Consider the following 1153433-nt stretch of genomic DNA (forward strand, 5'->3'; position numbering starts at 1 on the left):
TCACAGGCCACTTTTTTTTTTTTTTTTTTTTTTTTTTGCAATTGGCTTTACGTCGCACAGACACAGATATGTCTTATGGCGACGATGGGACACGAAAGGGCTAGGAGTGGGAAGGAAGCGACCGTGGCCTTAATTAAGGTACAGCCCCAGCATTTGCCTGTTGTGAAAATGGGAAACCACGGAAAACCATATTCAGGGCTGCCAACAGTGGGGTTCTAACCCACTATCTCCCGAATACTGGATACTAGCCGCACTTAAGCGACTGCAGCTATCGAGCTCGGTCAGGCCACTTTTCACGGGTCAATAATTCTATAACATCCGTAGAACTACAAAGAAGACTAAAATCTACTACATAAAGGTAGAAGAGTTTCTGCATCCGTAGTAAGTGTGCAATTATTAGTAGGGTTATATATGTATGTACGTATGTATATATGTTGAGTGCTCAGCCCGGAGGCTGGTTTGGATCTCAATAGCTCTGCCATCAGCCGCCATAGGGGGCCCTGGAGTCAATGAAGAGGCGTACTAGGAAACTGAGTGTCAGGTGGTTTCCCGTTGCTTTCCCCACTCAATCAGACGTTGCTATTACATCTCATTCCGTCAAGTCCACGCAAATGCCCGCGCCAACCGACCCTATGAGCAGCATTTTCACGCCATTCATAACAGGGACTGGCTGCATAAGGAATGGCATTACTAGCATCACTCTTACCTCGGTCACCTTCATATTGTCAAAGCGAAGGATGAGACTAAGACAGGTCAATGAAAGTAACAAATTTGTTCTAGCCCACACCAGAATACATAGTGTATTGTAAACACTACTGTAGGTCTTGTAAGCAAAGGCATAAGGGCTATAATACTGAACACAAAACATGGAAGATTACTGATTAAATTACAGTAAACAATAACTGAGACTTACAACTTTAGGTCCTCCGAACGTCTCTATTAGGATTTTACATGCTTAGGGCATATGTGACAATGGAAGTATATCAAAATCATTAATATTTCTATTTTTCTCATTTCATTGAGAGTTTATTAACGTATTTAACAAAGTCTCTTTGGAGTATTAAACTAAACATCAGAATATCGGTCTACACATAGAAAATATGTCACTTACAGGATCGGTTGGTACGTGCATTTCAGTGGGCTTGATCTGTAGTATCAACTTCTGGCTCAGTGAGGAAAGTAACTAGAAACTATTTCACTCCTCATTTCCCACAAACACATACATATATGGTCCTCTTCTTTCCAATCACAGTAAACTTCACGCATCCCCAAAATTTCTAGCGTGAATGATGTTCTGTTATCTCCACACACAAAAAAAATCTTGAAAATTCATTCAACAGAAGATACCATCGAAGCCATTTCTACAGATTCCAGTGTTAATTTTCCTTTAAACTTGTCTCCCACTAGTGATGAATAAAGTTCTCCATGTTCTCAAATCTAGGATTGCGTTCAATAATTCTCTGCAGTTTCTAAGCAGGTGCAGCTCCCTCAGGGGTCTGTTACTACTTACCTGGAAACGCTACTTACGTCTCCTTGAATTGGTTTCAGCTTTCAATTGAAAACAATGTTTATTATTTTCGAAAGTCCAAAGTGGAACTTGAGGATACTTTAAGATGCAATACAATTTCGGGATTCTTGGGAGATGCAATACAATTTCGGGATTCTTGGGTTCAATTTTTTCTTCAGGAAGATTGTAACATTAGGTAATTTGTAACAAGTAAAAACAGTTTAAACAACAAACTTCCAGGCCCTAACAACATTAAAAAATAGAGATATCCGCAAGTGAAATACATATATATAAATAACCATTTCAAAAGTTCAAGAAAACACTGGAGAGCACCTTGGCATCTTTTTTATTGCTACCCTGTCAGTAAAGCAACGTCTGCCTCCGTAGCGTAACGGTTAGTACTATTAGCTGTCGTCCTCGGTGGCATGGGTTCTATTCCCGGTACTGCCAGAGGTTCAAGAATTGTAGGAGCGCTAGTATGTGGTGAAATTGACACATGCTCCTCATCTCCATTGGGGATGGGGGGAAGGGAGGGGGGGGGCATAAAGGAGCTGCACCATACCGAGACTTGTACACGAGTTCACTTAGTAAAGCAACGATCGCAATGATCTCCGGAAACTCCACAACTGACAGGAAACATTCCTACGGATAGCTGTTCTTGACGACACTGTTCCTTTAACTGCCGTTCGCAATTTCTTTCTTTAAATTTGAACTTAACTTAAAGACCATTAAAATACCACACATCTTGCCTTTTGTTAGAAATCCTTCTGGCAGTAATAGTCATCCACAAGTAGTCTCGATCACAATGGCGACATGTCTGGGATTCCTGGGATCAAGCACTCAGCCGACCACTAGCAATATTTCCAAGAAATGCAGAGCAAGATTGCACTTCCTCATTGCTCTCTCTGGACGTCGAAAAGTCATAAAAAGTAGGTAGAGATTTTCAAATATAACCCAAAGTACTTCCAATGTACCAAATAATAAAAATAATAATAATAATAATAATAATAATAATAATAATAATAATAATAATAATAAATTCAACTCACGAAAACCCAACAGCCCAAAAGCAGATCGAACTCCTAAACGAAACAGAGGAGGAAGTCGTTCTCCAGGTACCATACGAAGAAACAGAATACATTACCTGCAACACACAAACACCAAAATGCATTGAAACAAAATACGGCAAAATCAAACGAGTCCCACAATTTAAATGGTTTTATTGAATTTGTTCTAGGACGCCCTAAGTAGCACACACACACAATTATACTTTAAAAACGAATGACAACACTTCACTAATTCAAGGTAACTATAATATAAGGTAGGCTACTCCGGCGGTTGAAGCTTCGATTGGCTGGAGCGCTCTGACGTCACGCGGTATGAACGATAGCGAGTAAGGAACACCGTCGCAGTACAGCAAGCCTGTGAATTCTCGTGCCTGTGAAACATCTTCTCTACCTTTCATCAAATAATAGTCTGGTTTAGTCCGATTCGATAAGTAACGGCACTTCCAATAGATTTAAAAACATGAAAATGCGTTAAATTTCGTCACATGCTGAGTAGGTAGAACATCAACTATCAAATACATGACATATAATACGATAAGAAATAAAATATTGCCATGCAACTCAAAATAATTAATTTATTTCCTGATGAAGTAAATATTTAGATTAAATGGCATAGAAAAATATGCATCACATCGACATCATTAAGGAATTATATTAAATTATTAAAACGTACGTGTCAGAAGACTTAATTACTTGATGAACCAGCCCATAGCTTAGCCTTCTTATTGGCATATTTTCTCAGTGCTAGCTCCTTACTCTTTGCATTAAAATGCCATATCCTAATAAATGTCCTGGTCCTTACGTAGAGACAAATTATTTTGTCATGGAATATTGGAAATTTTGACTTAATAATAGAAGTAAGAGTTTTCACTTTTTTGCATCTGGATACAGTCTTACCGTGAAACACACCAAATGAAATTTCGAACTGGGCTATATTTTTTAACCACTCATGACTGGGATGTGTGAGGCCCCCTTTTGAAATAACCGAGATCCAGTAACAGGTCTCTTCTCGCACGTCATTTTTGTCTCTTTCTTCGTATTTACTGTATATCGGATCACGGATACTGTATTATTTCACGAGCTTCGAAATATATTCAGAAATATAAGTTATTAGCACATAATGATGTTAATGTTATTGGATTTTACGTCCCACTAACTATGTTTTTGAGCACCTTCACCACCGGCCTGAGACAGGATCGAACCTGCCAAGTTGGGCTAAGAAGGCCAGCGATCCACCATTTGAGTTGTTACTCAGCCCGGCTATTAGCACATAACAATAATTATAGAAAATATGATTTTCATTCAGTCATTTATATCTGACACCTTTTTACCGTACGAGCTGTAATAATGGAGATATTCAAGAGTTTATTACGAAGTGTTTCAATAACTAAGCATTGCTGACGAGGAAGTATTGTTATGCCATCACAGTAGCAAACTAACTGGCTATGATGGTTGTTGTTGTAATTGTCTTTATAATATGCGAAATAATAATAATGTTATTTGTGTTACGTCTCACTAACATTTACGGTTTTCTGAGACTCGAGGTGCCGTAATTTTGTCCCACGGGAGTTCTTTTACGTGCCGACAATTTATAGCGCCACACACGTTTCCATAATATGTTGACTGCATTTTAATCAGTACAGTGGTTCTACTTCAGATACTGACAACACGAACACTGTTCACGTAGTGAACCACTATAAAATTACTATATATCGGTGATCCGATGTACAGTAAATACGTAGAAAGAGATAAAAATGTCGGTCGGTCGGTCGGTCGGTCACTTGCTTTCCTGGCTTACGCTGCGTGAACCATCAACGATAGACCCCAAGTGTAAGCGTAGGAAATGTAGAGCATAGAATCCTCTACAAAAAAGTCCGCGATGGCACATACCTATTTCCAACCGGCTGCCCTCTAGAAGCGATTTTATGCTATAGTCCGCGGTAAAAAATGTAACTCGTTAAAATTAAATAAATATTTCGATATTATCCTCGAATTCCTCATCAAAATAAATTGTTTGACCTCCTCCAGTATTTTATAAGGATTACAATAACCTTGTCAGGACATTATTTGCATGAATGGTTCAGAAGTTATGACCATTTTAGACTGTAGTGGTAATACGTGTCAGCAGGGCGGGCGACCGCTGTTTCATACCACATGACGTCACGCAGAAGGCGGAGAGGGAGAGAAACAAGTGAGCGCGATGCGGGAAGAAGAGACCCCTGTGTCACTAATTACTGTCTATTTCCAAACGTATCTTGACTGACAGTTCTCGCCTTTCATTTCGCTCCGCATGCACCCATCACTCCACCGAGTAGTTCTCTGTAGCTGGGTTCTGAAACACGTCTGTTGACTATCACAAAGCAGGACTACTGTACACTTGGCTCGACTCCAGGCAAGGCAGATAATTTGCACAATCAACTCACGTGACTGCTCCACACTGTGAACTACTCACCACAAATCACTCTTCAACAAAACAAAGCTCAACATAAACCACTAAACAACGACAACAACTCTCAACTACAACTCTACTGTAACAGTCCACCACATTCTCAGCATTCACTCCTATTCGCAGCGAGTCAGCTGATGGAGTTCTAGTATCTTCGGGGTGTGTCCGGAATTTGAACGTTCTAGTTTCGCCTTCTATAAAATCCACCGAGACACCAGACGAAAAGCACAACACATGGAGAGGCCGACGCATGCCCTTAGGCTGGCCTGGAGGTCCCCTGCCTAACTCATTCATCCCTTCTAGAAAATACCGAAGGGGGCTTCCAGAAGGCTGGCAGCCGCATTAGCACGTAAGAATGCAGTGAAAATAATTGTTTAAATCTGCATTTTCATATCTGAAACTAACCAAGGCAAAACATCGCTCCAGGTTAACGTATATGCATTTTGAATGCTCCATGGCCCTGTCACAGTATACGACTGATTATGGAAGCCACACGAAACGACGATCTTCCCTTTAAGATAGTACCTGACTTTAATTGTAATTAGTAGCTTAACTTGAAACACTTTTATTTGTATATTTTAGTCAGTATTTTGTATAAAATGCATGAGTCTACCGATATAGGTCCCTCATATTTACGAAAAACAAGAAACAACAATTTGTTTTACGTCGCACCGACATAGATATATCTTACAGCGACGATGGGATAGGAAAGGCGTAGGAGTGGGAAGGAAATGGCCGTGGCCTTAATTAAGGTATAGCCCCAGCATTTTCCTGGTGTGAAACCATCTTCAGGGCTACCGACAGGTTCGAACCCACTATATCCCGGATGCAAGCTCACAGCTGTGCACCCCTAACCGCACGGTCATCATACTTAAGGCTTTTGTATTTATCGTATTGAAAAGAGGGTGGTAGTAGCACGCGACTGGTCCTAATAGGAAAAGGCAGATCACACCATGAAGAAATTTGGCCAAGTTTGCCATAGATCATCACTCTGCCACAAAAACTAGAAGTGTACTTTGAATTTCCTTACATACCGAAGAATTTTATTCCAGATTCTATAAGCGAAAATGCAGCAACTTAGAGAACACACTGTGAAGAACCCCCCTCTCATTTAGCATTCCATACTGATAGTGGGCAGCAAGGTGGGGGAGGACATCTTTTGTCGACCGCCAGGTAGACCAGACATGTCAAGAGTAGTGTTTGGGCTCTATTCTTCCCGTGTGTACCAGCTGAATTAACGAACAATACATCCGCAGTGCACCACACTTGTTGAGGGACTCACTTCTTCCCCCAAAGCTACCGGCTGTGTCGTGTCAAAGCGTATACCTACGTCACAGAAAACATAAAAAGAGTAATTGACCAAGCCCATTTACTGTGTTCATTTAATGTTTGAATTTCACAAAATATGTCTATCCTAGGAGGTAACTAAAACGTGAACACGAGTACGTTTATGTGCAAGCCGCAGTAACCGTATTCCATTAACACAAAACAAAATCCTTTTTAAATCTTCCATCGTTGGCTATAATTTCTTGCGGCATATCGAATTAATTTTCTTGTTCATAAAAAATGAACCTGTGAAGATTTCATGACATGTTCGAAATAACTACATTGTAAATTCAGTATGTTATACAGGGTGTATAATTTAAGATTTCCCACTTATGCTCACATGCTGCGGGAATCCCCAAAACAGCGCCATTTGGCTTTTGCCAAGCTTGGCCTGATAAGAAATCTTGGCAGCTGACACAGCAATTGCTAGTTGTTTTACGTAGCACCGACACAGATAGGTCTTACAGCGACGATGGGACAGGAAAGGGCTAGGACTGGAAAGGAAGCGGCCGTGGCCTTAATTAAGGTACATGCCCAGCATTTGCCTGGTGTGAAAATGGGAAACCACGGAAAACCATTTTCAGGGCTGCCGACAGTGGGGTTCGAACCTACTATCTCCCGAATACTGGATACTGGCCGCACTTAAGCGACTGCAACTATCGAGCTCGGTATATATTCGACTTTTAAGGTGTGTTGTGAGGTTATTATCGCAACGGTTAAGCACTCTACAGCACAGAGAATATTTTTGTCGAGTGTTATTTGCACTAAAAGAAGAGACTAGTTAAAGGCGCCTTCGAAAATTTCCATTTTCACACCAGCTAAATGTTGAGGCTGTACCTTAATTAAGGCCACGGCCGCTTCCTTCCCACTCCTAGCCTTCCCCGTCCCATCGTCGCCATAAAACCTATCTGTGTCTGTGCGACGTAAAGCAACTTGTAACAAAATAATTTACTAGTTTATTTTTATTTATTTATTTATTTATTTATTTATTTATTTATTTATTTATTTATTTATTTATTATTCTGGGAATGTATATAGCTGATGAGTTCAGTTTCGTTTAGTTTCTATAGGCGTATTCATGGCGCTTCTTTGGGACGGTTACATTCGCTCGCCATTGCGGGCACTTCGATCGCTGTCGCCGATTCTCTGCGCTCTTATGCCTCGGTGCTCTGCTACGAAATCTTAAATTATACTCCCTGTACATTATAAAGCATACTACCATCTCTTAATGGATGCAGTACTTTTGCATCTATCTCTTGGCACAGGTCAGAGCAAAGTAGAGCTTCCACCGATGTCCCAGTGTAATTCATGGCAGTGACAATATGGAAGCTGCTGTGGTATAGATAGTGCTGAGTAATGACAATCGGAACATGACCAGTGTGACCGTCTGTTATGAAAGGTGTTGCTCTCAAAGAATCAGTCATGCTACAAAAGCACTTTCTGGTCCAATGAGGTAAGCAATGGCACATTAGCTCATTTCTCGTCTTGCCTAGTACGTCTCATTTTGGCGCTGCCATCGGTTCTTGCGGTTACTTTATAGCCACGTACCCTTTGGGGGTGCTATTTGAGGATCCAACCAACTTCTGGGCGGATGCCCTGACAAACAAGACACTGGTAAAGTGGGTGTTGCGAAGAGCTATTGTCTCTCGCATATTGATATTTACAGAGTGATATACTCTTTCTGGTATAACCGAGCATTATAATTAGTACCAAAATGTCTTCAGTCTAAATTATTCACTCTTAGACTTCAAAAATATATTCCTTAACTATGGCTTTTCCAGCCCACCTGATAGCCATGATCGTTAAGGCGTCAAGTCTAAATGGTCCCACACCGTAGTTTGCCAGTTGGAGTCCCGTTGGTGGAACGTTTTTCATCATCAGAATGTTGGCCAGCAAGGTAGGGCTGGTGGTGGTATACAATCTATAATCCCTAGATTGTGGGTCAAAAGTCAGATTCAATTCCATACCTATTTTATTTGTATGTATCGTATGGCAAGTATACAAAAGAAAAAGAAAATTTGCAAAACATACAAGGACAAGAATGTTGGTAGCGTTCACATTTACAAATCAATGTCCAGTTGCTGTAGCCATTCTAAGAAGGGAGCTATAGCACTGATGACATCTCGGGCTGGTCCACCATACGTCCTCAGAGGGCACTCCTCAATAATGTGCTGCACTGACTGGAAAGGGGCTCCGCAGCCATAGGTAGGGGATTCTCGAAGTCCCCACTTTTGTAGCATGGCATTACATCTAGCGTGGCCTATTTTTAAACGGTTAAGTTTTGACCATTTGTGTCTCTTCAGGTGAAATCCTAGGAGTCGAGTTGTGGGGTCATGGATGCCTTGGTGTTTCACACGTGCAGAGCTCCAGCTTTGACACCATTTTTCATGGATATTCAAGCCATGTCATTCATGGCATATTGGGTTCCTTGATAAGACGATAAGGGGATAGGTCGGTATGGACCTCATGGATTGGGAGATTCTGTGGATGATCAGGATGGTGTAACTTTTTCTACTCGCGTATAGTTGCTTCCTGTCGTCTCAGTTCCGGAGGTGGTATGTTACTGACAGTATGTAGCCACGGGATTGGGGTGGATTTTAGCGTGCTCGTTATGGTTCTCATACATTCGTTCAAATGACGTCAATATTTATAGTATGAGCGCTACGTTACCACACCGGGGCACAATATTCAGCAACTAGATAAACCATGGTGAGGTCAGTAGTGCGTAGTGAGGTTGCTACAGCTCCCCATGGCGTACCAGCTAGTTTCTTCATAGTGTTGTTTCGTGACTTAAGTTTCTGACTTGTATTTTCCAGGTGTTTTTATTATGTTAAATAACGGTCTAAGGTGATGCCAAGGTACTTGGGGTTGAAATTGTGTTTAACTGTTTGTTAGCAGAACACAACATTGAGGTTTTGGTGACCTATTTGGTTACACAGATGGAATGAGCATACTTCTGTCAGCCGGATTTGGGAAAAGTTTCCTCTTCGTGTAGTATGCATTGACGGTTTCCAGGTCATTGGAGAGAATTCTTTCCCCCTCTTCTAATGTGACAGTTTGAACAGCAATGGCTAAGTCGTCAGCATAGCAGAATTTCTTGCTGATGGTGTCAGGCATGTCACTTGTGTACAAGTTGAAAAGTAGTGGGGCTAACACAGAACCTTGAGGTAGTCCATATGACACTGTTGTGGTGATTCGTCTGTCGGATGGAGACGTTAAGCCTTCAGCAGATACCTTAGTGATATTCGACAGGATCAGGCTATGTGCCGACACTCGGTTTCACACTCTTCCTATCTCACCATCATCATCCCACATTCAAACGCGAAAGCCACCCATGGGAGTTAAATAGAAAGACCTGCACCAGGTGAGCCGAACATGTCCTCGGACACTCCCGGCACTAAAAGCCATGCGTTAAAGAAAGATATCACTTTTGTTGACAGCAATACGATTTAGAGAGAAATAATGTTTTAGATGTATACTCCTATATACGTCCGGAAAAATTTTCTTTTTTGAGTCACTCTGGATATAAGCTCTTCAGTTTGAAAGCTTTCAGGAGCAAATTCAGTTAGCGAAAGTGTTTTTCAGGACTAGTAAGAAAAATGATATGACCACGGCAACGGAATATAAATCAATCACAGCCACACGAAACAAGTCAAATATCCGGTAATTGAGTAATGGTGCGTTGATTGTTTGATCGTACATCCTGTAAAGGTTTTGAAATTTGTTCGTGCACTGATGGTCTTGTTACACCAAACTCTTACATGTAATACCAGTCATCAAATGAGAGGCTAACGTATATCCTGTTAATGCGAATATAATAAAAGGAAACTATAACATGTGCACGTTTTGGAAAAACTGAAATATTCATATGGGAGATAGTGGGTTCGACCCTACCATTTCCCGAATACAAGCCTTCAGATATACGAACAGTACCACGTAGCCACATTACCAAAAAACAGAATATCTTTACAAACCTACCTACAAACCTATACTTAAGACTGTACTTTGTCAGTTAATATGTCATAGACCACACCTGATTCCTTCCACCTCCTTACTGCTTCTCATTTCATATTCATTAGCACTTACGTTGGCGTCACGAAGGGCATCAGGCCGTAAAACATATAATTTCACCTCACCTCATCTCCGACCCCGTATCAGAAATACGGTACTAAGGGGTATACATACAATCAATAATATAAGCCATCGGTAAAAGTGTAATAAGTAGTTCAATCATAACACAACGTCATTACTACTTGTGGTTGGAAGCTTCTCAGGCTTGCTGCAACGAACAGCAAAACGCTTCAACGGAAAATAATCTATTTTTATCTATAGAAAGAAACAGCCTTTCAACACTCTATCTGGATTCATATCTAGGAATCTGCTTGTCAAGTTAATACTGGAGGACGAAGCGGAAGTGGTTGGATTCCAGCTCACATCAATTCACATGCAGTGATGCTCTTTAATCACTTATATCTGGGAAGTTGCGGAGGACTCCGACGACTGACATTTTATTATACTGTGATGTTAGCATGACATCGTTTCCTTATTTCTGCACATGGCTAAAATCAAGGGAACGTAGAAAGAAAAAGCAATCCTGAAAAATGTAAGTCTCGTTTCTAAATTTCTCGTCCTGGCAACAGGGAATCGCACTCGAGTCCCTCCAGGTGAACGTACCTTGGGTGCATTTTCTCGACTATAAGGAATTTGTTATCCCAAAGTTGTAGTTAAACTGACATACTTTCTGGATTTCCACTCTTTGTATAGTAACTGAACTATTTGGATAGATTTCGGTCTCGGTCGCTAATTTGTCCAAGTATATTCTACTTATTCTTTCCAAAAATTTCCCCGAAGTTTTCTCGATGTCCGCCTCTGTGGTGTAGTGATTAGTGTGATTAGCTGCCACCCCCGAAGGCCCGGGATCGATTTCAGGCTCTGCCACAAAATTTGAAAAGTTGCACGAGGGCTGGAACTGGATCCACTCAGCCTCTGAAGGTCAACTGAGTAGAGGTGGGTTTCATTCCCACCTCAGACATCCTGGAAGTGGTTTTCCGTGGTTCCCCACTTCTTCTACAGGCAAATGCCGGGATGGTACCTAACTTAGGGCCACGGCCGCTACCTTCCCTCTTCCTTGTCTATCCCTTCCATTCCCCCCCCCCCCGAAAGGCCACTGTTCAGCATAGCAGCTGAGGAAGCCTGGCGAGGTACTGGTCATCCTCCCCAGTTGTATCCCCCGATCCAGAGTCTGAAGCTCCAGAGCACTGCCCTTGAGGCGGTAGAGGTGGGATCCCTCGCTGAGTCCGAGGGAACAACCGACCCTGGAGGGTAAACAGATTAAGAATAAGAAGAAGGTTTCTCGATGTCGAATTCCGGAAACGCCAGCAGGGGACACGAAGGATTTGTCTATAGCGTTTTATATCACCCAGTATTCCTAACACTATCAGAAAATCTTTCTAAATCATCCGGTACCACTTAAATATTCAAACAATCAACCAATTAAAAAGAGACTAAGAATAAACATCTTCAAGAATATAGCGCTATACGATGGGAAGAAACCGAAGAAGATTTTACGACAGACAGGAAATACTTCAGGCATGTATTGTCCCAGGATGATAGGCTACATTAGTATAGTAAGTGAAACCGAATAAAGATGTAACAAAGTTAATAGAGTGAGCTTTCAACAGCAGTCAACTGCATTCTGCGAGAAAGAAGTGATATCTCTAACACTACTCTATTTTCAGACCACTTTTGCTGTGCGGGGGTGAGAGTTGAGTGGACACAAGGTAAATTGGAAGTAACAGACATGAAGCTGATGACAATGATTGTTGGAATAACGAGGTGGGAACAATGGCAGGACGGCACTTGCAATCAAGAGATAAAGGCTAAGTTCTTGAACGAACAATATTACTGAACATAATAAAATCATGCTTAATAGAATGAAATAAAGTATTAGTAGTCATACAGTCCGGCTCCATGGCTAAATGGTTAGCGTGCTGGCCTTTGGTCACAGGGGTCCCAGGTTCGATTCCCGGCAAGGACGGGAATTTTAACCATCGTTGGTTAATTTCTCTGACACGGGGTCTGGGTGTATGTGTCATCTTCATCATCATTTCATCCTCATCATGACACGCAGGTCGCCTAAGGGTGTCAAATTGAAAGACCTGCACCTGGCGAGCCGAACATGTCCTCAGACACTTCCGGCACTGAAAGCCATACGCCATTTCATTTCAGTAGCATACAGATGATGATGGTAATAATAATAATTAGGGCCCGGATTTTTAGGTTCTTAAAAACCACGTTTTAGTTTTTTTAATAGCTCAAAATAGTTTTTTTAGGTTTTTATCTTCCTGAAATAGTTTTTAATGATCATTTCTATCATTACTGAAGTTATACTATTCATTCAAATTTTTTGTACTTTATTGTAACCTTCACGCCTCTCTAGTACAAAACTATACCACTCATTTCAAAATATGGGACAGAATGGCTTAATGAAAGCATTTCAAACACATCATACCAACAGAAATTAAAAATAACATAAAATATTTATGCACAAATACAATGAATGGTTCAATGTAGGTTAAATTGTTGTCACTTCCAATGCATCAAGAAACATTTTCAGAAGCACAGAACACAGTTTTCACTTGCTGTTACATTGTACAACTAAATACATTTCCAGATTTTTCAGAGTAAAACTTTTTCTGTTATCTCTCAAAATATTCTTATAGCAGGAAAATGTATGCTCCACACAACAAGAAGTCCTTGGAGCAAGTTTCATTGAAGCAATAGCTCTCGGTCCCCATGGTACCTCGTCAGCAATTTCTTCTCCCTGAAGTATTGCAGACACACTGTTCATTGCTGAAAATCCAGGGTTCCACTGTAGAATTTTGGTGAGCTTGAGTGAATAGGCTTCACCCACTGGTCCTGGTATTTTCTTCTTCGAAATGGAGTCCACAACTTCTATTGAATCTTTTAATGGCAACGATGCCGACTCAACACGCTCAATAGCTGCAGGAAGATCAGCAAAGTGTGCCCTAATGAAGGCAAGTGAAACAGCGTTCTTTGTTCGTGAGAGCTGTTTTAGCCTTCGCTATGCGGAGTGCATCATCGACATCAAAATAATTTATAACATTTTTAATGTCTTCAAAGTGATTGGCATAGTATAGGGCTGCATTGAGCCATGTCCCCCAACGAGTGATTATGGGTTTGGGAGGAAGAGGAGTTTGAGGCAACATTTCCTTGAATGTGAGAATGCAGCTAGGGGCTTTAAGGAACACCTTTCTCAGACAATAAACAATACTGTTTACTCATGGAAAATTATTTCTAACCTCTTCAGCCAATCTGTGTAAGCCTATGCAAGTTACACGCAGTATGTTAGGGCAGAAACTCTTCAATACTTCACCAGCTTTGGTCATATATGCCGCACTATCACTCAAAAGAAGTAAAAACTTGCCATCCTGTTTTTCTCTTGGCCAAAGAATGCGAAGAGCATCTCGGACGGTGCAAGCTATGGTCAGCGTATTCCACTGCACGTTTGCCGAAACCAGCGCTTCACATAAACGGATATTACCGAGCTCGATAGCTGCAGTCACTTAAGTGCGGCCAGTATCCAGTAATCGGGGGATAGTGGGTTCGAACCCCACTGTCGGCAGCCCTGAAGATGTTTTCCGTGGTTTCCCATTTTCACACCAGGCAAATGCCAGGGCTGTACCTTAATTAAGGCCACGGCCGCTTCCTTCCAGTTCCTAGGCCTTTCCTATCCCATCGTCGCAGTAAGACATATCTGTGTCGGTGCGACGTAAAACAAATAGCTAAAAAACTTACTTTTCATTAAAGTAATGGGGATTTTTTTTTATTGGAGGTATACTAAATAATTCCTTACCTGCTTTTAACAGACTTGACAAAATATAATTTTGCCATCTGTAGTAAAGTACGGATCGTTACCAAATAGCTTAATATCATAATTTACCGGGCGAGTTGGCCGTGCGCGTTGAGGCGCGCGGCTGTGAGCTTGCATCCGGGAGATAGGGGGTTCGAATCCCACTGTCGGCAAAAAAATCATTCAATTTCATTAATATTTGGTACTTCTATTTCAAAATAACGTAATACTGTCTTGAATAGCCCATTTAGTTTTTTTTAGGTTTTAACGTCTTATTTGGTTATTTTTAGGTTTTATAAGATTCGAGTAATTTAATCCATTGGTAATGAAATGGATAAGTAAGTTAAAATACTGCAGTTAACTAGCAAGGAATAAAATAGTTTAAAACCTAAAAATCCGGGCCCTAATAATAATAATAATAATAATAATAATAATAATAATAATAATAATAATAATAATGCTAGAGATTTTAAGATACACCGGACAGTCTGAATTATGTGTTGTAGGAAGTCTTCACGTCGACAAACTTGACCATATCGGTCCTTAATTGGTCCGTATTGCCTCGTAATAACAATCACCCGTTGTACAATTTTGATAAGTCTTCACGTGTTAGAAGACTATCAGTTATCGCATTTGGACACCCGCAAATACCGATCAATACAGCCAGGATCGAACCCACTTTCTCGAGAGTAGAAGAACTACTGCTTCACTGAGGTCGACAACGGACATTATATTCCCTTCTCTTAAAAAATTCCGTGAGTCACATATGATAACCTTGAAACACCAGCGTAATTAGAGTTATTAGAATTCTTCCTCTATTGTTTTTAAGATCCACCATTGTCATTATAGAAAAATTACGTCATCAAGGATACGGGGAATAAACGTATACTCTTTTATTGTGTCTCCCATAAAAACATTCCTCCATAACTTTAATAAAACAGTTTCGTGCCTCTATTCAACATTCATTCTCTCGTGCTTCGGGCTACAATCTCTCTTCCTCCAGTGAGGTTGACTGTTCTCTGTTCTCTGTTCTTCCTACTAACACGAGTAGGTTTTTGGCTACGATGGGATTAGAAGAGGCTTCTACTACCTTGATTATGTTACAGGTCCAGAGGCTGGTTGTATCCTCAAACAGTACCACCAAACTCAATACCGCAAAACCGATAGCGATGCTATAACGAAGTATACAAGACAAGATAAAGAGTGAGGCAATTGCTTTCTTCACAGGGCCAGAAAGTGCTGGTGCAACACGACTGACGCTATGAGTAGCACATTTCATAGCATTCAGACGCATAATTTGTGGTCTGATGTTAATAGTCAGCACCATTCTACCTCGGCAGCTTCCATACCACCACGGCCACAAATGAGAGACTTCAGGGGAAGTTGCATTTTGCTCTGGCATGTACTAAGAAATGGATGCAAAAATACAAAATCCATCAGGAATGGCCTGCAATGGTGTAAATAATTTATTGGTTTTACGTTCTACCAGCCAAATTTACAGTTGCTGGTGGTGCCGAGGTGAGGGAATTTGGTCCCGCAGGAGTTCTCTTTTGTGCCAGGGTCATATACAGTATTTTACAAATTTATAGGTTAGAGCAAAAATATACCTTATTCTTAGAATTTACCTGTTTTTAGAAATGTAATTTCCAGTGGTTTTTAAAATAAAATCATGAAACATTCAGTCGAATGGATTTATATGTGATTAAATCTAATACCTAAATGAAATGAAATGAATGGTTCCGTTACGATTTTAAAGGAAACTAACCCATCGCACACTAGAAAGTAAAAACATATTAAACAAAATCTGAACTGACACGCTATTCGGTCAAAGTTTGCCATCCCCGGTGTAAGGGGTCGGTCTCACTGAATATTTTGGGGGCCACTTGTCTTGTCACACATGCATGTATTTGCTGCGACTTTGAAAATATACTATAATTAATTTCATCTCATTATCAAACCATTTTATTATTTATCTTTATCTAATAAAGTGAACAAATACTTTTATTCTCTTACAAATCCAGCATCATATTGGCATGAAATTCCTCACAGCTTTATATATATCAAAACTGTCTCTATGGTTTCATTATAACTAGACCCCAGATTTGTTGAAGTTATAAGTTTTGAAATGCTATTTGTTCGGGGCGTCGACCCTTGTGGATCTTTTGCCCCTACTGGCACCATATGATATGAACCTGCGTGTAAAGTGGAATGGCGGAAGTGTAGAGTGTTGTGTGTGAGGAAAGGTAGGCCTAAATTAAGGATGGCACAAACACCCAGTCCCCAGGCCAGGGACATTAATCATTACAATCAAAAAGCCCCTGGCCCCGCCGGGTATCGAACCCGGGGCCGCCAGGTGACAGGCGGACGCGTTGCCCCTTACACCGCGGGGTCGGACTAGTTATAAGTCAGAATGCAAATTACATAATTGGCTTATTAGGAAATGTCGACTAGCCCTCTCTTCCGTAATGTAGTGAGAGTAACATACATTTCAGGGGTTCTAATGGGCCGTACCCCTAATGTTTACGCAAAGCTCATACCATAACCGATGTGCAGGATAGACTATACATGTTATCAGCTTCAGCAAGTTCGCAATCTAACTCATCACTGCCTACGCATCTGGGCTCAATTCTAACTGATATTATTCAACGCATTGCTCTCTATTTGCTTTTGAAGAAGTGTCAATCGCAGATTGTTCTTAACTCAGCAATGAATGTTCCCTCGCCACTTGCATTAGATAAAGGTAATGTAAGAAACATTTTGAGAATGATTTCCATATTAGGGAATTAAGAAATCACTTTCCACAAGTATTACTTAGCAGCGTTCCGGGCGAGCTGAGGATTGATCTTGTTCCTTCCATGAGATTCATTCTTGTTTAACTTCCCTTTTCACAGTGGTTGGGGGTCCCCTTCAATTAAAAATTGCGCAACCCCATAAATCCGCCCCTACCCACAGCAAGTATACGTACACTCCATGGTACAAAACTATGCCTCTCGTAATAAAACATTTCTCGTGGTACTCTTTAATACAAATTCGTCCAATATAGGCCAACATTTTTCAAATGAACTTGTGTAGTTCCGTTATATTAGAAAATTGTCAGCAACTTTAGGGGCGATTTATGGTGAATGTAATCATTTAAACTCCTTATAAAAGAATAGAAGTGAACTCTTTGATGACAAAGAGTAGTCTTCGGGTATTAACTAGAAATCTCTATGATAATCTGCCCCTTACTTTCGGTCGTGCTGTATTCAGCAACTTGCGAAATTTTCAGCGATCATATTTTGTTTCATGACTACTGACCACCGTATCCCGAAAAAAAATTATGAATTCATTAGTAAACAGCGGCGCCCGGTCCAAATGGGAGTGGCAGGGCTGCATGCAGATATTTACGATGCCCACACTACTGAGAAGATATACAGGATGAAACACAACTCCACCGACAAACTTTAGGAGGTTGTTCAGTAATAACTTCTGAGTATATTGGTATAAAGAACACGTAGACGCCGGTGGCTCGTTAAAGAATAATAATGTAATTATTATTTAGTCTGCTTGTTACCCCAATCATGCAGGTTTCTGTGAAAATACCTTCACAACAGTAAAAAAAAGTCCGTAATATGTAATAATCCAAACGTGCAATAGAAACCACAGTGTAATGCAACAACTCTCAGACGAAACACGTGTACTTTTATCATAGTATGTTCAATAACATTATTATTATTATTATTATTATTATTATTATTATTATTATTATTATTATTAGGCATCCCTTATAGATATATCACCTTTACTTGCGGTAATGATTTTTAACGTTTAAAATTTAAAATGTAGCATTTTTGATGTGTACATTTAGCATTTGTAGCATGGATACGTTTTTAATTAAGCGTTTTGGATAAAAACATAGAATTTGAATTCCGAAAAAGGTGATTAACTCTTTCGATAACATTAGCTTGAAATTAAACTCTCATTTGCAAAGAGGTAATAGTAAAATTAAAACATGAATTTTACTGACATTAATTTTAAAATAATATGGACTAAAGCATACAAATGTTTTAAAACAGTACATTGATGCAAAATGAGAATAATAAAGAGACTGTACAAAATTAACTGGTCATATTCACGAGTCAGTATATTGTTGAAAGGTATCCAGGAAAATATCTGAACATGTTTTTCTGTTATTCGGTTGTTTTTTTACAATCTGATTTTCATCGCACCATGGCGTCAATGGGATGGGAAAGGTAGTGGCATACGGCCTTAATTAAGGTATAGCCTGGTGTGAAAATGGGTAACCACAGAAAACCACCTTCAAGGCTGCCGATGGTGGGATTCGAACCCAGTATCTACCGAATGAAAACGCATAGCTGTGCGACTCTAACCACGCGACCAACTCGCTCGGTACATTAAAAAGTGGTTTACAGGTCCTGAAAAGTGAAAATACAGAAGTACAAGCCTTCATAAGCATTTCGCCTACTATCGCCACTACCCCTAAACAATACGAAAACTCGACTGATGTACTGTATGTAGCTCCAACGCTGTTCTCTGCTAGCCAGATTTACAGTCCTATGATATCAGTCTGATGGTGAGCAGCCACCGCTGTATTTTAGCAGAATGCTACGCAGTGTAACTAAGAAACGATAAACAGAAGTACTGTGAAGCTATTGGTCCGTATCAGAGGAAGGGTGCTGTTTACATGGAAGCGAAGTACTGAGGTCACTCTACACGGCGAGATCAGCGATTGCACAGAAAGAACCTTGAATGCGCCACAGTGTTTGGAAACACAGGAGCAGCAAGCTTCGCCGTGTTCATTCACTTGTGGCCACTTCCCCCCTCTCCTTGCCATCCAGCTTTCTCGCTTTCGAAATTCTTCAGCCAGATGAAGAAAAAAACCACTCAGCGAGAATGCAGTAGAATGAGTGACTGCTTGTGACAGCATAGCGATTGGTTGGGGGTCTCTTTTACAATAGATTCCTCCCGATAGCGAATGAGGTAGAACACGCCACTAGCAAGTACAAAATATCTGTAGATGCACTGTAATAGGGGCCATTTGTGTCCTGTTGTATGCCAGTTACATTAAAATTAAATGATTAAGAACTGGCGTCCTGGTAGCACAAGAAGTAGACTATCTCTGTAACATGACCATTTGGCAATACTTTTATGAAACTGGAAAATTTCCATTCGTTTGTAGGCTTATACAATGAACAATTCAAAATATTGCACAGGAACTGGAGGATCCTACAGAGGGGTCGAAGTACAACTTTCGAATAAAAACATAGAACAGAATTCTACTGACCACAACCAATTTGTTCGCATTGGTTAATTTTTGGATTATCAGACATTTGTTCCAATATCTAGCGTTTCATCTCAATTACGAAGTTTGGCGTGGAATATCTAAACAGCAGTAACATACTTTTCAAAGGGAAATAAATTGACTGATATTTGTGGAGCGATGTGTTCTATTAATTTCCGCATAACCAAGAACACAGTGAAACCCAATTAACTTTGTTACGTTGCACAGCATGCCATTACAATATATTTTGCTTCGATTTATGCCTCAAAACACTTTCACAATACAGAGTGCAATAATGTTTATATTCATGTCATGCACGAATAATAGAAATATAAATAATTTTCGTTCTCAAATGCATTAATTTTTTCATTTCAGCACAACGATGGTACTTATTGGATATTTTACTTGTAATAGCCAACGGCCGTAGCCGTGTTGAAACACCGGATCCCGTGAGATCTCCGAAGATAAGCAACATTGGGCGTTGTCAGGAGTTGGATGGATTGCCACGCGCTGTTGGTTGGGGGTAAGGGAATGGAGGAGCGGAAAGGAACTGGCCACACTACCGCACGTAAACTCCGGCTAAGGAAGACCTCTGCGGAGGTTCGGACCTGCATTCGGGCAGAATAACCCTTACCTATTTGTAATAAATGTTATTCGCAGTAATTCTTTTGAACTTAAACTAGTCCGAATATTTTTGCTGAATGATCGAAGTTTTTGGTACAGAGGATTCCAGGTTCGATTCCCCCCTAGTCGGGGATTTTAACCGTGTCTGGTTAATTTCACTGACTCGGCTGCTGGGTGTTAGTACCATTACACTCCTCTTCGTACACACACTACAATACCAACAACTATGAACACATCACTCCGTATAGAATAGGCGTTAGGAAGGGAATCCGGACGTAAAACTAGAGCTAAATCCAAATGTGTGGCACAGTTCGTACCCGCGACCCTACCAGACTTTGTAAAAATGGCGAAAGAAGAAGAAGAGTTTGAAGTTAGTTTTAACCGTAAAGTGTGTCATAAAATTCATAGTAATAACCATCTGCAGTGTAGTTGTGCTGAATGCTGTTTTAAGAGGAAGTAAAACTGGGCAATCACCCTCTACTAACAGAGAGAGAAAGGAAGGGAGACTCTTAAAATGAAGGTACAGGCGAAAGAAACACAAGGGCCATGAAGGGCGTGAAAATGAAAGACTCCCTAGGCCTCGAATACTCTAATACTACCGGGCTCGGAAAAGAACAAGAGTGGACCAAGGGAAATCAGATAGGATAGATTACAATGAGAAGCCCGGCACAAGTAAATGGAAGCAATGCCAGTCTCAGCTAGAAGAACAGTGGTCACCAACACACGCTTGCAAGTTGGGATCCCTTGGTCAGTGGGGACCACCTCTTAAAACAGGTAGGTGATACCGTGGATGATATTCTATCGCCTCCCATTTATTTCACTATAATAATCAGTTATTTCTTCTTATAATACACACGTAACTTTATTGTAAATATCTATAGCATATCTCTCCATGATGTTCAGGCCATCTATGGCAACTGACAGCACAGCTATTGAGGTTCCGATCAGTCTTCGGGCTGAGGACTCAACTTACATCTAGTATTAGTTAAAGTACACAATTAAAGTACAGTACTACATTATCTTTCCATTTTCCTGTACTGGTCGATCTGTATTTATGTTATATTTTCTAGTTTAAGTGTTGTTATGTTATATTAGCCATACAATAAATAAATACAATTATACAATTTTATTCAATCATCCCATTTCCTTTCTCACGACATGTGACAGTTAGGGCTAAATGAATATAGAACAATATGGCATTAAAAGGGATGGGGGTGGGGGTGGGGGGATAAGTATTCTTAAATGACGCAGATTCCAGCAGAGATAGTCCACATTCTCCTTTATCAGTTTCTGAATTCCATCTCCACTAGTATTTGTGTGTAGTAAGGATGTGTAGTAAGAAGTAGTTGTTCTCTATCAGCATCACAATCATCTTTAATTGATATGTTAAATAAGAGAGGAAATAGCTGACAAGAATAAACAAAACGTCAAGGAGATGATAAGCAGGGTTTTGAGGAACAAGATATCTTACCTGAGCTCAGACCGCCCCTGAATACCAAAGAGGATGAAGTATATAATTTTGATTGGAATGTGAGCCCCGCCTGATCAGACCAGACTGACGCTGGAAGAACACACGACAGACAGTTTCTCTCAGACATTGCCAGAGTTAGCTTAGACGTTTACCAACTTTGGCATTTGTCTAGAATTATCCTGGGAAAAGGTCCACTCAGAACAGACGTTGGCATTAATGCGATTTCAACCTTGGATTGTTGAACGGTGGGCGTGACTGAGTTCTGTCACGGACAGTGTGCCTCACTGAAGTCTACATTTGATTTGTTTATTTATCATTAACAAATTATATTCTTTTCCAAATTATACAATAATAATCTGCCTCTGTGGTGTAAGGGTTAGTGTAATTAGCTGCCACCCCGCGGGTTCGATTCCCTGCTTTGCCACAAAATTTGAAAAGTCGTACGAGGAATGTAACGGGGTCCACTCAGCCTCGGGAGGTCAGCTGAGTAGAAGGATGTTCGATTCCCTCCTCAGCCATCCTCGAAGAGGTTTTACGTGGTTTCCCAATGTTCCTACAGGCAAATGCCGGGATGGTACCTAACTTAAGGCCACGGCCGCTTCCTTCCCTCTTCCCATGCCCCCCCACAAGGCACCTGTTTAGCATAACAGGTGAAGCCGACTGGGCGAGGTATTGGTCCTCTTCCTCAGTTATATCCCCGACCCAAGTCTCGCACTCCAGGACACTGCCCTTGAGGCGGCAGAGGTGGGAGTTTTCGCTGAGTCCGAGGGAACACGGATCCTGAAGGGTAAACGGATTAAGAAAGAAATAAATAAATAAATAAATAAATAAATAAATAAATAAATAAATAAATAAATAAATAATAATAATAATAATAATAATAATAATAATAATAATAATAATAATAATAATAATAATAATAATAATAATAATAATAATAATAATAATAATTTGCAGATGGCCTGCAATTCTTTCCAACAAGAGCCGAGAAATATTCGGAAATCGATCATTAATCGCTAAATTCGGAAAAAGTTTCGAAGTAGATAAATCCAACTATCTAGGTGAAATTATTCAACCAGCAGGTACGAAATCAGGAAGCAAAGAGAGAAAGAAATAAGGAACAAATTCCTAAGCTGCAAAGAACCTACAAAATAACCTGGAACAGTTGCGACAAAAAATCTTATAAAAATGCAAAATTACGACATGTTAACATAGTCATTAAACCAGAAGCACATTATGTATCCAAAATACTGATAAATGGCGACAGATTACACATTAAAAATATCAAAATATTAGATAGGAAAATTTTCAAAAAAATCCCAGGATCAAAATACGGAAATGATATTTGGATGTAAAAGGAGCGAAAATATCACAGATTCTATTAGAAACAAAATTCTACAGACAATTACACAATGGATAATAAACAGGCTGACAAAAATCTTTTAATACGCAGCATCCCTGAAAAACCGCAACGATTGGTTGGTGGAAATAAATAGCCATAGTTCTATTGGTCCTGCCACCACTCATAACAGCGAAGTACCGCCTCTTGAACGTCAGTCATTCGTATGTGAAGCTCTCTTGGGTGGTGATACAGACTGGATATGGAGTGCATGTAAACACTTCACGGCATAATATTAGCATACTAACAACGACAATGTTACCAACAGAAGTATCCAGTCTTTGCATTGGAAAACTCAATCAACACTCAACTATAAGATCGTATTGTAAAGGTTTAACACAAAGAGAAATGTATCGTCAATGCCTGTTAATTTCGACAAAATCTATATCAGGACAAACTTCAACAAACATGAAGATCCTTATGTACAAAATAATGATCGGGAGTCGCACCAAAACACAGATCTCTGAAGTTTAACTCCTGGATGAGTAAAATGCGTTCTGTTGGTTGGAGGAAAAACAGGAATGCTATTTTTGCTATTTTGTTTTACGTCGCACCGACACAGATATGTCTTATGGCGACGATGGGAGAGGAAAGGCCTAGGAAGTGGAAGGAAGCGGCCGTGGCCTTAATTAAGGTACAGCCCAGGCATTTGCCTGGTGTGAAAATGGAAAACCACGGAAAACCATCTTCAGGACTGCCGACAGTGGGGCTCGAACCCACTATCTCCCGATTACTGGATACTGGCCGCATTTAAGCGACTGCAGCTATCGAGCTCGGTAAAAAACAGGAATGAACTCGTCGCCTTACTTCAGATAAACTCCAGCTTTGCATACCTCTTTAGTAGTGTCCTGGCTTAGCTAGGGGTGTGACTAGTTCGCCAACGTTCAGGTTTGGATAAAACACAGCTCTATTATTCGGAACGCCCACCTACGTCCAAACCATGACTCGCTGATGGTTAAGAATGGAAAACTCAGAGAGAGAGAAGTTCAGCATACACAAAAGGATTCTTAAAAATCATAAATGAGCCATACCAACGGCCGTCTTAAAACACAAGATACTGTGAGATCTCCGAAATTAAGCAACATTACGCATGGTAATCGCTACTGTTGGCTACAGAAAAAGCCACATGAAACTTGCTACGTTGCAAGTAAAACTCTGGCTGAGTGTGTGCGATCAGTGATCTACGGGCAAGCCGGAGCATCTGATCAAACTAACATCCATGTTTGGATAAAGGGAATAGCTCCTCAAAGCTTTCAGTTTGATAAAAATAAAATTATACCACAATAAATTCATAACTAATTCGTAACGTTTACATGGTAATTGGGTCTACATTGATACAATGTTTGCTAACATGCAAAATATTGGTGATGACAGAATTTAAGACAATAATTAAACCTCACCTGAAGCGGAATATTATATTTCAATAGAGATAAGAACATACTTTAAAAATTCCATTCATTTCAGAGGCTTCATATATCAGTCATTAAACACACAAGAGAACACAAGTGCGAACTTGAGAAACATGAGGTTTGGAGTTGACGGTGACTCATAAAAGTGATTAGGATGCTCAAAACAGTCGAGCTGCTACATGAACGACAAACTGCACGATTTTATGTATACATGACCACTCGTGAAGCTCTTCAGATCGTTCAACCAGGCAAGCCCAGTCGTGACAAGGGCGCGGGTATCACGAGCAGCACGCGTGCTGGTCAACTACAGCTCGTGCACGATCATCACACCTGCTTTCACCAGAATGGACAGCTTGATTGCCCAGAATGGCAGATTATTTTTATCCTCGATTATAACAACTTTGACGTTCCCACCAGGAATAAGCATATAACCAGTTCTTAGGTCGTACATAAAATTTAATTTTGTTTGGGACATCAGCCCATAGACTAGCTTGATGCAGCTCTCCATGCCACCCTATCCCGTGCTACCCTTTTCATTTCTACGTAACTACTACATCCTACATCTACTCTAATCTCTCTGTCATATTCAAGGCCCCACACCGCCGGCTGCGCAGTGGGGAAGATATGTCCATGCGCGTACCGCCATGTTGAGGGCAAACTAAAAATACTGTATTGCTAATTTTAAATCAAATGCCAGGCGGAAATTGTATGCAGGAGAAAGTAATCCGAGGTCTGAAGTGGTAAAAGTGTAAAGTGTTAAAATCTGTGAGTTCCTTCACATTGATTCTCGGTAAATGTCCGAAAATGTCTCCTTAAGAACTCAGGGAAATTTCGCCATTCCCAAGTAATTGATGATAAAAGACACAGCCTACAGTAACTACCGTGCGCACAAAAAGACTGAACACATTTTTTATTGTCATTGAACAATCTACACTAATATGTTTTAAATTAAGAGAACAGTCCCCGAAAACAGAAATATATCATATACCGGTACATGAAATTGATAACCTTAAGAAAGACCACGTAGCTCACAGGCTTGTATCTAGCAGTTCATAGACTTGGGACTAGTAATTCTTTTTCAAAATAGAATATTTAACCACACTTTTAGGACTTACGGTACTTATAAAGAATTTTTCAGATCTGTTTTAATACTTTCAAGCAACACAGAGCCCTAAAACTAGACACGTTTTATCAGGCTTTATCGAACACATTTTACGGATTCTAGGCCCATTTTTTCCGAATTATATTATTACCGGTACACAGACTGTAAGAAAAATATGCCTGCTTTTTTCAGAATAGCTGTTAACTTCTTAAGAATTAGTCCTCATTAAACTGGAAAATGGCCAATAACAAGAAGCCTTACATTAAAAATTCCATGTCCACACGTTCTCTGAATCCACCGTCCTATAGCCTGCTTAATTCACGATTATGGTAATTGAAATTAATTTCATAACAGTTCAATTTCCACTCACTTATCAGGAGACATACCAGATCACTTCTGACAGCGATCTGTGCAATTAAAAGCCGCGCAAGGTTTCACCATCCTTTAATAATTTTCCATTCTACACGTAGCCTAACTTAAATCTCCATCAATTTAACTACTGCAAAAGCTCTCACTTGTTCACTGAAAACATTTGGCAATATATTATCACTCCATCCAATAAAATACTACAACAGATCCACTAACCGACACGATTATATATGAAAGCACGCAAGGAACTGTACATATTATCAAGTGCTAACCATTCATTCAAAGCTGAAGCGCCCACAACATGGCGATGCGCGAATGTGTTTAATATTCCTCATAGCATCGGCGCGCTCTGTGAGTCTAGCTAAGTAATATTAAAGTCTTTGGTCATTTTCATACCTACCGGTCTTACCACCTACAATTCCTCTAAAAACTAACTGAACAAGTCCTGGGTGTCTTATGATGTGTCCTATCATTCGACCTATTCTTCTCGTCAAATTTCGCCAAATCGTTCTCGTCAGATCAGTATCACAATTCGTGATTCGGTCTACCCACCCCACCTTCAGCACCCTTCTGTAACACCACATTTCAAAAGCTTCTATTCTCTTTCTGAGCTAGTAATTGTCCATGTTTCATTTCCATATAATACCACGCTCCTGACGAAAGTCTTCAATAAAAAACATCTTTCTAATTCCCCTATTGATGTTCGAAGTGAGCACATTTATTTTCTTTAAAGGCCTTCCTTGCCTGTACTAGTCTGCATTTTATGTCCTCTCTACTACTATCCAAGTAAAACTATTATTTTTCTTCCTACAGAACATTTTCTGATCTAATATATCCAACTCGGGAAACAAGCCGGAGCAAAGTTAATTTCGTACATGAGCTCACGCGTTTCTTACAGAATCCCGTTAATTACACTTTGCAACCTACCTGCTTTACCTTTGATATACCTTGATTCAATTTCGTTTTACATACACTACCATCCTGGGATAACACACATCCCAGGTATTTGAAATGATCCACCTAGTTCAGATTTATATTAACGATCTGACGTTCAGTCCTCTCACGTTTCTTCCCGACTGACGTCACTTTACTCTCCGCAAGTTCCAAGATATTTAAGTACACGATAATGAACTATTTTCATATTCTCACAAATAATGATGGTATAATAAAGGATTTCGATAACAAAATATTGACAAGTAACAAACCAACACATTAGTAAAGCAAAGCAAAGCCAAAGCAAAGTCACCTCCGTACAGGCCATGAAAGCCCTTGGAGGAGTGGAAGGTAAAGGCTTCCACCATTGTTAACCCCGGCACGTGATGGGGTAGAGTGGTTAGCTCTACGCCCGGCCGCCTTTGCCCCCAGGAATTAACCTCGTACTCATTTTTGGTGTAGGCTGAGTGAACCTCAGGGCCATATGCACCTCCGGAAGTGAAACCAATACATTAAGGAAGTTAATATGGAGACACTATAACTTAGCAATGTTGCATAAGAAAATTATTTGATACAGTAATACAGCACTCAGTTTGAGTGATTTCCCCAGTCAGCTCCGCCACGTCAGCCATTGCGGTAGTAAGAGCCACCATACGGAACGGCACCTTGACTCCTAAGGTAAACGAAGAAATACCAATCAGGGTTTTATGTACACTTGATAAAGGTCCTCTAACGCTTTAAGGAAAACCAACAGACAGATAATAATAATAATAATAATAATAATAATAATAATAATAATAATAATAATAATAATAATAATAAGGCTATGTGCTTTACGTCCCACTATCTTTTTACGGTTTTCGGAGACACCGAGGTACCGGAATTTAGTCCCGCATGAGTTTTTTACGTGCCAGTAAATTTAGCGACACGAAGCTGACGTATTTGAGCACCTTCAAAAACCACCAGACAGCCAGAATCGAACCTGCCAAGTTGAGATCAGAAAGCAAGAGCCACTCAGCCCGGCTATGAGACAGATTCAGAACACGAAATTGGTAAACACTTATCCTCATAAACAATAAAGTGAAAATTGTTTCTGGATGCGTAAAGTTGAGGCGAATGAATGGTTGGGAGTGGTAATGTATCACGGCGACCTTGCAGGTAGCTACGTGGGAACTGTAAGTTGGCATCCCACGAATGCTGTACATTAGAAAACGCGCCAGAAATCTGCAGTTCACTTTAGCAGTTGATGAAGATAAAAATATGCATATAGTAAATGCGTAGGGAACATTCGTTTGACTAGAGTTAGGTGAGGAATGAACCAGAATCGTACGGATGAAAACATCTGAATGGCTAGAAATATACAGTACATCATAGCTCACGATACTTTCTTCCAGTGTCTGGCAGCTTAGCGTATTGGCTTAGGTCTTATTTTCTATGCTGAAGGTTGGGGATCGAATCCTGATACAGTCCACTGGCATTTAAGATTTCATTAATTCCGAGCCTGTAAATGTACTTGTCAGGGCAAAATACCGACACTCTGACGTGTCTTAGGAAATAGGAAAAGCTAATACAACTGAAAATACGTTAAACACATGTGACTACCAATCATAATCATTGTTATTATTCACAAATAATACAGCGTATTTATTTAATTCTTGGTTTATTTATTAATTCATCTTTCTTTCTTAATCTGTTTAACCTCCAGGGTTGGTTTTCCCCTCGTACTCAGCGGGGGATCCCACCTCTATCGCCTCAAGGGTTGTGTCCTAGGGAATCAAACTTTGGGTCGGGGATACATCTGGAGAGAAGGACCAGTACCTCTCTCACGCTCCATCACCTGCTATCCTGAACAGGGGCCTTGTGGGAGATGTGGGGATGGGAAGATCGGGAGGAAGAGAGAAGGAAGCGGCCGTTGCCTTAAGTTAGGTACCATCCGGCATTTGCCTGGAAGAGAAGTGGGAAACTATGGAAAACTACTTCGAGGATGGCTGGAGAGGGAATCGAATCCCCCTCCCGAGGCCGAGTGGACCTCGTTCCAGTCCTCGTATCACTTTTCAAATTTCGTGGCAGAGCCGGGAATCGAAACCGGGCCTCCGGGGGTGGGAGTAATCGCGATAACCACTACACCACAGGAGAGGATTTATTTATTCATTCGTGATATATTGTCATTTATTATGTCCAACACCATTCCTCAATGGCCAGCGTTGGAATGTTTGGGGTTGAGGGAGTTAGGAGTTCGATTCCCGGCCGGGTCACAGATTTTAGCCGCATCAAGTTAATTCCTCTGGCTTGGGGACTGGCCGTTTGTGTTTATCTTGATACAGATCTGTTTACGTACAACAACTCATCAAACTACCAATCATCACAGAAACATGTAAATAGTAGACTACATTCCTGCACATAGCGTTTTCGCCAGGAAGGGCATTCAGACGTAAAACTAAGCCAGACCCATATGTGAGAAACAGCAGGAGGAGAAATTATAATAATTTATTAGAAATAACGGATTTTTCCACAGAAAAACACCGTTTTCATCTATGATAGAATAATCAGCTCACTCAATTATATATTTTCTTTATTTAAAAAAGTAATTATAATGATAATAATAATGTTACATCTTGTAAATTTTAAGACATGAAGTGTAGAATTATTTACAAATAATCGAATGTTTAGAAGAGGGTTAACTAATTTGCAATTTCTCAAACAAAATTAACGTATGAATGAAAAAAGGAAATCAACCAGCATCCTCTTTCTGGATGGATTAGATTTCGCCTACAAGATTAATTGCAAGAGGATATCCTGGAGGTCAACTTCCTCCGAACAGACGTCTTGTCAAATTAGTGAACTGTAGCAAACAACCACTCTGTGCCTTATACCACATAACAGGAAACGTTTAATGGTATCTTCTCCAAATGTTAATATTCATGAAGTCAGAAAAAGGAAATCTTATTTTACATTCTTTGATACGTTAACTTGCTACAAGGACAAATGTCAACTTATATTCTACAGCATATAGTAGGTCTGCTGCCACTTAAATCGTCAGAATATGTGAAGTAGATTCGTTGTTCCTTACAGAGAAATGTTACGGTACGTCTTTCCTAAGGTGGTACTGAAAATTAAGCCCTCCGTAGTGGCGTACGACTATGCATAGCAAGTACTCTAATCTTTATGAAACGCCAAGGTGTCAATATATTATCTTTAGCGTACCGGAGAGTAATGAAACAGAGTTATTACACATAAACACCTTCAATGGTACCGATTTCAGTTGGTATCGAACCCGCTATCTTCATCAAGTCTAGTTGAGAAAGTTTGTTTAAGAACCTATCAAGCACTATAGGAGACGTTTAAAAGGTGCAAGTTTTGGATTATCAGTTAACTAGATGAAAACAGATTGTCGCTTTAGAAATGCTCATAAAAGCGAGACTACTGATTCAAGAACATGTGAGAATGATGCTGTGTATGCATGTAAATTAGCATCAGTCTTTGTTGGTACTTCATAGCCTTGACATAGTCCTTGTGTGAAAAAAGCTACTCTCCTGTTATGGGTAAGACATGTGGGTGTAATTCACGAGTGATATAATATACAGAGTTGGCCTTCAAGTCTAAACACATCACTAGATTTAGCTACAAAACAAACCAAACATTAGGAATTTTTCTTCTTTTTTCCTCTTCGTCACTTAATAGGATACGAAATAGAAATCAATTAATATAGCTGCTTTGACGCGGGACTCTGTGTTCGAACACCACAATCCCTCCTCTCAAATAGGGCCACGCAAAGCCGTAGGGAATTATGCTATGCGCGTTATGTCACTTATAAGAGACAATGTGAGAGGCCCAGTTTCGTCAAATAACGTTTTTATAGATAATTTTCTTTGCATAATTGAAAATGAAAAAGCTTCGAATTCAATGGATCAGCATAACGCCCTTCGACTAAGAGGGCCTCTGGTTCAATTCCGGACAGGCTCTGGATTTTAACCTTGTATGGTTAAGTTTTCTCTGGGTATGTGATTGTGATTTAAATTCGTTACATCGTGTCATAAACAAGGTTCAAATCTGCATGATATGTTTTACTGTAAGCGTTATTACGCTAGGGATTTCTTTTTCATAATATTAATCTTGGTGTTTTTCTACATCTAGGCCTACTTAAAAAATTGCAAAATTGTAAAATGGTCCAAGTTCATTGTTTGCATATTTTTACGAAATGGCGTAGAATATCCCAGAAGTTACGAGGCCATAACAAGAATTAACAACTGTGTAATGGATTTTGAAGGACATTTTAAATGACGGCGAATCAGTTGGTTTACCTTCTGCCACCAACCAAGGACAACATCGGTAAGGAAGAAACTACTATGAAAGCCTTCTTCATTGAACCGTTATAAACATTTTAAAAAGCCGTCTATTCGGAATAACACATGTTGTACAGCTGATTATAAGTCTTGTTGACTGAAGACACAATGCTGAAATCTCTACGAAAGTCTGCTAAGCATGTTCACATGCTACGAAAGTTAGAAAGCTAGTTGACAAACCAAACACCGGAATCCTACGGTAAACCAATAGGTCATCAAGACTAAGCAGAAATTTGGAGTATAATAATAATAATAATAATAATAATAATAATAATAATAATAATAATAAATTCACTTAAGTGTTTCAATCCCCCGTGAATTTCACCTTTCCCTAATATTTGTTTTCTTTGAATATAAAGGATACATTTTCCTCGAATAAACTTCTCTTACCCACCAAGTGGCTGCGTAGTTAGGTCACGTAGCTGTCAGCTTTCATTCGGGAGATAGCGGATTCTAGCCCCACTGTCGACAGCTCTGAAGACGGGTTTCCGTGGTTTTCCATTTTTACAAAAAGCAAATGCCGAGGCTGTACCTTAATTAAGGTCCTATCCCTTTCCTATCATCGCATAAGACCTATCTGTGCCGTCGTAACGTAACGCAAATTGGAGAAAAAACCTTTCCTTTATTCAGTACAGGAAAATAAATTCAAACACTAAATCAGTATTGTCTACATTTCATTCGCTTATTCTTTTTACAAACTTTATAGGCCTAACACTGCCCATACGGTCTTTTAAACTGCTCAATATTTTTTTTTGTTGCTATTTGCTTTACGTTGCGCCGACAAGGATTGGTCTTATGGCGACGATGGGATAGGAAAGGCCTAGGAATGGGAAGGAAGAGGACGTGGCCTTAATTAAGGGACAGCCCCAGCATTTGCCTGGTATGAAAATGGGAAACCACGGAAAACCATCTTCAGGGCTGCCGACAGTGGGATTCGAACCCACTATCTCCCGATTACTGGATACTGGCCGCACTTAAGCGACACTCAATATTCTTGTTCATTCCTTGTGCACTACCCTCTCACAAAATTACTTCCACTTAAATTTCTCCTCTCGAATTTGAAGCAACTAAATTGCTAACATAAGAGGCAGGAAAGGGGAAGATACACGAAGAAATGATAATAATGTTAAAAATAATGTTATTACTATTACGTCCCAATAACTACTTTTACGGTTTTAGAGGGAGGTAAGGTATCGGACGTTCGTCCTGCAATTCTTTTACGCTCAGCAAATCTAACGACACTAAGCTTGTGTATTTGGTCACTTTTAAGTACCACTGGACTGAGGCGGGATCAAATCAGCCAACTGTGCTCAGAAGGCGAGCACTTCTGCCGTCTGTCCCAGTCAGCCGACTGGAAAGTCAATAAAGGCAGCTAAGTTTTGCATATGAAACTCTAAAGGCCACGGCTTTATTTTCACCTAGTTCCCGTTTCGCCCAAATTAACCTTGATGGTGGGCGAACTAGACACTGGGTGATTTGGCGGGCTCGGGACCTGCCAACAATCCTTTCTTCCTACGACTTGTCTATCCAATTCAAGGAGAGCGTGTGATTAGGTAGTCGATTCACAGCCGCATGTCTGTGGGCAGACGCGGGAAAACTCTTGTCTGACTGCTTCTACTGTGAGGCAATCACGGACTCGTTCACTTATTCTGTATTTCCTGTATGAAGTCTGTTGATCGGTGTTACCGTGGCATTTCTTTCCTATCTGTTGAAGATGGCGGTAACTCAGGTAGGTTTTCAGCTACGCTAGGCTAGAATAGGCCAGGGATGGTGAAAGAGGTCTTAAGGCACAGCCTCGGCGTCAGCCTGATGGGAAAATGGGAAATCAGAAAAGTTATCTTCAGGGTTCCCGTCAGTGGAGTTCGGACCCATTATTCCCTTACAATGATATCTGCACGACCCTTACCGTAACAAACTCGCTCGGTATATTAGGAAATAGAAAGTGAAAAAGGAGCGGGTGATGTCCTATATATTAGCTATTATTTCGGCATACGGCAAAAACCGAAGAAGAAAACCACATAAACTAGTTTCTGAAAGAATAAGGTGTCATTTTGCACCTCAGATTTGTCGCAGCAAGCGTACCGAGTTCCAGTAGATAATACTAGAAAATATGAGATAAGAGGCTGCCTTGTCAAGGCATGCTCTGTTCACCTGTAAGAATACGGGTTCGAATCTCTGCCAGGATAATAATAATAATAATAATAATAATAATAATAATAATAATAATAATAGAGGTTACAGTTTTGTCCTGAGCCTTCAGATGTCATCGACTTCAGCCAGGATTGAAGTCACTATCCTGAGAATAGAAGAACGACGACCAACAACCAATGACTGCAGAACCTCCACTTCTGAAACTCACTCAACCTATAGCAGAAATAAGTAGCAGGTTCATGCCTGGAGACAAAGGCGGCCAGTCGCGCCTCATACTCGTGTGGGCAGGTCTATAGAATACATCCCGCCTGTCATAAGGGCCGAAGAAATAGGCGATTCTTCGGGGGCTCTAAACTTGGGAGCAAAGGTTGTCATTGCTTCCATTTATCCGTGACAGGCTATTCAATTTCATCTGTTGGCCAATTCTTCTTCTCTTCCGACAGTATCATGTTCACGAGGCAACTTCAATTTTTTGTTGTACCCTTCATTCTTCGAAGGATCAGATCTCTCGCTTTTCTTCTGGTTACCTAACTGCTCATCTCCCCTAAAACTATAATAACAGTCATCAACAACATCATCATCATCATCATTACTTGCAGCCAACGTTACAGATAATAGAAACATTTAACTCATACTACTCCAGTAGCCTTCATAGCCTTTTCAGAGAAAGAGTTTTGACGTAGAATACCTACAGTGGATCCCTCAGTAAAAATCCGTGTGACAACAAAAAAAGTGTATACCAGACTTCTTTCATTAATTTCAGTAAAATAAATTATAACAAAAATATATAAACTTATTTGAAAAGAAGAAGGTACAAAGATTCTACCCAAATAGCTTTCAAGTCGGATGGAGCAATAGTCAGCGTCGCGCCCATACACCATGTTGTCGTGAAATCGGAGCGTGCGATAGAATTTGTGAAACTCGGGCCTGCGACCTGAAATCACGTACAGCAAGGTGTCGTTCGTTTCGTCTACGCAGGATCTATCAATAGCTGCAATAACATTTATGAGAAAACTTGACTAGGTATGTGGAAAATAGTGAAACATTTGTGATCTCTGAAAATATATCATCTCATAGTTTAAAGGAGTTTCTAATCTGCTGCAAACACAAATAAAAAGAAAAGAATATGTGAAAAAATCGAACAAGTCCGAAATGTCTGAGGCAGAGCATGATCGAGTCTGAAGACGACATAAAATAACAGAGGCGGCCGAGCACCGCGAGTCACTACTGCATCTATCGAGCCTATAGGGATAGATATGTCCTAAAACACTCAAGAAGATGTAATCGAAAATTTTTCTCTCAAACTGGATTACTCTCTGATTTATGTAAAGAGACTGAGGACATCTAACCTCTCCATACTTAAGCTCCGGGCGCGTTCGCCCATTTCTAACACTCACCCACACCCAACAGCCACGTGACGTATTCGATGCCTAAAAGATCTGCGGTCGTAGCTCCGTCACAGCCTCTTCTTATATTTGAATACATCGTACATTTTAGCCTCACCTCTTTTTTTAATACATCGCATCAAATGAACGTACTGTGAAAAATACTGCAAACATGTAAGGCTTTATGAATCGTAGTCTAAGCATAAATGCCCCAGTAATGTATTTTCCCTTTGCATTATTATACACCAAATTGTCGAGGTTGAGTCTATGATCGAAGGTACAATGTAAATGCAGTTAATATTAATTTCCTCCCACGTCGTTACAAAGATCATTCATCATTATTGGTGAACTGCTGACCCTAAACCGTGTAGGGTGGAGGTAATATGTGTAACCGGTCCTAGCTGAGCTCCGCCCGTTTTCAATGAGAACTTCTAGTGCTTGCCAATGGATAAGGGTTATCTTGATGTTCGCAAAAAAATAAAGGGAATATTTATATAGATCAAGAAATCAAATCAATACCGTATCAGAACCAATGTAGAAAACTGAAAATATGTCCCAAATTCTATGAATAAATGCTTCGTGGCACATGCAGTTCTGGGCGTTTGTCATTCCATTAGTTCGCTAAGTCAATGTAAAACCAAACATTTATTTTTTGTTATTTTTTATGTCTTACTAACTACGTTCAAGGTTTTTGAAGACACCGAATTACAGGAATTTTGTCCCATAGAAGTACTTTTACGTACCAGTAAATCTACCGATATGAAACAGGTGTATTTGAGCACCTTCAAATGCCATCGGGCTCAGCCGACTTAGGCTGAGGGCCAGTGTTCTATCGTCTGAGCCACTCAGCCCGGCATGATGCACAGCTGTCAAGAGAAAACACAAGCAGTGCATGGCTTTCCAACTGCCCCTGTGTGTCAATGGTAGAGTGCTAGGCATCCCAGGTTGTTTCACGGTAGCAGCAAATAATCACTTCAGCAGCATTCTCGGTTTCTACAGTAAATCTTGACAGCACCGACGTGGTAACGGTAATGGATATGTGCTGTAATTTGCACACTTATCGCTCGTGCCAGACCATTGTCCTTTTAACAGACATGGATAGTGTCTTATAGATAACAGAAACACGAAGCGAGGGTGGACAGGTGGACAGTTAACACAACAGCTACTTTAAAAATACGTAATAACTCCCGTTCTCAAAAGAATTATTATTATCAATACTAGCAAATGTACCCATGCTTGGCTACGGTATTCTACACTGTATTCCAATATTGAAGTAAATACTATACATGCAGTAAATAAGATTGTTTTAAAATTGCATGTCTCTTAGCGTTATCCGAGAAACAGGATGGGGAGGTCCCCATACGCTGTTTCCAATGTAAAGTGTTTGTTACGGATTTGTGATGGTAACGGCAGGCTCACTTGCCTACTGCCATTCACAGTCGAGTTGGGAAGTTTGCATTATAATTGCAGGCCCCATTGCCTACTGCGCGGTCACAATCGATCTGGGGAGTTTTCGTTACAATGGCAGGGCCCCTTTCCTACTTCCAGACAGATTACAGTTGAGGAGTTTTTTTATAATGGCAGTCGAAATTGAGTTGTGCAGTTATCATTATAATGTCAGGCCCCTTTTCCTACTGCCAGCCAGCTTACTGCCAGTCACGCAAAGTTGGTGAGTTTCCATGAAAATAGCAGGCTACTATGCCTAATGCCAGTCACATTTTAGATGAGGAAATTTGTTTATAATGGCGGGCACCCTTGCCTACTGCCAAACACAATCGGGTAGGGGACTTTTAAACAAAACTGCATGCTGCCTTGCCTTCTGCAAGTCAAATCGAGAAGTGAACTAGTCATTACAATGGTAGGCCTTCCTTACTAATGCCAGTTACACAGGTGTTGGAGGAGGACCCCATTTCTACTGCCAGTCAAAGTCGGTGTGGGGAGTACTGATTACAATAGCAGACACACTCTTTGTCGATCGCTACAAATCGACATCAGTGAATATATATAGATCGATATACGAACGTATATGCGTGTTTACAATATTGCAGACCTTCATTTACAGATTAACTGCTGCTAAACGTACGTCATATCGACAAAGGATTATACCATAAGACGCCTGATTTAGTGGCCTAAATGGCTGGTCCTATGATATCTCATCTATTCTTGGGTCAGATTGAGTTAGAAACGTTGAACAGGGAAAAGATTTGTGAGATTATCTCACATTGCATTAGTTTTCGGATAATTATGTGACAGCTACATACATACCATTTGGCTCACATATGACTACTGGGTGGGCCAATTTTCGTGAAGATTTTGATGATTCTATATTTCCTATAAGTGATTGAAAGTATGAATTATGCATATGAAAAGTCGAAATTTACTTAACATCGATTAATAAAGAAAAATCAAACGTAAAAGGGATACAGATACGACAAAAAGTCCTAAGACCAAGGTTGTAGATCATTCCAAATTGAACGGAGATTGTGCAATCCGTTATGTGATAGGACTTCCCGAAGGTCTGCACCATCATTAAAATTGCCTTCATATTTCGATATTCCTCGGAGATAAAAAGTGAAAAATTAAAAGACCTTGGAAGTTTTTCGTCCGTTACTGGCTAAAACGTATAATTTTGTCAAATTTCATTTTTTTTTCGTCTGGCAGATTATGCCGCAATCTAGATTTCGGGCGAGGAGGGTAAATATTATGACTTTCAGGAAACTAAACCAAAATATTTGCAAATGGACATTGTTACTACTTAAACGGAAAGCTGTACGAAAATTCCGCCAAAGTAGTCAATGTAAAGGCACACAGTCGTTACGATTTTATTTATATAGATAAGGAATCTGCTCCACGTACAACACCTTTAGGGCTATGTTCGCAGGACTTAACATGCAAAACTGACCATTCATGATATCTCCCTTATTAAGCCTCCTGACGAAGAAATGCACATGAAAAAAAGTTTTAGGGATGCAATTCCATCACGTTTTGTCGATTTCCAGTCCGGTTGGTCTTGTACGGTATATATTGTGGAAGAGTAAAATCACCATTTCGGTTCCCTATAAACCACCAGTCCATTCCGGGAACATGAAATGTTATTGACCTTTAAAAACTACCTTTGGACAGGTGGATGCTAAATATAAATTTTGGTTCGAATATCTTCGGTAGTTTTCAAGTTGTAAGAAATACGCTTTACATGCACCTGCTCTTGGGTTAAGTCCGATGGGACTAGTATCGAAAAACGGTCCATTAATGATATCTTCCTTGTTAATCCTCGTATCGAAATGATGCACATGAGAAAAAAGGTTTAGAAATTAATTTCCATTAAGGCAGGTAGATTTCCATTAAGTTTGGTTGTGTATATTTTGTGGGAGTGCAAAATCACTGTTCCGGTTTCGTATAAACCCCCAGTCAGTTCAGGGATTTAGAAACATTATTTGCCCTAAAACCTACCCAAGGACAGGTAGATTCTAAATATGAAGTTTGGTGGAAATATATCCAGTAGATTCTAGCACTCGCGTACATACGGAGTAATTAAAGAAGAAAATAATACAGTTAAGAAAGTTGAAATTCATAGAAAATGGTTTATAACTGAGGACAGCCGGATAACGACAAATATGTAAATGCCAAGTGAATGTATTGGAAAATCAAATGCCCCGCAATAAATTATGCTGGTATGAGTTATGGATATAAGAAAGCGGTTACAGAGGAGAAATTTAGGCGCAGTGATTCTTAGGTAAACAGATAAGAAGATGACTAATGGTGTTATTACTTAATCTATTCGAGGGCGGTTATAACCTCCAACGATATTCCGTCAATATCTCGCAGATAGGCCGATTGACGCCTCTCTTGCCTTCTAAGTAAGGAACAACGACGAATTTAAAAGCATGATGAGGAAAATGGCAATACGTTACTTCCCTGCTGGCAAGCAGAGACGTTGCCATGGTAACCTGTAGGTTCGCTGTCGGTCTGTCGGTCACTCAATGCAGAGCATGATACCCGCATAAAATAGTAATTTTCTCCGTCATGTGAAGAGTAATGTAAATTATGATCATAACTAAAGTTGTTTATAATGAAGAGACGTTTCACATACGGTCCACGGAGTTTACAGAAAATCAATAGTATAAGAGAAAATGGAGGAAAACCGTTCTGGTTTTCCTATAAACTGCCCGTCTATTCAAAGATTTTAAAATGATATGCATATCGAAACCATCCCCGGGATGAGTATACTCTAAATATGAAGTTTGGTTAAGATCTATCCAGCCGTTTCGACGTGATGGTTGAGCAGACAAACAGATAAACAGACACGAAAAGTAAAAACCACCGATTCGGTCTTGAGTTGACCTAAAACTGATAAATATCTGAAAAATTGGCAAAATAAAAGAAATTACAGACAGCGGACTCCCTACAACTTTATTTATATAGATTATTACGGTTTGTGAAGATCCAGAGATGCCAGGATTTCTTCCCGCAAGCGTCCTTATTTTTTTCATGTCAGTAAATCTTCTGACATACGGTGTGCCGCTCTTGAGCACCATCATATAACACAGAGCCAGAAACGAATTTAGGCATAGAAAGCCGGCGTTCTACCATCTGATCCTTTATTGTTATTATTGTTATTATTATTATTATTATTATTATTATTATTATTATTATTATTATTATTATTATTATTATTGTTACCGTGTTTTTGTGGTAGTTATGCGTGAAAGAAGGTGCGGGGTGGTGAATAGGTCTCAGGCTACGAAATTAAAGTGAATTTAAAATTTAACAAGGTTATATTTTCTTTTCAAAATCAAGAAATAACAAACATGGCAGGTACAGAGTAGCAAGGCAACAAAAGTACAATTACAGTATTTACAGGATATGGGCTTCGAGCCCCGCGATCACAATCCTTGAGCAATTAGCTCAGTTTTACCCCAAACACAAGTGTCAACAGAGGGTCAGAGAACCCCATTCATGCCTAGGAGCACTTGCTCCAAAAAACACAGTAAGGCCTCCTTGAGGCGCGCAGAAAACAAAATTTTCGGAAAAAGAGCAACTTGCTCTCAAAATTCAGGCCTGTCAAAGGCCCCACCTAATTCCACTTTCAAGCTGTCCTTTCAGGACATATACACAGGGGTAAAATACCCAACCTACTGAGGTCTGTTAAATGACAAGAAGGTTAATTACATGACCTCTAAAATAACAATTTGAGAGGTGGCGATCTGCACTCCTAATACACTTGTTTTTAAAACATAATCTGGCTTTAGGCCACTAATGCAAGGGCTAATCCCATACTACGGAGGTGACTTTAGAAAAGAACAATTTGCTTTACGTTAACCAAGAATAGGTTGAGAAAAATAAGTTCACTTCAAAACAATATGAATGGGAGCTCGAGAGGGTTAAGCACTCTCTATCCCGATATGCAGTTTAAAAGATGGAATAGATACAAGTTTCTTTACATTTTAAGGAAGGTTACATAATGGAAAAACTTCGGACCCGCCCCGAGAGTTAAACTGCTGAGCAAGCAAGAAAAGAAGTAATTAATCGGCCATTACCTGGTTGATGACTGCCGCCGAAGAAAGAGGCGCTTCCCGCCCCCTGCTATGTACTTTACACACGAAAAGATGGAACAGAAGTGGCCCGGAGAACCTAAAATCAGCAGTTTATATACTCTCGCGGAAAGTTCGAGGCGTTAGGGGAATGAGAACACCCTCCCACAAACTCTTTATTGGGTAGGATACAGCAACATATTCAAGTTGGGGGAAGATACATCCGATTGGTCAGAAATTAATAAAAGAAATTCGGGATTGGCTAAATTTAAAACAAGGGGAAAGAAAGGGTTAATATTGCCAACTTAAACAATGACAGAAGGAAATTTAACAAAGAACAAACTTTTGAAATTAACTTTTCTCCAAAAGAACAGTTCTTTTTCTTCGCACTAGGGTGCACTATTGTAGTTCTTCAGTAGTGTCCTCTAGAAGAGAAAGTTCACACTTCTTACTACCGGTAAAACAAAAATACATCAAAAGTGGCACAGTTCAAAAACTCCAAACTTTCCAAGTAGTGACATCTTCCGAGAAACTTGAAAATTAATACCGTCGATAAAGTTCAGACTTCCTCCAGCAGAGGAGTTTCAATTGGCGCACATTTTAAATTAGCGGCGTGGAGGTGTACCGCCCGGTACAATTATTATTACAAAATAATCGGGAAATCCTAGTGATGTTCGCTAACAATACAATAGCAACTATCTTCCATTTGAAAAACTATGAATCACACTCACTACTGAAGACACCGCAATAATATATGCATGTTGCGCCTGCAAAAACCGCTACGTGACAACATTGTCGAAGAAATACTGACCCGCAGCACATACATCAAAAGCGAGAATTTTTTGGTTACTCGGCTGAAACAGAACCTTACTGGTCAAAATTATTTGTTGAAATATTTCAGATAGCAGATTTCGTAGGCGCAACGATGATATCGGAGAGTTTAAAGAAATGCACGGTGCTAGTAGCCAATGACGTTTAAACTTTCTAAGATGAAAAATAGATAAATTAAAAGAGGATTATGGGGCAGCTGGAGTATACAGCATAGGGTTTTGATGCTAGGTACCAGGGAACCTCGGCGACTAATATGGGATGAAACAAGACTGGATGCTAAAGAGACACCAGATTGGAGCAGGTGATTCCAGCCGAAGTTATGGCATTTAGCGGTGTCGAAACGCGTTAAGTCAGTCTTAGGCTTGCAGCTGGTTAAAATATTCCTGGGGGACAAAATTCCGGTAGCTCGTAAATCCTATGACAATTGAATGGATTTTAAACTATTATTATTATTATTATTATTATTATTATTATTATTATTATTATTGTAAAACAGTTCAAGTACTTGAATCCTTTAGCGGAGTGCCAGCCAAGGACAGCAATAGTAGTGACGGGTGCTAATGCAACAAATTCTCAATTACTTTTAAGTTTAATATTACGGACCTGGACCGAGCTCGATAGATGCAGTCGCTTAAGTGAGGCCAGTATCCTGTATTCGGGAGATAGCGGGTTCAAACTCCACTGTCGGCAGCCCTGATATGGTTATCCGTGGTTTCCCATTTTCACACCAGGCAAATGATGGGGCTGTACCTTAATGAAGGCCACAGCCGCTTCCTTCCCATTCCTAGCCCTTTCCTGTCCCATCGTCGCCATAAGACCTATCTGAGTCGGTGCGATGTAAAGCAACTAGCAAAAAAAATGTACGGACCTGGGATATCGTAGATGGAGTGTAGAGATAATCCCCAGAAAATAAGTTGTTTAACGTGCGAATTCTACTCCTAAAGGTCGCATGTAACTATTATTAAATTTCTACGAACTGTGTCGGGGGTCCAGTACTTCAACCTCGAGCACATAACTGAGTGAGCATAGAAAGTGAGCTTCTAAGTTGATTAGAAACAACATGAGTAGCAGAACTCCTTTTGACGTAGGCCTACGACTTGCAATGATTGACAACACAGATCAGCGAATTGGCTACACGGTGCGGATCATGTAGCATTAAGCCTGTATTCGAAAGATACTGTGCTCGAATTCCACCGGCGACAGTTTTGAACCTTTACAGCTGTACGTTAAGCCCTCTGCCACTACCTTTCTTATCATAACCCTCTCCCATCAGTCATTGATAGCTCCCCCCCAAATCCATGGCGCAAGAGCCCCGAAGGGCCACGCCCTACCAAGCGACCGCTGCTCGGCACGAGGGCCTGCAGATTTCGAGGTGTCGTGTGATCAGCATGACGGATCCTCTCGGCCGTTATTCTTGGCTTTCTAGGCCGGAGCCGCCTTATCACCGTCAGATAGCTCCTCAACTGTAATCACGCAGGCTGAGTGGACCACGAACCAGCCCTCAGATGCAGGTAAAAATCACTGACCTGGCCGGCAATCGAACTCGAGGCCTCCAGGTAAGAGGCAGGCGCGCTAAACCTACACCGCGGGGCCGGCCATCATTGGTAGAGCAACGCTAAACCACTAGCGCAAAGAAACAACGGTTCGGCTCCCGGCCGGGTCGGAGATTTTAACCTTAAATGGTTAATTCCCTTGGCTCGGGGACTGGGTGTTTGTGCTGTCCCCAACATACCTGCAACTCACACACCACACACAACACTATCCTCCACCACAATAACACGCAGATACCTACACATTGCAGGTACCGTGGTTCAAATCCCGGTCACTCCATGTGAGATTTGTGCTGGACAAAGCGGAGGCGGGGCAGGTTTTTCTCCGGGTACTCCGGTGTTCCCTGTCATCTTTCATTCCAGCAAAACCCCCCAATATAATTTCATTTAATCTGTCAGTCATTAATCATTGCTCCAGAGGAGTGCGACAGGATTCGGCAGCTGGCACAATTCCTATCCTCGCCGCAAGTTGGGGGATTCATTCATCCCATCCCTGACCCAGACAATGACTGGAAAACAGGTTGTAGGTTTTCATTTTTTCATTCCTTCAATGTTGTTTTGCCAAATATCGGGGACCGTCGGCAAGGCGTTGTCTGTTGATGACAGCGACGGAGCGCTCTAATCGGCGGCCTCGGAGGGGTAATCCCGGACAGTCCATCGATAGTGTATGGAAGCGAGACCACTCACGATGTCAATCTGATCTAGAGGAATGGACGGTCGACCTGTGAGGTGTAAATCAGCAGTCTCATTCCGGCCCGCATGAAACGCCTTGATCCATCGTGCAACCGTCCTATACAGTAATGCATTCTTGCTACGGGCTTCACGTAATCCTCGATAACATTCTGACGCATTTACCACGGGCAACCTCAATTTTAATCCACAAACGCTGATCACTTTTTGAAAACATGCTTTACAGTGATGAAATCGACACTCTTCACTTCAACGCCACACATTAGTGATGGGACTGTGGAATGAAAACTACCGAATTATTCGATAGTCGTCAACTACCGTTACTACCGACTGTTTCCGTTTGCATTCGTTTTTTCATTCTGATTGCAAATTCCAATTGTTTCCACCAGTCAGCGCTGAAATCGGCCTCCTCTTTCGTTACAATGTGAAGTCAGTGATTTATTATAAATTAATAGATATCTGACTCAAAGTTATAATGATAAACGCAATTTTATTATTGTGCACTTCGTCAAAGTTTTTATAAATATTTTTCATATACTAACCATGAACCTCTAATGATTGAGCATTAACCTAAAAAGAATGGAATTACTTTAGAGTGAATATATGCACTATTACTTGGTACTAGGAAACTATGTTGTCTTTTCATTTAATTTAGTTTGCTGTATTCACATTACATTAATATGTGGTGTCATTACAGTATCGGTTAGTATAATACAACAATCCTCATTTCGGTAGTTACTAGCAAATGACCTATTACTAGTTACTAGTACTACTACAGTACAATACGTATATTAGTACTTTATAACTGATTTCAAAACGAATGAAGACATTCGATAGTCAGGCTTCACAATCGGTAGTCTACTGATAGTCTAAAACATTCGATATTCCCATCACTACCACACATCAACAACACTCCCAACTGGATGCACACTACACATCGACAACAGCCAGTGTTGCCAAGACTTACGTCCAAATTCCCCCCAGATTACTTCTAAAATCCCTCTAAATGAGACAATAATAATAATAATAATAATAATAATAATAATAATAATAATAATAATAATAATAATAATAATAATAATAATAATAGCGCTGCCGTTATTCACAAAAAGGAATAAATCACTCCACAGAATTATTAACACACCACAAATATTGCCTTATTTTGTTAAAACAATACGAAATTGGCCTTACAACTGGATGAAATGTAGTCACAGTGAAAACTGCTTTGAGTTACGTTATGAGACTGCTACATTCACGTATTACGGGAATTTTCCTCCTACATGACACTGACAACTAGTGACATTTACTCTACCAACGGACCAATGAACTATATGCCAGAACCGAAGTCAGTGATTCCCCTCAACATCTATCAAAATAAATAAATGCTGCTGCGTTTACTGAGGAGAAGAGGGGACAAAGTAGGTGAGAGATATGCATGTCTCTAATGTTTTGACGTATCGGTAGTTTGTAATTCTTATTAATTAAAAAAATCAGAATATTTTATATAAATACACCTATTTGCAGGTGGTCAATACAAAAATAAAGAAAGAAAAGAATAAGGCGGCTGCTGCATTCGTAAAAGAGACGAGAAGAGGGAATCGCAAGACACGTGAAGGGTTCGTACGTTGAGAGCTACTAGAAGAGAACATCATGACGTTGCATGATTAACTACAGTGTCTGAGACGGGCTGGCCAACAACGAAAAAAACTAAACCTCAAGATAAAAAAAATCGACACACTAGCGGACCCAAGCATGCTATAGCAATGAAATAAATAATTATGTCATCCCCATAGCCCTTCAAAATTCCTCAAAAAGTAATCCCCCCCCCCCCAACATTCCCCCTGACTCTTGTATCCCCCAACTTTCCCTCTGGGACGATTTATTCCCCCTAAATTTAGGGGTAAAACCCCTGAGTTGGCAACATTGAAATAGCGCCACCTGATCGCTCCAATATCCTGTTTGCGCACGCCCGATCTCCTGCGAGTGTCTTGACTAAGTTACTACTACTTTACGTACAGCCCTCGTATGAAAGCAGCGCATTCTGCACGTCGGTCAGTAATCAAATATATTTGTTCACACTCATCTATAAACCTACAGCAGTAGAATTTGCTTACCTCTATGTATGAGAACCACTGTCACATGGTGTGTTAGGAACAGCATTATCAGAATTCTCAGAATTACGTGACAGTAACATTACAAAACAGAAGCTCCCCATTAAACTACAGTATCTTTTAATACCAGATGTTGCTAAGCGGCACACCTGTTCTTCCTCAACCAGTTTGTGGAAAGAGAAAGAAAAAAGCATGCATTTCATTGATAAGTTGGCTCCATTGCCAGAAGTGGGCGCCGCGATCTTGGCCAAGGTACAACTCTCCTTTCATTCAGCTACCGGCTTCATTCATACCAACGTTTATTACTGTACGCTTGTTTGAAACTTTATTGCCACTTAAAACTTCGTGACCATAACCGCAAAGAGCATGACGAAGGGGTTTCTAAGTCATACCTTGAATGAAATGATCATGGGAATTATGAATTTTCTTTTATCGTGTTTCAGCCGCCCTATTTTACGAGAATGGCAACTGGATCCATAATTTAACATTACAACAGAGTGCGAAGATTAATGATTTTGAGAGGAACAGCATTCCATTCGATACTTTATTACAGCCATCTAAATGAAATATGGGTGTCTAGTAAGTGAGATATGGCTTGAATTACTGTTCATTAAATGTTACAAAGAGAGCTATCAGTAAATAAATAAATAAATAAATAAATAAATTGAAAAAGTTTCCAGTGCTCGGATTGCAAGCCTTAGCAGACGGCAATTTTGCCTGTTTTACTTGAGCCTGATGGGATTGTAAATAAAGGTTAGAGATCTCTTCGCATCGTTTTGAGGGTATTTACGGGTTACAGTAAGGATGTAAAGGAAAGGGCATACAAGTATCTGGTAAGTCCGCCATTACAGTATGGATCCAGTGTATGGAACTCTCACGAGGAATATTTTTATTCGAGAATTGGAAAAAAAATCCAAAGAAAAGCAGCTCGATTTGTTCTGGGTGATTTCTGACAAAAGAGTAGCGTTACGAAAATGTTACAAACTCTGGCCTGGGAAGACTTGGGAGTAAGGGGACTAGCCACTCGACTAAGCGGTATGTTCCGAGCTATCAGTGAAGAGATGGCGTGAAATGACATTCGTAGACGAATACGTCTGAGTGGTGATTTTAAACGTGAAATGACATTCGTAGACGAATAAGTTTGAGTGGAGTTCTTAAAAGTAGGAAACATCAAAATATGAAGATCATGTTGGAATTCAAGAGGACAAATTGGAGCAAACATTAATTTATAGGAGTCTCCGTGGCTTAGGCGGCAACGCGCCGGCCGGTCGGCACTGGGTTCCGTGGTTCAAACCCCGGTCACTCCATGTGAGATTTGTGCTGGATAAAGCGGAGGCGGGACAGGTTTTTCTGCGGGTACTCCGGTTTTCCCTGTCATACTTCATTCCAGCAACACTCTCCAATATCATTTAATTTCATTGATCATTGCCCCAGATGAGTGCGACAGGTTTCGGCAGCCGGCACAATTCCTATCCTCGCCGCTGGATGGGGACTTCATTCATTCCATTCCTGACCCGGTCGAATGACTGGAAACAGGCTGTGGATTTTCATTTTCATTCATTTATAGGAAGAGGAGTTAGGGACTGGAATAGTGCCAGCCCTGAAACTACTCTGCAATTCGTGACATGTCCAAGAATCGACCCCGAACCAGATGTGTAGAAAGCTACTACGCTAATCGTTAGATCATGGCAGTGGTCTTCTTCTGTAAGATCAAATGCTCGTTTCCTCCTCATATTGAGGTGCAATTGGCTTGAGATGCAGACCAAGTTATGGCTGATGCATGCTTCTCGGAAGACGTAAACAAAGGCAAACAGGAGTTAATCAACCTAGTGTTAACCTCCTGGCATATGAAGTATGGTTATTCCCAGAAATGACACTCGGGATTGCCGCCCAGTATGATGGACGAGGAACTCATCTCTGAAGAGCAAAGTAGTTGTTCCCACCCACTTCTCCATTACCAGAGACTGCCCGGACTTGAAGTAGAAATTTTATAATATTCCGAGATTTTCTCAACGATTCTTAATGGTGGTGATACATTTTGAATAACGGAGCGGAACATAAAGATTTTCTCACTGCCCTTCTTTATCACTCACTTAGTATGGGTCGTAAGTGTTGATTAGGCTCAGTTTTACGACCAAATCGCTTTCCAGGTGCCAACCCCATCAGGAGGGATGTACTCACTATTGCGTGTTTCTGTGATGGTAAACAGTGCGATGTGTTCTTTGTAAACGAAGATGTCTATTAAGGCAGATATAAACGCATGGACCCCAAACTAAAGAAATAAAAAAGCGGCCCGGTCGGATTCGAACTCGGGGCCTCCTCAACACCATGCTGAACATTCGGCCAAGAAGCCGGACGAAGCTGAACGTAAGCTGAACATTCGGCCAAGGAGCCGGACGAAGCTGAACGTAAGCTGAACATTCGGCCAAGAAGCCGGACGAAGCTGAACGTAAGCTGAACATTCGGCCAAGGATCCGGACGAAGCTGAACGTAAGTTGAACATTCGGCCAAGAAGCCGGACGAAGCTGAACGTAAGGTGAACATTCGGCTAAGAAGCCGGACGAAGCTGAACGTAAGCTGAGCATTCGGCCAAGAAGCTCGACGAAGCTGAACGTGAAAATAAGTATGATATTAGACGTCTCTACTGAACGTTTCGTTCCTAATAACACACCGGTGTTACGAGTTTTAAGTGTTATAAAAGACCACTTCAAAACGTAACACTCTGTGATATAAACACGATAATTAATTTAATGTTATTGGATTTATGTGCCACAAACTACTTTTACGGATTTCGGAGACGCCGAGGTGCCAGAATTTAGTCCCGCAGGAGTTCTTTTGCGTGCCGAAAAAATATCTACACAAGGCTGACGTATTTGAGCACCGTTATTATTATTATTGTTATTATTATTATTATTATTGTACCAAACCGGGACCTCCATACGTGGCGTCTCAAGGTGCCGAGTGTATTATATCGTATCTACATAAAGTTTTAACTCTTTTTTTGCTAGTTGCTATACGTCGCACCGACACAGATAGGTCTTATGGCGACTACAGGATAGGAAAGGCCTAGGAGTTGGAAGGAAGCGGCCGTGGTCTTAATTCGGGTACAGCCACAGCATTTGCCTGTGTGAAAATGGGAAACCACGGAAAAACATCTTCAGGGCTGCCGACAGTTGGATTCGAACCCACTATCTCCCGCATGCAAGTTTTAACAATTGCAATCGATGAAATTAAATTATGGTTTCCTTCTAGGAACCTATATATATATAGGCCAAAGGCAGGCATTTATACAAGTGGAGCTACATACTTTTCCTAATGCACCGTCACTGCAATGCCCTACATAAGAGGTTTGCAGTGGTGTCTCAAAGGCGCACTAGCGCCAACGTCTTGGTAAGGTGTAGCATTCCAACTGATAAGCCCACTGCTACAATGGGGCGAAACGCTGGTAATTTCACGATTGAAAAAGCCTACTAAGCCTACAGTTTTATGGAGTTACGAGCAATCAACGGGAAGAATGGCTGGAACTTGCGATAAGGCGGAGTAATAATATTTGCTCGCAATACGTCAAAGATTGTTCCAGGAAATAAGAGCGAGAAGTTCTGATGATACTTTGCACGTTTCATACGAGGCAGCAGGTTGTATGTTTTACACTTGTCGTCAAACAAGATCACTGTACAGTGGTGCACCTGCTAGACAAGCTTTGTTCACTTGCAGGCTCCCACAAGCCTTATTAGGAAGTTACCAACCTTCCGCACTGCAGGTTTTTTAATCATTCAGTCACTTGAAACTCCGATGGAGTTGACATTACTTTCATTGCAGGAAGGTGGTCTACACCAGTGATTACTCAACCTTCCTGGTCCTTAGGAACGACTAGCTTATCAATATCATTACATGTCTTGCAGAATACCTCCACATAATCCACTCCACTAATCCAATGTCCAATTTAGCAAACATTTCAATGATACGTCGGCCCTCAAGTGGCCACGACTGATCCGTGGTTCGGCATCTCTGCATTCTGACCTGCCAACCGAGCAGAGGAGGGGTGGCCACGGCTCTACAGCGCATCTATGCCTCTGCATTCGGGAGACGGGACAGGGCTGAACCTCATGGCTGGCCCCAACCGTCGGCTGTCCTGAGAATGGTTTTCTGTGGTTTTCCATACTCCTGCACTAAGGTGAATGCCGGAACAGTTCCTAGTATAGTCCACGGCCGGCAACCCCCTCACCTTCTCTGTGCATCTTCTTCACAGTAACATTATCTGCCGGCCTGAGAGACCGTCTAAGAGGCCCGCCTCCCGCTTCAGGGAGGAATCAAAATGTTTTAGTAGTAGTAGTAGTAGTAGTAGTAGTAGTAGTAGTAGTAGTAATTTCAATTACATTCTCTCTCTCTATCTATCTACCTATATATATCTCTCTCACACACACATACGACGGAAGTTGGAAGAAAAAAGATAAAACAAATTATGTTAATGTAGTAGACCCTAAAGTGACTTAAGAACCAGTGTAATCTGAGAGTTAAAATTTTCCGTCCAACTGGATTGGGTTCGATTTCCCTACTCTTCCACGGACTGGAACGGGATGTGGTCAACCTTAGGAAACAAACTTGGAAAAAGAAATAAGTTAAAATTCTACAGAATACCATTTCATGGTAATTTAGGGTGTCCAGACGTCCTCTTTTATCCGGACATGTCCTTCTTTTTAGACCATTGTCCGTGATCCAAGTGGATTACTTAAACCCGAAATGTGCTCCTTCTTTAGTGAATCAGCTTATTTTGGGATAATCTATTTTACTATTTCGTTTTTACAAATATTCTTCATTACGCGACGGCATCATCAATATCGTATCGATATATAGAAATGTAATTATGGATATTCAGTACATACGATTATTCTATGCATGCACTGTACTGTGATAATAGACGCTATTTACCACTCTGTATTCTATCTCACCAATACCCCGTCAGAACACTGCTATGTTAATGTGTGGACAGGTAACAACGTGATAAGTGACAGGAGATCGTTTGGATTTTAATAAAGCCTGTTCTAAACGGATGGCGCTGAAAGTAATATTGATTACTGTGATGCTGAAAATATATTATAATTTCAAACAATTCCTGAATGAGTGTAGTAATGACCCTGAATACTACAAGCTACCTTGTAGTCAGAAATGGGCAGAGTTGATTGTAGTTCAGAGTTATTAAAACATGCAGAATATTTCTTTTCTATACCAGGGCGCAATGCAAATGTAGAAAGAGTATTTTCATTGATCTCGGCACAATGGAATGACAATAGGAAGCGTTTCAAAGTAGAATCTGTGAAAATCGTCTTAAAGGTTCGACACAATCTACAGGAATTTTCATGTGTATCTTTTTATATGTTAGACACGCCAAAACTCCTAAAACAACTGAATCTTCACGGTCCTTTGACCCGGAGGCCAGTACGCTAACTATTCAGCCAAGGGTCCGGACATCTAATGAGCATGATTTTAAAAGCAATATACCCAGTACTGTTATGTCAGCAGGGGAGAAATCAATGGCAGTTGAATGAAATTGTATGCTGCGTAGGAAATCCTTCGATGTGTTAATGCGACGTTAAATCGTAAGAGAAGTCACCACGTTCATTTACAGGCGAAAGTTGAGATGGCCTCAGCGATGTTTTTCTTCATATGACGACACATTGTTGAACGAGATATTCTTAGTTCGGATACCGTTTACGTGTCGATTTACCCGGTGACCGAACTAGGGTTACCCAAAGTAAGACATGTTCGGAATTTCGGATTTCCTACGCAGCATATAATATCATTCAACTATCATTGATTTCTCCCCTGCTGACATAACAGTACTGGGGATATTACTTTTAAAATCATACTCATTAAATGTCCAGCCCCATGGCTGAATAGTTAGCGTACTGGCCTCCAGGTCAAAGGACCGTGGGTTCGATTCCCAGTAGGCCAAGGATTTGATCTGCGTATAGATAATTGCTCTGCGTCGGGGACTAGGCGTTTGTGTTCGTCTTTAACACACGTCTTTACATCTTACTACATCATGTAAACATTTGATTGTGAATAGGATTGGCGTCAGGAAGGGCTTTTGGCCGTAAAACTGGGCCAAACGCACACCAAGTGCCGATCTCAATAAATTGAGAATATAATAATAATAATAATAATAATAATAATAATAATAATAATAATAATTTCGTGTGGCTATTTCTAGCCGAGTGCAGCCCTTGTAATGCAGACCCTCCGACGAGGGTGGGCGGCATCTGCCATGTGTAGGTAACTGCGTGCTACTGTGGTGGAGGATAGTGTTATGTGTCGTGTGTGAGTTGCAAGGATGTTGGGGACAGCACAAACACCCAGCCCCCGGGCCATTGGAATTAACCAATGAAGGTTAAAATCCCCGACCCGGCCGGGAATCGAACCCGGGACCCTCTGAACCGAAGGCCAGTACGCTGACCATTCAGCCAACGAGTCGGACATAAATTGAGAAAAAGAGCAGGAATAAAAAGAAGAGACACATTAGATATGAATTAGGTGAATATTTAACGGAAGAAGGTGAACAGTTTCAATGCTGTCCTGACATACACACACATACCATCTCAATGAATTCTAACGGGAAAGGTAACATGATACATATGATGCGTAGGTCTAAATGTATTCCACGAATCATCCTACAGCTTAATAACGCAGTCGCAAAACCAGTGCAAGCTAGTAATATTATAGAGTCAACGTATTCACTGCTATAGTTCTGTGTAGTTCAATTTGGTATGTTGCCGGATAAGGCAACGAATAGAAACAATCCACCAGTAAGAATTCAGACGGGTTTGGATTGAAGGTGAAATTATAGTTTTGTAAACGTGTGTATAATAACAGTTAAAGCACATCTTTTAGTTATTTCCGCCCTTTTCTCAATAATCTGGGGTTGACACTTTGTACGGATTTAGTCCAGTTTCACGACCGGATGCCATTTCCGACACCAACCCTATGTGGGGGGATGTATTCACTATTGTGTGTTTCTGTGGTGATTTTTAGCGTGATGTGTTGTGTGTAAATGGAGATGAGTATTAAGACGAGTACGAACACACAGCCCCCGATGTGGAGAAATTAACTACACGCAGCTGAAATTCCTAGCCCAACCGCGAATCAAACCCAAGTCCCTCTGAAACGCGCATGCACAAAATATCTGATGTACAGATACAAATACCAAGACAGCATCACTCTCGTACTTGCTTCGTCGTCTTTTCTTTTAAATCCCCTTCCCTTCCCCCGACTACTTTATCCTTTCCTTCTACCTTTCTCAATTTGGGTGGAAACTCACAGCACAATAACTTTTATTTAACAGATAATTATATATTTTGTTTAGTAATTATCTTTTTATTTTTTATTGTTTATGTATACTTTCAAACTGTACTCATTGTGTTCCTTTCCTTTGACTTCTATAAATTTGGAAAGTACACGTACACTGTTAGCTGTAGTTCAGTGGTTCTACATAGTTTAAGCTTATGATGTTACTCGTTAACGATTTGTAATTAATTATTTATCAATCGAATTTTATTACTGGTTAAATTAAAGAGAGGGACAGATGTCCCTAATTTTATTATTTATTTAATAAAAATTCTATTTGTTCGGGGCGTCGACCTATGAAGATCCTTTGCCCCTACTTGCACCATATGCGAGGAACCTGCGTGTATTATGTAAATGGCGGAAGTGTAAAGTATTGAATGTGAGGAAAGGAACGTTAAGGACGACACAAACTCCCAGTCCCCAGCAGGCAAGGATATTAATAATTTAAATTAAAAAACCCTGAACCGGCCGGCGAACCCAAGGCCGCCGGGTGATAGGCGGACACGTTGCTCCCTACACCGCTGGGCCGGACATGTCCCTAACTTAGGATAAATAAACTATCTATCTAACCATTCAGACAAGAAGCCAGATAACTAAAATACATGAATCTTCTCAATAAAATGTGTTTTTAGTCAATTAAATCATCTTTAGCGTAATCTGTGAAGCCATTACGATATTCATTGATGTACGTATCTTCTTTCTTTTCTTACTTCCGATAAAAAACTATATTGTGATTGCGCGAGCTATGGTGCATCACATATTACTCACCAGCTGTCGAGATAAGGGAGGAAACTGCTGTAATAATAAAGTGTCTCACTACGTTTGTCTTATGATAATCATCAAGCTCGGGCTGTACGTTAATTAAGGCCACGGCCGCTTCCTTCCAATCCTAGCCCTTCCCCATCCTTGCGTCGCCGACAACCTTCGATGTGTTAATGCGACGTTAAATCGTAAGAGTAGTCACCACGTTCATTTACAGGCGAAAGTTGAGATGGCCTCAGCGATAAGTTGTCTTCATATGACGACACTCTTAGTTCGGATGCCCGCTTAAGTGTCGATTTACCCGGTGACCGAACTAGGGTTACGGTAGGACATGTTCGTTTTTAGTTTCGAAAAATCAAAATCACTTTACAGCATTTGCAAATGAGGAATCTAGCTCGGTGGCAAATGATGCACAAAAATACATAATTATCAAGCACTAAATTTTAGATTTAAAAAAAGAACATTTCCTAAAATACAGTACTATACAAGTTACACTAACCATTTTTCTATTAAACACACAGCCCATCCTTAATAAATGTATATTATTTACAAAATTCTACTCATAATATCTTCTGTACCACACATAATCATCTCGTATACAGTTTATAGAATCACTTCAAGTAATACTATACAACTGCTATAATATTTACATTACCTTCTTTTAACCCATTTTGGTGTCTAACCTGAAAAACGACTTGCTGCGTCTTTGCCAAATTCCCTTTTCCCACCGCTTTTCAGAGTTCCTGAAGGGCCTTCACAGCTATCGTAGCGGTTTCAGGGCCCTCTGTACTTCACCCCTACACCCCTACTTCGGCTGTTCAAGCTCCATAGACAAAGGGATGATCTGTCGTCTTGAATGCATTTTCGATCATTTTGAAGCCATTTGTTGTCTGTATATCACGACATTTTGCGAAACAAAGACTTTTTCGCACTTCTTCGTACCATACATTTTTTAATGTATTTCATTTGTTGCCGTATATTTGTAGAACTCACTGAGATATCAAACGACACCTCACACCACGTGTTTTCACGACGTAGTTCAGAGCTAAGTCCGCCTCTGTGGTGTAGTGGTTAGCGTGATTAGCTGCCACCCCCGGAGGCCCGGGTTCGATTCCCGGCTCTGCCACGAAATTTGAAAAGTGGTACGAGGGCTGGAACGGGGTCCACTCAGCCTCGGGAGGTCAACTGAGTAGAGGTGGGTTCGATTCCCACCTCAGCCATCCTGGAAGTGGTTTTCCGTGGTTTCCCACTTCTCCTCCAGGCGAATGCCGGGATGGTACCTAACTTAAGGCCACGGCCGCTTCCTTCCCTTTTCCTTGCCTATCCCTTCCAATCTTCCCATCCCTCCACAAGGCCCCTGTTCAGCATAGCAGGTGAGGCCGCCTGGGCGAGGTACTGGTCATACTCCCCAGTTGTATCCCCCGACCAAGAGTCTGAAGCTCCAGGACACTGCCCTTGAGGCGGTAGAGGTGGGATCCCTCGCTCAGTCCGAGGGAAAAACCGAACCTGGAGGGTAAACAGATGATGATGATGAGTTCAGAGCTACATTATATATTAGTCGCGCGGGACAGCAATTTCAGTACCTCAAGATGGCAGCACTATTTTATCTCCCGATGACGTCATACCAAGAATAGAAATAACATAATAATGCCAATGGGTTTACGTCCCACTAACTACTTTTACGGTTTACGTAGACGAGGAGGTGTCGGCATTTAGTCCCGCAGAAGATCTATTACGTGCCAGTAAATCTACCGAAACGAGGCTGACGTATTTGAGCACCTTGAAATACCGTCGGAGTGAGGCAGAATAGAACCTGCCAAATTGGGGTCAGAAGGCCAGCGCATTAACTGTCTGAGCCACTCAGCCCGGTACAGAGATCAGACCCTTCTTCGCATCCGGGAGATGATGGGTTCGAACCCCACTGTCGGCAACCCTGAAGATGGTTTTCCGTGGTTTCCCACTTTCTAACCAGGTAAATGTTGGGTCTGCACCTTAATTAAGCCCAAGGCCGCTTCCTGCCTACTCCTAGGCATTTCCTATCCCATCGTCACCATAAAACATATCTGTGGCGGTGCGACGTAAAGCAAATTGTAAAAGAAAAAAACCCTTTTGTGGGTATGCACTTTGATCCTCCTTCTTAATGAGCTGTCGATGGCAAGTGCTATCTAGAAATTGCTTCCATTTTTAAAAAGTTTATGTTTTTAATAATAATGTTGTTATGTCCACGTTCCACCAACTAATTTTACGGTTTCCGGAGACGCCGAGATGCCGGACGTTTGTGCTGCAGGAGCTCTTTTACATGTCAATAAATCTACAGACACGAGACAGTATACTCTGTGCAGTGTGAATAAAGTTCCATCCCGAAAATTTCATGGAGTTTGGTATACAAGCGATAACAAAACCAAAAAAGTCGTTTCTTTTTTTTTTTTTTTTGCTAGTTGCTTTACGTCGCACCGACACAGATAGGTCTTATGGCGACGATGGGACAGGAAAGGGCTAGGCGTGGGAAGGAAGCGGCCGTGGCCTTAATTAAGGTACAGCCTTGTGTGAAAATGGTAAACCACGGAAAACCCTTTTCAGAGTTGATGACAGTGGGGTTCGAACCTACTATCTCCCGAATACTGGATACTGGCCGCACTTAAGCGACTGCAATTATCGAGCTCGGTACAAAAGGTCATTTCAGGCGTGTTTATTTAAACAATGATATCAAATGTAAAGCTTATTTTTGAGATGACACTGATACGTCAGATATCATCAGAGCCTCGAAACTGCGCCAAAGAACCCTACAATCTTTGAAGCATGGCACCGTACCGTTATACATGTAAACGAGACTGCTCTCAGCCTCCTCCCTATCACTAGTCGGTACGCCACATAGCAGTCAAAGCCTACACTGCAGTCTACTCTCAACCGTGAGAGCCGGCCTGTCTGCTCGGCCGCGGCTACTACGTGCCCTGCATGGCTCATGACAGGGAAGTCTGATCGGCCTTGGGTTAAGCACTGGCCAGCAACAGGGCGAGCAGGGCTGGAAATCATAAGCCGACAAGGAAAAGGCGCTATGTGTTACAGAAAATGTCTGCACAATTGGAGGTCATCCAAGAAATTATCAGCTACTATCTTATTACGGGACATAAACGTGTCGAGCTAAGTTATTTAGTTTTTATCCTGTAAATTAATGGCAATTATTTTCTGAGGTAAAATATCGCCCTATAGCACTGACGTTCAATAAAATGTCTTAAGTTACAAACTACACCAGAGATGGTTCTAGGAAAAATATTTTGCATGAGCACACTCATTAGGAACCAAGCTGGTACCAGCACCTTACAAATTCAAAGCAGCATAACATACAGTCGTTTAAGTGCGGCCAGTATCCAGTATTCGGGAGATAGTAGGTTAGAACCCCACTGTCAACAGCCCTGAAAATGGTTTTCCGTGGTTTCCCATTTTCACACCAGGCAAATGCTGGGGCTGTACCTTAATTAAGGCCACGGCCGCTTCCTTCCCACTCCTAGCCCTTTCCTCTCCCATCGTCGCCATAAGACCTACCTGTGTCGGTGCGACGTAAAGCAACTAGCAAAAAAAAAACCATCTAAGGCCCCGTTATAAAAATGTCTCCATATTATCACAGTATGTAACATATTGTAATTGTTCCCAAACAATGGCTAATTTTGTTCAAATATTGAAATTAATTTGAACATCAATCACGAATTTTGAAGATAATTATGAAATAGCATTGGTTATAGAATTTTTCTATAACATTAACTGAAGTCGTTGCACTTTCTGTTAGGCAAATTCATCGATGATGGCCCCCGTTTCACGCATATACTGGAAGCTCTTGCCTTTTTCGACTGAAATAGCTGCTAGATTACAGTTTAAGTTTAGATAAGTTCTACTGTCGAAAAATCGTCACTCTGTCATGGTAGTAGTTACGGAAAGAACTAATACAATCTTTAGATCCTTCGCCTCTTTGAATCACAATCCGTATACAAAGTTATGACAAGAGAACAGAGGCTATTTAACTTAAACATGATTTGCCCATCACCCATCAGCGAAGGGTAAGAGAATGTTGGAATTCTTCCATAAATCTGAGGAGGGGTAAGAAGCACGTATGACGTGAAGAATACCTGAAGTATTGGAAAATCTCTTAATCAGGATATTGCGTATTATCTCGAAAACTGTGACCCGACTTTCAGTTTTCTCCATCTCTGGACACCATCTACCGAGAAACAGAATAATATTCCAATTTGGTTTGCATGGTATATTTAGCTTCTCGAGAATGGGAGTTGTTCTGTTCGTATCCACAATATATTATTCGCGTTTCCTTTGCTATTTCCAATGCTTCGGTGTTTATTCAACAATATAACTTCATTCCTTTACCCTGTTATTGAAGTTGTTATTGTAAATCACCAGGTTTAAGCCGACATATTTGTAACGAAGGAATGTGCACCACTGAGTGTTCCGGACATTATAATCAATCAATCAATCAATCAATCAATCAATCAATCAATCAATCAATCAATCAATCAATCAATCAATCAAAGAATCAATCAATAAATCAATCTTCTGCATTTAGGGCTGTCACGCAGGTGGTCGATTCTCTATCAGTTGTTTACCCAGCTTTCTCCTAAAAGTTTTCAAAGAACCTGGAAATTTATCGAACATTTCTCTTGATAATTTATTCCAATCACTTCCTCCTTGTCCTATAAATGAATATTTGCCTTCATTTGTCCTCTTGAATTTCAACCTTATCTTCATATTACGATCTTTCCTACTTTTAAAAGCTCCGCTCAAGCGTATTCGTCAACCAATGCCATTTCACGCCATTTCTCCACCGACAGCTCGAAAAATACCACGTAGTCGAGCATCTCGTCTCCTTACTCCCAAGTCTTCCCAGCACAAAGTTTACAACATTTTAGTAACACTACACCTTTGTCGGAAATCACCCAGAACAAATCATGCTGCTTTCCCTTGGATCTTATCTTGTTCTCGCATCAAGTAGTCCTGTTGTGTGTCCCATACGCTGGAACCATACTCTAATTGGGGTCATACCAGAGACTTATACGCCCTCTCCTTTACATCCTTACTACAACCCCTAAATACTCTCATAACCATGTGAAGTGATCTGTCACGTTTCTTAACAACCTCGTTAATGTGATTACCCCCATTGAAGATCATTCCTTATATTTACACTTAGGTACTTACACTGTTACCCACCAGGTACTGTCACGCTATCAGTACAGTAATTACAAACGAGAGAATTTTCCTCTTGGTATAACTTACAACTTGACTTTTCATCCCGTTCACCATCACACCATTGCCCGCTGTCAATCTCACAATATTGCCTAGATCCCCCTGCAGTCGTTCACAACCCTGCAACTCATTTACTACTCTATACAATAGAACATCATCCTAAAATAGCCTTATCTGTGATTCCAGTCCTTCACTCATGTCATTTATATATATAAGAAAACAAAAAGGTCTAATAATAATGTATTGCAGGACCCCCTCTTAATCACTGCAGAACCTGCAGATACTTCACCTACTCTAATTCTATGAGTTCTATTTTCTAGATTTGTTGTCACCATTCAACCACTCTTTTTTATTCCAATAGCCCTCATTTTTATCAGTAGTCTCCCATGTTCTACCCTATCAAAAGCCTTGTAATAATAATAATAATAATAATAATAATAATAATAATAATAATAATAATAATAATCGTATGGCCTCAGCTACCGTGTGCAGACATTTCAATTTGACGCCATCTGGCTGTCTGCTCGTCAATTTCGACGTTCCGTTTTACTCTAGGCCCCCACTAGATGGCAGACCGAGTAAACCGAAACTCTCTTGGGCGTCTATGGCTGAGATTTAATTAATTTTGTCGGGTAAACACCAAATGTGTCACCAGAGATCTTTTACATGCCGACATCGTACGACATGGAGTGTCGAATGGACTTTTTTCCGCCCTTCAAAAATCCGACTACCTCTGCCGGGTTTGAACCCGCTATCTTGGGATCCGGAGGCCGACACTCTACCGCTGATCCACAGAGGCAGCTAAAAGCCTTGTGAATCTAAAAATCTAAAATATCTGCTCCTTGCTGGAATCCTAAAAGTTGAGCTTCACTGGAATAATCTTTCCTAACCCGAACTGCATTCTATCAAGCCAGTTAGTAATTTCGCAAACGTGCCTAATATAATCAGAAAGAATGCTTTACCAGAGCTAGAAACAATATTTCAGATTTTTAAAATTAAGTTTATTCAATGCAAACCTGCTTACATTTTCATACTTCATAAAAATATTGTTGAGATTGACAGAAAATGTACTTAAAATCTTGCCAATATACAAAATATACGTTATTATTCTTGTTTACTATTTATTTATTTTTGTATTTATACCTGCAACAGAACTTAAGCTCCAATTATAGAAAGCGTATATTGCATTGTATTAAATTATTACACATTTAAGTCCACAATTCAAAATATACATTAAAAATGAAAGAATGTACACATATCTCGGAAATCTCTCCCCCTAGAATAAAAACTGACGAAACTCGGGAATATATTTCTCCACATAATACTGAATAACATACAAGCTATCTCCTGTTGTTACTTGCCAACATATCCACCAACCAACCGACCAAAATATCTATGTCGTCACAGTAATGTTCGTGAGTTAAGTATGTCACCCACAACGCACTATTAAAAAACAAACACACACAGCACTGACATTATGAATCACAATGATAGTGCATGTTTTTACCTTAGTACAAAAAAGAGGGACAATCGCAATAGGGTGTACATACTCCATATTTCAAACACTTATAAACATCTTGATGCACTACACATACCAGTCGATATCATTTTTATTTTTTTTTGCCCTTGACTTTACAGTCATCATTTTCAGCAACTGGAAATTATCTTAGAAATCTAATCAATCCCACGTGCCATTCTAGCTTTCAAATTTGGAATCGTTCTGTAAACGTCTTTATTATCATAGGTAAATTTCAGTAATTCGCCAGTCTTAGCCACCTCCTCTATCTGGACATTATACTTATATCCGACTACCTTTACATACTGCTGACTGAGTACTTCTGCCTTCTGTAAGTCAATACAAATACACTCCCCTTGTTCATTAAATTTCCCTAGAATGTCCTTCCTGAAACCTGTTTCTAACTTAAAGTATTTATACATATCCTTTCATTACTCCCTAAAATTCATATGGCTGCCAATTATGTTTGCCATCATGTTATCCTAAGCTGTTCCGTCGCAGAACTGGGAAACTATTTCTAGTGTCCAACCCAAATGAACCTGAGAATTTATCTTCGGGGCTAAAGCACAGGTATTCAAATTCTCGTAATTTATAGAACCTTATAATATTTACTTTAATTCTTCCATACAAACATAGTGAACATATAAACTCAATCATTCTTGTGCCCTTCATTTTCAGCTTCACCAATAATAACTTTAATAATATTGTACAGAAAACTTGGTTTGTGATAATTGATTTTCTTAACGACGCGACTCAGTCGGATGTAAATACCGAGTCCAGTTATGTTGGCCCAACTACCGCCGATGTAAGAACAGCTTAACTGTTACACTTCTCATGCCCGCCTGTCTTGTATGAGTCGTACGTTCCGCGCTTTGATCCCTCTAGTAAAATGATCATCGCGCCCATTTATGAACAACGAAGTATAGAGTTCGACTCAGTCAATATCAATCATTGTCAACTCTGTTATATTTTGAACTGAGTTTGTTATTTCACTAAGAAACCTCCAGTGGAAAAACAGGTTTTCCCTCTGAGTAATAGTTTCCTGTATTGTGCATAATTTTCTTATAAATGTTATGACGGCACTTTAAAATCACAGACTTAATGGGGACGAGAGATTCGTTTGAGGCGGTAATTTCTGTAATTTTGTTCTTGTTGTCTCGTTAATCGTGTAGCGAGCGAAACGAGGCGAGTCGTGGCATAGGTGGGTGGAGGTCTGACTAGTCAAGTACGGTTGTATTCAAGTGTTTCAACGTTTCTGACACACTTGCCGTTGTAGGAGTTAATACTAAACTAACAAGGATCATTGTAAATAAAGATTCTAAGTACAGTATCACATACCACGATAAAGGGAACGGAAGATCGGGTACTCAAGCATACGGAAAGAGTAGTAGGAGATAAATAAGAATTTTCTGATACAAAAACAGAGTGAACTCTTGTACGGAAGACTTAACGTCAAACATTGCAAACTTCATCGCGAGCTAAGATCTGTTGTAGTAATTTTTCCATTTTCCTACCCTGAAACATACATTTGCCCAATGCACACTTCTTCGTCTTCTTCACAGAAGGTCGGTGCATCATGGAGTAACTATTTCTATTTTGCGCTTTCCGTGAATATTGAACCACTGACTGAGGTCTCCGCGTCCAGGATAATCCTCTGTCCCTCGCTTCCACCACGTCTGCATTTCCCTTCTAATTTCCTCCTAAATATCTTCGTGGTTGTAATAATAATAATAATAATAATAATAATAATAATAATAAATTCAACGTGCTTCCCGTTGTTAACGATTTTAAGAGAAGTCAGGGTGTCGAAATCTGGTCCCAAAGGTGTTCTATTGCGTGCTCCAAGTCAATGACACGGTGTGTTCGCATTTGAACGTCCTTAAAAACCACCGACCTGAGCAGGGGTGGAACCCGCTATCGTAGCAATAGGACAACGAGCAACCGACTCTTCCTGGTTCTAATTCGGACACTGTTTCAGTGTATTTATTTGGCATTCTCTTCATGCATGTTTTATGTACAGTGTGGTACTCGGTGCGAGATGCCAGCCCCAACAACAAGTACTTACCTCTTTTCCTCTGCCCACACATTTTTGTCTGTATTAACCTTCACGGCAAGAACATCCAACATAAATCAGACACACTCAGTTGTCAATTGCTTCCTCCATGAACCGTAGGTGGATGGAATTTATATAAACTATGCAAGATCTACCACTGAGGATTGTGTGTTCTAAAGGTGTTGTTTCCACTTCAAGAAAAAAAATCAGTATTTCATCCATATGCTTTACAGTAGTTGACTATCGAATGCCATGAGCAAAACCAGACCAGAATGATATAATTCCTTAAAAGATGTACAATATCCGATCGTGAGTATGTTCCATGTGCCTTTTATTATACCTTTCTTGACTTGTACTTTCTGATAGCGAAAAATAGCGCGTGTTGAGGAGGCACTCATCAACCGTGCAGTTCGTAGATTAGACTTTGTACACCTAAGAAACATTTCAAAGGAAAAAAAACCTCATCGTTTTCGCGGTCTTATGACTTAACTTTTACATTTAAGTACAGTTATATATATATATATATATATATATATATATTGCTAGTTGTTTTACGTCGCACCGACACAGATAGGTCTAACGGCAACGATGGGATAGGAAAGGGCTAGGAATGGGAAGGAAGCGGCCGTGGCCTTAATTAAGGTACAGCCCCACCATTTGCCTGGTGTGAAAATGGGAAACCACGGAAAATTTTCAGAGCTGCCGACAGTGGGGTTCGAACCTACTATCTCCCGAATACTGGATACTGGCCGCACTTAAGCGACTGCAGCTATCGAGCTCGGTAGTACAGTTATAAAACGGGGGTCTACTCAGTCGTCGAAGCCGTGAAAAGGTGTGTGCGATTCCTCGTTGCTGGAGTGGTACCTGGCCTAGGGTTCGCTATCCTACAACAGAAATGAGTACCAGCTTAACACCCAGGAGCAAAGAGGGTTGGGCATTATACAAACTACCTTACCTCACTTAATGTCGAAACGAGTCATGGAAGCCTGAACCTTCTACTTCTCCAGTTGTCTTCTCCACCTGTATAGACTAGAACTATTTTTCCCATCGAGCCACTTCGAGAAAATTATAACGATAAGTGGGACACAAGTACTGATTACAAATACATAGCTTCATATTTACATATGGAATCGTATTTTGTTTACTGTAGATGGCAGTAATATATCAATGCGAGTAACATGCATCTTTATTATACGCTATTTGAAGAAATTATGTAAACTGCAAAATTACAAAATATGCATATACATTACATCTTCAGACTAAGGTGAGAAATGGCAATATTTGTCTTACTAACTTGGCAAAATGAGGTTTATACGATGTCAGAGCAGTCTAAAGAAGAATTATGTGGGAAGAAGCAGATTCACAAAATACTTAGACTCCAACATAGTCATTTGAACAACGAAAGATCCTTTACATTTACAAATAATTTTGAAACACTACAAATACACCAATGAAACATTCTTACTTTCTGAAAGCGGTCACTCAAGGCACTGACAATTTCAGATCAATTACTTCCAACTGCAGAAGACCTTCACTGATACGAGGGAGAAGCTATTTACATGTTTAGGGGGGGGGGAACTGTCCCTCAAATTTGAATGTATTATTTTAAAAACTTAATCACTTCTTGACTCAAACTTTACTCCTTAGGAGAGGGTACTTCTGGTTATCTTTAATAATTAGACATGTTATCATAGAGTGTCGGTAGATGAGAAGAGTATAATAAAATTAATGAACTTATGAATACAAATTGAAGCATTTTGTACAGGGACCAGTCTTAAAACTGTCACCTACCGGGCGAGTTGGCCGTGCGCGTAGAGGCGCGCGGCTGTGAGCTTGCATCCGGGAGATAGTAGGTTCGAATCCCACTATCGGCAGCCCTGAAGATGGTTTTCCGTGGTTTTCCATTTTGACACCAGGCAAATGCTGGGGCTGTACCTTAATTAAGGCCACGGCCGCTTCCTTCCAACTCCCAGGCCTTTCCTATCCCATCGTCGCCATAAGACCTATCTGTGTCGGTGCGACGTAAAGCCCCTAGCAAAAAAAAAAAAAAAAAAAAAAAAACTGTCACGAACCTCATGTGGATCGCCGGCCGCTAACTGAACAGGCCTGGTATCGTTGTGAAAACATTGCCAGGTCCGTAGTGCAGGGGTAGCGTGTCTGTCTCTTACATGAATGACCCGAGTTCGGTTCCAAGGATTTAAATCCTGGACTGAAAGTAGAAACGGGGTTCTCTCAGCCACGAGAGTTCAACTGAGGTGCTGCCTGATATAAGAGGTAGGCCGCACGGTCAAACAATCCAAGCGCTGCAATTGAGGACGTCATTAGGCTGCGCGCGTAACCCTATATCTGCGAGGAAGTTCGTCCTGCTGCGAAGTAGCCATCTTAGCATTCTAAGGCTCTTAAGGGACTGCATATGACACGCGTTTGTCTCTTTTTAAATAAGGGCAGCTTATGATTCTCTAACAACTGAATAATAATGATAATGTTATTTATTTCACGTCTCGTCATCTACTTCAGCGACTTTCGTAGACTCCGAGTTGCTGGAATTTTGTCCCACAGGATTTTTTTTACATCCCAGTAAATCTGGCAATACAAGGCCAGCAAACTCGACCACCGGACTGAGCCGGAATCAAACCCGCCTACTTGAACTCAAAAGGCCAGTGATCTACCGTGCGAGCTACTTTCTAATAAATGAACATATCCCTCTCGAAGTGGAAATAAAGCAAATAAAATTTTAGTTTTACGTGACTGTTGACATCACGATCAAAGCCACAAGACCTCCAGTTTAAAATATAATTAATTTCAAAAGACCAGGGTCTCTCCTAAAAGCTAAGACCGAGCGCACGGTGTTTGTACTCCGCGCTACGGCAGCTGCCTCAGACGAAGTTACGCCGCCCTGCTTTAAGCGCGTATACAATCTTATACGAAATCTTTAAAAGATGCTGGAAGTGTCGTCGTCCCTCCTGGGTTATACAGGCATTGTATCTGGTAACCAGACGTGATTGAGTTCTGCCACTCTAATTTCATTCGTAATGTTTTCTTTCAGTTCCTCCAAAGTGCGAAGATTTGTTCGATACACTTTTTCCTTCAGTTTACCCCACAAATAAAAATCACACACGGTTAGATCTGCAGAACGAGGGAGAAACAGACCAGCAACAATCACTCTGTCTGCAAACACTTCCGAGATTGTAGGAAGGGAATCTTCTACAGTATGAGCATGAGTTGAATCCAGTTGAAACCACACACGTGATTTTTCTTCTTCCGTTAACTGATGGAAGAAAGGCGTCAAAATGTCATCTTGATACCTCTCTGCATTTACTGTCGTCTCGAAAAAATAGGCCCAACTATTCGTCTTGCACTAACAGCACACCAAACGTCAATCTTCCTATCGTAACGAGGGACTTCGTAAACACCATTGGGATTTTCTGCACACCAACAGCGAGGGTTATGACTGTTCACACGGCCATTAAGATGAAACCAGAACTTTTACGTACGAAAACGCGGTGTTGCAATGATAACTGCCTCACCATGTTGACAGTTGAGTTTCAGACTGGCAACTCATGCTTGCCAGGTCGAAAACGTGCAGGCTGCTTGCAAGGTCAAGAACTATGCGCGCGCCTCCCATACTGCAGCTTACGAATAGGAGAGTAAAAACGCCGCTTCTTAGTTTATATGAGAAACCCTGTACAACATACAGAGTTTACAAAGCTCTGTCTTCTAGGATGGGCAAGAAGAGCACTATTACTTTCTTTCACCTGTCTCAGACGTCCGCCTCTGTAGCGTAACGGTTACTGTTACTAGCCTCCGTCCTCGGAGGCCCGCGTTCGATTCCCGGTACTGCCAGAAATTTAAGAATGGCAGGAAGGTTGGTACTGAGGTATGAACAATGCTGGAAACACTAGTCCCTGTGATGAATTCATTAGGAGTTTGAAAATAAGGCTTGTAGGATCAGTTGATGTATACATTCCGGTGAAACTTGGCAGACTGATATGTAATAATGCTTTGTGGTTCAGTAAGGAAAGCAACAGGAACCTAGAATGGTGAGCGATAACAGCCAGATTCCGGGCTGGTAGCACAATAATTAGAGAAGGATAACAAGCAATGAACGAGATTAGAAATAATCACTTTAGGGGAAAAAATCATATCGTCGTGAACAGAGAAATAATGGGAGAAGAGAGAGATACCAAGGACAGAATGCTGTACTTCCTGCTTCTCTGCTGGTTGGACTCTGTGACATCATTCGTTTCGTATTAGCATATGTCACTAATTAACCTTTGGCTCAACAACTAATATTATACATAATGCATGCATTTCCATGAAAGATCTGACTGAATACGATAGTTCAAAGCCATCGTAATACTGGTTTGAGAAATAATTCCAAGAAGTGGTTATTTTTCTTAAAGAACAATAAATGCAGATAAGTTACGCGTTGAGCCTGGTTGAGTGGATTCTCAAGAAGAAGAGCAACTCCAAAAGAAAACAGTGCAGTGTAAGGAGGCAAACTGAACCATGAGGCAAATCAGGTAGGAGGTCCTTTCTTTTTTTCCGATCTATTGTATGTATACATTAAACAGTGGAATTAACTAACATGATGTCTAACGGTTCTACCAATTTTTCTCGTTTAGAAGAGAAATATCATCTATGACCTCTTCGAAGTATCGACTAGCAGTGAAATTGTAATAAATATATCCATTGTGATTAATGTCGATATTTATTACAGTTTTTATGTTTTAAGTTAATTTTTATGAGCAAGCTGTGATCTACTAGTTGTTTATTATGACACTCTTACTACACAGATTAACTGCCACTTTGGCAAAGAGAACCTGTGGAAAGTCGACGGCTTCTTACGAGTCGGCTATATACACTGACTGACAGAGCAAATGCAACACCAAGGAGGAGTGGTTCGAAAGGGATGAAAGTTGGGGAAAAAACAGAGTCGGCACGGAAGATTAATTGATGTTTATTTCAAACCGATATGCAGGTTACACAATGCGCACGGCATCGACTCAGTAGGATGTAGGACCACCGCGAGCGGCGATGCACGCAGAAACACGTCGAGGTACAGAGTCAATAAGAGTGCGGATAGTGTCCTGAGGGATGGTTCTCCATTCTCTGTCAAACATTTGCCACAGTTGGTCGTCCGTACGAGGCTGGGGCAGAGTTTGCAAACGGCGTCCAATGAGATCCCACACGTGTTCGATTGGTGAGAGATCCGGAGAGTACGCTGGCCACGGAAGCATCTGTACACCTCGTAGAGCCTGTTGGGAGATGCGAGCAGTGTGTGGGCGGGCATTATCCTGCTGAAACAGAGCATTGGGCAGCCCCTGAAGGTACGGGAGTGCCACCGGCCGCAGCACATGCTGCACGTAGCGGTGGGCATTTAACGTGCCTTGAATACGCTCTAGAGGTGACGTGGAATCATACGCAATAGCGCCCCAAACCATGATGCCGCGTTGTCTAGCGGTAGGGCGCTCGCCGACCCACACTCGTCTGCGGTGATTATCACTGACAGAACAGAAGCGTGACTCATCGGAGAACACGACGTTCCGCCATTCCCTCATCCAAGTCGCTCTAGCCCGGCACCCGGCACCATGCTAGGCGTGCACGTCTATGCTGTGGAGTCAATGGTAGTCTTCTGAGCGGACGCCGGGAGTGCAGGCCTCCTTCAACCAATCGACGGGAAATTGTTCTGGTCGATATTGGAACAGCCAGGGTGTCTTGCACATGCTGAAGAATGGCGGTTGACGTGGCGTGCGGGGCTGCCACCGCTTGGCGGCGGATGCGCCGATCCTCGCGTGCTGACGTCACTCGGGCTGCGCCTGGACCCCTCGCACGTGCCACATGTCCCTGCGCCAACCATCTTCGCCACAGGCGCTGCACCGTGGACACATCCCTATGGGTATCGGCTGCGATTTGACGAAGCGACCAACCTGCCCTTCTCAGCCCGATCACCATACCCCTCGTAAAGTCGTCTGTCTGCTGGAAATGCCTCCGTTGACGGCGGCCTGGCATTCTTAGCTATACACGTGTCCTGTGGCACACGACAACACGTTCTACAATGACTGTCGGCTGAGAAATCACGGTACGAAGTGGGCCATTCGCCAACGCCGTGTCCCATTTATCGTTCGCTACGTGCGCAGCACAGCGGCGCATTTCACATCATGAGCATACCTCAGTGACGTCAGTCTACCCTGCAATTGGCATACAGTTCTGACCACTCCTTCTTGGTGTTGCATTTGCTCTGTCAGTCAGTGTATTTACGGGGACACAAAATTATACCAAATTCTGTATTTCCTTTAATAAGTTACGTATTGAGTCTAGTTGGTTATTTTCTTTAATAGAATATAATATTTTTTTCTGAATATATCAAGTTCTCTCAACAGTCAGTTAATGACCGAGCAAGTTGGCCGTGCGGTTAGGGTTGCGCATCCGTGATGACCTTGCATTCCGGAGATAGATGGTTTACCGTGGTTTCCCACTTTCACACCAGGCAAATGCTGGGACTGTACCATAATTAAGGCCTTAACCGCACAGCTAACTCGCTCGGTGGGAGCTTAATGAAGTAGTGTACTGAGTTTGATGGTTCCTGAGAAAAGTATATCAAAAGATTTTACAAATTGTCTTCCGAAAATGTAATAACGAGGGTTTGGAAGTTTATGACCTAACGAAGTACAAAATATGCAAGCAAATATGCTCTAAAAACCAGCTATATATTACCTAAAAATGGTGTCCGACTCATTGGCTTAATGGTCAGCACACTGGCCTTCGGTTCAGACGGTCCCGGGTTCGATTCCCGGCCAGGTCAGGAATTTTAACCTTCATTGGTTAATTCCAGTGGCTCGGAGCTGGGTGTTTGAGCTTTCCCCAACATCCTTGCATCTCACACACCACACATACCACTATCCTCCACCACAATAACACGCAATTACCTACAAATGGCAGATGCCGCCCACCCTCATCGGAGTGTCTGCCTTACAAGGGCTGCACCTGGCTAGAAATAGCCACAAGAAATTATACCTAAAAATGACAAAATATGTCTTAAGCATTTCAGGGATATGCAGCAAGTATCAGAGTATTACTAACATTAAACATTTCAAGAAGTGATAAGCGATAATACACCAGACACAAACTGACAGAGCTAGAGAAGGTAAATTAAAACTTTACGCGTCCATTTAGTATCGTAGATCTGAGGTGCAGTTCACATCCTGTTTTCCTAAAAAAGGGAGGTACTACTACTACTACTACTACTACTACTACTAATAATAATAATAATAATAATAATAATAATAATTCTGTTTTCTGAGACGCCCATATGCCGGAATTTAGTCCCGAATGAGTTCTTTTTCGTGCCAGTAAATCTACCGACACGAGGTTGACGCATTTTAGCACCTTCAAATACCACCGGACTGCTTCAGGATTGAACCTGCCATGTTGGGTTCAGAAGGCCAGCGTCTCAACCGTCTGAGCCACTCTGCATATTCTGATATGTAAAACCATGTAACCAGGAATATGGAATTGTTTAACGTTTTTGTTTATAAAAAGGAAGGAACCAAGAAAACTAAGTATTAGCATGGTTTTTGGTATCTCTTGGTGTACGTCCCTACAGCATCACGTCTTCTAAACCTGCTACCTATATATTTCGGGAAAAGTTAGTAAAATACAACTACTACAGTACTTTGAAATCCTGTGTTTGAAACTCGACGCAGATAACATATACCTTGTTAAAAAGTACGCCTCAATTTATACAAAATAGCTCAAAATATAACCAAATATGAACTTATACCACTAAAATGAGCAAAATAGGGACTAAAACAATAAAAATGACCGTAATATGCATTTATATGCAACATAACATCGCTGTAAACGGCATTAGGGATCCATGATTCACAGGGGTTTTTTTTTCAGATTTCGGGTAGAAATATGACTTTTCCTAACAACCGAACCTTATTAATAAGTTACTGTATTAGCCGACAGCTGAGGGGGAGTGCCATTTAAAACATGCTTTTGTTGCAGGAACTCAAAAATACACTAATATTTTTGATTAAGGGAAGCTTACTCCATTCAAAGAAGGGGAAAACTAAAATGATTGTTTAATTAATTTTCAAGTCCAGATGCCCTTAATGGGTTACGTGCTTCAGGCAATTCTGAGAAAAAAATGGAGTTTCAATTACGTATTTCTGCTTTTCATCAAGCTAAAACATACTGATGTAAGACGAATAGCAGCAGCTCTTCTATTTACCTTACGTAACGTTCTGTGGCGTAACATCTTGTCCCAGGGCGGAAGTCATCCTCTGGCCCAAACCACCTATAAATTACACCATCTGACGTGACCTTACGGTCTCCTTCAGTAACTTTCGTGATTGTCCAGAGCGTGCTACTGCACTGCTGATCAAACAATATTCTAATCTTTAAGAGTTTAAAATAAATTTCACAGATTACAGCGGTTGTGGAACCACAGTAGAGGACCAGTTCCGTAGGGTCAGAGCACATCATTATCAACATTTTCCATGGTTTTCCATGGTTTGCGAATTTTTACACCAGGCAAGTACTGTAGCTGTACTTCAGTTACTTCTTATCGTAGCGTTGACAAAAACCTGTATGTGTTAGTGTGCATAAAACAGGAAAATAATAATAATAATAATAATAATAATAATAATAACAGGGGCGGCGCGTGGTATTGTTGCAGTGTTACACAACTCCCATAATTTTATAGTTTATTTGTCGTATTTTATTCTATTTTTTAGTTTAATAAACCTAACATATATTAAAAAGTCGGTTAATATCAACCACCGTTAGTCGTTCGATGTTCTAATGCTTCGTAATGGACCAATAAACGCACCCGGCTTCAAATCAAACTCAGGGGGGTTTTCATTCCTACGGCAACTCCCAAGCGGACAGGGCGGCGCAATGTAGTTTCAGCAGGGACGAGCCTAATCCTGTACGTAGCTTCAGGTACCACGTTTGCCAGTATCGGTCCTTGGGTGTCGCACGAGAACAGCAACCCCCGATAGAGAAACAATTCAAAATGTCCTCATTAGATTGCACCACTCCGCGGAGATAGTTTCATTCCAGCTTCCTATCCTCTCGCAACAATAATTTCTTTTCCAAGCCACTAGGGTGCGCCATACCGGACCACCCACAATATTAACATTTTTCATCAATGAAAAACAGGAGACCAAATTTTCAATTCAAGTGAGGTAAGAATAACTTTAGTTATACTGTAGCCTATAATTAGCCTCTTATATCCTGTGTTAAGTGCTGGATATAATGTATTTGTTTTAAAAGGAATGGAGTTCATTATTTAACGATGATGAGGTTTCTTGTTATTTCTGTAAGCTTCTCATTCGAAAATGTTTCATTCTAAATGTTGGTGCAACACCCAGCTTCATATACCACCAGCTGACACTGGATAACAATAACAGTAATAATAATGACAAAGACAGGAAAACTAACCAATACTATAAGTAGGCCTACAACAAGCGTTGCTAAATCTTCTGAAATATCGGAAATTCTTCCGATTTTTAAAAAGATTCCAGAAAATACGAAATTGGGCGGAAATATTCCAAATTATCCTCCGTCCTCACTTCATAGATAACAGTAACCAGGTGGAAATATCCATTGAGCTTGAAAGCAATTAATTTTCCATCGGTTTTAAAAACGGGTCATTAACGTGCCAGTAGGACGAGTCTCACGCAAGTATGCAATCTTAATTGTCAGCTGCCCGCACGAAGATATCAATACAGGACGGATCATCTAATAGGGTCCTTGAAGCTCTAGGTTTTCAAACTTGGAGCAGAGTTTATGGGCCTGATAAAGAATGAATGGGACGGGGAGGACGAAGAAAAATCATAGATTTATGCGTGAAAACTATGAAAGTCCATCTCTTAGTGTTCGCTGAATGATCATTTTGTCTTATTTTTGTATCTTAATGTTCCACGGAATGAAGAACTAAAAGGTTATAAATTAACTAAGTCTACACTGAGAAGCATGGACTCTATCGTTACAAGTTTAATTTTAGTAATATTACGATATATTTACAAATATCTTTCGAAATGTTCAAATTTTACCTACAGAATTAATGTTTTTTACAACACTGTCTGCAACTTTCAACGATGGTTAACGTGACACGTGAGCCAGAAAAAGAGTTATTTCGACTGTAAGAACGAAATCTTACGAAGCAGGAAACACCTTGGCTGTATTTCAAAAAAAAAAAAAAAAAAAAAAAAAGGTAAATTGAAGCAGGCTCTAATATTTCACTTAAATGAAAGAATTAAATACATTTTTTTATTTTATTTTCATTTTGTTAATCTCTGTTATCAGTATAGATTGAATGATATTTCACAAGTCTATCTCCACCCGTAGATCAGTGGTAGAGTGTTAGCATCCAAATCCCAAGATTGCTGATTCAAACCCGGCAGAGATAATCATAAAGGGCGGAAAAGGTTCCAATCGACACTCCATATAGTATGATGCCGCATGTAAAAGATCTCTGGTGACATTTTTAGTATTTGCCCGACAAAATTAATACAATTTAGTCATATATCGCCCAACAGAGATCCAGTTTACTCCGTCATCTGGTAAAATAAAACGGAACGTTTACATTGACACATAAGCAGCCTAAATTGTGCCAAACAAAAATGGCTGCACACAGTAGTTGAGGCCATACGATCATCATCATCATCATCATCATCATCATCATTATTTTGTTAGAATTCCTCCATGGTTTCGGCACATGCATATAATATGCGTTTTCAGATCTGGTTACTCATTTTCTGTAGCTTATCTGGTGTCTCAGTCTTGAAGGCACTGATCAAAGAATCCTTCAACTATTCGTCTGGAAGGTAGCACAATTTGCTTGACATCTTTCTGTATGATTTCCCAGAAAGTACTGTCTGGTGTGGCGAATTCTGGGCTTCATGGTTGCCATGTTAAAGGTGAGGGAACATACATCCTCAGTCAATCCACCTGTTTGGCAAGGGTTGATAAAGGTGCAGTCGCACACTTCTGGTGAAATAAGCTGATTGTTGAAACCGCAGTGTGTCAACAATGCCTGCACACAGTAGTTGAGTCCATATGATCATCATCATCATCATCATCATCACTTTTATTAGGAATCCAAAAGGTTGGTAGGAACGCCTCCATGGTTTCGGCACATACATATAATATGCGTAAATAGATCTGGTTACTCATTTTCTGTAGCTTATCTGGTATCTCAGTCTTGAGGGCACTGATCAAAGCATCCTTCAACTCTTCGTTTGGAACGTAGCACAATTTGCTGACATTTTGCTGTATGATTTCCCAGAAAGTACCGTCCGGTGTGGCGAATTCTGGTCCAAGAAGCAACCATTCGCTGATCACTCGCAAGTAGGTATAGATTTTTATCCAGATATCGAAGAAATACGGTCCAAACAAGTAATTTTGTGTTCCCCTGCTCAGATCAGAACGTGAGGTGGGATTCGTAAAGTTTCTTGAAAGAATTGTAGATTCCCTTCAGTTGAAAATGAAACGTTCCGATGCTCAAAATTTCGGTAGATAACACACTGGCTTGTTGGATGCATCTTCACGCTATGTTAAAACCGCAATTGATAGTTCATTCACCGACAAAAGGCGATTGAGTATAAATTCAATATCTTTTCAGATGTGGTCTCTCAATATCCAATTGCGTAGCATGCTTAGGAGTCGACTTAACTAGAAATTGTATTACTGATTCTTCAACAGCAGCACAAGTTTACGCCGTGTACACGGTCTCCCAAGACCAAGTACATTATTCGCGGATGGTGCCAAAAATTCTTCCGTTGCCACGCCAATATGTTCTCTTGAATGGTGAAGCTTTCCCAAAGTGGAGCTGAAAATTGGTCATAATTGTAAATGTTTGTCCAATATGTGGCTGTTCCTGAATACACACTGCAGTTGAGGAATAGTTTAGATCCGACATGTTTTCATCCAATGTTCATTTTAATTAATTATTTCTTCCACTGTTGGATTGATCGAGTGTTGCCTCAGTTCTATATAATAAGGTCTCTTCGTAGATAATAATTAGATCTACTCCCATAATTACATTATTGTACTACGGAAATGTACAGTACATAGGTAGAAGACAGTAGACCTCTGCCAGGAATATAACTTTCTGTCAATCCTGCACGTAATGAATAATGACCACGCCATTGGAGATTGCGGTTAAACCGAATTGGCAGTGCATTTAGGGCCGCAAAACTGTGAGCTTACACCCGGGAGAGTGTGGGTTCGAACCCCACTGTCGGCAGCCCTGAAGATGGTTTTCCGTAGTTTCCCATTCTCACACCTGGCAATGCTGGGGCTGTACGCTAATTAAGGCCACAGGTGCTTCCTTCCCACTACTAGCCCGTTCTCATCCCATCGTCGCCATAAGACCTATCTGTGTCGGTGCGATGCAAAAGCAAAGTCTAATAATGATTACGGTTTACGTTCATTCTATGTGAGGACAAATCTTGAATTAAAAACTGGGTGTCGGAGGCCCTCTTCACACTGAGACAGCAGGTAGAATTAATACTACAACCGTTCTATCAAGTTTTTCAGGTTATGCCAGTGACAACTAAGCTTAAAAATGAAAGAAAAGAGCGTGAACGGCTGAAGAAGTAAGACTATAAGTAAACGGTAGGATTGTAAGGTACTGAGGTAGGATACAGAACATACCTCACTACTTGAGAAGGGCCTCCATCTCGATGGTAAGGTCGAGCAAGTCTGCATATACAACTCCGCCCACAGAGCTTCCTGCCAATTGTTCAAGGACCAGACACACTCTGAGGACAACCGGTCCTAGTGAATTAAACACGTGTAGAAAGTGAGAATAGATGTAGGTTCGCAAATTCAAAACAGTACAGTATGCTTCACTCCATTAGATTTCTTAAAGTCTTCTCATTGATCGGATTTCAGCCAACACAAATTCATTACATATTACTGGGAGTGAATGACGAAAAATAGCACTACAGGAATTCTATTTTTGCCTTGGAGATCGAGTCACGAACCTCGGACGTTATATTCTGCAGCTTCAGTAACTGCTCTGTGCTCGAGCGAAGATATTTATGTGACTAGGGTAGGTTTCAACAGTCCACCTCCTGGTCTTCGGTTCAGTGGGCCCAGGGTTTGATTCCCGACAGAACTGAGGATTTTAAGTCTGTATAGTTAATTCGTCTGACTCGGGACCTGGAAGTTCCTTTTTGTCTACACTTCTCTTCATCTGCGTAGATCACATCTCACCACCACCGAAACACGCAATAGTGACTACATCCTTCCGCATAGGGTTGGCGACGGGAAGGGCACCTGGCCATAAAACTGGGACAACTTCCCACCAATTGCAGACCCCAATACATTAGGAACTAGTCCAGCAAGAATAATAATAATAAGAAGAAGATAATTACTATGATGCTGATGATGATGATGCTTGTTGTTCAAAGGGTCCTAACATCTAGGTCATCGGCCCCAGGGGCAAGAAGAAGAAGAAGAAGAAGAAGAAGAATGTGATGATGAAGGTAGATAGGTTTGAGCAAGGAGGGAAGAATAATCTTCCATGACAGTGTGATCAAAAATATCATGGTTCGGTGGCTACTTCTAACAGCTGTCCCCCCGTAAATTTATTTATACTTTTTAATCAGTATTTTTCAACAACAATATCGCACATTCAAATCGAACAATTTCAACTTGAAATCTTGAAATTTGAAAGCTACACTGGGAAAATAATGTAATTTAATCACTGCATTGAAAACCATATTGAACACAAAGTTCAGTTATTACTTACTATTTACACATCAACTCTTTTGTATTTTTGTTCCTTCCTTGTCTCCTCCAGGAGTCTTTTTGATATCCATGCCCCAGTCGAAAAAGGGTCGAAGAAAATACCACCGCTCATACGGTTAAATGTTATTTCGAAATACAAGTAGCCCTCTTCCCTCCTACTCAAAACCTAGCATGCTTGGCCCTAATTTGGTAGGCGATTGTTTCGCAGAATGTTTTACAGCTAACATGCCAGCTTCTGATAAAGTGATAACATTTTGTTATAACTTACTTGAAAATTATATAGCCGAAAAGAGTGTGCTTTTACGGGGAAAAAAAATAGAAATGCATATGAAATGTTTACCTGAAGTTTGTAAGCAGCCTATCCAGACTTTTATACTTTCATGGAAGCTTTAAAAAAAGATACAGATGACACAAAGATAAAAATAAATTCCGGTACGAAGCCGCTCACAAAGGCGAGTACTGTATTAAACAGATCAACAAACTTCAATATCTCAGCAAGTTTTGAAAGCTGAACCACCGAACAGATCGTTATGATGCAACTCTGGATTCGGGACGGGAGGAGAGTCGGTTCAAACCCTACCGTCGGCTGTTACGAAAATGGTTTTCCGCGTCTTCCTATTCTCAATTCTAGGCAAATAACGAAACATTCCTATTTACAGGCCAAGGCCGATCCCTTCCTCATTCGTCTTTCGTCCTTCATTGCACCGCAAATCGTCACACATCTGGCCTGAGAGAGGACGTCACCCTCAAGGAGGCCCGTCATACCCCATCAGGCTACGTAATGAAAACTTTAAAAAAAAAAAGTTGATCTGTCTATTCTGGGGAATGTGATTGCAGTCGACTATTGCAACAGGTCAAATGTATTTATCTGAAGTTATATAGATGTCCGAAGATAAGCTAATTTTGCAAACAACAGGGAGTGTCATTAACCACACCGTAAGTGTAAGTCAACATGTGTCATTAATTAGAACTTACGACGATCCGCAGTCCTCAGATGGAAAGTTGTATGCCATTGTATTTTATTAGTTAGTCCATACCTTCCTCACAACTGTTTTCAGATGGGAGGGAATGAGGTTATTTTTTGGAGGAATCGGACAACTTCGGGAGGAATATACTGTAGATCCAGAAACCAGATATCTATCACCCTAATCGAGTGGTTATCAAGTACTGGTCGTATACCGAGAGATACTGCCCGGCTCCATGGCGAAATGGTTAGCGTTATGGCCTTTGGTCCAGGGAGTCCCGGCTTCGATTCCCGGACGGGTCGGGGATTTTAACCTTAACTGGTTAATTCCGATGGCTCGGGAGCTGAGCGTGTGTGCCGTCTTCATAATTAGAATTCTGGATAGGTAGGACCCCATCCTCATACACGCGCCGGCCGTTTATACGGCGTCAATTCAAAATATCTGTAGCAGGCCTTTTCGGAGGCCACACGCCTGTATTACTTCCCAGCACATTCTGGAGAGGCATCGTAATGAAATGCTAAGAAAGTAAAGTAATTCCGACATAATGCAATAAGGATAAGGGCCACGAAAGGCGACAACTTTATTGATTACATTCAGTTCAATGCCAGCCCATATCTATAGGAGTAGTGTGTCTGCCTCTTACCCAGACGCCCTGGATTCGATTAATGGCTCATCCGAGTATTTTAGTCCTGGAATGAGGGCTGCAATGGGATTCACTCAACCTCATGAGACTAATTGAGGATTTGGTGATAAGAGAGATAGTGAAACCGGCCAAAAACCGCGTGATGTGACACTACGATAGCTGCAGGCCAAACGCCTGAGTGGTAGGCATATTGGCAGGCCACGGACTGAACTTGACTTGAGGTTGTTTATATTCGTTTAGATCGGTGCTAGGAAAGATACACGTATATACAAATGCTGATTGACTTACGACTAAAATAAGATAAACACTCAGCATGAATCGTTCAATAGCAACAGTTTTCATCACTGGTTATGTAATAATTCAATACCAACAGTTTTCATCACTGGTTATGTAATAATTCAATACCAACAGTTTTCATCATTGGTTATGAGATAATTTTGTAATCTCCCAAGTAACTCCCTAAATATATATTTAAATATAAATATTCTGACCTCGCCCAACCGGCTTCTTGGCTGAATTATCAGCATACTGGCCTTCGGCTCGGAGGGTTCCGGATTCAATTCCCGGCGTGGATGAGGATTTTAACTGCATATAGGCAATTCCTATAGCTAGGGGACTAGATGTTTGTGCCCGTTTTAATTAGCCTCTCTTCAATTACATATGAGAATATGATCCACCACATTACTGACGATCAATGAAACACAAAATAGTGAATACATCTCTCCTCATTGGGTTACCGTCAGGAAGGGCATCCGGCTGTAAAACTGAGCCAAATCTGCATCAAATTACGACCCCAATAAATTGGGACATTGCCATGAAGATGATAATGACGTAGCCCAGTATATAATGTAGTTGGTCGCCTTTCATACTGAAGTTTAGGACTTGACACATGACTCAATCAGTTGGCATTTGTGTTTAAATGCGAGATATCCCTATTTTATATATACAGTAACATATGCGTGCATGCGTGCCTAAAGATGTACCGGTACTCGAATCTCTCAGATTGAAATTTCGGCACTCCGGCGTCTTTTAAGGTAATAGTTAAACGGAATGTTGTGAGAGCATTAAAAAAAAAAACGCTGGGCACCTAGAAGATAAACTTACAAATACATTTAAAAATAAAGTGCAATACCGGTACGTTAAATTTAATTGCATATGTCTCTAAAATGCAATACGTCGCAATTGAAGTTCATTGATTACAACAAAGCCGGCCCCGTGGTGTAGGGGTAACATGCCTGCTTCTTACCCGGAGGCCCCGGGTTCGATTCCCGGCCAGGTCAGGGATTTTTACCTGGACCTGAGGGCTAGTTCGAGGTTCACTCAGCCTACGTGATTAGAATTGAGGAGCTATCTGGTGAGATAGCGGCCCCGGTCTAGAAAGCCAAGAATAACGGCCGAGATGATTCGTCGTGCTGACCACACGACACCTCGTAATCTGCAGGCCTTCGGGCTGAGCAGCGGTCGCTTGGTAGGCCAAGGCCCTTCAAGGGCTGTAGTGCCATGGGGTTTGGTTTGTTTGGTTTGATTACAAAAAAAGTATACAATACGTTACAATTGAAGTTCACTTATGTCAGTCATGTCCGATTATTTCGAAATCCAATTCCGATTGTAGGTCATACCTCTAAGGTCGGTGTGACTATAGGCGAGCGTACTAACGACACTCGTTATGAAGCTTAAAGAGACGCTACCCTCTCCAATATAATCTTCAAATTTAGCACTGATTCATATCTCTTTAGAGGGGACGCTCACAGTTCCTTGAAATCTGCATACACCGTACTCCATTTCCTCAGATGTTAGCACTTTCCAACTACCCCTCAATGATTGATTCCAACACTAACAAGCTATTAACAAACTGGGATATCCTTGCTCAACACGTTCTGTCCTTGACCTTCGCAAATACATTATATTATGGAATATCGTGTCATTACAGTCTCACACACAAAGTGTTATTACTTATTATTAATTACAGTCTTATTATTTCCAACACACCTTTCATATAGAAACTCTTACTCTGATTGTCACAACCATCTCTTTATGATTGAAGATACCGGGCGAGTTGGCCGTGCGGGTAGAGGCGCGCGGCTGTGAAGCTTGCATCCGGGAGATAGTAGGTTCGAATCCCACTATCGGCAGCCCTGAAAATGGTTTTCCGTGGTTTCCCCATTTTCACACCAGGCAAATGCTGGGGCTGTACCTTAATTAAGGCCACGGCCGCTTCCTTCCAACTCCTAGGCCTTTCCTATCCCATCGTCGCCATAAGACCTATCTGTGTCGGTGCGACGTAAAGCCCATGGCAAAAAAAAAAAATGATTGAAGATAGATCTATTGACAACCCCTACAGAACAAATTCCCCGTTAGAAATATGAACAAAATGTTAATGGTTTCAAGATGAGGTACAGTTAAACAACACACTGCAAACCACGACAGAAACATGCACTAGTGAACACATCCTTCCACATAGGGTTGGCGTCGGGAAAGGCATCCGGTCGTTGAACTGGTCTAACTCCATAGAAAGTGACGAACCGAAGTAGTTGGGAAAGGGCAATAACAATAAGAAGTGGTATAGTTTTAACACAAGAGCTTTTGCTTGGAGCTAAATTTCTTTCCGCAGTAATCGAAGAGGAAACCTTGTCGTTTTACAGCTTGTCTCGGTTCTTGCGACAGTCCTCGATGACAAGCGCGACAGTAATTTTTCAAAGTTGGCACGGAATAAAAGAACATATCCGGAGAGAAAGTTATGCAGCCATTGGACTGGCTTGCCTGTCGTTGAGAAAGCAAGTAAAACACAGGTTGCTGGCCTCTGGCATACACATAAGACAGGAAATATACCATAAATGCCTTGCAATGAACACAATATCAAGCATCCTTACTAAAATGTAATTCTAAATGTTGGCTGTTGGTCTTTCTGTCCTTCACGTAAAAGCTACTTAATCGATTGAGCTCATTAAAAAAAAAAAAAAAAAAAAAAAAAAAAAAACTATTATTGCTTTACGTCGGACCGACACACACAGGTCTTATGGCGACGATGGGATAGGAAAGGGCTAGGAGTGGGAAGGAAGCGGTCGTGACCTTAACTAAGGTACAGCCCCAGATGAGCTCAAATTTGGCAAACTTATAGCTGATACGTTCGGTTAATATTCGGCTACTTTTAAGGGGGCCTTGCAGTGAAAGATAATATGAAGCAAGCCAGAGGAAAATGAGTCCCTTACAAGTGAATACGCTGACCAAGGTTAATTCTGTTCAAAACTGGAGCATACCAAGCGTAATTGGATTTCAATTTGATAGAAAGACGATTATATGCATTTTCCTGGAAAAATGCTTCCGTGTGTTCTGGCTTTCCTTTTTACCGACAAGAACGAAAATGAAGGGTAAACTGTTAGTCTTACGAGCAAAAGGAGCATGCATACAGGATTTAGAAATAAATCTCCCGTTCAAATTATTATGTGTGTTTCCACTAAAGTCGAACAATTTGCCAGAAAATTGCGAGGTTTCTTTGGAACATGCGGACGGGGGCGTTCACACGTCCAGCGCGAAGAACATTGTTCACATAGAGCACTGAAGCAAGCGCGACCTACTACTGGTTGAAATTCGTATCAGTTGGAAAAAATTCCATGCGAACGAAACCGCGAATCAACACTAGTATTTTAATAAATCAAATGCTTGGCTGAGAGACCGGGTTCATCAACTAGCAGGACAAAGTCCGAGATTTGATCACTGGTGATGACAGTGTCCTCTACCATCCACGTTACGCGTTCCCAAACTTTCGAACCCTGTACCTCCTTTTGGCCTTTTGGAGACTTCCTATTGAGTAAAAAATAAAAAATAAGATATTAAATTATTATTTTGGAGCAAACAAATACGAAAAACATGGCATATGTCATTATTATGGTGACGATGGGATAGGACAGGGCTAGAGTAGGAAGAAAGTGCCCGTAGCCTTGTTTTTTTTGCTAGGGGCTTTACGTCGCACCGACACAGATAGGTCTAATGGCGACGATGGGGTAGGAAAGGCCTAGGAGTTGGAAGGAAGCGGCCGTGGCCTTAATTAAGGTACCGCCCCAGCATTTGCCTGGTGTGAACATGGGAAACCACGGAAAACCATTTTCAGGGCTGCTGATAGTGGGATTCGAACCTACTATCTCCCGGATGCAAGCTCACAGCCGCCGGCGTCTACGCGCACGGCCAACTCGCCCGGTGTAGTAGCCTTGTTTAAAGTACAGCCGAAGCATATATCTGCTCTAAAATGGGAAAACATGGAAAACCAATTTCAGAGCTGGCAACAGTAGGGTTCGAACCCAGTATCTACCGAATGAAGCTGGTTGATCCAGATCCAGAGCGTGCAACCACTCGCTCGGTGCTCGTCACATCGTAAACTGTCAGACTTCAAGTATCATATGGAATGTGGGCCACAAAAGACGTGATTTACCATATCAAAACTTCCACATATAGTATATTATCCAGGATTTGAACCGGGGCTACCTGTGAGAGAAGCCATAGGAAAATCACTCAGTCATAACAAAGTTATACGGGTACTCCTTTAACAAAACAATGCTAACGAGGATAGAAATAGTTACTTAACCTCAATGGAGTCATAAGCCATTCCACGAAATGCTGACACAACACAGAGCAAATGAGACAAGATGGTAATACGGACGCTAGAATGGAATGTTGCTGAATAAACTGAGTAAATTAAAGCTACTTTCACGCCGGAAATAAGATGCCAAGACTATCATTACCTGTCAAAAGGTGTACGTTATTAGAGAGAACGATTGAACTGACGGGTGGTAGACTGCAGCCGCAACTTGAGCCGAGTAGACAAACGGATCTCGCTCTCACGGTACCCTGGACTGCCGTAAAGCTACAAACTGATCCAACGCAACCTCATTTTTTTTTCATAAACCACCTAACTACGTAAAACAAATCATGGGAAAAGGAGTTACGGATTTTATTTTGTTACACCATATAAAGCCTGAGCTACTGCCCAAGCCAGGGTACGAATCCTGCACCCACTGTAGCTGACAGGCCAACAGAATACAAACTCTTTTAGGATGGGTTCAGTGTTGCCAATTGGCAATATTCAAAATCGTCAAATTCACAATTCTAAGACGCGGGAAATTCGACAGATGAAAGTAATCGAGACCTTGTGAGGAAAAAAGAAACCCATCTCCCGAATGCAAATTCATAGCTGCGAGACCCCAACCGCGCTGCCAACTCACTCGGTTACTTGTACGGTTTCATCCAATCGTTCCGATAATGCATTTGACATTGTTGCCATTTCAAAATGTTTGTAAACTAGCCTCTATAAATTACTGAAGTCTAAGAGTAAATAATAAGTATAAAAACTTTCTCCTTTCGGTTTTGAAGTCAGCAGCTGAGCCAATTAGGTAATCACCCTCCCCCCCCCCAATGTAAATGTAAATATATAAGGTCATTTTAATTGGTTAATAGCAATTTTTCATTAATTAAACAAAAGTCGTTTCTATTTTGTTTATGTGTTGCCAAAGAACAGTGCATGGATGAATAAATAAATAAATAAATTAATTAACTAATTAAATCGATGGTGGTGGTGACAGTAGTAGTATTGAGAAGGACAGCATACATAGGTAATGAACTCGCCCATGGAGGCTAAAAAAAATAAGTAGAGGGAGACCAAGAGGAAGATGGTTAGACTCAGTTTTTAATGATTTGATGACAAGGGGGTGTGGAACTAAACAAAGACGCTGAGATGACTGCAAATGGAGGATTTTGGAGGCGTTCACTACCGGTACATCCACAGAAACTTGCAGACTGAACTCTGTAAGGATGCATAGAGTATTATTGTTATTATTAATATTATTAATAATAATGAGAAATAATTAAATGAATAAATCTTCAGCCATCTAAGAACCATAACCTGTTTTTACAATTTGTTTTACGTCGAACCGACACAGATAGGCCTTATGGTGACGATGGGACGTGAAAGGCCTCAAAGTGGGGAGTAAGCGGCCGTGGCCTTAATTAAGGTAAGTCCCAGAATTTGCCCGGTGTGAAAATGGGTAACCACGGAAACCCATCTTCAGGACTGCCCACAATGGGGTTCGAACCCACTATCTCCCGAATGCAAGCTCACGAACCCATAACCGACAACACTGATTTTTTTCAGAATACAATCGTTATACCCACCGAGTAAATGCCTATATTAATGACGATGATGATTATGATGATGATAATTATGACTGTGTAGGAGAATACAATACTTGCGTCGAAATAGACAGCGAAGCGTTAGATTCTGCATTTATTGAAATTGAACAAATGCATTATCAAACCTGAAGTATGTGAACGAGAACTTTAAATTTCTGGTTTCCTTTGGAAACAATCGATTGGAGATTTCAGCTTGCGTGCACAGGTTAATGAAATGGAGGTCCCGTGGGGAGATAGGTCCCGGTGGACCGGTCGACATTTACCTAACATCCTTTGTGCAACGCATTTCTCATGATGAACTGGGATCTTTTAAGACATCCTCGACCCCCATCTCTCTAATTATATAGGGGGGCTCGAGTTTGCAGAACAGTAGAGAAGAGGGACACTACTTTATTGTTCAGAAGTTTTATTCTTCAATCCAAGGGGATGGTTTTAAGTACTGGTTTAGCGGTCACCTTATCGTTGTACATCCATTTAGGTATTCCAATCGAGAGAAATGTACGTGAGCTGTTTTATGTTGCAGACACTGTACACTGGTTCAGGTTTCACCGTCCGTAACCATGTAAAACATACTTGTCCGCAGGATAAACGTAATGCTTCTTAACAAAAAAGAACAAAAACGATACAGGTTTTTCTTTCCCTCTATTTATGTAACATCGATTATCAGACTGGCCTGTAACTTACAGAAGTAGCCTATATCAAATTAATAGGTCTACACTCATGGAAGACTTGTGATAGTTTCTTAAAAACGTTTAAAACAGTAAACATACCCAAAGGCACAGAGAGAATTGAATTGAATTTGAATTTATTGATAATGATGATGATATACATGCCACTGAGGCTGAAAAGCCCCTTTATGTAGCGTCTACTTATAACACAATACAAGTTTATGAATATACTAACTACATTTTAGAATATTAAAATATCAAATTAAACATTAAACTTACAATTAAACTTAAAATTAAAATACAGATACCAATTCCAATAAAGTTAAAACATAAATCATATAAGAAGTAGAAAAGCATATCATTCGATTTTTTAATATTTTAGGCTACAAGAATCTCAGGAATATAAAAAACAGAAACAATTTTCTTAGAAATATACATATTTCTTATTATTGGACACAAGAATACCTGATCTCAGCCCCTTGCGTACTCCTCCAGGAAGATAGATGTTAAGGACTGCTTTAGTTGGGTGCAGTTCCTGTCATTTGCGAAACGGTGAAGGTTAAAGACATTGAAGATACGGGATGCAGTGCAAACAAAAGATTTGTTAAATTTAGTGGTACGATGAAGGGGAATTTGAAGGGTAGTTTTTGTAAACCTATTATCTCTGTTATGTACTGACTCCATAGATTTAAGAGTGTGTGTCCAATTGAAAACTAATAAGATGGACATTTTTGTAAAACAGATATGACTACCTCACATGAAAACGAAAATCCACAGCCTGTTTCCAGTCATTCGACCGGGTGAGGAATGGAATGAATGAAGCCCCCGTCTAGCGGCGAGGATAGGAATTGTGCCGGCTGCCGAAGCCTGTCGCACTCCTCTGGAATATCTCACATACATGTTGGAAATTGGCACCATAAAATGGAAGACAATAGATATGCTGCGGCAACACAACTATTTGAAACAGAATATACTGGTGAACTTGGAGTCTTTAGTTTTCGAGAAAACATAAATCGCATTTGCGATAGACAAACAACTTTATTCTTCGAGCGTAGAAACTGTCACCTCAGCCCCAATCAATGCTTCTCATTATTCTCAAATGTTGCTCTAATAATAATAATAATAATAATAATAATAATAATAATAATAATTGTTACCGTGTTTTTGTGGTAGTTAAGCATGAAAGAAGGTGCTGGGTGGTGAATAGGTCTCAAGCTACTAAAGAGAAATTAAATTTAAAATTTTAACAAGGTTATATTTTCTTTTCAAAATTAGGTAACAACAAATAGAACAGGTACTTAGTAGCCGAAATACAACTTGAAATGTACAATTACAGGGATTAAAGAATTTGGGCTTCGAGCCCTGAAAACACAATTCTTGAGCAACTAGCTCAACTTTACGATATACCAATTTCAACAAAAGGGGCAGAAGACCCCAATCAAAGCCTGGAGCCCTTGCTCCAAATTACACAGCAAAGCCTCCTCGAGGCATACAACTCTCAGTTTTAGAAAAGAGCCACTCGCTCTTAAAGTTAAGCCTCTCCCAGGCCACACCAAACTCAACTTTCAAGTTGTCCTCAAAGGACATATACACAGGGGTAAAATACCCAACCTACTGAGGTCTATTAGGAGAGAAAAGATTAATACATGACCTCTAAAATACAACTTGAGAGGAGGCGAACTTGCACTCCTAATACACTTTGCTTAAGACCTACTTGGCACTAGGCCGTTACTACAAGGGCTAATCCCATACTACGGAGGTGACTTAATGGCAATTTACATTACATTACGGGAGAATTGGTTGAGAAAAATAAGTTCACCTCAAGACGATGTGAGTGGGAACTCGAGAGGGTTAGCACTCTCTATCCCATAATGTAGCTTTACAAGAGAATAGAAGAAAAGAGTAGTTACATTTTAGGAAAAGGTTACATGAAGGAAAACGCTTCGAACCCGCCGCGAGAGTTAAACTGCCGACCTAGCAAGAAAAGAAGATATTAATAGGCCATTACCTGGTAGTAGAACGCTGCCGAGGAAAGAGGCGCTTCCCGCCTCCTGCTATGTACTTAATACACAGAAAGATGGAACAGAAGTGGCCCGGAGACCCTAAAATCAGCAGTTTAAATACTCTCGCAGAGAATTCTAGGCGTTAGGGGAAAGAAAACACCCTCCCACAAAGATTTTATTGGGTAGGACCCCGCAACAGATACAAGTTGGGGGAAGATACCCCTGATTGGCCAGAAATTCATTGAAGAAATTCGTGATTGGATACATTCAAAGCAAGGGGAAGAAAGGGGTAAATATTGCCAACTTAAACAATGATAGAAATAAATTTAACAAAGAACAAACTCCTGAAATTAAATTTTCTCCAACAAAATAGTTCTTTGATTTCGCACTAGGTTGCACTATTGTAATTCTTCAGTAGTGTCCTCTAGAAGAGAAAGTTCACACTTCTTACTTCAAGCGAAACAAAAACACATCAAAAGTGACACAGTTCAAAAACTCAAAATTTTCCACGTGGTGACATCTTCTGAGAAAGTAGAGAATTAATAGAATAGATAAAGTTCAACCTTCCTCCAGAAGAGGAGTTTCAACTGGCGCAACTTTTAAATAAACAGAGTAGAGGTGTACCGCCCGGTACAGACCTCCCCCCCCAAAAGTTCCTCCAAGGGGTAACACAGAAGAACATAAGCTTTGTTTCCAAAATAAGGTCCAAGTTTTGATGTTGATATTAAGATTAATTGCGGAAGCATTTATAAGATTTTAGTAATTTGGTTGGTTGCAATTTCAAAATTTTGTTGTTGCCGGTGCAGTAAAGTTTTTATGTTTGTAGAATTTGTATTTCTGAAGATAAACTTTTACTACTTAAAGGTGAAGAAAAATTTTGCAATGTCCGCCAAATATTGTTGTTAAATTCCCAAATGTAATTATTGCTTATGGTGACTGTCCATGTAGTTGATGTAGATTGAGTCGGATGGCCGGACCGGCCGTTGCAGCTTGCGTCCAACGGAGGCCGCTCGGACCCCTCAAGTACCCTGAGATACCGCTCGCCCGCACTATGAGGGGAGCAGAGGTGTTGAAGTACGCCGCGCCCGCGGTGAACAGATACAGGCTGCGGGCATGTAGCAGGTCGTGCGCCGCACATCAGCCTTGGCCGGGAGGTGAGCTCCGGCTCGCCGTGCACATGTCGTCCTCGCTGGAGAGGAGGGGGCCCATCCCCCTCCCCAGTCGCTGCACGGCGCTGCGCGGCTGCGGGGGCGCTGAAACATTAAAGCTAGGCGGCAGAATTGTGTTGGACAATTATTTTCTTTGAGGGTACAGGCTTGTAGAGAGAGTGAGGGGCCAGCGGCGTGCAGATATTCATGGTATTCATTAAGCCACTGTGTAGAGAGGAGCAGGAGACGGGAGCGTGGTAATGGCCGTGGCAAGAACAGGATGGCAGTTTAACGGGTCGGGGCAGGTTTTACATAAGGCTTACATCTAAAACCAAAATATTACAGAAGGGGCAGAATGCCTTAAAAGTGAAACTCAAAAAAAAAATATAACCTTCATATCCTTTCAAAATAATATGGAGCAAGTTAACACAGAAATTACACCGGTTTCACCTGGGACAGGTGAACTCTAAATATCCTCTCGGTGGCTGGATTACTTAGCAATAAGGTAACCGGCGTAAGAAAATCGAGAATGATACAAGGCCCATGAAATCTGGGGGCAAGCTTGCCCGCGGGAACAAAATTTTTGACCATAACCTGGTCACCTACCTTCAAAGTGGTGGGTCTCCGTCCACGATCATACCTTTCCCTAACCTTTTCATGAGACACTTTAAGATTAGCTTTAGCCTTCTTCCAAAGATCTTTAATGTTGTCCGGATCTATTGTCTCGGGCAGAATGTCATTCAGAGACCAGAGGTTAGAGAGCGGCGTGTTGGGAACGAACTTAAACATCAAAGAAGCTGGAGTAAATTTGTGAGATTCATGAACCGCCGAATTCAAAGCAAAAGCTAACCAATGCAGGGACGTGTCCCACCTAGAATGATCTTCATGATGATAGGCAATAAGTGCGGACCTGAGATTGCGGTTAACCCGTTCAGCCAGAGATGGTTGAGGGTAATAAGCAGATGTAGTTACATGAGAGATGGACAAGTCAAAACAGAATTTACGAAACAGATTTGATGTAAAAGCTTTAGCATTATCAGATACAATGTATTGGCACGGACCAAAAGAAGCAAAAATAGAATTTAGGCAAGTAATGGTGGACTGAGCGGTAGCCAGCTTAGTCGGAAATAACCAGGAAAATCTTGTAAAACCATCTACACACACAAAGATGAACTTGTTGGCATTACCCTTTGACTGGGGGAAGGGTCCCACATAATCGATATACAGGCGTTCCATGGGGCGCGACGCTTGATGAGAAGACAAAAGGCCTACTTTAGTGGACATGGTGGGTTTACTGATCAAACAAGATTTACAAGCTTTTACAAGTTCTCGAATTTCACCGTCCATACCTTTCCATATGAACATTTCACGAATCTTTTCACGAGTTTTAAAGATTCCAAGATGCCCCCCCAATGGGGTCTCATGATAGTATTTGAAGATCATAGGCACGAGAACAGCTGGAACGACAACTTTCATCATCTTGTCATGCCTCGAAGGGCAACATAAAACACCATTCCTCAGAACATAAGGGACGACATGTTCCCCAGAAGAAAGGGTTTCCATTATCGGAGCCAGCGTCGGATCTTCACGTTGGTATTTCTCGATATCCCTAAAGAGCATGGGGGCATCAGTTAAAATGGCACTAACCTCAACTAGTGTGGACTCGGGAGGTGATGAACGGTCGACCGGTTCGTGGGTCTCGACGTCGTTATGAAACATACGGCTGAGTCCATCAGCAACAACATTTTCGGTACCTCTGATATGTCGTACATCAAATTGGAAGGCAGAAATACGGATGGCCCAACGGGCTATACGACCAGTACGACGCGGCCTACCTAAGACCCAGCTTAAGGCTTGATTATCTGTCTCCAGGTCGAATTTGACATGTTCCAGATAGAGACGGAACTTTTCTAAGGCGAATAAGACTGCCAACCCTTCGAGCTCATAGATGGAATACTTGGCTTCTTGAACCGATAGAGTCCTAGATGCATAGGCGATGGGACGCCTCCCTAGTTCAGTCTCTTGAAGAAGGACTGCAGCTACAGCTGACGACGACGCGTCCGTTTGGACGATGAATTTCTTCGAGAAATCAGGCATAGCAAGTACAGGGGCATTACAGAGAGCTAATTTAAGATCTTCGAAAGCGGCTTGTTGAGAAGGTCCCCACTCGAATTTGATGCCTTTCCTACGAAGAAGGTTTAAGGGCGCCGCTCTATTAGCGAAGTTAGGAATAAACTTCCTGAAGAAATTCACCATACCAATGAATCTAGCGATACCTTTGATGTCCTTAGGAGGTTTAAAATCACGGATGGCCTGTGTTCTAGAATGATCGACTGCTACACCATCAGGTGACACAATATGCCCTAGGAATGACATAGAGGGCTTAGCAAAGGCAACCTTGGACAACTTAACAGTTAACCCAGCCTTACGAAGGCGATTGAGAACTTCTCGCAAATGATCTAGATGTTCTTCAAAGGTTTCGGAAAATACGACGACATCATCCAAGTAGTGATATAAGTACTCAAATTTGATGTCGGAAAAGACCCTATCTAGTAGCCTAGTGAGCACAGCTGCCCCCGTGGGGAGCCCGAAAGGCACGCGGTTGTATTCATATAAATTCCAGTCCGTGGCAAACGCTGTAAGATGTTTAGACTCTTCGGCAAGGGGAATTTGATTATAGGCCTGATTCAAGTCCAAGATGGTGAAGAACTTGGCCTTACGAAACCATGAAAAGCAAGAATGAAGGTCGGGAAGGGGCACAGATTGCAACACCACCTTCCGATTGAGAGCCCTGTAATCAATGACAGGCCTGAAGCCTCCTTGGGGTTTCGGGACTAGAAAAATAGGCGAAGAATACGCTGACTTAGAGGGCCTAATAATACCATCCTTCAACATCTGATCGATGATTTCTTTCAGAGCCTTCATTTTAGGTGGAGATAGCCTATACGGTGGAAAACGGACAGGAATCGAATCCGTAACCTCAATTTTGTATTCAATAAGGTCAGTAACACCAAGAGAATCAGAGAACACCTCGGGAAACGACTGACACAGTTTGCGAATACTATCAGCCTGCTCCTCAGGTAGATGTCTAAGGTCTAACAACATCTCATCCTGGGTAGGCGAAATAGAAGAACATGACACAGAATTACACTTTAATAGTGGTATTTTACAACTAGAAGCAAATTTGAATGTGCACGACCTAGACTGGAGATCGAGCACAAGACCAGTGTGAGAAATAAAGTCCGCTCCCAGTATGATGGGGCAAGACAAGTGCTTAGCCACAAACAGTTTAATTTTCCAGGTAAATTTAAAAATACGAATTTTGACCAGTACGGAACCTAGAATTTCTAATGGAGATGAATTAGCCGAAACATATTGAATACGAGGAGAGTCATAGACAGGTAGTTTACAAACAGATTTCAATTTCGAGTACCATACAGCCGAAATAATGGAACAAACACTGCCTGAATCTAATAGAGCTGTTATAGGCTCATTATTTAACTCAACCTTAAGAAAAGGAACAGGTGCGGGTGTATCCGCCGCAATCCTAAGACACTCTTTGGGGCATTCAAAAGATGTATTCGAAGACTTATCGTTCCCTGAATTCTCGACCTTTTTGCCAGGGGCTGAGCCTTGGGAAGCAGAATTAGTTGACTCAGCCGAAGCCACTAGTCACTTTTGATTGTTGTTGGAAGTTACACCAGAAGTTGAGCAGGAGGGGGTGCTATTCGAATTGGGACAATTCTTAGCGATATGTGAGAAGGCCCCACATTTAAAACAGCTTTGTGATGAACCAGCTCCATTATTTGCCCTACTAGACTTGATCAGAGGACACTTATTCCGCAGATGGTCAGGCGACCCGCAAGCATAACATTTACGGGGATTGACTGGTCGGCGAGGTGGAGGCCGAGTGTTACAAAAGGAAGGCGGGGGTTCTTTCGCGACACGCAAAGAATCGGCGTATCTAACTCCTTCCGCTGAAACGGCCAATGCTTCAAGTTCAGAGAAAGTTTGCGGGCACGCCGCGAAACACAAATATGACCTATAGGGAGGTGAAATTCCCTCTACAATAGCCTGTACAATCTGATCTTCAGGAAAATGAAGGGCAAACACCCTAGTATAAAACTTAATGTCCTGTATGAAATCAGCCAAGTTTTCATCCAACCTCTGTACTCGATAATAGTATTTCTGAATCAGAGATGACCTCGCGCGGGCAGGAATGAAATTTGCAAGCAAGTGTGCGTGAAAATCTTCAATAGATGACTGTTCAGCAATGGCTCTTACTATTTTATCTGAGAGAACACCAATAGCATACGGATAGATAATTTGCAAAATCTGACAAGGGGAAAGAGAAAACACAAGGGCGTGATCCTGAAATTCCACTAGAAATCTTAAAAACGAAATTACTTCACTGGTGGTGTTGACAGAAAACTTAGAGATACCTCTTAGCAACATTGCCAATGGATGAGGCAAGCTACTAAACCCGGGTGACATAGTAGGTAAAGGTTTCAATGGCAAAGAAGTTAATTCAGAACGGATGTTACCCAACGATGCACGGCGTTCAGACTCGTTGTCCAATGGGGCAGAGATAGTTTGAGCAGCAACGGTTATCCTATTAACTTCTCCCTTGGGAGGCGCTTCCTCACTGCCTGCATTCACTATGGAGGGTTGATCAGATTTGGGAGGAGCCTCCCCCGTTAACAATAGAGTGACTTTACTAGACAATTCAGAAATAGTTTCAAGGAGCGTATTAGCTTCCTTCCTCTGAACGTCATTCACTTTTAGAGACAACAGATCATTAACTCTATTTGAAAAGTGATATAGTCTGCCTTGCACACGCTTAATTTGATTAGGAGATGGATCATTTTCATCAAAAAAACTAACTACAGAAGCTAGCCCAGTAATATTCTCCGTGATCGTGGAAAGAGAGTCGTCAATTTCTTTCTCTCCCAAATTGGGGACGGAAATGGGCAAATCAAGGGACTCTCTAAGCTTGTTAGTGTCTATTGCAACCGTGCCTCCAGATTGCACATTTCTAATAGTCAATTCATATATCAACTCCTCCTTGCGCAAGTAATTAAGGAGGAGAACATCGCGAGGGCCGGGCATGATGACAGAACAATTTTGAAAAACTCAAAAAATTCCAGCAACTGAGAAAATTGTTAGAGTTCGAATTAAAGCAATGTTTAGCCGTCAAAAGGGGCTAAATTGAGACCCATTCAACCACGCTCTGCTACCACTTGTTACCGTGTTTTTGTGGTAGTTAAGCATGAAAGAAGGTGCTGGGTGGTGAATAGGTCTCAAGCTACTAAAGAGAAATTAAATTTAAAATTTTAACAAGGTTATATTTTCTTTTCAAAATTAGGTAACAACAAATAGAACAGGTACTTAGTAGCCGAAATACAACTTGAAATGTACAATTACAGGGATTAAAGAATTTGGGCTTCGAGCCCTGAAAACACAATTCTTGAGCAACTAGCTCAACTTTACGATATACCAATTTCAACAAAAGGGGCAGAAGACCCCAATCAAAGCCTGGAGCCCTTGCTCCAAATTACACAGCAAAGCCTCCTCGAGGCATACAACTCTCAGTTTTAGAAAAGAGCCACTCGCTCTTAAAGTTAAGCCTCTCCCAGGCCACACCAAACTCAACTTTCAAGTTGTCCTCAAAGGACATATACACAGGGGTAAAATACCCAACCTACTGAGGTCTATTAGGAGAGAAAAGATTAATACATGACCTCTAAAATACAACTTGAGAGGAGGCGAACTTGCACTCCTAATACACTTTGCTTAAGACCTACTTGGCACTAGGCCGTTACTACAAGGGCTAATCCCATACTACGGAGGTGACTTAATGGCAATTTACATTACATTACGGGAGAATTGGTTGAGAAAAATAAGTTCACCTCAAGACGATGTGAGTGGGAACTCGAGAGGGTTAGCACTCTCTATCCCATAATGTAGCTTTACAAGAGAATAGAAGAAAAGAGTAGTTACATTTTAGGAAAAGGTTACATGAAGGAAAACGCTTCGAACCCGCCGCGAGAGTTAAACTGCCGACCTAGCAAGAAAAGAAGATATTAATAGGCCATTACCTGGTAGTAGAACGCTGCCGAGGAAAGAGGCGCTTCCCGCCTCCTGCTATGTACTTAATACACAGAAAGATGGAACAGAAGTGGCCCGGAGACCCTAAAATCAGCAGTTTAAATACTCTCGCAGAGAATTCTAGGCGTTAGGGGAAAGAAAACACCCTCCCACAAAGATTTTATTGGGTAGGACCCCGCAACAGATACAAGTTGGGGGAAGATACCCCTGATTGGCCAGAAATTCATTGAAGAAATTCGTGATTGGATACATTCAAAGCAAGGGGAAGAAAGGGGTAAATATTGCCAACTTAAACAATGATAGAAATAAATTTAACAAAGAACAAACTCCTGAAATTAAATTTTCTCCAACAAAATAGTTCTTTGATTTCGCACTAGGTTGCACTATTGTAATTCTTCAGTAGTGTCCTCTAGAAGAGAAAGTTCACACTTCTTACTTCAAGCGAAACAAAAACACATCAAAAGTGACACAGTTCAAAAACTCAAAATTTTCCACGTGGTGACATCTTCTGAGAAAGTAGAGAATTAATAGAATAGATAAAGTTCAACCTTCCTCCAGAAGAGGAGTTTCAACTGGCGCAACTTTTAAATAAACAGAGTAGAGGTGTACCGCCCGGTACAATAATAATAATAATAATAATAATAATAATAATAATAATAATAATAATGTTTCTTAAAGGGACATTAGGTCTGTTAAAAACTACAGTTGATGATGATTTCAAATGATGTTAGATAGAAAATAATGGTTGCAACAGCTCTAGAAAATAACCATTGTACACAAAACTTAGAGTGTGTTCGTAACAAAGACTCCACAAACTCAATTTTATTGTGAATAAAAATAGATAGGAAGGAATGGCGGTGAAGAATCAAAAAAGGAAATGCCGAACCCATGTAGCAATGGGAAAGGGCGAAGAGAAAGACGACTATTATTATTATTATTATTATTATTATTATTATTATTATTATTATTATTATTATTATTATTATTATTATTATTATTATTATTATTATTATCAGAAAGTATTCATCTAATGTATTACAAACACTTACAAGTTTCTGATAATACTCAGTTTTCAGATTGGATTTTATTTTCGTAGATTAAACTTTCGTAACACTAAAGGTTGTGATACAATTATGACACAATGCTTTACATGCAATACTACCTTAATTCTTTGCCGCTCTCTTAAAGAGAAGTAGTTTTGAAGGATTTCTTCAGGAAGTTAGCAACTTTGCTTTTTATGGTGTTACCTAATTGTACTTCCCCAACATAGAATAATCACCACCACCACCACCACCATTGGTAGTACATGGCTTAAAATCATGATACAGATTTCTGATATTCACATTATAATGCACTGAACATGGCCTCCATAGCTACAGTGAAACTGACCATACCTGGCAAGGCCACCTGGGAAGAAAGATTTTACTGACCATTTTTCCAAAACAATACGTCGTATAACGCTACGGGTGATACTGATTGCATTTTGTTTCTTCAATCATGCAAACGTTAAGTCGTTTCTCGGCGGATACGATTACGTTCAACAGCCCATTCTTTAGCTCAGTTACTAGGACTTCATTCCTTTTTATTACAGAATATGAAAACGACTTAAAGAAATCCTTTGAAGACTTCCTTCTCTTTAAGAGAGCAACAAAGAATTAAGGAAGTACACCACATAAAATATTAACGACATCATAACCTTTACTGTTATGAAAGTTTATTCTACGGAAATAAAATAAGATACAACCTGAGAATTGATTCTTTGGCCTGGATAGTAAATGCTGTAAAGATATCAGACATTCCTCCAGCTGTGTGGTCCGTTTTTACTGTCAGGCGCAAGTCTTCTCAGAGGGTGAAGAGGTAGAGAGATAATTAAGAGGGAAATATGCGGGCCTCTCGATATTTTAATTGCCTTTAGTTTTATTAAGAGTCCAACCCCTTGCCTCTCTCTCATTTAACCCCACCAAATTGTTCAGCATGAGTACAGAGGACCCGAGCACGTTTTCAAGGTTCTGCATGGGAGAACACGCGTCCTTTCTCCATATATGTTAACTTACCAGCGATATATTCTACGACTAGACATTTGTACAAGCTATATGCATCAGTGATGGCCAACAGGGGGCCCGTGTACTGCATCCGGTCCAACAGACCATTTCATACACCCCGCTCAAGAGTGCTGCCAACCGTATAAACAACAAAGTTTGATAAACTTATACTATGGCAGGGGTCATGAAACTAGTTAGGATATAAGAGATAGATCCTTAGACGTCGCGGCGTGGTGTTCTGAGAGGTTACTATGAGTGGATTATACATCGCAGAGTTTGAAAATATTAAATACTGTGTGTAACATGATGACGGGGGGGGGGTGTCCTAATTAAATTTCTAGATGAGGGCGCAACTTCAAAGTTAAAACAAAGCTCTATTATTATTATTATTATTATTATTATTATTATTATTATTATTATTATTATTATTATTATTATTATTATTATTATTATTATTATTACTGCACTCTTCCCATGCGTTGAATGGGTTGCGGATGCGAATTATATTCTGTTTGAAGTTCGGATGCCCTTCCCGATTCATTTCATTCATACCCTAAAGGCAAGGCCTTGTCGCTGCAACCACATTTGTCTCTCCTCTGCTGAGCGTTTCAGGTCAACATATCTTTTCAAATTCAGCCTGTCCATCACTGAATCCAGATACGTCTTCCTCGACCTTCCTCTTCCCTTCTTACCCAGAACTTTTCCTTCCAGCATAGTCGTAAGGAATGTGTTATGTCGAAGTATGTGGCCAAGGAATTTGGTTTTCCGATGCCATTCCCATAAGGAGGGATGTATTCGCTCTTGTGTGTTTCTGTAGAAGTCTGCAGTGTGGTGTGTATAAAAAGGAGACAACCAGTCCTCGAGTCATAGGAATCAAGCACACGCGGCTACAGTATCAGACTGCCAGAAATCGGACCTGAGACCCTCGGAACAGAAGGCTGCGACGCTCAACATTCACCTAAAGGGCCAGAATCTTGCTATTCATATCCTTAAAATTTATATTCAATGGGCTTTAACTGGACCATAAAATGAACTGCGTAAAATCGTAGCATATTTCAAAACGACTCACTTAGTTAAGAAATACCTTCCTTCCGGGAGATGTTTAGAACAGGCGACAGTAGATTCATCATACGTACGGACTATATTGATTTATCTATTTTTTATACATATATCATGCATCAGCCTATGAATCCTGCTGTTAGACCAAAACATCTCATTATATACTACACTACACTACACAAACTACAGTCTTAAGGTTCCTAATTGTACGTAATTAATTAATTATGAAATTAAACTTAATAGTTATAAACTAGAGCCTCCGTGGCTCCGACGGCAGCGCGTCGGCCTCTCACCGCTGGATACCGTGGTTCAAATTCCGGTCACTCCATGTGAGATTTGTGCTGGACAAAGCGGAGGTGGAACAGGTTTTTCTCCGGGTACTCCGGTTTTCCCTGTCATCTTTCATTCCAGCAACACTCTCCATTATCATTTCATAGCATATATCATTCATTAATAATCACTTTGGCAGTGGACCCCATCGTACTAATAGCCTATATCTGCTTCATTCATTACATCCCTGACCCGGTCAATGACTGGAAAACAGGTTGCAGGTTTTCATTTTCATTTTCAGTTATAAACTAGAGATAAATTTCTAATACTTACTATAAGGAAACATTACATTATATTCTAATTTCTTCAGTCTATGTAGGCCTACCATTTACAACATATCTTGTTATTGTATTTCTCCTATGTATGCATCTAATTACGGCCGGAAGAGAATTCCAGGAGCGTACAATCGAAAGTATGAATGAATTACCATAACTTGTCAGACGGTAAATTAGGAAATTCAGAAGGGTAATAATAATAATGTTATTTGCTTTACGTCCCACTAACTACTTTTTAAGGTCTTCGGAGACGCCGAGGTGCCGGAATTTAATCCCGCAGGAGTTCTTTTACGAGCCAGTAAATCTACCGACACGGGGCTGTCGTATTTGAGCACCTTCAAATACTACCGGACTGAGCCAGGATCGAACCTGCCAAGTTGGGGTTAGAAGGCCAGCGCCTTAACCGTCTGAGCCACTCAGCCCGGCAATTTCAGAAGGGAAGAGGTTTCTGACTTTGTAGGGATGAAATGAAATGGCGTATGTATTTTAGTACCGGGAATGTCCGAGGACAATTTCAGCTCACCTGATGCAGGTCTTTTTGATTTGACTCCCGTAGGCGACCCGCGCGTTGTGATGAGGATGCAATGGTGATGAAGGCGACACATACACCCAGCCCCCGTGCAAAAGATTAAGAGGAGCTGCCTTATTCAATTGTAAGAGCAGAAATATTTGTTTCTACGACAGGAGACTTTTAAACAAAAGAAGAACATTTCTTAAAGGGAGTTTTGACAAATAACGCTCTTAGTATCAAGTAGGCCTAACTAAGTATACCTTTCAAGATGAGGTTTAGCAGGCCTACGGTAGTTAATTTAAAATGCAGATGCAATATATGTGCAAGAATCTACAGCATTGTCCGTATTATTTCAAATAAACTACAAATTATTCACAAATTCAAAATCAATTCAGCTGAAGGAACTGGATATTTAACAAAATTCTTGATATGACCATTTGTAAGTAGTAGTTCAAATAACAACCACCGGTATTATTTGTATAACAAACTGTTTCCTCTTTTAAGCTGTTTTTCTTTGTATATTCCTTTAATTTAAAATAGATCATTTCTTTACAAGTTTCTTTACGTAATACCGACACAGATAGGTCTTATAGCGACGATGGGATAGGAAAGGGCTAGGAGTGGGAAGGAAGAGGCCCTGGTCTTAATTAAGGTACAGCCCCAATATTCTCCTGGTGTGAAAATGGGAAACCACGGAAAACCAACAGTGGGGGCTCGAACCCACTATCACCGGATGAAAGTTCACAATTGCGCGCCCTTAACCGTACGGCCAACTCGCCCGGTATAATAGATTTTGAGAGCTATCGAGGTGTCAGAAACTCGTCCTGAAACGTTCTTAGATGAGCCGTAAGTCAACATGAATTTATCTCATTTAATCTAAACAAACCACAAATAATAGAGAATTTACTTTTAGAAATTATTTAGACTTAGGGCCTAATTTAAATGTGATAAAAAATAAAACTTGCGAACAAAACGGAACTTTTTTTCCCCAAGGTTCTGATTCCAGTACTGGTAGTGGAATTCTGCTACAGTTGATGGCACTGGGATTTTGACACTTCATTTTAAGTATCTCACAGTTGATGGCACTGGGATTTTGACACTTCATTTTAAGTATCTCACAGTTGATGGCACTGGGATTTTGACACTTCATTTTAAGTATCTCACAGTTGATGGCACTGGGATTTTGACACTTCATTTTAAGTATCTCACAGTTGATGGCACTGGGATTTTGACACTTCATTTTAAGTATCTCACAGTTGATGGCACTGGGATTTTGACACTTCATTTTAAGTATCTCACAGTTGATGGCACTGGGATTTTGACACTTCATTTTAAGTATCTCAGCGTACACGGCTAACATAGTTGGTATTCAGTGAGTACGGAACCCAACTTTTATTTCTGAACTAATTTCCTCCAACAACGCAATGCTGAGCATCATCCGTCCCGTAATCAACACAACAGATCAAATACTTCATTAATTGCTGTATGCACTGAGTCATGTCAGCACAAAGAGCTGACAGCTCTACGTCCATTTAGATTAAAACAAATTATCTTATTAGAACACAATTACTTCACATTAAAATATACAATGCTAGTGAAGAACTTTGTGTTTTTACGCTGCTTTACATCTAAATTAAAATGTCATTATCCACAAGAATGAATTTAATAATATGACAATGAATGTGCAAATTATAACGTAACGTGAACGTGATTAATATTCATGAGATGTCTGGCTGACTGTTTCGTTAATTAACTCCGGAGAACCAGTTATGAGTTATCTTCCAAACGCTCGTCCATATTCATTGGCAGCAAGAACTAACACCTTGGGTGGGTTGACGGGCTAGGACTATCTCAAGAGAATACTTCAGTACGAAAATGATCACCTGAGCATTGCATGGAAAGTTACCATTCAAAAGAAAACCTCGGGGCAATCAGACAAAGAGCTCGTGATCTCTGCTTAATTTCCCCTACCCTTCCGTAATTCTTATATTACCAAATATCACTAGGCTCGTAATGAAGGAGTCAAGGTGGAAAGAAACGTCCAAAATTTATTGAAGACGGAGCACATGCCAATTTCAATGTCGGTCTTTAAGAAACGTAAAATTGCGGCCAGTATCCAGTATTCGGGAGGTAGTAAATTCGAATCCCACTGTCGGCAGCCCTGAAGATGGTTTTCCGTGGTTTCCCGTTTTCACACCAGGCAAATGCTGGGGCTGTACCTTAATTAAGGCCATGGCCGCTTCCTTCCGACTCCTAGCCCTTTCCTGTCCCATCGTCACCATAAGACCTATCTGTGTCGGTGCGACGTAAAGCCAATAGAAAAAAACGTAAAGGTTTCCTGCCGCTTGTCCCTTTTTACATAGTATAAATTAAAAAATAATTATTCGGTTCCATTCTCTGAAACACATCTATTTTCTGTTCAGTGCATTTCGGGACTATTTTCAACCACTCGAAGACAATGTTACATTCATATCAGTGATGTGCTCCAGCCACAACAGATTTTCGATTGCCTGATGTAATTCGATACATTGTCGTTGCTCCTGCGAAAACCGCGCTGTGATTATGCTGTCGGATAAATACAGACCCGCACTGCATGTATCAAGAAAGAGAATATCTTTGTTGTAAAATAGCACAATATTCCACCGTAGATAGCAAAACCTTTCCGGTCAAAGTTCTAAGCTGAAATATTTCACATGTCGGTTTTCACAGGAGGAATTACGATCTACAGAGTTTCTTCATAATCAAAACCCGAAAGGTTTTCTCCCTTCTACCACGATTATGACACATTCCTGATCAAAATGACACTGGGTGGTTGGAGATAGTACACCGTACAGCTCTCATGACCTTATTGTTCGGTGTGAGAATTGAAGGGCAGAGATCCTCGAGGAAGAAAAGGCTGGCTCGTATTAGACACGCAGAGAATTGAACCCGAGGCCGACAGCTTGTGCGATAGAAAAGGAGCTGATAATTTTACGCTCAGGGCCAACTAATAAGACAGCGTCTCACAGACCAAATGAAAGACAGCTGAAGAGTAATCTTACAGCATGCGGTCTGGGCTCGGCTTTTTTCTTTGTGGAAGGAACGCCACTTTTTATAGCGATCCACTTGATGACTGCCAGAACATAAACGGCAGTGAACTGAGTACTCACTAGCATGATCAACTGTAAAGAGCAGTAATGAAGCCATAACCTCATACGTCACGTCTCATTCGGTTGGTGGTCTTTGCTCTTCTACAAATTTCATGTGTCTTAGTTTTATCGAAAGTCAACGATAAAATATGGATTCATAAGGTGAGTTCCCAACATGAAAAGCTAAATACAGAAATGGCACATATCTGCCTTTCGACGAAAAATCCCAATTTCCTTACTATCCATACTAGGTCATCTGTGATGCGCGGCCCCGCGATGTAGTAGGCAATGCGTCCGCCTGTCACCCGGCGGCCCCGGATTCGATTCCCGGCCGGGTCAGATTTTTTAAATTGTAAATGATTAATATCCCTGGCCTGGGGACTGGTTGTTTGAGTCGTCCTTAATGTTCCTTTCCTCACATTCAAAACTTTACACTTCCGCCATTTCCAAATACACGCAGATTCACAACATATGGTGCAAAGTAGGGGCAAAAGATCTTTTAGGTCGACGCCCCGAATAAATAGCATTTTTTTAAAAAAAAAGGTCATCTGTGATAGCTGATGCTGAAGCAGATGAGGATTATACCAGCCTTCGGGCTGAATATTCAACAACAACAACAACAACAACAACAAATGAAATAAAAATGAAGAGAATGAATGTGTTGCAAAAGTGCCTAACATTATTATTATTATTATTATTATTATTATTATTATTATTATTATTATTATTCATAATCTGCTCTGAAGATGGTTTTCCGTGGTTTCCCATTTTCGCACCAGGCAAATGCTGGGGCTGTACCTTAATTAAGGCCACGGCCGCTTCCTTCCAACTCCTAGGCCTTTCCAATCCCATCGTCGCCATAAGACCAATCTGTGTCGGTGCGACGTAAAGCCCCTAGCATAATCTGCTAACCCTCCAGAATTGGCTTTTCCCTCAGACTCAGCGAGCGATCCCACCTCTACCGCCTCAAGGGCAGTGTCCTGGAGTTTCAGACTCTGGGTCGGGGGATACAACTGGGGAGGATGACCAGTACCTCCCCCAGGCGGCCTCACCTGCTATGCTGAACAGGGGCCTTGCAGGGGGGGGGGATTGGGAGGGAAAGACAAGGAAGAGGGAAGGAAGAGGCCGTGGCCTTAGGTACCATCCCGCCATTTGCCTGGAGGAGAAGTGGCAAACCACGGAAAACCACTTCCAGGATGGCTGAGGTGGGAATCGAACCTACCTCTACTCAGTTGACCTCCCGAGGCTGAGCGGACCCTGATCCAGCCCTCGTACCACTTTTCAAATGTCGTGGCAGAGCCGGGATCGAACCCGGACCTCCGGGGGTGGCAGCTAATCACACCAACCACTACACCACAGAGGCGGATATTATTATTATTATTATTATTATTATTATTATTATTATTATTATACCGAGCAAGTGGCTGCGGGGTTTGAGTCACGTAGTTGTCAGCTTGCATTCGGGAGATCTTGGATTCCTGAAGATGGTTTTCCGTGGATTCCCACTTTCACACCACCTTAATTAAGGCCACGCCGCTTCCTTCCCACTCCTAACCCTTTCTTATTCCATCGTGGCCAGAAGACCTATTTCTATCGGTACGACGTGAAGCAAAGGCAAACTGTAAATACATAAGAGATTATTACTCGAGGCGTCATTACCTCAGTGTCTTAGCTGCTGGCCTCCCACACGAAAGGCTCAGGTTCGAACCCTGGTAAAGCTCGGCTTGATATTTTCATCTCAAAAGTCACGCAGGGTCAGGAAAGGCATCCGGCCTTAAACCGCTGGCCAAAAGCAAAATTGAGCCTGGGTGGCTCCAACGACTCCAGAAATAGCTGGAATAAACGGAATTATTACGATTTTACATTATTCTACATTTGATTGTCGAAAGTAATATTTGAATTCTTCTTTAAGAAAATCATCTAACTCAGAGGGGATGTGGTGTCGATTATTATTTTATGCGGAAGTACAGTTATATGACCAACTTTGAACACTAATCAGAAGTAAAAAAGGAAGAGGTCTGCCTCTTCGAAGTAAGAAGTTATTTGCAAGGGAAAGGGAATGATCACGAAGTGTGTGAAAATAAAAGACGCCCCCTATGGGTCAAAGGAATACAAAGTATTGCCTAACGGAGGTCGGACAGGAAAGATAAAACCTACAAGTATTTTGTCGGTGATGATGCTTGTTGTTTTAAGTGGCCTAACATCCAGGTCATCGGCCCCAAGTATCTTGTTGTAAACTCGCGCGAACCCATACATTTCACTTGCGCAACATATTCTTACTTTACTACGGCGTATTATATATTTATAAAGTAAACATCGTCTTACTGTCTGTCCTTTTTCAATATTCGCTTTATACTTGGTTTTTACATCGGTTACAACAAATAACGGTCTGGCCGGGTCCAGTTTACCTTTTGTCTGCTACATCATATCGGGAAAATTAATAGGTGGACGTTCATGAAACTTTGTATTTGAGTTTAGGATGAATAGGATCTTAGCTATAAGATGTTAAAAAAATGAACTTTAGCAGGAGGGAGTTTTGGTCAGCAGAACGGGCCCTAGTGGTTAGTGTGATTAGCTGCCACCCCCCGGAGGTCCGGGTTCGATTCCCGGCTCTGCCACGAAATTTGAAAAGTGGTACGAGGGATGGAGCGGGGTCCACTCAGCCTCGGGAGTTCAAATGAGTAGAGGTGGGTTCGATTACCACCTCAGCCATCCTGGACGTGGTTTTCCGTGGTTTCCCACTTCTCCTCCAGGCAAATGCCCGGATGGTACCTAACTTAAGGCCAAGGCGGCTTCCTTCCCTCTTCCTTGTCTATCCCTTCCAATCTTCCCATCCCCACCCAGGGCGCTGTTCAGCATAGCAGGTGAGGACGCCTGGGTGAGGTACTGGTCATCTTCCCCAGTTGTATCCCCCCGACCCAGAGTCTGAAGGTCCAGGACACTGCCCTTGAGGCGGTAGAGGTGTGATCCCTCGCTGAGTCCGAGGGAAAAGCCAACCCTGGGGGGTAATCAGATTAAGAAAGAAAGAAAGAACGGGCCCAAAAATTAAAAAAAAGAAGGGAAGTAAAATCTCAAAGTATATCTTTTACGGTTGGTCTTACACGGAAATATCTCTAAACAAAATGTATTTAGAATACAATTAACAAACATTTTGCTCTATACCTTCTTCCGATAGAGTTTAAAATAAGGGAAATATCAGTGGCGGTCGTGTGAAAGTTATGGTCTAAGAGCCGTTAACTAACTCTGTGGAGAGTTGCTCTGAACACCGCCACGGAAACATTTTAAATGCTTTGTACATCCGTCTGATTTTTTAAAATATGCATCTTAATATTATACTTTGTTTTTATACGACCGGGCGAGTTGGCCGTGCGCGTAGAGGCGCGCGGCTGTGAGCTTGCATCCGGGAGATCGTGGGTTCGAGCCCCACTATCGGCAGCCCTGAAAATGGTCTTCCGTGGTTTCCCATTTTCACACCAGGCAAATGCTGGGGCTGTACCTTAATTAAGGCCACGGCCTACGGGAAGGAAGCGATCAAATTAAGAGCAATACTTCAAAAAAAGAGGAAAAGGGCCACAGAGAGCCAGGAAATGAGACAGTACGCTACGACAAGCCGCTGAAAGGCAGTGGTATGCCCCAACTTCGTGCCTCAGTCACAGAAACAACTTGGGGCCAGAATCTCAGTAATAACTTGAGGGATCAACAAAAATGTGATCGTACACATACCAAATGACTAAGCAGGTAGTATGGTATGGTACAACATCAGTTTCGCGGGCTGAGTGGCTCAGACGGTTAAGGCGCTGGCCTTCTAAACCCAACTTGGCAGGTTCGATCCTGGGTCAGTCCGGTGGTATTTGAAGGTGCTCAAATACGACAGTCCCGTGTCGGTAGATTTACTGGCACGTAAAAGAACTCCTGCGGGACTAAATTCCGCTACCTCGGTGTCTCCGAAGACCTTAAAAAGTAGTTAGTGGGACGTAAAACAAATAACATTATTATTATTATTATTATTATTATTATTATTATTATTATTACAAAATAAGTTTCAGGTAGTATTATTCAAAACAACTTTATTTACTTTGAGCACACTTCAATAGCACGTTTCATAGTTCAACATTTCGTCCGGGACCTTGGATAAACGGTCAGCTTAGTGGCCTTCGGTTTGATCCCAAAATGTTAGCCTAGTCTGATTAATTCATCTTGTTCGGGTACTGAGTGATTCAGTTCATTCAATACACACCTCTCCATTTACATAAAACACACTATACTGCGAACAACCAAAGGAACACAAAGTAGATGAATACATTTCTTCAGAATGAACATCATCCGTAAAACTGGGTCCTGTCCGCATGTGCGACATAAATCACACCCGCGTGCCCACCGGGGTGTAGGAAAAGCTACTGAGAAAGAAGATGTAACGTAGTTCAATATTTCGCTGTAACAGTAATGCAATACCTGGAGACCATAGGAAAAGCGATTCAGAAAGAAGATGTAACGTAGTTCAATATTTCGCTGTAACAGTAATGCAATACCTGGAGACCATAGGAAAAGCGATTCAGAAAGAAGATGTAACGTAGTTCAATATTTCGCTGTAACAGTAATGCAATACCTGCAGACCATTCTCGTCTTCTAAGAAGTTTTCTCGCTTTAAACGTATTTCTGGTCTGGTCCCTTTTTAAAGAATTTTTAGTGTACATATATTCTTCTTATTCTCAGGATAATGTACACTTCTAGGCCTATAAAACACTCAAGTATAGCAAAACACTTCATTACAGAGGGAATGATACATTGTTCAGAATGATATTTAACCAACTGTGAAAGATCATGACCCCGGCGCTTGTGTAACTTGTGACTTAAGGGTTATCAATAAGGCAATGACTTTCTTAATCGTACGATAAAAGCGTCTGTGAGAGATGTCATTAATAATTAATGAATGGCCACAACGAGATGATTTATTGTGGTGAACATTAATTTAGTAAATAAAACCCACACTCACAGATAACATATTGCTCAGTACTTCCTTATAATGTCATGCAATTTAGTGTTAATACTGTACTTTGCGCTTATTTTTACAGCTATTTTTCTTTAGGGGTCAGTGGTGAACCAATGCTGTGGGTTAAGTAAGTACTGAACACTGTTTTGCTGCCTCGGACGATACTTCTATGAATGATAAAGATGAGGGGGGGGGGGAAGAGATTTCAATAAGAGAAAAAACAGGGAGTATCCACAGAAATCGCTATTAGTTTCAACCCTACTATACCTCTAATAACTAAAGTTGATATCTGACAGCTAGGGTTGGAGGGAGGAGCATTGCACGTGCCATTTCACGATGTTGCCACATTCCAGCATTCCTTTCTCTTACCCCTTGCTTCCGGCTAACTTGTTCTCTCGTTCATTCTGACCGCTGTGATCTGTTGTAGCCTACCTGGCCAGGCGGTGTCATCCCATTTGCGACCACTCTTATCAGTGACATACAGTCAGGTTGCTGTGAGGGAATTCCTTATAAAGGACTGCTACAGGAAGACGTCCCTCAAGTAACTGGCGAAACTCGGATTCTTACAAATCGTATGTTGAAATTCATTAAATTACTTATATTTACCGTTCGAGACTGATGCGTTTATATCGGGACTGACAGAGATAAACAGGACTCAAACCTTTTATTTAGAATTGGGTGTAAAGGCAGTTAAATGAGTTTTAAGAAGCAGGACAAAAGATGGGCGTATTAAAACCGTTGAATTTTACACTTTCCGATGTCAAAACAAAGGATTTTGCTGTAACACTTAACTTCCTCGACAGTGCTACCTTTTTTGAACCAATTGTAGCTCATCTCATACTTAACAGTTAACTTACACTTTCTTATACAATAGGGGACGAAATTAATATTAAATTGATGCTTACATAATGCTCAAACTGTTCAAATATTCATACTGAGACGTTAAGTAAGCAGCTGCTCAAAATATAATTAGCCTACATTCCTCTGTCTGTATGTATGTCTACCCCTCAGTCTCGTTTCTTGATACCGGGTCGGGATGAGATGAGATTAATTTATACAGCATGTTTCTACGGCCGGATGCCCTTCCTGGCACCAACCTCAGTTAAGGAGCTAATGAAGACGAAATGTGTTACGGTGAATGAAATTGGGTAAAGGGTACGAAGACTCAGCTCTGGTCTATGGATAGGAACTGTACCGGCATTTGCCTGGATGTGAAAATATTAAACCACAGAAATCTATTCCGAGAACAGCCGACGGTGGGATTCGAACCCACGCGTTTCCCGAATACAGAGCTTGGCTCCATAGCGCGGTCACTCAGCCTACTTTCACCTATATAAATAAAATTATAATTTTTGTCTGTCCGCTCGGATTAGATGTACAAGATTCCAGAACTTAATGTTAAAAAAATGTTTAGATTAAAATAAGTTGAAAAAATGATAAGTCTATAATGATAGCGTGAAAAGATGATATTGCACTCGGAAAATAGTGGGTTCGACTCCCATTGTCGGTAGCTCTGAAGATGGTTTTCCGTGGTTTCCTTTTTTTCACAACAAGCAAATGCTGGGGCTGTACCTTAATTAAGGCCATGGCCGTTTCCTTCCCACTCCAAGCTCTTTCCTATACCATTGTCGCCATAAGACCTATCTGTGTCGCTGCAACGTAAATCCAGCGGTAAAACAAACCCATGTTACCACATATCCCTGACTTTTCCGTAAATTTCTGTAAGAGTATCCATTATATAAAGCATAAAGGCTTGCCCTTCTTCGTCTCATTGACCTGCATGTCGTAAGTAAGTTAGATACTAACGGCCACAAAACAGAAACAGAAATAGAATGCCACTCACACTGAACTGCTTGCAAGATCTAACTCAGAAGTGAAGTGAGAGGTTTGGCAACTCCCAGCAAGACGAGCTGGCCAGAAGATCTATCTCCATGGCAACCGCAGTCGCCCCACCCTCGTTTCCATGGCAACCATACCCACTCCTTTTTATCCCGCCATGGCAGGCAGTACAGGGACCTCCCTCTAAAAATGTCAGACATCAACTTTAGTTATTAGAGATATATACGCCAAAGGCAGTGTTGCCAACTTATATTTTCAAGATCCGCTAAATACTACGAGAAATCCGCTAAAATTCCGCCAAGAAATCCGATATCAAATAATGAGCAAAAAAAATGAATAATAATAATAATAATAATAATAATAATAATAATAATAATAATAATAATAATATCTGCACTCACCTCATCTGTGAGTTTCACTGGAATTAACCCCCTGCCTGTGAGGTGGCGAGCTAAAACTTGTAGGCGCTTTAGTGCCGGGTGCAAACTAGGTGAATCCCCTACCTCAAGGGCCACACACAAAACAGGCCAGTTCGTTAAACGGTCTTCCTTCATAGCATAAATATAAATGCTACTCTCTCACATTCATTATCTGTCGTCATTCGTCAACTAAAAGATAAGTACCCTTTTCCCCACGCATTAGAAATGTATGATACCATGATCTCATAACATGAAATCCAAATAACATGTTCTCCTCATGTGACAGCTAGCTCCTGACAAGAAATACGGAATAGCTCGGTGACAGAATGGAGTGCAAAATAAAAAATAACGTAAACTGGATAAAACACTAAATTCCGCTATAATAAATCTAGAATTAGGCTAAAAATTCCGCTGTCCGCTAAATGATATATTTCTCTGCCGACAGTCTTCTAATTCCGCCAAATTTAGCGGGAAATCCGCTAAGTTGGCAACACTGCAAAGCATTAGCTGTTCTGAAAGAGAAGATCCCAAGTGACCTTAGATGTTAAATTCATTTTTGATGTAGCAGCTTGTTTTTACCTGCAAAATTAAAACCCTTGGACTGGCCGAAAATCGAACCTGACGTTTCCATATTCACTAAACAATAAGAGCACAGCACGGCTCTTCAGAAAGGGGACAATACAAATATTTTGCACCACTTTAAAAAAAAATGACACACGTTGTAATACAGACAGGAATTGGACTGAGGACTGCAACAGAATTCACTTAGCCTTCTGAGACCAGCCCCATAACAATGTATGCTATGAGAAGCAGTTGACCCGGTCAAGGATGTCAAGCATTACGGCTGAGGATGTAATGGCGACCGCGTGGTGACACTCCAGTGACAGCAGCCCATCCGGCTCGGTCACATCAGGCCAAAACCCCAATGGGCTGTTACGCTACGGGGTTGATTGGTTTATTTTATTCCAAATTCAGCAGTCCGTTGCTACTTCTTCACCATGACACTGGCCACTGCACCACCGATGCAATAATAGTGGAGAAAAAGGAAAGAGAGCATGTTGGTAGATGATACAAACTCCGAAGAATGTCCTTCTGAATGACGTTAAATCTCCTGCTTTACACCGCCATTCTAACCATTTCTTTTTCTTTTTAATGCTTAACAGCCCCTGGGTTTGAGAGACATTAGAATACTAGAATTTAGGCCTGGAAATATTATAATAATGGTTGACCTCCAGTGCATACCATTACTAGATATGAATAACCATACATGGGTTGCAGAAAGATTTGATTTTTTTCTCGTAATTTCCACTAGTTAAATAAAGCCTTTGTGCCACCGAAAATCTTCGATAAGTAAGTGCAACAATAACACTCGGCTGTGTACATGGGGTCTTGAACATTTCATGGAAGTGGTGTGGGGCCCGTAAACTGTTATGTTCTTTGTCCGGGTCACACTGTGTTGGTATTTTACGTGCCTTTAACGCAAGTTCCCGACGTTTGGAATACATTAGTACACAGAAGTGGACCGAGCGAACTGGCCGTGAATTCTAACCCCACTGTCGGCGCCCCTGAAGGTGGTTTTCCGTGCTCTCCCATTTTCTTACCAGGCGAACGTACCACTCCATATGGGCACTGCGGAGAGGTTTGGAATTTAATCCAGGCTTATGGCACGCAATCTAGTGATTGGAATTTGTATACCACCACCTCTCTACCCTGCCGACCAGCATTCTGATGATGAAATGCTTTTCGACTCGAACCAGCTAACCACGGCGTCAGACCATATAGACTTCAGTCACGCCTTAATGATCAACTGAATGTTTAATCAAGATTATCCTATTATTGTTGTAAATGTATAAGACAGAATAATTTCGAGAGAAAGAAAACAACATATACTGACGGAACAGCTGTTTAAATGGAGGTGAATGTGGGAAGGGGGGGGGGGGTGATACACAGCTCGTCAGTCGAAGCTTCTGAAAGTGAAAAAGAGACCACGAGCTTTGTGAAGAACAAAGACACACTCACCCCAAAATCAAGTTTTTAGCTGACTATATATTAACCTATGATTGCTACTATATGCCCACAACTTGACAGTCCGGCTCCATGGCTAAAACGTTAGCGTGCTGGCCTTTGGTCACAGGGGTCCCGGGTTCGATTCCCGGCAGGGTCGGAAATGTTAACCATCATTAGTTAATTTCGCTGGCACGGGGGCTGGGTGTATGTGTCGTCTTCATCATCATTTCATCGTCATCAGGTCGCCCATGGGAGTCAAATCAAGCCGAACTTGTCCTCGGACACTCCCGGCACTAAAAGCCATACGCTATTTAATTTTAACAACTTGACAATTTGACAAGGACACGAAATCAGTAGTAGACCCTCCCTTTTGGGCTCTACTGATCAATAATAATAATAATAATAATAATAATAATAATAATAATAATAATAATAATAATAATAATAATAATAATAATAATGTGTGCCCTACGAAGAGGCTTGGTGCAGTTCTTTCGAGCTGACGCCGTATAGGTGACCTGCGCGTCTATGAGGACGGGACCGTAACTATGATTAATTATAATGATGAGGACAACACACACACCAGCCCCCGAGCTATCGGAATTAACCAATGAAGGTTAAAATCCTCGGCCCGGCCGGGAATCGAACCCAGCAACCCCTGTACCAAAGGCCAGCACGCTAACCATTTAGCCTTGGAGCTGAACGCCTCTACTGCTGATCAACTAGAAAACGAAGCAGTTGGCAATCGCAATTAGGGGCCCATTTGGACCTTCTGCACCGGGGCCTCCGAGGGCCTAGCTACGTCATTGCTTACAAGTCTACTCCAAATAGTAACCTTGTAAGCACAAGGAGCCTGCTGGCCCAACTTCAGATGTTAAAATCTCGTTAAACATGGCTGCTCCGTATCGTGATATAAACAGAGCTTTTTTGGCGGCTGAGTTATGTGGGAAGATGCTGTAGGTGGCCGCGCGAAGCCCAGATGTTCTCCCCCAACAAACGCAGAGTGTGGTGTGTAGCAGCAGGGTTGGCCAGCCGCAAAGTCGTCCTGCTCCGAGATAGGCCCTGGAGGCAACGGAAGCTGCTCAGCAGCTGTCGAGGTAATCAACCTGCGAGATGAGTTGGTCCACTACGATGATTTAGCGCTCGTCAACAAACCAGTTCAGTCCGAGTACCTTTTTCAAATACAGCAGCGAGAGCTAATACCGAACGAGTTGGCTACGAGGTTCGAATCGGAGGGTTGTGAACTTTTATTTGGAAAATGGTGGGTTCAAATCCCACAATAGGCAGTCCTGAAGATGTTTTTCCATTTCTTCCCATTTTCACGCCAGGCTGTACCTTAATTAAGCCTGCCCCGCGGTAGGGGTAGCGTGCCTCCCTCTTACCCGGATGTCTCGGGTTCGATTCCGTGCCAGTCCAAGTATTTTTCTAATATATGGCTGAATCTTCAGGATATAGCATGCAAAAAATACACAACACATGCAATATGCAGCCAAACAGGACACACCGAGTTACATAACGCTAAAATAGTGCGCTACCGAAACAAAGAAAGCCTATCGAACGATTGCTCCTTCGACTTATCAGTAATTGGAAGAAAGGAAAGAATGCGATTACCGAATGTGTTTAAATACGCCGACCCCCTTCGAGATACAATCACCATCTATCAAACATCTGCATAAGTCCCATTTTACCGCGATTTCAAAATGCTAGTTTCGATTAAAATCGTAAAATATTATGGTTCGTCCGTAAAGGCATAAAATACAAAACTTTCCGTAAACTTTACGGATAAATCGTACAAATTGGCAGGTATGGTTCTAAAAATGTCATCTATAGTTCCTTCCATTCAGAAAAGGTAGCAGAAGTCGAAGAACAGAAGCCACTATTATTACACGACTACAACTAGCACAAAAGAGGCCTTGATATCATGAATAAGATGGCAGACACTTACAGAGTAAAACACAACAAAACCGAGCTCGATAGCTGCAGTCGCTTAAGTGCGGCTAGTATCCAGTACTCGGGAGATAGTAGGTTCGAACCCCACTGTCGGCAGCTCTGAAAATGGTTTTCCGTGGTTTCCCATTTTTAATTAAGGCCACGGCCGCTTCCTTCCCACTCCTAGCCCTTTCCTGTCTCATCGTCGCCGTAAGACCTATCTGTGTCGATGCGACGTAAAACAACTAGCAAAAAAACACAACAAAATTTAATTAATTTCAATGTTTAATTTTGGCAATGCTCTAAAATGAATGTTCACTGTGTACTTTATTAATTCAAATTTAAAATGTTAAAACTTCTCGTATCCATTTTACGTACCCAGCGGAGTGTTGAACCACCTGAAAATAAAGAAAAAGTGCCGTTTTTTTATTTTTTTATGGGAAACCAGGGCTGCCGACAGTGCGATTCGAACCCAACATTTCCCGAATTCAAACTCACAGCTATGCGACGCGCACCACGCAGCCAACTTACTCGGTTGTGAGTCTAAATTCTGTCCAGGAAATTAAACATACAGTGATGTTTTTCACCACCCATGGAATTCTCATAAGAATCGTCGACTTGTTGATTGTTATCGGCGACATTGATTTGAGATTTTTTTGAATATAACAGAAGACCTTCATTTTCCTCCGAATTACCATTAAAATGTTTCCTGAATAAGTTGGCCACATCTTTTACTTTCCTCTCCTCTACTGCTACACCTATATACACATTACTTACAGTTGACACTTCTCCGTCCTTATCCCATTTCATAATGGTCTTCTCCACCCACAAATCTGACAGATAATTTGCTTCATTTTGTACGAGAACATCTCAATCTGAATGTCCTAAAACAATGAGTTGAGATACCTGTAATTTACAGTGCCAGGAATATGGAAAGTTTCAATTTTTCTTTCGCAGTACATAACTTCCATCACGCTCTGTATAATATGAGACTGACAAATAACACCTCCTTTTGCTTCTTACGCAGATTTACACTTCAGAATATGAGCAAATACCATGCGTATACTTGCCACAAGACATCAGGAGCTGTTAAACTCGTTAGGTACGGTTGCCAATACTCACCTGAAATCAGAAAATAAAACAATTAATTATAGCTACGAAACTATAAATATATATATAAGAAACGAGAATCACTGCGTTGTAAAACAAACCTACTGACACACAACTGTGTATTTAAACTTCACTGACAAGCGATGGTTAAAAATGTCCACTTAAATTCCACATCTTGATTATTGAATGCTGTTAAATAAAGCATTAAGTTGGCATCAACAACCAGGCCGGGTCATTGGCAAGGGCTTAAATGGCACCTTCAATATATACAGTAAATAATATTAACAGTCCATAATCGGAATGCATACTTTCACACAATTTATGAAAGGATGATGAACAATGGAATTTACACAAAGTACAATCAATCGCTGCGTTCAGTATAAGGGAAATCACGACGAAATGTTGTTATCGATGTTATAACTACCTGCTGAAAATCTACCTTTGTATTTCCTGTACCGATGGGTACAAGTGTCACAACTGGCAGTCATTTAACGCCCTGAAGAAGCGTTTAATGGTAGTGCCACGGACATCCCGAGTTCGAACCATGGATATATCAGAAATTTAAGACTGGTTTGAAGGGCTCTGACTGACTTAATTTGGCCTCGAAAACACGATAAAGGCGATGTCTAATGGTAAAGATGGCAGCGATCAGCAACAGTAATGAGATCTGGCGGGCTGATCACATGATAGGCATTCTATCCAGCTATAGAAGATCTCACGAGCCCTGTAGCACCATGAAGCTCGATTTTTATGGATTTTGTTTCGTATATTTTTAACTTCTTCACATCCCAGACCGAAAGAAGTAAAACAAAAATGATTTTCCTTTCTGCAACAGTGTAAATAACTCAAATTCAGCATTGAAGAGGGTATTCAATCCGTGGGATCGTTGTAAAGAATGTTGGACGTATGCGTACCCCAAAATTTACTTACGTTTAATTACAATAGTGTCCAGATCCATGGGTAAATGGTTAGCGTTCTGGCCTTCGGTCACAGGGGTCCCAGGTTCGATTCCAGACAGGGTCGCGAATTTTAACCATTATTGGTTAATTTCACTGACAGAGGCTGGGTGCATATGTCTTCTTCTTCATCATCATTTCATCCTCATCACGACGCACAGGTCCCTACGGGCGTCAATTCAAAAGACCTGCACCTGGCGAGCCGAACATGTCCTCGGACACTCCCGGCATTAAAAGCCATACGCCATTTCAATTAGAATAGTTGGGAATATATTACCAAAACAAGAAGGTATGAAGAGAAAATAATAATTAAAGTTAAAAACAACCCAAACGATTTAAAATAGAAATTCACTCGAAGGGGTGAATCTCTCTATTGATATAATAGATCGTCGTTGCCGGGACAAAACCTCCTATGTGAAAATATTTTTGGAGATATACTGACCCGCAGCACATACATTATGAAGAGCGAGAATGCCTTGACAACTGTCACACAATATTGCACCTTAGATGATAGAACCTTACCGGCCAAAGCTCTAAGCTAAAATATTTCACATAGGACGTTTTGTCCCGGCAGCGACGAAATATTTCCTCCGTTATGGTTTTGCTCTGGTGAGAACGTCAACAGGCGGAGGTTTCCTGAACTCAGGGTTTCTCGAACATGTTCTTATAGTCACACAGGCAGCACTGACCAAATAAGAAGTGGAGGTGCACACATGTGTACCTATGGTTTGAAGAGGTTATTTTAGAAAAGGATAGGCTATATAAGTCATTAGACCCATTTTCTTATTACATTTTCGGATTTTGTCTGATAACCTTTGTCCTTTGTGTATGTCCTCGTGCATATTGGGAACTACGACTGAGAAGATGTATTCTTTAAGAGCTAACAAGTTGAAATAGGAAACTAGAAGAATGACGGGTGATGATATTTGAACCCACGTATACTCCTGCCAACATTCGAGTCATATTCTGGTCGGTAGGAACATTAGTACAACAAATAATAAAGAGAATGTATGCTTTACTTTAACGAAGTAGAAAGAATATCACGTCACACACCATCATTCTTTCGAAATAAGCAAACCGTGACGTGTTTACCCATAAATTGTAATACGTTCCTTTCTCTCTTCGTAAGAGGCATTTGCATACCAGTACGACAATCCAAATTAGATACATAGTGTATTTATTAGTGCTGATACGATAACAAAAGATGGGCTAAGTTAGGTTATTGATAATTTCAAGATGATGAGCTAAAGAGAGGTACTTACTTCCTCTTCATTCATGGACAGGAGCTTAGAACATTTTGGTAAAATACTCCGTGTATTTGGTGTGCATGAAGTATGTGTGATAAGCTATGTTACTGTAGTGTCATACCTGGAGCAGTCCTAAAATATGTTTGTAAAAACAAATCGTACCTAGTACGACTAAAAAAAACAATATACAGTATTTTAAAGTATGATATTTGAATCTGCTTAGAGTAAAAGTCAAATATGACAGGAAATCATTTCTAGACCTCATAAGAAGTGAGGTTTTATCCCATTCCCCATCTCATCTAAGGCTGAGCAACGCCTGCTCAACCCATAAATCGGTGTTAAATTGGTAGCAGAGTAGGCCAACTGTAGAAGGAGGAACAAGGTATCAGTAACCAACAAAAGAGATAATAATAATAATAATAATAATAATAATAATAATAATAATAATAATAATAATAATAATAATGGCGTGTTGACCCCGAAGAGGCTTGGTACAGGTCTTTCGAGTTGGCACCGTACAGACGACCTGCGCGTCTATGAGGATGCAGCCTTACCTATGATGAAGACGGCGCATACACCCAGTCCCCGAGCCATCGGAATTAATCAATGAAGGTTAATATCACCGACCAGAGTGGGAATCGAATCCGGTATCCCCTGGACTCTTAACCATTTAGCCATGGAACTGGAAAATAAAGGAGCTGATCATACGGGAAAAATGATACAATCGTAATAAGAATGGTTCAAATATCGTCATAATAATATTTCATAGATAGTGGGATTTCTTCTGGGCAGGCGGTGGGAGATGGGGGGGGGGGGTGGAGAAGGAGGAGGAGGAGGCAAACTTCGCTCCAGTGATCTAACTACTCATCTCGCAGACATCTCCCAGATACAGCCGTAGCCACAACATAAACCCATACAATTTTCCAAACATACAAAAGCAATAATATAACAAATTTCAGATAACTTACTTATAATTAGGATTTAGCTTCAATTCTATACTTATGACGATTTAATGAAATAACATCTGTAAACGTTTGTAAAATGGTAATTAGTGCTTTTATTACCCTGCAAACTATTTCACAGTCTTATTATTCGCATTTCCAGAGCCTCCGTGGCTCAGGTGGCAGCCACTCCGGCCTCTCACCGCTGGGTTCCGTGGTTCAAATCCTGGTCACTCCATGTGAGATTTGTGCTGGCTAAAACGGAGGCGGGACAGGTTTTTCTCCGGGTAGTCCGGTTTTCCCTGTCATCTTTCATTCCAGCAACACTCTCCAATATCATTTCATTTCATCTGTCATTCATAGTCATTGCCCCAGAGGAGTGTGACAGACTTCGGCAGTCGGCACAATTCCTATCCTCGCTGCTAGATGGGGCTTCACTCATTCCATTCCTGACCCGGTCGAATGACTGGAAACAGGGTGTGGATTATTCCCAGTTCCACTAGACCTATTCGAAATATTTTTCTAAAAAATGCGTGTGTCTAAGATCAAGATAGAGAAATGCAAAAATAAATGCTATGAGTATGTTGAAATTGCTTACAAAACAGCAACACCCATCAATTGTGCCACAGTAATGAGCATCTCCCATCTCTCAAGCTGTACGAACGAGAATGGACAGGTAAGCTGTAAGAGGAGAATTAAGTGGTAGTAATTGTATAAATCGAGGACAAAATAGAAACCTTCTGATTAAGCATTTTTTTTTTTAAATTTTACAACCCTATAACTATCGCTTCAACTAAATTACTACGCTGACTGTAACCCGTCAAGGATGCATTGTGAGACAGCACCACTCCAACGATTGCAGCATACACATTTTGGTCATCCCTGGCCAGTGACGGCTGTTTCTCAAACCTTCCCACAGATTTACAAACCCTAGAGAAGATGGTCGGTATCAGGGATGCTCTGCGCATCAGCCCTTTATCCACTCAGATGAAAGCCTTCATCTTAAAAATCTTCACTCACCCTTTTAAGAGGTTTCCTTCCACTCAAAGGGGATGCTTTCTCTCTCAGTTCATCAATTAAACAAACTCCGTCATAGACGGGTCCGTATCACAACTAACCGTTTGATCATTCCGAAATATGTGACCTACAATTTATAATAAGAAATAATCAACCCGAGAATCCACTTCTGAAATATTCAAGCTACCCCTAAATAAGAAGGAATTTTGTACAAGAAATAAAATTGTCCTTTAATTTCAAAAAACAAATGAAATTTTACATTTTGTATTAAAAAGAATGCTAAAAAACGTTCTGTTCCAAAGAGGCTAGCCAGATAGGTAAGGCGGGATTAGTGTCTGTTTCTAATCTCGAGACCTTGGGTTCGAATATCAGCACTCAAAGAATTTTAATCCTCTTCTGAATATTGAAATGGGTCCACTCAGCCACAATCAACTCAGGCTCATCTAAGCACTGCGCTAAACCTCTCACAAGGAACATTATCAATATATATTCGATTTATGAATTCACAGACAGGTGTACAAAGAATTCACGTTTATTGAGGCTCCTATCAAGGAAGACGGAAGGAATATCCGTCTCAAATTGACAGACAAATCGGCAATTGCTAGTCACGTCCTATCTTCAGGTCATTACATCATGCTCCCAGTTTCTAACCCCATAAAACATTGATCCAGTATCATATCGAAGTGGAGAGAATCCGCAGAAAATCTCATTAATTTTATCGGGAGCACTGGATATCAACTGGATATCGACCGCTTTTCAAGTTCACCTCTTTATACAGACTGAACGCTGAAAGGGATGCCAATCTATAATTAAGTGTTAAAATATATACAGTATGTCTGGATAAGTCCGCCTCTGGTAGTGTGATTACCTGCCACCCCAGGAGATCCGAGTTCGATTCCCGGCTCTGTCACGAAATTCGAAAATTGGTGCGAGGACTGGAACAGGATCCTCTCGGCTTCGGGAGGTCAACTGAATAGAGGGGTGTTACTGTTCCTCATCCCAGTTGTATCCCTGACCCAAAGTATCACGCTCGAGAGCACTGTCCTAATGCGGTAACGGTCCCTCGCTGAGTCTAGGGGAGAAACCAACCCTGGAAGTTAAATGTTTGAATAAATAATAATAATATAGGATAACAAAGATGCTATGCGTTTCGGGTCCCTTCAGCTTTAGTAAAGTTTAAGATATATTGGAGTGCTCCAATTATCTAATTACAAGATTTACTTCATGAAAATCTGATATGGGTTTCTCGATTTAAGGAATTATTAAATGCCAATTGGGAGTCAATGCCTTTGCTGGCAGGACCTAGTGTTCACAGTGCACTATGTCTTCTGGTAAAGGCTAGAGCAATTTTGTTACTTTCATAGATCTGTCTCTGTCTTATCCTTGGCTTTGACAATATGAAAGTGACTGAGGTATGAGCGATGCTAGTAATGCCAATCCTTATGCAGCCAGTACCTGCTATGAATGGTATGAAAATGTTGCTCATAGGGTCGGTTGATGCATGCATTTCAGTGGGCTTGGCAGACTGATATGTAATAGCAACTCTGGCTCGGTGAGGAAAGCAACGGGAAACTCACTCACTCACTCACTCCTCATTTCCCTAGTACGCCTCTTCAGTGATGCCTAGGCCATCTATGACAGCTGATGGCAGAGCTGTTGAGGATCCCACCACCGGCATCGCTGACGGACTGAAAATACATACAATCGAGAGTTGATGGCACAAACTTGAGCATAGAAGGCGAGCACCTAGCTAAATTCCCATTCCGAAGACTGAGGTTCGAATCCTCGTCGATTCTGGGTTGAAATGTTCATCTCACGTATTACGTGGCGTCAGGAAGGGCATCCGGCCAATTAACACCGGCCAAAACTAAAATTAGCCGGGTGCCTTCAGCGACCCCAGGAATAACCGGAATAAGTTGAAGAAAGTAAAGTATTTATGAAAACATTAACACTGGCCAAGAACAGACAGTTCAAATGACAGGCACCATACCACCATATCATATCAAAATGATTGTTACCGTCCCGAGATCAGTTGCTAAGAATGGCCATTTAAAAAACAGATAAAACCAGTACACGAGGTAATTAACTTACCATTAAAGAGAACAGTCAAGTCGATAATACTCTATAACAAGACAATTCTTCATATCTTCGTATAAAACATATAGGCTACGTTTATGTCGCAGTAATTGGTCCCACTGCGCTGAGTTCTGTGTAATCATCACGACGTTTAGAATAACACCACCATTCTTCACTAAACATTATGGAAGTAAGGCGGCACTGGAACAAATAAATACCCATAAAATCCTTAAAACGGTGTAATGTGCATGAGGGGCATAATTTGAGTATACAAGAAAAGAAGCCGACACTTGTAATAAAACAGTAGGGCGCTGTCAAGGCTTTAGAGAACAATACACGTGAAGTAACTTCACTAAATGTAACATATTCGACATGGTTACTGTTTAAACTCGTAAACAGAGCGCTCGCAGTAGCCGCCCAATAATTGACTCGTTCTGGAAAATATGGAGAAGTTCAAAATACGTGCGCGACCCTCGTCATGCTGAATGCAAAGTTTAGCTCCAGCGGAGTCCACAAGAAAAGGAAATTATCAGCATAACATTCCAAGACCAGAGAGGGCGGACACAGCCCAGAATTGCTGGAAGAGAAAATGGATCTGTTTAGCTTACGATAGGCCTACTGGATATTAAACAGAACGCGACCATTCAGACATTATAAATGTGGCTGAATATTGCCGAAGACTTCTAAGGTGCGCCGTTTACTAGGCACTCACCTCCACTGCCGAAGATCACGGGATCGCAACTTGGTACAATCGTATAGACTAGCTTTAACTGTGTTTAAATGCTACTGAATCGTGTCAGTAGACTGACACCTTAAGAAGACCAAGGTCTCTCAGGATTGATAGTAATTGAAAAAATGGAAGATTATTATTAGTTAGAAGAATTAATCAGTCTCCGTTTAGAGATCTGTAATAATAATAATAATAATAATAATAATAATAATAATAATAATAATAATAATAATAATAATGTTATTGATATTTACGTCCCACTAACTTCTTTTACGGTTTTTGGAAACGCCGAGGTGCCGAAATTTTGTCCCGCAGGAATTCTTTTACTTGCCAGTAAATCTATCGACACGAGGCTGACGTAGTTGAGCACCTTCAAATACCACAGGACTGAGCCAGGATCGACCTGCCAAGTTGGGGTCAGAAGGCCAGCACCTCAATCATCTGAGCCACTCAGCCCGGCCTAAGAGAACTGCTAAATGTCAACCGGAAATCGATTCCGTAACTTGGAGCGTAGAAGGCGAACACTAAGCTATAATGATTGACTATCGCACCTAGTTAGCGCACTTATTAAACATAGAAACCCGTTATCAAGAGATATATGTTCAATGACCGTCTAGCACTCCAATGTTTCTTTAAATCTATAATAGTTGAAAGGACACGAAACACTTTATTATTATTATTATTATTATTATTATTATTATTATTATTATTATTATTATTATTATTATTATTCACACATACCTGCATCTTCAATATAGATAGTTATTCGTGTTAACATATTCAATCTGAAGGACGAACTGACTGACTCCACAATACTCTATTTGCATCTAGCACTTTGGTCTTGTCTAGTTCTACATCTCTTACCTTGAAATCATCACCACACCTAGGTCTTCCTCTGTTTCTCTTACCCTACATTACTCTCCTGCGCATCCGATCCTCCCCATTCACTAAACGCTAAAATCGGTTCATATGCACTGTTTCATCCATTAAGCTCATTTCTAATTTGTTTTTATCTCCTCATTGCCAATGTTATACATGTTCGTACCAGTAATCATCTCGTTACTTCCATGTCTGTCACTTTCGACTTATGAAAGAAATAGCCTGAATCCATCAAGGTTTAACTCTCGTGCAGCGCAGTCTGCCACAAAACAGATCGATGCAAGGAGAATTTCTTTCTAAGAAAGTACTGTTTATCACAACTGTGAGCTGTGACCTTTGCTAGACCTTGCTTCAATTTCATTTATTATAGGCCTACTACCATCCTGGGAGAATATGCATCTGTATTCAAAAGTATCTACCTGTTATAGTTTCCTGTTCCCTACCTTACATTCAAGATTTTTAGCTTTCTTCCCAGCCGACATCACGTTAGTCTTGGAATGCGAATTTTCATATCATATTCACATTTTCACGCTCCAAGATATTAGATTGCAAATCTTTCAACACAGTCTGCCATTAACAAGAATTCGTCGGCTTACGCCAAACTGCTTACTACTTTTCCACCCAAACGATTCCCTCCCTCCCTGTCATTTCATACATTCCGGTAACTGATCCGCGCAAACCATGAACAATTATTATTATTATTATTATTATTATTATTAATAGAGATTCATCTCAAAATTTAGACACTTCAACGAGATACAATGGAGGTTTGACGTTCTTGCAGCCACGAACGCCTTGAACAGAGATCTCATGACACCAACGACAGCTGTTTGTGATACAAATAGGAAGATATCATTGACTATATATTGGCTCAATTGAGTCAGAGATTCCTCACATTTCTAAGCGATAATTCATCCCTTCTAGAGGCTAGCGCTCTACTAATACAACTTCATGATGGTACAAATTGGCTTATAAATCCAAAGACGAAACCGCTAAGCATTCGTCACTGCAATGGAAGAGGCACGGACAACGATGTAGCCTAGTTTATCTAACCAATGGGTATATGAGCAGAGACAGGGATGTGTCATCAATCAATCAACCAATCAATCATTGATCTGCATTTAGGGATGTCGTCCAGGTGGCAGATTCTCTATCAGCTGTTTAGCTATCGTACTCATCTAGGCACATTTGACAATATCAAGAGTCTTTTCTGTGTTTAAGGTTGTGGGATCAATCGATCAGAATAAGTCGACATTTAAGTATTTCGATAGGGAAACTCTTAGTAGCACATGTAAAAAACTCTTCCTAGAACAAAATTCTACGACAGCGTACACGCTGCGTTTCAATTAAAAGCACTGTCACGAAAATAACCCACGTTATTCAGTTGGAAACGAAACTGCATGTGCATGTAGGCGAAGTTTGTGAGAAAAATGGGCTGAAGAAGAATGATTCCGTCAACTGACCTATAAGTTGATTAACTGATTGATTGATTGATTGACTGATCGATTTCATAGGTCTACGAGACCTAGATATTTTTTTCACACCCTTCGTCATTTATTTATGGGGTCAGAAGGGCATCGCCTGGAGCGTCTGAGCCACTCAGCCCGTCACATCACAAACATTTAGGACAATTATCATGGATGATGTTCTCTTCATTACGTCCATAAAGTGCCTTGCCCTGACAAGACAAGAGGTGCCCAAGCCAGGTGGCTTGGATCCTTTCATAGGTAGGGGCGTAAAACAGATCAACGGCACCCTTTTCCCGTGGAAAGGGAAGCGTGAGTTGGAGACTACGAAGCCCCTAGCTGAGTCTGGCATTGCTTTCACTTGTGTCAGGCTCCTCAATTTCGTCTCTCACAGCCACCCACCCTTGGTCAACTGTTGCTTCGATCTGATCCCATCGGTATTCCGTCTACGAGACCTAGATATTTTTTTCACACCCTTCGTCATTCATTTTCTTTTTCCGATACCATTATACTCTGAATGGTCAGAACTCGACCACAGTTCTCCTCTGATTAGTGTTAAGAGAGGATGATTTCTCAGTTGTACTTCTTAATAATATAAATACCGCCGTCACCAGCAGAAGTCCTAGTGTGTCACGAGAATCAACATGACTACTTTCTCAGCCGTATTAGTAGGCTTTTATGACAGGGTCCACTGCCTCTCATATCAGATAGCTCCTCGATTGATCTCATGAGACTAAGTGAGCCCCGTTCCAGCCTCAATCGACAATGAAATTTCTTGGAATAATAGGAAACCAAATCCAGGGTCTGCGTATAAAAGAGAAGCCGACGTGCTACCCCTTAATCGCAGGAAAAATAAATAAATAAATAAATAAATAAATAAATAAATAAATAAATAAATAAATAAATAAATAAATAAATACACATATTAGAAATGTTTTAATTCAGTTAGATTTCCCAGTAACTTATTCTGAATATAAAAATAACGAATGTTGCAACAATGGTGAAACAACCAGTATAACGGTTCATTAACACATTGCCGCACCAAGCATAATAATGTTATTGTTTCTACGTCCCACTAACTACTTTTACGGTTTTCAGAGACGCCAACGTGCCGGAATTTGGTCCCGCAGGTGATTTTTCACGTGCCAGTAAATCTACCGACACGAGGCTGGCGTATTTAATTACCTTCAAATACCACCGGACTGAGCCAGGATCCAACCTGCCGAGTTGGGGTCAGAAGGCCAGCGCCTGGACCGCCTGAGCCACTCAGCCCGTCACATCACAAACATTTAGGACAATTATCATGGATGATGTTCTCTTCATTACGTCCAAAAAATAAACGAATATGGTGCGTGTGTGAATGAGTAATTAAAGTCAGAAATATTTATACTATCCAATTGTCGATGTTATGAGATTCTCCGTCTCTCTGAACGGAAAGTTCATTTCGATATGGAAGCTCGATTTAAGTATGGACACAGCAGGAATACTAACAAGTGCTGGAACTTCTGTCCACTGATAAGATGCTACATAACACGTTACATGATACAACTGTTCCAGCAAACCGCTCAGTGATTTGCATGCATTCTTCCTCTGCAAAACAATGGAGGTATGGCTGCTGTGCTCTTGGAGGTCTTCAAAGGGCAAGCAGTAGAACGAGCCGAGGCGGATGCATGTTCAGGTCCGACCTGTCTGTCGGTAGATAATTGCTCAAGACGCAAAGAACTGCAGCCTCAGGCGTGCCAACTTCTCCAACTCACCACACTTCGCAGGTGTGGGGAGAGAAATATATTTATTACACACCGGTTTTCATCAGTCTTCAAAACTGCTCACTGGTTTGCATAAATACGAACAGTTAATTGGAGAAAGCTAAATGTAAATACTGACTTACAGCGAATGCCTGCCCGAGGCGGTAAGACGTATTCGGTTCAATTCGTAAAGATATAGTTTCGATTCTTCGCCAAGAAGTAGAAACATAAATAAACGATACTTCTTCGAGAGAGGCCGACATGCTTCCCCTGTTTGACGGTAGGTTTACTCAGCCTACGCCAGAAAAGACGGCCAAGTGGCGATCCACAGAGTTAACCACACTCACCTACTTAGTGCCAACGGCCGAAGCCGTGTTGAAACAGCGGATCCCGTGAGATCTCCGAAGTTAAGCAACATTGGGCGTGGTCAGGAGTTGGATGGGTTTCCACGCGCTAGGAATGGAGGAGCGGAAAGGAACTGGCCACCCTACCGCACGTAAATTCCGGCTCAGGAAGACCTCTGCGGAGGTTCGGACCTGCCTTCGGGCAGAATAACCCTTACCTACCTACTTAGTACCGAGGTTAGGATAGACTTCTGCTCTTCCAAGAGCCTTCACAGCCTATATGGAGATGGCTTTGATTTAAGATTTTAAACCTTTTAGTTCTCTAGAGTTTTCTAACTTATTCCCGAGTGGTTTATGTTCTTTGATGTTCTCTTATGAATTCTGGGCCCTTGCTTTTAGTTATTCTAATCCGAGTATTGGCCTTTTTCAGTTTTCCAAGATAGTTGAAACCTCCTGTTCTTGAGAGTCTACGAAGATTCATTCCTTGAAGATGTCCACAGAAAACAACCCATTTTCTGTGACGGTAATTTTTTTCAATATGTACATAAAGTTCATTTTAATAGCTTCTTCTCATTGTTCTCCATCCAAATATTTTTAGTATTGTTCTTTCAGTGATTTCCAGCTCTTCCTTCATCATTTTATAACACGGTGTAGTGATTAGCTTCCACTCCTGGAGGCCCGGGTTCGAATCCCGGCTCTGCCACGAAATTTGAAAAGTGATACGAGGACTGAAACGGGGGCCACTCAGCCTCGGAAGGTCAACTGAGTAGAGGGGGGTTCGATTCCCTCCTCAGCCATCCTATAAATGGTTTTACGTGGTTTCCCACTTCTCCACCAGGACTGTACCTAACTTCATGCCACGGCCGATTCCTTCCCTCTTCCATGTCTATCCCTTCCAAACTTCCCATCCCCGCACCAGGTCCCGGTTCAGCTTAACAGGTGAGGCTGCCTGGGCGAGGTACTGGTCCTCCATCCCAGTTGTATCGCCCTTGGGGCGGTAGAGGCGGGATCCCCGGCTGAGTCCGAGAGAAAACTAACCTTGGAGAGTAAACAGATTAAGAAAGAAAGAAAGAAAGGAAGAAGGAAAGAATATATTTGTTTTATTTATTTATTTACTTATTTATCTATTTCTGCTCTGTATGTGGCGAAGTTAGGGTGTACTTTCTTTATGCCTCCGTGTGTAATTTGAAGTTCTTACACATCTTTCCAGTTTTTAATGCACTGTCATAATTGGACGTGACCGATTTTTACTTTTATTAGTGTTCACGGTAATAATAATAATAATAATAATAATAATAATAATAATAATAATAATAATAAATAGCAGCGAGAACTTATAGCTCAAGTTTCAACTACGCTGATTAATTCTCAAATAACTTTCTCTCAATTATCGATTTCCGCTGGTTTTCAAACGCAGTTGGAGTAGAACAAGTCATACTCTAATTGACTCACTAACAACCCAGTATCTTTACAGGAAGTTTCTTAATACCATTCTAAATTGAACTGTCTATATGCAGACTATCGAATATTTTTGCAGAAGATAAGAGTTAATTTATCATCACGTATCACATACGGAGAAATATTATAAAATAATTATCTGAGGAGATTTTTTTAACTAAAATATATGTGTACTGAACAAGTGGCTCCCTGTGTGAATAGTCAGCGTAGTGGCTTTCGGTTCAGAGGGCCCCGAGTTCTATTTCCCGCCGGGCTGAGGATTTAAACTACGTATGGTTTACCTTTGGCTCTGGAACTGGCCATTTGTGTTCGTCTTAATACGCAACTCTTTATCTACATACAACATATCACACTATCAACCACCGCAGAAACGGATACTATATATACATTCCTCCTCATAGGGCTGGCGTCAGGAAGGGTATCCAGTCGTAAAACTGGGCCAACTCCACATCACGCACCTACCACAATTATTTGCGGAAAGGTCAGGGAAAAGAGAAAAAGATGGCACGATTATCGAACAAATTCCTGGCTTTAACTTAGATGCCTGTTAATAAATTATTGCATGAGAAAAGTGTATATAAATCAAAAAATTAAGTGAAATAAATCATGTATTTTAAAACTGAACATCTGTAGAAATGCTTGCGGTTAAACATGTATAATAACCTTGCATTCAGTAGCAGAAGGATTCGAGCTCTGCAGTCGGTAACCCTGAAGATAGTTTCTTGCGATTTCACCATTTCACTCTAGGCAAATTTCGGGGCTGTACTTGAATGAAGAACACGGCCGCTTCCTTCCCAATCCTGGCCGTTTTTCCCCACCCTAAAACCTCTTAATGGGCCCAACTGATGGCAGCACCTTCCAAAGTGCAAATAAGTCACCTAATCCCAAATAATTGCCACCACCACATTTCAATACCTCCATCTTAGCCACTCCACTACTTCCCTGAAATATTGGAAATTAACTACCAAAGAAACCTACCAGTCAATGCTCTTAGAGCGGCAGCAGTCGCTACGCGAGGCTCAGGCTCTACAGTCGTCGAAAACTTATTTGAGTTAGAACGACGATAATAATAATACCGAGCTCGATAGCTGCAGTCGCTTAAGTGCGGCCAGTATCCAGTAATCGGGAGACAGTGGGTTCGAGCCCCACTGTCGGCAGCCCCGAAGATGGTTTTCCGTGCTTTCCCATTTTCACTCCAGGCAAATGCCGGGGCTGTACCTTAATTAAGGCCACGGCAGCTTCCTTCCAATTCCTAGGCCTTTCCTATCCCATCGTCGCCATAAGACCTATCTGTGTCAGTGCGACGTAAAGCAAGTAGCAATAATAATAATAATAATAATAATAATAATAATAATAATAATAATAAAGCCTCATCTACCGCGTGCAGGCACTTTAATTTGACGGCACTCAGGCAGCCTGCATGAACTCAGTATTGCACATTATTAGATGGCAGAAAAGCTGGATTTCTGTTGGGGATTTATGGCTGAATTTTAATTAATTTCGTAGGGTAAACACCGAAAATCTCACCAGATAACGTTTGTATGTCAACATCGCACGATCTGGAGTGCAGAATATCGGGCGAGTTGATCGTGCGGTTAGGGGCGCGCAGCTGTGAGCTTGCATTCGGGAGATAGTGGGTTCGAGCACCACTGTCGGCAGCCCTGAAGATGGTTTTCCATGGTTTCCCATTTTCACACCAGGCAAATGCTGGGGCTGTACCTTCATTAAAGTCACGGCTGCTTCCTTCCCACTCCTAGGCCTTTCCTATCCCATCGTAGCCGTAAGACCTATCTGTGTCGGTGGGCGTAAACAAAATTGTAAAATTGGAATGCAGAATGGTTTTTTCCGGCCCTCCAAACATCCTCCTATCCCTATTTTGTGACCTGGAGTCCGACAATGTACCACTGATCCACAGGGGAAGCTTGGAGAGATGTTAGAACAAGTTTAAAAAATATAAACAACGCAAAAAGTATTTCTGCGTCCGAGTCAGATAGATGAAGAGAAAACTTGGCAAGTGGCGTCAGACTTCTTTGTTAGTGCTCAGACAAGCTAATTTCGCATTGTAGACGAAGAGAATCGTAAACAAATACGAACACTGGTTGAATATTGAATTACATGTTTGTGCGGATCAGACGATTTGTCAATGGATAAATGTAAATGAGGTCTTATGTGCAAGCATTGAAGGTAATCTCGTGTTTGCATGTAAATTGAGTAAGTAACTTTACGGTTTACTGCTGAGTGAGGGAACATTTCTTCCCATTCACTGGCATTTGAATGGCTGGCATACCCACACACACTCCCAAATATCTAAACATGCTCTTCAAGGTTAATTCATGCAACGGTTCTCTAACTGTTTCGCTGTTCGGAACTCTGAGGACTAGAAGCTTGCTTCGAATCCCTGCGAGAGTCATTCTTATAATTATTTTCCGTATACGCTAAAATACAATCGTTATCTACGTAATTCCGCCTCTGCGGTGTAGTGGTTAGCGTGATTAGCTGCCACCCCCGGAGGTCCGGGTTCGATTCCCGGCTCTGCCACAAAATTTGAAAAGTGGTACGAGGGCTGGAACGGGGTCCACTCAGCCTCGGGAGGTCAACTGAGTAGAGGTGGGTTCGATTCCCACCTCAGCCATCCTGGAAGTGGTTCCGTGGTTTCCCACTTCTCCTCCAGGCGAATGCCGGGATGGTACCTCACTTAAGGCCACGGCCGCTTCCTTCCCTCTTCCTTGCCTGTCCCATCCAATCTCCCCATCCCTCTACAAGGCCCGTGTTCGGCATAGCAGGTGAGGCCGCCTGGGCGAGGTACTCGTCATTCTCCCAGTTGTATCCCCCGACCCAAAAGTATGAAGCTCCAGGACACTGCCCTTGAGGCGGTAGAGGTGGGATCCCTCGCTGAGTCCGAGGGAAAAGCCAACCCTGGAGGGTAAACAGATTAAGATAAGAAGAAGAAGAGATCTACGTAATTATTTTTCTTCTCATTTCTAGTCCCAATTAACTATGAATAAAAGCACTAGAGGCTAACAAAATTGGTTAGGCTGGGCTGATTATCTCAGACAGTAGACCGCTGCCCTTCTGAGCCCAAGTTGGCGGGTTCCAGGCTTAGCCCAGTGGAATTTGAAGGTGCTGAAATACGCCGAACATCATTGTGCCTACATTTATTGACATGGACGAGACAAATTCCGACATCTCGGCGTCTCTGAAAACCGTGGAAGTAGTTACTCGAACGAAAAAACAATTTCATTCATATTACTAGCTTTTACCCGCAACTTCGGAAACGTGGAATTTGTTTTTATACACATTCATAGAACTGGTGAACGCTGAACATTACATGAAAAAGTGCTAAGTAGTTTTTAAGAAACGATGGACCTTGTGGATACACACACACTTAGGTTAAATGAAGCCACAGTTCTTCTATATTATAAAGCCGTGTGCGGATATACAAAATAATATCCGCATTCGCTCCGCATCCGCACTTCCTTCATCCGCACCCGCATCCGCGAATGGTTATCCGCATCCGCAAAATGGCTATCCGTGAATAATTTAAATATTTAATTACAGTATACCACACTCAAGGTATTGAAACGTATTATCTGTTAACATAATACAACAGGCCTGATACCTGGCACCGGAACCCCTAGTCACAGTTTTATGAGGGATTTTCTCTTGCAACAACTACCGACGTATTGACCTTCCTTCCTTCCTTCTTTCCACTAATTGCGGGCAGGAGCCAGTTAGGTTTAGGTCAGATTTACGGCTATATGGTCTCAAAGCTCTTCATATATCAGTATTCTCCCTAGGTGAAAATAAGTAAGTCATTATTTAGGAATTATCAGCGAAATTATCCACACTGTCATACAGTTTGTACCCGCCAAGACACTAACATCGCGGATATCCGTACCCGTGCAGGGCTCTATACTGTATACATTACACTTTTTGGTTACATTACCTGCACGTAATAAAATATATTGATTATCTAATAATATAATATAATGTTATTGATTTGACGTTCCATATTGATTATCTGAACTACTGGAACTGTATACGCCTACATATAATTTTGGCCATGATAGAACCATTCTTAAACCCATATATTTCACAGTTTGTCCCTGGGCTTTATTAACTGTTCTGGCAAAGTAAAAGGTTAATTTGTCCGCCTCTGTGGTGTAGTGGTTAGCGTGATTAGCTGCCACCCCCGGAGGTCCGGGTTCGATTCCCGGCTCTGCCACGAAATTTGAAAAGTGGTACGAGGGCTGGAACGGGGTCCACTCAGCCTCGGGAGGTCAACTGAGTAGAGGTAGGTTCGATTCCCACCTCAGCCATCCTGGAAGTGGTTTTCCGTGGTTTCCCACTTCTCCTCCAGGCAAATGCCGGGATTGTACCTAACTTAAGACCACGGCCGTTTCCTTCCCTCATCCTTGCCTATCCCTTCCAATCTTCCCATCCCCCTACAAGGCCCCTGTTCACCATAGCAGGTGAGGCCGCCTGGACGAGGTACTGGTCATACTCCCCAGTTGTATCCCCCGACCAAGAGTCTGAAGCTCCAGGACACTGCCCTTGAGGCGGTAGAGGTGGGATCCCTCGCTCCGTCCGAGGGAAAAGCCGAACCTGGAGGGTAAACAGATGATGATGATGATGATGATGATGATGATGTTGATGATGATGATGAAAAGGTTAATTTGTCGGTATAAGGTGATCCGAAAAAGTGTGTCAGCTGCAGGCCCAATTAATATCCAGGGTGTATCTAAACTTCTATAACAAACGTCGGGAGGAGATGGGTGGGAAAGTGTTCCTGGGATCATAAGAACTGTCTCTACGACCATAATGTCGTACAATGCGTTGGTATTGAGGTACAAGCATTGCAGACTGCCACTACCATATTGATATTCTTGTGGTTCATCGTCCGGCTTGCTCACCTACGAGGCCACATTTGAAAGAAATGGCATCATAAACTTGCATAAAAAAACACACGCGCGCACGCGCCGGCAGTTGAAAATTCCCGTGGTACGATTATCGCTAATCATCAACAGCGCTTTGGGTGCAATGTGTGATGTGGTATTATCCATGACCAGCTGATCATGCTATCCCACCGAGGGAATGGGCCATCGTGTATGACCCTCTTCATGGACACGCTACCTGTATATGCCGCTAGGAGTTCACCGTACTATGTAGTTCATGCATGATTGGTCCAGCGCACGTCAGTCTGCATGCACACCAGTGTTGGACAGCACCTTCCCACTACGAAAGATCGGAAGTTGAGGTCCAGTGCATTGGCTTGCCCAGTCTCCTAACCTTAATCTACTGGACTTTACTCTGTGGGGACACATGAAAAGTGTGGTGTACAGTACTCTGGTTAACGACACCAACGACCTGGAACAGTAACACCTGAGTAGCTGTCCAACAGTAATCAAGTAATATCGGGTGGCTCACCAGTCCATGTTGAGGCTGCCCAAGGCAGACACTTTGAGCATCTCTTGTGATGAGGTCAATGTGCGTCCTGTAACTCCATCGCATGTACCTCAGTAACAGGCACCAGGAGTGCCACGAGGTTCCACACGTGCGCCTCTACTTTTTTAACTTTACAGTTTTGAAACAATGGAATCATTAAAGTTAAATCTCGAATCAGCAAACAACTGGGCAGTATAGCATGGACACCCTGCCAAATCCTAAACAACCCTTATAGCCAATCTACGTCTAGACCTATTATCCGAAGAAGGTCGAACAAATCTTCCAGTGATACGGATTTAATGTACAAGTTATTGCCGTTAGCTGTGTAGTGCAGTAGTTCTACGTAGTCTAAGTTTATGAGTGGTTAGTTTCATAAGATTTGTAGTTACTTGTCCGGCTCCATGGCTAAATGGTTAGCGTGCTGGCCTTTGGTCACAGGGATCCCGGGTTCGATTCCCGGCAGGGTCGGGAATTTTAACCATCATTGGTTAATTTCGCTGGCACGGGGGCTGGGTGTATGTGTTGTCTTCATCATCATTTTCAGCCTCAATACGACGCGCAGGTCGCCTACGGGAGTCAAATCAAAAACCCTGCACCTTGCGAGCCGAACATGTCCTCGGTCACTCCCGGCACTAAAAGCCATACGCCATTTCAATTGTAGTTATTTATCAACCTACTTCTTTTACTTGTTAAGTGTAAGTCAGGACCAGCTGTCCCTAACTGCTAGAATAAATAAAATATCTATCTATCTATCCCCTCTGACATTTGTTACAAATGTTTAGATACACCCTGTAGTCGCTGCAATGATATTGTTACGGAGTTCTGTAATCTTGTGCCATTGCACAGGTTTGTGATTCAGGTTGCGCTTCAGTGTAATTGTACTACCAGCTTTAAGTGTGGCATAGTGCGGTGGAACAGGCGTATTTACAGAATCTTGCAGGAAATGTATTGTATCTTTCAAATGAATAACTATATCAATAGAAATATATGTAGACTCGGAATGGTGGGACCAGAAAGAGCTGTCTAGGAGGATATGCATTTCAAACAATAGTAGTCCGGTTTGGCTTCCTGACCCAGATAGTTGCGGCAAGCATCGCCGCTCCTTGCGAAGATCAGGTACAGCTTGTCTGTATGAGCGTAGGATGCTGAGTGCGTGTGGGATTTTTACTTTCGTTTTACAATTGTTTTACGTCGCACCGACACAGAAAGGCCTTATGGCGACAATGGGATAGGAAAGGGCTGCGAATAGGAACGAATCCTTAGTTAAGGTACAGCCCCAGCATTTGCCTGCCGTGAAAATGGGAAACCAAGGAAAACCATCTTCAGGGCTGCCAACAGTGGGGCTCAAACTCACTATCTTCCGAATGCAAACTGATAGCTACGTGACCCCAACCATGAGGCCACTTGCTCGTTGGATATTTACTTTAAAACATTTCTTAATGGATACTACTGATGAAAAAATACATTTTGCAGCACTTATTATCTGAGACTGCACTTGATCTGGAGAAATTTTCTGAATGATATGGACAAAGTCTTGGGGAAGGAGTACGAGATGAAAATAAAAAAGTCCAAAACAAAAGTAATGGAGTGCAGTCGAACGAAGTCACGAAGTCAGGCGATGCAGGAAATATTTGATTAGAAAATTACGTTTTAAATGAAGTGGATGCATACTGTTTCTCGGGCAGTTAAATAACTAACGACGGCATAAGTAAGGGGGACTCAAAATGCCAACTAGCACACGCAAAGAAGGCCCTTCTTAAAGAAAAAAAAAATTGCTGACTTCGAACCTTAATACAAGAATTAGAAAGATGCTTTTGAAGACGTTCGCATGGAGCGTAGAATTGTATGGAAGTGGTATATGAAGGATGACTAGCTCAGAAAGAAAGAGAATAGAAGCTTTTGAAATGTGGTGTTACAAAAGAATGCTGAAGATGAGATTGGTAGATCGAATGATGAATGAAGAGACATTGAATCGAACTGGTGAGAGGAGATCGAGCTGGCTAAATTTGACGAGAAGAAGAGGAAAATGAAATGGCGTAATGAAATGGCGTATGGCTTTTAGTGCCGGGTGATCCCAGGACGGGTTCGGCTCGCCAGGTGCAGGTCTTCTGATTTGACTCCCGTAGGCGACCTGCGCGTCGTGATGAGGATTAAATGATGATGAAGACGACACATACACCCAGTCCCCGTGCCAGGGAAATTAACCTATGATGGTTAAAATTCCCGACCCTGCCGGGAATCAAACGCGGGACCCCTGTGGCCAAAGGCCAGCACGCTGACAATTTAGCCATGGAGCCGGACAGAAGAAGAGGTAGAATGATAGGACACATCTTAAGTCACCCAAGACTTGTTCAGTTGATTTTTTAGTAGGTGTAGACGGTAAGAACGGTCGGGGTATAAATATAGCAAGCAGATTAGAGCATATGTAGGGTGTAATAGTTACGTAGACATGAGAAGATTAGCATAGGATAGGGTGGCATGGATGGCTGCATCAAACCAGTCTATGGACTGATGACTCAAACAACAATAACAACAACAACAACATTAAGTACAAGTGTACGAGCATATTCTGCAGTGTGTGCGTGAAAGAAACTGCGAGAAACTTGCATTGAAGTTAATTGTTGTCAGTGCGCGAATACTTTTTTTTTGCTACTGTAGTGGCTTTACGTTGCACCGACACAGATAGATCTATGGCGATGATGGGATAGGAAAGGCCTAGGAGTTGGAAGGAAGCGGCCGTGGCGTTAATTAAGGTACAGCCCCAGTAATTGCCTGGTGTGAAAATGGGTAACCACGGAAAACCATCCGACAGTGGGATTCGAACCCAGTATCTCCCGGATGAAAGCTCACAGCCGCGCGCCCCTAAGTGCATGACCAACTCGCCCGGTGCGTAGATACTAACCTCGGAACTCTGCATCTTATCTGTATTACCGAAGTGTGTCTTAATCTGCTACACTACGAAGGTCAGTTCATGATGGAAAACACTATCTACAATTCTTAAGGCAAGAACCCAGCCTAAGTTTAAATTACAGGACGGCTTTTAATTGAAAATTCTGCGCCCGCTATCACGCTCTCATGCGGCTGTAGAATTGCAGCAGTTACTGAGAAAAAAATAACAAGGACTGACCGCTAATACAATTCTTATTTACTGACCACTAACAAAAAGTCTTATTTACTCCGTAAAGGTAAACTTGTATCCTCATCCTGAGGTTTTTTTTTTTGCTCCCATGGCTAAATGGTTAGCGTGCTGGCCTTTGGTGACTGGGGTCCCGGGTTCGATTCCCGGCAGGATCGGGAATTTTAACCAAAATGGGTTTATTTCGCGGACACAGGGACTGGGTGTATGTGTCGTCTTCATCACCATTTCATCCTCATCACGACACGCAGGTCGTCTACGGGCATCAAATCCAAAGACCTGCATCTGGCGAGCGGAACTTGTCCTCGGACACTCCCGGAACTTAAAGCCATACACCATTTAATTTCATTTACCCCCCCCCCCACATTTATCAGCCCTCCTGCCAATCTTAAATTTCTGACAGTACCGGAAATCAAACCGAGGCCCCCTAGGACGGAAGCTAATTTCGCTTACCGTTACGCTACAGAGGCGGACAATGAATTGTTAAAAATGGAAAATTATGTAGTGGAACATAAAAACGCGAAAGGCCCACTTCGATGTTACAGATTCTCCAGCATTGGTAGTCCGGCTCCATGGCTAAATGGTTAGCGTGCTGGCCTTTGATCACAGGGGGTCCCAGGTTCGATTCCGCTGACAAGGCGGCTGGGTGTATGTGTCGTCTTCATCATTATTTCATCTTCAACACGATGCGTAGGTCGCCTACGGGAGTCAAATCAAAAGATCTGCATCTGGCGAGCCGAACTTGTCCTCGGACACTCCCGGCACCAAAAGCCATACGCCATTTCATTTATTTTTTTTCAGCACTGGTAGTAATCTAATATCGTTGGAATTGGGATGGTAATCACGGATGTCTATCCCACTGGTAGGCGTAGCCGGGATAGTATGCAGGAAGACTAGGTTATGAAATGAAGATGACATGGGAGGAGCGCGAAGAGGAAGGCATCTGGCAGGGTGGGTCCATGCGGGCGATAGCATGGGGGTGGAACAAAGACACAGCACTGTCCAGACTCTCAAGAGAAGAGTGGTGGAGAGGGCTAAGATCAAATTAATAGCGGTGCTTAAACAATGGCGACGAGATGCAGTGTCGAGAGATCTTCTAGACTACGTTAAGTGAGAGAGTGGTCCACTCAACTCAAGCGGTACGCTGCAGTAATGAAGAGTGCGGCTGGCTGTTTATGACAGAGTGCACGCTGGCAGCAAAGCTCATTCCAGAAAGTAAACTAAACCGTCTAAACACGAAGGAAGGGGGCAGCTACAAACAACTGTACAAGAATTGACTTACCTAGATTTTGGACAACCTATTTTCAATTCATACTGCCTTTAGCATTGCATCAAGCTTAACCCTTGTGTGGTCGCGCGAAAAAGAAAAAAACGTACTTGGTCGCACACGGTCAAAAAGACCGGGTATTATTAAAAGCGGGCTAGAGTTACTGATTCCTCATTTTTATCCATAGTTCATTACGTAATAACAAATGAGAATATAACGCTTAGTTTGAAGGGCATATGTGTAAAAGAAACCACTTATATTGTTTTAAATAGAAAATGTAATGAAATAATGTATTTTAGCTTTTGGACTGTCAATTTAGAAGAAAGAAGTTATGCAGATTTCATGTTCTCCAGTACTACTAAATAATAATAATAATAATAATAATAATAATAATAATAATAATAATAATAATAATAATAATAAATATTGTTTAACGTTTTCTATCAGTATAGACTTTAAAATATATCCGTGTGTTGGAAATTTGTCTCGTAGACGTTATTTGCCATAAGCCAATGACACGGAGTTGTCTGTTAACACCCTCAAACGCCAGAGAGAGACTACACTATCAAGATCGGCAACAATGAAAGACAAGAAAAAATACATTATTGATAACACTTTTCCTGCTTTCAATGTACAGTTTCAACGTGTGAAAAAATCATCTTCTACGGCGTTTCCCAATCCTCAGGTGTGGATTTGGCCCTCTTTTACGGCCGGATGCCCATCATGGCGTCAACCTGCATGTGGAGGTGTTTGGTAGTTGGTAGTATGAAGTGCTGTGTGTGTATGAAGGAAAGTGTGTTAAGAAACACAAACACTCAGTCCCACAAACACAATACGCGATTGAAATCCTCGACTCGGCTGGAAATCGAATCCTGGACCCTTTGAACCGAACGTAATAACGCTGACCATTCAGCCAAGGAGCCGGGTGCCGTGTGAAAAAGGAACAATGAAAATAACTCCCAAGAAGTAAGTACTTATAATTCAAGTGCGATTTTATTTTGATCTGATATGTTTTGAGAAATCTGAAGATGCCCATTTGATTGAACGAAACATGTCTTATGTCTTCCGGTTTGTTTATTTTATAAACTATGTTCAAGCAACTGGATTTTGTTTTACAAATTCCCTTCCTCTCTTTCTTAATTTACAATAAATATTTTCCTTAATTTAGAAGTTCTGAGGAAAGGGTCTAAATGGTTGTCATTACATTTCAGACCGACTGACTATACCATTCGTACGTTTAATTGAATACGCAATTTTTTTGTTTTATCATTGTTGAAAGAACAATGTGGTATGTTATTGATTAAACATGCTCCGCATGCAAATTGTAAATAAACGGGATATTCTTTGAATAATTGCAACGAAATTAACCTACCTCCAATTTGTACAGGGATGATATACCCTCACAGCTGAGATTCAACTAATATCTCCTTGCCTTCAAAAGAGAGCTCTTTTTCTTTTTGGTTTCCCCTGACTTAGAACCTCGGGACAGCTGTGATGGGTCTTTATGTCGGGAATACACCTGGTCCACCTACACTGTGCACTACCATCGCAGGTATGGCTACAGGATGCAAGCTGCTTCTATTCCCCTCGCTTCGAGCTTTGTAGGTGTCCCCTTCATGTTATCTATTTTAGAACATCGTTTTCTTGTCTGTACTTTTTTAAATATTAACCTGATATTTGGTTTTTTTATACCGGACAGGGCAAATAATAGCCTATGTAAGGTACAATTTAATTATGGTTTGTTACAGCATCACGAGAAAATAAACAGAGGAATGATCATCAAACTTGATATTTACGTTTGGGAAGGTTTTTGCTTCAAATGATCATTCCTGTCATATCCCTGAAAACTGGACATTCCTCCTGGGACACTGTTTAAGTGGGAGTCGTCTGAAGTTCAAGTCCAAGAACCGATATCTAACTCTGTGGAGAGTTGCTAAGGAGATCATAGAGGCAGCATTTTAAATGCTTTGGAACCTCTCTCGCTGTACTTCTTGAACGTGATACGTCGTTTTTATACACTAGAAGGAAGCGATCAAATGCAAAAAAAAAAAAAAAGAGAAACTGCACAGGGCTAGAGAGAGCCAGGAAACGAGTATTATACTGTACGTCACGACAAGACGCTGACAGGGAGTGGCTGTCTACGCACATGCCTCAGAATGTTAGAAACTATATGAGGGGTCGATAGAAATTTAACCATCCACATGCTAAGTGATAGTTCCGCCAGTGATAGGTACAATAGCAAGTTGATCATGAAGGTAATGAACATGACTGTGGAAATGAGAAGGAAAACGCGAAGGAATGATTGCTCGAAAAATAAGGGAAAGAGGAATCTAGAGGGCTTTCTTGTCAAAAGGAGTGGTATCTTAAGAGCGAGTCTTCAATCTATGGCTGTGAATTGATCAATAACCCGTTACCTACGGGTTGTACAGCTAGGATTTTTAATAATTTTGACGTGACAATGTCTCACTTCGCAGGTCAGCTTGAACGGAATGTTGGCGTTAGGAAAATCTCCTTTCTTAGTCTATATATACAACTTTTTGAACACCCGGTAGCTTGTGCTGTCTCTAACAGCCTGGGTAACGCTCAATTTCTTTAAGACATAAACATATTTAGTACTATAATTCATTCTTTATTGAGCAGTTTGCCAATACTACGCTTTCTAGTTTCCGTATTCATAATTTTATAGTACGTATATAAAATTCAAACAATGTATAAAGAACACAAGAACCACTTCACTTCACAGTCGAATTTAATGCCACCAGTAATATTATAAATAAAGTAGAAATCTGATGAAGTACTTCATCTTTCCCTTCCACAGTCGGAAGACAAGATAAAGGAACACCCGAGTAGGCAAAACTTTCAATCAAGTCATGACTACGAATTGCAGTGCTGGGCAGAAGTGCGGTCACTTATAATTGCTTTCTGATGCTCTGCTTAATTTTAAAAACTATTCAGACATTTATACATATTTCTTCTCACACTTAGTCACCAACGCACAGTCAATAACAGAATAGGTTAATCGCTACCTAACTTTTCTGAGACACCATACGCGAATTTCCAAGTCGTATTTCATTTTAAAACATTATAGCTTTCTTCTTATATAAAACTTATAGTCCAGGGAAAGAGTGTATTTTCTATCAACATCAGGTAATCCAAGAAAAAATCTGTATCTATTTTGATCATTGTTTTCCATCTATCATCTATCTATTTATCTGCAGAAATGTAGATTCGTGCAAAAATAACGTAATTGTGAAAAATAGGCCCTTTATTAATTATTTATGACTTTACAATTGACATCATCAGAAAGAGCGGAAAATACTCTATAAAACCACGGAATAATTTTACTACCATTATTATTATTATTATTATTATTATTATTATTATTATTATTATTATTATTATTTAATTCACAGTCTGAATGGTGGTTGGATTTCCAAATAAATAATAATAATAATAATAATAATAATAATAATAATAATAATAATAATAATAATAATAATAAATCGTATGGCTTCAGTTAACGAGTTCGTTGAAAGTCTATGCGGTTCGAGTCCCAAAAAAAATGTCTGCATCAGAATGTTGCCAGCAGGGTAGGAGAGGTGGTGATGTACAATTTCTAATCACTAGATTCCGTGCCAAACGCCTGGATTAGATTCCAAACTTCTCCGCAGTGTTCATATGGATTGAGGGGAAATGACGCTGTTGATGGTGATTCGTCCGTCGGGTGGAGACGTAAAGCTTCGAGCAGACTCTTTGGTGTTATTCGACGGGATTAGGCTACTTGCCGACACCGGGTTTAACCCTATTATCATCATTCCACATCCAGACGCGCAGGTCACCTATGGATGTCAAATAGAAAGACCTGTACCAGGTGAGCCAAACATGTCCTCGGACACTCTCGGCACTAAAAGTCATGCGATAGATAGATAGCTACCAAGTAACAGACCATCTGTGGTGGTGTGCCATCTAGCTGGCCTGCCTACCAATTTCTATTTTCTGATTGAGCAACGCAAATGGAATTCTACAAGGCGGGTACTATTGTTAAGTTAAATAAGTTCGTCAGGTGCACCACCAGAGACCTAACATGCCAACAACAACAATAACAACATGGAATGCCAAGATTTTTGATCACCCTTCAAAACTTCACTATCCCAGCTGGTATCGAACCTCCGAACTTGAGATCATGGGAAGAATTATCATCTAATGTAGGATTTCCTACAGTCTAGAAAAGCCATAGAGGTGGAGTAGAAGCAGTTTATTCCATTGCCACCGTCACAACCATATTTCGAAAAGTTGTCCGGCTCCGTGGCTAAATGGTTAGCGTGCTGGCCTTTGGTCGGGAATTTTAACCATCACTGGTTAATTCTGCTGGAACGGGAGCTGCGTGTATGTGTCGTCTTCATCATCAATTCATCCTCATCAGGACGCGAAGGTCGCCTACGAGCGTCAAATCAAAACCCTGCACCTGGCGAGCCGAACATGTCCTCGGACACTCCCGGCACTAAAATGCATACGCCATTTCATTTTATTTCTAAGATTTCAACAAGATCCGATAGCCCATGAGATAGACTTTAAAATCATATGGGACCAGGTAAAGAAACTTTTAGGTCCTTTGGAAGGATGGCGTGATTTAAACACCATCTGGTGCTATGCAACCACGATAAGGCAGTTCCATAGAACACAATGGATATACGCAGGTAGTATGGGTGTGTAGTACCCAGTAGGCCTATTCCAGTTCCCAGCTGCTAACTCATTTCATCTCCAGACAGAGGGTTTACATGCCAGTACAACCTGCTATTTAATTTCGGATCCTCCCCCACATAGAGAACAGGTAGAATTTGACGATACCACAGAGAAAAAAATGTTAATATTTCTTCGTGTTTAAACGCTATGGGTAGGCGCTAGAATAGCCAGATGCTTCTCTTTCAGAATAAAACCAATCGAGAAAGCTAAATAATACGACTGAGAATATCGACAGGACATGGAACACTCGTCTGCACGTTATCAAGGTGATCATCAGGCATCCTGGGAGTCCAAGGTTTTTAATAAGCTGTTATAAGTCACAGGTTGTGTTCGGTTTAGTTCCGTGTTGTCCTAGCAAGTATGGATGCTTAGATATAGTATTTTGTTTATAATAATAATAATAATAATAATAATAATAATAATAATAATAATAATAATAATAATAATAATAATAATAATGTTATTTGTTTTACGTCCCACTAACTACTCTTTTACGGTTTTCGGAGACGCCGAGGTGCCGGAATTTAGTCCCGCAGGAGTTCTTTTACGTGCCAGTAAATCTACCGACACGAGGCTGACGTATTTGAGCACCTTCAAATACCACCGGACTGAGCCAGGATCAAACCTGCCAAGTTGGGGTCAGAAGGCCAGCGCCTTAACCGTTAACCGTCTGAGCCACTCAGCCCGGCTATTTGATTTTTAACTCGGTGTTTTGATTCTGATTTCTTACATTTGATAAATTTTGTTTAGCTAATGATTTAACGTCGCACTAATACATAGAAGGTTTTCGACGACGGAAGGACGGGAAAAGCATAAGATTGGGAAGGAAGCGCTTAATTAAGGCCACAGCCGCAGCATTTGCCTCGTATGGAAATGTGAAACCACGGAAAACCATCATTAGGTCCACCGAAGTTGGGATTCGAACCCACCATCTCCCGAATGTAAATTCACAGCTATGCCATAACCGCTCGGCCAACTCGCTCAGTACATTTGGTAACAGAATCATCATCGTCATGACCAACGAAATATCAGCACTGGAACAGCTTTTGCCCATCAGGAAAATTTAAGTTAAAGTTCGAATATCTAGGGCAGTGTATCAGCTAGGATCTCAAAAATGACAACTCATTAGTGGAAAAGGTCAGGAAAATGGATACAGTATACAACCTATACAGGAAGGTTTACCAAAAGAAATCCGTATCATCAATTCAAAACAGACTCAATACCACAGTAATTAAACCCGAAACTTTTACGTGGCAAAAACTCGAAGGAGCAAAACTGTTACAGGAACTAGAGGTCAAGGAAAGAACTACACAGAGAAAGATACTAGGCTCGAGAATTATAAACAGAGAAGAATACCACAGACCCGAGGAAGAACTATACTTTAAACAAGAACATTCAATGGACACCATTATCAAAAGACACCTCTTCATCAGCATCTAGAAATGATGAAAGAATACTCCACAGAGGCAATTCACGCAAGAAAACAACATCGCTTTGGCACAGACAGGTCAAAGAAGATTTTGAATTTTTCAACATCTGTGGAACACTAATACGTGACAGAAAAGTTTTCGGAAAAGTGATACTAGAAAACCAACAATCGAGTTTAAGAAAGGAGACGAAGGAGATCAGAAGAAGCTAAACAACAACAACAACAACAAAATAAAAGAAGATATATGTCCGTGGGTAAGGAAGAAGGCTCTCAATAATAGTAATAACAATAATAATAATAATAATAATAATAATAATAATAATAATAATAATAATACCTTGTTTGTTTAAAGCCGTAACAGATGCCTGAGTGTCAGAAGTTTGACCTATAGATAGGGAGTTAACGTGCTAGAAGCCAACGACACATTAAAACACCCTTAAATGCCACCGGCCTCAGCAGGGATCGAACTCCTTATCTTGTAACCGGAGAGGCAAGCGATTAACTGACTGCCACACAAAGGCTAGAACACTAAATAAATAAATAAATAAATAAACAACATGGAAAAGTAATCTTTACTAGATTGAAATAACAGATCTAACAGGATTAAAATGTAAATTAATTCTGTCTTAAATACCGGAAGAAGGAAAATAATACGTAGAAAATAAGAAGTCGCATATGCGGTCAGCTGACAGATGGTAAAAATAACCACAGAATAACAACCCATTCTAATTATGGAACTGCCAACCGACCTAATCAGCTGGTGCTCTCCGTGACAGTTTAATACAGGAAAGGCAACTAGCAATGAATGAGTAAATGAAATTCATACATAATTAGCTGTTGAATAGACAGGACCATTGCGATGCTACATATAACATTGTACGTCCTTCCTCCGCGTCAACAGCACTATGTAATGCGGTGATGCTCTGTGCATATTAAGTGGATTATATTTCCCGCCATCGGGAGAACAACACGTCACCAACGATGGCGAAACAAGAAAACAATTAGCCGAATAAAAGCACATTCTGTAACACTGATTCTTTCCGCACCATTGCAAACGCATGCGCAGAAGGAAAGCCAAGATGGAGTGCGACTCAGGTCAGGGTTAGGGTCAGTACATGACGTCACCAGGTTAAACGGCTCCTTGTCAAGAAATGTCAAGTGTTGCAGAGCAGCAATGCGAAAGGGGCGCTATTTCAGGTGGCCGAAGTCATACTCTGCTTCCACAAACAGTAACGTTATCCGGGAAGCGGCTGAGCACTAATACAGTGTCCATGACTTGGCTGTTCCTAAAAACACTAAATAATACCGGGAGAAGCGAACCTGCAGGAACTTTGCTGAGTTAATAGAAAAATTAACCAAGTTTCTCCACTACACGGAGAACATAGAAGCAAGGACACGGTTTACATTCCTATCCTAGTAATGTTCATAGACGACAATAGAGAATGGTTGACTAGCTTCATTTCCTCTTAAACAATAACCACCACCACCAAATAGATGACGAACATTGGTTGCCATGGTTACCGTGGTGCTGGAAAATTGTCGATTCAAAACTGTCCACGCTTATTTTAGATAGCCCCCCCGCCCTCAGCCCAAAAACATATTCATATTTAAATAACACCGGGAGAAGCGGTTGAGCACTACAAGAAGTGGCTATGGTCATAGATGCCGAGTTTTAATATTGAAAATATTTCTTAGCAGACACAGTAAGGGTCCCCGTACTACGAAAAACTTAAAATTAAGCATTTCCTCAAATGTGCCGAAAATTGAAGGACTAAAGAGCCCGGGAAGGTTTTAAATTGTGAGTATTGGATAGCTCTATCAAACTAAAGAAAACTAATTTCGAAAATCACACCCGGCCTAAATGTAGTTCCGGATAAACAGCCTAAAATTACTTGTTTCTTTACTCGTTTTCCTTTTTTATTCCATTCCTACCTAAATTAACTTATTTACATAATTAATTCTGTAATGTGTTCCTTGGTTCAATAACCTCAGGAATTCTTTGATTTTTTTGTAGTTATAAGGCTTAAGAGAAACTCTGCAATGGCTCACATTAGCGCTCGTAGTGTCCGGCCCCGCGGTGGAGGGGCAACGTGTTCGCCCGTCGGCCCCGGGCTCGATTCCCGGCTGGGCCAGGGGTTTTTAATTGTAAATTATGAATATACCTGGCCTGGGGACTGGGTGTTGGTGTCGTCCTTACCGTCCCTACACTTCCACCGTTCCAGTTACACGCAGGTTCATATCACATGGTGCAAGTAGGGGCAAAAGATTTCTACAGGTCGACGCCCCGAACAATTGGCATTTTTTAAATTAAAAAATAATAAAACACGCTCGTAGTGTTAGAAAAAGGCAAACTGATAATCTAATCATTTAAGAAGATTGTAATTTTTAGGAATAAATAAAGAATATATTGTCATACTTTATTATATTTTATTGATACGAGGATCAGTCAATGGATGACCCCAAAAGAGGAACTCCCTCCTGGCCATGTCACAGATTGGGTGAATTGGAGAGCACTGAACAGACTGCGCTCTGGTGTTACGCGGTGCAGGGTAAACCAGAAGAAATGGGGTTTCGAAGTGGACAGTACCTTGTGTGTATGTGGAGAAGAGCAGGCCACAGCCCATTTGCTGCAATGCAGTTCATGCCCATTCAGCTGCACAACAGAAGACCTGGTTAAAGCAAAGCCAAATGCACTTGGTGTTGTAAGGTTTTGGGCTCACGTAGTTTATTGTGGCTCTTCGCCATTGGAGTATTTATATTATGCTTTATGTTTTTCCTTATCTTTAATTTTAAACTTATGTATGCTTCTGATACGATATAAATAAATTATATTTTATTCACCTAAAATATTGTATTTATGTTCGCGTGGGGGCTCTACCCTCATAACAAAGATTATTGAATGTACATGGGACAAACATTTCTTATATATACAGTATCTTACACTAGTACTGTAATTCATAAATATATATTACGTTCTGCAAGCTTGCCCTAATGTTCTATTTAGGTCTATGAATTGGATAGAGAATTAATTCCTCTTCGATTGCTGGGAGTTTTAGTTACAGACACCAACATGGACATGAAATTACAATTAATTTCACATGTTAAGAAACATTCGGAGTAGCCTGTCACAACCATCATGGTCGATAAGTTAACATCGCTGCTTACCCTCCGCGTGAGTACACTATTTCTTTTTCTTACAATAAAACTGTTACAATTGGAGCCTTCATCGTGAGGACAACTGAAATGCTGCCCGAAAAGGGTAGTCCCCTGATTATCCTTGACGGTGATAGTAATGGTTCACAGCAGACAGTATACGCCTTCTACCATAAAAGCGCATTCAAAAATAGCCCAAGTTATGGCATAATATGATTGACGTTTAGGACATCACCTCTGCGTCTGGCATTAACAGTGAAAGCCGAACACATTTCACGGAGCTATTCTCTCAGAGTTTATTAAAACTACTTGTCTGGCCCATACAACGATGTCCTCTCGACGAATTCCTTCGTTCCTCTACAAGTCCTTCACAAGGCCCGTCCACTGTTACCTGTCATTCTCCCAGGGATATCCAAAAACGTTGACAGATTACTACTTCTTAGAAGGGCATGTGAAGAACCTGACGTCGTCTTGAATTACATTACATGGTATGAAACTTAGACGTCTGCATGCAGCCAAAAAATGCCATAAATATTCAATAAATATCTTTTGATACATACATTGGTTTACGAAATTCCCTCTAAAGGTGTGCACATTAGTTTATAATACATCGTAGATCAATGTCTGTAAAACTCTCTCTAAAATCTGGCGCACCGTCTGATGATCGTAATGTTCCTATTAACTAAAGGGAAGCAGCGACAATAGGATTCGACTGATTTTATTGAAATGGGTTTAATCCATATGTAATGCCAACCCCAAGGACTTGGAAAAGTGCCATGAAGATATTCTTTATAAAAGACAAGAAACCTTGAAGCCTTTTTACTATATTTCTAACCGCTTCCATTTCAAGTACTCAGCAAGCTAATTATATCGTAAACAGTCTTAAGTAGGTCATTGTCTATTGATAAGACAACAGAAATAATCGTACCGAGCGAGTTGGCCGTGCGGTTAGGAGCGCGCAACTGTGAGCTCACATCCGGGAGATAGTGGGTTCGAACCCTACTGTCAGCAGCCCTGAAGGTGGTTTTCTGTGGTTTTACATCTTCACACCAGGCAAATGTTGTGGCTATACCTTAATTAAGGCCACGGCCGCTTCCTTCCCATTCCTAGGCCTTTTCTGTCCAATCGGCGCCATAAGAAGTATCTGTGTCGGTGCGACGTAAAGCAATTACCAAAAAAAAAAATTCTCGTAGAGTAAAACCAAACAAAATGCCCGCATTGCCACACTGAAAGAAAATCAATCGCTATGGTACTATACCAAACAGGAAGTGAAGAGTATACTCTCACTTAAAAACTGAATTTAATGTGTAAATTAATTCGAAGTGTTCCACAAATTGCCAGACTAACCAGCTGGAGCTCTCCAGCAACCTAAAAATCCAGGCTTAAGATTTTTCCACCAGACATCGTGTGGTGTTAAAACAGCAAAATGCAGAATGGGCGTATATCTGCGATGTCCAGTCTCAGCTGATCAGCCACAGCAGGACGCGGACAGACTTACCTTTCACTGAAGAAGTTAAAATGGCTAAGTCATAGCCATTAGAACACCGATTTGCAAGTAGCCATTCTTAGTTATAACCTCTGAACCTCTGATCCCAAAACAAATCAATTTGGGAAACAATTTTCAGGGAGAATTCATGACAAGTTTACGTAATTAAAATGGTGTTGTGGGCCGATGACCTTAGATGTTAGGCCCCTTTAAACAACAAGCATCATCTTCATAAAAATGGTGTTGAACAAACGTGAAACAATCAAATAAGTCAGAAGAGGCAGTTCAATAGGACAGATGAAAAAATAACTCTAAAAATATCAACCCTACATGATCCCACTTCTCTAGCTATCACAGGTAATGTGGTTAAAGGATAAGCGAAGCTTCTTTAGAATTGAACCGTCAACAATTCCAGTATTTGAGGCTAGTAATAACACATACCAATATCAACATATAAAGGTAAAGTTTATTAATGATATATTTATTATTATTATTATTATTATTATTATTATTATTATTATTATTATTATTATTATTATTATTATTATTATTATTACTTAAAATATTATGGCCTGCAGATGCTCCAATGCAATACAGTAGTTCTATTTAAAGGGCTTGAAACATCTTGGACAGTAGATCCGAGTACTTACAGCGTGTGAAATATGACTGATAACCTGCGTGTTTGTAATATCTGCACTTATTATATACATATGAAATTAATTGGAAGATAGAAATGCGAGGGAAGAGGGCGTATTCTTTACAATGTGTACTATTCCACGCATTCACGTAGAGCTGAAGTAGGGTATACTATGTAAAATCCTCTAAAATGCACAGGAGTGGGAACTGTCAATTATTTAGGGAATATGACGAATTATAGACATACATTCAAAATTAATACGTTATGTTTAGGAGATAATTTTGTCAATGTTAATCACAATTTGGAAATACTATAACAGGCATGAAGTCGATGAGAATGATTGCTGGTACAAATAGATGGGAACAATGACAGGAGGGTAATCGGAGTGAGAAAATAAAGGCCAAGTTAGAAATGAACCCTATGGATAAAAGTGCGAATAACCGGCTCCGGTGGTAGAGACGGAGGATAGAGTACTTAGGAGAATAATGGATTCGGCAATTGCGGGTAAGAGAAGTAGTGGGAGGCCATGGCAACCAATTTAAGAGGAAATGTCAAACTAAACGAGGTTCCAGAGTTTAAAAACAAATAAAGAATTGTGGAGATGTATTGTTAATTCACAAAGGTTTGCAAACTAAACGCTGAAAGGCTTAATAATCTGTAATGAACATGGATAAAAATCGTGTTCTTGGTTTCACGTCCCACTAATTACTTCTACAGTTTTCGGAGACGACGAGGTGCCGGAATTTTTATTCCGAGTTCTTTGAAATACCTGTAAATCTAACGACAAGAGGCTGATGTATTTGAGCACATTCAAATACCACCGGAATGAGAAGGGATCGAACCCGCTAACATGAGCATAGAAGGCCAGCGTTCTACCAGCTATGATGGATGCAGGTATGATATGTGTATAGTCCCGGAATTTTTCTAGTGTGAGGAACGGCAAAACTACGGAAATCCATGATCAGGCCTGTCGACAATTTTTAACTGTAACCCACTATCTTCCGATTGTAAGCTTACGGTTACACCTCCGTATTGCGTAGCCAACTCTTCTGAATAATAATAATAATAATAATAATAATAATAATAATAATAATAATAATAATAATAATAATAATAATAATAATTTCCTGTGGCTATTTCTAGTCGAGTGCAGCCCTTGTAAGGCAGACCCTCCTATGAGGGTGGGCGGCATCTGCCATGTGTAGGTAACTGCGTGTTATTGTGGTGGAGGATAGTGTTATGTGTGGTGTGTGAGTTGCAAGAATGTTGGGGACAGCACAAACACCCAGCCCCTGGGCCATTGCAATTAACAAATTAAGGTTAAAATCCCCGACCCGGCCGGGAATCGAACCCGGGACCCTCTGAACCGAAGGCCAGTACGCTGACCATTCACCCCCAACGAGTCGGACAATAATAATAATAATAATAATAATAATAATAATAATAATAATAATAATAATAATAATAATAATAATAATAATAATAATAATAATAATAATAACGTATTATCATACAGGTGGTAATTTTTGTGGAAGTTTGCTGTCGGAATTAACAAGTCACATGTTTTACACCAGAAAGCACGGTTGAGTGGCTTAACAGACGGAAAAGAGCTCGCCTTCTCAGAGCAAGTTGGTGGATTCAATTTCGGCTGTCTGGTGATATTTGAGGGTGCCCAAATATGCCAGTCTCACGCCGGCAGATTTAGTGCCATGTTAAAGCTCTCCCGAGGCAAAGTTCTGGCATCTCGGCTTCTTCGAAAATCGTAAAATTAGTTAGTGAGACATTTAACTAATCACTGTGGAACATTTTACACTTTAAGCTTTTTGAAGAAAGTTGTTTTTAGAGAGTTCTTTCGTTTTATTGTGGTTGTCGTTTATTTGCCACATTAATATACATACGCGGCACAGAATTCACAACAAAACTTTTAAGAATTACGGCATTAATATATAATGTGTTACGCCAGCGCCAGATGTGGCTCGGGCAATATGAGGCCTCGGATAATTGAAGCTTGGATTCCAGTGTAGTATTATTGGCAGTGTTAATGACAATGAATTCACGGACTACTGCAGAATTGATTATACCATTCTAGGAAATTATCCTGACTACTGCCGATTTAGCTGAAGTATTACAATTAATCAAATCAATTGAGAAAGTGAATTATAATATTATTTTGAAGTACTAAATAAATATCGAGTAAGTAACTGTTGTCCCAGTGCATGAATATTATTTTGACTTAAGGGACCCGTGCGAGAAACCTCGCATGTTCATAAAGTATGTGGTGGAGTAGCCCCCTGGTGAACTACTGGTGAACTAGCAAATGCACAAATCAGTACAATATTAGACAGTCTTACTTACCACTTATTGTAATCTTTGATTTTTTAACATTTATGGTATCTACTTGAACGGAAGCAAATGCAAGTGCTTTATTATACTGACGAATGTTCCAGAAGTAATTTTTGGTTTTACTATCATTCTTTTCTTAACTGATAATTACAGCATATTATAATGACATAAAACAGGTGCCCCATCGGCCAAAATGTGAGGTGGACAGCATTGATGGCGCGTATTTTCCTACAGCAACAGTATTTGCAAATAGCACACTTCATACAATTTTTTAAACTCATTTTTCAGAGAAATTATCGATATTTATGAAATTAGAGTGCAATTCGTCACTGCTAATATCTATTTTCTTTCTTTTGAATGCTCATTTAACACGATCGGTTACTTGTGAGCGCCCCAAAAGGGATCTATACTACCGAAATAATAGGCTATACATATGATAACTAGGGCCCGGATTTTTAGGTTCTTAAAAACAACGTTTTAGTTTTTTAATAGCTCAAAATAGTTTTTTTAAGTTTTTTATCCTCCTGAAATAGTTTTTAATGATCATTTTAATCATTACTAAAGTTATACTATTCATTCAAACTTTTCTTGCAGTCGCTTAAGTGCGGCTAGTATCCAGTAATCGGGAGATGGTGGGTTCGAATCCCACTGTCGGCAGCCCTGAAGATAGTTTTCCGTGGTTTCCCATTTTAACACTAGGCAAATGCTGGGACTGTACCTTAATTAAGGCCACGGCCGCTTCCTTCCCATTCCTAGGCCTTTCCTATCCCATCGTCGCCATAAGATATATCTGCGTTGGTGCGACGTAAAGCAAATGATGACTTGCCTTTAGGCATCGCTACTTCTGAGATGCGCAAGCTTCTTAAACTGCCTTCAATAATAACTTGATTTATAGGGAAAATTAATTTTAGTCTTTCGCATAATAGTGTGTATAGAGCTAAACAGCCGTAGCTGGCGGTAGTCGACCGTACACAATGAAATGAAATGTCGTATGGCTTTTAGTGCCGGGATATCCCAGGACGGGTTCGGCTCGCCAGTTGCAGGTCTTTCTATTTGACGCCAGTAGGCGACCTGCGCGTCATGATGAGGATGAAATGATAATGAAGACAACACATACATCCAGCCCCCGTGCCGTAGGAATTAACCAATTAAGGTTAAAATCCCCGACTCGGCCGGGAATCGAACCCGGGACCCTCTGAACTGAAGGCCAGTACGCTGACCGTTCAGCCAACGAGTCGAGCCGTACACAATGAGAGATGCACTGAAGCTGGCAAGTTAGGCGGGCTTGTACCTGCTAGATACAGGTCAGTGAACGGCAGGGGGTTGTCTCTTCATTTGTGCTGTACCCTAGTGGAATAGTATCGTATCACGTTGTTTCGCTCTCATTAGTTATACTTGCAAACCACTTCCAGTTCCAAACCATGAAGTCATTTCAAAAAGTCGTGCATAATGTTTATTTTTAAAAAAATCATTCAATTTCATTAATATTTGGTACTTCTATTTCAAAATAACGTAATACTGTCTTGAATAGCCCATTTAGTTTTTTTTAGGTTTTAACGTCTTATTTAGTTATTTTTAGGTTTTATAAGATTCGAGTAATTTACTCCAATGATAATCAAATGGATAAGTAAGTTAAAATACTGCAGTTAGCTAGCAAGGAATAAAATAGTTTAAAACCTAAAAATCCGGGCCCTAATGATAACCATTCTCAAAATGTGTCATATTTCGAAATTTGTCTTACCATCGCGGATTTAGCTGTGCCTCCTTTACACAAATATACTTAATACAAATGCAATGGCGCTTTAGAAACCAGATGAAAGATAGGCCTTCTTAATTTTGGCTCGGACCGAATCAAGGTCAAGCTTGTTTAATAGACTAGATGAGATCTTCTTTCGACGTGGGAACTCAAAGCAAAGTGCAGATTATTCATAGTGCATAAATGGCATAGTTTCGAATATTACAGTAATTGGACAAGTAACCAGGAAAATTTCCATTTAATGACGGTAGCGTGCACGGCAGTATATTCATTAAAACCAAGCGCACAAGCTACTTTAGAAGTAATCCATTTGTACAGCCTCACTCATCTCTGTGATTGAAAACCGGTTCCTAGTATGTTACTTCCTCTGGGTTTGGACAACCTGAGATGTTCTGTGACTAGAACACAAACAGAGGGCCTCATTCAGTGTTGAAGTGGTTCCTCAGGGCCCCCCCATTGAGTGGTCCGAAGGGTGACAATACCCACAATGGCTTGTAATCCATACCTACCCTTTGTCGTTCCGGCCATCAATCAGTGAGAAAGAGAGGCACGTTGTAAATCGTTCTATGCACTTCTTCCTCATCCAATGCTATACTAACTCCTGGTGAACAATACATCCAGAGAGCTGTACTAAAAATCTTGGAATGATTGCCTCTTCGAATCTAATGTCAGTGAAGATTTTCCACACAATAAAATGAATAACACTTCCTCTTCTACCGCTTTTGCCACACTTGTGGAGTCGCAGATGCGAACTATGTAGCACATGTAGGGCCTGCATTTTGCCCTGTTTTATGGCCGGATGCCCTTCCTGACGCCAACCCTATATGGAGGGATGTAAGCACTATTGCGAGTTTATGTGATGGTTGGTACTGTAGTGTGTTGTCTAAATATGGAGAGGAAAGTGTTGGAACAAACACAAATATACAGTCTCCGAGTCAGAAGAATTAATCAAACGCGATTAAAATCCCCGACCCGGCGGGGAATCGAACCGGGACCCACTGAACCGAAGGCCTCGGACAATAAAATCAATACACTGACTTCTACAATAATTGATTAATGCCATCTTATTCCAATATCCAATGGTCAAGTGGAAAGTTCCACCTATTCAACACTTTTTATATGATACATTGAATTATGTATTATTTTTCTGGAATACATGTTTCGTCTTCCTTTATTAATCCGCATGCCCTCCAGGCTTGGTTTTCCCTCGGAGTGGGTAAGCCTGAGGGCATGTGAAGGCCGCTCCTTGTATTTTGCTTTTCGTTTGGTGTCTCCGTAGATTTTCTGGAAGGTGAAACTAGAGCGCCCTATTATGGACGGATCCCGAAGATAACTAGAACATCACTAGATATACATAAAAACAACCTCGCCGCGAACAAGGTGAGTTGTTGGAGTGTCGATCTGTTAGTGTTGAGTAGTGTTTGAGTTGGTGGTGTGTTAATACCTTGTTGAGTGACATGTGTTGGGTAGTTCAGTGTGTGGAACAGTCAAGTGAGTTGATTGTGCGAGTTATTGGCGTTGTCTGGAGTTGAGTCAACTGTACAGCAATCGTGCATGCATTCTGATAGTTAACAGACGTGTGTTCGTACCTGTCTGCATGGAGCTGCTGAGCTAAGTGACTGGTGCGTGCGAAGCCAAGTGAAAGGTGAGACCTGGCAATCAAGATTACGGAAGGATCGCCCCTTCCAGGAAAATACCAGCCGGCCGGAGAACAGTTGTGAGGACAAGTGACTTTTTTTTAAATGGCTGCTAATTAGTGAAGTACTCTCTCTCTCTCTCTCTCTCTCTCTCTCTCTCTCTCTCTCTCTCTCTCTCTCTCTCTCTGTGTGTGTGTGTGTGTGTGTGTGTGTGTGTGTGTGTGTGTGTGTGTGTGTGTGTGTGTGTGTGTGTGTGTGTGTGTGTGTGTGTGTGCTGATTGGGTCTAGATTAAATTAGTCCAACAAAACAGCCAGGGTTTTATTCGCAACAACATGAAAGGTACGAGCAATGCTAGTAATGTCATTCCTTGTGCAGAAAGTCCCAGTTATGAATGAGTGAACGTGTTGCTCATATGGTCGACTTATGTGGACATTGCAGTGGACTAGGAAGACTGAATGTAGTAACACATTCCGACTCAGGGAGGAAAGCAATGGGAAACTACCTCACTCCTCATTTCCCTAGGTTGCCTCTTTCGTGCCACTTAGGCTATCCATGATAGCTGATGGTGAATTTATTGAGGATGTCACTAGCCTAAAGATACAAATATATTCTTACGTCTTCAGGATTTCATGTAACACAAAAAACAAGGGCTCTGTTTGCGAGAAGTTAGTATGTACCGTATGATGTTACCTCTTCAATAACTCAAAAATGATACTATGGTCACTCTCCTGTAGCTCGGACTCCACGATCTGTAGTCATGTGAAACTATGAGCTTCCTGGCTTCCTTTTTGGGTGACTTTCATATAAGGCAGCTCCTCGGTTGACTTCGCATGGAAAAGGCAATTCCATATGAACACTCAGACCAGGATTAAATCGTTAAAAAACCTGGAGCTGGAACCGAACCCTTAACATAAGAAGCAGAGATTCTGCACCTACATCACGGTACTGGGCTGTTGCTGCGGATAATAAAAATTAATAATATATTTATGAATTTCTGTCGTGAACATATGGCATGAACAACAACGGCAGTGTGCCGGCGGCTGTTCCCAGGACCAGGTTAAGAGCGTGGCTGTGGGGGTAATGTGAGCCTTTCTCCAAGGCTATACAGAGTAGGGAAGACTAGCAGGCGCCTTGGTCCTCTTCTAAAACACGATCGTTGACGTAAGATCGCAAACTCCCTCTTAAAGATAAATTCCAACGTAAACATATTCATTGTCAAAGTAGATATTTGTCTGGAAGTCACTTAATGAGTGTAAAATAGAAAAGATTAAACATCTTGAAAGAGGGTTAAAACATAAAATATATAAGGGTCATTCAAAAAAGGATTATAAAGATGACAATAATGATAAATATAAAATCAAATAAAACAAATAATAAACAGCATGTAGTTACAGCTCTGATGGACTTGGCCTACCAAGCGACCACGACTGAAGATTATAAGGTGTCGTGTCGTCAGCACGACAAATCCTCTCGGCCGTTATCCTTGGCTTTCTAGACCGGGGCCGCCAACTCACCGTCAGATAGCTTCTCATTGTAATCACGTAGGCTGTGTGAACCTCGAACCAGCCCTCAGATCTAGGTAAAAATCCCTTACTTGGACGAGAATCGAACCCGAGGCCACATCGCGTGGCCGGCCCCACCAGACTACAGGGTCAGTATAATAAAGTACGAACCCTCTAAAAAGTTATGAGGAGTGATACAAGGGAGTGGATTTTCACTTAAACTTTTCAACTAATATAATCATAAGAGAATAGAAAGAGAACAGCATAAAATGAAAAAGAATATCGACAGAAACAGCATTATGTGAATTACTTCGTATTATTTTCAACTCCAGAAGACAAATATGCAAAGAGTTGTTTGCAAGCTCCTGAAAATATTAGAGAAATCCCAAATGAAAATATACAAAATCCATGGCTTCTTGTGGGAAAAATTAATTGGATGTATAATAATAAATTCAATTAAACAAACAGCGAAATGTAATAGCAAGGGGCGTTGGTAGGTTCTAAAACAATTAAAACATGAAATAATCTTACCACTCTGTAGCTCGTAGTTTCCAATAAAAAAGTTCTTGGTCCTGTTCTTTTACGGGGGGCACGGTTGCCAATAAGTCTACTTATTCCACATAATCCTGTCTTGGACTACACCAGTGTTCAAGTCTCTCAACCTCAGTTCTTCTCCCACCAGTTCTACACATCTCTCTTTTGGCCGCCCATGCTTCCTCCTACCCTGCACATCCATCTTCCAACGCAGTAGTCATTACTCCGTACTACATAAACAAACATTCTCAACCTTGTCTAGAGCCCGGATTATATATAATTACATATTCTGTTCCCATGTATGTAGTTACAAGAAAAACTAAAATGTCGGCAAATCACACTAAAAGGACCATTATTCCAGGAGTTTAATGTTACACATTTCTATGCATAGTAAATATCTTGATAAATTTTACATATTTAAAATATTTTGAAGGATATAGCACATCTGAAAGAAAACACAATTTTTTTCACTAATTTTACATCGATTTAAGTTATTTAATTAAACACTTGAAAATAGTTTTAGCCTAAAAGCCTGTGCGTCTCTAACATCTAAATATAATTCAATAATTTAAAGTAAGGTACTGTGTCAAAGAATCGCATCCCTTAGCAATGTTGACGGTGCAAATCTTGGATGTCTCGAGCCGTGTCTATCCATCTTCCCTTGCACAAATTTTGTCACGTTGTTCTCCTCTCAGATTTAGTGACTATTCTTTTGTGATCCCTTCGCTAAATGTCAAGTCAAAAGCACCTTTTCTCTTTCTTTCTTTCTTTCTTTCTTTCTTTCTTTATTTATTTATTTCTTCTTCGGTTGTTGCCCAATCCTCACTTCCATAAAAGACTAGTCCACACAAAAGTCATCAGAAACAATTTGCTAATAAGCATATTTGTGTTTGATGAGATCAAATTTATTCTCTCTTAATAAGAGACTTCCTTGCTTTAATAAGTCTACAATTAAATATTTCTTTGCCGGGCAATTTGAAATACGCGCCAGTGACTTTATATGAAGTTGAAAGGTCTTTTTCTATATACAGGAACAACCTAACAAACAGAAGGCATTCGATGACCGCAGAACATTCGGAGAACTATTTAGTTATTAATTGTGCCTCGAAATGAAATTTAGAGGTTGAATAACATCTGGAATTTTAACTTATTTCGGTTTTGTTTCCTTTTCTGGGTACAATACATCAAATAAAGCTTAGATATTAATTTACATATTTTTTATTTATTACATATATAAGTACATATTTTATCAGTTTTAGCTACATATTTACGTGCATATTTCTCATTTTTGTATTACATATAATCCGGGCTCTACTCACGACCCTTGGCTCTGTGGCTGGTGACTTACACTGTTCGCCCTACTGGTCACCCCTCACATCCACTTGAGCACGCAAAACGAAGCAAAGACATCTCCGCATAGGTTATGGAGACCTTTAGAAGAGAGGAGTGGAAAAGCTTCCACTAACCGCGGCATTGGGTGAACCCCAGGGCCATGTGCCGCTCCAGAATTAGAAGTCCCATTTCTGACGGGAAATCGAACCCATGTTCTTCCAGGTGAACCGACCATACCTTTTATGGTCTCGGCCAGGCAGCCGCCACCTGCACATCCTCAGGTGGATAGATTCTACATCATATGTTATAGCTATTCGGTCTCACACCAGTTCTAATATTTCCGTTTTAGTCTGAGTGGCTCCCTCCAGTTATACAACCCAAATATCGGTCAACAAAATGGATCATCCGCTCCGTATCCTCAGCATCTCAATCTTCCTGGACTGTTGAGTCCAAGTATCTGAAGATGGTAGCAGTTTTGATGACGTTTCTCCGTTTCTATCTTCACTAGGTCTTCACTGTTCACTCGCCCGCCTCCGTACATGAACTCAACCTCATAGCCCTCTCTTCCAGCACCGTATTCCATATTTCCAATTTATCAGACGATTTTCATCTTACTGTTGTTGGTTGTCGGTTTGTACGCATGAGATTTTAGGCGTTTCAGAGACCCTGGGCTAGTGTATATGTAACTACTTTTATGGTTTTCGGAGACGCCGAGGTGCCGGAATTTTGTCCAGTAGAAATTATTTTTATGTGCCGGTAGACCTACCAACACGAGGCTGGCGTAGTTGAGCACCTTCACATACCACCGGTTCGAACCCGCCAACTTGGAGTCAGAAGGCCAGCGCCAGCGGTCTACCAACTGAGCTACTCAAGCCCGATGATTTTTATCTTGATTCAGCTCATACTACTGCGCACAGTATTACACACGGTATTATATCCGACCCTTTTTCTTATCCTTTTAATACTGAGCCCTGATGCAAATCGACGTTCACTTCAGAGCTCTGTCAAACTCAAGCAGCATTCAACCGTTTCTGAGAATCAACAAAACGTTGAGCGTTCCTGATTCATTAGTTGAGCCTTTCTTTCGTCAGATGAAGATGTTCCGTATACCTTGCAGCTGGGAGCACGTAGAACTAAAGTGCAATACCAAACTGTCAGATAGGTTCATCAACTCCCCTATTTTACAGGAGTATTATGGTGAATTCCCTCAGCAAGTGAATCCTAAACCCCGTAAGGAAGAGGCGGAAATTCCTTCCAGGTTCTGTTCCACTTGCATCTGCGAAAGTCCGCTTTTCTTTTTTAATTTTCTTTTTTTTGCAATAAAACTCATCAAGAGACCATCTTTCACAGACGGCAACCTCCACCACAGTGTGCGATTGGCGGTTTCATGGACGCTTGCTCCCGATATAGAAATAATGGTAACAGAAAACATCGGTAGTAAATTACAGTATGCAACACGCTAGACGGGGCCTCTCAGGGTGCATGAACCGGTGCAATGCGCAGCGCAAGGTGCAAAAGACGACTTCGCCAACGATTTTAAGCAATAGCGCTGTCTCTCTCTTTCCCTACGCCTGCCTCGCTCTCTCCACCTATCTCCTCCCTTCCTCACTTGCTCCGCAGCGCTCTACCATTCAAGCAGAGTTGAGCCGAGCTTAGCCGAGTCGCCCCGAGACAAAATGTTGGTCCAAACCGAGCCGAGTCGGACCGATGCACGGTGCACAGCACCTCTGCTCCTCGGTTTGTACGCATGAGATTTTAGGCGTTTCAGAGGCCCTGGGCTAGTGTATATGTAAATAAACACAACATGCAGCACCAATTGAAATACTATCATTGCAAAATTCAACAGCTTCCCGTACATAATATGTGCACATATATGGGTAATTTAAAGCTCCGGTATTTAGTGCAAAACTCAAAAAAGCGAAGAAAAATTTATAATTATCAGGCTTTCGCAGTATGCGTTCCAATGCCATTCCGTGAAGTTCTCACTCTACCTCTGTTGCCAGGTGAGCGTAAGCAAGAACAACTATCTAAATTTCGGATCATTTTTGAACGTGTGACTTTTTATTCCAGCCACACATGTACCCTGGACCTACCGAGTGCGGTAAAAACGAGAAAAACTATGAAGAAATTAGCTCATCCCGAATCTTACCACTTCATTTTTTCAAAATTTGCTTTACTCGCACCGACACAGATAGGCCTTACAGCAACGATGGTATAGGGAAGGGCTAAGAGAGGGAAGGAAGCGGAAGGTACAACCCCAGCATTTTCCTGGTGTGGAAATGGAAAATCAAGGAAAACCATCTTCAGGGCAGCCGACAGTGGGGTTAGAATCTAACCATTTCATCCCGGTCTCCACGTGATACCACAGTGCCCGGCAACGAAGGTAAATTTACAGTTTGCCAAAATAAGGTGATACTGACAGCCCGACAAATAACAACTGTCGATCGAACAGCTGGAAATGTTGCATAAAATGTTCCATGAAAAGTTCCGAGCAGGTGTTCGAAAGGTGAGTCAACCTTGACATTCTACGGAGGCTTCACACTTCTTAGTCCGGTTCTGTGCCTGTATCTTACTGCCATCAGCCCAGAGGCTGGTTAGATCCTCAAATAACTTCACTAGGAAACAGCAGAAATCTACAACGGTACCACAATGAGGCGTGCTAAGCAAGATGAGGAGTGAGGAGCTTCATCGAACCAGAATGTGCTATTACAACAAGAGCGACACTGTGAACAACACTTTTTATACATCATCCAGACGCACTAGTCATGCCATAAATTTCATTAATCAGCACGATCGAGACCTTAGCAGGATCCATACTGCCACTGAGATCGAGACTTCAGCAGAAGCTATATTTTGCTCAAGTCTGTGCCAGAAGATATGTTTAAACATCAAACCATAATGAAATAGCAACAGACGTAGGACTATAGCTATGAATTATTAAGTAAGGATCATCGGCTTGTTCCAGTGATGCCGAAGGTCACTGGAGTCAAGTTGGCTCATTTTGCGTTCTTACCGGAGGTTTTTTTTTTTTTGCGTCGCACCGACACAGATAGGACTTATGGCGACGATGGGACAGGAATGGGCTAGGAATGGAAAGGAAGCGGCCGTGGCCTTAATTAAGGTACAGCCCCAGCATTTGTCTGGTGTGAAAATGGGAAACCACGGAAAACCATTTTCAGGGCTGCCGACAGTGGGGTTCGAACCTACTATCTCCCGAATATTGGATACTGGCCGCACTTAAGCGACTGCAGCTATCGAGCTCGGTACCGGAGGTTTAAGACTGGGTGTTCTTCTTAATGCCACGTCATTTTTCGGGGGCAGAAGGAATTTTCTACCCGGAATCTACTGGGATTAGAACCTTAGTCATCTGTGTAGAGATCTTCAGCTCCATTCCATCCCTCGAACCTTAAACTGTTATCGTTCCATAGCTTGATTCTGTTATTCTGTCCGGCTCCATGGCTAAATGGTTAGCGTGCTGGCCTTTGGTCAACGGGTCCTGGGTTCGATTCCCGGCAGGGTCGGGAATTTTAACCATAATTGGTTAATTCCGCTGACACTGGGGCTGGGTGTATGTGTCGTCCTCATCATCATTTCATCCTCATCACGACGCGCAGGCCACCCACGGGTGTCAAATAAAAAGACCTGCACCTGGCGAGCCGAACTTGTCCTCGGACACTCCCGGCACCAAAGGCCATACGCCATTTCATTACATTCTGTTATTCTGTAACAATTTTTAACACCACTAATTCCTTTCTCTGTCGCTTTTCCCACACCCAACCGGGAACCACAGGTGTAATCTGTATCGCACATATGGACTTGGCCCAGTTCTAAGTCCAAATGCCCTTCATAACGCCAATCTTATGTGAAAGGAAGTATTCAACTATTACGTGTTTCTGTAGTTCATGGTAGTGGAGTGTGTAAATGAAGAGCTGTGTGTTGGCACAGGCAGAAACACGTCGTTCCAGAATCAGGGAAATAATTAGACGTGGATGAAAGTCCCTAGTCCAGACGAGAAACGAGCCCAGAAATGTCAAAAGTGAAGGGTATTGCGTTGGCAGTTTAGCCAAGAAACTGTATTTTCACACTATTACTAACCTTGACTATAAAAATGAATTCCCGTTCAGTGTTTCACCCGATAATACAATACAGTACATTGGGGATAGCGAGGGACTGAGAAGTTGTTATTGGGGGAGGGAAATTTCTCATTACAGAAAGCTAAAAAGGAAAGAGAGCATTTATAGATCAAAAATGAATTACTTAATGAAATGAAATTTGCAAGTTCAAACAACAAATATCGTAATGAATTTCACCTTAAACTATTAACAGAAATAATTTGAACCAACAAAAAATGTGTAACGAGTGGTATCCGCGGCGCTGCCGAAGGTGCTTACCACGTGAATAGTCTTCTTGTGAGTGGGGGATGTGTATGATTTGAAATGAATACATGAAATGAAACAAATAAACGAGATGATTATATTATTTTAAAATTCTCTTCTGGAAACTTTGATCACAGAAGTGGCATCATACACTTGTCTCGCATCTTCAAATCACCTTCAAACCACAACCGATCGCAAACGACACATCACTGTCGTCGCAATCCGTTGCAATTGAACCGCAGTTAGACCTGCCACCACCATCGCCGTCAACTTTCATTGCTTGGATGCTTGAGTCGGGCTGAGTGGCTCAAACGGTTAAGGCGTTGTCTCCCTCAGCCCAAGTTGGTTGGTTAGATTCTGGCTCAGTCCGGTGGTATCTGAAGGTGTTCAAATAAGTCAGCATCATGTCGCAGATTTACCGGCAAGTAAAAGAACTCCCGCGGGAAAGCAATCCGGCACCTCTGCGTCTCCCAAAACAGCAAAAGTAGTGAGACATAAAACCTGTAACAGTATTATTATTACTGTTAGTAGTAGTAGTAAGCACTGACTCGGCTTTCGCTTTGAGTTTCTGCCGCTCCCGAAATTTTCTGTTACGTTCCTTGACTGGCATTTCTTTTAGATTCAGAACTCGATGCTCTTTTACCCACCAACCTTTTCCTGCAATGCATTCACTCACTTAGCAGACTGGCCTATTTACGCATTTTCACTAAAAAACAATATTGTTTTAATACATCACAACTTTAAACCTCTCAAAAAAATGTACAAACTTTCTGATCACATTTTTCGTGGTTTTACCTCTTTAGAGATCTAAATTCTCTAAAATTAAACCACAAACAGCTCGGACGATTTTACATCGAGCTACATTAATTTTACCCTAGTGACGACGCGGGACTTTTTATCCATATTTGGCAGCCATCTTCTTTTGTATGACCATGTCATTATTCCAAACTAGCCATTTATTTTACTCTTTCAAATGGCACATGACTCGTTCACAATATCTCTTATACTTTCAGAGTTATAAATAAACAATTACGCAGCACCCCTCTCCCCCCCCCCCCCCCCACATACAACCGTACCGATTCATAAGACGTTCCACGTCAAAACCCTCTAAAGACAAGTAGTTTTCGAATGGAGAATGGGTGTCACTTCATTAATTTAATATCATCAACAAGTAACACTACATATAATGCCATAAAAGGTAGGCCTATTTGGAGAAAACTGATCACTGCGTGCCGCAAGTGTGCTGTACTTTCATTTTCTGAAGGAAAGATTAAAAACAGGTCGTGAGAATTTTTCAGAACTTGTCTATCTTCAGGACTGAAAATTGGAGAGAACAAAAAACCGTCAGCATTCTTTACAAGGTTTCGACACGAGAATGTAATTATGCTGGTAACAAGTAGCGAGCCGGGGAATGTGTAGGCCGCACGCAATGGTAGGTACAGAATGATGATCACAACAGCAAAGGTCCGGCTCCATGGCTAAATGGTTAGAATACTGGCCTTTGGTCCAAGTGATCCGGGGTTAGATTCTCGATCGAGTCGAGGATGTTAACTTTCACTATTTAATTCCTCTGGCTCGGGGGCTGATGTTTGTGCCGGCTTCAGCATTAGAATTCATCTTAGTTCAACTATACGGCGTCTACTCGAAAGACCTGCACAAGGCGTCTCCGGAGGCCATACTCAAATAATAATAATAATAATAATAATAATAATAATAATAATAATAATAATAATAATAATAATAATAATAATAATAATAATAATCACCATCATCAACAACAACATCATAACTGACCCAATAGTCACTTGACGCGAATGAACCTTTTCAGACGGACCCATTGGTACCGTACTGGTAGTAAATACCATTTTCTAGACCTTGAAACTAGTCTTAAAATTCTTTATACAGCCGGGAATGGAACCCGCGAGGCCCCACACAGTAGCTTGTTAACCTACTCACTAGATCAGAGAAGCAGTCTTATTTCTTGTTACACCACTCTAAAATATGATCTACTTCAATGAAGTGTCAAGCCGCTGAAGGCAGTAAATATATCAGTTAGAATGATTAGATCACTCACATACATCCTCTCTACCAATGCAATAGCATCACCCTATTGTGTGCAATTACCAGTCAGAAGAAAAAACCCGTTGCAGGAGACGCTAGTGGACCAATCAGCCCTAATAACAGAACGTGGACACTAGCGATCTCCTTGTGCAAGTCCGTTTCGATCATTGACGTTATATCGTCATCTACAAATATAACTTACATTGCCTCGGCTGGCTATTTTAAATTGGAGCATGAAGACAAGTCTGGAAGAAAACTGGAGACTTACTGGAGGTGGCATCGCTGCCAGCTTGCCAGTTTCGGAGAGTATTACTGATCTGATTTTGTTTTGTCAGAGTTCACAATTTTTAGTAAAAAACTTTTGGGTTCATGTCGTGGGAAACGAAACAAAGTGCATACATTATTCCGATTTTGACTGATGTTGTATGACCTCCGGGGAGATATTTCTAGTTGACGCCCATGGCAACTTGCGCATCTGGATGTGTATGATGATAATGGGGTAGGGAGAGGGTGAAACTCTGTATCGGCAGTTACAGTAGTCTACTCCTGTCTGCGCAATGTTGAACGTCTCCATCCGACAAGCGAATCACTACCAACAAGCGACATTTGCCCTCACACTGCGGAAATGTTTGAAAATGAACTCAGGCTTTTCGCACATAATCTAGTGATACAAGATTGTACACCACCACCCTTCCTGCCCTGCCGAGCAACATTCTGATGGTGAAAATGTCTACCATCAACGGGGCTCAAACCGGGTAACCACGGTGTCAGACAAAGACTTGACGCTTTAACATTCATGGCCAACAGGCGGGCTATTATTCCGGTGAAACCATAAAAGAAAAGATGCATTTAGTTTATTTATTTATTTTTGTTACTGGATGTATCCCTGATCTTACAAATCCCCACCAGCACCTCTTCTCACATATAAAAGGCAATGTCGCAAATGAGGTCTGTATGTACATTTCACTCCATTGCTGTAGGAAAAGTTGTCAGTGTCATAGTGCAGCCAGTAGGATACTGCGTGATTAGATAAGAGCGAAATATTAAAATACATCCATCATAAACAACTGTCATGCAGTGACATAAACACACGTGTGACTCTCATTCCGTTTTATATATAGATGAACCGGGCGAGTTGGCCGTGCGGTTAGGGGCGCGCAGCTGTGAGCTTGCATCCGGGAGATAGTGGGTTCGAGCCCCACTGCCGGCAGCCCTGAAGATGGTTTTCCGTGGTTTCCCATTTTCACACCAGGCAAATATTGGGGCTTTACCTTAATTAAGTCCACGGCCGATTCCTTCCCACTCCTAAACCTTTCCTATCCCATCGTCGCCATAGGACCTATCTGTGTAGGTGGGACGTAAAAAAAGTTGTAAATATATACTGTATATGGTCTGGGGATATATACTATATAGCTCGGTATTATAAAAAATGTTGAACTTACCGAACTGTAGAAGTAATGGGTCCTTTTGTCTGCAGTGAGTTTTAAAGCTAAAATCTCGAGTGTGTGTAACAGAAGAAAAATGCCTGTAGAGCATACTTATTTTACTTTCTGCTACGTAATGAGACATTCACTGAAGTGTAGCCTTTCAGTCTCATCTTGCAAGTAACAAACTCGTGGCACCAACAAGCGACATCTGCCCTCACTCTAAATGAACACTTCGGAAATGTTTGAAAATTCAAGACTGTGTACCACCACCCCTCATACCCTGCCGACCTAGGAGCCGATGACCGTAGATCTTAGGCCCTGTAAACAACAAGCATCATCATCATCATCATCATCATCATCATCATCAACCCTGCCGGCCAAAATTCTGATGATGAAAATGTCTTCCATCAACGGGACTCGAACATAAAACAAAAGATATATTTATTTTATTTCCAGGGCTTCGGTATACCAAGACGACCGCTGTACTGTTCGATGGCCTGGGGTTATCGGAGTGCAAGTGGTCAGCGTAACTACATTCTTAATCGTAATGATTAGCTTTCGAGACCGGGTTCCTTGCCTCTCACATCAGACAACTTCTCATCTGGTCCCACGAGGCTGAGTGAACCCCATTACAGACCTCGGTTCAGAATTAAAATCCCTGGAGTAGGCGGGAACCGAACCTTCGGGTAAAATGGCAGTCCGCTATCCTTACATCACAAGGCTGGCCACATCTTGCATGTTGAACGACTTTGGAGGAATGTAAGGTAAAGACTGCCACTACAGTAACGGTAACTTCGCACCGAATGGAATACAGTGGTTGGCTCTATGCCTAGCCGCCTTTACCCGCGGTGCTCATTTTTGTTGTAAGCTGAGTGATCCTCAGTGCCACCCACATCTCCAACTGATGTTGGAATCTCGATTCTAAAACTTTCGACTTCGACGGAAAATCGAATCTACGCCCTTCCGTTTGAATCGAGCACGCTTTTATGGTCTGAGCTAGGCAGCCCCTTCATTTTTCATGTCACGTTATCGGCCCGGAGAGTCCGACTCGTTGGCTGAATGGTCAGCGTACTGGCCTTCTGTTCACAGGGTCCCGGGTTCGATTCCCGGACGGGTCGGGGATTTTAATCACTTCTGATTAATTCTTCTGGCTCGGGGACGGGGTATATGTGTCCGTCCCAAAACTCTCCTCGTCATATTGAGACAACATACCACACCACCAACCATCACAGAAACACGCAATAGTGATTTCATCCCTCCATATTAGGTTATCGTCAGGAAGGGCATCCGGCCGTAAAATAGGGCCAAATACACATGTTCGCTGCAATTCGCACCCGCGATCCCACAGGTGTGGGATAAAAGCTGTAGGAAAAGAGTTATCGGCTCGGAGGCTAGCAGGATTCTGAAATAGCATCCATGAAACTTTTGCAGTTAAGGAAAATTAAAAAACCTATAGGAACGACATAATGAGACGTACAAGATGAGGAGTGAGAGAGTTTGCCGTTGCTTCCCTCGCCTCTCTAATTAGGTGATGTAAAAACATATGTCAGTCCGCCTCTGTGGTGTAGTGGTTAGCGTGATTAGCTGCCACCCCCGGAGGTCCGGGTTCGATTCCCGGCTCTGCCACGAAATTTGAAAAGTGGTACGAGGGCTGGAACGGGGTCCACTCAGCCTCGGGAGGTCAACTGAGTAGAGGTGGGTTCGATTCCCACCTCAGCCATCCTGGAAGTGGTTTTCCGTGGTTTCCCACTTCTCCTCCAGGCGAATGCCGGGATGATACCTAACTTAAGGCCACGGCCGCTTCCTTCCCTCTTCCTTGCCTATCCCTTCCAATCTTCCCATCCCTCCACAAAGCCCCTGTTCAGCATAGCAGGTGAGGCCGCCTGGGCGAGGTACTGGTCATACTCCCCAGTTGTATCCCCCGACCAAGAGTCTGAAGCTCCAGGACACTGCCCTTGAGGCGGTAGAGGTGGGATCCCTCGCTCAGTCCGAGGGAAAAACCGAACCTGGAGGGTAAACAGATGATGATGATGATGAAAAACATATGTCGATGAAGATCATAAATGATGGTTCCAGAAGTCAGAAAATTAATTTAACGATTTGTTTTCGGAGGTGAACCTTTTCTCTCGGCAGTGCTAATGATAGACATGGAATTCACCTATGCAGAAAAATATAAGATAGCTATCATTACCGACTGTTATTGACTGAGTTCCAGGAATATTCAAATCCTCTACAAAATATAAAAAGTGTTTACACCTAGATGAATGAGAATAGCACTGACAAAAGAGAAAGAAGGAAAATTGAAAGTATGTCCGAGTTTATACCACCGCAGTTAGAAAAGAACTAAAGCTGTTCAAAGAAGATAGCGTAGGAAAGATTAAGTAGATAAGTCAGGCACAAGAAAACAGAACCAATTCCAAACTTGGCTGGCACAGTGGATTTATCACATCTCTGACGTCGTGAGACCGTGGAATAGTGGTCAAAAGACTCACTTCGGGTTAGGGTAATCATGAAAACAAATGCATATAAATATACATATAGTGAGGGCACGCCTACTAAAAGACTCAGAAGAAACAAGAAAAATCAGATATAATATAATTATAATACAGTATATATAAGAAAGATATACTGTATGTGGAATTTAAAGATAACTTAAAATTTACAGTCTTGTTAAGTTACTAAACCAAACATGAAAGAAACCATCGAGTGGCTTAGCCATGCGTTTGGGGTCACGTTGTTGTGAGCTTGCATTTGGGAGAGGTAGGTTCGAGTCCCACCATCGACAGCTCTGACGAGAGTTTTCCGTGGTTTTCATTTTCACACCAGACAAATGCTAGGGCTATCTTAATAAAGGCCACGCCAGCCTTCTTTCCAGTCGTAACCCGAGTGTTAGTGCGAAAAAGAATTGAAAGAGACCAGGAATACAGAAAAATAAATATGCATTGTTATAAGAAGAATCTGAGAAGGGAAATCTAAGAAATATGAAAACAGAGAAAACAGCAAAAGTAGTTAGTGGAACGTAAAGCCAATAACAGTATTGTTATTCTTGTTCTTATATTAACTGTAACGCAAATGTTTGCAAATAATTTCGCTAATATATTTTCAGGTCAAAAATTCCCTTCACCTTAGTTCAATGATCAGCGTACTGGTCTTCGGTTCAGAGGGCTGCAGGTTCGATTCCCAGCGGGCCGAAGATTCTAACTGCGTATGGTTAATTCCTCTGGTTCGGGATCTGGGGTCTTTGTTTTCGTCTTTTCTCTTCTCTTCATCCACACACAATACATTACACTAGTAACCGTCACAGAAACAAGCAATAGTGAATACATCCCTTCACATAGCGTTGGCGTTAGGAAGGATATCCAGCCATAAAACTGTGCCAAATAGATACCACGAGCCAGGAAAATATTATATTTTCAGGTCAATATTTTGAAATAAAACAACCATGTGACAGTTCAGTATGAAAATATTTGTGCAACATTTCATGAAATTCCGCCCAGCGGACAGACGTCATTTCATTTTTACGAATACAGATTATAATTTTATTATATTTATTTTGCATTCCAAGTAAATAACTTCATATATTATTTTCGATTATAATAAATGAATATTTTCTCCCAATTTCTGGTTTTTCCGTGTTTGGGAGAAACGAGTACTCTACTAATCTATTCATTCATTCATTCATTCATTCATATAACGAGGCAAGGTATTTCAATGTTAACAGTTAATATGAAATATTAACGTTTCTGCAACTGCAATAGATTTAAAGAGGCATTGGAGTGCCATAATTTCGTCTCTCAGCATATCGGGAGCTAACGACACGGAGTTGCTCTCATCTGAACTCCCTCAAATGCAACTCGGAATCAAGTTCGTTATCTTCGGAACAGAAGAGTTCTCAGATGATTGGAAGTTGAGTGGCGACTCCCAACTACGATTATGATGGTGATTAACATGATTGCCATATATTACCTTTTCCTTAACAAGAGATCAATTAAGTTACTGGACACTTAACATGTAAGCTGTATAATAACTAAGGGGAATCGTCTTCTCTCATGAAGGAGTGGTCACAAAGGACGAAGAAGTCCAGTATTCCATATTTGGAACATTTCCAGCCAAAGCTAGGGGACCTGTATCCCTCGTTCACGCTGTATAGCATTCAACAATAACCTGCACATTCCTGAGAGGAGAATAACACGAAGTTTCTCTGGAAGGTGAACGGTAAGACATAACACATCTCAGACAACTTCCAAAGCACACACGAAACGGACAAGAATGCAAAATTGGATTATTTTCAACTTCTCCTTTTTATTACGAAATAAATAACGAACTTTAGACGGGGGAAATTAAATATAAAGTTATTATATATGAGCAAGGAAATAATAATAAAAATAAAAATAATAATAATAACACTAATACTAATTGCCGGGCTGAGTGGCTCAGGCGGTTAAGGCGCTGGCCTTCTGACCCCAACTTGGCAGGTTCGATCCTGGCTCAGTCTGGTGGTATTTGAAGGTGCTCAAATACGTCAGCCTCGTGTCGCCAGATTTACTGGCACGTAAAAGAACTCCTGCGGGACTAAATTCCGGCACCTCGGCGTCTCCGAAAACCGTAAAAAAGAGTAGTTAGTGGGACGTAAAACAAATAGCATTATTACTAATATAATTAATAATAATACCAAAATTCATCATTACAACACAAGTCATCAAGCCGTTATTCTCTATGCGTCAGAATGTAATGGTGGTGGTGGTGGTGGTGGTGATTATTGTTTTAAGAGAAAGTACAACTACTGTCGGATTTGTTATTATTTTATTTTTATTTTAGTAGGCAACATTCCTCTACATAGCACTAATCAGAGGGAAACATCGAAGCGATCCGACACTTCGAAAAATGAACGTATCGGCCAAAGAAAGGCAAGGGCTACGAAGGGCGTGAAAATGAAAGACTCCCTAGGCCTTGAGTGCCGGACCCGTGGTGCAGAGTAGCGTGCCTGCCTCTTACCTGGATGCCCCGGGTTGGATTCCCGGCCAGGTCGTAATCTGCAGGCCTTCGGGATGAGCAGCGGTAGCTTGGTAGGCCAATGCCCTTTAAGGGCTGTAGTGCCGTGGGGGTTAGGTCTTGAGTGCTCTAATACCGTCGGGATCGGAAAAGAACAAGAGCTGGCCAAGGGAGGACGGATAGGATAGATGAAAGTGAAAAGCCTGACACAAGTGGAAGCAATGCCAGGACTCAGCTAAGGAACCTGTGGTCACCAACCCACGCTCCAAAACTTCAGAGCTCCTGGGGCCGCTTTTAGTTGCCTCTTACGACAGGCAGGGCATACCGTGGGTGTTATTCTACCGTCCCCATCCACAAGGAGGTGCGTCAGAATGCCTCATCCTCTCTCAGAAATGTGGGCTTGCTCAGTTAGAGCAAAAGATTCTCCACAAAAGAGTTGGCCCAAACTGCAAAAACGGGATCTACATAAGAAAATCCTGACAAGAAATCTACTCTAAGATAGTGAAGATTATGGACACAATGCGCAAACGCAGGGCTCACTTGTACGGTCACTTACGACGAATGAACGACTCTCGGTGGACAAAACGCATTTTTAACAATTTTGACTCAAAACAAAAAAAAACAAAAAAACAATTACCTCGCCCGTTAATATCGAGAAAGACCTCGAAGAAATGGGTCAACGACGAGATGACGCGCACATACGAGACCTTTTCAAAACAAGCACCGTGACTTTGGAACTTTCCGGGATGGGAAACAGACAACTGGTGCAAAGTGATCTGATGAACGCCGACACAGCAAGCTAATCAAAACTAACTCGATCAAACGCAAATTGAAAAATAAAACCGGCAGAATGTATAATGAAATTTTGTCGTGGCCCCTAGTAGGCCGATTCGCGAATAAATAAATAAATAAATAAATAAATAAATAAATAAATAAATAAATAAATAAATACATTTCTGACCCATTGACTACTTTTACGGTTTTCGGAGATGCCAAGGTGACGGAAAATGTATTCCGTACGAGTTATTTAACGTGTCAAATCTACCAGCCAGCCCTACAGTGTAGGGATAGCATGCCTGCCTCTTACTCAGAACGACCCGGGCTCGATTCCCGGCCAGTCACACTGAGTACTGGAATGTAGTTCACTCAGTCTTGTGAGAGCAAATGGAGAGATGTATTCCAAGAATGCTAGGTAATACGACTGAGGATGTCATCGCGATGACGTAGCGACACTCTAATATATGAAACCCATCTGGCTGTGCAGCAGCCGTACTGGCAGGCCATAAACACCTTTAAATCCCACTGAAATGAGCGGAGATCGAACCCATCCCCAAAGCTCGAGTTCCACCATCTGACCTATTCAGCCCGCCTCAGTAAAGGATTATTGTTATTGCTCTTTTTTTTTTTTTTGTTAGTGGCTTTACGTCTCATCGACACAGTTGTGTCTTATGACGACGATGGGATAGGAAAGGGCTAGGAGATGGAAGGAAGCGGCCGTAGCCTTAATTATTATTGCCTTTAAGAGACCAACCATGAAGATCTACGTACAGTTCATTTTCATCAAGCTGCCTCCACTGCATAAGTTTCCTATCTAGAGGGAAGGACACGCACAACGCTACATCGTATTCTTCACACGTGCGTTTTTATTAACGCCGACGTACACAAAGACATTTCGGGTAAGAGGACAATGCCATGAACCTGGACACGGACTTGGTCAGCTTGGTATTGTTTCTGCCATGTGAAGTTTTACAAGACTTTCGACAAACTATGCATATGAAACCGGCTGATGTCAAGAAACCTTGAGATCATGCTAATGTTACACTGTAACGGCGAACATAATGAACCATTATTTCTCCCGCAATTAGGTTGCACAAAGCACAGTGATCTGAATTTATTCAGATTGTATTCAATTACTGCTCTCAGACTATATCGGTTACACCATCTGCTCACAAGAACATATCCAAAGGTGTACAGACGGTATTGCATTAAAGGTGCACTAGGCTACATTAGACTGAAAAACACTTTGTACTGACTGTCAAAATAAGAGTTTAGCAGGAAAATAGGAATTACGCAAATCCAGTTCCCAATATACATATGCAAAAGATCCAGACAAATTGAAGACCTCCCCGAAATAAGGATGTAAGCAACACTTTTTTTTGAAAAGTGAGATTTCAGTGGTCCGCCTCTGTTGAGTATGGTTAGTGATTAGGTCCGGGTTCGATTCCCGGCTCTGCCACGGAATTTGAAAAGTGGTACGAGGGCTGGAACGGAGTCCACTCAGCCTCGGAAAGTCAACTGAGTAGAAGGGGTTTCAATTCCCACCTCAGCCATCCTGGAACTGTTTTTCCGTGGTTTCCCACTTCTCCAGGCAAATGCCGGGATGGTACCTAACTTAAGGCCACAGCCGCTTCCTTCCTTCTTCCTTGCCTATCCTTTCCAATCTTCCCATCCCCCACCAAGCCCCCTGTTCAGCATAGCAGGTGAGGCCGCCTGGGCGAGGTACTGGTCATTCTCCCCTGTTGTATCCCCCGACACAATGTCTCACGCTCCAGGACACTGCCCTTGAAGCGGTAGAGGTGGGATCCCTCGCTGAGTCCGAGGGGAAAAAACCAACCCTGGAGGGTAAACAGATTAAGAAAGAAAGACATTTCAGTGGAAATAGAGTGTATCATCACGCCTCTATGTATGATGTCTTATATTTGAACTTTGAACTGGTTTACGGCCATGGTGTAAGGATGGAACATCAGCCAATGAGGTGGACATCATTTAAATAAAGGCCATAGACAAAATAACATCTATACTTTGAAATATTTTCTTGACATCTGTATTGTTATTTTGCTATTGCACTAATATTATTTGCTATCATTTGTATTCCAAGTGCATGTACAGGATTTCTCTCCTGTTATATACAAATGTAAGACACACTGTACTTGCAGATTATTTTGCACTGTATCATTTCCAATTAATACATTACTGTTAAAACCTAATATTATAAACAACAAAATAGATGAACTTGCAAATGCAATTGGTTCAAGTAGTGTATACTAATTAAGCCCCAGAAGTAACTTCCCTCTCTCCTGAAAAATGACTGATATCTTGGTTACTTCCTTATTTCGGCGAGGTCTTCAATTACCGAGTGATATCGAATGTCTTGGAGAAGGAGAACAAGATGAAAATAAACTCAAAGCAAGGTTGAGTAGCTCGGCGTTAGCCTTCTGAGCTGAAGTTGTGAATTCACTTCTGGCTCAGTCCGAAGGTGCTCGAATTCGTCAGGCTCGAGTTGGCAGATTAACTGGCATTTAAAAGAGTTCCTGCGGGACAAAATTCCGGTACCGAACGTCTCCTAAAACTGCAAAAAGTAGTTCATGGGACGTAAAACCAAACAACAGAAGTATTACACACATCCAAACGGAAGTACAGGAATACAGCTGAATGAAGTCAGATGATGTAGGAAACATTAGATTAAGACATTGAGTCTTAAAGGAAGTAGATGAATGTTGTGGTTATAAAACTTTGAACAATTTATAGCTTTAAACAATCTGGAATTGATAAAATTTAAGACTTTCCATAGTTCTAGAAAGTAAGACATGCAGTATTTCTTGTATATAAATATGCTGTAATTAGGGCTAGTCCGTGTTGTATACCTCTTTATATTAATAAATAAGATGATTCAGCATATTCATCGTGGATAAATCTAACTGGGGCTGATCTATCAGTGGTAGAGTGTAGGCCTCTGGGTCCCAAGGTCGCGGGTTTAAACCCAGCAGAGGTAATCGGATTTTTGATGGTCTGAAAAAAGTTAATTCACCACTCCATTGCGTACGTTACTGACATCCAAAACGGAATGCGGCTGAATGAAGTCAGATGATGTAGGAAATATTAGATTAGGAAATTCAGTCTTAAAGGAAGTAGATGAATGTTGTGGTTATAAAACTCTGAACAATGTGTAGCTTTAAACAATTTAGAATATAGTTTCAGCTCAGAAGGCTAGCGCTGAGCTACTCAGCCTTGCTTTGAGTTTATTTTCATCCTGTTGTCTGTTGACACATTAGGTGTTTAGAAAACTGTGTAAAAGTAAGTACTGCAATTGAATGTTAAGAAATTTCAAGAAACGCCTTATATATGTAATAAATCATAATTTGTTTTGCAAAATATGTAAAGACGCCTTCAGCGAAAAGCAAGGTCGATCTGGAAGAACTCTGATCAATATTCAAGGAAGATCTAAGAATAATTAGCCGGGCTGAGTCGCTCAGACTGTTGAGAGCTGGCCTTTTGACCCCAACTTGGCAGCTGGATCCTGGCTCAGTCCGGTGGTATTTGAAGGTGCTCAAATACGTCAACCTCGAGTCGGTAAATTTACTGGCACGTAAAAAAAACTCCTGCGGGACTAAATTGCGGCACCTCGGTGCCTCCGAAAACCGTAAAATGTAGTTAGTGGGACGTAAAGTCAATAACATTATTATTTATTATCAGAACAATTAACGTTTCTTGGTATGGTGGCGAAGCTGTTGAAAACGATCGGCAACACTGGACACCACTTGTTAAAACGATCGGCAACACTGGACACCACTTGTTAAAATATTTTAAGGAGCTATTTTTACATTGCAAATCATTATTTGTATTCCATAGTTCAGTTATGAAAATATATGTTCAGAATTTTTTAGAAACTCTCTTACACATTGGAATTATTTGTATTTCATTGTTACTTTAGGCAAAATAAAATACCCATTTGGGGGATAACAACCATTGCAAACAACCACAATATGGCTCATGTACCATGAAAATGATTTGTGGTGATGCAGTTTCCAGAAGCCAACGGCCGTAGCCGTGTTGAAACACCGGATCTCGTGATATCTCTGAAGTTAAGCAACATTGGGCGTGGTCAGGAATTGGATGGGTTGCCACGCGCTTTTGGTGAGGGGTAAGGGAATGGAGGAGCGGAAAGGAACTAGCCACCCTACCACACGTAAACTCCGGCTCAGGAACACCTCTGCGGAGGTTGGGACCTCCCTTCGGGCAGAAAAACCCTTACCTTACCTTACCTTACCTAATTTCCAGAATACAGAAAGAACAACTAGCTCTTTGTAAGTTTCTCTCCCGAACTTTACAATTCCACATAACTTTATGTTGACATATTCAGTAGGCCTATAGTATCAGGTGCTGATGACCTCAATGTTTACTTCAATGACTGACTTCATAAACTGCAATCAGCAGTACTCTGTGCTCATTTACTGTGTCAAGTCCGGTTTTATCCATTTATTATTATTATTATTATTATTATTATTATTATTATTATTATTATTATTATAGTCCGCCTCTGTGGTGTAGTGGTGAGCGTGATTAGCTGCCACCCCCGGAGGCCCGGGTTCGATTCCCGGCTCTGCCACGAAATTTGAAAAGTGGTACGAGGGCTGGAACGGGGTCCACTTAGCCTCGGGAGGTCAACTGCGTAGAGGTGGGTTCGATTCCCACCTCAGCCATCCTGGAAGTGGTTTTCCGTGGTTTCCCACTTCTCCTCCAGGCGAATGCCGGGATGGTACCTAACTTAAGGCCACGGCCGCTTCCTTCCCTCTTCCTTGCCTATCCCTTCCCATTTTCCCATCCCTCCACAAGGCCCCGGTTCAGCATAGCAGGTGAGGCCGCCTGGGCGAGGTAATGGTCATACTCCCCAGTTGTATCCCCCGACCAAGAGTCTGAAGCTCCAGGACACTGCCCTTGAGGCGGTAGAGGTGGGATCCCTCGCTAAGTCCGAGGGAAAAACCGAACCTGGAGGGTAAACAGATGATGATGATGATGATGATGATTATTATTATTATTATTATTATTATTATTATTATTATTATTATTATTATTATTATTATTATTATTATTGCTTCTTTATCCTTCCATAATTAAATGGCAAAAATAATAACCTGTACTTTTTTCTAGTGCTAGCATTTTGTAACTACTTGCACAATATCTGGCTAATTTCCAACTTTGTGCGGAGCGAGCTTAGCATTCATCCATTCAATCAACTATATAGCCTCAGGTAACGTTCATTCATATCCTTGTTTGTAGAGAACGAGAGGACGTTAACCTAGAAGGCTCAAATGATTTAGCAAGATGGAGTTCTCTCAAACACGCGAAGACCACAAAGCGTTACAGACATCTGTATGTTCCCGCATAAGGCAACTTGTCATTCAACTTTTGACACTGAGGATTAGACGTGGGACGAACTGTTTGAACATTCTGCACACATGCATAACACAGGTAAAAGATGAAGACCCACCTTCTTCCGCTGAAAAAGTAAGAGACGCTGCTTTGCTCTCAACAGGGACGTGTGGACACAAGCCAACACTAAATCTACGAAGAAAGAGTGAACCAAACTACCAATGAAGAGATGTTTATCTCCCTTCTGACTCACTGAAGAAGATCCAAGATTGAAATGTGAGATGTATTTTGATAGTTTGCAATTCAGATTCAGGTAAGTTCTCGGCACAATAATGGCTTATGTCCTTCGGAGAGGTCTGGTGCAAGTCTATCGATCTGACTCCCATAGGCGACCTGCACCTCTCAGGATGAAGCACCACTTAAGGATGAAACTGATGTTGAAGGCAATATAAACACCCAGCTCCAAACCAAAGGAAATAATCAATCGTAGAAATCTCCGACCTGGCCGGGAATCGAATTCGGGACCTCTTGGAACATAGGCCAACATGCTAACCAGTTAGCCACGGAGCCGGATTAACTGGGCATACAACGACCAAAAGAAAAACATATGTAATAATAATTTTATGTCCCTACTACTAGGGCTCCCATGACGGTGGATGGCGTCTGGCGTGTGTGTGTGTGTGTGTGTGTGTGTGTGTGTGTGTGTGTGTGTGTGTGGGTGGGTGGGTGGGGGGGTGGGTGGGACAGTACAACATCTAGTCCTTGAGCTGATGGATTTAATCGTTATTCAGGATCAAAATTCCATGACCTGGCCGGGGATTGAATTCCGGAGCCCAAGATCCGAAGATCAAAACACTGGTAAGTGAACCACGAAGCTGGGAATTTCCATAGACTATGAAATGCAAAGCAATACTATGTCTTTACAAAGATCAAGAAGGACCTTAAAAGAGTGGAAGGTCAAGGCTTCTACCATTCGTAACCTCTTTGCCTTCAGGAATTAACCTGGTACTCAATTTTTCCTGTAGGTGAAGTAAACCGCAGGGTCATATGCCCCTCCGGCAGAGAATAACTCTTTTCTACATGTTTCGACATTCTAATAGGTAATCGAACTCTCGTCCTTCCTAGTGAACAAAGAAAGTCTCTACCACCTCTCGGCCAGGTCGTCTCTCCTGCTCATTTTATATATTACCAGTCCATGGAACATACAGCTTACTAAGGGCCCCGGCCTAACAAGACGACTATACTAGTTGTATTTTCCGTGATTTCCTAGATAGAGATCGTCAAATTGTTTTTAGAAGCCATCGCTGAAGTGTAGAGGAATTCACGGGCTGCATATGAATTTGGAATTATTATAACTTTTCTACCTATAAGTTCATGAGCGGTCAGAGTAACGTACTGGACACCTTGGGTTCGATTCTCGACCAGTCAAAGAATTTTAATTTCGGTTTGAGAGCTGGAACGGGGTACACTCTGCCTCGTGAGACTGAAGAACTTTCTGATATAAGACAGTGGTGCCGGTCACAAAAGCCAATTAATACTGCTGAGTACGTCGTCACTCTTGCTACGTAGAACTCCAATATCTGCTGGCTATCTGACTACAACTATTATAGGATATTAGCCGTAAAGTTAGGAGCGCGCAGCTGTGAACTCGCATCCGGGAGATAGTGGGTTGGAACCCCACTGTCGGCAGCCCTGAAGATGGTTTTCCGTGGTTTCCCATTTTCACATCAGGCAAATGCTGGGGCTGTACCTTAATTAAGGCCACGGCCGCTTCCTTCCCATTCCTAGGCCGTCCCTGTCCCATCGTTGCCATAAGACCTATCTGTGTCGGTGCGACGTAAAGCAAATAGAAAAAAAAAACTAGGATAGTCGAAAAGTGAGATGTGAACCTAGTTACACCCACGGAGCGAATATTCCCACCTCACACTTCCTTATTACACACATTTAAATAAAGGCCATAGACGAAATAACATCTATACTTTGGAATATTTTCTTGACATTTCTATTGTTATTTTTACTATTGCACTAATATTATTTGCTATCATTTGTATTCCAAGTGCATGTACATCATGGCAGAGCGAGGAAATAAATTCATGCTGGCCAAACGGGAAGAGATTCTTATACCACGCCAACAACTAGCACAAGATGACGGGAATGGAGGAATAGAGAAGAAAAACAAGATTTTCGAACTAAGCAGACTTGCAGAGAATCCATATCACTATTTTCAATCGTCCAACAATATGACAGACCTATCTGATGAGCCAGATCAAACGACATGCGCCAGCTGCTCATAGATGTTCTCGGTGAACTGGGATAATATCGGCCACTGCCTTATCAGGAACGATAGAGAGAAATGCTTGCTTGTGTTTTAAAGAGGTCTAACATCTAGGTCATCGGCCCAGAAAGAAATAAAGCGAATTATAGTCGCTATGTTGACGTCTCGTGAGTGATAATGACTATCACCTTCTTTTGAAACTGAAGTCTTCAACCAAGGAGGGACACAGACCTTCCTTAGTAGGGAGCGACATGGGAAGAACTTTGTGCTGTTTTTGTTGTTAGCATCTGATACCATATTTGTGGGAGGCCTGCCACATCACATACTGTACCTAGAGAGCTGAGCTGAGCTGATGATGTGCGGTAAAAGAATGAATCCAATTGATCTGCAGTTCGGTCCTCTAAACATGAGCACAGGGCACAGGACGCGGGATCCTAACCATCTACACTAAGCAAGTGGTCTTCTTGAAAAGAACAAGTTACATCATCTACAGTTTTTTTGCAAGCTGCTTTACGTCGCATCGACACAGATAGGACTTATGGCGACGATGGGACAGGAAAGGGCTAGGAGTGGGAAGGAAGCGTCCGTGGCCTTAATTAAGGTACAGCCCCAGCATTTGCCTGGTGTGAAAATGGGAAACCGCGGAAAACCATCTTCAGGGCTGCCGACAGTGGGGTTCGAACCCACTATCTCCCGAATACTGGATACTGGCCGCACTTACGCGACTACAGCTATCGAGCTCGGTTCATCTTTCAGTCTTGACTATTATTGTCTCATTCATAGTTTTGTTAAAGAGCTTTAAAAATTGAAATCTTGTTCAAGAATGCTCCTCTTTTATTTTTTACTTATATATACTGTACACAAGATGTTTCGTGGTGATGCTACATGAGTGCTTAACAGAAATGTAATCACGCACATGCTAAATGATACATCCAGTGGAGGCGACGTGGGGCAGTCACCCCACCCCCACCCCACCCCACTCTGTGGAGAAATAGTTGCTTTTTATTCCATTTTAGTCACTTAAAACCAGAAATTATTAAAACGAAATTTACACAAACACTGTTATATATTCTCTTTAATTATTAAGAAGAATACTTAGCGCAAATACGCACAAAATGTCATTCGTCGCAGCTAACCGATTTTTCAGTGCCACAGCAAGGAGTAGAGACTCGCGCGGCAGCGTGTAGAAGCACAATTAGTACCTGAAGGCACAAAACCTTAGTGCTGAAAGGTTTATTTTGTAACAATGAATCGAAATCTCAAAAAAGTACTATTACCGCAGTTTAAGTTGGTAAACTTTCAACCTTTACTTCTGTGTCGAAATTCGCTCAGAGAGCATCAAAAGCTATTTTGTTTCAATTTTGTTGTTTACCCGCACTATATTCCCCAGGCCTCCGGTACCTTTTGTTTTCTATAAAGTGTTGTGACCACCCCCCAACTCTTTTAATTCCCAATATCCTCTACTGCACACAAAAAAAGTTAAGCACATTAGCAGTTTACCCACCAATGTCTAATATTTATGTTTCATTTATATAAAAAGTAAGTACGTGGTTTAAATCATGGCAACTCTGCCTTCCTCACAGCCAGGGGCATTCGACTCACGACTGGTAAATAAATCCATTGCACCAGAGCTGAGGTGAGCTTGTCAATGTGCCTCGCTCCTATGCATCGTGCACTAAAATGCCTCGTCATACTGTCTATGGCAGACCGCATCAAAATCATCACTTTGATGCAACAGAACATGAGACAAATTGACGTTGCCAACACTGTTCACGTGAATCAAAGTGTTTCCTTATGGTTGTGGAAAAATTTCTAAGACACCCATTCGGCAGGAGATCAGCATCGCGCGGGCCGTCCACGCAAAACAACAGCAGCTCAAGACCTATCTATACGCAGATCTTCACACAGACACCCTATACGCACAGCTACTACTCTGCACCACAAACTTCGAGATGTCCCGGGATTTACCGCTAAGTAAATCTGCGCGCAATAGACTCCATGATGAGGGACCGCATTCACCCCCCCCCCCCCCCAGGACTTTACATCACAGGATGGATCGCATTCGATGAGTTCGAGCACATCAGACTCGGACACGAGATCAATGGTCCAGAACGTTGTTCTCTGACGAAGTGCTAATTGGTTTACACCCTGATGACAACTTTCTAGCCCTGCGGTTATTGGCGCGCAGCTGTGAGCTTGCATTCGGAAGATAGAGATAGTGGGTTCGTACCCCACCGACGTTTCCGTGGTTTCCCACTTTTACACCAAGCAAATTCTAGGGCTGTACCTTAATTAAGGCCACGGCCGCTTACTTTCTACTCCTAGCTCTTTCCTATCCCATTGTCGCCACAAGACCTATGTATCGTGTCAGTGCGACGTAAAATTTTGTATAATTATATAATATTTTTAAAAATTCTTAATACTTTACGTACATACTGTATTGCCCACCTGCTCAATACAATAAAATGTTACTACTTAAATTAAATGGCCTGTCTAAACATTGTATCTAAGAACATGTTTCGCCTTGTGTTAAGGTAAACTTGAGCTTGATGTACAAGAAATAAGACATACATACAGTATACTGCAAAACTGTACTACATGAGAATAAAGCCAAAAAAGAAATTTATCACATGTAATAATACTCGTACCGAGCTCGATAGCTGCAGTCGCTTAAGTGCGGTCAGTATCCAGTATTCGGGAGATAGTAGGTTCGAACCCCACTGTCGGCAGCCCTGAAGATGGTTTTCCGTGGTTTCCCATTTTCACACCAGCCAAATGCTGGGGCTGTACCTAAATTAAGGCCACGGCCGCTTCCTTCCCACTCCTAGCCCTTCCCTGCCCCATCGTCGCCATAAGACCTATCTGTGTCGGTGCGACGTAAAGCAACTAGCAAATAATAATAATAATAATAATAATAATAATAATAATAATATAACAACCACTTTATGCGCATATAGAGGGGAAGAGGGGAATTTACAATGAATATTCTCAGTAGAATGTCACCAACAGTTGGAGATTCAGCATTATTCTGGGCAGATGTCATGTTCGGCCGCCGTTACACCACTTGTTCCATTCAAGGAAACACGACGGCCATAGTGTAAGAACACAACCTTCACCGACCCATAGCAAGTGGCTTTGTGGAGACTGTAGGAGATGGGTTTAGGTACTCTACAGGATGATAACGCTCGTCCACATCGCGCAGCAGCTGTGAATGTATATCTGGGGTGACGTGGGTTCCGCAGAACGGACTGGCCAGCGTCTTCCCCGCACATGAACTGCATAGAGCATGCGTGGACCTCTCTTAAAAGAGCAATTTCCAACCGTCAATATCCACCACTAACGATTCAGGACTTATCAGGTGCCGCCATCGAGGAGTGGGACCATTTACCTCATGGTTCGTGGAGGACCAAACCGTTATAGATTAATATGACTGCATTGAAAACTGTCTTTAATTTGTGATGTTCTCAGGAGTTTTTCCTCAATTATTTTAGATTAGTTACATAGTGAGTGTTTTTTCTTTTCCTACAGAGTCCAAAGTTACCGAGAAGAGTATGTTTTCGTTGCATTTACTATTCTGAGTTTCACATTAAATAATATCATACCGGTTCCAACTTAACACAAGAGAATTTGGTATATACTAAACTTTTTTTTTTATTGTGTTCCTTCAAAGATGGGTGCAACTGCTAGTTTCTTGAGAACAGCATATATCTTCTGAATCCATGGACGCTCGCCATATATCAGAGTAAAGATGCCGCTGGTGGTTCTCATGGGAAGGTACGTATGACTTGTCACTCAGGAATTCATGAGATAACAGACAAATACCAACAGCTGAAATAATGTTCGTGTGAACCTACTCGTAAACCGCATTCTAAATCACCATCAACTCTGTACATTGTGAATCAGAAAAATAATGTATTTGCAGAATGCATTACCTAGGAGATGACCACATGATGTACTGTATATTAGTCCATTCGGTTCTTTTTTTTTTTTTTAGGAAGTCCAACTATGTACTGCTTCTTTGCTTCTTGTTCTCCTTTTTATGAAGAAACTTCATCAATTTACAGTATTCTACGCTACGTGGCTTCTCCGCTTGTAGTTTTCTGCATAAATATGAATGCTACAAAGTTTCATCTGTACGACTGCGAACTGTTTGGTTCATAATAATGTTGTATTATTGTCACGAAATCTTCCACCTGCAGTCGTCGGGAAACGGAGATTATGAACTGGATATATTGTAGTATTCTGACAAAAGCATTGATTCGTTCTTGTTTCTTGTAATGTTGTTGTTGTTGTTATTTAAGTCAACAGTCCATTGACTGGTTTGATACCACTCTCCATGCCACCCTATCCTTGCTAATCTTTTCATTTTACCAAGCTCGATAGCTGCAGTCGCTTAAGTGCGGCCAGTATCCAGTATTCGGGAGATAGTTGGTTCGAACCCCAATGGCGGCAACCCTGAAGGTGGTTTTCCGTGGTTTCCCATGTTCACGCCTTAATTAAGGCCACGGCCGCCTCCCTCCCATTCCTGTCCCATCGTCGCCATAAGACCTATCTGTGTCGGTGCGACGTAAAGCAATTTGAAAAAAAAAACATCTTTCCATTTCTATGTGACTACAGCATCCTACTGTACATCTGTTTGTCATATTCATATCTTGGTCTACTTACCGCCTACACTTACCTCAAAAACCAACCGGACAAGTCCTGGGTGTGTTAAGATATGTTCTATCATTTTATCTCTTCTTCAGGTCAAATTTAAAAAAATCGATTTCCTCGCACCAATTCGATTCAGTATCCCTTCATTCGCGATTCGATCTATCCATTTATTATATAAGCGTTAATTCGTCAATAAAACTAGAAAGAGTTCCTTCTTCAATATCCACTATCTTATTTGAAATGGTACCCTATTCCCGAAACTTTTCCCTTTACAATGCAAACGAAGAACAGTATTATGTACCATAGTAAAAAATGAAATGGCGTATGGTTTTTAGTGCCGGGAGTGTCCGAAGACATGTTCGGCTCGCCAGGTGCAGGTCTTTCGAGTTGACTCCCGTAGGCGACCTGCGCGTCGTGATGAGGATGAAATGATGATGAAGACAACACATACACCCAGCCCCCGTGTTACTGGAATTAACCAATTAAGGTTAAAATCCCCCACCCGGCCGGGAATCGAACCCGGGACCCTCTGAACCGAAGGCCAGTACGCTGACCGTTCAGCCAACGAGTCGGACATGTACCATAGTAACCGCACATGGCACCGATTCATTATTCTTCTCTTCACTAAAATGAATAATAAATGCGTAATATGTGATTAACGATTATATTTGAACCGATATTTAACAGACTGTGTGTAACATTGTCCCTTTTAGGAACAAATTTCAATAATTTCATTCCATATCCCACTTCTACGTAGCGTTTTGTGGTCAAGCGTCTCTTTTCCACTGACCCCCTCAGGTTCAGCTAGTGCGAACATCGTTATTCGTATCCAGTAGTGGTCCAAATCCCAACAATCGCCATCCTTTTCCACTCTGCGAGAAAGTTTAAAGCTGAAGGCAGGGGAAATGAAAGAAAATGTAGAGCAAGCCAAAGGAAATGTACAGTCACTTAAAAAAGAATGAGCGCATGGTAGACTATTGTATTACCCGCATGTATACTTTTTTCAGAAATAGTTGAACCTATAGATATGTTTGTTGTGGATATCTACCTACAGGTTTGTATCTACATGGGAGGTGATTTGATAATAATAAAAATAATTGTCTGATAAAATAAATGCAAGGATCACACAATACCATGAAATCATTTCATTTTTTTAAAGCTGCTATACGACTGGGATCCTTAAATGAGAATACATTACTTAATCACTTACAAGTAGAGGTTGTGGAAAAAGTAATGTTTCCTGGCTACGACCGCCGACAAGGTTTTTTTTTTAATGTTTTGTTTTATTTTAGCGTATGGCTTTTAGCGCAGGGAGTGTCCGAGGATATGTTCCGCTCGCCAATTCCGTAGCGGCTTTTCCCCATAGGAGTGAGCTACGTGTACTGCTGTGTGATACTGTTGTCTGTTGTGTAGGTGTAAAAACTGTACGGGCTAGAAAAAATGGCGTGCGCCCGCCGGAGAGGCCTGGTGCAGGTCTCCTGACGTGACGTCTGATGGGCGACCTGCGCGTCTGTGAGAACGTGGCCCTACCTAAGATGCATTATAACGCTGAAGACGGCACACACATCCAGCCCCCAAACCATCAGAATTAACCAATGAAAGTTGAAATCCCCGATCCGGCCGAGTATAGAACCCACGGCTCCTGGGACCAAAACCCAGCAAGATAACCATTTAGCCATGGAACCGGGCACGGAGTAGGAATGGGAAGGGAGCAGCCGCGGTCTTGAGAAAGGTACTTTATTTTCTAGTGGTTTAACGTCGCTGTAACACATTGAAGATTTGCGGCGATGCAAGGAGGGGAAAGGTAGCTACCGTGGCCTTAAGTAAGGCATAGCACCAGCACTTACCTGGTGTAAAAACTGGAAACCACAGAAAACCATCTTCACGGCTGCTGACGGTGGGATTCGAACCCAATATCTAACAGCAGGGCCAGCTCGCTCGGTGAAAAAGGTACCATCCCGGCATTTGCCTGGAGATTAAATGGAGATAATACGGAAAACCATTTCGAGGATTGCCGTTCGACACGCCCATTTACTGATAAAAAGGTCGAGAGGAGACATGAAATAGGTTGATCACGCGTATAGTTATTGTTGGACATTTTCTCAATTCACTTGTTTGCCGAGTAGTATTTCCAAATCTCCTTTTAGCGGCACGCGTTTCAAAAATTCTGAAAGTTCATTCAGTTACGAAACTGTATTCTCGCTATACTGCCATAAGCGTAATAGTAGTAGGCCTACCCAATTTACAAACTTTATTCCAGCCAAGAACATCTTTAAAACACTAATCACACGTTGTCTGCTTGTTCAGTCACAGCATCCCTTTCACTGTGGCGGTTAATTTACAACTGTTGTTTGCCGGTAGTCCACAGACAAGAGAGAAGAAAGGACGAAATCTACTGTACAACAGTAAAGAGAAACTACAGCACTCTTCAAATGGTCAACTGTGAAGAAGGTCGACTTTTTTACTATGTGACTGTCTGAGGGACGAACAGCGTATTCGTAGTGGTTATGACGAGCCGTTTAAATCAGACGAAAGAACTACGCAAAATAGCACGTCGATACATATCTTACACCGGGCCTCTATCAAGTAGGTGCTGTCTATAAGCTGTCACCAAGTCGTTGACTTGAAGAGGCAACCACTGCAGGCCATTCAGTTGCTAATACAAGTTCTGTTCTCAGCTGAGAAACGCTGCAACTTCGCGTATACGAGTGCGTGGGGGAACAGGCAAGCGACCTCTGGTTCCCAAAGACACCTTTCACGCTTCACGAGACACCGGTGAGAGGAAGCTTGGAGCGACGGAAACACGCGAGTAACGGGGCCGACTAGCCCAGATAACTGGAAAAGCCATATCAAAAACGTGATAGGGTAATAAAGAGAGCGAGGGATATACTGTAGAACGCCAAACCAAACCTCATGGCCCAACAGCCCCGATGGCCTACCAAACGACCGCTGCTCAGCCCGAAGGCCTGTAGTGTCGTGTGGTCGGCACGACGAATCCTCTCGGCCGTTATTCTTAGATTCCTAGACCGGGTCCGCCATCTCACAGTCAGATGGCTCCTCAATTGTAATCACTTAGGCTGAATGGACCTCGAATCAGCCCTCAGATCCAGGTAAAAATCCCTGACTTGACCGGAAATTGAACCCGAGCCTCCGGGTAAGAGGTAGGCATGCTACACCTACATCGCGGGGCAGGCACTGTAGAACAGCACTGTACTAAAAACAGCTCTTCTTCTGTTGGGACATGACAGACGAATGACAGCCACTGGCTTCTCACCAAGACGGTCACATTTCACAGCCCGGCCAAATGCTGGGGCTGTACGTCAATTAAAGTGGCTCATAAAGGGTCAAAGTACAAGTTTCGTATAGTCCACGATATCATTTCTGAACCTTATTTTCATGCGACCTCCGTATGTACTGTATTATGAAATGAAAATCCACAGCCTGTTTCCAGTCATACGACCGGGTCAGGAATGGAATGAATGAATCCCCTATCTAGCGGCGAGGATAGGAATTGTGCCGGCTGCCGAAGCCTGTCGCACTCCTCTGAGGCAATGATTAATGACTGACAGATGAAATGAAGTGTCGCTGGAATGAAAGATGATAGGGAAAATCGGAGTACTCAGAGAAAAACCTGTCTCACCTCCGCTTTGTCCAGCACAAATCTAACATGGAGTGACCGGGATCTGAACCACGGAACCCAGCGGTGAGAGGCCGGTGCGCTGCCGCCTGAGTCACGGAGGCTCCCTTATGTATTAGACAAGCTTTATAAAAACTGAAACAAAATTACTGCTACAAATTTAATCATAATGATTGCAAAATAACTAAAAAATATCTTTAAATTATTTTACAGTTGATAATAATCTTGCTCATGCAGCGCTAGAAAACAAAATATATTTTGAATGATTACATGTTTAACAAGAAATCTTGCTGTGTTATTAAGCTAAATCGTGTTCAATTCATAGCATGTTCAAAGTTCATACTACGTGAAATAAAGACGAATGAAGCATTCTATAAACCACACATACTGATGAGGTTACGCCAAATCTAATTAATATTATTGAAATCAATAAGAATTTAACAAGTATTGCAAACATTTCGCAAACATATTCAACTCTTGGCAATGTCGCAGTTTATCCTCGAATGATCGGTGAAAAATTTACACTTCATGCGATACTTGTTTCTGTAATCCGTGCACAAGAACATCAGTTCGTGGCTTCAGTGTTTTATTCAGATTTACACTCAAACAGTTTTCCAGGTTTTGTTACCTGAGAAGATTCCTTTCCTCAGAACATATTGAAGCCATTGTCGAAGAGACTGAGAATGGAAGACTATTTTTCAATGACAAACTGCTGAGCGAAGGATGCTGTTTAGGCACATTTCTCAAAAAATTCTGACAATGATATTCCAGAAAAATTATGTTTCAGAGTCTATCAGATACTAATTCTCAGTCCTGTTCAGATGGAGATCAATGGGAATCAAATCCACTCATTGTTTTCTCTGGAAGGAGGAAAATAATATTCACATTTTCTTATTTTTCCAAATGCATTATGATACTTCTATTAACGTTTCCTTAAATAGCACTTATGTACACTCAGAAAGCATTCTTGTTATATTCTTCATTCTTTGTTTCAAGGTATCGAGTTTGCTTCCGAATGTACTGTTTTAATGCGGTCCATGGTATGTTTCTTGGAGGTCCCTGAAGAGGATACTCAAATGTTCAACTAATGCTTCTTGCTAATGTGTACTCTTAATGAAACAAAATATGTCACTCAGGCACACCAGTTTTCATTATCCAGTCCTCATCACCCACTACACTAACCAATTGGGACTTTTTATCATTCAAAATTTTTAATTTCATTTCTAACTCCTGCAACCTTCAGAATGTAGTAGCAAAGAGGAAAATTGAGCTTCAGCTTCAGAAGTTAATAATTTGGATGTTTTCGAGAACGATTTTACCACATTTACTATTTTAGCTGCATCTGATAAGACGTCATGTAGTTTAGATGGCATGTCTTTACTAGCAAGATTTTCTCTTACCACTTACATTTACTACCATCTATAGGTGAGCCGGCATATGGTTGCACTTGACAGTTGTAAGTCATGTTGGCACCACTACAAAAATGAAAAGAAGAACGTCACCCGTCAATCAGAATCACCAATCTACTACTTTTTATGTCAGATACAGTTACGTATTTTATTCATGTTAATTCGTATTTAATTCCATATAGTGCTTATAATATTTTATTTGCTTACACAAATATGAACATTTAAAAACATGTTATAAGGTTTAAGCGAGCCACAAAATAAATACGAACTATGTTCAGTTGATTGTTGTTGGCAATATGGGTAGTATAGTGGTGCCATCTGTAACTAGCTTGACTATCGTATTGAAGTGTTGCCGTTGTGTCTGTCGCCGCTAGCACGTGGTCAGGTGTGAGTCGCGCGTTTATGAAAGTTTTGTTTTCGTTGTGAGATAATTGTGAAATTTTGTGTTGTGGAACGCATATGTCAAACATTAGGGCGTTCAAAGCGTACCGTACTGTTATTCAGAGAGGTGTTCGCCTCCAAGAACAGAAGTAAAAAGGGATTGGGATACATAGCAGCAGCGGAAACGGGGCTGATAGTAGGGACTTGTTCCATAGCACTCCGGGAAAGAAACGTATTAAGCTATCTCCTGTAACAGGAATCAATTATTTCCAGGCTGATGCAGTACGAAGACACGAGTACGATTATTACAGCTCAAAGTCCCTTCTGTCATTGTTATGGACAATGCACTTTACCACTCCGTAATAATAGACAAGACCCCTACTTCGAGCGCCCGTAAAGAACTGCTAATGGGATGGCTGCAGTAAAGAAATATCCCAGCGCATATGTATATGACTAAATTAGTCGAGGTAGCGAAGGAACAAGGGGACGAGGTTATTAGGTTGCTGCCCTACCACTGTCACTTCAACCTCATTGAGTTGCTACGGTATGGGGTGAAATAAAACATTTCGTACGCACTAATAACAAGTCCTTCACAATTACTGAAGTGGAAGGACTGTTCCGGGAGGGTATTGCTCGAATGGATGCGGTTGTGTGAACGAAGAAAGTTAGGCATGTAGCAACATTCATTAACTCGACAATGGCAATACATGGCACCATCAGTGACTGTCAGGAGTTGATGATCTGCCCACACGACGATGGCAATGGCAACGAAGGCGATGGTAGTGATGGCAGTGATCTAGAGGGTCTATAACTTTGAGTCTGAACAGATGACTGGGGTAAGATGCATGTCCAAGTCGCATTCTGATAATTGATGTGATATAGCGGCGAGTTAGAGATAGTAGACTGAACCATGGTTTCTGTGGGATGTGTCTCTGGATAGCGGCGTAATGCTTGCCCTTGATGAGTTGAGTTGTTGCCCAGTGTGTTACTTCGTTGTCAGCTGTCTCTACTTTTAGTCCATCGAGGCAACTAGATTAAAACTGGTGGAGTTGGAACAAAATCGGATAAATAATTGGAAGAAAGGCCGGCCTCGTAGTCTAGGGATAGAGTGTCTGCCTCTTTACCAGGAGACCCCGCGTTCGATTCTCGGCCAGGTCAGGGACTTTTACGTGGTCCTGAGGACTGATTCGAGGTCCACTCAGCATGAACTGGCACGTGAGAAGAACTGAGGAGCTATTTGACGACGAGATGGCAAACCCAGACTAAAATCCAAGAATAACAGCCGAGAGGCTAGTTACGCTGACCAAGCGTAATCTCGAAATCTGCAGACTTCTACGTGCTGAGCATCGGTCGCTTGTTAGGCCAAGGCCCATCAGGGCTGTGGCGCAATGGTTTTATTTTGCTCAAAAAAAGGCACGAAATATGACAAAAGGAAATGTTACAAGTACATACAAGAACTCGTTATCATCATCATCATCATCTTCTGCTTGCCCTTTTTCCCCAGATAGTTGGGGTCAGCACTACATGTGGATAAATCCCAGTTTTACGGCGTATGCCCTTCCTGACGTCAACCCTACGATGAGAGATGTATTAACTATTGTGGTGTCTGTAGCATGGTGTGCTGTATGTAAATGAAGACTTGTATTAAGTAGAACACAAACACCCACTCTCCGAGCCAAATAAATTAATTACACGCAGTTAAAATCCTCGTCCCGGCCAGGAATCGAACTCGGGGCCCCTAACTGCCACACACCTTTTCCTAAACTTATTTACTGATATCTTTCGAGAGCTATGTAACGATCTACAAATTACGGAAAACATTGCAATTTAGTTTATGCTCCAGCCTTGTCCCAGTAAGCAAAATTACGCTGCAACATTTACCATTCTGTTTTCATGGCACCTACAGCATATAAGCCAACGGCCGTAGCCGTGTTGAAACACCGGATCTCGTGAGATCTCCGAAGTTAAGCAACATTGGGCATGATCAGGAGTTGGATGGGTTGCCACGCGCTATTGGTGGGGGTAAGGGAATGGAGGAGCGAAAAGGAACTGGCCACCCTACCGCACGTAAACTCCGGCTCAGGAACACCTCTGCGGAGGTTCGGACCTGCCTTCAGGCAGAATAACCCTTACCTTACCTACAGCATATAAACCCATTGGCAGTTTCAAGACAACACGTTCAGGACATCCATAATAAACAGTACTATAACAAACAGACAGATAATAAATTGGAAGACTCGATAAGTCTTGATTCCAGACTAATGACTCGGAAGCTGTCCTGAATAATTCATCATTCAAATGTGTGGAAAATGAATATATTACTGTATTAATATATTATTCAATGAAAGGCTGAAGTACTGAATTCCTACTCTGTTAAATTAAAGATTCCTGCAAGATATCGAAGAAACAAACCATATGGCTACTCACTGATCCCTCATCCATCTTCATCGAACAGAGAAACAAAGAGGTCTCGTAACTCAAGAAAGCGGAGGGCATCAACCTCCGGTTAGGTTGATGAACATCTCCAAACTAGGCATGGGACAAAACCGGATAGAATTCCATGAAAACAGGAGGTAAATAGTTATATTTTACTTGCAGCAGAACCAGCCAACTTGCCATATACTACTGCAGATATGCAGCAAGTCTTAGTCCATATAAGACATAGCAATGATTCACCGGCATTGATCGATGCTTCTCCACGGACAGGATTCGAAGGCAAGACCGCCAGCCCCTGTCAACGTCTTGATTAATGGTATCGTCTCATACTGTGGCGTTCTTCCTGAATACATGAATCAACAAAATCAAGCTACAGATGAATGGTTTCAAACACCCTCTGTCCTATTTGCCAGTAGCAAAACGAAGCATCGATACTCGATACGTAATTTACAGACTACCCCCCTCCTCACTACCTCTTCCTCCTGCTTCCATCTACTTTCTCAATTTTATTTTCTTTATTTGAGAAATGGTGCAAACAACGTTTCGTTTCTCCCAAAACAACGCTCACCTCCACTCTACCTTGCTAGGGACTGTTTGGCCCCAAGCAAAGCTTTTTTATTACAGTCAATCAATCTGTCATCGCAGAAAGATACTGTGTTACACGAAAAAAAGCAAGCAGACTTGTAGTTTTACGTAACAGTAGACATCGTGATCAAAGCCATGTGACCTCCAATTTTAGACTGCGAATCACATCGATGCGTCTTTTCATTTCAAAAATATCAATGACAATATCAATATAAGAGAAAAATTGCTACCATCTCACAGAACGCGTTGAGCTACTCTATTTTTAGTACTGAGATAACCTCATCCTCTTTCCTCTTCTTCTTTTCTCTGTCTATCTCAGACAATTCTGAAGAAGCAAGAGCTATCCTGGGTCATTTTGGATTTTTCTTACAGTGGTTGAGCAACAAACTGACAGATTTTCCACGAATATGGGATAAGTTATTGGATTTTCGCCGGCGTTCAAAGCCGAATACCACGCCCGACGACACATGAGATTTCAGGTGAGAGTTCCATCTCAGTATCTACCGGGATTCAAACCTCGACCAACGAGAAGAATTCAGAGATTGTATTCGTTGTCTTCCCTGGACAATTCAGACAGCTCGAATTGGCTACGCGGTACTCTCCAGATCTCCTTTGAAAGAGCGTCACGTCAAGCCGGCACGCAGACAGCTAGCGGTGGAGCATGGGGAGAATAAAGCAGAGAAAGAAGTTCAAATACATAGGCGAGTGGATAGAGCCTAACATATCTGAAGGAAAAAATAATTCGTATCCAGGGTCTTTAAGACGGAAGTGGCATGACAACTAATCAAATAAACTAACAGTGTCCAACGCCAAGCTAAGACACTTCTGTATACAGTCATTCGACCAGAGGCTCTGTACACAGCAGAACGTAGGGCGATGAATAAGAGATGTTTGGTAGAAAAGGTAGAAGACAAGAAAGGAAGATCCTGGGCCGAGTCAAAGAAAATGGTGAGTCAAAGAAAATGGTGAGTGCAGAGAAAGGCACAACAATGAGCTATGTAAAACATGTGGAATATATAACGGACACTATTCGAAAAGAAAGGAGGATCGCTTTCTTTGCTCACCAGACTGTCCTACCAGATCTTCGCCTACTTAGGGATAAGAAGAGCAACGAAGCCTGGTTCACACAGGTGGAAAAGGACTTCCAAGAAGTGGGCATCACACGTGATGACATCCTTAAACATGATCCTCTTCGAAAGAAACTTGGGAGGATACCATACCATGGTTTCCAGAAATAGCCCAATCTCAAAACAGGTAAGAAGTGTACTGAAGAAAGAAAGAAAACAAGTTCACCGCAGACAAATGTGGGAATACTGGGCGAAGTTTAAAAACATGGAAGAAAATGGTTGAAATGACGTGGTCCACAGCTGGCTGAATCGTAGTAATAATAATAATAATAATAATAATAATAATAATAATAATAATAATAATAATCACATTAACTAATTTTACGGTTTTCGGAGACGCTAAGGTGCCGAAATTTTTTCCCCCACGAGTTCTTTTACATGCCTTAAAATCTGACACGAGGTTGGTGTATTTGAGTACCTTCAAATACCATCGAACTGTGCCAGGATCAAACTCGCTAATCTGGGCTCAGAAAGACAGCGCTCTACCGTCTGAGGCATGAGCCCGGCTTTGGGGTTTTGGTTGGGGATTCAAACTCAGCCGTAAGGTTGAAAATCCAGCTGCTCAGTGAATGTCCTAACCACGCTTCCAAATGCGAGAAATAATACTCCAAATGTACATAGGCCTAACTTAAATTAAATGGTATATATATATATATCAATGATTTTTTTTTTTGCTTTACGTCGCACCGACACAGACAGGTCTTTGGCGACGATGGGATAGGAAAGGCCTAGGAATGGGACGGAAGGGGCCGTGGCCTTTATTAAGATACAACCCCAGCATTTGCCTGGTGTGAAAATGGGAAACCACGGAAAACCATCCTCAGGGCTGCCGATAGTGGGGTTCAAACCCGCTATCTCCCGATGACTGGATACTGGCCGCACTTAAGCGACTGCAGCTATCGAGCTCGGTTATCAATGAAATTAATGACACAGTTATAACGTATTTATAACTCAACAAACCAGGCAACAGCTGGGCAGCTAGTCGAAGTATAAAAAAAGGTGGTGGTGGTGTTCAACTAATACGTATGCAGACTTTGAGAATAAACAGGGAAGTACCGTACTGCTTCAATGTTATCTCATTTGACCATCGCGATAAGTCGATCACGAAATTGTGAAACAAAGGCAGCGTGAGGTTAAAGAGATAAATCATTTGAGATAAAATGAAGATCACAATATTGAAAGTGTGAACCTTACTTCTTCCAGCAATCGTGCCAGGCTGTCGATCTAAACTGCAATCTCTTTGCTATGGCGGGTCTTGTAATCATGTTCCGCAGCGTGGAAAAGATGACGCATGGTGGAGCCGTTTTACTACCTCAGCTCCCTTCGCGGTGAGGCATCCATCGCACAACCTATCATGCTGACTCATCTCACTGATTCAAGTCTCGCAGAAAATCCATCAAGGCTAGAATGAAATGGTTTATTTAAAGTAACCATCCACCTCCACTCCTTCCTGGCCTTTTCCCAACTACCTGAAATCGGCACTATATGTGGATTAGGCCCAGTTTGACGCCAACCCGGCGTGGAGGGGCGTATTCAGTTTTATGTACGTTGTGAGGATTTTAAACTGAGATGTGTTGTATGCATATGAAGATACGAACATAAACACTCGGCCCCCGTGCCAGAGAAATTTACCAAAAGCGATTAACATCCCTCGCTCAGTCTGGAATCGAACCTGGGGCATTTTGAACCGAAGGGCACTACGCTGACTGTTCAGTCAAAGAGCCAAAGTCAAGTCAAAGACTCAAAATCACCTCCACTAAACAAATAATAATAATAATAATAATAATAATAATAATAATAATAATAATAATAATAATAATAATAATCGCACGGTCTTAACTATTGGATGCAACGATCATTATTTAATGCCTCTTGGACTACCTGTATGTATTTTTCTAGGTCCAGTTCTACTCTGTCAGATGGCAAAGAAACCGCAAATCCATTGGGCATTCTACTGTTGGGGTTTAAAAGTTATTTCACCGGACGAGTTGGCCGTGCGCGTAGAGGCGCGCGGCTGTGAGCTTGCATCCGGGAGATAGTAGGTTCGAATCCCATATCGGCAGCCCTGAAAATGGTTTTCCGTCGTTTCCCATTTTCACACCAGGCAAATGCTGGGGCTGCTGCTGCCTTAATTAAGGCCACGGCCGCTTCCTTCCAACTCCTAGGCCTTTCCTATCCCATCGTCGCCATAAGACCTATATGTGTCGGTGCGACGTAAAGCCCATAGCAAAAAAAGTTATTTCGTTGGCTATACACCAATGAGCCACCTTCTTCTTCTTGAGGCGACTTCTCCTAGCGGAGGTTGGCGGTGGACGTGATGTTGCAGCATGGAAAGCATCTTCTGAAGTGCAGTTGTGCCATCTTGGGATGTCCTTCAGCCATGAATTTCTCCTCCTGCCAACAGACCTTTTCTCCTGTATGTCACCTTCAATGATGAGTTGTAATAGCTGGTACTTCTCGCCTCTCATAATGTGCCCTAGATATTGGGTTTTTCTTTTTTTAACAGTAAGTAATAGTTCTTTTTGTTTCTTCATGCGATGAAGGACTTCGTCATTTGAAATTTTCAGCACCCAAGGTATTAATATGTTTATTTATCCCACTAACTACTTTTTCCGGTTTTCGGAGACACCGAGGTGCCCGAAATTTTGTCCCGCAGAAGTTCCTACACGAGACTGACCTATTTGAAGCACTTACAAATACTACTATAATGAGATGAGAACGAACCCGTATACACGGGCTTACACTCAGAATGCCAACTCTCTTCCGTGTAAAGGTGAGTCCAAACCAAGGTGTTTTCGTCAACTTTGTTAATAAACATGGTTAACCAACAATGCTGATGAACATGTTTTACAGTTAAACAAAATAGCATGTTCGTAAACCTTTCGGCCATGTTTATAAACAAAATAATATTTAACAACCTTTTCATTAACTTTTCGTGTCTTCACTAATATTTGCGTCGCACATGCGTGAAGACGCAATTAGAGCATGTAAATTCGTAGCATAGAATACGATGCTTTCTTATTTCTTCTAAAAATTGACTATCAAATCGCAAGGTAAAGTTCTAACATGCAATATTTTAAATTCTGTATTATATTCTTTTAGCTATGTTCTAATGTAGTTTAATTTCCAGTTTAGCTTCTCGCTGAATTACATAACCTTCCATAATCACTGAGCTCGATAGCTGCAGTCGCTTAAGTGCGGCCAGTATCCAGTATTCGGGAAATAGTGGGTTCGAAGCCAATATCGGCAGTCCTGAAGATGGTTTTCCGTGGTTTCCTATTTTCACACCAGGCAAATTCTGGGGCTGTACCTTAATTAAGGCCACGTCCACTTCCTTCCCACTCATAGCCCTTTCCTGTCCCATCGTCGCCATAAGACCTATCTGTGTCGATTCGACGTAACAAAACTTGTAAAAAAAGAAAAAATCTTGAGATTGTTTTCAAAAACTTCAAGCACAACAACTGAAACTGCTTCTTTTGATACTCTAGACAAATTGAGAAGTGAAGTGTAGGAGTCACCAGTTGCTCGGAATCTTAAAGTTATACCTAGCCTGTCATTAATAGAGGCGGCTATCCAATAATCTGTATCATTTCTTGCTATTTCAGACCCAATTACTGTCAACAAGAAATGAAAGTAATGTGAGGGCATTTTCAACAGGTTTTTTTTCTAGTTGCTTTACGTCGCACCGACACAGATAGGTCTTATGGCGACGATGGGACAGGGAAGGACTAGGAGTGGGAAGGAAGCGGCCGTGGCCTTAATTAAGATACAGCCCCAGCATTTGCCTGGTGTGAAAATGGGAAACCACGGAAAACCATTTTCAGGGCTGCCGACAGTGGGGTTCGAACCTACTATCTCCCGAATACTGGATACTGGCCGCACTTAAGCGACTACAGCTATCGAGCTCGGTCAACAGTTTGAAAGCCTGCTGCATCATGAATTAAAAGTTCTGACATACTGTACTGTAAGTGTTCTCTTAATTCTAAACGCCTTTCCAATATTCTTCCTTGCGACACTTTGCGTCTATGCCTTTGTCTATTTGTACTCACTAAAATAATGAAAGCCGCAACTGTAAGGACTTTCTTCTTCTGACTCTATCCATTGTAACTTCACAAACACCTTTTTTTTTTTTTTTTGGTGTGGATAGAATGTTAAAGAAGTTCGTTAACATAAGTTTATTAACTATGTTGAGTAATGTTTCCATTAACATTGTTTATTAACTTTGGTGTGGACTAGGCTTAAGCCATTCAGCCTAGCTGTCACTTTTGGATGCCGACTTGGTATGCCATATGAGTGTAGAATGAACACGTTTCCACTCTTTAAAATTTGAACTATTTCTCTCTAGGATCCAGAGGTCAAGGTTCTACTACTGATCCACAAGGGGAAGTCAGGCCCTTTTTTAGAAACCTCGCTGTGTATACAAATAAAATACAGAGAGATACATGAAACTTGCACCATGTCAATCCGAGCTGGCAGAGAGCCCTTGTACTGCACTGTAAAATCCACAACGCATCTTCCATACTCTCCTGGAAATTATTTGCTGAAGCCTGGACATGTGAGTAAATTCGGGCATATTCTTTTAATTCGAATAATACCGTTTGCAAAAGCGCTCCAACCTTTTCCACTTACCTTGCTTCGGGCTCGTTGAGATTGATCTTCCTCGTCAGCACAACGCCACAGAAGAAGTCGGTCACAGTTCGTACATTATGATACGTTGCTAATCAGGACAGGATAGATAAAGATGCCATTCTTAAAATCTACTGGACATCTTATAGGCCTACATGTCTTGTCATGAGTTCAGCGCCTTAAACATGACATATTCAACAGCCGATTACTGTAATCCATAGAGACAGACGGACGTGAGTTATCCTAGTCGAAATATTTCAACATTTTGCAGACTTTCCCAAAGTTTGAAATTAAGACAAAAACGATTCGTGGATCACAGGCAACTACTGTGCTGCATGGGTATTTGGTATCGGTGTTTGGGGTTATAAGTGACATACGGAATCACTGGAAATAAAATAAACTCTATCCAACATTTGCTTGAGGCGAAAATTTTCACGGTGAAACAAGAGTTACGCACACTTTTAGTTTTATGTCACTATAAATAACATGATCATAGCCATTGGACCTCCAGATTTAAGTTGTAGGAATCAAGCTTTCCTTGAAAATTGTACTGGCATGAAATCGAAGACCTGAAATTTGGCATCATAGTACTTTTGTGCAGACCACCTTCGAGTACCAACAAGCAATTTCTGTACCAAACTAGTTCATTTCATTTTCCCCTCAAAACGAAGTCAGATGTGCTGAGAACATACCGAAGGTAATTAGTATCAGTCTGCTGTATTATTTTAAGATGACGGAGCTATGAAGAAGCAAGCGTCATGTCAGCACAAAGAGCACGTATTGCAAGCTGCAACACAACACTGCCCTTGCAGGTACAAACGAATGGATTAAATTACGCCTTTTTATAATGACGAATTACACTAGATGGCACGCATGAGTTGAGTAGTAATTTGAGAAATAAGAGAAGATACAATATCCCTGATAAAGAAAGAAAACTAAGATTATTATCATTATGATTATTAACAAAGGCATTGGAATTGGGAGATACCCTGGTGACAATGCTTATTTATGGTAGTATGACAACGAAGTAAAATTAAAACAAATTAAACAACAACAAAAGTACAAGAAACAAATCCATGAAAAACAAAATATATTACAAGAAATGACATCGAAACAAAGTATTTAACGTTAACAAAAGGAGAGTAAAAAGGAAGTACGTTAAAAAGACTTTCCAATTAAAAATTACATGCTACGCGTAGTATAATATAATAATCGCAAATAAATTTGCGGAAAGTAACTTAAAATATTTCCACACATACTGCATAGCGTAACATAATTACAACGCAGACACTTACCTAGACATTCACCAAAAATTTGAAAAAATATTTCATTATAAGAAGTGTACCACAGTAATAGTTACAACGCAGTCACACAAATCTACACACAACTGAAATATTTCCAAAGCCTTAACACCATGACTTAAATTGAGGGGTAAAATTTGGCATCATGGTACTTTTGTGCAGACCCCCTTCGAGTACCAACAAGCAATTTCTGTACCAAACTAGTTCATTTCACTTTCCCCAGAAACCAGACAAAACGAAGTCAGATGTGCTGAGAACATACCGAAGTATGGTAGTATGACAACGAAGTAAAATTAAAACAAATTAAACAACAACAAAAGTACAACAAACAAATCCATGAAAAACAAATATTACAAGAAATGACATCGAAACAAAATATTTAACGATAAAAGGAGAATAAAATGGAAGTACGTTAAAAAAGACTTTACAATAAAAAATTACATTCTACGCGTACATAACTTAAATATTTTCAACGCATTAACACTACGATTTTCTGTAGATTGAGCTTAACATTTAAATAGGTCACTATCACATAATTTACACAAAACTGAAGGATATTTGAACCTATTCTTGAAGCATTTTTGTTTTGGGAGGGAGTGGGGGGGTGAAGGCTCGAAGACAGCTGCAGGTAATTAAATCCAATCATCAATTTCCGGATGTACAAATGAACATTTACCATAGCAAGTTTTTCTGCGATCTATCTCTTATTTAACGCGGATGATCGGTCCTGCTTATGTAAGAGGGCTTTTCCAGTCGACTGTTCAACTCGGCAATGTTTCACGTCGTACCGACACATATAAGGTCTTATGGCGATGATGGATAGGAAACGGCTGGGAGTGTGAAGGAAGTGGCCGTGGCCTTAAATTTGGTACAGCCCCAACATGTACCTGATGTGAAAATGTGAAACCACGGAACTTATGCAGTGAAGTTTTTGACGAAGAACCCATCCAATTTCGAGGTCAGGAAAGGAAAATGTTGCAAAATATTATCCGTGTGAGCTCTTGTTAAGTTATTTTTTGATGCTACCCTGTATATTACTCGGTTCGTTCCATCGGTATTATGTATTTATCGCCAAACTTCTTTTTCTTAAAACTCGTGATCTGAATGTGTATGGGTATCCCTTATAAAACAATAAATCACACTAGATGAGTGAAATTCATACTCGATGTAATCTTTTTATTATATGGTCCAATGGTCGGTATGACTCATCCTACTTGTGTAATACAGAATGCGTGCTGTGTGACACAAACAGATTCGTTAAGCAATGGAATTGTGTGGGTAATCAGGCAGCACTATTTATATCAGACAAGGAAACCAAGTACACTATAGCAAGGGTCCCCGCTATCATGAGAAGCTGCTTTAAGAACGAACTCCTTTCTTGCGTAAAGATTCTATTTGTAAACAGAGGTCTCAAGGAGCATTTTATGAAACTTAGAGCCATTTAACGTAAATCCACTGTAATTTTTTTTTTGCGGTGTACGCTGTGTATATCCGTAAAACAATAAATATGTATTTCCGACCACTGATTCCCTGTCTCATTACAATCGGTTGCGGACCCACTGTCACCTGTTTCAATTTACCCAAAAGATTTGAAACGCCGTGTATACATGTAGCTATTGGGGTTTTAAATATTATTATTATTATTATTATTATTATTATTATTATTATTATTATTATTATTATTATTATTATTATTGTTATTATTATTATTATTATTATTATTATTATTATTATTATTATTATTATTATTGCACCATCAATAAGGCATCTCCCTAGTGGTAGGCAACACTTTAAACACCTGAGCGCAGTGGAGTCTCACGGAGACAGTCGGAACTGAATGAAAACAACATAATTTTCTAGTTTATTACCAGATGTCACTACCTTTGATTTGTGTGTGCCATCTAGAGACTTGGATTATGCATGGTTTAGTTTTTTTTTTTTTTTTTTTTGCTACTGGCTTTACGTCGCACCGACAGATAGGTCTTAAGGCGACGATGGGATAGAAAAGGCCTAGGAGTTGGAAGGAAGCGGCCGTGGTCTTAATTAATTTGCCTGGAGTGAAAATGGGGAAACCACGGAAAACCATCTTCAGGGCTGCCGACAGTGGGATTCGAATCCACTATCTCCCGAATGCAAGCTCACAGCCGCGCGCCCCTAACAGCGCGGCCAACTCGCTCGGTGTATGGTTTAGTAGAGTATTTTAAAAGTTGGTGGTTGGCACTCGACAGCTTAGTTCATCTGTTTTTACGTTGCCACTACTGCGATTTCAAATTACGCTAACCAATCATCAGCGCGCTCGAACTTATAGATTTGAATTTATGTATCTACCTGGATCTGATTGTGAGAATCCCCTCATAAGAGGCTACAGGTGATCTAGGGCAGTTCTAAGGTAGGCGGGTACATTTTATTATATCATGTGAACTGAGCTGCGCGTAGCGACGGGAAGATACCAGTGTTCCCTTCTAGCATGTAACAGTTAGTGTTGAGTCGCGTTTACCTTTACTTTAATATAGACTATATTTATTTTAATTTTCTGACGTGTACGTATCTAGGGTGACTTCAGACGGGGGGGGGGGGGGGTAACCACCCAACTGTGTGCCGTATGTCTTAAGGATGCACGAGTGTGGACCCTCTTTTCCCATGTTCACTTTACCGTTTAGTGACTAAGCTTTTATAATTTTCTAAAGTTTTCTTCTTGAATTTCGGTTAGTAATTTTCTTTCCCGTCTTACGTTAGTCACCAATGTAGTACGGCTTATCCTCTGTGTCGCCGAGCCTTCTGTCTCATTAGGATTAATGGAAAGTCATGGCACGGGACTGCTTGAGTGGGTTCAGTATCCAATTCTATTTTGTTTTCGGCCTTTTCTATCAACAGTTATTTTCTCATTCTTAGCTGTGTAGTATGAGCGTCTGCTCCTGCTTCTTCAGGATCCTTCTGATCCATATGTTGTGCTGTTGCTTTTCTCTGAATTAAGGGCAGCGAGTGGCAAGTGGTGTAAAAGCTGATAAGCTTTTTAGGTATGCTAAGAAGTACCCTGATGTGGATTCCAGGCCCGTTCGGCGGTTTAATGTTATAGCTCAGAGTTCAATACCCTCTGAAGGATAATATTTATTCTTGGAAGGTCAAGCTTCTTAATTGTACGAAATACCCAAGATGTATAAAGTCTAGCAAGTCTTGTGAAATGGAAGCTCCTTCTAGCCAGTCATTTATGAAGGTCTAAAGCTCATATTGTTAAAATTGTTGTTATATCCTCTTCTAAATCTCATTATTGTTCATTAATTGTATTGTCGTTGTTCTTTGAAACGAGAATAGAAACAGAAAAGAAAGAAAATATCATTTAGGATATATATTCAAAATTTAAAGTTTTTGAGTGGTCATTTATTCACAGTAGCCTAGGCCCTAAATGACTATTTAAATATATAATGAAATGAAATATATGAAATGTGAAATTGACAAATTTATATAATTCAAAAATACAGAAGGTAACTTAAAACTGCATTAAAGAATGTTCAGAGCCTTGCTTGTTAAAAAAAAAAAATGCCAGGGTGGTTATGAAAAGTTGACATAATGGGAAATCTGAGCCTGTTCTCGTGACAGAATCTGATCCATTCATATTATAACTGCAGAAATAGCTACAAATAGATCATTTTCTGGTCTTAAATGGTTTCGGACCTTACTTTTCATTTCAGTTAGATATGAAAATTGGACTCCCAAATATGTAGAGGCAAGGGGACTCATTTTTCAGACCTCCAGTCTACAAGTACAGCAATATCGTAGGCAAAAATTGTACCCCTTCAGTCCTCTCCAAGTACGCCCAGAGTACGTGTAACGCTGTTGACTAACACCAGTCCAGAGCAGGGATGCGTAGAAAAGTAGATTTCACTGCACTCTCGGAGCCACCACTAACAGGACGGAACTATCTTATCTGCTTAATCTTGTTTAGAACGCTGTAATAAAATGGGCCTTAGAGGTAGCCGGTGCTTGAAACGGACACAGGCGGTGTTCTTATAAAAACTATACAAATGCCATTACATGTGTATGTTCATATTTATTTGCATGTCATTACGTACTCTAATGTAGATAAATTTCAATATCCAAGTTAAAAGTCAATTGGTCACTGGCCACTTACAAAGGTAGCCATGGTTTGATTCCCGCACAATGCAAGTGGGATTTTTGAAAAGAAAAATTAACCCTGGGTTCCAATTCCACGTAAAATTTAAGGTTCTGTGGCCATGATCACGACCACAACAGTCAAGTGAACTTACTAGCTTGCTTGTTCATTTTCCTTTTCGCTAATGTTTTAACAAGTAATATGCACGAATTTAGATGCATTAAACTAATAGAAGCCTTAAAGTTTGTATCAGGATTTATTCTCACCCAAGTCTTCGTAAGTTTTCATCATGGAGAACATACTTTCACATGCGAGGGTTACAGCATCAAATAGGCAGCAGAGCAACGAGTGAGAGAGCGAAGGGGCAGTTGACATCCACCAGGGAGACGAGTGATGTGAGCCTGAGCTCGGAGTGGCAGGCAAGAACTACAAGTGCTCCTGCTCTCAAAACCACTTTTTGTGCATCTCTGGTCTAGAATATAAATGACACATCTACTCGGTGAAGTTCATTAAGAATGACGCGATGTACTCTCCACGATGTACAATCAACAAAGAGAGCCACCAGGACAAACCGCATTCAAAATTTTTGACACATTCTGAGGGTTGTCATCTGTCAACATAACCATGTGGTCGATAGGAAACCAAGACAGACATTTGGAAACATTTCAAAGAAAGTATTCAAATGATTTGCCAGTGATAACTGTTATTTCATCTTGAGTTTGAGGCTGTTGAATTTTATGGACAGAGGAAAATTAAAGTTAATTAAAAAGTATCAGAATATAGTCGAAACAAGGACGACATGAAATTTAGATTGGCCTCAATATGGAATGCCTTTCTGAAGAAGAGGAAATTTCTTACCTCAAAGAAATCATATGCACGACTTTAGAAGACATGTGTGTAGGTCGTGGTATTGAAACATGAACAATAACTGAAGAGGGAAAGAAACAACTGGTAGGAATGATAGGCCACAACTTGATATATCTAGGAATTGTGAAGAGTTATGGGGTAAGAACGAAAGGGAGAGACTAAGACATAAATATTAAAATATTAGAGTAAACGTGGGCTGTAGAGTCACTCACACATTGGTTTCTCAAATACATGAAATTTTAGTGGCCATATTTGGTGCAGTCATTCATAAATTCCTTTGGGAATGGCGACCCCATTCTACGAATAGCCTCTATATGGTTCATTTATTACATCTCTGACCCCATCAAAGACTGGAGAACAGGTTGTAGGTTTTCATTTTCATTCATTTGGTGCAGGATTCCGAGTTGTCTACACAGCTGCCCTTCTCAGTGAAGTTCCTAGAGGATTATTTCCGTCTTTATACAGTATATATTTTGCTACCATGTCACCTTCTATTCTGTATATACAGCCCTCCCAATGGTCTCAAAAAACTGACTAAATTATTAGTAATGCTGCTTGCTTAGCAAGAGCGTGATTTTCACTTGTGAAGCTTGTTTCTAAACTTCAACATTGTAAGTGCCTAAACAAATCTCCCATGTCAAAATCGTCAACTTCATAGGAGATAGGGATATTATTGGTAGTGTAATGTACAAAAGATTGTTTTGCTACAGGTTCAGCGGAAAAACTGTAATAGTACCTATATTCATCCAAAAATGTCAAAAATTGTCATCCTTCACCATCAATTTATTAGCAACTCAGACAACATATGGAATATTTTTCTTTTCTTAAATTAAAAATATTGTATGAGCATAAATTTAAAAACCGCTTGAATATTCACCATTCACTGAAGTTATACCTCATGCCTTTGTTTTTCCATCTTCTCACACTGACGCATTAAAATATTTTGTAGGGTTTTATTCCTCACTTTGTTTCATATATGCAGCCTACCTTGTTCGGTCAGAAGACTAATGAAAGCAGCTCTGGTAGCATTTTTTGCCTGGCAAGTTGTTAAAAATTTACCATGCTCCTGATGACGACACATCCGGTAGTTAGCCAAAGTAATTTCATGAGGCGCAAATGATCTTCGCTCCTTGGTCTATCACGCATTGAAGTCTCTGAAATTGAAGTGATCGAAAATCACATACCTAGGATCTTTACGCGTTAAACGATAGTTGAACGCCAGCGAAAGTTCGATAATAGCGACCAATTTGTGACTAATCGAATTTCGTGCACCACTTGGTCGCCATCTTACATGCGATGACGGGCTTTGACCTGACTGAGATGTAATTTAAAAGATTCCTCGAGGCAATCGTGCAAGAAAAACCGGTAGCTGGCTTTAATACCGCGCAAGGTAACTTTCAAGCAGCCATGTGAGAGAGTTGAGTTGTGCTGACCAGTCTGATGCTACCACAATAACAGAGCGCGATTGAGTTGCAAAGAGCCTTGCTTCGTGCAGAAGTTCCGGGGACAGCTACTTTATCCAGACGACAGGTGCAATAATATTCTTCAAATATATTTTCCATTATTTTATCAAGAATGTAATGACTACTGGAGATGCACTACAATAATATAAGTAAAGAAAAAATATAGAAGAAAGAAAGTAAAGATCATCATACTGCAATATCACACAGAAATAGACCCCTATTATTTCATTATAAAGTCATTGCACATGCTAAAAAAAAAAAAAGCCTCTCGTTTCTTTGTTTGATTCAGAAGCAGACTATGTGTATTTTTAATAGCTAATAGATTTAGTTATTATTTACATCGAAGGGCTAGAACGAATATGATTATAAAATCGCAGAATATGAATGTAAAGAAAAGTTTTAAAATACAATAATATATAGCCTATAAAAGAACAAACATATCCCAACCAAATGGATATTATTATTATTATTATTATTATTATTATTATTATTATTATTATTATTATTATTATTATTATTATTATTATTATTATTATTATTATTATTGGTAATTCAGGCAATGATAAAGCAGCCAACAAAATGCGCGCAGAAAAACTACGTAAAGCATACCTTATCACCTGGAACTTCTACAATAAGAAATCAATATCCACAAAAGACAAACTCCGACACTACCACACTGTTGTCCTCCCAGAGGCACTCTACGCAACTGAGACATCATCACTCACCATTAACATCAAGGACATTGAGAAAATTGAACGACAGGTACTGAGGAAGATATTCGGGCCCAAGTTTCAAGAGGGTAAATGGATGCGAAAAAGCTCGGAAGAACTCTATGCATTAACTGAGCTATTCACTTCAGTCACACGCAAACGGCGTATGAAATTTTATGGACATTTAGCACGAATGGATGACTCACAACTGACTAAGAAAATATTTCTTATTATCAATGGAAACCGACAAACCATAGTTCGCTGGCTAGTGGATACACAAAAAGACTTCGCAGAAGTCGACGTTGATCCAATGGCAACCACAAGGAATACATACAGACAAAAGATCAACACCCATACATTTGCATCCAAGAATCCATCTGAGAAAAGCTTGAAACTCAAAAACTCATGGACACAAGAAACACGGCAGAAAGGATGAGGAAGTTTTGGGAAGATAAGAAGAACAAGAAGATGAAGAATACCAGTGCTATTTAATAGTTCCACGTGCTCCTTAGGGGTCTAAAAGAATGTATAATTAGAGAACCCACTAATCCGAACATCGAGCACATCCCTACTCCAACATACTACGAAGTAAAAGAAATCATAACACTCCTCAAGAACAACAAAGCCTCTGGGGAAGACGGGATTTTAGCAGAAATGTTTAAACAATCCAGAGAACTCACCTTCAGACATATACAGGAAGTGATCCTTGATATATGGACTAGTGAGAGCCTTCCAATTGAGTGGACCTCAGCCGTTATCCACCCGATCCAAACGGGAACAAAACAGACGCCGGCAACAACACAGCTAAAGCACAAGTACTGTGGTCCTTAGGTGGCCCAAACGAAGTTCAAAAAAATGTACGAACTGAACGAGTGTCCGCCTCTGTGGTGTAGTGGTTACTGTGATTAGCTGCCACCCCCCAGGGGCCGGGTTTCTATCCCTGGCTCTGCCACGAAATTTGAAAAGTGGTACGAGGCCTGGAATGGGGTCCAATCAGCCTCGGGAGATCAAGTGAGCAGAGGTGGGTTCGATTCCCACCTCAGCAATCCTCGAAGTGGTTTCCCGTGGTTTCCCACTTATCCTGCAGGCAAATGCCGGGATGGTACCTAACTTAAGGCCACGGCTGCTTCCTTCCCTTTTCCTTGTCTATCCCTTCCAACCTTCCAATCCCCCCCCCCCCACAAGGGCCCTGTTCAGCATAGCAGGTGAGGCCGCCTGGGCGACGTACTGGTCCTTTTCCACAGTTGTATCTCCGAGCCAAAGTCTCACGCTCCAAGACACTGCCCTTGATGTGGTAGAGGTGGGATCTCTCGCCGAGTCTGAAGGAAAATCCAAACCTGGAGGATAAACAGATTAAGAAAGGAAGAAAGAAAGAAAGATGAACTGAACGAGTTGGCTACGCGGTTCGGGTCACGTATACGTGTCTTCCATTCGAGAGACGATAGGCTCTATCTCCATCGTCGGCAACCCTGAAAATGGTTATCCGTGGCTCCCATTCTCACATCAAGCAAATGCTGGGGCTGTACACGACTGCTCCCTTCCAAATCCTACATTAAATAGAAGCCATCTGATTAATGGTTGGAGCACGTGGTACGATTCCCTCTTTCTATGAAAGAGATTGCAGAAGACTCGGAATAAATTACATTGTCGTCAGCAAGATTACTTATACAACATTCAAGTGGTCAGTACGCATAACACGGAATCATTTACAGTACTGTGTATGCTTTGTTTTCATGAACACGTTTTGTTTGATATTTTATATAGTTTCATATGACTTGAGTTAACTTGTGGATTTGAAGTTTCGTTAATCTATACAGTAATCATAAAACATTAGTGTTTGTAGGTAGCCTCCGTGGCGCAGGTGGCAGCGCGTCGGTCTCTCACCGCTGGGTTTAAATCCCGGTCACTCCATGTGAGACTAGTGCTGAACAAAGCGGAGGCGGGACAGGTTTTTCTCCGGGTACTCCGGTTTTCCCTGTCATCTTTCATTCCAGCAACACACTCCACTATCATTTCATTTCTTCTGTCGGTCATTAATCTATGCCCCAGAAGAGTGCGACAGGCCTCGGCAGCCGGCACAATTCCTGTCCTCACCGCAAGATGGGGGCTTCATTCATTCCATCCCTGACCCTGAAGGGTCACCACGGGCCCAAGTTTACAAGCAAAGCAAAGTCTTCTCGGTACAGGCCATGAAGGCCCTTGGAGGGGTGGAAGGTAGAGGCTTCCACTATCCGTAACCTCGGCACTTGATGGGGTAGAGTGGTTAGCTCTACGTCCGGCCACCTTTGCCCCCAGGAATTAACCTGGTACTCATTTTTTGGTGTATGCTGTGTGAACCTCAGGGCCATGTGCACCTCCGGAAATGGAAATCTCATTTCTTAAATTTTACGACTTCCTGACGGGGATTCGAACCCACGTCCTTCCGGGCGAACCGAGCACGTCTTTACCGCCTCGGCCAGGCAGCCCCTCCAAATTTACAGTATCTTAATACTTTTTGAACCATCATAAAATCTAAGATACGGGCCATTAAAAACAATGGCCAAGATAACCAGTGGATACAGCGGTGCCGTATTTCCAAAGGACACGCAATAACAGATGGTGCCTCGCATGAGATTCACGTTCTTTGATACACGGCAATGTCTTCGTGACAGACCCATTACCAGGTTGTACAGCTTATAACCAAACTACATTCATATCTCCGAGAGCGCTAGCTTTTAATGTTCTTTCCGAGGACCTTTTTATTTCGCGATGATAGTAATGAATGGTGCGGCAGAAAGTAGCACCCGTCTAGGTAATGGTACAGGTTTCTCAATGAATTATCTCTTCCTTGACTAGTGGGTATCGTCAAGGACAGTAAAACTAGCTCTTGTGTCGAGGCTACAAGCCAGCGAATTAAGGTTGCACAAAGCCAACACACACACACACACACACACACGCACTTTCTTCTTCTTCTTCTTCTTCTTCTCGCTTAACTACTGCTGTCACAGCGAATAATACAGTATTTCGGGAAACAGAATTATACAATTCTGGAGTTTTAGTCAACATTTCGAAAGTTCAAAAAAATGTCATAATTTTTAAAATGTCTATTTACTTCCTTTTACTCTTCATTTCCATTCCTTTCCTCCTGTCAAGTATTTCATCGCTACACTCATATTTCTTCAGAATAAATAGGCCAATTAATAGCTTCACAAATTACTATTCACTATTCGACCGGGTTAGAAATGTAATGAATTAAGCCCCATCTAGCGGCGAGGATAGGAATTGTGCCGGCCGCCGAAGCCTGTCGCACTCCCCTGGGATAAATATTAATGACTGACAAAAAGCAAAGCAAAGTCATCCCCGTACAGGCCATGAAGGCCCTTGGAGGGGTGGAAGGTAAAGGCTTCCATTATGCGTAACCTCGGCACTTGATGGGGTAGAGTGGTTAGCTTTACGCCCGGCCGCCTTTGCCCCCAGGAATCAACCTGGTACTCATTTTCTGGTGTAAGCTGAGTGAATCTCAGGGCCATATGCACCTCCGGAAGTGGAAATCTCGTTTCTTAAATTTTACGGCTTCCTGTCGGGGATTCGAACCCACGTCCTTCCGGGAGAACCGAAAACGCTTTCACCGCCTTGGCCAGGCAGCCCCTATTAATAACTGACAGGTGAGATGAAATCATAGTGGAAAGTGTTGCTGGAATGAAAGATGACAAGGAAAACCGGAGTACCCGGAGGAAAACCTGTCCCATTTCCGCTTTGTTCAGCACAAATCTCACATGGAGTGACCAGGATTTGAACCACGTAACACAGCGGTGAGAGTCCGGCGTGTAGTCGCCTGAGCCACGGAGGCTCAGTTTCATAAGTAAATAAGATAACTATGTTTTAATTTTTAAAAAAACACCGGGCGAGTTGGCCGTGCGTGTAGAGGCGCGCGGCTGTGAGCTTGCATCCGGGAGATAGTAGGTTCGAATCCCACTATCGGCAGCCCTGAAAATGGTTTTCCGTGGTTTCCCATTTTCACACCAGGCAAATGCTGGGGCTGTACCTTAATTAAGGCCACGGCCGCTTCCTTCCAACTCCTAGGCCTTTCCTATCCCATCGTTGCCATTAGACCTTTCTGTGTCGGTGCGACGTAAAGCCCCTAGCAAAAAAAAAAAAAAAAAAATCTACGTCCATAAAATTCTAGAAGATATTCTTAACTTCTGAGGTGAGATTTCAGGAATTGTGAATCAAGGTTTCGGCGAAGATAACCCTAGAGCCCCATTTCTAGTGCCAAAGTGAAGTACTTACACATACATGAGCAAAATGAGTTAGTGTCTGAGCAAAACATCGTAACAAACGAACAACAAAAAGAATTGCATAGACGTAAAACAACGGTGTATTTTAGATGCTAAGAAAGTTATAATTTACAAGTCTGCAATGACGTAGTACAAGAAAACCTCATTTTAGCTTGTATTACAGACATGAAGCATGTAATGTTACGCTTACCATCCTACAGGAACTAGATACCAACTTCCTGAACCCCCGTGGTAAACACGGTTTAGCCATCATTACCAGTCCATAGTCAATTTGACTCACCTGGAAGAGAGAGGAGATAAAGAACATTAAAACGGAGAAAGCATTTGAATAACTTTTATCTGCTTGACATTTCCTTCAACAAGATAACACATACTGTAGTTCCTTCAGGTAAGTGAAGTCAGATAGCGAATTTCCCCGAGAAGTTTGCCAAATAGTATCCACGATAGAAATATATGAAAAAGGGCAGTGCGGTCTTGAAAAATTGTAAGGAGAAATAGTAACTAAAAGGGCAAGTGAATGAGAAAAACTGTAGTTCACTTAGGCTGGGTGCTTGCCTCCAAGTTTTGGGAAAATGGTCTTTATTTCACGTTGGGAAAAAGGTAACAAGTAAGGTGTAATAGTCAACATCAAAATGAGCATAATTAGCACAATACCCTTTCTCATCATTTTTCACTTTGGTGAAATGGGGCATTGGCCCGTTGTCGATCCAAAAATGCCGTACTGTCAAACAGCATGCAGTATGGAGAATACAAGAGATTGAATGGAGGGCGGGGGCTGAGCTATGTTGAAACCCAATGTGCTACAGATGGTATAAACCGTCAAATCTTGGACTGCCCCATTTGACCACAGCGAAATAAATATATATATACTGTATATAAGTTCGTATAATCATTACACTCTTTTAAAGCAAGCTTTTACATCCTGGTGACATGGCGGGATTTTTTTTGCCCGATTCCGACCACTCTATACACATATAACACACCGGTGCTAAATAATCTGACTGATTAAGAGGATGATCCGTTATTTCTGTGCGGTTGTCTCTACTTTAAATTTCAAAAGTATCGATGGAATTCGTGGAAATTCCTATGAGCAGGACAATATTAGAAAACCTTTCATTAAATTACGACCGTCCGAATGCATAGCACTTAGTTAAAATAGATCCAATCCAACGTCTATCTTTATGAGATGATCAACTTGATTAACATACGGTTAACATCAACTTCGCATTCAAAGATTGAAGGTTGGTCTATTCATCAGGCCCTCATATCTGAAATAGGGTAATGAAAGTAAGACATAACTCAGTGCCACGTTCCGTCTCGGAGGTATTTGTATGACTCATACTCCTGATATAACAGTCTTCTATATAGAATCACCTATTGTTATCAGTCGCTGTGTGTTCATTGCTCATTTATGTCCCTTTTATCAAGAGCAATGAAGCGTCAAGAGGCGCCACCGTGCACTATAAGCCGTTTTTAAGCGACCATAAGACATGTTTCGGGGTATATTTAAGTTATTGGTTTTCATTGTTTCAACTGAAGCAGTAATATCATTACTTATAACATCCAGATTCGAAAGAAAATTCATTTCACTTCTCTGTCATACAAATTGTATTTTAGAACTACACCGTGTAAGCTTCTAATTGTCAAATTCTGTGTGTGATTGTAATTGGTCTCTTTAGTATATTGTCCTGAAAACATCAAAAAAGGGTACGATTGGTAGGTTATACAAGGTTCATTCACAATATGAGGTGCATTGTCATGAGTTTATAAGAGAAATTTGTTACTAAGCGGTCTAGAAAGCCAAGAATAACGGCCAAGAGGATTCGTCGTGCTGACCACACGACACCTCGTAATCTGCAGGCCTTCGGGCTGAGCAGCGGTCGCTTGGTAGGCCAAGGCCCTTCAAGGGCTGTGGTGCGATGGGGTTTGGTTTGGTTACTAAGCTGTTTCCAGCAGGTAAAGGCTGTCGGACAGAGTAGGCAGTACAGTAAATACCCCATCTCCCTTACAAGATACCTTTCTCAATCGACCCCCTTACAAACCCGCGATTCACCGGAAACTTTTCGGACATATTTTGTTGTGCAGGTATTTTTTCCTGAATTAAAAGATTTGTATCACATGAAGCTCAACAATGTTCTATCAACCGAATACGGTAAAAGCTGAAGGTAACAGCAGAACAACACAGGCATAACCATTTCATAAGCAAGTTGTTAGGGCCTGCCACCTCCTCTTGGCTATCAACTACTGTCAGCTGAGAAACTGCGAGAATTCGTAGATCGTATTTCTTTGATCTGCACTAAATATATATAAAGCTGTATCCATAATTTCACTCAAGGGCCACCAAATCATTGACTGATGTTATCTTTCAAATGTTCCTAAAGGTTATATTAAGAATGCCCAGTAAATTACAGGTTAAGATTACTTTTACCCAAGTTGTTCAACGTCAGGCTGACAAAGGTACGTTTTCCACTGGGATAACGAATAATTAAGTTACAGTACAGAACCGGCTATTTACTGGTGTGGTAACTAGAAACCATGAAAAACTAACCTCAGGCCTACCGACGGTGGTGCTTATACTCATTATTTACCGCATGCTAGTTTATAGGTACAAAAACCGTATCACGCGGGCAACTCGCTCGGTGGTTTGGAGGAGAAAGTACGCATCTTAGAAAGACATTGGAGATAAATTTCCAAGCAACGGCATCTTAAGATTAATGTTTCAGTACCTGGTACCTGCATGGTCATAACAGTCAAAAGAGAAAAAATTTAAATTGTAATAAGACTATCAGAAAATGACAAATTGGAAGGCTAGTCTTTAAATACCGGGCGAGTTGGCCGTGCGCGTAGAGGCGCGCGGCTGTGAGCTTGCATCCGGGAGATAGTAGGTTCGAATCCCACTATCGGCAGCCCTGAAGATGGTTTTCCGTGGTTTCCCATTTTCACACCAGGCAAATGCTGGGGCTGTACCTTAATTAAGGCCACGGCCGCTTCCTTCCAACTCCTAGGCCTTTCCTATCCCATCGTCGCCATAAGACCTATCTGTGTCGGTGCGACGTAAAGCCCCTAGCAAAAAAAAAAAAAAAAAAAAAAGTCTTTAAATAAACTTAGAAGAAGCATTGTAAGACGAATTCAAAATGACCTGTGCCACCTCAGGCAAAGACTCGGCATGTAAGAACTCCATCAAGGAGAGCATGGAATGATCCTACAACCAGAACTAAAAAATCTGGTCTGATAATTATGTTCTCGCATTCGTGTAAGACGAAGACGTACTGCAGCACTTGGTGCTTTCCATACAATTTATACAAACGCCTAGCTTCATATCAAATTACGCCAGGGGAGAACAGCATGAATATTTCTAAGTTCCTGAGGAAACTACATTCACAGGAACCTTGAATCTACTGAAGTAATACATTTCTTTAACAACGTTGATCTGAAGGTCCTAGTCTTCGTGGGATCAAGCTTATCTCATTATATAAGTTTCTTCAGTTCGAAGAGCTTTCCTTCAACTACAGAAATACTGATAGTACTTTTTCAGGACTCTAGTTGTCTCTGATCTGGTGATTAAGCAAACAAGCAAACAAACAAACAAACAAACAAACAAACAAACAAAAACAGGATTTGAATATAATAATTATGACGACTTCTCACAGAAGGTTGGCGACCATCACAGAGTACCAGCAGTATTTAGTGCTTCCCGTATCAGGATAGCGGTATCGTTGATGCTAAACCAATGTGAAAGATTGCACGTTCACTACGATCTTCTTCGCTAAAGTATTTTCTTTCCCTAACAATAATAATAGAAGCAAATTTCCTTTTTATGGGATTGATTATAGCCGTGGGAAATCAAGTTCTGCGTGAACTTGAACCGCAACAGTCTTAGTAAGAAGACAGTGACGATGCTACTCCACCTGCATGGCCTAATAATAATAATAATAATAATAATAATAATAATAATAATAATAATAATAATAATAATAATAAATGTTCAATGCCCCTATGAAGTAGCCTGCCTGCGTTCTAAAGACACATGAGAATGCTGAAAGTTTGTCACGTAAACGGTTTCTGTAATATACCAGAAAATCTACTGACATGTATCATGTGATTCAGTAATCTTAAATGCCAAATGCCAGAGAAGATATATATATATATATATATATATATTGCTATTTGCTTTACGTCGCACCGACACAGATATGTCTTATGGCGACGATGGGATAGGAAATGCCTAGGAAGTGGAAGGAAGCGGCCGTGGCCTTAATTAAGGTACAGCCCCGGCATTTGCCTGGTGTGAAAATGGGAAACCACGGAAAACCATCTTCAGGGCTGCCGACAGTGGGGCTCGAACCCACTATCTCCCGATTACTGGATACTGGGCGCACTTAGCGACTGCAGCTATCGAGCTCGGTGAGAAGATATTCAATACCGTAATAATGAGAACTGAATCATGAGCAGATAACCATCTTCTCTACACTATCCATCTGGTCGATTGGAATAAGTGCGGCAGTAAAATAAGTTTGTTGGTGTGAGAGGGAAATTCTGAAGTAAGCAACATTTTCAAGACAAACGAAAAATCGTAGGTGTAGCATAGATACAGTTAATTTCTCCCTCCCAGACGTATGATGAAGCACATGTTACCTCGCTCGACTGTGAATAATGATAAGTTCGGAAAATGGAACAGCTCTACTCTGCAATATTTCTCATGCAAAACAGGGAGTCGTTACAAAATACACCTAAAGGGGCCCATACTCTCTGGTAGAAAACAACACACTGCTCGCAATTACTCAAGAGAACATCGTAATTACAACAAGATAGCTGACGTACTTGGCATGTCAATGTACAATTCGAAGAAACAAATAATGATACATGAATTTAAATTCCACACCCAGTATTCCGGCGAAGCTTTGAGCTAGGCTCTCTTACATCCAAGAATCGAGTAGTGCCTTTGCATTTATAACATCAGTTCTAAACCAAGATAGTGTAGCAAGTCAAGGTGGCTCTTTATCGAAAATATAACTATCATAATTACAATTAAACTCTTCGCTGGTACAGAGTTTCAGTTTCTCCTCAGTTGACTTCTAAACTTTCAATGCTGTATAAGTGTGGCTTTCACTGAAAATAACCCTGAAAATTACTGAGCATAGCCGTACTCACATTCCCTATAGCAGATTGTTCGGAATATAATGGAAGATTTGGACGTTAAACATGAGAGATAAATACAATATAGTGTAGAGCACGACAAGTTTGGTGTAATATAGATCCCTTTCACCAGCGACTTATATATTAAGATAAAGGAGAGAGTCTTCTACGGACAGCTTTAAATAATCAGTTCGAGGTTTTAATTTTGCACGACATTCTTGTATATGTTGTTAAAAGATAAAACATCAATGGTGCCAAACTAAAACAGTGGTAATGATGACAATGTTTGATCTTTTAAAACTGCAATCATTTAAACTTTACGGTACGTGGCAAGAATCTCAAAAATATATAACCATTATGAACTACAGTACTTTTTCCCTTTCCTCGTAGAGCAAAGCATCCAACTTTAAGTGCATCAATCCACACCATCAGAAGATGAATACCGGATGGATTGCCAATAAATTATGGTTAATTTTAAAATTTTCGAATGTATCTGCCACATCACACTTTACTGAAAAGAATGGTCGCAAAAGACAAGAAAATAAAAGACCCGCTAGCCATTGAACAACTACTGCGTGACGCCAGTTGGCTAAATACAAGATAATGAAAGGCAACAGGCTCTGGACTGAACTTACGACTAGTGGTCGATTCACAGAGTTGGACAATTTAAAGCCTAGAGCGAGGATCCACCGGAAGTTGAAGACGCTCTGAAATCAAACTACAAAGTTTAGAAATCTTATTCTTTCAACATGCTTGTGATAAAACGCACTGTTATTTAGGTAAATGGAAAATAAGTATTGAACTATTGAGAGACTCCTTACACTCAGTGTGAAAATTATCAAGCACAATTTCAAGTTCTGCTTCTTTACGCGATTGGTTGGAAAATTACTATGCTAATGTGTGACAAGCACGGGTAACAAGTGATATCTGGAATGTACCAGTACAAAGAGCACCTTCTATGCTGACAAGTATATTAGTGATCATTACAGTACTGAAGTATGATATCCCGTCTCTTCTTTGCTGTATACAACCTCATACAGACTGCTTGATTGATGAATGGCAGTGTGTCTCATTTATTGTAGACGACCGCAGGCTGAGCAAATGAGCTCATTTACTACAAATATTGTCCGACTCCATGGCTATAGGGTGGCCTTTGGTCACAGGGGTCCCGGGATCGATTCCCGGCAGGGCGGGAAATTGAACCATCATTAGTTAATTTCGCTGGCACTGGGGTTGGGTGTATGTGTCGTCTTCACTGCCCTTGAGGCGGTAGAGGTGTGACCCCTCGCTCAGTCCGAGGGAAAAATCAACCCTGGAGGGTAAACGGATTAAGAAAGAAAAAATAAATAAATAATAATAATAATACAAAGATGAGAATCTGAGACATACATTTTTAAAAAAAATTCGAATGAGAAGTTCAGTTACATCTTAATGCAAGAGTACTTCCCCTTGCAGTAGCGTGTATTGGCAAAGAGAGATAACAAACGAATGAGAAAACACATCATTGCAGGTGCAGTGAAGCCTGACGAACCGCTGAATTGGTATCCTAGCTACTGGACTTGGCAAGGACAGCCGAGATCACTCGCAGCCTCCAGCTGCCCCTTGCGGTTTCTCACCAGAAGAGTTCATTCCGTACAAACATGTGAAGCTTTGTTCCACTCAGTGAGCATTAAACTAGTCAACAATCACAATAATACTAGCCAATTATCTATTTCTCTGACTTTGTTTGCTCAAATGTTTTACTCAGACATGTATCTGATTAATATCCAGTCAGTTTCAATTGTATATTTAAGCTAATTAAAAAAGTATTTGAAGGAAATTTAATATTTACACGACTGGCTGGATTTGAATATGCAAATCTGAGTGAAACCAACATAATTAGTCAGTTCCTTTACTCTTTGTGCACAGGGAATAATACAGCATTAATTTTAAGATCTGCTCTAACGATAAAGTAAACAATCACAAAAGAAATCAGTCATCTTCGTACAGAGCACTGAGGCCTCTGAAGGAATGAAATATAGAGGCTTCCACTAACGGAGATATTAAGGAAATTAATTGCTAAATCCATCAACGGCGAGCACCGCTGACACAGAAATATCCATAACCCGCCAGCGACGGGCAATGAAGCTAATCATTAAAGGTGCGTACACACTTGCTCGCAAGTCTGTACGGGGTACTGAGCGTACAGCGAGCATGTTGTGAGCCGCTCACTGCGAGCCGACTGGAGTCGGTTTTCTAGGCGAGCACAAAGGGATGCTCGCGCTCAGTGTGAACGGCCAAGGAACGTGCTCGCAATTGTGTACGGCAAAGTGAGCATCCCGCGAGCATGGCGGCCTGGTCGGATGAAGATGTGATTATCGGACACATTCTGTTTTATGGGACCCGAAAAATGACGATCACTTGAAAAAGAATTTGAAAGAGGATGCATGGCGGGATATTGGTACAACAATTAGACGACCTGCGGATGAATGTAAGAAGAAAATTATTTCTTTGTTGGGATCACACCGGAGGAAAAGGAGCAAAGAGAAAAGCAATCGCACTACTGGAAAAGGTACGTTCTCGTGTTTAAACAAAAGGAAGCTTGAACTTCCTTTTTGTACTTGAAGTATTCATTTATTATCTTTTTAAAGCAACAATTGTAGTAAACAAATAATGATAAACGGCAATAACCAATAAATATCAAAAGTGAACACAGGTTGCAATTCAATAGGTAGTACCTATACAATACCGTATTCAATCATACATATTTTGTACAATTACTATTATTATTATTATTATTATTATTATTATTATTATTATTATTATTATTATTATTATTATTATTACTTTAAAGGAGCTACGGAAATTTACAAAAGCCGATTGTTTGCGTATGAAGCTTTGGGGTTCCTCGATGAATGATATAAACCAAGACAGACGCTAAACACAGAGAGTATTTTTCCTTTTCTTTACATTTTTCATGCTTACGTATTTTGTCATGGCAGAGCTCCTTCTTTCGTGCAATAGTCAGCTATTTCATCTCTAATTTTGTTTACGGAAGCAGAAGATCTCCTAGGAACGTTTCGTAGCTGTTTCATGGAAGTCATCTCTTCATTGTGTCTCCATGTTCCTTCAATAATCTCTCCGTTTGCTTCATGGTCTAGTGAACCGGGTGGTGTGAATAAGTTAGAGGAATGAATTCTCACGTAATTATGCAAAACTACTACAGACATAATGATGATTTCGGCTTCGGGGGGGCTCCAAAACCATTGGTTTTCTTAAAACTCGAAACACTGAACTTTATATACCAAACGTATTTTCCACTACTCGTCGAGCTTTGCTCAATCGATAATTGAAGATTATCTTGTAAGTTCCAGAGGCATGATTTCCCGGGCATGGTTTCATAACATTTTCGCGGAGTGCATATGCACTATCACCTACGAAAAAATACGGCAACTTCATTTCACGACTCGGAAGTTCTTCTGGTAATGGCAGACATCTTTGCATGGTATTCACAGACTGATCCTGCGAGCAAATGGCTCAAGCAGTGCTCGCGAGCCGCTCGGCCTTTTTAATGTTTTCCATGAGCGGCTCATGAGCCGCTCGGCTCGCAAGATGCTCGCAAGTGTGTACGCACCTTAAAACAAACGTGAGAGAAAAAATTTATTATACTTTTCAACAGTCTTCTGCTCTTAAAATTGTTGACAACAGTTCTCCACCCATATAACTACAATTCCGTAATCCGGGCAAACTTGTTGATCATCGCTTTTACAGTCCGTGTGTTAGGTCATCAGCCCGGAGACTGGCTGGATCATCAAAATAGCACTAACAAAAGTTATGTGGCTATAGGGAAACTGCAAAATCGGAACGTGGCGTTCAAATGAGGTGTACTAGGCAAGACGAGGAGTGGGGTAGTTTGCCACTGCTTTCCTCAGACCCAGAAAATGCTATTGCAGCACTAGTCCTATGAGCAGCACCTTTCGTAAAACTCGGACACACTCGTGCTTCAAATTTCATTACTCGGCACCACCCAAATCTCAGCAGCTTCCATACTGTCACAGCCATAAATAAGAGACTTCGGTGGAAGCTACATTTTGCTCTGATTTGTGCTAAGAAACCGACGCTATAATACTGCGTCCATCACGAAACTGTAACAGGCGCAGATTTTACAGTATCAACGATATAATTTTCACCCACCTCACTTCACTTTAACAACATAAAATCGATGTAGCAAAACGTTTCAGAAACTATTAACATTTGACAAAGAAGAACATTTCCACGCTCCATCGCACTCTCACTTAATTTCAGTCAAAGGAAAGCTAAAAAGCCATTGATGTCCAGTGTTCGTCTACGTGACACTCTTCCTGTCCACGAGATGAACAAAAAAGAGTGACGGAGCGTCTTCTGTATGAATGAGTGACCAAAAGGCTATGTAAGAGATGAATTGAAGAAAGACTTGATACATGATGTGTCATGATGACGCACTATAATACGATGAATAGGTAGGTACAAATATCTCACGAGATGAAATAATCTTACCTAAGCAAAAGTATAGTCGAGATTAACTCAAAACTAGTCACTAAAAGTCAGAAATAATAATAATAATAATAATAATAATAATAATAATAATATGTTTTTAAATCTGCTTCACGTCGCACTTACACACACAGGTCTTACGGCAACGATGGGACATGAAAGGACTAGGAATGGGAAGGAAGCGGCCGAGGTCTTAATTAAGGCACAGCACAAACATTTGCCTGGTATGGAAATGGGAAACCACGGAAAACCATCTTCAGGTCTGCCGACAGTGAGGTTCGAACCCACTATCTCCAGAATGCAAGCTCACAGCTGCGCGCCCCTAACTGCACGGCCAACTCACTTGGTAGTAGTAATAATAATAATAATAATAATAATCTTGCCAAAGTCATTCATCAACGGGTATGTTTGGTGTTATCATCATTCATACACCCTACTATACCTATAGATAGCACCTGCAACCCGCTTACGATAATCAGAAGTGGAAAATGCATATGAACAGGAAAGTACGGACTGACAGAAAAACGAGTCAAAACCAATCTGATATCGTACTGATAGACAAGGCGTCTAAGGACAAATATCTGATCGACACTGCAATCCCAGTTCCTGAAAGCATCCAAAAGAAGATCACGGAAAAAACCTACAAGTACCTGCTACTGGCAAATTGAAATAAGAGATTTAGTATCAGGATATAGAGTTGCCATTGTTCCAACAGTGGTGGGAGGGCTAGGACAAACTGCCCACAACCAGGAAATGCAATTCACCAGCTAAAGCTTAACAAGAATATATACATTGAGCGGCAGAACATAGTGGTTTTAGACACTTGCAAATGAGGAGGGATTTGAAGGATATATAAATGAAGACATTTAGAAGATCAATAGTGTTTCACTAGACTTGATTAGAAATCTCATCCTAATGCAAATAAACACAAGAGAAACCCAAGAAAATTTGCGCTACTGTGAGCAGACATTTTGATCTGACGCCATTTCCGTTACTTGCGTGTCAATTTCGACTTTCTCCTTTACCAGACGACAGAGAAACGGATCTTTGCTGGGAGATCTATGACAGAGTTTTAATTAATTTTGTTGGGTAAACACCAAATGTGTCACTAGAGGTCTCGCCGAATGGACATTTTTTCCTCGCCCTTCAAATATGACTATTGTCGCGGCCACCAAATTAGGCGGGTCAGAGAAATTACGCTGTTGCCAAGGTTATATAGCAAGTACTGATTCAGTGGTACAACTATTTTTCATATAAACCACTTTAAATAATTATTAAAAATAAAATCCTGAACGAGTAAATTTAAATCCGTAGAATCATGTATTGAAAATTTCAGTAAGCGGCCAAGTTTTATTTCTTCAGCCAATAAAATTTTGTCTGCGGGAAAGATATAAAAATTTGCCTGTCATATTTTTTATCTGAAACATATTTCCGTGAGTACTTTTCCTAGAAAATGGCTCGGAAACCGATCATGTAAACGTCGCTTAGCTGAGGCAGTTCGGGGCGCGCGCGCCAGCACAGACTGCAGGACACCGTAAATACGTTCGGATTACATATTAATCTGTATCAGTTTTATTACATTATAACTTTAAATATTTGAATACTGTATATTGGAATGAGTAATATAGAAAAATAACTGCCTTAAAGAATAGGTTTACATAAATGTACAATGAATTAATAATCGGTTTCTAGCTACAAGGCAGTCTAAGATTTGTTAGTCATTGTCATCATTCATCTCACTATCTGTCGAGTCGTCATTTACATTGATGACGAATGGCTCCAGTCTTTCGTCCCTTACCATTTCCTTGGCCCAATCGTCAGCTTGAAGATTTTCCGGGCGATTGAAGCACTTTTCCCAGTCTGCAGCAGTCACACGGTCGATGGCTTCTGACGTGGGTTTTTCTACGTCCTTTATTTTGAATGTCTTGTTCTTCTCTGCCACTTCTCTCTTGACTTGAGCCCAAATCAATTCAATTGGGTTGTATTGGCAGTGGTAGGGTGGCAACCTTACTACCTCATGGCCCAAAGAGTGAGTTAATTCATCAAGTTTTTCCTTGGATATGAAAGTATTTTTGGTTGGGTGAATATTTCGCTTCATTAACACATCTCTGGACTGAACAAAGGCTAACATTACACACTGTAGCAGTCAATTCTTGGCTTTTTTTGAAGTTCACAGTCTGCAAAATATTTTACTCGGGCAACTTCTGCACGTATTGCAATACATTCACTATTACGGATTTTGTCTGGCAGGCTAAATCCTTCTTCTTAAGCCCTTTCAACCGATAACGCTTCAAAGGAGTTTCGTGTTCGTTTCTCGCACTTAGATCCTCTTCAGATGATAGACCCGAAGAAACACCAGGCTGAACACATTCACTATCCATCTCAGCAGCTGCATGACAGGGAATGACTCGGGTTAGGGTACGTTTAGGGTACGTTTATGCTGCAGCCTGGCTGTTGGCACATCGCTAAGCCTCGCTGCTCGATATTAGGCGATGATGAAACAAACCAATGAATCTCAATCAGTGCTTTTACCCTGGAGCCCGGCTTATAGCTGTACTGCTGGCTGCTATCCTTGCCACATCCATGGTCTCAAACACGTTTGATTTTCGAGCCTGGCCCATCGCTGGCAATCCTGTAACTTGGACTGTGATTGGTTCTTTCAAGGTCACCCGCTCTCCCACTCTTTCTCTCTTCGCACTCTGTACACACGTTCAGTGATCATTTGTTCACTTGCTATCTGAACCTGTCTTCGAACGCAATCCGATTTGCAGCTCGCGGCATGCCGATCATCACACGAGTTTCATCTATATAAATAAAATTGTAAGGGGTCCGTTGTCTGTAATTTCGTTTGTTTTGCCAATTTTTCAGATATTTATCCGTTTTATGTCAACTCAAGACCGAATCGGTGGTTTTTACTTTTCGTGTCTGTTTGTCTGTTCCACCATCACGTCGAAACGGCTGGATAGATCTCAACCAAACTTCATATTAAGAGTATACTCATCCCGGGGAAGGTTTCGATGTACATGTCATTTTGAAATCTTTGAATAGACGGGGGTTTATAGGAACCATTTTCTCTTATAGTATTGATTTTCTGTAAACCGTACGTGAAACGTCTCTTCATTATAAACAACTTTCGTTTTGTTCATAATTTACCTTACTCTTCACATGACGGAGAAATTTACAAATTTCTGCTGGTACCATGCTCTCTGCATTGAGTGACCGACAGACCGACAACGAACCTACAGGTTACCATGGCAACGTCTCTGGCATGCCAGCAGGGAAGTAACGTATTGCCATTTTCCTCATCATGCTTTCAAATTCGTGGTTGCTCCTTGGGTAGAAGGCAATAGAGGCGTCAATCGGCCTATCTGCGGGATATTGGCGGAATACCGTTGGAGGTTATAACCGCCCTCGAATAGATTAAGTAATAACACCATTAGTCATCTTATTATTATTATTTGTTTACCTAAGAATCACTGGACCTAAATTTCTCCTCTGTTACCGCTTTATTATATTCCTAACTCACACTAGCATAGTTTATTGAGGGGCATTTGATTTTCCAATACATTCACTTGGCATTTACATATTTGTCGTTATCCGGCTGTCCTCAGTTATAATCCATTTTCTATTACTTTCGACTTTCTTAACTGTATTATTTTCTTCCTTAATTACGCCGTATGTACGCGAGTGCTAGAAACTACTGGATGTATTTCCACCAAACTTAATGGAAATCTACCTACCTTGGTAGAAATTAATTTCTAAACCTTTTTTCTCATGTGCATCATTTCGATACGAGGATTAATAAGGGAGACTTAACTCACGAGCGGGTGCGTGTAAAGCGCATTCCTTACAACTTGAAAACTACTGAAGACATTCGAACCAAAATTTATATTTAGCATCCACCTGTCCAAAGGTAGGTCTTAAACGTAAATAACATTTCATGTTCCGGAATGGACTGGCGGTTTATAGGGAACCGAAATGGTGATTTTACTCTTCCACAATATATACAGAACAAGACCAACCTGACTGGAAATCGACCAAACGTGATGGAATTCCACCTCTAAACCTTTTTTTTCCTCAGGAGGTTTAATAAGGGAGATATCATGAATGGTCAGTTTTGCAGGTTAAGTCCAGCGAACATAGCCCAAAAGGTGTTTTACATGGAGCAGATTCCTTATCTATATAAATCAAATCGTAACGACTGTGTGCCTCTACACTGACTATTTTGACGAAATTTTCGTACAGCTTTCCGTTTAAGGGGTAATAATGACCATCTCCATAATTTTTGGTTTAGTTTCCTGAAAGTCCTAATTTTTACCCGCCTCGCCCAAAATCCAGATTGCGGCATAATCTGCCAAAAGAAAAAGAAGATAATTGAAATTTGACAAAATTATACGTTTTAGCCAGTAGCGAACAGAAAACATCCAAGATCATTAAAATTTTCACTTTTTATCCGCGAAGAATATCGAAATATGCAGGCAATTTTAATGATGGTGCAGACCTTCGGAAATTCCTATCACATAACGGATTGCACAATCTCGGTTCAATTTGGAATGATCTACAACCTTGGTCTTATGACTTTTGCAGTATCTGTATCCCTTTTAGTTTGATTTTTCTCTATTAATCGATGTTAAGTCAATTTGGAATTTTCACATGCATAATTCATACTTTCAATTACTTATATCAAATACAGAATCATCAAACTCTTCACGAAAATTGGTCCACCCAGTAGCCATATGTGAGCCAAATGCTATGTATGTAGCTGTCACATAATTATCCGAAAAGTAATGTAATGTGAGATAATCTTACAAATCCTTTACCCTGTTCCACGTTTCTAACTCAATCTGACCCAAGAATAGATGACATATCATAGGACCAGCCATTTAGGCTACTAAATCCGGCGTGTCTTATGGTATAATCCTTTGTCGATATGACATACGTTTAGTAGCAGTTAATCTGTAAATGAAGGTCTTCAATATTGTAAACACGCATATACTTCCGTATGTCGATCTATATATATTCACTGATGTCGATTTGTAGCGATCGAGAAAGGGTGGGTCTGCTATTGTAATCAGTACTCCCCACACCGACTATGACTGGCAGTAGGAAAGGGTTCCTTCTCCAACTCCTGTGTAACTGTCATTAGTAAGGAAGGCCTACAATTGTAATGAATAGTTCACTTCTCCATTTGACTTGCAGAAGGCAAGAGAGCATGCAGTTTTGTTTGAATCTCCCCTACCCGATTGTGTTTGGCAGTAGGCAAGGGTGCCCGCCATTACAAAGAAATGTCCTCATCTGAAATGTGACTGGCATTAGGCATAGTGGCCAGCTATTTTGATGGAAACTCACCACTTTGGTGTGACTGGCAGTAAGCTGGCTGGCAGTAGGAAAATGGGCCTGGCATTATAATGATAACTGCACAACTCAATTTCGAGTGATAGTAGGGTAATTGCCTGCCATTATAATAGAAACTCCTCAACTGTAATCTGTCTGGAAGTAGGAAAGGGGAGCTGCCATTTTAACGAAAACTCCCCAAATCGATTCTGTCCGCGTAGTAGGCAATGGGGCCTGCAATTATAATGTAAACTTCCAAACTCGATTGTGAATGGCAGTAGGCAAGTGAGCCTGCCGTTATATCACAAATCCGTAACAAACACTTTACACTGGAAGCAACGTACGGGGACCTCCCCATGCTCTTTCTCGGATAACGCTAAGAGACATGCAATTTTAAAACAATCTTATTTACTGCATGTACAATATTTACTTCGATATTCGAATACAATGTAGAATACCGTAGCGAAGCACGGGTACATTCGCTAGTATGAGATAAAAGGAGTGACGAAATGACGAGCGGCCAGTAGATCTTTTCCTACGTTTTATGAAAGAGAGTGGCTTGTTTTATAGTGTTTAAAAGTAAAGTAACTATTTGTGTTTTAATTGCTTTATTGTTAACTACTATTTTACCCTACCGGGCGAGTTGGCCGTGCGATTAGGGGCGTGCAGCTGTGAGCTTGCATCCTGGAGACAGTGGGTTCGAACCCCACTGTCGGCGGCCCTGAAGATGGTTTTCCGTGGTTTCCCATTTTCACACCAAGAAAATGCTGGGGTTGTACCTTAATTAAGACCACGACTGCTTCCTTCCTATTCAGAGGCCTTTTCTATCCCATCGTCGCCATAAGACCTATCTGTGTCGGCGCGACGTAAAGCAAAAAAAAAAAAAAGAACTATGTGTTTACCTTTGTGTATTTTTAATTGGAATTAAATATATTATTTTACTTCAATGTCAGTGCATTGCGAATTAGATCCACTGCTTATTTTAAATTCATAATAATTTTCCTCATCATTATCATTTTTCTAATCTACCGAGTTCGATAGCTGCAGTCGCTTAAGTGCGGCCAGTATCCAGTAATCGAGAGATAGTGGGTTCGAGCCCCACTGTCGGCAGCCCTGAAGATGGTTTTTCGTGGTTTTCCATTTTCACACCAAGGCAAATGCCGGGGCTGTACCTTAATTAAGGCCACGGCCGCTTCCTTCTAATTCCTAGGCCTTTCCTCTCCCATTGTCGCCGTAAGACATATCTGTGTCGGTGCGACGTAAAGCAAATAGCAATTTTCCTAATCCTAGTCAGTGGGTTAATTATAACTTTTAATCCATTTCGTCTCATCTCGTACCATCAGGGGCCGATGACCTACATGTTAGCCCACTTTAAACAAAAATCATCATCGTCAAACTATGGAATGACGTGGCAAAATAATGCGGAACGATTACATCAACTTTGTTCTTTTAATCTTGCCATTTTGGGGACCTCTATTTTTACAAGGAGGTGATTTATATGAAGTACCTCGTCTTTCATGGAAAGTTCGACAGTTATTTTTTCAAACTGTAAACACGTTTTGTTAAGGAGACCTAACTAAAGTCAAAATGACACACTCCATAACCCCCTATTTTACATTATTTAAAAGTACACTATTAAATTACGAAATGAAGCATTTGTAGCTGCATTCTTCAATCAACTCCCGCAGTAGAAATGCACTGAAAAATCCAGGCGAAGCATTTTGCACTTTTTATTTCACATTCAGTACACCAAATTATTGTCAGATACATTCGCCAACAGAACTGCGACACACTCGTTAAAAAAAAATCTCTGAATTTATTCCGCACTTCAGAAGCTTCAGCTGGAGCTGTGTTGTTTCTCCTCGACGGGGTAGCTCTTGGAAGTACGTCTTCGTAGTCTAAGAGGTGTTTCTTTTTTTGCTTTACGTCGCACCGACATAGCTATGGCTTACGGCGACGGTGGGATAGGAAAGGCCTAGGAATTAGAAGGAAGCGGCCGTGGCCTTAATTAAGGTACAGCTCCGGCATTTGCCTGGTGTGAAAATGGGAATCCACGGAAAACCATCTTCAGGACTGCCGACAGTGGGGCTCGAACCCACTATCTCCCGATTACTGGATACTGGCCGCACTTAAGTGACTGTAGCTATCGAGCTCGGTAGTCTAAGTGTTCATGCCATCTATATCTATAATCAAATTATGCAAAATACAAACCGCCTTAACTATCAGTTCCTCTGTTTCGAATTTTCGACTACAGCTGAGAGCTGCCAGCAGCGTGCGCGCGGGGCTGCTGCAGGGTAAAAGCTCCATGGCGAGCAGCCAGGCTATAGCCAGCAGCGAAGTGCTAGGGCGAGCATCCCTGAGCCAGCAGCGAAGCTGCAGCATAAACGTACCCTTATGCTGCAGCCTGGCTGCTGGCACATCGCTAAGCCTAGCTGCTCGATGTTAGGCGATGATGAAACAAACCAATGAATCTCAATCAGTGCATTTACCCTGGAGCCCGGCTCATAGCTGCGCTGCTGGCTGCTATCCTTGCCACATCCATGGTCTCAAACACGTTTGATTTTCGAGCCTGGCCCATCGCTGGCAATCCTGTAACTTGGACTGTGATTGGTTCTTTCAAGGTCACCCGCTCACCCACTCTTCCTCTTTTCGCACTCTATACACACGTTCAGTGATCACTTGCTCACTTGCTATATGAACCTGTCTTCGAACGCAATGCGATGTGGAGCCAGCGGCATGCGGATCATCACACGAGTTTCATATGAGATAAAAGGAGTGACGAGATGACGAGCGGCCAGTAGACCTTTTCCTACGTTTTATGAGAGAGAGTGGCTTGTTTTATCCTGTTTAAAAGTAAAGTAACTATTTGTGTTTTAATTGGTTTATTGTTAACTACTATTTTACCCTACCGGGCGAGTTGGCCGTGCGATTAGGGGCGTGCAGCTGTGAGCTTGCATCCTGGAGACAGTGGGTTCGAACCCCACTGTCGGTGGCCCTGAAGATGGTTTTCCGTGGTTTCCCATTTTCACACCAGGAAAATGCTGGGGTTGTACCTTAATTAAGACCACGACTGCTTCCTTCCTATTCAGAGGCCTCTTCTATCCCATCGTCGCCATAAGACCTATCTGTGTCGGTGCGACGTAAAGCAAATAGCATTTTCCTAATCCTAGTCAATGGGTTAATTATAACTTTTAATCCATTTCGTCTCATCTTGTACCATCAGGGGCCGATGACCTACACGTTAGCCCACTTTAAACAACAAGCATCATCATCAAACTATCGAATGACGTGGCAAAAGGATGCGGAACGATTACATCAACTTTGTTCTTTTAATCTTGCCTTTTTGGGGACCTCTATTTTTACAAGCAGGTGATTTATGTGAAGTATCTCGTTTTTCATGGAAAGTTCGACAGTTATTTTTTCAAACTGTAAAAAAAATTTGTTAAGGAGACCTAACTAAAGTCAAAATGACATACTCCATAACCCCCTATTTTACATTACTTAAAAGTACACTATTAAATTACGAAATGAAGCATTTGTAGCTTCATTCTTCAATCAACTCCCGCAGTAGAAATGCACTGCAAAATCCAGGCGAAGCATTTTACACTTTTTATTTCACATTCAGTACACCAAATTATTGTAAGATACACTCGCCAACAGAACTGCGACTCACTCGTTAAAAAAATCTCTGAATTTATTCCGCACTTCAGAAGCTTCAGCTGGAGCTGTGTTGTTTCTCTCGACGGGGTAGCTCTTGGAAGTACGTCTTCGTAGTCTAAGAGGTGTTTTTTTTTGCTTTACGTCGCACCGACACAGATATGGCTTACGGCGACGATGGGATAGGAAAGGCCTAGGAATTGGAAGGAAGCGGCCGCGGCCTTAATTAAGGTACAGCCCCGGCATTTGCCTGGTGTGAAAAGGGGGAACCACGAAAAACCATCTTCAGGGTTGCCGACAGTGGGGCTCGAACCCACTATCTCCCGATTACTGGATACTGGCCGCACTTAAGCGACTGCAGCTATCGAGCTCGGTAGTTCATGCCCTCTATATCTATAATCAAATTATGCAAAATAAAAACCGCCTTAACTATCAGTTCCTCTGTTTTGAATTTTCGACTACAGCTGAGAGCAGCCAGCAGCGTGCGCGCGGGGCTGCTGCAGGGTAAAAGCTCCATGGCGAGCAGCCAGGCTATAGCCAGCAGCGAAGTGCTACGGCGAGTATCCATGAGCCGGCAGCGAAGCTGCAGCATAAACGTACCCTTAAGGTGGTCTGGAGCGGATGGCTTGAACTAGACAGCACTGCACGATCAGCGTTGCCAATCCGTGCTCAAGATAAGCGACTCTCGACCATCTGTCGCTTCGCCGTTCCCATATCTGACGACAGGGCAGTTTTCCTCACCCGCCTAATTTGGTGGCCGCGACAATAGTTCTGTCGGGTTTGAACGTGCGATCTCGGGATACGAAAGTCAACACCCAACCACTATCCACAGAGGGAGATGATGATGATGATGATGATAAAAATAATAATAATAATAATAATAATAATAATAATAATAATAATAATAATAATAATAATAATAATAATAATAATAATAATTTTCTTCTGCTTATCCCAGTTATTTCTGGGGTCGCTGAAGCCAGCTAGCCTCATTTTTGTTTTTAGACCAGGGGTATAAGGCTGGATGCCCTTCCCGACACCAGGTGATTTTTGAGATGAAAATATTATCCCAGGGTCAACCGGGATTGGAACCTCAGCCAGCAGCTAAGCCACTGAGCTAATTTCGCCACCACCCAATAATAATTATAAACCATACCAAACCCCATGGCACTACTGCCCTTGAAGGGCCTTGGCTACCATGCGACCGCTGCTCAACCCGAAGGCCTGCAGATTACAAGGTGTAGTGTGATCAGCACGACGAATCCTCTCGGCCGTTATTCTTGGCTTTCTAGACCCGGGCCGCTATCTCACCGTCAGATAGCCCCTCAATTCTAATCACGTAGGCTGAGTGGACCTCGAACCAGCCCTCAGGTCCAGATAAAAATTCCTGACCTGGCCGGGAATCGAACCCGGGGCCTCCGGGTAAGAGGCAGGCACGCTACCGCTAAACCACGGGGCCGGCAATAATAATAATAATAATAATAATAATAATAATAATAATAATAATAATAATAATAATACAGGCATTTTCATTTGACGTCATTTTGGATATAACTTGCGAGTTTTTAATTCGACGTCCCTTCTTATTCTACCAGGTGGAAAATAAGATGGAACTCAATTAGGTCTCCTGATACTGAGTGTTAATAAATTTTGTCGGATAAACATTGAAAATATCGTCCGGCTCCTTTGCCGAATGGTCATCGGTTCAGAAGAACCTGAGTTCGATTTCCGGCCGGGTCGAGGATTTTAACAAAGTATGGTTAATTTCTCTGGAACTGGGTATTAGAGTTCGTCTTAACATACATCACTTCATGTACACACAACACACCGCATTATCAACCGCCACAGTAACAAGCAATAGGGTTGGCTTCAGGAAGGGCATCCGGTTGTAATACTGGGCCAAATTCACACGATGTGCCGACCCCAAGAAATTGGATAAAAAGGCCAGGAAGAAGAAAAAAGAAAAATAAGAAATTCTGAAAATGCCGCAGATCTTTTCCATACTGTCATCATGGAGTACCGAAAAAATTTCCTTCTCACCCTTTAAAAATCCGACTATCTCTGCACGATTTGATACGTATCACTAGTCCACAGAAGTGAAAACAGTTTGGTATTAGCTCAAGAAATACTAATATAGAAAGGATACCGTTTTTGCTCTATGAATATGAGACTATCCAGTAGGCCTATAGTTTGTTGCAGAACGGATCACTTCTCTAGGATATTTGCTTTCTCAAGAGGGCTTGTCCACATCTCCGATGGCGCTCCTGCTCATAGTTTTATTCTTGCTTTTCAAGACTATAAATGTCATAGTCAATCAGTACTAGTGCCTTGTATCAGTAATTCTTGAAAAGACTCTCAAGTGCTGTGTTGAAACTTTCTCCTGAGTTTAGTTATGTATCAGTTTGCCTATTGATAATTTTGGTGCAGGGGCGAGTAGCTCAGATGGTAGAGCGCTGGCCTTCAGATTTCAAGTTGGCGAGTTCGATCCAGGTTCAGTCCAGTGGTAACTGAAAGTACTCAAATATATCAGTCTCATGTTTGTAGACTTGCCGGCATGTAAAATAACCCATGCAAGAAAAAAATTAAGTCACCTTAGCGTCTCCGAAAACCGCAAAACCAATAAGATGAGGAATACGTTTGGTAGTTTTGGGCATATAAATCTTATTTTTGGGCGCTAATAGACTTCATCCTCTTTGTTTTGTACGAAATTTCATGATTCTTTTTAGCAACCAGGCAAGCTGGCAAACTGGTAGTTTGAAGGTGACTGCTGATATGGTGACCATAGGAACGAGACATCCAACTTAATGTGAAACATTAACCTCAAGGACTGTACACTTCAAATATTCTCCACCTTTTGAAAGGGACTTAAACTGCGGTCGTCTTTGGTGAAGAACTAGGGACAATGTTATTCGGCTGTCATGTCTCCCAGTCCTTAGCCCACACCACCACCGTGTAAGAACTTTCGCATAAACTGCAGGAGTGAGTAAGATATATATCCATGCTATTTATGCAAACTTCCATACAGAAACACAGTATGGGTGAAAATAGACTCAACAACTCGGTTCAGGGAGATACGAAAGTCTTCTTACTGTTAAAATACTGGTACACGGATCGAACTAATCTTGAAGGCGGCCACGACACATCTAAAACGGATCGACTACAAAGCGAAGATTCACTCCTTCAGCCCGCAATGGACGGACATCAGTAGTAGCTGTTCACAAAGGTTAACAACCGGGAAGGAAGTGAACGTGGGCTTAATTAAAGTACAATCCGACCATCCTTATGGTGTAAAAATGGTACGTCTTTCGAGTGTGAAAGCAAACCATTTGTGGGAATGGAAAGAACTTCTTTTGTTTGAAGAAAAGCCTTTGTTTGTATCCCCAAGGAAATTTTGATCACGAAGTATGCTTGCACACATATAGCTTACGGATTACTTGCAGTTTCCAAGGCCTGTAAATAAGAATTTTTAGTCATTATTAAGACTTCTACTTATTCCACCTGTTACATAATTCTCATTCCAAACAGCCCAATGAATACAAAATATGAACATTTTGCAATAACTGAAAATACTCCGTTTGGAATCCTTGAGTTTAGAGCCCCACTCCCTCTCCTTTGGGACCCCCGTAGGAATTTTCCGTTACCTAGTATTTTTGCATTCTTGGGGGTAGAGGCAATCAGCATACAAAATTGCTGTTTTCGCCTGTGCACAGGAACTGGCTATCAGTTTATACATATTAGTTAACTTTGTCACATCGATATCTACCTATATCCGTCATGCTGTTCCCTCTGCGATACTCTACAGTCGCAATGTGGGGCATGTGTAACAGAGCTGCAAGTAAGGCGCAGCAGAGAACATGCCCGGGTACTCCCTGAAGATGCTGACGACTGCACAACCATCACGATCGCCCGGCGGGATACAGTGTGCATCCTCGACAGATCACAGAGCCAAGAGTGAGTCAGCATGGCAGAGTGACGTGCGACCATGATTGGAACTGATTCGGGATTGCCTCATAGCATCTTCAACATGGAGCTCTCAACAGCAAAAGGCTTCATAGTTCAGAATCATATTTAATTACAGTTAATAATTTGAGGTGCTGTAAGTTACATAGGTGGTTCAATAAATTAATGGGGACTCTCATTGTGTGAATTGCTCTCTCTTTCATTGCTATATCATATGAAAATGAAGCACAAATACCACCGCGTAATCTCATGATTACAATATCAGGTATGGGCAGGTTCTACCACCTGTTGGTAAAGTAATAGGTAACTAACTTCTCCGCATAAAAGGTTATTACCATCCTCCTGCTCCCAGGTAGTGAGTGCTACAGTACCGGCAGCATAAAACTAAGCCGACGGATAAGTTATCGGCCACTTCGAGAATCAGATAAGACTTTACATGCAAGGCAAGTCTTGAAAACTGAACATCATTAGCTGCATTAGTGGCATAAAACTTATAGTAAGTTATCTCAGTATGTTTACAAAAACATGGTAGAGTGATCGGTATTGTGTTGCAACTGTTTAATCATGAATGCCTCCCTTGTCATTGTATTATTATTATTATTATTATTATTATTATTATTATTATTATTATTATTATTATGTTTCAGAAATATTTGCTATTAGCTTTTCTTAGATATCTCAAATTACTCCAATGTGTCTATACCTTACAAGTTACCTTACGAAAAAAGAAAGGCTATTATTTCTTCAGTATGGTAAACTACAGCCGCTTCCTTCTCTCTTCCTTGTCTATTCCTTCCAGTCTTCCCATCCCCCACCAAGGCCCCTATTCAGCATAGCAGGTGAGGCCGCCTGGGCGATGTACTGGTCATTCTCCCCAGTTGTATTCCCGATCCAATGTCTCACGCTCCAGGTCACTGCCTTTGAGGCGGTAGAGGTGGGATCCCTCGCTGAGTCCGAGGGAGAAACCAACCCTGGAGGGTAAGCATTCATAACTGAACTTCTCCAGTCACCAAATTACAGATTCCGCTCCTTAAACTTCGATTATACCCTTGTGATTTAACTTAACGCTTATCAATAAATATATTTCCCGAGTTACATCACTCCACGTACACGGTACCCCGGACACCGATTATTCCGCGCTTCCGCGAGGAAAATGACATGGGAAATTTTCGAGATTTTAGTTTTGAAGTGTTCATACATCAGTTATAAGCCATGTTATGCAAGCATTTAGGGAAGTGTTCTGGTAGCTTAGTCGTCAAGGCGCTGGTTTCTTAAGATGAGGTACACAGGTTCGAGTTCCCAATTTTTTAATTTTACAATTAGCTGGAGGCCCGGGTACGATTCCCGGCTCTGCCACGAAATTGGAAAAGTGGTACGAGGGCTGGAACGGGGTCCACTCAGCCTCGGGAGGTCAACTGAATAGAGGGGGGTTCGATTCCCACCTCAGCCATGCTCGAAGTGTTTTTCCGTGGTTTCTCACTTCTTATTCAGGCAAATGCCGGGATGGTACCTAACTGAAGGCCGAAAGCAAGCTGATAGCTACGTGATACAAACAGCGCAGCCACGCGCTCGGCGCTTAGAATATTCTCCGAGGCTTGGACACTGAATGGCGGAAGTCATGACAGTTTGCAATAAATATATATTTATATACGGTGCATTCATGCACATTCAGATGTATATATACGTTAAATGTACAGAGCTCGATAGCTGCAGTCGCTTAAGTTCGGCCAGTATCCAGTATTCTGAAGATAGTGGGTTCGAACCCCAGTGTCGGCAGCTCTGAAGATGGTTTTCCGTGATTTCCCATTTTCACTCCAGGCAAATGCTGGGGCTGTACCTTAATTAAGCCCATGACCGCTTCCTTCCCACTCCTAGCCCTTTCCTGTCCCATTGTCCCCATAAGATCTATCTGTGTCGGTGTGACGTAAAACAACTTTTGCAACAACAACAAAAAAACATAAATGAACGTGAAAGTATCATGAAAGTTTTGAATTCCGAACAGCTCAACAACACTGACAAACAAGAACATATATAGCTTCAACACACAAAATATGAAAACACTGACCTTTGTAACTAATTAACGAATTTCACATTAATGGCAAATGCGAAATGCGCTACTTCCTCAGTTCCACAACTGTACAGGTATTTCGCAAGTGCAACTTAGTCTTCCCCAAACCTGCCATTACAAGTTTATTCATGAAAACCTACAGCGAAAATCGCACACTTGCATTTTGTAATCGTATGTTTCCTCCATTTTCTCCGAATAAGTCCTTTATTTCGTGAACTCCGGTATCTTACGAGGGGCTGAAGGCGAGATAAAGTGTTTTTTTAGAAACCAGTTTGTTCACTGCCTATTACTTAAAAATAACAATGAATTATATGTTCCTTTTCAGACATCGGTGAAATGAGTCACACTGACAGAAGGACCCAAAGCATAATGGCAAATGGAATGGAACTGGAGGCGAGATGTTCCCTCAAGACGGCGCCACGAGGACGATGTTCGGGGCTAGGCTCATCTGCACACGATCAGCGTGCAGCAAGCCTCGGGCTGGAACTCTTCCAGCATTCTTTCTGCACCTATCTCACCTTGTCCCATTCGAGCAACACACGGAAGGACGCGAGTGCTCATTGAGACTGTTAGTGTGTAAGGATGAACTTGCCATCCTCTGCTAAACATTGTTACCAACTGAGGCATATCAGAATGCTCCTGAATATCACGCAAACATATTTTCGCGCTGACACATGACTCCCAAACCGAGTATCCTAGGACTGATTCGTGGAGATACAGCTGTAATAGACAACGAAGGCCAGAGGTGACGTCGCCGTCGCTCTTCTAAAATACTTGCTTAAAAAAAATCACGAGACTCAATGCAACCTGCACAGCGCCGAACTGACACTTGAGGTTAGTCATCTTTTCAGTATTGAGTTCTCCTATGAAGAAAGCAATGTTGTTGAATACCTAAGGTAAAATTGTTTGCCCGTTTGTGTTGTGGCTAATCTGTGACACATATCCCTGTTCTTTTGTCTATTGCTTGTTCTTCTAACGTGGAAACGTATTGACAACAAATCTTCAAAATGCTTTGGAAGAATCTGGTTTTAAAAGTCAAGGAGGTAATAAAGCACGTCCTGATAGACGAAAAATGACGTCTGTAAAAAACAGTTGTACATAATAATATCAGTGTCAGTGAAAATAGTGTAAATAGTAGTGTAAATGAAGGTAGTGTTAGATTCACCTGTTGAATCTTAGGCCTAGGCCTACTCCCAAGTCTAATATTAATGTTATTGGCTTTACGTCTCACTAACTGCTTTTACGGATTTCGGAGACGCCAAGGTGCCGAAATTTAGTCCCGCAGGAGTTCTTTTACGTGTCAGTAAATCTGCCAACACGAGGCTAACTTATTTGAGAAAGGATCTAACCTACCAAGTTAGGGTCAGAAGACCAGCGCCTTCTAACTTCAAATACCAGCTTTCTCAACCACCTTGCCAGACCAAACCAACCCTCAACCAAATCGTCAAACTCACCCAAAGAGAAACCACCAATACCTTTACAAAAGCACTGGAAACGGACAGAACGCCGAGACGGAATGCCTACACATGCTGCAAAATACATGCTGTACGTTTTTTTTTTCAAATTTATAGTGCCAATAACAGCCGGCACACGAGAAATAATAAGGTTCTCGTGTAATAACAGCGACAGCGCCCACTGATGCTGACACCGCTACTCCTGCAGTTAAGCAACACTGGGCATGGTCAGTACTCGGATGGGTGACCATTCAGGTCAACCATCTGCCGCTGAAACAAAGCTTATTAAAAAATGGACACACAGCGAGTTCAATCATGCCAAATTAACATTTATAAAAAGACTACTCATACGAATGCCACTTTTCAATGAATGTTTGTTGTTATTATTATTATTATCATGATTATCACTACCATCTATATTTTATTTCCCAGATAGCCCAGATGAGGATCGCTAAAGCGAAACAGGTACTGGAATCTAATCCAGACTACTGTTCAATTTGGTCGCGCCTCAACCGTCTGAGCCACTCAGCCCGCCAACTCCCAAGTCTTACCAGCCCAAAGTTTGCAACATTTTATTAACACTACTCCTTTGTCGGAAATCATTCAGCCAAGGAGCCGGACTAGGTGATGGTGATAGCAATGAACCAAGGTTATAGAAACAATTGAAATTAAGAAGGTTGAGTATTGAGTATGTACAGAAAGAATGGGATTTGGTTTACGTAGGTTGCGTAATGAGTATAAAAGGAAGAAACTAAGACAATAGGCCTTTATCAGGAACTAGAAGACTTACAGAAAAAGCAACTGACACTATTCAAACGAATTGTGTGATGGTTGCAAGGAGGAGAACCTCCAGTTTAGAGGATATGAGGAAAGCCGTGTGGACAATATTTCTACATAAGGTATCAACCTCAGTGTTAAGAGAGGATGGTTGCCCAGTTGTACTTCCTCTTAAAATAAGCATTGCCACCATTACCAAGGCATCCACGATGAAAACCCACAGCATGTGTTCTGTACTAAGAGAGAGTTCTCGTGGTGTAAATATAATAGGCCTAGGTCTTTACTTACATATGAATTTTACAGTCACAAACATTCACTACCTCCGCCAATAATGAATTGCCGATGTAAAGCCTGTGTTCAGGAGATTTGCTGATCCAGAACTGCACTGTCAAACTCTGAACCCTAACAGTATCGTATGGAGTAAGGTTCCATAAACTGTGTTTATGGTATATCAGCTGTTATCTTGCATTGGTATTTATGATGCTGTAATTACTTTCAATGAGAGGTGTGCTGGTAGGATGAAAGTAAATCAGCAATTAGGAATCCAGCCAGGAATGAATACTCGCCGTATATTTGAATAAATTGATGATTTGAGGAAAAACAAATCTGACTTGGATGCTTCTGTTATCACCAAACTATCAAGAACTGTGCAGAGAAACCAGAAAGGATCTAGAGAAGATGCTGATGACCCTGAAGAGCCACAATATGGTACTGATATCATGCATTAAGGTAATCTTGATTTGTTTGTTTTTTTAAGAAAAATGTACCAGTATTTCATGAACTACGTGCAAGCCCCGCGGTATAGGCGTAGCGTTCCTACCTCTAACCCGAAGGACCCGGGTCCGATTCCTGGCCAGTTCAGGGATTTTTACCTGGATCTGATGGTTGGTTCGAGGTCCCCTCAGCCTATGTGATTACAATTGAGGAGCTATCTGATGATGATATGGCGGCCTCGGTCTAGAAATCCAAGAATAACGGCCGAGAGGATTCGTCGTACTGACCACACGACACCTCGAAATCTACAGGCTTTCGGGCTGAGCAGCGGTCGCTTGGTAGGCCATGGCACATCGGGGCTGTTACGCCATGTGGTTTGGTTTGTTTGGTTTTATTTCAGAAACTACTGTAGTAGGCATATGTGCATGAAATTTTAAGTTTTAAACATTCCGTGTTTTTTAACTCATTACCCGAAAGCTGAGGATTTTATTTGTCTACGAAGTTCTATAGATCAATAAAAATGTGTGTCTGTAAAATAATATTATATAAATAATTTCAATCTGGTTATTATTCAAAAGTGTATTAACTAGTTTTGACACAAAAGTCCTTAAGCTGTGTATGTACCAAATTTCATGATTTTATTGACAGCCTTCTCAAAATGTGTATCCAAAATAAGTAAAATGGGGGGTACAACTTTCTCTTAAGTCGAGAAAACCGAGCTCGATAGCTGCTGTCATTTAAGTGAACCCAGTATCCAGTATTCGGGAGATAGAGGGTTCGAACCCCCACTGTCGGCAATCCTGAAAATGGTTATCGGTGGTTTCCCATTTTCACACCAGGCACATGCTGGGGCTGTACACTAATTGCGGCCACGACCGATTCCTTCCCACTCCTAGCCCTTTCCCGCCCCATCGTCGACATAAGACCTATCTGTGTCGGTGCGACGTAAAGCAACTTGTAAAGAAAAAAGAAAAACGTTGAGAAACGTCCGAAACGAACCAGTGCCTTCATTCCGGAGCTTAAAACTCCTGCCGCACACTTAACCCCTTAAAAATCATTGAATCCCGTAATTATCAGTTTATATGACATCTAGTCGCCTTTTGAAAGTAATTGTTCCCAAGTTCACGTGTAGAATCACTCACTCTACACAATAATATTGTGTTGATGATAATGATTACATGTGGAATAAAATGTATTTCTAATTGTTACAGATCTTAAAGAAGCGGATTTCCGGAGTTTATCCCTAAAAAGGAGTTCTTTAACGTGTCAAACACAGCTCCCACCCATCTCAACACTCTTATAAGACAAATTACTGCGCTGGGATTCGGATCCGAAACCTTGAGCTTAGAACGTGAGTGCCTCAACCAACTATGGTATGCAGCTGGTCAGTTTAGGGATTTCACAATTTTTAATAACTATTCTGAGGAAAGAAATGGCAAACTACCTCAGTCTCAGTATCATGCCTTGCCCCTCCCCCCTCATTATGGCATCGCCATCTGTTTTCGAGGTTTCCCTTGACCACATAATTAAAACAATAATCACCACCACCAACACCTTGACCACATAACTTTATAGGGTGCTGTTTGAGGGTCCAACCTGCCTAAATAAAGCATGAAGTCTAAAACAGATGAATAGAATATCAGATACTATCGACGTAAGTATATTTGATTAAAAATTTACCAGGTAATAAGTTAGTCAAATATTCAAAATCACAACATTCTAAAAGACAATTGAAAGAGTAGGCCAGAGGATTCCATGACACTGGGTGATATTGTGACTGGCTTCTCACCAAGTCGGTTGTGATTCAAATCCAAGCCAATACATGTGAGATATTTAAAAGGCGATATCAAATCCTGTAAAATTTCAAACTTGACTGAGTTATTTTTAAGGTATATATACACAGACATTATTAAATGATCACGTCCACCTTACTCGTATTTCCACTTGCTATCCAACGTTTTCAATTACTTCTTTTTTCAGAGATACGAAACACTATTCTCGCTGTTTTGGTTTCCCAAATAATGGTGATTAATGTTTAAGTGGAAGTACAACGAGATAACCATACTTAATACTTAGACTTGGAAAACCAAATAAAGAGATAGTTAAAATAGGCCGCAAAAATTCTGTAGCCTATCACAAGCACATTCCATATATCACGGTTACATTTGCATTGTTGTCTTTTAATTTAGTGTCTTAAGTTGTAACAAATATTATTTGATTTTAGAAAACTTTTTTTTTTCACTTCCAGGAAAATCAGAAGAATCCTGTTATTACTTTGCAATTGTAACAGAGAAGTGTGGCTTCCACTGACGGCTGTCCTATTGCTGACAAGACAGCACACTATGTCCACACCAGTCCTCAAACACTATTGACGTAAGGAATGCAATTTCAATGTAAAATTTCGCAATCATTTCCTCTTCAAAAGCGTAATCCATCATCTTAAGAAGTTTCAACTTTCTCGTCAAGATTCAAGCAGTCAAGCAGAGGCCCGACCGCCGGAAGTCTCTTTTGGTGAGATGGCAGTCAGTCAGGTATCCTGTTCGGCCCATGCAACAAAATAAATCCTCGATCCCACGGGGCTGACACAGCTAACATCTTAAGTTAAGAAACGTCTGAAACGCATCCGTGCCTTCACGACGGAGCTTAAAACTCCTACCCCTTTCAACGCCTTTCTATAGACACTAGAATAATCTTAACACACGTTTATTTTAAATCTCGATGGAACATTCCTTTTAATTCAACTTCTGTTTTTATACACATACACACGTAGAGGTACATACAACCAACCCTTTCCACTCGCGTGCATGCGTAAGACGTCCTTTACAATGCACACAACTCTTCTTTCATATGCTTCTTTCTTTTTCTTTAATCCACCAATCCGATCCAGGCGGGCCTCTCAGAAGTCAGACTCGTTAATAAATCTCAATTAAGTAAGAACTAGGTGACGGGGCAGCCTCCAATTGACGCCATTGAGCGAGAACTTCAGAAGCCAAGAGCAGCCTCTGCTGTCAACACACAGGCATGGAGCTCTATGTTACATGAACCGCTACACGCATACTAAGTATTTTTTAACTAAACGGTACGCGATCAATTATACACAGCACATCCATCTGTTCTTCAAAGTTTGGTCCTATTACATCCTACAACAATCTGCTGTCTCGGAGCAAAAAAAGAAAGATGGACGGTTCACAGCAAAACAAAAAGTGATCCGCGTCCTCTTGAGCTGTCACCTGTGAAATTTACTTCTAACTTAGGAGCAGGAAAAATAAGGAGTCAGTGCAAAATTGCTGTAACCTGTTGTTGGTTTTGTTTTTTGTTTGTTTTTTGTAACCTGCTTTACGTCGCACTGACACAGTCAGGTCTTATGGCGACGATGGGATAGGAAAGGACTAGGAGTGGGAAGGAAGCGTCTGTGGCCTTAATTAAGGTACAGCCCCAGCATTTGCCTGGTGTGAAAATGGGAAACCACGGAAAACCATCTCTCGAATATGTTGTTTTATTAAGGTAGAAAATGGGCAGGGTAAAAGTTATACATACTTCTTGGAATTCGAAGTTAAGAGGTTTAATAAACTTAATTGCAATGTTCTACACATTTTGTGTTAAGAAGATTTTGATATATTATATTATATTATATTATATTATATTATATTATATTATATTATATTATATTATATTATATTATATTATATTATATTATATTATATTATACATTTTGATATATTATAAATCGTATAAATATGTTCTTGGTTAGATATTTATTGCATTGAAATTACTTAGTGCATGCAAAAAAGAAAAATATATATACATGTACCGTACTGTAATTTTAAATTTTACAGCATTTTACAATTTATAGAATGGCATTATACCGATGAAATGAAATGGCGTATGGCTTTTAGTGCCGCGAGTATCCAAGGACAAGTTCGGCTCGCCAGGTGCAGGTCTTTTGATTTGACTCCCGTAGGCGACCTGCGCGTCGTGATGAGGATGAAATGATGATGAAGACGACACATACACCCAGCCGCCGTGCCAGGGAAATTAACCAATTAAGGTTAAAATTCCCAACACTGTCGGAAATCGAAACCGGGACCCCTGTGACCAAAGGCCAGCACGCTAACCATTTAGCCATGGAGCCGGACATCATACCGATGATCAAATACTAGACACAATTAGGGGAGTCTCAAAACAATATGCTCCGCTACATTTTCTATCTAACCCTCTCAGACCCTTTTATTGATAAGTCAAACGGCTATAAAATGAGAGACGAATGTGTGGTACACATTTCCAAAACTTCTTAAAACATTTCACAGATCAAGTGTATGGTTATCACTTCTCTCATAACCTTTTATACCAAGCAAGCAAGAAAGCTTTTAGTTTCATGCAAGACCTCCAGTTTTACGTGGAGTTCGACTCACAGCGACGTGACTTTTCATGTCAGAAATCTCACAGAGTATTCGAGATTCAAAGAGCGGCCACCGTGGAGAGAAGCCAGTGTTGATGCCAAACGACTATCACTCCCCCTAAACTCAACATTTACGTATTTACTTTGTTTCAGTCTGAACAATCTCGGCGGTTGCAGAAGGCTTCGCTGTTACAAAAATCAAGCTCTTGTATTTCACTGACAAGTCCTTCCCTTTCCCTTTTCTAAATAAGACTCCTCACATCTGAAAGAGAAGCCAAAATTACGCCCACATACAAAAAGTAAATGAGACTGCTGATCATGATGATCAACCCAACTCGATGAAGACAAATCGCACCTACTTTCTAAGAGAGATTGCAGACATTAGCAATGCTGATAGCCCCTGATTTTTTTTGTTTTTACAATTTGCTTTGCAGTACCGGTCAAAAGTTTAGGACCACATTAAAAAATCATTAAGTTCCATCTACATGCTAAAATTTTGCTACTAGACCTCTGTATTTTTTTTTCCTGAGCTCTCGCATCTAATATGATATACATCGCCTGATTTCAGTGATTTACGCCAAGTAGTGTATAAGTTATACATTTTTAACTGTTGGAAGGTCACGTCAGAAAATCAACATTTTTGGAAATATTATGTACTATATACTCTAATCAACTTCAAGTATCACCAACAAGATTATTTTATGGACTTAGCAGTCATTTTAGTATAAATAGAAAAATTCTGAAAAAATGCGGCACCGACTTTTGTGCTTTTATTTTTTGTTTCAAATCAGCTCTAAAATGGTCAGTTTTTCCTTGTTCTTGTCATAGGTCTCAGTGTGAGCTATCGTCATCAGAAATGTGTTCTTCGTCGCCATCCACAAAGTGCAAATGGAACTATCAGGGCAGATAAGTATCATGCCGATAGCTCGTCCTGAGACCTTGGGCCATACATGACAAAGGCAAAGAAAAATCAACCATTTTGGTCCTGGTTGAAAAAAAAACACGCAAAAAAAGGTGCCGCATATTTTCGGAAGTTTTACATTTATACTAAAATGGCCCCCACCTAACAAAAAAATCTCGGCGGTGATACTTGCAACCAATTAGAGTGTACAGTACATTTCTGATCTTTTGTTGTGACCGTCCAAGAGTTAAAAATTTATAACTTCCACATTATTTGGACTAACTCAATGGAATCAGGCGACATATATCCTATTAGATGTGAGAGCTCAGAAAGAAAATTACAGATATCTCGTGGCACAATTTTAGGTTCTAGATGACATTTCGTGATTTCTTTACGTGGTCCTAAACTTCTCATCGGTACTGTACGTCGTACCTACACAGATAGGTCTTATGGCGACTATGGGACGGAAAAGGCGTAGGGATGGGAAGGAAGCGGCCGTGGCCTTAATTAAGGTACAGCCCCAGCAATTGCCTGGTGTAAAAATGCGAAAACTACGAAAAACCACCTTCAGGGCTGCTGACACTGGGGTTCGAACCCACCATCTCCCGGAAGCAAGCTCACAGCTGCGTGCCCCAAACCACACGGCCAACTCGTATAGAGAATCAGACTGTCACAACTGACATACACTTCTTTACAGGACATTATACCGTTCTTCTTAAAGACAGTCAGTTATTAGGAATACCGCTAACTTCACCCTTTACCCCGTACTTATGGAATATATTTTGCCCCCAAGTAACACACATTAAATATTATATTTTCCTTCTAAATGATTGTTAAGATGTTAGCAAAGCAACTCAATTCTATCACTCCCTTTATCCCATAAATAGGGAGTACATTCTGCCCCAATCGACATACAGTTCTTCATATAATATTACATGTTCCTTTTGGAGGATTGTTGAATGTTAGCAATACTGTCAACTTCAGTCGCTTCCTTCGGCTCACTCATCAGACTGCGGCCCATCGACAGCTCTCCACGAAACGCTGCAATTTTCAAATGATAATTCTCAGGTTTCTCAAATTCGGCACGGGACTCCTTTCTAGTTCAAATTATCAAATTCAAACTCAAAGGGGGGGGGGGGAGGGATGGTCTTTTATTTATTCCAACAATAGTACTGAGGTCCGCGTCCATCTCCATTGCTAAGGGTCAAAGGGGTCCCGGGTACGATTCCCGGCAGGGTCGGGAATTTTAACCATAATTGGTTAATTTCGCTGGCACGTGGGCTGGGGGTATGTGTCGTCTTCATCATCATTTCATCCTCATCACAACACGCAGGTCGCCTACGGGTGTCAAATCAAAAGACCTGCATCTGACGAGCCGAAGTTGTCCTCGGACATTTCCAGTACTAAAAGCCATACGCCATTTCATTTTTACTGCCGTCCGCCTCTGTGGTGTAGTGGTTAATGTGATCAGCTGCCACCCCCGGAGGGCCGGGTTCCATTCTCGGCTCTGCCACGAAATTTGAAACGTGGTACGAGGACTGGAATAGGGTCCACTCAGCCTCGGGAGGTCAACTGAGTAAAGGGGGTTCGATTCCCACCTCAGCCATCCTCGATATGGTTTTCCGTGGTTTCTCACTTCTCCTCCAGGCAAATGCCGGGATGGTACCTAACTTAAGACCACGGCTACTTCCTTCCCTCTTCCTTGTCTATCCCTTCCGATCTTTCCATCCCTCCACAAGGTCCCTGTTCAACATACCAGGTCAGGCCGCCTGGGCGAGGCAGTGGTCTTCCTTCCCACATGTATCCCCGACCCAAAGTCTCATGCTCCAGGACACTGCCCTTGAGGCGGTAGAGGTGGGATTCTCGCTGAGTCCGAGGGAAAAACAACCCTGGAGGGTAAGCAGATTAAGAAAGAAAGAAAGAAAAAATAAAGAAAGAATAGTACTGCCCTGAGTAGCCGGGGAAGAAGTTTAAATCAACGAAGTACATTTTGAGTACAGTATTTGCATCAGAAATCTTAAGTTACAGTTTTCATACTACATACATCTGACTATACCAATATTACTATCAGCCCATCTCTCTCCAGCCTTTTGTTTATAGAACGTTACCTGAAACGTCTTATGAAATGTCATTCCGAACATTCTAAGGATACTCTTACATAACGGATTACGTAGCGCTGCACACAATACGCCTTGGCTTTAATGGCGTGTAGCTTCCGAAGAGGCCTGGTGCAGGTCTTTCGAGTTGACGCCCTATAGGCGACCTGCGCGTCTATGAGGATGGGGCCCTACCTATGATGAATTCTAACGATGAAGACGGCACACACATCCAGCCCCCAAGCCATAGGAATTAACCATTAATGTTAAAATCCCCGATCCGGCCGGGAATTGAATCCGGGACCCACTGGACCAAAGGCCAACACGCTAACCATTTAGCCATGGAGCCAGACACACCTTATAGACTTCATGGAAAAACCACACGTACACACAAGGTGATTAAAGGTCAACGCACGGATGGCGCACGTTTTCACTGATATCTTGGGTCGTAAATATAGGGTGGTTTTTATTGAACTTTGCCTGTAAAAGAATCGCCTTGTATAATGTTAGAACAGGTTTAAATGGGAACATTCTTCATAAATATCTCTAAACGCTTTTTGTCACTTTCCTATAATAATAGAAATAGGTCAACGTGAGTTTATTGCTGATTTATTGGTGATTAAAAACAATGTCATCTCCGTACAGTCCATGAAGGCCCTTGGAGGGGTGGAAGGTAAAGGCTTCCGTAACCTCAGCACTTGGTGGAGTAGAGTGGCTATTCTCCAGGAATTACAGTAACCCGTTACTCATTTTTGGTGTAGGCTGAGTATACCCCATGGCCATGAGCACCTCCGGAAGAGGAAATCTTCTTTCGTAAACGTCCATTAAAGAGTCAACAAGGAATATTTTCTTACAAGAGATCAGACTGATTCATCCGTACAAGAGTCTGCTCAATTTTTGAGTATCTAAAAAGGAGAGAACAAAATAGGGGATTATGAATTAGAAAATTATGAGATCAAAATACAAATCATCCTTCGAAATAGGAATGTAGCATTGTTAAACATTAAAGAGACGCCAATACATAGGAATAATGTAGCTAAGTGTAATTAAGTACCGATAAATCAGATATTTTGTGCCTCCTCTGAAGTATACTTTATCCTTATTTATATCCTCTCAGCATCTTCCGATTCAATAATGGATATAATGAAGTCTACACGAGATGATGAGACGGGAGACGTTAACATGGTAAGCAGTTGAAGCCGGTCCGTTTGTTATCTAAGAACAACAGTGATTGTCTCGAATGTGGTCAACAGCGAGGTCACGAGACTACATCACTTGACCCCTCACATTGGGGGTTGAGCGAAGAGCATATGCTAGGCACTGGTGCGTGGGAACACCATCGACATGTGGAACAAAGAACGGGCAGGTAGTCTCAGTGTAGGGAGTTCGAGTCCAAATAAACGACAGGGTTGTCATACATACATACATACATACATACATACATACATACATACATACATACATACATAAATACATACATACATACATACATACATAAATACATACATACATACATACATACATACATACATACATACATACATACATACATACATACATACATAATTGTGTATCACAGTTGATGAGCCGCTCGCTTCCTATGTTACCGGGAGACTTGGCCGTGCAGTTAGGGGCGCACGGCTGTGAGCTTGCATCCGGGAGATAGTGGGTTCGAATACCACTGTCGGTAGCCCTGAAGATGGTTTTGCGTGGTTTCCCATTTTCACACCAGACAAATGCTGGGGCTGTACTTTAATTAAGGCCACAGCCGCTTCCTTCCAACTCCTAGGCGTTTCCTATCCCATCGTCGCCATAAGATCTATCTGTGTCGGTGCGACGTAAAGCCACTAGCCATAAAAAAAAGAAAAGAAAGATTCCTAAGTTCGCAGGATCAAATCCAATAGAACCGAGCGAGTTGGCCTTGCGGTTAGAATCACGCAGCTGCGAACTGGCATTCGGGAGATAGTGAGTTTGAACCTCACTGTCGGCAGCCCTGAATATGGTTTTTCGTAGTTTCCCATCTTCACACCAGGCAAATACTGGGGCTGTACCTTAATTGAGGCCTCGGTCGCTTCCTTCCCACTCCTAGCACTTCCCTATCCCATCGTCACCATAAGACCTATCTGCATCGGTGGGACATAAAGCAAAGCGTAAAAAATACATGAGAGGGTAAAATAGCACATAAAGCAAGTAATTTGGATTAAAATAATGTCAGGACGACCATGCAGCACTCAAATGCCTGAGAGGCTGATAATATAATCACTTCATTTTGACCCTCAAATAATAACAGATCTTGCGACAAGTTCAAGGAACTTAGCAGGCTGTATGGGCCACGTAACGTAACTTTCGTACGGTAGTTCATTCTACAATGTACGCAGATCTGTATCATCCGGTGCTGTTCCTCAGGAAACTGAAATACGATACATGACCATGTTATATTGTAGCCAACGATGATGTCAGTGCAAGGGGAATAGCCTATAGTTTATCATTTCTATCCCTTTTTACAGAAATTATACAACAGGCCTTTTCATAATAGCGGTCATAAGATTACAGTTCGGGCTACTATAGATAACAAGAAGAAAGGAGATTGTCTAGGTGTCATACTGGAATGGCGAAGTTCATCAGTTTTGCAATAACGAAGAGCAGCTGCTCACATTTATCTGTAAAGATAAAACTACAGGTACTTGAGTATGCCACTTAGTAAATAAATCAAATAAATCAGACATTTTTAGTACAATGTATCTGCAAAAACATGAAAACTAACTGTGATGTCACCGAGCTCGATAGCTGCAGTCGCTTAAGTGCGGCCAGTATCCAGTATTCGGCAGATAGTAGGTTCGAACCCCACTGTCGGCAGCCCTGAAAATGGTTTTCCGTGGTTTCCCATTTTCACACTAGGCAAATGCTGGGGCTGTACCTTAATTAAGGCCACGGCCGCTTCCTTCCCACTCCTAGCCCTTTCCTCTCCCATCGTCGCCACAAGACCTGTCGTGTCCGTGTGACGTAAAGCAAAAAAAAAAAAAACTGTAATGTCCAGTCAATCAATTGAATGGAGTGGGAAAGTACAGTTACTCGGAACAATTATTTTAAGGTCAAGCATGTGACCAAATTTGAAGGATCTAAGAGGAAAATCTGATCATTCATAATTTCGAATCTGGTCATATAAACGTCGTCTGTTGACTAAGAGAGAAATCTGTATCATTTTCTCAAAAGAGAAAGGGAAGAGCTCACGAATTTGGAGATATTGCGATTCAGAAATATTTGTTTAAGTTACTGGTCCGAAAGCTATTTGGTCTGTTTATTTAGAGATATAGGCCTAATGTACAAAACAAAAAAGCGCCAGGGCCTCATCCAACGTAGTGGCCCACGCCCCCAATTTGTCCGGCAACATGGCTAAATTGTTAGCATGCTGGCCTTTGATTCAAGGGGCCCCGGGTTCGATTACCAGCCGGGTCGGGGATTTTAACCTTAATTGGTTATTTCCACCGACTCAGGAACTGGATGTTTGTGTCTTCCTTAAACAGAAAATATAACGAAAAGAAAAAAATGAGCAATATAAAGAAAAATCAGTAAAAAGTTTTAAAAATTAAAAAAAAACGAGGGGCAACTGATCAGGTATACAGAGACAGAAATTACTTGCAGTAGTGTGGTCGGTTTATTTTTTCGCTCCCCTTTTCGCCAATGACACGTTTGTTTACCCATCCAAGTGGTTACCATCACGCCCAATGTTGCTTGACTTCAGATATCTCACCGGAACCACGGTTGACTACTGTAAAGGGCTACAATACTAGAAAGTGTATGTTATAGTGAAACCGAAAGATAAATCGAAAAAAAATGTCAAAATTACTGTCGTAAACATGTGAAGAGTGAAAAATTAACAGAATTTTATACTGCCAATTTTTATACAGTACCGGTCAAAAGTTTAGGACCACATTGAAAAATCATGTTCCATCTTGAACCTACAATTTTGCTATTAGACCTCTGTATTTCTTTTTTCCTGAGCTCCTGCATCTAATATGATATACATCGCCTGATTTCAGTGATTTACGCCAAGTATTGTATAAGTTATACAATTTTAAATGTTAGAAGGTCACATCAGAAAGTCAACATTTTTGGAAATATTATGTACTGTATCCTCTAATTGGTTTCAAGTACGAGCGTATCACCACCAAGATTCTTGTAGAGACTTAGCAATAGTTAAGGGTCATTTTAGTATAAATATGAAAATTCCGAAAAAATGCGGCACCCATTTTTGTGGGTTTATTTTTTTTCAAACCAGTGCTAAAATTTTTTCTTGTCCTTGTCATAGGTCTCAGTGTGAACTATCGACATCAGAAACGTATTCTTGGAGCCATCCACAGAGTGCAAACGAAACTATCAGGGCAGATAAGTTTGACGCCGATAGCTCACACTGAGACCTTGGGCCCCTACATGAAAAAGGCAAAGAAAAATCAACAATTTTGGCCCTGGTTAAAAAAAATAAAACATGAAAAAAAAACGGTGCCGCATATTTTCGGAATTTTTATATTTATACTAAAATGGCCCCCACCTATTGCTAAGTCTACAAAAAAATCTTGTTGGTGATACTTGCAACCAATTAGAGTATTCAGTACATTATATTACCAAAATTTTTGATTTTTTGTTGTGACCTTCCAAGAGTTAAAAATTCATTACTTCTACAGTACTTGAACTAACTCAATGAAATCAGGCGACATATATCCTATTAGATGTGAGATATCAGAAAATTACAGAGGTCTAGTGGCACAATTTTAGGTTCTAGATGACATTTCTTGATTTCTTTATGTGGTCCTAAACATTTGACCGGTACTGTAAGGAGTAAAATACCTCCAAGTTAGGAATTAAACATGTCCAATCCATCCAAACAGCAATGTCGGCCTGAATCTAGGGCGAGGTAGGAATAGTTTTTTATGACGTAGAATACGTATTTAGTTTTGGAACCGTACTTGGGTCGGAGAGCGTTATAAAATCATTAAAGTTTTAAAATCGAAATTATAAAACGTGTGAAGACAGTGTTCTATATCCCATCGTAGAGAAGAAGGACCAGCGTATCTAGCAACAAAGATATGACCACCGTATGACGTCGTCAGGTGATGCAATATGGTCGCCATTTTGAGGTACTAAAATCACCGTGTCGCATGGCTAACAAGTAGTGTAGCTCTCTGACAGCGAAATGGTGACCATCTTCTAGAGATCTAAGAATGACAGCTGAAAGGATTCGTCACCTCGTAATCTACAGTTCTTCGGGCTGACAGTTGCCGCTTAGTAGGCCAAGACACATCAGGGCTGTATTTTCATACATTTTTATTTTATTTTATTTTATTTTATTTTATTATTTTTACAATTCGCTTTACTCGCACCGACACAGATAGGTCTCATGGGGACTATGGGATAGGAAAGCCCTAGGAGTGAGGAGAAAGCGGCGATGGGCTTAACTAAGGTACAGTCCCAGCATTTACCTGGTGTGAAAATGGGAAACCACGGAAAACCCTCTTCGGGGCTGCTGACAGTGGTTCGAACCTATTATCTCCCGAATGCAAGCTCACAGATGCGCTCTCCTAATTGCACGGCCCAACCCGCTCGGTATATTTACATAGAAATTCCAGTCATACCCTCATCATCATCATCATCATCATCATCATACAGCTATCTTGAGAGAATACACATCTTAAATACTTGAGAGTGTCCGCTAAAATGTAATAATGTGTCAGGCTCCCGCTCTCTGGACTCTTCAATTTTATTAATAGATAAGAAGCAAGAGAGAGAGAATCACGGTTCATAATACAAGTCGTGCGTTTGCGAATTGGACCTCCACTAATGGTGACCGTTAATTTAAGGTGGCGAGCGAATGTGTGCCTCGAAGTGGTGGGAACACAATTATTGTGCGTTCAACTTTCAGCTCTGTTAACGATCCGAGTCCTTGCAAAGGAGGCTGTAAGTAAACCAGGTGTAAGCGGTAAGCCTTAGTGAGAACCTAGGAAGGAAAAACATTCACAATTATTACATTGTTACTAACACTTCAAATATCTGCCGAATTAGCTCAATCTAAACATAGTACATAAAACAAATTATAGAAAATCCCATTACCACCTATGTATATATCTGTTTTCATTGTGCGAACTGTAATGATGAAGATCTTCGCGATTATGTTTTGCGCCAAGTCTCAGGGGCTAGCATCAGATTCATCAAAAATAACATTAACTTACACTGATTGACTATTGTTAACTGAGGTGCCTTTCTGCTGCCACTCATCTCCCTTAGATACCATTATTGCGGCAATTTTAAAGAAACTAACCCGTCAACGACGGGTTCAACAGGTAGTTAATATAAAAAGCACACCTAATTTATCCTGGAAATTAAATTGGTGCGGATAGAACAAAGGACGAACAAAGAAGCGGAAGAAGGAGAAGAAGAAGCGCATGACCGAGAGTTAAACAAGAATGCTGTATGACCCTGGGTTCGGTATGAAAGTAATCAGAAAACTGTACACCACGTGATAGGTAAAAAAAAAAAAAAAATCAAATGGAGTGTGGCTTTTAGTGCCGGGAGTGTCCAAGGACATGTTCGGCTAGCCAGGTACAGGTCTTTTGATTTGACTCCCGTAGGCGACCTGCGCGTCGTGATGAGGACAACATAATTAAAACGACACATACATCTAGCCCCCGTGTCAGCGAAATTAACCAATGGTGGTTAAAATTCCCGACCCTGCCATGAATCGAACCCGGGACCCCTGTGGCCAAAGTCCAGTACGCTAAACATTTAGCCATGGAGCCGGACCACGTGTTAGGTATAGAATGGGAACGTGGGAACTGTAGGCTTCACAATACCTGAGGGGAAAAAAATCAAGGGGATTAATAATAATAATAATAATAATAATAATAATAATAATAATAATAATAATAATAATAATAATAATAATAATAATCGATGCAGCCATCCATAGGCTACGAAGATATAACAGCCTTCCATTACATCTTCATGAAATTTTACCTTCCTCCTTCCTCTCCTCCCAGAGATTATTCAACCTGACTTCTTCTTAGGCATTCTTCTGCCGAAATCTAAGGCTCTCCTCGGGGAAGATCCCTTTACCCTTGCGACCTTCGTCCTAACTCACTCTGGTACAGACAATTTCTGTAAGTAATGTTCTTTTTTTAAAGTCCCCGTGCATTTCTTGAAACCAGAGAATTGGTGGCTTCCATGTCACTTGCAGGATGAGAATTTTATTCGCCAGCCTATCTGTCTTCATTCTTTTTATATGCCTATAAAACAGTATTAGTCTTCTCTCACATGCTGATACCCCTTTTGAAGTTCTCGTAGAGCTCTTTGTTCAACCTCAGGTGCAATGTGAATCTATTCCCAAGATCTTTCTTAGGTCTTAGAACAGTCCCTAAGAACTTCCTTTCTTTAAAAAAATATTATTATTATTTATTATTATTATTATTATTATTATTATTATTATTATTCGATTTTTGCTTCAGACTGAGTCTTGTAATGCGAATAACATTAGAGTGGAGCCAGATTCGCTCCCATCATTGTCTGAGCAGCCATTACTATGTTCCCTTGAGGAAGATAATTGTCCGCCGAGAGTCGTTCCGGTAGCGTCACGACACGGGCTGGTACGAGCTTCTGAGTCTTTATACTGACCTTACCCGACCTATTATATAACGTCTTGAGAGTCCATCGGACTAGAACCATTTCGGGGGCTTCTAGATTAGGTCCAGATACAAACAATCCGAATCTCCCAAACTCTTTAAATCACAATTGGAATTTCAGCATTTTTAGAGAATTCAAAATTAAATCCATTGTCGTATTTTCGATAACGTAACCGGGCCACTTGTCAGAGATTACGAGACACCGCTGTCGAGAAAATTCAGACCTGTAAACTCTCGTACAAAAATGCAACTGAAACACACATGTCAATTTCCTCGTAAGCTCTCCCTCTACGAATGCATTATAGGCCTAGAAGCTGTGTAATGATCTGTTCGGAATGATGCAAATCAGAATAGCATACGTAATACGGAATGACTATGACGATGTTTACAATACTGGATAAAACTTCCCCAAGCATTCTGAAAAAAGGTAGGCTACAACGAAAAGCACAAGACGAAAGAGGAAATAATATTCCCGTTGGATAACGATTAAATTGTATTCGCATTTAAAAACATTTCTGTCAATCCTTACATTGTTCTTTTTTATATTAATTCGCCCTATTCTCCTTAGATAACGTTTAAGGCTTTTTTCACAGGGGCGCGCAGCTGTAAGCTTGCATTCGGGAGATAGTGGATTCGAACCCCACTGTCGCCAGCTCTGAAGATGGTTTTCCATGGTTTCACATTTTCACACCAGACAAATGCTGGGGCTGTATCTTAATGAAAGCCACGGCCACTTCCTTCTCACTCCTAGACGTTCCCTATCCCACTGTCGCAATAAGACCTATCTGTGTCGGTGCGATGTAATGCAAATTGTAAAAAAAAACCAGTTTTTCTTGAAATAAACAAAAAAAAATACTTCAAAAGTTAGAATAAAAACCTGGGCGAAAGTATACCATTCTAAAAGAACTAAGCACCTAAAAATGTCGACGCTGAATTATTGTCCTATATTCACTCAAGTAAGGCTCGCGATCGCTGTAACTTACGTACAAATTAATACGTATAAATAGTCGCACCACCGGGTAACGCACAATTACAATCCCGTGCAACAGAACTTCGCCGCAGCGACAACAGAAAATTGGCCATGAGTTGTTGACAGAGTATGGCAGAGAACATGAAGGCTTCAAAGATTCAACCATGAGAGTCTCTTTATGAAGCCGTAGTGATGTCTTTCAGGCAGTAGTGGAAATGGTCCGTCAATCTTGGTCTCCCTTCAAATCGCAAAATCGCACACATGGTCGAGCGATTGTCAGAGAACGATGAAGCGGGCAATGGTCTCCAATAAACATTAAACTATTTTTGATTCATTTCATATACAAATAATGGACCTGCCATGTTAATGCATGGTGGTGGTGGTTATTCTTTTAAGGAGAAGTACAACTAGACAGCCATCCCCTCTTAAGATTAATCAAAAAAAGGAATACTCGTATATTAAGGTCCGTTCCTTCTAAGAATGAAGATATAGGCAAAGGAAAGCGAATTTCCACGAAAAGTGTGTTGAAAGTGTCCCTAGGCCTCACAAACCTAATACCGTCGGGTTTGGAAGACGACAAGAATTGAGGTCGGATACGAAATATGAAAGTGTGGAGCCTGGTATAGGCAAATAGAGCAATATATCACTTAGTAAAGAACTGATCTCGATAGCTTCAGTCGCTTAAGTGCGGCCAGTATCCAGTATTCGGGAGATAGTGGGTTCGAATCCCACTGTCGGCAGCCCTGAAGACGGTTTTCTGTTATTTCCCATTTTCATACCAGGCAAATGATATGGCTGAACCTTAATTTAGGCCCCGGCCGCTTCCTTCCCACTCCTAGCCTTTTCCAGTCCCATCGTCGCCATAAGACCTATCTATGTTGGTGCGACTTAAAAGCACCTTGTATAAAACACTTGGTAAAGAGTCCCATGGTCGCCAACCCACTCTTCCAAGTACCTTCCTTAAGTACCCCGTTAGAGTTACCTCTCAGGGCAGGCAAAGGATACCTCCTGATGTATTCTATTTCCTCGCCCACAGGGAGTTTGACCCACAGTGGAAAGTATCATCAATATGTACATTTTGTAATCAAGTGAGTTAAGTTCATGAACATAACAGGAATTACCATATTCTTTGTCGACCTTGGACAAGTACCTCATAATGGAGGTAATAGAGGTATAAGGAACGGATTGTGCAATTGAACGAACCCATAGATTTGTATATAAAATACATCTGACATCGTTCTCATTCAAAAAGTTATTACCTATTAAAATTAGGTGTAGGTGATAAAGAAATATGCTTCTCGCTATTAACGAACAGATTACAAACACTTTTAAAAGACAATCCAGGATAAAATAAAGTTACCGCGATTCAAGCACTTCACCTTTATTGTCTGGAACTTGAAAACTGTCAATTGAAAGCGTTGTATAATGCAAGTGGTTTAGTGTACTATGCAAGCCGACGGTCGTTCGTTGCGTGGGAATCGCCTCGATTAATGTGAATAAGTTAAACGTTGAATGTATTGTAACAGCTAAACGTGGGAAAGTCCAGACACTTTCAGAAATTTATGACCGACATGTAATTGGGCTATTAATCACTGTGCACTTCCATTGGAAGTACTTATACAGTGTACTTACACTATGCACTGAACAGGTGGCAATGCTTGTATCCAGTGCAGTAGTGCAAGGTATTGAATCAAAGAGAGGTGTCAATCTCAGTAGTACAGAGGTACAGAACCTCTAAGCATACATATTCTTAAACAGCTCGTTTACAAACCACTGGTGAGAATCGCGGTGGTTCTACACTGCATCATTATCTTCCCAACTAGAGATAACATTTTCCTCACCCAGAAGGGTTAGGATTTATGAAATTATTATTATTATTATTTATTTATTTATTTATTTATTTATTTATTTATTTATTTATTTATTGAAATGTCGTATGGCTTTTAGTGCCGGGATATCCCAGGGCGGGTTCGGCTCGCCAGGTGCAGGTGCAGGTCTTTCTATTTGACACCCGTAGGCGACCTGCGCGTCGTAATGAGGATGAAATGATGATGAAGACAACATATACACCCAGCCCCCGTGCCATTGGAGTTAACCAATTAAGGTTAAAATCCCCAACCCGGCCGGGAATCGAACCCGGGACCCTCTGGGTCGGCTTTTCCCTCGGACTCAGCGAGGGATCCCACCTCTATCGCCTCGAGGGCAGTGTCCTGAAGCGTGGGACTTTGGGTCGGGGGATACAACTCGGAAGGAGGACCAGTGCCTCGCCCTGGCGGCCTCACCTGCTATGCTGAACAAGGACCTTGTGGTGGGATGGGATTTAAAGGGACAGGCAGGGAAGAGGGCTTAAAGCGGCCGTAGCCTGAAGTTAGGTACCATCCCAGCATTTGCCTGGAGGAGAAGTGGGAAACCATGGAAAAACAGTTCGAGGATGGCCTTTTATGGAAATCGAACCCACCTCCACTCAGTTGACCTCCCGAAGCTGAGTGAAGCACGTTCCAGCCCTCGTATCATTTCTAAGATTTTGCGGCAGAGCCAGGAATCGAACCCGGGCCTCCAGGGGTGTCAGCTAATCACGCTAACCACTGCACCACAGGGGCGGATTATTATCATTATTATTATTATTATTATTATTATTATTATTATTATTATTATTATCATCATCATCATCATCATAGTAGCTCACTCCGTGGATCAGTGGTAAATTGCAGTTCCCGAATCTCGGCTCAGTCTAATAGTATTTGAAGGTGCTCGCATACGTCAGCCTCACATACTGGCACGTAAAAGAACTCGTGTAGGACAAAATTCCAGCACCTTAGTGTCTCAGAAAATGGTAAAACTACTACTACTGCTGTATGTGTCGGTGCGACGTGAAGCCAATTGTTAAAAAAGTAAAGAAAAAATAAACACTATCCTCTCTCACTATAATACGCGGTTTCCTATATACGGCAGATGCAACCCACCCTCGTTGGAGGGTCTGCATTACAAGGGCTCCACCGGATTAGTACTGTAATAGTCACACGAATTTACATTAGAGTTTCTTAAAATATAAACCATGATCATTTACACGTACGAAGGTTATCCAGGGAAAGATACAATCTTTGGGTTCACACAGCACAAACTGGTTTCATTCCAAAGGAAGTCCTTCGTGCAAGTCGGTGCCATTTTTCTGATAGCAAGATTTCGATAAAGAGTGCATTGCTTTGCTAATTGCAATCTGTTCTTGCATCACGGACTAGCGCATCCGGTCCTCATCACAGGAACTATCCGATAGTTGACAAAGCATTTGACATGACATTTGTCAGTTGCGTTGTCAACCCCACTGCTGAAAGAAATGAAGTACGTCATGCACTGATAATCAGGGCCAGAATAACTCTAGTTGATCTTTTTGTAGTGTCGCCTTAAATCCCGTACAGTAAACTTTCGATTTAACGGACTATTAGGGGTTAAGGGTTGTCCGAAAAATCACAAATCTTAGCAACTGGTATTGACAATAAAAGACTCTCAGTGATGTTTATGTACTTCATTTATGTAATATATTTTTCAATGGATTCGGCTTGGATAAAATTATCATGCTTCAGTTACTTTCCACTTTTATTCTGTTTCCTGATTACTATTGATAGAAATTGATGAAAATGTGGATCTGGTGGTATTCTCGAACCAAGCTTAGTTTCGGACCAGTTTCTTTTTTCAAATTTGCTTTACATCCCACCGACACAGATAGGTCTTATGGCGACGATGAAATAGGAAAGGCCTAGGATTGGAAAGGAAGCGGCCGTGGCCTTAATTAAGGTACAGCCCCAGCCTGGTGTGAGAAACCATCTTCAGAGCTGCTATGGTGGGGTTCGAACCAACTACCTCCCGAATGCTAGCTCACAGCCACGCGCCCCTAACCGCACGGCTAACTCGCGTGGTCGGACCAGCTTAAACCACTTCTTCATCGTCGGCTTTTTCATCGCCCCGTAAAAGATCTTCAGAAATCTCCTAATGGCTTCGAATTTGTAGCTTGCGAATCAGATATTAAGCTGATAAGAGCAGATATTACACTCTGATCTTAAAGTCATCCTCACTGCAATTTTCACCTGCTTGCTCGAAATTTTTTACGAAAGTCACATGTTTCAAAGAGTCTAGAATTATATCCTGATTCATTTCCGTTCAATAATTATTTTTTTAAATTACTCTCATTATCCGTATTTGTTTGTCGAATTATGTTCACTAAATTCGAAGTCAGCTGAATCGGAAGTTTGCCGTATTCGTTTTCCCTGGGAGAGATATAGCCTCTTGTCTCTTCCCCATAACTGTCAAACTACCAAATATTTTCAAACTCAAGGTATTTGTACATTAGTTGACAGTTCCCTGTTATTCGTCACAACGAGAGGCAAGCAAAACATGTTCTAAACCATAGCTGCTAGCGAAATGGAAACAAGGACGTCTACGATTTGATGTGTGTAGAATTCAATTCATGCGACTTTTCCCCCATGAAAAACCTACAACGTGTTTTCCAGTCATTGACCGGGTCAGGAATGTAATGAATGAAGCATATATAGGCTGTTAGTACGATGGGGTCGCCACTCCCAAAGTGATATATTAATGACTGATAGATGCTATGAAATGAGAATGGAGAGTGTTGCTGGAATGAAGGATGACAGGGAAAACCGGAGTACCCGGAGGAAAACCTGTCCCGCCTCCTCTTTGTCCAGCACAAATCTCACATGGAGTCACCGGGATTTGAACCACGGTATCCAGCAGTGAGAGGCCGACGCGCTGCCGTCTGAACCACGGAGGCTTCACTTTTCCCCCATATTTCATTAAAATATTCATATTGCTACATATTTTGTAGGATATGCAATTTTCAGTTTTAAGAAATCGAATTTCTTTCTTCATACTATGCACGATTCTTTTCCGTTTCCGTTAATATTTCCATTACCAATACACTTGCACAGAACTCGTTTGTCAATAAACGAGCAAAAAGAGAACTGGCGTACATACAGGCACATTTTGCAAGAGTGTCTACTGGGCTGGAAAAGCTGGAAGCAAAGAAGTTGTCACTGCATAATACACTCCAGTATATGTACAAGGGCTGAGGGAAGAACTGGATGAATTTCCAGGGACATCTAGAAAAATCGTTCCTACCACATTTGATTTAGTTCTGGAAAAGAATCCGTCGTACTCGAAAGTTAGTAAGGTACTTCAAGATACGAGTTGTGAAATACCGGCAAATATTAAGCTACCATCTGTAGCACGATATAAGAATACAAGTATCCAAATTATAACATGTGATGTGGAGCGATATATTTCATCGTGCAAAACAATACTGACAGAAGACGCAATTAATGTTTTTTCCACTTAAAGTAACCACTGATTAATTTTGTTCTCTCAGTTTAAGACAAATGCTCAATACTATACAATGACTGTCATGTATTTTATTTCATTTGATACTGTATTACGGTATTAAATACAGACAAAAGTTGATCTATAAAGGTTTATTTTGTATAATGATGTAAACCTACTCTAAACGTCTTAGGGACAAATATTTTAGCATTAAAGTATGTATGTTTAGTCATCAGCCCGAAGGCTGGTTGGATCCTCAACACCTCCGCCATCAGCTGTCATAGATGGCCTAGGCATCACTGAAGAGGCGTACTAGGGAAATGAGGAGTGAGATAGCTTTCCGTTGCTTTCCTCACCGAGCCAGAAGTTGATATTACATATCAGTCTGCCAAGCCCACTGAAATGCATACACCAACCAACCCTATGAGCAACAGTTTTACACCATTCATAGCAGGGACTGGCTGCAAAAGGAATGGCATTACTAGCATCGCTCATACCTCAGTCACTTTCATGTTGTCAAAGCCAAGTATAAGACAGAGACAGATCAGTGAAATTAACAAAATTAAAGTATGTAAAGTATTTTTATGTTTCCATATTGTCATATTCTGGCAAAGTGTTCTAATTGTGTTAGCCAATAATTCTTTTGACTTAAGATTAGAACATAACTGTCTACACCACCTGTTCCCAGGTGTTTCTGAATTAAGAAAGTTAGTGAGTACTGCTCGTTATAAACACGGGTTTTAAGTGAAACTTAAAATATCGTGATAATCACATCGTTCGTAGAATAATGAAGTCAAAATCCGATGATTGAATGTCTACCGCTGAACACCCAGTCAAGTGAGTACGTGAATTTTTCCAGAAATGAAATAATTCCGTCTCAGTAACAGGCCATCCATTACAGAGCTTGAACGGAGACCGTTTCATACAGTCTTGAATAACACAGGATAGGATTGTTTTCTACGTGTCCTTCCGAACTCCGTATTGTCAGCTTTTTTGTAACCGAGTAATGGCGCCAACTTAACATAGCTCGATATGCTAGCGTAGCCAACATTCCGCGTGGTTGGCAGTGAAATGTTTTATCGGCCCAGCTATATGCATATATCGACCTTAGTTCACGAAATACGACTGCGTTATCCGATTCTAAAAACTGCATTGGCCCCAAAGAGAGTACACGGAATGAAATCGAGCGAGATATGAACTTGCTATTGGATAAGAAAAGGATGAAGTATAAAGCCTGCGAACAAGAGGATGGGACCCTACAGTAAGGAGCTACACAATAAGAAATTCAAGCAGTGAAACATTTTAGTTAAAGCGAGAAAGGAATTGCATAATGGAAAGAAAGGACCATTGCAAGGCATGGTGTGGCCTGGCGGAAATATGTTCCGGTGTCCCCTTTCAAAAGCGAAGAAAGCGAAGGGACTGGTTGAGGGCTGTTGGATCCACTGCTATGTGTTGGAACCCTCCCACGTAACCAAATAACAGGGCAGAAATGAAATTATACTTCAACGTGCGAACTCATTAATATAAACACGGAGCCAAATGTGTTTATTCGTGTTGAAGCACTGGATCCCGTAGTAGCTCAACAAGATTAAAAGCAACAATGTCAATGGGATCTTTAGCTGGAGGACGGGGAAGGAAGTGATTACTCAACCGCAAACACTTCTGTGATACCTTAATTTAGCCGATATCCCCTATCTACCAAATAACTGTACAGGAGAAAGAAAAGCATCCTTGCTTACATTTTACGAGGTAGGCTAAATATGCAGTTAGGAACAAATTCTTAATTTTAATACAAAAATTGGCCAATCCTTCGACTGTATGGCACTAGCTTAGTATTTCCTCTAGTCATTTTAGGCCATTTAAAAGGTTCATCACACACTTTTCTGATGTGTAGTTTTTATTACTTATCAGGGTACGAAATAGGCTACTCTTCCTAATGAAATCATTGTCAGTATTTGTTAGAATTTGCTAGAATATTCCTAAAGTTACAAGAATTATAAACGTCGCTACGATGTTCCTAACCTAATTGTGGGAAGATTTAGACAACGTATTCTTAAAAAATTAAACATATAAAAGTTCTCTACGATTCCGCACGGAAAATGTAATCATTCATTCAAACTAAAACCAGAACAGATTTGGTTTCGAGGGCGGCGTGATAATCATTTAAGTTGGTCACTGATATCTCACCAAGGCAGCCGCGTTTCGAATCCCGGCCATTGCACGTGAGATCTTTGAGAAGAAAAGTTATATCCCTATCGTTCGGATTCTACGTGAAAGTGGAGAATTATTGCTGGTACAAACAGGCGAGAATAATGGCAGGAAGGTAGGTTAAGAAGTCCTGCATGGCAGAGTATTAAGACCATGAAACGTTTTTGAGTTTAGCCCTGTTATTTCTGGGGTCACTAATGTCACCTAGGCTCATTTTGGTTTTAGCCGGGGCTTTGAGGCTGGGTACTCTTCCTGACGCAACATGATTTTCGAGAGGAAAATCCGAACCCAGAATCAACCGGGATTGGAGCCACAACCTTCCGGCTGGGAAGCTAGCAGCTAAGCCACTGAGCTAATCACGCCCCCACCCCAACCCCTACCCAGTACGAAGAGCACAGATAGCAATTAGATTGACGCCCGGCTGTATCGGCAAGCCGCCAAACGTTCCTGTGAAGCAGTATTGTATATTAAAACCAAGTATGAAATATCCGACTGGTGAGTGTCCCTTCTGGTTTCCCTTGTTTGTTGCAGAATCGTACCACTACTACAAACAACAACTTACGTCATACGGCATGGTGCATTTTCTGCTTTAATTTCCACTATAGGTGGGAAAATACATAACATATTTGTTAACACAAAAAAGAATACTGTGAGAATACAAAAAGTGCAATATTTAAATAATTCATAACATGAATAGATTCTCCCCGCTTACAGCATTAATCTTGCAGTTTGAGTTACGAATAGCAATTGTCCATGGGCACAATGTATATCGTCGCTTAATAACCAGTACCAAGTGAGGAAAAAATGCAAATTTTACACCAGAAAGGACAACAGAAAACTTGAAAGCACTGTAAAAATTGTTCAGAAATCTTAGGAATTGGTCTGTTATGATTAACTCAGATAATCTTTAAGAGAACAATTTAACCTTAATTAAATTAATTAAATTAATTCACCTTAAAATTTAAGTTTCTCTGCTACACGGAGAAGCTTGGATGTTTCTTTCCTGTCCTAGTAGAAATAAAAATAATGGTATTTGCTTCACGCCCCACTAACTATTTTTTCGGTATTCTATCCTATTATACATATGTAGATGGCGTACTTCGGTTCCCATGGTTACCGTGGTGTCGAAAAATAGTCGACTCAAAAAATGTCCACGCTAATTCTAGATAGAACCCCAGCCAAAAGACGTAGTTACGCCGTACTTGCAGTGCCGCATTACCCAACAGGCAAAGTAGGCTACCGCGTAAGGACCCCAGGCTGCTAAGGTCCCCAAGACAGCAGATCAAATTTAGACCCCATAATGTAAATTATGTGGTGTGTGAAACTGCAGATAAGTTTACGAACAAATTTGCGAGTAGTTTCTGAATTACAACGGTGAGCTGAGTTTTTTTTAAAACTAAATATTGTCTTGCGGATAGCACTTGCCTTTCATACATTTCACGAACTGTAGATATGAAGTGTAAGAAGCTTGCAGCTCGACACCTGTTACTAGTGATGGGATAATCGAATACAAAATAATAGCTTATTCGATTATTTCACTGTATTCGATTATTCGATTATATTTCCCATTCGATTCTTTTTCGATTATTCATTCGAATGAATGAAGCAATCCAATAGTGAATATTTTTTCCATCCGATTATTTTTTCGATTATTCATTCGATACTCGATTCAAATCAATGAGGCAATCGAATAGTGAAATTTGTCATTCGATTGTTTTTTTCGATTATTAATACGCAACTACATTCGAATGAATGAGGCAATCGAATAGCCAGTTAATTCACTCATTTAGTTTCAATATTTGGACATACGTTTGGAAAAAGGCGTATTTCTATTTTTCATCAGAATTCATCAGTTCGCTTATTTCAATCGAGTATCCATCCGACACACTTAAACCGAAAAATTGATTCATGACGCATTCGAATATTCTATGCGACACAGCTGAATGGTACTTGAAGCTCGTTCGATTATTTTTTCGATTATGTAAATGATCAGATGGAGGTTATTCGATTATTAAAAGTATTCGATTATCCCATCACTACCATAGCTGACACGTAAGGATGTCCCTAACTACCAGGTTTACTATCCAAATTTCCTTCGGTCTCTCGCAGTCTCATTTTTGAAACAAAGTGCAATCAATATTTCCAAATGTCAATGGAGTAGGTATTGAAAATGTACAAGTATCTCATCACAGCAAATGCTTATGCTGAACGGACATTATTTAATAAAAACCATCTAGCGGTTGTCATCGAACTTCAGTGACACAAAAGCGACAAAATTCTCTTGGCATTATTTCTACAATAACATCTTTAAAAATCTCAATGGTTTCATTGCAAAACAAAAAGTAAGGAAAGACAATGTTTAAAGTGATTTTAGTTTGTTTAGATTTAACTTGTTCTTTTTTTCTGTTTTATAAATGCTTAACCATGTTAATGTTATGTAATACTGTTTTTCTCTAAAGTAACTGGAATTTTAATAAACTTAATGATATGATAATGTTTGGCTTTGTTAGGCATTTCATTAAATTTGGGGGTGAAATTAAACATTTGGTAGGAAGTATTTGTCGAAAAGCTCAAGGTGTCTATGGACGCATGTAGGGTTTAATTCGGCACTGTATTTGGCTGTATTCTGTTAACTCAACGGTATTCGCAAGGGACAAGATCGGGCAGTTATGAAACATTCAGCCGAGTACAACCGTCGCATCATGTATGCTGGCCGGTCAAAGTCCGAGCCGAGTCTAAACCATTTTCCCCAAGACCTACTCGCATTGGGAAGATAAGGCTAAATTAAGAATACTGTCGACGAATTAAGCTGTGCATACAAACCAGCTTCAGTGGTGGGGTTATGTGAGACGAATGGAGGAGGATAAGTTACCTAAGAAAATAAAGGACTTGACTGTGGAGGGTAAGTGAATCAGAGGGAGTCCAAGACGACGATGATTAGATACAGATTTTAATGATTTGAAGGTAAAAGATGTGGAACTAAATGAGGCCACAGAGACAGTTATAAACAGAGGATTGTAGAGTCGATTAGTTAACTCACAGTGGCTTGTAGACTGAACGCAGAGAGGGCTGGTTACGTGGTTCGGACAGTGTAGCTATAAGCTTTACATTCAGGGGGTGATAGTGCTGTAGATATTGGGTTCGTGCCCTATCATCGGCAGTCCTGCGAATGATATTCTATGATATCCCATTTTTACACCAGGCGAATCCAAGACTGTGCATGCACGGCCCCTACTTTCACAATCACCGAGCTCGATAGCTGTAGTCGCTTAAGTGCGGCCAGTATCCAGTATTCGGGAGACAGTAGGTTCGAACCCCACTGTCGGCAGCCCTGAAAATGGTTTTCCGTGGTTTCCCATTTTCACACCAGGCAAATGCTGGGGCTGTACCTTAATTAAGGCCACGGCCACTTCCTTCCCACTCCTAGGCCTTTCCTGTCCCATCGTCGCCATAAGACCTATCTGTGTCGGTGCGACGTAAAGCAACTAGCAAGAAAAACTTTCACAATCCTAGTCTTCTCCCGCCCTTGTCTTAGAAAATCCATCAGTGCTGAGGTAACGTTCAACCACTAACAAAAACAAAAGTAACGGTACTGCAGAGCAGGTCTTAATAATAATAATAATAATAATAATAATAATAATAATAATAATAATAATAATAATAATAATAATGCACACTACAGTTAACACAGCCTCATAATAGGGCATGATGTCCGGCTCCATGGCTAAATAGTTAGCGTGTTGGCCTTTGGACACAAGGGTCCCGGGTTCGATTCCCGGCAGGGCCAGGAATTTTAACCATTATTGGTTAATTTCGCTGGCACGGGGGCTGGGTGTATGTGTTGTCTTCATCATCATTTCATCCTCATCACGACGTTCAGGTCGCCTACGGGAGTCAAATCAAAAGACCTGCACCTGGCGAGCCGAACCCGTCCTGGGATCTCCCGGCACTAAAAGCCATACGCCATTTCGTTTTCATAGGACATGATTATCAGTTCCCAGTGCACGTGGCTGATTATCAAAGATGTTGTAAACGAATTAATTACTTTTTTCCAAATTACTTGGGGTATGGATAACGCCCTGTTTTAAGACTGGATACCTTTTCTGAATGGATGTATTAACTATTGCATGTTTCTGTAGTGGTAGTGCGGTGCGATGTGTAAGAATGAAGAGCAGTCTATTAAGACTAACACAAGCAGTCAATTGCCGAGCCAGAGGAATTAACTAGACGTGACTAGGCCCGACCAGGAATCGATTCCGGCGCTCTATAAACCGAAGTCTGCCAAGCTGACCATACGGCCAAGCAGCCCTACTTGTAAATGAATAAACAAAAAATAACAACTACAGCATTTAACGTTCCCTTGCTTGTCATATCTATTTTTATTTTACTTATTGTGTTATTTGAGTAGGAATTCGGTTTTATCCAGAGACTTCTACCGGCGACACTGAAAATATCGTTATGTTTCCGCATTGATCACATTCCGTTCAAGACGGTGTAAAGTTTTAACTATTTGAGCTTGGTTCAAATTGATAACTACTGTAGAACGAATCGTTGTCGTGAGACACCTGTCTGAAATTTTGATTCGACAGGTGCAGCCTTCGGCGCATCGAAAGGGGTAAACTGACTCAGGACCTATGAAACTACTACGAATGAAATAATCGGTATGATTAGATGATGCCTCTCTCAATCATGGCCATCAATCAATACTTCACATCACAGCCTGCACGGTTGCTAGGTAACATCACGTCGCACATTGTGTGTCGCTAATTTCGTGATGCAAATTTTCAGGTGACACCCAGCCAAAGGACATATTTATATCAATAAACTACCAAAGAATTAAACCCACCTACGTGCAGACCATGAAACTCCCTGAAAAAATGAAAGATAAAGAAAGGCTTACACTATTCTTAACCTCGGAAGAACGTGGTTTCGATTCAGTATCAGGAAGTTCAAAATTTGGAGAGAAGTACATGATCCTCAGGTTCATTTAGCCTACAGCACAAATGAATATTAGGTTAATTCTTCGGGACAAAAGCGGGCGGACATAGAAAATACCACTACCTCGCTAGTACCGAGTTTATCTTCCCTCCCTCTAAGGGTCTTCCTGGCCTATAAGGAGGTAGCTTCGGTTTTCTTTGAGAGAAATTTCGTTTAAGGGTAATTTCACATATATTCAACACAGGTTTTACAGAATTTAAAATGCTCGCGATATGGCGAAATTATTGTGACATTCACCTAGCATTAAAAAAACGAAATGTAAAACTCTCTTCGCCGATTTTCTTCTATATCAATGTGAAATTCTGTGTTCTCAACAATAATACACAATCTAGTAGGCCTACATATATCATGGCAATATAAATATTATCATTCTGGACTTTTAATAATGCTGTCGTAACAAATCAATTTTATGAAGTATCAAAAGAAATTTAAAAACAACATTGAAAGAAGTTTTATTCCAGGTTTATCACTAGTGAGACAAATGCATCTCTCTAATCACATCCCAATGGGAATGATCCATGCAATCGCTTGCGTAAACTATTAGAGTTTTAAACGAAGTACGTAACTATGCTATGCTATACAAAGAAGGCTCAAGAGGAATCCGTACGAGTCTTTCCCTCCGCCTTCAACCAGGCCTGCTTGTTGGGCTCCAGGCGTGAAATTCGAGCCCGAGTTAGAACAACCACCTTGCAAGACGCATGACACCCACGTTAACGTTCACAAGGTTGGCAACGCTGTTCAAAAAGTGCGGTGTTCAGCGAAGCGTGCCATAAAGTTTCTTTATACAATGCGACCAAGGAGGACTGACTGAGGCTTCTAACAAGAGCTAGCGAAAGAAAGAAATGCATTAAAACGTTTTATTCGCAAGACTACACTATTTCCTTCAGCCTACTCGTGATATGTATCATCTGCAACTATTGCAGGACAGTAAAAATAATATTCTAATGCTACAACTACTGCGCGGTATCTCTATGTCCTACTTCTGCACTCTTTAACTTATTCACCCCTGACCTATGCAATTGAGACGATGGAGCAGGGACAGCTGCACTTACCCAAGATTTAAGGTCCTTCAGCTTTATACACGTTATTACAGGCAAAGTGCACAGGAGTACACTTCCTGAAACAAAAATGATCGACTAAATACTTAAGTCCCCGAGTACATGCACGACCGAAATAATGTGCACTTCTGTGATCTAAGAACGTGTTTGAATTACAACATTCACCACAAATTATTTTTCTAATTCAACAAATTACGCAAGGTTTATCGGCAAAGATAAATGTTTAATAAAGAGCAAGATATGTTATTGACGCGTGGTAAAATAGCATCTTTGATTGCTTCTTGCTAATATATTCTCAATGGCGTATGCAATCCTAAAATAGAGTACCAATCTACGCACACATTTTGGGTAAGCTTTCAAGACTACCAATATCAACTCATGTTTACTAATTGATCTTCCTCCAAAGTAATGAAAATATATTGTAACATTGCAGCTGAATGATGTTTCGGTTAACACTAAAACCTCAATGTCTTAGGCAATGCATCATCTGTCCTTTAAGAATGAACTTGAGTGTTTTATCTTATCATTCCTGCAATCTAAGTCTGTGTAAAGATAAGTACGTGAGGGTTCGACAGTTTTTCCGACATTCCACATGATTCTTTAAACCAGTGGCCCACAACGTTTTTATACAGATACATATCCGAGGGATCCAGTTTTAAGGCGCCAGATACTCTCCCTCACCCATGAGGGATAGGAATTGCTGGTTACATTAACAGATAGATTGTCAACTGAAGCATTTCTTGAGTTTTAATGGCAGCATTTACTCGACATCAGTGCAACCCCCAAGGGTCAACAAAAACCCTCCTCCTTTCCCCGTGCTTGGGACCGGCACTAGAAAATCCGAGAGATTCCTAGTAGCAGAGTAATTATTATTTATGATATTAAAATAAGGATAATTTCCTTTAAATGTCGTACAGTTACACCAGGTAACTAATAGCCATACATATGACTAGCACATATAGGCCTACAATGTAATCAAATATGTGGACTGGAAGGCCCCGTTAACTGCAATATTACGATGAAATCAGACGTCAGTGGATAATAATTAAAGACTTCTTGTTTAGATCTCGAAAAGTAAAGCGTTACAAATGTATCACAGAAATTAGATTTTTGAAAGAATTCATGAGTGATAGAAGATTTTATCTCCGATTTCTGCCAATGGAGTAACACATTCGAACGTTGCATAATTTTCCTGTGTTCAAAGAGTTCCTTGTGAATTCACATAGCGCTTTCCTTTTCTCAGAAATATTGACGAAAGAATAATGTAGTGCAAGAAACGCGCTTTCTACTGTATCACCACCGGACTGAAAGGAATATAATGTGTTCGAAAATGCGATACCTTACATTTTGAATCGATACTTGTACACGAGAGCTTTTTCTTTTAGATAAAATCGAAGCTATCCCCTCCATAAATATTTACATTTCCCCTCTGCACTTTGTTAAAGTCAAATAAACTCTTAAAATGTTACAACTTTATTTGGGTTAAGACAACTTTCAGTAAATAATATACTAACGATAGCGGCTAATTGAAAAGGAAACGTAATTAATCTGAAGTCCTACATCGGTGAAATTCTCACAAGTGACAAATCTCTAATGGTAGTAATAGGAAAAAAAACCATAGCGCAACAGCCCAGAATGGCCTTGGCCTACCAAGCGACCGCTGCTCAGCCGGAAGGCCTGCAGATTATGAGGTGTCGTGTGGTCAGCACGACGAATCCTCTCGGCCGTTATTCTTGGCTTTCTTGACCGGGGCCGCCATCTCACTGTCAGAGAGCTCCTCCTCAATTGTAATCACGTAAGCTGAATGGACCTCGAATCAGCCCTCAGATTCAGGTAAAAATCCCTGACCTGGCCGGGAATCGAACCCGGAGCCTCCGGGTAAGAGGCAACTACGCTACCACTACACCGCGGGGCCGGCGTAATATTACGCCCTTTTAAAAATATTATTTAATATTATTATTAATGTCATAAGAAGTTAAATTTCTCAAAGTTAGGCTGCAACTACAATTTACAATCTGCAGGTTTAAGCTCTCCTTGAATTAGTAAAATTCCATAAGACTAATCCTTGTACCCAAGTAATTCCACATTCACTCAAAATGAGATTTATTAGTAGCATTCCACAGTTTAATTTTTTCCCCACAACCCACTCCTAAAAAATCTAGTTGTATGTAATCAAAGTGAAAGCTTACAATTCAATTACCGGCACGGCATTTTGCAATTAATGAGAATTTGTAAACAATGAAGACCTATGAAATGCTCAACTTAATTTTAATAACGACTTCCACAGAAAATCAAGTTTTACCATTCATTTGTCTTGTATAACTTCAACTATTAGTTTAATAATATACAGTACATAAACTTTACTGCAAATATTTTGAAAAATAATATTCATTGAACTACATTAGACCTATTGTGTGCACTAATATTGTATTATGATGGGGGCGTTCCAGTCCCCCACCTGCACTGCTCCCAAAACGAAAGCCTAGACGCGAACCAGGTAGTGGTTTAATCCTCCGACGGGACGCAAATATCCCACCTGCAGCTCCATGCGGTTCTGATTTAAAACGTGTAAACTGGTTATTATTCACTGGATTGATGAGTTACTTCCTCTAAGAAAATAGTATAAGAAATAAATTCTGTGCGGTGAAAATGTTAATCCTTTGAAAGAGCTATCAAAACTTTGTTTACATTTCGACTTACCTCTTTCTTCGATGACCGCAAGAGCCATTTGCCAGTGAAGGCTGGTGGCTACCACTAGAATAGCCAGAAGATGGATCTTCATTGTATCCTCGTGCGTTGGTAGACGACTTAACGAGCGGTAACAATCTTGACGACATACACACGTTTACACTGACACTTCCATGTGGAGTGTAAGTTGACAGTAGTACAAAAGAACACACAATTTTTGAAATAAAAAAAGAGAAGAAGAAAAAGCACTTGTTATCACACACACATAACTGTTCACATTCTAATAACAACAGCGGTTTATTGGTATAAACTGAAAGGGCGCGAGGCTGATGGCCAACCACTTGTTCGAAGGCACGGTAACACACACCTACTCCCACGCGAGACAGAACGCTAATAATATAACCGACCAAACTTCTCCTCGTAGTTCCGGCGAGCTCCTTAAGATAGCGCGCGCCACGCTCGGCCACTTACAAGATCATCATCAATTACTTTTCAGGAGTGGGGACGGCTTACTTCCTCTGATTGGTCGCTACCGCCAGTGAACTTCGCAACTGGAGCACCGCGGGAGAAATAAAAGAACAACGACCTACAAAAGTAATGCAATGTGCTTTTCTCCAATATGCTCATAGAAAATGTTCTAAAGGTACATTCATTTGGTCATCTGTCAAAATTAATTTTGTAATGAATATGCGTTAATTAAAATGTTCTAAGAAAACGAAGAAACTATCAAGAGGCGTTCATCTACCACGGACTCCAGCCAATTTCGATATCATGAGATTGTACATGTGGAAGGGGAAACACCGAATGCGATCGAACGGTCAGTAACAACCAGAATGAATACAATCGAAAAATGTTAACAATCGATTGATTAATAAACGAGAGATACGCGTAAACGAAATAATTCCATAATTTATACTCATTATAAGGATTTATATCCATGTAATGAACGGTTGGTTATACAGTCGCCTTCTATTCACAAGGATGTCGGATCGAATTCCGGCACTGTTTAATTTACCAAGATGACTTAAATGTTCGAGCCTTCGGTATTTAACAGATTTACGGTCAGGCAGAATGATCCCTTTCAAAGCGAAGTGATGACACTCTGACGTATCTTGAGTCCATTAGGGATATTGCAAATTCATTATTATTATTATTATTATTATTATTATTATTATTATTATTATTATTATTATTATTATTATTTGCCGAGATGAGTGGCTCAGACGGTTGAGGCGCTGGCCTTCTGACCCCGACTTGAAAGGTTCGATCCTGGCTCAGTTCGGTGTTATTTGAAGGTGCTCAAAGACGTGAGCCTCGTGTCGGTAGATTCACTGGCACGCAGAAGAACTCCCACGGGGCTAAATTGTGGCACCTCGGCATCTCCGTAAACCGTAAAGGTAGTTAGTGGGTCGTAAAAACCATTATTATTATTATTATTATTATTATTATTATTATTATTATTATTATTATTATTATTATTATTATTGTTGTTGTTTTCGAATGGGTCTACTATGGACCACATTAAGCATCATTCATTTACGGTTCTTCCTCTTTCGATCGGCCCAGTACTTCTTCATCCTTTCGGAGTGGGCTTCTTTACGTTCTCGTGACCAGTTGTTGCCGGTCCATTTTTTGCTACTTTGATCTTGGAATCCCTTAATTTTGTTGATGATTTTTCTGTATTCCTGTCTGTTGTATACTACCTGCTGTGATATATTATTTTCCTCCATATCCTCCTTGACCCCTTTAAGCCAGCTAGTCTGTGTCTTCCTCTTCTCCATGTATTCCAGAATTCGCTTGGCTGTTCTCTCTGGTAGCATTCTTTTAATGTGTCCGTAGAAACAGAGTCTTCTCTTCTTGAAGGATGTTGTGATTTTTTCGGTCCTTTTGTATAGTTCCTCATTTGGTCGCAGTCTAAATTCTTGACCCACTTTCCTGGGCCCTAGTATCTTCCTCAAGATCTTCCTTTCTGTCTTTTCAATGTTTTCTAGTAAGCCCTTCCTGTTCAGTGGAATACATTCGATCGCATATAGACTTTCTGGTTTTATGACAGTGTTGTAATGCCTGATTTTTGCAGTGTATGAAACTGATTTTTTATTGTAGACATTTCGACATAACTGGTATGCTGCTTCCATCTTTCTTGCCCTTTCCTGTAATGCTATTCCTGGTAGTCCAGTTGGGGTTATCCATTCCCCTAGATATTTAAACTTCTGTACTCTTTTAATTGTTCTACATTTGGTGACAATATTTTGTGTCGGATCCTTTTTGTCCTGAATCATTAGTTCCGTCTTTTCGAAGGATATCTGAAGTCCCGTCTTTACAGCAGTCTCTTGAAGTGTTTCAATTTGTACCTTGGCTGTTTCAGTGTCTTCTGCCAGTATTGCCATATCATCTGCGAATGCTAGACAGTCAATTTTGACTCCAGATCTTCCCAGTGATATTCCATTTTCCACCCCTAATTCCGTCAGTCTCTTCCTCCACTCTCTGACCACTTTTTCAAGTATAACATTAAACAGGAGTGGTGACATCCCGTCCCCTTGTCGGACACCTGTTTCGATCTTGAATGGTTTTGACAACATACTCATAAACTTAACCTGTGATGTAGTGTCAGTGATGGTTTCTTTGATTAAATTTCTAGTTTTTTTATCTATCCCAAACTCTTCTAACGTGCTTATCAAGGTTGCTCTGTCGACTAAATCATAGGCTTTCTTAAAATCCACAAATACAATCACTAGATTTTTGGCTGTGAGTGCACGTAGTTATTATTATTATTATTATTATTATTATTATTATTATTATTATTATTATTATTATTATTATTATTATTATTAATCTAGACCGGATCCTTGGTTAATTCTTCTGTTTCGGGGATTAGGTGTTTCTACTGGTCTTAATACATATCCCTTCATTTACACACAACCTTAACAATCAAAAAATACGGAAACGCGTCATAGTAGATTACATCCCTCCTTATTAAGGAAGGGCGTCTGGCAGCAAAAATTGGCCAAGTCCAAATGTATAACACACGTTACTTCCGTAACCAAGTATTTATTTATTTATTTATTTATTTATTTATTTATTTATTTATTTATTTATTTATTTATTTCGTCCGGTTCCTTGGTTGAAAGGTCAGCGTCGTGGCTTTGGGGTCAGAGAGTCTTGAATTCGATTCCTAGCCAGGTCGGGAATTTTAATCGCGTCTGGTTAAATTCTGATTCGGAACAGTCGAACGCAAATATTTCCGGATCATCTGACTGAACAACAGTCGCCTTGACGGACTAAGGCCCTTAATGAAATGTACGTTTCTTTGTACTTAATTGGAACTTACGTGCCGGTATCGTAACTTCATCACGTACGACGAACAGACTATAGTCTATTACGTAAGACATTTACTTAAATGAACAGGGAATGCAAACTCAGTAATAACCTATAGGAGAAGATTGTCTGGAAAAGGCCGAGTTAAAAAGATAGTCTAGCTGCGTACAATTTCATTTAGAAAATTATTATCAGGAATTTATTAGATAAACACTATCGTTGTAATAATTCGAACCAATTTTACAACAACGGATAAAGGAAGAAACAGTGTCAAATTTCCCTTTGGAAAAATTAGATGATCATTAATATGCCTTAATAAATGAAACTCATATTGAAAACGGCTAATTTATTTGCATCTAACCAATCGTTGTCGAGAGACACTTGTCTGGAATTTGGGTTCGACAAATGTAGGATTCAGTGCATCGAAAGGGGTAAACTGACTCAGGGTCAATGAAACTACCGCGAATGCAATAATCAGTATGATGAGATGAGGCGTCTCAGTCCCTCGGTCATGGTCACCATGGCCTGCACGGCTGCTAGGTAACGTGGCGTCACACATCTTGTATCGCTAATTTCGTGATACCATAAAGCATATTTATGTCAATAAACCACCCAAGAATTTAACCCACTTGCGTGCAGGCCATGAAACTCCCTGAAAAATTGAAAACATAAAGAAAGTCTTACACTATTCCTAATCTCGGCGGTCTGTGGGTACTGATCCTGCCTCTTAGTCTGGGGACCAGGTCAAGGATATTTATCTGGATCTGAAGGCTTATTACAAGTCCACTTGACAACACGAGAAGAATTGTGGGGCTATCTGTGAGATAGTGTCCTGGTCTAGAAAGCCAAGAATAAAGGTCCAGAGGATTCATCGCGCTGACCACGCGTAATCTGCAGGCCTTCGGGCTGAGCAGCGGTCACTTAGTAGGCAAAGGTCCGTTAGGGCTGTAGTAACATGGTCACATCCCCTAGCTACTCATCAGCTGGTACTCATTTCGAGGTAGGCTGGATGAACCCCAGAATTAAGTGCCTCTCCAGAAGCAGAAGGCTCCTTTCTGAATTGTTCGACTTCGTGACGTGGAATACAATAAAATGAGAAAAGGTAAAATGAGCAATAATTAAATACATATATGCCTTTTGAAAAAAAATCGTTTATTAACGGAAATTGATTGTGTTCATCGTTTGTCCTGTAGGATAGGTACAACACGAACGTAGAATATCCTGTTGAGTGTCCGAATTTATTTTCAAGAGTACTTTCCCCACGTGTAGAGGTTTCGATTTCTTTTTTGTTATTTATTTTTTGCTACATCACACCGACTCTGGGCGGGAATGGGATAACAGGAATGGGAAAATGTTAAAATGGGGAATCACGGAAAATCATCTTCATGTCTGCCGACAAAGTGGTTCGAATTCACTATCTCCATCACGCCAGCAAACAGCTTCCCATCTCGAATTGCGTAGGCAACTTGCTCGGGTTTTAATTTTTTTTTTCTAGTTTAACGTCGTAAGGGTTCCCTTTGTGAGTCAGTGGTGGAATGTGGGCCTCCTGATCCCAAGACGGACGGTTCAAACCTTCACAATTACAGATTTTCTAAGGGCGGGAAAAAAGACTCATACGACACACGATATCATCATAGCCGACTACATGCGATAATACACGTCGTAATAGCATGTACAACGGGCAGCACACCAGAGCGATAAGTTTCTTACTGTAAGATAGATGCTACAAACGATACATACGGTATCTCTAAGATAAAAATCTTATCGAGTATTTGTAAAGCATTGTTTATCTTGAGTAGCTGCACACAAGCGCAACTGCGATATCTGTTGTAAAATACTGGTATTGGCCGGCTGCGAATATCGGACAATTCGTTCCAGGGACATTCTGTACCACCGGACATTACGTACCATTTGACTGGCTGACTACCTGCGAAATGTCAGCCTGAGGAGGTTAACGCTCAAAAGAGGAACATCTACACACCTACAATCGAATTTTGCAGGGGAAAGTGCCATTTAGAAGAAGTGGAAGTATTGTGTTCAATGGCAGGGGCACGTGGCACTATAAGCAAGCCTTTTTTATGAATTTCTGGAACAGATTCGGCTTACAGAAGTCCAGGATCAATCTTTTGGTAATCGCCACTTTACGAGGACCTTTATCAATTTTAAAATCACATCTGTATTCGCAGTAGTTCCCTTTAATGTCGTTTTTTCTTTTGTATTTCTAAATTTGTAATGCTATAGATTGTATATTGTGTAATTGACATTCAATTGTGTTATTTTTTATGTAGTTAAACTTTGTCTTTGTGGCCATCCAGAATATGCTTCTTGAAAGGAAGTCCCTCATCCTTTTTGCAGAATGTAATGAATAGAATACTCTTTGACAAATTTTTGTGACATGTTCCGACCAACTTAAATATTTATCGAATACTACTCCAAGGTTCTTTACAAGATCGCTAAATGTTACTGGTATTCCACTGGGCGTAACACTGGGTATAGATGTGTTTTGTATTTTAGCATGAGATTTATACGTGCCAATTATGATGGCCTGTGATTTTGATGGGTTCCCTTTCAGGCCATGTTTGCTAGTCCAGTCATTAAGATTTGCTAGGTCTTCGTTTAACTTATTGAATTGTTTAAGTCATTAGACTTTGTGTGAATATATAATTGAATATCATCTGCATACAGGTGATATTTACAATTGGTCAGCATCGCAGATAAGTCGTTCATGTACAATGAGAACAGATGTGAGCCACGCCCACCTTAGTGGTTTGCCACGAAGATGTATCGTTTCCCACTGATACACGCTGCTGACGATCACCAAGATAGGATTGCACCCAGGTTAAAGTGCTGTAAGAAAATTTCAGTGCCTTAAGTTTAGCGAGTAATATGTCTCTATCTACACAGTCGAAAGCTTTGCTTAAGTCCAAGAGAACAAGTATATTCATTTTTCCTTTATCTATCGCTAGTTGCATGTCATTTGTCACTTTAACTAATGCCGTGGTAGTACTGCGGTTTTGTCTGAATCCCGATTGATATTTGTCAAGTAAGTTGTAATGTAAGACATTCAGTCATTTGCTTATGTACTATTTTCTCCAACATTTTCCCTAATATAGGAAGGATACTAACAGGACGATAATATTCGGGACTGTTGGGGTTGTTGTTTTAAGGGAAAGATCGGATGATTGCATGTTTCCAATTCGAAAGAAAGACTCCAATCATGAGTGAGTTATTGATATGCGTGGCCGTTGGAAGTATTAGTGGTTTGCCACTTTCTTTTTAAAAGAGACAGTTTGATTCCAACATAGCCAGTGGACCCTGACTTTATTTCACTGAAGACGCCCCTAACGTCACTGGGGGGTCACATGAGAAAAGTAGAACTGTTCACCATTATGTCTTGCAGTTGAGGATATTCTGTTAATTACTGCTGCTTTGTCTGTTTGTCAATCTGAGAGGATCGTGAGCTAAAGTATGAGTTTAGGTCAGCTAGTGGTACATTACAATTGTTGTCATTTGTCTTGTTTTTGCATAACCCCATTTCGCGAAGAGATTTCCAAATCTGACTTGAATTTTGAGTGTTCAAAATATCATAGGAGAGGCGTATTTTAGCATTTCTAATTAACTGTGTTGTTCTGTTTCGGAGTTTTTTATACTTTCCGAAATTGTCAGATGTAGGATATTTCACGTAATAATTATAGGCTGCGTCCCTTATTTTCATCTGGTCGCGTATTTCTTGGGAAAGCCATGGGTTTGAAAGTCTATTTACCCTAACAGTGCATAGTGGTGCATGTCTGTCATACAAAGTCAGAAAAATAGTTCGTTAAAATGATTTACTTTTCCGTCAATGTCGTTTATGAATTGAATGTTGTGCCATGGTGTGTTAAGAGCATCTTCAAAAAATGCGTCTTCATTCATGTGTTTAAAATCTCTATATGTCATTAATTTCGGCTTGAATTTAGGGCACTTCAAGGAATACGCAGCGTAAACCATGTCATGTTGGGAGAGATCGGGAACGGGCATTTGTAAATTGTATTTTCTTTCTAAAAACTGAACAGAGAAATGGAAAATAATATTTAAATATCCTTGTTGTTGTTGTTGTTGTTGTTGTTGTTGTTGTTGTTGTTGTTGTTGACTGAGTCATCAGTCCATATACTGGTTTGATGCAGCTCTCCACGCCACCCTATCCTGTGTTAATAGTTTCATTTCTACGTAACTACTGCATCCTACATCAGCTCTAATCTGCTTGTCATATTCATACCTTCTTTCGTTCTATCCCTACCGTTCTTATCGCCCTCACTGCCCTCAAAAACCAACTGGAAAAGTCTTGGGTGTCTTAAGACGTGTTCTATCTTTCTATCCGTTCTTCTCGTCAAATGTAACCAAATCGATCTCCTCTCACCAATTCGATTCAGTATCTCTTCAATCGTGATTCGATCTACCCAACTCACCACCAGAATTCTTCAACACCACATTTCAAAAGCTTCATTCTCTTTCTTTCTGAGCAAGTTATCGTCCATGTTTCACTTCCATACAATGCCACGCTCCAAACGAAAGTATTCAAAAACATCTTTCTAATTCCTTTATCAATGTTCGAAGTGAGCAAATTTCTTTTCTTAAGAAAGGCTTTCCTTGCTTTTGTTAGTCTGCATTTTATGTCCTCTTTACTTCTGCTACCTTTAGTTATATTACTACCCAAGTAACAATATTCATCTACTTCCTTTGAAGCTTCAATTCCTAATCAAATATTTCCTGCATCGCCTGACTTCGCGACTTCGTTCGAGTGTACTCCATTACTTTTGTTTTGGACTTTATTATTTTAATCTTCTGCTCCTTCTCCAAGACTTTCTCCATACCATTCAGAAATTTCTCTAAATCTTCTGCAGACTCAGATAAAATAACAATATCATCGGCAAATTTCAGGGCTTTTATTTCTTCTCCTGGGCTTGTGATTCCCTTTCCCAATTCCTCTTTGATTTCCTTTACAGCTTGTTCTAGAGAAAAGGATGGGTACAAAATTAAATATTATAATTTTAAAAAACATGAAAATAAAGGACACGAAATTAGTTCAATTACTACAATTATATTATGTCTTACTCTGTGCAGAACTGTGCGTATAACGAACGTATAAATCAGACTAAAACGTGCCTAAGACATCTCATTCAAAACCTCTCCTAGATTGCAAGGAATGACTCGCTACGAAAATTACACGTTTTATCCGCCGAAGACGAGGACCGTAGCAAATCCTTCATTTTCTCCTTCCATTATACATTAAAAAACACACTAGCTCGATTCATTTCCTGCACTACACAGGACAACGAACTCGTCTGGAAGGACATTTCTAATGACAATAAAGTTCATTGCACTAGTACCGGTGATGGCATTACTGTTATTATCCTTGGTTTGGTTATTTACGACTGCCTATCCGGGGGCTAAATACTTGGTACGTGCTCGGTATACCTGAAAGGACGCGGGTTCTATTCTCCGCTAGGAAGTCGAAAAAAATAAAAACGAGAATTTCACTTGTGGAGAGGCACATGGCTCTGAGGTTCACTCAGCCTGTAAAACTTGAGTACCAGGTTAACTCCTGCGGGAAAAGATGGCCAGGCAGAGATATCACTTTATCCCACCTTTTTTTCTAGTGGCTTTACGTCGCACCGACACAGATAGGTCTTATGGCGACGATGGGATAGGAGAAACCTAGGAGTTGGAAGGAAGCGGCCGTGGCCTTAATTAAGGTACAGCCCCAGCATTTGCCTGGTGTGAAAATGGGAAACCACGGAAAACCATCTTTAGGGCTGCCGACAGTGGAATTCGAACCCACTATCTCCCGGATGCAAGCTCACAGACGCGCGCCCCTAATCGCACGGCCAACTCGTCCGGGACCTACTTTTTTAGTGTCGAGGATACGAGAGTGGAAGTCAACCTACCACTCTTCCAAGGGCCTTCGTAGCCTGTACAGAGATGCAGAAATACAAGGAGATAATCATTTAATAATTTTATGTACGTAACTCTCTAATAACAGCAAGTAGAAGAACTCCTACCAGTCGAAGAATGAAGATAGCTGCAAAAGAAAGGCGTGTTATTGAAAGACTTACAAACTGGGGTTGGCAAACATAATACCGTCCTGATCGGCAGAGAACAAGATTTTGACAAGGGGAGATCGGATGTGAAAGATCCTGGTGTGAGGAGTCTAGCTTTAAAATACTGTAAATATAAGCATGTATTTACAATTTTAAATGTACGGTTACGCACACAATTCATCGTAAATATTAGATTCAAGGTGTTATGTTTATCGCTTTCATTGTAAATTTTTCCTTGGACTACGAATTTAAATATTAAACAGAGCGAATTGGGTACGCAATTTTGGTAACGTAACAGTGAGCTTGCTTTTCAGAGATAGTGGGTTCGAATTCCACCGACAGCTGCAGTAGAGATAATTTCCCAGTTTTCTCATTTTTACATCAGGAGAATGCCGGGGCTATCCCTTATTTAAGGACACGGTCACCACCTTCCTAATTCCATCCCTTTATCATCCTTGCTTCACCGAAAACCTTCTATGTGTTAACGTAACGTTATATCACTAGCAACCTTAAAAAAAATTAAATAATTATTACAAGATAAGTTAACAGACGGTGAAACAGATGACACTGTACAGAGATGCAGAAATACAAGGAGCGATTTTCTTTTTACTTCGCACCGACACAGAGAGGTCTTATGGCGTCGATGGGATAGGACAGGGCTAGGACTGGGAACGAAGCCACCGTGGTGTGAAAATGAGAAACCACGTAATACCACCTTCAGGGATGACGACAGAGGGGTTCGAACCCACCATTTCTCGATTAAAAACTCACAACCACGTGAGTGAACTGCGTAGCCAGCTCAGTCGATGTATATACGTAATATGTATTAATAACAGCATACGTTATAGCACAGCAAAGTTTCAATTAAATTAAGCTACGTATTGTGATAATTTATTGAAACTATTTACATTAAAAGTCATCTTTCCCCACCACTTTTTCCACATCTTAGGGGAATCGCGGTTATGTCTCGCATATGGATTTGGCCTAGTTTTATGGGCGGGCGGCCTTCCTGACACCATCACTATGCGGTGTGTTGTACAGGTGTGTACTGAGACTAACACCTAGTCGAGCCAGAGGAATTAACCAGTCACGGTTAAAATCCCTGACCGGCGGGAATCGAAACCGAGGCCCTTTGAATCAGGCCATTCCGACAAGGAGCCGGACCTCTTTACATTAAAAAGAACAGAAAAATACGCCAGCTGCTGTTCAGTGAATATGAGGTTCCTCAATTTTGACGTTGTTCTACTTCACAAGTAACGGCTGATAGGTTTATACCAACAGGAACCTCTACCGCCTCAAGGGCAGTGTCCTGGAGCTTCAGACTCTGGGTCGGGGGATACAACTGGGGAGGATGATTAGCACCTCGCCCAGGCGCCCTCACCTGCTATGATGAACAGGGGCCTTGCAGGGGGATGGGAAGATTGGAAGGAATAGACAAGGAAGAGGGCACGTGGCCTTACGTTAGGTACCATCCCGCCATTTGCCTGGAGGAGAAGTGGGAAACCACAGAAAACCACTTCCAGGACGGCTGAGGTGGGAATCGAATCCACCTCTACTCAGTTGACCTCCCGAGGCTGAGTGGACCCCGTTCCAGCCCTCGTACCACTTTTCAAATTTCGTGACAGAGCCGGGAATCGAATCCGGGCCTCCGGGGGTGGCAGCTAATCACACTAACCACTATACCACGATCTTATTCTCTATCCTTAATTATATGGTATCCCCAAATAGTTCTATAATGTTCACTGATGTTCTTGTCTTGCTTCTCATGAATCTTAATATATTGGTTGAAGTCCCGTTTCTCGTGTCTGGATGTCTGGCTGTGGTTATTGTACCAGCTCTCACAAAATCTCAGTACCGGTGTCCACAGGTGATCACTCAGAGCAACTATATGACTAGGGCCCGGATTCATATGCACTAAAAACTCCAAAAATATGAATGCACATATGCATTAAAATGTTGTAAATATGCACGAAAATATGCACTAAAAACAAAAACAAAATACAGTTTCCAAACGTATTATTTAATTTTAACTCAGTGTTACCCTGACAAACATGTTTCATTCCTTGCAAAATGATGCATGGCAGTAGGTATCAAGAGTTTTTCAGTATGTTCAGGGGTCAATGACTTTCTGTTGTCAGAATTAATTTATACGCTGAAAATGATCGTTCTACATCGACGGACGTAACTGGGCAATACTTGCACAGTGACACTGGCTGCTCAGAACATTCTTCTGGCAAAGATTGCCTGATTCCACTCATGTAGTTGCTTATGGATTGAATTTTCTTCAGTCCTGTGTTTGAGTCCAACACCGCACTGAGTTTGCTTTTAACTTTTTCTCCAGTTTCACCAGGGACACCATTTAAATAACTAATGGTGTTCTGAATTAACTAGGCCCTTAATCGCATTCGAAAGTGACGAATAATGCACATGGATCAAACTGATATCATTATATACAGTTTCAGATTCAAATGCGCATTTTGCTTCACGAACACACGCAGTATGACCATCGTAAATACTTTTAACGACATCTTTCACATGATTAAAATTCTCCTGGTGGAACGATACTTGGAATAACCAAGTTCCCTATCTTGTGAGAAAAAGTTCCGGTGGAAGAGAAACGTGAGACAGATGAGTGTTGTACAACTGTACACGAGCCGGTGCTTTCAGGAACAGTCTATTCCCATTTGAAATTACTTTGTTGATAGATGGAAAGAGGGAACGTATCTCTTCTGCAACACGATGCAATCCATGGGCCAAAAATGTGACATGGATAAGATTTGGCAGAAATACTCGAAGAGATTCACCAGCTTTCAACATATGCGAAGCTGCATCTGTGACTAAAAGGCGCACTTTGTAACAGTCACTCTCTGATTCACTAGGCCATAGAAGTCGCAGGGAATCGTTAACAAATCTTGCAACTGTAGCGTGGTAAATGTAGCGAAAGTAAATGAGGTTTGCCGGGTTCTTCCGGACATAATTTATCCACTATGAAGGTCGCAATGTATAAAATCGGTTGTTTCACCTACCGATATCCAGACACAGTTCCCACCTATAAAGATCGTATCGGATCAACGACAGAAGCGTGTAGTGAAAGTAAATACTTCTTCCTAGAGGTAGATTCATCTGGTATTCTTGGATTAGCACCATACTTTTCAAGAAACGAGCGGAGATGTGGATTATTCAGTTTAAGCAGTGGAATGTTGCTGCATACAAAAGCCTTACTAATATCAGCAGAAAATGTACTAACTTCACACCGAGTTGTCACGTCGGTTAAAAGTAGCTGTTGCGTATTCCTACTCTGCTCTTTTTATCTGAGATGTGAAGCTGTTTTCGAATTCTGTACAATTTGAATTTTTATCAAATTTTACACTCTTGTTGCTCACTTGACAGTACACTACATCACCGTCACTTGTATAGTCACTATTGCCTGATATCGACTGTTTAATTTAAAAAGACCTAGAACTCTAATCTTTAGGCATGTTTGCAGTTTAATCTGGTAAAACACTGCAATAGACGACCACAAAGTTACTGTATCAGGTCGAACGAACTTGTTTAAGCAAACCTTGGGAGGCTACTGTAAGGAGAAAGAACTGTCAGAAGGAAATAGCTGTCATGCAATGGGTCATAATCCGTCTATCTGCTTGTAGTGCGACACTGAGAATCCTTTCCTACGGGAACACTTCTGGTGTTGCTAAGGGAAGTAAAACATTTCATTTTCATTTCATTCAGAAATCTTACATAATCGATCATACATGAGAGAAAAATATACCTGTATATGCATATACGCATATGCATTTTTAAAATACCCGGGCCCTATATATGACATACTAAAAATAAAAAGGAAGAAGCAGCCTCGTATGATGGTAACGCATAAGGAGAGCTGAGTTAAGTCAACTAGAGAGCATGTGACTTAGAAGAAAGATTATAAATGGGTGATCTTCATTGATGGAAATAAAATCAATTTGGATGGTCCCCATGGTTAGTCATACTACTGGTATGACCTCAGAAAAAGAACAGATATTTTCTAAGAGAAAGCATGGGGAAAAAGCTTTGAGAGTAAAGATTGGATTCGGTTATTTAGGAAACACAAGTCATTCTTTTCCCTCAGACCGTACGAAAGCCACGGACTATCAGAAACTGCTTGATGACTATATTTTACCTGTTGCAGAGGAGATTCCCACAGAGCCCTGGGTATTCCTACAATCCATCACGCTAAGTTAATAAGGAATTGGTTTCAAATCAAAAGTTTTAGCGTAATAGAGTGGACAGAAATTTCTCCAGTCCTCAACCCTACGGGACAACTTGTGGAGAATCCTTTACACAGCTGTAGGTGAAGGAGGGAAGGGTTATGATAACGTCAAAGAACTGAAGACAGCTATTACTTCTGCATGGCGAAAAATTAACATTTCCGTGTTACAGAACCTTATGATATACAGCGTGATTCTGCCGCCCCTTCCAATGTAGTTTTGTGGAGACCACAATATTCATTCCGTCCCGAAAACATTTTCCCTGCCGGTATTCTCAGACAATACAACAGGATATCTTGGTATTAACCTCCTCACTATGATAGGACGCCGTTATGTTATACTCGTATTAAACACTGGAAGACATGCATGTGCCTTCCATATCATATGAACCTGACACGCCGGCGAAACACTAAATTGATATTGGGACCGCAGTAAACTTAATACTTGCTATGAGCTGCCCAGTGTGCCGTACGGAACCGCAGTGTACTTGGTAAAGGCGTGGGGGAGCGGGCTTGTATGTCAGGTGGGAGGTTCGAGTCCGGGGCGAAGATTACAAATTTTGGAAATATTTGTTTAATGCGTACCGCACGCAATGTAAGTTCAATACCGGACTTCATACAAATTTTGTGTGAATGGAAGTGTTTTTTGGCCCTAAGAAGGGCCGATTAGTTAGCAGGCCGGACACATACAGACCGGAAATAATAGGAACACTAACTGCCCTGACAATGTTTATCGCAGCAAATGCTCGATGTGATGACCATTTTGGTTTATGCACATTCGGGCCCGGTGTCCAATAGATCGTCTTGCGCGCTGACGCATTCCAGGTGTAATTGATCGGCAGGCGTCCGTGATGAGTTCCGGAGCTGGTCGGGGTTTTCCGGCTCTTGAATGTAAACGACGTTCTTCAAATGTCCCCACAAGATTATGTCTAACGGCGTTAAATCCGGTGATCAGGCGGGCCAAGAAACAGGGCCACCTCGTCCTATCCATTTCCCTGGCAGTTCCTCGTTCAGATGGTTACGAACAGGCAAAGTCGAATGTGCTGAAGCCCCATCTTGTTGCAACCACATCGTCAAACGATCGTGCAAGAGCACATCCTCCAGCAGCAGTGGGAGTTCTTGACGCAGAAAGTGCAGGTAGCGTGGGCCCGTCCAATGGCTCTCAAAGAAATAAGGTCCAATCAGGCGATCCCCCAATATTACACACTAAACATTCACTCCCCATCGTATTTGATAGGCCACCTGTCGCACCCAGTGAGGATTGTCCGAACTTCAATAGTACATATGTTGAGGCAATTGACGTTCCCATTATTGTGGAAGCGCGATTCGTCCGAGAACAAGATATGCGATGCGAATGCTGCATCATTGTCCAGCCTGCCTAACAGCCACCGACAGAACTCCATTCGAGCTTCGAAATCCCACCCATGGAGCTCTTGGTGTAGCTGAAGATGGTATGGGTGCAATTTATGTTCATGCAGTATCACCTGTCGTGCAGTCGCCCTTATACTGATGTGTGGAATATTACGAGTTGCCTCCAGAACGGCCTCTTCTGTTTCACCCGATGTAACGAGCTTCTCACGGACTGGTGGCTGGTTGGAAATCACGCCTGTTGTCCTTAGGCGTCTTTCAACACGGCGGAATGTCGTAGCAGTCGTGTGTCGCCTGTCGGGATACCGTTCCTGGTGCAGACGTAGTGCCTCGCACGCGTTTTGTCTTGCTTCGTCATAAATGAGGAGCATGTCAACGTATTCTTCTGTGGAAAACATGCCGAATGACAGCAGAGATTACAGTACATTCAAGCCCTAACCAGCGGAATATGCGCAAGGCACAAGTTGAATAACAGCGTCATTCTACTCTCTGAATGTGGCAAACGTGGGCCTGTGTTTACGTATTCAAACATGATACCGATGCAAGAATATTTCAACGATGCAGGATTCGAACCGCCGCTGGCACATTCCGTCGATTGCTAGGCGAACGCCTAACCACATCCGCAACGCTACACTGCTAGAAACAAGCTGGTAGTACGACGAGACCAGAGTACATACGCCATTCGCTTCGGTGTTTAAGACATTAATTACTGTACTGTTACCTACTTTTATGCATTGATTTCCCTCTTCGTTACACCCAGTCACGAGGCACGACACATTAACATAATTACATGGTAAAAGAACGTTACTACATTATTTCAAGGTGTCGTGTTTTACGAACGGATGATATAACATTTTCGCTAGGGTTCAGAATCGTGTGCAGAATGTGCTCACTGAACAGTAGTACCATACAGTACGCCTGCAGGGGAATAGCACCACCATAACCATGTGCATGTTAGTTGGGCTGCAGCAAACGATATTGGAAGGGGCTGCTGAACCACACTGTGTATGACTGACCATGGGTTTAAGGTAGCTGTGAAAAAGGGTCATTCATAGGGCATTAGGATGAAGTGATTGTATCATTTGCAACTATAATTACTTTTGTTTTCAGATATATACCACACGATTGGTCTTTGGTTGGCTATTTCCCAGAGTGGATGTTGGATGTAATATTTAGCCACCAAATACCTAATACGTTCCTCAACCGTCTATTCAAGAAGATCTGGAGTTTGAGTTTCTTGTTCATCCCTCTGCTTTGTTGTCATCCTATGAGAGTACTTTAAATGTTTCACCTGTTACATTTTTATACCTCTTACCTGGCCCCTACGTCTACTTTATATAGATATTGCTTAAGTTACAAAAATGTTGGCACAGTTGCTGAACTTGATTTTCTGGTTAATTTCACAAATGTCTTATACCAGTAAACTTATCCACGAAGTAATGTTCGGAATTGCCAAGCTTGGTAGATGCAGTCAGTTGGACGTTCGATGACATTCTATTCCCATGATACCAGGTTTGATCCCGGTTGAGATCTCTGGAATTTGAAGACGTGTAACCTCTTGTCATTAGCTTACGGCGTGTTAAAGAAATACGTTGGAACACCTTAGCATCCACCGAGCTTGATAGCTGCAGTCGCTTAAGTGCGGCCAGTATCCAGTATTCGGGAGCTAGTAGGTTCGAACCCCACTGTCGGCAGCCCTGAAAATGGTTTTCCGTGGTTTCCCCATTTTCACACCAGGAAAATGTTGGGGCTGTACCTTAATTAAGGCCACGGCCGCTTCCTTCTCACTCCTTCCCTGTCCCATCGTCGTCATAAGACCTATCTGTGTCGGTGCGACGTAAAGCAACTAGCAAAAAAAAAAAACACCTTAGCATCCGTTAAGTTAGAACGGTCGTTAAAAATAATAATATATTCCCACTCAGTCCACTGGTATTTGAAGGTGTTCTACGTCAGCCTCGAATCGGTAGATTTACAGGCACGTTAAAAAAACTCCTGCGAGCCAAAATTCTAGAACCTCGGCACCTCCGAAAACCCTAAAAGTAGCTATGGGACTTAAATTCAATAACATTATAAATCAAAAATAATATTATTTGGATTACATGTAAATAGTATACCATGCGAGGTGTTCACAGCGGTGCGATCGATGGTGGAGAGTAAGTTGGGCAAATACCAGTTTGCTTTAAGACCGCAAATGGAATACAAGAGGAATAGACACTCATGCTCGTGTTTTATAGACTGAGGTGTATAGCAGTGTGCTAAGGCCAAGGATGAAATCAAAGGGTAGATTTTATTACAGGTAATCAAAGGCATTCAGGCCGATAATCAACGTATGTGTTAGGCCCGTTAAAGCGACAACCATGAAAAGTAATTATATTGACAATCAGGGTGCAGTGAGAATTGATGGTAGAATGACTTGGTTCAAAGTGGATACTGGAGTTATACAGGGCAGAAATCTTTCACCTTTGCTTTTCATATCATACATGGATCACTTACAAAAATATACAGAGTAGCCCAATAGCCCCTTAAAGTTTAGTTTTATGCAACCCTTAGTTTAGAAATGACATAAATATAGGTCCCTATTCCTATATAGGATTACTACAACGATATATAGCAGTTGAGTTTAAGCTTGGCAGTTAGCGCCACTGGTTATGAACTTTAGATCTTGGTTTGCTGTACAGGAGTGAATGCTGGAGTGACTGGGTGGGGGTGGGGAGCAGCATGTCTTAATCATAAACTGGAAACGAGAATAATGTTGACACAAACGGCAGGGTGCATTGGCAGGTGGGTATTCGCAACGAGGAGGTAACGAGCCAGATCCGGTAGTAGGGTCATGTGAGGCGAACTGATTTTTAAAAATATGTAATTTGTTTTACGTCGCACTGACACAGATAGGTCTTATGGTGACGACAGGATAGGAAAGGCCTAGGAGTGGGAAGGAAGCGCCTGTGGCCTTAATTAAGGCACAGTCCCATCATTTGCCTAGTGTGAAAAAGGGGAAACCATGGAAAACCATCTTAAAGGCTGCCGACAGTGGACCTCGAATCCACTATCTCCCGGATGCAAGAGGTGAATGGAGGAGGATAGGTTATCTAGTATAAAAGTAGAGGGTCGCCAATGTGACGATGGTATGAACATTAACCGTATCATTTCCAAGACTAAAGTGACGTCATTTGGGAAGAAACCTAAGAAAATTGCATCTCAGACAGGTTCATCTCATGATTTCAGTTTTTTTCATGATTTAAAGGTAAAATACCTATGTAGCAATAGATGAGACCATATAGCTAGCTACAAACGGAGGATTGTTAAGGCGCTTAGTTCGTTCACTAAGGCGTGCAGACTAAAAAATAAAAGGTATAACAACAGTTTAAAATGAAGTCTATGTATGTATTTATTTATTAGGACACGTGCGTAAGCGACCGTTCCTGAGAAATAAGATCGCTGTGCGTAAGTGTTGGATAAATAACGATTAGCGCTAATAGATGCCGTCTTCGGAGGCCCGGTTTCGATTCCCGGTACTACCAAAAATTTAAGAGTGGCAGGAGTGCTGGTACGTGGCTGAAATGCTACATGTAGTCGCCTCTATTGGGGGTGGGCCTGAAAAGAGCTGCACCACCTCTGGTGATCGTGATGGTAGTCATTATTGCTTTAAGGAGAAGTACAACTACGTAATCACTCTTGGTAATACTAGCCAGAGGAAAAAATGGAAGGTGGTGGTGGTGGTGGTGGTGGTGGTGGTGGTGATTATAGTTCTAAAAGGAAATACACTAGGCAGCTGTCCTCTCTTAACACCAATCAGTGGGAAAATGGAATAAGTCAAAGTATAAAGGTACCAAACGAGTTTGCTACGCAGTTTGGGTCGCGTAGCTGTGAGCATACATTCAGGAGATGGTGAGTTCGAACCCTACTGTCAGCAGCCCTGAAAATAGTTTCCCATTTTCACACCACACAAATGCCGAGGTTGTATCTTAATCGACGTCACGGTAGCATCGTTCCCATTCCTAGCCCATCGTCGCCATAATACCTGTGTGCGTCTGTACGACGTAAAAATAGCAAAAAACGGAAGTTTCAGCACAAGAAAAGGAAGGGCTTCGGTGGGCATGAAAACTAAAGACTTCCTTGGCCTCTCAAACCTCCGTCGGGATCGGAAGACAGCAAGAGTTGACCAAAGGAGGTCGGAGAGGAAAAAGTGAGAATATTGTCACAACCAATGCCAGACTCAACTAGGAGATCCAAGGTCTTCAACATAAGCTTCCAACTTTAGAGCTCCTCGGGAACCCCCTTTCAGTCTCCTTTTACGACAAACAGGGATTACCGTGGATGTTTTCTATCGTCCTCTCCCACCCCCCACTCCTGTCAGAGAGAATGTAGGCCTATGTACACTGACTGACAGAGCAAATGCAACACCAAGAAGGAGTGGTCAGAACTTTATGCCAATTGCAGGGTAGACTGACGACACTGAGGTATGCTCATGATGTGAAATGCGCCGCTGTGCTGCGCACGTAGCGAACGATAAATGGGACACGGCATTGGCGAATGGCCCACTTCGTACCGTGATTTCTCAGCCGACAGTCATTGTAGAACGTGTTGTCGTGTGCCACAGGACACGTGTATAGCTAAGAATGCCAGGCCGCCGTCAACGGAGGCATTTCCAGCAGACGGACGATTTTACGAGGGGTATGGTGATCGGGCTGAGAAGGGCAGGTTGGTCGCTTCGTCAAATCGCAGCCGATACCCATAGGGATGTGTCCACGGTGCAGCGCCTGTGGCGAAGATGGTTGGCGCAGGGACATGTGGCACGTGCGAGGGGTCCAGGCGCAGCCCGAGTGACGTCAGCACGCGAGGATCGGCGCATCCGCCGCCAAGCGGTGGCAGCCCCGCACGCCACGTCAACCGCCATTCTTCAGCATGTGCAAGACACCTTGGCTGTTCCAATATCGACCAGAACAATTTCCCGTCGATTGGTTGAAGGAGGCCTGCACTCCCGGCCGGCGTCCGCTCAGAAGACTACCATTGACTCCACAGCATAGACGTGCACGCCTGGCATGGTGCCGGGCTAGAGCGACTTGGATGAGGGAATGGCGGAACGTCGTGTTCTCCGATGAGTCACGCTTCTGTTTTGTCAGTGATAGTCACCGCAGACGAGCGTGGCGTCAGCGTGGAGAAAGGTCAAATCCGGCAGTAACTGTGGAGCGCCCTACCGCTAGACAACGCGGCATCATGGTTTGGAGCGCTATTGCGTATGATTCCACGTCACCTCTAGTGCGTATTCAAGGCACGTTAAATGCCCACCGCTACGTGCAGCATGTGCTGCGGCCGGTGGCACTCCCGTACCTTCAGGGGCTGCCCAATGCTCTGTTTCAGCAGGATAATGCCCGCCCACACACTGCTCTACAGGCTCTACGAGGTGTACAGATGCTTCCGTGGCCAGCGTACTCTCCGGATCTCTCACCAATCGAACACGTGTGGGATCTAATTGGACGCCGTTTGCAAACTCTGCCCCAGCCTCGTACGGACGACCAACTGTGGCAAATGGTTGACAGAGAATGGAGAACCATCCCTCAGGACACCATCCGCACTCTTATTGACTCTGTACCTCGACGTGTTTCTGCGTGCATCGCCGCTCGCGGTGGTCCTACATCCTACTGAGTCGATGCCGTGCGCATTGTGTAACCTGCATATCGGTTTGAAATAAACATCAATTATTCGTCCGTGCCGTCTCTGTTTTTTCCCCAACTTTCATACCCTTCGAACCACTCCTTCTTGGTGTTGCATTTGCTCTGTCAGTCAGTGTATGTATGTTAGCAAGTAGGGCGTATATTTAAACTCTTTAAGGAAGTCTATTGATTCGACGTTCTATATGGGCTTGAGATGATTGACGCAGATGTCGTTATTGTAGAAGTGATATTACGATTTCGTAATATTCCATGGTTAACAGGCTGTGAAGATCCCATATTCATTCTTCACTGACGTCTGTGACTTGTGCAATGAATACAGCTGTTGATAGCGGTCAATGACTTCTTACAAGGGACAATTTCTAGGATGCCTTCAGTGAATAATTTTGTGCGTAGAATATCTTAACTTAATAAATGCATGATTTGATCGGCAAAAAGGAATTATTTTATTTTAATGAGTCTTTGTAAAACTGTTTAACGCCCCTTCAACTACCGCCGGAATTAAGATTGAAATGCGAGGTACTTTCTCAAGCTGAGAAGCCTCTTTTCAGAACAATATCACGGCACTGCAGCCTCCGTGGCTCAGGCGGCAGCGCGTCGGTCTCTCACCCCTGGGTTCCGTGGTTCAAATCCCGGTCACTCCATGTGAGAATTGTGCTGGACAAAGCGGAGCCAACACAGCTTTTCCTCCGGGTACTCCAATTTTTCCTGTCATCATTCATTTCAGCACCTAACCTAACCCCATGGCACTACAGCCCTTGAAGGGCCTTGACCTACCAAGCGACCGCTGCTCAGCCCGAAGGCCTGCAGATTACGAGGTGTCGTGTGGTCAGTACGACGAATCCTCTCGGCTATTATTCTTGGCTTCCTAGACCGGGGTCGCTATCTCACCGTCAGATAGCTCCTCAATTCTAATCACGTAGGCTGAGTGGACCTCGAATAAGCCCTCAGGTCCAGATAAAAATCCTTGACCTGGCCGGGAATAGAACCCGGGGCCTCCGGGTAAGAGGCAGGCATGCTACCCCTACACCACGGGGCCATTTATTCTAGCAACAAACTCCAATATCATTTCATTTCATCTGTCAATGATTAATCATTGTTCCAGAGGAGTGCGACAGGCCTCGGCAACTGGCACAATTCCTATCCTCGCCGCAAGATGGGGGCTTCATTCATTCCATCCCTGACCCGGTCGAATGACTGAAAACAGGCTGTAGATCTTCATTAATATTCTCTGAGGCATACTCTTATTTTTGCGTGTTGTTAGGCGACTTTTGACATTGATATGGAAGAATGGTTATATATTAAAGAGCCTTGAGTGCATTAAGCCGTAAATCTGACCCAAGCCTAACTGGCTCCGGCCCAGTACGTCGGTAGTTGTCACGAGAGAAAATCCCTCATAAACCCGGGACTCAGAGGCGTAGCCAAAGAGGGGTTACTGGGGGTTGGAACCCCACTCCCACCCCCACCCAACAGAAGTTTTACAGAAGAAAATAAAGAGGTTTTACCGGAAGCTCTCATTTCTCACTTACCATCTTCCCTCTAGAGGCATGGTAAAACAAAACACACACATAAATGACATATGACGTAGAAAGGCCAAATCAATATCAACATAATTCACTTGTACCAGTGTCCCTATAAAGACACTCATGCATGCGCACACCACACACTCAAAAGGACATTCATTGTGTTCTATCATCATTCTGTAACTGTAATCCCCGCCATCGGTCGATCCCTGCTACGCTACTGACTTCTATAGTATCATGCTCGTATATACACTGTCGAGTAACTAGGATAAAAAAATTAAATAATTATGTAAATAACTATACAGCCCGCCTCTGTGGTGTAGTGGTTAGTGTGATTAGCTGCCACCCCCGGAGGACTCGGTTCGAATCCCGGCTCTGCCACGAAATTTGAAAAGTGGTACGAAGTCTGGAACGAGGTCCACTCAGCCTCGGGGGTTCAACTGAGTAGAGGGGGTTCGATTCTCTTCTCAGATATCCTCGAAGTGGTTTTCCATGATGTCCCGCTTCACTTAAGGCCACGGCCGCTTCCATCTTCCTTGTCTATACCTTCCAACCCTCCTATCTCGCCACAAGCCCCTGTTCAGCATAGCAGGTGAGGCCGCCTGGGCGAAGTACTGTGCCCTACAGGACCCTGTGGTTTCGGCCAGGCGAAAGCCGGTCTCGAACCCAGAGTACAGTAGTGAAAGAACTCTCACAAACGTGAGCTTGTGCACATAGTCTTACCTGAACACACATCCTTTGCTCGGCCGGACAATAGCGCACCACTCAGGGATAACATGGGTGAACAATGGGCAACATTAAGATAAAACACTAGGATATGTGACTAATCAGGTAAAAATTAGCTAAATAAAAAATACCTAACAGAAAACATCGCTGTATTCAGAGTTTTACAATCAGGGATTTATTACATAAACAAAAACTATTTACAAATGTAAGAGCTTTCAAATGCTTGGGTAAAGATAATGTTGAGCCGATGACAACCAGTTCACTGCCTTCACGACACAGCTGTGCTGTAACAAGCATGTTACAATTGTGTAAGTAATGAAATCTAGAAAAACGGATATCTGCTGAAATACACATCTAACAGTAATTCCCATAAAATTTACTATGCCTCGTACCATCGAACCCCGGTGCAAACAAATATAAACACATAATGTACCGTGTCCTGACTCGGTCACGAACCCTGGTCCCATGAAGAGTAAGGCGTAGAATACTCATATACAAACAATATAAAAAGAACACAACCAACATGTCCAAGGGGTCAATATCAAACGGGCCAGTGTTATAATTAACGTAGAACAAACAAAACAAAAATCTCTCCCCGCGTTCAAAACATCAAGGTCGTCTTCTCCCCCCTACACACTCGAAAAGCTGCAGACAGCAATATAACCGAGTTTCAAGACTGTGACGTCAGACACAACAACCCTCATCATTCGAACACTTGACAAGCGGCAGTCCCCATAATTTACGAGCTCAGCTGGCGGCAGGCTAAGAAATCTCGCCTTTCAAAACACCTCACGTAATCTGGCTGCTAAAAGCACTCTTTTAAATACACCTGGGCGATCCGCCCTCATCTCAATATCACCAGCAATATAACAAATCTTATTTTCGCCTCCCATGGGCTCAACCTTGATAATACAAAGACACAAATCATTAAGCTATAGTCACATGGCCATAATAAGGCATCTCACATACATCCAATACACTCTCAAACTGTGCTGGGCTTTCTCATATCAATTCATACAGTCAGCTACATGCATAATGCTCACATCTCTCAAACATTCGGACTCGCTCGCCCTGTCAGTGAAGCTAGGTGAATTACGGGTTGAATCCTGGTCTCAACTATACAGCCTACGTCTGCAGTGACAAATGCCTAAACGCGACACAATAAATAGTGCCTGCCTGTTAGACTAACCTACCATGACCAAGGGAGTTCGTCCTGACCCATGAAGATAACACGTACGCTAATATAATACTATCGAAAGTAAATATAAACACACCAACAAGGAATCTACAAACTATCATCTACCCTAATGTACGGGGTTCAAGCTTGAGGCCTAGCTCTTTATTACCAAGAATTTTCCTACCATAACTAACCTGTTGGCTGACGGCCCCCCTATTCCTATCTAAATTTAAATGACATGCTTGAAACAGAATTGGAAAGCTCTGACCTTATGTGATTGATGACATGACGGAGCAGCCCTCCCTGTGGACCACTGAATTTACCACATCATGACAAACTGCGACGCTTGCAGCAGATACTGGTGAACACTTGGAGACATTCTATTTTGCGTGAGTCCTTCGTACAGCTCCGTAGATGGTTGGAAGATATCCCCTTCGACGTCGCTCTGATCAGGCACACCCAACGTTCCTGGATCGATTCCCGTTGTCGTGTCGGCTTCAGCTCCGGTTGTGGCTTCCTCGCACTGATGTTGTAAAAGCTCGTTCTGGCTTGATGCAGGGGTAACTGAAAACAAATTCATTGATTACAGACTGTCCAGACTCGATGCCTATTTCCATTACTATCGTGCCTCACACGTTACATTGACCAAGTCTTGTTCTGAATTTTAAACCTGGTACACTATAGTTTCTTCACCACTCTTAGTAACACTGTTATTCCATCCTTTCACTCGGACAACATGTAGTTCTGGAAGAACTACCCTGAGCCTATATTTATTCTAGCATTACGTCAGTTACAACTTGACCTCACAGAAATATGAAGCTACTAGTTCATCAGTCTATTATAGGTGGTACCTCATCTCACCATAGCATATCAACACAGGTAACATCAAGAATTTAGCTGAATAGGCAAGTTGATTACTTACTTCCTCGTAGATTCAGTAGTACTAGTTGTATGTGCAGCTCGAAGATAAAATGTTGTTCGCAGTACCGACACGCAACATGACGACTTCGTTCAAGCAGCCTTACGGTCAAAGAATGAGGCTGATGTGCCAGGCGGCCTCACTTTTATAATCAGGTTAGCGTAACCACGCCGCTTGATCGCGTGCAGGATACGCGCGCCCGCGACTCGAAGTTTTCCTGCACAACGCAGATCAAGTACCCTACTTAACGAATGCATTTATGATTGCAGCCCTAATGCATATCAAAATTAAGCAGAAATTATGCAGGTTGCAATTCTTGTATCAAATCCAATGCAACTCTTCCGTAACCAAAGATATTAATTTAATTCTTTCTTCCCTCCAAAGGTAAGTTTTGCCGGGATCCGGGAAACGTCCCCAATCTTCATTAAGAGGCTTGGCTTGGGACATAACTCCCTTTAATGAGGTTCTGGAGATTTTCATAATGACGCTCTAGCTCTCTTCACACGAGAACGCTTCTTCTGGACTCTTTTATGAAATCTACTATAAGACAATGCCTTCGTGGGTGGTCTTATGTAATCCCAATATCAATACTAAAATCTATACCATTGGTCCATGAACAGAACTGTTCAGTACGCCGCCAGTTGTATCTCCCCGACCCTAAGTCTCACGCTCCAGGACACTTCCCTTGAGACGGTAGAGGTGGGATCCCTCGCTGAGTCCGAGGAAAAACCGACCCTGAACGGTACACGGATTAAGAAAGAAAAGAATAGAATTAGGCCTACTACCGATTTTATAAATAAAAATAATACTATCTTATTTAGATCGTTTTCAGTTTAGTTGTTATAGCAGGGTTAATCTTCTCCTTTTTCTAATCGGTTTACCCTCCAGGGTTGGTTTTTCCCTCGGACTCAGCGAGGGATTCCACCTCTACCGCCTCAAGGGCAGTTTCCTGGAGCGTAAGTCATTGAGTCGGGGATACAACCGGGGAGAATGACCAGTACCTCGCCCAGGCGGCCTCACCTGCTATGTTGAACAGGGGCTTTGTGGGGGATGGGAAGTTTTGAAGGGATAGACAAGGAAAAGGGAAGGAAGCGGCCGTGTCCTTAAGTTAGGTACCATCCCGGCATTTGCCTGGAGGAGAAGTGGGAAACCAAGAAAACCACTTCCAGGATGGATGAGGTGGGAATCGAACCCACCTCTACTCAGTTGATCTCTCGAGGCTCAGTTGATACCATTGCAACCCTCTTACCACTTTTGAAATTTCGTTGCAGAACCGGGAATCGAACACGGTCCTCCGGGGGTGGCAACTAATCACACTAACCACTACACCACAGAGGCGGACGTTTTAATGTTTTTCATCCTGTAAGTTTTCGTGGTGACGACACTACTTAGCGACGTCTAAACGACTTCCGTTATCAGGCCCTATTGTAGATTTTATTATTTTATTTCACTACGTCTATAAACATCTGTCCATATAGCAATTATTCATATCGTGTAAACTTCAGATACCGTAATTAAAGTATTCGTTTTGAACGCATAAATAAATCACGTTAAGAGGAAAAGAATCGCCATTGCCTGCCCATGTGTGTGTGTGTTAAAATACTCAGTAAGTGCTCGCAATGATTTCGGAGGTTTGACATCTTATCCCGAACGATATAATACCCCTATGATAAATGCAAGCGTCGTGACCCATATTAAATATGGAGTTTTCCGGATGTGATGAGGTAAGAACACGTTAATGAGTTATTATCCTTTAAAAAATTGACTAAAATCTATTGATGTACATGTGAGGTAGTGGGCAGTAGTTAACTTCCAAAGAATCAAGGGTTAGCTGAAGGTAGTGGATGAGGTAATCCGCAGGATTTGGCGTATTCTCAAGCACAAGATGCTTTCCTACACATTGTATTCCCATACCAGAACACTAGGATCGGATTATGGCTTCTGAGTGGCAGACGTTAAATGATCACGCTTCCGCATTGTTAGAAAGGTATTTCGGTATTATTCATAGTGAATTAATGAAATTATTATATAACCTCCCCACCCTGTCCATTCTTGCGATCCCCGCTCGATTCAGTGACCGTTTGCCATGGACAGAAGAGTGACGGGTTGCCTCCTCTACATCTTACATTCACATTTCTTTTCACCTCTTTCACCCCTGAGATGCCCTTCATTCCGGTATTCATCGTCTAATACACACAGGGATCCTTTCCTCCAGCATTGATCGTGAGGAGTACACAGTTACAAATAATATACTCTATTTGTTACCCCATAATCCCGTCATTTCTCATAACATTCAAGCCCACTTTGTACCGTATGTGTTAAAAGGAAAGTTGTTCTTTTAACTTACAATTTTTTTCCAGATATCCGTGCTCAAGCCTGTCATATTTATGTTCACGTACCCATGTGCTAGTTTTATTCAGTATCAATTAAACTGAACATGTGTTGTCTAAAACTCCTATCTTGCCATTTCGTTTTACAGTTCCGTGTTTTCCATTATTGTTCAAAAGTCTGCCGAGTACGTTTCAGGTATCTGTGTTTCTTCTTTGTTAGTGTCAAAATTTAAAATAATAATAATATTATCGTTATGTTCTCTTTGGCTATGTCCCATCAATACCAGTGTGAGTTAAACACTCTTTGTGGCCTGTCCTACCCTTCAGTTGTGATATAACATCTATCCTCTCTCTTTCTGTCCTTATGAACCCTGGGATGAACTAAAATGAACAAACGTTTTAAAGAAGCCAATTCTTCTTATATAAATAGCCTAATTATTTCAACTTTAGTGTACCTCGGCCCGAATTTTCTTAAGCAAATAGAGGGGTGTAGAAGCAAAACTCACATTCTCCATTTTTTCAATATTGAGTTTTGTGTGAAGGCATGTTCTCTACCTTAATGGGCATCATTTCCAATGAAACATCTGTAGCGAAACTAACATTTCACTTGTATAAAATCATTCTGAAATTAAGGGTTAGTTGCAAAACTCACATTATCCACTTCCCAGCACGAAGCGAAAGTCACACTCTTCGGTTACACCAATCATGTTGCTACACTTGTTTCCGAGTGCATTGTGGGTATCGCATGTTTACACTAGATTCCAGGTTATGTCATATTGTTAGGTGAAGGCTTCACCAGTACATCAGTTATTGATTTAATATAAATAGTTCCCCAAAATAAGGGTTATAAATGGAAGAAAGTGTGAAACCATGTTGTCCGGAGGAAAGAGGTCGGAAGAGGAGCAGAGATCAATCTAACTGGAAAAGAAACAAGGCTAAACAAATGAGGTGAGTTGGATGTGCACTTTCTTGCACTGGAGATGGAGTATTAAGAGAAGGTTTCACTATTCCAAGTTTTTGTATTTACACGTTTTGAATTTGTTTTCTTCCAGATATTCTTCAAAGAGGTTATCAAAGTTTCCGGAATGAAATCACAGTCAGGGAGCTTTCTTATGTCGTATAGTTGGAGCTCAAGACCTTCGCAGGTTTCATGAGAGATTCTATTTTCATAAGGACAAATTTTGCATTACTGTTTAATAAACTGTATTTTTATCATTATTCTCCTCCAAGTGTCCGTTTTTCTTTTATTTATTTGCTTCTGTTCACTGTTTGAATCCTATTTCTTAGCTTCATATAGCCTACTAAACATAAGAATGTTTGTACCAAACCTTACATTATCGACAGCCTTGTGATGCATAACTCTCATTATCCAAAAAGGTGGAGCAAAACTCACATTCTCCAAACTTAAAATGTAATCTGTCATCTTCACGTTTACTTTCCACAAGAAAAGATGTTCTCCGGCATTTATTATCACATTCAAGATGTAAATAAAAACGTATATAGCAAGATTCGTCCAGGTGTGCACATTTGAGAGTTTTTCAGCTTTACCGTAAATCATGAAAAGTGGACAATGTAAGTTTTGCTTCTACATCCCTCAATATATAGTGTACATAACACTAAACCCTCATGACAGTGGCATCTTGCTATCAAAATCCTGGTATTGTGATCTACTGTTAAACGTAGGTATGTCAAAAGAAGGCAGCACAGACCATAAAAATTAAATAAGAGGATTTGAATCTGAACGCAGCGGATGCACTGCGAACTTTTAACTAGGGCTAGACTTGAGAACTACAGTACTAGGAGGGAGAAATTAAAGCATTTGCACGATACCAGCTAAGTAAATAAATATCTTCTAGTTATTACTTAAGAAGAACTTCTACAGTATCATGATCGTATATCAACGTTCAAGCAAATGCGATAAAAATTAAATAATCGAGTAAATAATTTGAATACGACGATAATGATACAGATCACACGAGCTACAGATTTAAATTACTTCACAATGAATAACGCAAAGTCCAAGTGTTCAGTAGTGCGTATGCGTGAGCATGTGATCGCTTACAAGCAATCAGAAACCAGAACCAAATCTTGGATTTCTGGTCTGTTGATAAATGTATGGCCAATGGCGGCCTAGTGGTTGGGAACACGTCGAAAGCAGCGGTCGACCGAGCCCAAAGGGGAAACCGGAGTCATTGGCCCCACTTGTCTAAAATACACCAAAATACACTAAAATACACTGTGCGGGTTGCCAACTTTGCAGGCGCTACCCCGATTTTCAATTCAACCCTTGAACAATTTCCCTTACTCATATCGCATTTCTTCTGAACCATTTCCTGCATTTGTCGTTTTTCAGAATTCCTTAGTTCATATTCTCATGCGCCATATTTCAGATATATGCTTCTAAATTTCTGAAACCATTCATGTCCCCGCCATGACACCTTCTACTCAGCTGATCCTATTGGTTGATCTGCACTTCTCACTTCCTTGGTACTCTATTCTTCTTCTTCTTCTTCTTCTTCATCTTCTTCTTCTTCTTCTTCTTCTTAATCTGCTTAATCTGCTTACCCTGCAGGGTTGGTTTTCGCACGGACTCAGCGAGGGATCCCATCTCTCCCACCTCAAGGGCAGTGTCCTGGAGCATGAGACATTGGGTCTGGGGATACGACTGGGTAGGAGAATCAGTACCTCGCCCAGGCGGCCTCATCTGCTATGCTGTTCAGGGGCCTTGGTGGAGGATGGGAAGATTGAAAGGGATAGACAAGGAAGAGGGAAGGAAGCGGCCGTGGCTTTAAGTTGGGTACCATCCCGGCGTTTGCCTGGAGGAGAAGTGGGAAACCACGGAAAATCACTCCCACGATGGCTGAGGTGGGAATCGAACCCACCTCTACTCAGTTGACCTCCCGAGGCTAAGTGGACCCCGTTCCAGCCCTCGTACCACTTTTCAAATTTCGTGGCAGAGCCGGGAATCGAATCCGGGCCTCCGGGGGTCGCAGATAATCACACTAACCACTACACCGCAACGGCCGATTAGTACTCCAATACTGAAAGTTATATTCATTTACTATTCAGTAAAAATTCTCCGGCCTACTGGGGTTCGAACTCCAGTGCTCAACATCCATACTCCAGTACGTTCCCCCAAGACCATACACCATTGTCGTACGTTGTCATTGAGATACTGGGTGATGAACTTCTAAAGAAAAGGGAGCTAAAACGATCCATTGACTCAAGTGTAAGTACTAAGATTTTGATTTAGCAGGCGCAATGTAGTAGACGCCCGCCTCTCTGGTGTAGTGGTTAGTGTCCAGGGTCCACTCATCCTCGGGGAGGTCAATTGAGTAGAGGTGGGTTCGACTTCCACCACAGCCATCCTCGAAGTGGTTTACCGTGGTTTCCCGCTTCTCCTTCAGGAAAATTGCGGGGTGGTACCTAATTTAAGGCCACGGCCACTTCATTTCCTCTTCCTTGTCTATCCCTTACAATCTTCCCATCCCTCCGCCCAAAAGGCCCGTGTTCAATATAGCAGGTGAGGCCGCCTGGGCGAGGTACTGGTCCTCCTACCCAATTGTATCCCCCGACCCAAAGTCTCATGCTCCAGGACACTGTGACCTTGAGGCGGTAGAGGTGGAATCCCTCGCTGAATCTGAGGGAAAAACCAACCCTATGAGGACAAACGGATTAAGAAAGGAAGAATGTAGTAAGTCCGCCTCTGTAGTGTAGTGGTTAGTGTGATTAGGGAGGCACAATACTGTAATAATATGTTGAACTGAATAATATCGAATTATTTCCAACATAGCAAAAACATTTTTACAAGTTCTAATTCACTATCAGTATTTAATAAACTGCAAGTACTGTTCCAGAAGTAAATGGCATAACAGAAAATTACCGGTATAATAGGCAGTCCATTAGCTGCTAATAAAGAATCCTTGTATAGTATACAAAATCATTGTCATACGAGGATAATAATAATAATAATAATAATAATAATAATAATAATAATAATAATAATAATAATAATAATAATAATAATAATAATAATAATACTGGGAGCACTAAAAACAGAACACCGGAAAGTAAAATACAGCTTTTAATTGATCTAACCGGGGCATAGGGTGGGGCGCGGTGTGGCGGAAGGTCAATGGATTGGTTAGCCAGCTGGACTGGCACCAATAACAGAACAACAGGTTTTCAACACCTCGCATTTTATGCTAGAGTGGAGAGAAAAGAGGACGCCATTAACATAAGTTCCAGATTTCAAGTTCCTAAGTATTCAAACAGAAATAAACATAAATATTTATACATTGGGATGTTCTTTCAAGAATGAAAGAATGTCACACGGACAGGATTTCGTGAATATGTGTTCTTAATGTTAAAAAGCGCATTGACTCTGAAAAATGGTCGCTAATAGACTTCTCAGTGCGAGTGAATGCACGTGTCTGCGTATCCATCTATTACGTAGGTTTTGAATAAATTTGTGTGGGTATATATACCTAAAACACACACTGTGGAAGTTACTTTGTGCTCAGTTTTCCGTCATCCTGTTCCGTTCCCATTATTGTTGCAGGTTTGTGGTTGGGAGAGTTGCTTGTGCAAGTTAAGTGTGACAATCTTTGTAAATATAGATAATTTATGAAATATTTACCAGTCATAGTTTTTATTATTTTGTGTTCCACAACGCGTTTCAGACCTTATCCTCTATCGCCAGGCAGTGAAAGTGTGACATTTAAATGTTGCTCTATTTAATACACAGTTTTTCCTAAGAATATTATAGTACCGTATTTTATTGAAGACTGTGGGCTATGCGAATTGAATCGTCTAGATTCAAACTCCTCTATGGCAAGATTTTCAAATTTTACAGGAGAAGGCAAAACATTTTCCACTATGATATAATACATTTATAAACCCAAAACTTATGAAAACTTTACGTCGTCCTAAACTGAACTGATTGAGCCATAGTATTCGTAAGTAGTAATCATATGTTGAACACAATAATTAATGATAAAATAGTATAGGGGGTTTTGCAACTAATTTTCTTGCATAGTGGGTTTTGAAGTTAATAGTGGCGAATGTTGCATAAAATAATGGATTTTGCACCTAACCGGAAAATGATATCACACTTAAGTTTTGCAGAACTTCTAGTGCATATATTGATCCTTCAGTTTGCAAACAACTTTATAATATTATTTTTATCACAGAAATAGTAACATTTTCACTGAAAAAATGCACAAAATGATAGTACTGCTAAACAAACTTAAAACTTGGAAACAAAGTTTAAATATGTAGAGCTTGCTCTTCCAGTGGTTCATATACTAAGTCATCTTCCTGAAGATCAACCTCTGGAGCTTCAAATAGATAAAACTGGAGATTTTATGACTTTTTCCACTGCGGTTCATAATGTTTCGATAGAAGTTGATGGATGTCATTTACCTTTGCAGCACTTACAGATGTCACAGTCGTAGGAAGGATGTCCATTCTTAGTAATGTACTTTCTTACACCTATATTAACTCGGTAATTCGGTTCTCCTTGTAATTTAATGTTTTCTTTGGTTTTGAATAGTATAAACCTCTTGCACGAGTTGAAGCTGACATGCCAACTTCCAACACTCTTGAATACTCGCTTTGCTTCGCTTTTGCAGTCGTAAACACATACGCCCATTATCACCAAACTTGTGAAGCTTTCCATGCTTCTGCACAATTTCTTCACAGTTCTTTGGTTCCACAATGACATATTTTTTTCTCAATTCCTTCTCCACTCTTGCAAACACTCTGTCGGGAGGAATGAACGAATGTCCAACTACAGGAAATATTAATTGTACACTTTGTACTGAAGCAGGAGCATCGCAGGACAGCCACTTACTTGCCATACAAATCATAGTGCAATTTTTGTTCTGCCCACCGCAAGCATCTGCGACGAGCCTTACAGTGTGTACGCCATTCATAGATGTGCTGCACAAAGTGTGATAAACAGCACTTGCTATTTCATTTGAGATTTTGGGGTACTCATTCTGTGTCCAGCAGTATGAGTGTACATCGTCCTTGTGAAGTTTTGTTGTGGAATGACCCCGTACTACCGTAAAATGATAGAAATTCAGCTGTCTACTAAAATAAGCAGACTGGTCTGGAACCTTTGGCAGAGGAAAATGTTCCTCACAGTCGAATGAAAAAGAAAGAACATTAAGTTCATCCTATTTTTAAATATCCAAAAATGCTTTGTATTTCAGTCGATGAAGTCGTTTTTCGGCAATTAATTGCTGCCTGATTTTAAAGTTCTTTTCCTCCCTCAATCGTTCTCCTATTTCAATGCACTTTGAACAAGCATCTATCCTTGGGGTCCCTTATTCGATATTATAATTAGTGTTAAAAATATTACTAAAAAAGCATTCCTTTACTTTAAGCACACTTTGTTGATTGTAAATCCGCCACAATTTCTTTATGTTAAGTTCTGAAGGAAAGTACACCCGGATGCTCTTCGATCTACAATAATGACTTTCTTTTGCTCTGATTGACTGGATAAATGTCCTTACAGCTTTTCTTTTTTCTGAATTAATTTTACTCCTATCTCCAAGGGAATTTCACCAGCCGAAATGTGTGATCTTTTCAGTACACTCTGTACTCTATCTTTCTTCAGACCTAGGCATTTTAAAAATGTTTCTCTGCAAGCAGGAATTAGGGATCCAGTTAGTGAATCGCGTATGTGGTAATTGTAGGTTACATTTCTCCTTGTTCCTTTGGTTTTCTTTGCTTCGGCCACAGTACAGTGTTTGAGAATGAAATAGTCCTGTTGAATTTTATTTCAGGAACTGTAATATACCTCATGAAATTTCTTCATGTCATGCATTCTTACCTTAGTGCACTTGAGCTTTGTCGAACTATGTCCACATGTTGGTGGTTCGGGAAGACCCTTGGCAGAATACCTTTCACTCTTCTTTACGTTCCGCTTCCACGGTCCTCGCTGCCTAATTCGTTTGCTTGATTTATGAGGAGCCACCTTAGAAGCATACTGATTGTGGTCTGACATTATATACATCACAAATTCACTCACAAACTCACTTTAAAATCCTTCAGTTTAATCTTGTTATCAACACAAAACCAGCACTGTAGATGAACAAGATGCCCATTAATGACTCTAATCGCTTCCGTCACAAACCTCGTGACTACTTTTATGCTCGCTCATTGGCTAACTACCTATCTATAGCGGCTTTTGAACCAAAGTGTATATATTAATAGTGGATTTTGAACCTCACTCCAATTTTTAAAACTGTAAAACTAGTGGAAAATAGTGCATTTTGCTCCTGAGGGTACTCAATTCATATGCTCACGAGAAAAACAAACCAGGGTGTGCAATAAACGCAATATCGAAAAAACGTTGCCAGAGAGGGGTTTGAATCTAGACGATTCAATTATGAATTTGTTACATATATGTTGATTCAACTATAAGTGTGTGTCATCTCAGAAATATTCAGTTGCTGCTGAAACTTAGTTTTTAGATATTCATTTTCAATGTTATCATTGAATATGTGTTCAGGATTGATGTCTATTAATTTCTAGAGTTTCTAAACTGTTCATTTTTATCCCTTCCGGACGTATCTGTAAAACTGAGAGAATTTTGTATATTTGATGTTTAATTACCCATGTCAAATAGATGTGTGCAAAACGACTGATTTTTCATGCTTATGTAAATAAAATGCGTCCGCCTCTGAGATGTAGTGGTTAGTGTGATTAGCTCCCACCCCTGGAGGCCCAGGTTCGGTTCCCGGCTCTGCCACGAAATTTGAAAAAGTGGTAGCCTACGAGGGCTGAAACGTTGTTCACTCAGCCTCGGGAGGTCAAGTGAGTACAGAGGGGTTGGATTCCCTCCTCAGCCACCCTCAAAGTGGTTTCCCATTTCTCCTCGAGGCAAATGCCAGGATGGTACCTAACTTAAGGCCACGACCGCTTCCTTCCTTCTTCCTTGTCTGTCTCTACCAATCTTCCCAACCCCCTACAAGGCCCCTGTTCAGCATAGCAGGTGAGGCCACCTGGGCGAGGTACTGGTCCTCTTTCCAAGTTTTATCCCCTCCCCGACCTAAGTCTCACGCTCCAGGACACTGCCCTTGAGGTGGTAGAGGTGGTATCCCTCACTGAGTCCGAGGGAAAACCTACCGTGGAGGGTAAACGGATTAAGAAAGAAAGAAATAAAGAAAGAAAGAAAGATGTATACAAAATAAAATGCATGTTATTATTTTTATAATGCAACCCCTTTCAACATTCGTAGGACTCAAGGGCGTAGCCAAGTGGGGAGGATGTTACTGTGTTTTAGAACATGGAAGTTTTACAACAATGAAATGGCGTATGGCTTTTAGTGCCGGGAGTGTCCAAGGACAAGTTCGGCTCGCCATATGCAGGTCTTTCGATTTGACGCCCGTAGGCGACCCGCGTGCCGTGATGAGGATGAAATGATGATGAAGACGACATATACACCGAGCCCCAGTGCCAGCGGAATTAACCAATGATGGTTAAAATTCCCGACCCTGCCAGGAATCGAACCCGGGACTCCTGTGGCCAAAGGCCAGCACGCTAACCATTTAGCCATGGAACCGGACAGTTTTACAACAAAAGAAAATAAACGGAAACTGACAATAAACGAGTGAAAGTCGACTGAAACAGATCTCCTGAATCTGCATTTTAGATTGTAATCTGAATATACCATTCACTGTAAAACTGTTGACCTTGATCATATTATTCTCGTTATGTATTTTAATGTAAGATTTTGTAGTGTAGGCCCCTGCTGCAATCTGAATATCAACATAATTCACTTGTACCAGTGTCCCTATAAAGACACTCATACATGCGCTCACCACACACTCACAAGCACATTCATTGTGTTCTATCATCATTCTGTAACTGTAATCCCCGCCATCGGTCGATCCTAGCTACGGTACTGCTGTGTCTGTAGACGGTCTGGTACCAGGTATCAGGCCTATTAACAGATATATCCGTTTTAATACCTTCGGTGTATAATACAGTTAAATAAGTTACAATATTCGCCGATGCGGATGAAGGAAGCAGTGTTGCCAACTTAGCGGATTTTCCGCTAAATTTGGCGGAATTAGAAGACTGTCGGCGGAGAAATATATCATTTAGCGGATGGCGGATTTTTTGGCGGAATTCTAGATTTATTATAGCGGAATTTAGTGGTTTATCCATTTTGCGTTTTGTTTAAATTTGTAGGGGAAGGGGGGGGCAAGATGGGGACACGGGGCAAGACGGGGTGGGGGTTTCCTTGTCTCCATGGTGCTGCCACTGGCCTGAAAATGGAAATAGCTTGAAGGGCAGATGAAGGTTACACAGTTTGTACGACTTCTAGTCAGTGTGAGCTGTCTGGATGCTTGGAGTGGCCTTTTTACTGTTTCTCACCCCTGTGATCTTATACATATGTATCCTTTGGACTTTGATGAGGTAAGCTGGAATTGCAATACATTTGTTCTTGAACAATATTCATTAGACTGTACCTTAATGTATATATATTGAGCTTGTGGAGGTAATTCATAAATAAATGAAGATATTTTTATTCCGTTAGTCTCAGTATAACATTTGGGGCAAGATGGGGACGTCCCCGTCTTGCCCCAGTCCCCATCTTGCCCCAGTCCCCATCTTGCCCCAGTCCTAATTTTGCTCTTTAGGATAAATAGTATTTCCCCTATAGGTACTTATATAATTTCTAGTCATATTTCATTTTTATAAATTATGCCCCCTGTTATAGGCCAAGGGGCCAAATACTGAGTGCAAAGGGTAGTGGATTTCTCAATCAGTCATTACCGACAGCAGTGGCTACGCTGGCTAAAGCGCAGCGATAGGTCATGGGGCCAAGCTTTCTGCTGACTCGGTAGACGCGTGGGTTCTCACCGTCGGCTGTCCTTGAAATGGTTTTCCATGTTTTCCCATTTTCAACACCAGTCAAATGCTGGGACGGTACCTTCTGACAGTCCACAGCCACTTCCTTCGACACCCTTGCCCAGTTTCATTCATCTTCATCCATTCCATCTCTCATTCCGACGTGCAGGTCACCCTCGGGAGTCGACTTTAAAGACCTGCACACGGCCTCTCAGGAGGTCACACGAAAAAATCGGTCATTTAAAAATCCATACATTTTTACCATAAAAAAGAATTTAAATTATATTCTTGCTCATTATGCCATCTACGAGCCTTATGATGGTTTATTATGGTGTAATACTTTACGTTGATATTAGCAATTCAATGTTATGGGAATAGATTCAAATTTTAGTATAATTTTTACTGAAAAATGCAAGTTTCCAGGCCAGTGGCAGCACCATGGAGACAAAGAAACCTGCACCCCGTCTTGCCCCATACGTGGGGCAAGACGGGGCATTGGTAGTGTGCACGATTTTTTGCGTGTGGAATTTTTGTGTTTAACTTTTCAAAAACTATTTTAGTGCACTATGAGAAACAGATAGTGACGCAACAAAATGGAACTATTTATGAACATATTATCAACATATATAACGCACCTGAACTACTTTTTCCTTAGCGTCCCCATCTTGCCCCCCCTTCCCCTACTTCAGTCTGTCTCCGAGCTATTCCGCATTTCTTGTCAGGAGCTAGCAGTCACATGAGGAGAACATGTTATTTGGATTTGATGTTATGCGATCATGGTATCATAAATTTGTAATGCGTGGGGAAAGGGTACTTATCTCTTAGTTGACGAATGACGACAGATAATGAAACTGTCTATATTTATGCTACGATGGAAGACCATTTAATGAACTGACCTGTTCTGTGTGTGGCCCTTGAAGTAGGGGATTCACCTAGTTTGCACTCGGCAGTAAAACGCCTACAAATTTTAGCTCGCCGGCTCGCAGGCAGGGGGTTAATCCTAGTGAAACTCACTGATCAGATGAGTGCAGACATTTATTATTATTATTATTATTATTATTATTATTATTATTATTATTATTATTATTATTATTATTATTATTATTATTATTATTATTATTATGTCCGGCTCCTTGGCTAAATGGTTAGCGTGCTGGCCTTTGGTCACAGGGATCCCGGGTTCGATTCCCGGCAGGGTCGGGAATTTTAACCATCATTGGTTCATTTCGCTGGCACGGGGGCTGGGTGTATGTGTCGTCTTCATCAACATTTCATCTTCATCACGACGCGCAGGTCGCCTACGGGAGTCAAATCAAAAGACCTGCACCTGGCGAACTGAACATGTCCTCGGACACTCCCGGCACTAAAAGCCATACGCCATTTCATTATTATTATTATTATTATTATTATTATTATTATTATTATTATTATTATTATTATTATTATTATTATTATTATTATTATTATTTTGCTCATTTTTATTGCTCATTATTTGAGATCGGATTTCTTGGCGGAATTTTAGCGGATTTTTAGTAGTTTTTAGCGGATCTTGAAAATAAGAGTTGGCAACACTGGAAGGAAGTGCGGATGCGGATAATATTTTTTATATCAGCGTAGGGTTCTATTTATAACCACTAGGTTGTGTGCCATAAACCCGGATTCAATTCCAAACCACTCCGCAGTATTCATATGGAGGGCATATGACGCTGTTGACTGTGATTCGTCTATCGGAAGGATACTGTACGTCAAGCCTTGAGCAGATCTCTTGGTGTTATTCGACAGGTGTAGGCTATATGCCGACACCGGATTTCACCCTCTCCCTACCTCATGTTCATAATCATCTTCATCTAACACCCAGACGCGCAGGTCGGCCTTGGGCCTGCACCAGGCGAGCCGTACATGTCCTCGGACACTCCTGACACTTGTAACGGACTCTTCACTTCATCGGCAACTACTGTTATGAAATTCGCCACGCACATAACCTTTTTTCTACGATTAGTATGGACTTACCCTCATCATGATATAACTGCATTTTTTCTCCAACTGGAACTTGCATACTTCTGTGAACTTGCATACTTCATACTTTGCATGAACTCTACTCTATTCATCTTCACCATCTTCGATAAACTAACTTCCTTTTTGCCGGCTGACGTCACGTGACCGCCTGGTTTATTCGCGCATGCTTCACTAATCTCTGGAATCTTCCAGATATATTTCTCATTCTACTCCACACTATAAATACCTGGCTTTCCTCTGAAAATATTGAGATGGACTTAGGCCTGTGTGGAGGGAGCAACATCCTACGTCAACTTCGTCCTTATTTACATGTGCCCAGATGTCTTCATTTGCGGGCAGTTCAATTTGCTTCATGATGAGGTATGACAAACTGATTTCTTTACTGTAAATATTTTTAATTGCATTGGGACCGATTTTCCCTGCAAAATTAAACTGGGGAGCATGGCATTTCCAGGACGAAATTTCACTTGCCCCTTTGTATTTAAAACTTTTCATTGACGAGCTTCGTAACAACTTTCTTTTGAAGTGTGCGTGTGGTGTATTGCCAACTGTCCGACTTCTACTGTATACACACTTCTATTCGTTCAGTGCTTCGGGATATTGTGAAAACTGGTTTAATGGAACTACATTGTGGTTATTTGGCTGTAGAACTACGTCACCTAGTGTTAATCTGTGTGATAACGGAAGTGGTGGTGACCTGCATATAGTATTTGCATTTTGCTCAGATAATTTTTCTGCTGGTATACTTGAATTTGCTAACTGAACATCTTCCTTTTCTTGTCGTTCTGGGTTTTTCTTTTTATTGCAGTATTCATCCTTTCCTTGTTTGTCCCTTTCCTTTCCTGTGGCATTCTTTCTCTTGGATATCTTATCTCTTTTTTTTATACACTGACTGACAGAGCAAATGCAACACCAAGAAGGAGTGGTTCGAAAGGGATGAAAGTTGGGGAAAAAACAGAGACGGCACGGACGAATAATTGATGTTTATTTCAAACCGATATGCAGGTTACACAATGCGCACGGCATCGACTCAGTAGGATGTAGGACCACCGCGAGCGGCGATGCACGCAGAAACACGTCGAGGTACAGAGTCAATAAGAGTGCGGATGGTGTCCTGAGGGATGGTTCTCCATTCTCTGTCAACCATTTGCCACAGTTGGTGCTCAGTACGAGGCTGGGGCAGAGTTTGCAAACGGCGTCCAATGAGATCCCACACGTGTTCGATTGGTGAGAGATCCGGAGAGTACGCTGGCCACGGAAGCATCTGTACACCTCGTAGAGCCTGTAGAGCAGTGTGTGGGCGGGCATTATCCTGCTGAAACAGAGCATTGGGCAGCCCCTGAAGGTACGGGAGTGCCACCGGCCGCAGCACATGCTGCACGTAGCGGTGGGCATTTAACGTGCCTTGAATACGCACTAGAGGTGACGTGGAATCATACGCAATAGCGCCCCAAACCATGATGCCGCGTTGTCTAGCGGTAGGGCGCTCCACAGTTACTGCCGGATTTGACCTTACTCCACGCCGACGCCACACTCGTCTGCGGTGACTATCACTGACAGAACAGAAGCGTGACTCATCGGAGAACACGACGTTCCGCCATTCCCTCATCCAAGTCGCTCTAGCCCGGCACCATGCCAGGCGTGCACGTCTATGCTGTGGAGTCAATGGTAGTCTTCTGAGCGGACGCCGGCCGGGAGTGCAGGCCTCCTTCAACCAATCGACGGGAAATTGTTCTGGTCGATATTGGAACAGCCAGGGTGTCTTGCACATGCTGAAGAATGGCGGTTGACGTGGCGTGCGGGGCTGCCACCGCTTGGCGGCGGATGCGCCGATCCTCGCGTGCTGACGTCACTCGGGCTGCGCCTGGACCCCTCGCACGTGCCACATGTCCCTGCGCCAACCATCTTCGCCACAGGCGCTGCACCGTGGACACATCCCTATGGGTATCGGCTGCGATTTGACGAAGCGACCAACCTGCCCTTCTCAGCCCGATCACCATACCCCTCGTAAAGTCGTCTGTCTGCTGGAAATGCCTCCGTTGACGGCGGCCTGGCATTCTTAGCTATACACGTGTCCTGTGGCACACGACAACACGTTCTACAATGACTGTCGGCTGAGAAATCACGGTACGAAGTGGGCCATTCGCCAACGCCGTGTCCCATTCATCGTTCGCTACGTTTTCAGCACAGCGGTGCATTTCACATCATGAGCATACCTCAGTGACGTCAGTCTACCCTGCAATTGGCATAAAGTTCTGACCACTCCTTCTTGGTGTTGCATTTGCTCTGTCAGTCAGTGTATAATGTATTTGTAATCCGTGTAAGTGGTTGGGAAAATATTATATTTGTATAGTCCTCCTTTCATGTAAATTGTCAGAGGTTTGATTTATTATTTCAATATATATATATTCATTTCAAAATTTTATATTGGTTTCTGATCTATTTTCACTTATCATGTTTCTTTTCCTCCTTACATTTTTCTTTAACTTTCCAGGTTATGTAGCATCCTTTCCTTTGCCCAATATCTTGTTACTCAGCAATGCTTGTTGGAGATTTCTAAGACCACGGCCTCCATTCTTAATTGGATAGTTACTTCATTGCATAAATCGTACTACTTGAGGGGAAACTATTCTTGGATTTTCCCTTAGCACTATTATACATAATATATGTGTATTACTCCCATGGGCCCAGTTACACACTAAAAGCCTTACCGGTACATTAAATGAATATATATGTCATCCTGTTGTTGTTAATGAATGAACTAAACACTACCACCTAGTAGGCCTACATTTCACTTTTATTCATTTAGCATCGGGCGAGTTGGCCGTGCGGTTAGGAGCGCTCAGCTGTGAGCTCGCATCCGGGAGTTAGTGGGTTCGAACCTCACTGTCGGCAGCCCTGAAGATGGTTTTCCGTGGTTTACCATTTTCACACCAGGAAAATGCTGGGGCTGTACCTTCACTAAGGCCACGGCCACTTCCTTCCCATTCCTATGCCTTTCCTGTCCCATCGTCGCCATAAGACCTATCTGTGCGGTGCGACGTAAAACAACTTGTAAAACATACCATCGGGACAAGAATAAAGAAGATTCAGTCCTTGTCATTGTTTTATAGAAGATCCAATGAGTAGAAGGGCAATATCACTTTCAGAAAGTTTTAATAGCTGACGTAATGCTTATTTGATCAATTTACGAATATCGTCTCTTCTCTGTTGTGCTAGTCCTGTTAGTTCCTTTGTTGAAGCTCTATCCTCTTTGCTCTTGAATTTCGAAACTTAGTAACGTTATACTCGTTGGAATGTCTTGACCCCTTATCGTAATATGGTAGATGGACTGGGCAGGGTTGACAACATTGTTTAACGGGGATTCAACAGTCACGAGTCACGATTCCAATGTGGCTGCAGACTGCAGTTTCTATTTAGATATGTATTGTACAGATCAGTTGAGTTGATAGATCTTGAGCTTCTATAAAATAGTTCAATTTCTGCCATCAATCCCTGACATGGAATGCACATTTGCAGAGAGAACGTTTAGCTGAGAAAAAATATTGTGGTCGGATCTTAGGAATACATGTTGCTGAACTGCAGACAAGACTAAGGAATTTATTTGAACAGTGTTGAATGATAACGTAATGCATAATAATGTTATTGTTTTTATGTTCCAGTAACTACTTTTGGCGGTTTTCGGAGACGTCGAGGTGCCGCAATGTTGTTCCGCAGGAGTTCTTTTACGTGCCAGTAAATCTACCGGGATAAGGCTGTTGTATTTGAGCACCGTCAAATACCACTGGACTGAGCCAGGATCGAACCTGCCAAGCTAGGGTCAGAAGGCCAGCGCCTCAACTGTCCGAATCACTCAGCCCGGGTGTTGAATAAATCATCACGCTGACCGTATAGCACTCCAATATCTGTAGGCCGGGTAGCTGGGTAGCAGCCGTCTCAGCAGGCCCAAGGCCCTTAATGAATAGTAAGGACAATGGATAGGGCGTGATAACGAAGCGGGTCACTATGGTGACAGCGGTTCGAATCTGAGCCAATGCATGCGGAATTTTTAAAATGAAAAGGAAAGTTCCTGTGATTCGGATTCCACATAAAATTGGAAGACTCGTGGATTTGATCATGATATCAAGAGTTGTGTAAAACCAACAGCTTGCATTTTGGCTCTAGACCACGGGAGTAGTTTTAGTCAAAAGACAAAAACATATAAACATTTTGTGCCCCCAGGAAAATATAATAATAATAATAATAATAATAATAATAATAATAATAATAATAATAATAATAATAATAAAATAAAAATAATAATAATAAAAGATGGCTATCCAAAAATGCAAAAATAAGGCATTATAACACAGTAGTGAAGCCAGAATGCCTATATGCAAGCGAATGTCTGGCATTAAACTATAATTTAGATAAACTAGAAATACTAGAAAGGCGAATCATGAGGAAAATATTAGGCCCACAAAACACAGCAGAAGGTTTGAAATTACGAAGTAATGCTGAAATATATCAAAAAATAGAAAATATATCAGATGTAATGAGGAAAAGGAGACTTGTGTTTTTTGGACATTTATATGGAATGCAAGATAGTAGATTAACCAGTAAGATTTTCAGATATTTGTGGGGTAAGAAGTCAACGGTCCGCCTCTGTGGTGTAGTGGTTAGCGTGATTAGCTGCCACCCCCGGAGGCCCGGGTTCGATTCCCGGCTCTGCCACGAAATTTGGAAAGTGGTATGAGGGCTGGAACGGGGTCCACTCAGCCTCGAGAGGTCAACTGAGTAGAGGTGGGTTCGATTCCCACCTCAGCCATCCTGGAAGAGGTTTTCCGTGGTTTCCCACTTCTCCTCCAGGCGAATGCCGGGATGGTACCTAACATAAGGCCACGGCCGCTTCCTTCCCTCTTCCTTGCCTATCCCTTCCAATCTTCCCATCCCTCCACAAGGTCCCTGTTCAGCATAGCAGGTGAGGCCGCCTGGGCGAGGTACTGGTCATTCTCCCCAGTTGTATCCCCGACCAAGAGTCTGAAGCTCCAGGACGCTGCCCTTGAGGCGGTAGAGGTGGGATCCCTCGCTGTGTCCGAGGGAAAAGCCGACCCTGGAGGGTAAACAGATGATGATGATGATGATGATGATGAAGAAATCAACGACAAGCTGGGTCAATGAAGTAAGAAAGGATTTAGAAAAAAACAATATAACAACAGAAGAAATAAATAATAGAGAAGGCTTTCGGGAAAAAGTATTGAAAATAGAAGGATTCCAAGGTAGGAAAGTAAAAAAGACTGGTTCAAAGTGGTCTGAAGACAGAAAGAAGAAACATAGTGAACAGATGAAAGCGTACTGGAAGAAAAGGAAAGAACAAAGAAGAAGGAATTGAAATTGGCACGTGGTCCTCTGGTGGCCCATTCGAAAGAATAATAATAATAATAATAATAATAATAATAATAATAATAATAATAATAATAATAATAATAATAATTGTACCGGGTGGTACACCTCCATGCCGCTAATTCAAACTTTGCGCCAGTTGAAACTCCTCTACTGGAGGAAGTCTGAAGTTTATCTACTGTGTTAATTTTCTAGTTTCTCAGAAGATGTCACTACTTGTAAATTTTGAAGTTTCTGAACTGGGGCGTTTTCGATGTATTTTTGTTTTGCCTGTAGTAAGAAGTGTGGACATTCTCTTCCAGATGGCACTTCTGAAGAAATACAATTATGCACCCTAGTGCAAAGTGAAAGAACTATGTTTTTGAAGAAATTTTGTGTTTATAAGTTTGTTCTTTGTTAAATTTCTTTCAGTTATTGTTTATGTTGGCAATATTAACCCCTTCCTTCCGCCCGGTTTGAATTTAGCCAATCCAGAATTTCTTTAATTAATTTATGACCAATCAGGTGTATCTTCTTCACCTTGGATATGTTGCTTAACCCTAGCCAATAAAATTCTTGTGGGAGGGTGTTCTCATTCCTGAAACGCCTCGAACTTTCCGCGAGAGTATATAAACTGCTGATTTTCGGGTCTCCGCGCCACTTCAGTAACATCTTTCAGTGTGTAAAGTATGTAGCAGGGGGCGGGAAGCGCCTCTTTCTTCGGGCAGCAGTTCATCCACAAGGTAATGGCCGTTTAATAACTTCTTTTCTTGCTAGCTCAGCAGTTTAACTCTCAGGGCAGGTCCGAAGCCTTTTACCATGTAACTTTTCCTTAAAATGTAAAGACACTCGGTATCAATTCTATCTGTTTAAACTATAAATTGGGATAGAGAGTGCTTAACCCTCTCGAGCTCCCACTCATATTGCTTTGAGGTGAACTTATTTTCTCAACCGTTTCTTCCAGTCTAGCGTAATGTAAATTGTCTACTCATATAAGTCACCTCTTTAGGATGGGATTAGCCCTTGCATTAACGGCCTAGTGCCAAGTAGGTTTTAAACAAATGTATTAGGAGTGCAAGAACGCCTCCTCTCAAGTTGATATTTTAGAGGCCATATAATTGACCTGTTTCCTTACTTAATAGGCCTCAGTAGGTTGGGTATTTTTTTTTTTTACCCCTGTTTTCATGTCCTTCGAGGACAACTTGAAAGTGGAGTTTGGTGTGGCCTTTGATAGGCCCGAACTTAAGAGCAGGTAGCTCTTTCTTAAATTTTGTTTTTGCGCGCCTCGAGGAGGCTTTACGGTGTTATTGGGAGCAAGTGCTTCTGGGCATGATTGGGGTCTTCTGCCCCTTTGTTGAATTGTGTATATTGTAAAGTTGGGCTTATAGCTCAAGAATTGTGTGTCTGGCTCTCGGAGCCCAAATCCTGTAATCATTGTAATTGTACATTTTCGAATTGTGATTCGGCTACTGAGTACCTGTTCTATTTGTTATTTCTTAATCTTTAAAAGAAAATATAACCTTGTTAAATTTTATCTTAACTTTAATTTCGTATTTTGGGACCTGTTCACCCCCGCACCTTCTTTCAGCTCTGCCGTTCCACAGATACCTCGGAATAATAATAATAATAATAATAATAATAATAATAATAATAATAATAATAAACGCCGCGCATTCAAAATAAGCGCCTTAATGAACTCCTCTATCGTTAAAGAGGTGAAATTGATACCACATGAAGTTGGAACTTTAATCAGAAGATGTCATTACTAAAATATTGAGGAATTGTGTTATTGTGAAGTTTTCCAAACTGATTGAATTTCTCCTTGTTTTATTTGCTATACTTCAAGAAGTTTGGACATTTTTCCACAGATGTCACTACCAAAAACTCTGATCATGCACTCTGGTGCCAGGTGGAAGAACTTACAACTTAAAGAAGTTTCATATTCCTAGGTTTTCCGTAACTGAATCCATGTTCATTTATTTTTGGGTTGGCAACACTTCTTTTTCTTTCCGCAAGTTTTGAATCTAGCCAATCGAAAATTTCTGTAATTAATTTTCAACCTATCACAGGCTTCTTGTTCGATTTTGAGTGTATTGAATTTAACCAATAAAATTGAGAGGGTGAGTACGGATTAGCCCCAAATCCTCTCGAACCTTCCCTGAGGGTATATAAACTGCGGCTTTTCATGTTTCCTTGTCAATTGAGCGCCTTCTTTATAAGTGTGTGTGTTAAGGCAGAAGGCGGGGCCGCCTCTTTCTTCGGTCAGCAGAACATCTATAACGTAACGGCCACGTAAATTCTATCTTTCTTGCTACCTCCGCAGCTTTATTCGAGGGGAAGGTCCGAATCTTTAACTATGTAACAAACTTTTCTAATAAATCTTATTTTGGCTAATGTAAAATTTTCACTAACATTTAACTGTAAATCGGGGATAGAGAGTGAGTTACCCTCTCGAGCTCCCCTTCGTCATAGTTTGAGGTGGCTACGGTTTCGTAACCTTTCGTTTCTGTCATGTATTAAAGTTATTTCCATTCGAGCTGGGAATAATCCCAGTTTCATCGGTCGAGAGCCCTATAGGTTTTAATGTTTTATTACCTGGAGCGCAGTGTTCACCTCCATTCCGTTTGTGTTCGGGCCGTTTATTTACCCTGTTCTTTTTTCGCAAAGGCCCTGTAGGTTGGGTATGAGATACCTCTGTGTAATAATATTTCAATTTGTAAATAGTGCCTTGAGAGGCCAGAGATTGTAGATTTTCATGTAATGTTGCCTTGAGTTGGCCGGGAAAACTGAGAGCCTGTTAGTTCTTTTTCAAAGTGTTGTAACAGTAAAGTGTACCTTTGGGAGGCTAGATATTGTAATTTAGGGAGCAAGTGCTTTTGAATTAGGGGATTTCTGCCCTTAACTAAATAATACCACTTTCAATTGTCAATTTGTAACCTAGGCGCTTGTAGCCCAGAATTGTCAAGGTCTGAATCTTGAATTTTCCAATTTATGAAATTGCCATTGTACCTGATGTTTCACTGTTATGTTTATTCAGTGAAAAATTGTTAAGTTTAAAGTTCTAAAAGAAATATAACCTTCATTTCAAGTTTAAAATTAATTTTGATATTGTAGATAGACCCATTCACCCCGGCACCTTCTTTAACCTCTTTCTGCTCCACGGGTATCCCCGTGACAATAATAATAATAATAAATTTTGTATCCACATTGTCCTGTGGTGAGTGGTGTGAAATACACTAAGCGGAACAATGATGTAGCCAAAATCTTTCATCAAGTACATGCAGTGGCATGGATTCATAGAATCAAACGTGGCATACTATGAAATACAATCTGTGACAATGAAGTTCGGTGAATAGTCCTGTACTATCAACATAGATGAACAATGCACGACAGTGACTACTGTTCTTCGAAATAGTCCCCTCCCATAACTAAGGACTGCTGAGATCGGCGATACACATCCTGGGAAACTTTGCAAGAAGGCTTCCTTTTGGATGGTGTTCAAAAGCCTCGTCACATTTCGTTGGATGTCAGGAATATCGTCAAATCTCTTTCCTTTCAAAGCGAGTTTGAGTCGTGGGAATAGGCTCTGTCTTTTTCCGACGAGGGTATTCCGGAGAACGCCATTCCATGCTTTGCCGTTTCGTTTCAGTGTCGTACCTGAGACACCACGTTTCATCCTTAGTGACAATACAGTTCAAGAAATTTGGTGTCGCATCCCTCGTTTCGACAAAATCCTGTGAAGTCTCTAAATGTGGCTGCTTCTGATCGTCATTCAAGTGATGTGGCACAAGACGAGAATACGTTTTCCTATTCCCTAACTAGGAAAGCAACAGATAGGGAATCTGCCACCTGGGCGACTGCCCTAAATGCAGATCAGTATTGATTGATTGATAACTTCTGGGTAACGATTTGTCGCACGGATTCACAGTTAATCTGCACTTCATCCGCTGTCATGCGCACAGTTAATCGCCGATCGTTCGTGATTAATGTCCTCACCTCCTCACCGGTCTTCCGCTACGGGGGTTGTAAGAAACACTTTCCCGGCCTCCTTGAAAACGGGTCAAACTACCATATCAAAATTTGTATTAAAACCTCAAGTAAAGGTTATGTTTCCTTCAGAATTTCAAACTTAACAAATTTTTCACTCAGTGAAATAATGAAGTTACAGGTACAAAGACACTTTCAAAAATTGGAAAATTCAAGATTCAGAACTTTAACAATTCTGGGCTTCAAGCCCCTAGTTTACAAATTTACAATTTCAAAGTGGTATTATTTTGGCCTGCCTGCTGTCAGTTCTTAAAGGATACAGTACTTTTGCTTCCATCTCTTGGCACAAGCAAGAGCAAAGTGTAGCTTCCACTGAAGTCCCAGTCTCATCCATGGCTGTGACAATATGAAAGCTGCTGGAGTATCAGTGGTGCTGAGTAATGGCATTCAGAGCACAGAGCGTCTGACTGTCATGAAAGGTATTGCTCATAGGGTTAGCTGTGCTACAGTAGCACTGTCTAGCCCAGTGAGGAAAGTAATGGCAAACTACCTCACTCCTCGTCTTGCCTAGTATGCCTCATTTTGGTACTATCATTGGTTTTTGTGGTTTTCCTATAACTGCATAGCTTTTGGTGGTGCTATTTGAGGATCCAACCAGCCTCTGGGCTGATGACCTAACAGACAGACAGACATTATTTTGGCAAGGGCAGAAATCCCCCAATTCAAGAGCACTTTGCTCCAACAAATTTACAGCCTTCCAGAGGCACTCCTCAATGAAAATGAAAATCCACAACCTGTTTCCAGTCATTTGACCGGGTCAGGAATGGAATGAATGAAGCCCCCATCTAGTAACGAGGATGGGAATTGTGCCAGCTGCCGAGGCCTGTCGCACTCCTCTGGGGCAATGATTAATGAAATGAAATGAGATTGGAGAGTGTTGCTGGAATGAAAGATGACAGAGAAAACTGGAGTGCCCAGAGAAAAACCTGTCCCGCCTCCGCTTTGTCCAGCACAAATCTCACATGGAGTGACCAGGATTTGAACCACGGAACCCAGCGGTGAGACGCCGGCGAGGTACTCCTCAATATTACAGTAAACTAGAAAAGAGCTTACATGCTCTCCAACACTCATCCAATTTTACCCGCCCATTTAAGGCAACATTACACAAAACGTTATGATCTCTGGCCTCTCAAGGCACAATTTACACTTAACAAAGGTAGTACACAGGGGTATCTAATACCCAATCTACTGGCCCTTAGTAGAAAAAGAACAGGTTAAATTAATGGCCCAAAACACAAACTGAAAGGAGGCGTACACTTGCACTCCTAGATAATGAAGTATTAAAACCCTAACAGGGCTCTCGACTCGATAATACAGGGGCTAATCCCAAGCTACTGTGGTGACTCAAATGAAAGTTAACTTAATACATTACAGGAAAGAAAAACAGTACTAAATCGTAGTCACCTCAAACCAGGTTGAAGGGAACTCGAGACGATAAAGCACTCTTTATCCCCGATCTACAGTTTTAAGAATTTATGAAATTTTACATGAAAAGGAAGAAGTTTACATCAAACGGTTTACATAGTCAGAAATTCGGATCTTCCCCTCGGATATGTTTGCAGAGACAGCTAGAGAGATAGAATTTATGTGGCCATTACCTGGCTGATGTTCTGCTTGCCGAACACACATACTGAGAAAGACGTTGATCAATGAGACAAGATAGCCAGAAAAGCCTCAGCTTATATACCCAAAGGGGAGGTTTGGGAGGATTCTAGACTAGTCTGGACACACCCTCTCAATTTTATTGGTAAATTCAAAAGTTACACCCAAAAAACCAAGAAGAAGCCTGTGATAGGCTGAAAAATAAGTACAGAAAATTAGTGATTGGTCACATTCAAAAACTGCGGAATGAGAGAAGTGTTGCAAACCTTGAAATATATAAAAACAAATAAATGAAAGTTGATTTACTTGAGAAAACCTATAAACACAAAATTTCTTTCCATAACAGCTTCTTTTGCATGATTGCATGACCATAGTTTTTGGTAGTGACATCTATGGAGAAATGTCCAAACTTCTTGAAGTAAACAAACACAAAGCAAATAAATTCAGTCAGTTTAGGCAACTTCACAAAACACAATTACTTAGTACTTCAGTAGTGACATCTTCCGATTAAAGTTCCAACTTCATGTAGTAGCAGTTTAACGTTTAGTTAGATAGATAAAGTTCTTTAAGGCACATCTATTGAATGTGCAGAGTTAAGGTGTACTTTCCAGTACAATATTAATGAGTAAACACTTGATAAAAGTAGGTTACAGTAGTTTTTACAACTTAATCATATGAGCACAAATATTTAATTGTTTATTCTTGTATAACTGTACAGTCAAATACAAAAGCTGCATATTTTTCCAGAGTGCCTGCAGATATTTTCAAAAAAGACCTGTTTGAGGAAAATGAGTCCTTTGTTGATATCTCCTCAGTCTTCTATCGGCTGCAGTGAGCCAGAGCTTGGCTTTGAATATTTCCACATCATTATAGAAAGATTTCCTCCATTTTTGCAAGTATTGATATCTCTGTTGCACATTCTGAGGCTAGCTTTTGCAAAATCTTTATAATGTATCTTTTTTCCTCCTATGTTATGGTTACTTTCTGTGAGCTTACGAAAGAACACCTCATTTGGAAGTCAAAAGGTTGGCATTCGGATGATATGACCAAATCAGCACAGCTGCTGTCTAATTATCATAGCTTTGATACTTATAATCTGAGCCTCTTTGAACATTGGAGTGTCTTAGCAATTTATTCCAAGGTTTCATTAATATTGTGACAAATGGCTTGGGGAAACACATGCTTGCATAATTATGTATGGCTACCACATGTAAAATTCCACACTCATACTGTGTTTAATACAGGTCTGCCACAGTTATGTAAATTCATATATTGAGAGGTCTTGTTAACATCGTTGATTGTATCACCCTGCTACACATAATCATTAAGGTATCAGTAAAGATCATTCACTTTCACTTCAACAGTCCTTTTTTCATTTAAAAATCAGATCAATACAGCAAAGTAAATCTTTATATATTTATTTTAGAACTGCATTACATTATAATCCTACAAAACTTAATTACAAAATCATTGAAAGGCAGTATTAGAGTATTATTATCTAATTTTATACTGATGAAAATTTTCTCCTCACCCCTGTACCAATATGTCAACAATTATGAACACTAAAGTAATACTTAAGTTCAGAAACTTATGTAGTGTAATAGCATCTAAATAATATGTTGAACAGATGTTACTGTTTTGTGACTCTTGTAAATATTGAATACCAGTACTCCAAACACTACATCAGAGAAATTAGGAACTTGGATAGGAACAAATATTAGTATGGTAAAAAAAAAAAACAACATCACAAAGACTAAGGACAATCTCTACTACTTCAAACACTGTCGTCTTCACGTAGGCAGGCTCTTTTCTTATCAGTCCCAGTTCTTCTATATTTTTCAGTATGGACGTGTTTTACTGTCTCATAATAAATTTTTCAGCCAATGAAGGATGACTGCGTTCAGCAGTATGTTGGTTTTGTCTCAGTGCTGGCTACTCAGCTGCAGCAGGTGCAACCCAACTGCACCAATCATTTGTCCAATATATGCCAAAATAATTTCATGGCTTTCAGTTGTGTCTGCCTCTGTGGTGTAGTGGGTAGTGTGATTAGCTGCCACCCCTGGAGTGGATTCCTGGCTCTGCCATGAAATCTGTAAAGTGGTACGAGGGCTGGAACAGGGTCTACTCAGCCTTGGGAGGTCAACTGAGTAGCATGGCGGGGAGGGGTTCGATTTCCACCTCAGCCGTCCTCGAAGTGGTTTTCCGTGGTTTCCCCACTTCTCCTCCAGGCACATGCTGGGATGGTACCTAACTTAAGGCCACGGCTGCTTCCTTCACTCTTCCTTGTCTATACCTTCCAATATTCCCATCCCTCCACACAGCCCCTGTTCAGCATAGCAGGTGAGAACACCTGGGTGAGGTACTGGTCCTCCTACCCAGTTGTATCCACCCGAATCAAAGTCTCATGCTCCAGGACACTGCCCTTGAGGTGGTAAAGGTGGGATCACTTGCTGATTCCAAGGGAAAAACCGACCTTGGAGGGATTAAGAAAAAAAGAAAGAAAGATTTTATTTACAACTACTTTTAAAACAATCTTACATTTACCAATATAGTGATTTAGCTACTAGTTGTGTAGTGTATAGATAAAAAAATAAAATGTTCATTATTAATGCATTACATAGCTACTATGTGATGAATATTAAGTATGTTGAAATAATAGTAGGTAGTTTTTATTTTTCAGCACTTGTTTTGTAATAACATTACTGCTATGTAAAAAACGAGAAACATAAACGCAATTAAAACAATAATATTCCCAGGTTATCAATGTTCACAGTTAAACAGGGTTATCTAGACAACTGTCTCATATTGACCCATATTCATATAAACTTTCTTGATCACAAGGGCCAGTACTATCACTTCCTAGAATATTGCCCTTTCCTCTCAGGTCAACCTGTATAGTTAAGTCAAATATCTTTACATATATTTTAGTCATTTCCTTTCGTGCAAGGCTTCCCATCCTGTTTTTAAGATCCATGACTTTGAATACAGCATTTTTTTAATTTTGTTGAAAGTCACTACCCGATATGAATATAAGAACTTCATCCGTGATATGTAGTTTCTCATGCATCATGAAATATGGTACCACAATGCAATGAAGCTAGCTGTAGAAGCACTAATACATTGGCAGTGAACAGCATAAATTAATCGGTAAATGATGAGAGCGAAGGTCACATGAACCTTTTCCTTCCAACTGATTGCTCCTAAAATCTGGCAATTCTACAGACTCATAAGACCACTGCTAGATATTATGAAGGTTGAACTTCTCCATCAGCCTACCATAGCAAAGCTCAGAAAAGCCAAACAATACACGACTGCTACAGCAGTCTACCGGCTGTGTGACTTTACTTCCGCATGACTACTACAGCAGTCCTCCAGCTTCCTGGAACAGTTCTCTCCCAACTGCCACAGCAGTACACTGGAGTGAAAAGGTTAACAATACTCTATTGCTACATTCTCAGTTGTATTAGGCATAAAAATATATACACTTTAGTACCAAAAGTCATGGAATAATAGTACATGGTGCCTCTATCCTACAATGGTGTAAGAATGCCCAGACCTGGTCAGCTGTGCAGGTATTACCTAGAGATTGGCTGGTCAGTTCAAGGCAATGTGACACAAGTAATCAGCATTTGAACTAGGAGCATTATCACACAGACTGTGAGATTTATGGTATTAAACTCAGAGGCACATATATTATAAGGATATTTACCATCAACACCATGGCTTAAGTCAAGGAGAAGTTTCTTTTGTTCCATAAAAAGCCTTTCAGAATCCCTTTCCAGAGGTCCAGAACAAATTATTTTGCAGGGTGGATGGTACCATCGGGAAGTCTCCCTCCTGGTCACAAAGAAAATTGGGTGACATGGAAAGCACTCAACTCGTTAAGCTTCAGAGTTGTCTGGTCAAGGACCAACTTAGAGATCTGTAACTCCACTCTGTGTGATGCAGAGAAGAGTATGGACCAACTCCTTGTCAGCAGCTTTGCCCAGATATATGCACCTTAGAAGAACTGACGCTCGCAATGCAAAGCAATCAGCTTGTGATCTGACAAAGCACTGATCACAATGGATTTAATTTGTATAGATATCATGTTTGCCTTCTTTTTATGAATATTCATAGTGTACAGGTAATCATGGCCATTGGGATCTGGTGAGAATTATCTATGGCAACACACAACTAACTGCTGTAATAATATCTGCATTGAAAACAGGAAGTACCAGATGTATATCTAGCACATTAATATAACATACTCTAGTTTCCATGGGATATGGTAGCAGAAGACTCATCGTAGTGCTTAACAAGAACAGACACTCTACCACACCTAGGTTTGTGAAGTTGCTAATTTGATGATTGAGGAAGTGTAATACTGTATGTGGCATTGGGTGAATCACAGGACCATTTATTTAAGGATGAGCATACAGATTAGTTGTTGTACAGATTTTAATGTACCGGGCGAGTTGGTGGTGCGGTTAGGGGCACATAGCTGTGAGCTTCCATCCGGGAGATAGAGGGTTCGAGCCCCACTGTCGGCAGCCCTGAAGATGGTTTTCCGTGGTTTCCCATTTTCACACCAGGCAAATGTTGAGGCTGTACCTTAATTAAGGCCATGGCCACTTCCTTCCCACACCTAGCCCTTCCCTATCCCATCATCGCTATAAGACCTATCTGTGTTGGTGTGATGTAAAGCAAGAAACAGAAAAAAATTCAAAAAATGTGACACTGAACACTAGTTGTAGCATTAATGGTGGTGATTCTATACTGATATGAGTTTTGTTTATGTGGCATGGGTTGAATCTACTGGACTTACTAAACACACTGACTGGGAACCACTATTTTGCCCTATTAGGTGATTATTTGCACCCTTTATAGCCTTCTTATACTCTGTTTCAACAGGATAATACTCTTCAGTGTCATGCTCAAGTCATACAGATCTAGTTCAAAGGGTATTTTGGACAGTGTAGTCAAATGGTGTAGCCATAACTTATCTTTAAAGAACTAAATTGAGTTTCTGTGAAGTATTATACAGAAATCCAATACCATCTTTCCGTCTTTCATCAAAGATACGTCTGCTATACTGCTATATTGCATATTACCAGAAACATTACTGGATATCTTCAATGACTCTTGGTATGTGACTGTATGTTAAACATTACTGATTAATTATCACATAAAAATTCACTTAAAAAGAGACCTGAAAAATATGTTCATACACTGGCTGTGAGAACTGGATTTGTTATCATGAAGAATGCCATAGGTAGAATTATAATACTTACCAGTCCTCAATACAAATAACTTCAATTTAGGATGTCAGAGGTCAATCAAACTGAAAGACAGATAAATCAATACTAGTATATGAAAAGTAACATACAAACAATAATTTTTCTGCAGTATATATATATTAGCCGGCCCCGTGGTGTATGGGTAGCATGCCTGCCTCTTACCCAGAGGCCCCGGGTTCGATTCCCGGCCAGGTGAGGGATTTTTACCTGGACCTGAGGGTTGGTTCGAGGGCCACTCAGCCTACGTGATTAGAATTGAGGAGCTATCTGACGGTGAGGTAGCGGCCCCGGTCTAGAAAGCCAAGAATAACGGCCGAGAGGATTCGTCTGCTGACCACATGACACCTCGTAATCTGCAGGCCTTCGGGCTGAGCAGTGGTCGCTTGGTAGGCCAAGGCCCTTCAAGGGCTGTAGTGCCATGGGGTTTGGTTTGATATATATATTATCTGATCAAAAGTATCTGGGGACTGAGCGAGTTGGCCGTGCGATTAGGAGCGCACAGCTGTGAGCTCGCATTTGGGGGATAGTTGGTTTGAACCCCACTGTCGGCAGCCCCAAAGATGGTTTCCGTGGTTTCCTATTTTCTCACCAGGCAAATGCTCGGGCTATACCTTAATTAAGGCCATGATTGCATCCTTCCTACTCCTAGCCATTTTCTATCCCATAGTTGCCATAAGGCCTATCAGTGTTGGTGCGACATAAATCAGATTAAAAAAAAAAAAAAAAAGTATCTGGACACTCATCTGTATAAATAAACTAAAGCCTAGATGTCACTGCAACCACCACTACTGCTTGACTGAGGGCACGATGTTGTTCAGTGCTATGAGATGTCTGCAGAATGGGTAGAGAAAGGGAAGTTAGTGACTTCAAAACTTCAAACATAGAATGGTTATAGGTTGTCAAATCAGTAAGCTATCAGTCAGGGCTATTTCCAATCTTTTCAACTTGTCCAAGTCAATTCTTTGGGACATGACTGTGAAGTGGAAATGGAAGGACACAACCATAACAATACCATAGTTGGGTACATCACATATGTTGACCAACAGGCAAATGCCAGGCAAACGATACATACCAGACTGTATAGTGCCCGCAGTGAAATTTGGAGGAGGTAAGGGGGTGTTTTTCATGAAAGAGAATTGGTCAACATGAAATACTACATAGCACGTTAAAAGCAGAAGGACACAAGGACATTTTGCCCAGCTGTTGCAAGTTGTTTAGAGTAGATGTCCAGTTTGTAGATGATCACTGTGTATTTCAGCATGATAATGGTCCCTATCATAAATGGAGGTCTGTTGGTAACTAGTTTGTGGGACAACAAGTTTCTGAAAACATACTGGCTAGCCAAGAATCCTGAACTCAATCCTATCAAGAACCTCTGGGATGAACTATATTGGATGGCTTTGCTTCAGATCCCAACAGCTCACATTACTAACTACAAGAAGAATTGTCTGCCATTCCTCCAGAGATGTTATCACGAGGTAGACCATCTACCTCACAGAACTTGACCTGTAATAAGGACCATTGCCCCGAACTAATGTTCACTAATAGGCAGTATGCTATATCTGGGAGCACTTAGAGGATAGTTTCAAGTAGATGTCTGGATACTTTTGATCAGGTTTGTATATAAAACCCTGTCTTTAACTATTAAATCTGCCAGGCTGAGTGATCCCAACTTGGCAGGTTCAATCCTGATTCAGTCTGGTGGTATTTGAAGGTGCTCAGTCAGTCTCATGTCGGTAGATTTAGGGGCATGCAAAAGAACTCCTGCAGGACAAAATTCTGGCACTTCTACATTTCTGAAAACCATGAAAGTAGTTAGTAGAACATGAAAACGATAACATTCTTCTTCTTCTTCTTCTTCATATTATTATTATTATTAACTATTAAATCATCACTATACTTAATAGTCATGACTCAAATTACATGTAGTACGGTGGTTGATGAGGAGCATCATTTGCCTCAATCAGTAAGGGGAAATTATATTAATGATGATAAAGATGGTGTGGAATGATGCATCTAATATTAGTCTATAGCCTCAATGCTGAGGTAAGAAAGCTGACAGGAGCAAACAAATATTAAAAAATCCATACATGTAGGGAACAGATGGAAAGCAGCGACTTTTCGTGTAAACACGTGTCCACTGACAATGGCTGCAGTTGAAAATTTTGAACCCATGTCTTTGTTCTATGCGTACTCTATCCATGTGTGCTTACACAGTAAGTTGCCATTCTTCATCTGCTTCCTGTACATATATAAATATATTTGTCTACAGCCTTACTATCCAAACAGTAATAACATTAACTAACTCTCCATGGGATCAGTATTAAAAATGACCAATTTTACAAAGATTTCTGTTTTGTATACTGCTCTCACAGAATACATTATGGTAAAAGAATTTCATATGAACTTCAAAGAAAAAGTTCTTATGTAAAGCGATGTTATGAAATAAAAATGACTGAAAAAATACATGAAAATAGGCAGTTTGATTTTTAATGAGACTCTCTGTTAAATAAGCCAATGACATTCTATCACAAGTGAAAATACATCAAGACTTTTATTTTGAGGTAGTCTCGGTTGTCTGGCTTTCATAATCTTTAAATAGTAATTTACCTTTATAATTTTCAAAATCTATGTTTGGTTTGGTTGTCCTAAAACACTGAGTTCTAGTATTTAATTAGAAGAGAACAGCCAGCATTTTTCAGGTCTTTAATAATGAAACTCTAAATCTAACTACACTTTTGTATACAGCTTTTAAAATCTATCACTCAATTGGTATCCTATATACAACATTTTAATAGTAGCATAATAGAAATAGGATGTGAACACAATCATTTTCATGATACCTGAAAAATCCTTATTCTAATTGGATAACATTTTCTACACAAGTTATCAATATCAGTCACTTAGTAGTTATATCTTAAATAAATAGCATACGGTAACTAAAATACAAAGTTGTCAGGCTCTAAATGTCATGGTTGTCTCAACAGATTTACCAAATGCTGTCAGTATTGTTTGATTACTCATTGGACTGCCAGTATGCTTCAAAGGAATCAGCATATCTTTCAGACAACACGTGTTTCCTATGGTATCCTGTTTTCCTTCAAGTTAAAGGATGGTGGTGGATTGTTCCCTGCCTGACCACATTTTACAATGACCTGACTTTCTTACAGTTCAAAGTGATTCACAAATGTTTGTTTTCTGCTGTTTGAAAGTCTTTTAATTAATTTTGTGGAGTGTATTTGTGTATTATCAATTTTATCACGTAAAGGAAACAAATCAGGAAGTTAACGTTCATGAAGAAAGGTCAGGATGATCGAACCTGCAATTATTGTACTGCATGCAGTAGGAGGAAGTGAGCTGTGGGTAGGCAATTACCTTTATTTGTTGGGTAAAAGCACTGGTGACTGCAAAGCTGACAGCCATAACAAAACGGCTGCCAGAGTTTTTGAAAACTGGTTTAAAAGTTACCTACCAGAAATCCTTCCAAGAGACAAAAAGTGCATAATTGTGATGGACAATGCAGTCAATCATTCACAGCAAAATGTTTGTTTCCCTACAATAAACTGCACCCTTAAAAACATTGTTCACTTCATGCAGTTCGGTAATGTTGCCATGTCTAACCCCTTTTCTCTCAAGTTAGTTATGCTGGAAGCAATGAAATCTGTCAGTATAAGTAAAAGATGCACATTAGAGTAGCTGGCAGTCTCATGCAGACATGAAGTGTTATGACTGTCTCCTTATCACTGCATATTTAACCCCTTTGAACTGATATGGTCCCTGTTGAAATCACACTTTAGGAGTGACAATGTTCCTCCAACATTAAATACTTCTATATGCCAACTTTTGCATGATGAAGCTGCAACAACCTCTCCTGAAGCTTGGTTGTCATGTGTTCAACACACATTTGCAAGAGAAGATGCATACATGAAGCATGACATGGAACAATAAACAGGAGATATTTGTAATCCATGCAAGAGAGGATGATAACACTTATGAGTAGAGGTAAGGAAGGAAAATGATACAGTATATTCATTACAGAGTTAGCTTTCTTCAGAAATAACCTAATCCTATCTACTGACATTGGTTCTATATCCATTGTGAAAACAGAAAATTTTTCAATGATGCCTGATAGCTTAATTATTGAATTATTCAAAAATGAAATGGAATAGAATATATTAGGCCTACTTAGTTAATTTTATAACTGTTAGTTTCTTAACACTTGAAAAGACAGTGAATGTCACAAGTTAAAGAATTTTAGACCTGACAACATATGGCCAGACACTTGCTGTACACTTCTGTTAATTGTAGGAGTGGAATTGCCAGCAAAGTTTCCCTCCACCAAACAATGCTAACTGCCATTCTATTGAGTAATCAAAGTATACTAACATCTAGGTGGAAATCAAATATTTCCTTCAACATAAACAGTATTTTTCCCTTCTCAAGAGCTCCTCTTTCAGACAATGTTCACAGAAATTAATTTATATATGTTAATTTAAATGAGATGGATCCCAACAAGCAAGTTTATGTTCATAAAATTCATTATTTTTTAAAAGATCGGTGACAGCAACTGGCCACTGTTAGCTGTCATCCTTGGAGGTCCCGGTTCAATTTCTTGTACTGACAGAGATATACGATTGGCAAGAGGGCTGGCATGTGGCATGTGAGGGTGTGCCTGAAAAGAACTGCATGACCTTAAAAAATATGAGGACACAAGGTTACTATTTTTTATGTTAACAGAGAAAAAAAGTCATGAGGAAGTGGAGGTTGATATCATCCATAGTAAAACAAGCAAGCTTATAGTTTATTGTGTTTGTTGATACCACAGTCCTAGCCATGGGACTTTCAGTTTTATGTGGAATCCAAACCAAAGGGACATGACTTTTCATTTTGGAAATCCCATGTGCATTGGCTGGGATTTGAACCATGGTGGGAAGTTCATAGTAAGTGAGAATCCTCCTCAAGTTTAGTGGGTGTCTAAATGTTTTTGAGGTTTTCTTAAGGTAAAGGACTATGCTGAGTAGCAAAGATGAAAGAAGACTCTATGTTTGCTTTAAATAGTAACATATTTCATAATCACTCACCTTCTTGTTCCCTACAAAATCTTATGCAGGAATGTTAGAGATGAGGCTAATACTGCAGCATAAATACATATACTTTGCTCTCTCTACGTGCAATACTTTGAATTTATATTTTTTCCAGGTTCCTGGCTGTGCTTCATCAACATTATCTGTACCATCATTTGACATATTCAGTAGTCCTGATCTTATCATACAGGACAACATCTGTTGCATTTTTATCAAGTGACAAGTATCACTGTACCACTAACATAATACTGATGGGTATCTCAGAGCTGTGGCAGAGACATATACCAACAAATATCATACAGAACTGCATCTTTCAAGCTTTATGATGTCTACAAGGAACCTCATGGAATGTATGAAATGCATCTGTAACTACAACTGAAATATTAACCCTTATAGGACCAGATGGTGATATATAATCAGTGATGATCCTTGTAAGAAAGACTAACTGACGATACATCGTCAATGTCGCACTGGCTAAAAAGACCAGCTGGTGACATTTCGTCGATGGAATAAAAGGAAAGCTGTGGGCCAAAGATTCTAAAAAATGACTAATATGATGTTATATTTAGTGTCTTGAAGATCTTTCAGGACTGTTAGATTAAGGTTTGATTGAGTATGAGAATCAAAGCATGAAATAAACACCAACAAGTAAAGTATAGTACATCCAATACAGAGCACCAACCTGCGTTATCCTTATCGCTGAGCTGTGCATTCTGCTGTTGCTGTGTCGACATAAATCACATGTGGCGGCAAGTAACCTAGTGCGCTCTTGTCAGTTTTATCATTTGTTTATTTACAATATCTCCTTCCCAAGTGGATAATTATTTTGAGTGCTGAATTCTGTTTCAAGAGATACAGCCATTGCCTTTGTTGATAATGAGTTTTTCTCGTTAATGTATGACAGGTAGTGAATTGGAGGCAGAACTTGGCAAGAACTCTGACAATGATTTGTTAGATGGTTTATCAGATTTCTCTGATGATGACAGTGATTTATACCCATGTATTAATCCAAATCAGACTTTGACATCGGGATTATAACATAGTGATGCTGCTCGTAGGGAGTATTAAGACAGTGATAGTAGTGCTGAAGTTAGATCTTGCATGACTAATACAGTAACAGTAAGACAGTTCAAGTTCAGATGAAAGTGATGACCATGTTAACTGGACAAAGATATTTGGAAATAGTAAGCAAGATAATGCAAGATGCAAGTTTGGATAAGATGATCAGCGGAAGGGTACAAGCAGGAAACACGTTCTGTCAGAATGTAAGGAACCTGGTGTGGAACAGAGAAGTTCCTATGAAATGTAAAGAGATAATGTACAAGATGTACTATGCCCCTATATTAACGTATGCATCAGGGACTTGGACTTGACAGAAAGAAATGAGAGTAAAATTCAGGCTAGTGAGATGAAGTTCCTGAGGAGTATGGTAGGGAAGACAAAGAGAGACAGAGTAAGAAATGTTGAGGTCAGATAAGAGATAGGGGTAAAGTGATAGAATGGAAAAGAATAAACTGAGATGGTTTGGACATGTTATGAGGATGGAGGAGGGAAGGATACCAAAATGAGTGTAGGAGGTTAATGTAGAAGGAAATAGGGCAAGAAGGAGGCCCAGAGCAAGATGGATGGACTCTGATAAGAACAGTATAAGAAAAAGAAGACTGGACTGGAATATAATTACTGAAGAGGAGTGGTGGAAGGAGAGGCAACAGTGGAGAAGTGCCATCAACACTGGAGCTGGACACAGGAAAATGATGATGATGAGTAAGCCACAGTTCTCTCACAGTTTTACCTTCATGGAGTCCTGAGGACCTAAAAACTGCCTTTTACCTGATTCAAAACCAATGGCTTCTTTTTATTTGTTTTTTACAGTTAGCCTCTTTTGACTTATGGTTACAGAGACAAATAGGTATGCAAAGAACTTTACAGCATCCTGGAAAAACAAATTTTCTCCATCAAGCAGAGTTCACTAATGGATTCCTGTGACAATGACAGAAATGAGGGCCTTTGTTATCGTACTGTTGAAAATGAGCTGAACAAGAAACCGACAATCAAGTCATACTGGTATGCCAATTCTTTGCAAAGTTCTCCCTGGTTTCAGCAAATGTTCCTAAAACTAGATTTTAATCAGTACTTGGCTTTTTCCATTTAGTTGACAATACAGTAGTAAGTTGCCCAAGAACAATGAACTGAATTTTGATCCATGCAGTAAATATCAACCTTTAAGTAAATAATGTGAACAATCCTTTCACCAGCAAATATCAGTTGATGAAAGCTTGATAGGTAGAAAAAGTTTTACTCGACTATTGCAATATATTCCAAGTAAACACCACTTCTCAGTGATTCAGTTTCAGTTTCATTGTTATAAAGGAGCAAAATCTATGGAAGATAAACAAGAATTTAAAAGACTTAGGTTACACTGTGGTAGTGTTGTTAAATTTATATAGACTTCTAAACAAGGGTTACCACATATTCACAAACAACTATTTTTTACCAGCTTTCTGAGGTGTAACAGAAAAGGTACTCCAGCAGAATTGACCCAAAAAGTAGATGTAGGAAGGAAGATATACATGAGGAAAGGCAACATTGTCTGTTAGGCTTACAGGGAGAAAAAATCCCCAAAATTCTGCATAATTTTACAGTCTACAAACACGGAAATAAATGATCAAGAGAAGATAAAAAGGAAGCATGGGCAAAATACTTTGACAGTGAAACTAAGAATGATCTGTAGTACGTTTATAGGAGGGATTAACACAAATGATATGATGCTGTATAGTTATCTTGATGGGCAGCGTATGATAAAATATTGGAATAAAGTGGCATTCAATATATTTTCCAGAATGACATAGAATGCATACATCTTATACAAATAAAACTGTACTAAACATGGTATCAAAGTCATGCCAAGGTACCAGTTCCAGAAGAAATCAGCATCTGTTAGGCCTTCGAATGATGATATTTGAGGACCTATAGAACTTGCTAAACTCCCAGGAAGAAAGAAAAAAAACATGTTGGTCATGCAGTAAGACAGAAGAAGTTAGGAAAAGATCAAGAATTGCAAAACATATTTGTAAATACATTTTTGTAAGTGTGGAAAACAAATGGAAACATTATTGGGCCAGTTTCAGTGTGTTATATTGTAGGTAGTGTTATTCAGAGGTTCTTGGTTTGTCTCTACGAAGTGTAGGCAAACAATGTGTGCTATGCTGGTTTTTGTGTTTTTGTTTCAGAGTTCAGGGCAAATTGACAATAACAATATTTTGTTAATTATTTTCAATTCAAACTCCAAACAAATTTGTCATAACACGGAAAATGAAGTATGGAATGTAAGCAATGCATTTGCTATAGGTAAATTTTGTTTAGTTTATAAGCTAGGGATACAGTATTTCATTTCAACATTTACAAAACATTTTTAGTGTATATGTAAAATATTAATTTTATTCAAACTGCCTTCGTTTACATGTCAGAAGAAACAGGTTTGTTTTCTCAAGATTTTGAAAAAAAAAGAATCATGAAAAAAAAACCTATTAAAACCTAAGTTATACATTTCTGAAAGGAGATGTAAAAAATATGCCCTTGAATGCCTTGGTAAGATAAATTTATATTTTGATGTCAAATTTCATAATGTCTTGGTCTTTTTTTCACCTTAATGCATGCAAAAGAGCTGGTTTTCTTAGGTGCACCCTCCTTGAATCTACCCAGTCCTAAAACAGTTAAGGCACTGTTTCATAGGGGTAAGGTGACATTTTGCCTAAGTATCTCAACGCCTTCTATTATGTTCACAAAACCCTACATACTGCATTATATTTTGAACATTTTGGTAAATTCTAATCTTGTAATATGATAATTATTATCACTGCCATCACTGATGGCTGAGTGGTTCTAAAATAAGGCTCATGTCCATTCAATCCTGGCTGATATCTGTAGATTTTTGAAGCTGGATAGATCCATTGCTAACCCTCAACTGGTATCAGGTTGTTTTGTAACGTAAATGGTATAACGGAGTCTGTGAGACCCCAGGTACTCACTGTTAAATTACACAATGTTTTCTTATTTTTTGTTGTTTATTATTTAAAATGAAGTTTACAAACAAGTCACAGCAAAGAAAGAAAATATTACAAAAATAACAAAAGATATATTAAAATACCAGAATAAAGTTCCAAGAAAGTGGACCTTCCTTTGTGAAAGGTTGAGAAGAAAAACTTTTTATTATCATTACTTTGCCATGTCAGTCTTTCATCATAAACCTATACTCATTAAAAGAAACATAATTACTGACAAACTCAAAAGATAAATTTACATTTTGATGTCAAATTCCATAATGGCTAGAGTGCTTGACTTTCCTTATCCTTAACATTTTTTCATGTAAATAACTATAAATTCAGTAGGACCTTGGAAGGAGAGAGTTTATCTGTGGGAAAGTTTGTCAGCCATCTCACAGACGTATGATACCAGTTGAGGGCTAATAGTCATTTCAAGCTGGCACGTAATAGAACCTTAGGAGCATATCTGTTGAGCAAAATTTTATTTGTCAATATTCTACATGGAATTCTGTTTCCCTGCCTGAACATGTTTGAGTAATGGATGGTGAAAATGGAACATTGAGAATTATATTTGGCAGCTGAGATAATATATTATTATTACTACTATACTGCCACTTTTCTCACATTCTGGTGGGATTGCCAGTGCAACCTGGTTTACAGCCAGATGCCCTCCCTGAAGCCAACCCTATTTGAAGGAAAGTACTATCTATCATGTGTTTCTGTGGTAGTTGGTGACATGGTGTGTTGTGTGCATATGATAAGAAGAGTTATTGAGACAAGCACAAACACTCAGTCTTTGATTCAGAGGAATTAACCAGATATGGCTAAAATTCCTGACCTGGCCAGGAATTGAACCCAAGACCCTCTAAACTGAAGGCCTTGATGCTGACCATTCAGCCAAGGAACTGGAAAATTATTATTATTATTATTATTATTATTATTATTATTATTATTATTATTATTATTATTATTATTATTATTATTATTATTATTATTATTATTATTATTATTATTAATGAACACTTCTAAATTTACTACTCTGCATCAATGAAAAAATTCTAAATTCATTTCAATCTTATGATGGAAACTTATTCCTTGACATTCTCAACATTCATGCTAATCTAGAAGCCTGAAATAATTTACCACATTCATGACCCATCAGCTTATCATGTGTATAAGCTGTTTTGTGTTAAGAGTCATCTTTCCATTCAACATACACTGTATTTCAATTTTATCTGTTAAGTATTAAAAGTTCCTGTCCTGTATCAGTTACTGATTAGCTGCATCATCATCTGTCGAATCTCCACTAATTGTCTGCAAAGCTCCACGGTTCCATACATCAGCTGGTAAGTACTGCACTTCAGGAGATGAATGATTTGCTGGCTTGGTATGGTGCCGATATATGTGAACCCTCAAACAACTTTTGTTCTTAACCTTTTTGCCACAAAGTTGGCAGACAAATGGGCCCTGCAATGTAGAATGAGCATCACGGATGTGAACCTTCAGGTTGAAATTGTTTGTGAACTCTCGTGTGCAGTACGGGCACTTCACAGAGCGATGCATCTTGGAACCTGAAAAGAACAACATCAGAGTATGAGAAAAAAATAATTCAAATAAAAAGTTGAAATCTAAAAATAGTGTCCAAAGCATTTCAGTGAACACTATTAAACTTTATACTGAAGAACCCATAACTTAGGAACTTTGAGGAAGGTAACAGGGGTAAGTTAAAATGCTTTTCTGCAGTTCTTTATTTGATAAAATATCAGGCCTGAATGTATTTAAGCACTAATGAGGGTACCAGAAAACCCTGGTATGATTAGCTTCTGCAGTGTGAATGAAGAAAGCAAAACATGACTACTTCAGTTGAGATAAGTACCAGTACCAACTGAGAAATTTGTATATGTTTATTAATGTTGGCAAGGTTTAAGCAATGAGCTAGAATAGAATATATAGAGTGGCTATCACAATGCCATCTTTGAAGAAAGTCGAACTGGCGACCTCCATGTCTTAAATGTACCTGAATAGTTGGAGCGCTGTGTGAGTGCAGAACAAAGTGTGAAAATGAGACATTTTCACACAGATCTTATTCATTAAGTATAACAAAGATTATTTGAGTTGATGATGAAAATATCAGATGGAAAGTGTATCTATCTGATGCGTACAGGTTTTCCTTAAGCAGAGGTTTCCTACAGAATCGCAATGTACCGGTACTGTAAATTAAAATAGAAGAAATAAAATACATAACAGTTTTTTCCCCTTAAAGTGATGTATTGTTGAAAATGATTAAATCAATAATTGTTTTATCATAAAGATATGGAGATATCCACACATCTTCCATTTATCAACATGCAGAAGAGTGTTGGCCTATGGATGCATATTTAAACAGCCAAAAATATTAAATACACTTTAATGAATTATCATACATTTCAAGGCAACCTTTCTACATAACATTCTTGAGACATAGACTGGAAATAAACAAATTGAATTTTATATTGATTTATTAATAGTCACATTTATTGATTTGAAACAGCTCTCTCATTCACATGAACAATTGACTGATTTGTTAATAGTGATGCTTTCATGGCCCGTACTTGTAGACAAGTTATGGGCTTTTGGGCTTATGCCGAGTCAAGTAAACAAGGTGAAACTCTTTACGTTTCGCAGAGAACTTTATACTATTGTAGAGGACTTCCTTGTGGACAGTTGAGATTTTCTTCTGAAGATGCAAACCAAAATTCTCTGCAAAATATAAAAAGTTTTACCTTGTTTTCTTGACATGACATAAGCCCAAAAGCCCATAATTGATTGATTTATTGATAAATATGATTCCAGAGAGCAAGAGCTCAAATGAGAGAAACAATACATAGATAATTACAACAATGGTAGATTAAGGTCTAAGGTCTAAAAGTGAAAGAGTAATTATAGCAGTTTTACATATCCTTTGACTATCACTATTTACCTAACAGAGACGATTACATTAAGTACAGGTAGCTGGATTATTATCAAAGTAACAATGCAGGAAGAACAACTGTTTTGACTTGTAAGGTGACTTTGGAAATAAAAAAATATAAGAGGAATAACTGTTACACGTTGAGAGTGCCTAAGAGGTATGTCTTAAGGTTATTACAAAATGGCACAGTTTTAGAGATGATTGCTATACTGTCAGGAATACTGTTATATTCAGATATTAGATATGAACCAATACATATTTTCTAGCTCTGTTTCATTGTCTCATGAAAAGCATCAATTTTGTACACATCTGCCACTCCTATAAGTTCTTGCATAATAGCTCTGTATCTGTTGTGCAGTCTAATTTAAAATACTGCTTTAAGAGAAGTTTTCTCATACTGGCATAATGGGTTTTCTCACTGAACTCAGTAGCAGTAAATAAATGATTGTTTCTGTAAAACAACTGCCCTGCAACTGACGAGAGGACTTCACTCTGTAACTTTAACATAAGGTTTATGTTACATCTTGGTGACAGTGACATTTTTTCTGAACACTTTTTCAGGCATGTCACAACATCATGAGTTGTATAAAGAGATACCGTATATTATTTGTACATCTCTTTCTAGGCAATAAGTTATTTCTTTTCTTCAGAATGCTGAGCAAACATAACCTTCAGACAGCAGTGGCATTTAATTTTCCACCTCACAGATGACATTTCCTGCTATGTATTCAATAATATTTTCAGAGTATTTGGTGAATGACTTGAAATTTGGAGCACAGCAATCATGATCAGTAGAGGTGTTGTCATCAGAAGGAACCGTAGTACATACAGTAGATAAGAGAAGAATTACTTCCTGTTGATGGGTCAACTTGTCCCAGTAAACACTTCCTGTAGGCTGATCTGAATTGCTCTGCATTGCGATTATTTTTGTTTCCTTCCCTATTACGGACAGACGAGAGGAGCAAATCTAAATTGCGGTAATGCCTTGGGTAGCTAATGACTCCTGTCATTAACTAAACACCCAACCCCATAGAGAAACGGGACAAGGGCTGGACACACACATATAGTAGTGCTCTTCAAATGTTCTTCACAGAGAGTACTTCACTGCTTGGGATCCCACTTGTCTCTCTTCATGTTATTCATCCACTGCCCAGTCAGCTATTTGTCTTTCAGTGAGAACCTGTGACGAGAATTTGTGCTTTACAGTGGCGAAAATTAAGATGATCAGTCAATGTACGTAGCCTTCTTATAAGAAATTAACTTACAGTACCTGAAATAAGATCCACTGTTTTGCTCGAACAAAAGCATGCAAAACATAATGTAGGCATATTCATGCTACAATAAATAAAGCCAAACTATAAAATAATTCCTATCAACGATGAACTTGACACACAAGCAAGATCACTCAGACAGCTCTTGTCGTTAGCTGGTACATGGTGGTGGCCATAACGTTGCTTGTTTCCATCCAGAGCGCTAATCGAGCAGCTATAGCCACTATATGTATTATATTCTAGCTCGTTGGGTTAAAGTGCAGTTCAGAGACCAGATATATGGTGTGTATTTTGTTGTAAAAGCAGATGTGTTATAGGGCCAACATCCAGCAATCCTGGAGGGGATGGAGACCTCAACAGCTTTAACATGAAAATTAAAAAAAAAAAAACAAAGACCAAAATGCTACTATAAATTAGACACGGCACACACATGAACTGTACCCAGGGCATTGAGCAGCTAGCAAATTAGATAGCATTTTGTGACCAACCTGTTGCAGTCAGAGTCCATGTCTGCTTCTAGGAAAGTCTTGCAGTCCAACACCGATTTATGAATCTCTGCCTAACCCTAACAAAGTCTATTTGATACCATCCAGTGTCTCCAGGTCTCATCCATGTATACAGCCGTCGTTTGTGGTGTTTGAATCAAGTATTAGCGAGGTCTAAATTATGAGTGGTGTGGAATTCAACCAGTCGACTTCCTCTTTCTTTCCTTTGTCCCAGTCTGAGTTCTCCTACTGTATTACCTTCTCTTCCTTGGCCTACCACTGCATTCCAGTCTCCCGTCACAATTAGATTCTTGTCACCTTTTCATATTGTATTAAATCCTCCCTCTCTTCATATATTCTCTTGATTTCTTCATCATCCTCTGAACTAATATTCATATAGACCTGCACTATTGTGATGGTGTCTTGGTGTCTATCTTGACAACAATAATCTCTTCACTATGCTAGTAGTGATAGCTTACCTGCTGCCATAATTTTCTGTTACATTTTGTGTTGATAATTCTGTAGTCACCTGACTAAAACTACTTGTCTTGCCAACGTACTTCACTTGCAGAATGTCAGTATCCATCTTCCTGATGATTGCCCCCCTCTCATGTAGTCCCCACCTGGAGATCCAAAGGGGAGAAAATTTTACCTCCGGAATATTTTACCTGGAGGAATCCATTATCAGTACATCATTCATACAGAGAGAGCTGCACGTCCTCCTCAGGAGATAGTTACGGCTATAGTTTACCATTACATTCAGCAGTGTAGCAGTATCAACTTAGCTAAGCCATGTCAAGTATTACTTACTACAAGGCCTCATCAGTAAATCAGCTAGACTGCCACCCTCGTAACTTCCGAAAGGCTGCTACCCCCCTTTCGATGAACCAGTCATAAGTCTGGTCTCTCAATAGATACCCATGAATATGGTTGCACCATGGCTCGGCTATTCTGCTTCACTGAGAATATTATTGTTGTTATCATCATCATTCAGCACTAGTATCTTGGGAGAGACATAATGTTGTTGATTGAAGTCACATGGTTTATGGGGGAGGAAGCCATGCTTATGGAACTTAATTTGAAAGAGAAAGGATGTGTGAATTGGAATGTTCTAAGGTATAGGGGAATACTGAGGACAATTCCTGAAGGAGCTGCGGAGGAAGGAGTACTAGAGGCAGACCAAGGTTGCAATACATTGACCAGGTCATGAAGGATATAAGGTGCCACTACTACACGACTCTGGAGAGAATAGCCCAGGATAGATAACAGTGGAGAGCTGCTTGTGCTGCCACAAACCAATCTCAGGATTGGTAACGCTAGAATAAGACCTGACACTGACCTCCAGGTCATGGATCAAACGATGGGCAACACCAGTGCGTTTGAAATATGCTCGAGCGAAATTAGGACAGGAACCACTGTCAGTGTTTCCACAGTGAGACTGAAACCCTCTCATACATTCTAAACTCTCCATAATATTCATTATCACATCAAGTGTTATGCACTAGATGATTCCCTCCAGTACCTGATATACCACACATAAAAAATGTCTGGACTCTATCTGAAGAAACACAAGGTGTGCAGACATCACAAGCTTTAAAGCTGAATCTGAAGTGAGCTATATACTGTATGTGTCAGTTCAGGGCATTTGCTGGATTACTGTACAATACGTTTTAAAGAAAACACAAACTCAACCATTTGCACACATTACAGGTTCTTTTCAGACTTTATACAAATATCTACAGTATATTTCTGATGCTCTTGATGTAGCCATTTTATTAATGATGATAATAAAATTAAAGAAATGCAAGAGATATTTACAGATGCAATAAAGGGTAAGTGGTCCATTTATCATTTTTTTCAAAAACAGGGGATTTTAAGATAATATAATCATTCTGAAATAATAAAACCCCACGCTACAGCAGCCCTAAATAAGCAAGCCCTACTAACAATGACTACCTTTGGTGGTGTAGTACAATATGCCACAGAGTCAGTGTGCTACATCTCAGCATTAATCCACTTCTTCTACTTACTGCCCTTTTCCTCAAATTACTGGGGTCAACACCAGAGGTGGATTTAGCCCAGTTTTACAACCAGATACCCTTCCTGGAACCAAACCTATGTGTTTCTGAGGTGGTTGGTAGTGTGGTGTGTTATACATTTATGAAGAGAAGTTTAGATAATAAGAGAAACACAGACGCCCAGTCCCTGAGTCAGAAAAGTTAACCATACATAGTTAAAATCTTCAGCCTGACCAGGAATTGAACTCAGAGCCCTCTGAACCAAAGAACAGAATGCTGACCATTCAGCCAATGAGCTGTACAAATTTCTGAATTAATGGTATTGTTTCTTTTTTATCTTACATGACTAGAGTTATAATCATTATGGAAATGAAATTTTTAAAACCGCCAACATTTTCAAGAAATGTAATCTCAAAACAATCTTCAGAACCAGAAACAAAATATTAGAGCATATCTATAATTCGCATAGTATCAACAAAAAAGGTGTCTACACCAATTCGGGAGTATATAGGCTCACTTGTGACGATTGCAAAATGTTTCATATAGGAAAGGACCGAACGAACCTCAAATCAAAGATACCGAGAACATTTCAAGGCAGTAAAGTACAACAGATACTCAACTTTTGCGGAACACATTTACAATAATAATCATAACTTTTTACGGATCGAAAAGAACATGAAATGAATTTTCAAAGGTAATTACGGATTTGAATTAAACACCAATGAAAACAACATCGAGATATTCTTGGCACAGATAGGGGAACCCAGTAAAATTTTAATTAATAATTAATGTTATTTGTTTTACGTCCCACTAACTACTCTTTTACGGTTTTTCGGAGACACCAAGGTGTCGGAATTTAGTCCCGCAGATCTTTTTCGTGCCAGTAAATCTACCAACACGAGGCTGACGTATTTGAGGACCTTCAAATACCACCGGGCTAAGCCAGGATCGAACCTGCCAAGTTGGGGCCAGAAGGCCAGCGCCTTAACCGTCTGAGCCACTCAGCCTGGCGGTAAAACTTTTAAATGAAACAGTTGCAAGGAACATATTATTCACAACTTTGAGGTGACCGAATGTCATGTGCATTCAACTCACTTTGCACTTAAACTGAACATCTGTTTCATACTCGGCCATCAGCCTTAGCAAAAGGACAAGCCAGTCCTTCCTATTGTATGTTGTACCTTATATAATAAATTGTAAGGTTTATACATTCTGTTTTTACACTCCTACACTTGTTCTTTCATATATTACAGTTGATCTCAACAGGGCTCCACTTCAACTATTTTAATTAATTTTGACGACTTAAATGTTGTAAATAATTTTAATACTGATGATGGACCTTAGAGTCCGGAAACCGGTTACGGATTAAAATAGTGTGCTGATATGATTGTTTGTGATTAATAATAATAAATGACTACAGTTATACCTACCTATCATACCAGATACAGTAGATCCTGAATTGCAGTTCTATGAAATGAACACGATCAGTTTCAATGCTATCAGAGCAACTTCCTTTAACCTACAGATAATAAGTAAATATCTCTTTCAAATTCATTAATAATATCTCATAGGGCTTGTAAGCAGTTCTTAGAGCTATCAGAATACTGAAGAGTGGGAAGTAGCTAGCTGAAACTCAAGGTGAGCGAAGTCTGATTTGTAGAGTTGTCACTTGCATATGTCAATTATGTAGGCTTCAAGCATGACGTGAGAGGTGACTAGCTGGGAAACTTTGGAGCCTATCATTTAGCAAGTTGGTGTTGAGCAGCATCAACCTCTGCTAAGCAGTAATGGCAGCAGTCTTCAAAAGTGCATACAGTGGTAGTGGGTAGATTGTTAGGTTGGAAAGTTGACTCAGTAGATCAGAAGTAAAATGTCTGAGTCAGGATGCTAAGTTCCCAGCTTTGATTCTAGCTGATCCAGTTGAGTTATGAAGAAAAGGCAAAAATTTTGACAATCTGTATCATTGCCGATATGTTATATACCTCTGCCGGTGCACTCATTGTCACCTGAAAAAATTTACTCAGCCATAGGAACCTTCCAGAAGAGATGTACTTTTGCTGCTAAAGAATCACCACAATTGAAACATCAAAAGTGATAAGCAGGCAGCCTACATGGTACCAGTGCAGAGGGTCTGAAAATCCAGTAGCTGAGATCATTTTTAAATTATTATTATTATTATTATTATTATTATTATTATTATTATTATTATTATTATTATTATTATTATTATTATTATTATTATTATTATTATTAATTTGCTGGGGCCATCGAGGAACACAGAAAGACTTGTTACATTTGGCAGTGAGCTTTGCTTTCTTTTGAGCCCAGAATTCCCTCATTCTCTCTGAGTGGGCCTGCTTGTGTTCTTCTGTCCAAGGGACACCATGTCTTTTTTTCGGTTGTTCGTCTTGGTTTAGCCTGTTCGTCACTTTCTTTTCTTTGAAAAGACCTCTATCAAATGAATTTTCTGATTTGATCTGTAGCACTTGAAGGTCTTCTTTGGGCGTTTCTAAACCAGGGCATCGTGGTTTTGAATCAAATAGATAAAATATAAGTTTGGTCAACCTGTTTCTGTCCATTCATTTGAGGTGACCACAAAAACGTGCCCATCTTTTGTGAATCAGGTCTGTAATTTCCTCTATTATTATTATTATTGTTATTATTTATTATTATTATTATTATTATTATTATTATTATTATTATTATTATTATTATTATTATTATTATTATTATTATTATTATTATTATTATTATTATTATTATTATTATTATTATTATTATGTGCGTATGAACCCAATGGATCACGCAAAGCTCTAACGATTCTGTTTTCTGAGTTGCCAAACAGCTCTCATCCTTTCTCTGTGGATCCTTTTTCATTCTTCTGTCCACTTTGCTCCAGTCTTCTTTTTCACTTCGTTCTCTGGTTGCACTTTCCATCCATTAATATTTTTCCTGTAGAGGTTTCTGTCCGCAGTGTCAGTTGAGTTCATCTGGGCTTTTTCCAGATCCTTCTTCACTTCCAGTACCCATGGAATATTTTTTAGATGTTCTATGTAGGTGAGAACCTTGTGTGTCAGTCTACTTGCCGGCAGTCTGCGAACGTGCCCATGAAATTTCAGACGTCTTTTGCGGATGTCTGCTGCAATGTTGGAAAGCTCTTCTGTCACTTTGCGTGACCTCAGTCTATATCCATCTTCTGTTTCCCTCAGGATTCTTCTTTCTTCTTTTAAAATGTTTTCTGGGTCACCTTTCCCATTTAGTGTAAGGGTCTCACTGGCATATAAGACTTCGGGCTTGATTACTGTGTTATAGTGTCTGACATTTGCATGGCGGGACAAGCACTTTTTATTGTATAGGTTGTGAACCCTACCGTAAGCTTTCCGAAATTTTTGTAAGCGAATTTTCTGGGCAGCCTTCTCGCCTCCCGTTGGTTCAAGTATTTCTCCCAAGTACTTGAAGTGTGGTAATCGGTTGATTTGCCCATATGTCGTGTTCAAATTTTGGATGTCAAGTTTTGAGCAGAAGAACTTGGTCTTTTCAAAGGAAATTTGTAGGCCAACCTTTCCAGCACATTCACTAAGGGTTTCAATTTGTTTAACGGCTGTGACTACATCATCTATCAGTATGGCAAGGTCATCTGCAAAAGCGAGGCATGATATCACAATACCGTCTTTGGGTCGTCCTAGTCGTATGGGGTGCCAGTATCCCATGTCTTTCAATGCCTTCTCCCACTCGCGGATGACTTTGTCTAGGACGAAGTTGAAAAGAAGCGGAGATAAGCCGTCACCTTGTCGGACGCCAGTTTTAATCAGGAATGGTTCAGAGATCTCCCCCATGAATTTAATTTTGGAGACAGTGTCAGTGAGTGTTGCCTTGATGATGTTGAGGGTCTTGGAATTAAGCCCCAGTTCCTCAAGAATGACGAAGAGAGACTGTCGATCAACCGAGTCGTATGCTTTCCTGAAGTCAACAAAAATGCAGATGACTGGTTTGTTCCTCAATGCTTTGTATTTAAGTGTTGCCTTCAAGTTGAATATTTGTTCTGCACACGAGCGACCAGGGCAGAAGCCTGCTTGATATTCGCCAATACTTTGTTCAAGTTGTTATTGCGTTCTCTTCAAAAGGCAAGCTGAAAGAATTTTGTATGTCACTTGGAGAAGAGAAATGCCCCTGTAATTGTTCACGTCAGTTTTTGTGTAACGGGTGGATGAGGGCACACTTCCAGTCCTAAGGTAATTCTTCCGATTGCCAGATATCTGTAATGATTTGAGTGAGTTCCTTGAGGGAGTTAGGTCCAAGATTTTTCAGAAGTTCTGCAATGATGCCATCTTCTCCAGAGGTCCTATTGTTTTTAAGTTTGAGGATGTGGCCGCGGATTTCTTCCTCTGTCGGTGGTGGAGATTCTGGGAAAGTGTGCCTTGGGGGTTCTTGAGGGAATCTTGTGAGGGGTTCTGGACAGTTGAGGAGATCAGCGAAGTAAAGTGCTAGTTCCTGACAATTTTCCTGATTACTGGGTGCAAGTTTTCCATCTGATCTTTTGAAAGTCAGGTTTTGAGGAGCATACCCATGGACTTGTCCTCCGAATTCCCTGTAGAAATCTCATACGCTGTAGTTACGAAAGTTATCTTCAATAGAGTCCAGTTGTTGCTTCAAGTGTTTTCTCTTGACCTGCCTGATGATTTTTTATTATTATTATTATTATTATTATTATTATTATTATTATTATTATTATTATTATTATTATTCAGCACTAGTATCCTATGAAAGATATAATCTTGTTGGTTAAAAATCATGCAGTTACTGTGAAATGTTGGTGGAGTTAATGGCAGAGCTTCTGAGGATCAAATCAGCCTTTGGGCTAAATACCCAACATACAGTACACACAACACGCACCGTGAAATATTGTTTGGTCATGACACCTGTGGAACTGTACTACTCGTACAAGCCCGGTGATTTCCGAGAAAACAACAGCTACAAGCTGTATTGGGACAGGAGTATCTTGACTGACAGAAACATAGCACATAACAGATGTCACATCACTCAACAGGACCGCACAACCAAGCACGTTTGAAAGGTCAACTTTGCAGCGCCCAGTAGTTCAAATATTTAGTCAACTTATCAAATGAAGCTGCAGAAATATCAAATGTGCATAACAACCTGAAACAGTCCTTGAAGAAACCTCAACTGTTGACCTATCTGATTTGAGATATTCAAACATTGTAGTTCTCAGCACTCAAAAAATTATGCAGAAGTTCTTTAATGAAAGTTCAACTAGAATTTAGAAAATAGCCTTAAGTATGACTGTGCTTGTTGATGATAATGCTTTGGCCAATCAGTGAATGAGTCCAAGTCATGATCCCCCAAGTTAGTGGGTTCAATCCCTGCCAAGGTGGTAAATTTTTGAAATGTCACCTAAATCAGACCTGCACAACTGGCAGATTGCAGGCAACATGGCCCTCACACTGCCCATGTCCAGTTCAGGGCCATTTCCTTCCCACTGTACGTTTGTCTCTACAGCCACATCATTGCCTTCCTCACAGAAATTGCAGATGCTCACTCTTTGCTGACCAAATGTAAGGTCTGCAACTCTACAAAGTGACTAGCAATATTGTCTAATGTGGGAAAGAAAGGTTTCATGCTTACACAGACTGGCTACAAAATCTTCAGTATGTTTGGTACTACGTACCTTTGCAACAGTTATTTTCTATAAAGAAATTATGCAATAACCAGATGTGTTCTTCCATGTATGCGTTCACCTCAAAAACTGTCAGACTAGCCAGTGCGGAGAATCTGACTCCAAACATTGAAAAACTCATCTAACAAAAAAAGGAAAAAATGATGCTAGATATCACAAAGCCAGCCCCAAATAAATGTGACAAATATGTCAATAGGCTATTTAAATTATATGCTTTTTTTTGTGTTTTATTTATCCTTTTGGGCTGAAACAGATCTATCGAACTTGTTTAAATATATGTTCATACTTCATAAATACAGCGTATTGTTGAAATGTTCCTTACGTTTGTTGTCGTAGATTACTGTCTGTATATGCAGCTATCTGATCCCAAGATTCCTGGTTCCGTAACATCACTAGGACAATAGATTCTGGTGTCAATTCTCCTGACTCAACTTCTAAACATCTTCTTGGTGTAGACCAATGCTCACATACAAAAAAAAGGTGTGAAGTACATCACCAGCATTATTACAATAAATACACAATGGATCATTCACTCTGCTTATTCTATGTAGAAATTTTCTAATCTGTGGCCTGTCTAGAGCTGCATAAGGTAATAATTAACTTCACCCTGTGCCCAAGCTACCCAGTTATCTAAACATGGTATCAGCCACTTAGTCCATTTCCCTCGTGGATATTCCTCTCATCTTTGCTGCCATCATTCCATTCGTTTGCCGTAAGCCAGCTTCTTGGGGCATTTCTTTCTGAACTCTCCTCGAGTATGCCAGGCTTCCTGTCTCTCTAAGGCAAGTATGTCAATTGGCGGTACTGCTGCTACCGTAAGGATTGCAGGTTCGGATACCATACGATATGCACTTGTAATTCGTAAAGCTGATCTCCGCTGTACTGCAGCTATCTTTTGCTGGAATTTTTCATACTTCAAAGACTCATTCCAAATTTCTGAACCATGTAGAAGTATTGATTGAACTATCGACATCAAAATTTGTCTCTTGCTGGATTTTGGACCTTTTACATTGCTCATTAATCTGCTTAGCGCAAGAGTTGTTTTCTCTGCCTTGTCCACCACACACTTTATACGATCCCAGAATGTAAGTTTGGTATCAAGTGTCATGCCAACATACTTCATACCTCAAGATGTTCAGATTACTGTTTGTCCAACCTGCATTGCGATGATGGTCATAATTCTTTTTCTTATTAAAATAACAATCTCTGTTTTGTGATCTGCTACAAGTAATCTGTGATTTGCCATCCGTTCTTTAACATGTTGCATCACTTGATTCGTCTTAAACTGAGCCAACTCCACATTTTGAGTTACTATCAAAACAGCTACATCAACAACATAACCCACAAGCATAGTGTTTTACGGCATATCCAGTCGCAACAAGCTGTCATGCATGATGTTCCATATATTTGGTCCAAGGACAGATTCTTGTGCTGCACCACCATGTTTCATTCTCTGACCATCTTGTGTATAACAGTGCGAGCTTTCAAATAGCTTCTCATTATGCGCATGAGATATTCTGGTAGTTTAAAGGTTTCTTGAAGCGCTTCCAGCATGTCATTCCATCTTGTCGAGTTGAAAGCATTCTTAATCTCTGGAAATGGAAATGAAAACTTGTGACTGAAAAACATGTTAAGTAAATTTATCCCCTTGCACACCCTTCTGTCTCAGAATACCGTAGAACTCCACTTAACCGAACTTTGCTTAACCAAAAAGCTCTGGCAAAATTGTATTTTAATATTTTGTTTTTATCCTCTCCTTCTTAGCCGTCAATATTAGTAATTTTCTTGCTATATGTCATGAAAGCTACTAGGCAAACCTTATTTTTATATTATGACCTATGCCAGAATGCACGTGTAGCATAAAACAAAACAGTTTCTTACCCTCTAGTTCGTTCCATGATACATTTTTCTTGAACAAGCAGGAATTATTATTACTGTATTATTATTATTACTCTATTATTCATCATGAAGATTATGCAGATGACTCCGACATTAGCAAAAGCAGTTCTGAGAATCGACTTACAGCAGACGATGGATTTAATGCATTGGTGGTAAGATTGATTTTGAATTGTTATTAAAATACAGTACCGCACGCTTTAATTACAGTACTGTAATAAAATTACTGTACACAGTATTCAGTTCAGTAGTAACAAAAGAATGTTTAAATTATTTCAGATTGCTTTGCGCTTTGTTGAACAAAGCGATGGATCTACACCAGCTCATGTATTGTTGATTAAACTGTGGCACGACATAGCTGCGCACCAGTGCTCCACCAAGAAAATTCAGAAGAAAATCACTGATTTTATACATTGAGTGACATTACGTAAACATTTTAATGTTAATATACAGTATGCACCTTTGCTTAACAGAGTTTATGCATTTTTACTTTGACATTTCACTTCCGAAAATATTTACCGTGCATCATCCGAAAAACCGCATCAACCGAAGTGGCCTCCTTACGATTCTTCTTAATTGCTGTAATTTTCCTCATTTTTGATGTAGAAATTGCTTTACTTCTTCCTGTTATCATTATTATAAATTGATCAAATATTTTATCATGATCAATTATTAGTACAATATTTCTACTAATCCTATTATTAGGATTATACCACGAATGAAACCAAGGGGCCCTAGTGAATATTTTAGTACGAAAGGACCAAATATTCAAAATAATTTTTAATGTAGGTGATAAATATTAAATACTACTTTGGCAGAGAAGTGTATTGAATTTAGAATTCAAAAATGTAAGAGTATTACAGGTAGTATTGTTCCCTCTTTAGAAAATAACTTAATTGCATCAGCAAAAGGCTGTGGCAACCCAATAAACCCTACTTTATTAGGCCCTTTACGAATTTGAATATAACCTAAAACCTTCCGCTCCAATAAAGTAAGAAAAGCCACCCCAATCAATACACAAATGATCAACATAATGACCCCGAACATTCTTATCTTGGTTAAACGGTGTATTACTGCATTTCATGAATGAATGTAGGGATAATTCAACTCTCTTCACCTCCATCTCCTTAATTAATTTGATGCATGTTTTCTAGGAAAGCATCTACCAACACTAGCAATGTGAAGCTTGTTCTGGCTGCCCAACAGAACTGCTGTGGGTGTGATTGTTGCCGACACTAGCTGCACGTGTCTTGTATCGAATTATTCATTTGTTGCGAACGGCTTCTTTATTTTGTGGTGCATTCTAGCAATAAAGACTTCAGTGCAGTGAGCCACTGTTAGCTATCCATAATGTTCACTCCTGCAGAGCAACAGTTCAATGTGACTGCAATGGAGCAATGAGAACTTCATGATTCTTTAGTTCTTTACAAAACTTTGTTGACAAAAAATAGACAGCACAGGTGAGCAGTTCAATGTCTGAGAGAAGAAGGAAATATCATACAAGATGGCACTGAGTAAATAAGAGGAGTTTAAATGTATTTCCTTCAAAAAGAGGGGGAAAGGAGGTTGCATACATCAGTACAGTGCTCATATATTCAGGAAAAAACCCTCCAGGAGTTACTTCCCTACATTTTTCTATCATCATGGGACTTCTAAAAATGCCTGTAGATGGGGATCAACCACTGTACTACTCGTACAATTCATGAGATAATAATAATGGCATATAGCCTCCAGAGAGGCCTGGTGCAGGTCTTTTGAGTTGACACCTACAGGCGACCTGTGTGTCTGTAAGGGTGAGGCCCTAGCTATGAAGAATTCTAATACTGAAAACAACACACACACACATGCAAACCCAGCCCCTGAGCCATCAGAAATAACCAATTAAGGTTACAATCCCTGACCCAGCTGAGAATAAAACCTGGGACCCATTAGACCACAGGCCAGCATGCTAACAATTTAGCAAGGGAGCTGAACAATTCATGAGTTAACAGTGAAGATGAGTAGACTTGTTCTCTTTGGTTGAGAAACATGAGAAGATTATATCTGTGTGCTTTGTTCATTCATGTGGTACAGTATACTATGGAAACTGTAATCATATTTCACGAGGTTGTTGAAACTGTTGATGTTTTTCAGCCACACAAATAATTTGAGATTTAGTTAGATTGCCAAGTGTTAAGTCTAGTTCCAGTATAGGTGACTACGGTATCTTAGACTTTGTTTACATAAATCTGTAAGATATTATGTGGCTTGCACACTGAAAATCTTGAGATCTTTCTTGCCAGAAACTGTGCAAAAGTAGATATGTCACCTTAAGCCGTCTTCCCTGCATCACATTTAGCAAATTTTACTTAGCATTATATTTATAGTCATAAACATATGAGAGATAAATAAAAAGAATTAACAACAGAGCCATAATAGTCTCTCAGCAACTAAGCAAAATAATGCTCCAACTTCAGACACTGTTTTCTCAGAAGTAGAGTTTTTTGACTTATCCCCTTTTTCATTCACATTAACAATATAAGGATGCGAAAGACACATAGTAGTGTGGAAAGATACAAGAAGTACTATGGAAACTGTAATCATTTTTCATGAGGTTCTTGAAACTGTTGATGTTTTTCACACCGAGCTCGATAGCTGCAGTCGTTTAAGTGCGGCCAGTATCCAGTGTTCGGGAGATAGTAGGTTCGAACCCCACTGTCGGCAGCCCTGAAGATGGTTTTCCGTGGTTTCCCATTTTCACACCAGGCACGGCCGCTTCCTTCCCAGTCTTAGCCCTTTCCTGTCCCATCGTCGCCATAAGACATATCTGTGTCGGTGTGACATAAAGCCAATAGCAAAAAAAAAAAGAAAAAAAAGAAAGAAAAAAAGAGAGAGATGTTTTTCAGCCACACGAAAGATATGACATTTACTAGTCAGAGAAAAATATAGAGATCTGTGAGAGGCAACGTCATAACTTGGGGTATCAAAAGCAGAGAGACTTTCTTCAAAAATTAACTGGTAAAAAATCTCAAAATCTCTCAGAATACATGTCTGGGTTTTTTCAGTCCTGACGATTCATACACGGATGTAATTCTTCCACTGGATTTAGTAGATGCTATTGTTAGCAAAGCAGTCTCAGGGTCTTCTAAGTTAGATTTTATTACTGTAGTAGAGTGTCAATCTCTGGATTCTAGGATCACGGGTTTAAACCCAGCAGAGGTAGTTAGATTTCTGAAGGGCAGAAAAAAAGTTGTCATGTAAACTTTCTCTGGTGGTACATTTGGTGATCATATGACATAATTAATTAAAAACTCAGCCACAGGTTGCCCAAGAGAGATCCGTGGTCAGGGCGACAAATCATCTCAGATGTTATTCTTAGCTTTCTAGATCAGGGCCGCTATCTCGCTGACAGATATCTCCTCAATAAATTGTTCTCAAGTAGGCTGAGTGGACCTGACCTTCAGATCCAAGTAAAAATTCTTGACCTGCCCAGGAATTGATGCCAGGGCCTCTGGGCAAAAGGCAGGCTCACTACCCCTACACCATAAGGCCAGCTCATATGAATGAATACTCCCAGTAAATTCAGTAGTCTTATGATATCATAGTGTTAGATGTAAATCACTCTTTCACCTTCTCAGATTATTATATATTAAAATAATGGAAAAATATTTTAAGTGGATTATTATTATTATTTCGTATGGCAAAACAAGGATACATTATAAATACATATTTCTTAAATAAGTATGTAATTTACAAGTCAGCATTCAAAACTTAATGTCCATACTTTTCAGCCAGTCAACTGCTTCTGTAGAGGCACTATTTAATTCTTGAACAGATCCAGTGAATCTTCTTTTTGGGCAGTCCATAACAACGTGCTGGATGGTGTGAAGCACATCACCGTCGCAGAATGGGTCTTCAGATTTTTCCCACTTGTGAAGCCAGAATTTACACCTTCTATGGTTTGTCCTGATTCTGTTTAGAGATGTCCATTCCCTTCTCGGTAAGTTGAAACCAGGAGGAGCTCTACAAGGATGGTGGATTAAACCCAGGTGGTCAAGATTTGAAGAGGTCCATTCTTCATAACAGATCTCATCAGCATCAAAATGTATTTCCAGGAGCTTCTCGCCTAACTTCCATGATGGGTTTCTGGACTTTAATCTCTTCAGTTTCTGAGGATTGCAGTCCTGATGTAAGGGCAGTTGAGGATTATTGCAAAATTTCTGCCATTCTCTTACAAGAGCCAGTTCTCTTCGTATGTGAGGGGGATGGATGTTGGATAAAACGGGAAAGAAAATTAAGACTGATACTTTTAAAGTATAGTAAGTGTGATAAATATAGAAAAGACTGTTGGCTTCCTAGTGAGAGAGCTAGAAACTCAATTGGACCATAGCCTCCAAATCTATGTTTTCTATATTCATCGTGTTACTAGCCGTGAAAGCCCAAGTTGTTGTGTTAGTGACCTATAGTAAGTGTATTTCTGTCAACATTCTCATCAGCATAATTCTAAACTATGTTTGGAACTTCTGCACAGAAAGGAGTATTAGAATAAGTACAATACTGTACAAACCAGTCTTCAATCCAAGTTGTACATAATGTTGACTAGGATAAAGAAAACCATATGTAACATATTTTAAACTCCAGCAGCAGAAAGGTCTGAATGTGCATACAGTGACGAATCATTACATTATGACTACCTATTTAATATATTTAGGACTACCTTTAACCTACAGAACTGCAGCTACTCAATGAGAAATCAATTCAACATGGTGGCAGATAGTATACAGTCAGTCACCACTGATCTACATTTAGGGCAGTCACCCAGGTGGCGGATTCCCTCTCTGTTGTTTTCCCAGTCTTTTCTTAAATAACTGCAAAGAATTTGGAATTTATTGATCATATCCCTTGGTAGACTATTCCAATTCTAAGTCCCCTTCCTATAAACAAATATTTACCCCAATTTGTCCTCTTGAATTCCATCTTTATCCTCATATTGTGATCTTTCCCACTTTTAAAAACACCATTCAAACTTATAAGTCTACAAATGTCATTCCATGCCATCTATACTACAAGCGCAACAGCAGCTCTTCCAGTTGGTGTAAACTGCAGGGCAGTGGTGATGTAGCACAAATCTCCAAACTGAACTACAAAAGTTTGATTTTCATATCTGGACTGTCTGGGGGGTTGAGGGTGCCTACAGCATTAAAGCAAATTTACTGTCATGTATCTTGAACCAGTGCTTCACAATCCTGTTAGAATAGCTGGCACCAACAGAGAACACAGTTAACATGAACAAATGAGAACCATGTCCAAATACCAAAGAGCTGTCAGGAATTGGCGTGCTAAAATAATGGGCCCTAGTGTGTCTCATGAAAACATTACCCAGACCATCGAAATGTTTGATATTTTCTGACATGACACAGTGAATAAGGTGATAAATATTTGAACCACGTTGTCATAGAGAATGTGGCACAGGTGTCACATGTCACCCCTGAGTCAAAGCAGCAATAAAATGAAATGGCGTATGGGTTTTAGTGCCCGGAGTGTCCGAGGACAAGTTTGGCTCGCTAGATGCAGGTCTTTTGATTTAACTCCCGTAGGCGACCTGCGCATTGTGATGAGGATGAAATGATGATGAAGACGACACATACACCCAGCCCCCGTGCCAGCGAAATGAACCAATTATGGTTAAAATTCCCGACCCTGCCGGGAATCAAACCTGGGACCCCTGTGACCAAAGACCAGCACGCTGACCATTTAGCCATGGAGAAAGCAGACGTTAATGGAACGGACACATATCATCTCCAATAATGGGAAAATTAGACCAAGAGTTCAAAAAATCGTGTGAAAAGTGCTATGGAACTGAAAAGGCATTATTTTTGCAAAATGTTTGCCTCAAAGTTGAACCAATAATGCAAACGTTAACTGTGACAACCTAAAGAAACTACATAGAGGGATTCATAACAAATGACATGAAAATGGTGAATTGGGGTGATGTGATGGTTCGTGACAATACTTGCTCACACAGTGCTGTTGCGGTACAAGATCTCATCTTCACATTCAGCTGGAAACAATTTGCTCATTAAAAGACACCCCAGATTCATTTTCATATACAGTGGACTCCCGGTAATTCATGTGCGGATAATTAGCTTTGGTCTCAAAGAGTGTTTTTATTTCTTAGAGCAACTAATCATCACATGTAGTAAAATAATATCTCTGTATCGTTTAAAGGAATTTTATTACAATAAAATACACGGAGACAAGTTTTTCTTCAGTGTTATAGTAGGCCTAATTGCATACTGCAACAAGAATGATGCAAACTTAGAAACATTAGAACATGTTGTAGCGAGTTTAATAGCACAAGTTTCCTCGTCTTCAAAGCCAAGATAATACAAAAGGAATGCACTTTCACTCAGAGCCTAGCCTACCTACCTTACATTCCAAGGTCACTGACCTGTTCTAAATTTAGTTGTGAGGGTGGACATGCAAACAATACAGCCTGCTCATATGGTAGTTAAGAAGTGTGATTGTAGGTATGAAAGTGCAGAAGTCTTTTTAAATTTTCAAATAATTTAGTTGCGAGTTTTCAACTGTGATTTGTGATTGTGTAAGTTTTCAATATGTGTGGTTGTAAAAGGAAATATAAAAGGTTAATCCTAAGTGAAAAACTGAAAATCATAGCTATTCAGATCAAAAATTAGATGGACGGCTTTTCCGGCGTTTGCTCTATTAACCAGCGTTTCGTCTTAGGTCTGACACTAGACTCTTCAGAGTGGAATGTGTCAGACCCTACCCACTGACGCTGGGGTGTATGCAGGTGAACTTATCAGAAGCTTATTTATGAAGCACAGTCTGATAACTGCATACGGGAGATAAAACTCCACAATGAAATTAATGCCCGCCTAGCAATTCCAAATGGAAATTCTAAGTTCCCATGGAGGGAATTAGATTCTTTTCCACCAATAGAGCATATCAAAAATCAGATCAAAAATTAGATGGACGGCTTTTCCGGCGTTTGCTCTATTAACCAGCGTTTCGATTGTGGTGTTTTATCTCCCATATGCAGTTATCAGACTGTGCTTCATAAATAAGCTTCTGATAAGTTCACCTGCATACACCCCAGCGTCAGTGGGTACGGTCTGACACATCCCACTCTGAAGAGTCTAGTGTCAGACCTAAGACGAAATGCTGGTTAATAGAGCAAACGCCGGAAAAGCCGTCCATCTAATTTTTGATCTGATTTTTGATATGCTCTATTGGTGGAAAAGAATCTAATTCCCTCCATGGGAACTTAGAATTTCCAATCATAGCTATTGTCGGCATGATCCACATGCATTTTGTAAAGCTCATATATTTTTTATTTATTTTACTGTTTTCATTGTTTCTTCGTTTGTTCGCACATTTCAATATTTTAACTGATGGCTTTGCTTTTACTAGGCTTAAAAGAAAAACAGCAGATAATTCACGGTTTTTGGTAATTCATGGAATTTTGTGCATTAATTATCGAGAGTCGACTGTACTCTAAAACTTTCCGTAAGACAATGATGATGAGATAGAAGATATCAAGACAAGAGTTTGCAAAGGAATGGTACAAAAACGGTTGCCTCACAGTGACAAGCACGTCGACAATGGTAAAAACTTTATAAAAGGTAAGTTAAATGGCAATATAAATGGTTTGGAAATAAATTCTTGTTTTATAGTACAGCCCATCAGAATTTAGTTTCTGGATAGTCCTTGTACAATTGAGGACCATAAACCTGCATTATGCAGCTAAAGCTACTTTTATTATATCAATTCACTTACACTGAATGACCACAAGGATCCTGAATTCTAAATTTACACATGGTGGGCACCAAGTATGAAACAAAGACACTTGAGAAATGTTAATTCATTTTCATTAATGATTGTTCGGACACAAGAAGGTAGATCAGTAGCAGAGGTCATGGTGGAGGATGCTGAGTGAGTTAGGACTATTATGATTTTCTCCAGTACATTATACTGCATCTCAAAGATTTTGAGGATATCCCTTCTATATTTCATCACTCTATCACTACTTTCAGAGTCTGGCTCCATGGCTGAATGGTTAGTATGCTGGCCTTTGCTCACAGGGGTCCCCCAGGTTCGATTTTCAGCAGGGTCAGGACTTTTAACCATATTTGGTTAACTTCGCTGGCAAGGAAGCTGGGTGTATGTGACGTCTTCATCATCATTCCATCCTTATTGTGACATGCAGGTCGCCTACGGGAGTCAAATCAAAAGACCTGCATCTGGCGAGCCAAACTTGTCCTTGGACACTTTTGGCACTAAAAGCCATACGCCATTTCATATACTACTTTCAGATAGCAAACTCTACAAGGGACCAGTTCCCAGGACTTTTCAGTTTAATCTATATATATAAAATAACTTGTCCTGACTGACTGACTGATTCATCATCGCAGAGCCAAAACTACTGGACGAAACGAAATGAAATTTTGGGGATATATTCATATTAAGATCTAGGTGCTCGCTAAGAGAGGATTTTTGGATATTCCTTCGCTAAGGGGGTGAAAAGAGGGGTGAAATTTTAAAATGAGTGTGTCTATATCTCGAAAGTTTAAAAGTTTACAGATGTAAAAATTGGTATTTAGAATCTTCTTTAAAAATAAGGAAACACGTATTTTTTTGTTTTCAGAAAATCCCAATAGGAGGGGTGCAAAGGGGTGAAAATGGGGAAAATGGGTTGAATGCCCTTAATCAGTATACCAGTACTTATATCTCAGAAACTGAAGATATTACAGACCAGAAAATTGGTACTTTTGATCTCTTTTAAAAATAAAGAAACACGTATTTTTTTGTTTTTGGAAAATCCAATTAATGGGAGGGTGAAAAGGGGGTGAATATTTAGAATGAGTGAATCTATATCTCCAAACTTTTAAAGTTTGCAGATGTACAAATTGGTATTTAGAATCTTCATTAAACATAAAGAAACACGTATTTTTTTGTTTTCGGAAAATCGCAATAGGAGGGGTGAAAAGGGGTGAAAAAGGCTTTGATGAGGCTCCATATATTAAAGAAACTGAAGATATTACAGACCTGAAAATTGGTGTTTGAGATCTCCTTTAAAAATAAAGAAACATGTATTTTTTTGTTTTTGGAAAATCCAACTAATGGGGGGGAGGGGGTGAAAAGGGGGTGATTTTTTAAAATGAGTGTATCTATATCTCAAAACTGTTACAGTTTATAGATGTAAAAATTGGTATTTAGAATCTCCTTTAAAAATAAAGAAACACGTATTCTTTTGTTTTCGGAAAATCCCAATAGGAAGGGTGTAAAAGGGTGAATAATGCGTTGAATGCCTTTAATGAGGCTACTTATATTTCAGAACCTGAAGATATTACAGACCTGAAAATTGGTATTTGGGATCTACTTTAAATGTAAAGAAACACGTATTTTTTCGTTTTTGGAAAATCCAAATATTGAGGGGTGAAAAGGGAGGTGAATTTTTTAAAATGAATGTGTCTACATCTTAAAACTTTAAAATTTACGGATGTAAAAATTGGTAGTTAGAATCTCCTCTAAAAATAAAGGAACACGTATTTTTTTGTTTCCTGTAAATCCCAATAGGAGGGGTGGAAAAGGGTAAAAAAATGGGTTGAATGCCTTTAATGAGGATACATATATCTCAGAAACCGAAGATATTACAGAACTGAAAATTTGTATGTGGGATCTCCTTTAAAAATAAAGAAACACGTATTTTTTTAGTTTTGGGAAAATCCTATTAATGGCGGTTAAACAGAAGTGACAAATTGGGGTGAATTTTTTGAAAGATTATCTTGGAAACGTAAAATGTTACAGACGTAAAAAGTGGGTGTTTGGAATCTCCTGGAAAAGTAAAGATACATAGGTAATTTGTTTTTGGAAACTCCACTTAAGCGGAACCCAAAAGGGGTGAAATTTTAAAATGAGAATTTTTACAGTATATCTAAAAAAACTTAACATGTTACGGAAGTGAAAAATGGTATTTTTATCTCTATTAAACATAAAGATACGTGTATTTTTAATTTTCGGAAATACCACTTGGGTGGAGGGGGGGTGAAAGTGACTGAAAATGGTGTTGAATTCTTTTAATTAGGCTACTGATATCTTAAAAATGAAGATGTTACAGACGTGAAATTTGATATTTGCAATCTGCTTTAAAAGTAAAGGAACACGTATTCTCGGAAAATCCAATGAAGCGGGGGGAGTGGGGTGAAAGAATTGAAAAATTAATTGACTTTAATTGTATGAGAATATATACATCTAATAAAAACTGAAGTTGTTACAGACGTGAAAATTCGTATTTGGATCTCCTTTAAAAACAAAGAAAAACGCGTTTTGGGGGGGGAAACCATCTTGGGGGGCGGGAGTGTAAAGGAGTTGAATTCCTTTCAAGAGGACACATAAATCTAAAAGTGAAGAAGTTAGAGTCGTGATAATTGGTATTTAGAAGATCCTTCACTATTAAAGAAACAAGTATTATTTTGAGGGAAAATTCACTTGGGGGGGGGGGGGAGTAGTTTGAAATGAAGTGACAAAAGTAAATTATATTTATGGGGATACTTATATCTCAAAATTGAAGGTAATAGACGTGAACATTGGTGTTTGGAATCTCCCTTAAACATAAAGAAACACGCCTTCTTTTAATTGGGGGGGGGGGGGGGGTTGGCAGTAAAAACTAACTGCGGTGGGGTGTAAAAGGAGGTGAGACCAATTGATTTTACTGTTCTTAATGTACTTATAAGGATCCTCCGTTGCTCAGGCGGCAGCGCACCGTCCTCTCACAGCTGGGTTCCGTGGTTCAAATCCCGGTCACTCCATGTGACATTCGTGCTGGACAAAACGGTGGCAGGACAGGTTTTTCTCCGGATACTCCGGTTTTCCCTGTCATCATTCATCCCAGCAACACATAATAGTAATAATAATAATAATAACATTAATAATAATAATAATAATAATAATAATAATAATAATAATGATGATGTTCCGGACCGTCGTCAAATATGCGGACCGCGCTGGAAACGGCTCCTGGACGGGTAATGACTAAGAATGCAGTCCGGCCGCGGGTTCAGTGCCGCCAAGGCACCCAATATGACACCACGCCGGATCTCCTGAAGGATTTTATCCAGATTAAAAATGATTATAGGAAAATACGGTATAGCAAAGATTTACGGACCCAACCGACCGGGAAGAATACCTGAGCCTAGCCCGGGAAGTACGAAATCGATTGCTGGAAAGGAATATTGAAAAATGGGAGGAAACGTGCCGTAATCTAATAGAAAACGAGTCAGATCGGGAATTTTGGTGGATTCTCGCTGAAAACGTGTCAGATCGCGAATTTCGGCGGATTATATATCTAAAACAATAAGCATTCAATTATAAATTTCAGTATAATACCGTAGCGAAGCACGGGTACCTTGCTAGTATGAGATAAATCAACATGGTTGAAAGTCATTTTCAAATGTACCTTCCAGCCATAATTATAAACATACCATATTTACTCAAATATTAGGCCCTACTTTCTTTTTCCCATTTTTACAGCTGCAAAAAGTAAGGGGGATCCAATATGAGAGTGTGTGTGGTGAACATATGACTTGTAGGTCTACGTACCATATTTACTCTCATAATGGATGAAACCCAGTTTTCCGCTTAAAAGTTTTGAAAAATCTCCTTGCTTAATGGACACATTTCATTTTCAACAAAATTGGTCTTAGCAGGTAATACTGGATGGATTGCTATATGTAATAAAACTATAACAGAGCTCGATGACTGCAGACTCACATTGTGCTGGCCACACAATACTGTACATTTGCCGTAAAGCTTAGCACTTATTTCCTTAGCATATCGATGGTGTGCGAGCAATACCCCGTATCCTACAATGCTCTTCAGATTTAACATCTTCCTTAAGACTGGTCATGCCTCCCAGCTACATACGGATGTACAGTCCATCAGAACAACATTGATTGTGTTCATTTTCCTGTGCTAATGTGTAAAGGAAAATGAACCTTAAGTGCATTATACTGTAAGAGTGCATAACTAGTTCATGAAAATAAATATTCCTACAGGATGGTACAATAAGGTTCATTTTCCTTTGCCTAGGGGCATAGGAAAATGAATGCAATGAACATTGTTCTGATGAACAGCATATCCATGTGCGAATGGGAGGCGTGACCAGTCTTAAGGAAAATAATGGATAGGAAGAGCATTGTGCGATACAAAGGTATTGCTCACACACCATCGATATGTGTAATGGGGATAACAGAGTGTAGTAATTATTGGCAATGGTGAGAAATGAAGAACTGGGTAGTCATATTCAAATTTTTAAACAGTAGTTGTGAAAAACTCTAATCGGACTGATTAATTTTAATGCACGCAAAAGAACCCAGTTTTGTTAGAATGCCTGCAATAGTAATTTTTGTTGATGAACGATGGACAGTATTTTTGCAATGGATAGGAATAAGTAAAAAATATTGAACTTATACAGTAAGTTAGTAGTGTTTCATTTTACCAATAATGACAGCTGTACTTTATTTCCAATTTTAAGTTCTGGCAAGTCATACACCATTTGGGTATTCTAATATGGAAGGGGGTCTAATTTGCGAATAAATATGGAAATGCCAGTACTAATATCCTTACAATGCCACACACAAAAAAAAAAAAAAAAAAAAAAAAAAAAAAACAAACTTATATGGAATGGATCATTTTCACAAAACTATAATTCCAACTGGATGCATGGCTCAATTGGTTAGGCACTCTTGCCTCCAGTGCTAAAGGTTATGGGGTTGAGGTATTGGCATATTAAAAAATCCTTATTCAAGGCAAAAGACTGACAGAAGAATAGAATAAAATAGAACAGAATATTTTATTCAGTCATTAAGTGTGTTACATAGAATAGTCATTGTCAAAAAGGATAAAACCATAATATACATAGGCTACACAGACTAGGAATAACATGTAATTTCATTATTCATTAATTTTTAAGTATTCCTGCACTGAGTAAATGGGATGTATGAGTAACCACTTCCTAAGCTTATTTCTGAATATATTGGAAGATAGTTCTTTCAGATCTGATGATAGTTTATTAAACATATTCAAGTGAGCAATGAAATGGATTGAACCTGTCTTTTGTAATCTATAAAGCGGTTCATCTACTCGGTTAGCTGACCTCATATTGTATTTATGAACACCATTTCTGAGCTTGATTTTGACTGTTTCTGTGTATACTTTAAGAAGAGCATTATAAATATATGTGTTCGCAACAGTCATGACAGGATGCTTAAGAAAAAGAAGCCTACAGTGGGCTGTCATAGTGCCCTTTTCTGAAGAACAAAAAATTTCAGAAATCCAGCTGCAGTTTCCCTACAGTAGAATTTCATATTGAAGAATACTGTGCAGAAAAATGCAAAGTAGGCATTCATAAGATATTTAATGGGAACTTTATCTCTGATGGCTCTCATACTACTCTTGATAGTTTACTTGAACTAAAATCTATGTGAACATTCCAGATCGAGTTTGGTTCTAAATGTATTCCTAATAATTTCACTGCTTGATTATCATGATTGAAATGATTTTTATTTAAATGAAATATAATTCACTGAGTCTTTTTATCATTTGCCAAGAGCTTGTTGGCAGAGAACCATTCAACTGCCATGTTCAACATTTGCTTACATTGTGCATTGAGCTTTACGACTATTTTATTCTCATTAAAAAATGTGGTATCATCTGCATATAAAACTGCATAGGCATTACGCCCTATATTATAAAGTAAATAATTTATTTGCACAAGCAATAGAAAAAGACCTAAATAGAGCCTTGTGGAACTCCATGTTGCATATGAAGTTCAGTTGATCAAACTCCTCTCACTTCAAATGTCTGCTTTTGATCGCTCAGACAGAAAACTAGAATGTTCAGCTCTTCATCCTTAACACCACAATAATTCAATTTTGAAATTAAATAAAAGTGAATGGGAGGCATCAAAGGCTTTGCTAAGATCACACAGAGTGACCTGGTGAACTTTCTTGTTTTCTAAAGCTGAAATTACATGTTACAAGAAGAATTCTGTTTCTTCATCAGTTGATTTACCTTTGCGATAGCCAAACTAATTCTTGCACAGAAGGCTATTAGATTCAAAATAAACTACTAGTCATTGTGTCATTACATATACATTACATATAAGAATAACTGAAACTGCTAGGAAATGCTGGGTCATTTATAAGACCACTTTTGAAAACAGGGGTTAGTATATTTCTAGCTACATGGGACCCATCTGTAAGCAATACTATTAGTGAGAGGTTTCAGAATATATGGAATTACCGCCTTGCGGAAATTATTCGACGTACCTTACACATCTTTACCATCAGAATTATTTTAATTGCTCACTATATACAGTCAAAACCATTTAATGTGACATTGCTTTTAATGACGTATTGGCTATAATGGCAAAATCTAATGGTCCCCTCCAAAATCCTATATAAATGCTGTATTTAAAAAATCGCTTAGTACGACATCACTTATTATGACACATTGTATAAAATGGCATATTTTTATAACATTTTCAGAGAAATGTATGGATTATAACATCCAATGTTGAGTTTTGTTTGCATTTGGGTATTGCTGACAACAATGTAAAGCCTATTTTCAAACTCTTGTTTTCAGTAGTTGTAGATTTCAAATTAGTCTGTCTGTTAAACAGTCAAGACAAGTATCGCTGTGAAGATGTTGCAAAAGAAAGGCTAATATGTTTAATATTGAAGAAAAGTCACATATAATATGGTGATTACAAAATGGCGAAAGAAACTTCAGAGCCGGGAATGAATTGGGTGTATCACACTCAACGATTTCTACAATTTGGAAGAACGGAGAGAACATCTCATTCATAAGCCAAGATGTGTGCAACATTACTGATCAATTTAAATTGTTGCTACTTCTTTTCTCATGTAATATTTTATATTTTGCTGATATATTATTGCTATATTTACTGTGTAAAGAGAAGGAAAAATCCTCTCAGTCCCACTCCATAAATACTGTTTTGCAAACACAGCACTATTTAAAAAAGTTTTAACTTTATTCTATAATTAACCATGTAAGTGTGCAGCCTAAAACTTACAAAAACCAGTTTGTGTGACTATCGCCTATAATGACCATTAATAGGTGGTCACTTTGGAAATGTTATATCCAGTTTCCTTATTCAGCTGTTGATGAGGTAACTCAGTGCATCCCTATCGGTGGCAGGAATATTGTTGTAATTATGATTTACAGATTGAATAAGGTAGTTATTGAATTCATCTGGTGTAATATCAACTTTGGTGCTGCATACGTTTAACATTCCCATTACTCTCTCTGTTAAATACTTCTCACGCCCAGTGGAGTGTGCTGGGATCAAGACCAGGGGCGGTACGTGGTATTGTTGCAGGGTTGCAAAACTCCCAATAATTTTGCACTTCATTTGTCGTCTTTTCTTCTAATGTTTTAGTTTAATGAACCTAACATGTATTCGAAAACATGTTAAAATCAACCATTTTCGGTCATTCACTGTACTAATGCTTCATAACAGACCAATAAACGCTGTTGGCTTTGAATCAAACTCAGGGGGTTTGCTTTCCTACGGCAACTCCCTAGCGAACAGCGCGGCGCAATGTACCTCAGCAGGGACAAGCCTAAGCCTGCCTAGCATCAGGTAGCATGCTCGCCAGTATTGGTCTCAGGGAGTTGCAGGAGACTAGCAAGTCCCCTACCGAGAAAGAGTTCCAAATGTCCCCGTTAGATTGCGCCACTCTGCGGAGATTACTTCATTCCTACTTTCTCTCCTCTCGCAAAGGTAATTCATTTCCATTTTTTAAATTTACAAATTTCATTAACTTTGCACAGATGCAGATATAGATATCTGATATAGATGTCGATTCCCATAGGGAACCTGAAACATTTGTCCCGAATGAGTAAATTTATAATACCAATGTAGTTGGTCCGTTATTGGACGTTATAAATTTTCCACCTAACTCATTCCTGGTTGCCAGCGTTTCGCCCCAGTGTGCTAAATTGGGCTCATCAGTTGGTAAATAGCACATCCACCAAGACACATGGCTAGTGCATAGCGTGGAGGCCACTGCATAGGCTACTTGGAGCCACCAGCAGTGCCAATGCACTATCTGATGGCCAGGCAGGCATCAATTTTTGGAAATGAGACGAAGTCTCTCATAGTGCATTGGCACTGCGTCTTGGTGGGTATGCTATTTACCAACTGATAAACCCAATTTAGCACACTGGGGTGAAATGCTGGCAACCAGGAATGAGTTAGCTGGAAAATTTATAATGTCCAATAATGGACCTACTACATTGGTATTGCAGATAGGTCTTACGGCGACGATGGTATAGGAAAGGGCTAGGAAGGAAGTGACCGTGGCTTTAATTAAGGCACAGCCACAGCATTTGCCTGGTGTGAGCATGGGAAATCGTGGAAAACCATCTTCAGGGCTTCCGACAGTGGAGTTCGAACCCACTATACCCTGAATGCAAGCTCACAGCTACGCGACCCTAACCGCATGGCCAACTTCCTGGGTAATTTCTTTTCCATGCCATACCAGACTACCCACAATATTACCAACACCTTGCTTCAATGAAAAATAGGACGGCAAATTTTCAGTTCAAGTGAGCAGAAGTAATTGTGCCAGGCTCAGTGGCTCCGACGGTTGAGGCACTGACCTTCTGACCCCAACGTGGCAAGCTCAGTCCTGGCTCAGTCCGGTGGTACTTGAAGGTGCTCGAATATGTTAGCCTCATGTCAATAGATTTACTGGCATGTAAAAGAACTCTGGCGCCTCGGCGTCATAAAAAACAGTAAAAAGTCGTTAGTGGGACGTAAAGCCAGTAACATCATTATTAAGAGTAACTGCAGTTACAGTGTATAATTAGCCTCTTATTTCTTGGGTTGTAATTGCCAGATATATTACAGTTTTAGTAGGGATGTAGTTCATTATTTAACAACCTGGTATCTACAGAGTTCCCTGTACTTGTGACAAGGTTTATATTGGGCAGACTTCAAAAACGGTATGTACTCGTATCAAAGAACATACCAGATGTATCAGACTCAACCAACCTGATAAATCAGCTGTTGCTAATCATGCCTTAACACCTGGTCATGATGTTTTGTTGCAAGAAGTGGATGTTCTTGCCCGTATAAAGCAATATCGCCCAAGAATTATCAGGGAGGCGGTTGAAATACATAAACACCCAGATAATTTCAACCGCGATACAGGCTACAACCTCAGTGAATCATGGCTACCTATCATCAGAACCATTAGAGAGTAATGCTTTACTGTTGCCATTCGTTGTCTCTATCTGGGGCTAAAATGGCGTCCCGTTACATCTTACGGCACCATTTCAAGTTCCTTGTTGCTTTCTCCTAGCAACCTGTTATGCGTCGTTTCATTTTCTCTGTGTCTCCTGATGAAGAAACGCAAGGTTCCTTTTGAAACGCGTTGAGTGTGTTTTTATAATTAATTACACAGCATAAGCCCAAAAATATACCTCATGAATAGTTAACGATAATAGTTTCATGTTATTTCTGTAAGCTATAAAAATGTGACACTGAAAATGTTGGTGCAACACCCAGCTTCAGACACCACCAGCTGCCACTGATCAAGACATGGGCTACCACTACACTTAGGTTATCCCTTTTCCATAGTTGGTTTAAGTGAATGTCAAGCCTTAAGCATTTTGAGCTGCAGCCAATAAACAACAAAGTAGTCTGCTGTGATATCAAGGCTGTTTCACAAGTTACTGCCCGGGCCTCTGCCACTGCCAATACTCAATACCTGATCAGGGGAGATGGTAGCCTAAGGTTTAGCAAATTAAAGTCCAGCTTTGTGACTGAATGGATAGAACGCTTGCCTTTGGTTCGATGGCCCCAGTTCAATTTTCAGAATCAACCCCCTCATACTCTTAATTCCCTTTAATTGGGGTTTGGGTGTTTATGACGTCTTCGCCATTCATTTCATCCTCATTAGGTCACCACTAAGCCTATACAGTTGCCATGCACCATTATTATTATTAAATAAAACTTTTGGATTTTACAGCATTACCAGCGGTTGTACCATTGTTCACTGGTTCATTAGCTTCCTTGAGAGATCAGTGGTGGTGTCTGACCCATGATCACGGGTTCTATTCCAACTAACAAAAAACAACACGAAACCTGAAAGATTGCAGATTTACCTGTAAAAAGAAAACTATAGTACTCCTATAACAGCATCCCTGCAGTGTCTTCCTACAAGGATGTAGAAGCAAATGGGAGTGAAATACCAGCACTCTGTTATCTATATAATTAAGTCAGAAGTATGAAGTGAGGAAATATATACAATGAGTACCACTAGCAGTGGTGATCTGATGGAGCAAAGCCTAACACACCTATCCCCATAGTCCCCGCAGCTATCAGACATTCAGCAGCATGCTGCGCGAGGTGAGGTGAGGGGAGAGGGACGCAGCGCTGGACTGCAATATCAGTCTCTGATGCCTTTCTCTCAGAAATACGTGCAACATTTTTTTTCTCATTGCTTTCAAGTCTTGTAAATGGAACAATGTGTCAGGTGCTTTCATTATAATGTCCTTTAGATTTTCATCATTCTCATTTGAGGTTTGGGCTTCATCGATAGCCTCGGTAGCCTTCAGTATACACCCCTACTCATGCCACTGTACTTTTATTACCTGTAATTTCAAAGAATATTAAAATGCATAGTTTGCTATTTAAAACTATTATCCTTTATTGCTGCATACATACATAAATACAAAAAATTGAAGGATAAAAGAAGCAATAACAAAACTTAAGCAATATTATTCAGTCTCATTGTTGCTTTTCAGAAATAATTCTGTTTTGTCTTTAAGCTTATCAGAATGTAATAATTGAATTCCAGCAGGTACTATATGAACTCAGAGTATGGGATTTTATGAAACATTTTCTCCTAAATATGGTTTCTAGGACTGCAAATGATGGTTTCTAGGAGTGCAAATGATTTAAAGATGAGACCATCCAAGATCACTAGTCTCAGTAGATGTAAATTGGTTTTAAAATTTCCATCATCAGAATGGCATTCTAGATGCATCAGGATGATATCCATAGATATGTTCTCTCAAACAGCTCTTATTCTTCATTGTTTTCATACAAATGCGACAAAATAATGGTTCCTTTGTTCCAATGTGTGCATCCACCACATGTCTTCTCAGATTTGAACTGTAGGCAAATTCTCGGTCACATGATAAACACTTGAACGCCTTCTTTGTGGTCCCAGAGGCTGCAAAGAAAATGAAAGATTATTACTAAAGACATGTATTTCTAATCAGGAACTATGCACTATTTTACAACAAAATAGCGACCTTGTAATTAAATAAATAATTATCATAAATTCTTAGAAATGGCTTTAGAGCATTGCTTCTCATAAAGAGTTTAAAAATGACCACTCTAGAGATTTGAATCCAAATCCCTTGCTCTCTGGATGAACACATTAAATGGTTCTGTTATTTTACAGTAGAACTGTAACACAAATAAGTTATCACAGATTCTTAAAAATGGCTTTAGAGAACATGTTGAAATGACTGTCCTAGCATAACTGGTTAATGCAACCATCAAAACAGAGAGGACTTTGTGCTCTAATCCCAAGGTAGACTGTATTAGCTCGTATAATACCATTTATTAATTCAATATTTTTCATCATAGAAAAAGTGAGTAATGACTAATGTAAACAACAGTTCATTATTACAACTTTTTTGAGTATTACTCCAAAATTTAAACAATGGTTGGTATAAAATTGAACTTTAATACAAGGCATATTGGAAAAGAGAACATTATATTACTGCATTGTCATAAAATTATTACCAATATCAAGTAGAGTTATGCCTTTGCTGGCAGGACCTATTGTTTACAGTGCATTGTGTTTTCTGGTATGGGCTAGAGCAATTTTGTTACTTTCATTGATCTGTCTCTGTCTTATCCTTGACTTTGACAATGTGAAAGTGACTGAGGTATGAGCGATGCTAGTAATGCCATTCCTTATGCAGTCAGTCCCTGCTATGAATGGTGTGAAAATGTTGCTCATAGGGTCGGTTGGTGCATGCATTTCAGTGGGCTTGGCAGACTGATATGTAATAGCAACTTCTGGCTCGGTGAGGAAAGCAACGGGAAACTGCCTCACTCCTCATTTCCCTAGTACGCCTCTTCAGTGATGCCTAGGCCATTTATGACAGTTGATGGCATAGCTATTGAGGATCCAACCAGCCTTAGGGCTAAAGACTGAACATACATATCAAGGAGAGTTTGGGTTTAGAAGTGCAATGAAACCTGTTATTTGTCATTAACATTTACAAGTGATGCATTGATATACTAGACTTTTAAGGCTTCAATCTTCCTCCATTAAAATCTTAACATTAGTGCAGTTACACATTATTCAATTATTGTATGTTTTCTCACTTTTGCATTGGTTGTTCCTATCCCAATGGCAAAGTGTATTAATTTGTATGATTTATTATCTGGTTGATGTTCCTTACACCCTCTCTCAACAACACACTATAGTGGGTGTGATAGAATCCAACAGACTGCAGGATAACAGAGCACCAGTAGATCTATACAAGGGATCTCTTAATGGGAAAAGACCTTCAGGAAGACCCCAAAGCATCTGGAAGAAGGAGATCAACAAGGTATGCTGAACCCTCCAAAGTGATAACTGGGAAGAGCGGGCTCAATATCGAAAAGGATGGAACAGGATTTTGAGATTGGCACGGGAACTTCACATCCCTCAGAAGCCTATGGAGTGAGTGAGTGTTGTTCATTATACTATGTAACAAGTGTTTATAACTATTTTTAATCAAGACCCTTGATATCCCTTGGAAGAGTGGAAGTTAAAGACCACTGTTATTTGTAACCCCAGCACTAAACGGGATAAAGTGGTTAGCTGTATGCCTGGCTGGCTTCTGCTGTAGGCTGAGTAAACCACAGGGCCATGTGCTGCTCCAGAATTCAACTTCACTTTTTTTAAAGATTGGGAAATGGCACAGCAACTCAGAATCATCCTCACTGGAGTGAGGTAGCATGCATCTACAAAGACAAGAAATGTGTGTGTCCCATCTATCCCCTTTCGTCTTTCTTTCATACTGGGGCTTCTTCTAATCTTGACTATTGAAGACATTCTATACAGCTGGTGTTTTTAATAGACGTATGTTTTAATCTTGGAAATGGTATTAGAACTCTTTCTAATTAATTTATCTTATAAGTTGTAGAAAAGAACAAACAGAAGACAGATTAAGTGATATACAGAAAGATAGGAACATCTAAAGGAACAAAGGATTAACATAATGACAGTACAGTATTGCAAGAGGAAGCAACAGAAACAGAGGAACAAAAAAAGACAAGAACAATCTTCATACATTGCTCTCTTCATATTATGACAATGAAGACTGTGCAGAGGCCAGCAAAAATGCCCGCAAGAGATAATAATTGTGGTGCAGTTGCGACAATGTGGATGGGGTCAGCACCGAGCAAACTAGTAGTGCTGGTGAACTGTTAAGGCTCATGATAAAAAAAAAACTCCTACAAGAAGCTGATTAACAAAGAGCCAGCACCCAGAATGATCTGGAACTGGAAACTACTAGAAACTTATATGGGCCTTTATAAAGAGCACAACTGGTGCATGCCAGTCAGTCTGGAGTAATTCTAGAATGAGTCAATCATGAGTGAATTCAAACAGAGGGTCGTGAGTCTGTGACGAGTCATTCACCAGGATCGAGTATGTCACTCGGCTACACGGAGTTCAATGAGCCTTGCTACTGTGAACTGTTCTCAAAGGACACTCTGCTGTGAAAAACCATATTGGGGACCAGGGATTTGATGTGCTGGTGTACAGTGTGAAAGTCTGTGTGAGTATGTGTTATGATCATGAGTAAAAGCTGTATCGAGTGGAAAACTCAAATGCGAGTGAACTTGTGATTAACTGAATATAACTGATCAATAAATTTAGTGGATAGTAAACTATGCTGCCCCTCTGTGTAATAATTTTAGTTTTAAGGACCCCACAAACTATATGGGCTCTCTCCTCATCAGTCCCAGTTCTTCTAAATCTGTTTCTTTTCAGTCCTTGATGATCTCTTTTCTGCTTTCCAGCTTAATCAGGAGGGCAGGCATCAATGCTCAGTGGGTGCCATCTTGACAGATGTTCAGTCTTAGTATGGAAAGTGTTGGACAAGAAGAAAGCCATACTAGGACAGGAAAAAGGTAGGGGGAATAAAGATAAAAATGAACACAGATGGTAAAAGACGAGAAACACAGGACAAACAAGCAGATGTGTAATGTTAGGGCCTGCAATGCAGGGGTGCTTGAGCCTTTAAGGGGCCCTGGAGAGTCCTGGCAAAAAAATAAAAATAATATGTATCTAGCCTAATGTCACTCTGTGGAAATGGTCAGGGCAGTTTTGAAGAATCCGTGTGAATACTGTAGTTTGTTTTACAATTTGTACGTAAAAAATATCACTTTTTTTTTTTTTTTTTGCTAGGGGCTTTACGTCGCACCGACACACATAGGTCTTATGGCGACGATGGGATAGGAAAGGCCTAGGAGTTGGAAGGAAGCGGCCATGGCCTTAATTAAGGTACAGCCCCAGCATTTGCCTGGTGTGAAAATGGGAAACCACGGAAAACCATCTTCAGGGCTGCCGATAGTGGGATTCGAACCTACTATCTCCCGGATGCAAGCTCACAGCCGCGCGCCTCTTCGCGCACGACCAACTCGCCCGGTAATATCACATTTTAGTTAGAAAACTACTTTCTTGATGTGTAGTGCTTCTGAGATCATAATATGCAAAAATTTTACTGAACATATAACTTTTATCACATGTTAATAATAATAATAATAATAATAATAATAATAATAATAATAATAATAATAATAATAATAATAATAATAATAATACTATTTGTTTTTCGTCCCACTAACTACTTTCATGGTTTTCGGAGATGCCGAGGTGTTGGAATTTAGTCCCGCAGGAGTTCTTTCACATGCCACTAAATCTACTGACATGAGGCTGACGTATTTGAGCACCTTGCAAATACCACCGCACTGAGCCAGGATTGAACCTGCCAAGTTAGGGTCAGAAGGCCAACGCCTCAACTGTCTGAGCCACTCAGCCTGGCATATCACATGTTTATTTGACAACAATGTGTAACACTAATAAGAAGTAGGTGAAGTAACACTCAAGTCAGTTCAGTTTTAAATGAGCTCTCTTTGCGTGAAAGCTTATCAGTTGCGCTGTTTGATATTTTTCAAACTTTATTTGAACAGTTTTTGATGTAATTTTGTTTATATATTTTTCTGTGCTGTAATTGGATAAATGATTATATTATAACTGAGACTTTCATATCAGTTACAGAGTATAGTTCTGTAGTAACTGTAAAATGAAAACAATTTTAAGTAAGAAAAGTACGAACAACTAAATGGTGAATGGTTAAGCAACTTAGCCATTGAACCACAGAGGCAGCCAAATAAAACATATTAAAATTATGTTTTAATAATCTTACAATAGTGAATAATCCCTTTGGTCATATAACTTGACAACATATTGCATATTATCTACTTGCTGAAGTTAAATTTTATTTGTTATTCGTAGGTTTTACATTTTATTTGAGGGGGGCCCGAATTCTTATTTTGGCAGGCGGGTCCGTATCACATTCGTTACACCCCTGCAAACATGGCAAGAAAATAGGGTCCTTATGGGTCAATGGAAAGAAGCAAACAACTGATAAATCAAGCCATATAGAAGAGAACAGGAACATGAAAAGTAATACAAAGTATGATAAATAAAATGACAGGTCAGTGGGAGAGGAGGGAGCAATAGAAAGAAGAGAAAAGGACGAACATGGAAACACATTATGTCCTCCTTTTCATGTTCATATCTTTCTATACTATTTGATTTAAATGAGGCTTTATTGTATCTGGTGAACAGGTAATATCAGGTATATGATGGTATTCTTTTGAAGCATTTGTAAGAAAATCAATTTTGAATCAATGAGTTGTTATGGATATTTTCTATGTAGGATCATTCCTAAATTTTGGCAGAGAAGCATGAAGGAAATAAAGAGCACCCAAACCAGCAGTGGGATGATGGAAGGGAAAGCTGGTGGCAGGCATCCAAACTGAAACACAATCCTGCAAGATTTTCTCAATGCTTGTCACTTAGATAGATTGATGGGACAAAATATCTTCATAGGTCAATGCCCCGAACAAACAGCATTAACAATTATTTTTTAATAGATCGATCGATTGATCGATCGATCAATCCTGATCGCCCAGTGGCAGATTCCCTATCAGTTGTTAACCTTGTTTATCCTTAAATGATTTCAAAGAACTTGGTAATTTATCGATTATTGTTGTATTGTCACTTTTCTGTTGGATGATGGAGGAAGAGGAAGAAGCTGTCTACAGAAGATTAGATTCATTAGCAGGTTTGTGGCTCGAAGCAGAGCTTTACTTAATGACAATCTGACCACAGAATGGATGCTGACTTTTAATCTCAAAACAAACATTAGGCCTACTTCATTTTTAAAACCGTAACAAACTTCATCAAAAAAATGAAATAGTTGCAAAACAGTATCATTATACCTCTGAATCCCTCTTTTTCTGTAACACAAGTATCAAAACTTGCATTCCATGTCACATCAGGTTTTAAATACTTACATTATCCCATTGGGATCCTTTTCTCCTTTTGTGTTTGTCCTGTGTTCCTAACCTATGACCACCATGTATTTGTCTTTATGTTTCTTCTCTTTTCCTGTTATTATCTGGATTTCATCTTATCCTACACTTCCAGCATCAAGACTGGACATCTAACAAGATGGCTTCTCAGCAAGTGTTGAAGCCCGCCCTCTTGATGAAGCTGGAAAACAGAAACGAGCTCCTGACTGATGAGCTCACTGCTACACTGGGGAACACTGATCATTTCACAATCAAAAAGGCCAAAAAGTATTTAATGTTTTCAATATTTGCAATCGATGAAATTCAATTACGTTTTCCTTCTGGTAAATTAATTTTTGAAATAATAATCATATGGCCTCAGCTACTGTGGTGTAGACCTTCTTATGTAGTGCCATCCAGGTGGTTTGTCTACTAATTCTGACATTCTGATTGTGCTGTTATCTAGCAAGGAAAGCAGAATTCGACTAGAACAGATACTATGGCTAAGTTAATTTAATTTTGTTGGGTGATAATGAGTGTGCTGCAGAGATCCTTAACATGTCACCAATGACATGAAATGCCAGGATTTTTGACTGCCCTTGAAAATTTGATTACCTCAGTCAGGACTGAACTGGCAAACTTGGGATCAAGAGTCTGACACACCAACACTGATCCACCGAGGCAGTATTTGGATTGATAATTATTATGACATCTTTTTAAAGACATGCTAACGCATATAGGTTTTCAGTGACAGTCCACTTGGCCAATTTTGTTTTCTCTACCTCCTATTACCACAATTTGAACTCTACAGTCAGCAGCCTTGAAGATGGTTTTCTGTTCTTTGACATTTTCATAACATGCAAAAGCTGTGGCTGTAACTTAATTAAGACCATGGAGAATTTCCTCCCAGCACTACGGGAGATGAATCTCCACAATGGAATTATTGCACGCCTAGCAATTCCGAATGGAAAATTCTAAATTCCCATGGAGGGAATTAGATATTTTTCACCAATAGAGCATGTCAAAAACATATCAGATGTAAGGCTTTTCAGGCGGGCAATAATTCCATTGTGGAGATTTATCTCCCGTATGCAGTTATCAGACTGTGCCTCATATATAGGCTTCTGATAAGCTCACCTGCATACACCCACCGTCAGTGGGTAGGGTCTGACACATCCCACTCTGACGAGTCTAGTGTCAGACCTAAGACGAAACGCTGGTTAATAGAGCAAACGCCTGAAAAGCCTTACATCTGATATGTTTTTTACAAGCTCTATTGGTGAAAAATATCTAATTCCCTCCATGGGAATTTAGAATTTTCCATTCGGAATTGCTAGGCGGGCAATAATTCCATTGTGGAGATTTATCTCCCGTATGCAGTTATCAGACTGTGCCTCATATATATGCTTCTGATAAGCTCACCTGTATACACCCAGTGTTAGTGGGTAGGGTCTGAAACATCCCACTCTGACGAGTCTAGTGTCAGACCTAAGACGAAACGCTGGTTAATAGAGCAAACGCCTGAAAAGCCTTACATCTGATATGTTTTTCATATGCTCTATTGGTGAAAAATATCTAATTCCCTCCATGGGAATTTAGAATTTTCCATTCGGAATTGCTGGGCAGGCAATAATTCCATTGTGGAGATTTATCTCCCGTATGCAGTTATAGGCTTCTGATAAGCTCACCTGCACACACCCAGCGTCAGTGGGTAGGTTCTGACACATCCCACTCTGACGAGTCTAGTGTCAGACCTAAGACGTAACGCTGGTTAATAGAGCAAACGCCTGAAAAGCCTTACATCTGATATGTTTATGTTCACGGTGTTCACTTTCACAGTCCAACTCACTGTTTTCGCCCTCGAGTTGATTACTAGAAATTTCAACAAACCACGCTAAAATGTCATGACTCGTAGCTATTGTCATGCACTAATTACACAATACATTAATACACTAAGTTGCAAAGAACTGTTTCAACTATGAAACAACATACAACAATAGTGAAACTATAACACACACAGAAATTAGTGCCAACGTGACTGGTCGAGCGAGAAGCAAAATGCTTGCTGTTGACGGTTGCTGATAATTCCTCCCTCCCTGTCCCTTCTCAAGGTCACAGACGTGCGTTTCAATGCATCCGTCTTTCTCTCAAAACTGCTGTGCGAAGGTACATCAGGGCTCAAGTTCGAAACGACATGCTGTATAAAAGAACAGATGATTTTAAATGACCGTGAGCATTTTGCTCATATAGCGACCAGTGGTGGGTTAAAGTACATGGTCTCCAAACGTTGTCGCTAGCTATGTTTCTTGGGGAAGAGGCCTATTGTAATGAGAGAGCTTTGGTCACAAGCAAACAGTGACCGAGAAGGGTAGCTGGTAGTTCTCTAGAAAGAAATAAAAGCTACACAGTTAATTGACTTTTCCGAATGTGCTATTGTTGAAAATAATACTACACCCATACCAATGACATTAGATAGAATTAGGATATTCTTGAGAAGTGACAACTGAGGGGTAAAAATGCGCAGGCTATGATCGAGAGATTTGCTACAGCTAAAGAAAGGAGGGTACATCTGACATAAGAATTAAAGATTAGGTGAACTTATGCATGTTTTGACATATTGTCTTTTATTGTTTATACTTGTATGTGTAAATATATGTGAGTATTTTAGACTTCCGGCATATTATCCATGTCTGATATTTAAACCATAATGTGCCCCTCCTATACGAAACTTCACGAGCCACCACTGCTCAGCAGCAAGTAAAGGGGAAATAAGAAAGCATTCTTTCTGAGAGGCTTTGCTACTATTTTTGTCTCACAAACTCAAGCAAGGTGACTACCAACTTTTAGTAAATATTTGTTGATTCTTTCTGTTGCTATGAAATGAAATTGCAGCTTCTTTCTTTGAATACTGGTACTATATTGCTTGTTGAAAAATGGATGAAGGAAGAGAACAAGGTTATTCAGGTACCAGGTATTTGTGCAACTAATCTGATAATGTTTCATATATATATATATAAGGCGTGATCAAAAAGTTTCCATTTGAGGGCATTGCTGCAGCGGACATGCATTGTAGCATGACTCTGATGCGGGTATATAGGCTCAGATATGTAGGCAAAGGGATTGGTATGGCAGTTGTGTCGTGCCGAGGTGCGTAGGTTAAATGCAGCCATGTGAACTATGGCAACGTTATTACCAAATGCATCAAAACAGGACCAACATGTTGTTATTCTGTTCTTGGCTGCCAAAGGACAAACACCGGTGGACATCCATCGGAGAATGAAGACTGTGTATGGGGCAGCAGGTCGCGTTTCAACACAAGACGCTGGTCGATCTGGGAAGCTAGCCTCATCCATTACGGACAACAACAAGCACACGGTGGATGACACTCGAGCACCCGCCCTGTAGTCCTGAGCTTTCCCCGTGCGATTATCATGCTTTCGGTCCCCTCAAAAAGGCCTTGAAGGGTTGACGCTTCCTGTCGAACGAGGATGTACAGCAGGCAATTACGGACTTCTTCACACAGCAGGACATGGTGTTTTACCACACAGGGATCTTTAACCTGGTACGTTGGTGGGAAGAGTGCCTCAATGCTCACGGCAATTTTGCCTCATTGGCATCCCGATTCGGGACTGTATGACCGCCGAACGGAAACTTTTTGATCGCGCCTTATAATAAAAACAAATAGGTATTAGTGTCCAGTCATTTATTACAATGCATAATTATTTTAACTTTAAAAGAAATATTTAATAAAATTGTATACAACTGTACAACATGATTATATACTGTACTATCCAATAACAAGTTATATCTAAGTATGGAGAATAAACAACATTAGTTAACGAGTTCAGACAAATTTTCATTTTGTTGCGATGAAACAAAATAAATATTTTACTCTTCTCTTAGGAAGAGGTCTAACTATTTTGTTTACTGAAAAATGAGTTATTATAAAGTAACATAAGAACAATAATAGAACTGAGAATCAATACAGAGTTCCTTTAACAACCATAACTGAAAATGCAAAATTATCATGTACATAGAAATAATTTAACAAATCATAAACATATACAGCACTATGTAGTTATACAATAAAATAACAGTTACACTTGAATATTGTTTCTAGGACTCCAAATGATTTCATCATCTAGGACCGACAATCACAGTTAAGAGTAATTGACTAATGTTCTTTAGAATCTGAACACATCATTTACAGTTTTGACGCATCCTGATGAAACCTGTACATGTGCACTCTTAAGCAACTTTTGTTCTTCATTACTCTGGTACAAATGTGACAATATAGAGGTTCTTTTGTTCCAATGTGAGCATCCACCACATGCCTTCTCAAACTTGTTCCATGAGCAAATACCCGATCACAGGAGAAGCACTTATATGCCTTCTTTGAGGCTCCAGTACCTGCAAAGAAAATTAAAAAGTTTATCTAATATCACCTATATTCTATCCAGAAACAAAATGTAACTTTTTTACAATCGCAACTATGAATTTACATAATCTCTTAGTTTATTCATGTGAGGAAACAAATTGATAGAATATATGGTGCTATGATCACAACTCTAACTGCATTAAGCAAACCTAGAAAATGGAGGAAATTCACACTTACGTAAATACAATGAAAATTTTATGGACAACATTTTATCTAACTAAATTTTTGCAATATAATGTGGCAGCACTGTACTATGGAGGATATCCTACACAGTCATAACACAGGTCATAGCAGTTAAAGAGTTTAACCTGATCAACGTAAAGTATGAAACTGATCAGAAATCAAGATTTTTATTGTTGTTTTAAAGAGCCTTGCCCCTGTCAAGAACTAACATAAATATGCCCAATGATCTTTTTTTAACGACAAGAAACCCTGATTTACAATTATGGCTTTACAACTAGTTCTATGTTAACTGGTCTATTATTTCTCATAATTATTATGATCATTGCCGAACTGAGTGGCCCAAATGGTAGAGATGGCTGGCTTTCAGAACCCAAGCTGGCAGGCTCAATCTACTCCATCCAGTAGTATCTGAAGGTGCTCTAATACACCTAGTGTTGGCAGACTTATCGGCACATAAAATAATTCCTGTAGGACAAAATTCCATCACTTTCACATCTGCAAAAACCATAAAAGTAATTAGTGGAATGCAAAACTAATAACATTCAATTATTAATGTTATGATATTCAAGTAGAATGAATAGTTCATTTGTAAAATTTTTAGATGGTTGTTCTGGAACAGAGTAAGCATGCAAGGCCATTGTTATGTAGCTTGAAACATGTCATTTCACTTGTGTTCTAATAATCAGACTGAAGGCATCACTGCGGAGATGGTGGACTGAAACCCCACAGTCGACAGCCCTGAAACAGTTTTCTGCAGTTTTACATTCTTATCATAGGAATCTACTGGGACCACACTTTAACTAAGGTCACAGATGCTACTTTCTCAGTCCTAGTCCTTTCTTATACCAGTGTTGCTGAAAACCTTCAAGTGTTACTGCGGCATTAAAACACAAACAAAAATATCATAAGAGCAAGAGCTTTTTTTTCTAGTGGTTTTACATCGTACCGACACAGATAGGTCTTATGGCGATGATGGGATAGGAAAGGCCTAGGAGTTGGAAGGAAGTGGTCATGGCCTTAATAAAGGTACAGCCCCAGCATTTACCTGGTGTGAAAATGGCAAACCGACAGTAGGATTCAAACCCACTATCCCCCAGATGCAAGCTCACAGCCACGCGGCTCTAACCACACGGTCAACTCGCCCGGTATCATGAGAGTTAAATAACGTATAAAATAATACATTATTTCATAAGGATTCATATTCTTTCTTTCCTGGCCTCCTGTGGATAAAGCTCAGTTTTATGGCTGGTTGTCCTTTTGGACACCAAACATAAGTTGCTTTTGTACAAGAAGTAAACATTGTTATGGCCTGAGCTTTGGTGACAGACTGTGAACCCTGAGTCAGATGTGAAGTGATCAACTTTTTTCTGCAACATTCTATTTCTATATTATGTAAGTAAAACAGAATATTGTTATAAATATTTTGATATTAATTTCTGTCCAAGACTGACATGGGGTGAGCTGTGCACACAAAACTTTCAATACTCTATTCATTATGTGAAAGTAAATATTACAATATATATTCATTAGTGCAATTTCTTTTAGGTTGACACTTAAGTTTGTAGCATGTATGTTTTCCATGTCCTAGTGCTTGTAACACACTAGTTTGGGAATAGTTTACTATTTATTTTCTGTCGCACTGATACCAACAGGTCTAATGACAATGATGGGATAGGAAAGAGCTAGGACTGAGAAGGAAGTGACTGTGGCCTTAATTAAGGTACAGCCCCCAGCATTTGCCTGTTGTGAAAATGGGAAACTATGGAAAACCATCCTCAGGGCTACCAACAGCAGGATTTGAACCCATTATCACCCGAACGCAAGCTGACAGCTACGTGACCCAACCACGTAGCCACTTGCTTGGTTTTGGTAATAGTCACTGCCTTTGTAATGTTGAAGTGTTGTGCTAGGTAATATCTCCGGAATGTTTCAGCTTTTAAGAATATTATTAGAATCAAGATAAATAAATGTCAAGAAGAAGAAGAAGAAGAAGCCCAATACATCCGAAGTATCCTTGAATTTAACTTTTATCTGAGGTTGCTAGTAGCATCTGTGCATTTTTACAGGAAGAACGCCACTGGTGAATGTATTGTAGGAAAGTGTTCTTATTTCAAAATAGCCGATCTTGACATAAATAATCCTCCACACACAAGAATACCATCCCTTTTAGAGGAAGATCATATAATTTTTTTTTAATTCATTGGCTGTATGATGTATACATTTCACATAGAACGTTAAAAATTAGGTGAATACTGCCTTGTGGAATACCCCTTTTAATTGCAGGATCAGATAATTCTTCACTTACTGTAATTCTCCAAGTTCTGTTTTCTAGAAATTTAGCCATCCATTCAATCACTCTTTCATTCATTTCCATCGAGTAGTTAATATGTTGCTTTGTCTACCTTGTCCTTAAGTTTTTCACAGCAATGTAGTTGGATGTATGGATAATGTCCAGGTAGAAGAGGTGGCTAATAGAGATGGGCGAAATGACATTGCTGACTGTTTCAAATCATTCGACACGGCACAGTGAACTGCTTCCAAGCAGTGTGTCGACACACAGTGCACTTCCATCTTGGACCACAAGAGAAAGTGTTCTCATACGCAGTACCTGGACAGTGTTTTGTGACGGCATGGCAGGGTTGCCAGATTCCTGAAAATAAATTACAGGACAGGTGTGTGTTCGAGGAAATCGGTGCGTGAAATAATCGACAACTAGTGAAATTCCTTTAAAAATGATTTTACAGAAGTTATAATGACATCATATCGCAGTTTATTAATATATACCTTCACCAGTAATACACACACTGAAACTAACATATTCTTTCCTTGCCGATACTATGTCATTCAGCATATTTTTTGTTACTCTAAACAGATTGTAATAGTTTATTGCCTTTCTTAACAAGTTCATAAAAGTCTTTGCATGAAACTGAAGATAAATTCACAGAAAGAAACAGCTCAGACTTAATCTAGTCAACGGAACATCTGTTTCTCACATCTGACCATTTTACATTCATATGTGAAAATACCCTCTCGACGAAAGAATTTGAGGCAGGTATGCTTAAACAAAGTGAAAATTTTTGAATACTCATCACTAGGGCCTGGATTTAAAAAAATGCATATGCGGATATGCAAATGCATATTTTGAATATTAGTGCATATTTTGAGCATTAGTGCATATACAGACATATTTTTCTCTTATGTGTGATCGATTATCTAAGATTTCTGACCGAAATGTAAAATCTAATGAACTCTGTATGTTATACATCCCTTGGCAACATAAGAAGCCTTCCCTGATCAAGGAAAAAGCTTTCAGTGTCGCAAAACAAGCTGGTAGATGGATAATGACGCTTTTCACAGTACTATTTCCTTCTCCTTACAGTAGCCTCCCGAAGTTTGCTTCAACAAGTGCATTCATCTGTTAACTTGCTCTTCGTCTACTGCAGTGTTTCACCAGATTAAACTGAAAAATGCCTAAAGGTTTTGCAGATGAATATTCCGAGCAGTCAGTGCCATTGTTCAAGCATTACCCACTTACATCCGTCGACGTAAAATGATCATTTTCAGCATATAAATTAATTCTGGCTGAAAACAGAAAGTTATTGACTCCTGAAAACATTGAAAAACTGTTGAAACCTACTGACATGCATCATTTCAAGGAATTAAACATGTTTGTCAATTTAACACTGAGTTAAAATTAAATAATGCGTCTGGTAAGTGTATTTTTTTAGTGCATATTTTCATGCATTTTTACAAGATTTTTAGTGCATAGGAGCATGCATATTTTCAGAGTTTTTAGTGCATTTGAATCAGGGCCTTACTCATCACACACCTTATCTACATCAACATTATTCTGTATGTTTAACTTACAAATAAGGGCACTAATATCACAGAGGGATATCTATCTCTTTTGCTAGAGTCAAAAATCCCATTGATTTTTGAGGAGTTTCACCAGAGAAGTCAAACCACTTTTTTAGATATGCCCAGCTTCCTAACCACTCTGATAAACCTATGCTAAAATTGAACAGCTCAAATCCTTACAGCATTGATCTTTTCAGCATAATCACTATAATTAAATTAATTCAAGATCAAGTGGTCTCACATGTGAAATGATACCATCCCTGAGAAACACCACAAATTCATTGATCCTTTCAAGAAACCTGTCAGCACAGAATTGCCACGAAGTGCATAGATGACATTCAGTGAGATACGGGAATTGCACAGACAGGTCTGCAAAAATGGGGTGAAACTCCCTCCATCGAATGTGACCATGCATATGAACGGATACTGCAACTTAAGAGCCAATCTTGGGAAACACTTCTATGATGCAACACAGTCTCAGTTAGATAGCAAAACTGGACATTATTTTATAGACTTATAAATTATGAAGTAGAGTTTATCTTAAATGATTTTAATGTTACTCTATCAAATTTTTCTTAATGTAGTTCTTGCACAAATTTTTTTGATTTCTGCAAAAAAAAAAAAAAACCCACACACGCATGCACGCGCGCACACACACACTATCTCTCTTTCTCTTGTATTTAACATTAAGAATTTCATATTTAGGTTCCGTATTGAATCAAGATTTACATCAAAGAAAGGATGATACGTTCCACCTTTTCAATACTATATATTATGTGAAAGTATTTCTATAGGTGTACACTTTAATATTTCTAATTAAAAAGGATTAACTTGTTGAAAGAAATTCTGTTCTTGTAATGTAAAATTGTAGTAGAGTGTGATTATTGGCTTAAGTCTATGATATTTTAACTGTTGACCGGCCGGTCATTTTTGAAAGCATGTAGCCATGTTTGACACATTGAAAAAGTGAACAAACATTTAGTCATGTGTTGTTCCGTATAAAATATACGACTATTTTATCTTACTGACCTTCAATCTATATATGTAAATACTATTTTAGCCATATCATGTATGTTTTAAACTACTATTGTAATCTTAACATAAGAGTCATGATCAATGCAGCTTGTCTTTATATAATTGTCCTTGGCTGATGATGACAGAGAAACTGTCGATACCGGTACCAAATATACAAAAATTGTGATGTTTTAACAGAAATGTAAAACTTTCACATAATATATAGTATTGAAAAGGTGGAACTTATCGTCCTTTCTCTTTCTCTTCTACATCCCATGTCATATGGTAAATAAATAAATGACCTTACAACTTAATTTACAGAAGGAAAATGCCTAAATAACTGAAAAACCCACTCAGTCTAGTTACAAAAGGTATAAAATCATTTCAATCAAGTGAAATGAAATGGCATATGGCTTTTAGTGCCGGGAGATCCCAGGACGGGTTAGGCTCGCCAGGTGCAGGTCTTTTGATTTGACGCCCATAGTCGACCTGCACGTCGTGATGAGGATGAAATGATGATGAAGACAACACATACACCCACCCCCCGTGCCAGGGAAATTAACCAATGATGGTTAAAATTCCTGACCCTGCCGGGAATCGAACCTGGGACTTCTGTGACCAAAGGCCAGCACGCTAACCATTTAGCCATGGAGATGGACATTTTAATCAAAGATACTAACTGAAACAGAGCAAAAATAAAAGGGGAATCAAGGAAATTATTACATCTCAAATTTATGTTTAAAGATACCTTAAAATAAATATGATAAACTACTTTCACATACTGTAAATCTTAAGGGGCAAAAAGTCTGCTCTACAGTATAGGGGTAGTGTGACTGCCTCTTACCCAGAGGTCCCGGGTTCGATTTCCAGCCAGGCCAGGGATCTTTTACCTGGACCTGAGGGCTGGTTCAAAGTCCACTCAGCCTACATTGATTACAACTGAGGAGTTATCTGATGGTTAGATGACAGCTTCGGTCTAGAAAGCCAATAATAGCTGAGAGGGTTCGTCGTGCTGATCGCTTGGTAGGCCATGACCCTTCGGGGCTGTTGCATCATGGGGTTTGGTTTGGTTTTAAGAGACAATAATGTGGATACCTTATATTTAAGCCTTTGAGAGGTCAATGTGGTAGAGGATGGATTGAAAAAGTGATGAATGAGGAGGTTCTAACAAGGGTTGAAGAGACAGGAAGAGAAACAAGCTGGGTCACTAGTTGAGAAGAGATTGCTTGCTTGCTTGCTTCAGGATGCTATAGAGAGGATGGTGAAAGAAAATAAGAAAAAGGACATTAAAAAAATGATGACAAGACAATTTAGAGCAGAAGGAAGATACGTGTTGAGGAAGAGATCAGCGAAGGACAGAGATATTACTATGAGAAGACCTGTCTGTGAAGAAAAAAAAAAAAAAAAAAAAAAAAAACCACACACACACACACACACACACACACACACACACACATGCACAGAGTAAGCCAACTGGATTATTCAATCAAAAAAAGAAAATAATAATAATTATAGTTGAGACTCACATCACACTCATGATGTACTGACTGTTGCTAAACAAATTCAAATAATTCTGCGAGAACAGTTTTCTGGAAGGGTATAAAGATTGCTGCCTTAGGATTCCAATATACCACATTACTAATGGATAATCACTGGACACCAAAATTATACATCCTAGCTAACTCTCCATGTACCCTGTAGACATGATCTCTAAGACTGCTCTTGTTCTTCATTATTTTGGCACACATACGGCATGTTACTGGCTCATTTTCAACATGAGAATCCAGGACATGTCTTCTCAAAGTAGAACGGTAGGTAAATTCACGGGCACAAGATGAGCATTTGTATGCCTTATTTGACACTGCAGTAGCTGCAAAGAAAAGAAAAGAATACTATTAGACACCTACGACTATTATATTCATACTGAAGATGTTAACGTAAATATTGGAAGAAAAAGTAAACAATAGAAAAATTATGATAGAGAAATAAAAAATGATATAACTTTATTCCAGATATACTTACAACTGTATTGTATGGCTAAAGGAATCTCTGATGCTGAATTTGACAGATATTTCCCAAGAGGATGTATAAATCTAGCACTGAGCAAGTGGCTGTGCGGTTTGGGTCACGTAGCTATCAGCTTGTATCCAGGAGATAGTGGGTTTGAACACCACTGTCAGCAGCCCTGAAGATGGTTTCCCATTTTTATACCAGACAAATACTGGGGATGTACCTTAATTAAGGCCACTGTAGTTTCCTTCCCACTCCTAGCCCTTTCCTAATCCATTGTCGCCATAAGACCTACCTGTGTCGGTGTGATGTAAAACAGATTGTAAAAGAAAAAAAAAAAAATCTAGCAAAATCTGTTACAGTGTTAGGATTTGAATGCGGTATCAGATCCCTTAGTGTAATTGCTTTCATATCCTTCATGGAGTGCAACATATAAACTCTTCTATCACGGAGGGTTATGGATTTTGGGGGCCGTATCTCAGAAGGTGCCAGTATAGTAAATAATTGAACTGAGTCCCCAGGATGAGTGGATGACAATGATGATAATATTATTAACTCACATCACCTGGGGGTCATAATCTTTAAAGTCTGACACTGCGGTTGGCCGGCTCGAGTTACATTAGTTCAAAAAATGTTCATCATCAGAATGTTGGCCAGGAGGGCCTAAAGGCAGGGCACCAAAAGCCTGAGTCCAATTCCAAACCTCTCTGCAGTGATCATATGGTGGCATATGACACTGTTGATGGTGATTTGTCCATCGAATGTAGACATTAAACCTTAAGCAGACACCTTAGTGTTATTTGATAGGAGTAGGCTATGCACTGAGATTGGGTTTCACTCTCTCCCTACCTCATTACCACCACCACCACCATCATCATCATCACTACCACACACTACACAGCATACAACATGCAGTCATGCACTGGATACAGAAACATGTACACTTGTGTAATGATCTTTGCCTCTGAGGGAAGGAGCAACAAGATGGTCTGCACAAATAAATAAAGACCACAAACCACCAATCATCATTGCGAATGGACTGTATCCAAGTGCCTGGACATGAGAACACATGCATATTTTAAACTCTTATACTGTATTGCTATGTGCTAGAGATAATGCTATCTGGGGACTCCATGCATCAGTTTTGATGTTTAATTCAGTCAGCTATTAACTCTCAAAGTCAATTAAAGAATTATGGACACTAAATGCTTTCTCTTCACAGTAATCATTCATTGAAACAAAGAAAATGAGCACAAAGACTAATGATGATGATGATTCTTCATCAATGTCTATGCATCTTTGCCATCTTTCCAGTAGTTTCTGTATTTGTGCAGAATACAATTTTTTGTGGGTATCCTGATACCACTGCTAGACAACTGCCTGAAGCTCTTCACTGGAGGTGAAGTTCTTACCATGCATAACTTCCGTCACTGTGTAGTCGCTAGGGACAAGATCCAGCAAGTATGGCAGATAAGGCAGCACGGTGTATCATGGAGTACTCAGAGTGCCAACGGTCTGCCATCTGCCATATTGCTGTGTATTGCCATGGTTCTGTTGAATTGGTGCTGCTTCCCCAATTATAGCTGCTAACCTCATGTGAATGTGTGAAACAGCCACTCGTTGCATAGAAACCACACAACTTAGTCCATTGTTTCCCATAATTGTCAGCTTATCTGAGCGTTGTTCAGAAAAGCACCTGCACTCTGGCACAAATAAGGCAGCACTGCTCTACTAGTGTGCAAATGCAATGTCATCTGATGGCCATAGATGACACTACAGTATGTCTTCTTGCATGCACTGGACCCACTTTTCAAACTACTACTTTCTTAGGTTTACAGAGGAAGGGTCAATAATTTTGCAATGTCCTAAATACTTCTTCATAGGCTGCAGCAAAATTGAAAAGTCTGTATAGACACTGAGAGCAGCCAAGAGATAGAATTTTGCAAATATGAGCAACTGCCCTGATAAATACAGTGAGCTATATTCTCTCATCTCCTAAAATCCACAAAACTCAACTGTATGGTGCTATTCCTAAAATATCCATATATTTACTCAATGTTTTTGTGCATCATTTTGCCTTATCTCTTAAAAAAATAGGCTTCTCTAACTTGATGATCAGCAATTTATATGAGGTAGATGTACCAATTGTGAGAGAAATGTTGATAGTCTTTAAAAATGCAGTGACCTGTCATCAGATATTAGCATAAGACGTAGATTGAAGGATCATGTTCTGAAAACTCCATAGGGAAGAAGATGCAAATTATTGGAGCTGATAAGTGGAATCTGAACCACAGGGAGAGGATTTTTCTTTTCAAAAGTCTAATTTTCAATCAATAAATCAATAAACCAATCAATCAATCAATCAATCAATCAATCAATCAATCAATCAATCAATCGACCTGCACGTCGTGATGAAAGAAATCAATCAATCGACCTGCATGTTGTGATGAAATCAATCAATCAATCAATCAATCAATCAATCAATCAATCAATCAATCAATCAATCAATCAATCAATCAATCAACCTGCACATTGTGATGAAAGAAAGAAAGAAAGAAAGAAAGAAAGAAATCAATCAATCAATCAATCAATCAATCAATCAATCAATCAATCAATCAATCAATCAATCAATCAATCAATTAATCAATCTCTGCATTTGGGGCAGTCGCCCAGGTGGCAGATTCCCTATCTGTTGTTTTCCTAGCCTTTTCTTAAATGATTGCAAAGAAATTGGAAATTTATCAAACATCTCTCTTGATAAGTAATTCCAATCCCTAACTCCCCTTCCTATAAATAAATATTTGCCCCAATTTGTCCCCTTGAATTCCAGCTTTATCTTCATATTTTGATCTTTCCTACTTTTAAAGACACCACTCAAAATTATTCGTCTACTGATGTCATTCCACGCCATCTCACTGACAGCTCCGAACATACCACTTATCAACAGTATTACAAAAATGTTTATGAGAACTATCACTTGTACCATACCACTTAGTTGAGCAGCTTGTCTCCTTTCTCCCAAGTCTTCCCAGTCCAAACTTTGCAACAGTTTTGTAATGCTACTCTTTTGTCGGAAATCACCCAGAATAAATCGAGCTGCCTTTCTTTGGATTTTTTCCAGTTCTTGAAGCAAGTAATCCTGGTGAGGGTCCCATACACTGGAACTATACTCTAGTTGGGGGCTTACCAGAGACTTATACGCCCTCTCCTTTACATCCTTACTACAACCCCTAAGTACCCTCATAACCATATGTAAGAGATCTGTACCCTTTATTTACAATCATATTTATGTAATTACCCCAATGAAGATCTTTCCTTATATTAACACCTAGGTACTTACAATGATCCCCAGAGGGAACTTTCACCCCATCAACATAGTAATTAAAACTGAGAGAACTCTTCCAATTTGTGAAACTCACAACCTGGCTTTTCACCCTGTTTATCATCATACCATTGCCTACTGTTCATTGGACAGGATTCAAACTGCACTTGCCAAGCAGGTATGAAACCAGCGGCTATGCCCCTTGGCTATCATGCCCTTGCCCTGAGTTTACCTGAGGATGCTAATCAGGTCACAAATGTCAAGGTCTGACAATTCTGTGAGATCTCCCAAGTAGGGGAACAGTATGAACTGAAAAGGGAACAAAGTACTACTGTGGACCAGTGCAGGAGAGGAAAGAAACTGATTATTCTACAGGAAGTAAACTCTGACTCAGGAAGCTTACACAGAGTTAAGCAAAGCAAGCAAGCAAGCAAGCAGGCATGCATGCCTGCATTGCAATGTTATTGCTGATATTGTGATCATAGCCACAGTTTTTCTTTTCCAGAATCTCATTTGCACTGTACGGGATTCAAACTGCAGCTTCCAAGTAGGTGAAAAACCCTTGACTGTCACGCCCTCCCCCTGAGTTTACCTGAGGGCAGTAATCAGGTCATAAATCTATGTTGGGTGCACAAAAGGTGACAAGTTACTTAACCTATAGGAGTGGATAACATAAAATAAGACATAGTTGTGTCACTTACTATGAATGGAGGATAGTATGAACCGTTCTTCAAACGTTTGTTAAGTGCTCACATCTGCTACGGGAATTACACATATGATCCTAAGTAATTTTCTGAAAATCATGTTTTTGTGACTTAACACCTTGTGCACATGCAACACAGAAATGTCAAGTTCTGAATAACATACAAAGCTCTTTTAAAGTACATTACTGGAAGTTGGGGACAATACTATGCTTTTTAATTTGAATTTTATCATAATGTTACATGAAGCACCTACACACATTACTTAGTCAATTACTTTGTCACGGATGGAAGAACAATGATCTCTACCAGGTGATATCTCACACTAGATGCCATAATTTGTGTCTAGTAACTGCAGGATTGAATATTACTGGAAGAATAACATAATTTTATGACAGATGGAAACATATACATCTCTGCCTACAGAGAAATGAAGGTTCTTATAACACAGGAAAAATGCTTCAACCTGTTGATGTTAAGGCCTATTTTCTCCGACAACTACTTTTAGTGTGGTGAAGACTTTCTTCAGCTTACCCCAGTTATTTCTGCAGTCATGTGGTCATGTTAGGCATTTGTTTAAGGGCTTAAGGCTAGATGCCTTTCCTGACACTGTATGACTTTTCATGTGAGAATTCAAAAGAGCTCTACAAAGAAAGTGAAGTGATAGACAGTATAAATGATCACAAAGCCATTTTCGTCATAGTAAAGGTGATAGAAAGGAAGGTTATAAAAGTAGGACTATTAGGTTAATAGGCAATACCATATAGTTAATAAAAGAGGCATGGGGAAGTTTTTAAACAGTAATTATGATCAGTGAAAAGTGGTAAATACAAATAAACAGCATATGGAATGGTTTTAAAGCAATTGTTGAGAAGTGTGAATACAGGTATGTACTGTACCTTGAAAGGAGGTAAAGAATGGTAAAGATCCACTATATTATAACAGAGAAATAGTGCACATTAGAAAGAAATAAAGTTAGGAATGGTTATGGAAGTATGGAGAAATTAAGGAACTTACTATGAAATTGAATTTAACAAAAAAAATTCAGCTAAGGATAACATGATGGCAAACATAATTAGCAGTCATTGGACCTTCATATTTTCCTTATGTACATAAGGGATGAGAGTTAAGAACTGGAATCACAGTTAAGGTTCTTTGTGAATGATGTTATACTGTACTAGTAAATAAGTTACATGATTATGAGAGACTATAAAAGGATCTCAACAATGTTGTGAGGTGGACAGCAGATGATGGTAAACGGGATGCAAAGTCATGATGTTTCACCAAAGAAGAAAAGACCTCTTAGTTTTAATTACTGGTACTGGGTTGATGGGGGTGATATTACCGCACGAGGATCACTGTAAGTTCTTAGGGGTTAATATAAGGAAAGATCTTAATTGGGGTAATAACATCAAACGGGACTGTAAATAAAGGTTTCAGATTTCTTCATGTAGTTTTGACAGTATTTAGGAGTTGTAATAAGGATGTAAAGGAGCAGGCATATAGTTTCTGGTAAGACCCCAATTACAGTATGGTTCCAGTGTATGGTACCTGCACCAGGATTACTTGATAAGAGAACTGGAAAAGACCCAAAAAGAAAGTAGCACGAATTGTTCCGGGTGATTTCCGACAAAAGAATAGTGTTATAAAAATATTGCAGTTTTTGGGCTGGGAAGACTTGGGAGTAAGGAGACGAGCTGTCGACTAAGTGGTATGCACCGAGTTGTCAGAGATGGTATAGAATGACATTAATAGACTTGAGTGGAGCTTAGAAAGGTAGGAAATATCATAATATGAAGATACTTTTGGAATTCAATCAGACAAATTGGGTTTATAGGAAGAGGAGTTACGGATTGGAATAATTTATCACTGGAGATGTTTGATAAATTTCAAACTTCTTTGAAATCAATTTGAGAACAGACTAGGTACAGAAATGATAGGGAATCTGCCACTGGGGCAACAGCCCTAAATGAAGATCATTAGTGACTGATTGACTGATTTTACTGACTGAAGAGTTCACGCTGGAATCTATCAAGCTTTGTAAGTGGGCTGTATGAGTGGAAAGCCAACAGCTAAACCTTGTGCTAATCACACTCCCCAATCAGATTTAATATGATACTAAATAAATTAAAACTCTTCCTGCAGATATCTTGTCAAGAATAGGATCCATATAAACTACTGATACTACTTTTTCTACCACATTTCCCACATCCCAATGGGTTTGTGGGTGTAAACTGCATTCTGTATGTGGACCTGGGCCAGTTTTACTGCTGGATGTCTTTCTTGACACCAACCCTATGTGGAGGGATGAATTCAATATTTCATGTTTTCATAGTGGCTGGTAGTGTGGTTCATTATGTGTGTATGAAGAGGAGTATGTTAGGACAAGTCCGGCCCCACAGTTTAGGCGGCAACACGTCCGTCTGTCACCCGGCGGCCCTGGGTTCGATTTCCGGCTGGGTCAGGGTTTTAAAATTGTAAATGATTAATATCCCTGGCCTGGGGACTGGGAGTTTGTATCATCCTTAACGTTCCTTTCCTCACATTCAACACTCTACACTTCCGCAATTCCAATTACACGGAGGTTCATATCATATGGTGCAAGTAGTGGCAAAAGATCTCCAGAGGTCGACACCATGAACAAATACCATTTTTTATCAAATAAAAATATGTTAGGACAAACACAAATACTCAATCCCCAAGTCAGAAGAATTAACCAAACGCGATTAAAATCCCCAACCCAGCCAGGAACTGAACCTAAGGCTGCAATGCTGATCAATCAGCAAAGGAGCTGGATATTTGAACTACTAATACTATGGGTCCCAAAAGTACAGTTCCATCAATCTGATATGTGGTCATTATTCTGGAGACCTAACTAAATCAAAGATTTATCATGCTGTCATCCATCCCGATGTACTGTATGCTACTAAATGTTGAACTACAAAAGAGGCAGAATGTCGACTAAGCATCACGGAGACAAAGATGCTCAGATGGTCAGCTGGCATCACTAGATTGGATTGTTTCTAATGTAGATGTAAGAAAATAATTTGGTAATGTACCGATCCAGGAGAAAATGTACTGGAAGTTGATTATGATGATTCAAATGTGTGCTGTGAGCAGAAACACATATGATTGCAAAGATGAGCTACATGCTGGAATCATCAGGAAGGGACCCATGGGAAGACATATGCAATGATGGACTGATAAGCTACACAGCAACAAGATTAGAGTAAATTCATATTTTGAAGTGGTCTATAACAGAATGAAAGCCAGAACAAATGCAAATAAACATGATAAGAAGTTGGGGCCAAGAAGTCTAATGGTTCATCAACTAAATTAACATAATAAATGTTCTTTGGAAGGATGGAAATCAAAAGGGCAGACAGATAAGATCAGATAGATAAGATATTCTTTTTGTTACAGATTTTACATTAACATTAAACATATTAGGAACATCAATAATGTTGAAGAAATTATAGTTGCAAACAGCAAAATTCTGTTTATTAGTTACCATCGATTACAAAATAGTGGAAATAAAATGACAAACTGAAGTTTAAGAAAATCATCCTAGCTATAAATTACACTTAAAAAATAACTCACAAAAGAAAGGATAAGCAATAAAATAATAATTATCAGTCTTTAAAGTGTGTCTCTGCTCTGTCTACAATGAAATGACTAAAAAGTATTTGTGGTGAATATTTTCTTGGAGCGCATAAAATGGTAGATTATGATTACTAATGGTTAATCACTCGGCACTAAAGCTGCACATTCTTGTTGACTCTCCATGAAATCTGTAGATATGTTCTCTAAGGCTGCTCTTGTTCTTTAATATCTTGGTACAAAAACGGCATGTTACTGGTTCGTTTCCAATGTGATAATCTACCACGTGTCTCCTCAAATTAGAACTGTAGGCAAATTCCCGACCACAAGATGAACACTTGTATGCCTTCCTCGAGAGTGCAGCAGCTGTAAGAAAATAAATATCAATTACTTTTTATATCCAAACTTAATCTAAAATTTTATTTGCAATTAATAGGCCTTTATTTTAGTCATACAAACTTTAATATATGATTTTCTGAATAAATAAGTTAGTAAATTTGATAATATTTTCATGAAGACATACACAAGTTAGCAGGAAAAAGGCATTATCAAAACCACCTGGATGTTTCTACTTGGAAACATATAAATCCACTTACATAGATTGCTTTTTCTACTTATCAGCTCCACAATTTGCATCTTCTTTCCTATGGAGTTTTCAGAACAGGATCCTTCAATCTACATCTTATGCTACATATCTGATGACAGGCCACTGCATTTTTAAAGACTATCAACATTTCTCTCACAATTGGTACATCTACCTCATATAAATTTCTGATCATCAAGTTAGAGAAGCCTATTTTTTTTAAAGAGATAAGGAAAAATGATGCACAAAAACATTGAGTAAATATATGGATATTTTAGAAATAGCACCATACAGTTGAAGATACTTCATTCCAGTTCTATAATGTAGGCTATTTGACAGCTATGTAATTGGTGATAATACAGAGGAGGATCATAGAATATTCCACGAGTATTATTCAGGTAGTCAGCTATCAAATCCATGCAAGTATTGACATTTGATAGATATTTGAGTGAAACTGGATCTTTGAGTCTAAATTTATGATAGAAATCAAGTCATATTTAAAGAGATAGGGACAAGGAACACACAATAGGATCTCGTGAAAATAAAAAAGGATAAGGCCAATTTACAGAACTTCAAATACATAAATAGATGGGCTCTCCCTCTCTCTCTTTCTCTCCACCAATCCCAATTTTTCTACATCTGTATTTTCTCAGCCCCTGATAAACTCGTTTCCACCACTTCTCATTTTCGTCATGAGCGTGTGCTTCAACACTCAAGGAGGATTCCTTTTCATATTTCTCTCCCTCTGAATGTGAGTTGCTCTGCTTGCAAAACATGTTTGTTTGTTTGTTTGTTTGTATTATTTGTATGGTACAAAATGGAACTTTCTTATACTGGAACTATAAAAAGCATTGACCAAGGAAGTGGCTGAGCAGTTTGGGTCATGTAGCTAACAGCTTGCATTTAGGAGATAGTGGGTTCGAACCCCACTGCCGGCAGCCCTGAAGATGGTTTTCCATGATTTCCCATTTTCACACCAGGCAAATGCTGGGACTGTACCTTAATTAAGGCCACAGATGCTTCCTTCCATTCCTAGCACTTTCCTATTCCATCATCGCCATAAGACCTATCTGTGTCGGTGCGACGTAAAACAGATTCAACAATGATAAAGGTGTTTTAATTTATTCCACCTATTCAATACTTATATTATCACGTATAGTTGTTACATAATTAAATTCTTAGTTACATGGGACATGTTTCGCCCTCAATTAAGGGCATCTTCAGCCTAAATACAATAATCAAAAATACAACTAAATTAAAAGTGGACGTTAAATACAATCATCAAAAATACAACTAAAATAAAAAGTGGAAGTTAAAAGTTTCAATAGATGCTTCTGCCTTACTTACTACGAATTTCATCAACGGCCTTGAAAAGATTGTATTCATGACAATCAAGTTTATGCTTGTGTACACGCCCTCATGTCGTTGGCTTTTTATTACTACCACTTTGATTTTCCAATATTTTATATGAACTGTTTTAATTCGAATTTTAATAGAAGTTTTAGTCTCTGACAAGATTATAGTTTAATCATAAGACAGTTTTCCATTAGCATCTTTTTATTTTATCATTTTTCACAATTTTATTGTTCTGAATTTTAAGAACAGACTAAACTTTTAACTTCCACTTTTTATTTTAGTTGTATTTTTGATGATTGTATTTAACGTCCACTTTTAATTTAGTTGTATTTTTGATTATTGTATTTAGGCTGAAGATGCCCTTAATTGAGGGCGAAACATGTCCCATGTAACTAAGAATTTAATTATGTAACAACTATACGTGATAATATAAGTATTGAATAGGTGGAATAAATTAAAACACCTTTATCATTGTTGAACTGTTAAATTTTCAATACGGACCTAAAATGAGGTTTATAACATGTAAAGTAAAACAGATTGCCAAAAAAAAAAAAAAAAAAAAAAAAAAAAGAGCACTGTGCCATGTACAATTTTGTCTATTAACCCTAGAACTCCTAAGCTATCTTAGCAACAGAAGAAGGCAGAAGAAACATAGAGACGCAGATCCGACGAGGTCCAGACGTGGCGCCATCTCTGGGGCCCGGCAGGATGCAGCAGCAAAGGGAAAGAAGAAGAACGAAAGAATGAGTAACAAGAAAGAAGAAACAAGAAAAAGAGGAAAAAGGGGGGTGGGGGGGGAGGAAAGGAGGTGGACAAAGGAACGATCCAGATCGTATCATAACCATAATACAATGATAAGTGGTCTGCAATCAAAATATTTACAATAAAAGGACAAACTTGATCAAAAAATATATATATATAAAGAAGGTAACACAGATAACGAATATAATGAGGGGAGGTCAGGCGTGAAAAGATTAGACAGTGGGAGCTGGAGGGAGGGAGAGCAGAAACCAGAAAAAAATGAGGAGAAAAAGGAGGACTGGACAGCAAACGATACCAAAGAAACAAAAAAAAGGGGATAGCAGGCTCGATCACTACCCAACTCCCACCCTAGAAAAAAAAAGGGGGGGATGGGGCCTTAAGAATAGAACGGTTTTAACATAGGAAAATGAGCTTTTTTAATGTCCGTGGGGGAATGAAGAGATTGAAGCTGAGCAGTATTAGGGGATGGAAAGGAAAGAATACGAAAAGGGCCTAACCAAAGTGGGGAAAGTTTAGCAGAAACATTTTGTGAAGCAGAACTAAGAGGATGGTTTTTCAGAAGAACTTGGTCAAACATCTTAAATTTAGGTTGAGAGACCCGAGTATTACAAGCTTTTCTATGTACTTCCCTCGCCTGAAGGAGCTTGTCATATGCCTTTTGCAATTGGGAATGGCTGAGGCGATGAGAGGGGGTGTCCAAGAGGGAGGGCAAATCCCAGGTAAGAGACAAAGGGGTGTTCAATTCACGACCGAGAAAAAGTTTAGCAGGGGAAAAACCCGTAGAGGAATTAATGGTAGAATTTAAAGCAAGCACAAAAGATGGAAGTTCAGTATCCCATAGCTTCTGATTATTAGAGTGAAAAATGGATAGGAAGGTCTTCAAATTCCTATGGTACCGTTCAACAGTATTGGCTTGAGGATGATATGGAGAAGTACAGATTTTTTTGATACCTAATGAAAAACAAAAATTATAAAATAATTTTGACGTGAAAATGGATGCATTGTCAGAAATAAGAAATTTAGGGAGACCAGTAATTGGAAAAATATGGTTAGACAAAAGATTTATAACAATTTGAGAAGAAATATTTCGCAAAGGGCGAACAATGAGAAATTTGGAAAAACCATCTAATAAAGTAAAAATATAAGAATTTGATTTAGACGATTTGACAATAGGTCCGACAATGTCAACATAAAATTTCTCACAGGTGTAGGTAGCGGGAGAGGCGGCAAAGGTGCCATAAGGAAGGTGATTCAATGGCTTATGGCGTTGACAAGAGGCACAAGAATGCACCCATGAAAAAATATCCTTGCGCATTTGGGGCCAATAGAATTGGGAGGCAAGGCGTGCATAAGTCTTAGCTCTCCCAAAATGTCCCCCTACAGGAGAGTCATGAAAGTATTGATAAACCATGGACCGTAAACTGGAAGGAAGAACAAGGCGAGGAGTGGCCTTGGGAGTAGGCTTAAAAATGAGAAGGTGCTGCTGATGACGAAACGGGCCAGAATAATTAGGGGAAACCAGGTCACGAGAAATTTGTTGGCAGTAAGGGTCAAGCTGTTGATGTTGTAAACACGATTGAAAAGAAAGCGGAAAATTAGTTAATGAGGAAACAGAAAAAACAGAATTAACAGGAAGTGAATCGAGCTCAGAGGGTTGGAAATGAGGTTCTTCAAATAAACGAGATAAAGCATCGGCGACGGAGTTGTTATATCCAGAGACGAATTTAAGAGAAAACTTGAATCGTGAGAGGCGGAGTAACCAACGACCCGTACGACCAATTTTCGGGGCATTATGGAGGAGCCAAGAAAGAGCCTGATTGTCGGTACTAACAATGAATGGGCGGTGGTCAAGATAATCAGCGAAGTGTTCAATAGAGAGGATGAGGGCAAGAGCCTCTTTTTCGTAGGTAGAATATTTACGTTCGGCAGGGGATGATAGACGGCTAAAATGTGCAATAGGGAGTGTGCAATCATTAATAGTTTGTTGGAGAACGGCGCCTATAGCAATATCAGAAGCATCGGTGGACAATTCAAAGGTGACGTTAAAATCAGGAATCTGGAGAAGAGGTGCATGAGATAATTTAGTTTTTAAAAGGTCAAAGGCAATTTGTTGTTGAGAAGACCAATGGAATTTAACACCTTTACGTTTAAGAGCATTCAAAGGTTCAGAAATAGCAGAAAAATTTGGGATGTATTTGGCATAGAAACCGACCACTCCCAAAAAAGATTGTAAATGTTTTAAATTAGAGGGAGGCGGAATTCTAGTAATAGCAGAAACTCGTTCAGGGTCAACAGCAATACCATCAGAACTTAAAATATGACCCAGAAATTTAATGGAGGTTTGAGCAATCAAAACCTTAGACGGATTTACGGTTAAGCCGACGTTGCGGAGACGTGTAAGGACTTCGCGAACGTGCGACAGATGAGATTCAAAATCGGGAGAAAAAATCAAAATATCATCAATAAAAGGGAAAAGATGTTTGTACTTAATATCAGAGAATAAGGAGTCGACGAAGCGTTGCATAATTTGGGAACCTAAATTCAAACCGAAAGGGACTTTTTTAAATTGGTAAAGGCCATTAGGGGTAATAAAAGCAGTATACTGGGAGCTAATGTCATCCAACGGGAGCTGGTTGTAGGCCGAATTAAGATCGAAAATCGAAAATAATTTTGAACCGGAAAAATGTTGAAATGCAGAGTTTAATTTGGGCATAGGGTACGCATCATAGACAATTTTCTCATTCAACTTACGAAAATCAACAATGAACCTCGCGGAGCCATCAGGCTTATCAACCACAAAGGCGGGAGAGGCGTAATCGGAAGATGATGGAATAATAGTATCATCATTCAACATTTTCTGTATTAGCTTATTTAAAACCTTCATCCGAGGAGGACTAAGGAAATATGGAGAGGAACGAACAGGGGTGGAATCATTAAGATCAATATGGGCAAAAAAATCCTTGACCGTACCGAGCTTAGGGGTGATGACGTCCGAAAATTCAGTGAGCAAAGCTTGAACTTGATCGGAATGAATAGAATTAATTATAGGAAGGGGAGAATAGAAACGAGAAGGGTAGTCAAGAGTATGGATTAAGGGAACAGATTTATCAGAAAAGGGAAAAGAAACTTTAGAATGCGCGGAATCAAGAAGAAGACCAGTATAAGCAAAAAAGTCATACCCCAAAATGATAGGGAGAGATAAAGATTCAGCGATAAGGAAGGTAAACGGCCAGGAAAAATGCTGCATTTTAATATGCAAAGAAACCGTACCAATAATATTCAAAGGCTGATTAGAGACAGAAAGACAACGTGTAGAGGTAGGAAGATAATGTAAATGGGGATCTAGTTCGGTTAACAATTTATAGAATTGATAGCTGATAAGAGAAACAGCGGCACCTGAATCGAGAAGGGCGACAGAAGGAGAGTTATTGGCAGTAACTAAGACATGACAAGTGGGAGGTAAAAATGAAGCCAAATTAGAAGTGGATTGGGAAGATGCCGTTAATAAAGGAGGCAGATTTTCCCCATCTAAACGTCTACTGCCTAGCGACGCGGGTGGAATGCGTTTCCCGAAAATGGAGTAGTACACTGACGCGCAAGGTGGCCGGGCAGTTTGCACCGATAACAAGTGATAGGAGGGCGGACAGGGGGAAGGGAAGGTGCGGGTAAAGCAGAATATGAAGAAGTAGAAGGAATAGTCGGAGGAGGAACAGATGCATAGAATGAACGATCTCCTAAAGAATTTATAGTGTGGTGATGGGCTAAATTATAAAGTTGCAGAAGGGAAACAGGAGGAGCTAGAACGTTAAATAGCATGCGAAATGAGGGAGCCACGTAAAACTGTATAATGGAAATTAATTCCTGGGCATTATGTGATATATTCAAAACATCGGTATAAGTTATGATAGAGTCAAGATAATCATGAGCAGGTTCATTAGGTAACTGATGTCGTCTGATAAATTCATTACTCATTTTATAACGTACTTCCAGGGGTAGAAAATAATTATGAACAGCGTGCCTCAATTCGTACCAGTTGGAGAAGTTGGACATATTATCAATCCAAAATGTGGAGAAAAAACCCGTGGTTTTCGTGGAGAGAAGACCAATCAGTTGAGGAAAAGAAGCTACTTTAATATTTAAAAATTTACGGGCTGAAAATAACCAAATTGTAAGACTACGAGGATCTGTTGCTGATAACTGGGGGACTTGAAGTAAAGATTGTTTAATGATCTGAATATTGAGAGAACTATCCACCGAAGTGGTAGGAAGAACAGGGGAGGGAGGGTATGGAGGGGGGTGAGGGACCATAGGGTATCGGAAGGGAGGAGGTTTACTCTCATCAGATGTTACATCAGGCGCATGATCAGTAGAAGACGGATAGACTGAGGAAGAAGAAGAAAACAAAATTAAATTGGGAACAGAAGGATTTGGAAGTGACATATTTTGAGGAATTGGTGAAGATAGTAGAGAAAGGTCATCCCCTAAAGGGAAATTATCTGAAAAACAAGCCATGATATACAGAATAATAAAAGAAAAAGACTAAAGTAAAGGGTAATCTGCTACCATATGTAACGCTCTTTGTACTTGATAGTGTCTTTGCTTACTATCAACTTGCTAGAAATAGCGTTGTAATTGAGATTTGTTTTTAAGAGAGAGCCCTTGATCGGGATACTAGACAAAAATATATCAAAGTACGCAGAACTGACAGTACACAAGCGCGCAGAGTGCCGAGAAGCATGCAACATGAGAATATAACAGTTCAATACATCGTGTCAACATTACCGTAAACAGTGCAATTCAGAGCTCTATACATGTGCATAAAGAAGTTAAAGGGCCGCTACCCAAGAGAATTGCCGTGGTAGGTACATGTGAAAACAGAAGTAATAGGGGAAAGGAACTCGTGAAAGAGAATTTTGGAAAACAAGTTTGAAAATAACAAATATATTATACCAATCTCAAAGGGGTAACAAATTATCTTTACATCAGAACAAATAGTATGAACCAGCGTATGGCGTAATAAAAGCATTAAGTTTGATTTTAAAACACGTAGGTGATACAAGATTTGATTACATCGTCATAATCGAATTCCTAAGCACCAATCACTACAACCTTTGGACATATGTTCCGACACTTCAATTAGGGGAAAGAGAAAAAGGGGGAGGGAACCCATAGATTCTGAAATCAGTTTCTTTGCATTATATTACACAATACGCTAGAAGGGAGATACATCAAATAAAGTTTCAGGCTCGTGTCAGTAGAATACAAAGTTGGTAGTGTCATACACTTGCTAGATAAGCTCACAAATTGATACAATGTTTACAATAGGACATTAAAAAATGTAACCTCATGCCAAACAATTCTAGAGATTCAGAATAGAAATAAACCAATCTCCAATCCAGGGAGTGATCCTTTTGGTAGATTAGAAAAAAAAAATAGGAATTCTAACAAGTGATCCCAGAAGGGATTAAAACACACATGCATGCGCAGAGGCGATAATAAAATTGAAGCTAACCGATGAACATACAAATTAAATTAGCAGACCACTTCTTTTGAGCAAGCACCATTTTTACGCAAAGTTAACAGATAGATGGGATAAGAAAAGAAAACAAGGAAATAAGAAACGGAGGAATGGGATAGGATAAGGATCAAGCCGCCAAGTCCCCAGCACTAACAGACGCGATGCAAAAGTTCATCTCAGAAGGTAGGAATGTGTATGGGCTAGAATTTTAGATCAGCTGTCCAGTACACCATTTACACCACATTTTAGGAATATAAATGTCCAAAAGGCAGAACATTTGCGCTGCACGAATACTCAGATGTGTCCTGAAGGGATCAAAGTTTAATTTTCGTTACTACGGCGAAGCCCAAGTACAGCAAGGTAGGGCACGTTAAATGATAGAAAGAAACAGTGTCTGCTCACCCTTGACAGAAGTCCAGCACGAAGTTTACAAGTAAAATGGACATGGTCCAGCCGTGTACAGAGTTCCAGCTCCCACTGTCTTTAACAAGGTTATATCACAACTGACCTGCCGAATGAACGACATAAGGCCATATATATATGCCAGCGGGGTAGATCGAGAACATACTATAGGCGTGACGTCAGAGTGGATGCGCCATGCAGGCGAGCAGTGACAGCAGTAGTACAAGCAGCCGGGAAGCCGACAGTTCGTAACAGCAGACGGAGAAAAGAGCACCAATTCGAAGGGGAGAATTTTTTTTTTAAACGTAAGGTAAGCACAAACAGCTTGCAACAACGTTAACTCCCACGAGGAGTCTCTCGGACTCTTATTGTTTTAAGATGAGTAAAATTCAGTTTTACTGCTCATGCAGTAGTATAACTAAGAGTTACCTCTAAAAACACACGGAATTTCTTAAAATTCAACCTATATTTAGTGTGAAGGACAATATTTTCAAGTATGTCTGATGTGAAGTAAAGGCTTAAGTCAAAAGTGTCTATAGGAGGTTCAATTGTTTTCAAAGGTGGCAGCTTGATTTGAGGATGTTATGCTTCCTTACCTTGCTTTGTTCTGGAGGGTGCACATTCCAAACAAAGCCATGTTTCTTACATACACACTGTCTCTTGGTTGAAGTGTATTAATCACTACCAATAAGATCAGTATCAATAACTTTATACTCATATCATTTATTTCACTCTCTACACTGACATGATTCTCCTCTTCACTGCCATTTTCATCACTTTCTGGTATATAGTTTGATTTGTCTTCAATGAAAACGCCTTCACTCGAATCATCCACACTATCTAAAATCTCACCGATTTCACTTTCTGTCAGCTTCCTCTTACTCAGTTTGAATGAATGGTTACTTGTAAGAACCAGTTATTACTTGGGTACTGTCACAATAGAAACTAGCACATTGTCGCAACAGAACAGCCAGCAGAATACTGCCAATACATTCTAGATGGGCCAGACAATACTTGCGAGTTCATTAGACTCAGCCTGGGTATCAGAGTAACAATGTGAAAATAAAGCGCATAATAATGAATAATGACTAATAAAATAATGAACGAAGCCATTATATTATTTAAAAACATGGTATTCATGAGCATAAATATAAGGAGAAGTTTGTCTGAGAGACTCCCATTAGAAGTTCTAGGGTTAATTAGCAGTGAATCAGTCACTTATGAACTTGGTGAGACTTGGTATTAATTGTTCTTTGTGAGTCACATGACCTCTCACAATGAAATGTCTACACTATTTGATCAAAAGTATCCGGAAGCCTACCTTAAACTGAAAACAGAGTTTGCTGGTAACATACTCTCCAGTCAACATTAATATAATTTTGGTCTGTCTTTTGTCTTTATCACAGCCCTAACTCTGTTGGGGAGACTTTCCACCAAGTGTAGGAACATCTCATTCTTCCCGAAGAGCTGTAGCTAGAGAAAGTGTTGAGTTGGACGGTGGGGTCTGGAATGAAGTCGCTGTTCTAACTCATCCCACAGGTGTTGGGTTTAGGCCAGGACCCTGGGCAGGCCAGTTAAGCTGTAGAATATTATTATCCTTAAACCATTAGCTTACAGAGCCCACTTTATGACATGAAGCATTATCATATTGGTATTAACAACGCTCATCACCAAACTGATTTTCCACTGAAGACAGTACAAGAGTGTTCAAAATGTGTTGATATCCTTCTGTGTTTACAGTACCATGCAGGCCTACAAGCGGGCAGTCCATGCCATGAGAAACATCCTCACACCATAATGCCATCTTCTACAAACTTCCACTTCCCAAATCCTTCCATCAAATCACCACAATTTATAATATGATTCATCACTGCAAATTACCTGTTTCCACTGTTCCAGAGTTCAGTGGCATCACTCTTTACACCATGCCAGGTAGCACTTTTTATTCAGAGGGTTTATGGGCCCATGAAACCCTATTTTTTTAAATTCCCAATGCACAGTTATGGGACTGGCTGCATTTTGTGTAACACTTTGAAATTCCCTGGAGATTCTACAGACAACTGATGATTTTCTTGTACCACCTTGTTTAATTTTTGTTGGTCCCTCTCATTATATGTGACTGATCAGATCATAGTCTTGCTGTGGTTCTTACCTTCATGTTTTCACTTTACAATAACATCACTAACTGCTGACAGTTTAGTTGGGTGCACTTGTAAGGTTAGAGATGTCCCTTACAGATTTCTTGCTTATGTGGCAACCAAGGATCACCTCATGTTAAGTCGCTAAGCTCAGCTGACCTACCCACGTCACGGTTCCATAGTCACACTAAGGCTCACAGACACTAGTCCCTGCCTCCTTTCATACCACTACGATGTGTCATATGTTGTTGTTTACTGGTGTACAGGGTTGTCTGGATACTTTTGATTGGATACTATATAAACTGGTGGTGCTATTTTCAAATTAATTCAGTTCTTTCCATGTTAATTCTCAAATTTTCTGTACAACTTTCTTGGGAGTTAAGAGTACTAGTGCTACGAGTTCATTATCATCATCACTGGCGTGACAGCCCTTTGTGGGTCTTGGCCTTCTGAAGAAGTTTTCCCTTATCTTTCCTGTTAAGTGCAGAGCTCCTCCAGTTCTTGATTCCAATTATCTTTACATCCTTTCTCACCCCTTCTTCCCATCCTAACTTTGGTCTTCCAACTTTCCTGATTCCTTCCAGCACTGCATTAAATATCTTCTTTATCATTCTGTCATTAGCATGTAGCACATGTCCTGCCCACTCAAACATTCTGATCTTTATGCAGTTAACAATGTTTGGTTCGTTATATAAATTATACAATTCATGATTATATCTTATTCTCCAGACACCGTTTTCTTCCACTCGCCCAAACATTTGCCTTAAAATCCTTCTTTCAAATATACCAAGCTGTCTTTCATCAGATTTTGAGTGTGTCCAGGATTCAGCATCATATGTTAATACAGGCTTTATTAAATCTTTATACATTAGGACTTTTGATTTCCTGAACAGCAGCTTAGACTTCAGATGTTTTCTGAGGCTATGATAACACTTGTTAGCAGAGCAATGAGTATATATACAGCAAAATCCAGCTTACATTCAGAGTTGAATACTCCTGGCATGCTATATGATAGCAGCCAAATGGTTGTATCTATTGACTATTTTTACATTACAACAGCCAATAAGTTCTCATTCCACACACTGCTTTGTAAAAAGAAACTTCATTTGCTATACAGTATACCATCTGTCAACTAACAGATGAGCAAGCTTCTAAGGTGCCACAGTATCAAAACTGTCCTCACACCAACAAAAACTGTAATTCATCAGTTTATATACAACTAAACACAGTATAACCAAGCAAGTTTGCTGCAAGGTATCAGCTGCATTGTTGTAAATTTGCACTTATAGGCAGCCCTAAGGATGGTTTTCCATGGTTTTTCCATTTTTGCACCAGGCAAATTCTGAGTCTGTGCCTTAATTAATACCACAACTGCTTCCTTTCCAATACCAGCCTTTCCTATACCATCATTGCTGCAACCCTATCTCAGTTAGTGCAATATTAAACCACAAGCAAAAAAACAGAAACAAAATACAGTATCATTACCAGAGTAAAGGGACATAAGAACCGCTGATATCTCATTCAAATATAGAACTTAGAACACTTTAAACTATTTTGCCTGCATAAAACAAATGTCAAACAAATGCAGAATATAAGACAAAAATTTCAGAATACAAATTTTACAAGGTCTCTTTGAAACAAGTTTTGAACTTACTGTATGTTCACACTACATTGTGATTCAGGTGGCTGAAACACAACATTTTTGGTACTGACTTTACAGATAAAATTTTGATATGTATTACCTTGTTTCGAAGGGACCCTGTAAATATAGGAGGTTGCTTCTTAATAAATGGAAAATACCAAAACTGTTCTTTAATTTTTTTTTGCAAGTTGTTTTACGTCGCACCGACACAGATAGGTCTTATGGCGACGATGGGACAGGAAAGGGCTAGGAGTGGGAAGGAAGCGGCCATGGCCTGAATTAAGGTACAGCCCCAGCATTTGCCTGGTATGAAAATGGGAAACCACGGAAAACCATCTTCAGGGCTGCCGACAGTGGAGTTCGAACTCACAATCTCCCGAATTCTGGATATTGGCCGCACTTACGCGACTGCAGCTATCGAGCTCGGTACGTTCTTTAATTACTCTCTCAGTCAAAGAAATATTTCAAAACATGAATGAATTAGAAACCTAATGCTTCTGCTAGAAATGTATGCTTCAATTTCTTTAACAACTGCATCATTTGAGGACATACGTTTTCAGTGATGGAGAAACTCAGGAAACAGAATACTTTTGGATGTATCTGGTCAAGTGATAAATTAAGTATCTTTCTCTGACATAAAGCTCAACAGTAGGTATTTCCAATTTTGATACATAACTTTGCCAGTATTGATAGTGTAGTCTGATTCTTTAATTGTAAGTTTTTGTTTCAGATATTTTTACAGATCTTGTATCTTTGTTATGATCTGCTTTCCTTTTTTCCTCCATATAACAAGATTTATTTTACATGTAGGCCTAAGTGGTAAGCTAGTTTCAGGTGGGTGGCCATTACTGGTAATAAATCACAAAATAACTTACATGGTGTTCCATGGGAACTTCATTAGGTTTAGATGTTAAAATATACCTCCATTTTTTGTCCCAGAGCTAATCATTTCTCTGCAAGATGCTCTGTATTCACCTTAAAAGTGATTGTATACGATACAAAACTATTGTCTGTAATAGTAGGAAGTTGGAGAAAATTACTGAGGACACAGCATGAATTTGAATAAAAAGCTTTTAATGTATCAAAATAATAATTTAAAACTATGGCACATTTTTCATTTTCCTGAGAACAATTGAAATTGAAGATTTAAGTTTCAGGGAAAAAAATTCCTTGTTGACAAAAGATTTTGAAAGCAAACCTTGTGGTTCTTTATGGTTCCTTTGAAGAAGAAGAAATCTAAATCAGATTTCATTAGCTTTTAGTAGACACTATGTCCGAGTGTCATAAACGTTCCTTCAAATGTTCTTTTCATTTTGAAGTTAAATATTATTGAAAACATAATTTATTACACATTTTAAAACATTTTTCAAAATAAAAAAGTCCACATTTTCCCCCCCATCATCTTCTGGACCTAATATGAAACTCTGGTTTCCACTTTTTCTAAGGATTTTTGTGCCTTTTTATATCCCAGACCTTCATTAAAATATCTCTGATGAATCATGCAGCAGCCTCTCCAGTGGTTTAGGTTTAGCTCATAGGCTTAGAGTTGGCTACATTGTTCTAACGGAAAATCATTGAATTACCAACATACTGGAATTACATGAACCTCTCAACGTGGATTTCCTCCAACAGACATTCTACGTAACTAAATAAAAAAATGGGAACAATCGTCCATTTTATATTCATTCATTCATTCATATGTCAACAACATGAGTGAACCTGCTCCGAGGCTGGAAGAGAACCGATTGTTTTCACTATTTTTTTTTTTTTTTAAACACAGCTTTGTATACTAATGTTCCATACTGATAACTCTTCAAGCAAGAATCTGTACAAATGGTTATGTTTACCATAAAGAAGAACATTCTAGCCTCTATTATTGCACTTCCTCTTTATTTCTACAACCTCATCAAATAGCACTAGCACAAATCAGAACTTTTAATGATAATTTTAGATCGAAAAGCAGCAAGATTTTTAGAAGATGGCTTTAATGTGTTTGTGTGTTGTATATATTTTATGTCTTTGTACCCAGTTTATTTTAATTTCATATTCTTTACGATTTTTAATAACATGCAATAGTAATTATATCCCTCCAGATAGGGTTGGTGTCAGGATGGGCACCCGGCCGTAAAACATGGCCAAATCCATATGTGCGATGCAGTTTGCACCCGCGACCCCACATGTGTGGGAAAAGCGGTAGGAAAAGAAGAAGAGATTCTTTATGATTTTTAATATAGGCTGAAGATGATCCAATAAGGATTGAAACATACACTATTATCAAATAAACTACAGTATTTATTGTAACTGAATAGCTGACAAGAGTATTGAATATGTGAACATGTTTTAAGTAAGTTTCTATTGTAGACTATTTTTTGATAACAAAAAAAGTTTCTCTTCTTCATGTCTTTGACTATCATGTTTAAACTTTGCTACAGCAGCTGAAGTGGTTATGCACCAGGAAGTACGATCTTCTGCAATGGCACACCAAGTACTCAGATCAATGTTTGTCCACCTTTCACTAGGTGCAATTAATGTGGCTATCTGTATAGAGCATATAAAAAATGAAGGAATTGTAGGGGAGAAATAATACTCGGGTATGAATAAGAGCTGACACCGTTGACACATAACGGACATTCCAAAGGAGTGAGCATCCTGCAAAATGGACATTTTGATAGTGGACATAATTACACTGAATAAGTGTATACTATAGAGACCTGTATTTTTATGGAATGGATCATATGAGGACTGGACATATCATCCTGGACCCAATAAAAGAAGTAACCCTAAGGGTTTCTCAACTTGGGTGTGTGTGTGTATTGGTGACTACGGGCCCTTAGGTGAGTCTGGTATTGCTTCCACTTTTGTCAGCCTCCTTGCTTTCATCTTTCCTCTTGGAGAACTCTTGTTCTCTTCCAATCCAGAAGACAGGTTTGCAAGATCTAGTGTGGCTTTCACTTCACACCTTTTGTGATTCTTTTCTCTTTTGCCAGCACATACATTTTTCAAAGGGTTGGGACTATCACAGTTTTTCTCTGATTAGAGGTAATTTTTGTACTTCCCCTCTCAAAACAATAATTATCATTACCATCATCATCAAATGCTTGAGAATGATTTCTAACTTTCACTGGATGAAAAGTCCTTTTCCAAATTCTCTAATAACCTAGAGATTAGTTTCTCTTCCTCATTTTTCACTTCTAGACCAACACTGAAAGAACTGTATACATCTACGAATATTCCACTACTTTAGGAAGAGATGCACTCTAGAATAAACTGGGTCAGTGAATAACAACACTGTGAGGAGTCATGTGCAGTCAAAGCGAGCAGGTTGGAAAACAATAGTGCCTGTAGCTAAATAATCTAAGACTAACTTACAGCAATGGTCACTATAGAGAGTGGATTTCATCGGAAGGTAGTAAGGAGAACAGGGAAATAAGATGATATTCCCCTGAGTAGTATATGAGAGTTCCAGGTTCCTGGTCAAATAGACTGAGTGCGACCCTTCAAAGGTCAAGTGATTCTTTGATGGCTAGGAATAGTTGTCTTTTTATTTATTTATTTACATTCCTTCTGTAAAAACGTTATTTTGCAGAATAAAGACAAGTAAGACCCATTTTAAAGGAAGAATTATAAATAAACTAATAGAAGTTGGTCTGAATTGATATTAGACTGTTGCAATCCAAACTCAGTACATGAGGAAGAAGTAGATCACTAAATCTCTGATCAGGTTAGAGTTTGTTATAGCAGATAGGAAATAAAACTAATTATTGAAATATGTTTATTTATAAAATATTTAAAAAAAAATATTCCAGCAAAAAAGCAGTTATAAAAAGAATTAGCAAACAAAATTGTAAATTTATCTCATAAAAAGACAGGCAATTATGAGTAAAGGTAAGTGTTATAGCCTAAAACAAATAATATTATAAATACAATTTATGAATAGTCCATCAAAACTCACATACCTTAACTTTTTTAAAGTTCCAAGTGTATATCACTTTGCTGTACAGTATTACTGTGTTACAAAACATTGGTTCAGAAAGTGTTGTGTGACCCAATGATGCTCTGATTCAAACCTTTGCTACTATAGGTCCACCACCAGGACATTTTAATTGACAGCTATGTTTTATGTAGGATATTCTGTTCTTCTGATTAGAGCTTTGATAACTTTTCATAATACTAGGTGAATCAAATATAAACTGGAATTATTTTTTACAACTTTATTGAATCCACCAACAAATACACAACAAGCACACCATTTTTCTACATAGTCTCCCGAATTTGACACAAATTTTTGCCACCAATTTTGCAACTTTTTGATGCCGTCCTCGAAAAAAGAAGAATATGTGTGCAGCCAGTTGTGCATGTAGTCCTCTATCACTGCATCAGTTCTTCTTTCAGTGGTCCAAACAAGTGGTAGTGACAAGGTGACAAATCTGGACTGTAAGGAGGATTTTCCAGAGGTGTCCAAAGCATTTCCTCCAGTTTTTTCCTGTGTTACAACAGCAGTGTGTGGCCTTGTGTTGTCGAATAGAAGAAGCACATTTGTGAGCAGTTGCCTGCGACTTTTGTTGCGATATACAGCTTTTGTCTTGATAAAAAAAATGGCAGTAATAGGCAGCATTCACTGTCCTTCGTTCATGGAGGAAATCCACAAGTAAAAATACCTGCACCCCCCCCCCCCCAAAAAAAACCCAACAAAAAACAAACCAGTTTCAAGCATTTTTCCAGCAGAAAGGCATGTTTTGGCTTTATCTGGGTCAGCTGCACCTTGTTCCCACCATTCCATGCTTGCTTGTTTAAACTCTGGGGTGTAATGAAGAATGGATTACAACAAAAAAATTTAAATGGATCTTGCATTGAAAAAGTAGTGCATTTGAAGGTGGATTTGAAAGTAATATTGTTATATTATGATAATGTGATTTAAGTTTTATCAGAAGTCGCAAAGAAACTCAAAAAGTCATATCCTTCCTTCTCGCAGTGATTTAGATGCCTCCGACAGACATCCTGGCAGATATTTTTTTGTTTGTTCGTTCCTGGGTGAGGAGATGAGGAACCCTCAAGGTAGACAATTTCCGAAGGTCAACTTCATCACTGATGATAGCTTGAACACTTCTAAAGCTTTTTCCATCCAGTGAAGCAATTTCAGAAATTTTATTGCGCTGATCTTCTTTAGTAAGTTTACGTACAGCACGAATGTTGTCTGCAGTGATGCTTATCCACGGTCGTCTTTGATGCAGCTCATTTTCCACTTGTTTTCATCCTGTCAAAAATTGTTCGTGTCATTCATACACCCGGCTCTTTGAAAGGGTTGCTTCTGCAAACTGTGCACAGAGCCTTCCCAAAATTCTGAAGCTTTGGTGCCTTATTTTGCCAGAAACTTGATGACGACATTGCGCAATGGACATGCTCACTCTTGGCGTATTGAAGCGGGTGGTCGCTCTGTGGTGTGTGTCTCAACAAGACCCCTACTCAAGACATCCCCGCTGACATTCTCTAAAGCCCCACTCCATTCACTACCACAGCTGCTAATTTTAAATTCTGGTTCATATTTGATGCACCTGTTGATAACAACTCTCTAGTTCAAGTGAATTTTTCTATTCTGTTTAATAGGACGTTTAATCTAATTTCTTGTACTTCGGCAGTGCTGAATACATAATGTAAAATATGCAATAAATGTTGAATTGGCTCCTTTTTTATCACAGAGAAGTCTAAATTTATGACTTTACCCAAAATCACACTATTTTATCAAACTTATTCCATCATTACTTTGCAAGAATTGCATAAAGTGAGAACTCAAGAAGTGAGTAAGGCCTACTCAATTGAGAATTGAGGAGAGTGAGAACTCAAGAAGTGAGTACTCAAGTTTTTCAATTAATTCTTTTAAGTAACTGCAACAGTGTCAGCCCTCCCTAATAAATATTATAATTTCTTTTTCTCTTTTTCTTACTCCTCAATAAATATTTTGAAAAACATTCTTCATGTTCATCTGGTGAACTATACATCCATACAGCAGTCAATCAATATTGAGAGCAGTTTCTCTTGCCAGGATAATAACAATACAGCCATAAAAAAATTCAACAAGGCATTAATATTACAGGGCATTCATAAAGTCACTGGACTCTAAAAAATCGTAGCTCACGTACCTGATGGAATATGTTGGCAAGTTTGGTTATGAGATGGTATCAGACACGGTAGAGCCAGTTTAGTGTTGTCAGAACAGTGCAGCTGTTGCCTTGCACGGAGCGAGATGTACAAGGTCAAGTGGGCAACATTGCATTTTATGCCTCCACAACAGGTCGCTTCATTGGAGGCTTATTTTGAGTGCAAAAGTTACGAGGGGTGTGTGGAAAAATGGAGATTTTGATTTCCTGATGAAATCTCACTAGGTAAATCTTCTTTGTACAATCTTGTACGCAGGTTTTGTGACAAGGGCTCTGTGGACGATAGAGAACGATGTGGGAGACTTAAATTAATTACCGACACTTTCCTTCGCGATGTTCGGCAGCACATTGAGAGATCTCGGCGGAAATCTGTAAGACATTTGTAATAAGAACTTGGAGCATCAATTGGGTCCACACATAAAGCACTGAAAGTGGCAAAGCTACGTTTGTATCAAGTCAAGGCCGTCCATGAGCTGAAGATGACTGATTTAGAGAAATGTTGCTGTTATTACCAGTGGTTCCATACTTTGACACCAAAGTATGAACAATACTTTTTTTTTTCTTTCTTTTTTTTTTTTTTTTTTTTACAATTGAAGCATGGTTCTACCTCAATGGCTACATTAACTCTCACACCATCAGAATTCGGGCAACCAAAAATCTGCACGCCTTTCATGAAGTACCACTTCCCTCTGAAGAACTCGGTGTCTGGTGCACAATATCGCAGAAGAGGATTGTTGGATCTCTGTTTTTTATACAATAATTGATGGTGCCATATACAGGGACATTATGCAACAATCTGTGGCTTTACTGGAAGAAGATGAGCGCTATTACTGGCTCCAGCAAAATGGCGTCACTTGTCACACTGTGATGGAGTAATCTCAAGAAATCTGTGGTCCCCTCGTTTGCCAGATTTAACCATTCCAGACCTTTTTCTATGGGGAGGGAGATAATTTGCATTACTTACATGAACTCTAAAAAAGGATGTACCTTCAAGAAAAATATGCATTTTTTAAACTCCGGTGGAAGTATTCTGGAAATATTGAGAATAATAAATGTTCAAGCATAAACTAACTCATTTCACACACATTGCATTCCCACAATTCCAATTCACAAGAGATGTTAAAAGTGACCACCATTTTCTTACAAGCATGAATTTACACGCTTATACATGTTTTGCGACACTTTTCTCAAAGTTTCTGGTGTTATTTCTCCAATAGGTTTTGAAATTCCTTTTTTAGAGTTCATGTAAGTAATGCAAATTATCCCCCTCCCCATAGAAAAAGTTGAGTGAAGTTCGGTTAAGCGGGGTTCTATTGTATAAAAGGAATCCTGTGTTATTTCAAGGTTTTTGTTGCATTAAATTAAATAACACCACATTCTATTACCTAACATTTTCCCAAATACAGTGAGTTTCTCTCATCGGTTGGCTGGCAGGCGCACTCAGCTTATCTGCCTTCCATTGACTCATCACTTCCCGCTCCATGGCATAGCAACAAGGTCAGCACTTCGCTCACTTCATCAGTGCATGACATGAGATAACAATTAAAATTAAGAAAATAAGCTCGTACCTAACGGTAGGAGATGGTGGAAATATTCTCCTCCTGCATACACACATTTCTGGCATCGTCTTAGGAAACTCCATTTCACATGCATAAGTACGTCTTCCGTAATTGAGGCTATTTCTCTCCAGATATGTTCTTTCAGTTCATCCGACATGTGAGGGTTTCTTGCATACACTTTATTTTTTAAGCTCCCCCATAAATAAAAATCACAAACAGTTAAATCTGGGGGACCGTTATGGCCATAAGTCCATACTAATAACATGGTCCTCAAAAATTTTCTCAGTAAGTTTAATGTGTCATTAGCTGTATGCGTGGTGGCAGAGTCTTACTGAAAATATCCATTTCGACAGTCAGTGTCAGTCAGTTCGTCAAACAATGGTTTGAGTACATTATCCCTGTATCTTCGTGCATTAATTATGCCCTGAAAAAAGATAGGTCCTATAATTCTGTATCCATTCACTGTGCACCATACTTCAATCTGTTTGTCATGTACAGGAATTTCGTATATGCAATGGGGGTTTTCTGTACTTCATATATTTGTTATTCTGCATAAAAACTTACCCGTGTAAATGGAACCATACTTCGTCAGAGAAAAATATTAAGCGTGGGTCAATTATTTCATCATGAATGTTTCACAACATCCAATTACAAAAACGTACCCACTTATCATGATAACGTGGACGCAGTTTGCGTACTAAAGTTTACTTTGTATGGTTTCAATTTTAACATTTTCGTAGCCTGCCATGCTGAGCTCTTTGAAACCCTGGCTTCTTGTCCAAGTCATCTTAGGGATTTTGTGGGCATATGTTTAAATTTTTCTGTGATTTCGTTTGCTTTCTCCTCGTTGTGCACAAGGTTTTTAAAACACTTCGCTTTTTATTGAGTAAAGAACCAATTCCTCTCAATTTGTTTACGAGTTTCCGCACGGTGCCTATGTGGAGGCCATACACCTGGAAATTGTGTTACAAATCGCCTAACAACTACCCTGGAAGACTTTGTTTTCACATAATTATCATACATAAATACCCTTTCCTCTACCGTGAACACATGTTCAGGCAATATGAGAATTATACCCCAAAGTAACACTTCACAACTCTAGAACAGTTGGAGTGACAGATCAACACTTAATACACTATCTAAACACGGACCTGAACTATGAAGGGCGGGCATTCCCGTGCTGTCGCTGCGTTATGTGATGAGTCAACGGGAGGCAGATAAGTTGAGTGCGCCTGCTGACCAACCAACGAGAAAAACTCACTGTATCACTTCAATCCCCTGAGTTATTTAAATGAAATGTTTCCTTTATACTGAGTTTTAAAATGTATCAAGATTTGAGTACTCTGTATGTGAATCACACTACATTGAAGCTAGATTTCCATATTCTTGTGCAAGTTATCCATTAAAAATTATCATAGCAATAAGCCATTTATGAGTGAAAACAAGTGGTAAACTGAGTATGTTTGTTTATTATAAGCCACTGAGTAATGAAATAATTATTCAGGTATGAGTCTTTTGAAAGGCTCAGCTGTACATTCAAATAACAAGTATGATTAATTCAGATTTGCATTGGAAGCCACAATTTTAATTCATACATGAACATTTAAAATGTTAAAAAGTTAATGGCAATGTAACTTGCGGACTGAATATTTTATTTGACAGAATACTTCAAAGGCTAAAAAAACTGCTGCCTTATTTTCATTCTTCAAAACTTGTAGCAAGAATTGTAGGAAGTTTAAAATCAAACATTCCAGCCTATTAAAATATGTGAGTATTTGCAGGACTTAAGAAACAATCACAAGTATTCTTTTATAACAAACAAAACAATTTGTTTGCTGCTGTTTAGATATGTAAAAGAAAGTTCCGTGACAAATGGATAAACTGAAGTCATATTCTGTCCAGTTTGATGACAAAATCAGTCTGGAATATCTTCCATAACTTACTTTTGTAATAATAGTAGTACATTTGGTACAATGTTAATGAACAATCAATTTTACAAAATAAGTAGAGTTCTTAATTTTACATCAGCTAACTATTCACTGAGTTAAAAGTAGCATTTGAGTGTCAATGAAGATGTCGTCAGTCTTGTTCTTGCTGTGATGATTGTCTAAGGACCGGAGTGGTCTCTTCTTTCTTACGATGTTGTTGGTACAGATGCACTCTCAAGCAACTTTGGTTTTTCACTTGTTTCCCGCACAATGGACAGGAGTAAGGTCCTCGATCAGAGCTGTGTTTGTCTCGTATATGCACTTTGAGGTTGAACTTGTTGACAAATTCACGGTCACAAAGTGGACAAAGCAGTTGTGGTGGAGAGGGCATCCATGCTGGAAATATAAACATATATATATTATAGGAAGGTAAATTTAATTACAATTAACAAATATTTCATAGTAGCAATATAATAAATAAATTAGGGTTTAACCCCTTAATGCTCTCATTTCTTCACGCCTTTTTTGCATAGATGGTTGGTAGCTACATCTGTGGACACTTAGTCCACAAATATTTGACCATCTTTTGCTTTCTGAATCTGGATGAATAGTAGTTAAATATTTAGATACCTGAGATACCGGAAGAACTGTGATAATAAGCAGTCAAAACACACTGGTCTGATAAAAATTACACCCATACAAACTGCACTATCACAATTTCTTGCAGACTAGGGAGCAAAATTAAGTTGGGCATACAGAGAAAAAAGTGGTGGCTACATGTTTAGCCACTAACCTAGAAGGGGTTAAATCATATTTACGAGTTACGACATAACATGGCGTTTCTTGGTTTGCCCTACAGTATGGATCACCAAGACTGAGTGTAATATGTTTGGTATGCCTTATCCAAATGATAGACTCCCAGAATATACAAAGTAATCAAATTAAGGAACAAATTCAGTCACAAGTTACTATACAAAAGAATGTGAATTTATCTGAATCAGCCAATAGAACTGAAATTCTAAGTCTGTTATGTAATGGTCTTCAACCTTTGAATTTCATGGTATACACAGATCACTCCAGTAAAGCATAAACTGCACAGTGGAATTCAGTTAGGTTTCTTTCCTTCCAATGTAATGGTCATAAGCAAACATGTCATTCAGCCTGTTAACTTGACAGTAGCTGGCACATCACTAGAGCAAGTCCAATGCTTTATGTATCTCAGCAGCGTACTTGATCACAGCAGGAACATTGCTGTTGAAATTAGATCCCAGATTGAACAGGCAAGGACTGCATTCAAGAGAATGAGCAAACTTCACTGTAACAGAGATTTTAATATCAATCTCCATCTCCAATTACTTCGGTATTATGTATTTTCTGCCTTATTTTACGGTGCTGAGACTTGAAACCCTAACGGAGATCACCACCAAAAAATTTGATCCTTTGAGATGTGGTGCTACCAACGCCTGCTCAGAATTTCATGGGTTGACAGAATACATAACTCCAACGCCTGAACAAAGAGCTAGAGGTCATGCACAACATCAAAAAGAAGAAACTTTAGTTCTTTGGCCGTATCATTTGGAATGATAAATATAGACTCCTTCAGCTTATCTTACAAGGTAAAATTGAAGGAATGAGAAGTAGGGGAAGAAGGAGAATATCTTGGTTACAAAATCTACAAGAATGGTATGGGTTCCGTACCCCACTCTTTTCTGAGTTATTGAGAAAAAGAACCAAATCGCCTTGATGACAGCCGACAACCAATGAGGATATGGTACGAGAAGAAGAAGAAGAAGAAGTGTGCCTACTCAGTGAAGGAAATCAAATTAAGGTACAGGAATACAGTGCATTCACAGTTTCAATTAGCAACACTTTTAAGGATGAAACACACTTTTGGTTATACTTGCACAGCTTTTATATTTAGCCAACCTGTAAGACCGTGATTCCTTGAGTCAAAATAGGACTGCCGGGGTCAATGAGGCTTAATATCAATAAAAACAATTCTTTTGTCATAAAATTTAAAGGTTGATACATAAAAAATATACTGAACTTAAGGTAAACAACTTCAATATTAACATCCATTGCATACTTATGATGACAGAGAAAATGAAGGATATTGACTTCACTACTGTCCTGCAGTCATAAATAAACTACCTCATTGTAGCCACTTTGGTAATGGTCATCATCAGCAACTGACCCCAGGGACAGGAAAAATTAATGTCTTGTGTTGAGCTACCTGTTGTAGTGTCGGTAGATTTACTGGCACGTAAAAGAACTCCTGCAGGACTAAATTCTGGCACCTCGGTGTCTCCGAAAACCATAAAAGTAGTTAGTGGGACGTAAAACCAATAAAATTATTGAAACTGGGAAGCAGCAAATGAGTTCATCAGGGCCTGAGAAGAAACAGATATAGAAAAAAAGAACTGAGACTGATGAGGAGGGAAAGTTCTTAATTCAGACAGACTTGTATTTCTTTCTAATCAAGGATCTTTCTAGGAAAATTTAGTTCATCCCAGCAAACTTTCACTAGTTTACAAATTCTAAGTTGACTGCGACTTCTTCAAAAATATTATTCTTTATTTCCTCTGAACTTACTAACATTTTAGAATCCTTGAATTAACAATATTTAAATATATATTCAATATTTATTAAAACAGCAAATCAGCCAGGAAATAGGAAAATTAGCAGTACTCTCCCATTCTGAATGACCAATCTAACATCTTCCTATTGAGCAGTCTCCCTAATAGGAATAGTGAAAAGGTATATACAACTGTAAGCTTTGTACAGGGTGAACAGATATGCTATACTCCGGTGTGCTTTGTTTTTCACTATGGAGGAGCACCTGGTCGTTTGCTGCGGGTGAGTTGAGGACAGTAATGGAAAGGTAAGCCATACAACAGCAATACAAACAATTTTAAGAAGTTCATTACTTACCAAATTATGAAAGGAGGGGTTGAAACTGCCTGCCTTCATTCTCCACACATTTTTCGCACCTCGTTAGAAAATTATTAATCACTTGCTGTAGTTTCACGTTGAGGGAATCCAGGCAATTTCCTAACAAATATTATGTTCAATTCTTGTGTGGTGTACCAGTTTGTCTTGTACATAACATTTTAAAAATTTACCCCAGAGATAATAATCACAGGTGGAAAAATCACAGAACCAAGTGGGGGCACAAATCCCTATTAATAACTGTTCTGTGACACTTTGTGATTCTCTCATGGAATCATTAACAATGTGAGCAGTGGCAGAGTCCTGTTGAAAAAAATAAATATGCAAAATCATGCTGCCTATTCTCTGATAAGGGAGATTAGTATAATAATCACGTAAGTACCAAAATCAACTGTATTTTTTTTAATGGTCCTATGATTCTTTCACTACTGATGGCATCATGGAGGGATACTTCATGTACAAAGTCAGATTTAACAGCACTCCAGTAATGATTGTTTTGTGTACACACACAACCATGGACATGGAACCAGGCCTCATCCGAAGAGATTGTTAAATGTGGGTCTGTTTATCCATTGAATACATTTCCAGACTCCCCCCACAAAACGTGCACCTACGTACAGGATCACCACTTTAAAGAGTATGAGCTATCATTCTTTTTTATCATTAATAAATTTATTAATGAGAATTTTGCACAGACCCAGATGAAATTCCAGCTTGTTGTGTGAGACGACAAAGTGATATTTTAGGAGAATTTTCCAAACGATGACCAATGTCATCTAATTTTACTTCAGTGAGAACCCTACGCTGCATTTTGGATTCTTAGGCTAGATACATCCAGTTTCCTGAAATATATTATAAAGATTACAGACTGTGTGATGACCTGGAATGTGTATAACCAGGAATCTTTCTTGAAACCATCTTTGAACTTCACGACCTGAGTTAACATACATGAATCTTATATAATGACGACACACTGCACTGTTGAAAATATTCTAACCATAATACTCTTTACAACTAAATACAGAATGTAGAAAAGAACAAAATACACACATTTGGGAATCGCTGAATACAACTGCAACATCGGACATGTGTACAAGTTCAGCTAGCAGGGACGTGCGCATGCACAAAACAAATTCTGGAGTCACGGAACAAAACATGTGATGGAATACCATACCATCCCTCTCCAGCATGCGACAAATGAGTGGATAGCTCACCCATAAGACAAACACTGTGTGCATCGGAGTAAAGCATATCTCATTACTCTGTTTAATGATTCTTTCAAAACAGTAAACGAAAACTGTATCTAAAAGATAAAAAATATTGTAAGGTTACTAGTGATAAAAGAAATATCAAATTTTGACTCAGCTATTAAGTACACTGTAATACATCACTGACTTAGGAAAATTAATTGGATGTTTAATGAAGTTTCTTAATGAAGTTTCCTTTTTTTTTTTTTTGCAAGTTGCTTTACGTGCACTGACACAGACAGGTCTTATGGCCATGATGGGACAGGAAAGAGCTAGGAGTGGGAAGGAAGCGGCCGTGGCCTTAATTAGGTACAGCCCCAGCATTAAATGAAGTTTCCTTATGAAGGAACCATGATGGGGAAAAACTTCAAGGTATGGTCAACATCAATCACTAACGGTACTAATTTGTATTTAGGGCAATCGCCGAAGTGACAGATTTCCTATCTGTTGACTTTCTAGTCTTTACTTAAATAATTGCAAAGAATTTGGAAATTTATTGAATATTTCCCTTGGGAAGTTATTCCAATCCATAACTCCCCTTCCTATAAACAAATATTTGCCCCAACTTGTCCTCTCTTTATCTTCATATTGTGATCTTTCCTACTTTTAAAAACACACTCAAACTTATTCCTTTAACAATATCATTCCACGAAAGTGAAGAATGTAGTAACTGTTCAAATTTTTATTCTATACCTTTCAAAGAAAGAAAGAAAGAAAGAAAGAAAGAAAGAAAGAAAGAAAGAAAGAAAACATTCGAGTAGCCAATACGATGATGCCATTTTATTTACCAATTTCGGACTGGCTAACAAGCCAGGTTATAATCGAGTACTCTACAAATGATTATGACGATGAATGGCTTGTTTAAGGGGCCAAACACTGATGTCTAAATGTTGATGCTGTTGGAGGATGGGCAATAGTATGAAGTAAGGGATTGTCTGTAGGTTTGAAGTACAGTGGGGACTTCCTTCGTATGCCCCAAGACCGCTATGGTGGCTGTGAAGGCCCTACAGGAATCCTGAAAAATGATGGAAAATGGGGCTCTGGTGAAAGGACAACTGGTCAACATCTCTGAAGGCAAATGGGATTAATGTCCAATGGCCGAGGAGGTGTAAGAACTGACATCCACTGCCTTGCGGTTAGAATAACACCCAAAGGCTGAGGGTGAGCTCCCTGAAAGAAAGCTCCAGCAGGTCTGGAGTCTGTAAGGAGGCAGCCCCTCCATGGGACTGGCTCATCGCAGGGGTAATAACCCACATAAGTTACATTAAATCATTCAGAAACAATATGAAAGAGAAGCCAGATGGATTTCAAGATGACAACCCAGCTAGAATAGAAAGCCAACCGGCATGGGCTAGAAAGGAATACCGAAGATAGTTGGAAAGCCTGATGCCAGGAGGCAAAAAGCCGTGGTGAAGGAGAAGAAGAAGAAGAAGAATAAGAAGAAGAATTGCACTGCAAAAAATAAGAAAATTTATTAAAATACTTTTCCTTCTGTAAGGATATATCTTGTTGAGTTGACTGTCCTTGGCAATTTTATCAGCACTAAACCATTTCACAACCAATATCCAAACGTATAACAATCAAAGTATTGAGTCTGTTTCATGTCCATCATATTACACATAACTGTGCATTGCACATACCGCTGGTTTGAATGTATTATCATTTTTATGTTTATTTGGTTCTTCAGAGAACCCAATGTGACCTTCTTAAACAATGTTTAAGAAGCCTTTCTCGTGGACAGTCAAGATTTTCTTCTGATGACGCAGAGCTAAGTTCTCTGCAAAACGTAAAGAATTTCACCTTATTTTCTTGACACGGCACAAGCTCAAAAGCCTATATCATGTCTATAAGTACGGGCAATGAAAGCATCAATGGCAATATTAAAATAACAATCATTTCCATCATACATAGTGTTATTTCATAGATGAATTTGGAGGGAAGAGTAGATTACTCTATCCATTGTTAGAATTATGATAGTGAGTTGTAGAGCTGATTCTTCCACCCTCTCTGTTGTTGGGGGAAATTGAATTTCCTCTTCCGCCATTGAGACTGTTGACCGATTTTCACTTTACCTCAGTTAATCCACGAGTGTTTATTTGGCTAGGCCTTATTCACATTTGTCTTGTATATCAACAGGAATTTCCTATATCAGCCACTGGAACACGCTGTGTCAGGGGTGAGGTCCACCATCCAGTGTCTCACATTGGGTTATATAAGTTGAAATTCTATGGACACCACTTCAGAATGGATGGAAAGTGATAGACAAAACAAATCTTTCAGATACTTGATATTAAACCTTAAATATCTGACAAGTGGTTCCAGGAGGTGAGGAAGGACTTCAACAAGGCCGAACTAAAGCGAGAAGACATCTCAATAATAACAAAAATTATGTCTGTTATGGTCCACCTTTTCAATATTGTATTACATTAGGTTTACATTACATTGTTTACTCGAGGAACTAGTTTTGGCCTTGGCTGGCCATCATCAGCCATAAGACAAATTTATTTTCCATGACTTGTTACATGACTTCACGACATGTCAAAATACGTCGCATTTTAATTGGACACATTCGACTTTGAATTTCAGTAACATTCAATGTTTTTAATGTCCTTGTTATATTTTAAGGTGTCTTGTATATCATCGACTGAAGATGTCCCAAAGGAGGACGAAACGTCTCAAAATATAATAATGTTGTCTTAAAATAAAGAGAGACAATTTGTATTGTAAAAATGGAGTGTTTGATAAAGGATTTCACATGCACAGTATATCATATTGTTACTAAAAAAACATACAACAGAGAAAAAGATACCGCACCTAGTAGCAAAATATACCATGTACCGCAGAGAAGAAGATATCGCACCTAGTACCAAAATATACCATGTACCAGTACTCGGGTGACCATATTCCTGAAGGTTCAAAAGGGGACATCTGTTCCAAAAATATATTTTTTAATGTAGTACCATGCAAAGAGCTTAGGTCTAAGAAATTTTATTTTAATTTTTTAATTATGCTATAGTTGCAACTAAAAAGAGCTAAAGTCTTCATATAAGTTTTAATCTTACTCAGCAACATTAAAAAATCTAGTCTTTACGACAGCAATACATCCCAACCAGCATGGCAATGGAGTACCAGATCCATTGTTATTGGTCTTTGGGTTTATTGTCATCAAAAATTAAAAGAAAAACTGGAAGTTATGGAGAGAGAGAGAAATTTGATAAGGCAGTGTTGAGTTGGCAAAAGAGTAGAAGTCCGTAATTTTAATAACAGACAAGCTGGGGGATTTTGTACAGAATAGTGATGGTGGTGGATCTTCAAAAGGTAAAAGTTTAAAAAAGAAGAGTTAGATATCACAATTCTACAGCAGTGAAAAAAAAAAAAAAAAAAAAAAAAAAAAAAAGTTGATCATAACTAATACAATGTGCACAGAAAGAAGTCAAGTAATTTAATGAATTTTCACAGAATTGGATTATCCACGTTTTTTGATTTTGTACGCATGTTCTCCTCTTCATTAGCCTGAATAACGGGGAGTTCTCAGTATTATATTTCATAGAGCTTCTTCTTCTTCTACTGCTATTCCCACACCCATGCAGTCAATGTGGATTTTGCCCTGTTTTACAGCTGGATGCTCTTCCTGATGCCAACTCTATATGGAAAGATGTAATCACTATTGTGTGATTCTGTGGTGGTTGGTAGTGTGGTATATTGTCTCAATATGAAAAGAAGACTGTAGGGACAAACAAAAACACCCAGTCCCCGAGCCAGAATAATTAATCAGATGAGATTAAAATCCCTGACCCAGCCAGGAATCGAACCCAAGACCCTCTGAAGCAAAAGCCTCAATGCTGACCATTCAGCCAAGGAGTTGGACATATTTCAAAGAGCTTAATTTTTGTATATATATTTTTCACAGACAGAATGGTATGTCTCCCAAGAGAATTGTTTCTTGAAAGATTAACACATACTGAGATGATGATGCCTTTCTCCAAACATTTAAAAAACAGCTACACAAAAGTGTATTCATATCATACCAGTAATAAGAACAAGTTTGAGACAAATCAATCCAGAAGGCTTTTATGTGATTATATGCATTTACATTCAGTGTTACATGATTATAACTAGCTTAAAGCTCTAGTGCTAAATACATACACACACAATACATAGCATCAGTACAATAAAAATTCACCATAATTATAAAAAAGGTAACATATTTTGTACTCTGTCTACCTACTGAACATTTTTCCTTTCTATCCTGTGACTATCATCATACATTCAAGAATACATTACGAACTATAAAAAAAACTACAAGAGTTCTATGTACCTTTTTGGTAAAAGTTCACTATCTGGAATACACTATGACAATATATCCTATGAATCATTATAATACACTGAAAGTGTTAAAACTACAACTGATAAAACTTATAGAATAAATGTTTCTTATCTGCAAGCAGAGAGTCATCTCATCATCATAATCACATCTATTTACACTGACTGACAGAGCAAATGCAACACCAAGGAGGAGTGGTTCGAAAGGGATGAAAGTTGGGGAAAAAACAGAGACGGCACGGACGAATAATTGATGTTTATTTCAAACCGATATGCAGGTTACACAATGCGCACGGCATCGACTCAGTAGGATGTAGGACCACCGCGAGCGGCGATGCACGCAGAAACACGTCGAGGTACAGAGTCAATAAGAGTGTGGATGGTGTCCTGAGGGATGGTTCTCCCTTCTCTGTCAACCATTTGCCACAGTTGGTCGTCCGTACGAGGCTGGGGCAGAGTTTGCAAACGGCGTCCAATGAGATCCCACACGTGTTCGATTGGTGAGAGATCCGGAGAGTACACTGGCCACGGAAGCATCTGTACACCTCGTAGAGCCTGTTGGGAGATGCGAGCAGTGTGTGGGCGGGCATTATCCTGCTGAAACAGAGCATTGGGCAGCCCCTGAAGGTACGGGAGTGCCACCGGCCGCAGCACATGCTGCACGTAGCGGTGGGCATTTAACGTGCCTTGAATACGCACTAGAGGTGACGTGGAATCATACGCAATAGCGCCCCAAATCATGATGCCGCGTTGTCTAGCGGTAGGGCGCTCCACAGTTACTGCCGGATTTGACCTTTCTCCACGCCGACGCCACACGCGTCTGCGGTGACTATCACTGACAGAACAGAAGCGTGACTCATCGGAGAACACGACGTTCCGCCATTCCCTCATCCAAGTCGCTCTAGCCCGGCACCATGCCAGGCATGCACGTCTATGCTGTGGAGTCAATGGTAGTCTTCTGAGCGGACGCCGGGAGTGCAGGCCTCCTTCAACCAATCGACGGGAAATTGTTCTGGTCGATATTGGAACAGCCAGGGTGTCTAGCACATGCTGAAGAATGGCGGTTGACGTGGTGTGCGGGGCTGCCACCGCTTGGCGGCGGATGCGCCGATCCTCGCGTGCTGACGTCACTCGGGCTGTGCCTGGACCCCTCGCACGTGCCACATGTCCCTGCGCCAACCATCTTCGCCACAGGCGCTGCACCGTGGACACATCCCTATGGGTATCGGCTGCGATTTGACGAAGCGACCAACCTGCCCTTCTCAGCCCGATCACCATACCCCTCGTAAAGTCGTCTGTCTGCTGGAAATGCCTCCGTTGATGGCGGCCTGGCATTCTTAGCTATACACGTGTCCTGTGGCACACGACAACACGTTCTACAATGACTGTCGGCTGAGAAATCACGGTACGAAGTGGGCCATTCGCCAAAGCCGTGTCCCATTTATCGTTCGCTACGTGCGCAGCACAGCGGCGCATTTCACATCATGAGCATACCTCAGTGACGTCAGTCTACCCTGCAATTGGCATAAAGTTCTGACCACTCCTTCTTGGTGTTGCATTTGCTCTGTCAGTCAGTGTATAACAGATATTGTGTTCACACATGAACCAAGCAGTCACATCTTGTATCAAACTATTATAAGATAATAAATAATTGACAGAGTATTAATTGTTATACATGACACCACAAAACAAAATATAAATATCATAAAGAGCTGTCTGTGACACCTAAAAATCACAATAAATATCACTGAGTAGATCTCTCACATTCTCTCATAAAAATTTGAGTGTTAGTAATAAATTAACAAAAAGAGTACATCTCATGACTCATCACTTAATCAATAAAGACAGCAAAATTAATAAATCAATGACCTTGCCATTGATTTGGTTTCCTTCCCCTTCTTTATATTTGGTAACCCAATGACCTATCAACTGCATTGTAATCACACTACAAGAATGTACACACAGTTTTACAGTAGAACACAAGATGCAATTTCAGACAATATTTATGTAAATACAAATTAATATTTCTAGAAGTTTTGGAAAATTGTTGTTTTCCAGGCAATTTGGTCATGTTTGAATTTTGAAGAGTATTGACATTTCACCTACAATACAGTAGCCCTTGTCAAGACATTCTAGCATTTAGGTGGAATTGACCTTGTTTTTATGTTATAATTCTTCTGTGTCACGCCCAGTGTGCCAGACGTTGACAATCTCAACATTTAATGTTTTTCAGCTCTCTGCAACATGGTACAATTGAGGCATTCAAATTCAAGCCCCAACATTGGCACTTCTGCAACTTTTCTAGGACAGCTTATTGGCTGATGAAAATGATGCCATTTTGTATTTCACAGTCATGAAGAATCGTCAAAGTTTGAATTTAACTAGTGATTTCTATACGCATAAATCCAAAGGAATTCTCAGCATATGCTCCTTACTAACATGTCTAAAGGAAAACTTCAATATAACTAATTTTCAGGAAAAAAATAAAGGTGGAAATGAATACCTCAGTTGTTCATTTGTGCATATACCAGTCCCGTCTTTGATATCGCTAAGGCAAAATGTTCATCTCCTCGTTGTTCCTCTTTGTCTTTCATTTTGCCCTTCAAAATGAGCTGCAGAATCTTGTATTTGTCACTGCAACGTACATGTCCTGCGTAGACTATTTTTTCGGTTTGATTCATAACTAGTAGTTATCCGAGTGTGCTGTAAAACATGGTTTTATATAAATGCATTTAAACAGCATTTAGCTCCCAGTACTCAGAAACAGGAACCATATCTCCAGAAATATGGAAGCAAAGTGGACACGTCTTGACATAAATATGAGCAGAGTTGTTTTGATATGAATATGTCTTATCGCTTCGAGTCATCCAAAAATTTGTACAACGTGACACAATGTGTGACAGAAGTGATGTCATATTAGTCGTTACTATAGACCTTGGTTGCCAAAGATGCTGTGGCTGTGGATTTGTATAGATAGTATATGTTGAAATAGAAAGTGTACCATCAGAGACGTCACATTAGTCGTTACTATAGGCCTTGGTCTCCAAAGATGCTCTGTGAAATGATGCAAATAAATAATTCGTTATCAATACTTGAGTTTCATTTATTGAAAGACATATTCATGTTCTCTAGCTTTTCACAAAGGGAAAAGTTTCTTTTTGTTATAGTGGAAGTCATTTCTTTTCAGTTTTGACTTAGTTACCGTAATCTATAACTGCAAAGTTCTTCAGTCTGTCAAAATTATTGCAGGATAAAATAAATTTTAAAAACTTGTTTTTAATTAATGGTATCTGTTATAAATTTTTCTCTTTGTTTGATGTTGGTATTTTAAAATTTTATTTTATTCTTATTTAGTTCTGATAGTTTGAAGAACCTTCCAGTTATACAGATATGGGCAGAGGTCAATTCCAACTGTCTGTCAGACTGTCTTGTTAAGTTTGCCATGTAGTATATGAAATATCAACATTCATCAAAGTGCAACAACAGCCGAACAGCCCATACGACAACAATTTTCCACCATATATCAGTCATGAAAGTCAATATCAGTATAAAATACCTTTTAATAGGAATAGGGTATAAGGATGGAGTTTTTTTCAAGCACAAAATAAACAAAATGGAAGTTGATGTATACCAGATAGTGGATAATCACCTAGTGTGAACTATAACTAAGAAAATGCATGAGGTAGTTAGTTTCAAGTGTATGTCAGTTAAGCCTAGGAGCTGCAAGATTCAGATTTACAAAATTTACACATGATACATACATACTATCATTACATACATTAGCTGGAGGAAAAATTAGATCTGATGTAACGCAGTTTCTAATTAAATTAAATCATTGAGTCTAACTGTATGAACGGGACCATTAAATTTGATAAGGCCAGGCCGGTTCGAAAGGACAACCACCTTTTAAATACCATTGGAACTTCATTGACGGTTTCCACTATGGACACTTACATTTTACCATACACCTGTTCTCTAACACAGCTTCTCAATTTTGTTGCTGCTCTACCGACCATTTAAAATAAGGCAAATACACCTAGCCAACATTGGAAACAATCTTCGGGAACAGGACCGCTAACTTGAGAAGGAAATGAGAATGCTGCTATTCTAAAACTTTAAATTCATTGGTGTTTTTTCCATCACCTATCACATACATTTCACCTGGCAGGTTCTCTCCTCTCAAACTTGGTTTCTCAAGCTTTTTTGCTCCCCTCCTAACCATTCGTGGTGATAGTGTTTCTACAAAGACAGACTGTCAGCCTGAATTTTCAACAGCGATTTCGTCTTGTTTATCAAATTAAATTTTTAGACTAAGAGGTCCGCAACCTCACCATTAGCACTTAAAGTTTTGTTTCCGTCTGTATCATTTATTTTATTTTCTTCTTAGTTTTAGCACACTTTTTTGATTCAATTATGTTTTATATTAACCTTTTTTTCACTGCATATGTCTCAGCGAGTTATTTAATGCTCCATCTAGTGATGTAAATATTGTATATCGTTGTTTTTATTTCCGTCAGGTCTCTTTTATTTTTCTTTTGTTCCTTCATTATATTTTTAGCACATTTTTAGCTTGTATTATGTACATTACTTTAACCCCTTGCCCCCTATTTCACTGAAGATGGCTCAAACGAGTCGAAACATGTTTGAATTTTATTGCTCCATCTAATGATGGAATTATGATTTGTATTGAATTAGGAGCATACATTTAATTTTTTCTTTGTAAAGTGAAAACCGTCAATACGGAATGATTCTAATATCTTGTAATGGCTACGTATGTCAGGAAGAAATCTAGTATCGTCGCAAAGCGACTGTGTGCTGTTCTCTCTACATTAATAACCTCAATGTTAATACTATCCATATTGCAATATGGCTGGAGATAAAATGTACTAAACCATGTCAGCACTGTGACCATATTTAATTTCAGGAAGACAGTACAATGAGCCTGCAGTATGACCTTGATGCTAGATGGATAAGCCATTCTGCTTGGTAATATAAAATGACAAAATATTTGTGAAAACTTCATTGCAGAACATTATTTTCAATCATACAGAACTGGATGCATTAAATGTATTTTATTAGATTTAGTAGAAAGGTTTCATAAAACCCTATCTACAAAGCAATAATAATAATGTTATTTGTTTTACGTCCCACTAACTGCTCTTTTACGGTTTTCGGAGACGCCTATCTACAAAGCAGACAAGTGTTGTAGTTCAACACAAATTTAGCTAAACTAGCTTAAAGAAAGTATCATTCTAGAAGATGTTCATCTAAAAACTATGAGCATTCAGGGATAATGCTCAGTAAGATTCTGTGGTCATCAAAGAAACACCTTCTGAACTTAGCTCAGAAACTGAGGACTCGTAACGACATTCTCCATAAATTATGTGGAACTACCTGGGAAATGAAATGGCGTATGGCTTTTAGTGCCGGGAGTGTCCAAAGACAAGTTCGGCTCGCCAGATGCAGGTCTTTTGATTTGACTCCCGTAGGCGACCTGCGCGTCGTGATGAGGATGAAATGATGATGAAGACGACACATACACCCAGCCCCTGGGCCAGCGGAATTAACCAATTATGGTTAAAATTCCCGACCCTGCCGGGATCGAACCCGGTACCCCTGTGGCCAAAGGCCAGCACGCTAACCATTTAGCCATGGAGCCGGACAACTACCCGGGGATCTTCAGCCTTGGGTTTGGTGTACTCTAGTGCTGAGTACTGTCCACCTGTTTGGATGAACAGTCATCATACAAGGCTTGTTGACCCCCAACTGAACATGACCATGCGCATAATATCTGGTGCAATCAAATCTCCAGTTCAGTGGCAATCACTGCTGATGGGTATAATGCCACCTGATTTGCACAGATCTACTGCCCCCATCAGAGAATTCCACAAGGTCTCCAGGAATCCTAATCTACCTGTACATAGGGACCTGCCAATTTTATATCCTAAGAGACTACAACCGTATCATCCAACTCTGCGTGAAGCTGCTGATATGGTTGCCTGGCACGGGGGCTGGGTGTATGTGTCGTCTTCATAAATATGTATATATTTGTATGCATTTATTGTTGATAAAAGTGTGTATTAGCCATATGCTAAATACATCTAGGACCACAGAACAGGTTTTTCAGTACTGTTTAGATATATGAAACACTAATCTACAACAAAAAGGCAACCAAACAGTGGTGATTTTAAAGAAAATCAAAGGAAAAACAGCCATCCAAGCACTTTCTTTGGCTTACGCTGTCTAAACTGTCTATCATAAACCCTAAGGAAGTATGGAAGAAATGTTGAGTATAAGGAACTCTATCTTATAAAATGTCTGGGGCGGTATATACCTATCTGTAACAGGTAGCCCTCAGTAAGAGGTTGTACGTTATAGTTTACAGTAATAATAAAAAAAAAAAAAACCCTTGAAATTAGAAACCATATTCTGAGTTAATCACATAATCCTTAACAAAGTAAATTGTTTATTGACCTCAATAACCTTGTTAAGATAAAAGTACCCTTTACAGTATATCATTTGCATGAATGGGTTAAATATCGTATGGGGAGAAAAGAGCACACTAACAGGCAAGCGCCATCTAAGCATTTACTCATTAATTTGGTGAACCATGTACATACTGTAAATAATATCTAATTTTGAGCATTTTTCTAAGAAATATTTTTAATATGTCTTTTTTTTCATTCAAAATTCCACATTGGTGTATTCATGATTGTGGTAAATAAATAATATAAATAAGTACAGTATGTGTATCCTGTCCCTTTAGAAGAAGAGGGTCTGATTTTTGAAATGTAATTTTAAAAACAATGTGTTGAGAGTTTTATTCCACAAGGTTGGATACTTACAAATGGACAACTTTCAAGTTGTTCCAGTTCCACTATCTAAAAGCATGATATACAGAAAACCCTGCTGCAGTTGATGAATGCTTCCACAAGTAGAAATACAGACATAAATGTACTGCCTTTTCCAACATTCATAAAACCTTTATAACTGTGAAGAAGACTCTTTCCCACAGGAAAAAAAAAAAAAACTACAACACTAAAAGCTGTGCTCACAACTGAAACATTTTAAAGATCTGAGTTGCTCAGGGTGTAAGGCAATGGCTTCTAGAAATCTTTGTTGTTGACAAATTAATTCAACAGTTAAGTTCTGCAAAACATTAATAACTAATCTCATCCTGGTGTTAAATAAGAATTATTGCTTTAACTTTTATGTATACTGTTTATTTTAAACTTGTTTAATCCAGTCTTTTCCACTGAGGTAGATACGCTTACTTATCTAAGTTAGGTGTACTTTCACCTAAGAAATTACATTTAACAAAAACTAACTGTCCTAAACTTCACTTCAAGTTAAAAGTACATCATCTTTCAACTTTAGTTTTCTGACAATGATCTGAGGAGCCTAACTATGAGTGTATCTACTCTAAGAGGTTCATCATCCTTATCCCTTTTGTTATTATTAGAGAAGAAAACAAAGATAGCTCAATTTGTTCATACTACAATCACAAATAAAATAATGATCTCAGCATTGCCCAGTATTCTGTCCCTTTCTTCCTGCAACTATTTATTGGCTTCTGTCTTATACAGGCTTCCAGTCACCTCTGTTCAAACTTCAAATTCACAAGTATTCCCTCACTCCGCAACTCAATGGGGAGGAATGTCTAGTTCTTTATATGACTTTCAACGCTTTAACATCCAGATAATTTGGTATTTCCCAACAGTTTTTACTTTCAAATCAGCTAGAAGTTCACATTTTAAACAACTGTTTCTAAGCTACTTTTGCAGATCAAACTTCAAATCTGCAAGCAATGGTCTGTCAATAGCATGTTTAGAATGACGTCTGTACATGTGAACTCTCAAACAACTCTTATTCTTGACTTCTTTGCCACACAGCAGACAAGTGTAGGGACCCTGCAACGAACTGTGCGCATCTCGGATGTGTATCTTCAAGTTGGATTTGTTGGCGAAGTCTCGTGGGCAGAAAGCACACTTAGTTTTGACAGCACGGTGTGCAATGCTCCAAGAAGCCATGACTGCAAAGATAATACAGTATCAGCATAACTGTGGTATAATCTTGATATATATACTGTATATATAATTATAATAATATACAGTAAATTAGCATCCCTAAATGATTTTAATGAAGTCTGGTCATTTCTTTACTCATGTTCTTTTAAAGTATTTTATTTATGATTCAAAATGAAGACAAACAACTACTTACAGGAAAAAATTGGGATTATCCATTAACATTAAACTGTACAATTTAACATAAAATTGGTTGTGTCAGTCAGAGATTTTCTAAATATACAAATGTAACATGAATTTTCAATCAAATTAATGCAAAATACTCATTACCACTAGTTCAAAATATACATGAAAGAGCTAATGGAGGGGTTCAAACTTCAAAAATACATATGTAAGAAAATATGAACAAATAGTAAAAGTATTATACGCATGCTTTCAAATTAAATCTTCAAAACCACTTGACACATTTAGATGAAAAGTAAATTACTGTGAGGATACATATCATTTTGAGGAACATCATTCAGAAATTTTCTCTTCCTTTTGCTCTTTCTTCCCACACAGATCTATTATTGTGTTTTTATGTGTTCCTATCTTTCTATAAAAGATATGATTTGTTGTATAATTGTAAATGTAATGAGAACAAATTATTCCTTCTCTGCGTATGGGCAAAATCAGCAAGTATTGATCATAATCATGTACGATTTAAGCATTATGGGAGTACAGGAGCATTCTAAAAACCTAATACACAACACTTTAAGACTTCTATGATGATTAATGATGGTACCTTATCATTAAGAGAATATAAGATCAGGAAGATTCTCATTAAGGCTAATATGAAACTGAGTGTTTCATGAAGGTCACATACAAGGTGTGGGTTGTAATCATAAATATGATTTATTGCAAGAATCTTACGACTTCTATGATGACTAATTAATGATGGTACTTTATCATTAAGAGAATGATAAGATCAGGAGGATTCTCATCAAGGCTAATATGAAACTGAGTGTTTCATGAAGGTCACATACAAGGTGTGGGTTGTAATCATAAATATGATTTATTGCAAGAATCTTACAACTTAATCACCTTCAAAGTACTTCCCTTCTCTGTCTATACACTGCTGCCAACGGATCTTCCACTGTCAAAACACTGCTGAAAGTCATTAACTGTCGACCCATGCAGTTCCTTCATTGTTTTTGCTTTTAACTCTTCCATGGACTGAAAATGAGACCCCTTCAACACAATTTTCAATTTGAGGAATGTTGAGTATGGGGTATGTTCAAGAACTGGAATGCGTTTGTCAGCCAAAAATATCTTTCAGAAAAGGCATTTTGAGCTGGTGTGTTGTCCTGATGCACGGACCAGCTTTGAACACACTTTTATCATCTTCAATTTGTCAAGCAAAATTTCTTTTATAGTCTCTTTATCAATGTTCACCATATCTGCTTCCATGCTGATACTCAGTCATTAATCTGCATGCATAATTTCACCGATTCTCTGAATGTTTTCATCAGTTTTTGATGCGACTGGATGACCTGATGTTCATTGTTTTCCATTTCCTCCTGACCCTCAATAAACCTTTTGTACCACTCAAAAACTCCTGTAAGTGACATAGAAGAATCCCTGTGCACCTCCTTCATTACGTTAAAGCACTCTGTAGGTGTCCCTTTTGATTTTACATGCTGCTCAATCTTTAAACTGGGGCTGATATCCTAGATGATAGGCCCCTTTAACCTGGATCTGCCCAGGATTTTAATTTTTGAGAATCATCTTGCAAACTTTTAGCATTGGATGATGTGCGTATGAAAATCCCAGAAATGCTTTAATTTTATTTATTTGACATGTAACTTCCGAGTAAAGGCCCATGCCATATATGGCACACTGGGCGGTAGTGCTGTCTTTTGTTTCAATACGGGAATTTGGATGTTATTCCGCATTTGGCTTACAGATATGCTTTTATCCAACACTTTCTTTTGTAAATCATCAGTATACAAATTTTTCTTCAGTATTTGCATATATTACAAAAATAATGTTGTTCCAGAACTATTAAAAATACCTAGATGCTTGATTTTTGGTGCTAGGGATGATTTTATCCGGGTTGTAAATGACCTGAGTTGTTAATTGTATGAGGAAATGAACTTATATTTTAAATAATAATGCTAAAATCTCACAAGTTATCCAAATCATTTCATCGTGAGGCAATCGGTCTGTATGAGGAATTATAGTAGCGGTATGTACAGAGATAAGTCACCTGCTGGTGTGAGTACTGCACTAATGGTGATGTTCTGAAAGGCAAGTATAGACTACTTATTACCTTTGTGCAAATGATAATAAGTAAAACAGTCTACACATAAACCTACGTTGCACTTGGTACACTGGGTTCTAGGCCTAGCAAGGCAATTTTCTCTTCGCTCCTGGAACAACAGAGATAATAAATTAAATGTTAGAAGGCATTCGACAAGTGCAGGATACTGTAAATAAAAAATGTGTGTGATTAAATTAATTCCATCCCCTGGTCTAAGGAGTTTGGACAGCCCAAGTAGGGGACTGCCTGTAGGGGTGAAGTACAGTGGGGACTTCGAGGGCCCTGGGACCGCTACGGTAGCTGTGAAGGCCCTTCAGGAACTCTGAAAAGTGGTGGCAAAAGGGGCTCTGGTTAAGACGCAGCAGGTCGTTATGCTACTTAGGTTCCAAAATGGGTAAAATATAAATATGTAAATAAATTCAATGTTAATTTTAATCTTATACCAGTTGTATAGTATTATTAGAAGTAATTTCACATACCGTACTGTATATGAGTTGACTATGTTTGTGAGATATTATAAGTAGAATTTTGTAAACAATATAAATTTATTAAGGATGATGTGTGTGTTTAATAGAAAAAATTATTAGCGTAAATTGTATAATATTGTATTCTAGGAAAATTTTCTTCGTCTCCTGTTAATTTAAAATTTAGTGCTTGACAATAATGTATTTTAGTGTACCATTTGCCACCGAGGTAGACACCTCATTTGCAAATAAAGAGATTTTGATTTGATTTGATTTGAATTATAGAAAGCCAGTGATGCATTCCATCGTACCAAAGTTCCTGTATTGCATTATGTCCAAAACAATGAGATCTGCTGAACAAGGGAGCAGCTTTTAGCATGTGAGGTAAGTCTGGACAATTGCTCGCCGAAAATCAAGGCGAGAAATGCATTCTAGAGACATGTGTTTCAGCTGCCATGCATGATGCATTCCCACACCGCCAAGCCAGGCAAATATTGCCCACCACCACTTTTTTTCTGCATTCGCTGAAGCTGGCTACGAGGTAAATTGTCGGCGAAGCCACCTCTAGTTTCATCCTCGCTGTCATGAACCGACAAAACTGCAGCATCTGGAGGCTCCATGAATACCTTTTCTACGTCGGAAAGTTCATAATTTTCCAACAAGTCAAGTACTTCTCGCAATAAAATTCTCTTAGAAAAATGTATGAACCCATAAATGTGAAGCATATGAAAAGACAGGATGAATACTGTAACTACATAAAAGATACATTTCAACAAGAAAACTGCAAAGTAGTGTCAATTTTATGTGAAATATTTACTCTGTGTGATTAAAAATTGTTAAATTAAAACATATAATTTATTGCCTACACTATTATGTGTTGCTAGGTTGATTAAAAAAAAATGAAAAGAACGGAAAGGAACATCGGAACTATAACAATTATATGCTGAGTTGTGTCGGACAGAAAAACACTTCCGCCCAGTGTGCCACATAAGTACCACCAAACTTCTACTTCAAATGAAAGGACGCCTATCATCACCAAGACATATTTTAGCTAATCCCCACATATAAGGACCTTTGAGAAAAATATAGCACAAATGGGTCCATATAAATACTATAGAAGTAAAGCAGGAATTACTTACTTCAAACGTGCAGCCATTACTGGCACTCGTGAAAACAAGACTTCTTTTTTATGTAGCTGTATCGTACCAATGAGCACGATATACTAAAATAAACCACGTAAGATGTTCGGCGAGACTTCTCTGAACACAACAATACTGCAGTAAACTATACAGTGCACGCAGTTTCAATAATAAGAGTCCAAGAAGACGGTGTAGTTTGCCGTGCCATATATGGCACGCTGGACGGATCCAGGTTAAACAATCATCATCATCATCATCATATGATTTCCAACAACCGGATGAGACAGAGTTCATTTCAAACTAAGCTCACAGGCAGGTGAACAAAGACAGAAAGATGAAATCACCTACATAGCATTCCTATAACTTCAAGAACAATAACTTCCTCCCTCAATCCATTCTTTCTCTACAATCATACAGGGCAGAAGAGCAGTCCCAGCAAGTGGATTAGGAAATATAGGTAAAACAGATAACAAACTATTCACTACCTGCCAAAGACGAAAATTATATCCTTAGATGACAGTGAAGGGGTATCTGTCAAAACAATGATTAAACAAGAACGGCAGCATGGTGTAAGAGAAGTATGTCTGTCTTTTACAGATTTCAGGTTTTATTCCAGCACATCCAAGGATTTTAACCCTGGACTAAGGATTTGAAAGGCACTTACACAGCAATGTGAGTTCTGCTGAGGAGTTCTCTGATATGAGAGGTTGCAGACCCACTCAAGATATCCAAACAGTATGTCTAAGGAAGTTGTCCCACTGACCATGATATACTCTAATACCTGCGGACTATTTGACTATGCACCAGTCATCTTGGCAGACCAAAGATTTTAACAGGCAGTATGTGATGAGGGTGGGGTGGGCAAGGGTTAATGGGTGGATCAGAGGAGCTGGCAGATGGATTACATGACATGACAACTGCTAACAAACTATGAAACTTCAACGAGCATTGAACTCTGGTCTTCGATTTGTTTTTAACTTGAGTTACGATGCTCACATAACCCCTAGCTACACATTTCTTTCCTGGCTGAAACCCGAGAGACAACGGAAATTCCACGTAATTACGTTGATATATCGAACTCAGAAGGAAAATCTACCCACATCTCTTGAAAATTCCATTTATTATCCTCATTCCATAATTGTAACACAAAATCTGGCACTTCCCTCGCTATTCTCGTCAACCACTCTTCAATATATAACAGATCCTTCGTTGTGGCTGGGTCATGACTGTGGAATTCACTCCCAGCTGCTGTCAGAAACTCAATATCAAAATTTAAGACTGCATGTAGAGATTACCTGTTGAATACTGCCGACTGTTTCGTGTGTATGACGACGTACGATAGGTTGTGTGATTGTGGTTATTATTATTATTATGGTGTAAATGTACATATTATTATTATTATTATTATTATAATGTAATGTACATAATATTTAGCTTCTTACTCATGTACATATATCACTTTTATGGCCATACTCATACTGTATTTCCATTTATTTTATTACTTATTGTGATCTCATTATGCATTGCTTATTTTTTCAGTTTGTATCTTACTTTTTCATTATGACTTTGTCTCTTTCTTTTTATCTTTATGCTCCAAATTTATTATTTTATTCTTTATTTGTTGAACTCTGCTTTCTTTCTTCATTATATGTTGTCCAAATCTGTAATTTTTAGCTTATTTTTGATTTTATAACAGAATAGTACATTTCTTTTATATATGTATTATCTGTAAATTAATTATGTGGTTAAGTGTAAGAGAGGGCCACGAGCCCTAACTTTCCCACAACTAGTCAATAAATAAATAAAAATAAAAAAATAATTCCTTAAAATGAAGGAAGTTGATGAATATTATGATCCCTTTAAGCCAGAGAGACTCTGACAATTAGTTAGAAAGTGGGTTAATTCAGAATCACAGGTGCAAACAAACAATTTTTCTCTCTTCAATCTATGTGAACATGTGTAACTATCATTAATATACATAGGTCTCTCTTTTCATAACTAGAAAGAGGTTTGCTGAATATCTGTTATCTCTTTTAAAGCTCACAGTTTATTGCATGATTGGTCAGATACTCACTGATTCTCACAATGCCATTATTGTACACTATGAAATGAAATGAAATGTCGTATGGCTTTTAGTGCCGGGATATCCCAGGACGGGTTCGGCTCGCCAGGTGCAGGTCTTTCTATTTGACGCCCGTAGGCGACCTGTGTGTCGTGATGATGAAATGATGATGAAGACAACACATACACCCAGCCCCCGTGCCATTGGAATTAACCAATTAAGGTTAAAATCCCCGACCCGGCCGCGAATCGAACCCGGGACCCTCTGAACCGAAGGCCAGTACGCTGACTGTTCAGCCAACGAGTCGGACTATTGCATACTATAATTGATGGGGAATAATTCTGGGAGGTACAAAGTAAAACTGCCTACTTTGCAGCCTTGATTGCTAATTTATATTTTTGCTTTTTCTACAAGGCTCTGAAGGCATGAGAAAGTAATACTTCAGTTGACACTATAGTTAGGTGATAACTATACTCTATCAACAAGTGTAGAGTGAAATTCAGAACTATGGATAGCAATAAACTTTTATAACACTGGTAATACAAATTTAAAAAAAAGTGTGTTGCTTGTCTGTATGCACAAAATGCTGAGCTTCTAAATGGACAACAAATTCTGCAAAGTACCTGCTACTTATCATGAGCATGGAGATATTTATAGTCTCTCCCCCTCTCCCATCTGTATGGAAAGAAAATATTCTTATAAACTATAGGATCACATAATGAAATGGGTCCAGATATTGGTGAATAGTGTTCTGGAAATGCCTGTGATAGATGTATCCAACTTTAGTTTAAGGCATTTCTTTAGGGATCCGTATAAGACAAGGATGTACAGTTTTATCTGACTCTTGGTATGATAATACACCCATGAGCAATTGAATTACAGATAGCTGCCATAGGGGGAAAATGGCATTGTGCTAGGCTCAGCGAGTGTAATAGGAAGGCATGCATGTAACAATGAGGATGTCAGACCTTGTATAAGCTGTATGAGTAACATCTGACTACAGGATGAGGAAGATAAAAAGACATCAGTGCATCTGATCATGGCCAGATGCATGGGCCACTCCAATCTCTGAAGGCCACTGTATCAATAGTGTACCTTAAGTATGTGGATTTGGGCAAAAGCACCACTGCCATGGTCAACTGTTGGGGTGTATGGTGCGTTGATGATATGGGTCACTATCGGCTGACTTGGATTGTAATAATGAAGAAACGGACAAAAGTTCAGTAAATCACTTGTCAATTCAATGCTGAACAATGACCGTATGTAGCCGTATGATCAAAAACCATCTCCTCGCCATGGGGTATAGAAGCAGGCATCGGATGAGGGTATATCTGCTCAACACCTGTCCCGAAGTATGATGGCTGACATGGGCAAAGGAACAATGCCACTGGATGCTAGAAGCATGTAACAAAAGTCACAAGGAGAGACGAGTCAAGGTACCAGTTAGTACACGCTGATGACCGGGTACGAGTGCGCCGTGAACCACACAAGGAAATGTATCCCTCTTGCCAGTAGGATACAGTTTAAGCTGGTGGCGGTAGTATCCTCACATGGTGACTGTTCACGTGGGATGAAATGGAATGCCTGGCACATCTGACAACGTCCCTCACCAGCGAACGTAACAGCAATCTGCTGGCAGACATGTTCACCACTGTTCGCCTTCCGCACTCTTCAGGTGACCTGTATCTATAGCAAGACAATACTCCAGCCCATTGCCCCCAAATTGTGGCAGACTTGTTTGATGACCATTCTACAGATGTGAAGATACTTGCTTGGCCCCCAAGGAGCCCTGATCTCAATGCAATTGAACACATCTGGGATGCTGTTGAGAGGAATATGCAGCCCTGGACTCTGCTCCAACCAATCTTCATGGGTTATGGGAGGCTATGCAGCAGTCGTGGATCATTATGGCTCCTCAACACTTCTAGTGTCTTGTGGAGTCCATGCCATGCTGCATCGCTGCTGTCATCAAAGCAAAAGGGGGTCTTACACATTTCTAGCCAGGTATCTCTAATTCAACTGCTCATGAGTGTATCTACAAGTATCCCATACAGCCATGTTGGTCCTTATGAGGATAATTCATGTTAAAGAGAATAATAATCATAGCTTAGATAGGTGCCTCAGTGGATCAGTGATGGACTCTCTAACTCATGATCCCAAGTTTATGGATTCATTTCCAGCTGAGGTAGCAGATTTTAGAAGGATGGTCATGCTGTTGTTGGCATGTTAATGAGCGACAAAATTAAATTAACTCACCTGTAGAAACCACTGAACAAAATTCTGCTTTTGTTGTTAAAAGGTCTGCAATTGGGTACTTGAGGCTATATGTTCTTCTTCTAGCTCAGATGATGTCCGTAAATAGCCTTTGATATACCTCAGTAATATTTTTAGTAAGAGCTGCTGGTTTCTGATATTGGCAGGCAGAACTAACAATTTAGCATTTTAGGCTGAGAATCAAGTAGTGTTCTGTGTACCATATCTTCATTATATTTTAGAGTTTTCCTTAATTAACAGAACTTTATAGATAAAATTTGATATGTATTACCCTGTTTTAATGAGAGCCTGTAAATACAGGAGGTTGTTCCTTAATCAATGGAAATATATATAAATGGTCTGACCCAATCACAGATCACAGAGTTACAGTCCAATCTAGAAGGAATTATAAATTAACTTCACAGCACAGTTAACTCTTCTTAATGGGCAGCCAAGAAACTTGAGTACATTTAATTGATCCATAAATGCAAACTACCACAATTCATTTACTATCACACAGAGACTACATAACCTTACAGTGCTCACTACTGACAGAACAACACTCTAAATACAGGTCAAGAGCTGGATGGAGAAAACTTAGTCAACAGAGAAGTAAGACTAATTTCTTTAATGTGAAAAACTGAAAGCTATTTCTCAGTTCTATTAAGCATATGTAGGAGTCATCAATCAGCAACTTTTTATTCAATCATTTATTTATTGAGAATCTGACACAGCCACGTCCAAACCCGGTCACCCGCGGACGGGCTCATGGACGGGGCCGCGGAGCACGAGGGGGTGCGGCAAAGTGAAGCACTCGTACCGGACGATTGGAGCGCGGACCTCGCCCGAGACCAACCCGTCCAACCGGGCTCAGATGCCACCTCCGGTGACAAGGTGGCTAACAGGCTTACCACCTCTTTCACCACCATCACCCGGACGACCACCACCAGTGAAGAAGAAGAGGAACAGCAGATGCCTGGGTCAGCTTACACAACCTGGACCTATTCATCCAAGATTGTAATCTTTGCTATTTTGTACTTGTTTGTGTTTTCTTTGTGTGTATATTTCTTCGCTAAACTCTTTTGATTGTATTTGTAACAATAAAGTACTGTGGTATCCTATTAGTTTAGGTGCCACCACTGTTCCTCGCCAGCTTGCGGCTTCGCCAGTGCTACCCCACTCCACATGCGAGACTGTCTCGCCTATAAAAGGAGACCAGTGGGGTGAGCTGGCGCAGTCGTGTACTGGACGGGGATCAGTGAACTTTACTTGATAATGGAACAACTAATGGCTAATGAATTGCAATTATACCATTAATGATACTACAAACAGGGTAATACTCAATAAATATCTCCAAGAAACTTGATTTTTTCACATAGCATTAGGATGAATGCCTCAATTACTTGAACACAAATGTGTAAGTGTCAAGAAGTTAACAATAAATACCACAAACAAATCACCCTACAGTACCCACTGATGAAGGCTTAAGTACTTGTTTCCCATTAGGCATATTACAGAACTCTGAAACAGTTACAACAAAGTCTCTAAGTTCCAATTCTGAGGTAGGAAAGCAGGATCATATTTTCAGAATATATATATGCATGACAAAATGTTATTTAAGATGACAAGCAATAGTGTATTAGTGTTGGTTACAGATGGTAGATTTTTGCAATAGTGATATATATGAAATGTGGCCAATGCTGTAAAAGTAAGTGTATTTGATGTTTAAAAAAACAAATAAGTGGGTCAGTGTGGTTTTTCAATCCATAATAAAATGCAAAATTGAGTACCAAATGCTAAATATACGTGTTTCCTCAAAATAAGTGTGAAATTATATTTTTATGAGATATTCTTGAGTATAAGAAGCAAAGAGCCATAATGAGGGTGTGCACTGTTGGAATTGACTTTAAATCAGAAGGCTGGTGCAAGGTTCTGAGTTTCTTTCCAGTAGTTTGGTCACCAGTCAATGTCTGGCTAAAAAGGTAAATTAAGGTAAAATTAGAATAATTTGTGTTAAACTTTTAATGGGCGTGTTCAGATAACAAAATAAAATTATTTACTGTCCTGAATACTGATTTCTAAATGCATGTATATATAATTTTATGAGGTTCATATCAATGTACACATCTGTTAACGACTGAGAATGTATCATAGACAATGTCTGTCAATGGCCCTTTAATGTCTGATGAAATTTTGTCTGTTCAGCAAGGAACATACTGTACGTGAGCAATATTGTTGGAAAAGAGTATTAACTCCACAGCAACTGTCTAAATACTATGTTTACGACATTGATTAGGTACCATATTTACTTAATTCTAATGAGTACCATACATTTCACAGCCTTTAAATTAAGAAAACATTTAATGGCATCTGTAGTGCATATTTTATAATTTCAGGAAGTTTAAAAACATGCAAGTATCATTCAAAAGAAGAAACATGGAAAGTGTAGTAATTTATAGTAATTATAGTAAAGTAATTTATAGCTACCATACAATTTCACACTCTCCAAAGCACTACTTGAGTAAAATCTATTTGTTTATGAATAATCAATACTGGATTTGTGGATCATTGGTAGAGTGTTGGCCTCTGAATTCCAAGATTGCGAGTTCAAATTTGGCAGAGATAGATTTTTGAAGAGTGGAAAAAAAAGTCTATTAGGCACTCCATATAAAAGATTTCTGGTAACGAATTCCGTGTCTACCCAGCAATAGATCATGTAATAGAGTACCAGTTCTCTGCTGTCTTACCTGATGTTTTGAAGTTTAATGAAACCAGTAGTAGTCCAAGACATGAGAAAGGGTTTCAATCTCATTAAATTATCTGCAGAGGTGGTCTTGGCTTCTTCTAAGGATACAGATACATCAAAAGTCACTTTAAGCTTCCTTTTCAATCCAAGTCCGAGAGGTCATTATGCTCTCTAATTCCAATGTTTGCTGGTAGGTATCATTTACATATGCAAGTAACATATCTTTCTTGGTCGAAACAATACCAATTTTCAAATCACGTTTTCTTAGTACCCTTTCTGATTCTTTGCATGTAAAGTAAATCTTCTTGATGTATTTCATTGTCAATATTAACCCCTTAACTGGGTACTAAATTCTCCACATGCGTAACCTGCCCTGAGTACTTTTTCCCTTCGTGATATTTAAATGTTTCCTTCATAAAGGTGTACGCAATTATTAATATAATACCCCACGGCACTTACGCCCTTGAAATAGCTTTGGCCTGCCCAGTGGCTTCTGCTCAGCCCAAAGGCCTGCAGATTACAAGGGGCCGTGTGGTCAGCACAGCGCATCCTCTTGGTCGTTATTCTGGGCATTCGAGACCGGGGCCGCCATCTCACCGTCAGATAGCTCCTCAATTCTAATCACGTAGGCTGATTGGCCCTCAAACCAGCCTTCAGGTCGAGAGAAATATCCCTGACCTGGCCGGGAATCGAACCCGGGGCCTCTGGGCGAGAGGCAGGCACGCTACCCCTACACCACGGGGCCGGCAGTTTAATCTAATACTATAGTAATTATTGTTTTTCAATAACGTGATACTAACATTATGAAACTGTCAAAATACTCGTACAATCAAGTCGATCTACTTTGCGTTTGGAAGCCATGCTTCGATTCATAAATGGCTGCGCGGGAACTTCGTGCAAGGCGCTAAAACAAATACATTTCACGAAGCTGTGACAGCTCTAAAAAACAATACACAGCGTGATCTCGTGGAAAACATATCAATTAATGTGATAGATTCCATGGCAACGCCATATGCCTTCACAATCAAGATAAATACGCAATAAATTTTACGATCGACTAATGCCGTCATACCCACTGTAGAAGCCCAGCGCGAAAACATCTAAAGACGTCATACCTAGTTAAGGGGTTAAGAATCACTGGTTGAAAAAATAATGGTTAACTTTTCAGATTGCTAATTTGTAGTAAAATAGCTTCCGAGCAGCATGAAACTTCTCCATCTTCTGAGTTTTTCTTTTGCTGTACAAAATACAGAGAATATTCTTCACATAATTATGATCATTTCATCTTCATTCTTTAAAAACATTTCAGACATATTTATCTACAAGCACTGATAAAATCTGATTTAACATAGCTAGATAAACTGAAGAATTCAAAATTTTTATCAACGTGAAGTCATGAATTTCATGGTCAAAGAGACTGCAATTTAGAAAGCTAATTATTCTTTTAAAATCAAAGACAATATCATCAGGTAACTCAGATTGGGATACTATATATATTTTCATGGTGATTTGCATTTCAGGTTTAAGTCAGGTACAATGGATTTCATTCTGCTTTTCTTGAGTTCACCAGCTGATTCCTTAGATTTGGTTCAAATGTTGGCATCATCTGCAAACCCCAATATTCAAGCATCTTCTGTCATGTGGCCATAATGACTAGAAACCTATTGTTCACTCAGTTCTTGAAATATACAGATGGTTGAACTGTTGTAAAATGAAGGAAATAATGGCAGCCTATGCACAGTGTCACAAAAAGATGAATCAGACTAAGTTTTTGTAATTTGCATCCAACTGTCTCATATTAGAACTGCAGAGGATAGATATGACCTCACACAATTAGGCCATTTAACGCCATACTAACACATAGGTTTTCGGTAATACTGGTATGGAAAAGGTTAAGATTATTGGGAGATCTGATAAATCCAGGTATCTCAGAGCTCACTCTTTGATGTGTCTTAAAATAGAACAAATTGTTACTGCTCACTGGTTGAGTAAGTTTAGTTGCTCTCCGTTTTTGTGTAGTAAATCACACTCGTTACCCCACTAATAAGCAACAGAGGTTTGCTAGTTGCACAGCTGATACTTTGGTGATAGCTATAGGCAAAGCAAAGATGTTTCCAATAGGATCTCTAGCTTCTTCAATCAGTTCATTACTGTAACATCCATATTCACTATCAACAAGGATGAGAAGTTCCACTTATTCCATACTGTATATAATATGTTGTTATTATTATTATTATTATTATTATTATTATTATTATTATTATTATTATTATTATTATTATTATTATTTATTACACCGGGACTAGTTTCAACCCTTGTAATGGGTCATCTTCAGCCTTAAATTATAGATGATAAAGAACATTAAATGTAACTAGAAAACACCAACACCTAGTATAACACTACTGGCATGTCTTGAAGCATTGATGAAATATGTTGTGGTTACATATGAGTCCATTAAAATTCAAGTCTTTTGCACACACAGTATGTCTAACACTTTTGTGTCACTTTTCCTTTTAAGGCAATCACTGTCTTAATATAAAACAATTAGGATAGCACAGGGAAAGTGGAAATTGGTTTTACTTATGCAATGTGCAATGTACTGTTTCAGTCCTAATCCTGCCCCATCCCACTGTAGCCATAAGACTTGCCTGAGTCAGTGTGATGTAAAACCAAGAGCAATAACAAAATATCTTCACAAATTCTACAGGCTACATATAGTGATTTATATTCTACAGTGATTTTTTTAAAAATTCTTAAACACAAAAAGGTACACCAAATTGCCACAGAGCGAACCAATCACTTCACAACTACTGGCAGGTATGTGATACTTTACTTTACTATACTTACATAAAAGGTAAAATTTGGGTTCAAATACAAGGAAACTATGGATTATTCAACAGATAAGAATTTCAACCTTCCTCAATGGAGGGAGAAAAGAAAAGTCTCTTCTCATGAATTCATGGGGGAAATAGACTTAATGTTTGAGTGTTCTCCAGTCACTTTAGCACCATTGGTTAACTTAAATGAGTTAAGGTGAAGTAAAACTCTCAGTTACTTTTTATTATTTCAATTGTTCTGTCACAATTTATTTTGAAATTACATCAAAGGAGACCAGAGTTTCAAAGTATGATAAGTGGGTAACAAGGTAATTTCACTATAAATTTCTCCAAATTCACAAGAATGAAAGCACTAAGTACTTACATATATAAAATCCAATTGTTTTTGTATAAATCTTTATTGTACCATATTTCTATGCATTTACGCCTATTATCCTAAATCAACTTCATTAATCAAAATTATGTACTTAAAATAATGATTTACTTGACAGGTACATATGGAGCACAACAAAAACTGATGAGCACCATCTTTCTATACTCACTAATGAATAAAGCTATGATAAAATACAATGGAAACTATAAATATTTTAAAAACAGAATGATGATCACAACAGTAAATGATCTAATTCTTCACAAAGCTGTCTGTTTCTTTGGCATGCCAGGGTGGCATCGATAGATATGTTCTCTTAAGCAACTCTTATTCTTCACTTTCTTGCCACATATTTGGCAGATGATGGGCTCCTGTGAACCACTGTGAGCATCACGGATATGTATATTCAAGTTGGAATTGTTGACGAAGTCCCGTGGACAAAATGGGCACTTGACTGAGAGACGACGCGACTTTCTCCAAGATTCTGCAACTGCACACACAAAAAAAATAAGGTGATCTATATGAAATTATGAGAAACCAATAAATTGTACTTAGGATATAGAAAAAAGTTACGAAGTCTTAAAGAGGGCTGAACTATTTCTGTGTAAGTAAGGATTTCAATAGGGCAATGACTGCTAAGTTGGATTTAGGTGCAGAGCATCTTGTAGAAATATTTACAATAATATTTTTAGATATATGAAATGTATATGGCATATATTTTGTCCTTTGTTTCTTGTCACACTAATGTCTTGAGGTTTATGCAATGTTGGGAAAGGACAATGTCAAGTCTTGGAAAGTAGCAGCCTTAATTCAGTTATAACCTTGTATTTGCCAGGAAAAACAGAAAAACATCTAAACATGAAACTAAGGAAAGCCATTTTTAGAGATGCCGACAACGGAGCTTGATCCCTGAGAAAACAGCAACACAATGTGTAGCACATAACAAATTTACTTGGTATATGGAATACCACTAATAAGGGATATAATGCCCAGAATGAAGCTAAAGTTGGAATGTCTGAGGGTAAATGACAAAAAATGATGAAATGATCAATGTTCTTGCAATACCCAACAACCAGAAAGAGAACAAATCATTATAACACACTTCTAAGTCAAATAAGTGCTTGTGGGCAGTAGGAAATATTTTTAACAGTGAAGTAATTTATCAGTTAGGACTCTTGAAACATTGTGGAAGGACGAAATTGAGTCCCATTTGGGCAGTTCTTCAACCAACATAGAGTTACATAAAGGGCAAACAGGAGACAGGAATGGTTAGTTTATTAAACTGTTGAAAGAATTGGATCAAGATGTGTATGCAGACTTATCTTGGTGATAGTTAAAGAAGATACGGATAATCCAAGTGGACATCAATGACGGTTTCAATAGCTGGCTGTTACAAATCGGATAATCACAGTGAGTTTTATCAGATCCCTTAGTGCAGTGGACACATCTAAGGATTGTTTATACCCAGTACTTATGTGAGGGATAACCGAATATCCAAAAACCTTATTAACTGCATAAAATACCCTCTCTGCCCCACATGAGGAGGTGTTATACTAGACAAACGCTGCACGATCATATGCAACTCATATAACAAGCACTACTGCCGTGTTCACTAACAACAGAGCATGGGTTGACGACTACGGGGCCCCTAACTGAATCCTGGCATTGCTTCCACTTACTTGTGTCAGGCTCCTCTCTTTCATCTCTCCTATCCGACCACCCTTGGTCAATTCTTGTTCTTTTCGACCCCGATGGTATTAGGTTTGCAAATCCTAGGGAGTCTTTCATTTTCACGCCCTTCGTGACCCTTGTCTTCCTTTGGCCGATACCTTCATATTTCAAAGTGTCGGATCTCTTCCAATTTTCCCCTCTGAGTAGTGTTATATAGAGGATGGTTGCCTGGTTGTATTTCCTCTTAAAACAATAATCACCATCACCACCACCTCAGGGACATGTGGGATATCAATATAAACATCCTATAATGTGTGCAATGTTTAAAATTAAATATGGCAACTTTCATGGCATTTTTATTGTTCATAATTAAATAATTTTGATTTTGGTATGAACAAATAGAAATGCAGTGTGAGCCTCAATCAAGTTGATGATTATTCTCTGTGATGCCATGCCTGGATGAGTGGAGGATGGATGCAATAGCCACCTGACCCATATAGCTCGCCAAGTGGCATTGTGGTCTCAGCTAGTCTGTGATAAGTTTCCGTACTGCGTGGTGGTGGTGGTGATTTGTGTTTTAAGAGGAAGTACAACTAGGTAATCATCCTCTCTGAACAAATTACGGCAAAAGGAAATAAAAAGAAAAGAAAATTATTTATTCAACAAAGGAATTTGGAAAGGCAGTACAAAATAAAACAAAAAATTATTGAATTAGGCCGAAAAATTACTAACGAATCAAAAGGGAATGTGTGTTCCCTGAGTAACAGTACACTTGTAATTTACATACCCCTGATTAATCCACTGTTGCACATAAAGCGGATGACGAGATCAGCAGTAGTCGCTTCATCGGCTAGTAAGCATTCGAGTGTTTCCTGCAGGCTGAGGCTCCGTCTTAGGCCAGAGAGATAGGCACACTCTGTGAGAAAGTGGGCCATGGTGAAGTTGGCACCACAAGAACACACTGGGGAGTCTTCCCTCTTTAGGAGATAAGAGTGCGTAGATCGTTCATGATCCATTCTCAGCCTACATAATACTATGGTCTCTCTCCGTGAAGGCCGGAAAGAGTACCGCCACACCGTAGTTGTCTTCTTAATTGCTCTCAGCTTGTTGGGAGTTTGGATAGCTAGCCACTCCGATTCCCAGGACACCAAGATGGTTCGGCGTAGCTGAGAACAAATATCTTTAGCAGGTAGATTGATAGGCCTTGGAGGTAAAAGTACCGCTTCCTTTGCAGCTTCATCTGCAAGTTCATTTCCTGCAATCCCAACATGGCTTGGAAGCCACGCAAAAGTGATTCTGGTGCCAGCATCACTTAACCTGGCTAGGTCATGAATCTGCTGCACCAGTGGGTGTTGCATGAAACAGGTTTCAATAGACTGCAGAGAGCTTAATGAGTCGGTACACATAAGAAAGTGGTTTCTTTTGTCACCCAGTGTAAACTGCAGAGCTTCAAAAATGGCGTATACATGCTACTGTGCCACTGCACTATTCCAGAAGTGAAAATTCAATCGAACCGGAGTAAACACGATTACCCACAGCGAAATTAAGCAGAATGAGTAACTTCATAGTATATCACAGAAGTTCAGATTGACGCAATACCGAAATGTATATAATCATGATGGCAGTGAAAAAGACAAAAACAGGGTATTCGGATTGTTGAAAGACTCAGTGTAGAAAAATGACTGAATAGCTTAGCGAGCTGACGTGTCGCAGATAAGCGAATTTTTATCATATAAAAAAATCAAGAAAAGAGAATTTGATAAGCACATATTAGCTATGATAATACGTTGATATAACGCAAGATATAGTATTATATAATCATAAAAAGTGTTTTTTCAATCCTAAATGCTTAACAAGACTCGGAAACCAGCCAGCCTAAAGACGTCAAGAAAACTGTATCAATCAAAGAAGCAATAAGCCGAAATAACACAATATCATCGCTGGAAATTTTATAAAACAAACCCATATAACATATAATTTGAGATTATTGCAGATATTTTGGAGGTCTGATAAGAAATAGAGGTCAAGCAAAGAAGTTTAAACATTTTTTGTTAAATGAGAAGGCTTTGCTATTATCCACATGCACCAGCTGATCTCATGTATGTCTTTATTTCTGTAAGTGAGCAAGACAAGATGATGGCTCTCTAAGAAGATGGGCGACAAACTACCTGGAATAACCTGAGCTGAACCGTGAGGGACCAACACCGCAGATGACTTCTGCATAGCCAGCCATGCAGCACAATGATCGCCCCCATCAGCAGAGAATGAAAGAGACAAAAATCATTCCAAAAGCAAAGGAAAAGAGACAAGTTTCTTAAATAAAAATATGTAGTTTGGTAGATGTTATTTTGAGTAGATCATTGTAGACAAAGTGTTGAGATTGTGTTGTTATAATCTTCAAAATAACCTATATTATGTTAGATTCTCGCGAGTGATTTCTGTATATATAGATATAAAAGGGAATATAACCAAACCCCAGTTAGAGTAATGTGTTATCCAAATATGTTATGCCATAGCAGATATGAAGTTCTTATAAGAAGAATATTTTATGATGTTGTATAGATTCCAAGTGATAGGTTGATATGAATAAGTGATATATTTAGATAATATAAGCAGGTGATACGTTGCTACTATAAGGTAGAATGTCACAAGATATGAAAATGTCAGCAGACAGAAGGAATGTTGTTATAATTTAAGATGATGTTGATCATATGTTGAGGATACATGAGAATAAGACTACTTGTGCATCAAGAGAGGTTATTATATGAAGAGTTTAGAATAATAAGAAGAGATACAAGTTGAAATGAATAATGAAGGAGATATAGAGTTGCTATATGAAAGAAATAAAAGATGAATTGAATGGGAGTATGTGCTACGATGAAATGAAAAAAGAAATGGAGTGTTAGAAGTGAGAAATGAGATGATTGACGTAAACTAGTGTCATATATGCTGATGATTGAATAACATTGTATTTTGTCAAGAATCCATATATTACAATAATTGTGATGTATTTTAACCTTCATGGAATATTATGCTAGGAATTGGTCATCAAAAGATATCCCTATAAGAACGAGTATTCAATGTTAACGTAGAATATCTTCTGAAAAGTTGCAAACGTGATAATGGCATACTTAGATTAACATAAAGGATCATTGCTACTGTATATAATAGGGCTGGCCACAAAGATGCTTGCGAGCCACATGCGGCTCTTGAGTCAGTCTCGTGTGGCTCTTGACACCAACCTTAGGGTAAAATAAATGATATAATTAATGGAATTTAACAAGATCTCGTGGCCGGCGGCAGTCAGTAGCAGCGATGTGCAGCTTAACGTTATTAGCGCTGTAGGAAAGCGATGAGAAATGGTAGGTGAACATAGTTCCGGGGCCTTCTGTTAGATAGTGCTTTGAGTAGGAGAGTGTGTCAGTGAGTCAGTGTCATGAGGTGAAGCCAGTCACGTTCACATATAGGCAGTAGCAAGTGCCGATACTTTTCTGTGTGCTGTTTCAGTACAGTTGAGGCCTGGAGTCCGAACAGTTGCGATGCTGTCTAAGAAGCGTAAATATGAAGAGGAGAATCGAGTTTTTAATACCGACTGTGAGGAAGAATTCGTTTTTTAGAAAGAAACGGCAAGCCGATGTGTCTTTTGTGTCAAATAACATTGTCAAAGTTCAAGGCTAGTAATCCAAAATGCCATCATGACACTAACCACAGCGATTTCAACAAAGATTTTCCTGTTGGCTCTCAGTTTAAGAAAAGCAAACTAAAAATCACTAAGGGAAAAACTCCATGGTCAGAGTAGGGTTATGTCAATTGTTACCAAGGAAGCAGATATGACAACAGAAGCTGGCTTCATGTTGGCTTTTAATATTGCAAAAGCAAAAAAGCCTTACACAGAGCGGGAGTTTATTAAGAATAACATGATACAAGTTATTTCAGTTTTAGAACCCAAAAATAAGAAACGGCAAAAACTGATCAACGAAATGCCCACTGCTAGACACACAATAGAGAGGCGAGTTTCTGTTATTAGTGTGGATAATTTTAATAATTTACAAAAAAATCTAAGCAAGTGCTCAGCAATAAGTCTGGCTCTGGACGAGTCTACTGATATGAAAGATAAACCACAACTAGCCATATTTGTGAAGTATGGGTCTAGGGACTTGCAGGTGGTGGAAGAACTTTTAGACCTGGATACTTTGAAGGATACTACTCCTGGTTGTGACATTAAAGAAGCCCTGGATGGTGTTTTACAGTGCCTATAGGTAATATTGTCGGCATTGCTACCGATGGTGCACCATATATATATATACACACACACAAATTTTTGCAACCAAAACAATTACAGACTGGTTCATCAAGCTATTCACCGAGTTCCGTTGGCATTTGAAAGCACAGTGCCGGACATTGAGTGTGTTGCGCTGATCTTCAGGAGCTTGCAATTCGCTTCAATCAAGCGACTCGTCTTCGACTTCTAGACAATTTTGGGACTTCATATTCATCAAATTATATTGTGACTTCGTGCCTGATAATATATGCATGCTGGCTCACTTAACTTTTCAACTCTTCTTGTAAACATTATGAGACAGTGCTGAACTTTGTGTGTGTTGTGCTACTATTCAGAAGAACGCGCCTTACTTCTTATAAGTGACTGACTTTCTACTTCTTCTATATTTTACAATTTAAAATTGCACAGTGCCAATCCCCATTAACATATTTTGTCTCTTCAATTGTTTTTGTGAAAGACTCACTCTTTAACTTCTTATTTACCTATGCATTGTTTTTTGCATTTTATTCAGCTGATGATGACCCAGATTGGGGTCGAAACCAGTAACAATTCCGTTTATAATTAAATAGAAATGTAACACTACATTTCTTATTTATTTGTATTGAATAGGTTGAACTACATTATTTCATATTTCAATTTAATTGTGATACAGTTCAATACGGAACATCATGAAATTTTTATCTTTAAACACATTGTAGGGATGTGAAGCACTAGAGGCGAAAGAGAGATGGTGTGCCTCTGCTTTGTGCTTAATTGGTAGAAATGCAGAGTCGTATCTCCCAGAGCTGGACGTATCTGCCAAATGTGACACGATGTGGTCTGCAATGACTGAAGGAATCGTAACTATATCTCCAGTAACGGAGATTCCGGGGACTGAGGGCACATTTTTTACTCCGACAATACGATGGAGTATTGTCCACACTTGTGATGATATAGTACGTGCTGTCATACTTATCTCATGCAGCTTTCTTACTTTCTCGAATAAAAAAACGGGCCTTCTCACGCAGACGTGTACATGTGATATGATTGGCCATCATAGGCTTCCAACGATAATGCTTAAAAGCCCATTGGTGATCATGTATGGCTGCTGCAATTTCTATACAATAATATAGTTTTATTATGAATCCACCTGTTCAATACATTATAATGTTGTTACATTAAAATAATTTCATTAGTTAAAAAGTTATATATGGGACATGTTTCGCTCCCTTATAGAGCATCATCAGCCAAATCCGAATCTCAAACAATTGTTATTTACGTAACAAAGACTTAAGAACCATTAGAACACTTTTGACAAACTTAAAACTTATTCTATTCAAAAATCATAAAATATAAAATCCTTGTATACATGGCTCAATTACACGTGCTTAATAGGAACATACATTAAAATTATGGAAGAGAGAGTACTAAAATATAAAATAAATAATATGTATATCATGTCCAAAATCCTAGAAAGATGTGAAGATCAATCTTAGGAGCCAAATTTGTGGATCTTCTTAGCAATGAGATCTGGTAAAAAAGTTATTTATCCCTTGTGAATAAGAGTCTATAAAGATTCAAAATTTATCGTCAAATTTGATGATTGAACTTATAACAGGATAAATGTTGGTCTTCAAGAAATTTAAATGCTTGTCATGTGACCTCGGCGAATGCTGTTGAAAAGATATGTTCTTATAGTTGTCAATGACCGTTCGTTGAACTAATGGATTTGATAAGGATGATTGAAAGGGACGTAAATCAACGTTTGTATTGAAAGCTGCTGCTTGGTTTATCTTGTTGAATGTCCCTCCAGTTGCTGTTTGTCGGTTTGGTGTTGTCCGAGGTTATGTGGTGACTGTGTGGTGTTGTCCGAGGTTATGTGGTGACTGTGTGGTGACTGACAGACAGTCACCACATAACCTCGGACAACACCAAACCGACAAACAGCAACTGGAGGGACATTCAACAAGATAAACCAAGCAGCAGCTTTCAATACAAACGTTGATTTACGTCCCTTTCAATCATCCTTATCAAATCCATTAGTTCAACGAACGGTCATTGACAACTATAAGAACATATCTTTTCAACAGCATTCGCCGAGGTCACATGACAAGCATTTAAATTTCTTGAAGACCAACATTTATCCTGTTATAAGTTCAATCATCAAATTTGACGATAAATTTTGAATCTTTATAGACTCTTATCCACAAGGGATAAATAACTTTTTTACCAGATCTCATTGCTAAGAAGATCCACAAATTTGGCTCCTAAGATTGATCTTCACATCTTTCTAGGATTTTGGACATGATATACATATTATTTATTTTATATTTTAGTACTCTCTCTTCCATAATTTTAATGTATGTTCCTATTAAGCACGTGTAATTGAGCCATGTATACAAGGATTTTATATTTTATGATTTTTGAATAGAATAAGTTTTAAGTTTGTCAAAAGTGTTCTAATGGTTCTTAAGTCTTTGTTACGTAAATAACAATTGTTTGAGATTCGGATTTGGCTGATGATGCTCTATAAGGGAGCGAAACATGTCCCATATATAACTTTTTAACTAATGAAATTATTTTAATGTAACAACATTATAATGTATTGAACAGGTGGATTCATAATAAAACTATATTATTGTATACTAACAGATTTCAATACGGATTAAAACATGAGATTAGTCACTTGTAATGCTGCAATTTCGTCGATCCACCTTGGGACCTGCTCCCGGCGAGGAATACCAGACGGGGAAGGAATTGCTTCCTCTGCAGCAGCTAGAATTCCAGTAGTAATGGAAGAAACAAGGTCATCATCAGACTCCAGCATATCATCGTCAGCCATCACTGCGCATTTGGAAAATTCTGGCCAATTTGCCCGCTGAAGTAACCAGCGCTTGGGTACTTCGGCCTGTCTTTGATTCAAGAGAGATAGAATAATCGATAGGGTCACTATCAAAGAGGTCATTGTGTACTTGCCACCAAAGCAGGGGAATTAGCGCACGGCTGCATCAAGTGACATCCAGGTGTGAGAATGTGCCATGTGCGCTGCTGAAATGTGTCGGTTCTCCTGTGTTTACATTAAAAATTAAGAGTAAAATATTTCCACCTTTTCAATACAAAATCAAGTAATGTGGGATACATTAGCACGCAAAGATCGAACAGGTTGATCAATCGCTCGAGCATCCCCCCCTCTAGCACAGGAAGACGGAGAACCCCAGAGTGTGTTATGGGCATTCACGTCTCCCAGCATGAGGAAAAGGGGAGGTAACTGAATGATCAAATCTTGTAGTGCATTTATTTCCAGATCGTAGTCCGGTGGAATGTACATGTTGCACACCGTTGTCATTGTGAACTGAAACTGCATCTAGCTGAGTACACAGCGGAACTTCGTTGCTGAAGATGTCGGAGCGAACTAGGGTACAAATGCCCCCAGTTATAAGCTAGGTGACAGGGATAACTATTACAGTTTCACTGCAATAGTGCCATTGTGTGGATTGGTAGTGTAACTAAATTAGGACAACTGCTTGTCCAGCCTTCGGTCAACTACCTTCCATTTTCCGACGTTTTTGTCGTTTTATAACTTTTCATCATCATAGCGGGATTGCTTATTATACAGTAGTAATTGATCGGTTTAGTGCATTTCATGGTTTTTGAATTAAATGCTGAACAACATATTTTTGTGTGCTATATATTTTTAAAGGACGTATCTGATGGGAGAATGAGAAGAGAATTCCGCGAATACTTTCCTGGACCACGAGTGCCAATGCATTAAAGAATGAAGAAACTTGTGAATTGTGGGTTTAGTGCTCAACAAAAACAAGTTAAACAACCAACTGTCTTTATGTGTTGAAAAAATTTAAAGATATTTGACAAAGAAGCAATCCTCCCAAATTTTTTAAAGGGAACTGGCTCAGCAAAGTAAGGTTTCATATTTTTCTTCACGGCAGTAAGAAAACTTAAATTTAAGCCATATAAAGTCAGAGAAGTGCAAAGTTTAAGCCCAAGAGATCCGGCTGCAAGAAAACATTGCAATATTGCTTTCTTTAATATGTCAACAATGTTGAATTAAATCCTGAATTAGTGCTGTTCTTGATGAGGCATGGTTTTATTTGAATGGATGTGTAAATTCACAAAATAATGGGTACTGGTCACATGAAAGTCTAAGAATAATTAATGAAATTCCACTACATGATCTTAAAATCGGAGCGTGATGCACTGTTAGTGCTATAAGGATTGAAGGGCTAATTTCTTTTAATGACATTAATTCTGACGAATACAGGAAATGAATACTGAACAAGCTTTTTCCTCAACTGACTAAACAGGAGATGTCACTCGGATATTTCCAGCAAGATGGGGCTAGAGCACAAATTGCTTGTAATTCAATGAATGCAGTACTATGCAGGATAATAAGTGCTCGTTCTTCCAATTTAACACCTTGCAACTTCTATATATGGGGTAGTTTGAAAGACAGAGAGTGTAAAAATAGTCCCCACAGCATAGAAGAACTGAAAAATGCCATTCACATAAAAATACTGAAGATTCATGACGCTGAATTGCAGAGAGAGAACCAGAATATTGTCACATTACAACAGTTGCTTACAGGCTGAGGGAAAGCATTTTCAACACTAAATGTAATGGAGTAAGTTTTATTGTTTTTCTATCTATTTTTCAAACTGATTATCCACTTATCCACGTTGATTGTTTTTTTTAATGTTCAAAACATTTTTAGCAGACATACTACGAAAAACGTAAAATTAAGCAATTTCCTCAATTGTGCCAAAGGTTGAACGGCTGAAGGACCCGGGCCCCGCAAGGTTTCAAATTTCACAATTGGATAGCTCTATCGAAAAAAACAAAAAAAACCAAAACAAAACAAAACACACACACACACAAAAAGAGAGATATCGAGAATCACTTCTGGTCTAATGCAATTCCGGAAAACAGTCTAAAATCACTTGTTTCTTTACTTGTTTTCTTTTTGAATCAAATCCTAGTCAAATTAACTTATATACGAAATTCTTTCTGTAATGTGTTCCTGGGTTGAATACCCTCAGCCTTTTTTTGATTTTTTGAAAAATGTCCACATTGAATGTAGTTATAAGTGAAACTCTGCATTGACTCTCATTAGAGCTCTTAGTGGTAGAAAAAGGCAAACTGCTAATGTAATCTATTGGATAACGATGATTAAGGAAAGGATTGTCATTTTTAGGAATAAATAAGGAATATATTCTCAACATCTATTTCATCTGATGGTCAGGCAGACATCCATTTTTGAAAATGAGACCAGGTCTCTCATAGTGTATTGGCACTGCCGGTGGCTCCAAGTAGTGTACGCAGTTTCCTCCACGGTATGCACTAGCCATGCGACTTGGTAGGTGTGATATTTATCAAGTGATGAGCCCAACTTAGCACACTGGGGCGAAATGCTGGCTACCAGGAATGAGTTAGCTGGAAAATTTATAATGTCCAATAACGGACCAACTAAATTGCTATTACACTTTTGAGAATCTAGTGTTCCTTCTATGATAAAAGGGTCTCTGAGCTGACGGTTCACTATTTCACGCCACACATTTGAACTCCACTACTCTTTCGACTATATGTGTTTGCCGCTTAAAGTATGGGAACTTCCTTCGTGTGACTGATTAGATACGTGAATTCTAAATACTCGTCGGGTTGCTTCAAGTTAGAGAAGTGTTTCTGAGAACAGGGATAAGTGTAAAAGAGTTATGTATGATGGTCTGATAAAAATATTATGAATGGCGGTTTTATTCTTGATCTTGGTCGTATTTGTGATGCTCTTCAAGAGTTTTCAGATCTCAGTGTTGAAATAAAACATCTTTACAAAGCTCATAAAGTAATATCCAGACAAATTATTTTGTTTGAAGATAGGAAATTTAATAGTGTGTCCTGCTATTGTGAAGCTCGAAGGGCAGCTGAGATTTTGAAATTCAAGGGAGTTACCCTGGAGAGGAGGAGAATAATAATAATAATAATAATAATAATAATAATAATAATAATAATAATAATAATAATAATAATAATAATAATAATAATAATAATAATAATAATGTTATTGGCTTTACGTCCCACTAACTACCTTTATAGTTTTCGGAGATGCAAACGTGCCGGAATTTAGTCCTAAAGGAGTTCTTTTACGTGCCAGTAAATCTACCAACACGAGGCTGACGTATTTGAGCACCTTCAAATACCACTGGACTGAGCCAGGATCGAACTTGCCTGGAGAAGAGAGAAAATAGGCGAGCTGCCAATGAAAAAAGTTCTCTTGATCTTGAAATGTTCTGTGACAACTTAAGACGAAGGATGGAAAATCACCTATTAACAAAAGAAGACACACAAATACCAGCATGGACAAAAGTGCTATATCCTGAATGTTGGCCAGATGATGTTCAGAAGAATGTCACTTTTGGTGAAGTTGAAGTACAAAATTTGTGTAAGCGATTAAGGATTCAAGACAGGCAAGTTCTAAGAGTTTATCAGGTATTCCTTCCTAAGAAGAAAAACTACCTTGTAACTTGTAAACACCATCAACAGCATTCCCATTTCTACCTCTGAATGTGAACATGCAAATGAACTTAATGTTGACACCAATGGTATCTAAAAGGAAGACAACTTGCAACCAACACAAAGAGCAAGATGGTAGCATCACCATCATGGGTCCAATTTGGTAGTTATGGTAATGGAAAAGAATGTCATGTCTTAATTTTTTAGTAACATTTTAGTTACCTATGTTAAAGCCTGAAAGGTAATGTAAAGATTAAGTTATATTTTGGCCTATAGATTGGGTTAGACATTATGATGCACAATGTGTTCTAAATTAATTTTCATCTAATTTACTGCAACCGGTTACCTGGTAGTATACTATGATAATATGACACTATAGAAACTGTAGCCTGCGACTCCAGTATTCTATGTTTGGGATGGGTCGAGTGAGTACCAGTTAATTTTTTTTTTTCAGAAAAAAAAAAAGCGCTGATTATACCCATTTTTAAATTGGTACTCTTTAACCAGTAAAGGTTTAAAAAGAAAAGGAATAAATCTGATACCAAAAATATAGACAAATAACACTAACTACAGTACACTGACCGGCAAAATAATGCTTAACACTATGTATTCCAGACAACATTTAAACCATGTAAAATTCAAATATTAAGACATTACAAAAATATGGCAATGTATAATTAGCCATTTGAAAAGTTTCAGCATAATAATTGAGGAACATTATTGATCATTACAATCACAACACTACTTACAATAGAAAACACTTATACAGTGGAACCTCATTAGTCCAAAAACCTGAATAATCCGACCAAAAATTTAAAATTACAATACAAATGTGCTGAAATGGGTAAATACCAATGAGAAACTCAGATACAGTTTTAAAATATACATTAGTATATTTTACAGAAAAGTGAACAATAAAGCAATTACATTTACTTACAGATGATTTTTAGATGATCAATTTAGAGTAGCATAATATTGTACTATGAGGGTAATCCCAAAAATTAGGACTCCTAATTTTTTTATACATACAGAACTCTGTTCATGTGGCTGTTGGTCACAATATTGTGAAGAGTGTTTCCCGCGCTCGCATATAAACATGTGCACGCTGCGCTGAGGCACTCAGTTTTGGCAGCCATTGAGAATGGAGCTCCCGTTGGATGTTACGGCCAAGTGTGAAGTGTGTAAAGTTATTTGGTTTTTGTATGCAAAAGGTACTGAACCGATTGAAATCCATCGCCAATTGATGGAAGTGTATGGTGAGTCATGCATGGATGTCAAAACTGTTCGTAAGTGGTGTAGATAGTTTGCAGCTGGTTGGACTGAAATTCACGATGAACAAAGGAGAGGGAGACCGTCAATTTCCGTCGAGACAGCCATGAAGGTTGAGCAAATCATGCGCGAAGATCGGCGGATCACAATAGATGATCTCTGCACTTTGGTTCCTGAGGTTTCCCGAAGCGCCGCTCACAACTTCCCGAACAGCATGGCGGCAAGCTGGTATGACACGGGCATCCAAAAACGGTCACAGCGTCTACAAAAATGCATCGACTGAAATGGTGATTATGTAGAAAAATACCTAAATGTTCAAGCTGTAAAATGATGTAAACCATTGTAGAAATAAACAGGTCTATGTATTTATAAAAAAATAGGAGAGCTTATTTTTGGGATTACCTTCGTATAATACACTTCACTAGTTGCTCTTTTGCACAGAATCAGTCATTTTGCATTGGCGTAAAGAATCAAAGATGACACAATGTTTCTCCATAGCCCCATAAATATGATGTCTACAGCTGCAGCGTTAGCATTCTGCTCTACGTACTGCAGGGCTGTTTCTAATGGCTTTGAAGCTTCAGAGTGGGAAATCAGCTGAGATGAGGTCGTCCCTTCATTAGCTGCATCTGATTCCTCATCAAATTCCCATGTAACAAGAGAAACAATTTTTTCTTCTGTCATAACCTGATAGACTTCTGCATCGATATCTAACCACTCATTCAAGTGAGTTTTTTTGTCCCTTCACACCCAGGAATTTGTTGCATAAAATGTAAAACATCTGCATGCTCATTTGTACAGTGCTCTCAATGTACATTAAGGTGGGCCATAACTTTGTCCATGATTTTCTGACGAATTGTTCTTTAAACATTTTCCTATGCTTTAGCCACCCAGTAGATCACATCTTTTGCTTTGACCTTTTTAAGGATTTGGAGTATGCTTTTAATCAAACATCTAAGAAGTATTTTTTATATGCACATTTTATCTTCTGAAGCACCTGCTGGTCCATTGGTTGCAGCAGTGGAGTAACATTATGTGGCAGAAAAATAGCTTGGATATCTCCATTTACAAGTTCATCCGCTGACCTGTGTACTGCGGCGTTAATCAAGAACAAGTAAATCATTTTCTTTATTGAACTTTGTTATTGCAGGGAAAACCTGATTATAAAACCAGTTCTTGAAGGATGGATAAACAAGAGGAGATGGCTGATGAAGCAGCCCAGTGCAGTAGGCGAAATTGCCTACTGATACATGGGGTTAAGGAATCACCTGAGGAGGACACCTATGGGGCTGTCATAGACATCATTAAGAATAGACTTAAGGTAGATATTGGCATGGACAGTATCGATAGATGTCATAGATTGGGTGGCCAGCGCACGACGACTGCCAACGTAGTGGCCACTGGGAACAGGCCAATAATTGTGAAGTTTCTGCGATACCATCAGCGGGACCAAGCCTGGCGGGCGAAGCGACTACTGAAGGGCACAAACATCATGGTTATGGAATCCCTCACGGCAACTAGAAAAGGGATTTTGAATAAGGCTCGCGACGCATTTGGACTGCGGAATGTGTATACACAGGATGGATGTGTGACTGTAATTACACCAGACGGCAAGAAAACCACTCTGATCACTCCTAGGGACCTAAACGTTCTCATCAGGCAGCGTAGCGGAGCACAGAATCAGTGACATTGAGTGAATGTGTTATAATAGGGCTGGTTTTAAAATATGTAACAGGACTCTTGTTTACCATGAGTTTCAAATTTGCCTCAAATAGTGTTAGTTATGTGTATATTTTTTTTGAAATGTGAGTGTGAATGTGTGTGTGCAACAGTCAACGGTCTCTTTCAACGGGAGGCAGCGGTGAGTACCCACTGTTTCTGTCAATCTAAGTTAAACATAATCCCCTTGTAATGTTAGCTCAACGCCCACTACCTGAGTCTGGCTCCGGTCTGCAACCCCCTGTCACGACAAGTCTCTTGTTGAGACAGGCTCTCTCCTCCACGCCACATGGTTTGCAATGTTGCCATGTGAACGCGCTCTCTCTCCCTGCTCACATAGATAAAATACGTACAACTGTTAACGACAATGACGTACACGTTTTTTGTATTAGTGAAACTTGGCTAAGGCCTACCATCCCTTCCGCTATGGTAAAAATTAATAATTACGAACTCATCCGCTGGGATAGAACGGATGGTAGGTGGCGGTGTAGCCCTTTATTTCAGAAATGACTTGAGAGGTAGAGTAATATGCACATCACAAAATGCCACTCAAGCGGGACCAGAGTTCATGTTCGTGGAGATCACCGTTAAAGGGACGAAAGTCCTCTTCGCCGTAGTTTAGAAACCTCCAGATATAGTGAACATGACGGAGTTGGAAGCTTGTTTATTCAACCTAGTACCAACTTACGAATATATCGTACTATTAGGAGGCTTAAATATAAACTTACTGAAAGAATCAGCTCAGAAGGACAAACTACTTGATATACTATTTTCCTGTAACCTTGCGATTCTCCCATTAAATCCTACCAACCATATATATAGCAATAATCACACTTCACACTCACTAATCGATCTAATCATAACAAACAATCCCCAGAAATCCTTAAATCACGGCCAAATTCCTGTTCCATCGATCTCAACACACGACCTAGTTTATTTATCCTATTCTCTTCGCATACCCAAATACAAACCTAAGTTCACCACTTGCAGGAATTTAAGAGATATTAATTTAGATCAACTGAAGTATGACGCCCACAACCTACCCTGGAATGATATTCCATTACTAGACGATATTGACGGCAAAAGTAGACAAACTAAATTCCCTCATTACTAGTCTATACGACAAACACGCCCCCAAACGACAAGTGAAAGTGAGTCGCCCCCCCCCCCCCCCCCTGCCCATGGTTAAATGACGAAATTAAGAATTTGATGGCTCGCCGTGATTCCTGGTTCCGGCGGTACAAACGTACCCGTAACGAATCCAATTTTGAAAACTATCGGGTACTTAGGAACAGAATTAAGCAAGAAATCAGAAATTTAAGTACTTAAACTGTCTTTCAGGTAAACTGAATGCCAGGAATTCCTGGAAACAACTACGCTCTCTTGGTATTGTAAAAGGCCAACAACAGCAACGAGAACCAACTGTTCCCCTACACGAGCTTATTACATATTTCTCTGAAGAACGAATCGCGTTTAAACCAATCAATCAGGCAGAATTAAATACGAATCAACCAGCCATCCCTCCACTTAACCGTCCTCAATTTTCATTCCAAGAGGTCACTAGCAACTAAAAAAGTACTATACTCTATTAAATCTAAAGCAGTAGAAGTAGATGACATCCCTATACATTTCATATATAATATAATAGGCACTATCCTCCCGATTATCACACATATATTCAATTACTGTCTTAGAAATGGAACTTTCTCTGCACTCTGGAAACAAGCTAATGTCATCCCAGTGCCCAAGGTAAACGATCCTAAACTGACCTCTGACTATCGCCCAGTTTCTATTCTTCCAACGCTTTCTAAGGCTTTGGAAAGACTGGTGTACGAACAAGTATTGAAATATTTAAATAACTATTCTCTCCTTGACCCATTACAATCAGGCTTCAAGAAAGGGTACAGCACTGCCACGGCTCTCCTTAAAGTGACAGAAGACATCAGACTAGCTATGGAACAACGACAAGTTACAGTACTAACGCTACTGGATTTCAGTGGTGCATTTGATATAATAGACTTACAGCTACTAATTAAGAAAATGGAATCTTACTTGTTTGACCCTTTAGTACTGAAGTTTTTTACATCATATTTGAAAGATCGGAGGCAGCGGGTGATAACTTGCGAAAGAAATTCAGAATGGCGTACAAGGAAAGTTGGCACGCCACAAGGTAGTATTTTAGGACCGTTGCTTTTTACATTGTATATCAATGACATTTCATCTTCTCTAAAAACGTGTAATTATCACCTATATGCTGATGATCTCCAAATTTATTACCATTGCAGCTTAAGCGAATTACCAAATGCAGTAAAATGCATAAATGATGACATGAAAAAACTCAGTGAATATGCTCTCGCAAACAGACTTCTCATAAATCCATCAAAATCGCAAGCTATCATTGTCGGCTCCCAGAAGCTCCTACACAAGATCAACGATTCTATCATTCCTCCTCTACAAATAAATAATAGCACAATCCCGTACAGTAAAACAGTGAGAAATCTTGGGGTGACTATGACTGAAACTCTAAATTGGACAGAACATATCAAAAACGTAAGCCAGAAGGTGTTTGCTACTCTATACCCACTGAAATTAAATAAAGATATTATACCACTAAATATGCGGCAAAGATTAACACAGACCCTAATTCTTCCTATCCTTGACTACTGTGATGTTATCTTGGTAGACGCTACTAAAGAACAAACTAGGAAACTGCAGCGTATTATGAATTGTTGCCTTAGATTCATTTTTAACCTAAGGTACGATGTGCATATTACTCCTTATTATCAAGCACTGCACTGGTTAAAACCCAATAAGAGACGTGAATATCATATACTTGTCTTAATACACAAACTCCTGCATAGTAACTCCCCCCCAATATATTTCATCTAAAGTTCACTTCCTCTCTTCCTTCCACAACCGTAACACTCGCTCGAGCTCCACTTTAGCTATTCTCTTCACCATTCTTCTGTGTATAATAAATCTTTTATTGTAACCGCTTCCAGGCTTTGGAATTCCCTGCCAGTAGGTGTCAGGGGCATTGACTCTTTCCCCAAATTTAAAATATCTTGCCGAGACTTCCTGTTGAGAGTTACCGATTGAAGTGTGTATTAGTGTGTATTGTGTGCATGTGATTGGTAATTGTAAAATTAAAAATTGTTTCTGTTAGTTTTATATAATGTAAACGTAAGGGTAGTTGATAAGTGTGTACATTGTAAGTGTGTGTGCAAGTGTCTGTGTGAGACAGAAAAGAGGACTGAAGTAACGAGCTAATAAGCTGCATATTGTGTGGGTGTGCAACTTAAGCTTAATGTTATTTGCTGTATTGTGGTTAAGTGTAAGAGAGGGCCGTGTGCCCTAACTTCGCCACATGAAAAAGGCCATAATATATAAAAAAATAATAAATAAATAAAAATAATTCACTGGTCACACATGCTTTATTATTTTGATGCATGTAGATCACAGGAAAGCGAATTGACATGTTTTTAAAAGCTCTAGGATTTTTTGGTTTGCCAATGACCTTAAGTGGTAACTTGTTATTCCCAGCTGCATTACTGCACACCAACACTGTCACATGCTCCTTGCTCATCTTTAAACCAAGTGCATTTTCTGTCTTTGCAGCAAGGCTCTTTTTTGGCAATTGCTTACAATGAAGTCCAGTCTCACTGCAGCTGTTCACTTCTTGTGGTGAGTACTGGTAGTTTTTGAAATAATGTTGGCAAATTCTGAAACATAGGGTAATGCGACCAGACAATCTGATGACAGTGACTCACCAGCTGACATATTTTACCATGCCTCCTTTTCCACCGGTCCAACCATCTGTTACTTGCAGTAAAATTAAGGTTGCCATTCATAAGTTTATTCAACTGCTGGGCTTTTTCCTGAATTAACGGGCCACAAATAGGGTTGCCTCTTTCCTTTTCCTGGGAAAGCCAAACAAACATTCCTTCATTTAAGTTTTTATAATGAAACACTTTAGTTGTATGCCATTCAGTGATGTTAGAGAAAACTTCTCAATTTTGTCACAATTTATCTTCTAATCACCAAATTTGGTTACTAATTTAGTTGCACTTTCAACTTTATCAAGGCATTTCAACATTTCAAGTTTGTCTTTTAATGACACTGAACTATGTTTTTTCTTGCCTTACATTTTAAAAACAAAAACTAGCACAATTCCATAAACACGGCACAGCAGAGGTTGAGTTAAGACACACTGATATGCAATTCTCTAGATGATACATTACATCTCAGCGCAAAACTGAATACAAAACTAGCCAAAAATGACAGTTGAGTGTCCTTGACCGCTGCACTGCCTACCGTGTCAGTCATCTTGTAAGATTACTGATCGATTCAAAAAACCAAGCACAATAATTTCTTGCGCATAACACACAATATTATTTAATACTCTACTGTACTGTTATTTGCAAGACCATGAGGCTCTCAGCTAAGTCTAGGAATGGTTCCACTTACTGGTACTCTGTAAATATGGGTATACAGTAGGGTATAATGTAATACTGTACTGGAATTAATGTATGATTTTCTGTCCTATTGAGGCTTGTAAAAATTCAACAGTGAATTAACCCCATTAATCCAATTTTTTGCCAATGCAAACTGGTCACGATCCCAATAAATTCAGACTAGCGAGGTTCTACTATATATTGATCTACAGTTTGACCACAAGAATTTCATAGATTTTCTTAAAATTTTCACAGGAAATACCAGTTATATTTATATTGGCACCAATTTCCTTATTTGTGTAGGTTTCGCTTATCTTAAAATACTGGCAGATGTTATAATGTAATCAATTATCTTGAACATAGGCTAATCTTTGTATTATTTTTAGCTAAGAATCAAAGAATTATTTAACCACCTAATCGGTACTTTTATTTGCCTTTGGCAATTTTATAAAATCATTAGTAGTACATGTTTTGACTGCTTTGCAGTCCTCATCAGCTACATTCACTTAATTCTCATTTATTATAGGCAAAGCAAGAATGAAAACTGGGATCTGAATGTAGCTGATGACAACTGCGAAGCAGTCAAAACATGTACTACCAATGATTTTATAGAACTGCCAAAGGCAAATAAAGGTATCGATTAGATGGTTAAATAATTCTTTGAATCTTAGATTGTCATATCGATACGATCATGAAGTAGATAGTTTATTTTTAGCTTTCGTACTTAGCAATGAAACCCATGATGAAGCAAAAAACTATGGAGACAGCCAATCTTCTATGAATTTGTTGTTAACTAATGTACTAACAATGCATTTCTGGTAAGAAACAATTAAATTACTAGGAAATACAGAGTTACACATAAAAACCTTCCTGTGAGATTGAAACCAGAAGTTCATACATAAAGTCAAATTGTACAAAGACTACTAAGAGTGGATCAGGAATGAAAGAGGGAGGACACTTGATGATGAGAATGCGACAATGTTCTGAAGGACAGCACTTTCACCCTCCTGCTCATCACATGCACTCTTACCTATGTTAGGGTGCACTATATTTGCTTTTTGCACTGACTGTGTCTTATGGAACTCCCTGGAATAAGCAACAAAACCTGCTTCTGTACATATATTTAAAAAAAAAGAAAAAATTACAATAGTACAACTAGTGTTCCTATGCTCATACGAAATAGCTTCTAATTCAGATATTGGTATACAATAGTACAACTAGCGTTCCTATGCTAATACGAAATAGCTTCTAATTCAGATATTGGTATTTAAGAATCTGTTAGTTCTCATTTATTATACGCAAAACAAGAATGAATACTAGGTTCTGGCTAAATATATTTCTATTAAAAATAAGTTTCCTGTTAAAAAAAGAACAACATACTTTTGCTCAATGTTGGGAGAACATTGAAAATTCATTGAGGAATAACAATAATAAATTACACGTAACAATGAAAGAGTACAACTTGAGAATATGTAGAATAAAATTTGAATCTGCTGAACATACCTAGTAAGTATTAAAATATAATGCAGAGCAAAAAGTTGCAAATTTTTATTTTCTACTCAGGTATTATACTGTGTCATATGGAACTCACTGGAATAAGCAACAAAAGCTGTCTCTGTACATATATTTATAAAAAGAAAAAAATACAAATAGTTCAACTAGTGTTCCTATGCTAATATGAAACAGCTTCTAATTCAGATATCAGAATTTAAGAATCTGTTAGTTCTCATTTATTATAGGCCAAGCAAGAATGAAAACTGGGCTCTGGAAAAATATATTTCTGTTACAACAGATAAGTTTCCTGTAAAAAAAGAAAACACTATACTTTTGCTCAATATTGGGAGAAGGTAAGGTAAGGGTTATTCTGCCCGAAGGCAGGTCCGAACCTCCACAGAGGTGTTCCTGAGCCGGAGTTTACATGCGGTAGGGTGGCCAGTTCTTTTCCGCTCCTCCATTCCCTTACCCCTCACCAACAGCGCGTGGCAACCAATCCAACTCCTGACCACGCCCAATGTTGCTTAACTTTGGAGATCATTGGGAGAAGAGGAAAACAATATTAATTTCACTATAACATACCATTCATTTGCCATTAATGTGTTTGTAAGATAAATAATTTATTGATTTCTATCAATTATATCATAACTGACATGACAAAAGTTTATTGGAAAAAGACCTGGGTATGGTGCTCCAAAAGTTAAAATGAAAAGTCATCCGAATATAATTAAATATTACATCATTCATAGTGGTATTCTTACATTTTCAGCTGTTGAATTTTTATCCATTTGACTGGTATCACTTCCACTGCCAACAGTCTCAATATCCACTTGTTCACTTCTCCGAGCCCTGTATATGAACCAAATAACACTAAACATTGTAAAAAATTTATGTAAATAATATACAGTAAACTATCTAGTTTAGAACAAAAGGAAAGGAATGCCTATTCTAGCACTCTTAACCCGCCAGTGGTCGCTAGGATAAAAGTAACGCGAGAGGTCGCACGTTGAGAAAAATGCTCACGATATGATGTGACATGTTTATATAATAAATACCAACCGATTTCAAGCGTAAATGTATTAACACATTAAATGAACATAAGAATAAATCTCAAATGGTTATAAAGGACATTAAAAATTACAAATAATATTGCAAATAGTAATAAATCTCAGATGGTTATAATTGTATCTGGGATAAACAATTCCCAACTTTCTAAAATAGTGTGTGCATCTTTCGCAATGCCCATTACACAAGAAGAATGAGTCACTATATTTTCGCACAAGTACGTGAGCGTGGATTTCTTCTTGGTGGTGTCTGCCCCACTTTGTCACCTTATTTTTCCCTATATAAACATTGTCACTAGACATGAAATTCTCATTTACCTCCAACATATGTTGTTCGCCAGCTACAGATTGTCCTCCAGGTTCGGTTTCATCAACACGTTCTTCTGGCTCGGACTGTTCAGTATCCGTATTATGTTCACTGTGTTCACTTTCACAGTCCGAGTCACTGTTTTCGCCCTTGTGTTGATCACTAGGAATTTCATCAAACCAAGCTAAAATGCCACAACTTGAAGCCATCGTCAAGCACTAATTATACAACACATTAATACAATAAGTTACAAAGAACTGTTTCAACTATGAAACAGCATACAACAATAACAAAACTATAATACAGACAGAAATTAGCGCCAACGTGACTGGTTGCGCATGAAGAAATTGCTCACCGTTGACGGTTGTTGATAATTCCTCCCACCCTGTCCCTTCTCAAGGTCACAGATGTGCGTTTCAATGCGTCCGTCCTTCTTTCAAAACTGCAGTGGGAAGGTACAACAGGGCTCAAGTTCAAAACTAAATGCTGTATAAAAGTGCAGATGATTTTCAATGACCATGAGCATTTTGTTCATATAGCGACCACTGGTGGGTTAAAATCCCAATATTCCTTTAGACATGCAGCATACATGAGTAGAATTTACTGGAAATTTTTTGAGTAAGTTAACACACTACCAACTATTATTTGAAAATAAAATTTGTATTAGTGATTTCTGTTAATATGTTTTCAGCTTTTAGCATGTCCTCTTCTCATATAGCTTCCATAGATGAAAGCTCTGCTTACATACCATGTTACATCAATTCAAAAAGAATGAACTATCAACTAATAGAACGTTTCTTTGAAATTCAATACTATCAACAAAAAGGGTGCTTCTTTACACTTTTACTCTGTACAACATTTTCTAAAGATATTTCTCCACCACTTTCAGGTTTCCTTCATTTTGTAGATTCACAAACTCCATGTTTCTAAATTTCCTTGTCAACATCTTAGGCGATATGCTTCTTAGCCAAGAAGTTATTTTAACAAGGAACATTTTCAACATTTTGCACAAATAAAATTAAACACAGCTACTCCCACTTTCCTGTTCATGAATAAAAAGAGAAAGCAAATGGAGAAATGTGACAGGCTCCAATAGCTTAATCTGAATTTTCTCATTATAAACAGAAAGACAGGAACACCACAAAGAAAACATAATAGGAAAAACAAAATGACAGGTCAGTGTGGGAAGAGGAAATAGAAATACAAAAGGACAAGGGCAATCTCCATACAGTAGAGTCTCGATTATCCGACCTAAACGGGACCTGGAGTATGTCGGATCAGCGAAAATGTCGGATAATACAGAATTACTTTGAAAATTAACTAAAACAAACAGGCAGGCCGTACTGTATTACTAAAACAATAACATGTTTTACAGCACTCAATTTATTGAATTATCAGTTCAATTGTACAGTACATGCAGTATTGAACGAAAACATTCCAAGTATCTTACGATGCTAACAATCAAGAATGAAAGGAGTTTCCGCCGATATTTCCTCTTCAGTGTTTCCAGCACACCTTGGTCCACTGGCTGGCATAATGACGTCACGTTAGGAGGGAGAAACATGAATTTGATGTCACCACTTCTAAGTTGCTGTTCATTTTGGTCTGATGGAGCGTTGTCTAGTTGAAGAAGAGGTTTTCTAGGGAGAGTGTTTGAAGCTAGAAATTTTTCTGCATCTGGAACAAACTGTGTAACAAAACAGTCTTTCAAGATGTCAGCAGACATCCAGGCAGCCTTCTGATTCGTGTAATGGACTGGAAGAGCATTAACAGAAATATTTTTAAATACCCTAGGATTCTTTGCTTTACCAATCATAAGCAATTTTCCTTTTAAATACCCAGTAACATTACTACAGGCAAGAACAGTAAATCTTTCCTTACTACGCTTGTAGCCATGAACATGAATTTGATGTCACCACTTGTAAGCTGCTGTTCATTTGGGTGTGATGGAGCGTTGTCTAGTTGCAGAAGAGGTTTTCTAGGGAGAGTGTTTGAAGCTAGAAATGTTTCTACATCTGGAACAAACTGTGTAACAAAACAGTCTTTCAAGATGTCAGCAGACATCCAGGCAGCCTTCTGATTCGTGTAATGGACTGGAAGAGCATTAACAGAAATATTTTTAAATGCCCTAGGCTTCTTTGCTTTACCAATCATAAGCAATTTTCCTTTTAAGTACCCAGTAACATTACTACAGGCAAGGACAGTAAATCTTTCCTTACTACGCTTGTAGCCAGGTGCAGACGTCTCGGCTTGGGCTGCGAGAGTTTTTGATGGCAGCATCTTGAAATTCAGCTCAGTCTCATCACAATTAAAAATCTGATAACCGGTTAATCCTTCAGCAAGTATTATTACTTGACATTCCTTTTTAAATTTCACAACCTCATCGGATTTAGCTGACAGTTTTTCTTCACAGATATTAAGCTGCCTAATGCCGTACCGTTTTTTCCACCGATGAAACCACTCAGCACTGGCAGTAAATTTAGGGTCCCCTTCATTAAACTCCTTCTGGAAATACATCGCCTTTTCTTGCAGAATGGGGCCAGATATTGGCAGGTCCTTTAGTCTCCACCAAAAGTTCAAAATTAAGTCTACCATTGTCGGATAACACGGAATGTCGGATAAGCGAAGGTCGGTTGAGCGAGACTCTACTGTATATTCATACACTGCATCTTCAAAAACTGGATTTCTCATCATTAATCTCAATTCTTTTAGATCCATTTCTTCTCCACCCTGACGAGCTTGTTTCTTTTTTTCTTTTTTTTAAAACACATTGCTTTACACTACACCGAAACAGATAGGTCTTATGGCAACGATGGGACAGGAAATGTCTAGGAGTGGGAAGGAAGTGGCCGTGGCTATCTTCAGGGCTGCTGACAGTGGGGTTCGAACCCACTATCTCGCAAATACTGGATACTGGCTTCAATTAAGCGACTACAGCTATTGAGCTCAGCGAGCTTGTTTCTGCTTCCCATCTTCATCAGTAGGGTGGACATCAGAAGAACTTCCTATTATGTGTTCCTTGCGATGGTCCTATCTTTGTATATATGACATGATTTGCACTTGTTTGTTCCTTTCCATTACTTAATCTTCTAATTAATGTAGTGAAGAGAAATGAGGCTAAATCATTCAGTAAATCACACTCTCTGTAACCTATGAAGCAGACAGAGAGATGTAAGCTGACTGACACATTTTAGTTTGTAATATTTTGGGTTACCGATATGTTGTGGTTTGATTCTTCACATTGGTGAAGACTCAGAAGTTCATGAATCAATTTCATATCAAAGATTAAATAAAATTATTCTTGAATTAAATTAAAATTATTCTTGAAACCTTCTAAACATGCTTAACTAAATAGATACAAAGTACCCTGTCTCCCAGGGAAATTTCACACCGGAAAAAATTTGAAAATTCTCTCAATATGGTTCGTCTATTTGTCTGTGATATTGTGTATTATCAAGCTGTCTGCATGGATGCTAGCATAATACCAATGAATATAAGAATCTTAAGCTAGATCAGCTCTTTGGTCATGGTAATCGAGCATTACTGTCTTCTGTAACAGATTAACTAATACATTGTTTTCTCAGTTAGCCAAACTCTCTTGTGCACATTATATCATAGCTACTTATTCCTTGAAGGAACTTGAAGGTATATTTACCACTACAGTAGAGTCTCGTTATTTCGAGTCTTGATAATTCAATATTCCCATAACTTCAAGCAGAAAAATTTGAATTAATAAAAATAAAAAATAATCAGTTTTCAGTGTGCAAGTGCCTTATATGTGGTGAAAACTGAACACAACACACGAGAGACAGACCTTAAATGCAGTCTGGCAGTTCCCCGACCTCTACCCCTCTCCATAACTCTCTCCTTCACACTTACATCGCATCATATTTTAAAAATATTTTAGTTGAGTCTTTGACCGTATAATTTGTGCATATGGTTATGCTTCACTATGTTTGTTCGAGCACTTGATGTTCTATTTTTGTTTACTGTTAGTGCTGACAAAAGAACAAAAAACACAAGAAAATTTGTTACCTTGAAAGTGAAGTTGGAGGCATTAAGAAGACTTGACAGGAGTGAGACAATTAAAAAACTTGATGCAGAATATGGTGTTGGTGAGGGTGCAGTTGGTGATTGGCGACAAAACTGAAATAAACTTGAAACATTTTCATCTAACTAGTGCTCTGTTGAATCTTTTGACAAAAAATAATTGAAAAAGACTGAGGCACTGTACAAGTTGTTTATCCAGCAAAGGCGAAAGGGAAGCCAACTTTCAGTGTCAATAATTCCAAGAAAAGGTGTTGATGTTTTAGAAACCAGTTGAAGGAAGGAGATGCTAATTTCAATGCAGGTGTAGGCTGGTCAGACAGGTGGAATTAAAAAAAGGCATGGTGTACGGCAACTACAGGTGTGTGATGCTACTGAGCAATTTTGTATGAAATTTCAAGAACATGTGAAAACTGAGAACCTCACAAATGACCAGCTTTATAACTGTGATAACTTCAAAACATTACCGGCTAAAACACTCGCTTCGCGTGAAGGAAAAATTGCTCCTGGTGAAAAGAAAAAACCCCTCATAATTCTGGCTGCAACCAACACTTCGGCAAATCATTAGCTTAAACTTGTTGTAATTGTGTTATCAGAAAATCTGTTACGTCTAGAGCATTTCAACACATTTCCATAGCAGTGCTGACTGTCACATGGATGGATTAAGAAATATTTAAGAAGGTTTTTAATAATTTTATACCACAGGTGAAAAAGTTTCTAAATGAGATAGGTTTGCCATGCAAAACAATTTTAACACTGGACAATGTGTGCTCACATGCAAGTGAAGGAAGAAATGTAGAGTGATCGTATCCATGCCTTATTTTTGCTGCCTAACACTACTTCAGCTTATGGATCAGGGAGTTCAGGAATGTCTCCAGAAAAAGTATTAGTCCCGGTTGCTACAATCTCTTCTATGAGCAACAGAAGGTGAGTGTAGCAATGTTGGAGCTTTAAAAAGATAACAGTAAAGAACATTTTGTACTGACTGGGTGGCTGACTCATGGAGTGAAATAAATTCAGAAACACTAGTTACAGGCATGGGACAACATTTTAATGAAAGAGAGTGCAGAAAGTGAGGAGGAGAACAATGATGAAGAAAACCAGCCATTATCTATCCTTTTCAAAACACTTCTAGGTTGTGAAAGCACCAACGAGACAGACACCGTGGAGTGGTTACAAGGCGATGAACAGCTGGAAATTACAGATGCCTCTATCATAGAAATGATGAGTGCACCGACACAGCATGTAAGTGACAGATACTGTACTGCTGATGAGCCATAGCGAGGAACACACAGCACTAGAGGCATCTATACGTTGTGTCGATCAATAACCAGAGGCAACCCCGAAGGACAACCTACTGTTTAGACGGTGGTGCGACAAATCTGCTCAGAAACGGTGCAGTTGGTTAAAACAGAAGGTACTTGACATTCTGTTCTTCAAATATACTGAAATGTGTGGTTTTTTTCATCTCTACTGAAACAGGTCCTACAATGTTAAACTTCAGTAGTTTTCTATTTTTAAAAGACACTCGACAATTTATTTTAGTGTACGGCAATCTGTATGTTTTTGTTTTTTAAACTACTGTGCTGAAATGTTTAATATAAATCAATTTTTGTGTGTGCACACATGCTTTATCGTGTAATGTCATAAGTCCGAGTTTTTCTATAGTTTGAGGTAGTCTCAATCCCATTCACATTGAATTACCGAGAGTTCTACTGTATTCCAATAACTTCAAGTAGGTCTGCTCATGAACTGTACAGTTCCTTTATGAATATATGATGCAAAGAGCTGTCATCAAGGGTACAAGACCAATACCTGTTTCCCATTATTGCACATCATCTTTCACTCTTTCATCATTTCAACCTCCTTTACGGTCGTGCATGCAAAAGTTTTCAAGGATTTTGTTGATTAGATTGACTGTTGTGCTGCCATATTGGTTTCAATACATTTGAGCTCTGATTAGTAAGTTTATTAACCTCCGTGCTCCAATGTTCGACTCAGTTGAATGGCAATCGGACTCCATCTGCTGCCATGTTCGACTTTAGTACACAGTTTCAGAATATTATTACGAAGTGATGCCACGTTTGAGTCAAAAAGTAGAGAAGAGAACGTTTGCACTGCTCTGCAGCATGCTGCTGCTTAGTGTCAGACCAAAGGGGGACAGTTTTAAATCGTATGAGTCACACTGGGTCATGCCATTCTTCTCACCGAGCATCTGCTAGTGTATTATACATATGTCATTTGTGTGTAGAAATAGGTAATTTTTAATACCACGTGAGTTTTAAAAACGTAACTTCCAGTGCACGGGATAACTTCTGGACATACCGAATGCACAGCCAAAGAAACGGTAACCCGAGAACACAGGGAGCTATAAGTCAAATAAGGATGACATAAAGTTGCTGGTTTCAAACTGCAGAAGTACTGTACGGAAATAATAATAATAATAATAATAATAATAATAATAATAATAATAATAATAATAATAATAATAATAATAATAATAATTGTACGGCCTTGGCTACCATATGCAAGCATTTTAATTTGACTCCTGGCTGCTAGCTCATTTATTTTCACGTTCTAGGCCTACTAGATGGCAGAGTAAACCAAATCTCTCTTGGGCATCCATGGCTGAGTTTTAATAAATTTTGAAAGGTAAACACCAAATGTGTTACCAACGATCTTTTACATGTGAATATCATACAACATGGAAAATGGAATGGACCTTCTTCCACCCTTCAAAAATCTGACTATCTCCGCTGGGTTCGAAACCGCTGTCTTGGGATCCGGAGGCTGACACTCTACCACACTGGCATGTTTTATCGTAGAGAAACAATATATCCATTTTGGGAAGAATATGTTAGCTATGAAGAAGTTACGCATGAGAAACATGAAATTCTAGGTGTAAGGCTCAGCTTTAAATATAATAGGCAACTTGAAGTTGTGGGGTGTACAGACAGTGAAGGGGTGACACTGACACTGATACAGAATTATTTGATAAAATGTGGGGAAAGGAAAGGAAAGGAACGTGATTATAGCTGATGATCTTTAATTTACCAAATGTTGATTGGGAAAGTATTGCAAATAACAGAAAGTATGATCAGCAAGTGGTAAATTAATCTGGGAAGGACAGCTGAATCAGAAAGTGATGGAGTTAAATAGAGGGAAGAATATTATAGACGTGGTGCTAGTAAAGCTAGATGAGCTCTATAGAGAAACTTAAGTGAAAGGTGGTATAAATAATCACAAAGCTGCTTTTCTCTTAGTTAAAAGCAAATGCAATAGAAAGGTTGTAAGAGTACAAATATTAGTCAGCACCATATGGTTGATAAGAGAGGCATGAGCGAGTTAAAAAAAATTACGATCGGGAAAATTGTAAATAAAAATGTAAAACAGCTTATGGGATGGGTTTAAAGCAATAATTGTTAAGAATGTGAAAAAGAAGAAAGAAACAAAGTTAGTACAGAGAAGGTGCAAGTTGGAAAGCAATAGAGTTGGGAATGGTTGTGGAAGTATGAAGAAATTGAAGAAACTAGGACACTGAATCTAGTGAAGAAGTCAGCTAAGGATAACATGATAGCAAGTAACTGAGAATCATGAATTAGGGGTCCATGTATGTGAGAATTCAGAGAAGGCAGGAGTATTTAGTCAGTGGTATGTAAAGGTACAGTAGCTGGATATAAGGATAATGTCCAGGTAGAGGAAGCAACTAATACAAATGAATACTGATGCCTGGTTTCTTCAACTCTGTGTTAAATTTTACTTAACAGATATTAACTAAAAATTGTTATCAATTTAACACTTAGGTTAAAAGTCCCCTGTTTCATGAACACATTTTAAACATTTGTTACGACACATCATAAGGACAAATGAATACACTTCTGTAAAATTTCTAAATGTGTTTGACAGTGGGCATCTTTTTGTTTCTTTACATAAAGGGCTCAGAGTGGTATATTGGAACTGTATTTTGTCATCCTTGGTTGAAGTTATATAGGTTATGGTTAATGGAGATGGCAAAGAAGTAAACATGAACGGTAAGAAAACGAAAGCATTATTATAATGAATGCAAGACAAAGATTGCTATAGATTTAATTTAAAACTATGCAAGTGTGCTTGAAAAATAAAAGAATGGATGGTTATACCATAATATTCACTATATTTTTATACAAGTGCAATCTTAGGCTCCTACAACACTGGGAAAAATGTGATAATTGATATAATTTTTGAATGATTTTTTGGACATTCTTTTCTTCTCGGGGAAAAAATGTAATGCCTTGGCAATGCTGCAATGGCAGAAGAAACTCTTTGCACAATTCTACAATTCTACACACTATTGCCTTGCACATATGAACATAATAGCCTACAATTACACAAAAACAGTCTGAAGCATAATCTAACAGCTATAAGCAACTGCTGCACTGAAGATACTGATAAGTTTCAATCTGCAGGAAACTCTAACCCAGGCTATTCTCAATTTCTTCTAGTACATTGCTCATTACAGCTTTTTCAATTAGGTTCTTTGCAGAAAACTTTCTCCTGACAACTCCAAAAAGCTCGTTATTACTTAGTATGGGTTGTCCTTTACCTACTTCAGTTTATAGATAGTCTTTGTATATTAGTAAAGCTTCAAACATACATCTTCTAGATGCTGCCATTTTGGCATTTTAAAAGCTATTAAGAGGTTAACACAGGGCTAGTGTCATGTTAATTTAACACAAGTATTAACAATTCGTTAGTGTTAACAATTCTTGATAAGATGGTCATTTTGTTAAATTGTGTGTTAAGTCTACTTAAGGGCAGTGTTAACACTTAACATTCATTGAAGAAACTGGGCCTGAAATACACATATGAAAACAAAGATATTTATAGAAAGATACAAAAGCTGACAACTAGAAACATAGCTTAAATTGAGAGGATTCCTGAGGATGTACTTAAGTTAATGGATTGAGATACAGTATCGTATCAGAAGTACATATTTAATTACTGTTTGCGTGAAGGAACTATACCAAATGAATTGAGTGTATTTATAGTAGCTGCAGTGTACAAAGGAAAATTGGAGTTAGGAAAGAAGGAACAACTTTTAAAATTATTCTATTTCTTAACTCGTTTTTTAAATATTTAGAGTAATGTAATAATATGTGTATAAGTGTTTCGCATCATTAGGTTTGCCTGTCTGAAGCACAGTAAATAAATGAAAATGAAAAAAAAAATCAGATCATAACAGGCCAGTCAGCTTGATCATGTGTTGTATGTAAGCTCTGGGAAAGCATTTTTTGTGATTGTATTACTAACTGGTTTGATAGAAGACAGTTCAGGTTTAGAAAAGGTTATTCCAGTGGGGCTCAACTTCTAGGATTCCAGCAAGATATAGCAAATATTTCAGATTCAGGTCAAATGGGCTGTATTCCTATTCAGGGCCTTTGACTGCGTAGATCAAGGAAGACTACTAACAAAAATGAGAGCTATTAGAATATCCAAAGGAGTGACTGAATTGATGGATAAATTTCTAGAAAACAGAACTCAGAGAATTAGAATAGGTGGACTATTATCTGATCCTGCACTGATTAAGAGGGGGGGGGGGAGGTCCTGCAAAGCAGTACTTCTATATTTCCTTATATATATGATATGTGTAAAGAACTGGAATCATGAATTAGACTTTCTATGGTTGATGATATACCTACTGTACAGAATAATATATAAGTTACAGGATTGTGAGCAGCTGCAAAAAAAGTCTGTGACAATGTTAGGAGATGGAATGCAGATAATGGTATTATGGTAAATGGGGTGAAAAGTCGGGATGTAAATATCACCAAGGGAAGAACTCCTTACAGTTTTAATTAATGTGTTGATGGTGTGAAGGTAACTCATGGGGATCACTGTAAATGCCTAGGTGTTAATATAAGTATAATGACATAAACAGGATTGTAAATAAAGTTTACAGATCTCTTCTTATGGTTATGAGATTATTTACAGTTTGTAGTATGGATGTAAAGGAAAGGGTATATAAGTCTCTGGTAAGACCCCAATTAGAGTATGGTTCCTCCAGTGTATGGGACCCCTCACCAGAATTGTCTAATTAAAAAACTGGAAGAAATCCTAAGGAACAACTCGACTAAGTCGAATGTTCCCAGCTGTCAGTGGAGAGAGGGCTTGGAATGACATTAACAGATGAATAAATTTGAACAGAATTTTTAAAAGTAGGGATCATAATATGAAGATAAAGCTGGAATTCAAAGGAACACATTGGGACAAATACTCAGTTCTAAGAAGAGGGATTAGGCATTGGAAAAATTTACCAAGGGAGATGGTTGATAAATTTCCAACTTTTTCAAAATTGTTTAAGAAAATACTACATAAACAACTTTTATCTCTTTTGCTGGTGGTTTTAACGTTGCACTAACACATCAATTCTTTTTGTGATGCAAGCATAGGAAAGGGCTAGGACTGGGAAAGTAGTAGCTGTGCCTTATTTAAGAAAACCACAGAAAACCATTTTCAGGGCTGCAGAGAGTGGAATTTGAACCCATGATCTCCTGAATGTTAGCTCACAGCTATGTGACCCTAACTACGCAGCCAGCTCACTTGGTAGGGTAAACAATTAATTTGGAATCTGCTACATGGGCGACAGCCCTACACGCAGATCAGTGGTGATTGAGTGATTGACTGTACTGTAGTCAAAACTCTTTATATTGGAACATGATTGTTCCTTTCAAAATTTTCTGACTTGACAGTTTTCTTTTTATACTTAATGTAATGCACGTACAGTATCGTAATTATATATTTTTGCTCATGAGATGGCCAAGTATGTGGTTTTCTACAACTTGCAGGAGTTTCATGTTTGAAAATAAACAATAAACTGTGCAGTGCTTTATTCTCATATTGACAGTCATTGATCAGAAGACTGCAATAGATGACAATATGTTAACTCCATTATAACAAAGCAAAACACTAAACTGTAATAAAATTACATAATCTTGTAGTGAATAGAGGAGTAAGTCACTACATGATATCAATGATATCAATGATATCAATAATAAGTACCGATGGTATCGAAAGTATTGAGAACCCATCTCTAATTTCTATTATAATCTTTTTACACACTAAGTTTGTTTCAGCGACTTGACTCTACAACATAGGGTTTGAAACCTAACTAAATACATCATTATCATTGCCACGGATTATATGAAAAATTCAGAACACTTTACTACACAAGAATGAATCCTTACGAATTCTATGAGCAAATACAAAATTTGTGCAAATAACTGTGTATGAGGAGTAATACTTTTGAAATGATTTGCTCACTTTCTTCATAAAAATGGAAACATGAAAATTGAGGGGAGCATCATACACCCTATAAAACTTAACCGTTAGTTCCTTCCTTTCTCAATATTTCATAGTATTAATTATAATTAATGTGCCATAACTGTTATCTGTTCTATGGTCTTCAAAAATTTGAAACACAATAATATTGATCATCAGCTTTACTAAATGTCAGAATTAGACTTCTTTTACAGGGATATCCAGAAAAATTTGTATAAGAATTTCCCCTTCCAAACAAGAGATTTTACACTGCATGGACCAACTATGACTGAACTTCAACAATTCCAACAAAATATGATGCATTAAAATGTGTCATTCAGCTTTCAAACACTCAGTATTTTTCAATATGAAGAGATCTCTTTGGTTACATAATAGACCAGCAAGCCAATTATTTACAGCAATCTTACTGACCCCACAGTGCCAATAATTTAAATGTTAAAATTTGTGTGAATAAATAATAAACAACATAAATGTATAAAGAATCACAAAAATGTTCACACCTTTTATGATATTTGTATATATGGGCATACATGCTGTTCTTGTTCTTCATGACTCGGCCACACTGAGAGCAAGAAAAGGGTCCACGAGATTCTCCATGTAGATTAGACACATGCTTCTTGAGACTATCCATATGTACGAACATCTTGTTACAAAACGGGCACTTCAGGGAAGCTGAAACGAAGCACAAGTAACTGTACTATATCTAACACATGCATTATGAAATATTATGACTGAAAGTAGTTAAAGAGAAAATAAGCTGTACCTGTTCTTGGTCAAACTCTTCTGATGTATCACTTCCCTCTTGGTAGCACAATTAAATCCTCACTGTTTCTAGCAGGTTAAAAATTCTCAATATAATGTATAACAGTTAGTATTACTGTGATTCAGTACTTAAATTTTTTCCTCAATTCCACATTTTCACATTCATCTGGCGTCAGCAGGACATCCAGGCTCAATCTGGGATACGGCCAGTGTTATACGACCGGTTACCACTCCTGCTATCACATTTTGGTCCTATGGAATAATATACCACTCGAAGTTGCTTAGACTAAAACCCAGAACCAATACTTGGGGAGCTCAATGATTAGATCATTTTGCCAGTATGCCAGCCCACTCTCATTAAGGAATATTGGCTATTAATATTGTGCAAAAAAAAACAACAAAAAAACAAAAAAAAACAGACGCTACAACCAGGTGGGATAAATGCTAAATAATAATAATAATAGTAATAATAATAATAATAATTTCCAGTAAATATGGATGGATTTACATTGTTAGGCCAATGAAAGTTACAATGAACTGGATTCAAGCTCAATTTGGCTACTGAATCTGCTGTTTTAATGAGTAAGGAGGAGGTAAAGTGCATGATACAACAATTAACGAGATTTCATGCCACATAAAAATGTTTGATTTTTGGAATCAAACTAACAGACTGAAGAATTTTGACAATAGGTTCATTATTTATTAGCAACATAAAGTCACAAGGGCCACAAAACTGTGAAGCTCAAAATAAAAATAAATATCATTCCTCTTGTCAGAATGATTACAAAAGGTTTTGACAAGGAAACTCATACTTTAGCTAACAAATAAATACATTTATAATTCAAATACGCATATTTCTTCTTTCGAAAACTCCTTCCCCTCTTAGAAACTATATCTCTAAATCATTTCATAATTTATGTGATGAAAGGCCTCATTAAGAAGAATGTATTAATGGAAGAGTAACAGATAAAAATGTAACTACCCTTTGGATTCAGATCTAAATTCCAAAAGGATGGTCCCCAACTCTTTGGTAATAGCTGTCTGCTGAAAGCACATAGTATGAGCTCTTAAGCTGTTCCCTGTTGGCTAGTATAGGGACTGTGATGAATCGTCCGCTAGGGGCAGCACCGTTACTACCTGAAGGTTGGTATCTGTACTTGTAATATGTTTATATTCGGTAGTAATGTTCTGTTCAGGTATAATGTTGTTTAAATAATTAGACAATAAACTTTTGGTATTGTAAAGGTGGAATATTGACTTAACCTTCAAGTATAAACTTAAGTGTCGTGCATTATTGTTAAGTGAAAGTGAAGAGCGTTTGATTTGGTGATGGTATTCATTTATTTAGTGTAAACATAGTGCTGAGCTTATAAAACTTACAAATATACCGATGAGGAAATAATGCCTACTTGCTTTGTTCCAAGCTGTAAGTCTAGCTATAAAACTATGAAAGGTAAACACTTCTTCAAACCAACTAAAAATGAAGCAAAATTTTCAAAATGGGAAAAGCAGTTTCCAGAAAAGACAAAAAACCTTGCTAAGGAATTTGCAGTTAAATAAGACTCATTTTTAATATAAGACGAACAGGTAGAAATTTCTAGAGATAGATGGAAACTGAAAACTGGCGCTGTACCTCATACATTCCTCAATTTGCCACTATATCTCACAAAACAATTAAAGAAACGAAAATCACACCACAAAAGACAGCCTCCAAAGACGGAGGAAAGTTCAAGAAACAAATCACACAGGCCTCATCCCAATTTAAATTTCGATGCTTTTTCTGAGAGTGCTAAAAGAAATGACGTTTTGTTGCTAGAAAACCAACTAAGAGATTCCAAATTAGAAATTATTTAAGTGAGCCGACATTAAGCAGAAATCGAAAGATGATTATTGACACCATGCTAAAAAATAAGAAAGGGATGAGGCACATCTCCGAGAATTAGTTAAAGGCCTTAAGTGTCCTTACAGGATGAATACCAATGCCACTAGTGCTATCGAGAACTATTTCTGCGATGAGAAGAGTGAAAATAATCGCATGAGAACTCTCATATTTGATGAAGTAACACTAAGAGAAGAGGTTCAGTTTAATACCAAGTCATTAAAAGTAGATGGGTTCGTAAATTTAGGAGAACACACCCATGAACACGGAAAAATAAACACTCAAATCATGCGTTACTGTTTATGTTTGAGCCCTATTGCATAATTGGGTTAACCGGTTGTTGTGTACGCAAGCCGAAATTCTACACCTGGTGATATTTTGTCACAAACTTTAATCCAGGTGGTCTTACAACTGGAGAAAATTGGTGCCAGAATTAATGGTTTCACTTCAAACATAAGTCAGTCTAATAACAAGGTGTGGAAATGTTTAGGAATAAATGGTAAAGAAGGGAAGGTCATGTGGTCTATTTCTAATCCTTTTGACTCTGGTAGGAGACTTTGAGCCTTTTCAGATGCTGTACATATAATTATGTGCATCAGAAATCATTTCCACGACAAAAGGCAAGTCTAATATAATAATGAAGTAGTGCACTTTAAATTCTATCAACAGGTTTGAAAGTTTGCCACAAGCTAACCTCTGCACATATAGACCCCCACTTTATTTCAGCTTATGAACGTGAGACTTGCTTTTCAGTTACTTAGTAATTCTGTTGCAAATGGCATAAAGATTTTTAGGCAGATAAACTCAGAGATTTTTGAAGACAGTGAAATGACAGAAATGTTCATTAGGAAATTAGGTGTATTAAATACTTCTACACCAGCAGAAGCTCTTTATAAAGATCGAAGAGGGCATGAAACCTTAATAAAATGGAGAAATAACCTCAGTAGAAATAATAATAATTTTGCTTCAGAAAGAACTCTTGAATCCCTAAGAGAGCACCATACAGGTGTCCAAGTTTTTATGGAATAATGGATTCCAATATGTGCTCACAGCCAAATTTAATAAAGATCCACTAGAATGGCACTTTCTTCTACTATGCTCAGTAAGTTGTGACGATCACCCTTCACGAATAGATTTTCTGAATTTACACATGTCGCAGTCTATTTATATCCCAACAAAACTTGCCCTGTCATCGGGTAGTAATTGTGAGTCCACATTTCATCTGACGCTGACATCATTTGTCAATTAAATGACAACACTGGCTAAAAAGACAGAAGAGGCAAATAAGCCTGTAGTATAAAAAGCACAAAATAAAAAAAAGACAGGCACTAGACTTCACTAAGAACATGGATGACCTCTTACTGGACTGGGAGAACAATTTAGACCTACTTAATGTTGATAACCACAGTCTTGCTAAGGAGTGTTTGATTTATTATCTAGGAGGATATATAGTACACATGCATCCAAGGTCACAAAATGTCATAAATGAGTCAGCCTACTTCACAGAAAGCCTACCGAAGAAATACTTGCCGCAGCCCTCACATTTATAAGTGACTATAGCAATAAATACAGCATATACAATACTTTCTTCACCCATCCTTCAAGATCAGTTTATAATGTGTTCTTGCAAGTTGAAAGTGGAGTGGAACAAAATTGCTCTTGTGAACATAGTCTATATAGCGATATATTTTACTAGTGTTTGGACTGTTTTACAGGATATTAGAATCATTCCATATTGACGGTTTTCACTTTACAAAGCAAAACATTAAATATATCCTCCTAATTCAATACAAGACATAATTCCATCATTAGATGGAGCAATAAAATTTAAACATGTTTCGACTCGTTTGAGCCATCTTCAGTTAAATAATGGGGGTTAAAGTAATCTACATAATATAAGCTAAGAATGTGCTAAAAACATAATGAATGAACTAATGAAAAACAAAAGATAGATGGAAATAAAAACAATAACAATATAGAATATTTACATCACTAGATGGAGCAATAAATAACTCGCTAAGACAAATTCAGTGAACAAAGGGTTAATATAAAACATAAATTGAAACCAAAAAACAGTGCTAAACCTAAAAAATAAAATTAAATAACAGATAAGAGACGGAAATGAAACAATAAGTGCTAATAGTGAGGATGCGAACCTCTTCGACTGAAATTTTTTAGTTAGATGACACTTCAAAAAAACAGGACGAAATCACTGTGTTGAAAATTCAGGCTGATAGTCTGTTTTTGTAGAAACACCATCCCACAAATGGCTAGGAGGGGAGCGAAAAAACTTGAGAAACCAAGTTTGAGAGGAGACAACGTGCCAGGTGAAATGTATGTGATAAGTGATGGGAAAAAACACAGATGAATTTAAAATTTTAGAATAGCAGCATTCTCAATTTCTTCTCAATCTACAGGTCCCGTTCTCAAAGATTATTTCCAATGTTAGCTAGGTGTGTTTGCCTTATTCTGATTGGTCGGGAGGGCAGCGGCAAAATTGAGAAGCTGTGTTAGAGAAGTAACAGGTGCATGGTAAACTATAAGTGACCATAGTGGAAACCGTCAATGAAGTTCCAATCTGTAATGGAAAAAACGAGAAGATTGTGTGAGAAACCTGGGCTGATAAGTACAAAGTGTAAAATGAGTGTGAAGAAAACGTTAAACTTACGGTACTTAAAAGGTGGTTGTCCTCTCGAACCGGCCTGACCTTCTCAAAGTTAACGGTCTTGTTCTTACGATCGGGTCTATTGTTGGCTGAGCAGTGTTTGTGAGGATGGGAGGAGTGGAGGGGGAAGGGCGATGCAGGGCTGGTGGGAGAGGGTAGGGAGGGTGGAGTGGTAGTGAGTTGGAGAGACGAAGGTGGGTTTTGTTTTTATTATAGAAGTTATGACAAATATATGGAATGAATGTTTCAAGTAGAATGTTCTTTTTTTCGTTGATTTCATTTAAATTGTAGGAGGGGTTCATAAACTGATCTAAATCGATGTGGATGCTCTCGAGAATGTTGAGTGAGGTGCCTTTTTGCTCGTAATGCAAAATCGTAAGATCTTTATCTATTGATGTGTATTCATGGCTGGATGCTTTATGATGTTCACTCATAGCTGAAAAACGATTATATTTGAGAGCGTTGCGATGTTCAGCGTATCTTATGACAAAATTGCAACCTGTTTGACCTACATTGCTGGAATTAATGGATTGGCATTCTAATTTGTAAACTCCGGAGTTCAAATATCTATTATAAATGTTATTATTGTTATTGTTGACAGTGTATGGATTAAAAATGAGTTTGGAGTTGGTGTGGGAGGTTCTGAACGCTATTTTGATGTTGTGTTTTTTAAAAATATTAGAAATTCGGTAAATGCTACTGTTACAAGTGACTATTCTCATTTTGGTTCCGTATTGAAGTTGACGTATGTCTCAAGTATTATTACAATATTATAAGTCCACCTGTTCAATACAATACAATATGATCCACTATTTCATATGGTCAAATGTTTTTTATACATAATACATAAAAGTCCAAGGTACATGTTTCACCCTCCTTAGGGGCATCATCAGCCTATATCAATCTTAAAAAATAATAATAATACATATACTTATAAATTATAGGTTAAAATGTTGAAAAATGGTTTCGTAAAACATTATACAATACGGTAACATCTAAAACAACGATAATGCACCAAAGTATGTTAAAAGAGAGTGAAATTAACAGTTTGAAGATTAAAACGTGATTAAACATGAGATTTTGAGAGTCTAAAACTAAAATGGATCCATATTTTTATAATATCATTAAGACTGTGAAAGCCTTGAGTATAAAAACAATCATCAAAGGGGGATGTTTCTTCAATTCCCAAGTTGAATCCAAGGTGGTAAAATCACATTCAGTTATTTAAAACGGAAGTGTGAATGTAATAAACAAGTTTAAAATGTATATGATTGGGATATCTGAAAGTCAAGAAGAAAATGGAACTTCTGGAGAGGCGATGCTTGTGATAAAACGTATGTCAAAGCTAGCGGAGTTCGGAAATATGGTAGTCGAATGGATCTAAAAGATAGTCAAGATGATATATAATTCCGTTGAAACATGTGTTGGAAGAAAAGTTCAGGATTTTCTGAAACAAAATGTAGAAGAAAGTATGTTAATAATACCGTACTGTACAAGGGACTTCCCGTACGTCAAAGATGGCTAATGCGGTACTTACTCGTACGGAGCGTATTAAGTACGTCAGGTTGTTGCAGCAACGCTAGCTTGACTGGGTTTTCGACTTCTAGTATTATAACGGTGTGGCTGAGGCAGTGAAGGGCATGGAGGGGGGGTATTATGTATTATGTATTATGTATAAAAAACATTTGACCATATGAAATAGTGGATCATATTGTATTGTATTGAACAGGTGGACTTATAATATTGTAATAATACTTGAGACAAATGCTACTGTACCGGGAGGGACAACTCAACCCTGCACATTTAAAAGAAGCGCCTCAAGGAACTCTATCTATCAAACTAAACTTGAAACCACTAATGCATGAAGTTGGGACATTAATAATGCTATTTGCTTTACGTCCCACTAACTACTTTTACGGTCTTCGGAGAAGTTGGGACATTGACCAGAAGATGTCACCACTGAATAATTCAGTAATGTGTTATTTTGAAGTTGCCTAAACTGACTGGATTTATTTGTTTTGTTTACGTCAAGAAGTTTGAACTTTTCTCCATAAACTGTAAATCAGGGATAGAGAGTACGTTACCCTCTCGAGTTCCCCTTCAATTTATCTTGAGGTGACTACGATTTTGTAACCGTTTTTCTCCTGTAAATTACCGAGTAACTTGTTCTCCTTAGTCACCTCAGTAGTGTGGGATTAGCCTCTGCATCATCGGGCCACAAGCCCAAGTAGGGTTTTAAAACCGAGTTTTCAAGGAGCGCAAGTGTACGCCTCCATACATTTTGTGTTCGGGCCAGTAATTTAACCTGTTCTTCTTTTCCACAAAGGCCCATTAGTTTGGGTAATAGATACCCCTGTGTACATAAAGTTGTAAATTGTATGTTGCCTTGAGTAGGTTGTAAGAAATTGGGAGCACAGTCTCCTTGGTTAAATTTGGAGAGCATGTGAGCTCTTTTCTGGCATTTATGTAATATTGTGTGGGGCCTTTGGAAGGCCGTAATTGTAACGGTTGGAGCAAAGTGCTCTGGAATCTGGTGTTGAAGTAAACGCTAGATTGGCAACATTGTAAAGTTGTAAATTAGGGGCTTGATGCCCAAAAGTGTTAAATTCCCTATTTTGGGGTTTTCTGCTCTTGTACCAAAATTGTCATTGTACCTGATACACTGTTGTTAAGTTTGATTTTCTGAAAAGAAATATAACCTTTATTTAAAGTTTTAAATTGATTTTTGATATTGTAGTTAGATCCATTCAAGTCCACATCTTCTTTCACCTCTCTCTGAACCGTGGAAATTCCGTAACAGCTACTATTATTGAAAGTGAATGTGGAAAACGTTTCTTAGGAGTGGAATCTTTTTCTAGGGTAGTCTTGGGTCTGCTCTTATATCTATTGATGATTCTGCTGATGAAGGTTCTACTGAAACCATTGTTTTCTGCTATATTGCAAATAGTATTAATTTATTTTTTATAATTCTTGCAAGAAAAAGGAACAGTTAATGCTCTGAGTACAATGCTATTGTAAACTGCTTTCTTATGTATGTCTGGGTGCACAGAAGTTTGTTGGACGGTATTGATGGTGTGGGTGGGTTTCCTATATATATTAAAGGATAACGTGTTCTTGCAGTTGCACATAACGGTTAAGTCCAGGTAATTGAGGGCTTTATTGTTTTCTGACTCTATGGTGAATTTTATATGTGGGTCAATGGAGTTGAGAGAATCAAGTACTGTGTTGCTGTTAGTAACACGGGAGTCTAACATAACAAACGTGTCATCTACAAAGCGTGTCCAGTTTTGAATGCCGTTAATCTTACCAATGATGTGAGAATGTTCTAAATGATTGATGTAAATATCTGCAAGGATCCCTGAAGCTGGTGACCCTCATGGGAAGACCTATCTGTTGGTAAATGACATTATTGTAAGTGAAGAAATTATTCAATGTAAACGTCAGAATCCAAATAAATTCATCTATTTCACCTATAGTTAAAATGCTGAATTTGAAAAGATTGTTCTTGATCAATTGCATGGTGTTGTTAACAGGTTCTTGAGAAATAAATACACATACATCTGAATCTCTACTGATTACCTTTATTTTTCAAAATTAATCCACAATATAGTTAAATACTTTACATTCAGTAAACAATACAATAAAGCCACATAAGTTTAAAAAACAAACATACAACTATTATCTTCTGTTGGCTACCTTGATAATCGAATGTTGCTTTTTTCATCTAGTTTGTGAGAGTAGTGCGAGTAGAGTGAACATAACTAAATTCCTCTGTCATAACAGCAGATCATTTACAGTATATTGCTTGCAGCCATCAATGCTAATGTAATGTGTATTCCATTAAGATGTGGCCATTTCTACTGTAACAATGATGGGTATACAACTGGCATATGATTGGGCAAATGTATGAAAATATCAGAGGAAGTTTTTCAAACAGATTTAATAAACCTCCTCCAACTGAAGCCCACTTTCACAAATTGGAAACATCCTTTCATAAATGATTCCATTAGATGCAAAACTTAACTGAATGTCTCAGAAATATCATAATCATGAATCACTGAAGAATTTTCAGAAGACTTGCTAAACTTTTCAAGAAATTAAACAGTTCACAACCTGTACCTGTCATCTTAAAAAATAAAAAAAAAAGTCTTAATCATTGGTTTCACCTATTTAATAACGTTATTGGCTTTATGTCCACTAACTACATGTACGGTTTTTGGAGACACTGGAGTTCTTTAACATGCCAGTAAATCTATTGACATGAGGCTGTCGTATTTGAGCACCTCTAAATACCAACGGACTGAGCCAGGATCAAACCTGCCACGTTGGGGTCAGAAAGCCAGCGTCTCAACTGTCAGAGCCACTCAGCCTGGTGGTTTCTCCTATTTTATTTTTACTTTGTCACTAGCCTTTAGTTTGAAATATCCAGGCTACTGTAAATGGATTGGCCTACCTATGAAGTGCACAGGGTGGCACTCACTCTAGTACTATAAACAAACCTCATTAGAGTATGCCAGGAGCAGTTATGAAGAAATGTGCTTTTACAATAGTATGATTCCATTCATTACAAGACCTGCAATTTACGTGTTAATTTTCACGTAGCTTGAATTAAAGCGAATCTATACAAATGATTGTATATTGGTGAGAGTCTATTTTTGTCTACCTTTCAATAGTTTGTGTATGACTGGACTGATTATAATGAAAATTTAACAGTGCCACAGCCCAATGCCCAGCACCTTGACACATTCCCTCTTCCTCTGTGAAGAGATGTCAATCCAACATGATGGATTTTAGAAATAGGCTACATTCTCTCTTAGCATTATGAACATAAAAAATTTGGTATAGTTTCGGAAGACAGTTGAACCCTCTGAAAACACCGACTGATGCTATCTCAGGTAGCTGAAAACTCAAGATGATAGAGATGGCTGTTGCCATTTTAGTTAAAATTAAATGGGTGAGCTTCTTTCTTGTTGTAAAGGATGCAAAAGATTTAGATAATCCTGCACGTAATGCATCATCAAGGTTATTCCATATATGGCATTAGTATTTTGCAGCAGTCATCAAACATTCTAAGTAACCCTGTATTTACACACAATCACTCTGGGTAGAGGAACTTCTTCAGTAGGATGCTGGTCCCCCAGTGGAGGAAATGCCACTGAAACTCAGCAGACAGTGTCTGTACTCTAGGTTAGGGGTGGTCTCATTGAAACCTGGCAGTTAGGTATAAAATGCCTTTGAATGTGGCGAGCCCATCATAATAAAAGCCTATTTGAAGCATCAAAGTGGATCAGAAGAAAGATCAAAGCAGTACCCAACAGTGAAGTGCATCTCTTGTATTTTCTGGGGTGGTGCGAAAAGTGGGAGGAGATCAATGATCCACAGCCCGACCCAAGAGATCCCTGAACAAAGATGATGGAAGAAGATGAATACAAACTTGAAGGGAAAGGTTTTATGAATTACAAGGCAAGTACTGTACGATATTGCAGAATAGCCACTGATAATTAAAAATCTCAGTTAACTGAGATTCTACAGTTAAGTACGTAGGTGGTTTGAAAAGTTCTCGGAATGTACTAGAATTAAGTATCTTAAATTGGTGGAACTGCTTTTATTTTTCAACATAGTCTCCCTGTAGACTAATGCATTTGATCCAGCGATGTTCCAATGCCTTGATCCCATCTCGAAAATGAGATTCCTCCAGGCCTGCAAAATACTTCTCCAATTTGGCTGTCAGTTCTTCCCTTGTAGAAAATCTCCGTCCACCGAGGAAAATTTTCAGCTTGGGGAATAGATGAAAGTCTGATGGTGCCAAATCAGGTGAATAAGGTGGATGTGGCAACAATTCGTACCCCAGTTCATGAAGTTTTGCCATGGCAATAACACTTGTGTGCGGCGGAGCGTTGTCCTGATGAAAGATGACCTTTTTCCTTGCCAAACCAGGCCTTGTTTCGGGTATCTTTTCCTGTAGTTGGTCTAGGAGGTTTGCATAGTATTGCCCCTAATTGTTTGCTCAGTAGGAAGATAATCTATCAGCAGAATGCCTTTTGCATCCACGAAAACTGAGGCCATTACCTTTCCGGCCGAACACAATGCCTTTGCTTTCTTTGATGGTGGTGAATGAGCATGTTTCCACTGCTTTGACTGCTGTTTTGTCTCTGGGGTATAGTAGTGGACCCAAGTTTCATCTGTAGGCACAAACCAGCGCAAAAATTCTTGTCAGTTTCACTGAAAATGGGCCAGACTTTGTTCGGACATTTCCAATCTGGTGCATTTATTGGCCAATGTCAAGAGCCGCGGCACCCATCTTGCAGATAATGTTTTCATACCTAATTCTTCCTCCTCTGCGAACCATGTGACCTTGCCGCGGTGTGGAGGCTTACGTGTCCCAATGATGCAGATAGCCGAGCCGCAGGTGCAACCATATCGGATGGGTATCTGTTGAGAGACCAGACTAACGAATGGTTCATCGAAAGAGGGGTAGCAGCCTTTCGGTAGTTGCAAGGGCGGCAGTCTAGATGATTGACTGATACGGCCTTGCAATAATACTCAACATGGCTTAGCTATGTTGATACTGCTACACGGCTGAAAGCAACGGGAAACTACAGCCGTAACTAACTCCTGAGGACATGCAGCTCTCTCTGTATGAATGATGTACTGATGATGGCTTCCTCCCGGGTAAAATATTCCGGAGGTAAACTAGTCCCCCATTCGGATCTCCGGGTGGGGACTACACGAGAGGGGGCGATCATCAGGAAGATGGATACTGACATTCTGCGAGTCGGAGCGTGGAATGTTAGAAGTTTGAATCGTTGTGGTAGGTTAGAGAATCTGAAAAGGGAGATGGATAGGCTAAAGTTAGATGTAGTTGGTATAAGTGAAGTACGTTGGCAGGAAGAACAGGATTTTTGGTCAGGCGACTACCGAATTATCAACACAAAATCAAACAGGGGAAATGCAGGAGTTGGTTTAATAATGAATAAGAAAACAGGGCAGCGGATAAGCTACTACGACCAGCGTAGTGAAAGAATTATTGTCGTCAAGATAGACACCAAACCAATGCCCACCACAATAGTGCAGGTCTATATGCCTACTAGTTCAGCGGATGATGAAGAAATTGAAAGAATATATGAGGAGATAGAAGATTTAATACAATATGTAAAAGGTGACGAGAATCTAATTGTGATGGGAGACTGGAATGCAGTGGTAGGCCAAGGAAGAGAAGGTAGTACAGTAGGAGAATTTGGATTGGGACAAAGGAACGAAAGAGGAAGTCGGCTGGTTGAATTCTGCACTGATCATAATTTAGTCCTTGCAAATACTTGGTTCAAACACCACAAACGACGGCTGTATACGTGGACGAGACCTGGAGACACTGCAAGGTATCAAATAGACTTCATTATGATTAGGCAGAGATTCAGAAACCAGGTGTTGGATTGCAAAACTTTCCCAGGAGCAGATGTGTACTCTGAAAACAACTTGTTGGTCATGAAATGCCATCTGAAGTTGAAGAAATTGAAGAAAGGAAAGAATACAAAAAGATGGGATCTAGACAAGTTGAAAGAAAAGAGTGTGAGGGATTGTTTCAAGGAACATGTTGCACAAGGACTAAATGAAAAGGCTGAAGGAAACACAATAGAGGAAGAGTGGAGAGTCATGAAAAATGAAGTCAGTAGGGCTGCTGAAGAAATGTTAGGAAGGAAGAAAAGATCAACTAAGAATCAGTGGATAACTCAGGAGATACTAGACCTGATTGATGAACGACGAAAATACAAGAATGCTAGAAATGAAGAGGGCAGAAAAGAATACAGGCGATTAAAGAATGAAGTGGATAGAAAGTGCAAGGTAGCTAAGGAACAATGACTGAAGGAGAAGTGCAAGGATGTCGAAGGCTGTATGGTCCTGGGAAAGGTAGATGCTGCATACAGGAAAATCAAGGAAACCTTTGGAGAAAGGAAATCTAGGTGCGTGAATATTACGAGCTCAGATGGAAAGCCACTTCTAGGGAAAGAAGACAAAGCAGAAAGATGGCAGGAGCATATCCAACAGTTGTATCAAGGTAACGATGTAGATAATTTGGTTCTGGAACATGAAGAGGCTGTTGATGCTGATGAAATGGGAGACCCAATTTTGAGGTCAGAGTTTGACAGAGCTGTGAGTGACCTACATAGGAACAAGGCACCTGGAATTGATGATATTCCCTCTGAATTACTGACTGCCTTAGGAGAAACCAGCATGGTAAGGTTATTTCATTTAGTGTGCAGGATGTATGAGACAGGAGAAGTCCCATCCGATTTTCGGCAGAATGTTGTTATACCTATTCCCAAGAAAGCCGGTGCTGACAGGTGTGGAAACTACCACACCATTAGTTTAGTATCTCATGCCTGCAAAATTTTAACATGTGTTATTTACAGAAGAATGGAAAAACAAGTTGAAGCTGAGTTGGGAGAAGATCAATTTGGCTTCAGAAGAAATGTAGGAACACGTGAAGCAATTCTGACTTTACGTCTGATCTTACAGGTTCACAATTAAGTATTTATTTATTTTCCACCTAGTCGATACAATGATTGCTTAAGGCAATTTTTAATGGTCAAAAGTGGTACATGTTTCGTATATTATCAACATCTTCAGCCACATAACACTGTTTAGATGAAAAATATATAAAATTGACAAAGTAATGCTTTAGAGGAAGTGTCCTTAAAATTAACATGAGATTGACAAGATTAAAACAAACAAATAACTCAAGAGAAAATATATAAATTATTTCTACAATAGAAAGCAGTCGTCAAGGAAACACTTGTACAATATTCCATAGAGAAATTGTCCTAATAAATATTCTTTTCTTAATAATTCATGAAAAAAGATCAATTTATAAATTAAAAATTATACAATTTATAAGTAATTATCGAAATGAAGAAATCCTGATATCACAGTGCGGCTTTTATTATTAATGTAGATGAAAATATAACTAATTCCTAGTTGTCAAATCTTATTAAGCCTGCTTTCCTTTGGAACAGTAACTCCTGTCATTCTTTCACAGTTTTGCGCCGGGTGTAATATTGATGATGCGTTCTTCCTTGCTCTTGCACCTGAGGAGGTGGAGGAGCGGGGGATATAGGTGTGTCAAGAACTTCCTTGCTGTCACCTATAGCTTCAACTGAGGAGGAATAAGTTGTAGGGCTATCTGTAGGTGGAGAAATTCCAATTCTTTTTTCGTGATCCTTCTCAAGCATTTTCAAATATACTAGAATTTGATAATATAATGGATTCTTATATTCTACAGCCTCATTAAGGTTATCATTTTTCTTTACAAGTTGGTCTAGATGAATGTACAGGTCTTCATATGTGTTCATTAAACTGCCCTTTTTTAACTTTTTTATGATGGTCAGGTCTTGTTCTATGTTGGTAAATTTATGACCTGTGGCCATCATGTGTGATCCCATTGCTGAGAATCTTCTATGTTTTTCAGCATTCACATGTTCCAAATATCTAACTTTAAAATTGCGGCCAGATTGTCCTATGTATGTATTCTTACATTCAAAGCATGTGAGTTTATATATTCCGGAATCAAAAAATTTATCTTTTTCCGAGAGATTTATTGTATCATGGTTGAAAATACTATGTTTCATGTTGTTATTGGTGGAAAATGCAATTTTGAAATTTTTTCTCTTAAATAAATTTGTTATTACATGAATGTTTGGATTATTATATGTGAACTTGATATATTTTTCAGTTTTATTAGGTTCGACTGCTAATTTAGATTGTTGCTTCTCCGAAAATTTATTAATTATTTTATCAATCATGTTATTGTTGGAACCATTCAAGAGGGCTTGTTGTCGGATAAACAACAGTTCTTTATTCCTTTCAGATTTGGATAAAGGAATACTAAACGCTCTGTTAACGTAACTATAATATGCTGATCTTTTCTGTGCCTCAGGGTGTAACGAGTTGTTCTTGATAGTGGTCAGTGTGAAAGTGGATTTTCTGTGTATTTTGAAAGAAAATCCTTTTTCTTCTCTTGTTGTGACTATGTCCAGAAAATTCAGTGATTTTTCAACTTCTTCTTCTAAAGTGAATTTTATATTGGAATCCAAATTATTTAATATATTTAAAACTTTATTGCTATCGGTGAGTCTGTTATCTATTATAGCGTAAACATCGTTCACATAACGTGTCCAAAAATCCAAACCCTCTATTTGATTAATAATTTTCGTGTGTTCCAAATAGTCTAAGTATATATTAGCCAATATTCCTGATGCTGGGGCTCCCTTTGAGAGTCCTTTTTGTCGGTAAATTTTATTATTAAACGTAAAATAATTTTGATTTAACACGAATTTTAAAACATTAATAAAATCTTCAATTTCTGGTATGCTTACTAATTTGTTCTTCGTTAAATTCTTCTTAATGATTCTGATAGTGTCTTCTATTGGAATGTTTGTATACATGTTGGTTATGTCAAACGAACATGTCGTGTGAGATGATCCAAGTTTAAAATCTTTAACTAGATTGCAAAAATCCACTGAGTTTTTGATAGGTGTTTTACAATAAAATACGTATTTACTTGATAAGAAATTATGTATAAATCTAGAAGTTTTATAAATGGGGCTATTTTTGAAATTTATGATAGGTCTAATCGGTTCTCCCTGTTTATGTAATTTCGGTAGTGCTCTCGCAGTCGGGAGTCTAGGGTTCATATTTATTAATGATTGATAAAATAATTAATAAATTTTCGGAGAAGCAACAATCTAAATTAGCAGTCGAACCTAGTAAAACTGAAAAATATATCAAGTTCACATATAATAATCCAAACATTCATGTAATAACAAATTTATTTAAGAGAAAAAATTTCAAAATTGCATTTTCCACCAATAACAACATGAAACATAGTATTTTCAACCATGATACAATAAATCTCTCGGAAAAAGATAAATTTTTTGATTCCGGAATATATAAACTCACATGCTTTGAATGTAAGAATACATACATAGGACAATCTGGCCGCAATTTTAAAGTTAGATATTTGGAACATGTGAATGCTGAAAAACATAGAAGATTCTCAGCAATGGGATCACACATGATGGCCACAGGTCATAAATTTACCAACATAGAACAAGACCTGACCATCATAAAAAAGTTAAAAAAGGGCAGTTTAATGAACACATATGAAGACCTGTACATTCATCTAGACCAACTTGTAAAGAAAAATGATAACCTTAATGAGGCTGTAGAATATAAGAATCCATTATATTATCAAATTCTAGTATATTTGAAAATGCTTGAGAAGGATCACGAAAAAAGAATTGGAATTTCTCCACCTACAGATAGCCCTACAACTTATTCCTCCTCAGTTGAAGCTATAGGTGACAGCAAGGAAGTTCTTGACACACCTATATCCCCCGCTCCTCCACCTCCTCAGGTGCAAGAGCAAGGAAGAACGCATCATCAATATTACACCCGGCGCAAAACTGTGAAAGAATGACAGGAGTTACTGTTCCAAAGGAAAGCAGGCTTAATAAGATTTGACAACTAGGAATTAGTTATATTTTCATCTACATTAATAATAAAAGCCGCACTGTGATATCAGGATTTCTTCATTTCGATAATTACTTATAAATTGTATAATTTTTAATTTATAAATTGATCTTTTTTCATGAATTATTAAGAAAAGAATATTTATTAGGACAATTTCTCTATGGAATATTGTACAAGTGTTTCCTTGACGACTGCTTTCTATTGTAGAAATAATTTATATATTTTCTCTTGAGTTATTTGTTTGTTTTAATCTTGTCAATCTCATGTTAATTTTAAGGACACTTCCTCTAAAGCATTACTTTGTCAATTTTATATATTTTTCATCTAAACAGTGTTATGTGGCTGAAGATGTTGATAATATACGAAACATGTACCACTTTTGACCATTAAAAATTGCCTTAAGCAATCATTGTATCGACTAGGTGGAAAATAAATAAATACTTAATTGTGAATCTATTGAAGTGCGATACGGACCATGAAGCTGATTTTATGTGATCTTAGAGGATCGAATAAAGAAGGACAAGACCACGTACATGGCATTCGTAGATCTAGAAAAGGCATTCGATAATGTCGATTGGAACAAGCTATTTATGATTCTGAAGATGATAGGGATCAGATACCGAGAACGAAGAATTATCTACAACCTGTATAAAAATCAGTCTGCAGTGATAAGAATCGAGGGCTTTGAAAAAGAAGCAGCAATCCAGAAAGGAGTGAGGCAAGGCTGTAGTTTGTCCCACCTCCTTTTCAATGTTTACATAGAACAGGCAGTAAAGGAAATCAAAGAGAAATTTTGGAAAGGGAATCACAGTCCAAGGAGAGGAAATCAAAACCTTGAGATTTGCCGATGATATTGTTATTTTATCTGAGACTGCAGAAGATCTCGAGAAGTTGCTGAATGGTATGGATGAAGTCTTGGGTAAGGAGTACAAGATGAAAATAAATAAGTCCAAAACAAAAGTAATGGAGTTCAGTCGAACAAAGGTAGGTAATGTAGGAAATATGAGATTAGGAAATGAAGTCTTAAAGGAAGTAGATGAATATTGTTACTTGGGTAGTAGAATAACTAACGGTGGCAGAAGTAAGGAGGACATAAAGTGCAGACTAGCACAAGCAAGGAAGAGCTTTCTTAAGAAAAGAAATTTGCTCACTTCAAACATTGATATCGGAATTAGAAAGATGTTTTTGAAGACTTTCGTGTGGAGCGTGGCATTGTATGGAAGTGAAACATGGACGACAACTAGCTCAGAAAGAAAGAGAATAGAAGCTTTTGAAATGTGGTGTTACAGAAGAATGCTGAAGGTGAGATGGATAGATCGAATCACAAATGAAGAGATACTGAATCGAATTGGTGTAAGGAGATCGATTTGGCTAAATTTGACGAGAAGAAGAGATAGAATGATAGGACACATCTTAAGACACCCAGGACTTGTTCAGTTTGTTTCTGAAGGAAGTGTAGGTGGTAAGAACGGTAGGGGTAGACCAAGGTATGAATACGACAAACAGATTAGAGCAGATGTAGGATGCAATAGTTACGTAGAAATGAAAAGGTTAGCACAGGATAGGGTGGCATGGAGAGCTTCATCAAACCAGTCTATGGACTGATGACTCAAACAACAAACAAACACCTAATTCTTCGGTAAAAATATAATATACCCGTTCAGAAGACATCCCTACAGCTTCAGCAATCTCCCGCACTTTCAGTCGACGAACTTCCATGACCATTTTTTGCACTTTTGCGATAAATTCTGGGGTCGTAACACTTTTTGGCCGTCCACTACACGGATCATCATCCAAGCTCTCCCGACCAAATTTAAACTCCCTGGTCCACTTGGCAACAGTTGAAAATGAAGGAGCAGAGTCCCCCAGTGTGTTCTGAAAGTTGGCATGAATTTCCTTTGCTTTCATACCTTTCTTTACAAAGTATTTAATCACTACTCGAATCTCAGTTTTTTCCATTGTCACAAATCACTATGCGGGAACAACAACAAAGAGTCGTCACTACCACACTCCTGCAGCTAGAGCACTGACGCGCTACGTGTTCACTCACAAAGGATGTGTGATTATTGCGCAGGAACCTCGTTGTTCTAGCACTGACATCTAGCGGTGATTCCGAGAACTTTTCAAACCGTCCTCGTATCACAAAAATTCATTCTAAAGAAGTGCGTGGCACACATCCAACATGGTAAGAACATTACATTCCAAAATGTTGACTGCTATTTTATAGTGACTAATGCAACCAATTGAAGAAAATTTAGTTTAAAGAACCAATACAATAAGCAAAATTTACATAACATTCTCTCTTTTTTTCTTTTTACAATTGGCTTTACACATCGCATTGACGCAGATAGGTCTTATGGCTATGATGGGACAGGAAAGGGCTAGGAGTGCGAAGGAAGTAGCCGTGGCCTTAATATATTGTAACGGTTATAGCGTCCACCATGCCAACTTGCTATGGGGTGGTGATGTCACCGCATCAGCCCACCTGCTTACTCTTCAACCGCACCAATCACAATCAAATTCTCAGCAATGGGATTATTTGATCTTCTACTTCTGCTTGTTCATCTATTTTTCTTGTGTCTAAACCACAAAGTGGTTTTCACCCCATTGTTGACTACCGAGCATTACATAAAAAGGTCATCCTGCAAACAGTACCTCCACCCAATTTGTACTCATATCTTTCATGGTTTTGTAAGGCTAAGTATTTTACTACTCTGGATCTCAATCAAGCTTATCAGACCCCATTAGCTGAGGAATCAAAGCCTCTTGCAGCCTTCGCTACTGACTGGAACTTAAATGAATTTAACTGAGTTCCATTTGCACCGTCTACCAGCATGGCTGTTCTCACTAGGTTGATTGATGAAATGGCTGTTCTCCAAGGTTGATTGACGAAATTCTACCTTATGACAAGTTTTACCACATCTATCTTTATTTTGACAATGTTGTCTATAGTCAGTCTTTTGAGGAACACCTTGCTCATACTGAGGAAGTTAAATGGTGCCTTATGAAGGCTGGTCTCACGGTTAAACTGTCAAAGGTTTCCGACACTAAACCTAGCATGTCTTTTCTAGGACATATTGCTTCACCTAATGGTGTCTCTATCGATCAATATAGGACACAGGCTATTCAGGATTTTAAACCTCCCACTGATGTTAAAGGGATAGCTTGATTTATTAGCAGGATCAATTTCTTCAGGAAATTCATTCAAAACTTTGCTCAACGTGCTGCTCCTCTTAACCATCTGTGCCGTAAGGGAGTGAAATTTGTATGGGGTTCTTCCCAACAGATGGCATTTGATGATCTGAAACTTGCTTTCTGTAACACTCCAGTTGTAGCCATGCCAACTTTTCAGAAAAGTTCATTTAGACTGATGCATCTTTATCCGCTGTCACAGCAGTGTTACTACAAGATTCTGAACTGCAACAGTGGCCGATTGCATACTCTTTGAAGAACTTAAGAATCTAAATATTCTGTCTATGAAATGAGGCCCTGCTGTACTTTTCACCCTAGAGAAGTCCAGAATGTATCTGGAACATGTAAAGTTCAAGCTCGAGACCGACAATCAAGCCCTTAGTTGGTTACTACGAAAACCTCGCCGTACTAGTCGTTTGGCACGCCGGGCCACCAGAATTTCAGCCTTTCAATTTGATGTATGCCACATTAGGGGTTTGGACAATGTGGTGGATGACAGGGTAAATAGCATCTTTTCTAGCACTGCTCCTAATACTGAAGATCTTGTGTTTCTTGTACTGTCTGGTACTTATATTCTGTTTCTTCTTTGGTAAATGCCATTTTATCTGACGCTCCTCTTTCGTACCATGATACTGCTAAATATCAGAAGGAAGACCTGGAGCTTGGACCAATTATTAATAATATTTCTTCAGGCAAACCAGTCCAGCCTTACACTCTGAAAAATGGTGTTCTTTGCTGCCCTTCTCGATAGGATCAGAAACTTAAGATTGTGATCCCTTCTTAGTTCCAATGATTTTCAAATATTACCATGAAACTCTAGTTGGCGGTCCTCTTGGAGTGTTCAAGACTCGAGGAAAGATCTGAGAGTATTTCATCTGGAAATCTCTGGATGGTGAAATTTGTGAACTTGTGAAAGCTTGTAAAATCTGCTATCTTAGTAAGTCTAACACCTGCTTAGGCTTTCTCTCTTCTCATCAGGCTACTCAAACCATGGAACAATTGAATATCAACTATGTTGGGCCTTTTCCCCAGTCAAGAGAAAATAGAAATAAATTTGCGCTCATGTGTGCTGCCAGGTTTACCCATTTTATATGGATGTTTCCAAACAGACAGGCTATTGTCCAATCAATTTGTTTCAATTCTATCTTTGCATCTTTCGGTCCATGCCAGTTTTTTGTGTCTGACACCGCTAAAGCCTTCACATCTAACTTGTTCTGAAAGTTCTTTTTCGAGCTTCCTATTTTTTATGTCACCACCACAGCTATCCCCAGCCGTCGTATGGTGAGAGAGTGAAATCTTTGTTCAGTTCTCAATGCCTTTCATCAGGATGATCATTACCGTTGGGATACATACCTACACTGCTTAGCATATGTATTCAACTCCATTATTCATGGGTTGAAAAAACTCACTCTAATGTCTTTAATGTTCTCTTTTATCCCTAATTCTCCATTGTCTAACTCCATTAATGAGTTGTTACCAGAGACAATAGATCCAGACAAAATCCAGGACTTATGGAAAAAAGTTAGAGATAACCTTAAAGTCTCTCATAGGAGAGTGAAAGAAAGATACGATCATGGAATCACCCTTAAAATGTATTTATGGTTGTTCTGGACCTTCTTTGGTTTGAATGTAGGGATTTTAGTCATTTGACCCTTGTTTCCCTTTTCTTAATTTTGTTTCTTGTGTTCTATCAGGTTTTATTCTTATGCAATGCTATGGGATCGCTTGGTTGTGTTCAGCATCCTATTTCTCTTCTGTGCGTTGACCTATTTTCCAAATATTTATTTTTGGACCTTTTTGAAATTCAATGTATTCTTGGCCTATACAGGGTGTTTCAAAAATGGGGGGGGGGGCATAATTTCAGGTATGTATTTGTTATATGTAGACAATCAAAATAGTTCATTACAACATGTATCCGGAAATGCTTCATTTTCGAGTTATGGCCTTCACAACACTGAACTTCACCGGAACGTTTTTCTTCCGCAGGTCATTGTCATTACAGAAGATGTTCAAAATGTCCACTGCCTGCTTGAATACAGACCTCACATCGATGTCTCATTGACATGGATTGAATGTTTCCTGATCGATGGATAGGTACAGGTGGCCCGATTACTTGGTCTCCAGGCTCACCTGATCTGAACCCTCTCGTTTTCTACTTGTGGGGCCATTTAAAATCATTGGTGTATTAGTCTCCGGTGCCTGCTGTGGAAACCCATCGGAATCGAATTGTGGCATCGTGTGAGGACATACGCAATACTCCTGGAGTTTGGGATTGTGTTCGCAGGTCAATGAGACATCGATGTGAGGTCTGTATTCAAGCAGGAGGTGGGCATTTTGAACTTCTTCTGTAATGACAATGATTTGCGGAAGAAAAACGTTCCGGTGAAGTTCAGTGTTGTGAACTCCATAACTCGGAAATGAAGCATTTCCGAACACCTGTTGTAATGCACTATTTTGATTGTCTACATGTAACAAATACATACCTGAAATTATGGCCCCTATTTTTTAAACACCCTGTATATGTAGTAAGAGCTCAGCTCCTGATAAGTTGAGGATTCCTCCCGTTCATGTGCGTATTTTCATTGGCTTTCCTTTCAACTGAAAGAGTAGCAAGTGTTCAACAAATTTATTCTGGTATGTGAAGGTGCAGAGGCCTTTGAAATGGGCAGCTCAATTCCTCCTTGTTATTAATGAAGCTATGAGAGCCTTGTTATAAAGTTACTTAAATGATTACCGATTGTTAACTATCAGTCACTGTTGTTAACCCATTGGACTCTCATTTAAATACCCCTGCATGTCACAGTGACTCAGATTTAAATCCCAGTGGAGAAGTTGTTTGTGCAGTACAATGGAAAATATATTGTTAAAAGAAAACTATACAAGATATTAACGTGAAATTTTGTCATAAGGTGAACGAATACATGTATTCACCTCAAATGATGTTCTTGTGTGATAGATTAGTTGTGGAGGTCTGGCGTAAAGGTTTTGCTCATCATCACTCTCTGCGTCACTAGTGATATATACATTTCCCGACTCATTAACACTATTTACACTCAACAATTCCTCACACAAATTATCGTCTTCTAATTCCTGTAGGTCTTCACTTACACTATCGTTGGAATCACTATCTAAAACACTGTTAATTAACTTCACTAATTCTTTGTGTTAGGAAACGCGCACGCTGCTACTTGCCATATTGACTACTGTCTTGAAAGGAATTTGAAATGTTTCCGAGTCACCCTATACACGTGGTGTGAAGGTCAAACAAGGGGAAACTTTGACATACCCTCGCGTCAACCTTCTAGTATACGAAAATCTTAATGCAAGAACCATCTGTTACAAAGTGTGTGGACTGCAGAAAGCTATCTGAGCACTGGCAATGCGCGGGCCCAACTCGTCATCCAAGTTGTAGGACATGTGTGCAAGCGGGCGTGATTCGTCATCCCAGTTCATTGGGTTAACTTGTGGTTTATTGTTAATCCACATAGAAGGAAAACACTAATATATATATATATATTAATCTTCTATTTCACTCTTTTTTATTTCTTTTCTCTTTAGCAAGAAACCACAAGAAACCACAGGAAGTTAGTTAACAATGGTGACTGATCATAGTTAACAACAACAACAACAATAATAATAATAATAATAATAATAATAATAATAATAATAATAATAATAATAATAATAATAATAATGACAATAACTCTGCCTGCAGCAGTCACTGGATGGACTGAGTAGTTCAGTGGTTGCTGTTGCTTGTCCCAAGCCCAGGTAAAGCAGGAGGGTTAGGTTAGACTACATATTCGGTCAACCATAAAAGAGAATTTAGCTACGCCTAGTCCGGTTTCTCCTGATCATTGGAGTTTGGAGGATCGGGAGCATCATGCAGAGAAGAGTTGGAGCTTCTCAAAATCTCTTCGTCCCAAGAAAAGGGCCTTCTTAGGTACAATTAATGTCAACACCCTGCTGAAAACAGGAAAGCTTAAACAGACTCACAGAAATAAACCAAGAATTCCCCAAAAACAACACTAGGAAATTCTACAAAACCTTCCATGAGAATTTATCAAGTTATCAACCATCATCTTTATGTTTCCATCGAGCAGATGGAACATTAGAAATGAACACCAAAGAGAACTGTGCAATTCTAGCTGACTACTTTGGGGCCCCTCAACTATGATCCTCCAAAAGAAAGACTGAACTTTGAAAAGCCCATGCCAAACCCTGATTCACAACCCCTGACAATACAGGAAACAGCAGAGATCATCCGATTGCTTAAAAATAATAAAGCCCCTGGAGAGGATGGCACCACTGTGGAGATGAGGAAACAAGGAGAATTTATCCAATCGTAGTAGAAATCTGGGAAATAAAATGATCCCGCAAAATTGGAAGTGCACATTAACACACCCATTGCACAAAAAAGGCGACAAGGTGGATCCAAACAACTATAGGGGCATATCTCTACTACTGATCACATAAAAAATTCTTTCTAAAGCTCTCTTAAATCGTTAAAAAAACAGACAAGTGGGTTTCAGAAAAGGTCGATCATGTGCTGAACAAATATGCAATTTGAAGACTATATTAAGGATCTGTGAAGCTATCATAATGATCATCACTTTTGTGGATTTTAAGAAGGTGTATGATTCTGTGGACAGACAGACAATTTTTTATACTCTAGAAGAACTCAAAGTGAACAGAGAGACTAGAGAACTAATCTGACAAACTCTCACAAATACGACTTCTAGAGTGAAATTCCTTGGGAAAATTTCTGGGCCTTTTGAGATATGTACGGGCATTTGTCAAGGTGACTGCATCTCCCCTATTCTGTTTAACTTAGTTCTAGACAAAGTTATTAGAGAATGGGAAAGAGACGTTAAAGCTGTGAGCATTGGAAACTTGGGAAGCAACGTCAAAGTGAAATGTTTAGCCTTTGCTGATGACCTAGCAATCATTACCAAGACCAGAGATGAAACCAGATATGCCATACAGAGATTACACAATATAGCATCAAAGGCAGGCCTCCAGATATTGTACGAAAAAACCCAGTTCATGGAAAATCTACAGCAACATAGCAAAAAAAACCTCTGCTAAAGATGGAAAACAGCACAATTTCACAGGTGCCCTCCTTCAAATACCTTGGAGAAATCATACTACCATCGGACCAGACAGTAGGGCCAACATAGAAAGAGCCACTAAACTCCATAAGGCGTACTCCAACAAGAGAGTCATATCACATAATGCAAAATTGTGACACTTTAGCTTTATATGCCTCAGAAACCATATCCCTTGGTCACTCTAAAATTATAGAAACTGAAAAATAAGAAAAGAAAATTATCCGGAAAATTTTTGGTCCCAAGAGAGAAAATGGAATGTGGATTAAGAGGAAAACAACGGACCTCTATTCAATAACTGACAGGTTCACTGATGCAGTACGCAAGAGATGCCTGAAATTCTATTGCCATATCTATCAAATGGACAGCAACAGACTCACCAAAAGATTATTTAAAATAATCAACTCAAAGAAGGTTAAAATAAACTGGCTAGAAGAAATTAAGGCTGATCTCCAAGAAATGAACATCACGATCGACATCATACAAGATCGTGAAGCTTTTAGCGCAATAGTAGCCAAGCCCAAATTCATGGAGAAATCTAAAAAGAAAACTGGTAGGAAGTGGTCCACTGAACGCAAGATGCAACACAGTGCTTTCATGAAAAGATTTCGGGAGGATAAGAAGGTGAAAACCATCAGGCCAATGAACAAGTTCAAACGCACTCTTTGAATGGGCATAATGAAGAAAGGATAATAATAATAATAATAATAATAATAATAATAATAATAATAATAATAATAATAATAATAATGATAATAATAATAATAATAATAATAATAATAATAATAATAATAATAATAATAATAATAATAATCTTACGGCCTCAGCCACCATGTACAGGCATTTTAATTTGATGTTATCTGACTGCCTGCTCGTCAATTTTGACATTTCATTTTACTCTAGGCTAAATCTCTCTTGGGTATCTTTGGCTGAGTTTAGTGAATTTTGTCATGTAAACACCAAATGTGTCGCCAAAGATCTTGTACATGCCAACATCATACACAACACGGAGTGCTGAATGGACTTTTTTCTGCCTTTTCAAGAAATCAACTACCTGTCAGGTTTGAACCTGCTATCTTGGGTCCGGAGGCTGACACTCAACCATTGAACCACAGGAGCTATGTGCTGGTATATCAGCTGTATTTCATGTATGAGAATTTTCTGTGCAGTGCTATCAACTTCCAGATAGTGCAAGTACTGTTTCAAAAAATGTTTTTCTTACATTTTATTTTCTATGACCTAAATTTTCTTACTCTGAGGGCCTGGGTTCGATTTCAGGCCCGGTCAGGGATTTTTATCTGGAACTGAGGGCTGGTCTGAGGTCAACTCAGCCTACGTGATCACAATTGAGGAGCCATCTTACGGCGAGATGGTGGCCCCAGTCTAGAAGGCCAAAAATAACGGCCGAGAAGATATGTCGTGCTGACCTCACGGCACCTCTTATTCTACAGGCCTTTGGTCTGAGCAGCGTTTGCTTGGTAGTCCATGGCCCTTCAGAGCTATTGCACTATGGGGTAAAAAAAATCTAATAAATCAATTGTACCATATGTTTTCTGCTCTCACTGCTGAAGATCTTGTTCCAAGAATGGCATGTGCAACTTCATGAGCAGCCTCTTTCACATTAGTTTATTCTTCTACTGAGGTAATGGACAGTAGTGCTAGGCTTTTCAATAACATGACATGTTCAAACGTTCTACAGGTTTTAATGGATAACAGATCCAATGCGTGGTGGAAATGTATATCTGCTAAGGAGAGAGAAGAACTGGTTAGTGCTATAGTGCTAAAAATTTCCTTCACTGCTGCTAGAACCTGTATTTCATCTACCTTTCTGGAGAATGAATGTAGCAAGTATTTCAAACTGGAAAGCCACCTGCATGGATGACCAACAAACTTTTTCTGTGTGAGAGAGAAAGAGAGCAAATTCACAGGTACTACTATTGAACAGATATTGTACTTAGAATTCACTGATTTTGCAAGAAGAAAAAATGGATAATTTTTCTTTCTTCCGGATCATACCATTCTTGCTAACTCCTTTCTGTATCATAATATGGCTTTTGTCAAATCCCTGAGCAAGGTTTAAAAGTAGTTGGAACCAACTTCACAATAATGCGAGACCAATCACCAGATGCTATCTCTGACATAGCTTTCATAATGGCTTCAAGAATGAAGATAGGTTAGATGAAATACTTTTTCTGAAAGCGATGACATGATATAAATCAAGACTGTGGAATACAGTAGATACTTCTAGAAGACATTTTCCAAGTTTATGTTATTGGCTTTACATCCCGCCAGCTACTTTTATGGTTTTCGGAAACGCCAGGGTGCCGGAATTTATTCCTGCAGGAGTTCTTTTATGTGCCAGTAAATCTGCCAACACAAGGCTGATTTATTTGAGTACCTTCAAATACCACTGGAGTGAGCCAGGATCAAATTTGCTAAGTTGGGTCAGAAGGTCAGCACTTCAATCGTCTGAGCCACTTAGCTCGGCCATAGCAAGTTTAGTAACAAGGGTTAAATTTGTGTGCATTATTATATAATCATTTAGTAAGATAATGGCTGAAAGAATACTCTGAAAGATCTCCCTCAAACTAAAGATATCAGACGGTTACAATGGTTGAAGACTGAAGCTCTAGTGTGACTTTCTTCATCAGATGGCTCAATGTTCTTAAACTTACCAGGATGGATTGTTGTTTACAATTTGGATCTCTTGAACTAAATTTATTTCAGTTTCTTTGACTAGGTAATTTGTCATTTGTATATTATTTATACCTAGTACCTTATTTACAGTATATATTTGGACTCTTTTGGGGTTAAGCTGACTCTTTGTTGTGCTTTGTTCCATCTGTCCCAATCTGGTGGATGAGAGTGCGAAGTCTGTTTTGTGACTGTGTGAGAGGGAACATGAAGCCATACTCGAGCGTAACATGTCCGCTGATCACATCTCCAGAGAATTCTCTCCTGGCCTACACGATGCTTTGTATAAATATAACCACCCAACATTAGCTTGCGTTGACCACGTTCACTTATCGTGTACATCACTGCAAAGAAAGACAGACAGAATTGTAAAAGTTTAGTAAGTATGATACTGATCCTGCAGGGAAATATTTAAAGCAACATTAAGGATTAAGTGGGACACAATCTTAGACACAAGTAGCTAGATCTGATTACACAAAACCATGATAGAATGCAGAAACTTTATAACAGGGGGATTTCCAGGGTTAAGAGAACACATCCTCACCTCTTTATTCCCTGGTGTACTAGAACATAATGAACAACTACAGTGAGTTGCTGTTGAGTTTAAAGAAGGAGAAATGTCTAATTAATAATTAGTCTAACTTCTGCTTGTTGAAGACACGGTGACAGCACTACTAATTGCTGTTATGTTCCATCTTTCAGAATGAATCACAAATGCGATCATCTCATGCACAAACTTCAAAAGGAAGAGTTTTTCCATTCTGTAGAAATACAAACAAGTTCCAGTTGACAGATGATTTCAATAGATTCTTGAGACATGATAAATATTACTTACTAATAAGTAAGCCTGTCTTCGACAGTCAAAATTAGCATGTAAAACATAATTGGAGAAATGAAATGAACATGTTAATACTGTATTTTGAATCTTACAAAAAAAAAAAAAAAAAAAAAGTTATACTGTCCATGTTACATGTCAAATGTACAGAATCATAATAGGTATTATGAAATTTCCTTTATATATCTCAAAAAGAGGCATCCAACTGCACTTGTGAATGACCACATGGATCCAGAAGACAAAACAAATACTTATTTCCATCCATGCCAGACTTTCCAAACCTACTCTTGGAACAAAACTTGTTCTTGAAGTTCAGTCCTTCAGAAATTCTGCATGAACAATTGTTTTGTCTACCTTTACCCCAGTCAATCTCATTCTGTTGCACAAACCAGCATTAGTATTTAGTATTTAGATAGTTGAAAGGAATATTACAATGCATCCAACTTTTAAGTCTAACTTGTGAGGACGAAGAAAGTTCAGAAATTAAATAAGATAATGTACTACTTCATAAACATCATTGTATTCTACGAAATCAATTCTAATGTGTAGTCACCCCCTCCCCTCCCCAAAAAGAAGAATTAGTGCATGGCATTGTATGTTTAATATTTTATCAGACTTAATTTGAATTATTATCAAAATATAATTAACTTCTCACGTAGATACAAACCCTGTGGATACCGACAACAAACACTGTATCTATAGGCTAAGTATTATTTTTTAGAAAAGTGCATTAGCACAGAACTTATAAAATACCACGTGTGCATTCTTTTCTGAACAACTGTACATTATTTTGTCACCTTTCAGAATGTTCAGAACCTGTTCTTCTACTTTCAAAAAAAAAAAATTGAATTCTCATTACAGTGTGAAGAAAACCCAAACATAATGTACAATAATTTTTGAAGTGTGGTTTTGTGAAATATCAATAATACCATTCTGGCCTAGTTCTCCATTGCTAAGTTATAGAACTTATTTACTCAAGTTGAGATCTGCAGCAATTAACAATATTTTTAGTTTAAAAATCTTAATTTTGGGCCAGAGAGTAGAATATTTTAAAATTGCCTGAACAAGGGTTGGAAACAGTGAGGATATAAAATTCTGTTGCAATGACATATGAAGTTGTTTTGAAGTTGTTTTGAAGTTGTTCAAAACATCTGCAGATAATTTGATTGTCGTTCTCAACTTTCTGTCATTTATATGTAAATTTCTGATTTTCAATTCTAGGTGCATGCCCTCCTTTTTTGTTGCAACTCCTTTCAACATCTCAATAACCTCAATTCATAATACAGAATTTGTTTATTTGCTTTAAATGCCTTAAATTGATCAAAACCCCAGACAGCAAACGGTTATAATGTTTTGGCTTAGGCAATATGGCAGCCAGGAGTGTCCATTTTCTTCATCTCTGCAGCACACTAGCGAAGTGTTCACCTTATCCTTTTCCTGTTTGCTGGAACCAATGGTATTATGGATATGGTGACGGGCACAAAACTCGACTTCAGCAAGTGAATTTGTTGCAGTATGTGTCGCCATCTCTCTTTGTGCATCTGAATGAAGTCCCTTGAGCACCGAAGAGAAGGCATGTACCTCCCATGTAACATCAACAATGGAAGAACAAGTTCGACCTCATGCCAACACGTGAAGATGTGCACTTCAACAAGGAGAATACAGCACAATCACTCCACTCAAAGAAATGTTATTTTACAAAGTACAAAATTTATGGTTGTGAGATCTTCATTGTATTTTCCTTAAAGGAGAGATAACAAACTCTATCTAGTGTCAGTGTCAGATACTGAAACATTGCCACTTTCTCAATATCACAGTGAATGATAGATTAGGAATTATATATATACAGTATACGTATGTAATTCAAATTTGTGATAGGACTTTATACTTTGATTCTTAACCAAGAGCTATATTATTTACTGTTCTCATTCTTCAGAGTGATCTGCAAGCTATTTGAAGCACACACTGTTTCGTGGGGATGTATTAAGTTATTAGCAACATTCAGTAACCTTTTCTTGCCAAAGTCCACTCCTTAGTAACACGTGTTATCACAATCGAACAACTAGCTGAGTTATTTATACTGCATGTCACAGAATAAATATGCTTCTATTTATGGTAGCACAGGGTGGTTTGTATGCTATCTTGTGCTTTTCTCAGGCTTAATTTCAGAGATGCAGACTTTCATGTCAATTGGATAGAATAACAATGACAAACGAACAACCTATTAAGTTGCTACAAAAATCTGTGGAACAAATTTTTTCAGAGATTGATACCAGATTAATATCAATCTAACTTAAAAGTGCAGTTTTGATACTCAGCTATGTAGTATATTATTCACGGTTCTCATTTTTCATGTGAAACAAAGACAAATTACAGGGAAACTATGTTTTATGAAAACATTACAATGGCTGACCATGACTGCTCTATTAACCCTCCGTCGGTCGCGCCGTATCCAGAAGGCGCCAGCACTAGTTTTTCGCGCCCTACTTCACAGCGCATGTGTCTGGTGAACCCGCAATCACAGTATCTTCATAGCTCCCAGTGTCTTACAATACAGTTTCCAACTTGAGAAGTACTGACCTGCAGAGCAGGACGAAGAAGCAATAGCCACTGGAACTACCCTTCCTCCACTTGCTTCTTACCTGTCGGTTGGAATAAATAAATTCAAAATATAAAATGTGTGCATTATGCTGTGTTTTACTTCTTCCTTTCCTTCTCGTGTTTTCCATTCCCATACATAAAAGTCGTGGGAAGGGTTCAACGAACGAACGAGCGAAAGAATGAGTTTATGTTAGATCGTGATTTAGGCAAGTATGGGCGTTTTGGGGTTTTATATGAATTGCATTAACATTTTCAGTAATCAATGTTGCATTTATTATTTAATAGATGTAAATTTACATTAAAATGCTAACAGTGAAACTACGATACATACAGGTCGTAATATTACGGCGAATAATTGGTTCACAGACTTTGACTTGATAGTTGACTTGAAGAAGAAAAGATTATCTTATGTTGGCACAATTTGAAAGAATAAAAGATGCCTGCCAGCTGAGTTTAAGAATGTGAAACAAAGGACAGTAACATCATCAATGTTTGGTTTAAATGAACATGCCACTTTAGTCTCCTATGTTCCTAAGAAAAACAGAACTGTCCTGCTCATTTCCAGTCATCATTTAGATGACAACTCAATTGATGATGAAACTGGAGGAAATGCCAAACCTATAACTATGACATGCTACAACAGGACAAAGGGTGGAGCAGATGTCGTGGATAAAATGTGTGGGAGTTACACTGTAGCCTGAAATACCACACGTTGGCCACTAGTTATTTTCTTTGCTATGTTGAATGTAGCTGGCATAAATGCTCAAGTAATGGCTATAGGGAACGGAATGAATGTCGGTAGGAGGAGACTGTTTCTGAGAACACTATCTGAGCAGTTTGTGTCAGAAGAGACGTGCCAACATTCAGTATACCAACACTAATGTTATCAACAGTGACAACTTCTCAACTGCCACGTCTGCTAGGGGACAATCCTGTACACACAGCTGATCCTACTCAAGCTTATCTGAGAGAAAATGAGCTCAGACAATTTCAATAGCAACAGCTAGATCACAAAGACTGCAACTTTGCCCACGTATTACACGTTCAAAATATGACTGCAGTCAGCCATGCCAAGAATTACAGCTTATTTATGTCTGGTGCTTTGTCATCCAACCACCAGGTACATACTGCACTAAATCTATGATGCTTGCTTGTTGTTTAAAGGGGCCTAATATCTAAGGTCATCGGCCCGTGCTAAATCTATGACTAGGCACTCGGTCCTTGGCGATCCACAAACAACACATTGTACTGTTGCTAACATTCAATCTGCCCTCAAGTGTAATATGGGCAATGACCTAGTTTGAGATGGTAATAGTTAAAATCCCATCTACAAACAAACAGCATGAAAACTTCACTTAATCAAGTTTAAAACAATTATGGCAGCTGCACACATGACTAGTGGTTCATCCAAGGGGGTGACACTTCATAGGGAGCGTCCCAAGCAGTTCCGAGATGGGCCCCTCAATCTCCGCCAACTAGTGAAAACTAAAATACCCTTTCAGAGGGTTAAATTAGAAGTCAGTGGTTGGCATTACACGTACAGTTGCGCGGTACAGCAAATTCAAAACACAACACCGTTACTGTTGCATGCGAAGGGAACTTGCTCGTACGGTAAGTAATAGTGCTTGTTAGACGGAAATTTGTTGAGATTCTTTCGCATTGAATGATATATTTGATCCAGTTTTTTGAGAGTATGGAGTGAAATTATAATTATAAGTGCTCTTAGTGTGAAGAAATAGTATTATGATCATGAACTTACTTCACATTGAACTACGTAGCTGTTGCGAGTAAACGTGTGTGTGTGTGATTGTGCTTCTTACCTGTCGGTTGGAATAAATAAATTCAAAATATAAAATGTGTGCATTATGCTGTGTTTTACTTCTTCCTTTCCTTCTCGTGTTTTCCATTCCCATACATAAAAGTCGTGGGAAGGGTTCAACGAACGAACGAGCGAAAGAATGAGTTTATGTTAGATCGTGATTTAGGCAAGTATGGGCGTTTTGGGGTTTTATATGAATTGCATTAACATTTTCAGTAATCAATGTTGCATTTATTATTTAATAGATGTAAATTTACATTAAAATGCTAACGGTGAAACTACGATACATGCTAACATTAAAACAGGATTGCCAAAATACAAATACAGTAATTGCAATTTACTTTTCAAGTAAAATACATGAGAGAAGCTTTAGATACAACTTTCCTACCGAAATGCAATCATTCTCTATCACAATTAAAATTTTAACAAAGGAACAGCTGTCATTATCAAGTTTATTACGAAGTATTATCGTGGTATTTATTTCCTTATGTTGGCAGAGAAACGGGGGTCACTATAGCTTCCATGACCTGTTTTCTCAGTGAACTTTAATATACAGGAGTGACAGATCTATTTCTCTTATATGGTCCTTGGGTTCATCAAGATGGAGAATTCTATCAACAATCTTGTTACAATTCAACTGACCTCTTCAGTTTCACAAGAATTATGTTAATAATGAAGCATGATATGGTTATTTAAGAAAAGACTTAAATATTATAATAGTACACTAGGACAGATTCCTCTTCTGTAGATTGACATTAAAGAAAAAGGTTACATAATTCTTTGCATGCTAAATAATTAGTATGTACAATAATGCAAAGGAATTACCAGTCCATGAAATAGTGAATGCAGAAGTAAGTTCACTAACACTTTATTTATATTCAGTATGTCTTATTATCCATTCTGGAAATTGCTATCTGCTTAATTACGGGGTTTCCTTACATTTCAAAGCTGATTTCTAGACATTGATTCCTATACTATCATCAAAATTAGCTAAAATTTAACAACCAAATATCTGATTCATGAAGTTATAAGAAAATACATACTTGCATAATTAAATAGCTAAATCATACAAATACACACATATAAGTAAGAATCAAATTAATAGATGAATGAAGTCCTGAATATCCTATCTGCTTTCAGTATGACATGATGCAGATTTTGTCAAAGTTTTTAAAATATATATTTTTAAAACATGTCCTAAGAACCATATACAAAAATGAAGAAGGAAAAGAAACCTGATATTCCACATCAGTGTAACTTCTGCTCAAGAGAAATTCTATGACTATAATTTGATTTTGGTAAAGAGTTCACACTATTTCTTCTTTTGCTATTTGTTTTATGTTGCACTGACACAGACAGGTTTTATAGTGACACTGGGAATGATTAGGACTGTGAATGAATTGGCAATAGCCTAAATCAAGGTGCAGCCTGGTATGAAAATGGGAAACCACAGAAAACCATCTTCAGTGCTGCTGACAGTGGGGTTTGAGCCCACTATCTCCTGAATGCAAGCTCTCAGCTACGTGACTCAAACCATGGTGCTCCAATTATATTCCTGAAGGTAAATACTGGGATTGGATGGGCTATGATGATGATGATGATGATGACGATGATGATGATTATTATTATTTTATTATTTTACTGAAAATTATCAAGGCTGCCACAAGGACAGAGCATAACAAAAAAAATAAAAAAAATAAATAATAATTATACAACTGCTGATGAAAGATACAAAATAGTAGAAGAGGCTAAGACATTGTTACATAGCATATAAGTGATTTGGTAAAACTGAAACAGATCCCTTAACTGCGGAGATTACAATTTCTTTTATGGTAGGCCTATTATTTGGGATGCCCAGTATTTTGCAGGTCTTTACAAAAAGGCTTGGTATTGTTTCACAATCACCCAGCATCAATCCAATCACCTCAATACGTTCAAGGTTGTCTTATTGTTATACTAGGACACTATAGGTTTTTAAATATCCGCCTTCTCATTGTCAACCTCCTATAGCTCGCCTGAACTCAGTTCAAACCTCACAGTTGGATCTAGTATATAGCCAGGTTCTTTTTTTTTTTTTCTTTACGTCGCACCGACACAGATAGGTCTTATGGCGACATAGCCGGTTTTTTTATTCAGCTTTAAAGGCTATGATGTCTATTCGCTTCATGCTCCCTTCTATAGTGATTCTGCAAACTTTCTCACAAATGGTATATCCTCTCCTTTGTAAAGAGTTGGTTAGTATGTGACGGATGGTACGGCGATAGCCACTGCAAAGAGTTTAATCATATGAGCAAAAGCCAAGGACATGTGGAAGGGTTTCGATCTCACTGAGGCAACGCCAGCAGTGGATACCGTCCAGACTTCTCCCTGGCACAACTCAGATTGCAGCAACATTACACTTCACTTTGAGGGCACCCTTCCATTTGGAGCAAGAGAGTCAATTGCAGTGCCAGATCCAATTATTAGCAGGAGTATAGTCTTTATAAAGAATAACAGCTTTATCTTTATGAGGTAGTTTACACCAAGCGTGATATTCCATGTCACAGAGCTCAGTCCTAACTTTACGAGCATCTGTAAGATTAACCCTGGTATTTAAAATCTGTTCAAATTTTACTACTTTTAATTGATGTAGACAGAGATCTCTTTCCTAATTCAAACTGCAGAAGTTAGTGATGTATGGGTTTGCAGATTTTTTTTTTTTTTTTTTTTTTTTGAGTCCTAAATCCATCGAGTTGTTGGAGAACAGCTTGCCATTTGGCTCTGAATAAACTAGTATCTTTACATTTACAATGGATGTAAATTATTGAGTTGGGCTCTATAGGCAGCTGTAAAATTTCTTTCTATTATGATAATGTAGTTTTGCCAATCAAAATACTACAGTATACAATTTAATTTCTTATAAACATAGTTAATATTTAGCATAAAATCTGGATAAAGTGTAATAAAATTACAACATATCTGGGTGAAAAAAAAAAAAAAAGACAAAGAACAAAATACTATGCCCAGAAGTAATTTCATAACTGTCATATTGAAATTCAAGAAAGTATGATTCAATTACATGTATTTATCGTCAAATGGGGTGAAGTTGACCAATTTTAGACTTCAAACTTAACTAATTCTGAAATGAATGAAAATAGGATTTTTATTTTTAATTTTAGAGCAGGGCCTCTCAGGGTGCATGTGCCGGTGCATTGTGTGGTGCAAGGTGCACAAGACGACTTTGCTAAGTTGACCACAGTGCAAAACCCCCACTCTTGTTCGCTCTGCCTGTCTCCCCTTCCTCACTTTCTACTGTTTCCTTCTCACTGTGATATGTTTATGCGCAGTGGGCAGAGATGCTCTGTCTGATGAGACAATGTTACCGGTGCAAAAGACGTTTACACAAGCAAGCAAACAAACAAACAAACAAACAAAAAGGATTCTTCTTTAAATTCTTTCCCTTTTTCTTGCAATTATACTAGTCATGACTGGAACAAGGGACCAACTGACAGCAATTCTGAGAGCGTTTTTAAAATTACAGTCAGAAATACTCACAAACAATCTAGTTTTCGTACAAGAAAAAAAAAACCTTTTACAGATACATGTGGAAGCAAACATAGAAATAATCTTAGCTCCTTCTCGATGCAACTTATGAAAATCTTCCTTCGACAAATTCTAGTAAAGTTTATGCAAACTTTTTGTATTGTAAAATAGATCCTTTTGGTGTTTGTCGTTTTGCAAATCTATTAATTCATAATGCAAATCAGAAAGCACACTTTCAACTGCTATCAAAAAGGGCTTTACAAATATGTCAAGTATTGGTTGCAGGCCAATAATATCATGTAACGGAAAAAAGCAACAGTATTTTTAGTTAATAACAGTTATGTTTTTAATATATAAAATGACTTTGAAGTACCTAAAAGCAATATGTTTTCATAAAGAGTTATTGAGGACAAATGCATTCTAATTTAATGTTACGCTTGTACATTTAAAATATTCCACTTCTTTTTACAGTTAGTGATATCCTGGTACTTCACCTGAAATCGGGTGATAAACTCATTTTCAAGGGATTTTAGCACCTTGACCTACTTTCTAAAGCATGCTCCTTCCCACACAGATGTTGCCAAACAAAACTATAGTAACATTTTGAATAAAGCATTTTTTAAATCCTATTGGGTCTTATTAAAGGTTATAATTTATATACAGTATCACTTACCTAGCTTTGGAAAGTGTTCGATATTTTTCTCCAAAATGTTATTTTTGAAGAGTTGAAATTTCTGCAGGAAAGCCTTTATTTTGTTGACCATGTTGTTGATGAGATAATTTTCTTCTGGGAGCTTCAGACTTACATCATTCAGGAGAGCCATAACATCTGCTAAAAATCCTACATCAGTTAACCATACCATTCAGGGTCATGTAAAAGTGGCTCCAGATGTCCTCTTTCCTCCAAAAACCCAGCAACGGTGTGGCACATTCGAAAAACTCGGAAGATCACCTTTCCCTTGCCTAACCAGTGTACCTCTGTATGGTAGAACATATCTGGACACTCTTCTTCAAATTACTTAACAAATTCTTTGTACATGTGATGAGGGAGCCCATGAGAATGAATATAGTTCACAACAAGAAACACCATATTCATCATGTATTAAAGACTGAAAACTTTTGTGCAGAGCCTCTTGGCGAGTGAAATAATGAATGGAAGTCAAATTTGGCATATTAAGCTTTTTCTACAGTAAGTCAATAAATCCCTTTACTTTACCGTGCATTGCTGACTTCCCTTCAGTTGTCACAGAAAATAGCATTTTCTTAAGTGAGTCCTATTCCTTCAGCTACCTCCTTTGAAATCATATTCAGGAACTCTTCTGTTACAAGTAGGCCGTCGTCTACGCCACGCAAAAAAAAAAGGCTAACATGTAACTGAGCTGTGTCGCTAACATCTGTTGACTCATCAAGGCGATGTAGTACACTAAGAAGCTTCCAATTTTGGCTGTCAATTATTCATGCAAATTCCCAGCAATGTCGCTGACTCGCCAAGTTATTATCATATTGGACATCGGTATTCTGCTGTATGCTGGAGCTAATGTAGGATTTGTCTCCACTATGTCCAACAAAATACTCTTTATTAGTGGCCCATCCATAAACAGTTTCCCAGCTTTTGCTAAATGTAGAGCAACTTCATAACTAGATCTAAGAATAATGTCACAACACCCTTCATCTTCTTTGTCCTAAATTATAGTAGAAAAAGGGTATTAGGAATAACAAAAGCGAAAAACAAGAACGAATACACATTTCGGAGGAATGTAAACAAACAAGTTCTTTTTTGCTATTTGTTTTATGTCACACCGACACAGATATGTCTTATGGGGACGATGAGGTAGGAAAGGCCTAGGAATGGGGAGGAAGCAGCTGTGGCCTTAATTAAGGTACAGCCCCAGCATTTACCTGCTGTGAAAATGGGAACCCATTATCTCCCGTATGCAAACTCACAGCTGCGCGCCCTTAACTGCACGGCCAAAAAAGTTAGTTTTGCAGGACACTTAACCAAAATAAAAATTCTAAAGTACTGGTACAAAACTCATTTGTTGATACAGAATGGTCTTTCTCAAGACTTTTCAACTTCCTTAATTCTTCCTCCCTGGTGACTCCTAGGATTTCTCTACATTTCTCTGAATGTACTCCCATTGTAGTGTCCTTCAATAGATGATTTTCTTACGCATGTAACTATTTACTGTCCCGCAGATTAGGCACTTGGTTTTGTCATCACAACTGACAAAAAAGAAAGAAGAAAGTTCCCACTTCGATTTAAATCAACTTTCTTCAGAGCAGGTTGCTCTGTTATCTTGCGCTTTATCTACTTCACTGATAAACAAGCTGTCTACCAATTCACACTCTGTCGCTCTGCGGTGCACTACACCATCCAAGCCGACTTTAGCTGAATCGCCCCAAGGCAAAATGGTTGTCTGAGCCGAACCAAGTCGGACCGAAGTACGGTGCATGGAACCTCTGTACCTCGGTTTGCAAGCATGATAATTTGGGCGTTTGAGAGGCCCTGTTGTAGAGTATGGGTACTGATCTTCAGTAATAAAGGTTGTGGTCTTCGTTAACTGTTCCCTATAACTGATGACTTACGATATTACTGATAATAACTGTGGTATCAGTAGCACTGAGTATTTAGAAATATATTACTGTAATACAAAGCTATGAAGCTGAAGTCAAGTAGACTGATCAAAAACACAACAATGGATTTTACCTAGGTTTCTTAATTCCCACTTCGATGAAACAAGTTCCAGGACATCTTTCACAGCCTACTCCTAATTAAAGAAGGTCATGAATGTACAAAGCACTCATAATTATTTTTTCATCTTTGTGACTCTGGTATGGGCAAGATCAAATTTATTACTTTCATTGACCTGTCTCAGTCTCATCATTGGCTTTGACAATATTAATTAATTAATGGCGTGTGGCCTCCGAAGAGGCCTGGTGCAGGTCTTTCGAGTTGATGCTGTATGGGTGATCTGTGCGTCTGTGAGGATGGGGCCCTACCTAGGATGAATTCTAATAATGAAGACGGCACACACACCCAGCCCTCCGAGTCTTTGGAATTAACCTATGAAGGTTAAAATCCCCGACCCAGCCGGGAATCGAACCCGGGACCCTCTGGACCAAAGGCCAGCATGCCAACCATTTAGCCATGGAGCCGGACTTTGACAATATGAAAGTGACTGAGGTATGAGCAATGTTAGTATCATCATTCATTATACATCAGCTCCTGTTATGATTGGTGAGAAAATGTCGTTGGGCTGGTTGGTGTATGCATTTCAATAGGGTTGCTAGGCTGATATGTAATAGCAACTTCTGGCTCAGTCAGGAAAGCAATGCTAGACTACCTCACTCCTCATTTCCCTAGTATGCTTCTTCATTGACACCAAGGCCATTTATGACAGCTGATAGCAGAGCTGTTGAGAATCAGACTAGCCTTTGGGCTGAAAAATCAACATACAGCATACATGAAAAAATATCATGGGTGTTATATTAATCAATATTTGGGAGTTGTCATCAATTTGTGGGTGGGGAACGGTCTAAAGTCATGTTCATAAACCGTGGATGCAATATAAAGCAAAGAAGGGATTACGGTATGTTGTTTAAAATAAATAAAATGCCCATGCACAATATTATAACAAGTGTGATGTTTAATTGGGTTAGGGATGGTTTTCGAAGCCCATACTATCAATAACCCGTTCATTCAAATCTGATGTCCATTACAACATACACCACTTTATGTACTTCTTTGTAATGCTTCCCTTGAGTTTACAACTTTTGAAATACCTTCTACATATTCATGGACTTCATGAATTTTATGACCAAGCTCTAAACGTCATGGAGATGCACATGCTCTGTTGGGTGCTTGGTCTCACATGACTTGATCAGATAAAAAAATGTAATGTCTGAGTGATGATGGGAGTTTCACCCATAATGTTGGTGAGGGCAGGGGGAGAAGCAGGAGGCTTGGTCATGCCATACGTAGTGGTAAGTCAGTTGCCAAGACTGCCCTGCGTCTAAGCCCAGATGGATATCGGCTCCATGGACAACCTAAGAAGTGGTGGCGGACTGACTAAAAGAAGACAAGCAACACAATAATGTATCGCCTCATGATGCCCTTGACTGACAAATCTCAAAGCCCCACCACTAACACCACTTCCCAAAATACACAAAGACACACGTACCATCAGACCAACAGCAAATTAAAAAAAATGCACCGAGGTACACTGTAAAAACGAATTTCTCAACAAAATGCTAAAGAAACATATGTGAAAATCACAGGTCGATTAAAAACATGTTAGAACTAACAAAAGTACTAAATACAGTAAAGTGAAAACAACAGAAACATACCCATAGCAAAATATAATGATACTAAAATTATATAAAAACATGTAAAAGAAACAGCTCTACACACGAAACAGAAGAAATAACCAAAATGTTAAAAAGACTTTAAACCAAAACATATTCATGTTAAAAAAAAAAAAATCTCATGAAGGATTATAGATGGGCTCATCATTATCGGGAATAATAGCAAACAATATTTCTACATAAAATTGCGAGCAAGCTCCTAACCAACCAATGTTCCAAAGGAATATTGTACTGGAACAGACACCTTGATGACATAATATGCATTTATGATAATGTCACGAATGCACAATACTTACTTGACATACTCAACTCTTTACACAATTCAATTAAGTTCACAATTGAACCAGAAACAAATGGGAAGATCAACTTTTTGGACATCACTATCAGTAGAACTGAAGATAAACAGTCATACAAGACATATAGGAAATCCACTTAAAGAACACACACAACAGGCAACGGCAGACAACTGAATGCAAAGATCCACAATGGCAAAGATCTAAAATATTACATATAAAAAATAATTACAAAATCTTTAAATGTGAAGGAGTCGATTGAAATTCACATCACTAAAAAAGCCAACCAGAATAACCTCAATAATAATGCACATCTAAAAGCTTGCCCACTCTTCGCTCAACTTAATTAAATCTCATACTGTAACGGCATTAGGATGCAGAAGGCAACGGAAAACCACTGCATTAAAGATCCTGAGAGATATTCCTATAAATCCATATGGCATGGCTGCAACGTCAAGATCGGAGTTGGCCATGTGGATCGTCTACCTCCGTTTGGAGACGACGGCTTAAGAAGAAGAAGAAGAAGAAGAAGAAGAAGAAGAAGAAGAAGAAGAAGAAGAAGACTGTAGCAGTAGCGCACAATACTTGAAACTCCATTGAAAATTATATAATTTTTTAATTTGTGAATATTCAATAAACCACCCCTAAAATATTTCCAAAGCAGTTTAAAATATGATGTTAATAATAATGGTCACATATCAAGAAAGAACAATAATTCAAGCTTCATTAAATTATATAATTCATTAATGTTCTTTGAGCATCCCCCAGGTCATTCAAAACAATAAAAATACAACAACAACAACAACAACAACAACAACAACAATAATAATAATAATAATAATAACAACAATAATAATAATAATAATAATAATAATAATAATAATAATAATAACAACAACAACAACAACCACCACAAAAACTTCAAGAAAACAGAAACGACTTTCAAAGACGTATGCAGGAGAAGAAAATGGAGACTTGTGAGGATATTCAAGAGAATATGGCTAATATAGCTAAGGATGTTGCACCATTGCAACAAAACTCGCAGATACCGATGGTGGACCACAGACTGTGATGTAGAAATTGATGGAGCTGCACTCTATAAAGCATGGTTAGCAGATAAAACAGAAGATAAATCTGAGACATACAAAGAGGTATGCAAACAGACAGCAAAGACCTGCCGGCAAGCCAAAAGGAATCAAATATCTGAAGAAATCCGAAGTATTGACATGGAATTTAAGAAGAACAATACTAGAACCTTTTATAGGACCTTTAAAGAGCACATACATGGATATCAACCATCTACCATGGGATTTTGAAGGGAAGATGGAACATTGGCTGTGAACAAGAATGAAAATTGTGAGATATTAGCTACATATTTTGAGAAATTGTTGAACTGTGAAAAACCTAAAAATAAATAGCCAAAAGAGAATCCAAAGCAACAGAATGAAAACTCAATACCTCCTGACGAAAAAGAACAACATGAAATAATTACAGACTTAAAGAACAACAAAGCTGCAGGGGAAGACTCTGTCACAGCAGAGATGCTGAAAAGTGGTGGAGAAATCGCAATCACAATTTTAGGGCAAGAAATGGAAAAGATCTGGGAAATGGAGGTAATCCCTGAAGACTGCAAAAATGCTATTGTTCATCCTCTACACAGAAAAGGTGATAGAGCAGATCCTAACAATTACCGTGGCATTTCCATCATGCCTGTAACATATAATACACTGTATGAAGCACTACAGAAGAGACTTGTGGAACAAGTGGATAACCAACTAGGTGAGTATCAAGCGAGATTTAGAAAGGGGAGATCATGCGTTGATCAAATCTGGAGTCTGAAACATGTACTAGAGAATCATCTCTCAAAGGATCTGGTAGTGATTTTTGTAGACTTCAAGGGAAGGCATATGATTCAGTCAACAGGGAAGTGCTATTCAATATATTGGTGGAATTTGGAATCGAAGCCAAAACAACAGCAATTATTAAGCAGACTTTAACTGGGGCACATTCAAAAGTTAAGTTCATGGGAGAGATCTCTAAGCAGTTCAAAATGAAAACAGGAGTCGGACAGGGTGATGGACTGTCACCAATTTTTTTTAACTGTGAAGATTATCCGAGAATTGGAAAAAGAACAGGACAGAAAAGGATTACTTAAGCAAGTATACATTGGAGGATCAAAAAGTGGTGTCATGATTAATTGCTTTGCCTTTGCTGATGACCTTGCACTGCTATCTAAGAATACTGACACAGCAATAGAACAGCTGAATGTACTAAAACTACAAGCAGAAAAAGCAGGCCTACAGATTTCTTTCGAAAAAACTAAATATATATAATCTAAATAGCCCCTCGGTACCTGAAGACAGAACGCGGTAAAATACAAACAGTTGATAGCTTTAAGTACTTGGGTGAAATAGTGCAATTGAAAACTAATGAAAGAGAAGCAAACAACACCAGACGGGAGAAGATGGCTACGGCTTTTCGTAGGACATATCCTATATACAAGAAGAAAACCATCTCCAGACGAGCTAAACTAAGGCGCTACAATACAGTGATTTTTTTGCTAGTTGCTTTACGTCGCACCGACAGAGATAGGTCTTATGGCGACGATGGGACGGGGAAGGGCTAGGAGTAGGAAGGAAGCGGCCGTGGCCTTAATTAAGGTACAGCCCCAGCATTTGCCTGGTGTGAAAATGGGAAACCACGGAAAACCATTTTCAGGGCTGCCGACAGTGGGGTTCGAACCTACTATCTCCCAAATACTGGATACTGGCCGCACTTAAGCGACTGCAGCTATCGAGCTCGGAAACTTCCTCTTCTATTCCTGCGCGAAACCCCAACTACAACTGACTGTTTGACATTTAAACTGCTAATGAACATTTGATGCATTGCATTATATACAATATGCAGATATTGCTCACTTTCTTCCCGTCTTGGTTTCTGAGGTATGAAGGCGATGGCACAGTGTTTGAAACTTGATGGCATACTACAAGCACTTGGAAGCGTTAGATAAAGACGATAGTGATGATGAAAACGTAATGTACAGTATATTGAAAGCAATAGTGACTGAGTGACTTGAAAGCAATAGTGACCTGAGTGATGGCAATGTGAAAATTTGTAATAACCATAATGATGCCAAAACAGAGGCATTGGAGGATAATGATGACGAATATGGTTACTAAAGCAAGGGCAAAGAAAAAAGTGGGCAAAATGCAAACTTTACATAATGAAAGATTTAATAATAATAATTTTTAAAAAAGAGAAAAATATAATAAATGCACTTTCTAGGCCTAACCCATGCATCACAGACATTTCCTATTGTACTTACAAATAATGTGGCTCCCTAAGTAGGTATACTTTAAAGTTATGAGCAACATTTTTTGTGTTTTAATAACAGTATTACTAATGATGTCTCAAACTGCAGTGTAAATTATCTGCAGCAGATTTATTTGCTTAAATTTTAATAAACGATCGATCGATCGATCAATCAATCAATCAATCAATCAATCAATCAATCAATCAATCAATCAATCAATCAATCAATCCTGATTTTTATTTAGGGCAGTCGCCCAATTGGCAGATTCCCTATCTGTTGTTTCCTAGAGCCTTTTCTTAAATGATTTCAAAGAAATTGGAAATTTATTGAACATCTCTCCTGGTAAGTTATTCCAATCCCTAACTCCCCTTCCTATAAATGAATATTTGCCCAAATGTCCGGCTCCATGGCTAAATGGTTAGCTTGCTGGCCTTTGGTCACAGGGGTCCCGGGTTCGATTCCCGGCAGGGTCGGGAATTTTAACCTTAATTGGTTAATTTCGCTGGCACTGGGGCTGGGTGTATGTGTTGTCTTCATCATCATTTCATCCTCATCACAACGCGCAGGTCACCTACGGGTGTCAAATCAAAAGACCTGCATCTGGCGAGCCGAATATGTCCTAGGACACTCCCGGCACTAAAAGCCATACGCCATTTTTTTTCTTTTCATTTTTTGCCCCAATTTATCCTCTTGAACTCTTTATATTGTGATCTTTCCTACTTTTAAGGACACCACTCAAACTTATTTGTATACTAACGTCATTCCACACTATCTCTCCGCTGACAGCTCGGAACATACCACTTATGATATAGATGTTGATTCCCACTGATGAGCCCAACCTAGCTCACATGGGTGAAATGCTGGCAACCAGGAATGAGTTAGCTGGAAAATTTATAATGTCCAATAACGGACCATTTATATTGGTATTACCACTTAATCGAGCAGCTCGTCTTCTTTCTCCCAAGTCTTCCCAGCCCAAACTTTGCAACATTTTTGTAATGCTACTCTCTTGTCAGAAATCACCCAGAACAAATCGAGCTGCTTTTCTTTGGATTTTTTCCAGTTCATGAATCAAGTAATCCTGGTGAGGGTCCCACACACTGGAACCACACTCTAGTTGGGGGTCTTACCAGAGACTTATATGGCCTCTAATTCACATCCGTACCACAGTCCCTAAACACCCTCATAACCATGTGCAGAGATCTTTTATTAACAATCATATTTATGTGATTACCCCAATGAAGATCTTTCCTTATATTACCACCTAGATACTTACAATGATCCCTAAAAGGAACTTTCACCCCATCAATGCAGTAATTAAAATAGAGAGGATATTTCCTATTTGTGAAACTCACAACCTGACTTTTAAACACATTTATCGTCATACCTTTGCCTGCTGTCCATCTCACAACATTATCGAGGTCATTTTGCAGTTGCTCACAATTTTGTATCTTATTTTTTTACACTATACAGAATAACATCATCTGCAAAAAGCCTTTTCTCTGATTCCACTTCTTTACTCATATCATTTATACTGTGCATATAAGAAAACATAAAGATCCAATAATACTGCCTTGAGGAATTCCCCTCTTAATTATTACAGGGTCAGATAAAGCCTCCCCTACTCTAATTCTCTGAGATTTATTTTCTAGAAATATAGCAACCCATTCAGTCACTCTTTTGTCTAGTCCAATTGCACTCATTTTTGCCAGTAGTCTCCCATGATCCACCCTATCAAATGCTTTAGACAGGTCAATTGCAACACAGTTCATTTGACCTCCTGAGTCCAATATATCTGCTATATCTTGCTGGAATGCTACAAGTTGAGCTTCAGTCGAATTACCCTTCCTAAATCCGAACAAATGATGACAAATTTGTCAAATAAAAAAAAATGAAAAATAAAATATACAATGAACAACTAGTACATCATAAAAAGATATCAGAATGAAAAATTTAAGGTGTTGTAAAAAGTACCAGACATGAGTACTTTTGTACCAACAACAAATATGGGGGGCAGAAGGTTAATATGCCAATAAATCTATTGAAAAATAATACCAGCATGCAAGCACCCATATGTATCAATTAACTGACTTGAGTTTTGATTCGTAAATTTGGATACAGGTGGCAAGGATCACATTGGTTCAAAGACATTAATAATGGAATTAATACTGTTTCTCATTAAAGAGTTTATATTAAACTATTACACTGGAAGTAACGAAGATTGCTCTTGTCTAAGAAGTTTTAAATTTCAGAAACTTTAGATGCATTGATTTATGAAGAAACACTGAATCATTTTTTTTCTTTTTAACTCATTGATTAGTAAAGAGATGTAAAACTTTCTTGCTAACATTGTTGGAGAACTTTTCACATTCACACAACTTTTTATTTAATATGATCAGTGATTAATAACGCCAGATAATGCTAGTCAAAATCATGATACCCCAAAATTTGATGGCAATAACTGAACTAAGCTACATGAATGTTACTTCCACAACACTACAGTTATCAAATTTTAAAACGTGGTTCTTTTCACTTAATGTCACTTTGATAAACTATCTTGACTAGTATCATACAGCTGTAATTTTAAAAATATTAGGTAGTCCAAATTAATTAAGAGTTTCATGGCAATGTAATCTACACAGAAACCCTATGCATTTCATATTTATGAGAGTTCAGGCTCTTCTTATTCTTATATAGTTTTCCACACAGTGAACAAGCGAAAGGTCCACGTAGTTTTCCATGTATATTTGATATGTGAGACTGAAGTGAATCTCTTCGTGAAAAATATTTATGACAGAAGTTGCACGGTAAATGCTTCTCTGAGGGGTTAACACCACTCCCTCGTTGAAAGATATCTGGAAAACGCAAAACAAACTTTTTTGACAATAAGTATTAGTTTAGAACAGAAAAGCTTACAATTTAACATATTCAAGTATGATGTGAAGAATAAAAGGGAACTGTCAGAGTAGTTGTGAACAAATTAAGAATTAGTATTTAATGAAAATTTAACAAGCATTTCATAAAATATGAAGATGGGATTAATAAGCAATCATTTAAAAAGTGTAACAACCACAGGAAAGACCATTAAAGTATCAAGATGATATATATATCTTCCTCACACTTTTAAACTTCAACACTACATATGCCTTTAAATTATCTGACCTTTTTTCAACAATGGAAAATGAACGATCAGCGTGGTAGATTTTCTAAGCTACTCTGAGATCCCATCAGCTTGTACCCCCGTAATAAAGATCACTTAGATTTACTATGAAACAATATTGTTAATGTTGGGTCCCAATCAACTGGCATCATGGGCCTCACAATATGAGCAGTCAACAAACAGTTTAGGATTTTCAAAATTGAAAATAATATTTACATGCAGTAAAAAAACATATTGTAACCAACAAATATGCCATGTTAAAATGTTTCTTACAAATACAAATGCCATTCTGAAAAATTGGTACTGATCCCAACCAGAAAACTGGAGGATTTGGGCTTGTGTCTCCAGATTATTTCAACTTATCAACTCACTCTGGTTTAGAAATAACTGGTTTAACAGAAGCTACATTTCATTAATTTCTCCATTTAAATGAAGACAGATGGACCTTGTTCGACATGCTAGAAGAACTTCGAGTGGATAAGAAGACCAGAGAAATAATACGTCAGACCCTCACAAACACATCTAAGGTGAAATTTTTGGGGGGAAGTACACACAGGTGTTTGTCTAGGAGATGGACTCTCTCTCCTCCTCTGTTTAACTTGATTTTAGATAAACCATTTTCACTGAAAATTGATAAGAAGAGACTAAACCATAGTAGTAGCCTATCTAAAGCTCTACTACACTGACAGGTCAAAAGTCATGACATAGCAGTATTTAAGGGTAATAGTTGCAGGCACCACCAACATACCGTTACATCTTGCAAGTGCTCAGACCTATATCAGATGTGATCTGACATCTCAAGAGTGAGTGTAAACACTATCAGAGCTGGTCGTGGCAGGACGACATGAATTACTGCCTTTCATTATTATTAAAATTAAAGGCGAAGGTGATGATCCATCGTCCCACAGATAGCCGACTGACATCCTCCCAGGGTGTGCCTTCCTTTTATAGTGGTTGAAGGCTTGAGTGTACTGAAGACAGCACTTCCTGGGAGGGAGCATCCGCCAGCTTTTCCGTGGAAGTGACGGACTGCCACGAGAGGGTTACCCCTCTCTGTGCACACATCTTTATTCAATCCATGTACAGAGCTAACAGGTACGGAGTGGCGTGAAGGACGGCCCCATGGCCAGAACTCAGGGTGTATCTGGCCACAGAGCTGTGAATAACAAAGTGTGTTGTCAAGATAAAATGGAGCCCAGATGAAATGAACATTATAAAGACTGACTGTATGTGGATTAGTATGTTTGAAATAATTTTTAATCACTGATGATGGACCTTAGTGTCCAAAAACTAGTTTTGAACTGAACACTTGTGTGCTGATACAACTGTTTTTTTAATAATAATAATAATAATAATAATAATAATAATAATAATAATAATAATAATAATAATAATAATAATAATAATAATAATAATAATAATAATAATATATTGTCATTCTGAAAAAATTTCTCACACTTTTTGGAAAAGACGATTGAAATTTTATGGACACATTGTCAGAATGAACACTAACAGGCTAACTAAAAGAATTCTCAACCTGGCCCTTTCATTAAAAACCAAGAACAGCTGGCTTTGTGAAATTGAAACAGATCTCCAGGAAATCAACATCTCAGAAGACAATGTACAGGACAGATGTAAATTCAGAACCAAAATCGACAATCGCCACTTTGAAGACAAACCCAAAACCAAAGCTACTATAACTTGGACAGAAGAACGAAGGAAGAAGCTCAGCGAGAGGATGAAGAGATTTTGGGAGGAAAAGAAGGCCAACACATCAGCTAAGCAAGTTCAACCGTGTTCCTGAGTAGGGCATAACGATGTATAAAAAAAAAAATTAAAAAAATAATAACAAGAATAATACAGCAATAAAGTAATTGAAGACAGAATCAAGGCCTGGAAAAAATGGAACGGATGCCAGACGACTGAACGATGGGAGGCATTCATTAAGACTCAGAAACTGGCAGCCAAGTTAATTCTCAGGGAGAAGCGCACATACGAGAGGTACAAACTCATAGACATAGAACAGGATTTTATCAAAAACAATTGTAGGAATTTCTACAAGACATTCCGTGAGAGTCTATCCAGTTATCAGCCTCCTAGCATATGTATCCATAGACCAGATGGCACACTAGAGACAAACACCAAAGAAAACTGCAACATCCTAGCAAATTACTTCCAAGACCTACTCAATTGTGACCCACCAAAGGAGAAATTGCACTTTGATAAGCCCACGCCAAACTCAGATTCACATCCACCAACACTGGAAGAAACTGCAGAGATCATTCAATCTCTTAAAAATAACAAAGCACCGGGAGAAGGTGACATTACCTCAGAGATGTTGAAGCTTGCAGGAGAAGAGCTTATTAGAAGAATTCATGCAATCCTAACAGGAATCTGCCAGAATCAAGCCAATGAACAAGTTCCAACACGCTCTACGAATGGGCATAATGAAACAAGAAATAAGAAGGACAGAGTAATAATACAACCACCAGCACTTTTCTAACATAATGGCTTGATTCATCCTTTACATAAAAAATGTGACAAAACAGATCCAAATAATTACAGACATCTATCCCTACTACCCGTTGCTTATAAAGTTCTATCTAAAGCCCTCCTAAACCGACTAGAGAAACAAACAGATCATTTGATTGGAGAATATCAAGTGGGTTTTAGGAAAGGGTGTTCGTGTGCTGAACAGATATGGAATCTGAAAACGATTCTGAAGATCTGCAGAAGCAATAACACGATAGTCATCTTCATGGACCTGAAGAAGGCGTATAACTATGTGGACAGATAGAGCTTGTTCGACATGCTAGAAGAACTTTGAGTGGATAAGAAGACTAGGGAAATGATACGTCAGACCCTCACACTGACCCTTCTGAAGTACACATAGGTGTTTGTCTAGGAGATGGACTCTCTCTCTTCTTCTGTTGAACTTGGTTTTAGATAAAGTCATTAAAGAGTGGGAAAAGGATATCACAGGCATAACCATCGAGACGGGTGGGAACAAAATTAAAGTGAAATGCTTGGCTTTCGCAGATGACCTAGCTATTATCACTAAGAACAAGGAGGAAACTAGGTATGCTACCGAGACATTACACAGAATAGCATCACAGGCAGGCCTTCAGATATCATTCAAGAAAACCAAGTATATGCAGAATTTTCAGCAAAAGTGCAAGAAAGATCAAATTGAAATGTCATATTTCACAGGTATCTTATTTTAAATACCTTGGAGAAATAATTCTTCCTTCAGGATTAGACAGTTTGGCCAATACAGAAAGGGCCTCAAAACTTCAGAGGGTATTTAGACTGACATGGGATCACTACAATAAACGAGTAATGTCATGGAATACTAAACTGAAACATTACAAAACAGCTACTCTACCAGAAGTTCTATATGCATCAGAAACCTTAACTTTAGGTCATTCTAAAATTGCAGCTATTGAAACACAAGAACATAAAATTCTTAGAAAAATTTTCGACCCCATAAAAGAAAATGGAATTTGGATCAAAAGGTGAACTGCAGACGTCTATAGTTACACAGACAGTTTCATCAATACTGTATGGAGGAGACGTTTGAAATTTTTTGGACACATTTTTAGGATGGATAATAATAGACTCACAAAAAGATTATTCAATGTAATAAATTCTCAAAAGAGGAGAACAACTTGGCTGGAGGACACAAGAGGAGACCTGAATGAATTGAACATTGGGGAAGACATCATGAAAAATCGCCAAGTCTTCATGACCTCAGTAAATAAACACACATTTGTGGTCAAAACTAGCAGCAGGACTGGTACAAAGTGGTCAGAAGAATGGAAGAGGCAACACAGTGAATTCATGAAGAGATTTTGGAAGAATAGGAAGGCGAAAGTCATCAAGCCAATGAACAAGTTCCAACGCGCTCTATGAATGGGCATAATGAAACAAGAAATAAGAAGGACAGAGTAATAATACAACCACCAGCACTTTTCTAACATAATGGCTTTGATATTTTATGATGATTACTGTCTTTTAAATAGGGCATAATAGTGATGGCCAGATGGATGGATCTATTGTTGAAGTTGTGCAGACATTTAACATTCCTCGATCAACGGTGTCACGTGTGTATCGAAAATACCTCGTGGAAGGCACTACACCCCCCCCCCCCCTCAGTGAACAGTGCAGTGACCGACCATGGACGATTAATGATTGCGATTACTAGCGTTTGGCTAGAATTGTTCATGGTAAAAGACAAGCCACACTGGCTCAAATCGCATCCACATTCAATGCAGGAGGTACCAGACACATATCTAGCAGGACAGTAAAGCATTCTTTAACGTCAGTGGGATACGGGTGCAGAAGATCTACCAGAGTGCCCTCATTATCATCACAACACTGGGCACACGACATTGCTAATTGGACCCTGCAGGATTGGCGACATGTAGCTTGATCTGATGAGTCACTGTTCTAATTGTTTTGAGCTGATGGTAGAGTTCGGATATGGCCATGGTCCCCAGCTGTCAACAAGACACCATACATGTTGGTGGTAGCTCTATAATGGTGTAGGGTGTGTTCATGTAGCATGGGCCGTATCTGTTGATCCATCTGAACAGATTGTTGATGAGTGACTGCTATGATGAACTGCTTGTTGACCACTTGCAGCCCTTCATAGACTTCATGTATCCCTACCCCTACGATGATATATTCCAACAGGATAATGCACCGTGTCATCAGACCCAAGATGTCCAGAATAGGTTCGATGAGTGTTCTAGAGAGTTTCAATGACTGCTGTAGCCACCTCGTTGGCCTGATATGAACCCTAACGAGCATTTATGGGACGTGGTGGTGAGGTCCATTCACATCCAAGACCCTGCACTTACAAATAGCAGGAAGCTGTGGGTAACTATCCAAATGGCATGGGTTAGTGAGACGTCAAATTATTATTAATATTATTATTCTCCTTATTAAGTACACACATACCCCATATCGTTGCACCTAATCGATGAATCGGTGAATAAATCACTTTCATCGGTTTATATCCACTTATGGAATCGATGCCGCAACAAGTTGCTGCACTTGGCCAAACTAGAGGACAGTCTACACGATACTAGACCAACATCCTAGGACTTTTGCAATATCACAGCAAGTAACATAGATATTTGCAGCCCTTCTGAGGCTTAGATATCTGCAATGCCAACTTTTCACAGCTGCTCTCAACAGTTCTAACACAAAGCTTGTGGATGAGTAAATAGGCATTTTTTTCCTCCATATTTATTCATCTCTCTCCAAAGACTTACAGTTGGAAGGTTGGCATAACTTGGTGCTTGTTGGACTTTGTAACTTCATCATTAACATCAGAGAAATTCAGATATTTGAAAACCAAACATTCCTTAGGTAAATGAATTAAGTTTGGTTTATTTTCAGATCAATGTTCAATCAGGAATTATGAATGGAACCTGCAATGTCAAATTAGAACAACTACTCACTAACAAGCACTATTATAACCTATCACTCTTTGTATGTTATGATGTTCCACACCCACTTCAAAGAACCGTTCTCATGTGATTTTTCCGATTATTTAATTTGTATGTTGCACAAGAAGGTGGTTTTGTAAATTAGTCAACGTTCTTATGCAAGGGGGATATAACTAGTTACCAAATGAAAAACCAAGGGTCAAACTGGAGCTCCCAGATAGTTGGTAATATACAGGGTAAATAAAAGAGGAAGAATAATCTGATTGGCACTTGAGCAATGGAGGCTTCCAGTATGTACAAGTATCACACATTATGCGAGTCTGTTTAGTTTAATTAAGATTACTGGAAGGACATAAATAATTATCAACTTTGGAACCTTTCCTTAACCCTAGAACTGGCAACTGTCGAATATTCGACACCTTGGTCCCTGCTGTAGTGGCACTGTCGAATATTCAACATGTTCGAATTTCACCATGTAATTTTCTCAATTCTTCAACAGATGTCATATCAGTCTACTTTTTGTCATTCTTGACGTCCACAGCAGCCGTAAGTTCGGTTTCAATCATAGTTACAACCTGTTTGGGCACAATTTCATGGAAATAAATTCAGTTTTCCAACCACCTGTTTGAATGCCATTGCTGTAGTATCTGTAAACAAATTTTCACTGGCTCTGCTTTGCTATTGTTTCATTTCATTTCATACATCTGCATTCAGTGTGAGTTATTTACTTCTGTGTGTGTATATATATATATATATATATATATATATATATATATATATATATATATATATATATATATATATATTGTACCAGGAAAGCCTAGGTCCTGGTCCATATCAATCGAAAGAAACGTTATTCCAGCATAAAAGATCCGACCGACGTACGAACATCTATGTAAAGAATGTTCCAGTATGTGCCAGACCCCACGAGTGCACTAGGCGGAGTCAAGTGACGTCACCTGTCGCTCGAAGCTCACCTCCCCTAGAGATATTTCTCGAAAAGGATTTTCTTTTGCCAGCTTTTCAACGCCTTAACCAATTTCAACGGGACAAACGCTGAATTGTAGCGGACGTCATAAAAGTTAATCCCTGTGAATTTCGAATTAATTCATCCCATGGTTGTTGAGTTATAATAATTTAAAGTCTAAAGAAATTACGCACTCACGGTCACATGGCCAAGAGATGCTACCCCTCCCAGTGCTGGTATCTATATATGTCAAGGCTAGCCAGCAAGCAGGCCAGTACAAGGACTAGTATACAGATGTGTGTGAGTGAGACAGAGGAGAGACCGACCCGCGTACAGTATGTTCGCGCAGTCACGGTGAAAGTACTTGCCGTCGCATTTCCGGAACACGAAGTTATATCGCCGACAGAATTATAAAAGACGTCGCACTGTATTTAGTACATCGCGTCGCGACTACAGCCTAATTCTAAAAGACATTTAAGAATATAATACGAGTGAACTTATTGAAGTGCAAATATCAAATATTTAATGTTCACAGAATATGTCATTACGTGTAGACTTAGGTTACTTCAAATGATATTGAACTTCTACAGAAACTAATGTGTAGAATCACTAGAACTCATTTCTTTTCGAGTATTGAACTGTATTTCTTTATTCACGCCACATCAGTATACGACTTACAGTAGTAATTTGAGTGAAAACTAAGAACTTTTTCTAAGGTAATATGACGTTATAATAACAAGATAAGCAGAAAATAATCCTTAGTGACTTAATGACTGTGTTCAAAGACTGTGATTATCGACTATGATTTGCCTTTTCAAGTGTGAACTGTGTAATTATGAACGTTTCAGTAACGACTTTAAATAGTATGTCATACAGGAAGGACTGTGATTCTTCATTTAACGTCTTGAAATTCAATTACGCCATAAATAGTGTTCAACAGTAAATGACAGTGTCAGTGATAACTACTCGCACTAAGTGAATTTTTCGTGTGCGAAAAATCACCCTAACAAGCTGCAATTCTACATGATCCAGTTCCAGCCGTCATCACCTCATCGGGAACGTCAACATGGTGTGTTAAGGGAACATCGCCGATCCTGATTCTCCACGGAACATTCCAGATGTCCATCCTTCGACATTTTGTAGCAACATTTCTTTCAGTAAGTGAGTAGTAACAAACTGACTAAAAAATTTTTTCATTAATTTTGAACAGTGGAAACTTCAGTGCCGCGTGTGAACAAATATTTCAAAGTTCTCATAATTTCTCAGAAGTGATTAATTTAATTTCAAATTTCATTTTTATATCTCACAGAAAGACTTTAGGCTTTTCAAGTGTGCTATATATCAAGGTTTACAAACTGAAAACTGAAAACTTTTAATAGAAATTTAATTTCTCATATCAACTTACAATTACAAGTGTGTGCTTAGGTTTAGAAAGACTTTAGGTGGAAATTCAATACCTCATATTCTCACATATGAAAGACTTTGGAATCAGTGATATTTATTCCATTTTCATGAACAGAATTCAGGAAGATTACGTTCAAACTTTTAATTTCAATACCAGATTTGAGTCCAATAATCATATTGCAGGGTGAAGAATTAATAAATTGTTTTGAAAAATTTTTTTTAACCATCTATTATTCGCTCTGCGAGTCTATCCTACTCTGTATCGGCTCCAAAACCAAGTTCCACTCCCTGAGGTCCTACTCATGCCCTTTACCCAAAAACTTTTCCTGGTACAATATATATATACTGTTATTTATTTGATTTAGAGCTAGGAATTTCAGCTCCAAATTCGGCTCAGAAAGGTGCAACAATTTAGTTTTAAAAGGTGCAAATTTAAAATGTAAATAGGCATTTGAAATAGACTTTCAACCTATTAAGTCATGTTACATACATTTAGTATGTGTTGAAGAGATGTTAAGTACAGAACAAAAATGGCCAACCGGACACAAGTGGGATCTGAACCCACAACCTCCCGATTTTGCATCGGTTGCTCTATCATTGGTGGCCTAGGTCATCTTTGTTCTGTTGGAAAGGATCTAAGCTACAGGTCTGGCACTACTGCCATCACACTGTAGAGTGCATGCAAGTCGTCCGTTGAGGGCCAAGTCAATTAATACTGAACTTTCACGACTGCACTGTAATCGAAATAGACTTTCAACTTATTAGGTCATGTTATATACATAGCTCAACTGATAGAGCAACCGACACGAAATCGGGAGGTTGTGGCTTCGGATACCACTGGTGTTCAGCTGGCCATTTTTGTTCTGTACTTAACATTTCTTCAACACATACTAAATGTACGTAACACGACCTAATAGGTTGAAAGTCGATTTCGATTAGAATGCGGTCATGAAAAATCAATATTCATTATATAGGTATTCATTACAAACTGTATCAAAACCAAATTAGGACACAATTCACACATGTATTAAAAAGGCTGCTGAAAGCAGTCTCAAAGCACGATTAATTAATTATTATTTTAAATTTGCTTTATGTTGCACCGACACAAATAGAACTTTAAAAGTACAACAGTTTAAATTCATTCCCCACTATAGCAGACAGTGATACTGATTAGTGGGATTGCTAACTGGTCTATTTGACTTCACCTTCTCCCTTTTCTTCCTATTTGAAAGCTTTTGCCTAACTGCAACGTGATAAAATGTGAACTGTTTGTGGCCTAATGGGAGTTCCCTGAGTCTCAAACTAATCCGAAAGCTTTCACCTAACATGTCTGCGCTGAAACAAAAGTAATGCGATACCGCCCTGAAAACCGCAAATGCTAACAAAAACTACAGAAAAAGGAGATTTGTCCATTTATACAACAGTCAATGGGAGACAAGTAGATTAAGCTATGGATGTTTGGTTTCCTTTGTTGGATTTTTACTGGAATGAAAACATGGCAAAGGAGCAAAAACATGAGGTAGGAGAGTGTGCTGACATTAAGGTGTAAAAAGGGCTGACATTGAGAAAAGGCGCAAAAAGTGCAACCAAAACACAGTTAAGATTGTTTATCTCATGTTTTCCTTGTAAGACACGTCAATTTGAATATTGTAATAGTAAAAAATTATTAAGGTGCAGCATATAAAATTCCCAGCTCTATTGATTATATAGTTTTAGTACAGTGTTTGTCTAAATACGGCACCTTAATTATGGAAAATCGGTGATGATGTATGTCAAAATTTGTTGGAACATGCAAGTGACGGATCTGACTTTGAGGATAATTGAGAATGAATCAACAGATTCCAAGTCGGATTTGGAATGAGTATCAGCATCAAATATCGGGAAGTGAAAGTGATGATGAGTCTGCCATACAGCAACTTATTGTAACAACGTGGTCAAAGGTCACACCTTCTGAGCAAGGCATGCCAATAAATTTTCCCTAATATTTTAAAGAATATATCTCTCAGAGTGATGAGACTTTTGCTAGTGCATTACACGTATATCTGTTTGTTTGGGGCATGTTTCAGTTTTGTGTACATATGATCAAAATTTTATTATTATTATTATTTTGAAATTAGGAATTATACTTTTTGAATAGACTATACACTTTTCTTGTCAAAACATTTATGCAATTTCGTGTCAATACGACAATCCGCAATGTATTAGCTTTAAGCAGATGTATGTATAAAACTTCGCATATTTATTTCGTACCTCGTGGAAATTTTGTACTTTATTAACACAAGTAAAAGGTGCCAAATATGGCTGCCACCACAGGATTTAACATTGCTAGTTCTAGGGTTAAGTAGCAATAGAGCTTGATCCTTGAAAAATTGTAGGACTGTTGTTGAGGACTCTGATAACAGTATTTTAGTAAGTATATTTTTAATAAAGGTACCTATAGTGTAAATGAAGTATTCTTGCAAAACTGAGCTCTCTTGCTTGAACTATACTTCGAAATCTAACTGCTATAAAGAAATGCTTCATCGATCTTTACACAGAGCTTTAATTTATTTTGACAAGTTGCTTTATAAATTATTCAGTTTGATGATTTTGTTTTAGTACTTGGAAGTTCATTTTGAGACTTTAATTGCATCTTGTGGACAAACATTTCTGCCAAATAATGAAGTGAACAGAGATTGTATATCTTTCTGGATATAACACTTTCTCTGAAACAGTCAATGTATCCACACAAAGTCCTAATTCATTTGATTTAAATGTTATGTATATATTCAAAGTAAATACTATGTGCAGATAAGCTTCACATCTCTAAATTTCATAGCCTGAAATAATAGACAACTTAAGTTATTGCCCTATAAATCATTTGATAGCTAGAGATTTGTTTGTCTTGTTATAAATACATGAAAAACAGACAAGTTGGATATATATTTGTTTGCCTTTGGAAGGTTCATTTTATAATATTGAACTGTTTTTTTGTACATTGTTACCAAAATATAATATACTTCCAATGCCTCCATGTTATAATTCACAGAAAGCACAAAAAGTCAAAGCAACCAAATGATTCCTCAAGAAAATTCTAGTATAATTACTTTCATCTTTAAAACTGTCACGTAAAAGAGATAATAAATTCTAGTTTACTAAGCGACTGCACATATTTCCATGATATTTTAAATATCTTAATTCTCTACAAATGCAGTGCTTTCTTCTAGATCTATTAACAACGAATGTGCATTAAGTTCCCGCTTAGGATTTTGATGAAACTCTCGTGGTTGAAAGAGAGATATGTATTAGAATTAGGATATGAAAGGATATGCATGTCCTCATCCCAAAGTGGTGCAACTCTTTTCAGGTACACCTTCAATGAAGCTAATAGCGCTGACAACTAGAGTGAAGTTCTAAGTGTTTCATAATCATATCAAAGACTGAACAGAACATAAAGACATGCAGTCAACCAATTGAGGTATATCTTTTTCATTTTTTAAATTCCTTACTAAGAGGTCGAAGGACTACCTATACATAAGGTGCTAGGAACATGTTCCTAAGTTGCTTAGCTTCATTAATAACCAATTATGACCTCTCAGATAAGCCCCCATCTTAAAGTATGCTTAGACAGCATCTGATTTTTTACCACATTAAATTAAAAAACTTGTTTCAAAATGTACTGGAAATCAACGTCCAGACAAGTACTGTTTATTTTCAGAATATGAAGACAGTTCATTTATAGTGTTCTTGGTGGTGATGGTTCATTGTCATGATATGGAGTGAATACACAGTACAGTATTTTTGGTTTCATGTAAGTTATACCAGTTATTATATACAGAAGTCTGCAAGGCGAGAAGTGAGATGTTATTACAATTGACAGGAAGGTAAATAAAAACTTGTTCCTCTTGTATTATTATAATTCAAGTATGCATAAAATAACACATATTCAATTTATAGAAGCAAATATTAAGCTTCCTCTATAGCCTATGCCATTCCAAAAGAATTTTTTCATTTTTATACATTTATTTTTGTGTCACAAATCCAAAGCAGAATGATACAAAAACAGTTGTAACTCTACATTTTCTATTTTCATGGCCTTTTTTCTCCAATTAACTGGGGTTGGCATGTGATGGAGATTTGGCCCAGTTTTATGGCTGGATGTCCTTCTTGCCACTAACCCTATCTGGAGAGATGTATTCGCTATTGAGTGTTTCTGTGGTGGTTAGTGAATACTGAGTGCATATCTAGTTCAAAAGAGGAGATACCGACTTTCGTTCACTATGCTGTAAGATCAACTGGGATATTCTGTGTCCTTAGGAAACACATAGAGTGAAACCCACTGTCAACCAAAAATTCCAAGAATGTAGCTGGTGACCCCATAAAAAATGAAAAATATGGAAGTGCTATTTTTGTAAAGCCTGGTATGATAGTCCCGTCTGCAGAACTTACTGAGTCAGAGAGTGGTAACTCTACAGAATGATATCTAAAATTAAAATTGTCTTCTGAAACAAAATTAAAACAGTTAGCTGAAAAATAAAGTTCTGTCTATCATCCAGGCCTCAGGGTGAGAATTTTCGTACTACCCTATTTACGTTTGGAGAGACTGAAAACTTTAGCATTTTTAAATATGATTACCTAGACTCATTCACATGTGAAAGTATCATCATGACCCTAAGCAGGAACTTTATGTACTTCCCTTCTAAATGTCATTCACAGTCTTGTTCCTTAAGAAGAAAGGGTAGGATATGGTAAGCAGTTGAATGGATTATCGAAATGTGAAACAGAAAAATATCTACATTTCATACAAAATCTGATTTATTAGAATAAAAATATATAACATCAATTTCACTCAGTGTATGACAATATATACAGAAAATATCAACTTGGAAAGACCATCTAAAAACAAAGCAATATAAGATGAAGTGCAATCTATATTTAAAAAAAAAGCTAGAATCTTTCTTTCTTTCTTTCTTTCATGAATAAAAATTCCATTAAAGGTCTATATAATTTCAACAGAATATAAAACTACACTAATCATGAACTGTACAAATACACTGTAAAGAAAGAATGCAACTCTGTGGATATCAATGATAAAACCTACATTATGCTTCTACAATGGCACTAACAAAATACACCAAAAATAGACTTTAAAGTCTAAATTATATAGTATCAATTGCACATTCCATAAAACTTACTGAATTTTCTAAAATTTAACTTGACCTAATTGGAGTTTAAAAAATATAGTGCTTTACAAACATTTTTTGTGGTGATTAAATTCAGGGACACTAATCTCAGTGGTCCACCAAGTAATATTTGTTACTTCCCCAACTGGTACACTACACAATTAATTACACTGCTGCATGACCTTCAGATTCTAAAAGATAATGGAAATTTGAAGGGAACTGGCTTGTTTCAAAAGCCCTGATACCAGAGTTGAGCACACTGTTGCTTTGTATTTAATTGCATACAATAATCTGTATAGGCATAACAGAATTTCATGTCAAAATAAGAAATCAATTCCAACACCACCTCACGGTCACAATTCACATTCAGGTGCAACAAAAAAGCCTGCAATATGATCCAATATTTGTTCGGAAATTTTCCATTTATTTAATTTTAAAGTTTCTATATTTTTGACAATTTTAAACAGTTGAAGGTGAAAGTCTGGCACCTTAACTAAATTACAATATACACTGCCCAAGAAAGAAATCTGGTAACTTTTTTTATATGCTCATACTTCTGCCACAATACACATACATACTGAAATGAAAACAGCCACATACTGATAAAAAAAACCACCTTTACAAGAATTAAGAACTGAAATGAAAAGCATTATTTGGACATTCAATATATGACATCATTGCATAATATGTCAAAAAAGTTGTCCCTGGTCATACAATAAAATGGTTAAGTGGTAATTGAGCATCATAATAAGGAATATTGCCAACCCTTGCATGGATAACAGTTTATTAATATTATTATTATTATTAGTATTATTATTTTAACTACTGTATTATGGTTTGTTTTTGGTTCATATTGACTTAAATCTACTAACACAACTGAAAAATCACTGGCAAAGATTTTTAGTACGTCTGTCTTGTCAATACTACTAAAGATACTGGTTTTCTTTTTCTGCTAGTTGCTATACGTTCCACTGATACAGACAGGTCTTATGGCGACGATGGGATAGGAAAGGCCTAGGAGTTGGAAGGAAGCGGCCATGGCCTTAATCAAGGTACAGCCCCAGCATTTGCCTCGTGTGAAAATGGGAAACCACGGAAAACCATCTTCAGGGCTGCCGACAGTGGGATTCGAACCCACCACCTCCGGATGCAATCTCACAGCCGCATGCTCCTGACCGCACAGCCAACTTGCCCAGTATACTGTATTTTATACTATATTTTAATTAGCATAGATTAAATAGAATAATTTCAACAGAATATAAAACTATATTAATCATCAACTGTACAAATACACTGTAAAGAAAGAATGTAACCTCTGTAGATATCAGAAGGCTAGAGGTTGCTCAGAATACGATTTGGCATGTGTGGGAATATTTCTAGGAGACCAGGTGCCAGGTGGCCTGGCAAGCGTTGCTAAAGGAACATTAACTCCAGGGTAGGATCGTTCCTGCATCTACAAACTCCCAATACAAAGTTTCATTAAGATATGCGTTGCATTTCAATTATGCAATTGCACATATTTCTCAACACTACTTATGGCAAAATGCATGTCTGGAATCATTAAAGTCACAGTGTAGATCTACCATACCACAGTAATTTTTCCTATATTCTATTCACAATAACATGCCATTCAACAATGAAGGCTACTGGAACAATGAGCACACGAGCACGGGAAATGTCCATTACATACTTCTGAGTTGTAATGAAATGAAAATTGATGAGTGGCGCAAGCAACAAGCACGCTGGCTTCCTAGTGTTCTATGTGTGCCTACCCTAACTCATACTCCAGAAACCTGCTGTGGGTCCATCTGTAGTGCTAATGTTATAACTTGACACACAGAACGATCCTCCTCTGGAGTTGTGTTCCTTTGGCAACCCATGTCAGGACACCTGGCAACACTTCCAGTTTCCTGGAAATGTTCCCACACACACCAAATCATATTCTAAGCAACCTCTAGCCTTCTGACAACAAACTTCTGCAAGTGGCCTTCTTGAAGCAGTGTAAGTGCACAAGTAGCTTCATTCAACGACAGCTGCTTCCCCTGTTGTCTATTTCGATCTGTACAATCAGCCATGACTTATAAACACTCCACTCTACAAACCGACCTTCACACATACTCTGAATTGAGGGGCTCGGACCTTACAATTGATACCGAGACCTCTCAAATGTCCAGATGACAGTTAAGCCCACTGTTATGAAAACAGGACTTTTTACTCCTGTAACAGTCCAATCCCCAACCCACTATCCTTTCATACATCTAAAGATACGACCATTTTTTTTTTTTAGCAGTGTACTTGCTGCATATACAGGGCTTGGAAAATTCACAGAAGCATCAAATACTACTACTAATGATGATGATGATTATGATATTGGTTTTACATCTCACTAACTACTTTTATGACTTTCAGAGAAGCCAAGCACCAAATACATTGCAGAGTTTAGTCTTCATGTATAACCTGACAATGATGAGCAAAAAGTAAAGCTAATAATGAAGCTTGCCAAATAGGGAAGATAATCCACAAATACAAACCTAGTATGTATAATCTATATTATATAAATTCAATGGTACTCCACAAAGAACAAGCAGTTCCCAGAAGAGATAATACTCTTTAAATATATTTGCTTACAATTCTCCTAGTTCTTGTTTCACATTATACCTTGAATCATGACTCACAAGACTTAAAATGGATTGTATATTGAAGAATATTATGATTTCTTTACATCAAAAGCCTGTGAAAATGACTCCTATTTCCTATCTAAAAGATATAAGTTATGAGGTATGTTGTACTCAATGCTTGGGTGTAGACTTTACATGATGTTATCAAATTCTTACCAATAAAGGTTTATGGGATCTAAATTTTATACTGTGAATCTTTACAGGACTTACAGGAATTCAGATATCAATATCGTCCTAATGCGAATTCATCACTTAAAGATGGTCTCAGATGAGACATGTTTTATATCTCTAATATATTACATTATATTAAATATGGGAATTAATCAATCCGTTTTGCCAGAATCCAGTAACCAAGTCGATTTTTACTCCTTTGGGACTTGAATCCAAAAGTTGTCAATTACCAGATGATGCACTAACCTATTACAAATAAGGGTGGTGATTTTTTGTGATACTGATATATGAAATACTTATAAAGGCTTAAACTTCTGTATTCTCATTTTTTACAACCTGTAAACAAATTTTTATTATGTTTGGAAAGCACAATAAAATGCAAAATTTACTCAAAAGCAAAATTTATAATAATATTCGATATAAATGCAATACTAATGATTAAAAAACCCTCTTTATTTATGAGCATTTTTGTTTATGCCTCCTTGGACTGCCTACAAATCAGTGGCAGCAACTGTAAATTAGAAGAGGAGGGGGGGGGGGGGCAAAAAAGTATACTTAACAAAAAGTACCATGGGGTCTCTGCAAAATGGTGGGAGGGAGAGGGATACACAACAACATTTGAAAAATAAAAAAGCTAGAAACAGGGAAGGTTTCGATGCTCCTGAGTGAATTTTGACAAAGAAGTAATGGTTGACAGTTTAGCAACTTAACTGCAGTAATAATGAGATTTTGATTCATTACTATACAATAAAACTTTAACAATTACACATGTATTACAATTAAACAAAAACACAGCATGATAGTACAGTAAAAAAGTAATTCAGTAAATAAGTACATACTAACAAGGTAACAGACTCTAGACAGAACTGTATAGACATACTGAGTGAGTGAGACTGCCAGACCGAGGAATGCATTCAGCAAGCGGGTGAATCATACCTCAGTGTCTATGATCTTGGCAAAAATACACCCCTACTACCCTTCCTCACACAGCACACACTACACGCTGCTATGCAAGTCTCCAGTACTTGCTGTGGCGCTGTATGAAATGATTAGCTGTGACGAATGACATTTCTGAATTATTAATTAAAGAAAATAATTAGGTGATAAGACAACAGGGTTTATATTCTTAAAAAAAAAAAAAAAAAAAAAAAAAATCCTAGTTTTAGGCAGCTAAAATGGAATCAACATTTAATTTTTTTCTCTACAATCGCTGCCACTGCAGCTGACTACTAGGTTCAAATATACAAAGTTTGCCCAAGCAGCTCTGCAATGCATTTGGGGTACTACCAAGATAGTAGATGGTGAAGGATATTTCAGTAAATACAATTTAATTGTAAGTGATAAAAGAATGCTAATGACAAAACAAGATATTCAGATATATTCAATGATTTCCTTCAACAGTGTCTTTGATTCATGAATGTAAGGAGTTTACATCAATATAAATTTGTTGTCTTCTCAAGTTATGATTTAGCCTAGATCAACTGAAAAAAGTTAGCCTATATGGTTTTATGACACTTAATGCATTTTTATTCTCTATGCAAATGTAATTTTAATTCCACATTAATATTATCAAAAGACATTACTTATTAATCGGAACTAACTCAAATCCTTCGTTTTTCTTCAAAATGCTATAAAATGCTAAATTTCAGATTTCAAAATGTTCAAAATCACTGCCACTAATTATAGGCAATGACCAAGTAAAGAATAAATATTTCAATTCAAGATGAATTTAGTTATGAAATGGCATATGGCTCTTAGTGCCGGGAGTGTCCAAGGACATGTTCGGCTCGCTAGGTGCAGGTCGTTTGATCTGACGACTGTAGGTGACCTGCACGTCATGATGAGGATGAAATGATGATGAAGACGACATATACACCTAGCCCTCAAGCCAGTGAAATTAACCAATGATGATTAAAATTCCTGACTCTGCTAGGAATCAAACCTGGGACCCCTGTGACCAAAGGCCAGCACAGTAACCCTTTAGGCATGGAGCCAGACAATTTAGTTATGTAACAATGGAAACAGTCTGTGGAAAGGCACATGTAATAAAAAGTTCCTAGGGAAAGGAAGTAAAATGAAATCGACCTCGACTTCTACGTCTCACCAGCGATGACAGACGATAGATGGACTAGAGAGTGCAACACACAGTGCCACGTGATAATACGACTCTCCATAAATGGGTTTCACCAGAAGATATGCGTAAACCAGAAGTTCCATGAGCCAGACGAAGATTGCAAGTGCACTTTGTGTGGAGAGAAGTGTAGTAGATATCACATCATAACATGCATGAAAAGAACCAGGACAATTACAGACTATAGCAAAGACTGAAATGTGAAATTTATTTAATGCTCAAACTTGAGTGTACATTTCTCTATTAATTAATAAAAAGTTCCTAGGTCAAATTTTGATTAAAAATTTAATGATTATCATAATACAACAAATATGTAAACTGTAGTTAGAATGATATGGTGCACTTTGTATGCTTCAATTACAGGAGACATAAGATGGTTATCAGAAACAAATTATAACATAAAATCAACTATAAATTTCAACATTTCACACTGGATAAACAAAATTGTGAAACAGTAACATTAAAACACTGAAAGAAGGAAAAGAACTTTATAGTTTCATTTCATAATTTTTGGACAGAACGGCACTGCATGCAGATCCGTGTCACTCGATATGTTTTCCAAAGAAATTTCTTCTGGAAAGGCAATGCATGAAAATAGCAAGAGTAAAGAAAAAATAATTCAGGCATATAAAATAACATATCTCTACATTGCTAAACTGAGTTTATGTATATCAGTATAAGAACAACTGTCAGAAAGATCATGGTTGTTTTAGACAGTAATCTTATCTAGTTATTGGGACGTAATAAGAAAATAACTATTCTTAGGATTGAGTTTGTTCCTTAAAGAATTGCAAACATTTGAAATACTCAATTATTAGGGTTGGTGCCATATGCTAAATAATAATCATGGATGTTGATTTGTAGCATTTTGAAATCAGAAATTTAGCACATTGATTTTTATATTTACAGTAGCATTTTGTAGCATTTCTGATTTACAGTAGTGTTTGATTGGAATTTTTAGGAAAACATAGAATTTGAGTTAATTCTAATGTCTCTTGATAATTTTAATGTGAAATTAAAATCACATTTGTATAGAAGCTAATAATAAAATAAAAATTACATTAAGTATAGTCTAATATTGTAGAGTTTAAACTGATATAGAGTAGCATAATAGAGGAAAGAAACCAAATTTATATTCATACAAAAGGAGAATAATAATAATAATAATAATAATAATAATAATAATACGAAGAAGAGGAAGATGGAGGAGGAGGAGAAGAATATACCAATTAACTTACGGCATGTTCATAAACCACTGACACCAGTGAAGCAATTAACTAATTAAAATTTAAATGATCTCCTGAACAATGCTTAATAGGCATTTTACTAGATTTAGGGCCTGTACTACGATAGCCAGATAAATGTGTGGTGTGGAAGATTGCACATTTATCCAGAAATTTGGGTTGAAAACACATTTTACGACTTTCGTTTATATGGAATCTGGAGGAAAATTCTATGCCATGCAAGATGGAGCGGCAGTTGAAGCTCTTATTTGGGACCTTGTTTCTATCTGGGACTCGGCTGCAAGAATAAAGATGACTGCACACTGTGATGAATCTGCATCTGCACGATGCTATATGTAAAACAAATGATTATAATGTAATCTATGTGCATATTTATAAAATACATCACGCTTTATGTTCAGCTATTACAGCATTCTTAATGACTTCCGAAGCTAGCAAGATGTTACCATTAACTGTATGACTTGTACGTAAGCAATGCAGTAACAAGCTTGCTTGGTAGCCATGGTCATTACGGTGTTATCCCTTGATGCTCTCACATTGTTATTTAATGGTTCAAGTCCTGCTGAATACTTTTTTTGCCATCTAAATGTTAGTCAGACGGGTACTAGAGGTGGTGATATACATTTCCTAATCACTAGAAGAATGTGTGCCAAAAACCTGGGTTCAATTCAAACCTCACCGTGGTGCTCATATGAAGTGAGGATATATCACGTTGCTCGTGGTGATTTGTCTGTCAAATAGGGATGTTAAGAATGTTATATTTCTTTGACTTCATAACAACTTACTATTAAGTACCATTTGTACTCCCTGATCTGAAACACCATGTGCTGGATTTTTTTTTCCAATAAAATTGGTTGACAATTTTAATTTTGAGTTTGAACTCAAATCGCGCTTACACCCAAACAGATAAAGGAAATATTGTTCATGTGAACTGATTAAGAGACCCATCATTCTGCTTTGCTAATAAGGGCAGCTATCAGGTGAATTATCTCTCTCTAACGTTGAGATAATGGCTTGCCAGTTACTACTCTAACATTGTCTTGGAAAAAATAAAATAACTACTTATTAAATTTTCAATAATAAATTGAATAATTAATAATAAAATTACTGACCCTCCATTGCATGCATACTGCTTATTTGTGATATCCAGGTTTCTCAATTTATTTTACATCTAACAAAACTGGTGGCATTGATTATGAAGTTACACCTGACTTTCGTCGTAACACACATCCTCTTAATTAGTATTAGAGAAAAAACAAAATATCGTGTGGAAGGAATTATTTGATGAGTAATGTAATTTGAAACTTTTTGCGTCCATGTAATATTTTCGGTCATTTTATTTCCTACATCAAGGCCAATTATGAGTCTAAAATTGGACTCTTGTAATACAATTTCAAAAGGAATAGTGCTAAACAAACAAACAAACAAACAAACAAACAAACAAACAAACTAAACACCCGGGAACAGGTATACCTTCGTGCTAAATTTCACTACATTTTCAGTAACCTTACTGCCAATGCAATAAAACGTCTTCCGCATAATAATACCACAGTTAAAACCCGCTGATATTATGCAAGTATTATCTTCTAGACTGCAAAACTACAGCCTATGTATCTGGATGTTTTCCTGCTCCTTAGCTGAATAGTCAATGTACCATAGTTGTCTTTGGTTCAGAGGGCCCCGGGTTCAAATCCTGACCAGGCCTGGCATTTTAGCCATGTTCGGACAGTTCCTCTAGCTCGGGGACTGGGTTATTGTGATCCATCTTAGCACACGTCTACATGCAACACACCACACTACCATCATCATCATCATCATCATCCTAAACCATCTCCAGTTTCCTGGGTGTGGTATATGAGCCTCCTCCATCTCATCCTGTCCTTGTACCATTCTTCCTCCACCAACTTGTCCCAATCATGACCTCTCAGCAGTACATCGCTCTTAACTAAATCTATCCATTTCCTTCGTGGCCTTCCCACGGGTCGTCTTCCTTCTACCTTTCTGTCAAATTCCTTCCTTGCAGTTCTGTTTACTGGCATCCTCTTAATGTGACCAAACCACTTCAATCTTGATATCTGAATCTTATTGAGGAGAGAATCATCTATTCCTACTTCTCTAATTTTCTCATTCCTAATCTTGATTTCCTGGTTTTCTGGATCATAGTGCGTAGGAATTTCATTTCAGCTGCCTGAAGTTTGGAATTATCTCTACTGGCCAGTGTTGTGGTTTCGAGACTCTATGTAAGAATTGGTGTATAATAGGACTTGTACAATGTCATTTTTGTTTTCATGGGTATTTGCTCATCCCACAGCAGGTGTCTTACCTGGTGGTAAAATTGTGTTGCCTTATTGATTCGATTGTTCACCCAAGTATTTGAAAACTGGAACGCTGTCCAGTTGGGCTTCATTTAACATGACTATTGGTTCTGCTCCTTCCCCATACTCTTTCATCACCACCGTCTTGGTCTTGCTGATGTTTAAACCATATTTCTTAAACTCCTCATTCCAGCTTTGTATTCTCTCTCCCAATTCCTCTTCTGAGTCACTCCAGATCGCAACATCATCTGCAAATGTGAAGGCTTTGATATCTTCGTGTTCTTTCCTTCTAATAGATTTCATTACTACATCCATTACAATAATAAATAGAAGTGGTGACAATGAGCTGCCCTACCACACTACCAACCACCATAAAAACATGCACTGGTTGGCATCAGGAAAGGCACATGGCCTTAAAACAGGGCAAGTCCATAGTTCGCACCTGCAACCCCACAAGATTGTGGTAAAAGCAGAAGAAGAAGAAATTGCAAGTTTATGCCAATTTTGATAGCAAACATTTAAACATATTTAATGCCATTCAGACTGCCTAAAACAGGATTTTTAATGCCTAAATGCCCTCAGTTTAGTCATACTTAGTTATATGTAAGGAAAGAGTTGAGTGTTCTGGTTCCCATTGCTAATAGCATCAACATCTCTGAACCATTCCTACATAGTGGTATTGTCACTGACTTCTCACCAAGGCAACTGACCATAATTCAAATTCAGGGCAATGCATATGAAAAATAAGAAGTCAAATTCCTGTGGCCATAATCACAATATCAGCAGACACACAAAACTGTATGCTACAAGCTAATTGCTAATGGTCTTAAAAAATGCTAGGGCATTGGAATTGTCCTGCAAGAATCCTTTAATACATCAAAGCCAATTACACAGTGTTGATGCATTCAAACATCCTCAAATATCACTGGCCAATGTTATAAATATATGACCGAAGAGCAGAGCTCAGAGAAAGTTTGTGACATAATCATTCCCAAATGATAAAGAGAAAAGTGAGAAAATATTCTCAGCCCTTATAGGAAAGAAGAACTAAAAATATGGTTTTAGAAAAGTATACAAGAAATATGCCATATTCGACAATAAAAACGGAATCCTCATATATAGCAGAAAACCCTCTGAGAACCATGTTTACTCATCTGACAGGGGAGACAGTCCCAATGAAATTCAATTAATACACCAGATGAACTTGAAAGGATACTTTTATGGTAAGAAATTGATACTGATTGAGCAAATAAAGTTCTGTACTGATGTGACAATGGTATCCAACAATAAACAAAATGCTGTAAGGATTAAATCACTGCCATATTCTCTTCCACACATTTTAACACACTCAAAAGTGTACGTCATATGTACAAGAAAAATGAAATTGAAGAAACAGAGTAAAATATACATTCTAACTGCTTTTTCACTATATAACCTTAAATATTTGGCAGAGAAGCCCTTTCCTCCTCAGTTTTAACTTCTTTCTTGCGATGGTACAGGTACATGTGAACCCGTAAACTATTCCTATTCTTAGCCATGCGATGACACACACTGCAGCTGAAGGGGCCTCGATCAGCACCATGCTCATTCTTAGTGTGTACTTGTAGATTGGCCTTGCTGAGGAAGGTACGTGGACACAGAGGGCAGGTGAGTGACAGGCGCCGTGATGACACTGCAAGGCAGCAATTACTCAACATGTACCATACAAGGTAAGAAAGTGTGTGGCAAGGTAAAAGCTCAAAATTAAGATAAGCAGAAGATACTGAGCTATGAGTTTTCTAAAAGTTTATATGAAGGAGAAGATAGACAGGGGTGCATTTCAACCTTTGTGTGACCCTACAACAGTTCTCTTTTAGGGCACATCATTCTTAGGAAATACATTTAAAAAGTATTTTCAATCTTCATTCATAATTATTTATACAATGCAGAATAAAATATTCATCTTAGCATCAAGAGTATTATGGAAATACTAAATTTCCTCCCTTTTCACATGCACAAACACATACGCTGTTACAATGGTCAAGCGGAATGGGCAACTAAATTAACACTTTACAACAACTTTAACTAATTTAAACTATGTTAAAGGATTTTAGGTTGAATTTTAGTATATTATCACAAGGACCAATACTTTTCAAAAAGAAAGCCTACTATTTAAAAACATTGTATAAACAACTCAAAGGCACTACACAGAAGTAGATAAAATCAGGACAGACGAAGAACAGCACCTTACCAAATAAGAATGTAGGTGATAACGATACATGATGTCAGAGAGTAAATTGCTTTTGATCTACTTTCTTTGTAGTATGCCACTGTTACAATTTTTCTAGGTACTAAAGAAGAAGTTTCTGTAGTTATTTGTATTTTTTTATTTTTTTCGTTAGTTGTTTTACGTCGCACCGACACAGATAGGTCTTACGGCGACGATGGGACAGGAAAGGGCTAGGAGTGGGAAGGAAGCGGCCGTGGCCTTAATTAAGGTACAGCCCCAGCATTTGCCAGGTGTGAAAATGGGAAACCACGGAAAACCATTTTCAGGGCTGCCGACAGTGGGGTTCGAACCTACTATCTCCCGAATACTGGATACTGGCCGCACTTAAGCGACTGCAGCTATCGAGCTCGGTTATTTGTATTTTAGGTTACAATTTCAATTAGTGAAATTTGTTATGGTTAATGGTAACATTCACCAGAGGGAGTTCCTCTCAGTTAAGCATTATGAATGTTTGAGATAATCACCAAGGTAAACAAAGAGTATCGACAACTAAAGACTTAATTCTATATATTCATGCCAAAAAAAAAAAAAAAAAAAAATAAATAAAATAGACCTGTAATTAAATCAGTTACAGAAACACACAAAATAGCTTCCTCGAAGAAAACATCACTAACCAGTTTATACTTTTTGTAAAATATGTAATTGCAAACCTTGCGGTATCACTGTTGAAATGTAGGGATGTTTTGTTCATCAACACATTTACAAATAAATTCTATATTTTAAAATTTCTCATTGAATTCTTTTGTTATCACAACTCCTGATCCAAAATTTAAAATAATGATGAATTTGACAAAAAATGCTGTTATTACCTTTTGATCTGACCTAGAATAAGCAGAAGAAAATGTTTGTCTATTAAAAATATACCTGTTTATTGTTGATGAACTAGGTTTCTTTCCTCAACTTCTACAAATTTGAATTTTCCAATAACTTGTAATAATTTCTCAATAAAGTGGAACTGTCTCTTGTTTCGAGGCTGTACGCATGAACTGGCTTCAATGGTGGGTCATACGAGGCAAATGGAGGAGGATAGGTTATCTATATTGGACTCGGTCATGGAAGGTAAGAGAAATAGAGGGAGACCAAGATGACGATGGTTAGACTCGGTTTCAAATGATCTAAGGATAAGAGGTATAGAACTAAACAAGGTCATAGAGTTGGTTACAAATAGAGGATTGTGGCAGAGTTTTGTAAAATCACCAAGGCTTGCAGACTGAGTGCTGAAAGTCAAAACAGTCTATAATCAAAATGTATATATATGTAATATTTTATTATTTGCAAATCTACAGAGTTATAAGTAAGAATAAAGACTTACATTAAAAACAACTCTAATCCAGCCAAAAGCTAAGCCACCCATGTCCAGGCAGTCCACGATGGACTGTAAACATGAGAAAGTGATATTACTTCACCATAGTTTTTGGGAGATTTAGGTGAGGTGTATGACTTTCACTCCTGATAACAGTCTGCCTTGCTTTGATTCACTGATTTGGCCAAAGGTATCAAAATGTGACAACAGAAAACAAGGTCTCTGCATAGTAGATGTATAGAACCAATCTGCATTGATTTGGGGGAACTGTTCCAACCAGAAGTCCAAAAAAGAAGTGTCCTTGACTAGCACACACCCATAAATAAATACAAAAACCAATAAAGAACTGTATGTTGGAACATACCTGATATGATATACATGTGAGACAGACTTCTTTGCTACTGATGGAACAAAAAATTACTGGCAATAAAATTAATATATAAGATCTAAAATAATTAAATGAGGCACAACTATGGTATCCACTTCTGTAAGTGGCAATGAAATCTTTCATAATGAAGTGTGACACACTCTGAACAAAGGTAAATTACAACAAATTAAAATTACTTCAACTGTTACTTGTTTGTTCCTGTGTTCCTGGTCTCCTCTATTCATCTTTGTCATTTTTTATCTCTTCCTTTTCCTGTGTTTATCAGACTTCCTTCTAATCCTAGACTTCCCAAATCAAGACTGAAGCCTGTCAAATTGGCTTCTCAATGGGTAGTCACATCCATGGGCAACAGCTGAGTGGTCTAGTAAGTGCTCCTGAGAGTCGGGATACATTGCTATGGAATGGGACATATTCTGAGTCATGGCCCTCCTTGTGCTCAGTGGCTAGGACTATATCATTCACCGGTGGTCCATAACCCGTTAGAGGAGAGATCCTCACTTGGACTATGTGCAAGTAGGGTAGCATCCTGCTTCATGAATTTACCGAGCTCAGAACATTTTAAGCAAGCCTCGGACCTATGGGAGTAATGGAGTCCCACTCCCATTTGACAGGCGAGGGACTCCTTGGAAACAACTTGGCGAACAAAATGGAATTCGATGGTGAGCTATCAATATTAATGGGACTTATGGAAGAAAGAAGGTAGAACTGGCTGTGTCAGCAAAGAGGATGCATCTGGATGGGCTAGGAGTAAGTGATATTCGGGTAAGGGAAAATAACTAGGAAGAGATAGGAGATTATAAAGTGTACTTGACGGGTGTTAGAAATGGAAGGGCAGAGTGTGGGGTAGGGCTCCTTATCAGGAATACCATTGCAGGCAACATAGTTTCTGTTAGGTACGTAAATGAACGAATGATGTGGGTAGATTTGTCAGTTGGAGGAATTAGGACAAGAATTGTGTCCATGTATTCACCATGTGAGGGTGCAGATGAGGATGAAGTTGACAAGTTTTATGAAGCACTGAGTGACATCGAGGTCAGGGTCAACATCAAGGATAGAATAGTGTTAATGGGCGATTTCAATGCGAGAGTTGGGAATAGAACTGAAGGATACGAAAGGGAGATTGGTAAATGTGGGGAAGATATGGAAGCTAATGGGAATGGGAAGCATTTGTTGGATTTCTGTGCTAGTATGGGTTTAGCTGTTATGAATACATTCTTCAAGCATAAGGCTATTCACCACTACACATGGGACGCTAGGGGTACCAGATCCATATTAGACTATATCTTAACAGACTTTGAATTCAGGAAATCTGTTAGGAATGTATGAGTTTTTCACGGATTTTTCAACGATACAGACCACTATCTGATCTGTAGTGAACTAAGTATCTCTAGGCCTAGGGTAGAGAAAGTGAAATCTGTCTGCAAACGAATAAGGGTAGAAAATCTCCAGGACGAGGAAATTAGACAGAAGTACATGGATATGATAAGTGAGAAGTTTCGAACAGTAGACAGTAAGCAGGTTCAGGATATAGAAAGTGAATGGGTGGCATACAGGGAAGCTGTAGAAGAAACAGCAAGGGAATGCCTAGAAACAACTGTGTGTAAAGATGGGAAAAGGCGAACATCTTGGTGGAATGATGAAGTGAGAGCAGCCTGTAAACGTAAAAAGAAGGCTTATCAGAAATGGCTCCAAACAAGGGCCGAGGCAGACAGGGATTTGTATGTAGATGAAAGAAACAGAGCAAAACAAATAGTTGTTGAATTCAAAAAGAAGTCAAGGGAAGATTTTGGTAATAACCTGGAAAGGCTAGGTCAAGCAGCAGGGAAACCTTTCTAGACAGTAATAAAGAATCATAGGAAGGGAGGGAAAAAGGAAATGAACAGTGTTTTGAGTAATTCAGGTGAACTCATAATAGATCCCAGGGAATCACTGGAGAGGTGGAGGGAATATTTTGAATATCTTCTCAATGTAAAAGGAAATCATCCTGGCGGTGTTGCAAACAGCCAAGCTTATGGGGAGGAGGAAAAAGATGTTGGTGAAATTATGCTTGAGGAAGTGGAAAGGATGGTAAAAAGAACTCCCATTGTCATAAGGCAGCAGGAATAGGTGAAATTAGACCTGAAATGGTGAAGTATAGTGGGAAGGCAGAGATGAAATGGCTTCATAGAGTAGTAAAATTAGCGTGGAGTGTTGGTAAGGTACCTTCAGATTGGACAAAAGCAGTAATTGTACCTATCTATAAGCTAGGGAACAGGAAGGATTGCAACAACTATCGAGGTATCTCATTGATTAGTATACCAGGCAAAGTATTCACTGGCATCTTGGAAGGGAGGGTGCGATCAGTCGTTGAGAGGAAGTTGGATGAAACCCAGTATGGTTCCAGACCACAGAGAGGCTGTCAGGAACAGATTTTCAGTATGCGCCGGGCAATTGAAAAATGCTACGAGAGGAATAGGCAGTTGTGTTTATGTTTCGTAGATCTAGAGAAAGCATATGACAGGGTACCGAGGGAAAAGATGTTCACTATACTGGGGGACTATGGAATTAAATGTAAGATTATTAAAATCAATCAAAGGCATTCGTGTTGACAATTGGGCTTCAGTGAGAATTGATGGTAGAATGAGTTCTTGGTTCAGGGTACTTACAGGGGTTAGACAAGGCTGTAATCCTTAACCTTTCCTGTTCGTAGTTTACATGGATCATCTGCTGAAAGGTATAACATGGCAGGGAGGGAATCACTTAGGTGGAAATGTAGTAAACAGTTTGGCCCATACTGACTACTTGGTCTTAATGGCAGACTGTGCCGAAAGCCTGCAGTCTAATATCTTGGAACTTGAAAATAGGTGCAATGAGTGTTGTTGTTTGAGTCATCAGTCCATAGACTGGTTTGATGCAGCTCTCCATGCCATTCTATCCTTGCTAACCTTTTCATTTCTACGTAACTATTGCATCCTACATCTGCTCTAATCTGTTTGTCATATTCATACCTTGGTCTACCCCTACCGTTCTTACCACCTACACTTCCTTCAAAAACCAACTGAACAAGTCCTGGGTGTCTTAAGATGTGTCCTATCATTCTATCTCTTCTTCTCGTCAAATTTAGCCAAATCGATCTCCTTTCACCAATTCGATTCAGTATCTCTTCATTCATGATTCAATCTATCCATCTCACCTTCAGCATTCTTCTGTAACACCACATTTCAAAAGCTTCTATTCTCTTTCTTTCTGAGCTAGTTATCGTCCATGTTTCACTTCCATACAATGCCACGTTCCACACGAAAGTCTTCAAAAACATCTTTCTAATTCCGATATCAATGTTTGAAGTGAGCAAATTTCTTTTCTTAAAAAAGCTCTTCCTTGCTTGTGCTAGTCTGCACTTTATGTCCTCCTTACTTCTGCCATCATTAGTTATTCTACTACCCAAGTAACAATATTCATCTACTTCCTTTAAGACATCATTTCCTAATCTCATATTTCCTACATTACCTGCCTTTGTTCGACTGCACTCCATTACTTTTGTTTTAGACTTATTTATTTTCATCGTGTATTCCTTACCCAAGACTTCATCCATAACATTCAGCAACTTCGAGATCTTCTGCAGTCTCATTTAAAATAACAATATCATCGGCAAATCTCAAGGTTTTGATTTCCTCTCCTTGGACAGTGATTCCCTTTCCAAATTTCTCTTTGATTTCCTTTACCGCCTGTTCTATGTAAACACTGAAAAAGAGAGGGGACAAACTGCAGCCTTGCCTCACTCCTTTTTGGATTGCTGCTTCTTTTTCAAAGCCCTCGATTCTTATCACTGCAAACTGATTTTTATACAGATTGTAGATAATATTTCGTTCTCGGTATCTGATCCCTATCATCTTCAGAATCATGAATAGCTGGGTCCAATCAACATTATCGAATGTTTTTTCTAGATCTACGAATGCCATGTTCGTGGACTTGTCCTTCTTGATTCGATCCTCTAAGATCAGACGTAAAGTCAGGATTGCTTCACGTGTTCGTACATTTCTTCTGAAGCCAAATTGATCTTCTCCCAACGCAGCTTCCACTTGTTTTTCCATTCTTCTGTAAATAATACCTGTTAAAATTTTGCAGGCATGAGATACTAAACTAATGGTGCGGTAGTTTTCACACCTGTCAGCACCGGCTTTCTTGGGAATAGGTATAACAACATTCTGCTGAAAATCGGATGGGACTTCTCCTGTCTCATACATCTTGCACACTAAATGAAATAACCTTGCCATGCTGGTTTCTCCTAAGGCAGTCAGTAATTCAGAGGGAACGTCATCAATTCCAGGTGCCTTGTTCCTATGTAGGTCACTCACAGCTCTGTCAAACTCTGACCTCAAAATTGGGTCTCCCATTTCATCACCATCAACAGCATCTTCATGTTCCAGAACCAAATTATCTACATCTTTACCTTCATACAACTGTTGGATATGCTCCTGCCATCTTTCTGCTTTGTCTTCTTTCCCTAGATGTGGCTTTCCATCTGAGCTCTTAATATTCATACACCTAGGTTTCCTTTCTCCAAAGGTTTCCTTGATTTTCCTGTATGCAGCATCTACCTTTCCCAGGACCATACAGCCTTCGACATCCTTGCACTTCTCCTTCAGCCATTCTTCCTTAGCTACCTTGCACTTTCTATTCAGTTCATTCTTTAATCGCCTGTATTCTTTTCTGCCCTCTTCATTTCTAGCATTCTTGTATTTTCGTCGTTCATCAATCAGGTCTAGTATCTCCTGCGTTATCCACTGATTCTTAGTTGATCTTTTCTTCCTTCCTAACATTTCTTCAGCAGCCCTACTGACTTCATTTTTCATGACTCCACTCTTCCTCTATAGTGTTTCCTTCAGCCTTTTCATTTAGTCCTTGTGCAACATGTTCCTTGAATCAATCCCTCACACTCTTTTCTTTCAACTTGTCTAGATCCCATTTTTTTGCATTCTTTCCTTTCTTCAATTTCTTCAACTTCAGATGGCATTTCATGACCAACAAGTTGTGGTCAGAGTCCACGTCTGCTCCTGGGAAAGTCTTGCAATCCAACACCTGGTTTCTGAATCTCTGCCTAATCATAATGAAGTCTATTTGATACCTTCCAGTATCTCCAGGTCTTGTCCACGAATACAGCCATCGTTTGTGGTGTTTGAACCAAGTATTGGCAAGGACTAAATTATGATCAATGCAGAATTCAACCAGCCGACTTCCTCTTTCGTTCCTTTGTCTCAATCCAAATTCTCCTACTGTATTACCTTCTCTTCCTTGGCCTACCACTGCTTTCCAGTCTCCCATCACAATTAGATTCTCGTCACCTTTTACATTTTGTATTAAATCTTCTATCTCCTCATATATTCTTTCGATTTCTTCATCATCCGCTGAACTAGTAGGCATATAGACCTGGACTGTTGTGGTGGGCATTGGTTTGGTGTCTATCTTGACGACAATAATTCTTTCACTATGCTGGTCGTAGTAGCTTACCCGCTGCCCTATTTTCTTATTCATTTTTAAACCAACTCCTGCATTTCCCTTGTTTGATTTTGTGTTGATAATTTGGTAGTCGCCTGACCAAAAATCTTGTTCTTCCTGCCAACGCGCTTCACTTATACCAACTACATCTTACTTTAGCCTATCCATCTCCGTTTTCAGATTCTCTAACCTACCACAGCGATTCAAACTTCTAACATTCCACGCTCCGACTTGCAGAATGTCAGTATCCATCTTCCTGATGATCGCCCCCTCTCGTGTAGTCCCCACCCGGAGATCCGAATGGGGGACTAGTTTACCTCCGGAATATTTTACCCGGGAGGAAGCATCATCAGTACATCATTCATACAGTGAGAGCTGCATGTCCTCGGGAGGTAGTAACGGCTGTAGTTTCCCGTTGCTTTCAGCCGTGTAGCAGTATCAACACAGCTAAGCCATGTTGAGTATTATTACAAGGCCATATCAGTCAACCATCTAGACTGCCGCCCTTGCAACTACCAAAAGGCTGCTACCCCCCTCTCGATGAACCATTCGTTAGTCTGGTCTCTCAACGGATACCCATCCGATATGGTTGCATCTGCGGCTCGGATATCTGCATCATTGGGACACGCAAGCCTCCCCACCGCAGCAAGGTCACATGGTTTGCAGAGGAGGGTGCAATGAGTATGGTATGAAAATTAGCCTCTCGAAGACTAAATTGATGTCAGTAGGTAAGAAATTCAACAGAACTGAATGCCAGATTGGTGATACAAAGCTAGAACAGGTCGATAATTTCAAGTATTTAGGTTATGTGTTTTCTCAGGGGGATAATATAGTAAGTGAGATTGAATCAAGGTGTAGTAAAGCTAATGCAGTGAGCTCGCACTTGCGATCAGCAGTATTCTGTAAGAAGGAAGTCAGCTCCCAGACGAAACTATCTTTACATCGGTCTGTTTTCAGACCAACTTTGCTTTACGGGAGCGAAAGCTGGGTGGACTCAGGATATCTTATTCATAAGTTAGAAGTAACAGACATGAAAGTAGCAAGAATGATTGCTGGTACTAACAGGTGGGAACAATGGCAGGAGGCTACTAAGAATGAGGAGATAAAGGCTAATTTAGGAATGAACTCGATGGATGAAGCTGTACGCATAAACCGGCTTCGGTTGTGGGGTCATGTGAGGCGAATGGAGGAGGATATGTTACCTAGGAGAATAATGGACTCTGCTATGGAGGGTAAGAGAAGTAGAGGGAGACCAAGACGACGATGGTTAGACTCGGTTTCTAACGATTTAAAGATAAGAGGTTTAGAACTAAATGAGGCCACAACAGTAGTTGCAACCGAGGATTGTCGTGATGTTTAGTAAATTCTCAGAGGCTTGCTTGACTGAACGCTGAAAGGCATAACAGTCTATAATGATAATGTAAGTATGTATGTATATCAATAAAGTGTACTTATTTTGTGAGCAAAATTCTCTGCTTTCGTATCAATAAAAATTTTAAGTTACTCCTCTACAGGACAAATTTTCCTTGTATTTTGGAGTTACGTTAGTAGATGACTCCTATATGACAGCAACAAGTTTTAAGTGCAGAGGCTTAGTATATGATGTTTTTACATTGCATGAAAGTGTATAAACCTTGCAGAGACTTGCAGTTAACTATAAGGATCTCTACCAATTTGAGAAGAAAAAGGTCAGGTGGCTAGTGAAACACTTTCTATGAGAAGATTCCAATGAAACAAGAGGAGCATTATCTAATGAAGAAAAGACAAGGATATTTTTATGTTCTATAGATGATCCTGGATTTCTATCCATTGAGGCTGAAGATGTTGGTGTGAATCTAAGTACAGTGTCTCCTCATTTACAGCGTTATGGATACAATAGAAAGAAAAGTGCATATTTGGATCACATTTCCTAAAACTGCCCATGAACTTAAGATTATAAAAGCTGAATGGCAAGAACAATATGCTTTCCCTGCTGCAATAGGCACTGATGATTGTATTCAAGTTCTGTTAAAGATGCCCAGCATTCAGCATTCATAGAGATTAATATATTAACAGAAAAAAGGGTTCCCCGTGTTGATGTAAGGCAACATGTAATTCTAAAGTAGTATTTACAAGTGGTGATGCTACTGGGCACGATTTTCACACAAGTATAAGTTCAGATGTTTGTAGAGTAATGAGTGGAAATAGTGCAAATGCTCTACTACTTAGTGATACTAGATAAGGAATAACCACTTGGTCCGTGATATCCCATCAGAATGTTCTTAACCCAAAAGAGAGATCTTACAATAAGTGCATATGTAAGTCATAGGAAGGTGTTTTGGTGAAGTGAAATGTTTCCTTAATCTTCGAAAAAAAAAAAAAAGATCAACAACACACAAAAGGTTCCTGCAGTTATTTTGGCTGTTTCATTCTGCATAATGTAGATAAATATGTTAATCACAAAGATTTCAGAATTGGAGAAAACAATATTATAAAGATGAGGAAATTTATGCAGGTGAAGGTGAAGCCATTCCTTAAGCAGCCAGTTCCCGTTATTAATGGGGTGAAAATGTTACTCATGGGGTCAGTTGGTGCCTGAATTTTTTTTTTTTGCTAGGGGCTTTATGTCGCGCCGACACAGATAGGTCTTATGGCGACGATGGGATAGGAAAGGCCTAGGAGTTGGAAGGAAGCGGCCGTGGCCTTAATTAAGATACAGCCCCAGCATTTGCCTGGTGTGAAAATGGGAAACCACGAAAAGTGCCTGAATTTAAGTGGGCTAGAGAGAGTGATACTGTAATAGCAACTTCTGGCTCGGTCATTTCCCTAGTATACCTCTTCAGTGATGCCGAGGTCATCTATGACAGCTGCTGGAGAACTGTTGAGGATGAAATCAGCCTTCGAGCTGAGTACTCAACATACATACTGATATTCCCTGAAAATTGTGAATAGTAAAAATCTTTGCGATGTTGGTTCATTTGCAGGCACTGTGACTTTTGAAATTTAAATGGTGATCTTATCATATTCTTTCTTTTATGTTAGTCCCGAACTGTACTAGTGGTTCATCTATATATCTGTATAAGCTGCAAGGTAGCGATAAGTGGAGTAAACTTCTACTGTGTAGCGGAGAAAATTCTCTGCACACATGAACATTTTTATTGATGCGAAATGGAGATATTGCTCTTCCAACAAAGCAGACTCCCTTTTATTCCAGATAATTGCCTCCTGAGATTTTGCTCAGTTATATTGATATCATCCAATGAGAATTGATGACCATCCTCCCCAAGCTGTGAAACAGAAATGAACTTGTTGGTAGCTGAGAATAAAAGGTATGGATGTAGAACTGGTATTGACAAGGACAGAGCCCATCTTTTTGAAGACAGCAATGTATGAAAATGTGGAAATTGTCTTTGCCCTTTCATGTTACTGCGTTTGCCCTTGTTTCCTTTTTCTGCTGCTCCATCTTTCACTGCTGATCTATCATTGTGTTCATCCTATTGTGTGTTCCCATTCATGTTCCTATCTTTTTACAAGAGACCAAATATCGAAGTATTTACACTACACACCATTCGCATAGTTATGATATAAGAAGACATGAGGAATGCTTTACTAATATGGGTTATTGCTTTGTTCTTATCTAAATATACTTTTTCCTAGTCTTCTACTACTTCTCAGAGTAATTAAATATTTTGATACAGTGTAACCAACACTACAGAATGAATTGTGAAAGACTGTTCCATATTTTTAGTACTACTATGCTGAAACTAAACCAAAACTGTAGTGAATTATAACATCTAAAAATATTTTTTCCATATCATTTTAAGAGACGACTATTGATGTTTGTGATGAGACAGTCGTAGTGATCTAATGTCAACGCAATGAAACAAAATAGATAATTATGTACTACTCAAGCTAGCCGTAATATAGGCTCACTAGTTATGAATCTAATTTTACGTAGTTCACTGAAGAGCATTTGTTATATGTTTTTAAAAACTTTATTGCCTGACAATATAGTCTAGAACCTTTGGTAGAGGAATGAGCACTGATGTTACATTGAACATTTTCTTTAAACCTTCACTGACTTAAATTGCTTCCTTTCCTTTGTTATCAATATTCTGTCTATTTATAATCAACTGTATTTAACTAAAGGTTCAAACAAAATCTTATGCAAAACATGCATAGAATGTTCCTATGGTACCAGCATATACCATTTTAGTAGCAAAGTGGCAGAAGCAGCTATGCATTGAAACCCTATGCAATCATAAATTTCCGAGTCATCAATAGCGAGTAATATATTTCTGCACGCAGGGCAAGTCGTGATTGTGCGACTCAATTTGAGTGAAGTGATTTTAAAATCATATGTAGACGTTGTTAAAAACTCTGTGTGCTGAACGCATCACGATCGTCATCTGTGATGTGTAATCTCATTTTAGACATTGCATGCTGAAGCAGCCAGGTTCCCTCTGTCAGTTATAGTTGTACGCTTGGAGGATAAGTCTACTACATTTCGATATTTTCATGAGCAGGCAGTAAAATTCAATTGTGACTGGCCACAGGCACGACAGCCTCCCATTATCATGAGAACTTCCAAAATCGATTGTGACTGGCAGTAGATAAGGGGACCTGCCATTATAATCTTAACTCCCAAACTTGACTGTGACTGGTAGTAGGAAATGGGGCTTGCCATTACAATGAGAACTCCCCAACTTGGACTTAGCATGAGAAACAACGTACCACGACCTCCCTGTGGTGATTCTTGGGTAACGCTAAGAGCAATGCAATGTAATAATATCTTATTCACAATATGTATAATATTTTACCTAGAATTGTGTATGCAATGTAGAATTACGCAGCAAAGCTTGGGTACATGAGCTAGTAAATGACAAAGTTTCAAGAAGCTATCACTTTCATGATAATATCAGAGAAATTTAAAGTTATACTTGCACTGCTATACATACTTGAAAGTTAAGTCTTCTCTCCGACAATATATGATGATGATGATTGTTTTTTAAAGGGGCCTAACATCTATAGGTCATCAGGCCTTTAGACAATATATAACCTCAGATGCTATTCAGACAATGATGCACAATTGAATTAAAGATAGCTGCCATTTTGGCAAATTGGTAATGTGGACTGGCAAGTGAATGTAACAGTAGGCCAATAGCATGGCTTGTGACTGCAATGTTGTCAGACTTGTACTGACCATGTGAGTAACAGTTAAGCATAGAATGGGTAGGACATGAGATTTCAGTGCTGATGATCGTAGCCAGGTTGTCGGTACCAAACGTATGGTCCATTCTTATTTCTGAAACTGTGCAGGAAATTGGACTTTCAATGGGCCACCTTGTTAAGAGTGAACTGTATGAGGATTCAAAAAAAAAAAAAAAAAAAAAAAAAAAAAAAAAAAAAAAAAAAAAAAAAAAAAAATGCTTTAGGCCTATATCGCACTGACACAGATAGGTCTTATGGCGACCATGGATGGACTGCCTCCAGATGATTTGGTCTTCAACCATATACAGTACTTTAGATCCTTCAGTGACATGTTTATCTCTATCCTTCTCAATGCTGGCCAACCTTGTCTCCAAGACCCCTCCACCTTCCCAAGCATCAAAGTCTTCCAATGAATCATGGCATTTCAAAATGTGTCCAAAATATGATAGATGTAATCTTGTAATGGATGCCTCAAGACACAGATCTGGTTTTGAATGGCCAATGCATTTGTCTTCTTGGCTGTCCAAGAGATGTGCAACATCCTTTGCTTTGTGAACAATACTGTGATGCTACTGAATGAGTGGCTACGTGGTTTGGGTCACATAGCTGTCAGCTTGCATTTGGGAGATAACGGGTTCGAACCCACTGCCAGCAGCGATGAAGATGGTTTTCCATGGTTTCCCATTTTCACACTAGGCAAAGGCTGGAGCTGTATATTAATTAAGGCCAAGATTGCTTTCTTCCCACACCTAGCCCTTTCCTATCCCATCATAGCCATTAGACCTATTTGAGTCAGTGTGACGTAAAGCAAATTGGTATACTGTGTTTTCCATAATAAAACTTCTGGACAAACCATTACAGAGAATTTAAGGAAAATTGTTTAATATTGTTAGTGGATTTCATCTGTTCAGTTCTCAATACTGATACCTTTAAATTGTGTCTGCCGGTGTATTAGTGTAATTGTGGATGTAAGAAACTTTGAAGATGTCTAGGTGAAAGAGTTCAGTAAAAACTCAGTGACTAGAAGAAATGCAAATTTTTTGGCATTTATTGTAAATGTGATAATGATTGTTCTAAACAGAGATCTGTAGTTAAAATGAGGGCAATGGACAAGTTCTTGAGACCATGTGATGTTTAGGATGAAATTACTGCAGCTATACTAACGTTAATGCTCCAAACAATTAAACGTCACCATTCACACAGAAGTTCAGATTGCACCGCTAAATTTAATAGCAAAATATTTTGTAAATTTGAAACAACTTATGAATTAACATTAAGACAAATGAAGACAGCTGCTCTGTTCAAGAATGACCGAGCTCGATAGCTGCAGGCGTTTAAGTGCGGCCAGTATCCAGTATTCGGGAGATAGTGTGTTCAAACCCGACTGTCGGCAGGCCTGAAAATGGTTTTCCGTTGTTTCTCACCAGGCAAATGCTGGGGCTGTACCTTAATTAAGGCCACGGCCGCTTCCTTCCCACTCCTGGCCCCTTCCTGTCCCATTGGCGCCATAAGACCTATCTGTGTCTGTGTTGGTGCGACGTAAAGCAACTTGTAAAATAAAAAAATAAAAAAGAAGTCAAGAATGTCCTAGCTCCTGCTTCTGTATATTATTTGACTGGTGCAGTTAAACAGGAACAGATGCTAGTAACAGAGATTCACAAAGTGGAGTCCACAGCAATATTTCAGCGGGCCCACAGAAACTTTGTGAAGAAAAGGTGGAACATATCGTTACGTTCTCAATTTTTTAATGTTTTAAAATCAAAATTTTGACACCAAAGTAGGTGGATTTTGACACAAGGCACAGAATATAGAGCCCAGTTGGCAAAGCAGTGAAATGGCATATGGCTTTTAGTGCCGGGAGCATCCGAGGACATGTTCAGCTTGCCAGGTGCAGGTCTTTTTGATTTGACACCCGTAGGCGACCTGTGCATTGTGATGAAATGATGATGAAGACGACACATACACCCACCCACGTGCCAGCGGAATTAACCAATGGTGGTTAAAATTCCCGACCCTGCCGGATCTCAAACCCAGGACCCCTGTGACCAAAGGCCAGCACGCTAACAATTTAGCCATGAAGCCGGACGGCAAAGCAGTAACCTAAAGTTACTGTATGGCCTCACGGCTGCACAACTGCAGCCAGGTCAGTCGCAGCTCGCCTGCAGCCATTTACACATGTGTATATACTGTAGTGTGTTGAAAAATGGATTGTTGGCTTAAGTTTGGTTCTGTTAAGTCCTTCAGAGAACCAAGATATTGCACATCCTAGTAGTATCAGATTCTACAGAGACTGAAAAAGTTAAATGTGCTAGTGTTATCTCAAATGAAGGTTTTGCAGAGACTGAAGATCTTGGAAGGCCAGATGGAGGTAATGCAAAGAAGGTTCATAAATACACTGACTGACAGAGCAAATGCAACACCAAGAAGGAGTGGTTCGAAAGGGATGAAAGTTGGGGAAAAAACAGAGATGGCACGGACGAATAATTGATGTTTATTTCAAACCGATATGCAGGTTACACAATGCGCACGGCATCGACTCAGTAGGATGTAGGACCACCGCGAGCGGCGATGCACGCAGAAACACGTCGAGGTACAGAGTCAATAAGAGTGTGGATGGTGTCCTGAGGGATGGTTCTCCATTCTCTGTCAACCATTTGCCACAGTTGGTCGTCCGTACGAGGCTGGGGCAGAGTTTGCAAACGGCGTCCAATGAGATCCCACACGTGTTCGATTGGTGAGAGATCCGGAGAGTACGCTGGCCACGGAAACATCTGTACACCTCGTAGAGCCTGTTGGGAGATGCGAGCAGTGTGTGGGCGGGCATTATCTTGCTGAAACAGAGCATTGGGCAGCCCCTGAAGGTACGGGAGTGCCACCGGCCGCAGCACATGCTGCACGTAGCGGTGGGCATTTAACGTGCTTTGAATACGCACTAGAGGTGACGTGGAATCATACGCAATAGCGCCCCAAACCATGATGCCGCGTTGTCTAGCGGTAGGGCGCTCCACAGTTACTGCCGGATTTAACCTTTCTCCACGCCGACGCCACACTCGTCTGCGGTGACTATCACTGACAGAACAGAAGCATGACTCATCGGAGAACACGACGTTCCGCCATTCCCTCATCCAAGTCGCTTTAGCCCGGCACCATGCCAGGCGTGCACGTCTATGCTGTGGTGTCAATGGTAGTCTTCTGAGCGGACGCTGAGAGTGCAGGCCTCCTTCAACCAATTGACGGAAAATTGTTCTGGTCGATATTGGAACAGCCAGGGTGTCTTGCACATGCTGAAGAATGGCGGTTGACGTGGTGTGCGGGGCTGCCACCGCTTGGCGGCGGATGCGCCGATCCTCGCGTGCTGACGTCACTCGGGCTGCGCCTGGACCCCTCGCACGTGCCACATGTCCCTGCGCCAACCATCTTCGCCACAGGCGCTGCACCGTGGACACATCCCTATGGGTATCGGCTGCGATTTGACGAAGCGACCAACCTGCCCTTCTCAGCCCGATCACCATACCCCTCGTAAAGTTGTCTGTCTGCTGGAAATGCCTCCGTTGACGGCGGCCTGGCATTCTTAGCTATACACGTGTCCTGTGGCACACGACAACACGTTCTACAATGACTGGCGGCTGAGAAATCACGGTACGAAGTGGGCCATTCGCCAACGCCGTGTCCCATTTATCGTTCGCTACGTGCACAGCACAGCGGCGCATTTCACATCATGATCATACCTCAGTGACGTCAGTCTACCCTGCAATTGGCATAAAGTTCTGACCACTCCTTCTTGGTGTTGCATTTGCTCTGTCAGTGTATTTTGGTACATATTCTAATAATGTTATTGGCTTAACATCCCACTAACTACTTCTACGGTTTTCAGAGACGCTGAGGTGCCGGAATTCAGTCCCGTACAAGTTTTTGTACGTGCCAGTAAATCTACCGACAAGAGGCTGAGGTATTTGAGCACCCTCAAATACCACCAGACTGAGCCAGGATCGAACCTGCCAAGTTGGGGTCAGAAGGCCAGCACTTCAACCGTCTGAGCCACGCAGCCCAGCAGGTACGTTTTCTGAACAGGCTCCACCATCCATTGACTTTCGCAGTCGTTCTAACTATTGTCTCCATGAGTCTGTTCCATTCATTAAGAAGGAATGTGGGTTAGAATATTCTTATCTGTATTAAATGATCTGAATTTACACACTGTTTTTGCCACACGAGATGATCTTTTAGATTAACATTCATCACTAAAAATAACATCATACAAGAACACTCATTAAAAAAATAAAAAATAAATAATAATAATAATAATAATAATTAGGGAGCAGATTTTTATGTAATTACATATTTTTTTTGCGTAAGTTTTAACGCAAGTTATGAAGTTCATTATTCCTGTTGTGCATCCCCAAGTGTAAAAACTGAATCTTATTTCACATAAAAACACATATTTTCACATTTTTTAAATGTAAATACATATTTTAAGAAAATCTATAATAAGCACATAAATCGGCAATATTTGTTGATCAATAAAATTTAAAATGCTTCTGTGTTATAAAACAATGCTCATATTTTCATTTTACGATTACGGTATTGTTTTTAACAGTGTATTTAACATAATGTATCTGAATGTTTCGGCTATTTATGGACTTCCCTCCATAATTTCTAAAACTTGCTGGTCACTGGCTACGTCGTTACATTTAGACAGCGATTTGATTTGCTACACAAGATGTTTCTTTGCATGATGTCATTCCAACTCTTTGTGAGTCAGCCCTCTAGGGTTTTGTTTATAGAATATCACTGAAAGGCAATCACGGAGAGATAAGGTGACGTAATTCCGTTACGACATGGGAGACTCGGAAGAATATTGCCCCACCATTAGGTAGTGGAATTTCATCACTGCTAAGAGTAAGGTTAGCTGTTGGGGTCCATATATCATTCCCGTGGTCGTGTGATTTTGTATGATTTATAAGAAATATTTCCTTCAGTGTCCACTGCTATTCTTTTTATTGAAACAGTGATTCACCGTAAATGCGTGTGTCGTAACTTGCAAAATAATGCCAAAAGAGAAGTCGAGTACAAGGTCGCGTCTTCAACAATATGTAGTGGAATTTAAAAGCATTTTCACTCCCGATGGAAAAGTATTTATTTTGCCGACTGTGTGGTAAAACAGTACGTGCAGATCAACGTTCTCCAGTAATCCAGCATTTGTCTGGAAATAAGCATACTGCGGCTGCTTCGCGTGTGCGTTCGTGACAATTACGAATAGCTGAACCAGCTACTTCAAATGCAGGCCCATCTAAATATTTCCAGTATTATTTAGATGTGTGCAGAGCATTTGTCTGCGCCGACATTCCTCTTGGTAAAATAAACAATCCGGGACTGAGAAATTTCCTAACAAAGTACATTAATTTTGAGCCTCCAGACGAATCCACATTAAGGAAAAACTATCTCCCAAAATGTTACGAAGAAACTTTACAGAGAATTCGGGCAGTATGTGATAGCAAAAAACTGTGGGTGAGCATTGACGAAACCACTGATTCAAGTGGCAGAAAAGTAGGAAATGTTGTAGTTGGTGTGTTGAAAAATGACAAAACTGCTTGCAAACATTCTTATTTGCTAGCGTGTAAAGAAATGCTTGCTGCAAACCATGTCACTGTAGCTAGGTTATTCAATGAAGCCATGCACTTACTTTGGCCAAAAGGTATAAAATACGACCATGTATTGCTTTTCCTTATTGACAGTGCAGCTTACATGAAAAAGGCAGCCGAAGGCCTTTCTGTGAGCTTTCCGAAAATGATATACGTAACTTGCGTTGTTCATGCTCTACACAGGTTATGTGAAACTGTGCGGGCTCAGTATCCTCAAGTGGATAAATTAGTGTCTAATGGCAAAAAAGTCTTTGTAAAAGCACCCTCAATAATCGATCTCTTTAAAGAGAAAAACCCGGATCTTGCGCTTCCTCCTCTGCCTATTGTTACACGGTGGGGACCTGGCTTAGCGCTGTGGTATACTAAGCAGACAATTTCGAACGTTTTGCATCCGTTGTGAACGTGCTAGATAAAAACGACGCGTCGTCAATTGAGATTCTTCAAGAGATACTAAAAGACAGCTCTTTGAAAAATGATTTGGTGTTTATATCTGCCAATCTAAGCTTCTTGTGTAAAACTATAGACATACTTGAAAAATCCACTAACCTGTTGTCCGAAACAGCGAAGGAAGTGCGCGCTGTTGAAAATAAATTAGATTCACTCCCGGCTTCGCAGGTACAGGGACTGTTAAAGGTCAAATATCAAAATTTGTTCAGGAAAAACAGAGGATTTCAAACAATGTGCCAAATTTCTAATGTGTTAGAGGGGGCTCATATTGGCGAAATTGATGGCGTTATTGTTAGTGACATTTCTCTCTTTAACTATGCTCGTCTGACATCCTGTGATGTGGAGCGATCGTTTTCGCAGTATAAGGCGTTCTTTAGAGATAATCGGCATGCATTTGTGATGGACAATTTGGAGATGACCTTTGTTGTTCACTGTAATTCTGAGACTACTTCTAGCAACTAATATTCCAGCATGTGATGGGTGAGTACGAACTGGTACTACTTTTTCAGAGATGATAGGTTGCTTTTGCCATATTTAAACAAAACATTACTTTTTAAAAAATAACCATTCATAATATCTACTCCGGCATATCAAAAATTAATATACCATACAGCACGTTTCCATACACAGACATCATTTTGCCTTAAGGAGCACGTTTGGTAGCACCATACTCTAATACAAAACATTATACTTATTTACTTCTTGAGCGCGACTAGTTATGTGATATTTAAAGGAAAATAATTTCTATTTTTTATCACATATTTTAAAGTTTTTCAGCTCATAAAAAATATATATTTTTTACATTTTTAGCACATAAAAATCCACTCCCTAATAATAATAATAATAATAATAATAATAATAATAATAATAATACTGGTATAATAGGCAGACCATTAAATGTTCATTAAAAACCCTTGTATATTTTTTAAGAAGAATTGTAATAATAATAATAATAATAATAATAATAATAATAATAATAATAGTATTAATAGCAACAACAATGATAATACTAATGGAACACTAGGAGTAAAGCACCTGAACGGAAAGTGCAGCGTGTCACATTGGCTTGACCAGGGTGGGGGACGTGATGTAATGGAGGATCATCACACTGGTAGTCTGTTGGATTCGAGCCAATGAAAGAACAGTGGCTTTTTTAAAATACCTAGCTCGTCGCCATAAGACCTATCTGTGTCGGTGCGACGTAAAGCCCCTAGGAAAAAAAAAAAAAAAAACATTGTGCGCTGCAGTGGAGACAAAGCAGTACTTCATAAGATAATTTCAAATTCCTAGGTACTTGGACAGAAATAAACAAATATTTCCAAATACTGAGTGTGACTTGATAGAATCTGATACTGTTCTTTGAAGAACGAAACATGTTATTCTTTATTTAATAGTGTGTATATTTATTCCTTGTTTAATAATGTGCTTTTTACATGTATGTTGGAATCCCTAGATTACACCCATTCTAGCAGGAAGGCCTGGTCTATAATTAGGAAATTGGACTCTTCAAACCCTGCGACTAAAAGATCAAAAACAGCCATCAATCTGAACGATTTTGCTAATCATCTAATATCAGTTTCTAAAAACACAAAAGACAAGCGAACCAAAAAGGATCAAATTGAAGTTGAACATCAAGAAAAGAGCAGCGCCGCAGTCTTCTGAATTCTCTACTCCATTCAAAGAAGGGGAAACTAAAGCCGCAATAAAAAGTATGAAACTTGGAAAAGCTGCAGGATTTGATGGAATTAATCCTGAATTTTTGGCTCATTGCGGACCAGCCACAACAAAATGGTTAGCCAACTTCTTCACTAATATGCTGCGAACTGGAAACATCCCACCTCTGATGAAGAAAACAAGGATAATAGCCATACTGAAACCAAATAAAGATCCATGAGTGGAAAGCTACCATCCAATAGCACTTCGAAGTGTCCTTGAACGACTGATCTACAATAGAATTTATGAAACAATCAACAGCTACATTCCTATAGAGAAAGCAGGATTTAGACCCAGAAGAAGTTGTAATGATTAAGTACTGTCTCTCACCATGTTTACTGAAAATGGATATGAGAGGAAATCAGTACGCTTGGCTGCCTTTTGGATCTATCAGTTGCCTACGATACTGTCTGGCCTCCTCCTAAAATTTTTGAGTGTTATCCCATGTCATAAACTTATGGCCTTACATAGCAATATGCTTAGTAATAGGTACTTCCAGATCTACACTGATAATGACAGAAGGAGAGTGTTTAAATTAAACGGTGGTTTACCTCAAGGATCAGTCCCCCCCCCCCCCCCCCCCTGCTTTTCAGTCTGTACATATATGACTTCCCAGACACATCATCAAGAAAATTCATTTATGTTGTTGACATTTGTTTGGTGACTCAGTGCCTCAACTTTTATGATGCTGAAACCACTTTAGCCACTGATCTGGAAGTCTTGGATGTATACTTCAAGAAATGGTACCTTCACCTAAATCCTCAAAAAACAGTTATATCTACATTCCACTTACACAACAGACAGTCTAATTACAAACCAAAAATAAAATTTCGAGGTCAAGTGTTGCCGTTCTGCAGTACACCAAAATACTTGGGAATAACACTTGATAGAACTTTGACTTTCAAGCAACATCTCTCAAATGTAGCTGCTAAAGTTAAAACTAGAAATAATATTCTTCAGAAACTTGCCGGTACATCATGGGGAGCCAATACTCATGTTCTAAGATCAACAGCACTAGCCTTATCATATTCTGTTTCTGAATACTGCTGCCCCTCTTGGATCAAAAGTGTACACACTAAGAAGATTGATGAACAATTCAATCAGGCAATGTGCATAATCACAGGATGCATTCGGAGCACGAACATGCGATGGCCTCCTGTTCTCAGCAATATTCCACCTCCAGCCCTATGACGATGAGAAGCTCTCCTAAAGGTTTGGAAAACATTCAGCAACATATTACAAACACTGAACATCAACGACTGAAATCAAGGGAACCACTCTGGCGTACAGCAACAGATCTTGAAAGAACCTCTTTTCATGTTAACAGTTCATGGAAAGCCCAGTGGGATCAGTCTTCAGTAGTCAACAAACATCTAGTTGAGAATCCTACTAAACGTGTACAAGGATTTGATCTTCCAAGGCGACAGTGGAGAATCATCAATCGGATAAGAACTGGACAAGGCAGATGTGGTTATCTATTGTACACATGGGGTTGGACTAGCTCTGCAGATTGTGATTGTGGTGCTTCTTCTCAGTCAATCCACCAGATTGTTGCTGACTGCCCAATTCGAGCTTTCAATGGACATTCACCGCACATCGGATGAAGCAGTTGATTGGGTCAAAATACTAGACCTAGAGTTGCAGTATTGTACGGACTTGTGACTACGCACATTTCCCCTGAAACTATGTATATATATATGTACATTCATTCATCACACGATAAATAAATAACAGGTACGTTATAATGTAATATTTACATTGTACTTGTGTGTTCGACAGACCGAAAAGCTTTTAAAGTTACATTTGTTCCATTCTTCATTGAAGACTTGAAATCATCTTTTGGAAACATCTTGCACATGTCTATATGTATATACCGGGTGGTACAGCTGCCCCTATTTTTTCCCGAATATATGCAACCAGCTAGGACGTAAATGCCTCTTAGTCCCATCTTGTGCAACACCTTACAGCAATGTTATGTGCAGTTAACCCGATGGAGACTTCTCCGCACAATGGAAAAATGGTACAAGAGGCAGTAAGTGAGGTCCATCTCAAAAACACTGTACCATTTTATGTAGAGCGGTGTCCAATACTCTACTAATTTTTCGAAATGTTACTATACTGTACAAACCATAAACACGCCTATAGCTGTCGGTAGAGAATTGCGCACCTGATTGGTCCAAGAGGCCATTTTCTTTTGATAGAAAGGGCGGTTGTGGTATCATAGAAAACGTGATAGGGTAAGACCAATTACAGACATGCCAATGCACCACCATTTTGTACAGTCTCATCACATCGAAATTGATAGAAACGTGTTTTGCACTGTAGTTTATAATCTGTGGCACGCAAATGCTGTACAGCAGATGTGATAGCTTACGCCATGTAATTACTACCGTTAGAGCGATCAAAAAAGGCATAAAGCGGGACCATAAGGTTGTAACTCATCAGTAACTTGTCGAAGCGGGAACTTCCGCTCTCCTCGTGAATACAGAGTTACAAGGATGGCGCTTGTACGTTGCAAATAGCTGCGCGGAATTACGTATGGAAGACATACCTCGATAGGTTACTTGAAGTAGGAAGGGTTCCAACCATTCTTGAGTCATGCATTTTTTAATGTCATTTCGTATTCGCCTAGGCATCGTTTATGAAGACCTTTCTGAAGTCTCCGATATTCTTCTACGGAAGTTATAATAAACAGGTATCATAAATATCGCCACATACACACCGATTGTGAATACCACCTGAAACATAACGCTGGACTCATTCAACCAAGTAACGCGTAGAAAATGGTTGCAATTATCTGGGCGTAAGAGAGACGGGATTCTTTAGTTCACTGTGGTGTTTGCACATTCGAGTTCAGAACTTTTAACATCAACGATCAGTATCGAAGCAATAGCCTAGGTAATTCCATTAGTACAGAGCTACGAGACCAATTCTTTGTCGCCTGCAGTGGCTACATGGCACCAATCGCAGTGAGCATACGATATGTTAGCAGGCATTTAGAGTTCGAATCTAGTTACGAGCTTTTCAATTTTATTTTTATATTATACTTGTAAGGCCATTCGTAATAAATATTTAACGTTCTTAAGTCTCAAAAGTAATTTGCCACCTTTACAAAGAAAGCATACATACGAAAGGAATTATAACATGCGACTTCCATATGGCAAACGACTACAGGGAATGAAGCGCAGTGCACGTGTTGTCAACATTCTGACCCACCCATTCAACCAAGCAACTGCGCATGTTCGACTCGAAGACCAACTAACAGCGGTCTACACTTCATACGTAGGGCACATGAAACAGCATATCGTAATCCTAGCAGCAACGTGTGAGCACGTACTGTACGGTTAGCACGAAAGCAAACATTATGTATTCATGGGATGATTATGTGAATATGGTACTACTTTATGGAGAAGCAAGGCAAAATGCACGGGAAGCCAGACGCTTGTATCAAGAACGATTTCCTGGACGAAGGCTGCCAACTGCAGATACATTTCGACGTGTTGAAAGACGGTTGCGTGCAACGGGGTCATTTCATACATTACCCCCCGTTCGCGATGCTCCAGTGACGTCTGGAAATAACGACGAAGCTGTTCAAAATGCAATTGCATACAACCCGCACACAAGCTCACGGGCCATAGGAAATGAACTGAACATCAGTCATGTATCTGTACTGCGAATATTGCACCGCCATTAATTCCACCCTTTCCATCAACAGCTGCACCAGGAACTTCACGGAGATGACTTTCCAAAACGGATAGAATTTTTGCAATGGATATTACAAAGATTTGAAGCTGATGCGAATTTCTTAATGGACATTCTCTTTAGTGATGAATCCAGATTTCACAACAACGGAACTGTTAATCGTCACAACTTCCATTACTGGAGCGTTGAAAATCCTCACTGGATCAGGGGAGCTCGATTTCAGGTACAATGGGGTGTCAACGTGTGGTGCGGGATACTAGGTGACAAGATAATTGGACCATATTTCTTCGAAGGAAACCTCACGGGACGACGTTATCTACAGTTTCTTCGTGAGTACCTCCCACTCTTATTGGAGGATCTGCCCCTTATGACACGGTTACGGATGTGGTTCCAGCAGGATGGAGCTCCCCCACACTGGTCGTTGGCAGTACGGAACCACTTGCATAGGACATATCCTGGACGATGGATTGGACGAGGGGGTCCGGTCACATGGCCGGCTAGATCACCTGACCTTACTCCACTCGACTTTTTCCTCTGGGGTTATTTAAAGGAAACAGTCTATGAGCAGGAGCCTGAGAGCCCGAATCATTTACGGCGGCTCATCACGGAAGCCTGCAGGCAGATTCCACCACATATGTTGCAGCAAGCAAGAATGTTTCTCCTCCACCGTGCTCAGATGTGCATTAACGAAGCAGGTGGTCATTTTGAACATTTGCTTCATTAATCGAATGGCCATGCATAAGCCCATCGCACCGCTGTCGGTACAAACTCACTTTATTGCAAATAGCTCTTTTAAGAGCTCTTAAAAAACAAACATAGCTGAGTACCTGCAATATGAGAACTGATCATGATTTAGATTTGTCGTCAACAACACGACTCTCACGAACATCAACAACGCAATAAAAATATTCGTCGTACACAGGACTCGAACCGCCTACTAACGAACACCGGTACTCTCCTCTAACTTTTTGCAAGCTCGGCTATCACGGGTTGCTGTTTAGCGCTGTTGTGTTGCTGCTACTTCTAGTCATTCACCAATAATATTCTCTGTACAGGACGTTTCTGCGACACATAATTTTCACGATTCTTTACCATCAATTGGTATTTTATCATTAATGCTGATTTGCTTGACACGAATAAACGAATTATGGAAAGCGTTGTAAGAGCAGACATTGTAGTGAGTAGTCAAGGTCAATATTTTTAGGTTCAACTATAATCTGCGGGTTGCATAAAACTGCGTGAATAGGGGCAGCTGTACCACCCGGTATATAAACTGAGAGTTTTGTCTGTACATTGCTCAGCATTTGAAAAAAAATCGTATTTCTGTATAAGTCATGTCCACAGTAACAAGAAAATGCACTTTCTACTTTTCCATAATTTCTGTCTGTCTGTATGTATGTACATGTATCACGAGAAAATGGCTGAAGAGAATTTAATGAAAATCGGTATGCAAACTCGGGGGATGAGCCACTATAATCTAGGCTATAAATTATTTTACTCACACTGAGAGAAATGGTATTTTAGGGGAATGCCTAACCGATCATTTATGCTTTATACATTTTTACCGTACCGGCTATGAACACAGATATTAATTAATTTGTATTCTTGTTGCTAAGTCCATATCAACGCTGAGCCACGAGAAAATGGGATAACAGAATTTAATGTAAAATCGGTACAGAGAGTCGGGGAATAAGAAACTACAGTCTAAGCTATAAACAATTTCATTCACCTTGGATGAAATTGTACTTTAGGGGAAGGTGCCTAAAATTTAATACCTACATAACAAAAGTTATAGAGAATACAATTTCTGATCATTTAAGCTTTATTCAGTTGAACTGTACTGACTATGATAAGAGTGGTATTTCGGAGTCGGAGGAAAACTAAATGTGCAGGCCTACAATATCGAAAGCGCAAAACATTTATCAACAAATGACATTACATTGACGATTGTTTGTTGTGATGTTGTTTGTTTCTTATGCTGCCACTTAACTACGATAGATGGGATTACTGCTGCATACCAAGTATAACAGCCTGACTGAATATTGGCAGGAAATAGCTGGGAAGTGAGAAAACTTTCCCCTTTAGCATGCCATTCATCTGGTTCATACATTTTCTGATACTGCTGGTACGTTACACACTGGTTCATCATAGTATTCTAGCTATATGATCCCTACTATGACGTGCATTTTTGAATGAGCATTGTGCTCACTTAGTGGTAGCTGTAGTATGACCTGGTCCAGAATTACAATTTAGGCCTATTCAAAATTATAGTACCACAATTCACTAATAAACTCAAGATTCAACCCTAAAAAGAGCCGTTTCTTAAGAAGGGCTTCATCCTCTTTACTTTTATGAAATTTTACATTAATTTTATTCCAAATTAGCATTGAAGAGAGGGTTTCTCCTCTGGCTTGGAGAGAAAAGTTGCCTCCAAGTCAGATAGATTTTTCCGCCGTCAGTGTAGTGAATTGAGATTTCACGACTCATCGGGTACTCCTAGAAAACAGATTAGTGAAAAGGCATAGGTTTTGCCCTGGGATGCTCCACTATTCGACACTCCAACCCCCTCCCCCCGTGAAAAAGACGGAAAGTGTTAATGCATCATGGCTGTGTGCGGGTTGGTTGTTCCAGCTCTGGAACTTTGGACTGTTAGATCAGCAGCATAGTACTGTTCGTTAAAAGCGTGTGTTTTTGTTTGTTTGATTGAGTATTTCATATGAAAGCATCGCTTTTAATCGCGCCGTTCCTACTGACATCACTGTAATGACCTATGTTCATTTCAGTTGGGAAAACCACCAAGACAGTCTTTCTGAGGATGTCAAAGGCAGGTAGAGAGTGAATGTCTGCCAATTATAATAAAAAAACTCCCCAACCAGATTGTGACTGATGGTAGGCAAGCAGGCCTACCATTACAATAAAAATTCCCTAACTCAGTCTTCATGTGAGAAAAGACATTTGCTGACTTCTCCATCATGTTTGTAGGGTAATGTTAAGAGCTATTCAATTTAATACAATCTTGCTCACAATGTGTACACTACCTAACCTAGGATTCTGTATACAATGTAGAATTCCGTAGCGAAGCAAGGGTACATCAGCTAGTTATCAACAAATTTTTCTCTAACAGTTTGTTCGGAAACACCTTATCTGTGCTCATGGCCGGCGTGTGATAGAAGCCTTGGTCTATTTATTAGCTTTTTTCTTCCCTTATATGGGTTTAGTATGCTGCGGTTTGTGGCAGATTGTACTTTACTGCTATCTTTCTGATGAAGAAGACTGTGTATGCTAGTAGATAAACGAGTCTGGTCCATGTCGTTTGGGATAACCGAAGGACTCTCCGTAGATAGGTTGATTTCATGGTCTCCAGTCTTCTTAGATTAGCGGGAGTAAGGTGGATCCATATTTTGGTGATTGCGTAACAGGCTATAGGGGCAATCTTAATGTGAAAAAATGTTAGAGCTGTGTCAAGTGCTGGCTTTTCAATGTTCCTTATGTTAAAGATGGCTCTAATTGCTGAGGTGCATCTTTCTCCTGTATGCTTTGTGAATGCTTTCCCTGTGACTTGAAGGGTTAGTCCTAGGTATTTATAAAAGTTTACCAACTCTATCTTGTCGTTTGCACAGTGGAAGTTGTCTAGTTTGGAGATACTGCCTCCTCACCTGAATTTCACGATTTTTGTTTTGTTGGTGTTTTTTTCTGTGACCACTTACAGAGCTTAGTCAATCCTATGTGCAGGGCAGATCTGCTTTTCAAAACCATATCATCTGCGTAAAGAATCATTGATACTTCGTCTGATGCAAACTTGTTCACCTTCCACATTCCTATATCCCAATCCCTGAGAACCCAATGTGATTTAATATCCTGTTCTATGCGAACCGACCTGGCATTAAAATTATGAGAAGGTTCTGCAATCTAGATGTTCTTCCAAAGTCCTATTTTTCCTCCTTTGTACATCCAACTAGGGGCAGGGAGGAGGGGAGGGGCGAATTTGGATCACATATTTGTCTTCATTCCAATTTAATGATCCTGCCATTGATACATTCTACTTGACTACAAGCTTCCAGATCATTCTGGAGTACAAAACCTACTCTCATTTCTTGGCTCAAGTTCATTTCTGGAGCAGTAAAATTTATAGCTTAGCTGGAAAGTTTTCGTACACCCCACCCCCCCCCACACACATTTGCTTTAACTCATCCCCATGATGAGAATTTTATCTCTCCATTAGGTCTATCAACTCGTCAATTTCACTAGTCATTGTTAGGATGTTTAGTTTTCGTGCCCCCCCACCCCCCCCACACACATTTGCTTTAACTCATCCCCATGATGAGAATTTTATCTCTCCATCAGGTCTATCAACTCGTCAATTTCACTAGTCATTGTTAGGATGTTTAACAATCCAATTCTATACATGGGTCGGTTTCTTGCTGTTGTTGGTAGCTGGTGTAACTGCTAGCAAGCCATCAATTGCACCAAGCTGATGTCCTTGTCATGTCAAATTTGGTTTGAGGATATTGTCCTGAAAGCAATCAAAATGTTTACTAATTAGTTTTTTCAACTGTTGGCTTATTAGGCCTAACGCAGCTCAGCCTGCAGAGTGTTGACAAGAGGAACGAGGGTTTTATACTCAGCTGTAAGCAATTTTGAACACAGCAGTTATTGCGAGAGAAGCAAAAAGCTGTGACAGGTGACCAAGCTGTGTATCGGCCATCACTTCCTACAGCTAGCGGCATCATTTCTTCTCTGTGAAACTTGGAAGGAGGAATACGGGTATTATACACAGCTCTACGTACTTTTGAATGCAACAGTTATTGCGAGAGAAGAGATAAGCTGTGGCACGCGACGAATGTGTGTATCGGCCATCACTTCCTGCAGCTAGCGGCACCATTTCTTCTCCGTGAAACTTGGAAGGAGGAATAAGAATGAGTTACACTACTGCAAAGTTACTCCCTGTCAACGAGTCACCTAGAGGCCTCGACTCAGTAATTTCCATGTTACTGCTCACAGGAGGAACAGAACCAAACCCTGGGCCTGTCTTTAAGACTCGGTGCAAATTGTGTGCGGCACTCTATGAATCACTGGCGGAACATGTGGAGATGAGGGATTTGCAGCTGAGAGAAGATACCAGATGGATGGAAGGATTGGAGAAGAGTCTTAAGGAGACAGAGAACAGCCTGAGGTTGTAGGAAGAAGTGCTGAAAAAAAGGGAGATGGTGATAGAACAAAGGGAGAAAACATATGAGAGAGAGAGAGAGAGAGAGAGAGAGAGAGAGAGAGAGGAAGGTCCACGGTGGCTGGAACTGCTCGCCCAGTACAAACCAGGTCACGAAATCCTTCAGTAAACTCTAAATTGGGCAGCTGATCAGGGGTACATGAATGTGGTGAATTTCCTCCTTGCAAGAAATCCCTGCATGGACTGGAAGCGCACTGCATTGAACCATGCTGCAGAGAGGAGACAGCTGCACATCGTGAAGGCTCTGGTAGAAGAGGAGAAAAATCAGGATCGAGAGGACTGTCTCTCCTTTGGAAGTTTTTTTTTTTCAATTTACTTTACGTCACACCAACACAGATAGGTCTTAAGGCGATGATGGGAGAGGAAAGGCCTAGGAGTGGGAAGGAAGCGGCCGTGACCTTAATTAAGGTACAGCCCCGGCATTTGCCTGGTGTGAAAATGGGAAACCACAGAAAACCATCTTCAGGGCTGCCAACAGTGGGGTTCGAATCCACTATCTCCCGGATGCAAGCACACAGCTGTGCGCACCTAACAGCACAGCCAACTCGCCCGGTGTCAGCAAAAGAGGGCGACATGTAGGTGGTGAGGTACCCGGTGAAGGAGGGAGGTATTACTGGGGAGTTGGTGAGTACTCCTCTGGTACAAGCTGCTCAGTGGGGTCACCTCGATATAGTGAGGTACCTCACCACACTGGAATCCACTAATCTCAATGTTAACGCTAGTGGTGGTTATACTCCTCTAGACCCGGCTGCACAATTTGGTCACCTTGAAGTAATGAAGTACCTCATCACACTAGAGCCCACTAGTCTCAATGTTAAGACTAGTGGTCATTACACTCCACTACACGTGGCTGCACAGAAAGGTCACCTTGAAGTAATAAAGTACCTCAACACACTAGACCCCACTAGGTTACACTCCACTACACTGGGCTATACAAAAAAGTCACCTTGAAGTAATAAAGTACCTCACCACACTAGACCCGACTAGTCTCAATGTGAAGACTAGTGGTGGTTACACTCCACTACACCTGGCTGCACATGAAGGTGAGCTCGATAGCTGCAGTCGCTGAAGTGCGGCCAGTATCCAGTATTCGGGAGATATTAGGTTCGAACCCCACTGTCGGCAGCCCTGAAAATGGTTTTCCGTGGTTTCCCATTTTCACACCAGGCAAATGCTGGGACTGTACCTTAATTAAGTCCACGGCCGCTTGCTTCCCACTCCCAGCTCTCCCCTGTCCTATTGTCGCCATAATACCTATCTGTGCCGGCACGACGTAAAGCAACTAGCAAAAAAAAAAAGTAATGAAGTTCCTCACCACACTACAGCAGTGCTCACTGACAAGTAAGTTACTTTTAAATGGTACATGCAGTTCACCTCCAATTAGGGTATGCTGAAAAGAGCTACACCACCTCAGGATGAGGACATGAGTTTTAAAGCTAATGATTTTTATTGCGGCTAACTCCTTTAGCCTTTGGTTGTCTCATACCAATCAAGGCACCTGGATATTATGACATATGGCAATTTCTAACCACCACTAGATTGTGTGCAAGAAGCTTGGATTCAATTCCAAATCATATTAACAATTTTAAAGATTTTCAGATCTTGATCAATATTCGTGAATTTATGGTTTGAGTCCACCATGTGTCTTCCCATAGCTGAAAATATATTATATTTACATGTCCTAAGTATCCCGTGTCAACTTTTCTACCTGTTTGGCCGATAGTAATAATAATAATAAAGAGGGCTCTCTGCTCAATATCTTTGAAAAGGGTTTCATCCACCTGGATCAATATTTTAATTCCAATTTCAACCTTACTGAGATATCAGAAAGACCAAACCCTTTATTTGATCTATTCATTTCTACTTTCAATAAAAAGGAATTAAGTAATCTAAACCCCCTTTTTCATTTATCTCCAAATTCCCTCCAACAATCACCCACCATTCCAGATCCCTCAGCCCCACCTAAGGCTACACTTCTCTTCCTCCTACCATCTACAACTCAGCTCTATTCTATTTCTTTCAACTTTTTCAAGGATCAATACTGAAAACAAATGAACATCAACACTTTTCCATCAACATTATTCTGTTTACACCTGTTTAAGCTGAACTGAATTCGGGCAGATTCTTCGAGTGCTAGTATTTCAAGTGTTTGACCTGGGCTTTTAGGAAGTGCATTCTTCAAATTGGCAGAAAACTTTGAGAACTTGCACTAGAACATGTGCGACTGTGATGAGTGTTTATCGTTCAACTCTTTACTTGCGTCTTGCATCAAATGTCAATAAAACACACTTATTTAATAAATTCTATCTATTATAATTCATGCCTTACCTTAACGTTATGAATTTGACTGATGATGGTCTCTCGCAAGACAGAAACTAGTTTCAAATATATGTAACTTTTGGTAAGTATTGAACAGGTGATAACCTTTCAGCTCTTGTTTTACGTTATATTAACCTTCAATACAGAATAATACGAAATGTATTACCTATGACAATAAATACAACCCTAACTTTTCCCCAGGATAAATAAAACACCTTATCTTTTCTATCTTACAATCTCAAATAAGGAATGATGCCACACATTCAAAAGAGAACATTAAATCAGTCTTCCCCATATAGATTTAAAAATGTCACTAATGCCCTCCTTGCTCAAGTGTTCATAAGCCAGCCTTGTGTAACAGAAAAAAATAAAAATACAATAAAAAATGGGGAGGATGTTAATTGAAGAATCACTAAAAACTGATATTTACGTGAAGAAACAAACTTCAATGAATATCCTTATGTATAAAGCTAGTAAGAAATAGTTGCTTCTAGCCACCTTCCTAATCATCCTCCTTTTCCCTTATCCAACTCCTGCCAGGTCAGGACATTTATGGCACTTCTCCACCTTCCTCTCCCATTCCACCATACCTCTTCCATCATTTTGTCCCAGACCAGGTTTCTTCTTTTCACAATCCTCTTTATTGAATCAACCCACCTTGTTCTAGGTCTCCCTCTCGCTCTCTTTCCCTTGAACTGCATCTCCATCATCTGTTTTGGTATTCTTTTCTTCTCCATTCTCCTTACATGTCCAAACCATCTTAGTTTACTCCTATCAATTCTCTCACTTAGTTTTTCCATTCCAACCTCCTTTCACACATCTTCATTTCTCAATCTGTCTTTCCTTGTTTTTCCTATCATACTTCCTGGGTACCTATTTCATTTCGCTGTTTTGAATTCTATTCTCCTCTCTACTTGTCATTGCACAGATCTCAGCGGCGTAAGTCAACATGGGTGCATTAACATTTTGTTCACTATCTCTTTACACTTCCGTATTCCAGACAAGGTTTCTTGTGTGCAGTGCACACAGAGAAGATGTGGCTCAGATATCGGGTGGTGATGTGGCACTTTTTTCAAGCCCCTTCCATGTAAAAAAATGTGTCAATGCACACAGCTATGACGGGTTCCGGGCATGTCACCACAAAGCCAGCGCCACGACCCCTTCTAGTCTCGAGTGCCCTTAGAAAAAGACACGTGGCATATGACTTCAGTGAAAAGTGGAGAGCAAGCTATAAAAGACAATAAAAATGTGCGACAATTTGGAATTTAATATTCAATTTTGTAGAGATCGGAAAGTATCCAACATTATATGGCTTCAATCGCTCAGATTATTGTAACAGAAGTGCAAAGGAGAAAGCATGGAAAACTATCGCAAGGAAATTAAACATGAATATTTCATACATCCTTCCCTTTTTCAACCAGAAAGGGTACACCCAACACTTTCTCTATCTTTGAATATTTGAGAGTTGTTTGAAGAAGACATTATGAAGTGTCACTCGGGTTTTCGACTCTCCTTTATGCTTTGCTCACGTCATGTCCATGCCATGTCTCCACTTGTCGTCACTCAGGTAGAATGCATTGCCCTCTTGCTTCTCTATGTCCAGCCTTGTATTCTGCAATAATTCACTCCCTAGGTATTTGAAACTGTTAACAACTTCAAGGCTTTGACCACCAATTTTCACACTGCCTTTCTCTTGTCTTTCTCCTCTTGGTATCACCATGTCTTGCTTTTCTCTGCACTGATTTTTATACCATAATTTTCATTTTCTCGTTGAGTGCACCAAGTTGTTCTTTGCAGTTTGTTCCCCAGACCACAATATTGTTTGTAAATAGTAATAACTTCATCTCCCTATTCCCATATGCTTCTTTTGTCTCCTTTACAATTTCATCCATTACCATCAGAAACAGAAGAGGTGACAGCACACTCTCCTGTCTTAGACCAGTTTCATTCCTAAACCATTCCATCTTACCAGCTGGAGTCTGCACGCTGCTGACGCAGTCGTTATATACTGCTTGCACTATTTCTATAGTTTGTGTACGTCTCTTTTAGACCACGGTTTCCCAAACCTTCTCCCTGGGAACAATATTGTATGCTTAAAGTAAATACAAAATTTTAATATTCCACCTTCTCAATACTAAAAAATCATTTGATGTTTTTACAAAAACATTACAATGATAATTAAAAGGTACAAGTTTCGGTCCACTGTGGACCATCATCAGCCTAGCCAAATTACAACAGTAAAAGACATAGTGATAAAAATAGTGTGGAGAAATGAGAGAGGATCTAGAAGAATGGGATGGTGGTGGAATGACAGATAAAAGTGAAAAACCGTATTTGCGAATAATGATAAAAGTAACAGAAGTGTTCACAATGACAAGTAAAATCTTGTGAAGTCACGTAAAAACTCTTGATGAGATAGTCTTTGGTTAGCAGTTACTCCTGTGTTGCACGATTGACATATATAACTACGTATATGCTTCTAGAAAGTTGTAGATGTAAGTTCCACTTTTGCGTAGAGGGAAGAATTGTCCGATGAGACCAGCACAAGATTAAAAATTGACAAAGTTGAACCTGTTCTATGGTGGAATGAAAGTTTGTTCCACGCAGCGCAAGGTTCATTGGGGTCCCGATTGAACTGAGGCTACTTCTGTTTAACACAGAAAGCCTTTCATTCCACCATAGAACAGGTTCAACTTTGTCAATTTTTAATCTTGTGCTGGTCTCATCGGACAATTCTTCCCTCTACGCAAAAGTGGAACTTACATCTACAACTTTCTAGAAGCATATACGTAGTTATATATGTCAATCGTGCAACACAGGAGTAACTGCTAACCAAAGACTATCTCATCAAGAGTTTTTACGTGACTTCACAAGATTTTACTTGTCATTGTGAACACTTCTGTTACTTTTATCATTATTCGCAAATACGGTTTTTCACTTTTATCTGTCATTCCACCACCATCCCATCCTTCTAGATCCTCTCTCATTTCTCCACACTATTTTTATCACTATGTCTTTTACTGTTGTAATTTGGCTGGGCTGATGATGGTCCACAGTGGACCGAAACTAGTACCTTTTAATATCATTGTAATGTTTTTGTAAAAACATCAAATGATTTTTTAGTATTGAGAAGGTGGAATATTAAAATTTTGTATTTACTTTAAGCATAGTCTCAACTCAATACGGAACGTAACAATGAAGTTTATTATTTTTAACAATATTGTATGCCGTTGTTATATCTATGAATGTCATGACAAGATCCTTTCCATATTCCTAATTCTTTTCCATTTATTGCCTCGTGCTGAAGATTGGGTCCACTGCAGATCTTCCACTTCTAAAGCCATACTGTTTTTCTTGCAACTCTCCTTTTACCCCCTCTTTTTCCCCTTTAATATCCTTCCCAGTATTTTTGCCACTTATGATAAAAGTGCAAATCCTTTATAGTACAAAGGCAATCCCAAAAATAAGGTCTCCTATTTTTTTTATAAATACATAGACCTGTTTATTTCTGCAATGGGTTACATCATTTTACAGCTTGAACAATTAGCTATTTTTCTACATAATCACCATTTTGGTCGATGCATTGTTGTAGACGCTGCAACAGTTTTTGTATACCATGTCATACCAGCTCACTGCCATGCTGTTCAGGAAGTTGTGAGCTTCGGGAAACCTCAGGAACCAAAGTGCAGAGATCATCCAGGGTGATCCGCCGATCTTCACGCATGATTTGCTCAACCTTCAGGACTGTCTGGACGGAAATTTACGGTCTCCCGCTCCTTTGTTCGTTCATCGTGAATCTAAGTCCGACTGGCTGCGAACTCTTTACACCACTACCGAACATTTTTGACCTCCCTGCACGACTCACCATACACTTCTGTCACTTGGCGATGGATTTTAATTGGTTCAGTACATTTTGCATTAAAAAACTGAATAACTATGTGCACTTCACACTTGGTGGTAACATCCAATGGGAGCTCCATTCTCAACGGCTGCCAAGCCAAGACTAAGTGCCTCAGCAGCGTGCACGTTTATATGCGAGTGCGGGAAACACTCCACGAACAGGGTTCTGTATTTATAAAAAATAGGAGACCTTATTTTTGGGATTACCCTTGTAATTACACACATTTTTGTTCCCCTTCCTAATGATTGGTATTATTATTCCCTTTCCCCAGCCTGCTGGTACGCGTTTCTGCTTCCATGTGCACTTCAGCAATCTAAACCCATTGTAGTCCAATAGGTCCAGCAGCCCTAACTATTAAAAACTTTCAATGCAGTTCAGTCATAAAATTCACACTAAGCATAATTTTTAAATCTTCTAAGAAACTCGCAAGTAATTTATCTAAGGAAGAGGATTTAGTGGAAGAAAAAAATTAACTGTATGTCCAACTTTCAAATTCATTCATAACTCCAAATACAGAGCAATTTATATTGGGGATCTATCTCATTTTCAACAAAGCATTGTACTTACGTTAATATCAAGTACAATTTTGAATAATCAGAAAATAATTTCAATTAAAATTTATTTCTCTTAATATGTAAAACACAAAAAAGCATTACACAATCATCCATAAATATAAGAACTTATACAAGAAAGAACATTACAAAATCTCACCATAATATTAACAACAATTGCAAAGAAAAAATATTCAATCACAATATTGTTCATTTTTTACTATCCCTTACTGAAGGCACTTAAAGAATGCATAAAAATTCTCATTCATTTCTCACTCTGTCAGCACAAATACTACAAAAGAAAAATATCCCTGCTATATTAAGCACTGCTGTAGATATGCTAACAAAATAACGACATTTTAAAAACTTGAAAAGGATACTGTTAAAAATCAAATGGCCATTTCAGTGTGAAGCTATGACTATGCTTTCAGAAAAATATACAATGAATACTTGCAGTAGTTCTAATTTCTTATCCTAACTGTGCATCAGGACTTGACAGTAACTGCAGTGAGACCTAGTCCTGAATTTTAAGTTTTGCTACCAAGGTTCAGTTAAAGTTATGGCAAATATTATCATACTGACTCAATATAGAAGATGATCTTGGATACAACACAGTTCTGAAGCTTAGACTGGTGCTTAAATAAAGAAAAGAACAGCACAATGATGTTCCATGTAATACATTCATAATAAGTTATAGAAATTGGTTTAACATCAAATTCATTATTAATTTTTATGTAATGGTTGTCAGCCATGAAGGATGTTTTAATATTAAAAGTTGAACAAGAAGTGATGGATTATTTCTATCACCAGCCACTCTATTCCTAGAAATGCACTACATATCTCTACTGGTGAATTAAACTACAACTGATGTTGTGCCCTTCTGTCTAACAGTAATATTTGATGACATTTCAAATTTTTGTTGTGAAATTTGTCGAATATATAAAGTCTTTTAACAACCTTGAAATAGAAATAGAAGTTGTATGAGAATACTGGAGAAATGATACACCTCAGAGTAGACAATTAAGTACCTTGCAACAGAACAAGATTCTCAAAACTCCAGGGTTTTGCTTTTCTGGAATTTTAAGCATTATTTCCATAGCAATAAAAATCAAATTTCAGGGTTGCAACAGATCTTCCCAACCTCAACATTTACAGCATTGATATGCAGAGATTTAAAACAAAAATGAGAAATAAGCCGTATCTTCTATATGCTACTAATAATCAGACAGCTTCAGTTACCATGTGCAAAAATTTTAATTTGATATCATCTAGGCTGCCTTCTTGTCAACTTCAACGTTCCAATTTACTCAATGGATCTCTTTGGGGTGACCTATACCTGAGTTTTCATTAATTAATTTTGTCAGGTTAACACCAAATGTGTCACCAGAGATCTTTTACATCTTATAACACAGAGGTGAATGGAATTTCTTTCCACCTTTCAAAACTTTGACTAACTCAGCCCAGTTTGAACTGGAGATCTTCAGATATAGAGGCCGACGCTCCATCACCAATCCAGAGAAGGAGCTTTCTCCAGGCTGATGAGATGTATTCATCAATTTTGACAATGCAATGCTTCGCAATGTGCCAAAGAAATAAGGAAGCATTTGGAAAGTCATGTAAGTTACAGTAAATGCTTTAGTTTCTACAATGTCACCTCTTCTTCTCACTTAGCTTTTTTTTTTTTTTTTTTTTTGCTATTTGCTTTACGTCGCACCGACACAGATAGGTCTAATGGCGACGATGGGATAGGAAAGGCCTAGGAATTGGAAGGAAGCGGCCATGGCCTTAATTAAGGTACAGCCCCAGCATTTGCCTGGTGTGAAAATGGGAAACGATGGATAACCATCTTAAGGACTGCCGACAGTGGGGCTCGAACCCACTATCTCCCGATTACTGGATACTGGCCGCACTTAAGCGACTACAGCTATCGAGCATGGTCTCTTAGCATTTAGTTCGGCACTGGTGCAGGTTCAGTTTTTAAACATGCCACCCTCCACTTCCTGCGGTCAAGGGTGTCAGCTTCAGTGATACCTACAAGACGCATGTCTTCCCTGATGCAGTCAAACCACCGCTTCTTGGGATGACCTTGGGATCGAGAATCTCCAGGATCAAATTGGAGGGCTGTATGTATCACTTAGTCTGCGGGGCTTCGGAAGACATGACCATACGATCTAAGTCATGCTTCTCACATGTTTTCTGGGATAGGTGCAACTCCCGCTTGCTTTCAACCATCTTCATTTCCAACATGGTCCAGTCTTGTAAGACCCAGTGACCAACGTAACATTTTCATCTCCATACCATGTAGAACCTGTTCAGGTTTCTTAGTTATAGGCCAACATTCCAACCTATAGAGTGCAACTCATCAGACCATGGATTTGTAGATTTTTCCTTTGAGGTGGGTGGGAATGTTTTGGTCACATAGCACACCAGTGAGCTGGCGCCACTTCAGACATGTAGCATTTACTCATGCTCAGGCGCCTCGTAAGTCTTTCCATCTGAGGTGATGAGTGATCCAAGTTTTTAAAATTGGTTGGCTTTAACTAGGTCTTGCCCATAGATGCGAATAGTATCAGCAGTCTGCAAGCCACATTTCACATACTTGGTTTTAGTGATGTTAAGGTGCAAGCCATATTCCCTTAAACAGTCTTTCCAAATTTGTAGGAGATTTTCCAGATTTCTTTGGGACTGATCCGCAAGGAATAGGGGAGACCGGGGCAAGTTGACGATGCTAAGCTTTGGGAGGTCGTATGTTAAACAAGATTATTTAAAATCATTTTTATTCACACTTAATGCATACATTACACTATACTCTGTTATATTATGACCTTATAATTACACTCTTGAAAGATGTTCCAGAGTAATTAAATAAAATTCATAACTTCAGCAAATTCTCCATCTTGCCCCAGTGGCGGGGCAAGTTGACGAACCTGTCGGGGCAAGATAACGAAAAATCCAAACCTATTCTAACCTACACCAAACTTTGTAATATAGCTTGAAATGGTATTTAGTATACACACATGGACAATATCACTATAAACATCACTTTCATGGTTATATTTTTCTATTGTTCGGCACTTCAATAACAAAGTTTTAAGATCTCCTTTGATTGTAGAGAATTTAACAGTAATCACAAACAAAAACTCCTCCTTCATAACTAGAACACTTCTCATGCCACCATTCACTACATCTACTACACTGAATCCAGTTTTCTTCCGGGGGATCTACATAAGGTACACTGCACACAGGGCACTCAAATCTGTTATTGTCCTTAGGAAGCAATGTAGATGTGAAAAGAGGGCCCTTTGCTGCCAGTTTCTTCTTCTTTCTTTCTTTCCATTTCCTTAGTTTCTTTGCTTCTCTTTTCTTCTTCTCTTCGTAATAATATGTCTTTTGTAGGGGTACTTGTTATGACTGATGCTGATCCAGCTTGCCTTTTCCTGGTCGTTGATCTCTGAGCTTTTGGCAAAGGCGTCAGGTCATAGATGGAAGTGCTCTTAGAGGACTTCAATTGATTTTCTTCGTCCTGCCGAGAAGAAGGTCCTAGTTGCGTTGTAGACAATGCTGCTTCTTGCTTTGAGTTGTCATGTTCTGTTGAGATTGTAAGATCTGGCGAGTGAGTGGATGGATCAGATTCTGTGGAAGGCACTGGTTCTTCTCGTAAATCTCTCTCTGTCGTAGCTGCGGGAGCATAGTCGCCTTCATCAAATACTTGTGGGTTGAATGGCTCTATTCCAGTTGCTTCGAAACCTTTTATGGCATTGCTTATAGTCGCTGTTTTTGTGTAGGCTCCAGAAAAAACTCTTGCAATGTTTCGATCATTTATCTGATGTCCAGGATGAGACACCAGATAATTGTCACAAGCCTGCGAGTAAGCCGTCTTCAGGGGTCCAAAGAACGACACATCAAGTGGCTGCAGCCTGTGGGACGTATGTGGTGGCAATCCAATCATGACGATTCCTTTTTCCCGACAAAAATTGACTGCCTGTAAAGAAATGTGTGAACTATGGTTGTCCACAATCAGTAAAACAGGATCACTTTTATTGGGCTTTATATGATTCACAAAATGTTGTAAGTAAACAACAAACAGATCACTATTCATCCATCCTGTTTCATTTGCATGTCCAACTGATCCAGGAGGAAGACCACTCAATAGCTCTGATTTCATCTTTTTCTTGGAAAAATAAAAAATGGTGGGACATACTGTCCACTGGCACTCATGGCGCAAACTAGAGTGATATTTCTGCCCCTGTCCGCGGACGTAATTTTAGCTACACGTCTAGTACCTTTTGGAGAGATCACTTTTGGCTGTCTATTGGGCACAGTGGAAAGACCTGATTCATCTGCATTGAATATTGCTTGTGGCGCAAAACCATATTTTAGGCGAATTTCTCTTAATATTGAATAAAATTTGTGCACTGCAGCCTTATTGAGACCCATCATACGCCCTATAGAGGTTGCTTCAGGAGTTCTCATCGTAAAGTTGAAGTTCTTCAAGAAGTTAGTGAGCCAATCTTCTCCTGCCATTCTTGTTACGTTGTTGAACGGATGAGCAATGTTGTTCGTCTCAGCGAAATCATACACTAATCTCCTGCACTGTATTTTGGTTATTCCAAAAAGTTTCTGATTTATTTCTGTAAGATATCTTTGTAATTCTAAAAGCTGTTCATGTGAAAATGTGTTGCGAAACCTTCCCCCATGCACCGGCAAATCTTTGTCAGCTGTATTTATGTAACGTCTCAGTGTAGCTTCCGGAATGCCATGTAAAGATGCTGCAGCGTTACATGATATTCCTTCTCTTACTGCTCGGAGGGCTGCAGTCATATTTTCTTCACTCCAGCTCCTCCTTTCCGTTTTGCGTTTATAATTTCTAGGCATGTCTAAAAATATGAATAAAATCATACCTAAATATCTGCTATTACTGTAATAATAATAATAATAATAATAATAATAATAATAATAATAATAATAATAATAATAATAATAATAAATTAAAACAATGATCAGGGAAATTCAGCTATTAAAATGCCATTCTGTTTCACAGTCGATAGACGTGGGGCAAGATGACGAATCGTCAACTTGCCCCCGTCATCTTGCCCCAGGTGTTCTTTCTTATGTATAGTATTTTTCCACTGAACAAGGGATTAAATTCTATAACATCCTCCACAAACCAAGAACGTCAGTACATGTACTAACAAAATACTATCATAACAATTTGCGTAGCTCACACTATATAATCCCGAAACCTTGCTGAACTTACCTTGAATATTATAACACTGACGCACGAAACATACCTTCACCCTCAATGACCACTCTCAGACTGAATAGAAAGTTCCGTTGCAAATAGCTTATAGCGCGCGAGGGTGGCACTCAAGGACACAGGTAGCCAACAATTTCGGTAGGTAACTAAAGGAGTTATTTGCCATTAGTCATCTTGCCCCGTTCGTCAACTTGCCCCGGTCTCCCCTACATCATCAGCGTATAAGATTGGTCCACGGTATGGCATCTGGATGTCAGTTGTTACTGTATCCGTACACAGGATAAATAAGTGAGGTGACACTTGATGAATCCCAACATTAATAGGAAATGAGGGTGAGACCTAAGAGACAGCGAACCACTCTGGTGACTTTGTCATAGAAAATTTGGGTCCATCGGACATAGGGTTCTGTAATACTATGGGATCGGAGGACTTCCCAAATAAGCTTATGTGGTAACCAGTCAAAAGCCTTTTCTAAGTCCAAAAAGGCTAGGTGAGGTTTGTTTTTCTCTCTATGTTTCTCCACCAGGAGACGGACTGTTTGACTAGCGTCAGTTGTACTGACCCCTTTGACAAAGTTGCACGGGTCTGTAGAAATTCTTAATACTTCAGCAGAAGGAAATCATTTACAATGAAAGCACACAACATTAGCATTAGCTGATATCTCCGTTCACAAGAAACGTTTGTGAGAACTGATCAAGAAACAGCCATTTTATGAGGACTTTACACATAGGACTTATTTAATATATAAACAAGGGGCGAGTTGTGAATGTATGATATAGTTATGAAAATGTATTTGCATGTTCAGTATATGAGAGAATTATGAAAGTGTATTTGCATTTTCAACCATCATCCTGGTCTACAGGTAATGTAGTAACTCTCCCTTCAAGTGGTCAAAGGCTGGATTCAGTTTTATGCAAACTTTTCCTTAGTATCTGGGATGGGTTTACTCAGCATTGTAAGATAAGTTGAGACGAAAGTGGGATGAAACATGTATCATTAATATACACTGAGTGGCCAAACGTCATGGGAAGACACTGAATGCGATGTTAATAACGAGTTGCTCCTATGCAAGGCCTCAAAATGGCAGCAATACGGCAAGGCATCGACTCTACAAGGTGGTGGAATTGTTCTGGAGGGATCTGGACCCACGCTCCTTGCACTGTTACCCACAATTGGTCTTGTGTATTTGGTGCAGGGTTCATGGAGCATACATCAGTATCAACAGAATCACATAAAAAGCTCGACTGGCTTAAGATCGGGGGATCTGGAGGACCATACATGGTCGTAACTTCACTGGAGTGCTCCTCCAACCAACTGCGTGCCATCACAGAGCAGTGACATGGCGCATTGTCCTGTTGAAATATGGCATCTCCATCAGGGTACTCTAGGGCCAGAAAGTGATGCAGATGATCTGAAAGAATGTCCACATAATGTGCACCTGTCAGCGCTCCCTCCAGCTGGACAACGGAGCTTAATATTGTGACTATGGGAGTGCCACCTAGACCAGAACCAAGCCACCTCCCGCCTGGATACAACCTTGTTGACACGCAGGATCCATAGCTTCATGGGGCATACGCCACACTCTCACACGCCCATCAGCTCGATACAACTGGAACCGGGATTCATCGGACCATACCACATGCCGCCACTGTTCCATGGTCTACTGCCGATGTTCACGGGCCCATGCGTCATTGAGCTCCGTGTCAAGGTGTCAATAAAGGGACATGAGTTGGCTGTCGGCTGGTGTGCCTATGCGGTGCAGTTGCCTCCTTACAGTCCTGGGTCCCTGACTCCCAACATTCAACTGGGTGGTGATCTGACTCACAGTAGCCCGTCGAGCGCCCAGTATGATTCTGCAGAGGCGGCGTGATGTCCGTTCGTTAAACACCTGGGGTCTTCCTGTGCGGTGGTTAAACGCGGGTGGTAAAATTCTCTCTGCGATATTGAAGATCCACCCTCGACAATGTTGACCTTGGAAACCTGCATTCGCGTGTAATCTCCGCAATGCTATGACCTAGATTCACAATGAAGTATTTATTTATTTTCCACCTAGTCGATACAATGATTGCCTAAGGCAATTTTTATTGGTCAAAAGTGGTACATGTTTCGTATATTATCAACATCTTCAGCCACATAACAATGTTTAGATGAAAAATATAAAATAGACAAAGTAATGCTTTAGAGGAAGTGTCCTTGAAATTAACATAAGATTGACAAGATTAAAACAAACAAATAACTCAAGAGAAAATATATAAATTATTTCTACAATAGAAAGCAGTCGTCAAGGAAACACTTGTACAATATTCCATAGAGAAATTGTCCTAATAAATATTCTTTTCTTAATAATCCATGAAAAAAGATCAATTTATAAATTAAAAATTATACAATTTATAAGTAATTATCGAAATGAAGAAATCCTGATATCACAGTGCGGCTCTTATTATTAATGTAGAAGAAAATATAACTAATTCCTAGTTGTCAAATCTTATTAAGCCTGCTTTCCTTTGGAACAGTAACTCCTGTCATTCTTTCACAGTTTTGCGCCGGGTGTAATATTGATGATGCTTTCTTCCTTGTTCTTGCACCTGAGGAGGAGGAGGAGCGGGGGATATAGGTGTGTCAAGAACTTCCTTGCTGTCACCTATAGCTTCAACTGAGGAGGAATAAGTTGTAGGGCTATCTGTAGGTGGAGAAATTCCAATTCTTTTTTCTTGATCCTTCTCAAGCATTTTCAAATATACTAGAATTTGATAATATAATGGATTCTTATATTCTACAGCCTCATTAAGGTTATCATTTTTCTTTACAAGTTGGTCTAGATGAATGTACAGGTCTTCATATGTGTTCATTAAGCTGCCCTTTTTTAACTTTTTTATGATGGTCAGGTCTTGTTCTATGTTTGTAAATTTATGACCTGTGGCAGTCATGTGTGATCCCATTGCTGAGAATCTTCTATGTTTTTCAGCATTCACATGTTCCAAATATCTAACTTTAAAATTGCTATGACCTATGCGCTGATGATCATTCCACATTCAAAGTCGGTTAACTCATGACGCATTGCCATTTTCACAACACTGGTGTCCGTGACAGACTGCTCAGCTATGCCACAGCTAGCTGCAATGCTCAGGGGTCATACACGGTACAATTCCTAATGGGACACCCTTTCCTGTGACTTTTGGCCATGCAGTGTATTTTAATGTAGTCTTATTAACCCTTTACTGCATGAATTATTTTTCGTTTTCGTTTGGTGAAGAAAATTTCGAGCTTCAATGTTCAACTTACGTTCAGTGTTTTAGATTTACCAGCAATTTTTAACTGAGGCTAATAGCTTAACACTCGTATGTGATGTGGATTGCCATAATGGGGTATGGGGTGGAAGGAGTACCTTTGGTTGTAGGGCTGTTTTGTCTTATGTTATGTAAAAAAAAAAAAAAAAGGCATCACTGGTATATGTCTTTAAATGACTGTACAGTTAAAGATGTGCCGGAAAACTACCTCTGTCCACAATCTGTATCCATTTATACAGGTGAAAAGTTGTATGTTGCCTGAGGGCAACAGTATGCAGTAAAGGGTTAATAAAGACGATTTATGGTATTGTAAAGGTGGAACATTTGATGTACGAATTTCACAAGTTAATAATTCAATGGTATTCGCATGACAAATCTCATTTTCTCTATTTATGCACAATCTTAATGAAATATAAATATTTCTTTATAGAATGGCTATCTTAAACCTCAATCAAAGTTTGGGAGAAATAATTTGAGCAGCGATTTACAGTGAGTGAGAGGACGAAAATCATTTGATGATCTATCTACTTGAGTCTTGTGTATTACTCACATTGTCTGACTGGTGAAATTTACCTAACTTTTCCACAAGAGGAAACTTTACTTTCTTCAGTCGTGGGCAATGTCAGCATCGTTATCTATTAAATGAGTCATTTTGTTTCAAATGCAATTTCAATACACACCTCATTCTTTTGAGAACACACTCTTATACCCTGTGTATTAAGCACTATATATACTATCATCAAACCATCAGTTTTCAATAGGTTTGGTATGTTAGGAGTAATGTAATGTTAATGGCATTTAAGAGCATTCGTAGTAAAATTCTCCAATCACTTTTTACCTTTGAGGTTGCTTAGGAAAATATGTCAAAAATATAAAGCTACATATTACTTAGCTTAGAGTCCTTTTAAAAGACAATGAGTGAAACTAGATAAATTGGGAGTAAATGTCGCATACAAATTCTAAGTAATTATGTTCTTTGCTAAAATTTTCAACCAGTTCATCTTGTTCTTCATTACAAATCTAAAAGACTGGGAGTAGATTTTTTGCAACAGCGATATTAAGCAAAATTATTATAAAGGCTTGAATTTTTGTACCTTCATCTTTCATTTAATGTGTTTTGAAAAAAAAAAAGTTATATAAATGCAATAAAAGGGATTTTTTCAAATACAACTTTACTTACGAGTATTGTTCTTGATCTGGAAATATAAATGGAGGAGAGCATGCCCTCTTGGACTGCCAGGAAATGCTATTGACTGTTAGGCAAAAATACCCAGTTTTTTTTCCTAGAAGCCCTGCAAAGTATTTGAGGCCCTACCAAAATTGTAGATTTTGAAGGATATTTTAGTAAATACAATGGAACTGTAAGTTAATGACAGAACAAAATGTTCAAGTATGTTTCATAATAATAATGTTATTTGCTTTACGTCCCACTAACTACTCTTAAGGTCTTCGGAGACGCCGAGGTGCCGGAATTTAGTCCCGCAGGAGTTCTTTTACGTGCCAGTAAATCTACCGACACGAGGCTGTCGTATTGGAGCACCTTCCAATACCACCGGACTGAGCCAGGATCGAACCTGCCAAGTTGGGCAAGTATGTTTCATGATTTCCTTCAACAGTGTCACTAATTCATGAACAAGTCTTAAGTTCATTATGTAAATTTTCTTTTTATTATTCTGTTTTTTGTATCAATATAAATTTAGTTTTATTTTTCTGTTATGTTTTAGCCGATATCAATTTAAATGAATGTAAAATATTAGTTTACATTTTTATTTTATTACTAGCTCGATGTAAATGTGATTTTAATTACATATTATTATCATCAAAAACATTACCAATTTATCAGAATTAACTGAAATTCCATGAAATTCAATTTTTTTCTTCAATATGAGATATCAAAAATGTATAAATGCAACAAAATGTTAAATGTATAAATCAAAATGCTAAATTTCTGATTTCAGAATGCTGAAAGTCATCATGTCCAACAATAATGTAAGTCAGATTTATAAAATAGTTCAGATATCATGAGCAGTCCACCTTTTAACATGAAGTTGGCAACATTTTGACAATGTTCTATGTTTAAGAAATTTGATCAGATCAGGTTTCAAATTTATAACAAATTTATCAGTTTCACAGTATATTGAAGGTTCATTGCTTATAGAACTCATCATGTTCCACATCCATAAACCAATAAATATTGTGCTTTTTGGGCAAAACTATTAAGACACCACATCCCATCCAGAATCCTTGATCTTTTCTCATTTGCAGTTCAAAACCATTGAATAGATAACACTTTTCTCTCTTAAAAATGAAGTTCTTTGCAGATAATAGCTGCCTCTGTGGATCAGCGGTAGAGTGTCCGCCTCCGGATCCCAAGATAGCGGGTTCAAACCCTGCAGAGGTAGTCGGATTTTTGAAGGGCGGAAAAAAGTCCATTAGACATTTCATGTCGTACGATGTCGGCATGTAAAAGATCTCTGGTGACACATTTGGTGTTTACCCGACAAAATTCATTAAATCTCAGCCATAGACGCCCAAGAGAGTTTCGGTTTACTCAGCTGCCATCTAGTGGGGGCCTAGAATAAAACGGAACTTCAAAATTGACGAGCAGACAGCCAGATGGCGTCAAATTGAAATGTCTGCACACGGTAGCTGAGGCCATACGATGATTATTATTATTATTATTATTATTATTATTATTATTATTATTATTTGCAGATAATGAAAATCCCTATACATAACAATCAGATGTTAACACTAGAACAGCGGAAGGGGTCAAAATGACACCCAACGTCAATTTTTCTTTAATAACGTGCGCACTCTTGTATAACTGCTCTTCAAATAACTTGACTTTTCATTGTTTTTCGTCCCGTTCATGGTGATGTATCACACCCAGCAAAATATTTACATTTTCACTGAATTCTGATATGGCATACCCTGGACAGCAGGAGGGGTCATTTTGACACTTGTACAATATTCCTGATTACAGCAGTTTGCATTTTCAGACAACAGTTTGTATCTGGCCAATATTATTAGCACTAATGAGCTCTTACTCTCAGATGAGCCGGGCTGAGTGGCTCAGACTGTCTTCTGACCCCAACTTGGCAGGTTCGATCCTGGCTCAGTCCAGTGGTATTTGAAGGTGCTCAAATACGTCAGCCTCGTGTCTGTAGATTTACTGGCATGTAAAAGAACTCCTATGGGACAAAATTCTGGCACCTCGGCATCTCCGAAAACCATAAAAGAGTAGTTAGTGGGACGTAAATCAAATAACATTATTACTCTCAGATGAGTGTTCCAGTTAGCGGGATTATTATATTCATCTCATCATTTAGAAAGTGTTCTTCTTACAGGTATGTTGTGCTACGATCGTCTTTCTGGTGATGAGATATCTCGTATGCTAGAAAATTCAGACGTTGAGTCTGAAGGTGAACTGTCCGATTCAGAGGGTGATTTTTGCTTGAGACAAGAGAGACTAGTGAGGACGAAGATCACAACGAGACAGAGGATGAATTATCCGCAGGAGAAGTTGAAAATGCTAATCTATCTCTGAACTCGCCCCAAATGTCTCAGTTAGGTGTTTCAGCAGTGAAGATGGTTGCCCGAGATGGAACCGAGTGGGAGGTCTAGGATTCAAACTCTTCATCTTGAAGGCGGGCTTCAGTGAACGTCCTGAGGGAGCGGGGAGGTCCCAAGACATATTCTTATCACCGAGTTTACAACTCAGCCATTAGTGCCTTTCGTCTCCTCTTTGATGAATCGATGCTTCGTCTAATGAAATGACACAAAGAATCAAACGCTCAGAAAGAACTTCATGGACTGGACTGTGTACTCAAGGAGTTGGAGGCTATGATTGCCATCATGTATACCCGCGGTGTCCTGTGTTCGAAAGGTGTGTCTGTGGATGAATAGGGTCACGTTCTTATGGACAGCAATTCATGAAGGACACAATGTGAAGAGATAGATTTTGAGAGCTTCTTAGATTCCTCCGTTTCTACGAGAAATCAACCTGAGCTGAGCGCCTGCCAGCTAACAGGTTTGCTCTTGTTTTTGAAGTCTGGGACAAATTCGTGGAAAATTGCCTTAACTGTTACCGCCCCAGTGAAAATATTACAGTCGACGAACAATTACTTACCAACATAACCAGGTGCAGATTTACCCAATTTATGACAAATAAGCCCGAGTGGTCGATCAAATGTCCCATAAGTATACCACCAAGGGTGCATGCAGGAGGTGGCTAATGCATGTCTTTTACAATATCCTAGACCTAAGAGCTATCAATGCTTGGGTCATGTACGGGCAAGTAACGGGTAGGAAGATAAAACGGAAGAAGTTCATCCTACACCTGGCATGTGAACTAACAAGGCGGGATGAGCAAGGGCAACAACAACAACAACAAGAGGAGGAGGCTGTGGGACCGAGTCCATCTAAAAAGCGGAAGAAATGCTAAGATGGTCTGTGTAAAGGCAATAAGTCTAGCGATGCCTGCAGCAAGTGCCTCAGAGCAGTGTACGGAAAATGTGCACGAAAAGTAGAAGTTGTGTGTGCAAAATGTGTTTAGCGTGTACATAATTTGCCTAAAGAATTACTGAAAATGTATAATTGTTGTTATGTGGACAACTGACTAAGGAAAGGGGTTCAATTGGTTAATTTTGTGAAAACTCCTTAGAGAAACAGAAACATGGTGCAGTTGTTTGTGATTACTCATGTGCCCATCAGTAATATAAAAAGGTCCATACACTAATGTCATGTCCTTATGTGTAAAATAAAGCTGTGGAAACCCAGTAGAACAAAATATATGTTTTACTGTGTTCTATTTTGAACGTTTCCAAGCATTTCTTATGATGGGTCAAAATTACCCCTTACTTTTGATCTCATCTAATCATAATCAGGTTTAAAAAGTTTATCATTTGAATTCCATGAAAAAGGGTCCTTTAATGTATTGTTGCTACAAGAGTTAAAAACACATAAAACAAGTTTCTTTGGTTGTTTATGCAAGGTGCATCATAAAAAAACAAAAATTCTAAGTTATTTCTATGATTTGTAGCATACATAAGAAAATGTTAGTCCCCAAAATCTTTTGAAGGACACAATAAGTGGACATTTCCCTAGTACGCCTCTTCAGTGACACCTAGGCCATCTATGACAGCTAATGGTGAACCTGTTGAGGATTCAACCAGCCTTCGGGCTGAATACCCAACATACATACATATGGTTTTTGGATGAAGGGAATTCTGGAACTGGCAAAATTATTCAGTGTAAAACAAACATTTCAGAGAATGATCTGCTGGTGATAAGGAACAGCCATGAATCTTGTGTGACGGTGCAGTCTCCTGGCATGGCAAAACAGAGCTGCAGTTTACTGAAGGTGATGCTGCTGGGCAAGAACATCTATCAAGGTACAAAAGAAAAAACAAAACATTACACGAGATTGTGTATAAAGATGAAAAGTGCACCCAAACGTTCCATGATAAACAGGGTAACGGACTGACATGAATGGATGTGGCAAAAGGTTGGAGCAAAGGCCCATACAGCCACATACTATGACAAGGCTCAGAGCCAACAGTCCTGACTTTATTGAACTCAATGACTGGCCATCAAAAAGTCCAGATCTTAAAGCAATGAATTTTAGCATATGATGTCAACTCTTACACCAAGTTCAAGTACAGAAGAGAGGAATCACAGACAATGACTGCTTTAAAAGGTGTTGACAGAAGCTTGGAAAAAATATTTTGCTTGAAACCATCCAGAATGCCACTGCAAGTTGGTTACAACATCTACGTTATTGTGCAGCAGCTCATGGGAAGCATTTTGAACATTTCAATTGAATATGGCGAAGTGTAACAAAGGTACAGTCATCTTAAATGAGCTGATAGAAGTTCCCTGTTTCTTATGGGGGATCATGTATATGAGAATGGATTGATACATTGATGATTATAGGAATAAACATGTGGTGTATTCTATATGATGCTGGACAAATAATGTATCTAAATGCCTATATAGTTTAGGAAGGAAGCATACTGGAAGTTGAGGCTGAATACAATTTTTAAGGGTTAGTAATAAATACTGGGCGAGTTTGCCATCCGGGAGATAGTGGGTTCGAATCCCACTATCAACAGCCCTGAAGATGGTCTTCCATGGTTTCCCATTTTTACACCAGGCTGTACCTTAATTAAGGCCACGGCTACTTCCTTCCAACTCCTAGGCCTTTCTTATCCCATCGTCGCCATAAGACCCATCTGTGTCGGTGCGACGTAAAGCCACTAGCAAAAAAAAAAAAAAAGTAATAAATAGGTAGTTTGGGATTAATGCTTAATCACGAAATACAAATCATGATCCACCTAGTCTAGCCATAAATAATGTAATAAGCTATTTTTTAAATAATTGGAATACGGTTTCAATTTCCTTTAAATACAATATGTTATACACAAATCACACACCATTTGGTCTATTGTCTATTGTCTATCGTCAGCAAGCACATAAGACTTGCAATCTCTCTGGCCAGTCTAGTATCACAGTATGGACAGTATCATAGAAGACAGCTTTAACCACCAGAATGACAGAGCATATGCAACAAGTTTTTGAGAAGCCTGTGAGAGTGTTTCTAACATCCAGAGGAGCATGAATGGGAGTAAGCTATAAGGGCCCCACCAGGCTTCATTTTTGTGAAAAAATGTACCAGACTTATCTCCGCTGCTAAGTGGCCTTCTGGAATAGCCCCAGTCTTAATCTCCTGGACTTCAAATGGTGGTCAGTGCTAGTGGGAATGGCCTGCAAGAAAAGACATTGTAAGCTTGAAAGTTTGAAGCATTCCTTGATGGCAGCAGTGGCAGATTTCCACACTGATTCCACTATTCTGGGATAGAGCTAAGGCTGTGTGTGCACTAACAGTAGACATTTTTGAAGACAGATTAGTATAAATAGTGAGTAATGTGTATGTCTATATCATATCAAAAGGAAATTGAAAAATCTTGAACTAGGCTTCCGTTAGTCAAAAAACAGTTTGTGATAGTATTTTGGCTAGGCTATGTATATGCAGCAAAACGTATATCAGCCAGAAGTTAGAGAACTTGGTTATTTGTATCTTCTGACAGAAAGAAATATCTGTACTCAGTTTACTCTTCCATCCAGTATACAGAACTTTTAAAAGTACAACTGTAACTGTACTTCTTTTATAATTAAGCACTGATATGTTACATTTCAACACAGATGACTTCTGGATGTAGAAGCAGCAGGTGAAAATATTTAAAACAGTACAAAGGGTATTGTAATGACTTTACCCTACATATAATTATGATGTTAGGAAAAATAAAATCGAGGAGTCTTTGGTTTTGCCTTATATGGTAATAAATTCAATTAGTACTCTAATATATAATTAAGTTTTAGAGCAAAATATTTTACCAGTTTTTCAAAAACAGATTGTTAAATAAAATGCTCAAACAAATTCAATTAGAAATATTTTCTTTAAAATTACAACATCCCAGAAACCTGGAAAGAGACTCGGTAACAAAAAACCACATGCAAATAAAGGAAATACAAAAAAAGACAGTCACTCTGAAGGCAAGTATCTCATTCACCAATCTCTTATACTGTAACTAACAGTTTTATGGTTTCTGCATAGTAGAAAAGTATTGTAGCTCAAAATATTTTCCCTTTTGAATAAATCTGTGTTCATGTAATATGAAACTAGAACTTTGTACATATCTGTCTAGACTCTGTCATGTTATAAAGTAACATGTCAACAATAATTAGCACAGGACTAATATAATATCAGGAGATTGATGGACGAGATACATGGTATTTGGCAATATGTTTGCGTAGGCTATCAACGTTCTTATACAGCCGGAGACAGATGATACAAGAGAAGGGCCCTACATCTTCTCCATGAAGATTCTTCATATGAGTATTGAGATGATCTCTTCTTGTAAAATATTTCTTGCATATTCCGCACTGATATCTGTTAGGTGTTGCCACACTATTTCCTTTCAGTGGCTGACCAATATCTGAAATGAAACAAGGGAAATCTGGTAAGAACGGAACAGAAAGCTTCAATATCGACAGTTACTTAAGAACTAAACAAAATATCACAATGTGCCTTAACGAATCAGTTCATAAAACTAATATGCTCAGAGCCAACATACCTGCAAATAACAGACAAGAAGTAACTCGATATTATTCTGAAAACTTCTCCGTTTCAATGTTGCTGTGTTCAATTAAACTGAATCCAAATGACAAAATTCTCAGTATTGTGGACCACTTTAAAAAGGGCTGAATCATGACTTGGCCACACACCTTGTCTTCTGCACAGGCAGTGGTGTTCAGTGATTTTTCTGATTTTAACTTTTCTTAGGGTTTTCTTGAGGTTTAATCTCCTTGAGGAGTGTATTTGTTTTATTATGAGCAAATATTGCACAGATTTAATCAGAGCGCAGGAATTTTGTCCTGAACAGGAGTTCTCTGACATGCTGGTGAATTACACAGAATAACTGCATTTAATCAATCTGTCACCTGTCAATATTTGCGGCCAGAAACATTTTTGATGTTTGGAGCTAAAAGTAGAATTTCTTTTAGAGGTACATTACTTCTTCGTGCAAGGCTGGTTTCTGCTACAGGAAGCCAGAAACAATGTACTGAGTTCGGCACACCCTTTTGTGTGGCTGGTTGTTGAAACGCTGCGACATGCAAACCATCACAATGAAGGCGCCATTCCAGAAAGTTATTTAATTTCTGACGGTAATCAAATATAAAACTTAAATTTTACTTTAATAAATAATGTTACTGATTATATGTCCTACTAACTACTTTTACAGTTTTTGTAGATGCCGAGGTGCAGGAATTTTGTTCTGCAGTTCTTTTACGTGCCGGTAAATCTGACATGGGTGTGACATATTTGGGCACCTTCAAATACCATCAGACTGGGCCAGGATTGAGCCCACCAACTTGGGCTCAGAAGGCCAGTGCCTTAACCATCTGAGCCACTCAGCCCAGCAACTGTTTTAGAGCTTAGTATTTCGTTTAACAGGTTTTGTATTAGTTGTTGTCGTACTTATCTAAAGTTGCCTAAAATATCCAGAAACCTCCCACGTCAACAAATGTCGACATCAGAGGTGCCAGCCTTTGAAGCGGATTATCAGTAATCGTCCTCCGCCCCTGAGAAAAATTTGGAGTCAAGTCCAAAGCATGCTCCTTCCTTCTCTATAATGACACCCCTTTCCCCACCTCCCTCTAGCTAGTTGCTTTACGTCGCACCGACACAGATAGGTCTTATGGCAATGATGGGACAGGAAAGGCCTAGGAATGGGAAGGAAGCGGCCGTGGCCTTAATTAACGTACAGCCCCAGCATTTGCCAGGTGTGAAAATAGGAAACCATGAAAAACCATCTTCAGGGCTGCCGACAGTGGGGTTCGAACCCACTATCTCCTCCCTCTAGCAATCTATTCGAAAATATATCACATTACACAATAACATTTGCATGCAACCTGTTAGTTCTGTGATAAAAACATTAGCTGTTGCTTGTTTCTCACGCAGCAGCTACTTTTCAGTGTAGTTTTTCTTAAAGCATCCTTCCCACTGTGATGACATTTTCGTCTTCTGAACCATAAGTAATTCCAGTGCAGATGTGCTTACTTCTTTCTCAATCTTTCTGTCAACTGTCAGGTACACTTAACACAGCATTACCGAAGGATTTATAGTGGAGAATAACAGCGCATGAGCTGCTTCATTCACAATGAATTTTACAATGCTTATGGGTAGCAAAAGGAAGTCACAATTGAATAAGTATCGTTTCCAACTCACAAGCATTGAAACAAGGACAATTTAGGAGAAAGGTTCGAAAGGATTGAACATTTTTCCGTTTTAAAATCTTTTTTCCTTAGAAAATTATTTTTTCGTGATGTCAGCTTTTTCGTAATAATTTCCCCTTTGACCGGAATTCCATAATCATTAGGTGAAACCCGTAATAATTAGGGAAAATTCGTGATAGTTGGCACCTCTGTGACAGTGTACATGTGCGGGACCTCTGTAATGATGGTACCATTTAATATTTTATTCTTATTTTAGATTGACTATGAAGCCGACTATTAGTATTCTGGAATATGCAGATGGCATCGTGGATGCCATAGTGTTTACAGAGAATGCCCTCCATAGTGACAGTGAGAGTGATGAAGTTGAACCGAATGGAGATGTGAACAGATTCTTAGGGAATCAGCTTCAGGCTGGGCAGAATTAGTTGGTTCTAAATTCATGGAAGATGGTGTGGTGAGGACAAGACAAGGAGCAGTCGTTGACAACAAGGCAGGAGAGACTGTTGATAAAATGAATAGTGGAGCTTGTAGTTTTTTTTTTTTGCTAGTTGCTTTACGTCGCACCGACACAGATAGGTCTTATGGCGACGATGGGACAGGAAAGGGCTAGGAGTGGGAAGGAAGCGGCCGTGGCCTTAATTAAGGTACAACCCCAACATTTGCCTGGTGTGAAAATGGGAAACCACCGAAAACCATTTTCAGGGATGCCGACAGTGGGGTTCGAACCTACTATCTCCCGAATACTGGATACTGGCCGCACTTAAGCGACTGCAGCTATCGAGCTCGGTAAAGAGCTTGTAGTTTAGAAATGTGCAGGACTGTATTTAAAAACTATCGATAATGATCCTGGCTCAGTTCAGTGGTATTTGATGGTGCTGAAATACATCAGCCTCGTGTCAGTAGATTTACTGGCACGCGAAAGAATTCTCATGGGACTAAATTCCGGCATCTTGGTGTCTCCGAAAATTGTAAAAGTGAAAGCAAATAACATAATTATTTATTATCATCGATAATGAACCATCTGAACAGAATAAGCAGTGTAAGCTTAACAAAGCTATTTCCATCCAAGAAATAAAAAACAGTGCATGGGGGAAGTGTGACGATGTTAAGTCAACAATAGAATTCACTCCTTTGAGCCATCTCTGCCTTGCCAGGACGATGCTTTGATGATGTTTGCCAGCTCTCACTCTACTCTAGCTCTCCTTAACACTTCATTTTACTAGACATGTCCAGGGCATTCTGAGCATTTTCCTATGTACCCATATTTCAAAGGCCTCTAAATTGTTCATAGAGGAAGCTCTAACAGTCCAGTTCCCTGGTTCATATTCTTATAATAATATAAAACTTGATTATGCCAGGGCATGCTATTTGCAATGGCGATTTAGGGAGGAAGAAGGTACACTACAGTGTATGTCTTATGAAAAGTGGATCCACCCCGAGTGTGTTGAAAGTAAACAAGGCAAGTGTTATGAAACTGTTAGTGAGACTGAACTTCATAACATTATGCAGATATTACATGAAGAGCAGTCTGAATACACAATTAAAAAAAAAAAGCAAAAGGAATGTGGAAGACAGTTGGGTAAATCGTTGGAGTCATGAGAAACTGGACAGTTATGCTAAATACAGTATATGGCTATTCAGGAGAGTCAAATACAGTAAAACACTTATTCCTAAAAAAGAAAAACTTCAACTGAAGTCCCATGTTGTGGTAAGTCACTTGATTCTTAAGTCACTGATACTGAACAATATTCATGGTGAAGTACAGTGGAAATATTCAAGATTCCTAAACCAAAAAATAAAGATATCCTTGAGACTTTGAAACTGGTGGGGAAAGCTCTGGATATAAATATCCAGAATGAAACTGTGGATATCTGTCATCGGCTTTCCAAATGCGAGGATCGGGCTTATGGAGGAATAAGTGTGTGTTTCGCCTGAAGAACTGACAAGGAATCCCTCTTGCAGCATCGATGAGTGAAGTGCAACTTATCTATGCGTCCTTTTGGGCTACCTGATGACAATATCATCTACATTAATGAAAGTTTGGCAATGGCGAGAAGAAAACTACTGGCTGTTTAATGCAACTTCAAACATGCAATGTATACAAGTTCTTATGGGTATGTGATGGAATAATAAGATTAAGGAAGAATGAGAGTTCTGAGATGATATTTATTATAAATGATATGGACGATCTTAATAAGCTACAATTCATACATGTCAAAGTAGTAGCATTCATGGTTTTGCTTACAGTGTCTATGTTATTAACGTAGTGAGTGTACCAGAACTCTGAGGTCGTTTCTGAGAAGGCGGAAATTCCTGTCTGCTCAAGGCCCTTTCACTCTTATTGCAGTTCAGCTGTCCTTAACTAGTTTGTGTTTACTGGTGGAAGTTAAAGCACTCAGCTGAATGGCTCTCCCATAGAAATCACTAATATTTATTATCAAAATTGTACGGGGCTAAGCTCAAAGACCACAGAATTTAACTAAACCTGATGAGCAAAAATCACAGTATTGATGGTCTACCAGAAAGCTGGTTAACAAATTCCATTAGTAACTCAGAGCTGCTTGTAGTGTTCCGAAGGGACTGTAATCCTATCGTCACTGGTAAGCATCTTGATGAAGGAGTTATTCTTGCAGTTAACAGTAAATACAAAGCCGTTCAAATAGATTTACAAGTTGCTTTACATCGCACCGACAGAGATTGGTCTTATGGCGACGATGGGACAAGATGGGGTTAGGAGTGGGAAGGAACTGGCCATGGCCTTAATTAAGGTACAGCCCCAGCATTTGCCTGGTGTGAAAACGGGAAACCATGGAAAACCATCTTCAGGGCTGCCAACGGTAGGGTTCGAATCCACTATTTCCCGAATACTGGATACTGGCCGCACTTAAGCGACTGGAGCTAACGAGCTTGATCAAAAAGATTTAGAAACAGATCTAGAAATCCCCTTAATTGATAATTTCATTTTGTTCTTATGCATAGTTTATTTTCCACCTGGCACTAAATTAAATATGAAGAGTTTTATGCAATTATAGAAACAGTCACTCCGCTTATTAACAAGCCACTCGTTATATTTCTTCTTCTTAAGACGCCGTCTCCGAGCGGAGGTTGGCAATCCACATAACTAGCTCTAATCTTGACAGCGCAGAATGGAATGCCATTTCTGAAGTACAGCAGTGCCATCTTCGAAGGTCTTTCAGCCATAAATTTCTTCTTCTCCCAACAGATCTCTTCCCTTCGATAATAAGCTGTAATAACTGATACCTCTTACCTCTCATGATATGTCCTAGATACTGCGTTTTCCTCTGTTTAATGGTGAGCAGCAGTTCTTTTTGCTTTTTCATCCGACGAAGGACCTTGGCATTTGAGATTTTCATTACCCAGGATATCCGCAAGAGACGGCGATACAGGAACATTTCGAAGGCATCAATACGTTTTTCTATGATTGGATCCAGAGTCCAGCTTTCACATCCATATAGGAGAACAGAAAATATATAGCAGCGGACCATACGAATTCATAGTTGGAGACTGAGATCTGACCTCACAAAGAATTTCTTCATGGTAATGAATTGTTTCCTGGCCTGCTCAATTCTAGATATCGTCGCTTCACCGGTAAAACATTGTATCCCACAATACTCTTCCTACCCATTATTCTCCTTAAGACTGGTCACGCCTCCCAGCCACATATGGATACGCAGTCCATCAGAACAATGTCCGTTGTGTTCGTTTTCCTATGTCGATGATTAAACGAAAATGAACCTTACATGCATTGTACACTAGGAGTGCGTAAATACGTAATGCAAACGTACATTCCTACAGTACGGTACTGTCAGGTTCATTTTCCTTTACACATGGGCATAGGAAAATGAACGCAACAAAATTTGTTCTGATGGACTGCATATCCATACGTGGCTGGGAGGCGTGACCAGTCTTAAGGAGAATAATTGATAGGAAGAGCTTTGTGGAATACAACCTTTTACCGGTTGAGCGACGATATTATCTCCCGTTTGGAGTTACATTGGTCATCCAAGATGGTACCCAGATATTTGAGAGAAGACACTTGCTCAACTATTTTATCTTTCATTGTGAGATTTGTCTGAATTGTCTTCAGCTATGACAACAGTATCATCTTCATATCTGATGTTGTTGATGACTTTCCCGTTAATTTTGATCCCACCATAGTCTTCCAATGTTTCTTTAAAGATTGCCTCTGAGTAAATGTTAAACAACAGAGGTGACAGTACACAACCTTGGCGGACGCCCTTCCTGATCGAAGCAGTTTCTGAAGTTCCTTGATAAGTTTTGACATTTGCAAACTGATTTCAGTACAGGTTACTGATTGTATGTAAGTCACTGGAGTCAATACCTGTTGATCTCAGAATCTCTATCAGCTTATTGTGCCTGACACTATCAAAAGCTTTTTTATAGTCTATAAAACAGGCATAGATATCAACATTCATATCTCTGCACCCCTGTAACAACACATTTAACGAGAAGAGTGCCTCACGTGTACCAACGCCATATCGGAAACCGAACTGATTCTGATCCATGTGGGATTCACATTTTTTGTACATTCCAGTATGAATGATTCGCAAGAATATTTTGAGCATGTGAGACATCAAACTTATCATACGATAATCATCGCACTGAGACGAGTTAGGCTTCTTCGGTAGTGGTACGAAGGTTGATTTCAGCCAGTCTGATGGTATTTCTCCTGATACATATATTTGATTGCTTTTTTTTTTTTTTTTTTTTTTTTTTTGCTATTTGCTTAACGTCGCACCGACACAGATATGTCTTATGGCGACGATGGGATAGGAAAGACCTAGGAATTGGAAGGAAGCGGCTGTGGCCTTAATTAAGGAACAGCCCCAGCATTTGCCTGGTGTGAAAATGGGAAACCACGGAAAACCATCTTCAGGGCTGCCGACAGTGGGGCTCGAACCCACTATCTCCCGATTACTGGATACTGACCGCACTTAAGCGACTGCAGCTATCGAGCTCGGTATATATTTGATTGAATAATGATGTCAAGATATTGAGGCCGGTAGATTCCTGTCCTGCTATTACTTTGAGAACTTCAGTGTACACACCGTCAGGTCCAGTTATTTGGAGATTTTAATATTTCTGAAAACTCTCAGTTATGATTTGCTCAGTGGTTTCCACATGTCAGTTCAGTTAAATAATTTTATAAACATGATGAGCCTTAAAATATATATATATATATATATATATATAAATAAAATAAGAGTTTTGGCTGTACATTCCTCAGAATTTAAAAAGGGTGGTATTTCTGTATCAGTCGTGTCCACAGTAACAAGCAAAGGCACTTTTTAATTTTCCGTAATTTCTGTCTCTCTGTATGTATGTACACGCATCACAAGAAAACGGCTGAAGAGAATTTAATGAAAACTGGTATGCAAAGTTGGGGAATAAGTTGCTACAATCTAGGCCAAAAATAATTTTATTCACGCAGAGTGAAATGGTAGTTTAGGGGAAGACCTAACGTTTAATTCTCAAATATTTATGTTATTATTGGTCTTATCTTAATAATTGGTATGCGAAGTCGAGGAAAAAGTCGCTATAATCTAGGCCATAAATAATTGTAGTCACGCTGATTGAAATGGTAGTTTAAGGGAAGACCTAAATTTTAATTCTCAAAAATGTTATGTTATTAGTTGTCGTATCGTAATGAAAATCGGTATGCAAAGTCGGAAGTCGGGGAATAAGTCGCTACAATCTAGGCCATAAATAATTTTATTCATGCTGAATGAAATGGTAGTTTAGGGGAAGACCTAAATTTTAATTCTCAGATATTTATGTTATTAGTTGTTTTATCTTAATGAAAATCAGTAGGCAAAGTCGGGGAATAAGTCGCTATAATCTAGGCTATAAATAATTGTATTAACGGTGAGAAAAATGGTAGTTTAGGGGAAGGCCTAAAATTTAATTCTCAAATATTTATGTTATTAGTGGTCGTATTGGTAAATACTACCTAACTTAAGTTATATAGTATGAAATTTCCGATCATTTATGTCTTATACATTGTTACAGTACCGGCTATTATCACAGAGATATTCATGAATTTGGATTTTTGTTACCAAGTCCATATCAGCGCCGAGTCATGAGAAAATTGGTAAAAAGAATTTAACGAAAATCGGTATGTAAAGTCGGAGAGTAAGGAACTAACAGTTTACGCTATAAATAATTTTATAAGAATATTTTATAGTCAAAAGAAAACTAAATGTGAAGGCCTACAATATAGAAAGCTTATAAAATTGATCAAAAATAACATTACATTGACTACTGTTTGTTGTAATGTGTTTTGTGTCTTCTGTTGCCACTAATCTCTGATAGATAGGATTACTGCTGCGTACAAATTATTTTTTAAATTTCCTTTACGTTTCACCGAACGATGGCAATGATGGAATAGGAAAGGGCTAGGAGTGTGAAGGAAGCAGCCTTGGCCTTAATTAAGGTACAGCCCCAGAATTTGCCTGGTGTGAAAATGGTAAAACATGGGATACCATCTTCAGGGTTGCCGACAGTGGGGTTCGAATCCTATCTCCCGGATGCAAGCTCACAGCTGCGCACCCCTAACCACATGGCCAACTCTCCCAGTCGTACAGAGTGTAACAGCCTGCCTGAATACTGGCGGGAAATACCTGAGGAGTTAGATGACTTTCTTTAGCATGCCACTTCTCTGGTTCATAAATTTTCTGATACTACCGGTACTGGTATGTAACACACTGGTTCATCATAGCACTCGAGCTATTCAATCCCTACTCTGAGGCACTAATTGGAATGAGCAGTGTGCATATTACGGAATAATGGCAGAGGAGTGTTCATGGCTGTCTGAGGCCTGGTCCTTCCAGCTCTGGACTGTTAGATCAGCACCGTAGTACTGTTCGTTGAAAGTGAGAAAATGTGCGGTTTTTCATTTGATCGAGTGTTTTATGTGATAACGTTTCTTTTAATCACTACATTCCTACTTACGCTTTTGTAATGACCTATGTTTACTTCAGTTAGGAAAACCACAAAGTCTGTTTTTCTGAGAATCCCGTACCGAGGCACGGGTACATCAGCTAGTCTTTGATAAAATATTTAACACTGACAGTACACTTCTTGACCTAACACTCTCATCTGTTTCTGTAGTAACAGTAAAAACTCCCAATCTAGAGGAATATGTGTACAATTTCCATAAAGCTGATTCTGAGTTCCTTTGCAAAAGTTGAGCAGAGCTGACTGGAGTAACCTTTTGGATTTTTGAGGTGGATGATGCTCTGGAATATTTTGATTGTACATACTATGAAGTATTAAACTCCTGTGTACCCTTAAAGAAAAATATGAAAGGGCAATATCCATGTTGGTTCACTCATAATACAAAAAAATAATAATAATAGGGGAACATGTTTTTCAATGTATGCCATGCTCCAGAAAACAATATACCTCACACCCACGTATATTACTAACTAATTCTTTATTCTTTACCGTTGAAGTATACAGAAGAACACTGATGGATTCACATTCATTTTCAGAACACAAACGGAAATTTCCAAATAGGGGCAAAAACAAAGTGATAACAGGGGGGATTTTTTATCACAGTTCAGTATGGTGTATGTCCTCCACGAGTATTTATCACAGCTGGGCATCGACGGAGGTCACGTTGCGGTATCAGGTCTCATTTTTCAATGAGAGCCTGTTCGAGGTCTTGGAGAGTCTGTGGTGAAACAGGACACCCATAAACACTTCTGTTCAAGCCTGTCCTACACGTGCTCGATGGGATTAAGGTCGGGACTCACTGCTGGCCATTCCATCTCTTCAATGTCCAGTTCACGCAAAACAGCTCTGCTGATGCGCGCTACATGAGCCCTGGCATTGTCATGCATGAGTACGAATTCAGAGCCAACACCATATGTAACAACCAACACATGTTGTAACAGTATCTGCTCAATGTACCCCGCAGCAGTAAGATTACCACGGACGAAGACAAGATCCATACGGCGATCAATACTGATGCCACCCCACACCATCACAGAACCTTGTCCGAATCGGTCGCCTTCCTGGACAACATTTGGCATGTACTGCTCACCACGGCATCTCCATACACGTTGACGTCCATCACGCTGTGTCAGGGGAAATCTGGACACAGGTCTCCATCGGCGAAGTTGCCATTTGACGTGGGCACTTGAACAGGACATCTGGGTCATAAGGACACTTCTCTTAACCTGTTCTTTACTGTCTGGTCAGACACCAGGACTCCAGTGACCCTCCTGAAGTCTTGTTGCACTTCTCTGGCAGTTTCTGAATGCCGTTGCAATGCACAGATGGTCAGATATCGGTCATCCTGTGGGGTTGTCATGCGTCCATGACCTTGTTCAACTGGCCTGTCTCATTATAGAGACATTGAGATCCACAGCAACACGACAAAAAGTCCATCCTTCCTGGATTAAAGTGATGGCCCTTGCGACTTGAACCCCGTTAGGATTAGGATGTCTCATGGGATGTACCGGTTTATGTACAAAGTGCTCAAATGACCGCAGTAGTCTGTGTACCTCACAACGACACAAGGACGTCCCACTATTCACTTTGTTTTGAGGGGTCACCTGACAGTTTAATGCATATCTACACCTACAGATGGAGTATAACTTCAATTTGACATACCCTGAGTAGCTAAGATCTCAAGGTATGCTGTACGACCATTGGAGCCCCATCTACCAAATTAACGTTCACATACCAGACGTTACAAAACATGTTCCCCTAATTTTTTTTGAACGGTGTATTATAAAGAACATTAAATATAAACATGACATAGGCTTTTGGGGCTTATGCCGTATCAAGAAAACAAAGTGAAATTCTTTTCCCCCCATGAACAGTTGAGATTTTCTTCTGAAGACTTAGAGAAAAGTTCTCTGTAAAACGTAAAGAATTCAACTTATTTTCATGACACAGCATAAGCCCAAAAAGCCTAAATCATGTCTACAATTATGGGCCATGAAAGCATCAATGACAACATTACACATAAATCTTATCATCGTAAAAGAATGAAGGAAGGGATGGCAAATTGTGAATATTATTACTCGAAATGCAAAGAAATTAGAAAGACTATGATAGTCAGCTAGCTTATCAGAAACATGTTCAAGATATAGAGAACACATTTACATCCAATACGCACAAATTCTGATCTTCTGTTAAACAGAAACAAGGCATTCCTAGCATATCTACTACAACGCAAAATGGCAAAGTTATTATGAATAACAAGTCCATAGCCGGCCGTTTTGCAGACTATTTTTCTTCAATGTATGCTCAGGGAAATGAAAATGAAATAAATTTAACCTCCCTAGGCTGCTTAGTACACCACACATCAAGGAAATTAATTAAGCTAAAGTCATACATCATCATCATCATCATCACTTTACAGTTCCAGTTTCCTGGGTACTGTTGGCGAGCTTCTTCCATTGAGATACGTTCTGTTGTTAATGACGTCCTCCAGTGTCCCTCCCCGATCTGCAATGTCCATCTTTATCATGTCCATCCAGTGGGTTCTTGGTCTTCCCACCACCCGTTTCCCTGCCACATAATACCAATATAAATAGTCCGTTACTGGACATTATAAATTTTCCAGCTAACTCATTCCTGGTTGCCAGCACACGGGGGCAAAACGCTGGCAACCAAGAATGAGTTAGCTGGAAAATTTATAACGTCCAATAATGGACCATTTATATTCGTATTATAAATTTAATCATTCGGGACAAATATTTCAGGTTCCCTTTGGGAATCAACATCTATATCCCTGCCACATGTTGCTCCAAGTTAACATATGCTCTGGCTCCATTCTCATTACATGCCTAAACCACCTCAGTCTGGACATGCTGATCCGATCTAACAATGATGTAAGAATCCCAGCTTCCTTCCTAACCACATCATTCCTCAACTTGTCCAGTTTGGTTTTTTGAATTGTGGACCTAAGGAACTTCATCTCGGATACCTGCAATCTTGATGAGTCTTTCTTAGTGAGGGTGCAGGTTTCAATACCATAGGTTAAGACTGGTATGAAGTACTGGTTGAACATCACCAGCTTTGATTTTGTTGGTACTTTGGGATCCCAGAGGAGTGTTCGTACTTGCTGGTAAAAGTGAGAGCTCTTCTGCACTCTATTTGTCACCTCCTTTGTGGCTAGTGTATCTCGAGATATTACACTGCTGAGGTATGTAAAGCTTTCCACACTTTCTAGTGGATGGTTTCCTAGCATGATGTTCGCTGGTCGTCCCTCTCTGTTTATTGCCATCACTACTGTTTTGAGTTTGCTTATCTTTAGACTGAACTCCTGGAACTTAACCTTCCATTCATTGAGTCTCGACTGTACTTGTTCCTCAGTTTCTCCCCAGATCATATCATCAGCAAAGGCCTTTGCATTTAGTTCACCAGAGGTTTTCTTGATGTTCTTTATAATGTCATCCATGATGGTGATAAACAATAATAGGGATAATGCACTGCCTTGCTGGACTCATCTTTTGGTCTTGAACCAGGATGAATGTCCGTCACCCAATCGCACACAGCTGGTACAGTTCTCATACAGCATCTTAACTTTCTTCACCAGGCCCTTTGGCACATTCCTTTTTCTCAGGCACTCCCATATCTTCTCTCTTGCAATGCTGACATATGCCTTCTCAATGTCAAGTCATACATGCTATTTGCAAAATGAAACCTAACAGGTCTGCAGATCTGGATCAAATACAACCATATATAATTAAAGGTTGTGCAAATAAATTAGCTTATCCATTATGAATTATATTTAATATTTCCATTCACACAGATACTTTTCCTAGTCTCCGGAAAACTACTAAAGTAAGTCCCGGTCACAAACTGGGAGATATATTTATACTCGACAATTATCGGCCTGTTGCAATACTCTCTACGGTTGCAAAAAGTTTTGAGCAAATATTGTATGAGAGAAAATTTTCAGCATGTACAATATTTCGTAAGTTATTTCCAACACGCATTCATGCCTTGAAGATCTATAGATACAAACTTAATGTAATTCACTCATAAAGTTTCAAAGGCTGTGAATGACAACCAGGTCAATTTTATCTACATAAATTTTTCCAAAGCATTTGATGAAGTGAACCATGTTGTGCTTTTATGTAAAGTAGCCAACAATTTTGGATTTTAATTTTACTGAAATTATTTGCTTCATATCTCTGTGACAAACATCACTTTGAGTCCATCCAAGGCTACGTGAGTGTTCCATTCATTACTTGTTCCATTTACCTCAAGGTTCTAACCTCAGACCTCTATTATTCCTCCTCCTGCTAACCTATGACCTATAAAAATCCATAAAAAATTCAAATATTTTATTATTTACTGATGATGTAAAAATATTTAAAAGAATCCACGAGGACATTCAATTAGCTGCTAGCTCAGTCAATCACTTGGATTTTAATAGAAATAAATGCTACATCCTCAGATATACGAGAAACCAGTCGGAGGTAATATCTAAGTAACAGATTTTAAACACAGAACTGTCTGTCATAAAATCATATAAAGATCTTGTTGTCAAGTTTGATTCCATATTAACATTCTCAAGACATATAAATGAAACTGTTGCAAAAGTTTGTAAAGTAATAGGATTTATCACCAGAATTTCCGGAGATTTTGTAAATCCCAAACGGATGGCTATCTTATATAACATGCATGTCTGAAGTTGGCTGGAATACACGTCCATAATCAGGAATTCCTGGTTCTCAGAATATAGTTCTGCACTTGAAATGGTACAAAATAAATTCGTCAGGTATCTACAGTTTAGAATTACCCGCAAATGTCCAAAATTTGATAGCTATGACAAACTACTAAATTCACTAATTATAAATCATTGTGTACACGAGGCAAAATTACATCCCTCATTTTTACTTTCAAACTATTCAATAATTTGGTATGTAGTCCATATTTATTTTCACAACTCAACATTCGTGTCCCTGCCATTACAATCCATCCAAAGCTGACTACGGTCCACAGTCCGAAAACAAAAACTGAGCACTATGGGCATTCTCCAGTCATTAACTGCATGAGGATTTATAACGAATACTCAATTACTTTAAATTTGGATATATTTTGCAGCTCAGTGACAAATTTGATTTATCTTTGCAACACAACTGTGTATAGGATAACAATACTAGAATTTCTAAGATTGAAAATTAATAGTTGAATATTCAAATAATAATGGTGCACTTGATGCAGTTCGATGACCTTCCTCCTTGCTAAAACTTATTATTCGAAGTATCCATGAACATACAACCAATTTCCAATAGTTAGTGATGATTATTCTGAATTGCTTGTTTAGCATTAAGTATGCATACCAGTACCTTGTTATGTATATTATACCTCATGTTTATGTTTGATAATAGTGTCCTACCTTTTTTAAAACATAACTGAAGTTGATGTTTGGAAATTATATGTGTAGAATGTCTTAACTTTAGCTTTCTAATATCAATTTATTTGAATCTGAAAATTATGTGTGAAATGTTTTCATTTTAAAACCATATACATCAATTCTGTGCAATAGTATTAATGTATTTATCACTTGTGTTCCTTGATACTGAAGAAAGAAAGAAAGAAAGAAAGAAAGAAAGAAAGAAAGAAGGAAGGAAAGAAATAATCTGTTTACTTATGCTAATACCTGAATAACGTGAGTGAACTGTTAAATGGCATGAAAGATGTGTTTGTAGATACCTTCCTTTACTGTTTTTTCACCACTTAAAGTTAATAGCAAAGGAAGGTACTTAAATTATGGGCAACTGTAGGCAAGTTACTATTCCCAATCTAGTCAGCATTCACATTTGACATTCAATTAGCTGCTAATGTTGCTCGGAGGTTATCAATTACAGCTTCCTATATAACTGGCCCCAGATGATTCCAGTCTATGCTAAGGAAGATTTAGATCCTAGTAAGAGGTCTGAATTCTACTTTTGCTTGTTCTAGAAGAGGTTTTCTGTGGTCTACCAATTAAATTGTAGGTAAATGAATTGATGGTACTGGTATCTAACATGCATGCCATGAAATTGTTGACTATAATGATGTACGCTCTTCAAAAGAGCAGTTGAATCATAACATTAATGCCCATTCTATTTATAATTTCTCCCTCACTAAATCTTGATGAATGCTGAGATAGTACTGTACTACTTTGTTCCTTATAGTTCAACAATTATCTTGATAACAACAGCTATTGAGCAGCTTCAATGCCAATAAGATTTTAAAACAAATTTTAAAAAAATGTAGAGATGAACTGGTGAAACATCAATAACAACATGAGAACAACACCCTGTCTGTATGTCACCAGTGGTGAGTTGATAGAATAAGTGGAATCATTTAATTCTGGATTTGCTGGGTATGCTGACAACTGGGCATTCACAATGAGGCATAAAGATCTTGAAATTACCGAGTCCTTATTGACCAATGATTTAACTATTATTGGTGAATATTTCAGCAAATAGAGGTTGCAGCCAAGTATTGCTAAGACAGAAGACTCAACGCTTTACCTAATCAACAAGTTGGCCAACAAAGAGCTCATTGTCTACTTTGAAGGAAGGCTACTCAGACATAACAGAAACCCGAAATGTCTAGGGGTCACGCTTTATAGAATGCTCAGCTGCAAACAACACCTATTAAGAACAGCTACCAATATCAAAACTTGAAATAACATTATCCAGAAACTTTGTGGCACATCATGGAGATCATCTGCATTGACACACCGTACTTCAAGCTCTGGGCTTGGTTTAGCTGTTGCGCTATATTGCTCTCCAGCCTGGATGTACAGTACTCACACAAGACTTGTTGACACACAGCTCAACCATACTATGTGACTTATAACTACACAATCAGACCTACCTACCCCTAATTTCTGGCTACCCATACTTCTATGCAGCAAGAAAGTGCACTTATATGGGAGTAAGGAAAACTACAGAAAAATTCTCACCTCCCTGTTCAAGCAGACATCTCAACTATCAGTAAAGGAAGGCTTCGCTCACGTTACCCACCCTCTGGAAACTGCAAGGATGTTAGTTCGCAACAGCTTTAATACTAATGACTGCAGGAGACAGACATGGCAGATTAATGCTATGACGGAACAACTTAAGGATGCTGTGCGTATCGACCAAGTCATGAATTGCTACGCAAGATCTGGTTGGTTCTTAATAAGAACTAACACAGGGTGCCGATTTCTTGCACAAGTGGAAGTAAATTACTTCTCCAAGTTGTGACTGTGGTCCTGAAAAGCAGATTGTTCACCATGTAGTTCAAGAATGTCCTCTGAAAGTTTTCCCTGGCGATCCAAGAGAGTTCCTGGTTATGATGGAAGGATCAATAGACTACATTCATGGCCTAGATATTAGTTTATAATTTGATATCGTTGTAAATATTAATTTTTAGTCATGTAGCCATATGCTAAATAAATATAAGTAAAGAACTGGAATCAGAGGTAAGGCTTTTTGCGGATGATGTTATACTCTACAGAGCAATAAATAAGTTACAAGATTATGAGAGATTGTAAAAAGACCTCGACAATGTTGTGAGATGGACAGGCTGATGATTACAAACAAGATAAAAAGTCAGGTTGTGAGTTTTACAGACAGGACGTCCTCTCAGTTTTAATTACTGTGTTGACAGGGTGAAAGTTCCTTATAGTAATCACTGTAAATACTTAGGTGTTTAACATCAGGAAAGATCATTATTGGGGCAATCACATAAACAAGATTATAAATAAAGGTTACTAATCTCTTCACATGGTTATGAGGGTAATTAGAGGTTTTAGTAAGGATGTAAAGAAGAAGGCATGAATGTGTCTGGTAAGACCCCACCTGAAATATGGTTCCATTGTATGGGACTCTCATCAGGATTACTTAATTCAAGAACTGGAAAGAATCCAAAGAAAAGCAGATCGATTTGTTCTGGACAATTCCCAACAAAAGAGTAGCATTACAAAAATGCTGCAAAGTTTGGGCTGGAAAGATCTGAGAGAAAGGAGACGAGTTGCACAACTAAGTGGTATGTGCTAAGCTATCAGTTGAGATATGGCGTGGAATGACATTACTAAATGGATAAGTTTGTGTGGTGTTTTTAAAAGTAGGAAAGATCACAATATGAAGATAAAGCTGGAATTCAAGAGGACAAATTGGGGCAAATATTTGTTTATACAAGGAGGAGTTGGGGATTGCAATAATTTACCAGGGGAGATGTTCGATAATTTTCCAAATTCCTAGCAAATTATTTAAGAAAAGACTAGGTAAACAATAGATAGGGAATCTGCCACTTGGGCAACTGCCCTAAATTCAGATCAGTGGTGACTGATTGACAAATACTCTGCTAAATTAAGACCTTAAGAGAATTCAAGCAACAGAAATGAGCCATGAGATGTGGTACGATAACTTCAGCAAGAATACTTTATTCAGTAGTACCAAAACTAGATCCACAATCATATATTTAGCATCTGTTTTGGGGTGTTAAACTTTGCTAATTTGAACACTGCATCAACAGGAGTGAGTGGCAAGGAAGTAACTAAAGGTGGCATAGCCGGCCAGTGCATCTGCCTCGCTCTCACTCTTTCTCTCAAAGGTAAAAACAACCACATGTTCTCACAAGTAAACAAGAATGGTACATAACTATTCACATATGTATACTGTATATAACACTTTCATAGAACTCACCACTCACTGCAATTAAGCATATCTAGTTAACATCAGATTGTCATAAAGATGGAGTACTTGGTAGTGTTCGCATAATATTGCACCAAGGGCTGCACATGGTTATTATATATATACATAAGTACTAAAAATGAATCAAGGAACACCATGGTTATTATATATATACATATATCACATATACATAAGTACTAAAAATGAATCAAGGAACACCATTAAAAATGTACTATAAAAAGTCTTGATTTGTAACTTGACATCGGATATGTATGCAATGCATATTTTGTTTGCCAACATGTAGATCTCTAAAACCAACAAGGAAATGCGTTTGAAGGTGAAACTGGATGAATGATTTAAAGTGCATGTATTTCAAATTTTGGATTTATTGTGCATGTTTTCAACTTTCATTATGCATATTTTAACATGTTTTACAGGCAGTCCTCAAGAAAATGAATTAATGCCATAAACTCTTGCAGAATAAGTGGCCTTAATCTGAATATTACAGCTGTAGTAAGATTTCAAGAAAAACTCGAGATAAGAACACTGTCCTGTCACATCCATGGATGTAGAGATCATTCTCTGCATTGAAGCTAATTTTAACAAACGCCACAGATTTATACCAGAAAACTTGGAGTAGATTGTTGCAGTGTACTGCAGAGTAAATTATGGACAGGAAAAGTAGGGTGCGGACAGGAATGTGCATTTACGTGTGTTTCTTCACATTTATGTTTATCCTTACTAATTATGATTTTACACTACACACTGTATCTTATCTAGGAGACATACGCATATGTTTTAACAGTGAACAGTGACAGATTGATACGTCTCTCACAAATTATGCATGGACTGTTTGTACTAGTGGAACAGCTGCACTTGAAAGTACTGTGATTTTTTGGTTTTTCATACAATTGTTTATTTATGATCATTTTATGTATTGGTGTGGGTGAATCATGTGAGTATAGCCAAGTAATCTTATGTTGCATTTCATAAAAGTGTTCAATAGCACAAAAATAAGTGTATACTTAAGTGTATATTTCACACTTTTAGCAGTACAGTTGCATGCGTATGTTGGTGATTTATAGAGCATATAAATCTGATGTCGATTCATAACTAAAGAATGCTTGAGCTACACCATGTGTCACATGATCAAAACAAAAAGGATAGAAAGTGTCAAACTGCAGGAAAAAAGGTTACTGCATAGTATTGGTGATGGTGATTTTTGATTTTATGATAACCATACTCTCTCTGCATGATATTTGTTTGATAACTTTTGTAATGTAAAAGCAAATTTCCAATATTGTTAACTTCCATGGTTCATGTTTGTGGGTTACTGTAGTCACGTCCTATTCATGAACCATGGGCAACAGCTGAGTGGCCTAGTAAGTTGGTCCTGAGAGTCGGGATACCAGTTGCTATGGAATGGGAGTGGGCATCTTGGACATATTCTGAGTCATGGCCCTCCTTGTGCTCAGGCGGCTAGGACTATACAATTCACCAGTGCTCCATAACCTGTTAGAGGAGAGATCCTCACTTGGACTATGTGCAAGTAGGGTAGCAACCTGCTTCATGAATTTACCGAGCTCAGAACATTTTAAGCAAGCCTCGGACCTATGGGAGTAATGGAGTCACACTCCCATTTGACAGGTGAGGGATTCCTTGGAAACAACTTGGCGAACGAAATGGATTTCGATGGGCAGCTATCAATATTAATGGGGCTTATGGAAGAAAGAAAGTAGAACTGGCTGATCAGCAAAGAGGATGCATCTAGATGTGCTAGGAGTAAGTGATATTCGGGTAAGGGGATATAATGAGGAAGAGATTATAAAGTGTACCTGACGGATGTTAGAAAGGGAAGGGCAGAGTCTGGGGTAGGGCTCTTTATCAGGAATACCATTGCACGCAACATAGTTTCTGTTAGGCACATAAATGAGCGAATGATGTGGGTAGATTTGTCAGTTGGAGGAATTAGGACAAGAATTGTGTCCGTGTATTCACCATGTGAGGGTGCAGATGAGGATGAAGATGACAAGTTTTATGAAGCAATGAGTGACATTGTGGTCAGGATCAACAGCAAGGACAGAATAGTGCTAATGGGTGATTTCAATGCGAGAGTTGGGAAAAGAACTGAAGGATATGAAAGGGTGATTGGTAAATGTGGGGAAGATATGGAAGCTAATGGGAATGGGAAGCGTTTGCTGGACTTATGTGATAGTATGAGTTTAGTTGTTACGAATACATTCTTCAAGCATAAGGCCATTCATTGCTACACATGGGAGGCTAGGGGTACCAGATCCATAATAGACTATATCTTAACAGACTTTGAATTCAGGAAATCTGTCAGGAATGCACGAGTTTTTCGCGGATTTTTCGATGATACAGATCACTATCTGATCTGTAGTGAACCAAGTATCTCTAGGCCTAGGTTAGAGAAAGTGAAATCTGTCTGCAAACGAATAAGGGTAGAAAATCACCAGGACGAGGAAATTAGACAGAAGTACATAGATATGATTAGTGAGAAGTTTCAAACAGTAGACAGTAAGCAGGTTCAGGATATAGAAAGTGAATGGGTGGCATATAGGGATGCTGTAGTTGAAACAGCAAGGGAATGCCTAGGAACAACTGTGTGTAAAGATGGGAAAAGGCGAACATCTTGGTGGAATGATGAAGTGAGAGCAGCCTGTAAACGTAAAATAAGGCTTATCAGAAATGGCTCCAAACAAGGGCCGAGGCAGACAGGGATTTGTACGTAGATGAAAGAAACAGAGCGAAACATATAGTTGTTGAATCCAAAAAGAAGTCGTGGGAAGATTTTGGTAATAACCTGGAAAGGCTAGGTCAAGTAGCAGGGAAACCTTTCTGGACAGTAATAAAGAATCTTAGGAAGAGAGGGGAAAAAGGAAATGAACAGTGTTTTGAGTAATTCAGGTGAACTCACAATAGATCCCAGGGAATCACTGGAGAGGTGGAGGGAATATTTTGAACATCTTCTCAATGTAAAAGGAAATCATCCTGGTGGTGTTGCAAACAGCCAAGCTCATGGAGAGGAGGAAAATGATGTTGGTGAAATTATGCTTGAGGAAGTGGAAAGGATAGTAAAAAAAAAAACTCCATTGTCATAAGGCAGCAGGAATAGATGAAATTAGACCTGAAATGGTGAAATCTAATGGGAAGGCAGGGATGAAATGGCTTCATAGAGTAGTAAAATTAGCGTGGAGTGTTGGTAAGGTACCTTCAGATTGGACAAAAGCAGTAATTGCATCTATCTATAAGCAAGGTAACAGGAAGGATTGCAACAACTATCGAGGTATCTCATTGATTAGTATGCCAGGCAAAGTACTGGCATCTTGGAAGGGAGGGTGCGATCAGTCGTTGAGAGGAAGTTGGATGAATGAAAACCAGTGTGGTTTCAGACCACAGAGAGGCTGTCAGGATCAGATTTTCAGTATGCGCCAGGTAATTGAAAAATGCTACGAGAAGAATAGGCAGTTGTGTTTATGTTTCGTAGATCTAGAGAAAGCATATGATAGGGTACCGAGGGAAAAGATGTTCACTATACTGGGGGACTACGGAATTAAAGGTAGATTATTAAAATCAATCAAAGGCATTTATGTTGACAATTGGGCTTCAGTGAGAATTGATGGTAGAATGAGTTCTTGGTTCAGGGTACTTACAGGGGTTAGACCAGGCTGTAATCTTTCACCTTTGCTGTTCGTAGTTTACATGGATCATCTGCTGAAAGGTATAAAATGGCAGGGAGGGATTCAGTTAGGTGGAAATGTAGTAAACAGTTTGGCCCATGCTGACTACTTGGTCTTAATGGCAGACTGTGCCGAGAGCCTGCAGTCTATTATCTTGGAACTGGAAAATAGGTGCAATGAGTATGGTATGAAAATTATCCTCTCGAAGACTAAATTGATGTCAGTGGGTAAGAAATTCAACAGAATTGAATGTCAAACTGGTGATGCAAAGCTAGAACAGGTTGATAATTTCAAGTATTTAGGTTGTGTGTTCTCTCAGAATGGTAATATAGTAAGTGAGATTGAATCAAGGTGTAGTAAAGCTAATGCAGTGAGCTCGCAGTTGCAATCAGCGGTATTCTGTAAGAAGGAAGTCAGCTCCCAGACGAAACTATCTTTACATCGGTCTGTTTTCAGACCAACTTTGCTTTACGGGAGCGAAAGCTGGGTGGACTCAGGATATCTTATTCATAACTTAGAAGTAACAGACATGAAAGTAGCAAGAATGATTGTTGGTACAAACAGGCGGGAACAATGGCAGGAGGGTACCCAGAATGAGGAGATAAAGGTTAATTTAGGAATGAACTCGATGGATGAAGCTGTACGCATAAACCGGCTTCGGTGGTGGGGGTCATGTGAGGCGAATGGAAGAGGATAGGTTACCTAGGAGAATAATGGACTCTGCTATAGAGGGTAAGAGAAGTAGAGGGAGACCAAGACGACGATGGTTAGACTCGGTTTCTAACGATTTAAAGATAAGAGGTATAGAACTAAATGAGGCCACAACACTAGTTGCAAATCGAGGATTGTGGCGACGTTTAGTAAATTCTCGGAGGCTTGCAGACTGAACGCTGAAAGGCATAACATTCTATAATGATAATGTATGTATGTATGTTAACTTCCTTATAGTAAAAAATAATTTTATCCAGCACTGGAGAGTTCAACAAATAACAAAATGAGTGCTCCTTATTAGTTCACTGTCATAAAAAGTTTTAAAAATCTGCAGAATTCAAGTGCCTTTCAAGATGATGCAGTGGAACTCATTACTGGATTTATCATTACAGCTTGTTTTTATAGTGAACAACAATTTACAGAGCAAAGTTGGCATATGCTAGAGATGTGAGCATGGTAACAACCATAACATTTTAATGAAAGATTATGGCATCGAGTCTTCTACAATTGTGGTATGTAAAAGCAAACTAATTGGTGAACAAATCCAAGTTGGAAGATAAACTTGCACGAATTTACTAGGTTTAGTATCTTAAAACCAATGTATTGCAATTGTGTTTACTGAGTTAGATATTAAAGAATTTAGAGATGATATTGTATAATACTGTTTCATTTTCCCAACTACTTTTAACAGTTTTCCAAGATGCCAGATTTTGTTTTTACTTGACAGTAAATCTCATAGTGGATACTCATCCAAATGACTGGGGAGGTGCCATCACACTAAAAACTGAGGAAAAATTGAAGTTAGTGTGAAAACTGAATAATAGAAGAATAATTTGGTACATGGAAACTTTCTCTTTTGGAAAATGCATTATCACAATTTTCTAGTAGATCGTTTGAAGTCTCTATCAATCCGGCTTTAGTTGAAGAAATGCAATTTCTGTTCTATACATCCTGCAGTTCTGCACAAGTTTCAAGGTATTAGGCAGTTTGTACAAGGGTATGTCAGACAGTAGGTCAACAAACTGATGCAGAATACCAGAAAAATAGCAGTGAGGAGTTCTCGAAAATGTTTGTAGATGGTGGCACAATCCATTTTGCTGATAAAGTACTCGGCAATCAGTGCTACATAGTGGGAATATGAATGTCTAGCTTTGCATACCATGCTGAAAAAGTGTATAGATGGATGGGTAACACTGTGTATATATTTCATAGGAAAAAAAAACTTCTTCCAGGAGTCTCCTAAGGCAATGTTTGCTGTTTACAACATGAAGTGCTTGTCATTTAATGCAGTGCACAAGTGACTGGGTCAGTTTTCTAAGGATGCATGGAATTTCCTGGCAGACTGTAAGGATGTTCAGTTGGGACTGAGACAGAAGTGTCTGTATGGTGGGTGGAAACAACTCTTCCTGACAGGCAGAAAATAACAACAGATATCATAGGAACCAATAGGACATTCGAAGTGTAATGTATGTTCGTCATCACTTAGATTTCCAAAACGTGCTCATAGTGGGTACCCATACAACTGACTGCAGGAGCATGATATGAATCAACGTGTACTTCAAAGAAAAGAAAATATTCTTCCTTCATTGTAACCATTAAATTCAAAGTTATGTCCTCAGTTGGTAAGATTATGCTTACAATCTTTTAGAATTTTCAAGGAGTGCCACTAGTCCACTCTCCAAAATGAAGGGAGACTGAATGGTTCATCATATTGTGCCAGAGGAGTATTACCCCAGTGTGACACTGCCTGTACTCATGACTCAATTAACTGTGTCCCATTTTCACACCAGGCAAATGCTGAGGCTATACCTTAATTAAGGCCATGGCCGCTTCCTTCCCACTCTTCTCCCATCGTCGCCATAAGACCTATCTGTGTCGGTGCAATGTAAAGCAAATATTAAAAAAAAAGAGTCCAAACTGTCTATTATTGTGAATACTGTGGAGTCAGAGAAAGAGAGAGAAAACAGAAAAACTACAACCTGTTTTTCAGTCAGTGAACGGGTCAGGGATGGAAGGAATGAAACCCGCATCTTGCGGCAACGATAGGAATCCTGTCAGCTGCCAAAGCCTGTCACACTCCTCTGGGGCAATTATTAATGACTTACAGATGAAATGAAATGATAGTGGAGTGTGTTGCTGGAATGAAAGATGACAGGGAAAACCAGAGTACCTGGAGAAAAACCTGTCCTGCCTCTGCTTTGTCCAGCACAAATCTCACATGGAGTGACCGGGATTTGAACCACGGAACCCAGCGGTGAGAGGCTGACATGCTACCGCCTGAGCCACGGAGGCCTACTGTGGAGTCAGTGGACTGTATATAATTGTAAATGCTTTGGATTGAAATCTATTAGGAACTCTAAGAGCCCAAAAAAAATATCCCAGAATTATTCTCAAGAGAAGAAGGAAGCACTTTCAAGACAGCTGCTGTAAACATTAGTATTTGTTTCCTAGAACTTTTTCAACTGGTGAAGTTTCATAGCCTTATCACAAAGTGTACGACTTTTGTGTAGCTGACAGGCAGAAAATAACAGATACACTTTGTGAGCTCAGTTTTAATGATATGTTAAAGAATACTGGAGGAAAGAACCCTTCTAAAAAACGTTAAAAGATAAAAAGAGTAATAAAAAATATGGAATGTCCCACAATATTTTTTATGTAAAAATTAAAAGTAATTTTATGCTAACGGGTCAAACCAACACGTAACTGAGCATCAAGAAAATTTAGTATATTAATGTACCAAACCCTCCGTTACTTTTAACCCTCTCATAAAAATATTATAAAAAACTGTTCCAAAGTACTTTTATACAATATATACGTCACAGTATGAACAATTGTATTTATGATGTTTCAGGTTATACTAGAGAATCCTCATGACCTTCCTTGTACACTTTCCGTCACAGAAAGTGAGCGTTCCCTAGAAGGTATGGTTGCCCACAACATGTATAAGTGAGAAGATAGGACATGCAACATGGCATTGCCGAGTTATGATCTATATTGTTGTCCTTATATGGCCACAGGGCGTGGCTTGTTACGTCTCTTGGCCTGGGAATTGGCTGCACTAGTCATAATGTTGGAATATCTGCACTATATGTGCATGCTCTGGCAGCCAAGGCGGTAGCCGTGCATGCTAGTTCTACCGCTTACCTTTGGTGTTACGAGCATGAGTCTTGTTATAGTAAATTTTTTTAATGTTTATTTTTATTCCTATACTGACTTATAGGGCAAGTCACATCCTTCCTTTGCTTTTATGCCATTATTTATACTGGGTGGGCTTATTTGTGGCCCTAGAAAGGGCAGTTGGGTGGTCCTCTCAGTAAGACTACCACGCACCACTGTTGTGCACAACCCCTTCCAGGCGTGTGGCCATGGAATGAATAACCGCAGAAGCATAAGTATGCCGAGGCCGTACTGACATCCCAGAGAGCATCACTTGTATTTGGTGCAGGATAGGACCAGGTCTCCACTATTAATATCTTTGTCTTGGCCCATATATTTTCAATGAGATTCATGTCTGCCCCACAAGGAGGTTCACATATTGCCTGGGGATGAGATGTTGCTCGATTCTGTGTAACATTCCTATCCTGCGAGAGCTCACCCAACCCCAACGTGCAACAGATACACACCCAAAGCACCATTGTTTTCCATCGTTCGCCGAGGAACATGGGCTCTTGTTGGAGAATATAACAATTGACCAATCACGTAGAACACTGTCCTCAACAAACGCGTTGCCTCGCGTAGCTGTACAGCGTTCTTGAAGGGGCCCTCAACGATCAAACGGTTGTCCTATTCACAGTTCAAGACCCACCACGAACCACAGCCAGCATGCCAGTTTACGTATCCTGATTCTCGAAAACACCTTATCCAATGCATCACCGTATTCTGTAGGATGCCACAGTGTCGTCCAGCCTCTGTTGCAGTTAGATTTCCTTGATCAATGAGAGCAACTACCCATTCACGGATGTGAGGTCCTTGGTGTACCATATTTGCTGGTAGAATTGATCTACCTGTGTGTGATAAGCATAGTGAGTGCATCATGCAATCTGATCGGTATGCCCGCTGTTACTGCTGGGGTGGGGGATAAAAACATACCCACATCCCCAGTGGATTCGAAACAGCCACTGTGAACCTGAGTCTATAGGCTATGGTGCTTCATGAACAGGCATGCACAACACACTTATTAGTCTGACTGCTACCTTCCACCTCACATGTATTTAAGGCCATTTATAAGAAACGGTGCTAACCAATTGCTTCCCCATTCACACATACCCCAGTTATGATGCCAAATTCTATACGAGTAATATTTCATTGCCCCCGAGTATCGAACTAGGAACCATAACATCATGGTTGCAGGTGATAATGTTCATCACTGAACAGCTGAACTTAGAATTTTTCAGCAGGCCCATTTTCTGTGTTCAAAATCAAAAATCTCTTTATTTGCAAATGAGGTGTCTACCTCGGTGGCAAATGGTACACTAAAATACATTATTGTCAAGCACTAAATATTAAATTAACAAGAGAAGAAAATTTTTCCTATAATACAATATTATACAATTTACGCTAACACACAGCTCATCCTTATTAAATTTATATTGTTTACAAAATTCTACTTATAATATCTCCTGTACTACTTACAAATATAGTCAACTGATATACAGTATGTGGAATTACTTCAAATGATACTATACAACTGGTATAACATTAATATTTACATTGCATTTATTTACTTTTTTTTTTTTTTACCTGTTCTGGATCCTAAGTAGCATAACGACCTGCTGCGTCTTAACCAGAGCCCCTTTTGCCACCACTTTTCAGAGTTCCTGAAGGGCCTTCACAGCTACCGTAGCGGTCCCAGGGCCCTCGAAGTCCCCACTGTACTTCACCCCTACAGGCAGTCCCCTACTTTGGCTGTCCAAACTCCTTAGACCAGGGGATGGAATTCATTTATTCACACACAATTTTTTAATTTTATTTACAATAACCTGCACTGGTCGAATGCCCTCTAACACTTCATTTATTTTCTCTGTTGCTGTTTATTCTCTTCTTGAATATCTGTACAGATTTTGGAAAAGGATCAAACACTCCCCCTGGTAAACTGTTCCACTCCTTCACACCCTTCCCAATGAATGAAAATTTACCCCAATCGCTTCTGCTAAAATTCCTTCTAATTTTATATTTGTGGTCAGTCCTGCCGATATAATTATTTTCCAACTGAAGCCTCTCACGGATATCTCCCCATGCTTCTTCTCCTGTATAGGCTCTATATAATCCTATAAGTCTAGTTTTCTCCCTTCTCTTACTTAAAGTTTCCCACCCAAGTTCCTTTAACATTTCTGATACACTACTCTTTCTCCTGAAATCCCCTGTTACAAATCTTGCTGCTTTCCTCTGCACACTATCTATTTCTTTTATTAGGTATTCTTGGTGAGGATCCCAAACACTGTTTGCATATTCCAATAATGGACGAACCATACTCAAGTAACTTTTTTCTTTTAATTCTTTGTTGCATCCTTTAAGTAGCCTCATTATGACATGTAATGATCTGTATGCTTTCCCAACAATGTCATCAATATGACCCTTCCAGTGCAAATTACTTTCAAATCTCACACCTAAGTATTTGCACTTGCCATCTTTTGGGATAACTACCTCATCCAAAGTATATTCAAATTCAGTTTTAAAGCTCCTGTTTGTAAAAGTTGTAACAGTTGATTTGCCTCCATTAACCTTCATATTATTTTCTTCAACCCATTGTTGGATACTTTCAAGGTCCCTTTGTAATTCTGAACAATCCTCAATATTGTTTATTTCTCTATAAACAATTATGTCATCTGCATACAATCTTATTTTTGATGTTATATTGTTCCCTAAATCATTTGCGTATATTAAGAAAAGTAACGGACCGATTATACTACCCTGTGCAATTCCCTTCCAAACTTTCTCTTCCTGAGATACATTATTTCCTACTTTGACTTTCTGAACCCTTGAATTTAGAAAGGCTTTTATCCAACGTGTAACCCTTACGTCCAATCCTATTCCCTCCAATTTCTTTAATAATATTCCATGTTCCACTCTATCAAAGGCTTTGGAAAGATCTATGGCTATGCAATCTAACTGACCTCCTGAATCCAACTGATCTGATATGTCCTGCTGAAATCCCACCAGTTGTGCCTCACAAGAAAATTTCTTTCTAAATCCATACTGACTCCTCATGAACCAATTTTTATCATCACATATCCCTCTGATGTACTTCGATATTAAACTCTCCAGAATTTTACAAACTATACTGGTCAGGCTGATTGGTCTGTAGTTCTCTGGTTTCCTTTTATCTCCCTTTCCTTTATAAATTGGTATTATTATTGACTCCTTCCATTCCTTTGGTATTACACTATTATTTATGACATAGTCAAAGAGAAATTTGAAATAAGGCACTATGTACCACCCCATTGTCTTTAATACCTCCCCAGTAATTTGATCACTTCCTGCTGCTTTTCCTTGCTGAAGCAGTTGGATTTCTCTGAAAATATCTTCGTTTGTGAATGAGAAGCTTCTTGTTTCCCTCTGTCTCTCTCCCTCTCTATCTTCTGTTTCGGTTTCCAACTCTTGACAATCATCTACTGAATCTCTAAATTCCCTACTAAATAGGTTTGCTTCCTCAGTATCTGTTAAATAGTGTTCACCCCCTTCTCCCACCATTGTAGGAATTTGGATTCCTTTTCCTTTTTGATTCCTGATATATGAATACAGCTTTTTCCATTTCCCTTTGTGGTCATTACCCTCTTGAAGTATGCCATTCATATAATTCTCTTTTGCTTCCTTTTTCACTCTATTCAGTTCCCTCATTAGCTGTTTTCTAGTTTCTCTACTCTCCCTACCCTCTTTGATTTTCCTGTTTACTATTCTACATTTTCTTTTTAATTTTCTTATTTCCCTTGTATAATAAACAGGGTCTGAGGTCATTTTACCCTTCTTAACAGGTACAAATCTCTTCTCTCCTTCCCAAATAATTCCTTTAAATTTAGCCCAAAATGTATCCACGTTACTCCCTTCACTTATCCAACAACTGAATTGTGATTTAAGGTAAGTCCCAAATTCATCAACTTTAGTTTTTCTGTACAATTTCTTGTCTTGTGTAACCCTCTTATTAAGCCTTTTTGGTACGAGTCCTACATCCATTATTACAGCCTTATGGTCTCCTATTCCTTCAATTACCTCAGTTTTATCAACAATTTCCCATGGTTTAACCAAGAATACATCTAGTAAGTTATTGAGACGAGTCGGTTCTTGTACTACTTGTGTAAATCCTCCCTCCCAAATTAACTTATTTGCCAGTTTCTGTTCATGGGCTTCACTTGCAGCTCCTTTCCATTCAACTTCAGGCAAATTTAGATCTCCCCCAATTATTACCATATCATTATTATTGTTTTTACGAGTATAATCTATTATTTTTTCAAAGATTTCCATGTCTCTTTCCTCTCTTCCAGGCCTGTATGTTCCTATAATTCCCACCTCCTTCATATTATCACAAACTAATTTTATCCCTAATATTTCATCCCTTTCATCGGTAAACCATTCATGTGAACAGTAAGTTTCCTTCACCAGAATAAACACCCCCCCTCCCTTTTTATCTCCTCGGTCTCTACGATAGACTGTGTACCCTTCTGGAAATACTTCTCTATTACCCACCCCTTCTTTCAACCACGATTCCACTCCTATCACCACATCAGTCTCATAAGATTCCATCAATGTACCGAATTTTAATTGTTTATTTACTACACTTTGACAGTTTACCAAGAGCAATCTCAGACCCCCTTCCTCCCTAAAACTTGACTGTTGCAATTGGGTAACTTGAAATTCCTTACTATCCTGAGTTTCTTTTTCTAGTTGACTGAGCCAGCTTGAAGTACAGCTGGCTCTTTCTACTAGTTTTCCTGGTCAGTATTATAACTCAAAGGAGTTGCCTGTTTTACAGTACATATCTTAAGATTAATAAAATCTAAAACAATATTTGCTATCTTTCGTTTACCTGAATTGTTTAGATGGAGGCCATGTTTTGTATAACAGTATCTCTCAAAACTGCTGCATTCAATAACCTGAGTATTCCGAAAATGTTTACAAATTTTAACAATATCTGTATTGACCTTGTCCACTTCAATGTTCACACACGAGTCTCTACTCAAATCATGCCTGTGGGGCACGTTCACTACAAAAACGTTAGTGTGGGTCAGCTTCCCTAGTGTATGTTTAAGTTGTGATCTTACATTCTTGGCGTCGTCGCGAGCTACGTCGTTCGTCCCACCGATGATAAGCACTACATCGCCGCTCCCGAAGTTCCTAGTTGCTGCTTCTACGTTTTCCACAACACTGCTGATAGAAGCTCCTGGATATATTTCTCCGGTTGCTGCTATATTCTCGTCGTTAATCACTCCCGCAATTCCCCTTCCTTGGCTATCACCAAACACAGCTACCTTCGCTGATTTAGGCCTAACTGGGTCTTGAATCTGATTTCTAGGCCTAAATTTTAAACTCGGCACGGCAACGGATCGCGATGATTTGGTTTCACGCGCGCGATCACTTTCTTCCAGGATTAAATTATTTAGGGCAGAAAACCTATTTCTAATGTTTATTTCCGGAAATTCAGTTGTAGATTTCTTCTTAGCCGGCCATCCACGAACTACTTGACACCACGTGCTCGAGTTTGTTACTTGTACCGGTATATCACTCGAAGAATGGTCAGTCCCAAATTCTAGAGATCGCAGTCTTTCTTTTAATTCTTGATTTTCAACTTTAAGAGTCTCATTGTCCTTGTTTAGAATGTTTATAATTTCTAATGCACTTATATATTCCTCATCGACTGTTTTCGGTGCTTCGTCAACGCCGTCCCCAACAACAACATTCCGAACACACTGCTCACAAATCCAGTCAACATTTTCATTAGTTTTTACGTCTCTAGGGCAATTTCCGCACTTATAATGCCACCATCGATCACATGAATCACACAACATTCCATTTTTCACTAATTTTCGACATTTTCCGCACTTTTCGTCACATTTTACGGTTAATTTACTCGGAGAATAAAACACTACGTTGTCATTACCGGGCGCCATTTTGAAAAAAAAAGGGAAGTGTACATACAAAACAAACAAACAAACAAACATCATTTTTATAAACTGCTATGCCTTTCAGCTTTCATCTGTGAATTATCAATGCAGCCTTACAAACCTCTGTATACTACTAGCTCCATGGCCTTTTTTGTCCACACCTCTATCATTACATCATTAAAATCTTAATCTACCCATCACCACCTTGGTGTCTCTCTACTTCTCTTACTATCCATGGCTGAATTCACTGTTCTCCTGACCTTGTACTAATAGAAAATGTTCTATCCTTGAAGATAAATATTTTTACTGCATTAAACAAAACTGAAATGTTACAGAAGCACAGGGTTTCCTTCAGGTTCTTTTTTATTGTTCTTCTTGTGAAAAACATTCATGTGTGTTGATAGGCTGTTTGCCGTCTTGAAGATTTTCCCACAAAGATTGCAAGGTATTTGTCGACAAGGATAATGACGATCAACGATGTGCCTCTTTAAACTTGTTTTACGCAGCACTTTGCCACATATGTTACAAGCCACATCTTCAGCACTGTCACCTGAAAATACAAAGTAAATTATACATTTCCACTAGGATTTAAATAACAGAACTTCAATATACATATTAATTTCTGTTATAAGGTTCCCAAATTCTAGGATATGCTTATCACCTGAAAAGAAAATGGAAACCAAAAGCACTATACCCTTATATATAAATCTGAGAACAGTTTTAAAATTATCTTCATTGTTTAAGAACTGTGGAAGAGAGAAATGATTACAAGAAAAAAAGACTTGACTATACCTTTGGTTGATGCTCTCTTCCCAAATTCTTCTTGAAGTTTAAAGAAATTCTTGATATGCTACATTGTAGGCCATTATTTGTTTTACAATTAACTCAATGCTGACTGAAAGGTATGATTCTGATCATTTCTTCCTGACAGGAATCAGGAATCAAATATAAACAAAATTATGATATTCAAGAACCATGGCCAAATTAATTTATGTAATAAGAGAAAATCATGTTGATTTTGATGGATTTATAAAGAAATTAATAATGATTACATTATTAATTATGCCTACATTCAAATACACTTATATTTAAATAAATAAAACAATTAAAGGCCAAGGTTACAGAGTTTTATGTAAGACTTTATACCATGTCCATAGCCATGGGAACTTCAGTTTCACATGAAATCTGAACAACAGGGACGCTACGTTTCATTTTAATAAATCCCACATGCACTGGCCAGGGTTTGACATGCGACCGACTAGGCAAGAAGTTGGTGACACTGCTGTTTGGCTATCATACCCTATTTAAAACAGTTAAGGTTACAATAATGTAATTTTCTATTTGCCTTCCTTTAATGGGAAAATTGCCCAGACATTTTTATCCCAATTTCATACTAGGAATCTTTAGAATTGACTGAAGATTTACAAGACTACCACAATTTAATTTTGATTTTTAAAAATAAAATTAAACAAGTAATAAAAAGACTGTAGAGTATAATTTCCTGCAGCCTGTCACTGTGAGAGCATGCCATTGTAGCAATGATCAGCGGACACGGCTGCCCATAAATTATTTCAGAGCACTATCATATACGTGTGAATAATCCCCGCCATTAAATAACACTTGCACTCTCATTTTAGGAAGTTCTTTTTTTTTTGGGGGGGGGGAATTATTGTATAGTTCTGTTAAATATTTATACTGAAAAATGTAAATACTACAGCATAAGAAATGGCAAATAATAATGAAACAACTTGTTGCATCGCTATCTACAACAGTATAGTCTAATGGCATTTTAAAATATACTACCGTCTGGTCTGCATTACCAATCTGCAAGAGGGAACACTAAATTCTCTATCGCAAACCAATAACAAATCTATGAAAATTAACAATATTTCCTTCATAACTGGTTGGGAGATATTGCACAATGTTGAGAAACATGTGGCCCATCTGCAGCTAGCCTTGCAATGCAACACTCTTTCTATACCTTTCAACCGACATTTTATTCATAACCACACATCCAAATTCTCTGTTTTTAGTCCCATATTCACATATCCTGTTTCTGATTTCAGGAAACTTCACCTTTTATCCGCAAAATGCACGGCAGTTACTATTTGTCTGTTCAAGACAACGTTTCTTTTTCCTCTAATCACATGCGCAACCGTCGTCCACACCGTTTTTTCTTCCCGCAGTGCGGCTGCCAATTTGCTTTGCATCTTCAGTAATGTGGAACTTCACATTAGCCATGAACGGGCCTATAAAGAAAATTCACACCAGATGTCCTAAACACATGTTACTATTTAAAACCAATGTCACACAAATGACACGATTTGTACACGGCAAAAAGCAGAGATTATTTGTACACAAACAGTATTAACACAATTGTGTGCCTGTGCATTTGATTGAATCCATATTTTGGCACGATTTATTGAGTGTTACTTGTTTTCAGGTGGAGTAATTACGGTCTATACATTTCTTTAGTTGAAACATTTGTCTATATCTTGTCATTGTCACAATCACTTTCTCCACGCCAGCAGGCTGGGTATATATATTTTTTTTTTTTGCTAGTTGCTTTACGCGCGCCGACACAGATAGGTCTTATGGCGACGATGGAACAGGGAAGGGATGGGAGTGGGAAGGAAGCGGCCGTGGCCTTAATTAAGGTACAGCCCCAGCATTTGCCTGGTGTGAAAATGGGAAACCACGGAAAACCATTTTCAGGGCTGCCGACAGTGGGGTTCGAACCTACTATCTCCCGAATACTGGATACTGGCCGCACTTAAGCGACTGCAGCTATCGAGCTCGGTGGGTATATTTCAACCAACTTCATATCATAACAAGTAGAAAAGGAAGTGTGAGCTCTTAAGTTGCTCATTTCAGGGTTGTTATCTCTAGTTGTATATGATCAGTAGTGTTGCTGTCTGGCTCCATGGCAAAATGGTTTACACGCTGACCTCTGGTTCAAGGGCCCCGGATTTGATTCCCGGCCTTAATATCTCCCGTGCAAGGTCTGTGGAAGTAATCTCTACATCCCAAAACCGTCTATACCTTCACACACTATTTAAAATGGATTTGGAAGTAAAGATCAAAGAGGAACCAATCTGCTTTGAGGAAACATCAAATACTTCATGCGACAATCATAAAATTACATCAGAGGAGATGGATTTGAAAGAAGAACCCAAATCAGAGTTGGCAGAGCCAAGAGAAACACAGCCTTCTAACGATATTAAGGATCAAATATGCATGGGTGAACACAAATTTGGTCAGCTGGTCGCCTGTTTCAAAGAAGAAGACGAACTTCATTGATGGTTTCCACTATGAGTCACATACATTTTATCTGGTATTTGTTTTCTTCTCAAATATACTTTCTCAATTTTTCGCTGCCCTCCTGACTATTTGTGATTGTGACTCAATGAAGATAGACTGTCATTTTAAATCTTAGCATAGTGAATTCGTCCTCATTATTTAATTTAAAACACTGCACATTTAGATAAAGAGGTCCACAACCTCGCCATAATCACTTATTGTTTTAATTCCATCATGTCTCATTTGTTTTCATTCTTTTCATAATTGTGTTTTAACATTCTTTTAGCATCAATCATGTGGAAAAAAATTTAACCTTTTTTAACTGAAGATGGCTCAAACAAGTTGAAACATGTATGACTAATGTTACTCCATCTAAAGATGGAGATGTTTATGTATTGAATAGGGGGACATATTAAATTTCCTTTGTAAAGTAACAGCTGAGAGTACCATACAGCAATCTGACTATACATGGAATAATTAATATTTATATGTGAATCAAGATCCACTAGAATGACACTCTAGAATATTAAAAGTTAGAAACTCCATTATGTTCTGTATTGAACTGGAATTACAGTAAATTAAATTACAGTAAATCTTGTTTAAACAACATATGATCTAACTTCCATCAATAAATTGTCATTGTATGGAAAAGGTGGACCCTTAACATTTTCAATTTACTCTACTCTGGAATATTATGTTCATGAAGTTGTGACAATCACCTCTTAACAACAGATTATATCCCCACAAAACCTGCCCTAGCATCGAGTAGTAATTGAGTGCTCAAATCTGAATTACCACTGATGTCACATATTAATCAAATGAAAACACTCACAAAGAGAACAGAAGATACAAACAAGGTTGTAGTAGAAAGAGCACAGAATAAAATAAGGCAAGCACTATATTTCACTGAAAACATGGATGACATCGTACTGGACTGGGAGAACAATTTACTTAATATCGATAGCTGCTGTCTTGTTAAAGAGTGTAGATTTATTGATGATGATGATGCTTGTTGTTTAAAGGGGCATCGGCCCATAATGGCACGAAATGAGATGAAATGTAAGGACAATTAAAAATCCATAATCCTCCACTGACCAGAATTCAAAACGTGAGGACGAAGAATGAATGGGTGGATACGAAGTTAAAACAATCAGTGGACCCGACCAGCAATGCCCCACATTCCGAGAAACTAGCGTTAAACAATAGTATTACTGACCAAGGGACTGCTTCTAAAGTGCAATACTGAATCGATGATACTTGTAGTCTAAACGGGTCCAAAATCCAGGTCATCGGGCCCTCATAATGGTACTTATCACTAGGAAAGTAGAGTAGACTTGCGGTATTCCACACATGGTACTACTCACAGGTAATGTAATGCGCACATGTAACACAGACCTATGGTGTTTCGCACATTGTGTTGCTATTTAGAGGCCTATGGTGTTCTTCACGTAAGTGACTAACCACAGGGACTCACACTATCCTGTGGTGATCCTCACATAGTGGATACTAATCATAGGCAAGGCAGAACCATGGTGTGGTACGAATCACAGATACTGTAAAATGGATCCTGAGCACACACTGTCGCTACTAATCACAAACCTATTGTGTACCTAACATAGTGGCATTACGCGCAAGTAAAAGCGACCCATGGTGTTCCTTGCGTGGTGGTACTAATTACATGTAGTATCATGGTTCTAATTTGATCATCCCTTGGTCGCCCCTTACGACAGGCAGGGGATACCGTGGGTGTATTCTTCATCTGCCCCCCCCCACCTAACCCCACCCACACGGGGTTGTGTGTTTGGTCTGCGAGAGGTATTTTATTTTCTTCAAGTCCACCGGCAAGCCAGTTAGGACACCCCTATCCTCCGCCTGGGACGCGCCACGTGGGAGTATCACTTCTCCCTTTGCTACACCAGCGAAGTAGGTTCGTGGTGTTAGATTTATTAGGCATCTAGGGGTATATACAGTACACAATGCATATAAAGCCACAAAATGTCAAATGTGTCAGTCTGCTTCATGGATTTTTTTATTTAGAGTAAGTTTTTTTTTTACTAGGTGTGCCTGAGGACACGTTCAGCTCGCTCGGTGAAGATCTTTCTATTTGATAACGATGGGCAACCTGCGTGTCTGGGTGGGAGATGATGATTTGTTAGCACATAGCCTACTCTTATTGAATAACACCAAGGGGTCTGCACAAAACTTAATGCCCCCATCTGATAGGCAAATCACCATGAATTAGAGTCGCATGCCCTCATTCCATATAAACACTGCAGAGAGATTTAGAATTGAATTCAGTCTTTTGGCATGCAATTTAGTGATTAGAAATTGTACAGGACCTAACATTTATTAGGGGCTACAGCAATAAATATAGCAGTGACAGCACTCCCCTCACAAATCCTTTAGGACAAATTTTTAATGTGTCTGTGGAAGCTGAAAATGTACTATCACAAAAACCTTTTTGTGGTCATCATCTATGGGGATATATTTTATGAATGTTTAGATAGTCTACACCGTATCATATAATAAAAAAAAGAATTTGGATGCTGTGATAACCACGTTGTGGATATTATCCCCAAACTTGTTTCACAATATATTAAATGTTGATTTTAACTCTGTAACAAGACAGATTAGAAAATAACTGTACATAGGTACAGCATAACCCTAACATTACATTCTAGAATGTTGAAAAATGTATCTCTGTTAGCCACTTGATGTTCTGTAGAGTCACATGATCTAGGATGAAGAAGCCTATATTACTTGTTGCTGCAGCATGCCAACTGCCTTAAGCATGCTGAGAACCACACGTCTGTTGATCCCACAATCAAGATAATCATTAGCAGGCAACTGGCCCTTCATTTCATAGTACCGGGCTGAGTGGCTCAGACGGTTAAGGCGCTGGCCTTCTAACCCCAACTTGGCAGGTTCGATCCTGGCTCAGTCCGGTGGTATTTGAAGGTGCTCAAATATGACAGCCTTGTGTCGATAGATTTACTGGCACGTAAAAGAACTCCTGCAGGACTAAATTCCGGCATCTTGGCGTCTCCGAAGACTGTAAAAGTAGTTAGTGGGATGTAAAGCGAATAACATTATTATGATTATTATTATTAATATTGTACCGGGCGGTACACCTCTACACCGTTTATTTAAAAGTTGCGCCAGTTGAAACTCCTCTTCTGGAGGAAGGTTGAACTTTATCTATTCTATTAATTCTCTACTTTCTCAGAAGATGTCACCACGTGGAAAATTTTGAGTTTTTGAACTGTGTCACTTTTGATGTGTTTTTGTTTCGCTTGAAGTAAGAAGTGTGAACTTTCTCTTCTAGAGGACACTACTGAAGATCAACAATAGCGCACCCTAGTGCGGAGTCAAAGAACTATTTTGTTGGAGAAATTTTTATTTCAAAAGTTTGTTTCTTGTTAAATTTCTTTCTGTTATTGTTTAAGTTGGCTGTATACCCCTCTTTTTCCCCTTGTTTTAGATTTATCCAATCCCGAATTTCTTTTAGTAATTTCTGACCAATCTGGTGTATCTTCCCCCAACTTGTATCTGTTGCGGGGTCCTATCCAATAAAAACATTGTGGGCGGGTGTTTTCATTCCCCTAACGCCTAGAAACTTCCGCGAGAGTATATAAACTGCTGATTTTGGGGTCTCCGGGCCACTTCTGTTCCATCTTTCAGTGTATTAAGTACATAGCAGGAGGCGGGAAGCGCCTCTTTCTTCTTCAGCCGTTCAACACCAGGTAATGGCCTATTAATAACTTCTTTTCTTGCTAGGTCGGCAGTTTAACACTCGCGGCGGGTTCGAAGCATTTCCATCATGTAACCTTTTCCTAAAATGTAATTACTCTTTTCATCTTTTTCTTGTAAAGCTACATATTGGGATAGAGAGTGCTAACCCTCTCGAGCTCCCACTCACATTTGTTTTGAGGTGAACTTATTTTCTCAAACTATTCTTCGTTTATGTAATGTAAAGTGTTCTTCTCTAAGTCACCTCTGTAGTATGGGATTAGCCCTTGCGTTAGTGGCCCAGAGCCAGATTAGGTTTTAAAAACAAAGTGTATTAGGAGTGCAAGTTCGCCTCCTCTCAAATTGTTATTTTAGAGGTCATGTAATCAACCTTCTTTTCATGTAATAGACCTCAGTAGGTTGGGTATTTTACCCCTGTGAATACGTCCTTAGAGGACATCTTGAAGGTAGAGTTTGGTGTGGCCTTGTGATAGGCTTACAATTTTGAGAGTGGATCGCTCTTTGAAAGTTGTTTCTGTATGCCTCGTGCAGGCTTTATGTGTAATGTTTGGAGCCAGTGCTCCTGGGCATGAATGGGGTTTTCTGCCCTTTGGCTAATTTTTTTTTTTGGAGTAAGGCGGGGCTGATTGCCCAAGAGTTATGAAGTAAGGGCACTGAGCCCGAATCCAGTAATATTGTACCTACATTTTTGCTACTCTGTACCTGTTATGATTGTTATCTCTTGTTTTTGAAAAGAAAATATAACCTAGTTAAATTTTAAATTAATTTTACATTGCACGTTAATTTCGTAGCTTGAAACCCATTCACACCCGCACCTTCTTTCACCTCTACCTACCACGGATATCTCCGTAACAAATATTATTATCATCATTTCATAGTGGTAGACTAGGCTATGACTGGTTGAATAAAGTTCAGTAGGAGTAGAAAGGAAACCATCTTCATGGTTGCTGACAGAGGGGTTCAAACCCACTATCTCCTGAGATAGATGTTTAAAGTGCTGCCTAACTCTACGAAGAGGCCCTTTTCATGTCATGTCAAATTCTAAGACCACAAAGTCTACCTGGAAGCTATATAAACTATCTGACTTCTGGAATGGTAAGAAAAACAAATGCATTGTTCAAGAAATAATTGTATTTTATTTGTATATTGATTTTTGTACTCGCACTCAACTAGCAGAGGAAGAAACCCCTAAGGGAGGAACTGATGAACTAGGAGAGAGACCACACTTTCTCTTTTATGGGTTATATTTATGCTACACATTTTTAAATTCAAAGATAGGTTTTGTGATACATATGTTTGCACAATCAGAGAACAGACTGGTAACTTACAGGAAGTTGAAAAGTTATTTTCTGGTTCATTATTGGCACTAGTTTTAGCTGCCACTGTTTCTCGCACTGGACTAATTTATTTGGTAATTGTATGACAGTGTGCATTTTCAATACATTCCCATGACTGTGTATTTTAAACTAATTACATGAATCTTTTGTTTCTCATACCAGACTTTTGGTTTTTTCTTAACCACGAGGTATATTACATGTGCACTGCGTATATTTGCTTCTGGCTTCCTATATTGGATTCTATGTCTGTTCTGTAGATTACACTGGTTTGATTTTCTGACATGGGGTTGACTTAGATAAAATCTGTCTAAACCTGTAAATCATGTCTTACTTTGTTCCCTACATATAAAATATACTACAATATAAATCACTCTGTTATCCTTTATCTACAATCTGTACAAATATCAGTCTTCAGTGATAAGAATCAAGGTCTATTTAAAAGAAGCAGCTGTAGCTGTCCAGAAAGGAGTGAAGCTAAACTGCAGTTTGTTTCCTTTCCTTTTCAATGTTTATAGAGAACAGGCAGTATGAGAAATCGTAGAGAAATTTCAAAAAAAAAGGAACACAGCTCAAGGAGAGGAAACCAAAATTCTGAGATTTGCTGCTGATAGCATTCTTTTATTTGAGTCCGCAGAAGATCTGGAGAATTGCTGAATAGTACAAAGATATTCTTGGAGGAATAGTACAAGATGAAAATAAATAAATAAATAAATAAATAAATAAATAAATAAATAAATAAATAAATAAATAAATAAATAAATAAATCCAAAGCAAATTACCTGGATAGTACAGTAGAATAACTAGTTATGGCAGGAGTAAGCGCACAAAATGCAGATTAGTGCAGGCAAAGAAATCATTTCTTAAGAATAGATATCAACTCAATGCATACACAGATGTGCATATTATAAATATGATTTTGAGGACTTGTGTATGGAAGTGAAACTTGGAAAATAACTAGCACGGAAAGAAAGAGATTAGAATCTTTCGAAATGTAGCCGTTCAGAGAAATGCCCAGAGTGAGACGGGTAGATCAGATCACAATCAGGAGATAATGAATCACATTGTATGAGAATGGTTTGGCTAAATATGATCAGAAGAAGAGAGAGATTGATAGGACACATCTTGAGACACTCCAGATTTGTTCAACTAGTTTTTACAAGTGCGGGAGAGAGGAACGGTAGGGGCTAACCAAGGCATGCATATGACAAACAGGTTATAGTAGTAGTACAGGGAGAATAATTTAAGTGTTCAGACTTCTCCTCCCATGCCGTGGGAAGTCCCGAGCGAGCACCATATGGCTTCTGTCACCACTGGCAAGATAAGAAGTGTTCACTGCCAGCGTGCAGGTGTTTAACACTCTGTCCCTCAGTTCGCTAGAAACTATTGGACTTTTAAGGTGTGTTGTGAGGTTATTATCACGATGGTTAAATACACTACAGAGCAAAGAATATTTTTGGTCAAGTGTTATTTGCACATGAAGAAGAAACCAGTTAAAAGGTGCCTTTGAAAATCAGTAGACAATTTTCCGGTGCAACAGTACCACCAAAAAATAACGTGCATCAGCTCGTTTACAAGTGGCATAGTACTGGTTCCGTAAGCAATAAGAAAAAGAAGCGAAGGAGAACAGCTCTCACACGGGAGAGGTTAGAAGATATACAGGCAGGACTCCAGGTCAGTCCACATAAGTCACTTCGGAGAGTAGCTCAGGAAAGTGGTACTTCACCTTCTTCGGCATGTAATGCAACAAAATTGTTACATTTACGATCTTATCGGACTCATTCAGTCCATAACATACTGCCTACAGATTTCAATGCATGAATACGATTTTGCAATTGGCTAATGAATAGTGTCCACGACGGTATTGTGGATCTGAACTTTCTTTTTATGAGCGACGAAGCCTGGTTTCATTTGAGTGGATATGTCAATTAACAGAACAATAGAATCTGGGATACAGACAACCCGCACATTTTACAGCCGAGACCTCTGCACGATGTGTAGGTGGCTGTGTGGTGCGCTATCCGTGCCCGACGAATTATTGGTCCGATATTTTTTCAGGACACCATTACTTCTGACCGTTATATTCACAACATTCTGGAACCATTTTTTGCTGAACTGACTGAAGAAGAGAAAAGGTTTAAGGCTATTTCCAGCAGGATAGTGCAACGGCCCATACGGCGCATAGCTCTACGCGACAGTTGCGGGAAATGTTCGATGATGATCAGATCATCAGTAAAGGCTTATGGCCCCCTCATTCACCTGATTTAAGCACATGTGATTTTTATTTATGGGGAAATATTAAAGGAAAAGTTTACAGGAATAATTCTCAAACTGTAGAAGAATTAAAAACTGAAATTAGGAACATTGTGCGTTCTATCAGTGTCCATGAACTACAAAGTGTGTTTCGAAATCTCATTATAAGATGTGAAGCTTGCATTGCAGCTGAAGGAGATCACTTTCAGCATCGTCTATAAATACTGGTGAGTTCAGTTTAATTTCATAGTTGATTTATTTATTCTTCTTTGTTTAGGCCTACGATGAACCACGCCGTTCTTAACTCTGGTAAGCTCTTTTCTTCCTCTTAACCCAGTATTCCTTCATTCTAGCGCTATGGATGTCTTTTCTTTCTTGAGACCATTTCACTCCTACTCCTGGATGCAGTGATTTAACTGTTAGTGACTGGAGAGAGTCAGATGTCTTGACTAACTTTCTGAACTTATCTCGGTTGTAAATGTCAATGTGATAAATGTTTAGGTAATGTAGGTCTTTCCGCACTAAATCTGTCCAGATACAGTGTTGAAGATCCTTGAAGAAAGTCTCTGGCTGTCCATCCTGACCACATGACCATAGAACATCAGTCTTCTCTTCCTCATAGCTGTTGTAATGTTCTCTACTTTACTGTACAGTTCTTTGTTGTGCTTGATTCTGTAGCCATCTCCTTCTTTAATGGGACCCATAATCCTTCTGAGGATCTTTCACTCTTTCAGTTCCAGTTTTCTGAGTTGTCCTTTCTGGGTCATGTTTAGGCATTCTGAGGCGTACAGAACAGATGGTCTTACTACGGTGTAGTAGTGTCTAATTTTAAGATTCAAGGAGAGGGATTTATACTTGTATATGTTCTTACAAAGATGATAAGCTCTTTCTAATTTACTGCATCTTGCAAGCTCCTCATTAACATTTGGGGTTATCCATTCTCCAAGATATTTGAATGAGTTTATTTATTTATTTATTTATTTATTTATTTATTTATTTACTACTGGGGAGTTCAGTTGAATTTCGTAGTTGATTTACTTATTTGTTTATTCATTTACTTATTTGTCCAGAGCATCTATGTAGCCGGTGAGTTCAGTTTCGTTTAGTTTCTATAGGCATAATCATGTCGCTTCTTTGAGCCGACTATGTCTGCTTGTAATGGCAGGCATTGCGCTCGCTGTATCCGCTTCCCAGCGCGCCTAATCCTCGGCACTCTGCTCTGAAGTTTCAAATTAATCACCCTGTAGTACTAGTAGTAGTAGAAGAATGTAACAGTTACATACAAATGAAAAAGTTAGTACAGGATACGGTGATGTGGAGAGTAGCATCAAACTAGTCTATGGACTGGTGACCCAGAAAACATCATCCTTTACTGTGTTTTATCTACATAAAGAGCATTGGTTTATTATTACAAGCATGCAACAGTATGCTGAGTATTTTAGCAAGCTCTTCAGGTTGTTATCATTTCATGTGGAATAACTGATACTTTGACATACTTGAACAAACTTCGTATTCATAACTTACCAATTTCGATACATATGAGACACCAAACGAAATAATTTTTGCTTTTAGTATTAATCTCAGTGAAAAGTTGTAAATGGACAATGTCTATCAAATTCTAGTAACACTTCCATTCTATCAACAATGGGTTGAGAGAGACTAACTGACAAAAGTCATTACATGATAGTAATAATGATAATAATGTTCTCAGACAACACATATGACATGGACAGAGTTGTAACTCAATTTGGGAACATCCATCGTGTTCACGAATTTAAATATCTGTGAGAAATTCTCACTCCCAATGGAACTGAAAAGGAGCCATTAAAAGAGAGGATGAGGAGGATGGAGATTGTTTTTCAGACTATGCCATGACACTTACAAGTCCAAGTCAAAGTCCATCTCCATTAAAGCCAAACTAAAACATTACTGTACAGAGATCAGAATGGAGTGCCTTCATGGAGAGGAAACAATGATAAGGGTAGAAGACTCAGACCTTGAAAAAAGAGAAAGAAAATTCCTTAGAAAAATCTTGGATACAAAGAAGTCGCAAAATGACCAACATACTGCTGTCTTGGGAATTGCAGTTATGCTTTTCATTAGTGTAGCTCTTCTGTTCTTGGTATATTTGCTTCAGTCTCTTTTCACATGTTCCATACAACTTCAAGGAGATTCCTAGTTTCAACTGTAGTTGAATGGTGATCAAGACAGGGAGGGCAATAAATTTGTCCTAGTTGAATGGAAATTTCCTACAATCCATCTCTCTCTCATCTACATATCAGTTTCATGTCAATGTGGTATGGACGTCGGACACTTTCAAATAAATTCTGATTGTATTAATCACATAATGAAAACTGCACCTATTCTCAACTGACAAAGTGGCTCTTGCAGCTCTTTCAAGAATAAGCTTATAGTCTGAAATAACAATAATCAAACTGCACAGAAACCCCACATAGTAACTGATAAATACATAAATATCACATCATGAAACTTAAAACCTTTTAGATGGAGGGTTGCTTCAAATAATTTATAAATGAGGTCAACAGAACAGTTCTATGGCACTTACGCTAAAAGGTAAGGCCAGTGTTCAAAACAACCACCATTTCAAAATGCCTCTAAATACAGTAGAATAAGGCATCCATTAACATAACCTAGGGTAGAGAAAGGTCCACCTATTCAATATCATTAGATTAATGTTATCTTTTATTAATGTTGGTACTGGTTTCGACCTTGCTATATTTGGTCATCTTCAGCCATGTTCAAAATTGGAAATAGCTTGCATATATATAAACACGAATAAAATATTATAATTGGTATGTCTTAATTTGTATTTCACAATGTTGAAAATACACGTAAGCCCTGTCCAAACTGATGATGTTATACACATGTCGGAAGTCGAATGGGGGTAATTATATCTTGTGGACCTTTCTCTACCCTTTGACAGTGACCAATTCTCAATACGGACCTTAATTCATAAACCAATTACAGATTAGAGTTTGGTGTCGGCGACCTGTGTGTCTGGAAGTACAATGATGATGATAACGAGATAGGAAGAGGGTGAAACTCTGTGTCAGCACATCAAGGTTAGTATATAACAGGTTGTCCAGAACACGGGTTTTCTGCATTCAGAGGGCTTCGGCTACGCTCAGTTATGACGTCAGCCGGTTATCCACCGCCAAGGTTAGTTACCCTGACCGCCAGGTCTCGCTAAAAATCTGTGCAGTAAAACTGTATGTGAGTAATGTGCGAGTTTCTTTAATATGTGCAAGTGAGTTGCAGCTTTGATTTTATAGTTTCATGGTTCTTTCTATGACTAGTCCTTGTGGTGAATAGTTGCTTTCTCATACTAGTGTTATTTTGTGTTTGACTTGAATTGATTTGTCTCAGGTTGCAAATAAACATACCTGGTAATGAGGGGGACGGCAATAACAGTTGGGTAAAAACCAGGAAAGATCCCTCCAAAAGTCATATCAAATACTTCAGTATCCCAAAAAATGAGGAACTAAGGAAGAAGTGGCTCCAAAGATGTAGGCGTATTTGGAAAGTGGAATGCAGATTTATGACGGGTGTGTTTCGAACATTTTTCTGATAGCGATTTTGAAAGAGATCTAAAGGACGAATTGTTAGGGCTTCCTCCAAATATGTGCTTAACAAACACGCTGTTCCCTCAAGAAATTTGGCTGTTTTGCATAGTTCAGAACAAGTGTTACATGATAGATGAAGAAGGAAGGAAAGGAGCGGCAATAGGAAAATGACTGATGAATTGTTAAAAGATTCAAAATATAACACGACTATTGCAAATTCATCACCTCCTCCAACCACTCCACATACCCAGGTCTGTGATAAGTAGGGTTCGGAAGTTTAAGACCTAAAGAAGTACAAATTATGCAAGCAAATGTGCACTAAAAACTAGCTAAATATGACCTGAAAACTATAAAATATGACCTAAAAAACTATAAAATACGACATGAACTTTTGGGATAGGTAGAGTATCACTAACATATAGTAAACGTCTTAAGTGCCAAAACGTGATCAGCGATAATACACCAGGCACATTTAATCATACAAACTGACAGAGAGCTACAGTGCATTAAAATTTTAATCATCCATTATCATAGCCTTGGGATGCAGTTCTTGGTCGGTTTTCCTAAAACAAAGAAAAAAAACCCCCGAAGTATTACCATGCTTTATGATATCTGTCGGCGTAAGTTAGAAGACACTGCATAACAGGAAGTTTATTGAGTTAATAATCGTACGTACCTCTTAAACTTCTTCTTTGCCAGCACTGCACATCACGACCAAGTGCATTCTCAGGCTGTTGAAAAGAAATCTCCTTTCTATGTCACATGATGTCACAGGAGTGTATTTAAACATAGTCAGTTCACTGCTGCTTAGCTGCGGGTCATTTTCGCCTAAACCAGATCCATTACCCTCTAAAATGGCACCAATTCTGCACATTGTTACGTATCCTTCATTTGCACTTAGCACCTTACTAGGTTTGTTCTTCACCGCAACTGACACTGTACCTCTTGCTTGTTCTACTTTGGATACCATGTCTTTTACTATTCTCAAACTCTCACATAATTCTAAATCAGCAGTTTCTAGGTGAGAGATAGTTTTCAATAGAGCTCTATAATTTGAAGAAATATTAGAAACAATTTCTTGCACAGTTTCGTAGTGTTCACAGTAGTACTCTACTGCGCTACGCCACGTTTCCCATCGGGTGAGCAGTGGCTGGGGAGGAAGAGGAAGCAAAGGACGCGTGATTTTTGAATTCTACCACCCTCGGTGGAGCCTTCACAAATATTTTCTTGACGTTTGATATTAACACGTTGGCTGCCAGAGCGGTACATTGTACCGCTGAGTGAGTGTCTCACGAGGCCACGGCGGTACAAAGTACCGCTGACAGGTGTTTCTATTTGACTTTCCCTGCCGGGCCGGCGGACCGCTGAGCCGTTGAATTCACTATGCTAGCGTACCGCTATGGCCTCGGAGCAAATCCTGGCGTGCTTGGTTTCCAAAATATAGTCTTCATTTTTTTATTAATCCAACCTCCTTTTATTGGCAATATTTGAGTATTTGTCCAATCAATTTAGCCTTGCGCTTAGGTATGCCGAGTTAGCTAACTGGCAAGCTCAAGATTTTGGAGATCGTGGGCGTGAATACTACTGTCGGGAAACCTGGTTATGGATTTCTGTGATTTCCCATTTTCACCCCAAGCTTATGCTTACCTAATCAATAGGCCACACTGATTCCTTCCAAATTGTTGCACCCATACGTGAGCTGATTTCTACGGTTATCGCAATAAATATAGCGTAAAAATGAGCGTATTTGTATTTTCTAAATTGACAACATTCATTGACAACATAGCAAAATTTTACATTACCGTTGAGCATTTGGCGAGGAGTAAACAAGGAATAAATATATTTCAAATTTAATTTGGTGAAGAGTTTTTTGTGTTGCAAATCGCAATAGATCAGTTTGACATGGGCACCACTTACCAGAGATCTCATACTGAAGGGCTAGCGTCATTATCTTCCGAGTTCGAGAAGCAAACGGTTTCATTTTTATAACTAACCTCTCCGTTCACTGGTAAAATAACTTAGAAATATCTCGCAAGATTATTTCACACACACCCTACTGTAAGAGAATGAGTGCCTTGCGATTGTAGTCCAAAGCGCTAGTAAACAAATCGTGGCATGCTCTGTTATCTACAATGTGTACTATCAAGCGATGCAAGCTTCTGGTACCGCTAGACTGTACAGCTCTGGCCGTCTAGGCAAAACCATGCAGTGAACTTTTCTGTGGGGCCACGGCGGTACCTCAGGGTGCTGAGAATTTTAATTGTATTTTGTACGTACATTGAACACTTAAGTGAAATATCACTTCGAATTTTGCTTTACTGCTTATTTACTACATGCATAGTAGAAAAAATGCTTTGGCCACCGGGACATTTCTTGCTAAGTGTCCTGGCAGTCAACGTGTTAACCGGTCAACATCAGAAAATTCTGCCGTATTTCTTCAGCAACTCTGTGCAAATCGTGAGCAAGACACGTTAAATGGGCCATTTCTGGGTAAAGTACCTTAAGTCCCCTTGCTGCTTTCACCATGTATGGTGCAGGATCAGTTAGTAACCGCAAGATTCGTTCTTGCTTAACTTCACCATCCCACAAAACCTTCATGGTATTTTCAAAAAGTATTGCAATTGTGGAATGGTTAGCTGCATCTAGAACCTCCGAAAGAAGTAAATATGCATCGCCCAGATGATCCACGAGAAGCGTACCAATTATAACATTCACAACACACCTACCACAAAACACCGTAGTTTCATCAACGCCTTTGTTGCCTACACTAATTCTAATTTTTGAAGTGCGTCTTTATAACAGGAGGGCAAATAATTTTTTCGCAATGTTGCCTCGTCCGGGATCGACTGTGTTGTGTATTTAGTTAAGAATTTTCGGAGGTGTTCGATGTTCACTTTGTTAAGCGGAATATTGGTAGATACCAATATTTCGCACAGGTCTTTTGAGAAATTGGAAAGTTTGGTTCACGAAGATTTCGCTGTATCAAACACAAGAGCCTGCCTGCACTGTTCAGAAGACTTTCGATTTGCGCAGCTTTTATGCTTAGCCATAGCGCAGTGCTGTTGCTATCTTAACTTCACACGCTTTACAAAAAAAGAATTGTTCCGTCAGTACTGAATGCCCCTTCACCGAACTCTTTCACATACTTTCTTAACTTTACAGCTTCACTACACTTCACTTTTGGCATGATGGGATTAACTGCAGTACTACAAGTGTGACCAATCTGTTGAAATCCGTTGGCAGTGAAAGAGCAAGGGAGCTTTAACTCGACCCTGCAAGGAAGATCTGGGCGAGATATAACATGGCATTTCCTTGTTTGCTAATTGCTTCTGAGCTAAATGTATCTACTGGAGTAACATACTATTGAAAGGCGGAAACACATATCGTCATGTTCCGTGACCTCACGCGTACAGTGTCGCAATCTAACTCGCGCTAAAAGACGTCTGTAGAGGAGCGCCTTCTTGGAATCAGGTCTTCTAAACCTGCTGCCCGCCTGTTCTGGGAAAAGAAAGAAAAATATATCTACTACACTATTCGGAAATTCTGTGTTTGAAACTAGACGCAGATAACACGTACCTTGTTAATGATGCTTCAATTTAAAATTATAACCAAATATGACCTTAAATCACTAAGATGAGCAAAATATGACCAATACAACAAAAAATGGCCAAAATATGCATTTGTAGGCAACATCAAATTGCTTTAAATGTGGTAAGGGACCCATCATTCAAACTTATTTTTCAGATTTTGGGTAAAATGAGCTCAAGAAAAAAGTATGATTTTTCCTTAACATCCAAACCTTAGTGATAAGACTATGGCCCTGATTGAAGAAATTGAAAAAAAAAAACAGTTAAATGACTAAAGAAAAACTAACAATGTCCTTCAACTGGAATTAGAGACAGCAGAAAGCAAATCACATCAAAGCCACGTACTGAGCCCTTATTGAAGTGCTCATTTAATCAATCAGTCATTTATTCAAATGTACAGATTATTATTTCATTTTATTAAGTCTCAGTTATGGAAGGAAACATCTACATTCGGCAGTACACGTCACAATTTCTGCAGGGAGCTTGGAGCTCGGGTTTGTTTGCTCGACAGCTAAGTTTAGAAGGAGGAATTTCGACATGACATACACAAACCAGTTAAAATATGGGTCGAGCAGTTCAGAAAATTATGAGGTACTATAAAAATCTCCTTGTCACTGGAAGAATATATATACAAACACAATATTACTTACATTTTCTTGTCACGAGCGAAGCAAAAGAATGACCGCTCATTCTTCTCTACTTCATAGTTACTGCAGCCAAACACAGCACATACCTTTCCCCTCGTGTTGAGAGAAGATATCAAGGAATGACACGCGCTACTATTTAATTATGTCAACTCACTGAAAACGCATAAATAACACCAAAAACTTCACACACAAATACACGTGCTCTTATGACAGAATCAGTAGTTGTCAGGTCTACTCGCTAGAGAGAGCTCCAATAGCTGTCCCTCGATATCTCGCTCAGTGTCGCGTATTGTCTCTACTGTATTTGGCCAGACCAACGGACAACATTTTGGAGGTCCGGCGAGAGGCTACAGAAGCTGCAAATATACATTTGAAGTAAGCGTCAGGTACACGATGTGTTGAGCCAATGAAATGATAGAGCTACAGTAAATTTGGCTAGTCATTGGTCTGTGAGAGTGATGGCACCGATCGAGGATACAACAGCATCTTAGAGGACGAATTGATAAAAGCGAGGAGCGCGTGGGCTAGCGGGCTTATTATTCGGAAAGATTCATGCAGGTAACGTCGTGAGAAGTTTTCGTTTACGTGAGTGATCGTGTGGGGACTTGTAATTTTGTTGGAAGATGCTCTCATCTTCGTCATCTTGCTATCATCAATGTCATTAGGCAGATAAATGACATCTATGTTATCTTTGCTATCGCTAAGATTTTCATGGAATTCACAATCACATAATATATAAACTTCTTCTGTTACAGTGAGCATGCAGTAACTTCTGTAAACCACTGCATTCTAGAATGAAAGAGAAAGCCTGCTCACTTGTTGCAATGAGACAAAATGTCAAGATATACCAGTCGTCACAGAGAATGTACTAGGTTGTGTGAAATTACAATTTGCTCCTGTGGAAACATACTGTGAATGATAAGAGTTTGCTCCCTTCCAGCTAGTTATATCAGTAAATCAAGAAAATGATGCTACTTCATAGAGGAGAAAGCAGTGTGGAAGAAAAAAAAATATACATTATATAAAACTGCCAGATAGGGAAAATGATGCCACGGTGAAAACGGAGAAATTGAAGCAGGAACTCCAATCTCTCTGTCCGAAAGAAATCTTTTAAAAAATGTTTCATGATGAGATACTTGAACACATTGTAAGGGAAACTGTTCTACAGTATATGGTGAAAGAGAAAAGGATATCCCATATTTTACTCTTTGACCTCACAAAGGATTTTTATAGGGTTTCTTCTTTTTACTGTATAACACAGATTACCTTCAGAAAGAGCATATTGGTCTGAAGATGAAGACATAGGTGTAGAAATTGTCAAGGAAGCAGTGCTTAAAGAAACTGTAGTTTATATAATTTTCTCCCCACTGCTTATGATTAAGATTTTTTTGTTAAAAATTCTTATTTCACTGAAATGACCTGGATTTGGTCAGGTTTTGAGTTGACCCATTCAAATGTATCTTGCCTCAAATTAACATAACAAATTGCATATAGATGCAGATGGTCTTAGTACTGCAAGTCTAGATGTAACAATTGGCCAGAAAAATAGGACAGTTTATTAGTTATGACTATTTATATATTAAAAAATAAGTAGTTAAGTTTTGAGTAGTAAAGGCAAGAAAATGTTAACGGAAAAAATACTAAGGTATGCCAGATTAACACAGACTTAAACTGTAGTCAAGAAACTGATAACTTTTAATCCAATGAAAACTGCGATTAATGAACAACATACATGTGAATAATACAAGGCAATATTCATAAAATTCTGTATAACTTGAACAACATTATAATGAGAGCAGAACATTGTTAAATCAATCGTCCATTTCTGTTAAAGTTCAGTGCAAAGAAAATATAAAAAGTACTGATATATCCATATCAGGACATTGTTAACAATAGAAATACTGACTTCAGTTCAAGGCTAACCAGCACATGGAGATGCTATAGTTTTATATACACACTTCTTTTCAACAAATGTAAAAACTACATCTCTACAATTCTGAGAATAAATATCACGTAAAAGATTCATAGTAGTAAAATATTTCAACATATTAATCACAAACCATTACATTAAAATAACACAAATTATACTGAACTGTTTATACTTACATGTACATCAACATAGGTTTCTTTGCTTCAATCTTTATGGAAAACTTGAACTTTCTTTCTTCTTTTCAGTCAAAATCCCAATTCGTCATTGTACGTGCTAAAGGTAAGAACATCAGATGCACACAATTCCACTTTGACTAATATGGATTTTGAAAGAGATACCAATAATAAAAGAGGAAAATATTCCCGGTAAAATATATTATACATCTAAGAACTACATTTACTAGGGCAGTGGAATCAATGACAGCTCACCAATCATTATTATAACGACCCAACAAAAGCTTTCATTAACTTTTTCCCCAACTAAAACATTATCTCAAATGGACATACATAATACGTAACAAATTACAATGAAATATAACACGACATGTCCATTGACTAAAAAGTAGAAAAAATTAATAAGAGAGAGAGCTTTATTAAAGAAATAAATGGTCCGTCCTCCAATGAGGATGACCATTCAGATCTGAAATACAGTCAGGTTACAATTTCAGTGGAGTTTAAAAACATCAAAACATGGAAATTTAATTGTTAATGCTGTTATCAGATTTTTTTCTAGGGTTAGTGTTAGTGGGTGAAGAATATTAATCACGTTCTCAGGTATAGATGGAAATGAATGAATGAGTGATTTGTAGAGACTCCCTGTATAGTATCTGTATTACTATTTTTTGTATTTTTCAGAATGGAACATTCAAATTTTGTAGTAAGGTCAATGTCCGACTATTATTAAGTCATGCATGCTCTGTACACACTGAAGAGATTAAAATTGTAAAATCCTTTTATTTACAACCACCTACTCAATACAATACAATACACTCATTGAATTATAAAATAATCATGAGGTGTCTTAAATAATGGGACATGTTTCGTTCGGCATAGCGAACATCATCAGCCGTTAAAGTACAAAGACTAGGTCGGGGCCCTGAGCTTAAAATGATCAAAATTGTGTCCTCATATTAAAAGAATAACAGTGTCATAACAAAAAGTAATAATATAACATTAGACTTAGATTGTAGCAATATGTACAGATTAACAGCAAGAATTTGTCATGGGATACATTGAACGATGGCAATCTGTGAAGTTAAAAACAATCATGGGTTGTTAAATTAAAAAATAGATATTGTGGACATTAAACTATACGTCAATGCATGAAGCATGAATTAATTATTGAGGATGGAGTTCCTTCAGTTATGCAGAAACAAGAGTTGAAATAGAGTTCATTGAATAGTAAGTCCAAATTGAACCAGTCAAAAGGTGCATAACGACAAAACTAAGGGTGATACGACGTGATCTCCAATAGTTGCGAATTCTGTAGGAGAGATGATATCTATGCCAGAAAGAAATACAAGTTAACTAGTCCATATTCATGCACTAGCAGTAAAACTAAAATCGTATGTAACATAGAACAGCAATAATGGACTCGTTAAGAGTAACGTCGATCTTGAATATAAAGAGAGTTCGAGCAATTCTTAGATGAATAGAGCAGATTATGGCACAAATTGGGAGTTTGGAATCCTTAGGACTAGTGTGAGGTGTCTGCTAGCATTGGCTGCGTGAAGCAAACTGGCGAGCCACTTAATTGTTAATGCTGTTATCAGATTTTTTTCTAGGGTTAGTGGGTGAGGAATATTAATCACGTTCTCAGGTATAGATGGAAATGAATGAATGAGTGATTTGTAGAGACTCCCTGTATAGTATCTGTATTACTATTTTTTGTATTTTGCAGAATGGAACATTCAAATTTTGTAGTATGGTCAATGTCCGACTATTATTAAGCCATGCTCAATACACAATGAAGAGTCCATATTCAATGAACTTCGAAGTGGCTCGCCAGTTTGCTTCACGCAGCCAACGCTAGCGGACACCTCACACTAGTCCTAAGGATTCCAAACTCCAATTTGTGCCATAATCTGCTCTATTCATCTAAGAATTGCTCGAACTCTCCTTATATTCAAGATCGCCGTTACTCTTAACGAGTCCATTATTGCTGTTCTATGTTACATACGATTTTAGTTTTACTGTTAGCGCGTGAATATGGACTAGTTAACTTGTATTTCCTTCTGGTATAGATATCATTTCTCCTACAGAATTCGCAACTATTGGAGATCACGTCATATCACCCTTAGTTTCATCGTTATGCGCCTTTTGACTGATTCAATTTGGACTCTTACTATTCAATGAACTCTATTTCAACTCTTGTTTTTGCACAACTGAAGGAACTCCATCCTCAATAATTAATCCATGCTTCACGCATTGACGTATATTTTAATGTCCACAATATCTATTTTTTACTTTAACAACCCATGATTGTTTTTAACTTCACAGACTGCCATCGTTCAATGTATCGCATGACAAATTCTTGCTGTTAATCTGTACATATTGCTACAATCTAAGTCTAATGTTATATTATTACTTTTTGTTATGACACTGTTATTCTTTTAATATAAGGACACAATTTTGATCATTTTAAGCTCAGGGCCCTGACCTAGTCTTTGTACATTAACGGCTGATGATGTTCGCTGTGCCGAATGAAACATGTCCCATTACTTAAGACACATCATGATTATTTTATAATTCAATGAGTGTATTGTATTGTATTGTACTGAGTAGGTGGTTGTAAATAAAAGGATTTTACAATTTTAATATATTATCTTCAATACGGTTCTATTATGAGATTAATTACATGTCACTGAAGAGATGTTCAGTACAGAACAAAAATGTCCAACCGGACACCAGTGGGATCCGAACCCACAACATCCCGATACATGTGATATATTATTCATATAACTAATAAATTGATGCGTAAGTCTGTAGCTTTTTCTAGGCAATGTTATTTATTTGAAATAAAACAATAGTACATAAAATTTAGACTTCTACATAAAGCAATTAATGATATATTTTCTCGAACTGTTTGAGGACTGCTACTGAACATTCTGGTAGGTTTTTGCCTGAAAAATCTGATGGCCTGGAGTTGTACACAAAAACATACATGATAACCAGTCCTGCAATTTTTGAATGCAAATACTTGAAGGGTCACAATTTACCACACAGGCCAATTTTCGAAGGATCATTATGAAGGAAAATTTTTAAATGGTATATTTAAAGGGGAGATTCATTCACATGAAAAAGGCTCTTCTTGAAATATCTTCAGTCCTCAATTAAACAAAATGATAGGTTGGAAATAAATGTCCCTGCTACCACTTACTCCATTTTATAAATAACACACATTTTTCTAAAAATAAAATTAAAAAAAAAACATTATTCACTAATACAAACACAGTACTATGGCATTACAGGGACAAATACTACTCCCCTACAGGTGTCTTACAAGAAAGCACAGTTGGTATGTTCAGTCTTCAGCCCTAAGGCTGGTTGGATCCTCAACAGCTCTGCCATCAGCTGTCATAGATGGCCTAGGCATCACTGAAGAGGCGTACTAGGGAAATGAGGAATGAGGTAGTTTCCCGTTGCTTTCCTCACTGAGCCAGAAGTTGCTATTACATATCAGTCTGCCAAGCCCACTGAAATGCATGCACCAACCGACCCTATGAGCAACATTTTCACACCATTCATAACAGGAACTGGCTGCAGAAGGAATGGCATTACTAGCATCGCTTGTACCTCAGTCACTTTCATATTGTCAAAGCCAAGCATAAGACATAGAGACAGATCAATGAAAGTAACAAAATTACTCTAGCCCATACCAGAAGACATAGTGCACTGTAAACACTAGGTTCTGCCAGCAAAGGCACGCACAGTTGGTATGGAAAATAAATATTATAAACTTATACATCAATCTAATAGTTATACCAAGCCACACACGTTAACACACTACGGCTATGGAGCCACGATCTAGATTCAGGAGGCGAGTGGGTTCGAACTTCACTGTCAGCTGTCTTGAAAATGGTTTTCTGTGGTTTCCCATCTTCACTTCCAGGCAAATGCTTGGACAGTTCCTGTTCACAGCCATTTCCTTCCACCTCCTTACCCAATTTCATTCACCATCATTCACTTAATCTTTATCAGCTCCGCAACTGAAGTTGGTGTCACAAAGGGCATCCGGTTGTAAAAACATGCCACATGAATTCATCTCACCTCATCCTTGACCAAATAAAAAATGGGACTAAGGAGGTAGACAAACAATAATCATTCTACTACAGTAGTTCTATGAATATTGAATTTTCATGACCACATTGTAATAAAAATCAACTTTCAACCTAGTAAGTAGTGTTCGGTACATACAGTACAGTACGTGTGGGATCCGAACCCACTGGTTGGCCATTTTTATTCTGGACTTAATACATTTTCAACACGTACTATATGTACGGAACACGACCTAATAGGTTGAAAGTTGATTTTGATTACTAATAGTTCTATATTAAAAGGAAAACTGCTCTTGGACACATGATCATTTTAAAGAATTTTTTGATTTACACTTTAAAATATAATTAATGTTCGAAAAATGAATAAACATACTTACAAATATTCCATTTGCCAAAAAAGTAAATTTTGAGATTATTAAGACTCAAATCTTAGATGTGAAGCTTCCAACGTCTGTTGAATTACCGGTATATAGTTCTCATTACCTCGGATCGTGTAGGGATATTTCAGTCGCCCTGACAAAGAATACTGCAAGGTATTTGAAATGTCAGTAAACTGTACGCAAAAAACAAGAATGCAGCTCAATCCGGAAGAGGAATTAAGACTTAAAAGTTCAGCAAGAAAAAATATGAGTAATTTAATTGGCATGAGCTCTTATTCTACATATCAACAGTCAAAAAGCAAGTCTTAGTCTACCACTGTGACTGGGAATAAAAAGAGGAATCATCTCCACAATCGAAAACTAGTTCAATGCGATTTGTATCGCACCTGTTTATAAAGGTGACAGTGGCATACTTGCAGCATGAAAACAATACTCTGAAGTGTAAGTTCTTGCCAAGTGATTCACAAAGATATGAATAAAGTTAAGGAATACAAAACTATTTTATGAAGTTTACAACACCTCTCAGAGCATTTATTAAGAAGGGAGCCGTATTTTTCAGTGTTGACTTAGTTAATGTAACTTTATAGCTTTTCAGTCTGTTGAACACTTATTATAACACTATAACATACTTCAAAAAAAAAAAAAAAGCACACACTATTAACAATACTAATTAATTATTATTATTATTATTATTATTATTATTATTATTATTACTTTTTTTGCAGGTATTATATAATAAGTGTTCAACAGACTGAAAAGCTTTAAAGTTACCTCACAGAGCATATCAATACTCACAAGAGAATTTTGCAGAAAAACCTACTAAAATGTTAGCCACAGGTATGGAAGTTATTTCAGGATATTAGAAAACCTCATTGATATCTTTCAATATCATGTTTGACAATGAGCAAATATATATAAATAAACTAGAACTTGACAGATGTAACTTGCTGGAGATGAATTTTTTTAACTTATAAATTTCCATAGCCAATGAAGTAGGAGTCAGCTTTAATCGCACATCAATCAGTGTTTCTGTTAAGGATCCAATGAGCCCACATTACTTACTAGATTCATAAAATCCTGCTGAAATAAAATGTATATGCCACCACTCTAGTCATGTTTTATAAGAAGACATATATGATGAACTTACCTTATTAAGTAGGAGTCAGTGATGTAAACGGCAGACACTGAATTCAATCTTCTCTCTCAAGGTTCATGGTGGGCTTACAAAACATTGTGATAACTTAGTGGTTTAACTCCCTGTACTAGTTGGAAGTAATTTGTAAAATATGTATGTATGTATGTATGTATGTATGTATGTATGTATGTATGTATGTGTGCGTGTGCGCGCATGTGTGTGTAGAGTATGTATAGGTATTCAAGAAATACTAGACCATATCAACACAAAATGTTAAATTAAAGCGGATAACTACGTTTTTCGAGATCTATATTGATTTTTTAAAAGAATAATTTAGAATATGACAACACTCGATATCTAGGTGATTATTTATGTACACTGTAACTCACAAATAAACATGCTTCTGAACTGCATTAAGGACAATGACTGATTCAGCATGAATGTTGATGTTTTCAGCTCATATATGAATCTCCTTTTGACATTTACTTTACATTATGTCATTATAATCTTAAAAAAAAAGTAGATTAACAATTCCTATAACAAGCAGCAGATCCAATTACTTATCATACTTATGAACTGTGATTAGTATGAATATACACACACATAAATCTAAGAATCAAGAAAAAGAACCTCTCAAATATCAATAACAATTGATAGGAAGATGCTGTTAAAAAGGACCGTTGTAAAGTAAGATGCACATTAGATCAGAATATGAAACATGAAGTTGTACACCTTTAAAGTGCAGATCTCCAGTATGTAAATGCTACAGAATGAACTGGTTTAATTTCCCGTGGAACCATTCTCGGAGTAGTAGAAAATCACCAGTTACTCTTCTGATTCATTTTCTGACTTTTGTGATGTCTATTTATTAAATACAATACATACTAATAAATTAATGTAAATAAAATAATATATGAGATGAACCTGTCATCACGCAAACAGTTAAAGTAGAAGAAAGTACAATAGGAATACTGTGTTAATCTAGCAGTCCTTGAATGTACACAACTGACATCGACTAGTTACGCTATTCTGAAGCTGAAGTTGCAATTCCTAATTACTTCCTTCAAACTTTACGTCTTCCAGAACTTTTGAAAATTTCACTACACTGAAAAAACAGAAATAATATGATGTGCATAAATGCCATTAATATGGTCAAGTTTATAGATTCCAGAACTTTCTCACAGATTCATTTTTTGTCAAGCTATAATACTGATACAATGATTGTTTTGAAAGATGCACTTGCACTCTTTTAAAGTTTCAAAATACAATGTTTGCTTAAGGAGTATTTTTATAAACACCTTCCTTAAAAGCAATACGGAAGTAATTTCTTGCGGGAGAAAACTGTATAGACAAAACTCAAAACTCCTCACCAACTTTAATAGTTTGATCATCTATACAACAGATGAGGGAATGTTGAGTCTATGAGGGCTATACTGCTATAATGACTTAAGTCACTTTTTGTATACATAGATAGTTCTTTAATTCTGAGTGAAAATAAAATCTCAAGAACTACTTAATGCTGCAAAAATAACATGGCTATGGTAGCACTACTACTGGAGGAATGAACTACTAAAAAGTGATATATATATATATATATATATATAAAAATAATGCAACATCTTGTAATAAATACATATGACAATAGTCAGAAACTGAAGGAACTAATAGCTTAAGAAACAATGTCTGCATGTTAGGAAACACCATCAGTATGATGTACAAGGTGATCATTACTGGTAATCGTTCAAAGTACAGTAATATCCATTGATTTTGGAAGGTATTTGAACCTTCATCTGATATAAAACATTTGAGTATCAAATAATAATACTGATATAATGACTAACGTCAAGCTAATTTAAAAATGAATGGGTGAGAACACGAATGCGTTTGTAGGTACGGACAGAATGACCTGAATACAAGTGTAATTTGCATTATTATGTGCAATCGGAAAGTTATGTAACTACTATAATGCAATGAAAACCAACAAAAATATATACAGAAGCCCTAGGTATTAAACAGGATAGAACATTCTTACGAACATTAGTGAAGCATATCAAGTAAGAAAAGGTAACAAAAACTCAAGAACACTGGGAGAGGAGAGCTATACATACATATTTTGTTACATTCTCCCAATATGAATCTACAGCATTAAAAAAAAAAAATCAATACAAATTTGGCAATGTCATTTACTTCAAACTGTCAGTGCCCCTCTAGCCCAAAGGATCCAAACCAAAGGCCAAGTCAAGTTAAAATATCTGCTGCCTAAAAGCTGCTAAATGATATATACTATGCTAGTGCATTTAAACAGCACTGTACGATATGATACAGCTCACTGACAATAAGTCAAGTATAACAAAGAATAAGGTGACCAGAAACCAGAATATTCAAAGAAATGGACCAAGTATATCAAGGTCAAAATCAATCCATTTTAAAATGTGGTAAGGAGCGCACAATAAACCAAAGGAACTTGAAATACTTCAAAACCTCATCAGCATACACAGGGTGAATAACATGAAACTACCAGTGCAAATATTTCCAAAACATGTGTAATTGATGCACTATTTTTTGCAGAAGTGAATCTTACATACACAGGCTGACAAATGTGGCCCAGACAGCAAATTCAACAAAGATCGGAAGTTGGTTTTCGAGCAATGTTTATGATTTTTCAATGGAACAATGCCCATTAACAAGAACAAAATAAAAGTACAGACAACTGGAAACACAATGGCTTTTGTTGCAGGGTCCTAATGCAAATAGTTCATCAAATATCATCATTTCCATCTAGGAGTGCTGTCCTGTTGACCAGCCACTTGGGTAGGATATATGTGGTTCCCTCAGCTGTATCAGCGTATTTGTTAATGATTAAGTTTTGTGTCCTGTAATATGGATCACATGTGACTTCCCAGTCAGTACTTTGTGGTACTGCACAGAAAGAAGCTAGTTGTAAGGCACAGGCTGGGAGATGGGATATTTGCAAATGCAGAAAAAACCGACATGATCCTAGTATATGGTGAATGTGGAAAGACTATTGTCTTTCATGCAACGTGTACGCTGAGAGATATCCAGGTGCACGTCACCCATTTCAACGCTTATTTAAAAATCTCTTTAATAAATGTGAACGTGGAAGTGTAACCCCTCAAAAACGTTCCCAGGAAAAAAAAAAAAGGAAAAAAAAACCCCCACAGAATATGAGTGACCAAAGAAGAGGGTGAAATTAATATTCTAGCAGCTGTAGATCTCCACCATTAGTTTCTGGGCTGTTGTGAGGGGAAATGGCATTGGTCAGGCAATTGTATAACATATTCAGCACGGTCTGCGATAGGTTCCATCTATACCATGATTCTCTCCATCAAAAGCTAAATGGAAATGATTTTCAGAATAGTGTCAATTTTTGTGAATAGGTATTCAGATCTGTTATAGTAGACGCCATTTCTTTTCAATTTCAACTTACAAGGGAACACATACATGTGTTACACTCGGATCCGGTTGAAATTTAGTAGGAATATTTGTGGGAGGCAGCAGAATGCTAAGGTGAAAACGGCATGTGCCCAGTGCAAGTTTAAACGCCAAAATTGAACAAATAAATAGTCATAAAATTAAAAGTGCCCCGGGAGTATCAGGGTGTGGCGGAGAGGTGGGGAGTAGCGAAGCAGCGGATGTGAGCATTTCCCGATCAGATGTGCAAAACGTAAATATGAAAACAGCACATGAAACGATTGTCTGCAAGGACGATGTTTAAACAACGATGCCAATAAGGTTTGAAAACTGTACGCCCAAGTTCTTTTTACTTGTTGCAATTAGTGCAATAGTGATTGTTAACAAAAAAAGTGGACAAGACACAGATACTGTGTGTACCATGCACATCTCACAGCGCTGTCACTTTCACAAGTATTATATTATCAGAAGGCTCTTCTTTGAAACAATAATCGACTGGATTAACAAATTGTGAAGGTTTCTTGTTAACATAGCCACATATTTACCAACCGAACTGCCATATGCTACGAAAGCACCGAGAGGAGAACTGGTTGTGCGTCAAAGATTGCACGTTTAAAAGGATGTACCTTAAATGTATGTTGATGTCTAATGAGTTAAACAAAATTAAATCGTACAAAAGACGAATAAATTGCTTCCAAATGCGGAAGCCCAAAACATCTAACAGCTGGATAAGTCCAGTGGTTCCTTTCGGAATTGTTTGAACATTAATGATTTTCTTACTCCCAACTTCAGCATTTAAAATATTTTCTTCTTTCTGTCCGGTCCACGAATCAAGAACTAAAACACTGTACTCTGGTACTAGCTCACAATGAACATCCCGTAACCATTTCTGCACAAGTTCTTTGGTCAGTCTTCCAGACTTAGAAGGCAAAATGCACAAATTTGGTGCAGTAAATAGGTTTTTTCTATATTAGGACCAAATTTGCCATTTTATTCTTTCAACACTACTGGCAACTTCGGCAGGAGTTGTCCATCTGGCAAAATTATTGGCTGTATTGTGTAGCTATGAGTTGGCGAATTCATAGATTGTGCTTCTGCTAATACGACTTTTTCTCCTTGTTCATTATGGGTCCTGCCAGAATGAAACTCTTCATGAAAACCAGACTGATCAGTATTAAACACGCACTCTGGGCCATGAGTTTCTATTAATTGCGACACTTCTTCCACAAACAGTGTTGCGTTACAATGAGTATCTTCTTGCTCAAATTGGTATTTTTTAGCTACAAATTTGCAAATCTTTCTTGATCCAATTTTAAATTTCTTTTTAAAACTCGTTACCCAGGAATGAGACACTCGAAACGTGTCGTAGCTAACTAGACGAGCGTACTTTAAAACCAATTTTTTAATATTTATATCGTGAACAATTTTGTTTTGTTGTCTACTTACTTTGAACTTATGATAAGTCTTCTTCATAACAAATTTACTTTTCTTCTCCCATTGTGCTACCCTTTTTCAATTGTTGCTCCCACCTGTAAAGCTCTTGCCGGAACTTTAATTTATGAAACCTGTGTTTCACTGATGCGAAGCTCCTCTGTTTCCCACCTTTGTTTCGCCAATATTCAACAACCTTCTTCTTGTAAGTTATTGGGATTAGGCATCGTTCAGCCGTTGTTGTAGCAGGGTTAGGAGGAACAAAGTCATCATCTGACATATCCAACGTGCCATCCAGTTCGACTGTTACATCGGTATCCAAAACCCTGTCGGCAATTACACCTGTAAAACAGAGACAAGAACGCAATTCCTGTGAATGCTTGTTTTCCTCTTAAAAGTAAATATATACAAATAGATTGATCTACTTACCATATAATTCCAATCCCAAATTCCTTTCATCTTCAGAAAATGGGGTGTCTTTTCTGTCACACTCTGCAAAACAATTCTGAATGCACACTACTACATTCCATGGATTGAATGACTTCTGTAGTGGGTGTTGTGTTGTATCTAGGCGTAAAAGAAATCAATTATTACCATACAAGGTTATAGTACATATACAGTTACCATTCATAAAAATGACTATAAGAACGTCAGAATTTACCTGCCATTGTAAGAACGTTGTCTCATCGGATGACTAATCAATGTGCACCTCTTGATCTGCTTTGACCTTTCTAATCGGGAAGATACGAGGTATGTGTGAACTGCTGTGCAGTAAAGAAGATTGGCGAGGAGGAGAGGGTTTCATTCATTTGACTCGAGCGAGCAGCCAGACTATACGCTGCCTGGCTGGTGGCGCGGCTTGACAAAGCCCGGCTGGCTCCTCCGGCTTCGCTCCTCCCTACCTCTCCGCCACACCCCGATATGCCCATGGCACTTTTAAATTTACGACTATTTATTTGTTCAATGTTGGCGTTCAAACTTGCGCTGGGCAAATGCAGGTTTCACCTTACATTCTACTGCTTCCTACGAATATTCCTACCCAATTTCAACCGGATCCGAGTGTAACGCATGTATGTGTTCCCTTGTTAACCTATAACAGACTGAAAAACCTAACCTCAGAGTTAGAGATGAGTAGTAAGCGATACACATAAATTATCAAGTAGCTTGTTTATCATGGTCACCCCCACTGACTTTACAAAGTGGAATGTCAATGTCAGTGGAGTGTAAACATGTGATGCAGAATAGTGGGGCATCATCTCTTAGGACCATCATTCATAGATGGGTAACTGAATGTCAACTAATATGTCATCTTTCTAACACAGGGACTTCCACTGATGTTAGAGGATATTCCATTGCAGACAAGAAGGAATATGCGGTATCACCATGATGAGTGCTCAGTCCATAGTGTAAGACATAGCACAGCTTGTCTTGAACAAATGTTTCCCGATTGCTGGATTGGTCGAAGAGGACCTGTAAGCTGGGAGAGACTTGTTCCGACTATTTGACAATATAGTTTCTTTGGTGGGGAAAGCATAAAGATGTTGTTTAGAAGGAGATACCAACTACACCAGACGATACGAAAAGTTGTGCTGGAGCAGCCAGAACAGACATTTCTTTTGAAATGCTACATCATGGGCAGCGATCTCTGCATGAATTGATATTTAGAAATTTCATGATCTGTATTGAAGTGGAATTACAATAATTGAAATTATTAGGGGTCTTCCTATTCAATACAAGACATTCATTAATGTGAAATGTGAATAGATGACATGTCGTTCAGGGGGTACTAGTTTCGGCACTTAACTTGTGCCATCATCAGCCAACGAGTGAAATCAGGCAAACACAACAACTTTAAAACATACTGTAATATCTGCACAGATGAATATTAAATAAAATATGGTACATGATGATATTGCACATCAGTATTGCACCTTCGCCTCGGCCCGTCACCTCATGTTCGCAGCCATCAGTACAGCTCCGTCCACCGATCACACAGGCTGCTCAAGGTGAGATCGTTTCTAGTCGTTTCTCGTCTTTTCTAGACATTTATTTTTATTTTTTCCTTTCTATCTTATGCCCAATTCGGCTTTTAATTTCTTCTCCAGGTTCCAAAACTCCATATTGAAGTGAGAATTAATTCTTTGGGTCTAACCAAGTCCATCATATGCACTTTTATATTTTTTCGGAACCAAACCAATGATTAAACAAAGTGTCAACTTTACATGACATTAAAACTCTGCAGCGTATTTTCACAAGATTAAAGAATTAAAGACTTTAACAAGTTGGACAAACCACCATGTGTACAAAACAACGGAGTCACCATCATTTTTAAAAGGATTTGATATTAAAGTGCAATATCATCATGTACCATATTTTATTTAATATTCATCTGTGCAGGTGTTACAGTGTGTTTTAAAGTTGTTGTGTTTGCATGATTTGACTCATTGGCTGATGATGGCACAAGGAAAGTGCTGAAACTAGTACCTCATGTGAACGACATGTGATCTATTCACATTAATAAATGTCTTTGTATTGAATAGGAGGACCGCTAATAATTTCAATTATTGTGCTCTGCGTGAATGGCTAGAAGCATGTATTGTGGCTAATGGCCATCATTTTGAACACAACTAGTTAAATGTATACATACAGACGAGGTGGGCATACATATATTAGTAGTGGCCATCAACAGGAGCAGACAGCACTCCTAGATGGAAATGGCAATATTTCATGGAACTTTTTCCACTAGAACCCTTCAATAAAAGCGATTGTGATTCTAATAATTTCTACTTTTATTTTCTTTGTGTTGATAGGCCTTGTTCCGTTTAAAAAATATGAACTTAATGCTTGAAAATCACTTTCTGAGCACTGCTGGAATTGCTGTATGGACTACATTTGTGGGCGTCTGTTTGTTCTTCCATTCTGTGAAAACAGCACATCAATTGCACATCTTGTTTTGGAAATATTTGCAGTGGTAGTTTTAAGAGATTCACCCTGTATTACAGAACTTAGATTAATGCCTGCTTAGGCTACTACAATGATATCACATAATATGATTTTATTGAATTATAGGAACATAGATAATTACATGTACAGTAGATTAAATAGGAAAAAATCTCACATATCCTTGTATCAATTATACCACCTATAATTATTAATGCAGTACATAAACAGATATATTGTACAATTCAAGCAACAACAAAAATGTTATTGCTCTCGGAGTACCGTAACAATCTGTCAAGAGATTTCCAATAAATATCAACTAATTCATAAAATTATCTATTTAGGTGTAAAAAGTAATATGAAACTGGAGACCTGAGATAACTTAGCCTAGCATAGATAGATATGAAGTTTGAGGGAGTTCTAAATATCACAATTATTTTGGATAGTACAAGAGGAATGCAATCTGGCCACCTTACTCAAGTACACTTTCTTCAAGGATTGTTCTTGTTACAAGTCAGTTTTTAGGACAAAAATATTAAACAATGGAATAATATTCCTGTAGCATGGTGAAAATAACAATAAAATAAACCCATTGCCATATATCACAATATTCTAAGCAAAGACATCTGAGAAACTCAGACCTCTTTCCTTGTCAAAACACACAATAGACAGATGCATAATGACACATTTTCAGCCTTTAAGAAAATATAACTAAAATTAGTTCAAAATATGAAATTAAAAATTAAAAATTCTGAATGTCCTTTTATGTAATGACAATGTTTAATGAAAACTCACAATAATATTTCTTCAGTTCTTCCTCATTAAAGTCACAAATACATGTGGGGGAAGAATTAACTCAAAATAAAAACACAAAAAATAATATTTCCAGTAAATACTATAATATATTTGGAAATGATACTATACATCTTTCCAGTCACTATGCATAAAAGAAGTAATTCAGATATTCAGTTGGAAATGTGGCAGTATCTAAATTTTATTGAACCTATATGAGTCAAATATTTCCACCTCTACAGATTTGGACATCTAACTGTAAGAATCTTCCAAAAATTATCTTTTCGAATGAATGTAAGAGTTATTAAAAATCTTTTAATACCAAATACAATAGTGAAAACTTCACGTAAACTAGGAAAAATCGTAATACTGTAATTCAATTTTCTTCATCATTACACTTTTCCCTGTTGTATTCTAATAGTTTTTATCCATAAGATATGTCTCCAAACTGCCTGCTGTCATTTCTTGATGGATACAGTACTTTTGCATCCATCTCTTGGCACAGGCCAGAGTAAAGTGTAGCTTCCATCGAAGTCCCAGTCTCATCCATGGCTGTGACAATATGGAAGTTGCTGGGGTATGGGTAGTGCTGAGTAATGACATTCAGAGCACGATTAGTGCATCTGAGTGTTATGAAAGGTGCTGCTCATAGGGTCAGTCGTGCTGCAATAGTACTTTCTGACCCAGTGAGGAAAGCAATGGCAAACTACCTCACTCCTCATCTTGCCTAGTATGCCTCATTTTGGTGCTGCCATTGGTTTTTTGGGGTTTCCTTATAACTGCATAACCTTTGGTGGTGCTATTTGAGGATCTAACCAGCCTCTGGGCTGATGACCTGACAGACAGACATGCCTCCAAAATAGTAGCAAATCAACTGTATGCTCAACATATTTTCATGGGTGACTTACCGGATATACATAGCTCAATGCAGAAGTGGATATACAGTAATGAAGAAATAATTCTGTAAGAAATGAAACAAACTAAAGAACTCAATGCAGAAGTGGATATAATAAAGAAATAATTCTGTAAGAAATGAAACAAATTAAAGAACTAATTTCATACGATTACTGCCGGGATAAGTGGGTCAAGACGGTTGAGGCACTGACCTTCTGACCCCAACGTGGCAGGTTCAGTCTGGCGGCATTTGAAAATGCTCAAATATGTCAGCCTCGTGCCGGTTGATTTACTGGCACGTAAAAGAACTCCCACGGGACTAAATTCCGTCTACATATCTCAACCACATAGTCCTTTTATGTTTGTTTTTATTTTGCTGTGCTCTAGATGATTCATGTAAATATTTGCTAAAATTCCTGACGTGGGGCAACCATCCCCATCTCGTGTCTCCGAAAATCATAAAAGTAGTTACTGCGATGTAAAGGAAATAACATTATTATTATTATTATTATTATTATTCATACGACTGCAGGGTCTGAAGCAGTAGTAGTAACAATAATTTCAAATTTTTGGATAATATTTGGTTTCGATCTAGGATGAAGTTTATGATTGATGATCGATTTCACTATCGGTTTCATTTTTGCCTGTCTTTTTGTGGAAGTATCATGTCAAACATATTGTAATTACCATGAAATGAAAGTTGGTGTTTGAGGATAACACATATTGGAAAGAAAACTAGGCTATTAATTATTATTATTATTATTATTATTATTATTATAAGTAGAGGAGACTCATGAGTTTTTTAAAAGATATTTCCACAAGGGTTAATTTTCTGAAAAACGTGCATGCAACAAACTTAATAGAAAAAATATTCTGAACAATAGAAGGGATTCAGTAATGCAGTGTACTACTCTCAACATGGACATCTGTGGCAGGTGATACTGCACAGCTAACCCCCATGTATCCTACAACCATGCCACAGAATGTACGATTGCCTCTTCTGCTGCATCATTTGTACCCAAGGAAAAATTCACAGTATAGCCACATCATTAAATATTATTATTATTATTATTATTATTATTATTATTATTATTATTAAGGAAAAATATCAGAAATGGCTTTCTGCAGATACATTAGTAATGATTTGTCCTGCCAGAAAATAAACTGAATGAATATAAAAAATAATTCTGAAATACTGATAGCCAATTGTACAAACATAGATGCAACTGTTATGCACCTTTTTTTCTTTCTTTTTGCTAGTTGTTTTACGTCGCACCGACACAGATAGGTCTTATGGCGACGATGGGACAGGAAAGGGCTAGGAGTGGGAAGGAAGCGGCCGTGGCCTTAATTAAGGTACAGCCCCAGCATTTGCCTGGTGTGAAAATGGGAAACCACGGAAAACCATTTTCAGGGCTGCCGACAGTGGGGTTCGAACCTACTATCTCCCGAATACTGGATACTGGCCGCACTTAAGCGACTGCAGCTATCGAGCTCGGTAAGCACCTTTATATATCAATTGAGTCAGGATTCAACCATCCAATGTTAAGCACAGGAGACCAACTGCACCATTCAGTAAATCTATACTTTTTTTTTTTTACATTAAATATGTAAGGATGCTGTTTGAAATACAGTAGAGTATCAATCAGTATCTTGAGTCTCAACAGTTCGATATTCCCAATATCCTGAGCTGAAACATTTGAATGACAAAAAAATAAATAGTTTCTGTTGTGCAAGTGTCTTATATAACACAAAAGCTGAACACACCACATGGGAGACCAACCTAGAGAACATTGTAGTTTTTCTATCCCTTGTTCTAGAGACAGCTATGCGTTTTGTCAAACAACAACCTGAGGCAACCCAGATGGATAACCTGCTGTTTAAACGGTAGCATGACAGTGCTACAAATGGTGCAGTTTGAGTTTTCTATAGTTCAAGGTAGCCATGGTCCCATCCACCTCTCGAATTAATGAGTCACTACTGTACTTCTGGTCACATATTACTTAAAACCATTATGCCTAAATATGTCATACATGTAGCAAGGAAATTTTATAAGTAATGCTGTTATATGATTTCAAGGCAATACAATTAAGTCCAGAAAAAATTTCAATTTATCTATACATTTCTACTCTTAATAATTGCAGAAACACGTCTCAACTATCAGAATGTTCATATAAGCAATAGTTTTATTTACACGGGCTGTCTGATATATCGGGCGCTATGCACTCAGGTCAGTACAACAACTCTAGTTACTCAGCATTATAAGATACAATAATGTTGCATGCTAGACAGTGGTAGAGAGTTGGATTACTTTATCCAATTTACATTGTAAAGTGGACCTACAATCACCACTACAGACTTATGCTTTTTATGTTATTATGATATCCGCAGACGCATTTCAGGTGAAGTCTAAACTGGTCAAGCTGATCCACTCTTCGGAACTTTAACAGCTTTCATTGCGGTACAGATACTTTGCATATTTTTTTTACGCAGGACCATGTTGATGCACCGCTTTATCTACATCTGTTTGTAGTTCGTACCAGCAGTGACAACACTGTTGTCATTCCAGCGCACCAGTGACACACCACCGAAACTCCTGTAGTCGTATGATCCCCTTCTTCTTTTTCCTGTCTGCCTTTCTTTGAAGGGTGCATGTCTCTGCCTGGTTTCCTTGAAATATCTCTGTTGCACCAATTCTCTTTGAAGCCAGATGTCTTATCAATTTCAAGGATGTAAAGTAGTTGTCAAAGAATAGTGTGTGTGTGACTGGGTAAGTTAGCCATGCAGCTGTGAGCTAGCATCCAGGAGATAGTGGGTTCGAATCCCACTGTCAGCAGCCCTGAAGATGGTTTTCCGTGGTTTCCCATCTTCACACCAAGCAAATGCTGGGGCTGTACCTTAATTAAGGCCATGGCCGCTTCCTTCCCATTCCTAGGCCTTTCCTGTCCCATCCTCGCCATAAGACCTATCTGTGTCGGTGCGACGTTAAGCAAAAAAATATTTAAAAATTTTTAAAAAATATTGTATGCCCCTTGTTTCGGATCCACCTGCATCAATGAGAGGTAGGACTATACACTTCCATCAAGCCAAAATTCTTTCAGCCTTTCATTTTATATTACTGTACACACTTGGAAAGGTGGAAAGGTATCCTATAGCCACTGGCAGAGAAAGAAGTCTAGCGGAATTTTTGTGTGTTAAAATTCGACCTACTAATGCTTTTGAATTTTCCATCAGGGATATCGGAAACAGAGGTTCTGGCCCAATCTTATGTATGTCTCTTTATTTTCGTATAACAGCTTCCTTTTATGCAGTTTTCTGGTTTTTCAGTTCCATCTATAGAATTTTCAGTAATATTTTGACTATTACATGACCTAGCCTTCCCTTTTTCATATTCTGTTGAACCAATCTGCCCTTCACATTTACTCGGAAGTAGGTTTCTACCATGGTAGTTTAGATTACCCTCATACTCATTTGTCATTATCATCAATGTTTCACATCTAAGTTTGATGTGGCTGCTTCTCTCCAAATGTCGGTTCTTGCTCCAAAACTTCCAACATTTCACACACCATCAAACTAGTAAGGGAATACAAATGTTTGAGACAATAGGACTCTCTGTGCACAGTGTCCAATTTTCAGGACAGCTGTATTTACAAGCCTCTGACACGTCAATAATAAGACATAATTAACATCTTTGTGTGTTGGTTGATTCATCGGAGTGTCAACAAATGATCTGTTCCGAAGTTTGCAATTATTGTAAATATTTAATTCATAAATAAAACTCTCGCCTGTTGCTTAAAACTATGTACTAACTTGCTGCCATGCTCGCAATAAATGTGATCCAACAATGAATGGTAAGAATGATGAATGATTTATTCTTGGTTCTTGTTAGCTATAGCCTTTCTGAAGCACAAGGAAGTCGTGGGCTTAAAACTATGCATAAATAATACACATTTTATTTTTTATGACGTCCAATTTCTTGGATGCTCTGCACTAATGGGTTAAAGATTTTTAATAAGCTGAGTGCCTATAAAATATTGTGTTGGTGCCTTGTCCTCCTCAGTAAATTACAACTGCTGGGCAAGTTGCTCACATTTAATATTACAACAGAATTACATTTTATTCATTTATTCAGAAAATATTGTTCCTTAAATGTGTCCTGTTTAAATCTGGTGTAATTGTAATCTGTAGCAGTTGACGCTTTTACGGCCGGCGTTACAAATCATGTCAACGTTTTCCGGGCTTGTAGGCCGTGGTCCAGGAGTGAGTGAATGTGCCGGAAAACGCTGACATGATTTAATTGTAATCTGTTCCTGGGAAATTCACAAGCACCTGGTTAAGAGCACATGTGTCAATAATTTTTCTACCATGTATTTTATGAGCTGACCAAGTACATAATATTGTTTATAAGCCATGGTACATGGTGAGAATGAAATCAATACATTTTCTCTTAAGTATTTTTATTTTCATGTAAGTGGTATGCGCTATCATTAAATGTCTTGTAATATTTATGTTAGTCATTACAATTGCAAAACTTTACTGGCATGTTTCATATATCCAGTTGCTTCCCACCGACAATAAACATCATATTATCAGCCTAACATAAAAATTCAGTAAATTTACAACACTAAAAATTCTCCTCATCCTTCAAGCAAAAGATTTTTATTTTGTCTTTAACCTTATAAGATTCAACGGTGGTGATGACACCTCACCCAGCAACAGTAACTTAAGTGCTGAGTTTTTTTACAATTTGCTGTGCGTTGCACCGGCACAGATAGGTCTTATGACGATGATGGAATAGGAAAGGCCTAGGAGTGGGAAGTGGCCTTAAATAAAGCACAGTCCCAGCATTTGCCTAGTGTGAAAATGAGAAACCACGGAAAACCATCTTCAGGGCTGCCGTCAGGAAGGTTCGAACCCAGTATCTCCCGGATACAAGCTCACAGCTGCGCGTCTCTAACAGCACGGTCAACTCGCCCGGTAGTGCTGATTTTAAAGGCATTTTTTAAAGTATCTGAGAGACTGTAGTCAAGGTCCAAAATCAAAACCTACAATATGTGATGGAAAAATCAAGACGTAACACAGGCGACGTCGGCACTTGATTAAAGGAGAACAATAAACATTTGATTTCCACCTATTCATTACTTTAAAAGCAATTATAAAATTAGGATCTCATCTTTATTTTATTGCTAAATTATTAAAAACATAGGACATGTTTCGTTCAAATTTTGAACATCTTCAGCTATACACATTTTTAACAAGGTTAAAACCGGTAACATTATTCTATAACTTGCACTTATTGTTTACTGTTAACAGACTTAATCATAATAACTATTAAAATTCTTTGAATATAAAACATTATATATTACGTCGTTATTATTAAAACAATATAATTATTTGTAGTGTTTGAAACTTTAAAATCTTGTTCTAATATTTGAAATACAATGTCACAAGTTAGTCCTGTATAAATACATTTACAATCTGTTAAAGTTGTTGAATATCTTAAAATCATTTGTTGGAATACACATTAAAATCTTTTTGTTACTATTGGCGTGAGATTTACCACACGTTGTACCTTATGGATATAAAATCTTAGTGCACTCTCTAAACAGCTGAGTTCTTTTCATCCGTAAATTAACAAAATTAAGCACACTGTTGATTATAGGTTATAAATTTGTTGTACTTTAAATATTTAACGTCCAATTTTTCAAATTCACGACTTGCTTGTACACTTTACCAGTGTAGAGCAATTCTACAAACGTTAGCAAGAACTCAGTCAAATGGTGACAGTCAAGTTTTGATGATAAGCAATAGTTATAGTAACTAAAGCAGACAAAGGTGAAACTACAGTTCTTTTAAACAAACACGATTACATTAGCAAAACAGAAGCATTTTTTTTCAGATAATAATTATGTAATAACTAACAAAGACCCTATAAATAAAATTCAGAAGAATGTAAAGAATGTACTTAAATTCTACTTTTCTAATAAACGAACATGAGTATCAAAAAATGATTAATATGAATCCCAAATTACCAACAGCTAAAGCTCTACCTAAAATCCACGAAGCAAATATGCCTGTTAGACCTATAATTTATAGTAGAGGGAGTCCTACTTATAAAATCTTAAACTTTTTACACCCATTTTTAAAGAAACATTACAAATTTAACAGCGATTTAATGATAAACAATTCAATTGAATTTTGCGAAAAATTAAATAGTTTCAGCTTACAACCACATCACAGGATATGTTCCTACGATATAACCCACATGTATCCAAGCATACCTATTAAAGAAATCATTGAAATCATCAAATCTAATCTAACTAAACAGGGCAAGTTAAGTACATACGAAATAGAAGAGTTTATATATCTATTAAATTTTGTTTTAAACAACAATTATTTTACATTCAACGATAAAATTTACAAACAGATGTGTTTGGGGATGGTTGCCCCACGTCAGGAATTTTAGCAAATATTTACATGGATCATCTAGAGCACAGCAAAATAAAAACAAACATAAAAGGACTATGTGGCTGAGATATGTAGACGATACCTTTGTTATAATAGATAGCAAACTTAATGACAGTGATAATATATTGAAATTTTTAAATAATCTAGACCAAAGAGTAAAATTCACTAAGGAGGAAGAAAATAATAATTCGTTAAACTTTTTAGATATTACAGTAACACGAACAGAAAATAAATTTAACTTTCAGATTTATAGAAAGCCACCTTACGTACCAATAGCTATTAAAAAAGATTCCCTACACCCAAAATCACAGAAACAAGCCGCTTTTTTTAGTCTGATATACAGAGCCTTCAAAATGCCACTTTCTGATAACAGTTTAAAGAAAGAAATTTATAAAAGACTTAGCTTCAGTCAACAGTTATAAAATAGATGTGGTCAACAAAATCATTAATAGAGTGAAATCGAAACTAGCCACTAACCTTATTCCAATCAAAACTGAAAAACCAAAATTCGCAACATTTACATTCACCAACCCAGCAGTATACCAAATCACGTTTCCGATCAAAAAACGGCAAATCAATATTGCATTTAGAACACAAAATACAAATAGAAATATATTTTTCAACCACAACAGTATAAATTCATGCAACAACAAATACCTAGGTTCAGGAATCTATAAGCTAATTTGCTCAGATTGTGGTTTTTCTTATGTTGGCCAAACGGGCAGAAGTTTTATGACTAGATATTTGGAACATGTAAACGCAGCAAAACATAACAAATTTTCCGCGATGAGTAATCATATGCAAGAAAAAGGACACCATTTTACCACAATAGAAAAAGATTTAAAAATAATCAGAAAGGTCGATAAAGGAAAATTAATGAATGAGCTAGAGAACATACATATCGACCTAGACAAATACTTCAATAGGGATAAAAATCTGAACAACGAAATAGAAATCAAAAACCCATTAATAGAACAAATTCTGAAGTTAATGCAAACATTCAAACTCAATAGCACAAAACTGACAAACAATTTTATCTTGAATAATAATAATAATAATAGTCAATCTACGAATATACAAACACCCCTCCACACAAATTCTGAACATTCCCCTCCACGAATCACGTCATTTGCTAGAACGCCACCCTCTGTTACCTTCCCTCCCAATGCCCCGCAGATACGGAGACACACATACAACACGAGGAGCGCAAGTAGTCGTCAAACAGCTGAGTGCACTAATGTAAATGCAGGCAGAAGTAGAAAGGGTAAGTGCTGATCCTTCAACATTAGCTTCTTCAACTTTTAAACCATCTAACATATTTTAACAAAAATATTTTCCTGTTACAGAGATGTCAACAAACATACTTTTGTAAAATCCGATGAAGTTACCACTTGCTTATCATCAAAACTTGACTGTCACCATTTGACTGAGTTCTTGCTAACATTTGTAGAATTGCTCTACACTGGTAAAGTCTACAAGCAAGTCGTGAATTTGAAAAATTGGACGTTAAATATTTAAAGTACAACAAATTTATAACCTATAATCAACAGGTGCTTAATTTTGTTAATTTACGGACGAAAAGAACTCAGCTGTTTAGAGAGTGCACTAAGATTTTATATCCATAAGGTACAACGTGTGGTAAAGCTCATGCCAATAGTAACAAAAAGATTTTAATGTGTATTCCAACAAATGATTTTAAGATATTCAACAACTTTGTGTAACAGATTGTAAATGTATTTATACAGGACTAAATTGTGACATTGTATTTTAAATATTAGAACAAGATTTTAAAGTTTCAAACACTACATATAATTATATTGTTTTAATAATGATGATGTAATATATAATGTTTTATATTCAAAGAATTTTAATAGTTATTATGATTAAGTCTGTTAACAGTAAACAATAAGTGCAAGTTACAGAATAATGTTACTGGTTTTAACCTTGTTAAAAAATGTGTATAGCTGAAGATGTTCAAAATTTGAACGAAACATGTCCTATGTTTTTAATAATTTAGCAATAAAATAAGGATGAGATCCTAATTTTATAATTGCTTTTATTGAATAGGTGGAAATCAAAGTTTTATTGTTCTCCTTTAACTGACTTTCAATACAGAAAAATGAGGATAGTATCCTGCAATCAGCATTTGATGACGAGTTTTCTATGTCAGCAGACCTACAGGACAGAAATGTGCTCATGCAGGATCAAGTAGGGGCTAGAAAAGCTATTTCTTTCAATCATTTTGAGGCCTTTTATTTATTTTACAATGTATACTCGTTAGGAACTTTCAAGAACTAAATTATTCTGAAATGCACAGAAGCACGATAGAGGCACCAGCTCAAGTCTATGCTGATAGGTCTGTGATGCATGAATAAGAACTGACAAAACAGGAACTCAAAGGTACTTTTGAATACAAAACTCTATTAAATACTATATTTAAAAAAAGGAAGAAAAAGAAGAAGCTACAATTCAAAACTAGATGAAGCAAAAAAGATAGTGAAGGTGATTTAGAAATGGATTTATAGGATAACCTCACTTCAAGTTATCCAAGATAAAAAGGATGAAAACATGACTGTCCTTGGTATGCAAATGTAAATCCTTCACACTCTGGACAAATGCATCCACTGGGACAGTCGATACAAGAGAGAATCACATTAAGATTGAGTACCAAATAGTCCATTTATGGAATCATCCAGCAGGTAAGAAGAGAAATGGCAATGCTAAGTAATGTTGTTCACTGCACCCTAGACTAGAGAATGAACAAAGAAATTTCATATCACTGAATTAATATAATATCTACAATTCTATACAAAAGATTTAATTGAAGATAACATTTTATTATATCACATCATACTGACACAGCCACATTAAATAAGAGCCTAGCTGTCTGACAAAATTAGCTTATGCTTTGAAATGAAAAGTAAACTCCTTGTTCCAATCAAGAAGTTAGTAAAATAACCACCTAATCAATACTTTATTTTGCCTCGATACGGTCATGAAATGGACAACTTGTAATCCTTGTTCCAAATCAAAGAAACATTCAGCCTATGCCAATGTAGCCCTATATAGAAAGAAAAAAGATTACTCAATATGGGCAAATGGCAAAATGTTATTAAAAATTCCTACAGTGTTCTTGCTTCTTCCTTACCTTGAATTAGAATTTTACTTCACATTACTTGTGTATCTCATAAACAGTAATTCCTAATCAATTAAATAATACCACTGACAAGAACTACAAAGAGAGAGAGATTTTCCTAACACCCCAGAGGAAGGATATCTGAAAAAAAATGAGTGAACTTTAAAAAACTCCAGTAATTTATTTGTGCTAATCTAAAGCACATTAAGTGATCCAAGAACATTTATTTGTACAACTATGGCCATACATGGCCCAAGACTTCAGATGAAATCCATAAACTGCATCAATTACACACACACTTATAGCAACATAAAATTCCAAAGAATGGAAGTTCGATTATGTTCACGAAATGTTTTGTTTCCTCTTATTCTAGCAGTACAATCATTTATTTAACTCTTTTACTCTCAAGCCAATCTGGGTTGTTTTGTGAAAAACTGTCAAGGTTGATTCTGAAGAAGAGCAGCTTTAAAAAAAAATGCACAGAAGGGCAACCAAAACAACAACTTTCTTGTTTCTGAATGGCCAAAGCTATCAAAAGAATTCAAACAGGTTCCTAAAATAATTCTATAAGGATTAAATGAATTATTATAATGTTATTTATGGTTTTTCAGACACCGAGGTGTCATAAATCTTCTTATGTGCTGGTAATCTACTGATATGAGACAGGCATATCGAATCTCCTTCAGCCCCACTGGACTGGGCTGGAATCGAACTCACCAATTTGGGCTGAGAAAGACAGTGCTCTCAAATTAATTATAACACTGGGGTTTATTTTAATTTAAAAACTGCTTTACACTTCACTGCAGAGGAACGGTTCTACTAGACACACAAGTCTTCCTACTATACAAAAGTTTGAAGTAATATATCGTACCTGGAAAGGCAAAGTGTCATTTTTGTCAAAATTTAGGTTACGGTGTTTATACATCAATCGGACTACACTGCACATGCTGGCAAAGTATCGTCTGACGAGAAGCCGCGTGGATGCGGGGTAAAAGGTGTGAAGGGTAATCATGGTTGCTGCGCATGCGTCTATCTCAGGTCTCCAGGCCTGCCAATGAACATCTGTTTCGTCTGTGATGAGACTTGCAAACTGAGGTGCTGTCGTGAAGTTTCAAAGTGGCAGTGGAATTATGCCTTAGTTACTTAGGTTGATATGTACTGCATAATAAACAGTTTGGTACTGAAAATGCATTGATTCAGAGAGCTTGTATTGTCTGTGTCAACTGAGGTTTGTAGCTAAGTGTCGTATCCATTAATTGCGCTGTACGTACAAGCTGCCATGACTTCTCGTCAGACACTGATTGTGAAATACAAAACACCAGGTTATCGTCTTGTAATTTGTGTAGATTATCGTAAGCGACAAGTTTTAATTCCGGAGGGAACATGAGATGTGTCAGTTTCATTGTTCGTGACTGATGTCGGTCATTGCTTTAGTACATGTTTTACCAAGGAACACGTCAGGTCATTTGTGCACATTGCAGTTACGATGGATAAGCGCTCTAGAGCCCGAAAACTGCTAAAAATTTGTACTAATAAAACAGATAGGGGAGAGGACAACCGATTGATTCCTAATGAAACCAATAATGATGGTAATATAGGTGATGATAAAGTAATAGTTTCTGAATATTAAGTTAGGGAAGGTGGTATATTGTGCAAAATGGATTCCGCATTTTCACTAACTGATGTGTTATTGAGTGAGGACTTGACAGATAATTTAATTAGTGGAGTGATTACTTTAGAATCTGCAAACAGAGAGGATACTGTGCAGCTTCAGTTTGAAGGAGTTCCAAAATGGGGGTGATGGGAATGAAATGAGTAATGAATTAAATAAACTGAAATCTAAACGTAACCCTAAAAAAAGAAACGAAAATAAATTCAAAGGAATTTCAGGACATGGAAAATCAATTAAAATTAATCCAAGTCTCAGAAATAAATGCCAGAACCAGAGCCACGCAATCAGCGAACATGACAGAAAAACAATTTTTGACAATTGCTACTGTATGCAGAGTACACAGAGGCAGAGATATTGGTTTTTATCTTGTGTTTAATAGATGCCAGTTAAAAGGAAAAGAACTGAAGAAGAAGCAAGTAGGAGCCTGCATACTCTACAATACAGCATTATTGTTAATGGAGAAAATAAGAGTGTGCCAGCAGTTTCTCTTGAACACCTTGGACATTTCTCAGATGAGCATCTGGTATAAACTGAAAAATTGCTTATCCACTGGTACTGCCAAGGAAGACCAGCGTGAGTGCCACAAACCTGCTAATAAGGCTCCAGACGACCAAGAAAGAAAAGTCCAGGATTTTGTTGTCCTTTGTTTGTTCTTTCACATTTCACATTAACCCACTTTTATGGCGACGATGGGATAGGAAAGGCCTAGGAGTTGGAAGGAAGCAGCCGTGGCCTTAATTAAGGTACAGCCCCAGCATTTGCCTGGTGTGAAAATGGGAAACTACGGAAAACCATCTTCAGGGCTGCCGATAGTGGGATTCGAACCTACTATCTCCCGGATGCAAGCTCACAGCCTCTACGCGCACGGCCAACTCGCCCGGTCAAAGAGAACAAATATGTGTGGAGGATTATTGCCTCATTTCAAAAATATTGGTGAAGGTGGTAAAGATATCAGAAAGGTGATTAAAAAAAAAGATGTATGAAAAACATTCACTCAGCAGGGGAGGATAAAGAGGAAAAGTTCTAGAAAAGAAAAGAAAAGAAAAAAAAAGAAAAGAAAAGAAAAGAAAAGAAAAAAAGAAAGAGAAAGGACAAAAGCTAGTGTTGGAAATAAGTAGTTCCTAAAGAAGGAGGCTTGCCTCTTGCTTAATCAATATTTGGCATATTTCTGTGCTGTAGATTGCATGGGATGACATTATTATCTGCCACCCCACCCAATCCTTGTGTTGACATCTTCTATAAGTTGGCCATCATCTAAAGTAGCAGACCCAAGATATCTGAATTTCTGTAACTAGCAGCAAGTCCTTGCTGTAGAAGTGGAGTTTTAAAACTTTCTTGTGTCATATAATTTTGCCTTTCTCGGGCCTGGCACTGGATATCACGTAGAAGATTGGAAATCATCAAACAATGTGGTGTAGCATAGATTCACATAACAGGCTTTACTGCACTTAGGGTGGAGAAAGAAACTTTTATACTATCCCAATTGCAACATAGGCCTCTGAACTTCTCTTTTCATGTTGCCAACAATGTTGTCCTTAGTCCAGTAACAACAGTTTTTCCATCTTCCATGTTGGTTGCTATTTGGTTTGAGATAACGGTGGTTGAGAGAGGCTGTATTAAGTAACTCATGGGTTTACTTGAATATTTCTTGATTTGCCCACTTTTCCCAAAAGAAAAAAATCATGTAAGTCTGCATTATTGACAATGGAATAACTGTAATGCTAATTTAAGTAGGGGTTAAACAATATTTTGTCAACCCTGCTCTAAAAAGGTAGTTCCTGAATCATTAACAGTAAAGCCAAGTGCAGCACAACTAACAACTTTTGAAATATTGCTTCCTCATATTCTATGAAATGGGGAGAAATTTCTCTAATATGTATATACATATCTGATATTTAAAGAGGCAAACTTAAGAAAGAAAATTGTCTTCAAAAGTATCATGTCAAATGATAGAGAATAACAGATAAGTGAAGCAGGATTTTATAAATGTAATCTACTGTATTTTGTAAACATCTATATATAGCAAACTCTTGATTATACAGGCTAATCACCGGACAAATTAGCACGCATAACCAAAAACATGGATAATACGATTCTGTGCATTTTTATTGCACAACAAAACTTATAAAAACACAGAACATACAATACTGCTTGAAAATACAATAATGTAAAACAATCAACACATTCCAAAACCACTTTCATCAATAAAGTAGGCCAATTTAAAAATTACTTATGTAAACCACTTAAGGTACAAAAAATTCTAAGAGTTTCTTTCTGTTTGCTATTTTGAATGTCCCTTAACTATCTGAATACCAATCCCAAAATCATTCACTAATTTCTTTACTGATTCTCCTTTCTCGAACATTTTAATGAACTCAAGCTTTTATTTTGAAGTTAAAAGCACTTTCTTTTATTTTGTAGCCATGATGGCTATCACAGAACAGCTATACAGTACACTGTTTAGTGTTTGGTTTTTGAGCAAAGCATGCTGCCAGCACACCTGCACTCGAGTCCAGCTCCATGGCTAAATGGTTAGCGTGCTGACCTTTGGTCCAGAGGGTCCCGGGTTCGATTCCTGGCCGGGTCAGAGAACATTAAATAGTTAATTCCCGTGGCTCAGGGACTGGGTGTTTGTGCTGTCCCCGACATCCCTGCAACTCACACACTACACATAATACTATCCTTCACCACAATCACACAGTTACCTACACATAGCAAATGTTGCCCAACCTCATCGGAGGGTCTCCCTTACAAGAGCTGCACTTGGTTAGAAATAGCCACGCAAAATTATTATTACTCGTATAATAATAATAATAATAACAATAATAATAATAATAATAATCATTAACTGATGTTGCCATCATGCTAGTAAGTTGAAGATAATGGGGAGATTGATCTTTGTCAATCTCATAGTTACAACTAAGGTATTGAGCCTCAGAGGTTGCCTCAAGATGTTTTCTGGCTGTGCCTGTTTTTGGTCCGCGAGAGGTATTTTATTTCCCTCAAGCCCTCCGGACAAGTCCGGCGAGCCCCCCGATCCGCCACCTGGGACGCGCCCGATAGGGGAACAGGCAAAACCCCCTTGCGATGACCTTGCGATCCTTTCGAACAACAGACAAGAAGCAATCCAATCCATAGAAAAATTGAATGAAATAGCCGCAAAAACCGGACTTCAAATTTCATTTGAAAAGACGCAGTTTATGGAAGGAACTAAATCAAGATTCGACAATCAACCATTAATCACCAATTGTGGAATAATTTCCCAAGTAGACAAATTCAAGTATCTAGGTGAAATTATTCAGCCAGCAGGGTTAAATCAGGAAGCTAACAAAGAAAGAACTGTTAAACTGCAAAGGGCTTACAAAATCACATGGAACAGATACAACAAAAGATGTATATCAAAAAATGCAAAATTACGACACTACAATACAGTCATCAAACCAGAGGCACTTTATGCATCTGAAACACTGATCATTGGCGGCAGGTCACAAATGAAAAGCATTGAGAAACAAGAGAGGAAAATTCTCAGAAAAATCCTAGGACCAAAGTTCGAAAATGGAATTTGGATGAAAAAGAAACCACACAAAATTTTTCAATTCACAGAAAAAATCACAGATACCATCAGAAAGAGACGACTAAAATTCTACGGACACCTACACAGAATGGATAACAACAGGCTGACAAAGAAAATTCTAAATCTAGCTCTAACCCTGAAAATCCGCAACAATTGGTTAGCAGAAATACATGAAGATCTACAAGAAATGGGTATCGAGGACGAAACCAGTCAAGATAGAATGAAATTTAGAAGCTTAGTAAACAAACATAAATTTGCAGAGAAACCAACAAGAAAAAATACAGGCTGGACAGAAACACGCAGAAAGGAACACAGTGAAAAAATGAAGAGATATTGGGAAGAAAAGAAGAAGAAACATTGTGCAAAATAAGTTCAAACGCGCTCCACAGCTGGGCACAACGAATCAAAAAAAAAAAATAATAATAATAATATATAATATATATATTATATAATATAATTATAATTATTATTATTATTATTATTATTATTATTATTACCTGCACTCAAGAGCGTGCTCGAATTTCAAGAGGGCAATTCACACATATTCAAAATGCTGTGACAAACATTAGGTAAATAAAATAAAAATACAATAAACCTCGGAGGGGCACGGATAACCTGCAAATTGGATAATCTGCACTCAGATAATCGAGAGTTTGCTGTATAAATGAAATAAGAATTATATTTCTGCATCGGCCATGCCCATAGTAAGAAGAAAATGCAATGTTTAATTTTCCAATATCTCTGTCTGCAAGTATGTATACACAACATAAGAAAGATGATGATGATGGTAATGCTTGTTATTTCAAGGGGCCTAACATCGAAGGTCATCAGCCCCCAACATAAGAAAGCGGCTGAACAGAATGTAAAGTTGGGAAATAAGGCAGTACAATCTAGGCTATGAATAATTTTATTTATGCTGGTTTAAATGGTAGCCTAGGGGATGGCCTAAAATTTAATTCTCAAATATCTATGTTATTATTAGTGGTCCTATCAATAAACACTACATAACAAAAGTTATAGAAAATACCATTTTTGGTTATTTATATTTTATACAGTTTTACCATACTGGCTGTGATAGCAGTGAATTTAGACTTTCATTCTTTAGTTCATATCAATGCCAAGCCACGAGAAAAAGGCCAAACAAAATTTAAAGGAAATCTATACATAAAGTTGTAGAATAAGACACTACAGTCTAGGCTATAAATAATTTTGTTCACGCTGGGTGAAATGGTAGTTTAGGGAAGGGCCTAAAATTTAATTCTGAAATATATATGTTGTTAGTGGTCATATAGATACACACTACAAAACAAAAGTTATAGATAATACAATTCCCAAGTATTTATGTCATACGGTTTTACCATACTGGCTATGATAACAGAGGTAGTCATAATTTAGACTTTTGTTGCTTAATCCACGTCAAAACTGAGCATTGCTAACGTGGAAATAATATTCAGTCGTGTTAACTGCAATGGTAGTGGTATTTGTCAGGATAGTATTAGGGTGAAAACTGTGTGGTCATCAGCCCATATCAATAAGGAAAATGGTAAAGATGACTAAAAAATGAGAAAAAATTGTGAAGGAATATCATGAAAGGGGGAAGGACTCCAACTGTATTGGATATCATAATATCACAGAATTGGAAGAAAATGAAATTTGAAGGCCTACAATATCGAAAGCCCATAAAAATGATTAACAATAACATTACATTGAATATTGTTTTTTGTGATGTGCTTTGTCTCCACTGTTCCAACTCATCTTCAACAGATTGCATTACTGCTGCCTGTCCAGTAAAACAGCCTGCTTGAATATTAGCAGGAAGTAGCTGGGGAGTTAGATAACTTTTTCTTTAGCATGCTACTCCTCTGGTTTATGCATGTTCTGATAACTACTGGCATGCGACATCATAGTATTCCAGCTAGTTGATTCCTGCTATGATGCGGTGATAAGAATGGGAAGGGTGCACAGTTAATGGAAAACGTCAGAGCAGTGTTCACTGCTGTCTGTGGCAGGGTCATTCTAGCTATGGAACTTGCCATTGTTAGAACACCAGCTTAGTACTGTTCGTGAGAAGGGAGAAAATGTGCCGTTTTTCATTTGACTGAGCATTGCAAGTGACAGGACTGCCTTTAAATGCGACGTTCCAGTCAGTTAATAATGTATTCTGACAAGAATACTAACCTGATCATAATGATCTATGTCAAATTAAGTTTAATATTTGTCTGTTTAATATTTGTATTACAGGAAAAACGGATGTGTGAATTTAAATGACATTTGGTATTCTGTTTAGAATAAGGTTGAGTCTGATCTTAGCTATAAGTTGTTCAAAAAATTTTAGCAGGAGGGGGTGCTTCAGAAGGGGTCTAAAGTATAAAACTATATTATGTTTTTACACTAAAATAGCTCATGGCAATTTTTTGTCCTAAACCTTTTTCTGGTGCAACCAAAAATAAGGGAAATATCAATGGCAGTCATGTGAAAGTTTAAGTCAGCTAAGTAACTCTATAGACTGTAAAGAGAGTTGCTATGAAGATCATTCCGGCAATATTTTAAAGGCGTTGTACATCTATCAGTAGTTTTTTAATATCAATCCGATACATGGCTTTCTTTTATACAGGAAGGAAATCAAATCAAGATCAGCAATAATGCAAAATGATATAAAAGTGCAAACGGCCACACAGAGCAAGGAAGTGAGTATGTCACAACAAGCTGCTAACAGGTAGAGGCATGCCCGCTAATGTGTCTCAAAATCTGTGTCTGTGTCTGTGTGTGTGTGTGTGTGTGTGTGTGTGTGTGTGTGTAAATGAGGGGTGGATAAACATGTAATCATGCACATGCTAAGTGACTGTCCTGTCAACTACAGGACTACATGTAGTTAAAAATAATTTATTGCTTTGATAATTTTAGTGAGGTGCCTTAATGCCTTGTATGTTATCATTCTCATTTCAATATAGTTTTGTGAATACTATAATTTCATGTTTAACTGTTATTTGAACATATTTCGACCTGATTTGGTCAGGCCAGGAACACCCTGCTACCATACGCAACAGTATACAATAATATCTGCGACTGTCTGGCCGAGGATTGGGCAGCCAGTATGAGATCTGACAAACTAAGGGAGAACCAACGGCTAAGGGCCAAGGAGTTCTCCTTTAGGAGGTTTGGTGATGCTACTGTGTAGGAAATGACACACAAATTCACCAAACGCTGCTGCCTTGCAGGTGTGGCAGCGGACTGTCAAAAGCTAAGGGAGATTACCCCTCCTGTATGCCAGCTGTACAGAGTTGATGAGTGTGTTGATTTCAAAACCAAAACAAGCCTCAATGTAAAAGTGTTAAAATTACCAGACATGACAACTCTCCATGCAACTCACAAACTTATGTCACCCAACAACCCAAAGCTCATCGGAGATGCAGGAAGAGACCGACATTATACAGGAAGAAACAGCTCACAATTGGAATCCTCAATACCCTCACCCTTGCTGGTAAATGTAAAGAAATTGTAGACCTCATTGTACAATCACACACTCAGGGTTTTAGGGTTGAGTGAGAAGAAATGGAAAAGTTCAGGAAAGAAAACCTTACAAAATAGTTATATATTGTACTGGAGTGGGAACCCTAATGAAGGCAGAAATGGAGTTGCTCTTGTTCTCCACAAAGATTTTGATGTACAGACTGACGTATGTTATATGAGTGATAGAAACATTAAAACGAAATTACTTGTTGGCCAGGTATTCTATACCTTTCTCTAAGTATATGCCCCACAGGCAGGCTGTCGTGCAGATGAAAAAGTCCAGTTCCTTGTAGATCTAGAGGACCAAATAAAGGAAGACAACATTACACTTATGAGAGACCAGAATACCCAAGCTGGGACAGACAGACAAGGCTGCAAAGACATCATAGGCCCCCATGACTATGGTGGCAGAAACCAGGAAGGAGAAAACCTGATAGACTTCTGTGCATGGAATAACCTGAGCATAGCTCTTGGTTTCAGAAGAGAGACAACCATAAAATCACATGCTCACAAGCTACAGTTGGGATGGGAAGCACAGAACATTAATAGACTATAAAATAACTGATAGATGTGCTAGCCAGTTCATCACTGATGTTAAGGTTATTCCAAATGAATGTCTCGAAGGTGACTACAGGTTTTTGGCCCCACACATATGGAATCATCTGGAAAGAGAACAAGATACCAGAGGACTGGATGAAAGGTATCATTATCCCACCTCTATAAAAATGGGAACAGGGAGAAATGTGGAAATTATAGGGGCTTCACTCTACTTCACGTAAACTTTGGGAGAAGATAACTGAAAGAAAAATCAGGAATATAGTAGAACCATTAATTGGAGGAGGGGCAACATGGCTTCAGGAAGAATGCTAACAGAGAAGCACTGATATATTAGAAAGAACTTAATGATGGAGTTTACGGAAATCGAGAAGGCCTACGACAGTGTACTTATAGAGATAATCTGGGGGTGTCTAGAAGGTATAGGTGTGCCAAACTTCCTGATTGATAAAGTAAAGATGTTTTATCAAAAATGCTTTAGCTACGTCCAAGTAGGGGATGGAAGATCAGATTGTTCTGAAACCAAAAGGAGTCCAGCAGAGAAGTGCCTTGTCACCACTACTGTTCATAATCATCATAGATCGGACTATAAAATCAATCAAAGAACATTGCAAAGAGCAGCCTAACATACTAATATTTGCAAATGATGTAGAGGTGCAGGAGAAAAATCTTTGCAGTGGCAAATTTAAAGAATGTAAAACAAACTGTAAAAATGACTATCAACAGGAAAGGCACAGATTCAAATATTTTTCTGGAGGGAACTCTGTTATGATCTGTTTCTAACTTAAAGTAGCTGGAAGTGTCATCTCAGAAGATAAAACAATAAACCAAGAAAGAATACTTAATAGGACTCACAAAAATTGAGAAAGTTTTATTTTCCAAGTGAAGTCTACTGAGGGACGATGAAATACTCCAGAAAGCAGAATGCTCTCAGGAAACTAATTAAGAAAATGAGGGGGGATGCTAATCCTAATGGCAAAAACTTAAGTGATACAGAAAATGATTTAGAAAGTATAACTTATATCAGGAATACAATACACAATGTAGATAGGGAATCATTTCACAGAGATCAGATACACTATACTAAGAAAGCACCAAAAACATCAATAAAAAGGTTAGTTGAACACTTTAGAGGATACTATCAAAATGTAAATGGACTTTGAAGCAAACTAACTGAACTGAACTTAAAAGTTTAGCTGACTATGACTTCATGGTATTAACTGAAACAAACTTAAATGATGAAATTAATGATGTGGAACTTGGACTGGAAACGTATTCAATTTTCAGAAGTGATAAGTCTTCTTTAACGAGTAGGAAGGCATCCCATGGGGGGGAAGGGGGGTTAATGATCTGTATTAGCAAGAGGTTTAAACCTACTCTGATACTGTGCACTAACACAGTTGAACAGTTGTTTGTGTCCCTGACTTTTAACACCACAAAATTAATCATTGGTGCTGTATACCTTCCACCCAAGTCTCCTGCCCAAAAATATTTCGAACATTGCAGTGCTGTTGAAAAAATTATGTCAAATCTTCACAACCATTTATTGCTCATTGTTGGTGACTACAATCTACCACATCTTAATTAGATAGTAAATGAAGAAACATCTTCTGGCCTTATGTCAGTAGGCAACCACACTATGTAGTCCAGCTTAGTTATAGACACTTTTTCTTTTCTCTGTTTAAATCAGTTTAATGCTATCTCAAATTTTCTGAATCACTTTCTTGATTTGGTTTTCAGTAACTCCAGTTCCAATGAAGTAAAATCTAGTAATGAAAGCATTGTCCCCCTCGATAGACACCACCCAGCATTACAGATTTCTTTACCTATAAATGAGCTATACAATTTCTTGCCTGCAGATAGTTTTTATTTTGACTTTTTAAATGGTGACTATAATGGACTAAATTATTATTTGTCACAGTTCAGCTGGAAGTTGATGTTCAAAATGTATCAATTAATAAAGCAGTAGAAACCTTCTATTCAGTACTACATTATGGCATGGAACTTTACGTCCCTATACGGAATTTTAAGACTCCCAAATTCCCAAAGTGGTTTAATCATAAATTGAAGTCCCTGATTATTGAAAAGAAGAAAGCACACAAGCGGTACAAAATATGAGGTCTCAATAGTAATTATTAGCATTTCTCGAAATTAAGAAATGAATGCAAGTCTGAATCTAAATCTTGCCATACAATGTATGTCTCCAACTGTGAACGAAGTATTACTTCCAATCCACAGAAATTCTGGCAATATCTAAGTTCTAAAAGGTCATGTAATAATATTCCTTCAACAATGCATCTTAATGAAGTTACAGCAAATACTGGAGAAAATATTGTCAATCTTTTTGCTAACCAATTTTCATCTGTTTATTCTTCTTATCAGAGTAGTAGTAGTATGTCATATGATTATCCTTTCTCTGTCAATCTATCAGTTATAAACATTAGTAAAGCAGAAATTTACAACAAACTGAAATCTCTGGAATTAAAGAAAACTGTAGGACCTGATGGTGTTTCAACTTACCTACTCAAGTACTGCTCATTTATTTTATGTGAAGCACTCTTTTATCTGTTCAACTTATCATTAAACCAAGGCGTTTTTCCAGTGGAATGAAAGAAAGGATTTGTTACGGTGATAAAACTGACATAAAACAATATAGACCAGTTATAATTTCTTCTCATATTTCCAAAATTTTTGACTAAATAATTCTTGACAAAATCACACCTCTCTTTAGAAACATCATCACTGATGAGCAACATGGATTCTTTTCAGGATGGTCAACCTGTAGTGATCTTCTTTTATTCTATCAGTTCCTCTTGGATGCAATAGAGAACCACTCCCAAGTGGACTGCATTTATACAGACTTCTCAAAAGCTTTTGACACTGTCAACCACGATATCTTGCTGAAAAAACTAACAGGCTACGGAATTAATGGGCTTCTCCTCTCATGGTTTGAATCGTATCTTAAAAATCGCCTGCAGATTGTTAAAATAAGGAATCATTTTTCTGCGCCTATTATTGTTACCAGTGGAGTTCCTCAAGGGTCTCACCTTGCGCCCTTACTTTTTACTCTCTACATAAATGACATTAAAAATATACTTAAGAATTCTGAATTGCTTTTGTTTGGCGATGATGCAAATTTTTTTATGAAAATTAACTGTCCACTTGATTGTTTAAAACTTCAAGAAGATTTACATCATCTGGAAAAGTACCGTATTCAAAATGGGTTGAAACTTAATCATGAGAAATGTAAAATAATATTCTTTTTTTAAAAGATGAAAATATCATTTCAGTACAAATTTAGTAATAACATTCTAACTCCTGTTTCATAAGTTAATGACCTTAGTGTTTTATTCAGTTATAACCTATCGTTTAATGAACATATTGAAAATATTTGTAAGAAAGCATTTCAAAGATTGGGTTGCATTACTAGATATTCTAGAGAATTTTCAAACTTAGCTATCTATCGATTGCTGTATGTGTCTATGGTACGCCCTATACTGATGATGATGATGCTTGTTGTTTAAAGGGGCCTAACATCGAAGGTCATCAGCCCCGACGCCCTATACTAGAATACTGTACACCTGTTTGGAACCCTTCTCATTAGACCTCTATCCATAGATTAGATTCAGTACAACATAAATTTCTTCGTTTATATTCATTTAGAGCACGATTCTCATATGATAATGTTAATTATACATCCCTACAACAGTCCTTAAATCTGCATAGCCTGTCACAACGCCGTGAATTATTGGATACACTCTTCAGTTTTAAATTGCTTCATTCCTTGGTGAATTGTCCACAATTCCTTGCAAAAATTAACGTACACGTACCAGACAGACGCACAAGGTTCAAGAATACATTGTCTACAAATTGGCATAGAACTAACTACGCATTCAATGGGCCAATTGAACGAATGTCAAGATCTCTAAACAAAGTGGATATTGATATATTTAACTGCTCATTGTCAAACTTTAGAAATCACGTACATAATCTCCAGAATTGACTATTACTTTCCTTGTAATATAACCTGTGTATATATATCTGTACAAATTTTTCTACTTATACTCCATTGAACTTTCTTTTTAGTGTGTTTTGTTTTGTTTATTCTTCTCTACTGTTATGTAAAATGGTATTACCGTTAATAAAGTATTAATATTACTACTTCTATGATTTCCAGAGGCTCTGAGATATCAGAATTTTGTCCTCACATGAGTATTTTAACTGCCACCATTAAGAAATTAAATACGTGCTTTCAAATTTTACTTTTCTCCTTGTCCTGATATTTTAATATATCAATAATACGGGATGTCCGCTTCAAACTATTTTAGGGGGTTTTAAGAATAATTTGTTATCATAACCTAATATCAGAAAATATGAATTTCTAATGACATAATGTTATATATTTAAACAAAGGTGGGCACAGCATTTGATCGATCATGCGAGCCCGTTTCAAAAAGCAATTCTTGCTCCAAGAAATGCTGTTCACATCAACAACATCTACACTTGACAGTTTTTGCAACACAACGGGGCTATTTATCTTTATCTTATGCTTGAGTTTACGAGGGTTAATTACATTTATTCCAGAACTGAAATAATTATGGTGATACTGAATGCAATTACCTACTAAACTCTCTGTAACATCATATAAAGAACTGTTTAATGTCTTTCACGTATGTTTATAATCTCATGAAATAATATTGTGCTTAAATGTAAAACACGTTACACAGATGAATGGTTGACCAGGACATGTAATACAAAATGTTGAAATTCTTGAAGTTTTCAAGTTTGCTGCAAAACTGCCCATTGACTTCTTGTTTTCTTCATAGCAATAGATACATCGCTTCCGCACTCTGCGATTTGACACGTCACGAACCTCAGTTTTTACCAGGGAATGATAGCCTTTTTGCACAGGGCTCTCTTTGTAACCAAATCCAAAGAATCCTGTAACAATTGATTCTCGAGGTTCAAATCAGTCTCCATTGGAAACTAAGCCACAGAGATACTTATTAATGTGGCAAGGAGATATGTAGAATCTAAATTCTGACACAAAAGATTGCTTGTATATTTTATGATGGGAACAGGTACTGCTATCCCTGGGGATACACTTGATTAGTGAAATTTAAAAATTAGGCACATTTACAACATGTTCCATCATACAAGACTGGTTCACCTACTCAGTCTCTCACCTAAGCTAAAATTATGGAAGAATAACAAGAACTGTTTGCTAAGAAGAAAATCTTAGAGGCATTTCAGCCTGAATTTCAAACTCTGGAAATTCACTACTTATAGAGGAAGAACAAATTTCAATTTAATTTAATTTTAATATATATTTTACAATTCTGAGGTAGCCCTAACCAAAACAATAGCTAAATATGAACATTCAGATTTTTTAGTGTCATTATGCATTTGGTGTTTTAACACTGACCAACAAACTTGCATCAAGGCTATCTTAGTTTTAATATAGTATAAGCACACATAATTTCAAAGAAGGAATTTCAATATTACAGAAACAGAATGCTGCATTTGCACGACATGCTTGGAAATTTGACTTTTATATCCTGTATGAAACTTACGAATTGACCAACGACCAACATTATGACAATTGAACATTATTGGGGAAACTACTCCATTCTCAACTACCCATCCATATTACTATTATCAAATTAACATTACCACTTTGAAAACCATGACAACAAAAAATTTCAGCTGGACAGTCCTTTCTAGTTTTAATAACATTTTTTTCCCCTTGGCTTTTCCCCCATTTTTCTGAGGTCAGCAAGTGATGGGGATTTGGCCCAGGTGCATGACCGCTTTCCATTCCCGACATCATTCCTACGTGGAGGGATGTATTCATTATTGCAAGTGATCTGCACAGCTTTTGGAATAACAGACAAAGTATTTGAATGTGGTAGGGAAATTTCGGTAGATGAAACCATGATATTTTGATCCTGAGCCATGAGCAAATTATAGGATAGTAATTAAATTACAGAAAAACCTTCAAGGTGCAAGAAGAAGTTCATGTAAGAAGATCTAGAATAGTCCATAACTGACTTAACAACGAGTCAATGTACTAATATTCACACGTTTTTGAGTGATGGATTCTATTTGAGATCTTCTAAAAAATAAATGCACGTATGAAAAGACAGATGAACAGTTTATAGTATAATTTCTTGGAAAGACCAATATATGGAGGTTCAATCATAATGTTGGCAGACATAAAAGAAGAATGTCAGAGCCAGCAATCATCATTAAAATTAAGTGAGAAAATTTAATATTAAATTTATTCATGTATGGTACAAAAAAAAATTGTGTTTAAAAAAATACCAACTACCATCTTGATCATTTAAGTCATGGTACCAAATTTACCACCAAGTTAAATTCAAAATGAAATAGTCAAACCTCAATATTTTCATCAGTTCAGGAGCTAAATTTTATTTCAAGTTACCAAAATTTAGAGATATAGAGAATTCCTGTTTTAGAGCATGTATAGCACATAATTGAATCATATGTATCAACAGGCTGATACTGTACACAGTACTACAAGGGGGTATCCAAGAAAAACAGGAATTTTTAAAAAAGCTATATCTTTTCAAATTTTTTACAAAACAACCTTGTTGTTGTTGTTGTTGTTGTTGTTGTTGGAGTCATCAGTCCATAGACTGGTTTGACAGAACAACATAACAACCTTATCCCCTTCAAAATCTCTCCATTACAACTAATACATTTGTCCCACCGGTACTTCCACTGTTGGAAACATTTTTTGTAGTCTTCTTTAGAAATGGCTGACAGCTCCTCCCTCATTTTTTTTTCTTGACTTCTTCAACGTTGTCAAATCGGTTTCCTTTCATGCCTCTTTTCATGTGTGGAAATAAGAAAAAGTCGCACAGAGCCATGTCAGGCGTGGGGCAGTGGAATCGTGTCATTTTTAGCCAAAAACTGTCTAACAGAGATGGCTGTGTGTGCAGGTGTGTTGTCGTGGTGGAAGAACCAGTCTCATGTCTGCCACAAATCAGGTCTTTTTTTGACGAACACTGTTGCGCAATCTCCTTAAAACTTCCCAATAAAAGGTTTGCATGATGTACACTTAAACTTGCCATCATAAAAAATGAAACAAGAACCAAACAGCCCTAGCAAAAACAAGCCAGGTCGACAACACAGGCAGCACAGAACTGGCAATGAGTTGCGCTATACACATCTAGTGGCAGGAATGCGTACTACACAAGCTTCGGTCATGGCAAAGTTATTCTGGTTATTTTTGGGTATCCCCTCGTATTTAACCATATAAAAACAAACTCAAAGTATTTTAACACTTTAATTACAACACTACTGGTGATTGGAATGTTTTTCTCTCTCACATGGGTCCTTCACTGAATCACTGCTTCATCAAACTCTGGAAAACCTCATGTTTTAAGTCTTTTCTGCTGTGGTGTAAATCTTGGTTCATCGACTACCAGGTGAACCCTGACTTATCATTTGAGTATTGTAGATAGTGTGCTGAGGAATTCTGAACTCAGCTGCAATATCATTCCTCTTTTCCTGACCCTTCTCCACTTCATTTATGAATTGGAATCTTTTCACTGAGACTTTGCATTTCTGCATACTTTACACATGCAAGGCTATAAGCAGACACTGAATGACCAGACAAGAGGACACAGCAGGTATTCCTGGTACTGATGTTATGCACTGGGATGGCCCGTATAGACCCTTATCATATATTCCCCTTCATGTCTCGGGTAAGTTCAGTACAATCAATGCACAAGGCGCAGAAAAATAAGCTGCTATATAAACATACCGAGGTCAGTCGGAAAGGTGTACAATAGTAAATTAACAAACACACGAACTATAAATGCTGTACCATCACCTTTTTCCCCCACTCAGGACTAATGTTGACAATATCTTTATCTGCATAGCACAGTTAACACTAGAACTGCCAGAGCGGTCAAAATGACCGCTACACGTTTTCAAAGCCCTATTTTGACCACATTTTCTGTCATATTGCAAGAGCTTCAGTGACTTTTCCTGATTACCGGTCAGAATCATCCATATTAAATTTAATTAATTTTGCGTCGTTAGTTAGGATGTAGATAACGAGTATACCTAGAATCGCCGGAGCGGTCATTTTGACCGCTGTATTGATTATCATAATAAAATGTGTTAGAATATCTGCTTATTCCTTTGGTTGAGATAACATTTGTTTATAATTATTCTCCCTGCAATAATGTAAGCACAACTATGAAACTCTGACAGTCTATCTACGGCCATTGTTCATTCTCTTCTTTATTCATTTTTCTAAAGGCGGCTAATGGGTCTCTCTCCTCTAAGAGTAGCGAACATTCTTCTGCTGTCACAATTCCCTAATGATATACGTTATCTTGATGTCCACATTTCAACTTTGGTACTGAAATTCAGCATTTAGACTGCAATTATGTGCCTGGTATAGGCCGAAAACTGAAAGTTTTCAATTGTTCTATTACAGTAGTAGGAAATGTAATACAAAAAGCTGGAAATAAGAAGGGACGCATCAACACAAGCCTCCCAGCACCAAGTAATACATTACTAGGTACAGATGGCATCATGGAGTGGACTGTAGGAGAGTTTGTGAAGACTACACCTGGCAGGATGGCTTGTCACAACATATTGAAAGAAAATCCAGGATCTACTCCATATTCAAAGCGGTGTGTTTCTAACGAGAGTCTAGCGTGTGCATGGAATATTTTTATTGATGAATCTATATTGAAACACATCAAACACTGTACGGAAACTGAACCAAAACATGTTTTAGGAGATAAATTGTGGAGTGTAAGTTTAGAAAACTGCAGGCATTCATTGTCTTGGTGTATGATCATGGTGTACTTGGAGCCAATAGCACTAAACTTGATGAACTCTGCTCTAAATAGTGGGGGCGGAGGGGCACCATTCTTCAGTGAAACAATGGGGAGGAACTGTTTTAGAGAAATCGAAATATTTTTGCGTTTCGACGTCAGAATGACCAAATTAGAACGACTGAAGACTGATAAATTTGCGTTAGTATCAAAAATATGGAACATATTCATTGAAAATTGTCAATTGACTTATATTCCAGGTGAAAATCTGCCTGCTGATGAGCAGCTTTTTCCAAGCAAAACAAGGTGTCCATTTTTACAGTACATGCTCAACAAACCAGATAAATCAGGAATTAAGTTTTGTCTTCTTGTGGACATTGACTCAAAGTTTCCGTGCAATGGATTTCCTTACCTAGGAAAAGGCGACCTCAGACCATGTGACGAGACTCCTCCCGAAAGTATAGTAATGAAGTTAGTGGAGCCATTTCAAAAGAAAGGGCGAAAAGTGACCATAGACAACTTTCTTTACAACAGTGAACCTTGGTAAGAAGTTGAAAAATAATGGTACGATTATTGTTGGAACCATTAGACGATCAAGGAGAGAAATTCCTAAAGCTGTGAAGGCTATGAAAGCTAGTCTTTATGACTCAACTTTCCTGAAACATTCCAATGACACAATTACTGTTTATCAAGGTAAACGAAACAAGAATGTCCTTCTATACAGTATTTTGCAATCAGAAGTCGAGCTTCAAGCTAATCCCAAAAGGATTCCCAAAACAGAAGTCTTCTACAACAATAAAAAATATGGTATGGACATGGTGGATCAAATGGGAAGAAAATATACTGTTCGATCCGTTACATGAAGTTCATGTATTTCATAATATTCTTGACTTGGCAGCTATCAACTCCTGGATCATTTTCAAAAAGTGACAGGGAAGAAGATCAGTCGCCGAAATTACATCCTGAAGCTAGCAGAGGAGCTCCGTATGGGGTATATAGGATCGAAAACTAAGTCTGTGGATACGGAAGCCGAATTTAGGGAGCCTGTGGAAGGAAATGTACAGAATAGGCAATGCCAAATGAAGAAAGTGCAAACAGCGAGTGCGTGGTTCTTGCTTTTTTTTTTTTTTTGCTTTACGTCGCACCGACACAGATAGGTCTTATGGAGACGATGGGACAGGGAAGGCCTAGGAATGGGAAAGAAGCGGCTGTGGCTTTAATTAAAGAACAGCCCCAGCATTTGCCTGGTGTGAAAATGGGAAACCAGGGAAAACCATCTTCAGGGCTGCCGATAGTGGAATTCAAACCCACTATCTCCCGGATGCGAACTCACAGCTGCGCACTCCTAACTGCACGGCCAACTCGACCGGCGTGTGGTTCTTGCTCAAAGTACACAACTAAGTTTGCAGTGTGTAGTTCCTGCTTCAAAAGAGGCAGGATTGCATCAGTGTGTGCAAATACACTGAAGGAAAAGAAAGAGACAAATATGTTGTGGTACGTGGATTTGGCAAACATGTTTCAGGTCATAAATTGCACTAAATGAAATGTTACAGTAATTTTATTTTCTGATAATGAGTAATAACCATTTAGACTAAAAGAATCTGAAGTAAAAACAATATTTGTTTACTAGATAAGTGTGTTTTATAGAAACGTTTTTGTGTTTGTAGAAAATGAGGATAATATTACATTTGCAATACTATTGAATAATTTGAATCTTTTCCGTGTTAGATCGCATAATTAATGTTTTATAAACTTAGGAATACATATTTGAAATGATGATTATGAGTTACTATACGTATTGAGAATAAAAATAATAATTCCAATACAGCGGTCAAAATGACCGCATCGGTGGTTCTAAGTATACAGTATGTTTCGGCGGTCCTAGTGTTAATATTGTACAAAATCAGAGTTAAAAGAATATTTTCCGCTTCTATGGAGGAGACTTTTGATAGGAGAAATCGAGAAATACGCTAAATCAAATTTTAGGTAATGGAGGAATAAATACACACACTGAAAGGACACACGGCGAGAAAATCGAAAATTTGAGTAATAGAGGTTCATGATATCATGGTTTGACTAATTAGTTCTTGTAATCCAAGACTTTGAATTCTAACTATGGAAAAAAACAGCAATCACATGTCCTACTCCCATAGCTTCTACTTTTATTTCATCTCCACATTACCAACATTTTGTTTGTTTGTTGTTTAAAGATGCCTAACAGCTAGGTTATCAGCCCCATTTACCAAAATTACTAGAATTAGTACCATTTTTCATTTGCTCCCAATGAGATGCTTTCCCCCCCCCCCTTGAAACAGCAACAACTGACACATTTTACTCCTTGCAGCAGATAATAAATATCACTAGCCTGCAAAGAAACTTTTTTTTTTGTGCGGTAAAAACAAAAATAGGTGGTTTTAATGAATTTCTTAACGGAGAATTCGAGAAAAAAAATTAATTTTGGCGTATCACGTCTGGTTTAGTGGCAATTTTACAAAAGGTTATTTTTTTTCTTACGTAAAGTTGTTGATACTTAGTATTGATTAAATATGATATATTAATGTAAATTTCAGCTTGCAAAACGTAATCATATTTTTAATGCATTAAATACACATAATTGCTGCTTTGTAAGCAAGTAGATGGTTTGTATTATATTTTTGATGTATATTGAAATTCATGAAACTGAAGCATAAGCGCCTATTTAGTTTCGGCTGTACAGTTGCTTTTAAATAAATATATCCGTACCTTGAATAAAAAGTACATGGTTAAAATACATAGTTCTGTTACTTACATTATGTGCAGGTTAGGTTCACAACTCCGACTTTTTCCGTTTTCCGAGGAATTTCCGGGTTTTTTAAGTTCTTGAATGATCTCTAGAAGGGTTGTCCCGTGCAATCGACCAATAGTAATCGGCCATCATATTCACATCCCAGCGCCCCTGATAAGAGTCGTTCTGCATCATTGAGATCCTGGTGAAACCTTTCACCTTGTTCTTCACTGACAGCTCCTACATTTGGAAGGAAATATTCCAGATGCGAAGCTAAGAAATGAAGCTTAAGACTCATATTACAACCGAGTCCCTTAAACTTTACCAACATTTTCCTTACAATTTCTTTGTATTGAGGGTCCTTAATGTTGCCAAGGAATTTAGTCACTACATCTTTGAATGTATTCCATGCTTCCTTCTCAAATTGTTATCCTTCATCAGTTTACGAATCTGTGGTCCATCAAATACACGTTTTTTGAATTTTGCATCTGATAATGAGGAAAATTTAGTGGATATATATTCAAAGCATAGGCTACTTTTATCTAATGCCTTGACATACTGTTTCATCAATCCTAATTTGATGTCCAAGGGTGGAAGTAGAATTTTTTTCACGGTCAATAAGACTTACATTCAAGACATTTTTGGATCCTGGTTGTAGTTGTTTCCTTTCTGGCCAATTCACTGTATCCCAATGTTTATCCCGTGCCCTGCTATCCCATTCGCATAGTAAACAGGGAAATTTTGTGTAGCCTTTTTGTTGTCCCAGCAACAATCCAATGATCTTCAAATCACCGCAAATTTGCCACCCATGCTCGTGCTATTTAATTTTTTCAAACACCAACTTTAAGGTCCCGTATGTTTCAGACATTTTTTGTGGAGTGTGCAAGTGGTACGGATGCCATAACATTTGTATTATGAAGCAAAACAGCCTTTAAACTTCTTTTGGAAGAGTAAAAACAAACGCCAGTTAATAGGATCATACTCTTTCTTTCCCAATTGACGTAGATGATTCGAAACATCCGTACAAAGTACAATTTCATCTTCTTGAGTATAATACTTTCGGAATTCTTTGTCACGATTTCGGTACCAGGAAAATGTAACACCGTGTGCCAACATATTTTTTTCGCGCAATCTTGAACCAAGTAATTCACTTTTTTCTTTGGTTAGCTCTAAGTACCTTATCAGATCATCCTACATACCTTGCGGTCTATTGCGTATCTGGGGAAGTTTGTTATGAATTTACCATGAATCCCCCAACTACAAAATGAAAATTTAGACAGCAATAAATCTATAATAAAATGCAAACAATAACAAATCAAATCACATAGTTGTATTCTAAAAAAATGTTGCCCCAGAACATGTCAACATTACATCTTACGAATTCATGCAGATACTAAAACACCGAATTGTGTCAAAACTAGACGTGATAGGAAAAAATATAGCATCATTTTCGGAATCACGGCAGCGATTTCCATAAAAATTACATATTTTCTATTTTACCACAAAATCATGTTGGCTAGTGTATTCTTTCACCTAATACGAGTACTTAATACACTTTCTACCGTAAAAATTAAATGAATTTATATGAATGTTCTTTCAACAACGGCTGCAAGTGAGACTGCAGGATGAAAATTTCATAATATGGATACTTAAAAGAATGCAGAAACATGATTTTATGTAACACATGTTAATAAATAGGATATCAAAAAGTAATGTTTCAGGCAACAAAGATTTCAGCACAGAGGTTCACTTCTCTGAATTAAATAGCATTTAATTGTATTGTCACTAATACCGGAGATTGTGTGCCTGAGATCCGTTGGTGCATAGCGATGGTGACGAATTCAACAGAAAACTTTTCATATTTGGAAAAACACCTTTATCACTACCAAGGTAAAACTCATTCATGAGAACTGAGAACTCTAGATCTTCCCTACTGCAACATATACAGTTTAATATATATATATTTTTTTTTTTTTCACAGATATGTTATAGTGTTGTAGGTGTTATAATTAGTGTTTGACAGACTTAAAAACTTTAAAGTTACATTAGCTGAGTGGACACTGAAAAGTATGGCTTCCTTCTTAAAAAAAAACCAAAAACTTTGCAATGGAAACTTGGACAATGAAGATAGCTGATAGCCGGAAATTGATGCTATAGAAATGTGGAGCTATATTAGATTAGTCCAAACACCAAAGGCACAATGAAATAATGATTCAATCCTGAAACAGCTGGGTGTCAGAACAAGACCGTCGATCCTTATTGGGCAAAAACAACTTGAGTACTTTGGTCATACTACCAAAAGACCAGAGCAAATGGAAAGAGTCGTCACAGAGGGTAAAGTTACGACCAGATTACGAGACTGACTGGTATGAGCCTACAGCAAACAAAGTCACCAAGCCGAAAACAGAGATTCCTGCAGGCGGGCCATCAGCAATACTACAGCAAGATGCCACTAAGCCGTTACACAGGGATGGACAGGGAGGGAGCATTTAAAGGTACAGACAACAATTATAAAATTGAATTACTGAGTACATCATGATTTCAGGAAAGCAAGTAGACGTTACAACAGATGGATCTGTATTTCCTATATAAAGAAACCCAGAAATATTATAGTTACCTACTAGTTCTCAGAATGAAGTTATATAGAGTATTTTCCTAAGCTCAGTTAATATAATATTTCTAGAATATCAGGCCATAGAATTGCCACCATAACATAATCTACTACTCATACTAATACAACAGCAACTATACAAGGACCTGTAAACTTAGAATCTAGCATAAATTTCATGAACCATACTGATGATAAACATTAATACACAGCCTTGATGTAATGCCAGTGTTAAAACACCTGAAGAAATAACAAAAAGAAGTCCATCCTACCTTGGACGCCATCTTGTGAGCCACCCGAGTCTTGTGGAAGCCCTGGTATGCTGGCAAATAGTCCTGGAGCAGGACCTAAGGATAATTGCAAAATAATGAATCTAATGGAAGATACTGAACTATTATTATTATACTATTATTACTGTATAGCTTAACAAATACACTGTGCAATATCTGTACTTGAGGTTGTGAAATACAAAATGCAGTCTGTGGAGCAGTGGAGAAAAATTCATGGGTACTGCGAAATTCTGTTTGGTGCACGCTTAAGGAACTCTTCATACTGGCTACACTGACTAGGCACCAAAGGTGATGTTTTGGGGCTATTTTACAGCTTCTGGACCAGAAACCTTACACACTTCATTCACCAAATGATGAACAATAAGAAGTACATTGAAGAATTACAAAAAAAAAAAAAAAAAAAAAAAAAAAAAAAAAAAAAAATTGATTCCAACAATGCATAGGCAGTTTCCTGACGGTGATGGTGCTGTTTCAGGAAGATCTGGCTACCTGCCACAACTCTTTAAGTTCACCAAGTCCTTCTTCACCAATGAAAAACCGACAGTATTTTACTGGCCTGAATCTGACAGAAAATTTGAGAACCACTGTCAAAACTCAGATCTAGGTTGAACTGCACCACCAAACTTAAGATAATCAAGACTGTCATTCAAGCGTGGTAGTATGGCCCAGAGGAGAAAGAAATGTGCAAGAAACTCGTACATTCAGTGTTTCAGTGGGTAAAAGAAGTGATTAAAATAAAATATCACATTTCTTATTATAGTGTGAAATAAATCTTCATATGATCATATTTTGTTTTTGTCTGTATTTTTCCTGTTTGTCTCAACTAATTGGTATGGTTACTGCACATTATCTACATTTACACTGCTCAAAAATTTTATGATTTCACACGGTTTCAGCCTCTAATTTTTTTTTTACTGTATGCACTGTAGGCCGATGTCTGAGACGCATAGTGATGCTACACCCAAATCGGGTTTGATATTTGTCCGATACGAAGCATTTGCTGCGTTGGTCAGTTTAACGTCACTTGTAAGATTGGTGGAGCATATGTTGGTTGATGACGACTGCTGTTTTAATGGGCCATTTTTGTTTTGTTTTGCTAATTGCTTTACGTCGCACCGTAAGGCCTAGGAGTGGGAAGGAAGCGGCCTTGGCCTTAATTAAGGTACAGCCCCAACATCTGCCTGGTGTAAAAATGGGAAACCACGGAAAATCATCTTCAGGGCTGCCGACAGTGGGGTTTGAACCTACTATCTCCTGGATGCAAGCTCACAGCTGCGCGCCCCTAACCGCACTGCCAACTCGGCCGGTTTTAAGGGACCTAACAGTAAGTTATTGGCCCTGGTGGAGTTTAGACAGCACATGTGGGACTGAGGAAAACATGACACAAGAATCCATTTCTGCTACTGACCACATATGAATTGTGACCTTGCTACAAGAAGGATGGTGAAAAGTGGCTTTCGCTGCTCGTGTTGGAATGAGTCAAAATGACATATTCACAGTTTTGGAAAAGTTCAGGGAAACACAACCGGTTGCTGATCGGCAACAGACAGGACGTCCACGCAAAATAACTCGCAGAGAGGATCGGTACTTGTTGCATTCAGCAAGTCTGTTAGAGGCCCACTTCTACTGCCACGTTGTTCCGCCAGGATCTTCGGAGGGCCACTGGAGCGAACGTGTCAGTCAGGTGATGCAAAATCAGCTGCATAATGGAGAACTGATATCAAGGAGACACATGCCAAAAGCTCCTCTTAAACCACATCATAGGGCAGCTTGTGTAAATTGGGCAACAACTCATAGCCTATGGCATCAGAACGTTGATTAAACCATCTATGTTGTTTACAGTCTCCCCCCCCCCTTCTCTTCATATTACACTGTAGAGGTAAATAAATATTGTCTGATACTTACCTACACACAGTTAATAGTTCAATAAATTAGAAATCAAGTCGCATTAATCTTATTTATTTTTCTTTCACTGCATGGAGTACAGTTAGCAAAATTCTATTATAATAGTATCACCAGTGGAAACAGGATCTTCAGCATGTCTGAGGAAGATGTTGGAAGAACCGGAATATGATTTCAATGTAGTTTGTATAAATCAATTACTAATGACCAATGGGAATACCCCAAATGAGTGTTGGGTATGTTTAGCTATGAAGTTTGCACAGGACTCCGAGCATACATTGGTACAAAGTGGAGACTATGTTTTATACTTGGTATTTACAGATGAAACTTGGGTGTTTACAGATGAAACAATATTTAATTTGACTTGATGACTTGTGGTTTGCAGTTGGTGAACATATGACGAACATGTTTGTGAGTGGCAGGAGCTATGCTTTCCCCCTGATGTTGTTCCGATTGCTGTGGGAGCTCACATTATAACTGTTTGATATGATAAGAAGAAACGATATGCATCTTCTTTTAAAAGCCAAGACACAGGTAATAATTTATCAAATGGCAATATATCTGAGTGTTTTGGCTTTGTTTCTTATATTCCACTGTCTTATTATATCAAAATGATGAAACAGTCCATTTTTCTACATCCTTGTTCTTAGATGAGCTTGTATCTTGCTACTGCAGACAAGTTTGCTTTCTAAATCACTCAAGTCTCATACCCTTTCAAATTCTATCCCTTCAATTATAACTTTTCTTGTTAGTCTTTTAGTTCTCTTGCCCCAGGTAGCATTTATATGCAACCCAATCCTTCTTACAGATGTTCACCACTACGTCTTCAAGTTCTCTTTTCAAGCCACACTCATTCTTTATTCAAATATGAAAATCTGCATATTTTAGTGCCTTCTATTTTTATGCCCTTATTCTTCATTAATGACAATGATTCTGTTAAGAGTGAAAAGGTGATTATTAGGGCTTGGAAGTTGAGGATTTTTATTTCCGAAGACGAGGCCCAACATAATATATATATTCATTCTGGGTCATTATAGACCAGAAAATGGTGGGCTTAATTTGTTCTTTTTTTGTGTTTTTTACCTGATTGGTCCTTTCTCAGCCTTTTTAAGGCTTAACGGCATTTTGTGCAAATTAACTTCTTTCAACTACATTTTTACTGCCCATTCTCAATTTGAATCATCATTAGTTCATCCATCACCTTTTGAACATCTTTTCTCTAGTAAATAAATATATCTGAACCAAATCTAAAAAAAGAGAGAAAATGAAATGAAATGAACAAACAAGGGGTATCAAATTACATGCAAGATAAGTGAAATACTGGAAGGAGAAAAATTTGAGTGTATCTGAAGAGAAAGATCGCACTTCAACAAAGTATGAACCTTTAACATCAGTTGATGTGGAGAGAAGATTCTCGAGATATCACAATGTGCTGTCTGAAAACTGACCATCCTTTATACTTAAGAACCTGGAGATATTTATTTTGATATAGGCTACTGCAAAGCCAACTGCACTAAGGTTTCCGAATTCAAATTATTGTAACCCTAGTGTGGTTAAGCCAAATATGATTCAAGTTACACTAATTTCAATTTCTTTCCCCAGGATGTCCATTGTGAGTTTGCTATTCATTCCAGGTGGAAATAATATTTCATTCTGAATTCCGCAAGTACTTTTTTCTTTAACCAACACGGAATTCCTTTTTAAAAAAATTACGTTATTCTAAAATATATATACTCTCTCATATATCTTTGCATACTATCAGAATTTTGCATTTTAAAACATTAGGTCTTCATTAAATATGTAATTAATACTAAAATTATGAATGAATTTGGATTGAGTTTTTACGTCCCTTTCGCCATTTTCAAGCCCTCTTCTGGATATTTTTAGGTCTTTTTATAGATCTTTTTAAGACAATTATAGGTTTTCAAACCTAGCTGATCATAGTTACTTCATTCAGAACTAGTCAGAATACACCACCTCCTCACTTCTTCCACAGTAGGCAGTTATTTCATTACAATGATGAAGTATAATAGATCCTGTCCACACAGTCAGCTTAATCCAACAGATATATCATTATACATCTCATTACAAGGCTATTATTTCCTTGATTTTGTTTTATATCCGAGATATAGTGAACAACAGCCACTTCAGCAGATGCCTTGAGCCTGTACAGCAGATGACTGAATAGTCTATACCATGAGCATGAGCATTTAAGTAGATAGTTTATTCTTTTCTAAACACTCTTTTACATTCTAAAGGCATACAAATATTCTAAATACCTTTCTGTGGACAACTAAACATTCCTTTTCAATCTTCATGCAGTTTTTTGAAGAGGGAGAAAGAGAGGGAATGTAGAATGCACTTGTAAGAGTGTTTCCAGTAATCATGGAGTTATTTCTTTGATCATCTTCAACCTTTTGCTATCGGACGTGCCTAACTGTTGTCCTTCACAGAATTCTGGTCATTAAACAATGATCTAGCAGTTGTAAACTAATGATTAAAATGTCCAGACATTGCTGACACTCCTTAGGTACAATTCTAAAAAGCTGCACACTTAATTCTGTGGCTGCAGTTATTAGTCTTCACAAATACAACTCCTTGCTCATGTACTGGGGTGGGGAGATGGGCAATGACATAAACAGGGTGTTCCCTATGGGAGCAAAGAATAGAGGACTTTTGTATCCTGAGAGTGCTATCGTAAGAGCGAAGGACCATGGGGGAACCCTGAAGCATGGCTATTAAAGAATCTCCGATGAACCATGTTAAACAACGCTGCCTATGGAGGGTGAATTTGTGATTTTAAAAAAGTTTAAAAAACTGACTGAAAGAACAAATAAAAGTCTTGATATGACAATAACAATGAACATAAAAAGCATAATCAAGAAACAAAAGATCAACCTAAAAATGTCAGTGGGTCATAAAAAATGAACCAGATACTACTTAAGTTTTTAAAATTGAGAGTTTATTTGTTAATAGAATAGAAATCTGTACCTATGGCAAAAAAACAATTTAGTGCAAGAGATAGTTTCAAACTTGTTTCTGTAAATATGGTACAGTACTTCCTGAACTAGTTTGAAGCCAACGATCATACTAACTTCAATGACAAAAAAAGTGATCTGCAATTTCAAGTATACGAGAGGGTGTCAAAAATAACCAGAATTATTTTATTACAGCAAAATACTGGTTACCTTAATTCAAAATCACTTATAGATCTTCAAAGTATTCTCCTTCAGACACAATACAACAGTTCCAGCATTCAGTCCACTGTTCAAAACACTCACCGAAGACCTTTCTTGAGTACTGTATAGTGTTAAGATCTCTGCTACTGCTACGTATACTTCCTACCTTCGCATGCTGGGTTTCGCCGATCACGCCACCACTGCTTCACTCACTCTTCTGCTATGCTCACCTGTCGTCTGCCTACTCTGTTCATCACGTGATCCTGACGTCATCTTCTTCTCCTCGCACCGCCTTCTCCGCCTGTGTGTGTGCTTGCGCTAACCTCTATTGGACACGTGATTATGACTTTTCTGGAATACGCTGGCTTTCAACTTCTCTATTCTTCTTGACGTTTCTGTACGACTATATAATCTCGCTCCACCGCTCTAAAAATTGAGTCTGGCTTCGTTACGGAGTGGTGGAAGCACCCATACAACTACTATGTTCTATATTGTCATTTACCATCTGGACTGTTATTTTCTTCAGGTTATCCGCTGAGCAAGTTTTATCATAATGTTATTTTGACATTAAATTCTTCATTGGGCCATCTGCCCCACTTGAACTTTACTTTCGCCAGCTTATTACGGCATCAAAAATATATATGCAGGACATTATTTTGACTAAAACCTTTCAAACACGAACTGTACAACGGACAATGGAATTTTGAAGTCACAGTAAAGTACATTGTTTTTTCACTACATGATCGTACACAATACCCCGCTTATCAAAAAAAAAGACAAGGTGCACGACATCCCTGCACTCACCTGAACTTTGGCCTTTTTGGATCTTGGACTGGAAGGATGTTTTCATTGGGCACTTTGCTGTTTTGTATCTGGGCCATAATGATGCAACCAGGACTTGTCACATGTGACAACCCCGTCCAAAAAGTCTGGTTCCTGCCAAAGTCTCCCTTTCTATTCTTGACGTGCCAACACACGGTGAGCCATCTGTTCATTATCCATCACACGTGGCACCCACTTCACTGAAACTTTTCTACGCCCTAGAACATTGCGTATAATGTCTTTGGCTTTCACTTTCAAGCAATTTGTTCATTGGTTAAACGGTGGTCCTCCTCCAACATATCAATTGTCTTCACAATGATGTCAGTTTTCGAAGCTGAGGGTCTTCTGGGGCATGGAGCATCCTCAAGATCAGTTTTTACCCTCCTTAAAGTGTTTGTGCCACTCAAAAACTTGTGTCTTTCTCATGGCTTCCTTTCTGTAAGCATGCTGTAACATTTCCACCGATTGTGTTGGAGTTTAGTCCAGGAGAACACAAAACATGCTGCTGCAACTTGAGAACCATGTTGGGTACAGCAAACATGGCCTCCTTCCTCAGCTGCTCCCCTGCAGCTGAGAAGCCTGAGGCGCGCACTGTATCACTCAAGGTCACACCTTTCCAGTACTACCACCTACAGACAGCAACGCGGGATTATTGAATCACAAGAAAAGATCATTCCTGTTATTTTCTGACACCCCTTCGAATTATTCATTTATGGTTTAATACAGATTCTTCTTCTTTTCTTTAGTCTTTGTCCCTCCTGGTGATGCGGTAAATTACATGGATTCGTTGTCTCCATTTAGTTCTGTCCTGGGCCATGTCAGGGTGGAGATGGATGCTCCTCAGATCTTTGTGAAGAGTACTGACCCAATGCTGTTTAGGTCATCCCTTTGGTCTCCTACCAACGATTCCTAATGTGTAACCCAACTTTGCAATAGTATTGGCCCCTGTCATTCATATATGCCCGAACCGGCTCTTGCGCATTTTATCTTGAGTCGGTGCAATGCCAAATCTTCCAGGCTGTGGTTGTCCTTGCATTGACCTCTTTGATAAGTCGGCCATCATCAGCAATTGTGAAGCCAAGATACTTGAATCTTGTAACTTGTGCCAGGTGGTGGTGGTGGTGGTGGTGGTGGTGGTTTTCGTTTTACGAAGAAATACAACTAGGCCCAGTCTCTCAAAATTAACCCTTTCCCTCCCCAGCTCTTTTGGAATAGGATGATCACAGGAACACCATTATTTTTCAAGTGATTCTTAACTCTAGTAGTTATTTTGTGGTGAGGAATACAAACGAATACATACAGCTATATGTATGTCCTTTTCGACATTTTTAAGCCCTCTTCTGGATATTTTAAGGTCTTTTTATAGATCTTTTAAAGACAATTTATAGGTTTTCAACTTCCAAACCCTAGCTGATCATAGTTATCATAATGGGTCGTAGCACTATAAGTGAAGTCTAATAAATTACCCAGCGGAAGAAGAACAACACCAAAGTTGAGTGCGGATTCCAGTCAACACGCACAAATTAGATGCGATATTCCAATACATCTTATTACAAGTTTCCAAGAGATCACAAGTTACGCAAGAAGGAATGCTCTCACCATGAAAACTTTGGCATCTTTTAAACATGCAAAACATGTACTAGTTTTAACATAGAAATGTACAATTCATTAAGAATGTGTTAATAGAACATCAAGACCACACCAGTTACACTTCACAAACAAACTTTTAGATATAATTTCAGGCTCTTGCAACTCCCATTTGACGCAAGTTTTATCACGATCATTTAAACTTTGAAATAAGTAGTGTTTAACATTGTATGTTATTTTACTAATATTATGGTTCTTCAGCAGCTGAAAGGCCGAAACCGGTACTGTAAAAGTATGAAATACATCAATATAAATAAATATTGGTTAGGTGAGGAATCCAACTTTATAATTGTGATTGTTTCAGGTAGATAACATTGCTTGCAATCAGGAAGGCAAGTTTTAAGATTACCCCCATACCACTGTTCTTTGAAACCCATGGAAAGTTTGTCGAGCCAGGTAAAGAGCCAATGTGGTGTTAAAAAAAACTTGTTTCTGGAAGGAAGTGAACTAATGACTCCTCAACGCTGAGAAATATGCATGCAATACATCACTGAGACGAGGAAAAATAATGTGGGACACAGACCACCTAGTAGAGAATGCTAATGAATGGATTGAAATAAACGACGACAGCGGTTATGATGCTATGGACAAGAGTGAATATCTAACCACATCTTTCTTTCAGTGACTAAATTGGTGAGCACATTAAATTTTAGAATTATACTGAATATTTTGTCCTTTAGGAAGAGATGAAAGATTTCCAACAAAAGAGAAAGCATTGACTGTAGTAGTGTATCAAATGTAAATGTGCCATGTTGAGTACACAAATCATCTACAAACAGATGGAAAACACGGTCAACCCCCTACGAGGTACCACTGAGAAGTCTCTTCATACAGGCAACCTTCAGCTAACGGATGTGGGGTTGCCACATTAACAGATCAGATGTAAGGCTTTTCAGGTGTTTGCTCTATTAACCAGCGTTTAGTCTTAGGTCTGACACTAGACTCATCAGAGTGGGATGTGTCAGACCCTACCCACTGACGCTGAGGTGTATGCAGGTAAACTTATCAGAAGCCTTACATCTGATCTGTATTTTGACAAGCTCTATTGGTGAAAAATATCTAATTCCCTCCATGGGAACTTAGAATTTTCCATACATTAGTCTCTTATCAAAACGAAGACCCAGGAACCTGCAGGTGGCTACCACTGGTAAGACACTGTTTCACAAGCAGAGCTCTGGCGCAGGATGCACAAGCTGATGTTCACAAAAGTGAACAACTGAGGTTTTTGCCGCTGAAAATCGAAAAACATGTTGGAGGTCCCAACTGTCAACTCACTTAATAGCTTGCTATAGCTATCTCTCAGCAAACACCATCTTTCCGGAGCTGCAACGACTGTGGGCCCAGCAGCAGCAACTATGCTATTCATGGTGACTGCGAGCAATGTGACGCTCAGTACAGAGCCCTGTGGTACTCAATTTTCTTTAACGTAATACTGAGAAAATGCATTCCCTACTCGGATTTGAAAGAGCAGGAGGAACATGAAAATCTCATAAACATCGGCAAATTTCCCTGATATTCCCACTGACTGAGTGTGGAGATAATTCCATATCGCTAGGAGGTATCGTAAACTTTCTCCAGGTCAAGATACACAGCAAATAGGAGTTCCTCCTAAATGGCGCTCTCCAGTCTGACGAGATGATCTGTGGCAGACCAATGAGAGCAAAAACTACACTGGTAGTTAGTCAAGAGACCTTCCTTTTTCCATGGCCCACTCAAGTCACCAGTTCACCATCCTTTCAAATAGCTTAAAAAGACAATTTTTTTTGGCCTTTAACTATCCAGAAGTTATGCATCTTTACTTGGCTTGAGAATTGGTATCACAATTCCCTTGTGCCACCGAGGGGAAAACACTCCCTCACTCCATACTCTGTTGAATAGGGTGAGGGTATCCTTGAGATGGCATGACACAAGTTGCAACACTGTTCTCCATGTTCTATGTTTTATGGATCTACTGTACGACACAAGTTGAAACACTGTTCATCAGTCACTCAAATGTTTAAGCATTTGATTTTGAATTTTGACTGGTCTAACAACCATGTCACTCCGCAATTCCCACTCTGTGAAAGGCACGTTATAGGAATCCGAAGCATTAAAGGTGAAGGAGAGATGGCTTGCCTATGCTTCGCGCTTAATAGACCAAAATCAAGGTCATATCTCCCAGAGCTGGACATATCAACAAAATGTGAAACGATGTGATCTGCAATGACTGAAGGAATTGTCACTACATATCCATTAATGGAGATTCCGGGGACTGAGGGCAAGTTCTGTACTCCGGCAATACTGCAGAGTTTTGTTCACACCTGTGATGACTGAGTATGTGCCGTCATGAAAGACACATACTTTTGCCCACATAACTTTCTCAAATCAAGGAACGGATTTTAGTGCACAGACGCTTAAAATGATCAACTGAAGTTTTTGCTGCTGAAAATCGAAAATCATGTTGGAGGGCCCATCTGTCGACTCGGTTAATAGCTTGCTATAGCTGTCTCTCAGCAAATGCCATCTTTCCAGAGCTGTAATGACTGTGGGCCCAGCAGCAGCAACTATGCTGTTCACGGTGACTGCAAACAATGTGATGCTCAGTACAGAGCCCTGTGGTACTCAATTTTCTTTAACGTAATATTGAGAAAATGCATTCTCTACTCGGACTCGAAAGAGCAGTAACCAGTGCTTGGGTACTTCGGACTGTCTTGGATTCAAGAGTGGGAGAAGTATCAGGAAGGGGTCACTATCACAGAGGTCATTGTGCACTGGCCATCGTGGGATTCCAATGATAATGCTTAAAAGTCCAACGGAGGTAACGTATAGCTGCTGCAATTTTGTCAGTCCACCATGAGACCCATTTCTGGTGAGGGACATCTGACGAGGAAGGAATTGTTTCCTCTGCAGCAGCCAGAATTCCAGTTGTAATGGAAGAAACGTGATCATCAACAGACTGCCATCACTGCGCGTTTGGAAAATTCTGGCCAATTTGCCCGCCGAAGTAACCAGCGCTTGGGTACTTTGGACTGTCGTGGATTCAAGAGTGTGAGAAGTATCAGGAAGTGGTCACTATCACAGAGGTCATTGTGTACTTGCCATCGTAACAGGGGAACTAGTGCATGGTGGCACAAGGTATTGACGGATTTTCAATTATATAAATTTAAATGTACAGAGGCGGCACAAAGTTAGAAGGCGCTTTTTGAAGGCTGGCACAGCCTTAGAAGAATCAAAACCCGAAGAACACATAATTTCCATTTTTGATCCCATGAGTAGCTAGGGAAGTATTCGGTCCACACTTAGCAGAGCCCCACATGCCGAGGTACGGCTTCATACTCCAGAGGACAACCGGTACGTTAAAGGGGTAGCTAACGACTACTAGCCATGCATCACCTCACCATGACCCAAAACCTGTGATTGAGGGAGGATGAAACCTCCATACAAACTTATTCTACCTGAGGCAGAGAGGTTGGCTAGGCAGTAAGAGAAATGCAATTTAAAAAGGTTAGAATAGAAAGGTAGAAACAGATATGAAGAAAAAAGAGAACAGACACCTCTCAGGCAACTTGGAGATCATTGTAAAAATTGTATGATACTATTCTTACAGTTTAATTGTAATTGACGTAAATCCTGAAAATGTTATTTGTCGTTAATAAGTACATTATTTTATCAATAACATTTCATCACTCCACCATTTTATATGTACACTGACTGACAGAGCAAATGCAACACCAAGAAGGAGTGGTTCGAAAGGGATGAAAGTTGGGGAAAAAACAGAGACGGCACGGACGAATAATTGATGTTTATTTCAAACCGATATGCAGGTTACACAATGCGCACGGCATCGACTCAGTAGGATGTAGGACCACCGCGAGCGGCGATGCACGCAGAAACACGTCGAGGTACAGAGTCAATAAGAGTGCGGATGGTGTCCTGAGGGATGGTTCTCCATTCTCTGTCAACCATTTGCCACAGTTGGTCGTCCGTACGAGGCTGGGGCAGAGTTTGCAAACGGCGTCAAATGACATCCCACACGTGTTCGATTGGTGAGAGATCCGGAGAGTACGCTGGCCACGGAAGCATCTGTACACCTCATAGAGCCTGTTGGGAGATGCGAGCAGTGTGTGGGCGGGCATTATCCTGCTGAAACAGAGCATTGGGCAGCCCCTGAAGGTACGGGAGTGCCACCGGCCGCAGCACATGCTGCACGTAGCGGTGGGCGTTTAACGTGCCTTGAATACGCACTAGAGGTGACGTGGAATCATACGCAATAGCGCCCCAAACCATGATGCCGCGTTGTCTAGCGGTAGGGCGCTCCACAGTTACTGCCGGATTTGACCTTTCTCCACGCCGACGCCACACTCGTCTGCGGTGACTATCACTGACAGAACAGAAGCGTGACTCATCGGAGAACACGACGTTCCGCCATTCCCTCATCCAAGTCGCTCTAGCCCGGCACCATGCCAGGCGTGCACGTCTATGCTGTGGAGTCAATGGTAGTCTTCTGAGCGGGCGCCGGGAGTGCAGGCCTCCTTCAACCAATCGACGGGAAATTGTTCTGGTCGATATTGGAACAGCCAGGGTGTCTTGCACATGCTGAAGAATGGCGGTTGACGTGGCGTGCGGGGCTGCCACCGCTTGGCGGCGGATGCGCCGATCCTCGCATGCTGACGTCACTCGGGCTGCGCCTGGACCCCTCGCATGTGCCACATGTCCCTGCGCCAACCATCTTCGCCACAGGCGCTGCACCGTGGACACATCCCTATGGGTATCGGCTGCGATTTGACGAAGCGACCAACCTGCCCTTCTCAGCCCGATCACAATACCCCTCGTAAAGTCGTCTGTCTGCTGGAAATGCCTCCGTTGACGGCGGCCTGGCATTCTTAGCTATACACGTGTCCTGTGGCACACGACAACACGTTCTACAATGACTGTCGGCTGAGAAATCACGGTACGAAGTGGGCCATTCGCCAACGCCGTGTCCCATTTATCGTTCGCTACGTGCGCAGCACAGCGGCGCATTTCACATCATGAGCATACCTCAGTGACGTCAGTCTACCCTGCAATTGGCATAAAGTTCTGACCACTCCTTCTTGGTGTTGCATTTGCTCTGTCAGTCAGTGTACATTATCGCATCACATACACAGTTCATTCTTTTCAGTTTTAATTCCACAATGTAATTTTGTCTTAGGACTTCGGCAAATCCATAAGTGTATCTTAGTTAGGCTGATGATGACCCACATAGGGTTGAAACTAGTACCTTGATAACATATTATAACGTATTTATAGACATTGCAATTATTGTACAGTACTGAGTAGGTGGAATAAACTTAGTAAATTATATGTAATCTTAATCCAATACGGAACCAATAATGAAATTTATAACCTTGATTGAGACAATGGAAATGTGTTGAAAACATGTGGACAAATGGACTGCATATGAAATGGTGCAGAGCTCCAGATTTCAACATTTCCAAATTCATATTGGTGAACTGTTATGATTGACATGATTAACCATCATCATCAATTCCCTTGGGTACTTTTTTCTCTCTCGATATACACTTGAGTATTCTATAAGGCCACTGGAGACCTACTGGTCCAGCAGATTTGATCATTTCTATGGCTATACCATCTATTTTCAAAGCTTTTCTCATCTTCATGTTTTAACCGCCCATTCCATTTTTAAAGATAAAAATTTCATTGTTCCGTATTGAAATTATTGATGTTAAAAATTAAATAACTGGAAAGGAGGTTCAACCTATTCAATACTCAAAAGAAAGAAACGTAGCAATTGTTTTTTCAAGTCAACTGTTTACCAAGAACTTATCTGGAGTACGGGTGCTTATTCAGTTGTACTAATTGGCATCGTATATTTTTATATACGTAATTGGCTTCCCGCAGCCGTGACAGGTTCTGGACCTTCGAAATGTTCTCCACTCTACTTTGGTGTTTGGCCGCAGCGCGTGACCTTGAGTGTGCCGCGCTGGTCACCGGGAGCTGGCGGCTTTCTACTACAGATCTGTTCGTCTGCGAATTCAAGCCTTTTTGATCTTCGTATGTTGATTAGTAGTGTTGTGACTTTGTGCAGGACAGAATGTGATGTCGTGTCTTTGTGCCTAACAGAGTGTGGAACTGACCTCCAACATTCATAAACATTTTATATGTTTTTATGGCTGATGATGACCTAGACTAAGGTCGAAACCGGTCCCATTTAAATAGAAATGTGATTGCTACGTTTCTTTCTTTTGAGTATTGAATAGGTTGAACCTCCTTTCCAGTTATTTAATTTTTAACATTCCATTTTTGTCATTCTAATGTCTAATTACTTCCCTCTTACTTCTTTTGTTTCTGCTGCCTAGGTAGCTTTTCCACGTCTGGCTTCTCACGTTCAGCAGTTTGGAGAAATATTTTATCTATCTGTTCAGTATCTCTTCTGGTTTCGTCAGTATTACTCCTTCTTTATACTTCACAAAACCCGTGTTCACCATTTCATTACTACAGTTTCTTATAATTCCCAATAATATTTTTTTCCGGCAGTCAAATCTTCCTTTACTTCCTGGGTGAAAGTTTCTTTTTTGCAAACTCTTTTTGTTTCCATGTACAGTATCTGGGTCTACTCTCTTCAGTCTTTTTGTGTTTTACATTCCTTCTAAGTTTCCTTCTCTTCCTTTATGTTATCTTTTACTCTATCATTTCATATCATTTACTTTATTGTTCCACCAGGTTGTCTCTTTCTCTCCTATCTTTCCACATATTTTCTCTGCACACCTTATAAATGTGCTCTTAAAATTATTCCGTTCCTGTTCAACATGACTAATATCTGTCTTTGGTATCAGTTTTTGTCATTCTTTCCTGAACTCTTGCTGAACATTCTTTTCCTTCAATCTCCAGACCTTAACATTACATTCTCTCTTTTTCTTGTATTTTTGTGACCCTGCCTACTTTCAACTTTGCTATCACTGCTCTATGGTCACCCCTAAAGGCTTCCTCAGGCTTAGCTGCGATATCCACAAGATCTTACCAATGTAGTTTTTCCAATAACATGTAATCAATCAATGCTTTTGTTCTTATGTCTCCCCATCCATACCAGGTAATCTTGTTGCTATTTTTCTTCCTGAACCATTTTCCTAATATTAGTTGGTTCCTCCCCTTCCTGATTTCTGTTGCCATATCCATATGGCTCCAGAATCTCTTCTCCCACTTGCGCGATCAGATCCCCCATTATAATTACTTCCCTGTCTTCTACGTATATCTCTACTCATTCAAGGAATTGTTCTGTATTCTCTTCGTTATTTCCAGTTTGTGGAGCATGTAAATGGAACAGATCTCATGTTTCTGTCTCAAACTGTATCCTTGCTGTGATCATTCTGTCACGATCAATAATGTTTCTCAATTATTGAGCTGAAACTTTTAAAATGGGCTATTTAATTCAAAACACATCGCCACAGACTGTAGAGAACTTAATGAGTCAGTAAATACAAGAAAGTGGTCTCTTCTGTCACCCACTGCAAACTGCAGAGCTCCTAAGATGGCAAAAAACTCTGCAGTATACATGCTACACACATCAGGAAGTAAGATCTTCATACTAATATTATCAAAACAAAACAGCATCCTGCATTTTCCCCGATCTTAGAACCATGCGTAAAGACATGTCATGCGACCTGGAAATACCTCCAATGAACAGAGGTGTCATGTTCAATTTTGATCCACTGAGTAGATATAGCCATACATCTGGCCACTAAACTAGCCATGGAGGTACTTCGCTATGGGTCTGATCAAGACAACCGCCGACAGCCACATCTAACTCACGACACAAGCTATCAATTCGAGTCCCAACTGGCTGGGCGGCATTCGGTCGGTTTTGGTACCTCTGGTGGTATCAGGTACTAAAGATGCATTGAAAGCCTGGATGTTGCAGCATTTCACTAAATACTGGCAGTGAATGTGAGGAGTAACTATTGCCATCTTATCTGTAAAGACAGAACTCCTGATTCAGCGAGTAGGCTGGTAAAGGAGCTGGTACGGAAAGCTCTGTTAGTGAACCTAACTCCACTATGGTGAATACTATCGAAAAGTTTTGGTGTAGAACTTGAAGCTGAACCACAAGCCGCACTACCATAGTCTATTTGGGACAGAATCATAGCCGTATAGAAACACAACAGCAATGCACAGCCCTACAAGGTGCCACTGAGAAACTTATGCATATTAATTCTCTTCATGCAGGCAACCTTAATGAACGGATGATTTCTTCACTGCTAGTACATGCTGATCAGAAATTTAAAGTAATAAACACAGTTATATGCCCTTCTCTAATATACCCTTTCAAACTACCAAACCAGAGAAAATTCCGAAAAGTTCCTTGTTGATATAAATATATTAATACAAAGCGCTCTTAAGGATATTCTTCAAATGCATGCACAGGCATCCCTAATGGAATGGTCTACACTGAAGAAAAATACCGTTTGTATGCGAATAATCCCCGCACCCTAACTCTAGGAAGGCTGATTTTGACATACACACACACACACACACACACACACACGCACACACGCACGCACGCAAACAAAAAAAAGCCAACAGTGACGCAAATAAAACCTGCACCCCAATTTTGTGCCTCAATTTTTTTCAAAAATATGTGGGTATTATTCGCGTAAATAAGGTAAAAGGGATTGGGACACTTCTGTGTCACTTGGGAAGCACATTTTTGGCACATTAACATCTGGAAGGTACTATTAGGTTCAGGTGATAAATACAATCATGTTACAAGAAATTTGAAAGAAGAAAACTCTCTCTTACTACAATCCCTCACTGTCCCTCCATCTAACAATTTGCAACATCCTCTCAGAAATAACCAACGCCAGGAGTACTAAGATAAAGGGCATTCAGCGAGTGGTGTAACTTGCAGCAGAAAGGATAAGGTGTACGTTTATACAACAAATATACTCCTACCAACTGCTGGATTCAAGACTTTCAAGGCTTGTCATATACTGAATGGCATGAGGCAATTAAAATGACAGCAAACATTTCAGCAGTAAGATTGCTGCCAAGAAGATCTCAGAACGATTCCCTTTGTAGGAGCTGTATCGAGGAGATTGAAAATTTTGGGCATGTTCTGGGATCTTGTCCTCATGGTGAACTTCATCGCAACATCCACACACTAATTGCAACAACACTGAAAGACCCTGGTTTCCAGGTATTTGAAAAAGTTCATGGCTTGACGGTCAATGGAAGCCACAGAAGGATCGACCCAACTGTGCACTTTGAAAGCCATAAGTCACAGACCACAGATATCAACCTTGAAAAAAAAAAATATTTAATTACCAAGAATTTCTTACTACAGAGATAAATACCAGTTAGAGGAAATCAACAAAGTAGGTCTGATGACTGGAGCGAAGGGAACAATTCCCGTTTTCGCTGCCAATTTTTGGAAACAGATATCTCTACCAGTGACAACATTAGGGAAAATTGCCATCATTGCTTTAAGAGGTTCATTAACACCTTAACTGGGTACTAAGTTTTCCACATGTGTAACCTGCCCTGGGTATATTTTTCTCCACTTTATGATATTTAAATATTTCCTGCAAAAAATGTGTACACAATAAGTTTAATATAACATGACAGTGATTATTATACTTTAATAACGGGTTACTAACATTATTTATGTTATTTACTTTATGTATCCAGATGACTGTAGGTTTTGTAGATTGCTATCTGTGTGATACAGGTGGAAACACGGTCATCTACAAACACACTTAAGTATTCTTCGACATTATGTATGTCAATAAAACTTTATTTATGGTATTTACACCGGTAAAAGCAATTCTTGGCCTTGGGGCACCATTCATAATGAACTGGAGCAGAAGTCACATTTTCAATGTCTTCCTTGATACTTAGTTCATCTGGAACCACTTAACTTTTATTTTCAGGATCACTTTCAGTGTCCTCTTCTTTAATATATATCCACGCATCATCACTTGCTAAAAAAATACCTCATCTTCACCCTCCACTGTCAAAGTACCAGTACACTCCAGCTGATTTACTTCACATTTGGAAACCATGCTACTCGACATAAATGGCTGCATGGGAGCATTGTGCAAGACGCCAAAACTAATTTAAGGAGGCTGTGATAGCTATACAATTCAATATACAGCGTGATATCATGGACAAAATATCAACTAATACAGTAGACTCGATGGCAACATCATATGCCATCGCCCTAAGAGAAATAAACAAAACATTTAATGATCAACTTATGCCGTCATGCCCACCAAAGAAGCCCAGCACAAAAACGTCTATAGACATCATGTCCATTTAAGGGGTTAATCATTCTAAAAAAAATCATTGTTACAATTAGCTTACCATCTAAATTTCTAAAGATTGAATCTCCTATTTTGTAAAAATTAAAGTAAAAGTATACAGTGAAACCTCATTAGCACGTTCCTCATTAAGACGTTTTCTCGCTTAGCACATCGTAAATTCGAAGTCCCGATTCATGTTGTATTAAATCTATATAAAAATACATCACTTATCACATCACGAGTTTTCATCAACACTTCCTTCCACACGCAGCTCTCCACTAAGACCTACTACCCAAGGTAACTAGAATAAAAGGTAGGCTACTCCGGCGGTTGAAGCTTCCACTGGCTGGAGCGCTATGACGTCATGTGATATGAACGATAGCGAGTAAGGTATACAGTCACAGTACAGCAAGCCTGTGAGTTCTCGTGCCTGTGAAACATCTCAATCTTTCATCAAATTAATAATAGTCTGGTTTAGTTCGATTCGATAAGTAACGGCACTTCCAATAGATTTAAAAACGTGAAAATGCATTAAATTTCGTCACATGCTGAGCAGGTAGAACATCAACTATCAAATACATGACATATAATATGATAAGAAATAAAATATTGCCATGCAACTCAAACTAATTTATTTCCTGATGAATATTTATATCAAATGGCATAGGAAAATATACATCATATCGACATCTTTATGGAATTATATTAAATTATTAAAATGTACGTATCAGGAGACTTAATTACTTGATGAACCAGCCCAAAGCTTTTCTTACTGACATATTTTCTCAGTGCTAGCTCCTTACTCTTTGCATTAAAATACCATATCCTAATAAATGTTGTAGTCCTTACTTAGAGACAAATTATTTTGTCATGGAATACTGGAAATTTTGACTTAATAATAGAAATAAGAGTTTTCATTACGTTTTTGCATCTGGATACAGTCTTACTGTGAAACACACCAAATGACATTTCGAACTGGGCTACGTTTTTTAACCACTCATGACTGGGATGTGAGAGGCCTTTTGAAATAACCGATATCCAGTAACAGGTCTCTTCTCGCACGGCATTTTTGTCTCTTTCTTCGTATTTACTGTATATCAGATCATGGATACTGTATTATTTCATGAGCTTCGAAATATATTCAGAAATATAAGTTATTAGCACATAATAATGTTTTTGGATTCTACATCCCACTACTATGTATTTGAGCACCTTCACCACCGGACCGAGACAGGATCGAACCTGCCAAGTTGGGTTAAGAAGGCTAGCGCTCTACCATTTGAGTTGCTACTCAGCCCGGCTATTAGCACATAATAATTACAGAAAATATGATTTTCATTCAGTCATTTGTATGTGACACCTTTTTACCGTACGTAATTAGCACATAATAATTATAGAAAATATGATTTTCATTCAGTCATTTATATCTGACGCCTTTTTACTGCATGAGCTGTAATAATGGAGATATTCAAGAGTTTATTACAAAGTGTTTCAACAACCAAGCATTGCTGATGAGGAAGTATTGTTATGCCATCACAGTAGCAAACTAACTGGCTATGATGGTTGTTGTCGTTATTGTCTTTATAATATGCAAAATAATAATGTTATTTGTGTTACGTCTCACTAACAACATTTATGGTTTTCTGACACTCGAGGTGCTGTAATTTTGTCCCACGGGAGTTCTTTCACATGCCGACAATTTATAGCGCCACAAACGTTTCCATAATATGTTGACTGCATTTTAATCAGTACAGTGGTTCTACTTCAGATACTGACAACATGAACACTGTTCACGTAGTGAACCACTATAAAATTATTATGAATCTGTGATCCGATATACAGTAAATACGTAGAAAGAGACAAAATGTTGGTCGGGCAGTCACTTGCTTTCTTGGCTTACGCTGTGTGAGCCATCAATGATAGACCCCAAGTGTAAGCGTACGAATTGTAGAGTATAGAAACCCCTACAAAAAAGTCCGCGATGGCACATTCCTATTTTCAACTGGCTGCCCTCTACAGGCGATTTTATGCTATAACTCCTTAAAATTAAATAAATATTTTGATATTATCCTTGAGTTCCTCATCAAAATAAATTGTTTGACCTCCTCCAGTATTTTATAACAATTACAATAGCCTTGTCAGGACATTATTTGCATGAAGGGTTCAGAAGTTATAACCACTTTAGACTGCAGTGGTAATGTGTCAACAGGAAGGGCGACCGCTGTCTCATATCATATGACGTCACGCAGAAGGCGGCCAGGGAGAGAAACAAGCGAGCGCGATGCGGGAAGAGACTCCCCTGCCTACTACCCACCAACTTCTCCACATGACATCACTCCCCACTACTAGTAACAACAGCTCACCCGTCAGAACTTGACTAATGGTGAAGAGGCTTTTGAACAAGCAAGTTACGGATGGATAGGTGGAATATGTAAGCTTGTTATAAATTTTCACTCAAACATTGCTTTTATTACAATACATACGTTTTTCAATATATACTTTGAAATAGATCATTTTCCTTGCAGATAATACAGAATACTCATTTGATGGCACTTCACCTGACATCAATACACAGATACATGGTTTTTTCTTTACAATTTGCTTTACATCGCACCAACACAGATAGGTCTTATGGCGATGATGGGATAGGGAAGGCCTAGGAATGGGAAGGATGCAGCCCTGGCTTTAATTAAGGTACAGCAACAGCATTTGAATGGTGTGAAAATGGGAAACTATGGAAATCCATCTTCAGGGCTGCCGACACTGGGGTTCGAGACAACTATCTCCTGGATGCAAGCTCACAGCTGCGCTTCCCTAACCTCACGGCCAACAGATATATGTAACCTTACCTCCCTAATATAGTATATCAGTGATAACAATAACATCAAGTTTAAGATGCAAGTCAACTCACAAATGGAGGAATTTTAATCTACACATCAGTTTTTTTTTTTTAACATTTAGAAGACAAGAGATTACATTTCAAGAACAGTATAAACATATTTGGATGATGTAGTTATATATCATATTTACAGGTGAAATATATTAACCGGGCGAGTTGGCCGTGCGGTTAGGAGCGCGCGGCTGTGAGCTTGCATCCGGGAGATAGTGGGTTCGAATCCCACTGTCGGCAGCCCTGAAGACGGTTTTCCATGGTTTGCCATTTTCACACCAGGCAAATGCTGGGTCTGTACCTTAATTAAGGCCACGGCCGCTTCCTTCCAACTCCTAGGCCTTTCCTATCACATCGTCGCCATAAGACCTTGCACCAACAGAGATATGTCTTATGGCGATGATGGGATAAGAAAGACCTAGGAGCGGGAAGGAAGTGGCTGTGGCCTTAATTGAGGTACAGCCCCAGCATTTGCGTGGTGTGAAAATGGGATACCACGGAAAACTATCTACAGGGCTGCCAACAGTGGGGTTCGAACCTACTATCTCCCGTATGCAACCTAACACCTGTGCGACTCTAACCGCACGGGCAACTCGACCGGTGAACAAATAGAAGTGTGGTGTCTAATTCAAGATGGCGGTCAGTCATACTCTCCTTTTCTCTCGCACATGGCTAAGTTTAACCTCTAAATAATCCATGGTCAAAGTGTGTGACCAGTAAACAATGTTTAATAACCCTCTAGTCTGAAATATAAGGCTTCAGCTAACATTTCTTAGAGAAAGAGCGTGATCTGCAATAAGACGTTGATACTTTTATAGGCGCTAGTGCATATATGCTTTCATATTTGACTGATTATTTACACACCTTTTAATACATTGTTGTTATTTAATAAGGTTAGTGTATTTGTTCTCTCGTCTTTCTACACGCCTTTTAATGCTCGCCTCATCTTTAGAAATAGTAGATGTTTCACTGTACCCATACATACACAACGTAAAATGCACGTATGTCAGGAAAAACATATCAAGTGTTTACATATCGCTGTTGAATAGTTTTTATGTGTATTCAATAGTACGTTTTCTCCCGTAACATGTCCTCTTTCCTTGTCCCCTATAGAAACATCTTAACAAAGTTTTACTGTACTTTATCACAAGGCAGCCTCAGCATGAGAGGAAGAATTTCATACATAAATATGCTCATGGTACTAATATAATTTTGATATTTACTAATATAACTAAAAATGATATATTACCTAGCTCTGTAAACGTCATTTCAATTTAGACCTCAAGTGAGGTGTGTTACCAGCTTCACCTATATCCATGACATAGAAGCATGGTGGTCTCACAGCTTCTTGTTTATATGAACTGCATATTACTGAAGTTAATACACCCACATACAGTAACTATGATCGGTGAGTACAAATATTTTTTATAAAAGAAATATGTCTTCTTTCCAATCAATAATACTGTTTTTTATGGGCAATATTACTATTGTTTTCACATAAAATACAGAGGCCACATATGAGGCCCTTACAATTTTCAAAGAAAATGGACCTTCAATTTCTTTTAGGAAGTGTGTTGCATCTTTAAAGTTTTTAATAAATAAAAAGTGAGAAAAATTTTGTTTTGGCTTTGAAATGAAATAAGCGTGCATGAAGGGGTTAATGTAATGTATCATTACACTCATGTTACTAATAGAACTCATAATGAGCTACGCTTTAGTGGTGAAAACAATGAGCTATGCTTTACTGGTGAAAGCAAACAATTGTTGTAGTTCTGGGGTAACTTTGTATAGGACTTTGTTAATGACAGCTAGGGTCTGATTCAGACGAGGAGCAATTAAATACTGGTATCACTATATAGTACAGTTTGAGAAAATACTACCTGTTGCTTAGTAAAAACAAGCTACTGTCCTGGTTCCAGGGTACCTGTGTTTAGAACTCTTGTTACCGGCCACGCACAGTTCGATCCTCGTGATGAGCAACAAATTTTGTGCCCCAATTCAGTTAGTTATTAGTAGATAGCTGCTGTACTTTAAACATTCTCTTTATCACTATTGGATTTGCTATTATATTGTTATTGTCTCTTTGAGATATGAATATCAATAAAAGCTTGAATTCGAGAATAAATCCATCATAATAGCTCATGCAGTGAAAATGAATGAGACATATATGATCGGAAGTGGCAGTACCTACAACTTTCATGAACAGGTTTTAGATGAAACAAATACTGAAGGGGATATTTGGAAATTAATGAAAAATATAATTATCATGAAAAACTCCATTATTTTACTTCAGAAATTATATTCTAAACAACTTTCATCATGTAGAGGTTATCGATATGGCTAATATTAAAGGACAAATTTGACATTTACTGCTTGGCCTCCCTAAAATTACCAACCCATTTTGTTATCAATAATAATATTATTGGCTTTATGTCCCACTAACTACTTTTTCGGTTTTCGGAGACGCTGAGGGGCTGGAATTTAGTCCCGCAGGAGTTCTTTTGTGTGTCAGTAAATCTACCGACACGAGACGGACGAATTTGAGCACGTTCAAATACCACCGGACTGAGCCAGGATCAAAACTGCCAAGTTGGGGTCAGACGGCCAGCGCCTCAACAGTCTGAGCCACTCAGCCCGGCTGATTTTGTTATCATCATTACCATTATAACGTATGTGAAAAATTCTACTCGTATGGTGTGTCTTATAACATACTACCTTGAGAGCTGAAAGGAAGCAATTGTCCAATTTCATTGTAAAACCCTTTTCAGATCTGTTTGTGCATTCATAAGCACAACGGCCTAGAATGCTTGTTCTTCAAAACTCAGACCCCAGAAATATGTAAATGCACATATATTTCAAAACTAATAATAGCTAATAATCCTCCATGCTTAAAAAAAAATATTTTTGGTACTATGAAAGTTCCAGTGGACAGCCTAAATTTCAATGAAATTGCATAAAGAGTGATCTTACCCTGTGCGGAATACATACGATTAAATCAGTTGATGGAACATTTGGCTAAAAGACGGTGGAGCCAATCAGAATGAAGCACTCATTGACCACACTGTCCCTATAAAGTCAATGTATTTAACTCTGCCGCCTACTAAGCAGTTGTTCCATACAGCAGAGGGGCTTGCTGTAAGAGCTTACGGCATTCCCGCTAGTCAGCCACGAGGAGCGTGTAAACAGTGTTGTGTTTCTCGGCGAGTTAAAAGAATTTTAAGTCTGATAATAACACCAATGCAAAGGAATTTGTTTTTTGAAGTAGTTCATTCAATTGTGTATTGAGTGTGAAGCTGGTTGAAAATTCTAAAGAATCTGATCTGTACAGCAGCAGCAATAGTTGCAAGAAAAAATTGCCAAAAATAAAAGGAACTCTGGAAAATCATACTTATGTTTCTGTGGGGAGGACAGTCACATGCAAAAAGTTTGTACTTTCCACGAAGTATAATCCCAAGGAATATTTTTGCCCAAGTGAATGCTGCTAATCAGGAAAAATTTCACAACACTTTCTAGAAAAAAATCAAGATACAATGCTTTTAGGTCTTCTAGATCGAAGATGCATGCTGAGAAAGGAAAGTGAACCGAAGGTAAAAATAGAAACACATTAAAGTGAGTGTGAGTCTGTAAATAATTTCTATTACAAGTTCCCCAGGTTAACGAAGGTCGAATGAAAACTACTTTAAAAGTGATAACTTCAGATGAGCTTTGCGCAGAGAGAAGACAACATCAAAATCGGACCCATAAAATTAACACTGATGTTTGGAATATGGTGAAAACACACTGAGATTTGTTTTCTTCAAATAGCTTGCATTATGAGCAGAAGAAATCTTAGCAGAACTAATCTGACAACCCAGATCTTACTGCTGATAAATTGTACAGATCCTTTCAGCAACATTATTTTGAAGAGCGAGGGGGAAGTCTCAAGATGAAGTATGAGACCTACCATCATTTTTTTCAGAGAAAGTATCCCTTATGTTTTCTATTAAGTCCTGAACTGACTCCTGTGATTTCTATCAGAGCCAACAATAAGCACCACACACATAAACACAGTCGAAAAGAGCACATCCCACTCTTCTAACGGCAGGTCAACGCGAGTGGGAACAGGGTGAGTAAGTACTATTTAAATCACTTTACAATCATATCCGAACACACACTAAGTTTCTCATTTCTTTTCTTTTTCCTCAGACATCCATCTTCAATGACATGGTGCCATAAACCAAGACCATACCATCATCAATTCTACATCAACAATAGTAGACGACAGTTTCAACTTTGAAAGCAGATGTTTCATAACGAAAAATGTTCCCCCAACCCCTCAGCCAATTTAAATCTACCAATTATTCGTAGCATCAGCTCTCCACAAGACCACCAAGTTGGTTCCATACTATATGAAATCACTGCAAGATTATGTGAACTAGAGCAAAGCAATTTCTATATTTGTTGTATGTTTCATTGTCAAACGTGTTTTATTTCAAATATTTGAAAGTTGATTGAAACAAGACCGACAAGTCTGTTCCGTGTTCTACAAACACACGGCAATAATTTTAACCCAGATGCAAGAACTTTCTTCCTTAAAGTACGAAGCGTTTGATGTCAAACAGTATATTTCAACTAGTTCTATATTTTCAAGTACATCGAAACAAGACCAACAAGTCTGTTCAGTGTTCTACAAACACATGGCAGTATTTTTAACCCAGATTCAAGAACTTTCTTAAAGTGCCAAGCGTTACATGTGATTGTGTGTAGAATTTGTCATTAGGTTTTGTTTCAACTGGTTCACATGTTTTCAAGCTGATTGTGGCAAGACCGACAAGTCTATTCGGTGTTTACAAACGCATGACAGTATATTTTTAACCCAGATCCAAGAGTTTTCTTAAAGTGCCAAGTGTTTCATGTCAATGTGTACATAATTTGTCATTATGTTTTAGAACAACCTATCCATAAGTATTTAGGCAATTGCCATTGTGTGTGTATAATTTTGTCATGATTTTTTGTCAACCTATGGAGAAGTATGTAGGCAATCCCCATGATGATTGTTATCAGATTCCTAAAAGCTACAAGAACTGATGATGACTCCAAGGAAGTCGAAACCGGTCTTCACTTAATAAATTTCAAACATTTTACATTGTGTTGAATGGTGGAACATCCCTCAAACTCTATTATATCCTGTGATTTCTGTCGAAAAGCAGAAACTATCTTAAGCGTCAATGCAAATGATGAACTAAAAGTTCCCTATGACCTTCACAAACTGAGAGTAATGAGGTTCAAGAGCCTGAAAAAGGAGCACCTGAGCTCAGTCAAGGTGGAAGATAGTGATACACTTGTAGAGTTTGATTATGCACAAAATCGTCCTCTACCATGACTAAATATCTAATGATGGAATTATATGATGTATTGAATTAGGAGGATACACTTAATTTTACCTTTGTAAAGTGAATATCACTGCCCACTTCTAAAAGCAACTTTTGAAGGTTTACGTTTCAAGGTAATGAAGATAGCAGTACATTTTACTGATTTTACAAAACTGAGGCAAGCCCTAATTGAGTGTGTTCATTTCTACACGATTTTTAATGTGAGAAAATGCAGAAAAAGACAAGTGTCAAGAAGATGATGAAAATAATAATGTTATTGGTTTTACGTCCCACTAACTATTTTTATGATTTTCGGAGACTTTGAGATGCCAGAATTTTGGCCTGCAGAATTCCTTAATGTGTTGGCAAATCTACTGACACGAGGCTGACTTATTTGAACACCTTCAAATACCACCAGACTGAGCCAGGATCGAACCCACCAGCTTCAGTTCTGGAGACCAGCGTTCTACGCATGAGCTATTCATCATGGCATCAAGAAGATACTACTACTATCCGATTCGTATGGGGGACAACGTAACAATATGACAGTTATAAGATTATATTCATGGTTTTCAAAAGCACGTCACAATAAAAACCGTATTCCCTGTAAGAGGCCTCGTACAACCAGTGCGACCAAAATGTTGGTCTATATGATAATGTCCTGAAGAATATTGAGAATACTGAAAGTACATGAACAGTATTTCAACATCTTGTAACATCGTCTGCTTACCTTATGTCACCGGCTACACTATTTGCATCTACTGCTGATTTTCTCAACTTCACTCTGGTGTTCCATCAATTTTCTACGCAAATTCAAAAACTTACATTCAACCTTTCCTATTCTATGTCTGTTTACTTCTCTCATTACCGCCATCAACTGTCTACTACTACCTGCTTGCTCTCACCGGAACTGTGACGTCATTTTGTCACCCGTCTTAATTTACTTACCTCACTCAGCTCTCGATATTTCTCGTCCTCTCTATGCCCTGTCTTGGTCTGTATAAATTTGGAGTTGTTGGTTTGAAAAGCTAGTTCAGATGTTGCATCGGCTTACTATGTGCTAAGTCCTCCTCGGGTGGAGCTAAGTCTTCTTGGCTATTCTTTCTCGCCATCTATGCTTCAGCTTCCTGTCACCATACCAAGGTAGGAGAAAGGAATGAGGTAAATACAACACTAACTGCTCCTCGAAACTGAAATGCCGTTTTTGAAAGGATAAACTTAACTTTCTACTTCTGTGTGGTGTCTCTCAATTCTAAATTTACGAATGCAGACTGGACTCATTTAAAATTCCTTTTAATTCTTTTTCCTTGGTATTTACTGGCTGCTCGTTTCCAACTTTTCCTTATCCTTCCTTCCCTTACAAGCTTGTTTACTATGGGAACGGATAGGCACTACTGTGTACATGAGACTTAATTTTATTGTTATCTAAGTCCCCTAAATTTTATTGCCTCATGTCCTTCTAATTGTTGGTCAATTATCTTTCTGTTATCACTGCGCTAATTTCTCTATTGCAGCACGTTTAGTACCTCCTTTTTTGGGACAATTTGTTGTACCTTGTATTTAGCGAGAGGTTTATAATGAATTAATTGGATTAATTACTCTGTTTGCAATTTTGTGTGAATTTTTATATTCTATAGTCCATCACACCTCATGGGCTTATTAATTTCTTGTAGTCCTTGAAAGGACTTTGGCTGTGACAGAACATTTCCTTTCCCTTTTTTTGATAGTGTTCTTGCCTGAGCTTTATCCCCCTCAATCCCCCCCCCCTTTTTTTTCATTTCTAAGGATTCAGGGCTTTTTGCCCTTTCTTTAGTTTCTTCTCTGGAAAACATTTGTGCATGCCCTTTCTGTTTTTCTCCAGTGGTATATAGGAATCAATCGATTTTGGTGATAATTATGAGATTTTACTGACGTTTTAGTCTTCTCTACAATTTTGTATTGTACTGTTATTTTAAATGGATCGAAGAATCATTTTACGAATCTTAATCCTGTTGAGTTAAACCTTTTTTAAAGGAGAGTATTCCATGTATTAAAAAAAAGGAACAAAAACAAAATGTTACTCTTTATTCATGGTCTGGTACCATAAAATATTTAAATGATGATGCACAACTTTTACATGGAACTTCTTTTAACATATATTCACACCTTGAACACATCTTTTTCTCCCATTTGAGGGAGGCACGATTGTAACCATCCCACTCCAATATTCTTTCTCTCCCTCCTTTTTTTTTTGTTTCTATGTACCATCCACTATCCTCTACACGGCCCAAGCACTTGATTGCAATTGTTCCGACTGTGTTTCCAACCAGGTGTCATCAATATTGTATGATGCCCATTTAATGTTGTCATGGCAACAGCAAAACAATAAGACATGCAGCAAAATTCAAGATTATTGTTAAAAATGTACGTGCAAATGCAACTTTCAATGACAGTGAAACAATGTTCATGACTGACGGTAATGATTGCTATTAACGAAAAGTTGTGACAAAATTACTTGAGTCACTGTCATGGAGTTCTTCTTAGTATCTCTATGAGGAATATGTGATTCATTTTACAACCTGATTACTATTTAAGTTTGTATATTTCACTGCAGTGGGTATTACATCAGCTATTTCTATTTACAGTATGCTTTCATAACTTTCAAATCTCATAATTTAATGATTCTTATTAAGAAACAATGCGGCTGACGGTTTCAAAACTATTAACTATGAGTTTTAGTTATTTCGTACATTTAATTTTAATTTTTTAATACAATGTATTTCACTATGGTACACTATAATTATGGTTTTAAGGATCTCAGTAATGATGATTCATTGATAAAAAATGAGTAAACAGGTTATTTAAAAGCAACCACAATGACAGGGTAATGAGATTTATAATATTTCATTGGTAACAAGTACATTTTATTTCCAAGTACAATAATCATAAAGTAGTAGTAGCAGTAAAAAAAAAAAAAAAAAAAAGTGATAATAGAAAACGACTGACAGACATTCAATCTGGTCATGAAATCAACAGCCTTCAGACACCTCCTGAGGAAAGAGAAAACGTTATCTCCCAACCCCAGCCTGAGAGAGTTCCAGATTGATCATGCAGCAATCTCAAAACATATGGAAAAGGAGATCCAAAATGTAAAAGTCCTGAGGGGTTCAAACTTGGATTGAGATCATTTTCTCTCCAAGATCAAAGTCAAGATCATCCCAGGATGTGTTGTTGTTTGAGTCATCAGTCCATAGACTGGTTTGATGCAGCTCTCCATGCCACCCTATCCTGTGCTAACCTTTTCATTTCAACGTAACTATTGCATCCTACATCTACTCTAATCTGTTTGTCATATTCATACCTTGGTCTACCCCTACCGTTCTTACCACGTACACTTCCTTCAAAAACAAACTGAACAAGTCCTGGGTGTCTTAAGATGTGTCCTATCATTCTATCTCTTCTTCTCGTCAAATTTAGCCAAATCGATCTCCTCTCACCAATTCGATTCAGTATCTCTTCATTCATGATTCGATCTATCCATCTCACCTTCAGCATTCTTCTGTAACACTGCATTTCAAAAGCTTCTATTCTCTTTCTTTCTGAGCTAGTTATCGTCCATGTTTCACTTCCATAAATGTCATGCTCCACACGAAAGTCTTCAAAAACATCTTTCTAATTCTGATATCAATGTTTGAAGTGAGCAAATTTCTTTTCTTAAGAAAGCTCTTCCTTGCTTGTGCTAGTCTGCATTTTATGTCCTCCTTACTTCTGCCATCGTTAGTTATTTTACTACCCAAGTAACAATATTCATCTACTTCCTTTAAGACTTCGTTTCCTAATCTAATATTTCCTACATCACCTGCCTTCGTTCGACTGCACTCCATTACTTTTGTTTTGGACTTATTTATTTTCATCTTGTACTCCTTACCCAAGACTTCAACCATACCATTCAGCAACTTCTCGAGATCTTCTGCCGTCTCAGATAAAATAACAATATCATCGGCAAAGCTCAAGGTTTTGATTTCCTCCCCTTGGACTGTGATTCCCTTTCCAAATTTCTCTTTGATTTCCTTTACTGCCTGTTCTATGTAAACATTGAAAAGGAGAGGGGACAAACTGCAGCCTTGCCTCACTCCTTTCTGGATTGCTGCTTCTTTTTCAAAGCCCTCGATTCTTATCACTGCAGACTGATTTTTATACAGGTTGTAGATAATTCTTCATTCTCGGTATTTGATCCCTATCATCTTCAGAATCATAAATAGCTTGTTCCAATCAACATTATCGAATGCCTTTTCCAGATCTACGAATGCCATGTACGTGGGCTTGTCCTTCTTGATTCGATCCTCTAAGATCAGTCGTAAAGTCAGGATTGCTTCACGTGTTCCTACATTTCTTCTGAAGCCAAATTGATCTTCTCCCAACTCAGCTTCAACTTGTTTTTCCATTCTTCTGTAAATAATATGTGTTAAAATTTTGCAGGCATGAGATACTAAACTAATGGTGCGGTAGTTTTCACACCTGTCAGCACCGGCTTTCTTGGGAATAGGTATAACAACATTCTGCTGAAAATCGGATGGGACTTCTCCTGTCTCATACATCCTGCACACTAAATGAAATAACCTTACCATGCTGTTTTCTCCTAAGGCAGTCAGTAATTCACAAGGAATATCATCAATTCCAGGTGCCTTGTTCCTATTTAGGTCACTCACAGCTCTGTCAAACTCTGACCTCAAAATTGGGTCTCCCATTTCATCAGCATCAACAGCCTCTTCATGTTCCAGAACCAAATTATCTACATCGTTACCTTGATACAACTGTTGGGTATGCTCCTGCCATCTTCTTTCCCAAGAAGTGGCTTTCCATCTGAGCTCTTAATATTCATGCACCTAGATTTCCTTTCTCCAAAGGTTTCCTTGATTTTCTGTATGCAGCATCTACCTTTCCCAGGACCATACAGCCTTCGACATCCTTGCACTTCGCCTTCAGCCATTCTTCCTTAGCTACCTTGCACTTTCTATCCACTTGATTCTTTAATCGCCTGTATTCTTTTCTGCCCTCTTCATTTCTAGCATTCTTGTATTTTCATCGTTCATCAATCAGGTCTAGTATCTCCTGAGTTATCCACTGATTCTTAGTTGATCTTTTCTTCTTTCCTAACATTTCTTCAGCAGCCCTTCTGACTTCATTTTTCATGACTCTCCACTCTTCTTCTATTGTGTTTCCTTCAGCTTTTTCATTTAGTCCTTGTGCAACATGTTCCTTGAAACAATCCCTCACACTCTTTTCTTTTAACTTGTCTAGATCCCATCTTTTTACATTCTTTCCTTTCTTCAATTTCTTCAACTTCAGATGGCATTTCATGACCAACACGTTGAGGTCAGAGTCCACGTCTGCTCCTGGGAAAGTTTTGCAATCCAACACCTGGTTTCTGAATCTCTGCCTAATCATAATGAAGTCTATTTGATACCTTCCAGTGTCGCCAGGTCTCGTCCACGTATACAGCCGTCGTTTGTGGTGTTTGAACCAAGTACTGGCAAGGACAAAATTATGATCAGTGCAGAATTCAACCAGCCGACTTCCTCTTTCGTTCCTTTGTCCCAATCCAAATTCTCCTACTGTACTACCTTCTCTTCCTTGGCCTACCACTGCATTCCAGTCTCCCATCACAATTAGATTCTCGTCACCTTTTGCATATTGTATTAAATCTTCTATCTCCTCATATATTCTTTCAATTTCTTCATCATCCGCTGAACTAGTAGGCATATACACCTGCACTATTGTGGTGGGCATTGGTTTGGTGTCTATCTTGACAACAATAATTCTTTCACTAAGCTGTTCGTAGTAGCTTATCCGCTGCCCTATTTTCTTATTCATTATTAAACCAACTCCTGCATTTCCCCTGTTTGATTTCGTGTTGATAATTCGGTAGTCGCCTGACCAAAAATCCTGTTCTTCCTGCCAACGTACTTCACTTATACCAACTACGTCTAACTTTAGCCTATCCATCTTCCTTTTCAGATTCTCTAACCTACCACAACGATTCAAACTTCTAACATTCCACGCTCCGACTCGTAGAATGTCAGTATCCATCTTCCTGATGATCGTCCCCTCTTGTGTAGTCCCCACCCGGAGATCCGAATGGGGGACTAGTTTACCTCCGGAATATTTTACCCGGGAGGAAGCCATCATCAGTACATCATTCATACAGAGAGAGCTGCATGTCCTCGGGAGGTAGTTACGGCTGTAGTTTCCCGTTGCTTTCAGCCGTCTAGCAGTATCAACACAGCTAAGCCATGTTGAGTATTATTACAAGGCCGTATCAGTCAATCATCTAGACTGCCGCCCTTGCAACTACCGAAAGGCTGCTACCCCCCTTTCGATGAACCATTCGTTAGTCTGGTCTCTCAACAGATACCCATCCGATATGGTTGCACCTGCGGCTCGGCTATCTGCATCATTGGGACACGCAAGCCTCCCCACCGCGTCTTGGTCACATGGTTCGCAGAGGAGGAAAAAGGGAATTGAGCCAACGGCACGTGATGTTCCCAAGCGGTCACCCATCCAAGTATTGACCACGCCCAATGTTGCTTAACTGCGGTGATCGGACGAGAACCGGTGTATTCAACATGGTATGGCCGTTGGCCATCCCAGGATACAAGACCCAAAAAGCAGGACCACAGTTCAAACAACCAAGTTTGATACTGAAGAGCTGAGAGCGTGCACAGATTTCACAACAGAATCGAAAAAGAGACGGTATCAGGGATAGGAACAATTTAAAAAGGCTGTGATTGATACTGCAAGAGTCACAGTTCTTCTAGAGGAAAGGCGGAAACATGCGTGGTGGTCATCTGAAAGTGATGAGGCAACTGAAGAACGCCGGAAGCTATAGGTGAATTGTAGTTCTTGGAAAACATCCGAAAACCAGAAGTAGTTCCAGGAAACAAGGAAGAGAACCACCAAAAACAGAAGAAAGTATGAGAAAGAATGCTTCATCCTGACTGAACAGTACTTTCAAAAAAAAATAACACCCAGGGCTTTTTATAAGACATTCAAGAGCACCTTTAGATACAATACACCAAGTCTAGCCATCAGAAACCAAGAAGGAAAGAAGCCCAAATCATATGGAGAACAGTCAAATCCTAGCAGACTACTTTGTAAAACTCCTTAATTGTGAACCACCATCCCAGAAATTTGACTACAGGCACAAAGAACCAAATTCAGACTTGGAACCTCCGATTGTGGAGGAAGTCAGGAGCATCATCAAGACCTTGAAGAACAATAAAGCACCTGGAGAAGATGGAATTATTGTAGAACTCTGGAAATATGCTGATGATAGAGCAATCATTAAATTGACAAGAATCCTGAGCAACATTTGGGGAATACTGCTACTACCACAGACATATACGATCTTTTCAAAGGCATTGTTACATAGAGGAGAAAAAAATTAAAATCAAAAATAATTGGTCAATCTCAAGGTGGTTTCAGAAAGGGTGAATCATGCATGGAACAGATCCTGAACCCAAAGTTGATCATTGCATACCAAAGAGAAACAAGAAATTCGTGCTTACATTTGTGGACTTCAAAAAGGCCTACAATTCAGTGGACAGGGAAACAATGATCCATATCCTAGAAGCAATGGATCTAGACAGAAGACAATAGAATTCATTAAACAGACAGTGACTGGCCATCATCCAAGGTCAAGTTCAGAGGGATCCTACAGGAATCTTTGAATTCATTCACGGGTCAGACAGGGAGATGGACTACTTTCTATTCAACTGTGTTCTTGACAAAGTGATTACAGAGTGGCACCAAAAAATGCAAGGTATAGGAGGTATACGAATATCATGCAAGAACAAACGAATGGAGCTAACTGTTTAGCCTTTAGGATGACATAACGGTTATGTCACAGTCAACTGAGGAGGCATGGAACCAAACTGTTCAAGTACAGGAAGAAGCGAGTGAAGCAGACCTATGGATCTCCTTCGAGAAGATGCAATGCATTACAAACATTGAAACAGCACCCAGATTGATGAGAGTTCAGAGAGAATGGATAGACAATAACCAGCCAGAAAGAAAGGCACTGCTATTAAGAATAAACAAGATGTTCTTGGCATATAAACTAAATATAAACTCTTACAACAAGATCTTGATCAATGTAAAACTCAGAAACTACCAGACCTGGTGGCTTTATATGCAGCTGAATGTTTGAACCTGATTACAACAGCATTGGTCAAAAAGTTGGAACTGGTGGAGAGAAAGAATCTGAGGAAGATAGTGTGACCCCAAACAACAGAGGATGAATCATACAGAAAGAAAGGAAACCAAGAACTAAATAATATCTCAGATACCTTCCAGAAGAGGAAAACCATGTTCTTCAGATATGTCTACACCCAGGAAGACTGACCAATCAGATAATAAGGTTTTCTGAGACCAGGAAGACTATGGTGTGCTGGCATCAGGATGTGAAGAAGGACCTGGAAGAAATGGTAATACAAGGAATGGAAATCAGCAACAGGGATGCTTACAAGTCAAGGATCAAGACCACCAAGAGTTTTCGGAAAGAAGTCAGATCCCGTACCAAGCACCGTGGATAAAAGAAAGGAGCAGATAGCAGAGCGAAAGGACGAAGGAATACTGGACGAGGATCAAAGCCCAGATACAGATGAAGTTGAATTCGAATTAAGGTGATCCATAGTTTGCCAAAACGAAGGAAGAAAGTTACAATAATAATAACAACTCAGTAATGTCTGTTCAGTCTACTTCACTCACCAAATGTGTTGTTATAATGATATTCTTCATCTGCTAGTATATGTATGGAATAATGACTTACGAAAGATGTTTGATTTACAGACTGTAATGCAGAGAATATGAAGTTTTGTTTAATTTTTTGTCATACATGCAAAATAGATATTATAAACATTGATATCTTCAGGGAATTGGTATTCCTGTATGATAAGAAAATCAATATGAAAAGAAAAAGTTGACCCCAATTATCTCAGAACCATGTTTTTGCAGTGAAGTTGTTATTCCACCCAGTTCCCAAATTACGAGATTCTATGGAACTTCATCTTTCATTTGAGTACATGTATCTTAAAAGAAAAGAATAAGGAGAAAGTTAAATTTCCTTCGAAATACAATCAAAATTCACTTTTTTGCAACACAGCAGTACCACAGCAAGACCTGAAAACAGTGCTAGCGTATAATTCACATGCAGCATCATCTAAAGAGGGCTAAATAGTCTCCTTAGTGTGTGAGAGCCATTTAACCCAACCCCAAACAACAGCTCTGAAATGGGTTCTGTATTGTAAATCTACTCTTGAATGCCAACCGACAGTGTTGGGGTTCAATCTTGCAACACTGAATATAGAAGACAAGTGACTAACCAACCACACTATGCAGCTAATCAAAGTAGTATTTTTCACATTCACTATAATGGGGTTGTATTAACATGTTAACGTCGACGCGCACATTTGCTTTTTTTGCAGTAAACTGCAGAAATGCGGTATACCTATTTCAGGTTGATGTGGGGTACGGATGAGCATAATTTCATTCGTAGGTGATAATCAAAGACATAATTTATGTTCAAAGTTACTATTTTTGTGTCCCCCTATTGGGGTGACATAGGGTTATTAGGTTGGCAATGCAACAGATAAAGCGCGCGTCACCCCTGTACCTTTGTTGTTGTGGAACACTGTGCTCTGGGGTTTATGCAGGAGAACTTATCAGAAGCCTAAATAAGAGGCACAGTCTGATAACTGCATATGGGAGATAAATCTCCACAATGGAATTATTGCCCGCCTAGCAATTCCGAATGGAAAATTCTAGGGAATTAGATATATTTTCACCAATAGAGCATGTCAAAAATATATCAGATGTAAGGCTTTTCAGCGTCAGTGGGTAGGGTCTGACACAACCCACCCTGAAGAGTCTAGTGTCAGACCTAAGACGAAACGCTGGTTAATAGAGCAAACTCCTGAAAAGCATTACATCTGATATATTAATAAACCATGATTACCGATAGAGAGATAGAAGAAGAACTTGAAAAGGGTTCGAGTGCTGCATCAAGTGATGCTGACATTTCGGATTTGCAGTGTGATGCCACCTTTTCCAAGTCGGATTTTGACAGTAGTTTTTTTAGTGAGGACACTAGCGAAGATTCCGGTGCTGCATCGTGCGATGATTTAACCATATCACCAGCCAGTGACAATTACCGGGGAACATTCTCAGGTTTGCAGAAACATTTTTTATTCACACGCAGCCCCGGTTTAAAATTTCCTCTGAGTGCTAAATCTCAACCAGTTGATTTCTATCGTGCTATAGTTAATGACGATATCATCAATATGATGGTGCATGAAACCAATGAAAATGCAAGGAATGTGTTGCAAGAGAAACGTGTGAGTAGGCGGAGTAGATTCACTCAGTGGATTTATATCAGTTGTGCTGACATGAAAAAGTTCTTAGGCCTATTGATGTGGATGGGCTTGGCACAGTTTCCCAAACTTCATAATTATTAGTCAAGAAAGAACAGACTGTATAAAAAACTATGTTGAGGGTCATGTAATGAAGCGGGACAAGTTCTTACTGATTTTGCGTTTCTGGCATTTCGACAGTGAAGCAAACCGAGGACATGACAGGTTGCATAAAATCGCACCTCTTGTTCTAAAGCTCAACAAGAATTTCAAAGAACTAAATGAGCCACAGGAAAAAGTGGTCATTGACGAATCTATGATCCCCTTTAGGGGAAGACTAATATTTCGCCAGTTTACTCCAAATAAGACTCATAAATACGGGGTGAAGGTATTCAAACTATGTGATACAGACGGCTATACCTACACCACAAAAGTGTACTGTGGCAAAGGGACAACTGCTAACCCTGGACTACCACATGCTACAGCTGTTGTGATGGAACTTATGGATCCTTATTTAGACAGTGGATCAACTTTGTTCACAGACAATTTCTACATGTCAGTTGATTTGGCGAATAAACTCCTAGCTAGACGCACTCATCTGGTTGGTACCTTGCGGAAGTATAGAGTTGGACTTCTGCCAGGTCTAAAGGAAAGAGTCAAGAAAGGAGAAATGGTTGCTAAGGAATCACATAATGGCATCCTAGCATTGAAATGGATGGACAAGCGAGAGGTTTATATGCTCTCAACTAAGCACCAGTTATATTTTGTATCTTCAGGAAAACGTGGTAAGAGTAACACGGAAATTTTCAAACCATCCGTAGTTATTGACTACAACAAAGCAAAGCCTGGCATTGATGTATCTGATCAGCTATCGTCCTATAATACATCTCTTTGGAAAACTGTCAGATGGTATCACAAGGTAGTGACGGAACTACTAATTGGAACGAGCTTGGTGAATTCATGGATTGCATACAGAAACTATCAAACAGTGCCAAAGCTGCAGAAAATGTCCATAACTACCTTCAAGGAGAAATGTGCTCTTGAACTAATGTGCTTGTCGGATGAAGTAGAAACACCTCGCCACAATCATGGTATCCATCTCCTTGTGGAGACGGAAGAAGCTGAAAAGGCTGGAGATTCCACACGGAAGAGAAGGAAATACGGCAGCATATGCTACAAAGAGGCTAACGAAACTGGAGGTCGACAGGCTGCAAGGAAAGCGAAGAAAGTAACAACATATTGTAAACATTGCCCAGACAAAGCATTCTTATGCAAACCTCACTATGAGTTAGTTCACAAGTGATATGTATCTTGTAAAAACTGTTATCTTTTCGTATCATTTATACTATGCCATAAATTCAAAGACTAGTATGTTATATCATCATCTGTGTTTTCTTTTGTAATTTTTAGCTTTCCTTAGAACAATGAAGCTCCACTGATCTAATAATAACAACCATTTCTTAAGTTATGTAACAATAGTATGTCAGAATAAAGCAATAATAGGCACTAATCCACATTATTTTCCTTGCCATTAATAACAGAATTCTGATGGTTGCGTATGTCACCCCGTCAAATGCCAGAGAAATTCCACTGTCTGTTGCTCAATGCACAGCGTGCTGATAAAGGAATGGGCACCGCGCTGCATTCTATGAACACCTTACGTAAACAAGCAATGCAATACTGCAGCAAATGGTAGCGCTAGTTTCGCGCGACAGCCTAAAGTTGAGAGTCCTGGACACACTACCGTGTCACCCCATGAGGGGTGACATACGATATTTTGTATGAGCGTCCGTCACCCCATGAGGGGTGACATCGTCTTCAAAGTGTTAAACATTAATTAAGTAGAAGACATTTTATTCCTTAACAGCATCCTACGCCTTCACAGCTTGACCCTAACATGCTAGTGTACAATACTAATTTTTTCTAGGCTATAATTCGAAGGTTGCAAAATAAAAGAAGTTCAACTGTTGGTGGATTCACAAAACCTTACATGCTATGAATGCCATGTTTTATTTTCCTTGTACCAAAATTTACATGCTTGAATTGAAGCACAAATGTTCAGTAATTATCATGAGAAAAGAAAAGGAGAAATATTATTGTTGGTCAGAAAAAACTATAATTACACTAAAAGTACACATATGTACATAAATATGCTGTTTTATGTACAAAACACGATATCACTTTTCATAATGTGCCACAGTGTGATAAATTTTGAAGCATGGAATAATGCAAAGTCCAACATCACAATCACTGCACTGGAAGGAGGTGTCCTTCCTACCCGCCTTGCCTGTGCGATACTTTTCTTTTTCACTGCAGACAATACATCTTCTTTGGGCTTTCTTTTTACCCAGAGAGATTGGAACTCTGTCTGGAAAATGTTTTTGCTGGATTCGAGCTATCTTCAAACTGGACATATTGGGTTTGACTCCATCACCTGTAGAAAACACAAAGCTGGTGCACACAACTCGTACAAATTGAGCAATGTTTACCTTCTTTCACTTCATGGAGACATTAACAGGAGGGGGAAATTCCATCACATCCACAAAATCACTAATGCTAAGAATGAAGCTCCAAAAACTGGCTTCAATGTGCTCAAACAACCCCATATTAAAAATCTTGTTTCAACCACATTGCAAGCTTGTGCTATCTAGTGGTAATTCATGTTATTTACTGCATACCACATTCTAGATAGGTGTCAAGAAGAGGAATATCATGTTTGTCTCCTACAAAGTAAGTGATGTATTACTGCACCCACAGTTTTATTCTATTACGTAACAACATAATATGAATGCAATCACAAAGTAAATGTTACAAAATATACACAATGAGGGACACAGATCACAATAGTAGTAATCATACCACTACTTTCTAAGAAGTAACCTTTGCAAATAAAATTTAATACAGGAAGTAAATTATATGTTGAAGATGATTTTCTTTTTGCTTGCAGTAAAATAATAATAATAATAATAATAATAATAATAATAATAATAATAATAATAATAATAATAATAATAATAATAATAAATTATTATTATTACAACTTCCCCCATGCGGAGGCTGCCACAAGGACAAAGTATGTGCCACTATTTATTTTATGGCTTTTGTATATGTCAATGTGCCAGAATTTTGTTCCAAATGAGGTTTTTTTACATTCCAGTAAATCTTTAGAAATGAGGCTGGCATATTTGAACACCTTTGAATATTACCGGACTGAGCTGGAATTGAATCTGCCAAAAAAGAGATTATAGAGTCAGCACTCAAGCAACTAGCCATTACAGCACAGTGTTGCAGTAACATAGGTTTTTGGAATGCGGGTAGGACTGGAAAGATAGTGAACGTGGACTTAATTAAGGTACAGTCCACGCATTACGTGGTGTAAAAATGTGAAATCACAAAAAACCATCTTCAGGATTGTCAATGGTGAGATTTAAACCTACCATCTCCTGCATGTAGTATGAAGAACACAAATTTGGACAAAATTTGTGCAAGTGTTAGGGAAAGAATGTACTGGTTAAAGTGAGGAAAATAGGAGATTCCTACTGGGGTACTTTTGTGGACAAAGGGGGAAAGAAACAGTTCTATGTAAAAAAAGAATTCTAACAGTTCATAGCAAAATATAATATTATGCAGATAAATGTTACTAATAATATTTGTATGTTGCCTTCTGAAATATTCCTATTCCGAATGTGAATTAAGGGAGATCAAGCACTGACTGTGATTAAGCTCAAACTGAAATATACCTGATCATATTCTGAAGTTAAAAGGTACGAGAGCGAACAACAACTGTGATATAATTCAAGCACCTACAGCAGAGCCAAAGAGTGCTGTCACAGAAACAGTACAACAGATTTTCAAGATGAAATTCACACCATTATTTACACCTTCCAATGTTTGGCATTTGAAGTACTGCAACACAAAACTAATACAACCAAGAGACTGAATAATAGATAGATAGATAGATAGATAGATAGATAGATAGATAGATAGATAGATAGATAGATAGATAGATAGATAGATAGATAGATAGATAGATAAATGTTTTTATTGGCATAGTTAAGGCCTTCTCTTACACTAAACCAAAATGTTGTTTAAAAAGTTAAACTAAAGTTCGAGTATCTAGCAACTGCTACTTCTGCAACAGATTTACAAGGGCACTTCTAACCTGTAAGAAAACTTCTAGAATTGAGCACTACGATAAAAAGAAAGTTACGGAAACTTACTAACCTTGCGATGTATCGACGTGAGACTGACTTGATTCCCCTTGCAATAATTGCACCAAAGGATCTTCTCGGGAGGGATGCTTAGTTTCTATTACTTCTTCAATGTCAGAACCATAGTCCACAGGCTCAGTCTTGGGATTTGTTATTTCTACAAACTCAGCTCGCGAAGAGTCATCACTAGAGGGACGAGGACTGACTGGGGGAGGGACTGGCACTGGATTGTGTGTAGGGGTAGAGATAGGAACTATGGAAGACACAGGAGCTGGTTCTGTGCGTGGTCTTTTGTAGGGCCGAGGGAGCTGATCCTCTTGCTTCACAATGGCAGGCTCAGACACTGGTGGTTTCTCTCTTTCTCGAACTGGCCTGTGCACTGGATTCGGTACTGGTGCAGGAGAAGAATTCTGAAAAGTAAAAGAAGGATTTTCAATACAGGAATAAATATGTTTCTCTGCAAATAACCTTAGCCTTTGTGGGTGGGGTTAACTTCGAATAAGTAACCAGGGGAACCTGACCCCTACAGAGCACGTCCCCAGGTGGCGGACAGGGAGTCCCTACAGTACGTAGGGCTGGTTGAAATACCCAATACAACCTGCGAACCAACAGGTAGCCCAATTCCTGGGTGCTTTAAACTACTGGGACACCCTCTCTCCGGGGGCATAAATATGGAGGGCCCGTGCTCTGGGTTGTGGGTGAAGACCTCAACGGCATCTACAGCGGGGGAGATGGACTTCAGTACGGTGGAGATGGTGGAAGGGGCAAACCCGTATTGTCTGTACTCTAGAGGAGCGCCTACAAAAGGCATCCGACTCCATGTTAGGGGCAGCCCAATTCGTATTTGGCAGAAGGTAATAAAATGCCTTTGGGAGTGGCGAACCCACAGTACAAACAGCCTAAAATATAAGTGTGAGTGAATCAAGGCCTCGGAAAATGTTACGGCGTGACGTGCATTTCCCGATGCTCTGGGGGAATTGTGAGAAGTGGGCTACCAGACATCACAAGAATCGGTATCATCAATGTCATGACTTTGAATGGCAAGGTAGAAGAACTGATAGAGTATATGGAGAAGAAAGACATAGCAATGATGGGAATGAGTGAGACAAAATGGAAGGGGAAAGGTAAAAAGGAATTGAAGAAAGGGTATAGATTATAATGGTGTGGAGGAAAGATGGCAACAAATGGTGTTGGTGTTATATTGAGAGAAGACCTTGCACAATATACGGACAAAATTGACCAGAGCAGGGACAAGATAATTCAAGTTAGACTAGGACTTGAGAGCAGGGGCGAAGCGTCAGGGGAGACAGGGTAAACAGCGTGTACCCTTAACATTTTGTGAAAGAAATATTGTCTAGTTAATGCATTTACTTTTTTGAACATTAATTATTTCCACATTCGTGACATTATTGTACTCACATTCAATTTTACTAAGTATACATTTATTATTCACCTATTCAATACCTACAATACCACGTTTTGTGGTTACATAATCATAAAATATTAAAATGTTGTGGACATGTTTCATCCTTATTGGCTAGTATTTGTGATCACTGTTGTCAATACGGACCAAAAAAAAATGAGATTAATGACTTGTAATGTAGTAGCCACATCTTTTATGATTATGTAACCACAAAATGTGGTATTGTAGGTATTGAATAGGTGAATAATAAATGTATACTTTGTAAAACTGAATGTGATCACTGTTGTCAATACGGACCAAAAAATAAGATTAATGACTTGTAATGTAGTAGCCAAATCTTTTATGATTATGTAACCACAAAACGTGGTATTGTAGGTATTGAATAGGTGAATAATAAATGTATACTTTGTAAAATTGAATGTGATCACTGTTGTCATTATGGACCAAAAAATGAGATTAATGACTTGTAATGTAGTAGCCAAATCTTTTATGATTATGTAACCACAAAACGTAGTGTTGTAGGTATTGAATAGGTGAATAATAAATGTATACTTTGTAAAATTGAATGTAATCACTGTTGTCAATACGGACCAAAAAATGAGATTAATGACTTATTGTATTCCCCGCTTTACTTATTTTCGTCTCACTTCGGCAATGCTAAGGCTTGTGTCAGTTACACGAAGCATATAGGCGAAAGTAGACGCTGTCCATTCTGTGTACTTTCCCTTTGATTTTCAAAGCTTTCAGATAGAGCAACATTAACGCTATCTATAGGTACTGACTGTGGAACTATGACTTTCCTACAGCGAGATGTCTCCTTCCAGTAGACAGACTTACGAGCGTCTCTTCTTGCTCTCATTGGCTAGTATTTGGACCTCTCTTGTAAAGATGTTCTTATTGGCTACCATCTCAGACATGCTTTTAATGTCATTAATTTGAATTTACTTTATTATAAGATACGTCTAAAAATAAATTAATAATATTCAAATACGAAGTATAGTAAATTTACACCTAATAAATGAATGACAGCATCAAAACCCTTCAAAGTACGTGCACTTTCTTGCCCACCAATATTAGTTGCGGTATTATAACCCCAACAACTATTGGCTTCCAGTCTTAATAAGGTACTCTAGAGTACGCATACAGAAAAAATTGCTTAACTTGATGCTGTATATTCCGCTAAAGTCAGTTTCCATTGAACGTGCTGAGTGCCTTCAAACGAATTAAAACGTATTTAAGGAATTGGGTGACCAACCAGAGACTGTCTAACTTGGGAACTCTAGCTATAGAGAAGGAATTTCTGTGGAATCTTAGCAAGACGTCCGACTTCAAGATGAGAGTAATAGATATATTCGCCGAAATGAAGGACAGGCGGATTAAACTCATTTACAAGAATATTGTTTAAGGTGACTTGTACAAACAACTATTTATTTCTAATTTATCTTATTAAATCTACATAACAATGAAATATATTGCTATTTTTTTATTCTAAAAGTATGATGTTATTTGACAACTCCCACGGCCTATTTCTTCTATATTTAAAAATAAATCAAGTGCACGTAGGGTTAGAGGTTTTCAGAGTCATTAATATAATACTGAATACAGACGTATGCATCGAAAACAAAATTCCTTATAATAATAATATGATTAAAACAGTTTAAATAAAATAAATCTCTGTCTACCCCCTTACTTAGTTCACGCTTCGCCACTGCTTGAGAGTGGAATCAAGGATTTTATGCAGGTTTATGCACCCCAACCGGAACCGGGGAATGCAGATGAATGTTTAGAGAGTTTCTAGAAGAACTGGAAACTGTATTGAAGACAAAGAGGTTATAATAATGGGAGACATGAATGCACATGTTGGAACAGACAGGGAAAAGAGAGATAATTGGCCCCTATAGTTATGGAAACCAAGATGAAGGAGGAGATTTGGTAATAGATTTTTGTAGAACGAATGGATTAATTGTTGGAAATACATGGTTTAGAAAAAAGAACTCACAAAAAATAACTAAATATGGTTGGGGAGATAGAAAGAAAAAAAGGACAATGACTGATCTTATTCTGGTGGAGAATGAGCAACATAGACAACTGGAAGATGTGTGGAAGAGGAATGGACATGTTACAGAAATGGTTTTGTAAAGTGTGCAGTAAACACCTGTGGAAGACTATCAGGGAGGAAAAAGGAAAAGGAGACTCCTTGGTGGAACAGCAGGGTAAAGGAAGCAGTTAGAGAAACAAATGGCTTGAAGGAAGTGGATAAGCAGCAATAGTACAGAGAATTGGTAGAAATATAAAGAAGCCAAAAAGGTATGTAGAAAATAGTACAAGAAGAGAAATGGAAGAGCTGAGAAAGTTTCACAGAAACTTTACAGGAGGATATAAAGGGGAGTAAAAAGGTTTTGCATGGCTTAGTGAAAAACAGTTTACGAAATAGGAAAGATACAAAATTTGTAAAAACTTAAACAGGGTAGATACTGACGAAAAGAGTTGACATACTAAAAAGATGGGTCAGAATTGCTAAATATTAAATACAGTAAACTGGTAGAGGAGATGGAGCAAGAAGAAACAACGGGGAAAGAAGAAGAACAAGAAAAGGAGATACTGATGTTAGAAATAGAGGAAGCCATACAAAAGAAGAGCAGTAAAGCAGCAGGAGTGGTAACTACGGACCAATAGGGCTACAGTGGCTGTATAGATTATTTAGAATAATCTGGAGGAAGAAAGAGATCCTAGAAGAGTGGGGAAAGGGTTTAATTATCCTGATATTTAAAAAAGGTGATAAAAAGGAATGTAAAAACTACAGACGGATCACCCTTATTGTCCATGTAGCCAAGATATTTGAGAGAGTATTGGAAGGAAGACTGAGGAGGAAGCTAGAAAGAGAAATGGAAGAAGAACAGTATGGTTTTAGGAAAGACAGATCAAGGTTTGACCTGATCTTTACATTAAGATATATGATGAAGAAAAGATCGGAGTTTGGAAAACACATGGTGATGACATTTAATGGCATTGAGAATGCTTATGACAGTGTGCGCAGACAGTTGGTATGGGACACATTAAGGAAAAACAAGTTAACAGAGTGGAAGTGCAAATGATAAATGCTATGTACAAAAATTGAGTTTCATTATTTATGAGTTTCATATCGGTATTAACTGATTACACGTATATGAATAAGAAAGAAATTACATCTGTCAATACCATTTATTATAAATGTAGACTTACACCAGTACCGGTTTCAACTCTATTTGGTCATCATCAACTGACAGGTCATAATATTACGTCTATGTCGTCATCCACTAGCACATCCGGATGTCTAATGGGGATATGAGTTGGATGTTATTGTCATTTCATTTGTGATTCCGTCAGATTAAAATTATTTTTGAGATTAAAATATGGTAGTAAAAACTTAACCTAAGCTTAAAACTTATTGTATGTGCACATTAAAAACACTGAAAATATGTATGTAAAACACTTGTTCAATTTAAAAGTTCATGTCTTGCGCATTCCTTCTTTAGCCTTCCTCGTTACGGTCTTGTGCGTCTATGTTTATGTTGATTGATTCTGAGCTCGTATATAGTGGTGTAGGTTCTTGAGAATGTTCTATTCGACTAAAAGATGTCTTCATGTATGCTTATAATAAAAACCCAAGTCATTAAATGGTCCAATATTGTGGATAGAGACAATATGTGGCTCTGCTGTAAACTTGTTTTCAAAAGTTAGAAGCAGATGATGAAGTTGTAGTTTTTTTATATGGCTGAATATAGATTTCTGGTGGTAAATTCTTCTTAGATAAGTAACACAAAACCAATGCCTAATAGATGTAATATTATGATTTGTCAGCTGATGATGACCAAATAGAGTCGAAACTGGTACTGATGTAAGTCTACATTTATAATAAACAGTACTGACCGGTGGAATTCCTTTCTTATCCATATTTAAAAACTGAGTTAGTAGTGTGAAGACTAGTATAGGAAAAACAAAATGGTTTAAAGTTGAAACGGGTCTCTGACAGGGAAGTGTTCCCCCATACTATTCATCATAGTCACGGATGAAATTCATAAGAACATTGAAAAGAGATTGGGAAGACAGGCAACAAAAGCCATGTTGTTTGCAGATGATATAGTGATATGGGGTGAAGATGAAATGGAAGTGCAAAAACAAGTAGATGTATGGAAACAAGAGATAGAAAAATTTGGGAAGAAAGTAAGCACAGAGAAAAGTAAAACAATAGTGATGACATGGGGAAGGAAGGAAGGAAGGAAGGAAGGAAGGAAGGAAGGAAGGAAGGAAGGAAGGAAGGAAGGAAGGGGAGATATAAAATTGAATGGTAAAATTCTGGAAGTGGTTAAAAGTTTCATGTAGTTGGGAAGTGTGGTCACAGAAGATGGAATGATAACCGAGGAAATTGGGAAAAGAATACAACAAGCAAATAGCTTCTACCAGAGTGTAAAGGGTATTTTGTGGAGCCAAGATGTCCCGAAGAAATGTAAGAAAGTATTATATTCAATCTATTATGAACCCATACTAACCTATGCACCTGGATCGTGGACTAAAACAAAACGGGAGGAGAGTACAATACAGGCAACGGAGATGAAATTCCTAAGAGGCATCGAGAGCAAGACCAGGAAGGATAGAATTAGAAATGAAGAGATAAGGAAAAGGACAGGAATGTGAAACTTCAAGACAGGATAGAAACAACAAAGCTGTAGTGGTATGGACATGATGAGAATGGGAGAAGAGAGAGTGCCAAAAAATGCTTTTTCAGAGAAGTTAACAGAAAAGAGACCACGAGGAAGACCCCAAAAGAGGTGGACAGATTCAGTGTGGAAATGCATAGAGAAGAGGGGAGGAAAACCAGAAGATGTACTTAAAAAAGGAGAAAAATGGTGGTGAGACAGGCAGCGATGGAGGTCCTTGATTCACAACCCGACCCTGGAAGCTGGAAATGGGAAATGAAGATGATGATGAACAAATATGTTTGCAATACTAAAACAAGGGATGTGAATTTTTCCACAAAGCACATGAAAACAACTAAAAAATAATAAAACAAAATATACATTTCATCATGACCATTTAAAATGCATATGACAGCACTGCTTTGCACAAACACAACTTAGAAAATAATTCTTACTTAATATCTTTCACATATCATAGAACTGTAGAGCTACACACAAAAAAAGAGTACAATTAATACCAACTTGCAGTTCGTCAGTTAGTCGCTACTCATTTCTGAGCATACTTTGTTCCTAACAATCCTCTCCTCTCTCAGTTAATGTATATAATTCTGGTCACTACCTGGTGACAGATCAAGCTGATTCTTGAACGAAACATGTGCCCAAACAAATGAATGAACTACAATGGATGGATAAGGAAGCACTAGGTTGTATTACATGCTTCTTTCGTATTAATAATTTTGCACATGTCTTGTAGTTTAAGCACTGAAACACCAATTTTTCACTGTTCACGTGAATGCTTGATACAAACAAGAATATAATGTTGCCAATAAAATCCTTTGCATGAGACCAACTGCTGCAATATTTGTTGATCTTTTCGTGGAAGGTTTTATAATCTAATTGTGTAAAACGATCACAGTAGCATACAATTATTTGCTGTAATTTAGTTTGCGGAATATCAAGAGTTACGTGGAAAAAAGTAACCGATAGTTTTTTGCTAGCTTTTTACGCTCTTCTGGATGGATAAACGTACGCTGAAATGTAGAAATACTGATAACGGAAAATAAATACGTTAACATCTCTCGTAATAATGGATGACTCAGTGAAAGGGTTCTCGTAACCATGAAGCGATAGTTCTTTCGGATGTCATTTTTTTTCTTTCCCATTATCAATAGTTATACTCTTCAGTGTAAGTAGCTATTAAAACACTATCGATTATAAGCATGAATGACAGCTGCACTTTTTAAGCAGTGGCTTCAAGAATTTGATTGAGAATGGGATCGAAGAACAGAAAAGTAGTTCTTTTTATAGACCATTGGCCTGCTCATCCAAATGTTGAGCTAAGAAATATTGAAGTGGTATTCCTACCCCCCAAGTTGTACCAGTGTGCTACAACCACTTGATCAGGGCACATTTAAACTCCTTAAATGCTGCTTTCATAGCATGCTGGTCAGCTCATTGATATGTAGGCTTGAGGTAAAACAAGTACTGAAATGGAATGTAGTGCCATGGGATTTGATTTGACTCGTTAATATTATTGCAGACATTTGCATAATGTATAGTACTGGTGGTAAATCCTAAAGCAAGGCTCTAAGCAAAGTGCAGGATTTTCAGGGCACTGAGGGCACTTGTGTATTCTACAAGTCCACTGGAGTCCTGATGGTCCTGCATCCATGGCTACTTCATCTATTCCCACAACTTTTCCCATCTTCATGTTTTTTAACTGCCCATCCCACCTCTGTCATTGTAATGTCTTGATTCCTTCTCTGTTACTACTTCTATTCCTGTTGCCTGGATACCTTCTCCACAGGTCCGGTTTCTCATGTTCAGCAGTTCACTGACATATTCTATCCATCTGTTTATTATCTGCTATTGTATTATGAATATTACTCCTTTATTCTTCACAGATCCTGTGTTCGTTTCATTCCTACAGATTCTTCTAATTCAATTTTTTCCTCTTCTTTACTATAATTTAATAAATGTAAGTTTATTTATCTGTGAATTCATGCTAAAGTAATGTAAATTCTGAAGCAGATTACTTCTTACGGATCTGACTTATTTCAGAATAAGAAAATTTCACTGTAACAAATTTATTTCTAAAGTCCTCAAAATTTTGTTATTCTGGTATTTTACTGTATTATAGCCTACAGTATATACTGTCTGCTACTTGTTGAAGTTCAGCCCTTCTTCTTCACTACAACCCCGCTGAGGGGCAGAGACCTGCACAGTTGTTAGACATTCTCCTTACAAACACACCTTCACTTTAACAGTCCTCTTATTAATGAAAGTAACATCTGAAATGCAGTCAATGTCCTTGTGAAGAACAAAGCCAATTCCATTTCTTTCTTGTATCTTATTTCCGCACCAATACAGTTTGTATCCATCGTTCAGTAGTTTTGTGTTGCCTCCCTTCCACTTTGACCTAAGATATTAACATTGCTAAGCATCATATCTGTTATTTTGTTGCATTTTCCAGTGTTAAATTGTTCAAAGTAATAACTCTGAGACTGGCTTTTCTGTTTTGGACTGTTTGTATGAGTGTCAGACTTATTGGATTTGTAATTATTTCCAAAGGAACTCGAATTTTGGTGTTCAGTTGCACTGTTTTTCATTCTGAGGCTTATTCTTTGGTTGAAAGCAGTTTGCACAGTACTCTTTCAGCTGACTTATTAGGCTTGTCACCTAAGAGGATTTTCCTTTCTGAGTATTTTCCCTGTAGCATTTAGCAATCTCAGGCCACATCTGCAAGCCAGCAGTTCATTGAGGAATGTATTGTACCCGTTTAAATGGTGCCTGATTGATTTTGGAGAAGCTGGAGTAAATTTTATAACGGAACACTGGTTTACAAGTAAGCATGCATCACCTGTTACCGTGCCGTGCCGCTGCGAGCGAGTATGAACTAGGTCAACAAGCCGGTGAAGGTCGCCACGTCACGCAGTTACGTCACCTAGTGGCCGACAGCCGAGAGGGGAAAGACATTTTGGAGAAATTTACTTGGCGGGGGTGAAGGACGAATCACGTCACAAGAAGGTCAACAGCCAATGAAAAGCGAGGAAGGTACTAGAAGGTCTTAAGATCTTTCTAGAAAGAGGTCGAAGCAGAGTCTCTAAGGAAAAGTTGAAGAGAACATTACAGTCTCGAAAGGAGAATCGAACAGAAGAGTCTCTAAGAAGAAGTTAAGTAATACAGTCTTCTGGAAGAACGTCGTATAATTTTAACCTTCAGGGAGAAGATGAATGTTCGCGATTAGTGTTATTAACTGTCCATTTCTTGTATGACACAACCACTGTTTTATTTGAGTGCTAGTTCAACTTTTCGCCAGCCTAATTCAGTATAGAGCGAGGTTGTAACAGGTGCACATTTCACCGGGTGGAACTTGCGAAACCACAGACAGTTCGTGCGCTCCTTTGCGCCGAGTGTTGCAGTAGAAATCTATGGAATGTCTCATTGGAAATTATAACCTCCTGAGACCCCCGGTATAGTATACTATACCTTAGGTTTGAGGCATGATGTGGCCTCTTGTATTGTCACTTGCTGCATTTCTAGCACATGGTGACATCTGTGGGAACTAGTGAGAACTATCAGTGCAAAAAAATTCAGAATATGCTTTAACTCTTTCCTTAACCCCAGAACCTAGTTTAAGTCAAATCTTGAAAAAATCCAAGTCCCGGGTCTCAGGAGGATAAGGGAAGTAAACTATCTGAAGTGAATATTCAAGAGGAAACCTGGCCTATAAAACATCGTAGTACCAGTAATAATGTTCCGTCAGCTTCAAGACTTACTGTAAGCTTGTGAATGTGTTCAGAATTCGAAGCTTGGGGTAAAACTGAACCTGAGTGTACATCATTGTGCCAGTTAAGTGTCGTAAATTTAGTGGTATACAACTAGTGTGAATCCTATTTTCTGACACGAAATTTCAGTTTCAGCTACCTCTGTGAAGATTAGCCGACAGCATGCCACGAACGAGAGGAAAATCCTGGAATTCTCTGGAACATTGTTGGAGTGATTCAACGCTGCTGTACGTAGCCGTAGTCATGATGAGTTAAGCCAAAGTGTGCACGCCAGCGCGATGAACTTGTCTGTCTATAAGCCTCCATAACGGCAGAAGAGTACGCCGACGCCCATACCTGCATCCCGATGCCAACGATTTCCATTGGAACCATAAGTACCATTGTAAAATTTCTTCTCTTTCAGTAGATGACTAGTAGATTGTATTCTTGCTTAGAGGAATGTAGTTTCTTTTGAAATGTTGTACTTAAATGGTGATGGTAGAGTATTCATTCATTCTTTGATTTATGGATTCTACATTTTCTATCTTTGCATTCTCTTGGAATAATGTTTGTGTTTTTGATTCGGTGATAAGTAATCCCAGTTGCCAGTGAGTTTTATGAGGTCATATGAATAATTAAGATCTTCAAAAGGAATTATGGGGATTAAGACCTAAAAATAAGCACAATAATAATAATAATAATAATAATAATAATAATAATAATAATAATAATAATAATAATAATAATAATAATAATAAGTGGTCATAATAATCATGACGAGGAGGATGAAATTAAATATAGGAGTAAAATACTAATAAATCGAAGGCTTAATGAACTATTAGTTTATGTGATATGTTTGACATCAGAAGGGATGGTAATTGAAGTGCACTAGAAGCAGCTCATCGAGATGACGTTTTCTAGGAGCCATAGTAGGAAAAATAAAAATAATTATTATAATAATAATAAAGTCGGGTATTTGACTGGTTGTTGAGAATAAAATTGAACGATATTGTGATGGTGGATTTTACAATGAAATTGACGATAGGGACCACTAGGGTGCATGTCAGTCATAGTGATTATGATGAATTAGTGATGATAGTGATTCATGGTGATTTGATTATATTTAGGGACTAATAATAGTTCTTTCCTTCGCTCAACAACCGATATTGAATAATGTACGACTTGCTTATTCTTAGCCTTTCTTGGGGCTCACAAACGTATCTTTCTGATGATGGTGGTGATGATTATTCCTTCACGATTAATTTAGTCATCCTATTTCGTCTTGTAACAATAGTCTTGATGAATTCTTATTATGATCGATTCATGCTATAAGGGTCTTCAATAAAATTTAAGAGGAAAATATAATAATAAATCTATATATATAAAATAAGAGTTTTGTCTGTACATTGCTCAGAATTTGAAAAGAATGGTATTTCTGTATCGGTCATGTCCATAGTAACAAGAAAATGTACTTTTTACTTTTCCGTAATTTCTGTCTGTCTGTATGTATGTATGTATGTATGTATGTATGTATGTATGTACATGCATCATGAGAAAACGGCTGAAGAGAATTTAATGAAAATCGGTATGTAAAGTCGGGGGATGAGCCGCTACAATCTAGACTACAAATAATTTTATTCACGCCGAGTGAAATGGTAGTTTAGGGGAAGGCCTTAAATTTAATTTTCGAATATTTATATTATTAGTGGTCCTATCGATAAATACTATATAACTAAAGTTATATAGAATTAAATTTCCAATCAATTATCTCTTATACATTTTTACCGTACCGGCTCTGATAACACAGATATTAATGAATTTGTAGTTTTGTTGTCAACACCTAGCCACGAGAGAATGGGTTAACAGAATTTAATGAAAACCGCTATATAGAGTTGGGGAATAAGAAACTACAGTCTAGGCTGTAAATAATTTTATTCGCCCGAGATGAAATGGAACTTTAGGGGAGGGCGCCTAAAATTTAATTTCTAAATACCAGTTGGTGCTATCGAAAAGTACTACTTAACAAAAGTTATAGACAATACAATTCCGATCATTTATGTTTCATTCAGTTTTACTGTACCGACTATGATAAGAGTGGTATTTCAGAAGACCTACAATATCGAAAGCGCATAACACTGATCAACAGTAACTTTACACTGACCATTGTTTGTTGTGATGTTCTTCGTTTCTTATGGTCCCGCTCAACTTCGATAGATGGGATTACTACTGCGTACCGAGTATAACAGCCTGATTGAACATTGGCGGGAAATAGCTAGGGAGTTGGAAAACTTTCTTCTTTAACATGCCATTCCTCTGGTTCATGTAGCCTCCGTGGCTCAGTCGGCAGCGCGTCGGCCTCTCACCGCTGGTAACAGTGGTTCAAATCCCGGTCACTCCATGTGAGATTTGTGCTGGACAAAGCGGAGGCGGGACATGTTTTTCTCCGGGTACTCCGGTTTTCCCTGTCATCTTTCATTCTAGCAACACTCTCCATTCTCATTTCATACCATCTATCAGTCATTAATGTATCACTGGGAGTGGCGACCCCATCGTACTAACAGCCTATATATAGCCTATGCTTCATTTATTACATCCCTGACCCGGACAATGACTGGAGAACAGGTTGTAGGTTTTCATTTTCACTTTCCTCTGGTTCATACATTTTCTGATACTGCAGGTACGTAACACACTGGTTCATCATAGTATTCCGTTATTCGATCCCTACTCTGACGCGCTGTTTTGAATGAGCTGTATGCACACTTACGGCAGAGGCTCACTTTAGTAGTAGTAGTAGTAGTAGTAGTAGTAGTAGTAGTAGTAGTACGACCTGGTCTAGAATTACTATTTAAGCCTATTTCAAATTATAGCACCACAATTCACTAAATAACTCAAAAGTCAACCCTGGAATGAGCCGTTTCTTAAGAAAAGCTTCTTCCTCTTCACTTTTATTAAATTCCACATTCATTTAATTCCAAATTAGCAGTGAAGAGGGGGTTTCTCCTCTGGCTTGGAGGAAAAAATTGCCTCCAAATCAGATAGGTTTTTCCGTTGCCATTGTAGTGAATTGAGATTTTTCGACTCATCGGGTACTCCTCGGAAACAGATTAGTAAAAGGGCATAGTTTTTGCCCTGTGACTCTCCACTATTCGCCTTCCCCCCCACTCCACCTCGCACCGCAGAAAAAAAGACGAAGAGTGTTCACGGATCAGAACTGTCTGCGACTTGGTCACTCCAGCTCTGGAATTCCAACATAGCACTGTTCGTTAAAAGTGAGAAAGTGTGTGGTGTTTCATTTGATGGAGTATTTCACATGAAAGTATTGATTTTAATCGCGCCATTTCTACTGACGTCATTGCAATGACCTATGTTCATTTCAGTTGGAAAAACCACAGTCTTTCTGAGGATGTAAAATGGCTGGTGGAGAGTGAGTGTCTGCCGTTGTAATGAAAACTCCCCAACCTGGTGGTGACTGATGGCAGGCAAGCGGGCCTATCATTACAATGAAAATTCCCCAACACAGTCTTCATATGAGAAAAGACGTTTAGTGACTTCCCCGTCGCGTTTCTAGGGTAACGTTAACAGCTATGCAATTTAATACATCTTGCTCACAACATGTACACTACGTAGCCTAGAATTCTGTATACAATGTAGAATTCCGTAGTGAAGCATGGGTACATCAGCTAGTGAATAATAATAATAAAGTATGATAGTTTCAACTGTGTGATAAATCTGCCTATAAACTGCTGGTGTGATTATGTTGTTACGTGACAGTTATCCATATCTTTCCAGGAATGCTTATTCTTTTCGTGTTTTTATGTGATTTATTAGTCAATGATGATGTTGTTGTTGATTACGCGTGGTGTTACGTGATGCTCTATCCATCCATAGAATACTAGTCAGTTAGAAATCGTTGTTATGATTTATAAAGGAATACAGTAGTGCGAAATCTGCGCGAGAGAGGAAATGCGCCAAAGAATTTCTCAAGGAATTTCTCAAAATTGTAAAGCATTTCTCAAAAGTAATTTGTATGGAATTTCTCAAAAATAAGTTGTAAAGAATTTCTCAGGGGTGTGAGAAAGTGATTTAGGAAGGATTTCTCATAAGTATGACAAAGTAGTTTCTCAACAAATTTTCTCAAAATATGCCAATATAAATTAGACTGAAAAATTTGTCAAAGATGTGCTATAGCAAGAATTAATCAATGGGTAATTCATAAAAATTAAGGAAGTAATGAAATATGGTTATCTCATGTTCAGTGTGACATTGTTTGTTGCAATTATAACGACAGTATCACTAATTGAGGAGTTGGATGCAATAACAGCGTAAGTACACTTACGTTATTTTGACAAACAGAAGCTTGAAGTTTATAAATGTTCTGAGTTAAAAGTAATATTAAGAATCAACATGAATTTCATTTAGGGACATTTAAAAGAGCCAGGAAATGTATTTCCCAAAGAATTTTATTGATCTGTTAGCTAATAAGAAAGACAGAGTTATTTAAAGTTTCATTTTATACGCTGTTATTGCATGAAGAGCAGGAATATTATATTTTGCCATACACCGGTATTGATCAGGGAGTTAGGAAAGCATGATCGACCACTATAGAGGAACAGAAGTGGCAGTTTATCCCACCTCAGTTCTCCAAAATGTCTAAACTTACCAAAATTAAGAACAGATTCTTAAAAAAAAAAAAAAATTAACTAAGAAATGTAAAACCATTAAGTTTATTCTTTATTTAATATTCACCTTTTTCGTTCTTTTGCGTGAAGGGTCGAGAGGATTTTGTTACAGCACTCTCTCCAACTATGGTATTAGGCTACGGTAATTGCCCCCCCCCCCCCCCCAACAATTAGTTGAAATGTTATAAAATTAGTAACATTCCTTTCTGAACAACTTTTATTCCTATATTCATTTACAAAATGATTCTCTAAACCTAAAAGAAAAGAAAAGGAATAAAAAACAGATCACAAAGTATATAATTGGTATTTAGACATTGTGAGTCTTACTTGTTTGAAATACTCAAATGCATCATTGATCAAAATCAGGATGATTCATCTTCACATGCTGCATTAGCAGACTCTAGGGAATCATTACACACAGACATGACTTTCACATACCCCTCAATATTCAGTTTTTAAGTATTTCATCAGTGAAATAACATCAACCCTTTTGTCTGCTTTTACACTACACTTTCTTACATCATGTAGCCTCAAATCATTAAAACTGAGAAAGCTATCATTCCTCTTTAAGAAGATAAATGGCACATAGGAGTGTAGGCCTATGACTCTGATACAACACCATTTTGGTAATAAAGTCACACAAACTTCTGTATCATGAAATTGTTGCTTTTAGCAGAGGGCATTCTTAGAAACATAGGTCAAAGTGCTGATACCCAGTCTTTTATTAAATGTGACGCCACAAAACCTTCTCTTCCACTCGGTGACATCTTCTCCAGCCAGAGAACTGGCGGCAACTGAACGTGCCACTCGTGAAGCATGCATCATGCAATAACAGCGTAGCGCATGGTACCAGTTTTAGTGAGCTCCTGACCTCTAGCGGCATCCTAGCGAACTAAGACCTGGACTGGGTTCTAGTGAAGGGACCAGGAAATCTGAAAACAGTATTCATGCAATAACAGCGTAAGTAGACTTACGCTGTTATTGCATCTAGCTCCTCAATTACATGATTAATCAAATGTTACAGAGAATGGCTTCAGTTGGAAGGTCACTGAAGGTGTAAATGAATCCAATGAATTCGCTAAGCATGCCAAGGACTCATAATCATTTTGTTAACGAGAAGAATAATCAGTTGAATTATGTTGAGGAAATGTTATATTTTTTTTGTGCATTGTCCAGGCTGAATTTTATTTTTGTGTTTTAATAAATGATGATGTTATTTGTTCTGATTTTTATTTCACATTATGTCTCCTATCCAGTCACCAATGGCCCTGTAAATATAAATCTTCTGAAGGTCGGTCCCTTAATAGCAAGTTGGCCCTGCGAACGGTCCACCCTTTTGGGACTCTCGCTCCGCCGACTGAGCGACCCCGGAGAAGGGGACAGTATGTATCATTTCCCTACACAAAGGCTTCATCAACCCTCCTAAGGGGAACTCTTCTGCCTATTTTTCTGAACAATTGCAGACACAAAAGAACATTCTAGATAGTCACTAAACACTTCACATAAATTTAAGACAGATTCTGGCACATCACTTCATGACAAGAGTAAACTCTGTCAAACACTTCGAGGCACATCTTCCTCTTCCACATCATTATCACATAGATTTCCATCACTTATAAGTCTGCCACAATTTCATCATTATTTCTTTTTACACAAACACATTACAGTCCATGCTGACGTAGTCTGCAAGATTCACATTTAATGGCACATCCAACTTTTCACACAAAAGCTTTCAGTTTTTCTCTGTTTTTGTATCATCCAACATTTCACTTTCTGTGATGTCATCTTCTGCATAAACCACTCCAGCAGTTCTAAAGCAGTTTGCAATGATTCTTCTTTCAGTGATCACCATGCAACACTGGAAAACTGCACTGCTTTCAATGTGTTGATATTAATGTTTCTCTTACACTGAAAATTGCTTTCAATTTGTGTTTTATTTACAAGAAATTATCCCCACATAACAATGTACACCACAACTGAATAAGATATACGAGGGGGTACCCACCCCAAACAACGGAATTATTTATAAAAACTATATATTTTCAATTTTTTTTACAAAACAACCTTATCCTCTACAAAATAATCTCTATTAGAACTAATACGTTTCTCCCACCGGTGCTTCCACTGTTTGAAACATTTTTTGTAGTCATCTTTAGAAATGGCTGACAGCTCCTCCCTCTTTCTTTCTTGACCTCTTCAATGTTATTAAATAACACTAGAATGGCTTCAGTTGGAAGGTCATTGAAGGTGTAAATGAATCCAATGAATTCGCTAAGCATGCCAAGGACTCATAATCATTTTGTTAACGAGAAGACCTATTCAATACAATACAATCTTAAAAGTTAGGACTTTGTCCTTATCAAAATATTAGCATAATGTTGTCAAATCGGTATCCTATCATGCTCCTTTTCATGCGTGGAAATAAGAAAAAGTCATACGGAGCCAGGTCAGGCATGGGGCAGAGGAACAATGCCACTTTTAGCCAAAAACTGTAACAGAGATGGCTGTGTGTGCAGGTGTGTTGTCGTGGTGGACGAACCGGTCTCCTGTCTGCCACAAATCAGGTATTTTATGACGATCACTGTTGCACAATCTTCTTAAAACTTCCCAATAAAAGGTTTGCACGTTGTTCACTTAAACTTTCCATCATAAAAAACTAAACAAGAACAAAACAGCGCTAGCAGATGAACAGAACAAGCCAGGTCGACAACACAGGCGGCACTGAACTGGCAATGAGTTGCGTTATACACGCCTAGCGGCAGAAATGCATACTACACAAGCTTCGCCCACGGCAATGTTATTCCGTTTCTTTAGTACCCCCTTGTAAATCTGTTTTAAGAAATGCATCATTAATCTCCACATGCTGTTGAGTACGCAACCCACTGATCGGAATGGTTATGCGGTTTGCTTTCCTTCCCCTGAAATTTGTAATCAGCTAGCCTGACCCGGCCGAATGACTGGAAACAGGCTATGGATTCTCATTAGTTCCACCTGTGTGTTGTAATGAGAGTGCTGCCTGGTGTTTTGAGAAATGTCTGGCGATTAAAACACGATGAATTTAAAACATGATGAATTTAAATTATATTTTGAAAAAAAAAAAAATTAAATACAGGCAAAAGGCTAATTATTAATTCATTATACTGAAAGTTTGAAATTGTTAAAATTAAATGTTGGTTTTTTTTTTTTTTTTTTTTTTTTTTTTTTTTTTTTTTTTTTTTTTTTTTTACAAACTGCTTTACATCGCACCGTCACGACATGACAGGTTTTAAAACACATTAAAAATATACACATATATAAGATAGTGAGCAACTCCAAAAAAAATTTTATATTTACTTTTAAAATATGGGAATAAAATCTGTACTAGGCCTACTACCTATTCATTAGTTAACTATTTTCTTTTTGAGCTCAATTTACCTCTTGTGTGTCATGACCAGTCAGTCCCTTTATTTGTAACATTTCTGCAGTTTTGAGGAATGTGGCCAATTCCTCTTGCCGCACATTAACTTCTCCCTGGTACATAAACTGCAGTATAGCTTCCAATTCTTTATGACACACATCCTTCAGAATAACAATAGGGTGCTTGCAAGGATTTGCCTGAAAAGAAAGAGAAAAATAACTATGAACTGCAATATCAACTTTGATGAATTAAACAAGTGTGGATTTTGGTTATTTCATTCAATAGAAGAATGCAAATTAAGATGCCCAACTTTTCCATAAAGGGTTCAACATCGTAGAATATCAAGAAGTATAAATAACCACTTAATCGATACTTTATTATTGCCTCAGGCAAAATTGAATAAAATTAAAACTTACAGGACATGTTTCGACCACTTAGTGGTCCTCTTCAGCTGTATAAATAAAGAATTGAGAAGAAAAAACATTATGACTTTTATTTGTGCTTATTGTCCTAATTAAAAAGTAAATACTATGAGCCAGTCAAAAACGTAAGAAAATATTATTTTCAACATAAATTTATGTTTTTCAAATGGACACCCTGTATTATTTCTTGCACAATCGTTAACACGAAAAATCTCAAAAGGAATGGTGTTCGTTTCATCGCAATAGGCCAATTACATCCCAAGATATTACAAAGTGTAGTTGACGCTTGAGATAAATGAAACGCGCAGCAGTTGCACATCCCGAGATTCAAGCATGAACCTCACGTTCCTCTTAATCACGATCTGAGTGATGTACTACGATGTGACAGGTGCTATACTTAATGTTATTTGCACTGTTGTCAAGAGGGATGAAAAAAAGAATAGCGTTTCCTGCTGCAGCAAAGGGATATGTAAATAACGGTTTCTCTCTTGCATGTTTTATTTACCTACACAGTACAGTACTCTGTATTGTACTACTTCAGAATGTACATAATTCGTACAGCAAAGTTACATGTTTGTGTGTTATTTCCTTTTGTATGTACCAAGCAGCAGGGAAATCTTTCTGGACAGTAATAAAGAATCTTAGGAAGGGAGGGAAAAAGGAAATGAACAGATCCCAGGGAATCACTGGAGAGGTGGAGGGAATATTTTGAACATCTTCTCAATGTAAAAGGAAATCATCCTGGTGGTGTTGCAAACAGCCAAGCTCATGGGGAGGAGGAAAATGATGTTGGTGAAATTATGCTTGACCGAGCACGATAGCTGCAGTCGCTTAAGTGCGGTCAGTATCCAGTATTTGGGAGATAGTAGGTTTGAACCCCCTGTCGGCAGTCCTGAAAATGGTTTTCCATGGTTTCCCATTTTCACACCAGGCAAATGCTGGGGCTGTACCTTAATTAAGGCCACGGCCGCTTCCTTCCCACTCCTAGCCTTTCCCTGACCCATCGTCGCCATAAGACCTATCTGTGTCGGTGAAAAAAAAAAAAAAAGCTTGAGGAAGTGGAAAGGATGGTAAACAAACTTCATTGTCATAAGGAGGCAGCAGGAATAGATTAAATTAGACCTGAAATGGTGAAGTATAGTGGGAAGGCAGGGATGAAATGGCTTCATAGACTAGTAAAATTAGCATGGAGTGTTGGTAAGGTACCTTCAGATTGGACAAAAGCAGTAACTGCACCTATCTATAAGCAAGGGAACAGGAAGGATTGCAATAACTATCGAGGTATCTCATTGATTAGTATCCCAGGCAAAGTATTCACTGGCATCTTGGAAGGGAGGGTGCGATCAGTCGTTGAGAGGAAGTTGGATGAAAACCAGTGTGGTTTCAGACCACAGAGAGGCTGTCAGAATCAGATTTTCAGTATGTGCCAAGTATTTGAAAAATGCTACGAGAGGAATAGGCAGTTGTGTTTAATGTTTCGTAGATCTAGAGAAAGCATATGACAGGGTACCGAGGGAAAAGATGTTCACTATACTGGAGGACTATGGAGTTAAAGGTAGATTGTTAAAATCAATCCAAGGCATTTATGTTGACAATTGGGCTTCAGTGAGAATTGATGGTAGAATGAGTTCTTGGTTCAAGGTACTTACAGGGGTTAGACAACGCTGTAATCTTTCACCTTTGCTGTTTGTAGTTTACATGGATCATCTGCTGACAGGTATAAAATGGCAGGGAGGGATTCAGTTAGGTGGAAATGTAGTAAGCAATTTGGCCTATGCTGACGACTTAGTCTGAATGGCAGACTGTGCCGAAAGCCTGCAGTCTATTATCTTGGAACTTGAAAATAGGTGCAATGAGTATGGTATGAAAACTAAGACTAAATTGATGTCGGTAGGTAAGAAATTCAACAGAACTGAATGTCAGATTGGTGATACAAAGCTAGAACAGGTCGATAATTTCAAGTATTTAGGTTGTGTGTTCTCCCAGGATGGTAATATAGTAAGAGAAAGTGAGATTGAATCAAGGTGTAGTAAAGCTAATGCAGTGAGCTCGCAGTTGCGATCAGCAGTATTCTGTAAGAAGGAAGTCAGCTCCCAGACGAAACTATCTTTACATCGATCTGTTTTCAGACCAACTTTCGCTTTACGGGAGCGAAAGCCGGGTGGACTCAGGATATCTTATTCATAAGTTAGAATTAACAGACGTGAAATTAGCAAGAATGATTGCTGGTACAAACAGGTGGGAACAATGGCAGGAGGGTACCTGGAATGAGGAGACAAAGGCTAATTCAGGAATGAACTCGATGGATGAAGCTGTACGCATAAACCGGCTTCGGTGGTGGGGCCATGTGAGGCGAATGGAGGAGGACAGGTTACCTAGGAGAATAATGGTCTCTGTTAAGGAGGGTAAGAGAAGTAGAGGGAGACCAAGATGACGATGGTTAGGCTCGGTTTCTTACGATTTAAAGATAAAGAGGTATAGAACTAAATGAGTCCACAACACTAGTAGCAAATCGAGGATTGTGGCGATGTTTAGTAAATTCTCAGAGGCTTGCAGACTGAACGCTGAAAGGCATAACAGTCTATAATGATAATGTATGTATGTATGTATGTATGTATGTATGTATGTATGCATGTATGTACCACTGTACAAAGATACGTTAATGTCATCACTTCACCATGTGCAAAATTTCAATTGTAATGTAGTAATTAAAAATGTTCAGTAACATGTCCTGTACTTGTCATGTAACATTATGTAATTGACGTACAACTACGTACAGTAAACCAGCATTTTCTCCCTCTGCTTGATCCTTGGTCAGCGATTGATTTTGTAATACCCCGACCGGTGATATTCAATTCTGTTACCGTTATGTCCATTCTAGTACTGTATAGTAGAAATCAATAGAACACGAAACAGCAAACCCTTTCTTTATTTTCCATTGAGTGTGACTGGAAATAGATATTGTTTCCAGCCTCTTCATAACAATGCACATAACATTAATCATTACATAAAATCAGCTTCATGGTCCGTATCGCACATGAGGTTTGCACTTGAATCTCGGGATGTGCAACTGCTGTGCGTTTCGTTTATTTCAAGCGCCAATTTCACATCGCAGGTTGTAATCGGCCTATTGCAATTAAACAAACAGCATTCCTTATGTTTTTTTTCATGTTAATGATTGTACAAGAAATAATACAGGGTGTCCATTTAAAACAATGTAAGTTTATGTTCAAAATAATATTTTCTTACATTCTTGATTGGCTCATAGTATTTACTTTAAATAGCCCATTTCCTGTCTTCATGCCCATGAGTCATTTTACAATATCTCTTGTTGTTTGAGATATATTTACGGTGAAAGTTTTAAGTTTTTTTTTTTGTTGCAATTTTCTTTAAGTCGTGCCAACACAGATAGGTCTTATAGCGATGATGGGACAGGAAGTGGCTAGGAGTGGGAAGGAAGCGGCTGTGGCCTTAATTAAGGTACAGCCCCAGCATTTACCTGGTGTGAAAATGGGAAACCATGGAAAACCATCTTCAGGACTGCTGACAGTGAAGTTCGAACCAATTATCTCCCGAATACTGGATACTGGCCGCACTTAAAAGACTGCAGCTATCAAGCTCGGTAAAGTTTTAAGTGGGCCACCCTGTATATAGATATTGTTTTTACATACAACTAACTACTTTTTTTGGTTTTTGGAGGAGCTGTAGTGCCGGACTTTTGTCCCACAGGATTTTTTTAAATCAAATCAAAATCTCTATTTGCAAATGAGGTGTCTACCTTGGTGGCAAATGGTACACTAAAATACATTATTGTCAAGCACTAAATATTAAATTAACAAGAGAAGAAAATTTTTCTATAATATTGTATTATATTATACAATTTAAGCTAACAATGTTTTCTATTAAACACACAACTTATCCTTAATAAATTTATATTGTTTACAAAATTCGACTTATAATATCTCCTGTACTACTTACAAATATAGTCAACTGATATACAGTATGTGGAATTACTTCAAATGATACTATACAACTGGTATAAGATTAATATTTACATTGCATTTATTTACTTATTTACTTTTTTTTTTAATACCCATTCTGGAACCTAAGTAGCATTCTTTTACATGCCAGTAAATCTACCAACACAAGGGTATTTGAGCACCTTTAAACACCACCAGGATCGAACCTGCTAAGCTGGGGCCAGAAGGCCAGTGCCTCAACCATCTGAACTACCCTATTCAGCCCGGCCCCATTCTTTTAAATTTATATGCTAAGCGACAATGTGTAGCAGGCAATTCTTCATCTTCTTTTCTTTGAGACAAGTTTACAATAATCATAAACACATCTGTTCCAGTACTCTCATATATTTCTCAAGTGAATAATGTGATATGAGTGAAATTTCTGTGAAACAAGGTGCTGGCCATACTCTATACAAAGCCAGTGAGAATTTTTCATTCTGATGGTTTAAGGACTAACAGTAGTAGATTGAGCAGTTATCTTAATAAAAGGCTAGAATTTATAACAAGGTTAAATTACATAGACTGGAAGGGATTGTTGGGTTGAGTTCAAAATATGTATAATATTGAAGGTAGAAAATTTGATTAGTTTTTCCAACACATTTTTAACAGTGAATAATACTTTCCTCTAATCAAAAGAACCTACAATAAGCCTAGTCAAAATTCTGGCCTATCCTTAAATCAATTAAAGTGGTATACAGTGGAGAATATGAGGAAACTAGCCATGCCATACAATGTCAAAGTAAGGAGCATGTAGATTTATATAAGAATGAAAGGAAACAATATAAACAACCAATAATTAAAGCATGGAATTAAGGCATGGAGAGCTGCATCAAACCAGTCTGATGACTCAAACAAAAACAATTACAGCAAAGTTGGAAGCCAATGAGAATATACTGCTGGGACATTCAATAAAAGCAAAGCAGCTCATTAATAAGGAGTCTCTACGAACATCTCGAGACTGGCTGAAAACGGGGGTGTGATGCGAGTATATGAACTCGTATAGGGAGTTCAACCTCAATTCTTCAAATCCTACCTACCCGTGGTGCCCCTGTTAAGCTGAGCAACCCAGTAGAAGGTTGGGTTTTCAACCCCAGCAGGAATCTGGGTCAGTGAGCCAACAGGATTGGAGGACAGTAGAAGGCAACGGGAAACCACCACTGTAATTTTCCCAAGAACATGGCCTCGCTCAATTCAAAATATTCCGGAGTTTCAAGTTCCCTAGTCAGATCTCCGGGGGGGAACTACGCTGAGAGAAGCCCCAAGAAATGTGCGATGCTGCAAGGAACAGTATTGTTTAGGAACTTGGAATGTAAGATCCATGTATCAAGGAAAGCTGGATATAGTCAAACGAGAAATGAAGAGACTGGGCATCGATATACTGGGAATAAGTGAAGTGAGATGAATTGGTATTCGTAAATTTGCTACAGATGAGTACATGGTCTACTATTCTGGACATGAAAACCAAAGCAAAAATGGAATTGCCCTCATACTTAGCAACAGGGTGCGTAACACTATAATGGGGTGCAATTTTAAAGCTGACAAAATTATGTCGGTGCGTTTTCAAGGCCAATCACAGTCATACAAATTTACGCTCCAACCACAAAAGCTGAAGAGGAAGATATTGACCAGTTCTATGAAGACTTACGAGAATTGCTACAGTTAACATTGAAGAATATTATTGGTGACTGGAATGCCGAAGTAGGAAATCAAACTGTAGAAAGAGTAACAGGAAAATTTGGCCTTGGCTCAACAAATGAAGCTGGACAGACTCCCAGAATTCTATCAAGACAACTCACTGGTCATTACCAACACACTGTTTCAATTGCCCAAACGACACCTATACACCTGGACCTCACCGAATGGTAAATGTCGGATCAGATTGACTACATACTTTGTAGTTAGAGGTGGAGGAGCGCTGAACAGTCATCCAAAACAAGGCCTGGGGCTGATTGTGGATCAGATCATGAGCTTTTAATTTCCAAATTCCGGCTCAAATTAAAAAGGATTGACAAAGCCAAACCATCAAGCAGATATGACCTAAATAGCATACCTCTTGGTTCATGCGCCCATGAACGTACGATTTATTGGCAATTCTCACTATTTTCAGTACTTTTCTACTTGTTTGAATTTAAGTATGATGTTGCGCTTACCTTTAATTATGTTACGTTTAGTTATTTTTCGTTGATTTATAACAAGTTTCCCTTGGCGTGCACTCATGTTACAGGTCATACGAACACTGTTTGCTTATTTCTTCCTTTCGCTTTGCTAACTTACGTCATTTTTACGTTGCCTGTTGATTGGTCACATTACCTTCACATGACTGCTTGCGTCACCGGTAACTTGTCTCCTTTTGGTACCGAGAATGTGTTCTTCCGCGTCTTTCTATTTTTTCATTGGTTATTTCTGCTTTTTCCCTTGCCTTTATTATATTATTAATTGTATGGAAATTATGAATATTCTTTCTGGACTTCTCTTTTTTCATTATTTTGTATTTTTTGGTAAGGTTTCTCATGTACTTTTTAGTAATTATTATTGTTAGTCTTGCAGCACTACTTTTTGTTGAATCTGGAATCTTCTGCAGTGCTTCTTAAGGACTGTCACTCAACATGTTCACCTGGACTCCGTACTGGACACTGCTCCAGAACTCGACTTGAAGACTCGGCGCGAGGACTCGGTTCCTCACTTTGCTTCGGGCAGCCCACTAGAATTGCTAATTCTCTGCAATGTCCATGCGGACTATGCATCCGGCCTGTTAGCCTTGCCGCGTGTTTAGAAGCGGCATTTCTCACGACATGTATTCACTTTGCCCTGCTTGCGGCTGTTGACATGGGCTTGCCCCCTTGTACAGACGAAGAATGTCAAGCCAAGTACTTTCTACTCCGCACCAGCTGGCCTGTTCAGCAATTCTATTCTATTAAATTTTATTAATGCCAGCCTGGAGTTAGCATTCTGCTTTACTTTTATGAACATTTTAAATCTACATTTGTCAGCATGTTTGATCTTGAAGATGACATTTTCTACTGAACTGGTTTGCCTAAAAGGATTTGTCTTTTACACTGCAGTGTGTGGACTATTAATCTGAAAGCTTAATGTTTTCATTATTTGTAATTTTATCTCCCCGGTGGAGAATTCAATGCTGCAAGTCTGCCTCAAGTTCGTTGTTACATTTCCAGTCCTTTTCAATCTATTGTTAAAGCAACCCTTTTTTTTCTATTTAGCTTCGTCATTTGATGTTTTTGAATATTTATTTATTACTCTGTTAAATTCCGATACTGGTTTGGCTTGTGCCAGCCTTCCACATTAATGTAAATTACAGATGTTCTGAATTTATCAGTTTCAATTTATATTCACTATTATGTGCACAGCCGGTGGTCAGTTCGGCTCAAGGCTAGGCGTACGTTACTTGAATTTCGAATTTAATCGTTGATCAAGTTATTCAAATCATTTATTGTTATTTTTTTCTCTAAGATTATAATAAATGTTGTTGACTGCTGATCCTTCTATCTTTCATTCCCGTAAAACTGGGAATTACTCCTTGTCCTTTCCTGGTTTTACTATATGGTGCCGTGACCAGGATCAGCAGATTTCGGTTTCTTACTATTTTGTATTCATTTTGAATTGTTATTGTTTCAGAAGGTGATTTTGTAATTACTTCATTGCGTTCCTGATGCAGCCTGCAGTTGCCCCAGTTAACCCGGAAGCTAGCATGCTGCCCGAGGACAAGCTGATATGTGCTCGCGCAGCCTACAAGGGACAGTTAAGCCTGTTTCGTAAGTTCCTTGCCAGCTGGGAAGACGAAACTTGTAATGTTGACAATCTTGTTCAAAGGTTGAAAAATTATGAGGTGGCTTACAGTCGTTATGATGAAGCCCAAATGAATTTAGAAATTCAATGTCCGGAGCAGTCAGTTGATAGGAAGGAGGTTGAGAACCTCTATTATGAAGGACACGCTCAAGCTGTTCAAATTATTAGACGTCTTACTCATTCCTTAAAGCAGGAAGAACTTTCAAATTCTACTCCCCGCTCAGGATTGTTGAAAACTCCTGACAGTCCTGCTAAGGCCTCTTTGCCCAAAATTCAGCTTTCTCCGTTTCGCGGTAATGAAGAGGAATGGGATTTTTTTTTTTAATTGTTTGACTCTTTAGTCAACCAGAATGAGTCGCTTCCTGACATTCAAAAATTTCACTACCTTCGTTCTTCGTTACAGGGTTTGGCGTTGAAACTCGTTGAGTCTCTTTCTCTTACTAATGATAATTATAAGGTTGCTCTAGGGTTATTGAAGGAGCGTTATGCTAATCCCCGTCTGAGTATACATCGGCATATGCAAGCCCTATTTAATTTACCTGCTGCAAGAGTAGATAAGGTTCAAACATTTAGAGCATTATTAGACACTGTTGAACTTCATGTTAAGGCTTTGGCGATTTTAAACCAACCGGTTGAACACTGGGATACTTTTTTAGTATATTTGGTTTCTTCTAAATTTGATCAGGATACTTTAAAAATCTGGGAGTCTGAGGTCTCCAATTCTCAAACAGTTACTTATAACAATGTAATTCAATTCCTAAAGCAGAGATGTCAGATTCTTTCAGCTGTTGATTTTCAAATGAATGGTCAGCCTTCAAAATTGACGAATAAACTTCCGGTGCCCACAAAGGTCTCTAAATTCAGATCATTTTCAAAACCTCAGGTGTTGAATGTTCAGACCAAAAATGCCAAATGCGGGTGTGGTTCGGAAGGTCATTTATTATATTTGTGCCCTAAATTTAAATTGCTGTCCATAGATGACAGGAGGTTATTTCTTCAGGCAAACAAGCGTTGCTTTAATTGCCTATCCAGCAATCATTTGCTAAACAAATGCAACTCTACTAATTCTTGTAAGCATTGTGGCTCTAAGCATCATTCTTTAATACACCGTCATATCAAAACTGGAGTTAATGCTTCATCGGCGGACTCTGTTCAAGACAGTACTCCATCTGCTAGTGCACAAACCTTTACTCAGGGCTCATCCACTTTGCGAGGTTCTCAAGTACTGCTTTCCACAGCAGTTGTTCAGATAAAGGATTCCGTAGGTCAGTGGAACTCTGTTCGATGTCTGTTGGATAATGCAGCCACCCACGACTTTATTAGTGAAAATCTGATAGAAAGGTTAGGATTGCAAAAAATGCCCACCGATATGGAGGTCACAGGCATCAACAGCAACAAAACATGTTCTACTAGCTTTGTTAGGATCTGTATAAGGGACTCTATTCAAAGCAATGTATTTTTTAATTTGAACTGTTTAGCTATGAAAGTTATCAGTAGTAACACACCTCATCTTTCCTTCAATATTAAGGACTGGGACATCCCCCCTCAAGTTCAATTAGCAGACCCTAGTTTCTTTGAGAGTGCACCTATAGATCTTTTATTAAGTGCTGATATTTTTTGGCAAGTATTATTGCCTGAGAAGGTGCAAATCATGCCCAATGTGTTTGCCCGTAAAACTAAGCTGGATTGGATTCTCACCGGGCGCCTCCCTAAGAATCCTATAGCTATTAAACCTCAATGTCATTTCATCTCCGCTCAGGATCAACATAATTTGGAAAGATTTTGGAAATTGGAAGAATGTTCTTTAGATTCACTTCAGCTCTCTGAGCAGGAGCAAATCTGTGAACAACTTTATAAACAAACTACTCTTCGTAATTGTGATGGTAGATTCGTGGTTCAACTTCCTCGTGTCTCCAATCCCCCTCCTTTAAGTAATACTAAGCCTCGTGCTCTTAGGGCCCTGATAGCTATCGAAATTTAGGAATGATCCTTATCTTAAATTTCAATATGCTCAATTCATGGAAGAGTATGAAGCTTTAAATCACATGGAAGTAGTAAGGAAATTTGAAGACACTATTCTTACTGATTCTGTCTATCTTAATCATCATCCCGTTTGGAAGAGTGGGAATGGAAAATCTAAGAAAATACGAGTAGTATTTAATGGTTCAGCCCTGGATGATCAAGGAACTTCTTTAAATGATACTCTTTTGGCTGGTCCTTCTATTCAAGTTGATTTATCTATTATTTTGTTAAATTTTAGATTATTCCCGGTTGCCGTGATGGCTGACATTCAACAAATGTATCGGCAAATTCTGATTGATCCCACTCAACGTGACCTGCAAAGGATCCTCTGGCGCGATGATCCTAAGAAACCGCTAAAGGTCTTCAGGTTAAAAACTCTAACTTATGGATTGAAACCTTCCTCTTTTTTGGCGATCAGAACTCTTCATCATCTTGCTGAATTAGATGGTCATCTTTTTCCTCCTGAGGTAAGTCAGGCTCTAACTACATCCTTTTATGTGGACGATTTCTTGTCCTCTTTCTATTCAATCGAAGAAGCTGCCCAGGTTGCTAAGGGTTTGATTCAATTGCTTGAAGGTGGTGGATTCGTCTTACACAAGTGGTGTTCCAATCACGACCTATTTTTAAACGCCTTTAAGGATAGAGATCTGATTAATGATTGCGTAGAATTGTTTAAGGAACAAACTACCATTAAGGCTCTTGGGATATATTGGAGTCCTAAGCAGGATATATTCACTTATAAATTGGCATTCTCTTCAGAGCCGCCTACCACTAAACGTCAAATCCTTTCTGAAATTGCAAAAATCTATGATCCTTTGCAATATTTAGCTCCTATCGTTGTCCTGGCTAAACTTTTCATGCAGGAGTTGTGGACACTGAAAACAACTTGGGATGAAGTTGTCCCCCTTAGTTATCTTCAAAAATGGATTAAATATAGAGACAGCCTTCTTGAGGTTTCTACTATTTTTATACCTAGAGTTCTCATTAAACATCCCCCTGCTGATATTCTGGAACTCCATTTGTTTTCTGATAGTTCTGAAAAGGCATACGGGTGTTGCACTTACCTTGTCTCGAGAAACGAACCATTTTTTTCCAATCTTGTATCTTCGAAATCCAAGGTAGCTCCTTTGAAGATCGTTTCATTGCCTCGGTTAGAACTTTGTGCAGCCCTACTTGCTGTGGAATTGTCTAATAAACTACTTCAAAATTTGAAGGTTCACATATCTCAAACGTTTTTCTGGACTGATTCGACTATCGTTCTGTCTTGGCTTGCTAAACCTTCATATCATTGGCAACCCTTTGTCTCTCACAGAGTTGCTAAAATTCAGGAACAAACTTCAGTAGACTCCTGGCGGTATGTTCCTTCTCGCGAGAACCATGCTGACGTGATCTCGAGAGGTTGTAGTCCTAGGCGTTTAGCTAACCTTGCTTTATATTGGCACGGTCCTATTTGGCTTGTTCAACCTACCTCTCTATGGCCTAGCCATCCTAATTTAGAGTCTGTTGAGCAATTTGAAGTTCGCACGACTTTAATTTCTGCGCATGCTGCTATTGCAACTTACCCACTGCTTCACAAATTTTCCACTTTTCACAAGCTCATAAGAGTTATGGCTTATGTTCTCAGATGGAATTTTTTTGTATTAGATCAGCCTTTAAGCCCTAGAGACTTTTTAACTGCTTTAGAATTAAGAACAGCTACTAATAAAATATTGTTTTTAGTGCAGCAAGAAGTATTTTTGGAGGAGTTTCGATCACTTAGTAAGGGCAATCGCTTAAAAAAGGGCAGTAAACTTTTTTCATCGTCCCCCTATCTTGATCAAGATAATCTCTTACGAGTAGGTGGTCGGTTGTCTTCTTCTGTTCTATCAGAGGATAAGAAGCACCCCATCATCTTACCTTCTAAACATCACGTTACTGAATTGATTATAAGACAATTTCATTATCAGCATTAGCATGCCGGTGATCGCACTTTGCTATACCTTATTCGTGAACATTATTGGATTATTAACGGGATTCATGAGGTTAATTCTGTGATACGTAAATGTGTAAAATGTCTTCGTGCCAATCCCATACCTTCATCTCAGCTCATGAGTGATCTGCCCTCATTTAGATCTCAACCCTGTCGCCCTTTTGAGTACACCGGTGTTGATTATGCTGGTCCATTTTCTTATAAAACCAATCCTCTAAGGCCTGCCTCTAAGACTTTCAGCTCAGCAGGAAATTCAAAATTTTTCCTATTTAAAGGGATTTAAGTGGAATTTTATTCCTCCATATGGGCCCCACCATGGAGGCAGATGGGAATCTTGTGTTGAACTTCTAAAACGGCATTTAAGGAGAACTTTGAATTCATCTTTTCTTTCCTATGATGAATTTAATTCGCTACTTATTTTGATTGAAGCTGTGATAAATTCTAGGCCACTCACCCCTTTATCTCAGGACCCTCAAGATCTTCTTCCCCTTACCCCTTCACATTTCTTGATAGGGCAATCTATGGTCTCCTCTCCTCCGGCACTGCTCCGAAGGCTAGATTTATCTTTGCCGATTTTGTGGAGAAAAGTAGAGGCTGCTCGTGAAAGATTCTGGCAGCGCTGGCGCCTGGAATACCTGGGGCAGCTTTAGGTAAGGAGCAAATGGAAATTTGAGCAACCCAACATTAAGGAAGGCGATTTGGTTCTCCTTTAGTATGGCCGTTGGGCAGAATTGTTCAAGTTTTTTCTGGTCAGGATAAAAGGATAAAAGGTGGTAAAGATCCGCACTAGTAATGGAATCTTTGTTAGACCCATTACGTCATTGTGCCCTCTCCCTCTTGATGTATATGAATGAAGTTGTAAACTTTGTTATTGTAAGTCCCGGAAGAATATCTTTTTTCTTTTTTTCTTTTTCTTTTTGCCCTCCCCCCAGTATGGTTCATGCGCCCATGAACGTATGATTTATTGGCCATTCTCACTATTTTCGGTACTTTTCTACTTGTTTGAATTTAAGTATGATGTTGCACTTACCTTTAATTATGTTACGTTTAGTTATTTTTCGTTGATTTATAACAAGTTTCCCTTGGCATGCACTCATGTTACAGGTCATATGAACACCGTTTGCTTATTTCTTCCTTTCGCTTCGCTAACTTAAGTAATTTTTACGTTGCCTGTTGATTGGTCACATTACCTTCACATGACTGCTTGCGTCACCGGTAACTTGTCTCCTTTTGGTACCGAGAATGTGTTCTTCCGCGTCTTTCTATTTTTTCATTGGTTATTTCCGCTTTTTTCCTTGCCTTTATTATATTATTAATTGTATGGAAATTATGAATATTCTTTCTGGACTTCTCTTTTTTCATTATTTTGTATTTTTTGGTAAGGTTTCTCATGTACTTTTTAGTAATTATTATTGTTAGTCTTGCAGCACTACTTTTTGTTGAATCTGGAATCTTCTGCAGTGCTTCTTAAGGACTGTCACTCAACATGTTCACCTGGACTCCGTACTGAACTCTGCTCCAGAACTCGACTTGAAGACTCGGCGCGAGGACTCGGTTCCTCACTTTGCTTCGGGCAGCCCACTAGAATTGCTAATTCTCTGCAATGTCCATGCGGACTATGCATCCGGCCTGTTAGCCTTGCCGCGTGTTTAGAAGCGGTATTTCTCACGACATGTATTCACTTTGCCCTGCTTGCGGCTGTTGACATGGGCTTGCCCCCTTGTACAGACGAAGAATGTCAAGCCAAGTACTTTCTACTCCGCACCAGCTGGCCTGTTCAGCAATTCTATTCTATTAAATTTTATTAATGCCAGCCTGGAGTTAGCATTCTGCTTTACTTTTATGAACATTTTAAATCTACGTTTGTCAGCATGTTTGATCTTGAAGATGACATTTTCTACTGAACTGGTTTGCCTAAAAGGATTTGTCTTTTACACTGCAGTGTTTGGACTATTAATCTGAAAGCTTAATGTTTTCATTATTTGTAATTTTATCTCCCCGGTGGAGAATTCAATGCTGCAAGTCTGCCTCAAGTTCGTTGTTACATTTCCAGTCCTTTTCAATCTATTGTTAAAGCAACCCTTTTTTTCTATTTAGCTTCGTCATTTGATGTTTTTGAATATTTATTTATTACTCTGTTAAATTTCGATACTGGTTTGGCTTGTGCCAGCCTTCCACATTAATGTAAATTACAGATGTTCTGAATTTATCAGTTTCAATTTATATTCACTATTATGTGCACAGCCGGTGGTCAGTTCAGCTCAAGGCTAGGTGTACGTTACTTGAATTTCGAATTTAATCGTTGATCAAATTATTCAAATCATTTATTGTTATTTTTTTCTCTAAGATTACAATAAATGTTGTTGACTGCTGATCCTTCTATCTTTCATTCCCGTAAAACTGGGAATTACTCCTTGTCCTTTCCTGGTTTTACCACCTCTCGAATATACAGTACAGGTTAAAAACAGATTTAATGGATTAGATTTAAGAGATAGAGTCCCAGAAGAGCTATGGTCAGAAGTATGCTGTGTTGTTAAGGAGACAGCGGAAAAGCATATTCCCAAGAAAAAGAACAAGAAGAAGGCCAAATGGTTATCGGGTGAAGCACTACAAATAGCAGAAAAAGAAGGACTGCAAAAATCAAAGGGGAAAGATCGAAGGTGTCTAAATTAAATGCAGAGTTTCAGAAACTAACTAGAAGAGATACGAATGCCTTTTTTGAATGAACAGTGCTAGGAAGTTGAGGAAAATAACAGACTGGGGAAGACAAGAGATCTTTACATAAGAATTGGAGACATCAGAGGGAAAATCCAGGTGAAGGGGTAAGACAAGAGATCTTTACATAAGAACTGGAGGCATCAGAGGAAAATTCCAGGTGAAGATTGGAATGATACAAGATAAAAATGGAAAATAACTTACAGAAGCAGAGGAGATTTTTAAAAAAAGGTGGAGGGAATATGTAGACAATTTGTATAGGAAAGATCGGAATACTCCTGATGATGAAGTTACTCTGTTGCCACAGCCAGAACCAGATATCCTAGAAAGTGAGGTCAAGTAGGCCCTAGAAAGTATTGCAAACAATAAGGCAAGTGGTTATGATGCAATCCCAGCAGAACTGTTCAAAATCCTAGGAGAGGATGCTGTGAAAGTGCTACATTCAATATGTCAGCAAATATGGAAAACCCAGCAGTGGCCAAAAGAACAGAAAAACTCAGTGTTCATCCCAATTCCAAAGAAGGGCAGTGCTAAAGAATGTTCAAACTATCGAACAATCGCACTTATATCGCATGCTAGTAAGGTTATGCTCAAGATCCTGCAAAACAGGCTTCAGCAGTATGCAGATCGAGAACTACCTGAAGAACAAGCCAGTTTCCGCAAAGGCAGAGGAACCAGAGATCAAATTGCTAATATTTGCTGGATTATGGAGAAAGCAAGAGAATTCCAAAAAGACCTATACCTATGCTTTATTGACTATGCTCAAGCCTTTGACTGTGTTCAGCACAATAAATTGTGGCAAGTACTCAAGACTATGGGAGTACCGGATCATCTTATTTACCTTATGAGAAATCTCTACCCTGATCAGGAAGCTACGGTGAGAACCCTATATGGAAGAACTGAATGGGTCAAGATTGAGAAAGATGTACGCCAAGGCTGCATATTTATTCAACTTATATGCAGAGTATGTGATGATGAATGCCAAATTAGATGAAACAGAAACTGGAGCAAAAATTGGCGGGGAAACACATAAATAACCAGGGGTAGAAGAAAATAGAAATAATTCAGTAGCCAGCCCCTTTTCCTCAGGAGCCAGCACATTTTTCACAAATATACATTATGAACACCACAGGTTAGACTAGGATAAAGCTACGTATTATTTTTGAAATGTGACCTTAAGTAGTATAGTCTCATTTCATAGAAGAATGTAAATTTATATTTTAAGATATACTAACCCAAATAATCACCAGTCACCTTCAAGGTTAGCATATTTTAAAATTACACTACATGTGCCTGTTTGACTTGCCACCAGTAACATTCAACTTGCTTAACAATGCAAACAAACCTTCAAAATCAGTGTAGGGTCTGTTTTTTTTTTTAGCATTCATTTTCTTGATGCACCTCGCTAAAAGTGCACATTCAGGACTTTTCATGAAACTTTCAGCCTCCTGCCGGCCCCGCGATGTAGTGGTAGAGTGCCTGCCTCTTACCCGGAGGCCCCGGGTTCGATTTCCACTCAGCCTCCATGATTACAGTTGAGGAGCTATCTGACGGTGAGATGGCGGCCCCGGTCAAGAAAACCAAGGATAACGGCCGAGAGGATTCGTCGTGCTGACCGCACAACACCTCATAATCTGCAGGCCTCCAGGCTGAGCAGCGGTCGCTTGGTAGGCCAAGGCACTTCGGGGCTGTTACGCCATTTTTTCAGCCTCCTAACACGTCGAGTGAGGATAGAATTTTTCGTTTGTTTAAAACATTTCCAGTTTAAATGGTCCTCAAAATCCGGATTCAACTTTAGAATGTTTGTCGGCAATACTACGAAAGTTAGTGCATAATTTACACTTCGCAATTCCTTCTTCATAGCAAAGCCACGGTAGTCATTCAAGCTACGATTCTCTGCATTGTGTATCATTCTCATACTTCTCTGAATCACTAACACTCAGCTTGCTTAACAATGTAACCAAACCTTCAATATCAGTGTAGGGTCTGTTATTTTTTGCAATATGATAAGATGCCATGAACAATGCATTCATATGCTGTAACATTAGCATTCATTTTCTTTACGCACTTCGCTGAAAGTGCTAAAATTTCCGTTTGCCTGAAAATTGAAATTTCAACGTATTTTTGATGTTTGACCTATCATTGTCTTGAACACCATAAATTTCACGCTGGTCACTGCCGTCCTGAACTCTACAGTCGGCACTTCCATCAAGTGTTTTCTCACATTCACGCCCTTTTGTATCACTTTGTGTTACATTTACGGGCCCTAGTTATGAAGAAATCTGAAAGAAGACACTGTTACTCGCATCAGTCAATTTGTGCGGTTTTGTTCGTTTCATTTTGCCGATTTTTTCAAGTATAGTACAGAAACGTAAAATACACCATTGTTAAATGGCTTCCGAGTTTGCGAGCTTCGATGTCTGATGCTACGTTGCAAATTTTCCGTGAACTCACAGGAATAAACACAACCGTATTTATAAAGTGCAAACCGTTCAATACCAAGATGCTGTAATTAAATTAAAAGTATAAATATTGTTCGGTGAAAATACAAGAATTGATAAACACATCATTCCGTATGTTCTAAATGCAAAGAATGAATTCCACGGGAATTTATCAGCACTGCTTAGGCGGCAATAGTTGAGGAACGGCTAGTCACGGGAAGGATGGCGGTAATGTAGTGTTTGTGGAATCATTTCACTTAGTAGTTCTCTGCATTTCTCCACAACTCTGGTCTGATCTTTGTACTCGGCTACCGATAGCTGATCATCTGTAATGGAACTCGATGTGTCACGATATGTCCACATGTAAGGATACTTGTTGGACGAGTTACACCGATATCTCCCATGACCGCTAGGCAGCTCCCGCGGAGAAATGAAACGTCGAGTTCCTAGGTACGAAGAGCAATTACAGAATTCAAGACTGCCAAAAGCACAGAAAATGTTTATTGCACATATTAGAATATATGAGCTACAGAAAACAACGTGAAACACCACACGCCTTGTTACTTTGTAAAGTGATGGGAACGTACATGTAAGGGAACTCTGGATTTCAAAAAATAAATTTTCAAAACCGAATTTGAAAATTCAGGCGCCAGGTAAAAATTTTCAGGCGCCATGGCGACTGGGCGCCCGGTATTTATCGACCCCTGTAAATAACCTTAGATATACTGATGACACCATCCTGATGGCAGAAAGTGAAGAAGAACTGAAGAAGTGAAGTATCTCCTAATGAAGGTGAAAGAAGAAAGTGCAAAAGCTGGACTAAGGTTGAATGTCAAGAAAACAAAGATCATGGCAACTAAACCTACCACCAACTGGCATATAAATGGTGAAACAATGGAGGTTGTTCCTAGTTTCAAGAAATTAAGACGCTTGCTTCTTGGAAGGAAGGCAATGGCCAATCTTGACAACATTTTCAAGAGCAGAGACGTAACTTTAAGAATGAAGATTCATATAGTGAAGGCTATGGTCTTCCCAGTAGCAATGTACGGAAGTGAGACCTGGACAGTAAGAAAGGCTGAGCGTCGAAGAATAGACGCATTTAAATTATGGTGTTGGAGAAAACTCCTTAGAGTTCCGTGGACTGCGAAGAGATCTAATAAGTCCATATTGCAGGAGACCAACCCAGGCTGTTCACTGGAAGGTCAAGTACTCAGACAAAAACTTAAGTACTTCGGTCATATTATTAGAAAACATGATTCACTGGAAAAGACCTTAATGCTGGGGAAGACTGATGGTATCAGGAGAAGAGGGCAACAACAGATGAGGTGGATTGATGTCATAAAGGAAGCCACGGCTCTCAATTTAGAAAGACTTCAGAAAGTAGTACACAACAGGAAGAAATGGCGCACTTTGGTCTATGGGGTCACGGAGAGTCGGAAGCGACTAAACGACTAACAACAACAACAACAACAATATAATTGGGGGGAAAAAATGAAATATCCCCTGATGAATTTAATCACTATTTTTTTTTCAGTCAGCAGATGATTTGTACGAAAGCATAGGCGACTCCCCACTGGATTTAATGGACTTGATTGCCCAAAGCTGTGCAGTTCCAAAATCTGATTTCAGATCTGTTTGTGAATTTAAAAGTGTTGTGAAGAAACTTCACACACCCAAGACATTCATGACATAACTAATAATTTTCTGAACTCAATAATAGATCATGGTCTTCAACCTCTCATTACCTGCAATGATGAAAGTTTGGAAACAGGAGTGTTACTGGTAACACAAAAAAATTCAAGAGTAATCCTAATATTTAATAAAGAGTGAAGATAATGAGGTAAGCAATTACCAGCAAGTTTTAGTTGTCTAAGTATTTGGAAAAACTCTAGAATGTATTATGGTAGAGCAATTGGTAGACATTTTTGAAACTAATTGTGTAATGAATGATTTCAACTGGGTAAATCAACTATTGGAGCAAATGACTCTCTGCTTGAACACATGTTCTTTGCTAAAAAAATGTGAGTCTTGCTCAGATTATGTTTTGTGATCTTAACAAGGCTTTTGACTGTGTATCCCATTGCAAAATTACATTATTATGGAGTTAAAAGAAAGCAGCTGATATCCTGAGGTCATACCTAGGTCGTCATAAACAAGCAGAAGTTGAAGGCATGAGGTCATCTAATCTTTAAATTAATCATGGTGTCCCATCAGGCTCAGTGTTACGACTGCTTTCTGATGTTAATAAATGATCTAGATAACAATGTGAACTCTACAGCCAGTTCAGTCTTAAATGCAGATTATACAACTTCCATAACAAAACACTAATACTCTAGAAGAAGTCGGACAGCTATCAAAGAATACTCTATATTCAGCAAATGAATGGTTTACAACAAACAAGCTCTTACTAAATAATTCCAACAAAACTCAGAAACTGATATTTAGCTTAAGTACTCATCAAATTATTGAAGATAATGACCCTGTCAAGCTGTAAGATTGTATTTGAATGCTGAACTGACTTGGGATGCACATATAGATTTTATCACACAAAAATTGTCAAAGGTACTGTATTTATTTTAAGGTCCCTTGCTTTATAAAGTCCCAAAGAAGTTCCTGTTAAATGCATACTTGCACTGTTTCACAGCATTGAGCAATATGGAAATAATTGTACTGTGGTGATACTGCAGTAGAATTTCAGAAGTTCTTGTAATCCAAACGAAAGCTCATTGTCTCATATCCAAGTCTCCACCAGCTACACACTGTAAATCCTTGTTTATTCATAATTTAATTATGACCATAGGTAATCTATACATTTTTAATGCAGTATATAAAGTAACACATATCACTGATATTCAACACCGAAATACTTCCACAATCACAATACGAGGAGCAGAAACCAGGTGGATATACCCTAGTGCAGATTACAGAACACAAAGGCAGGTCATCTAATTTATCCATTGAAGCTCTTCAACAGATTAGCAACTAAGGGAATATATTTAAAATTTGACTGAAGCATTGGCTATTGCAACATTTTTTTATTCAACAAAGGAGTTCCTTGAAATTGATATAGTCTGTATTTAATGGCAGAATACTGTAAATACTATGTACCATTTTTTTTCTTTTGCAAGTTGCTTTACGTCGCACCGACGCAGTTATGTCTTACGGCGACAATGGGACAGGAAAGGGCTAGAAGTGGGAAGGAAGTGGCCGTGGCCTTATTTAAGGTACAGCCCCAGCATTTGCCTGGTGTGAAAATGGGACACCATGGAAAACCATCTTCAGGGCTGCCGACAGTGGGGCTTGAACCCACTATCTCACAAATACTGGATACTGGCCGCACTTAAGACTGCAGCTATCGAGCTCGGTACTAAAATTGTAATACAGTATATATATATAACATGTGACAATGTCTATTGCATATTCTATGCTTAATGACAGAATAAAGATAGAATGATTGATTGGTCCTAGCCACCGAGCCTGGTTTATGAACCAGGATATAACATGAAGCCATGGCACGAGAATGGATGTGCATAGGGATACTAAAGCAGGGTTTATCAGATTTTAGAACTGACAAAAAGGGACACTTCATCCAGCAAACCTTATTTTAGTCTTTATTATATCATGTGTTTCTTCACTTACATCAGCCTTAACATAAAATGGACTTGTTCTTGGTTGAATGTTTCTGAACTGTTTAGCACAAACCTTACGCTTCCAAATATATTTGTTTTTTTTTTTTTACCTTAACTATCCAAATTAACACAGCCTATTTTAATGATTCCTTAAATTTACATATTCTTTTCCTTTTTTTCTTTTTTGGCACACAGGAGCAGACTAGGTTTTTTAAAGTGTGCTTTGTAACCACTGCTATATGAAGAAGTGTATTATCACTCTCTCTTCCAATTTCAATGTTTACCTTGGCCAACATCATGGCTCATCATTAAAGTACATGGTAACTACAAGTAAGTCCTACTGTATTCTTTCCTATTCAACATTCAACACACAATGCTATGAAGATTACAGCTTTACTCTGATATGCTTTGTTCCAGGTTCCAACTATGATCAGCTGAGCCCAACAATGAGTAAAGTTAAAACATGCTATGTTGTGTAAATTAAATTTAGATTAAAATAAATACACTGACTGACAGAGCAAATGCAACACCAAGAAGGAGTGGTTCGAAAGGGATGAAAGTTGGGGAAAAAACAGAGACGGCACGGACGAATAATTGATGTTTATTTCAAACCGATATGCAAGTTACACAATGCGCACGGCATCGACTCAGTAGGATGTAGGAACACCGCGAGCGGCGATGCACGCAGAAACACGTCGAGGTACAGAGTCAATAAGAGTGCGGATGGTGTCCTGAGGGATGGTTCTCCATTCTCTGTCAACCATTTGCCACAGTTGGTCGTCCGTACGAAACTGGGGCAGAGTTTGCAAACGGCGTCCAATGAGATCCCACACGTGTTCGATTGGTGAGAGATCCGGAGAGTACGTTGGCCACGGAAGCATCTGTACACCTCGTAGAGCCTGTTGGGAGATGCGAGCAGTGTGTGGGCGGGTATTATCCTGCTGAAACAGAGCATTGGGCAGCCCCTGAAGGTATGGGAGTGCCACCGGCCGCAGCACATGCTGCACGTAGCGGTGGGCATTTAACGTGCCTTGAATACGCACTAGAGGTGACGTGGAATCATACGCAATAGCGCCCCAAACCATGATGCCGCGTTGTCTAGCGGTAGGGCGCTCCACGGTTACTGCCGGATTTGACCTTTCTCCACGCCGACGCCACACTTGTCTGCGGTGACTATCAATGACAGAACAGAAGCGTGACTCATCGGAGAACACGACGTTCCGCCATTCCCTCATCCAATTCGCTCTAGCCCGGCACCATGCCAGGCGTGCACGTCTATGCTGTGGAGTCAATGGTAGTCTTCTGAGCGGACGCCGGGAGTGCAGGCCTCCTTCAACCAATCGACAGGAAATTGTTCTGGTCGATATTGGAACAGCCAGGGTGTCTTGCACATGCTGAAGAATGGCGGTTGACATGGCGTGCGGGGCTGCCACCGCTTGGCGGCGGATGCGCCGATCCTCGCGTGCTGACGTCACTCGGGCTGCGCCTGGACCCCTCGCACGTGCCACATGTCCCTGCGCCAACCATCTTCGCCACAGGCGCTGCACCGTGGACACATCCCTATGGGTATCGGCTGCGATTTGACGAAGCGACCAACCTGCCCTTCTCAGCCCGATCACCATACCCCTCGTAAAGTCGTCTGTCTGCTGGAAATGCCTCCGTTGACGGCGGCCTGGCATTCTTAGCTATACACGTGTCCTGTGGCACACGACAACACGTTCTACAATGACTGTCGGCTGAGAAATCACGGTACGAAGTGGGCCATTCGCCAACGCCGTATCCCATTTATCGTTCGCTACGTGCGCAGCACAGCGGCGCATTTCACATCATGAGCATACCTCAGTGACATCAGTCTACCCTGCAATTGGCATAAAGTTCTGACCACTCCTTCTTGGTGTTGCATTTGCTCTGTCAGTCAGTGTATTTATAAGGAGGTGATAACATTACAGGGGTTAGCAATGATATGAAAGTGATGTCAATTTTTTAAATGCATAACTTTTTGTGTCCCACCTCGATTCGAAGAGGAACGAGGGAAATTTGTCTGGAAATTGGGACGTCTGGCAGCCCTGTGCTAAAGTAGAAAAAGCAAGGGAATCCACTGGAACAACAGTAGACACAGACAGTAGTGAAGTTCAAATCTTGGTCAAATGATACAATCAGGACAGTTTGCGAACTTAAGAAGGGTATCAAAATTGGCTCCAACACGCGAAGAGATAAAGAACAGACTATAAAAGAGAGTCCAAACGAAAAATCAAAGAAGAGACTTGGAAAACAGTGATAGGACATCAAATTCATTTGATTCCATTCATATTACAGACCAAAAGAGGGTACAATAGCATTACCTTTCACAATATATCCATGTACTGGTAAGCGGCAGCAACAAAGTAACAATGAATGCACACCGCCGCCATGTAGTCGTTATTCAATTAACTGCTATCTTAACCAAGTCATCTAGCTAGCCTACAGATTCCTTTTCCAATACGCTCTCCATATAAAATGTTGTTACAAAACATTTCCCCCATAGTACTGTAACAATTCCATCCTAGATGTAGAAAATAAACAATTGAGTACATGTTTCTAACAACAGGTTTTGTTTTCTCTACCGCTAAAAAGTACAAATTATTATTTTTTTACTGATGTTTTACCCATCTTGTAAATATGATTTAACAACTCGTAATTCAGAGTTATAAAACAATTATGGAAACATTGGTTCCAGCTGAGATAAAATTACTGTTATAAAAATATCAAAGGTGGACTGTGAATGTAAAAAGTGGATTTTTTTCTAATTTTTGAGTGAAGTGTAAACAACAGTTCACTATGAAGACCAAAATGAACTATTATTTAGCAGAGCCATACTTCCTCATAAAATAAACTCGTGGCCACAAATTCCTCGAGGTGGTGCAGTCCTTTTGAGGCACGCCCCCAACAGAGGTAAGTTGCACATGCCTTTCTAAACCACATACCAGCCCTTCTGCCATGTCTTATCTACAGTAAAAGTCTGACTTCCTGCCAATGTTCACTGTTCTTATACTAAACCATGTGATGTATCTTACTGAACGATCCATGAGTGCACCATCATCTACTGTACTGTGTACCGTCAGCTCGCTGATTTTGGGATTAAATTCACTCAGACAGTTGAAAGGATCAATACATTCATCAGTACTCAACACTACTGGAAAATAACCTGGAAAATAACCAACTGTTAGAGAAAACCTTTCAAGAGTGTAGAAAAGGATCACAGAAAGGGAGCAAAGACAAATACGAACAGCATTTTGGATAAATCATGCAATTTCACCAAAGATCTTAGGGAACTGCTAAACACATGGAAGAAATATTTTAAAATTCAACTATATGCAAAGGAAAATCCTTCTAATGAAGTTCTGAGCAATGGAATTAATTGGGATAAGACCTATGAAAGTAACAAAATAATGCTTGTAGTAGTAGTAGTAGTAGTAGTAGTAGTAGTAGTAATAGTAATGGAGAATGGCAAATAAAATGTCATGACATACATCAGCAGCTGTGGACGAATTTGGATGAAATGGTAAAATAGATAAGCAGGAATAGTTAGGCACAATATTAGCTACAAAACCATGTGTGGGGAATCTGGTGATGTCACTGGCCTGCAAACTGAACAATGGAACAAGAACGTGTCCTCCATTATTGCAGGTTGTAAAGAAGACATTTATAAGGCAGACAAACCTGAACTATAAGTTTCCAGGCAGAAAAATGTAGTGGAGAAAACATTTCTAAAGTGTCTGACTGAGCTGTTCTGCATAAATATGGCAGGTGAAATATCAAAAGTTTTTGTTATGGGAAAGGCATCAAACCCTCGCTCTTTTAAAGGACTGGATGTCGAAAAGTTACCAGTAGAATGGAGAGCTGATAGAAAACTTTGGATGACAAGAGAGATTATGACTGACTGGCTTGGTTTTTTTTTTTTTTTACAAGAAAATGAAGAAACAAAACGGGAAACTTTTCCTAGACAATTCAACCATCCAACTTGAATTAAACTTGAAAAATGTCCAGCTAGTGTTCTTTCTCCCAAACACTATTTCTGTCAACCTCTTGATTAAGGCATCATTCATGTTTTCAAAGGCCAGTACAGACAGCTAACAGTGAGACAGCTCACAGTCAACCTTGACATTGCATTTTATGCCTCTGATCTCACCAAATCTTTCGCTGAACTGGATGCAGTGGGATGGATTGATTTGGCTTAGAAAGCTGTAACAAAGGACATGATTTGGAAAGGTTTCTTCAAGGCAGGAATTTGTGTTAATGGGACCACAGGGAACTTGGAAAATTAAGAGAAAAAGGAACTACTACAAGATTCAGTCTAGGTTCTTTTGAACCAGGCAGGGTACAGAAATGCTGATGCCAGTGAATACACCTTGACTGATAGGAGTGTACAATTTGAGGAAATTTAATTGAAAATTAGCGAAATGGTGGAGGACATGCAAACAACAGAACTGAAAGCTGAGGAATATAATGACAGCGAGGAAGAAGGTGGTAAAGATGAAAACTCCAGTTCAGATACACAGACAACCACCTATGCTTCGGCTTATCAAATTATGAAACAACTAAAGGCATTAGTTTCTCGTTGCTGAGATGTCGAAAGCCTTCACTGATAAAAAAAAAAGAATCAGGCCATTCTGGAAAAGAAGATAGTCAATGTGAAATGTTCTCGACAAACCAGCCTAAACGAACTATTAAGGGAATTATCTCATAAAACAGTGAGAGTTGGTAAGTTGAAGTACAATATACAGTAGTAATTCAAGATGACTTGACTTAAAAGTTTTGTGACAACATACTGTACAATAAAACTACATAGGCTACTAAGTTATCTCTGAAAATTTATTTTGGAAAGTACTGTATATGCACCGCCAGGAATAAATTTTGTTTATGTAAGCATCCCTTTCCATTAACGGACACCTCCCAGATACGGAATTTTTTTTGCATCCGATCAGCATCTATATGAGAGAGGTTTCATGTAATAAGGTAGGGAGAGGGTGAAACTTGGTGTTGATACAGTACATAGCCTACTCCTGTCGGTTAATACCAAGGGTTGCCTGATGGACGAATCACTCAACATCAAATGCCCTCACTTCATGCCAACACAGTGGAGGGGTTTGGAGTTGTATGCTGGCTTTTGGCATGTAATCTATTAGAAATTGAGTACCACCATTCTCATACTTTGTTGGGGAACATTCTGATGGAGATTTTTTGTTTTCACCAATGGGACTCAATCCAGCAAACCATCGTGTCAAACTTAAAACTTGATGCCTTAATGAACATGGCTCCAGGCAAGTTATACAAGTAATGGTGAAAGAGGGAAAAGTGACGTTATATAACTTAGTCTCAAAAACAATTTTTTGTGTACAGAATTTTTTTGAAGAATGTTCGAGGGAAGAACACAGAACAGAACTAGATTTGTACAAAAGAGGTTAGACGATTCCTCCAAGGGTCAAATTCCCACAGCCAAAGAGTGTAACATGAATAAATCCACCATGTCATGCGTACATCAGGCCAAAACAGGCTACTTGCCAGCTACTCAAAGTTTGACACCGCCAAGACCAATAATGTTTCAAAAGAGAATCACATACATGACTTCTACAAAGACGTTTGCTTGTAGGACTGTCTTTGAACTAATTCTATTAATAGTAAAGTTTCTGTAGCTCTGAGTGGAAAAGTACCACCTCCTCCGTGCTAACCCCCTCCCCCACACAACAATATGATAAATCAGGGATTTTAATACAGAATATTATTATTAGCATATGGAAAGGTTGTCCCTTATCACCTTATCTGTTAAATATCTTCATAGAATTCGCTATTAGAGCAGTAAAAGAAAAAACAAAGGGATAAATTTTAATGGTAAACAAATTCATAGTATTTGCTTCGCAGATGGTATTTAACTGCATTTATAGCTGATTCAGAGCACAAAATGATTAGGATGCTCGGTATACTAAACAACACGTTAGAGAAGTTCAGGTTAAAAATAAACACAAAGAAAACTAAAATGATGGTCGTTCAAAAGAAGAAGACTGAATTGAAAACAAACATTAAATTAGGCTGTGAAAAAATAGATCAGGTTAAAGAATTTTGTTATCTGGGTAGTGTTACTACCAATGATAATCAGTGCCTGACAGAAGTCAAATGAAGAATTGCTATGGCAAAACAAGTGTTTCCAAACAGGAAAAAACTATTGTTAAATAAGCACATAGGAATTGAAACTAGGAAGAAATTTGTTAAAACCTTTGTTTGGAGTGTGCTAACTTACGGTTGTGAGACCTGGACTTTGGGAAAACAAGCACAATCAATACTAGAAGCTGCGGAAATGTGGTTCTGGAGAAGACTGACAGGCACGAGTTGGACAGAAAAGAAGACTAATATCCAAATCTTGAATGACGTTAATGAGAGACGGACCTTAATTTATTCAATAGAGCAGAGGAAAGCTAAATTTCTTGGACACGTCCTACAACATGACACCTTTCTCCAGAATGTCTTTGAAGGAAAGGTCCTAGGGAAGAAGTCAAGAGGAAGACCACGTCTCTCATACCTTAGGAACATAATCACTCAGTTTGCTTCCTATGTCGCGATGAAAAAGACGGCTGAAAACCGTGGGATGTGGCTGCAGCGACAAAGCTTTAGATAATCCTTTAGATAATGGATGGAATATAAAATATATACACAATAACAAAAAACATTGATTCACTTCAGGCATTAGTGTTATCTGTCACATCTGAACGTTCAATTATTGAATCCACTGTACTGCTTCTGCTGTGGGCAATAGGAAGTCTTCCAATCTACCTGGATAAGCCCGTAGTTGACACTAGCTTATAATGTGGGGAATAGTCTGGCGAGGGGCTCCACAATCACATTCTGTAGATGGTACATAGTTCCACTTGTAGAGAGAATCCCTGCACCTTCCATGACCCGTCCTGATTCTGCTCAGTCTGGACCAAGTTGCACACGGCAGTTGGGATCCGTTAGCAATTTTTTCCCTTCAGAAGATGTTATGCAAAGGCAAGTCAAGAGAGTTCCAGCGGCCTTTCCATTCCTCCAAAGCAATGAAGTTGGTGGATGTCTTCAGAGCAGCATCACAAAGGGATGGATGTCGTGATTACAGTCTTAGGACACTAAGAGCTGGCATGTCATTTAAAACAGGTAGCAGAGTATTCTTGCAGATCTTGTTGTTCTCTCGAACAAGAGCACTGGATCTTCGTAACTCAGGTGGTACTATTCCAGACAACAGTGGGAACCAGTGAACTGGAGTTGATCTGATGGTGCCAGATATAAGACGCATGCTGGTATTCAATTGAGGGTCAATATACCTTGTATATGGGCTATTCAGCCACACTGGAGCACAATAGTCGGCAGTAGAGAAAACCAGTGCTAAGGCTGAAGAGCGCAGGATGTTTGCAGTAGATCCCCAAGTAGGTAGCCTCTGAATAATATTGTTTCGGGTTTCCAGTTTCCAGGGTGATGGAAAAATCCCTAGTTATAGCTAATGCACAAAAACCAATCAGTGAAAGTTTTTGGCTATACATGGGATAGGGCTAGGATTGGGGAGGGAGTTGCCTTGGCCTTAAGTTACACCCCCAGCATTTGCCTGGTGTGAAAATGGGAAACAATGGAAAACAATCTCTTGATGATATTCTTGGAAAATACCAGGTATTTTAGGGGTCGGCACTGTGTGTCGACAGTTCCGAAAATATTGAAGAAGTTGTAGATCAAATACATAAATGTAGTACAGAGGAAGTTCTTGAAGAGTAGCAAGACAGGGTATTTTCCAAGAATATCATCAAGAGTAAAATGGACAGTTTAACTGTTTTATCTATCATATGACTTACAATTTTAACAAAATTTTGAAGATCATATTTTTAATGTCATAACCACACATCAATATTTTAATGTGTCTTTCCAATTTTAATATATATTTTGTATTTCTGATATATTAATGTTAATTTATTATTAGCTCATGATGTCCCTTAAGGGACGAAACCTGTACTAAATATAATAAATTGTATATTGTATTGAATAGGCGGACCACTTAGTTATAATATTTAAGTTTATCTTGAATATTCACTAATTGATTATAGTCAATACGGGATTAGTATTACTTGAAGCTGTTAAAGCTTATTACTTGTAGTGGCGAGTTATATGCGAGCAAACGTGATATCCTTAGTACTCTAGCCTGTTTGTTATCTCCATTTTTTCTTCCTTTATCATTCATTGCTCATTTGCTGCCCTTTTTCCATCTTTCTTACATATCAACACCTTCGTCTTATCAGTGTTAATTTACAATGGCCATTTTCCAGAGAATTCTATCACCTCATTCTGTTTTTTTTTTGCCTCCGGCCGTTAGTGTCATCAGGAGAACATCGTCCGCAAAAATCAAGCCTGGTATTTCTTGGTTTCCTAACACATAGCCTCTATCGCTTTTCTCATCTCACTTGATACCCCTAACCGGCCCAACTTCTCGAACAATACCCCCTTGCGGACTGTGTCGAAGGCCTTCTCAAAGTCAACTGCGGTAATACCGTATTTTATAGCGTAATTAACGCACTTTCTTGACAAAAAATACAGGCGCAAACTTCAGATGCATGCATTATTCAAGGAATTCAGACATTTAAAAATTATTTACAATTCATTTATATTTAAAAGATTCATAAAATATAAACACAAATGGTTCAATTAATTTGTGGTTATTGTCATTTGGCGTAAAATTCCGGCGTGAGATTTTACTGAAAATTCAACTAAGTACGGGTACATCAGGTAAGTTGGACACGTGGGTCTAAAGTACCGACACCGGAAAATATTCTTCCTGTTACGAGGTGACAATACGACCTGAAGGGAAATAAACATGAACTAATAAAAGTACAATTCATGTAAGTACATAATGATGACATACCGGCAAAAAAAAACAACTGTCCAACACAAGAAGGGCCAGGCATCAAAGGAGGGACCCTGCAAAATTTCCCCAAACCATACATATCCAACCTTGTACGAGTGACGTGTCCATCCACCCTTTTTCTTGGATACAAACGTGAATCCCTCAGGGAAATTTTACTTTAAGCATTGTTTATAGTTTTAGAAAAACGCAAGCGTAAGGTGCAAGCTTTCTGCCATCAGCTGTTACAACAAGCACTGCAGTACATCGTTGTTATCTGCTTCCGGTAGAGCGTATGATAACACTCGATGTCTGTTTCTTATTGATTGTTCGACTTTATGGCACATGGACACTGATTGGCGCCTGACCTGCAGTTCCTATTTGGGAGATGAAATATTCCTTCACTTTAAGCTTCTCAATGAAAGCGATGAAAATCAATTACTTTTTTGGTTGAAATCATTCGTCATTTTTAGCACAATGTTGTTCTTCGTCAATGAAAAAGTCAATTCCTTCCCATAAAATTAATCATCCAGCCGTGGCTAACATTCCAATCCGAGATATTGATTCCATGTGGAGCAGCGATTTCTCGTCCTTTAAAATACAGCATTTCGGGAGAAACAGCATATCCAACGTTGCGTAACGAAATCACATATTTAAGCAGATCCTCCTCTTCACGTCCAAACTTGCTGCTTTTTGGTCTGCGAAATGCTTTGTGAGACTTGTTGGTTGCTTGAGGTGCACTTCTCTGTTACCACGGTGGTGCACGTTGCATTTGGACACTGAATACTTGCGACCTGCTGTCCTACTTCTGTATGTTTCAGCGCAACTGATCACCGCAAGTTTATACGAGGCAGTATTACTATAATACTTACTCACTGTGGACTAACAAACAATTTTTGAGATCACAGAAAATGCATGTTCCGTCTCCGAAACACTCGTAAAATATGTTTATAACAGACTGGAGTAGTGTGTCACTAGTCACTTCTGCGCTGATTCTCTCAATGAACCAGTGCAGTGATCCCAGTATTTGGAATGCCCGGTTTCTCAATTGAAAGGCTGCTACTTTAGTAGTTGACAGCTTTATTTCGAAACGCACCCGGAGCTGCGCAATAGATGTTCGAAGAAGTGAGTGCGTCAAATACGTGAACATTTCTTTTTCTCCAATATGGACCCAAAAATATTGGGATGCATAAATTATGCAAAAGTGTTAATTATGTGAGAAAATACGGTATATAATTTACCTCCTATACTCTTGAAATATTCATCTATTATTGTTTTGACAATCATGATATTATCAATTGTTCTTCCCAACCTGAATCCACTCGGAAATACTGTGATGATGATAAATTTTTCTGCCCAATTCATCAATCAATTTGCCAAGATTCCTGTGTATACGTTGCTAAGGGAGTCTAATAGTGTTATTCCTCTGTAGTTACGACTGCCCCTATCCCCCATGCTTTTTATAAATTAGGCAGATTATACCCCTCTGCCAGTCCTTTGGAAATTCTACATACTCGAATACCTTGTTACATACCTTTACCAAAGTTCCCACCATTTGTTTACTTTTAACTACTTCTTTCCAAAACTCCTTAAATAAACAACTTAAACCCCCTGCTTTCCTACACTTGGCTTTGCCCATCATATCTAGGACCTCATATTCTGTTAACTCATCATCGAAGTAAGGTATACTTATCTCAATGCCCCTCATAATATTCAGACGCCTCCCATTATTTTGTCGCACCTCTTTTCCTCCTAATGATTTCTGGTGATAATCAACCCACTCTTCCATATTAAAACATTGGAGATGGCCATATCTGAATGTGCTACCCTCCAGAAATCGCAGGATTTTTAATGGTTTTTGAAATTTTTTCTATGCTAGGGTAAGCCATGATTATAACAACTTTGGAATGTTTAGGAAGATCACACTTTCTTCTACATAAAAATGTTTTAAATATCATAATAGTGCAGCAATTTTAGATATAAATTTATGAAAATAATACGTTTTACAAATAAAAGAAAATCAGACACAACTATGGACGCCAGTTCGGTTAATATTTCAAAATCTGTCTAATATTGTGGACACATCTACTGAAATACACTAATAGAGATTCTAACCTAATTGATCAATTGTCACCGGTATCCTTGTTGACGACCAGTAATTTGCTTTCCCACTGTTCGTTGTTTGACAACGAGGTCGCATCGAACTGCTGCAGGTTGTCATCTGTACATGGGAAACATCCACATTTTTAGGAAGCGGTATAAAACAGTATTACAGAACACACTCCAGGAAGTTGTATAAAACCATATTACACTTCATACCAATTTGAAATTAGCTCATTATCTACATTTACTTGCCAGAAACACCAGAATCATCATGTTTACATAGTGTGTAATTGTTATCCTCATCCTTATTTTCAGAACTCGTGTCCTTCATACGAACATCCATTATGGACTTGTCGAAATTTCATACTCTTGAATTAGATATGCTAACTATTCACAAGAATTACAGAAACAAGCCTGCCTCTCGAACGCACCGTATGAACTTTCCTGCCCATTTCAAAGCTGAGAGTCAATGATGACGCAACCTTACGTTATGTAGAAACGTGGCCATATTATCAATGCCTTGAAGGAAGAGCTCTCGACAAATGCTCATAACTAGTACATTTCATGCATATAGAAGCATTCAACAGTTTGTTTTGTTTTTCCTTTCCACTTGTGCTAAGGTCTTAAAAGTTTTCTGCAATAATTCTACAGCTAAATCCACATTCTTACTGGCCAATGCTATTTTGACACCACTCTTAATAACTTGAAATTCTTCCCTCCTTAGATATGCATTCATTTTAATTTTGGTACTATCACACCACTTGTATTTTTTAACTATAATACTCTTCACTTTTTCCCACACCCCAAGTACTGGGCCATGTGTCCCATTACCTCATTACCTCCCTCCCTTCCTTATTGTAAGCTGGGGTTAAGTCTCCTATTCTTGCATTCCAGTCACTCATAATTATAATTTCTGCTTCTTCAAACTTACCTCTAACTAGATCTTTAAAAAAATTCCTGTTCGCATATACTAATCCTTGAAAGAAGAGCTCTCGACTTATGCTCATAACTAGTAAATTTAAAAAAAAACAGATCAGATGTAAGGCTTTTCAGGCATTTGCTCTATTAACCAGCGTTTCGTCTTAGGTCTGACACCAGACTCATCAGAGTGGGATGTGTCAGACCCTATCCACTGACGCTGGGGTGTATGCAGGTGCAGAATCCCATTATAAGAGGCACAATCTGATAACTGCATACGGGAAATAAATCTCCACAAGGAATTATTGCCCGCCTAGCAATTCCGAATGGAAATTCTAAGTTCCCAAGGAGGGAATTAGATATTTTTAACATTTTTAACACTTTGAAGACGATGTCACCCCATGAGGGGTGACGGACCCTCATACAAAATATAGTATGTCACCCCTCGTGGGGTGACACGGTAGTGTGTCCAGGCCTCTCAATTTTAGGCTGTCACACGAAACTAGTGCTACCATTCGCTGTTGTATTGCATTGCTTGTTCACGTAAGGTGTTCATAGAGTGCAGCGCAGTGCCCATTCCTTTCTCAGTACGCTGTGCATTACGCAACAGACAGTGGAATTTCTCTGACATACGCAACCATAAGAGTTCAATTATTAATGGCAAAGAAAATAATGTGGATTGGAGTTTATTATTACTTTATTCTTACGATTTAGCACTCAGATGAAAATGTAAACCGGGGCTACATGTGAATAAAAAATGTTTCTGCAAACCTGAGAATGTTCCCCAGTAATTGTCACTGGCTGGTGATTTGGTTGAATCATCGCCCGATGCAGCACCGGAATCTCTGCAGGTGTCCTCACTACACAAACTACTGTCGAATTCCGACTCGGAAAAGGTGGCATCACACTGCAAATCCTAAATGTCAACATCTCTTGATTCAACATTCGAACCATTTTCAAGTTGTTCTTCTATCTCTCTATCGGTAATCATGGCTTACTCAACACAGAAACACATAACATGAATTAAATTCTTGACACAAAACTCGTTGAAAGGAACTCGATGAAAGGCGCGTAAATCAACAGCTCACAACACAGAGCACAGTGTTCCACAACAACAAAGGTAAAGAGGCTGTCACCCCTGTAGGGGTGACGTGCGCTTTCTCTGTTGCATAGTCAACCTAATAACCATATGTCACCCCAATGGGGGGACACAAAAATAGTAACTTTGAACATAAATTATGTGTTTGATTATCATCTACGAATGAAATTACGAACATCTGTAGCCCACAAAAACCTGAAAAATGTATATCGCATTTCAGCAGTTTACCACAAAAAAGCAAATTTACACGTCGACGCTAAAGTGTTAACATGCTCTATTGTACCGGTCTGTGTTGAGGTTTGGCAGACAGATCAATGTTTTCTTGTCTTCTATCCTTGATCGGGGCATTGTTAAAGTCACTCCAAGCCAGAGTAGGATAATTTGGAATTGAATGTAGAATTTAATGTAAGTGAAGAGGAAGAAGCTTTTCTTAGGAATTGTTGTGGTATAATTTGGAATAGGCCTAAATTGTTATTCTAGACCAGGCCATACTACTACTACTACTACTACTAAGTACACCTCTGCCTTAAGTATGCACACTGCTCATTCAGAACAGAGTGTCAGAGTAGGGATCGAATAACTGGAATAGCATGAAGGACCTGTGTGTTACGTACCTGCTGAATCAGAAAATGTATGAACCAGAGGAATGGCATGCTAAAGAAGAAAGTTTTCTAACTCCTCGGCTAATTCCCGCCAACATTCAGTCAGGCTATAATACTCGGTATGCAGCAGAAATCCCATCTATCGGAGTTGAGAGGCAGCATAAAGAGACAAATAACATCACAACAAACAATGGTCAATGCAATATTATTGTTGATCAATGTTATGCGCTTTCGATATTGTAGGCCTTCACATTTTAGTTTTCTTCCGACTCTGAAATTGTATTCTCTGTAACTTTTGTATGTAGTACTTTTCAATAGGACCAAAAACATAGGTACTTAAAAATTAAATTTTAGGTGCCTTCCCCTAAACTACAATTTCATCCAGGGTGAATAAAATTGTTTATAGCTTAGACTGTAGTTTCTTATTCCCTGACTCTTTATACCGATTTTCATTAAATTCTTTTCACCCATTTTCTCGTGGTCCGGCGTCGGTATGGACTTGGCAACAAAAATACAAATTCATGAATATCTGTGTTATCATAGCCGGAACAGTAAGAATGTATAATAAGATATAAATGGTCCGAAATTTAATTCTATATAACTTTGGTTATGTAGTATTTATCGATACGACCACTAATATAAATATTTGAGAATTAAATTTTTTTTTTGCTAGTTGTTTTACGTCGCACTGACACAGGTAGGTCTTATGGCGACGATGGGACAGGAAAGGACTAGGAGTGGGAAGGAAGCGGCCGTGGCCTTAATTGAGGTACAGCCCCAGCATTTGCCCGGTGTGAAAATGGGAAACCACGGAAAACCATCTTCAGGGCTGCCGACAGTGGGAGAATTAAATTTTAGGCCTTCCCCTAAACTAACATTTCACTCAGCGTGAATAAAATGATTTATAGCCTAGATTGAACAGACTTATTCCCAGACTTTGCATACCAATTTTTTTTTTAAAAGATAGGACCACAAATAACAAATATTTGAAAATTAAATTTAAGCCTTCCCCTAAACTACCATTTCTATCAGCGTGAATAAAATTATTTATGGCTTAGATTGTAGCAACTTATTCCCCGCCTTTTCGTACCAATTTTTATTAAATTTTCTTTAGCCGTTTTCTAGTGATGCGTGTACATACATACATACATACATACAGACAGAAATTACGGAAAAGTAAAAAGTGCATTTCCTTGTTACTGTGGACATGAACGATGCAGAAATACTATTCTTTTCAAATTCTGAGCAATGTACAGACAAAACTCTTATTTTATATTGTACCAGGAAAAGTTCTTGGGTAAAGGGCATGAGTAGGACCTCAGGGAGTGGAACTTGGTTTTGGAGCCGATACAGAGTAGGATAGACTCGCAGAGCGAATAATAGATGGTTAAATTCTTTTTTAAACAATTTATTAATTCTTCATCCTGCAATATGATTAATGGACTCAAATCTGGCATTGAAATTAAAAGTTTGAACGTAATCTTCCTGAATTCTGTTCATGAAAATTAAGTGAATATCACTGATTCCAAAGTCTTTCATATGTGAGAATACGAGGTATTAGATTTCCACCTAAAGTCTTTCTAAATATGAGCACACACTTGTAATTGCAAACTGACATGAGAATTTAAATTTCTGTTGAAAGTTTTTCAGTTTGTAAACCTTGATGTATAGCACACTTGAAAAGCCTGAAGTTCTTCTATGAGATATAAAATTAAATTTGAAAATTAAATTAATCACAAAAGATGAACTTCTGAAAATTATGAGAACTCTGAAATATTTGTTCACACGCGGCACTGAAGTTTCCACTGTTCAAAATTAATGAGAAAATTTTAGTCAGTTTGTTACTACTCACTTAATAAAAGAAATGTTGCTACAAATGTCGAAGGATGGACGTCTGGAATATTCTGTGGAGAATCAAGATCGGCGATGTTCCCTTAACACACCATGTTGACGTCCCCCGATGAGGTGATGATAGCTGGAACTGGACTGTGTAGAATTGCAGCTCGTTAAGGTGATTTTTCACACACGAAAAATTCACTTAGTGCGAGTAGTTATCACTGACACTGTCATTTACTGTTGAACACAGTTTATGGCGTAATTGAACTTTAAGACGTTAAATGAATAATCACAGTCCTTCCTGTATGAAATACTATTTAAAGTCGTTACTGAAAACATCCATAATTACACAGTTCACACTTGAAAAAGGCAAATCATAGTCTATAATCACAGTCTTTGAACACGGTCATTAAGTCATTAAGGATTATTTTCTGATTATCTTGTTATTATAACGTCATATTACCTCAGAAAAAGTTCTTAGTATTCACCCAGATTACTACTGTAAGTCATGTACTAATACGGCGTGAATAAAGAAACACAGTTCAATACTCGAAAAGAAATGAGTTCTGGTAATTCTACACATTAGTTTCTGTAGAAGTTCAATATCATGAGAAGTAAACTAAGTCTACACGTAATGATATATTCTGTGAACGTTAAATATTTGGTATTTGTACTTCAATAAGTTCACTCGTATTATATTCTCAAATGTCTTTAGAATTAGACTGTAGTCGCGACGCGATGTACTAAATACAGTGTGACGTCTTTTATAAATTTGTCGGCGATATAACTTCGTGTTCCGGAAACGCAACGGCAAATACTTTCACCATGACTGCGCGGACACACTGTAAGAGGGTCGGTCTCTCTTCTGTCTCACTCACACACATCTGTGTACTCGTCCTTGTACTGCGCTGCTCTGCTTGTTAGCCTTGAAATATATACCGGCGCTGGGAGGGATGGTTCTCTTGGCTATGTGACCGTGAGTGCATAATTTTCTTAGACTTTAAATTATTATAACTCAACAACCATGGGATGGATTAATTCGAAATTCACAGGGATTAACTTTTATGACGTCCACTACAATTCAGCGTTTGTCCCGTTGAAATTGGTTAAGGCGTTGAAAAGCTTGCGAAAAGAAAATTCTTTTCGAGAAATATCTCTAGGGGAGGTGAGCTTCGAGCGACAGGTGACGTCACTTGACTTCGCCTAGTGCACTCGTGAAGTCTGGCACATGCTGGAACATTCCTTTACTTAAATGTTCGTACGTCGGACGGATATTTTATGCTGGAATAACGTTTCTTTCGATTGATATGGGCCAGGACCTAGGCTTTCCTGGTACAATATATATATAACCTCCTATGTGAAATATTTTAGCTTAGAACTTTGGCCGGTAATGTTCTGTCATCTAAGGTGCAATATTGTGTGAATATTGTCAAGGCATTCTCGCTCTTCATACTGTATGTGCTGCGGGTCAGTATATCTCCAAAAATACGATCACATAGGAGGTTTTGTCCCGGCAACGACGATATATTTCTTGTAAAAGTGTATTTGTATGGTTTATCACCTGTCTTACTCCAATTCCAGCCCTCTCCCTTCACCCTGTTTGCCTTTTTGGGGGCAGGCTGGGCTTCATTATCACTGTCACGTTCAAACACGTCCTCACTTTTAGTTGAACTTTTTGTCACACTACTATAACTTTCAACGCTAATAAATAAACCTGTATAACTCTCTGAAGCTATATCACCGCCAGATTCACTCCCACTATCCTGTAAAATACACTCAATTTCACTCCTCGTAATATGAGGTTTGGTACGGCGGGGCATTTCTGCTGACTAACGCGGGGAATCACTCTACTTTGAGACAGATTGCCTGCGGTGTGATTTAATCTACACTGATAATTCCAACTTCAAGAGAGAGAGAAGAATCTCAGCTTTCAAACGGTATACTACATGTCATGCCAACTATGGACAGAAGCCTTAAAATAGTTGCAGAAGGCAGCCGATGCTTACACCGCCTGCCAGATGTCTGTATGAATCGTCACGGCGTGTGAGACCGCCTGATACGTGGCAAAGTATGCCAATGAGTTAACCTTGATTGAGCTCATACCCTTCACTTTCCCTACTCTATATACATCGTCCATGTCCACCATGCTACAATTTATCTTCATTTTGTTTTGTATCGCTTCTACCACTTTATATACTATTTCAACCTTACTTTCATGGTTCCTGGTGTGGGTTACTGTAGTCACGTCCCAGTTCGTGAACCATGGGCAACGGCTGAATGGCCTAGTAAGTGGTACTGAGGGTCGGGATACCAGTTGCTATGGAGTGGGAGTGGGAATTTTTATTTATTTATAACGTGCAATGGGAGTGGGCAGCTTGGACATATTCCGAATCATAGCTTTCCTTGTGTTCAGGCGTCAAGGGCTATACAATCCACCGCTGGTCCATAACCCGTTAGAGGAGAGATCCTCACTTGGACTATGTTTAAGTAGGGTAGCATCCTGCTTCATGAATTTACCGAGCTCAGAACACTTTAAGCAAGCCTAGGACCTTTGGGAGTAACGGAGTCCCACTCCTATTTGACCGGCGAGGAACTCCTTGGAAGCAACTTGGCAAACAAAATGAAATTCGATGTGGAGCTATTAATGGGGTTTATGGAAGAAAGAAAATAGAATTGGCTGAGTCAGCAGAGAGGATGCATCTGGATGTGCTATGAGTAAGTGATATTCGGGTAAGGGGATATAATGGGGAAGACATAGGAGATTATAAAGTGTACTTGACGGGTGTTAAAAAGGGAAGGGCAGAGTCTGGGAGAGGGCAGTTCATCAGGAATACTATTACACGCAACATAGTTTCTGATAGGCACGTTAACGAGCGAATAATGTGGGCAGATTTGGCAGTTGGATGAATTAGGACGAGAATTGTCTCAGTGTATTTAGCATGTAAGGGTGCAGTAGAGGATCAATCTGACTTGTATAAAGCACTGAGTGACATCGTAGTCAGGGTGAAGAGCAAGGATAGGACAGTGCTAATGGGTGATTTCAATGCGAGAGTTGGAAATAGAACTGAAGGATACGAAAGGGTGATTGGTAAATGTGGGGAAGATATGGAAGCTAATGGGAATGGGAAGTGTTTGCTAGACTTTTGTGCTAGTATGAGTTTAGCAGTTACGAATACATTCTTCAAGAATAAGGCTATTCACCTCTACACATGGGAAGCTAGGGGTACCAGATCCATAATAGACTATATTTTAACCAACTTCAAATTCAGGAAGTCTTTTACGAACGTAAGGTTTTTCGGGGATTTTTCGATGAACAGACCACTATCTGATCTGTAGGCCTAGGATAGAGAAAGTGAAATCTGTCTGCAAACGAATAAGGGTAGAAAATCTCCAGGGCGAGGAAATTAGAAGTACAGTACATGGATTTAATTAGTAAGAGGTTCCGAACAGTGGACAGTAAGCAAGTACAGGATATAGAAAGAGAATGGGTGGCATACAGGGATGCTGGAGTAGAAACAGCAAGGGAATGCACAAGAACAACTGTGTGTAAAGATGGGAAAAAGCGAACATCTTGGTGGAATGATGAAGTAAGAGCAGCTTTTAAACATAGAAAGAAGGCTTATCAGAAATGGCTCTGAACAAGGGCTAATGCACAGAAAATTAACTGTATTACATGAAAGAAACACAGCGAAACAAATTGTTGTTGAATCCAAAAAGAAGTTGTGGGAAGGTTTTGGTAATAACCTAGAAAGGCTAGGTCAAGCAGCAGGGAAACGTTTCTGGACAGTAATAAAGAATCTTAGAAAGGGAGAGGAAAAAAAAATGAACAGTGTTTTGGGTAATTCAGGTAAACTCATAATAGATCCCACTGAATCACTGCACAGGTGGAGGGAATATTTTGAAAATCTTTTCAACGTAAAAGGAAATCTTCGTGATGATATCGCAAACAACAGAGCTCATGAAATGAAAATGAAAATCCACAGCCTGTTTCCAGTCATCCGACTGGGTCAGAAATGGAATGAATGAAGCCCCTATCTAGCGGCGAGGATAGGAATTGTGCAGGCTGCCAAAGCCTGTCGCACTCCTCTGGGGCAATGATTAATGAATGATAGAAGAAATGAAATGATACTGGAGAGTGTTGCAGGAATGAAATATGACAGGGAAAACTGGAGTACCCAGAGAAACACCTGTCCCGCCTCCGTTTTGTCCAGCACAAACCTCACATGGAGTGACCGGGATTTGAACCATGGTATCCAGCGGTGAGAGGCTGGCGCGCTGCCGTCTGAGCCACGGAGGCTCTAACAGAGCTCATGAGAAGGAGGAAAATGATCTTGGTGAAATTACGCTTGAGGAAGTAGAAAAGGTGGTAAATAAACTCCATTGTCACAAAGCAGCAGGAATAGGTGAAATTAGACCTGAAATGGTGAAATCTAATGGGAAGGCAGGGATTAAATGGCTTCATAGAGTAGTAAGATTAGCATGGAGTGTTGGTAAGGTACCTTCAGATTGGACAAAAGCAGTAATTGAACCTATCTATAAGCAAGGGAACAGGAAGGATTGCAACAACTATCGAGATATCTCATTGATTAGTATACCAGATAAAGTATTCACTGGCATCTTGGAAGGGAGGGTGCGATCAGTGGTTGAGAGGAAATTGGATGAAAACCAGTATGGTTTCAGACCACAGAGGGGTTGTCGGGATAATATTTTCAGTATGCCCCAGGTAACTGAAAAATGCTGCGAGAGGAATAGCAGTTATGTTTATGTTTCTTTGATCTTGAGAAGGCATATGACAGGATACCGAGGGAAAGATGTTCACTATACTGGGGGACTATGGGATTAAGGGCAGATTATTAAAATCAATCAAAGGCATTCATGTTGACAATTGGGCTGCAGGTGAGTGGTGGTGATTATTGTTTTAAGAGGAAGTACAACTAGGCAACCATCCTCTATATAACACTAATCAGAGGGAAAAATGGAAGGGATCCGACACTTCGAAAAATGAAGATATCAGCCAAAGGAAGACAAGGGCCACGAAGGGCGTGAAAATGAAAGACTCCCTAGCCCTCGCAAACCTAATAGCGTCGGGGTCGGAAAAGAACAAGAGTTGACCAAGGGAGGTCAGATAGGATAGATGAAAGTGAGGAGCCTGGCACAAGTAAGTAGAAGGAATGCCAGGACTCAGCTGAGGGCCCCGTGGTCGCCAACCCACGCTCCATAGTTCAGAGCCCCTGGGGCCAATTGGGCTGCAGTGAGAATTGATGGTAGAATGAGTTCTTGGTTCAGGGTACTTACAGGGGTTAGACAAGGCTGTAATCTTTCACCTTTGTTGTTCATAGTTTACATCGATCATCTGCTGAAAGGTATAAAATGGCAGGGAGTGATTCAGTTAGGTGGAAATGTAGTAAGAAGTCTGGCCTATGCTGATGAGTTGGTGTTAATACCAGATTGTGCCAAAAGCCTGCAGTCTAATATCCTGGAACTTGAAAATAGGTGCAATGAGTATGGTATGAAAATTAGCCTTTCAAAGACTAAATTGATGTCAGTAGGTAAGAATTTCAACAGAACTGAACGCCAGATTGGTGATACAAAGCTGCAACAGGTAGATCATTTCAAGTATTTAGGATGTGTGTTCTCCCAGGACGGTAATATACAGAGTCCGCCAGAAAAAAAATGTATACACTCTTTGTTAGACAATATTGGGATATGGACATTGTCAACTGTTATCATTGTTTTGAATTGTTGGCTGAACGGTCAGCGTACTGGCCTTCGGTTCAGAGGGCCCCGGGTTCGATTCCCGGCCGAGTCGGGGATTTTAACCTTAATTGGTTAATGCCAATGGCACGGGGGCTGGGTGTATGTGTTGTCTTCATCATAATTTCATCCTCATCATGATGCGCAGGTCGCCTACGGGAGTCAAATAGAAAGACCTGCACTTGGCGAGCCGAACCCGTCCTGGGATATCCCGGCACTAAAAGCCATACGACATTTCATTGTTTTGAAATGTTGTAGTATGGTCTTTCGCTCAACGAATGAAGGTACTTGCATTACGATAGTGGGAAAACAAAATGGCTGGAGCACGCTTGACGTTCAAGCATCGAAAGTACATTCTGAAGTGGTTTATCAAGTTTGATAATGCCGTTGAAGTGCAACGCCAGTGGAGGAGGGAATTTGAAACAGAACCCCCCACACGCCTAACAATTAAACGCATTACTGGGAAGTTTGAGATGCATGGAACGATTTGTGATATTCACAAAGTAAGATCGGGAAAAATGCACACAGATACCAGTCCTGCTTTGTCGGCTCACGTGTTGGAAAGTTTTGCTAATTCTCCACAGAAGTCTGCTATGCAATGTGCACGGGAAGTGGGGATTAGAAGTACAAGTGTACGATGATTTTTGAAAACAGCTAAGTGGAAAGTTTACATCCCACGATTACTGCATGCCCTTAATGAGGATGATCCCGATCATCGAATGCAATTTTGCGTAAGGTATCAGCATATGGTAACCCAAGATGAACAATTTCTGACGAAGTTAGTGTGGTCTGATGAAGCCCAGTTTAAACTTAATGGAACAGTGAATCGACAACTGTGTCTACTGGGCTCCGGAAAACCCGCATGTTCATGTGGACAAGGCGGTCAATCTACCAGGGGTTAATGTCTGGTGTGGACTGTCGTCGAGGGACTTACTAGAACCCTTTATGATGGTACCGTCACTGGAGCAGTGTACTTAGAAATGTTACGCACATTAATTTTACCAGCTGTACGTGTGCTTTATGGACCTGATGATGAAGTCTTCTACCTACAGGACGGGGCAGCACCACACTACCATGTAGCAGTACGAGCTTTCCTGGATGACAATCTGCCGGGACATTGGATTGGACGACGAGGGCTCGATGACTTCCCTCCCATGGTCGCCAAATCATTCCCCTATGGACTTTTACTTGTAGGGAACTGTGAAAAATCAAGTCTATCGACGTAAGCCACGCACGCTGGAGGTCCTTCGCCAGGAGATTACAGCGGCATGTGCAGAGATCCCCATTCAAACACTGACGGACGTAGTTGCAGCGACCGCTCGTCGTTCTGCTGTGTGTCTGGCAGCCAACGGTGGACATTTTGAACATCTCATCTAACCATATGTTTAACTGAAGACAGTACTACATGTGTAATAAAAATTTACATGTAAAAAACACACACACATAATAAATAGTTTTTGATCCGTAAAGAGAGTGTACATTTTTCTGGCGGACTCTGTAGTAAGTGAGATTGAATTTTTTTTTTTTGCTTTACGTCACACCGACACAGATAGGTCTTATGGCGACGATTGGACAAGAAAAGGCTAGGAGTGGGAAGGAAGCGGCCATGGCCTGGTGTGAAAATGGGAAACCACGGAAAACCATCTTCAGGCCTGCCGACAGTGGGGTTCGAACCCACTGTCTCCCGAATACTGGATACTGGCCGCACTTAAGCGACTGCAGCTATCGAGCTCAGTGAGATTGAATCAAGGTGCAGTAAAGCTAATGCAGTGAGCTCGCAGTCGTGATCAACAGTATTCTGTGAGAAGGAAGTCAGCTCCCGGACAAAACTATCTTTACACCGGTCTGTTTTCAGACCAACTTTGCTTTACGTGAGCGAAAGCTGGGTAGACTCAGGATATCTTATTCATAAGTTAGAAGTAACAGGCATGAAAGAAGCAAGAATGATTCCTGGCACAAACAGGCGGGAACAATGACAAGAAGGTACTTGGAATGAGGAGATAAAGGCTAAGTTAGGAATGAACTCGATGGATGAAGCTGTACACATTAACCGGCTTCAGTGGTGAGGTCATGTGAGGCGAATGGAGGAAGATAGGCTACCTAGGAGAATAATGGACTCTTATGGAGGGTACGAGAAGTAGAGGGAGACCAAGACGACGATGGTTAGACTCTGTTTCTAACGATTTTATACCTGCCAACTTTCAAAAAGAGAAATCTGGAAGATCCTAAAGCGGAAATTTTTTAACAACACGCACATGCGTTCCAAATAGTGCTGGCTACTGAATGTATGATTCGAAGCAGTGTATCGATTCATTCAAGTGTCCGAGTGAATCGATTCACAGGAACGGCGAGCTCACGGCACACGATTCAGCTTACTCCCAGCGGACAGTGCTGAGTGGCGCACTCACTGGACGTTGACAGGGAGCCGAGCTTCCGCTGCAGCGAGACAGTGAATCATGAACGAGCGCGGCTCCTTATCGGCTCACTGGACATGCGGAGAACCGAGCTTCCACTGCAGCGAGACATACAGTGAGCCATGGCACATCGAAAGAATCGTGAACGAGCGCGGCTCAGTGAGACACATGATACACACGGCTCCTTATCGGCTCACTGCAGCGAGACATACAGTGAGCCATGGTACAGTGAAAGAATCGTATGCTATAATGGACTCTCGAGCTCAGCTCATTTGAAAATAATACCCATTTGCATTCACTGTCCTCTTCTTACAGGGAGGTTTAAATAGATGGATTTATTTGCAGTGTTAAAAAGGTAGTCACAACATAATTCTGAAGTAGCTAGTAAGTAGGTAGGCTATTAGGTTATACTATTTATTAGTTTAATGAATCTTGGTATTATAACTTGACATTTGACAATTAAACTCGACTCTAGCCTGCCCTATGACTATGAGTCATGCTCATGACCACTCAAAAGTATCTGTTTTATATTGGGAAGAACGGCTCAGTATTCTCTCAGTTCATATGTCACATCGTTTCACAAGACTTCAATCATATGTGGACAGACGCAATAACAGTATGTTGAATCAGAAAACCAGCGGGCTACTGTACATCTCGGGTAGCCTATACAAAATATGACTATTAAAAAAAAATCCTCAGCTGATAGAAAAATACTTTTTTTTTTAAATGACTGACCGAGTTGTCGTGCGGTTAATATCGCGTGGCTATGTGCTTGCATTCGGGGGATGGTGGGTTCGAATCCCACCGTCGGCAGCCGTTAAGATGGTTTTTCCGTAGTTTCCCCATTTTCACACCAGGAAATGCTGGGACTGTACCTTAATTCAGTTCATGGCTGCTACCTTCCTAATCCTAACCTTTCCCACCCTGCGTCGCCGGAAACCTTCGATGTATTAGAGTAACTAGCATTTTTTCTTAGAAAGGAGTTCATAGTATGAAGACCAGATGGCAGCTGCGAGCACTGAATGCTGTTGCTGCTGTCTTACCAGCACATACTACACAGATGCAGTAGGTGCGGTGACCAATGAGCCGTGAATCGGATCACTGTATCAATTCAGTAACGTGAACGGAATCAAATGAATCGATTCAGTAAAATGAATCAAATGTCCCATCACTAGTTCCAAAGTCTTGATACATAATGAAAAAGGAAGGCAAGGGGGGAGATTATAAACAATACTAATACAAGTCAAATATATGTTATGATCACCCCTGAAATTAAATAGTTACACAAAGTTGCATATTGATGAGTGGTCATCTGTTTCTATTTAAAACTGGGTACACTTTCTGTGATTGTATAAAATAAGGAAATTAAGCAGAATATGCCTCCCTAAAAGACTGATAATATCGTTTCTTAGTTGAACTCATTACGAAAACCACTAAAAATACTAAATCGCTTACAAATTCGTCACACAATTTCAAGAATTTCAGAACTACCACCAATGTTACTCTCACCCACACATAAACAAAGCCTTTCGCAGCTTCTACGAAGCACGACGCAGTTACGAATGTTGTTATATATAAATTCACAGCCTGTTACCTTTCATGGATTTCTTTTCTTCAAAATCACAGCCTGCTACTTATTTGGAAACATCTCAGTGAATGAAGAAGCAGTTGAGGTCGAACAGGTGACAAAAGCACGGCAATAATCGATAACGCGATTATCGATACATTTAGCGGTCGAATTTCAAACACTGCATCTCGTATTACCAGCTACTACCAAAAGTCAAACAAATCCGACGTGACCGCAGAAAGCGAAACCAATACCAAGCGCGGATATTCAAAATCTGTACAATGACGTTCATCCGTACAGCCGTAACACACTCAAAATCCATACATTTTACAGACAAACCGGAATACTTGGCAGATATGCGATTTAAAGATAAGAGGTATAGAACTAAATGAGGCCACAGCACTACTTGCAAATAGAGGATTGTGGCGATATTTAGTAAATTCACAGAGGCTTGCAGACTGAACGCTGAAAGGCATAACGGTCTATAATGATGATATATGTTTCATTGTCTCCTTCAGGCACACCATAAAGAAAAATGTTTTTCCTCCTGAGTTTTCGATTAATCCTGATTTCTAACCACTTTACTTGGCTAAGCTCCTCCTCCAAATCCCTGACTTTGGTCTTCAGTTGTTCTACCTCATCCGTTTTTTGAACCACTTTCTATTTTATCATATTCAACTCTTCTTTGACACACTGTTTTAACTCCTTTATTGCCTTAGCTTACTCCCTAACTAAATCCCTTGTTTGCTCAGCCTGGCATGCTTCTTTGACCACTTCCTTTATCATTTTGAATTCTTCCCAGCCAATTGCACTCACTGGCCATGCCCCAGATTTAATTCAGCTCCACCAATTTCCATCAAAACTACTATCACTGCTGCTACCATCAAGGTTGCTAATACTCCAAGTTGCTATCCATTTTTCTTCTCCCCTATCACTCTTTTGCATTTCCCTCCACCATTCCATCTTCCTATAGCTGCCTGATACTGTTGTAGGCCTACTGTATTCCCCATATTCAGCACTCTCACTGGGCACATCCGCTCACGCCACTGTCTCAATCAAGACTAACTATACAAATACATACCTGCCAACTGTACAAATCCAAAAATCAGGAATTTTGATATGAAACTCATGAAAAATCAAGAGATACAAGTGGTCAAAACTGCTTATTCTACATGTCTTGGGTTATACATACTTTACCCTAGCAAGCTCCATGTATCATGTCATCAAGTCCACTGGGAAACTGGCTGGAATATAAATCCACAAATATTTTTCCCTCATATGTATTAGTATTTGGTGAGACCTAAATATACAACACCGGAATTTATAAGAACATGTATGGTACAGTAAGCCTACCTTCCTTCCATCTTACTGATTTAGGCTACAGAAGCTTCTCCATCAATCGAAAGTTGATGTTGATTAAAAGAAGCAGCAGTGGCAGATTTTGTCTGTCTGTGAAACCCTCTGTCAAAGGTTTGTTGAAAGCAGCTGCCCTGTAGCCATGATTTTATTGTCAACATGAAACCATCTTCAGGGCAGCCGCCAGTGGGGTTCGAACTCACTATTTCCCGAATGCAAGCTGACAGCAGCGCGCCCCTAACCGCATGGCACCAACTCACTCGGTCCGATTCCTTAGCTTTGTACATATGATGGCTTCCCCATAATCACACATTACATTCAATAACAACTCTAATAACAATTAAGAACACTGCCACAATTACAAACAATACAGGAGTACCATGGTATATTATAACATTAAAACATTATTGTCTCAAAATCTGACTGTCACTATACAAGGTTACAAGGCTAAAAATTCCACATCTTAATTCCCTCACAGGAAGTACGTGAGTGAGATGATCGGTCTCTGATAAGCCTTCTGAAAATAGTATGAACTCATGCTCTACACATGTGAATCAGCATGTACTTAACATGCCATTACTTAGCTAATGCAAAGATTAATATACAGTATTGCATCACACGCCCACATGATTTTGCGAAGCGCTATGTTATGTATAAAGGAATAAATTAAAATTTGACTGAATTGTCTCCAAATGGCTCCTAAAATCTCTAGAAAGTCACTAGTCACTATCTTTGAAATGCTGTCACTAAATTACAAAAAAAAACTCCAAATTTAGCGACTTGTCTCTAGAATTGATGAGACTGATGTGAACTAACATGAACATAGCACGTGAGAAGAGACTGACAATCAATATAATATGCATTGTTACATACAGGTTTCAGTAAACACAGCACATTCGCGCGCATTTCTCGTATTAGCCTAATAAACAATGATATTTCATTTGAAAGCGGCCAATGAGTGAAGAACTTAAGGAGACTGGCATGCAAAGCTGAAATGGAAGGGTTTTAAAACAAATGTTTGAAATTCACCAAATAATAACCTAAATTCAGGAGAAATAATAGCATAATTGGGAGGCAGGAAAAACTGTTGAAAATCGGGGGATTCCTGCCTAAATCGGGAAAGTTGGAAGGTATGCAAATTGAATGATAATTTGCATGTAAATGAAACATATACAATGTGTGGAGTGCTTACACTCATGAGAATGACCACTAGCAAGTCAGTGATTTTGGAACAAGACTGTGGTGCCGTGTGGTGGTGACACACAGTAGAAATGGCACAGCTGACTTTCAAATGCACATTGCCTGAAATTTTCTTGTGCTGTGATTTGGTGCATTGCCATCTCAGATTTGAAGATCAAGGTGACACCATATGGTAGCATGTGACACCCAATGTGTTGAACAAGAAATTTCAATGAAAAAGGTTTTATTTCTTGTTCAGGGGGGTAGCATGTTATTTGGGCCTCAACAACGTCTTTCCATCCTCATTTGTTTTAAAAAAATTCTTATCATGGTTCTAGGCAAATGACTCATAGAATTCTTGAGAAGTATTCTACGCAAATTGCCAAATGCGATTCTCTGTGCCTCTGCATAATAGCTTCTCTTCGAATGGGGGCTGCGATAATGGATATCAGCAGCATGGAGATGTCAGCGGACTGTCATCGGACACATGGGCAGATTGAAATTTCTTGCAATTGCTGCAGCTGGGAGGAATGGATTCCTATTACTAACTTCCACAATAGACTTATCCAGTTCCCTAGTGGTCTTTCCAGGTCTTCCCCGATTATGGCGTGTATTGAGACTATCCTTACCCTCCTACTGAAATCTACTTATCCAGTGCCTTACAGACTCTTCTGAGTGGCTGTTTCAGAAATATTAGTGACTGGGCAGTAACATTCCCACATATCTACAATACAACTCAAGTAACTCTATGCACTACATTGCAACTAATATGCCACGTGAATGCTAGACTGTTAATTAAAAACTGGAATGTTTCATCCTGCACTGGTTACTTGCTGTGGCAGCACTTGGCATTCAGAATAAGGCTTCAGTATCTTAATCTACAATAAAACATGCATGCAAAGTAGTATAAGAGATAGTAATCATTACGAGATAACATAGGTACCTTGAAAAGTTGTTTAAAATATGGGCTGCAGACTGAAAGTACAATCCTATGTGCTTGAACAAACTGCCCATCAGCAGCTAACGTCACATCCACCAGATCCTCTTCCTCAAGAAGAGAATGAAAGCCTGTGGTTAGATTGTTGTGGAAATTGTTCCAGCGTAGAGAGAATTGTTCGGAATCAACTTCAGCCATTGTACTCTGCAATAAGAAATATGTTTTAGAACATTAGCTATCATTACTGTTATATAGGGTCTATCACGAACCTGTACAAATTAACAGAAATATTAAAGCACACTTTTAACACGTATATTATGTTTAAACTTGGCTAAAACAAGCCTGAAAGAATTAGTTTAGGCTACAATATTGTACAGATAAAAGTTCCAATTTTAAAGAATAAAGAATGGCAAAAGAGACAATAGTATTACAAATGTAATGATAGAGAGTCCCAGATTCCAATGAATGGACTTAAATAAGGAATAGCATGAAACAGTGATGGATAAGAAGTGACAGTAAAGAATGAGATCTGCATCATCTGGTAGCATCAGGATATGGGAAAATGATGATTAATACTCTTTACAGTATGCTTGAATGGGTACAGAAGGTGAATGAAAGTAGGATGACAATGGATAGTTTTGGCCCACTTTTTAATTACGTAAATGGAAAATTAAGTCATCAGTATGTTTTGTTATATGCCATATTTTGAGGAGTATTGGGTAGCAGGTAGGGACCCTCTTTGGAGGCAGCCCTACCCAGGGAGTGGTGCCCCTGCCTATGCGAGTCCCAGAACACACTGACCCGGTGTATAACATCTGGTATGGGTCCCAGCTCAGGGTTACGAGTGAAGACCCCAACGGCATCTATGGCGGAGAAGGTGGACTTCGGTACGGTGGAGATGGTAGAAGGGGAAAACTTGCAGCGTCTGTATTCCACAGGAGCGGCTACGTAACGCATCTAACTCTATGTTAGGGGCGGCCTAATTTTGAACCTGGCAGTAGGTATTTTGCCTTTGGATGTGGCGAGCCCATCATAACAATCGCCTATATGGATCAGCAGATATGGTGCCTCGGAAAATGTTAGGGAGACCGTCCCCTACCGAAGAAAGTGGAGAGGAACCATATTTGCCCCTACCCGGCTACAGCTGGTTAAAGGGAAATGATGATGATGATGATGATGATGAAGTATTAAGAATGCTGAGGTTTAAAAGCTTCTTCCTCGAATAATTAAGTTTGGGGTGATGCCAGGCACACATTCTTCACCAATGGAGTGCAATTTCATTACTGCAATGGAGCAAGATCAGACTAAAAATATTAAGGGGGGGGGGGGGTGGAAGAAAAGAAAAAAGAAACAAAACTTTACTGAAACTCTTTTCAGTTAGGCAGGAAAATTAAAATTACATTATCACAAACAATGTCTTGTCATTTTCTTCAGAAAAAAAAAAAAAAGCATAAAAAGAAACAACTGACGACAATCTGAAAAATTGAAATATCACATACACCACTTTAATCTACAGACTTTTGTTTACTTTTCAATATAACATAACCTCTATTTCTTTGCACACATTTTTCTCCATCATTTGGCAAATTAGAAACACCCTTGTGATAGAACTTCGTTCCAGCAGCCTGCAAGACACCGACGCACTGCTTACCACGTGTCTTCTGTTGTCTTGTAATTTACGAGCCGGAAACCGAAAAGATGATCGAAGGTGCCATGTCAGATCATTCCACCTATTTTCCTCAGCAGATTGAGTGCACACATAATCATGTTGAACAATTTTCTTATTGGGTCATTTATACACAATGCAAAGCAGAGCATGTGAAGTGTTTGGGACATAGCAGTGAGCATATATGATTTTCTCAGGTTACAGAAATTCAAACAGAATGCACACTTCTGCAGCCCAGAAGATGATGCCCATAACTTCCCCAGCAAACTGCTCATCTTTGCTTCCTTTATTGTCAGCAAACTCAATTCTGATGGTGCCATTCCATGCTCTGTCGTTTTGTTTCAGGTTTATATTGATTGAATCATCTTTCGTCACTTGTCACAATACCAATAAAAAATCATCTCCTTTAACCAGAAACTCCTAAAGAACGTTTCGAGTGATCCCTGAACTTCATGGTTTTCTGTCAATAAGATTGGGCACCTAGTTGTTACTAACCATTCAATAGCCTTGCAATCATTTTATGAACTGCATTTTACCCTATAGCATGTTTGTATCCACAGTAGCAGGTGTAACTTCTTTAACCCATTAGCGCCCAGGTATCAGGAGACAGTAGAAGTTTAACTGAGCTGGTACTGGCTTGAGTCGCAAGAGGGGTTTAGTTGGAGCTTTATACGTTCTTTGGCTTGAAGTGACGCATGCGCCTGAAGAAGCTTACGACACTTACGAGTGGTTTGTTGGCGGGAGCGCTTGCATGAATTCAGGTGTGATTCTCTGGAGTGAAAATCATGAACGTTCGATATGTGTAAGTATAATATTGCCCTCATTATCTATTATTCCGTTCTAATCAGTATATTATAACATTGATGATGAATCAAAGAACCCTTCTGTAACATTTGAATTTCAACAATGTTATTTGTGACAACACAGCAATGCCTCTAAGTGCGTGATACCATATGGTATCACTGGGCGTTTATGATATCAAGCCGTTGATACAGTAATTGTTAAAATATTATATCGTACATTGGAAGGTTACTTATGTGCTAAATGTAGTTGATTACATATTTATCTTTTATTAGTCCAGGGGTGGACTGACCTTATCAGAAGTGATGGATATATTGGAAGCAGACGATGAGTTAGGACATCAGACTGAGGATATTTTCATTGAACTACCGGATGGTAATGTTGACACAGATGAAGATTCAGCCAATGAAAATGAGGGAGGAATGGTTCATAACCTAACTGGATGTCAGCTGCGTGCTGCAGCTGAAACACGCTTAGCAAACAACGAACATATTGGAAGAGATTATGAACCCCTTGAAATTTCCTCTAGTACTTTCTCACCATCCATACAGCCTACGGAGAAGAATCAACAACAGCAGCAGCGACAACAACAACAACCTAAAAAACAAGCTCCTGAGTGGATTCTAGAAAGATTAGCCAATCCAGCTATTTATGAATGGATTGACGGTGACTTAGAACGTGTTGATGTTCCCTGCCCTCCTCCTGACTACAAGGGCACATCACAACTTGACTTCCGTAGAGAAGTTGTTCAACTTGTTCAAGTGTATCTAAAACGCTATTGTGTCCCACAAAAGATTCCTGGGAGAGTAAGTGTTGCCCGAAATACAATGCCAGCTTTGAGATTTGATGGACTCAATCACTTTGTTGCAAACTGCAATAGGAGAAGATGTGCCAGTGAAGGGTGCAAGTCATTTGGCAGAACGTGTCTGAAGTGTAATGTAGGCTTGTGCGTAACATGTTTTGCTACATACCATACTCAGTGAGCTGTGTTAACAGGTTGGAACAATATTAACAATTTATTGTACCCTGTACAATGATAGCAGTGTAACCGCCCAGTGATACCATATGGTATCAGCTAATATCTCGTAAAATAAATTCTTGTTTGAAAATATTGTGTTATTTTCCCAATTTGTATACACTAACCATCAAAAATTAATGAAAATATCATTAAAGTAGGAACTTTTTTTTTCTGGGTGCTAATGGGTTAATGATATTGCTAACTCTTCTCATGTTGTCCACTCAAAGATTTTCATCACGTGACACAAGAGGCAGACCTGTCGATAGTTTGAACAGTCCGCTGGGTCATCTTTGTTCTTAAATATGGGCATTGTTATGCTTGTTGCCCAGTCAGCAGGAGCATGACCCTCATCCACCATGCCACTGAAGAGGCCAGCCAGCCATTAGCAACATCCTTAAGGAGTTATTTCAGCTTCCAAATATCTGCTGGTAGATCACCTGGGCCCGATACTTTTGAGTTCTTCACACACCTTATAGTATGGGCGACTTCATTGGAGGTGATATGGCTTACTGCGGCACAGCAAGGCAAGCCTTTGGAAATGGTGAATGAGGAAGGTCTAAGCATACTGTTGGATAAGAAAGGCAATGGAAAGTGTGGCTTCTACCTAACCAGATTTCAGGAAAGAATACTCATCATTCTCAGCACAATTTGGTTGGATTTTAGGAGACATAATTATCAAGAGTGTGTCTGTTATTAGCAAAAATCATATGCTGCCATTCATTGCTCAACATTACAAGCTGTGGCAGAAAAGCAGTGTAGCAGATCCAAAAGCTTAGGCTTGAGCCATCCAGTCTGCTACTTTCCAGAGAGAATTAAACATCAGACATTTAATATCATATCTAGAAACAATTAGGAATATCATCTAGCACATTTTATCTAAGGATTAATTTTATCAAAACAGTTACAACTTTATAGACACTAGCAATTTTCACGTCTCTGCCCACGTTGAAATCAGACTTAATAACATTTGTGCACCATTGGTAACAACAACGAATAGTCCAATAACCTTCTCATCACTTTCTTTGTCTAATTATTTCTCAGCACCCCCCCCCCCCCCCTCCCAAACTTATGGCGCAACAGGCCCGAAGGGCCAAGGTCTACCAAGCAACTGCTGCTCAGCCCGAAGTCCTGCAGATTATGAGGTGTTGTGTAGTCAGCATGACGAAGCCTCGTGGCTGTTATTCTTGGCTTTCTAGACCGGGGCCGCCATCTCACCGTCAGATAGCTCCTCAATTGTAATTATGTAGACTCAGTAGACCTCGAACCAGCCCTCAGATCCAAGTAAAAATCTCTGACCTGGCCGAGAATCGAACCCGGGGCCCCCGGGTGAAAGGCTGGCACGCTACCCTTACACCGCGGGGCCTCTACATTGATAGTATGTCTAAGACAGCATCTGGGACACACTACTTTCTCCAGCGCCTCTATTTCTAAACAGATTAGATAGTGTATAGAGTTCTCTTTTAAGGGTCCCAGACATACGTTTCCTTCAGCTTGGTCCGCATTTCCTTCCATTACCCCTGCCTTCCACCTTAAAACTTTCTCTCGCAGAGTGGAAAATGTATAATGATTTTGGACTTGCACAACAAATGACTGAAAAAGAAACGGTACAATAGCCTGGGTTACAGCATACTAGAGCCTAAGAATATCCCCTTAAATCCATCATTGGGGAAGATTTCCTTGACCTAGGGCCAGTTCTACCACCTGCGGGTAAAGTGGCACATAACTTGCCCTCCGCATAAAAGTGTTCCGTTCGACCACTCACAGGTAGTGCTATCGGCAGCATAAATTGTAGTTACCCAGGGCGTAATTTATTGGCTACTTCGAGAGCCCGATAAGACTTTACCTAAAATAAATATGAAACAAGTTTATTGAAGTGGTCAACCTATTCAATACATGCAAGACTTTACCTGCTGGGCAAGTTTTGAGAGCTGAACATTATTAGCTGTATTTCTGGTGATATACAGCTTAGATTAGCTTAGTATATTGATAAAGGCGTGATACCGTAACAGTGATCGATATTGTATTGCAGGATTTTGAACATTAACGCTTTCCTAAAGTTGCAACAGTCACACCGGCCTCTCGCATCGAATTGCTTGTGAATTTGACAAATTTCAACGTTAAATATTTAAAGTAGGACAAAAATCATAACCTATAATCAACAGTGCACATCAGTTTTGTCAATTTTATGGTCGAAAATAATAAATTTCACGCCTCAACTCAGCTATTTTGAGAGTGTATTAAGATTTCAATTCCATATGGTACAACATGTGAAAAAATTTACGTCCACTTGTAACAAAATGTTTTAATGTGTATACAACAAATATGTTTCAGACATTCAGAATTTTAACAGATTGTAAATGTATTTATACAGAGACTAACTAAAGGCATTGTATTTTAAATATTAGAATAAGGTTTTAAAGTTTCAAAATAAACAGTCATATTATTTTCAATAAGACGATGTAATATATAAACGCTTTATATTTAAGAGGTTTTTAAAGTTTAGTATGTATTAGTTTGTTAATGGCAAACCATAAGTATAAGTTCTAGAACAATGTTATCAATTTAACCTTGTAAGAATATTATAGCTGAAGATGTTCAAAATATGAACGAAACATGCCCTACGTTTTTACAATTAAGCAATAAAATAAGGATGAGATTCTAATTTTATAATTGCTTTTAATGTATTGAATAGGTGGAAATCAAAGTTTTATTGTTCTCGTTTTAACAGACTTTCAATATGGAAAAAAATGAGGATAGTCTCTTGCATTACCCCAAGCATTCTCGTAGTGTAATGGCTAACATGCTCGCTTCATAATTTAGGTATGCAGGTTCAAGTCATTATGTCGAATATTTTTCATTTTCATTATTAGTGTTGTATTCGTCCGAATGCCTCTTTTCATACATTCTTTTGTTAATAACAATTTCATTGAAATGTTTAATCACAATATTATGTCTACTAGGAAAATGTGTGCTACTTATAGAAAGTGATGTTATGATTAATTCCTATCACCATTATAGTAGTAAAGCATATAGCATATAGCAATGTCACCCAGGTAGCAATTTCCTATCAGTTATTTACCTAGTCTTCTCGTAAATGATTTCAAAGAAATCGGTAACTATTCCATTCCCGAATTTATCTTCCTATGAATGGATATTTACCCCGATTATGGTAGTTCCTTATATTTACAGTATCTTCCAACTTTATCTTCATAACATTAAACATTAGAATGAAATGCATTATCAATAAATGGAAGCACGTGGAACTAAACAAGGTCTCAGAGCTAGTTACAAATAGAGGATTGTGGAGATACTTGATCAATTCACAGAAGCCTGCGGATAGAATGCTCAAAGACAATAAGTCCATAAGGAAGGTGTGTGTATATGTACATGGCAGTGCGTAAAAGAGAGTTAAGAACAACGGCAGGAAATGAAAATAATTTTTTTAATGTAAATTAGAAAGCCGAAGAGAACCTGCATACCTTGTATTACAGAGCGAGTGACTTTACCAATCTACTACGAAAATACTTTCCAAAACGCTGCCTTACACGGCAGGTAAGAAAATGTAATTTCGAGATTTTAATCCCAATTAGGTACTGATTTTGAAGCTCATAGATTAAAATCACGAAACCTTGACATAAATCTTTGTCCATAATTTTAGACTCCCCTTATTAGGCTTGTTGGTGATGAGCAGCAGATGCAAGCACACGAAAATAAGACAACTGAAATGAGCTTCATATATCCAACGATATATAGCACCTCAACTGCACCACATCATTTTATGGTAAGTTTGCCTGTTCTGAAGACTTCACGTTCCTAGCGAACTCTTGTATCTATTGGGAACTGTTACTCTTCCCCATCATGTGTTGTTCTACTACGTAATCCTTCCTTATTCCGGCAGATGGCATCTCATGCATTAGCATAGGTCGAAGCATTTCTTCCCTGCTCTGTCTTGTTGGGTTATCTTTCTGGTTGGTTGTGTGGGGAATTTTTTGACTTGAGAAGATGGAAGCATTGGATTTCCAAGTTGCCTTTGTGGCGTATAAAATATATTTTAACAGATTCAAGATGTCTTTGTACATATCTTGACCTTTCAAGAATGTTAATTGCCTATGTATCTGAGGTATTTATTTTTCTTTAATCTTCTCTTGGTTTGATAATTGTTTCGTTCTGTGCTCACCATGGTTAGGTTAGAAAGGCTTCTTAACTTTGCTTTTACAAGCTTCTTTCGGTATTTTCCTTTACCGATCCGCTATGTTTGTTTTGAGAACAGAAGGTGACACGGATTCATGTGTGTGTATGAGATTGTTTGCTGTGTGCCGTCCGAGACCTTTCACTCATGTCGGTGCTTTAACATACCGCTTGAGCTCATGTTCTATTATTTTACGTGTGTTCTGTATATTTCGCGTCCACCACATTTGCGTGGTATGAATACAAGCTAACAACGCAATTGGCCTGTTTCTGTGTGTTTTGGGGTTGGAGACACCCTGGTTCGTATTTTTTGTTTGAGCTTGAGAGCGGTTGTTTATTTTGTTATGTGCAGTGTGTTGACGTTCTTGTACGTCCCTTTCTTCGGCGACCTAACCTCTAGGGTCTCTGTGTGAGCGTGGGTGGTTCTGACCCTTGGATCCGTGATACCTTTTGTGTCTAATTTATTTATTGTTCGTTTCACATTGCCGTCATAGGCTTTCTTTACCTATTTTCTCGTTTGATTTGTTTAATTCTTTTCATTTTATCTTAGTTATTTGGCGTGAAACCATGGTAACCTCCCCTTTTCTCTTCGCTTTAATTTTATGTGCTCGGTGCACCATTCCCTCTCCTCCTGTTTTAAGCTCTTTTACTCAATGATCTTGTATTCAGGGGGGACATGGATTTTTATTGTTGAGAGTGTTATGTCTTACCTTATGAATTGCAAGGGAGAATTTTATGATAATGTGCTGCTGTTTCTAACTAAACTTATGGTTTTTTAGGCATGATGTGCATAAAAGAAATACTTTGTAGCCACCTGAATTTATGTTCTTTATTTAATGATGGTAGATGCCAAACCCTTGTACCTAACTTTTCATCGCATCTTTTATCAAGGTAAGTGAGTGTTAAGGTGCGATAAACAGTGAATCATGTGTATTTTGATTATGGGGCACGTATGATTAATATTATCTATTTGATTTTTGGCCCCCTTGTTTCGCCTACATGACCTTTTTGATTTTCTCTTCAGAATAAATTTATGTTCTTGCCCTTATTCCTGTTATATTTTTATTTCTTTGCATCTCTTATATGTGTGTTATCTGTGTAAGAGACCCGGGTCCAGTTCCAGGCAGTCTTTGCTAGTTTTGACCAAATCCACCGCACTGGGTCTTCGTCGTGTTCTTAGTGTCAGTTCACACCTAACTCGAAAGCGAGAAGCCGCTGAAAATCAGTCTAGCCAAACCCATTATATCAGTGTCTAGCTCCAGGTAACTACCTAGTGCTTGCTCGGAGGTAGTTGCACGCAAGCCAAAGTACCAGCTGATTTACACTCCCAGGTAGTTTACCGCCCGCGCAGCTGCCGGCCAGTTTACCAGCAGATGGTCGAACCGGCCCTTACCAGATTTTTTGTCTATTTCCCCGACTTCCCCTGACCAATTTTTTTCCCCCCCTGACTTTTCCGAATTTGGACACTATGGTGCTGCAGTATCAGTACCTGCTTCACCGTGTGTTAACCAGGAGGTCCTTCTATGTACTATTGTAGTTTACTTTTGATGTTGATCAGTGTAGGTATTCTAAGTGTGCTGTTTTAAGATGTCAGTAAAAGAAAAATGTGTTGCGATAACAATTAAAAAGAAAATTTTTAGTGGATAAACAGGTGCAAAAGTGGTTACAAACATAACAGCAGATTATCCTGTTGGTAGTTTGGCAGTATCAGACTGGGTAAAAGCATAATAAAAATTTCTGGCAAAATTATAGAAAAATTCAAAATGTAAAAAAAAAAAAAAAAAACCAACCAATACCCAACAACATGCTAAAGGAATGCCATTATCTGGACCTATACTTATGGTTTGCCGAACAAAGCAGCAACTTGATTTATGAATTTCATTTTCCGTATTGACATTTACCAATCATCATAAAAGGAAAGAAAAATTCCACCTAATCAATACATTTATTTTCTTGTAAAGTATTACAATCTAGGACCGGTTTCGACCCTGCATAGGTCATCCTCAGCTATATCAGAATCACATTTGCATTTCTATCTTATACCTCTGAAAAACCTTCATGATGTATTGTTTATAATTTTCAGTGAAAACTCATCTAAAAAACTTACAAATTTCTAAACGTTGTGTTAAAATTAAAAATTAAAATTACAAAACTTTGTCTATTATATACATGCCCTTGGGCTGACAGAATGCATCCTTGGGTTGATTAAGCATCTATCTTAGGTATTGCTCATTCTGTTGAATCGAAACCCTTTTATACTTATGTACAATCATGAATAGACTATCAGTAAAATTTGATAAATAAAGCTTGTGTGATAATTATAGTAAAATATCATGTTACATCTGTATACCTTATTGCTGGAGTGATATTATTTTAGGCAAAATATAAATGCGTGTTGACCTCTATAAAATATTTTTACATAAACACACCAATGTACTTTAAAGTGACTCCGCCCATACACACGTAACAACCTCCCCTACTTATCCCTCCGCCCCTCTCACAACAGACAACACTAGAACCATCAGTACGAGGTACATTACTCGTCAAACGGCCAAGAAACTTGCATTTCAAACATCCAGCAACTTTACCAGCCTTAAAAAAGGGAAAGGAACCACCACAGTCTTACGGCATTTGATGGGAGAAAACTCCAGAAGTTAGGCCAGAACTGAATCACACATATATTCCATAATTTAACACGTATCAAGCTTATATTGATCCATTTCACAGTTATAGGAATGTGCTGTTATTTACAAATGGAACTATAAAGATCAACATTCGACATATATAAAAAAAGGCAAATTATGGAAATATAACGCAAGAATCAAGGCCAACACGTTTCAGTGTCACTAAACACACTGACTATATTACTAGACATTCAAGTGTTTTTAAAACATCTGTAGTAAATGATACGTATTCAATTTAATAGACATTTATGTTTTATACAATACATAATCAACATAATATGAAACTTGTAATTTTATGCAAGAAGGAACTGACATTTAATCATTAGGTTTAAAAGCCAACCATACATGGCATATTTAAACATTATCAATATCTGATGTTATATAAGACAAATTGTTATAATATTTTACCACATAACAACGCAAGATCCAAGCAATAAGTATTTTAGACTTTAAAGTACAATGATTAGACTTTAAAGTACATTAGTGTGTTTATGTAAAAATATTTTATAGAGGTCAACACGCATTTATATTTTGCCTAAAATAATATCACTCCAGCAATAAAGTATAAAGATGTAACATGATATTTTACTATAATTATCACACAAGCTTTATTTATCAAATTTTACTGATAGTCTATTCATGATTGTACACAAGTATAAAAGGGTTTCGATTCAACAGAATGAGCAATACCTAAGATAGATGCTTAATCAACCCAAGGATGCATTCTGTCAGCCCAAGGGCATGTATATAATAGACAAAGTTTTGTAATTTTAATTTTTAATTTTAACACAACGTTTAGAAATTTGTAAGTTTTTTAGATGAGTTTTCACTGAAAATTATAAACAATACATCATGAAGGTTTTTCAGAGGTATAAGATAGAAATGCAAATGTGATTCTGATATAGCTGAGGATGACCTATGAAGGGTCGAAACCGGTCCTAGATTGTAATACTTTACAAGAAAATAAATGTATTGATTAGGTGGAATTTTTCTTTCCTTTTATGAACAAAGCAGCAAATCACACTAGCTGATACAATGCTCATCAGGCAGTAACGTGATATAGCTGCTTGCAAGCACTCCGAGAAGAAAGTTCAAAAGAAAATTTCTTATTCCATGAATTTTATGAAACAGTGTGTCTAGGAAACATCATAATATGAAGATGAAGTAGGAATTCAAGAGGACAAATTAAGGCTACTATTTATTTATACGAAGAGGAATTATTGCTTTTTTTTTTTTACGTAGCACCGACACAGATTGGTCTTATGGCGACGATGGGATAGGTAAGGCCTAGGAATGGGAAGGAAGCGGCCGTGGCCTTTATTAAGGTACAGCCCCAGCATTGAAGAAGAGGAATTAGGGATTGGAATAATTTATTCAGAGAAATGTTCAATAATTTCCAAGTTCTTTGAAATCATTTAAGAAAAGACAGGGTTAACAATTCAAATGGAATCTGCCACCTGAGTGACAGCCCTAAATGCAGGTCAATTATGATTGAATACTGTACTTTACATACACCTAAATAAATTTGAACAACACTGCATACACACAGGAGTAGATTATTTGTCCCTTTTGCTCTAACAATAGTTCCCACGGTTAATTCGAAAATGTGTTAATCCAAAATGACTGCCCCTTATCGTTTAGCAGTGTATTATTGTAGAGATGATTGCAATTTTTTAAACTTTTACAACGAGAAAGAGACAAACTGCAGGGGAACTTAATGTTTCAACAAAGACTTTGCTCTGCTTCCTCAGCAGTGATCCAGTGAGTTTTTTCAAAGTAAGACAATACACAACTGAATATTTTCAAACTAATGGCACACAAGCTTCTCTTTTATGGCTGGAAAAAGGAAAAAAGCCACAGGAATCCAGGTATGTACTGTATGGTAGATTGTTCAACTAACATGGAATAACAATATGGCCACTTGCAGAGGAGAAACAGGTGACCTTGTTCTGATCCAGGCTCCGATATCACTTAGGGTACAACCACACTGCACGAAACAAACAGCCTGAAAGCACCTCAGGCAAAATATTTCAGCCATTTCAAACTACTCTGCGCACACAACGCAAAAAACTCAGGCAGTCGTCAAGATGTCGTCTGGAGAAGAGGCTGTAAATGAATTCATACCAGTGATGTAGCAGTGATAGCTCTTATATTCAAAACCACCATGAATTTTTTTTGGTGCATCCTTTAAATGTTAAAAAAGTGAAAGTAATTGGTTTTTTAATGCTATTTATTCGGGGCGTCGATCTAAGATCTTATGATATTGTGAACTTGCGTGTATCTGGATATGGCGGAAGTGTAAAGTGTTGAATGTTAGGAAAGGAACGTTAAGGACGACACAAACACCCAGTCCCCAGGCCAGGGATATTAATTGTACCGGGCGGTACACCTCCACACCGTTTATTTAAAAGTTGCGCCAGTTGAAACTCCTCTTCTGGAGGAAGTCTGAACTTTATCTACGGTCTTAATTTCCAAATTTCTCAGAAGATGTCACTACCTGGAAATTTTTGAGTTTGTGAACTGTGTCATTTTCGACGTACTTTTGTCTTGCTTGTATTAAGAAGTGTGAACTTTCTCTTCTAGAGGACACTACTGAAGATCAACAATAGTGCACCCTAGTGCGGAGTCAAAGAACTATTTTGTTGGAGAAAATTTAATTTCAGGAGTTTGTTCTTTGTTAAATTTCTTTCTGTCATTGTTTAAGTTGGCAATATTTACCCCTTTCTTCCCCTTGTTTTGAATGTATCCAATCACGAATTTTTTCAATTAATTTCTGACCAATCTGGTGTATCTTTCCCCAACTTGAATCTGTTGCGGGGTCCTACCCAATAAAATCTTTGTGGGAGGGTGTTTTCTTTCCCCTAACGCCTAGAACTTTCTGCGAGAGTATTTAAACTGCTGATTTTAGGGTCTCCGGGCCACTTCTGTTCCATCTTTCAGTGTATTAAGTACATAGCAGGAGGCGGGAAGCGCCTCTTTCCTCGGCAGCGGTCAACAATAAGGTAATGGCCGATTAATAAATTCTTTCTTTGCTAGCTCAGCAGTTTAACTTTCGGGGCGGGTTCTAAGCGTTCCCCTATGTAACCTTTTCCTAAAATGTAACTTCTCTTTTCTTCTATTCTCTTGTAAAGCGACATACTGGGATAGAGAGTGCTAACCCTCTCGAGCTCCCACTCACATTGTCTTGAGGTGAACTTATTTTCTCAATCAATTCTTCCGTAATGTAATGTAAATATTTCTTTTTTAAGTCACCTCTGTAGTATGGGATTAGCCCTTGCATCAGTGGCCTAAGAGCCAAAATAGGTCTTAAAGACAAAGTGTATTAGGAGTGCAAGTTCGCCTCCTCTCAAATTGTTACCTTAGAGGTCATTTAATTAACCCTTTTTTTTATTTCCTAGACCTCAGTAGATTGGGTATTTTACCCCTGTGTTTAGGTCCGTTGAGGACAACTTGAAGGTTGAGTTTGGTGTGGCCTGGGAGAAGGCTTAAATTTGAGAGCGCGTGGCTCTTTTAAAAATCAATTGTGGTATGCCTCGTGGAGGCTTATCGGTGTAATTTGGAGCAAGGGCTCCGAGGTATGAATGGGGTTTTCTGCCCCTCTGTTGAAACTTGTGTTTTGGAGGTAAAACTGGGCTGATTGCCCAAGCATTGTGTTTTCGGGGCTCGAAGCCCAAATTATGTGAATATTGTGACTCCCCTTTGATTTGCTACTTTGTACCTGCCTTACTTGTTATTTCTTTGTTTTTGAAAAGAAAATATAACCTTGTTAAATTTTACATTAACTTTGATTCCGTAGTTTGAGACTCATTCACGCCCGCACCTTCTTTCACCTCTACCTACCACCAAAACTCGGTAACAAGTGGTAGCAGAGCGTGGTTGAATGGGTCTCAATTTAGCCCCTTTTGACGGCTAAATATTGTTTGTTCCGAACTCTAACTATTTTCCCAGTTGCTGGAATTTTTTGAGTTTTTCAAAATTGGTCTGTCATCATGCCCGGCCCTCGCGATGTTCTCCTTCTTAACTATTTGCGTAAGGAGGAGTTGATCTATGAATTAACTATCAGAAATGTGCAATCTGGAGGCACGGTTGCAATAGACACTAACAAGCTTAGAGAGTCCCTTGATTTGCCCATTTCCATCCCCAATTTGGGAGAGAAAGAAATTGACGACTCTCTTTCCACGATCACGGAGAATATTACTGGGCTAGCTTCTGTAGTTAGTTTTTTTGATGAAAATGATCCGTCTCCAAATCAAATTAAGCGTGTGCAAGGCAGGCTATATCATTTTTCGAATAGGGTTAACGATCTGTTGTCTCTAAAACTGAATGATGTTCAGAGGAAGGAAGCTAGTACGCTCCTGGAAAATATTTCCGAATTATCTAGTAAGGTCACTCAATTGTTAACTGGGGAAGTTCCTCCCAAATCTGATCAACCCACCATAGTAAATGCAGGTAGTGAGGAAGCGCCTCCCAAGGGAGAAGTTAATAGAATAACCGTTGCTGCTCAAACTATCCCTGCCCCATTGGACAACGAGTCTGAACGCCGTGCATCGCTGAGTAACATCCGTTCTGAATTAACTTCCTTACCATTGAAACCTTTACCTACTATGTCACCCGGGTTTAGTAGCTTGCCTCATCCATTGGCAATGTTGCTCAGAGGTATATCTAAGTTTTCCGTTAATACCACCAGTGACGTAATTTCATTTTTAAGATTTCTAGTGGAATTCCAGGATCATGCCCTTGTTTTTTCTCTTTCTCCATGTCAAATCTTGCAAATTATCTATCCGTATGCTATTGGTATTCTCTCTGATAAAATCGTAAGAGCCATTGCCGAGCAATCATCTATTGAGGATTTCCATGCCCATTTGCTAGCTAACTTCATCCCTGCTAGGGCCAGGTCCTCCCTTATTCAGAAGTACTATTATCGTGTACAGCGCTTGGATGAAAACTTGGCTGATTTCATACAGGACATTAAGTTTTATACTAGGGTGTTTGCCCTTCATTTTCCTGAAGATCAGATTGTACAGGCTATTGTAGAGGGAATTTCGCCTCCCTATAGGTCATATTTGTGTTTCGCGGCGTGCCCGCAAACTTTCTCGGAACTTGAAGCATTGGCCGTCTCAGCGGAAGGAGTTAGATACGCCGATTCTTTGCGTGTCGCGAAAGAACCCCCGCCTTCAATTAGTAATACTCGGCCTCCACCTCGCCGATCAGTCACCCCCCGTAAATGTTATGCTTGCGGGTCGCCTGACCATCTGCGCAATAAGTGTCCTCTGATCAAAACTAGTAGGGCAAATAATGGAGCTGGTTCATCACAAGGCTGTTTTAAATGTGGGGCTTTCTCACATATCGCAAAGAATTGTCCCAATTCGAATAGCACCCCCTCCTGCTCAACTTCTGGTGTAACTTCCAACAACAATCAAAAGTGACTAGTGGCTGCGGCTGAGTCAACTAATTCTGCTTCCCAAGGCTCAGCCCCTGGCAAAAAGGTCGAGAATTCAGGGAACGATAAGTCTTCGAATACATCTTTTGAATGCCCCAAAGAGTGCCTTAGGATTGCGGCGGATACCCCCGCACCTGTTCCTTTTCTTAAGATTGAGTTAAATAACGAGCCTATAACAGCTCTCTTAGATTCAGGCAGTGTTTGTTCGATTATTTCGGCTGAATGGTATTCTAAATTGAAAGCTGTTTGTAAACTACCTGACTACGTCTCATCTCCTATTCAATATGTTTCGGCTAATTCTTCTCCATTAGAAATTCTAGGTTCCGTACTGGTCAAAATTCGTATTTTTAAATTTACATGGAAAATTAAATTGTTTGTGGCTAAGTACCTGTCTTGCCCCATCATACTGGGAGCGGACTTTATTTCTCACACTGGTCTTGTGCTCGATCTTCAGAGTAAGTCGTGCACATTCAAATTTGCGTCCAATTGTAAAATCCCCTTGTTAAAGTGTAATTCTGTGTCATGTTCATCTATTTCGCCTACCCAGGATGAGATGTTGTTAGACCTTAGACATCTACCTGAGGAGCAGGCTGATAGTATTCGTAAATTATGTCAGTCATTTCCAGAGGTGTTCTCTGATACTCTTGGTGTTACTGACCTTATTGAATACAAAATTGAGGTCACGGATTCGATTCCTGTCCGTTTTCCACCTTATAGGCTATCTCCACCTAAAATGAAGGCTCTGAAAGAAATTATCGATCAGATGTTGAAGGATGGTATTATTAGGCCCTCTAAGTCGGCGTATTCATCGCCCATTTTTCTAGTCCCGAAACCCCAAGGAGGCTTCAGGCCTGTCATTGATTACAGGGCTCTTAATCGGAAGGTGGTGTTGCAATCTGTGCCCCTTCCTGACCTTCATTCTTGCTTTTCATGGTTTCATAAGGCCAAGTTCTTCACTATCTTGGACTTGAATCAGGCCTATAATCAAATTCCCCTTGCCGAAGAGTCTAAACACCTTACAGCGTTTGCCACGGACTGGAATTTATACGAATACAACCGCGTGCCTTTCGGGCTCCCCACGGGGGCAGCTGTGCTTACTAGGCTACTAGATAGGGTCTTCTCCGACATCAAATTCGAGTACTTATATCACTACTTAGATGATGTCGTAGTATTTTCAGAGACTTTTGAAGAACACCTAGATCATCTGCGAGAAATTCTCGATCGCCTTCGTAAGGCTGGGTTAACTGTTAAGTTGTTCAAGGTTGCCTTCGCTAAGCCCTCTATGTCTTTCCTAGGGCATATTGTGTCACCCGATGGTGTAGCAGTTGATCATTCTAGAACACAGGCCATCCGTGATTTTAAACCTCCCAAGGACATTAAAGGTATCGCCAGGTTCATTGGTATGGTGAATTTCTTCAGAAAGTTCATTCCTAACTTTGCTAATAGAGCGGCGCCCTTAAACCTTCTTCGTAGGAAAGGCATCAAATTCGAGTGGGGACCTTCTCAACAAGCCGCTTTTGAAGACCTTAAATTAGCTCTTTGTAATGCCCCTGTACTTGCTATGCCTGATTTCTCGAAGAAATTCATCGTCCAAACCGACGCGTCGTCGTCAGCAGTAGCTGCAGTCCTTCTTCAAGAGACTGAACTAGGGAGGCGACCCATCGCCTATGCGTCTAGGACATTGTCGGCTCAAGAAGCCAAGTATTCCATCTATGAGCTCGAAGGTTTGGCAGTCTTATTTGCCTTAGAAAAGTTCCGTCTCTATCTGGAACACGTTAAATTCGACCTGGAGACAGATAATCAAGCCTTAAGCTGGGTCTTAGGTAGGCCGCGTCGTACTGGTCGTATAGCCCGCTGGGCTATTCGTATTTCCGCCTTCCAGTTTGATGTTAGACATATCAGAGGTACCGAAAATGTTGTTGCTGATGGACTCAGCCGTATGTTTCATAACGACGTAGAGACCCACGAACCGGTCGACAGTTCATCACCTTCCGAGTCCATACTATCTGGTGTTAATGCCATCTTAACAGATGCTCCCATGCTTTTTAGGGATATTGAGAAATACCAACGTGAAGATCCGACGCTGGCTCCGATAATGGAAACCCTTTCTTCTGGGGAACATGCTGTCCCTTATGTTCTGAGGAATGGTGTTCTATGTTGCCCTTTGAGGCATGATAAGTTGATGAAAGTTGTTGTTCCAGCGGTTCTTGTACCTATGATCTTCAAATACTATCATGAGACCCCATTGGGGGGGCATCTTGGAATCTTTAAAACTCGTGAAAAGATTCGTGAAATGTTCATATGGAAAGGTATGGACGGTGAAATTCGGGAACTTGTAAAAGCTTGTAAATCTTGTTTGATCAGTAAACCCACCATGTCCACTAAAGTAGGCCTTTTGTCTTCTCATCAAGCGTCGCGCCCCATGGAACGCCTGTATATTGATTATGTAGGACCCTTCCCCCAGTCGAAGGGAAATGCCAACAAATTCATCTTTGTATGTGTAGATGGTTTTACCAGATTTTCTTGGTTATTTCCGACTAAGCTGGCTACCGCTCAGTCCACCATTACCTGTCTAAATTCTATTTTTGCTTCTTTTGGTCCGTGCCAATATATTGTATCTGATAATGCTAAGGCGTTCACATCAAATCTTTTTCGTAAATTCTGTTTTGACTTGTCCATCTCTCATGTAACCACTTCTGCTTATTACCCTCAACCATCTCTGGCTGAACGGGTTAATCGTAATCTCAGGTCCGCACTTATCGCCTATCATCATGAAGATCCTTCCAGGTGGGACACGTCCCTGCATTGGTTAGCTTTTGCTTTGAATTCGGCGATTCATGAATCTCACAAGTTTACTCCAGCTTCTTTGATGTTCAAGTTTGTTCCCAACTCGCCGCTCTCTAACCTCTGGTCTCTGAATGACATTCTACCCGAGACAATAGATCCGGATAACATTAAAGATCTTTGGAAGAAGGCTAAAGCCAATCTTAAAGTGTCTCATGAAAAGGTTAGGGAAAGGTATGATCGTGGACGGAGACCCACCCCTTTGAAGGTAGGTGACCAGGTTATGGTCAAAAATTTTGTTCCCGCGGGCAAGCTTGCCCCCAGATTTCATGGGCCATGCATCATTCTCGATTTTCTCACACCGGTTACATTGTTAGTAAGCAATCCAGCCACCGAGAGGATATTTAGGGTTCACCTGTCACAGGTGAAACCGGTGTAAATTTTCTGTCAACTTGCTTCATATAATTGATAGGAATATGATGGTTATATATTTTTTTTGAGTTCCACGCTTAAGGCATTCTGCTCCTTCTATAATATTTTGTTTTATATGTAAGAATTTCTTGTAAACCTCCCCCGATCCGTTAAACTGCCATCCTGTTCTTGCCACGGCCATTACCACGCTCCCGTCTCCTGCTCCACCTTACACTGTGGCTTCATAAGATTAAATGCCATGGATATCTACACGCCGCTGGCCCCTCAACCTCTCCATGATGCCTGTGCCTTCAAAAAGACGATGGTCCAACACAATTCTGCCGCCTAGCTTTAATGTTTCAGTGCCCCCGCAGCCGCGCAGCGCCGTGCAGCAACTGGGGAGGGGGATGGGCCCCCTCCTCTCCAGCGAGGACGACATGTGCACGGCGAGCCGGAGCTCTCCTCCCGGCCAAGGCTGATGTGCGGCGCACGACCTGCTACTGGCCCGCAGCCTGTATATGTTCACCGCGGGCGCGGCGTGTTTCAACACTCTGCTCCCCTCATAGTGCGGGCGAGCGGTATCTCAGGGTACTTAAGGGGTCCGAGCGGCCTCCTTTTGGACGCAAGCTGCAACGGCCGGTCCGGCCATCCAACTTCATCAACATCAACTACATGGACAGTTACTATAAGAGATAACTACATTTGGGAATTCAACAGCAATATCTGATGGACATTGCAAATTTTTCCTTCACTTTTAAGTAGTAAAAGCTTATCTTCAGATATTCAACTTCTATAAACCTAAAGACTTCACTTCACCTCCGACAACAAAATTTTGGAACCGAATTAAGAAATTTCTCAAATACTGCTGCAAGTTATCTTAATATCAACATCAAAACTTGGAACTTATTTTCAAACAAAAGTTTATGTTCTTCTGTGTTACCCCGTGGAGGAACTTTTGGGGGGGGAGGTCTGTACCGGGCGGTACACCTCCACACCGTTTATTTAAAAGTTGCGCCAGTTGAAACTCCTCTTCTGGAGGAAGTCTGAACTTTATCTACGGTCTTAATTTCCAAATTTCTCAGAAGATGTCACTACCTGGAAATTTTTGAGTTTGTGAACTGTGTCATTTTCGACGTACTTTTGTCTTGCTTGTATTAAGAAGTGTGAACTTTCTCTTCTAGAGGACACTACTGAAGATCAACAATAGTGCACCCTAGTGCGGAGTCAAAGAACTATTTTGTTGGAGAAAATTTAATTTCAGGAGTTTGTTCTTTGTTAAATTTCTTTCTGTCATTGTTTAAGTTGGCAATATTTACCTCTTTCTTCCCCTTGTTTTGAATGTATCCAATCACGAATTTTTTCAATTAATTTCTGACCAATCTGGTGTATCTTTCCCCAACTTGAATCTGTTGCGGGGTCCTACCCAATAAAATCTTTGTGGGAGGGTGTTTTCTTTCCCCTAACGCCTAGAACTTTCTGCGAGAGTATTTAAACTGCTGATTTTAGGGTCTCCGGGCCACTTCTGTTCCATCTTTCAGTGTATTAAGTACATAGCAGGAGGCGGGAAGCGCCTCTTTCCTCGGCAGCGGTCAACAATAAGGTAATGGCCGATTAATAAATTCTTTCTTTGCTAGCTCAGCAGTTTAACTTTCGGGGCGGGTTCTAAGCGTTCCCCTATGTAACCTTTTCCTAAAATGTAACTTCTCTTTTCTTCTATTCTCTTGTAAAGCGACATACTGGGATAGAGAGTGCTAACCCTCTCGAGCTCCCACTCACATTGTCTTGAGGTGAACTTATTTTCTCAATCAATTCTTCCGTAATGTAATGTAAATATTTCTTTTTTAAGTCACCTCTGTAGTATGGGATTAGCCCTTGCATCAGTGGCCTAAGAGCCAAAATAGGTCTTAAAGACAAAGTGTATTAGGAGTGCAAGTTCGCCTCCTCTCAAATTGTCACCTTAGAGGTCATTTAATTAACCCTTTTTTTTATTTCCTAGACCTCAGTAGATTGGGTATTTTACCCCTGTGTTTAGGTCCGTTGAGGACAACTTGAAGGTTGAGTTTGGTGTGGCCTGGGAGAAGGCTTAAATTTGAGAGCGCGTGGCTCTTTTAAAAATCAATTGTGGTATGCCTCGTGGAGGCTTATCGGTGTAATTTGGAGCAAGGGCTCCGAGGTATGAATGGGGTTTTCTGCCCCTCTGTTGAAACTTGTGTTTTGGAGGTAAAACTGGGCTGATTGCCCAAGCATTGTGTTTTCGGGGCTCGAAGCCCAAATTATGTGAATATTGTGACTCCCCTTTGATTTGCTACTTTGTACCTGCCTTACTTGTTATTTCTTTGTTTTTGAAAAGAAAATATAACCTTGTTAAATTTTACATTAACTTTGATTCCGTAGTTTGAGACTCATTCACGCCCGCACCTTCTTTCACCTCTACCTACCACCAAAACTCGGTAACATTAATAATTTACAATTAAAAACCCGACCCAGCCAGGAATCGAACTCGGGACTGCCGGGTGACAGGCGGACGCGTTGCCCCCTACACCGCGGGACCGGACAAGTAATAGGCTAGTGTCCTTGATAAATGAACTATAGAACAAGTTTCTTAATTACACGAGATGACCCCTGTAACTTTCGGCCTTTTACTAAGTTTGATTGGGAACGATATTACAAAACAAGACACAAATTTTCGGAAAAGCATAGCCCCAAAGGAAAAAAACTAATTGTGACACTGAAGTGAACAAGATAGAGTAATAGAGCAAGTAGTGGGGTAAACATCTTTAGTTTATTACTCCTTTCGATATGGGTACATCATGTTACGTACAGTTCAGTGTCATTTGATAAATTGCTGAAGGGTGTATCAGGAGCAGGAGGGATGGGAAGGAGAAGAATCTGATAGTGGAAGATTCGATGACAGCTCTTGCTCCTCCAGATAGTGGTTCAGAAGTGTCATCACATCTATTTTAAATTGCTGCTTTTTTCCATTAATTTTAAATTGCTGCTTTCTTCCATTAGAAAATTTATCTACATCTTCAACTAAACTTTCCAAAAAAACAAGAGTTGGGTTTTCTGTTGTCTCCGGTGATACCAGTGTTTTTGTTCTTGTGTGTAGAGAGGCTATCATGGGTTCTGCAACCTTATCAACTGCAATTTGCTTTTTACGTCTTCGCAAGGACACAGAGTGTAGAACAGAAGGCTTACCTAGACTTATTATGTTTGCTGCAATCAAGTAGCTTCAGCACAAGTGAGGCAGCCTGGAGCAAACGAAAAGTTTTGCCTTGGCAGTGTGGTCTCTCATCATTCGCTTCCGGTATTTTGAGGGCTAGTTGATTGAAGCACGCAGCTTCAGGCAGCCTGAAGCGGTTTTGTTTCATTTCACACAATGTGGTTGTATCATTAGGTATCTCTTAACAGGGCAATCATCATTTGGGAAGACGCAGGCTACTTACTGCTTCTTTGATTCCGGATCAATCTGATCCAACTTTCAATGCTTGTGACAATGTTGGTGACATGTTGGGAATCCCCATTAAAGAAATGACGTATTAAACCAAGGTGTAGATTTCCTTTGGAAAGATGGCTCCATGATTTGTGATTCTTTTTATTAATAATTCCAATGTATTCGCTGACATTTTAAAGCCCCCCTTATTTCTTTCAATACTGCAATCTTGTCTTTCATTCGCCACTGGATTTATTTCCCTTGGGACTGTAGTTCTATTAGAAGTTGGTCAATTATCTTTACTGTTAATAATGAATACTGTTTCAATTGGTAGGAGTTTCCTTGTGATATTTTTCATTGCCCACGGTGAATCTTCTTTTATATTCCTCATGTTTGCAAAAGCCGGCCCCGTGGTGTAGGGGTAGCGTGCTTGCCTCTTACCCGGAGGCCCCGGGTTGGATTCCTGGCCAGGTCAGGGATTTTTACCTGGACCTGAGAGCTGGTTCAAGGTCCTCCCAGCCTACATGATTAGAATTGAGGAGCTATCTGACGGTGAGATGGGGGCCCCGGTCTAGGAAGCCAAGAATAACGGCCTAGAGGATTCGTCGTGCTGACCACACGACACCTCGTAATCTGCAGGCCTTTGGGATAAGCAGCGGTCGTGTGGTAGGCCAAGGCCCTTCAAGGGCTGTAGTGCCATGGGGTTTGGTTTGGTTTATGTTTGCGAAAACCAAGTCGATGGCACTAAAATCATTATAACCAAAATAAGTCGTCATTTGCATATCATTGATTAATGACAGACTTTCATCCCGTAGGTAATCTAAAACCATCTTTGTCATCTGACAGTGTCAGTCCTTCAGTTAAAGTCCTCTTCAATGATCACTGTGTCATCAATGGTTGTTCCGTTTAGGGACTGGCTTATCTTATCTAACACTAGTGAGATATCCGTGCTTTGCTATGGTTTCAAACTGAAAGTTACTATTCAAAGTTTTACATTTTGGAGAGTTCACTGTCAACTGAGCCTGTAAAATACACCCTCAGATCATCTGTAATATGTTAAGTTTGAGATACACTACAGTTTTGGAGATACCAGTGTTCTAATAAAAATAATTCAAACCCCTTTTTCAGTCATTTTTACCCCACCCCCCCCCATTAAGTGTTTTTCTGAAAAAATCATGTTACTTTTTTAAAGATATTAAAAACAACTATTTTCACGTCTGTAATAAGTAAAGTTTTTTTTGCTAGGGGCTTTACGTCGCACCGACACAGATGGCGACGATGGGATAGGAAAGGCCTAGGAGTTGGAAGGAAGCGGCCGTGGCCTTAATTAAGGTACAGCCCCAGCATTTGCCTGGTGTGAAAATGGGAAACCACGGAAAACCATCTTCAGGGCTGCCGATAGTGGGATTCGAACCTACTATCTCCCGGATGCAAGCTCACAGCCGCGCGCCTCTACGCGCACGGCCAACTCGCCCGGTAAAGTAAAGTTTTGAGATATATTGTAGATATGCTCATTTAAAAAATTTGCCCCCTTTAACACTTCCCCTTAAGTGGATTTTTAAAAAACAAATTATGTGTGTTCCTTTACTTTCACAGGAGATTTCAAATACCAGTTTTCAAGTCTGTAACATGGTATGTTTTTGAGATATATTGTAGATATACTCATTTTAAAAATTCTCCCCCTTTGTCACTCCTGTTTACCCCCTCTTGAGTAGTTTCCAAAAACAAAAAAATACGTCTTTCTTTATTTTTAAAGGAGATTCCATATACCAATTTTCATGACTGTAACATCTTCACTTTTTGAGATATACGTATCCTCATAAAAGGTATTATACCCCTTGTTAACCTTTTTCCACCCCCTTACGAGGATCTTCTGGAAAAAAATTTCTTTATTTTTAAAGCAGATTCCAAAGTGCAGCAATAAAAGCAAATTACTTAATGTATGGCTTTTCTAGCGAGTGTCCAAAGATGTTCAGCTCTCCTGGTTCCCATGGGCGAGCTGCACATCTGGGTGTGAAATAATGATAATGAGGTAGGGTGAGGGTAAAATCCAGTGTCTGCACAGAGCCTACTCCTGTTGATAACTCAAGATGAGGTCATGAGTTTACTTTACTTTATACCTCTAGTTTACTCCATATACAATGGACGAATCAACACCAACAGCGTCATATGCCCTCACTCCATATAAGCAATGCAGAGAGGTTCGAAACTGAACGCAGGCTTTTGTTATGCAATTTAGTGATTAAAAATTGTACACCAGCACCTCTCCTACCCTACTGGCCAACGTCCTGAAGGTGTTACCTTTTTCCCACCAACAGGACTCAAACCTATTAACCATGGTGTCAGACCATAGAGACTTGACGGCTTCATTATCATGGCCACCATGCGGGCAATAAAAACAATTACAACATAAAGCCTTTCAGCAGATTATCTCTAGGAACAAGGTACAGGGTGGTGGTGGCGGTGGTGAATTGTGTAGTACAACTAGGTAACCATCCTCTCTGAACAAATTAAACGGAAACAAAAAATCATTTATTCACAGAAATTTAAAAATAATTTTTAAAATAAAAATTATTTTATTAAGGAGAAATGGACACAAACACTCCAAAAGGGAATGTAAGTAACAGAACACTTGAAATGTATATGCCCTTGATTAATCCACTCTCATACATAAGCAAATGACGAGCTCAGCAGTAGTCTTATAATCGGCTAGTATAAGTTCCATCTTAGGTCAAAGAGATCCCATGTACTCCATGCGGATGTGGGCTATGATGAATTTGGCACCACAAGGAACACTGGGAAGTCTTCCCTGTTTAGGAGGCAAGAGTGCGTAGATCTTCCATGACCTATCCTCAGCCTACACAAAACTACGGCCTCTCTCCATGAAGGCTGGGAATACAACCACCACACGGTGGTTGACTTCTTAAATGTTCTCAGCTTGTTGGGGGTTCAAATGTTTAAGCATTCCGATTTCCTGGGTACCAAGATGATTTGACGTAGCTGAGAACAACTATCCTAGCAGGTATGATCATAGGTCCAGGTGGTAGAAGTACAACATTTTTTTTGCACCTTGATACGCAAGTCTGTTCCTCGCAATCCCCACATGGACTGGAAGCCAAGCGAAAGTGAATCTGGTGTCAGCATCGCACAGACTGGCTACAAGGTCATGAATCTGCTGCACCATCACAATTTATTCCTATTATATCTGCTGCACGAGCTGAAGTTGTGGAAAACAGGTTCCACAGAACTTTATGAGTCAGTAAACATGAGAAAGTGGCCTCTGATGTAGATGTTGATTCCCATACGGAACCTGAAATATTTGTCCTGAATGAGTAAATTTATAATACCAATATAGTTGGTCCGTTATTGGATATTATAAATTTTCCAGCTAAGTCATTCCTGGTTGCAGCGTTTTGTCCTAGTGTGCTAAGTTGGGCTCATCAATTGGTAAATAACACACCTACCAAGACACATGGCTACTGCATACCGTGAAGACAACTGCATAGGCTACTTGAAGCCACCGGCAGTGCCAATGAGAGAATTCAGTAGTGTGATGGTGATTATTGTTTTAAGAGGAAGTACAACTGGGCAAATAGGGCATAGGAAAAACACTTTGAAAAATAAAAATATCAGCCAAAGAAAGATAAGGGCCACAAAGGACATGAAAATGAAAGACTCCCTACGTCTCGCAAACCTGATACCATCCAGGGTAGAAAAAGAGCAAGACTTGACCAAAGGTCGCATAGTGCATATGAAAGTGAGGAGCTTGACACAAGCAAGTGAAAGCAATGCGAGGACTTGGCTAAGGATCCCATGATCGCCAACCCACGCTCCCAATCTAAGAACTCCCGGGTCCTGTTTTAGTCGCCTCTTACAACACACAGGGGACACCGTGGATGATATTCTACTGCCCCCACCCACAGGGGGGACTAGAAAGTGAGATGTTCATGTTAACATTACTGGAGACGAGAAAGCATCCAAATGTTTATCCTAATTTGAACTGTCTAAGCAGAAAAGTCGCACATGCATATACTGGTGAACGAAGTCCTGGAAATACCTCCGACGAACAGAGGCATCCACGTTCACCTTGAGTAGATCTAGACATACATCTGGCCACAGAATTAGCCATGAAGGTACCTCATTAGAGGTCCATTCAGACAACGACTGATAGACACATCCAACTCACGACATAGGCATTCGGCTGATTTTTGTACCTCTGCTGGTATTGGGTATTAAAGAGGCAATGATATCTTGGATATTGTGGCATTTCACAAATTTTTGTAGCATACATGAGGAATATCTGCTGCTGCCTTCTTCATAAAAATGGAACTCCCAACTCAGAAAGTACGCTGGGAATCATGCTAGTATGGCAAGCTCCAGGTGCCAGCCTAATATGACTATGGTGCACACCGTCAAAAAGCTTCAGCATAGTCCTTGATACTGATCCAAACGCCACACTACAGCCGAGTAAATATGTATGAGCAAAGCATGGGTAACCAAGTGCGGCTAAGAAACTTAAGCATCTTAAGTCTCTTCATGCAGGCAACCTTTAACTGATGGATGTGGTGGTGCCACGTTAGTCTCTTATCAAAATGGAGACCCAAAAACCCTCAGCTGTCTACCACTTGTACGACACTGTTTTGTAAATGGAACTCTGGTTCGGGATGCATGTCAACAGAGGTGTACAACCAAGGTTTCGCAGCTGAAAATCAAAAGCCTGTGTTGTAGCGCCCATCTAAAATACTTGGTTAATAGCGTTTTTTTAGCTGTCTCTCAACAACCGCCATCCTTCCGGAGCTAAAATATACAGCTAAATCGTCTACATACAGGGATGGAACAACTGCGGGCCTAGCAGTGGCAACTATGCTGCTGATGGTGATTGCAAATAGTGTGGCACTCAGTACAGATCCCTATGGTACTCCATTTTCTTGAACGTAATACTGAGAATATGCATTCCCGACTAAGACTCTAAAGAACTGGAGGGACATGAAGTTCTCAACAAAGGTTCGTAGTGTAGTAAGTAGTATAGTAAGCCTTTTCCACGTCAAAAAACATGACAACTAGGTGTTCCTTCCACAGAAAAGGCCTCCTGAATGGTGCTCTCCAGTCTAACCAGATGATAGATGGCAGACTGAAAAGAAAGGAACCCACAGTGGTAGTTACCATCAGGAGACCTCTTTCCTCCAAGGTCAACACCAGTCGTTGGTTCACCATCCGTTCAAATAGCATACAGAGGCTAATTGTTAGGTGTACTGGCCTATAACTATCCAGAAGCTTTGGATCTTTACCTGGCTCAGGAATTGTATTACAACTTCCTCACATCACTGAGATTGAAACTCTCCCTCACTCCATATTCTGTTGAATTGGGTGAGGATATCCCTGAGACATTGGTCATTCCAAAGTTTAAGCATTTGATTACGGATTTTGTCTGGCTCAGGAGCCGTGTTCCTGCACAGCGCGAATGCACTCTGTAAAACGCACAATACAGGAAAATGAAGCAACAGAGGCCAACGAGAGGTGATGCTTACACTTAGTAGGCAGATATACAGGGTCGGATCTTCCAGAGTTGTACGTATCTGCAAAATGCGATGAGATGTCATCGGCAGTGAATGAAGGAATCATAACTATATCTCTACTAATGGACATTCCAGGGACTGAGAGCCTGTTCTGGGTTCCAACAATATGGTAGTTTTCTCCACGCTTCTGATGGCTATGTGCCATCATTGAAGATACATACTCCACCCAAGTAGCTTTCTTACTCTCTTGAAACAAGAAATGGGCTTTAGTGTGAAGGTGCTTAAATGCAATATGGTTGGTCATTGTAGGATTCCAACAACAATGCTTAAAAGCCCATCAGTGATCATATACAGCTGCTGTAATTTCATCAGTCCACCATAGGATTTGTTTCCAGCGAGGAATACAGGAAGAGGAAAGTATTGTTTCCTCTCCATCAGCCAGAATTCCTATTGTAATTGAACAAATGTTGTCGTTAGCAGACTCCCACTGCATTGGCCATCACTGTGTGATTTGAAAATTCTGGCTGATTTGCCCACTGAAGTAACCAGAGCTTCAGTACTTAGGACTGTCTTTCTTCAGGAGTGTCAGAATTTCTTTTTGCTATTTGTTCAACGTCACACTAACACATTTAAGGTTTTTAGTGATGGAATAATGGAAAGGGGCTAGGATTGGAAAGGTAGCGGCCATGGCCTTAATTAAGCTACAGTCCCAGCATTTGCCTGGTGTGAAAATGGGAAACCACAGCCATCCATCTTCAGGGCTGATGACGGGATTCAAACTCACTATCTCCCGAATGCAAGCCCAAAGCTGCACGACCCTAACTGCATGGCCAACTCGCTTGGTAGCATCAGAAGTATTGGGAAGTAGTTACTATCCCCGAGTTCATCGCGTACCTGCCACTGTAACAGGGGAACTAGCGCACGGTTGAACAGGGTGACATCCAGGTGGGAGAATGTGCACGTGCACTGCTGAAGAGTGTAGGTTCCCCTGTGCTGAGCCAAATACTTTAATATGTACACCAATACCAGACAGCTAGTGGTTTTCAGCGAGAAAGTTGATAGTGCTGCTACCTACATTGTTTGGTGTGACCAACTCTTCAATAACATATTGCCACTTGTATGATTTTTGGCACACTGGTGTCTTGTTTATAGGGTATCATTGTTTGTCACTAAATAATCTTACATTGCAGTTATATTCCAAGAAAAGTATTATACACTGAACAAATTACCCAGGAAGATAATGACATGAAAACTGATAAGGACAGCAAGTAGCCTATTAAAGAAAGCCATGACCTCACATTTGTGTTGAGGTTACATTCTATGCCCCCTACATTAAGAAATCAATCAAATACTCTACTGAAACGTTAGTGGGATGTAAAACCTATAATATTAACAAATATGGAACTCTTATACACTCAAACTTGAGGGTCCGCATTGTTAAATAGTACCATAAATTTCACAATTGAAAACTTGTGGGCCTGTAGTGTAATGCTTATCACGATTGTCTTGAAATTGAAGGCCATGAGTTTTGAATCCAGTCGCCTTTTTTTACTGAAAGAAAATAATGTTATTTTTTTAAATGGTTTTCGGAGACACTGAGGTGCCGGAATTTAGTCCCGAAGAGTTTTTTACATGCCAGTAAATCTACCTACATGAGGCTGACATACAGTATTTGAGCATTTCAAATACTACTGGACTGAGCCAGGATTGAACCTGCCCAATTGGGATAAGAAGGCCAGCGCCTCAACCGTCTGAGCTAGTCAGCCTGGCGTAAGAAAATTATCTTAGTGTACTGTATTATTGGCAAAGGCTTGAGCACCAGTCCAACTAATTTAATACGTATATATGATAATACTTTATGCATAAATTTGTAAAAGAGACTCTAGGAAATTCTGAACACTTCTTCCTTGTCAGAAACATCATAGTTCACTCACGTAACCCCAATATGTATTATGTATATACAGGTTATGTATGTCTGTCTCCAGAGGTAAAACAGAAAATTCTAAGTACAGCAAAAGCAAGGTAGCAGTGTTAGACGAGTTCCTCTGTATAGTTCAGGAAGATCGGCCGTACTGAAGAAGAAGAAGTCAAAATAATGGACCAAAACTCCTGTTCCTTAATTACAGCTTCTTTTTTCCAAAATCTTAATAAATCATGCATGTTGTTATCTGTCCCCTCCGGTGGTTTGGCTGAATGATTAGTGTTTCATGGCCCTTCTCTTTCTTTTGATAATACCTTCATTATTCAGAGCTTTGGGCCTCTTCCAAATAATGTTAATAGAGGATGGTTAACCAGTTGTACTTCCTCTAAAAACAATAAATAACACCATGGCAGGGTCAGCGTAATGGCCTTCAGTTCAGAGGGCGCTGGTACGATTCCTGGCAGAGTTAGAGATTTTAATTGTGTCTGTTAATTCCTGTAGCTCAGGGGCTATGGGTTTGTGTTTGTATTCATACGGACCTTCATATGTATACAACACATCACATTGCAAACAACCACAGAAACATGCAACAGTGAATGCATCCCTGAACACAGGGTTGGTGTTAGGAAAGGCATCCGGCCGTAAAACTACGCTAAGTCCATACGAAGTGCTGCCCCAGGTAACTGGGAAAAGGCCAGAAAGAAAATAGAGTGGGTGTTAAGTATTCTTCCCATAGGAATCAAATTGATTGTAACACTCTCTCTCCTTTTAGTTCATTAATTTTTGACTATCATTGACTTGGGTTAACTTCATGGACACCACATTGAACTGCAAATCTCTACCAGCTGCAACCTAGGAACATGCCAGCTATCTTTGTTAACAATTTCCAACAGAGCAACAGCGTTTTTCATGATATTTTAACAAGAAGCACTAATGAAACACTTTAATATGATGCAACGAATCTAAGGATTTTAGAGCCTTATTTTAATTTCATCATATATTTTACGTGTTGTGCACATAGTTCATCCCAGATGCTTTTAACATCTTTCAACGTCACTTGCATATGTTTATACATTTGTTTTAGTCATTAGATGTACTAAGGCTGATAATGGCCAGCCAAGGCTGAAACTAGTTCCTAGATTAAAAATGAAATGTAAACATTGAATAAATAGTATTGAAAAGGTGGATCATTATGACATATTTTTTAGTTATTATTCTTAGCAGGGGTTCCGGGATTTGTGCATCTTGATTTTGACATGCACATTATCGAACATCATAACCTCAAGTAACTGTTACCCACTTCCGTTTATGGTCCCACGAGTAACTAGGGAAATATATGGCCAACCCTCAGCAGAGCCCTGCATGCCAAGGTAAGGCTTAATACTCCAGGGGGCACCACCTGTTATCTGGAGGTGGGCCACCAGTGACTACTCTCCCAGTAGCCATGCATCACATCGCCATGACCCGAAACTTGTGACTGGAAAGGATGAAACCCCTCCATACACGAGCACTCGCTCAGAAAACGAATGTACTATCCGAGGCAGAGAGGCTGGCTACACAGTCAAAGAAATGAAAATTGATGAAGATATAATGGCCTGACACCGCGGTTAGCCGGTTCAAGTCCTATTGGTCGAAACAATTTCCCCAACAGAATGTTGGCCTGTAGGGGAGGAGAGGTGGTAGTATACTATTTCTAATCACTAAACTGCATGCCAAAAACTTGATTCAATTCCAAACCTCTCCGCAGTGTTCATATGGAGTGAGGGCACGACACTGTTGATGGTGATTCCTCCATCGGATGGCGACGTAAAGCTTTGAGTAGACCCCTTGGTGTTATTAGATGGGAGTAGGCCACATTCTCCCTACCTCGTCATCATCATCCCACATTCAGACATGCAGATCGCCCATGGGCGTAAAATAGAAAGACCTTCACCAGGTGAGCTGAATATGTCCTCGGACACTCCCGGCACTAAGAGCCATACGATAAGCAAACAAGCAAGCAGGCAAGCAAGCAGAGGCCTCTCCAGCAACTCGGGTGTACCTTGTCAGTCTGGCTCTACTCCGAGGTCAAGGCACAGTGAGTAACCCTGAGCTAACACTAGGATTAATAGCCATGGTCTGTGGGCTAGAGGAGAAGCAGAAGGGAACTGGTGACCCTACTGCAAGTAAACTCCAGTTCAGGATGCCTGGCCTAAGCTAGGGGCACTGACCAGGTCGTCAACATTCTGGTTTGGATAGGGCACTTGACTGATTGAAGATAATATAAAGCTGCATTGACTGTCGCTCCTTAATGCATGAACTACACCAGCAAAGCACCAAGCCTATCCCATAACACCATAATCTTGCGGGTTGAGAATCGCAGTCAGAACGTCACTTGCATTTGATATGTCGAGTATCACCATGCTATCGACTGCTGCTTCGTTTCAGGTGTAACATGAGACACCCATGTCTAGTTCGCTGAAATGACGTAGTCCTATAATAATTCATACCCTTCCTTGCAGAACCGGGTCAAAAATGTCAAAGCACGGGTACTTTTCTTCATTTTGTACCCCTCCACTAGCAATTATGAAACCCCTCGATTGCGCAGCTTTCAGAAGTCTGAGATTTCACGACACAACTTTGTACAAAACAGACCTCAACACTTGTGGGGAAATGCAATGACAGTGTGCAAATTCAGAACCATCGGTTTTCACGAATTTTGGTTTCCAACACACTCACATCAGCAGAGGCACATATTTGTGGTAAAAATTTTTGACTAATTTCGTGATTGAAAATGTCTCCTCGGTATATTTATTACTATTTTTATTTTATTTCATCGATTATTTTCCTAATTTCTTATTTCCACTTTACAGCAATAAAAGGTAGCCTAAACCAAAAGGTAGTTGTTAGCAAATTTGCAGTAAAACATATTTTATATTTATATATGTACAAGGAACACGAGAGTCGTCTTCTGCTGAAAAACCATACTACATTTATCAAAACAAGGATACTTACCTTGCCAATTTAACAAGTACATAACGTACATTATACACATTAGCCTGAAAAAGACATCTCAGATAACATGAGTTTGATATTACTGGGAGTCAGAGCTGTTTTCCTATCAGGTATTACATTACAATACGTTGAAAATGACCACTCACTATCAATATCGCTGACTGGGATCCATAAAGCCATCACTGTAGCTTCCACAAAATGCCCACGTTCTGATTTCAAGGAATGAAGAACGGCAGTCACGTCAATATCTTTATTTGCTCTACATGAGCTACCAACTAGATCTCTAAACACTAGTTGAAAGTTCTGATATAATGGGAATTTGCTTTATTAGATGAGAGCATTCATCAATTTATTTTGCTGCTGGCTTTACGTCGCACTGACACAGATCAGTCTTTTGACGACGATGGGATAGGAAAGGCCTAGGAGTTGCATGGAAGCGGCCGTGGCCTTAATTAAGATACAACCCCAGCATTTGCCTGGTGTGAAAATGCGAAACCACAGAAAACCATCTTCAGGGCTGCAGACAATGGGATTCAAACCCACTATCTCCCAGATGCAAGCTCGCAGCCGCGCACCCCAAACCGCATGGCCATAATCATAATCATTTTCTAAATCACCTTCCACTATGCTTCTTGGATCAAATAGTGATTCCACATAATTTCATGGATTATTTCGCGATTATTTTAAGGTGTTGTGTTTTGAGCCAAATTTGTAAAATTTTGCTAAAAATGTTATGATTTCACACTTTGTGAAAAACAGGTGCCTCTAATCATCAGCAATTAGAGATGGCCGACTAGAATGTGGTTTGTCATCCACACTCTCCCAACGGTCCTTGATTAACCTCGCACACTTACGAGCCACACCCTCATTCGTAGCACTGTGGCCGTAAATATCACAGATCTGCTGATGAATCACCGCTACTGCTACATCTCTTGCTGTCAAGATTTGACTTGATTTCACATGCAGCAAACCAAAGCAAACGAAAAGCTCTCAATCATCAGATCACAATCATCCTTTCAATTTGCTAAGTATGATAATCCACCTCAAGGAGAGAGGAGAAGTTTTTAATAACGTGTGTTTCACAAACCTTGCCACCACGTTCTTCATCAGCAAAACTGTCCTCAATAAGTGGATGTGCAGCATTCGTGACTGAAAAGCTACATTTGGATTTTTAAAGATGCCATAAAACTTGAGAAAAGGGCAAAATTATTTATGTAAATTCGATAAAAAAAAACATGAACAGTCGTTCTTCTGTGACAAAGCCTGGTCTGCAGTGTCACAAAATGGCTGCAACGAGACAGAAGCCCTTGGACATGTGCTGGGATTCTGACGGAGCACTGGCCTAATGCGCAACAATCGCCACCACCGTGTAAGAACGTCGATTGCTCAAGGCTTGAGACAGCGTGGATTGGAGGTACACGAGGAGGTTCACTGCATCTCTACCGATGACATCATAGACATCAACAGAAAGGACATTAAAGCAATGGTCTCAGAACCCACCATTCGCTTTGAAAGAGACCTAAATCAGGCTCGGGATGTGGACCTAGAAAAGCAAGCTATTTATGTTCCGTGCTTGCCTTACCTGTCATCTAAGTATAAGATACTTATCGATCGGTGGATTGCCAGAGGCTTGCTATTCGGAGCAACAGGCACCCTCCCTAGTCAGACATCGACCTTTCTACAAAATCTGAAAGTTTCATTCTTAGTTAGAAAAAATAGTAATACAGATACTGAGGGACTCTGCAAATCATTCGTTTCCATCTATACCTGAGAACGTGATTTACATACCTCCCCTACTAACCCTGGAGAAAAGAAGATAACGGCATTAGCGATTAAATTTCCATTTTTTAAAAATATTTTTAAACTTCAATGAAATTGTAACTGTATTCCAGATCCAAATGGTCACCCTCATTGGAAGGCAGGTAATTTATTTCTTTAATAAATCTCTCTCTCTTCAATTATTTTTGGTAAAACTGATGACTGAGGAGTGTGGTGAAATCTTATTACAACGCTTCGCCTTTTCATACGAACAAGACACATCCGCACACTTTGTAAGTCTTCATAGTTCCCATTTGAGAACCCTTTTGCTTCTGAATAACGTAACCAAAGAGTCCTTTCTCAACAATAACCATACATAGGCACGTTTCAGAATTTTCCTGCTCTCTGTGTTGTGTAAAGTTTGAAATTCTCTTAACTTTTCACGCCTTTCCAGACAATAATTATTTTTTTTTGCTATTTTGCTTTACATCGCACTGACACAGATACGTCTTATGGCGACGATGGGACAGGAAAGGCCTAGGAATGAAAAGGAAGCGGCTGTGGCCTTAATTAAGGTACAGCCCCAGCATTTGCCTGGTGTGAAAATGGGAAACCACGGAAAACCATTTTCAGGGCTGCCGACAGTGAGGCTTGAACCCACTATCTCCCGGATGCAAGCTCACAGTTGTGCGCTCCTAACTGCACAGCAAACTCGCGCAGTCAATAAAATAATGATGTCAATTATACTTTTATCTACATTTACAGGCAAACATGCCACACCCTCTTCTGTGGAGATGAACAGGTCACTTCAAATACTTTAGAGGTGAACTGAAAGAAAATGGGAGACTGGATACAGAAATTAGTAGAATAAAACTGGAGTCTCTCTTTTACCACCAGGTACAGACTTTAATATAGAACAAAGATGACATTTTAAGTATTTTTTAAAAACATTTTTTTCTTTACGCCGCACTGACTCAGATAGGTCATATTGGCAACAATGGGATAAGAATGAGCCACGATTGCAAAGGAAGCAACCGTGGCCTTAATTAAGGCCCCAACATTTGCCTGGTGTGAAAATGGGAGAAAAGCAGTAAACCATTTGCAGGGCTGCCGACAGTGGGATTCGAACCCACTATCTCCCAAATGCAAGCTCATAGCTTCATGACCCTAACTTCACGGACAATTCACTCCATCAAAGTTGTTCCAATGAAGGCTAAAGAAGTAATATACAAGGGATATTACTTACCTATAATGATATATGAAGCAGAAACCTGGACAATGACTCAGAGATGAGAGTAGAGTACACGCTGCTGAAATGAAATAATCTGAGGAGTATGCTACAGAAGACAAGGAAAGATAGAAATGAAGATACACAAAAAGAGCTAAATGTACAAAAACCAGATGACAAACTAGAACAGAGCAGATTGAGGTGGTTTGGAGATGTCAAACAGATTAGAAAAGAAACACTGCCAAGAAAAGCACTCAAAAGACAGATGACGGAAGAGAGGATGAAGAAGACAAAGATTACAATGGATAGACTCTTGTGAGGAACAGCATAGGCCAACAGAACCTGGGCAAGTACAGTACATGGAGTTGGATGCAGAATGGTGAAGAGAGGAGATGAAGTGCAGGGGAACCATATTTGCCAACAACCCGGTGTCAGCTGGAAAAGGGGAAACGATGATGATAATAAAGAATAGTACATGTTTCAGCCCTTTTCTAGGCCTAGTTCAGCCAATGTAAATATGCTACAATGATAAAACTAATATGAGTGACGAAGATATTAAAACCCAACAACAAAGAGAAATTTTATAAAAAGTAGTCATATTAAAATATTTTTGTCTTGATCGTCTAAATTTCCAACAAAAAATAGCAATCAGCTGAGTAAGAAAGGATGAAAAACACATATTCTAAAAAGTTGTACAGCTTTTGTCATCTTGACAGGAAGAAATATATAGTCATATTATGAAAAAGCTGTCAGTTTAGAGCAGGGCCTCTCAGGGTGCATGCGCGTGGTGCATGCAATGGGCACGGTGCAAAAGACGACTTGGCTTGGTTGACCAAAGTGCAGACCCCCACTCCTCGATTTGGAGCAATAGCGCTGTCTCTCTCTTTCCCCACGCCTGTCTCCCTCTCCCCCACTTGCGCCGTAGCGCTCCAAATCCTGGCTGAGTTGAGCCGAGTATAGCCGAGTAGCCCAGAGACGAAGCGTTGATCCGAGCCATACCGAGCGGCACCGATGCACAGTGCACGGAGCTCTTGCGCCTCGCTCTGCACGCGTGAGATTTTGGGCGTTTGAGAGGCCCTGGTTTAGAGAAATGTTGGTTTGTATTGAAGGCTTGAGAATGCATTTGATGGTGTGAATGATTAAAATATGTCAACACTGAACAAACGATTGGCTGATGGGTAAAAATGTGTGTTGATCTAATTAAAATCTACAAAATAAAGAGAATAAGAGGAATAAGAATTGTGTACAAACAAAAGTTATGAAACGGGGAAGGCTTTTTTTTTAAAATAACTGTTACCTAGGTTCTTTAGTCTGCCAAAACTAATTCTGAGTAATACATTTATAAATTACCTGAAAAAGAAAACATATGGTAACAGTATTATACTTCAAAAAATAAAATGACTTAATTAGTTATAAATAAACCGAGTCGAAACTGAAAAGAGATGGATTAGATATTAAAATAAAAAAAGAATATGGGGAAGGAGCATTACATCAGAATGTGACTTACTCAGTGAGACGTGTGGAACTGAATACCATGATATAAACAAAGGTGAAGGAATTACAGGCTACTCCAGTGTCTCACAGCTAAGAGTTGGGTTGCTTAGTAGTCTGGTAGTTCCTGTATGTTGTACACATTTGTTTACATCACGGTATTCAGTTCAACACAGCTCAAGGAGTAAGTCGCATTTTGTCCTTTGTAATGGCTCTTTCCCTACTTCATAACATATGCCTGTACACAATTTTTGTTCCTCCCCCTCCCCCCCACCTTATATTTCGTAGATTTTAACCTGAGCAACACACATTTACAACTCATCAGTCAATCGTTTGTTCCATCTTAACACCGTATTTTAATTAACTGTACCATTAAATGTGTTCTCAAGTACCTCAATACCAACAAACATTTCTTCAAACAGATTCTTCATAATAAGACTATATATTTCTCATCATCGAGACGACATAATAATTTCAACAACTTTTTACAATAAGGGCTTTTCACAGTTTTATATGCAGCTAACAATAATAACAATAATAATAATAATAATAATAATAATAACAATAATAATAATCGTAAACCAAACAAAACCCCATGGCACTACAGCCCTTGAAGGGTCTTGGCCTACCAAGCGAACGCTGCTCAGCTCGAAGGCCTGCAGATTACAAGGTGTTGTGTGGTCAGCACGACGAATCCTCTCTGGCGTTATTCTTGGCTTTCTATACTGGGGCCACTACCTCACCGTCAGATAGCTCCTCAATTCTAATCACGTAGGCTCAGTGGACCTCGAACCAGCCCTCAGGTCCAGATAAAAATCCCTGACCTGGCCGGGAATCAAACCCGGGGCCTCCGGGTAAGAGGCAAGCACGCTACCCCTACACCATGGGGCTGGCCAATGCCAATAATAATAATAATAATAATAATAATAATAATAATAATAATAATGTACGTCCAGTCTTCAGCCCTAAGGCTGGTTGGATCCTCAACAGCTCTGCCATCAGCTGTCATAGATGGCCTAGGCAATGCTGAAGAGGTGTACTAGGGAAATGAGGAGTGAGGTAGTTTCCCGTTCCTTTCCTCACCGAGCCAGAAGTTGCTATTACATATCAGTCTACAAAGCCCACTGAAATGCATGCACCAACCGACCCTATGAGCAACTTTTTTTTCTTTTTTTGCAAGTTGCTTTAAGTCGCACCGACACAGATAGGTCTTATGGCGACAATGGAACAGGGAAGGGCTAGGAGTGGGAAGGAAGTGGCCGTGGCCTTAATTAAGGTATAGCCCCAGCATTTGCCTGGTGTGAAAATGGGAAACCACGGAAAACCATCTTCAGGGCTGCCGACAGTGGGGTTCAAACCCACTATCTCCCGAATATTGGATACTGCAGCAACGTTTTCACACCATTCATAGCAGGGACTGGCTGCATAAGGAATGACATTACTAGCATCACTCATACCTCGGTCACTTTCATATTGTCAAAGCCAAGGATAAGACAGAGACAGATCAATGAAAGTAACAAAATTGCTCTAGCCCATGCCATAAGACATAGTGCACTGTAAACACTAAGTCCTGCCAGCAAAGGCATATAATAATAATAATAATAATAATAATAATAATAATAATAATAATCATATGGCCTTAGCTACCGTATGCAGACATTTCAATTTGACGCCATCTGGCTGTCTGCTCGTCAATTTTGACATTCTGTTTTACTCTAGGCCTACTAGATGGCAGAGTAAACTGAAACTTTCTTGGGCATCTATCGCTGAGATTTAATTAATTTTGTTGGGTAAACACCAAATGTGTCACCAGAGATCTTTTACATGCCGACATCGTACAACATGGAGTGTCGAATGGCCTTTTTCCGCCCTTCAAATATCCGTCTACCACTGCCAGAGTACAGTGAGTGGATCAGTCACGTGAGTTGATTGTGCAAGTTACCCGTCTTCTCTGGAGTTGAGCCATGTGTACAGCAATCACGTATAGGGATAGCCAACAGGTGTGTGTTTGAACCTGACAACATGCAAGTGCTCTGTGTAGTTACAGTGGTGCACATGCATCGAAGTGAAAGGTGAAGCCTGTCAACCAAGATTATGGAAGATCATCTGGTCCAGGTAAAGGGGGCCTCAAGGGTGCTAACAGTCGCATTACCATGTAACGACACAATATATTATTAATTCACACTAGGCAACACTGAAAGTTATGGCTTCTAAACAAACAAGAAAAATTAATCAAACGACAATTCAAAAGAAAATGCCAAGCAACAAAACTAAATCCTTTTGGTATAATTAAAAAAAGAATTAGTTTTTTGCTTAGCACATCCATAAGCATAGGTAATCAGTACAACAAAACATTTTGAAGGAGGACTTGAATAGGTCTACTAATTAGCCAACTGTTCACATATTTACCTGGCATACTAAACTGATTTTCTATGAAATTTGCAGAAAAATATCTTATCCCTCAATCATCATCAAAGTTTATGTACACAAAAGACTCCAATGAAAGCTTCAGGTAAAATCTGATACTCCTTAAATACCTATGTTGGTCCTGTTAGGGTAGCACTTCACTAATGTTCAATATTGAAATAAGCATGTAGAAATAATGTGAAACTATACCCGTTCCTAGAAGAGATGAGCGGGTAGCACTTCACTAATGTTCAGTATTGAAATAAGCATGTAGAAATAATGTGAAACTATACCCGTTCCTAGAAGAGATGAGCGAGTAAAACTGGGGAGCTCCCAACAGTGCTCAAAACCTGCTGTATCTGGTCTGCAGATTCACAAAGATTACAATGTGTCACACATGGTGCCTATCCTACTTCTGACATTACTTTTGTAACAAATAAAACACTGACCATTTTATTAAACTAATTTAATTTAAGATGACCCAGTCAGTACACATTCACAATTATAGTCGACAACACTTCAGTAAATACTGGGCATTTCTCGTTTTCTCATTTTTCCAACTGCTAAGATCTCAGAATCTGTACATTGTTGTACCTTCCTAAGTTGTGGTCCCGCATGTGCAGTTCATGTTGCCAATCGCGGAAAAATGACTATTGTGACAAGACACTGTGACACAGTCCCTGAGACCACCCACACTGTGCACACTGCATTTAGTGTAGTGACCAGGTAATGTATATATATTTTTCTTATGCCTTACATTTTCTTATGCTCTTCAGTTTCTTTTATAAGATTATTATTTATTCTAGTCTACATTTACTATGTTTTAGGTAAAATGGACTAAGAAAGAGAACAAGAACGACTGCAATGGTTACTAGAAACCTGTTTCTGTTGATTTTAGTTTGTTATTTTATTTACCTGATTAAAGTTGTAAGACAGTTTTATAAATGTAAATCAGTGGTAATATCTTATATTCTGTACAGCATTTGATCTATTCATACCATTCACGATTTAATTAATACAGGAAAAATAAATACCCAGTCTCTGCTTGCTTGTTGTTTAAAGGGGCCTAACATCGAGGTCGTCAGCCCATACTCAGTCTCAGAATCTGGCCATTCTTAAGCATGTTTCATTATTTTGTCACACTTACACAGGGATAATGTATACTTTGATTTTCAAAGTATTTCCAGTTATAGTCTTATAGTACTAACAACAGATTTCATATTACTAATGTTGTAAAATTAAAAAGAGAGAAGATGGCTATTGCTATAGCCTGATGAAAAAGTAATAAGGGCTATCAAACAACAGTCACCATGGTCCTCTGCTAAATGAATTTCCTATTTTAGTAGGAATTCATCAGTTTATTTTCACATTTTCCATGTTACCAGATGAGCAAACCTGTTGAAAAATCTTGTTAATCACAGCATTAGGCCTATATATTTTTTATTCAACACATTCAGTTAGTTATACTTCTGATTCCAAGATAGCCAATTTGAGTCCAGCTGAGGAGCCTCTTTTTTCAGGGTATTCAAATGCCAAAATTATGTACTATTGGCTTTCAATACATTAAAAAAAACTCCTTAAAATGTATAGCAACTGAAGACACATTAAATAAAGAAACTTTAATACTGTTGTTACTCGACTGTCCTATGGCAGAATGAGTGTCCGAATATTTACAATAATACTCTCTTACATTTAAGTAACTTATAACTATGAACAGAGGTCAGCTCAACAATTTGAATTGTACATCCATGCCAAAGAAATGTCAATAATTAGAAGAAATCGGTCACTGAAACGTTTCAGGTAGGGTTTTCACAAACAGTAACACATCAATCCAGTGCCTTCAATTATTGAGTGCTTAGATGCTGACCTGCCCTTAACTATCTTTCAGCATATAGTTCGATCCTTTCTTATTGTAGAACTTATAGTCTATTATTCAATCAGAAGTAAGCCTCAGTCCAATGAACTGTCATAGGGTATTACAGAGATCTTTTTACTACAGACAACAAGATTATCAGCACAATTTCTTAATAGACCTTTTCGGTAATTACAGTGTGTTTCACGTGGAAAAAGTGTTTAATTTTAAATACGATTTACTGAAAAATGTAATTAAATAGAAATTATCAAGAAAACGATCACTTCCATTAGCCGAAACCAAAAAATTGAACTAATGTTATCATCTATTAAGCCGCCTCGTCTCGCCTCCATCCACTCAGGTAAACATCTCAGAGGGCCGTGAGGTAAACAAAGGAAAGGCAGGCCATTGCGAACTACAGTATATTATTATTAACACATCAGAAATACGTGTTGCGATCGTGGTTTAACAACAGCCCATTGGCTAGCATTCTGCACACAAATAGCGACAGAAATAGACAACAAATGCGGAAAACAGACGCCGAAAATCACATGAAGAAAACCGGCACATTTTGACAGTCGGAAAATATGATAAACCGAGATCATATCAATGAATGGAAACAGTCAAAATAAATCATATTCAATCCACAAAATATACTTTATCCTGGGGTATTGATATCAATCTAAGATAAAAGAGATGAATTAAGTGATCCTTCCCCTCGCCGCAATGTATAGACTTGTTTCAGGACAACAGATTCCATACCCACGAGAAACATTTCTCACTTTCGCTATGAAAATAAAAACACGAATGGTTCCTGTCAACACAAAGTACAATATTAGAATGAATTAATAACAAAAGTAGTAAGAAATGAAAACATATATGACTTACTCTAGTAAGCACCAAAAATAATGCCCAAAACCAAGTCTTTGGTCCTGTGGTGGTACTCACTTGCACATCAATATAAATCCAATCACAGTTCAGTAATAGGCTTTATTTAGGAACAAAGAGTAGTGTTTAAACAGCACACATAAAACCACAAAATTTCACAGCTTTTTTTTTCGATTCCAGCATCACCCCCAAGATAGCGTCAATCACCTAACGAAAACTTGAACATCGCAAACCGAAACACAGATGCCAGGCATAACCAACCAATCAACCAACGACCTGCTCCCTGACCCGATTTAATAGTAGCCAACACTGAAGTACGGATTTCTCTCCAAAATTACACATTTTTGTCGTTATAGTAGTACTTTTTACTTCGAACAGTCATTATAGGGAACTTGCACGGTCGCTCTTTGCGCCTCCAGCGGAAGAAATCGGCAAGATCTAGATGAGCGGTCAGTAGGAGTGAAATTGTGGAGGTAGAAATAGTATATAAAAATGCCTAAATGATGAAATTATTGGACTACACAGTATGTTACTCATGTGCAGAAACACCACTTAAGAAGTATTCCTCTGTCGTAGCAAGCTTCGCAATAGAACCACACCATCGTATTTGTGTGAAGTGACTACTAGTAGTGTAATACTCCATAAAGTATAAGGATTGAAGTGTCACCAAGTGATCTACTTCTTGGAAGTTACTAGCTCTGCCACGTGATTTCACCACTGGGAAATCGGATAGCAAAGAATAAAGACATAAACTACCAGTACAGATTATTAACATACCATCTACACAAGAAACCATAAAGATATGTAGTACCCACCGCCTTCTCGATCCTCCTATACTGCCTGCTCTATGCGAGCCTTTTTGCGACTACGCTGCGACAAAATTTCTCCGCTAGATGGCAGACATGGACGCACAATGATCTAAACTTATTCTAATGACGACAGCCTACAAAACACTATGCAGTATGGTCATATGTTCACTGAAGCTTGTAAATTACATCAGTAACATTAAATATCGGCAATATTACCTGCACGATGTCGCAGTTGGCCTCTTCATGCACAATTTGAAGATTTTCCTGGACGAAGGCTTGGAGTGGTACCGTACTTTTTGTGTTCTTGCCAACGCAATATGAAATAATAGAGGTCTTACGAACTTGGCTAGGATAATATCACTAACATTTTGCTGATGTTCTTTGACCTCACACTGTAACAAAACACATTCTGAAAGTTTTTTTAAAATATTTGTTTTACGTCGCACCGATACAAGTGGGTCTAATGGCGATGATGGGATAGGAATGGGAAGGAAGCGGCCGTGGCCTTAATTAAGGTACATCCCAGAATTTGCCTGGTGTGAAAATGGGAAACCACGGAAAACCAACTTCGGGCTTGCCGACCGTGGGGTTCGAAACCACTATCTCCCGGATGCAAGCTCATAGCTGCGCGCTCCTAACCGCACGGCCAACTCGCCCGGTATTCTGAAAGGGAAGACGTCGCAAGTCTTCGTATTACGCTCATACGCTTGAAGGACTTCGACAATAGGGCACATCAGTTTAAACGAACTCCTGGAGATGCTTCACCAGAGCAACAAAACTAGGTTTTGGGTATCAAACTCCTCCTCTGTCCTGATGCATACCGGTAATCAGTTCCATTTAGAGGTGTCGAAGCTCTAGGCAGTGAGATGTTGCTGACACAAATGTCACACTCCATCCTCTCTTCAACAACACGAACCTAGTACCCGCAAGTTAGGATTTGATTTCCTGTTTCTAGTTTGATTGGAATAATATCGTCTGGATATCTGAGGTTGACCAAAATGTCTAAACATGAAGGCGTTTTGTGATTGTCCGTCCAAATTTTTATCACAAGGAATCCACTATCCTCCACGGCTTTAATCACCTTCTGGAAAAAAATCCGCAGCCTTTTTCCAGTCATTCGACCGGGCCAGGAATGGAATGAATGAAGGCCCCATCTAGCAGGGAGGATAGGAATTGTGCCGGCTGGCGAAGTCTGTCGCACCCCTCCGGGGCAATGATTAATGAGTGACAGATGAAGTGAAATGATATTCGAGTGTGTTTCTGGAATTAAATATGACAGGGAAAATCGGAGTATCCGGAGAAAAACCTGTCCCGCCTCCGCTTTGTCCAGCACAAATCTCACATGGAGTGACCGGGATTTGAACCACAGAACCCAGCGGTGAGAGGCCGGCGTCTTCCGCCTGAGCCGCGGAGGCTCCATCAAATTCTGAAATAAGGTGTAAAGGCATAGATGCGAGAGTAATCTGAGGATATCCAATTACTTCTTTCATTAGGTCCTTGCCTAGACAAAGCCGACAGCCGCTTTTCTCTCAATTCTCTTCTAGACGATATTTCATGGAGTCGTATATTTTCAGGCTGCGAACAACCTTGCCGAGATTGACAAAATGGTATACAACAGTTGAATATTTCGGGGAAAGAATCTGAAGTTTCAATTCTACGAAAAATGTACCTTGCACGAACGGAAAGAATCAAGTACCAACACCTTAAAATCACTTTTGAAATATTTATAAACATAACATAATTAATTCATTTCACAGTTCTATTCAAAATACATCTTGTACGAACGAAAGTGACCAGACACGTTTACTCATTATACAAAATAACTCAGGTTTTCACACACATTCATGCACCAATAATACAGTGCTACACCCACACTGACAGCGAAGATTGTGCGTCTACTGCTGCACTCTTACGGCGATGTGGAGAACTATTGGTAGTCGCGCCTTCCTGTGTTAAACTAGTGGCATAGAGCAGGCAGTATAAGAGGATCGAGACGGCGGTAGTAGTACCCAACGAGCTAGAAAGAGGACTATAGAGTGGCTAACATGGCTGCTACAGTGCTCTGGGTGGTGCCAAGGCGAAATAGCGACTCCATAGTTTAAGCGCCATTCATATAATTTCTCCGCATACGGTGCGATACTTCTAATAGATTAGATCGAAGAAAATATGCTCTCTACGTGTGTGGCATGCAATTGCATAAATTGTAGAGTAAACACGAAGAATAAATATCATATTTTAGATAAGATTCTTTTTTTACTAAAGTACACAGTTTTGGGCGATTAGCAGAATTACGTTGCCTGTGTAGCACAATCCAGCACGTGTACATTAGGCCTACTTTTTTTTTCTTGTATTTGGTATTTGAAGGTGCTCAGATAGGTTACCTTTGTGTCAGTAGATTTACCGGCCCGTAAGGGAACTCCACCGGGGCAAATCTCCGGCACTTCAGCTTCTCCGAAAACCGTACTAAGTAGTCGGTAGGACGAAAAACCAATACCACTATTTATTATTACATTGTATCCTACAGAGCACATTTCCCCAGCATTTTGAAAATAAATATAAAGTGAACAACGATGTTACAAGACGCCTGCTGTCCAACGCCACACCTACAATATTTAGAATTTCCTAGTCACCTCATCCCCTTTGCCAACGATACGGAGTAATATGAGGACTTTCAGTCCTACATCACCACTACTACTGAGCGAGTTGGCTACGTGGTTCGCGGTATATAGCTCTTAGCTTGCATTCGGGATATAGTGAGTTCTAATCCCACTGCCAATAGCACTGATAGCTGGTTTTCCGTGGTTCCCATTTTCACATCAGGCAAATACGGGGGCTGCTGTGCCTTAATGCCACTGACACTTCCTTCGCAGTCCTAGCCTTTCCCTATCCCATCGTAGCTATAAGGCGTGTCTGAGAGGGTGCTACATAAGGCAAATAAAAAATCGGCGTTACCATAATCTTCTTCCAAAGATAATCGAAGTGAATTATTCAGGAAAGTTAACGTATGTGATTTAAGATCATTATCACAAGAAGAACTGTTCTCTTTTTTAGCAATTATTTCAAATTGTTTATCCTACAAATTCTTGTTATTATTATTATTATTATTATTATTATTATTATTAAGGCATACTTTATTACACCATTGTTCACTTCAAACCTTGTACCCCACGGCTCTAGAATACTTATTTTTCGTAAATTATTATTAGTTTTACGCCCTACTAACTACTTTTTCGGATAAGCCGAGGTGCCGGAATGTTGTCCCGCAGGAGTTCTGGGGGATTTGAGCACCTAAATACTATCGTACTGAGCCAAGATCTAACCTGCCAAGTTGTTTAGTGTCCGACTTCTTGGCTGAATGATCAGCATGCTGGCCTTTGGTTCAGAGGGCACCAGATTCGACCGGGTTGAGCATTTTAACCGGGTAGTCGACAGTTAATTCCTCTGGATCCGGGACTGGATAACCTTCTTCATCTACACACAACAGAACATTCTACAAACCACTACAGAAGCACGCAATAGTAAATACATCACTCCACCTAGGGTTGGCGTCGTCAGGAAGGGCATCCGGTCGTAAAATTAGGCTAAATCAATACAAAATGCCAATTCCAGGTAAATGGAAAGATATCAGGATTTATTATTATTATTATTATTATTATTATTATTATTATTATTATTATTATTATTATTATTATTATTATTATTATTATTATTATTATTATTAAAGTTATATGAATTATTTCTCGATGTTGTTATATTGCTTTGCTCAAGGTTTTCTGTTCTATATTTTCATTCCCTGTAAGTGGGTCTAAATTTTTGGCAATGTCTTGTGATTTGTTTTGTAATTCGGACTAGTGGAAATGCGCTAATTTTCTTTCTTTATACAATAAGTAAGTACGTAGCCTGTATCTTGTATTTTTTAATGTCCTTTTAAACAGACATTGCGCATCTTTGAGTGCTTCCCTAATAAAGAAAACTGTGAAACGGTATTTATTCCCGCAGCCTCTGTACTTGCTTCATCACAAGCCCACTCGATTTGGTCGCTTACAATATGGCGGACGTGGCTTTCAAGCAGATTCAAATATGGCGGTCCAATAGCCACTCTATAGTCCTCTTTCTAGCTCGTTGGTAGCACCGGTAACTGTAATAGGGGCTAATACAGTAGAGACAATACGCGACACTGAGCGAGATATCGAGGGACAGCTATTGGAGCTCATTCTAACGGATAGACCTGAACAGTACTGATTCTCTCATAAGAGCACGTGTATTTTTGTGTGAAGTTTTTGGTGTTATTTATGCGTTTTCAGTGAGTTGACGTAATTAAATAGTAGCGTGTGTCATTCCTTGATATCTCCTCTCAGAATGAGGGGAAAAGTATGTGCTGTGTTTGGCTGCAGTAATTACGAAGTAGAGAAAAATGCGCCGTCGTTCTTCAGGTTCCCTCGTGACAAGAACATGTAAGGAATATTGTGTTTGCATATATATTCTTCCAGTGACAGAGATTTTTATAGTACTTCATAATCTTCTGACCTGCTCGAGCCATATTTTAACTGGCATTAAATATAATACGCATATGTTATTCTATAGTGCAGCAGTTAACCTTCAATTCCGATGTCACAGAAGCGATTTGGATAATGTGTACAAGAAAGAAGGGACGTAACGCTTACATAAGAATTATAAGATCTGTTCAGATCATTTCCAGGCCACCGACTTTAAACATTCTTGATAATACAGCCAAGGGTATGTTACATTTTTGCTCTAATTGTACGTAAATATTCCTTAAAGCATCACTATCGACAACATTTTCATACTTTTCTTTCTTTTATCCCTCTTCTCAGATTAAAGCCGGGATTTTATAGATTTTCTTTCTGTTAGTAGGCCTCATATTAAGAGGAAAATTGTCCAGATTTAATTGTTAATTCATTGCATCTTGTGTGTAAGGAATGTGCTGATATTTTATTGACAAGTGTCTTAATGTGATGATAAAATGTTTTTTAAATGAGAGAAAAGACAAATCCAACCGTAAAAGTTCAGGCAGGAATGCTAAAGCTAAAAAAGTAATGCATAAATAAAAGATCAAGCCATTTCACAGCAGCAAATTTCATATCTTGTTTATGTGACTAATTTCAGTCTTTGAATAATAACCTTTTAAATAATTCTTCATTCATTTATCCAGAATTGCTTTAGCAACTTCGAAGTGAATATCTCAATAACACTTTCTTTCTAGACGTTATTTATTTATCCATTTCCGTATATACATTTCCATTGATATTTGAATTTAGCGCGATTTGTTCAGGTCAAGTCACTAGGAGAGCCACCGTCAAATTGTCTCCCATTTTAGCAAGCCGAAGTCCGTAAGTGTCGCGTATTATCTCTACTGTATTTGACAGGGGTATCAAGGAGGACGAGGAAACTTCCCTTAAATGTGATGGAGCTTATGAACGAAAATATCATAAAGACTGTACCGGTACTGAACTAACTCAGGAAGAATTTGTTATTCTCGAGAGAAAGAACAGGAAACTTTACTGGCTCTGTGCTCATTGCAGGAACTCTTTTACCGTTAAATCTAAGGAGAAGACAACTGATAAAGAACGCATAGAGAACATCAAGAATGAAAATCCATAGCCTGTTTCCAGTCATTCGACCGAGTCAGGAATGGAATGAATGAAGCCCCATCTAGCGGCTAGGATAGGAAACGTGCTGTCTGCCGAAGCCTATCACACTCCTCTGGGGAAATGGTAAATGACTGATAGTGACATGAAATGTTAATGGAGAGTGTTGCTGGAGTGAAATATGACAGGGAAAACCGGAGTAGTCGTAGAAAAACCTGTCCCGCATCCGTTTTGTCCAACGCAAATCACACATGGAGTGACCGGGATTTGAACCACGGAATCCAGCGGTGAGAGACCGGTGCTCTGCCGCCTGAGTCACGAAGGCTCAGAACTTAAAAATATATTAGAAAATATAACGAACTTCCTAAGTCGGCCCCGTGGTGTACAGGTAACCTGCCCGCCTTTTACCCGGAGGCCCCGCGGTTCGATTCCCGGCCAGGTCAGGGATTTTTACCTGGACCTGAGGGTTGGTTCGAGGACCACTCAGCCTACGTAATTAGAGACGAGGAGCTATCTGACGATGAGATTGCGACCCTGATCTAGAAAGCCAAGAATATCGGCCGAGAGGAGTCGTTGTGCTGACCACACGACACCTCGTAATCTGCAGGCCTTCGGGCTGAGCAGCGGTCACTTGGTAAACCAAGGCCCTTCAAGGGCTGTAGCGCCATGGGGTTTGGTGTTGGTTTTGTTTAATGAACTTTCTAACCAAAAGCTAAATGTTTTAATAGTTAGAGTAAATATCTCATCAAAAATAAAACTACCGTACTGACAATACTCGGGCAATAATAGTGGAGACTGAACTCCAAAATGTACAAGGAGAGGGGAAAGAAGTGAACCCAACCAATCACGATTCTCGGGGAAAGGTAATGCATTTTGGAAGGAACAGACATAAGAATCAAAGAATCCTGTGATATTTGGAACAGAAACAGAAAGATTTCGCCTGGGGAGAAGGAACTCCAAGCCGGAATGAAAAGAACCTGGCTCTACGTAGGGAGGCTGAATCCAAGCACTACTACGGAATCAGTGAAGAATTTTATGGGGAGGAAGGGAACTCAGGGATAGATAGAGTGTGTTAAGAGAACAAAAGGTTAGAAAAAGGCATTCAAAATAGGAATCCCTTTTCAATATCTCACGGTTACACCAGACCCAGAATTCTGGTTCAAAGATGCTCTAGTGAGAAGATTTCGCTTTCGCTTGTCCCACAGAAAAGTTAAAGGAGCAGCACTCGATCAAGATAGTTCTATGGGACGCCGAAGGACTGAATAATTTTCTTCCTCACATCCCACAAATACGCAACACCTACTGCAGGAAGACCAGAAGGAGGAGTTTCATGTTTCTTGAAGGCAACAGCAGGCAAATTAAAAAAGACATACAAAGAAGAAAATGTAGTAATAGTAACTATGTCATTGATAAAGTTAACTGTCTGTATAGTAAATCAAACAACTCTGCGGAAAACTTGATAGAGATATTATTTGAAGCGATTGAGAAAGTTCGTAACGAGGTGAATATTATCATTGAGGGGACATCAAATGTAGAAATGATAAACCGAAACAAAAGTCAAAACTGATCCTTGAGGTGCTACCGGGGGAGGGTTTCAGCCTAATAAAACAGAAAGAAAAAACATACTTTGCAGTCAACCGTTCAAGTACTATATACCTTGTCGTCTACAAAGGAACTGCAATCACCATAAAGAAGCTGGAAGTTCTCTGGAACTCAGGTTCAGCCCCGAAAAGGAAACACATACCAGTTGTGACCGACATCGTAATTATGATATCCATACCGAGTATTCGTTGTTCATTTGATGCGATCAGTTCACACACACGCGTGTGTGTGTAGTAAAGTACTTAACAAACGATTGGGATTATTTATACCAGTAACTGGGTTGGCTATATAGTGTTAATATCTGTGTAAGTTTAGGATATGAAATCAGAAAGTGGAGGAAGAGGGTCTAATGGACCCCCAACCCTAGTAGTCTAACGGGAAGATGTAGTACATACCAGCTTATAACTCAATAGTTTTCTACCACCTGCTAATGGCAGTACTGGAAATAATGACATGTCCTCTAATATGGAACAGAAGATTAATACTAATGATGTAGAACAAGAACTTTATTCTAAATCTCATTATGGTCCATTTTTGGTCAATGTAGAATCTAATTCAAACAAAAACGTAGCAAATTTGCACCATATGGCCATAGAGAGAATTTTTGTTAAAGTAACATTCCTGGCATAAAATCCATTGTCTAGAAAGGTAGAAATAGGGTACTAGTTAGTTACCTTAAAATACGCTGTTCAAGCAAACGAGTTCCTTAATCATCCAATTCTTATGTCAAAAAAATCATAGCCTTTATTCCATCATCAAATGTATTGAGAGTAGGTCTAATGCGAGCTGTTGACAAATCACTGACAAGCAAAGATATTCAGGATCATATTAAGTCGCCGTTTTCAATCAAGGGTGTGCAACGCATAAATAGGGGAGTATTCACTGAAAATGGAACACAATATATTTCCACGGGATCAGTCAAATTGTCTTTCGATCGCAACAACTACCCACCCAGGTATCAATTTTCAGTGTCTTATTGGAAGTACAACCTATTATCTTTAAACCTATCATCTGCCAAACATGCCAGAGATATGGCCATTTAGCTGTTAATTGCAGACCCGAGACCCACGATGTGGTAGTTGTTCATTACAGCACCTAACCAAAGATTGTCAACAAGACCGCCTTCAGTGTATTCATTGTCAAGGCAATCACAGTGTTGGCTCTTCAAATTGTTCCATGCATATCCAGCAAGTGACTGTTAAAAATATTATGTGCACAGACAATATTGTGATCGTATGCAGGTCTCGGTTGAGTGAATATGGGCCAGTGGTCACTGGGCTAGCTTTTTCGGCGTGCCGCGTGTGTCCTTGAATCACGTGGTTACTGGTTTCTATCCTGAAGGGGAGCTTGATTGACTCAGGGAACTTAAAAAAAGTATACGAAAGATAAAAATAGCTAGAATATGTTCGTCTGCAGCCACACTGGATTTATAGCAAAGGAAATATTTATAATATTTTCGATGGCGTGATATGCATAATTAAGAAGATGTACAATAGTGATATTTGGTTGGACAGTGTTAATGATATCATGTGTGAATTGTAATAATTAGAAAATGAATTTTAATTTAATGTGAATGATATTTCGGCAGAAATTAAGGTGAATTTATTTAATGAAACAAATACGAATTCAGTACTTGAATAGACTCTACTTCCTACAACGAGTGCACATCTACGGTACTTAAAGCGAGTCATACGTATACGAGCTCTCACATACTGATAATTCACTCACTCCTGTCACTTCGTTCGCTTCGCCAGAACGTCAGAGGGAAAACAGTCATCGACAGGGATATTGGACTCATTCTCTGTGTTCAACGTTTACTTCAGATTGTACTAGTCTACTACTCAAATTAGTGTAACCAATAGGCGTCGAAAATATCAGATAACTCATAAAGAACGTGTCTCCAAATAGTCTGCAGGATTGTGCTCAGAATTTTTCTTAATTCATTTGGTACAAGTTTCAGCAATCATCAGAGACTGTAAACGTGGAAGAGGACCTCTACATTGTGCATCGCTAGAAGATGGAAGTTCGTGCCAGAGACTCCACACATTCCATCATGAGTTTCTAAGTTCATAGTCCGGCGTCGACAACGGAGAAATGCAAGCATTTCAGTCCTAGAATGTGTGATTGAGGACCCCAGGAGTTCGACATGAAAACTTCAGTAAAAGTCGACAACGTCTTATTTATATCTGTTCTCTCTAGCTCTTTATTTCTACTGTTATTCTTTCTTTGAGATAATCTTATTATCTGTAGTTGATTTCATTTTCACGATTTATTGATTGTTTCCTTATATTTGAGGTAGGACTTGAAACTTAATTCGTGTAGGTACTTGTTTGATTCCCGACCACGTGTTGTTTAGTTCGGAAATGACAGATCAGTTGAAGTTATCCATGTGTTATCAGATCCGTCCTTTCTTATTGTACGAATTTCATTATTATAGTGAGTTAATCTGTGTAAAATGAATGTATCGAGGTAATATTTACCCAATATATTTTTAATATTTTCTTGATAAATGAACTAATACTCATACCTCGTGGTAATGATAGCATGTCATCAGGAGATTAATTCTGAGTCGAGATTATGGATTTAGTAAGAGTACATGTGTGGTGATATGATTATTAATGGATTATTTAGAAATCGAGGCAGAGTTAATGAGAATAAGACTTGTTTTGGGACGATAACAGGTTCTTATAACTTTTTCTGACTACACATTGTGTGATATGCGCTTATGATAAATAGTAGTCGTCATTATAATGTTGTTACTATATGTGGAATTCATGTGAATTTAGTACATGTGATATTAGTCTTTGTGATATTGAATTGTCACGTGTTAATGTGGCGACATTTTATACATGATGTTGATCATGGCAGACGGGAGATAATGAATCTTCGAGATTATAAGAGGTGTAGTTACTATAGTAATGTCCTCCGATGATGATAATAATAAGTCCATGCCAATTGATGTGCTCAATAATTCAGCCTTAGTATTCTGGAATAAGCTTATCCTGGTAACTCATGAAAGTCAGTAATTCGAAGTTTCAAGTATGGGTAAATCTTACTGGAGGACCTTAAGTCTGGGAAATAGATCCTCAATTTAATATCCTAATAATAATATTATAGTTCGATACAAGGCGAGCTCACTTTTCATCGCTATAATTCATACCCACGTGGATACTTTACATTTTCAACGATACTTCTAAACGAACTTATTGGAAAGTGGTGGTATTGATTAATACACAAAAGTGACGTGTAGATACTGTAAATAGTTCTTTTTTGGAATTTCCCAATAGTTAGTGGTAGATTTGGTAAGATTTCTAGTGCTAAGACATTTCTTGTGTATTTGTGATGTGATAATCTGTGACACTTTAGTGGTATTTTAGTCATAGCTGTGGACAGGATTTCCAGGTTGATGAAGTATACTTTTTCTATTTAATGATTTTTCGAGGAGTCATAATGCTAATTTCAGTTCTCATGATGACCATGCAATAGTAAATTTAGTTGTTAATTCTCACGAGGAGATAAGTGGGAAGGACGTTGAACAGATATATTCGACGTCTCGAATTAACTTTATCTGAAAACAAAAGTTTATTCAAGTTCCATTTAGATATTAATAAAATTTTCGATGAACATAACCTCACTAATATTTTGTTAAAGGAAGTTAACTTGTTAATCTTGAACATTTTGCCTTACACACTTCATTAAAAATTGAATGCATTTTTTTCAGATTGTTCGAGGAATTGGTGGAAACAATCTCATTTTTCAAATTAATATGTTTCAAATTATTAAATTAATGTTTACTAAAAAGAAAATTCAACACTAAGTTAGAATTGTAGGGAAAACTATGTCACGTGTAACACCCCATTTGTTAGTTTTTGTCACATCAAGATTCTGCAGTAAATGAAGTAACGTAGCGATCATTTTTCATCGTCATAGATATCAGGATGGCAAATATTTTATTTTATTTGAATAAATATGTGATATGATTTCTAAACTTAAACATTCTTATTTCCGAACCTCATGTCAAATCCTACCACTTGTATTATTAAGCCAACACTCCTGTCGAACTGAGCATCCCTGGGGTGTCTCTTGTTCACCGGCAGACCTAGTTACGGGGACAATATATCATATAATGAAGCCAGTGATAAACTAAAACCTCCTAAATATAGCCCCAACTACATCCACAGCATTCCCCGCCGCCCCCCCCCCCCCCCCGCTTTCAATGACTGCTCCTCAGTCACCAATAGAAACCCCGGAAACCTTCGTCAAACACCCTTGCCAGGATACGATCGAGAGGGCTATCTCAATCTCATTCGTACCCCCCAAAACACATCTGCCATCTTCTAGTTCGTCTGCTTCGAAAGTCAATGAAGTGATTCATAATACTAATATATCTCCTTCATCTTACCCTTCAACTGCTCAACCACAAAAACGGCGCAACCTCCCTCATTTCTGTTGCAAAAACAACATCTGCACACTGAGATCAACAACATTTTTATTCAACTGACACAAATATTACGGACAAATGTTCAAAGGTCTCATTTTGTGCATAAATTAAGCGATAATGTGACCAATATCCTAACTTTGTACGATCAGAATCCTGCAGTAGAATAGTAGAAGAATAATAAACAAGAGATATGAATTAATTTTACTAATACAAGAATATAACCCACATATATTCCTTCTATAGGAAACATGGTTAAAATCAACGACTACTTTTCATATAAATGTATATAAAACTGAGAGACTAGATGGCACAGGATATGATGATATAGCAATATTAACTGCTAATAATTTGTCATACCAAATGGTACAAATACGTCCTAATGTTCGTAATTCGGATATAGTAGGAATAACATTTCTCAATATCTGTTTAGTTAAAATCTACTGTCCACCAGACCTCTATGTTACAAGACAGCAGTGGTATACACTTTCCCAACACCCTTCAGAATATCAGTCTTTAATAATCATAGCTTGAGACTTAAATTCCCATCATACAGCTTGGGGATGTGCCTCAGACATACTTAAAGGTAATAATGTCCTTAATGCTGCCTATGATAGTCAATTAATAATCCTGAATGATGAATCTCCTACTAGGATAACATCACCAGGAACACCACCTAGTGTAGTCACAAAATAACTTTGCAAACTGCAAAGGATACACATATGAGTGATCACTATCCCATCTATATTACAGTAGGAGTCAGCAAACCTAACCTGATGAACATGACCCACGAGTATAGATTTTATACTAGGTCACTAAAAAATTTTAATCAGGGCACTTACAGTTCCTATATTTTGTCTCATCCAACATTTAGAGGTCTCCAAGCTAACATATTTCCGATTGATGGCAATTCCACAACAATATTTGGATGACTGTCATCCTTTATGAAAAAAAATATACCTCAATTTGTAAATCCAGTGGCTAAGATACATTGGTGGGATAGCCAGTGCCATCAATTGTCACAAGAAAACATATTTTCAGAGAATATCGACGTGACCTAACACCACAAAATTATTTTAATCCTAAAGAGCATAAGAAAAATGAGATAAATCTTTAATAATGAACGTAGAGAAGCCCGGAAATCTTTTATCTCATCATTAACTATAACATCCAATCCAAAAGATATATGGACAGCCATCCGATCATTGACTAACATCAATCATAACTACAAAGCTAACATCATTGATGAGTTTTATAATCATTTAACACCAGATATAGTTTCCAGATTGCCAATTAACTATTCAGGCATGCAGTAATAAATATGAGATATTAATGCAACCCATACATTTAAGTGAACTAGAGGCTGGTATTAACAAGAAGAAATCCGTATCACCTGGACCAATTTACATTACATATTCAATGATCCTTTCATTGTCCTATGCAGCTAAAAAGATACTAGTAGACTTCTTTAATAGTATACTGCATTCAACCCAGCCACCTTATGAATGGAATGATTTTTCCATGATACCAATACAGAAAAATAGCAAAAATCAAATGAACTACCTCAATTATAGAGGAATTGATCGAGGATCTTGTATTAGAAAAGTATTTTAAAAATCCTCTTAAATCGTCTCATGTGGTGTTTACAATATTATAACCTTTTCTCCAGAAACCAGTATGCATTCATTCAAGGAAGAAGTACATAAATGATGCTCATGATATTTTCATAATAGATATCCTGCTAGCTAAATTAAGAAAGCATAGGATGATAGCCATCTTTTTGGATATCAAAGGAGCCTATGATAATGTAAACATTAATCTTCTTTTAAGGAAACTCCATCATAACATGCTTCCCAATAACTTTCTAAATATAGTGAGGCAATTATCAACATATAGGAGATTGATCACCAAAGCGCCTTGCAAAACGATTCCAACTAGATATACCTCTCAAGGTCAACCTCAAGGTGACTTATTAAGTGGTTTACTTTTTGCTTTATATATGCAGGACTTGGAACATTTTGTTGTAAGGTCATACACAATCATATCATTTGCTGATGATATCATTATATATACTAGCTATGAAAATATAGATCTATGAAGAAAAAAACGTCCACTTTGCAGGAAGTCAACTCCTGGCTATGTGACAATGGATTCCAACTTTCCACCAACAAATGCTCAGCTATGACTTTTACTCATATCAGAAGCTATAATCAAAAACCTCTTAAGATAGAATCACTCGAGATCCTCTTTCGCACCGTTCATAATTATTTAGGCTTATTTCTTGACAACAAATTACATCAGAAAACCCATTTCTATAAATTTCAACAAAAACCAATACTTATATCAATATCATTAAAACAGTTTTAAGGAGGCAATGTGAAGCTAATACCATAGTAGCATTATCATTATATAAAACTACAGTTCGAGTGAGACTGGAATATGGAGCTCATAATTTTGAAACTACTTCTAAGACCAATATACAAAAATTAGATATAATCCAATTCAGTGCCATCCGCCCTTGTATTGGTGCCCTCAAAACAAGACCAACGAATGTATTATTAGTTAAAGGCGACGAGTGATCATTAAATACACGGCGAATAATGTTAGCAAGAAAATACCTTTTAGAAAGTCTATAACACGAAGTCCAATTACACCCAAACTTCAGCTATTATACGAATACATTCAAAGAAACATTAAAAATGCCCATCAAAAAGGTAACTATTTTCACGGACTCGTTAAACGCACTGCAGTCGCTAACTTCTAGCAAGAAATCCATAAATTGGTATGTTTACAACGTCAAAAAATTATTATATGATTTAGAAAAGAATGACCATCATATTACCCTAGTTTGGATACCTGGCCATACCGGTATAGCAGGTGCATCTTACTACGTCCAGTAGAGACGCATTAAAATTCTCCGACAGCTAATATGATCTCAGGGTATAGTTAAGGTAAATATCTTCGTTTAACGTGGAGTCTGAAGAGTGGTGCGGTGCTCCTAAAAATCATGTCCAATCACTACCTCAGATGGACGTCTCCACCTTACGCACCAGGTTTATCAACATGAAGCGATAAGAATCGCACTTGACTTACAACTATAAACTATTCTACAAGACCTGCTTATAAATAATTTCACTATATATGGTTAATCTTAATTATATAGTTTATTAAAGCAAAATTAAAAAATTAGGAAAGAGAAAATTATAATTATGGTACATTTCATAAGTCTTAAAATCCAATAAATCACATGGGAATGGTTCTATTTACAACTTGCTTGATATGAGCTAACCTAACATTATGAATCTCTATTCCGGTGACTGAACTTACTTCTTTCAATTAGTATCCACAGACATGCTGTCTTTCCTTGAAACAAATTTTATTTAAAGTCCATCTACCAGTTCCGTAAATTCGAAATTATTCTTGACCGCTAAATTGTTCTCCCAACATGATTATTTATTATGACTACCATTGAATGATACGCTAAGTTTCATAGTTTTCCTTGCCAAGCAAAATATTGAATCTACTAGCCTAACCGTACTTTATTTGACTACTTCAATCATATGTCATAACCTCAGAAAATAAAAATCTTTAACAGAATTCTTACTCTATTCATTCTTAATTGATTACAGCTCTCGTCTAAAAAGATATGCTTGACCATCAATGTAGTATAATTTTCCTCTTGCGTATATTCAGTTCTTTCAATCCATTGAACAGCTCAATTATGACTACTGATATCAACGTTGATCATTTCAACCACATACACTATATATTATCGTGCGAAATACACATATGGGAAGTTTATCACGGGTAACTTATATAACTTTATTTCATGAATATGGTTGTAATAAGTTGGACTGACTTAACATTCACAATCTAGGTTGGATATATCAACATTACACTTTTTGCTTCCTAAATGAGATTTCCTTCCATCTCAATACTGCCTGTACAAGATCCAGTCTTAAGGTACACATATTTTGCATTAATTCTTTCTGTGACTTCCTCTGATCAATTAGACGATTATTTATTCCCTTGAATATAACACGTAGCTCACTTATTTCAACCATAATACTTCCTTAACGTAGCCATTTCCTCTTAAATATCTTAATCTCTTCTCATAGATTAATTTCCTTCGACGTATAATACTCTTCTTCTTCTTCTTCTTCTTCTTGATGGTGTGGGTTGGACTCTGTGAATTTCGTCCAGTCACTATATTTGTGGTGTAATCTCAAGTGTCTTGGATATGGAATTTTGTTATATTTGTTTTATTTTGAATGTGAGATAGATAATATTTTATGGGACAAATTATTGTAAAAAAATCACACGCTTTGTTATGATTCGCTTGCATTTATTTGTAGAGGTTGGAATCAATTTTACAGTGGAAACAAGAAGCATATTTTGACTATATGAAGGAGGGAATAGCTCACCTTTTGCAAATGCAATATGGACTCATCAATAAATTTATTTAATGTATCAATTAAAGTGGGAGTGAGGGTTGACAATAAACAGGAAACACTTGTAGGAAGGGGGGTGGATAAATTTAGAAGGCGTTGCATAAATTGAAGACGGGGAGAATCAAATTGTGGACACTGAAATAAAATGTGGTTACTGTCACCATGTGGGTGGCCACACACGCAGGTAGAGAGGTTAGAAAGGTGGAAATGGTACTTGTATTGTGGTGTAAGTGCATGGTTGAATCGAAGACGTATGATATTTGTGATATGCCTACGAGTATATGATCTATTAAAAAACCAAGGTTTATGAGGAATATGCGGCTGAATTTGATAAAAAAATTGCCTTTTGTATGAGTGGAATATTGCCAATTCTCTTGCCACGAACTGTATGCTACATCGTAATGTTCAGGAAGGAAGTCAAGGGGAGGAAGTGCTACAAGAATTGGTGCTGTATTTTGAGTAGTAGCTGCCTTAGCTGCAGAATCAGCTCGCTCATTTCCAAAAATACCGGAATGCCCTGGGATCCACAATACTGTTATGTACACGCCTGATTGTTTGAGTTGATACAATAAATATTTCACATTGTATAAATACCAATTATAAGAGAGTTTGGGAGAGGTTAATGCATAAAGTATACTTTGAGCATCCGTATATATAATTGTTCGTTTATAATGCTGTTGCTGAACGTGAATAAGTGCTTGTCTAATTGCCAATAACTCTGCAGAAAATATAGAAAAATTATTTGGTAAATGGAAAGTTTCAATTATATTGAAATTGGGAATAAAGAATGCTGCTCCTACGCCTTTTTCGGACTTAGAACCGTCAGTGTATATACTGATCTCGTTCTCAGATAAGGAAATTCTAATTTTTTTGGATTCGGAAGGACTATGAAAAACATTGTGTTCTAAAGGAGAAAGGTGAGTTGTAGAGGATATTATGATCTTAGGTTGGAAAAGTAGGCTATTATAAGGAATAGAATATATAGGAAGTTTTGGCAAACGTAGAAATTTATCGCTCTGCGTGCACAACAGTTTGTATGCCTGATAGATAGCAGGGGTTCGTTCGCCTCTTGGGGGGTGTTTCGTATAATGTAGAAGCTGTAATTTTGGAATTAATGGTGACCGGCCCAAAGCAAATTTCTTTAGAAGGTATTTACCTGCTAAAGACTTTCTACGAATCCACAAAGGACATTCACCTGTTTCGACAAGTAAGGCATTTGTAGGAGTAGTTCTTAATGCACCTATACATATTCGATGCGCTTTGTATTGTATGGTATTGAGATGTGAAACTAAGGAAGGTGCGGCCATATCTATAAAAATGCACAGTAATCTAATACAGAGCGAATTGTAGCACGATAAAGCGATAAAGCTACTAATGGATCTGCTCCCCAACTTCTACGTGTCACTGTTTTAGGTATTTGGATATACCCGTCCGTTTTTTGCCGAATTGCATTCATATGATGTTTCCACGAGAGCTTATGATCAAATATGATACCGAGGTATGTGTGTTGAAGTGAGAACGGAACTAGAAATTCATCAAGTATTAAGGGGGAGTGGTCATACGACCTCTTGTGCGTAAAAAGCATTGCTGTGCATTTAGGAATTGATAGAGTTAGACCATGGGTATCCAACCACTTAATTACGTCACGCATTACACTAGCTAAGGTCCTCCTGCATTCAGGTATGCTCTCATGGGAGATATATATAGTAAAATCATCAGCGTAAGACAAAACTCTAGCGTATGGTGAAATTATCCGTTCTAATTCACGCATATAAAAAGCAAATAGAACACCGCTTAAAACATCCCCCTGTGGTAAACCGGTCGAAGTCTGTCTACCCGCAAGTGGAGTATGTGGTGTTTTAACGTTAAGAGTGCGGTATGTAAGTAATTGATATAAAAGTAATATGAACTTATACGGAAATCGATCTGATCTGAGTTGTTCTCATAGTAAATGTAAGAGGACTGAATCATATGCACCTTTGATATCTAAAAATAGAGCAATTGTGCTATGTTTGCGATATCTAGCTAACAAAAGATCAACGATGAAAATATTAAGGGGGTCTTGTGTACACCGTCCTTTAAGGAAAGCATATTGTGATTTGGGTATGAGGTGATAATATTCCACAATTCAGACCAAACAATTTAATAGTATTTTAGGAATGTTTTTCTTACACATGAACCCAACACGATTCCTTTATAATGCGCCGGGTCGGTTGGCGTTTTTCCAGGTTTAAGTATTGGTATAAGATGAAAGATGTTCCATTCTGTACGGATATTGCCAGCAACTAAGATATTATTAATATATTCGAGTATTGTCTTATGGGTTGAAGATGGCAACAATTGAAGCATAGCATAGGTTATTGAATCTGGACCGGGAGCAGAACTTGTCGAAACGTAATACTCAAATAAAGCTATCTTCACATTACTGGATCACATATATCTCACCATGGCGATATATAACTTCCTTACCTTACCTTACCTATGGCGCGACGGCCCGTTTTCGGGCCATGGCCTCCCCAGTTGCTCTCCGCCAAACTTGTCGATCTCGTGCAGCTACTCTCCAATTCCGGATCTTGAGGATATGTGCTGCGTCTTGATGTACACCATCTTCCCATCTGTTACGTGACCTTCCCACAGGCCTTCCTCCACCAAAGTCTCCTAAGAATACCTTCTTTGGGATTCGGTATTCTTCCATCCTAATTAGATGACCTGCCCATTTAAGTCTCTTCATTCGAATGGCATGCGACAGGAGTGCCTCCCCATACAGGGAATATAGTTCATTGTTATATCTAATTCTCCATTCCCCTTGTACGCATATGGGTCCATAAATTCTCCTCAGGATTTTCCTTTCGAAGGAATCTATCTTCTCCACGGCTTTCTTTGGGAGGGTCCACGTATCACTTCCATACATCACTATACTGCGAATGAAGGTTTTGTATAGCATAACTCTGATTTATATCTCTACTTCTGAAAAGTGGTAGTACTGCAAAGTATGCTCTGTTGGCAGCTTGAATTCTTGCCTGTATTTCCACCATTTCCTCATTCTTGTTGCTCAATGTACACCAAGATATTTACATTCATCCACCACGTCCACTTTGGATCCTTCAGGGACAAGTTGGTCATTTCTATACTTCCTTCTCCTTTTCTCTTTATTTTGTTCATTGATCTTAAGTCCAATCTCTTTGCCTTCTCTACTCAAGTCTTCAAATGCTTCTTTAACTGTCCTTGTTGTTCTTCCCATCAAATTTATGTCATAGGCATATCCAACTAGTTGAGCTGTTTTGTACAGAAGTGTTCCACTGGTGTCCACCCTTAACTTTCTAATCACTGACTCTAGTGCCAGGTTAAATAGAATTGGTACTAAGCCATCTCCTTGCTTCAATCCCTGATTCACTTCGAAGAAGCTGCCTACTTCAGTCTGAATTTTCACTCCCACCATCGTATTTCTCATATTCAATTCCACCAGTCGCACCAGATTTTCTGGTATCTTGAACTCTCTTAATATCTCCATTAATTTATCCCTGTCAATAGAGTCGTATGCTTGTTGAAAGTCGATAAACATCTGTACCACATCTATGCCCCGTTCCCATCACTTCTCTAACACTTGTTTCTCAGTAAATATCTGATCAATGGTGGATCTTCCGTTCCGGAACCCTGCCTGGTATTCTCCTAGAATTTCTTCCACCAGGGGTTCTAGTCTCTTCTTCAGAATGGAAGTGAACAGCTTATATACTGTACACAGCAGTGTGATCCCTCTATAATTGCTACATACCAACTTATCCCCTTTCTTGTATATTGGGCATATGATGCCTTTGCGCCAGTCTTCAGGCATTTCTTCTGTATTCCACACACTGACAATTAGATCATATATAGCTTCTTGTAGTGTGGTTCCTCCGTATTTCCACAACTCTGCAGAGATTCCATCGATACCTGGTGCTTTATTGTTTTTCATTTGCTGTATGGCTTCTATCACTTCTTGCATAGATGGTGCTGTGACTTCTGATTCATTTGTCTCAGTATTATTCCTTGAGGTAGTTGGTGTTTTCCCTTTCATTTCTACTGGGTTCAGGAGGTGTTGGAAATATTCCTTCCATCTATCTTGGATCCCTTCTTTATCTCCCAAAAGCTGTCCATTTCTGTCCTTACACATGTTTGTTCTTGCCTTGAATCTTTCTTTCACTTCCTTAACTTCTCTGTAAGCCATGTAGCTATTATCTTCTTTAAATTCCTCCACTATTCTATTTCTCATTTAATTTTCTTCTCTTCTTTCTTCGACATACATTCCTTACTTCTTTATTCTGGTTTTCAACCTCTTGTTTCTTCACCCTTGTTGGTCTCTCTAGGTATGCTTTATCTCTTTCTTCTATGGCTTTTTGGCATTCCTCATCAAACCATTCCTATGTGTTCCTTTTGGGTACAATGTCTAGTGTGTCCTTTGCCACGGCCCTAACGCTTTCCTTCAGAGCAGTCCATTTGGTCTCGACCGTTGCTGTTTGGTCCTTATTATATTCCTGTACCAGCACTTCTGCCATTCTTTTCCCGTATCTTTCTGATACTTCCTTATTCTTAAGTTCACAAGTATTGTACTTTTCTATCCTACTCATTCCTTTCTTTCTTGTTTTCATAATGCAGCACCTTAAGATTGCCTTAACTAGAAAGTGGTCGGAGCCACAACTTGTTCCTCTGAATGATCTGACATCCATGATATTGAATGCCCATCTTTTCTCCATTATTACATGGTCTATTTGATTACAGGTCTTTCCATCCGGCGATATCCATGTTTGCTTGTGTAGCTTTTTATGAGGGAAACAAGTTGGCATCACTTTCATGTTTATGCTGGTGGCAAGGTCAAGCAATCTCTGTCCATTATCATTAGTAGTGTTGTGTAAACTATGGATCCCTATTATTCCTTGATATACCTCCTCCTTCCCAATTTGTGCATTTAGGTCTCCTATTATCATCTTAGCATCGTTTGATGGGATTGAATCTAGCACTCGTTCCAGTTCAGCATAGAACTGATCCTTGACTATCTGTTCCTCGTCTTCCGTTGGTGCATATACATTTACTATTGTTAATTTGTAGAATCGCATTTTAACACGCAATGTTGCCAATCTTTCATTTAGTGCCAAAAACTGTAGTACATCATCTTTAGCTTGTTTTCGTACTATAAATGTTACTCCTCCTTCTTGTGCATTCCTTGACTTCCCACTACTGAATATTGTGTGGGTTTTGGTGTCCCATATCTCATCCCTTCCTGACCATCTAGTTTCTTGTATGGCTGCTATGTCCACTTTGTTGACTTCTTGTTTCTGCATCAGTACTTTCAGTGCTTCGGCTCGTAGAAGTGTGCGTACATTCCATGTACCAATTGCGTAGTCCATTGCCTTTAGCTTAGCTCGTCGTCTATTAAATCCACCATTCCGAGGCATATTCTGGGGCTTCGCAACACTTGGTTTTCCGGAGCGAGGTTGTTAGCCTTGCTCCAACCCCCAGCAATCCTGGAGGACCGATGTTTTCTGTTAGGGTTGTCTCCCTTAGCTGATTGGTCCCCATTTAAGCGTCGGGAAATCGCTTTCTGCCCTTACATGACTTAGCCGTGTACCTTAAAGAATGTACCCGTTGCCCAGAGGCCACGGCGTGGACGTGCATGTATCGGACTTGGTAGGAATAGATGGCATTTCCTGTGTTTTGCTAGTACACTCCCATCAGCAAGACCACATACTACCCCTTTGACCCCCATATAACTTCCTAGTCTACCATAATATTCCTTCTTGTTTTTCCATTGACAAAGACAACACATATCTACTGCATATATCTACCTAACCATATCATTCTGATTTCCAAATACTCGTTGGGTTACTCGATCCAGTCTACAACTGATCTTTGTCTGTCGTAGTAAATTCTACCTACTCCTGATATCAATAGCAAGATTACCATAGTTATTGCATCGTATTTCCATTTATACACACTGTCAAGTATTCCAAACTATATATATATATATATCGATTCTAGCATATCTTATTCGCGAGAGCTTGACTTCGAGGTTACACTTCACTGAATATATCAACACTACATGTACCGGTACATTATAATGACAGGCATTTTTCCCATTGCCAGCCAGCTAACTGCTAGTCACACAGAGTTGGTGAGTTGCCATTAAAATAGCAGGCCACTATGTCTAATTTAATAAAAACATTGTTTTGCGTTAATTCAATTAAGAACTCTAATTTAGGAAAATTTAGCTTATCATTCTCCGGTCCAGGACGATTCATCAGCCATCCAATCTAGGGCTGCTCTACTCGGCCGGTTGTAAACCAAAGATCAGCTGGTTTCTTATTCCGCATCAGGTGGGCTGGAACCATCATAACGTATACATCTCCAAGACTGCCCACTGCACATCTAGTTGTACATTATGTCGTTCTTCAGGCTTGAGCTTAGGTTAACACAATACAAATTTCAGATATGGGAATTCATATCGATATTTTTAATATGTTGACAATCTAAAACTGCTTTCAATTGTACTATATTAGCTTCAATAATGAATCAGTATTTATCTTATTTATAAGAGAGCTAGATTTGGATAATTTTCTGGTTTTCCGTTGTGTCATTTTTCCTTATTCTTCTCCCTTCCTGAATTTATCGTTTGAAATTCGCTCGGCAATCTTGGCATTCTGCCGGTAATTCCTATTTTGGTTCTCGTACGAAAATTCGCTTCGCATATTTAGCTCATGTCTTCTTTTACCACGAGAACACTGCTTCTTTATAATAAACTAGCAATGTACCCGTGCTTCGCTACGGTATTCTACATTGTATACGGATATCGAAGTAAATGCTGTACGTGCAGTAAATAAGATTGTTTTAAATTGCTTATCTCTTAGCGTTCTCCGAGAAATAGCATGGGGAAGTCCCCATACGTCGTTTCCAATGTAAAGTGTGGGTTATAGAGTTGTGATTATATAACGGCAGGCTCACTTGCCTACTGCCATTCACAATCGAGTTGGGAAGTTTATATTATAATTGCAGGCCCCATTGCCTACTGAGTGGTCACAATCGATTTGGGGAGTTTTCGTTACAATGGCAAGCCCCTTTCCTAGTTCCAGACAGATTACAGTTGAGGAGTTTTTATTGTAATGGCAGGCAACTTCCCTACTACCAGTTAAAATTGAGTTGTGCAGTTATCATTATAATGAGAGGCACTTTTCCTATTGCCAGCCAGCTAACTGCCAGTCACACAGAATTGGTGAGTTTCCATTAAAATAGCAGGCCACTATGTCTAATACTAGTCACATTTTAGATGGGTAAATTTTTTATAATGGAGGGCACCCTGACCTACAGTCAAACACAATCTGGTAGGGGAGATTAAACACAATTGCATGCTCCCTTGTCTTCTGCAAGTCAAATCGAGAAGTGAATTATTCATTACAATGGTAGGCCCTTCTTACTAATGCCAGTTACACAGGAGTTGGAGAAGGACCCCATTCCTACTGGCAGTCAAAGTCGGCGTGGGGAGTAATAATTACATTAGCAGACACACCCTTTCTCGATTGCTACAAATCGATATCAATGCATATATATAGATGGACATACGAAATACAATATTGCAGACCTTCATTTACAGATTAAATGGTGCTAAACTGTACGTCATATCGACAAAGGATTTGCTCACATATGGATACTGGGTGGGCCAATGTTCCTGTAGAGTTTGATGATTCTATCTTTCCTGTAAGTGATTTAAAGTATGAATAAAGCATGTAAAAGTCCAAACTTACTTAGAAATAGAGACAAAACTAAAGTATAAGCGATGCAGATACGGCAAAAAGTCATAAAACCAAGGTTGAAGATCACTCCGAGTTGAACGGAGATTGTGCCATCCGTTATGTGATAGGAATTCCCGTTTTTCCCACGAAATACCTCGAAACGAAGATCTGCACCATCATTAAAATTGCCTCCATATTTCGATATTCTTCGGGGGATAAATGTGAAAAATTTAAAGATCTTGAAAGCTTTCCGTCCGTTACAGGCTAAAACGTATAATTTTGCCAAATTTCAATTTTCTTGCTCGTATGGCAGATTATGGCGCAATCTGGAGTTTGGGAGAGGGGGTAAAAAGTAGGACTTTCAGGAAACTACGCCAAAAATATACAGATGGTCATTATTACCCCTCAAATGGGTAGCTGTACGAAAATAGTCAGTGTACAGGCGCACACAGTCGTTACAATTTTATTTATATAGATAGATAAGGAATCTGCTCCACGTACAACTCCTTTTGGGCTATGTACGCTGGACTTAACCTACAAAACAGACCGTTCATGAAATCTCACTTATTAATCCTCCTGTAGAAAAATGCATGTGAGAAAAAGTTTTAGAAACGGATTTCCATTAAGGATTGTAGATTTCCATTAATTTCGGATATGCATATTTCGAGGGAGTGCAATATCATGGTTTCAGTTTCGGATAAACCCTCAGTAATTTTAGGTATTCAGAAATAATATTGGCCGTAAAACCTACTCAAGGCCAGGTGGATTCTAAATATCAACTATATCAACTATATGAACTATATTCGGTAGTTTTCAAGTTACAAGAACTCATACAATCAAACAGACAAACGGACACCAAAGCTAAGAAATATGCAGAAGGTCACTATTTCACCTGAAACGGATAACTGTATGGAAATTTGACCAAAATAGTCCATTTAAAGACACACGGTCGTTACGATTATATTTATATAGATGACAAGATAAGCATAAGGCACGTTTGTAAGTGCAAACCTTCATTTCGAGATTTACTGCTCGTAAACGATAAATCATACCAACAAACGGTTTGCAATTTCAGACGTCCCTTTTATCGCTCTACATGTTTGGTCATAAAATATTTTCTCGTATCTCCCATATTTTTGGGTTCGATTGATAACGTGGGATGAAATTTGGGTACATTTTTAACATTTTACATTATTTTTCACATATTTATATGGAAGTTAGGTTCATGAAATTTGGTTCGCATGTAGCCATTGATAGTGTTAATGTCTGTGCCAAATTTGATGAACCTATCATCCCTATAAGTGTGTCAAACTAAGCAACATACGTGTAAAAAGCACAAAATTTACGAACAATCGAAATATAAAGCCAAATCTACCCTATAAGGGAGAGAGAGAGAGAGAGAGAGAGACGACAAAGTGTCACAGGACCAAAGTTGTAGATCACTACAAACTGAACGGAGATTGTGCCATCCGTTTTGTGATAGAACTTACCGTTTAGCCGCGAAATACCTCGAAACGAAGGTCTGCACCGTCATTCAATTGCATCCATACTTCGATATTCTTCAGCCTAAACAGGGAAAAATTTAAAGATCTTGGAAGTTTTCCGTAGTTTACCGGATAAAACGTATAATTTTGCTTAATTTCATTTTTCTAGCTCGTGTGGGTGAGTAAAAATCACCATTACGATTCCCTAAAAAAAACCAGTCCATTCCGGAAATTTGAATTTTGGGCGAGGGGGTAAAATTTAGGAATTTCAGGAAACTATAGCTAAAATATGCAGATGGTCATTATTACCCCTTAAACGGAATGCTGTACGAAAATTTAGCCAAAATAGTCAATATTGCAGACACACGGTTGTTACGATTTGATTTGTATAGATAGATAAGAAATCTGCTCCACATATAACACCTTTGCTATTATGTCCGCTGGACTTAGCCAGAGAAACTGACCTTTCATTATATCTCCCTTATTAATCCTCCTGTTGAAAAAATGCACATGAGAAAAACATTTAGAACTGGATTTCCATCAAGTTTGGTCGATTTACAGTCAGGTTGGTCTTGTACGTTATATATTATGGGTGAGTAAAAATCACCATTACGATTCCCTAAAAAAAACCAGTCCATTCCGTAAATTTGAATTTGTATTGACCTTAAAATTTACCCTTGGACATGTGAATGCTAAATATAAAGTGTGGTTCAAAAATATTCAGTAGTTTTCAAGTTGCAAGAAATACGCTTTACACGCACCCGCTCTTGCGTTAAGAAAAAAGATATAAATACATTTTCATTAAGACAGGTAGATTTACATTAAGTTTGGTTGTGTGTATTTTGTGGGAGTGCAAAATCACGGTTTTGGTTTCGTATAAACCCCCCGTCAGTTCAGAGATTTAGAAACAATAATCGCCCTAAACCCTACATAAGGACGGGTGGATTTTAAATATGGAGTTTGGTTGAAATACGTCCAGTAGTTTTCGAGTTATAGAAGGACAGACAAACAGACAGACAAACAGACAAACAGACAGACACCAAAGCTAAAAATTATGCAGATTGTCATTATTACACCTGAAACGGATAACTGTACAGAAATTTCGCCAAAATAGTCAATGCACAGACACACGGTCGTTACGATCTTATTTATATAGATGTACTTTGTTCTCCTATGTTTTCTCATTTTCTTTCTTGCTTGAAGATCACCTATACGGACATTATTTTCTTGCGATTAAATGCAGTTGAAAATGTGTCCTCCATTTTGCTTTTTCTTGGTAGTGAGTTATAATAATAGAACCGTTTTTTAACAATCTGCCTAGTAATTCCATTTTTTTCATTGTCATAGCGATTATGCTCTTTCCTTCTAAGTTCTGCCCCTAACGACTTCTGAATCATATTATTATTTGCGTTCGCTCTACATAAATTTCGTTTCGCGTAACTTTATTCATCCAACTCGGTGATATTTTTTAACATTACGGAAAATACAATGGCACACAAGTAGTACAAAAGCAGACCAATTAGCGAACGAAGCGGCTTCAGGTAAAGAATAATTAATATCGCAACACCTTTTAACGATTTTCTACATTTAATTAAACAACGCAGCCTTCAACAGTGGAATGATTATTGGCAAACATCCTCCAGCACAAAAGGAAAATGTTATTATAATATTCAATCCCATGTCTGCAATAAATAATGGTTTTTCACAGGTAACTATACCCGAAGACATATAACAAATATTATACGCTGAAGGTTTAATCATGCCCTAACTCCTAAATATAAACAACGATTTCATCTTCAAGACCCTTCTTCGTGTGTATGTGGTGATTATGAGAGGGACGAAAGTCATACCTTTTTTCAATGTAAATTATATGAACTACCTCGTAGAAAAATTATTCACACATTAATTAATTTACACATTCCATTTCCATCATATATCTCTGCAATAATTAATGTAACCAATCATTTCCTTGATCAAGCTAATCTTATAATTTCGAATTTTAACTTTCCACAATATGAAGCAGAAAGAACAGGTCACTTTTAAGTAATATCATTTATTTCATATCCGTGTGTATAAACTGTGAGAAGAATGTAATTCTTCCAGTGTGTAATTCGTTTATGTTCCTAAACTCAATATAACAAGATATTAAGGCTACGCTAAAAGGAGAAATATGGAACGAGCCCACTCAATACCGAAGAGGAAGAAGAAGAAATCCGTACCCAATAAGTAGGCCTATACGGACAGAGCGAAAAAATATCAAAGAGATTGGACACCGAAAAACTACAGAAAAGGGAAGTACTTACATCAGCAGAACATATAATGCAAGAAGGACATCTAAACGAAGCAACGCAAATCGCTACAGATCTGATCAGGGAGACAATTATACCAGCAAAGGAGAGAAAATCACAGCCGTGGTTCGGCGGCGAATGCTTCGAGCATACAAATAGATAGAGGGGGCGCTGCCAGCAAGATACAAATCAGCTGATGTTGGGCACCTATCGTAAATATTGCGCGGGCCATCGGTGTAAGCGGTGAGATTTCAAGGATTCATTATCGACAAACCAGGCTTTTTCTATGCAATTTTAATGTGTTACAAATATAAAAAACACGTGTTTTCGTTGATGTGATAAGTGAATTACACTAGTCTGAAAGAATATAGCGAAAATGGTCATATCTTGCTCTGCTTACAATTGCAGTCAGAGATTTGAAAAGGGGAGTAAGATATCTTTTCACAGGTAAGGATTAAAATCTGTAACTGAAAAGACACTGTCTTGATTTCATACGGTATCTAGGCTGCCAGGGAAAACGTGTATAAGTTAGAAAATGACTTGTACTCTTCTTCCATAGATATTAACATGTTTACTTGTACTGTTGGGTTCAAATAGAATATTATGCCTAGGTACATATAGTTTAGTTCTGACTTATAACTACATCGTGGGCTTATCTTACTTTGAACTTTGTTGACACTCGTTTTTCCTGGTAGCTTAAATTTATTTCTAAAAGAGTATTGGACCACACAGCACAGCCGTACGTAAGCACCATGACTACGCGGCTGAGCCGAATGTCCGGAGATAGAAAGTTCGAATCCCGGTGCTGACTATCTTTAGAGTAGTGGTTTTCCCAGAGTTTTCCAATACTCCTTCCAAGAAAATGCCGGGATGGTACCTTGTTTAAAGACCTACCTGAATCCTAGACCTTAAAAACATAATTTATTTAATGTAAGATATAAATGTTGCAGGAGTGGTGTTGACAATGGGTTATTGTGGGATACATTGCTGGATATCACCCTCTAAGCATAACTGATTATGTTATTCACTTATTTCAGTTTCCCTTCAGACCCCGAATTGCTGAAGAAATGGGTCATGAATATGAAGATAGAGGGTTTTCAGCCATCAAAATATAGTAAACTTTGTTCAAAGCATTTTGAACCTAGCCGCTTCGACAAAGAGAGATTTGTCCATCCATTTCTTCTGAAGGGATCAGTTCCGACTATTTTTGAATTTCCAGAACACCTGAATAAAAAATCCAGGCATCGAAAGCCACCTAAAAGTCGAAACACTTCTTGCACTTCATCTTCACTTCCAGTAAGTGAAAGTAATGATAACTCAACTGAGCAGCAGACTCCATCCACCGAAAACATTCCCAGTACTAGCTCTAACATTCTAGGCAAATCTAGAAAAAGAAAGCATTACATTGGTGATTTTGAAGAAAGTGACATGAATTCCCCCAAAAAGGCAAAGAGATGTCTCTTCAATGCACGCAGCACAATTTGTTCTCAAAGGAAAAGACTGAAAAACCTACTTAAACAAAATACAAGAATTAAGAAAAATATTAATTCTTAAATTCATTGGTGACTCATTTACAGAAGGAACTAATGATAAATGAAAATGCTGCAGCAGTGGTAAAGGTCAGTAAAACTTTTTTATACTCACTACATTTGTTGGTTTAAGAGAAATTTGTGATCTTAAAATACTTGATTGATTATTGTCCTATAACCAACAACTAGGTTCTCTTTATGTTAGGAACTTTCTATAGCCATGCATAAGTTATTTATTCCTACTTACAATCTTTTTTACCTTTACATGTTTCCTTCTCAGGTCCTGCTGAAGAACTGTTCCAGAAAATGTTGGGGAACAAACAGCAATAGTATTCTGAAGGCTTGCGATGCTTTGCCCTTACATTGCACTTCTACTCCAGTAAGGCTTACGACTATGTAAGAAAGGTGTTCAATGTATGCTTGCCTCATCCACGCACTCTTAGGAAATGGTACCAACATGTTGATGGCTCTCCTGGCTTCACAAAAGAAGCTCTAACAGCTCTAAAGCTTAAAGTGGAAGAGGGTAATGCCACAGGTAAACCTGTTCTTTGTAGCCTCATCATTGATGAAATGTCCATCAGGAACAAGATAGAATGGGATGGAAAGGTCACATGTGGTTATGTGGACATGGGGACTGATGTTGATGATGATTCACTCCCAGAAGCAAAGGAGGCCCTTGTATTTCTGGTAAATGCCATCAATGACCATTGGAAGGTTCCCATAGCTTATTTTTTAATTGATAGTTTGTCAGGAGAAGATAAGGCAAATTTAGTAACCACTGCTCTGACCATATTGCATGACACTGGTATTCATGTAGTCAGTTTAACGTTTGATGGGGCAGCCAGCAACTTGTCAATGGTAAAATTTCTGGGCCTAGATATTCACTATGCCAATGAGAAAATCTCATTTGAGCACCCAGTGACAAAAGAGCCAGTGTTTATTTTCCTAGATGTGTGCCACATGCTGAAATTAGTGAGGAATTCTTTGGCTTCTTTGGGCACAATTTTTAACAGTGAAGGTAAGGCCATAAAATGGACATACATAGAAAAACGAGTGGAAATACAACTAGAAGAGGGATTAACGCTTGCTACTAAGATTCGTAAGCGCCACATTAATCGGGAATCAGAAAAGATGAAAGTCAAATTAGCAGCCCAAACTTTGAGTAACAGTGTGGCTCAGGCACTCAGGTATTTGAAAAATTCAGGGTATGATTTATTTGAAGACTGTGAAGCTACAGCTGAATTCGTAGAAATTTTTAATAACATATTTGATATTTTGAACAGCAGGAATATATTACAAAAGGGATTTAAGTGTGCTTTCTCTCCCAAAACAAAGGTTTTTATAAAGGATTTCCTCAGCAAGGCAGAATCATATATCATGTGGCTATCAACATCAAGTTCATCAGACTCTTCTCTTCTGCACTGGATTTCTTGGATTTTTGGTGTGCATAAAAAGTTGCCTTGGCCTCTATAAGTATTTAGTCCTCAGTGAGCAGCCTAAACTGAAATACTTGTTACTGTACAAATTCAGTCAGGACCACTTGGAGGTATTGTTCTCAGCCATTAGAAGGAGAGGTGGTGATAACAATAACCCTACTGCTGCTCAGTTTAAAGCTGCATACAAAAGGTTGCTGGTTCACCATGAGGTGAAAGGAGCAGATTCAAGCAACTGCATTCCCTTGGATCAAATTAATATATTAAGTGTATCTAGCTCCGAACCCAGTTCAGATTTACAGTGTCATGCAATTCTCACAGTATCACAGGATAGGGTTGCAGCAGTGGCGTATCGTGGAATCTCCACGGAGGCATGCAACTAGTAACCATACAGTTAACACAATGTATTAAGTAAATTTCAATTCTACTCACCCTAATTACATGTAGGTGAACTCGAGCCAAACAGTTTTACTGTACTTTTCTGGATTGAACGTGCGTACACAATTCTTGTTTTCTCTTTTTAAATTTACGAGGGTCCGCCTCTGTGGTGTAGTAGTTAATGTAATTAGCTGCCACCCCCGGAGGCCCGGGTTCGCTTCCCGGCTCTGCCACGAAATTTGAAAAGTGGTACGAGGGCTGGAACGGGGTCCACTCAGCCTCGGGAGGTCAACTGAGTAGAGGTGAGTTCGATTCCCACCTCAGCCATCCTCGAAGTGGTTTTCCGTGGTTTCCCACTTCTCCTCCAGGCAAATGCCGGGATGGTACCTAACTTCAGGCCACGGCCACTTCCTTCCCTCTTCCTTGTCTATCCCTTCCAATCTTCCCATCCCACGCAAGGCCCCTGTTCAGCATAGCAGGTGAGGCAGCCTGGGCAAGGTACTGGTCATCCTCCCCAGTTGTATCCCCCGACCCAGAGTCTGAAGCTCCAGGACACTGCCCTTGAGGCGGTAGAGGAGGGATCCCTCGCTGAGTCCGAGGGAAAAGCCAACCCTGGAGGGTAAGCAGATTAAGAAGAAGAAGAAGAAGAAATTTACGAGGGAAGGTAGAGGTCTCGCGGCTTTAACTATTTGCATCTTTTCATCAAACGAACGGCCAGTAAATGGCTTTTCAGACTGATTTACAATTATATCCGTTTTAGACTCATCCATCGTTAATACCACATTGCGCAAAATATAATAAAACGACGAATAGCACAGGAACAGCACACACAGAATGAACTCACTAATCAGCAAAACACACAATGAATTAACTCACTAGTTAGCCACAACTCAAGCACTGGAGGTAAGTCACCCCAGTGGCATTGGTCAGTTTCGTCACGTTGGGTTCTCGCTAGGGGGTAATCTGTGTGTCCCGTTCGCTGTAAACATGTCGACTTTCTCCAAGTTGCTAACAGATGGCAGAGGGTAGCACGGGTATGGGGTGACAAATTCTGACCAAGTTTCAATTGCAGCGACATCGTTCGGAGGGTTTCAGAACTACGTCTGCCACTGAATGCAATTTTAAGATTGAATGCCTTACGTCGCTAACTCCTCCATTTGCTGTCTCTTTCTTCCGAGAGTGGAGTAGAGAGCGAGACTACACCAGCACCACTCGTAATCAATCAACGGAACTAGTACAGTTGCGCGGACCTTTTGAACTTCTGAGAGATGAAATCGTTAATATTTGACCTGAAACAACCTAAAATCGTAAATCAGACAGTTCTTTGTGTTATCATAACGCATGCAATGAATGCCTTGCATTCAAGGAGAATACGCCCCTGGGTTGCAGATATCCCACTCATTCCAGATTTTGATCACATTCCAGATTTTGATCATGACTACTGTACTCATCCAGCATTTGAACAGTTGTCCCCATATGTGAGTGATGTTGTGGCATATATTGCTGGATTTGTGGTGAGGAAGGTGGAATGCCTTATCAAATGTGCAGTATGCTTGAGTGCTCTGAGAAGTGCCAGAGAGAACTACACAGATTATGCTTTAAACAAGGAGAAGATGTACTCTAGAGGTGAGGGATTAATTGTGCCCTCCAAAGATGTGATAGTGTTGTGTAAGTTGACTGAAAGTGCACTTAGAAATATCAATGTACTAAGGAGCAAAGAAGTTCATCAGAAGGTCCTCTGTAGGGTGCTGAGGTCAGTGAATGGAACCTTGTTTTATTGTATAAAGGATCATTTACTTGAGCAAGAATTTGCGCAGAGCCATGAAATGGACTTGGTTAAGTTAATTGTGAAGTGTTATGTCAATTCCAGAATGCGACATGAATGTGCCAAGGAAGAGGAGAAAAGAGATAGAAAAAAGTAAGAAGTGTATTGAACAAGTACATATTGTTCAATCATCAGTGATTTAGGGCAATATTGTGAAGACATGCAGTTCTCTGGTTTTCAAAACATTCCTGATCTTCAGCCAGGAGAAGAATGGTGAATAACTTACATGTAAATATTTGTTCCCTGCGTTCTATCATACCGGTACATTTGTGTATTGATTGGCTGCAGCTGTTCTGGTGAGTTATAGCCTACATGGCTTCCTGTCTTTCATCATATTGTAAATTATGCTATTGTACATTTTTAAGGATAGTTTTGTGAATGTTACATCTTATTGACTTACTTGACTTAATTCCTGTTGTTCCTTGTGGAACATAGCGCATCAACAAAGCATCTCCATCTGATCCTGTTGTCAGCCAACCTCTTCACCTCTCTCCAGGTCTTGCCTTCTTCCATTGCCTCCATGTGTACAGATCTTCGCCACGTTTGTTTGGGCCTTCCTCTCCTCCTTTTACCCTGCGGGTTCAAATCCAGTGCCTCTCTCTCGATGGCTTCATTTCCTTTCCTCAACGTATGCCCTATCCATTTCCATTTCCGCCGCTTTATCTGTATGGCCATCTCGGTTTCACCCGTCCTTCTCCATAGTTCGTGATTGGAGATTACTTCCGGCCAGTAGATGTTTAAAATCTTCCTTAAACAGCGGTTGACAAAGGTCTGCAACTTGGAGGTAATCACTTTAGTCACCTTCCAGGTCTCGGACCCATACAGTAGAACAGCCTTGACATTACTTCGGAAAATGCGAAGTTTGGTCCTGATAGATATTTTGTTGTTCTTCCATACCGGATAGAGCCGAACAAAGGCACCGTTCGCTTTTTGTATACGTTGAGAAACATCCTGTACTGCTCCTCCATCTTTGGAAACTACACTGCCCAAGTAGGTGAAACTATCCACATCCTCTATCGGTTCATCGCTGAAGACAAATGGGTCTAGTTTGTTGGTGTTCATCCTTAGGGCCTTGGTCTTCTTTGAGTTAATCGTTAGTCCCACCTTTTTTCCTTCTTTTACCAAGTCTTCAATCTTTGATTGCATTTCACCATGTGCCTCAGACAGGAGACACACATCGTCAGCGAAGTCTAGGTCTTCTAACCTATTTGCCAATCCCCACTGGATACCACGTTTCACATTTCGCGTTACATTTCGCATTACCGCATCAATCACCACCAGGAACAAGGTTGGCGAGAGGATACAACCTTGACGTACTCCTGAACGTACAGATATAGGTTCAGATACACGGCCCTCATGTATGACTCTGCATGTATAATCACGGTATGTTTCCTGAATGAGGTTGGTAATTTGTGATGGCACACCATACCGCTTCACTTCCTTCCACATAGCTTCTCTGTTGATCGAATCAAAAGCTTTTTCGAAATCGATGAACACTGCATAGAGGCGAGATGACCATTCAGCACACTGCTCCAGAATTATCCTCAAGGTGTTTATTTGGTCTACACACGAGCGGTTTGATCGAAAGCCTGCCTGTTCCCGTCGGAGCCTCAAGTTGATATACTCCTTAATTCTGTTTAACAAAACCCTGGTGAAGACTTTGCCAGGGATTGAAAGAAGCGTAATGCCCCTCCAGTTGTTACAATTTGACGTATCGCCCTTCTTTGGCAACTTCACCAGCAACCCACATTTCCAATCTGTCGGCATTTCTCCATTAAGCCATATCTTCTCAAATAGCGGCTGCAACACATTGGCAGTGGTATCCATATCAACCTTCATGACTTCTGCTGGAATATTGTCAACACCTGCTGCCTTACCAATATGTAACTCTCTCAATGCCCGCTTGATTTCCTCCACTGTTGGAATGCAGACTTTAATCCTTGGGTCAGGCTGGGTTTCTTCCTCTTCTTCGCCTTCTCCTGCATCTACTTGCTCCTCCAAGGAGTGGTTTAACACTGCAGAGAAATGTTCCTGCCATCGCTTCAGTTGATCCTCGGAGTTTGTTAGGAGGACACCATCTTTGTTTCTGACTGGACGGTTTTTCTGCATCTGCTTCCTTGCCAGAACTCTGGTGATGGTATAGAGTTCTCTAAGATTTCCCTTTCTGGCTGCCTCCTCTGCTTGTTGAGATAGGTCATCTATCCATTTCCTTTGATCTCTCCTCACACTTCTCTTTACTTCCTTATCCTTCGCAGCATATTTGGATTGCAGTTCTGCCTTCCTTGCTCGTGTCTTACATGCATTCATTACTTCCTTTATCTCTTTCCTTTGTCTGATAATTTCCCATGTCTGGTCAGTCATCCAGTCTTTTTTCCTCCTGTCCTTAAAACCCAGGATATTTTCACTTACTTCAGTAAATACAGATCTAGTCTTCACCCATTTTTCCTCAATAGTTTCATCCTCCAATTCAGTGAGTGCTTGAAATCGATTCTTTAGTTCTATCCTGAAGGCTCCTTTCACATTTCTGTCATCCCTTAGCTTTCCAACATCATATCGCTTCCTTATTTGCTCTATCCTTCTCTTTTGTGCCTGTATTTTCATTCTAAAGGTAGCCACAACAAGATGGTGATCACTACCAATGTCTGCACCTCTCTTATTCCTCACATCCAACAATGAACTCCTCCACCTTCGTTCAATAGCCACATGATCTATCTGGTTTTCTGTCCTATGATCCGGTGATACCCATGTCACCTTATGGCAGTCTTTATGTGGAAATATAGTACCACCAATAACCAAATCGTGGCTTGCACAGAAGTCCACAAATAGCTGTCCATTCTCATTTCGTTCCCCTAAACCATGCCTTCCCATAATATGTTCAAGTCCTTCGTTGTCCTGTCCCACTTTTGCATTCAAATCTCCTCCAACTAGGATGATATCCTTCCTTTTCTGTTTCTTAACCGTTCTATTAAGATGTCCATAGAACGTCTGTTTGTCTTCCTCCTCCGCTGACTCCGTAGGTGCATAGCATACTATCAACACAATGTTTCTAATATTGGTCTTAAAACGTGCCACTATTATCCTTTCCGTCACTGGGTACCACTCCATAAGGCTCCTCTTGGCCTCCTTATCCATTAATATACCCACACCTCCATAACTCGCTCCGTCGCCCTCGGGTCTTCCAGAGTATATAAATGTAGCTCCATCATGGGTTGCCAGTTCCCCAAACTCACTCCATCTTACCTCACTCAAACCTAGGATGTTCAGGCCATAACTCCTCATACATGCCACTGCCTGTCGTAGCCTTCCACTTTCCCGCAGAGTCCTCACATTCCATAGCCCAATTTTCGTTAGCCTTTTCAAGCCAAAGGTCGTCATCTTCGGATCCGTCCGGTTTCTCATTGTTGATGTTTCTGTAATAAGGTAATTTAAGGTTGTGCGAGTTATTGGCCCACAGCACCCGAGCTTGGTGGTGGGGCTGCCACCTACGCCTCCAAGCCTGCTGTTTTCTGTTGGGGTAGTCTCCCTTAGCCTTTGAAGATCCCTCTTCACCACAAGGCAGTGGTTTTCCTCTTTATTTTACCCCAAGAGGAAGGGTTACCTCCTCCGCCAACTTTGCCGTACCAAAGGTCTCCTTCTCCGCCTCAGTTGCCGTTAAGGACTTCACCAGAGCCCCGTTAGCCGTTACTTTTCAGGGTTCCTGTAAGGCCTTCACAGGTACCGTAGCGGTCCTGGGGCACACAAGGTCCCCGCTGTACTTCACCCTTACAGGCTATCCCCTACTTCGTACCGTTGCCCGTCCCCCACGACGTGGACGAGGGGTTGGACTTATGGGGGACGTTACATCTTATTAGGCTTAACTATCTCAGTTATAGTTTTGTGTTCTATCATAAATTCGTGTATTAACTGGTTGCAGCTGTTTTGGTGACTTGTAGCCTACATGACTTCCTGTCTTTCATCATATTGTAAATTATGATATTGTACAATTTTAAGGATAGTTTTTTGAATGTTATATCTCATTAGACTTAACTAACTCGGTTATAGTTTCGTGTTCTATCATACATTTGTGTATTAACTGGCTGCAGCTGTTTTGGTGACTTGTAGCCTAGATAGCTTCCTGTCTTTCATCATAGTGTACATTTTTAAGGATAGTTCTGTGAATGTTACATCTCATCAGGCTTAACTAATTCAGTTATAGTTTTGTGTTCTATCATAAATTCGTGCATTAACTGGCTGTAGTTGTTTTGGCAACTTGTAGCCTACATGGCTTCCTGTCTCTCATCATTATGTACATTTTTAAGGATAGTTTTGTGAATGTTACATCTCATTAGGCTCTAACTCGGTTATAGTTTGATATAGCCTGAGCATTTAGAACAGTTGAACAACTTTTGGTGTGTGTGGGTGCTTAATCATATCTGATAGTGGCTGCTAAACTACATGTTAGGCCCTGTAAAACAATAATTATCATCATGCCTAAATGTACATCTATAAACTAAATGTGAAGGTCTGTGAATAAGTGTGATGATGGTGATAGCTGTTTTTTTTAAAATGACAGAACCTTGAGGTTATTAGCTGCATTAAGTATTGGTAATTTCAAAGTTTCTTTGACCATAATTATTATAGGTGCAACGGGGACGATTGCGCTATTATCGGTCACGTTTCTTGATTTATAAGGCTTAACCAGCATAAAATTGGCATTATTAGAAATGCGGGCTATTGGTATGTTTTGTTGAGTTTATTATTTGCAGCACTGTGAAAATATTTTAAGAATAACTATTTTGGACAAATATTACGGAGAAAAATTAAACTTGTGAAATTAATAATAATAATAATGTTATTTGTTTTACGTCTCACTAACTACTTTTTAAGGTCTTCGGAGACGCCGAGGTGCCGGAATTTAGTCCCGCAGGAGTTCTTTTACGTGCCAGTAAATCTACCGACACGAGGCTGTCGTATTTGAGCACCTTCAAATACCACCGGACTGAGCCAGGATCGAACCTGCCAAGTTGGGGTTAGAAGGCCAGCGCCTTAACCGTCTGAGCCACTCAGCCCGGCACTTGTGAAATTAGAAGACAAGTAACTAAAATAGGTTAACAACACGAGACCTATTCACGTCACCGTATCGATGAACTGATACATAAACACATCAGAATATCACACATATAAAATGATACGTAACAATTTTCATACAAACAGGAACGGAAATGTTCATATGGAATTGCGTTTATCACCATCTTCAATAGTTTTAATCAATTAATAATAAGGAGCACGCTTAAATCGGGATTTAAAAACACATTGCAATGCTCTTCTTATGGGAGACCGCTTTGTTTTGCCCTACATCAGCTGATCGCTCAGAGCTTGATGTTGGTGCCACGCTTGGCCGGTAGAAACATACGGAGCGCCCTCTCTATCTATTTCAATGCTCGAAGGGCGAATGCTACAACAAAAGAAACTGTAATTTTTTTTTTACATGAGGCAAGGACCAGCGACTCGGAAAGAGAGTTACAGGAATACGCCACGAACTGGAAAGCCTATAAGAAACTCTTGGCACTGAAGAAATCCCACTATTTGGAAGCAGTGCAAAAAAGATTAGTGGAAGAAGCAAAATTAGAACCCTTCCTGCCATTCAGAAGGAAAATTGGCGCAAGACCAAAGGAAATTCCAATAGGCAGGTGGGAGATACACTTCAACAAGTATTGAACCAGAACAAAACATGTGCATGTGAGGACGAAAGATCCTCATACAACAATCGGTACAAGTAATACAAATAACACCCACAGAAATCTTAGAGAAGATAAGTCAAAAAACTAAATGGCTTCTGGTCCAGACCACATACATGTGGTACACCTAAATAAGTCACTGGAGATAATGATACCGGTATGGACAACGAATACATATCTGGAACAATACCAGAGTGTTGGAGAACAACATCCATCAGGATACCATACAAAAGGAAATGGGATACAGGCGACTCAAACTCACACAGGGGAATCGCTTAGAAAAATAATATATTCAAGATATGCTCAGAAATACTAGCGTCAAAACTGGAGACTTAAGCTAATATTCCTGATTGCGTTTGATTTTGTACGTGAGTAGGGGAGCAGTGACAGTTCAACGGCGGGCCAATTAGAGGCTGCGGAGTGGGTCACGTGGTGCTGACATCATAGAGCGGGAGATTTGAATTTTGGCGCGAAATTTGAGTTTGTAAACAAAGCCACGTGCTTTTTTGAGAGCTGTCATGCGCCATCTTTAAACAACAACGCATCGCTAACCTCAGTGCTACCATCTAAACGGAGCTAAAACTCAACAACAACGCATCGCTATCCATTGTGCCGCCATCTTGACGGGGCTAAACCACATCCTTATGCACGTGGTGGCGGGCAATTTGAAAACTTCCACGTACTTTTTGACAGCTGTCATCCGCCATCTTGCATCGCTAATCTCAGTGCTGCCATCTTAACGACACTGAACCTCATAGGTGCCACATTTGGCATGTAGTGGCGGGCAATTTGAAACAATAATACGTGCTCTTGTTTGTAAACAAAGCCATGTGCTTTTGACGGCTGACATCTTTAAACAAGAACGCATCGCTAACCTCAGTGCTGCCATCTTTACGCCACTAAAATTCATAGCTACTACTTTTGAAATGTGGTGGTGGTCAATTTGAAATTGCATGTGCTTTTTTGACAGCTGTCAGCGGCCATTTTTAATCAACAGAGCATCGTGCTGCCATCTTTACGGCACTGTGGACAATTTGAATTTCCGCGTGCTCTTGTTTGTAAACAACGCCACGTGCTTTTGACAGCTAACAGCTGCCATCTTTAATCAACACAGCATCGTGCTGCCATCTTTACGGCACTGCGAGCAAATTGAAATTCCACGTGCTCTTGTTTGTAAACAAAGCCACGTGCTTTTTGACATCTATCATCTTCAAACAACAGAGCACCGTGATGCCATCTTTACGGCACTGCGGGCCATTTGAAAAATTCCATGTGCCTTTTTGACAGCTGTCTGCCGCTATCTTTAACTACATGTACATGGCTTACTGCTATCTTGACGGAAGTAAACTTTATAGCGTGGGACTTAGCCACGCCGCAAGCAAGGTGCCCTTTACAACTTACTACGATCTTATAGCAAGCTGCCCGTCTCAACATACTTACCGAGCTGCCCTTCTCAATATACTATTATCTTAGTTTTTAAACCAAGATGCTGTTAGAGATGCCGGCTTTGGGCGATTGCACAAGATGGCGGCTATACATAGGCTCTTATGGAGAAAGCCAGCTTAGAGGCTACTGCACAAGATGGCGGCTGCTGTTATGAAGAAAGCTAGCTTAAAGGCTACTGCACAAGATGGCGGCTATATATAGGCAATTATGGCCTTCTCCTCTTCCTTCTCTGTTAAGATATATCTCTATCGAACAAGTTTAAACATGCATCGCGAAGGCAAGAGTGTGGACGTGTTGCAGCGATGACGTCACCATAGTTGTGCATATTTAAAATTGTTCATTTTCTCAAGCCTTTAGAGTAGGTGTAAGGAATGCAGTAAGTACAACATTTTGAATGCAACCAAATATTTATTTATAATGTGTTATAACAGTGTTCGTTTTGCTACTGATAAAGGTTGCTATGCTTCTTAACAACGTTGTGCGAAGAGGTAGCATGGTTCGGAACTTGTAATGCCTTCTGGAACCTTCAAATTAAGCAAAACATTTTGAAATATATTATACTAAATATGTTACGCTTTACAAATAAGATAAATCAGATCTTACCTTTTTGTCATTCATGTGGTTTATTCCTTTTCTAAATCATCGTTATCAGGTACTGGAAAAAGTTCATCCATATACTGTGTACAGTATTCAATCCTCGGATTTGGTCCATCCCAACCATCATCACCATTTTCCCCTCGATGCTTGTAATGACGTTGAGAGGTTCTGCGTAAAGCTACACCAATTGACGTCTTACTGTGTAGAGGAAGGATGTCCCAAAAATCATGTACGTAAGGGGCAGCGTATGTAGATAAAAATCCTGGCGTTAAGTATTGAATAAGATGTATTGGCATCGAGGTTCTATGTTTATAGAACATTTTAATAGCCTTACTTACTCGTGTGAGATAAATAAGATGTTGCGTATGAGCATGCGAACAGTATGCACATTCACAGTTTTGTTTGTTGTACTCTTTCTGTTCCATAGCGTACGATGTCGAAGCACACAATAATGTTGATGATAAAGGACTATTCCGTAGGAGGAGGGATTAAGCTAACCGCAGTAACTGCGAGGGGGAGGACGAGGAGGAAGAGGAGGAGGAGGAGGAGGAACGTAGCTGATTTGTGAGGTGGAGGAGAAGGAACACGGCTATGTCTGGTCGGACGAGGAGGAGGAAGCTGTTATCTAAACAGTCAAAAAAGTAGTGTCGGGAAGGGATTATGTTATACAATAATACGCTTACGGCGTAATTCGTATTCCTACACTGTGTATCCAGCATCTTGATAAGCTCTTAGGAGTTGTAATCGTTCAACGAGTAAGTAACGTCTTTACAGTATCTTACATGTGCATAGGGTAAAGGAGTTTTGCTAATACGTGTAGACAGTTGATGTGTAGAAAAGGGAAGAACTTGGTTTGATGCAGTATGTGCTTCTGCAATGTTATCAGCAGATAAAACTTAACACGGTTTGATTCAAAAGAAGGGGTTATATCTTCTTCATTTTTTCTACTGATGCATCTTGCTTCTCTTCTTGAGATGTTGCACAGCTACAGAACATGTTGCTGGGTTAGAAAATAAAGTAGAATGAAAAAGCTCAGATGGAAAAGATACGTTGTGTTCTTGTTTTTCTTCCTTATGCATCTCCTCTTTATCTGGCAGTGTGAGGTTAGTAACAGAAGTTGTAGTAAGCTGTGACGATGTTATATCGTTTCGATTACGCTTCTTTTTATCGCGCTTTCGACATTTAGCTAATGTTTCTATGCGTTCTACTGGTAAACAAATGTGTTTAGAATTTACATGCCGTGTGAGATTATCATGTCTTTTAAATATAGCAGTACATTGTTTGTATGCATATATTTCGAAGTTATGCTTTACAGCTTTATGTGGTTCAAGATTGTCAAGTCTTGAAAAACTCACACTACAAAGATGACACATAAACATAATGGATGTTTTACAGTTAAATAAGATGTATTGTTTTGGACTGCAACCGGAAAATAACAACACCGACAAAATAGCAACTGCCTATCTATTTTAAAAACTGCGTCTAATGCCCTGTCAGAGGAGGAGGAAGCTGCTATCTTTACAGCTGTTTAAGATACGCCCGCCTACACTCAATTTTCGAAACGAATGCTGGGATGTACCTTAACTGTGGCTACGACTCTACTATCTTCATAGTAACAGAATTTTGTTAAAAAGCACGTGGATATTAAATTGCCTGGCACAAGTTGCCTAAGGTGGCAAAAGTGAGGTTTAGCCCCGTCAAGATGCCAGCACTGAAGTTTGCGATGTTCTGTTGTTTAAAATACCGCGCACACATGGTTAAGATGGCAGCTGTAAAATGCGCATAGATTTTTAAATTCCGCGCTACGACGTGCGTAAGGTGGCAGCAATGATGTTAGCGTCATAAATATGGCAGCAGTGAGGTTAGCGATGCTCTATTGTCCTTAAAAGTGAGGTTAGGGTCCGTCAAGATGACAGCTGTCAAAAGCACGTGGCTTTGTTTACAAACAAGAGCACGTGGTAGTGACGTTACGGTCACGTGGTATGCTGCGTCAGCACCCGAGTTTTAAAATCTATGCCTACGTGGTTAGAACTCGTCAAAAAGCACAAATATTTTAAATTCTGTGCTCGCCACCACGTGCCTAAGGATGAGGTTTAGTGCTGTAAAGATAGTAGCACGATGCGTTGTTGTTTAAAGATGACGGATAACAGCTGTCGAAGGAGAACGTGGTATTTTCAAATTGCCCGCAGTGCCGTAAATATGGCAGCACGGTGCTCTGTTGATTAAGGATGGCAGCTGTCAGCTGTCAAAAAGCACGTGGCTTTGCTTACAAACAAGAGCACGTGGAATTTCAAACTGCCCGCAGTGCCGTAAATATGGCAGCACGGTGCTCTGTTTATTAAGGATGGCAGCTGTCAGCTGTCAAATAGCACGTGGCTTTGTTTACAAATAAGAGCACGTGGAATTTCAAATTGCCCGCAGTGCCGTAAAGTTGGCAGCACGATGCTCTGTTGATTAAAGATGGCCGCTGACAGCTGTCAAAAAGCACATGCAATTTCAAGTTGCCCGCCACCACATGTCAATGGTAGTAGCTATGAAGTTTAGTGGCGTAAGGATGGCAGCACTGAGGTTAGCGATGCGTTCTTGTTTAAAGATGACAGCTGTCAAAAGCACACGGCTTTGTTTACAAAGAAGAGCACGTATCATTTTTCAAATTGCCCGCCACTACATGCCAGATGTGGCACCTATGAGGTTTAGTGCCGTTAAGATGGCAGTACTGAGGTTAGCGATGCAAGATGGCGGATGACAGCCGTCAAAGGTGTATGTGGCTTTGTTTACAAACAAGAGCACAGGGAATTTTTCAAATTGCCCGCCTCCACAAGATGACAGCACTGAGGTTAGCGATGCAAGGTGGCGGATGACATCTGTCAAAAAGCACGTGGCTGTCAAAAAAGCACGTGACTTTGTTTACAAATTCAAATTTCGTGCCTACATTGAAATAACCCACCAAAATTCAAATATCCCTCCAAAATCCAAATTTCCCGCGCCATGACTTCAGCATCACGTGACCCAGCCCGCGGCCTCTGATTGGCCCGCCGTTGAACTGTCACTGCTCCTCTACTTACGTGGTGAATCACAATATAAGCCGTCAAATATTTAATGGAGGATATAGAAGAAACGTGCCTTTGCTGGCGGGATCTAGTGTCTACAGTGCACTATGTCTTCTGGTATGGGCTAGAGCAATTTTGTTACTTTCATTGATCTGTCTCAGCTTGATCTTTGAATTTGGCAAAATGAACGTGACTGAGGTATGAGTGATGCTAGTAACGCCATTCCATTGCAGCCAGTCGCTGCTATGAATGGTGTGAAAATATTGCTCATAGGGTCGGTTGGTGCATGCATTTCAGTAGGCTTGGCAGACTGATATGTGATAGCAACTTCTGGCTCGGTGAGGAAAGCAACGGGAAACTACCTCACTCCTCATTTCCCTAGTACGCCTCTTCAGTGTTGCCTAGGTCATCCGTGACAGCTGATGGCGGAGATGTTGAGGATCCAACCAGCCTTCGGGATGAGGAGTAAACATACATAGAAGAAACTCTGAGGCATCTGAACGGAAAATACTTTGCTGTCTTTAATGACTATAGGACGACGTTCGATTTACTAATCAGGGAAATATTAAGTAGGAAGATAAGAGCCATTAATGGATCAACACATTCACTTGTTATATCAATCGAAAACCTTTCGTCAGTTAATTTTGTGCGTATTGAGAACACAGTCGACGTATCTGAGTCTTTTGAGCAAACCAATGGAGCACTGCAGGGAGATCCAATGAGCTCTCTATTGTTTAACATCGCTACAGCCGATATTACAGACATTCTTCAGAGCACAGCGGATACAAAGCGTATCTTGTACGCAGATGGAATGGTCCTGGGGTCACCCAATAGAAAAGGCCTACTAGGTGCTTTTATAGAGTTGGATAAGTGGGTAAAGAAAAATTGCCTGACAATAAATTTGGAGAAAACAGTCCAAATTACATTTCGAAGGGGAGGAAAAATCTCAGGTAGAGATTCTCTTACTCTCAATGGAGAACCTCCGAAAATCGTCAACCACTTTAGATATCTTGGAATTACCTACCCTGTAAACTTCTACAATGTCATTTGGATACCATATCCAAGAAATAACCGGAGAAGCTACAAGAGCAATTCCGACCATAAAGAGCCTCCCTTTTGTTTGTTGAGGGCAAGTCCACGAGAGTCCCGTGTGAAAACTATGCCCCTCTACTCATCTGTTTCTGAGAATGCCGATGAGTCGGGAAGTCTCTGTTTTGCTACACTAGCGGTGGAAAACGATCTGGCTGAGAGGCGGTATTGGCCTCACGTCAAAAATGAAACTCCCTCCTCGCTTGGGGAGAAAAATTCAAAATATGGGTCGGAGAGCTATGCTTTACAAGGAAAAAGCCTTCTTGACAAACGGCCCCTTTCAGGGGTTAGTTTTGGAGGTATTTAGTTGGAGATGTGTTTAGTCATTTGGAAAAGGCCAAAACATATTCTTATTTTAAATCAAAACAGATGATCTAAAGGCCGCGGTATTTCAAACGAGTCTGCGGCTTCCTGGCCCCTATGATCTGTTTTAAGAGTAGGATGCCAGGGTCGGTTGAATGGCTAGAGAGGATTCTAGTTTTGGTCGTCTTAAGTATTTTATTTATCTGAGATCTAAGAGTCGGAATGCGAAGTTCAGTTCGTATCCTTCTGTTAGATCTCAGAAATGGCGCATTTGTTATCATTCTTAGTGTCTTTTTTGATTTACTTGTAATTTTGAAAGTGGAGTTTTAGCAACATAGCCACAGGCCTCGCAGCCATACAGCAGGATGGGCCTGAAACGTGCTAGATAAACATTTCTCTTAATGCTAGTACAGATATATTTATTACCTAGCAGAGGTCTCAAAGCTGTCACCCGTGCCGTGGCACGCAGGCGGACATAGTTCTGTCCATTGTTAAGCCGAGATATTTCATTTTGTTTGTCCAAGACACGGGGACATTTTAAATAGTAAGGTGGTGAAATCTAGGCCGACGCTTGGTGAAAATAATCGCCTGAGTTTTGTGGCGTTTATTTTCCCCTTGTTTCGGTTACACCACTCCCTGAAGGAATCGCATTGTTGCAGCCGCCGGACCGCATAATCATTTCGTTTCATACTGATATAAATGGCTATGTCATCCGCGTATTGCTGGACCTCCACCCCTTGACGTGTTGGAAGATCGTTCACATATAGACTGTATAAGGTGAGACTCAGCAGTCCACCCTGTGGGACTCCAGCTCTGAGTACCCTTGGGGTGGATTGCTCCCCCTCATAGGAAACATGAAAATTCCTGTTCGTCAAATATGACTGCAGAATTTTGACTATTTTGGAACTTCATATTATTCCAGGAGTTTAAGAATTAGATTATCGTGACAGACAGTGTCGAAAGCTTTCTCTACGTCGAAAAATACTGCCGGCATACTACGGCGTATAGTGAACGACCTTGTGACATACTGTGTTGACCGGAAGCCGAATTGTTACGGTCACAGTATCTTGCGGGTACCCAGGTATCCATTGAGGTGAGTGAGAAGAAGTCTCTCGGATGTTCTTGATATATGTGATCACAGGGTTATCGGTCTATAATTTTGAGGGAATAATCTATCCTTCCCTGGCTTTGGAATAACTATCATCTTACCAGTCTTCTAAATGTCGGGGATGTATCCCAATTTCAAACAGGCCAAACAAATAGTAGCCAAAAATATTACTGTCCTATATGGCAGTGATTTAATTCCCTTGTCCGATACCCTGTCATCACCGGGAGACTTCTTCTCATTAAAATTTTTAATAAACCTGCGATCCTCGCGAGGCTGGATGTCAGGAATGTCATTGTCAGGTGTCCATTGTCTTCTGAAAGTTGAGGATTTTCAGCGTATCTCACGGGTCCGTAGTTCGCTTTCGTCATCGTCTTCGTCAGAAAGATCGTGAGTTACACATTGACTTTCAATAGAGTTATCAAAAGCCTCAGCTTTATCATAAAGGGAGAAGACTAAGCCGTTTTATCAAGCCTATTGAAGGCAATACCATACCTTAAAATAAATTGCCATCAAGGCACAGCATACAAGGGGTATCTCGTACCCAGCCTACAGGGCCTTCATAGAAAAATAATAGGTTAATTTAAATGGCCCTAAATGCAAAAAAAAAGGAATGGAGGCGTGAATTAGCATTCCCCAATACACATTTTAAAACCTAAGAGGCACTAGGCCGATGACACAGGGGCTATTCCCAAATTAGGGAGGTGACTCGTATAAGAAAAAATTTAATACATTAAGGAAGAGTAGAAAATCGGTTACGAAAACGTAGTCACCTCAAATCAAAATGAAGGGGAGCTCGAGAGGGTAAAGCACTCTCTATCCCCGAATCACAGTTAAATATATATGAAGTTTTACAAAGACTGAAATAATTTACATGTTTCAAGAGATAGGTTATATATTAAAGGTTTCGGACCTTCCTCGAGAATTAAACTGCTGAGCTAGCAAGAAAATAAAGATGTTAAACGGCCATTACCTTTCGAAGAGCTGCTGCCCGAAGGAAGAGGCGCTACCCGCCCCCTGCTACACTTCCATACACTAGGCTAGATGTTGTTCGAGTGGCGAGGAGCCGTGAAAATCAGCAGTTTTTATACGCTCAGGGAAGATTCGAGACCTTTCATGAATAACTAAGACACACCCACTCAACTTTATTGGGTAGCTTAGAGTTACACATCAAAATCGAAGAAGAAAGACATGATTGGTTAAAAATTAATTAAATAAATTCGGGATTGGCTAAGTTCAAAACTGGCGGAAAGAAAGATTAATATTGCCAACCCACAAATGAAAGAACATAATTTAGTAAAGACAAACACTTCTGAATACAAAATTTCTTCAAGACAGTTCATTCACTTCGCACCAGGGTGCATGATCCCAGTTTTACAGTAGAGACATCTATGAGAGAATGTCCACACTTCTTGATCAATAGGAAACAAAATACGTTGAAATCCACACAATACTGACAACTTCGTAATCTGAGAAAACGTATAAGATGATACAGTTGTTAAAATTCAGAGTTTCTCCTGTAGAGGAGTACTTTACGGCGGAAAATTCAAATGTGCGGCGTAGAGGTGTACCAGCCGGTACACTATAAAACAAACTTACAGTGCACGTCGTTGACAGTGAATATATACTTATACCCTTTATGTCTAGAGGCATAAGGAATTATTTGTACTAAGGGAGCTTGCTATAGTTCATCCTTGTGATAACGGTAACACGTCTGCGACGGTACCGCAGATGCGATGAGCTGGTTTGTATAACTCATGTGTAATGCTTATTTTTACAGGCGGGGTCTTCGCTTTTAGGAGCAATTACTTTATAATACCCGCACGATGTAATTATTTTTGCTCTATTTCCAGAATATTTGGTACATACTCTGTGTAACCAGCATTTTGATAATATCTTAGGAATGTCAAACGTTCTGCAGGGAGTACTCAATTTTGTGGTGCGGAAATCATCCAGAGTTTACGACATTTTTTACCGATGTCATATAAGGACCCAGGCACCCCTTCTACTATTCTATCTCGTGAAGGATAGACGTGTGGACGGTCTCGTGGAACGTTGTCCTTTGTGAGAATATTTTTTGCAGATATTGTGAGGGAGAAAACATTATTAGAGTCATTTAGGATCCGTATAAATACAGATAAAGAAAACGTGCGCGCAGACGGATTGTCTGATCAACTTTGTGCACGAACTTACACTATTATTATTATTATTATTATTATTATTATTATTATTATTATTATTATTATTATTATTATTATTATTATTATTATTATTATTATTAATGGTTCAAGTTTGTGGGTTACTGGAGTCACGTCCTAGTTCGTGAACCATGGGCAACGGCTGAGTGGCCTAGTAAGTGGTCCTGAGAGTCGCGATATCAGTTGCTATGGAATGGGAGTGGGCATCTCAGACATATTCTGAGTCGTGGCCCTCCTTGTGCTCAGGCGGCTAGGACTATACAATTCACCGCTGGTCCATAACCCGTTAGAGGAGAGATCCTCACTTGGACTACGTGCAAGTAGGGCAGCATCCTGCTTCATGAATTTACCGAGCTCAGAACAATTTAAGCAAGCCTCGGACCTATGGGAGTAATGGAGTCCCACTCCCATTTGACAGGCGAGGGACTCCTTGGAAACAACTTAGCGAACGAAATGGAATTCGATGGGGAGCTATCAATATTAATGGGGTTTATGGAAGAAAAAATGTAGAACTGGCTGAGTCAGCAAAGAGGATGCATCTGGATGTGCTAGGAGTAAGTGATATTCGGGTAAGGGAAAATAACTAGGAAGAGATAGGAGATTACAAAGTGTACTTGACGGGTGTTAGAAAGGGAAGGACAGAGTCTGGGGTAGGGTTCTTTATCAGGAATACCATTGCACGCAACATAGTTTCTGTTAGGCACGTAAATGAGCGAATGATGTGGGTAGATTTGTTAGTTGGAGGAATTAGGACAAGAATTGTGTCCGTGTATTCACCATGTGAGGGTGCAGATGAGGATGAAGTTGACAAGTTTTATGAAGCATTGAGTGACATCGTGGTCAGGGTCAACAGCAAGGATAGAATAGTGGGCGATTTCAATGCGAGAGTTGGGAATAGAACTGAAGTGTACGAAAAGGTGATTGGTAAATGTGGGGAAGATATGGAAGCTAATGGGAATGGGAAGCGTTTGCTGGACTTCTGTGCTAGTATGGGTTTAGCTGTTACGAATACATTCTTCAAGCATAAGGCTATTCGCCGCTACACATGGGAGGCTAGGGGTACCAGATCCATAATAGATTATATCTTAACAGACTTTGAATTCAGGAAATCTGTTAGGAATGTACGAGTTTTTCGCGGATTTTTCGATGATACAGACCACTATCTGATCTGTAGTGAACTAAGTATCTCTAGGCCTAAGGTAGAGAAAGTGAAATCTGTCTGCAAACGAATAAGGGTAGAAAATCTCCAGAAAGAGGAAATTAGAAGTACATGCATATGATTAGTGAGAAGTTTCGAACAGTAGACAGTAAGCAGGTTCAGGATATAGAAAGTGAATGGGTGGCATACAGAGATGCTGTAGTAGAAACAGCAAGGGAATGCCTAGGAACAACTGTGTGTAAAGATGGGAAAAAGCGAACATCTTGGTGGAATGATGAAGTGAGAGCGGCCTGTAAACGTAAAAAGAAGGCTTATCAGAAATGACTCCAAACGAGGGCCGAGGCAGACAGGGATTGGTACGTAGATGAAAGAAAGAGAGCGAAACAAATAGTTGTTGAATCCAAAAAGAAGTCATGGGAAGATTTTGGTAATAACCTGGAAAGGCTAGGTCAAGAAGCAGGGAAACCTTTCTGGACAGTAATAAAGAAAGGAAGGGAGGAAAAAAGGAAATGAACAGTGTTTTGAGTAATTCAGGTGAACTCATAATAGATCCCAGGGAATCACTGGAGAGGTGGAGGGAATATTTTGAACATCTTCGCAATGTAAAAGGAAATCATCACGGTGGTGTTGCAAACAGCCAAGCTCATGGGGAGGAGGAAAATGATGTTGGTGAAATTATGCTTGAGGAAGTGGAAAGGATAGTACATAAACTCCATTGTCATAAGGCAGCAGGAATAGATGAAATTAGACCTGAAATGGTAAAGTATAGTGGGAAGGCAGGGATGAAATGGCTTCATAGAGTAGTAAAATTAGCGTGGAGTGTTGGTAAGGTACCTTCAGATTGGACAAAAGCAGTAATTGCACCTATCTATAAGCAAGGGAACAGGAAGGATTGCAACAACTATCGAGGTATCTCATTGATTAGTGTACCAGGCAAAGTATTCACTGGCATCTTGGAAGGGAGGGTGCGATCAATCGTTGAGAGGAAGTTGGATGAAAACCAGTGTGGTTTCAGACCACAGAGAGGCTGTCAGGATCAGATTTTCAGTATGCGCCAGGTAATTGAAAAATGCTACGAGTGGAATAGGCAGTTGTGTTTATGTTTCGTAGATCTAGAGAAAGCATATGACAGGGTACCGAGGGAAAAGATGTTCGCCATACTGGGGGACTATGGAATTAAAGGTAGATTATTAAAATCAATCAAAGGCATTTATGTTGACAATTGGGCTTCAGTGAGAATTGATGGTAGAAAGAGTTCTTGGTTCATGGTACTTACAGGAGTTAGACAAGGCTGTAATCTTTCACCTTTGCTGTTCGTAGTTTACATGGATCATCTGCTGAAAGGTATAAAATGGCAGGGAGGGATTCAGTTAGGTGGAAATGTAGTAAGCAGTTTGGCCTATGCTGACGACTTGGTCTTAATGGCAGACTGTGCCGAAAGCCTGCAGTCTAATATCTTGGAACTTGAAAATAGGTGCAATGTTTATGGTATGAAAATTAACCTCTCGAAGACTAAATTGATGTCAATAGGTAAGAAATTCAACAGAATTGAATGTCAGATTGGTGATACAAAGCTAGAACAGGTCGATAATTTCAAGTATTTAGGTTGTGTGTTCTCCCAGGATGGTAATATAGTAAGTGAGATTGAATCAAGGTGTAGTAAAGCTAATGCACTGAGCTCGCAGTTGCGATCAGCAGTATTCTGTAAGAAGGAAGTCAGCTCCCAGACGAAACTGTCTTTACATCGGTCTGTTTTCAGACCAACTTTGCTTTACGGGAGCGAAAGCTGGGTGGACTCAGGATATCTTATTCATAAGTTAGAAGTAACAGACATGAAAGTAGCGAGAATGATTGCTGGTACAAACAGGTGGGAACAATGGCAGGAGGGTACCAGGAATGAGGAGATAAAGGCTAATTTAGGAATGAACTCGATGGACGAAGCTGTACGCATAAACCGGTTTCGGTGGTGGGGTCATGTGAGGCGAATGGAGGAGGATAGGTTACCTAGGAGAATAATGGATTCTGTTATGGAGGGTAAGAGAAGTAGAGGGAGACCAAGACGACGATGGTTAGACTCGGTTTCTAACGATTTAAAGATAAGAGGTATAGAACTAAATGAGGCCACAACACTAGTTGCAAATCGAGGATTGTGGCGACGTTTAGTAAATTTTCAGATCTTACCGGGCGAGTTGGCCGTGCGTGTCGAGGCGCGCGGCTGTGAGCTTGCATATGGGAGATAGTAGGTTCGAATCCCACTATCGGCAGCCCTGAAAATGGTTTTCCGTGGTTTCCCATTTACACAACAGGCAAAATGCTGGGGCTGTACCTTAATTAGGCCACGGCCGCTTCCTTCCAACTCCTAGGCCTTTCCTATCCCATCGTCGCCATAAGACCTATCTGTGTCGGTGCGACGTAAAGACCCTAGCAAAAAAAAAAAAAAAAAAAAAATTCAGAGGCTTGCAGACTGAACGCTGAAAGGCATAACAGTCTATAATGATAATGTATGTATGTTATTATTATTATTATTATTATTATTATTATTATTATTATTATTATTATTATTATTATTATTATTATTATTATTATTATTATTATTATTATTATTATTATTATTATTATTATTATTATTATCACTCGAGACAAAGTGAGTGGTTTAAATTTGAGCTGCGATAATTGCAATGATACTTGATAATATACGCCGCGATACACACCAAGACACGCAATTAAATGAACCAGACGTGAATGATTAAGTAAAATGCCTGTTTTTGATAATCTGATCTCGGGTCATTTGAATCAGACACATCCATATCGTAAAGTGCGCGTTTAGAAGGAAATGTTCGGATTGAACATAATCATAAGTAAGGACACTCGAATTTCTTGAATGAAATGGGGCTGAATTCTTGAGTAAAACGAGAAAACAATTCTCGAGTAGTGACGGAAAATTCTTGGGTAGGTAATTAAAATTCTTGAGTAGGAAACAATAATTCTTGGGCAGAAAATATACCAAACCAAACCAAACCCCATGGCACTACAGCCCTTGAAGGGCCTTGGCCTACCAAGCGACCGCTGCTCAGCCCGAAGGCCTGCAGATTACGAGGTGTCGTGTGGTCAGCACGACGAATCCTCTCGGCCGTTATTCTTGGCTTTCTAGACCGGGTAGAAAATATACACTTTTCGATAATAAGGATCTTATGAAAATACAAACGCAGGCAGTATTTTCAAAAACAATAAATATATTGTAACTGAAAAATTATCACTACAATAGACAGAAATTGCAAACATTAAAGATATTACAGACCTACCTATTTTCATGCTTTACATTCATAATTGTAGGATGTCAGCAATTCCAAATTTGTGGTTGTGAGATTGGTTCAGAAATCGGTCAACACACAAGAAATGTTTGAAAATAACCTTTCACAACTTACATTAGGCAATGGAACCCACAGTGCCCTTAATGCACCATAAAAAAAAAGAGTTGATGATGCTCACGCATCGCAGAACGTCTTTCACCGACATATCCGCGTTCTTGTTCAGAATTTCCTGAACATCCCTATACGCGAACACTCCTTCATCAATAGGGATGTATCACGCAAAACTTGTCCGCTAGGCAGCGTAATGGTATTACCCGGCATGCGCTTTCCGCTGCTCGACTGTTTTATATGAGACTTATATGGAGTATTCCTACATTTGCGATCATCGAAACAAAACTTTTGCTTTAAATGAATTAAAATGGAGTTACCATATTCTGCTAATGTTTTCAACAAGGCGGGAAATGGTATAGGTGCAATGGCGATTGCGGATTTGGAAGCAGAATTGAAGAAAAGGGGCGAAAAAATATCCGGAAAAATGCAAGAGTTGATTGAAAGGTACCAGTAAGGAATAAATGCAGCGACTCCTTCTTTGAGCGTTTTTGTTAAGATTGAATTCTTAAAGTACAAATAGCATTTTGAAAACATTCCTAATACGGTATTTTTTATTTTCTTTGCCGGTTATAGGCGTACATAAGGCACGGCATTGGTGTGACAGCAGTGCCTGGGGCTACATCCAGTACGACGGAACTTCATTTCCGTGTAGCGCGCGTGTTTCAGGATATTGTTTCGGACCATAAGACAAATACCGGTATACAAATTTCAAATTTGGAAGTAATGTTCAGGAAGTCTGAAAATGATGGTGCTCCAGTATCAAATTATAGGTCACTGTGTGATTCAGGGTACCGTACCGCACACGGTGTTATGGCTGTTTTTCTACTTCTATATCTTCTTGCTCTCGGAGTTATTTCCAAGGTACCGGTGCCATACCATGACAATATCGAAGGTACAGCGTTCTCCTTAAGTCTTCGTCTTTCGCCTAAAATTATTGAAATAGGTCATATTAACTTTTCAGAATGTACTACCTTATTATAAAATTATTTCTTAATTAGTACTAATTAGCTTACTTACCAGTTTCAGTAATGACATAATCTACAACTGTAAAATGTTTCGTGCAGACTTTGATATTAGGAGTCATATTTTTAATTCGTAGGTCCTGCCTACGAATCGCATGCAACCACTTTTTACGGAAAGCATCTTGCTTAGGAAATTGATGGTATAAATACGGTCGACCTTGATTTTGGGATATTGGGACACAGCAATAGTCAGGCATCACAATTTTCTTGTCATCTTTGTTGTCGTAACGATATTTTAAATCTTTAATTTCAGCATTTCACTAGGTAACTTCCATTAAAAACACATACAAACAAATGACGATCGACAAGTGCATACCGGGTGCTACACGTGAGACATCTATCGGTAGTCTCAGTACATCCCTATTGGAATGCACTGTAACTGTTTGTGAATAACAATAATCATAAATAAAATTACTCAAAAACTGAATAAAATACTTAAATTAAATCAATAAAAAATAATTAATTGAAATGTCCGGAGTATGGGCGCCAGAGTTTACCAGAATGGATCCCTCGAAATTTGATAGAGGATGATAATAATTCCTTCTCTTCCAGGGCGTGTACATAAAAGGTGCGTACTGGTACATCTGCTTCAGGCCTTACCTAACCTTCTGAAAACGAATAAATAGGTAGAAACTGCACCTAGGTTCATCAATAACTCCACTGATTCTAATATTACTAACTATATTCTCAATAAAATCCGTGCAAGAGCATCTCATCAACACACCAAAATACACATATAATACACACACAAAATATTGCTAGAAGACTCCATATTTACAACAACAACAACAATGGAAACAGTGGGAAAACGAAAGCGAGGACTAAGCTGCCATTTGCAGATAGTCCGTTGAAAAATGCACATATATGTAGGTAAGTACGCTTCACTGTCTCTGTATCAACATGACTTGCAGATTCTCAAAATTTGCACTTACTGTATCACACAGATATTGTACCTCATTATACTGTATTCACTGACTCTAACACTTGTTTTAAAGATATATTCACTCGAGCAACACACGCTTGTCATTCTAAAACGTAAATTATGGAAAGTCTGAGATATAGCACTCCACAGCTTTCACCGATTTAAAATACCAAACCACCACAAGTGCTACAATACTCAGTGCCTGAGCACTCCACAATTGTAGGTCAGTCACGTTCCACAAACATAATAAGACTACCCTTCACAAACGTTTGAAGTCCAGTCCAGTATAGTGCAGCAGTGTCACTCCAGTACCGTATATCCAGTTTCCTTCCGCTGTGATCACACAAGCTTATATAGACCTCCACTTCCCTCTTCCTCTCAGATGATACATCTAGATTGATCCTGGCCAGCCAGTCATGGTAGATCCTCTTGTCAAGACCACGCCCTGAATCTCTCCCTGGTCCCAAGACAATAACACCATCAACGAACTCTGGGTGTTTCATATGAGTCATCGGAACTTTTCGACTACAATAAAAATTCCATTTCATCAGACTTTGGGATATATACATGAGCCATACGAATTACCTGAGTTATGATAGCAATTATTTTCTCATCAGTTTGTACAAAACACTCATACCCCATATGGAGACCTGCCAGCTTACAAATATGAATGACAAAATATACAACTGAAATACTGATAATAATAATAAATAGAATACTGACAATGATATCTCTCACTTCTATATACAGTGCGAGGGTGTGATATATGTACTATCACAACCCTTCAGTGTTGGTATTTTTCAGAATAGGGCTTTCAATTTGTTTCCTGCTGCAGAGTGTGATAACACATTCTGCCTGTAGAAGAGCTCAGACCCTGGTTTCAAATATGTACGGGTCGAGTCCCCCAACATCAGATTGTCCAACTTTGTATGCATATGGCCTGCCATGATCTTTATTTCCTTCACTGCTCTGCCGTTAAGATTAACTTTCAGGGTATCCAGTTCTTCCTGAAGACTGTTGCTGAAAATTCGTGCAGCAACCACTTGTAAACGCTTCTTCAAATTCTGAAATTGGGACACAGTTCTTCAGCAACTGGTTTGGAATTTGTCTGCAGTCTGAGCAATCACGAAGCGAGTTTGCAAATAAAGCACTTGTAACTCCGATTTCGTTATATTCTGCAGATATGAGGATGCAGTGGTGAATGATTCTTTTCCATCAATGGATTGGTAAACCTCGAAAACAAATGGTCCAGTTATTTGCCAGGCACTCAACTGTTTCCAGCCAGGAATTCCATCTTATGGCAACAGGAATTGGAAATATCGTAGCCCCGAATTCTTTCTTCTGCAGGAACGTCGGAAGGCGTGCCGTTTCTTTCTGACATGAAGAAATGTTTGCTTAATGCAAACAACTAATTTCTTCAGGTACGGAACAGACATTCTTTCATCACGACACCATCAGATTGACCTTACGTGCCCAGTATTCAATGTGAAGTGGGTCGTCTGGCGAGAGGAGTGACAAACCAGCAAAACACGAGGCCATGAATTCGGTCGAGTGAGTTACTAACACTTTGTGTCCCGCAGTACCTCTGTAATTGTTTGAGCACATGTCCGTTCATTCACTGCCTCAGCAAAGTGACTGGTGCCCCATACTGGTCCTGTGATATGGAAGGTTCCACTGTAGATAGCAAAACAACAAAAATTGCCCTACCCATTTCGTCGGTTGTTTCATCACACGTGAGAGCAACTTGTTTGTTCTGTACGGCTGTAACAACCTCTTCCTTCCCCTATTTTGCCAAGAGAAGCAAATATTCCCTACGAAAAACATGACTTCCTGGAAAGTCTCCACCACCTACAAAATTCCTCTTCACCCATTCCTTGAAAAGAGGGTGATCTGTCTTTTCCAAGTGAATATTTGCTGATATCATAACTACGGCCGAAGAGACAAAATCCAGTTTGGCAGCCTAATAGTCAGAAAAATGCAAATAATTAATCTGTGCAATTAAATTATCAACAATGTATACATCACAACCAACCACCACAGACACACGCAATAGTGAATACTAGTGAATACATCACTTCTCAGAGGGGATTTTTGGCAGGAAGTGCATTCGCCCGTGAAACAGGGGCCAAATCCACTTGTGCGACATAGTTCGCACCCGCGAACCCACAGATGTGGGAAAAGCGGAAGGAAAAGGAGAAGAAGATTGACTATTAAGGATTAATAACGATTGCCTACACCTTAAGTGAGAGGTTAATATTACGAAATTGTAGCCAACATTTAGTCTAAAATCTATCATTTAGTATTTACGAATTATTTATCCTAGCCATATATCTACATATATAAAATAAGAGTTTTGTCTGTACATTGCTCAGAATTTGAAAAGAATGGTATTTCTGTATCAGTCATGTCCACTGTAACCAGGAAATGCACTTTTTACTTTTCCGTAATTTCTGTCTGTCTGTCTGTCTGTCTGTCTGTCTGTATGTATGTATGTATGTATGTATGTATGTATGTATGTATGTATGTATGTACACGCATCACGAGAAAACGGCCGAAGAGAATTTAATGAAAATCGGTATGTAAAGGCGGGGTATGAACCACTACAATCTAGGCTATAAATCATTTTATTACCTCTGAGTGAAATGGCACTTTAGGGGAAGGCCTAAAATTTAATTCTCAAATATTTATATTATTAGTGGTCCTGTCGATAAATAGTACATAACCAAAGTTATATAGAATTAAATTTCCGATCATTTATGTCTTATACATTTTTACCGTACCGGCTATGATAATTTGTATTTTTGTTCCTAATGCCATATCAACGCCGAGCCACGAGAGAATGGGTTAGCAGAATTTAATGAAAATCGGTATAGGCCTATAGAGTAGGGGAATAAGAAACTACAGTCTAGGCTATAAACAATTTTATTCATCCTGGATGAAACTAGTTTAGGAGAAGGCGCCTAAAATTTAATTTTTAAATACGTATGTTATTGGTCCTATCCGAAATTACTACATAACAAAAGTTATAGAGAATACAATTTCCGATCATTTGTGTTTTATTCTGTTTTACCGTACTGACTATGATAAGAGTTGTATTTCAGAGTCAGAAGAAAACTAAATATGAAGGCCTACAATATCGAAAGCTCATAAAATTTATCAACAATAACATTACATTGACCATTGTTTGTTGTGGTGTTCTTTGTCTCTTATACTTCCACTCAACTCCGATAGATGGGTTTATTGCTGTGTACCAAGTATAACAGCCTGACTGAATATTGGCGGGAAATGGCTGGGGAGTTAGAAAACTTTCTTCTTTAGCATGCCAATCCTCTGGTTCATACATTTTCTGATAATGCTGGTACGTAACGTACTGGTTCATCATAGTATTCCAGCTATTCGATCCCTACTCTGACGCGCTGTCTTGCCCACTTAAGGCAGAGGCTCACTTAGTAGCAGAAGTAGTAGTAGTAGTATTAGTAGTAGAAGAAGACCTGGTCTAGAATTACAATTTAGACCTATTCCAAATTATAGCATCACGTTTCACTAAATAACTCAAAATTCAAACCGGAAAAGAGCAGTTTCTTAAGAAAAGCTTTTTCCGCTTCACTTTCATTAAATTCTACATTAAATTTATTCCAAGCTAGAAAGTTGCCTCCAAGTCAGATAGATTTTTCCGCTGCCAGTGTACTGAATTGAGATTTTGCGACTCATCGGGTACTCCTAAGAAACAGATTAGTAAAAAGACATAGTTTTGCCCTGGGACTCTGCACTATTCGATTCCCCCCGCCCAAAAAAGACGAAGAGTGTTCACGATCACAGCTGTCTGCGGCTTGGTCATTCCAGCTCGGGAACTTTGGACTGTCGGATCGGCAGCGTTCCTTAAAAGTGGGAAAATGCGTGGTTTTTCATTTGATCGACTATTTCATATTAAAGCATTGCTTTTAATCGCGTCATTCCTACTGACGTCATTGTGACCTATGTTCGTTTCAGTTGGGAAAACCACTAAGACAGTATTTCTGAGGATGCAAAAAGGCAGGTGGAGTGTGAATGATATTATAATGAAAACTCCCCAACCTGATTGTGACTGATGGTAGGCAAGTGGGTCTACATTTACAATGAAAATCCCCTAACGCAGTTTTCATATGAGAAAAGACGTTTGGTGAATTTCCCGTCACGTTTCTAGGGTAACGTTTAGAGCTATGCAATTTAATACAATCTTGCTCACAACGTGTGCACTACCTAACCTAGAATTTTGTATACAAGGTAGAATTCCGTAGCGAAGCACGGGTACATCAGTAGTCATTTGTATATTAACGAATTTTAAAAGGAAAACTCATCACGCTACCTGCCATGCTATAAAATATAGTTGTACTCAGCCTCTGCCCTCAGGAATGCTTTCGTTCACGCCAGGAGACCCATGCTAGTAGTCCGTAGTACGGCATCCTTTCTAGGTAGAGTTCCATGATAGTCTCCATGGCTAAATGGTTAGCGTGCTGGCCTTTGGTCACAGGGTCCCGGGTTTGACTCCCGGCAGGGTCGGGAATTTTAACCATCATTGGGTGTATGTGTCGTCTTCATCATCATTTCATACTCATCACGACGCGCAGGTCGCCTACGGGAGTCAAATTGAAAGACCTGCTCCTAGCGAGCCGAACATGTCCTCGGACACTCCCTTCACTAACATGCTATACGCCATTTAATTTCCACGAGAGTAATGTCCCGGCACTTGCTCCTGGAACGTACAGTAGATCCACAATCTTGCGGTACTTAACTATTGCTGCGATAAAGAACGCATAACTTATAATTAGGGACACTCAAATTCTGCGACTCGCGAAACTTGCGAAATTATCGGAAGTGTTAAATATTTCTGTATATCAAGTCGCTTCGAAATATAAATTGTCGTACTTTTCAGAATTAGGCTACTTAAGTCTTGCTGCTTTTACTTCACCCACTTTTCATTAATTTCTGATAGAATGCGCGGTTTAAGAATAGCTTCGTAGGAAAATATCTACGGTGAATTTGTTCCATATGTCGCCGATTTAAAGCAGCTGCGTTGTAGACTGCATACATATCTTTGAAGCGAAATTTTAATATGGAAGTGACAGATCTCTGTTGTATGATATTTTGTCAGAATGCAGCAAAACCAGCACGCAATAAGATACCGAAATTGCATTCATTATACACCCGATACCGTGTTTCGCGCCACCCAGTGCACAAATACACCGTCATTTTCTACCTGGCGACTGGGAAAATGGCGTGCAATCTCTAAAAATATTTTGCAAACAGATAACCGCCTACAATCCCTAACCCACTCTGCCGCCAAAGCTGGGGGGTAACAGACAACGGTTGTTACGTTGTTACGTCACCCGCAACGAAATACAAGTATTCTCAAGAATATAACAATTTAATGTTACGCACCTTTACTCTTGTTGAACATTAAGACGCCTCGAACATTGTTGTCTGCCGATTGCGTGTCTTTGCTGCTTACACGTAGTGGCGGCTAGAAATGTGCTTTTTTTTACGCCATCAGAAGTTTCTCATAGTAATCTTTTATGAAAAAGCTACAGAGCATTACTTCTTCAAAACTCTTCATTCCGTTCTGGGAGAACTGTTTTCTTCGTTCGTCTAAGCTCACTTTCGGGGGCATGGTGCACTATCCCGATAAACTTGCGTGCTTACTTATCCTCGCTATTGAATTGAACTTGAACGTGCAAATGGTTGATGAGCACTTGAAAATAAGTCACTCCGTGACGCAATGCTACAAGTGAGAATCACAGAGTGAACAAACCAACGACGATGTTAGGATACGAACTTCATACGTGAATCACAGAATAAACACAATCAACTGCACATTCGGGTGTTTCCGTATATCTTCGTATCTTCATCGACGATGTTATGCGCCCACGCTTAAAGTCGAATAACAATGTAATGCAGGTTTATTCTTACAGTTGCGATAAATTTCGCGATTAAACCTATAAATTCGTATATGAAACCAAAATGTCAACATTTTCGCGAATGTATATTGTGTCAAATTACATTTAAATTCATGACATGCCCTATATGCCTTTCTCCCATCATATTTAACACTTTCGAAAATTTGGCGAGTTTTGCGTGTCGCGGAATTTGAGTGTCCCTAATCGTAAGTTATGCGTTCGTTGTCGCAGCAATTGTTAAGTACCGCAGGATTATGGATCTACGTTCCAGGAGCAAGTGCTGGGACATGACTATCATGGAAATCTACCTAGAGAGGATACCGTACTGCGGACTACTAGCATGGGTCTCCCGACGTGAATGAAGGCATTCCCGGGGACAGAAGCTGAGTACAACTATATTTTATAGCATGGCAGGCAGCGTGACGGATTTTCCTTTTAAAATTCGTTAATATACACTGACTGACAGTGACAATGCAACACCAAGGAGGAGTGGTTCGAAAGGGATGAAAGTTGGGGAAAAAACAGAGACGGCACGGATGAATAATTGATGTTTATTTCAAACCGATATGCAGGTTACACAATGCGCACGGCATCGACTCAGTAGGATGTAGGACCACCGCGAGCGGCGATGTACGCAGAAACACGTCGAGGGACAGAGTCAATAAGAGTGCGGATGGTGTCCTGAGGGATGGTTCTCCATTCTCTGTCAACCATTTGCCACAGTTGGTCGTCCGTACGAGGCTGGGGCAGAGTTTGCAAACGGCGTCCAATGAGATCCCACACGTGTTCGATTGGTGAGAGATCCGGAGAGTACGCTGGCCACGGAAGCATCTGTACACCTCGTAGAGCCTATTGGGAGATGCGAGCAGTGTGTGGGCGGGCATTATCCTGCTGAAACAGAGCATTGGGCAGCCCCTCAAGGTACGGGAGTGCCACCGGCCGCAGCACATGCTGCACGTAGCGGTGGGCATTTAACGTGCCTTGAATACGCACTAGAGGTGATGTGGAATCATACGCAATAGCGCCCCAAACCATGATGCCGCGTTGTCTAGCGGTAGGGCGCTCCACAGTTACTGCCGGATTTGACCTTTCTCCACGCCGACGCCACACTCGTCTGCGGTGACTATCACTGACAGAACAGAAGCGTGACTCATTGGAGAACACGACGTTCCGCCATTCCCTCATCCACGTCGCTCTAGCCCGGCACCATGCCAGGCGTGCACGTCTATGCTGTGGAGTCAATGGTAGTCTTCTGAGCGGACGCCGGGAGTGCAGGCCTCCTTCAACCAATCGACGGGAAATTGTTCTGGTCGATATTGGAACAGCCAGGGTGTCTTGCACATGCTGAAGAATGGCGGTTGACGTGGCGTGCGGGGCTGCCACCGCTTGGCGGCGGATGCGCCGATCCTCGCGTGCTGACGTCACTCGGGCTGCGCCTGGACCCCTCGCACGTGCCACATGTCCCTGCGCCAACCATCTTCGCCAAAGGGCGCTGCACCGTGGACACATCCCTATGGGTATCGGCTGCGATTTGACGAAGCGACCAACCTGCCCTTCTCAGCCCGATCACCATACCCCTCGTAAAGTCGTCTGTCTGCTGGAAATGCCTCCGTTGACGGCGGCCTGGCATTCTTAGCTATACAAGTGTCCTGTGGCACACGACAACACGTTCTACAATGACTGTCGGCTGAGAAATCACGGTACGAAGTGGGCCATTCGCCAACGCCGTGTCCCATTTATCGTTCGCTACGTGCGCAGCACAGCGGCGCATTTCACATCATGAGCATACCTCAGTGACGTCAGTCTACCCTGCAATTGGCATAAAGTTCTGACCACTCCTTCTTGGTGTTGCATTTGCTCTGTCAGTCAGTGTATAAATGACATATGGCTAATCTATTTCATTCGCAAATACTAAATGGTAGATTTTAGACTAAATGTGCCTATAACATAGGGAACGAGTGTATTTTTTGGCAGGAAATCTGAGCGATTTAAATATTTGTAAATACGTGTAGGTTTTCACGGGAGTTTATTCTTTTCTTTTGGGGTTTCATCGTATATGTTTGTAGTTAGACTTTAGTACCGTAGTTTTCAGGGGACTTGTGCGTAGACGTAACCACCAGGGAAGTATTTACGCGGAATGGACAGCTGGTTCATGAGTTATGTGTATCATTCAATTAGTAGAGGTTATGTTTCGTATCATCTCTTCTGTCTGCATACGGTAGTGGGATTGGTACCGTACTTAAATCCTTAGTTTGACATACATGGAAATATAGGATTTTAATGTAGAATATACATATTGAGCTGATAGTTGTGATTGATATATGTTTCGGAAGTTCGAACAACCACCTCTTTTGAGAAATGACTAGGTCCCCGTTTTTTAGAGACGACTATTTTTCGTTTTTTGTGCGACCCTATTGTTTCTCTATTGTCAAGAATTAACTGTAGAGAAATAATTAGATTATCAACGCAGGGGTGGAATTATTCTACGAACCATTTGTTTTCTTTTTGTTACCCGTTTGTTTTTGTCGTGTAAATTATCAGTTGTAGAGAAAGATTTCGGTTGTCTGCGGAGCAGTGGAGTTAGTCGATGATGTCGCAAGTTTGTGAAGCCAAGACTTCTGGTGTGGAATATGAAAGCCATGTAGTGGGTCGAGATATTAAGTACCATACTGATTTAATTAAGTTAATGGATGAATTATGTGTTATAATAGACCACTAAGAGCCTCCGTGGCTCAGGCGGCAGCGCGTCGGCCTCTCACCGCTGGATACCGTGGTTCAAATCCCGGTCACTCCATGTGAGATTTGTGCTGGACAAAGCGGAGGCGGGACAGGTTTTTCTCCGGGTACTCCGGTTTTCCCTGTCATCTTTCATTCCAGCAACACTGTCCATTCTCATTTCATAGCATCTATCAGTCATTAATAAATCACTTTGGGAGTGGCGACCCCATCGTATTAATAGCCTATATCTGCTTCATTCATTCCACCCCTGACCCGGTCAATGACTGGAAAACAGGCTGTAGGTTTTCATTTTCAATAGGCCACTAACTATTGCCCACTACTGGGTGACAATTGTAATCTACTTAAAATATCCACCCTACAGTTGGACGCTAATTGTAATATTAAGAAATATTAAATACTAATTTCTGTACCATAATTAAATTTAATTATCACTTGTCGACTTCCAATGGTATAAAATTTAAAATACGTGAATAAATACATGCAATACTGATAATACGAATACTAATACTAATACTAATACTAATACTAATACTAATACTAATACTAATACTAATACTAATACTAATACTAATACTGTATGTATGTATGTTGGGTATTCAGCCCGAAGGCTGGTTTGATCCTCTACAGTTCCACCAACAGCTGTCACAGATAGCCTAGGTGTCACTGAAGAGGCATACTAGGGAAGTGAGGAGTGAGGTAGTTTCCCGTTGCTTTCCTCACTGAGCCCGAAGTTGCTACTGCATATCAGTCTGAAATGCATGCACCAACCGACCCTATGAGTGATATTTTCACACCATTCATAACAGGGACTGGCTGCATAAGGAATGGCATTACTGGCATCGCTCATACCTCAGTCACTTTCATATTGTCAAAGCCAAGGATGAGACTGAGGTCAATGGAAGTAACAAATTTATTCTAGCCCATACCACAAGACATAGTGCACTGTAAACACTACATCCTGCCAGCAAAGGCAAATACTAATACTAATACTAATACTAATACTAATACTAATACTAATACTAATACTAATACTAATACTAATACTAATACTAATACTAATACTAATACTAATACTAATACTAATAATTAGACGAAAATGCAGGTAAACGGATGGCAGATGTCACCACAGAATCCCTCAATTCAGAATATTAATAACAACTAATAATAAATGGTAGAGCATACACGATTTCAAGATTCCACTCGGGTCCTGTTCACAGAGCTGAAAAACTAGTATTCTTCTGACTGGGCCTTACTTAACTCCCTGCAAACGAATAAGCGGGTAGGAACTGCACCTACGTCCTCCAATAACTTCTCCACTAATTGAAAATAAATCGTCTATAATCAGGTCTAACCATTATCTGTACATAAGCACTTCCTCACTATACAAATACGTATAAGATAATAAATACTTACAACTGCTAGAAGACTCCCAATATACATTCAACGATCCTTGAATAAAAAGAAAAGCAGTGGGAACACGACAGAGAGGGCTCTACTACCGTTCGTAGTGAGCTCGATGACCAATAGTTACAAAACGTGTATTTGGATAAACGCCCTTCACTGTCTCTGTGTATCAACACAAATTGCCGGCTATCACCATAAAGACATGGTATATGACTTTGATACTGTACCTCTTTTTCATTGACAACAGCACTTGATTTTAGAGACACTTTCGCCTTTACAAACACACGCTGTTTGTCTATGCCTTGAAACCGGGCCATAGATTAACGAAAGTTGTCGTAAGTTTAGAATATCAAGATCAGTACCTTAGCACAAGAGTTGTATAAGTATTAACAAGCAAACAACACTGCTCCGCCCGTCCATAATCAAACGCGAGATGTTAAATAAATTTCCAATTTCTTTGAAATCATTTAAGAAAAGACTAGGAAAACAACAGATAGGAATCTGCCACCTGGGCGACTGCCCTAAATGCAGATCAGTATTGATTGATTGATTGACTGATTGATTGATTGATGGATTGATTGATTGATTGATTGATTGATTGATTGATTGATTGATTGATTGATTGATATTGTTCACAGTAATTGTCCTCCATAAATTGTCCGCTGGACAGAGTCCTTCCGAAGTTTTAGTAGACTTCTTCTGCCCCCCACTTCTCGATATCCAAGTTCCTGCCGGCCCGTCTGTTCAGTCATCAGCGAGAGATATCCAGTGTCATGGTAACTTTGATACACATGTCTATGACCCGACCATGACCGAAGTCTGACGTGTGGGTATCCATGTGTCAGGTTGGCACTCCGCATGCCTCATAAAGTTTCCCTTGTTGTTATTCCAAACCTGGCAATAGCTGTGTGTTTCCCAACTGCCTGTGCAAAACAAATTGCTAATACCCAAAATTGAGACCTTCCAGCTTCAAATATTCTTAACTTGAATACACCAATAAAATAATATGCTGTAATAAATACAGCATGGGGATTTGGTATAAACCATCACAATGTTACCTCACTGAATTGAGTGAGTTAATTGTGTTACCGGAGTGAAAATCTATAGGAGGCTAATATGAGTTTAAAAAATATATTTTGTTAAGAAAAGGGGCTATGCATTTTCCCGGGAGAGCACTGAGTTATAGGTTTAACACGGCCAGAATGTTTCTTTTCCCTTACGGGAAGGTTTGTGATTTTTGTCGACTCGCATGGCGACGGGTAGAATATTTTCACCGTGGAATGTAAACCATTCATTTTTTCAGCCTAATTTAATTAAAAACAGGGTAGCAAGGCAAAGGTAGAAACGCCGTTCATTATTATTAGTAGTGTATTTCAGCCCAACTTCAACAGGCGGAGACAGCGTGTTCGAGCCTCGACGACAGATGTATTAGGCGGGGTTACCCGCCAAAAACGCCTTGCAACCAGCTGTATTCATTGTATATGTGCATTTATACATTTTCCTTGTGTGTTTTATTTTATGTGTGATTAATGTGCTCTTGGATGACACTAGTATTGTCTGGTGGTCATTTGTTTTGTTTGTTCATGTAGCTTGGGTTCTACGGCATTTGGTAATTGTATTTTGTTTATTTAGGAATAGTGTAGTGTATTCCAGAGAGAAATATGTTTGATATAATAGACTTCACTCAGACTTGTGTATTTTATTATTTGTAATATCACCCTAGTATAAAAGGGATGATGGCCTGAGTGATTTGTTTCCAGACGTTCGTGCTCATGGAGAGACATTTGTCACACTAATAATAATAATTAATATTATTAAAAATTAATATTAATAATTAATAATTAATATTATATTATATTATATAATAATAATAATATTATAATTATTATTATTACTTACCAGTGACAATAATCACGCGTGGAATCAGTGCCAAAACGCCACTCTATGGCCATAAAGTCAAAATGCCAGGATCTAATGTAAGTTAAAAACTAACACTTCGTCTCACCAATACTCCATGAAATAAGGAACACGATTTAAATTAAATAACATTTAATACATATAATTCGAAATAATAGCAAATAACAGAGATTAAACGATACATCTTAATTACCTAATGATGAGATACCGCAATTTAACCTGATTTTAATTATCAATAATTTACAACTAGTTCTCTAAAATGAATTAGATAAGTGATATTTCTTGAAAGGAAATTGTACCGGGAGGTACACCTCAATGCCGCGCATTTAAAACTAGCGCCTAAATGAACTCCTCTATTGGTGAAACTGTGAACTTGGATCTTTAATCAGAAGATGTCACCACCTAAATATTGAGTAATTTTGTTATTGTGAAGTTTCCTAAACTTACTGAATTTCTACTAGTTTTCTTTGCTATCCATCAAGAAGTTTGGACATACTTCCACAGATGACATTACTAAAAACTATGATCATGCACCCTGGTGCGAGGTGTAAGAACTTATAATTCAAAGAAGTTTTGTATTCATAAGTTTTTTTACTGATTGATGTTCATTTTTTTGGGTTGGCAATATTTCCTTTTTATTTCCGCCAGTTTTGAATCTAGCCAATCCCTAATTTCTGTAATTAATTTTACACCTATCACCGGCTCCTTCTTCGATTCTGAGTGTAACTTTGAAATTAACCAATAAACTTAAGAGGGTGTGGCTAGTTTAATCTTGAATGGTCTGGAACCTTCCCTGAGGGTTTATAAACTGCGGATTTTCACGTTTCTTTGCCAATTGATCGTCGTCTGACCGAGTGTGTGTGTGTCAAAGCAGAAGGGGGGCGGCCTTTTCGTCGGCAGCTAGAACTGCTACCAGGTATGGCCACATAATTCCATCTTTCTTGTTGTAGCTACCTCCGCAGTTTAACCCGAGGGAAAGGTCCAAATCGTTAACCATGTAACCTTCTTTTCTAAAAATGTAACATTCTGCCGGTAAATGTAAAAACTTTAAATCGTAACTGTAAATCGGGGATAGAGCGTGATGTACCCTCTCGAGCTCCCCTTCATCTTGGTTTGAGGTGACTACGTTTTGTAACTGTCTTTCTTCCTTTCCGTAATGCATAATTTATACGAGTCACCTCAGTAGTTTGGGAATAGCTCCTGTTTCATCGGCCTAGTGCCCTTTAGGTTTAAAGTGCTCATATCTACGAGTGCAAGTATTCGCCTCCATTCATTTTGTGTTCGGGCCATTAATTTCACCTGTTATTCTTATCCCACGAAGGCCCAGTAGGTTGGGTATTTAATACCCCTGTAAAAATAAGTTCCATTTGTAAATAGTGCCTTGAGAGGCCTGTAATGGGGTTGCCTCGAGTAGGCTGGGAAAACTGAGAGCCTGTTGGCCCTTTTTTTCAAAATTTTGTAAGATTTATGAATGCCTCTTGAAGCTAGATGTTGTAATTTTGGGAGCAAGTGCTCTTTGAATTAGGGTATTTCTGCCCTTGTATAAATTTGTGCTCTTTTGTAAATTTGAGCTAGGAGCTCAGGAAATGTAAAGCGAGGGCTTGAAGCCCAGGATTTGTTAAGACCACTAATCTTGTCTTTTCCAAGACTTGTTTATGATTATCACTGTACCTGATGTTTCATTTTTATGATGAAAAATGGTTAAGTTTGACATTCTGAAAATATAACCTTCAGTTTAAGTTTTAAATTAAATTTGATTTTGTAGTTAGACCCATTCCAGCCCGCACCTTCTTTAACCTCTTTCTGCTCCACGGGTAACCCCGTAACAGAAATAATTATCATTTAAATAACTAAAAAGAATGAATAGTTAAAACTTAATTTCTGAACCCCAAAATTACAGTGTTGCTTGATATGGTAAGTCGAGAAAAGAACTTAAAACCATATCACAGATAAATCAAATCTCAATTCATTTCAAAAATTATGTATTGAAATAATCGCCAAATCAGATGAAAAATCATAAAGACGAACACGAATTATTATATCAACTACGATTCAGGTTAGAACGATGAAGTTATTAAGGTTCAAGATCATGCGTCCACGGCATTCAGTTAATGCCATACCATAATTCATAGCCAACAACACAAAACATCATTTTTTAAACAGGCGAAAGAGGGAAACAATTCATCAAATACATGACAGTGTCTTCTTTTTTTTACAACTCGCTTTACGTCGCACCGACACAGATAGGTCTTATGGCGACGATGGGAGAGGAAAGGTCTCGGAGTGGGAAGGATTCGGCCGTGGCCTTAATTGAGGTACAGCCCCAGCATTTGCCTGGTGTGACAGGGCAGTATCAGGCAACAAACGTCAAGTTCCTATTCTGGGCGCTCCCCGAAGATACCAGAACTTCATTCCCAGGCCTATAAAAGCAGGTTCACTGCGAACAGTTATTGTTGAGTTTATAGGAGTAGAGTTGGTCGAGAGTTGTGTTGTGCTGTGTTGTGTTGTCGAGTGATATGTGTTGAGTAGTTCGGTGTGTGGATCAGTCATATGAATTGATTGTGCGAGTTATAGGCCTTGTCTGAATTCGATCCAAGTGTATAGCAATATTGTGTTGCAGTAGTAAACAGCATGTGTTCGAACCTGTCTGCATTGAGCTGCTGTGTGAAGTGGTAGTGGTGCGTGCGAAGCGAAGTGAAAAATGAGACGTGTCCATCAAGATTACGGAAGGATCACTAATTCCAGATAAATACTGCCAGCCAACTGTGAAGAAAATAGTTTTGTCGAGTAAAAATATGTATGCGTGTATACTGACTGCGTCATCCTAGATTAAACCAGGCCAATAAAAACAGTCAGTATTTTTTCGTAACAGCAGCATCATTCATTCATTCATTCATTTCCGTGTCCGGTCCTTATTTCCAAAAAACTGCAGCAGCGATGGCCTTGTTGTTTCCTCTAAAAAGATCTTGTGATGTGCAGGGGTTGTCCACGAGGGGACAAATAAGTAGGTGGCTTGGTTCTTGTTCAGCACCACATTCACACGAGGTGTCTGTGTTTGCTGGAAGGATCCCCCATTTCTTCAGGTTGGTCTTGTATCGAAGGACACCCACTCTTAAGCGTTGATTTGATGTTAATGACCCCATAGCTGTAGGGATGTTGTCGTCTGAATCCTTCCCCTTGTGTTTCGGTTTTTCTTTTGTCTTTTCACGCTTTAAGTCAAAACCAGATGTAGGAAGGTTTATTCTCTGTTCGCCCACCACCTCCGACTTCAGTCTTCAGTAATTTCATTAACCTCTCCAGACGGTCTTCTGAATTCGTAGCCGAGGTAAATGGAATTCTGCGTTGCCATATTCTTAATAAGCCTTCGGGGAGGCACGATTCAACAAGGGGAAGTAACATAGAGGCACACTTGTCCGTTGTGACATAAAGTGATTCTAGTGATCTCAACTGTGTTTCCAACTGATCTTAAAGTTGAGACAATGCAATTATGGATTTGGATTGCGAGGCCTTGTGTAAAACTAACCTCAACAGCTCACGTGCATACACCGCCACAAGATCTTCGTGGCCAAAACGAGATTTTAGGCTTTCAATTGCTTTACTGTAGTTTATTCGTGTTGGGGGAAACTCTCAACTACCTGCCTAGCAGGTGATCATTTTACTGTTGCTGTATTAAATATTGACATTTATCCTCCACAACTATTTCAGGATCTTCATCTATTTTAGAGAGCTGACTCCAAAATGGTAGTCACTCCTTTAAATGCCCTCCAAAAGTCCGGAATTATAATTTCGGCAACTTGAATTTCTTGGTTTGTTGGTTGCTAGACCTACTATCAACACTACCCGCTTCATATTCGGTTTGTTGAAGCTGTATTCCCGAAATACGCAGTTTAAGGTCCAGATACTTTTTCCGATATCCATCAGCCCCTTCTATTTCCTCGTCAACATCCGCCTCGTCATCATCCAATAACAAATCAAGCACTTTCGAATCCAGTTAGTTCAAAATCGCTATCTTACTTTCTAACAAGGTGGATAATGATTGAACTTCCGTAATATCAACATTTTCTTCTTCAGTAATGTCCCTATCCTGTTTAGCAATTTTCGTAAACGAGGTCCTTGTTTCAGTAATTTATCGAGACATTCGCGCTTCGTATTCCACGTGGGTTCTATTCTCAGCCACCTTTAACCTCAGGAATTAACCTGATGTATACTGGTGAAATCTAGAGACACATGTCTCTTCAAAAGTGGTCGTCTTGTTCCTAAATTAGATGAATCCATGACAAAAAACAAATCCTTGTTCTTTCGAGCGAAATTAACGCGTCTTTTCGTTCTCACGTAGGTACACCGCAAAATATGTAGGTTTAGAATGTAATTTGTGTCCTAATATTCTCGTGCGTAAACTATCATAGAAAGATTGGTGGTTTTGATATTTATGATAATACGGTATGGAAAAGATCAAGATATCTGTAGATATTTTATGTTATTATATTTCCAGTAACATTGAGAGATGACGTGATCTTTTCTTACGAGTTAGTTCATTTCGAAGCAATCAATAGGTCTAATAATAATAATAATAATAATAATAATAATAATAATAATAATAATAATAATAATAATAATAATAATAATAATAATAATTTCGTGTGGCTATTGCTAGCCCTTGTAAGGCAGATCTTTCAACGACGGTGTGCGGCGTCTGCCTTGTACAGAAACTGCGTGTTAGTGTGTTGGAGGATTGTATTGTGTGTATCTATGAATTGAAGTAGTGTCAGGAACGCACAAAATCCAGTCCCCGAATAAACGGATTTAACCGTTTACGATTACAATCCCTCGACATGGCCGGGAATCGAACTCGGGGACCAAACTGCCGAATGCCGAGTCGCTGACCAGTCAGTCATGGAGCTAGGTGCAATGAATTGAATGCAAGTCATAAATGCAAGATGTGTAACTGTGACTATTTTTATTAAGTTCCTGTCTCGAATGGTTTGCTTTTTGGATCTTACTGCAACGTATTTTGTGAAATCTCATACCTATCATCTGTGGGTTTAACACCACAAAGAGAGCATGTTTCTCTTTATGGCCGATAATCTCGTACTTTTCCTCTTAGGAAACTCCTTGTGGACGGGGTCTGTCGGTGTAGAATACATTCAAAGTATCCCCTTCCCGTCGTAAGAAGCGACTCTAAGAAGAACCCCAGGGACTCTCATCTAGGCTGCGTAGGGTGGAGATCACGGGGACTCTAGCTGAGCCTAGCATTGCTTCTACTTACTTGTACCAGGCTCCTCATTTTTATATTTTCTTTGCGACTTCCCTTGGTCAACACTTGTTCTCTTCCGACCCCAACGGTACTGAGTTTGCCTAGGGAGTCTTTCATTTTCACGCCCTTCGTGGTTGTTCTCTTTCTTTTGATGATACCTACATTTTTGAAGGATTGGATCTTCCATTTTCATTTCCAATTAGTTTTAAGAGTGAATGGTTGTCCAATTGTACTCCCTCTTGAAACGGAAGTCGCCATTACCAGAACAACGAAAACTTTAATTACTGCAGCTATACCGTATTTATTTTCCATCTTCGCTTAGACTATCCGGAGCACACTAACGATTTCTCTGCCCAAGGACAATAACTAGAGAAGCGATTTGCTTGTATTTTGTTTTTGGAAATGCTTCGCGTTTAATATCTACATTCTTCAGCCCTTAAAGTACTGTATATGAGAGAGGATTACAGGAGCTATAATGGTGTTAATACAGGTATTGTTGACTGAAATTTGGACTGAGAACCGAAAACAGTACCTCTGGAAGGCATCAACCTGACTTTGAACTGAATTGAAATTGGAGAACCTTGGGAATCATTTTCAAAGATTGCTTGTTAAGGAATTCGACTTCATTATAAGATATCCTGGCAACTCAATACTGGACCTGAAAGAAGACATGATCCCATTAGTTACTATGATTGCGTGCTACTGGCCAGACGTGTGCCTCCAAGCTGTGTTAGTACAAGTATTTGCTTTTACAATCTACGATCTATCCACGTTCGATAGAAGGCAAATGGTGATGGTACAGTGCCTTGGTACCAGCATCTCTGAAACGGAGCGGCTTGTGGGTTGCTCTCGTGCCGGCGTTGTGAGCACGTATCGAAAGTGGTGTAACGATAGGCAAACGCTGAGTCTCCGTTCACAGCGTCTCATTGATGCTGGAGACCAACGGAGGCTGTCGCTCATTGTTCGGAGTGGCTGCAGGGCCACAGTTCGAGGAATCACCAACGGGTACAACTAATGACCAGACCAATGTTTCCCAGCACATAGTTCATCGAACACTGTTGCGCATAGGGCTGCGAAGTCGATGACCCAGTCGTAACCCAATGCTGATTGCACTCCACCGAAAGCAGCGCATGAAGTGTGTACAAAATCATCGCCACTGGACTGTGGATGATTAGGAAAATGTCGCCTAGTCCGATGAATCCTGATTCCTGGCTCATCACGTCATTGGACGTACGCGAGTACGCCGATTCCATTGAAGGCTATGGTACGTGGTTGCACGGTTGCGGAGACAGGCTAGTGGAGGAGGAGGAGGAGGGATAATCTGGGCGATGTTTTCATGTGCCATACTGTAACCGTTCAATACCATGCTAATAGGCGTGTTATGAGGTCCAACAAATAATATATGCCGTTTTTCGCGTCATTCTACGATATATTTGGTCGTAATAAGCATTTTAAGCTAGATCCGGGATACGAGCGGCGTTGCGCTAGTTCGAAGTGTGAAGCTCTAATTACGCGTGCAGAGGGAGAGAGCTCTCAGTACAGAGAAACCTTGAAATTACGCTTTATATTCGGCTAGAGAGAAAGACATAGCAAACCACGCGCAAGGACTGCCTAGGCCAGGAGGCGAGTTTAATTTTCAGCGTTTTAACTTGAGAACTGGAGATTCTCAGTGATTTCCCTGTATATTCATGGATACCAACTCACAATTCCTGCGCGTCAAATAATAATAATAATAATAATAATAATAATAATAATAATAATAATAATAATAATAATAATAATAATAATAATAATAATAATAATAATAATAATAATAATAATAATAATAATAATTTTACCGGGAGGTACACCTCTACGCCGCACATTTAAATCTTGCGCCAAAAGGAACTCCTCTTCTGGAGAAATCTTGAACTGGAAACTACACCTACTTAAACCGTTACTCAGAAGATGCCACTACAGAAATCTAATGAAATTTTGTTATTTTTAAGTTTTATGTACTGTATGAAATTCTGCGTGTTTTGTTTTCCATTTATCAAGAAGTTGGGACTTTCTTCAACAGAGGTCACTGATAAAAAACACTATGATCATGCACTCTGGTGTGAAGTGGAAGAACTTTGATTTGAAGAAGTTTTGAATTCCTAAGTTCTTTTTTTTACTAAATTATGTTCATTCATTTTTGGGTTGGCAATATTGATCTTTTCTTTCCGCCTGCTTTGAATTTAGCCAATCATGAATATCTGTAATTAATTTCCCGCCTATCACAGGCTTCTTCCTCGATTCTGAGTATCACTTTTGATGCTAACCAATAAAGTGAGAGGGTGTGGCTGGTTTATTCATGAAAGGTCTCGAACTTTCCCCGAGGGTTTATAAACTGCGGATTTTCACGTCTCTTGGCCATTTGATCGTTATCTAACTTAGTGTGTGTGTCAAACGGGAGGCGGGAGGCACCTCTTTCATCAGGCAGCAGTTCTTCAGCAAGGTAATGGCCAATTAACATCTTTATTTCTTGTTAGCTCTGCAGTTTAACCCGAGGGAGAGGTCCGAAACCTTAACTATGTAACCTACTTTTCTGTAAATGTAACTTCTGTCGGCTTTTGTAATAACTTCATAAAACTGTAAATCGGGGATAGAGACTGATGTACCATCTCGAGCTCCCCTTCATATTGGTGTGAGCTGACTACGTTTTGTAACTGGTTTTCTTCCTTTCCGTAATGTCTTAAATTTTCTTTATTATACGAGTCACCTCCATAGTTTGGGAATAGCCCCTGTTTCATCGACCTAGTGCCCCTTAGGTTTTTAGAATGCATATTTAGGAGTGCAAGTACATGCCTCCATTCAATTTGTGTTTCGGGCCATTTACTTAACCTGTTCTTTTCCGCTACGGCCCAAGAGGTTGGGTACTAGATACCCCTGTTTCAAATTTGTAAGTTGTGCCTTCATGGCAAGTGATTGTAATTTTCTGATATCGCCTTGAATAGGCTTGGAAAACGGAGAGCACGTTAGCTCTTTTTCAAGTGTTGTAAAAGTGCCTCTAGGAGGCTTGATATTGTAAATAATGGAGCTAGTGCTTCATTGCATTAGGGGATTTCTGCCCTTGTAAAATTGTGCTCTTTTGTAAATTTGAGCCGAGTGCTCAAGAATTGTGAAGCGAGGGGCTGGAAGCCCTGATTACTAAACAGTCACTAAATTTTGGATTTTCTTGCTTTGTCTAAACTTTGTCATGGTAACTGATATGTCATTGTTATCTCACTAAGTGAGAATTTGTTAACTTGTTGCTTTTTAAAATATAACCTTCGAATTCAGTTTAATTTCTTTCTTGACACAGTAGTTAGACCTATTCAACCCGGCACCTTCTTTCACCTCTGCTGGTCCATGGGTAGCCCTGTAACAATAATAATAATAATAATAATAATAATAATAATAATAATAATAATAATAATAATAATAATAATAATAATAATAATAATACTATTTTGGTACAAGCCTTGGAAATTTACAAGTAAGGGCTCATAGGAATCAGCAAATTTACACTATCTAATGATGTCAGAAAATATAGTACCTAAGGAGCATATTGGTAATGACGCACATTAGACAGATGTGTATAATGGGAACCAGATGTTGGACGCGCCTATCGTGACGGAAATAAGGGAGTCCCCATCTCCTAAAGCCTCGCGCGCCAATCTCCAAGAGAAAGCTTGCAAGGTTACTAGAGATTCAGCGATGCGATTTACATGACAATAGATCAGTAAAAAGAAGAATTCAATATCTACAAAATGAATATTCATGCGACTTCGAGGGATCATTATTAACGGACCGATTTTGGCCCTGTGGGCGGAGTTTACCCTCCCCATAGACGACGACCCAGAATCCCTATAAAGAAAAAGGCAGGACAGCTCTTAGTATCCATTCTTTTCTCATGCGCTACTGAGATTCCGTCATTCATTTTGAACCTGTACTGCTCATTCGGCGTGATTCAGTGCTACTCAGTAATACTCAGTGTTATTCAGTGTTAAAATAAATGTGTTAGAGGTCTATTCCATGTCAGACCGATACACGTTTGTTATATAATCACATTTCTTGTGTGAAATAATAATTGTGGTGTGGAAATAAATGTGCTTCTAATCCCAATATATGTTAAGGGGATGTAGACTAGTGAAACCCAGTGTCGGCTCACACGAGTAATTTTCAAAGAATGGGTAACATTCCAATAATCGCCAAGACGTAGTGAGTTATTGACTATAGAATATAAATAATTATTGTGCCGCGAGTAAAGCATGTGCAGTAATGGGGGACGGTCATCCTAACCAGTAAAAGTTATTAGACTAGCCAGGGAGTCCTATGTAATCGGACAAGTGACGCTCACGTAAGAATAAAGATAGTCAGTAACTGTGACGTGTTATAAAAAAAGGGGAATCGAGTAGTGATCTCCAGGGTCTGCAACCACTACTCGGGTAGCCCATTCGAGGTTATGAGTGGGTCTAGCCATATTATCAATCAATCAATCAATACTGATCTGCATTTAGGGGAGTTGCCCAGGTGGCAGATTTCCTATCTGTTTATTTCCTAGCAAAGAAATTGGAAATTTATTGAACATCTCCCTTGGTAAGTTATTCCAATCCCTAACTCCCTTTCCTATAAATTAATATTTGCCCAATTTGTCCTCTTGAATTCCAACTTTATCTTCTTATTGTGATCTTTCCTACTTTTAAAGACGCCACTCAAACTTATTCGTCTACTAATGTCATTCCACTCCATCTCTCCGCTGACAGCTCGGAACATACCACTTAGTCGAGCAGCTCGTCTTCTTTCTTCCAAGTCTTCCCACCCCAAACTTTGCCACATTTTGGTAACGCTACTCTTTTGTCGAAAATCACCCAGAACAAATCGAGCTGCTTCTTTTTGGATTTTTTCCAGTTCTTGAATCAGGTAATCCTAGTGAGGGTCCCATACCCTGGAACCATACTCTAGTTGGGGTCTTACCAGAGACATATATGCCCTCTCCTTTATAACCTTACTACAACCTCTAAACACTCTCATAACCATGTGCAGAAATCTGTACCCTTTATTTACAATCCCATTTATGTGATTACTCCAATGAAGATCTTTCCTTATATTAACACCTAGATACTTACAATGATACCCAAAAGGATCTTTCACCACATCAACGCAGTAATTAAAACTGAGAGGATTTTTCCTATTTGTGAAACTCAGAACCTGATTTTTAACCCCGTTTATCAACATACCATTGCCTGCTGTCCATCTCACAACATTATCGAGGTCACGTTGCAGTTGCTCAGAATCTTGTAACTTATTTATTACTCTATACAGAATAACATCATCCGCAAAAAGCCTTACCTCTGATGCCACTTGTTTAGGCATATCATTTATATATATATAACAAAGCATAAAGGTCCGATAATACTGCCTTGAGGAATTCCCCTCTTAATTATTACAGGGTCAGATAAAGCTCCGCCTACTCTAATTCTCTGAGATCTACCCATATTTTCCAGAAATATATCAACCCATTCAGTCACTCTTTTGTCTAGTCCAATTTTTGCCAGTAGTCTCCCATGACCTACCCTATTAAATGCTTTAGACAGGTCAATCGCGATACAGTCCATTTGACCTGAATCCAAAATGTCTGCTATATCTTGCTGGAATCCTACAAGTTGAGCTTCAGTGGAATAACCTTTCCTAAAACCGAACTGCCTTCTATCGAACCAGTTATTAATTTCGCAAACATGTCTAATGTAATCAGAAAGAATGCCTTCCCAAAGCTTACATACAACGCATGTCAAACTTACTGGCCTGTAATTTTCAGCTTTATGTCTATCACCCTTTACTTTATACACCGGGGCTACTATAGCAACTCTCCGTTCATTTGGTATAGCTCCTTCAACAAAACAATAATCAAATAAGTACGTCAGATATGGTACTATATCCTAACCCATTGTCTTTAGTATATCCCCAGAAATCTTATCAATTCCAGCCGCTTTTCTAGTTTTCAACTTTTGTATCTTATTGTAAATTTCGTTATCATATGTACATTTTTGGAGCCTCCGTGGCTCAGACGGCAGCGCGTCGGCCTCTCACCGCTGGATACCGTGCTTCAAATCCCGGTGACTCCATGTGAGATTTGTGCTGGACAAAGCGGAGGCGGGACAGGTTTTTCTCCGGGTACTCCAGTTTTCCCTGTCATCTTTCATTCCAGGAACACTCTCCATTATCATTTCATAGCATTTATCACTCATTAATAAATCACCTTGGGAGTGGCGACCCCATTGTAATAACAGCCTATATATGTTTCACTCATTACATCCCTGACCCGGTCACTGACTGGAAAACAGGTTGTAGGTTTTCATTTTCATTTTCATTTTCATGTACATTTTAATACTGCTTTAGCAGTAGTCTCCTTCTCTATCTGGACATTATCCTTGTAACCAACAATCTTTACATACTGCTGACTGAATACTTCTGCCTTTTGAAGATCCTCGCATACACAACTCCCCTTGGAATGTCCTCCTTGGAACCTGTTTCTGCCTTAAAATACCTATGCATACCCTTCCATTCACTAAAATTTATATGACTGCCAATTATGCTTGCCATCATGTTATCCTTAGCTGCCTTCTTTGTTAGATTCAATTTCCTAGTAAGTTCCTTCAATTTCTCCTTACTTCCACAGCCATTTCTAACTCTATTTCTTTCCAATCTGCACCTCCTTCTTAATCTCTTTCTTTCTCTATTATAATAAGGTGGGTCCTTACCATTCCTTACCGCCTTTAAAGGCATAAACCTGTTTTGGCATTCCTCAACAATTGCTTTAAACCCATCCCAGAGTCTGTTTACATTTTTATTTACCGTTATCTACCGGTCATAGTTACTTTTTAGAAACTGCCTCATTCCTGCTTTATCAGCCATATGGTACCGCCTAATAGTACTCCTTTTAAGACCTTCCTTTCTATCACATTTATTTTTAACTACGATATAAACAGCTTCATGATCACTAATACCATCTATTACTTCGGTTTCTCTATAGAGCTCATCTGGTTTTAGCAGCACCACATCCAGGATACTTTTCCCTCTAGTTTGTTCCATCACTTTCTAAATCAGCTGTCGTTCCCATACGGCATTAACTTATTTGCCATTTGTTGGTCATGCTTCCAGTCGTTCGCCTTTCATTCCTAACTGACACCTGGTAAATTCAGATCTCCCGCTACAATCAAATTCCTTACCATGTCGTTTCCCACATACCGGTAGCTGATTATCTTATCCAATAACTCTGAATCCGTGTCAGCGCTACCATTTCCCGGTCTGTACACTCCAAAAACATCAAGTTGCCTGTTATCTTTAGAAATGAGCCTTACACCTAAAATTTCATGTTTTTCATCTTTAACTTTTTCGTAGCTTACAAATTTGAAGGCATATAGACAGTGCTTCAATAACCATTTTCCCATTTGTTCACATGTGTGTGAGTACCCGTCGAATCTAGGATCTACCAGAACGCGCCATTGTGCCTGCATTGTTGGATTATATTCTACCAGAACGCGCCAGTGTGCCTGCATCAATTCACTCAGGGACCATCCATAACTTCCGACGGTAGGAGATTGCAGATCAAGACACCATGGATGCAACCGCCAAGAAGACGTACCTAGGACTACCAGCTAACGAAATTAGCCAATAAGATCACTTCGCGGGCGAATTCAAATGGGCTTTACGAGGGGGTGTTGCTAAATCTGCACGTGGCTTAACATCGGCTTGGTAGCCATACTGAGACATCAGCATCAAACACAAATACACAGTGGATTTCAGCCGGTGTCAGCATAGCATACTTGCTATGCCATGTCCTGTCAATTCGGAGGTCAGTGTTCAAATCTCTCCCGTGGCAAAGTTGTTTTTCTTCGATTGGTGCTCTCAAGCTGGTCTTACGTTACGTGCAGATTTAGCAATAACGCCTCACAAAGCCCATTTGAATTCGCCCGCGAAGCGATCTGATGGGCTAACTTTAGCAGCTGATGAAATGACTACGACGCGGGATTTCAAAATATTTCTTTTCAAATTACTTATCAGTATGACCAACCCTCTAACGCTCATATACCGTGAACACTTTGTTTCCGACAATCTTGTATAACGGATTGGTCTTGTGTTTGGAGCTAGAGGCAAAATGAAAGCTCTATTTTGTACAGTTGGCCAACAAATTTATGAACAGGGTGGTAGTGGTAGTTAAAGGCCTCCATTACAATTTTGAGAAACCATTTGTGCTGTATAACTCTAACTAAACGCATGCAGAATAGATGGCTGTTTTGTTCTAGTATCTCTCTTACCATTTCAATTATACGAAAATGGCCTCCTGTATACTATTTTAGGAATGCTTTATCTACTAGGGCCAGCTTTGCAGTCTAGGAATAGTGTGCCTGCCCAGAGGGCCCTAGTTCGATTTCCGGACACGTCAGGGAATTTTTACCTAGGTCGCAGGGCTAGCTCGAGCTCCATTCAGCCTATGTGAGAATAATGATGGGTTATCTGACGATGAGATAGCGCCCTTCGTCAAGACAGCACAAACTGCTTATTAGTATGACCAACCCTCCAATGCTCATATACCTGGTTCACGTACTTACCGGATACACTGTATAGATGTTAACATAGGGTATTAACTTTTTGTTATAGTAATAATTTGTGGATGTACAACTGCTGGTTATGTCTCAGAGGTCTCAGTTTAGTGGTAGGGTCGATTATAAAGCCACGACTAGAGCCTATTGTAGTGGCTATCATATGTCTCTACTTAGAGGATCTATTGAGCACCAGTCCATGCACTTCCTACTTTCATATCGACTTTCCCTGAAAGAATCAACGATCATGGTTCGAATAAGGTGCTTCATGCAAGTTTTTTACTCGAATATATAACTGTGTGGTTGAATCAATCAGTATTATTTCTTCACTCAACTAAGGGATCGAAAAACTAATATCGTCTTTGCGCCTAGAAATACCATTAAATGATTATATTCCATCTTAGAACTCTGACCAGAAAGGTTCTGTAATTATGAACATTACAGGATTGCGGAAACTATGTCAACGAATTTTTGTTCTAAGTGATACATGTGCTGCAGGTCAGTATTTATCTCCTCAGCATTGTTACATAGCGGTATTTCGAGGCGCAGACGATATGTTATTCATTTCTATACGTAATTAAGATAGAGTAACAGATTAACACATAATATGGTTTGAAATCATTGGTATGTATTAAGATATTGGAGGTCATTATCAAGTAGTAGAGATTGACTGTATTCAGCTCTTCCCTGTCTGAGAGGTAATGTCACTATCATGCCACTCCTATTTTCAAAAGCAGCTCCCTCTTCTAGTAATGATCATGTGTAGCAACATCCATTAACTTCTCTAGTTACAGAACGGCAGTAAAACTTTAACGGGCTGTAAATCAACTCTAGAATGCACCAAATTAACGGTGGTTAAGAAGTGATCATTAGCGAAGAATAGAAGATCTCTGTAGCTTATGAAACATGAATATTGCTGAATTATTTTGCTTTTGTCGCATAAATCATCAATCAGCAAGGATTTCAATTATGTGTATAGTGTTATACCATATTTATGTCGACTGTAAAACAGCAATATCACAGTATTATCTGCGCACCTTTTCTGGATAGATTTACACCCTAGTGCTAAATTGGTCGACCTCGGCAATCTTCGAGATTCGTACTGGCAACCTTTGAAACACAAACTATGAATCGCTTATGCATCGCTGTGCGACATCTGGCGTACACTTTACGTACTAGTACTGTTGTTCTTTACACAGCAAAGCCAAACTATAGAATTCACTCTAGGAATAAGATTCGCATCGAGAAATGTTGTATAATGTTATATAATGTGTGTGTGACACAGTTGTTGGCTTAAGATAACAAAGGTTTAGCAAAATTCATATCGACCGATCATATTATCGATTCAATTCAGATTTCATTTCCATTCAGTTGGCAGTACTTACGGAACCGGAATTGCTCCCTCCTTACTTCTCAAACCCGTACACAAATCTATCGATAAAAAGTGCGCGGATAATACATATTGCTCTAGGCAATGTAGAGCTGAATTCATCCAAGGAAACTATCGACGGTGCGCATAGTTACAAAGCGAAGGTCAAACAATAAATTTCTAATGGAAATCGCAGCGTAAAGTAATGGCATGATTTGTCTTTACTATCTGATATACAGGGTAGTAAGAAACAACGTGAACTGGATGTATGAGCGTTAGAGAGTTGGCCATACTGATAAATAACTCGAAAGATATAATTCGATACCTCGCACCGTTGTCATTTTATCACCTGCTCAAGTAAGCCAATCAAATAGCTTCGCGAGCGAATTCATAACTATTCACAGCCATATAAGTATGAAATATAAGAGTTGGTAACGAACCCAAATAACATACAACTTGTGAAATGTTTGCCATATTTTTACAGCGCAAAAATTTTTAATTAGTCAAGTCAGTTCACCAGAATATCTAACCAAACTGTGGAAAGCTCCTGACTGCAACAACAAGCAACAAATATAGGAACTCTTTACCACTGCGGAAACCTCTTCACTGACCAGAAGTCTGGTTAACATGAAATAGACCGCTTAGGTCTTAAGTTGACTCTCAGTGGGCCACCCATCCATACGGAGATCTTACGGGATAACGTGATTCAACGTGGCTATGTGTGGCACTACAGTAAGACTATTATAGCGGCATCGATTTCAGCGAGACATCATCCATAACGTCAGGTATTCCGTGGTAACAATATATTCTTCATAAGTAAAGTGAATTCCGTACATGCTTAATACACAGACATAAATGAGTCTACCTCGAACATAACGTTATTTTAAACCTCGGTCTAGATTAGAATTTCCATTTGCTGAAATTTTATCAACCGAAGATATAAATGTCAAAGACAGTCATAATAATTAGCCGTAACCTTAACTGCTGCCTGCCTCTGTGGTGTAGTGGTTAGTGCGATTAGCTGCAACCCCCGGAGGCTCATAGTCGATTCTCGGCTCAATCACGAAGTTTAAAAAGTGATACGAGGGTTGGAATGGAATCCACTCAGCCTCGGGCGGTCAACTGAGTAGAGGTGGGTTCGATTCCCACCTCAGCCATCCTGGAAGTGGTTTTTCCGTGGTGTCCCACTTCTCCTCCAGGCAAATGTCAGGATGGTACCTAACTTCAGGCCACGGCCGCTTCCTTCCCTCTTCCTTGTCTATCCCTTCCAGTGTTCCCATCCTCCACCTAGGCCCCTGTTCAGCATAGCAGGTGAGGCCGCGTGGGCGATGTACTGGTCATTCTCCCCAATTGTATCCTGCGACCCAATGTCTCACGCTCCAGGACACTGCCCTTGAGGCGGTAGAGGTGGGATCCCTCGCTGAGTCCGAGGAAAAAAACCAACCCAGTGAGGGTAAACAGATTAAGAAGGAAAGAAAGAAAGAAAGAAAGAAAGAAAGAAAGAAAGAAAGAAAGAAAGAAAGAAAGAAAGAAAGAAACCTTAACTGCTGCGAAAAATGAACGGTGCTATTCTCAGTTAATATTAATATGAACTGCGCTATTCTAATAATAATAATAATAATAATAATAATAATAATAATAATAATAATAATAATAATAATAATAATAATAATGTTTTTACGTCCTAATAACTACTTTTGCGATTTTCGGACACGCCGAGTTACCGAAAATTTGTTGTCCCGCAGGAGTTCTTTTACGTGATAGTAAATCTATCGACACGAGGTTGACTTATTTGAGCACCTTCTAATACCACGGGCTGTGCCAGAATCGAACCTGCTAAGCTGGGCTCAGAAAGCCAGCGGTCTATCTCTATTCTGAATTAGTATGACTCTGAACTGTGCTATTCTGAAGTAACGTGACTACGAAACGTATGCAACAATAGATAATGGCCTAATTACAACGGAGGCGCAAACTGATGGCGATATTGTAAGTTATGTAAAGAATAAGGAGCACAATAACCAGGAAGAGGAATGTCTGAATTGCTTATCTCAACAGTATATTGTGAACATGTTCTACGAAAGCTACGGGAAGATGCAGTGAAATTGTGATTCAAATGTCAGTTTCCAACCTATCACATCAAAGTTCTTTTAAATGCCACAATGGGGTTCGAATCCAACAGCTCGTGAATGCAAGTTCACAGCTACGTATACTGAACTGCGTAGCCAACTCGCTCGGCTAAATCTGTTTTCTATTTTTACAGTCTGCTTTACGGCACAGCGACACAGATAGGTCTTATGGCGACGACGTGCTATGAGTGGGAAGGAAGCGGCCGTGGCCTTAATTAAGGTACAGCCCCAGCATTTGTCTGGTTTAAAAATGGGAAACGCTGGAAAACCATCTTCAGGGCTGCCGACAGTGGGGCTCGCACCCAATATCTCCCGAATGCAAGTTGACAGCCACGTGACCCAAACCACGCAGCCACTCATTCGGTCAGTGAAATCAATCTAAAACCTAATTTTTCCAATAACCTATAATTTTTCACCTCACTCAACTGACAGCATGAATCTCGGTTAGAACGACAGTTATTTATAACGACACAGATATCGGGTCTCTTGTCCGTCGTTAAAACCAAGTTATACTGTATTTGATAGAGAGATAAATAAATACATGGACCTATATGACTAACGGCGAACCTAACAAAAGTTAAAAAATGGTGACTGAGAGGAAACATTTAAAGTAAATTATGATGAACGAAAATTAACTTACGTTACGTGGCCCGCTTGTTTCCTGTCAGTCACTATTTTAAACTCTTAATTTGATTTTTATTATCCATTTTACGTACCAAGGAACAGACGATTCAACTTCAATAACAACTTACGTATATCAGCCTATGACTGAACATAATAATTAAGCCAGCAGTGTACAGATATCAGTTGAACTACATCAGGGGACAACGAAAATATTGAAACAAAAAGTCCTCCAGTTCAAAACTGTTTTATCGATCACCATCTCACATTTTAAAAATTGTCATCATGTTTTTTAAGGAAAATCTTTTTAACAAACACTTCATATTTTATGTCTGATGTTTTTAATTTATTATATATGCCGTACTGAGGATGACCCTATGCCGGGTCGAAACATGTCTATGTAAAGTTTCTTCTTAATTGGATGTAAATATTTTAGTATTGACGTAGGAGGATAATGAACATAATTTTTTACAATTATGTAAGAAGTTCAATCGTCAATACGGATCTAACATGGGAATTATAGTCTGTAAAGTGAAAGCGTAAGGTGTATAGACTTACGTGCCAGGGAGTATACTAGAGTCCGGATTTTTATGCAGTAATAGGTTAGAATGCGAACTTACTGAAGCGGGTAACAAGTATAGTCTACCCTACACAACGGTTATGTTATGAGTTTGCATAAACTTTAGGGGTAAGCCCAATAAGAACCCCTAGAATTTATGTTACTCTCGTTACATAACGGAAGAACGGGCTAATCGACACTTCCTTCTAACCAAATTAATTAGTTTGCATTCTAAACAATTAATGGCAAAAAATCTGGGGTCCAGTAATTACGCGTTCTATTCCTTTCAATATTCTTCTTCTTCCTAATATTTTTCCCAAACACGTACGCTCAACACTTTGCCTGAATTAAGCACACTTTTACGGCCGAATGTCTATCCTGACGCCAACCCTAAGTGGAAGGATATATTCACTATTGCCTGTTTCTGTGGTGGTTTGTTGTGTATACAGATGAAGATGTGTGTTGAGACAACCAACCTACCTCAACCTCAATTTAGAGGAATTTACCAGGCACGGCTAAAATCCTCGACCCGACGAAAATCGAACCTGGTGCCATCTGTACCGAAGACCAGTACGCTAACTATTCAGCGAAGGAGCCGAACATCTACAGGACATGTGATCATTAGATATTTCACTATATTGTATTGACGTAGGTGATTATCAATCCTGTGTATGTGTATGAATGTTGTCTGGTATTTCTTTCAATCTGACCACCTATAAATAAAAAATATTTACCAATGGTGTTATTAGCATCGATATCATTGCTTGATATGACATAAAAATTCATAAATAATGTTATCGTTTTGTACGTCCCACTAACTACTTTTTGACGGTATTCGGAGACGCCGAGGTGCGTGAATTTTGTCCCACAGGTGCTCTTTTACATGCCAGTAAATCTATCGACACGAGGCTGACGTATTTGAGCACCGTCAAATATCACCGGATTGAGCCAGGATTGTACCTCAACCGTCTGAGCCAGTCGGCCCGGCAATCATTTTACTTTCCTCAAGTAAGATCTCCTTAATATTTAACGCGGCATAACAGGTTCATTTACTGAAGTGTACGTCATAAGAAATAACATCACGTCAGCATACAGAAGATGTGATTACATCATAGAACAAAATCACTGATACCACAACACCCTGTGAAAAATGACGGGGTCATTCATTACTATGCTTCGTTCTTTCTTCCTTGTTTAGAATGGACAAATATGAATTTTACGCTGCAGTACCCATGCAAGGGAATACATATTTTCAGTCGTTGAAGGGAACAAGTAAATATCAAAATGCAATACCAACTCCTTCCTGCGCTTGCGTGGGGTTTCAACGTAGGATATTTAAATATTTACCGAGAACCTTTATCTAATCTCAAAGCTCGGAATTTACTAAATCTGTTCTCACAATTTATTGGTAGATCGCGATCGACGTTTTATTGGCCCCTGCACGAATTAGAGCTTCACGACAGACGTAACCTAAATCTGGCGGTTTTCAATATTAGACATACCTACATGTTATTTTTCTGATATTACACATTTCAATACATAGGGCCTATTTTATCTATTTCTGTTACATTAATATTTACATGTCCGCCTCTGTAGTGTAGTAGTTAGTGTGATTCGCTGCCAACCCCGGAGGACCGAGTTCGATTCTCGGCTCTACCACGAAATTTGAAAACTGGTACGAGGGCTGAAACGGGGTCCACTCAGCCTCGGGAGGTCAAATGAATAGAGGTGGGTTCGATTCCTACCTCAGCCATCCTGGAAGTGGTTTTCAGTGGTTTCCCACTTCTCCTCCAGGCAAATGCAGGGATGGTTCCTAACTTAAGGCCACGGCCGCTTCCTCCTCTCTTCCTTGTCTATCCCTTCCAATCTTCTCATCCCCCCGTAAGGCCCCTGTTCAGCATAGCAGGTGAGGCCGCCCGTGCGAGGTGCTTGTCAACCTCCCCAGTTGTATCCCCCACCCAGAGTCTGAAGCTCCAAGACATTGCTCTTGAGGCGGTAGAGGTGGGATCCCTCGCTGAGTCCGAGGTAAAAACCGACCCTGGAGGTTAAACAGATAAAGAAGAAGAAGAAGAAGAAGAAGAAGAAGAAGAAGAAGAAGAAGAAGATTTACATATTTCAGACCTTGATATTACATAAAAGTCCTTACTAATCATAAAAGTTCACTATATCTAAATCAAAAGCATAGAAACCCGTTCAGGACGAACAGATTTAGAACCACTTTTGAGAAATCGTATTAAATCATCACCTTAAAATATACCATTTTGCCAGGCTGCTCAGACAGTATTATCATTATTCGGATTGGGCTCGATGTTTAGTAAATAAGTTCATCTCTCATTCTATGGCAATCATTGTAAGGAAACGTTGGAAAGCATGTGAGACGAATTCCATAACAATAATTACATTTTCAATTTAATTCTTACAATATTGGCGGTCTACAAGCAAACAACTTATCATGACAAACATGACCTGCTGAGTTTGAAAATCCTCGAAGTGGTTTTCCATGGTTTCCCACTTCTTAAGCCATTCACCCTCCACGGTTGGTTTTCCCCTCAACCGCCTCAAGGACAGTGTCCTGGAGCGTGAGACTTTGGGTCGGGGGATACAGCTGAGAAGGAGGACCATTACCTCACCCAGGTGGCCTCACTTGCTATGCTGAACAAGGGCCTTGTGTAGGGATGGGAAGATCGGAAGGGATAGGCAAGGAAGAAGGAAGGAAGTGGCCGTGGCCCGGCATTTGACTGGAGGAAACCAAGGAAAACCACTTCGAGGTTGACTGAGGCGAGAATCGAGCCACCTTCTACTCAGTTGACCTCCCGAGGCTTCATGGACCCCGTTCCAGCCCTCGTACCACTTTTCAAATTTCGTGGCAGAGCTAGGAATCGAGCCCGGGTCTCTGGGGATGGCAGCTAATCACACTAACCACTACGCTGCAATATTTTAGAAATAGGCCTCACCTTTCTCTCTCTCAAAAAAAAAAGATTTCCTCTGTACTCCTCTGGCTGAAAGCATTGTCAATGTTCGAAATTCGGTGGAAGGTTAACGAAATAGTAGGATTAGAAAATAAGATGGAACAGCCTGTCTTTTAAGAAAAAAATCATCTGATGAACGATGTTTATGAAGGTATGTGACATATCTAAATGGGGAAACGAAAATATTCGCCTGATAAATTGTATTATAACCAGAGAAACATAAGTTCACATTTCTTCTAATATTCTGATGTGCATAGTAATGCGTATGCAGCCTATCTGAGTGCGCTATGGTACGATCCACGGTGCGAGATCGGAATTCCGTCGTTGAATACGTCTACTGTAAAGATAAAAAAGGGAATATATAAATAAGACAAGTATAGTTCTGAATTTTACACTGATATAAGGTTCTTTAACTTGCTACTACTCCGCCTCTTTGGTGTAGTGGTTAGTGTGATTAGATGCAACCCCCGGAGGCCCGGGTTCGATTCCCAACTCAGCCATCCTGTAAGTGGTTTTCCGTGGTTTCCCCACTTCTCCTCCAGGCAAATGCAGGTATGGTACCTAACTTAAGGCCACGGCCGCTTCCTTCCCTCTTCCTTGTCTATCCATTTCAATCTTCCCATTCCCCCCAAAGGTCGCTGTTCAGCACAACAGGTGAGGCCGCTTGGGCGTGGTACTGGTTATCCTCCCCAGTTGTATCACCCGACCCAGAGTCTGAAGCTCCAGAACACTGCCCTTGGGGCGGTAGATGTGGGATCCCTTGCTGCGTCCGAGGGAAAATCCGACTCTGGAGGGTAAACAGATAAAGAAGAAGAATAACTTGCTGCTACATACTGTACACTTAAACGAGTTTCTAGCCACTTAAGCATTCCTAAATGCTTGTACCGGATTTCGGTCCCAAAAAATTCAACTATGCTACGCAGACGGTCACTTAAGTTAAACTTTATAGGGTCAGAATCTTCATATAGGCATAACCCCTTGGGACTGGGGTAAGTTAACAGAAGAAAAATACGTTATAAAAATGGGCGCTTACGTTACTTGCTGGGAAAGAAGCATTTCTTGTTTCGCATAAGATGACTATTTTTACGATGGGCGAAATTTTAAACTAATATGACCCCATGATTTTAAGCAGTGGCCTCTGCAGTAGTTACAGTCATTACTGAATTTTTAAATAATTTTTATTATCATTGGTTATAATTTCCTATTTTCTTCATTCTTTCTTAATTTCTTTACCCTCCAGGATCCCACCTCTAAGGCCTCCAGGGCAGTGTCCTGGAGCGCGAGACTTTGGGTCGTGGGATACAACTGGGAAGGGGGACCAGTTCAACGTCCAGGTGGCCTCACCTGCTATGCTGAACTGGGGCCTTGTAGGGGGATGGAGGATTGGAAGGGATAGACAAGGAAGAGGAAAGGAAGCGGCCGTAGACTTAGGTACCATGCCGGCAAATGCCACGTGGGAACCACGGAAAATCACTTCGAGGATGGGTGAGGTGGGAATCGAACCCCCCTCAACTCAGCTGACCTCCCGACGCTGAGTGGACCCCGTTCCAGCTCTTGTACCATTTTTCAAATTTCGTGGCTGGGCGGGGAATCGAACTCGGGGCCTCCAGGGGTGGCAGCCATTTACCACTAACCACTACTCCACAGTGGCGGGCATGGAATATAATTAACATTTTGAAATTAAAACGTTCAACTAATTATTTTAGTATATCGCATATTATTTTATATTATTACTTATAATATTAGTACATTTGTTTTGAACTTGAATTGCGTAGTGTGAACCTTTACGTGTTTCTTATGTATCCTTTGTTCATAGCAGCCACCAATTAGAGGAAACATACTATAATAATGTATTTATTTATTTAATGGTAAGAAAACGAAAGTAGCAAGTTATAATGCAAATGGGTCCAGGTGCTTTGTAATACGGAAGTGCCTATTGATTTAGTTCCGACCTGCCCTCTATCAGAACAATACCTTAGCTGAGTAGTTCGGCTCTTTGCTAACAGAGGCCAGGGGAGGTACTATTTGTGACCGTGGCAACACCCAACGCCAGGGAGCAAGCGCCAGTTGCTGCGCAATGACGGCATATTTATGAACTACGAGGTCGTGCTAAGTTAGGTTCATGTGCAAAATGCGATATGTTTCAGGGGATGGAAACTTCGGATTTAAACTCTCTCTATTTCGTTGGGGGTAACAGCCTATCAAAATAATCTATCTCAAGCGCAAATTCAGTGTGAACTCTTTTTTGGATTCAGATATTTTCTACAAATCTTACAGTGCTATTATGAAGGATATTCATCATTGATATTAGTTCCGAATCTTGTTCATGTAGGCCAACACGTAACATTGACTTTTGTACGAAGTTTAAGTTTCTGCTTTGTAATGTATTCTGTAGCTCTCCTTTCGTATGGCTGTATTCTTTTTCTTCTTCTTTACCACTTTCTTCTACCTTCCGGTGTCGTGCCTTCCAACCGTCTTCGGTACTCAGTTCTGTATCGTGTCCGTTGCCTTACTTCACTTCGACCTTTTCCTCCTTACGTTGCAATTTCACTGACCATCTGATCTCACTCCACCCGTAGACGTCCCTCTCTTCTGCTTCCCTCACGTTTAGCCTCAAACCTAACTACTAGAGGACGAAGTGAGTAATTTCTAAATTTAAAAGAATAGTCACCTTCGTTAGAAAATATCAACGTAGATAAAAAAAGATATAGGCTAAAAGGGGGTACATTTAATAAACTTCAAGCTGATCCAACGATCTTTGAATTTCATAGGGAGAAACGTGAAAAACCTAAACTTATTTACAACTTCTGATCTTTTGAAAATATAAGACGAATAGAGCTATGAGTAGGGAATCTGGAGGCTCCCTATGGATTATAATCTTAAAAAGAGACGGTTCATGTTTATTAATAGGCCTACATTTCTAACGATATATTTTCTAGACAAATATAACATCTTGGTGAAGCAGAGAAATTATATTTAAAGATTCAGTACGTTATTGTGACAACTAGCGTCAAAATGTATATTTTATGGAAAAGGTGAAATGTACACAGTACGCTTGTAAGTAGACTCCGTAGTATTACAGCCATTAGCTGTGTCATTGTGACATATAACTTACTATTGCAGGAAAGGATATTGATAATAAATAAATAAATAAATAAATAAATAAATAAATAAATAAATAAATAAATAAATAAATAAATAAATAAATAAATAAATAAATAAATAAATAAATCAAGACCTCTCACTTTTAGAGCAAAAGTAGTGCATAGGACATGCTTAAATGCAGATCAGTGGTGACTCACTGAATGATAGAACTTGAGAGAATAGGGAGGCGAGCTCAAAACATCTAATTGAGCGTGGCATTGCCTTGACTTAATTGTGTCAGAACGAACCAGTTGTCTATACGATACGGGTTGTGTAGCTGTAAGCTTGTGTCCACGAGATGGTAGGTTTGAACATCGAAGATACTATTTCACGCTTTCTCATTTTCACGCCCGGTAAAGTAAATTCGTGTCCTCGTCCTGAGGTGGTGCAGCTCCTTTTAGGCAGACCCCTACTGGAGGTGAGCTGTATGTGCCATTTTAACCACATACCATACACACTGCTATTCTCAAAATTCTGATTTATGGCAGTACCGGGAATCGAACCCGGGCCCCCGAGTATGGCAGCTAATAGCGCTAACCGTTATGCTACGGAAGCGGACATGCCATGTAAATACCGGAGTTATACCTCCATTAAGGCCACAGCGACCTCCTCATCCCTCATCTTGAAACGTGTTAGTACAGCATTAAATCATCATCATCATCATCATCATCTGTTTACCCTCCAGGTTCGGTTTTTCCCTCGGACTTAGCGAGGGATCCCACCTCTACGGCCTCAAGGGCAGTGTCCTGGAGCTTCAGACTCTTGGTCGGGAGTATGACCAGTACCTCGCCCAGGCGGCCTCGCCTGCTATGCTGAATAGGGGCCTTTGGGGGGACTGGTAAGATTGGAAGGGATAGACAAGGAAGAGGGAAGGAAGCGGCCGTGGCCTTAAGTTAGGTACCATCCCGGCATTTGCCTGGAGGAGAAGTGGGAAACCACGGAAAACCACTTCGAGGATGGCTGAGGTGGGAATCGAACCCACCTCTACTCAGTTGACCTCCCGAGGCTGAGTGGAACTCGTTCCAGCCCTCGTACCACTTTTCAAATTTCGTGGCAGAGCCGGGAATCGAACCCGGGCCTCCGGGGGTGGCAGCTAATCACGCTAACCACTATACCACAGAGGCGGACTACAGCGTTAAATACTAAGAAAAAATACTTGTATCAAACTTTTTGTTTTCATCTTCCCTATCCGAACTCTCTTGACCAACCCTCGTTTCCCACCATCCCCGAAAGAAATTAATTTTGAGAGGCCCCCCAGGGAGTCTCGTTTTCTCATCTCTCATGGATCTTCCCTATCCTTTGACATTATCTTTATTTCTCAAAGGGTACTTTTATGACTAGAGTTAAGAGGGAAAGATTACTTCATTGTATTTCCCGTTAAGACAATAATTACTACCTCCACCACCACCTCGCTCACAAAGCCCAATGTGGAGTTTTAAATTAGTGGGAAGGTAAATGAGTAGCATATCTTCGATTCTTTTGTAATGAGTGCAAGGCAACTGGATGAAATACCCTCTTAAATTATCTGCTCTTACGAGGGAATGCTTTTGTTCGGGCTAGAAATTTAGGCTCAAAATGTGGCTTGTCATACGAACTCCGACATATCGAGACTGAAGATAATGTTCATGCCTGTGCCTATCAAAATTCTGCTCCGTATAAGGAGCAATTAAAATAACCTATTAGCCTTATTGTAACTTCCAGTATTGAGTTGCACATATTATTGCGAACATTTTTCTGCTTTGATTCCTTGATTCATCTCCTCTACTGTTAAAGTATCAAAGATATTAATATTTGTACATGGACCAGACTTTTTCAACTTCGTCCACCGAAGTCATCATTAGACCGTTTGTACACAGAGTTTTCAGTTAGCTGAAAAATGATCGTCGTTTTCAAGCCCCACACTTCATCACCCATTGGGGCCCCGTCTCTAGTATGAATTTCTACTTAAGGCAAAAACGTTGTCCAAATCGAGATTTGTGACTTGTGCAACTGGTAGATGATGTCATAACTTCGAATAATTTTCTGAATACTTCACAATATTAAGGAAATTATACTTGACGGTAGAACAACGGAAACATACTTAATATTAAGTCACAACCAGATGTTTACAATACGAAACCAAAGTATAATATACTATATATTATATATTAGATTTTATTTCATTAAACCAACATCCTCGTACAATAATTTTGTCTTTTTTATTTGGATTTTTTCCCCAAATATTATGTTCTATAACTTGCTACGCAGTGGAAATGAATTACTCGAGCTGTATGAAAGAGATCTCGGTAAAGCTCTTCTTTAATTCATTCCTCTTTTGCAAATACTCGACTTAGATTGGGTGTAGCTTGAATGAGTGTTTAAGGTCATTATGTTGTTGTAGTATGAAGCATTTACCAGTTAACCATCTTCTAGATGTCGCGAAATACAGTCGATGTATCGATAGCCTTTCGTTTTTAAGATAGTAGGTCTGATCCGCTCTGAGACCGGTAGCCCAATTTGAGAGTATTCACTTACTTCGTGTCGTTGGCTTCTAGCAGATTAAAGATCTCCTGTGGTCTTCGGACATGCTGGTATCTGTTATGGCCGGTCACAATTAGAGGACGTTGAAAATATAATAATAGGTTACAAGAAATACATTTCATTATTAAGCTTGTATTGTTGACCTTAACAGGTTATGGTACTTTTTTTTTTGGAAAAATACACCTTTACAATACAATTCTCTTTTATTCATTTTCATATAACATTATCTTAATGGAATGGTACATGTTTCGTCCTCATAGGGACATCTTCAGCCATAGTTAAAAGACAAAAATGGAACAAGGGTACATAAATACACGTTAGAAGATAACGGGTGATCTTAATGACATATTCTTGGATGAGTAGAAGACATAGCACAGTGAAAACCCTACATCTCACCAAAAATTGACATGAGCAAAAATAAATGTAAATATGAAATAAATAAATAAATAAATAAATAAATAATAATAATAATAATAATAATAATAATAATAATAATAATAATCTTATGATACCGTCTCCCTACGAAGGTTGGCGATCCAATTGATTATGATAATTCGTAAAACTTCGGCTCAAAAGATTTCAATGAAAGTTCATCCATATCAGCGGCTCAGGTCTTCAAGCCAGGAATTTATACGTTTCCTCACATATCGTTTTCCTTCAGTTTTCCCGTAGATAATGAGTTGGAGAAATTCATATCGTTCACCTCGCATTATCTGCATGATGTAACTGAGCTTCCGTTCCTTGATGGTTGTTAGAAGTTTTTACGGTGTTTGGTGAAAACGAGGTGCCGGAATTTCGTCCTTAAGTTTATTTAGGTGTCAGTAGTCGAGGCTGATGTGTTTGAGCTTTTTCAAATGCTACTGGACTGAGCTGGAATCAAACCCATCAACTTCAGTCTAGAAATTCAGCTCTCTCACGTCTGAATCATGAAGTCCGCAATGTGCACGTGTACAGAGTGTGTCTAAACATTTGAAACTAACGTCGGTGGTGGTGGTGGTGGTGGTGGTGTGTGTATGTGTTTGTGGCATTTGTGATCAAAACAAAAATACATTTCCCCATGAACTTCTGTCCTACAATGTGTTGTTACTGATTTATATGCGACGGATTTGCAGGATGTACATTGGCTACATCATAGGAGATACTGGAGGGGCTGCCTGGCCGTGGCAGTAAAGGCGTGGTCCGATCACCGGGAAGGACGTGGTTTCGATTCCCCAGCAGGAAGACGAAACATTTAGAAATTAAGTTTTCCACTTCCGTATTCACATGGCCTAGAGGTTAACTCAACCTACTCAAAAATTGAGTACCAGGTTAATTCCAGGGGCAAAAGCTGCCGGGCGTAGAGCTAATCACTCTACCCCACCAAGAGGCGAGATTACAGATAGTGGAAATCTTTACCTTCCATCCCCCTAAGGGCCTTCATGGCCTGTTTGGATATGAATTTGCTTTGCTGTAGGAAATATTCGAAGTGCCTGTCAATGGCAGCTTAATCATGTACTGGCGAAGCCGCTAGAAGATACCTCAGTCCTATCGAACTGCTGCACAGGCGCGGCGAACTGCTAGGGGCACACGTGTCCCCGCAGATAGAAGTCCAGCGGGTTAAGGTCAGGAGATCGGGCAGACCAATGCACTGGACCTCAAGGCCCGATCCACCGTCGTGGGAAGGTGTAGTCCAAAAGCTGGCGTAGATGTTAACTGACGTGCGCTGTAGACCCACCATGCAAGAACCACATGGCGCGGTGAACTGCTAGGGGCACGTTCCAGTCGTACAGGCAGTACGTCCTTCAAGAAGGTCAGATATGCTGGTCTATTCAGTCGTCGGAGTAGCGTATATGCGTCAAGAATTTGGTGATGGATGATACCACATCACACCATACATTGCATACAAAGCGCTAAGCGATGTTGATGATTAGCGACACTCGTACCATGGGGATTTTCAACTGCCCACTTGTGTGTGTTATGCAAGTTTATGATGCCACCTCTTCTAAATGTGGCCTCGTAAGTGAACAAAACGAACGATGGACGACAAAAACGTCGGTATGGTAGTAGCCATGTGCAACGTTTGTACCTCAATACCATCGCAATGTGGGACATTTGTTAATAGGGGGATTTTTCTTGTTTTCATCCCAGGAATCACTCACGCCTCCTCAGACGTTTGTTACAAATGAAAACCATACATGAAGAACGGGTTAATTCCATTATATTACATTTTCAAGAAAGCAATTTTTAACTTTGAAATTTAATATTTTCCACACCTGCTACCCAAATTGTTAAAAAAAGTTGTACACTGCACTGTGCTAGTGTTGTTATACAATCTGTGCGCTTAATACGTAACTACTATGGAAATTATATTTTCCGTGTCTGTATGTCATTATTTCTGCTTGTCTTCATTCTTTATTCAAATTGTTGTATTTCTGGAACTTCTTCTCCTTCTTCTTTTCTTCTTCCGCAGTGTGAATTGTGTCACACCTGTGGATTTGGCCTTGTTTTGCGGCCGGATGTTCTTCCTGATGCCAACCCTATGTAATGGGATATATTCACTATTGCGTGTTTCATTGGTAGTTGGTAGTGTGAGGTGTGTGTATGGAGTGGAGAATATTGGGACAAACACAAACATCCAGTCTCCGAACCAGGGGAATTAACCAGACGAGATTAAATTCCTTGACCCGGCCAGGAATCAAACCCGAGGTCATTTGACTATTCAGCTAGGTGCTAGACTGTTGTAATGCCTGAATTAGTAAAACAATTTAGGTAATATTTCATTATAGAGTCATCACACATTTGGGAATGTGGCGCTGTAAACAAAAAAACAAAAACAAAAAAAAAGTAAGGGGGCAGTGGAAAGTATAGGGAAAGGAGCTTCGTAAAAAGAAAGTAATTGTACAATATATAATTTTAATTTTACAAACATTTTGAGTACTCATACATCACAAAATATAATTTTTTAACACTAACAGTGTTAGCAGGACTTGGCTCGTTCTTTTCGTGTTCTGGCTGGACTAAACACGTTCTTTCCATGTACTCCATCTCTTAACACTACAGTATCTCTGTGACTAAACCCACTTCCAATAATAATAATAATAATAATAATAATAATAATAATAATAATAATAATAATAATAATAATAATAATAATAATAATAATAATAATAATAATAATAATAATAATTTTTACGATTTTCGGAGGCGCCGAAACCCACTTCTGCCAGTTAATGTTATGCCTTCCGATGCATGCTCAATGTACAGCGATGCTAATCACTCATTTTCGGTTTAATCCGTTCTTTCAATGTGGTCTTCAAGTGTTTAGATACACCCTGTATACGTATAGTCACTCTAAAAGAATGAGCGCACCTATTGCATATTCATCAGCCTTAATTTTAACTGTTATCAAAATACAATACACCTCCCATGTATATATAAACCCTGTCGACACCCACATCAAACATTATATCTATAGGTTGAATTGTTTGAGAAACATGAACCTGCGAGGAACGTATACAATACCATGCGCTCATAATACATTATGCAATACAACTGATTAAATATAAATAAAACGATTACTGGATAAACTACGAACGATACTGGAGGAGTAGAAGAAAAAGGCATCCTATATTTTTTAATTTTTTCATATTTTTTCTGGTTGTTTCTTATTTTCCTCGTTCTTGGAGGGGTAGAAGATAAAGGCATCTTCTATTTTTTATTTTTTTCATCTTTTCCTGATGTTTTCTCATATTTCTCATTGTTGGAGGAGTAGAAAATAAAGGCATCCTCTATTTTTTAATTTTTCATCTTTTTTCTGATGTTTTCTTATTTTCCTCATTCTTGGAGGAGCAGAAAATAAAGGCATCCTCTATTTTTTCATTTTTCATCTTTTTCTGATGTTTTCTTATTTTTCTCATTCTTGGAGGAGTAGAAGACAAAGGCATCCTCTATTTTTCAATTTTTTCACCTTTTTTCTGATGTCTTATTTTGCTCATTCTTGGAGGAGTATAAGGTAAAGGCATCCTGTATTTTTTTAATTTCATCTTTTTCTGATGTTTTCTTATTTTTCTCATTCTTGAAGGAGTAGAATTAAAGGCATCTTCTATTTTCTTTACAATTTTTCGATTCTTTTTCTCATTCTTTCCTTGTATTTTCTTTTTAAGGATGACATATACCCAGTCCCCGTTACGGCTAAAATCTCCCACTCGGTCGGGAATCGAAACCGGGGCCCCTTGACCCAAAGGGCAGCGCGCTAAACATTTAGCCATGGTGCTGGACACGAATTTAGATAACGGGCCAGTTCTCTATTCGTAACTTCAGCACTAAGTGTGCTAGAGTAGTTAGCGCCTTGCCCAAATACATCTTTGACCCTAGGTGTAAACTCGGTACTCGGTTTTGTGGTAGGTCATGTGTATCTGCAGAAATTGTAATCTCGTTGCTCTCCTTTACGACCTCGTGACGGTGAATCGATCTTATGTCTGTTCGAATGAACAGAGGACGGCTTTCTCACCACGGTTAGGCACCAACATCCCATTTTAGATTGCTAAGTTGTAATTATGTGGACGTATATTCACTTTTCCTTTCTTGATACTACTGTAGCTTAACGTCGGACGAGATCGAACAGCTTGTTTGGGGACAATGGGATGGCGACAAAGAAAATAAGTGAGGTACAGGAATAAAGGTACAGACAGCACCAACACTTATCTGAAGTGAAAATGAGAAACCACAGGAAACCATCATCAGGGCTGCCGAAGGTGGGATTTAAACCCACCATCTCCCGAATACATGGTCACAGCTATGTGGCTCGAACTGTGCAGCCAACTCTCCCGGTACGCGAATATATGCATTGTATGTAGGCATGTAATAATATTAATAATAATAGTTACAGTCCATTAACTATAACGGTTTTCAAAGACGCCAAGATGCCGGAATTTTGTCCTACAGTTCTTTTAAGCGTCAGTAAGCTTCCCGACAAGAGGGTGAAGTATTTGAGCACTTTCCAACCCCACTTTCGGCAGCTCTGACGATGGTTTTCCATGGTTTCCTATTTTCACACCAGACAAATGCTGGGGCTGTACCTTAATTAAAGCCGCGGCCGCTTCCTTCCCACTCCTAGCCCTTTCCTGTCCCATCGTCGCCATAAGACCTATCGGTGTCGGTGCGACGTAAAGCAACTGGTAAAAAAATTGTATGTATACTGTATACATATATATGCATGTAAAACCCCATGGCACTACAGCCCTGCTGCTCAACCCACAGGCCTACAGATTACTAGGTCTCGTGTGGTCAGCACGACGAATGCTCACGGCCGTTATTCTTGGCTTTCTAGACCGGGGCCGCTATCCCACCGTCAGATAGCTCCTCTAATCACGTAGGCTGAGTTGACCTCGAACCAGCCCTCAGGTCCAGGTAAAAATCCCTGGCCTGGCCGGGAATCGAACCCGGGGCCTTCGGCTAAGAGGAAGGCACGCTACCCCTACACCACGGGGCTGGCTCATGTATGTATGTATTTAATATGAGTGGAGTAAGATTGGTTAGCTGTAAGAAAGAGCTTAATTGACCTAATGCTGTCGGGATGGACAAGGGCACCTATTTATCGACAATTTTGAATTGTCTCTAACAAACAATACATCAACATGTTTTTAATTGTCTGAGAATGGTGTCTGTAATATTGCCATTACATACATAGATTCAGTATACAGACGTGGCTTACATTTTAGTTTTCCACCCAAACGGATTTCGGTGAATCGTGGTTTGGAATTTTCACCTGAAAAGTCATTTGTCAGGAAGGGCACCTGTTCTTTAATCCTCGACCAAAACCCAAAATGAGCCAGGTTGACACCAGCTACCCCAAGACAAGCTGAAGGAAGTTTCTTGCAGACAATGGCTATAGCAACGCTCTGCTGATACCATTTGCTGTATTTACCACCAGGATGTCGCGTTCGGTTCCCGGTACTGCCAGAGATGCAAGAATGGCAGGAGAGATGGCATGTGATGTATGAAACTCACCTCCATCGGGGGTGTGCCTGAAAAGAGCTGGACCCCTTCTGGAAGAGAACACGAATTTACTTTTTATTTTACTGCCCTACGTATTTAACAATCACCATTGGTAGCTCGCTTTCCTTCATAGCCTTGGTGTGCTGCTGAGATATGCCAGAATGAACGGAGCAGTGACACTTCCAATTGATTTCGTCGGGCGATTAAGGAGGTTGTTACTCCCAGAGGAGCATTTTCTAGGGGCAATAAAGAATCTGAGATGAAGTAAAATGAAAAGAATGGATGAAAGCTAAGATGAGAGACATGTCAAAAAAAGAACTTGGTAGTACTTTGGGTGGGCTCCAGAGAAATAAAAAAAGAGGAATGGATGAGGGTGAAGTAAGGAACACAATTAAAACAATTTGGTGATTAATATTAATTAGCCTTCTACGTTAGCTGGGGGAAGATTCCCTCTTGCCATCACAGAGCAGATCTTTAAAGTAAGTGCAAAAAACGCTCAACTGCTGTATTAGCACGGTGCTTGCATAGTTACGGTAATTTCAGAACATTAAAATACAATTTAGTCTTCCGTAAATTATAAATATTTGGTTGCACATACATTCAGTATTCAACTGTTATGGTATACTTTGTCAGATTTAGGCAACCTATCGTTGTAGGAGGTACGAATAAATAAAAGTGTTATGAAATCAGTAATTGGACCTATCTACTAGCAAGGAAAGATGAAAGACCGCAGCAACTATCAAGGTATTTTATTGATCCAAGGTCTTCAGAGGGATTTTAGGAAATACGGAATGGTGAAGAGTAAACTGAATACAAGCCTCTGCGATTTCAGACCATGGATGAGCTGTTAGAACCAGGTTTTCGGCTCATGTAAAGTAACCGAAAGATGCTACGAAAGAAATTGACAGTTACTTGCACAATCGGGTCAAAATAAGAATTGATGATAGAGGAAGTACTTGGCTCAAAGTAGTTACATGGGGTTAGATGAGGGAGTAACCTTCCACTTGTATGTTTATCGTATCCGTGGACCATTCATTAAAATATGTAAAATGGCAGGATTCAATTGGGTTTGGTCTGGGCCGATGACTTCGTCTTAATAGCAGACTGCGCTGAAAGCCTGCAACCTAATATCTTGGAGCTTGAAACATGGTGTGCAGAAAATATGACATGAAATTTAACATTTCCAGAACAAAAGTGATGCCAGCTGGGAAGAAACCTAAGAAGATTGATTGTCAGGTAGGGAATAAACAACTGAAATAGTTGGATAATTTCAAGTATTTAGATACGTACTCTCCCAGGATGGCATTGTTTTAAGAGAAATTGAATCAAGGGGCAGTGAAACTAAAACAGTGAGCTCGCAGTTGTAATCAGCAGTATTCTATAAGAAAGAAGGCAGCTCTCGGATGAAACTGTCTGTTTTCAGACCGACTTCGCTGCACGGGATTGTAAGCTGGGTGGACGCAGGATATCTTGAAGTAACATATATGAAAGTAATGGGAATAATTATTGCTGGTACAAATAGGTGGGAACGATGGTTCGAGGGTACTGCGAATGAGAAGATTAAGGCTAAGTGAGTAAAACTCGATCGATGAAGTTGTGCATATAAAAGGACATCGGTAGTGGGGTCGGAGTAGGATAGGCTGAATAGGAGAATAATGGACTCGGCCACTGAGGGTAAGAGAAAGAGAAGAAGACCAAGTTGACGATGGTTGGACTCAGTTTTTAATGAATTAAAGATGGCGCGTGGCCTAGTACAGATCTTTCAAGTAAACGCCGTGAGCATTGGGCCCTACCTAAGAAGAATTCTTACGTTGAAGACGACAAAAATACCCAGACCCCAAGCCAGAGGAATTGACCGATTAAAATCTCCAGCTCGGCCGGGAACCAAAACCGGGACTCATTGGAACAAAGACCAGCACGCTAACCATTTAGCCATGGAGCCAGACATTTAAAGATGCGAAGTTTGGAACTAAACGAGGCCGTAGAGCTGGTTGCAAATAGAGAATTGCCTAGGCGCTTAGTTAATTCAAAGACTGGTGTTATTTGTAGATGTAGACTGACTACTGTAAGGGATAACAGCTTATAATGAAGATGTATATATATTCTTTATACATTAGACCTAGTATCCACTGTAATTTACACTTTGCGACACGATAACAGAGCGAACTCTTGTAGGGAAGAATCCGCGTCAAATTTTGTGCAGCTCATCCTGTGCTATAGTCCTTAATCAAGGTTCTACCACTTGAATCACATAGTCCAGAATCCTTCTTGTTATTTCTTCTTCTTTCTTCGTTAGATACCTTCTAGGGACCGTCCAGCTCCATAGCTAAATGGTTAGCGTGCTGGCCTTTGGTCACAGGGGTTCCAGGTTCGATTCCGACAGGGTCGGAAATTTTAACCATCATTGGTTAATTTCGCTGGCACGGCGGCTGGGTGTATGTGTCGTCTTCATCATCATTTCATCCTCATCACGACGCGCAGGTCGCCTACGGGAGTCAAATCAAAATACGTACATCTGGCGAGCCGAACTTGTCCTCGGACACTCCCGGCACTAAAAGCCATACGCCACTTCATTTCTAGGGACCACGTGCCAATTGCAATGCTTCATCCTTTGTTGTTCCTTATTCTTCCTCCAATACTCCCTCATCTTCTCACTATATCTCCTTTTCCTCTCCTCCCACCATTCTGAGCCTGTTTTCTTTTCCTTCCGACATTGGATTCTCTCCATTTTTAACAAATTATTTCTAAAAATGAATCTCTCTGTTGCTTCTTCTTCTTGGTACGGGGACTGGGTGTATGTGTCGTCTTCATCATCATTTCATCGTCATCAAGACGCGCAGGTCGCCTAGGGGAGTCAAATCAAAATCTTTATTGACTTTATGAATCAAGTTTGTTGCTGACTTGTTGTTACCACAGATATTTGAAGATCTGTTTGGTTAACCTGTTGTAATACATTCCGTACAAATATCCAAAAAAATATCTAACGCCTGTTCCGTATTGTTTCTGTTATGTTCCTATATTATTGTTATTATTATTATTATTATTATTATTATTATTATTATTATTATTATTATTATTATTATTATATCCGGCTCCATGGATGAATGGTTAGCGTGCTGGCCTTTAATCATAGGGGTCCCGCGTTCGATTCCCGGCAGTGTCGGGAATTTTAACCATAATTGGTTCATTTCGGTGGCACGGGGACTGGGTGTATGTGTCGTCTTCATCATCATTTCATCGTCATCAAGACGCGCAGGTCGCCTACGGGAGTCAAATCAAAAGATTTGCACCGGGCTTCTCCGGAGGCTATTATTATTATTATTATTATTATTATTATTATTATTATTATTATTATTATTATTATTATTATTATTATTATTATTTAATTTCTACATACCATCGGAAGAAGATTACTAGTGATTTAACTGAGAGTTAAACACACTATATTCCATTAAACAAACTATTTTGAACGCGTATCTGTTTACTATCTTCCGGGTTCATTCCTCTAACTCAAGGCTAGAATTTCTTCTTCAACTGTCATCCAACTTGCTGTGGGTTACGAGAATCGTTAAAGTTTAGGGCCCCACTGTGTCAAGCACAGCCACACTTAAAACAAATGAGCGTGACAATGATATCCAGTCCCAAGACGATACGATGCGAGAGACCAAGAGAATCTCACCAGTGTAACATTGTCACAGGGTTCAGGAACAGGGAATGTTGTCTACGTAATAATATGATTTATTTTAACTTTTGCCTTTACTTTGTTGACCATGTATACATTTCACGATCGACTGCCACTAGTTCAGTTGCAAAAGCAGCTATGTCACATTGGATAGGGGTGGTAAACCATTATGTGTCCAAATCTGGTATTTTCCAATTTAATTTTTTCTTTATAGTCGTCTTTGAAGTAGTGATAAAATATTTCTCTCTACTTCTTCAAAATGATGTTCGTAAATGTCTATTTATATCACTTATACCTTGCACACTGTCATATGCTTGTTGCTTATTTTCTAGAACCTTCCTTTTTACACCTGGCTTTCATGATTATTCAAACAATACTGAATACAAGAAATGACTTCGAGATGTGGGTTTTCCGAAGGATGTTACGGATCTCGTGGACTGACCACATCGCCACTGCTGTCGTAGGCGCATGAGGAGGGAACGAATGGCAGTGTGTACAATAAAGGAAAGACAGCCTACCTTGTGCATATTATAAAAAAAGCATAGTAAAAAGTAAAGCAAAGTCATCTCCGTACAGGCCATGGAGGCCATGGAAGGTAAAGGCTTTCACTATCTGTAACCTCGGCACTTGATGGGTTAGAGTGGTTAGCTGCACGCCCGGCCGCCTTTGCCTACAGGAATTAACCTGGTATTCACTTTTGGTGTAGGCTGAGTGAACCTTGGCGCCATATGCACTTCCGGAAGTGGAAATCTTATTTCTTAAATATTACGACTTCCTGACGGGGATTCGAACCCACGTCCTTCCGGGCCAGCCGAGCACGCCTTTACCGCCTCGGCCAGGCAGCCCCTTTGTGCATATTATGAGGAATGAAAAGTACGACTTACTAAAATTGATCATGCAGGGTAAAATTGATAGTCGTACAGTAGAGGTCGAGGATCTTACGGAATTGGACAGGACTAGATTCGAGAAGACTGAAGAGGACAGCCAAAGAATCGTGCAGACTTCGCTGTGATTGTGGCCAACCTTCAGTAATGTAGAAGGGACTACAAGAAGAAGAATATTGAATGTATAAGGATGGGATCTAAAGGCTTAGTCAAGGTAATAGATTTTTCGCAGAATATTCAAGATCTCACGAGTAGACAAACTCACCGTCGACGAAATACTCTGTCGCGCCAGGAAATCATATCAAATTTCAAACCCTGTAAAACGCAGGAGAGCAACATATTTCGGTCACATGACAAATGAAGCCTAATACAACTGACCATTAAAAGGTAAGGTACAAGGGAAACGAGGACGTAGGCGAAGAAGATTATCCTACACGTGGAACCTCTGACAGTGGTTCTACCTCCAAGATAAGACAACTCTTCTACGAAAAACTCAAAATAGGAAAACTTACTCCATGATGGGCCCAACCTTCTATCAGGAGATGACACAAGAAGAACAAGAATGAAGGCAGTCCTTTGAAACATTCTTTACTCGCTCTTTGCTCTTCACCTCTGATTTATATAATTAAACTTTCTAAAATGTCCGCCTCTGTGGTGTAGTAGTTAGCGTGATTAGCTGCCACCCCCGGAGGTCCGGGTTCGATTATCGGCTCTGCCACGAAATTTGAAAAGTGGTACGAGGGCTGGAACGGGGTCCACTCAGCCTCGGGAGGTCAACTGAGTAGAGAGGGGTTCGATTCCCACCTCAGCCATCCTGGAAGTGGTTTTCCGTGGTTTCCCCACTTCTCCTCCAGGCAAATGCCGGGATGGTACCTAACTGAAGGCCACGGCCGCCTCCTTCCCTCTTCCTTGTCTATCCCTTCCAATCTTCCCATCCCCCGACAAGGCCCCTGTTCAACATAGCAGGTGAGGCTGCCTGGGCGAGGTACTGGTCATTCTCCCCTGTTGTATCCCCCGACCCAAAGTCTGAAGCTCCAGGACACTGCCCTTGAGGCGGTAGAGGTGGGATCCCTCGCTGAGTCCGAGGGAAAAACCAACCCTGGAGGGTAAACAGAAGAAGAAGAAGAAGAAGAACTTTCTAAAATGATAAATATTGTAAAATAATAATAATAATAATAATAATAATAATAATAATTATAATGTCCGCTTCTGTGGTGTAGTGGTTAGCGTGATTAGCTGCCACCCCCGGAGGCCCGGGTTCGATTCCCGGCTCTGCCACGAAATTTGAAAAGTGGTACGAGGGCTGGAACGGGGTCCACTCAGCCTCGGGAGGTCAACTGAGTAGAGGTGGGTTCGATTCCCACCTCAGCCATCCTGGAAGTGGTTTTCCGTGGTTTCCCACTTCTCCTCCAGGCGAATGCCGGGATGGTACCTAACTTAAGGCCACGGCCGCTTCCTTCCCTCTTCCTTGCCTATCCCTTCCAATCTTCCCATCCCTCCACAAGGCCCCTGTTCAGCATAGCAGGTGAGGCCGCCTGAGCGAGGTATTGGTCATACTCCCCAGTTGTATCCCCCGACCAAAGTCTGAAGCTCCAGGACACTGCCCTTGAGGCGGTAGAGGTGGGATCCCTCGCTAAGTCCGAGGGAAAAACCGAACCTGGAGGGTAAACAGATGATGATGATGATGATGATGATGATGATGATGATGATGATGAATATGAAAGGAAAGCCAGCGCCGTGGAGTAACGGTAGCGTGTCTGCTTCTTACCCAGGGGGCTCATGTTCGATTTCTGGCCAGGTCAAGGAATTTTACGTGGATATGAGGTCAGGCTCGAGGTTTACTCAACCTACATGATTACAATTGACGAGCTATCTGACGGTGAGGTAACAGTCCCGGGCTAGACGGTCAAGAATAACGGCAGAAAGGATTCGTCACACCACGTATTCTGCAGGTCTTCGGGTTGAGCTGTGGTCACTTGTCAGTCCAAGGCTCGTCGGGGTTGCACCGCCATGTGGATATGGAAGGTAACGATTGAGGGAAGAAAATATTTTCAAAGGAAAAAATCTGAGTTTCTAAAATATAAAGTGTGTATATTCAAAGAACTATAAGTATTTAAAGAGTAGATCTTGTTTAGCAGTAAAAAGTCAACTTGCAAATATTACTTCAAAATATACAGGACTTTTTCGTGGCTTTGACAAATTTAAACAATTTCTTGGGTAGTAATGAATGTACCTTAAGCTTGTAAAGCGCCATTGAAGATTTGCAGGTTCTAAGGTATCAAAATTTGAATTTTACTAAGGTTGTGATAGATACAACAATACCCCTAAGAATTTTTTTTTCTTTTCGACTTATACGAGTATCATGCCAATAGTCCTCAATAATACTACATTATATGCACAGAATGTTTCAGTTCCAAGTAATTCATGTTATTTTAAGCTGGTGAAATAGTTTCAAAGCAGTCCTATTTCACTTTCGAAACCAGTTACACCCATGAACGAGCACTGCGTGGTGAGCTTATATGCATCTACAAACAGACTATGGTATACGTAATAGTTGACAAGTAACCATGGCAAATATAAGGGCAGATAATCCTTACAATGAAATAACACGAGCTGTTGAATATTTATTATCTTGAGAAAATCGTGACGTATACAGCCTATTGAGATCGCTCACCTGCCAAGAATATTGATGTAGATGTAGGACCTAAGAAGTATAAGTGCCACGTGATAGTTCTTCATTTGATCACAAGAATACTCGTTCTACTCCTCAGTCCAGTAATAAATAATAATAATAATAATAATAATAATAATAATAATAATAATAATAATAATAATAATAATAATAATAATAATAATAATAATAATAATAATCGTATGGCCTCAGCTACCGTGTGCAGACATTTCAATTTGACGCCATCTGGCTGTCTGCTCGTCAATTTCGACGTTCCGTTTTACTCCAGGCCCACTAGATGGCAGACTGAGTAAACCGAAACTCTCTTGGGCGTCTATGGCTGAGATTTAATTAATTTTGTCGGGTAAACACCAAATGTGTCCCCAGAGATCTTTTACATGCCGACATCGTACGACATGGAGTGTCGAATGGACTTTTTTCCGCCTTTCAAAAATCCGACTACCTCTACCGGGTTTGAACCCGCTCTCTTGGGATCCGGAGGCCGACACTCTACCACTGATCCACAGAGGCAGCTAGTCCAGTAATAAAAACCTTTCGACGAACCAAAAATCGTATCCAGGCCTTCAGGTAACAGGCAGACGTGCTACCTCTAGACCACGGGACTGGCTTATTTCATAGAAAATTCTATTATATTAGTGGGAGAGAACAACAGTTAAAAAAACGAACACTGTCTACCAAACTTTAGTTCGGATTCTTGGCTGAATGGTCATAGTGGCCTTCGGTTCAGACGGTCCCAGGTTCGATATCAATCCGGGTTGAAAACTGGGTATTTGTATTCGCCTCAACACATGCCTCTTCATTAAACACTGTACTACCAACCATGCAGAGACTCGAAAAACTACAGTGCATCCCTCCACGTAGGGCTGGTGATAATGATAATGCTTGTTTTTTAAAGGGACATAATATATAAGGTCATCGGCCCCAACGTAGGGCTGGTATCAGGAAGGCCAGCCGTCCGTAAAGTCGGGCCAAGTCTACATGTGCGACGCAGATCACACCCGCAATCTCACCATGATATAGGAAAAGAATAATAATGGAATTAGGCGGAAAATTCAATTGTATATAGTGTTTGTTGCACTCATTTTAGCTACTCAGCGTTAATATTACTTTTGTTATGAGTTTTGGTAAATAAATATCCCACTGCAGTTTTGAGTTTGGCCGCTTGGCTGACAAATACCAACTTTCAAAAATAACATTATAGACATGTGAAAAGTGAGGTAATTTGCCTTTCAGAGCCAGACAGTACTACTACAGTACCACTGACCATGTGAGTAACTCCTTCCATAACACTTGTGAGCACTGGATGTGTTTGATTGCTATCACTCAGCATTCATCATCACCATAATCATCAAAGGTATTCTCTCACTGGCGAATATAAAGATTGTCTTTTAAGTTCACCAATGTTGTTGATTATGGATTCTTAGATATCTGAAGAGAGCAATTCTGAAAACAAAAGCTCTGTGGCATTTCTGGTACATCAAATCTACCAAAGCTCCTCGTTGTTGTTGATCTCTTTTGTTGGACTCGTGCCTCCGTCGCTGTTGTTAGAAATGCTGTGGAACCTCGTGAATAGTATGTCGCCACACAGGCCGAACAGACGCTGCATCTTCCCAGGTATCGATGCCAATTTGGCACATTTTCATATAAGACTTTACAATGTCCTTGTATCGTCTTTGCTATCCTCCCTAATTATATTGTTCAGCCTTCAATTGTTGCGAATTCATCACTTGCTTTTGAAGGAGTGGGCGGGCGAAGTCAGTTTATCGAAACTGACGTTTTATAATCCTTTCCTCAATTACCTAATAGGGGCTACACATCCGATAGCAATCATAATCTCGAATATCCTCAAATATAACTATGTCCAAATATCAGACAACATAACCCTATCCAAAAACATAACCCAAACAAACGGAGTCCTACAAGGTGACCCAATCAGCCCAATTTTATTCAACATCATGACAGCACACATCACAGAAATAATCATAGATAACTCAGCATTGCTTATACTTTACGCAGATGATATGGCAATAGGCTCAGAAAACATAGAAGAGCTCCAAGAGGTCCTCAACAGGCTCACATCATGGGCAGAAAGAAACGGTTTGCAAATAAACCACAACAAAACTACACAAATGACCTCTAGGAAAGGAGGAAAACATGCACCTAAAAATACAATAACCATGCACAACAAACCTCTAGAAGTAGTGCCGAAATTCAAGTACTTTGGAGTCACCCTCCAAACTATTCTAACATCCTACAATATCCACGTCAAAGAAAGAGCAGCTTCAGCAATAAAAACCATCTACAACATTCAACATCCTCAACAAATATCATTGGGTACAGCAATGCTACTGTTCAGGACAGCCATATCACCAATGGCAACCTATAGGATTAGCATCACCTGGGAAAAACTCACACTCAGCGACCTGATGACAATAGAAAAAGTCAAGACCCGATATCTCAAGAGAATTCTAGGCAATGGGAAGTCAGCCCCTTCAAGGTTGACATATGTTCTAACCAAAGAGGACTACTTCATTGACGATATCAAAACGCAGTTTTGTCTACCAAACACCAAGCCATACGAGAATGCATTCCAAACTTTAAATGAGAAACGAAATGCTATTCGGTCTGACTTCTACTCCACGGACGCCATAATGACGGAAGAGTGGAAACAAGCAAACTACGAGCTTCGGCACGTAATCACACGTTACACCACTCATGGATTTCACCACAGATTCTGCCAAACCAAAAACTTCCATCAGCCGAACGAAGACTGAAAATGTACCTTGTGCAACGATCATTGTGAAAGATACCATGCACAAAACTGCAAAATGAGGACAACCTCAATAATAAGAATGGCATTAGTGTAATTGACCATCTGTACAAAAATTGTTTTTGCACATTGTGCGCTTTTCATTTAATAATAATAATCCTTATCTCAATGCTCGTCGCAATGGCCTCTTTCAAGATACTGATGTTCGTACGACGATCCTGCCGCTTCGCACTGGCCAGGCAGGATAATTACAAAACAAATTAAGTGACTTCGCTAATTAGTCCAAGTACAGTAAGTTTTGGTGTCATTATGATATTGTAAACAAGTAGCTTGTTTGGACATTGAGGTCATGGTTGTCGAAGACTTGAGAGGATGGTTGCCCAGTTATTCTTCCTTTTAAAGCCATAATCACCACCACCACCAAAACCACCATATCAGCGGATTTTTCTACCTTCTCTGTTTGCAGTGCTTGTGGTAGGATCAGTACCTGGTGTATGTGGCGTACGATCTTTATGCGTTCCCGATTACACACATTTACTAATTACTTACTAGATATTAATCTTAAGCATTCTGATAATAAAGGCCGAATGCGGGGCGTCCGGAAGAAGGTAATAATTCCAGCGAGAGGCAATGATGCAGATGCAGCGATGACTATGTGGATGAGGCCAGCAGTGGGGAAAGCAATATCGCCACAACTTTCACTCATCAGAGTAAACAATATGTCGCAATTCCTACGTCCAATTACTACATTCATTGCTCAATTGATGACGTACTATATGATGCAAAGTGTTCAAACTCAAACATCGCAGATGTTGCCTGTAGTTCAGACAGGACGTCTCTGGACGAGGTGCCACTGTCTGCTACAGTACGTCATTGGATACCCTTCAGCGGGAAAGGGCGGTGTAATAGATCCACGGTATCTCCTGCCTATCGTAACAGAGGACTAAAAGGGATAAACGCTAGGGCTCCCAACTTGGGAGCGTGGGTTGACGATCATTCTTCCCATCTGACCTTCCTTGATGAACTTTTGTTTTCTTCCCACTCAACAATATTAGCTTTGCGGGACCTAAGTTGGACATTTTCGTGTCCTACGTCGCTATTCCGTTTCTTTTGTTAATTAATTCATTTTCGCAGATTTTAACCTCTTCCATTTCTTCCTTTAATTAGAGTTGAGAGGATGGTTGTCCAGTTATTCTTCCTCTTAAAGCCATAATCACCACCACCACCACCACCATATCAGCGGATTTTTCTATCATCTCTGTTTGCAGCGCGTGTTGTGAGACAAGTACCTGGTGTATGTGGCATATGATCTTTATGCGTCCCCGATTGTACACAATTACTAATCACTCTCTAAATACTAATTTTAAACATTTTGAGAATGAAGGCCGAGTGCGGGACGGTCGGAAGAGGGCAATAATGCCAGCGAGAGGCAATGATGCCGATGCAGCGGTGACTGCTGTGTACTGACGAGGCCAACAGTGAGGAAAGCAATATCGCCGGCGCATGGGGGTCGCGGTAAGGAATGTCCTAGGAGAAGCTGGAAGCTAATTAACCATTTAGCAGGGGTGCAAAATGATCTGTATGTGGAAACGAATTTCTGCCAAGCTTTAACAAGAGCGCAGCTGACGTATGCCAGTCAGTCTCGAGTGAGTCATTCTTGAGTCCGTCCATTACGAGTGAACATAAGCAGACAATCGCGTATCCGTGACGAGTCATTCATCGGGAGTGAGTCCATCGGACTGCTACACGGAGTTCAACGAGGCTTGCTGATTTTGAAGTGGACTGTTCTGGAATGACACTGCTCTGCACAAGAATTCGACGTACCATCGGGCTGTGTGTTCGAGTGTGTGTTAGTAAAAGAACGGTGTCAGGTGGGAAACGAAATCGGGAGTGGACTTGTAAATAGTAGTTTAACAAATTTACTGGATTTTAAAACACGCTATCTCTCTGAGTAGAAATTTTAGCTTTAATGATGTACTTTAACCGTTCTCAGTAACCTTAATTTTTCTCGTTTATATCTTCCAATATTACTCGCAGATTTGTAAAAATTATGCATAACCATGACTCAAATAGTTTAGGATATTTTGCATTATATTCTTTGTTCAGTTAGTAATAAAAATAGTTAGACCCTGTTAATGACACAGTTTTATGCTCTACCCAATCTCTTAAAATCTTTCAGCAGCTAAAAGACTTTATTCATGCCTTTCTGTTTATATATTGCACCTTTTTGGACCAGCTATTAAGGTTATTGATACTCCGATCTTGGCGCACGCCGAGAACTATCGATTATTTTTTATATCAGTCATCTGCGATCTGTATAAAACCTGTTTACCACACGCTTGACTGAGAGAGAACTGCCCCGTTATGCCTGTCTACGAAAAATTGAGTTTCCCATTTTAATAAATGCCCTGGAAAGAAAAGCATGTATTTGAACTGTTCTCGGTAACCTTATTTATTCAAGCTGTACCTAACGTGAACTCACGCAAGAAATTACATATCAGTGTGCATGTGACATGATCAACTATGTATGAAAGAGTTCCGACTGGCTACCTTGAAATATTAATAAATACCATTATTTCGTGTGCTATTAGTGCAGTGCAGTGCTCTGATAATAACATGATAAATTATTACAAGCGTATGTTTGTGTATTTCAACTTCTGATTTAATTAGACTCGTGATTACTGAGATAAGTGCTTATTATTCCACCTAGATACATGTGCGACTATACAAACAGTAACATGATAGTTTTCACCTCCATGTTATTGAGATATTACAGAGTATGAAGTTAAGAATTGTGACGATAGCTGATGTGATTAGAAACACTTGGAGCAGTATTATAATACTGTTTCCGCCGGTTTCAGATATTCCAACAAGGACGGCAGCAACCGATCTTCAAGAGAAAAGAAACAAAAAGAAAGTGACATGGGACATACAGATGGAGAGGATAAGGACTATGGATCTACGTATCACCATCATGTCCAACTAAGAAAACAGCATCGTCCTGAGGGTAAAAGAATATTCACGACTACCTATTGACCATACCATGGTTTGAAGGCAACAAAAGATTAGTGTTAACTATTTTTCTTTCCCGTTCTCTTGTATTTTATCTAAATTTTGCTTAGCGTGATAGCTAGATGCCGGAAGGAGCCTTCACCGTAATTTATTCAGAATGTTCGCAGATTTAAAAATCATTCACATTAATAATCGCTTCTCTCCAATGTAAATCAAATATTACATCATCGTAGGTGAATTTTCACCAGTGATACTTAATAACAGTGTAACTAGAGTGTTTCGTAAGATTATTACTTTTGAAAGTCACATGCGATGATAGGAATTATTCTGACGATTTATTTATTTAAAGCTTATTAACTAGGGAGGCAAGTTATAACTAAAAATAATAACTTAAATCATTAACAAGCAGGCAATGAACTCTAACAGTAAATCATGAAACATTTAAGTGTTATCAGTGTTCATATTATGTTAACTTTGCTCATTGATTGTGATTGTGGATTTTATTGTATTGGGTGGGATATTACAGTAAGTTGCTGACTCAACGATTGAAATTTTTTGAGATTTTTGTGATGAGCATTATGCGCTTATTTCTGAGTTGTGTGTGTGTGTGTACTGTATTTTGGGGACTAATATGTTGTTTAGAACTGTGTGATGTGTAACTTCGGATGCACCCACTTTCAAAGGACGTTGCGTAGTTCTCCAGCGAATGCCTATCCATAAAGTGTATTGGAAATCTTCCAATTGATTTCGTTGCTACGATTTGTAATCTTCGCGATATTTTCAGAAGTTTATTGTGTGGTCTACGAATTATTCTAATACTTATTCACCGTGAAGTCGGGTAATGCAATTTCTACGTTATATTTTCGGGACTACATAGTCGCACATTTCAGCGTACCATTTTCAAGATTATATGATTTATCATATTTCACGTTGATATTTTCTAGATGAAACGGGCTTGTTATTTAATGCAATCCTCCAAGGCTACTTCAGCTGATATCGGATACGAATATTTATTCAGAAGATTTATCTGAATATTTATTGTATTTATTTTTCTGAGTATTTTTTGATGTCAATGGCGCATTTCATGACAATAATATTAATGATAATGTCACCGAATAATATTCATACTTTCGGCAGTTCCTGTAGAATAAGCCTCCTTTCGTCTCAATCGAAGCTGTGTAGACCAAGTCCTGTCATTCACATCACACACTAAAGCGGGCTTTCAGAAAATGAAAACATCTGTGGTTTTCATGGATCTATCAGTAGCCTACGATACTGTATGGAAACAAGGCCTACTCTATAAGTTGATGAAGATCGTTCCATGTCACAAAATTACAAAGCTCATTGACAACATGATTGGTAGCATTGGACTCCAAGTCACCATAGAAAACAATATTAGCAGCCAGAAGTTTCTCCAAAATGGCTTACCTCAAGGATGAGTATTAGCCGTTCTGTTATTTAGCCTCTATATTACTGATATGACAGAAACAGCCTGTAAGAAATTTAGCTATACTGACGACCGGGCGATAGCAACAAGGCACAATCTGTTTGCAACCATGGAAGATGTACTGACAACTGATGCATCTGTTCTAACAGAATACTTCCGAAAATGGAGACTCAGACCTAATGCGGTTAAAACTGAAGTGTCCTGTTTCCATCTAAACAATAGCGAATACAATAGAACAATAGAAGTGTATACGGGTGGTGCACGCCTTACCCAGAATAACGAACCGCCATTTTTGGGTGTCACACTAGATAGAACTCTGTCTCATAAATCACACCTCACAAAAGCTGCCGTTAAACTGTGAACAAGAAATAATATCATTCAAGAGCTTTGTGGATCATCTGCGACAACTCTGTGGACTTCTGCATAGAGCCTGGTATAATCTGCGGCGGAATATTGTGCACCAGTATGGTTGAAAAGTGCCCATGTAATCAAAATTGATGTCCAACTTAATAATACTATGCGTATTATTTCAGGAACAATCAGGTCTACACCCACCATCTGGCTGCCTATTCTAAGTCACATACCACGCCCAAATCTTCGAAGAAAAAAGCATTGACTAGGGAATACAATAAGATCTTAGCAAATCAAGGACCACAACTGTATTCTGATATTCCTGACCTCAGAATCAACAGACTTCGTTCAAAACATCCTACTCTCACACTTGGAAATAATCTCACTAGTTTTAACATAATTGATTCCTGGAGAAGATAATGGCTTAAAAATGCTCCAGGAACATGTCAGCTGTTACCTAGCATCTCTGAGACGGTCCCTGGTTTTGATCTACCTCGCAAGGTATGGGCAACACTCGATCGTTTGAGAACAGGGCTGGGTGCAATCCTCACCCCCATGTGACTGAGGCGCACCACGGCAGACCATTCAACATAATAGGGAAGACTGCGGAAATAGAGCTTTCGGAGGAGGGTATGAGGAATAGCTAATGGCCACTCCGAATTCTATCAGATACATCCAAGAACTAGATGTTTGTTTATAATATGGTGAAGAAAGTAATTATGTTTCTCGAATGTATCCAGAAAGCTATACGCTAAATAAATTGATCAACGTGGGTCCAGTGAGCTATTTATTTTATATCTGATGTAGTGATTTTTGAGATATCTTTATATATATATACTATAGATTTATATAGATACTATTTTTGCCGGCCTGAGTGGCAAAAACATTGGGTTAAATGAGAGAATGAATTGCAGTACGTGTTGCAATATCTGTGTTATTCTGTGCTTGTTGGCGACCAGCTACAACGAAGCTTCAGCCATAATTTCTTAGATTTCACATTCTATATGTGACCACTTGAAGATAGGCAGTAGGACTTAGTTCAGTCTTATACCAGTAGATCATGTTTGTATTGCTCTGTGTAACTAAATAGCACATTCACTTCGCCGAAGGAGAGGCATTCCATCGAGAAATAATTAAGCATGTGAAGAATACTCGAATCATGTGTCTACCAAGAAACCCAAGAATACCAAGAACGAAGCATCCACGATCAAAATTTGTTAGATATCACTCCTCATTTAGAGCTGTGAGAGTTCGATCTCGTGCTTATAGATGCGGGTTATACAGTTCTATCCGCTAAAATGGTAGGAATGATTTTAACTAAATTGTTCGAATAAATAGTCATCATCGTATTATTTTTAACCTATATTTTGTACAAATTTTCTCGATTTCTCAGTGTCGTTGTGTTCGATCTCATGTCAATGCGTGAAGAGTAAAACATGTAAACTGAAATTTCGAATATGGCGCAATCACTTTACTCAAAGAACACATCATTTTTCTTTAAAAGTACAACCTTCATGGTTCTGGGAGGTTTATTTTATTTTTCTTGTAAAGGCGTGTTAAAAACCCATATCTGATGCCAATTTCTGCTGTGGAAATCTTCTCTTTTCGTAAACATCGCTGTGAAAGATAAACGGTATAGAGGTTTTACATAAATAGATTCGTTTAATAATATACTAAAAATGTAGTTAATATATCATTTTATTTACACAGTTGTTTAAGTATACACATATTTAGGTATAATAAACTTCATGCAAATCTGTGAATTGTCTATTAGCCTAACCTGGTTAGATGTAAGATAAGTCCACTGGCCATGATCTTGCAACGATAAATGAACTATTAATCAGATCAAAATCATTAAATCAAAAACACTAAGTTACAGAAGTGAATGCACAACCGTTATGATTTTTTGTATAATGAGCTGGCCAACATGTTTCATGTGTTCCTCAAATGCGACCCCGTTCACAAAAATATAAACGGTGATTTTCGGCTCGAGTACGACACCGTGAATTGTAACATTCAAAGTCTGTTCTATGGTCCTTTTACACACTGGGTAATGACTCTCGGGGCATTTCTGTAGCTTTTATTTAATAATTAACGTTTTATCCACTGGTTTTCTATGTGGCATGACTTTGATTTTATTGCAAATGCCGAACTGCTTATAGGTGCAGCAATTCCTATGTCCATCAGTGTATTTTACCTACGTTACGGAAATAATTGCACATTCCCTACCTGCACCTTAATATACAGGTGTCCTTGAAAAAGGTTCCAACATTACAGAGGAGGCAGCATGCAACAAACGAAGGAAAAAAAGATCCTATGAACAATGGTCGCAAACCCAATGTCTACCGCTACTATCAATGATCACGAGGTTCCAATAATTTAAGAAGGATCGGATGCAACAAGAAACGGAAATGCATTTCTACCTAAACATTGGTCGCAAGCCGCCTAGCGTGTTGTGTTATGGTCTTATTGTGTAGAAGCATTTTGTCACGAGACAAATGCGAAACCATTGTAAGTAGACAATTGATGCAGTGCATCGTGTGTGTGCATTTGTTCTGCATCAAGCAAGAACGAAACACACTAATCAACTTACAGTATTCCACTGCTTACTACAGACCGTACTGCTCTCGCAGCCAGGTAGCTTATTTTCGTCAGGTGATAGCAGATCATAACTCCGAAGATACTGGGTTTGCGATCAATGTTTATAGGACCCTTTTCTCCTTCGTTTGTTGCGTACTGCCTCCTACGTAAATATTGGAAACTTTTTCAAGGACATCCTGTATAAATTAACTACATCCTTACACTTTTTAACGTAGAATACCTCTATAGTTTTGAAAGCGTACTTGGGCCGGCGAGCGTTACGAAGCATGGGCGTTTTGAAATAGATCTAATTTCTAAATAACTTGTGCAACGTCAGTGTTCACTATCTCACTGAAAAGAGGAAGGATCATTGTACCCAGAAACAAGTTGTAACGGTGATGATTATTGTTTTAAGAGGCATTTCAACTGAGCAACTATCCTCTCTTAACACTAATTAGAAGTGGAAAAGGGAAGAGGTCAGGCATTTCAAAAAACATAAAATGGCGTATGGCTTTTATTGCCGGGATGTTTCCGAGGACTTCGGCTCGCCGGGTGCAGGTCTTTTGATGTGACTTACGTAGGCGACCTGCGCGTCGTGATGAGGATGAAATGATGATTAAGACGACACATACACCCAGCCACCTTGCTAGCGGAATTAACAAATGATGGTTGAAATTCCCGACCCTGCCGGGAATCGAACCCGAGACCCCTGTGACCAAAGGCCGGCACGCTACAGGCATTTCAAAGAATGAATGTATCGTGAAAAGAATGGGAAGGGCCACGAATGGCCTGAAAATGAAAGACTCCATAGGCCTCGGAAATCCAGTACCGTCGGGGTCAGTACAGAACAAGAGTTGACCACGGGAAGTCGGATAGGAATGATAAAGGTGAGAAGCCTGACGCAAGTAAGTGAAAGGAATGCCAGACTCAGATAGGAGAACCGTGGTCGCCAATCCACGCTTCTAAGTTGAGATCAACTGGTTTTAGTTGCCTCTTACGATGTTATTCTACAATCCCCACTTCACAGGGAGCCATATCGTGTGAGACATCATTTGGTTCGTCTCGATAATTTCTACATGTATACGGCAAAATCTCAAATAGAAAATATTTGAGAAAATGATGCTGTGGAGTTTTAAGAAAACCTTTCATTCGCAAAATGTTGTGAGATATGGACAATAAATGGCTCCGAAATAATCGAAAATGCACCGAAGCCAAAACTTCCAAAAACACCACTGCCGAACCTCAAATGGTTGATTAGGATCGTCTCAAAATTTAAGGTCGCTAAACGTCGTGAGAAGAGCGTTTCATGTTACTGTAGCCTCAGACGAGCACTTCTGATGCCACAGTGGTGGAAAATGATTTTGAACTCATGGGTGAGGATATCAATCACCCTGGTAATGCTGAAGAGCACTCCCAAATTTGTGCGAAAAAATGTAGACTTAACTTTCACCCGTAATATTCGACGTTTCTTTCTATGTGTATCATTACGAAGAAAACAGCGTCTGTTTTATTATTATTAATTTATTTCCGGATGACCCAATAAATATACATACATGTATACACACACAATTCTAATCAACTATGAATGGCCACACTCACTAATTACTGTCTATTTACAAGTCTGTCTTCCTTACGGCACAGCAGGCGGTGTGGCCCGTTTGTTATTACCTGAGTACGGCTAATCCTTACTTTCACTTCCCCAGGTAGGTTATTTTGGTCAGGTGGTAGCGGATCATAGGCTACACAACACACGATGACTATTGCTTGGTCCGACTCCAGAGACAGTCCGGTAATTCACATTCACAAACAGTGAACAACTTAACAGCAACAGCTCAACAGTATTCAGCTACAGGACGATCCTCACAACAGCGAATATTAACGCAGGTACATTTACCCTCATACTCACGACAGCGGCTTCCCTCGTTGACTCGCGGTGATCCTCAGTTCACAGAAACACACAAATACTCTCAGGTAGTACACAGTCTTCCGTTCCGCACGTCTTCAGTCCAGCCACTCTCTGGACATTCCGACACCAACAATCACAGCTACTGGTTCAGACCTCGGTGGAACACTAGCGACAGGCAACACCTCTGTCACCCTCAGCCTATTTACCGAACTCCTACACACTGAGTTTCACACTCCACCACGGAGTCCAACACAGACTTCGAGTCCAGCATCAACAATGACTATAGCTCCATCACGGAGCCCAACTCTGACTTATTGTCCGCTGCTAGCCTCCTCGTTTCCTTTCCCCGCTGATATGAATCAGAATATTCGCGAGGTGGCTAGAGGCGGAACATCCTTGCTGAATCTCCAAGAAACTCATAGGTAAGAACAATACAGGGAAATACCAGCCATGTCCTCCAGGCAGGCTGGGAGCTCCCCGGTTGGCCTATATCGCAGAGCCTCTGTAGATCGACTTTGTCTTGAAGATGTGTAAATTCGTTCAGACTTAGGAAATAAAATGTCCACCATTAAACTTGAAATCCATACTGCCTAGATATTTTACTTCCATGTGGTAGATATTCTATGTCACGACTTGCGGTTTTGACCCTGACACAGCCAAAATTTTTCAGATGAGGATCAGTTCGAAGATTTTCTTTTTACAAGTTGCTCTACGTCGCACCGACACAGATAGGTCTTACGGCGCAAATGGAAAAGGGCTAGGAGTGAAAAGGAAGAGTCCGTAGCCTTAATTAACGTGCAGGCACAACATTTGCCTGGTGCGAAATGGGAAACCACGGAAACGCATCTTCAGGGCCGCCGATAGTGGGGTTTCAACCCACTATCTCCTGAATGCATGTTGGCAGCTGCTTGGTACAAACCTCGCACCCACTTGCTAGGATTAGTACAAAACCTACAAATAGCTTTTATGTGAACCTAACAAACGAGAACAGACATTCCAGTTGATTTAATTTCTATCTGCTTTAATACCTACTCTCAAATACACGTAAAGTTCTCTTGTATTCATAACAATATTAAAATTGTTGCCGTGGCTACCTCGTTCCCTTGAAATTAAGCAAATTAAATAGAGGCCTCAAATTCAGTTAACGGTCTTCTTTTCTGCTTGGAGAGAAAAAAAAAAATGTTATGTTATTAAAGTGTGTCTGTTATTAAATTTTGATGAAAATTAATCTTCATTGCGTTACCCGGGAGGGCAGGGCAGGCTGGAGTTAATAAAGAACACAGGGATGGACTTGAACTCCCAGAGGATACAGCGCCAGGCGTAGTTATGTACTCAAGGAGATGATATAAACCATTCATATTCTGAATGAGAAGTTGTCTTCTAACATGTTTTCTGATTTTCATAAACAGTGTTCAGTATGTCTGCAGAGGACAGAGTGCAAACTCGTCGATAAATACTCTTTGTCACCATAGCTCAGACTTCTCAGTACCTGTCCAGTTTATTAGAAAACATTAAAAAATCATTACATGCTTATAAGATAATGCTATTCGCATATACTTAATGAGAGATTTCACAAGTTTTATTACTTCTTCTTATCCTTCTTCTGCTTCTTCGTCCTCAACAAGAGAGACAGCTGAAGTAAATTATTACTGGCTACTCACCAATGCACCCGTTGTTCGCATACTCACTGCCACTCATTCATTCAATATTTTTTTTTATTTACCATAAACCTTTACAGTATCTATGGAAGGCCATGGGAAAAGGACAAGTCCCCCTACACGTAGTGTCCCCTGACCTTTGAAATAATTACCTAAATCCTAAACTAAAGCAGTCATATACACTATTTACAGGTAAAGTGGTTCGTACCCCACTGTCGGCAGCCCTGAAAATGGTTTTCCGTGGTTTCCCATTTTCGCACCAGGCAAATGCTGGGGCTGTACCTTAATTAAGGCCACGGCCGCTTCCTTCCCACTCCTAGCCCTTCCCTGTCCCATCGTCGCCAAAAGACCTATCTGTGTCGGTGCGACGTAAAGCAACTAGCAAAAAAACAAAAAACAAAAAAAAACAGGTAAAGTAACAAAGTATAGACTAATATATACATATTTCTCATTGGATCTCTCGTTGGATTTTAAAAAAGAAAACTCATTTGTGTGTGTTTGGGACTAATTATTAAGCCGAAAGGTCTCATGCTTAATAATATTAATAGTCGCATTAAATTACAGTCTCGGGCAAGATAAGAATATGCAAGCTTCAGGGTAAGGTAAAAGTTCGGACAATGCAATGCAGGTTGAAATTGTGAACACTAAAGTGCAACGTAAAAGTAAGGATATCACAGTACAAAGTACCAAAGGACACTTGTATATGCAGGCTGAAAGTAGAGAGTAAAGTCCAAGGTGATAGCACAAACATTTCAACGCAGGAGCTTCTATCCCTGGTAAATATACAGACAATTCAGTGCATGGTGCAAGCGCAGGTATTTTAATTGAAGATTGTGGACCATTCAATGCAGCTGAAAGTGCGGACACTTCAATGGAAGGTGATAGTACGGGCACTTCAGTGCAGGTGAAAGTACGGGCATTTCAATGGTAGGTGATAATAGTGACACTTCAGTGCAAGTGAAAGTACGGGCATTTCAATGGTAGATGATAGTACGGACACTTCAGTGCAGCTGAAAGTGCGGACACTTCAGTTGAAGATGATAATACGGGCACTTCAGTGCAAGTGAAAGTAGGGGCATTTCAATGGTAATAGTGACACTTCTGTGCAGCTGAAAGTGCGGACACTTCAGCTGAAGGTGGTAGTACGGGCACTTCACTGCAAGTGAAAGTACGGGCATTTCAATGGTAGGTGATAGTACGGACACTTCAGTGCAGCTGAAAGTGTGGACACTTCAGTGGAAGATGATAGTACGGACACTTCAGTGGAAGATGATAGTACGGACACTTCAGTGCAAGTGAAAGTAGGGGCATTTCAATGGTAATAGTGACACTTCTGTGCAGCTGAAAGTGCGGACACTTCAGCTGAAGGTGGTAGTACGGGCACTTCACTGCAAGTGAAAGTACGGGCATTTCAATGGTAGGTGATAGTACGGACACTTCAGTTGAAGATGATAATACGGGCACTTCAGTGCAAGTGAAAGTAGGGGCATTTCAATGGTAATAGTGACACTTCTGTGCAGCTGAAAGTGCGGACACTTCAGCTGAAGGTGGTAGTACGGGCACTTCACTGCAAGTGAAAGTACGGGCATTTCAATGGTAGGTGATAGTACGGACACTTCAGTGCAGCTGAAAGTGTGGACACTTCAGTGGAAGATGATAGTACGGACACTTCAGTGGAAGATGATAGTACGGACACTTCAGTGCAAGTGAAAGTGCGGACACTTCAGTGGAAGATGATAGGACGGACACTTCCGTGGAATATGATAGTATGGACACTTCGGTGGAAGATGATAGTACGGACACTTCAGTGGAAGATGATAGTATGGACACTTCAGTCCAGCTGAAACTGCGGATAAGTTAATTGAAGGTGATAACTATAGACACTACAGCATGAGGAGGAAGTATTGTTATTTCAATGGAAGATGGTTGTACGGACACTTCAGCATTATGTGAAAGTACGAACGTAACAGTACAGAATAGAATTACAGACACTTAATAGAAAGGTAAGAGGATGAACACAGATGCCGTTTCTCGCTCATCGAGTGTGACCAGAATCTGAGCTTGTTTATCGGTTCAGCCAGATTAGAAGAGGGATTTTAAATTGGAGGTCATTTTCGAGAAAGCTGATTTTTCTACATCTCACCTTCTGAGACGGATCATAATGATGGCCGCATCTCATTTAGGCGATCCCATCACCTTAAGCATCTGACGTCTAAATTTACATTTCCATCAACATTGACATTAGTTTGCCGAAACGAATTTCTCGTCTTTTTAAAAAGAAATATCTCATGTCTACGATGGAGGAGAATCATTCCACTCCCTGTTTTATTTTTAGAGGGTAAGAGAGGTGTTGTATATGCGTAAGGCTGGGTATGGTAATATCTTTACTCCCTCCCTCTACTCTTTTAACCCTCTCGCGAAGGGTGAAGGGATGTGTACGACGAAGAAGGGGAGGTGAAGGGATCAACTTGTGGGAAATACCATGATGCAGATTTCTTCAAGGAGAAAATTAGCGAACTTGATGGACGGATGATGTATGTCTGCTGCACGCACCTAAAGCTCTTACTCACGAATCTCAACATCGAAAACACGCACCACTGAGAGCTACGTCATCTAAACAAAACAAGGTTATCATATTATTTACGAAGGAGGTTTTAACAGAAGATAGCGCTTTCTTCGGTTTGTCTATGGACTGTGAAGTAGGAATCTCTCAGATGTATATTTTTTAAATAACCAATTTGCTTGAGATTCTTAGAAGTACGAAAGCAATTGCACAGACGGTAGAGCGCTGGCCTGCTGAGCCCAGCTTGACAGGTTCAATCTTGGCTCAGTCCGGTGGTATTTAAAGGTACTCAAATAGGTCAGCCTCGTGCAGGTAGATTTACTGGCACGTAATGAAAGAACTCCTGTGGGACCTCGGCGTCTCCTAAAAACGTAAAAGTAGTTAGTGGGACGTAAGACCAATAACATTATTATTATTATTATTATTATTATTATTATTATTATTATTATTATTATTATTATTATTATTATTATTATTATTATTTACTGTTAGGGTAGCTGAATTATTTGAAATAAATTCCTATTTTAGTACCTTATATTTTTACTCTTAGGGACAGTGATTTTTGCTATTAAATAGACAGATAGACAGATAATTAACGCCTTTATGTATGGCGAATTTTGCATATAGTAGAGGTGCATTTGAGAGGAAAAATGGATTTCTGAATTTTACGATATGTATTTATTACTTGTTCAGTCGAATGTTACGCCTCAGTTATTGTGACACCTATGTTGCTTACTGATATATAACAGGGCATGAGAGTATCATTTAACATAACTGGAGCACATGTCTACCTTTTAAAGATTAAATGATAATGAAATATTCCGTAAACCCCGCAAATCTAATACCGTTATAATCTGAAGAGAGAAAGAGTTGACGAAAGGCGGTCAGATTAAACGCCTGGCACAAATAACCGGAAGAAAAGGGAGACCCAGATAGAGACTCTACTCACGCCCAAAGTGTTAAGTGAGTTTGTCTCTATGGATACTGTTGATGTATTCTATTCTCTATCCACAGAACGTTTGTAACTCGAATCAGAGGGGAAGATGGAAGAGGTCTGAAGGTCTGAGGTCGAAGGATAAGGGTATCGGAAAAGGAAGGAGAAAGGCCAGGAAGGGCGTCGAAATTAGACACTCCTTAAGCCTCGAAAATTAACGCCATTGGAGTCGGAAGTGAATTCAGAAAGGGAGGATGAAAGTGAGGAAACTGGCTCAAGTAAGTGGAAGAAATGGCAGACTCAGACACACACACCCTTGTTGGGAGATCCTTCCTTTCAGTCGCCTCGTACAACAGGCAGGGTATACAATGAATTTATTCTGTATCTTCATCCATAGGGGACCCTTACCTTTTATCACAGGGGAGGTGTTCTGATCTCTCGAAGATATAGAATAACGACTATCGACTATACTGTCGATTAGGACAAGATATCTTACATCCCAGAAATGTAAAATTTAAGATGAGAAGAAAGAGACTGTACTTACTATCTGTGTTTCATTATTTTGCACTCCGACTCTTTGGCTGAATAGTCAGCGTACTGGCCTTCGGTTCAGCGGGTCCCGGGTTCGATTCCCGGCTGGGACGGGGATTTTAACCTTCATTGGTTAATTCCAATGGTTCGGAAGCTGGGTGTTTGTGCTGTCCCCAACTTCCCTGCAACTCACACTCCACACATAACACTATCCTCCACCACAATAACACGCAGTTACCTACGCATGGCAGATGCCGGCCACCCTCATCGGAGGGTCTGCCTTACAAGGGCTGCACCCGGCTAGAAATAGCCACACAAAATAAATAAATAATTAAATAAATAAATAAATAAATAAATAAATAAATATTTTGCAAAAACAAAGATAGATACGAGGAACGTAGAGGAAATTATTGTTCGCTTTTCAAAATTAGGCTATTGCAACTAGGATCCAAGTCATGCACTTAGGATAGTCTCTGCCTCAAATGTAACTAAGCAACTACTAAAGAACTTTGAACACATAGTATTAATTATTAAAAATATTAGTGTTGCTTCATATGCTTCGAACAAAAGTACATTGAATTATTTCAGAATATATTAGAGTTCCGATTTTTATTCAATATTGAAATCTAACAATGCACATGGCGACTGATTGTGGTGATAAATAACATTCATTTTTCTATGATGCGTTAAATAAGCCGTGTCGCTGTTTAGTTTCTACAGGCGTAGGAGAGAATATCTTCACTCCAGTCATTGTTAACGACGAGTATTGTGCGACCGTTTTCTGTAATTTCTACGTCCGAGTGAATATGACGAATATGGTTATTTCCAGGGACGATAAATTAAACACAGTGATGAGTAAGTAAATGTTATGATTACAGTTCTTCACTGAAATGACCACAGTGATTGTATTCTCGAATCACGAGTAAAAATAGAAAGTATATATAGTGTACAATAAATACCTAATTGTAGTTTCAAGTGGTTGGTGTGGTAATGGAAGCAACCATAGTCATTTATTTCCTATAACGGATATAAAGGTAACTGTGAATGTCTGTAGTATCCGCGTAAATTTTTGATTCTTCACTTAGTCGCTTGACAGACAGCCCCAGTGTTAACTTCCCGTTACAAATGGTGACTGGTTTGGATATTAATTTCTATGTTCAGCAGCTTGCGAGGAGTGTTAGTTACGGTTCAGTAACAGTTCCGTCGAAAATTTATCCGTGATCCTCCATCTAACAACAGTAAAAGCAGCTTCAGACGATAGGAAGAGACTAGGGCGATCGCAGTCAGACGAGACAGTTGAACTTGTTAGGGTGATTTTCTTGTGTTGTGTTATAGTATTTATGCGACAGGTTTACTTCCAGTAAGTAATATATTCTACAAATTTTGTATAGCACCAACTGCTGTATTATATTTTATCTACATTTATTTTGCATTTTCTGCAATATTCAGCTATTCTACTCCTTCAAGTTCGCGTTTAGGTCGGATAATCGCGACTACTGCAAGGACAATAAAAAATGTCTCACCCCTCAATTCCCTCTAGGAATGCAACCCGCTCTCCAAGAACCACCCGTGCACTACAGTTGCGTATCAAATAGAGATAGGATGAAATATGCAGTTCTCGGCTGTGCGTAGCGTAGTGGGGTAGGTTAGGAAGGAAAGAATGTAATTGTGAGTCACAACGTAATCGAGAGTCATTGTTTGGACTCTTCTGTCTCATATATCCAAATACGAGAACAATTGGGATTGGAAGAGGCGTGTTTTGGAAATGAAATTCGAAACTCGTTGGGGTATCGTGAAATTTTGTGTCTAATTGGTGTTGCTTTGCGGTGCTGATGGTTGAACACTAAAGGTTTCGTCAAGGAATCAACTTCAGGATTTTGAAAAGTGGATGTAACTCGGCATGCCGCCGCAGGTAGACCACATCACCAACGAGGAGGAGATTTAGCCCTCGCCAGACTTAGAAAAACAACCAATTTTTAATACAGCTTTCAATAACACAGCCTAGGTCTGAAACCTCGGAACGTGGTTCGTAATTCGTGATGCAACAACCTGATATGAGAAGCTCAAAATAAGTATAACTACTCCATGTTAGTCGGAAACCTTCGAAAAGAAGAATAAGAAGGAACAACATGAGGAGAGATATGAGAACAAAAAATAAAAGTTTACATATTATATTTTTTAAAGATGAACGTAGTGAAACATCACGTTTCAACTGTAACATGTTCATCACATAAAATATTCAATGGTCTTTACTGTGAAAGATTTCGGAATCAAGTTAACAACATATAGGGTATATACAAAGAGTCGAAAAGAGAGGGTGGAAGGATTGAGTGATGGGATGAGGGGGTGGTGAAGAAAAAATTCCGCTGCAAAAATGTACGAATCCATCATCCTTGTTCGTCTCCCCTTTTTCCGCCTTGCAACCCTTGCCAGGCGCGCCTGTGGGAGAGTGGGGAGTGAAGGCCGGGATTGGAAGCGGAGATGGCCCAGCCACGCGGGTTGCCTAATCCGGACCTCTCCAGGGGAATACTAATGCTGTATTCCCTCTTGTGCTGGCCAAGGGAGGGAGTAGGCTGCCTTCCTGAAAGGAAAGAGGGAACATTTATTTATATGAATGGCTTCGACAGAGAGGTATGATGACTGTAAGATCACAATCAATACATGTAACCAAGAATTTTGATTTAGCTAGGATGTAACTTTTTCACCACAATGACGAATTTGTGATTCTCTTTCTTCGTAAAATTCTTTTCAAGTACAGATTTTATTGTACATACTTACTAAGCTGAACCAGAATGATCCTAGCCCAAAGAAACATCACCAAAGTGAAGATTGTTACCTCTGGTGGAAATGAGACTCTATTCACATCTGGAGGCTCTGCATTATAACTCAGTTCCATCCGATTGTTGGTATTGTTAAATAATAAAAGAAAACAGACGCGCAGGAATTGACGAGCAAGTAGAAGAATGAATAACTAGAGAGAAAATGACGTGGTGTGAAGGAGAAACAAGAAATGGAAAAAAAAGCGTAAGTAAAAGACACGTATTAGGATGATGATATAGAAACAGAAGGAAACGAATATAATAATAATAATAATAATAATAATAATAATAATAATAATAATAATAATAATAATAATAATAATAATAATAATAATAATCGAGGCTTAGGATGAGGAAAAGAAGATTAATAAAAAGAGGAAGATAACGCGAGATACGTGAGATGAGGATAAGATAAAATCGATGACGAAGAAGCGTACAAGAAGGACGTAGAATGACGATAAGATGAAATTAACAAATAATAATTGTGGCATGAAAATACAGCCTCCCATGTAATTAATCTACCCTCATTGTATTTATATTGCGCGCCATCTAGCTCCACCTCTTGGAACTTGGTGTAGCCGTGATAATGACATGAACTATTATCTACCCTGCAAGTAGTCCACCACCAGGCGAGTCGGCCATGCGGTTAGGGGCGCGCAGCTGTGAGCTTGCATCCGGGAGATAGTGGGTTCGAACCCTACTGTCGGAAACCCTGAAAAAGGTTTCCCGTGATTAACATCTCTTCATACTAGTCCTAGCCCTTTTCTATCCCATCGTTGCCATAATACTTGTCTTATGAAGGTGCGACGTAAAACAAATGAAAAAAAAAGAAATAATTACTACTGCAGGTAAATGGTAGTACATTTACATTTTACCGAGCGAGTTGGCCGTGCGGTTAGGGACGCGCAGCCGTGAGCTTGCATCCAGGAGATAGTGGGTTCGAACCCCAATGTTGGCAGCCCTGAAGATGGTTTTCCGTGGTTTCCCATTTTCACACCAGGCAAATGCTGTGGCTGTACCTTAGGCCACGGTCGGTTCCTTTCCACTCCTAGCCCTTTTCTATCCCATCGTCGCCATAGGACCTATCTGTGTCGGTGCGACGTAAAACAAATTCTAAAATAAAGTAGTCTACCCTTCCTACACTATACTTCACGCCTTTTGGCCTTAATTTTGTGAACCTTGTGTCATCGTTATAAATTACATTTTTGAGGTCGGTACACTCTTTCTCCGGACTGTTAAGATGGAACGACCGAGCTCGATAGCTGCAGTCGCTTAAGTGCGGCCAGTATCCAGTAATCGGGAGATAGTGGGTTCGAATCCCACTGTCGGCAGCCCTGAAGATGGTTTTCCGTGGTTTTCCATTTTCACACCAGGAAAATGCTGGGGAAGTACCTTAATTAAGGCCACGGCCGCTTCCTTCCATTCCTAGGCCTTCCCTATCCCATCGTCGCCATAAGACCTATCTGTGTCGGTGCGACGTAAAGCAAATAGCAAAAAAAAAAGATGGAACTAACTGTATCCAATTAAGGTAGAGCCCCAGTATTTGGCTGGTGTGAAAATAGAAAACCACGTAAAACCATCTCCAGAGATGCAAACGGTTGGATTTGAACCCACACTCTCCCGAATGCAAGCTCACAGGAATGTGACCCTAACCTCACGGTCAACTCGCTCCGTTCGAGTGTGATAGCTAGTGGCGAGGTATGGGGCATATCACATGTTAAACTTGAACTATCCTCATGACTCCTCTCATGGTTGAGGGTGATATTTTATAGGCTTTAAATTGTGAGGTAACTGTTAGCGTACGTGTTTGAGCTTTTTTGAAGTATATTATGTAGGGAATGTATGCACCTTTTAACGAATTATTGTGCAAGTGTAGTTTCGCCTTAAGCGATTTCGTCATGACTGGCTAACGTGGGCCTAAGCATGTCAAGAGGATATTCTAGTGATTTATCCTCGGTATCCTCCTCTTTTTTTCTCTGAGATTAGGTATTTCTCCAGTTTTAACCTTTGTTTAGGATTTTATCCTAGACACAGCATATTTTGGGCTTATTCCCGGATTAAACTGGGTGCTGTCAAGCTCCATGGCTAAATGGTTAGCGTGCTGGCCATTGGTCACGGGTGTACCAGGTTCGATTCCTGGCAGGGTCGGGAATTTTTAACCACCATTGGTTAATTTCCCTGGCATGGGGGCTGGGTGTATGTGTTGTCTTCTTCATCATTTCATCCTCATAACGACGCGCAGGTCGCCTACGGGTGTCAAATCAAAAGACCTGCACCTGGCGAGCCGAACCCGTCCTGGAATCTACCGGCACTAAAAACCATTTTTTACTGAGTGCTCATGACCCATTAGGTTGTTCTATAATGCGAAGTGCAGGATGAGGATAAGATGAGATGAAGAAGATAAGAGAGGCGTGGGATGAGGATAACTTCAGATAAAATCGAAGAAGATGAGAGAGACGTACGATGAGGGCGGTATGAAGTCGAACAAAAAGAAGACGACGACGACGAGAGGTGGGGGTGGTGATTATTGTTTCAAGGGGAAGTACAACTGGGCATCCGTCCTCTATATAACACTAATCAGAGTGAAGAAATGGAAGGGGTCCTACTTTTCGAAAATGCAGATATCAGATAAGAAAAGACAAGGGCCACAAAGGGGGTGAAAATGAAACACTCCCCAGGATTCGCAAACGTAATGCCGTCGGGTTGGAAAAGAACAAGAGCTGACCAACGGAGGTCATAAAGGATAGATGAGAGTGAGGAGCCTCGCATAAGTAAGTGGAAGCTATGCCAGAACTCAGCTAAGGGCCCCGTTATCACCAGCCCATGCTCTAAGATTTGGAGCCCCTGGGTCCCTTTTAGTCGCCTCTTACTACAGGCAGGAGATAACGTGGGTGTTATTCCACCGCCTCCACCGACAGGGTATGACGACGAGAGAGGCGTATTTTGGGGATAAGATGACGTAGAAGAGGACGAAGAGGAAGACGGGGGAGATATAGCATGAGGCATAGGATGATGATAAGACGATGAAGTAGGATGAGAGAGACGTAGTATGAAGATAAGATCCAGGAAAAGGATGAGGATTAGAAGAACGGAATAGAACGAAGAAGAGAGAGATATGCAGCATGATGGTGAAAAAGAAGATATTTTTTTCCTTTCTGCTAGGTATTTAACGCCACACTTACAGGCGACTACACTGGGATAGAGGAAGCGATAACGACTGCGAGGATAACGGGCATTACCTTTATTAAGGAAACCACCCAGCTTCTGTCTCGTGTAAAAATGGGAAAACCATAGAAAACCATCCTCAGTGATGCCAATAATGAGTACGTAACTGCAACCTCTAATATAGAAGCTAGCAACTACGCAATTCGTATTGTGGAGGCAACCAGCTAGGTATAACAAGAAGAAGGAGGATTTCCTTTTTACTATTTGCTTTTCGTCCCACCGTCACAGATAGGTCTTATGGTGACGGTGGGAAGGAAGCGGCCGTGCCCTTAATTAAGGTACATCCCTTGCATTTGCCTGGTGCGAAAATGGAAAACCATGGAAATCCATCTTCGAATATTGGATACCGACTGCAGCTATCGAGCTCGGTGAGAAGGAGGAGTGGAGGACCTATAGAGAAGACAGTGATGTTTACTTCGTGGGCTAGAAACAATCTGGTTATCCGTATGTATCTGTATGTAGCTCTTTGTCAATATCGTTTTCGTGGTTATGTTTTAGGTTGGTATATCCAGATTAGAAATACGGTACTAGACAAGCATTTTTCGTGGTTATGTTTTAGGTTGGTATATCCAGATTAGAAATACGGCACTAGACAAGCATTTTTCTTGAGGTAAGAATTACGAAAGATTAATCGAAAACCCATGCGAACACTCGATATTTATTTCCGGCTTCTCCTATTGAAATCCGTTTTTGACGGAAATGACATTTTGAATGATAGGATACTCATTTTATAACGATGGCCGTATTGTGACCAAGCTACAAGGAACTAAGTTTGCACTTTCTTTAGAGGTCAAATCAGCAGCTGAATTTACCGTTCTGTGTTAAAGGGATTGGCTTTTATTGCTTCCATGTTATTAGATATCCATTGTTATATGACCTTGCATTCGAAGTATACATTAATGGCGGCTATAAATATCTTCATCTACATGTATAAAATAAGAGTTGTGTCTGTACATTGCTCAGTTTTTTTAAAAAAGGATGATATTTATGTATCGGTCACGTACACAGTAATAAGGAAATGCACTTTTTAATTTTACGTAATTTCTGTCTGTATGCCTGTCTGTAGAGAAGAGAATTTAATGAAAACCGGTATGCGAAGTCGGAGAATAAGTCGCTACAATCTAGGCGATAAATAATTTTATTCACGCTGAGTGAAATGGTAGTTTAGGGGAAGGGCTAAAATTTAATTCTCAATGGTTTGTTATTGGTGGGCCTACCGATAAATACTACATAACTAAAGTTATATAGTATCAAATTTTCGATCATTTGTGTCTTATGAATTTTTACCGTGCCGGCTATGATAATAGAGATATTAATGAATTTGGATTTTTATTCTGAAGTCCATATCACCGCCGAGTCACGAGAAAATTGGTGGACAGAGTTTAATGAAAATCAGTATGTAAAGTTGGGGAATAAGGAACTATATTTTACGCTATAAATAATTTTATAAGACGCCCTAATATCACAGAGTCGAAAGAAAACTAAATGTGAAGGTCCACAACGTAGAAAGCTCATAAAAGTGATCAACATTAACAGTACATCGACCATTGTTTGTTGTGATGTGCTTTGTGTCTTGTCTTCTGTTGCCACTCCTCTCCGATAGATGAGATTACTGCTGCGTAACGCCTTATGTCGACACAGATAGGTCTTATGGCGACGATGGGATAGGAAAGTGCTAGGAGTGGGAAGGAAGCTACCGTGGCTTTAATTAAGGTACAGCCTCAGTATTTGCCTGGTGTGAAAATGGGACACCATGGAAAACCATCTTCAGGGCTGCCGACAATGAGGTTCGAACCCACGATCTCCCGGATGCAAGCTCACAGCTGCGCACCCCTAACCGCACGGCCAACTCGTCGGGTCGTACCGAGTATAATATCTTGCCTGAATATTGGAGGGAAGCAGCTGGGGAGTTAGGTCTCTCTCTTCTTTAACATGCCATTCATCTGGTTCATGCCGGGCTGAGTGGCAGGTTCGATCCTGGCTCCGTCCGGTGGTATTTGAAGGTGCTCAATTACGTCAGCCTCGTGTCGGTAGATTTATTGGAACGTAAAAGAACTCCTGTGGGACAAAATTCCGGCACCTCGGCGTCTCCGAAAACGGTAAAAGTAGTTAGTGGGACGTAGAAACAATAACATCATTATTATTATTATTATTATTATTATTATTATTATTATTGATCATCTGGTTCAGAAATTTTCTGATAGGCTACTACTGGTATCTAACACACTGGTTCATCATAGCATTGAGCTATTCAATCCTTACTTTGAGGCACTGATTGGAATGTGAAGTGTGCATATATAACGGAATAATGGTAGAGGAGTGTTCACGGCTATCTGTGGCCTGATCATTCCAGCACTTGCACTGTAAACTGTTAAATCGGCACCGTAGTACTGTTCGTTAAAAGTGAGAAAATGTGGGGGTTTTCTTGATCGAGTATTTAATATGATAGCATTGCTTTTAATTGCTACATGCCTACTGAAGTTTTTGTAATTCTAGAGCCCGGAATTTTATGCATTAATAGGTTAGAATGCAAACTTACTGAAGCGAGATGCAAGTATAGTCTACCTTCTAAACAATTATGCTATGGGCTTTGCATAAACATTAGGGGTATGGCCCATCAGAACCACTAGGTTATGTTACTCTTTCTACATTATGGAAGAGCGGGTGGCCAACATTTCCTACTAACCAAGTTAGTTTGCAATCTTACCTATTACCGCATGAAACGAATGAACGAATTTCTTTTTATTTGCTATGGATTTCATCTTATCACAATTTAATTATTTTGTTAAGAAGGAAGACATACTGAGCCATATGGTGATATGCCTCAATTTACTGTATTTATTAGAACGCTGTGGCATAATTTCATTTAGCGCGTCATAGAGTCGCAGGGAGTGAAGGCAGGAACCTTGGATGGCCGTGCTATAGGCCATGAGAACTCCGTATTGGTCCGGAAGGAACGAATTCCTCGAGTTGGAATTGAGCGGTAAGCCATGAATTCATTCATGCAGACCCCTACTATATCACCATTCCAACCGTTGTAAACTGGGGAGGAGGGGGGGGGGGTCAGATTTAAACGAGGGGATCTACAGGACAATTGTCACAGGTTGACAAACTTCTCTTTCCCAGGGCTGGAATCATCTGAATTTAAATCAATAAATCGGCCACTAAGGTAAATTACACAAATCTGACTCTACACATTATTAACAGAATTATCGAATGACAGGAGTCGATAATATTATTTACTTGTGCTCAATTGAGAGGAGTGCGTATTTGCAGGAAGGGCCGTTGACATCTGGTTGGCCGTTACAAAGGAGAAATCTCTGTTAGGCGGGGAATTACCTCGACCTCGTCGTCTTCTTAATGCTATAAAAGGTTGCTTCAAGGGTAAGCTTTCTCTTTCTCTCAGTGTTATTTGGTCAGTCTCATTGACTTACATTCGCTCAGTCGTGTTACAGAAACACATTGATTCTCAGCGCTCTGTAACTCTCAGTCGTCAGTGATAGTCAGTTCTCACTCGATATTCATTCGCTGTTCTGAAACTGCAAGTGTGTCATGGCGTAATTCTTGAACTTATTACGTACATGTATTTGTGAAACGGTTGTAAGACTATTATTCAATCGCCGTGAGTCAACTCACAAGAGCTAGTAATGACATTAAGCAGCATAAACATTTATAACGCGTATGTCGACCGCGGTAGTAAAGTGTGTGAGACGTGTAAAGTATAACCGCTGTGAAGGACTGAGTTCAACCGGGGTAGATCCCGTAATTAGTGACGCACAGATTGGGACTAAAATTTGTGCGGAGGCTATAGTCAATGGTAGTCTAAAACTAAGGTTGAAATCCTATGCACGATCAAACTAAGCGGTGAAGTAAATGTTCTGAAATACATCACCAGAACCCCTTCGTTTTCAGATAATTATATCCAGAAAACGTATTATCTAGCTTAAAGCGGAAACCGGTAAATGAACAATCACATATGAGCGGGAGAATAAAGTAAATATTTTTAGTGACATTCAGACCTAGCAATGACATATACGGCGGAGGCCATGGAATGATTTGAATGATGCAAGTTCAATGATCAAGAAGGCGTTTATGAAATAATCGATTGTACACATTAAGAAGATAAAGCGAATGGTTAAGCGTGTTCCTTTGCATGAATTCTCAGTTAAGAGAGTGTTCTTGTCACATAAGTCATTCCTCAAATGTCAAAAACACATGGAAGGGAAATTACAGACCAGCGATTTGTTAGGATTTTTAAAAACGTGAACCAGTGTTATTATTGAAATATTAAAATAGGGTTTTGTTTTATATGAACAATGATATGGTAAGATAGAGATTGAAGGTTGAGTAAAAATTGCTACACATGTTAAGAAGGAAGCTAATCTAAAATTATAAGAATTCGAAGAGTTATTTTATGAGAATACGGGGAAGAATTGTAGTAAGATAAGATATAGCGTTTAACATAAGAAAATAAGGCGAATATTATAAATCAACGCTGGAATACTTATGTATGTTGTATAATGTCGTATTAATTCCAATTTCTACAAGTTTCAAGTCAGAATGTCAACGAGGGCGAAAGATTGTCATTGTAATACTTCAATCAAAACAACTATGCAGGCTTAAGTCAGGATTAGAGTCCTGACGGGTCTGGAATTATGTGGAATGAAGTAAGTTATCGTTTTAAATATGATACATCTCATTACTTTCACATTGATGTCGTCTTGTATCGAAGATCCTCTAACAATGATCATCCGCCTAAGTGTGTAAAATTCGTCTCCTTACCGTGCCATGCATTAATATTTTGACGACCGTTTACACGTTTAAATAATCATTATCTTCGGAATATTATTTGAAAAAATGATCATCAGATCTTAACGCTTGTCTACTTTCAGATCACTTCAGACTTCGCATGATGAACATCTTATTTAATTATTCCCAACCTTAAATTCGTTGAAGTTCTCGAAGATTACACTACATTTACGTAATGCTTATTTCCAGCAAACCATACTGTTACAACAACCGCATTTATCACCATATCATTCTATGGACGATGTTATCATTCACAATTCTTTATCACTTTACATGCACACCATGCCTATCCATAATTATCCATCCAAAAATATATAAGCACATATATCCGAAGAAATTATCTCATAACCAAATTTGTGTCAGAACTATCTTAATGTTAACATGACAAACACAATCATCTCTCACAAAAACACACGCGTAACATGAATATTATCCTACATGAAGATCTCAAATCGACACATATTAATCATTTCTAGTCACCTCAACAAGAATTATCCACGCAATAACTAGTATGTCACCTCAATTACGAAGACAGTATTTTCTGAACACACGGACAATCTTTAGAAAATCCGGGAATAATTACCGTGATTGCGTGTCTATCACCAGCTGATTGTCCGACTCGTTGGCTGAACGTTCAGCGTACTAGCCTTCGGTTCAGAGGGTCCCGGGTTCGATTCCCGGCCGGGTCGGGGATTTTAACATTAATTGGTTAATTCCAGTGGCTCGGGGACTGGGTGTTTGTGCTGTCCCCAACATTCCTGCAACTCACACACCACACATAACACTATCCTCCACCACAATAACACGCAGTTACCTACACATGGCAGATGCCGCCCACCCTCATCGGAGGGTCTGCCTTACAAGGGCTGCACCCGGCTAGAAATAGCCACACGACATTATTATTATTACCAGCTGATTATTGCACGGAAATCTATATACTCAATATATCGTTATTAAGAAATTAGCTACTACTCACGGACATTATGCAACATTTGCAGCGATCACATTATGTTACTGAATTTGTATCTTAATCATGTCACCTTATGACAACATAAAGAAAATCCCCGTTACTACAATGCATTCTACATGATTGAATAGAGGAAGGACAATATTTTGGACTACTTATCGTTGACGGATTCTTGTAGATCAGCACCATCTTCTCGGTTGCTTGAACTTCAGACCAGTTATTTGTCTCCCACGTAGAGAGAGCCCGACACAGTTGTAGCATGTGCGCCGAATGAGAATGAAAGTGATTTACAATAGATGCCGTTATTTCCATGAAGGGAGAACTACCAGCCCCAGTTATTTAAATGTTTGTTGTCTACCAGCTGATGTCTCTCGCCATGTCGAGATACGGTAGTGCTATTTCTTGTAGAGACATGCAATCTTCTGAGCCTGAGTATGTAGGAATCGAATCCCGGCGCCTCTATCAACTTCAATGCATATTTATGTGTATTTTATTTTGCAGGTGTGATTTATGTATATTTATCTTGTGTTGTTTATTGTTGTCTAGTGCATTTATTGTTTTTGTCTTGTGATGTTGTTCTTTGTTGAGTAACGTGGATACCTTAGCCCGTCGACTAATTTTAGGGAAGCAAGGTTATGCCCTTGTCCGTTGTCTTTGGGTGCAGACCCATATGATTAGAGTCTGTGTTATTTTGGGGGGTAGTTTAGACGCAGCCTGAACAAGTGTTTATTAATATATGTGCACGAGTGATCGGACTGTACAAATGTAAATTAGGCCAACTACTAGTGTATCGAATATTATTTTGACATATTATGGACGGTTTTAGATCGAGCCTATAGGCAAAGGACTTAGGTACTTAACGAAGCGGTCAATCGGATGAAACAATGTAACACATTCCAATTCCATGTAACTTGAGATAGATTTTTCTGGTCGTTACCCGTGTTTCTAATGTATAAATGAATGTTAAAGTCAATTCATGTAAATGTACGCATCACTTTCTCTGACCAATTTTACGGTCGATTATTCGTCTGTTTTTATTATTTGATTAGTATGATTTTAATTCATGTTTTTAACTTAATAAATCTAGCATACTTGTATACCTGGGTTCTTATTCACTAGTTTTATATGTACGTATTTCCTGCCCATATACTTTTAGTATTATTTAATAAGTAAAGATTTTATTGCTCACATCCGGACTTTTCACGCGCTTTTACCCTGAGCTTTGCCGAACTTGAGACAGGATACGGTACAATACTTTCCAGTGTAAGTTAAAAGTAACTTAAAAGCTTTCCCGTCTGCCGAACACACAAGTTAAATACACTGGCGGTAAAAATATCCAAACACCAAGAAGGGGTTGTGCTAGATTAACGAAGGTAAGCGTGTTTATATATCTGGAAGATGACGTTGATTCAAATTTCTCGCCAATCGCATTAGCGTGGCGTTAATAGCGGCCCCATGAGGTTGCACATCAGGTTTGTTTTAAATACGGGCTATACTCTGCTAGAGCGTTAGTTACCTGTGAGATTGGACGGAGTGACTGTGAGTGGGTGAAGAATGCATTTACGACGATGAAGAGGCCAGTATCAACAGCTCACTGTGTTTGAACGAAGCCGTATAACAGGGCTACGTGAAGATTGCTTTTCCTTCCGCGCTATTGCAGAATGACTTGGCAGGAATGTCTCCACCGTGCATGCGTGCTGGCAGCAGTGGTCACTAGAAGGTGCGCTTGCAAGAACACCGGGCTCCGGACGTCCCCGTGGCATCACCGAGAGGGAGGACCGCTCTATTCGGCGTATGACTGTGGAGCAGCGGTCTGCGTCTGCAGCAGCAATTCGAGCGGCAGTTGGCACCACAGTGACGTAACGAACTGTTCGAAATCGGTTACTTGAAGGACAGCTTCGAGTCAGACACCCTGTGGCGTTCATTCCACTTACCCCAAACCACAGTCGTCTGTGACTTCAGTGGTATCAAACGAGAGCTCATTGGAGGATGGAGTGGAGGTCCGTTCTGCCTTGGTGCCAGTGATGTCCAAGTGAGCGCCTGCATTCCACCTGTCTGCGGCGTCAGCACACTGGACCTACACCGGGAGTTCTGGTCTGGGGATCTGATGGTTATCCCACGTACCCTGACTACAGATGTGTGCGTCCGTCTGGTGATTCGACCTGTTGTGCTGCCATTAATGAACAGTATTCCCGGGGGTGTTTTCCAATAGGATAATGCACGCCCCCATGCCGCTGTTGTAACCCAACGTGCTCTACAGAGTGTCGATATGTTCCCTTAGCCTGCTCGATCCCCCGGTCTGTCCCCAGTCGAACACGTATGGGACATCATTAGACGACAACTCCAGCGTCATCCACAACAGGCACTAACCGTCCCTGTATTGAACGACCAAGTGCTACAAGCATGGAACTCCATCCCACAAACTGACATCCGGCACCTGTACGACATAATGCATGCGCATTTGCATGCCTGCATTCAACAGTCAGGCGATTACACCGGTTATTAATGGATCTGCTTGGCACATTGCGATGACTTTTATCGCACGGATATTAATCTGTAGTCTTGTACCTTTAATCAATTAAATATGTTCCCTCGGCAAATATATTGCCAAAATAATCGTATTGTACATTCTTGATTTCATGGTGTTTGAATATTTTTTCGCCAGAGTATAAATATTACACTATACCAAACCTGTAAAAACAGATTAAACAAGGAATAAAAATACACTCTATTTAATCTGCAACTTATCTTAATGATGTCCGCTTTTGTGTCCACTCTAGCATTTACTGCTTTATTTGAAATGTTGAAAAACAGTTCTTAGCAGACAAAGTGGGGGTCCCCGTACTACGAAAAACGTAAAATTAAGCAATTTCCTCAATTGTGCCGAAATTTGAAGGGCTAATGGTCCCTGGAAGTTTTCAAATTGTGAGTCTTGGATAAAAAGAAAAAATTCCAAAAAGAGTTCCGCTTGTTTCTTTACTCGTTTTTTATTCAAATCCTAGCAAAATTAACTCATTTACATAATTTTTCTGTTATGTGTTCTTTTGTTCAATATCCAGAGACGATTTTTTTTAAATTTTTGAAAAATGTCTACAGCGAATGTAGTTATAAGTGCATAAGTAAAATTCTGTATTGACTCAAATTAGCGCTTTTAATGGTGCTTAGGTGAAACAATGCATTGACTCAAATTAGCACTCATAGTGTTAGGACAAAGGCAAATTGCTAATCTAATCGACCGGATAACGATGATTTAAGAAAAGGATTGGTCCGCCTGTGTGGTGTAGTGGTTGGTGTGATAAGCTGCCATCCCCGGAGGCCCGGGTTCGATTCCAGGCTCTGCCACGAAATTTGAAAAGTGGTACGAGGGCTGGAACGGGGTCCACTCAGCCTCGGGAGGTCAACTGAGTAGAGATGGGTTCGATTCTCACCTCAGCCATCCTGGAAGTGGATTTCCGTGGTTTCTCACTTCTCCTCCAGGCAAATGCCTTAAGGCCACAGCGGTTTCCTTCCCTCTTACTTGTCTATCCCTTCCAATCACCCCATCCCCCACCAAGGCCCCTGTTCAGCATAGCAGGTGAGGCCGCCTGGGCGAGGTACTGGTCATCCTCCCCAGTGGTATCCCCATATCCAGAGTCTGAAGCTCCAGGACACTGCCCTTGAGGCGGTAGAGGTGGGATTCCTCGCTGAGTCCAAGGGAAAAACCAACCCTGGATGGTAAACAGATTAAGAAAGAAAGAAAGAAAGAAAGAAAGAAAGAAAGAAAGAAAGAAAGAAAGAAAGAAAGAGTACTTTAACAGAAGTAAATATAAATATTCTAAATATTTGAGTGTGACTTGATAGAATCTGATGGTGTTTTTACAAGAAAGAAATATGTCATTCTTTGTTCAATAGCGTGTATTTTTATTCCTTGCACAGATATGTTAAGTGTAATATTTATATTTAACGTCCGTTCGACAGGCTTGAAAGCTTTTTAGTTCCACAATTTAATTAGCAGGAAGAATGCGCTACCAGCACACAGGTTTGTCCAGGTATAGTCTATTGAGATACATCGACTAGACCATCGAAGATCTTCACATAGCTAGAGCAATTCATCTCTAAGGTGTGGCTTTCTTCTTGCAGGAGACAGGTTTCCCTGCACCACCTGCCACAGGTGCTATCTAGTCTGCAGCAGGAAAGGGAGCCATTATATTGCTGCAAAATATTCTGACCTTCATTTACATAGTGGTAGATGAACACTGGGGAGAATCCCAGTGTCGTAAGAATTCTATGAGGTTTCAGATATAATGGCATTCATTTCGTGATCTTTCAGAAATTACAGCCTTTTGACCCTTGGTCAAGAACCTAAAACAAATATTTCTTTTGTGTAATTCACCGGGCACTTCGAACTAAATTAAGTATCTGAAGTTACCAACGAAAATAGCTAAAGTTTAATAAATGTAAAATTGGTCCCTAAAACGTATATGTGGTAAACCTAAGTTTAATCCATCGTTGATGTCAACTTGAATAGTTACGTATAATAATCACCAAACGTTATCAAAACAATCGGCATAAAATGCAAGTAGCAATAATGGTGATTCATTTACATGAAGACATTCTTCATGAAACTTATGAATGTAATCGTACACCAACTAGGTTATTATTCGCACATGTACTTTTCTAATATTACCCGAATAGCCTCAGTAACTTATTCTAAAGGGAAATAATATATTAATCAATTACATTCCGAAATGTGTCCGCCTCTGTGGTGTGGTGGTTAGTTTGATTAGCTGCCACCCCTGGAGGCCCGGGTTCGATTCCTGGTTCTGCCACGAAATTTGAAAAGTTGTACGAGGGCTGGAATGGGGTCCACTCAGCCTCGGGAGGTCAACTGAGTAGAGATGGGTTCGATTTCCACCTCAGCCATCCTGTAAGTAGTTTTCCGTGGTTTCTCTACTTCTCTTCCAGGCAAATGCCGGGGTGGTACCTAATTTAAGGCCACGGCCACTTTCATCTCTCTCTCTTTTTTTGCTGGTTGTTTTACGTCGCACCGACACAGATAGGTCTTATAGCGACGATGGGACAGGAAAGGGCTAGGAGTGAGAAGGAAGCGGCCGTGGCCTAAGATGGGTACAGTCCCAGCATTTGCTTGGTGTGAAAATGGTAAACCACGGAAAACCATTTTCAGGGCTGCCGACAGTGGGATTCGAACCTACTATCTCCCTAATACTGGATACTGGCCGCACTTAAGCGACTGCAGCTATCGAGCTCGGTCTTCCCTCTTTCTTGTCTATCCCTTCCAATCTTCCCATTCCCCCCGCAAGGCCTCTGTTCAGCATAGCAGGTGAGGCCGCCTGGGTGAGGTGCTGGTCATCCTCCCCAGTTGTATCCCCGACCCAATGTCTCACGCTCCAGGACACTGCCCTTGAGGCGGTAGAGGTGGAATCCCTCGCTGAGTCCGAGGGAAAAACCAACCCTGGAGGATAAGCAGATTAAGAAAGAAAGAAAGACATTCCGAAATGTATCAGTAGCGTAAACGTTGACAATGGTTTAACGAAAAGTGCTATGATGATACGAGTTAAAAGATAAGTGCAGGATGTTGTATCGGTAAGTCAAGTCTCCTTTCTGGTCATTACATGCAAGCAAGCAGTTAGAAAATAACTATAAATCACGATCGTCAGGAGTAATGAGGAAGAAATAGAAAGGTATATCCCTCAGAGACGGACCTTCTGTGATGCAGACTTTAGGCTTTCTTAGTCTAAAGCGACTTATCTAAAAGGATCTACTGTGAAAAGGCAAAATTTATTTTTATTAGAATTGAAAATGTACTTAGGATATATATTCTTTCTGGATGGTAGTAAACACACTAAAGCGATATTGAATCAAGGTGACGCAAATCTAGTGCAGTGAACTGGTAGTTGCGATCAACGGTATTCTGGAAGAAAAGGCGAGTTCGTTTTCTGAATGGCTTTTCTGTATGTGAGTGAAACCTGGGTGGAACCAGGTATCTTTGTTCGTAAGTTAGAAAGAACAGAAAATGTGGATGAGAATGATTGCTGGTACAACCAGGGGTGTGGGGAGGGTGTCAACTACAGGAGGGTACTCGAAATGAGGAGATATGGCTACAGTGAACACTTGTGAGTTGCACTATCTACAAATAATTACGTGAACTTTGACTTTGAACTTTGACTGTACAACAAACTTGTAACAAGACTATCTACATATAAATAACAACTTTCAGATCTGTAGACAAGTTGTCGTAGATCGAGATGGGAAGAAACCACTTCATACTAGTATTAACTTATTCATTATTTATTTACCGGTCCTGGAATATATCTAAATGGGATTAAAAGTAGAAGCATTTGTAATTTTGTTCTACACCAATATTTTTTTTTTGTATTAAGTATATGTGATTTTTATTTTGTTGCATGTGCCCTCCTGCTCTTTCGATCTATTGGATGGTCAAGGCTTGGACCAGGTCGACGATCGATCATCACTTGCTTCCCCTCTTCAGTCCATATCTGTGCCTAGTTGTGCTGTGATATCGGTTATCACTACTGAAATCACAAGTACGGTGGCGCGATACGACTTCATTTACTTTGAATTCAGTTACTGTATAATGCAGAGGGTTTTCACACAAAATGTCTTCTGCCAAAATGTATTTCCCCTTAATACTCAGTGCATTCAATCTAGCTCAAGAGTCATATCACTATAAAGAACCAAATCGATTGCTTTCATCGTGAGGGTTTGTTCTTCACCCATCGGGTTGAGCCAGCGGATTGAGGGTTTGATTTTAGTTCCGTTCAGTGGTATTTTAAGCAGCTCAAATATACCAGCATCGTGTCGGTAGATTTACCGCTCCGGCACCTCGACGTCTCCGAAAATCGTAAAAGTAATTAGCGGTACGTCAATCCAATGGCATTATCTCCTTCGTCTCGTAAATTCTCCGTCTCATGTTTATTTTTCCTGGTGGTTTAAGCATAGTTTCAATGAGGCTGGCATGAGAGAGGACTGGGATTAGAAACGCAATGGTCTTACCCGTAATTGAGAAGTTGCCCTGAATTTTTCTGGTATGAAAATGAGAATCTACGAAATTTATTTTTAGGCTTGTTGGCTCACGGCCAGGTTTTCTTGGCAGGTTCATATATATGTTTACACCTGAAGTGCTGACGAATGTAGAGGGTGAAATTCGTACGCAGTATTTAAGAAAGTGCAATGTGGCGCGAAGTGGTGCGGTGGCCGGTGGTAATGGCGGTCTTTGTAGCGGCGCTAATGCCCTCGCTTTTTGGATGAATTCACGGCAATTACCGGCCCCTTCCAGCTCGCCTCCATAAAAAGGTAAGCCGTATGCTTTATAGGAGTGTGGACGTGACCAGCGTTACAATAACCCTTTTGACATCCCCTCATTGCCACAACCAGTTTACTGTTGTCTTAGTACTCCATACGCAACCGACAAAGGCACAAATTTCTCCTTGCCCTTGTGTTTTCCAGCAAATTAAATTGTTCTCCCTTTTCTTCCTCTTTCCAAGCCAAAACTGTTCAATCAAGTCAAAGTTGTCCTTTTAGACGTTACTGAAGCAAGAATAATCATCGACAAGGCTATTTCAAAGTGAAAAGACGCTCGATATGGGATTCTTGATGAGACACGGGTGGGTTCGAATTTTATCGTCGGCTGTCCTTAGCAGTCGAATGATATTACCCCTCGCTTCACATCAAACGGTCGTGGTTCGAATCTCGGCCAATGTACGTGGAATATTTTCTGTGGATCAGTAGTGTTCCATCAATAGTTACGTGAGAGTGCAAGCCTTCTGTTGGTTTCCTGAAGTTATACTTTCTAAGGTTCCCGTATCTATTCAGCACCTAACCTTAAAGGTATTATATTGAACTCCGTGTAGAAAAAATACTTAATTTTAGATTGAAGGGATTTTTCTATACAGTATATTTTTCTGAGAGTATTACGTACATGGTGATCTGAAAAGTTGGTATTACCGTGACTGTGGTTTGTCACATGCACGCCTTGGAAATACGAATTTTGTAATCGATAAAATAAAATAAGTGAATATAGAAACATGTTCCTTCTCGGAACTTAATTTTTGATAAGTGAATACAGCTTTATGGCCATATCTCAAAAGATATGTGTGGGGAAATTTGAAACTGAAAGTCTATCGGAAAAATTCACGTACAGATGAGGCGCTGGAAATTGACATTTAGGGGAGTGATAGGCCTAAGTGAAATAACAGACGACGAATTAAAACGCTAGTCACGAAATTTTCTTTGTAGATGCCAGGTATGCATAGTGAAAATGGAAATGATGTTGGGCAGCTACTATGATAGTAAGGTAAGAATTAGTATACCAGCAAAGTATTCACTGACATCTTGGAAGGGAGGATGTGATCAGTGGTTGCTGTTCTTTTCTTCCTTATTTGTTAAAATGATAATGAGGCTGTTTCCGAATTCCTTCTTGTTGAAGAGAACAGCGGCTGTCTTCAGCGGGAAGGACCGATAGGGATCTGGGAGAATACAGCCTGTTCTTCTCGTCAGCTCGCTTCGCGCGCCTTGCTTCAGTTTGCCGTAAACTCTAGTTTGGTGGACACTGTGTTTTCTAAATTAAGTACTGGTTTAGTGTAGTCCCGGGTTGCTTCTCTCTTCCCTTTCTCCTCTGTTTGTTCAGTGTCAGTCTCAGTAATACAGTGCCGATATAATAATTCTGGCAGACACTGTGTGAGAATTACAGGACCGAGTGTGGTAATGGCAAAAAACGCTAACAAGTGGAGGACTGAAGATCAATTCAGAAAGAAAGCAGAAGTACCTGTGCATAGTAGATAGGGACAGGAAATAATTAAAATAGTCGTCAGAGGAACGGGAAGGATTGCAACAACTATCGAGGTATCTCATTGATTAGTATACCAGGCAAAGTATTCACTGGCATCTTGGAAGGGAGGATGCGATCAGTGGTTGAGAGGAAGGCGGATGAAAACCAGTGTGGTTTCAGACCACAGAGGGGCTGTCAGGATCAGATTTCCAGTATGCGCCAGATAACTAAAAATGCTGCGAGAAGAATAGACAGCTGTGTTTATGTTTCGTAGATCTAGAGATAGCATATGACAGGGTACCGAGTGAAAAGATGTGCGCTATACTGGGGGACTATGGAATTGAAGGTAGATTATTAAAATCAATCAAAGGCATTTATGTTGGCAATTGGGCTGCGGTGAGAATTGATGGTAGAATGAGTTCTTGGTTGAGGGTACTCACAGGTCATAGACAAGGCTGTAATCTTTCACTTTTGCTGTTCGTAGTTTACATGGATCATCTGCTGAAAGGTATAAAGTGGCATGGAGGGATTCAGTTAGGTGAAAATGTAGTAAGCAGTCTGGCCTATACTGACGACTTGGTCTTAATGGCAGATTGTGCCGAAAGCCTGCAGTCTAATATCTTGGAACTTGAAAATAGGTGCAATGAGTATGGTATGAAAGTTTGTCTTTCGAAGACTAAATTGATGTCAGTAGGTAAGAAATTCAACAGAATTGAATGTCAGATTGGTGATACAAAGCTGGAACAGGTAGATAATTTCAAGTATTTAGGATATGTGTTCTCCCAGGATGGTAATATAGTAAGTGAGATTGAATCAAGGTGTAATAAAGCTAATGCAGTGAGCTCGCAGTTGCTTTCAACAGTATTCTGTAAGAAGGAAGTCAGCTCCCAGACGAAACTATCTTTACATCGGTCTGTTTTCAGACCAACTTTGCTTTACGGGAGCGAAAGCCGGGTGGACTCAGGATATCTTATTCATAAGTTAGAAGTAACAGACATGAAAGTAGCGAGAATGATTGCTGGTACAAACAGGTGGGAACAATGGCAGGAGGGTACCAGGAATGGGGAGATAAAGGCTAAGTTAGGAATGAACTCGATGGATGAAGCTGTATGCATAAACCGGCTTTGGTGGTGGGGTCATGTGAGGCGAATGGAGGAGGATAGTTTACCTAGGAGAATAATGGACTCTGTTATGGAGGGTAAGAGAAGTAGAGGGAGACCAACACGACGATAGTTAGACTCAGTTTCAAACGATTTAAAGATAGGAGATAAGAACTAAATGAAGCCACAGCACTAGTTGCAAATAGAGGATCGTGGCGACGTTTAGTAAATTCACAGAGGCTCGCAGACTGAACGCTGAAAGGCATAACGGTCTATAATGATAATGTATGTATGTATGTATGGTTTGTTGATTGGCTGGTTGCTTCGTTGGTTGGTCGGATCCTTAATAATTCCACCATCAGCTGTGTTATGGTGCGTCCGCACTATACCGCTGTATCCCAATTTGCAAGGCCAATAATTGGTGCCGAAAATTAACATAGTATTCAGTTGCAACATATATAACATCGAGGATTTACATGTTAATTTAACAGCCTAGGGCCAACCGGTACGTCCCCACTGCCCTCACTCATGTGGAGCGGCACGACTTGTTTTGGAGCGGACCGATATTTGTCGGGTTATGGTTGAAAAGCCGCTTGGCACAATTTCGTCGGCAGGAAGGCCCAATAAACGCGTCTAAACCATATACAGTAGTGGTATGGTGTGAACGCGCCTGTAGAAAACACAAATGTCGCTCAAGACGCGTACTGGAGATATGAGGAGTGAGGTAATCCTTCATTGATTTCCTCACAGTCAGAAAGTGCAATTAGGTATCAATCTGATATGTCCACTAAAATTTAGACATCATCTGACCCAATAAGCAACATTTTTACATCATTCATCACGAGGACTGAATGAATAAGGAATATTTATTTATTTATTTATTTATTTATTTATTTATTTATTTATTTATTTATTTATTTATTTATTTATTTATTTATTTATTTATTTATTTGTCTTCGGTGGTGCCAAAGTTAGGACTCGAGGTCCTTTAACTATTAAAATAAAAAGTTCGGTAGTATATAGTGTATTATTACCTTTCACGTACCGGATAAGAATAGTTTTAAACCAATATATCATATAATTAGCCACTCTAATAATAATAGTGCCAAGATTTGTGAAAAACAATTATCTAATTCATATGCTCACTATTATGAATTCATATAGTCGGTTTAAGCATATGAGAAATACTCTCTGTACGAAGACCGGAATGACAACAAATATTTCATTTTACGAAAGACATTCGAAATTGAATTCCATAATCTGGTTACCGTCGCAATAAATAAGCAATTATAGGCAGCCGACCTGCTGGAAGGAATGGCAAGAGTGATCACAGAACTTGTATTATGCTGGTGTAAAGAGGAAAGATAATTACATTTTAAGAACAGATGCTGAGGTGAGCTCTCGTCCAGACCCCCAATAAATTGGGTAAAAGTTAGGAAGAAGAATAGGGTGATCTCTCAGTCATATAAACCCCAAAACGGTTACATTTCTCAATGATTTCAGAAGGAAGAGTTGTAATATGTGTGCCAGCGTAAAGAAAATGTGCGTATGATGCATCAGTTATTAGAATCACTCATACCTCAGTCACTTTCATTTTGACAAAGCCGGTATCAACAACAATAAAGGTCAAAGGGAGAATGATGATGGAATCATTCCTTGATGTGTGGAGAAACGATGGAGGAAGCATGTATGTCGAGAGTGTACAGAGCAAAAGAATCACTCATGGTCAAATGTTTTGATAGTGTATCTAAAACAAGAATAGAAAGGGAAAAATAATTCGTTACAATTTTTAAATTAGTAAAGGAAGTGTGGACCGTGCAGATAAGGAGAGAAAATGTATTCTATATTATAAAAATACGTGGTAAAGGAAAACGAAGTAAAATTAGCGCTAATATATACAGGGTGGTTGTAAACAACGTGAACTGGATATATGAGTGTTAAAAGGGTTGGTACTAACAAATAGTTTGAAAAAAATGATATTTCACGGCGTTTTCATTTTATCAGCCGCTCAAGTTAGCCAATCGGATCGCGAATTAAAAATGGAATTTGTGAGGCGGTGTTGCCAAATCTACACGTTACTGAAGACCGGCGTGAATGCACCAATAACGGAATCGCCGCCGCCGACCCTGGACGACGATGTCGACATTGACTAGACTTACGTTGCAAATTTTAGTCCATGTTCATGGTACGGCTACTTAAGGAACATTTCCGCAAATGACCGATTACCTAGCAAAAATCAGCATCAAACACAAACACTCCGTGGATTTCAGCCGGAATAACGGTAGCGTACTTGCTATCGTGCAATTCTGTCAGCTCGGAGGTCCGTGTTGAAATCCCTCGAATGGCAAAGTTTTTAGTGTTGAAAACATTTCTTAGCAAAGTAGGGGTTCCCATACTACAAAACCGAGCTCCATAGCTGCAGTCGCTTAAGTGCGGCCAGTATCCAGTATTCGGGAGATAGTAGGTTCGAACCCCACTGTCGGCAGCCCTCAAAATGGTTTTCCGTGATTTCCCATTTTCACACCAGGCAAATGGTGGGGCTGTACCTTAATTAAGGCCACGGCCACTTCCTTCCCACTCCTAGCCCTTTCCTGTCGCATCGTCGCCATAAGACCTATCTGTGTCTGTGCGACGTAAAGCAACTAAAAAAACCCATACTACAAAAAAATGTAAATTTAAGCAATTTTCTCAATTTCGCCAAAAGTTGAAGGGATAACACGGAAAGTTTTCAAATTGTGATTCTTGGATAGCACTATTAAACTACAAAAGCAAATTTCGAAAATCACTTCCGGCGTAAATGCGGCTCTGGAAAACAGCCTGTTTCTTTACTCGTTTTAAAAATTCAAATCCTAGCCAAATTAACTTATTTAATTATTTCTTTCTGTAATGAGTTCCTTGGGTCAATACCCTCAGGAGTTTGACTTTTTTTTAAATGTCCACACCGAATGTAGTTGTAAGTAAAACTCTGCATTGACTCACATTAGCGTTTGTAGTGGTAGAAAAAGGCAAACTGCTAATCTAATCGACCGGATAACGATGATTAAGAATGTTTGCATGTTTAGGAATAAACAAATAAGGAATATATTCTCATATTTTATTATATTTTATTGACCTAAAATTCATAGATCATATCCCTAGGATGTTTTCAACATTGAGTTGCTTGCCCGAAGGACTAGAACTGTGCATTTTTCTTCGATTGATGCCCTCAATCCAGTCTTAAGCCAAGTGCAGAATTAGCAACACCGCTTCGCAATACCACGAAGTGATCTGATTGGCTGATTTCAGCAGCTGATAACATGACAACGATGCGAGATAACAAATTTTTTTTTCCAAATTGTTTATCTATGACCATATATCCGGTTCACGTTGTTTCTGATCACCTTGTGTGATGAGGGATAGGGTACATGTTTGTCCTAGGATATATCAGACTGTTTAAAAACTCCCGGTAGAAAACCAAGAATAATAGACAAGAGGATCCGTCGCACTAACTATGCCTCATCTCATAATATGCAGGCCTTCGGACTGAACAGCTGTCGCTCAGTAGTCCAAGACCCGACGGGGATTTTTGTGTTAAATTTATTTTTGCATTCGGCAAGTAGGCATGCACCCAATGTAACATCATGTATAAATAAATAAATAAAGTACATACCATATATAAAATAACACTACGGTATATCTAAAATACATGCAACAGATGAAATACCTTAATACCAAGGAAATACAACTAATTTTATTCACTACACCGCTCGTGGTGCCCCTGCATAGGTACCTGGATTAAAATTCCAGTACTGAAGTGAACGTCAGCATTCCAGAAGTATCTACCAGTCAATATGACCCAATCGCTATATTCAGAACGGTCTTTATCAAGACCAACACTAACCATTATATCTGTAAATATTGAAGGTTTATCTCCATCTAAAGAAGGAATATTACACCAGCTTTGTCAAACTTACAAATGTGATATATTATGCCTTCAGGAAACTCACAGGGATGAGGAACTACGGCGACCAAAAATAGCGGGAATGAGACTTGTGGCCGAGATTCCCCACAGACAGTATGGCAGCGCTGTTTTTGCCAAACCAAATTTACAAATTTTGTCTGTTGCAACCACCAATGAAAATCAAATCGAGATAATAACTGTGGAACTCAGTAACTGCACCGTTTCGGGCATCTACAAACCACCAAATGTAGATTTCTCCTTTAAAATTCCAGATAACTACTTCAAGCAAAAGACAAACTTTGTGGTTGGAGACTTCAACAGTCATAACAGTGCATGGGGATATACAGATGATGATAATAATGGAGAAGCTGTGTTAGAATGGGCTGATGATTACCAATTACAACTTATTCATGACCCCAAACTACCTCCATCCTTTAACAGTAGTAGATGGCGACGAGGCTTCAACCCAGACCTGATATTTGTGAGTGAACACGTGGCACAGCAATGTGTGAAATCAATGTGCAATCCTATTCCAAATACCCAGCATCGGCCCGTAATGTGTCAACTTTTCTCTGTAATTCAACCAATAAAGGTTCCGTTTCGAAGGAGATATAATTTCAAAAAAGCAGACTGGGAGAAGTTCAGCTCAACCCTTGATAAAATAATATCAGATATCCACCCAACACCAGAGTTTTATGATCAGTTTGTTGAAGCTGTGAAGAAAGCTTCCCGCGCTTCCATACCACGAGGATGCAGAGTTAACTATATACAAGGTCTAACTTCAGACACAGCTGCCCAAATGAACACATATATTTCACTGTTTCAGGAAGATCCACTAAGTGAAGACACTATCTCAGCTGGAAGGAAACTGCTTTCCTCAATTGCAGAGGCAAAGAAAGATGCTTGGATCAAACTTATGGAGGAAACTGACATGTCAAGGGATAGCCGAAAGGCTTGGAAGCTTCTCAAACGACTTAGCAACGATCCAACCAAGGGACCAGTCCATGCAAATGTTACGGCAAACCAAATCGCAAATCAGCTTGCCATCAATGGGAAAACAAATCACCCAATAAGGAAGATGGAACATAATATCCTAAAAAGCGAGGTAATGAAGTCCAGTAACCTATCCCGGCCATTTGAAATAACGGAATTACAGAAAGCGATTCAATGCGCCAAAAATGGAAAAGCGGCAGGATTAGATGATATCACAATAGAACAAATAAAACACTTCAGTTCAACCACACAGGCATGGCTTTTAAAATTCTTCAACAACTGCTTTACTTCCCTAAAAATTCCAAAAATATGGAGAAAATCCAAGGTGATCGCATTTCTGAAACCTGGAAAGGAACCTTCGAACCCTAAAAATTTCAGACCAATCTCCTTACTCTGCCACCTATACAAAATAATGGAAAGAATGTTGCTCAATCGCTTAATGGGAGTAGTAGACCAAGTCCTAATCCCTCAGCAATGTGGCTTCCGCCCAGGAAAGAGTTGCACAGCACAGGTTTTACATCTAACCCAGCATATCGAGGACGGGTTTGAAATGAAGAAGATTACTGGTGTGGCTTTTATGGACCTCTCAGCTGCCTACGATACAGTAAATCACAGGATATTATTACACAAACTTTATAGAATGATTACAGACATCAAGGTAACCAAGATGATAGCTATTCTCCTGGAAAATCGTCGCTTTTTTGTCGAATTCCAAGGACGCCGAAGCAGATGGAGGAATCAAAGGAATGGACTACCTCAAGGCAGTGTACTGGCTCCTATTCTTTTCAACATCTACAGTAATGACCAGCCATTACCAGAAAATACTAAAAGCTTTATATATGCCGATGACCTTGCACTTACTACTCAAACTGATACCTTTGATGAAGCAGAGATCTCTTTAACTGCTGCATTAGAAGAGCTAGGTACCTATTATGAGAAAAACCAACTCAAACCAAATCCAGCTAAGACTCAAATCTGTGCGTTCCATCTGCGGCATGCGCAGGCCTCTCAGAAACTCAAAGTACTATGGAAGGGGAACTTACTGGAACACTGCTTTACACCAAAGTACCTGGGAGTTATGCTGGATCGCACATTAACATATAAGAAACATTGCCAAAACCTGAAACAAAAGATAGCTGCCAGAAAGAACATTCTACGAAAGTTATCAGGAACAAGTTGGGGAACACAACCACAAACAATTAGAACATCAGCTCTAGCTCTATGCTATTCTTCAGGAGAATATGCCTCCCCGGTTTGGTACAGGTCAGCTCATACGAAGCATGTCGACATCGCTTTAAACGAAAGCTGCAGGATCATCACTGGATGTTTGAAACCTACACCTTGAGAAGGTCTAACTTTTAGCTGGTATTGCTCCCGGTGAGATTCGTAGGGAGGTAGCAGCTAACAAAGAACGGCTCCAGGCATCTTCTTCAGAAGCACATCCTCTCTATGGATACCAACCAGCCACACAGAGGCTAAAATCTAGAAAAAGTTTTCTCCGCACATCAGTTAACCTTAAGGGGAAAGCAGAGAATGCTAGAGTCATAATGTGGAAAGAAAGAATCCACCACCTTTCCAACTGGATAGAGCCAAAGGAAAGTCTTCCATGTGGACACCAGGAGAAGTGGACAGTATGGAAAGCCCTTAACAGACTCCGTACAGAAGTCGGCAGAACCAAAGTAAACTTGCGGAAGTGGGGCTTCTCAAGTGATTCATCACTTTGTGATTGCGGAGAGCAGCAGACGATCCAACATCTATGTCAGTGTGTTTTATGTCCTTCAATGTGCACTATGAAAGACTTGATTGCAGCCTCCCCCAACGCTATTGACGTCGCCCAATACTGGGCAAGCATCATCTAGCTCTCGAATATTGTTGCTCTATCTGTGATTGTATAATAGACTTGTATATTTGTTTAGTAGGAATGTAGATATCTTGTTGCTTTTTGTTAAATATCTATAAGTAAAGTTGATACTTCTGACACGAATAAAGAAAGAAGACCAAAAGAACCTTCGGGATAAATGACTCATTTTGATCTTCACATAATAATAATAATAATAATAATAATAATAATAATAATAATAATAATAATAATAATAATAATAATAATAATAATAATAATTTCGTGTGGCTATTTGTAGCCAAGTGCAGCCCTTGTAAGTCAGACCCTCAGGTGAGGGTGGGCGGCATCTGCCATGTGTAGGTAACTGCGTATTATTGTGGTGGAGGATAGTGTTATGTGTGGTGTGTGAGTTGCAGGGATGTTGGGGACAGCACAAACACCCAGCCCCCGGGCCAATGGAATTAACCAAGGAAGGTTAAAATCCCCGACCCGGCCAGGAATCGAACCCGGGACCCTCGGAACCGAAGGCCAGTACGCTGACCATTCAGCCAACGAGTTGGACAGGTGTGGGACTATAAACCAAATAATAATTAGTTTTGAATAATGTGATGGGAAGATATCATACATTAAATTAGAAAAGAAAAGGCACCTTATTGTTAAAATATAACACTGTTCTACCTGCCGTAAACATCTCTACCTTGTATGTTTGACGGAGTGATGGGGTTGTACCACACTGCTGACAGTGGGCGTGGCCTGTTCTGTGCAGTAGGCGGGGCACGAACCCCGTGTTGGTGTGTCGCTAGATCAGAGCGCTTTGTCCCCCATGCTCTGCTACTTAGCTTATGGGGCAAGATTTATCACGTGACTACAGAGTTTGGGTGAGGGAGGGGGAGGAACATGTACTGGCTAATTAACAAGGGGACTCGGCACTAATATTTAAGAAATTAAATGGGCCGAGAGGAAGAAATAAAAGAGGGGAGACTTCTATTTTGCGAGCAGGAGAAAAACACGTTGTTCTCGGGCGTACGCAGAAGAATAAATATGAAGCGTTAATTTCTACGCGCCAGAAATACCTACTGTTATGTTAAGTAGGCGCTTCATTGGTGGTAAATTGGTACACGTTAGGCGAAGTCAGGTTTGTTAAGCGTATTAGAAAAGAAAGGGTAAACATTTTTGGCTGTTTCTTTTGACAGTTCTGAGGAATTGGAGTAACGTCCCTGTCTTTTATTCCTCAACGCCAAAAATTAGAATCCTTGAGTATCTCCAGTGGCCCCGACAGTTAGCCATTTGTATTCTGATCCGAAGATTCGCATTTACGGTTACTGAGAGAAGATTGAACCTCTGTTGTGAGAGAAAAATGTCTAAAACCTAGGGTCTTTTTTGCCCAATATACATTTTAATGGATGTTAAATATCATTCGGTTCGTACCCTAGCGTTTGTAGTCTTGACGATGGTTTTCCGCGGTTTCCCACGCAAATGTGTGTATGTTGTGCGAATGGGTTTTCTTCATCTATGATGCACTTTAGTCATTATCCTTATTACTATATTTCCTCTTTATAGTATTATTATTAGTATTGTCACACTATGCCGTACTGATATATACTTAAGTCTTAGAATTGTCTGTCCGTAATATTATTTCTTTGTAGAATTTCTATGTCTTACTTTTATGTTTACATTTTTAAATTTTATTGTTTATAGTAGTTAAGTGTAAGAGAGGGCTGTGAGCCCTAACTTCGCCACAGGTGTAAGTAAGGAATAAATAAATAAATAAATAAATAAATAAATAAATAAATAAATAAATAAAATAAGGCCACGGGTGCTTTCTTCCTACTCCTAGGCCTTTCTACCCCTTCGTCGCCATAAGACCTATCTGTGTCAGCGCGACGTAAAGCAAATTGTAAGAAAAAAGAAAACTAGTAGAGCCACAGTGGGATTCGAACCCACGCGTAGCCCTTCCCTGTCTCATCGTAGCCATAATTCCTATCTGTGTCGGTGTGACGTTTACGTCACACCGACACAGATAGGTCTTATGGCGACGATGGGACGGGAAAGGCATAGGAATGAGATGGAAGCGGCCTTAATTAAGGTACAGCCCCAGCATTCACCTGGTGTGAAAATGGGGAACTACGGAAAACCGTCTTCAGGGCTGCCGACAGTGGGATTCGAAACCACTATGTCCCGGGTGCGAGCTCGCAGCTGCGCGGCCCTAACTCCACGGCTAGCTCAACCGGTACAATTAAATAGAAGTACGGCATGATCATGCAATTAAAAGTTATTTAGTATTTTAATACACACTAAGGAACTAACAGACACTGAAGAGGCTGCCAGACTGACGAATGCGTGCGGCATACCGGTGAATTATAACTCAGTGTCCACGACCTTGGCAAAAGCATTATACCCCTACTACCCTTCCCCACAGCACATGCAAAGTCTCCACTACTTGCCGTAGCGCTATACAAATCGGTTAGCCGCGACGAACGGCATTTGGTGCTTATTTCCCCCCTAAAATTTTAATAATTAAGGAAAATAAAGGAAAGAATTAGCAGATAAGACACAAAGGCTTGTACAGATAACGTTTCTTTTACAAATAATTCGCTGTGAGCTTGCATCCGGGAGATCGTGGGTTCGAATCCCACTGTGGGCAGCCCTGAAGATGGTTTTCCGTGGTTTCCCATTTTCACACCACGCAAATGCTGTTGCTGTACCTTAATTAAGGCCACGGCCGCTTCCTTCCAACTCCTAGGCCTTTCCTATCCCATCGTCGCCATAAGACCTATCTGTGTCGGTGCGACGTAAAGCAATTAGCAAAACAAATAATAACAATTCCTAGTTCCAGGTGGCTAAAGTGAATATGTAATGTTTACTCCACAAAGTGGCGACGGGCGGGGGCGACTTTCCCTTCACGCCCCACCCCCTAATCGCCGCTACTGTTTGTTAACAGGCCAAAGATGCAGAAAAGGAAATTTAATCACTTATTAATTTAGACACGTGTAGACATTCAACTCGATGAAAGAGATGATTGCATGGAACAAAAACGAATACTGTTCGGCGAAATATGTGAGTAGAAGTCGTACGTCTGTTTGGAGCTTCTGTTGCATTCCGACAAGGTTGTCCAGTTTAAAATAATGTTTATGTATTCACCGCTGCTGATCACACTAGCCATTGCCGATATGCAGACAGCAAATATAGTGCGGCTGTAGCATACACCAGCCTAGAACTATACGGTTGGAAACGATGTTTTACGAATGCAACGGATGCATTCGACCGGCCGCGCTGAGTAACATGCTGCGAGTGTGACTCTGTTTCTTATCTCTTCATATTCTGACGTAACCTGCCCGCTGGCAATAGTTCCCCTGTTAAAATCAGTTGGTAGACACCCCACACATCACTTATGCATGCGGGACATTTATAAGTAGAAAGTACGGCGTCCGTGAGCCACCTGGTATATATATATATAATTTTTGCATTATTCTTGACTGTTTCTTGTTCATGTATTGTAGTATGGCACCATCTCATGTGATTTATCAGTATAAATAAAATGTTTAGCAAATAATATTTCAACGAAGATTCTTCTCATTTAGTAATATTAGTGTATTCCTCTTACATTATAGAATCCTACTTTCGTTATATTTTATCTAGTGCCTATTTTTCTTTTTCGAACATTCCATTGCCCGTATGCTATGAGTTCAGCCGGTGACAAAATGAAAGTAGGGAGGACGAGACTTGAAACTTGGTAAGTGATTTCTGGAGGTTCTCATCCAACTATTCCATCTATACATCTGTTTGTGAAACCAAATTATGTAATAGTTGCCCTAAATGACCCAGTATGGGTACAGTATGTTTGTGCATTCCTCAATGTACTTTAGCCACGATATCTTTTGGCGTCCAACTCTACGACGACCCTCGATTCTTTCTTGTATTATAAGTTGTAAGATGGCATTTGTTTCCTCGCATAATGCGACCAAAATATTCCAATTGCCGAAGTTTGATTATTTTTAGTAACTTTGCTCAGTTCTTGCTCTTCAGTATACTTCAGTATGTGACACTTCTTGAGTCCACGTGATACCGAACATTCGTCTATGGACTCACATTTCCAAAGCTTCAAGCCATTTTGTAGAGGAAGCCTTTAAAGTCCATGGCTCTAAGCCGCATAGGAGTACTGGCCAACCATAACTTCCCATCATACTGTGACCTCTCTTGAGTCCGAGGTCATAGCGATCTTATCTTGTTAAATGTTGCCCTAGCTGCTTCAATGCGGCAGCGAATTTTACGTACAGGATCCAAGTTGCCTGAAATGATGCATCTAAGGTACGAGGGCTGTTTTCTTCAACCTCCGGTGGGCTATAAAAAAAAAAGACACATTGACATAACAGTATGAGATTTTCACCATGTTTCGTGGTTTCATACTTATTATTCGACATAATCGCCTAAAGGATTTAGATATTTGTCGTACCTTAACATCAGCTTTCCGATGCCCTCTGCAAAGAAGTCTGACACCAGTGAGGTAATGTGCGTCTCGACAGCCTCCTGTTCCAAAAAGTCCACCAACAAGACACCTTTATGGTCCCAAGAAACGGCAGCCATTGCTTTCCTGTTCCTCAGTGTCAATTTAAACATTTTTGGTTTGTTTGGAGAAGAAGGATGCATCCACTGCTTAGATTGTTCTTTAGACTATGGAGTGTCATACAGGACCCATGTTTCAGCGCCAGTAACGATAGACTTTAAAAACCATTCCCACTCAAAAATGCCTTTCACGGCCGCAGATCTTAAATCACAGGAATAGAACCATCTTTTGGGTGGTTAGGCCGTGTGCATTTTGCAGAGTTTCGCCCAGACGTGCCATTTGGGCTCATCAGCTGGATTGGCACGCCCCTCCAGGACTCTGCTTGGCAGTGGCAGCCGTTTTTTATATTCTAACTCCATGGGGAGTAATATTTTTTGGAAACGGAGAATTCACTTCTCCTTTAGCAGGTTAGCAATCCCTATTTGCTAACACGGCGGGACCATGCGCTTGGTCTGCCACTGTTAAGCAGAGTCCTGGAGGGGCGTGCCAATCCAGCTGATGAGCCCAAATGGCACGTCTGGGCGAAACTCTGCAAAATGCACACGGCCTAACCACCCAAAAGCTGGTTCTATTCCTGTGATTGTATTCCCACTCACAATGGTAACGCGTGAGAAACATTACAGCTGACGTCATTCGCTGAGTTTTGTGATTGTCAGTCAAAACCGTCGGTGTCCAAAGTAAACAAAATTTCCGAAATCCTAAATTTTGAGTCAAAACTGTGTACAGAAAAGGTCTTGAGATGTCTGGGATTGCTGTAGAAAGTTCACTGATCATCAAACTCCATTTGTGGTGGACAACGAAGAACTTCATGAGGCTGTCCAGACGCACATTACCTCACTGGCGGTAGACATCTTTGCAGAGGGCATCGGAAAGCTAATGTCACGATACGACAAATGCCTAAATCCTTTTGGAGATTAGCTGGAAACATAAATATGAAACTACTTAGGTTTTAGTGATAAAATAATTTTGTTATGTCAATGTGCGTTTTTTATAGCCCACTGGAGGTTGAAAATAAACAGCCTTCGTACTTGTAGGTGTTGACATCTCTCGGCGTGGTTGATGGCTAAAGGCCATGAACTTAGTTTTTGCTTTCAGTCCCCACTTAATAAGGCCGATATTGATCTTGTTTTGCAAGGTTTGAAGATAATCGGTGTTGTCGCATACAAGCAATCTGTCATCTGCATATTTGAAAGCGTTGATGTATATTACATTGATTTTTACATCCAGTTCTGGAAATTCGAGGGCCTCTTTGAATATCCTGTCTGATTATAAGTTAAGTAGAAGAGGATACAGTATACAACCTTGTATTATACCTCTCTAAATTTTAGCATAACACCAGGAAAATGCTGGGGCTGTACCTTAATTAAGGCCATGGCCGCTTCCTTCCCACTCCTAGTCCTTCCCTGTCCCATCGTCGCCATAAGACCTATCTGTGTCGGTGCGACGTAAAGCAACTAGCAAAAAAAAAGCATCAGATGCTGTAATTTTCCTCATTATAATGGTAGCAAAATATTCTTAATTTACTATTTCTCTTACTTCTCTACAGTACAACATAATGCAGTAAATTAGGATTAAAAAGCTTTAAATATAACTTGGAATATTCAGGTCTGTCGACCACGACCGGTCACCTCCCGCCTACCTCTCCCCCCTCCCCTCTCTGTCTGAACCTGTAGAACCATCTACTTGTGTGTCCACGATTAAATTTAAATTCTACCAATTACGTGACTATTAAGATTAAAAGAGAATTTTCGTATCATAAATCTCAGTGGATAATATTTATAATCCCTCTTAATTGTATGCAGTAAGAAATTTCGTATAATAAGTTAAAATTAGCAGGAACATTTCGGTCTCACTAATTGCTTCAGTTTATTCTCATTATCATAAAACACGGGTTTTGAGCACCAGAGCACGTGAAAGGAATTCCATATACGTAAATGCAGATCTAATTTTCAGATCTCGGGAATTCACAAGGTAATGCATGCTGAAGATAGTTGTTACTTTAACGGACAGTGCAATGAAAATAAGCCCCTATAGAGAGTGGTAATGAAATACCGACAAACTTAAAAGAAGTTGCTTGACTATTATGATATAAGGGGCTCATGATCGCTGGTGATTCATTATTGAGTAATTTCATTTCCTTTTTTGTCTTGAACTAAACAACCACTGCGTTTATTTACACGGAATTTATTTTGTTTTTCGAATTAAAATAACTTACCATGCGTATATTCGGTGCAATATCATTTAGGTACTTGCAAATTGTCTATTTATGGGGAGAGATGTTATGGGAATGGAGTACGTGTCGCCATGCCCTTTCTCCATTCATCGCCCCTAAATAATGTATATTATTAATTTACGGGGTGGGTGGGGGTGGGAGAAGCATCAAATCAGAAACATTGCTTATGAATCGGAAAAATTAAGTAAAAACACAAAGAGACTGGAGAAAAAATCATCAGCAAAATTCTAGCACCCAATAACGCAGAAAATGGTTACACGCTGCGGAGTAGCCAGGAGACTGAACTAGGTATTAGACCCTTTTAAATAAACATCATCATCATCATCATCATCATCATCATCATCGAACATAATACACGGCATGATGAAAAGTCGACTGAAACTCTACTGACGTAGGAGTATCAAGAGAATGCCGGACATCCGTCTGACTAAACAGATCTTGGAATACACAGAATTTATCAAGAATATGAAGTGGTTCGTCCGCCTCTGTGGTGTAGTGGTTAGCGTGATTAGATGCCACCCCCGGAGGTCCGGGTTCGATTCCCGGCTCTGCCACGAAAATTTGAAAAGTGGTACGAGGGCTGGAACGGGGTCCACTCAGCCTCGGGAGGTCAACTGAGTAGAGGTGGGTTCGATTCCCACCTCAGCCGTCCTCGAAGTGGTTTTCCGTGGTTTTCCACTTCTCCTCCAGGCGAATGCCGGGATGGTACTTAACGTAAGGCCACGGCCGCTTCCTTCCCTCTTCCTTGTCTATCCCTTCCAATCTTCCCATCCTTCCACAAGGCCCCTGTTCAGCATAGCAGGTGAGGCCGCCTGGGCGAGGTACTGGTCATTCTCCCCAGTTGTATCCCCCGACCAAGAGTCTGAAGCTCCAGGACACTGCCCTTGAGGCGGTAGAGGTGGGATCCCTCGCTGAGTCCCAGGGAAAAACCGAACCTGGAGGGTAAACAGATGATGATGATGATGATGATGATGATGATGAAGTGGTTCACCAAATTCAGAGAAAACTCAGACAGACGACAGAGAAACATTTACACATGAAGTACACAAGTGGAAAGTGAACCGAGATGTCAAGCAACTGAGGACTTGAACAACTTGGTGTGAAGAAAAGAGGAACGTTCACAGTAAGAAGATGAAACAAGTGTGGCGCCTGAGAAAATCTCACATCAAGTAGACGCTTCACGTGGTCTTTCTAGCGGTCTATAAATAATAATAATAATAATAATAATAATAATAATAAATGAATATTGAATTTTCACGACCGCATTGTAATCGAAAGAGACTTTCAACCTATTAGGTCGTGTTAAGTACATTTAGTATGTGTTGAAGAGATTAAAATGAGGTCATGAAAATTCAATATTCATTGACTTGGCCCTCAACGGGCAACTTATGCGCACTCTACAGTGTGATGGCAGTAGTGTCAGACCTGCAGCTTAGATCCTTTCCAACAGAATAAAGATGGCCTAGGCCACCATAGCTCAATTGGTAGAGCAACCGACGCGAAATCGGGTGGTTATGGGTTCGGATCCCACTGGTGTCTGGTTGGCCATTTTTGTTCTGTACTTAACATCTCTTCAACACATACTAAATGTACTTAACATGACCTAATAGGTTGAAAGTCTGTTTCGATAATAATAATAAAGTTGTCCACCTATGCGGTGTAGTGGTTAGCGTGATTAGCTGCCATCCCCGGAGACCCGGGTTCATTTCCCTGCTCTGCTACGAAATTTGAAAAGTGATAGGGGGCTAGAACGGGATTTACTCAACATCGGGATGTCAACTGAGTAGAGGTGGGTTCAGTTCATACCTCAGCCATCCTCGAAGTGGTTTTCCGTGGTTTCTCACTTCTTCTCCAGGCAAATGCCGGGATGGTACCTAACTTAAGGCCAAGACCGCTTCCTTCCCTCTTCCTTGTCTATCCCTTCCAACCTTCCCCTCCCTTCCACAAGGCCCTTGTTTAGCATAGCAGGTGAGGCCGCCCTGCGAGGCACTGGTCCTGCTCCCCAGTTGTATCCGACCCAAAGTCTCTCGCTCCAGGACACTGCCCTTGAGGCGGTAGGGGTAGGACCCTTCGCTGAGTCCGAGGGAAAAACCGACCCTGGAGGATAAACAGATTAAGAAAAAAAGAATGAAAGAAAGAAAGAAGAAGAATAAAGTTGTGATAGCTCGTGTATGTGCATATGGTTGATTTTATGTGTCAGTTATACAGAATGAACAGCAATTGCGAGAGTTTGACAGAGGGTAGATCTTATATAAAAAGTAAAATCTAGCCCAGAACTGCAGCTCTGTTAGTTTGTCCCTTGCGCTAGTTTGTCATATGGGAAGGTGGGGGATGGGGTTGGATGATATTAGATTAGCACATGTTCAAGACGTTTATACTCAGGTCAGTATTATAATTTCGTGTGAATATGTCGACTATTTCAATTATTAGGGACTGCCTGGCCAAGACGGTAAAGGCGTGCCCGGTTCACCAGGGAGGACGTGGGTTCGATTCCCTGCCACGAACGCGAAAAATTTAAGAAACGACATTTCCACTTCTAGAGGCGCACAAGGCCCTGAGGCTCATTCAGACTACACCAAACATGAGTGCCAGGTTAACACCTGGGGACAAAGGCGGCCGGGCAAAGAGCTAACCACTCTATCGCACTAAGTGGTTATGGATAGTGGTAGCCTTTACCTTCCACCCCTCTCAGGGCCTTACGACTTTGCTTTGCTTTTTATTTCATTGTTGGTTTGGCCCTCTGACAAAGGTGGGTGGCGTCTGTAATTTTTTTTTTTACAATCTGCTTTACGTCACACCGACACAGATAGGTCTTATGACGACGATGGGACAGGAAAGGGCCAGGAGTCGGGAGGAAGCGACCGTGGCCTTAATTAAGGCACAGCCTGGTGTGAAAATGGGAAACCCAGGAAAACCATCTTCAGCGTTGCCGACAGTGAGGTTGGAATCCACTATCTCTCGAATGCAAGCTGTTAGCTACGTGACCTAAACCGCACAGACACTTAGGCCTACTTGCTCGGTTGTCATGTTTGTGACACTGCATGTTAGTTGTGGAACTCAGTGTTCTGTATGGTGTGTGAGTTGGTGAGATGTTGGAGAAAGCACATGGGATTTGACCGTTAAAGATTAAATTCTCTTCACCCAGCCCGCGATTGGGACTCGGATCCCCGACGCCCGAAGGACAAGGCGCTAACAACTCTGCCATGAAGTCGGGTACACTCAGGTATTGCATATGGTATAAGGTACTCCTACTACCTTGGGGTGTCTATGAAAAGAATGGAAAATTTATTAAATGGTCAAAATTATTATCTTAGTCTGATTTTGAGTCCTGCTCCTTGGCTAAATGATCAGCGTCCTGGTTCTCGGTTCAGACGGCCTTAGGGTTGATTCCTGGCCGGGTCAGGGATTTTTACTGTGTTTGGTTAAATTTCTGGCTCGTGGACTGGGTGTTTGTGTTGGTCTTAATGTAGTAGGCACTTTTCATTCGCATACAACAGACTACACTACTAACTATCATAGAAACACGCAATAGTGAACACTTCCTTCCACATAGGATTTTCGTCAGGAAGGGCATCCGGTCGGAAAACTGGGACAAAACCAGATCAAGTACTGACTACAAACCATACACAGGAAAAAACCCGTCAGGAATGGTGGGATTTTGGCAGCCCTGCCAATCATGCTATTTTCCTTATATGTTCAAGCCAATGGAGCATATCGTCGTTGCCGGGACAAAACCTCCTACTGTATGTGATATTATATTTGGAGATATACTGACCCGCAGGACATACATTATAAAGAGCGAGAATGCCTTGACAATCTCCACACAATATTGCACCTTAGATGACAGAACCTTACCGGCCAAAGTTCTAAGCTAAAATATTTCACATAGGAGGTTTTGTCCCGGCAGCGACGATATTTTAGAAGTCCAATACATTTCTCTGTGCTCATACACAGCAACAAATACAGTAATGAACATATTATTATAAGCGTACGCTATTTTTCCAACTCTTTTTATGTTACGGGTGCTCACCGCCGTGCTATGTAAGTTATGATAGCAGCTTCCTGCCTGACTGGATCAGATTATAAGATCACTGGGCGAAAAGTTAGTTACCCCAGTACCCATGCACAGATGGATCGTTATGCCTGTACAGATGACGCAGAAGACGAGTCCCGTGCTCAACCTCACGCACACTGTCTCTACGCGAGCATAGGGCAGTAGCGACCAGTGAGACATTGATGTTTCAAGCGGAGAGCGTACGTCAAGATGGGTAGATGTAAGGATGTGACAGTGTCGCATAAAAAAGGCAATCGCGTTTGGCCATACGATGCGTGAACTTGCCGGATTAAAGTTTGTTTCGCAGCGGACTGTTCAACGTGTCTACATGCAGTGGTGTGATACACGTAGCCACGAAACACGACGTCAGAATTGTGGTCGGAAAAATATCCTGACAGAGGGATCGGAGGCGCATTTCACAACTTGTGAATCAAAATCGCTTTCAATCCCGACAGGAATTGCTGCAGTTAATGAATGAATGAATGAATGTAGGTCCATCCAAACCTGTTAGAGAGAGAACATTGCGACGGGATCTGCATGCAATGAACATTTGGAGCCGGTCACCTCGCAAGAGGCCGTTGCTCACACAGGTACATAAAGCTGAGCGTCTTCAGTTGGCTAGACATCATCGAACGTGGACATTAGCTGACTGGAGGAACGTAATGTGGTGTGAGGAATCATGTTTTTGCCTGTATTCCAATGACGCACGTCGTCAAGTGCACCGAAGGCCAAATGAAACATTTCATCCTGGACGTGTGCAAGGTCAGGTTCACGCCGGAGGTGGGTCTGTTTTTGTATTGGGGGATGTTTCTCGTACCGTGGATTTGGCCCACTCACCACTAACTTGACCAGCAGGTTCATTAAACCATTCTGGATGATTAGGTGTTGACTGAAAGAGAATGCTATTGACACTCAAGATGACAACAGAAAAGTTCATCAGGATGGACGAATACGTGGCTGGTTTTATGAACACTCCCCCACCCTATTACATCTCAGTTTTCCTGAAAAATCACGTGACGTGAATCCAAGTGAAAATCTGAGGGACGTGTTTGAACAGCGGATAAAACTCCGACATCATCATCCCCGCAGTTTGGTGGAATTGCCTGATCGAATTCTCAGCGAGTGGCTTAACCTGGGTGTGACGTACATGCACAACCTTGTGGACTCACTTCCTAAACGAATCCGGGCTGTTATCAAGTCCAGCGGCGGAGTTACGCGGAATTAAATGATGCGTGTAATGATTTCACCAGGGGTGACCCATTTTTGTCCGGTGAGCTTATTTCCGACCGTGTCACAAATTGAAGACCTTTTTGAGGGACTGGAACTGGGTGTACTCAGCTTCCGATAATAATTGAGTAACTCAGAGGAGTGGGTTGAAGTATCACTCTTAGCCCTACTACAAAAGGGAGTTGGTAAACTCCGGCACGGTCATATAACTACCCCACTGAGGTCGTGAAGTCCACCAACCCGATAAGACCACCAGTCTAAATTTCTGCATGTACTGATTTTTTTTGCTAGGGGCTTTACGTCGCACCGACACAGATAGGTCTTACGATGACGATGTGACAGGAAAGGGCTAGGAGTGGGAAGGAAGCGGCCGTGGCCTTAATTAAGGTACAGCCCCAGCATTTTCCTGGTGTGAAAATCTCAGCATTTTCCTGAGGTTGTATCTTATTTAAGGCCACGGACACTTCCTTCCCATCCCTAGCCCTTCCCTATTCCATCGTCCCCATAAGACCTATGTGTGTCGGTACGACTTAAAGTAAATTGTACATTATAGTGCATTTTAATCCCTTCACGTTTAGATTTGGTCACGAAAACTTGGCAATACAGCTAACAATGTCGTTCCGCTGAACACATTGTACTCGAATATCTCCAGGCCATCTGAATGGGCAGCACTCGTCTTGACAAGTACGTGTCATGGGTGTCCTTTGATGCATGGATTGTTAAATTCAGAATAAAGTTATTTTTGGATCCAATACATAAAACACATGCTAGCCAAATTATCGTGCATATTCAACTTTTCATAATAATAATAATAATAATAATAATAATAATAATAATAATAATAATAATAATCGAGCTCGATACCTACAGTCACTTAAGTGCGGCCAGTATCCAGTACTCAGGAGATTGTGTGTTCGAGCCCCACTGTCGGCAACCCTGAATATGGTTTTCGGTGGTTTCCTATTTTCACACCGGGCAATTAAGGTCACGGCCACTTCTTTACCACTCCTAGCCCTTTCCTGTCTCATCGTTGCCATAAGACCTATCTGTGTCGGTGCGACTTAAATCAACAGCTGCCTCTGTGGATCAGTGGTAGAGTGTGGACCTCCGGGTCGCAAAATATCGGGGTCAAACCCGGGAGAGGTAGTCGCATTTTTGAAGGGCGGACAAAAAACCATTCGGCACTCCATGTCGTACGATGTTGGCGTGTAAAAGATTTCTGGTGACACATTTGGTGTTAACCCGACAAAATTCATTAATCTCAGCCATAGACGCCCAAGAGAGTTTCGGTTTACTCTGTCTGGCATCTAATAGGTCTAGAGTAACACGGAACGTCGAATTGACGAGCAGACAGCCAGATGGCGTCAAGTTGAAATGTCTGCACACGGTAGCTGAGGCCGTACGATTATTATTATTATTATTATTATTATTATTATTATTATTATTATTATTATTATTAAAACAACTTGTAAAACTATATAGGCTAATAATAACAATAATAATATTGATTTTACGTTCCATCACTACTTTTACGGTTTTCGGAGACGCTGAGGCGCCGGAATTATGTCCTGCAAATGTCCGCCTCTGTGGTGTAGTGGTTAGTGTGATTAGCTGCCACCCCCGGCGGCCCGGGTTCGTTTCCCAGCTCTGCCACGAAATTTGAAAAGTGGTACGAGGGCTGGAAGGGGGTTCACTCAGCCTCGGGAGGTCAACTGAGTAGAGGAGGGTTCGATTCCCTCCTCGGCCATCCTCGAAGTGGTTTTCCGTGGTTTCCCACTTCTCCTCCTGTCAAGTGCTGGGATGGTATCTAACTTAAGGCCACGGCCGCTTTTTTCCCTCTTCCTTGTCTATCCCTTCCAATCTCCCCATCCCCCGACAAGGCCCCTTGTTCAGCATAGCGGGTGAGGCAGCCTACGCGAGGTATTGATCATCCCCCCAGTTGTATCCCCCGACCCAAAGTTTCACACTCCAGGACACTGCCCTTGAGGTGGTAGAGGTGGGATCCCTAGCTGAGTCCGAGGGAAAACCAAACCTGGAGGGTAAACAGATTAAGAAAGAAAGAAATGTTCTTTAACGTGCCGGTAAATCCACCGACACGAGGCTGACGAATTTGAGCACCTACAAATACCACCGGAGTGAGGCTGGATAGAACCCTCCAACTTGAGCTCATGCGGCCAGTGCTCTACCGCCTGAGTTACCCAGCCCGATTCTTTAAAGTAACATCTACAACAGTCATATAGAAAATCACACATGATTTACAGAGTATTGCTTAAAATGTACCATTACATAAAGTTATTTAAAGTGGTAACAGTTACAACATAATCATATAGGAATTCACACAACATTTACAAAAAATAACTTTAAACATGCTATTACAACAAGTTCTTTAAAGTAACAGTTAAAACATAGTCATGTAGGAACTTAACACAAGATTTACAGAAGGTAAGTTATAATATATCATTACAACAAGTTATTTAAAGTAACAACTAAAACCTCGTCATATAGGAACTCACACAAGACTTGCAGAATATAACTTAAAACATACCATTACACCAAGTTCAACGTAGTCATACAGGAACTAGCACAAGATTTGCAGAATATAACTTGAAACACATTATTATAACACTTTCTTTATAGTAACAACTACAACGTCGTCGGAACTCATAGAAGACTTGCAAAATACAGTATAACTTGAAACACATCATATAGGAACTCACACATGATTTTCAGAATATAACTTGAAACATATCATTACAACAAGTCATTTTAAGTAATAACTACAACGTAGTCGTATATGAACTTACACAAGATTTACAAAAAGTAAAAAAACATAGCATTATAAGTTCTTTAACGAAATAACTACAACATCGTCATATAGGAATTCACATAAGACTTGCAGAATATAACTTGAAACACATCATTACAACATTTTCAAAGAAAAATCTACAAAGCATTCATATGGGAACTCACATTTTCAGAATATAACTTTACATAAATCATTATATCAAGTTCTTTAAAGTAGCAATTACAACGTTCTCATATAGGATCTCACATAAGATTTATAGAATAAAACTTAAAATACATAATTACATCAAGTAATTTAAAATAACAACTGCAACGTAGTCATATATAAACTCACTCAAGATTGACAGTAATTTAAAATATACCATTGCATGTTGGGTAATATAATAATTACAACGTAATCACATAGGAATCAACGAACAACTTTAAATATTTCCAATATCTTAACGTTACGATGTACGAGTGTAACACTGACTTACTAATAGCTTTACATTACAGTATGTTAAACAATAGGCCTATCACAGATATCAGAATGACTTCGTATAATATCGGTACATAAATCAAGTTCGTGAGCCAAGTTGGCAGTTGCAACTCACGACTATTCATATTGTTAACTATGTTGAAATTATTTTTATAGCCGCTTTGTCTTGTTCACAATAATTCATCTGTCTTCTGTTGCGAATGAAAGGCTGTTCCCCTTCACTTTTATGATTTAAAAACAATAACTTTGTGCATAACTGAAATATGAGAGAGAAAAAAAAATTCTCAATCAGCTCAGTAGTTAGTATGCATTCCCACAATACACCCGGACAAGGAAGGGTGAAAACTGTCACACGTTATAAAAAAGAAACAGCTTTGTCCCCGTTTTATTCTTTCGTCTTTTGATTTTGTTGCTGGGCCCTCTCGTTCGATTGTTTCACCTATCACAATTGCTCTGCCGCGCGGACTAGAACAGGTAAGGCCGATATGCAAATTAACTTGCTAGATGGACAAAAAAATATAATGTTCGTTAGAGAATGGAAACGACAGTGAATGCGACCTACATCTGCATAAAACTGGTCTCATTAATATGGGTCTAATTTATGTCCGCGTCTTTAAGTGGCGGAATGTCGTTAATAAAAGGACTGCACGTTAATGGATGAGCAACGAAGGAAGCAAGTAAGTGTTTTTAATGTATTACTAACTTGTTCAGCATACAAGGTGAAATAGAACATTTTCCTGTCGGCTCATAAAATACGTTGAGAACATGAAAATGAAGTTAAAATACTGTGTATAAACAGATAATATGATATTTTTTTCTAGCTGCTTTACGTCGCACTGACACAGATAGGTCTTATGGCGACGATGCGACAGGAAAGGGCTAGGAGTGGGAAGGAAGCGGCTGTGGCCTTAATTAAGGTACAGCGCCAGCATTTGCCTGGTGTGAAAATGGGAAACCACGGAAAACCATTTTCAGTGCTGCCGACAGTGGGGTTCGAACCTACTATCTCCCGAATACTGGATCTGGCCGCACTCAAGCGACTGCAGCTATAGAGCTCGATGTTATAATTCTTATATAACTGCAGGACATTAGGTAATTTTATAACCCAACAGGCCATTTCAGTAACGTTCTTGTTCTTGAAAGTATGATATGAAAATTAATATTTCCAAGAGTAATGCCAGTAGGATTCCTAAGAGGACTGAATATCATGTAGGGAACACGAAACTGAAACAAGTGGTTCATTTCAAATACTCAGGCTCAGTTTCTTCAAGGAACGTTAAGTGTTAGCACTACTGTTAAGGAGACTTAACGCATAACTTAACAAAAGGGTCGTCTCATCAAGAATTGTTAAATCTGATGATGATGATGATGCTTGTTGTTTTAAGGGGCCTAACATCGAAGGTCATCGGCCCCTAATGGTACGAAATGAAAGAACAGAAATTGCAAAGGCATCCACTGACCAAAATAAAAATAAAATATGGCATGTAGAATGAATGGATGGACAGGAACTCAACAAAACACAAAACAAACAAACAAAAACCAGTGGATCGGACTCAATACAGATCGAAAATAACATTATTACCGACCAAGGAACCACTTATAAAGCACAATGATGCTTGGTGTCTAAAGGGGGTGCAAAATCCACGTCTAAGGCCCCACAGAATGGTACATGTCGCGAGTAAAATAGAGCCATGGTATGTGTCATGTTGGGTATTAATCAGAAGTAGCGAAGACTCACGGTGGTCCACAAAAGACGGTACTACTCACAAGTATTGCAATACGTACAAGTAACGCAGACCTATGGTGTGTCTCACACAATGGCCCAACTCAGGGTCAACGCAAACCGAGAAGGTTCCCCACCTAGGTGTAGTAAACACGGTCGCCGGTATTCCCGTGGTGTTCCTCACATAGTGGGTACTAATCACAGGCAACGCAGACCCACGGTGCTGCTCATATAGTGGTACAACTCACAGGCTAGCCCAGACCCGCGGTGTTGCACACATGGGTACGACGCACGGGTACTGGAATCCACCAGGCCAGGCTTTAACTGCTACTAATCACAAACCTATTTCGTACCGAATTTAGTGGTACTACTCGCAAGTACAGGCAACCTATGGTGTTCCCCGCGTGATGGTACAATTCAAAATTAGTTTCATGGTTCTAATTCAGTCAGCCCTTGGTCGCCCCTTTTAGTCGCCTCTTACGACAGGCAGGGGATACCGCGGGTGTATTCTACATGTGCGTCCCCCACCCGCAGGGGGTAATTGTTAAATCTAACAAATTGTTAATAGCTACTTGTGTTAAATTAACATGGCAGAAACCTTGTGTTAAACCTCTTAATAGCTGTTAAAATTTCAAAAAAAAACCGTAGCATGTAGAAGACGTGTCTGAAGTTTTGCTGCTGCATGAAAGCTATAAAGTGAAGAAGGCAAAGGACGGCCCATACTAAGAAAAACGGACTTTTTAGAGTTGTCAGAAGAAGGTTTTCTATAAAGATCCCTAATTACCAAAGCCATATTGAACAAGGTACTAGAAGAAATTGAAAATAGGTTAGAGTTTCCCACAGATTGAAATTTACCAGTGGCTCCAGTGCAGTAGTTGCTTAGAGTATAGTTCTCAGGTATTATGCTTCAAACTCTTTCCATGTAGACGACCAAGATCATGAGTGCAAGACAAGAGAGTGTGAATTCTGCAAATAATTCCTGCTGCCATTACAATATTAACAAGGCATTATGCTATTTTCCCCGCAATAAAAGAATGCCCGAAAATCATTCAAGACATATCAATTATCACTTTTTCCTAGTGATAAAATTAAAATGACGCATGGCTTTTAGTGCCAGGAGTGTCCGAGGACAAGTTCGGCTCGCCAGATGCAGGTATTTTAGTTTGACACCCGTAGGCGACCTGCGCGTCGTGATGAGGATGAAATGATGATGAAGACGACACGTACACCCAGCCCGCGTGCTAGCGAAATTAACCAATTATGATTAAAATTTCCGACCCTGCCGGGAATCGAAGCCGGGACCCCTGTGAGCAAAGACCAGCACGCTAATCATTTAGCCATGGAATCGGACTTCCCGGTGATGAAGGAACCTTAGATTGCACTCATATAAGAATATCTCGAATGTTGTGATATAACAGCTTATTCTTTCATTTTTTCAAGTGTAGGGCTGAGTGGCTCAGACGGTTAAGGCGCTGGCCTTCCAACCCCAACTTGGCAGGTTCGATCCTGGCTCAGTCCGGTGGTATTTGAAGGTGCTCAAATACGACAGCCTCGTGTCGGTAGATTTACTGGCACGTAAAAGAACTCCTGCGAGTCTAAATTCCGGCACCTCGGCGTCTTCGAAGACCGGAAAAGTAGTTAGTGGGACGTAAAGCATATAACATTATTACACACACAACATTTTTCAAGCACACTCGCATACTTTTAAATGAAATCCATTACAACATTTGTCTCGCATTCATTATTATAACGCTTTTGTTGTCTCTTACTGCACATGTTTACGTCTTAGCGGTCTCCGCTAACCATAACCTATAATGGTGTCAACCATGTGTGACAAAATACTTTTTAAACATACTGCTAGGCGCGTGTTATGTAAAGAAATAAAAGATGCTCACTGCCAAACGCGTTCAGAAATCTCACGGAAACGTGTTAATTTGTTTTTAACAATAATTGTTCCGTAACAATAGTTGGAAATGCGTTCGTGAAACAGGGTGCTTTTAACCGAAGTGCTAAACTAATACCAATTGTTAGTTAACACTTGTTAAGTAAAATTTAACGCAGAGTTGGATAAACCGGACCTTAGCGTAGTATACTAATTGGAATCGATTCAAGGTGTAGCAAAGCTAATGCAGTGAACTCGGTATTCTGCAAGACAGACATGAGCTATAAAACGAAATTTAACATCGCTCTGTTTTCGGATCGACTTTGTAGTACGGGAGAAAAAGCTGATTGGACCCAGGATAATTTATTTTAAGTTAAAAGTAACATCCAAAAAGGTAGCGAGAATGATTGGTGGAACAAACAGGTGGGAAAAATAGCAAGACGGTATTCGGAAACGTTCGAACTCCACTGTCGGCAGCTCTAAGGACGGTTTTCGTTGATTTCCAATTTTCTCACCAGGAACATGTTGGGGATGTACCTTAATTAAGGCCACGGTGGCTTACTTCCCATTCCTAGCCTTTCCTCTCCCACCGTCGCCATAAGATCTATCTATGTCGATGTGCCGTAAAAAGCAAATAGTAAAATTTAAAAAAGTTATTCGGAATGAGGAGCTACAAGTTTTCATACGTGGACTTGGAATTTATATTGCGCCAGTTCATTATTATAAAAGGTAAAGCCGAGAAAAGGCGTATTGAGGAATAAGGTGAGTATTCACACAAGAAAAGCACAATGTGAACACTATGTGGAGAGGAACCACTCTCCTAACCCGGAATTCTCTTTCAGCATCAAATGGGGCAAGACTGGGAGGAAGTCCGCAGCCCACATACCTTAAAAAAAAAGCCCCCAATGACTTCTAGAATCAAACTCATGTTGCGAAGCCCAACTTTTGGTGCCAGTGATGATGAAAAAATAGGGCCTGTCAAAAACCTAATGTTGAATTTTTGCACGAATACAATATTCCCTTCGCTCTCTCCCTGTTCGAAGGTAAGATAAGTAACTGATACCAAGCAGTTCCATGTTACATCTCATTTCTCCAACTCAACAATCATGACCTCAGACAAGTCCGTTCTACATTCCATGTCGTATGAATCGGCATGTAAAAGATCACTCGTGACAGTGCTCGACAATGGAGAAAAAGACCTACGCCTGAGAAACTTGTTTAACATCGCACTAATATATCGAAGGTTGTCGGCGATGGAAGGATGGGAAAGGGCTAGGATTAGGAAGGTAGCGGCCATAGTCTTAATTAAGGTACAGTCCCAGCATTTGTCTGGTGTGAAAATGGGAAACCAAGGAGCAACCACTTCAGGGTTGCCCTTGGTGGGATATGAATCCACTGCGCGATCCTAACCGCACGACTAACCCACCCGGTGAGAAAAAATTAAAGATGATGCTTCTTGCAACATAAGGGCAAAGAAGTAATCCTGTTGAAGGATCGTATGGCAACCGACAACAGAGTGATGACAAATGTTTAAGGAATATCCAGTAGTGAAGGGAGGGATTCACTTAAAATTATTGTTAACACCTCTCCAGTCTGCGCATCATCAGGTAGGTCCCAAGACGAATAACACTATGAGCATATTTCTTGGAATATATCGGCAGTAGATAAATTCATATAAAATAACACTGCTTACGTCAGCATTATTTTAATGAGCCGTGTACGGTAAGATATGTTCATGTCTTTCTCTGACAAGAAGCGCGGTCTGGCAATCCTTGTGGGAAGTTTCACTACAGGCACATTTTGAAAACAGTTGGCTACCTAGTCGAGACGATATGAAGGAAATGTTTGGCTTCCCTGGAAGTACCTGGATTCATTTTCCCGTCGGAAAGCCGAAAGATTTAGAAACAATACTCCGATTTCTGAAGAAGCACTCTGCTGTTCGGTCATCCTGCAACAGAAATGAGAACCAATTTTATTCAAGGATGAAAAGGTGACTAGGCATAGAGCTAACCACTCTATCCCAATTGTTAGTGTCGAGGTTATGGAAAGTAAAAGGATTCCTCTCCTCTAGAAGCCTTCATTCTCTGTATGAGGATGGTTTTGCTTTGACCAATCTTTCTTTCTTAATCTGCTTACCCTCCAGAGTTGGTTTTTCCCTGGGACTCAGCGAGGGATCCCACCTCTACCACCTCAAGGACAGTGTCCAGGAGCGTGAGACATTGGGTCGGGGATACAGCTGGGGAGAATGACCAGTACCTCGCCCAGGTGGCCTCACCTGCTATGCTGAACAGGTGCCTTGGTGGGGGATGGGAAGATCGGAAGGGATAGACAAGGCAGAGTGAAGGAAGCGGCCGTGGCCTGAAGTTAGGTACCATCCCGGCATGTGCCTGGAGGAGAAGTGGGAAACCACAGAAAACCACTTCCAGGATGGCTGAGGTGGGAATCGAACCCCCCTCTACTCAGTTGACCTCTCGAGGCTAGTGGACCCCGTTCCAGCCCTCGTACCACTTTTCAAATTTCGTGGCAGAGCCGGAAATCGAACCCGGGCCTCCGGAGGGTGGCAGCTAATCACACTAACCACTACACCACAGAGGCGGTAATGTCTCATTTGACGGATAAAATAGGAGGCTACCAGCTGCAAAGAAAAAATGAAAATCATGAAGTAGAGCTACAATTTAGTGAAAAATTTGTGCCGGGTTTGTCCGAGGACAAGTTTTGCTCGCCAGATGCAGATCTTTTGATTTGACGCCCGTAGGCCACCTGCGCGTCGTGATGAGGATGATGATGAAGACGACACGTACACCCAGCCCCCGTGCCAGCAGAATTAACCAATTTTGGTTAACATTTCCGACCCTGCCGGGAGTCGAACCCGGGACTCCTGTGACCAAAGGCCAGCACGCTAACCATTTAGCCATGGAGTCGGACTGTGCTAAATACGTGACACGTTACATCCATGGTTTGTTATAAGATCGCGCACTCAGTTGGAGGTTAGCTGCGGTTGTGAGTACATCGTGGTCTGTTGTATAGAATAACGAATTTAATAATGGAAAAGAAAGATTTGACTAGGAGAAAACACCGCTTCTGTGGCGTAGTGGTTAGTGTGATTAGCTGCCACTCCCAGAGGCCCGGGTTCGATTTTCGGCTCTGCCACGAAATTTGAAAAGTGGCACGAGGGCTGGAACGGGGTCCACTCAGCCTCGGGAGGTCAACTGAGTAGAGGAGGGTTCGATTCCCTCCTCAGCCATCCTGGAAGTGGTTTTCCGTGGTTTCCCACTTCTCTAGGCAAATGCCGGGATGGTACCTAACTTACGGCTACGGCCGCTTCCTTCCCTCTTCTTTGTCTATCCCTTCCAATCTTCCCATCCCCCTACAAGGCCCCTGTTGGGCATAGCAGGTGAGGCCGCCTGGCGAGGTACTGGTCATTCTCCCAAGTTGTATCCCCCGATCCAGAGACTGAAGCTCCAGGATACTGCCTTTGAGGCGGTAGAGGTGGGATCCCTCGCTGAGTCCGAGGGAAAAGCCGACACTGGAAGGTAAGCAGTTAAAGAAGAAGAATATTAGGAAAAAACAAGAAACGTGAATGATGAAGGAATAAAATAAATTAAAAGCGTAATAGGCATTACTATGAGGAATTGAAACAACAAAAACAATTTAATAAGTCTACGAAACCCCCCAAAAACCTTGGCCGTTACAATTATGACGGCCTATCGCCAATTTTTTTTCAATTTACTTTACGTCGCACCGACACAGATAGATCTTATGGAGACGATAGGATAGCCTATAGGGGTGGAAGTGGGAAGGAAGCGGCCGTAGCCTTAATTAAGTTTCGGCCCCCGCATTTGCTTGGTGTGAAAATAGGAAACCACGAAATGTGTTTACCCGGTACATTGACTGTTAAACTGCGATTAGTAACACTATGTGAGGAACACCACGGGTTTGAGCATTGCCCGTGATTTGTACCACTATGAGGAACAGCATGGGTGTACATTGCCAGAGAGTAGTACCATTATGTGAGGAACACCATGGGTCTATGTTGGCTGTGGGTTTTGCCATAACGTGTGGACCCCCTGTGGGTGGGGGCGGTAGAATAACACCCACGGTATCTCCTGCCTGTCGTAAAAGGCGACTAAGGGGCCCCAAGGGTTCTGAACTTTGGAGCGTGGGTTGGCGACCACCCTTACTTACTTGTGCCGGGCTCCTTACTTTCATCTATCCTATCCGGCCTCCGTTGGTCAACTCTTGTTCTTTTCCGATCCCGATGGTATTAGGGTGCTCGAGGCCTAAGGAGTCCTTCATTTTCACACCTTTCATGGCCCTTGTCTGTCTTTGGCCGATATCTTCATTTTTCGAAGTGTCGGATCCCTTCCATTTGTTCCCTCTGATTTGTGTTATATAGAGGATGGTTGTCTAGTTGTTCTTTCTCTTAAAACAACAATCACCACCACCACCACCACCACCACCACCACTATAACGTCCGACTCGTTGGCTGAATTGTCAATGGACTGGCCTTCGGTTCAGAAGGTCCCAGGTTCGAATTCCGGCCGGGTATGGGATTTTAACCGTAATTGGTTAATTCCATTGGCTCGGGGGCTGATTGTTTGTAAATCCTCAACCACAATAACACGCAGATACCTACACATGGCAGATGCAGCCTGCCCTCATCGGAGGGTCTGCCTTACAAGGGCTGCACTCAACTGGAAACAGCCACACGAAATTAAAATTAATTTTCCACCATAACGTGTGGTACACCGTGGATCTGTATTGCCTTTGATTAGTACCGCTTTGTGAGGAACACCATGAGTCTGCGTTGCTTGTGAATAGTATCCTTATGTAAGGAACACCATGGGCATTTGTTCTCTGCGAGTGGTGCCATTATGTGTGTCATACTACGGGTCAAATTTCTTGTGATTATTACCACCTTGCGAAGAATACAATGAGTCTACGTTACCTGTGAATGGTACCACTATAGGAGGAATACCATGGTTTTGCTTTACCTGTGATTAGTAACATTATGAAGGGCCGATGCCCTTAATTTTGGACCCCCTTAGACAACAAGCATCATCTAAGAAAATAAGGCATTGTGAATCAGATCCACTGATTGTTTAGGATTCTTGGTCATTTATTCGTTTCATATTCTAGTCAGTGGATACATTTTCAAGTTTTAATTCTCGTGTCATTTCGTCGCACCTCGTACCATTACGGGCCGATGACCTAGCTGTTAGGCCGCTGTAAACAACAAAACATCATTATAGAGGTTCTGATTGCCCGTAATCAGAACAACACCGAATTTGTTAAGAGATTATTTTAAATCCAGAATGGTCGAAAGCGAGATTTTAACCAACTTCTGTTCCCCATTGTGTTAGTGAGACGGAGATCACCCCATTCCAGGTCCTCAGAATCAGTCAGAGCATCTTGAGACACCAGGGGTTCCTACCGTCCTAGGCTACGTCGACGGCAATATAAGTTGAAGTATCCACTGTAAACTGACACCATAATACTTATACGTGAACAACTACAAAACTACTAAGAAATTTTCTACTTGCAGTCTGAAACACAGAGACGTGAATATTCATTTCAGAAATACCACATGCAGTGGCCCGGATTCGAACACTGATCGCCTCGATGAGAAACCAGTGATTACACCTCTCGGCTATCATCTATCCAAAATTTTCAATAGTAACCTACTCATTATTATTATTATTGTTATTATTATTATTTTGCTGGTTGCTTTACGTCACACCGACACAGATAGGTCTTATGGCGACGACGGGACAGGGAAGGGCTAGGAGTGGGAAGGAAGCGGCCGTGGCCTTAATTAAGGTACAACACCAGCATTTGCCTGGTGTGAACACGGGAAACCACGGAAAACCATTTTCAGGGCTGCCGACAGTGGGGTTCGAACCCACTATCTCCCGAATACTGGATACTGGTCGCACTTAAGTGACTGCTGCAGCTATCGAGCTCGATATTATTATTATTATTATTATTATTATTATTTTTATTAGCTATATTGGTAGATGATACCATAGATACAGTGTACTACCGTGGGACACATCTTCACATGGCAGCTCTCTATTCTGTCATGTTTTCTCCGAACTTTCTCATATCATGATATTATTCACCATTTAATATAATTTCAGACTCCGTTGTGAAAACTCGAGAACTCAGGAGGGAGTTCGAATAATACTTTCACAATCCTTTCCCTTCCTTACTCATTGTCACTCAAGCGAATACTGTGATGATGCCTTATTGCAGGGCTACATTAGATTTCTTCCTAACGACAGTCTCAAATTGTGGTTCTCATGGGGTGTAGAGTTCTGTGCGTTCAGGTTATTGTACTTGAAATACCTGGCCTGTTACTCTAATTTCTTATAAAGGAAAAGACAATATTTGCATAGATCCGAAACATCTTTACACATGCAAACAAGTATCTCAGTTTTTTCCTGACACATGTATTGTGTTAACATTTACACAACTGCAGGGGTAGGTCGTATCTTACCTTACAAGACCTCTTTAACTGAATTATTGTCTCATATCTATGCATAAGTTTAGCGGACATCTCATCATAGGAGGAAAAGAGGTATTTGGAAGCGCTCCTCTGAGGCATGTTAGCTAAAGGGACCTGTTGTTTCATTTATTTATTTATTTAGCTTATGGTAAAAGTTACGCCGCGCACAGATTGAGTAACGTTAGGCCTACGACAAACAAGAAATAATTTATAAACCAGAATATATATATATATATATATAATTTCGTGTGGCTATGTCTAGCCGAGTGCAGCCCTTGTAAGGCAGACCCTCCGACGAGGGTGGGCGGCATCTGCCATGTGTAGGTAGCTGCGTGTTATTGTAGTGGAGGATAGTGTTATGTGTGGTGTGTGAGTTGCAGGGATGTTGGGGACAGCACAAACACCCAGCCCCCGGGCCATTGGAATTAACCAATGAAGGTTAAAATCCCCGACCCTGCCGGGAATCGAACCCGGGACCCTCTGAACCGAAGGCCAGTACGCTGACCATTCAGACAACGAGTCGGACAGAATAAATATAAAAAGTCATGATAAAATATAAAGCAGAAATCGAGAGAGATATGTGAAATGCAGAAAAATAGAAAGAAAAGATACAAAAAGACAAAAACACAAAAATAATGCAAACTATAAATACATAAATTAACAAATGGATAATGAAAACTCAACTAGGATGTCCGGTTGTTGCAGCCACTGAATAGCCGGTAGGCCTACACCCTAAAACAACACAAACATTTCCTATTGGTTTTCCGTGGTTTTCCATTTTCACACCAGGCAAATGCTGGGGCTGTACCACGGCCGCATCCTTCCAACTCCTAGGCCTTTCCTATCCTATCGTCGCCATAAGACCTATCTGTGTCGATATGACGTAAAGCCCCTAGCAAAAAAAAAAAAGATTATTTACGAGCTAAGCCTGTTTCAGCTATTAGCTAGAATTGAAAAGGGGGGGGGGGCGAGTTCGTATTTAGGATAATGTTTGGATTTAGTCATGTCGTTATGGATATTGCGGTATACTTCGCCAGGTTGCAGAACAAGGTTGCCATCGAATACGCGCAATGCCTGGAGTGTTCGAACGTGTCCGTGTTTAGGCGTGCATTCAGGCACATGGTGGGTATTTTATACTTTTATGCTGGTACACAAACATGGCGAAAGCTACTCAATATGAGATAAGCCAGGAAGGGCCATTACCAATACTTCCCGTACTCGTAGGGACGTTTTGTGTTATCTTGGGATGCACTATCCACCTTCAGATTACATCCACAAATTTGAGAACACTCTGTATGTAAGCACAGGCTAGATTGAAATGTAGATACCTCGAGCGAGTTGGCCGTGCGGTTTGGGGCGCGCAGCTGTGAGCTTGCATTCGGGAGACAGTGGGTTCGAACCTCACTGTCGGTAGCCCTGAAGATGGTTTTCCGTGGTTTCCCATTTTCACACCAGGCAAATGCTGGGGGCTGTATCTTAATTAAGGCCACGGCCGCTTCCTTCCCACTCCTAGGCCTTTCCCGTCCCATCGTCGCCATAAGAACTATCTGTGTCGATACGGCGTAAAGTAACAAGCAATAATAATAATAATAATAATAATAATAATAATAATAATAATAATAATAATAATAATAATTACTTCAGTCGCCATCCCACCGTCGGCTGTCCTGAAAATGGTTTTCCGTGTCTTACCTTACAAGACCTCTCTAACTGAACTATTGTCTCAAATCAATGCATATGTTTATCAGATATCTCATCATAGGGGAAAAGAGCTATTTGGAAGCGCTCCTCTGAGGCATGTTAGCGAAACACCAAGCAAATGCTCGGAGTCCACCTTAATTACTTCCCTTTCTCATCCTTCCGTCACCGAAAATCTACGATGCGTTAGTGAGACGTTATATAAGTAGCAAAAAAAGTTTTTTTTTGCTAGGGGCTTTATGTCGCACCGACACAGATAGGTCCTATCGTGACGATGGGATAGGAATGGGGAGGAAGCGGCCATGGCTTTAATTAAGGTACAGCCCCAGCATTTGCCTGGTGTGAAAATGGGAAACCACGGAAAACCATCTTCAGGGCTGCCGACAGTGCGATTCCAACCCACTATCTCCCGGATGCAAGCTCACAGTCGCGCGCCCCTAACCGCACGGCCAACTCGCCCGGTAGAAGAAGAAACACTTGCTTCAACTGAAGTCTCAGTCTCATATATGACTGTGACATTATGGAAGCTACTGGTGCTGAGAAATGACATTTAGAGCACGATTTGTGCATCTGGATGTTATAAAATATGCTACCCATGCGCTGTTCTTGATGCAGAAACACTTTCTAGCCCAGTGAAAGAAGCAATCAATGCTCATCTTGCCTAGTACGCCTCATTTTCGTGATGCCATTTGTTTCTGGGGTTTCCATACAACCGCATAACTTCGGCGGTGCCACTTGGGGACTCAAACCAGCTGCCGGGCTGATGACTTAACTCACAAACATGTGGCTGAACAAGATCAAGCTCCATTTATGTAATAAAAATCAGTATGTAAGTCACTGACTAATACACGCTTACCTACAGTAAGTTACAAGTACAGACGCGATATGAAACCAATACTACCAATTTTCAATTTCAAAATCAGCACACGAGTATAGAATTCTTCAATAATGAATTACCATGGACTCCATTTCTTTGTCCATGGATTTCTTATTGAGAGTTTCCACGGGCCGCCCACTTGCCAGTTTCCTTTCTCTTTTTTTTTTTCGTCGCCATTTTCTGCTAGAGGGAAAAAAGAGAACGTAAACAGGAGGAGGGGGAGGGAGGAAGAAGGGTGGAAAGAGGACTTCCTGGCGCTGTAATCCTCAAAATTAAAAGTCAAAGCAGCAGAGGAATGCCGACAGGAGGTATATTGTCTCTAAGATACGACGCCTAGAAGGGAGGCGATGTCAAGTCGTTGGCACACTCACTGTCTGCTGTCTTCATATTCACTTCCTTCATCTCAAGACCTTTTACGGAGCTAAATGAAAATGGTGTAGGCAAAAGTTAGTGGAGGGATTCTAGCTAGGAACTACCCTAACGTTCAGAAACATTAGCATGTTATTTACTCTTATGATGGATCGATTAGAAGACGATAAAATTCATACGTATAAAAATAATTTCGAATTTACTCCTCGTTTAGCAATTTTTGTTTTACACATTTCAGAGTCTTTGAAAACCAATGTGGGGAAAATTAGTTTTGTCTATGTGTCTGCCTGTACGCTTGAAATAGGAAAATTACAGCATGTGTTTTAAAGTAACTTCATACAGAGTGGTCTGAAACAACATCATGAACTGTGTTAGTGAGCATATCAGGGTTGGTTATTCTGATACATAATTTGAAAATAATAATTCGATATTTTGCGCTGTTGCCATTTTATGAGCTACTGAAGTTTTTTTTTTGCTAGTTGTTTTACGTCGCACCGACACAGATAGGTCTTACGGGGACGATGGGACAGGAAAGGGCTAGGAGTGGGAAGGAAGCGGCCGTGGCCTTAATTAAGGTACAGCCCCAGCATTTGCCTGGTGTGAAAATGGGAAACCACGGAAAACCATTTTTAGGGCTGCCGACATTGGGGTTCGAACCTACTATCTCCCGAATACTGGATACTGGCCGCACTTAAGCGACTGCAGCTATCGAGCTCGGTGCTACTGAAGTTAGCCAATCAGATTGCTTAGCGGGTGAATTCAAATGGGCATCGCGAGGTGGTGTTGCTAAATCCGGACGTAGATTAAGACCGGCTTGCGAGCAACAATCAAAGAATAAAATTCGCCAAGCGAGGGATTTGAACACGGACCCCTGAGCTGACAAGAGCCCGCCATAATATGTACGCTACGTTACGGTGATACGGGCTGAAACCTACGATGTATTTCTTGACGGCATGGCTCTCAATCCGGTCTTGAGCCACGTGCAGATGAGCAACACCGCCTCGCAAAGCCCATTTGAATTCACCCGCGAAGCTATCTGATTGGCTAAATTCAGCAGCCGATAAAATGGCAACGGAGCAAGATATCGATTTTCTTTTCAAATTATTTATCAGTATGCCGAACACGTTAACGCTCATATAGCCGGTTCACTTTGTTTCCGACCACACTGCATTTAGAATGCAGCTACTCAAGGATACTTTTGCAGGTACGTACTCTACAGTTCATAAGCCCTTGAAAGTGCACTGCAGGTTTTGCAGGAAGCATAAACAAAAGATAATTTCACATTGACATTGGGTTTACGAAGAAATGTCATAGAAAAAAATGGCTTAGGTTTAATTCGAAGCAACTTTCGTTTAGAACAAGAGTTCACTGGGGAAGCCGGAATTCTTGAACTACCCCGGGATGACCACGACTAATATGGTAACTTAAGATGATATCTATACATTATAACTTAAATACCAAGACCTGAATTAATCCAAATAAACTTAGTTTTTATTTTTTAGACTATTGGTGTTTAGTTTCAGCACGATTTGTTCCTCCTCTTCCCCTCCTTGTCACAGAATAAATTACAGTAAGCCTGCCGATCGTAAGTTCGACACCAAGCGCGATAATTGCTGAAATATAAGACAGTGAAGTCGCGAACCACCGGCCCGTCAACGACAGGTACGTTCTTCTAGTACTGTAATGCCACATGTTTAACTGTAACCGGTTTAAGAGATGCTTTTGATTTAGATGGAGTGATCTTATGTAATCAGTGTAACGATTCGTTCTTTGTTCACTGCTCATGATGCAAGTTAAAGAATGCATTGATCATTTTGTGAACTACGATGATCAATTCATGCAATACAACTCATATCTTCTGAACAGAATGTTTGGGAGATAAGTACAAATAACTTTCCGGAAGGTAGGGATGAATGTCCGCAGGTCATAAAACATGGTTTGTTTAAATTTAGATAATGGTTTATCCGATGGTGGAGCTTGAAGTAGAGTGCGATTTTTGTGAGATAGGGAGTAGCTTCCTTTGCCCCTCAGCTTATAATTCAGGTAGTATGCATACGTAATGTTTTAAAAGCAAATCAATGTACGCCACTGCACTGCAGCTGTACACATCACTTTGCTTTGGCTTCAGGACGTATTCTGCACGAGTAATGTGTAAGAAAAAATCCTAAGTACATCACTGCTCTCCAGCTGTACACATCACTTCGTTGTGGCTTCAGGATGTATTCTGCACCCGTAATGTGTAAGAAAAAGATCTAACTACATCACTGCACTGAAGCTGTACCCCTCACTTCACTGTGGTTTCAAGGGGTATTCTGTTTACGTAATGCCAGAAAAAATCTGAGTACATCACTGCACTGCAGCTGTACACGTCATCTCACTGCGGCTTGAGGACGTATTCTGCATGCGTAATGTGTAAGAAACGGTTCTGAGTACATCACTGCACTGCAGCTGTACACGTCACCTCACTGTGGCTTCAGGACGTGTTCTGCATGCGTAAGTGGAATGAAAATGTTCTTCGTATAAGAACCGAACGTTTTCACACTGGAAAATATTGAAATATATCGTCGCTGTTCGGGCAAAACGTTTTTTTCTGCTTTTTACTTTTTGCTATTGGTTTTATGTCGCACCGACACAGATAGGTCTTATGATGACGAAGGGATAGGAAATGGCTAGGAGTTGGAAGGAAGCAGCCGTGGCCTTAATTAAGGTACAGCCCCAGCATTTGCCTGATGTGAAAATGGGAAACCACGGAAAACCATCTTTAGGGCTGCCGACAGTGGGGCTCGAACCCACTATCTCCCGGATGCAAGCTCACAGCCACGCGCCTCTAACCGCACGGCCAACTCGCCCGGCAGGACCCCCTGTGGGTGGGAGCGGTAGAATAACACCCATGGTAACCCCTGCCTGTCGTAAGAGGCGACTATAAGGGGCCTCAGGGGCTCTGAACTTTGGAGCGTGGGTTGGTGACCACGCGGCCCTTAGCTGAGTCCTGGCATTGCTTCCACTTACTTGTGCCAGGCTCCTCACTTTCATCTATCCTATCCGACCTCTCTTGGTCAACTCTTGTCGTTTTCCGACCCCGACGCTATTAGGTTTGCGAGGGCTAGGGAGTCTTTCATCTTCACGCCCTTCGTGGCCCTTGTCTTCCTTTGGCCGATAACATTTTTCGAAGTGTCGGATCCCTTCCATCTTTTCCCTCTGATTAGTGTTATATAGAGGATGGTTGCCTAGTTGTACTTCCTCTTAAAACAATAATCACCACCATCACCACTCGCCCGGCAGGTTATATCTCACAATGCTCTTCCCATCCATTAATTTCCTTAGGACTGGTCACGCTTCCCAGCCCCATATGGATACTTAGTACGTCAGAACAATATTCGTTGTGTTCATTTTCCTTTGCTTACGTGTAAAGGAAAATTAACCTTACCGTGCCGCATTCAAGGAATGTATGTTTGCATGTCTTATTTACCCACTCCTACAGTATATTGTACTCAAGGTTCATTTTTCCTTCCGATGTTAGCATACGAAACTGAACACAACGGAAAATTGTTCTAATGAACTGCATACCCATACGTGGCTTGGAGGCGTGACAAGTCTTAAGGAAAATAATGGATAAGAAGAGTATTGTGAGATATAACCTTTTGCTTGAACAGCGAGGATATGTCAGCAAAGCCTTAAGTCGTTTGTCAGTAAATTCTACCTGAACTACAAACAGTATGTGATGAAACGGAAATATTGCAGGACAGTGAGAACTGGGGTCCCCAAGTAGCCTTCTTTTCTAAATTACTGAAATTCACCAGGGTTTAGTTTCAGAACGCCAAGAACTGCGCTCACGAATGCCAAAAGTTGTTACTACAGACTTTCCAATAAGACGGTATTTACTAACAAACAAACCAACAAACAAACAAAAAACAAACTTCTTGGCGCTACATCCCTGATGAGCCTCGGCCCTCCAAGTGACCACTGCTCACCCTGATGTACTGAAGATTATAAGATGATGCGAGGTCAGCGTGATGGATCCTTTTGGGTATTATTCTTGGTTTTCTGCACCGGGTCCGCTATCTCACAGTCAGATAGCTCCTCAGTTGTTCTCATATAGGCAGAGTGAAACTCAAACTACCCCCAGACCTAGGTAATGAGCTTTGACCTGCCGAAAATCGAACTCGAGGCTCCAGGTAAGAGGCAGGATCGCTACCCCTGGACCGCTGGATCGGCTGAAGGTCGTATGAGAAGGAATATACACCTGGCAATAGAATTGATTACTTGGAGTGTCATCCATCGAGAACGAAATAATAATAATAATAATAATAATAATAATAATAACAATAATGGCGTGTGGCCTCCGAAGAGGCCTGGTGCAGGTCTTTTGATGTGGCTACCGTAGGCGACCTGCGCGTTGTGATGAGGATGAAATAGTGATGAAGACGGCACATACACCCAGTCCCCGCGCCAGGGGAATCAACCAATGATGGTTAAAATTCCCGACTCTGCCGGGAGTCGACCTCGGGACCGTGTGATCAATGGCCAGCACACTAAGCATTTAGTCATGGAGCCGGCCAAACAAAATAGTAGGCTACCCGGAGTTCAATCCTCATAATGTTGTCACACTTTATCAATTTCAAAAGGTGCAAGGCTCAGCTTTACTATAACTACTCAAATGAAATAATTAAACTATAACTACAGGTTTTTCTTTTCTTAAAACTTCTCCTTTTTTAATTACACCAGTTCCTGAACTAGAAACAGACACTACCTTCTGTGTGTGTGATTCTGGCAGGAATATAAATTGCAGTTTTCAGAAAAATGGAATAAAGGGCGCATTGTTGAACCCCCGCGCCCATTCCCTTACGATTCCTAATGTGCGAGGATAAGCATGTTTGAAAGGGGAAGCTCGCTTTATTACTTGTTTCCCGACTGAAAACACTCTATAGAACAACGACGTAGGTATTTTAAAGAAACATATGAATCATAACCGCCTGAAATGTTGAGGCTTCGCATGAGACTGAACTGTACTTGTGTCAAATCGATGCCAGGCAGATTGTGATATAAAAGCTTGCACATATGCAGGCATCACTACCAAAGATTCCTGTATAGGGTAAGGTGGTACAATTTCAATATAGGTACAATTTCGATCAAATTAAGGTTTAGCATATATTTTCCACTTCGGAGTGTTGGTAGTACTTGCCTAAGTGTGGCGTTACAGTGCGGAAGGTGTACTGTGTTGCTAGGAGATTGAGACGGCGGTGGTTGCTAGTGGTTGTGTCAGGAATACAGCAGTTTGTGCTTCAGAGATACATATTTCTTCTTGTAGCAAGGTGAGTTGACTTGCTTAGTTTTGTGCTCTGTTATAACACCGGCTAGTTTTCACAAGATGCCGCAATAAAGGTCTTGTCCGCTTCCGAAGCGTAACGGTATTAGGTGCCCTCCTCGGGGAGCTAAGGTTCGATTCCCGGTACTGCCAGAAATTTATAAATGGCAGGAGAGCTGGTATTTGGTGAAAATGGTTCATGCAGCTCACCCCCATTGGGGGTGTGCCTGAAAATAGCTGCACCACCTCGGAACGAGTGCACAATCAGATAAAAAGGAAATGTCTTATTATGAAGCAAAAGAGAATGATGTTGTTATTTAAGGATTTCAGATTCTAATTTTCACCTGACTTAAAAAAATAATGTTTTAACTTCCTACTCTATGAGAAACAAACAATATGGTTCCTAACTCAAATTCACATTTATGATTTCATGGTATTCAGAAGCAAACACTGCCTTTATGAACTCATAGGTTGAACGATGTTTGGAATTTTATTCGTTTTCACTCACAAAATAAAATGAAATAGCCTATGCGTTAGGTTAATTTATTGACAGGGCTCTATCCTGCACATTCTCATCCGAACGCATTCGTTTATTTCAGATGCCGCGGAAAAGACCAGAAAATAAAATTTATAATAAGTGGAATCAGATAACGATGGGAGCGCCAGTGAACAGTGTAATTAATGGGTATCTAAGCATTCGAGGTGCATCAGAATTATATGACATTCATTTCAGTACGCTACATGGCAAAGTAAAAATTAAAAAGGAAATACAAGCTGGATTAAATCTACGAGTTTGAGACAAAATTGGTCGCCCAACGGTACTCACACTTGAAATGGAAGGGGCCTTAGTCGAGAGGCTTCTATCACTAGAGCAACGAGGATTGGGTCTGACGCCTGTTCAGGTGAGGAAAGCTGCATTTGAGTTAGCAGAAACGAACAATGTCAAAACATCCCTGGAGCTTCGATAATAAGATTGCAAGGATTGATTGCTTTCGAGCCTTTTTGAAAAGATATCCCAATTTAAGCCTGCGAAAACTTGAAGGTCTATCACGAGCCAGTGCTGAAGGGTTAAATAAAGAGGAGATAAGTCATTACTTCCAAAATTTGGAAACTATTCTGGAAGAAATTGACATGTTTGATAAACCTGAGCGCATATACAATATGGACGAGATCGGCTTTCCTCTCAACAACAGACCTCCTAAAATAGTCAGTCGGAAGGGCAAACGCGAGGTTGTTTCATTAACAAATGTGGAAAGAGGAGAAAATGTGACAGTGGTTGCGTGTATGAGTGCATCAGGTTCGTACATTCCACCAATGGTCAATTTTAAGGGAGTTAGGAAGCACCCTGAATTCCATGATGGATTACCTCCTGGTTCCATCGTGGAGATGAGTGATTCGGGGTTCATTAACGAAGAACTTTTCATGACCTGGCTTCGACACTTCAAGAAATATAAAATGACAGGAAAACTTCTAATCATTCTCGATAATCACGGTAGCCATACGAGTCTGCAAGCTATGGAATAGTGTCAGGAGAACGAGATAGAACTTTTGGGATTGCCCCCACACAGTACACATGCTCTACAGCCGTTAGACAGAACATTCTTTAAGTCCCTGAAGGCTCATTACCACAGAAATGTAACCGAGTGGATTCATCGTAACCCAAATGACAATCTTACAAAATCAAGATTCTGCCCTATTTTCTCTACTGTCTGGTAGCAATCGGCGTCAGCTGGATCTGCTATCAAAGGTTTTCAGTGTACAGGAATAATGCCATTTTCTAAGGACACTGTTCCAGAAGAAAAGTTTGCTCCTGCTGCGTTATATCAGTCCCCTATTACCTCATCTATTTCAGCTACTTTCAGCAGTGCGAGCAGTTCATTTGAAACTCCAGGTTCTTCATCCACTACCATTCCAACTACTGCCAGCAGTATGAGCACTTCGGAAACAGGACTTATCACAACATCAAACGAAGTAAATGAAGACAAGATCGACACCATAACGTCAGCATCAAACAAGAGCTCACCCCAAGATTCTGTCAGAGTTAATCTGCCAACGCCAGAGAAGAAAGTGTCATTACGTAAACGGAAAACGCAGACATCATTCGACTGACTTCAGACGAAAATCTGGAAAAAATCAGAAGCAAGAGACGTCTTTTTCAACAGGCACAGAAGAAAAGTAACGATAAGGGTAAACACGGGTCTGCCAGTGTAGACGAAAGTAGTATTTCAAAGCAGAAGATCGCCAGCAAACGACGATGAGTGTGGATTTTGTTTGATGAACTATTACAGTGTACAATCAATGAAAAAAGGTGACTGGATACGTTGCCAGAAATGTAATGTTTGGTATCATGAAATATGTGTTGGTGCAATAGGAAAAAGAACACTTTGTATGTGGAAGATGCCAGTGATCGAAATTGTACCAATAGGTGATCATAATTGTACCCGGCGAGGTACATTTTCTATCAATTACATTAAACTATGTTTTTTAATCTTGTATCTAAACTAACCACTGTAATCTAGTAATACATATAGGAATACATTCACTACATTTTAGAGTATTTGTAACACTATTGAAATTCACTCTAGCTTATGTATTTTTTCCGTGGCAGCTAAATTTACCTTCTAGTGATCGAAATTGTACTACCTTACCCTACGTCGTGATGGAGAAGTAAGTGAACGCATTTGAACAAACAAAAACAAACCCCACGGCAATAGCGAGCATTTCTGAAGTCAAGAAAAATGAATTGAAAACCTACAATTTGCAGCGTAGAAAATATCCACTATTGTTCGGATTGGAGATACCGTGGCTATGCAGTAATCATGATGTCGCAAGTCAAATAAAGCTACACGTTTGCTTGCTTGCTTCCAGTATGTAATGCATTAACTAGCGGAATTGGTTTACATATGCATCTCGCGAACAGAAGAATGGGCTCGGGTCATATTTTAATCTCCTTCATCTTATAATCATAAATTTAGATTGCTTACTACGTTTTTCTAAGGGATATATAATTATAGAGAAAAATAGGCAAGGAGATAATAATAATAATAATAATAATAATAATAATAATAATAATGTCCGCCTCTGTGGTGTAGTGGTTAGCGTGATTAGCTGCCCCCTCCAGAGGCCCGGGTTCGATTCCCGGCTCTGCCACGAAATTTGAAAAGTGGTACGAGGGCTGGAACGGGGTCCACTCAGCCTCGGGAGGTCGACTGAGTAGAGGTGGGTTCGATTCCCACCTCAGCCATCCTGGAAGTGGTTTTCCGTGGTTTCCCACTTCTCCTCCAGGCAAGTGCCGGGATGGTACCCAACTTAAGGCCACGGCCGCTTCCTTCCCTCTTCCTTGCCTATCCCTTCCAATCATCCCATCCCCCACCAAGGTCCCTGTTCAGCATAGCAGGTGAGGCCACCTGGGCGAGATACTGGTCATCCTCCCCAGTTGTATCCCCGACCCATTGTCTCACGCTCCAGGACACTGTCCTTGAGGCGGTAGAGGTGGGATCCCTCGCTGAGTCTGAGGGAAAAGCCAACCCTGGAGGGGAAGCAGATTAAGAAATAATAATAATAATAATAATAATAATAATAATAATAATAATAATAATAATAATAATAATAATAATAATAATAATAATAATAATAAAAAATAATAATAATACCGGGCAAGTTGGCCGTGCGGTTAGGGGCGCGCAGCTGTGAGCTTACATCCGAGAGATAGTGGGTTCGAACCCCACTGTCAGCAGCCCTGAAGATGGTTTTCCGTGGTTTCACATTTTTACACCAGACAAATGCTGGGGCTGTACCTTAATTAAGGCCATGGCCACTTCCTTCCCATTCCTAGCCCTTTCCTATCCTATCGTCGCCATAAGACCTATCTGTGTCGTTGCGACGTATATCAACTAGCAATAATAATAATAATAATAATAATAATAATAATAATAATAATAATAATAATAATAATAATAATAATAATTTCTTCAGTTGCCATATATTTCAATATACAGAGGTGTATTAGAAAGCCTATTCCAACAAGATCTCCAATCGACTGTGCTAGAATTCGATTCTCCAACCTTAAGTACAGAAAGGCAGTGCCTGCTCAATTATGTTACATATTTAGTCGAAGGAGCTCGATACTGATAACCAGCATGAACGCATAGTCCCTTTCGTCTTCATTTGATTTTATGTTTAATCCCACTCAATGCTGAAGATTGATCGACTCCAAGGCCCAGGTTTTATCTCCAGCCTGCAGCATGTCATAACAACCTCTTGCGTTACAGATTAATGACACTTTTCAGAGGGAGTCAGATCTCCCCACCCTCGTTGGAGAACTGGGCGCAACCCTTATCGAGTAAATAAAGGGTTGATATGCCCTTGAGATATTTAAAAATAATATATTGGATATTTTCTGGAATGGTGATACCGGTGAGTGGAATTTGTAAGAAACGGAAATGGACACGTGAGGGATTCTTCTTCTTCTTCTTCTTATTCTTCTTCTTCTTCATTGTCCTCCTTTTTTCCGTCAACCATCGGGATGCCATTTTGCTAATTGAATTCTATCCTGAGCGCGTCACTTAACGTCTTGTAAAATATTCCCGCTTCTGGTAACCAGCTTCTCTATATTTGCCTCTCATCCTAGTCCTGGTCTTCTTCGCCCCTTGTTTCTTCTAGGTGTGATTCCATCTTGAGTTAGTTTTCTTTCATTGTCCATGCTTTAACATGTTGGCCAACCATTACAATGCTGAAAATGTTTTTCTGACCGTTGTATTTCTAATTGAATCTCTTGTAGTCCTTCCGGCTGGCCTCCTCAAAAATCTCACTTCACTTGCGTGTAGTTGACTTTTATGTTTCACGAGCAGGATCAGGCTTTCACTCCCACGCAGAAGTGTGGACAGAAGATCGACTTGTAGGCCTTCATCTAGTTCTACTTTGTGACTTCTTTATTACCCACGTGAACACCGGATATTGCGTAATAACTTTGGTTTGTCTTCTGAGCACCTTTACATCACTTTTCAGTCTGAAGTGGTGCACCCATCGGATGAGTCTGATTGGCAACATTTTAATAATTGTATTTGTTAATAAATAGTAATAGCCAGCGTTCTTAAACAAAGGGACAGAATTGGAAATTTCTGGTAGCTAGCCCGTGAGAATGAAGCCTTGATAGGAACCCACGTTTCTTTCTCTGCTAAAAATAAATTATTGGGACACCTGTTATTACATCATCTTTTGGAACTGCGTAGTTAGAATGGAAAAGTACTGGCAGGAGTGACTGAGATGGAGAATCATGGTTCTAAATACCCGAATCCCCTTATTTTGGAATGAACTCGTCCATATAGATGAACAGCGGAGTATGTGCTCCAATCAGATTGCTGCATTTAAATAATTTCAAAATTAGCGCGACCAAATGAGATGTGGCTTGTAATTAATCCCTGTCAGTATTTAAGGAAGATTATATCAAGAGGAGATGCCAGTAATTATTATAATAATTCTGAACTAACTTATTGGTTTGTGGCAAATGGATTGGAATATTGTGTATCCAGATGTTTGTTATCACCGGCAGTGGGAACCCCTTGCCAGCGTGGAGAGTGGTTTATCAGCGCGGCAGAAGATATAGTCCAACTAACGCCTACTGTATTGTAGAAGTAATTACGAACAATTTAAGAGTCACGGTGAATCATGGCATTAACAAGAATTTATGCAGTTTGTGTGTACAAGGCATTTTATGTTTTTAGCAACTTTATTTTGGAGCTACCCAGCATTCCTTTGGTTGGGATTTTTAGTGGCAAGAATTAGTGTTCCTACGCCGATTAGTGCGCCAACATCCCCGAATAGTGGTTTCTCACGGGTCAATCATCATCAAGAGTCTTGGGGCGGTTAGACGTGTCTTAACTTTGCTCCGTATTCAAGTACAAAGGTACAGAATTGTGTGTATTTATTACTACAGTGGAGGTGGAAATACGCTTTATAAACAGTAGTTGGGTTGTTAAGGTATTTAAAACCACCCAAGTGAGTGGAGTATTAAATTGACAGATTTTACGAGTGTTCAGTCTATGCAGGGCGAAGACGAAACTGTGAATTATGCAGAGTTGCATCTTATGTGACGTATTTTCAATATGTAGCCCGCAGAGCAAAGCAGACAGTTCAATAGGCATTGGTAGCCCGTAAGTGTGGAAACATTGCCTGCTACAGCTGATTTGTTAGTGGTGTTTGAAACGTGGAGCGAAGAAAATACTTTTACTTTCTACGAGATATTTAGCTCAAGTGGGGGTAGTCACTTTCCCCAACGGCGTGGTTTACACAAAGGGAGCGGTTGAGCCCACAAAAGACTTTGCTACAGCAGAAGCAGCCGTTAGGTTAGAGCATAGTACGTGAGATCCGGCCTAAGTTCCAAGTTATCTGAGTACTGCGTATGTGTATATATATATATATATATATTACAGTGTAATGTCAAGTGTTAAGAACGAGTTGTTATGTTTAATATTATGAGCAGGGAATAAACGTGTGGAAAGTGTCAAACAAGAGTGAAAATTAGTAAGATAAGCCAATGTCGGATACATCAAGAATGACCAATAATATCAACATGTTTGTCATGAATCTGTAAGACAACATGGCTGCCTTTAGTCCTGGCGATCCCGAAGTGTCCTCAATGTGAGTACACAATCTCATGTTTGATTTAAAATCTAAAGCTTTCCTTTGATAGTGGTATCTTTATTTAGATAGGTATGCGAGTGACGATGATGTAATTATAAACCCGAGTACACAGCCAGAAAATTAGGATAATTCTGTTTGTGAGTAGTGTAAATATTATTATTATTAGTCATGCGTGTACTATTTTGATCTGTATTGACCAAGTTATATTTTCGAGGCAATTATAATGAGTGATTCGCCTATACCTGCACTTTTATTATTATTATTAGTAGCATTGTCAGTATTTTATTTAGGCGGAATTTTATTTGTTTCACGCAAGCACAGTTACCGTAATGGAGGAGTGATGAAGTCAATTAATGATAATAAAACATATACATATATATATGTGTTCAATAGTTACTGTCGAGAATTTTGTTGGGACGACAGTAACACTGATACATCCACATATTGGTTGCTATGGCAAGTAACGCGGTTAGACAGTTGAGTGAACAATGCTAAATAAAAGGATTTATTTTGGCTCAGGTAAAACAAGGTGTCAAATGATAAGAACGATATTGAGCAACGGTAATTTATTTGAGATATTTGAAGGTCCGTAGTTGAGAGGATATGGTAACACATGAGGTTATTTACCTGAAGATAATTATGGAGAACAAAGAGTATGGCGAACATATTCTAAATAAAAATGGAAATATAAGTATCAGCGTGATAGCTGAGAGGTAATAAAATTCGTGCAAAATAAGAAATGATGATGACGTCGTAAATGAATAAATGTGAGGAAATAAATAAGCCAGTTAAAGAAGGTATACGAGTTAGAAGGACCAGAAGATACATGTAAATGGTTTAGCCGTGAGACAATATCGTTCTATTCAGAGAAAGTTATAGTACGCATTTAAATGATATTTTAAAGTTGGGTTGGTAACATGGATCACGCAACTGGGCTGGTGTGGATGCTTGCCAGTAGGAACTATTTTATTGGTTTTAACAGATGATTATTATTATTATTAATATTAGATATATTTATTATTTTTATTTGCCTCATATCAGCCATTATTTAGGTACTTTTTTATTGTCTGTGCATTGTCTATGCATTTTATTCTGAAGAAACCACAGTAACATTTGCAATGGGTCATGGCTATATTTCAGCGAATTATAATATGTTGAGACGCTGAAATAAGCCAAAAGTGTGGTATGTGCTGATGACAAGGTTCATATATGTATATATTAGTGGAACTTTAGGTATTAGGTTAGGATTTCTGGCTGCGTTACCTCGCTTGGTGTACATATTAGTATAAGTTAGTGTATGTTTCTTTAAAGTAGGAGAGTTTGTCTTTTCCAGATTAATTTACGATATCTAGGTAAGGGTCACTCGCATATATGAAAGCAAAGCTTTAGATTTTTGTATGCAACAACAACCAAGGTCCATTATGTGAGTTAAAGTTACTGAATTCTCAGGTTAAAGCAAGTATTGTTTATTGCACCTGGAAGGAAGATATTGAAGTTATGGGAACTCAGTAACAGTTTTGATAAGAGAAATATTATTATTATTATTATTAATATTGGTGAACTCTATTATGAGAATTTCATGGTTATGCCTTCACACAGTGGATTAGGTATTTCATTGAATTATGGCGAATATGGTTTTATAGAAAAAGAAAACAATAAGCACTGTTAAGTAAGATTATATTCCAATGTTGTTATTCATGGCAAATGAATGTTCTAAGATAAATGACATAAACACATTATAACTTATCAGGTTGGTGGATCAAGAATATTGTAATTACAGGTCATGTTAAGATATTATTATTTATTATTATTATTATTATTATTATTATTATTATTATTATTATTATTATTATTATTATTATTATTATTATTATTAATATCGGATATTATTATTTAACATTTTACCAATGAATTTCACAAGCAATTAGGGAGTCTTGATGAATACCATGTTAATCACTTGTGTCAGTCAATTATGGATTTATTAATTAATTAAATATTAACATTTTACATTTTTTTATTTTATTCAATTTGTCTACGATTTGGTTAACAACAGTATTGGATTTTGGTAGGCGAATATTAATTCTTTAGGATTTTTTTTATTATATCCAACATATGAAATAACATTCATTAAATGATATTATTATTATCGTTTCAATTATTATTATTATTATTATTATTATTATTATTATTATTATTATTATTATTATTACAATATTATTATTATTATCATCTCGATGCATTGTAAATTCATTAATATCACTAGATTGGAGGATTTGAGTCACAAGACAATGATTTCCAGTGGTTAGTTAAGCAGTTAATTATGTGATTAATAAATTTGAGTACAATCAAATTAGTAAATTAATTAATTATTATATTATGGTAACTTCTGGTATGTTTGTTTGCAAACTTATTTCACATATTTGAGAGATTAGTAGTGACAATTACTAGATTTGATCTGCGCAGAATCGTCGTATTATTTCAATTATTATTATTATTATTATTATTATTATTATTATTATTATTATTATTACTATTGTATTACATTTTAGGTTGTTTTTTCCAAACTACAGATATGCATTTGGGATACACTGTGGAGACTTTCCTGTATTCTTTTAATTGGTTTACAATGTAATTCAGTGATATCAAAACAATTTTATTAATTAGTTAATCGATACTTTATTTTTTTATATCTATATAAAACAATTTTATCTATTATATTTATTTTGACTGATGGCACGTAGTTTTTTTTGATGAATAACTTGAATTGGCTATACAAAAAAAATTATTCATATCAATATTAATATTATTATTATTATTATTATTATTATTATTATTATTATTAGTATTATTATTGTTATTATTATTATTATCATCACTAAATGTTCTCATGAGTATATTGTTATTCAATTGATCCACCTGGTTTATAAACAACATCATCCTAGTAAATATGTATAGTTACACAGATATTATATAATTGGATGAACAAATATGGGAAACATCATTTAAAACAAAATTTTATGGAAAATTATAAATATTATTCTTTAGGGATTAATGAGGTAGTCATGTGTGTCATTATTGAGAATTCGTGTACAGTCTCAGAAGGTAATAATGTAACATTAACAAAACTTATTTTACATTTTATAAATTTATTCACTTTTCTCTTTTGATTTATCAATAAAATTTTATATACATATTTAAATTCAAATCAGTCTGAGTCATAAGTCATTGTAGTCAATAGTTTTACCGAATGCACTATCCCTATGCATCCTGATTCGACGACAGGGACTGATCGCGCCTGAGAAGAGGACCTCACCACCTTCGGTAAGTATTTTTTTTTAGGGCAGCCGAGGCAACGTTGACATCTAATCTACACCGAAGGAGCTCTGCAAGGGTGCATAGGTTGCTGTTTCTCCACCTGTTTTCCATCCTAGGAATTGTTCAAAGGGTCTTTCTTCACTGGTTTGTTTTAGTGCAATTTTGATGAAGCACCTGGAAGGTTTGCTCAGATTACTTCAAATGATTGTTTTTTTCTAACTTGCTTCATATGTCATTTAACTAGATACTTCTCCCGAAAGAATCATTTAGTGTTCGAATCAGTAACATTAAAGCATTATAACTTTCAATTGATTAGTCGCTTAGCTAGAGTCTTTTCCAGTCATGGACATTGGCGACTTACGGTAATCAGTGTCAACACTAGACCACAGAAACAATATAATAAGACTGTTATCGCGATCACAGCCACATGATTTCAAATTTCATACAGAACCGGAATGTTGGGGACAGGTCAATTCATTTGAAACTTCTACTTGCATTAGTCGGATTTCGAGTCACGACAATCAATCAATCAATCAATCAATCAATCAATCAATCAATCAATCAATCAATCAATCAATTTGCATTTAGGGCTCTCGCTCAGTTGGCAGATTCTCTATCACCTTGATCATACTGAAGCTTATGATCCTTCTATGCAACAGCTGTCTAACACTGTAGGTCTTTCTTCGCATACTGCATTCAACGTCAGCACCTTATCATGAAGGTTGATAACCTATTAGTATATCTAATTTTTAGTGTCCAGGTCTCAACATAGTTCGGTTCCTGAAATGAAATGTCGTACGGCTTTTATTGCCGGGATATCCCAGGACGGGTTCGGCTCGCCAGGTGCAGGTCTTTCTATTTAACACCCGTAGGCGACCTGCGCGTCGTGATGAGGATGAAATGATGACGAAGACAACACATACATCCAGCCCCCCGTGCCGTAGGACTTAACCAATTAAGGCTAAAATCCCCGACCCGGCCGGGAATCGAACCCGGGACCATCTGAATTGAAGGCCAGTACGCTGACCGTGCAGCCAACGAGTCGGACACAGTTCGCTTCCTGATACAAAAAGAGGACCAGACTTGTACGCAAGAACCAGCGTCAAATTTTGTACACTTCTACCTGTGCGAAGGTCTTTTGTCATATTGTTCGTCTTATTCCTACATTTGACCAGTTTAGATTTGGAGTTCATTAACTCTAGCAGTTTTAGAACTTCCTGTGTGAAATGCAATTCAGAAATCAGAAGGCTTCTATTTATATGAGTAGTAACTGACTTTCTGGACAATAGGAAGAGAATGATCGATTTCACAGGGAACGAGCAGCAGGGTGTGAGTCTATCGACCGCGCTCCAAGGTTGACAACAAGCGAGCAAATAAACATTGTCTGTACATTGCTCTACCCATTCATAATTCAAGAGACCGATCTCTTGTTCAACTTGGGAACATGTCGTGAGAGAAGTTCCTCCAACTTCTCTTGTCGTAGTTTCGGCTGTCACCTTACGTCTTCAAACAGAGCTATGTGGGGGTTACAGTACGTTAATCTTAGAGTTAATGTTTTCCTTCTGTATTACGTGCGTTGTCGCATTGGAAACCTGGCTAAGTTCATCGCATTATTTCTGGAGGTAGGATGAACAGTTTAGTTAGTTGGGCTCTAAACCTCTTGAGATCATATTTACAGAGTCTTATCTCGACATGATGCATTGGCGTTTAAGAGTGCCCATGTGGAATTAGTACGTAAAGATAGATAATGATAAGCTGAAGTATTTTCAAACAGAACCATTTTTGCTTTCGGATAATTATTAATGGGACATAAGGTAAGGTAAGGGTTATTCTGCCCGAAGGCAGGTCCGAACCTCCGCAGAGGTGTTCCTGAGCCGGAGTTTACGTGCGGTAGGGTGGCCAGCTCCTTTCCGCTCATCCATTCCCTTACCCCCCACCAACAGCGCGTGGCAACCCATCCAACTCCTGACCACGCCCAATGTTGCTTAACTTCGGAGATCTCACGGGGTCCGGTGTTTCAACACGGCTACGGCCGTTGGCTGGGACATAAAACATATTATTTTTATTAATTATAAGTTATACGGCCTCTGCTACCATATGCAGACAGTTTAAGGCGACACCATTTAGGCTGCTTGCGTGTATATGTCGACGTTGTGATGTAGGACTGTCCTATTAGATGACAGAGGTCGAGTTTTCATCATCATCATCATCATCATCATCATGTATTGCATGTATATATACTATCGAGTATTTTTTCCTGTAGAGAATGAGTAGAAATTCATCTAAATCTAAAATCCGTTGGGCTTAAAGTCAAACGGCGTAGTTTTGTCTTCCTCGTCATGTTAGTTTGAGATGATGGTGATATGGAAGTGGTTTTACTACAGTAAGAGAGAGAGACAAGTTCACTCTCAAGGTAACAGCCTGAATATGAATTCACTTCTTGTTCTTTACCCTGGTCGTATTTGTCCCTGTGATGTTAGCATTCTCAAGTTTCCCGTTGTGCTCTCCTGGTCGTATTCCCTCCACTTTTATTTCTAGAAAACATGGATGTCCTTCCTTCTCAAGGTGGCTTCAGCGTTCACCACCGCATTGCTCTTGGGCGTCCTCGGCCTGCCTCTACTTGATTCAGCGATAGCGTACACGCGTGCACAGAAATGGTGTCCCGACATAAACAATCAACACTCCCCCCCACCGGTACTGAAAAGGAGGTGAGGGAGTGAAGGGGTAGTGTTGAAGGCCACTCCAGTACCGGAAAGAAGGGGAAGAAGGTGAACGGGTAGTGTTGAAGGCGCAGTGTGTGTATTGCTATACATCCACCACTGGGCCCATTTCAATCACAACACTCTTGTAGCGGGTTGTCTACTTGCAGCAGAGCGTTAAGCGAGGGGGTGGAGGGACGCCATGCTTTGTTTATATTGGGACACCATTTCTGTGTGTGGTTGTACAAGATGATCTACGTCACACTGTTTGAAGCCCGCTCACCAGTGGAGTTGTCTCTCCTGGAACGTCTCTCCGATAGCAGTGTTACCGAAGAATCGTCTCATGTGCTCGCTACGCACTCAGTCACAGCACTAACTTCTCTGCGGTGTGTATTTGCTGATCGTGCATCTTTTGCCTTGCCCAGTATCTGAAGCCATACATGCGGGCTGGTCTGACGACCGTTTTATGATTTTTCCCCTTAATCTTTATGAGTATCAGCCTGTCGCACAAGACACTAGTCAGTGATCGCCATTTAATCCAGTCAATATTGATGCGATGCATCGGTGGAGATGGCAGAGCGTGAATTCACCACGACTGAGAATTGAACCATGCATCCCTGTCAATCAGTGAGTTGATGCACTTAAGTATCCACAAAGGCGCTTCGACAAGAGCTCTCACCGGTAACGTATTCATCCTCGCGCTCGAACTTTCCGCCAGGGCCGAAGTGCAAGACCGCAAATTTTCCATGCAGGCATTGGATGGTGAATATGTTGCATCAGACTCTCATGAAATCAGTTGAAAGATGGTTCCACACATGGAAACATAGTTAAACGAGGATATGGACGAGCGTAGTGTGATCCGGCTTATGCGTCTGAATGACAGCCTCTCTCTGCTCTCTCAACAACAGTCGTGTTGCTGCACGATAACGCCAGGCCACTCTTAGACGACATGTGTGAATTGTTACGGCGCATTCGGTGTGAGGTAGTGGACCATCCCTCCTACAGCCCTAACCTGGCACCCAGTGATTTCCATTTCTTAGGGCCGTAGAAGAAGCACCAGTGTGGTATAGTTCTTGCGATTTTACTCGCTAACGACCGGCAAGCTTTTTCGAAATCTAGCTGGACGGATATGTTTAATTCCTTATCTGCGGAGTGCTAGGAATTTCCCAATTCGAGACTCAGCGTTGTCAACTTTCTGCTTCAATTGCTTAGCCTCTGAAAACGAGCAATGAGACTTTACAGAACTGTGTGCAGCTGTACAACACTGGAGACCTGTCGAGCGAGCGCGCATTAGGGCCGGCACGCTTTTTCAGTACTCCATAATATGGACTATCACTGACAAAGAAAGCATGCTATCGGTCAAGAGTCATCTGCTATTGGTTACAACAGAGACGACTGTTGACAGTTCTAAATCTGCTTACTGTCGGGGAAACTGAGAAAACTATAAGCGATTCAACGACGATATGGCTCTGCAGCATGTCATCATGATATGCTTCAGGTATTGGACAGACTTCTGTTCTTTTTTTAAATTTGCTTTACGTCGCACCGACACATATAGGTCTTACGGCGACGATGGAACAGGACAGAGCTAGAAGTGGGATAGAAGCGACCATGGCCTTAAGGTACAGCCAGAGCATTTGCCTGGTATGAAAATGGGAAACCACGGAAACCCATTTTTAGCGCTACCTGCAGTGAAGTTCGAACCCGCTATCTTCCGAATGTAAAGTGACAGCTGCGTGACCCAAACCGCGCAGTAACTCGCTCGGTGTAGTTTTCTATCATGACAGCTTCAATGCTGAGGTGTGCCACGGGAACAAGTACTTGGACAAGAAAGGTGAATATGTTAAATAGTAATGCGTATCATTACTTTATTATGGTGTATCCTTGTATATTCCTGTAAAATAAAATTTCTCCGTGCGAGCTCTTGTTAACATATTTCTTGAATCTACCTTGCAAACAAAGTCCTATCTCCCTACATACAGCAAACTAACTCAGGGTTCACAAATTAGTCATGGATTATAATTGGAATTTATGACTTATATCCCCTTGTCCTTTCAGTTTGTGACGATAATCATTGGAGTTAAAAGTTCAAGGTACTATCCAAATGCTCACCCGGAACGACCATACAGAAATACTAAGATGATCTACACTTCTCTGCACAAAAAATTATTGACTGAAAGTATATGTCCCCGAGTACAGGTACGACCGAAAGGAAGGAGCACATTTCTTGGCAGTTAATATACAGCATGGGCTGCCTGGCCGAGGCAGTAAAGGCGTGCTCGGCTCGCCCGGAAGGACCTGGGCTCGAATTCCCGTCAGGAAGTCGTAAAATTTAAGAAAAAAAATTTCCACTTCCGGAGGTGCATATGGCCCTGAAGTTCACTCATCCTACACCAAAAATGAGTACCAGGTTAATTCCTGGGGGCAAAAGCGGCCGGGCATAGAGCTAACCACTGTACCCCATCAAGCGCCGAGGTTACGAATAGTGGAAGCCTTTACCTTCCACCCTTCCAAGGGCCTTCATGGCCTGTACGGAGATTTGCTGTTTCTTTTACTTGCTTTTAATACACAGAGGTTTATCTGCCAATAAAGGGACGCATTTCGATGCTGTTTGATCGCGTTTAAGTACTAGCATTCGCTATGTTTTAATAGAAGAGAACTACGCACGTTTATTGGAAAAATATGAATTTGACACATCTATATTAAAGTGTTATTACGACGACCATAACACAGGATGAAGAAGAAGAAACCGAACCCCTTATGTCACAATGCTCTCCCTGTCCATTATTTCCCTTTAAGACTGGTCACGCCTGCCAGCCTCATATGCAGTCCATGAGAACAATTTCGTTCTGTTCATTTTCGTTCGTTGAAGTGTAAAGGAAAATGAATCTTACCGTGCCGTACGTATGTTTACGCGACCAACTAACTCCTCCTACAGTACAGTGTATTTAAGGTCCAACTGAGTAGAGGTGGGTTCGATTCCCACCTCAGCCATCCTGGAAGTGGTTTACCGTGGTTTCCCACTTCTCCTCGCAAATGCCGGGATGGTACCTAACTTCCCATACCCCCGCAAGGCTCCTGTTCAGCATAGTAGGTGAGGCTGCCTGGACGAGGTACTGGCCATCCTCCCCAGTTGTATCCCCCTACCCAGACTCTGAGGCTCCAGGAAACTGGCTTTGAGGCGGTAGAGGCGAGATCCCTCGCCGAGTCCGAGGGAAAAACCGACCCTGGAGGGTAAACAGATTAAGAAGAAGAAGAGAAAAGAAGAAGAAGAAGAAGAAGAAGAAGAAGAAGAAGTGTGTTACTATTTTCAAACTCTGATTGCACTTCGAAGAGGCGGCGCTAGTTTTCGTTTATCACAGTTATTAGACGACAGCGGGGTGAGCAGCGGACAAGACCGTGGACCGAGTAGAGGCATTACATGAGTTTGCCTTAACTGACAGGACAAGACATATTTTATAGAATCATTTGTGAGTGCTTTAAATGCAAACACAATAGGAGTGAGAACGGAGGCTTTTTTATGGGCGTAATATTAGGGACTGTAGGGCCTGCAATGCAGGTGGGTCCGGGCCTTTAAGGGGCCCCGCAGACTCCTAGCAAAAGAAAAGGAGATGTATCTAGCCTAATGTCACTCTGCACGGACATGGTCAGAATATAGGATCACGATGTAATTGTTTTTACAATTTGTACGTAAAGGATTTGCCATTTGGTTGGATCAAGAAGCAGCTATCGTAACTGTGTTGAATGTAATACAGCACATCTGTAAACAATGCTTGCCCTTGCTGTGTCTCGAAACACCGCGACATGCTCCTCAAAAAGGACTTACAGCAAATTATTCAAAAATAATTACAGGAATGAAAATTGATACCAAAATATTAAGTTTTTGTTAGAAAATGATACTTTCTTGATGTGTAGTGTACCTGATGTCGTATTATACACAAACTTTGCTTATCAGTTAACATTTTTCACATATTTATTCGGCAACAATGTATAATGTCCGCCTCTGTGGTGTAGTGGTTAGAGTGATTAGCTGCTACCCCCGGAGGCCCGGGTTCGATTCCCGGCTCTACCACGAAATTTGAAAAGTGGTACGAGGGCTGGAACGGGGTTCACTCAGCTTTAGGAGGTCAACTGAGTAGAGGTGGGTTCGATTCCCACCTCAGCCATCTGGGAAGTGGTTTTCCGTGGTTTCCCACTTCTCCTCCAGGCAAGTGCCGGAATGGTACCTAACTTACGGCCACGGCCGCTTCTTTCCCTCTTCCTTGTCCATCCCTTCCAATCTTCCTATCCTCCATCAAGGGCCCTGTTCAGCATAGCAGGTGAAGCCGCCTGGACGAGGTACTAGTCCTCTTCCCCAGTTGTATCCCCAGACCCAATGTCTCACGCTCCAGGACACTGCCCTTGAGGTGGTAGAGGTGGGATCCGTCGCTGAGTCCGAGGGAAAAACCAACCCTGGAGGTAAGCAGATTAAGAAAGAATGAAAGAACAATGTATAATTCCAACAATAAAATGTAGTAACAATCAGTCAACTCAATTTCGAGCGTGCTCTTTTTACGGGAAGGTAATTACATTGTCTACCTACAGCGGAGATAGTTATAGGCTTATCAGTAATGAGGTTTGTTATTTTTCAAGCTTTATTTGAATAGTTTTTAATTTAAATTTATTCGTATATTTTTCTGGGTCGTAATTATTATAACTGTCACTTCAATATCGGTTACAGGGTATAATTCTGTAGTTACTGAAAAACGAAACCAATTTTAAATACGAATATAAAATCTGAAACGAATAGATCGAAAGGAACCACTGTATCACTAAGAAGGGACAGACTGTCTAACTGAGCAGTCATTGATTTAGCGAAGCTCAACCGTTAAACCACGGAGAAAATCAAATAAAACCTATTAAAATATTAGTTTTTAATAATCTTGCAAGAATGGATAATCCCTTTATTCATATAATTCGACAATATATTGCGTTAGTTCTACTTGCCTAGTTACGTTTATGTTAGTTATTCATAGGTTTTACTTTTCATTTGAGGGGGACCGAATGTTTATTTTCGCAGACGGGCCGTATCACATCCATTACGCCCCTGAGGTTTTCCGTTCTAAACGTAAAAGGAACTTTAGATCGAAATAAACCACTGTATCACCAAGAACTGTCAGGCTGTCTAACTGAGCAGTCATAGCGCGCTGCTGTACTTGGCAGCAAAGCCGCATGACAGAGCACCGGGCGTAAACAAGCAGTATTCCCATCATGGTTAAGTACAATCGTATTTTAAACAGGTAATAATTTCTTGTGGCTATTTCTAGCAGAGTGAAGCCCTTGTAAGGCAGACCTTCCGATGAGGGTGGGCGGCATCTGCCATGTGTAGGTAACTGCGTGTTCTTGTGGTGGAAGATAGTGTTATGTGTGGTGTGTAAGTTGCAGGGATGTTGGGGACAGCACAAACACGTAACCCCCGGGCCAATGGAATTAACCAATGAAGGTTAAAATCCCCGACTCGGACGGGAATCGAACCCGGGACCCTCTGAATCGAAGGCCAGTACGCTGACCAATCAGCCAACGAGTCGGACTTTTAAACAGGTAATACCTACCGAGCAGGAATAGGAGCCAATTTCAAACCAATCAACGTTGGTTTCTTGATACCTCATTGAAGAACTATTATAACGCACAGCTAGCATAAAGGTTTCACAAATTGCGTGCATAAATACCATATAATCTCCATTTTGTACACCCTACAGCATGGCTTCGAAGACGATCACCTCAGTGGTGGGGAGGAAAAATGTGTGCAGTGATTGACTAACGGACTGGAATAACTACAATGATGTTAACTTCTTGCTTCTTCGTGCGTGTATACATTCACAGTTTCACATGAACAGTCTAAGCCGAGCTGTGTTAAGTAAGACACATCATTAAACTACACATCCGCTTCCCCCTTTCCTTCTTCATTTACGGACTTTTCTTCGACTCCATTAAATCGATTGAAGATCCTTCTTCCTTTCTTTCCTTTTAACTTTCCGTGGCTTCTGTTTGAGGAGCCTTGTTTCAGACTCGAGTAGAAGACGAACGGCTGGAGTTAACTAAATTAAAAATTCAAATTGGAGGGGAGTAATTAAGATCCATGAATGCTCAATAATTCTTCCTTGACTCTTCTACTTCTCTCTTTTTCTCTTTGCAAGGATTTAATTGGGTTCTTAGTGGGTAATTTCCCTAGCACAAGTTTTCTGTTAAAAGTCGAGCACTCTCGGAGTAAGCACTTTGCTACCACAAAGTGAAATTTAATTGATGAACTAGTCCGTACAAATACCTACTACGTACAATTGTTACCCAGCTTTATGGCTTATATTACTGATCTGCTGCAGCAAACGGTGCTTAAATGTGTGATGTGTTAATGTGAGATGTTTTGACACCAATAATAATAATAATAATAATAATAATAATAATAATAATAATAATAATAATAATAATAATAATAATAATAATAATAATAATAATAATACAGGGGAGAAAAATAAAAAGAGCGGTTTTTCGAGCTTTTAAGGTGTGGCCTAGCAGGTTTTGAAGCTCACGATGTTTCAATGAAGACTGAGTTCGGCATTCTGAAGGCGAAGTCCACTACTGACCGTCAAAAATATTGCACATATTGCGGCTCCTTGGGAATGCAGGAGCTACTGAACGTGGCAATGAATCTACTAACAGGAGTCTCCTGCATTTAAGCACGCTTTGTGATACTACATTATATCACACCTATTCACAGCATTCGCACAGCTTCGCACTTTTTCCCACAGGCCGCAGGAATTCCCAAGTGAGCGTCATATTGTTCGCTAGTAACTATTGGAGTTTTAAGGTGTGTTGTGAGGTTATTATCGCGATTGTTAACTATTCTACAGCACAAAGAATAATTTTGCCCGAGAGTTGTTTGCACAAGAAGAAGAAACCGGTTAATAGGTGCCTTCGAAAAATCCGTAGACAGTTTCCCGGTTCTAGAGTATCATCAAAACGTTACGTGCAACAACTCGTTCACAAGTGGCGTAGTAGTGGTTCCGTAACTGATAACGAAAAATAGCGAAGGAGAACAGCTCTCACACAGGAGAAGTTAGAAGATACACAGGCAAGACTGCAAGTCAGTCTACATAAGTCTCTTCGAAGAGTAGATTAGGAAACTGGTATTTCACATTCGTCAGAACGTTATGCAGCGACATTATTACATTCACGGTCTTACCGGACTTTTCAGTCCATCACATACAGCCGACATATTTCATTGCAAAAATAAGATTTTGCAATTAGTAAAGGAAATTCGTGTCGTCATCCCGAGGTGGTGCAGCTCTTGCAGGCACACCCCCAGTGGAGGTGAGCTGCATGTACCCATTTAAGCACAAACCACCCCTCCCGTCAATCCTAAATTTTTGGCAGTAGCGGGAATGGAACTCGGACCTCCGAGGACGGCGGCTAATAATGCTAGTCGCTACGGAGGCGGACTAATGAATAGTGTTCGGCCCCGTGATCTATATGTTGAGTGCCTGCCTCTCATTCGGATGCCCCGGTTCGATTCCCCGCTAGGTCAGGGATTTTGCTAGGTCCTGAAGGTCGTTTCGAGGTCCACTCAGCCTACGTGATTGCAATTGAGGGGTTATCTGACGGTGAAATGGCGACGTCGGTCTAGAAAACCAAAAATGACGACCGAGAAGATTCGCCGAACTGGATATGCGTCACCTCGATAGTTGCAGACCTTCGGGATGAGCAGCTGTAATGCCTTGGATTTTTTTAAAAGAATAATGTCTACGATGGTATCGTGGACCCAGACTTTCCTTTTATGAGTGACGAGGCATGGTTCCATTTGAGTGGATATGTCAGCTCACAGAATAATATGATCTGGGATACGAAGATACAGCCGAGACCTCTGCACAATGTGAAGATGGTTGTATGGTGCGGTATTAGTGCCCGACGAATTATCGGTCAGATGGTTTTTCAGGACACGCTTGCTCCCGACCGTTATATTAGCAGCATTCTCGAACCATGTTTTGCTGAACTGACTGAAGAAGAAGAAAAGTACCGCTATTTCCAGCAGATGGCGCTTAGCTCTATGCGACTGTTGCAGGAAGTGTTCGATGAAAATCGGAACATCCGTAAAGGCTTATGGTGCTCTCGTTCGATTTAAGCACATGCGAATTTGATCTATGGAGAATATTCAAAGGAGAAATTTGCAGGAATAATTCTGGAATTGCAAGGGAATTAAAATCGAAATTAGAAACACTGTAGGCCTATACTGTATACAGAATTCTAATTGAAGTAGCGTACACGTTATTAGATTTTATTAAATTGCCTAGCTCTTAGCGTTACTTCAGGAACACGACGGAGAGGTCACCATACGTCGTTTCTCATCGGAAGAACGGTTTAGGGAGTTTTCATCGCGATGGCAGGCCACCTTGCCTACTGCAAATAGCAATCGAGTTGAGCAGTTTTATTAATAATGGCAGACACTCACTCTCCACCCCTTTTATATTCTCAGAAAGACGTTCTCTGTGGTTTTCCCAAAGTACCAATGGACAGAAAATCAACATGGCAGCAACATTAATGGAATAAAATGTAACTTAATACGTGTCTGCGTAAGTACAAATCCAAAGGAAATATTATTAATGATTAATACTAATGTTTTATTATCGGAATATATATGGGATAAACTACCTGCTGTCATTTCTTGTTGGATACAGTACTTTTGCATGCATCTTTTGGCACAAGCCAGAACAAAGTGTAGCTTCTACTGAAGTTCCAGTCTCATCCAGGGCTAGTAACGATATGGAAGCTATTGGGGTATGGGTGGTGCTGAGTAATGACTTTCGGAGCACAACCAGTTTCGTCTGAGTGTTACGAAAGGTGTTGCTCATTGCGTTCGTTAGTTGTGCTACAATAGCACTGTCTGGTCCAGTGAGAAAAGCAATGGCAAACTACCTCACACGTCGACTTGCCTAGTACGCCTATTTTTATACTACCGTTGTTTTTTATAGTTTTATATAACTGTATAGCCTTTGGTGGTGCTGTTTGAGAATCCAACCAGCCTCTGGGCTGATGATCTAACAGACATATGGGACAATTGCCCTGCATACATATATCGTGTAAAACGGTTCGTTTCCAAGACCTATCGCTAACATATTTCACAACAGGAATGTTGAGAATCACGAAGACTATGGCTGAGCGAGTCTTAGAACGCTGTTATATTAGAGCAACATCTTGCAATGAACCTCCATTCCGTAATAGCTGCCCGATTGTGTGTCTGTTCTTGATTTGTCATTTGTTCAATCTTTTCATGTCCCTTTCCAATAAAAAGAAACATCTAATATAAGATAGGCTCACAGTCCTCAAACTGAAGCGGAGTACGTTGTATATGCTGCGAAAAGGCGAGAACGCGAGTTGGGGCTGTGAATCACACACGAATGTGTGTAACAGTTCTCAAATTAAATGGTGCGGCTTCCCCCATTTTGTGGCCTATTTTATACGTTTAAAGCAAGGACATTAAACTCCAACCCTCAAAAGGAAGAAACACAGATAAACATTATTTTCTCGGAAATTTTTAGAATTACAAAGAAAATCATTTAAACTTCATTCTAACAAATGGAATTTTAAGTTCATCTGCTCTGCTCCAGTGTTTAACAGGAGTAAACGTTCAGGCAGCTTATTCACTTTCAAGGGTCCCAGGCGTACGTTTTCCTCTGACTTCCTTCACATTTTCTTTCGCTACATGGCCCGCTTAAGTGATAGTGCGATAGTAAAACACAGAAACGCATGTTTTTCTGGAATACTGTTTGAATTACGAAGGAAATATTTACACACATTTATCTAGGAAATCGAATTTTAAGTACATTCGCTGGCTTCATTATTTAATAGGACTAACGGTTTAAGCAGGGTATTCAGTTTTAAGGGTCTCAAGCGTACGTTTTCCCCTGACTTGTTTCATATTGTCTCTCGCTACGTAGTCCACTTGAAAGATAGCGTGATGCTGACTAGACTATGTGTTAATCAAAGGTATCTGGTATTAGTTCGTCAAATTTGAACTTCATCACTCCAGCAGTTTTTATGTGCCCCCCTTCCCCACTCAAGCAAAAAGACAAACTTTCAGATTTATTTTGCTGCCATATTTTCCTTCAACCACGGTTCTCGCAGGAACTCTTTGATTTTCCGTAATGATACATAGCCTATGCCACCCGGAATTATATATTCTTCAAATGGTGACAGACATATCACAATCGGTTCAGTAGTTTCTGAGTTTATCCGTTACGTACAAACTCAGAGTCTCTCTTTATAAATATCAGTGTAGATAATGCATTCAAATTTTAGTAGGCCTATATTACTTCGTGCATTAATTTAGTTATATGGTAAAGTGCGGAAGCTGGAAGGTTTCTATGTAGGATCCTGTATGTAATTTGTCCGACTAACTGGCTGAATGGTCAGCATTGAGGCCTTCGGTTCAGAGGATCCCGGGTTCGAATCCCGGCCGGGTCAGGGATTTTAATCGCGTGTGATTAATTCTTCTGGCTCGGGAACTGGGTGTTTGTCCCAACACTTCTATCTTCATATTCAGACAACGCACTGCACTCCCAACCACCACAGAAACACGCAATAGTGATTACATCCCTCCATATAGGGTTGGCGTCAGGAAGGGCATCTGGCCGTAAAACGGGGCCAAATCCATATGTGCGACTCAGATCGCACACCTGGGTGGTAGAAGTGGTAGAAGAAGAAAAATCCTGTATGTAATTTTTGTGCAGTATTGGGATATGTCGAGCTGTTGAAAACATTGGGAGCTTTGCGAGTCACGTCTGCATCAACAACTCAGCCGGAAGGATGACGTCAGTATGGTAGCTACGGACCCAAAAGATCTACTTCACGCGGGGGGAACGGGTTTCGGGGTTCCCCCGGTGTTTCATTTCCATTGCTGATTAAGAGTCACTAGTTATTGTACATACTGTATATCGTCGTTGCTCTATCGTTGATGCATGCTAGCCTAGTGCTCTCTGTATTTCGTCTTATACCTTGTTGTCGGAGATCATGTGCATTCCTTCAGAACTTTCCACAGCAGACTTTTCTACGCACATAATCTGTTTCCTATAAATAATTAAACCTACGTGGTCAAGAGTACGAGTTCTCGATAACCTATGACACGGGTACAAGGTATAGATTAGCAGCGTGTGTTTGCTCAGGCGAAAATATAATTAAACTAGGCAATACAATCAGTGTAGGATATATAAAAAGGTTCAGTATCAAGTCAATTATTCAACTCAGGATACCATGTATCGATAGTGAAATTACGGAACTTGTGTCTGTCGCAATATAAGTTAAAGGAACTATACTATGTATTGTAAATTGTCGTCGGTCTCACTACAAATGGTAGTTAATTTCTCGCTGTATCTCACAAATGTTTTCATTGCAGGACCATTTCGTTGTATATAGGGAAAATCTTTGAGCATGTGTTAATGTTCATTGAATTTGTTTCTATTTTATTGTGTCGATGAAATTCCTACGCACGGATTATGGTTATATCAGAATATCATAGTTTATTTTTAAATGAATATGGAGAAGTTATTGAAGAACCTAGGTGCAGTTCCCACTCGTTTAATCGTTTGCATATGGTTAGGTAAGGCCCGTAGTGACCGTGGTGGCCGAGGTTCAGAGTTCGATCACTTCTGGGTTGGATATTCAGCTAAAGATCACACGGAGTCAGTAAGGGTTTCCGGGCTTAAAACCGCGGCCAAAACCCAAACTAAGCAGGGTAGCTTTACCAACCCAAGAAATAAGTAGGATAAGATTATTATTATTATTATTATTATTATTATTATTATTATTATTATTATTATTATTATTAAATGACGTACGTAATGTTTTTGTATACCTTGTTATTATACACTACAGTTAATTATTCTGCAAACTTGTCCAATGTTATATTTCCCTCTTTGGAATTGATATTGTACAAACTCGTTTGTTTTAGCGACAGGAGAACTAAAACCTCTTGTATACATTTTGGCGATTTCTCATTTATTAGCGATGTTAATTACAAACAATGATAGGATGCTATTTCCTCTGCCAGAAACAGCTCGCTCTTGTCTGGAAAACGTGGCTTCACTGGCAAATTAATTGTTTATATTTGACTACGAGTCAGAAATAATTCAGAAATAAACTCTTCCTCTCTCCGGAGAATACCTACCTCCAGGCTTCTGTTATTACTGAAGCAGAACATTCACCTACACAGATCTGCTTTAGTAGATACTGACCGGGTGAGTTGGCCGCGCGGTTAGGAGCGCGGAGCTGTGAGCTTGCATCCAGCAGGCAGTGGGTTCGAATGCCACTGTCGGCAGCCATGAATATGGTTTCCCGTGGTTTTCCATTTTCACACGAGACAAATGCTGGGGCTGTATCTTAATTAAGGCCACGGCTGCTTGCTTCTCACTCCTAGCCATTTCCTATCCCATCGTCGCCATAATACTTATCTGTGTCGATGCGACGTAAGGCAAATTCTGAAAAGAAAAAAAGTAGATATTGGGTGTATCTAGCAACTAAGATGTAAAATAAAATGTAATTATGATCTCCCTGACTTCATTCCGGATGTTGAATCTACAATTAGAAATTGTGGTTTTAATTCCCTTGAAAATCCAATTTATTTGGACTTAGAAGCGCAACTAATATATTGAACCCAGGACCTACCACCAAGGGTTCAATACGTAGGAACCCTAGAGTACATACAATGTTGACGAATATTTTTTTCTCAAGAGGACAGAGATATAGAATATAGCAAATAATAATAATAATAATAATAATAATAATAATAATAATAATAATAATAATAATAATAATAATAATAATAATAATAATAATAATAATAGTATGGCCTCAGCTACCGTGCAGAGGCATGTTCATTTGACGCCGTCTAGGTTACCTACGAGGCAGTTTGGATGGCAGAGTAAGCTACATCTCTCTTGGGTGATCTATGGCTGAGTTTTAATTAGCCGGGATAAATAGCTCAAACGGTTGAGACGCTGGCCTTACTTGGCAGATTCGACTCTGGCTCAGTCCGGTGGTATTTGAAGCTGCTCAAATGCGTCAGCCTCGTGTCTGTAGATTTACTGGCACGTAACAATCTCCTGTGGGACTAATTTTCGGCACCTCGGCGTCTCCGAAAACCGTAAAAGTAATTAGTGGGACGTAAAGGAAATTCATCTTCTTCTTCCTATTATTATTATTATTATTATTATTATTATTATTATTATTATTATTCATGGGCCAAGAGTGTTCCCGGATGGAATCTACCGACTGAAAGCGAACTCTGAACTTTATCAACAGTTGGAAAAGGCTAACACTAGCATACGACGTAGGCGGCTGAAGTTTTATGGACACCTCCTGAGAATGGACAACGGCAGGCTTAGGAAGAAGATCTCTCCAATCATCAATAGCTACAAGACTGGAAGTACATGGCTCAAAAAAAAAGACAGTTCCGCTGGGATTTTTTATATTGATGTCTCAGAACGCCTCAAATTTTGTAAATTGGTAAACTCGTGGTCTCCACTACCAAAGGTTGTTAAATCTCGCAAACCTCTTTAGCAGGAAAGAAAGGAAAAAACTAATAGCAAGGCTCAAGAGACAGCCTAATGGGAACGAACGAAAGCGAGCATCCAGAAAGAACTAGTCATAAGCGCTCCCTTGTGAGCTTAAATTATTATTATTATTATTATTATTATTATTATTATTATTATTATTATTATTATTATTATTATTATTATTATTATTACTATTATTATTATCATCATCATCATTATTATTACTCTGAGCCTGGTAATACAAAATGGAAGCAATCTTAAACTCGGCTATGGCCCTGGCGCCGCCAACACTAACTCCAAAATTGGGAGCTAATTGCTGCCAAGTTGAGAAACCCGGAGAGACACCCCTATTAGTCACTTCTTTTGATAGACAAGAGTTGTATGAATGTGTTGCATTCGATAGCTACATCTGTGGATCAATGTTAGTGGATCCCAGATCGCGGGTTCAAACCCCGTAGAGGTAGTCCGATCTTTGAAAGACGAATAAAATTCCGTTGGACATGTCATATATTACGATGTCGGCATATAAAAGATGTATGGTAAAACATTTGGAGTTTACCCGACAAAACCAATTAAAACTCTTATAATAATAACAACAACAACAACAACAATAATAATAATAATAATAATAATAATAATAATAATAATAATAATAATAATAATAATAATAATAATTGTGGCAGCGGGCTCGGTTGCCACACCTTTCCAGGACGCTGGTGGCTAGTGCGCCGTTGAAACACCATTTTCCCATTTTCACACTAGGCAAATGCTGGAGATGTACCTTAATTAAGGCCAAGGCCGCTTCCTTCCAACTCCTAGGCCTTTCCTATCCCATCGTCGCCATAAGACCTATCTGTGTCGGTGCGACGTAAAGCAACTCGCAAAAAAAAAAAAAAAAACATTTTTCCGTGTGGAGATGGTGTACGGCTTTTTCTTGTTTACGACAAAGCTTAATTTTGGACTAACGTAGTTTTCCTGAGAAACTCGTAAGTTATAACCGGTATCACATAAGACTGATCGTTGAGGATAAAGAAGAAACTGTACAATTTTTCCCCATTTTGTGACTAACGCTATTAAAAAGAAGAGTAAATTCGTGTCCTCGTCCCGAGATGGTGCAGCTCTTTTCAGGCACACCCCTCAATGGTGGTGAGCCCTCCTGTGAATATTACATTTTTGGCAGTACCGGGAATTGAACCCGGGCCTCGGACGACAGCAGCTAATAGCGCTATCCGTTACACTACCGAGGTAGACACTAAATCTAGTGGGTGAAGTAGAAAAATATTTGTGTTATTAGCCCGTGTAAAATATGATTGCGAAGCTTTTCATTAAGAAACAGGCAAAGAATTGAAAACATTATTTTAACTCTCGTGTATAATTGCATATTTGAAGACCTCCCCAGAATAACGATATAACCAACACATATTTGAAGAATGAGATTTCAGTGGAAATAGTGTGTATCGTCACGCCTCTATCCTGTGGTGTCATCTTATGTCTTACATTTCAACTTCAAGCTGGTTTACAGCCAGCAGAACTTTGTCCTCCGTGATTTAAGGATGGAACACATTCAAGATCAGGGTCTTTCAAACTCCCAAAATCTCACGCGTGCAAAGCGCAAGGGCTCCGTGCACTGTGCATCGGTCCGACTCGGCTCAACTCGGGTTGACTCGGATGGTGTAGTGTGCTGAGGGCGACGAAGCGTTCGGTGATAGACGGCTTGTTTATCAAAAAGAGATAAGCGCAAGACAACAAAATCATGGAGCGACCTGTTTTGAAGGAACCAAACACTTCCGAAAGTCTATTTCAATCGAACTGGGAACTTTCGAATTTTTTCTCAGTCGTGACGATAAAGACAAATGCTTAATCTGTGGGACAATAATTACGTGATCATCAAAAATATCTATTTTTCAATGCAAAGGCTTTGCTCGAATCCTACGAAAATTTGTCGAAGGAAGATTTTCCTAAGCTGCATCGAGAATCAGCTAAGTTTATTTCTATGTTTGATTCCGCATGCATATGTCAAAGTTTTCTTTTTTTCTTCCGTTTTGACTTGTACGAAAACTAGATTGAGTCCGAGTATTTCTGATTGTAATTTAAAGAACGCTCTGAGAATTGCTGTCAGCTGGTCCCTTGTTCCAGATATTACTGGTATATTTGAGCTAGATAAGATAAATTGTCTGCTCAAACCATATTGAAAGACAAGTTTTTAACACCGGTAACATTGTCCCATACAACTGAGTGTCTCCGCTCACCACACATAAACATTTCCCAGTGCGGGAAGAATCAGCGGGGAAGGTGTAAACGGCGAAGACAGGTCGGACGGGTGAGACAGGTGTAGGGAAAGAGGAGTGGGGGTTTGCACTCTGGTCAACCTAGTGAAGTCGTCTCCTGCACCTAGTACCGTGCAGTGCACGGGCGCATGCACCCTGAGAGGCCCTGGTCAGGATGATGGACCGTGCTGGTGTTCGTTGATCATCAGGTGTAATAGATCATTTAAATAAAGGTCATAGACGAAATCATATCTATATTTTGAAATATTTCCTTGACATTTTTTGTAATTATTACACTAATAGTATTTGCTATAAGTGTATGTACATGATTTCTCTCTCTTATATACAAACGTAAGATATACAGGGACATTTTTTTATCTATTCAGTGGATTGCCGCTCGCCCGGTCGCCTGCGCTGCAAGCCTCTCTTCCGCCAAGCACTTTGTCGTAATGCGGCCAGCGCTCACCCGGCACTGAGTCACAGTGTATTTTCGCACAAGATTCCTGTACTCTATGAAGGTATCATGTATGTACACACGCTAACGTAATGAAAATGGCATTGGAACAACACACTGAGCATTGAACTGAACCTTACGCTGATAAAGCTCTCAGCAGATTGCAAAGCAGAGGAGCTTGTGGCACCGAGAAGCGCATCACGGCAAAGTGGTTGACGGGAGACAAGCTCGCAAGTGACCGGGCAAGCGACAATCCCCTGATTAGATAAAAAATATCTCTGTACTTGGAGACTATTTTCCATGGTATCACTTTCAGTTCATACATTATTTATAAAACCTTGTTATAGCAATAAAATATTGTTTTTAATTGATGAACTCACTTTTACACTTGCATTTACAATTGGTTCAAGTAGTGTATATCACGAAATAACCCCAAATATAATTTTCTTTTCTCCTGAAACATTACTGATTTCTTGGCTACATCCTTATTCCGGGGAGGTATTCATTTGTAAGATTGTGTTCTGCACCTCCAGAGCACAGATACTGTATGTATATATTATTTTGACAAACCTAATATAAAAAGTCTTAGGCCTATTTTGAGTTTGTCTCTTCAATTTACATCCTTGTTTCTTGATTGCACGGATATTGCAATAGTGCACATGAGTCCCGTTTACAACATCATCTCCCATTCCATCGGCCATTCCATACTACTCCAACAATAATGGTATGACTTGTGAAAATGAGGGTTGAGCAGCGAAATTACTGGAGTCGACATTTGGACTGCGGTCTCACTGTCGTTACTTCCAAAATGGCCCCCCTCATGTTGATTACACCCTGCTTAATGAATAACAGTTAATCTGGAGTTACGAGCGGACCAGGGTTCATAGCTAGGATAATGGCATTGCCACTCCTGAGAGAGAAAAGACGGAAATGAGATTGTACAGTGAGCAGCTAGTTTATTAACACTACATAGCTCATATATTCTACCAGCCATTCCTTCATCACTAAACAGATTACAATGTTTAAAACCCCAACGTAAATGGTGATGAAGATGAGTGGTTTTCTGTCCTAATCTGTTAAGATCTTGCTGTGTAATTTCCTTACAATAATTTCATTCGTTGCACTAATTATATTTGTCACTAGTGTAGGACTAAAATGCGAATTCGTTTTCATTTTAAATAGACATTAGCTGTTGTACTCGTCGTTGAGAACTGATGACCTCATTTTTACACTTTCATATGCAATTGGTTCAAGTAGTGTGTACCACGAAATAACCCTGGGGAGGTCTTCATCTGTAACATTGTATTCTGTACCTCCAGAGCACAGATACTGTATGTATATATACGAGGGTAATCCAAAAAATAAGGTCTCCTACTTTTTGCCAACCGCCGTAGCCGTGTTGAAACACCGGATCCCGTGAGATCTCCGAAATTAAGCAACATTGGGCGTGGACAGGAGTTGGATGGGTTGCCACGCGCTGTTGGTGGGGGTAAGGGAATGGAGGAGCGGAAAGGAACTGGCCACCCTACCGCACGTAAACTCCGGCTCAGGAACACCTCTGCGAAGGTTCGGACCTGCCTTCGGGCAGAATAACCCTTACCTTACCTATTTTTTTAATAATTACAAGACTCTGTTCGTGTTGCTGTTGGTCACAATATTGTGGTGAAGAGTGTTTCCCGCGCTCGCATATAAACATGCGCACGCCGCGCTGAGACACACAGTCTTGGCTTGGCAGCCGTTGAGAATGGAGTTACTCTTGGATGTTACCGCCAAGTGCATGGACATCAAAAACGTTCGTAAGTGGTTTAGAGAGTTTGCAGCCGGTCGGACTGAAATTCACGACAAACAAAGGAGCGGGAAACCGTCAACTTTCGTCGAGACAGCCATGAAGGTTGAGCAAATCATGCGTGTGAAGATCGGCGGATTACCCTGGATGATCTCTGCTCTTTGGTTCATGAGTTTCCCCAAGCGCCGCTCACAGAATTTTAACGGAAAAGTTGAAATACCGGAAGATGTGCGCAAGATGGGTGCCAACACCGACGACGAGGTGAAAGATGAGGTTCACAACTTCCTGAACAGCACGGCGGCGAGCTGGTATGACATGGCCATACAAAAACTGCCACACCGTCTACAGAAATGCATCGACCGAAATGAGGATTATGTAGAAAAATAGCTAAATGTTCAAGCTGTAAAATGATGTAAACCATTGTAGAAATGAAGAGGTCTATGTATTTAAAAAATAGGAGACCTTACTTTTGGGATTAACTTCCTATACATATGTCCTACTAATTACTTTTGCGGTGTCAGGTACACCTACGTTTCGGAAGGCTGTTCCGTAGGAGTTCCTTTACGTGCAACTAATCTACCGTCAATAGGTTGGTGTATTTGAGTACCTTCAAATACCACCGGACTGCGCCGAGATCGAAACTGCAAAGTTCAGCTCATTAGGTCAGCGTTCAATCCTCTTACCTACTCAGCCTGGCAAAAAAAAAAAAAAAAAAAAAAAAAAAAAAAAAAAAAAAAAAAAAAAAAAAAGTTTATGTTATCACTCATCAGTATTCTAACAGCTCCTTTATTAAACCTTGCTGAATCAGTGCTTCTAGTCACTTCAACCGATTTTCTATTACAGTATTTCATACCCCGTCTGTATATAACGCTTGTACAGGGTGACTGGAAACAACGTGAACATGATATATGGATGTTAGAGGGTGCTCATGCTGATCAATAATCTGAAAGAAATAATTCGATATCTCGCACCATTATAATTTTATTAGCTGCTGAAGTTAGCCAATCAGAGCACTACGCGGGCGAATTTAGATGGGCTTTGCATGGCGGTGTTGCTAAATCTCCACGTGAATTAAGAACGGTCCGAGAGCCCTGCCGAGAAATCAGCTTTGGTGCGATCCTGCCAGCTCGGAGATCTGTATTCAAACCCGTCCCGTGGCGAAGTTTTATTCTCCTACTGGTGCTCTCATGCTGGTCTTACGCCATATACACATTTAACAACACCGCCTCGCAAAGTCCATTTGAATTCGCCTGTGAAGTGATCTGATTGGCTAACTTCAGCAGGTGATAACATGACAACGGTGCGAGGTATCGAATTATTCCTTTAAATTATATATTAGCGCCGGTCCCGTGGTGTAGGCGTAGCGTGCCTGCCTCTCACCCGGAGGGCCCATGTTCGATTCGCGGTCAAGCCATGGAAGCCCTAGCTAAGTTTTATTCTTCTACTGGTGCTCTCATGCTGGTCTTACGCCATGTACAGATTTAACAACACCGCCTCGCAAAGTCCATTTGAATTCGCACGCGAAGTGATCTGATTGGCTAACTTCAGCAGCTGATAAAGTGACAACGGTGCGATATATCGAATTATTCTTTTTAAATTATATATCAGCGCCAGTCCCGCAGTGCAGGTGTAGCGTCCCTGCTTCTCACCCGGAGGGCCCACGTTCGATTCCCGGTCAAGCCATGGACCTGAGGGCTGATTCGAGGTCCACTCAGCCTACGTGATTACAACTGAGGAGGAATGTGACTATGAGATAGTTACGCCGGACTAGAAAGCCAGGAATTACGCCGAAAGGATTTGTCATGCTGACCATACGACACCTCATAATCTGCAGGCTTCGGGCTGAGCAGCGGTCGCTTTGTAGGCCATCGCCCTTCGCGGCTGTTGCACCCTGGCTTTTGGGTTTATTTATCAGCATGAACAACCTTCTAACACTCATATACCCGGTTCACGTTATTTCCGAACATCCTGTATATGTCTCACGGTGAGATTGTTTATTTTTTATTCTGGTTTGAGAAATTTAAAGATTTATCCACGTGCCTGGAGGAAATTTCTTTCTGTGTTTCTCAGCTCTTATATTTGGGTATATTGTTTTTATTAAAAATTGTGTCTCCGAAAACCGTAAAAAGAGTAGTTAGTGGGACGTAAAAATTGTGTCGTCTTGAATTTATTTACATACATTCTATTAATCGGGGCTGCCTCGCCAAAGTAGTGAAGATGTGCTTGGTTCACCTGGAAGGACGTGGGTTCGATTCCCCATCAAGCAGTCGAAAAATGTATGAAACGAGATTTCCACTCCTGGAGTGGCACGTGCTCTGAGGTTCACTCAGCCTAAACAGAAAATTAAGACCAAGTTAATTCCTGCGGGCAAAGGGGCCGGACATAGTGTTAATCACTATATCCCTTTTAGTGTGGATGCTTTTTTTTTTGCTAGGGGCTTTACGTCGCACCGACACAGATAGGTCTTATGGCGACGATGGGATAGGAAAGGCCTAGGAGTTGGAAGGAAGTGTCCGTGGCATTAATTAAGGTACAGCCCCAGCATTTGCCTGGTGTGAAAATGGGAAACCACAGAAAACCATCTTCAGGGCTGCCGATAGTGGGATTCCAACCTACTATCTCCCGGATGCAAGCTCACAGCCGCGCGCCTCTACGCGTACGGCCAACTCGCCCGGTGGATGTCTTTTAGTGGATGCCTTTACCTTACACTCTTTCAAAGGTCTTCGTGGCCTGTAAAGATACGGCTTTGATTTTACATTCTATTAATTTTCTTTCATGTCAATGATTTTATCTCCTAGCCTTTTAACATTTTGCTGTGATATTTTACCATACAATCGTCGACCGTTCTTGAAATCCTTTGCAGTGGGATAAAAATGAAAACGGCTGTTACTCATCTTTCTTAATACTTTTACACGGAATAAGCAACAAACCTAACTCAGCAAAGATGAGATAACAACACATTCCCGTGTACGTCTGTTCCAGATAAGGAACCCGACACAGGCTACTATTTGCCCAATTCGCTATACAAATTAAAAATCAGGTTAGTATTTAAATAGTACCAACAGAAAAATTGTATGTACAGTAGGTAAATAGATACATTGTTTCAAAGCGGACCCTTCCATTTTATCTATCTTCTGATGCATTTCCTTACATATCCCATGAACTGATTCAATAACACCGAACAGAGTTGCTGGTGTATTAAGGATAATACAAGGAAACCAGAAAGCATAGACTAGTAATGGGTTAGAAATAAACATTTACAAACCAGAAGTTCTTTACCTACATTAATAATAATAATAATAATAATAATAATAATAATAATAATAATTATTATTATTATTATTATAATAATAATTGTACCGGGCGGTACACCTCTACGCGACGCAAGTTCAAATCTTGCGCCAATTGAAACTTCCCTACTGGAGAAACCCGGAACTTTAATCACTGAACTAACTCTACTAGTTATCAGAAGAGGTCACTGAGTGTTTTTTATTTGCTTTTGTTTTTTATTGATCAAGAAGTGTGAACATTCTCTAACAGATGTCTCTACCAAAAAAAAAAAAAAAAAACTATGGTAATACACTCTGCCGCAATGGAATGAACTCTCTTGAAGACATTTTGTATTCTTAAGTTTTGTCTTTACTAAATTTTGTTCTTTTATTTTTTGGGTTGGCAATATTAATCTTTCTGTCCGCCAGTTTTGAACTCAGCCAATCCCGAATTTCTTTAATTAATTTTTGACCAATAGTGTCTTTCTTCTTCGATGTTGATGTATAACTTTTAGCGACCCAATAAAATAGGGGTGGGGGGTCTACTACTTCCTGAAAGGTCTCGAATTTTCCACGAGAGTATAAAAACTGCTGATTGTCTTGTCTCGGTGCCACTCGTATAACATCTAACTCTGTGTGTGGATATGTAGCAGGGGGCGGGAAGCGCCTCTTTCTTCAAGCAGCAGCTCTTCTACAAGGTAATGGCCTTTTAACATCTTTATTTCTTGCTAGCTCAGCAGTGCAACTCTCGGGGAGGGTTCGAAACCTTTAATATGTAAACAACTAAACATGTAAACCCTTTTTCTTGCTAAACTTCTGTTTTCTTGAACTTTAAGTCGGGGATAGAGAGTGATTTATCCTCTCGAGCTCCCTTTCATTTTGAAATGGAGGTGACTATGTTTTCATAACCGTTCTTCTCTTCTTTAATGTATTAAAGTTTTCTCATACGGGTCACCTCCCTAGCTTGGGATTAGCCCCTGTGCATCGGCCTAGAGCCACTTAGGTTTTAAAATGTATATTTAGGAGTGCAAGTTCACGCCTCCAGTCCTTGCTGTACTTTGGGCCAGTAACTTAACCTGATGTCTTGTTTTCTTCATGCGAAGGCCCTGTAGGTTGGGTATTAAATACCCCTGTTTCTTTGTGTGCCTTGAGGGCAGTTAGTAGAGAAGTTTGTTGTGGCCTTTGATAGGCTTGTAAAATTGAGAGCAGGTCCGCTCTTTCTGGTATTATTAAGCGGGAGCAAGAGCTCCAGGTAATTAAGGGTTTTCTGCCCTTTGGTATTTGGTGATTGTGAGCTGAGAGCTCAGAGTTGCATACGGTGGGGCTTGAAGCCCAGATCATTATGTTGTTCTCTAATCTTGGACTTCTTGATTGTGTACCTGATTTAACTGGTTATTTGTTGTATGCTCAAAAATTCTATGTCACCATTGTTAAGTTTTGCAAATATAACCTTTATTGAAATTTTAATGCATCTTTCGGACTTGTAGTTAGACCCATTCCAGCCCGCACCTTCTTTCACCTCTGCTGATCCACCAAAACACGGTAATAATAATAATAATAATAATAATAATAATAATAATAATAATAATAATAATAATAATAATAATAATAATAATAATAATCACCATCATTTTCGCCTAAGGTACTTATAGCCTATTTACAAATACTCACGCCTCGCCATTTATTCATAAAATTCGTTTAAAGGAACGTACAGTGGCGAGACACCGAGAAGCATAAGAGAGCGGAGGAAAAGAAGAGAAAGAAGAAGAAGAAAATTAAGCATAGCGTATGTGCCATCTACAGTAATTTCCTCCTCTGTTTCAGATCATGTTTTAGGAACTTATTTTATATCGAGATCCCATTGATAAAGTCTGAAGCCGTCGCCTCGTGCCGGTGAGATGATACGACTACCCCTCTTGCCACCCCTCTCTTCCTGTCTCCATCTCATTCGCTCGATATTCTGCGGAGTAATGAGAAATTATAATTAGAAGACTCGAATCTTGTCTGGCTTCAAAGGCGAAGATAAAAGTTTAAGATACCCTATCGCGAAGAAGCGGTACAGCATTTACTCATCTTACAAGCGATATATTGCGTATTCAAATGGCGTACATTTTAATTAATAATGGTTCAGGGAATGAAACTACTTCTTAATATGTAAAGAAACTCTGTTTTTCACCCATTGGCTGTGGGAGGATCTGCCCAGACGAATTTCTTACACAGAGTGGCTTATGATAGAATGGCCTCCATACGGTTTCTCAAAGTATTTTTTTGCTAGTTGCTTTACGTCGCACCGACACAGATAGGTCTTATGGCGACGATGGGACAGGGAACGGCTAGGAGTGTGAAGAAAGTGGTCGTGGCCTTAATTAAGGTAGAGCCCCAGCATATGCCTGGTGTGAAAATGGGAAACCACGGAAAACCATTTTCAGGTCTGCCGACAGTGGGGTTCGAACCTACAATCTCAAAGTTTTCGGCCTCTAAATAATTTATTCAGTGTCCTGCCAAACTTGAAGTTTCTATCCAGCGACATCCATGATCATACGGATGTTATTCTACTGTAGTTCAGTATATACTACTGCATCAAATGCGTTTTAAACACTTGTACGGTGTTATTTTCAAAACCTTACTTTAATTTGCACTAAAATGTGCACAGTGTTATTTGGATATCATTTCACCGCACTACAAAAAGGATATACAGAGTGTCCTTGAAAAAGGTTCCAATATTTACAGAGGAGGCAGCACCCAACAAATGAAGGAAAAAAGGTGCTATAATCTCTGGTCGCAAACCCAATAACTTCCGAGTTGTGGTCCGCTGCCGCTACCATCAATGATCAGCATGTCTTTGATCTAGTATTATACTTATAACATGCGACCGCCATCTATTGTGATGCATCTTTCCACGTTATGTCGCATGAAATCACGTACTCGTTGGAACACCCCTGGCTGTAGCCGGATTGCATCACAGGCATTGAACACGCGTTCTCGTAGTGTATCCACATTCTTTATGGGGACCGCATACACCATGGTCTTTACATGTCCCCAAAGCCAAACGACTAAGGGGTTTAGTTCAAGCATGTTTAAGTAAACGGGCAGACCAAGGTATTGGCCCTCTCCGACCAATCCATCACTCATGGAAGACTCATGTTATGACTGGTTTACATGTAGACAGTGTTTAGTACAGTAATAAGTGGTATGTTACTTCTTAACTTACAGTTGTCTGCCAAATTATTACACTCACAAGGATAATTGTGTATTTTATGATTTTTGGAGTACTGTATATAGTATGTACGGAATGGTTATAAATTATGCTTCCTTTATTCGATGCACATGTTACGTGGTTTGTAATACATTTTCAAAAAAAAAACGATTTATTAATCATCAATTTCTTTCACACTTACGTCAGCCACAGTTTCAGTCTCTTGAAATGCATTTTCCCGTCAGTTTCTTGGATTTTCCTGTTCTCATTTGCTCTTTATATGAGCATATTCTAGTTGCTAATAACTCCTTCTTAGTTTCTTTCTTCTGTGCCAAAATGTTTTCTACGGGGTTCAAGTCAAGAGAACTTGCTGGCCAGTCTTTAGTATTAATTTCCAGATTCTATGCGATAGCTGCATCAGATTTACCTAGTGCCATGGTGCAGCATCAAGTATGATAATATAAATATTTGTTTGAGATAGAAGTTAGTTACTTAAAACTAACTCGTGTTGGTCTTTCTTCACTGTTCCTTGAACAATATACAGACGTCCTTAAAAATGGAATACCTACCTGAGAGTATATTAATTTGGCAGACCACTGTAATTAAAGGCGATAGGCCTATCTCGGTATATGGTAGAAATGTATATATTTTCTCTTAAGTAGTAGTTAAGTACTCATTATTCGTATATCTTTAATGTAGGCCTACTCTACGTACGATGTGTATTATATAGATGATATGATGATATCAATAGTTATTACTAACAGTGTCCTAGGTTAAGACTGGTTAAGTTTAAGGGAGTACGTCCCTATCTTTGCCAGATTAAATAAAACATATTATTATTATTATTATTATTATTATTATTATTATTATTATTATAACTCGCGTAGGCTAATTTAAACGTAAGACAGCGCTTAGTACATTGGTAAATGGCAATTTGTCACTCAAGTCAGTTGATTCTGTCGTCCTTGCGTCAACTACATCAGAAATAAGATGAAAGACCATCAAAAGCGAGTAAAACTTGTTAGTGACGTTATTCGTTGCATGTTAGATGATATTTTAGAGGAAATTGAGGATTAGGTGACAGAAGTTAGAGGAAAAAGAGAATGGGAGTGAAAAAGGATAACCAGAAGGAATTATCTCGGAACAAATACAATTCTCTTTAAATAATTAGCCGAGAAGGATCGACAGGAATATTTGTTAGCCGTCCGGCTGAGTGGCTCAGACGGTAGAGCGCTGGCCTTCTGACCACAACTTGCCAGGTTCGATCCTAAGTATTTGAAGGTGCTCAAATACGCCAGCCTTGTGTCGGTAGATTTACTGGCACGTAAAAAAACTCCTGCGATACAAAATACTGGCACACCTTGGCGTCACCGAAAACCATCAAAACAGTTGGTGCGACTTAAAGCGAATAACATTATTTATTTGTTAACCTTGCAAATGTCAGAAGTAACAATAAAGTTGAACCTTTGATACGAAAGAGAGATACTATCTTGTTTAATACATTTCGGCATTCCATAGGTATTCGTGCTGAACGTATTCACTACCGAATTTTAGACTGTTATCTTCTGTCCGTATAGGCATTGTTCTCAGCAATTAGAACGAACGATCGAAAGAAAAAAAGAACTCACAGAGATGATTAACACCGTAACTTCACCCACAATTCACAAACTTGGATAAATTGCGCCTGTTCACGTGGTAAGTAGCAAGTACAGTGCTTCCCGCACTACTCCGATGGGTGTGGGTGCGACTTGTGCTAGGACTACTTGAAAGGAAAATTATACGGGATTCTATTCCACTTGACTGAATTGCTACCTAATAGTTTACTCACCACTTAACACTCAAGTCGCATTTCACACGTTACAAGTAACTTAAAGTTAAGTTTAAAATTTAGTTACCACTAAATTACTGTCCGCATATAAACATGCCTTTAGGTGTCTCCTAACACTACGATGAAAATGGGCCGGTGCCTATCATTCATATGGCACATTTGCAGGCGTTTACGACCAATGATTGAGTAGGAACGTATTTACGTCTTTTGTTGCATCGGCCTTCCGTAAATTATTGGAACATCGTGATTATTGATGGTAGTTGTAGCGGACCATAACATCAAATATGTTGGGTTTGCGACCAATTGCGACCTTCTTTCCTTCGTTTGTTGCGTGCTGCCTCCTTTTAAAATACTGGAACCTTGTTTCAAAGACATCCTGTATATCCTCATAGGCCTACGTGGATCTGAGGCCGGTTCGATTTCCATTCAACCTACTTGAGAAAAGGCAAGCAGATACCTGACGATGAGATAGCGGCTCCGGTAGGCTATATATAGCCAAGGATGACAGCTGAGATGATTCGTAGCGCTCACCATGTATCATCTCGTACTCTGCAGGCCCTTGGGATAAACAGCGGTCACTTTGTAGGCCAAGGCCCATCAGGTCTTTAGCACCATGGGGTATGCATGGATATTATTTATTTATTTATTTATTTATTTATTTATTTATTTATTTATTTATTTATTTATTTACATCGATACAGCCAAATGTTGACTATGGTTACACAAACTACCTGCCTCTATTTCTCAGGAAGCTGATACATTTTTGTTTACTTTGTAACCAAAGGCTTTTCAACCTCTCGCTCCTTTTCAGCTGTTCTTCCGCCGAGATGTTTCACGGTTTAGTAGGTTCTTTCTCTCAACCCTGCAACTTTCTTCCTAAATATGGTCCTCAACATTATGCCACTTGGTCTTATATCATTTAACCAGACGTCTTTGTGCACCTCCTTCAGTCGCCGGTGGGAATGAGATTTCCATTTTTCCTGTAAAGTGAGCAATTTGTGCGTCAATCTCTCCGGGCTCATTCTCTTCAGGTGACCATAAAAGATTAAACTTCGTTGCTTTAAAACGGTGGTGATCTTTCCCACTCTCTCACACAGTTTCTTGTTTAAACTCAGGTGGAAGACAAAACCCACGGACACTTTCTTAGGACCCAAAATCTTTCTGAGGAACTTCCTTTCCTTTTTATTGATCGACGTATCTTCCATTTTTGCTATTGTATGGAATAATAATAATAATAATAATAATAATAATAATAATAATAATAATAATAATAATAATAATAATAATAATAATAATAATAATAATAATAATAATAATAATAATAATAATAATAATAATAATAATAATAATAATAATAATAATAATTGTTTGACCGAGAACGAAGAATTATCTACAATCTATATAAAAATCTGTCTGCAGTCATAAGAATAGAGGGCTTTGAAAAAGAAGCAGCAATCCAGAGAGAAGTGAGGCAAGGCTGCAGTTTGTCCTCCCTCCTTTTCAATGTTTATACAGAACAGGCAGTAAAGGAAATCAAAGAGGAATTTGGAAAGGGAATCACAATCCAAGGAGAGGAAATCAAGACCTTGAGATTTTCCGATGTTGTTATTATGTTGTTATTTTATCTGAGACTGCAGACGATCTCGAGAAGCTGCTGAACGGTATGGGCGCAGTCTTGGGTAAGGAGTACAAGATAAAAATAAACTAGTCCAAAACAAAAGTAATGGAGTGCAGTCGAACGAAGGCAGGTGATGCAGGTAATATTAGATTAGGAAATGAAGTCTTAAAGAAAATAGGTGAATATTGTTACGTGGGTAGTAAAATAACTAACGATGGCAGAAGTAAGGAGGACATAAAATGCAGACTAGCACAAGTAAGGAAGAGCTTTCTTAAGAAAAGAAATTTGCTCACTTCAAACATTGATATAGAAATTATAAAGGTGTTTCTGAAGACTTTCATCTGGAGCTTGGCATTGTATGGAAGTGAAACATGGACGATAACAAGCTCGGAAAGAAAGAAAATAGAAGCTTTTGAAATGTGGTGATACAGAAGAATGCTGAAGGTGAGATGGATAGATCGAATCACGAATGAAGAGATACTGAATCGAATTGGTGAGAGGAGATCGATTTGGCTAAATTTGACGAGAGGAAGGGATAGAATGATAGGACACATCTTAAGACACCCAGGACTTGTTCAGTTGGTTTTTGAAGGAAGTGTAGGCGGTAAGAACGGTAGGGGTAGACCAAGGTATGAATATGACAAGCAGATTAGAGCAGATGTAGGATGCAATAGTTACGTAGAAATGAAAAGGTTATCACAGGATAGGGTGACATGGAGGGCTGCATCAAACCAGTCTATAGACTGATGACTCAAACATCAACAACAAGAACAACAACAACATTATTATTATTATTATTTGAAAGAGATTCATGTTTTGACAATATCATTCTTAGTTGAGATGCTTTCTGAAGCTACTTACACTATCCAGGCTCACTATAGAGCGCAGATACGTTCTTTTAGTTCTACTTTACTGAAGCTAAGTTCTCCACTTACTACTGAGGTGGGTGTAGTCCACAAATGCAGAAGGTACGACGGAAAGCACATGTTACAATAAATCAATTATTTAATTCATGGGCCAAGAGTGTTCCCGGATGGAACCTACCAACTGAAAGCGAACTCTGAACTGTATCAACAGTTGGAAAAGGCTAACACTAGCATACGACGTAGGCGGCTGAAGTTGTATGGGCACCTCCTGAGAATGGACAACGGCAGGCTTAGGACGATCTCACTTATCAAAAGCTACAAGACTGGAAGCATGTGGCTTAATAAAATATTTTAAAAAGGACAGCTTCCACTGGGATTTCTGATACTGATGTCTCAGACTGCCCCAAATTTTGTAAAATGGTAAACTCGTGGCCTCCTTTAATCAAGGTTGTTAAATCTCGTAAACCTCTTTCACAGCAAAGAAGGGAAGAATTAACAGGCTTCAAGAGGTATTGGGAACGGAAGCGAGCATCCAAAAAGAACTAGTCATAAGTGCTCCTTAATGGGTTTAAATTGTTAATAATCTTTATTTGTTCACCAAATAATACAAATGATTTTTCATTATTTTGGCGTCCCAATCCGTGCGCTGATCGTCAAAGAGTTTTCATGTTGCCGGAAAATTTGGAATGACATGGACTCAGCTTCAGGAGGTCAACGGAGGGGTGTTCTGATATGGTGGATTGTGTATCGGCCAAAAAAGGCAAGGAATGTTCAATTTCATGAAGGGGAATCTATTCCTCGTCCTTCCATATGAACAGAGCACACCTTTACCACTTCGAGCAGGCAACCGCAACGACGTTAAACAGGTAAGGAAAAAGAGAAACACATTTTTCACAGTGTATTATATTCAAACGTTAAAACAACACATTAACGGGTACAATTAAGAAACAACAATACAAAACCACGCATAACTGCTGGAGCAAAGGCAAACTATAATGAGGGCCAGGATAAGGTTATTCTACGTGCGAATAGTAACCAATCTGTATGCCTAGAAATATGATTGCTGTTGGTGGTGATTATTAAGATGAAGTACATCTAGGCAACCATCCTCTATTGACATAATTACTGTTCTACATAATGTAGAATATATTGCGCCAACCTACGTGTGTGTCCAGAAAAAACGTTATTAACAGTTTGATATTGTCGTAGTGATTATTGTTTTAAAGGAAACTATACCTAGGTAACTGTTTCCCTGAACACTAATGAGAGTAGAAAAACAAAGATGTCTGATCCTTGGCAAAAGAAATAGAAAGGCCCCGAAGGATGTGAAGTAGATTTAAGACCATGGGGTTATTGGTACCAATGGAAATCGAACAGTAGGACTTGATAGCCGAGTAACATTGTAATTGGTTTCTCACCAAGGCGATTGCTGCTCGAATTCTGACAAATTCATGTGAGATTTTACAACCCGGTGGTTCGGATCCCACGCACAGCCGAGGAATGGGGTAAGAATGGTGGATAATGGAGGATACTTTGATATGTATTCTTGTTTACCGACAAGGAGATCCTATATTAAAAACAGAGTATTTTAGTTAAAGAGAACGGTACAATAACAAGAAGTGGCTATGCTTATGGTGCCAGACTACAAGCTTCATCTTTTTCAGAATCCCTGGAGAATTCACCTCATTTAGTCACCACTTACGACAGCGAGGGTATATCATGGATGTATTCTCTGGCCTCGCTCTCAGAAGAAAAGGTGTGCTCTCTCCAGGGAGAGTGGTGGTGGTGGTGATTGTTGTTTTAAGAGGAAGTACAAATGGGCAACCATCCTCTATATAACAGTAATCAGAGAAAACATTGGAAGGGATCCGACACTTCGAAAAATGAACATATTGGCCAAAGAAAGACAAAGGGTCATGAAGGGCTTGAAAATGAAAGACTCCTTAGACCTCAAATGCTCTAATACCGTCGGCGTCGGAAAAAAAAACAAGAATTGAACAAGGGAGGTCGGATAGATGAAAGTGAGGAGCCTGGCACAAGTAAGTGGAAGCAATGCCAGGACTCAGCTAATAATAGCCCCGTGGTCGCCAACCCACGCTCCTACGTTGAGAGCCCTATTCCCCTTTTAATCGCCTCTTACGACAGGCAGGGGATACCGTGGGTGTTATTCTACCGCCCCCCTCGTACAGGGGTTGTCCAGGGAGGGAAGAGAGAGAGCGAGAGAGAGAGAGAGAGAGAGAGAGAGTGTTGTTGGAAGAAATGGTGAGGAATGGAGTAAGCATGGCGGATAATGGAGGATAGTTTGAAAAGGTCTCCTTGTTTCTTTCCCGACAAGAAGATCCTATATTAGCAAAGAGTGTTCTAGTTAATGAGAACGGTACAGCAAGCAAACAGTTCCATTCACCTCCTCCTAGCTTGTCTAATATTACAGAGAGAGGGGACTCCATCGCTCTTTACTCGTGCTTCTAAAAGAAGGTGCAAACAACGCAAAGTGTATAAGAAAGAAACGTTTGGGACAAACTTCGCTTCGCCTTTACTTTATTCTAGAAAGCTTTCTTTCACAAAATAATGATAACAAAAAAGCTTTTGTTACAGTAAACTGGATGAAAAAGTGAACGTGTTATTTTAATGGTCGCTACAGCCTGGGCGAAATGAATTTAGCTCTGAGGTATTTCACTCCCTTCTACTGTCATCACAGAGGGATGTACTGATTAAATTGTTGAATACCACTTAACGGCTCAGCCATCCTACTTCCTCTCCATGCCAAGATTTAGCGATTAAAATTGACTTGGTGTTGCATTACAATGGTTTGTTCCTCAACCAGAGCTTAGCCTGTTTTCATCTACTCGTGCCAGGCCCCCTCTATCATATTTATTACTTGACCACCCAGCGTAAATCCGATTCTCTTCTGACATCTAGATTGTTAGGTTTTCATGTGCTAAGGGGCACTTGTCCTTATCTATGGTGTCCTTTTATAATGTCTTCAGTTCGCCAGTTCCAGGTAATATCACAGGCGCTTCCATTCGGACTCCTTTGCTGAATGGTCAGCGCAACAGCTGTTGCTTCAGAAGACCTTGGGGACATTCAAATTAGAAGATACTACGATGTCTTCTTGCCTGGCACTTCACAATTAAGATTTGAACTACATCTGGATTCAGTCAAGGTTAACGTCTGGATGGCTTTTCTGACACCGACATTATGTGGAGGGATAAATTATGTTCACTACTGTTTCTGTGGTGGCTGGTAGTGTGGTGTGCTGTGTGAATACGAAGAGGAGTGTAAATTATTTCCACTGCAATAATTAATTATTAATTAATTACCGTAATAACATAACTTTTTGGTACAATGTTATAATAATATATGTAATAAATTCTTCCAAAATAGCATACAGTAATATCGTCTCCAATTCTTCAAAAGCCTTGTAAAGGTCGAAATCGAATATTGTTCAGTATAGCATTTATACTATCTGTTGTCTTTTATTGAAAATTCAGTACTTTTCCATCCATCTCTTAACACAGGCCAGAGAAAAGTGTAGCTTCCACCGAAGTCCCAGTCTCTCCATGGCTGTGATGATAATGAAGCTGCTGGAGTATGGGAGGTGCTGAGTAATGACATTCGGAGCACACTCGGTGAATCTGAAAGGTGTTGCTCATAGTGTCAGTCGTGCTGCAATAGCACTTTCTGGTCCAGTCAGGAAAGCAATGCCAAACTGCCTCACTCCTCATCTCGTCTAGTATGCCACATTTTGGTATTATCATTTTTTTGTGTGTCCCTATTCTTGCATAGCCTTTGGAGGTGCTATTTGAGGATCCAACCAGCCTCTGGGCTGATGACCCAACAGACTGCATAGCACACACGTCACTATAATGTAAATGCATAATTACAATGTAAATGTATAATCTCTTCACATGGTTAGGAGGGTATTTAGGCGTTGTAGTAAGGATGTAAAGGATAGGGCATATACATCTCTGGTACGACCGCAACTAGTGTAGGTTCCAGTGTATGAGACCCTCACCAGGATTATTTGATTCGAGTACTGGAAAAACTCGAAAGAAAATCAGCTCAATTTGTTCTGGGCGATTTCCGACAAAACAGTAGCGTTACAAAAATGTTGCAAAATTTGGGAAGACTTGGAAGAAAGGAGACTGGCCTAAATGCTGATCAGTGTTGATTGATTGATTGATTGATTGATTGATTGATTGATTGATTGATTGATTGATTGATTGATTGATTGATTCTCTGTTCATGAACGATCAGTAACGTTCGAGAAAATTAAGAATAGTATTCAAGGGAGAAAGTCTATATAACTCGCTTCTTTCTTGATGTATGTATGTTGTGTATGTTGGGTATTCAGCCCGAAGGCTGGTTGGATCCTCAACAGGTTCACCATTAGCTGTCATAGATGGCCTAGGTGTCATTGAAGAGGCGTACTAGGGAAATGAGGAGTGAGGTAGTTTCCCGCTGCTTTCCTCTCCGAGCCAGAAGTTGCTATTGCACATCAGTCTGCCAAGCCCACTGAAATGCGTGCACCAACCGACCCTATGAGCGACATTTTCACACCATTCATAGCAGGGACTGGCTGCATAAGGAATGGCATTACTAGCGTCATTCATATCTCAGCCACTTTCATACTGTCAAAGCCAAGTATAAGACTGAGACAGTTCAATGAAAGTAACAATTTTATTCTAGCCCATACCAGAAGACATAGTGCACTGTAAACACCACATCTTGCCAGCAAACATATGATCAAATCTGGATCAAAGAAACGCACTCATGCTAGAATGATGCATTATTAGCAGTCTTAGTGAAGGGTTCATAATTTGCCACCGGATAGCAGTAAGTAACTGACTCGACATTTTAATGACATCAGAGACGCAGCAACGTCTCCCAAGCAACCAGTCCCCGATCCTAAAGAATTAACTAGATCAAACTAAAATCTCAAACCCAATCAGAAAACGAATCCATGTTCCTCAGAATTCAAGGCTGCTATTCTGGCCAGTCGGTAGACAATATGAATAGCGAACTCATGAAGATTTGCCCTGCATTTCTGTTGAATTCTGCTCCGTTGCGGTATCCCGCTGGTGTGCTGTGGTTGAGAAGTGAACTGATTACCCTACTGTATTCTTAAACGTTTCAAAACAATCGAAATACGTAAATTAACCTTCTCCCCATAAAAGCTAAGTTTACATTGTTCATTAACCGATAGCGTATTTTGTCGTTGCGCCTAAAAATAATTCTCTGCGACGATGAAAATGAAATGTCGTATGGCTTTTAGTGCCGGGATATCCCAGGACGGGTTCGGCTCGCCAGATGCAGGTCTTTCTATTTGACTCCCGTAGGCGACCTGCGCGTCGTGATGAGGATGAAATGATGATGAAGACAACACATACACCCAGCCCCCGTGCCACTGGAATTAACCAATTAAGGTTAAAATCCCCGACCCGGCCGGGAATCGAACCCGGGACCCTCTGAACCGAAGGCCAGTATGCTGACAGCTCAGCCACCGAGTCGGACTGTGCGACGATGTTGTCGGACAAATACAGGCCCGCAACACATATTCATTATGCAATTGATATGCCTCCATTCCAGTCATTGAGGGCTCCCTTCATCACATATTCAGCATAGATGTTATATACATACCTGCCAACTCTCAAAAAGAGAAATCCGGAAGATCCAAAAGTGGATTTTTTTTTAACAACACGCGCATGCGTCGCAAAGCCTTGAGACATAATGGAAAAGGCCGGCAAGGGGGGAGATTATAAACAATACTAATACAAGTCAAATAAATGTATGATCCAAAACCAAACCAAACCCCATGGCACTACAGCCCTTGAAGGGCCTTGGCCTACCAAGCGACCGCTGCTCAGCCCGAAGGCCTGTAGATTACGAGGTGTCGTGTGGTCAGCACGACGAATCCTCTCGGCCGTTATTCTTGGCTTTCTAGACCGGGGCCGCTACCTCACCGTCAGATAGCTACTCAATTCTAATCACGTAGGCTGAGTGGACCTCGAACCAGCCCTCATGTCCAGGTAAAAATCCCTGACCTGGCCGGGAATCGAACCCGGGGCCTCCGGGTAAGAGGCAGGCACGCTAACCCTACACCACGGGGCTGGCTAAATGTATGATCACTCCTGAAATTAAATACTTGCATAAAGTTACATCTTAATGAGTGCTCATCTGTTTCCACTTAACACTGCGAACACTTTCCGTGATCGTTTAAAACAAGGAAATTAAGCAGATATGCCTCCCTAAAAGACTGATATTATCGTTTCTTAGTTGAACACATCACTAACACCACTAAAAATACTAAATCGCTTACATATTCATCACACAATTCCACGAGTTTCAGAATTACGGCCAATGTTACTCACACCCACAACAAACAAAGCCTTTCACAGCTGCTACGAAGCACGACGCACTTACTAAAGTTGTTATACACAGCCTGCTACTTTTCACAGATTTATTTTCTTCAAAATCACAGCCTGCCACTTGTTTCGTTACATCTCAGTGAATGAAGTAGCAGTTGAGGTCGAACGGGTGACAAAAGCACGGTGATAATCGATAATGTGATTATCGATACATTTACCGGTCGAATTTCAAACACTGCATCTCGTATTACCAGCTACTATCGAATGTCAAACAAATCCGATTTGACCGCGGAAAGCGAAACCAAGCGCGGATATTCAAAATCCGTACAATAACGTTGTTCATCCGTACAACCGTAAAACACACTCAAAATCCGTACATTTTACGGAAAAAACGGAATACTTGGCAGGTATGTATATAGAATAGGTGATAATATGCAGCCTTGTCGGACACCCTGCGAAATACTGAAAAATTCTGAAATGTCGCTATCTACCTTTATAGTTGCAATGTTGTTTCCATACAGACTTTTCAGTAATGATATTAGATGTTGTGGAATGCCAAATTCACCAAGAACCTGCCATAGTTTATTCAAGACAACACAGTCAAAAGCTTTCTTGTAGTCAAGGAAGCATATTAGCACAGGAACACAGAACTCACGAGATTTTTCAATTATTTGCCTCATATTAAAAATCTGTTTCCGTGTTCCTTTTCCTGCAACAAATCCTGCTTACCAAATAGATATGTGAGGCATTATGTACGTATAAGACTTGAGGCGCTGGTTTATGATGTACAATAAAATCTTACTTGCATGAGATATCAGAGCAATTGTAAGATAGTTGGAACAATTCCTGACTGACCCTTTCTTATGCAAGGTGATTGAGATAGAACTTGTCCAATCTTTTGGCCATTCTCTCGTCATCCATATCCCATTACACAATGAGTGCATCATGTGCAAACCTTCTTCACCCATTTCTTTAAGCATTTCTCCAGAAATATCACCCAGTAAGGTTCCAGTGCAGAAGGCCCTCGTGGTTGCTGGACTGCTACATCATCATTCCTTCCAGAGTACAGATTTTTACAGTATTGTTTCCACCTCTCTAGCGCTTCTTTTCCGTCTTCAATTAGGCGCCCATTCTCGTCTTCTAGACACCATGTGTGTGGTTTAAATTGACGAGTAGTGCTATTGATTTTGTTGAAGAGATCCTTTGTTTGATTTTGATTCTGGTTTTGTTCTATTTCCCCGCACACGCTGTGGATGAACTGTGATTTATCATTCCTACTATTACGCTGTATCTCTCTACACAGGATCCTGTACCCATTTTCATCCTGAATGGATTGGATACCATGTTTCTTCAGACTACTTCTCTCTTCAATCAGTTGCAAAGTCTTGTTTGATATCCAGGGATGTTTTGCACTCGGTGTCCTCCTAGCTGGCTCTGGGAGAGATGAGGAGACAATCTCTTTTATTCTGTCTCATGTCTGACAAGGGGATTCTTCTTCCTTTAGTAGCAAATCTGGGAGCTTTGGCCGTACAAGTTGCCCGAATCGTGCAAGATAGTTCTGGTTAGTGAGTCTAAACTGTCTTGCTCGTATCTTCTTACTGACGTTTAGTTTTAGCCGTATTTTCATGGACAACAGATTATGGTCACTGCCACATTCCGCTCCAGGAAAGTTCTTACAATCTAGAACAGATGTGTTCAACGTTGTCTCACCAAGATGAAATCAATCCGATTTCTGACTCCATCATCACGCGATATCCAAGTGTACAGACGCCTTGGATGATGCTGGAAGAGGGTGTTGCATGTCATTGCCAACACAAAACTCCAGTAAGTGTTTTACTCGTTCATTCCTTTCGCCTAGGCCATAACGACCAATCACAGATCTGATGTCAGTGTCTCCAGTAGTGTCCCCAATCTTAGCATTGAAGTCACCTTGGATTATTACTATTTCCATGTTTGCAAACAGATTGTTGGTATTATTTACACTGACTGACAGAGCAAATGCAACACCAAGAAGGAGTGGTCAGAACTTTATGCCAATTGCAGGGTAGACTGACGTCACTGAGGTATGCTCATGATGTGAAATGCGCCGCTGTGCTGCGCACGTAGCGAACGATAAATGGGACACGGCGTTGGCGAATGGCCCACTTCGTACCGTGATTTCTCAGCCGACAGTCATTGTAGAACGTGTTGTCGTGTGCCACAGGACACGTGTATAGCTAAGAATGCCAGGCCGCCGTCAACGGAGGCATTTCCAGCAGACAGACGACTTTACGAGGGGTATGGTGATCGGGCTGAGAAGGGCAGGTTGGTCGCTTCGTCAAATCGCAGCCGATACCCATAGGGATGTGTCCACGGTGCAGCGCCTGTGGCGAAGATGGTTGGCGCAGGGACATGTGGCACGTGCGAGGGGTCCAGGCGCAGCCCGAGTAACGTCAGCACGCGAGGATCGGCGCATCCGCCGCCAAGCGGTGGCAGCCCCGCACGCCACGTCAACCGCCATTCTTCAGCATGTGCAAGACACCCTGGCTGTTCCAATATCGACCAGAACAATTTCCCGTCGATTGGTTGAAGGAGGCCTGCACTCCCGGCGTCCGCTCAGAAGACTACCATTGACTCCACAGCATAGACGTGCACGCCTGGTGGCTAGAACGACTTGGATGAGGGAATGGCGGAACGTCGTGTTCTCCGATGAGTCACGCTTCTGTTCTGTCAGTGATAGTCACCGCAGACGAGTGTGGCGTCGGCGTGGAGAAAGGTCAAATCCGGCAGTAACTGTGGAGCGCCCTACCGCTAGACAACGCGGCATCATTGTTTGGGGCGCTATTGCGTATGATTCCACGTCACCTCTAGTGCGTATTCAAGGCACGTTAAATGCCCACCGCTACGTGCAGCATGTGCTGCGGCCGGTGGCACTCCCGTACCTTCAGGGGCTGCCCAATGCTCTGTTTCAGCAGGATAATGCCCGCCCACACACTGCTCGCATCTCCCAACAGGCTCTACGAGGTGTACAGATGCTTCCGTGGCCAGCGTACTCTCCGGATCTCTCACCAATCGAACACGTGTGGGATCTCATTGGACGCCGTTTGCAAACTCTGCCCCAGCCTCGTACGGACGACCAACTGTGGCAAATGGTTGACAGAGAATGGAGAACCATCCCTCAGGACACCATCCGCACTCTTATTGACTCTGTACCTCGACGTGTTTCTGCGTGCATCGCCGCTCGCGGTGGTCCTACATCCTACTGAGTCGATGCCGTGCGCATTGTGTAACCTGCATATCGGTTTGAAATAAACATCAATTATTCGTCCGTGCCGTCTCTGTTTTTTCCCCAACTTTCATCCCTTTCGAACGACTCCTCCTTGGTGTTGCATTGTCACTGTCAGTCAGTGTAATTTAATTTCCGGGTTGAACCGTGTAGTACTTGTACGCATATCACGTACAGTTTGCCGACGTTTCGAATACATTGCAGTATTCTTTGTCAAGGCGACTGAAATACCCCTACTCGATCCGAGGTAAACAGTTTCCCAGGCAGAAATTACACTACTAGAGTGGCCTTGATCTTGGCCTTTTATATCCTAGCCTTTCTGGCTGACGTAAGCTCTGGCTGTCTCGCGAGACTTCTCGAAAGTATTTGTCACAGCCAGGTAGTGGGGGCTTGCCCGCGCTGTTATGTAATGGGGTTGCGGCCCGTGTGTTTATGTTGTGGTCTGTATGTCTTAAACTATGAATGATAGCCATCCAGGAATTACTGATTTTGTATCCTTCTTCTAAATTTATGTTGTTCGGATGTTTCTTGATTTCGATAGCCTCGCGGATTTTCCTTTCCAGATTCCAAGGGATAGCTGCTAGGATCTTGGTCTTGTCAAATGATATTCCGTGCCTAGATTCGTAGGAATGCTTGGCTACTGCTGAAATATCTGTGTTTTGGTTCTTGGTGTGACGGATATGTTCTTTTAGGCGGGTGGAGATCAGACGTTTTGTCTCACCTACATAACAATCTCCGCAGCTACATATTTAGCTAGTTTTTGGTCATACATGCTTGAATATTTTGTACCTTTTTACGTCACAAACTTCCCAACCCTAGATATCATGATCTCGGCTTGTCTGCGATAAGCTTCCGTACAGCGTCCTGCGTGATACAGTCTTATCCAGAAAGAATTGATGGGTTTAGCTTCTGAATTTATTTAACAACGTATTTTCGAGTGCGGTAGATTTTTAAAGGTAGTTCTGACCGATGTTTTGAAGATTCCTGAGACTGAATTGAAGAGAATGAACCGTAATATCATTACACACTATGATGCTTGACTGCAGGCTGAGGGAGAACATTTTCAACACTTAGTAATGGGGTAAGTTTTATTACTTCTCTATCTATTTTTCAACATGAGTATCCATTCATCGAAAACATATTTTCTACGGGCGAACAGGTACGGTATGATGCTGACCACGCTTTCTGTTACCGACACACGGCATGCAGAATTTAAAAGAAAGTCAGCGTCTTTTGACTGAAAGGATGGTAAATTTACATTTTTTTTAAAAATTTGACTTATGTTGTTTCTAACATGAACGTGGATTTTCAAAGTAAAAATCATGTTTTAAAAAATATACATATATTTACAAGACAAAATAGGCTCGAAACCTGGTTACAAGAGTAGCTTTTAATTTCTCCATGATAACTTCATTTTCTTTTCTCCCTTTTTCTTACAAGTTGCTTTACGTCGCACCGACACAGATAGGTCTTATGGCAACGATGGAACAGGATATGGCTAGGAGTGGGAAAGAAGCACCCGTGGCCTTAATTAAGGTACAGCCCCAGCATTTGCCTAATGTGAAAATGGTAAACCACGGAAAACCATCTTCAGGGTTGCCGACAGTGGGAGTTCGAACCCACTATATCGCGAATACTGGATACTGGCCGCACTTAAGGGACTGCAGCTATCGAGCTCTGTGCCAACTTCTTCATTTTCCTCTCTATTATTGGTCTCCCAAGAATAGACTGTGACAATTTTTTATATTTTATTTCATCTTCCTGTGGTATGTACTTCTGAAACTTCTTCTTAGATTCTTCTTAGAATGTATTGATTTAAAACCTTTTTGGTACGCTACGTCAATTGGCATGGTGATTGGGTCAGGAGTAGATTTTCTGACATTAAATGTCTGAACCAGTACGCCGTCAATGCAAGTCCTGGATTTTATAACGAATGGAGCACTAGCATGGTGAGAGAACTGCATGAACATTGAAACTTGCAAGTGAACTTTATGTTCTTTTGGAATTTCTTTGCCACGTGTCTCTTCCGACAATACCATTTTTTGCAGAATTTTGGCCCTCACCTACTGACATCAATTACGTCATCCTATTCCAAAAGGACGATAAAAAATTTTCCTTTTCAGATGAAGATCAACTCAACGTACTGCTTCAGACATGACAGCTGCAGTGATGTCAACGCGCAGTTCCATAGAGAAACAACATATGTCAGTGACTAGTGGTGTTTCTGTCATGAACGCTAAATCTGAGTAGCTGTCTACTTAAAATAAGCATGCCTGACTTACGTTGTTTCTGCACAGAACGATGTATTTAGATGCATAGAATACGAAATCGTTTCCAACTCGATTTAACAAAAAACGACGTATGATGTTTCTGAAATGACAGATTCAGTTACCCTAAAGCCGTTTGCGGCAATTGTACTAGTTGTATACTGCAGGTAGACTTTCCTAGAAAGTTCCGCAGTCATCGGGACCAAGGGGTTTTTCTTGGTGTACCCACTGTCGAATGTGTTCACTGTTGTGAGTATTAAGCTCACCAGAATCGGAGACGCGTCTCTTGGCATAGTCTTCTCAATAAAATGTTCAAATCCAGCTGTGCAATGCTGGTTCTCTACCCATCCTGAAAGATGAGTCCTCCCGATAGATCCAGTGGGGGGAGCCCCTCTCATCAGAGTTTCAGTTTTGTTCTTTCTGGAAAAAATGATCATTGGTGGATCATATAAGCCTCCCGCACTCATTGAACATGTCACTGTTACCAAAGAGCCCCGTTCAGCGGCTGTAAGACCGTATACTTGAAATTTTCCCTTCAATTAGATTTTTCTTTGCATACATATGAAATTTTGGACGAGGCAAGTTCTTGACATCCCCTGACAGCGAGTTCCATAGCTTTGAGGAACGCCAATAGAAACTCTTCTGAAATGCAGAGGTACGGGTGAAAGGTGGACTCCTTCGCCTCTCTAAGCTGATTGATAAACAAGCCATAGATGTTGGAAGGAAGGAATTTCTATAGAGGCAAAGAACAATTTCCGGAGAAGCATTCACTAGAAATTAAATACAGTAAAAATAATATGTTTTAATGAATTGAAATTTTGACGTGAGACCGTCTTCTCCCGAGTGGATATGTAGGAAAGAAGACCTCATTATAACAGCCTACTACTCTGCGACTGTAAAACCACAAAACACTTGTTTTCATGTTGTTACGAAGGTACTGCCCTTGAGCCATGCTTCACCCGTTTGAAGCACGCCCAGTCACTCCCTTCTCCCTCAGGCGTGGAGTGAGCCGTGCGTGTAGAGGCGCGCGGCTGTGAGCTTGCATCCGGGAGATAGTAGGTTCGAATCCCACTACCGGCAACCCTGAAGATGGTTTTCCGTGGCTTCCCATTTTCACACCAGGCAAATGCTGGGGCTGTACCTTAATTAAGGCTACGGCCGCTTCCTTCCAACTCCTAGTCCTTTCCCATCCCATCGTCGCCATAAGACCTAAGGTAAATCCGGGACAGATGCCGCCCCGGTAGAGATGCCGCGTACACTGTAGCTAAAGGTTCCCATCGTTACAACTAGATGGCAATATGTGTGGTTTTTCAGTTTCTAAGGAAGAACTACTGTCTGCGAGTGTGACGAAATTTGCTCGTATATTACGCCAATTATAGCCGATATCATGAGGCGAGTATATGTTTCCTCCTGACAAAGTTTTTGCGTGTGTTAATTCATTGTATATTAAGTTGGCTTCAAATGCTTAAATCAGACGTTTTTAGTACAGTAGACGTCAGAAACATAACTGTAGTTGAGAGTAAGCTAATTTTGGGCCATGATAGCCTTGAGGTATGAAAACAGGAGGGTGCGGCGTCTGTCCCTGATAGTTGGCCTTCGGGCTGAGCAGCGGTCGCTGTGCAGGCCAGAGCCATTTCAAGGGTGTTAAGTGCCGTGGGGTTTTATATAACACAGTGAAGAATCCATTGCACATGCACATTTATAGTAAATCGAAATTAAAATATGATTTTAATGTTGTAAATTATCAGATAGATTTTTTTCCATTGAATGATTATATTATGTGGATATAATTGTCTTGTAGTACGTTCTAGTGTTCGGTTATATTAAAGTTGAAGAAATTGGCTTAAATTTGATTTTGTCATTAATTATTTTACTCGCGGCATCTCTCCCAAGCAAAGTCGGCATCTATACCGGGATCCAGGGAGAGACGCCGCAGATGCAACAATTCCTTTGTTCACTCCTTTCTCCCATTTACTTTCAATTGCCAATATTTTGTTCATCCCTGATCAAATGTACATGTTTTCAAATTATGCTCGATGAATTTGCAACAATTTTTAATATACCGAGATATAACAAAAGACATAAAAAGTGCGGCAACTCTCCCGGAATTACCCTATCTGTGTCGGTGCGACGTAAAGCCCCTAGCAAAAAAAAAAAAAAAAAAAAAAAGGCGTGGAGTGACACGGCGCTTGCGATGCGCCATCTAAACGCGACTCAATACTATTTGATTTGCTGTTGCCAGCTGACGTATATATATTTTTTATTTGTTTCAGCTATCATTTCAAAGATGAATATGCATACATTTCACAAGAAGTGCAAACATATTGTTTTACTAATTACAAGTTTCATCTTCAAGGTAAAAGTGGCCGTCGATGTCTGTGTATCCTTTCCTATTGTATACATATCGCTAAAATATCGAATATTGAGAGACTTCATGAAGGCAAACACGATGGTGAAAGAATAATCGAGATAAATCCACCAATTCAAGAGATAAACACCCAAGAAAATGATCATAGTACCTCCGACGCTGACACAACATCACACGCGCCGCAATCTTGTGACACGCCTCGTTTATCCAGTATGGCTGTGAAGATGCGGCCATGCAGAGTGAACATTGTATTTCATTCAATCGATTCCGTGACATGAATAAATCCGTTACCTTTGATACACGCGTTTCATTTCACTACAGTCGGTGCATACACGTTATCGCGCCTAAGACTTGCGGCCGTGTCGTTTACACAGCCTACACGATGGTTTCTACTTCTATCTAACGTTTACTTCTGCGATTTTTAAAACTCATCAACAGCGCAATTAATTTGAATAATTCATCTTGTGTTTGAAGACTTAATAGCGCTTATACTCTTAGATTTATCACTGTAAATCTAGAAAATATGTTGCAGTATCAGGCTGCGTGTTAGCCACACCTTTTGACTTCTTTGTGTCACCGTTACAAGAGCTTGCAGTGGACCATATATAGAACATTCTACTTGTTACAAGGAATTTCAATGGACCATACCCTAGAACGTTTTTCATTCTGCTTGTTACAAGGACTTTCAGTGGACAGTTCGAACCCCACTGTCGGCAGCCCTAAATATGGTTTTACGTCGTTTCCCCATTTTCATACCACGCAAATGCTGGGGATGTACCTTATCAAGGCAACGACCTCTTCCTTTCCAGTCCTAGCCCTTTCCTATCCCATTGTTACCGTCAGACCTATCTTTGTCGGTGCAACGTAAAGCAACTTGTAATTTCAATGGGCAATGCCTAGCAAGTTCTTCGTTCTGATTGTTACAATAACTCTCAACGAGCATAGCTAGAAAATTCTTCGTTCTACTTATTATAAGGACTTTCAGTTTGTAATGCCTATAGAGCTCTTCATTTTACTTACTACAAGGAATTTTAATGGGCTTTTGTTACTTAGGAAGTTCTTTGTTCTACTTAATATAAGGACATTCAATGGAACACACGTTCTTCTTTCCACATATTGTAAGAGCTGACAATGAGCTATACTTGAAAAGCTCCTCGTTACACTTAGTACAAGAAAGTTCTTCGCTCTACTAACTAGGAGTAGGCTACTTTCAACGAGTAATACCTGGAAAGTTCTTCCTTCTACTTGTTACGAATTCTTTCAATGGGTAACACATAGAAAGTTCTTCGTTCTACTTGTTGCGAATACTTTCAACTGGTAACACTTAATCAGTTTTTCATTCTACTTGTTACAAGGGCTTTCGATGGACCATACCTAAAAAGTACTTCGTTCTTGTTATAAGGACTCTCAATGGGCATACGTAGAAAGTTTTCAGTTCTACTTCTTCCAAGGACTTTCAGTGGGTAATGCCAACACAGTTCTCGGTTCTACATGTTACAAGGACTTTCAATGGATAATGTCTAGCAACCTCTTGGATATACTTCTTACAAGGACTTTCAATGGGTAATGCCAACACAGTTCTCGGTTCTACATGTTACAAGGACTTTCAATGGATAATGTCTAGCAACCTCTTGGATATACTTCTTACAAGGACTTTCAATGGGTAATCCCAAGAAAGGTCTTGGTTCTACATGTTACAAGGGATTTCAATGGGCAATGCCTAACAAGTTCTTGGTTCTACTTGTTACAAGTACTTTCGACTGGCAAAATTTACCTAGAAATTACAAGATCTTAAATTTGGTGGTACAAAAAAAATGTATTCGTTCTACTTGTTTCAGAGAATCTCAATGGACCATACGTAGAAAGTTTTCTTCGTTCTGCTAGTCAGAAGGAATTTCAGTGGGCCGTACATGGTGAGTTCTTCGTAGTACTGGTTACAAGGACTTGTAATGGTACATTCATGTAAAGACCCTAGTATAGATGTTTGCAAACGTGTTCAACACGCTCAGAGTGTCAAAGCAACATCAGTAGATAAAGGTTTCTCATTGGATGTACAATTCTCTCGTTCTTTTTATTTTCGGTTTAGCAGTGAGTATACATTTCTAAATAGCGCTTGATCCCGAATTGCAAGCAGTTTTAGAACAATCGTCAGGCTTTCGTAATTCCTTAGGATATGATTGTACTTATTCTTTTCCTACGAACACTGTAAGGAAGGCAGTAGAATATGTCTGGCAACACTGGGATGGAACGGACTCCCTGTGCTGCCTCTCAGCTTCATTAAAGGGCGGAGAGTGAACGAGGTGATAAAACACCTCTCGTTATTACTGCGTAATATTTAGAAGAAGATTATGTCTACTTGCTTTCTTCAAAGTGTAAGTTCGTCTTTCTGTCCTGGGTCGTTCCAAGGGATTGCAAGTAACAACAGCAAGGTAAGGGCGTGGAGCCAAGAAGACTGAAATGGAGAAACGTCGTCACCCCTCAAGTGGCGGGGGATGTGGAAGGAGACGAGAAAAATATTCATTAGCAGAGGATTCTAATTACTCGCATTCTTCAAACACTGTAAGGAAGGCAAACATTGGGGAGTCTCCCTCCAAGAACCCTTTTTCTTTTTTCCTTAATTCTCGCTCCCAGCCTAGACTAGACTAGGGAGAGTGGGAAATGAAAGACATACAAAACTCGTTGGCTTTTAGGTAAGACTTTGTGTTCTGTGTCGGAGGATTACAGCTCCCGTTTCTTTAAAAAGTGTGAACTGAACTGCATTACAAGATTACAAGGAACAATATCAAGTTACTGTTTTCTTTTTGACTTAGAATACATCTATAGTTTGGAAACTGTACTTGGGCCCGTGAGCGTTACAAAAACATGTACGTTTTAACCCTTTCAGACCTGAAAGAAAACTGGAGGTGTGAATTTTTGTTTGTACGTCAAGAACTGACTAAAATGCTCCTCAATACACATATTAATAGTTTATTTTACAAAATAAAAACTAACATCCGAAAAACAGGACCCACACAATTGTGTGTATCAAAATTCAAAACCTCGTTGTATCACGTACGATGGTGTAGCTTCAAAATTTACGTTCACTAACCAATGTACACACTTCATTGAATATATTCCGGTATTCAGTAAAGCTTCTAGATTAATATAAACGCAGTAAATAAATACTTACTTTCGGCACTACTGCTTCCTTGCTCCTCGCCGATCAACTGTGCTTTTTAAACTCTTCTTCCTTCGCCCTGGCGGTCAAGCGCATACTAAAATCAATTGAAATACACGCCACGTGTCCTGCACAATCACTGCAGTCCGGTGTAGCGCCGAAAAAACATCAAATACGGTCAGGAATAACCAAAATACGAACCCGCACAATTGTGCGTACTCGGTCTGAAAGGGTTAAAACTGAAATGATTTCGGGGAAACAAGTGCGAAGATAGTGCTCGATACCTCGTTTTAAAGAGGAAGGACTAATGTATCTAAAAACACGAGTCTGACCTCGGTATGTATTATTGCTGCCATCGTGGGATACTAAAAATCACCGTGCCGAAGGGTTAAGGGGAGTTATGACTAAAAAATTTGATTTTTGGACCAAAAACAGTTTTTTCTTTTATTCTTAAAAATATAGTCCATTTCTTCATCTATTTATTTATTTTTATTTATTTATTTATTGACTTGTGGCGTGGCTCAGGCTATGAAGCCTGCTGTTATGCCAAACCATCTCATATGTACTACATTGTACAAACTACAGAGTATTAGGATTTCTAGTTACATATAATTAATTATAAAATTAAACTTAAATAATAGTTATAAACAATCAGGTAATGGTATCAATTAAGTCGCTCCGCCATTTTTAAAGCCCTTAGCGACCATTTAAGAGGAGAGTGCTACGCATTTATAGGCCTACGACACGCCCTGCAGCAGAGCAGTATGTTATGACCCTGTGTCTCAGGGCAGAAAAATAAGCAATAATCAAAGGAATGTGAGAAGAAGACATCAGAAGCGGCAGAAAATATCCAAGGAAGGAAGAATTACTAGGTCTGAAGGGGAGACATATGGTGCACAGCAGTTCTGAAATGAGAAGCTATACTTTTGCTTTTTCTAGCTTTGCAATTTTTCAATATTTTTGCACTGTAAAAAATACTCCTTGCGATCAAATTCTTATGAATTTGTTTTAACTTGGTGATATCTTTCTCAAAGGTACCAGTATTTAAATTTGAAATTGGGTTTAAAATACTTTAAATTTTAATATGAATTTTGATGTTCGGTGTTGGATCAATAATGAATTTTAAAAAATTAGAAACAAAATTTAACATTTATGGACAGTATTTATCTGATACTAAAACTCATTAGTATTCCTACATACATGAGGTAAATGTCAACAAAATTTTAGCTTGAAGAAATTAAAACTGTTACGCAAGGGACCTTTCTTACGGGACTGGGTACTTTTTAAGTATAAAAAATGGAAATAACATTTGAATCAATATGGATACACACCTTTAATTTGGTAAAAAGATGTGTTTATTTATACCTAAATGCAACAACTAAATTAGGTAAAAATCGTATAAAAACTAGAAGTTTCAAAATTCAGTCCTAATTCCGCTTAACAGTTGGTAGACCCATAGCTCTGGACGCCGGAGCGGCAGTACCTGGTTTGATTTTAATTAATGGTTGTATATGTATACAAAAGAAAAAAAAAAGCAATTCAACTAGCGAATATGTAAGAAAATTGTGGTGCGAAGATTTTTTTTTTTTTTTTTTTTTGTAAAATGTTGTGACATATGGACAATAAATGGCTTCAAAATGATCGGAAATGCATTCAGAGGATAGAGCGGCTTGTTAGAATTCTATTTTAAAATGTCGAGCAAGAAGAGGCTTATCAGGGTAATCTTAAAATTAAGGTGGCCAAGTGTTTTGAGGCGACTTCCGCGCCTCTGGAGCCCTAATCGTGCTCATCTACTGCTCCAGTGGTGGTAAAATTATTTGGAACTCATGATGTTGAAGATTTACAAATTTCTCTTACAAATGAAAGACAAAAGATAACCCCATATTGACTAGATAATTTATTTCGACAATACCTATCATTTGAAATAATTAGAATGCATAATAACTACTATATATGAACTTTTACAGCACGAAATAATTATATTACAAATATAAGGTAGTTTTTTGCACTGTTGAATAATAAGAAATTTAAACACAACATCAGCATAGCAGTTCCCCGTTGAGTGCTTCCAGCAAGGTTGTATGAGTGGAATGAGTGATTGTGTGTGAAAATGATATTATAATAATAATAATAATAATAATAATAATAATAATAATAATAATAATAATAATAATAATAATAATAAAGATATGTGGCCTCCGAAGAGGCTTGGTACAAGTCTTTCGAGTTGACGCCGTATAGGCAACCTGCGCGTCTGTGAGGAGTGAGCCCTACCTATGATGAATTCTATTGATCAAGACGACACATACCCAGCCCCGAGGCATCAGATTTAACCAATGAATGTTAAAATGCCCGACCTGGCCGGGAATCGAACCCGGAACCCTCTGGACCAAAGGCCAGCATGCTAAACATTTAGCCATGGAGCTGAGTGTTATGAGATTAATGGACAGTTAAATACCTGAAATTAATTAGTTCCCGGATAGTACTAAATTAGTTGAAATCTGTAACTGTGACGCTATTCCTCGATTGATTGAGCTCACTCTAAATGTGTTTTTGCTCTTTTTTAACAATGTAACTTACGTTCAGCTCCATGGATACATGGTTAACGTGCTGGCCTTTGGTCACAGGGGTCCCGCGTTCGATTCCCGGCATGGTCGGGAATTTAAACCATCGTTGGTTAATTTCCCTGGCACGGGGGCTGGGTGTATGTGTTGTCTTCATAATTATTTCATCCTCATCACGGGCGTCAAATCAAAAGACCTGCACCTGGCGAGCCGAACCCGTCCTGGGATCTCCTAGCAGTAAAAGCCATACGCCATTTCATTTCAATGTACACTGACTGACAGAGCAAATGCAACACCAAGAAGGAGTGGTCAGAACTTTATGCCAATTGCAGGGTAGACTGACGTCACTGAGGTATGCTCATGATGTGAAATGCGCCGCTGTGCTGCGCACGTAGCGAACGATAAATGGGACACGGCGTTGGCGAATGGCCCACTTCGTACCGTGATTTCTCAGCCGACAGTCATTGTAGAACGTGTTGTCGTGTGCCACAGGACACGTGTATAGCTAAGAATGCCAGGCCGCCGTCAACGGAGGCATTTCCAGCAGACAGACGACTTTACGAGGGGTATGGTGATCGGGCTGAGAAGGGCAGGTTGGTCGCTTCGTCAAATCGCAGCCGATACCCATAGGGATGTGTCCACGGTGCAGCGCCTGTGGCGAAGATGATTGGCGCAGGGACATGTGGCACGTGCGAGGGGTCCAGGCGCAGCCCGAGTGACGTCAGCACGCGAGGATCGGCGCATCCGCCGCCAAGCGGTGGCAGCCCCGCACGCCACGTCAACCGCCATTCTTCAGCATGTGCAAAACACCCTGGCTGTTCCAATATCGACCAGAACAATTTCCCGTCGATTGGTTGAAGGAGGCCTGCACTCCCGGCGTCCGCTCAGAAGACTACCATTGACTCCACAGCATAGACGTGCACGCCTGGCATGGTGCCGGGCTAGAGCGACTTGGATGAGGGAATGGCGGAACGTCGTGTTCTCCGATGAGTCACGCTTCTGTTCTGTCAGTGATAGTCACCGCAGACGAGTGTGGCGTCGGCGTGGAGAAAGGTCAAATCCGGCAGTAACTGTGGACAACGCGGCATCATGGTTTGGGGCGCTATTGCGTATGATTCCACGTCACCTCTAGTGCGTATTCAAGGCACGTTAAATGCCCACCGCTACGTGCAGCATGTGCTGCGGCCGGTGGCACTCCCGTACCTTCAGGGGCTGCCCAATGCTCTGTTTCAGCAGGATAATGCCCGCCCACACACTGCTCGCATCTCCCAACAGGCTCTACGAGGTGTACAGATGCTTCCGTGGCCAGCGTACTCTCCGGATCTCTCACCAATCGAACACGTGTGGGATCTCATTGGACGCCGTTTGCAAACTCTGCCCCAGCCTCGTACGGACGACCAACTGTGGCAAATGGTTGACAGAGAATGGAGAACCATCCCTCAGGACACCATCCGCACTCTTCTTGACTCCGTACCTTGACGTGTTTCTGCGTGCATCGCCGCTCGCGGTGGTCCTACATCCTACTGAGTCGATGCCGTGCGCATTGTGTAACCTGCATATCGGTTTGAAATAAACATCAGTTATTCGTCCGTGCCGTCTCTGTTTTTTCCCCAACTTTCATCCCTTTCGAACTACTCCTTCTTGGTGTTGCATTTGCTCTGTCAGTCAGTGTAACTTATATTAATAAAGTACAAATATCACATTTACCAATTAGAAGTAAACATAATAAAAACTGCGCCACTTAAACTGTGACCTAGTACTGCAATAATTAGTTATTTCTTTATTTATTTAATTATTAGTCTTTTTTAACTTTTGCGTTTCTATGAGTTATTCTAATGAAATGCACTTTTTTTCAAATTTGCATTGTGGAGGCAGTTCCTTCTTTTGTGTATGTTTACATATATATAGAAACGTACTTGCGTATGATGCCACTAGATGGTGTATGTAGACAGCAGTGTGGGTCTAAGCATGCCTCCAATTTCAGTGTGTGAGTGAGAGCGTCTCAAAATGAAATCAACAAGCAGGAGCAACGATTGTGTGTTAAAATAGCAGTTCTCCGCGGCAGAAATGCACGCTCATGTCATGCAGAGCTGCGGGAGGCATTGGGTGTGTGACTATGATCTAATCCCCAAAATCTTTTTTTTTTGCTAGTTGCTTTACGTCGCACCGACACAGATAGGTCTTATGGCAACGATAGGACAGGGAAGGGGTAGGAGTGGGAAGGAAGCGGCCGTGGCCTTAATTAAGGTACAGCCCCAGCATTTGCCTGGTGTGAAAATGGGAAACCACGGAAAACCATTTTCAGGGCTGCCGACAGTGGGGTTCGAACCTACTATCTCCCGAATACTGGATACTGGCCGCACTTAAACGACTGCAGCTATCGAGCTCGGTAATCCCCAAAATCAAGAAGCCATTGTGTGGACAACGGTTTGCTAACAAAGAGGACATCGTAACAGCATTTCGGAGAGAGGTGTCACACGTCAACGATACACATGCAGCGAATGGTATTCAGCGCCTGCCCCACCGCTGGCAACGCAAAATGGAAACCTTGGGTGATTATTTCGAAGGTCTGTAACCAGTGGAGACCTGTCTTTTGTACGTAGTCTTGTGCATTTGGTGTCTATACCATAATAAAACAATGTTTACCAATGGCCTGTGTTCTGTCACTTTCCTACGAGAATCTCCTGAAGTCAGAATTTGTCTTCAGGCACTATACATAAGTATATGTCCTATATATTTGCAAATGCATATCTTAGATTTTCCGTGTTGTCTCCTGTTCGCGAGAAAAAAAAAGTTGGCATCACTTATGACTCGACCCTCGTGTGTATATATATATATATATATATTCTTAACGTTATTGTTATTAGGTAGTTGTTAGTATCTTAAGTTTCAATTTTTATAGTCTTAATAATATTACGTATTTGCAAGAGTGTACAAGAGTGCCAGAAGTCCTACCTTCGCCACGGATAATTAAGGGTCTATCTATCTATCTATCTATCTATCTATCTATCTATCTATCTATCTATCTATCTATCTATCTATCTATCTATCTATCTATCTATCTATTCAATCAATTGACAACTTCTTCGCTTGTACTGTGCAGGTCCTGGATAGGTACATCGAACCTCCTCAGTGGACACTCAATGGCTTCATGCTGGATAGTCTCTGGTGTGTCGTCATAATCCCAGATGGGATACACTCACGCAACGGTAACTTACATCACCTTCCGTGGTTCTTTAGAAGCTACTGTAGTTCAGAGATGCCCATATGGTTCTCGGTAAGTTTCAGCCAGGGATCGGAAATTAACCTAAGAGGTCAGGATTTGAAGTAGCTCAGTCTCCACACCAAGGCTGATCTACATTGCAGTGAGCTTCAGTATAAGATTCTCCCCTTGCTTCCATGATGTATTTCTGGACATTAATCTCCCTAGTGTCCGAAAGTCGCAGTCCCGGTGTATAGACAATTTTGGATTCAGGCAGAACGTTTGCAGTTCTTTCTACAAAGCTGATTTTATCGAATGTGCGGAGGATGCACGTTGGATAACAATGACAAGCGTTTCAGTGTGGGTTTGATGGTACCCCATTCATTTCTCATTGTTTCGTTCAGCTGGCTGTTCAGCCTTTTGCAGTATGTGTGCTATTAAAACGTACATGTGTGAAGTATTCTGTAATTGGGACTTAATAATAATAATAATAATAATAATAATAATAATAATAATAATAATAATAATAATAATAATAATAATAATAATAATAATACTTGCATCAGAGGACATTCAGTATGACACATGAAGTAAGAGTTAACAGGCTATAGACTATACAGTAGTAAACTAACCTGAATTGCAGTACATTGGCAAAGAGAATAAAATTACAAGGTATGTTCCGCTAAGAGAATTTTAAACATCCGTAAGAATAAACCTCTGTGGTGTAGTGGTTAGCGTGATTAGCTGCCATCCCCGGAGGTCCGGGTTCGATTCCCGCCTTTGCCACGAAATTTCAAAAGTGGTACGAGGGCTGGAACGGGGTCCACTCAGCCTCGGGAGGTCAACTGAGTAGAGAGCGGTCCGATTCCCATCTCAGCCATCCTGGAAGTGGTTTTCCGTGGTTTCCCACTTCTCCTCCAGGCAAATGCCGGGATGGTACCTAACTCAAGGCCACGGCCGCTTCCTTCCCTCTTCCTTGCCTGTCTCATCCAATCTTCCCCTCCACAATGCCCCTGTTAAGCATAGCAGGTGAGGCCGCCTGGGCGAGGTACTGGTCATTCTTTCCAGTTATATCCCCCGACCTAACGTCTGAAGCTCCAGGACACTGCCCTTGAGGCGGTAGAGTTGGGATCACTTGCTGAGTCCGAGGGAAAAACCGACTCTGGAGGTAAAACAGATTATTATTATTATAAACACACACACAAAAAACACTGGATAATGATAAAAGTAAGTATATATCTTGGAATTTACCAACATTGTAATTATAAAATACTTAACACAAAATAAATTGAAGTTAAACGAAGGGAGAGTAAGATTTTTTTTTACAATCTGCTTTACTTCGCACCGACACGGATAGGTCTCATTTTGACGACAGAATAGAAAGGGCTACGAGTGGGAAGGAAGCGGCCGTGGCTTTAATAAAGGTGCAGCCCCAGCATTTGCCTAGTGTGTAAATGGGAAACCACGGAAAACCATATTTAGGGCTGCCGACAGTGCGGTTCGAACCCGCTATCTCCCGAATGCAAGCTCACAGCTGCGCGCCCCTAGCCGCGCGGCCAACTCGCTCGGTAGAAAGTAAGAAGTAATGCATTGCGTAAACAGTATACTGATATAAAAGTTTACATACCTTATTATAAACAACATGATAGTAATACTGTATGTTTCTAACACTTGGTCGATCATAGGAGCTGATTATCAGAGGCAGTGAAGGTTTTTGCGGCTCACTCGGATGGATTTGGATTTAATTCCCCGCCAGGAAGTTGAAATATTTAGAAACACAATTTCCAATTCTGAAGAGGCTGACGTTCACTCAGCCTATAGCAGGTTAGTTCCTGGGGGCAAAGAGGTGGGTCAAAGGCTAGCTAACCGATATATCCTGCCAAGTGCCGAGGTTAAGGATAGTGGAGGCCTTTACCTTCCACTCCTCCAATGGCCTTCATGGCCTGTACGGAGATGGCCCTGCTTTTTTAAAATGATTAATCAAATAATTTGCACTAATGGACCGATATTAATTTATAAAATAAGATCGTAATGGTCTGGTATAATCCATGGAATTAATAAATGTGCCATCAGCACACCGTCCATTAGTGTAATTTTATGATTATTAATGAACAATGATGATGCGTTGTTGTTGTTCTTTCTTTCTTATTCTACTTGTTAGGGTAGAGAATCTCATGGAAACATCGGACCAACGTGAAGCTGCTACAGAACATGATTCAAGTGATTAAGTGATCGGGCATGTAAGGCTACACCCCTTAAATTTTCGGAACATACACTGTAACAGATTTCAGTTTTATGTCTTGCAGAATAATAAGGGTGTAGTTATTGGAAAGTGGTATTAATCGAAAGTATTAGGTTAATAAACACTCAATCAACTCGAAAAGCAACAACAGCTAGTAACGCAAATACAAAACCTCGGGCAGGCTAGCTCAGCTGGATGCGACCATGTGCGTCAAACTCTAAGGTTAGAATATCTCAGGGAGGAAGCCGGTCCACAAAGAAGGTGCATCTGTCGACCCACACTTCTCCCTCCCTTTCGCAGTACGTCTCACCCAGAACTAAGACACAATGTTTTGATATTTGTCATATTTAAAGTATACAAGAGATAGAATATGGGAAATGAGGTTTACTGTAGCCGTAACACATATTATTTCGATCAGACTTACTTCAAGGAAGATGTTACAGATTTCTGTGTTTTCTCCGCATTTAAACTTTCCTCTCAAGCTTAAAACCAATCGCGAAATGAGTAGCTAAAATCTTAATTGCCCCTAAATTTAGGTTACACACCAAACGTTGTGACTTTTCTGGCTAGCTATCTTTAACGTAATGTTATAACACAGGGACCGACAAAAATTCGACTGAAAGTTACATTAGCCATTCCCTGCGCAGTCCGATACAAAAACCAAGTACCGTATGATGTTAATATTCACAAAGTATAGACAGAAAGGAGATTTTATCTTTATATTCAGTATAATTAGGTACATTAAGAATTTTTATCTCTGTGTCATAAACCATAGAAATCCAGAGTAGGCTACCGAACGAGTTGGGGTTCGGGTCGTGTACTATACGCGCACTTTTTCTTGAGCCCGATTTTTACGGGGTGAGGAGCAAGGAGGGAGTGCTGCCAGTCCCGGTTATACTGCCATCTGGATGGAAATGAAATCTGAATTGAATCGATAATATGATCGATCGATATGAATTTTCTAAACATTTATTATCTTACGTCAACAATTGTGTCACACATACATTATTTAACATTATAAACATTTCTCAATGCGAATCTTGTTACTAGCATGAATTATATAGTTTGGCTTTGCTGTGTAAACAACAACAGTAGGCCTACTAGTTTGCAAAGTGTACGCCAGATGTCGCACAGTGATGAATAAGCGATTCATAGTTTGTGTTTCAAAGGTTGCCGATATGGATGTCGAAGGTCTACCGATTCAGCACTAGGGAGCTCCGGGCTCAAGAAAAAGTGCGCGAATAGTAGTAGTTTGCTTGCGTTCGAGAGATGGTGCGTGCGAACTCCACCATCAGCAGCCTTGAAGATGCTTTTCCATGGTTTCCAATTTTCGTAGGAGGCAGATACTGGGGTTAAACCTATTTTTTTTGCTAGTGGCTTTGCGTCGTACCGACACAGATAGGTCTTATGTCTACGATAGCATAGGAAAGGCCTAGGAGTTGGAAGGAAGAGGCCGTGGCCTTAATTAAGGTACAGCCCCATTATGTGCCTCGTACCAGTTTTCAAATTTTGTGGCAGAGCCGGGAATCGTACCCGGGGATCTGGGGGTGGCAGCTAATCACACTAACCACTACACCACAGAAGCCTCAAGGGATATTTTAACTTTCTTTCTTCTTTAGTTTTCGAGCCAGAGCAAAACTCAAAGTAAAAATCGTAAGTAGAGTACCCTAAGGAAGAGAGAGGTTTGTAAATATACTTGTAATGAGTAAATATGCCATTCATAGCTGATTAGAATTGTATGTGCATTTGTGTGTGCGTGTGCATTTGTTGGGTCATCCTAAAATAAATTTATTACAGTAACAAAACAGACAGAGTTTTATTCGTAAAAGTATGAGACTACTGTGAAAATTCTCGTGTAAACCCGCCGTTGAGACTTGGTCAAAACAGTAATTAAGAATTCGCTCATTCTTTCTTGAGCGTCTGTATACAATATTTAGTCTTTACCGAATGCTAGAGTTAAAGTGATATCACTGTTACCATACTTGGTTTCTCTTTTAGTTATTATGTTGCCTTCGGTTTATGCATTGTATTATGTTTTAAGTTTCCATATTTCTTATTTTTCATTATGATGGAATTCTTCTCGTTCTTTTTTACTATTGTGTTTCGGATTTTTCTTCCTTTGCTTGTTGAGCTTTGCTTTCTTTTCTCATAGTTTGTTCTCCAAATCTACTATTTGGCTGGGTTATCTATTGTTTTATAATAGAATATTTATTTTCTTTTATTAACTTGTAATTCACCACTGATGAATAAAAAAATCATCGAAAATTTATTGAACCGACCTATCTGCAGGAAACGCCTCAGAAACAACAAACTTACTGAACGCAGAACTGAGAAAAATCTTCATTGTTGAAAACCAATGAGGTGTCTCCCGTTTCAAGGAGTTAAACTTCCGTATTGCACAAGTTTGTTACCTAAGTGTATTACCAACGCTTTAAGTACGACCTGCTGTAGGAGGAGACAACATCTCATCCTATTGTTCTCCTGCTAACCTGCGCGCTCATTAGTACGCCTAGTGGACGCTGGAAGGGGAGACATACACGGATACACACATACAGACAAACTGTAAAACAATTCTTTCTTTGAAATGGAGCGAATGTGATTCTATTATACCAGCAAAGCAGCTTTATTAGGGAAGCTAGTGCACGACGACAAAAGAGTGTGACAATTAAAAGGGAAGAGCGAACAAGCGAACAAGAAGGGGAGAATAAAGGAAAAGGGGGAGAAGAAACTGTTATAGACGAAGAATCAGTGAGTCCATTTTGATTTCATAGCTGAGATATAATTTCTTTTGTCCTGGTAAGACTGCATAGTATTGCGTACAGGGTTTGCAAGAAAGGGAAAAAAGAGTGTGAATAGGTAATACGATGAAAGTTAATTGACTTGGTCTGTTTCTTGCAGTTGCTAAGTCGAACTAGAATGGGTGGTCTTTGTCAGATGTAGGCACTTACACTCGGCGTGATGTATGTTTCATAAAGAAGAGGAATCTTTTAGTTCTTATTGTTCGATTTAAATCGATATTTTCTAAAATAAAAATTGAAAAAGGAGAGCTCCATTTTCCATCAACGTGGGTCACTGCGTCGTTGGACACACTGCAAAGTGTTTGGACGTAGAGAGTATTGAAATGCGAATATTATTCCTTCAGTGAACAACTATTGTTTTTCTCAGCACCATGAATCCGGGCAGAAATGTGTACCAATGCTTTAGTTTCAGAAAGTAACAGAGAACCGTGTCCCACGTTTAAGCAGTGAATTTGATAATTCCTAAAGTGCATATAGTCGCTGCGCGAGCAATAGAGCGTATTTGAAAATACACTTCCTATCCATTACTTTCCTTAAGATTGGTCACGCCTCCGAGCCACATATGAATATGCAGCCCATTAGAACAATTTTTGGTTGTGTTTATTTTCCTATGCGGTGTGTAAAGGAAAATTAACCTTAAATACATTATAGGCCTAATGAGGGAGTGCGTAAATACGTCATGCAAACATACATTCCTACAGTGCGGTACGCTACGATTCATTTAAATTTGCACATAAGCATAGGGTCCGTCTCTGTGGTGTAGTGGTTAGTGTGATTGGCTGCCATCCCCGAAGGCCCGGGTTCGATTCCCGGCTCTGCTACGAAATTTCAAAAGTGGTACGATGACTGGAATTGGGTCCACTCAGCCTCGGGAGATCAAATAGGTAGACAGGGGTTCGATTCCAACCTCAGCTACACTGGAAAGTGGTTTTTCATGGATTTTCCAGCCTACCTAACTTAAGACCACGGTTCCTTCCTTCCCTCTGCCTTGCCTGCCCCTTCCAATCTTCTCATCCCCCCACAAGGTCCCTTTTCAGCTTAGCGGGTGAGGACACCTGTGCGAGGTACCTGTCCTCCACTCCAGTTCTATTCGCTCGACCCAAAGTCTCATGTTCCAGGGTACTGCCATTGAGGTAGTAGAGGTAGGATCCCTCGCTGAGGCTGAGAGAAAACCAACCATGGAGAGTAAACGGATTAAGAAAGACATAAGCATAGGAAAATTAACACAACGAAAATTGTTCTGATGGACTGCATATCCGTATGTGGCTGGGAGGAGTGACCATTCTTAAGGAAAATGATGCTTAGGAAGAGACACGCGGTATTGCTCGCGCAGCGACTATGTAAGTATTAATGCTTCTGAGTTATTAGTGAAAGTAAGCTACTAGCGCCTCATTAGTAAAATTGGCAGCTGATTAACACTATTATGGATTAACTCGATAATAATAATAATAATAATAATAATAATAATAATAATAATAATAATAATAATAATAATAATAATAATAATAATAATTGTACCGGGCGGTACACCTCTACACCGTTTATTTAAAAGTTGCGCCAGTTGAAACTCCTCTTCTGGAGGAAGGTTGAACTTTATCTACTCTATTAATTCTCTACTTTCTCAGAAGATGTCACCACGTGGAAAATTTTGAGTTTTTGAACTGTGTCACTTTTGATGTGTTTTTGTTTCGCTTGAAGTAAGAAGTGTGAACTTTCTCTTCTAGAGGACACTACTGAAGATCAACAATAGTGCACCCTAGTGCGGAGTCAAAGAACTATTTTGTTGGAGAAATTTTTATTTCAAAAGTTTGTTTCTTGTTAAATTTCTTTCTGTTATGGTTTAAGTTGGCTGTATACCCCTCTTTTTCCCCTTGTTTTAGATTTATCCAATCCCGAATTTCTTTTAGTAATTTCTGACCAATCTGGTGTATTTTCCCCCAACTTGTATCTGTTGCGGGGTCCTATCCAATAAAAACATTGTGGGCGGGTGTTTTCTTTCCCCTAACGCCTAGAAACTTCCGCGAGAGTATTTAAACTGCTGATTTTTGGGTCTCTGGGCCACTTCTGTTCCATCTTTCAGTGTGTTAAGTACCTAGCAGGAGGCGGGAGCCGCCTCTTTCTTCGGCAGCGGTCAACAATAAGGTAATGGCCGATTAATAAATTCTTTCTTTTCTTGCTCAGCAGTTTAACTCTCGGGGCGGGTGCGAAGCGTTCCACCATGTAACCTTTTCCTAAAATGTAACTAGTCTTTTCTTCTATTCTCTTGAAAAGCTACATACTGGGATAGAGAGTGCTAACCCTCTCGAGCTCCCACTCATAATGTTTTGAGGTGAACTTATTGTTTCTCAACCTATTCTTCCGTAATGTAATGTAAATTGCTATTAAGTCACCTCTGTAGTATGGGATTAGCCCTTGTAATAACGGCCTAGTGCCAAAGTAGGTTTTAAAATCAAAGTGTATTAGGAGTGCAAGTTCGCCTCCTCTCAAATTGTTTTAGAGGTCATTTAATTAACCTGCTTTTCATTTAATAGACCTCAGTAGATTGGGTATTTTACCCCTGGGTTTGTGTCCGTTGTGGACAACTTGAAGGTGGAGTTTGGTGTGGCCTGGGAGAGGCTTAAATTAAAGAGCGTGTGGCTCTTTTGGAAACGGAGTGTTGTGTGCCTCGAGGAGGCTTAACTGTGTAATTTGGAGCAAGTGCTCCAGGGTTTGATTGGGGTCTTCTGCCCCTTTGTTAAAATTTGTATATCGGAAAGTTGGGCTAGTTGCTCAAGAATTGTGAACTCAGGGCTCGAAGCCCAAACTCTGTAACCCCTGTAATTGTACATTTCAAATTGTGTTTTGGCTACTAAGTACCTGTTCTTTGTTATTACTTAATATTGAAAAGAAAATATAACCTCGTTAAATTTTACATTAACTTTGATTCCGTAGTTTGAAAACCCATTCACGCCCGCACCTTCTTACACCTCTACCTACCGCTAAAACACGGTAACAATAATAATAATAATAATAATAATAATAATGGCTTTTGGCCTCGGAGGAGGCCTGGTGCAGGTCTTTCGAGCTGACGCCGTACAGGCGACCTGCGTGTCTGTGAGGATGTGGCCTTTCCTATGATGAATTCCAATGATGAAGACGGCACATATGCCCAACCACCGAGCCATCGGAATTAACCAATGAAGGTTAAAATTCCCGACGGGACCGGGAATCGAACCCAAGATCCCCTTGGCCAAAAGTCAGCACGGTAACCATTTAGCCATAGAGCCGGACGTTAACCAGATGATTAAACAAGCAGCAATGAGCTGAATTAGTGAAGAAATAGAGCTAGTTTACGCCGTTAAAGAAAGGAAGTTGGAATAATATGCACATGTCATGCGGAAAGGACGAACTCCACAGCTTGACATTTTCGGGAAGATTCTCACGAAAAGAGGTCGAGGACGCCGAGAGATCTTCTGGTTGAGGAACCTGAGAGATCTGTACCAACTGTTCAGAAATATCACTAACAAGTCTGAAATCGCTATGATAAGAGTAATAATCTAGAATGGATGACACTAGAATATTATTTTTTACGTGCTGGAATTTTGCCCTGCAGCTCTTCTTCATGCCGGTAAATCTACCAAGACGAGGCTGGCAAGTTAGAACACCATCAAACACTACCGGATTGAGCTGGAATACAGCCACCTTGGACGCAGAAAGCAGGCACTCTACCATCTGAGCCACTCAGTCCGACCATGCGTATTATTCTTGACCGTGAAAGTATATTCTAAACATTTTTAATAATATCAATTGAAACAGACGTATAGTAATGAAAATGTCTGCTTAACATCATACGAAGTTTCATGTAAATACATCAGTTTTAAAACTGATTAATAATCGATGGATGAGTTAAATACGCTCAATTTATAAAAAATTAATGTGACATTGTGTCTTAACGGTATTACCAAGATAGCAATTATTGTATGCATTTGAGGGTCCGTCTATTTTGTTTTTGCGCATTTTAACAGTCGTATCGTTAAGGTAATCTGATTTTATACTCAATGAAAGCTATAAATAAACAAGCATAAAGATATAAGGATATAATTAAAATGGGATTGATCATAGTGTGAATGATTTTATATTCGTCTGAAACCGATTTGCAATCTTTATGATGCGAAACGAGGTGATTATACTGAGCCAGAAAAAGAAGAAAGAACATGGTGATGTGAATGGGATTTTCGTATAGCTAGTATGATCACTCGTATTTGAACATACATCAAAGTGACAGACTGAATGTTAAACGAAAGTATACGCTCCCATATTTCCAATAAACAAATAAATAAGCGAGATGAACATTAGCGATGATTGCGGTGTTACGCAAGAATGGAAAAAGATACGCTGTCCGCAACAGTATTGATTGCTTGTTATTGAGAGGCGAACCACAAAGAGAGAAGCCACACAGAATAAATTACACACTTCTCTTTCATCCAGTGATTCCTGTGCAAAATAGACATAAAAAGAGTTCAGGCCACGTACAGAGGAATAAAGATGGACTAACATTGTTTCAGGTGTCTGGCAATTACAAATTATATCTATCGGCCATTATCAGGGACGTATAGAGTAATCGTTCTTAACTTCAGCCTGGCCGTGTTTGGGAAAAATGTTTCCAAAATTAGCGATGGAATGCCTGAGGAAAAAACAAATATGATTATTGTTGTTGATAATTTCGGGAGTCATCAATACTCACAGTTCTCCACGTTGCCATATCTTATGCTGACATCTTGATTTCTAGGTAATTAAGCCAACCAACCAACCAACCAACCAACCAACCAACCAACCAACCAACCAACCAACCCACCCACCCACTGACCCACCTACCCCACAGCGGTAGAGCCCTGATGGCCCTTGGTCTTCCAAGGGACCGCTGCAAATGACGAGGTGACGCAGGTCAGTGCGACGAATCCTGATGGACGTTCCCTTGCCTTTCTGGCCGTGGCCGCTATCTTACGGTCAGACAGCTCCCCAATTTTTCTCGCGTAGGCTGAGTGGATCTCGAATAAGCCCGACCTGGACGAGGATCGAACTCAGGGCCTCCGGGTAAGAGTCATATGCACCTCCCCTAGACCACGGGGTCGGTAATTTCTAGGTAACTGTTGCATATTATATACGGGTACTCACATTTGTTTGTTAGGGTATAATTCCTTTTATTTGTTATTTGGCCAACGTCGCGCTAATTCATAAGCAATTTCGGCGAGAATGGAATGGAAAAGGGCTGACATTAACTTAGTACAGGGATTTCTATTCCCCCCTCAGCCATCATCGAAGGTAGTGCCCAAGGCCTACGATACATCATAACAATTTTTCGGGAGTGAAAATGGTAAAACGTCTTCAGGACTGCCATCAGAGGGGTAAGAACCCGCCATCCCCCGAATGCAATGATAAAACTGATGAAGTGTAATGAAGTACGTATTATGATAGGTGACATCATGAGATGGCGATGATGATCATGATGATGACTGTTGCTTAGAGAAGGAGAGATAAAGGATATTCGCCAGTAAGATAATTTTATGTCCGCCTCTGTTGTGTAGTGATTAGTGTGATTAGTTGCCACCCCCGGAGGTCCGAATTCGATTCCCGGCTCTGCCACGAAATTTGAAAGGTGGTACGAGGATTGGAATGGTGTCCATTCAGCCTCGGGAGGTCAACTTAGTACAGGGGTTTCTATTCCCCCCCTCAGCCATCATCGAAGTGGTTTTCCATGGTTTCCCACTTCACCTAACTTAAGGCCACGGCCACTTCCCTTCCCTCTTTCTTGTCTATCCCTTCCAATCTTCCCATCCCCCAACAAGGCTGCTGTTCAGCATAGCAGGTGAGGCCACCTGGGCGAGGTAACGGTCTTCCTCCCCAGTTGTATCCCCGATTCAAAGTCTCACGTTCCACGACACTTCCCTTGAAGTGGTAGAAGTGGAATCTCTCATCAAGTCCTAGGGAAAAGCTAACCCTGGGATGTAAACGGATTGAGAAGGAAAGAAAGAAAGAAAGATCATTTCGTTGTAAATATTTATAATCTTATAAAATGTAAGTAAACCGTAACGTGTGGACGGAAATATAAATGTGTACGTGGGTTTTATCTTTTCTTCTCGTACCGTCTCCTCACAGAATGGTGGCGACCATCATGGAATAATTTTATCTATTTTGTGCTTCCGTTATTAATTCTTTCCGTATCGTGGATGTAGAACCAATATCGAAGGTTCCGCGCCCAGGATAAACATTTCCGCCCACGTCCACCCTTTTTATAAATCTAATTTTTTTTGTGATTAGTTGCATCAGAGCGTATCTGTTATTTCGGGAGATGAGACCGAAGTAGTCTGTTTTCTTGCGTCTTACGAGGGTTCAGACAGCATGATTTCATAATAAATAAATGAATAAATAAACAAATAAATAAACAAATAAATAAACATGTGAACAAATAAATTAATGATAAATAAGTGTTGGCTTCTGGATTCCAAGCCAACGGCCGTAGCCGTGTTGAAACACCGGATCCCGCGAGATCTCCGAAGTTAAGCAACATTGGGCGTGGTCAAGATTTGGATGGATTGCCACGCGCTGTTCGTGGGGGGTAAGGTAATGGAGGAACGGAAAGGAACTGGCCACCCTACCGCACGTAAACTCCGGCTCAGGCACACCTCTGCGGAGGTTCGGACCTGCCTTCGGGCAGAATACAACTTACCTTATCTGGATCCTAAGATCGTGGGTTCAAACCCACCAGAGCTGATCAGATTATTGAAGGGCGAACAAAAAAACATTCCACACTCCATGGCGTACGATGTCGGCATGTACAAGATATCTGGTAAAACATTTGGTGTTTACCCAGCAAAATTAATTAAAACTCAGCCATAGACGACCAAGAGAGATTCCGTTTACTCTGCCATCTGGAAGGCTTAGAGTAAAACGAAATGTCGAAACTGAAGAACAGGCAGCCAGATGGCGTTAAATTAAAAATATCTGCGCGTGGTTGTTGAGGCCATACGATGATGATTGGTTGCCATATTGAACTGCTCTGCTCAACAGCATCATGGGAAAACGGTGGCACATAAATTTGTTCTAGCTCAAGACAAAAAGCGGAAGAAATTAAGCTACAAATTATTTTTATGAACTAGGGGTACAATGGGTTTACAGGGACTATTTTTGGTTTGTACAGAATCAGGGGTAAACTACGGCACATAAAAACCTCTGCACTGAAGTGTAAGGCAAATTGGGGGAGAAAATAGACAAATAACTTGTATGGGCTCGAGGGGTGAGGGATGCATTTAATACATTTCTCCAGGAAATAAAGGCTAGAATACAGACGCAACAAATAATACTGTAGATGACTATACAAAAGATGACAGTATTACTGTTAAAGAAAGAAATCACACACGTAGGCTTATCGCATAACACTCACTCAACATAAGACAATTACGCACTGATTTAAAGCCTAAAACACACGCAACAAATAAATACTGTAGGTGACTTCACTACAGAAGTGAGCTGCCGGCGGTTCACAGAGTGAGGGACTACACGATGCTTGTTCCACAGCAACACAGAAGAAGGAAAATGAAGGAAGACAACGAAGCGATGGCTGTTCCTGTCATTGTGCTTCCTCCCTACAAATGTATTTATGAAAAAGAAAATGTTATGCAGTTATTTTAATAATTCACGGACAAAAATGCTTCATCATTTTTATCTATCTTTCAAAGTACATTACAAAGTACAGTATAATATCCTTTAATCACGAGAAATTATGGGTGTCTCAGAGGGGTTGTGTTCATTCCTTGTAAGGTCCATATGAGCAATACTGCTTTCTTAACGTGGAATGAGCTATAGGCGGGTTTGTTCTCCGGGCATTCCAGTTACGCTCAAAGACGTTGTCGTGGCGTCTCCGAAAACGCAAACGTATTAATTGGAAGTAACACAATTATTATTATTATTATTATTATTATTATTATTATTATTATTATTATTATTATTATTATTATTATTCATTCGGGAGTTGGTGGGGGAGGGGGTGCGTGATTAGCTCAGTAGCTTAGCTGCTGGATTCCCACCCGGAATGCTAAGCTTCGAATCCTGGTCAATCTTAGGTTGAGATCTTCATTTCAAGAATCACGTGGCGTCAGGAACTGTATCCTGCCTTAAACCGCCGGCAAAGCTACGAAACTGAGCCTGGCTGGCCCCAGCGACCCCAGAAATAAGTGGAATAAGCTGCAGAATTAATTTTCATTTCAAATGTTATTATTTATTATTTCGGGTCACTGTGGTGGTTGGTAGGGTGGTGTGTTGTGCTGTGTAAAGGTAAAAATATTGTATTAAAACTTCATACAAACACAAACACCAGGCCTCGAGCCAGAGTAATGAACCATTCACAGCTAATATCTCCGTCTCGAACGTGAATCGAACCTGTGACTCTCTGAAACGAAGGACACTATGCTGATTATTCAGCCAACGTGCCGGACAATATAATAATAATAATAATAATAATAATAATAATAATAATAATAATAATAATAATAATAATAATAACTAGTAGACCCGCCCTGCTCCGCAGCATTTGTTATAAACAGGTCAGCTAAGTCGAAGTCATATTGTTTTGATTGTCCTTTCCAATAGTTTTATGAACATTTAATACCGCCAAATAATAACTAATTCATTACTAATTTAGTTTATAACACTTCTTTCCATGCAGCATTCACTGTATTTCGACCATTCAGGCGTATCTGGATATTAACATTTTCAAACGATCTTGCCCGAGACAGTGCAACATACAATTGGCCGTTACTGAATACTGGTTCGGGTAAGTAGACGCTCACTTTTCAAGGAGTTGTCCCTGCGCTTTGTTACTGGTAATGGTCATACAGAAGGTTAGTCGACTTAATACCTTCCCGTCTATGTGTTCGTCGATGTTTTCTATTAGTAGCATGTAAATTATTAATTAGGTTCTGGGGAAAGTCAAAGAATCAAAAAGTAGGCCTATATACCACAGGATAGGGGCTGCCTGGCCGAGGCGGTAAAGGCGTGCTCGGTTCTCCCGGAAGGACGTGGGTTCGAATCCCCGTCAGGAAGTTCACTCAGCCAGCCCCAAAAATTAGTACCAGGTTAATTCTTGGGGGCAAAGGCGGCCGGGCGTAGAGCTAACCCCATCACGTGCCGCGGTTAACAATGGTTGAAGCCTTTACCTTCCACTCTTCCAGGGGCCTTCATGGCCTGTACGGAGGTGACTTTGTTTATCTTTGTGTATAGCACAGAATAGTATTCCTCCTCGATCAGAGGAAGTGTATACTCTCTGGCTTGACAGGTAGTAATCAAATACGGTTTCATGCAATGACATTACTTCTTCTTCTTCTTCTTCTTCTTCTTAATCTGTTTTCCCTCCAGGGTCGGTTTTTCCCTGGGACTCAGCGAGGGATCCCACCTCTAGCGCCTCAAGGGCAGTGTCCTGGAGCTTCAGACTCTGGGTAGGGGGATACAACTGGGGAGGATAACTATTACCTCGCCCAGGCGGCCTCACCTGCTGTGCTGAACAGGGGCCTTGTGGAGGGATGGGAAGATTGGATGGGACAGGCAAGGAAGAGGGAAGGAAGTGGCCGTGGCCTTAAGTTAGGTACCATCCCAGCATTTGCCTGGAGGAGAAGTGGGAAACCACGGAAAACCACTTCCAGGATGGGTGAGGTGGGAATCGAACGCACCTCTCCTCAGTTGACCTCCCGAGGCTGAGTGGACCCCGTTCCAGCCCTCGTACCACTTTTCAAATTTCGTGGCAGAGCCGGGAATCGAACCCGGACCTCCGGGGGTGGCAGCTAATCACGCTAACCAGTACACCACAGAGGCGGACAGCAATGACATTACTAAGGATGATAATCACATAATTAGTTCAGAATTAATGAAAGTGTTAGTCGCTTACCAACCTGCGAAGTACAGAATGTATTGCGTTCACCTACAATTATTGGAGTAATGTCCGACTCGTTGGCTGAACGGTCAGCGTACTGGCCTTCGGTTCAGAGGGTCCCGGGTTTGATTCCCGGCCGGGTCGGGGATTTTAACCTTAATTGGTTAATTCCTACGGCACGGGGGCTGGGTGTATGTGTTGTCTTCATCATCATTTCATCCTCATCACGACGCGTAGGTCGCCTACGGGAGTCAAATAGAAAGACCTGTACCTGGCGAGCCGAACCCGTCCTGGGATATCCCGGCACTAAAAGCCATACGACATTTCATTTCATTGGAGTGATCATTTAATGATTTTATTTTATGAATACTCAAAGTTGGCTAAATTGAGAGACCTATCAATGTCTCATGATTCACTGGCAGGTGATTCAGGAGAGAATAAAGCAAAAGTGAATCAGATCGGTCCAGTAGAACAGACGGATGGATTTGCCAAAGTTGTTTTCCGCAAACTGTTTTAATATAATAATAATAATAATAATAATAATAATAATAATAATAATAATAATAATAATAATAATAATAATAATAATAATAATTCATTCATTCATTCATTCTTTCATTCATGTCTTATCGGCCAACTTTGGACAGCATCATTTGAACTGGCTACTTCTGACTTTAATGTCTGCCCAATACTGCCGCATGCGTTCTCGGTGTTGTTCTTTCGTCTCCTGCGTCCATGCCTTTCCATTTTTTAAATTCTGGCTTGTTTCGGAAACCCTGGAACGCTTGAAGTTTCTTCTGAAGTGAGACATACTCCTGGATGTCATTATGTGTAATTCTAGGTCTCTATCCACCTCAATGAAGCAAGCCCCTTTGGTTTTCTTCTGCTGAAAGGAAGTAATGATAAGGTTGGTCAGTCTTTTAGGGTGCATTCGTGTCACATGCCCATAAAAGATAATTCTTCTCTTCCGGATGGCATCCTTAATCTTCTCTACGTGGGTGTATATATAGTTCGTCATTATGCTGTCTTCTGCACTCCCCACTGTTTTTTGATGGACCTAAGATCTTTCTCGAATCTTCCTTCCTTTGGCCTCCAGTATCTCAATCTGGCCTTTTCTTTTTGTTTTTTTGCAAATCATTCTGAAGCGTATAAGACCTCTGGACCGCGTAATGCGTCAGCTTTGCTTTGAAATATATGGACCTTTTGTTGTAGATGTCTTTCGTTAATAATAATAATAATAATAATAATAATAATAATAATAATAATAATAATAATAATAATAATAATAATAATAATAGTACCGGGCGGTACACCTCCACGTCGCTAATTTAAAATTTGCGCCAGTTGAAACTCCTCTGGTGGAGGAAGTCTGAACTTTATCTAATGTATTAATTTTCAAGTTTCTCAGAAGATGTCACCACTTGGAAATTTTGGAGTTTTGAACTGGGTCATTTTTGATGTATTTTTGTTTTACCTGTAGTAAGAAGTGTGAACTTTCTCTTCTAGAGGACACTACTGAAAAACTACAATGGTGCACCCTAGTGCGAAGTGAAAGAACTGTTTTTTGGAGAAATTTTTATTTCAAAAGTTTGTCTCTTGTTAAATTTCCTTCTGTTATTGTTTAAGTTGGCTGTATACCCCTTTCTTTCCCCTTGTTTTGAATTTAGCCAATCCCGAATTTCTTTAATTAATTTATAACCAATCAGATGTATCTTCTCCAACTTGAATATCTTGCTTAACCCTAGCCAATAAAGTTTTTGTGGGCGGGTGTTCTCATTTCCGAAACGCCTCGAACTTTCCACGAGAGTATATAAACTGCTGATTTTTGGGTCTCTGCGCCACTTCTGTACCATCTTTCAGTGTGTAAAGTACATAGCAGGGGGCGGGAAGCGCCTCTTTCTTCGGGCAGCAGTTCAACAACCAGGTAATGGCCGGTTAATAACTTCTTTTCTTGCTAGCTCAGCAGTTTAACTCTCGGGTCGGGTCCGAAGCGTTTCCACCATGTAACTTTTCCCTAAAATGTAACGACTCCTAGTATCTATTCTCTTTTAAAGTTACATATTGGGATAGAGAGTGCTTAACCCTCTCGAGCTCCCACTCATATTGTTTTGAGGTGAACTTATTTTTCTTAACCAATTCTTCCTTAATGTAATGTAATTTGTTTCATTCTAAAGTCACCTCTTTAGTATGGGATTAGCCCTTGCGTTTGCGGCCTAGTGCCAGATTAGGTTTTAAACAAGTGTATTAGGAGTGCAGATCGCCTCCTCTCAAATTGTTATTTTAGAGGTCATGTAATTAACCTTTTTCTCACTTAATAGGCCTCAGTAGGTTGGGTATTTTACCCCTGTGTCTATGTCCTTAGAGGACAACTTGAAGGTGGAGTTTGGTGTGGCCTTTGATAGGCTTAAAGTTGAGAGCGAGTGGCTCTTTCTCGAAAATTGAGTGTTGTATGCCTCGAGGAGGCTTTACTGTGTAATTGGGAGCAAGTGCTCCTGGGCATGATTGGGGTCTTCTGCCCCTTTGTTGAATTTCTGTATATCGTAAGATTGGGCTAATTGTTCAAGTATTGTGGGTTTGGCTCTCGGAGCCCATCCTGTAACTCTGTAATTGTATATTCTCGAATAGTGACTTTGCTACTCTGTACCTGCCATGCTTGTTATTTCTTGATTTTACAAAGAAAATATAACCTTGTTAAATTTTAAATTAACTTTAATTTCGTTGCCTGAGACCTGTTCACCCCCGCACCTTCTTTCACCTCTAACTACCACGGAAATCTCCGTAACAATAATAATAATAATAATATTTTATCTGAATGTGCAGAAGACCTAGAGAAATTACTGGATAGTATGTATACATTCTTAGAGAAGGAGTATAAGATGAAAATAAATTAATCGGGGATAGTATGTATACATTCTTAGAGAAGGAGTATAAGATGAAAATAAATTAATCGGAAACAAAGATAATGGAATGATCAGGAAATATTAGATTATGAAATGAAGCCTTAAAGGAGGTATCTGAATACTGCTACTTGGGTAGTAAACTAACTAACGATGGCCAGAAGTAAAGAGGACACAAACTGCAAAGAAGGAGAAAATAAATTTGCTCTCTTCAAACTTTGATAGAAACATTTTTGAGGAAACGTATCGGGTGCGCGAATTGCATGAACTTCAAACATGGACAATAATGAACTCATAAAGAGAACGGAAGCCTTGATATCTGACGTTACATAGGAATGCTAACGGTGAGGTGGGTAGATCGGTTGAGGAATGAAGAGATACTGAATCGAGATGACGAGAAGATGATGATTTGGTGAAATTTGACCAGAGGAAGAGATAGATTGACAGGACATATCGTGAAACACTCAGGACTTATTTAGTTAGCTTTTGAGGGAAATGTAGAGGGTGAAAACAGTAGAGGTAGATGAAAACAAATGTGAAACAGATTGGAGTTGATGTAAGGCGTAGTAGCTAGATATTAATGAAAAGATTAGCGTAGGATAGGGTAACATGGAGAGTTGCATCGAAATGATCTCTGGATTGATGATCTATACAACAATAACAAAGTACGTCAGCATATAGCCTATATTTTCTTGATATCTATGCACGTTCATTAGTGTCATAAAATCAGTAAAGAATTTCCAAGTGGATAATAGCTATTTCCTGTGGAGGTTTACCTCGACGAAATATACTTACGATAAGGAAAATCGTTTAGTTTTCCAAACTCTAGTAACCAATAGGACATGGCCCGATAACCACACACAGGTCAAGTACAGAAGTACTTGACATTGGAAGTTCCTCAGCATTCAGTGTTTCAAATCGGCAATACAGACGACTCTGCAAATTTGTACAAACATACACGTCAGGAGAATATTACAAATAAATCAAACAAGAATAGTTTAGGAGAGGAAGGAGAAAGAAAAATGGAAGAATCCATTGTAAGGATTTGACAACAAAACAGCATTGTTCTGAATATGATACACTACGGATTTATTGAGATAAACTAAAATCTGGGCAAATATTTCTTACGGTTTACTGTGGGAAAAATATTTACCCTACACGCTCAAGAAGGTACTTTAAATATATTTAAAAATACCGTAATATAATTTTTGTGTTTGCTTTGCTTTGCTTTACACATTTCCGGACACAAAGGCTGAACGAACCTAGAACGGAAGTATCAGTGACAAATTCTGTATTCCTTGTCCCCTAATAATAAAATATTTCTTGTCTTGTTCTTTAATTTGAACTTATTCGGTACAGACTTTACCATAAGTTTGCATAGTTCTGTCATGTTAATTATGTTAGAAAAGTGATGCGCAGCGCTTTTACGAATATTATTGTATTTTCGTTCATGCCCCACACAAATGTCGACAGCGATGTATGTCTTGCAAATATATACGTTAACTTCCAAACAAAGGAAAGGGTGGTCGGCTGAAAATATCTAGCATGCGGATGCCACAGCTATGGGGTCACCGCTTTATTCCAACTTTGGGAGGTTAATCTACATCAAAAATAAACCGATACGTGGTCGTGGGTTTGTGCTTTGTGTCCTTGGTCCTTATTTAACGAGAAAATGACACCTTAAATTCAACAGGCTGCGTAACTGTTCGCAGTTTGTATGTGAGTACCCGTTACACCTCCGCTCTCGTGGCTAGCGTCCCAGATTTTTGGGCGGGCGTCTCGAGTTCAAAGCGCCCTAGCCCCTAATGTTTACTTTTTCTTCTCTTTTCCATTTTTTTACATTTATAGTATCTGTTTTTGTTTCTTTGCCCATGTTCAATTATTGTTGGGAAAATATGCAAATTAAACTAGTCTATATCATAACAAACACGTTTACTATCGTTCTACATTGTAAGGTGTAGACAGCTTCTCTCTCTCTCTCTCTCTTATCGTAACTGTAGCCAAAATAAAAGTCAAGTATTTTCAATCTACGAGTGACAAGACGGAATGATGGTAAACGAGTTTAGGATACATATTATATTTAATCTGCGTATTTCTTTGTCCGCATGAACAAAGAAATTAAAGAAGAAAGGAAAGAAGACAAGAAACTGTAAGAATAAGGGTTGGCGTGTCTTGAACCCAAGAAAACCGTATGAAAACCAGGGTTTCTACCCACTAGACGAGTTTCATTATTAGCAATCAAACCCAAATTGCACCTGCACAGAATACAAGTACTACGATCTCCGTTATGTTTTTGTTCAGCTGATACAGTTGCAGACCTTAATCACATATTCTTTGGATGTCTTCACCACTTTTTCACACTACTTGTCTACTACAAAAATGATTGTCATTAGAATACCAATTACCACTTATTATTTCGTCATTTCTCCACAAAAGTGACCAATCTGCCTACTTTACGTTATATGCATTTCTTTCTGATAATGGATTGGGGATCTAAGAACTTCACCTGGTGTCGATCTTACCCTACCAGAACTATACCACTCCTACCTCCCTCTGTCCCATGGACATCTCACGTGCACCACTGGAAGTCATACAGGGCCTTATGACGAGAAGATGAGTCCATCTTTCCTGTATCCCAACAACAAATAAAATAAGTCCCTATAAATTCCCTCCTTAAATAATTCACTGACTGAGTAGATTTTCTCCCGAATTCAAAACAAACAAACAAACAAACAAACAAACAAACAAACAAACAAACAAACAAACAAACAAACAAACAAACAAACAAACAAACAAACAAACAAACAAACAAACAAACAAACAAACAAACAAACAAACAAACAAACAAACAAACAAACAAACAAACAAACAAACAAACAAACAAACAAACAAACAAACAAACAAACAAACAAACAAACAAACAATAAATAAATAAATAAATAAATAAATAAATAAATAAATAAATAAATAAATAAATAAATAAATAAATAAATAAATAAATAAATATTGCCTACGGGTGTGTTCCTTTTTATATTTAAAGGGCTATTTTCTCATCAAATAAGGCTCAATGGCTCAAAACCTTGGGAAACATATCTATTATTATTTTTGACGTAGATCAACTTCCCAAAGTTTGAACAAAATCAGTGACACTATAGCTGTGGCTTTCCGGTTACGTGAACGCTACTGATCCACGAAATATCACTGTAATATTTGTCACATATGAAAGGTAATCATTGATTTACTCAAATAAAGTCTAAAATCCCAGGTAGATTAAGAAATAATGGAAATATTTAATTTTACAGAATACATACTTTACTGCCTTACAGCAATATACAATTTTTTCTGCGTCGCAGGGCTTCCGTGTTTTGTTTGTGTGTAACACAACACTTTCGTGTGTCATGTCTTTGCTCACGGTAATGCTTTGGTGTCGTGTCACTTCAACTGTCAATTGTCTAATAGTGCTGTTCCTTTAATAAAGTAATATATCTATTGGTCCAGGGATCATGCTATTTTCCGGTTGCTTCGGCACGAGATTTAGGTCTTGTAATTTCCTTATTACATGGTGATTTTCGTCGTCAAAAAAAGCGATAACATCCTTAATGTTGTTCAGCTCCATTTTGCTTTTTGAACTGTCCGCGCTAGACAAATGCACAAAGATAATAAGAATTCACAGACATGGCACTCCCATTCATCGGTGCCAGTCCTGGACCTCAAGAAACAAACAAAAGACGGCGCGAGCAGCGGAATGCAACATGATGGACTCCTGTTTACAGCTCATAAGTACGTATTCATATTTCTTGCTAGTAACGACGGTATTTCTTAATCTACCTGGGATTCGAGACTTTCTTTGAGCAAATCAATGATTATCTTTCACATGTGACGAATATTACAGTGATATTTCGTGGATCAGTAGCGTTCATATAACCGGCTTTCCCTTTGCAAGTCCCTAATTGAGCGGATTCGACAATATGGCTTTTCAATTGATTTTCTTAATTGAAGTATTTGGGGTAGAAACGCAATAGCTACATAGACATGAAATTATACTCTTATTTATGGGATTCTTCGAAATTTTTTATGACGCTGTTCCAATACAGTATTATCCAAGCACTCATCCTTGCTTGCAAACCTGGTGTATTTAAATAATTAAAATGGCAGGTTTTGAATGTATCCTTCGATAGGTCGATAACTGATACGGAAGAACTGTTTTAAAAATTGCTAACTACCCTTACTCATTCTCTGAATGTACGCTCCAGCTGTGCGCAGTATTAGTTTGTGATTACCTGCGGCTATAAATTTAGCGGTAAACTGGTAGCGAGTGTGTTTGACAGGTAAGCCGCACAATCTGCATCCGGGGGAGGAGGTGTCCGGAGTAACTTGTTGGGGACTGCCCAACACCAGCTTAGTTTGGGAAAATTCCTTACAGTTCCAACAACTCCATGAGTTATTAAATTGAATGTAGAACAATGCTATGAATTTACGGTCCGGTAACGATGTGGGCAGGCGGGTTAACAAAACCGATGAATACCTACCTCCCTTTCCATATACAGTGGGCTTCCAAAGCTTATTTGAACAGAACCTGTGTACACTGCTGTTCATGTAAAGTAGAACATCGAGAAGGAATCACGACAAGCGTCTGACCGAGCGAGCTGGCTAACCTGTGCGGGTCGTATAGCTGCGAGCTTGTATTCGGGAGATGGTATGTTGGAACACCATCGTCGGATGCTCTTAAGATTTTTTCCACACTAGGATAATCCTGGTGCTATACCGTGAAAATACCACGGGACTAAGGGAATTTGCCATGTGGGCGACTGTCCTAAATGCAGATCAGTATTGATTGATTGATTGATTGATTGATTGATTGATTGATTGACTACCTTCCATGTCCTGGCCTTTCCCCATCCCAGATCCCCCTGTGGGTGGGGGCGGTAGAATAACACCCACGGTATCCCCTGCCTGTCGTAAGAGGCGACTAAAAGGGGCTTCAGGGGCTCTGAACTTTGGAGCGTGGGTTGGCAACACGGGGCCTTCAGCTGAGTCCTGGTATTGCTTCCACTTAATTGTGTCAGGCTCCTCACTTTCGTCTATCCTATCCGACCTCTCTTGGTCAAATCTTGTTCTCTTCCGAAACCGACGCTATTAGCTTTGCGAGGGCTAGGGAGTCTTTAATTTTCACGCCCTTCGTGGCCATTGTCTTCTTTTGGCCGATATCTTCATTTTTCGAAGTGTCGGATCCCTTCCATTTTTCCGTCTGATTAGTGTTATAAGGAGGATGGTTGCCTAGTTGTACTTCCTCTTAAAAATATAATCACCACCACCACCAACACCACCACCACTTCTCCATTCCAGAGTCACCGAAAACATTTGAACTATTAATTCGACGTTAAACAAATACGTAGGAATGAATAAATAAGCATTTGATTTAAAAAAATGTTCTACAAAGTGATTCAATGAAGTATAGCTCAGCAGCCTTCGTTTCATAAGGTCCTGGGTTCGATTCCAGGTCGGACCGGTGTTTTCTAACCGCGTCTGATTAATTACTCTGGTTCTGAGACTACGCGTTTGCGTAAGTATTAATACAGACCACTTCATATACACATATAGTACACTGCCATCTATCACATACATAGTCAAATGTGTATGAAGACCTTCATACACAGTTCGGATGAGGAAGGACATCCCACCGTAAAAATGGACCAAAATACCGTTTAAAATTAACGTTAAGTAATCCAGAAAAAGGCCAGAAAGAAGAAAAGTGATTCATAAAGTTGTAACAATAATGGGGAATGGCCTCCGGAGAGGCCTGGTACAGACCTTTTTCTAGTAGACGGCCTATGAGGCGAACTGCATGTCTGTGAAGATGAGAGCCCTACTTAGGATGATTTCTAATGTTGAATACGCCACATACACCCAGCCCCCGAGCCACTTAAATGAACCAATTAAGGTTAAAATCCCCGACCCGGCCGGGAATCGAACGCGGGACCCTGTGAACCGAGGCCATTACGCTGACCATTCAGCCAATAAGTCGGACAATGAAGTGGTAACCGCGTGTTATTTGTGCTACACGAAATATCTCATCACTGCATGCAGGTATCGTAGAAAGGCGGTGATATAACAAGACAACAGTTTTGTTAACTACAATCAAACTACGATGTTTCGAGATACTACTGGAACTTCAGCTGCACAAATAAAATATTAGCTGTGCTGTTATTCATTTACTTCCTCGTTTTGATCACACCTGTGATTATGACGAAGTAGTATACTGTTTCTACTAAGCACCCGAAAATGCCAACTGGTTGCGCCAGGATTCCATTCCACAACATTAGGCAAGTATACCAATATCAAAGATTTGGTCCTCTCCCTTTCTTTCTTGTATGAAAAGTATTAAGAAGTGTTGATAATCCTGCCATTTTTCATTAAAACAACAATCACTACCAGACTAATTACCATGGGATCCAAATTTGAAATAGGCCTACGTCCAGTTATACGGTATGGATTATTTTACTATCGACCAAATTCTTATTAAGAGCATGCAATTCACTGGCCTTGAAGACTTCAGACGGCGTCCAATCTATCATTCTCACCCGCCCCGTGGCTCTGTCTCCGAAGGGAAAGGGTGAATTAAATTCCCCCTTTTTGCTTGCACTTCCCCGTGGAGCCTGACATCTATAGCATTGTCTCTTAGAGGAAAGGTCTTAAGACACAAGTTTCATGTGTGACGTTGCCAAAATTTTAGAAAGATTCATAAAACGTTATGCGAATTTAATAACTCTTTTTCTCATGGTGATATATGAAAATAGAACACCATGGAGCCTTTCTCTTAGGAAAAATAAATACTACTCTCACATATATTATAGGAAGTATCCTATACTGAACGCAATGATTCCTATGATAATATACTCGGAGAGTCTGCAGGTCGTGTCGTGTCGAAAAATAATTTTGGTACTTTGTGTGCCTTCTTCTAGTTCAACTCAGGCTAATAATTTCGCGACCGAGCTCGATAGCTGCAGTCCCTTAAGTGCGGCCAGTATCCAGTATTCGGGAGATAGTGGATTCGAACCCCACCATCGGCAGCCTTGAAGATGGTTTTCCGTGGTTTCCCATTTTCAAACCAGGAAAATGCTGGGGCCGTACCTTAATTAAGGCCACGGCCACTTCCTTCCCAGTCCTAACCCTTTCCTGTCCCATCGTCGCCATAAGACCTGTCTATGTCGGTGCGACGTAAAGCCAATAGAAAAAAATAATAATAATAATTTCGCGTATGCCTGACGAATGTCATCCTATGGATGGAGTTCCATAAACATTCTACCTGATAACACAGTTGAACACCAGTGGCTGGGAGAAACGACGCCCGGTATATGCTTAAGGGAAGTTAAAATTTCTAGTAAGTTGGAGATTTAACAAACATTTTGGAGAGCTCATTAAATGGGATGAGCGGTATGAGTGGCGGAACTTCCTGTCGAAACAATGTATCTCCGTACTTTTGCACCAATGGTAGAAGAATGGGTTGGATGATATTCTGGATATACGGTGCATTATTCAAAGTTCCCTGTGCAAACACTAGAGGTGAACGGACATTGTATGCCGTGGCTCCCAACATCATGTTTCCAGGCAGTGGCCTTGTCAGTCACTGGCGTGCACGTTGTGATGAAAGGTGTCACTGACCTGATTGACCCAGTACACGTGATTTTACTGGTATTTATGTAGTATTTACGAGGAGAAAAAGAATATATAAATCCGGCATATTATATTGGTGAAACAGCATACTTGAAATATTGTAATGTCTCTTAATGATATAGGAATAATTTTCGACAGCAAATTAACTTTTAATGGCCACATTGCAAAAGTAGTGAGTCTATCTAACAAGAGGCTAGCTTTCAATATTAGAAATGCCAAGTTATTTACTCAAACGGAAGTAATTGTTCAGTTGTATATAAGTTTACTTCGAAGCAAGTTAGAATATTCATCGGTAATCTGGGACCTCTTTTAGAAGGGCCAAACACGTCACATTGAGAGTGTACGAAATGAATTTCTAAGATATTTTTATCATAGAACTTTCAACGTATTTTGTCCATTCGATATTCTAACCCAGTATTAAAGACATTTGTTCAATTTCATGTCTTTGAAAAAACAGGAGAACATTAATTTCGTTACAGATATTGAGGAAAATTTTGAATGGAATTATTGACTGTCAAGAATTACTTACTTTCATCCCATTTCATGTACCAAAAGTAACTTCACGACAGCAAGTGCTATTTCACATCCCAAGATCTAGAAGCGTTCATTACTCTAATTCTTCACTAGTTAAAATATTATTGGTTTATAATTCAGTTTTTGAAATAGAATATCACTTGCGTTTGAGTCGTATTCTACTTAAAACTGTAGGCTAAAATGCTAATGATCTCAAATTAACTCTCACATAAAGAACAAACATGTATCTTCTTCCTCTTATACTTATTATTTAACTCTTATTAGGTACTACTGAAATATATACACTTTAAATAAAATGCCACTTGCATAAACCAAGACACCCCCTACCTTAACGCTATTTGGAATAATTAATTAAAATGCTTTATGATCATCAATCCACCTGTTATTCTTTTCCTTGTTTAAGTTATCAACCCAGAGGCTGGTTGGATACTTCAGTAACACTGTCAGATGTTACAAGGTTGTATGACATATGTCCAACCAGCCCCCGGCGTGATAACCGCAGAAGCCCATGGTGGTATAATAAAGAGGCGTACTAGACAAGAAGAGAATTGAGGTAGGTAGTAATTGGTTTCCTCACTAAGCCATAAAGTGCTATTTCAGTGCATCATATCCGATTGTTGTTACTAACTACCAATGTTACTTCAGCAGCTTCTATACTGTTAAAGCCATAAATCAGGCTGAGAATATACACTGTGCTCTGGTCTATGCCCAGAGACAGATACAAAAATGCTATCTGCATCAAGATATAACAACAGGAAATCTATTTAACACTAAAAATTATTTCTGATCCAGAGACGGATTATCTAAACTTCTCTTCAACTTAGTCCTAGAAAAAGTGACGCAAGAATGATATAAAGGAAAATTAATCAGTCAAGCACATCAGGGAGAAGACAATTAGAGACAGATTGCCTAATACTTGTAACCTATCAATCTCAACTCATAACATCCTAGAAGCCCAAAGTACTGATCGAACTCCTAAAAGAAACAGCGGAGATCGGTTGCCAGGTATCGTTCGAAAAATAAAATACAATACATTACCAAAACACAGAAATATGAAAAAACGAAAAATTCCTACAATTTAAGTATCTCGATGACGATAATGACGTGTGATTTTAGGAAATTCCTCGTGCAGGTCTTTCGAGTTGACGCCTACAGGAGACCTGCTCTTCTGAGAGAATAGGGCCCTACGTAGGATTAAATATAATTTTGAATATGGAAAAAACCCAGTCCTTGAGCCGGAAGAATTAACCAATGAAGGTTAAAATTCCTTACCCGACCTGAAATTGAACCTCGGACCCACTGCACCAAAGACAAGCATGATAACTATTTATCCACGGAGCCGAACGGTACCTCGGCGATACAATTGAGGAAAACAGAATAGGGAAAATATCCAACGAAATTAAATTCCAAAAGCTGGAAACAGCATATCGACTTACCTAAAATAAAATTATATGCATTTTCAAACCCACAAAGCCAAGATATAAAAAGAAAATGCCGACATCGAAGACATTAAGAAAGGAAAAAACCAAAATCATAAGGAAAATTCTAGACCCAATATTCATAGGAGAACTATATAGATTCAGTAACAAACAAGAAATTAAATAATACACAGAAATTCACAGTGAAATTCGAAAACACAGACAGTTTACGGATACATCACAAGAATGAACCCCGACTGATCCACAAAACAAATGGTCTGATTTTACTATGAAAACAGGAGCATTAAAACATAAATAAAACCAAAAGCAAAGACAGAGACACTTATGGAATGGATCGACGAAATAAAAAGCCCCCTTAAATTGTCAGGAATCAGAGAGATTTTAGATCTAAAATTCACAAATGACACGTTGACCAATAGGACAATCCGAAGAAACCGACCGGAACAACTTGAACCAAACTGAGAAATGAAGAATGAAGGAAATATGAACATGAACACAAAGAAGGCAGGAAAACACTTCCAAGTACTCTGCGTAATCCTAAATTGGCTTATTCGCAACTGCTGCTACTACTACTACTGGTTAGTAGAACATTACCAATGGACCAATCATTTCCAAATTTATTAGCTACGTGACTGACTACATGATCATTCCATTTTGCACATAATGTAAGGAAAATTCTTTAATGGTTTATCAAGTTGATACGTGTGCTGTTTAATATAGTATGTCGCATGCAACAGTTATGATTGATGCAGTGATATTACAATCACGAGTTCGTTGCTTGTTATTCCTGGTAATGAAATGTAGGAATGATGATAATGCGCAGGTTTGTAAACCCATTTACCTGTCTGCGTGCGCGTACATCAGAAGCAGCTGTGGATATTTAATGATCCAAGCATGGGGTAAGTTTGTTTGGATAGTGGTCTGATATAAAATTCACTAAGCATCTCTGAATCAACACCTTATGACTAATGGTGGCTTGAAAAAATTTAATGGATACCATTCCAACGATTTATACTTGCGTGTTCAACATATTGTAAAAAAAAAAATATTTGATAGAATGTCAGTATGATAGCTCTGTGTGTGAAAATATTTACGGGTAATTATCTGCTTTTGATGATATTTATTTATTTATTTATTTATTTATTTATTTATTTATTTATTTATTTATTTAATTATTTCTTCCATAGGTTTTCGTTATTTCAGCGTTCATTACACAAATTTCTGTAGGCAAAGTAACCAATAATTCCCCTCCATGAAATTTACCACATATTCTTGAACTCTGTGTTTGTCTGCGTTATCTTATAAATAAATCAATCAAAAAATTAATTAATACATAAATAAATAAATACATAATAAAAAGTAACAACACCCCGAGAATGTGTGAAGAAACTTCCCTGATCAGCTACTTACATGCATGTTGGTTACATGTCCTCCATATCACGAAAATTAGGATTCGTGTGAAGCTTCCTGGACGTCTGCCCTAGCTCGGTTTATTACCCACCAGCCCCTCATAAAAATACGTGGAAGTCCCGTGAGACTCATTTCTAAAAAAAGAACGACAGTCGGCAGCTAAAATATTAATGGCCATTAGCATGCTTGTAATGTCACACTGTTCTACTAATTGCTCTGATGGTCTCCTCCTCTTATTTAGTACAGCATATGAAGATAACGGCAGGAAATCAAAGTTTTAAAGATACTTCGCTCTAAATGGCGTGCTCTATTAATTATACAAGGCTACAGAATTGACTTCCGTTCGTGAGAAGACCACGAAGAGAGGGAATTGAAAAGAACACGTGGTCCTTTTTCGGGCGTAAAGTATCTTGTGTAGAAGTGAATTACAAACAGAATGGATAATGCACTACTGTAAATTTAGCATTGCCTTCCTTTAATAGTACAACATTTATCATCCGTTTTAATGGACGGAACATAGTGAACGATCAGAAGAAACAAATAACCCATACATCCAGCCGGAGATTGGTAGCGATGGATTACTCAGAAGGTTTCTGATTCACGTAGAATAATAATCCTTACTTGAGGTGTCTAGATGCAAATCCTGACAAGCCCAAATTAACAGAAACTTCAGTAAAGGAGAAAAACGTACCCATACTTTTCAATTTGTATTTATAATATATTGTACCCTGATGAGATAGGCCCTAGTTTCATGATTTGATTTGGATATGAGAAATACAGATATATTGGAATATTAAATAAATACAGTGTCAGTTTTGTGTGGACGGGAGAATTTCAACATGATCGCGACAGTCCGGCGCCACCGTAAGCTTGTCATTAAGGGGAAGAAGGTTTCCTGGTCAAAAGATAAGAGGATTAAAATCTAGAGCTCACAACAACAGAATAATTACTACAAGGAAGTGAAAGAGTATATATTTCGGACCAAGGCCGAGCAGGTGTATCGCCAATACCGAGAATATGACGTACCGGGTATTTTCACGCCCGAGGCATTTGGTGTGGCCACGTTTAACAGGGAGAGATTTCAAACTAACCAAAGCGGTGTTGACCAATGAGAAAATTTATCGTAGGCCGCAGATGAACCAACATAAGAAAAACTCAGAGTGAACTCCAGTTAGCTTCTCCGATAACAATAATTAAATTATTCCAACCACATGATTGAATAGAGGGGATTTTTGTGATATCGTTCCCATGTTGAATAATGGTAATTGTAATAAATTAAAGTAATGAATTCGTGGAAATGACCCACGCTATCTCGCCATTGGTCGAGATGAGCACGCCATCAGGGACGCCGAGTTAGCGCGCGAAAGGTGGAGGACAGAAATTAAGTGATATTTCCATGATCACCGAACGATATGAGTTCAGAATACGACACATGAATGTGTATCACCAGTGTATTAAGTAGGATAAAGCAAGAGATCCAACTCCGCCTGCATCTGCCGATTTAGGATAACCAACCCCCCTCTCCAAAAGTTGACCGCGGATGACCCCGGCGGGAAATCATATCGTCCATAAAAGTCCAGTAGCAGACCTCACATCACAGCAGTTCCTACCAGTACTCAGTCGTTTGAAGTCACCAGTTGTGACCGAGCGGACCTCACATCAGTTCAGTTCTTACCAGTCACCAGTCGTTATCGGTCACCAGTCGTGTCAGTCGTAATGAAGTAGTTGAGACTCTGACATGTTGACTCTGTAAGTCAGTACCTCGGGACGCATTCGAAGTCAATTAGAGCTGAAAGTACGTGAATTATTAGGAGAATGAATACGAACAGTGAAATTATCCATAGTACCGAGTGTGTATAATCAGTACAATTGTATGTTGAAATTAATGAATGTCATGTGTTTAAATAATAACTAACTAACGGAACGCCGATAGTACCTTTGGAAGGCAGTGTGCGGAGCCTGAAGTAAACATCTCAAGATAGACGGTGAATAACTATCCGAGCAGGGAATTATAGGAGCTAGGCGATGATCAAGACGGCTTGAAAATAAACCAGGAAGTGCCGGTTGAAGACGCGATACGCGCCGGTTCAAATGAACGACATTTCGCCGTAATGTGTCACGACGTGTGTTTCGGGCGTATATGAAGAGTATATTGTGCGAGTGTCATGGGTCTAGGAGCACCTATAAGTGTTTTTTTTGTTATTAATATTTTTGTGTAAAATAGTGTAATAAGGTATTAATCATGGGTAGTCACCCAGAAGTGTTTTATTGTGTAAAATTTGTATTGTGCGACATGATGAACGAGTAAATCACCATGGGGCCGTAAAGCCTATATCTCCTCCGCTACGAGACAATGGAATTCTACACAGGAATGAGTACACAATTTTGATATTTAGGGGATGTTATCGCGACTAAACGGGGTTCAGTGTAAATTAATTATGGTTACTTAACATGGTCCGCTTCCCGAGTCCATGATTTTATTTTTTTGTTAGACGGACGAACTAATTTATATTAACGTAATAATGGGTTAGATTAATTAATTTGAGCATTTGTTTGTTGTATATAATGTAAATATGGGATATATTTCTTTCAATTAATGCATGCTGTTTGTAATACTTTGAATTAAGTTCATTTCAAGTGTTAAATTCTTTTTTTGTGCTAACCCATTTATTTGAATTTCATTCACTGCGGTGATCATTTGTATTTTAATTAGGAATAATTTCTATTAGACAGCCAGATTATGAAAAAGCCAGAGTATGGAAGATTTGTGTTGCGTACGGAAGGTCATTAAAATACTAATAATAATCATGTTTGTGAGTCGACAAAGGAAAGTAAAATAATAATAATAATAATAATAATATTTGGGCGTGTGCAAGTTAAAGTATAATAATAATAATGACGGTGCTTCGCGAGTTAGCCAGTGCAAATATAATAATCAAAGTGGAGATGACATGTAGCGTTAAAGACTTTCATTCGCGTAGTCAGTTTGATTTTACGTAAATTTTTGATTTTACGTTTTTGGACTTTAATTTAACCATTAAAATTTTGTTTAAAAGCGATATAGGCACGTGAATTAGAATGGTCACGATATGTTAAAAGCCCAGAATGATTTGAGCCCATATTTAGAGTTGGAAGTCATGAGGGACGAATATCCGGCGTGAAATAAATTGAGCCGTATTGTTTGTAATGATGAAATAGATGAATCTCAAGGCCTAAGATGATATAAAATGCATATGCCGGTGTTATTAGTGGTAGAATCCACGCACCGAGGATTATTTTATGAATTAAATGTTTGAAGAGTTCCGATGAAAGGAAATGGACTTCAAATTTGAAGGAATAGTTTAGCAATCGCCGGCATTGGAGGTATTTGCCCAGCCGCGATGTGCCATAGGTTGTGAGATGTGTCTTGGGAGGACAGGTGTCCCCATATAAAATTAACGGCAGTACGAAGTTGAAGGTACGGTCCCGAATACCGTGTGGTCCCGACCAATATAAAGCAGATCTTAGTGGTTCATAACGGGATTTAACATATGTGACTAAATTCTAAAGAGTGGATATTAAAATATCATCTTTCCATTTTTAATAATAATAATAACAATAATCATACTCCAAGTGAATCTTGTCTTAAATCGAGTGCTTAGTGCCAAGATAAATCGGAATTGTAAAAGGGGTTATGCGTTAAACATATTAAGAGCGAACTACCGTGTAACAGGCGAATTTAAGTTTTTTTATAATAATAATAATAATAAATATTAAGAAAGGTACTTTTTTTTGAAGAATAAATTTTTTTATATTTTGGACATAATAATGATGTTGGGAGATGCAATGAAAGATTTGAGATTTTTAACTAATAATAATAATAAATAAAATATTTGAAGAAGGAGAAGAAGAATAACCAATGAAGGTACTTTTTTTTAAACTTATTTTTTTTTATGAAATTAATAAGAGCGAGAGGTTGAAGTATTATAGAAAGGATGATTACGGGTTACGATAATCACGATTTCTACTATTAATAATAATAATAATAATAATAATAATAATAATAATAATAATAATAAAAATATTTATGAGGAAGCTGATCATTATATTGTGCGGATAATTTAGGAGGAAGAACTAACCTTCGTTTGAAACACCGGCAAGGGTTGGCATATAATCATCCCGGATGACAAATGATAATAATCAAATACCGGATTATAATTGAAATTAATGATAATGATAAAATTAATTGATGGTAGTCAAAGTATATGCTAATGATCAGATAAAGAATGGTAATGATATTATCTAATAATAATAGGAGGATATGCTAGGGACAGTCATCCTGTGTCGAACTGCTCTGAACCACATGTTGGGTTTTCACGGGGAGATAGCGGTAGATACGTAAATAACCCACGGACGGCACATGTTTGCAGGGTCAGAGCATAGTAATGAACCTTTCCGTACGTCTTGTCGTATTGACAAGTGTAAATATTAAAGTAGCTTTTGAGTTAATGAACTCTACCTGGTGTGTTTGTGAATCTGGAATAATAGGCTAGAGTTTGTCCGTACTATAAATTCCCGTTTTTTCGAGGCGATAACATTTTCTACGGTGGGTGTCCGGCTCACCAGAATGTACATACCGGAAGTGTCTCATGTCCAAACGGAACGAGGAGACGACAGTAAAAAGTTACTGTCGTGCCTTCGTCGCCGAAAGAATATCTCCAGCGGTGAAACGTCCAATCATACGGATGTGGATTCGATCCCCAGTAACCAATTGGGACGAATTCACCAGATGTTTTACACTACCAGAGTAGTGAGGTAAAATCCAAATATTATGTCATTTATTTTTCAGGATTAAAAGTGTCCCAATGTAAATTTGTCATCATGTGTAGTATGCAAAATAAGTGAATAAATTGCTCCTCATTGCAATTTCAATAGGAAACAGCTTCCATATCTTTTCATTGTAGTTAGTCCAGTATGCCCATGGAATTTAAGTTGTCACTTCCCAGTCCTATTGTGGAGTCAGAATTTTGTATCCATGAATGAGTCGTCCCCCGTAACCTTAAATTTTCATGCCCCGTTCATCCCTGTGTTCATTTGATGCGCCGATATATAATTTTTTTTTTGATATAAATTTTTTTTATTCGTTTTCGAACTGATCACCCCTGAGATAAATGCTAGTCTGGGACTCAGGAGGTGGGCGGGTGCATAATGGCGCCCAACGTAAAAGGGCCTATTGCATCATGTTTGAGCAACGGGTGACTTTATAATTTTTTACGCAAAAAAAAAAAAAAATAAATCTGAACTTTTTGTTGTATTAGCGACGATATCATTAGCGAGCAGCTCAGTGCCCGATTTCATTATAAATAGGCCCAGTTGTTTAACTTAAATGTAAACCCAATCGGGATATTTAATTAAATTTTGACCGCATCACGGTTAAGTTAAATAGTGGTTTTAGATGTGTCAAGTAGTAATTCATGTTAAAGTAAGGTTAGTTTCGAACGGGGCTAGACTTGATAATTTTACAAGAGTAGTTTATTGCTATAAAGACTCATTAAATTAATCATTCCCTATTCTATGAAATTAAAAGTTATTGTGATTTAGTGAGACTCCACATAAATGTAACTATCCATGGGCAGGAATTTTATAAAGGCAAAATTTATTAGGAATACTGTATTTGGTAAAAATGTGACTGAGAACCAGATTCAAGTATTAATAAAAAGATAATGGAACTGTGTAAGTTAAATTTAAATTATTTCAAGACAGGTGACTTCAAGGTTTTCGTCATGGTATTATCGATTGTTGTTGTTGTTGTCATAGTCTGGAGTGACTAATGATATGAATTTCACTCATAATGAGCACGTGATGGCAATTAATATGCAAATTTGAATTACGTTATATAAATTATTCGCTATGTGAAAGCGAAAAATATTGTTTTGGTTTTGAATTTGGAAATTTAAAAATTCTAGAAAATATTAACGAGGATATAACCGTATGATAGGGCCTAGACCCAAAATTGTCGTAATCGTGTGCGATAGGATGAAAGGCTGATCGGCCCTCTTTTCTCATTTGATATAATGTCAGACGAAGGTGGGGAGCATCCCCAAGGTGAACAGTTAGAAGGACAGGAAGAGGTGAAAGCTCTCACTTTGGAAGACTTAATGCGAGTTATGGTTCTAAATAAACAAGAACTCACGGAACAGATGCAGGCCGCTAATGTTTCTACTAAACAGGAACTGACATCTATAGTTCAGGCCGCTAGTGTTTCTACTAAACAGGAACTTACATCTATAGTTCATGCCGCTAGTGGTGCGCTAGAAAATAAAGTGGACAGGGTTCAGGCTGCGAGTGTTTCTTTAGAGCGTAAATTTGAGGCTAATAGACAGGAACTGACGGAACAAATAAATGCCGCTAATAGTTCATTAGAAATTAAAGTGGACAAGGTGCAGGCTGCTAGCGTTTCTTTGGAGAATAAAGTCGATATGATACAGGCCGCATGTGAAATTAATAAAATGAAACTCACAGAACAAATAGCTGAGGTTCATGCCGCCAGTATATCACTAGGACAGGAATTACGGGACCAAATGACCCAAGTCCAAGAGGCGTGTCATTTCGCTAAGGACGAATTGAAAGGGCATATCGACTCGTGTATTATTAGTGTCAATGAAAAGGTTGACCGATTCAGGGATGAGGCGTTACTAGAACGTAACGAAATTAAGGAGAAATTAAAGGCCAGTATTCAGGAGATTTCAGCTCAGAGGTTGGTCGACCGCGAAGATTTAAAGGCGCACATCGACGAGGTGAGGGGTGAATGTCGCAAGGAAAACGATATCATCCGAAGCCACGTGGAAAGTAAAGGTGCACATACTGCAAGTACTTTGGACAGGCACGAAAAGGGAATCGATGAGTTACGAGGTGAAACTGTTCGTACCCTAGTACTAGTAGCCGGTCTCAGAAATGAAATTCAGGATATAAAGACGAATTCGGAAGATCGTAGCCGTAGACTCACACAGTGTGAGGAGGCAAATATAGCATTGTTCAGAAAGACTGATGGGTTAGCGGAACAAAGCCAAACGATCGCTGACACAGAGGTCAGAATAGTGGAACAATTTAAGGTCCACACGGGGCAGAATTCCGTGTCCAAGCAAATGCCCGACAGTAATACCGAAAGGCTGGAAGAAATTAGAAAGGATCTGGAACAGGTCAAGGCCAGGTTAGAACAGCCAGGGTCACTTCAGGACTTCCATCTCCAGTACCGAGAGTTCGAGACCCCAGACAATCAGGGCTTTCATAAAAAGGAAGGCATGTCACAAGCCGATACGACCGGACTTAAGTTTGAAGTAGGAGACGGATCGTCATCATCATCAAATGCCCTTCCGACATCTGTGGTCCACGTCATCAAAATGTCAGACGACAAACCACCTAGATACGACGCTCGAGGACATATAACCCCTAAAGGCTTCATCCGCGAGATCACTAACTATATTAGTGAAAATAAAATTCCGGCGGAGCGGCAATTACGAACTGTAGAGAAGTTTTTGGACGGAGCACCTGCAATGTGGTTCAGGGCCTTCTTATACACATTCGAGGATTTCATAGGATTCCGACAGGCGTTTTTACAAAAATTCTGGAGTATCCAAGAACAGCAAGATCTTAGGTTGGAGTTGTATTCTAGACGTTATTCAACATCGTCCCCAACTAAATATTCAGAGTATTTCGTATCCCAATTTCATAAGATGCGGGAATTAGACAATCCGGTCAGTGAAACAGAACTCATTAGCGCTATCGGGAAGCAGTTACCATTTGAGGTCCAGCGGATGATGATTGCGTCGAATATTCAGACTGCAGTGCAAGCGGAAGCTTTGTTACGTCAATTAGATCAGACCACGTATCACTCTAACCAGAGGCAACCCAGGCCTAGAGAGCAACAGATAAATAACGTCGAGAGGCAGACGGAAACTAGAACCATCAGTACTAGAAGCCAAGGAACGAGTACCGATCCAGAACCCAAGAGGATGTATGATCCAGGATGGAGACCCCGACAATGGAATCACCGAGGAGGATTCGCGGAAAGCAACCGGCAAATGAAGCATGTTAAATTCCATGACGAAACGGGATACCGTGGATATCGGAATGGAAGGAGCGAAACTCAGCCATACCACCGAAGAAATCAGAATAACCGAAGGCATTACACGGAGGAATACCGTAGAAATGGGGACGATCGACACCCAGAAACCCAGCAGTACCTCGATGAGCTGAAGAAGAGGAAATGGAAGGAGGCAATCCAAAATCATGACCGAAAGGATGACAAGCCATGTAGTGTTTGGGACCGAGACGATGGGAAACCATACATAGAGGCGACGATACAAACTATGGAGGAGCTACATCAGGAGACCAAGCAATATTTAGAAGACAAATGGAAGAAGGAGGCAAATGGTGGTCGCAACGGGGAAAGGAACGCGCCGTTGTCACATTCGCAATATAGTAGCCAGCTAAATCCAAACGCCCCTAGATTCGAGGACGAACGACAACTCGGAGCTAGGAGAAAAACGAGAGAGTTTCAATAAAACAGAGGATGACCAAGAAGAAGATGAGGACGAAGGAGAGGATGATGAAGAAGAAGATGGAAGAGATGAAGAAGTCCAACTGATCCATAGGCAAATAGAAGAAAGACCATGCCCAGAATGCGGAGAGATCGACAGTGATGTCCAAGATTTCGTTAACAGGATCCACCTGATTCAACGAGAGAATGAAGAATTGAGACTCAATAACCAGAATCTGCGGGACGAGATCAGTCACCATCAAAAAGGAACGAAAGCAGTAATCAAATCATGATGAAAGTATGATGCGGATATATAAAAAAATCTCATGATTATCACAAGATTTTTTTTTACCGAGCAACAGGAAAATGTACCCTGATGAGATAGGCCCTAGTTTCATGATTTGATTTGGATATGAGAAATACAGATATATTGGAATATTAAATAAATACAGTGTCAGTTTTGTGTGGACGGGAGAATTTCAACATGATCGCGACAGTCCGGCGCCACCGTAAGCTTGTCATTAAGGGGAAGAAGGTTTCCTGGTCAAAAGATAAGAGGATTAAAATCTAGAGCTCACAAAAACAGAATAATTACTACAAGGAAGTGAAAGAGTATATATTTCGGACCAAGGCCGAGCAGGTGTATCGCCAATACCGAGAATATGACGTACCGGGTATTTTCACGCCCGAGGCATTTGGTGTGGCCACGTTTAACAGGGAGAGATTTCAAACTAACCAAAGCGGTGTTGACCAATGAGAAAATTTATCGTAGGCCGCAGATGAACCAACATAAGAAAAACTCAGAGTGAACTCCAGTTAGCTTCTCCGATAACAATAATTAAATTATTCCAACCACATGATTGAATAGAGGGGATTTTTGTGATATCGTTCCCATGTTGAATAATGGTAATTGTAATAAATTAAAGTAATGAATTCGTGGAAATGACCCACGCTATCTCGCCATTGGTCGAGATGAGCACGCCATCAGGGACGCCGAGTTAGCGCGCGAAAGGTGGAGGACAGAAATTAAGTGATATTTCCATGATCACCGAACGATATGAGTTCAGAATACGACACATGAATGTGTATCACCAGTGTATTAAGTAGGATAAAGCAAGAGATCCAACTCCGCCTGCATCTGCCGATTTAGGATAACCAACCCCCCTCTCCAAAAGTTGACCGCGGATGACCCCGGCGGGAAATCATATCGTCCATAAAAGTCCAGTAGCAGACCTCACATCACAGCAGTTCCTACCAGTACTCAGTCGTTTGAAGTCACCAGTTGTGACCGAGCGGACCTCACATCAGTTCAGTTCTTACCAGTCACCAGTCGTTATCGGTCACCAGTCGTGTCAGTCGTAATGAAGTAGTTGAGACTCTGACATGTTGACTCTGTAAGTCAGTACCTCGGGACGCATTCGAAGTCAATTAGAGCTGAAAGTACGTGAATTATTAGGAGAATGAATACGAACAGTGAAATTATCCATAGTACCGAGTGTGTATAATCAGTACAATTGTATGTTGAAATTAATGAATGTCATGTGTTTAAATAATAACTAACTAACGGAACGCCGATAGTACCTTTGGAAGGCAGTGTGCGGAGCCTGAAGTAAACATCTCAAGATAGACGGTGAATAACTATCCGAGCAGGGAATTATAGGAGCTAGGCGATGATCAAGACGGCTTGAAAATAAACCAGGAAGTGCCGGTTGAAGACGCGATACGCGCCGGTTCAAATGAACGACATTTCGCCGTAATGTGTCACGACGTGTGTTTCGGGCGTATATGAAGAGTATATTGTGCGAGTGTCATGGGTCTAGGAGCACCTATAAGTGTTTTTTTTGTTATTAATATTTTTGTGTAAAATAGTGTAATAAGGTATTAATCATGGGTAGTCACCCAGAAGTGTTTTATTGTGTAAAATTTGTATTGTGCGACATGATGAACGAGTAAATCACCATGGGGCCGTAAAGCCTATATCTCCTCCGCTACGAGACAATGGAATTCTACACAGGAATGAGTACACAATTTTGATATTTAGGGGATGTTATCGCGACTAAACGGGGTTCAGTGTAAATTAATTATGGTTACTTAACATGGTCCGCTTCCCGAGTCCATGATTTTATTTTTTTGTTAGACGGACGAACTAATTTATATTAACGTAATAATGGGTTAGATTAATTAATTTGAGCATTTGTTTGTTGTATATAATGTAAATATGGGATATATTTCTTTCAATTAATGCATGCTGTTTGTAATACTTTGAATTAAGTTCATTTCAAGTGTTAAATTCTTTTTTTGTGCTAACCCATTTATTTGAATTTCATTCACTGCGGTGATCATTTGTATTTTAATTAGGAATAATTTCTATTAGACAGCCAGATTATGAAAAAGCCAGAGTATGGAAGATTTGTGTTGCGTACGGAAGGTCATTAAAATACTAATAATAATCATGTTTGTGAGTCGACAAAGGAAAGTAAAATAATAATAATAATAATAATAATATTTGGGCGTGTGCAAGTTAAAGTATAATAATAATAATGACGGTGCTTCGCGAGTTAGCCAGTGCAAATATAATAATCAAAGTGGAGATGACATGTAGCGTTAAAGACTTTCATTCGCGTAGTCAGTTTGATTTTACGTAAATTTTTGATTTTACGTTTTTGGACTTTAATTTAACCATTAAAATTTTGTTTAAAAGCGATATAGGCACGTGAATTAGAATGGTCACGATATGTTAAAAGCCCAGAATGATTTGAGCCCATATTTAGAGTTGGAAGTCATGAGGGACGAATATCCGGCGTGAAATAAATTGAGCCGTATTGTTTGTAATGATGAAATAGATGAATCTCAAGGCCTAAGATGATATAAAATGCATATGCCGGTGTTATTAGTGGTAGAATCCACGCACCGAGGATTATTTTATGAATTAAATGTTTGAAGAGTTCCGATGAAAGGAAATGGACTTCAAATTTGAAGGAATAGTTTAGCAATCGCCGGCATTGGAGGTATTTGCCCAGCCGCGATGTGCCATAGGTTGTGAGATGTGTCTTGGGAGGACAGGTGTCCCCATATAAAATTAACGGCAGTACGAAGTTGAAGGTACGGTCCCGAATACCGTGTGGTCCCGACCAATATAAAGCAGATCTTAGTGGTTCATAACGGGATTTAACATATGTGACTAAATTCTAAAGAGTGGATATTAAAATATCATCTTTCCATTTTTAATAATAATAATAACAATAATCATACTCCAAGTGAATCTTGTCTTAAATCGAGTGCTTAGTGCCAAGATAAATCGGAATTGTAAAAGGGGTTATGCGTTAAACATATTAAGAGCGAACTACCGTGTAACAGGCGAATTTAAGTTTTTTTATAATAATAATAATAATAAATATTAAGAAAGGTACTTTTTTTTGAAGAATAAATTTTTTTATATTTTGGACATAATAATGATGTTGGGAGATGCAATGAAAGATTTGAGATTTTTAACTAATAATAATAATAATAAATAAAATATTTGAAGAAGGAGAAGAAGAATAACCAATGAAGGTACTTTTTTTTAAACTTATTTTTTTTGATGAAATTAATAAGAGCGAGAGGTTGAAGTATTATAGAAAGGATGATTACGGGTTACGATAATCACGATTTCTACTATTAATAATAATAATAATAATAATAATAATAATAATAATAATAATAATAATAAAAATATTTATGAGGAAGCTGATCATTATATTGTGCGGATAATTTAGGAGGAAGAACTAACCTTCGTTTGAAACACCGGCAAGGGTTGGCATATAATCATCCCGGATGACAAATGATAATAATCAAATACCGGATTATAATTGAAATTAATGATAATGATAAAATTAATTGATGGTAGTCAAAGTATATGCTAATGATCAGATAAAGAATGGTAATGATATTATCTAATAATAATAGGAGGATATGCTAGGGACAGTCATCCTGTGTCGAACTGCTCTGAACCACATGTTGGGTTTTCACGGGGAGATAGCGGTAGATACGTAAATAACCCACGGACGGCACATGTTTGCAGGGTCAGAGCATAGTAATGAACCTTTCCGTACGTCTTGTCGTATTGACAAGTGTAAATATTAAAGTAGCTTTTGAGTTAATGAACTCTACCTGGTGTGTTTGTGAATCTGGAATAATAGGCTAGAGTTTGTCCGTACTATAAATTCCCGTTTTTTCGAGGCGATAACATTTTCTACGGTGGGTGTCCGGCTCACCAGAATGTACATACCGGAAGTGTCTCATGTCCAAACGGAACGAGGAGACGACAGTAAAAAGTTACTGTCGTGCCTTCGTCGCCGAAAGAATATCTCCAGCGGTGAAACGTCCAATCATACGGATGTGGATTCGATCCCCAGTAACCAATTGGGACGAATTCACCAGATGTTTTACACTACCAGAGTAGTGAGGTAAAATCCAAATATTATGTCATTTATTTTTCAGGATTAAAAGTGACCCAATGTAAATTTGTCATCATGTGTAGTATGCAAAATAAGTGAATAAATTGCTCCTCATTGCAATTTCAATAGGAAACAGCTTCCATATCTTTTCATTGTAGTTAGTCCAGTATGCCCATGGAATTTAAGTTGTCACTTCCCAGTCCTATTGTGGAGTCAGAATTTTGTATCCATGAATGAGTCGTCCCCCGTAACCTTAAATTTTCATGCCCCGTTCATCCCTGTGTTCATTTGATGCGCCGATATATAATTTTTTTTTTGATATAAAATTTTTTTATTCGTTTTCGAACTGATCACCCCTGAGATAAATGCTAGTCTGGGACTCAGGAGGTGGGCGGGTGCAATATGTATGTTACACTAATAATATGTGAAGTTTTTGGGAATGTCATAACTGAAATAAAATAAATGTACAACTGTTATTTTCAGTGTAAATAATGAATTGTGGACTTGGTGATTTTCGGAAGCAACACAATGGCAATTGTTAATTCAAGATCCTGTGATACAGATAAAGAATTTTCTTAATCTGTATAATCAAGTATTTCATGTTAACAATTAAGTCTTGCAATAATACAATGTTTGATTACAACTGAAATCTAAAGAAAAAACGTTTAGGTGAGTGAGATATGATTAATAAAAGCAAAAATTTTGGACAGTTTTATTTATGACTGAGAAATTATTGATATTTTTTTAACATTTCGCGTTCACAGTTTCTCCCATTCTCATCAACAGCAAACTACTCTTCCACTTCAAGCAGTTTCATTGGGAGTATAGGTGAGCTGCAAGTGGAATTCGAGATTCTTCATTTCCTGTCATTCAGCTCCCGAGTTGTTCAGTAGGTTTTATACGTCTGCAGGTTCCTCCCCTTTTTTTTTTAAAGATATCAACCACTGTTCCCGAGTGATTGTTCAGTAGATTGTCTACGTGTACTGGTTTCTTCTTTCTGATAGACGTAAAAACTGATATTCTAACAGCCGTGGAAGCTATGACGAATATGCGCCCTACACACACGGGAACTTGGTTCGTCGATCTCGGTTCTCTTCGCCGATTTTTGCCTGTGTGTGTGTGTGTGTGTGTGTGTGTGTGTGTGTGTGTGTGTGTGTGTGTGTGGAAGTATAACGAACGAAGTTGGAAAATATTTGTTCGGTTCGCCGCCTTGGCTCAGGACGTTCGCCTGTGTGTAGAGGATACGAACCACTTTCACCAGTTCGTCAGTTAAGACGCTACTACAGCTCGGAGCGACTCTCTTTACAGTTGTGTTTACACTGTGTTTTTCACTCGCTGATAAAATGTCTGATAGCGACAGTGCTAAGGTTATGAACCCTTCTTTTCTGAACGATTTTATTGAAGCCTGTCGGCAGCACCCGTGTTTATAGAAAGTGAGACGTGACGGGTACAGGGACAGGAACAAGCGTGACCAACCTTTGAATAAGAGTCTGCTCATGGCTCGCTAGACCATTCCCGGTGCTCACATTAAGTTTCACAAAAACAGAATTGAGTCACTGAGTATAGTTTTCGACGAGAATCGAGAAAGGTAAAAGATTCCATGAAATCTGGTACGTCTGATGAGAGCGCCTATAAAGTACGATTGTGGTACTATGTCATCCTATCGTTCATCGCCGATCACGAGGCGCACAATACTTCAACATCAACTTTTCAACTTGAAGAGAAAGCAGTGGACGAAGGAATTCAAGGAACTCCCAAGATATTTTTGTTTTTTTACTGTTTATTGAAAACTCATATTTTATTATAACAGGAATACATACACGTGTAGGCCTAAGAATAGAATTCACCCGAGATATGCAATAAAACCCAATAAAAATACGAAAATTTAAGCAGTACGGGTAATCTCGTAAAGACAACGATCGCTTTCTTATCCCATCGTTGCTATAAGACTTATGTGTGTTGGTGCAATGTAAAGCAAATTGTTACAAAAGAATTATTATTATTATTATTATTATTATTATTATTATTATTATTATTATTATTATTATTATTATTATTATTACGAGAGGTTTCGTCTGTAAAAGGGAACACTCAGCACCCGAATTAAATAATAAACTTGTTATTGTAGTGTGGTGCTGTTCTCTGTACGGTCCGCACAATGGTTACATAACGATGGGATCCCAACAAGAGCATGCCTTTAATGTCGTACGAACTAACATGCCAACAATAAGTGCTCTGAGTCGTTTGTTAACACTTAGCACACTTCATGTCGGAATTTAGTGTTCTAAGAAGAAAAGCCATGTCAGCGAGGTTGTTACATTCCTATAACCCTCCTCCTTTGGTAGTAGGACTGCTATTTCCCTCCGAAAGTGTTACCAAGATGGACATCAAGATGACTGAGTTTGGACATCGTCAGCTCATCATCATCACCATCATCATCACCATCATCATCGTCATCATCGGATTTTGTAGTCACCAGCAATCATCGGAAGGTTATGGAGTCAGCATTTCCCATCTTCAGGTCTGCCGACAGTGGGACTCGAACCGACTATCTCCCGATTACTGGATACTGGCTGCACTTAAGCGACTGCAGCTATCGAGCTCGATAAAACATTTGTAGTCATCCGCTCATCATCAAAAGATTTTTCAGTCACCAGCTAAACATAAGAAGATTTTGGAGCCACCAGGTGATCATCATATGATTTTGGAACCACTAGCTCATTATCAGATGATTTTGGAGTCACCAGCTTATCAGAGGATTTTGAAGTCACCAGGTGATCACCAGAAGATTTTAGAATTACCGGCTGCAGCTTCAAAGAGAAGGATACACCTGGAAGATCACGTTTCCTTCGGTTGGAGTTGGGGAAAAGTGTCGAAAGAAAATTCTCTATTAAGGTGTTTTTTGTTTAAATGGGCCTAGCAGCGAGGCCATCGGCCTCTCGGGTAAGGTAAAATGTGTAAGATATCTCAGATGGTTGGGTTAAAAACGAAATATAGAGGTGGGTAGTAACAATAATCACAATAATTTCGCAGTGGAAGAAGGAGGGTAACGAACGGTGGAAAATAAGGTCAGTGTAAAAATAGCAGTTAGGCTGTCAAAAGGGATATAGTTGTCAAAACCTATTCAGAAACATTTATCGAGAAAACAGGAAGGGAAATATGACGTTTGTGTCTACTGCGTTTAAAGAAAATATACGGGAAGCCTCTATAAATAATCTTACGAAGAGAGGGAAAAGGGAAACGATTAGTGTTTTTGGGTAAACCAGATGAAACCATAATATATCTCATGGAATCGCTGGACAGGTGGAAGGAATATTTTGAAACTCTTCTCAACGTAAAAGGAATCTTTCTGGTGACATCGCTAACAAACAAGCTCGCGGGGAGGCGGACAGTGAGATTGGAGAAATTACGCTTGGGGAAGTGCAAAGGGTGATAAACTCCATTGTTATAAAGCAGCAGAAATAGATGCAATTAGACCTAAAATGGTGAAATATGGAGGGAAGGTAGGGATAAAATGGCTTCAAAGAGTAATAAGATTAGCATGGAATGTTAGTAATATACCTTCAGATTGGACGAAAGCAGTAAATGCACCTATCCATAAGAAAAGTAACAGGAAGGATTGCAACAACTGTCGAGGTATCTCACTGACCAGTATACCAGGCAAAATGAACACTGAAATTTTGGAAGGGAGGGTAAGATCAGTTGTTGAGAGTAAGTTGTACGAAAACCAGTGTGGTATCAGACCACACAGGGGCTGTCAAATCAGATTTTCAGTGGGTGCCAGGTAATTGAAAAATGCTACGAGAGGAATAGGCAGTTTATATTTCGTAGATCTAGAGAAAGCAATTGACAGAATACCGAGGGAAAAAGTGTTCGCCGTACTGGGGGACTATGGAATTAAGGACAGACAATCAAAGACATTTTTCTTGACAATTGGGCTGCGGTGAGAATTGATGGTAAAATGATTTCTTGGCTCAAGGTACTCACAAAGCTGTAATCTTTCACCATTATAGTTCATTGTTTACACGCATCATCTACGGAAAGGTGTAAACTGGCAGAGATGGATTCAGCTAGGTGAAAATTCAGTAAGCAGTTTGACTTTTTCTGACGAATTGGTCTCAATGGTCGATTGTACTGAAAGCCTGAAGTCTAATATTTTGGAACATGAAAATAGGTTCAATGAGTACAGTATCATATGAAAATTAGCCTTTCCAAGACCAAAGTGATGTCATTAGGTAAGAAACCCAAGAGAAATGAACGTCAGATTGGGAATACAAAGCTGGAACAGATAGATCATGTTAGGATGTGTGTTTTCCGAGGATGGTAGTAGGCTATAGCACATGAGATTGGATCAAGGTGCAGCAAGGCTAATACAATGAGCTCGCAGTTATGATTAACACTATTCTCTAATAAGGAAGTCAGCTCCCGGACGAAACTGTCTTTACACGGGTCTGATTTTAAACTAACTTAGCTTTACGGGAGTGAAAGCTGGGCGGACTCAGAATATCTTATTCGTAAGTTAGAAGTAACTGACATGAAAGTAGCGAGGAATGATCTTTGGTACAAACAAGTGGGAACAATGGCAGGAGATCACTCTGTATGAGGAGATAAAGGATAATTTAGGAATAAACACTATTAATGAAGCTGTACGCATAAACCGAATCGGTAGTGGAGTCATGTGAGGTGAATGGAGGGGGATAGGTTGCCTATTAGAATAATGGACTCGTTCATGGAGGGTAAGAGAAGTAGAGGGAGACCAAGACGACGAGGGTTAATCTCAGTTTAAAATGATAAGGATAAGAGATATAGAACTAAAATTGGCCACAGAGCTAGTTACAAGTAGAGAATTGTTGCGGCGGATAGTAAATTCACAGAGGCTTGCAGACTGAACCCTGGAAGGCATAATTGTCTATAATGAAGCTGTATGTATCTATATGGGTAGGGAATTCGTTGGTCTACGTATAAACTTCAT

At 39.6% G+C, this 1153433-nt stretch overlaps 1 protein-coding gene and 1 non-coding gene across 13 annotated transcripts; both read right to left on the reverse strand.

The window, feature by feature from the left end:
* Positions 1–377020: 377020 nt before the first annotated feature.
* Positions 377021–854197, reverse strand: LOC136873994 (protein bric-a-brac 1). Of its 12 annotated transcripts, none has more exons than XR_010860208.2 (8): positions 853978–854197; positions 811445–811642; positions 761783–761962; positions 743837–744233; positions 703139–703213; positions 467198–467285; positions 464259–464408; positions 445404–445536 (listed from the first exon to the last, which is right to left on the reverse strand). XR_010860208.2 is itself a non-coding variant. In XM_067147427.2 (8 exons), the coding sequence occupies exons 2-7, from the start codon at positions 811634–811636 to the stop codon at positions 665181–665183; spliced, it is 1275 nt and encodes a 424-aa protein (XP_067003528.2). In that variant the 5' UTR covers positions 811637–811642; positions 853978–854197; the 3' UTR covers positions 445437–445536; positions 665147–665180. The 12 variants fall into 12 exon arrangements, 10 of the variants coding, with proteins under 10 accessions (XP_067003536.2, XP_067003531.2, XP_067003534.2 ...); XM_067147427.2 differs by lacking the exons at positions 464259–464408; positions 467198–467285 and adding exons at positions 665147–665473; positions 665561–665698 and having other exon boundaries at positions 445437–445536; XM_067147428.2 differs by lacking the exons at positions 464259–464408; positions 467198–467285 and adding exons at positions 665147–665473; positions 665561–665698 and having other exon boundaries at positions 445437–445536; positions 853918–854197.
* LOC136875198 (5S ribosomal RNA) lies at positions 735728–735846 on the reverse strand. Its single transcript, XR_010860416.1, has one exon. It is a non-coding gene; the product is annotated as a 5S ribosomal RNA (ribosomal RNA).
* Positions 854198–1153433: the final 299236 nt, after the last annotated feature.

This window comes from Anabrus simplex, chromosome 5, assembly GCF_040414725.1.
Source record: "Anabrus simplex isolate iqAnaSimp1 chromosome 5, ASM4041472v1, whole genome shotgun sequence".
Lineage (NCBI taxonomy): Eukaryota > Metazoa > Arthropoda > Insecta > Orthoptera > Tettigoniidae > Anabrus > Anabrus simplex.

Excerpts from the sequence above, each read along its gene's own strand:
- LOC136873994 (XM_067147427.2), bottom strand. The coding sequence starts at position 811,636 with ATGGCTGAAGTTGATTCCGAACAATTCTCTCTACGCTGGAACAATTTC. Across the intron at positions 744,234-761,782 it reads CTGGTCATGACACACAAGAG|AATTCTTCTCCTGCACCAGT; the intron begins GTAAATTGAGCT and ends TTTACTTTTCAG. Across the intron at positions 665,699-703,138 it reads CTCACAAGATGGCGTCCAAG|ATACAACACAACACCCACTA; the intron begins GTAGGATGGACT and ends TTTTACGCCTAG.